Source organism: Penicillium pulvis, assembly GCF_028828015.1.
Source record: "Penicillium pulvis strain IBT 33274 chromosome Unknown contig_7_segment1_segment0, whole genome shotgun sequence".
NCBI lineage: Eukaryota > Fungi > Ascomycota > Eurotiomycetes > Eurotiales > Aspergillaceae > Penicillium > Penicillium pulvis.
In genome coordinates this window covers 2,823,539-3,835,745 of record NW_026643079.1, presented here as the reverse complement: position 1 = coordinate 3,835,745, position 1,012,207 = coordinate 2,823,539, and the positions used below count along the sequence as shown (strand labels likewise).

Here is a 1,012,207-nt window from a genome sequence, read left to right as displayed (position 1 = left end):
GACCAATATGTTATGGTATGTAATTCAAGGCGCCTGTGCTTCCCGGGTTGAAGCATCATCCCCTGACTGTGGAGGGCTGGTTAGGGTTGATCAACCAGTCGGAACCGGGTTCTCGACTGAGCACACCTACTGCCACTACGGAAGAAAGACCGCTGCTCCTTTCGTTGACATCCTCCAAAGCTTTGAGGACTTGTACGAGATCAAAACTTCCGATTTTTCATGCCACCCTAACCAGCCACCCTAACCACCCTAGTATCCTATCTAGATACTTTCTACCTTAATATAGCTAATATATAAATAAATATATATCTATACTTATAATACTAGATCTTCTAATATAATAATTTAATATAAAAATCTATAATTATATACTCTAATAGCTATAATTTATATAGCTCCTTCTTTATATCTATAGGATTAGGGCTATTAGGGCGGGCCTATATATAGTGCTATATCTAGTCCTATATATATTACTACTATAATATAAATTAGTATATAGGACTCTACTAATTATATAGCTACTAGGTATAGATAAAAAATATTAAAATCCGCTACTATAGCTTAATATAGTCTATGATTTCTACTTCTTTTATATATACTAATAATAGCTTATATAGGGAATTAGCCTTCTAGATATAGATAGTCTTAATATATACTAAATATCTACTAGCCTAGGTAATCTACTAGCTTATAATAGCTAATCACTCTATCGCCTACTAAATAGTAGATATAGTACCCTTAAGGCCCTTACTATTCTCCTAGGGCCGCTCTATAGATTATACTAATAAATTAGCTAGGATACCTTATAAATATAGAATCTATCTAATATAATTTAACTATAGTATGGCTTTATCTAATTTACTAATCTAGATATTAATCTATTAGCTATAGGTCTACTATACCTAGAACTTATATACACACTAGACTAACTACTAAATAATATTAGGGTTAGTAGCTAGTAGAGTAGTATAGATAGTAGGGGACTAATAGATCTAGATAAAATAAGATCTAGATTTAGTCTTAAAAATATACTAATATAATATAGACTAGGAATTATTATTAAATTCCTCCTAAATATAGCGAATTTCTAATAGCTTAGGTTAACTATAGTAATTACTAGGGGACTATTTATAGGCCTATTACTAATAGACTTATAATAACTAGATAGTATAGTAAATATATTTCTTATATTATAAATATAATAAACTATTATAGTAAACTAGTAATCCTAGGATTAGCTAGTTAATCTAGGTTAGCTAACTAATAATATTAGGCTAGTATAATAATAGTAAAGTCTTTATACTACCTAGTAGAATCCTATTAGATCCTCTTAAGTACTATCTAGTCTAAACCTAATAGTTCTTCCTAGATAGTATATAATCCTACTTAAATTATATCTAGTAGTATATCTAAAAATATATAATCTACTATAGTTATATAAGATTAGTAAGGTTCCTCCTTATAATAATCTAATCTAATCTAAGAAAAACCCTTATTTTATAAAATTATAAGAAGATAAGTTTAAATATATTTATTTAGACCTAAACTAGGCTATATAAATAAAAAAAGGGGATAAAATAAAAGAATTATATCTTTAAGAAGTACTAATATACTCCTAAGTAACTAAAAATATTAGAAATCCCCTTTTAAAACCTATCTAAGATAAGTAATAACCTACCTATAGATATAGAGTAGTATAAGGCCTAGGATTACCCTTAAATAATCTTAAATATACCTATCCTATAAGGACTCTAAGGCTAATAAGAATAACCTTATTTAGTTATAAATAACCTACTCTTTTTAGAAATTATTATAGCCCTAGCGTTACTTAATATATAGATTAGGACCTTATTATATAATATATAGTTCTATTTAGCTAACCCTAATACCTATATACTAGCTATCCTCTATATAGTAAATCTTATAGCTATAGCCCTTAGAATAAACCTATCTCTATTAGTTAAAATCTAGATAAGTACTATTAGCTATAAAAATAGTTAATATTCTATAAATAAAGCCCTCTTAAAGGATATTTACTTAATTAATAAGTATAATAAAAAGATTTACTAGTTAGTAGCCTAATAGTTCCTACTTAACTATAAATAGTACTTTAAGGAAATTAGTCTATATATTAGGTAATAGCTAGATAAGAAAGCGAAGATTATCTTTATAAGTAAAAAGCTTATAGACTAAGCTAGAAATACCTAGAAGGCTTTTAAATAGAAAGTTAGTAGCTATTACGCTAACCCTATTAAGACTTTTATTAACTTTAAAGCCTAGATTAAATAGGAATTCTTAGAATACCTTAGACCTAAAAAGCGCTAAGATTACTTTAATTCCCTTTAATAGGGTATAAGAATAGTCTAAGTATATACTATAGAGCTTTAATAAGTAGTAGTAGATACTAGATTTAATATCCTAAAAGTAATTCTAATCTAGTACCTTTAGAAAGGAGCGAATATAGCCTTATAATAGCGTTAGATAGAGATAAATATATAAGCCCCTATCTTTATAGAAGCTAAGAAACGCCTTATTAAGTTTAAATATAGATAAATACTCTTAAATTATATTAGTTAGTATATAGGAGAATTAGATTTAGACACTATAGATCTATCTACTCTTCTAATAGTTATAAATAAGACTAAAAGAAATAATAGGGTTTACTTTAATTATAGGAAACTAGAATACTTTAAGAGAGACTACTAAGAAAAAAGAAAGAAGCCCTTTTACTAAAACTACTTAAGAAATAGATTTAGTTAGTAGAAGCCCTTATTAACTATATAAGATAGGCTTTATATATATCTAGTCTAGAGGGTATTAACCCCCTTAATCTAGTATAATCTAGTAATATAGAACTAGACGCCCTATTAGATATTACTATAGATTAGTCTCTATAGGTTTAAGTCTCCTTAAATATACTAAGTAACCCTCTACTATATTTTAACTATATACTTAGAATAAAGGAATTAAGAGTTACTATTTAAGCTATAATTAATAGTAATATATTATATTCCTTTATTTCCCCTTATATACTAAAAGGATTAGGGGTAGATATATCTATCTATACCTAAAAGAAAGAGTTAGAAGTTATACTCCCTAATAGTAGTTACCTATAGATAAGAATATCTATCTTCCTCCTAGTATATATAAGAAGCTAGATAGGGAGTATAAAAGTATAGGTCCTAGACCTAGTAAACTATATATTTATTCTAGGATATAAGTTCTTATAAACTTAAAACCCCTAATTTAACTAGACTACTTTATATATAATAATTTAGGATAGTTAGAACTAATACTATTAGATTCTCCCCTTAAAAGGCGCCTAAATAGACCCTAATATAAGCGTGGGACTAAATCTAATATTAGGTAAATAAGCTTAGAGAGCGATCTAAAAAGAATAGATAAAAGTAGCTCTTTTTATTATCTAAGAGAAAGATTATAGCTAGGATAGGCCCTAGATAGAAGTCCCTTATTATTAAGATAAAAGAATCTAAGAAGTTCTAGATAGGTACCCTTTAGTATTCTAAAAGGAATTATTAAATAGATTACTATTAAAGCGCTTATTTAAATATTAGATTAATATAAGAATAGCCATATCTATTAATCTTAATTTATACTTAATATTAAAGAAGAAGCTAAATAAATAACTCTAATAGATTAAGAAGTTACTTAAACTAGGGCTTATCTAACTATTAAGTAGCCCTTAGGGCTTCTTTATTATATTTATTAAAAAACTAATAGGTAAATAGTAGATATATATTAACTATTAAGCCCTAAATAAAGTTACTATTAAAAATAGATACCTACTCTTAAGAATTTAGGATCTTTTAGATATAGTTAGAATTATATAGATCCTCTTAAAGATTAATCTAGCTTTAGGGTATTAGTAGATCTAAATAGATAAGAACTCTATTAAGAAGACCGCTTTTAATACTATATAAGGAAAGTATAAATAGCTAGCTATACTATTTAGATTATATAACGTACTAGCTATATTCTAGATAACTATAAATAAGATATTATAGTCCACCCTAGGGTAATATACTCTTATCTATCTAGATAATATCCTAATATTCTCTAAAATAATTAAAGAATATTATATTTATCTTAAGGAGATCCTAACCTTACTTATTTAATAAGGATTAATTACTAAACTAAGTAAGTATAAGATAGTAACTACTAAACTAGAATTCTATAGCTATATTATTAAGAATAGATCTATATAGCCTATACTAGCTAAGATTATAGTAATTTAGGACTAGCTAGTACTAATAAATATTTATAAGATCTAGTAGTTCCTAGGGCTAGTAATATATTACTACTAGTTTATCTATAGATTTACTTATATTATAGTACCTTTATATAAGCTATTAAAGGATCTAGATAAATCTATATAGAAGGATAAATTCCGCCTAATTAAATAGATAATCGCTTACTAAAGTACCTTTACTAGACTAAAATAATAACTAGTAAAGGCCCTAGTTCTTATCTAATTAGACCTATCTTAGCCCTTTATTATTAAGATAAACGCGTTTAAATAGGCCTTAAGAGTGGTCCTAATATAAAAAGATATAAAAGGGACCCTCTATCTAGTTATCTTTAATAGATAGAAACTCTAGGGCGTAGAAGTTATATTTACCAAAAGGCCGCCGTTTTTAGTAACCCCCCTAAATCTAGTTTAGCGCTAATCCCCTACTAGCTATTTCTAGTTTAGCATTATCCTTATTAGGTATAGCGTTCTATACTATCCTCTAATAGGAACTGCCGCTTATTACCGTCTTTAGGCCCCCTTATTAACTATATAGTCCAGATAGTGCGTCGCTTGACCATCTCTCTTTCCCTTCCCACCGCTATACACTCCTTCTTAGCTCCGTGCGTAGCTTATGAAACGAGACGCCACTGCTCCGACCCCTGCCTCTCGGAGATGACCGTTCCCACACGGACTGCTTCGCCCCCTTCGCTCCCTACTCGCGACACGTCGCTATGACGCCGTGCGGGTATCTAAAAAGACTGATTCGATAGTCACGGCGTGAGCTGTTGATCTTTCCTGGATGAAGGCATGCTGTAAGGCTTACGTGGTGCCCTTGCGGCCTTGCCTGCCTAAATTGGCCGTCCCCGATTAGTCTGGTGGCCATTAGGAGTTGCCTATAGAGCCCGGTCTAAACCTTTTAAAGCATTCTTTCCTATTCGGGGGACCGCCTAGACTAAGTGTCTTACTTTTGAGACGAGATTATGAGTTGTTAATATGCATGCTATATGTGCACCCGATCAGCGTAGCGTGATCACTAATGGCAAAAATGCCTCTTGCGTTTCCGCGGTGCCTATCGTTCTATATGGCTATGATAACGTTCCGTTGATCCTTAGGAGATGGTGACTCGCCATATGGCTCTAGACCGGGCTGTATGATATGTTAATCAGACTAAACTCGCCACGAAATTCCCCGGTTAGTAGGAGAATAGTGTAGTAATATACTCGCACTAGATTGCAAGGATTCGTAACTAAGATATTACGTAGGGGCCGCTCTATATGCCGATTCGTGAATAGGATAGTAGCCGTAGTCAAAAACGAAAGACTTTGAGCTAGGCGGATCTAGATAGAGAGCGGAAGTGTCTTTTTGCTTATAGGTCTGATTCCTAATAGACACGCTGTACTAAGGCAACGGGCATTTATAACCTTCGTGTGGCGATTCTAAGATATAACGGAAGTGCTTAGCACTAAGTTCGATTTAAGAAGTGATTTTATATACTTTATAGGCCGCCTACCCTCCTTCTCTATTTTGCTATCTACGCACCTTTCCTTTGCCGTCTAGTGATTCTTTATACCATATAAGTCAATCTCGATAATATTACCTTCTACTCTCACCCTCCTATAAAGTCCTTCTCGCGTGCCTTCCCTACTTCTTACTAGAGGACCTATAATGCCTCTATAGCTCCGCAACCCCTTCTATATATTCTTTCACCTAGACCACATTTTCATGGAACGACATTCAACTTAATATCTAGTGCTAGTACCCATGTCTCTTTATAACCCCGAACCCCCCTAAAGGGAGACTCGGATCTACGTCTAGGTAGTGAATTTGATATTGAGATAGAGAGGTCTATTTTGCAAAATAGTCAGGCCACGCATAAGATTAACCTGGATATGCCCCTTGACTCGGGACTCTAACATGAATCCTATATTAATATGCCCTAAGGGGACCACATCCACTTAATTGCTGGTATATCAACTTATTATTAAATTATAATAGGCGAGCGTAGCTAATATCTCCACTAGGTAATCTAGACCGATACCCTTTAGTAGAGTCTCTTAATATATCATATAATTTAGATACGGCTTTAATACTAGTAGAACCTTAGTTATAGTAACTAGGTTAGCACGACTATGATCTCTTTGTTCGACCTATTTCCCTAACTTATACTAGGCCTACCTATTACCCCCACCGTTGCCTTACTAGATTTATTAAAAGATCGTCGTCGAGCTAGTATCTCGTGCTTAGGAACTTGTGATGAGACTGATAAAGATCCTATCGTACCTAGAGTCAGCTTGACTAGCGCGCGTGGCTTGCCGTCACCCTCGCTAGATTTGCTTATATATCCTAGTAATGAAGATATCATACAAGAAGAATCTACCGAAGACGATACTAATGCTGGGACAGAAATTTCGGGAGATCTAGCGGGAGTTATAAGGGGTGAAGTAACTACGACATAAATTACCTAGTTTATAGACCCCTCTATCGGAGAGGCTATCTTAGATAAGCATAAAGAAGGCAGGCTATCTACGAAGAGTTAAGCTCTAGCCATCTTTCCTCACGGACCTCGAACTCGTCCAATCAAGTAGTCAAAAGACACTCTAGCAAGTAAATATTCCCTACGTCGGCGACTAAACGCAGACTCTACCCGACTAGGGCAATCCCCTACTATTTCTATGGTTATTCTAGCCCGTCGAACCGATGAATTAGTGATAAGGATAAAGAACAATCCTCTAACTAGAGCACGATATAGTAATTCGAGCGATAGTAATAGCTGCAACTTCGACAATAATAGGGCAATATAGGCATCGATAGAGGAGTATTTACCATTTTTAGGTAGATCTAAGTCTAAGACGAGAGGAGGCCCACTAAAAAGACTAAAGAGGGTAAAGGAAAATCACTTAGCCTCGAGTAAGTTTATTATCGCGGGATATACACCGTAGTCCCTAAAGCCCCTAAAGGGTGGTTTTGCAGTCACGCCGAGTGAAACCTAAGAGATTTTTGGTCGCGGAGTTCTTCGTATTTAAGCTCACGGCTTAGGGCATGCTTATTTTATGACTTTCCTTCTAGAGGCTTCTTAGCCTCTATCTATGATAGAACTGCCTCTTAATCGGTCTTTAGATCCGAAGGGTCTCTCTGAGAACGCATCGTCGCCTTAATTAAGATGCAAAAGACGTCGTCAACGAAACACATCTAAAGCGCGTGAAGATAGAGATAAGTGGTTGGTAAAAGCACCACGGCATTCGCGATCTCGTGATGGTCGTAATAAAGCCCAACAAAAACCTAGGAAGCGCCTGCCGTGGTCTTCTAAGGAGGAGGATTTTCTGCTGGATTTAAAAAAGATAAGCAAAGACCGTGGTCAGAGGTGACAAGATTGTTTTCGGACCGATTTCCTAGAAGAAGACCTAGTACAATCTAAGTACACTAGAGTAAGTACGGGGCCTAAATAAGCATGGCGAGATAGGGCTAGAAAAGCCGCGTGAATATATTTAAGTGTTATTATTAAGAAATCAGGGTTATTATGTAGAAAAATAGGCTAATGTTTCATACTATTTTTGCTAACCCTATGGCCTAATGTCTATGTACGTCTAGGTTTGGGTGGAGGCTTATGCTAAAGTCCCCTAGAAATTAGAAATATGATTTATTTAATATTAAGAATAAATGTGGCTAAATCTTACACGCATGAATGAGATAGCTACTATAGAGTTCTAAATATATAGTAGCTCGGAGAACCTATCTACTAATTACACATAATAACATTTACTCTGGCTAGTGAGAAAACAGGCCGCAATATTGGATGGCTATAATCTATATAAACGCTCCCGTGACGAAAGCGAGGCTGACCCACTCGTTGCTGAATCCCCGATATATCACGTGATCTAATGACTAATAACACGCCTTAATCTGGCCTGCTCGAGACCCATTTTTTTCTTATGATTAAATAATAATAATACCGTAGCACCCTTGGCAACCTTGGCTTGGATATCTCGCTATTGCATTTTATATTACTAGTGAACCCCTTTGCCTAGAATGGACGATTACTATAAACTTGTCGTGGCTTAATTCTTCGAGCCACTGCTAAACCTCTCCTAAGAATCGTGTCACCATTTCGTCTTGTACTATATTATGCCCGCTCTTCTTCCTAACACTACTAGTAAGGTAGAAGTTTAATCTAGTCTTTTTTAGGGAAGCATGAGCTATACCGCTATACTATATATTTATTCCACGCATGCTGACTCTCGAATCGTCGTTTAGTTCCGAAACGAAAAGTAAGACCTCTACGTAGTCGCCGAGGCGAGTTGTATATATGGACCTATTATACCTATGGTCACATACTAGGGTATATATAAAGGACTCTTTATGTATATATCACCTTTTATAGAAGGGACACCCTATATTAGTGTCTTGATATCTTCTAAGGACTTTCAACTGCCGCTCTAGAAGAAGATGGTGACTATTTTAGACCTTATAGACCTCGTGACTCGCGGAGCTAAAGCGAACGATAATATTTCCGACACCGCCATAGTCGAGCTTACCTCTACTCTTAACAAAACCTAGTATATAGTCAATGACTACACTTTCTAGAACACATCTATTAAAAGCAATATTTCTACTTATATCAGCATAGTCCTACTCTAACTACGCGATCTCGCTGCTCTCCCCGTTACCCTTACCCACCAGGACCTTGCCCTATTTAATTACCTTATAGATCCGTCTACGGGCCGGATTAAAGCTATACTTGACTGGGATGGTGCTTTTTATCTCCTAGTTAGGTTAAACTTTTATTTTATGGATAACCTTTTAGGGTTCATGACTCTAGAAGGTTGGCAAGATATAGAGGATCGTCATAACCTTAAAGTAGCTTTTTATAATCGGGCTCTAGCTAGTCTTGCGGCATAGGGATATAAGAGTATAATAAAAGAATAACTGGAGTTATAGAAGGCGATTGGAATGTTGGTCTACGGTGTGGAGCGGCTTCTTAAGTTCAAAGACGAACGATCTGAGCACTATCTAGATGGGTATCTTCGGGGATTATTATTTATGAATAAAGTAATTGGACGAGAGAGTGAGTGATGCGTGGGCTGTTTAATTTGTATATAGTTGAAGAGACACTAAGACTTATTGTTGACTGTCGAGGTAATAGGATAATAACAAGGAATAATTACCCCGGGACCTCGTATAATGAATTGCTAGTACTGTAGATATAACTAATGAAGGGAAGAGGGCATCCTAACAAAACCTAGGACCTAGTAAGGGGAATGGTGCGTTAATAGTATTTGTAAACCTTAATACCCCTATTTATCAACATTCCACCGTGTTATAACCTTGGCTTAATGCTCTATATATGGCTTCGAGTCCTAAAACACTTTATGATTACTAGAGTTTATAGGGGAATAAATATTATTCCCTTTGCATTCAACAACCCTATATTCATTGATATAGAAACTCCATCCGGTGATAACAGGTTCACTCGTCTCAACCTCTTGCTCGGACGTAAGGCGAAGGGGAACACTAATGGTGCCGCGCCCACTAGGATGCGTGAATTTAATAAAATCACCTCTATGTGCAGGATTCGGTATGATTAAGATCCGTTCCTCTAAGCTATAAGCTTTAAGAAAGGCGGCAAGTTCTAAAGCGAACTCTACTTTAAGATGAGTCGCCGCGCCGCTGGCATCGTACTTAAATGCTTAGAATAGGCCATTCTAGTTGAGAAACCATAAGTTCGGTGCAATCTTAGCTACATCGATGCTCGTAAGAGCCTTTAGGGTGCAGATATCCGTTTCGGGGGATTGAATCTCGTGGACTATCATAGTTCTATCTTAGAGTGTATCGTGGCGATGGAGAAGTCCGGCTCCTAGCTTTATATGTATATTATAACTAATAAATATATTTGCGATAGATGCTAAGGTCGCCTTGTCGATCTCTTTTTCCTGCTCTTCGAAGGTCTTAATAGTATTAAAAGAGAATATATCTAAGATGGCACTCTCTATTGCAACTGCCATTTTCTTAGTAGGTCTTACTGTTTTGCCACTAATGTCAGTAATTACGCCATACAGGACAGTAGTAGAGTTAGGTAACCCACGCATCTATGCATCCTCTATATAAATAGATAATAGAAGGGTGGTAACGATGCTTAGGTTATATTGAGTAGAACATACCTTCTTATAACGTGAAGATATGAAGCTTATATAGTAGGTTGGGGCTACTATATTATTATAGTATGCTTTTAATGAAATTTGCGCGAGATGATAAGTATAAATTGGGAGGGAATAGAAAAAGCGAACTAAGAGGGATGTCTATATTTATCAGAGAAAAGCCTGATTGATCCTTATTATTGACTTTACTCGAGCTAAAATATACTCTAATGAAGGTTTTAGATTAATATAATAACTATCAAAGCTGTTATTAATCATTAGACCAAGAGCGTCGCGCGAATAGCCCTGAGCATAGAACCAACGTGAAATCCCGTGCATTAGCGCGAGGCTGTGACACGTATATAAAATTGCGGTGGGTGTTAGAGGTGATGTCTTTTTACTTAGATAAAGTGTTTAGAGCCTTATATTTTAGTCTAGCGGATCTAATATTAGTCCTAAAGGAGTTTAAGACTGTCTAGCCTAGGGCTGGTGTGTAGCTATATAGAGATATAGGCTTTAAAGGAGGACTTTAGCCCTTGTAGTAACGACGTATGAGTGGCGCATAGCCCCCGCTTTCTTAGCGCTTGGCTAACTTATTTAGCCCGACGACTACGTTAATGGATAAGAGCTTGGGATTATATGTGGATAAATCAGATCTACTCACTACTAAGTGGATTTGATGTATAGTTGCTTTTGAATGTTTATCATTAATTAAATAGTAATAAAATTTTATGTTCTCTATATGCGAAAATGACGTGAATCTATAGATAGGTGTTAACTATGTTGAATTAATTAGAAATTTGTTGATGGCTGCTTAAAATAGGGCTTGATCTTTTTATGCTACTCTTAATATGTTAAGACTGATTATTCTCTAAGCATTACCAACTTATAAGTAGGGTAGTGCTGTTATAAGTTATCTCTAGATACGTAACTAACTAAGCCAACTTAGGATAGGCTAACAATCAATCCCTCTATTATTTTATATTGATGCGAGCCTGAAATAGCCTGGATAGACGTATTTGGTGCTAGATGTCGACTGTAATAAAGTGTGTGTGGAGTGTTTCTAGCGTTTCACACGTGAGTGCTTTTATTAAGCACGCTCGAACCCACATAAGGATTATACGACGACTTACGCAATAAAGCTATATTCGAAATGGATTAAATGATGGAGATTCGAGGGTATATACTATATATGTTATTATGCATTTTAAAAAATAAATAGGATAAAGATTAGCACTTTAGGCGGTAATGAGCGGAAATAGCTATTTAAGGGTTGCAATGCGTACAAAAAGGCAGCTATAGCTAGTAGTAGGTAAAATCATATAGGAAAAGAGGACTTCTGGTTGCTAGAGGGGAAGTGTGATCAGTACTGGTCAAAAGTTAGAAGATTATAGGCAAAAAGGATCATAAATGTGCTACTCTGGGCTAAAATGGACTGGGTGGTATTAGTATATGCTTTACGCATGATAAATGCATCCCTGTCTGTCCTAAAAACATGGTTGGAGTATGATAAGCCATAAGTAGCCATATTGAGCTAACGGAAAACGGGGGGTTAATGCTTAGGATGGGATATTATAAAAAAGTCCGCGCCCAATTTGTTATATTATTCTCTCATTTCGACTTGCTTTAGTCTAAATTTGTTTAAAAGCCTCCAAAGTCATATCACCGACCGAGTGTTTCTTTAATTCCCTGGTTTCCTAAAAAGAATTTCTTGATAATAGCCCATTCCTAGATGCGAACGGCCAGAAAGGACTGGAATCGGCGTATTGTCTATTTCATGATATAATTAAACACTCGTCTTCGCGGCAGACCTAGAATAGACGTAATAAGGCGCGATAATATCTTAAAAATGTGTACTCCCTAGGTAAACCATTATTTGTCCTTGTTGTGGTCACAATCTCCATTACTGATCTGGCAGTATTAGAGCATAAAGAATTATTTCCTTATCTTAAGGATTGGTGGCAAAATAATATACCCTCTAAAAAGTTTACATCCCGCGCGATTAAGCTCATTAACGAACTCGAGCATAAAAGAGAGAAAGGAGGCCTTATCTATATATAACGTAAGTGATTTTTCCCACTTCCTAAAGGCATCAATGCTGACCTAGCTTAAAGAAAGAACAAAAAGCAGGACTCTTAGGAAGGCCCGGGGTGTTAAGAATAAGAGGGTAGCAAACACCGTCCCCCTTAGCAGCCTAATTGAGTAACCCACCGAAATCCAGAATGCCCTTTAAGGGTTTGGTAGTGCCCCTTTATTCTTTGCATTCTTAGATAATACTAACTAAAGTATTTTAGTTAGTGAAGAATCCGAGAACGCGTAGTTATTAGTTACTAGAAGCTCGGGTTCGTCTTTATAAAAATGTGATTTCACAAAAAGAATGCTAATATGTTATAGGATCCATCGGAGCATTCGCGATAGACGTGACCGATGAAGAGCTAATATCCTTCCTTTCTTCGTAATTAATGGGCTTCCTCTAAACGTATTATGCAGAATTTCCCTATCTATAAGTTATTAGCGAAATGCTTCGAATCAGCGGGCCTAACCTACAGCTTTTATACCCTCTTCTTAATCTTATACCTCCTTATATCCATATCGACCTTTAACTACCTACGGGGTTTAACGTTAATATCGAGGTGTCGAGAGAGATTAGTTATTCTTTTATTTAATATCTTTGGATGCTTTAGGCATTAGGTGTCTCTTAAAACGAAACGTCGTAATAGCACGTTCCTAAATATAAGGCATATACGTCCACTACTTAATATAAGGATTCTTTGGCCGCTTCCTGTCCTGGGTCCCGTTAAAAGTATATTAATGCTGCCCGCTGTAATTCGCGAGTGGATAACGCCCTCTCTATCGTCTCTATATATTAGGACTGCCGGAGCGACGTTAGAGTCTAAGATTTTTCTATTGAAAAACGTTGTTTCGAGTATGACGGATTTTCCATTCTATAGAGATAATAGTGAGCGGTTAAAGATGCGTAAAATACCTAGGATCCTGACTAATAACGATTTTGCTTCCTCTTCTAGACCCTTATTATCTTATGACTTTAGCTTTTGAAATACATTCTTATTGATTATGTTTATTATAATTCCGTTTTTTGGTATTTTGAGGGTGCGGGAAAGTTTTGCGTGGAATGGGAACTGCGTGATATAACGTTAGGTATGCGCGTTAGTAACTTTTAGGATGATCGAGTGGATAACTAGTGGTTGCTTAATATGCTTGCCTTTTAAACTCTAGTTTCCAAGAAGGGTTTGTCGAAGGTAATTATTATTTATAATAGTGCGAAGGAAGAAACTGGAAAGCCCATCGCGGGGGCCTTTAGGTAGTAAACTGAAGTTATGTGACTTCGTGTCGTCGGAATCAAACGCGAAGGCATGTCGCGTAGCACACTAGCTATTGTAATTTATATTAATGCTGAAGTAGGGATATTGACTTCAATCTAGATTTTCTTGCTATCGTGTTATAAAAGCGCAAGAATGGTGGAAATAGAGAGAAGACGCTTATAATCTACTAGGCATCTTTCGATATAGTTTACCCTACTTCGCACCATCCCGTCTTATTTTATAATATTATTAGACAGAAACTATAGTTTGTCTATACTTTGTCCTACTTGAATCATTCCTAGAACATAAAATCCTATTTAATACTATTTTACTAGCGGAATCTGTTAACTTGGAATATTTTGTCTTTTTATGTTCTATATAAGAATAATATAAATCATTAGTGTTTAATCACTGTCCTGGCGTCAGTAACCGCAATCCGACTACGCTAGAAATACCTTTTTATAAGCACGAATCACATTAAAGAAGCTACGTAAGCTCTAGTTAATAGACTAAAAAGCAAAGCGTGTCTATGATCCGACGGCCTACCTAGCTAAGATTAAGCCCCTAATTGCCTATCTAGATCGCTTATCCCTATACTCTGATTCCTGGGTTGCACTTAAAACCCCTGTAAAGTTGCGGCATTTATTACGTTCGATAAATTGAGCTATTCGGAGCTGAAAGAATATATAAGGGTGCAGCCCACCAAGCTTCTATGTACCGTAACGCCAATCTTTGATTTTCAAACTCCGTTTCTTTTATTCTCTTAATAGTCCTGAATCTTTTAGCTGCGATACTATAGCACTCATAGACAACCTAAATCCCCCTGGCTAAGGCTTAGAGCCCCTAGGTAAAGGGTCGGCTATGCCATAAGCTACCGTGAAGGATCTAAGGGATCTTTATAATATTCTAAGAAAGGTGCTTTCAGACCTTAAGGACCCTCTAAACACTCTTATCTTCTAGGAAAACTCCTAACCAGGGCCTGATATAGTTTAGCTAGTGCAATTACTATATAAGTTTAACTATGATAGACATTCCTCTGTGGTAGTGATTCCTTCCCTATGTTGCCCTGTGAGTAATGAATAAGACGTGATCGACCTAAGGGCGGATGATGTAGATCGCAGCCTAATTATTTATATAACTCCCGATGATTTTAAGTCATTTTAGAAGTGGGTAGTAATGGCCGTTGCTTAGGCATCTTTGTTAGAATACAAGTAAATTTTGGAAAGGTAGAGAATCGTACTTCCTCTTCCTCTAGTTAGTATTGCTAATAGTAACTTAGGTGGAATGATGTCTCTTGCAAATTCGAGATCGTCGAATCCGAAATTCAAGGCGATAATGATGCCTTAGATGCGTATGTCTTTATTATACGCGAGCGCGTGGGTATGTGTCTCCGTCTTTTATTATATTGTTATCGATTAACCCCCCTGAAGATCGAAAGCCTGAGCGGGTGACTCGCTTTATTAATATAAAATCCAAGCTATTGTGCGATATCCTTCGAAAATTGTTGTAGAACGTCTGAGTAGTTAGTGTGATAGGGGATAAGCTATCCGTAAGTTATATTCTTCTCCTGGCTAAGCGAACATTTGCTGATCCTCTTTAGATCAAAGAAAACGTTCTTTTCTATTACCTCCCTAAACTTTAGCAAGCAGTAGAAGAACTAAAGACTCGATCACACTGCCATACGTAATGTTTGAAACAACTTAATCTGCTTCTTGGATGGGTAATGGAGGCGACCGCCTCTGTTTTAAGAAGTGTGTCTTCGCTGCTTTAGTAAAGATAAATTACCTTTGACCTCTTATGGGCCCTTTTTAAGCCAGGATGCCACGTGTTTACTAAGTATCTAGGCACTGAAAAGCCGAGGTATGTTATATTCGATGCAGGCGAAGAGATTACCTAAGATAGTGTTATATATTATAAACTCGAGGCCCGGTATATTGATCTTAATGGTGAAAACTTTAGGGAGGCCGGTGTGGTCTTGGGTATCTTAAAGTTCCGCGGTTCCAGGCTAATTAAATCACTTGACGCCTTTCCGCTTTATTACCACCCTAACTATGACTAAGCTCGCTAAGACCTAGTTAAGACTAGCCGTAAATTCCGAAGCCTAGTTAGTACGCATATATAGTGGTGTGATGGAAGAGCTTTTATTATAGAGGATGGTGAGCCTATTAAAATATATATTAACACCTACGTAGGTGTTAATACGGGTTTTTTTTATATAATAAAACTAAACTACTCACAACCTCGTTTTCACGATAAGTTGGCTCGAAAAACGGACGGAATATCGATCATCGATATAGACTCACTAGTCGACGATATTCGGATAAGAGTCGTCGAGAGATTAAGAGGTAATAGTATAGAGCTACATCAATTAAACGAAGACGAGCTCTTGGTCTATGCGCCTACTATACGCGGTTTTAGTTTTTAGGAGAATTGTTTCAGTGAGTTAGATAATACGCATAGTAGAGTATTCTATCCTAATTTGTGACTAGTGGAATTTACGGTTTCCGATCTACACGGTATGCGATAGTCTCGTGAATCATTTGACTGCCTCAAAAATTTCGAGGGCCCTAAAAAGCTGATCTTGTCTTTGATCGAGACTCGATTAGGTCGCACACCGATAGTTCCATTTAACGATTTTATCGCAGGGAAGGGGCGCGGACTTAACGTCCTATTATAGTGAGGGATTATAAGCGAGAGTACTTTTAGCATCTCTAATAATTAATAGTGGTCCACTAGGAGTCGGGAAGACTTTAATAGTTAAAGCTACTATAGAACGGTTTAACTTACCTCTATATTTAGTAAGACAATCATTCGGTATAGATCAAAGAAGCTATACTAAGAGAAGCTAGATCTCCGCCGGGGAACTTAATGTCGACCATAGAGACCTAAATGCGCTAGATAAGTAACTCAAGCGTATTTTTAAGATCGCGAAACACTTCAACGCGATGCTACTTTTAGATGAAGTAGATGCGTATATAGAGAGCCGCATTGCGTTATACGGGGGTCACAATCGCCTTATGACTATATTTTTGCGAAACCTTAAATATTATAAGGGAATTATGTTCCTGACCACGAATAGAGTGATAGAATTTAATAATGTAGTTCTAAGTAGAATTCACCTAAAAATGAAATACGATATATTAACGAAAGATGCGCGTCGTGATATATGGAAAGACTTCCTATCAAAAGTAAATACATACCACGGACCTGCTACTGTTAACGACTCATAGCTTCGATATTTAGAATCGATGGCCCTTAATAGACGAGATGTTAGTTCTCTTAAATAGTTAGCTAGATTATTTACTTACTATATTTAGATCAAAAATATCACGTCCGTTGCGCACGCATTGGCTAGCAGCGAAGGATATTAGGTCGACTACCGTTATCTTTAAATAGCGGCTTAAGCTAACGAGAAGTTTCTATAGGAATTCGGACACGTTGAGGGGATGAATATTTAATCTAGTAGGTTTCCTTCTAGTACTAGGGACCCTAGGAATCCTAAGCATTAGAGATATGATCATCCGATAGTTTAAAACGAAGGGCCGTACATCGAAGTCCTTTAGCTTACTTTTTCTCTTTTTTTTGTTTTTGTTTTTCAATTGCGCGCATTTTAGTCTCGGTCCAAATTGACAATCCTATGCTCTATGATCCATACCAGCCCTAGGCTATCCCCGGGCCTTTTTCTCCCCGCCCTACGACACCCGGTAGTAGGAAGTCCCACGAGACGTTTCGAACCTCCTAGCGTATCTTCCCCTCGTATAGTGGTCTTAGAATAAGTATCCCCGATGGCTATCCTATCTTGGCCCTTTTTCCATAGTGCATCTGGGCTTCAAGCTCTAATCAGTATTAACAAAATACATATCCGATAGCCACTACGAATAGCCTATTCTACGTCCCATATGTCTTTTCACAGTGTCAAACTAGAGTTAAGCTTAATAGGGTCTTCTTAGGCGATGGTTTTAAAGTGAAGACTATGCCCATCTTTTTTCTTGATTGTCTTTTATTAACCTTCCTGGCTATAAGGAATGACAACTAATTACTTAGTCTTATTAGAATTTACATAAATACTTACTTATTCGGAATCTTAGAAGGACTATTGTCGAAGCATTATAGAAAAGTAGGTAGGTGATCTACTTCTTAAAGATATCATCATTCAGGACTGGTTACCTTTACTTACAGGAATTCTTAGAAGCCATCTTTAGGCTTAATGTTCAATTTATAATTAATGACGATGCTTCTAGCTCTACTATATAAGGAGCGGATAGTTTATTAAATAGGGTACACGATCAGATCAAGATAAATTAGGGATAATTAGGCATATAGAGGGGATATCGAAAATTTACTCACTAAGCCTCCATTAACTGAACTGCGCTACATTAAGGGCCACTATAAGATACTTCTTAATTAGTACTATGGCCACTAATCTTCACTGTCCGATATTTAGTAATCGACGGGATCCTTTTTCTAATATCCGTTTCCTGGACTAATCCTACCCCTCTCTAAAGTATCTAAAATAAGAAATAAATACCTTTAACCTAATAAATGCCTTCTCACTACTATGTAAATATCACTTCCTCCTCCTTTAACCCGATGCTGAATACCCTATGCACTATAGCGGAGTTCCCGTAAGACCACCAAATTTAGAGTGATTGTATTGATTTTGATGATCTACTTGAGTTAAATAAGAAGTTTCTTTAGGGTTAAATTCGATTGTCTCCTTATTATTATGGTCCTATAGAGGAAGAGACATATGGCTTGATTCCTTCTTTGTTGAAGCTACATGAATAAAGTATCTTTACGTGGGGTAGTCAACCATATTTACGTGAACGCACGAGAGGGGATAGAGGCAAAATCCATAACGTCTAGCAACGGCCTTTTATCTCTTTCATTATGATAGAAAAGAATAATCCGCTAGAACTCTTTTAAGCGTTAAGAAGAAACAGAGAGATCAAGGTTCACGTAAGTAAGGCTTACTCGCCTAAAGCTAGACTAAAGGGATCCTTTAGTCAGAAGAAGATTATAACTAAGGCTAGGGCTATTACCTAATATCGACGTGTGTTAATTCGGCGGCGATGGAAGGTGCTTATAAATATCGATCCCTAGGAAGATATAGTAATAGAAGACATTTTCTATCTAGAAGCTATGAAGGAGGCAAAGCCTTAGATATTTAAGGTTATGGCTGCTTTATGGCAAGATGTCAATATTATAGGAATTATTATAGACGCAATTAATATAGCATAGGCAAGATCATTAAGCAAGCCACGTATAGATATATAAACTATATAATAATTATGCATTCAATTTGGGGTATTTTTTAGATAGGTCCGATTACTAATGCTATTAGAAGGTAGAATCGGCTAGAGATATATATAACATATTTGCCCATTCAGAACATAAATAAATAAGCGGATTAAATGTTTATAGTCACTAGCCAAACTAGCTTCCTCCCTATATAGCTATAGTATAGTAAAATGGCGAAAGAACCCTAGCATCTAAAACATCACTAAAAGACAGCTTACCAAATGTAAGCTCTCGACATATTCTTTTATGCTTTATACTCTTGGTATATAGTTGATAGCGAAAACGGCTTCTACCCTAATAACTACTTCTCTTTTCTCGGGCCCCACTGCTAAGAGCTTAGTGTAGGGCTTTTACTCCACTACTATAACAATAATACATAGAGTATGTAGATATAATGATATAAATACTACATAGTATAAGAGCCTTATAAAACGGGCGTATTTTCAATCATAGCTTTATAAGAAGCCAAAGCATATATATAATAGTAAGATAGAAATAGTTCTTAATAACGATGCGAATAAAGTTTATACTTTCGCCACTTATTTACGGGTATATTTCTTTTCTTTCTTTTCTTTTTTTTTTTCTATCCTTCTTCATATATCTAGCCAAATATAAAGCGATATATAGACAAGAGTAAGTAATTAAGCTAATTTATTTCTTAACTACAACAGCTACCCAAGCTATAGATTCCGGAGGCCATGAAAATTGTGGTATCGCAAGAGAGAAGGAGAGATGTGATCCAATTACGAACCACATATACTAAACTTTTACTTAATCTTATCGTGTCCTTCTAAAGATATAGCTTAAAGAGCGTTTCCTTATTTTCCACCTTAGGCGTTTACCTCTGCTCCTTTCTCTAGTAGTAATTACATAGTCGTATCGTGTCCTCGAGAAACCGTAACTTAAAGAGCAGTTCCATAGAATCTACCCTAGGTGTTAACTTCGGCTCCTTTCTCTAATAGTAACTATATAATCCTATCGTGTCCTTCCGAAGATGTAGCATAGAGAGCATTCCTAAAGTCTCCACCTTAGGCGTTGACCTCGGCTCCTTTCTCTAATAATAGCTATACGATCCTAATATATCCTTTAGAAGACGCAGCTTAAAGAGCATTTCTATACTCTCTATCTTAGGCGTTGATCTTAGCTCCTTTCTCTAGCAGCAGCTGCACAATCTTATGGTATCCCTTAGCAGACGTAGATTATAGAGCATTTCCATAAATTCCACCTTAGGCGTTAATCTTAGCTCCTTTCTCTAGCAGTAACTGCATAGTTGTATCATGTCCTTTTGAAGACGCAGCTTAGAGAGCATCCCCAAAGAATCCACCTTGGGCGTTGACCTTGGCTCCTTTCTCTAGCAGTAACTGTATAGTCGTATCGTGTCCTCGCAGAACCGTAGCTTAGAGAGCACTCCTATAAGATCTACCTTAGGCGTTGTTCCTGGCTCCTTTCTCCAGCAGCAACTGCATAGTCGTATCATGTCCTTCCGAAGACGTAGCTTGAAGAGCATTTCTATACTCTCTACCTTGGGCGTTGATCTTGGCTCCTTTCTCTAATAGCAACTGTATAATTCTATTGTGTCCTTTATAAGACGTAGATTGTAGAGCGTTTCCATATGTTCCACCTTGGGCGTTTACCTTGGCTCCTTTCTCTAGTAGTAACTACACGATCTTATCGTGTCCCTTAATAGATGCAGCGTAGAGAGTATTCCTAAAGAATCTACCTTGGGCGTTGATTTTGGCTCCTTTCTCTAATAGCAGCTACATAATCCTATTATGTCCTTCCGAAGATGCAGCTTGAAGAGCGTTTCTATAATTTCCACCCTGGGCGTTGACCTCAGCTCCTTTCTCTAGCAGCAACTCCACGATCCGATCGTGTCCTTCTAAAGACGTAGCATAGAGAGCATTCCTAAAGTCTCTACCTTGGGCGTTGACCTTGGCTCCTTTCTCTAATAATAGCTACACGATCCTAACATATCCTTTGGAAGACGTAGCTTAAAGAGCGTTTCTATACTCTCTACCCTGGGCGTTTACCTTGGCTCCTTTCTCTAGTAGTAACTATACGATCTTATCGTGTCCTTCTGAAGATGTAGCTTGAAGAGCGTTTCTAAATTTTCTACCTTGGGCGTTGACCTTGGCTCCTTTCTCTAATAACAGCTACACGATCCTATTATATCCTTCTAAAGACGCAGCTTAGAGAGCATCCCTAAAGAATCCACCTTAGGCGTTGACCTCGGCTCCTTTCTCTAGCAGTAACTACACAGTCGTATCGTGTCCTCGTAGAACCGTAGCTTGGAGAGCACTCCTATAAGATCTACCTTAGGCGTTGTTCCCGGCTCCTTTCTCCAGCAGCAACTATATAGTTGTATTATGTCCTTCCGAAGACGTAGCTTAAAGAGCAATTTCATAATCTTTATCTTAGGCGTTGATCTCGGCTCCTTTCTCTAATAGTAACTATATAATTCTATTATGTCCTTTATAAGACGTAGATTATAGAGCGTTTCCATATATTCTACCTTGGGCGTTTACCTTGGCTCCTTTCTCTAGTAGTAATTACATAGTTATATCCTGTCCTCGAGAAACCACGACTTAAAGAGCAGTTCTATAGAATCTACCCTAGGTGTTAACTTCGGCTCCTTTCTCTAGTAGCAACTCCACGATCCTATTGTGTCCTTCCGAAGACGTAGTATAGAGAGCATTCCCAAAGTCTCTACCTTAGGCGTTAACCTCGGCTCCTTTCTCTAATAACAGCTATATAATCCTATTATGTCCTTTAGAAGACGTAGCTTAGAGAGCATTTCCATATTCTCTACCTTAGGCGTTGATCTTGGCTCCTTTCTCTAATAGTAGTCGTATTACCTTCCCATAACTATTTAATGAGGCCTAAATGATAGGGTAGGTTCTGGTGCTATCTGTCGAATTAACATATTTTCCACTAAGAGAGAGTAGAAACTCAACCTCTCGCTTATGTCTATTAAATAATGCTAGATATAAAGCAGTTATTGACGGTGGATCTTCGTGAGATTTAATAGCCTTCTAAAAGATAGAGAACCATAATAAAAAGGCTTTTCTACTTATATCGTACATTTGCCGAACTTGACTAGTGGCTTCTTGGTCTTTGGCCAAGCTTATCTTTCGTTTATGGTCTGGCTAATATAATGCTGAATAATCTAGAAAGCTTCGAATATTTAAGCATGGATGTTCGTTATCTTATTCGAGATCTTCTATCAATAGGTATCGTAGATAGATAATAGCCATTTGATCTTTGGTGTTAGTCAAAGTCTATGAGTATAAGAAGTTGATACTATTGGAACTACTCTTCTTGACAAGAAATTCTCTGGCTATCTAATAAATCAAGTAGATCTTAGAGCTGTTGATGAAAACAAAAAGTCCGTATAATCGACGCAGCTTTTTCTCGATTTAGAACGGCTTAATTCTAGCATTTGCCGCAGTTTAGGCTTATAGGGAGGTGGTAATCCCGAGCGCTATAGCCATTTCCACCGTTATTAAAGGGCGCCGTGCTATAAGAATGATTTGTAGAATCTTCTTTATAATGTCTACTTAGCGGGAGGGCACTCGATTAAGGATCTTCTCGTATACCTTATCTACTGATTTAGGTATTAACTCGATTTTCGCCTTAGTCGGGCGAAGGCTGTTCTCGAATATAGATCGAATATCGTTAATGGCTAAATATAACCAGAGATACGTATGGTGCTCTATTTATAGAAGCTGCTGCTCGAGTCGCTATTCTATGTCCCGTGATAATGCCGCTCTGTCGGCTAGCTCCTTTACTCGAATCTTTACCATAAGGTCAATTTCTTGATGGATCTGATCATTCTCTTTCTCCCCTTCTAGATAAAGATATGGGAAAGAGTCCGTGATCGCTCGAAAGCTATTCTGGATATCGTCGTAAGGTCGACTAGTGACTAGGAATTTTAACCAGGTATCCTGTCCCCGCGGAAGTGATAGGTGGTGAAATGAGTGGAGCTTCTTAATAAGTCGATTTTGATCAATCTCACGGCATTCATTAAGCGCATTAAATATGTAAATGGTTTTGCATAGATCATCAGATAATACGGCGGTTATAAGCATCCTCTATAATTCATTAACCTCTTGTTGGAGCTTCTCTCTATTCTTTTCCTAAGATGGTATAGCATAACGCAGGAGCCGAGGCCGCTGGCTGAAAATTTAATGGAGTACTGAGTAAAGTGCTAAATCAAGATGATTCTGTTCATCGTTGTCTTTGAAGAAGAAGTAATAAATTGTCACTTTAGGATAAGAGTTTTCTAAGCAATCTTCGACTATCGATTGGGAAAGTACAGACTTGCCATAGCCTGGGTCGGCCGATACCTAGAGAAGATCGCTATAGCTGCTCTCTGACTAACGGATATATTCGGTGCTCTGTAGAGCCCATAGGCAGGTTCCCGCCACTTTTCTAGGATTGATGTTCCTTTGCTCCTCATAAGTAGATACCTTAAATGTTTAGAGACAACGGTTCTGCTGATTGGTCAAAGCAAACGCAACCTTCTCACGATGATGCTGTTCTTGCTGCCTAGATGCTTAGTCTAGGCGTTGATTTATGCCTTTAATTTTAGCCTTTAATCCGTCTACGTAGAGCTTTGTAAGTAAGCATCCTTAATTTAGGACTAGCTAAGCCCGTATTAATTTCACTTACTATATATATCTACTACCAAGCTCTCCTATAAAATATGGCCAACAGGGACATAGCCTAGTAGTTCTTTTATATATGCTGCGGCTGCTAGGGTAGCATATCCCTACTAATCCTTATTCTTATGTGAGTTGGCATAATCATAAATACCGCGGATGACAACGTAGGGAAAGTCCAACATTAGACTAGCTGCCTCTATTTCGAAGCATAATACCCCAGTCTCCAAACGAAGATCGTCCCTTATCCGCCTGTGCTTGATGACCTTATTACTAGAAGTAATGATACTATAATAGGGCTATGGGTCATTATCCTCGCGTTCACCTCTGGTCTGTTCCTACTCCGCTAGATATCTATCGTAGTTGCTCGCACTATTAGGATGATCATGGTTCGCCTGAAACAGTCTATCAGACTATGCACTAGGCCGGCTAAAATTTTTCTGAGTTCGAGCGCTTCTTCCGATTGCGTTTTAGATGTATTCTAGGTAGCGGGGTTCGTCCCGCAGCGCGGTAGCTCTTATCGTGCTAACTGCCGTCAATAATGCCCTCGGCGGACTATTTAAGGAGCCGGTTCGTTCGAATTCGCCATCTATAATAACCTTGCCCATGTCATATTGAATCACCCCACCACAAGTGCCTTCGGGGTAGCTAATCACAATATCGCCTAGCTGGATATCATAAGCAGCTAAGGGGATTCCACCCCTAATACCGACCATTAGTCCAATTCGAAGTGACTTAGAGAAGGTGCGAAGCATATTATTTGCGACCGTCGTAGTAGAGGTCGTCCCGTACTAGCCTCCAGGGAGGTAGGCGATCATGACGTAATATTTACCGATTTGGCCTAATGTGTAGGTATTCAAGTCTACTATATCTTGCTCCTCGAGAATCCTAAAGTACTTATTAAGCATTTCCGCAGCTACTGCAGCCTCGATTGGAAGAGCATAGATCTAGCCAATTTAGAAGGCATCTCGCGGAGGGTAAGTTATATAGAAGGTATGGCGTGATTTCGCAAAAAGAACGGTTTGTTGATGAGAATCTTAGAAGTTGTATATTAACTAATGTTAACAAGTCGTCTACTTGAACATCAGGAGAAAAGAGCCCTATTACGTGGTAGACAGCAGGAACCCCGCCCCTAGTAGTAGAGGCTTAACCCGGGCTAAGGGCGTAGTATAGCGCGGCAATTAAGCGAATACTATTAGAGAAAGCGGCCCGCCTATAGCTCAGGTGCATCGCACGTGGTAACACGTGACAATATAGTTTGTGACCGACTAACGTGGCTCGATAGACAGAACCCTATTAGTAGTGGTGGCTAGAGCAGCGCTAGATAGATATAGCGCTAATACTTAAAACATAGCGACTCGAACTTATTCGTGATATAATATAAGACTCTATATCGTATACTAACGCAGAAATTACCAAGGCTACCTATTATACTCCACGATTAATCAGCACTACCCGCTCGAACCTACGATGCTTTAGAAGTGTCAGAGCCCCTCCTAATAGTATTAGACGACGACGGATGATTACCCTACTAATGCTTAAAGCTCTCTATAAGCGCCTCCTCGAAAAGCCGGATTTATACCAGGATAAGATAGTGGTCTTCTTATGGGATGAGTTTCGCGTCCTTATGATAATATATAGCATTGGTAGGGCGCTCGCATCGGTCGGATAGTCTAAGAAAGCTATAAGATGGATAGCGCGGGGGTAGAATATTGAACTTCGGGACTTCTATCTTTATACCATCTTATCTTTCCGATCTTACCACCTAGTGTACGTGGATGAATCGGGCTATGATAAATGGGCGGGTTTTAGACGGACTGGGTGGTCTCCACTAGGAGTGACGCCTATCCAGATTTCTTAATTCCACCGCGGATAGCGTTATTAGATACTTCCCGTATATGCCTAGGATAGCATCGTTCTTACACGAGTCTTCTAGGGATCGACTAACGCTGTTGTGTTTAAGGATTTTATATGGTAACTTCTATATTACTGTGGGAAGTGGCTAGAGCCAAAATCCGTTCTTATTATAGATAATGCCTCTTTCTATTGTATAGAGAGTCTTTGGTAGATTTATTCTGCGGCTGGTGTTAAATTGGTGTACTTACCACCCTACTCCCTAGATCTAAACCCGATTGAGGAGTTCTTCGCTGAGCTTAAGGCGTTTATTAAACGACATTAGCTAACGTATAAAGAGAACCCGAGCTAGGGCTTTAATACTTACCTCGAATAGTGTGTTAATAAAGTCGGGGTAAGAGAGAAAAGCGCGAAAGGTCATTTCCGATATTTAGGCTAGAGTATTAAAGAACCGTGATAATCTAATATATGTTTTCTATTTTATAGTCTATCCTCTATGTTGCACTTATAATGCTTGACCCAATACTTGATGTCTTTAATAAAACGACGAGCAATACCTCTTTTGATGCCATTCTTAATAAAAAACCCTAGATCCTAATCCTTGTGGATCTGCACTAGATCTAGTCCATCTTTAAGGGTAGTATCGCGAGCTTTCCGAAACTCTTCCTTTAGTTTCTCATCATTTACTTAGGATTACTGCTAGTCACTATATTTAGCAACAGCAAGGTCCCGTAGACTAGGGATCTCGAGGAAATCTGGAGGCGCTTTTCCTGGACTTGTAGTCGGCATCGGAGTCGATGTATTTAGCATAGAAAGAGGAGAAGCCTGCGTAGGAAGGACGTTAGTGATGTTTATAGGGGGATAACTATTAGGGGACTAAGTGTCTCCCTTTTGCCTCTCAAGTCGCTGCTGCTCTTGTATATATAGTTTTTCACGGATTGATTCAGGAACGTCATCGTGGGTTTTTAACACACTATCTTCCTCCGCGTAGCTTATAAGGGCCCTCAGATTCTATATAGTTAGCTTAATATGCTTCTTGCCTATAGGGTCGCGCTAGTAATATGGGCCCAGCTTATATGCTCCACTAGAGTACTATATTAGACTGTAAACATAGTCCTAAGTAGGAGGTTGCCTAGTAGCCTATTCTTCTATATTGATATTTGCTTACCGCTTAAGCAATATTAGCTAGGTAGTAGATAAGGCCCCTCTTTTATCTATCCCTCTTAGACTCGGCCTTAGGATGTGACTGCCCTCGGTATAGTTAAATAATATATTTAGTGTTAGTTTCTTCCTAGCACGGAAAAGATCACCCCACACGAAAAGCTATTTCTCTATAGCGGACCAATCTATTTCTATTTTTTCATAGGAGAGAGTGAGGTCTAGCTGATTATGGTGATTTACCGATACGACGATAGTTGTATTATCTAATTTAACACTTTTCTATGCAAATTTCTTACCTATAACCTCCTTTAACTTAGGCCCTAGAAAAAGACGCTAGTGGAACCGTGGAGCTAATACTAGGTCTTGCTCTATGCTTTTCTAGATAGATTTGTTGTTATTAAGAGTCATCTTCCACATAATCGAATAGTGTATATAGGTGGGTGGAAGCTTATTATACAATTTTCCTTCTTCCCACTTAGTTAACTAAAGTAATTGAATCTGGTTTATTTAAGGCGACCGGCGCTACGGGGAAAAGGCGTTATCTAGGCGGTCTTCTGGGCTAATCGAACTAATCACTAAGGGTGTCTAATAGATGCCATATCCGGGGGTTAGGGCATATTCTGGGGTCGGGGCAAAGAGCGATGATTGGCCGGGATAGTCATACAAATCAAATAATAGTGGGTCATTATTAGCGTCGAATGGGCTACGCATATTAATGCAGCTATTTAACTAATAATTAAGATCATCGTGCATTAAGAGGCTTTCGTGGAGGAGGGGGATCTTTCACTTTGGTTGATACTCGTTGATTCTTACCTAGAAAAAGTAGCCGCTAAAAAGAGAGCATAGGCAAACAAAAAACTCTGTGGAATAAGCAGCATCTAGTGACAGCGTTGATAGGCTATATAACCGTTCTCTTCGGTCTAATCGGTTGCAATAGAGCCCTACGAGGGGCGATGAGGTTGGGACGCCTAGAACGCAGATAGCGCATAGTGTTTGCCTTATTTGCACGTAGATCTTCCAGGTTCTAGGGTAGTCCATAAGATAATCGACCACTAATCCCGATTAAGATAGGATATAAGCAGCTAATATTAGAGGCCCTCACAATCCTATATAGAATATTATGATTAAATATTAACTTACTAATGATTGTGTTAATGCTAATTATAAGTGAATAATATATAGATGTGTCTCTTAATAGTCCCGCAGTAAGTTGAGGGTCGCGCGATGGGTCTTTATAAGCTAATTGATATGTTATAAGCTAATTATTCTATGATATGAATTGTCAAGTGACATATACGATCCCAAACGATATACGAATCAAACACTATAAATCTGACAAGATAGTGTATTGCGTATGTAGATGCGCCAGGCTTAGTCCTCGAGTAATTTAATGTCGTAAATTTAGTATTTAATACGTCATAATACCAAAGGCTGTCATTCTAGTACTAGTTCGCGCGTAATAGAGTTTCACGCTAGTCCCTTAGCAATAGGGCCCGAGAGAAGAAAAGCAGCCACTAGGGTAGAAGCCGTTTTCGCTATCGACTATAAATATAAAGTCCGTGTAGAGAATGTGCTCTAACCCCTGATCTAATAAAGCGGAACATACTATGGGTACGTTTTTTGATAGCAAAATTATAGGTTTAGGAGATATGTACTTCTAGTTAATCTTAATAAGTGGTAGACGAGATATTAAGAAAGCCATAACGAAATGTTTCCGACGTAGACCCGAAGACCTATAAACCTATTTATATAAGTTTATAGAGGTATTAGGCATCACGGCCGCTTTAGTAAAGTGGTAGACCTTTGATGGGTCCACTTAAATAATATCCAAAAAAACAAGCTAGGCAAGGACATACCTAGTAGGACTGAATATGCCATAAAACCTCTACATTCTCGTTGTAATTTGTTCCTGCAGTACTAATAGATAACTCTAACTATGAATTCCCTAATAGCTAGGTTAAGAAATATCAACGGTAGCTATATTACCATAGTGTTATACCCTATGCGCATTTCTATATCCCCGAAGTGGAAGCGAAGCATAAGTAACGCTATGCAGGACATTGTTATAGTTAATATAGCACTTCCAAAAAGTCCTTTTAGAATATGCGAAGAGTTAAGCGCATCCACCTATAGCTGGTTAAGTATTAATATTCCGATAGAGAAGGCGGTAATAGAAGATAAAAAGTAAATTGATTTTTTGGTAAGGCTATTTAGCCTCTCTAAAGCGGCGTGCATCTTGTGGTATAGTAATTGATATTAGTAGTGAGGAGGATGGTTTTCGTTGGTGGCTTTATTAAGAATGATTTGAGGGATTTATATAACTGTAAGTAAAGTTTTAGTGGTAAATATTTCCTATCACCGTCTTTCTACGATTGCATAGATAGCTTAGTGTACTATTTTATCCTGCTTTTGATTAGATGCTATACTAGTTAACGGTTAACACGCTTATATATTAGCCATCGAGCTTAAACTTCGCTAAGACATGCTATTAGATATAGCCACGTGATTTATGGTTATTGCTAATAATATGCTGTTGAATAATATGATACTAGAGGGCATAGATAGTGTTCGATCGTTATTAAACAACCTAGTATAGTCAGTAGCAAAATCAGCTACCTCCCTATAGACTACTTTTCTCTTCCTGGGACCCACTTAGCGTAGATCTTTGAATTATCGGGCCACGCTAAGTTAAGGGCCGTTGTAAAATAATCCGTGAATGGTACTATACTTCTCCCTAATATTACACCTAGTGCTTTGAATGTTGCGCTGTAAATGCTAATGGCTACGGTACTAGTTAAGGAGCATTTAACGGCGGCCCTTAACTTAGCGTGGCGATTATTGAAAGACCTACACGAAGGCTTTGGTAGTGGGTCCTGAGAAAAAATAGGTAGTTTGGAAGGAGGAAGCTGATTTCGTTATCGACTATAGTATATTCATATACTAAATATAAAAGTATACTATATATTTAGAGACATATGGAATTCTAACGTGCGACTACTTATATTATTATTATATTTTTTCTATATAAAGATGCCTTTAAGCACCGCTGGATCGTTAGTGGGTGTTCCTCACTGGCTATATTTATTGCATTAAATTACACGCTTTAGAAATTGTAAACGTGACTAACCTATCCTCCTTAAATTCGTCTTTAGAAATAAAGCCATTTAGTAATATTTTTAGAATAAGAATATCACGTGGGGCAATAGTGTTAATAATTGGCTTTTGAAAAGGTTGTATAGAATTAAAAAGCCGTTTATGGCCTGTTGTATCTATAGCTATAGACTGATATTATTGAAATGATATGTCTAGTAGCTCCATGCTGGTCTCCTAATGTTTATAAAGCCGGTAGACTAAGGAATATTTTAATAGATCATCCGATGTCTCTATAGATAATCAGTATATAGACGAATTCGATCTTTGGCTATATTAAATACCTAGCTACTGCATATGGGGATATGGTAGCTCGGAATAAGTACCTAGATAGATTAATAATAGTGCTTGGAAGATAGTGTGCACGTCGGTAGAATAGATAAAGTAAGTGCGTATATTGTTAATATTCGCGCCTCTCTTAAATTAACGGCTAAGATACGGGCTTTCGGCTGCCACTACCCACGTATGCACTAGGATCTTGTATCCTTGTGTAATTATAAATGCGTTATACCCGTTCTTATAGTGCCATAGTCTTATTTGAATGGCTCGAGTAATAAATCCTAGCCTTTCTTGCATTTTAATGGCCATATTATATACTATCTAGTGTCTTATAAAGGGGCTAGAATCTTTACAATAGGCGCGATCTTATATAGAATCAATTTCAATATTAAGCGCATGCTCGTTCAACACAATTCGAATTAAAGCAAAAGCTAAAACTCTTACTTTCTACGTCCCGAAGATTTTGACCGAAATATATTTGGTAACTTTCCTTCATGAACTTAACACGTTAGTGGGTTCACCGTTGCTAGTATCTTCTTTATAAATCTATCCGGCTATAGAGAGGAAGCTTCTATATAGTAAATGATAATGAATTTTCCAATAATCTATGGTTGCTCTTTACTAGTTCTGACGCTGGCATTATGCGTATTATAGGCTTTTTAGTCCTCCCTCCTATGGAGATATGTTTTCCCGAGAATAATTACTAAGCATCTCACGTACCCATATTGTCTAAATAGATATCGGTTTTTCGGCCTATGGACGCGTGCCGGATTTATATCCTACACCATATACTTGGGAATTAATTTGTGCTTTTTGATTTTTCCAGTTTCCTCGCTTAATATATTGTTAGCTCGAGCTGGTTAACTGTCGATATATAATCTTGCACTTTTGTATATCTCACCGCCAAGTTTGGTAGTATATCTGCTTGGTATGAAACTAAGCATATTCATGGACTTGCATCACTTATTAAGCACCATGAGCCTCTACTTAGCAGTTATATATATAGTGATAAAGTTAGCCCTTGGCTCGATATCGTTTATATTAACGGAATCTAAAAGCTTCTGGAAAGTGATGGTATGGAAAATCATCCTATATCTCTTAAGTTATAGCTGATGCACTCTTAGGCACTCGGCTTTTTACTAGTATATATCGTACTCTCTATTAGAGTCTTCCGACGAAAGGCTTTTGAGGCATTCTTTTAAGTTTATCTAGTACTCGCTATGGGTCTTCTACTTTCCTTGTTTTTTCATGTGCTAGAAAATAGACTTATATTGAAGTTAGCTTTATCTCTTGCTTCTCTGATTTGCATAGCAGGGATAGCATCCTAGATCATTATGCTTAGGTATTGGAGTGGGTTTCTAGGAGGGAAATCACGATGTTATCTACGATATCCACGGTATACTAATATAGGCTAATTCATAATAGACAACGGTCGCACTTTAACGCTCGAATTAACTCTACCGCGTCCTATTATAATAGTAGCCGGATAATATATAAACTTATGGCTACCTACGCTTAGTATTCTGTCCGCCTTTCAGATACATCTATTTATCGTTAGTTCGTGGAACCGTAGTTAGGATATATTGGAGATTTATGTGAAGTGCTAAAGTGGCCTCACTGCGCAACTACTTAGGCGAATATATGCTATAGACGATGAATCACGCTATATTCCTGCATTATTTACTGGGCCTTTTAGGGTTTCTGAGCTAGTAGATGTTTACGATAGTATATTACTCCTAATAATAGATAATGGGATTGCTGCTGTCCTGGGATATCTCGCGGTACTTCTTGAGTTAGTAACTAGCTATCGTATTTAGAGAATCTATCTTGTCTAGTAAGTTCAAAATCTTAGTACTTACATCCATCCTAACAATTTATACGTCCCTAATTCTCTTATTATCTTAGACACTATATATAGGGCTACTCAAGATATGCTTAATACGTTCTTAAACAGCGATAAACGAAAAGGAAATTATATATATATCTATAATCTACTATAAGACAACGCTCATTATATTAGGTATTAACCATTTTAATTCACGACCAAAGCGGGCATCCCGAAGCTATGATAGGTACTAAACAACGGGTATTTGTCTATATGGGTCTTACCAATTATCTAAAGATTATCGAAAATGAAGTAGATATCTGCTTCCGTAGTGCGGTCTGGAGTAGCGAAAAAAATAGTCTCCTTTTGATAGGTATATATGCAAAAAAATTATAATCTTTGCAGGTAACTTACTTAATATAGTCTCTACTAATAATAGTGTGCGTGACCAGATTAGGTCATATATCTCTGAAGTTCTATACTAAAGGATTTCCTTCATAGAGACTGAATTCTAATTAACTTAGTTATATTAATTACGTCAAACTCGATGTATACTATAAATTCTTTATTAGGCCATTAAGTAAGGCCCTACTAGCTTTCTGTAGGATATGGTAGGATTGTGAATAAACATATTGTTCTTTATCGTTTCTATCACTAAAAGTTTATATATAGCCCTATAGCATAGAATCTAATACGGGTGAAGGGAGATATAGCCTCTATATATCGTAAATACGCAATGAATAAATTTCATATAAATCCTCTATAAATAGTGACGCTATAGATTAGATTATCTAGAGGCAGCAATCCCTATATTTTTAAAAAGTATAGCAAAAATAAAAAAGAAAAGAAAATAGGGACTTGAAAAGCACCCTCCTAGCTCCTATGTTTAACAGTCCGGCTCTTTATTCCTTTCCTAGTAAGATTTATAGCTGGCTAAAATATATTTTATAACGGCTTTGTGATAATAAACTCCAAATAGATCGTTGAATATAGGAATTTGTTGATGTTCTCCCAATGTTTGTCTATGTGCTATGGACTAAGTAAGTCCTTTACGCTCCTAAATGGAAGATTCGTCTTCTATGAAGCCCTATATTAGGCTATAACTTTCCTTACCACCCGAAGCATATAGGTCTGCTAGATAACTCATATTATTCTGAAAAGGAATTTAGTTAAACTTATATCGCATAAACGATATTAGAGACTGAGACGTACCGATGTCGATTGAGATAGGAAGATTGAATGAATGTGCTTTATTCTTCCTCCTTTTCTTTGACGGACAATATGGACTTTAAATCGGAGGAGTCCCGCCTTATTGGCAATCTAAGTCAAAATGGAGAGCATGCTTAAAATTGTAAACACTGTAACCGCAATAGCCATACCTAAGTATCCTAGGGCTGTTGAACGAGAAGCTCCGAACTGGATAGTATGTCTTCCTATAAGTTTAACTATCCCATAGGCTATATTTAATATAGTGATTATCTAGATAGGCACGCTAGTATTGTGACGATAAAATTGGGTACTTAATATGCTCGCCTTTAAAGCTATACTAAGTATAATCCTATGCATTCTATTAGGTATATCTTCTGTATACCTTATCTTTGTTGGGATAGGCTACACAGTATTGTCTAGCCCGCGGAGTAATTTGTATTTCCTTTAGGTATTAAAAATGTTACTTGAGTATCCTATATGGATTATAATATTAGGCTAAGCTATTGGCTATAGGCGAACACTACTAGTGTATACTCTAAGTTAGAGAAGGTCTTCGATCGGCGAAGAGGCCTAACGGACCCTATATCCTCCGCGCTAAATATAGCTTCTAATAATGCCAATAATGCCTCTAACTCTAGCTAAGCCCTTAATAAGGCTTTAAGTATTGTTAGTAGTATAAATAATGCAATATAGACGGCCGAGTCTATAGTAAGCTTAGCTATAAGTAGTATTAAAGATATTAAAAGTCAGATACTAGGATTCTATTGTATAGGGCTTTGGGGTTACTATCAAGGCAGCTTAGATAGTAACTAAGTCAAGAATTGCACATCCCTAAGTCTAAGCAACTAGTTTAATCTCATAGATACGTTAGGTCTCGATGAAACAATAATAAACAAAATACTACCCACTAAGGTGTAAAGCCTCGAAAGGATTTATCATTAAGCCTTAAGGTTTATAAGCGCTGCATATATTCTTGCTTTTATTTTTACACTAGCCTCTCTCTTCCTGGGCCTATTTCGAAGCAAAGCTAATTAATTAAGTATCCTAAAAGGGCTTATTATAAGTGTAAGTCAGTCTCTACTGGTTGGGACTAGTTGCTTATTATTTCTTAGATTACGATAGTATTAAATCTTGTTGCTTCGGTGATAGCCACGGCAATATACTACTACCTTATAAAGGCCCTTTTATCGACTTTATTTATAGAAGGATCTATAGGGAGTTCTATGTTTGGGAATATATGGGCTGCTTTTATTTTAATAGTAGGAGCTGGAACTATCTAACTAGGTCTAAAGATGTTTATCTACTTCTAGTTAAGCTAGTGGGTTTGAACTAAATATTTCTTCCTATTTATTTATCTTTTAATCTATAGTATAATACGTCCGGAAATTAGTATCACCGTCTACATACCTTTTTTTATATTATATTAGTGCTTAGCGCTAAGTCCAACTATACTAGACATTAATAGCCCTATATTCTTAATCGTTGATAGTATCTTATCTTATATAATATGTCTGTTAAGATAAAGGATATTCACTAGGTAGGGTCAAAGATGTCAAAATTAATTTAAACGTAGACTAGAAAAAGACTAATCCTTAGGGAATAGAAAAATTCCTTAAGTGCATCAAATATATATATAAGGGGGCAGAACCCTGATTAAGCGAGTTATGTAGGTGCTTTTCGGGAGTATATTAGACATATTTAGGCGCTATATTAACCTATTCTGATATTATGCTATAATAACGACGTTGCGCCGTAATAATGTTCTATTACTAAAGGAAAAGACTGCTTATAGTCTAAATGAAAGAAATTGAAAATCGGGCGAATATATAGTCGGGATTACTGTTTCTGGCTCTTCTATACTCATGCCTACACTCGGTAAAAGTAAAGTGTAATTTAGGTATCTAGGATAAAGGCTGTCTTAGACTAAAGGTTGTCTTAGAATAAAGGTTGTCTTAGAATAAAGGTTGTCTTAGAATAAAGGTTTTCTTAGACTAAAGGTTATCTTAGAACAAAGGTTGTTTTAGAATAAAGGTTGTCTTAGAATAAAGGTTATCTTAGAATAAAGGTTGTCTTAGAATAAAGGTTGTCTTAGAATAAAGGTTGTCTTAGAATAAAGGTTGTCTTAGAATAAAGGTTGTCTTAGAATAAAGGTTGTCTTAGAATAAAGGTTGTCTTAGAATAAAGGTTGTCTTAGAACAAAGGTTGTCTTAGACTAAAGGTTGTCTTAGAATAATGTTTACTTATAGGAAAAACCTATCACTATATTGAAAATTTGTTGGCAATTTGTGCATTAATTACTTATGTATTTTATATCTGCGGTAGCCCTAATATTGGCTGTCTTGGCGGGATGAGAAGTAATATATTTTCGCTAGCTATAGCCCGATAGTAATTACGTGCTATTATAGCTTGTCCTCTTCTATTATAAACAATAAAGCCGCTTTTCTGATATTTTTCTATAAGCTGCTGGAGCTATATAGCTCTAGTAGAGTCCTAGGAATATGGTTCGAGCTTAAGCTATTGACCCTTGTATAGCTTTAGCGTTCTAATAAGAATTAATTTAGCCCGTAATATCGTCGCTTGGAAGGGTTTATTAGTACTTTGAGCATATAATGAGTTAGTCTCCTATGAACTCGTCTATAATACTTACTTCGCCGAAGTATTGGCTTAGGGAGTATTAGGCCGTGCCGGGATATATTTATATGAATTCCCTAAGCTTTTTGTGCGTCTAAAGTTTTTTATGAGATCTACTAGAGGTAAGGAGGCAGAGTCACTATCTTTATTAATGACTCTTTCGTTTTGGGCGCTTTTGGCCTTAAGCCTTCTTATTGTAAGGTTACGGTTTTTCGCCACCCTAGTGGTGGATATACTCGATGTGGAATTAGAGTACCTTTGAATAAGATGCTCGCGGTTATAATACTCGCCATCTTCTAATATATTGGCTCTTGCTAAGTTGGCTAAATTCGCCGATTCCTGCTGTGCCTCACTATGCAGGACTTTCCCCTATAGCTCCTCCGTAGCATTCCGCGAGCTATGATTAGAGCTTTCTATGCGGAGATGGCCTGATTGACGGATTAGGTTTTCTGTATCTCGATTAAGGACTTATTTCCACAAATCGTCTATAGCCCTTTCTACGTTAGTAGCTACTGTTCCTATTTAGTCGATATTAGCCATTTCCTTATCCTATAGAGAATCAACGAGGTGGTAATGGCCACCTAAAGACTGGCTATATACACTACTTGAAGGGCGCTCGCCGTAGTCTTCGGTTTATATGATATTGGTCAAAGGGCCGTGGTCTCGTCCGTTAGACTGGCGTTCTTTTAGAACTTTGCCAAAGAACGCCATATAGACACTATATCGCATAAGGAGGCTTGTCACACGACTGGGCGTAGACTAACCTAAATTAATTCTATCTAGGAAGAGTTGATTCACATCACTATGAATGTTATTAAACGTTGGGTAGCCATAATGGTATTTTATGCTTAATAGCGGCGTCTTAATATATATTCTCTCTCTTGGAGTTATAGGCGAGGCAGTATTGAAGCAATCCACAATTCTTTCTATGAGCGTGTCGAAATCATGTGTGTTGTAGCTAAATCGATCGACTCTTTGAGCCTTCAGTAAAGCATCTTCAGTAATGGCGCGGTCTGGTGACTCTTCTAATATAGAATGTATTTGAGGGGAACGGAAACCTAGCTTATGAGCTAGCTTTGCTATGTTGAAAATGCTGACTTAATCCGGCTTTGCCTGTGCTAGCTTTACTAAATTATCTAGTCTCTTTGCGTCTCTTGGAATATCCTGGTAATGTCGCATAGTAAAGAGCCATATCTAACGATATGTAGTATTATACTTGATGTCTAAAGATGAACAGAATTGTGTCTCCGATACTTGTATAAGGCCTTTTTGATTGTGATATCCGGTCTAAATGAAATCAAAGCTTTGCCTAACGGTCTGGTCACTATCACGATGATATAAACGATGTAAATAATCCGCGTAGCTTTCGAGAGTCTTGAAATCTTGGAAAAAAGAATGTAATGATGGGATTAGACGATCAAACCTCTGAATCTGGTTCTAGATTTAATATCTTACCCCTTTAGGAAAATCTTATAATACTTCTTTTCCTAAACGAGATAATCGACTTAATTCACAAGAAGGGACAAGGAGCTGAAGCTTTTGCACCGTTTTTTGACTTATTTTCGCCAGAAGCCTTATGTTTCTAATAAATGAGAGCCAAACGTTGTATATATACTTTAAATAGTGGCATATCTCCTATAATATTTTCGATATTAGACTAAGATAAAACTATGTAATACTCGTAGCAGAACCTTAAACCATACCTTATTATATTTCACTACTTAGAGGCGATGAAACATGCTAATACATAAAGCGAATCGATTCCTAGGGATAGATATAGCCATATCTAATGTATTCTAGAGATTATTGGTAGCTAAGAAGTATTTAAGTTGAAGTTAGCTATTTGTATATAGCCGGGCCTTCCAACGATTCTCTATGGCGATATCGCTATAGAGAGCTACTTGACGGATTTTGTAATAGATATGGCTATCACTAAAAGGTTTCTCGTTGGTATACTCCTCTATAAGGGTGTGTTTAATATTATTACTAATATCTATAAGTCCTACGTTAGCACAGTCTTCTAGTATTTGCAACGGTTAGTATTATTAAGATAGATATTAATAGCCCACTATCTTCTTTGAGGCGCTAGTACTCGTTTACCCGTTGTAACTTGGTGTTTCCTATAGAGTGCCTATACCTCTACTGGGAATACCAGGAGCGGAGGATTGTTGTTATTTAAAGTGCTTATATCAATTCTAGCCGTGCATAGGGTATAGTGTAGATCATCCCGGGAGACGAGCACCGGAATCCTATGTAACGAGGCTAAGTTATAATAGCCCTCTTTATTGAAAATACTCACGAGGCGTTTAGCATTTGATTTATTAAATTCTCTATCGCGATCTTAGTTAAACATAAATTGGTTTAAATCAACCTTCGCCGTTCCCTAGAGGCTCCGTGAGGTTTCGCTAAACCATAGGTTATCCTTGTTATCTACCATAATTCATTCTTTTGCGGTATACTAAGCACTATTAAATAGAGACTATGAGGTCGAAAAGCAATAGAGTTAGAAACTAATATATACCCACGTGGGACGTCGCGTCAACGCCATAAATACTTGTTTAACGATTAGTCATCTAGGTCAATAGATCATCTAAGCCGTAGCTTAAAATGAGTAGAGAGCTATGAGAATAGAATGCCAACTCCATCTTTTACCCTATATCCTTATAATCCCGGCTAGGCACCGAGCTGAATCTGTTTCCTTCTGGATCTGGAAGGCCGATATATCAAAATCATAAAGTTACGAAGAAGAGAAAAGCTGATTTGAAAGATGCGGAACGTTATAACCCTCGTCTATAGCCACACTAAGATAAAATCGACTATGTGGCTATAGTCAAACCGGAAAAGAAAAGACTTCAGGGACTAATGAGAAATCTAGCCTTGGCAGAGGCGGCTAAAGCTAAGACGAATTTATCAGAAACACTAGTTATCCGTTATAAGAGTCTATGGGACACCTTTCGCCCCGTGTATAACTGCGACTTGGCCAGAGAATCCTATTTAGCAATTGGTCATATGTGCTCCTACTAGCTTACTACGATTAGAGAGATAGTATAAATCGATCAGGTTCTTAATATTCTTTAATAGTACTAGTATAGAAATCTACTTTCCGTATATAAATATTTTCTTTACGTAGACCGATTATTCTATCTATATAAAGATTGTGTAGTCACCTTAGATAATATTGTCGCTTGTGATATATAGCTTAGTGATCATGAGATGGGCTATATACTTTCTTAGGTATCTCTTCCGGACCAAAATAATAATAGAAAAGGATTCTCCATAGGCTAATAAGTATATACCTGGATAGCTCTTAGATAGGTTAATTTACCTCACCGATCATGAGCTAAACAATCCCGCACTTAGTATATTATATATTCTTGTTACTAATAATAGAGTGGTCAAAATTGGCAAGCCTAATTTACCTACTAAATAGAAAAGACTACTAATTACTGCTAGGGGGCCTCGAGCTTTTATAATAAAAGAATCCCCTAGAATATAACTAGTGCCTATAGTCTATTATATCTGATTTAATTGGTGGAAAATCAAGTTTATTGAGTCTATTAAGCAGAGATTTTTTGTAGATAATTCTTAGGACTCCTCTGTCATAGCTTCGGTAGGTAAGATGCTCATCTCTATATTAGAGACTCTATAAGATGATAATGAATAGCATGAAATCTTCGTAGATGCTTAATATTAGGCCGGATATTTAGGAGGACTTATCTCGTTTGCTAAACGAACCTCATTTATAGCTTGTTATTATATTTGAAATTATAAGGCCGCGTGTTTGCCAGTCCCTCTAATTGATGTGAAGCTTCGTTAAGTTGACTAAAAAAGGATTCACTATATGTATTATACTATATCGCGCTTTTATTGTATCGTGTTGGTCCTGCTCCGCTTTTTATTTATCCCTGTTTTTCTTTTTATCTTTTTTATCTTTCTATGATTCATAATCTATAGAAGGGATTTTTAAACGTGGTGGCATTATATATAGAACATCTTCCTTATTAACGAGGTTATAGCGACGCTGACGTCAAAGTGGCTACTAGTTGCCTAGGTAAATATGACTAGATATTATATAATCTACTATGCTCGGAAGAAAAACTTAGAGGGGGACACAAAAGATAGAATTTCTATAGGCACTAAAGATTCTAACTTACTTAATGAGACTAGCTAATACTTGCTTAATAAAACGAGTTATTATAGGAGGCCATTAGGAAGCTATTATATATGTAATAATGTCACAAAATACTATAAACTATTGGGTGTATAAATAGACGGCGTAGTAGCGGATGGCGTACTAGTAAATATTAGACTAGTAGATAGCAAGCTAGTAGATAGCAAACTAGTAGATAACGTACTACTATATAGCGTGCTATTTGAGATTGTACTAGTAAATAACGTACTAGGCGAGGGTGTGCTAGTAGATAGAAAACTAGTGAATGGCTTACTACTAGACAGCGCGCTTATGAATAGCGTACTAGTAGATAGCGTACTAGTAGATAGCGTACCAGTAGATAGCGTACCAGTAGATAGCGTACCAGTAGATAGCGTACTAGTAGATAGCGTACTAGTAGATAGCGTACCAGTAGATAGCGTACTAGTAGATAACGTACTAGGCGAGTTTATGCTAGTGAAAGGTATACTAGTATATAGTTCACTGGTAGATAGAGTAGTAGTAAATGGCGTCGATGATAATATTATAGTCGCTAATGTAGACCCTAAGGACAGGTCTGTTATGGATATCTCTTAGGATATATTACACTAGCTACCAGCCTTAAGCCCATTATTGAGTGAGTAAGTAGATATATTGCCGTTTTCGTTGTAGAAAGTGACTAAGCCCATTTGGTTCACATAAATCTAAGTAGCTGGCGAGCCATTCTCTATACCGTATATACTAATATTGCGCCTACTAGGATCTAATCTACTGTTAGGAGGGGTCAAGAATCTTAATCACTAGGGTGCCCACCTAAACACTCTTCTCCATTAAGTGGGCTAAAAGAAGTAGAGTAACCTATGTATCTATAGTTGCTGTTCGACCATATCAAACACTCGCGATCATAGTCTATGATTTTGAGGCTTCCCGCCTAGTAAGTGTATATGATGGCTAGATTTGCAATTAAGAAAGCATACATAATCTAATGGGCCCACAAACGTAAGTCCATTTTGCAAAACCTAACGATATACCATGCACACTATATGGGTTTTAGGATGTATTATATTGACTAGAATATACGCTGGCATCAGTGAGACCGGGACGACTTTTTTAAGATCACCTAGAGAACGTTGACCATAATACGGGGCCTTTTAAGCGAAACGATTAAGAAGTCACGAACGTTAAAGCTATATGTCTATATTAAGGATTTGTTAAAGAGATGCGTAAGTCACTAGTGAACGTTCTATATATGAGTCCATATATTGAATCATATATATATCATAAGAAGTTTTAATATTAAGGGCCTTGGTTATAACCGTTAATCTCCGTTCTCGTTAGAAGGCTTATAGTGGTAGGTGGATATTTACTTAGTTAGGCACCTGCTTAAAGTACATGAATCTCTACCTGAATTAGTCGCTAGTAGACCTTAATATATATAATTATATTAGTGACTGGTATACCGTCTACCTAAGCCGGCCTAAGGGAGAGGCATTCCTATGAGAGTCTCCTTTCAAGATAGAATACATGCTCTACGAGCGTATTAAAGGGGGTTCAAACATAGTAAGCTGATTTTTCTAGGCGGTGAGGATAGGATTATTAGGGGGTTCCATCTTATTTAATGCTACTAGCCTATAAAACTTCAGGCGTTTATTAGGGCCTTTAAAAAGTGAGAAAATGTTAATAAAGATGGCTTAAACGTTAAACTAACTTAAAGCTTTAGTTACAATATATTTATCCACTTTGAAGGTGGCGCCTTATCTCCTTATGTTCTATCATCTACCTTTAATATAGCGTGGCAAACTCGGATATTTCTCACCTCTAGGTCATACTTAGTCACTTTAGAAGGTAAACCCTTTTATAGTTAGTAGCGAAATCAGCTTCCTCCCTATAGACTGCCTTTCTTTCCTCGGGACCTACTACTAAGCCTTAGCGCGGACCTTTTATTGATTATGCCACACTAAGTTACGGGCCGTTGTAAGATGCGCCGTGTATAGTACTATACTTCTCCGTAATATTACACGTGGTGGTTTGAATATTGGGCGGTAAATATTAACGGCTATGGTACTAGATAAGGAGTATTTTACGGCGGCCCTTAACTTAGTGTGGCACAATTAAAGAAAGGTCCGGGCTAAGGCTTGGTAGTAGGTCCCGAGGAAAGAAAGGTAGTCTATAGGGAGGAAGCTGATTCCGCTACCGACTATAGCAAAATTATTTAATGAGTTTATGATGGGGCTACTCTAGTAGCCAGTTTTTAATATTAGTACCACTTTTTCTAGCGAAGAATATCCCCTCTAAATCCATCGCTTATAATTAGAGACACCTGGGGGCATCTAAATCCTTGTAATATTATTTACTATCTCTTCCTATAGCCTTCTAAATAGAAGATATATATTAGAGTAACCTTATTAGGCTTTGAAATTTTTCTATCCATCCCACGAATTCCTATTACTTGTATTTCGCGAATCTTTTTCTCCTAAGCGAAACTATACTGTGTGTAAATCGGATGCTTCTTGAACAACTTTCGTATGGCCCTATTTTGAAGGTAAACAATATTACTACCTAAAGAGATCGCTTCACGTATATAAAGTACGATTTCTAGGCGTTTTACTTTATAGAGGTGGGTGTCTATGGATCTAACCTTTAGAAGGGTAACAGTGAATTTATCTTTATTATAGACGTATCTAGCGCTAAGTGACTTGAAAAATAGATCTTAATCGTACCGTAGGTCACCCTCTAGATTATTTGTCACTAAAAGGATATGATAGCGGTTAGAGGATTTGCACCCCAAAGTCCTAATCATTCGTAGCTTTGAGCTAATAAGCGTAGGACTAGCACCTAGCTTAGCAGCCTTCTCAATCCACCTATTATCTTTGAATATGGCTCTCTAAAGCCTATTCTCTTGATTTTCGTTGAAAAGCAAAGCGTCGGCTATAGTCTTGGTAGCGTTGGGACTAAGCCCGTTTACGATAAGATCAAAGATCTCTTGTGGGATGTGCTTCAGGGAGGGCATTTTAGCTCTAGGGTGTAGATTAATAGGGATGAGAGCACTAAGAATACTAAGAACCTTGCCTAGTGGAATTAAGAAGGTAGGGAAAATTGGCGACCTTTATATAAAGGATTTATATAAATGATCACCTAAGTATCTTACTATCCATTGAAAATGGCAGCGGAAGAACTATAATGGCGGCGGACCTTTCATTAAAATAACGCATTATATTTAGCGTGTACTAGAAATGGTAGGCTATATATAGTGGGTGATAGGGAAAAAACGGTTAGGAGGGCGTTTTGAACTATCTTACCACTACTATACTAAATGCATAATCGATATGGATAGTATTTAAGGCTTAACTAAATATTCAAAGGAACCTTTACTTGAAGTTTCGTAATTTTGTTGAGGATTTAATTAAATAGGGCAATATCACCTTACCTACTAAGCGAAAGTGAGGACTACCAACTTATAGCACTCTATATCTTCTATTAGCATGTTATATAAAACCGAGAATGCCGGACGAAGCCGTTAGGGCCTTTACTAAGTGACACTAATAGTAAAATCCAAGATATGACTATCCGTACTACCTTCTATAAGCTAAGAGAACCTCATAGTATCTATAATATTGGCCTGCTAACTATGCATATAGCGTGGAGGGATCGTAGGAAAAGAATCTCTAATCCTAAACCTTAGATATTCTCATAGATTGATAGACTCATATTTAACGAGAAATGGAAGCTATTGCCGGAATATGAAAAAGTTAGAAAGGGTCGTTACTTAGATAGGTATAGTGTAACCTAGACTAAACAGGAACTAAAGGCTATTAGAAAGGGAGAGATATATTTAGCGAATATCGAGGAAAAGGTTAGCGAACGACATAAAGTGTCTAGATAGCCGATAGAGCAATCTTATTAACTATATACACTATCTAGGGCTTAGATGGGATTACTAGAACGTCGAACAGGCCAAAAAAGATTTCATTCGGAGCGCCAAGTAGACTCTAGGAGAGCCCATTTAGAGAGCCAACACCCTCGCCCTAGTTTGGAAGGCTAATAGACTAGCTTACGAGTTAGTTTAGAAAGATAGGACAGTAGATAAGTCTATTTGGAAAGCCAACACCCACGAGCCTATTTGGAAAGCCAGCAGACCTATCCCCGTTTAGAAGGGTAATAGACCCGTAGAATAATCTATTTAGAAAGCCAACACCCACGGGCCTATTTGGAAAGCTAGTAGACCCATCCCTATTTAAAAGGGTAACAGACCCGTAGAAGAATCTATTTAGAAAGCTAATACCCACGGGCCTATTTAGAAAGCTAGTAGACCAGCTAACGAGTTAGTTTAGAAAGATAGGCTAGTAGACGAGTCTATTTAGAAAGCTAATACCCACGAGCCTATTTAGAAAGCTAGCAGACCTATCCCCGTTTAGAAGGGTAATAGACCCGTAGAATAATCTATTTAGAAAGCCAATACCCACGGGCCTATTTAGAAAGCCAGCAGACCAGCTGACGAGTTAGTTTAGAAAGATAGGCTAGTAGACGAGTCTATTTAGAAAGCTAATACCCACGAGCCCATTTAGAAAGCTAGTAGACCTATCCCCGTTTAGAAGGGTAATAGACCCGTAGAATAATCTATTTAGAAAGCTAACACCCACGGGCCTATTTGGAAAGCCAGCAGACTAGCTAACGAGTTAGTTTGGAAAGATAGGCTAGTAGACGAGTCTATTTAGAAAGCTAATACCCACGAGCCCATTTAGAAAGCCAGCAGACCCATCCCCCTTTAAAAGGCTAATAACCCCGTAGGATAGCCTAAGCACTATCTTCACTTTATAAATATCGTCCGGCTGTCCGTAGTCGCTATTAGATTTAACATTCTTTGATTATGATTGGGAGTTAAAGCCTAGATGCACTATTGAAAAAGGGCCAAGATAGGACGGCCATCGGGGATACTTATTCCGAAACCATAATTTAGGGGGAAGATGCGCTGATGAGTTTGACCTAGCTGAAGAAAGGGGACGACGGTTTAAAAAAGATAAGAAATCGTCGAAGTCTTATCCTCAGTACATAAATCTCTATCGGCTAGACCATTTCCAGTACATTTTTTAATTCTCTCGGGATACGGTAGCTCGCCTACTTCGAACTCCTAGTAGGAATGGAGACATAAACATAAAACTGGATTTTCTCGCGCATTGATTTTCCTTTTCCATTTCCTAGCTTTGGCATATTATTAGTTTATTAAACTCTCTAGTAGTATCGAGAGCATAGAGATTAGGTGACCCTAGTTCTATAGATAGAGTAGCGCTTCTTTCTCTTATTCTCTCCTTCTTTCCTCTATACTAACATAATATATAGATTATTCTATCTGTTTATTCTTTCTTATAGCAGAAAGATATATTAACTTATGCTTTCTTTCCTTCCTTTCTCCTCTGGTCCTTGACTAGCGTGTGACGCTTATAAGTAGTAATAAATGTATACTATTATACTATTATATAGTTTCATAAAACGCCGCTCTATAAGAATTATATTAAGGTGGATTAAAAAGCGCTATTAACGGCTTTATAGAGGCTTAAGTATAGGGAAAACCTTAGGGAGTGGTCGCTCTATGTTTATGTATCGATATTATATATAATTTAGTCTGGTGAAGCTATATCTAGAAGTGCTGCTAGTAAGTCAGAAACTGGCTAGACTACATGTCTAAACCATTTCTATCTAGTCACCACGTCGATTAGCAAAAATAGTAATATCATAGCGTATAATAAATAGAGTAAGGCTTGTAAAATCCGATAGTTCTTATTTTAGATTTTGCCAGATAGACAGGAAAATGGCAATTAAAGCATAATAAGGACTGATAACTCCTTAGCTAAAGGATAGAAATCAATATATCGGTATTATATTACTCATATATTAGTGCTATACTACCCGAGCTAAAACTTTGGATTAATTAATAAAGACAATCTCTAGATTGGTCTATAGATAATCTAGCTAGAACTAAGGAGGCGTAACTTCTATTTATATTTATCCAATCTGGACGGCAAAATTCTTCCTAACGCGAACCACCTAATTAGCTTTTATTCACACACTTATAATATCTATACACACTCTAATACTAGCAATAGCTAGTAGATCGACTTTCTCGCGCGCGTCGTTGGCTATACTAGATTAAGCGGGTAGTTATTGTAAAACTTAAGAGTGAGCTAGCACGTGACCATAAAGGTTAAATCTACATGCCTAAGGTATATATTAGCTCGTAGCACGGGGTATAGAAAACTAGAAAACAGCTCGACGCCTTTCCCATTACGTTCCGTCCTAGCCTTAAATAGCGGGGACACCCTACTATATTGACTTCGATTTTGTGTTATTAATTATCTATTGGTTAACAAAGATGGAAGAAATAATCGCCGAGCTACGACGCTAGCTTAAAGAAGAAAGGAAGGCATGGGAAGAAGAGAGAAGAGCGCGAGAAGAGGCCGAATAACACTAAAGAGAGGTAGAATAACGATTATAACCTAATAATCTATTTGGCCTTCTCGATTGGTGCTATAAATCTTTGTCGCAAGCGATTAAGGTTAAGATAGATGCGACACTGACGACTCAAGGTAATACGACCGACCTAGTTAACCGACTTTACCCTAAACGTATTATACCCTGGCTTGATTTTCCGTAACTCTAAGAGCAAATCTAGAAGAAACTCGACCGTATAGGCACCTTCACCTTATGGCTACTCTTTCCGTCCGACGTATAACTAGATTATGTCGCCACGAACATTTAAGATCGGCCTATTTACTTAGAAGCATCCCTGCGATACTTTGAGCGAGAAACGGTGGATAACTTTGTCGAAAAGGTCATTGAGGCGCTCTGCGTGGATGAAACTATTGGAAACGAATATGGTATCTAGGGTCGAGTTATATTCCATAATCGCGCGGAAGCCTCCGTAGAGAATAGCATAGAGTAAATGACTCTCTAGAACGCGGGGTTATCCTAGCGATTAGCGAATACTAAATATAATAAAGGAGCCACGCGGAATTAAAAAAGGCCTCGCACTCCACGAAAGCGCAATCGCCGCGCTGACTAGTTCTGTGTCTATACCGTGGCTAATGAGCGGAAAAAACCAGTATATATAGTGGAATTTAAAGCACCGTATAAGGTGATAATCCCAGAATTAGTAGCGGGCTTATATAAGATGGACCTAGCTCGTGATATTATTAATCAGGAAGGCGATACGTTCGAGTATCACGCTACCCGCCTCGTTGCCGCTGTCATCACTTAGATCTTTTTATACATGATCGATAGCGGGGTTTAAGACGGCTATATTTATATAGGAGAGGCCTTTATTTTTCTCTATATTATGGACGATCCCACTATTGTTTAATATTACTTATATATGCTAAATCGAGACGTGTAGGCGAATGATCAGTGCCGCCTTCACCGGACTGCTATTGGCTAGGTACTTGCGTTCACTCTTCAGGCGCTTACCGCCGAGGCTCTATCCTAAGAGTGGCACGATGCAGCGCATAACTAGCTTACCACTTAGAAGGTCGAATATTTGGACATATTGCGGGAGATCCCCGAAACACTCCGAAGCTAAGGTAGGCCGACCTCTAATTATTGGCCCTCTCGTTGGAAATTTGAACTAAAAAGGCACAATATACGGTCCTATACTCGCTGTTAACTAGGTACTTCGACTCTATAGCACTCGTCTATAGAAGGAAGCGGTACTAATAAAGAATACTAATCTCTATCTACCGTAGTAGTAGCACGTAGCGTATTAAATCGTAACTAGAGCGACAAGCACCGGCTAATCGGTCGACGTGATAGGGATAAAATAGGGTTAAATTCTTAAAGGGGTAGACAGACTACACGAGCGTACTATACCATAGCTTATATACGTGGGATAGTTAAACGAGATCCTCTAGATATAAAATGCCTAAACTTGTAATGTCACCTGTAATATCCTAGCAGTCAGAGCCATTCGATAGGCCTGGTAGAATTCACGCGCGGACTTCATAGGTAACTCGTAAAGAATCGATATAAGGGATTTGAATAACTACACGTGCGCGGCTAAATAGGCTTCCTTCTAAAAGTAACCCTTCTAACACACGGATACACTATGGTCATTAAAGCCAGTATGATAGAGAACCAGCATCGCCTCTAAATAGAGGTAGAAAACTATCACCGCCTGAAAAGCCTTTAGGGCCAATAGATTCCCGTCTATTTAGGTAGCTTTAAACCACGTATTGCGTATTAGTACTACGGTAAAGTAATGACGTAGATAATGATCTTAGGTTGGTCGGGAACGCGACTTTAGTATTTCATCGACGAGAAAAATTTTAGCTTTTTTGATAAGGAGCGCAAGATAGCTCTGGCTGTGCTTTGGTCGCAAGGAATCGTCCACGGTGATAGTGAGTGGCGCAATATACTATGGGATGATAAAGGTGGCCATTTGGTTATTATTAACTTAGAGGACGTTAAATGGTTGAAGCGACCTCGGGCTCTTGAACCGACTTTAGGAAACACGCCCTATTATTATCGCGCTAGGGCGAGAAAAAATAGACAAAGGCTTCTATCCACGTTAACCACTATATGTACCTAACAGCCCTTAACCCCTGGGTGCACTATACGATACGTCACGGTTAACTTCTGCTCCCTTAACTTAAGGGTTGAATGTGAATATCTGCACAGTTTAGGCCCGTTGTGCCTATTATATTGGGTATGGTTGACTCGGCAATAATTTACCCCCAAGGAGCTAGAAAATTGTCACGTGTTTATAATATGCTGGAAAGGCGCAAATCAACCCGGCCCAGTTAGTACCTATTTAGATAGCTAAGTAGGCCTGCTTGGCGGGCCCAGGGTCCATATGAGCTAAGAGAATTAAGTTTGATTTGAAGTATGTGGTCAGGTGGTAGCGAAGCGCTAGATCTCAGTTCACGAGTAATATTAATTGGACGTTATAAATTGATATTTAGGGGTTCATTAAAAATGTCAGGGATTTAATTAAGCCATATTCCGGGTACGAGACGGTAAATAAATAATTAATTAAACGGGGATTTCTTAAGAGACATAGCTCATATAAATGGAAAAGATCGGCCTATTCGATACGTGGATTCTATCTAAGGACTACGGGAAAAACATGTTTTCGAGAACATAATTACCACGGTTTTTCTATAGTATATAGGAAAATCGTTTAAGGCATACGTATATATATTAATTTATCTCAACCCCGAAAGCAGAGTGGGTTTCTAAACTAGGATAATATATCTTTCTTTGTAATTAAGACTAAGATGATTAAGCGCTATAGAGATTCATAAACCTTAGGTCGCTATTATAAGCTTTAAAAATAAAGCTTAAATAGTGGACTCCTGCCCTAGCTACTATTATATGCAATATTTGGTAGCTAAGACGAGATTGCCTGAAATAACCTAGCTGTTTAGGAACCTACACTTAATAGATAATAAATCCAGCGGCGTGCCACTTGCATAGACCTAGAAAGGCATTTACAAGGGGATAACGATAGGTAGATAAGCCGTTCTTAGCATATAAAGCGGGTAGCATCGTTATTAGAAAGAGAATGCAGCATATAGTAGTCATCTCCCCACTATTACTAGAGTATCGAATATAGGCAGCGAACTAGATAGTCAAGAATATAAAGAACGAAACCATAGCTAGCAGGAGAAGGGTTATATGGTAGAATTGGAAATATAAAAACGGAATCGCTAAGGTCTATATCAGAAGAATGATGGACGAGTAGTAGAGGTCGTTAGACTCAGCGTAAGTAATAGGGTCTTTGGCAGCTAGGGCGTAAATCAAGACCTTCACAACTAGAAAACATAATATCATAATAACGTCTGGGATGATTTTAGAAGATCGGGAGAAAGGTTATTATAGATATTCTATCACGGTTCGGATATATAGAAGAGTAGAATGGAGACAAGCTATACTGTATATTATGGTGGTAAGTGCGTGTCTAGGAAAATGAGTAATCTCGAATTAGGCCATTTTTAAAAGATCCCAAAGGTTGCCTTTGGAGATACACCTAGAGACTCCGGCATCTATATAATGATCGCGTCCTATATATCTAATGGGTTATCTACTATATTATAGGCGTTAAACGTTAGGGCACGGAGGCAGACGTTAATTAACTTTAGATAAGATATTCATGAATGTGAACCGGTTACTAGACGGGGGGAATTAATCTGGTATTTTCTGCCTCTTTATGAAAACTCTAATCTGCTCGTAAGTTTCATTTCCTTTTGTGTCTTACTTTAGTTTATTTTTTATCTCCTATTTATTCTCTCTAAAGTAGTGTATAAGACATATGTGGTTAAATCGTACCACTTATAGTAAGCCTTGTCTATGAAAGATGAATGTCAATCTACCAATCCATACGAATAAAGTCTGACACGCAGGATATAGTTATATATCGCGGCCTTGATTTAGGCGTTTCCTTATATTACTTAGACCTGTATAGAGCATAGAGCTATCATTTTACGCAATAACTGCCCTTTTGCGCTCTATATTCAGGGAGTATCTAACGTGATGTATCTTGAATCCGAGTTACGTTATAATGCCTTAATGTACCTTCCCTTTCGGGAATCATTTAACGGCATAGGTAACTCGTTAAAGGTTTCAACTAATATAGATAGTAATAACGTTACTCAAATTGAATATAGCGCTTGCGTTTAAAGCCAATTGTGCTCGCCAAAAAACTAAGTGTACTATGACCTATCTAATATAAACGGAAATCCTCTTCTTAACTATAGGATCCGAATCGTTCTATCTTGGAAGGAATATACTACTATTGTCTGTTCTGCTTTCGACAGACATTGTCCGCTTGTGTACTACTAACTATATAATAACTAAGCTACCTAAGGATGCGATGTTCGGTCAAATCTCTACGTTGATTTTTGTTTATGAAGCTTTGTATATAAAGAGGTCTAATGCGTAATTTGAAATCGATCTAATGCGTGTGGCATAGTAGTTCTGAATATTAGTCTCTATAATATAGCATAAGGCTTGACCCGGGCCAAAATGATAAGGGGCTTTTTGCGTTAAGTAAGGTGTTATGATGTCTGCTTTTTTTTTCTTCTTTAAAGCTATATTCACGTCGTACCCTCTTTTTAATCTTTAGTAATAGGATATTGATTTATATTAAAAGGTTGTGGTGTATAATGGGAAATGGATTGCGAAAATAGCTTGAATGATGAATTTGGTCGTAGACTATAATAATTCAAACTACTATATAGCTATATTCTATAGCTGGAGCCTATTTACTAGGCCATTAATAATTATATGAAATTCGCCGCTATCTAGAACGTCACGTTAGATCAGGGCTCTATAAAATCCTATAAATAGTATGGCTTTTGCCAAAGATATTATATTCCTAGCTTTTGGACCTAGTCTTATTTCGAACAAACGTGACCTTTGAACGAGACTAATGCTGACTTTTAGAACTGATGTACGTAATGCTTTATGTGAAGTAAGCCACTTATCTTTCCTTCCTCTTCTTAGACGGATGTTTAGGTAACCTAAGTAACCTAGTTTCCTTATGTGACCTCTTTAATGATGGCGATGAATAGTAGCAAGCACGTTTTGAGCGCTAATTAATAGTGTGATTAGACCTCCTAAATGGTAAGTTAATTTGTTGAGCTCTAGATAAAGCTTTAATAGTTATGGGGAACCCATTTATACGCCTCGTGGTAAATGTGCTATATATAGCGATCTAAATGTCTTTATTGAGAGACTGCACGGTGAATGAAACACATTTCTAGTAAAAACCACACTTCTCGCATCCTTTATGCTTATTTAAAGAGCTAAGGTAAGTACTAGATATAATAATAAACTTAGTAGATAGTAGTTCTAGGGTAAGTGTTAATAGGAAACGAGTGGAGTCTCCTCTCAAGTATAGAATCGATCCTATGTAATGGTAATAATTATCTCTTCTTTTAGGTTTCTCATTAAATTCAAAGAAGAAGGAAGTTATAAGTAATAGCTGAATATAGTCATCTAGTATGGCATAATCAGCCTTTATGAAGCCTTTTATATACGAAGTGTTATCTAGGTCCGGCACGCGGCCTTCAATCTCTAGGTTGAGCCATAGAACATCTTTTTTGAGGTTATTAGATAGACTATCGTAAGTATCTTAGAACCCCTTGTTTAGATCCACCGCTGGCGAATAGAGAAATATATGTATACCTCTCGTTAGAAACCCACTAGAACATCTGGCATCACTACATCGAGTAGTTTGTCTTGAAATTCTAGTACCTATACTTAGGATAAGATCGGGTTGACTGGCATCTGACTAGATGGAATGGCTTTCTCTAATAGCGACTCGAAGCGGGTAGTTTGCACAAATTCCACTGTCTTGTATCGTGCCTATACCCTAGATACGGTAAGGTGTGAAGTATCTAGTGACTAATTAGTCATTGTGGTGAATATGAATGATCTATACTTACCCTAAAGTAGCGATAATATACCGAGCCCTAATAACCTGTTAGTTTCGTCGATTAATTTCTGGAGCTTATGAAGCGTACACTTCCTAGCCAAGTGGCTCGTTAGACTTTCTTGAAGGTATTAAGATAGAATAGGATGGATCAATATTCTCTTCTAGTAGGCGGCGATAATTAGAAAAAATCCTAAGTTTGCTATCCTTATCTACCTGGCTTGCTGTTAATATAATAAAAGCATCCGAACGGCTAGATGGCGACGAGCTAAAAAGATGATAGGATGTCCCGAATGTATCTTATAAGGTATCATCTAACACGGTAGAGCTATAGCGCCTATCCCTTATCTAGGATCGAAAGATATTCTATAAGCATCCAAAAGATGTATTACGAAAAGGTTTGGTAGGGAAAATATGTTGCGCTAGCTCTAGGAACTTGTCTTAGGCCACTAATGCTAAAGATCGCTGGCAAATGGTCTCCATGGCGATTAATCTATCTACGAGAGGAGTACTTTAGTAGCCACTTAGTCTTACAATAAATAGGGAAACAAACCTGCACTAGTCCCTACTGTTAGGTGAGGAAGTTTCTAGACTAGGATACCTAACCTAGCCTCTAATTCTCGAAGGAATACTAGCGTGATTGCACCACGGACTCCTCCACTATCCAAAACGAATAGTAATGGCCTTGCTATCGGGGGAAGTAAATTAACAGAGTAACGAAACCTATTATCACATAAAATACACTACTTAAGTATAAATACATATTCAGCCCCCCCCGGTCGTTCATATTTGCTCGCATGCGGGCACAATTCGAGTAAGTCGCATAGCCGTAGGGTAGAACAAAATCTATACCACGAAGGAGGTAGCTTAGATATATATTAATCGTGGTTAGTGCAGCCTAGATAGGGTTTTCTTTAGCCACGTGCCACCTATATGCTAATATATCTATACACGCGTGAAGCTTAGTGAACGTCCAATAAAACTACAACTTAATCTCCTCACACCCTATTTTTAGACCATCTTCGCACGTGTCTCTAAGCGCTAGTGAATAGAGCAATTTATAATAGGCCGAAAATATAATATATAGGTTGAATCCTAAAGGCTTTTAGTAATTTTCTAAAATCTTGGATATATGGCTTACTATATATTTAAGGTAGATAAGCATCCATAATGAGGGCGGAAGCGATAAATTTCGCGATGTCTTTAGTGGAAGTGGTTATCTAAGCGGCGTGCTTTATAAAATACTCTAGGTATTCAGTAGCCCTCTAGGGAACGGGATTATCTTGGCGTGCGGTTTAGCACGCTGAAAATGCTTTATTAGGGTATTGGGCGATAGTGATAGTAGCTTTATAAAATAGTGCTTCTAGGTGTGTGGCTAAATAAAGCTCATAATCCGCAATATGTAATTCCTGGCTAAGTTAAATATCTTTTAACGTTATGCTTTTTAGTGGCTCGTATTTAGCGGTCGCTAATAGTTTATCTCGACCATGGAGGTTAAGGGTAACGAGTGAGGATATGACGTATTATAAGAGGGTATCACGCAGCTTTTCATTAATAGGATCGATGTCGCTATGTTTAGATGCATTCGAAAAGATAATTATAAGTCCGGGAAGCGTATGGCACGTAGAGGGTCCATCTCTAATTGCCTCGACCTATCTCTAAAGAAGGGCATAAACCTCTTTTGGACCACTAATATTATCCGCAAAGATATATATTATATAGGAGAATGGAACTATTAGCCGACCAATTATGTCGAGCCGGGCTTAGGCAAATGAGAAGTGGCCTATGTAACGCACTTCTAATTTAATTAACATCTTATTCCGAGAATAGTCTTTATAATGAGATTGCCTCGGATTTGTTAGATTCACGTCTATAAAGAGCACTAGGCTTAGTGATTTAGTCGTATTCGAATCAATGTGTAGTTTCGCAATGCCGTGTAAGCCACGTCGTTGGATATTATTATATAGGAAAAGAGCTTTTAATGCCGCATTTTTATCAAATGAACTAATAAAAAGAAGTAAAGAGGGGTATTGTTTCTTAGGGTTGGGTAGGTCATATATAATTCGGCCGAATTATCTAGTATCTAGCAAAGTCCAACCCCGATTATTAGGCACTATATTAAGCCACTTAGATATTACGGTGTGTTTAGTAGACTAGAGAGAACGGATTCGTCTCCTTTAATACTATAATCATTTGTAATAAAGAAATGTCAGTTTTAAAGTGTCGAATCGCATTAAATTAAGGACACATCATTATAAGGAAAACCCCATAGATAGACTTTGCGCGGAGGATAGGAATGTATGGTAGAATATAAAGAAAGAAGTAGTCTGGTTTAGCATTGTCTGAAGGGCCTTTAGAAGGAAAAGAAGAAGGACATAAGGAAATAAGTGGCAAGCAAAAATGCAATGTAAGGGGTATCTAAGGGGTATATAGGAAGAAGTATCTTTCGGGGGTAGAGGGTGATGGCATAAGTGTTAGTATTTATAATGGTATTTCTAATGCTATCGTCTTTATCTAAGAGCTTTTTTCATATCATAAACATTTATTTCTATAGTATCTCTCTTTATTAAAATTGGTATAATATTATAGGGGTTCGAGAAGTGGGATAAGCCAATGTGGCTATGCGTAAAGCTTATCTAGTGCTTCCTATGAGAGAATGATGGGCTTATATATGATTAGGCCCGTAAGGGAAAATATAAAAATAATAGAAGGGTTTACTAGTCCGTTGACTTTTTAGGCCTTAATTAACTATAAATATAGAGGGGGACAGGATATATATACTAGATAGTGATTATTATTCTTAGTCTACTAAACGCGCGGTTTTTAATTCCTCGCCTCTTTTATAATACCGAAGCTAGTATAGTTACTAATGTATTAGGAAGCCAGGAAAAGGCTTTCTACGATTAGAAAGAGCGATAAAGATAATATTAGTTTCTCCAGCCGTAGCTTCGGCGCCTTGCGCGCAGGGTTGCTCTTTTAAAAGTTTTTAGTATTTGCAAGATACCTTATAAGGCTTAAGAGGCTACCGAACTGGTAGTACCCCTTATTAAGTAATTTCACAGAGTGTCGTTCATCGAACATATAATATATTAATTTGCGATTTTCTCCTACGATGTATCTAATATTACTAGGCAATAGGCGCAACTCTGTTTATTCCCATTTCATATTTATGGTTTGCGATAAGAAAGAACATTGGATTAAGTTCCGATTTTTTATGAAATTATCTACGACGAAATGATTTTTAGTACTCGAATCCGTTATTAGAATAAGGGGTGACCCTAACCCGAATTGAATGACTAGGCCTAAACTTATCTATCGCTTTTAGTATACGTACTAAATGGCAAAGCGTTGAACGACTATTAACCACGGCTAAACTATGCTTTGATTGGGGCTATAGATCGATAAGACACTCGTGAATGTTCGCCTGTAGTCGATGGACGAATAACATTTTTTATCATAACTAACGGCGCTTAGTATCCCTATAAGGGTGTCTGGATGATAATCTTGAGTAGCAATTTCTTGGCATTCTTGCCCCTTCTAGATTAGCTCTAAAGGTAAATATAAAAGAAAGGTAAGTTGTTGAACCTACGTAAAATTAGCTTTTGGAAGGCGCGGACTTTGGCATCGATTGGACTTTTATGTACTAATTTCGCCGTATAAGCGGCAATTTTTCCTTCGCCTGGAGTCGGACCTACGGTCTATTTTTGGGTTATAATATATATTTATGATCGAATTTAGTTGCGTTGGATGGTTATTAGAACTGTTTTCACGAACTATAGTAATAGTCATTAACTATATATCTATTCTCGAAGTATGATCAATAGCTATTTAAGCTTTAGGGTAGTAAAAGGAGAATATATAGTACCTTAGGAGATAGAATCGATCCTACGAGAGTGACACGCGATCCTCTTATCTAAGCTATAGGGTTCCCCTCTTCCTACGATCCTTCGAGAGTGATAAGCGATCCTCTTATCTAAGCTATAGGGTTCCCCTCTTTCTACGTAAAGCCACCGACTAATATTTAACTTAGTTGGTAACTAATATAATATTAATCTAAAAAGGATCTACGAGTATGGCGTTGAACTGTGGCCCTAGATATACTAGCTAAAAGAAGGTTAGCTTTATATGATATTGTTCTTCCGATGACTTATAATAACCCGTCCCGGGCTTTTCTATCTTTCACGGAATCATTTGAATTTTCTGGTCAATCTATTAACTATGAATCCCAACCACTATCCTTATAATGCTAAAGGACAATAGAGATCGCCGGCCTCATCAACGCGGTCTATTTCCCCTAATACACGTGCTTTCCTGCAACAGCTAATTATAAGCATCGGTCTAAACGACGCGAGAGGTGTAGTGAGTGCTGATTTGAAACTTTAATATAGGCAATATCTAATAGACACATAGTTATAGGCACTCCGCGGCCACTAGCCTTATATTGAGATGAATGCTTAGCTAAGACAGCTTATTAAAAAGCTCTTAGGGGTTATCGACCAAAGTGCAGCTGCTCTTAAAATGGATTCTGAGTCTAGGAACACGTTGAATAACCACGGTCTAAGACCACGTGTGTTTAACGCTTATCAAAATACTATATGCATGCTACGGGAGCAAGACTTTGTATAGACCGAACCTTAATTGGGTGATATGCCTATATATCTATCCGATGAATCTACTATAAGTCGGCTGCCTTTACTAAACCTACTACCGACGCTCGACTTCAATGCCCATAGCCTTATCGGGCCGTTAATAGGGTCTCTTGATCCGAGTAACCTATCTCGAGCCGTCCCGTTAAATGATTCTTCTCTAAATAGCAGAGTGGGCTCTAGACCTAGTAGAAATAATAGATCTAGCACGTTGGAGTAGCTGATTCGGACCGGTAACCTTTCTGAAGATCAGATCTAGCATATTTTATCTATATATCAGCCAAAATGACGTGTTTAGAGACTGTCAAACATTCACACTACTCTTTCTACCGCGTGCATACTGGTATATATGCTATATTTCTAATTCTGATCGTGTTTGCCTTCTCTTGCCTGACCTTTATTCCCTGTCTACTTAATCTAGTTCTATGCTCCCTATTTCGGTCATCATTCATCCTGTTATTATATATATATATATAGGCGTATCCAGCTCCAAAGATTCCACGAATTTATAATGTAGAAAGATAAGCCGACTCTATAGGACTCTATAAAGGTATGCTCTTTAATAACGTAGGCTTAATGAAAATATAGTAAGGTTTCGGGATGCTCAACGCAAGATGTCTAAACATGCGAATTGTCTAGATATAATAGAACTTCGCACCTTGCGATATTTTTGCCTAGAAGAGTATAGAAAAGTTTCAGTGTTAGGTGTGACGTCCTAAAAAAGAAATGATCTTATATTTTGAAGACCTCTAGATTGCTGATGGATTTATGGGATTGGCCTGCATAACCAAAAGTACTGGGGGCTTTTTGGCCCTGCGGGTTAGTACGCCTAAGAAGTCTCTTTATAGCACTGCTTATAGACACGGAAGCTCTAGGGAATATTGGTTTAAGATTTGGCTAGATAAAGTCATAATCTGCGACACAAAACTCATGACTAAATTAAATATTCTCGGTCGTACTTCATGGCTCATAATAGACCTAGGACCTACTATTACTTTCTAGATACATTGGTTGTCCTGGTATAAATTACGCTTAAAACATAAAGGCAAGAAGTAACTAGAATGGTATGCCTAATACTGGCGGGAGAAAGAACGATGCTATTTAAACTTTAATATATAGCCTCCGAAGACATCTAGAACAAAAAGATATAAAAAAGTTAAGTTGGTAAAGGTGCTACCCTTAGACGTCATAAGAGTAATGCTTTTAAAACTGAGGTTTCTGCCCTTGTATCTCTCTTAAAAACTAGCTTATGTAATCGGGTACGCACCCATTACTCCACTTTCTCGCTCCGTTGAAACTAGTGGTAGGGCATTTGGATAAGTGGTTCTATGATTGAAGCACTATATTAGTCAGATAATTCGCACGAGAGTGGAGGGTCGACTTATAAATAACTAGTCCTATAAGAAAGGATATTAGGCTTAAAGGGGATAAAGCCTCTCTTATGGATCCTTCTAGGTTCGATTGACTATTAGGAGAATCCAACATGCTAGATATAGATAATTCTTTCTCTCTATCTATTAACCTAGCGGCTCTATAATTTCTATCGCTCTTATAGGGATAGAGCATATGTCTTTCACTAAAGTCGCTACTAATGTCACTAGGAGGGAACGTAAGTTCTCTTGTCTACGGGGACGGTAAGAGGGACGACATACGTCCCTCTAACTTAAAGTCTGATGACTTGGGCATGCGACGCCTCTTCCGGGACTTCTTATATTTATAAGATGCTTTAGAAACTTTCTGAGGCCTCTAACCCTAGCGAAGCTGGTTAAACTTCCCTTAAAGTGATTCCCCTGATCGACCTTTATTAAAGATATAATTCCACTCGCCTGCCATTTCGTCCTATGATGTATTTCGCATACTTTTAACGAATTGGGGCAGTGCCTCTATCTCTCTTAGCTCCCACTTTATTATGAGGATTTCGTAAGTAAGTAAGCGTATGGTTTATTTTCTAGTCGTTGATCGAAATAATTCTAATTAAATGAATTCGGGGAAGCAAGAGTTTATCACTTAAATAAGTTTAACCCACGACCTAAGCCTAAGGCATATAACTATACCTTCTTGGTTTATTTACCTATATGATCGGCGTTAAACGATAACTAACTAGGGCTGGGCTGTGGCTTGTTCTATCTCGGGCCACGAACCTTCCGAAATTCTATAAGCGAATAAAATTTCTTATCATATCCAATAGCGCTTAATACACGTTTTCGAACCGGTCAACGATGACGTTGACTATAAGAAAAGAAACAAAAGTATAGGGTAAAAGGGGATAAGGTAAGTATAATTAAATTAAAGTTTAGGCGGCGTTAAACGCGCGCTATAGTAGATGCTGGGTTTTACTATGAATCTATAGCTAATAGCGCATAAGGGAGTAACTGCGCACTTTCTGATCCCGTGATTCCCTACGACCTCCTTACTATAGGTACTATAGGGAATTTAGTGACTAATTATAGATTCTATCTGAAACTTCGCACTAAACTCTATTTTACTTAATTAATACTATGGTTAACGACAGACTTCAAGAACTAATATCACACGGACTTATTAGTCGCATCACTAAGTTATAAATCTTAAAAAAGTGGTTATACGTTTTGAGGGGTATAGTACCACGTTCGGATCCCTTTTGTTTCTTATCGCTAACGAATAAGATTATATAACTCAGGGATAATTCGAATTAATACCCCTTCTTTGACTACTTAAAAAGGATGCCTACGGCAAATAAGGTTATCCTATGCAGCGATCTATGGATGTAATGATCTCGTAATGCAAGTTACAGGGTTCCCCTCTTTCCGCTAAGCACCATATCCCGTAATGTTGAAGTTACTGACCGGCATAGGCTTAACTAAGACACGATCTATACCAATAGAAAGGAGTTAGCAATATCTAATATTAATATTTTCCTGGAGAGGGGTAGCTTCATAAATTCAGCTAAAGAAAGTTTCTCTTCTAGTTAATGTGCTATTTATATACCCTTCTATTATTCTCTAACACTTTTATCCGCCTAGTAGTATTTATTTTCTTTAACCTATTAAAATCAACCTGGGGCTGGGGTAGAAGTTTATGGAAACCTAGTGGGAAATTGAGTGTGGAGAATAATGTTAACGTTGACCGTTGTGAATCAAAATTCTTTGGAATTGATCACATAATAGTTATGTGATCTAGGCTTCTAACACCTTAGGTTTACTAATGCCAACCTTGTGGAAAAAGGAATCCCTTACTCCAGAAGGCCGTGAGAAAGAGTATTTAGATGAATCCTAGCCTACTATAGTAGCACCCGGTATCGCCTTCTAGGTCGGGAATAGAGGGATCATCATTCAAACCCTAATTATATAATACGCTAACCTATATATAGATAGCGTTTAAAAAAGACGTTTTGTATTAAATAATGAACTAATCTTCTAGTGTTTACGAAAGCAAAAGCAATATTTATTTGCCCACCTGCTATAATACCTATCAGTTTATCGTATTCTTTTCCTTCTTACTGCGGGCTCGTATATGTTCTTTTTCTACTTTTCGTTACTTTAATCCGTTTTTATTGTTGGGTATATTCCCTATTAGTTCCTCTTATTTTCGGCAGTATATAATAGGTATTTTACCCACGCATATATATATAAATATAGGCTTAAGATTCAAATGAATGAAACTTCTACCAAGTTCCCATATACACTTATAGCTATATTAGTATATCTTTAATTAGGCTTTTTAGGGCTTAAAGCAAGATATATAGAATTCATACATTTTATAGGATACTACATTGCGCCATATGCCTCTATAACTAACTATAGGAAAATGCTAGTTGATTATAAAAAGATCCCACTATTAGATAATCTATTATTATCGGGCTTTAGGTGGCTCTTGCTTGCTGGCTACCTTATCTTACTAAGTACCTTTACGTCTTTGAAATCATCCCTATAGGATATAAGTAATAGTGTAGAGCGCTATGTCTATTATATAATCGAGAATATCGATTTGCTATGGGCGGCAGGTGTCTTATATGTAATTGGGCTCTATGGTGAACTTTGGCTATGGTGGAAATGGCAGAGGAATATTCTATTTTTGTATCGCAATATCTTCTCGTGAGTGACTTAAAACTATTATGGCAGTCTACCTACTAACATAAAAAGGAATATTTTGCAAAACTCTACCATTAGTTTAATAAATACACTAATTAATGTTTATACCACTAAAGAAGGAACTTGGTCTATTACCGCTTAGGCTACTGTATTAGTTACTTTAGTATCCACCATCATATTAGGGCTCTTTATAATTTTATATGCTAGCGGTTTTTCTTATCTAAAGGGATTATGGGAATAGGAAGTTGCCTTAATCTATGGTGGTGAAGAGCTATAATAGCTTAGGAAATAAATATATATTATAACCTAAAAATGAGAGTCAAGCCCCTATGGCCGAACTAGCAGTAATAAGTACCTAGTGGGGAACCCCCTATTACTTATTATTACAGGACAGACCGGGAGAGCTTTTTCTGGTCTATATTATGACGCCCGGATTTCAGAATGCTAGTATACTAGGCACGGGTAGTATATCTAGAACCTCGAAGATAGTATTGAATAACACGTTTCTATACCTCTCTTAAGCTGTATATATACGCGCTACTATAGATATCCTATAAACCCTGCGGTTGCTGGTGTTGTTGTTTTGTACTACTGAATCGGCCCGTATATCCTCGAGTGTGCTACCTTTAAGCGTTCCCCCCTTCACTAAGTAGCACTAGAGAGTAACCATGTAGAGGCCTATATAATTTTAGATAATAAGATGTGTCTGTTCGGCATTTTACCTATAAAGTTAGTATTGGTTTAATTTTTTTTAGTGGTCATAACTTCGCGAAACAAATTACATGCGGAAGCGATGGTCCCAACTGGCTGAATGGGATTCTTATATGCTACCTAGATCTAGATATCTTTTCGACCAAAATTAGATTTAAATTTATATCTAAAGGCTATAATGTGGCTTATAGGGCGGGCTGGTAAAAGGTAGAGATGAATGATTTAGGAATACTACTCTAGCATAACTATACGCGCTAGCCCTTATATTAATGGCCTTTAGTATCTTATAGGCGCTGGATAATTGCCTTTATGGAGTTAAGATAAGTGGGTCTAGTAGTTTATTTACAAACAGTCTATATGGTTAGTAAATGATTAATAAATAGTGTATCTATTACTTAGCCTATACTAGTAATCAACTAAAAGAATTTATTCCTAGGGTGCATAGATAAAGTCGTCGGAAATTCCAGGAGTATCTAGTATACTAGCATACCCTTTCAAGTCTATTAATGAACGCTATTAATCAACGGCTCTAAAAAGCGAATAAATATGTAGGGCATCCCATATTTTATAGTAATAGACTATAAATATTTAAATTACCCTATGGGCTCGTTCTATAGAGATTTATCCTTTAATTACCCATAAAATTATAGAGCTCTGGATTGACGACCTAGCTATGGTCAGTAGGCTAACGCAATTACCCTAGCTATTATAACCTAGAAACCTGCTTATTAACTATTTATCTCAGACTTTGCGCCAGCTATATCCTACTTCTAACTTCAAGACTTTAGGTGGCAGCTCGAAAAATATAGATTCTATCCATTCTATAGTGACACGGACTAGGTGAGATAATGATTATATAATATCCCTATATACTTATTATTTATACTAAGAGCACTAACTTATGACTTCTTATATTATGCCAGTTCATTTAGCGGTAATGGACCTACTAGGTAACTAAGGAACCCAAGCTCGTCTAAGTGGCACTTGTATGGACTTATGCTGCTTTCCTATCGACTCGGAGAGCTATAAGAGAGTCACACTTAGCTTACGGGTACTTTTTCATTAGAGTAATTCGAATGCTATTAGGAGATAAGGCTTATAGATAGGTTAGTCAATCATAAAGGATGCCTTAAGTTGATTAAGACGTGCTATAAATGTTATTCTTATGTTTTCGTTAGCTTATATTCCGATATATACCTTAGGTTCTATTTCAAATATATGATAATCCTTTTTATATTTAAGTAGTAGCATAACCATAGTCTTATAGTAGATTAACTAAACTAGAGTTAAACTTATGATATAGTCACTAGCGAAGTTAGCGTTCTTCCTATAGACTACCTCTCCTTCTTCTAGATCTACTACTAAGGCCTTAGCGTAAGTCCTTTTTTAATCAGGCCACACTAAGTTAAGGGCTACCGTGTAATACTCCTTATTGAGTACCGTAGCCATCAACGTTTACTACCTAATATATAAGACGCCGCCTAGAAGGCGGAAGAAGATATAGTACTATATAAGGCGCGTTTTATAGCGGCCCTTAACTTAGTGTGGACTAATCGATAAAAGATCTACGCTAAAGGTCCTAGTAGTGAGTCCCGAGAAGAAAAAAGTAGTCTTAAGGGAGGACGGTAATTTCGCTAGTGACTCTATAAATGAGCGGTATAGCTTTTCTTAATATATCGTTGAACTAGACTTGAAAATATCTGGTCTTTAGTGCACCCTATTTTACTAGTGTAAGGGCGGGAAAACTTTTGAGATTTCCGGCCACCATATATTTATCTAGGTCATTTTCACTATCATAACAAGGTGTATCATCCTGACGCCCTAAGGAAGGCCGTTACTATAGTTATACGTATAAATATTATTTAAGGGGATGTTTATGCGGCCTATAGTTCTACTAAGTAAAGCGGTTTGTTTCTTATCTAAATGGACCGCTATATAATCTTAGAGTAATCATTGGTATTGGTTAAATAATAGTAAAGTAATACTCTAAAGTTTATGGCTTATATTTCTGCCCATAGCTATCATCGCACGATTAATTTGCGATATTAGAGCCTTATTGACGGGACTAGAGAAAACTTAATCGGCTAGTTTGCCTAGCTTAGAATAAAAATTCCCGCTATCGAAACCTTTAAGTACAGAAATGTACTATAATAATAAGTTGCGAAATATTAGTTAAACAAAATAAAGTAAAGAGGTCTCTCGGACGAAGCTCGAAATCGAAAAGATTGTCCACTGTTGGAATCTCCATGGCATAGTAATACTCTATTAGAAAAGAAAAAAATTTTAATTCTATGGGAAGTATCTGAAGTTGGAACTTTATGGTATATGGGATCTTAGGCTAGCACGACGTTTAAAGGCAGCGATCAATTTGATAGCCTCTAGGGAATTCTTAAGCTTCGTAGGTATTAGAATTTAAATTATGTATCCTTCTCCTGACTTTGCGGTCACCGTGCACCGACAAGGTGAATTTTTCATATGACCAATGATAAATTTAAGTATTGGACGTGAGCAGTCGCTAACGCCTAACTTTTCGTCGGTGGACTCTAGGGGCACTAGAGTGGATATGTAGTTCCGCGGACTTCTCCGAAGATGACGTTTGGTATGCAATCTTCGTGGAGCCATATTTCTATTAGTTTGTGTGTTCTTATGGGATTTATGGGGTTTGGTAGATATTTATACCTTATTAACCTCTAGATTTATGTTGACCTCTTAGCACGTCTTAATAATAAGGCCTTAGATATATGGCACTAAGATATCGGCGATAGTGGTGAAATCATGCAGAGAGCTAGTGTTAACTGACCTTAGTAACTAAAACTTTAAAAATTCAAAAAGAATTTAGACCAACTCTATCTGATAAAATATAAAAAGACCCGCTATATGAAATGTGCGATCTATCTCTCTATTATTTTGCTAATATTAGAGAGTCGGGAATATGAACTGGTATTTTAGAGTTAAGTTGTGGCTGTGTGAGAAAAAGTTAGATATAATAGCCCTCTTCCTAGAGCGCGCTTATAAGTGTATATAGAAAGCTAACTTAGATGAAAGCTATGGGTCTTTGTGGCTCTAGCCCATCTATATATGACATTCCCTGCCTGCTACCGATATATGAATAGTTATAGTTAGACTATAATAGCGAGTAACTATTCTGTCGTTCTTGCCTCCGTCTGAGATCTCGCTCTTATTATAAAGCATACTATAGGTGGCACTATATTTATCTAGAAACGTTCCTAAGAAGGGGTGACTGTTCGAGACCAACATGCCTCGCTAGGCATAGCCAAATTCCTGCTATCCTAGAGCTGGAATAAATCAATCCGAAGTGTTAAAGTAAGCTATTGGCTAGGGATGATGTATATTTCAATATATTATCTATCTTTCTCTAGGCTCTCTTTATGTAACTTATTATTACCGTAATGTTCCTAATCTAGGAAGTACATAGCTTAGAAGGGATTAGGAGAGAACATAGATGTAGTATTAGAGATACACTATGAATCGGAATCGGTTTCACCACTTATATATAGACATTCTTTCTCGAACCCTCTTTTAAAACACGCTATGCCTATCGTAGTTAATTTACTAAGAGATATAACGAATCTCGTTTCTTAGTCATTTTTCTTAGGTGATCTAGCCATGTTAATAGTCTGCATAGATATGTTAATGTCGATATTTACTTATTCTAGCAACGCGACTAGAGATTCTAGGATTCTAAGAAGATCTTATGTGTTACTAATTACTCTATGGGAGCTGATTTTCTAGTGAATCTAGATAGTGCATAAACTTAGTGGATAGATTAAATGGAAGATAATATTAGTTTATGTGGGGATAATTTACCCCGCCCCCTATAGTAAGTAGGTGGTGGAAGTAATAATTCCCTTACAATCAACTAAGGGATTGTTACTTAGCCAATCACCTTTATTTTAATCGCCTTCTCTTCGAAAAACCTTGTGGCAACATACTGATGTTCATATTCTTAAACCCTAGGATACATAAGGTGTCTAGTAAAGTGCACCTCGCGCCACGAACGCGTTATGAGAGCTTCTCATAGTTACCACATTTCTAGCTAGATATAGTGGATTTTACCCAACAAACCTCACTAGCATATAATAAAGATTAGACCTTAGCAAAAATATGTCGAGGGCTAGTATATCCCGCCCTCCACGCGACCCTTATTAGCCCCTCTTTGTATAAAAATAGATTACCGTGATGGCTTTGCTAGTAGTGCGGAGCTATGCTTCAAAAGGACTAGCGTATGCTATGTTTATATTCTGGCAAATAAGTTGGAAGACTATGAAGGTATGGCTGACTTAAAACTTCGAACACTACTGGACTGTAAAAGAACTATTATTATCACACTAGAAGATTGCCACACGCAAAATTTTGTCTTATAATCTATTTTGAAGTATAGTGGGATATGACTCGGGTCGGCAATGCTTTAAGAATGATAAATCTAGTCCACTTAGGTAAACCAGGGTATAGAGCTACATAGAGCCACGCTAAATTCCCCGTATTATTTCTTGCGTTAATTGTAAAACCTAAGCCTAGATAACTATAGTATACCTCTTATAGATCTTATATAAAGTAGCACGACGTTGGCACTATAGAACTCAAGTTTAATTAGTTATTTTGATAAGTGAGCTAGGGTTCGGGTAAAATTGTCCCTGATATAGAATGGCGGTAAGAGGCGGCACGCCCGTGGCGTATATATACGATTTTTGTTTAAATCTTAACCGCGTTCCACTGGCCTGTCTTCTAAATCTGGATTAGAAGAGACATAATCACTTGGACCTTCTGGTAGACTGTTATAGACCGGTGGACGTAAATTAAAGACCGGGGGACTGGGTACTGTGATATTAGGATGTTCTTCGACTTCGTAGTTAGCCGGCCTCTTATAGATCACCGGCATTTTATAATTGTTCTGCCATAAATTAATAGGAGTTAAAAGATTAGATAATTACCTATATTATACCAAATCACTTTTGGTCGGCATGGACTCGTTATTAGTGTTGAAGGTGTATATCTAGCCACTTAGTATGCGTATAGTCATCCAAATTTCGATATTATATCTATTATTAAATTCCTTGAGTCTTCTAAAGAGGTTATGGCGACGTTTTCTTATTTTCTCCTGCCCTCTTTTTTCATTTCTAGTGCTAGGCCTTTTAGAATTCGCTTCTGATATAGATACGGCAGCTGGTTATTATTTAGATCTTGCTGGTTGAGCTCACTTTATGATTTATATAGAGAACGTTGATTAATAACAATAAATTGGGGTTGCTAGGAATATAGAAAAATACGGTTCATAAAAAGACAACATATAACGATAATATTTAATCATTCCTAATGTTCAACGGTAAGGTACCTAGACCTAAGGCTTCTCCTAATATGCTTTCCATTTTCTAGCCGCACTTCTTTCTTAGACGAGTGCGGTGATAAGTAATGAATCGATCCTCTTGTAAGCTTTATGTAGGAATTCATTATTTAGTATTAGCTCCTCTGGCTCAAAGTAGTGCTGTAGTAGCCTTATTTAATATTCTGATTTAAGCTCCTGCGAAATATAGTGCAAATCACGTTCTAAGTCACGACATATTCGTGTGCAGGTTTTATAAAATTCGTTCTCTCGATGTATATAAGTAATTTCCTAGTTACGAATCTTTATTCGTTCCTTAGTGGGTAAATAACTATCACGAGTGCGCTTAAGAATTTGCAAACGACTAGTAGAAGCGTCTATGGCGGTGCTATGTCCTAGTATATCTTAGATCTTATGGTCGACACTAGTGACAAGAGGCTAATTAGGAATCGAAGTAATAGTTAAGCGATTTCGCTTATGAGTAATAGGTATTAACTATAGTTCTATAGATCTAGTGGACCGGCTATATAGACTTAAACTTGGCTGATTGTCTATTATGAAACCTAGTATTCTCGTTAGAGCTAGAGGGCTGCCTATATAAGGGCGGCGTGGTGTAAGTACACTTACTAGAAATAGGCTATAGATATTTGTTAAGCTAGATACGTAGATATCCCGAAGGGAAAGTGTCTGTGGTAGAGTAAGAGTAACCGTTCTGGATTTTGCTATTTATTCGCTTCCTTTACCGAGAGTCATAATAGTGTTATGCTAGATTATAATCTATCTTATTGTAGACTAGCTTTAATTGGACTGAATATACCAAAGGGTAAGTAGAAGTTCTAAAGTAAAACCTTTAGTAAAAATCCCTCTAACTTACTACTTCGAGGACTAAATTTCCATTCCTGCTTACTTAAGGTGAATGTTCAACCCGCTGTAGTTTTTAAATAACTGTATGTTTAGAATTTGGCTCTATTAGTGGGGTACCTATAATGTATATAAAGGAGGTGAAAAAATTGGTGGATGTAATTTAAGAACCGTGTTGAATAGTCGCTGAATTATTCTAATATCCTTTCTATGGAAATAATGTTGGATATTTTAATAAGCGATATCTATATCGCCCTTTAATGTTGACCACTATGTAACACTAGAAATATAAAAATGGGGGCTAAGTAAAGCTATATAGTGGACGTTTAGTTACTATAAGTGGATTAAGCTTATATTATAATTAGCGAATATATACTATAATAATAGAATCTATAGGCCCTTGTAATAACTCTAGTATTGACTCGCATTTTAATAGTAATACTTGGGTATTGTAAAATAGTAAATGCTGGGTTTGAACGAGTTTACGAATTAAATGTATAGGAGACATCGTTCGTGGTGAACATTACTACTTAGCGCGTTATTGATCTAATACACGCTCTATTGATTGAGGCCCTATTAGATATTGGTTTCGTAAACGTAGACCTGTCTGATTTATTTTAGTTTGACTTGATTTGCCCCGTTCTGGAGTTGATAGAATGCGTGAAAGATTACCTGTGTTCTAGGGGAAAGGGTAGGGGTTTAATATGAGCGTTTATTTGCTATGAGTGGGGCGAATCCAAATCATCTTTATGGTTCTATATTAATACTAAGGAGGTAGCTTAGGATCTCTCTATTGCTACTAGTAGCTAATAGCTTAGAATCATCTAGGGCCTGAATTCCCTATTCCTAGTAAGATTGCACTCAGTTTAATTTCAAAGTAAAAAGGCTTTTAAGTTCAACGTTCTAATGAGTGGTGTAGGTCCGCTCTAATCCGTTTAGACATCGTTTTCTATTTAATAATGGTTAAAACTTGTTAACCTATAGTAATAACGTTAATGAACTTAGATCTCTATCATTTGCATTATGGGAGGGTATAATGTTAACCTTCACCTCTAATTAAAGTAATATAGATCAACCCTACTTATAGGACGCTCTATAGGAATCCCTATAGGTTATATTATAGGAAATATATTAATTACTAATCGTAGTGATCTATCTTAACCCTACTTATATTGTTGAACGATAACGTGAGGGGAGCGATCTTAATCTCCACTTAAAGTCATATGGATGAACCCCACTTATAGGACGTTAAATAAAACCCCTCGAATTACGTTATAAGTTATTGACCACTAATCGTAATAATATATATTAGCCCCACTTATAGTACATCGTTAAACGCTAATATAAGGGGGTGCGATCTTAATCTCTACTCAAAGTCATATAGATGAACCCTACTCGTAGGACGTTCAACGGGAACCTAGTTAGTTATGTCACGGGAGGGTCGCGATTATCCCCTCTAATCATAATAAGGGGGATCTACGTTGAATAGATATGCCTACTAATTGGAATGCCACGAGGGGTGCGGCGTTAATTACCGCCTTCTATCAAAGTCATATGGACCTACCTACCCCGCTCGTAGGACGTTCAACTAGGAACCTCTATTGGTTACGTAATAGGAGAGATGCGATATTAACTATTAGTTTTAGTAATGCCAATTAGTCCTTTATATATGACTATTAAGCGGAGATCATACTAGGTTAATATTAGGTAGGGCGCGATGTTCTATTTCTAGTACAGCCAAGCATATATGATCAGGAATTTTGTGTTTAAACTACCCGTCTTTATTAGTTGATCCTACTCTGGATTTACCCCGCTCACGGGAACACTCAACCGGGGTTCCTTTTAATTCGAAAATGGGATAATCAATATAGTTCTTAGCAAGAATGTTTACTACGTTTACTCATTTTAGGATAAAAAAAAAGCCCACGAATAGTAACGATATAGGCATATCCCTCTCATAGCAATATTTAACATCATCTTTTGTTAATAACGCATTTATAAACTGAGAAGAAAGATATGTTTACCGCCCTTTAATAATATAGATTATAAATATCGAGTATCTAGCCCGTAGTAGCGTTTAACCACTAGTATTTAAGTTAGGTAACTAAGTAATCTATAAATAATTCCGATGCGTCTCCCTTAGTTAAAGTTTAACGGAGACCTGTGCTAAATTCCTAGTAGATGCCTAGCTTAGCCTAATAGGATAGAGATTCTTGTAATAAATAAAAATTATAGAGATGTATCTAAATATTTAACATATTAACTTGAGATCCCTGTTAGTTGCGCCACGGAGCGTTAACCACTAAGTGTAGTGTAATATTAGACAAATATCCCTATTAGATGACGTGATAGGTAAAATATTAACCACCACCTTTATCTTCTATCACAATACTATAGATTAACGGTAGATAGATAAACTATCGGATTGCGTTATAGGAGAGACGCGATATTAAACTCTACCTCTAATTAAAGTAGTGCGGACCTAAGCCCCTTATTGAACGTTTAACGGCACCTCTATTAGCTACGCCCACGGAAGGGGGGTAATTTTCCCTTATAACCATAATGATGTGTCTTTATAGGGAAGAGAAAATACTATCGATTAAATCATTAGAGAGATTAATAATAATATTCTAGGGGGTAAGGTTTAATAGAGCCCTAATCATTTACCGAACGAAGGTATTATATTAAACTTTAAGTTTAACTCTTAAATAGAAACTCTATTGATAATAGTAGGTAATATCGGGATTTTCCTAACCAGCGATATTGCGTTTTTTATGGCCTCTCCTATAGCTACTAAATAAAGACCACTACTAGTGATATATAGTAAAGGTGTGATATTAAATAAATTCTTAATCACGTTATGCGACTTATAGCGTTCCTATTCAACATTCTAAATATTAAGGCATATGATTAATTAAAATTATTTTAACCTATTTGGGAATAAATGGGACATCGAATATTTGATTTTATCACTTTGATTATTAGTTTTCAACCACGCAGGGCTATTAAGCCTACTGAATCGGCCTACCGAGATATGTCTAATAATCTCCTGTAGATTAATTCTTATTAATGTACTAGATACCTATTATATAGACAAAAATGTCTAGTATAGAACACTACTACTACCTAATAATATTATAGCCATCCTACTTATAAAAATACTGAATAGCAGTAGTGCGCTACCCTATAAAACCGAAGGGGATAGATGTTAACCACCGCTAACTATATATTATTTTCTAGTTATGTGTACTTTATCTACCCGTAGGAGGTAAGCGGCGTAATATGGGAAATATCTAATATTACGCGTACTATATCTACATATATAATAACCGTCTGATAGACATCCGTCTCTTATCTTCTAAAAGATTGAGAAGCTAACTAGTAAGCCTCTCTTGCTTTATAATATTATTGTGTGTTCTATAATAAGAAGAAGGGCCTTTGGCCTCCTCCCTGCGTAACTTATATTTAGTTTATAAACCAGAAGCTATTTCAACATTAAGGCATTAAGAATTTGCCGAACTTAAATAAAATATCAGATTTCAAATTCTTTAGGTAGTTCCGGTGGTACTCGTTATAAAAGTAGAAATCATGACATTATTAGTGATAAAGATATTTAAACCCGTTGACGACGTAGAAATTAACACTAATAGAAGTGTGGAGGAATCTACTAGTATAGTACTAATATTAACTACTAGGTATGGTAGGAAGCCGATGCTATCCTCTCGAAATTGCAAGATTTCTAAGATGTTCTAGATTTCGATGATTCTCTCTTTCTCGCATTAAGCTACCTCGGCTATATCCGCCAAAGTCATCTTATTGCTAATAATTATGTCGTAGATCATTCGTAACTTCTATAGAGGCAGGGGGGTAGAGACTTTCTACCCCGGCGAAAAGTAGAAGAGGTTTTGCTCTGGCGCGGTATTAGGTCTGGTTTAAGGAACGATTTTTAAGTTTAGTTGACAGATTTAGACGGAGAAGGCGGAAACTTTAACCCCTGTGAAAAAAGCCCTTCCTTTAATCTAGTGGGTAATAAGGTTAGTCTTATACTATACCTATAAGCTCTAGTAATATAAATTACGTAAATATATAAGGCTCCGGAACGAACGAGTATTGAACATAACTGGTCGGCGTTTGCGTATATAGACCAAACATACAAGTATACTCTATTAATGAGCCAGAGACGTGTATAGTGACTCTTTATTTACTTATAGTGAAATTGCCATAACAATTATTAATAAGCTTTTCACTTACTCTAAGGTCCGAGGGCTCGGGAAGTCCTATAATTGAGGTGAGTAAAAACCTAATCTAACCGATGATGATATACAATGACTAGGTTTATGTTGAATAAATACACGGCCTCGTCTAGGGCTTGATAGAGAAGTAAGATAATTACTCGCCTCTTATGAACCAAGGTAGATGTATGTCACGATCTTAGTCGATGCCATTCTGAGGACTTAGTGTAAATGACATCTATCGATTTATTAATCCAAATTTCTATTTTATATCAATTTCTTCTAGTATATATTACATAGTGATAGCCTATTAACTCGATTAAAAGTATATCGAGACTATATATTTTATCTCGTTATCTTATAGAAAACTTATTCTTACTATAGTCTTTAAACCAGTAGTTCTCTTCCCTAGAAAGTATTATAGCGAAGAATTGTGATAGTTATAAGTATAACTTCCAGAACGAACATTTTTGCCATAAGTAAAAGGTTTTTTTGCGTCGCTTGACCCTAGTTAACTAAGCTTGTAAGGCATTAATAGGTAACTAGCTGCTTATAATGTGGCTTTCTGTAATGTGATTTTAACCACAAGGCTCAATTTGGACCATAATTCGCCTTTTTAATTCACGTTCGGAGCCTTTAGGCGTGTTGTAAAAACACTATTGACCTTTATGAATAACTCCTTTGACCATTTTGTTAAGCTCTCTATATATTCGAGATTTCTAGATATTTCATCCTTGACTTGACTATAAAGCTTTAGATATTACTTGCCGCGAAAATTGCTTCTTGGGTATCCATACCGTAAGTCTATATTATGCCTAGGACGAGTAGATATTAGATGAGTCAAGACTTTAATGCTAGTTTAAAAAGAAGTAAAATATACCGTTTGGACGTTTTTTTTAGCACGCTAGTTCTATAAGCAACCAAATATAGGCTGGAATCATGGAAACGAACCGGATATCCTGTTCAAGACTGGTTTTGATTAATTAGACTATACATCAATGTGTCTCTATTATATAGAGTTACCTTTTAATTCTTTTATTTAAAGAACTACTAAGGTTCGGCATTATAGGTAGTAGAGCCTAGGCGTTGATATACCCCTCGCCTTCTTCTCTATTAAGGGTTAACTTTAAAAGAGGTAATTAGTAGCAATCGCTCCTATATCTGAATGTTATATCTACCGCGCTTTCTATAACTATTAGCACGGCGGTATTTAGTATTTTTAGGCATATAAACCTAGTTAGAAAATCTGACGAGGGAACTACATACTCGGTTTCCTATTTGGATAGACTATTCGTGGATTATAGAGTAGTGACCTTATCTAAATATTTCAACCATGAATCTGGTTCTATTTTGTTATTTAAAATACTCTTATATAGTTCACTAAGGCCTAGCTCCTTAGAAGATTAGGAAGTTTTCTAGTGGGAATCTATGTCCATTAAATAGTCTAAGTCATCCTCGTTCTAGAAAGAATCCTCGATATCGTAAACGTTTATTAATAAGGGGTTATGATTTAGAATTGAGCCTAAAGGTTCACCCCTATCCACGATATCTATATAAGTTCCCGTTGAATAGACTAATCTGGTGTCTAACGGTATTTTGTTATCCTTTGAAATCCCCAGAACTGACATAATCTAACCTATGTACGTACTCGTATTAATAGGGTGCTTATGCTCACTAAGGAGTTCGTTGAGAATGTTATTATGTAGTGTCTATTCGTTAGATAAAGAACTGTCTGCCTCGTCGTCTGAGAATTGTGTAAGTTTAGGTTTAGGATTGGGTGGCATCTCTTTAAGATGCTGCTCATTCACGAGAGGAGATTGGATTTGGAGGACTTCTAACTCTTTTAGGATCTCGGGAGTAAGCTGTAAGTGCTCTCGAGCCTTATCGACACGTCGGCGAACTGTACGTATATTCGAATTTTGAGTGGAGATAGTATTAATGCAATGTTTATGGCTATTTGTAAGTTGTTTCTAAATAAATCAGCGCTTGGTAATATCGTGTTATAGGAGTTTGCCTACTAATTTCGACTTCCCCCCTACCTTTCGACTAAGACGATTTAGTATTTTAAGGACCTCTTAATCTTTATAATTAATTAGAAGGAGCTGTTGCGGCTGGCGGTGACCTTGTATGATGCGAATTTTAATGAATTTTATTTAAATCTATTAACTAATCTGGAATTGGTGGTTATAAAGTCCCTTGATCCTCTTAGGGTCGTAATCTTTGATTTATCTCTATTATCTAATTAAGAAGTAGTTTGGAGGCTAATAGGACGTGTGGTGCTAATGCGTGCTAAGTAGCTATCTAAAACGAGTAATGATAGATGGTGAGCCGTGTTGACTAAGCGCTATTTGTGTATTATTAGGTGGGGGCGAAACTTATTATATACCCTATTTCCCTTTTTTCTTCCTTTTTAGGAGAAGAGCGACTAGGGATGATAGAGTTTTGTCGGGGAATAGCAGGAAAGCTACAAAGATTGTATAATGCGTTCCATAATACTTATTGAGTCCTTAGAAGTATTCAGCGGGAAGTCATAAGGTAAGAATCCTAAGTAGAGGATTAGGGGTAAATTTAAACCCTGGTCGTGATTATCACGCGAGTATTCTCTATTGAGTAACTATGCACTAATAATATCCCTTCTATCGTCTAATAACTCTAATTATTAGAGTCTAGACTAGGGTAAAATAGCGAAGACAACTAATTTTTGGATAGTCATAGTTCTTCTAGGGCCAAGCGGGCCTGTGCTTCCACCTTAATGGCATCTAACACAGCACCATATAGCTGATTGGCTATCTCCTAGATAACAATAAGCCCCTTAGGAGAATTTTCTTTCTCTATCTAGAGGAAAAGAAGTATTTCATTGGATATATCGGCAACCCTATGACGCAATTCAAGTAGGATAGAATAATATGTCCTAAAAAAGCGATTCAAAGCCCGCTGCCTCCTAATCTCCCGAACTAGTGAAATCTCTTCGCTCATGTTGGATAGGAATGCCCATATATTTTAATGCGGTCGAGTCTGATTTCATATAGGTTTCTATCCGTATCTTACCATCTAGCCTAGTGCGTGGTTTACGATAAATATAAGCTTATATAAGGTTAATACGCCTATAGTGTTAAGGCTCCCGTTCTACTTTAGTGAACATCTTAATCGCTAACCATGATTTTCTTACTATAAAGTACGTTAACTTTTACCTGTTTTAGAGCTCTAAAAATATAAATAATAATTTATTTGGTCCGAGATAAGGACCATTAAAGACCATAACGCAATAACTGATTTCGAAAACTACTGTATAATAGTCTTGAAAGCAGCTAATACCTCCGCACTCTTCTAACTAGACTATTAGAAGATATACCCGGTAACCGTTAAATCTATTTGGACCACTGCTCTCTTTTGCTGGAAAAATGGTAATGTAAGTGGCTTTGCTTCGTTCTATAAGTTAACGTCTTAGCACGGCATTTATATTATAGACGCGATATTAGTAAGCGGTCCGAAAAGCTTAGGTGATATCCGATCAAGCTCTCTGCCTTCGGAATTAGTTTCTAATAAATAAAGTAATAGAAGTATAGAGGTATCACTGATTTCGAGAATTACGTACTTTAGATTAAAATAGTATATCTACCCTAGAGGATTAGGGAGAATGGTGGTTCTTGGCTGGATCCTTGTGGCCTGTTATATAGTATCTGTAGAAAAGTAAGATCGAGCTAGATCGTAGTATTTTTGAGTCCCACAGCGGGCACGCTACTTAGCCTTCTAGTAAGAAAACGCAAAAATAGATAAAAAGAAAATAATAGTACTAAGTATCGTGCCTGCTATTATCCTAAAGGTTCTTAAATTATGCGGGATAGGTAACGCTGAGCTTTAGGTGTAATTTGTAGAGTGGCTTGAAGATATTTGACTAAATGAATTGCTATTTTTAGTGTTTCTAGTGCTAATTGTTGGTACGTATATAATAAGCATTAACTAGGACTGCGACGCTACGAAGGGAGTCTAGTCTGTCTCTCGAGTACTATATTGACTTTTCCTTATTGCGTAGATATTGAATTTAATGTATTTTTCTTAGTGAGTCATACAAGAAATCTAGCGCAAGCCCGCTAGTATATACCTTAATGAACTCTTTATTAATTTAAATATAAAATAGTAGGTTCGATCTCTCATAAATACGAAGTCTAAAAATAATCGCCGCATTATAGACGGAGGAAATTTATTTCTGCTGCGTTAAACTATAATGCCTACCCTTACTATCTTTGTCTCTAGCGTGTTGCGGCGGCATTTCTCTATATCGATAATGTCGAACTTAAAAGTTAGGCCCGCATGAAATATTTACGAGCTTACCTATGAAAGACAAATTAATTTTTTTCTTTGTCCTCCTAGCCTAAGGATAGGTTGAGTCTATAGCGAATGATAGATTCTATAATACGGGGAGAGTTTAAAGGTATAGGATGATATCGTGGGGTACACAATAGCCTAGGCCCTAGCTATTAACGTTAGAAGGATGCTTAGATCTAGAGTCAGAAATAGATATACTTGAATCTGATTAAACTTGTGTTATATAACACTAGTATTGCTGGCCATAATTTAGACAATAACTACTCAAGATAATCTTAATGATATTCTGGGTGATGCAGTGGGGGATCAGTGGTTAGAAACGGGTATACTATGCGAAAACCGCAGCGATTTTCAATAATTGTTTTATCCGCTTTGAGATTAACCACCTTAACATATTAAAGTGTCTGATTAGAAAGGCCACTCGGTGGAATTCGAACCCTATATAATGCCTATTCGCTCTCCGCGTAAAGAGTGATGCTATAGAATTGGCGTGGAGTAACGGCCTTACGCATTAGCTTCGATATAAGGCTGCATTAATAATGAGTGGCTTGGTCCATCTAGTATATTTAATAATTTGGGTATTCGTGTCTGGTGACTTAGAGCACTTACGCAATCAGCTAATTGGTAAAGTATCTTAAGTGGCAAGGCTTTAACCATACTATCGATGGGCTAATAGATCATAGATTAATCCAATATTTTAATTTATCTAAAGAAAATTAATGCTAGCTCTAGTTCAATAACTAATTGGTCCTAAAATTATAGCTGGCTTTCCTTCCTAGTATTATTATTCTTAAGTATATCTTAACTATTACTATATATACTTAACTACGAAGACATAACTAAGGTTGAACGCTATAGTAGTTTATATTAGGATAAACCCGGCTTATATTATAGCACCACTGCCGACCGTACTCATATTCTAAGGAGATTGGTATCTGTCCTGGTGAAGGCCGCTAGTGATCCACTGAATATTCAACGACTGAAAAGAGCGGTTAAATATATATAGTATAGTAGATATATTTTCGTGCTAATCATTAAGGATTACGTGACTCATACTCACACCACCTTAAACTTATGGCTTCGTGGTCTATTCCTTATAGTCGATACTAATGACGAATTATATCATCGTTACCGAGATAGCTAATGGTTTGAGGACAAAAGGAGTGAAATTATATTTGCCTAAGTAAAAAGATCGATATGGTAGTACTGGCTAATAGTGTAATAATCACTAGGATTTCAACATATTATTTTCGTCTTTAGCTAGTTTAATAGCCAATAGGGATTCGTACATTGACCGTTTTATAATATCATATTTATATTCACCCGACCGCCGAATTTGCTCTAAATAACGCTCTGGCTGGACTAGGCTAAGCTCTTTATTATATAAGACCCAGAGCTTTTCTTTACCCTTAGTAAAACGCGCTGCCGCTTTATCCACTTTTTCAATAGCTATTGGGTTTTCTATAAAACGGAGGGGGGCCTTAAGACTCTTATATATATAGAATATGATAGATGTAGGCTTAGATACCGATACACCGAGCTCTCTAATAGATTCGATAGGTTCTTTATTTGGCGCGTTGATTGGTAGATCTTCTGAGTCTGAATCACTATTAACGGGTCCTAGTTTGCTTTGCTTTGATTTAGTAAAGAAAGATTCTATGATAGGTTCCTGTTGGTCGCTGTTCTCCCTCCTTTTCTCTTTTTCGGCGTCTATGGTCTTAGGAACGCTCAATTTTTCTGTTGTGGAGGAAATGACATCATAGCTTCCGAAGAATATAAATATCATCCATCGAAGTATAAAGGCAGTAGTCATAGGTCCTATCAGATAAAGTCCCTGTTTGTGAATAGAGTATAAGTAGACTATATAAGCGTCTTGGCTATAAGTACGGCTCTGGGGCATTCCACATCTCATTCCTAGCCTAGCTAGGTATTCCATAACTTTAATGCTACTATTGTTAAGCTAACTAGCTATCTTAAAGTTTTCCGCTATGTTCCCTATAAGGACGTGTAGTGGAGGGGCGTTATATACGTAGTGAAACGGATCACGAGCTTTAAGTAAAGCATTACGCGCAATTTGTATATCGGGATCATTAGCTAATATCTCATTTATTTTAGGTGACTGAAATCCCAGGTTTCTAGATAGTAGGGCTAACTGGTATATAATCCATTAGTTTGCCAATACTCGGTTTGGCTTCGCTAGTAGGTCACCTTCATCCCTTGGGTTAGGAGGCATGTTGGGATAATTTTAGATGACAAAAAGCCAAATTTGCTAGTATGCGAGCTCAAAGCATTTACTAGGGGACACTATAATCTCTTTTGACTTGAATGTATCGATCTGAACCTAGAAGGTAGCTTGATTAGAATCAGTAATTAGTGGGGGGTGGAATATATATCCCATTGTCCTTGCAATTAAGTAGTCGATATAGGAGAAGAGCCGCTTTAAGCAGTGCGAGTAGCTCTTAATGATCTTAAAATCCTTAAAGAAAGTGTGAAGTGATGGAATAAGGCCCATGAAATCACTTAGTCTTTGGGCTATGCTTATTCTCTCTGTTTTAGTGAAGTAACCAAAAGCTGCACTACTAAGCACACGACCTTATACTAATTAGAACTCATCTGAAAGAGAATGAGGTCTTAAGAGCTGCAAACACTGAATATTACTATTAGTGACTCTACAAAGTGCTTTTGTGTCTAAACCTATAATATGTAGCCACGTCGTATATATCTACTTAAGATAATGGACTATTTCCTATAGCCAGAGTTAGATTAGTGGGCCGCTACACGGGATTAACTCACATTAATACAGTTGGATGCTATAATACGAGCCAGCAAACTTATCTATATACCACGGTCCTATATTCTAGGAATTGCAAGTAATTTATCAAAAGCGGCTCTTAAAGCATAGTTGCGGGGGTTATCTAGCTAATCTAATCGCTCACGACCTATTCTAGAAAGCCTGAGATACCATCGTTGCCGGAAATAAACATTTCCTTCGCCCTCGTATTATCTAACTTTCCGATATATCTAACCATCGGTGGGTGACGACTCGTTCGTATACTCGTCTAATAGTGTAGACTATAGAGCCTCCCCGATATCTATGATGATTAGAGCACGAAATCATCGATTTAAGAATTGAAAAGTACCATCAAGATATAGATCTACTATCCACCAACGATCATTAGGAAAAAGAGCTTTGCTCGCGGCTTGAATTCGATGCCGACCATGTAGCGCCTTTAATTGACCATTAGGAAACTTTAAGTAAGGAGGCTTATTAAAGCTAGCGTTCAGCAGATCTGCCCTAGTAATTTTACTAAATGCTAAGGACCTTTCGATGGCTTTATATGAAGCTACTACTAGTATATGATTCTATATGTTAAGCCGCGTATACTATCCATGTTTGAATATCTCTTGGAGCTGCTTAGATCTTCGTGAATCGATACCATCAGGTAGGGCCGGAATAAAGCAAATCTAGTCTAGGCTGACCTTTACTATGCTAATATACTTGCTATGGCGTTCTTGAGCTATTGTGAACTCTTGATCTAAAAATCCCGGCCTAGACATTTTTTAAATAGAGATTTTCCTCTTATATAGAGGTCTGAGGATAGGATAGTACTTAAGCTGCGTAAAGGATAAGTAAAGTAAGGAATGGGTAATACGCGTATGATTAAAGAAAGTCGAATATATATATGTAGACCTAGGGTTTATTGAAGTTTCATAAAGTTTATATGCGGGACTAAAGAAAGTGCTGAAGAGATTTATTAAAGCCCTTAGCTTAATTCCTAACGGTCCCCATAGTCTAGTTTAGTAATATAGTACTCCTTAAAGGTAAGGATCACTATCGTGCTTTATATATCCTAGAAAACTTCCACTAGTTCGACAAGTTATTGCCTTAGGATATGACTTTGTAGATCACCTTTATCTACTTTAAATATTTCAAGCACACGTATCTTAACTTAGTATGGCTCCTACTCAGAGACTTAAGACTTATTTATATCGATAATTTCAAAGAGCCCAGCTTCTTATCTATGAGGGACCAATAAAAGACAATGTCCTCCTGACTGGCATAGAAAATGGAATAAAGGAATTAAGTGATAATCAGAGATAGAAGCTAAGAGACGTACTTAGTTAGATTCTTGACCTCTATAGTACTAATATCGAAGTGGCTGAAAAAGAATACGCTACTATATGGAGTGACCGTGAAAGCTGGGTAGAATATGCTCGAACCCAGAAATTGAATGGTGTAGACCAGGCTGTCCAAAGTGAGATATGTAATATAATGCTCAAACTTACTATCAATATATGATAGCTAACCTAAGGTAAACAATCGTATAGATATGATATAACGTAGTGAAATTAAAGATAAGGCTGCTGCTAAAGATTTACTAGACGCGCCTAGCGATCTTCCCCCTAGTAGCTCGATTATATCATCTATACCTTAGTCAACTAGCGATCAGAGTTTGAAGTATGATATTAATAGCCATTCAATTAAAGACGAATGGTTTATGCATAATGACCCCCTTATAATCAAAGGAGACTCTAAAGAAACTATAATTCTCTTTAAGAAGATAATTAAATATAAAGGGGGGCAAAAATCACACTATGGAGTGTAGAGGCGAATTGGGGGTAGGTACTGTTTTAAAATGGTTAGGTAATCCAAAATTAGCTTTGCTATTAATGATTGGAATAAGCTAGAGCGCAAAATGATTATAATAGTAGCGGCACGAAGTCCTATTAGTAAAGATACTTATAGTGGGTTGCATAAGTATTAGGGCACTATATATATGGTACCTAGAGAGCGAAATTTAGGACCTTATAAGAGTCCTGGTTTAGAGTGTATTATGTAAATCAACGGTAGAGATAGATTCACTATCATGACTTTTACGAGCTTCGTAGGGCTCGAGGGATCAGAAAGAGCTGAGGAGTATATCGAGGTAACCTCTCTGCGAGATAGGACACCGACTCCCTAGAAGACGCACTCTTAGGTAATAAGAGTTTAAGATCCAGCTTGCCATAGACCACAAAACCCTAGATGGTCGGCAAGGAATCATATAGTACTGCCAATGGAGTCGCTAAGTGGAGATTTAGACCTCGATGATAAGATCTCTAAAATAGTAGAGAAGAAAACCGCATCACTCAGATTGGATATGATCGCGCTTAATTAACGCCTTAATTTGCTTATGAACCTTATGTCCAAGATTGCTAGCAAGCTGGACGTAGACTAATATAGTAAAGTCTGGACTACCTTTCTACGTTATAGTGATATTTTAAGGGTCCGGGGTTCACGTATATATCTATGCGTTCTTACCCTAGTTTGTGTGAACGATTAAAAGACCTATCTTTAAGTTGAATTTTCTTATGTAATAACTACTATATAATACTAAGTGACCCTCCGTTTATATCCCATATTACCCACTTTATCTATTGTTCTTCTTGTTTGTTAGTGATTAACCTGTGAACCATATAAATAATTGTTACTCTATCCGTAGCTGCTTTATGGATCGGCCTAGAAGGACTTTAAATTAACTTAGACTAGTGCCTTCTATCCCACCACGGGGCTTACTCTTTCGTAGATCCTCTTCTCGCTACCTAATATTATACTACGTACTATACTATATTACTTCCACTCTCTCGCATAGGAATGTAACTATGTTCTCCTACTTAGTATAGGCTAAACATATAGCTATCTAATATATGTCGTCGTGTGGACCATGTCGATTGATCTATGGGCTGGCCGAACTTAAGTAAATCTACATATATATGACTATATGATCTAAAATTCTCAAAACTTTCCGGACATGAATCCCACTTTAGATATAGTTATATAAGTGAAAAGTCTACTTATATGATCAAATATAATTTAATTAATACAAGTTCGAATTTACGTTTGTTGCAAATCAGATAAGACCATATAAGTACATCTAAATATTTTAACCGATTTAAGCTTATCTCTGTCATAGGAATGCGCTCAAAAGCAGAAAGAGGACCATATAAATCATAGGATAATATGTCGCAAGAGGCCCAAAAACCATTTGGCATTATATTTACAGCTTTAGAAATCTACACGAACTCAAATTATAGCTACATAGACTCGTCTGCCTCTAAATAAGCCCTAACAAGCTCCAGGAGAAAGTTCTAATGGTCACTATTAATCTATATTTTTACTTCGAATTAGGTTATAATTCCCTGACGGCGTACGACTTAACGTTGGCTGAGTATCTCTAGTGTAGGTTCATCCTATATATTATATGAGAAAATGGCGCTCCTTTTCTATTCTTAAACTTACGTCTTCTTCGTCGGACGATGTCGTAGAAATAGCTTCGGGAGGCTTATACTTATTATCCCCCGTGGCTTCAGACCCTTTATCCGGTATAACAAAAACACGATCTGATTCCGTTTAAGAGTATTCAGACTTACTCTTATCTTCTATATGAATGATATCAATGCCATCTTTATTAGTGAGCTCTAATATACTTAGCAGAACCAAAGGCGTGATCTAGTGGGGTCCCTTATCTATTACGGTGGTAATAACTGTGTAATCAGGTGCGAATCTACCTAGAGAGTAGTTCTTGTCCTATTTATGAATGGCCTTGAAGATTTATATCTACTTTAGTTATACTACCATTTTGAGAATTAGATTTCCGCGCCCCTCAAAAAATGGGTCTAAGTTCAAAGTAGTTTTAGAATGCCAAGCCGCATAGTGGATATGGTGGACTGGCTTGTTAAACGATCAGGCTGCCTTAATAGTAGACTAACGATTACGCGAGAGAATCAAGATTACTAGTTCAACGCAATCTATTATGAAGATAGTCTCATATCGCGCGCACTAATGCCCTGTGAATTCAGTATTCGACGCTAATACACCTTAGTAATGCCCGGGAGTGACTAATTACTTATACTTTATAAGAGTTTCCGTTTTTCCTTAGGACCTCTTTCTAATAGCGTTCTATAACAATTTTTATCTAGCTTAAGCTCTTTAATCTTATAAACATGGACGATATACTACCTTCCGTAACTTAGTAGCTAATATGTCTAACGTCGACTTACGTGGTAGGCTAGAGCGACGAGGACGCTTTTAGGGAGCTTTACCAGAATTAGTACGGGACTCATATATTGGAAAAGCATATACTAATAAGATAAAGGAAGGATGCTATCATGCAAGATCATAATTTACTACCACTCGGCTTTCTAGTGGTAATAACCGAGACCGATAAGGAGATCCTCGTCATCGTGCCTAAGCCAACGCTAACTAAAGACATGAATCAAGCCAACTATATAGGCTACATCTACTTTAAAAAGGCGATAGGGGTAATCGAACTCACGAACTTTAATAGTGTTTTGGATACTAGATGTCTCGAAATTAGTAACTCGGCTAAATCGGGAGACGTGCGCCTTATTAGTCACTATAGAGAAGGGTTAAAGCTAGCTGTACTGGCTCTTACTCGAAGACAATACCACGTTAAACTATGCGCAAATAGCTGCTATTGGAATTTCATATTTTGAGGACGTGAAAGCCGTAACTTCTACTACACCATTACTCTAGTAAGTCGCGAAAAGACACACTATCTAAAGGCCAGATTTGAGAAGAAAGAGGAGGAAAAGCTACTAAGGGAACTTATCGCGAATATTTAGCGGGACGTCTCTATAGTAATCAAGAGAGATAGTATAGTGCGTCGACTAGATGAACATGACTTTTAGAGGTAGATATAGATCATAGTCGATATCACACCTCCGCCCGGCTTAATTCGCACCCTAGTAGGGGATCTAATCCTAGATAAAGAATATAGGGGAAATATTTACGTTAAGGGCGTACGCTATGCTAATTATGGCAGCTATGACGGAGATTTTAGGATCGGATACAATTTAGGCATAGGACTCATTAGTCGCGAGCGATATATTAACTTATATCCGGCCTCGTAACGATGTATTACCGAAATTTGGGCACGAGCAATTAAAAAGGGGGCTGCGAATGTCGTCGGACTCTACTCTTAAATATTAATAGAAGCTCTAGACGCGATGGACGTAAGAGATGTCGAACAGCTGGTCGAAAAAAGCACTACAAGAAGTGTATGGGTCTATTTGCGAGATGATGCCAAGCTTCGCGGGCTTTTTTATTATCCTCGTGATGCTAGCGAGCTAGTAAGTCATCCAGCACTGCGTTAATGCTCTTTACTAATATGGAATAGGAAACGCAAAATATATAAAGTTATCTAGACCGGCAACCTACTTCAATGCCGACCTCTTTATGGAGACTCTTAAGATAGTTCAAGCTAATTAGCACTATGGATGAAGAATTGGCATCTTAACTAAAAGTCTTAGAAAAGATTCGAATTCCTGACACTCTCTTTTCTCGCCAGTTCGATCGCGCGTTAAGAGGCCTTCTCGCAGTAGAAGTGCAGACGCGAACAATCCAAATCTTCTACGTGTAGGGATATAAGGGCGGAATTACCCTGGCCATTGTTGAAAATGCGCTTTATGTGCACCAGCAATGGCTGGATCCGCAGAATTCTTATATAGATAGCCCTTGTCCATTATCCAATATATAGGATTCCGAAAGCCTGTTTTTCTGTGACTATGTGGCTAAGGATGCTTATTTTAAGGTTTTATCTTTACTATAAAAGCATACCTTTGTCTCCACCATAGAGGTTCCCACTCTTCGTCGTAGGGGTCTACAAAGGCTTTATGATATGCCCCGTGCTATCCGGGCAAAGATAGTCTCTGGCTCTATGGTTGTTTAATAGGATGTCGGGCATAACCATGCCTTTGTGGACGCCTATGGTGTCTACATTTAATACAGAGTCACTCTTCATGGTATTCAATGCTTAATTCAGAGAGACTCTTTGTTATACTCTAGCGCAAGCTATTGTAGCTGCCCCACTAAAGACATCGCACTTAATGAAAGGAGCGTGACTTTCTACTATCATAACGCTTATATCACGTTTCCCGTGGTTTCACGCAATTGTGAGGGCTCTATTTGTGGAATACCACTAGCACCTATTTCAATAAAGGGCAAATTCGGTTATATAGATAGGGTTGAAGTGCCGGTCGTCAATTAGTGTTCCTTCCCGCATGGATCTATTGTGGAAACCATGAATAGCTTGATAGGGACACCTGATCTGGAATGTTCGACAATCAGTGACTCCGTTTTCCTGGAGTAAAGTAGCCTGGATATTACCGATAGTCTCTGGCCTGATTCCTATATTGAGTTAAATGCTAAGTCGCGGATATTTGAACTGTAGAAATGGATGATAGATAAGATATAAAGGGAAAGGGTGGTGGATTGGGAGACCTGGGGTTCTATACATGGACTTTAGGGGCTTTGGCTATCCCACGCAACGGTATGCGATAAAGAGGTGAGATGTATAATGACTCATCAAATTTAATATAGAATCTAATCCACACTAGTGTGTGAACCCGCAATCTCCTTAGCCTAGAGAGACAATAAAAACGGATTAGTATCTTGGAGTCACTCTCAGCCGCTCGTGTGGCCCACAAAGATATATTTTATTCGTTCACGAGATAATATTCTAGCCTGGCGAAGACAGACTTATGCACTCTCTGAGGGCAATAAAATTTTCTTTCCTATCCGATTTCTGCTCGACGCCTCCCGATATAGCCCTACCTAGGGAGGTTATTCTTTATTTCTATAATCTTTCTGTCCTAAGCGAAAGCGCGGATGCTGATATTATACCGTTTGAAGAACTTCTTTCGTGGGATTCTTTAGCCATCGTGAAGTTCACTGATTAGCCTAGCGGTATGTATATTCTCTTATTCGCGGTTATAGGATCGTGCTTACTAATCATTTAAAGACTCTATAGTCTATTACGTCTGCCGTTTTGCTGTTATAGGAGATAAGATTTCGAGTGCTTCCTGGGTGCTATTGCTATAAGCCCCGCTTTACGCAGGGGCAATTCCGCTTTCTTATCCCCCGCTATGTTTCTCTACCGTACCTATCGTTCGCGATATATGCCCTATGAGAGTAAGACATGGCGGGGAACTAATTAAAATAGGACTTAAAAGAGAGCTTTCCTTTCTTAGCGAAAGTCAGGAGGTAAGCTAACGGGGCTATTGCGATTTGATGTAGCATTACTGATTAAGATTAGGAGATATCATCACTCGAGGCCGAGCGTACCTTGATTGTATTTTGTGCCGATGAATAGGTGCCTGATTGCTCACCAAAACAGCTTATTGGTGGTGAAAATGAATTACTCGATAAAATTTTCTTCCCCTTTAATGTGGTCAGAGAAATTCTGAACTCTATAGAGAGGCCGGATTTCTTTATCCTCGTCTTCCCACTAGCCATCCTACACCCCGCCGTAACTTGCAATTTAATGAAAGAAATACTATCTCTACTCTAGTAGGAGTATTTAGTTCACTTTAAGCTGACGCCCTCTAACCCTAATAAGATAGAACGTTAACTAGTCGGTATTATCGCGCCGCCTAGTACTAATCCTTAAGCACTTGATTAAGCAGGCGACCAAGTCGTTCATTCGAGAGCCGACTTATATACCTTACCCGAGGAACGCGCTTCCCTGGAAAAGTCGTGTCTTAATCCACATGCTATAGAGAATTCCGATTACACCGATATTCTATCGCAACCCATAATAGCTATTGGTCAAAAGCTCGGGCAAACCATCCTTAACATCGTGAGGGCGGATATATAGCCACGTAAAAGGCGGAGTACCTCTAGTCCTCCTATAGGCCGTCTACCGCCTCTTAAGCGGGCTAAACCTTTGGAAGATGAATCTTATGCTAATTAGTAACTCTTTTTGGTTTATATGCGTGGATGCTGAGATATAAAATCGCATCTACTAGGGTGTTCTAGCTGACTAGGTGTCCCCCACGCTTAACGTATCTATTAGTTCTAGGATTAGTTAATTAATATAATTCCCGGTTAAGTCGGCCACCCCAAAACACATAATAAAAGCAATGAATTATAAATAACCTTAGAGGTATTTCAAAAAACATAGCTTCTACTACTTTCTTCTTATATATATATAAGCCACTTTTTTTTATATAGGCATCTAGTGTTTAATCGGTTCCTATAGGGGTGGAGTCGTAAGTATATATTTAAAGCTTCAATGGCTAGATCATAGTGTATTATATGGTACCGTTATGAAATCCTCTATAGAATCATATCTAGAGTTAAACTATAATTTTCCTTCAGAAATAGTACCGAAAATTCAATATGGTGTATATAAGTTGTTGTTAAGATACAAAATCGCATTTCCTATATACTTTAGGGTAACCCGGCGGACCGGGTGACTCGTCGCTTATGAAGTACGTAAAGGCGGTTGCCTTAGCCTATATAATTAATCTTGTGCTTCCGCAGTTAGTTGTGGCCTTCTAAATACAAATAAGCGTGTTCTATATGAACGTGTTTTAAGAGGGACAGAATTTTGAAGTCATCTTGTAGTAGGATTCGAGAATTTGTAGGTAGAATAGCGCATTATTCTATTTAGGGGCTCCTAGCTAAAGATTGCCACTATATTTACTAAAGGACTGATTGGATTCCAAAATTTGCTCTACTAGGTTCTTTGTGGTATAGAGAAATTATACTCTCTATTTAAAGTGGCTAGCGACCTATAAAACTATAATAGAATAGCTTCCGTCCTGTATAATCTAGTTCTAGTCGTAGTCTTATTAATGAACGCAGCCATATCTATTACTAATATAACCTTACATATTAGTGAAGACTAACACCGCATGGATAGATAATAAGCCTACTCAATTCTCCTTTTATGAATCCTACTAGACTATATATTAGTCCTTATATAAAGTTAGAGATGTCTCTATCTACAGTATCTCGCTGCGCTAGTCATAAATGCACCTAAGTCCGGACCAGGCCCCTGAATGCTAATTGTGAAATATAAAGTAAGTTATCTCGATCTTAGAGTCTATCTATACTAGACGGCTTATATCGAACAGAGTATCACTAGAATCTCGAAGATAAAGAATATAGGCCGAGTGAGAAAATTAATATCGCCTCTGATTAGAACCATGATTAAGAATTTTTGCATAAAGGGTAGTCAAATAGACACCTATAGGAGTCTAATATCTTTATAATCTACTCCACGCGCTGGAAGCCTTTCTATCTATTCTTATTTAGGTGACAAGGTTATTAGTAAATTGCTATCTAAAATGATAAGACCTAGTAGATCGATAAAGGCGTACTAGGCATTTTCAGCCCTTATATACTTATTGTGTTGCGTAGATAGTAGATAAGAGAAACGAGTTAGGGTTTCTTTATGATTAATAATATGGCCTTTAAGTCCACAAGCTTTCTTTATTCAAGTCCTTAATGTTCTATACTATAGTCCTACTCTTACTTGGTTTCTTTCGTGGTATGATCTTAAGATTGACTTACTCGGGCTTTAGGTAATAGAGTCCCTACTCAAATTAGAGAGAACTTTAAAATGAGGTAGAAGCCTACTAGTTATAACTCTATTATAGGCCATTGTGTGGAAGAATTTAAATTAAAATAGTACACTTTGCTGGTGGTCCGTAGTTGAACCAACAATAATACCTCTACTAGAAAGTCTTATTTATATTCGCAAGCTTTCTTAAATAGGCATTTCCTTTAACGTAGTAATTGCTATCTTTGCCTCCGAATATTAGCTATTTCTAAAGATTAAATAAGATATAAGCAGATAAAGTCACTCCCGTATATAAGGTGGCCGAATATTGTGATATATAAGTATTATAATAATAAAAAAGGTTAAACGGTCATAGAAGCTCTTGCTGTTGAACACTAAAGCTAATATATAAGGTGACGTAAGACAACTCCTCGTTCGCTAAGATCTGATGTTGAACTATGCTAATGCTCCTGCTTATAAAACGATGTTATCTTGGATGCTTAGCTAAGGGACTATAGCCAAAAGCCCGTCTATTGTGCGAACATAATCCAATCTTAATCTTTTAGTCGAGCATATTAAGATAACACGGCCAATTTCTAGGCACGACTCGCTTGGCTGAACGAGCGCAAAATCTGGCTTTCAAAAATCAGACAGTATACCCTTAGTAATCGATACCATGAAGATTGCGAATATAAGCGCAATATAAGATCAATTCAAGATAAATAATTCGTGAGTATGTCTTTACCACATATTAACTTAAGATTAACGAATATCCAGAATATACGACAATACATCATTATTTATCCACTATAGCCAGCGCGGCCATTATTACAATCAGCGCCGATCGAGACTAGTGCAACCTAGGCCCACTTATAACCCTTTAAAGAGTCCTAGTTTTCTGAGGGCACTAGGACTACGCCTATTAGACCGACGATTTTAACTCGTGATACTTAAAGTGAAGCAAATTCCGTTATTAATGCTTCTTATTTATAGTAAATATAAGCGGGCTTACCCCGGCCATACCTAGTCCCTGGTTGCGAGATGGCGCACTTTAAGACAACGAGCTCGTTAGTCGGCCACTTGAAGCGGAAACACCCTAACTATAAGTTTCCTTTAGGAATAGAGTCTTATAATCGCGCTCTAGACCTATCTATATATTGGCCCCTCGGCAATTATGTTTCGGATGACCATAAGTAGATATTACCTGATTTAACAAGCTCCTTTAACTTAGAGCCCCTAGAGAGCGCTTAACGGCCTACGAGTGAGGATCTAGCGTCGATTTCTACAATTATTAATTAAATCTTCTATTTCTAATCGCGAGTAATGTCTTTTGTTATTTGAGAATTGGCGTTAATGTTACCCCTACTATCCCTCTGGCTATTTGACTTTAAATACACGTGGTCGAATTTAAAAGCTTAGAATATTGCTAGATCTATGTCTATTCTTATAAATATCGCGTCAGCTACTTTGGCTATTGATATCTTATAATAGTGACAACGTTCGGTCAAACTTGAATGTTTTATTGTAGAATCATAGACTAACAATTTTAAGATAATTATATAATAAGGCATGCGATTTGCGATTTATTAAAATGAAAGGCAATCCTTTTAGTTAGATTCATGGTATAAATACATATAGGATTTGCCTGTTATATATGATAAGACATCGCCAATCTTGGGTCTATATTGAGGTTTCAATCCCTGTTGATATCCTAGTCACTAAGACTATTAAGAAGGTTGGAATCATAGTCGCATACATAGCTATCTACCAGCTCATCAAAAATTTAACTATATTAGGCGGAAGCAAATTTCGCTAGTGACTATTCTTAACGCCGATAGTCCTTAGACGTATATATCAACACCTATATAGAATAAGGCAGGTGTGACGTCTATCTCTATCTATGAGAGATTAGCTTAAATCCTTTTTTCCACATAAGGCTCTGTTAATCAACCACTCTCTAGTTATATTATTCACCGATCATCTAGCTAAACAAAACCCAACCGCTATACTTAGTCTTCCGATATCATTGAGTCCGTTTTAAGGGAAACTTACGATATATAGAAATAGGCATTAGCCTGGTCTGCAATTGATATTAGTCTCTATAAAGGCGGTAGCTTAATATCTCACTATTCTTTATATACCTATAAGCTTTCTAAAAAGCTTTGACGTGGAATATCTCCATACTGACTATCATATTAGGTCTCGACTACTGAACTTTAAAGACGCTCTTGAAAACCGGATCTAGGCGTTCTATTGGGTAGGTGGTGTGGAAGGCTTTAGCTAAGTAAGAGGCCAAATCTATGCTAATATCGATCACTATTTTGACTTTGAGCTCGAATTGCTTACCCCTGTGTAGTTTCTTCTCTATTTCCCTAATTTGAAATTGCTTAGATAGTTCGAAGGCTCTATTGGCCATCTAAATGGAAACCAGAATTTCTGGCATAAGTATTGGAATAAAAGCCACGAATGGTAGCTGGTAATGTTCTAATACTTCCGCATTAACTTTAATGCTTATCCTCTACGGAATTGTGGAGGTAATCTAGATATCCTTAAGGCTGAAACTACTACGGAGTACTAATAATATAGATTGTAGCTGGCCCACTAAAAGGCTGGACTTAAAAAGCGGCGATTTCTGAAGTCGACTGGCCATGAATGAGAGAAATGCCTCGTTATAGGGCCGTAGCTCTTTGAATTCGTATCCCTTAAGTTCCCCTGCCGGGACGCCCCCAAAGGAAAGGCAGACAAATGCGATGCTTGCTCGTGCATTAAGAGGCCGGTATGGGGGATGCTTGGTTCTTACCAATTCAGCGATGAGGCTTAAGTTAGGTAATGTATGTTCCGCAAAAAGGGAGATAACGTAGCGTGTGTTTAACTATATCTTCTAGTGGCATGGTTTAAATTATAAGCACTGATCAGCCACGATTCGAGCCTGTTATATATTATAATATAGCTTCTTTCCTAGTCAGCTTAATTGCGAAAGATGACCTTCCACGAATCTCCTTTATCGTGAGGGAGGATCGACGAATCGAAAAGGTAGTGTAACGTTAATAAGAGTTGGTGAAATTGAAATATCTCATAGACGTTTTTTTTTTGGTATTACCTAGCCCCAGGCTTAACGGGGGCGGCATAACCACCTTATTAAGATTTATTATTGGATGCTTGAATTATTGCATAATTTCGCGGCTATACTAGAAGCTCCGTATCGTAATATGCTTCTATCGAAGAAAATTTAGGAAGGTTCGAGTATATATTAGATAGAATTGGATAAACAACACCGGGTTCTCTAAGTAAGAAATCGACAGAGTCCTCTAATCTTAAAGTGCTTCTAGGCGATATGTGGCTTAGAGGAGTAATATATTTCACTAACCGCTCTTGACCCTATTGCGCCCTTCGTTAGTCGTTCTTAGGTAAGTAGGGGCTACGTTGCTTTTAGATCCATCTTGTCGATCTATATTGTCCGTTCTACTAAGTATTTGAACTAGATCTCCCCCATACCCACGTTATAATAGTCCTATTAGGTAATACGGAATAATTTCAGGAAAAGGGCGATCGTCACCCGTATGTTTACTAAAGCTTTTGCTTGGTCTGCAAAGCTCCACTAGTGATTTCGGCTATAATAAATGACGGCCTAGCTTTGTAGGTAGAGTAAGGGACGTAGGAAGGCAAGGCGGAAAAGTTAAGATAGTAGTTAGCTTGTCTGTAGTCAAGTGAGTCAGGTGACCTAAGCTTCTATATATAGATAGCGCTTCCTCCTCTTCTCCTTCTTCTCTCCTCTATATTAACCACAATATATATATTGTTTTATCTGTTCGTCTCCTTTCTTCTGGTAGTAAGCTGATATAGGTTGTGTTTCCCCTCTCTCCCCTCTAATCCTTGACTAGCGTGTAGCGCTGATAATAGTCTACTTTGCGCTTTAATAGAGCGACATCCTTTTTGAGAAAGTGATATCGTTTTTGTCATAAATTTAGATACGCGGCTAACCTACCTCTATTATGCTTTAGCGTATAGTGGATAGCCTATACTAATGGATCCATCCACGTTCGTACACCTTTTTAACCTTTATACCTCCTCCCTGGCCTGATAATCGATGTAAGGGCGGACTGATACTATATAAGTGGCCTCTTAAATTTCTTTATTATTGCCAATACTAAATAAAATCTAATTTATTAGAGGTGATTACGATTAATAGAATAATGGAAATACATAAAAGTGATAAATGCCAGCATGGGAAATGTATAGAAAAGGGAGGTCCGAATACATATGGAATCTCGACTGGAATACATCTATATAAGAAAGCGGCCGCCCCCTGTATATAAAGGAATTAGCTAATAACTTAGTGTAAATGCTATAATGGTCTAATGGTGTGTAGCGTGATACTAATATGTTATTCATACGGCCATGAAGTATGTGCAAATTATAGCTTTTTTCGGATAAAGACACTTTGTATTTCTGCTGGTGCTTAGCTATTTAGTTCATTAGGCAGTCTGGATTCTTAAAAAATCGGAGATTTGATATTTTATTAGCTCCTGGCCCTTCTACTATATGTCTTATTTCTAATAGTGTGCTACTATAGTCACCGAAAGAGTAAGTTATTATATCTACTTAGATGCATATCTAAGCTAAACTATTACTGTGGTACTAGCGTATATATATTCGCGACGGCCTTTTTAGGACTGCCTCTGCATATTAAGAAATACTCTTGGAGATTAGCTAGGGATATAGATCCATCGGGGATTGCCTGGACAAACTAATTGGCTAGATTTTCGATTAAAACACCGGGTTCTAATTTTCTGGCTAAGGCTATAGAGAAGTGGGCCTTAATCGTTGGCTTAGTTGGAAAGAGGAGCTCGAACTATCTATTAATTCTGCCCTTTCGGAGTAGAGTAACGTTAAGTGCTAGCTTGGCGTTCGTCGTTACTATAAGAATATGGCCCTGATGGGCACTAACCCCGTCTATAAGATTTAGGACCGTTCCTAAAGAGACCCCCTTTTTGTCGGGGGACTGTGATTCTCCTGCCTCTTTCTGGTCTACTGGCGGCACTTCTCTTCTAATGCCCGCGCTATCGATATCCTCTATAAGGACTAAGCAGGGCTGTTTAGGGGATGGCAATGTCCGAAATAGTTCTTGTATTCCGTTGTTATTAACTAAAGCGAGGTTTATAGTATAGATTTGGATACTAAACTCGGCTGCAATTGCGCGGCAAAGGCTAGTTTTCCTAGTGCTAGGTCGACCGTAGAAAAGAATTCCTCGCCGAAAGGCAATCCCTTCTTTTTTATACTGTCTCTTGCTTGCGAGAAAGCGACTTATGTTGGATATAATCTTATCTTTAAGTTAATCATCTATCGCTAGGCTATTTAACTATCGATGGGGCTCTTTGCATAACTCCCGCTATCCTATGGTGGTCCTATCTTGGTATCCACCGAAAATCGATAACTGCCCACGTCGAGAATCGATGTCTAACTTCTGAATGGCTTTTAGTAGATGATCAAGGCCATTCCTATTCTATGAGAAGTAGTAAATATGAATATTTTCTGCCTCTTATATAACGTTGTCACTCTTAGGTTGTCGGGCGCGGTATAGAGCGAAATAAGAACCTTTATATCGAAAGAATATAAAGCAATTCTCCCTTAGTATAACGAGAAATTTCTTCAGCCAGCCATGGTAGGCTGGATCGGCTATCTTATCAAATTAGGACGAATCGTGATTACGGTCCTAGAAAGATTTATATCTTTCCTTTATTCTAACGATAACAGAACTACTTAAAGTGCGAAAGGTTATCGTGGACATCCATATCTTCACCTGGTCGTAGAATTCATCCCGATATTTTATTTCTGCGGATAAGATAAAAAGACAAAAGAAAGGTTAGAGGGCTTTTAAAATCTATGGCACCATTAAGGCCTAAAATACCGGCACGGCTAAAAATAGAAGAATATATATTGGGTATGATAGTAAATCAATACTAGAGAAAGTCGAGATGATTCTAGTAAATTAAGAGATTCCGGGCGCTAAGTTCTCTAGGAGTGATCGAAGATTATTGCTTAGGTCGTCCTAAACGTATCTAGCGCGAATAGGTGAAGCTATTTTAAAAATGGTGGGAGAATCTTAATTGACCTTAAAGGGAGGCATCTAGGGGAGAAATATATAGATTCGTTATAGCTACGGAAGACTTTCCCCTATTACTTAAATACCTATAGAATATATAGACCCTAGTGCTTAGGAGAGAATTTAGCAATCTCTATATACTTCGTACTACTAGCTATAATAATCGCGGGTTGTTTTATGCTTTTTAGACCTATTCGAGATTAGGCCGAAGGTTCTAGGCTAAAGATTGTATCTAAATATCTTACACTCCTCTCCTTCTATCTAGCAAAATGTCACCCACGGACCAACTATCTCTCTTTTCCATTGGCCGCAATCAGTAGGATAGACTGGATCACACTAGGGGATGTTGAGCGTATTATCTTATCTTATATACCTCGTGTTTCCTAGCGACTCCTAAGTACCATTTCTTTGAACTGATAAATCTCGATATATAACAAAGAAAGATCACGCATAGATTGCGGCCTCCCATTAACCTATAAAGAACGAATTATTGGGCCCATTTTTCTAGGTCTATAGATTACCTATTATTTAGCGAAGGCGCTAATAATGTAATTAAGGGAAACGTCCATATAATATAAATTGTCGAACCGGAAGTTCTATATTAACTATACCTCGTTTATAATATAGAGACCAGGAGAGGATTGGATCTACACATCACTAGAACATATAAATAGCACTTCTGGTCTCGCATTTTACTACTTTCTACTGGTCTTCTTTGTAGCCTTTTATAATGTTAATAGACCTAATAGAGCCTAAGCCCGAGACTAAACAGTTAGAGAATATTATCTTGGAATTCTGTATGTCTATCGTTTAAAAGACATTAACTGAACATTTTGCTAACTACTTAGATGATTAAATAAATCAGCCACAATTTCGAATAATCTACCCCGAACTCGCCTGCTATATCCTTTATATAGGGGGAGAATAGCACGGGGGCTTCCCTACTAGACGCATACTACGCGACGCCCTCCGTCGTTGTATTAGGTACGCACCCTAACTATTGATTAATGCCCTGATGGGGGATCGCTATATACCTATTCAAGACCGGACTATATATATATATATGGGTATGGTCTCTATATATAGTCTTTTAACGCTAGACTTCCTGCCCCCTACCGCGCTACGTGAGTTAATTAATAAGGCGCTATATATAGACAACGGAGATGATCTTCTTAATCATATCATAGATAGCTTAAATGATGTAGAAAAAACTTAGCTCGAAGCTTAGCTGGAAAGATTATATTAATCTATTATCTTAAATGAATAGAGTGTAGTAAAAAATGTACTGAGCACCAAAATATATTATAGAATAGTGTTAAAATATATATAGCAGCAATACAACACGAACGGACCATTTTTTGTCCCTAGTCTCCCCGCGGCAAGTAACATATAGCGTTTTGCTATCGTAAGTATTTAAGAGGGAAAGACTTAATATAAGTATAATCAAATTTATATACACCAGGATTAAAAGAAGATAGTATAATTTGAAGTCGATGATAAAAGTAAGTATATAGGTTATTAATGTGTAGTTTGAGAAATAGGCTAAACAGCGTAAAAGCCGGGGTATCTAATAAAAAATACTTAAACCAATCGAGTGATAACGCTATATGATATTTAGAGCCGATTAATTTAGTATTGCGGTGGCTATAGCTACGTTAGGTAAAGAGCATACCTAGCTAATCACTTTCTAGGAACATTTACGCCATTGCTATATTTACTTCCACCGGGCATTAAGAGCTAAGATATCGTCCCGCTCGACCAGCGTTAAGATACCTTTTCCTATAGGGAAATATTACCCGACACGGCTAGAGTAGTGGGCCTATTACCTATCGCAATAGTTAGAAAACCATAAGTCTGGCTCTAATTACCTTTAGTTAACTAAAACATTTAATCTTTCGAGATTAGTTAATTTAGAGTAAAGACTTTGGATTATATTTCTTTATAGAACACGATCTAATAGTTCAAGAACCTCAATTTTCAAGAGTTTGCTCGTTATTTAGGTGAGCAGTTCATAGTATAGGCGACCACTAGAGCACTCTAAACCTTGAAAAGGTCCCTAGTTATAGTCGTATGTCCTAACATTTTGACAGGCCTCGCCATTAAGATAACCCTCATATGGTCTCTAATACCGGGGTTGTTTAAGCCGATGTAGCTTTTAATATAAGCGCAAGACCATATAACGTTAACCGTGTGCGCTCTTCTATCCGCGACGAGTTCGTTGATTTATTATTGTAGTACTTTATCTATTTCAGAATACTATCGACCTGCACTTTTGGTTTTCTCGCGGTTAAATGCGATAGTGTGCAATTCTTGATTTGGCGTTATTTGGTAGTATGCTTCCACGAAATTCTAACTAAGTTCCATATTAAGTAGGGTGTCTACTTAGTAGATATAGTAATCCTTGTAGTAGCGCGCTGGTGGTTAATAATAATAAGATATTATTTTTCACGTCGAAGTGATATAACGGTGCGCCGTAAGAAAAAGAAGTTGATAAGATTCGTGTGGTGTTCTTAAATAGTTAAGTTGATAGATGAACATAAAGGTCTTGTGGTTGCTAGAAAATTTGTGGATATGGGTTTAAGTGGTTAATAATCTTTTTTCTAGGGTCTAGAAGATGGAGTTAGACTATATCTTATATATTAAGTAGATCTCTCTTAAGCTATCGGGTGGTATAGGGGATCTGAGTAGGAAATTATTGATGTCCTGATTAGGACTAGTGCCTTCTATTCTACTCCACTTTAGGCTTCATCTCTATAGATCCTCTTCTTCTCCTTATCGCTACCTAGTGTTATACTACGTACTATATTGTATTGCTTTTATTATATTAAATATAAACTTTATTCACAGCCAGCCGAGTAGATGAGTTAACTATAAGTTAACTTATTTTGCGCAATACGGGTCTAATAATGAGTTTAGATCTAGTTTCGTGATAACTTAAGTCAGGGACATATATTTAGTGCTTTATAATAATACTAAAGAAGTAGCATTAATAAGTTAATATGGTTTAGATGTTTTATTTATGAGGAATTCAGATCATAAAAGTTATATTTACTAGGCGACTTAGTAAGTACCTTCCTAATATTACACTTTTAAGGTAACTAAAGATTAGCTCTATTATAACTACCTAAGAATCTATATCCTTTCCAGCTAACTTTATAGCTAAGACCTATCCTTATATCCCAAGCTAGCCAAGATATTATTTAGAAGATCGTCTCCGTCATCCGAATATAGCATCATGTTGATCGACACACGTAGCTTAGCAGGAGGCATGAAGTCTAGTGTTAGAAGACTATAGAGTGCGACCATGCATATTATGTGGCTCTCCTTATTATCCACTCCCATTAGGCCATTAAGCAATGCCTAGGGTGCGTAGCTAATACAATAACTAAGAGCCTCGCGTAGCACGGCTATATTATTATTATGCTCTCCCCCTCTCCCGTTAGCATAAAGTATATAGTGGCGGATATCGTGGTGGTTTATCCGAAATCTTAGATGTCCTATCTCTAAATCTAAAATAGTTAGCGAAAGGTTTAGCTTATATCTAATAGAAAATCAACGTATAGAACCCGTGATAATTCTCCTAAGCTGTTCGGTTTCGAGCTTAAGCGCATAGGTATCAATCGATATTATAAGATAGGGTGATGAGGCTAAATAGAATGAGATACCATCCGAGACTAAGCACGCTTTATAGGTATACTAGTGATGTTTAAAACTAACACTCTCTCGTTTAATTTGTCATGACCCACCTTTAAATAGGACCTAGTCTCCCCTCGGTAAGTAATATATAGCGTTTTGCTATCATAAGCATTTAAGAGGGAAAGACTTAATATAAGTGTAATTAAATTTATACACACTAGGATCAAAAGAAGATAGTATAATTTGAAGTCGATAATAAAAGTAAGTATATAGGTTATTAATGCGTAGTTTCTCTAAAGATCAAAAACACTAAGCCATCTTAGATAATAGAGCCCTGGTTGGAATTTTCTCCCTATGCAATAGAAAGCATGTTTTTCTTACTGAGCTTTAGTAGCGTCTCCTAAGGCACTAATTCCTTCGCTTAATAAACTTTGAAGTGTAATAGAAAAAGATTATACACATATTTCGGTTTTCTATAAAGACATGATCTATAATGAATAACCCCGTCAGGTCCTCTAGAATATTCCACGAGGAACACTATGTCTGGATAGTCGATAGTGTTATGGTTGTATATAATGCCTAAATATTCTTTAAACGTTTTCACTAATGCTAATATCGTGATATCTAGATACTTAGGCTAGGGGAAATGGTCAGCTCGTAGGTCTTAAACGGAGATTATGACTAGATAGAGACTAACTAGCGGCCCCTTTGTTTGATATATCCGCGGTATTTCGGAAGAGTGCTTTGGTTTTTTAGAAGAAAAGTTTCCTATATTTAGAGGATATACTCCTCTCCTCTAAGTTAACGAGCTCGCCTTTGGGAGTGAATATGCGAATATGTTAAGGTATTTTAGGTAGTATAAGAATCTTATTTTCTGTTTCTTTTCTTAAAGGGATAATAGCTGCTTATAGTTTATTAGCTAAATAACTTCGTAAGATGAAAGATAATCCCGGGAACTAATATTAGGCTTATAAGGATTTGTGTCTAGTATCTCTATCACTTCGGGTGTCACTTCGGGATTCGTAGTTGAAAATAGAGATCGAAAGGTAGATAATCCGGTCTTAAAGATGTTAAATAACTTATATAAAGCGGTAGGATTAGGAGAAGTTTGACCTAGATCATTGTTTGGGCCTAGATCCTCTGATATCTCCTATGTAGAAAGTTCGTCATTATTACTATTAGCACCGCTAAAGGGGAAAAAATGTAGACAAGTTATAGTAAATTATCGATTAGCTGGATATGCTTAGAGTGAAGGCAGTCGTTTATATAAAAATATTTGATTAAGCAGTTTCCCAATGAACCTTTAGAGATAGTAAGATATTAGCGTTCTAAGGTTTATAATAGTAGTTTATAAGTCTAATTTATATAAAGCTATTTATATTAAGTTTCTTTTTACCGTATCTGAGTCAGCTTTGAAATTATTGTTTTTCTCGGAAATGGACTCTTCGCTATAGTGGGGGATCCTATAATATATTCGCGCTAAGGAAAGATATCGCACTTTACTACTAGCACGCGGTCTTTAAGTGTAGGGAATCTACTAGAAACATAGATAGACGCTACGTTAGGTTTTTCTATTTCTGATGCGCTAGTACACCAAGATAACTTAGATAAAACTTATAGGAGGAAAGGATATTAAGGAAAGTTAGGGTGCTGGCTTGTTTTAGAGGGAGACCACGTGAATTTGGGTGGTTAGAATATTATTTAAACTAATCTGGATTCACCGCCTACGTGAGGCATTAATCACGTGTGGAGCACGTGTTGATCCCCGCTAAGCTAAGGCCTTCGGGCACTAAAGGTGGCCTATCTAGCTTTTGACGATAACACACCCCGTAGCGATATTGAATAATTCGTGTATCTCTCTAATACCTAAATATGGAACCTAGAGGAAACGGGTTAATATCGCAAAATTTAAAGACGATCGTTGACTCTATAAGAAATCATATTGATGAAGGGCAAACAAAATATAAGGGGATAGAAGCTAGCGGATGGCGATATAGTAGAGGGAAACTCTCGGAAAATGTCAAAGTACTTAAGAATAAGATTCGTGAAGAACTTACCACCTATAGAGTATATGTAAGATACCACACTTTTCTCCTTAAAAGTAGGCTAATAATGTTGATCTATAGGTGATAGCCTGCACTATACGTTACTTTATTAAGGGTGTAAGTCTTAGTAACCGGCTCTATCCTATAGCGCGCCTATTAATAATCCCTATTAAGGGTAGAGGCACCCTTGATCCTATTAAGGGTAGAGGCACCCTTAATAGGGTTCCACTCCTAATCGATGCCTTCTATGATCTCGAAAACCAAAAAATATTCTTGGATGAAGAAAGTGACGTTATGGTTGTCTTATATGAGATCGCTTAGGATTCATAAGAGTCTATATGGGGTATTATACCAGGAACTTTATCTATAGCGCATAAATTGTTTTATTTAAATAATTATCTCACCGGATCTTTAAGTGATAGGGTTATAAGATGTGGAAAATTCCGTTCCACTATCTTGTGAACTAAAGTTTCCGCGTTCGAGATTAGTAAGAGGGAAATCTCTACTTAGTGTAGCTAAATAAAACGCAAAATCTGATCTAAATGGATTGAAGTCCTTTTTAAATGCTGGTAGGTCTATATTTTGGAATGCCTATGAGGTCGCGTTATAAACTAAAGTGCTCGTACTACCACCTAAAACATCCGCCCTATCACTGATATTAATATCGGTAGATTAGGACTTAGGCGTGTGGTTTAGTTCGGCGCGCTTATTCGGTCCTATATAAAGTTTGTCTGGGTTAAAAGAACGTTTAGGAGCTTCGTTTCTTCTTCGATAGGTAGCTTAACTTAATAGGTTAGCTTGGCGTTATTGAAAATTGGTAAGAATATACCTATATCGCGGAGATAAACCTTCAAACAATCACTAAACTATTGTTCACGTTCTGTCGCCAGTTTAGACAAAAATAGAGACTTATGAATTAACTCCGCTAAGGGCTTCAACCATGCCGGTTTTAGGTCCCGAAGCAGGCTATTCACCTTATAAATAAGTGTAAGGACCCCAACACTTCTATAGATAAAATTAAATAAATATAGTCTTATACCCTGATGAACTGCTCGTCTGTTTCTCGGGGTATCACATTGGATATACTTTAAGTACTCGATAATAGTATTGCTAGCCTTCTAAGAGTCTAAAGACTTTGTGTCAAGAATAAGATATGACTAACGATTCAAGCTGTATTTACTCGCCGCCTAGGAAAAATACCCTTCGGCAAAGAAATATCTGTAAAGAATGCCTCGAAATTTGTCGATTGTCGAACAATTTAGCGTCGATAGTTTGAAATCAACTTCGAGTGGGTCTATATCTGTCTAGTTTTTGCCGAGCAAAATAGCCGTTTTCGCAGGCTGAGATGTGAAGGTTTTTAACTTCTAAGCTTTAGATTCGAGATGGCTTATGATTTTGCGTAAAAGGGCCTCTTGCTTTAGATCATTTTATGGTGAGATCTCTGGCTCTGGACCTGTGCTCTTGGGTGAAGTTCTTTGGGGTACCCCGCCTTCTAGAATATTGCTAACTAGTCTTAGGGCCGTGCTCTTAGGTGGAATGATTTCGAGTGTCCCGCTTTCTAGGTGGGCCTAAGAAAGTAGTATTGTCTGTGAGGCTTTATGATGGCTTGTTTTAGTGTCACTCTTTCGGGACGTATTGCTTTAAGATGAGTTTAAAGAATCCTAGGCTGATATTTGTCGTGAATAATCTAGGCTTTCTAGGCTATCCTATTGTTATATAGAATCATTGGCCTAGAGTAGGGGCCGAAGGATATACTCTAGACTAGAAAGTGTATTTTATAACTTTTGACGATGGCCTGGAAGTAGATCTCTAGATAATTTGGGTATTGAAGATGAAAGAAATGTAGCTACATAAATAACTTCTTTAATAGGGCATATTTTGTTTGGATCCTAGATTAGTGGGTACCCTGCTTATTTATAAAGGATGCTCGAACCTAATGCCTTAGCGTTTACCCCAGGGGTAAACGCTAAGGCTTAAGGGCTTTATAAGAGAATAATCCTAGCTTATGTATTAGTGATCACACCGCTAGGCCGCTGTCTAATGATCTATATAGTTCGTAGGATATAAAATACTTTTGCTACTTACCCCGCATAAGATTGTCAATTCGGTCACACTTAATCTAAAAGATTAACTGTGACTTAACTAGCGGGCTTACTCCTTTCGTCTTATAGTCTGCTGACTGCTGCTTGCCTTTATAAAGTAATATATAAGTTACTAATTTATAGGCCTTATCCATAGTGGGACTACATAGACTATATTAGATTCTTCTAGCTTATAGGTACGTAAATTGGTCGCTATACTAATAGTAGAAAAGGAAACTAAAATATGAGATGTGATTAAAACCTCCTTCGTTTTAAATCTTAGAAGGGACATTTTCCGTTATTTTTTCTCCGTCTAAGGTAGTGGATTTTAATATTAGCCTGGTGATAGCCGCATATCTAAATCTATAACAAAAGTTATTTTACTTACTTAAAAGGATGTCGCTTTATTAAAGCGCAAAGTGGACTGTCTTAACTTTTCTGTCTTACCTTCCTACGCCCCCTTACTTTATCTGTAAAGCTAGGCTATCGTCTATTATAGCCGAAATCACTGGTGGATCTTTGTAGACTAAGCGAAAGCTTTAGTAAACATACGGGTGACGATCGCCCTTCTACTGAAATCATTACGCATTATCTGACCTATATAAAGGACTGGTCTACCGTGGGAGTGGGGGCGTGTGATGTAATATAGCATAGAACTATAAACATAGTATATATACTTGAGCTGTTGCACTATAAATAAACATAATCAATACACTTACACTAAAGCCTGGCTAGCATACCGACTTATAGAAGGCAAAATGTTTTGGTTAAGCATGCAGACCGATCCTGTATCTTTGGTCCACTCACGTTTCTTATTTTCTTAGTTACTTCTTCTTCTATCTTACGTAGTTCTGGAGTCCTCCCTGCTGGTAAAGTTGGGAGACTGCCAGCAACTTTAGGATATTATTCGTCGCAATAAAGACGAGTGGGATCCCTAGGTCGGCTAGGAACGATACCCCGATATAAAAAAAGAAGCTGGTGTGTAATAAGTCACTTGATATGGGAAGCCTGGAATAATATTCGCTAGTATCTGATGCAGCAGAATTTAATTAGCCCTATAATATCTAGTGAAGAACTGCGTGGATATCTTTACTAGCTTCTCTATTATATCGAGCAAATATCCGCATAAGGCTTTAACACAATTTATAGCTAAAGCGCAGACCTTGATATATCACGTGTGCCCCTTTTGGAGTAGATAAGCCTAGTATTGGTCTGTATTAGTGTTTCTGTGATTTCTTTAGGTGAAAGTGCTCCTATGGAATCATTACTTGTCGACCCGGACTAGTATATTATCAGGGAAATAGGCTCCTAGCTATATACCTCGCCTTTGTTCGAAGACGGATTATCTTTGCACTAATTAAGGGATGCCTTTGTATTATTAGAAATGCTGTTTTCTTATGAAGAATGTAACGTTATAGGTAATAGACCTAGCCCTAGCCAAGCATCGAGACTAGTCGTTATAAAATAGAAAGCTCGGATATAGCGCTATGAATTTCTTGAAATTCAAGAAAGGTACTCTAGTAATCAACATATTAGTTCTAGATAGAAGAGGTCTAAGGAGGGCCTTCTTGTAAGCCGTGGTTCGGGGGGGGTATTAGGATCTTCGGAGCGTTTATTTTTGGAAAATGGAGAAGAGGAATGTTTGGGCATATTGGTTAGACTATAATCTCATGAATTCTAATAGGATGAGGGATGAGAAAGTAATTAGACTCAAAGTTCTATAGCATAGGTCTTAATACCTCCGATTCTTCCTTTTACCTTGTAGGGTTAGGCTCCCACCCCGCGAATTACTGTTGATAATAGTTGAGAAGTCTGTTAAGTTGTTTGATTTCCGCTGCGAACTAGTCTGCTAGTCGTATATCCCATAAAAGCAACGAATCGTTCGTTTCGTTATAGTATCTTTGGCGTAATTAAGCGAGCGTGCAAAATCGAGTCTTGGCACTGGAATGACCTATCTCGGAAAAAAATAGCGGGTCGTCACGCAAGAGTCGATAATAGTTGAGATTGGTGAAAAGTTGGTTGACTTTCCCCACCCTATGCGGCTCTATGGCTAGGTTAACCTAGCCTCTACCTAGGAAAATGGCGGCTTGGACAACATCGCTAATTTCTAGCTTGGTATTGTTGGTCAGCTCGTACTTAATACGAATAGTCTATAGTAAAGTAAGTGCTATATATATATGTAATAATTGTTAGGTAATACTAACTATAAGTGCTATTAGGATCGCCGAGTAAGCTATAAATTTGTATAGAATCCTAATATGGCCCTATATTAGCCCTATATATAGGCGTGGGAAAGTCAAAGCCCGGAACTACCTTCTACAATTTAGTATCATTAAATAATAGCCATATACCTTATATTTAGAGTGACGATTAGAGCTCTATGCGCTTGGAGCTAGATATGATAAATAGGGAATCATTCTAGGGCATTTCAGAATCTCTGGCAACGAGATAGGCTCTTATAGTAAGAGCCAACGGCAAGCAGGCTCTATAGTTGGCTCCCTGGTACTATCGAAAGTTTGACAAATTGCGACCCATGTTCTAAAGAGGTAAGTCATTAGCGCTTCTGAATTAAGTAAGTACCTAGGCATATTCTTCTTCTAGCTTAAAGGGAAGATATCCCGGCCACGAAGAGGGCCCATCTATTTACTACACAATAATGTCTTACTGACTGTTTCGTTTTTAAGGAAATGATAAAGAGTATATTAAGTTCCTTGAGTCTCAGCTGATCAGCGTATAGCCCTTACTCCGGTTCTTAGACCTAAGTAGTCCTCTAGGGATTGGGCCGTGTTAGACTATAGAGCCCTCTTTAAAGGAGATTCGGTTTGTTGAGTGTAAGCCTTAGCTTACTGGCTATTCCCGATAGTCTCCGCTAAGTATTGTGAGTCCTAGATAGAAGACATAACTAGATAAGTTTATCTCCGCCATTCCCTCGTTAGATGCTGAATGGGAGGAAGCAAGAACGAAAGTAGGCATCGATATAGGTGATAGAAACCGATAGGCGTTAAAATTAATTCTAGGCTACACCACTCCTGCTATGTTCTCTGAGAAAGTTGTCACTATCGTTATACCTTCTTTATTACTAGCTAGCTACTGGGATCTCGTCGTGCGGGGCTATTAGTATGGTACTTTTATAGCTAGCTACGTAGCTGATTGGAACTTTGCAATACGTGTTATGGCCTTTTAGAGTCTAATATTCTGTAGCTATTGCGTGGTTATGATGCGAGCTGGAGTTTCTAAGTAGACAATAAACGACACGATGAAGTAGTATATAGGCCGGGATCTTGACGATCTCACACTGGAGAAATATCGCTATGGCGCTTTATAGGTTAATCGATGTATAGTAGCGCTTCTGGCGAATGGTTAGGGGTATAAGAGCTAGGAAATCTTTCTTCTTGGTAAGTCCTTTGATATCTTTATTATCGGTGACGTTGCTGATGCTATATATAGAGAGTAGGACATCGGCTTAATTTGGACGTTTTACTACTAATGATATAGGGAGCTATGAGTTTGTGGTGAGCCATATAGGAGAACCTATAACGGTCCTAAGTTGCGAAGAGGGTTAGGTGCCCTACTACGTTCCCTATATCGTCCACTATCTTATAGGTGGTATAGTTCTATAAGTAATCTACGACCCAACGGTATGACGCCACTAATAATTGATTATAGACTGGCAGAAATATATTAAGTTCTTGGTTATGGGTCACTTTAGACGTCCCCTATATAGCCTGTCTCCGCTCACTTTAATGCGTTCCTAGATAATCTATTCCCTAGATATGCTACTTAATCCGTATCGATACCGTAGTCGCCCCTATAGAGCCTTCCTGAATAGGTGCTATTTGGAAAAAAGCCTACTACTACTTTTGCGTCTAACTTTCCACAACTAAATAATCTATATTAGGGCTAATGAAGAGGTCCCTGGTTAATACGAAATAATGGCCAAATGGTAGTATGGCGATGTTACCGGACACGTCTTAGATATGAGTGTTACCGGTAATAGCATTGATAGGGAGCACGTAGGATTCCCGATGGATAGATATAGGCCTCTTGGCGGGTCGTTAGAATATCGTGTATTCGCATCCCTAAGTAGGTTAATAGAGTTCCTAATACCCTACTTTGTATATACTTCTAGACCTATCTCCTTTAATAGAGGGTCAATGAAGGGTTTTATTTTCGCTGTTTAATAGGTTCTATCACTATTATTATCAACCACGTAATCTTTCCCCTCTATGGTATCTTAAAGAACCTATGTGGCGAGTTGACGACGAGCGGCCTCGGCGCCTTCGTTAAGGAGGACGGGGCCTATAGCCCTACTAACCCTTAGTTTAGGGTGGTACTAGCCTATCTACGGGTGCGGATGGATGGACCGGTTAGCTGATTTGTCGCATTATATACTATTGAAAGTAGGATAGATTACCATCGTGGCGTTCACTTCGTTTCTCGGGAACTCCCGTTCGCTCCTAGGACGGAGTGGGGTCTAGAAGTAAGAGTATTGGTCGGTCACGTGCGATTTTATTAATGGTTCAAGGTTACTATAACGTTTAGTTAGCTATTTATGACTCCTTATCTAGCTAGGGATGAAGCTGATAATAATCATTGCGTATTGCATAAATTGCCTAAGGAAGACACGAAATGGACCGTGAAATTACTGCGAGCTAAAGTCCGGTATTCTTCTAAAATGGAAAGAGCTTGTGACGATAGTGGGGAGCCCCTGGATGGGTCTAGATCTACCCTCTTAGCTGGCTTCACTTTATTTAAAGCCTAATTCCTATAACGCTGCTGCTATCGGGGGTCTGCGTATTATCTATTTATTGATAAATGCTGGAGTCCTGCCCCTACCGAATATTCTTATTATTCCTTCACTTCCCTGCCTAGCCGAGATTTACTTATAAAATAATTTACGACCGCTAGAAAGCTCTAATTAGCTCTACCCGGCCTTTTTACAATGGCAAATTACGCAAAATTGTTCGAAAACTTCACTTCCGATATTTATGGCGAAATGGCAGATCTCTAGATAGGACTTTTTGAGCTAAGTCCTATATTCACTAGTTAAAGACCAGCTTGGTTTCTAGAAGGTCTAACCTAGATGAGGCCAAAGCTCATATTAAAATAAGGTAAGTCGTCTCCTAATTAGTTTAGGTCTAGTAATTAATTTGAAGTAGATTAGATCAAACTTTTAGAGCACTTACTTTATGGCAGGTTGCTTAAGTCTTCTAATAAAGATATCTTAAATGCGGAGGCGCAAAAGATTTAGGCTCTTTAGATTTCACCGTTCCACCAATTTACCCTATTTCAGATACTCGACGCTTTTTAAACTCACCAGCATAAGCTCAGTGAACCTTCAGGCCGTAAAGTAGAGAGTTCCCGCTTAGGTAGGATCTTTTGGTTTGATCCTCTTAGAAAGCCATGGAAACTGATATTGAGCCTCTATAGAGCTTGATCATAACACTTTTCGTCCATATGGTTCTTAGAATAATCTAAAGAAGATACTGCCCGCTATATCAATTATACCGGTCACTCTTGTGTACCTAAGATCTTTAATTTTCTTATTCGACTTGACGCTTAACTTTAGTGTTAAATAGAAAGAATATTCTGGCTAGGGAGAGCTTCTATGAGTTAAGTGTGTAGAATAGCTTAATTGAAATACTAATAAAGAAAAGCGATTTCTCATTAGGTACTCATTATACTCTTTCTAATGGAAGGCTTATTACAAGAGAGGGGAGCCTCCCTAAATTATTACAAGATCTATTGATTAGCCTAGAAATCCAAAAATATCCGTGGATAGGTATTATTAAGCTTATTGTTATAAAGAGTGCGTCCTTTCTTATAGTCCCTATCGTTACATTTCTAATATAAGGCTCACGCTGGATGTTACTTGAAGGATTAAGAAATGCTTAAAGCTATATGTAAGTCAAACTCCTTCAACCTTCCTTTGATGATGACTGAGTTCAAAGGGCATTTTCAATAAGGGTTGCGTTTTTAGCCTCTTTTAGTACTCCGGAGACGAAACTTATAAATGAGTGGCAGGATATTCCTGGTATTATTGCGTAGATTAAGAATCAGTCCTCGGTATGGTGAGAAATACTTAGAGTTATATATTGGAGGTCTGTTAATTAATTAGTATATAGAGTGATAGCTATAGCGAAGAATGCACGGCCTTATAGTGACTATTAGGACTAGTGATCCACCTTTATTTTTTACGCCCTGTTTCCTGGGATACTAAGGATTTGACAATAAATTAGCCTCTTGGTAGATGTTCGAAATATCGTGTAAATGCAACCCAAATTAGGTTAATAAGGTTCGCACTTCCTATCTTTTTACCTAGTGTAGTGGGGGACACCCTGTTACTTAATATTACCTAATATTATAGGATAGACCGGAAGAGGTTTTTCCGACCTGTACTATGACGCCTGGTTTTCAGTAGACTGGTATACTAGGCATGGATAGTATATCTAGTAGCTTAGAGATAGTACTGAATAACACGCTTCTATACCTCTCTCTACGTGCACATAATAGTGCTGACCGTGGATCTCTTATATAACCTGCGTTTGCTGTTGTTGTTGTGTTGTTAAGCTAAATCGACCCATATACCTCGAGTGTGCTGCCTTCGAGCGTTCCCCTCTTCACTAGTTACTGACCTTCTCCTTTAAAAAAGGATTAATTAAGGGTTTTATTAGTTCTCTATATATTCTATGATTAAACCTTGATTAAGGATAGCACTAACCCGTCTATGGGTGCCCATAGATAGACCGATTAGTATAATTGCTATATTATATACTATCAATAATAAGATACAACACCCACGAAAAAGTCTGTGGAATTTTTAAATTCAACCCCACCCATATTAAATATATATGTCCACGTTACAATATATACCACTATACTTTAGTCTATATATATAATTATATATGCTTATTAATATATCGTTTCCACACAAAATTCGCTTAATATTTTATATAATATCTCTTAGCCTCCCTTACCGCTTAAAAACGTCTTAGTATACTTAAAAAAAGATAAGGTAGTAAGCTTAATTATTTAACTTTCGGGGGCGACTACTTTATTTCTATAATTCTATAGTGCCTAGCTCGTTAAACCATTTTATAGTATTAGTGATTATTATAGGTATATACATAAAACCTGAGGCAATTTTTTAGAGCTTAGCTTTTAATACTATCCTTACGTATAATATAGTAGCGTAAGTAGAATTAAATAACTTTTATCCTTTCCGACGTTTTCTAATAATTTTAATGCCCTTTAAGACTATGGTTTTTTAAGGGAGATAAGAAAGAAAATAGTGGTTATTAGGGGTAACCCGAAAGTGAGTTAGAAAATTCTATAGACTTTTGCCGGGGATTGTAGGTTGGTATTGAGGCCAAAATTATCGTTCACTTAAAGGAAGGAGTAGGTTCTAAAAGGAAGTGTATTAGTTAGCGACGTGTGATTTCCTATTAATGATACTAATTTATGGTAATGCTTGGTTAATTTTCTCGTTATTTACTATCTCGCCGAATATAAAGTTCTATTAAGGCCACTTTATATTACCTTAAGCAGAGAGACGAAGGGGAGTATAAAATTACTACGAGCTTCTTTGGCATTCTATTTACGAATACCTATACTAGTTATGGCATTAGGGAGGCGCGTGGCTTACACTAACTTAATTTAAGGCGAACTAGACTATATACTTTAGATATGCTAGATACAAATTAGATGGCGTAAAAGGGGAACAAAAATCATACTAGGAAGTGACCGCACCATATTCTCTCTTTCGACGTCTTACTAGGCCCCTAATATAGCTTCTTGGCTAACTCTATCTATAGATAATGATACTATTAGTGGGCTCTAGGTACTATAGACTTATAGTAAGTCTACGTGGTTATTTTAGGTTAGGGTGGAAAATGGAGTGGAGGCTTAGTTAAAGAAAAATGAGAATAGGCCGGAGAGGGAGCTTGTCTTCTTTTATAAAGTTCGGAGGATATAAGATTAGACCGAAATTGGACTTCAATATTAGTTATTGTAGTATAAGACGGTAGTGCATAAACTTAGAACCTAAGGTCATCCTGCCTTTATTATTATATATAATATAAGAGCGACATCGGCTTACTACTTAGTATCTAGGCTTAGTAAAGTTATATAAGGTCGCTATAGATAAGCTAATAGCATGTTATATGCAGGTATAGATCTAGGCGAAAGCTAGTCAGGATTCAGGGTGACCAAAGATGATCTTTTATACATCGGCGAGTGAATGCTATCTCTAGTTTTACTTAAACTCCTCCGTAGTGGCCTCTCCTAATAGAAGGAACCTTGTCCTTTCGGATTTCCCGATAGTCTAAATGCGCTAGTTGATAGGTAGGACCGTAGGAGCATCGAAAGATTTGATTTAGGAGGTAGATATTTATCTCATATATTAACTCAGATTTAACTCTTTACTTATTAGCTAATGAGTCTATCGCCTAGAGGGCACGAATGACTTATAATCGACCTAACGCTAGTGACTCCGTATATAATATATATAGTTAGTAGCGACATCAGCTTCCTCCCTACAAACTACCTTCCCTTTCTTAGGACCCACTACTATAGCCTTAGCGCAGGCCCTATATTAACTAGACCGCGTTAAATTGAGAAACTTTATAAAATGTGTTGCGTATAGTATTGTATCCTCCTCCGTAATATTATATCTAGTGCTTTAGATGTTGGGCGGTAAACGTGGATGGCTATAGTACTCGATAAGGAGTATTCTACGGCGACCTTCCCCTTAACTTAGTGTGGCCCGATTAAAATAGGGCCTACGCTAAGGCCTTGGTAGTAGGTCTCTAAAAAGAGAGATAATCTATAGGTAAGAAGCTAATCTCGCTAGTGATAATATCACGAGACAGCAATATAATAGTAAGTTAATAGTTGAGGTATGCGCATTATGCAAAAAAGGGATTTATTGCTATTGCTCCTATTATATCTATTAGTATATCTAGTAGCTAAAGTTTCGTAGAAACTATATATTTCTCTATATTCTAGGATTATTTTTTCCTTTCTCTAGAGTCTTTTGGCTTCTCGAATATATTTAATTATTAATCTCTAGCCTATTGTGTTTAAGACTCTTTTATTGGATATAGTATTATAAATATGCATCCTATATTAGTTGCTATTCTGGTCATTATTCGCGTATGCACTTCTAGGGCTGGTGTACTTAAGGTTATAGATTATGATCGCTAGTGTTTAATATGGTCTAATGGTAACTATGGTTATATAGGTTACTCTGCATCTTTTGCGATACTAGATGGAGATGATTATTTAAGTACTTATTGACTATCTTAAATATGATATAATATTGCTAATAGCTTGCTAGAGTTCCTTAGTAAGAAAGATTCTACACTTAGTGTTAACGTATGCGGCATAGAAGATGGTTCACCAGCTGCTTAGATATAGGTAAACCACACTAGTCTAGTTACTTTTTTTAATAAGAATAGAAATAGCTTAAACTACGTACTTAATAAGGGACTTAAGGCTGGTAGCTAGTGCACTGCATTTAAATCGGAAGTATTCACAGTAAAATCGCTCTTATCCTCCGCATCGTCAACTACCTTAATCTCTATTACTACTAAGTCACGATCTACTATTCTATCTACTACCACTCTATCTACTGCCACTCTATCTACTGCTACTCTATCTACTGCCACTCCATCTACTACCACTCTATCTACTACCACTCTATCTACTACCACTCTATCTACTACTACTCTATCTACTACCACTACATAAAATGATCTAAATACTATTATTTACTATATTATAGTTTATCCATCATTAACTATAACCACTAGCTGTTTATCTATATAATCAAAAAGATAAAATAAATAGCATACTTACCTATTAAAACTACAATCACTAGCGATATTAGCTTCCTCCCTTTAAACCGCTTTTCTTTTCTTAGGACCCACTATAAAGGCTTTTATGCATTTACTATAGATGCCGTAAAGTGCTCCTTATCGAGTACTATAGCTATCTAGATTTACCATCCAGCATTTCAAGTACCGGTTATAATATTACGGAAGAGGATATAGTACCATACACAACACATTTTACAACGTTTCTTAATTAAACGCGGTCCAGTAACTCCAGTTAATATAGGGCCTGCGCTAAGGCCTTAGTAGCGGGTCCCGAGAAAGGAAAGGTAGTCTATAGGGAGGAAGCTGATTTCGCTACTAACTATATATAGTATATAGCGCTAGGATTTATTCGATGTATTAAGGCTACCGCTAGTTACATTTGATTAAATCATATTTAAGGTGAGTGTTAGGACTAGTGTCCTAGGTGGAATTGGATAAGAATGATAACACGAGTAGTATATAAGTATGCTATATGAATTGATATTAATGATAATATAATCACTAGAGGACTCTAGGGGTGTTCTCCCGTGATCCTAATTCTATTATGTAGCTTAACTAATTACCTACCCGAGCATATTAGGCTAATATTCCTCCAGAAATTCCGTTGTATACTAGAACTAGAGTATATAGAAGTGTTCTTAGGCCCTTTTTCGCCTATTCTTGGGCCCTTCTACGGGCCTTCTTATAGATATGCCGTAATAACGAGTAGCATTAAAGTGGCGTATAATATACCCTAGGTTATTAAACATCTAGAGATGAGTCCTTTCCGGAAACTTTTCTTTTCATACATCCTTTTACTGTGCGGTTTGAGGAGGGAGATAGAAATGCTACCTAAAGCTCCTTCTCCTAATAGTATTCAATTATTCCGCTGAAAGTATATAGGCAAAAGTAAGGCAGAGGAACGGCGTTCATACTCAAATTCGAGCTATTGAATTGGACCTATAGAAATATATATATGTTTCACCCTGTAAAGGGGTAGCATTCAACATAACCCGTGAATGGTGCCCGATAGATAGGACACCTTATCTGTGTTCCATGACTTTCTGCGTAGATAACTGCTCTAAGATCTTCTACGCACGGCTTGCAAACCATATGCCTATAAATAAGAGTCACCTAGAGATCTGGCTACATATAGCAAATTCCGTAGTCTAGAATCCGCCTTTCCTTTTGCTGGGAAAGCTCCTCTTAGGTCTTTTGGTGGTCCTCCTTCTCTAGGCGAAGTTCATCTAGAAGAATTCGATTCTTCTCTTATAATAGCTAGACTTCACGGTCGACTGCCTTTTGGAGCCCCTTAAAAACGTCATCCTAGTCTATTATTAGTTAGGAATGAAAAGGGTAGGTATTGTAAGGAAGGGGTACCAAAGTAGATGGCTCCTTCGCTTTGGTTCTTCGGTGTTTGCGCGATAGTGTCATATCTGCCTGCGCATTAATTAATTCAATAAATATGCTCTTAAATTCCCGGTAACTATAATCACGGCGAGGAGCCCTCTGAGGTCGTGAGCTGTCTGGCTTAAGCATTAAAACTTCCTCGTCGTCGGCAATAACAATAGTATCGGAAGGGCTTATCATCGTAATCTTAGTCGCTATACTTAGGGGAGGAAAGTAGGCTTAGGAAAGAGAAAGAGGAATATTAGAGTATATAACTAGCTAGGGGGAGGACGGCCTTTATATACCTAAGAAGTAATAGTGGCGGAGTTAGCTCTGGCATAACTTACTTCTATTAATATAGTTCATATGCATCACAGCACTAGTTCCCTAGTTTTATAGCACTAACGAGGAGATACGCTAGTCCTAATGCCTAAGACGACAATGGCGACACGCCTTTGCATTTAGTAATTCGATATAGGTTATAAGGCAAGGACGTAAGCATGATGGCTGGTGAGTAATAAGTTACGAGGAATGGACGTGTAATCTTTCTTGTATAAGACTAGTCTAAAGAACTCTATGGATTATATGTCCACGTATATCCTAAAGAATCCCGTTAAATTAAGCTGTCTTCTAATTGATCTAAGCCCGCTTGATCCTTTCCTTAAAGCTCTTTCGTCGGGTTTGGATAACGCCGGCGACTCCGTACACGATGAACGTTAGAAGCATAACGCTAGAAACTCATTTAATGCAATAATACTACTTCACACTAGTTATAGTTAAGTGGCTCTTCTTTTAGGTGAATAGCATCGAAATAGCGAGTAACATATCCGGGGTTATGAAATATCTTAAAGCGAACGGTGTCTAGAAGCCCTTCATTCGCAAAGCATTAGAAGTATGCCTCTAGCTTCTTGGTGGTTTTAAGGTATTCCCTGCTAGCACGTGACGGCTTATCACGTATAGAGACAGTTACCTTATAGGGGTTAATATTACTTTAGGTCTACTACTCCTTTGGCTAAGGTAGTAGTTTAGCCTGTGGGGCAGACTTAAGATTTTTCCGCTTAGGCCGGCCCCTTAATGGGCTACCTTCGAGGATATCATAGTACTACACGATAGATGCGGTACCTATATCCTGGCGACGCCACTTATCCTCTAACGAACTAGAGATTGGGTAAGAGAGAAGACTCTATATAAGATGTAACTAGAGTGGGTGCATTGTGTCCTCTAAGGACGAGCCGTCTTCACTCCCTTTCTTAGCCGTAGCGCCCGAAAGCTACGCCTCGATGTCTAAAAAGGCTTAATCTTTATCGAATTTCTCTCGGATTTGATGCCGTAAGCTCCGTTGCAATCTTTTTCGCGTGTTTTTAACCTCCTTCTCCCGATGCTCTAGTCGAGGAAGCAGGCTAGGTTGCTAAGTCTCCTTATATTGCGCGTGGATCTTACTTAGGTTGCACCGGGCTTTTTCCAGCTCGGGGTGGTTTTCAACTTCTGCCCTTTGTTGATTAGTTAGGTAGCGTGGGTGTCTCGTGTCTCGCTAACGGCTTTGCCGCGTGACGGCTCGTATTAGTTCTATATCTAGATTAAGGCTATAGATAACCTGGATCATATTGGTGTCGATTTATAGAGGATAATAGTGGTTGAGAAAGGTGCGGGGGCTGGCATACTTTATAATTAATTGGTGTTGCTCCTTACTTATCTACCCTATGAAAGACGTCATCAAACTACTATTATTAGTTTCGAAATATTAATAGATTAACCTACCACTCTCGTTAAGCACTTTGCCACTTCTATACTGGAATTAATGGGCGTGAAACGCCCCTTTCTACCCACGAATCTCGCTAAATATAACTAGCAAATTGGAGATCATAGACTTAGATATCTATGTTGTCCGTCGAATTGTTGGAACGCCCTTAACCAATTCCGTTTTGCAAAAGATATACTAGTCGGACTTTTTGGGGTCTAAAGGTATTAAAAGCTACTTATAGCTTTTGCTGATGAAAAGCTTCCGTAGCTATGTCTTCGAAGTCAGCCCTTGATTTCGGAATACTCGCGCGTGAAATAAGATGCCGAAAAGTAACGTGTGCGGGCATATCACTAGAGATGGCCTGTAAATGATCTCTGGAAGTGCAAAAGTGGTTCTGTTATTGATTAGCTTCACGACCCTGGTTAGAATATTATAGAGATAGGTGGAATCCTAGAAGATACTACGTGTCCCGAAATTATTGGAAATTAGGGGAGGAAGATAGGAATTGGGCTCGCCGTATAGTTTGGTTAGACTAAGGAATTTTTTGGTCCCCTTAGGAGTAAGCTCGATTATAGGGATAGATAGGCCCCCACGAGGATCCTTCTAGAGGGAGATCTGTAAGTCTTTGAACTATAGACTTAATATAGCGCTTTTCTGGTGTACTATAAAGATGCCGAGGGAGTTAAATAAACACACTTAGATGCGTTAGAAGCCTAGATAGAACTTTTTCTCCTACGTCGCTAAAATTGTTTTATTAAACGGGCCAATATCCTTAATATAAACTAGCGTCTTTTTTCTGGGCTGCGTGTCTAAATTAAACTCTTTAACTAGCCATTTCATACCCTATAAATAATAGTAAGTTAATATAATTAAGTTGAACTAATATTCGAGGTAGGCCTACCTTTCGTATTTCTAAGCTATCTTTATCGTCGATTATAATATTTATAAGCTTCTGATAGTAAATACGAAGGTTTTTCTAGTCCGTCTCGAGTATGCTAGCTTTTTGGATGCCTTTTATATATCGACTGTCTTCGCCTTGCTTAAGAAGTAGACACTAGCGTAGAAACCGGTATATATTATTGTTAGATGCCTAGCGTAGCGCTTCCTCGACCTCACGCCATTTTTGCTTAGTCGGCCTACTCCGCACTTAGCTAGTATAGTACCTATGCTTACTTTAGGAGGGCATAGAACGAGATGGATTTTAGTGGTTTACTTACCTTTTCTATTGGCTCTTAATCCTCTCTCGTTATATTATGGTACCTAGCGCTTTATCGAAATCCCTAGGGATCTCCGAAAGATCAACTCCGCCTTCGTCCAGCGGGTTATTGTATAATCTTCTAACACCACGAGAGATATCTAGCTCTAGAGTAGGGTCCTTATCTAATTAGAGACGTTTTCGTGCGTTAGGCACGTCCTCTAAGTCCGTGAGATCTGTCTTAAACGCAGTATTATCCTGTAGTGAGTCGCTAGGAGTAGTGATACCTATGCTATCCTCGCTAGACTCGCTTTCTATTTTTTTGTTCTGCCGGCGTCGAGAACGCTTTATTATTAAAAGGGGTAGAGAAAATTTGAAACTATAAGACCGCAAAATGGCGAAGCGGCTAGTAGCCCCCGAAGATTACTTGGCGATTGGTTCTCGGATAATGCGCTTAGGACTAGGTAAATAGAAACGATAGAAGAAGGAAGCACGATGAAGAGAAGAGGATTAGCTAAGGTAAGAGGTAAGCGGCGGTAAAGCACTCGCGATCGACGGAGGTAGGGGAGCGAGGAAAATATAGAAATAGAAAAGGGGCGACCGTGGGTAGGCACCATTATGATTAGTGACTACTAACTAGGTACTGTGACGGTCAACCCATTTTGGCACTCTTAGTTCACGCTAAGCTAATAATGGCCTCCACTAATAATATGGTTACTAAAACAGAACTTACAGGGGAAGGGGAAAGGGTCGCTGACTCACTGCTTACGGGTAGGGTAGCTAGTGCGTGTTCATAGCTAGTATTTAGGCGTGTCGCGATAGCGCTATCACGTGTTACCAAATAGCTACTAAAAACAGCGTCTATTAAGGCCTAAAATAGTATATATTTGGTAAGTCTAACTTCTGAACTAGTAGAATTAAACTATCTAATATAGGAGAAAGAGCTTCTTACTATTAAGCACGCGCTCTACTTATAGAACTACTTTATTAATAATAGTTATAAGATAATAGTTATTATAGATTATATAAGCCTATAATATCTCTAGATAATAATAATATATAGTAAGCGTTTAGCCTATTAGATTAAGGAGTTCTAAGAATATAACCTAGTGGTTAAGTATAAGAAGGGTTTAGAAGCGATTATACCTAATATAATAAGCTATTAACTAGACTTTATTAAGATAGGCCTAATAAATATAGCTAAAAGTTACCTAATATAGTTAGTAATATTAATAATAGCCTATATAGTTTATCGCGTATTTAAGGATATCTAGTTAGAAGCTATAAAGCTATTCTTAAGGATAGGAGGCCTACCTAATAATTATTATATATATAAGATAGTAGAGTCCTATATAGATAGGCTTTTATTAGAGGAGGAGATATTAAAAGTAAATAAATATCTTATATTTATCTATAAAGATAGTATATAGTCTCTATATATAGTAGACCCCTTCTAGATAGATCTAGTTATACGCTTATATAAGGAATTTAGCTATCTAGGATCCCTAGGATTAAGTAGAGTAGTAAAACTATAAGCTTAGTAGCCCTCTATATATATAGATTTAGAAGAAAAGGTCTAATTATACCTAAACTACTAAGTCTCTTAGGGATCTAAGGAGAGCCTAGAGCGCGAAGTAGTATAATATCTTATAATAGCGGGTATCTAACTATTTAAATAATAGGGAATTAACCTTATTAGGCGACTTCTATTTACGCTAAATAGGAACTACTAGATAATAATAGTAATTAATTATATAACTAGATAGCTAATTATATAGGCGGTTCTAAATATAATTAAAGAGACCCTAGCGAAGTTTCTTTATAATAATATCTTTATATCTTATAGCGCGCTAAAGGAACTCCTATTTAATAATAGCCTAAATCTACTTTCTAGAGCTATATACTACTATATTTAACTACTAGGGGCCTATTACTATATAATAATACCTTACTATCTATAAATAAATAGGAAAGTAGAGAATCTAAATAGTCTTATTAGTTAAATACTTATAAAGTATCTTATAGATAAGCTAATATAAGTATAAGACCTCTTTCTACTATAAGCGCTATTCTCTATATATATTTATATATACTTAGTTATAGGATATAGCCCCTTCTATCTAGTCTATAGTATATACCCTAAGATCCCTAGTAATATAGACTCCCTAAATACGCTAATTATAGATAGAGAAGTAATCCTTTAGAATCTTAATAATATAAGAATAAAGGCGAATAAATTACTACTAAACTAAGTAATCTAAATAAATTATATTTAGGATTCACTAGTTATAAAAATAAGCTTCTATAATAGAAGCTAGGTACTTATAAGGAATAAGTTAAGAAAGAAATTTAAGAGTAAATAATTTAGCCCCTATTAAGTACTATAGGTATATCTATTAGATATATATACTCTTATAGAATCTAGTAGATAAGTACTAAGGAACCTTATTAATAGATCTTACCTAATTAAAGTAAATATAGATAACCTATAGGGGTTATAGGCCTCTATAACTATATAGTTAGCCCTATAGTAGGCTAGCCTTTATCTAGACTAGCTAGAAGAGTTATAGTAGATCCTTAATAAGGAAGTCTCCTTACCTATATATATAGACCTATTAACTTATACTTAGAAAGAGTAGGAAGAGTTATAATATATAGATATATACTTAGGTCTAATAGAGGAGGGAAATATAGTTACTAATTATATATTAGCTAAGAGTAGAGCTAATATAAAAAGAAAGAGTTAAAAGATAATTACTTAGCTAGTAGAAGAATATACTAAGCTAGAAGAATAGGATTCTAATATAAATAATTATAAATTAGTTATATTAGAGATAACTAGATTAGAACTAAAAGAGGAGTAACCTATATAGGATACTAAGTAGAAGTAATAAGTCTAGTTTAATAGCCTATTTATAATAGTAATCTAACCACTAGAATAGATATATCTAAAAGATATAGGCTATATAGTTAGTATAGGGACTATACTAAAGTATAGGGAAAGGGGCCTATTAGCTCCTATACTACTATATATAAAAGATATATAGTTAAGTATAGGCTATATAGATATATATAGGGACTATATAGTAAGGCGTAGGGAGAAGTTCTTACTAACTCCTATATAATTATATATAAATAGATATATATTAGATATAGGCTATATAGATATATAGGGATTATATAGATTATAATATAATTAAAAATAAAAAAGTAAAGTTATTCTAGGCTAGTATAGAAGCTAGCTATCTTAAGTATAACCTTAAGAAATAAAACTAACTTAAGAAATATCTAAAATTATTCTTAATTAATATAAATATAAGTAAAATAAAATATAAGTATATAGAACGCCTATAAATAAATAAGAAATTATTAAAAAGTACTAATAAAGAATAAAAAGGATATAAAACTACCTATATTAACCTAAACTAACCTAAAAGAAATTATATATTAATACCCTTAAAGATATCTTCTTTACTATTATTAGTACCCTCTTTACTAGACTTATCTAAACTAGTATTCTCTTTATTCTTAATAAGGACTTTATAGAGAAGATCTAACTCCTATAATATATAAATAGCGGCGCCCTATAGATCTTAATAAAGATTATAAATCTTAGTCTACTTCTCTTTAAGTATATCTAGATCCTTTAAGATAGAGTAGAATAAGATTAGATTAAAGGCGAGTCTATAAGGAATACCCTTTAACTTAGTAGCTCTACCTTTCCCCTTTCCTTTAGGAGTAGTTATATAAGCGCGCTTACTAGTACTCTTAGATCCCTTTATATCCTTATAGCGGTATTTTCTAATAGGAGTCCTATATATAAAGGCTCCTATCTTAATATTACCCTTATAACCTTTAGTATATCTATAAAATAAGAAGGGACTATTAGGATTAGTAGTAAGTAAAGGAAGAAAGATATAGAATAGTAATAGACCTACGTAAAAGAAATAGCGTCTAGAGTTATCTTCCTAAATATAATTAGCGTAAGCCCTATTAAATAGGAGCTAACTATTAATAATAGTAACCTAATAAGATATAAATAGACCTAAATAGTGGGAATAGTAGCTATAGATAGATCTAAAGGGAGCTATAATCCTAATCTACTAGATATAGGCTACTTAATACTATATAGAAGAGATAATAGACTTCTACTTATTCTTATATTAGTCTATATCTATATTAGAAGGGTAAGACTTAATAAGGGCCTTCTTAGACTTAGATTTAAAGCGATTAATTAATAGATTTCTATTAATATCTAGACTATAAACCCTACCTAGTTTCTAATTAAAAATAGAACTCTTAGACCTAAATAAGTCCTTAATAGCCTTCTTCTTACCCTTATCCTTCCTATTAGACTTAGCCTTAGTAGCGTAAACCTTACTCTTATAAATAGCTTATTTTACTTCCCTATCCTCTAAATACTAGGTATACTTATTCTTAGGGGGGTTAAATACCTTAATAACTTTTAGATTAGGATTATAATCAAAGCCCTTAGTTCTATAATACTTAGAAAGATCCTTAGATATATCTATAGGCTTAGTAATCTTCTAGCCCTTCCCTTTTAGGCCCTTCCTAGCTAGTCCTAACTCTATAATAAATTTAGTAATCTTAGTAAGGACTACCTTATAGGCTTTTACTTTAGCTATAGTAATAGCCCTAGTAGAAGATCCTTCTCTAATATTAATAATAAGGGCCTTAGTAGGACCCTTTATACCCTTCTTATCCCCTTTTATAGATATTATAATAGCGACCTTCTCTAAAGCTTCCTTATTAGCCTCCTTTAGGAGCTTATCCCTAACCTCTTTAAAGACCTCTAAGACGCCTCTCTCTAGAATAGCTTTCTCTAGAGCCTTTATTATAGCTTCCTCCTTAGTAGTCTTAGTAGCTAACTTAATAATCTTAGTTACCTTATCTCTTATTAAAATTAGGGAAGTTAGTATAGATTTATAAGAAAATAGGTCTAGACTAACCTATATAGATCTAATTAGATTAAGCTAGAACTATAGGGACTAGTACTATATCCTACTAGAATAGAAAAGCTAAGATAGAGGAGACTTATCTAATATAATAATTTATAAGAAAATAAAGAGAGGAAATATAAATAGTATTATATAAGATTAATATAATTATAAAGTACTTCTTATAGTAAACTATAATAAGTAGTAGTAGATAGCGAACTTATATAAGATATAGTATAAGTAGGTTCTTAATAAGATTAAGAGTAATAGTATAGAGAGTTATAAAGAGAAGAAGAAGTTAAAGTAAGAAAAAGTAGCTATTTATATTATAAAGTAAGAGAATAGTACTACTATATATAATAATATAAAAGAACACTTTCTTTAGTACTATAACCCCTATCTAATTACTTACTACTATATAGATTAACCCTTAAGGTATCTACTATACTCCTAAGTATAGGGTATTAACTAATTAGATAGATTAGACTAGAATAGACTTAAAAGAACCTTTTAAGCCTTATATAGGCTAAAATATAATAAGCCCTATATCCTTATTTCTTTTATTACTATACCTATTTTAAGGTATTAGCACGCTTTTATAAGCTTTTTCCTTTATTTTCCTTTATTTTCTTTTATTTAAATTATTATAAGATCCTTAGTATAAAGGAATTATATAGAAACCCTTATCTATAGCTAAAATTAGCTACTCTTCCCCTAAAAATCTATAGACTAGCTATAGATAAGTATAAGTAGACCTACTTATCTCTAAAAGGGAATATATAGGTTAGAATTACTAGAAATTCTTCTATACCTAAGAAGATCTTATATACTTAGGAATATAAGGATATATTTAGCTAGTAGAGAAGGATATAATAATAGTAAAGTCTTTATACTACCTAGTAGAATCCTACTAGATCCTCCTAAGTACTATCTAGTCTAAACCTAATAGTTCTTCCTAGATAATATATAATCCTACTTAAATCATACTAGTCTTTAATATAGTCCTATTACTAGATATATTACTTAATCTCCTATACTATTAAATAGGGTAATTAGTAGTTAGTACTAATTAAATAGTTAGTAATATTATCCCTTTATATAGTATACTTATATTTCTAGTAAATTACTATCTAGAACTTAGAATTAGTAAAAAATACTTTACTAGTAATAAGGTTATTATAAATAGTACTTAATATATTATAATTAGAAATATATATCTAGGTATATTAATTAGTAACCTATATAATTAGAATATTAGATCGCGAAAATATAGTTAATAGGCTATATAAAATAGAACTATTAGGAAATAAACGAAATTAACCCCTAAATTTTAAGCTAGAATAATCCTTATAATTACTTATACCCTATTAGGTCTATAGTAGTAGTTATTATATTATAATATATTATAGGCGGGTTTATATATTACCCTATTAAAAACCTACTAACTTTAAATCTAGTAACTACCTTTTTTAATAGCCTTAATATCTTATAATATATACTAACCCTAATAAAGGGTAGTTATTAAATTTATAAATAATTCTAATATCCCTTAATAAGATAGAGTATAAATTAGTTAGACTTATAAGCCCTAATTCTAATTATAAAAAGATTAAAGTATACTATATTAAAAAGGGTTAATAAATACTAAATCTAAGAAATCTAATATAAGTTATAATTAAAAAATCTAATAAGTACTATAATTAAAAAATCTAATAAGAGTAAATATATCTAGTAAAAATTTTAATAGATAGCTATATTAATAAAATATTTCTAGAAAGAATCCTATAAAGAACTATATTAGAGTAATATCTTAGAAGATAATCCTATAAAGAACTATATTTAAGTAATATCTTAGTAAAAAGATTAAGAAAAAAGTAAGCCTAAGAGAAACTAATTAGATATAATCTTTATTATTAGTACTATTATTAACTATCTCTATCTTTAATTACTAATTTAGATATTCTTACTCTAGAACTAATATATAAATATTAGAGCCTAAAATAGGCACTAGCTTAGTATAAGTACTAGAGATATAATAGAGATACTTTATCTAAGCTATATATTAGTATTCTAGATATATAAAGAAGATAATTAGTTAATAAGTATTATTATTAGTATAATACTAGATATAGAATACTACTAAGAGTAGATAGTTCTTTCTAAGCTTAGAGCGAAATATAATAGTTAGGGCTACTATAATAGAGATAGATATTAAACTAATTAGCTAATAATAGAGTATATAGCCCTTATACTTATAATATATATAATAATATAAAGAATTATTTATATACTAATATTAATTAAGAGTATATTAAGGAATCTATAGTATATAGAAAAGTATTATTAAGTATAGAAAGTAGGGGAGTTTAGGGAAGTCCTTAGTATAGGATAAGTTAGCAAGGCTATAAATAGTCTCTATTAAGATCTTAGAAGGGCCCCTTATCTAATTTACTAAGGTTTAGATATTAATAAAGAAGATATTATCCCTAGTAAAGATATTAATAAGAAGAGATCTTATAATAAGATAAAGGTCTTTAATAAGGGATATATACTACTAGTTAGTCTATAGATCCTATTTAGCCCTAATCGCTATAGTATAGATATTAGAATAATTAATTTAGAGATTATTAAGATTACTATATAATCTAGGACTATTAGTAGTCTAAGGGGTAGATATCTAGGATATAGTTAGTTATAGATAAAGGAGATATATAAGAGGGACCTATCTTAATATAGATTAGGAGTAAGAGTTACTAGAGTAGTAAATAATAGATTAGGGAAAGTTCTTCTTAGAAGACTAAAGATTACTTTAATAAAACTAAAAGATAAAGAGTACTATAAGGGAGCTTCTAATAAAAAGTAGAGTAGACCAAGCTAGATAAAGATAAGAAGCTATAGATTAATAAAGATAATAAAAGAAAAAGAGAGAGAGAGAAAGAGATAGTTTATATATCTATCTTTTATAGTAAATATTATAGTAAATATTATAGTAAATATTATAGTAAATATTATAGTAAATATTATAGTAAATAAATATACTCTAGTAAATTAAATAAAATTAGATAAAATTAGTTTAAATTAAATTAGAGCGAATTAAGGTAAAATATATTAAATTAATTAGAATTAAAATAAAGAATAGAGTTAGATAAAATTAAAGTAGAAGTAAACTTAATAGTAAATATAGAAATATATATATAATATAGTCTAGTACTTCTAGCTATTAAAAACTACTAGATAAGTTAAATATAGTTAAATTACTCTTAAAAGATATAGAGATTCTATTAATTATAATTACCCTACTTATTAACTTTTAATAAATAAAATCCTTAATTTACTAATATATCTAACTATTAGTTTTCTTAGGGTAGATAGATAAGCTATATTTTAGTTAGGGATAATATAGGAAGAGAGTTACCCTATTAAAAAAATATACTAACTTTATATCCTAGTAACTATACTTTTTACTACACTAAATATCCTAAAAATTAAATAGAGGGTAATTAGACTATTAATTAAGAATATATATAAATTTTAGTCTTATTAGAGCCTAGAATATTAATATAATATATAAAAGAGTATATTTAATATAATATACCCTAATCTACTTCTTTTTCCCTATACTTAAGAAATCTACCTTAAATATAATATAGTATATTATAATTACCCTTATAGATTAGATAAGGTATAGTAGAAGTATAAGAGAGACTAGGAGGTGGCTATAAGATATTAATAGGATAAGCATTAATAAGAGGGAGACCCTATACTAGTAGAGGACCTACTAGCGCTAAATCTACCTAGCGTAGATAGTAGTATACTTTAGTAGTTTACTAGGCCTTTAAGGAGAAGGCCTTTATAAGTAGAGCTAATATATTAGGAAGGAGTCTAAAATAGTTAGACTAAGAAGAAGATTAAAGAGAAGGTCTAGAAGATAGAGTAGACGCGCCTAAAGTGACTTAAGCGACTATAGATCTAAAACTAACGCGCTCCTTATAAGCTATAGATAAATCGCGCTCTAATTCCTTAGAGTAGTATAGAGACTTAGTATTTACTTAAATTATAGTATAAGTATAGGAGGTAATAGTCCCTTATCTAGGAGAAGGACTTAGCTTTAAAAACCCCTTAGCTATAGTAATAGACCTAAGGCTATCTAAGGGATAAAATCTATTAATTAGAAGATATAATAGCTAAGTAAGAGCTTAAGGATTATAAATATTAAAGAGAGTACTAATAAGATACTAGGAGTAGGTTTTAAATACTAAAGAGAATATTTAGGATAGCTATTTTAGAGATAGAACTAGAAAGGATTATATATACTTTAGTACTAGGGTAGTAATATATACTATATACTATTTCTTTATATATTTATTTCTAGCTACTTAAATTATTAGCTTATATATAAAATTAATATATAGAAACTATAAGATATTAGGATTAGAGTAGCGTAAGAGAGGGTATATAACCCTATATTATATAGTAAGTAGCGCGAGTAAGAGATATAAGTAAATAGTATAAGATTATATAAGGAGTATATAATAGTAAGGATTTAAATAACTTATATATATTAATAGGCCTATATTAACTAGAAACTTAAAGATATATATCTATTAAGTTAATTAATCTAATTAATAGTAAATTTAAGAGGTAAAATTTAGTATTAAGGAATACTAATAGAGGGATACTTCTTTAAGTAGACACTAAATATAGGCCTATTTTAATAATATTAGAAACCTATACTTTAGATTAGAGCGAAATAAAAACTTATTAGGAATCTACTAATATTAATTCTCTATTAGAGGATTAAATCTTAGCTTAATATCTATTTTCCTAGGTAACTTATTTAAGAAAATAAGTATAAGAATTTATTACTTAATTAGGATTAGTATAGTTTTTTCTATAAGTATATAAGACTTACTAGATATTAACTTTAATTATTAGCTATAGCTACCTTATAACTTAGACTAATATAAAACTTAGTAGGGTAGTTATATAGAATAAGATAAACTATTTAGGAGCGACTAGAGTAGAAAAGTTATTTACTAGTATAATTATAGTTATAATTATATCTATATTATATATAATTTTATAGGCCTTATTAAATAGCCTACTACCTATATATAAGAGAAGGTAGTAGGTTTAGAATAATATAGACTAATACTAGTATATAAATCCTAGATCTTATTAAATTTCTAGCTTCTATAATATTTCTTTAGGCGAGATATTAAAGATTATAAGTATAAGAATTTTATTACTATATCAAGACTAGCGTAGTTTCGCTTACTCTTATAAGACTACTAATAAGTACTAACTTTAAATATAGATTATAAGGGCTATAATCTTTTAATATTAAATATAAAGATACTTTTTAAATAGCTAAAGACAGGAGATTTTTTTACTACTAATTTTATATAGTATTAAGCCTATATTATAGTAAGTATATATTCATGATTCCCCTTATAGAGATTATATTAGTTTTAAAACTAATTCTTAAGGAAGGGAAGAATTAAAAGAGAGAGATTCTTCTTCTTCCTTAATATAGAGGAAGTGAGAGCTAAGTAAGAGCTAGATAAACGGTTTATAATAATCTTACTTTAAATATCTCTTCATTATAGACTAGCTCTAGGTAAGCCTAGAGCTCACTCTTAATCTAGATACTAAATTAGAAGCGATTCAGTACTATTTCGGGATACCTAAAGTATCCCATGATTTCTGCCTTAGAAAAATGGGTATCTATCTTTTCTTTCATAACACTTACCTAGCCCTTTTATTCCTTATATAAAGTATCCTATGATTTCTATCTTAGAAAAATAGGTATCTATCTTTTCTTTTATAATACCTATCCTCTACTTCTATATTATCTATTTTAAAGAAGTTATTAAGGTCAACTCTATTAAAAAAGAAGGGAGATAATTATTATAGCGTAACCCTATTATTAGAGTATAATATTAGGGTAGGCTAATATATTATCTAATCCCGCCTAATCTACTCCTAGAGAGCACCTATATAACTCACTTAATTAGGGTTCTACCCTATTATATATATATCTATCGTACTTAAGGAATAAGATAATTCCTTAAGGATTAGTCTCTATCTATTCTATAGTGGAATTATATATAATATCTTTAACCTTATCTAGTTAATACCTTTACCTTAACACTACTAGATTTTCTAATTATTCTAAGTATTAGTTTAATTAGGGTAGTTAGATAAGCTATACTTTAGTTAGGGATAATATAGGAAGAGAGCTACCTTATTAAAAAAATCCCTAATTTTTAACCCCTAGTAATTCATCTTTCTATAAGGCTAAATCGCTTAAAATTAAAAACTTTAGTAGATCTTATTATAAAATAAAATATACTAAAATCTTAGACTTATCTAATCTTTAAAATTAAATCTATCCTACCTCTAATTATTTTTAAATCTATCCTACCCCTAACCCACTTTTCTTCCTATACTTAAGAAACCTTAATTAAATCTATTATACTATAATAGAATTACCCCTATAGGTTAGATTAGGGATAATATAAGAAGAGAGCTATTCTATTAAAAAAAATCCCTAATTTTTAACCCTTAGTAATTTATCTTTCTATAAGGCTAAATTACTTAAAACTAAAAACTTTAGTAGATCTAGTAGATCTTATTATAAAATAAAATATACTAAAATCTTAGACTTATCTAACCTTAAATATTAAATCTATCCTATCTCTAATTATTTTTAAATCTATCCTACCCCTAACCTACTTTTCTTCTTATACTTAAGAAACCTTAATTAATTAATAATCTTACCTTGATAAGTAGAATAGACTAAAATTAAAAAAAAGTCTTAGTAAAAAATATATAAAATCAGGTAGGGATAGGTAGAAATCAGGCTAAAATTAGGCTAAATTAGGTATCTACGCTAACCTTATTTTAAATAGGCCTAAAAATAGGGGCCTATAGGCCCGCTATGAATTTTATAGGTTAGGCTAGGGGCCTATTACTAAAGCCTAGTTGCTGCTAAGGGGGATATATTATCAGACCTCTTAGGCGATGAATAAGTTGTTTATTGATAGTTTCTATAAAAAATGGTTACAAAAAGTTAGGATGAATACAAAAAACCTGGTTGAGCACCAAAACCTAGTTAAGCAGCGGCCCACGTAATACGCCGTAGAGACGTATCCATGGGCAGCCTAGTCAAGTGATTCAAACTTGACTAAGCCACGATTAGTACTTAAGTTACGGTGCGGGCCAAGTGGTTCTATAATAAATGCCTTCTCGCAATGTAGACGATTCCCAGTACCAAGAATAGAAAGGCAATGCCCCCCAATAGAACGCCGATTCTTAGATGGTCAGCAATATAATTAAGTGCCTGCCCATCCAGTTTATGCCATGATCTCCCTGCTGCGTGCCGTATCGCGACCCTCGAGTATCCATTCTCTAACAAGCCCATGTCGTACCAAAGCGTGCCATATATCCATGCGTAACTTCTAAAAGCAGCCGTTACCATCGTCGGCCCGGTAGACCAAAATACCTGCAGGTATGGCAGGGAAATATGTTGGGATTTCACGCCGCCGCGTCGTTTGGCCTCGTACAGCACCCATTGCAGGAATGGGGACCCACGTTCAGCCATGAAGAAATGGTTGCTCAGCCCCAGTGTTCTTGCCGTGGAAGCAAACACGGCTTGCAAGCCGAGATGTTGGAGGCACTGTATCTGATGGGGTGAGGTTGGGTACACGTCTAAGTCTGCGTAGATGCCGCCTTCTGCATGGATAATGAGCAGCCTGGCGATGTCGGCACGTTGGATATTCTGGGGGTAGGACTCGTATGTCGTCAAAATCCAAGGATAATTGGTTTTGACGAGTTGGAGAATAGCGTCGTCTGTCCAGAGCTTGACTGTGTAGTTCAAGGGCCCAAACATGTTCTTCCATAAGTCAAGGGATGCTTCTATCTCTCTAGAATATGTCCGCACGTTGTTTGTTTTCCAGATTTGATGAATGACATTCGGTATCTTTGAGTCAAAAGCAAGATGAGGATCGTTGAAGGGCTTGAAGGGGTTGGTATCGCATTTGGTGATTATATTTATCGACTTGGACAACTCGCTGGCGAGGATAAAGTTGTCTGTGTAGCTGAAACGAAGAGTAATGAGTATGATAGTGAGGGACAATACTGTCATGGTTATGAGCCTTCGTAAGGCCTTTCCAGCAAGAGTCACCATTATAAATTATCAGTCGAGATGGGACAACGATAACTTGAAGATCAGAAATAGAGGCCGTTGACTATGCGAAAGATCAACTGAATTTAAGGGGGAACAGGGGGAAGCAAGAGAAGATCTGGCTATTTTGGCAATAGAGACACGTAACAACTTGTCAAAGAACAAAGCGAATGTGGCTGTAAGATGCAGCCCGGAATATACCCAGCGTGGCTATCTGGGCGCAAGTGTCCGCCCCACAGCATAGAGAAAAGCCCCCCTCAGGAAGCATAATGTTGTTGATGGTTATAAAAAAGAATTTACAATACCAAGTATCATCAGCGTCTATCAATCGTTAGATAGTCGAAGCGAAAGAAACGTTCCTGGATAAGAGCGCTCATGAACTCTTGCTTACTGATATAGACCTTGTGTAGCATACTTACATGATCACCAATTGATTAGCCGATTAGTTCAAGCGTTCAAAAGTCAATACGAGCAATCAAAGTTAGAGGTGGTGGCAATTAGAGACATGTTTTGAAGTTTTCTTTCCTTTCCCATTGAGTTTCAATAGCTTCTTTTTGCCATTTCCCCACGCTTTCGCATACACTAGTAGCCCTTCTAGGCAGTGCATGTTTCTACGCTCCCGTATACTTCTATTATTCCCAAATATTACCCTCCCTCAGAAAGCGCTACTGCGAGGTTGAACAATTTTGACATTTATATATCGTGTACCTGGAACGCGCATGGCATGCCTGGAATGCCTTTTAATCCCTCCCGTAAGTGGACGATCTACCTTCCCAATCTGGCTACTAAATCATATCAGGCCAAGCCAAGGAAGGTCTTGGCGGTGGATCATTCGATAATGACGTATGCTTCGAATTTGGAGAATGAGCCGTGTAACAGCCCTTTCATCAGACCGCTTATAACACATGGCATAGTTAGGATATGGTTGAAGCTTACTGTTCATCATCATGTTTAGTAGAAAGAAACCGTTAGATCTCCGGATGACTTGATATATCTTGGTATACTATCTCGCCATAACAAACTTTCGATTCTTTATTAAGATTATTGGTGTGAAGATATAAGATCCTAGACGGTAGATTATTGTGTCTAGATCTCACTATTCCCTGTTCAAAGCTACAGGAGTACCATTGGATAATTACCTAAGAGGCGATAAGGAGTTAGGTGGAAGAGTTCTAAGTTTAGTTACACTAAGGCTCTTGGCGGGACTAGTCTCAGCGAAGAATATAGAGGTCTGAATATGTCATATGATCTAGTAGTAACTTTGAATTTTCCATCGCATAGCTATACTAAGAGACTTATTTTAGTATCCTAATATGATATCAGAAAGATTAATTAGTAGTAGTATATGAAACCCCCGCAACCCCTTAGACTCCGCCACCTTACCTTTGGCATCTACACGGCACTATAGCTACTGGGTGGGAGCAGTCCAATGGGGATCAACCATATCTTTGCAACCCCCGGGGCCTCGCCCCTCTGAATAGTCCATCTAAATTGCAAAAAACAGCAGTTCATCGTATATCTCTTCGCGGGAATAAGATTCTGAGACGCCAACTGTCGGGAACTCTGACCTTGAAGACTTATAAACTCCTTTTTATGGAGCGTAAGTGACCATAGAGGCTTAATTTCCCTGCCCTTACGAATCAGACTAATTTATCTACTAAACTGCTACATTATCCGACAAAGAGGTCTCATTGTGCACGGAGGGCCGTGTCGAGAATAGGAGTTTAATTATGACCCGCAACATGTTCTGGATAAAACAAACATCTTACACATGCTAAGACATTCTGACTTCGACTGTTCTATTCAATTCTCTAGCTTGCGTGTCTGTATGGGCGTAATAAAAAGGTTTATATATCATTTAGGCTCGTAGGGTATGAAGTCCAAACTACCCATGTCCTCATGTAACTCATTTCCCTTATCTGTCGTCGTACACTCTTAAAATGAAGTTCTGGGTTGGTCTGGCTTACTCCAACGTTTATCCAGAATTTTCACTACCCTGATGACATTCCAAATATGAAGCTTATTATATAAATCCAGCAAAAGCTCTTTCAGTACCATCCTATCTTTGCTCATAGCTTCGCAACTGAAAATCGATGGATATGGTAAGTATTACTACTATAAGGAATTGGGTATGCAAAAAGGAGCGAATAACACTCATCCTGCGGTGCGAATTGGCGTGGTAGATAAGATCCAAGGAGAGAGTACTGTGACGGGAGGAATGGTACAAGCCGTATCCAAAGTTACCCTCACATACCGTTGAACTTCACAAGAAAATGGGGGTAATTATTGTAATCGCCGATAAAAGGTTATTAACGTCGCATACTGGTAGGCAATCTTGCTGGCTTGGAATTGATGAATGAATTCAGTACTGAGCGAGACAGGTTTTATGAACTTCAGCCCATCCTCCATGTCGCGGCGGAGCATACATAGAACCATCGCTTCAAGCTTGTTAGCTGAATCTTGGTCCTTTATAAAGCTCTCACTGTGCAGGATACCAACATGTTCATTGGCAGCCTGCTGTTGAACAAGAGTGCCAAATCTTACCATCAGAACATTTCCGATGAATATCCAGTATAAGTATCAAAGGGGGTTTTTCACCATTACCATGAAGTAATGATAATCCCAAGGCTCGTGCTGACCGAGTTTCAGTTTTGGTAGAGGCAGTCAGTGCTTGTATAGACGAAAATCAGCTAGACCATAGCCATAAGCTGAATTCTGAAGAATACAAGCCTTTCCTTGATGCTACTTCTGCAAACACAGTCTCCGCACCATTGACATGAATGCACCAAGATGAGGTAGCGCGTCCTGAAAACACCTCGCAATGGCAGAGAGACCTTATAGTGTGAGTAAGAGGTTGAATCGGGTAACACTGAGTCTCCAGGTCCCGGCGAAGACAATACGTACTGGCAGAGAACAGCTTGGACACAATTCCTCTGGTATATACAGGTCAAGAGCCCCATTCAAAAGCGTCGAACGTTGAAGGGCTACAAGAGCTATTGTGACGTGTAGTAAGGAATCAAACTGCTGTAACATGGACAGAATGGTCTGACACATTCGGTCTCGGATGTAGGCACGAGAGATCATGGGAAGCGCACATTGGCTGTTGAAGATAGGAGTGCAATGTGACCAACTGGGGCTTTTTAGGCAATGGTAGCGCGGAGTCAATAGAGGACAGCCCAATATCCCTATGATTGTAAATCTGGCTTCCATCTATAGAAGATGGATTTTGCAGCCTTGGAATACGCCCGTTCCACTTCAAGGCAATTCTGTACTCACACAGGGCCCCAGCTTCTAAGCAGCGGGTGCAGCTTGGTGTTTGTTCGTCGCATTATTGTTGACGGCTCTTGCACCTCGTGCAGCCATGGCAGGAGCGTTTCACAGGCGTATACATTTGCACTCTGAGTTGTTCCACAATGGGTAGATGCGGGAAAGCGTCTTGCGTACTCTGCGCAATCAAGTGTTCATCAGTGAGTGGCGGAAACAAGCGGGTCCTCTAGAAGCAGCGGGTAGAATACAGGAAGTACAATAATGAATCTCGCATTGTGCGGTTATCGTCTAGCTTAGTAAAGACGACAGGTTGATTGGCATACCTGGTTTTCTGGTTTCTAAGTGGCGCTCAAAGTGCCAAAATCCGATGCCATTTCGGGGGCTGACTCCACTCCAGGTGACAACGCTACACCCATTGTGGCATTAGTGGTATCCACTTTAGGCCCCCTCTTTAAACAAGGGGGTCGAACTGGAGAGAGTGGTTAATTTGTCCTCGGTATTAATTGAAGCCAAAGATTCTAGTCTAGGCGGCTGAATCCACTAAGACTATTAAAGCGTCATCATGTAGGTTCAGTGTGCGATGTGGGAAAGATAGATAAGAAGGACTAGGTCTGCAACCTACTTTTGGAAAAGTCATTAGCTATGTACCATGGCGAGATGAGCATATTACACTGAATGCCACAAGCTTACACGTTTATACTCCGCGCCGGCGTTGGAAATGTCTTTAATGCTCTAGTTATTCCGACCACTCACGGCGACGAGCTGATATTCTTGTTTTGTGGTGTGGATGTTTAGGGTCTTCTAGTCCAAGTTTGTCCTATTCATCAGACGATCCATTACTGGTAAAGGAGGCTTTCGGCATCGGAGGGTTCCGAGTAATGGCCGATATGAGCAGGGCATTATATAAGATGGACCTTAACCGCGGTCATAATTACAGAAAGGGTATAATCAGCCTATTAGGTGGATTAGCAGTAACTGTTCGGCGACGCTAGAACTCTTAATGTGTGCAAAATTTCGTATCATATATCGTATGATGGAAATTTGGGCGCCGGGTGCCCTAGAGTATTATTGGTCATTGCTCATACTGGGTAAGGGATCTCAACAGAACTTTCAATCGGTAGAGATTGTTATGCCTAGCAGGAGCGTAAGGCATTACCGTTCTAGATTTCTCCCTCTCCAATTTGCGCCTTGTGGAAATGAGATCAGAGAATGTCGCCCTCGCACAGAATGCGAACTCTTTAATTATAATAACTTTTTCAGCTTTACTTGCTTAATTTCTAGAATGGGTGCTGTATAAGGCGAAGTAACGCGGTGGCGCAGCGAACCGATACACTTTCTTGCCTTATATGTAGTCCTTTGAACTGAAAGGCCACTGATGGTTACGGTATTGCTTAGGGAGTACGCAATGACGTATGATGCTCTGGAAATGATATTGATATGCTATAGACTGAATACTCAAGGGTCGAGGATACGGCACGTAGTAGTGCGATTCTCATATGGATTGGATGGGTAATCTCTGAACTTTATCGTAGATAAATATTGATATATAGTCTTAGTGTGCTTATTCTGCCTTTATTTGGCGGTAGGATTGAGCTTTGTGGCTAGGGGATCTGGCTTTGGATTTAAACTAATATAGTAATATATTGTAATACACGTAACATATATTTATTTGACTTTACAAATTTTGGCTGGTCAAGGTGTTAGACTTGTGGAAGTTTATCTGGAGTATATTACACTCCGGTTAGGCCAATGATTTATGATACGATGAAGTTAAAACGAATCTATGGCTAGTCCGTGAGGTTATTTCATCTTCGTCTTCTTTGCGATCTTCGTAGTGTTCTAGTTCTACAATCCTGCCGGACCAAAGCCCCTTATAAGCCCCGTGATCTAAATTGAAGTTGTCTGGAAATAGAGGGGCGACACTGCTGGCCGATTAAAATATTTACTCTGATGTAGCAGCACTTTTGAACTTTCGAATCAGCCGATCTAACTGACGAATTTTTTAAATCGCGTATTACTAAGAATACCCTAACCAGAGATTGACCAACGAGCCAACATTTTCTGACCGACTCAGTTTGAGTCGTTCTATACATGACTGTAGCATGGTTTCCTGAACGGGCATGTAGTATATCATCAAAAAACCAGTTGCAAATAGTTAAGGTAAGTGTTGAGCCAGCTATGAAACCTTGCCGATATGCGAGGATATGTCGTCTACTCCGATCTTTGAAGTGCTGAACTAGACCTGTCGGTCGAACATATCGGAAGATGTCATCCTCAATGACGTTAGACTTGATCAATTCGGGTCTTTTGACGTGGAAGAAAGTTCATCTTAAAGTACATCAACGAACTGCTCAAGCTCGGGGGCATGTTTTTCACTTTTCTGCGACAAGAAGGGGTGTTTTATCACGCCCAATGTTGATCGTTTCCACCAACTTTTCAAGCTTGGATATATGTTGCTCACATACTTCCAAGCGAGCTTGCCATTGCCAGATCTGTTGCCCAACTTCCTTCGACTGTTTAGCCTCTTTTTGAAGTGCGTGAAGACGTTCTTGAGACACTTGAAGGTATTGATCCTTGACCTTCAACAATTGAAGATCTTTCTCCCTCTCTTCATGCAACTGGTGTAGTGAGCCTCTCAAGCTCGCATTGGCATCGGCTAAATAACAATAGTGATGTTTTATCGCCGTGAGAAGATCTTCGAAGCGATTGCAGGGGGAGGTTTCTGCGTTTTGCGGAAGACATGGGTGATGATTGGACATGACACGAAGAATGTTTCGGGTGGGAAAACAGCAACCAAGCTTTTATGTCGCTTACGTACTCCGTGAAGTAGAGGGTCTCTGGCTAGACGTGATTGTCCGACTGAAGGCTTTCAAGTTCGAAGCCCGTGGACTGATGAAGGGTGGAAGTGGAATTGAGAAAGTGGAATTGAGAGAGATGAATTGACTCTACTTGTCGCCCGCATTGCCTTAAGTATTTTGAACAACAGATTACGTACTAATATCAAGTGTTGTTGGCCAAGAAAGTTTTACAGAGATTAGTGGTAAATTCAATTACCAATGAACATATTACGTCTAGAATAACGAATTATGCCAAGAATTCACCGGGATTTGCCACTGAAGTCCGCCAAACATTTGGTGAAATTCTTACTCGAATTGATTTTAAGGTTTTGGATATACGGTCGGCCGGAAGCCGGCCGCTGGTCGGCCAGATGCTTAAGCTGTGCTGCCAGAAGCTGTCTAGAGGCGTAGTAAATTGCGGCCTAGTTTTCAAGTGTAGGAAAAACAATATGGGAAGTCAGCTGATTTCTGGCATGGAGCAAACTTGACCTCAACAATAATGGTTGATTCATACCGATCGCCGTGTGGTTTTCTTCCGTAGCAGTGCCAAAAGCAACCACTGGTGGTGAGCCCGTAGGTTATCCAATGCATATCTTAGCGTGTTCTACCAACGAGTGTTTTCTTCTTCAGTTAGTAGGCTTAGCTGTTCGAACAATTGGCAATCAAGCTACATGTGGGTTGCATATATCTTGACACGAGAGCCAGGCCGTTATGGAGACTAGCTTGCAACAACCTTATGCTGCCATTCTGAGTCAAAGCAGAGGACCGTTGATCAGCCTTCATTATCTTCAGGTCTCACGAATATGAGAGCTCTCGACTTAACAGGGAAATAAAGATCTATTGCGTGCTGGTTACATCCAAGAAACCTGCCTCAATTCCACAAGAAGCTACCTTGATAGGGTTATGCCCAGCTGTGTCCTGGAATACCTCTGGCGATTCGGGGAAACTCGGAAAACGGAAACTCACAGGACAACTTTGGCTCTTGAATACATTTCACCTTTTTCCAACGAAAAAGGTCTTGAAAATCCCAAAAGTATGATTTTCAGCAAAGAGAGAATAAGTTTTCTGTGGTATCAGTCGATCTTGTATGGTAGTTTATTTTATGTCTCGTAAGAAAAGGGCTTTGAAGAGCGAAGTGACAGCGATTCTTTCTCTCGCGAGGTCTGATATCGATTTATTATATACATAGGCACCGGGGAAGAGCTAAAAACCCCCCGACGGATCATTCCTGGTAAATTTTGACCAGTCAAGCAACCGCATATCATTACGCACACACAAACTCGAAGCAATGATAGGCTAAGCCTTGATTTGACTTCGGATGCCGAACGAGACCGAGTAAGACTACAAGTTTACCCGGTCTGGCGTGAACACCTATTATTCATGAGGACAGACATGGTTTCGAAAGTAGGCTTAACGGCGGGTACTGAGAGCGCAATTAGTGTGCCAGCGAGTTCGGCATTCTCGACACACAGCATGGGGTTGTAAGCCCAGCTACCGTCGGTAGCCCACTCGCCCTTCACGACTAGCCATACTCGGACGGCGGAAATGACAATCACGCTGTGAAATGGTTAGCTAAGTAACTAGGGGAGGGGGGGAGTACTAACAAAACACCGGGGAACAACATAAATGAGAGTTTGACCTTTCTGTCTGAGGAGATTTGAAGTTGCTTGATGAGAAGCGTAGGGATGGCGAACATCATGACATCGCAGGGTAGCGAGAGGCCCGAGTTGACGGAGTAGACCAGACCCCAAGAGAGACACTTATAGTTCTCGACACCTAGTTGCCAGGCATAGCGCCATAGGCTAGTGACGGGGTTGCAGTGAAAAATCAGAAGAAAGAGCTGGAGGAGATATATAGCGAAGAGGAATGATACAGCGTAGGGAATAGATCTGTGCAGCCTGCTTGTCCGTGCGGTTAGTCGGTGATAAAAGGCGAAACCGGAAAGTCGGCATAGAAAAAGGGCGGTGGTATAGAGAATATGTGCAGCGAAGTCGATGACTTCGGTTTGGTACACGACTGCCGTTGATAGGACATATTGGATATACTCAATATGACGACCACTTCCCATATTGATTAGAATAATAGAGAGAGAAACGAAACTAATGTAGATCGTCTGATCGAGATATCATTAGTTTAGATAATTATTGCAAGGCCTCAAAGTGAAAAGTTGAGGAGGATGATAAGTACTTAGTTAGAAGTACATACCCATGTCAAAATCGCCAGCCAATCGTCAAGACCAGCTTTCTTGATGAGAGAAATACGTGTATAAAGTCGCAGGATGAACACAATTCCTGTCAGACAGGCCATGAGCACGATGCCCACAAGGGCCGAATGGTCGCGCGACTGCGCTAGGTATTTGAGAGAGACCCCATTTGGTATTCTCCCCGCCTCGTGTGCGTCGAGAATGTTGGCAGGAAGTTTCATCGTAAATACAATGGATTGACGAGTCCCTAGCAGGACATAGTGAGCATAGCAAAAGGACTTTGGGGGTGAGGATTGGTCTGTTTTGAACGGACAATGGGAGTATGAAGAATGAGCCGTACTCTGCAAAAGACGTAAGGAGCAAACGAAAGGGTTGTCAGCAAGCCGTTTTTGGAGGCGGCCAAGAAAGACAAAAGCCTTTCTATTTTGGTTATCAGCCAGATCCGTTCTATGTACAAAGCTGGCGAGGGCGAATTCACTGTGCTTCACTCAAAACAGAGGAAAAAGAGTTGGGTTTCCACTGATTCAAATCCCATGCGAGAGCATAAAATCATTCAAGAGACGTTAGTATCCGGGCTGAGACCTTGAAATATGCCAAGTTGTTCCTAGGCGGAAAGCCACCCACGTAAGGCACTATTCGGTGGACCTCAGGACCCATTAAGTGAGACTTAAGCCTATCAACCATTAGCATTCGTAATAGGAAGGCCGCAAAGTTTCGATGTAAGCCAATATGCTTGATGGAGTCTGTATGTCCATGCATGCGTCTATTGTAGATTAGGGTGGCCAATTTGGGAAAGCGGGCGGAACTCGTCTCCGCCGGGGATTGATTCGCCGTGCAGTATCTTCGGCTCTGATGGCATATGCAAATCCAAATAGGCGGCGATCCATTACCTCGGATAAAAAATCTTTGCAGTGGCTATCAATGCGAGAATCAAGATGCCTCCGCAGTATATTGTACAGGCATTCTCGCAGGGGCTTTGACCGGTGCACACTGAGGAACTTTTTTCGGCCCCGCAACCAGGGCCTTGGCGTAGATCATGAGTTAATTGGAGTACAGTCAATTGAGGATAGTAGTTTGGTGCACTTTATAGTATAACTCCACCATAAGGTTGAGGCTTTGTGGTGCGTGTTCATCGCTGCGAGAATGCCTGGAAAAAATATCTGCGTTATGTAGAACGTTGAACTGCCTTAGTGATTGGTGCGCGCAAGCAACGCTTTGACCGTATTGGAGGGCCTATGGAACTCTCTTCTTGAAGCTTGGGATCATGAGTTAGGTAGATCTTCCTTATCCGCCGAAATCATGGTCTGTAAATTGTACATATGCGATATCGCACAGCATTTCTTGTAGGAGGAATGGGTATGCAAGTGCATATACAACATCAGAGTATACGTTTTTTATGATACTCTTCTTATGAGCCCCCTTGTCATGTTTGTAAGACCTGTTGCTCAACATATGCCCGCGGCCACCCAGTTTCGCGTTCCGTCCGACGCAGCAGGTTGAATAGTGAGTTGCGAGCGAGGCGGTCGTCGATCCACGCGCTGCCTATAATAGTTAAGGTCAGCTAATATAGTGCTAGAACTAGTAGAAAGCGAAGCCCTACAGGCATATAGAGCATGACAAGCTATGACCGTAAGGATGGTTCGTCGTTAGTAGAGAGAGCAATAGCGAATGTTTAGTCTAAATTATCCGAAATCTATTCGTATCCAACCCGTGTTAGATAATATATCTTTAAATATATTAATTCTCCTTACTTTCAAATGCAACTGCTTTTCTAGAGATGATATACTATACTAAAATGCGTATTTCCGAATTAGCATAAGTGCCTTAGTAAGATAAATATACTATATCGTAATAGCTAAAGCCACTATTAGTATACCACGCAACCTTTAGTATTAATACCCGCACCCTAAAAAGTAATATTACTTATAGTAAGCTAGATTATTATACTAGATTTATACTAAATGACTAGGAGTAGATTCCCCTTTATAGGATTAGGAGGTAAAATATATAGTAGTCTAATAGCTTTAGATACCTTAAGTTCCTACTCCCTAATCCTTAACCTCATACGTAAAATTAAGTCTATGGATAAAGTTACGCCTAGGAATACTAATATAGGCATTAATCGTTTTAGTTAATATATAAAGAGCCCGTTTGACCTAGTCTCTATCACTAGGAACCGATTTTGACGCCCATAACCTACGTAGCTACTAGCTAGTTATTAAATAGTTCGAAGTCTAATTCAAGACGTTCCTAATACGTAAGCATGGACTAAATATCTTACACTATAAAGGCCTGAAATGAAGCCGATGAGATACCCCCTCTTATTACGTAGTCAACGTGGGAGCTAAAATAGACTAAATCTATAAGGTGGTATTCACGGTCGTTAGATAGGGTGTTATATTACGAAAGAAAAGACGGTTACCTATTTTATAAGGCGGAATTTATAGGATACCTCAAATATCCCGAAATGGTAGTAAATCACTTCTGATTCAGCATCTAGATTAAGAGTGAGCTCTAGACTTGCCTAGAGCTAGTCTATGACGAAGAGATATTTAAAGTAAGATCATTATAAATCGCTCACTTAGCTCTCACTTCCTCCATATTAAGGAAGAAGAAGAATATCTCTCTTTTGATTCTTCAGGATTAGTTTTGAAACCAATATGATCTATATTGCCTTAGACTTTGATTCCATAATATATTAGTACTATTTTATATTCCTTTTAGATCTCCTTTACTATCTTCTTACCTAGCCCTTTTACTCCTTATATATCAGCTATAATATTAGTATTATTAGCACACTAAGGGAAGGGTTTAGCTTATAGGATATCTATTCAAAGATATGGAGAATAATAGTCGAGCTAAGAAGAATATCGATCTTAATATCGAATACGGGCTTATAGAAAGTAGTAAGAATAATCGAGATATAGCGTTTGTAGAATTTATCCACTAGCGTAGGGGAGATAGTATATAATATTCGCGAGAGGTGAAATATAGCCATGGCGATATAGGCGTATAGTAAAATTGGAGACTAGATCGCGCGTCTAGCGATTTTAGTTAAGAATTAGCGCTTAATATTTCTAGCATTAAGCTATATAGCGATTAATCAAGAGTCATAATATACGATATAGAGTCACCGACGTACCTAGTCTACTAGATATTACTAGAAATATCGGAAAAGATAGGCCTAATCTATATTTTCGAGTCATGGTTACTAGATCATGGCTAGTTCCAGATATTCAGATAGAGAGGACAAATTCATTTTTGACCCTAATTGATCAGGTACAAGGACTATACTAGATCAAGACATGGATTCCAGATATATAGACGCTAAACGCGCTTTAGATGACCACTAGGAGACAGACGGGTGCACGGTCATAGGGATAGGGAAATTCTCTGCAGCTGTCTTATCAGTTTAGCTTTATAGGTGTCTAAGGGTTTTACTTTAGTTTCATTATGTGGAAGTAATGATTCTCAACCCTTACGCGCCACTTACATCCAGAGGAGGTTTTAAGACAGACTTGGTCGTTCGGCACGGCCAGGGCGCTCTTACCGTACCTAGGAGGCGGACTTTCTGGGAGAGAAGGACTTTGACCATAGCGGAAGAAGTTCTTCAATTCTCCTTGGTTAGAACGAATTTGCAGGCGCATAGTTGACAGTGTGGACATTTTGTTGCAATCACCTCAGGGAGGGGGTTAGTTCATGCTCCTGAGAAACGGCCATGGGCAAACCTACACTCAGACGACACGGATGACATGTGCAGCTTGGTTCCAGTCAGTACTCATGTACTTTATAAGCTGGGAGCGGATAGAGGGTATCACTAGCCATTCCCTTACTACGCAGGACTTACAATAACAATTCATTAGGTTCTTAATGGTCATCATATTTCATTCCACATCCAGATCGCGTTTAAAAAGAAATTATAGACAAGTATGTTCCCCCTTAATTACTAGGTTACGTAGTTACAGGTTGGGTATGAGTGTAAGCCAAGTAACTTTAAGATGCAGGTCAAGTGGCGCTATCAGTATTTAATCAGCCAGTGGCCAGCATTTAGCGCAACGGTCCCGTCAGATGTATGATAATCTAGCAATTATATGGAATGTCGGTTTTATTCCTAAACGATGTTTTATTTCCATCAAATCCTATCGTCGCTGAATGAAGACTTTGGCGAAGCGGTCTGTATCAGGAACCCGCCATGGCAACATGAGTTAAGAGGGGTGAGAGTTGGGTCGATGGATTTAGGTATACTCTGCAGGGTGTTCAAATCAGGAATAGTCAATCTTCACGCTAGTGCGTGCAAGGGGACACTAGTGTTATGAGAATCCACTATTAGGACTACCGACCTGCCTTATTAGGTACTCCACGTTGCCAAATAATAGCAATAGTAGCTCCCAAGCCAGGTCTCTAATAACCTAAGCCCATTCTGGGTTCTGCTCGGCGACGCATAGAAGCATGAAGCATAAGCAGCATTAGAAAAATCTACATAACCAACCTTAACAGCCTTCATAGACGGAAGGAATCCATATAGTCATATGTGACCCTGTGGCGGTTCTTCCACCACTCCTCAAACTAATTTCATTACATGATGATTGAACCGCTGATACTGAATCGAATGAACGAATCCCGCACGGTGGAAATGGTGCCTCTCCTGTGTTGTTCGAGCGTTGGGGGCTTCTTGGCGGCTCGGCCTCTGGTTTTCGGATCCGAATAGGGTATAATAAAGTTCAAAATAGAGTTTTGGTTTAACACGAACGTCGCAAAAGTGGCAGCCCCGCTTGTCCGAAAGCAAAATCCAGCTTAGCCATCGACCTTGAGTAGCTAACAATAAGTTACTACTTTATTGAACGATTGACCATATCTTGTTATATGAATAAGCCTTCTGGCATGAACGTATACTTGGAGCAAAGAGAATCGTCTATTAGAGCAGGCGCTGCTTCAAGCCCCGGATAAATAAATGAAACCAGCGACACTATTACTGTTTATCACGCCACTGCCAAGTTGGCATGTTTACTATAGGTTTTTATAATTGGTGAATCATATTGAAAGCAAAATTTCTCGGTTCGGCGTCGCCGAATACTACCTTGGAGGTGTCTAATGAATCCGATACCAATGCTGGAGTCTTACATACCAGAAGCCGAAATTTCATAATCATTGGCAATAGAAACGCCATAGGGAAGCTCACTTCTTGCATGCAATCTATGTCTGCTGCCTATTCCGTACGAGGCGCCTTGTTAAAGCTTCATGTAGTATCTACTAGCAACCTCTCCATCGGCGCTTGACTATGAAGGAAAACCATATTCGCCACATTGATTAGGCTGTGACTTTGCTACAAGCAATGCTTGACGGCTTTTGAAGAGTCCTTTCCTAGATACAGCCCTGCGCCAAGATAGCCAAGGATCGTGGAATATATCTACGATTTCCAGTATGAGACAATTGTTTGAATGCAGGATGCCTAGTGCATTTGACCTAAATCCTCGAGGCCTTTTAGGTACTCTTTAACATTGTCATAGGGGCGTCCAGTGTTAATAACGGCGATGAAGGAATGTATACCTTGCTTGTCGCACAAATTTGTAGACCCTTCAGCTTTCGGAGCGATATGTGTAAGTGTCCGTTCACGTAATCATGGTGGAAAATTCAACCAATAGGGGTCCGATCGAGTATATGCAGTTGTCTATGCATTCTTCTACCTGTGTGCCCACACTCTAACGTGTGTGCTGACTAAAGTCATGTGATCTAGCTAGCTTACACCATCTAATATACTGACAGTAAGTATATGTCACATGACTTGACCACAGGTGGTGTGCTGACCAAAACGGGCCTCAGCCACACCGATCTTTAGATCCACGCCGTAATTCAACTATTTTCAGTTTCTGGCCAATTCCCCTTTCATCCCTTCTTTATCGGTTATGTAAGGTAGACTTCCTGATTCTCTGAAAGCATCGAAAGTTTCAATGTCGAGGTTTTCGTCTGATCTTTCAGGAATTGAGACCGATTGTTATCCCAAGGCCCGGAGAATACAGGCCCATTCCCTTCTTTTCGCCTCTTCGTCACGCTTACAAATTCGCCGATAGGCATCTTTTGGTGTTCAAACAATCTTACTAGATAGCTGCTTTTTGGTCCCCTTTACGTTTTTCGGTCGTCGACGAGCTCGAATTGATACAAATTGCCCTGAAGCTCTTCTGTATATCCAGCGTTGGATTTAGTTCCCGCCCGGAAGAGCTGGAAATCCACGTTTTAGTGATTCAAGCTCTTTGGTCTGATCTTTGCTTTGGCCCAATAACTTCTTAACACGTTTTTCGACTTGATCTGCTCCTTGATTAAACTTTTCGACTGATTGAGGTGGTGAATAATGGTAGAAGAGCATGGTGCTGGGGTATGACCATATATCTCGAGAATTGGGTCATTTTGATGCCTCTAATCCCATACTTTTTGCATTGGTCTGATAATAATATCAGGGTTAAAAGGGCAAAGCCCTGTCTCCTAGAAAGTCCTTCGGATAATACGTTGTTCTTTTCAGTGCCGACAATGCAATTCCATTCATGGAGCTGAAAAGGGCTGGGCTTCTCTCATTTCACAAATCCTGAAGACATGCATCCTATATACTTGATCTAACCATTTTATTAAGATTCATTTTCATCGTCAAGCATCAACCATCTCGAAAAACTTTCCGTCAATCCGGTTGCCCTGTGCTCCAAGCTCTCTTCTTCCTGTTCAATTTTTTCAAGTTCTTGTAACGAGGGTTACTTTGGCTTCTTGTAGAGCCCATCGTGCAAATTATGAATTTCAAAAGAGAATATGGAGCGTCTACACCCTGCTGTAGGTTAAAATTTGGTACGTAGTTCACTGAAAGACAGGCATGTAACAAGCTTTGCTCAGTAAGCCCGTGATGTGGTCTGCGGTGCACGTATCGACGAAATTCACCTGATTTTTCAAAGGCATTTTTGTAGTATCGTACTTCTTCGAGTAGTTTCTTGCTATGCCTACTTATTTGTAATTATCAATCGGAATACAGCCGGCCTCATCGGTAGATATCCAAAGTCAAGGAGAATGCTTAGAGGTTAGAATTATTACAGGTTCCCTTTTACTGTTGACTTTCAACGTGATAGACATGTTTGTTCCAGATTTGGTTATTCAAAAACAACGGGGCGTCACCACAACACTTTGCCTCGCGACAGGTTCGGAAGGCCCAAGCAGTCTATTATTATGTTATGGCATATTTCTTGGCCCATGGCGGGATATGGCAGCCTTACTATCGAAGAGACAGCTCCTTTAGGCTAAGCTAAATGGGCTGAGGATTTGTCGACGACCAAGATGGTTTGCAGGAATTCTAGGCTGGGACGTATGAGCAGCACATCTTACACATTGCTTTGAGACGCGAGTCCTCTTATAGAAGAATTAACAAATTCCAATGTTTGCCACGGTGACAGAACCTCTTTGTAGTTGGGATAGCTTTCATGATTTATTTTAAACCTGATATCGATGCGTCGTAATGTTGTGTAGTATAACTCAGTAGATTGGAGATCAAAGTAAATTTTCTGGCCTCTCATGCGTCGGAGCTCGGAGGAACTGGAACCTTAGATGGAGATATCCTAGAGAGTAGTTCTTAGGGTTATCTGAGGTCTCTAAAGCAGACGTGTCGGGCTTCGTTGCCTGGAAAGGGTTCGAAGCTTAAGTAAGGTTAATCCCGGTTGGCTCTATAAACTTTAATGCGACTGTGGCAGGAACCATCCCATCAAAACCCCTAGTAGGACGCATTTGTTTTTTATGGATGCCACAAAATTCATAACAGACCTTATATGCCGAGGGAATAGGGGTCGAAAGATTCAACCGCCATCACGATACTTGTAGGCTTAGTGACAGCGTTGAGAGTAGTATAATCTCCAAGATCCTTTATTATTCTTCTTCATAATTCCCCCAACGGAGATGAAAGTATGATCTCTGTAGGTAGAAGATAGCAATAGGGTTCCACGCGTATATCACTAGCGCTTGATCAACCTTGTGCGTGTGTGTTGGAGCCACGTTGAGTCATCCCACTACGATCCAGGGACATGATTTAGCACCAATCGCTACTTGTCCATTCTAGAAACAAAAGATTCAGTCACAACTCATTAAGTGGAACACACGGAGCAACGTAAACCTATAGACAGGGACAAACGGCAGTCGTTCTTCCTTTCTCTTTCGCCTCGAAGACTCGTGTGAGGTCGGTTTACCGCTGTTACAGTGGGTAGTGAAATCCTAGATTCTTTGCTTGACCTCCACATCCTCGAGGATATGGGACAACTCTCATGGGGTACTCCTTGCTCCTACGTGACTACTAATTGCTAACCAAGGGAGCCACCTGCCTCGCCGGGCCACCCTAACTTAACTCTGATGATCCAACTTAACAACCTAACCACAACCATACTGCAACAGTAGTCTTAAACTACATTTACACCAACATCTCCTAAAAAGAGAATCATACGCATCCGATAATTTAGCCCATGTGCGAAAATAAAATAGTAGAGCATTCCTAAAGCACTATGTCAAATTGCGCTGCAGGCCAATTGGGCGTGATAGGAATTGAGGATGTATTATCCGAGGCCGAACTGAGAAATTAGCTGCATGCCATATACATCCCCATCAAGTGTCCCATACAGCTGTCAAAACTCGTCTTTGTGATCTCAAAGTAGAGGTAGATGAGCCAGCTGGCGGAGAGGAGCCTTTGTGTTCGAAGTGTATCTAAAATTGGTGGCTGGGACTCAATTGGTTGAGATGAATGATGGCGCACTATGGGCTCCTGTCAATATTCGGGGTTGATTTCTGGGACCAAAGTGCCAATTATCTTTTAAAAATAAATCTGACCTGCTGTTGCTGGGGCGTTGAACGAAGTTGGAGACGATAGAATGTCCGGACTGGCTCACTTTCTCAGATCAACAGCCTTCAACCATCAGGCCATCACTTCTAGAGAAGCTGGAATGCTTGATTCGTAAGATTGAAAAAGGAAGTCTCTCCCCATTTGAGCCAATAAAATGAGCAGGTACCGTTGGGCTAATCAGCTCTTACTAGCGTGGAGTCAACTACACTATCATTGCAGGATCTTCGCCGTATGCTCTTATGACGAGCTGTTAAGGACTTCCCCATCTCACCACTTTCAAAATCGTTTCTCTATACTTTCATTTCTTTATAATGACTATCTAGAGGTGAGTTTCATTAAGAACTATCAAACAGGCAAGTACATTCTGTTACTGAATTCGCGTTCGCGCTTTGAACTTCGAATAGCAACCAAACAAAAAAGAACATCACAATCAATCTCATGTAGGGTCTTCTGCCTCTACACAGTGCGCTGTATCTGTATATATCTATGCGTCAGCTTATCCTATCTTGTTTGATAGAGTCAAACATTAATGTGAAAAATCAGGGCATCAATAATGCCCTTTCTTCAGCGATTTTTAAAGGCCATGAACAAGTTAAGACAGGCGCCCGACTTATTATTGTGCTCTTGACGAAAGCGAAACAATAGTGAAACCGCATCCTGCTAGTAAGCCTTCCATATGGGGTGAAAGTTGTAAACGCAAAGTTGTGCAAAGGAAATAGTGAGAGTCATTCCAAGTAGCGACAGTGGTTAAAGTCACCATTGTAGACCAACTCGCCTCGTGAAATGCGCAGAATTTGATATTTTTACACAACCCCAGTAGCAGCGTTCAGCGAGATCGGCCTATCAAATAGTCAGTCCCAAATAATTACATTGCTTCTTGGCAGTTATGCGAGGACTTTCGTGGAAAGCTTATTGATCAACCGACTGTAACTGCTTCTGAGCTTCGGAAAATGCAAGCGGAATGCAAAAGTCGCAAGACCCCCAAGAAGGGGAGAACGGGTGATAGAGAACACCGAAGGGTTTCCGATCGTGTGCAGTAGTGTTCGGCTGACTTGTTTGCTTGCAGAGCACGCTCCACCTGATCGGAGCTTCGAGAGGGGTAGACATACCTGGAACTACCAGGTAGCCAGCAAGCATAGCTCGGTTGGCCACATTGATGTTGATAAGAAAGATGACATACCATTTCTGCTTATCTCTAAGCATTCTCGCATAGGTCTTATCATGTATGCAACGAGTTGGCAGGGGCGTACGTAGGCTGGAGGAAATACACTCCTCAGTTGGGAAGCTATTTATATGTGCAGGTTTCGCGCGTGGAAGATGGATGCCTGCTATGAGAAAGCTGGACTTGATAGACATTTTCATTAGAGATAAGTATGAATCTTGACGCGATGGAAGATTCGAATTTTCAATCAAATCTACCGTTAGGTCAGCGGGAATTCCTGGGATTCTTAACAAAGCCATCCCTGTCCACGATGCGATGAACCCGGCATTCAGTTTGCAAGTCAAGGCACCTGAAGTACTTAATTCACTTTTATTTTCCATGCCACATAGAATAGAAAGGCTTGGGAATATGGACCTCCGGATAATGAAAATATGTACCTTTTCAAAGGGTATCTAGATTCTTTCCCACTGTATTGTCAAAATGCTATCAAATCTTAGGGTCTTGTCATATAATCAAAACAATCGCAGGAAATTTATTGCAGTTTTTGATTAGTAAGGTACCGTTCTATAGATTATACTCCACCATGCAGCATTATTATACCAATGCGCCGTGCTTTATTACAGATAAAGGCACAGCAAAATCTTTTTCAAGGGTTGAACCCACACTGCCAATTTCGTATCTGACACAAAAGTATAGTAGTCTGTCGTATTCACAACTCTAAGTACAACACAGGTGCTTCTTCAAGCAACACCAAAATAACTGAGTATCAATGGATGCCATGAAATTTGAAGGAGGCAAACAAGCAACGACGTCCCCGGCGTGAAGTATCATCCTATTGACCATTTCATATCATATGGATAGGTCATGTTGCCCGTAACAGGTGGTTATAGCTGATGATGATTTGCAGCGAGAGCACATGACAAAAATTGAATATGCATGAATGTGATCTTTATAGTCCAACAGGGGCTGTAATTGGCTCTGATGAGGAAATTTAGAAGAGGGCACGCAGCGCCTAGTTACCGCTACACATTCGTGTTTAAGTTGCAAGAAAGTGCGAAACCACGAATTGTAACAGCTTTTCGTGGTGGTAGACACCACTATGGTGGAAAGGCAGGAACGTTGAAGCAAATCATGTAAAGGCAACGGGGCAGAGCTAACTAATGCCACGATGCAGGATCAGAGTCCATGGAAGAATGTTCCGCTTTTTCTGCATTGAATATATGGCCGGCTGGTATTGGAGACCAATCCACGAGTCTTGAATTCGACCGACGCCCTACAGAACCGCAGAGGCTGTACAGCGTCTATCAATTTCGGCTTGCAACATCAACCTGGGTCACAAGTGCTGTGGTATTTACTGTAGGCTGCCCTTCATATGATCGACATTCAATACATGGCCCAGTCCAATTTGGTATGAGATGAAAGACTTTATCTTGGTCAACGCAAGAACAATAGAAGTTATAGGCTCAATTCATAGCAGGAAGTTTCCTTTACAACGACCGTGGCATCAAGAGTGGGACTGTTTGATGCATGCCAAATTATCTTGAGAAATGAGTTTTGATGGACCATGGAGTCCCTCACTCGTTGAGAGATTGAAATTTCCATGAAATGATTTGAAAAAGGGCCAAGTTCATTCCGGCCGAATGTCGGACCCGATTCTTGATGGACGTTTCATCCACTGTGACAAGCCGGGCAGCTCCTGGAACCACAGCGATCGGCGCGGTAGGTCCCAACCCACCTTCCCCGAAGACTATTACAGAAGGTACTCGGCACATTTGTTATTCGACTTTCGCGATGGAGGAGAATACTTCTTTCTTTTAACATATGTGTATTTCAAGAACACCGGACTTTAGAGATTCTGACCCTAAGTTCCGGCTTCCTTAGCCATCACCACAACCAATTTAGAAAGTAAGAGAAGCAGACGCCTCTAGATAAACCTTCCGTATGAGTCAAAGTCTAGATTTTACTGGTTCTTCCTTGGCTCCACGGCTTACCTTTGCCCTGTTGATTCCTGGTGGAATTCTTTTTTTCTTTTACGGTTCCACACTCTCGAAGGCGGCAGTGCATTAGAGTTGATCTCGGCAGCACTTTACCAAGGATGGGATCAATTTTTGTGCAGGGGCTCGAAATATCCGACATGACTCTCCTTTGGCTGCCATCTCTGTTCACCTACCGTTGAGTCATAATCCAAGCCCGTTACCCCTATAGGCGATCTATTAAACTTATATATAAGTTGTGCGGCTGAAAAAATTCAACTTTGTTCCCATTTTAACATGGCATTTTTTGTGATCTTGTTTGGATGCTCGGTCTATCGCCCCCTCCCTGCTGTACGCATCTATATCTATCCTACTACCATTTGTCCCTCATTCAGTCATTGCCAAACTTTCTATGATTGGCTTCAACTGAAATCATCTCTCCAAACTTACGATGGAGCACCAAGATCTCAGTCAGCAACTGATTCCTCAATCTCCAATTAACATGTCTTCTTCCATGGCTTTCAATACACTTGGCCTCTGGAACTACGACAGCATTATCGATATTTCCTCTATGACGACTACCGATGATTCAGTCTCCTTCGATACCATCGACAGCTTTATAAATGGTAGCACGAATTACCTCTCCGTGGACTCATTTGAAATCGCATCGGCCATCAACGGGTTCACCATGCCAGCCAAAGATACCGTTTCCATGTCATCGGTAATAACCCCTTATCTCATCCAGGTATTATAATTTAAATACTAACATAGTCACTTCCAGACATTTGACAGCGACAGTCAATCATGGTCCATTCGCCAGTCCATCATGACCCCCTCGGTTTCGGAAAAGCAATCCAAACAAACAACCCGTAGCTCAACCTCAACCCAGAACTCCTCAAGACGCTGGCGTTTAAGTCCCGAAATCCGTCCTCAAGAATATATCGCTCCCCGCGAAGAATCCACATCCTCTTGCGAAACGCGCAGCCTATCCCAAGACTCTCATCAATCCAATACGGGCCAGGACCCCCAAATGCGTATTGCCGCCAAACGCGCGGCCCATAACATTACCGAGAAGCGATACCGCACCAAAATCAACACCAAGTTCCTCTCCTTGGAGAAAGCCATCTCCCCTGCTGGTATTCACAAGAAGTCTTCTCGTGCTGGTACGCAGTTTTTGAAGAAATCCGAGATCCTGACTAATGCTATTGCATACATCGAGAGTATTAAGCATGAGAATCAGGTTATGCGTAAGGAACTTGCTATTTTGAAGCGAAATATGGTTCTGAATAGCATGTGACGACATAAACAATCACCATCGTGATTATTTTGTTTTTGATGGAATCTGTTGCTTCAGCCCCTGGCCTCCTTTTGTTCTGCGCTTTTTGGCTAGAAAGACTTTATTTAAAGCATTAAGCATGGTGTGAATCATGGTAGGTCGCCTTGTCACTGCCACCCGTCGCAGTCTTTGATTCCTGTTAGGGCTTCATGTTAATGGGCTTTTAAGTTTCTGTTATCATATTACATTTATTGGACCACCATCCCTTCCCTTTTCCTCTTCGTTACACTTTTAACTCGCCAGTTAGCATATAAAGGCGTTAAGAGCAGTCAAACCCCATAGCTGTTGTTTTTCGCTTTAAGTCTGAATAGGACAGTGACGATGTTGAACTAAAGAGCAATTTCCTTCGTTAGTATACTCCGCATTGATCTGCTGACCTTTCTGGCAGTTCTTAAAGTCGCGATTTAATCGTTTGACCTCTTCGGTCTGATGTTCGGCCTAGACTGATAGTCAACATCTTAGGTATACTTCCCATATGATCATGCTTTTATATGGTTAAATTTATTCAACTGCGCGACGTAGTGAGCCACTGACGTAGCAAACAACAGGCTAAGACTGTGGTTGCGTTGCAAGGCCTAGTAACTCGAGGATCGAGACCTTCCGACTCCTTTGATACCATTCCTTTCGTTGAATCGGCCCGATAATGGTATTGGTATTAGAAGGCTAAGTGCCAGTATCTTAGAACGCACTTCGGACGATACGTTAACTGAAAGCTCCAGATCAATGTAATATCCTCGAGGGACTGACGTTTGTAAATAAGGGTCCTTTCCGAGGAAATTGCTTTAGTTTGAAGATGGCGTTTGGTCTAAAGCTTGATCAAAATTGGGCGTACGGGTTCAAAAGCTATTTAGAGTAATGCGATTTTTCACGCAAAATGGAGAAATCTAAAGCTTTGATGGAACCCATTCTCATCGACGGAAACGATAAATTATCTATTGATCACAATGCGACAACTTCGGATTCTCATGGGGGATATGTAGCCGTATTATAGCAATAGACCGGATGACTGGCCATTTGGAGAGTTTTGAATATTATAGCGCTCATTAAGCGCTGGATTGTCGTGGAATCAATCTTCTAGATGAGTCTAATCTTTAATGACCAGATACGGGACCATAAACCAGAGCTCTACAGCAATACACTCCATTAAGGTTAAGGTTAGGCCACGATCTTTCGCAGCGAAGTTCTGGAGGTTCTGTCAGGTAGGGAAATTGAGCACCGGGTGCCACAGCGCACCATTTTCGCTTTCTATACCTTTAGACATCAAGTTTCTCCCGTCTCCCGTCAATCGATAGTTCAGTACTTTGTTCCAAGATTCTAAAATCAAGAGCAATTTTTAGTATGTTTGGTGTACATGAATAGTGCAGGAGATCCAGGTTTTCTCAGGTGTTCATGGCGTGGATCCAAGGTCGGATGCAATGCTTTTTTAAGTGCCTACGTCGGTTATGTAGGGGGACTAGTGTTAGTAGCTCTAAGTAAGTACGATTGCTCGGCAGCCTAATGTAGCCCCACGTGAAATGTTAACGACCATAAATCAAAATGACAGAATTTTGAATATTACCTCTACCTGCCAGAGCTCGCTGGTACAGCTCTTCTGCCTCACTGATATTCGTCTTTGTGACTGCAAAGCTTGACCAGATTTTTGACTGCATCAAAAAGGGACAAATTGGTTTATCAAACCTACCACACACTCCATTTACCTTCAAATACTCGCGTCAAAAAGTATCTTACATTCATCATGATGTCGTCCTCAAGGGTACTGATCATTTCTTCCAGGTGGAATTCTAGTCTTTCAATACACCATGCGTTGCTAAATTGTCATAGAATATGCGAAGTTCCTCATGTCTGTAACAAAAAAGTACGTAATTGACATTCGATATGATAGAAGAAAGAAACAAATAAAAGAAAAAGAAGAAAAGCCATCAAACAATACAAAGCAGATAGACTCAATAGCGAAAGTAAGTGATATCTATCGAATGAGATGTTGAGTCTTCATGTCGGTATATGACCGCATTTAATGTTGAATTAAATGGGTTATAGCATTGGGTATGCCCTTGGATCTACTAAGCATCTGCTAGATCAACAGACAGCTTTCGCTCTTCACGCTTTCTCAAGTCTTTCATGAAAGCAAGCAGTCTTTGACGCCGGAGATACATGTTGGTCAAGTCAACCCGAGCTTTTTTCTCCGCATCATTCTGACCAGTGATGAGAATTAGCATGAAGAACGTCTCTATGATACTCGGAGCGACATTCGACACGAGCTGTCCTGTTAGGCTCCACTTCAACGCACTCGAAGTGACCAAGCAACCAATGGTAAGGAGGAAGCCAGCAACGACGGTGAGGAGATGGGAGCTAACAGCATCCATCCAATGAGATACTCGTTGGGTTAGAGATAGCCTCTCATCACTGCCAGCGGAAGGGACTTCCAACGAGAGTCTAGCAAGGACGCCCATGTCTCCCTTCTCTATTTGGCGAACTTGACTGCCGACGTATTGATGAACTTTGTTCTGCACGTTGCGCAAGACAAAAGAATCGAGCAGACCGACCAATCCTGCATATGTCCCGATAAGTAGCCACCAGGTACTGTTGAATTTGAATACAGGACCAATGGCTAACCAGATGATGAATACCAGCACGAGGATTATAATGCCGACAAGTGTCCCAACAATATCGGCATAGTAAAATATACCAACCTGCATGAAATTCTCTTTAGGGGGTGAGGCTACCTCTGGCGGATGAGGCATTTCATCCTTAGTAAGATGGCGAAGCTCTCTCTCGAGACTAATATCGAGTCTGAAGATGGCATCTAGGCAGTTGTTGTTGTAGTCTCCATAGCGCTCCCTGAGGCATGTGAGAAACGCAAAAACCAAGGCCATCAGTGCGGAAGTCGCGTCGTTGATATAGAGTTGCCACTGGCTCGACCAGCCGCAGTATTTGCCAAATGCCAACCACACAAATATGCAAATCCAGTAAAGACCAACTGTAATGATATGTCCAAAGACTTTGGCTGAGCGAATAATACACCGAGCAAAGAGAGTCTGGGGGTGCAATGCTTGACTCAGCGATTCAAGAGACCGATTGTTGCATTCCTCGGCGGCAATACGGATTCCTTCAGGTCCGAACTTCGTCTTGACGGTAGCGGTCATGCGTTCATGACTATCAAGTCGAGACTGAATTTCAAGCATGGCTTCACGATGTTCGGTGTATTCACGGAGAAGCTGCCTCATCAACAGCGAGTCAAAAATGTAACACATAATAGCCTGGACATCTGAGATTCCTGCGACCCAGATATCGGAATCGCCATAGGGAATTCCCATGAAGGCCCACGTCAAAAGTCCAGCTATAATGAAGAGAAAGACTGGGGCTGAGCCTGCCCATCGTACCGTCGCGTCAAGCCATCTGTCCAGTAGTCTGGGGCTCGCTCTGACTGCATAACCCAAAGGCAAAGGGTTCGTGGTATCTAGCTCCGCCTTGTCGCTAACTTGGTGCGTCTCTGCCTTCCCCTCGAATTCCAACCGAAAAACAGGTTTGAAGTTCTTCATTGTGATCAATGAGGAGATGATCCGATGCAGTGCAACTCGACGGGGAACAAATCAGGACGGGTGAGTCTCGACAGGAAATTACGACGCAGCGAGTCCACCTGGTGTTGAGAGTATTGAGAAATCGATAGAGACGGGAGATTCCATAGAGCGAGGATATACCATTGGAGCAAACGGCAAGACAGTTTGGTTGATATAGTTTCAAACAAGTGAATAAGACAGAGAGGAAATAATTGCAAAAGATGGTAAAATTGGAAGGAAGGAAGGAAAAAAGCCTACAATTTATATGAGCTGCATTTGAATCTGCATCCAGAACAAAATCTTTTTAGCCCTGCGCTATTCTATAATAATTTCCACATACGTATTTCTGGTGGGCCTCCGCGTATTGTCAAAGGGAAAACGTGTCCCGTGTTAAGCTTCAATGCATGTGAAAATAAGACCTAACCGTGATGATCCTATGCAGTAGCGAGCGAAGGCTCACCGGTGAGTCTCTTCATGGACTTGATTATAGTGTTCCCGAATCTAAAGTCATCAGTACCACGGTATGCCTTTATGTGGAGCATTTGGACCCAGCATAACCTTAAACCTAGAAATTCGACGCAGCAATGACAGGTGATACATATGACAACCTCCGCGGAGATGAAAGTTTCGCCTCAAGTACCAACTTTGCAATGGTTCCGAGACCCACTTAGTGATTCAGAGAGTAACTGTGGGTATGACCTGATTCGGGATCATCCTGCATTTATACAATACTGCATACCAAATTAGGATAGTTCAATATTGGACCAACCCACCATCCGGCCACGCTTCATCAAAAGGAAGGGGTTTGGTATTTTACTAACAATAATTCCATTAAACGTTCGTCAAGTCACATCAGCAATGTACAGGCAGCAACATCAGAACTGCGAACTAATAATCAGAATTACGCTTTTCTTTCTGTTCTGAATTGGGAGATAAGACGATCTTCTAGGATGTACAAAGATCTTGGATGAAGAATGACGTTAAGAAGTGTTACTGTGTACTACATATCTGGTGTCAAACCGAAACATGGAAAACAATGTGTCTTGAAATATTTCTCAGAGTTAAACATTATTTTCCTCATAGCCCTGTTCAAGGTTACCTTGGTATCACAGCGCCTTTGTGTGTTCTCATCAGGAACTAGAGAACTCACTTTGATTGGTAAAATGATCTTTGCAGTCGCAGCCTGGTATTCGACGTGACGTACAACAATGACTAAGGTTAGAAGAGGTGGTGCGGTGTTTTTGCTACTACCTCGTATTACGGGGCTGTGCTTTCGGACTTCACCGACAGACTGTGGATGGGCCCAGAGAGACCAATCGTAACAGTAGCTAACCCCACATCATTCTTAACTAGACAACCGCGAGCCATTGTGCTTTCGGGGCTGTTAAATGTAACATCGAAAGGGGCGGTGCACGAAAAGCGGTATCAAGATTAACGTAATCCACAAGCGAGCGGTTAGAAGATGGTCGAACGTTTTCAAGCCTGGCAGGAGCCAAGCCAGTACCGTCGTTGTTTAATCACTATAAAGTCTGGACTTTTTTGGATCATATTAGACCTTCCCGCGCGCATTTGATTTTGCAAAAGCTATTCGACCACATTCTGATCACCATTAACTGTGGGCAGATGTATCCAGTCGTGAGCACTGTGCTCGTGGCATTGGCCACGGTCTTGGTTAACATACGCATTGCTGTTCAAATAACCAACTCGGCCTTGAAATGGGATGACTATTTCATATGTCTGTCGCTTGTCCTTTTGTATAGCGTGTTGGGGCAACCAATAATTTGTAAACACCCCTGGTGACAGTCGAGAGGTCAAGGCTAATCAATGTTGCACAGGGACTCATGATGGAGGTGTCGGAAAAAACGGGGACGAACTCACTACGGAAGAGGAAGATAACTTTCATAAAGTGGGTATGATTTCGTCTAGCCAATCCAATGTATGCTAATGGCATGTCCAGAGTTTCTTTGCGAATGAAATTTTGTACACACTGCTCAACCTTTTCATAAAGGCCTCCATCCTCTTGCTATATCGACGAATTCTCAATACGCCCAGACTCATACTCCCCAGTCTAGTCACCTTCGGACTGGTCCTGGCATGGAGTATTGTTGTTTTCATTGCCGTCCTTTTCCAATGCCGTCCGACGTCCCTGAATTGGGTGAAAGCTAAGCCTGGTACTTGCATCAATGAGGACATATTTCTCCTAGGTAACGCGACTTTTAACATCCTGATTGATCTAATACTACTCGTCTTGCCGACGCCTTTCATTATACAGCTTCAACTTAGCCTTCCGCAGAAACTATGTACGCTGGGTCTTTTACTCCTCGGGGCTTTGTGAGTTGAACTGTACACGCCCTCGTACTGCACAGACTAATTTAGGTTAGTGCGTGTATTGCAAATATCATGCGAGTCAAATCTCTGCATATCTCTGGGACGGAAGAGAAATCATGTGAGTTGTTGAATCCCTCTTCCATATGCGAGCACAGTGGCTGATGCCCAGTCCACTTAAGATTCTGTCATGCAAGCCGCAACCTGGACCATAACCGAGCCTTGGGTTTCTATAATCTGCGCTTGCTTGCCGATTGTGTTCCCCTTTCTACGAAGCCAATGCAGTCTGTTATCGTGGGATAAAGAGTAAGCTATGAGTCCAGCGGTTACAAAGCATCATCGGATAGGGAGACAAGCTAGCCCTCTAGCGAGGCCTGATAAAGAAGGATGGGGCCATGATGAGTACGAGTTGATGGAAGCAAGGGAATCCTCAAGGGCTTAGAGGAATCATATTATTCTGGCCTTGTCTGCCAGTGCCTTCTTTTGGGCTCTTAGCGTCTGGTTCTTCTGGAATTCGTTGATTGCGGTCCTTCAGCCCTCATGTACTGCATTTCATCTTAATTGGTGTTCTCCCGAGTACTGAATTCCCTATTTCTTCTATCACTTTGGGCTCCTCATTTGAAAGGACTGCTATCAAGGGTGTTGGATCGGCATTATCGACTTGTTATTCCCATGTGATTGTTTATCATTGTCGACCATGTACTGGCGGCTATCAATAATTTTGGCGTACGTTTGGTGGCTGGTTGGTGGGTGCAGATTGTTTTCAGCACACCTGAAGCATTCCAACTTAGAGCGGACGCGACTCAGTCGGATTGATCGAAAGTCGTGTACAGAGGTTGTCCCCGTAGACCAACAAGGATGTCATACTCGGCCATGCCCGTATGTGGTCCTGGGAATCACGAGTCGAAGTTCGGAGACGCCTGCATTCTTAAGTGAGGTGTTCGCGTTGCATCGGCTACGCGCCCAGGCACGATTCATGTGATTGATTTGATTCCTCTGCAAGATAACGACTATATCAAGGTGCATTTCTCAGCTGATGAACAAGACTGACAGTTTATTTAACTCCTGAACTCGGGATGAGTACTGTAGTCTAGGTAGTTCGACGTCCTTGGGCAGAGAGGACGTTGGGTGAATTCCCTATACAAACAACGCTGCCGTTACAGTATCAGGAAAGCATTACGCATTCAAAGTCACTTGGAATTTCAGTCATAGGTAAAGGAAGAATTCCGGAGACAAGACCAGGATTTGGTAAAGAAAACGTCTCGATTCGCCAGCATATTCCTTTACTCCGGGATGTCTGTGAGGTCTTAAGCGGCCAATGACTTGCACGAGATATATTTCTGGCACATCGTCGCACATAGTATCGTTCCAGGCCATGCAGCCCCATCGCGTTCGATATTCGACGTTTTCAAATTGGGGACGCAGATTTTATTTTCTCCAACTCTACAGTCTAAATGAAAAGGCTGCACTCAATGAGAATATTTTTTCATGGGCTGTAGCTAGGACTCTGTCCGACAGTACTCACTAAGTGGGGGTACGTTGACGCAGACTTACTCAGAACACAACATGCTCATCAGTCTCACTGTCAAATCTACAGCCAGTGCGGAAGGTGACAGATGGCTATGACAGCCTGCATCAATGCAGTGCATCGGTGATCCGCTGCACATCCGGTTTAAATTTTGAAATCATGGTCGTTGATGAAACGCACAATCTTGAAGGGACCTTCAACACTATTCAACGAATGTTTGCACACTGACTTGACATCACAGCTTTTGCGGCCATTGTAGCACCCTGGGGGAGAGTCAAACTGGTCAACCATGATTGTCGTCATCCGGAGTTGTCTTGATAGAGATATAATGCCTGGTCCTTTTTAACCAGCACCGACTAGGTGTTTCTTCAAAGGCACCTATCAAACCTGTTAATAATGCTATGTAGAATGAACCTATGGTGCGAACTGAGCCAATATAATACCCAAGCCGCGAGTGTCCCTGATCGCAAGTGAATAAGTAAGGGAGCCCTAGAATAATCCAATCGAGATCTCTAACGATGTTTTGCCTTGTTATTAAAGAAAGGAGGGAGTACAGTCGACAAGAGATCGGGAGCGGAGGGACGAGAACAGCGAAGACATAAAGAGCCAATGACATAAAAACAAGGAAAAACGACAAGAGATGTCTCCCTTATATAAGAGAAGGAAAGTTGACTGTCAGCAGAGATAAAGAAGACCGATATAGGCATACTCGAAACGGAAAGACGGGGCAGCAGCGCAGGCGCATTACATGATACTGGTTTCAAATGCTAACACTAATTAGATGCCGTGATCATGCTGAACCAAATCCAAAGATTTTGATAGAAGGCAGGTGCGCAGGGGCTTCGTTTAGAGTTTGGATCTAGTATTTCCGCGGGATTCAATTGTTCTATGGAAGCCTAGGAAAGCATGCGCGGAATGTTTTCCATCACGGGTCCCTGTACGTTCATAATTACCCTTGAACTCTAAAATATTGCCAGGGATTTTGAGAGATACTTGGCTCTCCCATCATGCTGTACGCAAGGATAATCGATAGGTATGCCAAAGGATCATCCCACCCTATGGCAGACTTGATCATTCGAACTGCGATGCATATCCTAATAGAGACCATGGCACGAAGATAGTGCTTATAATATGGTCTATATACCCATCATTATTAAGATTTACGATGTGGTAGAATCGCTCTTGCGAAGTCTGAGTGCGAGATACTGTAAATTCAATTCAAAAAATTTTGATACCGGATCGGGATTGGACACCTACGGTACTGGAGCAGGCTCTTGCTGGGCACGACAAAGTCCCGCGTACTAAGCGAAGGTTCCGCTTATATTCTACGGAGACCGAACGACCATTCCGTATCATATGATGCCAAGAAAGCCAAATATCTATATTTGGCATTTGGGGTCGCCGAAAAGTGAGCTCTCTGCTATTTAGTCTGATAGGCTAGTCGCTCCCTTCTTGGCACTTGCAAACAAAGTTAAGAAAGTAAGGTCTTGAATATCACCCGGCTCATATTGATCATTCTGTTCTCTTTGTTGGTTTCTTTTGAGGGCAAGAACAACGACGAGTACATGGAAAACTGACTTCAATAAAAGCCAATGCATAGATTTTGTATATGATTGTAAGGTAGCGGTGACCCTGTGAAATAGGATATCGACATTCTCCTCGTTGATTTTGCCATCCCAACTAGCTCATTGATTGTGACCGCCCATGGGCAATGAATAAGAAAGTTCTACCCCTATTCAATTTCTGTTCAAACGTTTGCGGTCCATTTCATCGAGGCCTTCAGACGGGTAAGAAGGAGGATATGCCACAGACAAGACCATTTCAGACTATGTGCCATGTAAACGAAAGATCTCGCAATCTATTTTTGATAGCAAAAAGTCTTTCATCATGGTAGTCCACTCTAATAGTGGCGGGGCTAGCAAGGAGGCTTTATATGACATGGCGATAAAGCCACTAATCTAAATAATGGTCGAGGTACCTTCATGAATGATGGCTAGACGACTAGTGCGATGGCCTTGCATGAGTAGCAATTTATAAAGATACAGAAAACAGGCAAGTGAGCCAGCCAGTAGATCTTATTCTATGCAGCGGCTATGATCGTAACGAAGCCTAGCCCCAAAAGCATGATAAGAGTGATCTTATACTTAAAAGGGGTTGGGAACCTGCATAAGCACAGTAGTTACAGGCAACATAGAAATATTGAATATAACAAAGGGGCATCCTTGGACGGCTTAACAGTATCGTTACAACGAATATATTAGTCTGTATGTTTTTTAGTATTAGGTACGCGTAGTATGAATCCAAAGGCGTTGCTACTTACATTATAGAGTAGGAACGGCCTCGCAATTTGATAGTGGCCGGTGAACAAGCAAAAGAAGATCTAGTGGCATCAAATCTGAGGGCAATATAGACGGCGATATAATTAATCTAATTCTCGCTAGTGCCCTCCCTTGCTAGCGACGAGCTCAGCAATTAGTACTAAGTATATTTTTAATATAGCCACACATTGGCGATGGTGGTTTCTATCATGGAAACGGTGCAGGTCATCATTTAGTCTTTGCGGTAGGAGTAGATTGCCTGAACAACTGGCATGTGGTTTAGCGGAGATGATGTGGGACGAGAGAGAGGAGACGTACTGCTGACGATGACTACAAGAATACCTAGGAGGAAGATGCTAATGACCAAACACTTTTGTTTATTGGGCATCTTGGTTCGCGCGATTTGCGTAATGGGGAGGCAGATTACTAGTTAAATTAGGGGCGATTTGGATGAAATTGACTTAGCACCTTACTCAGGACATTACTAAGGATGATGTTAAGGTTAGATGGAGCCAAGAAAGCAAAAGAAGAGGGCCATACGGAGAATTGTGAGCCATTAATTGACTATGGACAGTCCTAGGGGACATGTCACTATAAAATCGTTAGTCCTTTCGGCTACGTCGTAGTTGGACATTGAAGTATTCTCACACTCCGGATTTGAAATCTGCTCCCACCGTCGCCGGACAGGGTAGCAGATTAAATTATTACTGGAAATTAGAACTAGCCAGGTCGCAGCCAAAATACCAAGTGTGATGTTATACACATTCTCATAGCGGGTGCGATCTCCCAGGCGCTTATAGAGGGTCACCATGCCGGCCTTGATTAGCCATAGCGAGGTGATGTATAACATGGATCCCCGGATGATCATCTGTTCGATCAGCGGGTAGGGATCGAATGCCATAAGTTCCCAAGACCAGACAGATTGACCTTCATGATATTGGCCCGTCCATCTACAGTCGACTTTGCCATTCCAGACAAGCCTATGCATCGTTAGTGGAGTGCTAGTGACATGGTGCATCAACTCGCTGATTACACCACCTACCCTGGTCAAACATATAGTGCTGGATCGCCAGATCTCTGATTAGACATAAGGAAGCCAGAAGAACGAACAAATCGTCGAGGTAAAGCCGCTTCAGAAGTCGTACCCGGGCCACGAGGCGAGAGATTAAGATTACCCCTGCTACCACTGTGCAAACATATCAGGCAATCTACACAGAGACTCTGTCAGAAACTCTAGTAGCCAGTGATGCAATGGCAGAATTGATGAAAAGGCGCCATATCACTTGGTTTTGATTCTGGGGTACCATGTTGAGGTGCGTTTGCTTCTATTTTGAATGACAGAGAGGGAGAAAGGTAAAGTGAGTGGTGGGGCATCAAAGAATACCCCCGCGTCGACACGAATATAAAATGGAAATTCAAATTCTGTAGGCAATCTTCAAATCAAGAGGATAGACTGAGACACTTTTTGGAATACCTGTTGCTAAGGCCCCGTCCGAAGATATTTGCTTTGGGGTCATGCGCGGCTCATCGCCTATAGTATGGATATAATATTCCATGGTGAGGTTAAGTCTGGATTTCAACTTAGAGGAAACGCCAATTGTTATGATAGAGACGAGAATTTCACTTGAAACCCACTCGATGCCCCACTTGATAATACACGTATCCGAAGTACTCCTAGACTTATTGCACGGTTGAACAAGTTGCCAAAGTCGGGGTGGGCGAATGAAGCTAAAACCCGTTAGTTGATCTATATCTTTCATTCATCAAGTGCTAGAACACGTTATGTGCTATGAGCAGTGAAGACTAATATAGCTTCATCATTCGAAGTCACTGGTCCGCGACTAGCGCTGCCAAGATGCCTTCATATTGCGCAATAGCCCAACTGCGAAGATGAATTCTCTCTGTCCAGTGAAAAGGACAGAAGAAAAAAGAAAAACAGAAAAAGAAGACGTAGCAAAAGGAGGCTATGATCACTCTGCGTGAAGAGACAGACGTGAGTGGCGAGGCATCACTTATTTCTTGCGCCACTTCGGAGCTCCCCGGCGGCTCACAAGGTTAGGTCTAAGTCAGGGGGTGAGGGGGGGGTGGTCTTGACTGAGCGATCTCAGCCTCACGGCTAGTCAAAGGGCGCATTAGTCGGGGTCATCAAATATTCAGCGTAATTGACCAATTGCAGCGAAGACAGCATTAAGCATAACCCTTGGAAAACATTCGGATATCTAATTTGTGGCGAGCCTAAGCTCACACCTGCGGGGCCTACCGTCTTACTGTTCTCAACTGCGGTACATTGTTGGGTCGTTTTTCATATGAAATGGTACGAAGTATGACTTTAGAACTAATCCCGTATGATGTATAAGACTCTACGGACGTACGGGTAGAGCTCATAACATAGGTATGTGCTTTACGAACATATAATACAAGGCAGGAAGTCTAAGCTCTATATCTAGTGGAGAGAAATAGTGGCAACTAGGTTAGATGACCTAATGGGAACGAAAAGCAGAATTCTGTTCTCACGGACTCTCAGTCAGCAAAGGAGTGTCTCACACCATAGGGAAGTCAGGATAGTTGGGCTTGTAGAGGTTCTGGCAGCGTGCGTTATAAGCGCCAGTCGTGCTCGTGACGATCTCCTCTTCCTGTGCACGAACACCCAAGCACGCCAGGGCTCCATCAAAAGGCTTGACCTGCTCGCAACCAGGTCCAGCGCTGTGACCCATGCGACGAATCAAGAGCTCATGTGGTCCCCCAGCTGCTGCTCCGCTTTGGTCACACCGTGCAGTAGGGAGAAGCACTCATACCGCCGTGGAAAAATGGAACCTCGCTGCCATGCGACGCTCCAAGATTTGGGATTGGCAGTAAGTCTAGAAGTCCGCCAAAACAGCGGTAGATCTAGGTCTGTTTCTCAGACGCGCGCAGGCTCAACAGGTAGTCAGTCGCGCAGAGGAAGGGTCGCCGTATGAGGCACCGCTCATCTGGAAGGCAGAAGAGTAGTCGGTCTCTTTTTAGCTGGCCAGCAGCTCGTCTACAGTCATTTAATTCAAGCCAGCATCAGAAGTGTGGTTCCAGGACGAAAAGTCCGTGTTATCACTCTGTCAATGTACTCGAGGATCTCGCCATCCTTGTCAGGGTTGCCAAGAATCAGCAGGAATGATTTGGGGTATCTTGACGTTGCGGTTAGTGTACTTGGAGAGATAAGTAATCTCATCCACCACTGGTGAAAATCAGGTGTTTCAGGATGTGAAGTCTGGTCAGAAGACTTCACGAACGAGGGCCCAAAATCTGTCAGCTTCACATGCTGGTCGAAAATTGGAGAAGAGATTAAGAAACACAAGCTGCTACAGCTTACTGCTACAAGAAGGAACAGAAAGACAGCGCATTATGTTTATTGTGGTGGTATCGAGGAAAATAGGAGAGAAGAGGAGGAAGAAGCGTTGCTCTATCTACAGAACTAGGGTCACCTGATCTCTAGGCTCTGACAAACTTTGACAATCCTGACTGTGTGGTCATGCAGTGCGGTCTAGTGCGGGGTTGCCACCGCATACCCAGACCAGAATCGGGGGAAAACGAGATACGAAAATGATTTTACTTTGTCTCATCCAACTCACACTTAAGCTTAGGAACTATTCCTGTAATGCTAGTGGAAATGTTATCAAGAAGAAGACAGTACAACCCTAAGCTTACATGTGGTCTAGACTCGCATTATGCAAGATACAATGAGGTAGTAGTAAAATCTAATCACTAAATTATATTTATTCAAGATGCTCATTATTTATAACATCAATATCGAAAAGTGACTCTAACCTACTTCAGAAATCAATCATAGTCTATTTCAACTATATCTCCTCCCCCCCCCCCCTGACTTCAAAAACACACTGGTGCTCTAGTCTATCAAAAGCTAGAAGTACCCCTTTAGGTTACGATAGGCTTTTCATTTAGCCTCAATTCAAGCACTTGATATTGACATTATGCTCATTATCTTATATACCCCTCGAGAAGGAGAGATACATATAAAATCCTCACTATTTCGCAATGTTAGAAAATCAAAACCCAGTTTACATTCACGATACCGGTGAATATACAGTTTGCCCATTCTGGATGTCTAGTGAATCTGCCATAGAAATGGTGGATGTTGTTCTGAAGATAATTCCAGCGCTGGTCATTTGTCAGTGAGAGACGCCTTCGTCTCTGATCGTATCAATTTGACAACCAACTTTCACGCCATCCTGCTTGCCATAATATTATATCCACCTTTGATAGCCACTAATTATGGGCATTGCGGGGGCAGTAGAGAAGATCAGGCCCGTCGTGTAGTTGATCAGGTATGAGCGGAAGGCGGAATTAACAAATACAGCGGCTATCGATGGGTCAGATTTTCAATCTCTTTCAAATGATCAGCGAGCTCTTGCAATGGAACTTGCCGCCAGTTGAGTCGAGCCCTCTTCGATATGTCTGCAGTTGATGGGGAACTCCTTCTCAAGATTGTAGTAACACAAATAGCGTGATCCAATTTCACCGACCACGCTATTGGAATGTGCCACATCAATCGAGAATACCGCTTTACCGTAGGGCAATATTTCCTTTGCTAGCCTCAGCATTTCATGAACTGAAGCTATGCCTAAATCCATGTTGTACAATAATTCGACAGCAATGAACACCGATTGTTCTCCTTTTGCCACGGCTGGGTAAAATTTGCATATGTTCAAGAGAGGCTCTCGAAGATTTACAGCTATGATGAGAGAACATTCGAGTCATGATTATCCCTTATCGCATGCCAATACGGATACTGCATGGAAATATTCGTCATAAACAACAACGTCACCAGGCTGGGGGATCTTTGACTAGACTGCGCCATCGCCCGTCCATGGGCCTTAAGGTAAGGCCCAACGCCCGTCCACGGTGGGCCCTGGGCGTTTTGGGTTCGGGTACGCCCGCCCATGATGGGCTGGGCAATGCCCACTCACTTAATTGTACATACAATTGCGAGAAATGGACGCACAAACTGCTGATTTATCGGTGTCACATATATAAGAAAACTGGAAATATGGTATAAATCACGTGTTGACTGCCAAGAAAGGAGGGTACAGGTCACGTCGCCACTGCCATAAGCCACAGGTCGCCATTGAAAATAATCGGACGGGAAAAACAGTCCAGATTCTGCTCTGTGAGATTGAGCCATAAATCCTTCCAGGTCTAGCCGGTACTGAGAAATGCCAACACATAAGATTAGTATCCCTTTTTTTTCCCGTATAGCATAGCAGCAATGTCAAGATCACAACATAAGGTCTATTCTCCATACGGACGTAGTTAAAACCATCCAAATAAGCCAGATATCATGAAGAGAAGTACAGGCGGAAATACCCAGTGTTGCAGCTCGCCGCCTCCAATAACCAAGCGACTAACAAACCCATCAGTGATAGGCAGGGTCAGAGCTGCACACAAGCCCTTGCCCATTAGCCTCTCATCGCCAGTAGTCCAAAGAAGGGCGACGAGGAGGCCGACAGATATGTTCCTCACACCCCAGATGCGCATTAGTGCGTGGCTGAATGTTTTAGCCTGGGGCTCGGTAGGCACAGGAAAACCAAGACTTCTTAGATGAGTGTTGGGGCGCAGGGTGGCATTCGTGCCGAGTGAAATGAGCACAAGGCCTAGGCCGAGGCTGCCGTTAAAGATGACGGGGTGTGTCATGGTGAAAAGTTTTTGTGACCTTCAGTGGCTAATTCTTCACGGTGAAGCTGCGTTGTTTTAATGGAAATTTATGAAAAAGGGTCTTGACGATAACTTACAAAATTGTACTGCGAAGAAAGGGGTTACTTATATAAAGTGACCTTGCTAAGGAACAGCTCCACCCATGACTCCGAAGCTTACCAATACGCTGAACTCCGAAGCGTACGCATTTGGCATAACTCCGAAGCTTACCAATAGACGTAACTCCGAAGCTTACCCTCTGAAGCACCACTGATAAGAAGGGTAATGTGGCTTAGGGCCGATAAAACATCAATGCTTGTAATGTCTGGGTACAGAGTACGTGTGGCGCGGGCTTTAGGTTATCCAGTAGGATATATAAACCCATTCTCCTTTCTCTACTACGATTCCTCGACTCAATCCAAAGAAACTCCTTATGAAACGTTTCCCACATAATGTCTTCGGCAATAAAAATACCTTGTAATGATTATAAGATAGCTTCCGTCAAGTCCCCGCTGCAGTGAGTTCTCCTGAGTTTCAGTAGTTGGTAATCTTATGAAATAAGCTAGCAGGACCGGGTGCGCGGGTCAAGCGTTTTAGACACAAAAGGACACACTATTGGGTGTGGAAGGTTAGAGGTGTCTGGCTTTAGTGGACTCTCTAGCCCTCGCTTCCCTCATTAACGTCTTTTCCTACCGGACATATTAGCTAGAATGTTCCTATCGCTGGTTGGTGGGTTATCCGTTGGAGTTCCTTTTTCCACGGCTCTTACACTGCGATGACATCTGGTGTGAGAACCTTCTTATCTACAAAAATCCCCTAGTGGCGCTTTCAATAGTCAAGGTAATTCGAAAATAATCGCTACCGTTCAATAAGCTATAATCCTGTCATCTTCTACCGCTGGCCAGATTCAAGGGGTGGATAATGATCAAATGACAATTAGTAATGAGCCAAGGCATCATTATTACCACCATCACCACCACTAGATCTTCCATATAGTAGGCGTCAGAGCCCGGCAAGATATCCATAACCAATCTCGAGATATAAACCTACTGCTATATACCGGTAATGAATTTTCAGAACTTAGTTTAAAAGACTTTATTCGGGAAACTTAGAAGTATCTCCCCTATAAGGGATAAGTCTTACGTAATTCGCAATTCTATGGCCTCTTAGCCATTAAGCGCGAAGAATTAGGCGGTGCAGAGTATAAGGCTATCGCATTCCTATTATAGATTATCTCACTTTACTTTATTATGTTTATCACCCTTAGCATCATCAATATTAGCAGTTAGCTATAGGCGAATCATCTAGAGTTAAGTCAGGAGAATAGGCAGGATTTATTCTAGATAGATGCATCTTTTACCATTTCCACGTTTGTAAATAGCAGTATATCACCATTAGATAAGGACATCACTACTTTATAGTTGAAATGAGTATTTCTAACCAATAACTGAAGTGATTAAAGCTAATCTACTTTTTATATAATGCTTACCCACTTCTCACCTTAGGAATGTTCATTCTTCCTGGCGATATGCTCTATCCTTGCTTCCTACGCTTTATTATTTAACCTGAAAAGAGCCTTCCTTCTAGGAAGCACGATATAGTAGTCATAGAGGAACACGCTAGACTTCGTTCTAGAACATTCGCGAAGACTTTATACGAACCCCTTTCCTACACGCCATAAATAGTACCTACTCGGCACAATTATTATTCTTAATAGAATAGATTGGGCAGCGTTTAAAGTGCTATCTATCGGCAATACAAGATTAAAGCGCTTCCTTCTAAGTATAAGGTTCTCGAGGGCTTGTTCCAAGCATTAGGTAAGGAAATTGATTTATATCGCCTGATCATTGCTGATCGCTTCAAGCTGTTCGTGCAGGTGGATTTTATGTTGTGACTATTGCCGATCTACGGCAAGGTTTACTTATCCTTTATGGTGAGTGTACATATAATCTTCCAAATTACATACTAACATACCATGTCCCAAACAATTTGTCTTTCCCTTAGAAAGTTGCAATACTACAATTCACACAGCTGGGCATAGAGATCGACATCAACGCCTCTCCTGTTACCACCAGATGAGCTGTAAGTTTTGCTTTCTTCTTTAGGGAAGAATCAATTAGTTTCACACTGAATTTCTGAACACAATGCTTGGACTTTGCCGCTATCCCAAACTACCAAACTAACTTCTTTCAGTCCACCACCCAAGCGAAAGCTGAAAAGAAATCACCTAGACCCGATGATAAGCTTATCTGCATTATCAATGGGATGATATTGTTTCCTGTCATTGAGGTTAAGTCACCCACTGAGTTCACCTGGCGCGGCATTTTTGGAAGCAACTTGCTATTTACAGGCGCCTAGCTTCAAACTCTTGCCAGTCCACGATAGGGTAATATGTGTGCATACTGAGGAGACTGGCGGGGTCTTGCCTCCAGTCTTTATGAGAATTGGAAAGGCAAAGGCGGAAAAAGGGTTTAGAAGATTCAATAATGACTTCAAAAACTTTGTAGAGATCGCGAAAGTAACGTAACATGAGGAACTCTGGGTTCTTCATAGAAAGAAGACTCTATAAGGCCATTTCTCGACTACATTATAAATGGCAATGGGATACAACTGCTAAAGGTCAGTGCGAGACCATAGTAGGCGTTTGATTCGAAGTTTGCGATAGGACCGATTTTCAACCATCCATCCCAAGTGCCTCCATGGTCCATACGCAGACATTCAGTGCCGCAAAGCTTATTGCCATTGGTATCATCGAGATACTTCTCGATTGCACCTACTGTGGTAGCCTTCTGTGCTATTTGTATCGCAACTTCGGCCGGAGGAGTAATAGACCCATGACATAGACTCGTAGGTTCCCCGCAGAGTGTTGCAGGAACCTTGATCGAACAGTTCCTTGAAAGTACTAGCAAGGGATTTTGCCATAACAATTGCAAAGTTCGTGATCACGACACCGGATGCAGTGGCAGCAAGAACCCGCTCACAAACTCTGACAGGGGTTCGCTCCATAAGGGCATGATCGAGTTTCCTTGTCTGAAGACTACATTCTATTGTAGCGATCTCATTGAAGCTTATTTGCAATCACCTGTGTTGGTTGCCCATCGATAAATTAAGGCCAGGTAGAGGCCTGCACTGATGTTGAACAACAATAAATTGCTATCAAGAGGCCTTTGAGTAGACGCATAGTAGGTCAAGCTGTTGAAAATGGTATGGCCGGCTAAACAACAAACACGAGCGAAATCTGGGAGTCGGTCTAAAAGACTAGGCATAGCTTGAAGATTTCTTGCAACGATAATTAAATCGCACAGGAGGTTCCCTCCTTTGTATTTTTAGCAATGGCCCCCAAAATTTCCTGTAATCTTAGGTAGTATCCATGAGAATGAAAGTTCAAGACATACCCGCCCATAAATCACGCTAATCCGCACTAGTTCATAAGTGGGGCTTCTTGAGGTTCTCGGCCAATGAGGCACAGGATATCGTGGATTGATATAATCAAAGTATTCAAGGTAGACTTTGCCCTAGTCTGATGCACTTTTGAGCTGGATTCTTACCCAAGCTTCTTGAAGAAGCACACAGCGGGTCTACGTGATTTACTACTGAGATGGACTTGCTAAACAGAAAATTCGTATGGCTCAAGGCCTTCGAAGGGTTTAGCAGAATCAAGTATGAGAGGTTTTATGGGCTGAGGCTTGAGCGCTGATGAGCAGCTACATGGGCTAAGCTAATATAGTGTTTGAACGAAGCTAAGGTAACTACCTAGAACCCGCATGGCTCCGTCGCTGAACCTGCCTATAAAAACAGTTGGCATATCCGGGAAATTTTCGGACAATCATGAGACATGATGTTAGTCACCATGCAGTACAAAGTGCTTCATACACAAAGCCAATAATCACATGTTCGAATCACGCTATAAATCATACCATAACGATAGAGAATAATAGTTAATGGGCAATATTCATTGCCCTCATTCCCTCCAACGACTAAAGAATCGCCCACGAAGAGCCATATCTATGAGGTTGAATTTCGAGACTGGCCTCTCAAGAAAACTTTCACACGAAGAACAGTGCCCATCGATTGGTCCATAACGTAGCATGACTTCCATTCTCATCAAAAATAATCTTGGTATTTGACAGGTATGAGGGCTTCAAGCCTATCAATAACTCTGCATTTCTATAGCCCTAATTTTAGCGATTCATGTTTGATTCTGACAAGAATCATAGTCAGAACCGTGTATTGGCATCGTATCACGTGAATCATGCGTGCCACGAATGTCTCAGGAATGGGCGCCCGAACCGCAGTACAGTCTACAGTCAAAAGGTGGAACCTGAGGATCTGCTCAATGGTGCCCAGTGGTTTGAGTATAGTCTGACAGAATAGCCCCAACTACTGTTTCAAGAATTTGTCCGAGATCTAAGAGATCCCACAATCACATGCGATCTCTGTAGTTAGCATTTCGAAGGGGTTCCAAGAAGCGCCTGGATCGTCAAAAAGCCTTGGCAAAACTCTCCCAAGCCCGAAACCCTTAATTCGTCCGATCCGTCTGAAAGTACTTTGAATACTCCGTGTGATTAGGAGCCAGTATCATCCATTTAGAAAACCTAGCTAGTGCAAGAGCTGTGCACCCACGTTTCCACCAGCCAGGTGGGAGCTCAGACTGCCTCGTCTTTCGCGGATCATCGGCCGAAGGCGACTAGGACCCATGCTACGAACGCCGCAGTTCCTTTCGATAGCCAACGGCGGCAGCTGGAAAATTGGTGGGTTCGTCTAGGTTTCCTTTTTGAAAATTTCATTATTTTAGTATATTTTAGTTTGCCAAGAATTGAAATGGTATTTTTATTAGTACCCCACATCCCATCTGAATGACAAAGTAGAGAAATTGAATCTCGACAATGCTACACTTCAGAGAGCTCTCTGTCTTTGTTACCATTAAGCAAAATATAAGGCGGATAGCACACCAATCAGTCGCAAGTAAGACATTCATGTTACAAAGTAAAACCCTTGAGAGATAGCCTTGTAGGGTTTTATCACATTCAGTGCGAGGCGATCCAAAATTCCAATCAGATTAGATTAACGCACATAGCTCTGAAGCTTGGCTTGCAGCAACGACTAAGCCATTTTAAGACACAATGTAACCCCAGTGCTATTCCATTAAGTAATGATGGGACGTTGTGATTAATTCAATCTAATCTCATCTCGATGGACTATTTATCAGTGCCCCTTCCCTCCTGAGTAGGACAATTAGAGGAATCTTCAATTTCTCTCTCTTCATTCTGGCCACCCATTCTGGCCACCCTTGCCTTTTGTCGAGATGCTTGAAAAGACCGTATCCGGTCAAGCGGTCACCTCAGTCAGCGAGGCCCCTCCGACTGCGGAGTCTCAAGAGGCAAATATACAGGTCCAACATGGCGTGTCAATTGCAGAAGCGGTAACTATGTCATGGTCCAAAAGATCATTGATTCTGGTTTATGTCTGGTCAGTAAACAAGAAATATATATACACAAAATACATCTAACATCTCGCTGGCAAAAGCATGTGGTTGATATATTTTGTACGCGCTTTGAATGGAAGCCTAACGGCAAATTTGTCCCCATACATTACCAGTGATTTCCAAGGCCACTCTCTATTGACGGTGATCGAGGTTGTTACGAATGTTATGAGTGCTGCCTGTACAATGCCGATCGCCAAAATGCTAAACATTTGGGATCGCGTGGTCGCATTGACCTCGATGCTATTTATCGCACTCGTGGGCCTCATTCTGATGGCATGCTGCCATAACATTTCGACCTATTGCGTGGCGCAGGTATATTTATTACATCACCAATTTTACAATGCCCAGTACTGATGATATTTAAAGGCATTTGTGACGGTGGGCTTTACGGGCCTGATATTCTGCGTGGACGTATTGACGGCGGACACATCAAAAGTGCAGGACCGAGCTCTTGCATTTGCCTTTACCTCATCGCCGTATATTATCATGGCATTTGCAGGCGCACCACTTTCAGAGTCCTTCAACAATACGAACTGGCGCTGGGCGTATGGCACAATTGCAATTCTTTTACCGACTGTAACAATGCCGCTGGTTGTTATCTGGTCATTCGCCCGAAAAAAAGCCCAGCAGGGCAAAGTCCTGGACCATGCGACTAGCAAAAGCTCCTGGACCCAGCGCATCCACCATCTTATTACTGAATTTGATATGGTTGGCATCTTACTTCTAACTGCTGGCCTATCCCTCTTCCTTCTGGCATTTGTCCTGGCAGGTTCTCAAGAAGGCACATGGCACTCCACGAAAATAATATGCATGATCGTGATAGGTGGCGTTACTATTGGAGTATTCGTGATTTATGAACGATTCTTTGCTACAAGGCCATTCATCCCGTACCACCTCCTTGTTTCACGAACAATTATTGGTACCTGCCTTTTGAACTTTACCTATATCATTGCTGCCAGTTGCTGGGGCACATACTTCACATCCTTCCTACAGGTTGTGTATAATACCACTCTCATGCAAGCAGGTTATATAACAGCGATTTCAAACCTGATTTCTCCTCTCTGGTTGATTGGAGTTGGGTGGCTTGTTCAAATTACAGGGCGCTTCAAGTGGCTGCTCCTTTGTGCAATCCCAGTTTACATGCTTGCAATAGGTTTAATGATCTATTTCCGGACCCCCGGTCATAGTATTGGTTACATCTGCATGTGTGAGGTGTTTCTAGGGCTCGGTACTGGTACCATCATTGCCCTTGAACAGACAGCAGTCCTAGCAGCATCCGAACATGACAATTATGCATCAACGCTAGCATTGCTTGGTCTAAGCGGAAGTATTGGCGGTGCTATTGGCAATAGTATCTCTGGCGCCATATGGACAAACACCCTACCCAAGAAGCTCAAGGAATTCTTGCCAACCGAGGCAAAGCCACGATGGAATGAGATCTATGAGTCACTTCCAGTGCAGCTGAGCTTTGACATTGGATCGACAACTCGTCATGCTATTGAGCAGGCATATGCTATTGCCCAACGGGACATGCTCATAGCAGGTATTTCAATCATGGCAGTGACAGTTGTGTGGGTTCTACTGATCAAAGATATCCGGATGAAGGAAAGGACCGATATAAAGGGGCTGCTTTTCTAGTTCTTATTCTATGGTGGACCAGGCTGTTGTTTAGATAGCACTCTTCATTAGTTGCATTTGATATTCTAGACTTAATATATCATCATAGCCTAAGCAATAACGGTAATTATCTTATGCTATATTTTTTTTTGGGTGCCTTTATAAAGTATCGTTAATCGTACCGCTTGCTACAGTGAATCCTACTTTAATGCAGATAGCCATACCTGTATTCGTGGGGTCTGCCACTTCAATTGCAAGCCTAAATCCCTTTGGGATCCTAATCTTGATTGGGATTGCAAATACTTCACTCTCTAGTGACACTATCTCCTCCTGATTCGCACCGGTACCTTTCCTTTGGGGCCAGCGATCCCAAATCCAAAGTTTCGCATACTCATTTCCAGAGCTTTGGAATCTGCATGATCAAATTCACAGTCGAATGTATGAACAATCAACGCTGTTGCGAATATGTTCATCGTTTTAGCGAATCTCCGACCGGGACAGGCATGGTGGCCACCACCAAAGGGATTCCAGGCGCCTTTGGACATCTCAAGACTGAACTCAGACGATAGCCCATTCGCAGACAATTTCAAAAATCGCCCTGGCCAGAATTCTTCAACAGGATGATCTTGAAACGCACCGGTACTCCAAATGTCTGGGTTCATATGCCCTTGCATTGTATTGGTGAGAATATAGTAGTTTTTTGGAATGCGCCAGCCTTCAACATTCAGATCATCTTGTGTCTGTTGTCGCACGAGAAACCCTCCTATTCTGAGTCGAAGCGTCTCCGCATAAATAGCTTGTAACATTGGCTGCTCCTCGAGCCTTTTCACGTCAAATTGAGGCAAACCACCATCTGGATTGACAGTTAAGCAGGACTTTGCTTCTTCGCGTACTTGGAAGAGAATTTCAGGGTCTCTAAAGGCTTCGTAAGTTGTCCAGAAAGCTGAGATGCCAACATTGTTGGTCGCTCTGGAAGATTTACATGACATGTTAGCTTTCTCTTATCATTAATAATAAAAGTCCCACGTACCCCCAAATAAAAGCAAAGTCATGAGTAGCAATGGCATCCTGATCGAATCCGTCAACCTTATTGAAAAGCTCCTTTCTTTCTCTAAAGAATTTCGAGCCCCAGATAGGATCGTCCCCAGCCACATCAACAGCACTTGCATTAAATTTCTCAGACGCCCAGGAATGCCAGTCTTTGAGTGCAGCTAGGCCCTTGTCGCGGTTGCTATAGACTTTTGGGAATAAGAATCGTGGTAGACCACTCATCAGTTTCCAGACGTTATTTTCAACGGTCCACAGATAAGTCAAAAACTCCGGATGTCGGTGGAGCAGAGCTTTCCCGCAGAGCGCATTCAGTAATGAAGCAGTAAGATCATGCGTGTAAAGGGTAATGAAGTTGTCCCATTCCACCCAGTCTTTACCTACAGCAAGACGCTGTACTCGCTGGGCGTAATCGGCTTGAAAACGCTGGGCGAATGATAGCAAACCTGGACCAAGCAGGAAGCGATGTAGAAGTTTTCCCATGGGATATTCAATCCGATTGTGGGGCTTTACTTTGCTGTGGATAATAGGCTTGGGGTAGGCGCCTGAGTCATCCTCATCGTACCTCTCGAGCGCCTTGGGTGGAAGAGAGAACACGCGTTGCAGGAGGAAGCCATGGAGGCTAAATGGGGACGGATGGCGCTGACGAAACAGCGTTTGAACATTTTCCGTTCCTTGAACTATATATACTTTTTGTGCCATTATCCAGGCACTCACAGGGTGATCATGGTGGAATAGCTCCCTATAGGTAAGTCTTAGCCATACTAGCTTGAGTAATTCTTTCAATATCTGAAGCTCACTTTGTTTGGAGTGCCCACTGACGGGGGTTCCACACCATCTGCCACGATATGTGACCAATGAAAGGGATTTGTGAAGGGACCAATGGTGGCTCCTTTAACCCTTGTTTATCAGGGGTTGCATGGTGGAATAAGATATGACAAGCTGCATAGTGCCCAAAGGAAATGATGGAAAGGAAAGCGACGAAAGTTGTGAGCAAATCCTGCTGGCAGATCTTGAGTAGCCACAGGGCCACAGAGTCCTGTCCCATGGTGAGTAATAAACTCATATATGACCGGTCAGAATCAAGTGGAGTTTCGTTTATTGATCTTGTGAGATAGGAAAGTCTGCTCTTTGAGTAGTTCAAGCTCAGTGAAGCAGCTCTGGGAGAGGGTAAGATGAGCGAAATAGAAGCGGAGTTAAAAGGCTAGGAATTCGGTGGCCATGAAACGAGGCTTTTAACTATTAACACCTTTACTATTTGACTTAGTAATGAAGGAGCTTTACTATGGTATGGCTAAGAAATTGCCGAGCCATTAGTGGGCAATCCATAGCGAGATAGTGCACCCGGGTGGACTTGTGGCCAATTACATGTATTCTTAGATTAACCAAACCCTAAGTTAGAATGTCGTAGATATGGGTTTTCCCCAGGATAGGAATAGGTCAGCAATGATTAATACAAGGCATAATCATGATAGATCCACTTACCCACATGTACGACTTAAAATAATCCCATGCGAGCATAACCGCTGGGCCTTGCCTGGGCCGTGTGTGGGCCGTTTGTGGGCCGTGCCGTCGCATGGGGGCTATGTATGTGCCTAAGGAAGGGTTCTCCGTTTTTAAATCACATGTTTTGATACTTTACTTAAACCCGACAAGTGATGTCTCCATATATCAGTGAAGTGAATGGCTGACAGAATGTTTAGAATGCACCAAATATAGCTGGAGAGAGAATTCGCAGATGTAACCGTTTCTAACAAGAGGACTGAATTGATAAGGGTCTATCAGGATTTAAGCTTCTTCGAATTTTAAGCCATAACCTTGTAATGACCCGGTATATCACAATATCCATACATAAAACCATTCCCTTTATATGAGAAACAGGCTCCGGCAAGAGTACAGTAACATGGGGGCTGAATCATTTCATGCCTGCATGAATGGGGCTAAAGTTGCTTGAATAATGGTTTGAACATGCGAGATGGAGAATTAAAATTAGGCAACACAGCTTCAAATGGTCGCATGCAGCTTTGGTAAATTTACGTGGATGAGGAGGGTAGGAGTAGCAGTCGCTATTGGTTAAAACGCCGGTGTTTGCTTTGCGATGCGTTTGGTAGGCTGTTACTAGCGACTGCACAGACCGTGGAGTATTGGGATTCATACAAACGAAACTACTGTGGAGCAGTCTGTATTTGCGGCCAATTTCAGAGAGCGCCCCCAACATTTAAGCAAAGCCCCCAGGGCAAGATCTGAACTTAGCTGACCTTGGCCTTTGCTGGATTTTAGCTTTCTCAAATACATTGCTATATAAATTTCACCATGTTATTGAACCAACTTAACGTCCAAAATCTCTTACCGCACTCCCTGCACATGTGGGGATAATTCATTTAACAGTCAGTGAAGGCTCTAAAGTTGCAAACCTGCCCTTTTGGGGGAGGGGCCAATTTGGGTGACCCACAATCATGATTGCTCTAATTCGCCTCTACTCAAGTGGGGTGCCCACCGCCGATCGCCTTTCACTACGCACTGAAGGTTTGATTCCCTTCTATTTCAATTCGCCTATTGACTTGAGAGGGGTAATTCCGTGTTTCTGCTTTCAGAAAACTTGAGACTTCCCGCATCCGTGCATGCATCTTACGTGGCAGCGTGAGGGGATTTTTGGTGGTTTTGCAATACAACCAGTGCGACTAGTATAGAAAAAATTTCAGCCCCCGATTTCAGACTTTTGGAAACCGAAAGAAGAATAATCGACCTCAAGAGAAAATAATTTTAGACCAAGAGCGACGTGGTCACGGGCTTTAACTATGGCATACTGTATATGTGAATGGTGCCCCTGTGCCAAAGTGATCTCCATTCATACATTCCTCAATACATCCTTTTTACACAATAATATTCGAGCATCTTAACACCAACATTATGTCGAATTCAACTAGCTCGGAGATTGCAGTCTTCTGCTTCCTGCTTATCTTACCCTTTTACATCACTCATTGCATGATTCTGGCTGTGAACTCTCTGCTCGACGAGAGACCGACTAGACCGTCTAGACAATCCCAAGTCTCGAAACACCTAGCGACTATACAATTTCGAGGGTACTCAGTATCATTGGAATGTTTTGAGCCGTTAGTTCTACGTGAATGAAATCCGTTGAATATGTGTGTTTCCTCTACCTAGCATAAAACTATCGAAGAACCTAATTTTTTATGAGATACTCTCTACAATTGAACCTTGAATAATAGGTCTCATCCAGTTGATGCAATCCTGCAATTATTCCTTTACGATATGTGGATAGTAAGACATGAAGGAGAATGGCGTGAAGCGGCTTGGTGTGACTTGATTGGCGATAGCTTCCTCTACTAGCTTGGACTCTAAAAACCCTCCACCAAATCACGCACCCTCTCTTCTTCGACTTTTTTGATGAATGGATATGCCACCAAATTAATTACATCATTTGGGGTCGACTTTCTTTTCTCCTAGGGCAACGCAGTGAGGGTCAGCATCACCAAGTACTTGTTTGTTTGCAAAACACCTATTGTAGGGTCTTCTGTTTCCTGGTTTTGCGCCTGTAAAAGGTACAGAGACTCCGTCTTGGCCCTATTTCCCTCCCCAAGTGACCCCGATTGCCCCCTAGTACGGTAAGCACCAGCGGCCAGTAGCTCGCACGCTGATATAAGCATATTCTTCCTGATCTTCGGGCAGAAAGCTCAAAACTACTTGAATTACCCATACAAACAGAAACATCAGTCAAAACACCAAGTCCAACGCTTAAATAAGCAAGAAACCTCCATTTTGATTGCCATAGTAAAATGCAGCTTATATTGACGGTTTTGAAGCCTCAAATCATGCAATTTGACGTATAATCCTATAATTACTCCCATATAATAACGCAGCACGCACATGTAATTCAAAATATCAAAAGTGAAGCTATTGCTACCCATAAGGTAAAAAAGGCGGTCAAAACCACCCAGAAAGGTGGGGCGGAACCAGTAGATTGAATCAATCATACACATGTGAGCTCCTGGCCGCTATTGCTTGCCGTACCTTTAGGCTCGCTAGCGGGGCTCTCCATCACTATGAATTTTTTCCATTTATTTTATTTTGATTTCTCATTCAAATTTTTTTCCATCGTCTACGGAATAAGATGTCTCATTTCGAGTCTTGCTTGTCAATGCATCAATCTATTCAAATGCCAAGTCTTGCTCATGGAAGATAATGGCCAGGTGCTAACTCCCGCGTCCGATTGATCGCAGTCTATTAATCCTGCGACATTCAGATTGTAAAGGTGTCCATTTGAAAGTTTGGCGAGCCGGCCTTCTGGGTCCTAATACATCATCACAGTTTTCAAGACCATTTGGTGCATCAGAGTCATATAAGGTGTTTCAAACATTCTCATGCAGAGCGGTTCTATCGCGAGATTGTTTCACGATAGCAGGGCTCGGTCGCAAGAGGACTTCAGTAGCCTCTACCATCCAGTTGGACTCCAAGTCCACATTACTTGCACCGACTGTAGTAGGACTGCTCATATAATTCCCATCCCCTATGAAGACGTGTTTTGGCAACGACTTCATCTCGCTCTCTGGTGAGTCCAACCACGAGTCAGAAACAGACATGGTGTTACGTCGCTTTGGCGAGTGAAAAGAGTCTTTGAATAATCTTTTGACCGAGTAGTTTGGGCTGGCATTAGATCTGTTTCGAGACACAAAGAGCGACCGGAATGAGACAGCCGAGGCTAAGAAGACGCCAATTTCGGCACTCAAGAACTGCCAATAAGTCTCCCAAACGGTGTCAACCAAGTCGTGGTATACAAGTCCACATACTCGAATAATTGAAAGTATAATCATTATGACGGTCAAGCATAGAGAAAAGCTCAGGAAGATCTTTTGTCCCCAACGGACTTGGATTTTCCAAATTACATTGATTGGAATGGCCAGAACTTTCATTAGGTCAGCGGGCAAGACCAGAAGACGTGGTAGAAAGGCAGGGAACTTACTTAAAGCGTCACCCACGACATCAAGAACTGCGAGCGAAATTGACTCCTGCACGATCTGATCCTTCTTTTTCCCGACGTTACATGCGTCTTTCATAAGTTCAGTGTAAGGAGCCAAGGAAAGTGCAAGATTGGATGGTTGACTCACTCTCCTTGGGGCTGTTGAAGAAAGGACAGCTAACAAAGAAAACCAAGGCTCCATAGATCAGAACACAAACTGTGTAGGCAAAGACCATCCGCCAGTAAATTTGCCAGACTCGCATCCGATCAATCAGCTTCTTAAAAAAGAAAAGAAAGCTTAGTTTGACGGCGCTGAAAGAACACCACGAGATCAACAGACAGACATCACTATACAAGTGAAATTTGTATCCGACTTCGACGATATCGGTGGGGATAGTGACATTTGTCATGCCTAGTTCAATTGCCCATGTCAAATACATACCATCGATCACCTTCGCATACATTATGATGATACTGGCTAAGAGAAAGCCGAGAGCGACAATCAATAAGTAGTCATCCAAAGATATCCTCTGCTTTTGCACACGAATAATGATGAACAGGCGCAAAAGTACGCCTAGAACTGCCGGAACAAGAAGAACCGAGATCGAGGCCTTTCATCATAGTCAATAAGTTAGTCAATGAGTTTGCTTACTTCTGAAGCAACTTACAAGGAGCCCATCCTTGGGTATCCGTCCTGCGGTGTCTTGAGGTGCCATTATTAAGGTTTAGGGTAGCTAAGAATTGTGAGATGGTAGGCTTTGACTACTGCATAGATCCGTGGAGCATAAAGAGTTTCTGCGCATTTTAAACTTATCCTTCAGGTGTCTCTGAGGTAGCATCCTAACCGGTTTCTTCGCCCCTCTTCGCTATGCATGAGTGCATTAGTGCGTGGCCCCCAAAGTATGGTTCAAATGAGTCTGCACAGAATACTTTCATCAGGCTGAGAGGAGAGGCATGGCATAGAGGGGCCGGAGGTGGAGAATCTGGTGAGCCCGCATGTAGTAGCTGCATTACGCAAATATAGTGCTGAATCATTAAGGAGTATCTTCCGAAGATCTTAACATCAGGTTGTATGGACAACCCTGCATACTCCACTTATTTTCCCTAGACAGAATCATGATTGGACACTTTCCCGGTGGCGTAATGACTAGTAACTAATACAGGTCATACATTCGGTGTAAATATGTACGGTCCATGCACGGGTGATTGCATGTGCGGCTAATGCATTGGTGCCCAGATGTTCTTTCTTGCTCCTCCCGTCTTTATTAGCTAATTTTAGTAACCACGTCTAGTTTTCGACCCCAAGAATAATTGAGAAAGTATGAAACAAATGACTCTAGGTAGCCCTTAGCAGGGATATACGTTATACCGCCCCACTTTAGATTTTCACCCTGGTCCAGGGGCTCGCTACCTATCACTGACTTGTCCGCTGGATTAAGTTGTGTTTGGACCTCATTGCTTCCCCCCTTGTGTTCTTTTATTAAGCCTGACATTTATTTCCTACTGCGCATTCTGTCTATGCATATATCGCTTTCGTGCTCGCTCATATCCCACCAATTACCCCTCAGTCTCCATCCAATTGCATCATGGACAATCTTACCACGCAATGGGGGAAGGTGGGACGCATGGTGGTGACACTTGGCGCCATCGGTCTCATCACCTTCTGCTATAGGCTCATTCAAGCACGACTGGTTTTCTACCGTCTAAGGAAGAAGGGTTTGGTATGTGCCCCAGGGTGCCCTATTTCTGAATCCATGCCCTCTTGATGCATGCTGATAGACATCATAGCCGACTCCTCCTTGGAACCCCGTCTTAGGGAATTTAGCCGCGCTGGCTGCACTGCAGAAGAATGGCCCAAGTGACCTTCGGGAGGCGGATTTGTTTGCTTACTATGCTGCGGAGACGAAAGGTCTGGAAGCCGGCTTCTACGTTGATGTTTGGCCCTTTGCAGCAGAGCCCATGTTATGTGTGACATCGCCCACCATGGCGATTGAAGCTTGCCAGACACATGATTTACCAAAACCAAAGGCCCTCCAGTCATTTATCAATCCAATGGCTGGCGGCTCAGACAACATGTTTGTCACTAATGGTGCCATTTGGAAACACGCTCGAGATCTATTCAGCCATGGATTCAGCATGTCCGCCTCACTAGGTCATATGAAATGTATTCTGGAAGAGGCTAATGTCTATGTCAAAATTCTGAGGAGCCATGCCCAGAAAGGAGATACCTTTTTACTTGATCCACTCACTTGCGCCTATGGTATGGACATTATTGGAAACATAACCTTGTGAGTTACTGCCCTGAACTATCCTTAAGTCTAGAAGATGTTATAGTCCAGCCTTCTCACTGACTCCTGGATTTCTAGAAACACACGCTTCAGATTCCAAGAGGACCAGCGTAACCCAATTGCTGCAGCAATGCGGGATACTATTGAACAACAATTTGGGATCGAGACAGGTGGTTTCTTACAGTGGAGTCCATATCGACTTTACAAACAGTGGCAGAATTCACGTACTATGAACCATCATATTGGAGTTGAGCTAGAAAGGTGTTTCCAAGACTGGAAGCACAGCAATCAATTGAGCCAGTCAAGCTCACGCCCGAGGTCGATTATAGACATCATTCTCGCCGAGTACATGAAAACCCGACCCAATGCACAGAAGCAGACACATCTCGACCCGGAATTCAAAAAATGGGCCACCGTTCAAACCCGTTTATTTTTATTTGTTGGCCATGATTCGGAGGCAGCAACCATTATTTACTCTATTTATCTGCTATCCAAAAACCCCGTTGCACTTGCTAAGGTTCGCATGGAGCATGAGACTGTTTTTGGACCTGGTGTCAGTGCATACGACGTGCTTATGAAACACCCCGAAAACATCAATCAGCTTCCATACACCCATGCGGTTATCAAGGAAACTCTCCGGTTGTATCCACCCGCAAATGGTCTCAGAGGTGGTCAAACCGGTGTTTCTCTCCATGACGAGCATGGGAGATCCTTCCCCACAGAGGGCGTCAACATTTGGATCATTCACACTGCCGTGCAGCGTAATCCAGCTTTCTGGCCTAAACCACACGACTTTATTCCAGAGCGCTGGCTGGTCGAAAAGGACGATCCATTATACCCCCCAGCTGGAGGTTGGCGACCATTTGAGCACGGGGCCCGACAGTGTATTGGTCAGAACATCTCGCTTATGGGTGTCAAAGCTTCGCTTGTCATGGTTTTACGCCAGTTTGATTTTCATGATGCGTATGCTGAGTATGATGCCTTGCATCCTTCAGGAAATGGCTTAAAGACGATGTTCGGTGACCGAGTCTACATGATTCAGAAGGGATCTGGGCATCCAGCTCATGGATTCCCTTGCAAGGTTAGTCTCCGTGATGCATAATCTTTTACTTTGTATAGCATTCCCCTCAAAGCGAGATCTTTGAGTAAAACAACCAACTTTGCCATGGAGGATAATCAAGTACCTATGAAAGAGAATGCTCCATGGCAGCACACTTGGAGATGTGCGGGTCGGTCCAATGGCAAGAAAAATTCCGGATATTTATGCATAAGATCCACTTCTTACGTTTGAAGTTGCTGTTAGAATTTCATATTCCTATTGTGCTGAGAAAAACAAAAACAGAAAAAATATGCATCATCCGTGAATCGAACACGGGCCTCGTCGATGGCAACGACGAATTCTACCACTAGACCAATGATGCTGTGTCACGTGAGATTAAAAGGACAGATGCATAATGAAGCAAAGACCTTCATTCCGCAATTTTCAGTTTTACTTTTCTTCGTGTTGGCATGCATTATGGTTGCTAGCGGAGCCTTTCATGATGAAAGTGGCGTCAAGTCGCCGATGGTATTTAGCTATATGATGATATAGGATCATCGTTGCTAGTACACCCCACTATAGAATCGAGAGAATTCCCTAGCCGAAAGTCACCACACCATATTGGAAAGAGTCATTCATAAAGCATAGTACATATTGGGCTCAGTCTTGTGGCGTTCGAGATATTCCTCCCATCAGAGTTACCCAGATGTACCATGGTGGTCCCTAGGGCAAGAAAATTATATTTCAGGGCGGAACTCTCAATTCTGACCTCCAATGGCGTCCGTTTCCATTCAGGTTCAGGTGCTCAAGGTCCTACATGACTGGCGAAATCCAGTCCCAAAGTCCGACATAATATACATAGCATATATGTTATGATGGATATCTCGTCCAAAATAAGACTGTACAGTACCCATCTTAATGAAAGTCATGATATTCCAGGCTTTCATTGCCTTAATGAAGCAAGATTCCAAGTTTACTTACACTTTCGGTGATTAATTCTTTATCATTGAAGACTGGACATAGCCACGCGCCTGTGAGACCTTGAACGTGCTCCCTTATATTTGTAAAGTCGCCTGTGGTGAGGTCTGTGGCCTGCCTAGAATAACCTGCCACTGCAGAATACCATATTCGTCCTTCCGCATCAGGGCCTCTTTTATCAAAGTCAAAGTAGCACCCAAACCACTCAAATCTGAAGCGCTGGTCGTGCCCTTTCTTTCCTAGAATGCAGATACTCCCGATGCCAACATCACCCGTGATATAGCGTACTGGTGGGTTGCGTAGCCGTTGAAGAAATTCTGCGCAGTGACGCCCTGCTCTCCATGAGAAGTTGGTGTTATATCAGATAAGGATCCATCATCTAAAGCAGAAGAAGGAAGGATCTCGAGCATGATATGGCGGGTATCAAAGACAAAGACAACGCAGCCGCTAAGGAGACTCTACTCCCCCGTCAAATCAGGTTGCTGATTGCCCAGGGCCTGCCTCGGAACTACTCATGATAGATATGATTCTGATATCTTTCCATAAACAGCCTTGATGAAGCCTCGCTTGGGAATCGGCCAGAAGCTCGGAAGTATAAATGGCATTTTTAAGACAGATACGACTTCAATATCTTGCGCGGTCGTAGAGATGTGTTGAACGGCTTGGATAATTTGGCTTCCATCCTCCGTCAGAGCGTTAACATGGTAATCGGCGAGAGCTTTCGAAACCTCGGCAAGCTGCATATAACTACCAGTACTGAGGACGGTAGCTCCAGCATTTTCCGCGATGTCTGTTGTGAGATCGAGAGACCTTAATGTTCCCTCATCAGAAAACAACACCTTTCTCGGTTTCAGGGTTGGGTTCAAGTACCTATGGAACCCTCCTGCCTGATGAGTAGATAGAACCCAATCTCCGAGCTCGACGACTCCAGGGATCATGAGAAATGTCCCCATTTGAGCTCTCTGTCAGCGATGTTCATATGCGTCTACGGCAAACAACACGAAAATTCCCCCAGAGCCACCGCCAGTGATGCTCAAGTAAGAACTATGTCGATACTTATTCCGCAGGCTCACGCATGCGTCAGCCCCGCGATTGTTTTGTACCTAACGTTGGAAATGATTTATTGCACATCCAGGAGAGTAGATCTCAGACTGCCAACAATACCTTACAGTGCTTATTTGTCAATTGATGGCTGATTCTGGAGGTTGGCTTTCATTTTGTGGTCAACGATCAAGTTCCACATTTCTTGAACCACGCCTGAAGTGACGGGGGACAAGGTATCTGGGTTGTAAAAAGGGTGATTCTTAGCAACGACTAGTACTTCTGCCAATGAGCTATTTCTGTGGCCATTTTGGCGAGCACAACTGTGGGGAAAGAGATATTAAAGTATTTAGGTCAACACTGGGACATAGCAAGGGCGAGCGAGCATGAGCTTAATGTGGAGCGCCAAGAAGTTATTTCGATCCGCTGCACGTGATTCGTTTACCGCTTTCGGCCCTAGGCACTTTTAGGGAAAGACTTCAGCAGAAACATGCCTTGGAAAGTGCGCATCCGGGGGTAATTAGAATCATGTTGCCACCAAGAAATTCTATCGGTCGAATAGCGAGCCACGTTCGACTTGTACTTCCACGAACAAGTGGCCCCAATGTTCACCTCCGGCCTTTCACACACCGAACACAACTGCTCTTCTCCCCACCACCGGGCCGGCCTCAACTACCATTCCTATCACCACTAGCGCCATCTCGACCTCTCCCGCCACTATCTATTCACTTGCGCAAACATTTCGGACGACTTATATCCACTGAAAGCCGCGAGGGATACAAGCGTCGCTTTGGCCGCAGCCTAAAAGTCGGCATTTCATTCGGCGCCATCCTGGTCCTCTTCTCCATCATCCAGCTCGGCGTCTACCAAGAAGATATCGAGCACCAATGGCCCACCCCACCGGAATGGTCCTGGAAAAGTCGCTGGTCGCTGCGCTCTGCACAGGCGCTCCAGCATCCTGATTACGTTGGGAAGCTAATGACTAACTGGCCCATGGTCGCCGGGTACATGGCCGAGCTGCTGGAGCGGCTAGAGGATGTTGAAGGTGAAGGTAAGGGGATTGTCGAACAATACGATGGCGGTCTCCTTGTTGAGGGTGTTGGGCGCACGGGTCTTGATATCTCTGCCAAAAGTGAGCCGTGGCGACGGGGTTACTTCCAGGCCCTTATGGGCGCCGCGAAGGCGGCCGAAAACCTGGATGGCTGGGTGACTGATCGCAGACAGAAGATTTCTGCGCCTGCGGAATATGCTGTTGGGCCGTCCAATCCCAGACCCAAGCCCATGCCTGCCGGTCAGAGGAAGGTAATCCATGAGGAGGACTGTGAACGAGCGTCACCACCGCCCGAGACCTTCTACATGAAAGTCCTTACAACGAACGGATTCGACACAAGGCAGAAGCTCGATGCTGCACTTGCGTATGCCGATTGGTTGGACTTTAAGGGTCTGCATGAGACAGCTGGGGATATGTATGTTTGGGCCATGGATATTGCTGCGGGTGGATTTGAAGGCGATGCCAACAAGATCGTGGATCTCAGAACCGGCGTGCTGAGAAATAATGCTACCGATTTGCCATCCGAGAACATTCTTCGTGTATCGACTGCGCTCGCCGTTCATAATGCTCGCCAGCGCAACCTCCCCACCGCGCTCTCTATTTTCACATCCATCCTCAAGGCGCGCCGGAACCTCCCCCTAGCATCTGACTCCTCCCTGCAATTTTCTCTCTCTGCACCGCCCACGAAATTTTCCAACGATCCCTTCTCCGCTCTCTACAAATCCCTCAAAACGGTTCTTATTCCTGTTGAATACCCACCGCCCCTTCCCTCAGGCGATGAGCCGCCTCATCGAACCGCCAGCTCCCCTTGTGACGAAGCAGGCCTGATGACCTACATCGGAGAAATCATTTACGCCTCTTCGTCTCATGACCAAGGCCTCGCTTGGACACGTGATGCAGTCGAAATTGCGGAGTCGACGATGCTGAGTCTTGGCGCGGACGAAAAGACCGCACGCGCACAGTGCGCGCAATGTCTGAAGGTCGGACTTGAGAACTGGAAGACTATGGTCTCTGCACTTGTTGCGCGTGCTCAAAGGGAAGGAGTGGAAAGTGTTGCGCAGGCCAAGAAGGCCTGGTATGGTGGTGAGCGTCATGCTAAGAAAAAGGCCGAGATATCGAGAAGGTGGAAAGCCGAAGAGGCTATTCTTGAGGATCGAATTCGGAACATCTTCCCGCTACTTGTTGGGGAATCCGAGTTGGATTCCTTATCACCAAATAGTTCTCTATTTTTGTAAATGTATAATAGTGCATCGGGTGTTTCCACTGGGGGTTTACGGAGTTGGTGTACCCGTCATTTGAAACTAAGAATGTTAGTATATATAGCCCAAATCTCGGTAGTCTTGAGCACACGAGTACTTAATCTATGTACATTATGTCTAACCTTGGAAGTCCTATGTATGTATAGGTATGTTACAGTACCTAGATAGGACAGCACCCATGAACTGCGTTGAGATGCAGTCCACTGAAACAAATATTTCAACCAAAGTTTGACTTCCAAGCTTGATTGTGGTTGGAATTGCCAATCTTGGAACCCACGGAGGTCTTGGTATTCCGTGGTAAAGTTCCACTCTACGGGAAACGAAAATCTACTACTGTCGAAGGTTGCCGCATAGGTACGGCCAATTCCCTTTTACTCTGTAAAACAAGCATACAAAGGTACCTTACTGCTAAATTCAATTAATGGCTCACTATAAGCTCCAGATCCTAGAACTTCTGGTGGGCGAGATATTCAAGTTAAGCAGCTTTGCGAAGCTAAAGTTATACTCGGTAAGCACAGACACTAGTTTCCCGTCGGCGAAACGACCGAATCAGAGTGCGCATTCCAAGGTTGCGCCATCGCGATAAGGCCCCGGGTTCCTGATACATTTGGAGATCATCTTTCTTTCTTCCCTATCACCAATTGCTCACCATGGAATACGAAGCATTCGAGGACATTGAGAAGGGAGGCGGTGCTCTGCGCACCCTCAAGGATTTGGCCTCTGGCGCCGCGGGTGGCATGGCACAGGTTCTTCTGGGTATGTGAATTTTACTCCCCCGCACGAGGGCTCTGGAGCGACCCCGGAAAACGCATCAAGGAGACTCTCGTCTCCCCTCTTTCACCTTTCATATTATGATGCTTAGTGCTGATGCTAACTTTCTTCTAGGTCAACCGTTTGGTTTGTAAAGGCCACAAACCCCGCATTGAAGTTGGCTAACCCACCTCCAGATATCGTCAAGGTCCGCCTTCAAACCACCACCCAGTACTCGAGTGCGCTGGATTGCGCAACCCAGATCTTCAAGAACGAAGGCCCCGCAGCTTTCTACAAGGGAACCTTGACTCCCTTGATCGGAATTGGTGCCTGTGTAAGCTCATGTTCACCCGCACTCCCCATTATGCCTACGTCACTGCGGCTCCAGTCATCCATCTAACCCGACCTCATTATTACAGGTCAGCGTGCAATTTGGAGCCTTTCACCAAGCTCGCCGGAAGCTTGAAGAGCTGAACCAGAAAAAATATGCCAACGGCGCCTTATCCTACGGACAGTACTACATGGCCGGTTCGTTCGCCGGTGTCACCAACTCCGTTCTCTCGGGTCCCATCGAGCACGTCCGTATCCGTTTGCAGGCACAGCCCCACGGCGCTGGTCGTCTCTACTCGGGCCCCATTGACTGTGTTAAGAAGCTCTCTGCTCACGACGGCGCCATGCGCGGTCTGTTCCGCGGTCAGGCAGTGACTGTTCTACGTGAGGCCCAAGCGTATGGTACTTGGTTCATGGCCTTTGAGTACATGATGAACCAGGATGCGAAGCGCAACAACGTGAAACGCGAGGATATTGGAGCCATGAAGGTCGCCACCTATGGTGGTCTCGCTGGTGAGGCACTGTGGCTGTCTAGTTATCCGTTTGATGTGGTGAAGAGTAAGATGCAGACCGACGGGTTCGGTGCCAACCAGAAGTTTTCCAGTATGCGCGACTGCTTTAAGAAGACCTATGCTATCGAGGGTCTTGGTGGGTTCTGGAAGGGCATCGGTCCTACCCTGCTAAGAGCAATGCCCGTGTCCGCGGGTACTTTTGTTGTGTACGTTACCTCTCTGCAATCTTGCATCAGCCGCTATGATGACTAACTTTTGCTTCCTAGTGTCGAGCTCACCATGAAGGCTCTGGGCTAACTACCCTGAACGCCAAAATTGAAGCGCTCTCTTTATTTCGGACGCAATGATATCCAACGGAAAAAAGTTAAATAGGAACCTAGATATTAGAGATACGGTGGTCTGTATTGTATAATGATTCTGATCCCTATATATTCATACATGGGTCTGATGATAGCCCTTGAGCTAAATCAAAACCTGGACTATTTCGCCGGGTCTTATGTTTATTGCATTCTAGAATATCCACTAGGCCTGCTCTTCGGATGCATAATGGTTAATGCAACATTCAATCGTCTTCTGAAGAAGCTCCGTCGACATCTGCCATTTGGGTGTCACCAGCCGTGCCAGCAGCAGCCTTTTGCTCCCGCGCCTTTTGGCGACGCTTGATCTTGCGCTCGCGATTTTTGCGGGTCCGTTTCTCAGCCTCGTTCTCTTTCGCCACCTGAGCCGCTACAGCGCGCTTTCGAAGCAAAAGACGTCGCTTCTTACCTGGCTTCTTGCGAGTTTTTGGGGACTTTGATGGCGGTTCGCCCTCAACCACGTAGACTGGAACATCTTTGTCTTTTCGAGGTAGTTTTGTTTGGTGACGTTTTAGATGACACACTCTCCAAGGAAGATGACAACCAGGCTGTAATATATCAGTAAAGTTCCAAGAGACTGAGTAGGCGAATTGACTCACCCATGGCTGTGACTTGGCCCGAGTCACTATTTGCTCGCCTGTCACGGCCATATCTTCAAATTGCCCTCGCTTTTCCGACTGAGATGCCTGATCTTCCAGTTCGACACTTGGTCCCCACAGTGAAGGAGTAGAAAAGTAATACTGCCACCCACGGGAGGCCTTCACAAACCGACCTTCAGAGGGGTCGCCTGACCCTGGCGTCGGGGATCGCAATCGAATCCGCAACCTCTGTGTCCCTGTATTAACCTGATTCCCAATTCCTGGAGTGTGCTTTCCATCTTCATGTGTCTTCCCAGCTTCTTCTCCGGCAGTTTTGGGGTTTGCCGGAATGCTGAATAACCGGAATTCGAATTCTTGTTCCTCGTCCTCACCACCCGCTTGTTCCGGAATATCTTCGGCAATCTTAGATATCGCACTGACTTCGAGTAGGCCATCAAGGTTAAGCAGTTTCCCTAGACGGGCATGAGCATCTTGCAGATCGGATTCGTCGACTGGGGACGGTGAGCGAGACGAAGCTGAGGATCGGACCTCATCGCGGCGCACACTGCGAATTATCAGCAAACAGTCAATAGAGGTAGCCAATTGACGTAGCTAAGAGAGAAGCAACATACCGCTTGGCTTCTGGTAGGTCAAACATTCTGTGTGATTGTGAGAAGAACCACAGGTGTGGAGTGGTGCCAAAAGAAAAAGAGGCTATCGCGGATGATTCCACGGATTACGGCCACGGCCTTATCGATGACATCGCACGGACTTTCCAACCTCCAATCTTCGCAACCTTCCGATACTTCGTCTCCTCCCAGCCTTCCTCACACCATCTTTCCTTCTTTTGCTTCGTCTCTACAGATCTCACACTCTTTACTCTACCGAGGCTCCTCGGTTTTATCTTCTTCAAGTCTGAGCGCACCCGGGTCCCACCTTTGTTACGACAACTGAAAGGCGTTTAATGCCTCGTGCCGGTCGCATTGTGCCCCAGTGAATTCCTCCCAGCTCTATTTCATCCTTGACTTATAAATGGGTATCTGTGCCTCGTGCCTGGGCGGTAACCGTCACGAATCCCCCGAGGTGAGTTTTGATGCTGAGCAGGCATGATCAACACCTCCAATGCACATCATTGGAACGTACTCTGAATGTATTCTGATGGGTCTTTCTTTAGCCCGAGTCCTCCCGTCTACTGGATGAGGATCCTTATCAGGCTGGATACGGCTACGGAGCGCTCAACCAAGCTCAACAGGCCAATCAGCCGGATCCGGAGTATGTGAGGCGCGAAAGGGAGGCCCTAGATGCCATTTGCCAACGAACGTCCGAGTGAGTCTGATGCTTGATAACAATGTTCCCAAGTCTGTCACAATTTTGTTTCTGTGACTGATCCTGTGTCTCGTTTTTTTTAGCACCGTCATCGATATTTGGTCCCTCCAACCCCAACCGCATCTCCAACCGCATGCAACCCTCCATGTTCCCCGATCCACGTCAACGTCACCTGCTACAAATGATGGAAGTACACATCTCATTGTCACTTCGGACCAGGCATCGATAACCAGTCGTCCTAACTCTGGAGGCGCCGTGCCCAAGCACTGGGGTGAGGTTGTCGTTAACCCGAATAAGAAGCGCTCTCGCCCCAACATGAAGGCAGAACATGATGCAAGTCGCGACGTTTTTGGAGTCCTCAAGGTGACGTAAGGCTGATGCTGCCGGAAAGTATCATCCTGTAAATGAAAACGATGAATCCTATGAAAAGGGTCTGGGGTAAGGGAATCTGTCTGGAGTCGATGTCTCTGGTATCTCAGGTGTATCCTTGGGCTATTTATTCTTCTGTCTATTGTGTTTTGTGAAAGGCGTCTTTGCCTTCCTTTTGTCTTTTCCTTTTGTTCACTTCTTTGCATGGATCGCGGGTCGACTGTCTCGCACATACATAGCTATCTACATTGTGTCTCTCCTTTTTCATCCTGTCAATACCCACGGCGCGGGCCTCCATCAAATTCTTTCTTTTACTTGATTCGGATCGTATTATCGTTGCCGATGTCTTGAGTTACTGCTCCATTTACAATATGATGTGAAACGAAGATCTATATATAATCAATCACAGTACGCAAAATACCCTTCAAGCATGAAATAGAAATTGGGCAACATGTACTTCTCCTAGGTATACAACAAATGTACGACAACCTTGGAATATCAGTCCCCTCGTAATTATGGTCACAAAGAGATGTTCTGGTATGGAAGGTTTGGCGGTCTGCATTTTTCTGTCGCGTCCCGTCTTCAACTCCGATCTTGGATTTCCCCCGATTTTCAGTGAGCTCCCTGATTCACTAAGCTTCATATCTATGCCAGCAAGGCCCGTCCCCGAGTGGGGATTACGATGCTTGTCGCGTAGCTCCTTCAAGCGAGCTTCATACGCAAGAAAACACACAGAGAGACGATGGAATAGTGCTTATACCTGGCTCACCAGAACACCAGAAGCTATTGTGAGCCATATCAACCTCTGTGATTTTTTTTTTCTACTAATGGAATTGCACAGACCTCGCATGACATCGTCTCGTCTTTGCCTTCAACCTTACAAAGCAATTCGAGCTGTGTCCCCCTCCTACTTGTCACCCCGAATCTTGCACACTTACTCGATCCTACATCACCATTCATTGGCGACTTGATAAGCAAGCTACTTCGAGATACACCCCAAAAACCCGATACCCTTCATGCAATTGCGGCTGTGGTGGACAGGATTCCGAATAGTGCTCCGCAGCGGCCCAAGGCCCTAATAGCCGATGATGCTATTGCCGATCCAGGAGAATATGATGGCGTGTCTATGTTAATTATTGGGGAAGATGATGTGCAATGGAAAGCTACGCCGTCTCGTCGGATCGGAAGCCCAGCTGGCGACGAACCTAGTCTAACGGTCTCTGTTCGGGACAAAATGTCCGTTTACGCGGTTGGCCTACGCCTTACCAACACTGTTTTTCTCAATGGAAGCGAACGAACTTTTATGGGCATGCGCTGGGTTGCCCGGAAAGATGGATATGTCTTGGACAAGTCTAGAGACCTTGCGAGCTGCGTTGTTACATCCAAACAAGACAGCATTCGCCCCAGACTGATGCTTCCACTAGAGCCAGTCACCCAACGACGAAGGGTGGTAACAGGAATGGGAAACATTCTGCGACAACTGGCTAAATCAACGGACGGATGTTCGGATGAGACAATGCCTGCATCCACCGAGCTGGAAAAGGAACTTCCACGGTATATTGAAGAACATAACATCGCCGACCGAAGAGTCTCTGTCTGGGCTTTGGTTGAGACACCTGACGTGGAAATTGCAGATTCCACTTTATCAATACAAGATCAACTAACCCGGTCACTGCGTCATGGAGGTAAACTACATCGCGTTATGAGTGGCGGAGGCGGCTGGGGAAAGAAGCAGGGTCTTCTTTCCCTAGATCCAGAGGTTGCTTTCCCAACTATCAGTCTCCGTGATAAGTCTACCAACCTGGATCAAGTATTTGAACCGCATTCTAGTGCAACTGAACCCTTGGAGATGCCACCGTTCTTCGGAAATTGTTTGATAGGCGAAGATCTCTCCCATCTCTCCCAAGTTGCCAATGCAGGAGATTTCATTCAATTCTTTGTGGCGGTAGAACCCACACCCTCCCCCAGGGCTGAGGATCAGACAAGGTTGGCATACTGCTTTGGCGTGGTCGCCGATGCTGAAGAACCACAGGCTCGAGGAGCCCATGGCGAAGAAAAGCATCTTGAAATGGTAGTCGATACATTTGGTGCCATGTCTGAAAAGGCGATCACCTTTTCTCAGCCAGCGCCCCGGGGTGGCAAGGCGGGTGAATCCAGCACAAAGTTGGACATTCCGGGGTGTCAAGTAATTTTAGAGTTTGAGCAATTATGAAACACTGAGTTGATTGATATAATGCCAAGAGGCTTTTCGAATATATCGATCCATTCAATCAGTCCAGGCACACAGTAGATCATTGATTGGTTCTCGGATTCTATCCCAACAGCGGTTCATCATCATCTCTTCGGTCCTGCTTTCAACTTGTGCATCAATGCCCCCGTTTACTTGGTTCCCTGAATGGAGTCAAATAGTGCTGTCAGACTGATCTAACGACCAATCAAGGGTGGAATTTTTTGCTAGACTGCGTCTTTTTTGCGATATCCAATGAGTCAGTGCATCTTTATAAAAGAGCTTTCCTTTGCCTCTTCTTTCCTTCCATCACCCACAAACATATCGTCCAGTCGGTACGGCAGCAGTTGTGAGCAAGAAAACACCTTAAGAACATACCAGAGGGATCACCACCAGGAGTCTGGAAATCACCACCAGAAGTCTGGAAACATAATCGATCGCATGCTGCAGGCATCGTTGTTTGCAATTGGCTTTGATGGTTATCCTTCAAGATTGGTAGCATATGACATGGAGAAGCGATCGATCTTCTTTGCACAAGACCTGTCTCCTGCCGGTCTTTGGTCTATTCAATTCCATTGGGTTTCAATTTCAGGAAATTAAAGATGACCAGCACGCGGCGTATTGTTTAACGTTGCTGAAGGATCAAAGAAAATAGTATCAAGTTGCCAGCACTACGAAAACTGGTCATGCTTGTTGTTGACCGGAAAAGTAAGACTCGTGGTAGCGGGAAAAAAGTCTTGGAACCAACTACCGCGGTAGCGGTGAAGAGAGGCTGGTACTCTGCTACCCAAGCAAAAGCGCCGATTTTGGCCTCATGTGCATCATAACAATCGTTAAGATTTTAAACTTTGTCGTCTTCACCCGTGTGGTTCGCAGGTGTCAGTTGTGGTGACTCTGCCCTGTCGCTTGCCGGCAAGATGAATCTCAACTATCCTGGCTAGGTGACGAGAAAGGCTAGCTGGAGTTTCACTAGGCAGGCTTACAGCTGATAATTCCAATCGACCTTGTTGAAGCCACGAATCTTTTCAAGGTGTGCCAAACTCGGAGAACACCGAACCGAATTCAGAAAAGTTCCAATACTAGTTCACCAGCATTAAAGACCTATCTTCCGCCGAGGCCAGGCCAATGAATCTGCCCAGCGAGAATTTCCCGGTTGTAGGATCAGCAAAAGCTCTGAAACAAGCGCCCGGCCAGAGTTGCGGGCCCACCACCACTGGCCATCCAGCTCCCACAGCAGCACGCCCCAATGCATGAGAATCAGAAGAGCCAACGGCTGGCGACGCCGCACGTTGTCCACGAATCCTTTGTCGACGGCAGCTAGCCAGGCGAGAGCATTTGCTGGCCCTCCATCATTGCTGTACATTGTAAAACAGTGGTGCAGATGAGCTATGACATCTTTATTGATCCGGTACTGGTCTGTATCGATACTGGAAAGAGTCTCATCGTTCAGCAAGGCCAGTCGATCCAGAGCAGTTTCGGTCACACTGTCTAGTGTTGGGCCGCCACTCTTGAATCCCTTCTGGTGCGGATATAAATTGAGTTTAATCCAAGGCTGGCCGATGGTGATGATGTTTTTAACGCCCTGGAGAAGCTCGAACAGAACGATGATATTTTCCGTCATATTTGAGCTCTCCCCACGAGCAGCCGTAACCCGCGGCAAGGCAATGCCCAAAACTGTAGTGATGATAGACTGTGCTAGCACCGCTTCACAGTTTTGTTCGGTCAGGTGGTCAATGGAGGCACGAAATGGAGCAAAGGTGAGATTATGATAGTGCAGAGCCGTGTCCATGTATACGAAAGATGCTGGTGGTTCCAAGGTGGAAGCGATGTGCAATGCCGCTAGCGCCAATATGCCGTTCATGAGGAATTCAAACTGCAAAGCCAAGCGCGGGACATGAATCTGCCACACCTGCATCTCTGACTCGCTGGTGCTGATGCTTCGGTATGTATCCGTGGCAAAACGATGCATTAACTCCAGCTCCCGCACGCCGGACACGGCGGAGGGAGTGGAGGCTGGACTGCCCGGAGCTAGAGACCGTGGGGTGACGGGGCCTTTCTCTCTAACCGGCGCCGGCAAAGCCGTAGCCTGTCGACCCAGACTGGGCGCATCCTTCGGTGAAGCTTTCACGTAGGTGCAGCCGAGTTCACGGGAGATACAATTTGTGCAAGGGGGGCCCGTTTCGTCACACTGCGCCCGTTAGGAATTGATATTTCCCGAAAAAAAATCCACTGACCTTAACACGCCGTCTTTTACATTGATCACACCCACTGCGGCTTTTTGTATGGGCCCGACGAGGAGGCATGGCGTCGCTGGTTGGAACATGATCAAATCCTTGAATATCTCGCGACACTCAAGCGCGGATGAAGTTGGTCACGTGGCTTGATGAGAGGCAAGAGATAAAGCCGAAGTCTTGAGCAATATTCTTCATGCTGAAAGTCTTTTTGGATGGAAAAATGATCTCCTATACCTATGAGCTTCCAAACCCTAGGGGCTTTCACATGGATGCATAGCTAATTTACTGCTCCCCGCGTACGGATCCATATATTCATGGGGATATATATATAATCTAATCTTGAGACTAATTAATGTTTTAAACTTGCTCTTGGCCTCTATACTGCAAGGCTTTTCCCTTTTCCAACATGTCTGTCATGCTCCACCTGTAATACATCAAGGTGATGTATTCTTCCTTACTTGCAGATCCCGAGATCCCGATTGTGCAGAATATACGTGGCCGAGTGAAAGCTAGCGAGGGGAACACCGTGATCTACAGATCATCACGCACTATTGAATTGCGCATAAAGACCTTGAAAGTTGCTTCCACCTTTGACAAAATTTCCTATGTACACTCTACTGTAGTAGATAATTTCAGTATCTCGATATCATTGATCTTCAAGTCGGGAGCACATCCGGCTGATCAATCATTCTAAATGACGCCTCTACTCCGCATGCAAGGCCTCATTTTTCCAACTTGAATCATGCTGGTAACTCGACTCAGCTGATCATCAAACTTTCTATTTGATTATCCTAATTGCTTATAGTCGATATTAAGTGGTCTAATCCAAGGCGCCACCTGGATCAGAGATTATGCACAACTATGTATTGTTGACAGACTAAGACTACAGTAGGTTGCAAGAATACTACCCCACCTGGTGTACAATGCTCTTTAATCTGTATAGCGTCTTACAGATTCTCATGTGGACCAAGCCACATGCTTATTGGACTCGGGATTGACGTCCATGAAATAGTCAAAATTCATCTCTTGAAAGAGGTGGACCCATTTCCTTTCCTCGGGCAGAATAGATGTGACTGATCATGGGAAATCATAGTTCATTGGGTCCCACATGAACGTATGAGACTATGCGACTGACAACCTTCATTGAGTTAACTCCATACGTGGGTTTATATGGCCTTGGAATGATACTAAGACATAATTCTTGCTAGTGCAGATTGAGACTCTGCTTTGATCTTTAGAAATAGGCATAGCGGATTATCGTTGTTTCACCGCCAAAGGCACAAACATACGTTGTCTCACGGGTTCCACAAAGGTTACATGAGCTGCTCCATCTCGGTCATTATCAGGATTAGTCTAACCCGGTTTGACCAGTTTTCCAACGTATTGAGCATTGGCATCAACAAATCTGAGTTCTGGCCTTTCTCTCAAACCATAATATCTCATTTGGTGAGTTGCATTGAACTATTTGCTCAAATGATGAAGATCGTGGAGACAGCTCCCGGCCCATTCCAAATATGGACCTTCGATATAGAGAAAAAGTAAATCGAGGATTGGTCTTAGATTTCATTGGACCACGATTATTAATCGGCAGCGATGTGATAAAAGGCCCCGACTAGTCTCATTCACTCTGCATCGCTCTGCATCGCTCTGCATCACCCCGCTTCCTCTCTCCTACCTTCATATTGTAATGTGACACGTCCAAGTTGACTCTCCAACTTAGGCATATTACCACACCGACTCTCTTCTCACTCAAGAGCTATCTCCTCCTTTGAATTACCCACTGCCAAAGAAATGACGAACGCATCCTACACCGAGGCATACCAAAGCCTGAGTGCTTTGTGGGACTTCTCCGATGAAAACCAAAAGCTATGGTGGCATAGCACAGCTCCTATGTTTGCCCATATGCTACAGTCCGCAAACTACAACCAGCGGAGCCAGAGCCACCACCTCGAGATCTACAAGAAAGCGATCATCCCTATGCTAGGGGCCTACCCTGTGAATGACCGTCCCCGTTGGATGAGTATTCTCACTCGATATGGCACCCCGTTTGAGCTGAGCCTCAATTGCTCGAATAATGTTGTCAGCTACACCTATGAGCCCATCTCTTGGACAACGGGGACCTCACAGGACCCATTCAATACTATTGCCATTTGGGAGGCTTTGCAGCACCTCATGGCTTCTCAAAAGGGCATTGATCTTGAATGGTTCACTCATTTCAAAAAAGCTCTTACCCTGGACTCGGACGAATCTGCTTTTCTTCTAGCGAGCGATATGGTCGGGGATCAGATCAAGACCCAGAACAAACTTTCCCTGGAGCTCGGTGAAGATCAATTCATTCTTAAGGCCTATATGTATCCCGCTTTGAAATCACTCGTGGCGAAAAAGTCGATCCACGACCTGATCTTTGAGGCAGCCCACGACTTGGCCCAAACCTATCCCAGAATATCAACTCCTTTGAAAGTTCTTGAGGAGTACTTGAAGTCTCGAGCTCCCAATAGCACTGTTAAGCCCCGGCTTTTATCTTGTGATTTGGCGGAACCCTCGAAGTCGCGCATCAAGATCTATCTTCTAGAAGACATGGTCACGCTCACGAATTTGGAAGATTTGTGGACGCTAGGAGGCCGAAGGAATGATCAATCCACGGTGGAGGGGCTCTCGGTATTGCATGAGCTCTGGAACCTTATCAATCTGACCGCACAGTTCTGCTCTTATCCAGTGGGTTATTTGTCTCTCAATGATCCTGTCAACGAGCAGCTCCCCCTTATGGCCGACTTTACTCTTCACGCAGACGATCCTATTCCCGAGCCGCAGATCTACTTTCAGACGTTCGGAAGTCGGGACAAAAAGTTGACAAAGGGATTGACGACTTTTTTCCAGAAGCAAGGCTGGAATAAGATTGCCCAATCCTATGAGACTGATTTACGTTCTTGGTAGTAAGTGTCTCTCTGGCATCACTCTGCAACTACTATTCGAGTTGATGAGTGCTAACTGTGAGAAGTCCAATGGCAAATCTGAAGCGTCTGAATAAAATCCATACATTGGTGTCCTTTTCCTACCGCAATAACAGCCCTTCTGTGAGCGTTTATCTCCAGTCGTTCGAGACTGGTGAATGGGAGATGTGTAAGACCTCATACTATATTTACTTACACCATGTGAGAGGCTGGACTGACAACATTGACAGCCAAGTTTTCAAGCACCCCTAACCTCTAGCCCATGACTTTGAGAATCATTGAGTATGCATCAGTCTTTCGCAACCGCTCTGCCCTTTCCCTTTCCCTTTCCTGTAAGAATTGAATAGAGAGTTGACTAGGCCCCGAGAGCTGAATTTAAGATATCATTGCGATAGTTCTCTCGTATCTAAACGACTGGCGTTCAATGAGCACCGAGTAGCTAGCCAACAACATCGATGAGTACTTCGCCTAAACATCCAACTCGTACATGCTTCCATGGCACTTGAGCCTTTCCAAGAGTCTCTCCTATCACAGTGGTGGCCCACACTCTATATCTACCTGAGCTGTGCTACACTCAGTGCAAAGGGTTTTCTTTCCGAGATCATTGGGTCATAACTAAGTTATACAGACAAAATTTCGTGACTGACAGGTTCGTATCCGCTAATTAGCTCAATATCCAATATTCAATGGGCCAACCCTCGCCTTTTGGGGTTTGGCATTGATCCTTTTACACCTCTTCTATCTCTTCATGCGGTTGCGACAGGTCTACTTTTGGCGACCGCTCACAAGCACGAACATGTCCATCGGCTTGATACTGAAAGCACCGTTCGCATGGAGCTTGTAGTCTGGATCCTCCAGTTCAAACGCAACGTCCTTGATAATATTGGCTAGAGTGAAGAAAGACCACTGCCAGGCCCACAGTTTGCCAATACACTCGCGTTTGCCGTTACCGAAGCCCTTCTTAGCGGCGGCAGGCAGTTTGTCCCACTTGTCCCCAATTACTTGCTCGGGCTTGAATGCCAACGGGTCTTCGAACACAGCAGGGTCACGGTTAACAGCATTTAAGATGGCAATCATGGGCTGGTTGTTGGGGATCTGATATTCGCCACCTCCAAGGAGCACAGGGGTCTTGTCCTTCTTGTCCTTAGGCGGAATAGGCTCAATGTTGAAGCCGGGTGCGGTGGCAGACAGACGAATAGTCTCACGGAGAATGGCTTCGACGTAGTTCAACTGCTTCAAATGGGAAAGGTCAATGGGACCATCTCCCACGACGGAGTCGATCTCATCTTGGCCCTTCTTCAGGGCCTCGGGGTTGTTGCTAAGGTAATATACCGCATAAGTGAGCAGGTTGGCGGCCGTAGCAGCACCAATAAAGATCGTGACGATCTCGTCCAGCACCTGAGAATCTTTGAGCTTCAGGCCACTCTCGGGATCGACACCATTCAAGAGAGCATCCAACATATCCTTGCGAGCCAGCTCAGGGCTATCCTTTCGGCGCTTCACAATGTCGGTAGCGTAGTTGCGCATGGTTTTGGTCAAGCTAGAGAATCGGCCCTGGTATAGCCAGTTCATGACCTTCGGGCGAGTGGGCCGCTTCATTGCTTCCATGGTGGCACCCTCCCATCCCTGGACCATATCCCAAGCCTTTTTCTGAACCTCATCCTTCTCACCTAGCACGTGCACCCGCTCGTTAAAGAAACACTTCATACACGAAGCCAACAGAATCAAATCGAGGTCGTCACTGGCCTTCACACGTTGCTTGGTGCCTGCGCTCCACTTTTTGGTCAGGTCCGGGACGACCTCCATCATATCCTTATACACGCTATCGGTCGCTTCCTGGGTAAGGTGTGGCATCATAATCCGGTGGGCGATTCCCCAACTCTTCTCGTCGTCATACGCGGTGAACAGACTGTCGTGAACTGAATACCGAATCTCAACGACGGGGCCGGTCACACACTTGCGAAATCGGGTTTGATCGCAAATCTCCTCGAGCAGAGCCACGCTGCAGATAAAGACGATTTGGTGACCCAACACGTTGATCTTGAAAATGGGACCTAGTCGAAGGATTAGTATTCAATCTCATCGCCCGAGGACTGTCCCAAGCATACCATATTTGCTGGCCAGGCTATTGAGAGAGTTCCAAGTTTCATTTGGGTTGACATCGAAGATGTTGCCCAGAACGGGCACGCCGGGTGGGCCAGGAATTTCGGTAGGCATGGCTGGAGGAGATACGATGTTATTGAACAAAGCACAGGAAAGCCCACAAGATGAAGCTTCAAAGCTGGGACCGTGGACAAGGGTGTGGAGGAGAAAAAGAGGTAAAAAGCTATCCCGCAGCTGGGAGTGGGGAGAGCAAAGACCTCATTAAAACCTTCAGCTTCCACCAAATCCACCAATCTTCAGCTGGTGTGGGTGCCACGATCAACAGATCGTATTTGGTCCAATCATCGGAGGGGGAGAGGGGGGTTGGGTCAAGCAAGTCCCCATCGTTCACCATAGGTTCGGTCGAGTTGGTGGGGATCGGCACGATCGAGATGTAATAGTGCAGATTGGCGGACGCCGATCCCACCTGGATTGGCAGTCAAAGGGACAATCCTGGATCCTCAGCTGCAGCTATCTGGGTCACGGGCTGTAGTGCGACCGCGAAAGGGGCAATGGGCTTCGTCAGAATGGTCAGCGTTGCACCACTCGCAGGGCTTTTACCTCCACCCTTGACCGCTCCTGGCTTTGGTGATTGAAGTTGGTATTATTTTATCTTCGTTTATTTCCTGATTAATATGTACATGAGTATGTTTACATGTCATACTCTGTCGAACCCTGGAACCGTGGAATGGACGAGAATCATCATCATCGTGAGTGGCTGTCATCGCGGGGCATAAGTGGGTCTTGGTTGCTAGGGAACTTGACATCATTCCTTGAAAAAGGTTTGAAGTGGGTCTCATGTAAAGCAGGAGTCAACGTAGTACAATATTCAATTATGCGATATTCTATACAGGTTCTCCATATTTATTTACTTGGCTTGGTGTCTATCACATCGGCAGACCCTGCAGCAGTATCTCCCTCCTGAGGAACCAGATCCATAACGTCGGATGGCCCAGAAAAGTGTTTGGTCGCAGTGGTGAACCAGGTCACGAAACTGAGCAGCGTCACAAGCCCAATGGCCGCACTGGTATAGTTCATGGAACTCGAAGTGACTGGAGCCTCCGAGGGGAAATTGAAGGTGATGGAGCCAAACAGCAGAAAAATGAGTCCAATCGCATTAAAGGCGATAGATACGGATGATGGAAGCGAGTATGGTCCAGTGAAGGTGGATGTATGATGGCCAAACATGTAGCCAAGGAGTCGTGCCAATAGTACAAGACCATAGGAGACGTCTAGTAAGGATTCCTGCATTAGCATGTTTGACTCCTGTTACGAAAGAGGTGTGACGTACAGAAACCCGTGGTAGCAATGGAAATCACCGTTTCAAATCCCGTCACCGTACCAAAGTAGATTGCGTTAAGAGCCAGCTGGACGACCAAGGTAAGGAAAATGGCGTATACGGGAATTTTCTGCTTCGGCTCGACTTTAGACCACACCCTGGAGCATGGCAATCCCTGATCCCGTGCAAAGGCGTACACGGATCGCGATCCTTCTGCCACAAGACTCACAGATGCCACGACAATAATGACAGTCATCATGCTTGCTAGGATACAGGTTCCTGCTTTGCTTTGGGTTGAATCATAGAAGATCTGGATGACCGGGACGCCAGTGGTGGAGTTTGCTGTGCTGTCAATATCACCCATACAGAAGCAAAGTGTGAGAATAAAGAAGAAGCCGGTCACAGCGCCCATAAGGACAGCCAGTATAATGGCCTTGGGAGCATCGCGGCTCGCATGAGTCATTTCTTCCGTCATATGGCTGGGGGCATCGTAGCAGCACATGCCGAAAAAGCTCTGTAGAATCCCCACGATCGTGGCCATCGCCGCACCCAAGCCAGTCGTGTTGCGAAATTCCCCAAAGACAAAGTCTGCACTTTGCTTATGATCATTGGTCGCGAGGAGCGTGATAATGATGATAATGAACGACGCAATATTCCATACCAAAATCATGCGTGACAGGCGATGGAGCGCATGAGGCGCAAAAAGATTGATACCTAAAGCAAAGAGTGCCACAGCCCATGCAACTAGAACCGTATGCCATCTCTCGATAGTATAGTCAGGGAAAACCAGGTTGGCCATGCCCAAAATGAAGTTGGATGCCACGGAATTATTCACCGCACCCATCGCCAATATACCTGAACGAATTGAATTAGCTCCTGCGAGCCGACCAAGGGTCAGAAAAACGAACCAACCAGCATGAACCATCCCGTGATGTAAGACAATTGTCGGGATACCTTGGGCGGTGCCAGCATGGCCACCCACGAGTACTGGCCTCCACTGACTGGCCATCTTGCACACATCTCCGCCATGGCTAGCGCAATAAACAGTGTGACCACGCAAACCCCTATCCAACCAAAAATCATCACCGGCGGTCCGCCTGCCTCGACGCCAATGATGAATACTCCACTCAAGGCTGTCCAGCTAAGCGAGTATTAGCTCAGTTGTGAAGGGCAACCAAGACTTCTTACCAAGTTACAATGCTGAAACTAAAGCCCACCATATCAAATAAGCCAAAAGAGCGCTTGAACTCTAACATTCGCAGTTTAGTGCCAGAACTTGCAGTGATTAAGTTTGGTCTGTCCTACCTTGTTGGTACCCAAGATGTTCGAGAGCGACATCTTCGTCGATTGAGGTATTGAACACCTCTTTCACCATTGTAGCGTTTTGTTGTCAATCATGGAGGTCCGCGGGTGCGGGGAATATAATATTTGAATCTATGTACTCAGTATCATGAACCCTTATCATGACAAGGGTGGGGTCTAGATAAGAGCAAATGATCGAATCAGACTGGATCGGAGATACCGTCGATTCTGAGATAAAACATGACAAACCTAATTGATTATCGGCCGATCCGAACAAGATCTTATCTATATTCGCTGGCACTTGCCTGTTTAAAGATTGGTCTTTTCCCGCAACCACTTGGAGAATAGCATCATGACGTTGAGCACAGCCTTATGGGTGGTACCACTGGTGTTCATTGGCCTAATTTGCAAATGGGTTTATAGACTCTACTGTCATCCTTTATCTAAAATCCCCGGACCGAAAATTGCGGCATGTACCTCACTATGGCTTGCCTATCATACTTATATCGGTAACGAGTGCACGGCCGTCTACAGTCTCCATCGCAGATATGGCCCGGTATTGCGCGTCGGTCCCAATGACGTCGATATCTCTAACGCAGATGCCATCGAGCCAGTTTACGTCGCTCGAGGCGGATTCCCAAAGTCTGACGTGTACTCCAAATTCGATATCGACGGTCACAATACCATATTTTCCACGCTCACTCTTCCCGAGAGAGCGACAAGAGCCAAGGCTGTCGCATCACTGTTTTCCACCGCTTCCCTCCGACAAGCCGAACCTCTTTTATCACAGGTTTTTGACGATTTCATCGCCAGACTTCGACTTGAAGCGAAAAAGGGAGAACCAGTCAACGTGTTAAATATTTGCCGATGCATGGCCATCGATGCCATTAGTGTGTATCTGTTCCAGCATCGCTATGGGGCTCTCGATGAGGACTCCGGGGTCATGTCCGCATCTCCCTTTGTGGACGCATATGTCGGCGTCGGTGCATTCTTCAACCTCGCTCCCGGGAGAATAGGAGACCTTATAATGGCAATCTCGGAAAGGATGACATCTACTGACATGACGAAGAAAGCGTTCGATCTAATAGACCGCTTTACGGGGCAACTTGTAGCCGTCGCAACGCCCAAAAGTGGGAGTTATCAAAGCCGCCTTTTGGAGAAGCAGACATCTCTCCAGTCTCAGATCGAAGTGAAGGACCTTTGTTTTGCTGGCACCGACTCAACTAGTATGAACACAGCAACGATAATGTGGTATCTTTCCAAATGTCCGAAAATGTATGTTTCGAGTCAATTGATAACCCTTAAATCCGCTCTAACGCACCGATCAGATACCGTCGACTTCGCGAAGAGATACAAAGTACTGTTGCGAAAGGTGCAGATCCTATGACCTGTAGCTATCTTCGTGGAACGATTAGAGAGGGACTACGATTATCATGGGCCAACCCCATCCGACTCCCCCGAGCAGTACCCGTTGGTGGCTGGACCTATCACGATTATCACCTCCCAAAGGGCACAAGTGTCGGGGTTGCCTCATTTCAACTGCACCAAGACGAGAAAATCTTCCCGAACCCACTTTGCTTTATGCCTGACCGATGGCTGGATCCCACACAGGACATGCTCGACCATTTCTTTGCGTTCGGCAAGGGGTCTAGAGCATGCATCGCGCAGAATCTAGGCACACTTGAGGTCACAATGGCAATCTTCAGAATCGTCAAGGCAGATCTGCTTTGTGACGCGAAAGTTTTTGACGAATCAATCCAGATCAAACAGTGGTTTAATTCCCGTGTCAGGGGGGAAGAGATTTTGATCCAATTCCGCCCTGAGCTAGCTGATAATTGACGACCCAGTCTGATATTAATTGATGGATTAGGTGGACATAATGAAATGCAGATTTTCGGCCCCTGTTTTTCAAATGCATAGACTCGCTACCCACCCCCTAAAATAGCCTCGCTAGGTCGGTTGTTCGAACTACTGACACCGATATTCATTGATATTTGAACATCTCATGACCAGACACTGTAAATACAAGCCTCCCTTCTGGGAATCTGGGTATTTAGATTTGCTGTTCACCCACCATCATTTACAAGACAGCAATGCATTCGATTTCCACGTCTGTATTGAGTGGCAGAGTTTTGACCGCAACACACCTGCATAGTTCATCCTGTTAGCAGCGGGACACATTTAAATGCAAGGGGTAAAAATGACAACTCACGTGCGACATGGCTTCACATCGCCCCAGTATTGCGTGTACACCGAGTTCATATCGGCAAAGTCATCCATATTGGAGAGAAACACGTTGACCTTCACCACTTTGGTAATGTCAGAGCCTGCCTCCTTAAGGACATGAGTCAAGTTCTTGATGCACTGGTGCTACATTGAGGCCCCGTATTAGCCCATGTAAGCCTTAAGCTGGCTTGATTTCGATGCTTACAGTATGCGCCTTCACATCACCGTCAATGAGCTTGCCAGTGGTGGCATCCATAGGCACGGCTCCGGAACAGTACACGACGCCATTGGCGATGATGGCTTGTGAGTAAATTCCGGGAAGGGGCTTGGGAGCCTGGTCAGTGAGAACTGCAATCTTGGTAGTCATCTTGAAAGCCTTGTTAACAGAAGCAATGCATAGTAGTATGGCCTTCCATTATGGGAAACTTCGTAAATAAAAAGGAGTCTCATCCCACGCTCGGAGGAAGACTGACGTTGAAAGTCCCACGTTCGAAGCTCATCCGCCACGTTACAGTGTAAAGAAGACCCTTCCCCTTCCATTCGCGATAATCTCTACTGAATTTGGTAAGTCTTATCGTACCTTTTTTGGTTCATCCCCGCATCCCACCCGTCGCGTGGGGGCCTTTCTGCGCGGGATTCAAATTACGGTATTACATGTGTCCCAAGGGATGTGAGATGTGCTTCTTTATTCATCTTTCTTTTTCCTTTTCCCTACCATCCCCCTTGCACTCTTCTCATCATGTCTGCCATTGCTGGTGTCACACAGCCTCCTTATCCGCTCCATGAGTCCGTTCGAGATCTACTGGATCCCGAGTACGTCGCCTTCTATAACCAGCATGTGATCAACAACCAACAGGTGCATCTCCAGCCCGTTGCAGCATCGCGGACCAGTGGCGTTCTGATCCCAGGTGCGGGCCCAATGCTGGAGGTTGGCAAGACTCATGATCTTACTATTGTGCGACGAGAGACCGAAGGACCTCCAGTTGCAGTCCGCTGCTTTACACCCAAGGGCGAAGTGCCCGCTGGTGGATGGCCAGTCATGCTCTATTTCCACGGCGGCGGTTGGGTCCTTGGTAATATTGACACCGAAAATGTGGTGTGTTCCAACCTTTGCGTGCGTGGTAACTGCGTGGTGGTGACTGTGGATTACCGGTGAGTAGCAGCTCTTCTTAGATTGATGAGAGATTAGAGCTAATGGCCTGGAAACCATCAGTCTTGCCCCCGAAAACCCATGGCCTGCAGCAGTTCACGATTGCTGGGAAACTCTGCTCTGGCTGGTGGCGGAGGGACCCGCCGCGCTGTCAATCGACACGTCCAAAATCGCGACAGGCGGGTCCTCGGCCGGTGGAAACTTGGCTGCAATCATGACCCACAAGGCATTGACCCTTTCCCCCCCACTCCGCTTCTCCGCTCAGTTACTCTCGGTCCCCGTCACAGACAATACCGCCACCGTGGAAAATAACGAGTCGTATCGCCGCTACGAACACACCGCCGCCCTTCCCTCGCAGAAGATGATCTGGTACCGTGACCATTACCTGCCAAACGAAGCGGATTGCAAAAACCCCGAGGCTAGTCCCTTGTTCTACGCCGATGACTGGTCGCAGCTTCCCCCTGCCCTCGTGATGGTGGGCGAGCTGGACGTGTTGCGGACCGAGGGCGAACAGTATGCTGAGAAGCTTCAGAAGGCGGGCGTGGCGGTAGACTTACAGGTGATGAAGGGCATGCCACATCCATTCCTCGCGATGGACGGCGTACTCTCCGAGGGGAAAAGGTGTATCACATTGATGTGCGATGCTTTGCAAAAGGCGTTCTGGGGCTAATTGGGATGAAGCTGTGTAATAGACTTGATTTGATAGATTCTCAAATTTACCCAAGAACTTGATTTAGCAAGCGTTCTTGCCTGCATGTCAAACTCCGCCTGCTTTTCAGCGGCTAGCTACTCAGCCTTGCCACGACATGTGCAACATGATTCTCCATCAGTCCAGACCCTTGAATACATCGTCGAACCGCAGTTCATTCCACCGCACATTGGGCTTGAGGCCGGCAAACTTCCACACTCCGTTGACCTTTCGGTAGTAGTGCTCGTTGGTGGCGTGGCCGTGCCCACGAAGCTTGACCTCTTTTAAATCCGCATCGGTATACACCTGGTGCGCTGCACGAAGCTGGTGATGACCGATAACCTCAGTGTCGGAGATCTTCTCCCACCAAGTTTGACCAAGCAAGTGCTGTGTCTTTACAGTGGGGTCACCCAGAAATCCAGGGTGAGTCACCATGGCCATATAATCATCCGCTGACATGTCGTCCCATCTTCGGAGTCCAATCTTGGTGTAGTCCACCTATAATTGTGGGTATCAGCCTTTTTTGTCATTGTGAACAAGTAAATCATTTCCTACCGTCAAAGTTGGAGCAATTATGCTGCGCAGACGATCCCAGTCCTAGCAAGCGATTTTAGTTCCTAATGACCTTTTATCTTTGCTAGCGGTCATATACCTTGGCATCATAGCTATCTGCCCAGTCGAAAACGAGCTTTGACAAGACCAGGTAGTCTGCAATGGTTAGCGAGCACCATCAAATAGCATGTTGCAATTTTGATACTAACCTTGGAAGCTAATGTCCAGATTAGGCTCTTGGTTCTTAATAGCAGGAGACATAATGATTTGGGTGATCGATAATTTACTAAAGGGGAGCGCAAAATAAAGTATTACCTCTGGGGGTATATCTATCGATTCTCGTGGCCACAACTCAACCTTCCGGATGCAGCGCGAACCACAAATAGGATTGTTGGATACAAGGAATGCAACATGACCCTGTTGATGTGACCTGATGGCCAGGCGTAAAGCCGGCTGTCGTGGAGGCGCTTCCGCATGCGGCAATCATTCCACGCCCTAGACCATCAACTACTCGAAAGCAGGTTGACCTTTACAAAACATCGAAAGGCTGCATTCATTTAAAATGTTCAGGCTGTAATTATGCTTTCGACTCGAAATATATTCTACGTCCTGTCGCCCTGAAAGAGTTTTTTTTTCTTTCTCCATTTTACTATCTGTTCACATTACACAATTCCACTTTCGCCCAGGCCCAGCAATCTCATCAACATGGTTGCTCCACTATCCCAGACTGGCCCTGCCGAACTGGCGGGCAAGGTTGCTCTAGTCACCGGTGGCAGTCGGGGTATTGGTTCGGGAATCGCGTTGGAGCTCGCCAAGAAAGGTGCCTCGGTGGCTATTAACTACGCCCGGGACCCCGTCTCTGCCGAAAAGATTGTCCAGGAGATCCAGGCCATGGGCAACCGCGCGGCTGCTTTCCAGGCCAATTTAACCCAAGTCGACTCGATTGAGACCCTGTTTCAGCAAGTCGTGGCGCATTTCGGGCAACTTGATATTGTTGTTTCCAACTCTGGAACTGAAAAGTTTGTCTCGCTCGCCGATACCACCCTTGATGATTTCAACGAAGTGTTCGATCTCAACACCCGTGCTCAGTTCTTCGTGGCTCAGAATGCCTATAAATACATCCAGCCCGGCGGCCGAGTGGTGCTGATGTCGTCGATCGCTGCGGGAGTCGGTGTTCCGGGTCATTCCTTGTATGCCGGCAGCAAGAGTGCGATCGAGGGCTTCACTCGCTGCTTTGCCGCTGATTTCGGGAAGAAGCGATGCACCGTCAACGCCATCGCCCCAGCTGGCGTGAAGAGTGATATGTGGTTGAAGAACTCGTGGCGTTATGCGCCTGGCTGCGACCAGAGCTCATCCCTCGAGGAGATCGAACAAGCTCTAGCCAGCGGTAGTCCCTTAAAGCGGTGCGGCGTGCCGGCCGACATTGGCCGAGTCGTGGCATTTCTGGCCAGTCCAGGAGGGGAATGGATCAACGGTAAGTTGCAAAATGCAGAAACATAGCCCTGGCCCCTGGGATTCGGACTAATTGGTATGCAGGTCAAATCTTGCCGCTCAATGGAGGTGCCAACATTTGATGGAATATGTGACATGTTGCCAACTGGCATCTTTTCTTTTGCATCCGGGCGACTCTCGCATTTGAACTTTCGAGTATGGGTCTGGATTTTATGTATGAATTGTCCGGTATGGATTGTGCGAAATTAGTGCGAACCCTTGCAAAGCCATGGAATACTTTTGATGCAAATAATCCATATCTCACCTAAACCATCTCTGGCATACTCATCCTCCCCCTCACAGTTAGCAAAGGGGAAGCCGGGTTCTACTCATCTCCTTACCCAATTCAAGTCGCCTCATTTGAGGAAATCGGAGCAGTGTGAATTTAATTTGTAATTTCATTTCGGTCATCAAAATACGTTATAAAAATCCTTCGCCCCGTAAGGACCCTATGAGGAGTGTCAGATTGTTGGTGCATCGACCATTTCACCTTCTTAATATGCGACTGAGTAAAGTGGCCTGGGCATTGTCAATTTCAACGATGATGGCAACGGAAATGACCAAGGTGACCAAAATGATCTAGACGAAGTCAATGTGAGACTCTCCCAAGCATTCACAGGAGATGTAACCTACCGCAAAAAGTAGGATCCCCACTGAATTGAGCTCCCAGCCTCCGGCATGAATTTTCCCTAGAGAAATGGCGTTTTGTTGTCTCCAAAATCGAAAGGCCCCGATCAGGGCGACGAGAACAGCCACGCCGTAGCAAGAGACGGCAAGCGGAATGCCGACTTGGTAGAATCGCAGCCGGTCCTCGTCCGATGGGGCACGTTGGAGGCGGAACAGCTGCGCAATCACCACCCCTTGCATTGCAATAACCACCGAGGTACGGATATAAGCGAGGAATGTTCTCTCCAATGCTATATTTCCGATCAGTACCAACCACTGATGCTCTGCATGATGTGGGTGATATACTGACCATAATGGTCCCTGTTGCTTTTCCGCGGCACCGTAAGGGTGACATTATGGGTCCAAAGTCGACAGATGCGGCTCCACAGCCCCGTTCGATCGTGGTGGGAGCGTTGGGTCGTGACGCGAGATATCGTTCGCCGGGTCGTGACTCGATACTCGTCCCCGGACGAGGCAGATGGTGAGGAATAATCCAACTCGTTATCCTCGCGGGTTTGGATCTCATGTAGCTCGAGCGCTTCGCGATCGTCCCGATGAGGCGGAGACGGTGGTCGGGTCTCCCTCAAAACAGCACTGATGGGTCTTTCTAAAGACGGCAACGGAGCACTTGATTCTGTCATACTGGAAAGCAGCAGCTATCGGGAGTGGCATGGCTATCGCAGAAATTGCCAGGTTGGAGGGGGTCAAAGCAAGTTCTGGGGAATGATCCCCGGATCGGCTGGAGCCGAATTGTCCGCCAAATACCATTCATCCCTATTCCACCAAATTCATCGTCCATAGGATGTTGCAAGAGTCAAATTACTACGGAGCATAGTAAACGGAATCGTCGATTTTATTCTTTAAATATTTCAGGTGACACTGCATCGGCTTGGTACCTAGATCAATTGACCAATCAGGGCATTGCAAACATCAATTGCATCATTCATGGTTCGGATGTTGAAATGTGCCGCCAATGGCGGTGCTTAAGGCACATTAAGCATATTAGCATACAAGTGCTTGATACGAAGAGTACTTCAGGCAGTGTTACTAAGCAGACATTCTACCAAGTTCTAGTATTCTAATCTGTTGAATCCTCAAGTGCTCGTTGTCTAGTTGTCATTCTGTGGACTCATACCTTGGAAGTTGGAAGCTACGAAGAATAAGGCCAGGGTTCTTGGTGTATTTATGTGCACCTTTATATCCTAGTGATTACCCTTGGAAGGTTACCTCCTTTTCATGATAGATAACATTTCCGCTCGTCTCCAACGCCATCTGTGTATTTACAGAGGTCTACATGGCCCTCGGGACTCGGGACCCTTAAGATGAGGCGCCCGAGAAGGGTTCTGGGATTGTTGTCAGGAATTCGGTCATTAAAACTACATGGGTTACCTCCGAAGACTCAAAGCTGAAAGCAAATTGTTTTGGATTTCAATCCCCATGAGGATCAGCTCAACGTGATTTTCGTGATAACGACTATCTGAGGCACCCTTTCCTATTCCAGCCTAGCGCCACTCTCCCCAGAAATTCTGGTCGCAATCAACGGTAACCTGAATCTTTGAAGCCCACACGATGCGACATCCCAAGCGAGTTTTGGGGCTCTTCGGCTCTCCATTACCTCAGAGACTACCCGTTAAACCATGCATCCGAACACTCACCCCCCGTTTCCAAAGCTCGTCCTCCGATGATAGCCAACCCACGCGTCCGGAGCATGCCAACCTGAACAGCCAGTCGATCAAAACCACCCGCCGCTGGCCGAAGAAACGCAAAGAAGCCTCGAAAGTACCGATTGGGGTAGACTCCCTCGGTGAACCCGGTGAAATATTTCTCGTACCTCCCAAAGACGTGAAGGCGAGGCGCGGTCGCAAACATTTTGAGAGAGGAGGACCCATACCGCAAGAGGGTGAAGGTTCACTCTCCTCGATCCTAGACGATCTCGCTGATGAGGCATCTATCATGACCGCGGAGCTGGTTTGGAAAAGATTGGAAAGTCTTCAGACTTATCGACCTAAACAAAAGCTGCCCGCCCGCAATTGGGAGGACCTTCTTTCGACCGTGGAATCATCCTTTACCTTCGTGCAGCTGTCTGATTACCTGGCTCAACATAACGACGGCGACTCCACAATTGAAAATAACATTGGGGCATGGCGACCGGGGACATCCGTGTTTTTGGAGCACGGCCGGCGGCAGGGAAACCAGACCAAAAAGTCTGTGTTGGTGGAACGTATTCTTCGAGAATGTTGGCAGCTCTCTGTCATGGATGAGGTGGGCCAGTTGGATCTTAGTCTACCTCCTCTTCACATCAACCTACTGCTGGCAGCCAATGACTTCTCCTTCGATGAAGTGGCCAGCCTCCACAAGTCTAGTATTGACATCACTCAGTCTCTAGGGCTGGTGCGAATTACGGGACCCCAAACCGCCTGCGAATCAACTCTCGAAGTCATCTCAGATGCCACCACTAGAATTCGGGAGGAAGAGGTTGGGATTGACTTCGCCACCGCTGGCTCGCGGCTTACCCCGAGCTTCATTGACTGGGTTTGCCAAACATACAGTGTTGCCATAGACCAACATGCCATGCAGGCTCCAGCGAAGATTCTCTATCTCATCGAGAACAAACAGGGCGCCGAGGATGCCCGGAGGACACTAGGCTTAGCAGCTCATGATGCCAATTCGACACCCCGACCGTTCTCCACATACCTCTCAGCCTCCGAGCCGGCAAATATATACGATTATACCCCCGAGGCCAGTGCCAACTGGTTTGATCGACAAAAATCCTGGTTCCGATGGGCGATGCCTGCGGTTCAAACCACTGCCACCGAAACTCAACCGACCCCCTATTTTGACGGCCACCAAAGTCGGCTCTCCGACGAGTTGCTCAAGCTGCTTCGGAACCGACCCGGTGCAAAGCCACCGTCTCCCGGTGGGTCCGTCGTTCATGAATCGGTGACCGTCGCAGTTGGAAGGTGTCTATTTGGCCGGAAGCCTGCGTTTGACGAGACAGTGATCAGCGCCTCACAGCTTGGAAAGCTTTCTTTGCCGCGAACTTTTGTACCTGATGTACCTCGAATCAAGCCTTTCTTGGACTCTCTTGCCCCAGTCAATCCAGAGCATGGGGTCCCGACTCATGTTGTTCGGCTAATCCCATTCCCTGGATCGTCTGGTAATCTTCCAGAGTTAGACGTGGAATTTGTTCCCAGACCTGCCAATGGTTTGGAACAGTCCCAGGGCGCGATTGACATCAAGAGGGTCAAGTTTGTCATTGATACAAACAGTGTTGACTATCTTCTCCCGGAAACCGGACTTGATCTACGCTTTACGCGCACTCTCTACTCCCAGGTCTCGACTGATACTACCACGGACCCCGCAGAGTATGAAGAGCTTTTGAACAGCATTAGACAACCCCTTCATGACACCTTCATCTCTCGATCAGGCGACGAGAGATCCGCTTCTCTCCCTGCATTTGGTCACATATGCCTAGCCAACAATATTTTCCAGGCTGGCCCTGTCGAGTACATGTTCCCGCCATTCAATGACGCCCGAGGAGCTGCTGCTCGACGATATGACTTTGATGGTAGACAGTTAAGCTACCGCTTCTATGAAAGTGGACCATTCCTTGCCGCGAGATCAACTGAAGTTTCCCTCGACATGGATATACCCCAGGACGCCATGCACTCAGTGGAAGGGGAATTCCAGGACGCCGTGGAACAAAATTTCCATTCCTTCTACAATGCGGCATGCGATATGGCGTTCAAAATCCACAAGGCAAGATATCTGGACGAGCACGACGCCTAGACCATTTCGATTCAATTATGTATAACTACAATCTCCAATTAAATAGATGAAAAGTGCCCTCTTTCCAAAGGGCTGTATAATATAATCATGATGAAGGATCATGAAAGAAATTCAATGTTTCCTTGGTCTTGGTGATCCTTACCTTTAATGTCATCGTCGTTAGGATTGGAATGCCTAGCGTTTTGTTATCTTTGATCTCGACAAGATTGTGGTTTAAGGAATAGTGGAAATTATCGTTTGGGGTTGAAGGCCTTGATCCACGTATTACTGGACTTCCGTACCCATCGTCAACGTCAACCTTCGGGTCTCACCTCCATCAAGTCGAACCACCGAGTGGATCTTTGTTTCGGATCTGTGAAAGCCCCACGTTGATTTTAATCAGATAGCGAGCCTTCCACAGAAAAGACTCTCCATCGGTCATTTTTCGGAGAATGTGGGCCCAATGGCAGTATTTGAGACATGTCCACACACAATCGACTCTCAACCGTGTCAATCTTTACCACATTCACTACTTTATTATACCATATGAAAAACCCACCTGCTAGTGGATCCTTGAGCCCTCAAGGCCTGAAAGCTAGAGTTAAACTGAAACAACAGTACCTGGGAGAACTGATCAAGGAACGGGGATGTGTCTTGACGATCAGGGGCTCCACCGATATAAATTAGGTATTCATGAAGCAATGACGGCAGAAGATCGTCAAACCAGTTGCACAGAACGGTATAGACTCTCACTGATAATTGCAGGTCTACTCAAGTTCAAACAAAGCCAAGATCGTTTGTCAATCTGTGACGATGGCAAATGGGCCTAGGGGCATACAATAAGTTATAACTGAGTCGACATCTCTCAATCATGGTTACAGCTGGCAATCAGTCTCTCCTTTGCTATTTTCTCCCTAGTTTTTTTTTGTTGCTGTTTTAAAAGGTGAAACCAGCTGCTGGTCCAGTCATTCCTTTCTTGTTTCCCATTCTTTACAGCATGCCACTCTCTCGGTCGCTTTTGGCCGCGGTTGTGCTTCTGGGTGCCACTGTTCAAGCCACCGCAGTCTCGGGCACCGCAATCGGATTTGCAACTGGCACCACGGGTGGTGGTGATGCGACCGCCGCTGCTCCGAGTGACATTACGGAGCTTACGGAGTGGTTGACTGACAGCACCCCTCGGGTGATTTTGATCGATAAAGAGTTCAACTATCTCGAGAGCCAGGGAAAATGTACCGACTGCAAGTGCTGCATTCCCTCCTCCAACACGTGCGGAAGCTCTGGTCAGAATGCCATCGACGACTCGGACTGGTGCGGTGACTACCCTACGACAACATGCGCATACGATAAGGCGGCTATCGAAGGTATTAATGTGGCCTCAAACAAGTCTATCGTGGGTGTCGGCAGCGCCGGTGTCATTCGTGGTAAGGGGCTGCGGATGGAGAACGGTGTTAGCAACGTCATCATCCAAAACATTCACATTACCGAGTTGAACCCTCAGTATATCTGGGGTGGTGATGCCATCACTCTCGACGGCACAGACCAGATTTGGATCGATCATGTCAAGATTTCCCTCATCGGTCGCCAAATGTTCGTTGCGGGTTACAAGGCTAGTAGGTATTGATATAATTGTGTCTAAAGTCTATGAAGGTTGACAAGTTTGTTCTAGGCGGCCGCGTCACAATCTCGAACTGTGAATTTGATGGTCAGACTAGCTGGTCTGCAACCTGTGATGGCCACCACTACTGGACTATGTGAGATCATGACCTTCGACTATCAGACCTTGGACTAATGACTTCCTCTAGTCTAGGATACGGCAAAAATGATAAGGTGACTTTTACCGGAAATTACATCCATCATACTTCGGGTCGATCCCCCAAGCTCGAGTTCAACAGCTACTGGCACACCTATAACAATTACTGGTTCAACAACACTGGCCATGCTTTCGATGTCGGTGATGGAACAAACGCTTTGATTGAAGGCAACGTCTTCCACCAGGTTGACACGCCTTTCCTCACGGACAGCAGTCCCGGCGAGTCCTACGCAGTGAGCTCTAGTGATAAGTCTACCTGTGACTCTAAGCTCGGCCGAACCTGTGCTGTCAATAGCCTGGTCTCGTCTGGAAGTCTCTCAGCCAGTGACGAGTCCGTCCTGTCTAGCTGGCCGAGTGGCGAGTCTGGCATCACTGTTACGAGCGCCAGCCGGGTGAGATCCTCGGTTCTCAGCAATGCTGGAATCGGCAAGCTGAGCAGCAGCTCTTCCAAGCGACAGGTTCAGCCTGTTCCTTATGTTCCTGCCCACTCCCAGGCCGGCCCCGGTGCTACACCAGTCAGCGAGCCCCACAAGTGGACTTGGAAGACTGTGGGCGTCAAGCCTACCAAAGCCCCGCAGCCTGGCGCTAACTGAGGCTAGAGAGTGTATCATAAAGATTGATATTTCTCAGGCATGACTTCTAGGTCATTTGACTCCCGGTCACCTGAATTACCACATGTCTCGTAGCTAGATCATTTTACTTCTTGCACACCTCATTAACCAATCATATTTCACTACGCCTAGTACTCCTGACATTTTCTTTTTCCATTGTCTACACCATGAAAGTTTATGTATTCCGATAAATAAGGCATGGATAGAACTATACATATACATCTAGCATTTGCGGTTTGAATCCATTAGGATTTCCCGTGTTCATCATGAAGTTCATATTCCATCAGCAATTAACAAGACCCATGAAAGCGAGGGTCAGGGTGAACGATACACACATAGCTGTACCTACAGACCCTCTGTCTTTTGTTAGGTGTAGCTTCCAAGCGTAGCTACATGTTGGACTTGTCTTATTCCAAGGTTTGGGATCTTGAGCACAAAACCTTCATATGCGAGGTCAACTTGAGATAAATGGCTAGTCTCTTGATTGCCTTCTTCAGACAACGCTCAGATGTGATAAAATGGAGTGAATAAAAAGATATACTAAACAGTCCTACACAGTGATTCGCTACAGTGCATGATCGACGTCTTTCATATTAGGAGCCGAGCGGTAGCAATAAAATGAATCTCGTATTTAAAGTACTTAGTGGAGACCATACATGCCAATAAAAGATATCCATTTATGCAGCAGTGTCTGTATTACATGTCCAGAATTCGTACAATGCAAATTTGTATTTGAACAACCTAGATGATCTTTACCCAATGCCGAGGTCCTTCTCTGCCTTGACTAGTGCAATACTGAATATCTTACAGAAGCGAAGAGACTAATAAGGACCGCAAATATGATGAGTTGTCACTTCTACCACCTCTCCATGAATAATTAGTAGAAGTTCTGGCCCCCATGTTGCCAGTTCTAAAACAAAGTAAACGCCCGTGGATTGATTCAATCAACCTCATCATTCCATCTCAGGTAGGCATGGACGGTGATCAGCTATATAATCTACTGACTTCCTTCGTCTTTTCATAGCATCTCCATTCAATGAAATATGGCTTTGCACAACATTCATGATCTCGTCGCATGATTAGGATACCGTACAATGTGAGAAGAACTGGGTCGGAATGGCATATATCTCGGGCCTTTTTCATCTCTCACTGACAGCTATGGGGAAGTTTAATGATTTGATTCGAGCCTGCTTCTTGATACTTGCTATTCAGCTTTGTATATATTGAACCATAAGGTCACACCTCGCAGGCTGTCATGTTGACAATCTCGGCCGTGTGGTATAATTTTTGTCCTTGCCCGAGCCTCTTCATTTCCTTGACCGTAGGTATTCTCGAGACTTGCATTTCATACGATAGTGTCCTTGTAATGCCTTGAAAGTCCAGATATCCATCATGGTGGCCGACCTGTCTGGTGTTCCAGATTAATTGTAACAAAAGGTTATCATGAAATCTTTGAGTGACCATCGAGGCCATGTTAAAGAGACTCAAACATCCTGCTTGTCCAGTTCAATCCCCCGAAGAATGAATTGATGTCTGGTGCGCCGCGACTAGATGTAGCTCTCGGGAATAGGCGTGTTTGGGCTAAGGCTCGATGCTGTCGAGTGAGGGAGGGTGAAGGATTTGTGGTTCTTCTTATGTTGAAATTGTTCATCAAGGCATGAAGGTCCATCACCCAGTGTATGTCCACTGAGAGGAGCCTGATGGGATAAATGCTTCCCGGACATCATGAAGGCCCTCTAAATGGAAATCTGGACCATCAGGGAATGAACACGATCCAATTGTAAAGCCGGCCTCGGGGTCGACAGGAAGCCAGTTGGAGGTCTTGCGAGATGAGCCATCGGGCATTTCCAGCATCGTGGGGCAGACCTCATCATCTGTCTTCCAAGCGGTACAGTCCGGAAGCCAGCCTGTTGCCAGCGGACCATGAATAGCTGAGCTGCTCTCAGACATAGCATCCGATAACGGCGATGCGCCTCTGTCTTCATATCGGCTGTAGGGAGCCTGGATGTTCTCGGGTGTGCTGGAGTGATCGGATATAGGTGAATCTGGAAAAGTGGACACCGATAAAGCATGCACAGAGGGAGTCATGAAGAGGGCCCTTTCGGCTGCCACGCGCGACAGCGTGTTCTGCCTTTCTACTTGATCTGAATTTGGAAAGGGGCTGATGGGTATTTGGTAGTCAGGCATCCAGGAGCTTTTGGGCAACTTGTTAGCAAATCTTCCATATGCTCTCTTCAGCATGAACTAACCCTGCCATGTCCAAGTTCCTTTCTTCGTCAAGGGTTGCGGCATAGGGCCCATCATAGAGCTGCCAGGATTGGACAAAATCGCTGGAAGGCTTCAAAGCCATGTCACCACTCCAGTCGTAATTTTCCAAAGCCCATGGATCAGGCTCGCCTTGAAGCACAATGGGAAAGCCATGGGCTCTGGGGTCCTGCTCCGCCTTCTCATATCCTTGAACATTGTTGGCCATACTTGAGGTTTTCTGGCTCTTGGGGTGAACCTGTTGCCAGTATTCCAGGCTGTAGGAGAGGTTGGGTGCCGTCATGGTTGGGCAATTCACTCACTGCGGTGAGGTATACGGATCGCGCGAATTTGTTTTGCGTGATCAGCAGAGAAAAAAGAAAAAAAACTATTAATCCGTTCCCCGCAAATCCGGGGCATCCTGGTGTACTTAAAAAGAATTTGCGGAGAACAAGCGACTTCGAAAGCTCCGAAGCGAGCTAGAGCTCACCTGGTTCTCGGCAAATTACAAAAAAGAACCCTGCACCGCATGATCCCATGGATTTATCCGATCTTTCCCCGGATTCTTGTCCTTCTTGTCCAAGCGGATCGGACCGAGTCCAGTCAGCACCAATCGGTGCATTCCCCTCGGCATCGGTAACGATGAAATCTCTTTTAACCGACCAGCCCCGCAGATTGTGGAGGTCAAGGAGATGAGCAGGAGCATTCCCCTTGTGATCCTAACGTTGATTCACATCGTGCATACGGTTCCTGGTAAACTACGCAAGGTACAATATCCACGACGTTCATAGGTGTCTTGCAGACCACACCATTTGACAGTGCGATGTGGCCGGAGTAATTCATATCCACCTCCATATCAACCGACTTGAAGAGATCCAACATAGATCAAACCTGGCTGACCCTTGCTATTTCGCCTATTTGGCCTTGAATGCATACGCAAGCAGCGGTCATTGCCACAACTCAAAGTACCATTGTAAACTCCATATCCCAGTCGTCGGTGATACTCAGCTGATCACCTAGAGTGGCTGATCGTCTGGATTCAGATTTATTGGCTTCGCACGGTGGTCAAATTTCTAGAGCGAAGAGCCGAGCGATATGAAAGTGGACACCCCGATGCAATCTCGGTAAAAAAAAGTCATTAGTCATTAAGTAAGCTCTAAGCTATAGTCTAGTATCTAGGACTGGCTTAGGAGTGTGAGATCGTGGAAGGAATGGACTCATCGTCCGTTGCGGTCGCTTTTTTCCGTCCAATATAAGTCTGCACCCCAAGCACTGCTGCTTGCATCCACGACACTCCTGCTAACACACAGATAGCGGTCAAGCCCTTCAGGTACTTGGGTGCGTCTTCAGTCCGGAAGATCTGCGAGCCAGAAATTCCCGCACAGTTGGCTCCCATTATAATCAGTCTGAAGAAACGTCAGTGCTCCGATTTCATGACAATAGACGATTCTGGGTGGGTAGACTTACGCCATGGCAACACTTCGCTCTTGGGGAGTTCGGCAGTAGATGGACAACCAACCGACATTGAGAATGCTACATTCAAGTCAGTATTAAACCTCAGGTAGCCAGTCAGGGATAAACATACTGCATGCTACAGTATGACACATTACTTATAGCAAGGACTCCATAACGGTGCCACTTGCCAGAATCATACAAGTCTGTACGCAAGCAGACGTAGGAAATCACATTCCAGGTAATGGCAATCAACACAAATGGACCACGGTGACCAAGGCGATCCCTACCTCCAGGTTAGTGAGGCCCAAAGACAATTCAAATCGATTTTGACTTACGCAAGGAATGACAAGATTGTCAACCAGACGATACCGCAGTAGACCGGGACAGACGCTAGGGCATTGGCCTTGACTGATCCGAATCCGAACGACTTGATCATGGTAGGGGTGTATTGGGTCAGCCCCTGGAAAGCGGACATGGATACCAGCGTCAACAGCACGTGCTGCATGATGCGTGGGTTTTTGAGGGCTCGTCCGACATCCGATTTGGAGATCTGAATGTGGCCCCGAGCCTTCTTAGGGTCGTCTAGCAAGACCCGATTGCGCATGATCTGCGATTCTCTCTCGGTGAAGTAGCTCCAGCGACCAAAAGAAATCAGTGGACGACCATCACCTACACTGGGCGGGACCAAGAGTGTAAATACGATGCCGATAAACAGAGTGATGACACCCTCGACTAGTCATTGATGTTAGTAAGATGTTGACTTAAGACAGGAATGGCTTACTCACTGAGAAAAATCCATCTCCAACCGGCCATGCCATTTACGCCACTAAGCTTGAGTACACCGGCAGAGATTAGACTTGAAGTCGCAGAAGCAAACATTTGGCCATAGAAGAACAGGCTAGTCCGAAGGCTGGTTTCGTCCTTCTTATACCATGTGGAAAGGTAATATAGCGCGCCTATCCAAAATAAACTATCAGTCCCCTGGCACGAGTATGCATCATCAACAAGAGCGCTTACCTGGAATAAATCCGCCTTCACAAAGACCAAGTAGTATGCGCGTCACTAGGTATGCCGGATAAGACTGCACAAAGGCCTGGAAGGTAGCGACCAGTCCCCAGGCGAACAATTGACCCGATAGCCATGTGCGGGGTCCGATACGTTGCAGAAGGAAGTTCGATGGAATTTCTGAGAGAACAATGCCGGCCGACATGAGTTGAGTGCCGATATTTACTTGGTTGGTGGTGATGCCGAGATCTTCGGTGATGGTTGAGGTGAGGACAGCACTGATGTTGCCACGGTCAAGTTGCAGGGAGAAGAAGGCAAGAGCAAGAGTAGGGATTAAGATAAAGTCAATCCTATTGGATTCAAATCGTTAGCTCCTGAGACTCCAGATGCTAAAGGTCCAAAGCCACGTACTTGCGTCGAACTGCCGACTCTTCCTTATCCCAGTCCTTGATGATGCCATGTTCGACTTCACTTGGAGGAGCGTCAATGACCTTTTCTTCAACTCCATTCTTTTCTGATGGGAAGTCTTGGTCCATAATAGTGTTTTCGGCTCAGTCAAGCAAAATGAGACCGACACTGTGAGGGGTTTCAATGTCTGGCTTGATAGAATGCGTGGGGATAGCTTCAACGGTGGGAGCATGGGGATTTTATACGAAAAAAATCTCCCAGTCCCTTATCATGGATTGCGTATGTTGTTGTATATGCAGCATCTAGTTTCCACCAAAACCTGTCATTGTGGCCCCGTTCACCGTCGCGACACGGCGGGAAGGTATGGCGCAATCATGGCGCCCTTGACGTGCAAGTATCGGCCCCATTTTTTTTTTGGCTATGGATATTATCATTGCCGAGCGTATAGAAAACTGAATAAAGAATATGGAAAATAAATTTACGAACATCCGGATTAAGTCAGGGATTACCGAAACGTACGCCATGGATGTGGCCAACGAATCATGTTTGTGGTCGCTTTCCATCTATGAAAGGAAAGAACAAGATTCTCTCCTTGGACAGACTTTCTACTTGTTGATCTTGAAATCAGATTCAAACAGTTGGTCATTTCATTGCTATATAGCCATATGTTTACAATGGTCAATGTACATGCTAGATATTTCATGGTTTACACCCAGGCATCCCAAGGAAGACCATGCCGAGTCGTCAACGGCGCCTGAGGGCCTTCTGCCTCAATGACGTATCCAGCGTCGCACCAATCGAACGAGACTTGAGGTTGTGCCTGATAAAACTGATCATACTTCTCATCGAGAGCATCTCGCAAGGTATGAATAGAGTGCTGAGGCTGGAGCACCTTCCATGGCTCGATGCAAGTAAATCCCTGGCACGATTTCAAAACGAGCAGGAGAGCATCAAGTCGGCTGATAGCTTGTGACAGGGTTCGCCCCAAAAGGTGAGGCTCATTTTCGCAAAGACCAGAGCCACTGGGATATAGATTGTGTAATTGGTATGGATCAGTCTGTTCAGCAAGATCAGTACACCGAGCCAGATCCGTTGTGAATCAAAACTCACTGATAGGTCATAAAGTTCGTGCTCGTTATTGCACCACACGGAATAATATAGGTTATAGTCGTCTCCCAGTAGGCGAACTGACTTATATGTGTTATTTGGGATGAAGATGCCACCATCCATACCTAAAAGGGTCTGGATCAGCCTCTATGCATCGGTCAAAAGAAAAATAAAAAGTCCAATGCGCGCAAAACATACCAATCTGGCTGAAGTCACCTTCGAACACTGCCTTCCCCCAGAATTCGACAGTAACATGCTCGTGTCGGGGTCCCGCATGGTCAGGGGTCAAGGGGATGGCGGTTCCATCGAAGTCATCACGGTGGGGAATGCCGGCGAGATGAAAAATGGTCGGGGCGAGGTCAATATGTGTTGTCACCGAATTTTGCACATATCCCTCCGGAATACCGGGACCACGGATGAATAGTGGGACACGGATATCCTCCTCAAAGCCACAAGTCTTGCCCGGCGGCAACCGATGCTGTCCGATGTGGAACCCGTTGTCGGAGGTGTAGATAACATAGGTGTTGTCCAGCTGGTCACTCTCTTCTAGGCGGGTAACAAGCGAATCCACTAGCTCGTCAACACTCTGTAGAGCCTGTAGGCGCGAACGATAATAGAAATCCCCATAATCGATGATCGATTGGTTCTGTTGTGGTAGATCACGAATCCAACTGACTCCGCTAGGCTATAGTCAGGTTAACAAAATGTTCGTTGGTGGTAGATTTGCGTGAGACGCACCTCGTCTGGGTTGAAATGGTCAGTCCGAGGCACCTTCACATCGGGGAACAGATGCCGATGTCTTTCTAATGGGATCGGTGCACCCATAACAAGTTGATCTGACCGATCCAGCGCGTGTGGATCCACATTCGAGTGGGGAGCAATGGGGGCGACCGTGACAAAGAAAGGGCGGTCCCCTTCCAAAGCATCATCTAGAAAGCCTAGAGCTTTGCCAGTGATGACATCCATCGTGTGTTGACCTTCATAGCTCACGGGCGGATCTTGATTGCGTTGATAGGTAGAATTGAGGTAGGAATAGGTGAATGGATCGAGCAAGAAATCGGAACCGTTGAATCCGTTGACGTAAGGACTGTCGTAGTTCCCGACAGTGTGCGCGTTGAATAGTTTACCCGTGTAGTAGGTGTCGTACCCAGCCTCTTGCAGCCAGACCGGCAAGAAGTTGTCATTGAATCCGCGGTCCACGAACTTAGGATATCCACCTAATTTGGTCAGTCCAGAATATATCTGTTTGCACTAAGCAGGACTACTGACCATAGGGCGGGTTGACATCTGTCACATTGGTGTTGTGTGCTTGTCGTCCAGTCCACAAGCTGACCCGCGAGGGACAGCAGAGAGCCGTGGTCACAAAGTGATTGCTGAAGAATGTGCCCTTGTCGCGCATATGCTTCAGAATGTGCGGTGTGTACAAAAGGGAGTCAAGTTGCAGGTCTTGGTCGTCTGTGATCACGAACAGAACGTTCGGCGGTTTGGATGATTTCAACGGTCGCGACTGCGCTATGCTGAGCACCGATTGAAGGACATTCTGCACATCCATTGCATTTCCGATGGCAGCGCCCTCGGCGGCCACAATGAGCCCGGCAATGGCGGTGAGCAGCTTCATTCTGGAGGGGCTTAATGTGTGAAGCCAAAAGATTGGAGTGGTCGCAACCTTGACGGTGACGCGTGTCGATCATGGCTCTTGCAACTGATAGCTGACAAACTTCCACGACTCGCAGTACATCTGCCGAACATCCAATGGTGCACGGTGAGATCTCGTGCTCGGCAAAAGTGGAGTGGGGAGCTTGATGATGCCATCAGTGGTTTCAATGGCGATCGGGGGATCCACTTTGAATCTCGATACTGTATCATTGTTTGAGTGGTTGTCAATTTAATGCCATGTGGTGCAAGGTTGCACGAGAAAGTTAATCTCGACATGAAGCCCGAAATGCATTTCCAGTAGTGTGTAGTGACACGATCAGAAAAATCCATCTCCTGAAAATAATGATGAGTCCATATCGTGCCATCTCCATGCTTCGAGAGTGGGTCCCCATTGCGTGCTTTGCGTGGCAGATGAGAACAGTTGAGTACATAGCTAGATTAAATGTCGCCATTTGGATCTTCTAATATCTAGAAGGATCGGATAATCCGAGACTCTGATTTCATTGTGGGTTCGCTATCCATGGATGACACTAGCCCACTTGGCATATAGATAGGAACCTTCTTTGCTCTATATTACCTAACTAATGAAACGCCAGAACCTTGCATTATAGGCCATTGAATACTGGTATATTATAGTTCAACTCGGAACTAAAGCTCCACGAGCCTCCCGACGCCACATGAAAAGAAAAACCATGTACAACCAAAGACCGTTATATATACAAAGGTTGCAGCCCCACTATGGGGTAGCGGTGCTCCTCCAGGAGCCGCCAGCAGTGGGGTCACAAAGCTAATCCAGTCCCTTTACGGGTCCATCGGTAGAGGGCTAGCACCGCCTTACGACGATGGCGGATTTCGCTGGGGTTAACGGGCCTGCCGCGAGCTTGAGCGACCGCGCTGCGCATCACCTGCCTAAAGCTTCGTTGGTATTCCGTATTGAGGGTGACCACGCAGGATTCCGTGGCACGAATCATGGTCTCACAGGCGTTGAGAATGCCCTCCCCTGCCTCCTTTTGCAATCGCTCCACGATTAGCAGTAGAAGAAAGCTTCCCTGGAGGAGCTGGATGCCAAAGAAGTAGGGCATGAAGCTGATGTCTGGGTCGAACCGCAGGATTTGCTGCACAGAATCCGCAGCTTCCAAGGCGTGCGAGATGGTGGATGCAAAGGCTGGCGAGGACGTCCAAAAGTCCTTGTCCTCGATCAAGGACACCGGGTCCCATTTACCAACGAGAAGAATATGGAGAACGTGGACCAAATAGGACGAATAGGCAATCACTGTTTGCGTATGCCACGAATACGCTTCAGATAACTTCGAGTCAACGGGCTCATCTAGCTTTGGGTTGAAGGCAGTCGACAGGGGTGCTTCGGGGTCAACAGTTGTGGCAGCGGCGAATGTGGTCAGGCTCGCCTTGTAGGTCTCAAGCTGCCGTAGCACCTCCGCGACATGGACCTCCCAGGCCTCCTTGCCTTGTAACCGCAGACCAAGGGTGGGGTGATTTCGCGCTTGATTCAGATCAATCAACTCCCCAGTGATGGTCATGAGCGGTAGAAAGAAGCCCAGAATAGAGTGATCATGACAGATGAAATTGGGAAAGACACGGCGCTTGTTTCGATCGCCTGATCGAGGACATTGAGGCCCATCGGAGCGAGGACTGTTGCTGTGAATATTCCCAGCCTGCCAGGAACCCTCGTCCAGGGGTAGAAGTAAGTCTTCACTTTCAGCGTCTAGGAGAGCTAGCGGCCGATTGTAACATAATGCCAGATGACGATCCATGATGTAGAGCAGCCACCAAGTGCGACGGCGTTCTTCGCGGTACTCCTCGGTCACTGTGAAGCTGTTCTGAGGATTCCGTGTTTCATCGCAGATACAGTTCAAACTTGGCCGTGATGGATTGGAATAGTCAAATGCAGGGCCTCCTGGGGAGCTCGCCCAGCTCCCTAAGGGGTATCCAAAGGATGGACTCGATCCATCGCTTTGGCCATCTACATTCGGCACAACTTCAATCTCCTGGTTGAGCTTCAGTTCTCGAGCTAGTGTGAAGGCCGCATGCCACCTGGAAACTCCGTTAGTCTAAGGCAGGGAGACAGTCAATATAATATGAATGACCTACCATCGCATGCTAGCAGCCTTCTGTTCACTGGAGGATATGATAGACGCGACATGTATATATGTGATTACATCATCGAGGGAGCCTGCTGGGCCTACGAGCCCCTTGTCATCGCCCACACCTTCGAACGGATGATGCGCTCCCGCCGCTGCGAAGTCTTGAGAGCCATTGGGATTCTCCGCGGACTCTTGGTCTTTGAATGAAACATGGATTAACGGTCGTAAGAGTCGAATCGTTAAAGCACACAAGAATTGACAAATTTTCCGTCGCTGGAGCGGAGAGATTGACAAAGAGAATGCACGATCATCGACCGCAGCGACCCAAAGCATACTGGCCAACAAGGCTGGGCTGCTCGGCCGAGGATGGTCGGTGCTCAAAAAGGAGGCCTTTCGTAAAACATAACAATGGATATGGTGACAAACGGGATGCATGTGTGTTGAAAAGGCACTTGTAAAATAAAGTTCAAGCAGATCGCCGACCAGTCGACGGGGCAAATTGGACCCCAGAAATGGCATGATGGGTTCCAGCACAGGGTATTTTAGGCCTGATCGCGAACTAGAGCCGTAGCTTTGGCCAGGAACGTTCGGCGCCGGCATAGATCGGGCTTGCGAGGGTTGTGGCGGATGGCCTGCCAAATCAAGTGGGTTCCAAACGTCCAACAAGCGTGGCAATGGCCCATCTCCTCCATTCACTCCACCCAGAAGCTCATACGAGTCTGGGGATAGATGAGCCGCCGATAGCCATTCCTCCGTTGTGTTGTTCGCTTCCGGCGCTGCTCGAGAAGGATGGTGGTCATCCGCCGCGGGATGTGGACCTTCAACGCTGGGTGCCGAGAGACTCGGTTCATTCGTCATTGGTGATCTGGGATGGAAGGACGATTCAGGCGAGCTTTGCAGCATTGGCGACAGCGCTGGCTGCATGAGGACTTTCTGATCTCCATTGGATCCCCTCGTGTAGTTTGAGGTAGAGGTAGACGCGGCAGCCCCAGTCTCTGGTTTGGAACGCGCGATCCGCCCTCGTTTTCTGCGCTCCCGCGTAAACTCACAGTGGGTGTCACTGCGCAGACAGCGGGAGCAGGGAAAAGCCCGGTCGCATCGAACGCGCCGAGTGTGACATGAATCGCACGCTACACGATTGCGACGCCATCGTCGTTTACCATTTGGAAGGTCATCCGGCGCGGGTGCAGAAGACTGCCGGTCCCCGGACTGGGCTTCCATGTCCGGGATTATTGCAGCGTCATGGACAAGATGAAGACATGGGGAAGAAGTTCGGGGGAGAAAGTTAAAGCGCGGGGAAATTGTGGCGGCTGTCTCAGCGGCAGCGCCAATCACGGGCGTTGCACTGCCCAGAGCACTATACTAGTTTCAAAATTTAATCTACAAAGTCGTTCGGTTTAGCCGATGCACAGATCAATGATTGTTTCCAGATCTCCCATGATTATTACCGGCCCACTACTTCTGCAGGGCCTTTTTATACCGCGTTAGTGCGCGATCCCGACACTCCGCGTGATTGACGATGGGCCGGGGATATCCATTTTTTTCAGCAATGGACCCAGCACCTCGTTCATATGGGTCATGGATCGCCTTGCCCTCCACATCCTTCAGCTCCGGGACCCAGTGTCGGATGTATTCCCCATCAGGATCGAATCGCTCACTCTGTCGCAAAGGATTGAAGATGCGAAAGTACGGTTGTGGATCAACACCGGTGCTAGAGCCAAATCCCCAGCCGCCATGATTGGATGCAAAGTCACCATCGATCAGGTTCTCCATGAAGTATCGCTCTCCCCGACGCCAATCAAGTAGTAGGTCTTTTGACAAGAAGGATGAAACCACCATCCTTGTCCTGTTGTGCATCCATGCACAATGGCGAAGTTGTCGCATCGCGGCATCCACGATGGGAAATCCGGTCTTACCATCGCACCAGGCCTGGAATTGATCCACATCATATTCCCACTCGATATTGGTATGTTCTGGTTTGAAACATTTATTCATACTGCAGTTATCATTAGCGTCTGGGGGAGCGAAAGGCAGTCAGGGCCATCTTACCAGATGAAAGGCCAATGGGTCAATACATGCTTGTAAAAGTCACGCCAGGCGACCTCGCTAATCCAAGTCATATAGCCCGCGTCATACCGGTCCAGATGGTTCTTGTTTGCTCTTTTTGCTGTCACTACTGCAGTGCGGGCGCTGATAGATCCGCAGGCGAAGTACGGACTCAGTATGGACGTGTGCGTCCCAGGCAGAACGCTGCGCATCTCGTCATACCGACGACCTTTTTCCTCCAGGAACTTCTCCAGTCGTTGAAGAGCCTCGTGCTCACCTGCGGGGTAGAGTTCTTCAAACCGTTTTCTCTCCTTGTCAGAAAGCTTTTTGTTCTCGGGCGCCTTTGGCAGCTTGCAATCAAAGAGGCCAGATAGCCTTTTCCGCGCATCACCCGGGTTCGAGCCAGGTTCCTCCGACAGCTCCAGATAATCTGGGTTCTCTTTCAAGAATGCGAGCCATGAGCGAAACCAGGGCGTGTACACGGCGTATTGCTTGCTTTGCTGGCTGCTCAGAGCACCTGGCGTGACTACACAGTTGTCGTGAGAGGGAGAGAAGTCGATATTGTTCTTAGCACACAGTCGCACAAGCTTAGCATCCCGACGCAGCTCGTCCACTTCATACTCAATATTAGCACATAAGTGCTTAGCCTCCCACTGTTGGCACAACTCCACAATACGGCCCGGGATGACTTTGCGCTTCTCCACGGTCTCCATGTAAAGGGGAATATCCAATTCGGAGAGGTCCTGCTGGAGCCGCTGCAAGGTGCGCAGAGTAAGATCTACCCGGGCTGGGCTGGTAATATGAGCAGTCAAATCCTCTGGGGACTGAATATAGAGGCAGATCAAGGGCAGCCCGTTCTCCTTGGCTATATCGAAGGCCATGCGAAGAGCCCGGTTGTCCTGTAGGCGCAGGTCACTCTTGAACCAATGCACCACCGCTTGTCCGGCTTCCGTAGAACGTCGGTGTTCTGCGGTATCCCGACACGCTTTCTCCAGGGTCTCGATCGGTCGTTCGAGGGTCCCATCAATGTAGGCCTGGCAGCGCTCATTTGCCATTTCCGGTGGATAGAAGTCGCGCAGAACGATCCCAAAGTCTTCGGTTTGTTGCGCATTGGGATGGGGAGACCGCAAGTCGGTCAATCGCTCTTTCTTGTGCGCGTGTTGGGTTGTTGCAACGTCCTGTTTGGTGTCTGCGTCGGGACTCTCGCTTTTAGTCGCCTTTCGCTTGCGGGGTGCCATTGGTGCAACTGGATTGAACAATCGAGTCGAAATGCTCGGTCGGCGAGCGAATGTGAAGATTTGAGTTGTCAATCGCGTACGCATCATTTATAGACGTGTCCCAACGACGCGTCCTGGCATTTTGTATGGGGATCGATCGATCGAAATTCCTGACGTCACCCGATCTAGGATCGCGCGGAACTGCAAACCCTGGCAGTAGCCATGGGGTTTCCATGGCTGCAAACTATGATAAACCTGCATGAACTGAAGATAACTCCAGCAGTCCAAATTGCTATCCCGTGACTTTCTGGGCATATACCTGTGCTTAGCTTCAGGATCCCCCTGATGATGATTGACACACATTTGAATCTTATTGGACTATTTTCTCGGAAGCAGAACCCTTGGAAAGGGGTCTACAGTAGTACACTTTCCCCCAAATTTCTTAAATTTCAGGATCTCCAAGGCCAATCAGCGGAAGAGCTTTAACATCCCTGCACCACGCATGGAGACAATGTTATAACCCCAGATCACGTCAAACCCTTCTTGTATCCACCAATTCAGGAGTTATACTTACTAAAAAATAAATAATATCTAGACGAAGATCATTAGGTCCACTAGCGAATCCCCCAGATCCCATTTCCCCATATCCCCGTAAACTAGTATCTTTCCCCGCGTAGAGTTCCAAGACCATGGAAGCAGTAACGTCGTAATCCCCCCAATAAAAGATCCATGGAACCAAAGTCATTAAGTCAACGGGGTTCCGTGCCAGTCTGCGTCCGTTTCATACACTAAAAAAATGAAAAAACCTTAACTCTGCTTTGACCGCATGGTCAATAGTCGAGACCATATTCTTCGTGCCTCAATTGATCGACCGTGCATGCCCCCTTCCATCGCACACATTCCTTTTGAACTCGGGGGTGTCCCTGTTGTCTTTTGGTTCACTCAAACCTGTGGAGCGATGTTCCCCCGTCGCTCATGTCGACTGTTAACGCTTCCGACATCGCGAACGCGCTGACACGCAAGTACGCCAACGGAGATCAAGTTCGCACCCACATCTTTGCGGCCTTTGCCGCCATCGCCTGGTATAATGCCATTGAACTCATAATCCTGTGCTTTGTCTCCTTCAAGCGACATCGCGGTTGCTACTTTTGGAGTTTGCTCATCGCCTCTTCCGCCATCATCCCACACTGCCTAGGCTATGTCCTTCTCTTCTTCCCTACAGGAGTCTCACCCTATGTCTGCGTCACATTGATTATCGTCGGCTGGATCGCCATGGTGACAGGCCAATCCATGGTACTCTGGTCTCGCCTCCATCTGGTCTTGCAAAATACAAAAGTACTGTGGGGGGTGTTATGGATGATCATCATCGATGCCGTCCTCTTCCATGTTCCCACCACCGTATTGCTCTATGGGACCGCCGCCGCGCCGAGCAGTGTCTGGGATAGTGGGTACAATATTATGGAGCGGATCCAGCTCGTTGGGTTCTGCATCCAGGAGCTGCTCATCTCTGGTATATACGTGTGGGAGACTGGGAAGCTGTTGCGGCTACGCCCGGAGGGCCGACCTCAAGGTATTCTCCATCAACTTCTTTTCATCAACATCATCATCCTTATCCTCGACGTCGCCATCGTCGCCATTGAATACGTTGGCTTCTATGCCGTCCAGGTCATGTTCAAGCCCGTGGCCTATAGCATCAAACTAAAACTCGAATACGCCATTCTTGGAAGACTCGTCGCTATCGCCCGGGGATCCTACGAGGATGATCAACCCTCCAGTTCCCGCGACATCATGTCATTCCCTTCATCACAAGAGACTCAATCACCGAACGAGCCTCGTCACAACAACCACCGCAAATATAGCCTGCCCTGGTTTTGGGAGACTTCACATCGCTCGAGTTGCACATCCTCGGGGAACTGACTGCTCGGCATTGATTGAAATTAGTCCAGAGTTGTACCTAGAACATTTCCTTTCATATGTCAATATTCGAGGCAGAGGATACTCCCACCTTACACTATTTTCCGCTAAAAGCCTTTCGGCGACAACTTACTGAGATCCAATAAAATCAAAGAATTTGCACATGGATTATAGCCAAGTTACCAGTCTATAAATGAAAATTGTTGGGTAGGTAACCAAAACCAGCCTGTAAAACCAATACACTGCCAAACAGGTACCAATTTGGGTAAAGCGAAACTGTCAGAGGAGTTGTCATGAAGGTGGTGACAAGTGCCATGACAACGAACATGGTGAATATCCGTACACTGAGGATTTTGGCTTGCAGACCGATATTCTAAAGGTTTAGTAGGGGCTTCAAAATTGCTCCAATCAGATAAAACAGGATACCAAGAACCTACCAAGACAATCAGTTCCACCAACCCTTTGCAACTCATCAAAACATCAATGGTGAAGCTCTCACGCCATAACATGCCACAAAAACGAGAGGCGACCGCGCCGCCAATGACCTTGGCCGAGAAGGCAATGGCGATAATGCCTATCACGTAGCCCCGGACCGTTCCGTTGTCCAACAAGCCTAGATTGGTACTAAGACCGGATAAGGTGAAGTACAGAGGCAGGAAAAGGGCAGCAACCAGACCCTCAATCTTCTCGGTCAATTTGATGGCAAAACTGCCTTCATGAGGACAGATAAGGCCAATGAGGAAGCCCCCAAATATGGCATAAATTCCAATGACATGAGTAAAGAACGCCGAAGCCAACGCAATCAACAATGTCAGCATTACGACTGATTGACTTGGGCCTTTATGCAAGTTTCCTGTTCGTCCAAGGAAGAGGATAAAGAGCGGGCATGCTACAAAAAATAAGAACAGGACGTATGCCGCCGCTATGAGAAGAACATAGAGGGCAGTGACCCCACTCCCTGCGTTGACCAGGGCCACGCAAAGAGCGAGTAGGATTCAGCCCACCATATCATTCCCAACGCCCGCTGATAGCACAATGACGCCGACCTGAGTGCCAAGTAGCTTCAGATCTGTCAAAATGCGACACAGGACAGGGAAGGCTGCGATTGCCATGGCAGTACCGATGAAGAGCAAGAAAGTGCCAAAGTCGACGTAGACTGTTCCGGGATAGTCGTGAAACTAATTGTAAAGTCCGTATGAGATCACACATCACAGTCCGAATGGCAGGACCATTCCCGCTGCCGAAACACTTAGCGCGACACGCCAGTGACTGATGAGGAAGTGGAGGTCTGTCTCTAGTCCCACCAGGAATAGAAAAAGGATCAAACTGAGATTGGCTACAACACTCAAGCTGGGCAGACTGGCGGTTGGGAAGATTGTGTCCGTAAATGCTGGGATATGGCCCAGCACTGAGGGACCTAGAATAATCCCACTGATGACCTCTGCGATGACCCTGGGCTGACGAATCTTGGAGAGTGGCCAGTGAACCAGGCGACTTAATATGATGATGAAACCCGTCTATATGAGGACATTTAGCATCAAGTTTCAGAGGCATATCAAAAGTGGGATGTATGGACTATCGCCCGGACATACCTGAATGGTAAACATGACTACGGGATTGGACGAGTCATAATGAGACGGGTTGCCTCCCTGAAGAATGCCTTGGGGCGCTGGCCCGGGTCGCGCTGGAATCTGTCGCCATTCATAGAAGAGATATTTGGAGTATTCATTATGGATGAACCTATGCTTGAGCTGTGCACGAGAGCTGGTCAAGGCGGGGGCGCCAAGGCTATTGCAGCACCTGGGTTAAGATCTAGCCATTTACGGATTGGTGGAGTGAGGGATATGATCATTGGCTCATTAGTGAGCAAAATTGAAGTGGACCCATCAGCCCCATCAACCCCACAGTCTGGATATATCTACAAGCTGCCATTGTACAAGACCTAGCGCGCAGCAGTCGGAGAAAATCATGGCTGTTCTGCATATGATCGCCCTTTCCCGGGCGGACTAAGTTGACCATGTTGGTATGCAGGTCATATAATTTGGGAGAGTTATACCAGACATAAGAATGACAAGGTACGATCACCATTTCAGTAGTGATTCATCTAGGTAGGCAGCAACCTTGGAACCCTTGGCATCAGCCAATGCCAAAATAGAAAGTAAGACCCCAGAAAGTCAAAGAGATAGGCATCTAGAAGACTTTCGAGATTTGCCTTGGGAAGCTCCGGGTAAAGTAATAGACGCCAAGGTTTCTACATCCCTTTTCAACCTTGGAATCACAGTAGACAAGACGTTCCACACTCAACCCTTGGAAGGCTTCTTATTATATTGTAGTAAGTGATGTTGTAGGCACCTACCAAAGGGATATATATTGTCAATCAGTGTCCAGTACCTAACCAAGATTTCACAATCGTTTATCTCGATAAGACTTGGGGTTGATAACGAAGTCTGAGATACATAACAAGGCTGTCTAAGCGGAGTTAGAAATGAAACTAACCCCGACTAGTCGGAGAATCGATCTTGTCCGCGGACAGGAGATCAAGGGGTTCCAGAACAGTCGGCAAATTCACAATCTCGGCATTTAGCCCACACGGCTTAACTCCGTGATCGGATCTCGGGGCTCCGCTTCCCCGAAAATTGATATAGGATTGATCTTCCGACGATTATTACTTGAAGCAGTTTAGCATTCGTAATAGACGTTTTATGCGTGTTTTTTAAGCCTTAAAACCTGGAAGTCGCCACCTCGCACAATATCATTGAATGCGATGGAAATATTTCACCCCATCAGCTCTATCCAAGTTTACATGAAACCCCCAACCTTATGAATGCACTCTATATATGAGATGCTCAAGTGCTGATAGTGTTGTAGAAGGATATCACCCGGAAAGTACAATCCAAGGTCTGTCTCCATGTCAATATGAACTGTCCACCTGGGCATGGATTTGCCTATGCATGAGATGTACAGTATTTTCTAGGTGATCGACAAAACGTTGCATATTGCCACATGTAGTGTAATAACGTCAAAGTGACATCTGCAGTATCGGGCAATTTTCGACTCTATTCCCTGTGCCAGTCCCCCTGGATTCGCTCTTCAAACACTCCAGGATAGGGTCGACGTACCTACTGTAAGCTTAAACTGGGGCCACGGGGCTCATTACTAGAGCCACGCACTGGGATCCACTTTTCCCTCTAGTAAACTCCGTCTGTGGGGCTCGGGCAGGTGGGTTTCCGAATTAAAATATGCATTCGTCGGCCAATCTCGCTCCGTCCCCGAGGCAATAGTAAGGAAATTTCGAGATGGATTTGGATTTAACCCTTTTATATGATGCGTGGCTTCCGTTCGTGTCAATCTCTTCATTTTTTCGGTTGAACCAGTTCACCGGATTACTCTTTGCCCAGCATGGAGAAAGACCGTGACGACTCCGATGTGGAGTTTGCGCCTATCACAACGAAAACCCCTACAGTTGAGGAGAAGAGGGAATTTGAAACTAGCAACCAGCTCAACCGGATTGCTTCTAGCAAACTTGGAAGAGCAGTCTCCGCTCTTTCTGCTGGATCAAAGAGAAATGATCCCCGACTGGATCCATCAAGCCCCGAATTCGATCACTACAGATGGGCCCAAACCGTCTTAGACCAGATGCACGAGGAGGGTATCGAAGCGCCTCGGCAGAGTGTGGTCTTCAAGGATCTATCCATTAGTGGCAATGGTGAGGCTATTCAGTTTCAAGAAACCCTGACATCGGTTCTCGCGGTTCCCTTCCGTTCTGCGGTTCGATTCCTGACTGGACATCGCTCCCAACCTCGCCGTATCCTACGAAACTTCGATGGCCTGCTGGAAGCCGGTGAGCTTTTGCTCGTGCTGGGTCGCCCTGGAAGCGGCTGTACCACTTTTCTCAAGACAATCACTGGCCATCTCGGAGGGTTGGCCATGGATCCCAAGAGCGTCATCCACTATGAAGGTATTTCCTTTGAGGATATGATCAAGCATCACCGTGGTGAGGTCGCATACAACAAAGAGGTAAAGTGCCAATATCTCATGTATTTTCAGCCCACCGTCTGCTAACCTCAGTTTCTGTTAGGTCGAACTTCATTTCCCTCACCTGACAGTTGGCCAGACCCTCTCGTTCGCAGCCCATGCTCGAGCTCCCCACAAGCGCCTGGAAGGGTTGAGCCGAGCAGAATACTGCGAGACATTAGTGCAGGTAGTGATGAGTATATTTGGTCTTACTCACACCGTCAACACCAAGGTCGGCAGCGAATTTGTGCGTGGTGTCAGTGGAGGTGAACGAAAGCGAGTTAGTATCGCGGAAATGTTCCTTAGCCGTTGTCGTCTGGGAGCATGGGACAACAGCACGCGGGGTTTGGATGCAGCTTCAGCCCTCAGATTTGTCCGGTCACAACGTCTTGCTGCAGATATGGGAAAATCCTGCCACGCCATTGCAGCCTATCAAGCATCCCAGTCGATGTATGACCTATTCGACAAGGTTGTGGTTCTTTACGAAGGGTATCAGATCTACTATGGTCCTCGCGATCGAGCTGTGTCTTATTTCGAAGATCAAGGATGGCAAAGGCCGGAGCGCCAGGTATCAGGAGATTTTTTGACTGCCATCACCAACCCTAATGAGCGGACCACGCGCCCTGGCATGGAGTCCAAGGTACCGCGAACCGCAAAGGAATTCAATGAGTTCTGGACGCGGAGCCCCGAGTACAAGACTCTGCGCGAGCAGATCGCCACCTTCGAATCCCAGCATGCGCCCAATAGCGAGGCTGCCAAACAATTCCAGATCAGCCACGAGGAACAGCAGGCTCGCCATACCCGCACTCGCAGCCCTTACCTGCTTTCAATCCCTATGCAGATTCGCCTCTGTACAACTCGCGCTTACCAGCGAGTCTTGAACGACATTCCCACAGCAGTAGCCCCACTCGTTGTTCAGTTGATCTTGGCTCTGATCATCGGCTCCGCATTCTACAATACCCCCGACACTACTAGCTATTTCTTCCAAAAGGGCGGAGTGTGCTACTTTGCTGTCCTCATGAATGCTTTGCTTACCATCAACGAAATTCTTCAACTCTACAGCCAACGCCCGATTGTTGAAAAACAGGCTGGGTATGCATTCGTTCATCCGTTTACCGAAGCTCTCGCCAGCATTGTTATCGACCTGCCCATCAAACTCCTGCGACTCACTGTTTTCAGTATCATCCTCTACTTCATGGCAAATTTGCGCCGAGAACCAGGCAACTTCTTTATCTTCTACCTGTTCTTGCTGGTCGCCGTCTTGACCATGTCTGGTCTTTTCCGCAGCTTGGGAGCTCTTACCAAGTCAGTCGGTCAGGCAATGGCCATGGCGGGTGTTTTGGTTCTCTGTATTGTCGTCTACACTGGATTTACCTTGCCACAGCCTTACATGCACCCGTGGTTCTCCTGGATTCGGTGGATCAACCCGATTTACTACACGTTTGAGGCTCTCATCGCCAACGAATTCCATGGGAAAAACTATGAGTGCTCAGCTCTAATTCCAAGCTATGGGACAGGATCAAACTTTGTGTGCTCGGTCGTGGGTTCAGTGGCGGGCCAGGCATACGTGAGCGGTGATACCTTCATAGAAGAAAACTATGAGTACTACTACTCCCACCTGTGGCGAAACTTTGGCATCTTAATTGCCTTTATGATTTTCTTCAATACGCTCTACTTGGTAGCCTCGGAATTTATCTCTCGTGACACATCCAAGGCTGAAGCCCTGGTTTACCGCCCTGGCCATGTTCCCCAGCACATCCAGGATAGCCAAAGGGACTCGGAGAATGGAGCTGGTGGTCTTACGAAACTCGAAGTGCAGCGCACAAACGACGATATTCGCCTTCCGGAACAGACTGACATTTTCTCCTGGAAAAATCTCCAATACGAAATTCCTGTGAAGGAAGGCACTCGGCGTTTGCTGGACGATGTAAACGGCTGGGTCAAGCCAGGAACATTGACTGCATTGATGGGAGTTTCCGGCGCAGGTAAAACTACTTTGTTGGATGTTCTTGCACAGCGCGTGTCAATCGGTGTTGTCACTGGTGATGTCTTTGTCAATGGCAAGCTGCCAACGGCAAACTTCCCCCGGAGAACAGGGTACGTTCAGCAACAGGATCTCCACATGGATACTACAACCGTTCGAGAAGCCCTTCAGTTCAGTGCACTTCTCCGTCAGCCGCAGAGCGTATCCAAAAAGGAGAAGTACGAATATGTGGAACAGGTCATTCAGGTTCTGGGCATGGAGGATTTCGCCGAGGCTGTTGTCGGATCTCTCGGAGAAGGACTGAACGTTGAGCAGCGCAAGCTTCTCAGCATCGGAGTTGAGCTTGCCGCAAAGCCTACTCTTCTAATCTTCCTAGACGAGCCCACTAGTGGTCTGGACTCGCAGAGTTCATGGACAATTTGTCAATTCTTAAGGCGACTGGCCGACCACGGTCAGGCTGTGCTGGCGACAATCCATCAGCCCAGTGCGACATTGTTCCAGACTTTTGACCGTCTTCTTTTCCTTGCCAAGGGCGGCAGGACAGTTTACTTTGGCGAGGTGGGAGAACAGTCTACCACACTCCTTGAATACTTTGAACGCAATGGAGCTCGCCCCTGTGAGACTCTGGAGAACCCTGCCGAGTACATTCTTGACATGGTGGCCGGAGACGGCTGTCCCGATGTTGATTGGGTTCAAACTTGGAAGAACAGTCAAGAATTTCAGGATGTTGTTGCGGAAGTTGATCGTCTCCACTCTATTAAGGGACCCAGAGATGAGCCTTCCACCCACGATGATGGTGATGATGATAACGCCGAGTTTGCTATGCCTATAACCACCCAGCTCTGGGTAGTCCTTGGCCGATGCTTCCAAGCCTACTACCGTAGGCCCGACTATATCTACTCCAAATTTGTTCTAGGCATTGTCAGTGGTCTGTTCATTGGATTCTCATTCTACAAGGCCGACAGCTCCGAACAAGGCTTCCAGAACGCACTTTTCAGTATCTTCCTTCTTTGCACCATCTTTAATACTCTCGCCAATGCTATCATGCCTAACCTGGTGGCACAAAGGTCCCTCTATGAGGTCCGCGAGCGACCGTCTAGAACTTACTCGTGGCAGGTTTTCATTGTCTCGCAAATGCTGGTGGAGGTCCCTTGGCAATTCTGCTTGGGTGTTTGCTCCTGGGCCTCATTCTACTGGGCAGTCTTTGGCGCCAATCAAACTACGGAACAGAATGGTCTTGTTCTGCTCTACATTTGCCAATTCTACATGTACGCGGCCAGCATGGCACAGTTCGTCGTGTGCGCTATCCCCGAGCCTGCTCTTGCCGCCATGGTAGCAACCCTCATGTTCGGTCTGTCCTTCATCTTCAATGGAGTGATGCAGCCTCCAAGTGCGTTGCCTCGCTTCTGGATCTTTATGTATCGCGTATCTCCATTCACATACTACATTGCCGGTATCAGTGGTACAGCGCTTCATGGCCGCGCTGTCGAGTGCAGCAGTGATGAGCTCAACATTTTCGATCCACCTTCCGGTCAGACGTGCTATGAGTACATGGCAAAGTACCTTGAGACTTCTACGGGCACCATCTACAACCCCAATGCCACTGCCAATTGCGAGTATTGCAGCATGAAATCTGCGGATACTTACCTGGCAGCCCGCGAAATCTACTATGACGATCGCTGGCGTGATTATGGCATCTTTTGGTGCTACTTTGTTTTCAACATGGCTGCTAGCGTGCTAGTGTACTACCTCTTCAGAGTCCGGACTTCAAAGGCGAAGGTCTCTAGAGGTAAGACTGTTGCTTAAAGATGATACCCTGGCCCGTATTTTATAGGTTTCTTTTCTTCCCTCTCTCATTCCACACTTTTTTTCTTACTGTGTTTACCATCATTCCTTGCACATGTGCCCATTATTCCTTATATAGTCTTTACTTTTATAAATATTCATGGCACTGTCGTGACCTTTCTTACTTTTCGCCATTTCTACAACTTAAAATGACTATAAAGTTTAGTCCTGCTAGATAACCTTGAATTAAATAACTTTCAATATTAATAGCAAATGCGCTTGGCATTGCTAACCAGTTTGGTACGCACGTGTGAAGTATAAAAAGGACCAAGACTTTGTCACATTTATAGCTTTCACGTGTTATCAATTGATCTTTATTGGACAGACCGTCAAAGACCCTAAGGCTTAAATAGGCAAGTATCACGCAGATAAGTCTACACATTACTTTGTTCACACGTATATCACTCAGATGAAAAATGACAAAAATTCATTCATTAAGCTTAACTATCGTAATCATCATAAACCTCATAATTAAACACGTTGAGAGCCAGAGCCAAGAGTCTTAGATCCATCAAGGTCCGAGTCGACGCGGGGGTCAAGCTTGTTGGCAACATCACTGCTGTGAGGACCAGCCGTCTTCTGAGCATTGTAGCTGCTACCGGCGGTAGCACCAGCACCTGCATCCTCATTTTGGGACTTCTCAAAGGTCTGAGTAGTAGTCGGAGCCTTGTTACCGGACATGTGCATCACGCCTCCACCACCAAGGCTGCCCTTGTGAACATCGTTATCAAACCGGGAGTCACCACCAACGAAAGTAGCATTGCTGCGGTCGCTGTCGACACGAGGATCGGCCTCATTGGCAGCGTTGCTCTTGTGGGGACCAGCGGTTGAGGAGGCAGGACCAGTGGAAGTGGAGTAACGGTCGTTGGGAGTGTCGCTGTCAACGCGGGGATCCATCTTATTCTCTAGGTTGTTAGAGTGAGGACCAGAAGTCGAGGTGGCAGGACCGGTGGAAGGGTGAGTTGAGGAGTGGTGGTGGGAACCAGCATAACCAGCGCCAGCACCGACAGCGGCGCCTGTAGCAGCGTAGCCAGCCCCATGACCAGAGGAAGTGCTGTGGTGAGCGGCACGGCCGTCACGATCACTGTCTACACGAGGGTCGACAGCGTTGCCCATGTTGCTGTCATGAGGGCCATGGTTGGAGGATCCAACGGAATCGTAGGTATTGGCGGTGCGGCCGGTGCCATAGCTGTTGCCGGTCGTGCTGTAGCCAGCCCCAGCGGCAGTGGGTCCAGTTGAACCGAAACCAGTCGAAGTATTGCGGGCACCACGGCTGTCTAGGTCGCTATCGACACGAGGGTCGACGGCGTTGCCCATGTTGCTGTCGTGAGGACCATAGTTTGAGGAGCGGGCAGAGTCATAAGTGTTGGTGGTGCCGTGGTTAATGCCGGTAGAGCCGTAACCAGCGCCAGTAGAGCCGTAGCCAGTGCCAGTGGAGCCGTAGCCAGCGCCCGCGCCTGTAGCAGCTGGGGTGGCAGTAGAGGTGTGGTGGGCCGCACGACCATCCAGATCGCTATCAACACGAGGGTCGGCCTTATTCGCCATGCCGCTGCCATGGGGTCCGTAGTTGCCAGTAGTTGAGCCGGTACCATAGTTGCCAGTAGTAGTTGAGCCGGTCCCGTAGTTGCCAGTAGTTGAGCTGGTCAAGTTAGACCGGTCGCTATCAACGCGAGGGTCGGCCTTGTTCGCCATCTTGCTGTCATGGGGTCCGTAGTTGCCAGTAGTTGAGCCGGTACCATAGCTGCCAGTAGTAGTTGAGCCGGCCCCGTAGTTGCCAGTAGTTGAGCTGGTCAAGTTAGACCGGTCGCTATCAACGCGAGGGTCGGCCTTATTCGCCATCTTGCTGTCATGGGGTCCGTAATTGCCAGTAGTTGAACTGGTCAAGTTTGACCGGTCGCTATCGATACGAGGGTCGGCCTCGTTGGCGATTTTGCTATCATGGGGACCGTGGTTGGAAGACTTGGTGGAATCATAGGCGTTGTCATGGGTGCCGGTGTGGTGCTCAGCAGTGTTCTCAGCTTTCTCCTCCGCCTTGTTCTCCTTGTGCTGGGCAATTGTGTCCTTGACTTTGTGAATGATTCCAGACATGATGATAGATTGTTCAAAAAGAGATGTTGGGAAAGATGGATATTTGAAGATATGAGGGAATTGTGTAAAATTGTTTGGTTGTGTAGGATTGTTTTAATTGATAATGATAAGTTGGCCGTCCATGGACGAAGTATAAATACTGTGTTCGTAGGATCGTGACGCCATTTCTGAGACAAAGAACCTGGAAATAAATGACGTGCCCCGCAGCTATAGATCGACATAGAGATACAGGCTGGGGATTTTGTTTAACTTCCAACGTGTTGACGCTGATAGTGGAGACTGAACCAGATCCAGTCGCTGACATCGGATAACGTCATCCCCGCCACCGCGTATAGTTGTTTGCCTTGAATTGACCCTCAGCCCTACGCAGATAATACTATTCCTCAATCGAGCTAGAAGCTCATACGTAACGATCTGCAGGGTTGGTCCCGTATTGACGAAGCCTGGCCACTGCTTCCATGGTTCTATTTTGAAACGCTGCTAACGTACCAAGCACTGGTCAACCCCGTAGAAGCACCCCTTGTACAAGATGACCTCATAACCAAAACTCTAGGGTTTCGGGTACCTATCAGCTTAGGTTTTGTCTTTGGAAATGATATAACTTGGGAATCCTGAATAGGGGAGGTGGTTTTTCTTGATACTAGAAGCCAGATCAGGAATGATCTACAGGTCGGAGCTAACGTATGTAGCGTCATTCCAATATATTCTTAGACCTGCCTAGCTACTGTACTCTACCTAGTACTGGGGACCTAGGAGTGGGTTTAGGAGCTCCAGGGCTGAAGATCCAGACATCTGCTCATATCAAGTTTGCTCGGTTGTATATCCACAGAATGCTGGGATTATGTTGGGCCTTTTCAATGCTTGAGAGATTATATATGTTGACGATATTTACCAGTCATCATCGAGATACCGCTTGTGGACCCCTAAGATTGTAATTTTTCCTGTCCCTTTAGAGAGTAAAAGATTGCACGTCTTGTAAGTTGAGTCAATATAATATTGTGACCGGAAGAAGAGATTGTGTAGAGACAAAGAAACAAATCACTCACACTAGTGACTGCCACCAAATTCAGGCTTCAAGATATCATCGCTTACATAATCCGACCAATCATGTGATGCCTGAGGATGTAGGCCCATCTATTTGGAAATGCAAAGTAAATCTTGGAAACGGCACCACTTGAACTCGACAACTGGGCATTTAGGTCAATCCGCTAATTGCTTTTAGAATACTCTGTGACATATCTATATATCAGCCTTACACGGAGGACACCAAAGACGCATACCGATCGATTCGATCCTACTCGGGCTAGTGCTGTTTTTACGTGCTAGAAACCGGGTTTTGCAAGTTCCAAGGCCCCACTCTTTCCTGGACACCTAAGACAGTGTAAATCAAGGGCAATGAAGCGACAATTTGTTCCGCACTGAGATAGGGATACCTGTGCATGAAGAGACTCGTATCCCAAGGTTCTCTATGTATTGTCTAGATGCTCCCCAGGGCTACTGATCGACAAAGCTTCCCTTGGTCCTGGGCCGTCAACGATGCCGATCAGGGCAGTGGGCCCGTGTTTGGGGTAATCGCTTCAAACCCAATTGTGTACGAATGAGATCTGACTGATATGGAAAGACGAAGCTATCCAACAGTCTACGGATTCAATGAAATGAACCTTAAACTAGAGCTAGACCCTTCATATCAGAGGGATGAAATAGCCGAAATGACCTAATAATAAACAAGCCCGTACGTGCCGGTGGATTCTTCCCCCTCTCTTTCTCATTCCCCTATAGGTGCGCCTGATTATGCTATTGCGTATGGGCCCGACCCTGAATTTCTAATTTCTAATTTCTAAGATCATTCGATTTGGACCGAACTTTCGCTTATCGATCTTGCATTGATCTGCGCATTTCTTCTTCCCGCTGGGAAGCACACGCGTTTCTGACCTCATTCAACCGGCTTTTCCTCTGGGCTGTTTTTATTTTTATTTTTTCCAGCTCTCACCTTCCCTACAGGCAAACCCAGAATGGCCGATGGGAATCAAGGCTGGTAGGTTCTGGTTGAGCGCAATTCGTCGCGTTCGTCGCATTTGTCGCAATTCCGAAGTGCAAATACTAACTGTCAACAGGTGGCACTCACACTACAGATGGGTGATCATGGTGGGTTCACAGCTTGGAGTCGATGTCGTTGAACGGAATTGCTAATTCAGCCCAGGTCATCGTGTTGGTAATCGCCTTTGGGTTGATTGCCGCCTTTGGGGTCTGGTTCAGACGCCGTCGTGATACCAAACGTGGTCTACAGCTGTACGGCAATCCCGTGAGCGGCGCCGGGCCCCTTCAAAGCTCCGGCATCTTGAGCACTGTATCTGGTGTATTACCGTCCGACCAATCCCAGCCCCCGTCCCAGGCGCGCAGTCTACCCTCCAACTCGGTCGCCAGCTCTCGCACCAATGTCGCTCACCCCAGGTCTGTCACACCGGGAAGTAATAATCGATTGCAAAAACAAAGCCCTGCTGCCGCTGTGAATTTCCGAAATGTGGAGACTAGACAAGTTCCATCGCTATAATACCGTTATTTTCCGTGTTCCTATTTCCTGCGTTGCACTAGAGATCTGGGTCCTTTTTTCTTCTTTGGCATGCGACGACCATCCGATTGCTTTCCCGTCACACTTGCATTTATCGGCGTTGGGTGATAAGAACCGATCTTTGCCTATCTATCACATTTATTTCAAGAATGGCTGGAATCTGTCTTTCGATACTATGTTTCTTCTATTCAAAATCCGGTTTAAGGTACATAGCGTGTGCATGGCTTAGCCAATGCAATTGGAGTTGATTCATCGTTATTCGTTTATATATGTACAATTTCCCTACTATCAGGAGATGCTGATGCTTACAATCTTCACATCAACCTCTGGCTTCTCCTTATAGGTCTTGACATTTTCAATCTTGTGTACCACGTCCAACCCCTGCACAGCCCGGCCGAAGACGGTGTGCTTGTTGTCCAACCAAGGTGTTTTCTCGGTCGTGATAAAAAACTGACTGCCATTGGAGTTGGGTCCCGCATTGGCCATGGACAGCGTGTACGGTTTGTCGTGACGCAGGGTAGAAAATTCATCCGCGAACTCCCCCCCCAGATGGACTCTCCACCGGTTCCATCACCCTGCGGATCACCACCTTGAATCATGAATTTGCGAATAACACGGTGGAAGATAGTGTTGTTGTAGTATCCTTGCCGAGCGTGGGTGACAAAGTTTTCCACTGTTCGGGGGGCAGCGGACGGGAAGAGACGCAGATGAATATCTCCCATGGTCGTGTGGAGAACGGCGGCAGTCCCACTTTCGCTGGCCTTGGTAGTCCCGGCATCAGCCCCAGCAGCAGCCTGGGTGGGCTTCTCATTCTGAACGTCTCGTGACGACTTGGATACGTCGGTCTCGTTGGTAAACATGTAGAAGCGCACCTTGCCGAAACCAGTGCTAATCAAAATGGCATCCCGTTCTTCCGCTTCCTGCAGCAAGGGATTACTGCTGGCAGCCATGGAGACAGTCACAACGCCTTTGCGTTGAGGCTGACCCTGGTAGAGGGCGAGGTTCAGGGCACGGAACGGCTCATCACGACCGTACACACGCACCACACGATTCGTGTAGGTGTTGATGCACTTGGTGCCGTAGAGAGATCCATAAAGCAGGAAGTGACCAGACTCGTCAAAGGAGACGTTGACCTTGTTGCGTATCGACTCACCCTCTAGCTCCCGCTCAACTCCCAGTCGCCGTCCAAATTCCAATTCGTCCAGCTGGTACGGGGCCGTCCCAGCCTGCTGCATCTCCATGAGCGTGCCTATAGATTCATCGTATGTGCGATACAACTTGCCCGTTGCAAATTCGAACACGCGCACCTGACGATCTGGAAAAGATACCGTGGCAAACTGTTCCCCTGAGGGCGAGATAGTAATGGCCGTAGCGGTCGATTTGGCCTTTTTGAAAGCGAATAGATTGGTCGATGATTTGAGTTCGAACACATTGTCGGGTTTTTCAAAGGAGCCATCCCCAGCTCTCCAGTATTCAATCATCCCAGACTCGTCGGCGGAGATGACACAGTCATACGCATTGTTGAATGCCAACGAGACCACGGGGCTTCGGTGGACCGACTTTACCGTATGCAAGGGCTCGGGGTTCTCCCCTCGCCCGTCAAAGACTTGAATGATGTTACTGGACTGATCGGTCACTGCCAGTAGCGGTAAAGATGCCCCTCGGCGATGCACCCAGCAAACACAACGGGGCACGAAATCCAAGGTATACATGGCGAGTAAATCTGTCCCACGCAAGTTAGCCAGCCTTGACCTTTAATTTCTGTCCTAAGGACCACAAACCAAAAGTGATGACATCGAAGATCTTCACTGTCTTATCCGCTCCCACTGTCGCAAAGCTGCGGCCATCTGCACTAACGCTAGTGCTATGAATCTCGCCCGGATGGGCGCGAAACTCCTTGACAAACTCGATGCCCTCGGCCATCTTTTTCCAAAACTTGACGACTCCATCAATAGAGCTGGTAATAACAAAGTCGGTCACCGGAGTGACTGTCACAAAAGACAATTGCTCCTTGTGCATGAGGGACTTGGAGTAGCGAGGCGAGGCGGGTAGCGCCTTGACGTAAATCTTCTCGAAGGGAAGCTTGCGGCGCTTCTTCTTGGGTGCGGCCTCAGAGGGCAGCGCAGGGCCGAAGTCATCATCGGAGGAGGAATCGTCGCCTGCTCATCGCGATTAGTGGACTGCGCCAGCTGGAATTTGCGGGAGCTCGGAGGAGCCATGTACGAACCATTGTCGTCGCCATCAACAGCGGAGTGCGGACGCTTGGCTGCAGGGACAGGAGCTTCTTCAGAGCCCGCCATTCTAAATCAGAGTGCAAAGAATCAAAAGAAATACAAATATGCCTCTGAAAAAGGACAGTTTCTAAGGTCAAAAGGGAGAGAAAGCCGGAGAAAGCAGCGGGCGGTGGGAGAAGACAGAAGCTCGGGCCACCCAACTTTTCTCCTTTCCTTCCCCCCACTGTTGACGAACTCATTGCTTTCAACTTCCAAACAGTCGCTTGGATCAGTTGAGTCAATTGTTTAGTCTACACAGATCATAATGGTATGCTCATCTTGGGAATATCCGTCTTTTAAAACTCAGACCCGGGAATATCGGCCCCGCTAACTTGTATCTAGGCGTCGTTTGGTAATCCCACACAGATCTTCGCCGACGATGTGACCGAGGAGAAGGGTGAGAACGCCCGTCTGTCGGCCTTCGTCGGTGCTATCGCAGTCGGTGACCTTGTGAAGAGCACCTTGGGCCCTAAGGGAATGGACAAGATCCTACAATCTGCGTACGTGAAGAAAGAACAAAAATGAGACTATCTGGATGGATGATTGCGGGCGAGGATCGAGATGCTAACATAGGGTGCGGGACAACAGATCAACCGGAGAAATCCTCGTGACGAACGACGGTGCTACCATCTTGAAATCGATTGCTCTGGATAACGCCGCGGCGAAGGTGCTGGTCAACATTTCCAAGGTTCAAGACGATGAGGTTGGTGACGGAACTACATCTGTTACCGTGCTGGCCGCAGAATTGCTTCGGGAGGCAGAGAAGCTTGTCAACTCGAAGATTCACCCCCAGACCATCATTGAGGGCTACCGGATAGCCAGCAAAGCCGCCCTGGCCGCTCTCGAGAGCATTGCCATCGACCGAAGCAAGGACGCCGAGGCTTTCCGCAAGGACCTGCACGCCATTGCCCGTACCACCCTGAGCTCTAAGGTTCTGTCACAAGACCGTGACCACTTCGCCCGGCTGGCATGTGAGGCCGTCCTTCGCCTTAAGGGGTCCACCGACCTGAGCCACATCCAAATTATCAAGAAGGCCGGCGGCAAGCTGATCGACTCGTACTTGGATGAGGGCTTCATCATGGACAAGAAGATCGGTGTGAACCAGCCCAAGCGACTGGAAAATGCCAAGATCCTGGTGGCCAACACCGCCATGGACACAGACAAGGTCAAGATTTTTGGAGCTCGCGTCAAGGTTGACTCCACTGGAAAGCTGGCCGACCTAGAGAAGGCTGAGCGGGAGAAGATGCGCGCCAAGGTTGAGCGAATTAAGTCTCACGGTATCAATTGTTTCGTCAACCGACAGCTGATTTACAACTGGCCCGAGCAGCTGTTCACCGAGGCCGGCATTATGTCTATTGAGCACGCCGACTTCGATGGTATTGAGCGCCTGGCACTTGTGACTGGTGGTGAGATTGCCTCCACTTTCGACCACCCGGATCAGGTGAAGCTGGGCTCTTGTGACTTGATTGAGGAGGTGATTATTGGTGAGGACACTTTGATCAAGTTCTCGGGCGTGGCTGCTGGCCAGGCCTGCACCATTGTGCTCCGTGGTGCCACCGAGCAGCTCTTGGATGAAGCCGAGCGCTCCCTCCACGATGCCCTGGCTGTTCTGTCCCAAACAGTCAAGGATCCCCGTGTCACACTTGGTGGTGGCTGTGCCGAGATGGTGATGTCTAAGGCTGTTGAGCAGGCGGCCCAGAATACCACCGGCAAGAAGCAACTTGCCGTGGACTCGTTCTCCCATGCGCTGAAGCAACTGCCAACCATTCTGGCAGATAATGCGGGTCTTGACTCGAGCGACCTGGTCACCCGCCTGCGGCAAGCAATCAACAATGGCATGACCAGCTCCGGTCTGGACCTTTTGACCCCTGGTGGCGGTATCGCAGACATGCGCGAGCTCGGTGTTGTGGAGGCTTATAAGCTGAAGAAGGCGGTGGTGTCATCGGCCTCGGAGGCTGCTGAGGTATGTGTTTCTTGTTTTCTCTCTTCCCATTGTTGACCAAGACTAACATTGTCTAGCTTCTTCTACGTGTCGACAATATCATTCGCTCCGCGCCTAGACAAAGAAACCGTATGTAAAGTCATGTTACGACTCACGGGTGATGACTTGTATCTTCCAGAAATCAAAAAGCACAAATTATCAGTTATAGATGAAATCGAATAGCTTCATGGATGACAAGAGTAGAGTACCTGGCCAAAATTGTAGGAACATCACGCTTTTACGTGCATTAGCCAGGGGTATGAGTCAGGCAGCTAAATAGGCACCTTTGGTTTTTTTGGTTTTTATTTTTACTTCACTGCATCCACTCAGGACGAGAGAAGCTTAGGATAGGAATCCATTCACCGTAAATCTAGGAAAACACTGGACCTCATCCACGCACATCTCAGGCCAGAACTGTACACTGGTGCTATGTAAGCATTCTTGTTGCCTGGTTGGTGCCTTCTTTCAAGGTTTAGCTGCCTCGATTATCGGGCGTGAACACTAGTCCTGATCCACCTGCATTTGGACCCTGTGGATCATGAACCTGGACCCTGAACAGAAACCATGCCTTTATTCTGTCAACTTTCGAAAGTGTCTTTGATTGGATCTTTCGCAACCTCGACATCAGATCCAGAATAACCACTTGAATAGTCGCCTCCAAGTTCCCTCCACTTCTCGGCCTTGGCATTTGACACAGGGTGTCAGCCGGGGTGATCCGCGATCTTCCATGATCAGTGGGGAAGTGACAGCATGGACGATCATACACCTAGGTAGGTCAGCAGCACGCGATTACAGGTACATATCTGGAGCGTTAACATGTACACAGGTTAATGCTGCACAATAATGTATTCCCTATAGGAGAGGTCATGCTTCTCCTAGACATCCACAGCAAGGGGATCCGCGCCAAGGACCCTTTTCTGCTGTAAGTTCTAGCCCAAGGAAAGTTATTTTAGGACGGTCCGAATGCCCCCTATTTACTAGATGCCACATGAAATAGTACCGGTACACAGCTTCAATACTCATAGGGCGTCTCCAGATACCCATGAATTTCGTCATAGATAATCCCTCCAAGCAATTCAACTCCGCACACTACCTTTCCTCTGGTCAGCCCCACCGAACCAGGGACCTAGGCTGTCAAACCTACTTGCGCCCCGACTCTTTTCTTCCCCATGCTTTTTCATCCTTCTCTTCCCCACTCTCCAAAGATCGTCCTCGATCTTGCTTTTCTCACCTCACCTCGTTTCGATGCCTTGACCTCTTCCCTCGTTTAACATGATTCTTTCCAAATGGCTTCCCGCCCTACTGGGTGGCGCCTTGGCTGCCCAGTGTACTCTCGCTATTACCCTCAACGTGGACGATGAAAGTCGGTGGCCCGCATTCCTGTCCCCCCTCATATAATGTAAATCGTGGGCGCATGAACTAATATGAGAGCGGCGCATTCCAGACTCCCTCAAATCCGCCGCTAAAACAGTCGCCGTTGATATGATGAATTACTACAATGACCGGGAGTCCAAAGACATCCCTGGGAAGCTCGACGGCACTTGGTGGGAGGGTGGCTCGATGTTTATGATCCTCATTCAGTATTGGTTCTTGACCGGGGACAGCCAGTTCAACAGCGCGGTCCAGGACGGGATGTACTGGCAACAGGGCGACGACAACTTCTTCCCAGCAAATTACAGTCAGTATCTAGGAAATGATGACCAGGTCTTTTGGGGCCTGGCGGCGATTACAGCTGCGGAACTAAACTACCCGGAGCGCAGCGGTCAACCCTCATGGGTCTCTTTAGCCCAGGGTGTGTTCAATACTCAGGTTCCTCGTTGGGATACCAGCAGCTGTCACGGTGGTATGCGCTGGCAGATCTGGCCCTACCAGCCGGGATACACAACCAAGAACGCCATTTCCAATGGTGGACTCTTTCAGCTGGCCGCGCGCTTGGCCCTCTATACCAACAATGCGACATATGCGACCTGGGCTGAGCGTATCTGGGACTGGAGTGCGAGTACCCCTCTGCTCCGGAAGACTTGGGTCATTGCGGACACCACCAGCTGTGAATCCCAATGTACGGATCATGGCGACTATCAGTGGTCATATAACTATGCGACGTACATCAGCGGTGCAGCCTACATGTACAACTACGTAAGTGATTCACCTCCTAAACTTCTGTCCGAATGTGACTGGCAAGAGCTGAACAGCCTATAGACCAATGGCACTCAAAAGTGGCTAGAAGGCATCGATGGGCTGGTAGGAACGTCAAGTCAATTTTATCCCACAAGCAGTACCTTTGGTAATGCCAACGGGAACATCCTCAGCGAAATAACCTGTGAACCAATCCTAAAATGTGACCGAAACCAGATCACATTTAAGGCTTATTTCTCTTCCTGGCTGGCTTTTATGACCTTGATCGTCCCTGGAACTTCTGACCTGGTGATGCCGAAACTCAAGACTTCAGCTACCGCCGCCGCTTTATCCTGTACAGGTCTCAGTGATGGCTCACATTGCGGTACCAAATGGTACACGCAGAGTTGGGATGGCACTGATTCACTTGAAAACCAGATGGCTGTACTGGGTGTCCTCAATGCGAACCTAGTCCCCTTCAAAAATAAGGCACCATTCACAGCCGACACCGGTGGTACTTCCAAGAGTAATCCCAGCGCCGGTACCAACAGCTCGGATGTTGAAGCCCCTCAACTGAATACAGTTCGCACGGGAGATCGGGCCGGTGCTGGAATCTTGACTGTTGTCTTCGTGACTGGTTGGGCTGTGGCCATCACATGGATGGTCCGAGGGGGTTGAGATCTATCAAAGGTCTTGCGGGGGACAGGGTTTCTCTTGTATCGCCTTCTCTTTCTTCCTTTGCTGTCACGCAATGCGCGCGTCTGCTGTTTTTATAAGTTATCTTTTGACCAGCTGTATGTCTCCACTTTTTCCATTCTTTGTATCTATGGACTTTCTTCTTTGTCTTTTTTTTTTTTTTTCTTTCTTTCTTGGTTCCTCTAATGATTCCCTTGTCTGGCGTGATTTCCTTAGCGGTATGGAGGATTCCATCAGGCGCCTGGAGGTTTACACTTTGATATGGTCCCCTTAGAAACTATTGTGAAACAATTAATCTCACTTCGAGGATGTGATATGATTGGTTGTCAAATGGGGCGCCTGGACGGGAGGCCGAATTCCCCGGGCATGATCAACCACAGCGGCTCGAAGAGATTGAAAGATAATTTGTAATTTTTCCCACCCAGTTTACTCGGGTGATAGTTGTGCTGACCTGCATCACACGCTGTATGACCCGATATGATGCATCTTCATTGAAACAATAACAAAAGCAACCACACCAGTTCAAGGGGCTTTCGAAACACTTGCGTAGCCTCGATGGCGCGGCCCCAATTAATTACGGTGCTAGTACGTACAATACCACGAGCAATAAAGGGGGCGGAAGGGCGGAAGGGGTCGGGGCCTCCGTGTATTGTACAACGGTATTACACACAATCCATCTGCCTTCCATCTTCAACTTCTCGATTCTTCTCTTTCCCCCTTTCATCTTTCCAGTCTAGGGAGCAAGCCTCGCATCCTCCCCACCATCACTATACCCGGGAGCATCCAAATTCTTCTGCTCTCTAGTCGTAGCAGTTTCCTATCTCAGCCCTGTCATCCAACTGTGGGTGGGGGACGATCCGCTATCCGAGTTCTCGATTATTTGCTCCACATTCGCCATCTATCCAAACCAGCCACTCCAATCTCCTCCTGCCTCGACGTATGCGATCGACCGCCTGTGCTCTAAAGCCTTCGTTCTTCACACTGGATTGAACCGCACTGCTGAAGTTCCACGATGCGGTGGCGGTTACCGGGCGTTAGTTCGACCCTCCCCGCCAGCGTCGCCCTTCTTCTCCTCCCAGGCCTGGTTGTTCCGCAGCAGCACCCAGAGTCTTATGACTCCGCTCCTCGAATCTCCGTGCCCCTAGCGGCTGACGGAGCTGCATCTTATTCCAAACATACAGTCTCCGCGGCTGTACCTCCCATCGTGAAATCCAACGATGCGAGCGCCCTGGCAACTCTGGCTCTGGCGGGCTCCGGCCGCGCCGTTCGAGCCCCTCTCACCCAGACTAGCAGTACAGCTGCTGGTCTGGCGTCGCAGCTTCACGCGCGGTCCTTGCAGGACTGGGAGGTTGAGGACTTTGTCCTGTTGGCGACCGTTGACGGAACCATTCACGCTCGAGACCGCAAGACCGGTGCTCCCCGCTGGGCCCTGGAAGTGCCCAGTAGCCCAGTGGTCGAGAGTATTTACCACCGTGCCAATCGGACCAGTTTCGATGCGACCCAACCCGAGGACGACTTCCTTTGGATCGTGGAACCCAGTCAAGATGGAAGCTTATACATCTACAGCCCAGGTCCCGAGGCAGGACTGCAAAAGCTTGGTCTGACGGTCAAGCAATTAGTCGACGAAACACCATATTCCGGCATTGAACCTGCCGTGACATATACTGCCCGGAAAGAAACAACTTTGTACACGATTGACGCCCGCACTGGAAGCATTTTGCGGGTCTTCAGCTCTCGTGGACCATTCCAGGCTGGTCAAGAATGTCGCAAGGTAGACGGACAAGATGTGGACCCGGAGGAGTGCGAAACATCCTCCGGGACATTGGTCCTTGGCCGTGTGGAGTATGCCGTGGCTATCCAGAATACCGAGACGGGAGATCCGATCTGTACCTTGAAATACTCCGAATGGGCGCCCAACAACCGAGACATGGATTTACAAAGTCAGTACTACCGTACAATGGACCTAAGTCATGTCTATAGCATGCATGATGGTGTTGTACTGGGCTTTGATCACTCACGGATGGTACGCCCTCGTTATACGCAGCGCTTCCAGTCCCCTGTGGCTCGAGTATTCGATGTGGTGCGGCCCACTAACAAGGATGCTCCCGACGCTTCAACCCCATTAGTACTTCTGTCTCAACCACTTCAGCCACCGGACCCCGACTACGGCACCTTAGACGATGACCGAGACATGCGTGTGTTCATTGATTCGACTAGCGCGGGTGGATGGTTTGCTCTTTCCGAGGAGACTTACCCTCTGGTCACTGGTCGTGCCCCCATGGCTCAATGTTACGAAAAAGACTTTTTCCGTCGAGGGCAGTCACTGATGAGCCTGACGCCGCATCAGCAACGAGATGCCCTGGCTGGTGTTCATTCGTTGAATGGCCCACAAATCCGGCCTTCCATTCCCCGACTGGGAAGCTCCACAACTGAACTTTCCAATGACACTCCACGAGAGGTTTCACGCAGCCCATCAGAGCTAGCTCTTCCTCCTGCTCTGCGACACAGCGCTATAATTCGCAAAAGCTGGGACAATGCCCTCGACATCGTTGTCACTCTTGTTCTGCTCTTTATTGGTACATTTATCTACTTCAACTCGCATCATATTCGGGACCTCGCCAAGCAGAAGCTCGATATTAAGAACATTATCAACTCAAATGACAAATCCTCTCTCTCGACCCCAACTACCCCGATTATCGGTACGGCCCCGGATCTACCCCGCGCACCTACCCCTCGGCCGATGACCGATGTGACTGTCGATGTTGATTTGATCGACTCTGGGGAGGCCACGCCGCGACCATCTCGGGACCGCAGTGTACCACCGGATAGGACACCCCGGGTGAAGATTAGCGAGCCTGATCGTGAAACAGAAGAAGGCGATCTAGACGAGGGAAGCCAGAATCCCGATAAACCAGCGAAAAAGAAACGTTCGCGTGGTACACGAGGTGGCAAAGGCCATAAACGCAAGCCAAAGCCTGGTATCGAAGGCGAGCTTAGAGAGCACTCTGATCCGGGAGTCGAACTTCTGAATCGTCCAAATTCACAGTCCCGGCTTGAGTCCGATGCCCGCTTTACTCAAAATGTATCAACTGAAATAGTGCAACCGGACGGGGTAGTTCGCATTGGAAGACTAGAGGTATATACTGATATTGTGCTTGGACACGGCAGCCACGGAACCGTGGTCTACCGCGGTACTTTCGATGGACGAAATGTGGCTGTCAAGCGCATGCTCATGGAATTTTATGACATTGCCTCACATGAGGTAGGTCTGTTACAAGAGAGCGATGACCACCACAATGTCATCCGTTATTTCTGCCGTGAACAAGCAACTGGGTTCTTGTACATCGGTCTAGAGCTCTGTCCGGCGTCTCTCCAGGATGTCATTGAGCGCCCTGTTCAATTCCCAGAGCTGGTTCAAGGTGGCCTTGACATGCCAGATGTTCTTCGTCAGATCACGCAAGGAGTCCGATACTTGCATTCGCTCAAGATTGTTCATCGTGACTTGAAACCTCAAAATATCCTGGTTGCCATGCCTCGTGGGCGAACGACATCGCGGGCCATTCGCCTCCTCATCTCAGATTTTGGTCTGTGCAAGAAACTGGAGGATAATCAAAGTTCTTTCCGAGCCACTACTGCTCACGCTGCTGGAACGTCTGGCTGGCGTGCCCCGGAACTGCTCGTCGACGATGACACTGGACCCTTGAGTCTTGCATCCCAGCACACTGAATCCTCTGAACCCGCTGTCGTTGATCCCCAGACCAATCGCCGCGCCACTCGTGCCATTGATATCTTCTCACTCGGCTGCGTATTTTATTACGTGCTGACTCGGGGCAGCCATCCGTTCGATAAGAATGGCAAGTTCATGCGAGAGGCCAATATCGTGAAAGGTCACTTTGATTTGCAAGAATTGGATCGCTTGGGTGATTATGCCTTTGAGGCAGATGACTTGATTCGTTCCATGTTGTCTCTCGACCCACGCCATCGGTATGCTTTAAGCCTTTTACACAAAACAGTACATATCCCGATACTAATGGTTTTTTCCTCCCATATAGCCCCGACGCCAGTGCTGTCCTGATGCACCCCTTCTTTTGGGCCCCCTCCGACCGGCTTAGCTTCTTATGTGACGTATCGGATCACTTCGAGTTTGAACCGCGCGACCCCCCATCAGATGCACTGCTCTGCTTGGAGTCGGTAGCCCCGCAAGTTCTCGGACCTGACATGGATTTTTTGCGCCTGCTCCCTCGCGATTTCAAGGATAACCTAGGCAAGCAGCGCAAGTACACTGGTTCTCGAATGCTGGATCTACTGCGTGCTCTCCGTAACAAGCGCAACCATTACAATGACATGCCGGAGCACCTGAAGGTGCATATCGGTGGACTGCCAGAAGGTTATCTGAACTTCTGGACTGTCCGTTTCCCTAGTCTCCTGATGAGTTGCCATTGGGTCATTGCTGAGCTGCAATTGACTAGGATTGATCGGTTCCAGCGGTACTTCCAGCCGCCGGAGTAGTCATTTTCAATGTTCAAATCTTGCATCTTAGATACATAGATAGACCAAATACAGAAAACTGGAAACTTGTAATTTTATACTACCTAGGTACACACCTAGGCATCTACTGAAAATATATTGCCCACCTACCTATGGGGATGCCCTGAGCTCTGAAGAGTGACAGTCGTACTCTGGCCATTACCATCAAAGCCCTCCAAACACATTAGCTGATCATTTCTTATACAACGCCCGAATGAATCTATCCTTGTACAGTTTCCTCATATCAATCTCAAGTGACTGGTAGAACTAGCGGTAATGATTTCCTCCTATTGGTCTTCTCTTTTTGATCCATCAATTGAACTGAGGCCTGAGGCATCAAACGCGAATCCCCGCGTCTTTTCCTTTGTCGCGTTTGACCTTTTACTTTTCCCCCATTGACACGACACTAACGACCTCGTTCTTTCACATTTTGTTCACATGGCCGAGCCTGCTACCTATTTCTACTGCTCGATCACCTAATTTAATCTAACTTTTCTCCACCTCGCGCAATCGCAACCGTCCCCCATGGTCTTCCTTCGTTTAGAAGTCCGGGTGTACCCGCGGGAGCAAGAGCAAGTTCCCTCATGGTCGGGGTCCCTGCGCTCAATCTTGCCTAATAAGAAACCAGATTCTGAGGATACCAACACGATAAAGAGCTTCGCAGGGCTTTTGTTAACAGTGGAGAAGCCGGAGGAGCTATCGTTGGCTGATCTTGCTACATTGATCAAACAAAAATGGAAAGCGCTTCGCCCAAATTCCGAGTGAGTGAGAATGCAGAGCGATTGAAGAGAATAATAGCGCTGAACGTTCATTCTCCTATAGGCCTCTTGTTATTAAGAAACTACTCGATGATACAATGCCATTGATTGACCTCGATGCTGGAATGTCAGTTGAGGAGGTTTTCGTGAACCGCGGAAAAGCCCGCGCAGATGGCCACGACCAACGCGGCACCGTCCGTGTCATTCAAAAACCTCATGCCCATGCCCCCGAGCGGTTCCCTTCCGTCGAATTGGACTTTGAAGCGGCCAGTGAAGCGTTCACCCGGAAACGAAAGCATCAAACCCCCGAGAACGATGTACCGTCAAAGGAACCTCGGATAGAGGGTCAATTTGGCCGAGTGGCTCCTCAATCACCTAAAAGCCATACCTCAACCCGAAGACAGGAGCTTGGGCCATCCTGGACGAGTCCGCATCGCAGACCATCCAATGTGCTTCCGCCTAATAAGAAAGGACTAGGGCTCGGTATCACCAGTAGTCCTCCCAAGAGGCCCGACTACGACCGCCATGTTTCCTTCAGCGAAACCAGCACTCCAATTGCCAGGAACCCACCTAAGCCTTCCATTCCACGCAGTAGCCAAGGTCCTACTCCCTCTAGTAGCCAAATTGAAGGAATCGTTTATCCCCCTAACTTTAACCCGGAAAAAATTCAACAGTTGAAATCAGACCTGGAAAATGAGGAACGGGAGATGCCTGAGATTATCCAAAAGTTAAAGGATCCAAATACGCATACATCATTACTACCAATCTTGAGGGATATGCTTGATCTCCACGAGAGGATTAAGGCCCCAGCTACATCAAAGAGCAACAGAAGGAGAAGTATGGTGAAAACTGAACACAGGAAGAAACTTGAAGAAAAACGAATGGAATTGCATAAGCGTGAGGCTGCGCTTGCTGCTAAGTCTTTACAACCGCTTGAAGAAAACGGCCATGCGACATCCGAAATTGAGGAGTCAGTCGAAGTCTCGGACATTCCGGATACCGATGACGAAGTGACGAGCGGGGTCAATGGAAACAACGATCTCGAGAAGCCTGAAGATCAAAGCGACGAGAAGGCCATTGACAGTGATGAAGAAATGACGGATGCGGAATCAGTCAAAATGAATGGCCAACCTCAGACTGCGAACGATAAGGGTGAATCGTCAGAGGAGTCCGAATCGTCAGAGGATTCAGATTCGACAGATGAGTCAGAACCCGAAGCAGATCACTCAGTCAAATCACCTTTGGACGAGGGAGCTGCAATCGTTGATGACAGTGACGACGAGCCAGAATTGCCAACAAACCATCAAGCGAAAGCATCTGTAGATGATAAGACCGGAAACGTTAGCGATGACGGTGACGAGGAGCCAGTCTCGACAAAAATGCAGCAAGTACAAACACTTGCTGAAGATGAGGCTGGGTCTGATGGTGATACCGAAGACAATGACGAGTCAGAATCGGCAACAGAGAACCTCGCCAAAGCATTAGTGGATGATGAGGCTGATGTGGATGATGATGGCGAAGAGCATGAGGAAGAAGAGCAGGAAGAAGAGCTGGAGGAGGAGGAGGGGGAGGGGGGGGGAGGATGATGGCGAGGAAGAGGTGGAGGACAAAGACATTGGCGCGGATGAAGGATCGGACGAAGAGAGCAGTGACTCTCAAGAGGACGACAATATGTCCGAATCGGAACAAGAGAATGCGCTCAATGAGAAGAGCGGGGCGACCATCAAAGACAATGATGAGACCGGCAAAATCGAACACACGAATGGGACTGAGACGGTCGAAGTCAAGACAACTGCTGGGCCCGCAAAGCTCCCCGAGAGAAACAAAGTTCAACAGCCAGTCCAGGACAGCTCTTCCTCTTCAGAAGACTCGGAGAGTGAAGATGAACTTGACCTCTCCAAGTTTGGGTATGCTAGTTTATCGTCTTGCCTAGTATCATAGCCGCTGACCTACAAAACTAGTCGTTCTTCCATTCCTGGTCCCTCTGCCGCCACTGCCAAACCAATTGAGCAACCTCTGCCGGAAAAAACCACTCCACGAGTGACACCAAGAAGAACATTGAAAGGTCTCCTCAAAGATCAAAAGGATCAGCAGGCACGCAGGGCGCAACAGCCCCCGATACAGCACAAAGCTATCAAGTCTGCTCCTACCCCGAAGAAATCTAGCATTTACTCTGTGTCCGATAGCGAATCCGAAAGCAGCAACAGTGATGGACCCGGTGGTGACATCCTCGCCAACGGACAATCTGGGAAACTCCGCCAGCCTTGGAGCCGATAAGCATCTATTCTTGAGCTTTTTTTTTTTTGTACTGGATGCAAGTTCCACGTCTTGTGATATCCCTTTCTTTTGATGTTTTTCATATCTCTCTCGCATGGCAATGGCAATGTCGGCGTTATTTTCATCTAAGTCAGACTTGATCTCGCCTCTCGGCATATAAAAAAGCGGGTGTACATAGCCATTACGCAACCTACCTTGTTCTAGGTAGTAAGTAAATACAGAAGCCGACGGACAATTGTTCCGCATGACAAGATTCATTGGCCCATGGCGAGCGACGGGAACAGCTTCCAAAGTTGAAGGGTATTGCCATTTGTTTGGCGCACCTGAAGTATATACCGAGCAGGGGCGCTTATGAGCTCATGTCACTGAAATCGACACTTTTTGAATTGGAACATCGGGCCCGGTGTTCAACCTATGAAATCCGACTTTCAAAGGTTCCTCTATCACTTCGTAAATATATCCTTGCGTCGAATCATCGTTGTTTGCCGACTGCTTTTTTAAATCCTGGTAGGTCTACTCTTTACCTGAGTATCCCAGCAATACTGATTATTCCAGGAAATCAGCCATTAGGACTGCCCCTGTCGTTGAGGGAGTGAAGACCGATTATCTCAATATCTGGCCCTCATGTCTAGTCAGGAGAGTGGTAGCAACGGCTCGTCGACCGAAGGCGGCAGCGATAATGATGCGGATCGGCCAGAGGCAACAGAGGGTCTTGATGGAAAGTATCATGGACACGACAAAAGCCAAGGGGAATCACCGACACCGCGGGTACATTTCAGATCGTCCCCCAGCTTTGCAAACAATGTACCTCGTCCATCGCGGCATGAAAAGTCTCGTTCTGAGGACCGACCTCATCCCCCTACAGCCCCCTATGCCCACGAGTCAGCGGATATCGCCGACACGCCACTTTGGGAACAAGCTCAATGCACTGGTCAGGCCGGAGTAGCTCCAGACGAAAAGGCACCCGACGAACCACCGGAACAAACACAGAATATCAGGACTATCCTGAACACATTCAGTATCAACACCGCGAAAACCCGCCTTCGTTCGGCAACGTCAAGCTTCAAACAGCGGGCTTCGCGCCTAGGCGACCGGCTAGGTCGACCTACAACCGGAGGTGATGACCTTGGGTCGGGTATGTACCATGCAGACTGGGCGACCGGCAGCGAGCCTCCAATGTCGGATGTGACCGACGATAAGCACAAAACTTATGAAGAAAAGCGTCAGCATCAAGCGACAAGTAGTTCTGAAGCACATCGACTCGTCCGCGACCTGACACAGGACCATTCCGCCAAACGGCGCAAAACTCGAGGGCGACATGGTCCAGGGAACGTAACCGAATTCGTGGGAGGTGAACACGAGTCGAGCCTTGACTCGGGCCTGCGTTATCGATCTGGGGGTGGAGGTGTGCTGTCACAGCTGATCAAGCTCAATGGCGGACAGCAGCAGCACCAAGGAAGCACATTCAGGACCCCGAGTCAATCTTCGGTCGAAACTACATCCAGTAGTGCATCTTCGACGAGTCAGGGACCACAATCAAAAAGAAATATACCAAAATGGTACAAGAGGCCATCCAACACATCAACTTCCACGTTGATTGGGGCGAGCAGCAGTCTGAGCGGAGCGAGCACGCCGGTTTCAAGTGAGGTCATGTCGGCAGCATCCAAAAGACGTGGCAAACAGCTAGATCATGGACCTCGACTAGAAGACGAGATCCGAGTCACTATTCACATCGCAGAGATCATCTGCCGACAGCGATATATCATGCAGCTCTGTCGGGCATTGATGCTATTCGGAGCACCAACTCATCGATTGGAAGAATATATGCAAATGACATCCAAGGTACTTGAGATCGATAGTCAGTTTCTGTATTTACCGGGATGCATGATCATGTCATTCGATGATCCTTCGACGCGAACAACGGAGATGAAACTCGTCCGAGTCGGGCAGGGAGTGGACCTAGCGCGTCTCTCAGATACTCATCTCATATATAAGAATGTTATCCACGACGTGGTTGGGATCGAAGAAGCAATTCAAGACCTAGACGAAGTGATGAACAAGGGGCCACGCTACAACAAGTTCATCGTTGTTATGGTATATGGTCTAGCTACGGCCACTGTTGGTCCTTTTGCGTTCAACGCCCGACCTATTGACATGCCGATTATCTTCATCAATGGGTTACTGGTCGGGGCCATGCAACATCTCGCAGCACCTCGATCTGTTCTCTATTCCAATGTCTTCGAGGTGACGTCGACAGTATTGACATCATTCATTGCCCGTGCCTTTGGAAGCATTCCATTGAGGACCATCGATGGTAAGCGAGAATATCTCTTCTGCTTTTCTGCGATCGCACAAGCTTCAATTGCGTTGATTTTGCCTGGATTTCTGGTACTATGTAGCAGCTTGGAATTGCAATCGCACCAGATCATCGCAGGCTCGATTCGAATGGTGTATGCGATCATTTTCTCATTGTTTATCGGATATGGAATCACAGTCGGCACCACAATTTATGGCCTGATGGACAACAGCGCCGTATCTGACCTCAGTTGCCCCAAGACCGGATCATTTCCAAACCCCTATGTCGCGCGGTTTCCCTTCGTATCCATTATGATCGTGTGGCTCCTCATTATCAACCAAGGGAAATGGAAACAATTTCCGCCAATGGCCTTTATTGCCTTGTCCGGGTACACGGCCAACTACTTTAGCACCAAGCGACTCGGATCGAATTCGCAAGTTGCCAATACCGTTGGGGCATTTACGATAGGCATGCTGGGGAACCTCTATAGTCGACTCTGGCACGGTCATGCCGCGACAGCTATCTTACCGGGTATCTTTATTCTTGTGCCTTCTGGCCTTGCAGCGACTGGGTCATTGATCACGGGCGTGCAGTCTGCCGATGAAATCCGGCAAAACGTGTCTTCTCATTCCTCGTCCAGTAATACGCCTGGAGCTGGGTTGAGCAGTACCTCGGTGTTCACTTTGGGATTTGGTATGATCCAGGTGGCAATTGGGATTACAATTGGTTTGTTTATAGCAGCCCTGATTGTTTACCCATATGGGAAACGGAGAAGTGGGCTGTTTAGTTTTTGAGCTGGATATGAGATGTTTACGGCGCATATGTACCATGACGCCATAATTTCTTACAGCCTGAGGTCGAGACCAGCTGGTGGAATTATGTAAAAGAGACTAGGAAACGAGAAAGGCATTCGCGATTGGTGCTACATGGTCTTAGCTGCAGATGTAGTGGAGCAGAGGGAGAAGTTGATAGGTCGATCACCTGCACAAGTGGAACACTCCATACCTATTCAGGTATACGATGTTGATCCAAAGCCATGATCCACTTTGCATGAACCAAAACCTGCTCTAGCTGTCAGTCTGTGCCAATTTTTAGGTTCGATCGATCCGACGATGGTTCCTTGGATGGATGAAAGCCCAGCATGTCGAGCGGTTCATTGCATGAAGGGGCAGATTGATTCTCATGCCATCGACAGTCAACTTATGCAAGCAGGTGGAGTGATTCTCCACAGTTGGGCATCTTGACCCTGTTTTAATTGAACTAAGATCTGTCGATCACTAATGTACGCAACTATTTAGAAGGCTGGCATTCAGCTCTCGTCTCTCTCTCAAGTCTCCCCCGCCCCTACTCCACATACGCGTTCGAACTGCCACGCCACATGAACTCTCCATAGTGGGAACACTTTCTTTGCCTTTTCGGCTGCTGTTTCTTCCAGCGTCTTTGTCTTTGGTTCATCATGTCGCGTGCCAACGCCCAGCCCGATATAGGCGCTCCGCCAAATGAGATCACCTCGCTAATCCCCAAACCGACCCCAAATCCGACCACATGGAGCGAAATCGAGGCTCAAAGAAAATGGTCGACTGCTCCGGCCAAATCGTTGCTCGCAGAATGCTGGCAGTTGCTGAAGGACTCTTTACCCGTGATATTTGGATACACATTGCAAATGAGTCTACAAACAACAACCGCGATCATTATAGGGCAATCATCTCCCATGAACTTGGCGGTCGCTGCTTTTGCACAGATGTTTGCACTGGTGACTGGATGGATGATTGCGCTAGGAGGAACAACAGCTCTCGATACGATTGCGTCCTCGACCTTCACAGGGAGCGAGAATAAGCACGACCTTGGAATTCTACTTCAACGGGCACTATTCGTTTTGTCTCTGTTCTTTGTCCCAGTCGCCATTCTCTGGGCATGCTCCGACTCTGTTTTCCAGGCGCTTGGCCAAGACCCGGAGCTTTCCTACCTGAGTTCCCAATATCTGACTGTACTGATTCCAGGTGGACTGGGATATATCTTTTTTGAAGTCATGAAGAAGTACTTGCAGGCTCAGGGTAAGCAGACTGGCAGCCATCACGTTGGAACCTCCTGCTGACCACTCTCCTATTCGACAGGTCTCATGAGAGCCGGAACGTACGTTATGTTAATCGTCTTACCGTGCCATATTGCAATGACTTATGTGTTCTGTTATACACTGGATATCGGTCTACTTGGTGCCCCTCTGGCCTCCGATATCTCATACTGGCTTGCATTTGCACTACTGGTCTTACACAGCAAATTCATCGCTGGAGCTGAGTGCTGGGGCGGATGGTCATGGGCGGCTTTCGACAACATGTGGACATTCGTGCGGTTATCACTCCTGGGCATTATGCACATCGGAACGGAATGGCTGGCCTTTGAGATTGTGGCGTTGGCAGCAGGTCGTCTGGGTACGATCGCCCTAGCCGCCCAGAGTGTGATCATGACCGCTGATTCCGTGATGAACACAATCCCCTTTGGCCTCGGTGTGGCAACTTCATCTCGCATCGGTAATCTCCTTGGAGCCCGCAATGCAAAGGGGGCGGCACGCACGGCTCATATTTCGGCCTTTCTAGCGATCATCCTGGGATCGATGGTTTTGGCAGTGCTAATGGGAAGCCGCGACCACTTTGCCAAAATCTTTAACGATGATCCGAGAGTAGTGGAGCTGGTATCGGAAATCATGCCACTGGTCGCTCTTTTCCAAATTGCAGATGGAGTCAATGGAAGTTGTGGTGGCAGTTTGCGTGGTATGGGCCGACAGCACATTGGTGCTGTCGTGAATATTGTCAGCTACTATTTCTTTGCCCTGCCGCTGGGTATTTATCTGGCCTTCCATGGCTGGGGCCTGAAAGGCCTCTGGGTTGGCCAGTGTGTTGCACTCTACTGCGTTGGAGTCGTGCAGTGGATCATCGTTGCTTGTAGTCGATGGGACAAAGAGGTGATCAAGGCATTCGATCGTATGGATGCTCATGATGAGCTAGTCTCGTAGAAGGAGATAATGAGAAGTCAACTAAGAAAATGAAGCAAAACAAAAGCTCTGGAAAATGAGAAGCCCTGGATAGACATCCTTTCTGTCATACTAATTAGGCCATGCCGTTCTCGAGATAAGATCAAGGCCACAGACAGAGAAGCCGAACGTGAAGCCGAGAAAGCATCGGACCTGCATGAAACAAGAAAAGCTTCAAATCGCACTTCCATTTCTTCCTCCTGTGCGATAATCACCGAATTGTACTGTTCGTATTGCTCATCGTTCTGATGGAAAGACCATGGCCCTGAAGTATGGAGGCCCGTTGGTACCCAGACAACATATCCCAATGTTGACGAGATCAATTGCGTCAGCTCGAGCCAAATATGTTTAAGGAGAAGCAACATTGATTCGGTCCATTCATTTCAGGCCAGAGAGTCAAAGTATACTCAAAGCGTGGTGGGGAAGAATGGTATGCAGAAGCATAAAGTCGCTCATGTCGGAGTCTGATGGCTGAAGGTAGACATTGACGTACATTGTGGGTGTAAGAGATGAAGTAGTATAGGGGAACTGGTGATGGCCTGTACGGTATACCTCAGCGACTTGTCTACTTCTGTTGACTGGATTCGAAATCAGAAGCTTGGAAGCTGGAAAGTTTGTAGGTACTGGAAGACTTCGTGATGACGAATTCAAATGGTCCTCACTGATCAGTTAAGAGTGAGAGATGGTGGAATTGAAGAGAATCATTCAAGCGCACTCAATAACTATGTTGGAGCCATCTGTCTTGCCTCGCTACCTTGAGTATCGATTCTATATAGGGTTCTGTAAATCGAGAAATTTTTGCCCCATCAAGAGGTAAATGTGGAAAATAAAATGATACGAGATGAAGCGTCAAAAGGCCATATCAGCTTAGCACGCCCTGGTAAAGCGAAAGTGATGTGGGGTATCTCATGAATGCCATAAACATAAAGAGGCATAAAAGTCGTCACTATCAAGCGCTATGTACATGTATTCATGATCAAGATGGTAGATTCCAAATGAAATCCAAGGCACCGCCTTCGCACATGGGAAATTGGCTACCGCTAGTCATCCCAAAGGGTGCCATTGATGGATCAAAAGGCAGCGATAGCCAATCATCTGTCATATCGTTGAGAGATGGCATAAAAGCTAAATCCGAGGACAGGTCCTCGGGGGCTGGGGGTTGACTTGATTGGCACGATCGTTCGCATCGGGCCAAGCCGGAGGACCCATTGAAGATCGACTAGCAGCTCCTCGGTTGTTCTTGACAGCCTTGGAGGAAGCCAACAGATTACGACGCAGCCGTGAAACGTGCATGTCCAGAAGTGCGGCGTAGCGAGTACTTAAATGAACGTCATCCAGGGCATTGGACTTGAGCGCACTGATGCTATTTTCCAGTACCTCGAGTGACTCTCGGAGGACTGCCTCACGCGTGCCAAGACTGAGTGCTTTCATTAAGAAGATCGAAGCGCTAGTAACGCGCAAGATGATGCGCACGGGTGAGAATCGCAGTGCCCCGGTTTCTGCAAGCTGTGTGACTTTACGTAAGATCTGACAACAGCCATCGATAACCTCTTGAATATATTCGTAGTCGGTTTGTTCAATCGTCATCGGCCGAACCTCATCGAAGTTAGAGTCCGCGTCTGCCAGGGCACGCTCTACCACGGCTTGCATACCCACGGAGTGGGTATACACGCGGACAAAATGATACTCAATAAAAAGATCATTGTAGAAAGATTTATCAAGAACGTGGGGGTGCAGATACTTGTCTTTCCATTGGTTAAGGAGAGGCCGGAAATGGTCGAGAAGTCCAATGTACCGGCCACTGTGCAGCTGCTGGCGGGCAAATTTTGCAGATGGAAAGAACATATCAGTGACTGATTGTGCCAACTTGGTAAGCTCAATCCATGAGTCCATGAATGTAAGCCATGTGCTACCGGGCTGACTCAATCCTCGAGGCTTCCGCCCGCCGAGGACTGCATGGTTAAGGGATTGAGGGATCGGCGACATACACCCAATGCGCCATGCAAGTTGATTTATGTAGACATAAAGTAAACGCTGCACTCTCTGCCGCCGGAGAGCTATTTGCTCTTTCCACTGTGGATCCTCTTCCACGGACTCATCCTCCTCGGTCTCAAAGATACCGAGCTCATGTGCAAGTGAGAGAGCGCACCCAAGTAGCATCCAAGACATTTGGTCGGACCTTCTTGATGGCTCAATCATATCTTCTAACCATCTACTTGCGGAGCCATTGTTTGGGTCGGTTGATTCCGAGGGCTGAGGGCCCATGGAGATCAAATCGTCGTCCCAGCCATCCGTTTCCGGCGGGAAATGTAGTGATCGAGGATGCCACTCAGCCATTAACAGAAGGGCCTCCACAGTTCCAAGGCTTCGGATCTTGGACTTTGTTGCCTTTTCTTGCCCGAAGATCAGTCGCATTGTGAGCTGCTGGCAATGCTGCCAAAGCCGGTGGTGAATGAAAAAGTTCCTGGAGTCTCCCCCAGCGCCGGGGAGGATATGATAGCGGGAAGATATCATGAGAATGGTACAACATAGAACCGGTTCGCGGGTAATGAGCGTGTAATGATTCCGGTGGTTTGAGTAAAAGTCAGTAAGGATAGGAGATAGACAGGACATGTTTTTGAAGAATCTAGATTATGGTTAACAGAGTCGACACGTAGAGCCAAGAGAAGCTTGGAATGACATAGGAAGAAGGAAATTTCAACAACTCACAAATCAATGAACGTAGCTGCCTCTCGAGCGGTAAACCAACCCATCCTGACAAAGCGACACGCTTGCCAAATTTGAAGGGTATCTTGCGTAACTTCGGCCAAATCTACCGGGCGCGTGTTTCGGGGTACGGGCTCGAAGGGTATGGGGCTTTCAAAGTTCCGGGGAGTATTTCGCTCCTTCGCATTGACGTTGCCATTCTTTGAGTTACCTCCAATTGATGAAGTGGGCTCATTCTGGACATTGTCCTCTTGGCTTTGCGCTGTGGCTGCCTCGAACAGGATGTTGAGGGCATCATTACCGCTGGCGACGACCGTCCGCATCATAGAGCTCGCCAAATTCGGATTAGATCGATGGCGATGCTCATTTTGGGTATGCGGTGAAGTATGGTTCGCATGGTTTATTGGCTCGGTGCCAGGTCTTGGGCTAATGTTTATAGGGGGGCTATGTTTATGCTGCAGGGATGCTGAATGTCCGTTGAGCGCCCAGCCTGATTGGAAAGGGCTAGAGCCGGCATACTGAGCTGGCGATTGGTGATTATGGGTATACCTTCCGCTGGTTGTCTCCGGTGCAGCGTCTGATAGGTATTGCTCTGTGTGTGGAGATATTTGCTCATCGGTTTCTTCGATGGATCGAGCTTTAGGGCCGGTTAGGAACAACGGATCAAGTGTTTCCAGCTCTCACATACCACGTTTGCGGGACCTCTCCCAGGCCCGTTTCTCGGGGAATACACACTCTCTCATCTCTCGGCGACAACGCGCACAGGGTGGGCCGATCGGTAGGCCATCCGGGCCCGCACCCAAGTCGCACTTAGCCTTGCGTTGCCGGCAGGGTATGCATGCCTTGTAGGTTCGCTGATACGGCCGGTCCGGGCGGGAAGGCCTCGAATCCATAATGAGCCGTGCCGATCCGAGATCAGGATGTGAATCAGGAGATCGTGATTAGCAAGGATTGCCGCGAGAAGGAGTCGGGTGTTTTGGAGGGGAAGACGCGGAGGCAAGCGCCTACGTTAACCGACGATTTCCGCACACAATGCCGCTGATAAGGCGATAAGGCGATAAGATATAAGATAAACACAGAATCCGAAAGAGGATTAGATGCGTCTAGTATGCACAAATATTCCGGTCCTACCGGCTGACACAGGACACAATGAGGAAACTAGGTTTAGGACCTTACAAAACTATGATCAAGCAAATCATTGAATATAAATTTTGATAAAACATTTCAGAAACCAGAGGATATTAGGTACAAAGTACTACCTACACAATCGGAGAGGTAGGTATATCAAATCCGATCGCCCAGCGTATAAAGGAAACGCAAATAACCACAAAATAATACAGCCAAATGTCAAAAAAAGTGCTCCAAAACTGACACGCTCAGTAAAATCATTTGCCGCCCAATCCCAGAGCATCTGTCAGTCCACCAAGCCCCAAACCATTGACCAACTTGTCCAGTCCCAATCCACCAAGGATACCATTTAACAGTCCACCCAAGCCAAGACCATCCAGCAGACGACCAACCAATGACAAGACTCCATTCAAGAGGAGTCCAACAGCAGCAATGATCTGGAACAATGGCTCGGAGAGAAGAGACCAGAGAGGGCTAAGCTTCTTCTTGGCATGGGGCATGTCAGCAATCCGTCTCTTGCCGTTGTCGATTGTCTTAACGACAGTCTCAGTCAGAGTCTTGAGCAGCTCAGCCAGCTGATTCTCCTCGGGTGTGGCATCACGAGAAGAAGCGCGGGCCTTAGCAGTAGCAGCGATGCGACCATCGGGATCAAGGGCACGAATGGCACCGTTGCACTCTTGCAGGATTTTACCTCCCTGCTCTAGCAGGGGCTTGACATCCTTGACCAGCTTCTCCTCGTCAAGTTCATCCTTGGGAGTGCGGTCAGCCTTTTCGATTTTCTGTACAGACAATATATTAGCTATGAAGTTCACATTTCGATCACGACTGGAACTTACCTCGGAGATCATATCGCACACAGGCTTGACCTGATCCAAAGTCTGCCGAAGAATATGACACATCTTCTCAGCCAGCTGGCGGTCGTGCTCAGCCTTGGCTTGAGCTTCTTGCTCTTCAGGTGATGGACCTTCTTCCTCAACCTCGGGCTCAGGCTCAGGCTCCTCAGGCTCTGGAATGTTTTCCAGTAGGGTGCACTCGCCAATCTTGTTGCCGTCGTTGTCAACCACGTAACCATTGTCATCAATGGACTTGCCCACAAGGGTGGCCAGATTTCCAGAAGTCAGTTTTCCAATGAGGTTGCCATCAGCGTCGCGGACTTCTCCCTCCTTGTTGACCTTTCGACCAGACATAGGGTTGACATCGCGAGCCTTCTCCTCAGGCTCCCAGCGCTCAGCTTTGCCTATGGTGTTGCCGTTTTTGTCGACAACATCACCGTCCTCATCGACTTTGCGGCCAAGCAGGCGTTTAGCATCACCCTCAATGAGACGACCGATGATACGGCCGGCATCAATGACGACGCCATCCTTTCCAACTTCGGCATTATCGAATCCAAAGAAAGGACCCTCGGCCTTTTGCTGCTCGGCGCCCGGGATCAGCTCGGCGCGTCCGATAATCTGACCATTGTCACCCCAGATCTGGCCCTTGCCATCGACCTTGCGACCAGCAAGACGCTTGTCACCTTCGACAATGCGTCCGACGACAGCACCAGTGGCAGGATCGACGACATTGCCCATCTTGTTGACAACCTTGCCTTCGAGCAGCGACAGGTCCGCTTCTTCGGGGACCTCTTCCTCTTCTTCGGGGACCTCATAAGGCTCGGCGCGGCCCTTCACATTGCCATATTTGTCGGTAATCTCGCCGTCCTCATCAACAGCACGGCCGCGAAGTCTCTTCGCGTCGCCCTCGATGAGCTTTCCGACAATTGAGCCCTCCTCATCCTCAACGAAGCCATCCTTCGTGACGACCAGGCTCTCTAGACCGGCAAATGGACCCTCGGGCTTGTTTTCCAGCTCCTCCTCAGGGATGAGCTCAACACGACCAACAACCTTCTTGCCATCGTAGATTTCACCGTCTTCGATTTTCTTGCCGGCAAGTTCCTTGGGATTACCCTCGACAACTTGGGCAATAGGGAAGCCCTCACTGCCGATGACATACCCTGCCTTGTTGCAAGTCAAACCATTGAGCATGGAGAGATCAGGAGCAGCCTCCTCCTCGGGCTCCTCTTCAGGCTCGGGCTCGGGCTCCTCCCATCGCTCAGCGCGACCGATGACAGAGCCGTGACGATCGAGGACTTCACCATCTTCGTCAACACCGCGACCAAGAAGCTTCTTCGCGTCGCCTTCAACCAGCTTTCCGACGCGAGTCTGGTTCTCATCTTCGACAAAGCCTTCTTGGCCAACAACGAGACCCTCAAGGCCAGCGAATGGTCCCTCCTCATCCTTGCCGTCTTCGACGGGGAGTGCCTTGACCTTTCCGATCACATTTCCTCGGTTGTCCCAGAATTGTCCCTCCTTATCGAGGGTAGCTCCAAGTCGCGACAGCTTCTTAGGGTCACCTTCGATGACTTCACCGACAGGCTTTCCAGTCTCTTCATCGATGACGAATCCGCGCTTGTTGCACTTCAAGCCTTCCAGAGTGTCGAGTTCAGGAATGTGCTGGGTGGCTTCATCGACAGCATCTTCTGCGGCCTCAGGGTTGTCTTCAGCGGTTTCTTCAACGTCGTCCTGGGCTCCGTCGACATTCTCGTCGGCTGGGTCCTTAACATCGTCGACAGCATCTTTAGCAACACCCTCGGCGTCGACGTCGGCATCAGCGTCAGCATCGGCATCAGCATCAGCGTCAACATCAGCGTCAGCATCAGCGTCAACATCGACATCAGCATCCGCGTCGACATCAACGTCCTCGGCATCAACATCAGGAGCGGCTTCTTCAGCGGTGGACTTGGCTTGGTCGAGTCCTTCAGGCGCCGCATCTTCAGCGTCGGGCGCATCTTCTTGAGCATCCTCGGCTTCATCGGCAACATTGTCTGCATCATCCGTTGCGTCATCGACGGGAAGGCCGTCGTGGGCGTCCTCAAACTCGTCATCACCATCACCCTTGATGCCATTGACGTTATCGGTAGCGTCGCCGACAGCATCCTCGATAGCCTTCTGTTGCTCCTCAACCGGGAGAAGTTCCACTCGGCCGATCGCATCGCCTTCATCGTCAACGATCTCACCCGAATCGTTGAGAGTGTATCCGATGAGATCCTCGGGGTCACCTTCAACAATCTTGCCCAGGACCTGACCAGCAGCATTCTTGATCACACCGCCATCAGAGACAGGTAGACCCTCTAGCTCGGCCAGATCAGTGACAACATCCTGAGCCTCGCCGACCTTGGACTCAGCATCGTCAGGAAGGTTCTGAGCATCCTCGACGGCATCATGGAGGACATCAACGCGGCCAATCAAATCGCCATCTTCGTCGACGATCTCGCCGTCATCACCGACAGTCTGACCGACCAAGTCCTCGGGATCACCTTCCACCACCTCACCCAGTGGGTTACCGTCCTGACCCAGAATCTTGCCTCCGTCAGAGACGACAAGACCCTTCAGCGCAGAGAGGTCGAGCGGAGTAGCATCGGTGGCATTCTGGACTCCATTGTTCATAGTATCCTTCGTCTTTTCAGCAGAGCCCTTGGCCTTGCCAGACAACTCAGATGCAGCTCCACCAAGTGGGGCAGCTGAACCAGAAGCCTGAGATGCAGCATCATCGGGTGGAGAGATGGGTCGACGCTGCTCCGATGAGGGGGCCTTCTTCTTCGATTTGGGTGACGGGGTCTCAGGGATAGATACTTCGTCGTCTTGGATCGGCTTGGGCGACTTAGGAGCGAGCTTGCGGGAGGGTGTCTTCTTCACGGACTTGGGTGATTCAGTGACACTGGGTTTGGAGGCGGCGCTCGAGCCGGAACCTTTGCGGAGTTTGGTGGGAGTTCCAGCCTTCGAACCGAGCTTAGGGGGCTTGCTCACTGCAGGGGACGACATTTTGATGGGATGTGACAAATTTCAAGGTGAACGGATATCGGAATAATTTGAAATCAATAGCTGAAAAGGCGTAGAGTCTTTGACACAGTGACGTCGTGAAAATCGTATCAGCAAGGTGTAATGTACAATAGTATAGATGGAGGTAAAGTTTCGAGATAAAAGTAGAGATTCAAGGGGAAAGCGTATAAGATTCAAGAACTTTTGCAGTGACTTGAGAATTGGAATGTATAATGAAAGATTAGGAACTCATCGTGAAGTAGGCAAACTATATACCTTGCGACAACGTCCCAGGCACAGGGCAGAGCCTACTACGTCATGGTCGTTGATATCATCGCGAGACTTCATCTCTAAACCCAGTCGATCGATCCAAACCTTCTGCAGGGGGGTGCATAGTGGAGAGCCACCGGTTGATATTGATGTTATCATCATAGTGGGTCTGTCCGAATGGAAACGTGTAGGAGTGACGATCCCTGTGTCTGGCCACGCCATGTACCAATCAAGGTTGTGGATCCAAGAATTCCATGAGAGCATGTGGAGTACAGGCTAACATGACGCGGGCCATCGTGACACGAATCTGGGGTTGTAGGGGAAATCAGGCCGTGGGGTTCTCTGGTTTCCTGCGTCACGGCCTAGAATACGAGGTCAAATCTATTTCACTATTTATCTCTACTACTTTTAGTTATTTCCCCTTCCAATATGACGTGAAACCAACAGGGGCTTCCAAGGTTCCAGTGCATGTACCTCGAATGTATACTCCAATTTGACTCTAACCCGGTTATTAGCAGGTTACGACCCATGGGACCAAATTGGCCACCCTATATGGATCAAACACAACGAAGCGAATGAGAAGCCAGAGATGGATAGAAATAGATTTTTCGTAATTTGCCTCGAGCTGTCACTTCTGTGGCTGAAGGCTCCAAACTTGACTTATGACTGGTTCGTCATGTCGGACTGGTGCAGCATGAATTTCTCCGGTGATAAGCCTGGTCATCATTACATCAAGCGCTTGCTAGATCCGATGTTGTGCAGTGTTACTGTTCACGGTGCATCGATCGTCTCGTCTACAGAATACTGATTTGGTACTGGAGCAGTCGAGAAGACACTTGCTTTACTGGTCTGAATAACTCTTCCCTTGATTAGTATTTCCCGGGGAATTGATGTAGAATCCTGGTGGATAAAAGACGTAAACGCCACATGGAGAGCACGGGTCTCGGCCGGATGAGATCATGTTTAATCTATTTGAGTGGAGCCGTCAGCCACACAAGTCATCCTTGATATCATCGGCTCCAATTCAAGGCATGAGATTCTGACCGGGTCGGACCCCTGGTGCCAGGCCCTGGAGAAAGTGGTGAGAATCAATTTGACGAATTTTGAAAGTGAAAAGGCATGGCAGACCATCTTTTATAAAAGATCATGGCGGATCCGTGCTCAAATTTGACGCGTGGAGAGTGGATCTGGGTAAATCCCCGCTCGAATCAAAGTTTGGCCCTAGTGTCAACGGCGTAGCCAAGTTTTGGGGTCACAGATCACTTAGTGCAGCCCACTTTGGTTGCATCTTTTTTATTTTTCCTTTTTGGAAATTTATCTAAGTCGCATTATGCCCACTATCAACCCATCCCGATCGCATACCCTTTCAAACTACATCGGTCCATTCTCGCCTTACGGAAACCTTGACAATGAGATTTCATTGGATGCTAGTCTAAGCGCCGAAACCTCCAATCCAGATGCCGATAATTCTTGAGCACTATTACGAGGCGATACATCTGTCACGGCCCTATTTAACCGCCCTTTGCCCGAAACCAGCCCACGAGAAGCCACCAAGAAGCTCCGGACTACAGGGCACAATATTGAGAAGAAAATATCCCTACCATTGCTAGATATGGTATGTTGTACAGACATATGCAACAAGCCGATTGACCCGCAAACTGTGTCTGCCTATCAATTTTTGGCAGATTGCATCATAGGTGTCGCCGAATCTCGCCCGGTGTGTCGTACCATCATGGCGGGAGCATGTATGGGATACAAATTGATCACGAGACTTGACTAGGCTCAGATGTATCGTCTTTGCGCGGAACAAAACGCGACCGGGGATTCTAAAGTCAACGCAGCCGATATACCACATATGACATAATACAGCAGTCGGAGCCTCCAGTTAATGGCGAACACAAAATTTGTTCACTGGTTTTCTCTCCCCGACCAGGACCTTCAATCCGCTCAAGCCCCATGCGAAAGATGTGGGGCCATGGCGATAATCAGAGGAAAAAAGAAGGGCCTACGCAGCTCATCTTATAGTGAGTGGTGGACATTCGCGACCATTATTTCCTGGAAAACGGAAAGCTGGTTCGGCTTCCAATCCTCACCCCCGTGAATAGCACATATATGGCTTGGAAGTTGCACAAGAACAGATAACAGCCTTGTGGACACCTTGCGCTTATCACAGATAAACACGGCAATATTCTCTGTCGCCTTGTCACGGAAGTTCCGGACTTTATCACCTCAACTCGTGGGTTCGCGTCTCATTTGTCATACCGCTCTTTGACGGATTCCCGAACCGAGCATGCAATTGAAGCAATTGATACAGTCGCCACTGGATTAATGCGTGGACAGCTATCACTGGCTCTGATAAATGGGGCGACACCGCCCGCAACATGATCGAGAGGGGTGGGAGCATGGACCCACCATAAATAGCGCTGCTTTTACTCGATTCGGTAGGTCGTGGGGCACCGATCAGGTTCTCTCTGCAGCTAGTTGGGTAGCTGGAGCACTGCACGCATATCAGCAATTGACATCTGCCGGCCAACAACGAGTCACCCTATTGCCGGGATAGCGATTGAGTCCTTGTGTACCTAATCTGCATCGGAAGAATTTCAACTTACCGCGATCTCCACTTAGAAGTCATCAATCCGGGCCCACCTACCCGAAAACCTATTGGAGAAAAAGATCCAAGTATGGTGCACAGGCCACATGATGGACCGGGCTCGGAATATTCGAAGCATGGACACAAAGGCGTTCAGTTGTCGGGATGACATGCATATCCCCAAATCAGCAACTGGACGATCTCGCTGAATCACAATGCATATCTGGAATTTGTTTGGGGATCATGCGGTTTACAGGTAGCGTATGATACTTCCTAACAGAAGCCCCAGTGCATATACCGCATTCAGTCAAGGGGTCAGGGGTCCCTAGTCAGCAAGCTTACCTAAAGGAAATTACAGGCGAGGGCAAAGAATTGATCCCCTTGCTCGCTCTCACTAGCCCTACAGGCTACTGTAGATCAGAAAATTATGGCAGTGGCCCTATCGGGTAAGAGTAAGGGCATCGGTTGGAAGATGCCGGTGGCGCACGTTAATGACATAAGCTGGACAAGCTGCATAGTTAAGTCGGGACTATGCGGGAAAATAGAAGTCTGGTGGCATTCGAGAAGAAAGGTTAATAATGAAAGGCAACTATTTGACCATTTAAGGCTGAAACAGCCAAAGTGGAGGAAACAGATACCATAGCCGTATATCCCCAGGGACAAGATTAATGACTAAATATTATAACTGCAGTGGTATTCAACTTGGTTCTGAAATCCCCTGTGGCGGCAGAAGTGGGAAGTTCTGCTTTGACCATCTTGCGTTTGCCCCGATTTGGAAAACGCATGGCTCAGCGTGCTGAGTCATGCATGATGCGGATAGACTCGACCTATCAGGTTCATGTGGATCGATGCCCCTTTCCACCTCCCAGGCTTAACTCGAAACGGATTATGTTGATCTCCTTGTCATTGGTCCCTTTTACTTGCTAGCTTTACATTGGACCCAACTTGCAGGTTCGACATTACTGTAAATCAATAAACCCAGTCCCCAACCATTACTAAGTGGAGTTCGGTCCGATTATGTCATTCCAGTGAAGCTGCATTTGCCAAATTAGGATACACTATCTCTTAAATTTGTTTTTTTTCTTGGGGGTTCTGCAAGATGATCAATTCCCCTCTTGGATGTTCACCTAATGATGGCCCCACTGACTCTAATCGAAGCCATTTCTTTTGTTTGTTTTCCTTTTATATAGACATCTACGCAGCCAGAGAACGAACCAGGAAATGAAAAGATCGAAATCTCACCGCGATCCAATTAATGCCGTCAAGTAAGCGGGTTTGCCAGGGAACGTTGAGAAGCAAACACCAGGTAAGTTCCAACTGGGTGATCCGTGTGATCCGCGCCCATAACTCCTGCATCGTGACCCCTCGTCAAAAAGTGATTGGAATTTTCAAGGTCTTATTCTGACACTTACCACATTTAGTTCTCCGAGCCGAGCTGCTCTCACTATATAGATCGAAAGATGGTCGGCCAGACCTGTCGACCTCGCATGACTCGATTGGACACCAAAGCTCGGGGCTTGGCAGCCTCAAGAGGCTCGTCGACGCCAACTTCAGTCTCCCCGGAATTATCGCCGACTATGACCGCTGCAAGGCCTCATCCAGCTCATACCGTAGTGACAAAAGTCTGTCCCAGTACTTTGCCGGCAGACATGGAGGAAATACTGGGTCTGCAGGATCTCGAATTAATGATACACTGGTGCACCACGACATATCGTTCCATGGCCAAGGATCGTGCCACCGAGACCCTATGGCAAACAGTCATCCCTCGATTGTCGCTGGAATTTCCCTCTCTGCGACATGGACTATTAGCCTTATCAGCATTGCAGGTATCCGGGGCATGCACAAGCCCGGAACGCAGATGGCGATATTTGCTCGCGGCACGCGAATATCAGAGCCAAGCTCTGATAGGTATTCATCTCGACACGACACAAGAGCTCACCAACGCCCAATGTGATGCCCATTTCGCCCTATGCAGTGCCATGACTGTGTTCTCCTTTGCATATTGTTTGATAGACGATGGCCTGGAAGAAGATGACGAACAGGCAGAGATCCTGGATGAGTTTCTGGAGGTATTCCAGCTCACTCGGTGGCTCATAAGTGCCATGGTTTTATCCTTGGACCGCGTGGGCACCGGCGAGCTCCATTCGTTGGTTCGACCGGAACCAAGACGTGCTAGGTTGCCGAATATGTCTCATTTGGTGATTATAGGCCTGCGACGATATAATGAGAGTGAAGCCTTGCGGGACTCAGCCCACGAGAAAGAGACATATACCGAGACGATTAACCACCTGGGCACCTCCCTCGAACAATTGATGAGTGGGAGCGAGCCCAAAGATTTCGCTTTTTGCTGGACCTTTTATATTCCCGTTCGCTTCCCGGAACTGGTGCGTGAGCGCAAGCCCTTTGCACTAGTTATTCTGGCCCACTTTGCCGTCATACTGCACCATCTGCGGGAGACATGGTGGATGGGAGACTGGGCCACCCGCATTCTGAAAGAGGTTGTGGAGGGGCTGGACAGTGAATGGCATGACCTGCTCAGCTGGCCAGTAGATGCTATGGGGTGGTCTTTGCCGAAGGTGAAAGCTTGACACTATCCATAACTGGTGGGTTGCCATTACACCATCCACTTAAAGACTCGCGACTGGATTTAGTTCTATTTTGCAAAACTACCGTACCTATCACATGGGTACGACGACACATAATGAATCATCAAAGCGTTGTGATTAGGATAGATACCTAATCTTCATAGAGCATCTAACTACAAGCCCGACGCTAGATAACCAGTAGAAACAAGCCTTCGGAAGCCAACATGACACCAAGCGCCGAAACCAATCCCAGCGGACAAAGTGGTACCCGCAGATAGGAGTTGGGTAAAGATAAGGGGGAAAAAAACGAAAAGAAAAAAACACGCATATTAATACCAAAGATAAGAGATTCGCCCTAGCGCAACCCCGCATTAAGTACTGCCTGCAGCACTTCTGGCAGTTTCTTCCTTGCACTTTTCCCAAGTGACAAATGCTGTGTTGAGCGCAGAATAACCCGAGTACCGACTGGAAAGACACTACCGGAGAATCTATCGCGTCTATCGCAGAACTGACTAGGTCGAGGGTTCCTGATGCCGCAATTCCTGTCGCTCGTGTTCCACCTCCTTGATACGGTCCCTGTCTTGTGTGCGCACCCGCACAAGCTCAGCCTCCTGCAGACGAGCTCGCTCCTCCTCCTCGGCAGTAGGGATATAGGCATTGGCGACACCTCCTAGAAGAAAGAGAAAGAAAGATCAGTTTCCGAGCGTTTTGACTGTGTCCTGCATATCTGCATACCTCGGCCAGTATGGTGGGGGATCTGCTGCGCCCGCAGCGGTGGGGATTCCACGTCCTGACTTTCACGAGCAATCTCAGGTCGCTCGGGATCATTCTGAACCATGTTCCCTGAGCCTCCGCGACCGGTGGTATAGACTTCTTGCTTGATTGTTGGAGTGACGAGATCCCTCGGCGTGGTGGCGGACTGCTGGCGGGAGATGTTGCCTAGAGAGAGCAAGGTCAGGGCGCATTCCAATCGATGCCAGAACTTGGAAGTACCTACCAGCTCCGCCGCGACCGTATGAGATATTGCGACCAGACATGGCGATCTGGTATGGGATAGCGATCGAAGACGAGCTTGGAGGGAAAGTGGGGGGAGATGGCAGAACAAATTCTGGCTCCGCCTCGTGACCTTTGGTTGCCTGGATGTGCGTTGGATGAAATATGTAAGTGAGAGAGGATCTCTATGTCTGCTGAAAGAAGGTCCGGTCCTGTCAAGGGAAGAGGCGGTTTTCCTATGGTGTCTACCGCGGATGGTGCGCACCGGGTCCACTGAAATCTTTTCCGTGCCAAGAGCCCCCGATGAGGTCATGAGCCAAACGGCGGGTCGGGATCGATTGCTTTTGCCTATCTACTATCTCTCGGGATACAGCTGGAGACAAGCATATCTATGACACAAGCTGATAAGGAATGACATTCTGCTATAGGGCCAATGAGGTATTTCTTGAGCAGTTGCTCTTCTATTGCCCGGGCTTCTTACCGACACAGCACCCGAGCTGGTACCCTTGATTGAACGAGGAGTCGAATAGATACGGTTCGTTCTTCTCGGAGATGTACAGCACGGCCCCGAATTGTCACTTGGCGGGTAGGAAAAATGAATATAGTGCTTCGTGAAGCCAGTCTCACCATTCGTCATCATTCGTATTGTTGCTGGCAGGGCTAACATTGTCGGCTGCGCGAGAAGAGTCAGATGGGACCTTCGAGCCGATGAACTTCACACTTGCCTTCACACCTGCCCGTCTTGGCTTTGTAATATCCAATCTGAGCCCTGCCGTTTGTATACTGACTCACGACATTGACGATACACAAGTCCGCGTCTTCAGGAGAATGGTAGATGATGGCCAGGGGAGGGACATCGCAGAGAGAAAGTAATTGATGTACGACTTGAATTGATATGAAGGGAAGATAACTGGTTGTGATTTCCTGGGTTCGGAACGAGATACTTATACCCACAGGAAGAGGGTTTTGAACCCTTCTCTGGTTACTACCAAGTCACGTTGAAGGATGCCTAATACACCAGTGCTTTGCGGTCATTTTTTTCGCATGAGGTGATGTTCAGAAGAGAACATGAGGTCTATATATTGGATTTGGATGATCTTCCCCAATTCCTTCGTTCAATGGCAAACCATGAACCCTCATTGCTGTCACTTTCAAGGCTGGGATAGGGTCAAGGACAAAACACCATGTCAATTGATGGGGGAAAGGAGTAAGAATTTACTTTCCTTTGAAGGATTTTGTGGGTCAATAGCTCAAAAAACTTCAAAGAATCTAGGTATCGCCGCAATAGAGATTTTCATTACTTGAATTTTTAGTTCAGCTCTTCTCAGTCTTTCAAAATTGGTGATGAGCTGTGCCGATCTGTGTGTCTTCTAATTCTACAAGCCTGGTGCGTGAATAAGGGCTATCTTGTGTATGGATCAGACTTGGCTTATGTCCACTTACACCTGCTCTGTATAGTGATATAAGTTGTTTATTCACCAGATCTTCTGTTCATTCGTGTTTCTGTGGTTTTATACGTACCAGTCTATACCCCGCACAAACACCTTCCCCACAGTAAGATGGACCGAGGCTGTCAAGAGCCGAGAACTAAAGAATAATCACCTATAATTATCGACTAATTCCCCATAACCAGTCCAATTTACCCAAATTCAAACTCTTGTTACTGCCCAGTATGATCTTCGATCCCAAATCCTTAGACCTCCCAACTTCTTATGAACATGTCCCAACATCGGGTCATGTCATCGTCAAGCATCATCCACCGGGTGCCCCAACGGTGACTCCCGTCGTTGTGGTTACGCTGAATCGCCCTCAAAATCAGAATGCTTTCACTGGACAAATGGTCTTCGATTTTGAGAAACTATACGCCCTATTTGACGTGGATGAACGTGTCAAGGTCATCGTGCTAACTGGCGCTGGCAAGACCTTCTGCGCTGGTGCAGATCTGGATATTGGCTTTCAAAGACACGTCGGCAAAGAGAGACCGGCAGATCACCGTGATGGGTACGTAACACTCTGGGAGTACGAGTGAATTCCCTTTAGGCTAACCAATCCAGTGGCGGGCGTGTTTCACTCGCGATTCATCACTGCCGCAAGCCCACTATCGCAGCGATGCAAGGATCTGCAGTGGGTGTGGGCATGACCATGACTCTGCCCACTATTATACGGTAAAAATTCCAGTCGTCACGACATGGATATATATCCTAAGCATACTGACTGCGACCAGGATTGCCTACGAGAAAGGAAAATACGGATTTGTATTCGGACGCCGCGGTATCACAATGGAAGCATGCTCATCATATTTCCTGCCTCGTCTGGTCGGTCACTCAAACGCCAGCTACCTCGTCAGTACTGGTGCTGTATTCCCACCCACCGCAAGACACTTCGGAAGCTTGTTCAATGAAATCATGCCAGAAGCATCTCAGGTTCTCCCCCGAGCTCTCGAGCTAGCCACTGAGATTGCCGAGAACGTCAGTCCGACCGCGTCCTATATCAGCCGCGCCATGATGTGGCGCAACGTGGGCTCACCCGAAGGCGCGCATCTGGTCGAATCAAAGTCGATCTTCCACATGTTCGCATCAGCGTACGTATATATTATCTGCTGCAAGTTCAGGTTCAAGTCTGACTATCTTTTAGAGATCAGAAGGAAGGTGTCGCCGCGTTTTTCGAAAAGCGAAAACCTAACTTCCGGGCCAATTTGGATGATGATGTGCCTGCACATGTGCCTTGGTGGACGGAGGTTGATACTGGTAGGGCACCCAAGGCCAGCACTTCGTCAAAGCTGTAGTCGACTCGTACGGTTATCCGACTCTCATAGAGCGAGATCATATATAAGAAGCAAGATCAATAAACCGTAATTGTTTATGTAAATAAGCTTAATTGAACATGGTGCTTGACGGTGCTATCAAAGGTCATTTTCAAATACAAAATATGATGCCCCAGGTCGCCCAGACCGCTAATGAGATCGAATAAAAAGCACAAAACACCAATCCAAATCCAGAGAAAAGAAAGCGACCGGCCTTGGTCCAGAATTTGCGAGTTGCAGGGTCAAGCGTATAGACAAACATGCAAAGGTAATCGTCTCAAAAAGCAAAATCAAGCAATGAAGTTTCGGCGCTTCCGGTTGTACGCCCGCTGGTCCTTCAGCCACTGGCGATATCCTTGCACACTACCGATCTTCTCGCCGTAGTAATCGGGGACAGGGTTGGCAATGGAGTTGGTCGATGGGTCCACACGGAATCGTCGAATGCGATCGAAGAACTCCTTCTCTTTCTATTTGACACGGTATTTCATTAGCAAATCTTATCTTGTCATTACGTAGGCTTTTGAACTCACTGTTGCTACAGAGGGGGTGAACCGACGGTAAACCAAACCCCAGAGTCCGTTGCCGACAATTGGACCCAAGAGCCATCCAGCGGCACCGCAGGCAGCTGTCGCCATTCCCAACACGACGAATGGATCGAGACCCATCACCTGAGCACCGAGAGATTCCAGATCTTGTGAAGACAGAATCTGCACGCCGGCGGTAGTAGACACGAGGCAGGTCGCAACGGAGGATGCGAGGGAGTATCGGCGGCGAGAAGCGCGAAGCTTGAAGAAAGAGTCCCAGTCGAGCTTCACCTCATCTTTACCGGCGGAAGAAGTGGAGTTCATCCGCAGGCCCGGACGGCTCGATACTGTGGGAGTAGGTCGGGCATTTTGTTTGATGGAGAGCTTAGATGCAACGCCCGGGGAGGGACGGACAACGGTCGAGTGGAGACGTGCAAGCTGCTGGGATGTGATCCGCGGGGAGGGGGTGGCGAGGGAGCTAAGGGCAGAGGTGCCCAGTCGACCACCGATTACTGTGCGAGCTGACATGGTGAATATGATCAGGAATGTCAGAAACCGGGGAATTGGATCGGAGACAAGAGATTGCGTTGCTTCCAGCGGAAACCGAAGGTGGAGTTGTGATTATGTAAGCATATGGCCATGGACGAGACAACAGTGTATTCGTGACAATGTGACAAGGAAAAGTAGAGATTCATTAGGGACTCCTTTATCATTTCCTAAGGTATCATAAACATCGGGCAATCACCTAGATAAATCTGTCAAGCGTCTGGAGTCGGAGTGCTTCGCGGATCTCATGCATAGACCGGTCACGTGAAACTTGAGAGTGTGTGTAGTCACGTGTCTGTTTTACTACACGTAAACATGACAGTCAATCAATTATCCTGCTCTACTGGCTTTAGATGATGGTGTAAAGCTTTCGTAGCAGACAGATGGGTCCATGAGCTTCTCAAATCATTTATTCCAGGCGCAAATGGTGAGTTCTAGAACTGACGGAGGGCAGAGCGGGGGCAAATGAAGGTCAATACATATCCCTCGATATATTTCATAACAGGAAGCTGCATTGGAAGAGGATCACGGCCATACTTTCAACCAGTGCTCGCTAGTATAATACTCCACTTTGATTCATATCAATGATGGACAAAGGGTCAACCCCCGAATTGCTAGAGAAGCTGTTATGGACCAAACCGACAGGGATTTCAATATCAGTAGGAATGAGAACCATCGCAGCATTATAGGCTCATGCGGTCAATGTCACCTGGAAAGATATGTTTACCTACGAGCATATATTGTCAAGGCGTTTATTTTTCTGAACGAGGGTCATGGGGGCAGTGCATTCCTGAAGCAGAAGATACGTGAGCACTGCCTGGAGCACAAAGCCGCTCATTGCTGTCCTCAACAAAGCTGCAGACTTCTTGCCTAAGACTTTCACCGGGAAGGTCATTCGTAAACAGCTGCGGATGTTAGAAATGCCCTAACCTTGGAGTTTCAAGTCAAATCCATTAATAGGTTGTGTACCTAACATCTGATCGTTCGTTCTTCAGGGCTCCTGGCTAGTTAAACCAAACAAACTCTATGGATGTCTTCCCATGTGAACTGACTTACTCATCTGCCGGGTAGAATGATCATAGGGTACACAAGAAGTAGGCCCACGAGGCCTGGCTGGCGCCTCCCAGCAAATGTTTTTCCAAGATTGGCAGATCAGTGCAAATTATGTTTATATTGAAATCAAGCACATGTACTTATTGCCATTTGTTGTTCACCTTGAATTATTGTTCAAAACCATAAGTTCAGGTTGACAATTCATGTATGTGCATAAAATCGCCGCTCGCAGACACAAATACTTCGATGAAGAACTACTACATGGAACCCCAAGAAAGACCAAACCTGATGTAAGTCCGAAAGAAGTCCGCTGCAATCCAGACCTGATGATCGCTGCAATGCAAATGCCGTCGTCTATATCTATGAGATAGCATGGCCTTGCGGGTGCTTTGCGTGGGAAACTCAATCAAATCATCGAACTGGGAAATCTCCCGTCGCACCATTCTAATCATACCCGAGAACGGACCCTGAGTGAGGCAGCAGATCTTTGAATGCAATATTTTGCCACATCACTCATACCGAGGTAGCGAAGGCATTTCATAGACCATCCTTTCGTTTGATATTACCTGGACGGGACAGAGGCTGAGTACCAGTCCCAAACCCATTGACTCGACCATACAACCATTGAATCGACACAGTACTCAGCGCCATCACAACAGCACTCAGCGAGAAAAGGCCGACACGGCCCACTGTTGACAGCTGCTCAAAAATAGGGTACGGGTACCATCCATTGTACAGGAAGCACTGCTCCACCCAAAACCAGTACCCAAAGGCAATAGTTCCAGACAATCCCAGAGAAGGGAGGGCAGTGATAGTCCACGGGGGAGATAGGAACAGTAGATCCACTAGCATGACGATAGACGGAATGGCATGGAAGCCAATATCTGCTCAGACTACGTTAGCACGGGGTCAGTGCGAAGCGGGACTTAATGTTTCAACAAACCCGCATGAAGTGGAATGACAGCCCAATCAGGCAACACTAGTCGCTCGTCGATCTGGGGTCTTGATTAGCTCTTCATACAATGACATATGATATTTTTGACTCACAACTCGAAGCCCCCAATAAAGAACACTGATCAGTACCTCCATTGGGGCGCTGCATACCGACAGCAGGTTTTTGATCAGAAACAGGCGCCGGGATAAGGTGATATCTGCCAACAGAGCAACAATAAAAGTCAAAGTAGACAACGTCAACCCAATAACCGTCAAATACTGGAAATGCCAGCCATATGCCTCATTTCTAACTTCATTAGTCATTCTTTTCATCCTGACATGTATCCCCTGTAGAGAACCAAAGTTAAACGTACGCCTTATTCGGATTATCATGCATACTATTGGATTTGTGTTAGTTGGCAGGTATATTTCGGGAAAAATCTGAAAGTAGTGATTGATGACTGACTATTTGAAAGACCAGAGAAAGCTCGCCAGACCGGCCATCTGTGTATGTTAGTTCCATGAGGCTCTGTATTCTGATTGAACCCGGAAAGTCATACATGAACCAGAGCCGAAACGCCCCTGGAAGGGCTAGAGAGCCTTTGCAGCGGGTGCTGTTGAACCAAATTGCCGGCCATGTTGTGAATTGAGTTTCGAGACTCGAGTGTGACCACTCCAGGGTTCTGAGGGTCGGGAGATCAAGGAAACCCAGGGAACCAAGGACACATCGGAGCCAGGCCCCAATGACGATGGCCCATGTGACCGGGATCCCGCGGCATCCCGCATCGGATCTATAGTTAATCCGACATCCGGCTGAGTCAGTCTTATCTTTGGCCTTCCCCACACTTTCTCGCGACTTTCTCGATAGCCATTCCAGAACGTGCTTTTTTCCTTACTGCATGCATATCCTGAACCTCATGGTGTGTGCATGGTGAACGGGTCTTATATTGAAAGTGGGCCCTTACCCTGGATATCTTTAGCTTGTCTTGTCCCGCATCTTGTGATCTTCACGATCGTCATAACTCTATCACTCTTGGAGCTGCACCTGCAGAATACCAAACCCCATTGCTGCAGTCGCAGCGGGATCCTGAAGTCTTTGTTGGGCACATCTCCCTCCCACACCTCGATGTCCCTGTCTACTAGGTGTGGGTGCTTGGTCGACTATCGTTTCGTCGCCACTTGGGGTCAACACAGTTCTGGACGCAAAAAGCGATCCAATCGCGTCCTGTGTGCCCTGTGAAGAGGCCTCGACAGTTTCCTTCAACGCATTTCTTTCTGCTGTTGGATGGAATCTCCTTGGAGACGACCTTCACTCGTTTTATTTGTTTCGGTCTCGTCGTTGCTCTGCTCTGGGGCTGGTCATTGATACATTTCATCTGAGGTGCAATGCCTCGTCCCCGAAGGCCTGGTGCGCCAGAGCCGAAGAGGAGAAGCCGAAAAGGTTGTTGGTATGTATATGTTTGTGAAATCCAAATCCTGCTTCTGCCCTTCGGAGGACTAATTCGATTGTTCCATTATAGGCCGTGCAAAGCACGCAAAGTCAAATGGTAAGCAATCAACATGTTCACGCAACGTGACAATCCCACTAATTGCGAAGCACAGCGGAGAAGAAAAGCCATTATGTCTCAATTGCCAACGACAAGGAGAGGTGTGTGACTATAGCGTCCGCCTCAATTGGGGTGGCCGGACCAAACGAACGTCCGTTGACTCCCCCAGTTCCCAGTCAAGTGGATACGCAGGGACAATTATGTCTTTCTCCGATGCAACGCCAACAAGCAATGTGAACTCTACTTCTATGCCAATGTCAGCAAACAGACATTCAGTGGATGGCTTCGTCAACGTTCACTCTGGTGATTTGGGTTCCCCTGGGGCCATGTCGCCGCCACCACTTGGCATATTTGAGTCGCCCAAGCCGCCAGTAGGACCAGAGGGTGGAAATTCACCAGACCGAGCCGATACTCACTTCCCATCCACCTGGCCGGAACAATCTCCCCTGACATCTCCAGTGTCGTCGGGCCCTCTAGCACATTATCCTTTTGGTTCGGGGTTTCACGGTACTTTCTCAGCGGCTGCTGATCAAGGTGTAGGCCTTCGGTCACTGTCGGCCTTTGCATTTCATTCGAACTCGGTATCACAGCCCGTATCATTTCTTCGAAATACCGTCGATGATTTAAGACATGCATCTAATCACAATGAAGGCTCGCACGGTTCCAATTCCCAGGATGAGCACAGTATGGGATACTCGATCGACGAAATGGTACAGCATAATCACCACTCTCCGGGCATGCCGAATGATGGTGGTATCTCGTCCTTGATGCTCGGGTCGCATGACCCAGTGGCCCGAAGCAATGTGGCTTCGTCTCCTGGGGATAGAATGACGACGTTTGACCAGCCGGCAGAGGCGACATCGAATGATCGCAAAGATGATGATCAAGCTGCACGCGAATCGTTTGCAGCCCAGAGCAGATGGCAAGCTTACCTCACCAGTGTGACGGACAACTATGGATTTGATTCCGGGCGGCCAGATCGTGATGTAGCATTAAATAACGACCATGCCGCAATTGATGTCAATTCGTCCTTCGGTCTGACTGGCACACGGGGGCACTCCGAAGATGGGTCACCCAAAGGCTATTGCACGCCGTCTGAACTCCAGAACACCGATCTCAGTGGGTATTATGTCGTGCCGGTGCCAATCAACATCCCAAGATATCTTTCTCCGCTGCCATCATCTTTGCTGGGTAATCCGATCAATCTGATGTACTTTCATCACTTCATCAATCATACGTCTCGAATGTTAGTCCCTCATGACTGTGACAATAACCCGTTCACGTCAGTCCTGCCCTCAAGTAAGTTTCTCATACTGAATTATTCGATGACTTTGTGTAGTTCTAAACTGACAAATGGTATCAGTGGCGATTGGCGACCCCAATTTGCTCAATTTGTTGTTGGCGTACTCAGCCAGTCATCGTGCGCGGTATTTAGGGCATCCCGAACCGGCCAATCGAATTGCGCACTGGGTAAGTGATGTCTTTCCAACTCTGCGTGTGGCATTGGAAGCATCCCATGAGGAAATTACCGATAGTCACTTAGCTACCGCAATTCTGCTCTTGTCCTTGAAAATTGTGTCCCCAGGAACATTCGAAGTTCCCATCACATGGCAGAGTCATCTCAAACTTGCCCGGGAGTTATTCATTGCGCGGAGTGATCGACTCGGTCGGTCTGGTAATCGAATTGGCGCATTCTTTGCCCGTTGGTTGGGGTACATCGACACCGTTGGTGCATTGTCCTGTCGTCAAGCCGGTCGACCGCTAATGCTGTATCATTCTGTTCTTGAGGCCTGTTCGAATCCAGAGAGCTATGACGAGTCTAGCGTGGACTGCTTCACAGGATTTACTCCTCGTACTGGATTGTTCCTCATCCGCCTGGCAAAGCTGGTCCAGGAATGTGATAATCAGCGTTTTGACGAGCTGGGCAACTTCCGCCGGGGATGGCACCCATCTGCGGACATGGTCCTTCAAGCTCAAGCCGTGCTAGGAGATCTAGATGCACTAACGGATCATGCCCATGCTGACCCGGATCACCACCAGGGACTCGAGGCCCAGGATATGATGGCAACGGAAGAGGCCTTCCGATGTGCTGGTCTCATTCATCTTCATCGCCGTGTGCTTGGGTCTTCAACAGATTCGTTCCCGGTTAAAGAGGCCCTTCGACAGCTGATTGATGCACTCGGACGTATGAGACTCGGTGCCTCAACCGAGGTTTGTTCGTTGCTTCCGTTGTTCACGGCGGGTTGCGAGTCTCGGGACCCATCGCAACAGGCCAGAATCCTAAACCGGTTCCTGGTGTTAGAGAAATCAGGGATGAAACAGGTAATATTTGCGGGCTGACTGTTTATCCTCCTTTTGCTGACTTTGATTTTCAGATTCAAGATGCTCGCCAGTTAATGCAGCGGTGTTGGGAAGAAAACCTTCCCTGGGTTGCGTTGGCCGGCGGAGAGTTCTTCGGATAGATATGCGAAAATCAGGTGCCACCTTTGAACTGGACAGCAATCATGCCTTTCATATATGATCTTGCATACATCTTTAACAAGAATTGCTCCGCTTCTTGCACCTATCAATCACGCAAATTTCAATGCTTTTCTGATCTGTCAATCCTTTTGCGACTCATCTACTTTGATCATATTGTACCTATTGCCGCTGTCCTTAGATTCATGTCCACAAACGTTATGCTGTTCTTTGAATTGAAGTATGGATATCCACTGTTACTCCAGTCCCGGCGTGTTCGACAAACCTTTCCTCCCATTCCTTCTATCCCTCCCTTCACCCATCTTGCGGTCGTCTACAAATCTGCCTACCACCAGATCCTACTTTCATTTGTCTGATACCCGCACATCACAACGCCATTATCGTCATCATGCCCCTTACCCCGTACGACACCAGTGCCTGGCCCGTTATCCACTGGATGGCTGGATTTGGTCCCATAGGTGATGCCGAGGATGTCCCGCCTTACCCCCCTCCTCCACCTCCTCCATCTCCTGCTCCTCCTGCCTCTCCTGCCTCTCCTGCTTCTCCTTCTTCTAGCAAGGTTAGTAAAGATCAGATCACCACCTCCATCTCATTCCAAGTCATTGACTAGTATTCAGAGCACTCGCATTCAAACTCCGACTCGGAACCGGTCAGGCCTTACTCCGGGACTTGCAGGTCTGGGTCTGGATGATGGCCTTCCTCTTCACCAGCAAAGGATTGTGCGGGAACGCCGCCGCCGCCTGCCGCCACTGCGCCGCTGGGCCCCAGGGCCTTGGGCCAGGCCGAGCAACCAGCTGGGACCCGGGCAGCCTACCCGCGAGGATGCCCTCGACCTTCCCCGCGCCTCGGATCTGAACCTGCAGTATGGAGTACCCATGACACTGGGTCGAAATGATGACGACGTTTACCGTACCGTCGCGATTGAGGGCATGCCTAACAACTATGGTGCAACCCGTATCTTATCTCTCATCCGAGGAGGCGGGGTCTATTCTTTCCATCTCGACCCCACACCTAGGAGGTCCTGGATGACTGCATTGATCGTCTTCGTCACGGAGAGCGGTGCCGACGCCTTCATTGAGTATTCGCGGGGCAGCCACTTCGCCCTCACCTCAGGCGGTGCCCAGGCGATGAAGCTCGCCAATCCCACTTATCCCATGCCGCTCCCTTTGCTTGAATGCCCAATGACAAGATGCCTGGTGATTCGCAACGGCCTGCACCGTATTGCCCAGTCGAGGCTTGCCAACTGGCCCAATGCTGGCAATCTAATTGCAGCTAAAACGCACACTGGGGTCTCTGGAGAGCGAGTCCTCCAGTTTTTCTCGGTGAGAGCTGCCAACTGGGTCTTCCGCCGGCTTTCCGAGTGCGAAGAGTTCAACTCGACGACCCTGGACTTTGCCCCGGATCCTGCCGCCGCCGCCATGTGAGCTCGATATATGCCGGGTCAAAATTAGGGATCATATCCTGGGATGTATGTTTGTTCTGTCGTGGGCGCCTTGGTGAGGTCGGCCCGTAGGCGGGGCGGAGTGGATGTGCCCTGGAGAAGTTGGGGCGACGTCCCCGCAAAATCGCGGAGACGTCGCCCCAACTTCTCCACAGTCTCCACGATAGATAGAAGAGAATTGGCGGTTCCAGTGCCTTTTCATTGCTCCCATCTTTTTCCAAATGGCGTAGCCCCCCATCACAGTAGCTCTATGTATCTACCCCTCGGTTTCCCGTCTCTATAGGGAATTGCAGCCCCGAGGCCCCAATCGGGTATCTCTCGATGAAGATCGCGGCCAGTGCCGATCTCTGGGGATACCATTGGCACCCCCTGCAAGTAAATGCGGAGTCAATCCCAATGATTGGACAGGCCAATTTCAAGACCCTTACTCACGTTGCACAAGCGCTTACAACGTGCAGATTCACTTGTCCTCTCGTTTAGGCTCCGCTAGTTCGTTTATTCCCCGCTCCGCTTGTCCACTCACCACTTCGTGATTTCTCCTCTCCTTTCTTTTGATTCCTCTTTCAGTTGTGTCCCGCATACTGCAGGATCTTGAGCAAGGATAACTGCAACTGCCGTGTAACTCCATGGCTACCGAGGTCGTGGATGTTGACAAGGGAGCCCGTTTAGACCCGGAGATGCCTTTGGATGTCAAATCGGACAGATTGGCGAACTTGGAAGACCCCGATGAGGGACTCAGTGATGAAGAACGGGCCAAGATTGTAATTTTATCTCTGCCATCCCCTGACATGTGCTATGCATTGATTCATGCAATGCCGATCCTGTCTCAAACTAACTATACATGCATGTAGGACCGTAAGCTTCTTTGGAAGCTTGACCTTCGTCTTCTTCCATGGCTGAGTCTATTATATCTAGCCTCCTTCCTCGATCGGTATGTCGTTTGATTCACAAAGTCATCTAGCTACCAGAATATCTGCGCTGACATGGAAAAGTACCAACATCGGCAATGCCAAGATCGACGGCCTTAGCAAGCAACTGGGTATGACAGCGAACCAGTACAACGCCACCCTGACCATCTTTTTCGTCTCATACTCCGTTTTTGAGCCCGCCACAAACGTGCTCCTTAAACGATTACGACCAAGCATCTTTATTCCTTCTATCATGATTGGCTGGGTAAGTAATGAACTATATTCTTCAGGTCAAACCTTTACTTCTGTCTCTAATTTATAGTCATATCCAGGGAATTTGCATGACCCTTATGGGTACAGTGCATAACTACAGCGGACTGATGGCAGTGCGGTGGTTTCTTGGTCTCACGGAAGCCGGCTTATTCCCAGGCATAGGCTACTTCCTTTCTTGCTGGTATCGGCGCGAAGAGTTTGGCGTACGAATGGCCATTTTCTTCTCAGCTGCCGCCCTTGCTGGTTCCTTCGGTGGACTTTTAGCAGCCGCCATCGCCAACATGGACGGAGTCGGAGGCAAAGCCGGTTGGGCGTGGATCTTCATCCTAGAAGGACTGGCAACCGTCGTTATTGGCGTGGCCTCCTTCTGGTGTGTCTACGATTTCCCCGACCAGGCCCGATTCCTGTCCGAGAAGGATCGGGCCCGTGTGGTTCGCCGACTCGCCCTGGATGCGCAGTCGAGCGCCGAGCACGAGGAGTTCAAGATGTCCTACTTCTGGGCTAGCGTCAAGGACTGGAAGACCTGGACGGGTGCGATAGTGTACATGGGAGCTGACGGATCGCTGTATGCCTTCTCACTGTTTGTGCCAACAATCATCAGCGAACTAGTAAGTGATAACCAGTTGCTCGAGCTCAGAGGAAAGGCCGTTGCTGACTTGACTTAGGGTAACTTCTATCATCCAGTCTGAGGTAACTTCTAGAGTACACAACTAACTTTTTTCAGGCTACAGCTCAATTCGTGCTCAGTTACTGAGCGTTCCCCCTTTACGCTGCTGCTGCCATTTTGACCGTTACGGTTGGCTTCATTGCTGATCGTACGCGCCAGCGGGGTTTGTGCAACATCGCCACCTCGATCCTCGGTATCGTGGGATTTTCCATGCTCCTGGGATGTCAGTCTGCTGGGGCACGCTATGCAGGGACATTTCTCGGGGCGATGGGTATCTATCCCGCAATCGCCAACACGATCTCCTGGTCGAGCAACAACATCGAGGGTATGTGGTGACAGATAGTTCCTCTACTTGTTTCTATTGCTCGAACCGACTAACCGATATCTGTTTAGGGGTGTATAAGCGCGGCGTATCGCTAGGATTTATCATCGGCTGGGGCAATCTGAACGGTATTGTTTCCTCCAATATCTACCGTGAAGCAGATGCCCCCCGATTTTATCCTGGACATGGCACTGTGCTCGCCTACCTCGTGGTGTTTCTCTTTGGGGGCTCGATCGTCCAGTACGTCCTGCTCCGCCGGGAGAATGCCAAGCGTCGGCGCGGTGAGCGAGATCACTGGATCGAAGGCCTTGATCAGAATGAGATCGAGTTGCTAGGTGATAAGCGGCCCGATTTTATGTACACTCTGTGAGATGTCCAACTGAAAAACGACGGGGCGGGCAAACCAGGAAATGCAAGTGTATCGCAATGTGAGGATATCTAACGTCGGACTAATTGATGCCCATTTTCATTTTCTACATCCATATCGTAGCTCCATTCCAATAAACGTCTCTGCTGAGGACAAACGCTTGATATCGTTTGCACGGTCATGTGACATTTTCAATGTTTTAGTCAAGACTCAAGACCAGACTTGCCCCTTGCTTCTTGTCTGTGCTGTTTTAGTACAATCTCCAAGAAATCACTTGGAGTCCTCCAATCTCCTAGGACTCTGGAACTTAGAAAGACAAGGACCCGTTTTCCCGAGCTGTTTTCTTTCACCCCCTGACTTACATGTTCTCCTCGATCTCATTGGGCGCTCGGGCTCGACCACGTCTAGGTCGTGTGACCACCGCCAGATGTTTCTCTTCAACAAAGACAGCTTCGTCACATTGGGCTAGAAATGCTGTGGTTGGAGGTCTCATCAGTGGCCCGGGTCTATGGTGGGCAACTTCTAGTCGCAATGATGTGCCTGAAGTGTCGGGTGTGTCTGATGTACCGCGGCTAGACACGCCACCCACCGATCATTTGACGTTCGGGCCGGGCCTTTCACCAGACCAGGTGACCCAGGTTATCTCACAACACGCATTTTCGCTTCCAGTTACTGGCATTGCTGGTGTTCATAGATACGATGGCACTCAATGGGCATCTAATAGCCCCTGTGAGGATCGCTTACTCCATGGTCAATTTCCTTCGCCGTGGAATGACGGCAAGCAGTGGATGGCCTGGGCAGTGTTTGATGGACATGCAGGGTGGCAAACAGCAGAATTATTGAAACACCAACTGCTCCCTTACGTACGACGCAGTCTAGACCAGGTCCGATCGGATGGATCAGTCCCGCCAGAACGGGTCCAAGAGGCTCTTGTCAAAGGGTTTTTGAATCTTGACGCCTCTATTTTCAAGACAGCCGAGGATGCATCTCGCAGCGAAGAACCACTGCAAGACAGAGCCCAGAAGATGGAACCCGCGTATGCAGGTTCGTGCGCTCTGCTCTCTATCTTGGACCCTACTACGAGTACGTTGCATGTTGCATGCACCGGCGATTCTAGAGCTGTGCTGGGCCAACAAAGACCAGACGGCACCTGGGAGACGATTCCTTTGTCGGTGGATCAAAGCGGCAGTAATCAAGAGGAGATTGCTAGGCTGCAGCAAGAGCACCCAGGGGAAGAGAACATCATCAAAGGCGGACGTGTACTGGGCATTATGGTGTCCCGAGCATTTGGAGATAGTCGGTGGAAGTGGCCCTTGGATTTTCAGAAAGAGATGCAGCAGCGATTCTACGGACCGGCCCCTTTGACGCCTAGGTACGATGTTCGGACGCCACCATATCTGACTGCCGAGCCTGTGGTGACTAGTACAAAGATCGACCCTAGTAGACCTTCCTTCTTGATCATGGCCAGCGATGGATTATGGGATAATCTATCCAGTGAGCAGGCGGTGGGTTTGATGGGCAAATGGCTCGGTTCGGAGAAGCAGAGCCCGCCAACGCTGACAGCAACCCCTGCACCGCAGGATTTTGTCTTTGGGAAGGGAGTAGAGGAGAAATTTTTGGAGGAGCGGACGACCGTCCAAGATGATAATGCTGCCGTTCATTTGACTCGCAATTCTCTTGGTGGAAACCAGCATGAGCTGATTGCGGGACGACTGGCTTTCAATTCTCCATTCTCTCGGTATGCGCGGGATGATATAACGGTGCAGGTTGTTTTCTTCCATGATTTCCAGCGATAGATGTAAACTGTTATCAGTGCTTATCATGGAGAGGTAAACCTGACGTATGCCAATCCGTCAGCTTACAGTACAGCTACCATGTCTAGACTCTCCTGTACTTCTAGGATAGATTCTATTCCAGACCCTTCTGCATATACCCTCGTTTCAGGAAATCAGGATACTCCACGGAGCAGTCCACTCCGTTGTGGATGATCTAGATTAGCTTGGGCACAATAATCTGAATCATAGCCACAACGGAGAAACCACGGGCGATCTATAGCACTAAGTATTCTCTGCATGGGCAGCACGGGTGAGGCGCCCAATGGGCCAAAACTCTGAGAACCAATGATCCAGCGGTGACGCAAACTCTATCTACATACAAACTTGGGCTTTTGATCTCTCTCGGGCCCCCCTGAGAGCACGAAAATCGGTCATTGGTTAAGCCTATGCGGGATTATTTTGCATGATTCCCCAATGATCATCATGCAAGTCCCGAGGCATAACCTTTTTGCATTGGGCACATTGTGCAGGCAAACTTGAAAAATGGAGGGGTGGTGGGGTTCCCTGCTGCGCAACTGTACTGTACAGAAACGGGACATCAACACGGAGTGGACTGATCCCAAGATCCGTACCTGAACCCCCAAATCCTCATTTTTGGTTTCATCGGATCCGTTTGATTAGCACAGGGGCTATGTTCGACTGTTTACAGTCACCGCGGGCCCTATAAGGAAAGAGGGATCCGGTTTTCCACGAGAGAAGCGGAAGAACATTAATGCGCTTATGGTAACCCGAAAACGTCCGGCCAGGTTCGGCATAATCGGCATTAGGTCATCGTGCGCTAGAGCACGGGATGTGAGGCTTAATCAGCCAATCACGGCGCTGAGATAAACGGCTTCTACCGATTGAGCTTCGTCCCGTCCATACCGATTGCATTATTCTGTCTCGGCCTCGCTTGTGCTTGGACCTTTAGGCCATGTAGATCCCTTTAGTCACCTCATGCACTCCGTGCATACCTTCCATTTTTCTTTAGGAGCTCGGTGTTGCGGGAACCCGCATGTTACATCTCCGGCGCCACCTCAACCCACCTTACGGGTGGTATAGTGGAGCTCCAACCCACTGATACCCACCTAAATGCGTCCTTTTCGGTTAGCCCGCAATGGGTAAACCCGGAGGGGTTTGTCGAATGAATGCATTAGTGATTATTAGCGACTCTACGTCATGGGTAGAACAGCAATGCTGGTGAGAAGTGTAGGAGCAAAATCGAGTTTTTTTTTTTTTATGAAGCTTGAAGCTATATTGGCAAGGAAGAAGCTATTCAGGACTAAGGAAAGTCGGCCGAGGGGGACAAGCTTATTCTGACATCCCGTGCAATCGGTGCAAAACGAATCTGAAATTACACGATGACGTCAACTGAATTCTAAACAAAATTCCAAAACCACCCCGCCATGAGCGCTTTCTGAATGTGCGCTTGCCAGCGCTTTTGCATATCATGATTGGTACTCATTGCCACGTCACTTGCCGTCTCCATAATTTTCTCTTTGTTAGTGGTCTTACTAGGCTTGGTTGAGACAATCGGGCGTTTGGTCGGACGTTGGCCGTATAGGAGGACTTGAAGAATTTATGGGGCTCCACCAGTCAGAGCTCGTAGACCGGGACTGCTTCATAAGGGAACCGATCAGCGCGTCATCGTTTATAAGTAAATCGGGTCCCTCGTCATCAACCAAACATTGCTCTTCGGTACTCTACTCCGTGACCCAGTTTTGAGGGGTCCATTGAAACTTTCCACTTTCTTCACTTCTTCTACATATATACCTTTTAAGATACCCAATTCCAAGGCCGTTGACTTTCCTTCTCCCATATACCCCTCCAACCACAACATCCATCCACCATGTCTCGCTTTTCTGACGCTGACCTTGGCGTCGAGTCCGCCGCCCCTGGCGATGCGCAGGCCGCTCGCTCCCCACGGGACCTTAACTCGGGTATCCCTATTCCCGATGAGCATGGAGAGACCATCGAAATCCCCGCCACTCGCAGCTCCATGAGCGGCACCTCCGCCATGATGCACCACCTCAGCTTGGGTCCCTCCACACGGGACCGTCGTGGCTCTCGCAACTCCTTCGGTACCTCTCTCCCCATCCCCCGGTCCCCGCGGATGTCGCGGAGCTCGCGTCTGTCTCGTGCCACCCGGCCGAGCGTCGTGGGACGGGATATTATGGCCTCCCAAGTGCAGGACATGTCCCCGGAGAAGGTGGCCGCTGTGAAGAACATGGCCTTTGCCTTCGACATTGATGGTGTCCTGGTTCACGGTAACAACCCGATCCAGGAGGGTCGTGATACCCTTAAGATGCTGAACGGTGACAACGAGCTTGGTAAGAAGCCCAATTCCAACTTAACACAACAAAAAAATAATGTCTAACATGATATTCCACAGGCATCAAGTTCCCCTACATTCTCCTCACCAACGGTGGTGGTAAGACTGAGAAGGCTCGTACTGAGCAGCTCTCTGAGATCCTGGAGCAGCCCGTCCACCTTGACCAATTCATTCAATCACACACTCCCATGCAGGCTCTTGCTGAGTACTACGACACCGTGCTGGTTTGCGGTGGTGAAGGCTACAAGATCCGTGACGTGGCTGAACAGTACGGTTTCAAGAACGTCATCCACCCCAAGGACATCCTCGCCTGGGACCCTACGATCTCCCCCCAACGCTACTTCACCGAGGAGGACCTCAAGGGCGCCCGCCCCCGTGACTTCTCCAAGGTCAAGTTCGACGCCATCCTCTGCTTCGCCGAGTCTTGGGATATGATGACCGACTTCCAGATCATCAACGATCTCCTCATGTCCGAGGACGGATACCTCCTCACCCGCACCAAGAACCCCAAGGAGCACAAGCACATCCCCATCTACTTCTCGCAAGGTGATCTCCTCTGCCCCACCGAGCACAAGGGTCCCCCACGTCTTCACCTCGGTGCCTTCCGTCTCGGTGTCGAAGCGATGTACAAGGCCACCTCCGGTAACGACCTCGAGCGTGTTCTGTACGGTAAGCCCGAGCGCGCCACCTATATCTATGCCGACGAGGTGATGCAAGACTGGATGGAGGATCTGCACGGCGAGAAGAAGCTCCCCAAGAACATCTACATGATCGGTGACAACCCCGCCTCCGATATCGTTGGTGGTAACATGTACGGCTGGAACACTTGTCTTGTCCGCACTGGTGTCTTCCAGGGAGGTGACAACGACGAGGAGAACCCCGCCAACTTCGGTGTCTTCAAGAATGTCAAGGAGGCTGTCCAGGCTGCTATCCGCAAGGAGCTTGGCGATGACTTCAAGTTCAAGTGGGAGTCCAAGATCAACCCTGTCATGCACGGCAACTCTCAGTCCGCTATTGAGTAAAGGATTTTGATGAAGGGAAGAAAAAAACCAACGAGAAAAACAAAAATGCGTTCGCGTGCCAGTGGAAAGTGTAATTTCGGGCTGATGAACAAACACGTTGAATTTACTGATGAACGAGTTATGGATTTTTTTTATATACCACGTATAGAGTGCATAGAAGGGATTTTCTTGACCAAGTTATGACAATTTGACTTTTACCATCTTTATTTCGTCCCAATATTTGTTATTATCGTAGTATATTAAGTTTGAATGTTCAAGTTTTCATCTAAAATGTGAACCTTAAGTTATCCGAGTTAATCCTACTGATTGGTGTACCTATATCTATATAGTACCCAATCATACATCCCTGTATATAGAAACCAATAATATGGGAAGCTAGGCAGGAGTCATGCCCAGGTGCTACTGTAGACCACACTAATGGTAGCCTTGTCGACGATCGTTGCTCATTTGGTCCACGAGCCTCTGGGGCCATATACATATGAACCCCGAGGCCCCAACCTCGACCCTGATTCACATCCCCACCTGGCATCTGTACCAGCTAGACAACACTAAAAACCCAACGTTCAAATTTGTATGCCCTCAAGTACTATCAGATCATTGGGAAGCTAACAAGCTTCCAAGGTTCTGTATTTCAGGTCACCACAGCCACCGTTTTGCCGTTCTTAGAAACACACACTTCACGATGTTCGAGCAGGTGAAAGCCAAACTATGGTCGAATCCTGAAAGACCATCAAAGGACGGATATGAACGAACCGCCGATGAGAAACCATCTAAGAGTGAGGAAAAATCCCAGAAGCGATTCTCAAGGGAACATAGTAAACGAGTGCGCGCACGAGAGAAGGCTTTGGTGAAAGCACAAGAGAAACGAGCAGGGGGTGGGAAATTCGAGATGAGAGGAAGTTTTTTGACGATTGGTGGTGGTGGATGCTGATTCACTTCGAGTCATGATCCCCAGGCACTGTGAGTTTACGACGGATAGACAATTAAAGGCACGAATTATGTATTATGACTGGGTGGACAACAGTATAAGCTAAGATCCACGGGTATTCAAGAGTGAAAGGGTGAATAGCCTCTAAGGTCATTACTTCCTCCAAATGCAATGCAAATATTCAATCATTATGACCAGATATTGGCCCCAGAGAGTGCGGCCAAAGCAAAGTGGCTGCCTAATGTCGGCCGCGCTCGGAATGAATAAGATTCGCCAGCGGAGTAGCCGTCAGTGGCAGTGACCCAATACCTGTCACAAAACGGGGCGGTGTTCAGACCGTTCGAGATGTACGCCCAAATGTCATTAATGAAGCTGTCCCGTGCATCGCCGCTGACAGTGGCAGCCACGAAGCTTTGCCAGTTTGTCTGACCCCAGCCGATGGTACCGTCTAGAGGCACACCTGCATCTTCCCGCACGGTCGGGTAAAATTCGGTGGTTGTGTTATACGTATCATCTGGGAAGACGTCCAGTCCGAACAGCTTGTCTGGGTAGTGGTTAAAGACGAGGAACCAGGGTGTGATATCGTACTGGATCAAGAAGCGGGTTCCAGCAGCATCAGTACCCAAATGATCCGTCCAAATTTTGTCTGCCCAGTCGCGACCCGTCGTCACATACGTTGTATCGCTAGCCAGCTTGCCGTAGGTTGTCAGCGCGACGGCAGCCTTGACGGCTAGATTGGTCTGGTTCGCGAGATCTCCCAGCGCGTCGTTCAAGGACAGCTGTGCAGCCGGATACAGGCCATTGTTATATAGGTAGGTCGCATATGTCTTGATCTGGGAGGAATAGGCGTCATATAGGTCGGTATCTCCGCCGGCCTTCTGGTATGCGTAGGTGAGGAAGATCACATTGCCGCTCTCCTCAATCGGCATGGACTCGCCGGAAGACAGATGACCCGTCGCATTCGGATATGAGGCCCCAATATCGTGCACTGCGTAGCTCTCGGAGTAGGCGTCGGTAGCCATGTACTCGAACACGGGGGTGAGGAGCAGCTTGATATAGTCGGGACTCAGGACGTAAAAGATAGGGAAGGTCGCATAAATGACGTCGACGGTGTTGATGTTGCCATCACTAGAGATCTCTTTAATGAAGGCGCGGGTCTCGCTGGTGTCAAGGGACTCATTTGGAATGGTCACCTCAATCCCGCCGTAGACCTGGCGCACGGACAGGGCCAGCACATCGGAGTAATTGGATCCAAAGCTGGATGACCCTGTGCTGGAAATCAAGTCATCGAACTGGGTCGACTCGGAATTGGCAGCATCGTAGTCATCGAGGAAGTAGGAGACGGCATCAACGGTATCAGGGTAGGTTGCACGATAGTAACCCGTTTGCGCGGCTCCCAGGAAGTTAATGGACGCCTCTCGCACGTGACCGATCGCGAAAGTGACCGCCGATTCGTCCGCGGTCGTACCCAAATCATGAGCAAATCCCACCACCGCACCTGAGGTCCAATCCGCGTAGGTGTCGGTCAGGGTGCCGTCGCTAATGAACTGCTTCCTCACAGTGACCCGCGGACCGGCCTGAGTGGAGAGCGTACTACTGCCAGACGGACGGGTGGCGTAGACGGCGCTGCCCCACAGAGCTTGGCCATCGCTGTTTTCTGAATAGGTCGCCTGCCCGACCGCTTCGATCTGGAAGACGCTTGTCGACCCAGTGGTGGAGTAACTCCAGCTGGAGTCAGTGGACTGGCCCGTCCAACTGCCACTAATATCGGAGTAGATCTGAACGGAGCTCGAATCGCCTGCAGCGAGCGTCACCGTCAAATAAGAGAAGGGCAGGGATTGGCGGAGATAATTCTTGGGGGACACGGGTGAGAAGAAGTCTAGCGTGAAGCTGCGCGAGCCGGCTGTAACAGTGAAAGTGGAATGCGTCGAGGTGTACGTGGCCGCGGTCACAGTGCCCGACGTGGTGCCGTCATTGGGGCTGGCCACGCCAAATAAATTATAGGTGGTATCATCTACACGAGCGATGACCGACCAGACCAGATCATTTCCAGCCCAGAACTGGGCATTAAAGGAAGGTAATGATTCAACTTCGTTGCCAGGGATCCACGCTGCCGATCACCAACGTTAGATCGCCGATCCCGGGGTAAATGGGGGAAACCAAAACACAGAAGATCAGCACGCACCTGATAGATATGGACTCCGCACCGCCAAAGGATATGACGGAGGTTTTAATGGAGTATAGGTGACCGCATTGCTAGGCGACACCAGAAACGAGGCCAGCAAAACAATCACGCCCCAGGTGTGAGTGAACATGATTATATAGTAAACCTCTCAACCTGACGTGTCAGGGAGTATACCAGGTATGTAGATCTTGAGTCGAAGCGGGACTACAAATTTCAAGGGGGAGATGAATAAATAATATACTGTTTAAGACAAACAGAAGCTTCCTGCAGGTCCAGGCTAGAACAACATGCCCGAAACCGGGGGAATTCGACCTTCAAATAGCTGACTCCATGCGATGCGCCATCCAATCTCGCATACAATCCGATCACAACATGTCAAGTGCTCCTTGCGTGAGAAAGGCCCTAATGCACATCAGCACAGAGCAGGAAGGTGGGGATGCACTGTCAGTTGATAAGCCGATGTATATACTTCACATTGGGCTTGAACTAGTTGACACTAAGCACGCCATCTAGTGTAGACATGATGAGCCACCGAGCACTACTCACAGAATGATCTACCTATCCCTGTTTAGTTAGTCGAGAGGCGAGAGCCGATCGGACAGCAATAGTGCGCAAAGCCTCAGCAAAATGGCGTCATGAGGATTCACATGAGATTTGTTGATAGGATACAGAACTAGACTACTGTACATCTGCCGTGGACCTTTTCGGAAAACATGCCGTCCTTGGAAGTACTGACCAAAGCAAGGAAATGGACCCAGTCAAGGGATATGGATGGAATGGCTCGGATTGTAGCTGAGGCTGGAGTCCGGGGTGTAAATGAACGGCCCCACATGTCCTGCAAGCGCAAAACACGGTGAAAGGGAGAACATCGTACTCGCATATGTCCACTCGGAACGTGGATCAGCGAGTGAATGATAGTCTGGTGGACGCATCACACCAGTTTGGGGAAGTATGGCATATATCATCCATTCCCCCTCAATCTAGTCCATAACCACTACACTCAACTATATCCAGTTCTGAACACGCAGATACCTCCTTCTGCGGGGTATCATCCCCGAGCCAATGGGGCTGTTTTCTTTAGAATAGCGCACGGCACTCGCGGTGGGTTGAGGTCATCGGGCAGCTTCAAAGAAACCCACACTCAGCCCAGGGCCTGTCCTCAAGCCTCAAGATTGGATCTTGGCCATGTGTCCCTCATCGTATGACTCCACCCCAAGTTGCATGAATCAGGGTGACCGCTGGTTTATCCTAGTCAACCAACACACCAAATCCAATATGTCTCAGATGGAAAAGAGAAAAATCTTGGTCCCGAGGTCTCTTGCACCATTTCCCCACCTTTAGGCGATGATAAACAAAAAATGATGTGCGAAGCCCACTGTCACCAGAGCAAAAGAAAATTCCCAATTATCTTTCTTTCCTAAGATTCCTCAAGTATTTCCTTGGAATATACTCAGTTCCACAACATCTCTGGTGCAACATGTCAGGTTCTGCAGAGTCTAAGCTTGCATGATGATCAGGGGAAAACGCGGATCAGCTGACGAAAGCTGACGACAACTCTAGCCTCGTTCACCACTTACCGATCTGAACGCGTTGCTCCCCCCGGAAGTTACCACGAGACTGGGCTCATCGTACATAGATGACTGGAGGGGTGGCTGCAAGGGGCTGACTGTTTTAGCACCTTCCCCTGAATATCATAGGGCAGAACAGGTTTTCGTTCCTCGATCCGAGATATGGAATTACTATCCAATATTGGGAGAACCCGATCTGAGTACATTCCTTGCATGATCAAGATTCAAGACCGCGTGGGCGCGACAAGGATAAAGGACGCCTCATTGATGACGGAGATTAGTTGAAGGCAAGGTGGAGATAAAGGCCTTGCCAATTTCCCTTGAACTCGGCTGCATTTGACCTGGATGAGCTGTCTTTGCGGTATCTGCGTTCTTACCCCTGAGCTCCTTGAATAAATCAATCCATCTACGCGGCCATACGCGGCCAGATGCAGGTGGGAAATGAAGGCCGCGAGTCGTGAATACATACCCCTGAGTATCTGTCATCAGAGCACGCAAAATGATGCGACTGAAGTTGCAGAATGAGTGATCGACAGAACTACACTCGAGACTCATATTTTTTACAATGGGTGACACGGACCGGGCTCTATCTTGATCTCTGGGTACTCGGCTGTTGGATGTATCGCAATACAAGTGGAGTACTCGAATTTGATCCCGTCGGTTCGTGGATATACCGTTTTTTATATATTTACTCTGGACCCAATATGGTGATTTGAACTCGGCATGTTCCTGGATAGCGAAACAAGAGCCGATTATGCCGACTATGCCAGGTCACACGTGGGATTTGAGGTCAAATACTCCACAGGCATGGTTTTGTGAGCAATCCAAAGAAATCAGTGAAGATATGATCCGTTGAAGCATGGATTTGTCAAACTCATATTTCAAAGCAAAAGAAAACGCTAAGATTAGTACAATGAAGAGATAACATTGGCATATCAGCGCATGTCGGGGATTTATATAGTTAAAGGCTCCGGATTGAGGCTCCGTATTCCCTCTCATCCACGGACTTGATCCCCCCGCATCAAACACTCGTACCATAGGACACGCCGGCGAGGTTCGTGTATTCTTGGGACAGGAGGCGCCTACTAAAACATGGGCCGACGAGAAGTGGTTCCGGGACAGGGCCCGGTGTCCATCAGAAAAGAAACAACAAAGATGTATAGAATCGGAAGATAAAGTCACCTCTCACAACGGAATTGCCCTGTACTCTATGATTAATTGTACAACCTCGCGGGACGTTATACTCCGTAATCTCCGAGCGTGCACGGTCCCGAGAATCAGCCGAGCGTCAAAGCAGATTGCAGAACCAATCCCGTTCCGGTCAAGCCAGATTTGCTTTGTGGTTCTCAAGTCCCGGTTGACCCGCCGAGTGGGACGGCTTTTCCGCAAACGGCGGTGGCAGGGGTTTAGGGAATCCCTAGAGAGAGTGAAAGAAAACCCTGCAAGTTCGCGGTTACATCGGCAGGTTCTGTCGCGCGCAAATGGTGGCTTGCGATTCGTCAGGACCGGGGTTGTTGAGCGAACCCGACCGTTTGGGTTCTGGGCGAATGTGGCAGACCAGATGGTGACAGGGTTGACCGCTTTTCTTTCCGCCTTGAAATGTGGATGTTGGACTGGGAAAAGAAGCATGATTTTGAAGAGATCAGGTGGAAATCAAAGTCTAGTAATTCATAAAGTAGTCTCTCATCATCCGATTGGCCATGGTCTACGTCAATTCGACCTCTATCGATAGATCGATGAGCTACGTGCTACATTCTTGGGCTAGATAGGCGCCAACACCCCATATACCAGATCCATGAAATCGATCGTGTGGAATGTTGAATAAATGACCAATGACTGAAATGAAAGCTTTCAATTCTTTTTTCATAAAACCCTCGGGTTCTTCCAAGATTCTTTCTTCTCGAGATGTAACGGTGAAAGTGATCTAAATTCTGCCGGTCCACCGCTTAGCTAATGACCGCAATCGTCGCACCTTACAGTCTTTGGGTCTAGGTTCCTGCGCGGCGGATCTTTCATGGCGGAAACTGCAACCAAAGTCTGCTTCGAGAACGTCACTCTCTCCTCCCCCCCCGGCTTAGCTCTGCACTTTGTTCGATTCCTTCTCTCTTCTCTCCTTTCCCTCCCTCTCTCTCTTCAACCACCTATCTCTGCCTTAATAAACCACTTATTCCCGGACCCTCGGATACTCGCGACCGCCCCAACCCCGGGAAGTCGATGCTTCAACTCTGACGTGTGGATTTCTAGCGGGGTCGCATGCCACTTATCTTGTCCCCCCGCCTCTAAACAACTTTAAACAAGGGTCCACCAGCACCCCAGAGAATATCAAAAAAACAATCGGACCCATCCTTTCAATCGTGAGCTTCGGCCCTCGGTTCATCGCCTGCACGAACCATGTACGCTGTTGAGCAGGAAAGGGCCCATCCGGTGCCGCCGCCACCACCACCTCTTTCAATGGATCGCATCTCTGCGCCGTCAGCCGCATATCCCACGCCCGGGACTGGCCCACTACGCTCATCCGATCATCTTGCGCCCGTGACGACCATGCATGATGGCCGTCTCTGGTCATTGCAGGTCGTCCAACAGCCCATCCGAGCTCGCATGTGTGGCTTTGGTGATAAAGTGCGTCCGATTGCTTCCCACCATACACCATATTGCTTTGGATATCTGGACTAACATAAGTGTCTTTAGGATCGACGACCAATTACACCGCCACCGTGTATCCGACTCATTGTGAGAGATGCGCAAACGGATAAAGAGATTGATATCAAGTAAGATGCTCCGTCGAAGCGCTCGACGATTTGGCTCTAATACACTACAGTGAGATCGACACTTCATTTTACGTACTTACCGTCGACCTATGGAATGCCGAGGGCACCAATGAAGTCAACCTCGTGAAACACTCTGCTACCTCACCTTCAATCTCAACCGCCATGTCATCCTCGTACCCGCCTCCACCCCAAAGCATGTCTCCTACCTACCCTCCTGGCTATGGCCAGCCCTATGGCAATCCAGTTGGATATCCACCAGTGAACAACTACTACGGCGCTCCACAGATGCAGTATCAAAATGCCTACAACCAGCAAGTAGGCTACCCTCAGTACGGTTATCCACCTCAAGCTCAGATGCAACCCGCCATGTCTCCCGCACCGGCAGTTACCGGTGGACCTGGAGGGATGTTCACTCGCAATCTGATTGGAAGCTTGAGCGCTAGTGCTTTCAGATTGACGGATCCCGACAACAAGATTGGTGTGTGGTTTATTTTGCAAGATTTGAGTGTACGCACAGAAGGTTCCTTCCGGTAAGATCCGCCCTGATCCCAAAACAAGATGGCATTTGCTAATGGCCAACAGACTGAAAATGAGTTTTGTCAACGTGGGGACACAGTCTACCGAAACAAGCAATGGGGCTCCCGTCATTAACCATGGAACGGCCCCAGTTCTCGCGTCAGTTTTCAGCGAGCCATTCCAGGTTTTCTCAGCAAAGAAGTTCCCCGGTGTTATTGAAAGCACCCAACTGAGCAAATGCTTCGCTTTGCAGGGCATCAAGATTCCCATCCGGAAGGATGGAGTGAAGGGTCCTCGCGGCCGGGGTGGTGGTGATGATGACGATGATGAGGGAGATTATTAGAAAGAGCATAAAAGCAACTTTTTTTTTCATAGATGGGCCTGACCCATCTTGCTCCAGCACGAAATGATTCCCCCGAGGCGGAGACGCATTCGCCGGAGATGAATGAATGGATGAGGGTTATTTTCTTGCTTGGGTGGATCAAGACGTGGGGCAACTAAAAGGGGGCGTGTTGGCTTTACGGTGTTCTCGGTGGCCTCTTTTCCTTATTTTATTGGGATTATATTGCTAAACGGATAGGTTCTGGGTGGGGTGCTTGGCTTTTTCATTTCTGCTGGCTTCGGCCATGTTTATACCAGGAGTCGGACCAGCCGGTCATATATATACACCTTTATTATTGTCAATCCATGCCCATTTCGGGTTGGACTATACTTTCAGTGATCTTGGAATTCTCTGCATCGTTTGGCCCTCGAAAACTCAGGTGGAAGGTGTAGCGGGTGGCATTGAAGAGCAGAGGTACTATCATACCACTTTAGGGGGTAGGTACCTATATTGGTTAGCTAACTAATTATTGGAGGAAGATACTCGGTCTTTCAGCAGTCGTGAAGATCAAAATCTGCTTGACGCTTCTATGCTTTGGCGCCAGGACCTTGCGTCTCCATGATACTTTACTATTTATTCGGAACCTAATAACTTCAAACGTTTATGAATCACAAACGAATACACGCTTTGATCTAATTGAGTATCCATGCAACTGAAAGTACTGGTTTTGATCGCGTAAGTCCTGCCCGGTTAAATGTTTAGATATGGATACTGAGACTCATTGTCTACATTCATGCTTAGACCAACCCCTGCATAAAACAGCCCTGGAGATGCATAGCCCGCTATGATAACGGCGAGGTGTATTTTCAAGTCACTATGAAGTTGTTATCATCTGGACAGAAGTCCGAGCCTTCCCCGCACGTCGCGCTCTTTGAGCCGAGATTACGAGAGGGCTATTAGTGTTCATAGTATAAAAATCATCTTGAGACCCTCCATTCACGGTAACCCATCTACCAATTTGATGAGCACTTTTGCTAATTGCTCCTCCGAAGTAAACATAATCATGCCTGGTCTAGTTGCGCCTCCGTTCACGCGCATCGCCATCACGGAGTTACATCCTACATTCGGAGCTGAAATCAGCGGTGTCGACTTTTCACGTCCAGTAGATAAGGATGTCTTTCAGGAGATCTTAGCCGCCATCAGCAAGGTTTGTATACCCCTGTCATGCAGCAGCATCCCCTTGAGTCTTGACACTATAATAGTATGGCATCTGCGTGTTCCGCAATACAGCCCTCGACGACGCCCACCACGTCGAATTCGCAGCTCAGTTTGGCGAGCTGGACGACGTCACCCCCTACATCTCTGGCGGGCGAGCCCACCGCCTCTCCGATGTCCGTCTATTCGACGTAAGCAACATTGATCTAGATGGGATGGTATTTCCATTAGACAACGTCCGACGCCAGTGGAACAAGGTGCTAGCATAACCCTATCTCATCTGATGCATCTAACAGACCCAGGGAAACGGATTGTTCCACGTCGACTCAAGCTTCAACCCCCGACGAGCCGGGTACTCACTTCTCCGGGCGCATGAACTCCCCCCCGCTGACCTGGGTGGAGAAACCGAGTTTGCAGATGTGCGAACAGCCTTTGCCGACCTCCCACCTAGTCTCCAGACCGAGCTTCGAGAACGAGATTACATAGCTGCGCATTCACTGTGGCATTCCCGCAAAGTCGCTGCACCAGAAACGTTCATAGATATCGATCCGGCTGAGTACCCCATGAGTCGACATCACCTACTCCAGCGCCACGAGGCATCGGGTCGGGAGACGCTGTACATAGCGGCGCATATTCACCATATCGAGGGGCTAGAGGAGGGCGAGTCCAGAGCGCTTTTTGAACGGTTATTCAAGCATGCAACGCAGGCGAAATATGTCCTGCGAGTGAGATGGGAGAATGCAGGGGATTTGGTACTCTGGGATAATACCAGCGTCATGCATCGGGCTGTGGGCGGTGAGTTCGAGGGAAAGTATCGGCGCGACATGCGTAGGGCTACCGTTCATGACGGGAGCAGCTCGGCGTGGGGACTGAATGAGCGCACGGAAGAACGACAAGGTCTGCCGTGAAGTTATCTGGTTACATCATTGTCAATGGTAATATGGAGTATAGTTACATTGAAGAGTTGATGTTTCTCGTATTAAAGTCTAAGAATATGAAGACAGAGTAAAAATGGATAAGAATAGTGTACAAGAATAGAATAGAATGAGACATGGAATGCAGATCAACATCGTTCACCAACTCGTGTTTGCGCTCACATTTCAAATCCACGGATAATACGGGGCCCACCGAGTCATTTTCCCGGTTTTAATGCTTCTTGGCATCTTGTCTCACTCATGGAGCTCACTATACCATCTCGAGAACCAGGGGAGAGACATACGGCAGCTCGGGTAAAGAGTTGTGCACACGATTTCGTTAACGGGACTAGTGGCGCATAGCAACGAGCCTAAAATTCATGTTGTCTCACTCACGACCAATAGGCTTTGCCACTCGGTGACCCCGCTAATCGGTTGTGGCCGACCCTGAACAGTGTCATCGATTTTGGTTCCTTGGGATTGAAGCCTGGTGGACCCTTGTTTTACTTTCAATGTTCGCGGGGTTAACCGATACCCTGATGCCTTCCTGCTCTCTATATAAAGAGGTGGTATGCGCCAGAACTTAGAAATATCATTCACTCATCTCATCACATTCAAATCCGATTAATACTTATATCCACCTATACTCTTATTAAACCATGAAGACCGTCATTGCTTCTATTGCGCTGCCTCTCTTGGCTGCTGCGGCGCCAGCTCCCGCTGCTACTCCCAGCGCAGCCAACCTCCCAGCCTTCGGCGTCATGTCCGTCCGCTCTGCCTCGCCAATTCACTACATGCAGATGAACGCTGCAGGCCAGAAGTTCTACCTCGGTGGAACCACTGCCTCCTACTGCCCGAGCATTGATGGCATCGTTTGCCCCCCTGGTAATCAGACCGTTTTCGCTCCAGGTGGTAACGCCATGGTATGTGACACAATATATTGGAATGTGGGACAAGACGTATAGACACCATACTAACAAAACATATAGGATGTTGAGGTTCCTGGTGGTCAACAGGTCTATGTTGATCCCACTGGTGCTCTGAGCTTTACCCAGGCCCACTCTGCTTCTATTCCCGCTGGTTCTGCGGTCGGTGGTTTGGTGTATGAGACTGGTCAGCCTTGGTCTCACTACAGCTTCAACGGCTGGGATGCTCAGGGTCTCATGGCTTGCCCGACTACCGATAACCGTTGGCAGGTATTCGCTGCCATGCAGAACGCTACTGTGCCCTCCGGTGATGTGGCTGACTGTCTTGGCTTCTCTGCTATCGCCTTGACCTATAGTGGTGATATTCCTGCCTGGCAGTACATTTAAGGAAGCTGCTCCGAGTTGCTCCATCGCTGGTCTTGTGATTATTCGTTAGAATCCACCCGCGCACATAGCTCTGTACATACGTTGTCTTATATTGCTTGTTACCACTTAGCTTTTAGCCTGCTATGAAATGTTCATATTAATAAGATCAATGAATAAACCAAAACACTCTGCACTTTTAAATCTATCGGGCAATGGGTATCATTCTATACATTTTGTCTAGTTCCGCCAAATCCGAATCGCTTTGTCCTTGCCTCCACTGCCGACCTTCTGCCCATCGGGACTCCAGTCAACGGCAAAGACTTCATCCTGGTGACCTGGCAGATCCACTGACAGTTTACCCGAGCGCACATCCCACACTTTGAGGGTTGTGTCCTTGGATGAGGATACGAGAAGTCGTGAATCTGCGGAGAAGCAGCACTGGTAAACAGCACCAACGTGGCCGCGGAAAGTGGTAATGAACCTAAAAGCACCCATTAGCAATTGTTTTTCACTGATTACGAGAGACGAGGTTAATGTACTTTCCGTCACGTCCGTTCCACAACTTGACGTGGTTATCAAATCCAGCAGAGGCGATGTATGCCATATCAGGGGAGAAAGTAACGTGATTAACCTCCTTCTGGTGACCCAAGAGACGAGCCACGGGCTTGGTCGAATTGGATGGGTCCCACAGGTACATAGTGAAATCATCACTGGCCGACACCAGGCGCTCAACAATCTTGTTGTTCACAGTGGCAGCCTCCTCAAATCGCTTCTTCGCCGCAGCAACCTTCTCGGCTTCTGTTGAAGGAACCTTTCCTGTGTGGTCGTGGTAAGAAACGCGCAGGGCGAAATCGGTAGAAAGAGCAAGGTGGTTCACGCGGTGGGCATGTGCCGACAGAGTCTGAATAAGGGTGCCGTCCTTAGAGTTCCAAATCTTGATAGTCTTATCGTGCGATGCAGTATAGATCTTGCCAGTACCACCCCATCGCACACAGGTAACAGAGCCTTTGTGTCCAGTCAAAACTTTGTCAATGCGCTTAGAGACAACATCCCAAATGCGGACAGTTGAGTCCTTAGACGCCGAAGCCAGAAGAGGCCGCCCAGACTCCTGCACATGGTAGGGCTCCCAAGCCAGACTGGTGATCCACTTTGCGTGACCCTTAAGCGGGCCACCGAGCGCCTGTCCTTTCTTCGCATCCCACAGCCGCACGGTGTTGTCCATACTACCGGTCGCGATCATGGCACCGTTGGGCGAGTATGCCACGGCCAACACCCAGCTAGTGTGACCCTTCAATGTGTGAAGTGGGGTGCCAGTATCGCAATCCCAAACACGAGCGGTAGAGTCTCCACTTCCAGAGACCATGGTGGAGGACGAGACGGGGGAGAAGGAAGTTGCGAGAATGGCTTCGCCATGACCGGCGATAGAGGCGGCACAGCGGGAGACAGCCTTGACTCGGAACACCGCTTGCGGGGTAAAGAAGAGAGAGATTGTATCTTCGGTGGTCTTGACGCCAGACTGGAGTAGCGAGTGGTACAAGTCCGAGAGAATATCAATGGTTTGTCCTTCTGGTTTGTCGGGGTGGTGGGTGAAGCGATACGGGACTCGTTCATCGTCTTCCTAATTGACCAAAATGAGTTAGAATGCTCAATTGCTAAATGAAAACCAAAAATGAGGAGCATACATTTCCTTGCAATGTGTTCAAAAGTGTTTCCAGGTTCTTGATGTTTGCATCGGCCACGGGAACCGAGACTGCAGGCCCGGTAGCATTACCGGTGGCCTGGTCGAAGAATTGCACACGAACACTGCCAAGATCAGTGGGGATACTTTGAATCTCCTGCTGCTCGCGTGCCTTTTCGGCAGCAGCAAGCTTCTGGCGTTTACTAGGTGGGGGCACGAGAGTCGACATTGTCTTTTTTTTTGGTGGTAGTTGGAGAAGAGAAGAAAATTTAAGATCGGGGCCTTATCTTATCGCGGGGTTTAACGTCACTTATCGATAGCGGATATAGATCGCAATCATTATAGATTCTGTGTCAACATCTATGCGATATGATGTTTCAAATGAAGGGAATGTATTCAATGGGGTAATAGACACATTTTAAGTTGGAAAGATAACCTAAAGCCCAGTTAAATGGCGAAAAGGAGAAGAAAAAAAATGGTGAGGCAGTCATGTATCTATTGGCCCTAGTATTGCTCTGCATTAGAAACAAGAGTATTCACATTCACCCTTCTAACCTTTCCGAATCTAATCTTCCCCAACAATCACTATGTCCACTTTATTCCGAGAGTCCTCGGTCAAATCATCTATTCCATTGCCAACAAGGACCACGACAAGTAGACGCCCCGCAACTGCCAGACCAACGACAACCGCGACCAGCATCGTATCACAGGACATTGTTTGTGCCGTCAGTGAATCCCGTGGCATTTCATCCACTGTCGGCCTAGCCTTTGTCAATTTGGCTACGGCCGAGGCGGTATTGTGCCAAATATGCGACAGCCCAACGTACGTCAAGACCGTCACCAAGATAGGTGTCTTCGAGCCAAATGAGATCCTTTTCATGAATACTGTCGCCGAATCCAAGCTACGCTTCATTATCCAAGAGAACCTACCCGACCCCATCCTCACCTTCCTAGATCGACGATACTGGTCTGATAAAGCTGGGCAGGAATGCTTGGATCGTTTGGCATTCTCAGATGAGGCAGATTCACTGAAGGTTACCTTGGGTGGAAGCTACTTTGCTGCGTGCTGTTTTGCTGCGGTATGCAAATGAGGTCTTTCCCGACCAGTGCTGCTACTGATTTCAAGACAGGCGCTGAGATATATCGAGTCGGAACTTCAGCGGGTCTTCACCCCTCATTCGCTCCGCATTAGATTTGAGCCCTCGCAGGGGTCCATGACAATTGATCTGAAGACAATCGTATCTCTAGAGTTGATCCAGAACCTCCGTATTGCAAAGTCCCGTGACAGCTTGTATGGCCTACTCAATGAGACATTGACACCAATGGGAGCTAGATTGCTTCGATCGACTATTCTCCAGCCCTGCACAGAGCGGAATAAGCTGACAGCCAGATACAATGCCGTGGAAGACTTATCCACCAAGGAAGACATGTTTGTATCAGTCCGGCAGGCTTTGAAGGGTTTACTCGATGCTGATAAAGTCTTGAGCTCGGTCAGTATATGGTTCCACGAAATGGACACTGTTGACTGGTACTCAGATCATATTGGTCCCCACAAAACAAACCATTCAGTATGTTGCACAGTCTGTCAACAATGTCATCATCCTTAAGACCTACGTCTCCGCCATCAAAAGGATATACCAGGCTTTGGGTGCAGCAGACAGTGATTTGCTTATCACGATCCGTGAGGTATCTACCCATCTCAAAGCCGGCACGCTGCAAAGTCTGATTTATCTAGGTGTGCTACCCCGCGGGACATCGTGTGGTGGAGCAACTCATTCAAGATGTATTGAATGAGAATGTCACCTACCAAAGCAAGCCGCTGGATCTTCGAAATCAACGAATATACTGTGTAAAGGTGGGATAGTACTTTGTGCCAACAATGTCAACGATGCCTGACAAAGACTATAGGCTGGTGTCAACAGTCTTCTTGATGTTGCGAGGCAAACTTACAAGGAAGCGAATGCTGATGCAGCAGAGCTTGTGTCCAAACTAGGAGGTAAGTCGAAGGTTCTTCTACGGAGACCTGGCCCTGATGTCTTAAGATACCCATGACATGACTCTAGATCTCAAATATGATTCTGCTCGCCATTACTACATATGCATTCCTTCCGCTGAGCCCGAGCCACTGCCCGATATTCTTATCAACATATTCCGAAAGAGGAATCGCATCGAATGCCAAACACTCGATCTAGTAAAACTGAACCAGAAAATTACAGATGCTCACAACGAAGTGATCAGCCTGAGCGACCAAACCATCCAGCAACTTCTTCGAGATGTCTGCTCCGAAGTCGCAGGGCTGTTCCGAATCAGCGAGGCGATAGCCATGCTCGACATGCTCGCAGCTTTTGCCCAACTATCAACAAGCTACGACTACATCCGGCCCGAGCTGACTGATACCCTAGCCATAAAGGCCGGACGTCATCCCATCCGAGAGCAGATCCATGCCAGCAAATTCATCCCCAACGACGCGTACGCAACACCGCAGACCCGATTCCAGATTATCACTGGGTGCAACATGAGCGGTAAATCAACGTATATCCGGTCTCTCGCCTTAACAACAGTCATGGCACAGATTGGCTGCTTTGTACCGGCGCAGTATGCTTCATTTCCAATCATGCACCAGCTCTTCGCGCGCGTCGCGACAACCGATGACCTGGACGCGAATGTGTCAACTTTCGCAGCAGAGATGCGTGAGATGGCTTTCATTCTGCGGAACGTCCAACCGCGAGGCATGGTTCTTGTCGACGAGTTGGGAAGGGGAACAAGCACGAAAGACGGGCTCGCCATCGCCATCGCTCTAGCCGAAGCGCTTCTCGCAAGTAACTCATTCGTCTGGTTCGCCACGCACTTCCATGATTTAGCACGTATTTTGTCCGAGCGCAGCGGTGTTATCAACTTGCATTTAGCCGCTGAGATTACCTCGGACGCCACCAAGATCACTATGTTGTACCGCATCGCCGAAGGTCCAGTGCCAGATCGTCGATATGGAATTGCGCTCGCTAAGCTGGCGAATCTTCCACCTGAAGTTCTTAACGTCGCAAGTACCGTATCAGAAGAACTAGATCGGATATCTCAATCCCGGAACAATCCATCGCGTATTGTGGCTATCGCTCGAAAACGGAAATTGTTGCTCTCCCTGCACGAACAGCTTATCATCGCTCGAAACGGAAAGATGACCAACAAATCCCTTTTCCGATGGCTGAAGAAGCTGCAGGATGAGTTTGCACTGCAGATGGCTGTCAATAGCCAGGAAGTGGATGCAGCTAAGGAGACCGACGATGACCCGACAGAAGAAAATGAAATGGTTCCAGAGGCCTTGGGACCACCAGATGACGTCTCGTCAGAGAAAGACAAACAGAATCTAGATGGACCCCGATCATTCGCAGAAGCAACTGTTGATGATCCAATTTTGATCAAATCCGATTCTGAGGAAAACAGTACTGGTAATGACAGCGTGGTGCTCGTCTAGGGTTAGGGTCCTGGAGGTTGTATGACTATTCTACGATTTGTATCCATTGAAGCTGTATCGTTTTATGTATCGTTTTATGTGCCTGGTGACGAAGGAGAGCAAGGGGTGGAGCATTATATCAGTATATGATCAATCAACAGTAGCCCATAGAGTATTCTGTGAAATGACCAACTCTCTCAAACCTCAGACGTATGTTAAAATTTTCATTTTTATTTATTGGACCTTAGGATGGCCGCAACACGTATCTAGGGTATCCCAAATTATCCGAAGTGATAAAGGGTCTGTTTGCCCTTCTTCTTTTTACCCTTTTTGGACCCGTTACCAGCGTCATCGTCAAAGTCTGCATCGGCCGGTTCAGCGGGAGAAGCAAGACCAGAAGAGGGGTTGGATCCCCAAGCAGTCGGGGCTGGCCCACGACGATCGTCCCAGCGGACGTAGCCACGCGTCTTGCCGGCCATCATCACGTTGGGCCGGGCAGCTGCGGGGAGAGCCGGGAAGGCGTCAGCACTGGTCTTAGCCGGCAAGGCACGAGCAGGTGTGGATGGGCCTGAAGAAGAGGAGCGAACGGGTCCATTAGGAATAGATGGGCGGGAAAGAGGTGATGGGGCGGCAGCGGCCCATGGAGTGGAGGCAGCAGGTTTGTTACGACGGGTGGAAGGGCCAGCCGAGGCAGCAAGAGGGGGGAAGGGATTTGAGGATGGTGACGGCATAGCACCACTCCGGCCAACAGCGGACCGCGAGGACTGGGCTGTGGACGACTTCAGACGCAAGACACGACTGCCGCCAGTGTTAGCGGTGCCCGGTGACATGCCAGGCAAAAGTCCACCGGGACCTGGCAGGGCAGGGTAGTCCTCATTGATGGCTCGCCAATCATTCCAGGCCTGCAAGAGACCAGTACGCTTGGAGTCTTCCTCATAAATGTCGGCGAGTTCCTTGATGAGCTTGCCCAGATCAGAGCTGGATGTGTCAAACAGAGAAAAGAATGCGTCGATGAGCTCGGTGGCTGAAATGGCAGAGGTTCGGTAACTGGACACTCTGGAGCGAAATTCGGCAAGCTTATTTGTGTCGTTGCGGAGGAGACTAGTAGCTCGTTCAACCACTGCCATATGGCGCATTTTGCGGGCTTGGTCTTGTGGACCAAGTGGCTCTGGATCAGCGGCGAGGCTAAGGCTCTCAAGCTCCGCAGCTGGAGGTCTAGGGCGTGAGGATGATGGAACTGGTGTAGCACCGGTTGACCGGGGTGGGGCTTGGACTGTTTGAGTATCATTTCTGGTAAGCTGGCCGCCGAAGCTACGCGTTGAAACGGACTGCGCGCTCTGAATGTCCATTTGTCGTTGAAAAGCAAGCTCAGCGCGCGATAATGTCTGTGCACTCGAGGCCGGTAATGGCTCAGCATTGGGGTCTCGTCCTCGACCAGCACCACGCCGTTGACGTTGTGGCTGATATGGGCTGCGCATATTATCAAACTCCGAGAGGTCGACTAGCCGTGCATCTCTTCGAATATCCTTCGAGACGCCGTCCGGGTGTGACTCAATTTGGTGTGCTTTAAGATCCATTTGGGACTCGAACACCACGAATTTCTTCTCCAGACACTCCTTGTCGAGGCACACAAAATGGTCACGCTGGAAATGGTCTTCAAGGGCATTATAATCGACATAGTATTGTTGCTGGCGGTTGGAATTGCGTCGGTCACAAATATGACAGCGTTCGTGGCGCTCCCGACAGTGGGCGTAGAGTTCATCATCTCCATAGAATCGTTGGCGGCAGAAGCCACACTCGGGGTGTCCCTTAAATCCGCTCTGGTTGATCGCGCCTGGTTTGTCGTCGCCGTGCTTTTCGTGTTTGCGCAATTCGTCTCTCGTGAAGAGGACATGTTCGTGGGTAAACACCTTTTTGTTCCGAGTGCAAAGGTCGCTAGAAGAATAGCAATCAGTCATCTAGTCCGCATGCACAGCGATGTATGGGAACGTACCACATAATCTTATTATGCTTGCTCTTCACATGGCGATGCAAATCCGGCCACCCCAAGCAAGCCACATCACAGTCCTCGTCGGGGCAGTTGTAGCGAAGTAACAAGACAGTGTCCTCAAAGATTTCATCTTTTTCATACAGAACTCCAAGGTTATCATCCGTCCTGGCAAAATCCTTTTTCTCAAAGTCTTCGAATCGTCGAACGGGATCGTCGGTAAAGATAACAAAATTTGACTCGGTCTATATTCCTACAAATCAGCAGTTGCGAATGACTCGTGGCCAAAACCGGGGAAACTTACACGACAATGCGCACAACCCTTGTTTTTGTACAGCGCGCGTAGTCTCAGCGCACAAATGTGACAAGTCCGGTGATTGCATGGGGATACAGAGGTATGTTCGACCTTCGAAGCACAGATGAAGCACACCTCCCCGTCATCGGCGTCGTCGGTGGCAGCCGGGAGAGCCTTTGAACCGAGCGTCGCAGTTGGAGCTGGCGCAGCCTGTGTATCCTTGGCCTGAGACCCATCCACCGCCTGTGAGGTATCACGACCTCCAGTGCCCTTGCCTCCTCGACCGCGAGGCTTGGATCCCCTGCTAGCGGCACCCCCTGCGTTGCGTGGGCCGTCCGTCTGGCCCGATGGAGCCCCTCCGCGACCGCGGCGGCGACCACCACGACCTCGTCCTGATGACTCTGAGGCGGCGGGGACGTTGTCAGTCATAGCAGGATATCAGCAGTCGAGACCGACCCAGGAACCAATTAGCAATGACAGGCCTTGAGCTAAGGAGCTCGGGGTTGTTGGTGGGGTGCGGAAAAAGTTGTGTCGCTGACTGATCCATTCCGCTGACCATAGCATTAACATATGCATTTGATTGACTGGACATTCTACAGAGAGATTATACACCAGTTTACCTTGGGGAAATAGGTTCACTGCAAATTATTCTGGTCTCCATACTCCAGGGCTCAAATCGCCGTCATCTGTTATTTCATGTAGGCAAACGCGATCACAAGCGATCGCAAGCATCGACGCCTGCGATATATATGTTGCTCGCTTTGCTCGAAATAGTAAGACGATTTCTTCCACCCACCTGGGCATGGCCGTTCAAGATTTATCACTATTGTTAGATTCATTGGAATTTCATGAGAAATAATCAACATGCTAAGCTTCCAAGGGTTGCGATCTCATTTGTTCCTGGTCATCTTGCAGGTGCAGCGGGGAAACTCCAAATTGCAACCAAATTACATCCAAATTATTCCATGCACTTAGATAGACATCAAATAAAGTCCTAAATCACAAAGAAACTACAACCATACAGTTCTCTGTGAATAGTATCTAGTATTCATACGAGCCTTTTCCCCTCTGTGAGCTCTACTCGAGGAGCGAAACTTCCAGGTCATCATAGGACATCCAAATCATTAGTTTGTCTACAGGTGACTTGTGACCAACTAGACAGATTGGCCCCACGAAAGTACCGCATGTGAAAGGGCTTACCAGATCCGTGTTCAAGTCCTCCATGAGCAGACCTGGTTCCATCTCCGACGTCACTCGACAGCTGAATAGGTAGTCGTACGGACGATCCGCCATTTTCCCGGGGAAGTATTATGTAATCGGGCCGGGCCTACAGGACTGAGAGGTGGATCTTTTGGTCATAAATCGTACGACTGGCAAACAATTCTGAGTGGATTGCGCTCATAGGCATCGCGCCAAGTTTGAGTTACATCCTATCAATTCAAGGAAACCTAGTTTGAGATCATGATGACCGGTTACCGTGGTTGGTAAAACTGGGATGTGGGTTGACGTTGAGGCTTCACCTTGGAACGATGACGTAGTCGTGATATGAGATATTGCTTCCACCCAAGTATAAATAGCCCTGGTTCTCGACGGAATCAAATCCTTTCTCATTCACAACACAATCACAAACCATCCACTTCAAACCATCCACAAACCATCCACTTCAAACCATCCACAAACCATTCAATTCATTAAACTCCAACTTATTCACCATGGACACTGTCAAGGTGGGTGATCATGTTCAACAACTGTGCTAGTGCCCAGTGTTTGTTAACATTTCAATAGAACGCCGCCAACTACGTCTCTGAGAGCATTCAGGGCACCGGTGCCGAGGCTTCCAAGGAGACCAACAAGCAAGTCGCCAAGGACAGCGACGCCAAGATCAGCACTCGTGCCTCTGCTGCCAAGGATGCCGTCGTTGACAAGAAGGACGAGAAGTCCCACGACGTCAAGGCCGATGTGCACAAGGGTAAGCGGACCTTCTTAGTGATTCTGGGGTCAGGACTGATGCTAACAACCACACAGAGCAGGCTAAGCACTAAATTTGACGGAATTGAATTTCTTGATGGTGCTACTGCTGTCATTGTATAAGACAGATACAACGTTTACTATTCATCATGTATATAACGCGATAACACGATAAGGTCATTCGTGACACTCAATGAATACCCAATTGAAACGAATCTCAGAACCCCCATCAAACGGTTCGGTATGCCGTGCTCTGCACCTAATGCTTCTTAACAGTAATTGCCGCTTATGTCACGTAAGCGTTTCCTATGGCAGCATATATCGACTGTATTGCCCCAGTGGTCTATTGAAAGGCTTCCAGAGCTTGATCATTCCATCTTTTTCTTATCAGCTGTGTGCGAACAATCGTAGAGCAAGTATGGGCAAAAACTCACGATAGGAATTTGCCGGTCAATGAGTTCGGCGCATCAATCACCAATTTTGCAATGACATGACCGGGCTGTTCTGGTTTCAGCAATTCCCCTTCCTTGTGGACTGTGGTGAACATCGCATGGAACTGAGGGTCCAGAGTGGTAGCGAGATCTTCCCGTATCTCGCGCTGCATTTCGGTGTCGACCAAGCCCGGTTGAATTGACACGGCCGTCACGTCGGGCTCTTCTTCTCCAATGCTCATGGCCAAGTGGTTCATGGCAGCCTTGCTTGCGCCGTACAGACCCCATCCCCTGAAGGCCGAGACGGCTGCCGCAGACGAAGTGAAAATGATCCTGCCCCTGGATTGGCGAAGCGCAGGAAGTCCAGCTTTGATCTGCAGCAATATGAGCATGAACAGCCCTATGTCTAACAATCTCCAGCATGCATAATATCAGTACTCTTAACTTACAAAGGCCACCAAGCTGATAAAGTTGACATCAAACCCCTGCTTCCATTGTTCCGGATCCGCCTCGGCAATCTTGCCCACTTGGCTGAGTATGCCGTGGTTGAGAACCAATCCATCGAGACGCCCGAAAGACTTCAGAGCCAGATCGACGGCCTTCTGGCCGAGAGTCAAATCCGCAAGATCGCCATTCAGCACCTCAACTTGCTTGGAGAACTGATCTTTCAGCTTCTGGAGGGGCTCGAAACTGCGGGCAATCACAATAACGTTGTAGCATTGAGGTGCGGTGAGGAGAAACTTAGCAATTGCGAGACCAATACCTGTAACGTGGACAGCATGAGTTAGATTTTCAAGGACCTCGGGTGAAATGCTGATATGAGCGATTGATTGAAATGACTATTCACCTCTAGAGGCACCAGTGACGATGAAAGTTTTGGCTGACATATCCGGAACGAGGTTTAGCCAAAAGGTTATTGAGTATGAATATGGAAACTTTTGAGTATTGAATACGGGAATTTGTTGAGAGGAGTTCCCGGTCGGCGGGGATAATCTGCCATGCAATACTCGTTGCAGCCTTGTAGACAGTGGCCCCATTCGCCAAGCCCGAAATTTACATGGAAATAGGGCAAATCTCGGAGTCAAGAATGTACCGATGTATGTGCTCAACCCGTTCCTTTTCCTGAAGATGTGTGGCAGACAAATGATCGTCCAAAAAGTAACAACAGATCTAGTCTTCTCAAGCAGTTCTTGTAAAGCAGGCTTTCCAAGGTTGTTGACACAATCGACTCAGCAGCATTTAAGATAGCCCCGGGGGCCATTTTCGAAACCTCTTTGGGCCTAGTGCCAAGGTGATAGCTATGATTTTCCTCTGGACCTTGAACGATAGAGTTATCCACTAGAACAGAAGAATATAATATAAGGTTATATCAGTATGCGACCTGGTTATATATAGACATAAATTACATTGGCCGATGAGATGCTTTGCCATGCCTATATCTTGCAAGATATATATATCTATCACGGTGCTGCCCAGATGGGCGAATGCTTTACATAGGACAGGCAATTGTATTCTGAACAAGGGACCCATGTCTCATAAATTAGATAAAGGTGCATGATAAATAAGGCCAGGGGCATGATCCTAGAGTCTGCTCATGATTGGCCTGCTGGCCGGATATGCAAGCCGACGAAATGGCCCAATATCATGAGCAACGGGTACTCTCGGGCGATTAATACGAAGATTCTAGAGAAACCTTGAAAGTCGCCACAAGGCAGTGGAGCATTGTGTTGATCAAACCAAAGTGGACGCCACCGACCGATACCTAGGTATCATTGGTTCTCCACGTAATGGTGGGGCTCAGGTCTATTGACATGGATGAGAAGACACTCTCATTGGATAATTTACAGGCACCAGAATGATGTGACTGGCGGATAACATCCGGTCCTAAAATGGAATACATTGCAGCTATCAATTGATGTCATCGAACTTTCGGCCCCTCTTGCGATGTTCTCTATTTACTCTCATGCTTCCCACAGCTTGACACCATAACAGACCGATTTGCCCGGATCAAACATGTTTGGCAACAGGTACATGAATAGCCTATTATCTCACCACCGTGAAACTAACCATATCTAGACCGAACGCGCAAAAACCCAAAGAGGGTCTCATCAATCAATTTCAAGCAGCTTTTGCTGATGTGGTCCGTCCCACCATCAAACAAAATTCTCTTGCAGGGTATACCACCCCCGCATACTCATCCTCGCACCCCCAGAATATTGGTCATGGGCTAATCATCGATCAATTCCTTTCCATTGCAGGCCCGCCATAAACCCCGATCAGAACCACGTTCAGATCACCCCTAGCCTTCGTTTCACGCCCTTTCTCGATGATCACTGTCTTCCTACGCCGAAAACACCTGCCTACAACAATAATATTTTCGATGACTTGAATAAATTGTATCATGGCCCCGCCGGAGACCTACACACCCCAACCGTGGGGTCAAATCTGTTGACACCCAAAACGCTTCTCGAACAATTTGCAGTTACCCCTCTGCCTAGAAACCCGGCAGGAATTGCTTATGACAGCTTAGACCCACTATTCTTTGCAAGAGAGTCTCAGAGCATGGACTGGGGTAACCCGAGCGCCGCGTATCCACCCAGCGCATTCGTTCACTCCGACCTGGCCGATGGTTTTCTCGATGAACCAAGCGAACAATTTCTTCCGAGTGATATGGGTAACCAGGAACCATTGGTCTCTCAGCTCAATGTTCCACAAGAGAGCGAGACAAATGTCGACAATTCTCCTAGCGAGGGTCAGAACGAGTAAGCTTTTCACTAAGCCCATACTAACGGATCCAAGCTAATAGACCGACAGTTTCAGGTACCAGGTGACATTGAACACACCCACAGCGATGATTCATGATCCAAATGACACCCCAGTGACCTACCTCAATAAAGGGCACCAATATACTTTATCGGTAAGCGATTCAACACCTCCGTTAGTCAACGGATTGGTCCATTATCGAACCTCGGTCCGCGTATCCTTCGAAGAGCCTGAGCATGTAGCAAACCCTGCTGCTTGTTGGAGCCTATGGACGGGGGCACGGGGCCATGAGGGGAATCAGGAGAATGGAAATAAGCATGCGGTAGAAATGGTTGATTTAGTGCAAGGAAATAAAGACCCAAGCTATCCTGTTCATCTAGAAAGAACATCGCTTGATGGCTTTTGTGTGACATGGTGTGCAAATCCTAGCACGGGAAGATCAGGTTGCACAATAGGGATCCGATTTAATTTCCTCTCAACGGATTTCAGTCATTCAAAGGGCGTGAAGGGGGCCCCTCTCAGACTTTGTGCTAAGACCGAGACGGCCCTTCCAGGTACTGCTGAGTCGAGCTTTTGCTATGTGAAGCTATTCCGCGACCATGGAGCTGAGCGGAAAATGTTCAACGACGTTTCTCAGCTGAAACGAGCCATTGAAAAACGCAAGCAGGACTTTCTCAAAGCTGAAAGTGGGGACAGCCTTGGAAAGCGAAAACGGGGCAGTCGCTCGGTCTATAGCAACGACCAGATCCCGGAAAAGGAGCGAAAGGCTGAATTGCGCAGTCGAATGGATGCGGAGTTGGCATCAATGCAACAAATATTCTATTCCAACCGACCTGTGACTACCCTTTGTCTTCGGGGTGAACACAAGGATGATCCGGATCTGTTCCCGGTCTTCTTGGAAGACCAGACTCACTTAACCACCAAGAGTCAACCGCACTTGCAAATTGTGACACCGCCATCGACTTTAACTGGCGCATCTAGCCATACGTCGCAGAGCTCGGTCGATCCCCAGCTACCCGGGCCGCAACGTGACGCTGAGAATATCGAGTGGATTGGCCGCAGTGGTCCTTCAGGGCAATATTCCAGCAGTGTTGGTAGCGAAGATCCCTCAGACAGTATAACAACAACACACACAAGCCCTGCAGTGCCGATGATATCCACTGAGGACGCCGAATTGATGGATGTTGATTCGAAGTCAAACGCACCAGGTAAGCTTTCCTCGCCACACAAAGACGAGATTCATACTCATACAGACTTAGCCAAATGTTTGTATCTCCGTTTCCACCAAAATGGTGTACAGAAGGATGATTATCACACCGCGGTATACCTGACCGAGCCCACTGCCAATGAATTGGTAGACAAGATCTCGCAGAAGCAAAACTTCAATCGAGATCACAGAGTCCACCTGTTCCATCTCAAACCAAACGGCATGAAAATAATGATTGATGATGATGTTGTCGAGCGAATTCCAAATGGTCAGGACATGACCGCTGAAGTATCTGAGCTCGAGGGGTCAAACGACACGGATACCAATCGTGACTCAGTGCCCACCATTGATGTTCGATTGTCTTTCTAGATCTTCTTGATGCAAGCGTAGTATGATCTATGTTATGTTTCATCTTTTGATTATCACTTAGTTGCTAGTTAGCGAATTGATGAACCAATTTTGACGATCATTTCAAGCAGTCATGTCAAGCAAAGTGGTCTTTTTCCTGTATCATGTTAAGAAGAGATAATGTGCCTGTAGTGTAGTGCTGGCAGTGATGACATAATCTTCGACATTGATCTTGCATGGGGAGCACGCTATACTGTAGAAATTCCGTGAAACGAGACGCACCCACATGCGTTAAGTACATACCCGTACTGAGTAATGTTGCCACCTGTGTGGATCTGGTCGAAGAATCTCATTCGCCGGAAGACCTTGCGGTATTAAACTTGGACAGGCGGGGCGTCCACGGTGGACCTGAACCTGATTGCAGGTGCGAGGGGGGCGGTGCAGCCCTGTGGAATCGGCACGCCATCAAGTTTGCAATAGACTGCCCCGTGGGCCAGATTTCCAAGGTCATATAGATCTTTATCCTGATGTGCAGGCATCTTGTTCTGATGTACAACCTATGTAAGCTCCCAATCAATGATGTAAACACCATTACTGGACAGGTAAAATGACATCATAGAGACAACAATATAATTGTACTCCATACTACTCCTCTTCTGTGTACACTCAATTGAGTTACCCCAGTAATTGCCCTATCTTCAACCCCTCAATAATGGCACAGTTCGTAACCCAAGAAATTATGGGTACAACCCTAGAAACTACCAATAGGTATTCGGACTTGAAACCACGAGACATTGGTGCCTCTGGCATAGTCTGGTATATCCCCTCGTATAAGACCTCCAATCTCATCAATCACTGACGCCCAACAGTTCAGCGCACGATACGGTGGCAAACCAAACAGTCGCGATAAAGAAAATAGCGAAGCCGTTCGAGCATACCGGGGTGGCCAGGCGCGCCTATCGTGAGGTTCATCTGTTAAGTAATATGCGACATGACAACGTGCGTGGATTAATAGTCGGAATCGTGATGACGAAAGCTAATCGATTGCAATAGTTGATCAACATGAGAGATATCTTCATCTCTCCTTCAGAGGACCTGTGGGACACCCCTGGTAATTCCACATTGAAAGAAGTGACTAACGTCTGTTGCAGATATATTGTGACCGACTGCATCCAAACAAACCTTTATCATGTCATCCGGTCTAGGTCAAAGTCATTGGAGGGTCAATTCGTGCAATTCTTCACATATCAGCTGCTGGTATGTTCACTCAAGTCGGTTCCGAGAGCCTATCACTGACCGATCCAGCGAGGGTTAAAATATCTCCATTCAGCCGGCGTCATTCATCGCGACCTGAAGCCTAGCAATCTTCTGATCAACGACAACTGCGATTTGAAAATATGTGATTTCGGACTGGCTCGAGAGCAGGACCACAAAATGACCGGCTATGTCACTACACGATACTACCGAGCACCAGAGATCATGTTGACATGGCAGAAATACAGCTATGCTGTAGACATTTGGAGTGTCGGGTGCATTTTGGCGGAAATGATCTCAGGAGAGACGCTCTTCCCTGGAAAAGACCATGTGCACCAATTTACTCTTATCGCTGAGACCTTGGGCAAACCACCCAAAGAGGTCATGGAAAGAGTGTATAGCAAGAGTGTATGATCCAACCGTGAACCTGATGTATACGGTTAGATGCTGACAACAAGTTACAGACATTGAAATTTGTGGAAAATCTGCCTGAACCGAAGCCATGTCCACTTTCATCTCGCTTTAAAGATGCTGACCCTCAAGGTACGCACTCCCATCAGCGATTGTTCTTGTAACTGCCGTATTTCAATGCTAATTTTCGTAGCAATCGATCTCTTAGAGAAAATGCTCAATCTCGACCCGGAAAAGAGAATAACTGCGGCCGACGCTCTCATGCATCCATACCTGTCAACATACCAGGACTCTGAAGACGAACCCGCTTTTGACAATGAACTTAGTTGGTCTCTTTTGGAGTCAGAGCTATCAGCGGACGAGTGGAAGACCAATATGTAAGTTTCCAGCTGTCCGCTTTGGGTTTGCATTTTGTATTAACAGCTTGAAGGTACTTCGAGGTGTTGGATTATCACCGCGGTGCTTGTGATGGGCAAGACAAGGATGTTCCCACCACCAAAGTAAACCTTAACAAGTTGCCTAATGAGATGATGATGGAAACTTACTGAAATCCATTTTTGATGGATTCTTCTACGAGAAGCAATGAATTACCTAAATATTAATATCACATTTTGAACATATCTGCTTGTGACCTTTTACGTACGACACACCATACTTACAACGGACAATCCTAACAGTATCTACATCACCCATTTGTGACCACTGGAATAAAGTATAGACAACTGGACAGTTTCTTGTATATATTGCGGAGAGTGGAGAAGGCGCAATTCCCGCATTCGGAAACCCCGCCCGCATGGGGGACTTTTACTATTCCGCCGTGGCATGTCTTGAAAGATTCTTGAATGGAATTGCCTCATAAAGGAGCTTTCCCGCATCAATGCCACGTAAGTCGTGTGCAGGAGATTTAGACGGGATAGCATTCCGCCTACTATTTAAAAGCTGCACAAGAACCCCGCCACAAACATCGTGTTGTTTCTCTGTCTCTCAAATACTCTACAAAATCGCAGCTTTCGCTAAAAATCACTTCTACAATGGCAGAGCATCCCATTATAAAGGGCAACTTCTGCCATGGCAACAACACATTTGAAGGCAAAGCTAGTGTGATGGAGATGTTCTCATTGAAAGGGAAAACTGCGGTTGTCACAGGAGCAGGCGCGGGTATTGGGTTGAGCGTTGCACATGCTCTTGCTGAAGCCGGCGCCAATGTTGTCATTTGGTACAACAGCAATAGCAAAGCGATTGAAGAAGCTGCAAACATTGAGAAAGCCTACGGAGTTCAGTGTAGGTTATCGGCTGATTCAGCACTTTGTGATTTGAGCTGATTGTTTGTTCATGATCAGGCCGCGCTTATCAAGTCAACATCAAACAAAGTGAAGAGATCGAAAAGCTCCTTGAAACATGCGTCCGTGAATTCCAAGGTCGGCTCGACATCTTCATTGCCAATTCTGGCATTCCATGGACCAAGGGGCCTATGGTGGATGCCCCACTCGACCACTACTCAAATGTGACCCAGACAGATCTGGATGGAACTTTCTATTGTGCCAGAGCAGCAGCAACTCACTGGAGACGCCAGAAAGCAGAGAACACCAATATATTTGGACTACCTCTTGAAGGATTCACTTATGGCAGCTTTGTCGCTACTGCTTCAATGAGTGGCAGCATCGTCAACGTTCCTCAGCTCCAGGCTGCCTATAATGCCGCTAAAGCTGGAGTTATTCACCTTTGTATGTTATCCACTTGTGATGCAGTCCTCACTTACCACAGAGCCATCTGTTAACTGTCAATAGGCAAGTCGCTTGCGGTAGAGTGGGTTCGGTTTGCCCGTGCGAATACCGTCTCTCCGGGTTACATTGCGACGGAGATTTCTCAATTTATTGATGCTGAAACGAAGATGATGTGGAGGGATAAAATCCCCATGGGTCGAGAAGGGCTACCGCAAGAGCTGAAGGGAGCTTATCTATACCTCGCCTCCGATGCTTCCAGTTACACAACCGGAGCTGACCTTATTGTTGATGGAGGCTATACACTACCATAGATCCACTGAATTAAAACCGGCGCTACCTTGGCTTTAAGACTATAAAAATGAGATTTGAGCCTAGGGCATCTTGTAGATCAAGACGCAATCGTAGGTTGGCTTCCTACATGAACGCTCTATCGCTGTCATATGTTCAATTTGCAATGGAACGTAGGAAGAGTGTCTGGCTATTAATTAGACAAACAAAGAGGTGACCTTGGAAGCTGGGAAGGTAAGTGAAAGGAAATTCCTAAGAATCTATCAGTCTAGTGACCTCATCGGATTAAATTTCCAAGACCTTAGATCTTCCAAGGTTCGCAGTAACTATTGCCATTCTGCGGTCCCAGGCGGGTAGACTACCCTGTTTGGCAGGAATCCGCTTATTCTTCCGCCCTTCAACCAATGATCAGCGTCGGCTCGTTCTACTTTCAGAAAAGCTCTCGAACATTTCCGTTTTTGGCCACCTCCCCGACGGTGTATACAAGCTAATGTCGGAATAGATGCTATACCGCCAGTGGCGACGTAGTGCTTTCACCGACACATAAAAGAAGCTAGACAACCCCCGAACTTTGGTCATCTTATCTAGTCAGCTCACCCATCTTCCTTTTTTCGACATTGTGAACCTTATCACACAATCTGTCATGTACATTCCGAAAGCCAGGGGTGGTCTTTCCACCCAGCTGGCACGTCCATTTTGCAAAAGAAGCCTTCCAGCAAGTTCAAAATGCCTTTCCACAAACACCCAGACACCCCGAAAAGAGGGCGACATCTCTTCCGTCTTTGTCTCGCTATCCGGCGACGGAAAGGCCGCACCACTCGATGAACGGTTCGCAGATCAGAAAAAGAAGTTGATCGCAGGTCGCGGAGATCAGCTTAAAAGGAGCTGGGACCGTCTCCTCTGTAAGCTCAGAGACGAGGTTGAGACCATCGAACAGCGTGGGTCAGATATTATCCCCAGTATCAACTTCAACGATATCCATGCCGCCCCGAGATCTTTCCATGATGAGCTTCGGAAGCGAGGAGTTGCCATCATCCGTGGTGTGGTCCCAGAGGCAGAAGCTAGGGAATACAAAGACGAAATTGAAGCCTACGCACGGGCTAACCCGGGCACAAAAGGTATGTTGTTGTCAATGCTTAACTATCCCTGAGAGGATACTAACGTGGCTAGCCTTCCCACCAAATGATCCCCAGGTGTATGAGCTGTACTGGTCTCGCCCTCAAGTTCGAGCCCGCTCCCACGCCAACATGCTCGAGACACAGCGATTTCTCATGAGCTTCTGGCATTCATCCGAATCAGACGCCATGATCTCCCCCGTGCATCCAGTCACCTATGCAGATCGTCTGCGAATTCGTCAACCCGGGGATGCTGGATTCGCACTAGGTCCTCACACCGATGCTGGAAGCGTTGAGCGCTGGGAAGACAATGGCTACGGCTTGGGTCAAGTCTATCAACGAATCTTCGAGGGGCATTGGGAAGAGTACAATCCTTGGGAAGCTAGCTGCCGTCTTCCTGTGATGTCAAACCTCTACGATGGTGCTGGAGCCTGTTCCATGTTCCGCATGTTCCAAGGATGGTTAAGTATGTCTCATACTGGGCCGAACGAAGGAACTCTTCTTGTTAACCCTCTTCTCTCAATGGCGACTGCTTATATACTCCTCCGCCCTTTCTTCGTGCCTATCAATCAGCCCCCAGCCGATGGGAGCTCTCGCATTGCGATTGATACCTTCTTGGAGCCGTCCAACTGGCAACTTGAAGAAAAACCCTCTAGCAAGTTGGAGGGTGCTACACCGGGGTATTCGCAAGAGCTGAACTCGGTCCTTCACCCCCACCTTGAGCTTCAGAAGACGATGGTTCACGTTCCCCAGATCGGACCGGGTGACTATGTTGCCTGGCACTGTGACAGTAAGTGCTTCCTTGCTTCTGCCTCTATGAAATGTGCTACTAACTGCAAATTAGCCATCCACGCTGTTGACAAGGTCCACAAGGGGAATGGAGACTCGAGCGTGTTGTACATTCCTGCCTGTCCAGTCACGGAAGCAAATATTGAATACGTCAAACGCCAGAAGAATGACTTCCTGAAGGGCATTCCCCCGCCTGACTTTCCCGGTGGTACGGGTGAGAGTGAACATATCGGCCGTGCCACTGTTAAGGATCTTCAAAACTACTCGAATGAGCAGGCTCTGCGTGCCTTTGGATTTGGCAAATGGAATGCCGAAGAGGAAAATCTCAACCACGGACAGCGACGTGTCTTGAAAAAGGCCAACGAAATCCTTGGCCTGTAGTTAGTTGGTTTGTTCTTCTGCATTGCATTGACCTGTGTATATCAATTCCTATCATAATCCATTGTACATTATGCATTTTTCTCATCGATCATCTCTCTTTCTAAAGGTCGTCCGGAACAGGTGCGCCATGAATCTGGCTCATTCCTCCAATCACCCCAAAATCAAAATCAAAGTTGTCAAATATTCCTAGAATAGACATTGGATCCAATAAGCCCGGATCATATGGCTGGTATACAGTCTCAGCAGGGCTCGAATCTTGCACATGCTGCATTACAGAACCTTTTATTACCAGGTTAGCAAGGATCTCAAACAGGGATGAAGCTCTTCTAACCGGTCAATATATCCGCATGTCTTCTGGGTAGATCATTATCACTGTTTCCCCTTGTGCCTGACCCTCGATCTTGATTTTGCTTATCCACTTCGCTGACCAGGTACTCTCCCAGATTCGCCATCATCGAGGCATAAACAAAGACCTCCCCCAATTCTCTCAAAATCAAACAATTCGAAACAAGTTGTTTTCGAGCTCTTGCCTGGAAAATCGGAACTTTGCTTCGTTGCAGGTTGTGATACGCAACCCGCAAGGAAAGAGCCACAGCATACGGGATGATTGGAAACGAGGATAATTCGTTATGAAACTCATCTCCCACGATGGATGTGACTCTCGATACCGAGAGACTTTGACGCAGACCCGACTCTGAAGATTGAGAGATACCCTCCGGAGTTACTAACCGACAAGACAAAATGGCCACTGCATGATACAGGACCTCTACCGTGGCTATAAACTTCATTAGTGTTTGACTCAATGTCTCAATAGAGATAACATTACCGATCAGATGCACAGGGGTATCAGATGTCCCCACTTCCTGCAATAAATCCTCGAATGAGGGAAATGGCCCATTCCAAATTCCAATCTCGGAGGGTCGGTATATTTCGATGACTCGTTCCAACAAAACGATGGTACGAAGGAAAAGCTGGAAGCAGCCCTCCTGTGCTGCTATGGATGATGGGAGGTCACGACCAAAGTCTCGTCGATGCAATTGAACTGGCCTACCTAGACATGCAGCGTTAAGCATGTCTAGAGCATAAAGACAGCAGAATATTCGATTATAGATGTGTTCGTGTTGTGTCACTGGATGGGAAGGATGATGCAGGCCAATGGTATGCGCGTGACAAATGGCCCGATACAAGAGCTCGGCTGACTCTTGTCGATCTCCCGAGAATTGCGTGAACAGTGAAGTTAAAGACAAGGCTTGAATCAAGACTAGCTTGTCTCTCACTAATCCCACCGCTATTGAGGTGGTGATTGCATCCGAGAGGCTCAGAGAGAAATCGCTTCGAGATGCATTAATTGTGGGTAAGTTGAGAAATTGTTTGGCCTTTCGATCTAAACTGGCAGCGAGGCATATTGACTGCGACAGAATAATTTTGTCCGGGGTGGTACCGGGCATCATTCGATATGCGTCATAGTCCAGAACCGGGAAAATGGGATGGATGTTCTCGAGGTAGATACGAAGAAGCCCTTCCATATCACCAGGACTTGGGACAATAGAGCATTTTTCTTGCAGGTAAGGCAGGAGACCAGTCGATATAAGAGGTTTGAAATAAGATTCACCTGATATGGGTTTCTTAGTTGCAAGCTCAGAGCATGTCTTATCTGGTGATAACCAGATGCCGACATCATGCCGTCGAAGTGGACTGGGGCTTGATGAACCTGCTGCAGTCCAAAATGCGCTTGCAGGGTCCATTTCGCCCACGAACCAAGATTCACTATCTATACGAGGCCTTGAAGCATGTGGCTGGGTATTCTGTTGCACAGCCACAGAGTACCCAGGACTCGTGGAGACGATCTCTTCATGCACACTCGGTGGAGACGCCGTATTGACTATTTGGACATCTCCAAGCTGAGTTTCGGGATGCCGAGAGGCCTTCGGTCCGTGAGTGCAGCGCCGCTTGCGCTTGCGACAATGTGCACATGCTCGGTGGGTTCCCTTGCGGTTCTGGGGAAGGCCTACCGGATCATTCGCAATGAAGGTGAAAAGCTTCTGTCGACCCCGCATATCAAAGGCCGAATGGATATATGGTGAAGAGAACGCAGCATGACTTGGCTGGCTTGTGAGGCCATTCCGCCCCGCTCAACGCTTTCATGGCGCGGAGCTTCCTATTTGGGGAAGTGGGCCGCATCCACCGCAAATCATTTGGTCGTGCAGTACATCATGGAGGGGGTTTCACACGTACGTAGCCATTGCGGAGGCGAGGTTTTTGTTATAAATACTAGAGAACCTACAATTCTCACATAAGATAGAAGTCAATATCAGTGCCGAAAATGACCGCTTTACTGCGTGCATGTGGCACTGCTGTCTAGCACCCACTAAGCATTTTCAGAATTCGGCCTGAACCAAATTTTTGTCAAACTCAAACGGCCCAATCGCACCGAAAGACAAGATTTGATATTTGAGGAGCGGTGTCATATAACGATATCGATCTGCAGACAGCACCTCTGGGTCACAGAACCACCCGCAAGACCATCAGTGGAAGGATATCAGCCAGGCGCAAATAGAGCGTCTACTTGGTTATCGTACCTCCCCATGCCATCCATGGATCTGAATAGCCCAGGAGACCTGTAGGGCCAGTGATCCGTCATGATCGGCTAAAATATTGACCCGAGACTATGATTGATGGTGTCATTGTGCTGGCCAATATATGATAGAGACCAATCCGTAAGGTTCCTTCGAGAGTCCAAGGGAGCTATTAGATAATGAATATCAATACATTCCACGATGGAGACCAACCCTTTCGTGTTCTATCGAGCAGTCTTTCTTCAGCCTCAAGAGTCAGCTTGAATAATCTTGACAAAGGGGGAGGTTTTCAAAGCTTCACGCGAAACTCTTAGACATTGGACAACGGTATCCAGTTGCAGTCTGGTCATGCATGCAGTCGGCTCTGCACCCAAGGCTTCACCGAGACGGCCACGTAGAATGTCAGGCCTATTCCGCCTCGCAGGTCAGCTTAATTCTCTTTGATCGACCCCGAAACGGGGTTCTACATCAATACTGCAGGATCATTTCCGTCAGACCCTCTATATCCTCATTATTTCCACGAGGTATGTGATATCTGGTAGAAAGAGGACCTGAAACACCCATCGCGAAAGCTGCTCAAGAGGTACATTTATCACATGACCTAAATACATGACCGTAATGGCGGGAGGTTCGCTCGTTTACATCCTTATGGCGCGGTTCCAATGCGATACGAAAAAGGCACGACGTTTGTGAGCCTTGACTATTGAAGTTCATAAATTCGGCCTTTTGAGTCTATGGAAATTGAGGCCTGAAGAAGTTAGATGCAATTGCTAATAATGATAAACACTCGAGAGCCAATTCCTGCTGGATGGCAAGAAGCAAATCTTAATGAATTAAAGCAGAAGTCAAAGCGCCAGAAGATACCAAAGCCTCGACGGGCAAAACGGTTGAATGAGTCACGCCAGCATCCCCATGCATCGCAGAAAAATATCCAAGAAATCAATCTTGAAAGGATGAGAGTCATTACATCGGATACTGAACCGATCCGAGAGTGCAGCACAGCCAGCCAACAACTGACGGCTACTCGTCAGGGTTATATAGGTTCTGATTGAGGATCTTAGTCATGGTGAACATGTGCACCCGATCCTGCTTGAAGACAGCGCGCATTGCATCGTCACAACGAATCTGGCGACGGTCACTCGGGTCCTGAAGTTCATTTTCCCGAATATATTGCCAGACCTTCTTTACCGTTTGAGGTCGTGACAGCTGTACGCCATGTCAGTAAAAGGCCAGATCCCATTGCCGTGAAACAAAACATACCGTAGCCTCGCCCAGGAGCGCAGATAGAGGGGGTGAGAGATTGAGAGGTTTCTGCAGTATGTTAGTGAAACATAAGAACACTGAGCATATACCACCCTTACATGGAAACCACCCGTCCGATTGACTTCCTTCTTTGTGTCTGAACCAGACTCGACATCCGAATCATCTTCTGCCTTAACCCTCTTGGAAGTCTTGGCCTTGGCCTTGCTCTTTTTCTTTGCCGGAGCCGCCCGTCGTGTATTTCCTCCTCGTGTTGGTCGCGCGCGCAAATTTTCTTCTGCTTGCAACTTAGCAGCAAACAGGGCGTCGGCGTCAACATCGGCGTCCGGCTTGAGTTTCTTCGGGGGAGGGGAGGAATCGCTCGGATCAGACGCTTCTTCACTTTCGGCCTGGCGCTTCACCGGGGATGAGGATGGGGGTGGCGAGGGGACCCCGGAGGCAGAATCACCATCCTGGTGACCGTTGTTTGCGGTTTCCTCTGAGGCTTCCTCGGGTGATTCGCCAACTCCATTTTTCTCCGCGTAGATGTCGAATCGCTCCATGATGAGCTGCTTCACCGCAGCCTACATGATTCCTGGTCAGTTTATGCCTTGGCAATTTGCGTGTTTGTTGGTGGTTCACGATCTCGGGCAAAAACCGACCTTTTGGGGGGTGAGGTCATAGCCGACTTCCTCCTGCAGACCTTTGCGAATGCGCTTCTCGGAGATGGTATTGAGATCACTTTTCGCTAAAATCGAGTCGATTATCTCGATAAACCGATCGCGCACCTCAGATGAAACTATTGCGACACGTTAAAATCTGAACTGCGCCATCTAGAGAGCACCCGACAATGGCGCCGGGGCAACGCCGAGGTAACCTACGCGACATCGTGTCGGCGGGTCAATCGTGGATCGCCTTTGGAATTGTACAGAAACCAGGCAAAGCTGGAGGTTTGGAATGCGATTAGAAGCTTATCGCCAACGATGGGTACGTGGATTATGCGCAACGGGTTGAAGGTACTTCAGGTGGCCGTCAACGGTGTCAGGTGGATATAGTCGCACTGGCGCTTAGGACCCGCGGCGGTGGGGGAAGAAAGGTCGGGACCGGGAAGGCACAAAGAGCACTAATTAGCCCGCATTAATTAAATGCAAGAAGGAGAATCAAGCTCTGCGATGGATCGAAATAAACCAAATAAGTAGGTCACCAACAGAAACAGCTAAAGAAAGATGCATGTATCAATAGACCCCGCTGTAGCTCTCGGAAGCAACTGCGACTTGTTCGTACTTCCGTTTTGCCAATCTGTTCCGTATTTGGTCTGGGGAGGCTGACTCAGCCGATCAGTCAGCTCTGGCTACATCACATGATCTACGCACAAAGAACCCGCTTGGCAGAAGATTTGTGGATTTGTGTTCCTGGCCGAAAATCTCCCTTGAAGTCCCCCAATCCACCACTTCTTGCACCCGGTCGCCTACCGCTCACCCATCATGGCGCCCAGCTTCGATACCCTGTCCGAACAGGACCTCCACGAGGAGGAAGAGGAGGAGATTGATTTCTCCGGTGCGTGTGCAGAAACTTTCCCCGATGCCCCTCCTCACTAACAGACCTTCAGATCTTAAGGAGCAGTTTGACGTCAAGCTCGACGAGGGCCTGGACACTTTTGTTGTTATCGACGGCCTCCCTGTCGTCCCCGAAGACTCCCGCCAGAAACTGATCAAGTTCTTGTTGAGAAAGCTTAACTCCGTTGGTCAGGCCTCCGAAGATGCCGTCTTTATGCCGGTCACCGACAAGGGCATGACCGAAGGGTGCGTATCATGGGAATATCTATATTTGTGGGGGAACAATTTTGACTGAGACCGGATTTTCATGGTGTATAGATTCGCTTTCGTTGAGTACGAGACTCCCGAACAGGCCGTCGCCGCCGTCAAGCAGCTGCACGGTGTCCCCCTCGACAAGAAGCACACCCTTTCCGTGAACAAGTTGATGGATATCGAGCGCTATGGTCGTGAAGGTCGCATTGAGGATGAATACGTCGAGCCCCAGGTCGAGGCGTTCAAGGAGAAGGAGCACCTGCGCTCTTGGATGGGAGATAGCAACGCCCGTGATCAATTCGCCCTTTACCGCAACGACAAGGTTGGTGTGTTCTGGAACAACAAGTCGAACCCCCCCAGAGAACGTCGTCGACCGCGCACACTGGACACAACTCTTCGTCCAATGGTCCCCCAAGGGTACCTTCCTCGCCTCCGTCCACCCCCAGGGTGTCCAACTTTGGGGTGGTGCTTCCTTCTCCAAGCAGAAACAGTTCCCCCACCCCTTCGTCCAGCTCGTTGAATTCTCTCCTCTGGAAGGTTACCTGACTACCTGGTCCTCACGCCCCATTCAGGTCGAGGAAGGCCAGCCCATCCTGACCTACGAGGAAGATGGCAAGAACATCATTGTTTGGGATATTGAGACTGGAAAGCCCCTCCGTTCGTTTGTGTCCCACGATCTGGCCGCTGGTCCCGCCGACGAGGGTGAGGTTGCGCCCAAGAAGAAGGTGCAGTGGCCCGCTTTCAAGTGGTCTGCGGATGAGAAGTACGTGGCGCGCATGCTCCAGGGTCAGTCGATCTCCATCTACGAGCTGCCCAACATGAACCTCCTGAACAAGACCTCGATCAAGATCGAGGGTGTGAACGACTTTGAGTGGTCTCCGGCTACCGTCACCCGTGATGGTGTCAAGCAGTACGAGCAGCTGCTCTGCTTCTGGACCCCCGAGATTGGCAGCAACCCGGCCCGTGTCGCCATGATGAGTGTTCCTTCCAAGGAGATCGTCCGTACCCGTAACTTGTTCAATGTGTCGGATGTCAAACTGCACTGGCAATCACAGGGTGCATACGTCTGTGTCAAGGTCGACCGTCACTCCAAGTCTAAGAAGTCTATGGCTACCAACTTGGAGATTTTCCGCGTCAAGGAGAAGGGTGTCCCCGTTGAGGTTGTTGACAACCTGAAGGACACCGTTGTTAACTTCGCCTGGGAGCCCAATGGATCCCGCTTCGTCGCTATCACCACCGGTGAGAACCCTGCCGGTCCTGCCGCTCCCCCCAAGACCGGTGTCCAGTTCTTTGCTACAGAGAAGAAGGGCAGCACTGCCGGTAACTTCAAGCTCGTGCGCACAGTTGAGAAGAAGACCAGCAACGGAATTTATTGGTCTCCCAAGGGTCGCTTCGTCATTGTGGCCACCGTCCACTCCCAGTCCAGCTTCGATCTTGACTTCTGGGACATGGACTTCGAGGGTGAGAAGATTGAGGCTGAGAAGGATCTCGCTGCCAACCTGCAATTGATGAAGACCGTTGAGCACTACGGTGTCACAGATGTCGAGTGGGACCCCACAGGTCGCTACGTCGTCACCAGTGCCAGTGTCTGGACTCACTCTGTAAGAATGCTCTTTCTATCTATATATTTCTTTACTAATTTGTCTTTTAGATGGAAAACGGCTGGAACCTTCACACTTTCTCCGGAACTACCCTCTCCGAGAACCCCACCGAGAAGTTCAAGCAGTTCCTGTGGCGCCCGCGTCCCCCGACCCTTCTCAGCAAGGAGGAGCAGAAGCAAGTGCGCAAGAACCTGCGCGAGTACTCCAAGGAGTTCGACGAGGAGGACCGTTTCGCCGTGGATATCGCCAACACCGCTGTCGTCGAGACCCGCAAGCGTGTGCTCAACGAGTGGCTTGCCTGGATGCGCCAGGAGAAGGAGCTCCAGGCCGAGGAGAAGGAGGCTCTTGGTCTTTCCGAGGATGTCGACTCACCCCAGGCCGCCAAGGATGCTCCCATCGGTGGCCAAGAGCAAGGCGACACCGTGGTGGAGGAGATTGTGGAGGAGATCATCGAGGAGACCGAGGAGGTCATTGGTTGACGAACCCTTTCTTTTCCCTTTCGCATATAATGTGTTTACATTTTCCTTTTGTTCCTTTATTCTCCGGCGTCCTCTGTGCTTGAGGCTCGGCTTTCTGCCCCCCATGTGTTTTGGTCCTGTGTAGCGAGGATCGGGGCCTCTCCAAAAATCTGATTGATAGAGCTGTTTGCGAAGCTCTGATGTGCAATGTGGATAAGCATGAGAAATGCCCTACGAAATAAACCGCGCGCCGTTTCCACTTCCTTTATTCTCTAAGTATTATGTGTACAGGCTCATACCCACCCCTACCACCCCAAGGGCTAGAATCATCATTCCCACAGTCGATTCGACACTATTCTGCATATTTGCACCTCCGCTTGGTTGACTCGTGGTTGTAGATGCCGCTCCAGTGGTTGACGGTGATCCGGAGGTTGATGCGCTTGAGTTTGTCTTTGACGAAATGCTCGGCCGTACATTCTTCTTGAAGTATTCATCATGGTCTCCAACCACATTTCCCGGCGGCGTGTATTCACACACAACATACCAGCCCTGCGCCCTCGAGCTATCGTCCGTATCCGTCCTTGAGACCAGATCGTCTCCATCTCTTCGGACTTTTGAAAGGTCCTCAGTATATCCACAGTTCACAGCTGCACATCCGACCTCTTCTGTAGACCTCCACACCAGTTGTGTGAAGTGGCCTGTCGCCTCAGTGTACCCAGTTGGTTTCTTGAAGTTGTATAGTTTGCCCTCATCTCCCCAAGCTTCCACTGCAGCAGATGCATTGGGGTATCCATATGCGAGGTTTTCACCATAAGGACCATCCTGTGAATCCATTAGACCAGAGTCTTTCAACATTAGCACAGGTACATACCGAGTGTTTCCAGATACAAGTCTCCGCCCAACTTTGAGCGTATTTCACTAGCGTCTCGTTCCATACTACTTCTTCCGCTTCGTGGCTCCCGCGATAGTTGTTGCTGACCTGCAGAACGATTTCTTTGAAATCTGAAAGCGAGGTATAGGATGCCGGACTGGGGATAGTAGGCGTTTCATAGACAGTCGTCGCTGCTTCGACAGTAGTCTTGACCGTGACGACAATCTTCTCTTGGCCGACGACACCCATAACTAAGCATCCTATTAAAGAAAGCCATTGGACTAACAAGTGGCAGGTTTTCATGGTGATCATGAGATACCCCCACAGAGGTAAGAAGAAAGGAAAATAATCAGAAAGAAGTTAATGAAGTATGCATTCCCCGATCACCACATCATTCAAGCACCCAATTCACTTCTTTGGCAATCGGAACAAAGGCCCCGTTTCAAGTCTGCAAAGGTGTGTCAGAGGGGTGAATGACCACCCTTTCTTCAGGCGCGCCACTAGTGCATATATAACCTTCAAGGTCCCAGGATCAGCCGGGTAGACCAGCGCTAAGAGTAAAATGGAACATGGTTTTCACCTGTGAAGATTCCAGCGTCACATCTGCTCGTAATGATTATTGGGACATGGACCAGTTTCTGTGGAGATGCAGGAGTACCTGAGATCCAGGCAAACAGGGACACGCGCTCTATCTTCATTCGAATACTGGTTTGACCCTGCATGCGGATTTGTGTGGTTGTTGGTTCTCGGAAAGTCTGGATGTTGTTTCAGACGGGGTGTGGTGTTCCAGTAGCCGCCGTTGACGTCAGATGCTACGCCGCGGATGAGTCGGAGACGGAGTACCTCTTTTTATAAATATGAAAGAATCATGGGTAATGGAAATAGGAATTCAGTGTCTAAACATGTTCCACTGGCAATATTTGGGGTGTAGAAAGTCAATTCGTATATACTTCGGGCATTGACATACCCGCAGATGCAAGGAACTCTATACAACCAATCACGCTATGCAATTCCGGGTATCAGTCATTGTTTACATCACGCTACATCCAATTCCGTACATCGCTCGTTCCACGTCACGCTTGACCTGGTACCAGTCGGCTCGGCGCTCCGCAAACTCATACACCTCCTCGACACGCCAGATCCCTTGGAACCGGTCGGCGTCGGCGATGATCGTCGCTAGTTCCTTGGCATGGGACGGGTCGATCAGGTAGATCTGTGCGAGTTCGCGGAAGGCCTTGAAGTATAAGAGAAGCTCGCTGTTTCGAAGGGTCTGGACAAACTTGAAGTAGTGATTCATGTCACTGATAGGCATATTTAGCATGGATCACGAAAGGCTGAGGTGTGGGGGAAGACTTACCTGATCAGCTTGAGGGATCCCTCGGTGCTAATCCGCTGACGCTTGAGGTGCTTACACAACGCGGTGAACAGACGCAGTCCGACTTCTTGGTTGAACACGTCCAATGTGCTCTTGTCGGTGCTGCCTACCAGCATCTGTGTGTGCGATGACACCACATCCACTACAGCTGCCGCAACATCACTGACTCCCACATCCATGGTCTGTCGGTGAGGATCCGATGAGACTTCTGGATTAAAATCGGTGGCTAGCTGCCGTGTAGCGAGAATGTAGTCGACTTCCTCCATGAGGACGTCAATTCCCTTATTCAATCCAGCCGCAACGCGCTCGTCCAGCATCTGCTCAAATTTCTTTTTCTCCTTCACAGCGGGGTCAAGGAAATCGTGGCGATCGGTGAGACGTGTAGCGATCAGTTCTTGCTCGTAAAATACATCCACCATCTGTAGAATCAGATCACCGACATTGACCAACTCCAGGAACGTGACCAGGGGCTCAACCCCAGACTGATCGCGCTCCTCCTGTTCGCGGGGCCGGTAGTTTGATAGGTGATCAACAGCTTTATCAAAACCGACAATGACATGGCGCTGGCCCAGGATACGCAGCAGATCCACAAAAATGGCCTGGCATTGATGCTTGGCTGCTTTGCCATAGTCTCCACCCAGTCTGACAAATTGGGCGGCTCTCTCAATACTGGATTTGGCGGTATGAACAAGGCTCAGTGCGATCTCAATACTAAATAATGATCGAATACCTTCCATTTTGGACTTCATTAGCAGCGCTTTGGCCGCCAGTTCTGTTTTTGGGGCTTCTTCGATTGGAAGGGGAGAGGGCGAGGAGATCGTGGAGAATCGGTGGGAATTCTTCAAAGCACCGGGCCCCGTGCTTTCTTCCACTTTGGTTTCCTCGCTGGCCTTGTTGCTGGAAAAGCTAGGAAGGATATTGACTGGCATCATGATCACTTTCTTGAATGATGTAAGGAAATCTCGCTTGTCGGCTTGTCGGTTGACATTGGACATCAAAAAGGACTCTGTCGAGGCAGCTTGTTCCGAAAGCTGGCGATCCCAATCGTTTACCGTTGCCTCGGAGCCCTTGCGGAAAAAGTCCAGCTCCTCGGCTAGGTAAAGGTCGATATGTGGTTCGTAAATCTTGGCCACAACAGAGTCTAGGTAGTGGTCGAAATTCTCGCCAGAGTTCCGTATGGGCAACAGAGTTTCGGACAGATTCATACACTGTATAAAGGTCAGGGAGATAGCAGTCAGGTAGGACTCCTTGTTGATGCGATGCAGTTCGTCGAAAATGGCTGTCAGGAAGGGGAAAAGAACATCCTGACCAACTTTCTCCATGAAAGCCAATGCGACTTGTAATTCAGGGGGGAAGGCCCGATGCATAATTGAGACTTCTTCATTATAGGCGACACTCAAGCGTGTAAAAAAGCTTTGTGTCTGTTGGATCTTCACTCGTCCAGTAAGACCATCTATGCAGTCCGCCAATGTGCCAAGGTCAGACTTTCGAGTCATCAAATGGTTATGATGGATGAATAAATCGACTGCTGATTGGCCACCATTAAGTGCATACAGAATGTGGGCGTACTTGCGCATGAGGCCATCAATATCGTCTGTCTCATAGCCTTTTCGGAATTCATTTAACGCAGCGGTTTCAAACATGGCTGTCGTGCTTTCCAGACGACTTTCTCGCCATTCCCAGCCCGTAGTCATGTCACTCTTTGCAAAAGCCATCAATTGAGATAGCATTTTTGCTTGAACCTGGGGGTCTTTGTACTTTGTGAACACCAGATTCTCAGTAGATGGTCCAGATGTCACGATGTCATCGTAAAGGGGTGCTAACGCGGCATGGATTCTTCCATACTCCTGACGAGCTTCACCTCGAACTGACCTGGCATTCTGCAAGATAACCAGATCAGGGTCACTCGCTTCGTTTTCCAAAGGCTCAAGTTGTGTGGCGGACTTGCCCAGCTCTATCTTGTCGAACCCATCGGATATGACATTGACTTCTGAACCGGCGATCCGAGCACTTGCAATGGCCGGAGCTACAACACCCGCCTCCTCCGCAATTTCATGTTGTTCAACGACTTCTAAGTCGGCGACGGTTCCGTACACTTGCTCCACGTGTTTGCGTGCATCCGACTCATCCCAACATCCAATTCGCTTTAGTCGTTGTACCCATCGAGTATCGTCATACGCCATTTCGTGTAGGAGCTTGCAGGACTTGGCTGCCCGGATGAGGTCGACCGGCCCAAGGTAATCAAGAATCAACGACATGATTTCTGTAGGTTGTCAACGACTGTGGCTCTTATAGGCTAATCATCCGTGCGACGTACCTGCAGGCAGGGAAGCTCGAGAGATCCCTTCCAATGATGCCATACGCAATGAAGCCAGCACATCCCTGCGCGGCTTTGCTGGCACCGTCCCTTTCTTTCCGTTCGGCATTGCTGGTGCTTGGCCACTTCATCGGGAGTGGGCCGAGTGTTCGCGGGGTGCTCGGGAGCGGAAGTGAGGTGTTTGACCCTGGCAGCCAACCAAGCTCGCTACTCCAGGATCTGTGGGGCGTGGGATGTTCAGGTAAGTTAATTCGGAGTTAGCACTTGGGCAGAGGAAAAAAAACACAGAGTATCGGCAGACATGAAGATCGCCTCCGGTCTAAGCGTCGATCAGCACGGCAGGGTCCATCTCACCGCCGTATGTTATTGACCGGCATAATATAGCGGTGAGGCAGTGAAGTATACAGCATATCAACCTTGGAAATAAATCCAAGTGATCAACCTAGTGGAGTGCACGGAAGAAAAAAAAACTCGCATACCAAGTCATGTATATGCCAATATTCTGTAGTGGTACGTTCAGTTCTAGGTATGAGCTCGCTATGAATAAGCAACTTTCTTCAGAGAACCAGTACGAGCGTTCCAAGGCATATTCCATGCAACATCACGGCACGTGAAATCCGGAGACTTAGGGATCGACTCAATCAAATCTTATAGAGGAGAGATTGCGATTTTATACTCGACCCGTCATGAACAACTTTTGTAATCCCATCCAATTGAGAAACCCCAGAAATGTGGACGATCTACCGGCACCGAACCCCTCTTCAAAGGAGGCCTTCCTTTCAATGTCAAAACACTTCCAGCACCGCAGAGTCCAAAGACCCCAAGATCCTAAAAGAAACATACACCCAACAAATATCTGCGTATGTAAATACCCAGAGCCTTTGACAAGACTGAGGGCAACCGGCTCAGCGACAGTGGTGGGAACGACCAAAGCCAGGCAAGTGATGGCAAAGGTACGTGACATACGACCCAGGCCGACGACCTCGGCCAAAACGGGAGTTATAGTCGCCCAGAATGTGCCACAAACCATACCGGATAGGAAGGCAAAGACTAACAGGACGGCATAAGAGTTTGCAGGTATCCAGATGGCTAAGCATACCACGCTGCAGAAGGCTGTCAGGATAGTAGGCACAGTAATCCTACCAAATCTATCGCTGACATAGCCAACGAGGGGGCGGGCAACTGTCATGCCCACATTGAGCATGGCTCCAGCGACAGATCCTTGGTTGGCTGTCAAGCCAATAGAGGTGGCATAGTTGGGCAATGAATAGAATAAGGCGATATACCCGAACTCGGTTGTCATTCCCCAAAAGATCACAAAAAGAACCTCAGGACGCTTTAAGTCGCGGGGATCAAGGGCGTAAGTTTGCTGATTGTGTTGGGATTTTCGCGCCTTGAGGAGCAGTGACGACATGAGATTGGCTCCCAGAGAGCAACCCGCCAGAATCTTGTATGCAGTACGCCATCCAAGGTGTTGAATGATGTAGCTTGTCGCGAGGTTATATACAATTCCGCCAATGCCAGCACCCGATGCTGCGATACCCATAGCAAGGCTTCTGTGACTCGAAAACCAATGTGGCAACACCGACATTGAGGGAATATAGAGAAGTCCCATTCCGAACCCGAAACAAATGCCTTGGGAGAGAAAGAGATGCCAGACCTCGTGTGCGTAAGCAGCCCCAAGCATGGAAGCAGAAAGTAGAAGAGTTCCCAGTAAGAGAAGTACTCTTGTCCCGACGACACCTTGTGCCTTATGCACAAGCGGTCCGATAAGAAGGGCTTGGGAGATGGACAGCCCTCCGATGAATGCATAGTCAATTCGAGTCGCCTTCGGAAAGGTAGAATCGGTAATGAAGTGATCGAGAATCACCCCCCAGGCGCTGTTTATGCCCCAGGTGTGTATGATTATCATGAATACACAGAAAGTGCACACCCAGGCGTAGCCTCCATTTGGTGGGGTATTTTCCAGAGGAATAGTCTCGACGGTCGTGAGTCCTTTCGGCTGATCATGCAACTGGACTACTTCAATAGACCTTGAAGCCATACCTAACTTCCACTCGTAGGACGGTGGGAAAGATAAAAGTCAATAGCCAGCGAATGTGGGGTCAAATTACATTGGGTTGTTATAGTTCACTCCGATGTGATCCAAGTGACCAATCAACGGGCAGAGGTCTAAGACCATTTAGGCAAGTCGATAAGCGATAAGGGGGCCTGGACTCTGATGATCGGAGTCTCTTTCGTCCAAGCCTACATGCCACACCAAATAAAGAGATGATTAAACAAGCTGAGATGGATGACTCCCCCAGTATTCCTCCAGAAAGGACGACGACTACGGTGTATTTTCCCTTGGAGATGTCGTGAACTAACGGGAGAGTGCTCCAGATGATGTAGTCGACGCCCTGCTGTACGGCGATGTCGGCGATTTGCTGAGCGTTATCGAGCTCAACATTCGAAGGCGCCAGGACCCAGGGCAGGTGTGGTCATGGCGAAGACGGTATGTATACCGGCCAAGGCCGTTGTCAGCGAGGCGGCGCTCGTGACATCACCACTAACAACCTGAACATTATGAACAAAATATGGTATGTACATAACACCCCATGTTACTACATATAGATGGAACACCACGTCTCTGCATTCGGTGCATGGACTGTCTGCAATAGCAAGGCTTACAAAAAAAAAACCCCTCGAAGAACAAAGAGCCCGCAGGGTGCTTCAAAATCAACAAAGGGGGTATCTACAAAGAACCTTGGATCTTTGAGGCTTGACAAGTGACTCTGTTGCCAGTCTGCTATTATCTATGAAGGAAACCCTTCCTTTACACTAAATTCTAGATGTTGAATGTTCTCTACTCAATAAATACCTAGCCAAAACTAAGGTTCGACACCAATGCAAAGCAATCATCATCACGATGAAGCTCTAATTGAGGCACCAGGTCACGAAGTTCCTTTATGTCAAGTTTGGAAGCAAGAAAATAAGAGAAAATAATCAAAATGCTTAAGATAATGTAAATCATTAAGTTACCTACTTGGTTCGTTATTCAGACGAAATTATCTGACGAGCCGGCATGGTCTTAAGGTATTGACCTAAATAAAGGCATTCCCCACACTTTCTACATAAGCTTTGGAGGACTATCTTGCATACTCTGTTTTCGTTATGTATAGATATCTTCCAAAGACAGCTTAATCTAGAGGGACCATCATCCATATCCATAGGTCAGCTCCTGCTGTCCTTATGGTATATCACTATACGCTGGAAGGTCAAATTATTCATCTCGAGCTGTGCGCAACAGGTCTACAAAACACGAGGTTTGGCTAAATGCGGTTCAAGAGCACGGTCTAGACAGATTCCAAAAGTCCGTGTCTCTTTACCCGTGGAAACGGATGGTTAGTCAGCAGATGCGGGAATCTTAGCTGCGTCAACTAGTTCATGGGGGCCAAACGACCTTGAGCATAATGACCAATGACATTTTAAAGCGGAGGCTGTTCAAATCCACGCTAGCCGAGGTCCTCACGAGGAAGTGAAAGAACCCATTTTCCCAGCAGCTTGGTTTTCCCTACATTTCATCCCCATTGTCTCCCAGCTCACCACTGGATAATCACCATACAGAGACCCGAAAATGTCTTTTCCATTTCAGATAATCGAGCATGTAATCCCTGGCCAACATATTAGAGAATACCCGCAAAGCACCAGAGGGAAACAAGAGACACCCCATCATATCGCCATCAAACAATACATCCCCATCGACCGTCCCTCTCCGATACCTGATAATGCAATCACCATCATCGGGAGCCCGGGCAATGGTTCCCCTAAGGAGGCCTTTGAGCCCCTCTGGGAGGACCTACTTACCGAATTGAAACAGAAAGGAATTCCTCTGCGTGGAATATGGATAGCAGACATGTCCAACCAGGGAGCAAGCGGGGTTCTCAATGAACATATTCAGGGTGATCAAAGTATGTTCCCAGTGTCCAAGCTTAGAGAGCCGAAAAAAAAGGAAATCAGAACACAAAGCTGAACATATTAAGCAAACTGGCACGACCACTCGCGTGACCTCCTTCACATGATCAATCATTTTCGTGATGACATCCCTCGTCCCATAATCGGTGTCGCGCATAGCATGGGTTGCGCCCAACTGTATGGCTCATTTCCCTTCAAAATCATCACATGAAAAACCTAACTAGTGACAGCGTAAACCTCTCAATAATTCATCCACGTCTTCTCTCAACGCTCATTCTCTTTGATCCCGTCATCCTCGATATCTCTTTTGGGGGCCCCAACCCAGGCCTTCCCTCTAGTCTGCGCCGTGATCTCTGGCCGAGCGCCGAGCAAGCTAAAACCTCATTATCGAAAGGCTTACGTAAATGGGATCCCCGCGTTCAAGAAAGATACATGAAATACGCACTCCGTAACGTACCGACAGCTATTTACAACCCTTCTGATCCGAATGTGGGTCCAGACGCCGTGACATTGACGACAACAAAGCATCAGGAAGCATGGAACTACTTCACGACGAATCTCGAACATGAATCTCTGGATAGACTATTGCTACCCGATTGGCATTCTGAGAAGGAGCGGCCGTATATCTTTTCCCGACCGGAGTGCATGGCAGCTATGAGGAGCCTGCCGTTCCTGAGACCGAGTCTGCTGTGGATTTTTGCGGAGAAGAGTTATCTTTCTCCTCCTAGAGCACAGGATGAAAAGATGCGCATCACTGGGACTGGAATAGGTGGGAGTGGGGGTGTCAAAGCCGGGATGGTAGAGAAGGTCGTTCTGAAAGATGGATTACATACGCTTGTTTTTGAGAATGTGGGATGGTGTGCTCAGACTGGGGCTGACTGGATTCAGAAGTGGTTTGATGGGTGGTTGGCGGATGAGAAGTTTTGGTCCGAATATCAGAGTCGGCAGTCGGATGCGGAGATGCTAAGATTGTCGAAGGAGGCTAGTGTTCTAGCAATGATGCCTTGCGGGACGAAAAGGGGGGATTTTCCAAAGGGGAAGCTGTAAATAGCTTCAACCTGCTGCCTTATCAAATCCTCTAGTGATGGTTACTTATCGATAGATACACGGCTATAGGAGATGGCCTCATGGGGAAAGCCAGAAGCTTCTGTTCAGGGTGTTGATGACCATGCCGCATCATCATAGTAATCCGTGGCTTCAACATTACTCAACTCTCATATGGCTCACATGTGAACATGCTCTTAATCTTTAGTGATAGTCGAGCTCACCGTGGGTGGACAGGCTCGTCTCCAATTTCCTCCATCTTCAGTTCAAGTAGGGAAGTCATTTGTTTCACCACATCACTATACTTATCCTCATGGTAGCAGTTGAACAGTTCCAACGGATCCTCATCCAGATCAAACAATTCCCACTCTTTCTCCTCACCACCCAGCCTAGCGCCCTCAATACCAAAGCTCTCGTTGTACCAATAGATTAACTTATACCGCTTATCTCTGACAGCATAGTGTGCATGCGCATCATGGATAATGTCGCGATGCATCCAGTATCGATGATAGGCAACCTGTTGCCACTCCGCTGGGGTCTTCTGCTGTACCAACGGTCTGAAACTGACACCCTGCATATACGTCGGCAGGCGCACTTTCGCGAAATCTAGCCACGTTGGCGCGAAGTCAACGTTGCAGATGATATCATTGCAGACACTTCCAGCGGGGATTTCCCGCGGGTACTTGATGAGGAAGGGCATGTTAAAGCTGTTTTCGTAAACGAGGCGCTTATCGAACCAGCCATGTTCGCCAAGGAAGAACCCTTGGTCAGATGTATAGATGACGATAGTGTTCTCAGAAAGACCCTCAGCATCAAGATAGTCTAGCATCCGACCCACGTTATCATCGACGCTTTGGATCGTGCGCAGGTAGCGCTGCATGTAGCGCTGAAACTTGAACTCGGCGAGCTCTTGGCGCGTTTGGAAGTTGAACACAATTCCATCTTCTTTGTCAATCAATTTGAGTGTTGTTACGTCCTCAGGGTCAGGAATTTTTCGTTCCTGCGACCACCACTCATCGACCATTTTCTCTCCGACTATATGAGCGGGCCCGTCTGGTTGTGCGAGTCCAAGATCAAAGTAGGTCAAGTCCTGTGCCACGCGCATCTTCGAAGCCGCAGCCGATTTAGCGCGATTTTTATAGTCATCTGTGAATGTATCTGGCACCTTGATAGGGTCTTTGTATAAGTCCTTGTGCTTTGGATCGCATTCCCAGCTGCGGTGTGGCGCCTTGTGGTGGCACATTAGGAAAAAAGGCTTCTTAGTGTCCCGGGCTTTAATCCAGTCCAAACTTTTGTCGGTAATGATATCTGTCGCGTATCCCTTTTCGCGCACAATACCATTGGGCCCAATGAACTGCGGATCGTGATATTCGCCCTGTCCGGGGACAACTTCCCAGTAGTCGAATCCTGTCGGCTCATGTGCTTTTCCTTCCCCCAGATGCCATTTTCCAATCATGGCAGTCTGATAGCCACCCACTCGGAGGTGCTTGGCCACATTTGGCATGTGTTTGTTGATTTTGGAATCGAGGGTCATAACGCCGTTCACGTGGTTGTGAGTGCCTGTCAAGATCGCGGCACGAGAAGGGGTGCAAATACTGTTGGTGACATAACAGTGGTTGAACTTCATGCCTTCGTTGGCTATGCGATCGAGATTAGGGGTGTGGTTGATGCCGGCCCCATAGCAGGAAATTGCTTTGGAGGCATGGTCATCGGCCATGATAAAGACGATGTTTGGGCGAACGTCGGCCATGGTGCTAATAATTGGAAGGGAATGAGCTCAGCCAATTGATCATTTGAAAGGAGACACAGCCTGGAGAAAGGCCTGGAGGTATTGGGGATTATCCTTGTTTATAAACGCGTAGGGCAAAGGTCAGAAGGGTGAAACTTGTTCGGGGCCGCAGATGCATGACTTCAATTCCGAATCGCGCCACCTCATGATGCGTTGATTGGGGAGACTGGGCAGCTTCATTATGTAGCCCCTCCTTGAACAACCCCGCAATATATCATTTGCGTTGATGTGAATGGCAGAAACACGCTGAGTCGCGCCGGTACAGCAAGATCTCCCCGGCGGATCCACAAATGAACGGCAGTCGGCGGGTGTCGGTAATATGGAGAGTTAATTGGTCAGTTTTATGCCCCACATTATTGTAAAACGCGGAGTTTGAATGGAATCAACACAGATGATGAGTGACTGGGTGAGAGATATCAATTCCGCAGTCAATGATTGGAAGCATTTCTATTTTCTGAGAGCTCAAATGTCAGATAGTAAATGAGCCCGGTTTGGTCTGAGGTAATACGGTCCAATATTGACGTCCGTGATAAACACCTATGTACATCTTCCCCCGGCGCCTTGACATCAGTACTTATATATATATATTCCCCGACCAACTCACTTTTAAAATAATATATTCAAATTGAGTACTCGGTACCTATATGGTTACAGTAAGGACACATGGCATCTAAAGGTCATTCTTCGATTTACAAGGGTTGGGTGAATTGAGATAACCTTAGGAAGGTTTTGACTATTCTCATGGCTTGAGTGATATTACATACATGCCCATAATCTCCGAATTCCCAGGTGGCAAAAATACCGGGTTGAATGAGAAGTGACAGGCTACGTTGTTCTTTCCCTGGCCATTTCGTATATCATAAGTATGCCAGACGTTCTATTATTGAGAAATACGACTTCGAGGACGAATGCGAATACCTGTGGCAACGGATGATTGAGGAATTTAAAGAACACTTGCAGGAAATCTAGATCCCTGAAAGAACTGCAAGGCTTGTCGAAACGCGATACGCATTGGTACTTCGTGTTAATCGCCGTGTGATGTCACCAAATGTCCGCATGCATGATCGCGGATTACCTAAATAGGGACGCTATAGCACTTGGGTTTCCTAAATCGATCCGTTGCCCCAAACGAGTGGCACTATTCTACTTTATCTCATATTCTAGAGTCATCCATAAGAGGCAACCTGAGATCGGCAGATTTGCGTCTCACAAGGGTCAAATAATCTCGCATCATCCTCGGTTGACAGCCACGTGTTTCAGGCATTGGGAGCATGCTCAGAAACATGCAAGGTCAAATTTCCGGGCCAGAGGCAAGATATTAAGTGGCGGCGACTATTGGCAAGACTGCATGCCCTAAGCCGATCCGTTATGCAAGCGCCGAAAGAAACAAGTGACCGGGCTAAGGCCATCGACCGAATCACAGGTGAGAGAAATAATGAACTCCCGGCATGCAAGCTATCCAATCGGCTCAGGCCGAGCCGGAGTACGGAGTAAAAGAGTCTAGAATAATAATAGAAGTCGGGACCGGCAGTTCAGTCACAAGGCCTGAGGGATCGACCAGTCGATATGGCGATCTATGGGCACGTTCCTGCATGACACGGTGGGGACTGCAGGGCGTAGGCGAACCTGCGTTCATGTTCAACGGGCGTTAGACGCCTTCCACGCCTCCCAAGGGGCTGAACTAGTGATCTCGCGTTGCATTGACCACATTTAAGCGATCCAATATCAGGCATGTGATCTATATCCGATAATCGGGAGGATATTCGATATTGGGGCAGACATTAGCTTCGGCGGATGAGATATTCTTGGCTAGGCAGCTTCAGAGAGCTCCATGGTCGTGTGTCTTCCCAGCCAATCTTGTTGTCCTATGTCGGAATGTTGACATGCTCGTGTGGTCAATGTTGCCTAGACCGTGGGCCGGTGTAGGAGAGTCGTGTGCTCTCCGGTGGTCCCACGGAAGCTCTGATGTCCCACGTTCCCTGTTTTGACATGGTAAGTTGATAATTGGACAAGGTCAATGGATGGATCTCATGCCATATGGTTTAGCGTGGCATACGATCGGAGGAGGCCGTAAAAAGCGTAAAGACGTAGGCGGGAAAGTGGATGAAGCGGGGACTCCGAGTACGGAATGGGCCAATAGTGGGGCTAAATGCGGGCAATACAGTCAACTCCAGTCAATCGACTCCAGATCCCCATGTGCCTCGAGCGAGCATTATGAGTCGGGGGAAAAGTGGGGACTAAATGTAGAATGTGGAGGGTATGATTGGTTGATGATATTAGATAAGTGGGGCCGATCCTTATATAAGGTTCGCATTCAGCACGGGGTGGCACCCGAGGCTCTGATTGGTCGGTCGCCACAACTATACAGAGTTTCATTTTGGCACACGCGAGTGCCTCGTCCGCTTCGCATAATGTGGTCGCATGAGAACAAGCCATGTCTGTCTATGCCCAGGTGCCAATACTGCCAAGTTACGCCTTGAGAAGTCTTGGTGTTCTTGTGTTTTGCTTGTCTGTTATAAAGTTGATATCAAGTAGATAAATGATAATTCCATTGTCAATTGACGTTCTTCCAAGACAAAGAGGGTCTTTAACGGGCGCAACGAACCCACCTGTTCCACGTATGTTTCCAAAAGGGGGGCCGAGCCCAGAATCCAATCATTCCTGCTCGTCTCAGATTACATGCGCGTGCTGTACTGTTCTAGAAGGGATCGAATTGCCACTCGAGTATTGGTCCGGTGTTTCTTTTAGTTTTTTCCTGGATTTTTTTTTTTTATTCTCGTTTATTTTTTCGCCCCAGAACAGACATTCGTTAGCTGCATGGGTAAACATTTCAACCACTCGCGTGCCTCCAATGTCACACTCGGTCAATGCACCCGAGACGTCCCCGAATGGACCCAACCGACCCAAGCAACTAGTGCCAAAAGGGAGATTGTCCGTCTCCACTATCATCGGGAATCGTGCTCGCGTACATGCATTCTATAGGCCCTTGGGCTTACTCTGCTTCCACCTCGTGGTTCACGTTGTCTAGCGCCCTGCTGGGTCTTTTTTCCTCCTTCCCGTTGCATTGCGCGCGCCCGGGATCTCGCCCGTCGTTCTGTAAGATAAATATGCCGTGATCTGCTCCTCCTTTTTTTTTTCTCCCGTGTCGCTCTCTCCCTTCAAACCACCACCTTACTAGCAATTCCTTGCTTCTAACCCACTTGGGTTCGACATCCATTTCACAATGGAGGCCCCTAAGGAAGTTCTCTACCACTTCGAGGAGATGGAGATCCATGAGAAGGCTGCCTTCGATGAGATCATCCGCCCCGCCGACAGCTACACCCCCGATGGTCGGTACTGGGCTGATTTGCCCATTGGCGAGCGCGTCGGCTTCTGCACCAAGCAGGACCGCGAGGAGATCAAGAAAGAGTCCGCCTGGCTCTGGGACATGATCAAGACTGACCCTCTGTCGCCCATCTCCTACTACTTCCGCAACTTTGTTCTGCCCGGTGCTGGTCTTGGTCTGGAAGGGTATGTATGACATCTTGTGCAACATCAATATGCGAACAGAAACTGACAGATCTCTTCATCGCAATAGTTACGTCCTCTTCTCCATCAGCAACGTCAGCAGTCTGTTCGATGTCTCCTTCAAGGATTGCTGGAAGGACGGCAAGACTTGCGACAAGAACTGGGTCGCCGCTGTCAACTACATGGAGATCGTCGGTATCATGGTCGGTCAGGTGCTCGTTGGTTATCTCGGTGATGCGTAAGAGACCCACTCCTTGATATTGATTTCGGGAGACAATGGCTAATAGGAACTACAGTATCGGTCGTCGCTGGGGTCTGATTCAGGACGCCATCATCATGTTCGTCGGTCTTATCATGCTTACTGCCGCTTGGGGTCTTACCGAGAACGGTTGGGTTATCTGTTACATGTGGTCTCTCTTCTTCTACTCCATCGGTGTCGGTGGTGAGTACCCCATGACCGCCACCATTGGTATGGAGAACGGATACGGATCTGGCAAGGTCACCACCGCTCAGGATCGTCTTCACCGTGGTCGTACCGTCGTCGGTGCCTTCACCATGCAGGGTTGGGGACAGTTCGCCAACCAGGCTATTCTCATCCTTCTCCTGCTGATCTTCAACGGTGGTCACTCCACTGGATTCTCCGAGACTACCACCCAGTGGGTCTACCGTGTTTCCTTCGCCATCCCCGCTGCCGGTACCCTTTGGCTCGTCTACTACCGTGCCTACCACATGCGCGCTGCTAGCAAGCAGCTTGAGGCCCAGAAGAAGAAGGCTTCGGTCACCGGATACGACACCCAGTCGCTCAAGCTGACCTTCCGCTACTTCACTCCTCGTCTCATCGCCACCGCCGGTGGATGGTTCGCCAACGACGTTTTCTTCTACGGTAACAAGCTCTTCCAGAGCAACTTCATCAAGGCCATTTCCCCCAACGATGACACTGTCATGACCAGCTGGCTCTGGACCCTGGCCAACGTCGGTGTTGAGCTGGCCGGTTACTACGGTGCCATGTGGACCATTGACAACAAGCTCTACGGTCGCAAGTGGGGTCAGATCATCGGTTTCATGATGTGCTTCATCCTCTTCGTCGTTCCTTGCTTCAAGTACGACTACTACACCCAGCCCGAGAACATCCACTCTTTCCAGGCCATGTACTTCCTGTCCTCGTTCTTCAACCAGTTCGGTCCCAACTGTATTACCTTCTTGGTCGCCGCTGAGGTCTTCCCCACTCCCATCCGTGGTACCGCTCACGGTATTTCCGCTGCCTTCGGTAAACTCGGTGCCCTGATCATCGCCATCGTCGGTTCCTACACCACCACCCAGCAGCGCTTCTACATTGTGCCCTGGTTCGGTCTGTTTGGTGCCCTCGTCACCTACCTGTTCCTCCCCGATACCACCGGTCTTGATCTCCGCGAGCAGGAGCGCCGCTGGCAATACCTCCGCTCCGGTCGCGAGGCTGACTACCACGGTCCTGCCGTGCACGCCAAGCACTTGTCCATCTGGGAGCGCTGGACCGGCAAGGGCAAGTACTACGATGCTGCCCTGGACTACAAGATGAAGGTCGAGGAGTTCCGTGGTGAGTGGGAGACTGCCATGGCCTCTCGCAGCACCGAGTCCGAGACAGCCTCCGAGGACGCTTTCGATGTCGATGAGTCTGTCCTTTCCGGCTCCATTCACAAGTACTTCGAGCGCACCAGCCCGAGAATGGAGGCCATGCAGAAGGATAACATCGACCACCTGGTTCTGCCCGCCGCTGCCTCTGACGAGAAGACTCTCTCCCACGAGTAAGCGATTCAAAAGATCACCGATCATACGCAATTGCTGCACCTGGTCCCCTCCAACTTGGATATAACTGTCTCTTCTCTGTGAACATATTTCTTGGAGTGTGGACAGTGCAGTTCTTGTATAATATTAATTTACTTCCTGGATGTCTGTTTGTCGAAGGAACGTTCGAACACGGGAGATTGTACAAGGATGCCCACCATTATGCTGTTAGAATACCCTGAATACCCCGAGTTACCTCTTCTCCTTCTGTTTATATAAATTGCGCTTGGATATAGCAATGTCAAAGATTTGCTTTTCAACTTTACTTCAAATATCTCGTAGATTTCATACTATAAACTCTGAGTTCGGACCTCGACTTCGGGAGCTAAAAGGGCTATCCTGCACCTGGCACTGATTTCAGCCTAGCTTCATGCATTCCCGCAGCCACACCTTATTTATAATCAAATCGCCACACTTTGTTCTTGTCTCTATGTCCAGAATAATCCAATCTCTCAAGAAGTCTTCTCCAACCCCTCCTTCAAAGCAAGTACCAATCCATCCGCCACTTGATCTGGCACACTCAAGAAAGCAGAGTGCGACCCATCCGCATGGTGAGTCCCCGGATTTCCCAGTGTCCGAGCAAGACCTTCCTGAAGCTGCAAAGGCACAGCCTTATCCTGATCACAAAAAAGGTAAAAAGACGGCATATCATGCCAAGGTTCATAAATCGCCTTCTCATGAAAAGAAGGCTTAGCATGAGGCTTGAGTTTTGAGATCGCTGTCTTCTGAGCCTCAGGTGTCATATCATGATAGAATATAGTCTCCTCCTGAGAAGAGTAACAGTACCCATCATCCGGATCCTAGCCCGATAAGCAGTCATGACAATTAGCCCCAAATTCTCTGTTGTAATCGATAAAGCGAAGCTCTCACCTTCAACAACATCCAGGGAAGATAATCGCCTCCCAGCATATCGATCACGGACATACCCTTTGGAGCCACAAAAGCAGCCATCCAAACTACCTGAATCACACCACCAGACAAACCTGCCTGTGCCCGCTGCTTAAGACCAAGACCTTCTACCGCACCTGCGCCAACAAGGCCTCCATAAGAATGATTCACCACGACGATCTGCCGTCCCTGATCAGCCAAAGTCTGTACGACAATCTTGGTATGCGCGACATCAGCAAGCAATCCAAACGAGGTATCTGTCGCGCCACCAGAAACATTCGGAACAGCCTCCGACTCATATCCGCGCTTTGCTAGTACATCACGGACAATGTCAAAGGTGTCAGGGGTATGCCAAGCACCGGGAACAAACACAAAGATAGGACTGGAGTTCAGGTCCATCTTGACAGCCATTGTGTTGGATCAAAGTATCTAACAAAGAAGAACGAGACTCAATTAGGCCGTTCTTTCAAGTTGCGGGACAGCCCCCCTTATATAACGGACACTTAAATGAGTGGCCATATCTAGTCAAAGTAAATCCATTATTTCTTGTAGGCCAAGAGCTCCACAGACTCACCCCCGCACGGAGTATCTTCGCAATTACTCAGAGTTCCCCACTATATCGGGACGTTAGTTGTGCTATCCGAGACAATAAGTTTTCCCCAAGTTACCCCATAATATGGCCTAGAGATGCCTCGTGTATGATAGGCCAATCGACTGTCGGAGTCGATTCAGGCGGAAGCTTAAATTACTATCGGAAGCGACCGGCTGAAGCCTTCCGATCGGAAGCGTACTAAACCCCAGTCACAACTTTCAAGAGTCATGGCCATTGGGCGCGACACAATACTATCAACAGAATTTGTGAACATTTTCGTTAACAATTTATGTTTAGTGGCTGTAGACTGCTTGGCAAAGAGAGACAGACCCGCCTTTAGCTCTAAAGGAAAGGTCACTTTGGCGACAAGTCCCGGACCATCAATACTATTTCCATTTTCACTATGACTAGAGAATTCTCTATAGTGGAGATGAAAGGATTAGTAGCATAAAGGCATTACTTGTCACATTATTGGTGACAATAGTTCCCTCTAGGGCTCGTCACTAATACCACAGCCGTGTAGTGTGGCGGCGGATGTGCTCTGCTAAATTAGCCTCCGATACCTTAACGTGCTAAAAGCCACTAGGCGCAGTCACCTGTCGTACTAATGTGCCGTGCCAATAGTTACTACTATCTTACGTTAGTGCCGATCCTATCCTAATGAGTTAGTGTACCGTCCGCTTATCTAGGTGGAGGCTCCGGAGAACTCCACTGCTAGACCTGACGTGTAGATGATCAGCGAAAACATAGAGGCACAGCACCTGAATTGGAATAGAACCCGTGATCTCACATCCGGTTGGTTTTCGCGCTCATTGTGGCTTCTTTAAAGTTCATCTCTTAAGTCTCAAATATTGGTTCATGAAATCTTTGGGTCTTGATGACATAATAAGGTTGTGGCATTTGTGGTGGCGGTGGCGGATATCCATCCTTCGTGAAGTAGGTGCCGCTACTCCGAAAGGCTTAGTAAAAGGGAGAAGCAGGACCAGGGATATCCAAGGAAGTCACTAAAGACTGGCAAAATGGCGAGCTTGTGCTTGGTGTCATATAAGGCGTTTGGCCCTGTGGCACTGAAAGTTTTAGATATCTCAGCAACAAGGCTATAGGTTGCTTGGGTAATTTATTACATCTTCCGGTTGTGGTTCAAGTATGTCTTCTGTATCGGGGTTGACGGAGTCTCGGGTGGTCGGCAATCGGTCTGACTTCTACTATGGTTAGTTCACAGTTTGAAAATTCCACCGGATTTAGCGGATAACGAATTTTTGCCTTCTAAACTCAATTCATTTACAATCAGGAAAATATGATGAAATTGAAACTTTAAAATCTGAAATTGGGTTTCTGTCTATATACAGGTGACAGGTCTATAACGTCTATATCTATATGCATATATAGAACAATCTTTTGTGATGACCAAATGGGGCATAGCCAGCATGCGACAATGAACATAAGAGGAATGTAGAATATAATCCAGTCTTAAATGGTCCTGACCCAAGCAGGATATGAAATGAAAGTATAAACACAGTAAAATGACACTTAGCCCAGAGTCAGAACGTACTGGGCGCTGGTGGAGCACGAGTTGGTGTCGGTGTCATCAGGTTGCTGGTAAGAAGCAGCACAGTTGGTGTCACCAGCCTCGCAGGTAGCCGAAGAGCAGCTAGAGTCACTGGGGGTGACCGAGAAACCAGAGGTAATGAAGTCAGAGTCAGAGTCGAGGTTGATGGAGGAAAGATCCCAGTAAAGAGTCTCACCCTCCTCGGTGTACTCGAACTGAAGGACGCTGTCCTCGCTGGTGGAGGTGGACATCTTGATGGAGATACCGCCGCCGTTGGGGTTAATCTGCCAGTTCTCGCTGTAGGTGCCGCCACCGGTGCTGAGGGTCTGCATGTCACCGGAGCTGGATGAAGTGCTCCAGACGTAGACATCTGTGTCCAGGTTGTTGACGATCTGGACGCTGCCGGAGCTCGACGAAGTGGAGCTGGCGCTGGTGCTAGTCGAGGTGGAGGTAGCATCGCGGGCCACGTTGTTGGGGCGGGGCATGGCGGCAGCAGTGACAGCAAGGATGCTGGTGACAAGAACGTTGGAGAAGTACATCTTGAAAAAGATTGGAATGGAAAGTCTTCAAATGAACCGAAGTGAATGTCTTCAAAGAGAGAAGAAGTGACTGTCTGTGACCGAAGGGCCGTCTGTTCAACAGAAGACAAGAGAATGTACGTGTCAAAAGACACAAAAAAAACAAAGAATAGAGAAAGAGAGAGTGTGAAAGACTGGTCTGGTTGGGGAACAGAACACAACTGAGGGGGACATGAGGCCCTATTTATCCTCCATGGTGGAGCCGGCAATGGCTGGAAACCGATGAAAATCCAAAAAGTTTGGGGATAAAGAAAATGGAGCCTCCGGAACAACGGTTGAGCAATAAGGTTATTTTGAGTGGATCTCGCGTGGAAGCCAAGGCGTTCTCGGCCATTTTGTCATCGTCTGACGTGGTGACCCTATACTTCAGAGTTCTAGAATTGTTCTCCAACCGTTCTCTGGGCTTCAACGGTACGACTTCCTGTTCGTCTAGAGCGGGGGCGACTTTGACATAAGCTGGTCCATTGGAAGACCTTTGGTTCGCCTACGAAGGGTTCGCCTCTCTTCACGCCGCTACCAAAGTATTCAGGCGGCAACTTTTTCCCGCGGTACCTGGCCTCGGGATTCAGAATTCTGAGAAGAAACTTCTCGAATTTGGGGTTCTCGAATGAGCTACTGTTTTTGGTCGGGTACCTTTTGCCCGGATCCCTTTCAAGCTGAGGGATTTCCAAGGTTCCAACTTCGAAAGAAAGAAAGAGAAGGCTCTCGGACGACTGGAAATTTTGGTCCAGAAGGTACAGTCTCTTCGAACCATTGGATCAGGACGGTCCCCCATAGTTTTCATACCCTCCATCGATGAAATTGGCCTGGCGGATCAAACTGTGGACTGCCAGATGGCTGTGGCGATGCAGACCCTGATCATATGGTGGCAAAGGGTAGCAAAGTTCTTTGTAAATCGAACCGGGTCCATCGCTCGACAGATCTACCAGATATTGCATGTCTTGGATAATCTTCTCGGCGGACGCAGAGTTTGCAAAGTATCGCCGCAGGACAGTCAATGCCACATTTGCGCTTTTGATTGCACTATTTAGTTCGATTGTCACATCCAGATCTGGGGCACAGGGGAGAAACATTGTCAAGCGGGTCGCATGGTATGCGCATACTGCAACGTAGGGTGGGAGTAAGGCTGGGGGTGGGGACAGGTCTAGAACCCCACGGATGATGCAATTAATGTTCTGAACATGCTCTTGGCATTTTTCCACGGCTTGTACCTTGAGGCTGGGCTCGATGGAATCTGTGATTATTTTGGGGGCGGCGCCATTGTACTCAGCAAGGAACAACCGGTACAGGTCACAATGTGCCTGGTGCCAGGTAATCGAAATCTGGAGATAGCGCACAAACCAGCGCGAGTTGGCCATCTGAGCTACGCAGGTGGGGGTTGCAACCTGGTATTGAAAGGAAAGCTCGACGTCTGCTTGGAGTCTCCACAGGTCGTTCTGGATCTCCTGGACAAGCCCACTTAATTGCGCGAGTGGCTGTTCCGAAAGGGCGAGTTGCCGCGTAAGCCGCATGATATCCTTTGAAATCTTGGAAATTCGAATGCAAGCTGAGAATAGATTGCAGCCTGGTGATGGATCTCTGTCCAGCCATGGTGAGTGTGTGCTCGTTGTAAATGTGGGCCGACCGTCGCGAAATGCGTTTTCGGAACTTGGGAGTCTTTGGTAGATGACAGCATGTGGAATTGTTTCATATTCCGGGAGGCCCACAGAGAACGAGCCGTCAATGGAACTGAGAGCCCAGAGAACTCGTCGACGTATCTCTTGGGCTATGAAGCTTAGCTCAGGCCGCTCGTGGTTCAATCGCAAGGCAGTTGCCCCTCTAGCGGCTAGTCCGGCAAGCATGTAAGCCCTTGAGAACCGACCGATTTGTATATAGTAATGAATCACGAGAAGAAGGCATTGCAAGCAAACAATATTTGGGCTCTCCAGCTGATTCCAAATGTCCATTTCCACTTTACAAATCCAACGATATGTCTTGTCCAAAGGGCCTGGGCTTGGTGATAAGACTTCTTTAGCCACAGCAGCGATTGACAGTCCCAAATTCCGATCAAGCGTGCTCTTTATAAATTGCTGCTGAATTGAGAATTCATGCAAAAAGGCATATGTCGGGATTGGGTACAAGTATTGGAAATAATCATTGATGCTCTGCTCCAGTTCATCTCGTTGGACAAGAGAATCCGTCCTATTTGGTCGGTCAGCGGCCGCTGTCAAATATGGGAAGCCTTTGAGAGACTTGCGCTGATTCTTCGAGTTCATCAGATTGAAACTTGCCAGGTTCAGAAAGCCCCTCGTATGTTTGGTCGTGACGAGGACCCGATCTTGGGTACCGGCATCTTCTTTGGCGTCGCTTGCACTTTGCACATTCGGGGAACTCCCCTGAACATCGCGCCTTTTCACGATGACAATCCACACATGCTTGGTTTGCCCGAAGGCGCTCGGGATGTTCTACGGGTCTGTGATCTGCCTGTGCATTCACAGGTCCAATCTGCTTTTGAAAAGAGCAGGAAAATTGCAACCGCTCACAATTCCCACATTTGTCTTGCTGACGGTCACAGCGAACCTATCATCTTTGCCTTAGTTCCATCATATTTGTGTCGATAAGTAGTGGTGGCAGATGCTAGCTAGGGACATACCTTTCGGCATCGGCATTGAAAGCATGGAGGTTGCTGGACACGGCCCATAAGGAGGTACCCAATGAGGGCCAAGCTCTCAATGTGTTACAATCCATACATAGAATGATTTGTAGGTAGCTGAAGTATGGAATCTCCGTGGATGGTTGTATGAGTGAGCGAATAAAGTGTCGAACACTTGTTGAGGTCAGATAAATTGATGCTGTTTGACGGCAAAACTACGGCAACTCATTTTGCGGGGTCAGATGCTATCCGTCACTGAATCACACCATTTAGACCATCTTCTCACACTAATTGTATATTCGGTTCAAAATTTTGCTGTTATTAACACGCATTCCGAGATGTTTATCCTGCTTGACTAAAGACTAAGATGATTGAATTTTCAAGGTTGGATGATGCACTTGCGCGTCTCTTGTTACATTACGGGTATATATTTTGCCATCAGAGGTCGGTTTCATGATACTCGGTGTTGATCAAATGTCATCTAGAGTTTGCAGGAAAACACGTCACATTCATGAATAATTGAGCGTAGTTGCGACTATGTGTGGCAGAAACATTGCATGATCTACATCAGGTAATCGGATCAAGTTGTCATAACCGAGGTAAAGCACCAGGAGCGATGGTGGTCCACGGGTCAGGTGCCTGTGATATCGACGATCGATGGCAAGGTGAAGGTGACTAGGATGGAATATCCTTTGAAACAAGATTTACCATCATACCATGTTTTGACCATCGATTTCAATCATGTCTACATCACCATTTACTATTCCCCGCCGGTGATAGGCCTTCGGAGCACGGATTATATTCTAGTCCGGACCCCACCCAGCAGCTTTCCTTCGCCATTAAGAGTAAAAAGTCACGATCAGCCAGTTTGTCCCCTGATGCCTTCGCCTCTCGCCTTCATCCTTATGAATCCGCCATCATGAAATTCTTCGAGAACAAATCTACCTACGACTATTCTTTCCCTGCTGTCTCTCTCGCCTACTTCCTCCGCTATCCCAACCCCTACTCCCGCCATGTCCTCACCACCGACGTGATCGATCGCTATGTCGATCCCAGCACCCAACGCCTTCATACCACTCGACTCCATCTGAAAAAGTCCAAAATTCCGGCCGGAATCCTGAAATTATTGCCCAAGGGAATGGGTGGCTCGGACAATTCCGGCCAGAGCTACATCCTCGAGACCACTATCGTGGATCCGCGGGAAGGCTGGATGGAGACCGAATCACGCAACATGGAATGGACCGGCATCCTCAGCGTCGTGGAAAAACAGCGATACCAGCGCCTCCACGCTGATAATGATGTTCGCGCCCTTGATGGTCTCTCCATCGATCAGCGAGCCGAACAGACCACCGTGCGCACCACTGTGACATTCAAGTCTCGACTCGGACAGGGCAAATTGCTTGGCAGGAAGAAAGCGGATCACACCGAGGGGGAGGATGAAGCACCTAAGAAGGGATTTTTCTCCTCTCTGTCCACTGCTGGTATCCAGCGGACCATCGAGTTGATCGGCGTGAGTCGTACTCGAGATGCCGTGCTGAAAAGCAAGGAGGGAATGAATGTCGTCCTGGAACGCCTGCGCAGTGGTGGTATTGTCGGTGTTCTGGAAGGTATGCGACGAGACCGCGAGGCATTGGGACTCGATAAGGCCTTGGCGCGTGTGTAGCTGCCCCCAAACCGCCTCCCAAAGATCAGGCTCATTGCGGCCATGACGAGAATTAGGCTACCAACTCTTGGCAGCTTCGTTGTTTCAATTGAAACATCTCCTTGCATCTTCTTCTTTGATTTTCCAGCGTGGAGTTACGGCGTTATGGGCATCGATGGACACTCTCCCATGACAATTTTGATTTTGTGACTGATTCGAAAACGAAAACCACTGTACATGGCCACCAAGCTTGGAAGGCCTGCATATTCCAAGCATCTGCTTTAAAGCGTTGTATCATAGGGGAAACTGGAGGGCGGAATGCCACTATCAAGTGTATCTGTACTATATATTAACTTGTTGATTATGGACTTTAATATCAACTTTTTTTTGCTTTGATGGATATACTAGTATCTTTTCCAGCACTTCGGAAACGATCAACCGTTTTTCAGTCTCCTGGGGCTCAGATCCCATCGCGGGCGGAGAGGCGGAGACGCCGGTGATCTGTTCCGATGGAAGGAACGCGTCCCAGAATGGAAGGCATCAACAGTGCCCTCGCTTCATCGGGCACTTTATCGGCCCTTCTCCCGCTCCAACCTCATTCCCAGCTCATATTAGCGCCATATCTACAAAGTCCATGTGAACCAGACCCACTCTGGGGGAAGCCAACAAGGAAGGCATGATCTTGCTTGCACAAACATGAGTCTACGCGCCAAACGCCCTAGGTAGGTTGTTACTGCACATTCGTGAGAAATATCTCGGCGCTACTTGAGCCAGACTAATAGAACACGGTCTACAGAATGAGCACGGATGAAGCAGGAACAGAAAATGAGGGCGATGACTTCGCGGAGCTCCCAGACCAGCATGCTCTCCTCACTCATCACGACCTCCCTTTCGTATTGCCGATCCCGAAGGCAGGTGAGAGCCTGGAAGTCACCGCAAAAAAGCTTCGCAGCATAGCCGATGCAATCCGCAGTGGGGGAAGCTTATCTTTGACGAAAATGGACCCTACTCAACCTCCGCTCAGCAACGCAGAAGCTCACGCCATTGAACGAATGAAAGAAGTCGAACTGGAGCAGTACGAGAAGTGGAAACAGGGAAATTTCCAATTGCCCAGCATCATTTGGGACCGGCACCGCTCGTACGTGGACGAGCCCGGCATGAAGACGTTCTCCCTGCGCGCCGCGGCGATGAATACCATCTGGAATGTTCAATGTGCAGTGCCAGAGAACGCAGTCTGGGCGAGCCTCAATCTACCCACCGTGCTGCCGCTGATGAAGGCTGTCACGAAGCTCTTGACGATTCAAATGTCCGAAACCCCCAGTCTGAGTGAAAGCGAGATTGCTGAGATTCAAACCCTCCAACTCATTGCTGTCTCGGCGGACGGAAACATTGCACGAGAACGAGAGCGGGTACGCCAGTTAGTCAGCTCTATCACTGAGTCGCAAGCGGTGCTCAGGGAGAGGAGTAATAGGCTAAAGAGCTCTGCAAAGTAGTACGGCTTTCAATATGTGCCTGGGTTTATATTTTTCCTACTTTGTGGCGCCCGATACGAGGACATGATTACGCAGGAGACGAACGAATCAACGAATTAGTCAGATAAACATGTGCGAATCTCAATATTGATCAATTCCTAGTTCGCTCATATTTGGCCTTGCCCTTTTTTTCGGTGAGCATGACCGGGTCGCTGATACGAGATCGGTGAATAGGTTCACCAAAAATCTGCTCGCCAAGGGTTTCAAGTATCGGCTTGATCCAGTTAGTTGAACTCGCGATTCCCTTTGTGTCCATTAGATCCCGAAGACCCGCTCGCCAATAAGACACCGCATGTCCCAGCCCAATCTATGACGCAGTCCGATATGCGCAAAGCCTCCTGTCGGAATGCCCCGAATCATCTTACGTCAGAGGATTTGCGAGAGTCCATGGAGACCCTGAATGGATTGACAGGAGATCATCATCTCAGATCTGATACTTGGTATCCGCTCGAGGAAAATATCGGGTTGCTACAGACCACACTATGCACCAGAGCAACCCTGGTGTGACCATGTCCATGCCAAGATAGCCGGACTCCGTAGTAATGTTTGGGGCGAAGGGAAAAGAAAAAGAGAAAAGAAAAAAAATTGAGAAATTTCGAGAGTTAGATTTTGCCCAGTCATATTCCCGAGGTGGGCCATATTAACCTTGATGCTAATCTTGTTTCATTTTCCACTCTCTATGCCGATAACCACAAAAAACCCTACAGATCTATTCTTGGTCTAACGCGAGACGAAGCGCAGTCTAGACAGGGTTCAATAGCGCCACTAAGAGGAAGGGGGGTTGGGGCCACAACAAGGGTCCTAGGCCACCACCAAATGGACGACCTAGCGAGATAATGCGGACCCACAGCACGACTGTGAATGGATGGACCCTGCTGAGCTCTGCAACCCTGACTTACGATCGCCGCCAGTATTTGCCTCTTTTGTGTGCAATGCGGGGACTGGAACTTGGCGTGTTCGCTGTGCCCAGAGATTCCGGCTCAGTTATGTTAACCTATCGGTGACTTACGTTCCTGTGTTCCGCAAGACCCTGCAGCAAGTATCCCCGAGGTACTCCTTCGTGGAATGCTCGGGGTTATTTATTTCTCTTAGCCTGCGTTACCCTGCGTTGAACGAGGCTCTGGGGAGTTTTTTTCTCTCTTTCCTTTCTCGCTGGAAGCTCGAATTCCCTGGGTTCTTCTCTTATCCATCTTGGCAAAGACCCTTTTTTTTTCTTCGTTCCGGAGCCACCGACTCCGCAGGCTAGATTCCATTGGCCTTTATTGATCCGGCGATTAGGGACAGGGTCAAATATCCGCCTAAAAATCCCCTGCGGGGGCTATTTTCCCTGAAAAAGTGATCCTCTTACGGACTAATCTGTTTTATGACCCGTGCAATTATCATTTGATGATTTTCCTCTTTCTTTCTCTGTCATAACTCAACCGCCGCCCGCTTTGCCTTCCCCCCGACCGTTTGAAGACGATGACCCTGGAAATCGCTGCCCGGGCCAATCACTCGTCATTCTGCATTTAGAGGGCCTTCACGGTCGCTCTCGAGGACCCGATCCTCCCTTTCTCCACCGCGATGTCCTCCTGCCGAGGGTTTGGCCACCTGCGGCCCTGGGTCCTGTTGGTCGCATTCACCCTACTACAATGCGGCTCGGCCCAATTCTGTTCCTTTTGGAATAACGGCTGTATCGACCCGCTGGCCCAGACCGCGGTGGCGTTCAGCTTCCCACCTCTATTCCTCGACCCAATTACCTTGTTTTACTCCTTCGACTCCAGCTCATCCGGCAAAGGCGAGGGCCCTATGACCAAGACGGCATTCTGGCTCGGATATCAGGATCATAACATTAACCCTCAAGTCGTCGACACGAACCGTACCTCCGAGATTGCTTTACGAGTAGGAAACATGACAGGCACACCAACAGGACCAAATAATGGATGCGATGGTATCTGGGGTGGACGTTGTTCTCACGATATCAAGACTTCGTTGCAAGCGACCATGTTTCAACTTGCGACATCGGGCGATTATTATAACCAACCATTAGCGACAGCTCTGGATCAATTCATGATGACTCCACCAGAGCTACCCTCTTGCGGTGCACCCGTATTCGATGTCGCCGCCATTCCTGTACAAGGTATGTCTTGATCTGTCTATGTCATCGCCGAACTATTCACTAATCCTTCGCTATTAGACTTTGCGTATGAGCAGGCTCCCTCTCAAGAGGTCACCGTAATGAAGCCTGGATCAAGTCATCACCCTTGGCAGGTGTGGTACCTTGATCGCATGACTGATATCCAACAAGCCTCGCAGGTCGCGGTTGGGATTGTCAGTCGTTCTCCCAGCTTTGATAGCCATCCGCCGCTCAGCCCCGATGATATCCAAATCGAGCTCGTCTGTCTTCAGGCACCCCAAGGCCCACCCACAGGATCAGGTTCTTCTGAGGACCACGATTGAGATTGATCTGGTCGGACCGTTGTTTTCAGACCGTCCATCAGTAACTTTTCTCTTCTAGTCGACTTGATTGTCGTTGCCGGTGGTTTTGAGCCCGGTACGAGGGTTTCTTTAGTGGCCTAATAATTGGTGAACGATGCATGCCCAGAAGTCCTAAGTCTGAAACGTACCCGGTTTCCACCATCTCTTCCCTACGACTTGTGACGTCTCATGTACTCCAGGTTTGATTACTCCTGCTGGAACCGCAGGCTATGTACAGTCATCCCTGCAGAACACGTCCTGTCATTCCGGGACATGACCACAAAGTCTTGGCCCATGCCACCACTGGCCATTCCTGCATCGCGACGTGGCCACATCCCACCACTCGCTCACAGAGTAGGCCAGCTATTGTCCGCCGGCTTGAGATCACCCGGACCCCGGAAATCCTCCAAGATATCCGCCTGCTCGCTCAATATATGACGGTCGGTCTGGATACCCAGCTTTGCCAAGCCACGCCACCTCTCCAAGTCTTTCGGATTCCGCTTATCGCCGTGGGCGTCCTCTGCCTTTTCCCAATGGCCCTTGGAGAAGCCAAGCAAGGTGGTGATCTTCCGTCGCGGAATATCGTATACCAGCGAGCATATGGTTCCCGTCTCTTCCAACCAGTTGCACTGCCACAATTCACCTGGTCGAATGCATTGGTAGTCGGCCGCTTGGAAGTTGATGCGACCTGCCATCGGCCCGCCATGGATAGCATAGTTGATACGATCCTCGTTTTGGAACCACATCTCATACCGCCATTTCTCCGGATTACCGTGCTCATCTTGTGCTGCGTAATCGTAGATCAGATGCCGGTCGCGCAAATCGGCATTGAAGGTCGATCCTTCCAGTGAAGGATGAACGGGCATACTGGATAGGAATCACCCGATTTAAGTGGTTCAGGAATAGTTTTGGGAGTTAATAAATAATAATATGAAAAAAATCTTCACAGATCCCCTGAACACTGGACTTGTTAAGTATCCATTCATATGCTTTCTCTCGCGGTAGATCTCTTTGATGTTCTTCTACCGAGTGACGTTCTTGGGCCACTTAATTCAATCCGGTCCTTGGAAACCTAGTTCGGATCTTGCGCGTCATCGACTTCCAAGTCCGGGGGATGCAATACGTAAAGATGTGCTGTTTCAATACAAATTATGCCACTCCTAGTAGACGGAACGGCACATCTGACCATGATCTGGGGCAATTACTTTCAACTAAGGTCTAGCAACGGCGGTAACCTTATCAGGAACGCGCTGTGTGGCCGAGGAACACCGAAAAGGCCGGTGTTCTTGAATTCCAAGGTCTCATCAAAAGTATCCACAACTGTTCGCAAGTTCCATCTAAAAAAGCGACCAATTACCTAACAGCTCATCCCATAGTTAAGTTAGCGACTTTTCGACTCTCGCCGCGCCTACCCTGACTTTCACACCACACAAGCACAATGTCTTTTCCATTCTAGATAATTGAGCATGTGATCCCCGGTTAACACATCAGATATATCCTACAAAGTACCGGGGGGAAACAAGAACATCACCACCAAACACTACGTCCCCATCGACCGCCTCACTCCGGTCCCAAATACCGCTATTACCGTCATCAAGGAAGGGATGCGTAGGTAATCCCATGCTTGCACGTGAATGGACTCACTCGGACTATAAGTAACAAAACTACAGTAGGCTTTGATATGGATAATATCGATACCTAGTATGTGAACCATTTGACTTTTGGACGGACATGTATATCCACGGATATTTCTCGAAAGTGGGCCTCTAACTACTTATACGTATCTTTCGGAAGTTACCGTACCTGCCTAGAGAGCTGCGCCCGAGGTCAGTTGTTTCCTCCTGTTGATATATTTCTCTCTCTCTCTCTCCCCCCCCCCACTTAGCTCATTCCACAATCTTCTCGATTCCGTCATCCATCTTCCTCTCACAGTACGAAGCATAAAATACTCTTAGTAACTTTGCTTTCTACATCAAAAAGCTAGCTCAAATTACCAAAAAAAATACTCCTGTGAAGAATTTCGCAATTTTCGCAATTTTCCATTAAGATTCCAATATTTCCAAGCTCACTGTAAGAACTAACGTTTCTCACCTCAATTTCTTCATTGTTGTATTATACTACAGACCAATTGAATTGTCGCATAATTATAGCCTGGCATTTCAGGACCACGTAATAACGTAATAGCAGTATCGAAGGTGGTCAAATGAACCAACCGGGACAGAGTTGCGAATTGAGCTAATGATCGCTATAGCACGCCCTACCCTGTCTTGGTTTCCCTATCTGATACCCTATTTTAAGTATACAACGAGCACAAGCGCCCTTTTCCTTATCTTCCCTCTTCGCGGAGCGCAATATCATGCATGTCTATGTACACATGTGCCAAATCCCTCCAGATGCTTCTCTTACCCCTCTTCCCTCTTCACCCTCAACTCTCCAGAAGTGGCCCTAAATATTTCCAACTCCAGGGGACCAGTTAAAATAGTCATAGGCATATCCGTACTTTGTTCCAATTTCGACGCATCCGCTTCCACCATCCCCGACAGAAAGGCTCTTAGCACCTGGGCACGTGGTAGCTGGTGATCCGGAGCAAGACCAGAAGGCCAGGCTAAGAATGTCACCGCATGTCCAGTAGGCCGACCCAACATAGGTGTTCCAAGTGCAACGGCCGCTTGCTGTGTCATCGGGAATACAGGAAGCGATTGCGGTGCCTGCACATTTCGCTCCTGAGTGAAACTTTATATTGCACTGCTCGGCGGCAACGAGGTTTGGTACCACAAGAGTTGCGGCGAGGCAGACAAGCACAGACGTTCCAGCTGATTGAGAGAACATCCTATGATGGTTGTTAGCTCGATGGAGTGGCTCAGGACTGATTTGGCTGGTACCAACTTGGTAGTCTGAGGTTGAATTGTGAAGAATGGCACCGTATATGTAGTTGGAGAGGAGTGTCCGCCGTGTGCAAGCAGGAGGCTAATCAGAGGATTTTGGAAGTCTGGATTCTCAAAAACCTGGCAATTGAGTGTGTATTTATACTTGAGCGTATCGCCCACGTGCGCTATACAGGCCTTGCCTTTGGTTTTTCAGTTGTGAGAACTGCATTGATAGCGGGAAAATCTATGGGGGCCAAAATATTAGCGCGCCACGGGCCGCCTCGGGAGCCAATGATCGAGGGTGCACATATAGAGCATCTCGCACTAGCGTCCGTATGGGCTGATCAAGACGCTGTCTAGGGAACTCCTAGCAGTTCGCGCCATGAATTTTTGCTTAGTCCAGTGCCCACATGTCCTCCCCTTTGATCTACTACCTGGTCAAATCATTAAGAGGGTGGGTCCTCAATCCGCCTCCGTTCTTTGACCTTATCTGCCCATGGCAATCCTTGGCGATCAAGAGCTTGATTTGCAAATTTGGATCCAATCGGTCAATTTGACCCGATTCTGTACCACCTTTATGGGAGTGTTTGACCGTTTTTCTACCGCATTTCCGTTGTCCTGTACCTTCTGTCGGATTGAGATGCGCGTGTGGTGAATGTTGCCTAGACCGTGGGCCGCCTTGACACTGTACACACATCTGGCTTAGACAACATCTCATTCCCGCGCTGCTAGGCATGGATGCACAGTGGAACCAAGGTACACATCGCTAACCAAAAACGACTAGGAAGATCTAAATTTCATCTTCGGTGAAAGGTTTGAAAATTCCCGATCATAGTATACTATAAGGGTAAGTATTGAGGTAGATCTGGAAGCTCGCTATCTAGCATGTTGGTTCTTGGATCCGGTTTATCATCAGCATTAGGATCTCAGAATAAAATGAGATCTCGTGTGTATCAAGCAAAGAATTTAGAATAAAAAAAGACTCTCTCGAATTGATTCGTCTACTCCATACTCCGTACCTTAAGGGGGAGATGTATACCCATGCTTATGACGTAAGAGTACGGGACTCGGGCTAAGTGTATCTAGTGTTTGGATCTATTCTGCCTCAGACTCAAGGAGAAATGTGAGTTCATTCATAAGGACGTGTCAGGAAACTCAAGGATTACGGATAAATCAAGCTTAAGGTCTGCAATCGATTCTTAATGACAGGAATGAATAGCCTGTTGAGGAAGACCAAGATAGGCCACTTCTAGCTAGTAAATATTTCAAAGTGGGTCTCGAACTAGTGAATTTGGAGCTGTAAGGATCAAAACATCTGCTATGAGGTTAATTTGAAAGTGGCTGGGAAGGTGGCTGGGTAAGATGTTTGGAATGACAAGAGACTTTGAGCAGAAACATAAACACCAGAGAAATAAATCAAATCAATATAAGAGTCGCTGTCATCAAATTCATCAGCCAAGTTCAAACAGGCAATTGCAGGATTGGTGTCGGCCACTCCCCTCCCCACGTGGTTCTGATGAACTCATGTTTACTTTTCACCTTTTCAATCCTCTTTCTTCACAACCTCCCGTTCAATCTTGTGTGATCTTGCAGCCTTTTCACTATGCTGCAAGCCTTCATTGGGATGTTTACCCTGGTGAACAACACGGCGTCCTTCCCTGGGGAGGCGTCGTACGTCGCAGCACCCGGATTCCCGACTTCTGCTTTCGCGTATGATACCACTGAAGTCCTTATCGGTGCAATACTAATGCGCTGACAGATCATACTATGACTCGCCAGCCCTGCCAACTAAAGAGCCTCAGCCTATTATCTACGACCCAATCTTGGACTACACCTTCCCGTTTGAGTTGACTAACCCTGATGCCATTCCTGCGGGTAATGATGAGCTGCTCTTTCCCCCATCTCTGGCAAATTTGTCACCAGTTGAGGAGCATGCTTTCATCCAAGCCGTGGTTATTAATGTGACCAAAGTCATCAAGAATAACACTATTGAAAGCCAATGCAACAGATGCAAGAGGGCACTTGCGGCAGCCAAACCTGCTGCTCTGTTTACTCCAACAATGGCTCCTAAGGCCATGGTCAGCTTGTGCCAGACGTTCAAATTTGCCTCTAATAAGACGTGTGAAGAGCAGTACTCTGCTCATGCGATGGGCACCATCTGGACCCAGGTCTTGGCGTATGCAGACGTCGAAGGTCTTGATGGTCAGTACATATGCCATGCACTCAAGAAGAGCTTCTGTCCTCAGCCCAATACTCGTCCACTTGATACATCTGACTGGTTCTCCAAGCCCAAGCCTGCCAATGCCCATGCCCCGAAGGCGAGTGGGAAACGGGTGAAGGTGCTCCATATGTCGGATTTCCACCTGGATGCGCGATATGCCGTCAGCTCCGAGGCAAATTGCTCATCATATTTGTGCTGTCGCAGTGACAACTACAATGAGCACTCGGAGGACAAGGTACTTGTTCCTGCAACCCCTTATGGGAACTTCAGATGCGATACTCCATACGATCTTGGCCTCGCTGCTCTGCAGGCTGTGGGCCCGCTGACGGGTACGGGAAAAGATTACTGTGATGAGAACCTGGCATGGACCATTTACACGGGAGATCTGCAATCGCATGACCCGGAACTACAGATCTCTCATGAATATCTTGAATATACCGAGACCAGCATCTTTCAAATGTTCAAGGAATATCTCACTGGGCCCGTGTTTGTCACGCTAGGAAACCATGATTCGGCCCCGTCCAACATTGATTCTCCCCACAACCTCCCAGGGCGTCTGGGTGAACAGTCGAGCTGGAACTACGAACATGTAGCTCGTCTGTGGCAGCATGAGGGCTGGATCAGCAATCAGACTGCAGATGAAGCTGCAACGCACTACGGCGGTTATTCTATCAAAACCCACTACGGACTACGTATTATTTCCATCAACACTGGTATTACTTCCTTCGTGTCCTCACTTTTGAATTCGCATGTTTCTCGATAGGCTGACAAGCTCGCACAGATTTTTGGTACAGGTCGAACATCCTCAATTTTATCAACACTACCAATCCCGACAACTCAGGTATGCTGGCCTGGATGACCAATGAGCTGCAAAAGGCAGAGGATGCAGGTGAGCGGGTCTGGATCATCGGCCATGTCCTCAGTGGTTGGGATGGCTACAATCCATTGCCCGACCCAACCAACCTTTTCTATCAAATTGTGGACCGTTACTCGCCACATGTTATTGCAAATACATTCTGGGGTCACAACCACGAAGACCAATTCATGGTTTACTATGCAAACAATGGAAGCATTCAGACCGCCGACACCGCGCTCTCATCCGGGTGGGTTGCGCCCAGCGTCACACCTCTGACCAATCTTAACAGCGGGTTCCGGCTGTACGAGGTTGACACCGGCGACTTCAATATCTACGAAGCTTACACATTCTTCAGTAATGTGTCGGAATATTCTTCTCTCAGTGAGACGGGCCCGATCTTCCGGCCTGAGTACTCCACTCGTGATACATATGGTCCAGCTGCTGGGTGGGACAAGCGAGCACCTCTTAACGCTACATTTTGGCATCGTGTCACCGAAGCCATGGAGACTGATATTGGTCTGGTTACTATGCAAAATGCTCTGCAAGGAAAGCTGAGTGTCCAGAGTCCCATCTGCAACACAACGGCGTGTCAAGAGGCCAAGATCTGCTACATGCGAAGTGGCAGTGCTGGGCTGGGGTACAATTGCCCCCAAGGGTACGTCTTCATCATTTTCTGTCCTTCTGCATCAAGTCTCTGTTCAAGAAAATCGCTAACTTTTCTTCGAAGATATGGCTCCGTGCAGAGTGCTTTCACGGCGAAGTAAAGGAGCTGATTAATACTCTAACGTTCTAGTGCGACTTGCTCGAAATATCTTTACATAGCGATGCGCTGTTTACTAGCATACTCGGTGAACACGCCGTAGAATTTGAAGTTTAGTGACTAACTTTCGATCGCCGCTCATACTTTAGTCTTGTAATATTGATACCTACATCCATAGGAGATCTATCTCCTCAAACATATTTTGTTTCTTCCTCATATTCACATATTCACAACAAAGGCCTCTTGTCATTAGTTCCTCCTTATGATATGGGTCACGGTGAAGAAGACACTGATCCATTGACGCCGCCTTGATTTTATTTCTTTGACCGCTTCGAAAAACAAATCCTTCGGTAATCTGGGACGGAAAGGGTTATTCTAGTCTTGGAAGAGATGCAAGCGCTTTCCAATATTTCATTGAGAATATACTTCGTGACTCTATTCAACTCTTTGCTTAACTTATTTCGGAGTGTATAGTGGGTATGATTTAGCTTTAGGACACATTTCGTAGCCCCCAGTGGACCTCGTGAGGTGGTGTGTGAGGTGGTGTGTGAGGTTGTGTGTGAGGAATTCTCGATATCCACTCTGATATATATGTCAACTCAACCTTGGAATCTCTTGTAATGCAACAATCTGGCCACCCATTGCATGAGAGTATAGCTATAACTGTTGGAAGCCGCTATCATATGACGGGGTTGATCAGTCCACGGGTTGTATACTTGTCTCCAAAGACCGAGACAACTGCAAAGATATGGAGAGGAGGACAGAAGACAATTACAGTCGACTCTCACCCTTAGCACACTCCCGCTTATAGCACACAATTCGCTTGGATGGACCCACTTTTCTTGTTTTTACATACAAATCTCCCGCTTTAGCACTTTAGCACACTCACCTTTGCACACCCTTTTTTTGCTGAGTAGTTTACTTAGTCAGCCCGATTGACCAATCATAGTGCCCAAAAGTTACACTTTCCCCACCTTTACCAAGACCGGACACTTAGTTCTAAGTCCAGATTAAGTGGTGAGATTCAAGTTCTATATAATCAAGTAATGAGAAGCTTGGTTATAAGAATATAATACTATTTGATTAGTCCTTGGATCTAACACAGGAGGATATCATAGTTGAAGATGAGACCGATGGGTAAGATATACATATTGATATAGAGAGCTTAGAAGCATAAGATATTAAAGAAACGGGCCACTACCTAAGATATCATCTAATTCTAAGGAAATAGGTCATCTATAGGATAAATTACTATGGGCTAGAAGCAAGGAAAAGAGCACGTCAGACCATATACGTCAGGTTAAGAGCTTAATCAGCGAATTAAGCAGGATTCAGGTCGAGGAGAAGCGTTAGGAGACCTGAAGAGGATATGGGATAGAAACCCAAATAGGCAGTAGGGCTTAGGGGTAGCTGACTAATTGATTACGTCATCCTCTCACCTATTGCACACAATTTTCTATGGATAGGAGGGTGCTCAGGTGTGCAATAGGTGAAAGTTGACTGTATGAGAGGTTGTGGCACAAAACTAAACCAAGAGGTCATTAATACAGAGTAAGCTCCATATTTCAATAACTGGTTCCATAACTCAGTTGGTTAGAGTGTGGTGCTAATAACGCCAAAGTCGAGGATTCCCCTCTGGAACCATTTCTTTTTGCATATTCTTTTTTAACCTTCCTATGATTTGCAAAACTCAAAGCTTCTTTTTCTCGTACCAGACTTGTTTTATTTTCTATTTTTTACATTTGATCCATCCGGCCAAAACTTGGATCAGGCCTATCACATCGAATTGAAGCTACACACCTTTGCAAACTACACGTAACTTCAAGTATCATAATGAGCTCGTATTTTATTTAGCATACTAAATGTACGCTTTCGCCTTTGGAATGAAATGAGGCGCACATGCATACTTCCTGCTTGAAGATCCAGTTCCCATCGCCGTGTACCCGTAGAGTAAAGGGTACCCGCATTTCGGCCCTGTGGGGTTTCAACCACTGTCACCTTGGAGCATGAAGATCTTTGGACGTGCAAACTCATTTGGTCATCGACCCAAAATTACGTTGCAAGATTTACACCTGATTCTGCCCCTCTTTCAAAGCCCAATCATTCGTGGTGCCGCCAGTTCCCGAGTGCATCACTGTATGAATGCATGACGTAGCGAGTCTGGAGCTTGGCCTTTCTATATCGTCATCACCATCCTCCGGCCTATCCGTCATTTATTAACTACATCCCTTGACCACTGACCCTATTTCTTCAGATTTTCTACAGCTGTGCGATCAAACTCAGTGTAATCCCCCTTCGATATACTCGACAATCTATATTCTATCTCTCGAAATCAGCTATCATGCGGGGTATTCAGCTGGGTCTGCGCGTGTGGGAGGTATGATGCGCATTCTTGAATTTTTTTTTTTGTGAGGAAGACTGGCTAATGAAGAGCTTGTATAGTTCGTATGGACTCTCCTTATTATGTCCCTTGTCGGTAACATGATCAACGAGGCCATCGCCGGCAACCCAAGCTCGGTCAACTATACCATGTTCGTGTCGGCGTTCTCCATGTTCACCCTCTTCTATTTGATCCCGGCTTCATGGAACCCGGACTGGGCTATTCACCCAATCATCATGATCATTGTCGACGTACTCAACACCATTTTCTTCTTCTGCGCGGCCATCGCTCTGGCTGCGAAGCTGCATGTCCACTCCTGCGGCAACTTGGTATGTTAAATTCTAACAATATCCAAAAAGAAGAGCATATCCAGGAAACAGCGACTAATGTATTTGTTTGTAGTCGTACACCACCAGCAACGAAATCACCAACGGCTCCAACAACACAGGGAAGCGTTGCCGTGAAGCTCAGGCCAGTACTGCCTTCCTGTGGTTTGGCTGGGCTGGATACATGGCTTCGACTATCATCTCGGTCTTCATGTCCCGCTCGGCTACTGTGAACATGCGCGGTCGCAGCGGCAGTGCCCGCCGCCCTGCCCGGCCCAGCATGGCTCAGGTTTAAGCCGTGATTAGGAGGACCTGTTGATGACCAAAGGAAGCTTCGGGGCCTGTGTAAGTGCAAGTGTCTGATAATGGCTCTTTGCCATATCAGCCTTGTTCACGGGGCCTGGATTTTCTTACTGTGACTGATATGACGAACATGACCATGTACGGATGGACATGACTTTGACAATGGGTACTCAAGATGAAGATGTGGTATTGGTGCTTGCCGGCTTATATCTTCACCCTGATGATTCGAAAACGAAACAGATACTTATTTGGGGTCTCTTTTTTGTGTTCGAAATGGCGTACTTTGCGATGTGTTACTATGTTTAATAATACCTACCGGTTTAATATTTGAGCTTCGTACTTTACATTGGAAACACGACAAAAATCTATGGAGCTTTTTATTGAATTGAAACATAGACTTCTAGCACTGATGTCCGTCAACTGGCTGACGTACATATAGTTCTGTACGGAGAACTGCAAGTTGACTCATTCCCGGACCGTGCGCAGAACACAATTCAACTTGAACCTCCCAGAATCTCTTATTTCTCTTTTCTTAATCATCTTTCTCATCTCTTTCGATCCCTTTTCCTTGTTGTTTTCTGTTGATTAGGGCTCAGCGGGGCACGTCTGTCCCCTCTGCTCCACTCGTGAATAATTTCTCCAGAGCTCGGATCCGCCACGGGTTTCGACACCCCTTCTCCATCCCTTTTCCGTTTCCCAAGTCACCCCACCATCATGCCCATCAAGTGAGTTCTGGAACCTGTTGATGTGATTTTCATCTGTACTGACTCTCTCAGCTACCTAATTCTCCTGTCCCGCCAGGGCAAAGTGGTGCGTCTCCCTCGTGGCCCACCCTCATACCCGTCCCTCATTTAAGCCGACTGACTTTTTTTTTGTACCTCAGCGTCTGGCCAAGTGGTTTACTACTCTCTCTCCCAAGGAGAAGGCCAAGATCATCAAGGATGTGACCCAGCTGGTTCTGTCGCGTCGCACGCGCATGTGCAATTTCCTCGAATACAAAGGTGGCTTCATCCTCTATACCCCCTCTATACCTCCGAGCTCGGACTGGACCAAGGATTAACATGGATTGCCTACAGACTCCAAGGTTGTCTATCGTCGCTATGCCTCCCTCTTCTTTATCGCCGGATGTTCCTCGACCGACAACGAATTGATCAGCCTCGAGGTGGTCCACCGCTACGTCGAACAAATGGATAAATACTACGGGAATGTGTGTGAGCTGGACATCATCTTCAATTTCCAAAAGGCCTACTTCATCCTGGATGAGCTGTTACTGGCCGGAGAAATGCAAGAGAGTAGTAAGAAGAATGTGCTCCGCTGCATCAGTCAACAAGACAGCCTGGAAGATATGGAGGTGAGTTCATCCCCTGACAATTATCCTTTTCCCTTATTACCTTGAAAACCTCTCCCCTTTCTGAGTGGTCTCTTTTATGCAGCATGGACTTGCTGCATGAAACCGACTATTCTGTTTCCATCTCACCCCTTTTCCTCCCCGGCGCAATCGGGCTAATGCTCTTCTGCCCCAGGTTGAGGAAGATGTGGTCACAAAGATTATGTAGTGACCTTGGAGAGACTGTTGGGATTTGATTTTACATTGAAAGTTTATTTATAGCGTTGTGTTTTTTACTGATGAATACCAACTCTGCCGATTCAGGACGCTGAGGACGTGGCGCGCAACTTGGACCGAGTTGGTCTGTGATGATGACTGATGCCTGAACCATGGAATAGGTGCAACAGCGTGAGGTCAGTGCGTGATCTCACTGGCTTAGACCAGATCCACGTGACACCCGGTCGCAAATCCCCCTCTTACAACTCATCATCAGGTGGGAAAGGCAGCGAACATCCCATCTTTCATTCTACCCTCACCAGCAATCCCGGCATATATACTTGGGTGGTGCCTACCTGCGCTACCTACACCGCTGTTCCGACTCCTGCTTGCGGTTACCTCCGATCGGCAACCACCTCCGCCTCCGGCGCGACCATCCGCGTTATCTCCCCATCATCCCAGTCAACTCTGAATCGCCTGTGCAGGTCATAATTGTACTAGCCGTCGTCAGTTTATCTAGAAATAGCGACTGGATACCCTTATCGCCCAGTGTCTCACAATGAAGGTTCGTTGGCACTTCCCCCTTGACCTCCCCGGTCGCCACGGTGACCTGATCGGAGTCATCACTCGCCAACCCCTCACAATTCGTTCATTTATACTCAAACATCTGCATCAATAGTTTCTTCCCCTACCCGAGTTCGAGGATGTCACAGGCTCTTTGAACTTCGATACAGCCGATTGTCATATTGTTGGTGCATGCGACCTGTACACCACAAAGGCTGCCCGATCCGACCGGAAACTGTACAACCACATCGAACAGTCTCTGGAAGCCCAATACGAATCAATTCTCCGCTTGTCTGCGTCCTTATCTCCTCCTAATGCGCACGATGCCGCCGAGGCTTTAAATTTGTCGCGATCCAGCCCCTTCGGCCCCCTGAGCGAGCACTCCAGTCGTCGAACATTCGCCTACCTAATCGCGACTCTTAACGCCAGTCATCCGGACTATGATTTCTCGAATGTGCTGCGCCCGACCGATTTCCGCCGGGAGCGTCACCTCAAGCGCGTCATGAATACTGTCAACTCCACCCTTTACAACCTGCGACCCCGCGAGTCAATCGATCTTTCGCCATCATCTCCGGCGACCCTCTCCGGATCATACAACTCGGGATATCCATGGGGCCCGCGGATGTGGAGAATCATTGATGAGCATATGTCCTTAAAAGAGTGCTCGGTATACTCATATTCACCGGATGAAGACGCATCCGACTCCGATGACGGAGCGATCTGGAGTCTGCACTATTTCTTCTTCAATCCGCTGCGCAAGCGTGTCTGTTATATCCATTTGCGCGCGATCCCAATCCTCAGCCATACCCCCCAGAGGAGGGCGTTTCCACACCCACTGGCAAGCGTACGTTCGACGATGGGTACCTCACACCCGATTTGAGCTCCAGCAAGCGTACCCGCTACTGGCTTGGAACCCGGGCTGAGTCATCGCTTCGTCACAGCGAATCTGATGATGATGATGATGATTTGGGCCACCCATCGCAGCCATCGCATCCGATCTTGGATGAGGATGATCAGTACATGCTCAGCGATGAGGAGCTTCAATCTCGCTCCGGTCATAAGGGCATGGTCCGTGCAATGAGTGAGGAGATGATGGACACTATGGAAGTCTGAGCTGATTTGTTTGCAATGTTCACTCCGTTGATCGGTAGTTGTCATTTTTGGTTTTCTTTCTGGCGTTCGGATGGTTTTCGATGGACTTGGGGCGCAATTCAACCTGCATATCTCTTATCCACGAAGGGCATTGGGCAAGAGTGACATGCAAGACGCCTCCACACTGATGTTTTCTTTTTTCCAATTATTTCAATTCGTGTTAATACGCTTTAATAATATCCTATTCAACAATTGATTTAGTCCGGCTGGTGATCAGTGGTGATCAGCACTGATGAGGTTTGGTGTAGACGCATAACTGCTATATCAGTGAGACTAGATCTGATTTTGAATAGTCTGCGCAGACGTAAGATGTCAACAAGCGCTAGAGCTTGCTATCTTCCAGATAGCCCATGATGCCATAGTATACATAGTAAGTGGTCCGTGCACCTGATGGGGAAAGCTGTCCATTCTCCCCGTTCACTTCCAGTCTTCCCCACCACCTACTCCATTGCTTCCACTTGATCAATAACAATCATGGCTGACGAGGAGGAGCGCATTAAAGCTGAGAAGCTGGCTGCCGCCAAGAAAAGAGTATGTATCGTCTCATTATCCGGTGTACATCACTAACAAACAATGTTTTGCAGGTGGCCCAGCTCCAGAAACAGAAGAAAAAGGCCAATAAGAAGACCTCACCCGACACCGAAACCTCCAAAGATACAGATATATCCAAGGCAGCCGAAAATGCCTCGACCGAAGAGACTGCAGTGGCAGCAGACAGCCCACTAGCAGATGGCCCCGCCGAGGAGAAGCCGCAGGAAGATGCCATTACAGAGACCAGCACCGAGCAGCCGACCGATCCGGAGTCAGTAACAGCTGAGCCAGAAGCGCAAGAAAAGTGCGATGAGTCTATTGGGTCCCCAACCGAACCCATGCCCCCAGCGCCCGGCTCCCCAGACCCAGACGCAGAGCCACAACTCGCTCGACTGGATACTCCCCGAGCGGGCCATGGCCGCGCGCCATCCTTGTCAATCCAATCGAAGATGCGCTCGTCATCTTTCCGCAAGACTTCTGTGTCTCAAGGCAGCCACTCGCCATCTCCAATAACTCATAAATCGCCCCCGCCATCACTACCGCCCCTGACTGGTGATGGGGACTCGGTGCACGAAGTGTTTCGGAAACAGTCAATGCGGATTGAAGATTTGGAAAGGGATAACAAGCGTATGGAGAATGAGCTGACTGATGCGACAGCGCGCTGGCGAAAGACCGAGGATCAGTTAGAGGATCTTCGGGAGGCCAGCGTGGATGCGGTGGAGCTGCGAGAGAAATTGAAGAAGGCAGAGGAGAAGGCCGCTGGTATTGAGTCATTGGTATGTGTTACTGAATATGGTGATGAGCGGAAGAAGATGATATGCTAATCGCTTGCTACAGAAAGAAGAAATTGCTTCGCTACAACGACAAAACTCACAGCTCCAGTCCCGATCACACCGCAACAATTCCAGCGCTGTACCTGGACAATCAGAGTCACCCCCGGCTGACCTTGTACGCCAGCTGGAGTCTAAATCGACTACAATCGAGGCTATGGAGCTGGAGATTTCAAACTTGCGAGCTCAAATAAACTCCCAGTCATCCTCTAATAGTGCGCATGAGAACCAGCTTGCGGCCTTGGAAGAGAAGGTCTCCCAGGGCCAAATTGCACTTGAGAAGTCCCAAAGTGAGCTAGCAGACACCAAGCAAGCGTTGACGCGGGCTTCGGAGAAAGCCGTGAAAGAAGGCGTGGACAAGACGTCCACTGAGACCCTGATCAAGACTCTAGAGCGAGAAATTGAAGGCCTCAAGGACGGAAAGACCGAGGCCGACAAGAAGATAGAAACGCTGGAGAAAAAACTTCAGGCCATGGGCAACCTGCATAAAGAATCGGAGACCCGTCATCAAGCCAGGCTTCGCGAGAGCGAAAAGTCCGACAAGGAGACCGCTGTGCTTCGCAAAAAACTAGCCAGCATTGAGAACGAGAATCTTCGGCTCCGCGAAGAGCTTGATCGCATGAAGAAACGCGATGCTGGAGGAACCGACGACGATGCCTTGGATGAGCTTGAGGATGAAGAACGCCAGCGTCTTGAGCGCCGTATTCGCGAGCTGGAAGGCGAAGTCTTCGATCTCCGCCGCGGGGTCTGGGAGGAGAGACGCCATGAACTCACGGGCCAGCCTTTTTCTGACGAGAACCCTGAATACTCCGCTGGTGATGCTGCAGCCAACGCCTTTGACGACGTCGATCTTGTCGGTGGTCGTCCGGACCACGCCCGCCGCCGCAGTATGGCGTACCAGCAACAACACTCGTCTTTTTCGACTGTGCTATCAAGCGGGTTTGCGGCGTTCACAGGTGGTAATAACCCCAACCGCGCTCGCGCCGGCTCCTCTAACCCGCCTCACCCGCATGGTCCTGCAACGCGCGGCAGTCTCGAACTGCTTTCCGAGGAGAACCTGGAAGATGAGTTCGATGAAGCGGAGTTCAGACGTGCCCAAGCCGAGGAAGAAGCACGTAAACGTGTCGAATGGGTTCGTGAAATCAAGCGTAAGCTTCGCGACTGGAACTCCTGGCGCTTGGACCTGGTTGACAGTCGTGCTGGTGCCGAGGGTGCCGGTGTGGGAATGGGGGAAATCTTTGAGGTTTAGCATTTTTTTTGTGTAGGATCTTGGGCATGTGGTGGATGGACGCGGCGCTTTTTGTATGTTATATTATACCACGATCTTGTCTACCATACGGGATAACTGCAATGAAGGATTGTAAGCTATGACTACGTTCTTGATATATTGCCTGGCTATATACCATAGTATTCAATACGTAGCCATTGAAGAAAATGACAGGCCAGGATTGTGAGTCCTCGATTCTATCTCGATCGGGGTCCATTATGCCTAGGTCGCCCACGACCCCACTCTAGTATGTAGCTTGATCTAATGAAAGACGCCAACATGATCTAGCTAATCTTGCCTGTCGCTCAGAGTGGTCTATTTCGACAGATAAGTTTTACATTGAAGAGGCTCAGTGTACCCACCGCGTGTTCAAGCCATGTGGACGCTTTCCTCGGTTACCCCGTATTCCCCCGCAGTTCACAACATATAAGGTTGCATGTACTTCCAAAGCCGCATGATCAAGTGTCAAGATACAGCCCACAATCTTACAGCCATTTCCATCCAGTATTTTCCAGAATGCAGTCCCAGATTTCGAAAAATTTCAATACGAACTTCCCCGACCTCCCACCCTTTCCCACCGACATACCCACCGCTCCTCTCCTTCGGCTGTCCCTCGGCAAGCTACTAGCAGGAGATAAATTAGAACTGGACCGCCTTTTCGAAGCATCTGTGGAAATTGGATTCTTCTACTTAGACTTCCAAGATTCTCAGCTCGGATCTTCCCTACTCCAAGATGTCGACAAGTTGTTTGGGGTAGGCAAAGAGCTGTTCGAACTCTGCTTAGAAGAGAAGAACAAGTATGACTTTAGCAAGCAGAACTCATACTTTGGGTATAAAGCGCAAGGTGTAGCGGTCGTGGACAAGGAGGGGAATTTGGATCGGAATGAGTTCTACAATGTGAGCTAAACTGCCTTTCTATTCTTGTTTTCATCTCCGAGCCAACCCTCTTCTCCTAAGGGAGTCTCATGTCAATTCCTTCTGAACCAGAGGTCTGACAGTGAACAGGTCTCAAAAGACGATATTCTCGGCATCTCAGAGCAACTTCCAGCACCAAGCCTCCTCAATCAAAACAGAAAGCCCATCGAATCCTTCATGCGCAACTCCCATGCCATCGTAACGCTAATCCTCACGATCCTCAACGACCAACTAGGCCTCCCAGAAAAAACACTACCAGACATGCATCGCCAAAGCGCTCTAAGCGGCGATCAAATCCGCTGGGTAAAAGCACCACCCCAACCCATGAACGACAGACGAGTCGCACTAGGCCAACACACCGACTTTGGCTCAGTAACAGTCCTACTCAACCGACTCGGCGGGCTCCAAGTCCAAATGCCCGGAACGGACGACTGGGTCTACGTACGTCCACTACCAGGGCATGCGATAATCAATCTCGGTGACGCAATGGTGAAATTCAGCAATGGGCTCTTACGCTCAAATATTCATCGCGTTAGTGCGCCACCTGGTGCGCAAGCTGAGTGCACAAGGTATAGTCTTGTTTACTTTGCACGTCCTGAGGATGAGGTTATACTGCGGCGGTTGGAGGGGAACCTGATTCCGCCTTTGGAGGGCAACGAGGTTGAAGAGGATGTTAGTAGTAAGGAGTGGATTATTAGGAGAGCTCTAGGGCCAAGGGTTAATCTTGGTCGGAAGGTTGATCTGGACAAATCGGCTGGAACGGAGGAGCTTAGTCGGAGAATCAAGGTTTAATGTGAATATTTGATTTTATTAGTCAATGGAAAATCACAAGACTGCGAAATCCAAGAGTACCAGTATAAAATATCTCCACAATTGTATTTTTCGTGGTCAGATTGGGAGCGCAATTGGGGTTTTCACGAGCCAATGGACTGTGTGGCCAGTTATGTTGCCCCTGCACATCAGACGTATATGCCTTATCGACTGATGGCGACGGCGGGAATTCCCAACAGAAGGCTATGAATGATTGACCTCATCATGCTTGACGGAGTCAAGTACCTACTGGTCCCGTTCCTTTTGAGCAATATAACTGTCAATCCATCTGTCTCAGCTGATATAGGTCACTCTCATGATGTGGGATCCCACGTAGCGACTTGATAAAGGACCGAGGACCGAGGACCGAAAGAGGTTGTCTTCATCAAATTCTGGTAGTTTCCAGACATGTCATAATCCTCAATTTTTGGGCCAGATCAAGAGACCCGCTCTTTCAAACAGAAAATGCTTCTATATCCACGATTGGTGGGATTCACCATTCGAATTCCTAAGTTGATATATTAGTCATGTTTTTCGTCTGGCGTTCCTCAACTTACCTCAGTGTAAAGCGTTATCGATACCCCGTCATCACGAATATCATTGTTAACGGCATTGCGTATCGTACTCATAAGGTCGCTAGGTCCACAAGCACCAACAATGACACGATCGTCTAAGTTGCCACCTGAAGTGGCAGCGGCTTCGATGAGATTGCCAATATCAGGGCGCCCGGATCGGATCTCATTAACCGAAGGTAGCTTGGGCGTAAACGTTTGCAAAGCGCTCTTCTCAAGGTCATTGGCTGAAACAGTTAAAGAAGGCTCCGCTGAAGCTACATCTCCATTCACAGAAACCTTTTCTGAGACTGAGCCTGTGGAGGTAGGGGATGATAGTCCGGTAATATCGGTCGGGCGAGTGATGTGAATGATCAGATTCACTTCCGGGTGAGACTCAAGTTGCTTCAGCTCTTGAGCAAACCATTCGAGGCTCTCTATGGAAGAAGTCAGACAATGCTAGAAAATTCGTTGTCTCAGCGGCAGAATACCACTCACCGTAGTTTCTTACTACCCAGATGAAATCAATAGACTTGACCACTTTAGTAGTTGACTCGATCAGATCCAGCGCAACCGCAAATGTGAAGCTAGCACCGCTGCCACCGGCGATAAGAATGACCTTATCAAACTTCTTAAAGTTGGGGACTTGGCCATAGGGGCCATCCACAGAGCAGCGTAGAGACATGCCCGGCGCCTGCTGAGCAGTTTTATGCAAATCCCGCGTAAAGCCGTCATATACTCTAATGACAAACTCCGAAGGGGTCGAAGAAAGTAGAGTGAACGGATGGCTTTCGACCCAACGGATGGCAGGAACCCATAAGAAGGCATGGGAACCGGGACTGGAGTACATGCGGCGACTGAGCTTTACTCGAAGAGCATCGTCAGGTAAGGCTGTCACAGTAGCATGATTCCCAAAGAAGTTCCACACTATCTTTGCGCCTCGAATGAGGCGATCCATGACCCAAAGACAAGCAGTGAAGATAATGATAATCACAGTGTGACTTGAGAATTCCGGACGGTGCATCCCCACCGTTATCATAATCAAGATGAACATGGAGAGGTGCAGCATGTAGAAGACTATGAGCTATCAGTATTGGGGGACATAAAATTATTCAGGCAGATGACTCACGTTCATAATGTCCTCGCATGAAGTAGGTGATGGTTGAAAAGCCAATGATGACCATGGAAAAACCTGCAATGGCACCAGAATAATTCTTTCTCAGTTGCATTTTCTCGAGCTTTCCAGTCTCTGACCACGCAGATAGGTACACTATAGCATGCAGGACACTCGTGAAGATACAGGTGTAGCCGGCAACCTTGTGAAGTGGACGAAGCTTCTCATAGGATTTCGCGGTCAAGATTGCGAGAGGGGTGTTCTTTAAGGCCAAGAAGACCAACAGCACCAGATTTGCGACGGAAATCCTATCAATCAATACTTGTCAATAACGAGACAGGAGAAGTCGAAAGTGTCTGGAGAGTGCACGAACCAGCCAAATCGTTTACCAACCTAGCAATTCAGGAACCCGTCAGCAAAGAATCGAAGTAAAGCAATGGTTGAGATCAGCTCACATATGAAAGCTCGGTAAGGTCAACATTGGTCACGGCCAGGATCAAATTGATAGCCCAATAGATGATATAAAGAATAGACCGATCTGTTCTTAATCCCATGACTGAGCTGGCAAGAAAGCGTCGAGCTTGTCTGTTGTATTCAAGAAGCATGAGTTCTTTCTTGATCATATGGAAATGAATGGATTCAAGTTACCTATACTTCCGAGACAAGGCAGGATGACTCTTCCTTGGGCCATAATGAAAGTGAATCACGCTTAACCAGTGGTATACAGCAAAAAGACACATTATTGAGCCGACAGCAATGGCAAAGTATTTGTTGCTCCACTCATTATTAGATTGGCGCAATACCTTTGCAGCGGCCTTTGCAGCAGCCTTTGCGGCTTTGGATTCACTCATTGTGATTCTTCCAGAAAGACTCAATGTCAAAATGTCCAAAACATGAAAGGAAAATCTCTATGGAGTCCGATCGGCCCAATCTGACTACTGGGAGGGGCAGAATTATCAATCAGTAACCCATCGAAGAAACTTGCTGTGAGCCAAGAGACAAGACTCGGATCAAGGCAGACCCCACTGGCTCCAAAGATGGAAGCTCGGTGTCCTTCCGCTATTCGAGATATCCATACTGAGTAGAATGGAGCCATGTCTGAGCCTGTAGCATAGCATGCCAAGATGCCAAGATGATTCTTAGATCAAGGTAGGAAACACAGCCGGAAGATCATCGTAGAATTTACGCTCCCGACGATCTGATAGGGGAGACGTTGCAAAATTGCTGTGGGGCACTCAAGGCTGGGCATTCGATACTTCTATTCTCGCCATATTTACTAGACATAGACCAGCAGCGATTTATAGTCTTAAAAATCTACCAGGAAGTTCTTAAGGGCATGGTGTACTCAGCGAAAAATGGTTGTCGCGTGCGGAAGACTAGGGCAAGTGTGGTAAAGGTTATATTTTTTTTTATCTAATCAAAATCAGAATCAAATCAGATAAACCAGTAAACTTTCCTGTGCGTCATACCGGGTCCATGGAAAATTCAGCATGAAACACCCGCGAAAAGATGGTAATGGCAGTGATTCGAGACCGAGATCAGAGGGTCTCAGCTCGGAAGCTAAGCTGGAAGGAGAATTGTGAGACAAACGTACCCAACGGTGCAATCTTAGTCAAATCCAGCGAGACTCGTTGAATCCTCGGCATTTGAAGTTTCCGTATCTTACCGGAGCGTACCAATGACTTCGGTGAAGCCACCAAGTAAACTTTTCCGCATATCTGATTTTGTTGAATTCGTATGATAAGATACCATTATCAATCTAAAATACTAGCTTGATACAAGGGTGGACCCAGCATATGCTTGAATTTTATCAAGCAAACCTGGCGCCCCACTACACGCCCAGGTAACATAGGGTCCACGGGGGAAAAGATTTACGGTGGGCCCACGCTCGGAAACCTTCACTGAAACCTTGGGAATGAGGGATTTTATGAGGAATTTGAGGAGTTTGCGGTTCCCGCGCTTGTGAAATACGTTGTTTAAACACTGAAGGTCAAAAAATAAAATACGTCAACTCAATCGAGAAAGAATCCCCTATTCTGATATAACACAATATGATTATTTTGATTGGACCCGTATTCTATATCTCATGAAACATCAAGACTAATGCGTCCTGATTGATTAATTTTAAAGAGCTATAAGGGAAGCCTCGGCACGCTTCTCCGGCACGGAAACTGTTGTCTCAACAGGTGCCACCGGGTCTTCATAGGGACGGCGCAGAATGAAGGCTCTAGCCTTGGCCTTGCTCCGTGCGATGCGGTTCATGGCCGGATCAATGACAGGAATAGCTCCACGTCTCTCACGGTAGAACATCAGCGAGTAGCCAACCATCACACAGATCCAGTATAGGTTGTAAGAGATCACGGAGCCATAGTCGGCCGAATTGGTCCAACCGAGAAGTGCGTTGAAGATACCCCAACCGCCACCACCTCCCAGCTCGGGGTTACAGCAGTTCACGTGCCAGACACTCTTTCGAATATCATAGGATCCAGGACCAGAGCCAGTCTCGGACGCGTCGCCTCCGATAATCTTGTTCCAGGCGTTGTTCTCAAAGTACCAGACACCTCGAGAGAAAAGACCACCAGCCACGAGGTAGAGGAAGCAAGTCGAGATAATCAAGAAAATCTGCATCGAGGTCTCTCGTCCACCCCTGTAGGAATAATTTCAAGGTTAGCTCTACGCATATAGTCTTCTTTTTGGAGGGGATTGACGAACCGGTAAATGAGATAGCCCACGGCAACACCAGCCAAAAGACCACAGAAGACGGCCAATGGGAAAGAAGTAGCCGGAAGTCCTAATCCCACGCCACCGACATAAACAACGCATTCAAGGCCCTCACGGAGAACGGTGATGAATGGAAGGATAAACATGGCGTATTTCTCCAACCATCTCTTGACCCGACCCTTCTTTGATTCATTGGGGTTCTTCTCCTGCTCAAGGGCCTTAGCAAGCTTGACCCGCCATTTGTCTTGTAGCTTAGACACGCGCAAGAGAGCAGCTCCCATAATGGTGATGATGATCGAGGCGATAATTCCCAGAACACCTTCCCAAATGTCCTCGGTGCTTGAGAAAGCGTCTGTTCCAAGACCGTAGAAAGCACCAATCATACCCGCGCCAACCGCCAGACAAATCAATAGGCCTGTCGCACATCCCCACCATACCTGTCGCTGTTAGCGCACAAAGTCGCATTGAATTGGAAGCGAGGTCCGACATACTTGTTTTACCAATCGTTTATATGTAGGGCGATCATCATTGTAGAGCGACTGCTTCAAGAAGGCCAGTAGAACCGACACAACCACCGTCGTCTCGAGACATTCTCGAAAACAAATAAAGAACACTAAATTGCGCCGAATTAGTTTAGTGACTTTGTCGAAAAACAAGGGGCGCGAATCCTACCGGTGACCGCGAAAACTTGGTTGTTGCCCATGATGCCTGGTGTGCTTTTGACGGCCCAAGGCTAAGAAGAGAAGGGATCCAAGAATTAAAGAACAGAAACACGAGCAGCACTCGGCTTGTTAAGGTCTCATGTAGTCCGGCAAATGAACTAGAGGTAATTTTGAAAATTACGCGGATCCACCCCTGAGCTTGGCGTAAGCTTTTTCATCAACGTTTAGCATGGTGATTCGTCGTGGTGGAGATTCCATACCCGACGACCACGGGCTCCTACTCAAGCTCCACTAAGTCATGGAAGTGAGTCGCCAGAAGCGACAGCATGCGTGCTCGATTTCCCGAAACGATACGAATCAAAGCCAGCTGGTTATATGAGCCGACCCAATGGAGCTCTGATTGACTCACACGTGAACCCGCATTGGCCGCTTTTCCAAACATCTGATTAGGGCACGGAAGATTAATTGGAAAACGATCGTCCAGAACCCGGGCGGGGCTTTGACTTTCTGGCTATTACCGGGATTGACCAAGGGTTCGTGTTTTTTTTTGCTAATCAATCTCTACTTCTCCTATGGTTCCGAGGGGTTTTCGTTCATTAATTTTCCCTTGAACCGGGATCTTCTTCACCTTCACCCCTTGGCGAACGCGTCAAACACAACATGGTTATCTTACACAGCCTATCGTTATGGCTTATGGCAGTACTGCCCTTTGTGCAATACTGTCAGGCGAAGACGGTGAATCTGGATTTCAACGTCACATGGGTTAATGTGAACCCCGACGGTCTCCATGAGCGCAAGGTGGTGGGTGTCAACGGCCAGTGGCCCCTGCCTGTCATTGAGGTAGACAAGGGTGATCGCCTGATTGTTAATATGTATAACGGCCTTGGCGACAAGGACACCTCCATCCACTGGCATGGCATGTTCCAGAATGGAACCAATAACATGGACGGTCCCTCGATGGTTACCCAGTGCCCAGTCGCTCCTGGTTCCTCGATTACCTATAACTTTACTATCCCCCAAAATGGCACTTATTGGTACCATTGCCACACCGATGCCTGTTACCCAGACGGGTACCGCCAAGCTTTGATCGTGCACGATAATCAATCATACTTCAATGATATGTATGATGAAGAATATACCGTGACAGTGAGTGATTGGTACCACGAGCTTGTCGAGGATATCCCATTTATTCGTGTTGAAAATCCTACTGGAGCCGAGCCGGTGCCTGATTCATTCCTCTTCAATGATACTGTGAGCGCTACGAATATCCCCGTCGAGGCGGGAAAGACGTATTTGTTGCGATTGATCAATATTGGTGCCTTTGTGGCGCAGTATTTCTATATCGAGGACCACACTTTCCGTATTGTCGAAATTGATGGCGTGTACGTTGATGAACAAGAGGCCGACACTCTCTACATTGCAGTGGCACAACGTTATTCTATCTTGGTGACCATGAAAAACTCCACGGATAAAAACTATCCGATCGTGACCGTTGCCGACTCGGAATTGTTAGATACAATTTTGCCTACCCTTCAGCTCAACCAGACCAACTGGCTTGAGTACAACAGCAGTGCGGCGCATCCACAAGCTGTGATGACTGTGGACACTGCCTCTGACCTTGTTCCATATGATGACTTCAAACTTGTTCCTCACGACCGGATGGCATTGCTTCCAGACCCAGACATGACCATTGAGGTCGATGTCATCATGGCCAACCTCGACAATGGAGCCGGTTACGCGTTCTTCAACAATATCACCTACACGAAGCCTAAGGTCCCAACATTGTACTCCGTCCTTACATCCGGGGACTTTGCCACAAATTCCGAGGTTTACGGCGAATACACACACCCGTTCATCCTCGAGCATAACGCGGTCATTGAGGTAATCCTCAACAACCAAGACACGGGTTCCCACCCCTTCCACTTGCACGGCCACAACTTCCAAGTCGTCAGCCGCACTCCCTCGTACGGTGCTTCTTTCTACGACTTCGTGGATGGCGACCCAGTCGCTTATAACGCTACCGAGAACCCCTCCAGCAGCTTCCCGGCCTACCCTGCTCGCCGAGACACCTTTGTCGCACCACCGCAGGGCAACTTTGTCATCCGATTCGTCGCCGATAACCCGGGTGTCTGGTTCTTCCACTGCCACATCGACTGGCACTTGCAGCAGGGCTTGGCAATGTCATTCATCGAAGCCCCCAAAGAGCTTCAAAAGCAGATGTCGTTGAGCGACAGCGAAATCAGCATCTGCAAGGCCGCCGACATCTCTTACGAGGGAAATGCCGCGGCTAACACTGTAGACCTGCTCGACCTTACTGGTCAAAACAAGCAGCTCCCGTGGCTACCTGCTGGATTCACAGCAAAGGGTATCGTCGCGATGGTCTTTTCCTGCGTGTCTGCCTTCCTGGGTATGGCTTTCATCACAGTATATGGCCTGTCTGGAATCCAAACCAAGAAACAAGAGACTGCTGTGGTCACTGAGCAGAATTCTCTGTGATTTTCGAATTTTCGCTATGATGATATAACCCGAGCCTGTATTTAATTGATAGTCGGACCAAATTAGAAGGTCAATTGATTTCTTAATGTTCAAGAGATTGTCGCTGCCTATAGACCCTAATTTAACACAAGATGAGATATGCCAAACATTTCTAGCCTAATTATAACAATATCATGTGACATCGTTCGCATGGAGATCGATCAGCAATGCGCTTAATGACGCCACATTTGGTTTCGATGTGAAGTGGAGACATTTTACTTATTAGGTATAGTAATGTTCGAAATCAGATTTACCTCCACACTCTTAGACTTTCAGTCCCGACACGGGACCTTCGTCTCTAGTCCCACTCTGAAATTCGCTAGCTTCTGGGAGTTCCATCAACCTCTTACTTCCCTGAGACTCCTGCCCAGGCTAAATATTGGTTAGGCTGCCAGAAACAAGGGGTAAATGCTGTGTGAACAGATTGAATAAATGTAATTTGATTTATGAACAACCAGAGCTTTCTCTTACGTCTTTCTCTTTCCCACCTCACCTTCTTTGGTGAAGGACGCGGAGCAAGATCTGATCCGCCGGCACAGTTCCTACGGGGATAGATCAACAACCACGCGCGTAGTATTTTGCATCGCAAATATGCTTCATGGCACTGGAATCATATTCTTTCCATAATAGTGTTGCCAGCATAAGATTGTCAATTCAAGCCTAGCCATCGGGATTTTGTGAATCGTTTAAATTTTCCCAATTGCAAGACAAGCGGCAACCAGTAGAGAAAGGTACAAGGCTGAGTACCATCTATATGAAACCCGGTCATCTTCGATGTTCCTGAGAAAGGCTATACGAAAGATGAGCGTTATGGTCATGACAGCTATGATGAACGAGATCAACAGTGTCGTTTTCTTGTGCTGTTGATTTAACACCCAGTGAAATATATAAAAGTACTGCGATAGATTGTCAGTCATTGTTAGATTTGTCATAACAAGCAGCTGACCTCGAAGAGAACAAGATTACAGGACGTATAAATGCGGGCTAGATAACATAGTCAGTAAAATGTGGCTTCCTGGAGATTGCATGACATACCTGGAATATCTCCAAGCAGCATTGGTGTTGTTCGACGACCGCTGGCCTTATCACCAGGAACATCGCGAAAATCCTGAATCGGCGCAGTGAAGAAAACCCAAGTCGCAATTATCTTCACCCAGGGCCATCCAAATTCGGATTTTGAACCTCCAAGCTCCCAGCAGGCCATCAGCTGAGCAACACAACCTAATGATATAGAGAGATCTTTCGCAGGCCCAAATTTAGCCGTGTGGAGTATGTACGAGCTGAAAACGGTAAATATCCAGAGCATGGTCCATATATGGACATTGAGGATGTAGCTGTATATGATCCAAGCCCCAGTCGAGACATAGTACCTGACTTTTGTTGCAGCGACGCTCGTTTTTCCGGAGACGACTGGTCGATTGGGCTTATTGATCGCATCTTCCAAGCTATCTCCTTCGGCGTTATTTGCAAGATCGATCGTGTAGGCATACAGGAATCCATATGTTATGGCATCTATCAATGAACTTAGCACTCCAGGGGTCTTTCAAATATTTTGCAAGGTTTATTACTGGCAAGCGAACGCAGGATCTCGAATATATCTGCTTCCCTGTGTAGCAATGACGCTATCGGGAATACCAAAAAAGGCAAAAAAGCAAGGTCGAGGTTGCTTCGCATATAATGATATGAGAGGTGAATTTCCTGCTTGAAAACTTTTGCTAAATTCAAGCGGCCCTTGGCTTCTTGACATTGATCTTGGGGAGCCATTATAAGAGCGAGGAGGATTATCAAAGGGAATCGGTTCGTGATAACACATAAGACCTACCTACTAGGACTATGCGTACCTAATTATATATAGTGTCAAGTAAGAGGAGGCCGATGATGCAATTCAATTATCATCCAACCAATGTAAGGCGCAAGGTGCCAACAGAAAAAAGCTACTGTGTTCTTGAGAAGAGCGCCTCCCTGTTTCCAAGGTTGCCCAAACAGCGATCAAGCTGAAGAAATGCCGAAACATGACTATGCGTGACGTGTAGTGGGCTTCATGCAATCAAGCAAATGAATATTGTGGCCTCAAGTAACGGACTCCACATCTCAACCTGCCGAAGGCTTTTTATTTTTATGCTGGTTAACGCCATGGGTTACATAGACCGAGACGAGCTGAAGGCTCCTGGGCTCTCGCTTCTGTAGATCTGTGTCGGTGAAGGATATGAATGTACTTCAACCTTGCAATGGCTATCGTCGTCACCCATCATCCAATGTGTGATTTCTCTAGCCTTGGGAAAACCTGCCAAAGGGCCACGCCTAGTGGTGATCAGCCTATGCACCTAAATCAGCCTTCTTGTCATATCAAGATCTAGCCGCATAAGCAAGATGATATGATTGGAAACTTGACAAACAGTAGAGATAAAGTTTCGTAGATCGGCATGACGCTCTTTTGCATGCAGCTGGGCCGTCTGATTTCGAATACTAGTAAACCTACGTCAAAATTACATGGGTCTACAGTCATGTCTACGCGAATAGGTATTCATTGATTATTTACCAAGTAGCAGATCGAACAGGATGCTGAGAGTTTGATTTGGTTCACAATTGACAAAGATAGGAGTGTTGGAGCGAACACTTGCTTTCTTCGATGGCCTGGTGGGGCAGCGGGCTATCCCAAGACCCCCACCAAACCAAAATCAAGTCAACGTCATCGAACAAAACTGACCACCTACAACTCACAATGGCTCAATTCAAAGACCTTTTATTGCCACATGGCCGCACGGAACTATGCAATTCCGTGCTACCGGGACTTCTAGACTGCATTGCTGACATCGCAAAGTCACTACGTCAGTCTCAGCACGTCTCCCTAGCGGGAACCACAAACACATTTGGTGATGGCCAGTTGAACGTCGACATCGCAGCAGAGAACCTTCTCCGAGCTGCACTTGCCAAATGTCCCTCCGTCCTGACAGCGAGCAGTGAAGAAGAGCCAATTGAGCGATCTGCCCGCGACGGCGAAACCGCGGAGAATGTTTCCACTGGCTCAGAAAAGTACACTGTCGCCTTTGACCCGCTAGACGGGAGTTCCATCATTGCCCCCAACTGGACCGTGGGAACTATCATCGGTATTTGGGACGGAAGCTCGGCGATCCACCAACAGCCCTCCGAGAAACAAATTGCCTCCATCTTAGGTGTCTATGGTCCCCGTACTACCGCCATCGTTGCCCTGAAGGTCCCTGGCGGCAAACCCCAATGTCTTGAGATCGGCATCGGGGAGTCAGGACAAGATCACGAAATCATTCGATCCGATGTCAAACTCGCGGACGCACCTTTCAAGACACGCTACTTTGCTCCGGCCAACCTTCGCGCTGCGGCTGAGAGCCCGGCTTACATGCGTCTGATTACACAGTACGTGGAGAAGAAGTATACGCTTCGGTATAGTGGCGGCTTGGTGCCTGATGTGGTGCACGCGCTCGTGAAGGGCCACGGAGTGTACTTGTCGCCTGTGACTGGTGCGAGCGAGGCAAAGCTACGCCGCTTGTATGAGCTGTTCCCTGTTGCACTGATAGTGGAATGTGCCGGAGGAAGGGCGATTGATCCTTCCAATGGAGAGGATATCTTGAGTCGACCATTGGAGAATTGTGATGAGAGAGCGGGGTTGATCTGTGGAACGGCCGAGGAGGTTGAGATTGTGAAAAAGGCACTGCTTGGTCAGTGAGATCACTCAGGCGGGAGATTCAAACTTAGAAGTGAAAACCATCATAAATGAGTGTTTTTATCCCCTATTTGTTTTCTTACATCTTAGAATCGGGATCTCAAGAGTTATGTAAAATGCAGAAGAGATAATCTAGATGGGCTTCAGGGGGTTTTAAGACGAGGTACGTCTTGCTACTATTTTCGATATTCTACGTGAAAGATATTGAAAGGAAAACGGTATATTGACAACGGTCTATGTAAGGAACCCAGCGATCTATGTAAGAAACAAAAATCAAGCTCGATCTAAAAAACAATAAGGAAACGTAAATCAAACTTACCTTGACCTTTAATCTCCTACTCAACTTTCCGACGGCAAGAAGGGCAGGTATTAGATCGACGAAGCCACGGCTCAATGCAGGCAGCATGAAAAGACCAGTGTGAACAAGGGAGCAGCATCACCTCGTCTCCTACCTTCATATCATCCTGGCAAATAACACAAGTCGCGTCCTCAGAGTTGATCATGCTCTGGGTAACAATTGGTCGGGCCAGCTGGCTAAGGACATCCCGAGGTACTGCAATCTGATCTCTCATTGAATCCACAGGCTCGTAGACGTAAGACACTGGGGCTTCATGTCGAGCATGTCGGGTTCCATGGTGATGACCCGGAGTTCCGTGTCGGGACGTGTGTCGAGGTGCATGGTTAGCCCCTGGAGCTTCATGGTGAGCAGGGGCTGCATGTCGGTTTCCGTGGTGGTGGTGATGACCTGGAGTTGCATTTCGGGATGTGTGTCGAGGGGCGTTATGAGCCACTGGAGCTTCATGTTGAGGTGCAGGGGTCACATGTCGGTCTCCGTGATGGTGGTGGCGACCTGGAGTTGCATGTCGAGATGCGTGTCGATGACCATGGTGACCAACTGGAGCTTCATGGTGCGTAGGGGTCTCATGTCGGGATGTACGTCGAGGGGTATGGTTGTGATGACCTGAAGCTTCATGGTGAGTCGCAGGAGTTCCATGCCGGGTCGTGCGTCGAGGGGTTTCCTGTCGATGAGCTGAGCCTCCATGCTCAGGCGCAGGATTTGCATGCAGAGTTCGGCCTGATCCGCTGATCCTTTGAGTTATGGGCATGATCCAATCGCGCAAAGTTGCCCGCCGTTCCCCGGGTCCTGACACAACTCGATCCAGCAATCTCGGTGGTAGACTGATACCTCCATCTCGCCGCTGGAGGCCTGCTTGCAGAAGCTCGCGCACTTCATCAGCAACGTCAGGTGTGGTCATGTATAGTCGGGCAACTAGTTCATTGATCTCAGCAAGGCCAGCGTGGCGCACTGGGGTGTTATGGTGTGGCATATTATAGATACTTCCTTGAGGTTAGAAAACAATAACAATTTTAGATAATGGATAGAGTGTGGACTGGAGTATTGATATACTGTTGATGATGTTGATAATGGAGTCCAAGAAGCTCGGGAGTTAGCGGATTTTTATAATCACTGGGCAGTATAGTCATGTTTGAATTGCATTGTTTTCCTGAAGAGAAGGATTCTTTGAGCTAAAATAGGAATTTCAGCTTTAAATATAACTATGATACATGAACCAATGACTCGACCACAAAGACTCGACGGGAATGATTCAATCATATATTTCTATTTCGAGGACAATCAATAGATTAGTAGAGTATGAAAGAACTGCGACATTGTCAATAACAGGACAAAGATTCAAAGAGCATGTTCTTCCAACCAGGGCTTTACAACAGAGACTTAAACAATGCGAATAAAGACTTCTATGAAGAACCTGCCCTGGTCTCGGGCTCACAATGAAAACAATGGATCTTTCTCTCATAACATACGACATATAATCAGACCCTTGTCAACAACCATTAACGCATCCGCACGTCCATTTGATTACTTCACCATGTCAATTAGCTATGTGGCACGGAATCGAACTCAATCAATCCAAGAGGCTATCGACAACCTTTTTATAGAGTTTGGAGCCACAGTGGAAAATCGAGACTGGGCCACAGAGCAGACACAGCAATCAGAAGAGCCCTGTGTTTTTCAAGTCCTCCGCGACTATGAAAATGGAGCAATCCCGAATGGCCGAGTCATTCTAGCCCACGACGGTGAGTTTATTGTTCTGGAAATTCCACGGCGACACCTCCCCCCTAACGCCACAGGTCCTATCCAAGAGAGAGAGTTAATCCCTCAGATATCCTGATTGATCTTCAGGTCTATCAAACTTGGCGATCAAATCCATCTGAGCATTTACCGCGCAAGCCTCTATGTGAGGTAGTCGAGGTCTCCAAGGATGAGAACCGCACCTGTTCTATATGCTACGAGCTTGTCAGTCCTCATCTAGAGGTGATTATACTTCCCTGTGGACATTGGTTTGAATGGTGCTGTATTCAATCATGGTTTGAGCGAAGCTTCACTTGTCCCATGTGTCGTGCGAATGTGCTTGAGGGTAGCATATCCCCAGATGATCTATGGATTATGTATGAAGTTGCTGAGTCTTAGCCTTGAGTTAGTAAGATTCGAAGATTCTTGGAATGTCAGTATATTCACGGAATTATATATAGTGTCATCCCTTTTTCATTGGTGATTCTAGCGCGGGGTAGCACCTCCTTCGAACATCATCTGGAGGAAGATGCAGTTATGATAGTCATGCACCACTGCCCAGATATACTATCATTTCTGATGAGACCTGCTTTTCAAAACCTACTTGATGTAGTCCTATGTGGGTACAAGATTAAGATGTATTAATGGTATACGAACTTGGTAGCCTTGGAATAAGGGCGTCCCACTGACCACTCGGAGTGTCGCTTTTACAGCGCCACCTGGGCAGATATCGCTATACCCTTGTCTCTAACAGAGTGACTATACATTAGGCACAAATCATGTGTTGGGTATCCAGCAAACACCCCTGAAGGTTTTAGTTCGCCTCATTATTTGCCTATATACTGCCCAGTCAGCCGCACGACTTTGTTTATCTCCCTTTCTGTCTCCCCCGTCTCCCCCCTCCTTCCACCTTCCCACAATCTAACGATACGTGAGTGTACTTGCTCTTATCCTATTCTCATATATGTTGTTTAATATGTACATACTTAATCAGTTAATCCTACCAGTGTATTCCGAGACATCTAATTCCGAGGTTCTCAACGCCCAAACAAAAGCTATGACCGAATCAACCCATCTATGGGTGGATTTTGTATCTTCGAGTCAAACCTACCGACGGTTAAGGGGACTTAAGGAAAGAGTAAGTCACGGAAAACATGTTACGAGATAAAACCCTCAATAACATGTATAGGGCTGGAAAAACCAAGACGGAGATCGATTCTTTGAAGAACGAAGGAAAACCGCATCGAACCCAACCCAAAGCAAAAAAGAAAGCTTCTATCAAATGACCTGCCATATCGGATCGGGACTGGCGGAAGGGACGGATATATTCAAATTAAAACCTCCCGGGCTCAAGGTGCTTGATCTCTGTATGGCACCAGGTGGGTTCACAACGGCAGCCGCGGACAACCTCTTGGAGCCACTGATCGACGGAATAACGCTCCCGCCCCAGATCGGGGACTATGAAGTGCTAGCGAAGAGACATTGTCAGAGAATCATCTATGCTGATATCACGATGTATCTCACGGAAATGGGATACGAGGGAACTATTCCTAATGGACATCCGGATGCGAACCATTTCGACACAAGTCGGCCCCTACTTGATAATACATATGATATCGTCATCTGCGGAGGAGCTGTTGGTCGAGATCATCCTAGGGAGGAATACCGCCAAGACTGTGAAGGAACACGGTTGACAGTTTCGCAAATGGTGTTCGCGATGAACCATCTCAAAACCGGCGGTTCTATGGTCCTACTTCTGCATCGCGTTGAGGCATGGGATACTGTTTGCATACTTCATGCTTTCAATCAGTTTTCTGAAATCCAGCTTTACAAACACCCCAAGTGTCATGCTATCAAATCGTCTTTCTATCTAGTTGCGAAGAACGTCGATTTGGAACACCCCGTTGCAAAGCAATCGGTGTCGCATTGGAGAAATCTTTGGGGATATCTGACCTTCAAGGAGTTTGAGGATGTCCCGCTTCCTGATTCAAAACTTGATGGATCAGATGTCGCTTTTGTTCAAAGCATGATAGACGACTTTGGTCCTCAATTTCAGAAGATTGCGCAGCCTGTCTGGAAATGCCAGGCGAAAGCATTGCGCAAGCAGCCATTTACAAAATAGGCTGCAGAATGAATGTAGCGTAGCTGTTCAACGACAATTTGGCGGTGTTCATTACGGAAATCTATGATGTTATTAAGTCACTCTCCTAGGCAGTTAGCAATTCATTGTGATGAATGTTGAAAATGTTGGTGTCATGAGGGTTTGCAGCGACTGTCCCGCTCTCTGAGTGAACTAGTATGTTTCGTGATAGAGATTGCGAAAGGATTCAAAAGGGATTTTGGACGCCCTCGTACATATAGTGCATACCCTTTAATGATTAGCATAAGCGCTGTTAAGTCGATAAGTACGGAGTCAGATTCCCATATAAAAATGTAAATGCATCCATAAATTGAAACTAGAATCAAAACACATGACGAAATCAGTCCTTATAATGCTTTCCTGTCAAATATCCCTCAGGCTGCTCCTTCTTCCTCCTCCCAGCAATCTCAGTGACCCAACCCGAGATCTGGTAAATCCAACCACCGGTGACAAGAACTCCACTAATGGTGTTGATCACGCGGATAACAAGCGCCAGGAACCCGCCCCGCTCTTCACTGACAAGCAGCAAAATCGGCTCAATATTATACTTGAAGAAGATACCCGGGACCAAGTATGGGGTCTCGGGCATCTCTTCAGACTGGCTAGTCGCTGCGTACTGGTTCGTGAAGACCGTGTTACGGCCAGTGCGGGCGGTGGCCGACGCCGGAGAACGAGTATATGCGTCCAGGGCGTTTCGGCCCTTGGTGTAGAGAGTAGGCACAACGGAGAGGAAGTACTGGTACTTGAAGTAATGCTTGTCGGTCTCGGCCATGGTTTTATCGAGAGGATTCATCAAAGATGGGTAGTGAGGGCCGAAAGAAAGCTCGGTGATCATGTGCGAGAAGTTGAAAGCTAGATTGAAGGATGAGTAAATGGGTCAAAGCTGGGGCGAAATCGGAATCGAAAATACCACTGTGATCCAAGTGCGGCGCAAACTCTCTATATCCATGACCTCTCGCGGTGATATGGAAATCTCCCTGTACTTTGTTTCCCTCCAGACTACCATAAATTCGACAAGAATCCGTGGTGTCGCCCCATCGCATCGAGGGACCCTTAGCAAACTTGCGCCTCGGGTTTCGTCGCGCCTCGCCTAGAACGTGGTGCGCATGCGCATCTGCCTCCTGTGCTGTCAATCGATCTTCCTCCTCGTGACTCAGTGTTTGGTACTCGTGCTTGTCCTTGTTCCGCTTGTGCATCCACAGGTTCCAGCTCGTTTCCTCGCGCTTGAGCATGTCGCTGGCTAAGATGCGGTCGCCGGCTGCGTCTTGGATGTTAACACGAAGGGTATCGCAGGGCATGTTGACGACGATATCGAGGTTGAGCTGGAGTTCATGGGAGACGCCCTTCTCCACGCTGAAGTGGTGCTGTTCTGTGCCACGCCACCATGTTTTTAGTTCGGAGAAGCTGAAGACAGTGCAGACGAGGAGAATAAGGACGGTCCATTGGCCACCGCGGTGGGTAGGGGTTGTGTAGGAAGCTTTTGTTTTCGCTATTAAGAGTAGGAAAATTAGCCTGCCATGTCTTTGTCTCGTAGTGGTCGTGAAATTGGGGTAAGGTTTGAGGTTGATTCGCGGATCGCGTGTCTGTATATGTACAGCTTTCAGGCAAAGAAGACTTACGGAAAGCGTCAAAGGTCTTCAGGCCCGACAGAGCGCTTTTCTCTCCAAAGGCATCCTCATCGAGGCCCTTAGAGTCAAAGCCATTCATTGCGAATTGGAGGACAGCAGTGAAGGAACAGAAATGGAAAGGTGGAGTGCGGGTCAGATAAGGCGATGAGGCCAAGTAGTCCGATTCGCCGCGACCCACTCTGTCAGGTACACGATAGCCGCGTTTTGTAGCGCTCACTGGGAATTTCCCGAGGTCTACTTGATGATAAAATGAGAGTGGAAAGAACAAATCTTGAACAATCACGTCTAATCCAATAGTGCTTTTTTTTTTTGAACATTCAGAGTTGATAACGTGGATTTAAATTTCTGTTGACGCGTGTACCTTGGCTGTGTATATATTCCGCGAGGATAATCGTCAGATTATACAAAACCTCAGCATTCCGAGGTTCGTAATCTCGTATCCTCAAGCTTCTGTGAATATGGAAGCCCTCGGGGCTTGAGGGCTGGAGATTACCTTTGAAAGAATAGAATGTGCAATCGTGTATTCAGTATTCGTACTCCAGGTCTATATTGATAGTTATGTATCGTAGTAATGCATTGATTCAAAGCCAATCCGAATGCTCTACAGAAAGCCCACGGTCATGAAGCTCTCTCGGAGAGATGCAAGGAAATAAAACAAACGTCAAACTGTACAAAAGCAGGACCGAAAGGGGCCTGATGGGGGTAATGATGGGTCATCAGTATAGAAGCGAAAGACAGCAGGACAAACGAAAGACATGAACATAATAAAACCCCGTCGCATGAATCATATCAGGGCCCAGATGCAAATGCTGTCCACAAACATAAAAGGGTATAGGATGGATGCCGTCCTTTTGGCTGTGGGTTCCCCGAACCAGATCAACAAATGCATGACATGACAAACCACCTGATGCATGAGAGAACATGAGACAAGAACAAAAGAAAACAATGTAGAAAACAAATATTATTACAGGGCGTAGGGGAGAAGAGGGTTTATTTGGTCCTCTGTTGGCTGGTCAGCTTTTGTTTTAAGGTTCCTAACCAGCCACTGGCTCCATGCTAACTCACCAAGCTGGTCGCTGCCGCCGCGGTGGCAAGGTCGGGCTTTCCACTGATGCTTCTTGCGGAAGCACGAGGCAGCGTGGTGGAATCCTTGACCGCTCGCTTGGCGGGGCTGGACGGCGGTGGACCGTTGATTGTCGAATGGCGCTTCCCGGAGCCCTTGACCGGAGAATTACCAGATGCATCACGGCTGCGCAGAAATCCGCCGGTCTTCAAGGTTGAGCTGGGAGGCTCAGGCAGCGGGCGCCCACTGGAGGCGCCACGCTTAGAGGGTGAGCTTGCGGTGGTCTGAGCATACATCCTGGGGCGAGCTGTCGGCTTGATACCGGTGAGGAATTCGTGCTTCAGCGCCTCGTGAGGGGTCATCCGGCGGGCCGGGTCCCATCGCAGACAAAGCGTAATGAAATCCAGGAAAGCCTCATCGTCGCACTTAAGAACTTGACGAAGCTCTTTAGAGCTGGGACGACGGCGCCGACCCTTGGAGGAAACGGTCAGACGTGGCTTGCCCAAGGAATCAAAGAACAACTTCTTGCGCGTGCTCTTTTCAATCAGGTGCTTTTCTGGAGGACCGAAGACTTCCATGATACAGGCCAGTTGCTCCTGTTCGTTCTCGCCTGGGAAGATAGGATAACCGGTGAACAACTCAGCCAGGATACATCCAACACTCCACATGTCGATGGGCATACCGTATGACATGCCCAAGATGACCTCAGGTGACCGATAGAATCGACTCTGGATATAAGTGTAGACCTTTTCGTTTTCGAAACAACTAGAGCCGAAATCGATAACACGAATTTCAGAATTCAACGGGTGAACGAGAAGAATGTTCTCCGGTTTCAGATCGCAATGAATGACCTTCTTTGCATGCAAGAGGGTAAGACTGCTGAGCATTTGCTTGGTGAATCGCCGAATGAGCTTGATGTTGAAGCCTCGGAAATCGTGAGCCTTGATAAACTCGTAGAGATTGATTCCCAGGAGTTCCGTCGATATGCAGAGATGGCCACGGAAGTAGAAATTCTCGACAAAGTTGACCACGCTGTGGCGGCGATCCGGATCCCAGTCCTTCAGTTTGCGGAGAAGGTTGACTTCGATCAAAGCCTGCTGATGGAAACGTTTCTTGTTGCGAATGATCTTGATTGCGACCAAAGCACCAGTCTTGTGGTCGACACATCTCACGACTTGTCCGAAACTTCCCTTACCAAGGACATCCACAACCTCGTAGCGGTATGCAAGATGATCGCCCATCACGATGTTATAGTCGCCCCTGTCGTCATCATATCCAAAGTTTGCAGCACCCGAGTGAAGATCTCCGACATGCTTCTTCGCATTTTGAGTACCGCAGAAGAAGATGTCTCGGTAATCAATAATTTCGCCGCGCTCAAAGATGTTCAAATTAGCCATCTTGAGAGCCGCAGCGGGACTGACACGATCCTTTGGTCCCGCCTTGCGACGCAATTCATCTAATGCTTTGGCGGCGCTTTCAAAGTCTTTCCGTTTGGCTCCAAGCCTGCGCATTTCCTCATCCGCCACCACTATGTCAGCGTCAACACTGGCATCGGTCGACCGAGAAGAAAGCCGCGGCGCTGGAACGAGCAGAGTTGATTATTTTATGTACCGGAGACACATAAGTGCTGTTGGGTCGGGCATGCGAGGGATCCAGACTTCCAGAAGAATCATTTGAACGAGTTGGCTCCAAGTTGACGCCTTGTTCACTGCTGACACTGGGCTTGCGAGGGGACGCCGGTTGTTTTGTTATGCTAGACACAGATGATTGACGGCGGGGCTTGAGGTAAGATGTCTTGACACTAGGACTGGTCGAAGGCACAGAAGACAAATTGTTCCAAGTTGCGGATGCCGGGAGCTTGGGTGGTGGCATATGGTCGTATTTGGCTGGATCGATATCCATGTCAGCCGAGGGCTTTATCTTGGAATTGCTGCGAACTCGTGCAACATTCAAGCGATCCCGAAGCGAGGGACCCGACACCGCAGTAGTGCTTTCCGGCTCAGAAGGGGTCGAAATCTGACTCAATCTTTCTGTAGCGGGTGTAAAACTGGCACTTTGTGTCTGCGGGCGTGGACCAGTCAACTTGTACGAGTGAGAAGCTCGGTTATTGGAATAGTCGCCGCTAGCTTGGTGACGGAGAGCATTAAAGTCGCTGCTGCTCTTGGGTAGTGTATATGATGCATATGGTGATATATTTCGGTTGCCACTGGGTGTATCGAGAGACTCGAACGCGCTGGTACTGCTGGCCGCCCGTAATGACGCCGCCGTTGCGCTAGTGCTGATTGCAAAATGGGACGTACTGCTACGTACCTGAGTAGCAGGTGCTTTATCTTCATCGTCGCGGAAAGACCAGAAGTTGGATGCCTTTGATGCAGTCATTGGCGTGCTGGGCGTCTTCGACATGACCTGGTTGGAAGGGGTGTAGGATTTCCGCTCTTCCGCTTCCCGGTCTCTTAAAGCCTCAATCTTGGTCGTCATTGGAGTTCCCAGCGGCAGAAGGTTTAGGGGAGGCAGCTTCAATGGCTGCAGGCCCTTGCGACCCAGAACCGTGGAGGTTCGTGTTCGCGACTCCGGCGTTTTCGCCGCCCGCTCAGTCGTATAGTCATTATTGTTGTCATCGGCGGTGGCACCGTGTCGGCCCTGGGTTTCCATGTCTGAATCCTGCGCAATATGCAATTGGCTGATATCCACTGGTAAGCTGGACTTCCTTGGGGCCGGGAAGACCGGCGCGTCCAGTTCACCCTTGGGGGATTCATAAGCCTTGGGGATTGCGGGGACCGGAGGCACTTCTTCCTCCGCATTCGATGATGATTGCTCCGTGCGCGGCTTGGGCGTGGGTAGTCGCGAGGACGAGAAATTTTGGGAGAGACGTGGCTGAAGCGAGCTGCTGGAGTTCCGGATTGAGTTGTAGCTGGTGTTCGATGACAGCGATAACCCAGAGCTGTAGGACTTGCGGTTGGGATCTGGCGTGGTCCGGTTAGAGGATGGGGTGATGCTTTTTCTTGGGAGGAAGGAAGGGGATTGGTTCGAGGAAAGAGGCCGAACAGGAAGGGGCTCTGTCTGGGTGGGTGGGGTATGTGGCATGGGAGGTGCAGGAGGTGCGATGGACATCCGCTTCATGCGGCGTGCATCCGTGGGACTGATGGTACGGGCACCTAAACCAGTTGCATGCGGCATGACAGACATACGCTTGGAAGATGAACACGAAGATGTGGGCGTCGTAGCAGTAGGGTTTCCGGTTGTGTTCTTGACCGGTGTGCGAACGGCATTAGTCGAAGATGATCGGCTGTGGTCCGAGGTCCCAGACGCGGTCAAGTAAGCTCCGCGTGGCTCTCGTGCAGTGGGCTGGAAAGACTTTGCTTTGAGGCTTCGCACAGAGGAGGGCACTTTAGGCTCATCTCGTCCCGAGTCTGGCTGTGTACCCCGCGGTCGAAGGGAATTGTTCGGGTCTCGTGATGGATCGGTGCTGACTTTGCGAGCACTCAAGCTGGCGCGTCTCGCTGAAGCACTGGTGGGCGCAAATGCGCCAGAGCTGATTGACTTGCGAGAAGCTCGCGCCCCGACAGTGGGATGATTACCTCCATTGGCGACCGGCTGAGCGAGACTTTGACGTCGCGATCGCGTGTTGCCAGAGGTCGTGAGCAACCCAGGATTTGGAACATTCTGACCGTGGAAGCGGGATACTTCGCTCTTCCGCCGGGCGGACGCGTTTCTTGTGCGATCCGAGATATTGCTCTCATAGCTGTTATTTGTCCAGGAGCTGTTGGTTGACAGGCCTGAGTCCCTATTTTCAGAGCCCGCGCCTCCATTTCCAGGCATGGGGAAGTGATTCAAGCTCGGCTCCGCCATGATGCTGTTGTGGAAGTCGTCAAAATTTATTGGCGCCAAAAAATCCATATTGTCCGGGGGAATTTGGGTGGTGTCTTGCTTCGCCAAATTTCCCACACTCGTAGATCGGAGATTATAACCCTTGGAATCGTTGGTGGAGTCAACCGATGAGGTTTCGGAGTGAAAATAGCCACCGGACGGTTTGCTATAAAAGATCATAATTAGTTATTATTGCCAAAATATCAATTGCCCGCCGCGAAAATCAGGGGGCAGTCAATACCCACCTCCAACGCGAAGCGTCCTGCGGTCGCGGCCCCTGAGGGGCATTGCCTCGAACAGACAATTGCCTGCGAGTTGTGCCCCCAACACGGGGCCCTGCTACACCCCTCGAGGGCTGAGAATCAAAATTGGTCGTAGAATTCGTATGGAAGGTGGTTGAAGCGGCCTTTACAAGACGTCTGCGGGCGGGGGTTTCCGCTATTTAAAAGTACGTTAGCAATCATCTCATTGCGTTACGAGGCTCAGCTCCCATCTAGCTTACCTCCGGAGCCCGAGTCATCGTTCCTAGACGGGTTAGATGAGCGGGATTGTACAGAACCAGCTTGACCCCTCCCTGGAGTTTGGGATGGGTTGGCGGGCATTGTTCCCAATCACGGTCCGATTGAAACAGGACCGATCCTTAAAAAGACAGCCCGATGCGCTGATCAGACCGAGAAGTGCCAGGAACTGGCCGCAATGGCATTCAGGAGAAAGCGGATTTGGAATCCCCACTCGGAAGAGCCTTGAGCACAGTCGCGCGACTCGTCAAATGGCGGTTACCGGTCCATATCGGGGCATAACAGAGGAACGGCCGTATGCGATGTCCGAGATAATGTGCGTTCGGGACTTTAGGGGGAGAACACTGAGGATGGGAGATTTCCAATCACTCAAAAATAATTTTGGTGTAGCTTTGGTCGTGTTGCTGGGGCAGGTGCTAAGGCGGTCGCAGGGTATCAGGATCCACCAACAAGGCACCACAAAGGGGATCAAGATGAAGTGGGAAATTCAAAGAACACTCAATGTGTCCTGAGAAGAAAGCAAAGGAAGAAGGTAAAAAAGCCAAAAAAACAGGAGAAACAAGACAAATCGCATTTAGTGTCGGAACTTCCCCTGATTGTAAACTGTGTTTGTATGGTACAACGGCTTACTAGATTACCCGCCATTGGAAATGAACCCCACATAGAACGTGCCGATCGCTGAAGGTAATATCGTATTAGCAATACACATAGTTAAGCCCTGGAGAAAATTATTTCTAGCCTTATTTAACAGGCAGAAAGTCGATCAACAGCATGTGCTCAGAACCATAGAAAGATCTCCCCTCGGCAGCTTTCCTCCTTCCAAGTTCCTGTTCTTGTCTACCTATTCCTCCAGATTCGTATACCATGCTATTGGTCTTCCAAGATGGATGATCCAGCTTCAGAAACTCGGACGAACCACAACCGAGCCGTCTCGGGCTCAGGCTTGTCCATGTTGAAGCCGCGGCACCAGAGACAAGGTTCGCCTGACAGCGCGCACTCGCGATCGTCTTCCATGTCCAAAAACTCCATTCAAGACAGGCTATTTAACAAGTAAGTGTCTGCCTAATACATGGAAGTGCATGTGATGAAGTGCAGTCTCTGATATAAACCCAGACTTCTACAACAAGTCATCCCCGCAGACGATGACGCGGAAACCGTCACCGGGGACAAGGCCATGGCAAACTCCCCTAAGAAACCACCATTTAGTCTCCCAGCAATGACAAATAACTTTCGTCGATTTAATGCAAGGTAAGTGCCAATTTACTCAGCGCCTCGAGGAATACTAGACATGAAGACTGATTCTCATATAGAATCGGTGTGGTGTTTCTCTTCCAGGCCCAGGCAGAGAGTCTGTTCAGCTGGAAAACGCCAACCCACACCTTGTCTTTCCTCTTCGTATATTCCTTTATCTGCTTGGATCCGCACTTATTATTGGTACTCCCACTGGTGATTTTCCTTCTCTTCATCATGGTGCCGGCTTTCCTGACTCGCCACCCTCCACCACCTTCTACATCTACCTCCAGCACGACACCCTATTATTCCTATGAGGGCCCGGCATTGGCCCCGGCAAAGACTATCAAACCGGCCCCTGAGACATCTAAGGACTTTTTCCGTAACATGCGTGATCTACAGAACTGCATGGCCGATTTCTCCGACGCTCATGATGCAACTGTCTCTGTAGTTGCGCCACTCACGAACTTCTCTAACGAAAAGCTGTCCTCGGCTCTATTCCTAGGGTGCACAGTGGCTACAGTGGTGTTATTCTTGACCGCGCATCTTGTACCAATTCGGCTGATCATGCTAGCGGCTGGGAATGCAGGTGTTTTGTCAAATAATCCCAAGGTGCGACAATTCTTCCAGGGTTTGATGCAGGATGTGAGCGGAGTAGGAGATCAAGATGTCTTCCTAAGTGATGAAGCTGAGCAAGAGTTGTTTGGACGACCGGTCCCGAAGACGCCATCCGCAGCCGCTTCAGCTCTGGAACAGTTGGCAGACATCTCCCTAGACACCGAACCAGAAGAGCGCGAGGTCGAGATCTTTGAAATACAACACCGAGCTCCAGGCGCTTCAGAATCAGGCTGGGAAAACTTCTTGTTCAGTCCACAACCGTATGACCCACTGTCTCCGTCTCGAATTGCAGGCGATCGGCCCCGTGGGTGTCGATTCTTTGACGATGTCCGCACGCCATCAGGGTGGAAGTGGAAGAGTAAGAAGTGGGAACTTGACCTAGACTGCCGGGAGTGGGTTGTGGAGCGCATGATTACTGGCGTTGGCTTCGAGGTTCCAGGTGTGGCACCAGAAGGAAATGCTGTCGTCGTCGACGAGGTAGGAGGCTGGGTCTGGGACCTTCCTGCTGAACCGTCTGCTAGTGAAGAAGAAGAAATGACTGGAATGGCCTATGGAGACTTGCCTCCAGAGAGAAAGCAAGATCGCACGCCATCAAAAGTGAACCGGGGCAAGGCTGCCACCCGAGACTGGGAAGAAGGAAACCCCGCTTCGTTCGGGGTGGGAGAATGGCGACGCCGTCGATGGGTGCGGATTGTGCAGCGCATGAATGCCCCCCCAGCTGGCACTACAACTATCACATACTCGACCCTGGGCCATTAATGTATAGTCACGAAATGAAATATGATATTTGCTCGATCCGAGCCACTATGTACTGCTTTAGGTTTATCTGTCATAGATATGCGTACAAACACTAGACCACTTTTTGTTTTCTGAAACACAACCCAGAGAACGCCCGAATCGCCGTAACCGAATGCTAGAGAGGAACGTGCAAGAGCCCAGTAATTTACTCCTGGGTCTGCTTCCACTGCTGCCACTTGTCGATTCTCCGCCGCAAATCTCCCACGCTCTGCTGCATAGGGTTGAGCTTGCGGTCCCGGACCATGGCCATAAGGTCATCTCCGTGCTTTTCAACGAGCCGTGAAACCCACTCGATTTCGCGAGTGCTCAGGTGTCGGGGCTTCTTGGTCTTCTCAGCAACACCCTCCTTGTTGGCCTGGCGCTCCAGCTTCTTCACAACATCAGTGTTGGAAGCATTAGTCTGGAAATCCAGAACCTTGTCCTCGATATCGTTCAAAGGGTCGTTAAGCGGGTTGGCGCGTCGGCGCAAGCGACCAGCAACTTCGATCTGCTCATCCTCACGAATGACACGGATAATGTTTCCAGTCTCGGGGTCACGCTCGACGCGGATCTCGCCGAGTTCGATCTGAGCAGCGGCCTTACCGCTGTCGCGGATCTGCAGAGAGTGGGAAGCATCGGCATCATCTTCTGTTCCGGGGAGGCGTTCACGACCACCGGTAGGAGCGTTCAGTTTGTGGAGAAGACCCAGGTTCTTGTAATTTTGTGTCAAAGTGAGGTTCTTGTCCCTAGATTCGGCATTAGTGTATTGATCTATTTTGATTTTTTCTTCAGATCGCTGCGTACCAGTTCTCAGCGATGATGGCGTTGCCCAGCACATTGATCTTCTTGTTACCGCTCTTGAGACGGCTGTTCTTGGCCCTGGCCTTAGACAAGCCGGACCGGTTCTTCTTCTTCTGCAAAAGTTTACCCATTTTGTTGTATAATAGGTGGTATTGGTTTGCAGATTGCGCGGCCCAGAAACTTTTTTTTTCGCCCTCCGCACGGAAGGCGGTGAAGTGCCAGAGTTTATCAGGGTCCGATAAGTGCTTAGTGGTGCGATGCCGGGTCGATAAGACCGCCCCCACGGCTTGTTTTGTTTCCACTTCTGCTCTCGGGGAACCTTCTCTTTGCTATACACACAATGGCTCCCAGGATGTTTTCTCGTCGGACAGGCCTTGCGATTGCCACAGGATGCTTTTTATTTTCGGCTTTAGCTGCGGCTAATGTTCGTCCTGGGGACATGTCTGTTAGCCAGATCGAGGAACAGCTGCAGGTACGGAAGAATATCCCAGCTCACCACGCAGTCAAACTTACATTACTAGAATTGCCCTCTTGTTGAATCACTCAACCAGCACAAACAGTCCACAGCCCCGGAAACTGCGAGTTTGACTTCCCAGATCTTCGCTGTTCTCTTCCCAGGAAGCCCCGCTGTGAACGCCTTGCTCGCGACGCTGTATATCTCCGGTCCCCCTAGTATGTCCATGAAGTCTAAATCGACACAATTGTTTTATGCTGACAGCTCAAGACTTCCTTCTGGCATTATGTCCTCCCAACATCGACCCCTCTTCTCTGTCCGTCATGGTCGCTTTCGCCGTCGGCGGATTACTGGGCGACACCCTGTTCCACCTCCTCCCGGAGATTTTCCTTGGTGAAGACTCCCCTGACCACGTCAGTTTCGTGATGGTCGAGCCAAACAAAAACCTGCTCCTCGGTCTAGGAATCATGGTTGGCTTCTTTACCTTTGTTGCAATGGACAAGACGCTGCGCATCGCAACGGGCGGCGAAGGGGGTCACGACCACTCGCACGGACATTCACACACAGAAGTATCCACCGCATCCACAAGTGGTGCGGACACTGGCAAGGCCGGTGATCTGAAGCAGCGCAAGTCAAACACCAAGTCCACAGATTCCGATGCCGCCCCCGAAAACGAGGAGAAGGAAATCAACCCTAGTGTCAAGCTGGGCGGATACCTCAATTTGATTGCCGACTTCACGCACAATATCACGGATGGTCTGGCCCTTTCTTCGTCATTCTATGCCTCGCCTACCCTTGGTGCAACCACCACTGTTGCCGTCTTCTTCCACGAGATCCCGCATGAGGTCGGTGACTTCGCTTTGCTTATTCAATCTGGCTTCTCAAAGCGCAAGGCTATGGGTGCTCAGTTCGTCACCGCCATAGGTGCCTTCTTAGGCACCTGCATTGGAATTGCGGTGCAGGAGTTTGGCGGAAACGGCGCTGTGCTGGAGGATGCGCCTGCTTCTGGTATTTGGGGCACTAGCCTCACTTGGGGTGACATGCTGCTCCCCTTCACTGCGGGAACATTCCTGTATGTTGGAACAGTGGCTGTCATCCCCGAGTTGTTGGAGACTGGAAAGAACAAGGGCGCCGAGGTGCGCAAGACCATTACTCAGTTTTTGGCCATTGCTCTCGGCGCGGGAATCATGCTTGCGTGAGTATCTTCATCTGGAACTTATTTTTGATTACTTGATTCACTGACTGGCTTATAGTATCTCTTGGCATTAGGCATTACCAAGCTTGGACTAGTGATATTTGGTAAGAGCTGCTCCACCAATAGAAAAAAGAAGCATTCTGAGCATCAAGAAGTCCGCGGGGACGACCTAGGTGGAAACATGTATCACCACTTTTAGTTTATAAAATATGAACTTAGTCGGAATTGATCAATTGTTCGGTTCTGTATTTACGAATTGCATCAGTCAAAACAAGACTGCACGTCTATATGTCTAGAATTTGGAATATACTCGAGAAATTCAAATGTTCATTTCTAACGCCATCAAACTCCTCATGTCTAGCGACTTGACCATAGACGACCTGATGATCATTTCCGTCATGTAAGCAACAGTAGAAATCAATTTTGATTGTCTGCAAGAAGAGAAACAAAACAATGAAAATGAGAAAATAAGGAAGACCCCCCCAGAAACCGAACAAGGACCCAGAAAAGAAATTATAGACGCCGAAGGATGTGCAATTTGCTTCATAAGCAAGGACAAGATGAAAATACATGATTGACGCACGGCGCTCAACCCATGCATAAGTTAAACCGAGATTTGCGAGTGGAAGACGAACACCAGTTACTCGTTATAGTGGTAGACCTGTATTGCATGTTAGTAAGAATCGATAGCATGAGAACCCAGATAGAGACCACATACAAAATAATCCGGCAGCCCAAATACAGCATATCCCAATCGTCGCGCCATCTTAGCGAAACCTTCCGTCTCAACAAGGTGGTAGAACGGGAAGGCAGGGAACATGGCGCCGTCACGATGTACATCCGCTTTCACCATCAAAGCAGTACCGCCAACTCCATCCAGGCCGACCATGCGGTGAGGATCGAGAGCAGAAAAGTCTGGCAGATACGCCATGAGGGTACGGTAAGTAGGAAGCTCCACATAGCCCTCGAGGAGGATCTCATCGGGACCCATATTCGCCGCCAATGCCTGCGCCTCTTCGCTATCCACCCACGAATTGTAGTCGTAGGGACGCACATCCCATTTGCGCTCTTTCGAGTCGTAGTAGCGCTGGAAACAGTTGGGCACAATGACAGGTTGGTCGTGACGTGTAAGGTCCTGGATGAGTGTTGGGGGAGTCTCGATAATATCGGCATCGAGCCAGAGGACCCATGATGTGCTTGGCCCAAGGGTTGTGAAGACGAGGCTGTTCCGGGCGCGACTCATGGACTCGCGGCGTTCCTTCTGTGCGGCCATTTGGTGACGGACCTTCTCATCTTGGGATTGGATCGGCGGGTCAAAGTCCTGGCGCAGGATGGAAATGCTCGCGAACCGGTCGTCAATGGGGCCTGATTGCGTGCGGGAGATTGCTTTCTCCAGAGCTGCGACGGCAGCGTTGCCATCTTTTGTCTTGGGAGCGATGAATCCAAGAGATATAAGCTCATGGGGATAGGTCAGTTTCTCCAGGTTATTCCAGTATTCTGGGAAGAAGCGAGCTAGCGGGGTGAGGATGAGAATGCGCTCGCCGTTGGCTGCGGAGGTGCTCGTGCTAGTGAGGTTGTTGAGATCGTATTGAACGACCGGTGGAGCCGCCTGGTAGCCATCACTTCGAATTGGCTGTGACGTGAGGAAGGGTTTCGTTGGTGGGGAGAGAGGGTGTTCAGCTGCGTCGTTTTGTCGCTGTTGCGATGTTGCGGCGGCTGCTGCGGAGGGTGTGGAGGGCGATAAGAGGAAACAGATGAACCCAAAGGCCAACAGAGCTGCCAGCACAAGGCTGGTGGGGCTTGTACGGCGCATTGAGCGTGCGACGGCCATGGCCGTTCCGACCAAATGTCCAATTTGAAGATGTACAAGTGTTGGAAGTGGCCGGACGCTCAATCTGAAACGGCGATCGACCTAGTGCCTCAGGCAGCAAGGGTCTAGGATCAAACCTTGGCTAACCTAAATGGCTTCGCTAACGAGAGTATGATAATAATGACCCCCTGTCGTTTAAAGGCGGATGAGCAAGGATAAGTGAGGGAAGACAAAGGAAGAGAAGAATAAAAACTTGAAATGTACTTTTGGCCAACCGGAAAGAGACATGGCAGGTACCTTTCACTATACTACACTATCAACCACAGCAGCCTCGGCCTACAATGGATCCAATACCAGCATGGTCTCGGAATCGACTCGCCGAGGATGCCGAGAGTCCAGAAACAGTTGCCCGAATCCCTGTTGACCGAATGCGGCCCCATGTTTTGATCGTGAACATTCTTGAGCTTGGACCCGTGCGTTTCCGTCAAATGATGTAAGGACATTCGAGAATTGGAAAGGATTAGATATCCATGGATCTTCGCGATACGGGTATATGTCTATGTTCTATTGTGTGACTATTTTCCAAGTCTTAATATGTACATTTCGAACTCATAAAAGCCTTGTTCATGGCAAAGCCCGCATCGCTCCCTCGAATGCAACCAGGGCCATAGCATTCGCCGGGAACGCCCTGATAAAACATGGCACGAAGCCCCGCCAGTACCCTTTCCACCCACGTTCACGCCCAACAGCCACAACCGCATCTTTCCAGCTGTGGAAACGTCTTTGTCCGTCATTGAGAGACCCGCCCATCGGATCTGTCATCAGACGCTGTTTCACCACGTCCGATGGGTATGCGGCGACCCAGAAGACCTGAGCTGAGATGCCACCAGCCCAGAAATTTATTGCAGGAGCTGAGAGGCTTGTGTTCTTCTGCATGTAACGAGTAATCAAGTCGTAGGAACCCCACCAACAGAAGAAAAAGGAGCGGAAAAACATGGTAGCACACAGACCACGGTACACCCCACTGATACCATGTGTGCGAAGCTAAATCCAGCCTGTCAGCAAATCGATTCATGGTGCCAAGATGTCCTTTAAGCTTACAATCTTGCGAATGCAGTCAATGGGACCGCTATACATGCGATTGCTCTTGTCAGCAGCATACTGCACCTGAAGCCGAGCCTTGATGTGTTCAACCGGGGCGGCAACGAGGCTAACCGTCATTCCCGACATGACACCAGCGATACCATGTCCAAATGTTGGAAGCGTTTTCAAGTCAGGTTGGCTGCGTGTAAAAGGGATGTATGGGCGGAGGCCGGGGTTAGAAAAGACGTTTTCCAAGAGTAGTCGTCGGTATAGTGTCAGTGACCCCAGCATACTGAATCAAATCATGATGTTAGCGTCGAAATGCCTGTTGCATCGTAGGAGACACCTACACAGAGTCCATCACCATCCATCCAACCAGCGGTGGACTTGCACCCTTGTACAAGCCTCGCACACCCTCTTTCCGTATTGTCTGCATGGTGCAATCTAACGGTCCCCGAAAGTGGCCATCTTTGCTGGTTTGAAGGCGGACTTTAATTGTATCGAAGCTGTCCAGAAATAACGCGGTCAATAAGGACAAAGGGAGTACGCGGAGGATTTCGCGGAACGTACGGATGGCCAACTAAGAGATGAAGACCGTAAGCAATCATTCAGGGTATAGCAGGAATTTTGGGGAGAGTGAGCACTGTTGCAATCGACTTACCACTCAATTTTGCAATACCAGAGAATATCCCACCCACAAAGCCTTTATAGTCTTTCTTGGCGGAGGTAGCGGGAGCTGATGCGGGTTTGGGTACTGGCGCAAGATTCGTACTGCCCGCTCTTTGGGATGAAGAGCTGTGTTCCGTCATTTCGAAGGTGTGAAGATGGCAAAGGCGCCTGCGCCGATGTAATCAGCCCAGAGAATCAAGAGTGGAGCGTCAGCGCGTCTCGATGAAGCGGAGAGGTCGCGCGACAAGCAGGAGCAGAACGCAGCTCGATTGCGGCTGGCAGGGCTGTGGATGAGGTTGTTTTTGCTGAGGAGGATGTCGCGCGGGGTCCTGAACCGGACTTATGGGGTAAATAGCAAGGAGCTGAGAAGGGCGAAGAGAAGAATTGGAACTCTTCAATGATCGGCCATGATGGCCCCGCATCTGCTGGTTTCTTTCGGGGAGGAAGGGTGCGGCTCCGGGATCAGATCCGATCTCGCAGACACCTCAGGTGTGAAGGGCTTCTGCCAATTAGCGACCAGGGGGGTCTGAACAGCCCAACAAGTACCTTGATGCTACGCAAGCGCAACAAAATGATATTTTCTCGATCATTGCTCACTGAAACTAGAAGACCATGCTTTGAAAAAAAGAGTAAGAACTTACCAATAAACTTCAACACCGGAATAACTGATCGAACCTACCAAATACCCGTCCTTGGGAATCAATCCTCGGGGCGAAATGAGCCACAAGGAACCACCTCTCAAAATAGCATGGGTGGCAGACTTTCAGTGATCGGCCATTGGACCTTCTACAACCGGTACAGCCGACTGAATCAGGACATTGGATCTTCAACAAGCAGTATAGCCGACTTAGTCTGGGATTCCGTTTAACCCTTCCGCGTGAGCAGTAAATTTCCGTCAACCAGGATTCTTCCAGAGGCACTTTATCCGTTCCACGTGGGCAGTGGGATTCTGTGCGCCGGTTTTGGAAAAGACACTCTTTCCGTTCTGCGTGAGCAGTCATTGAGTAATCTCGTGAGAGAAGCTCCGAGCCGTCTTGTATGCACCACTCATTCTCGCCGCGTGAGCAGTTTGACCTTTCGTGAGCATAAATTCCTAAAGTCAATCAGACTCTGTATTTTAATGTCAGCAAATATCTCAAAGAATTTACCTCAATTAGCTCCAAAGAACAATGATTGAGATATTGTCATTAGATTTCCAGCTCGAGTTCCTAATTAGTCGGGTCAGTTGAAACAAAGGTCCCACATGGATGCTTCAATAGAATAATGCCTTGATCGCCTTCATTAGGGAGACGAAGAGATCGAGAAGATGGAGGAGATGGAGGAGATGGAGGGAGGAAGAAGGATGTAAAGATAATGACGAAGAAGTAAAACCAAGAGGAGTGATTCAAGTCTGTCAGTGCCTGAGAAGTGCTGCCTCGTTCTTTCCATAGACTATGAACTTGGGGTGTTTACCTATTCCCTCTTAGGGCGCTCCTGCCTTGCCAAACAGGAGTCGATCCAGCTCATTGGGTTTGATCTGATTTCACGTGGGCTGCTCAATGGAAAGGATTTGTATGTTCGTGCCGAACCAAGGCATAATGCCAGGCCTTAGATATGTATATTGGATCACTTTGGAAATTCTGGAGTCGATATGCATATGATGGACTAAAGGGGGTATAGATACATGATGTCGTAATGAAAGGGGCAACATAAGCAATAGTTGCCCTTGAGACAAATGAGAAAGGATAGGAAAAACAAAAAACCCCGTGCACGGTCAGATACTGTAGTTCTCAAGACCGTGTTTTCATGCCCGAAACACCAAAGAAATATAGGGATGTATAAAACAATGACAGTCAATGGGTGTCAGTCTTTCAAAACCAAGAAAGCAAGACAACAAAACCAAGGAAATTGAAATTTGAAAATGAAAAGCTTAACGATAACGGCCCTCTGCAGTAGCAGTAGCTGCGAGGGTATCCGTGCACGGATATTGGCTCAAGCCACAGCGTCATCGGCCCTTGGGAGATTTGCGGCTCTTCTGGCGAGCCTTTTCTTTTTCTCGGGCAATCAGCTTCTCCACCAGCTCTGGAGGGGGTCCGACATGCTGGGAAGTGGCTTCCCGCATGGCAAGATCATTGCCGAGAGATCCGGCGGCGAGGTAATCGCCTGCTTCGAGGACAAGGGGAGTGACCGGGCCGGGACTGAGAAGTGGGTCCAGGCGCGGCGCGGACGGTCCCTGGCTTGTACCATCCAAGAGATCACGGTACTGAAGTTTCATCTCCCTCGATCCCGAAGTGGTGCGGTATCCATGGGATTGGCGGGATTGGCGAGGCGAGGGCGGTTGGCCCGTCACAGTGTGAGAGGTAGGACCAGGCTGATAGACCGCGGGGTGGAAGCGGGGCAAAGTTCCGAGATGGAAGCCCGGCATGGCCTTGGCTGAAGGTTGGGCACGCGAGGAGCGTGAAGGTTGGGGTGAACTGGGCCGTCTAGGCGACATAGTGGGCGAAGCAACCGGCGAGTAGAAGGGAGATGTATCAGAACGCATGCTTGAGTATCGGCCGCGGCGGCCGGATGGTCGTGGGGGCAAAATGTGCCGGGATTTGGCGGACAAGGAGGCACGTTCCCAATCGTCCAAATAATCGTCGTGATCGAAGCGGCCCGTGAGCGGTGTGACAGGCAGATCGTCGTCGTAGACTCGAATTGCTCGTCTGGGGATGGGAATTGGACGAGTAGAGGAGGAGAGAGCAAGAGATTCAAACGCTTCGGTGGGAGGAGAATCGGAACGGTAGTAGCGTGGGGATGGGGGATTATAAGTTGACGAGGTGGAGGTCAAGTCCCGCAAGGAGGACAGGGAGACCGGAGTGGGGTAACCGTGCCTCAGAATCAAAGTTTCAAGATGGTCCCTCGGTGACAAACGAGGTGAAGGAGAGGAGAGCCCTATGCATGCGATCAGAAATGGACGTAATTACGGAATGCGCACACGTGTCAAGCGAAGTATGGAATGTAGATTTCCAAGATTGACGGAATGTGTAGCAAGGAAGATGGAAATTCAACTATGGAAGCATTCCACTTACCTGAGAATGAACTGCTAAGCGAAGAGGGGTAATAAGACGATTCCGAGGACGAAGGAGATTTTATTTGTTTTCTGCGCATCTGCCCTTATATTAGTGGGGATTTTCTCATATTTTCCTACACTGTCTTCCAAGGTTGCGGGGATTCCCGACTCCACTCGGGCCCATTCTCAATCAATGCCAGGACATGGCGTCATTTTTCTCTTTGGCGTCTCTTTTGTGGTTGCTTCATAAATTCTCATAGGCTATTTCCCATGCCTATTTCCGAGATCCACTTTTGTGACATCCATGGCTCCCGTCCCGGATGGCGTCGGTACCTGACGACGAGAAGGAAAAAAAAAAGTCTAGAACTTCAAACTCACCATTGAACTGTTGAGACCGCCGAATTCAGTCTTGGCCTGATTTGATCCACCAGGCTCCCGCTTCCCCCACCGATTCGTTGCTGTACAGCATATGCCGTGTAATCCGGGTGGAGAGGTAAAGTTCAAGGGAAAATAAATAATCGGCAGATAGAAATATGCACAGACAGTAACTCAACGGGTACAAACATTCCCTTAGAAAAGACAAAGAGGAATGTCCTTTTTAAAAAGAAAAAGCTCCGGCCAGGCACCTGTGAAACCTCGATGACTCCTCTTCGGAAGCTCAGGCTTGTTTCCCACGCGGCTGCGCCTGGTGACCAAAGGGGTTCGTTCCAAGGCACAGAGACAAAAAAACCCCGGGAACAAAAAAAAAATAGGTGATATATTACTCTATAACGATCATCCACAGGCTCAATCGAGTCTGAAAGGCGGAGCTCGACAGGGCAACGGGGGCTGAAGATCTCCGACCAGGCGCGGTTGATCGCCTGCCGGTCATGCGTGAGATACGACCAGGTCATCCTGTGATTCGCACGCGTCCAGATCCATAATGGGATGACGTCCTTCCTCCCGCGCACTTAGAGCGTAGTGACCACTCAGAGCTCAGGGCGGCATCAATGTTTCCTGCACCCCTCAAGGGAGATCCTATCTGACCACTCAGAGTCGCGGCCGCCCTCAGCGTTCCCGATCAGCCGACACCTAATCAACGACCCAGCAGGGACGCATACATCACTTCTGATTGGTACAGATCCATTACGAATGCCACTGATTGCGCCTCTTTTATCCGCACACCTACATTGCTGGAGTTGTGTGTGGGTGTCTCGGAGGAGTGACTATTATTGATCTCTCACCCCCACCACACCTGGGCTTGTCCGCACCCCCTTGGAGGTGTGAGTCAGAAGATAGCTCCTGGCTGCTATATCCATGGTAGGATTATGGGTTGCAGAAACCGCATCCTGGCCGTTGGGTCGATCTGGATTGTCCCGGCTTGCCCGTTTTCAGACTCTGCAGAAGTTCATCATGGAATAAGCTAGTCTGTGCAGAATAAGGTGATGCGACATGAGATATTCCCCTGCATATGAGTGACCCCCCTGGCTTAATGCATATAGAATTACCCCTCCTGGCTTTCCCATTACTGTCATTCGACTACGGTCCAATTACTCTTTGTGTCCCCTACCCACGCACATACCATATCACTGCTGCAGTAGACTAACTCGATGAGGCGGTTATACCGACTTCAAATTTGGTTCTCACTCGATACTTCCATGCTGTTTTGAGACCAAAACAGCCTCAGCTGCCAGCCAAGCATGCACGGCTCCACTTCAAGTCTCTATGGCTACATGCCAATGGACCTTTTGCGACAGAGCAGTATAGGTGTGAGGGCTTCTTCAACCAGGGTCGCAAGCCATTATTCCGTCACGCGCTTCATTTATTCCATAAAGAAAACTGTTAACGACAGCACTCGGTGCCGCAGTTGCCAATCCAGTTATCCAAATAGGCGAATATGTATGCAACAACCTTGCCACTATGCCTGCAAATCCACATCACGACCCACACAGTTCGTTTGCTGCTCCACTATGCACTTGGTAGCCCCGATCAAGGTGGCTCGGGCGTGCGTTATGTATGTGGATCCGCCGAATAAGGTGCCTATGCATAAAGACGCACGGGAGTGCGGCTTGAGAGGATCCCTATGCCTGAGCAAAGGACCGAGTAGATAGAGACTGTGGGTGCAGTCCGCTCAAATGCCCCGAGATCAATCCATTTTTGACTTGATATAGTTGCCTTGAATATAACCTTCCAAGATTTAGGTGTAACCTTCGCCCACAGCGCATCTGACTAGCCATTCTAAATATATCTTGTCTGTTGTCAAGCAATGAATGAATTATCCTATTATCAAAATTCTTGACCGCTACCTAGAAGTAATCGTGTATCTTACTAACAGAATACAAAATAGTTGCGATACGAGCTCGGAAGTTGGTAATGCGCTTTATCATACTTGGTCGAGATAGGACGGCTAAACCTTGGAAGTACTTGTTCACCGACATCATCCATAGATCAACCCCGCAATCACAACCCGAACACAACGACCACACCCACGTCACACCGACAGTATGGGCATGAAAGCACGCTGTCAGTGCTCACAGGTGCAATTTACCACACCAACCGACAAGCCACTCGCACTTTACGCATGTCACTGCACCGAATGTCGTCACCAAAGCTCTGCCGCCTTCGGCATCACCGCCATCTTCCCCTACTTCGAGCTACCGGATTCAGCATCTGATCTGATTGGAAGATATACTCGCATTACGCTCAAGGGCAGATACATGGAATGTTTGTTTTGTAAGAACTGTGGCGCGCGACTGCTACATCTCATCCATGACACGGCACCTGTGCCTGGCGAAAAGCCAAAGCCTACTTCAACTGCGAATGTGAAGGGTGGTTGCCTTGAGGATTTGGACAAGCAAATGATGAAGAATGTTGTCCACATATGGACTAAGCACGCAGTCGTAGAGATTCCTGAGGGCGCAGAGAAGTGGGACGAAGCGCCGCCAGTTGTGAATCCCTTGAAACGTTAATGGCTCCACTGAGCTTCAAAGATTTATATTTATGAGTTCAATTCTGGGGTTAAAATGAAATGATTCATGGGTCAATATTCGTATTTCATTATCCCTGATTAAATATATCCTTCAATACCTTCGCGTACACAGATTATTCCAACGTCGACAACAATAAAATCATTCAGCCGAGATGAGCGGACCAGCCGTTGTCAGCCGAAATACAGCCTCCGTTCACGATGCCCACTCCTTTTCCGCCAGCCATATACAGAGATAACTCGGCAGCGTCTTCCAGCTCACATAACGGGATTTGGAGCGTCTTCATAACGGCCGTACATCTGTTCATACCATCGACATTCACGCCCGATTGGATCGATTCGAAGATGTTGGTGTGCATACCACCCATCATCAAAGCATTACACCGAATACCCTTCTCGCCATAGAATGCCGCCGTGTTCTTGGTCAGACCAACGACGCCATGTTTGCTGGCAGTATAGGCCGCACCTGAATAGAATGAACCTTAGACATGGCTCGCGAGAGTCAAAAGAGGAAGTAATAGCAACATACCAGCAGCACATCCCGCCTTACCAGCGACGGAGATGATATTGATAATTCGTCCTTCAGGTTTCTCCTGCTCTAGCATGTTGCGAACAGCCAATTTGCTCAACATGAATGGAGCCGTAAGGTTGATGGCAATAACCCGATTCCAAAGCTCGGGATCAAGGTCACCGATGGGATCGAACTTATCCATGATGCCAGCATTGTTGACAAGAACATCGATTTTGCCGAATTCCTGAATAATCTCCTTGAAAAGACTCTCCACTTCATTCTGATTGGTAATATCGGTTTTGACGGCCTTGAAAGGTCCCATAGGCGAGAGTTCCGTCGAAGTCTGCTGGAGACGTTCTTCATTGATATCGCAAATTACCACATTGGCGCCAGCTCCGAGGTACTTTGTTGCAATGGCCTTGCCCAGGCCACCTGCTCCACCGGTAACAAGGCATGTTTTGCCGACGAGGATTTGTTCAGTCATTGTGAAATATTAATGGTTGTTGAGAAAGAGGGGAATATCATGGCACGGGCTGGATTTAAGTAATTGGTCCATGTTGGTGACGGAAGACTGCGTATCCGATTTCCGTAGAAATTAGCTCCCCTATTATCCACTGTCAGGTCCGCATTTTGCGGGTCAGCTGTTGAGTATCCGGGAGGGACTACAAGTCGAACCACCCCTGGAGAACAGGGTTCCCGAGCGGTAAAGCTATATGCCGACCGCCACACAAATTTCGCTAGTTGTCAGACTGGATCAAGGGCTTTGCGAAATGATTGAGTGCCATATGTGCAATTGAAAATCTCTATTATAATGGTGTAATGAAGAGCTGTTCACCCTGATCCCTGATCTATAAATGCAAGTTGTGTGTATTCCAAAACTGGTGATTCGCTGTCATTTGGCGTATTCGACTTACATAATACGTAAGTGTGGGGCCATTTGAGCCGCCGCTTTAAGTGCTCAGTAGATGTCAGCACGGCTGTTAGCAATTGATTCAATGCTCCTTAATTTACAGCCCGTCCATTAAACAGATACCAACGGGAGAAGCAAGTACGAATCCCATTCACCTCCAGTATGAACAACATGATTTCCTTTGTTACATAGCACCGGGCGACAATCACTTGGACGAAGATGCTCCTTCATATTCCGCCCCGAGATAGTCAACCGTAGCTCTTCACCGGCATTGCAAACCATTCCATAGGGCCAGAATGCAATATCAAGCGGGACAATCTCACCAGGCTGTAGCAAAAGCCTCTTTCCGTGAGAATAAACTGGATGGAACAGAGAACTTTTCTCCTCATCCAACTCTCGATGACTCGCCCGAAGGCAACCCATTGGACCTGAATCAAAATACCCATCGCAGTCCTTGGAATCAGCAGCATGACGACGAAGAAGTTCCTTTCGCGCTGGCTCGAAATTCTCGGAAAGCCTGCCGACGTCGACTAGCAGACTTTCCATAACTTTTCCACTCTGAGAATTGTATTTTGCCAAAGAAGCAAAGATGTCCATGTCGTCTGCCCCCTGCGCTTCTACCCATATTCGTAGCTTGATGTAGCCTGTAATTTCCATGTAAGAGGGGACGGTCATTTTGAATTGAACTTGTTCTTTGCTCGAGTCGTAAGAAATGTTGCTGGGCGCTAGCAGAGGACTTTCTTGCAGTGTCGAAGTTCCCGCATTCAAAAAAAGCTTTAATGGTACCTGGCGTTCCAAAGGAAATTTTTTTTCTGGTCGGTTCATGATATCGGATCCTCCAGGATTGTGGGCACACATTCGGACTGGAGGTGTGTATTTCCAATCATTGTTGATGCCTTTCATGTAATGATCATAGAATCGGCGTAGATCCAACACACTGGCCTCGTCATAGAAATCTGATAGAAGAGATATCAGCATTGCAGAGTAAGATTCAGACATTGGGGAATATACCTGGCCACTCGTGGGAGTTGTGAACTCTCAACCATTTCTCTGCGCTTCCAACTTTCTGCCATGCACTAAAGGTGCCGTTCACATGCAGAGCGTTCGTCCAACTGGACACCATATAGATAGGACAATCGATCTTCTCGACTTCCGGACGAAACCTTTTCCAGAAATTGTTCTTCAATGGATACTTGTAAGCCATTGCCTGGAAGTCTATAACCTTGCTTCCCTTTGCTGATGCAATATCCCCACGGCACATTCCATCTATGAAGCCAGGATTCGGGATGCCTGACAAAACAAGTATCAGTATGGGATTTCATTCTCCGAAATGCATAGATAGTATCGATACCTCCTCTGCAAACCTGGTCGTCGTACAAGTCAAATATGCCTTCCCAGGGAGCCAAACAAGCAAGATGAGGCGGCCTCTCCGCTCCGGTATAGTATTGAGTCATAGTCAAATAACTGTTGCCAGCCATTGATACTTTGCCATTGCACCATACCTGCGCAGCGAGGAACTCGATGATATCGTAGTTATCTTGGCCTTCTTTCTCGGTTGGCATTTGGACAATCTCTCCATCTGACTCCCATACGCCTCGGCAGTCTATCATTGTCAGTTGAATTGTTTGGCACCCCGACCGACGTAGGAAATTACCAGTGTGAGCAATGGCATAACCGTGGTAGCACCAGTATCCTGGGTCCGGACCTTCGAACTTCTCTAGACCAGATGTAGCGATTCGCGGGCACCCAAACCGCCAGGGCCATTGATTGAAGTGCCACTTGTTCGGCCCTCCATCTTTACCGAAAGGACCCGCAGCGATAATGCAGGGGACGGTGCCATCTGGTGAATCTACAGGCCTATAGACGTCGGCATAGAGAGTTGCCCCATCGCGGACGGTGATTGCGACGTGATTCTCAACAAGGATGTCGGAGAGAAGGGGCCGGTGACCGTCCACCTGGACTGTACCAGCTTTGAGGACGTGCACTGATTTTGTAGGTGGTGTATAGTGATGCCTCTGGGTGATTGTGGGTGTCGGGAAGTATACAATATCCTCCTCATTGACGTATGGGAGCTCGGTTGATTGAGACGTTGTCATCTTCGGTAGAAGCAATCAGGTGCGAATTGAATAACAAGTGAATTGAAGTGCTATAATTCCATGGGGGGACAGTAATTTTGGATAAGGAAGCTTTTGCTCTTTAAGAACACCTCCCCACTTTCTAGCTCTTTATTGTTCAAGTGTCCAAGATACATAAAATCAAATGTGGGGAGTGCCGAGGGGTGATCTCCACGGCAAAGACCCGAGGACCCACAAATGCCGTGGAGAAGATATCCACCACTCCGGTATGGATAGTTTGCTGAATGTCCTATTCGTTGCCAAGTCCAAATGTCAATATTGCACTATTTGACGATAAGTTCCGCAATTCTTGCATTTATGGCCTACAATTATTACAGTGCATCGATCCTCTTCGGTTGTATGAGGACAGTGAGAACCAGACCCAGGACCACAAATCATATGCCGCTAAAACCTCAGACAAAACTTTTAGTGAAGCCATTGCATAGTACTTTAATAATGCGCAGAAACTGGAGTCAAACGTAGGCTACTTTAAGTTCACGGGAAAGAAGTTCATTCCGAAGAGAAGTTTTGTATCTTAGTTAAACGAAGCAAAAGCATAGAAAGATGCCTGCTCTTACTCGGATGGTCCCATTGTAAAGTACACATAAAGCACCGAAGCTGTACTTAGTCCCCTATGCCTGTCCTTAATCCTCTTCATCTTTGTCGGGAACCTCTTTGGGGACATTCGGCTCTTGGCCTTGGTCCTACTCAGAATCGTCCGCTGGGACAAGGGCCTCGAATTTGGTCTCGGCTTCAGCCTCGGGCTGAGGCTTGCGCTTAGTGGGAGTGAGGGGGGCATCGTCTCCGAGGTTCTTCAGGAGCTTCTTCTTGGTCTTGCCGTACACGGTTTTGGCGCTAGCAGGCTCGACATGGGTTTTCTTGGCAATTCTGTCAAAGTCAACCTAGTGAGATTATCAGTCAGTGTATGGACCAGAAACGTGTATCGTAAGTAAAACATCAAGATGAAGGAATGGGCAATGAAATAAACAAAGAGGGGCATAGATTCTTGATCAATCTTTTACTAACCTTGCCATCATCATTCACGAAAACCGTAGAGAGAAGGAGAAGGCGCGTCTCCGTCCCAGTGAGGCCGAAAGTGTCACGTTGGGTAGAGCTTGCCATCATGAAGGTTCTCAATGAGTGCAACTTGGAAGGATGGAAGTTGAAATGTGGACGTCGACAGAAGGAGGTTGGATGGGCGGAAGTGGCAAGAGTAAAAGTTGAATGGAGGAAAGAATGAATGTGTCGGAATAAGAGAGGCTGATATCATAACAAGAACCCTAGCAAGCCTAAAATGGACACTGCAGTATAGATCGCGATCAACAAGCATTCGATGACCTACGCTCATGAGTCACATGTACTGACGGGACTTAGAAATCGCTTTCTCTCTGGCTTTAAACTGGTCGCGCGGACATGATTCAAATTTAATAAAGCGAGGAGAAGAAGGCTCGCAACAGCCAGATTGATAGCTTGTATGGAATTTGGTAGTATCTAATCCCGACTGTGGGAGACGAGGAAGCCCAAGCAGTCTGAAGAGGATTCAGTTGATAGGCCATAGGCCGTGACTTTCGTCGAACAATACTTCAAAATGCATGCTATTGATTAACACTGTGCGCTAAGCGTCAGAAAAATTCTTCGATAGAGGAGAAAAACGATGTGAAGCTGGCCAGCATCAAGCTTGTGTTTGACAGAGTGAGATACCTAGAGGAATCATGGTGAGAAGGTAACGACCAGTGAGGGCCCATTGGAAAAACCTATCAACATTGGAATCTGCCATATACCATTGTACTAATCTATCAAACAAACGGCAGGATAATTCGACTGCGATGCTTCACCCCATAATGAACATTGTGTACCCCCTTATTCACACCACTCTTGGAACCACCGGCCAAAGGCTGGAATGCAGCAATAGACGGGTTGTAACCAAGAACATGCACTTCTAGAGACTCCCCGGCAGCAAAGTCAATTCCCATCGCCCATAGGCCAATCTCGAGCTCAATGACCTCGCCACGAGGCGCTGGAAGCAATTTCTCATGAGGATGGAATGGATATTGTGGGTGGATAGATCGGGACGCATCAATCTCGCGGTGGGAAGCACGTAGCATTCCAACCGGACCGGGATACAGAATCAGATCGCTCTTATCCTTGTCTTGGATATCATCGATTTTTGCCACGGGGGCGCGCTCCCAAGGGACGTTCAAGGCCACTAGCCTTTTGCCATCTTTGTCGAGTTTCCGGATGATCACAAATACATCCATGTCATCTGCATCGTTACAAGATACGTACAATATAGCCTTTGGTAGGCCGATCAGGCGCGTATCCTTCTCGAAAGTATATTTGAATCCAACCGTCTCGGGCTTGGTCGAATCATAACTGGTAACCCCTTCTTCTATGGATGAATCCATAAGCTGACCATTGATAGAGAAGAAAAGCTCTCGGTAAGTTGTGTTGGGTAGAGGAAAATCATCGACAACAATATTGTGTTCGGGATCTTGCTCGCCAAATTTCAAAGCAGTCACACGAACCCGTGGAGTCTTCTCCCATCCATTGTCCATTTGTTTCAAATAACGGTCAAAGAACATCTGAAGCTCATCTTGGGATTCTTTCTCGACCCAGATGTCATACCATTCTTGCCAAGGCCCTAGACGGAACCATTTATCCTTTGCGGCAACCTCTAGCCAGCCACGAATCGAGCCCATGACATGGACGTTGCTCGAATAGCTTCCGGTAAGATAGGTAGGAATTGTGATCTTGCTCAAATCTGCTCGTTTATCATCCCAGTAGCTGTTGCGTAGTCCCTTACTCCGGCGATACATCTCCTTGAAGTCCTCCATGCCATGGTGTCCCTGAATAAAGACACTGGAAATGTAGTCGAAAAAATCTCCATGCCACATTCCGCCTCGACCAAACTGTTCGCGGAAGAGATCCGAGCATGCTTCCCAGGGCGCGATGGCCTTCAATGACGGAGGCTGTTGCGACGCGACAAAATACTGTGTGATGGCAAGGTGGGAATTTCCAACCATCCCAACAGAACCGCTGCACCAGCCCATCTTAGCTAGGCTTTCAACAACGTCATAGCCGTCTTCTCCCTCTTGCGTTCCCATGATGACGACTGGCCCGTCCGAGTCCCCCGTTCCACGTGTATCGGCGCTGATAATAGCATAACCACGGGGAATCCACTCAGCGGGGTCGGGGGCCTCGAATTTCTCTAATCCGGAGAGATGACCATCGGGAACACCAACATTCCAAGGTGTCATCATATTCAACATGCTTATACCACTGAACTTCTTGCCGAAAGGACTAAATCCCAGAAGAGCAGGGACTTTGTTGAGGGGACCGGTGTCTGGAGATCGGTAAATATCGCAGTAGAGACGCGCTCCATCGCGGACTGTGATCTCGACATCGTGCTCAACTAGTATGTCACATGGCAGAGCTCGAGATCTGTATCCATTCCAGCCTTTCTGAAGAATTTCCTGTTGACCATTTTTGAAGCCTTGGTAATTGTTGCGGCCGAGTCTTGGAGGGTCAATGGGTTTTGTCGCGATGAAGACTGGAGGAGGCATTATGGGGAATAAAGATACTGTATCAATTGAGTTTGCAATACAAAGTGCCTGGAAGGAAACACTTTGTTCGCATATCTAGGGCACCGGCTGAATATATTGTTTGTAAATCGGATTCCGTGGACAGAGGTGGAGATGTGGGGTGTTCCGGCGTCACTCTCGGACCTCGTATCCCGTGGAAAAAGATGGAGATGAGATTGGCAATATTTCCCCTCAGGCCTGATATCCTTGAGCTCCACGTAGCAGGAGGTATGCTACTCAATCTGGCTGGTTGCTTACCAAGTCACAAAGTTGCATAGTTCGATCGGAGGGGTACACTTCGAATATACTTTATTAGATAATTAATCAGACTAGTTCATCTGCCTCTATGGGGTGCTCTACATCCACAGGCCAGAATTGCATCGACATGAGTGCATTCGAGTTCCCATTTAACCCAAAGAAATCACCAAAAGAAAAGTCGATCTCAGATTCCTCAGCCATGGGTACGCCATGACCATTTCCAAGACCCGAGTTGACAGGATCTGGAGCAGCAATTGATTGCGACAACATTCGCTGCTTTTTGACGTCAATAGCATTTAGGAGCGAGTCCAATAGAGCATCGAACGATGATATTGCTAAGAGATTATCATTGCTCTTGGAAAAGCAGTGCCGCATAGTCTTAAGTAGGGCAATATCCGTCTCCGTCGTCCACTGAACAATATTCTTCATGATACCAATGTAAAGCGTGAATAGCACATTCAAAATATAGGACGTTGTCCACCTATTAATAATGGTCAGCATCGGATTAGAACGTGATAAGGCGTCGTGAGGAGCACATACCTGACAATTGGCCAGCTCAAAGGTGTACTGACAAGGTCATTGAGAGTCCGAGCGAGAGCGCGACCTGAATTGAGACAAACCACTTCTGCAAAAAGCATGCGTGATTGACTCTGTTGATGAGGCTGTAGAGGGACCTCCCCAAATAAAGCAGCTCTATGAAGAACAAGCATCGTGTTGTAATACATACAATGCAGCAGTAGGCAACCAACCGATTTCAGACGGGTATTGGCCCCGGTCAAATCTTCATCAATCCGGAGCCCTGAAGGAAAGCTTTCCTTCCACAAAAGTAGTCGCTGATCCATTGCTTCAATTTCTTGTATCAGACTAGGGTTATCCTCTGCCGCTGTACAGAACAATCGAGAAATCATTGCTGATTGTATTTGGCATAGTTCTACCATCAGCCCGAAAAGCGACTCATCCTCTGGGAGTATCATATCTGAAGAGGGCGTTCGACAGAGATCACCTGGAGGGTCAACATCACATTCAGCATCGTTTATCGCAGATGGCCGACCGATCTCAAAGGATAATTTTCTACACAAAATTCAGTATGACTAAACCCAACGTCAGTTGGACGAGTAGCTCACTTGTCCAAACAGTAACATGCCCACCAAACGCGACTTCGGAGATGATACTCTTTCTCAACAAAGCCCCTTTCGCGTGGCTGTTTGTGGGCAGAGAGGGACCTGTGTATCCCAAGTGACTGGGAGATGCGGACAGCTGTACCCACGGCTAGCATAGCTTGGCCGTCTTTGTCACAGTGCATCAATTCAAGGGCCTATGTGTACGGACGAATTAGAATAGAAATGCAGCAATTTGACTTTGGCATACCATGAGAAGTAAAGCTTGGACACTGGCAAAGTAAGGCACGGAGATCACCCGGGCGTATAATTCCCAGCCAGCAGCAAATAACCTTGTCGAGTCTGCCGATGACTCGTTCTGTCGTGCCCCCAGGGCCAGCACCAAATTCAGACTGCAAACAAAGACGGCGTCGATAGAGAACCCAATGCGATAAAACTCCTCGTACACAGGCCAAAACTGGGCCTCAGAAAGGATTGGAAACAGTCTGTTAATACTGGTAAAGTACGCTTGGTACGTTTTAGCTCTCAGATTAATGGAAATGTGTGGGTGTGTGGGCCGAGTCATACCTTGGACATAACTGTCGGCTGTCGATCTGTCAACGATTGGATAATACTCCATGGACGGGACAGGAATATCCTCCGCAAAGCTCATGAGAGGACGAAAGAACCCCATGACTCGAATGCGGATTTGCCTATCTTGGAAAAGCTCCTCCGCGGATTTTGCTAAGACCTGGGTCGAGATCTTTCCTGCATATTTAGAGCGTTGTGGTACTGCGGCTTGTTCAATGGTCACAACCCCCTGCAAGCTTTCGTTTGTATGGCCGAAGACAGTAGAGCAGGTGATAGGCGGAGTTGAACCTTCTTCGAGTACTTCCGGAAGCTGATCGGCGTCATGGCGGCTAGACAACGTATTCGCGATAGGTGACCGATAGCTTGGCTCTCGCACATTAATGAAACCAGGTTGCCTCGAAGCTGGGGGTGTAATGATGGGATGAACATCATTGTGACTCTGGAGGTCATTAACAGGGGGAACGTCGACAACACGTCTAAAAATCGAACCGTCGGCTCGAGTGGCTTTACAATCGACCTTGTAGGTTTCACAATTTCGACATGGACCATGTCTATCATCACATCGGATCTGATGCCGGTCAAACCTGGTCCTTTTTTCTTTCTTAGCTGCGCTTACCTTTTTTCGCCAGCAACTATCACACTATGAGGCAATCAGTCTACCACTCAAGAAAAGGAAATGCTTCCTTACTGCTTTGGGTCTCTGTCTACGCGTCGGTGGCATGATGAATGCCGTGGAAAACCGGGAGGAGCACAGACGAAATAAGGGTTGACACAATGAAGAGAGTGATTCTCCAGAGGAGTTCCCACGGGATTGAGAATATGCCCTGCTTATCCACGGAGTTTCCTCGGCTATTAGCCCAAGCCCACTTCCCCGCTTCCCCATGGGGTTGACCAGGAACGTCTCTTAGCTTTCAACTATACCTCATACTTCCGCCTCAAAATCAAAATGTGCCACACAAAATACGGGGTAGCCACTGGAAATTTACCCAGATCTCTTGCACCTGATGTGAATTACACAGGCTTAAAAGACACAAATCCCCCACTCAGATGGCATTGTCGAAGTCCCATGCGCGTCTGCGATCATCATGGCAGACCCTATTCTTACCCGTCACAATAATGCGCACCCCCAATGGTGGAAGGATGCCGGTATTCGCAGGCTGAACCTTTATCTTGTGGGTACCATGTTGGGTAGTGTCAGTTTTGGTTACGACGCTTCCCTCATCAGCGGACTTCTCTCCAACCAGCAATGGTTCGCGGATTTGAAAATCGCTTCTTCTCACATGGAAGTACTAGTGATTGCAGCACAGTCTTTCGGTGCCATCGGTGCCTTACTTCCAGCCGCCTATATCTCCGATCTCATTGGCAGACGATGGACGGTCATCCTTGCCGACGTTGTCACAATTGCCACCGTCATTGGCCAGTCGTTTTGCCGAACGTCCACCTCATTCCTTGGAACTAGGTTGCTTCTAGGATTTTTCAGCGTTTGGAGCATTGTATCAACCAATGCCCTGGTCATTGAGCTGAGCCATCCTCGCCAGCGAGCTCAGGTCACCGCGTTGTGTAATACGTTTTTCTATCTGGGTGCTATCACAGCCGCTTGGACTAACTATGGGGCGCTTAGCATAACTGGCTCATGGAGTTGACGTCTACCGGTGCTTATACAAGTCGCCTTCCCGGCTGTCCAAATTATATTTCTGGCAATGACACCAGAATCTCCTCGATGGTTGTTAACGAAGGGTCAAGATGAGCGTGCCAAGGACATATTGATCTGTTTTCACGCCAATGGTGTTCACGACGACGAAATGGTAGATCTTGAATTCCGTGAGGCTAAGGCATCAGTGGAAGCCGAGGAACGCGGAGCGTCGTACAGCTGGTTGGCCCTTTTCTCCACAAAAGGGAACATCAAGCGCACAATTCTCACACTCTTCCTGGGACTGAGCTCACAGTGGGTTGGCAATGGTATTATAAGCTACTATCTTTCCCCCATACTCGAAAGTATCGGCATTGGAAGTTCTCGTCAGCAGATAGCGATCAACGGCGGTCTCCAAATTTTCAATTGGGCCGTATCTGCTATCGCTGCTCTGTTAGCAGAGCGCCTTGGAAGAAGAACTCTCCTCCTAATCTCCGCGAGTGGTATGATACTTTCTATGTCTGTGGTGACAGCATGTTCTGCGACTTACGCCAACACCGGTGATAAACAATCTGGCACAGCGGTGATTGTTTTCTTGTTTTTGTTCTTTGGTGCATATGATGTTGGATTTACGCCAATTCCGCCTCTCTATGTCAACGAAATTGCGTCCACACATCTTCGCGCTAAATACAGCAGCCTATACTGGTTCAGTACCGCGGTGGCGCTATGCTTCAACCAATACGTGAACCCAATAGCCTTCGACGCAATAACGTGGAAGTACTATCTTGTCTACATTTCCGTGTTATGCCCTGTCATCGCAGTGCTTTACTTCTATGCTCCAGAAACCAAGGGCCGGACTCTTGAACAAGTGGCTGCTATTTTCGACGGTGATATAGCGGATGGCCTTGCTCAAGCTGATAATGAAACCAAGACGGAGGGAGTCTCGGAGCATAGAGAGTTTGCCTAAGTGCGTGTGTATCTATGCTAGTTGTTTCGATTGATGTAACGAAGTCCACGACTCGCCAAGTGGCATAATGTATCTTTAAAATCATTCAAGACTGATCTAAGAGGCATTAGTTTACAACTATGGACAGCCTGTAAGCAAATTATTGGTAGCTGGAAGAGAACTTTTACTTTCGTTCTGCAGGGCTATTGACAATATGTCTTTTCATTCATGCTTCGCTTGCCTGGGCAGCCACTATAGGATTTGAATTTTAGTATTGATTATATACCATGTGAATTCAACAACAGCCAAGAATTGTATATTATTGATTGACACAGAGGTCCGTGAGCAAGTTCAAGTGGAGAGAAGATCAAACCCCGTGGATTATTCCTCCGTATCCACATTTTCCGTGGAATCGCCCGGCCAAGATTTTATTTCACTATCAGCCAAGGATATAGCACCCCGGGGGTCATGATCGCCGCCTTTTTAGTATTGCGAGGTCATGTTTGAGCTCGGCATTTCGCCACAATTCTAATACATAAATTTGCCCTAAAGTTCTTCAATGATCTCTTGGCTTACTACCCACAAAACAAGTACTGAAAAAATTCTCCTTTAAAAACAAAGCATTTCTTGAATAGACATCACTCTCATCATACCAATTTCATCATGTCTGCGGCTACCGTTGCTTACTCCAATATTAACGAGGGCTACCTCAAGACAAGCCACAATATCAGACACGATTATGCCGAAACAAAAGTGGGCGGTCAAAGCGATATTCTGAGTGAACAGGCCAACCGCCAAGGAGCATACGGAGACTGGCGTGACCAGTTCTTCAAGAATGGATATACGGTCATCAAAGGTGCCATTCCACGTGAGCGTGCACACGCCTATAGGGAGACTGCACTGGAGTGGTTCCAAAAGTTTCCCTTTGGATTTGATATAAACAACAAAGAAACATGGAAAGAGGAGAACCTACCGGTGCTGATGAATGGAGGCATGGTTCTCGGTTATTCTGCCGCCCATGAGAAATGGGTATGGGAGGCTCGAAGGTATGAGTTGAAGTAATGAAAAACCCTTTTCAATTCAATGGCTGCTAATATTACTGCTTTTGCTGCTTTAGTGAGCCTGGAGTGATCGAACCATTTGCTAGGCTTTGGGGCACAGATGAACTGCTCGTCTCTTTCGATGCTGTGAACATCACTCTCCCTGGCCGTACCGATCTGAAATGGAAGCCCTGGCCCCACGTTGACCAGTCTCCAACACGTAAGGGATTATCTTGCGCGCAGGGTATTATCAATCTTTCCGAGGCTGGCCCCAAAGACGGAGGTCTACAACTCCTTCGCGGCAGTTCGGAACTCTTTGATAAATTCTTTCAGGAAAACCCACCGAAGCCCAAGGCCGCAGACGCTCCTGGCCAATTTGACTGGTATGGATTCACTTTGGAAGATGTGGCATGGTTTGAAAGTCACGGGTGCAGTCTCATCAAGGTCAATGCTGAGCCGGGTGATCTGATTATATGGGACTCACGAACTGTGCACTATGCATCGCTTCCTGAAAGCGATACTATTCGGACAATTATCTACGCTACGTATACTCCCGCAAGTTTGGCTACATCCGAAGACTTGGCCAAGAAGGTGGAGCTCTTCAACAGGTATGAGGGTAGCACGCACTGGCCTCATTGCAATATTTTTGGGCAGGGCAAAGCGATGAGGAATGGGGCAATCTGTCCAGGCGAGCGAACCGAGCCACTTGAGAAGCCGGAATTGACCGATACTGTCCTCAAACTAGCGGGAGTCAAGCCTTACTAGAATGTTGGACGTGAATTTAGATCATGACGCGTGTCTTTCCAATGCTCTTCTATTGTTATTACATGCGTTTGATTTCAAAGACACTAAGAAGTTACTTTTTCACATGTGAGCATATATCGAACGATATATTTGTAGTATCTTCGGAGTGTGTTTAATGACGCTGTTATTTCGTAGCTGGATGTGAGTCGATCGTGGCTCCATGCCTGTAATTAAGCAATATGACAAGAGCAATACTCTGATGCGAGCTCGCTTTGAGTACGATATCGACATGAAGTTGTGCACATATCGTTCGTCTTGGGAGTGACGTTCAGCTATCAAGCACGCGTCACTGGTTTGTTTATTTGAGATTGGAATTTCTCACGTGTGTCACATGTACCTGAGCTGGAATGGGGCAATCGATGTGGAATCTTGGAGGTTCTATGGGTCCAGGGTGTTCAAGCAGGGTTATGTGGAGTCTACATACTACGTGAGCCTTACGGACCCTTTTCGGCCCACTTGTAGAGTCAATACGTTCGGCTTAATAGAATTCTAGGTAGGTGTTATAAGAGAAATTCTACCGAACTCGTTCCGAGACACCGGACAATCTTCATAGAATTGGTGCTCATATTAAACCTTATTTATCCAGGCTTATCAGGTATAAACTCTATCTAGAGGTGGCGACTTGAAGACTTATGTGATCTATGTATCTTAAGAAAAGACCGCAGAATATTTTGAATGTCAGATCAATTACGATGAATCAAGACGCTACTCTAACTAAACGACCTCGTGCTTGCCATCGATGCAGAGCCCGCAAACTTCGTTGTGATCGTCAGAGTCCTTGTGGAAGCTGTACAATGCGAGGTTGGGATTGTGTCGCCCAGGTGCCCCGGATTTACCCACGCCGCATCAATAAATCCACACGGCAAGTCGATAATTGGAATGAATTTTTTGCCAACCTAGATCATGGTCGCGAAAATATATTCGACTTCATTTACGGCGTTGATGATCGGGAAAATGAACAGCCTGTGAAACAGATTCAAAAGCATCATGCCAACCAGATCGCCGAATCCGACGACTCGAATACTCCAGAAACTCCAAAAAGCTGTTCTGGCTCCGAGATCAAAGATTCCGGCGGTTCAACCCACGATGATCCGAGTGGCGAACCAATAGGATTTGCAATTCAATTTTCCGACAAAGATGAGCAGCAATGGGACTTTTGTTCCGATCCAAGTCTATATCGCCTTGCAGCCGAGATAGTTCGCGATGTGAGAGCCACTGAGCAACCAGATTATAGTGTATCTAGACCCCGTTTGGACAAATTTGGCGGGGAAGCGAAGATCTCACGGACCAACTTCGGCTTCACTCGAAGCGTCGGGAATGATTGGACAGAACATAGGATTGTGGATCCGGGGAAAGTGCCATTATAATTTGGAGCATATGCTATTCATCTTTTTAACCTCTTAAATACGCACTGAAATCCGAGAACCACTTTAAGAGATTAAACACTTCAATACCATCATTATGTCTACCCAGCAAGCTCTGCAACTGATTGTCATCCCTCACCGACCTGCCAAGGCCGAGGAAATTGCCAATGATTTAGCACCCGCTTTTGCTATTCTCCAGAAGTATCTATCCCCACCGAAGAGTAAACAAGTCATCTCTAACCTTTCATAGAGCAAGTGGTCTCAAGGCAGTATGGAGAGGAAAGAAATTCGAAGACCGATACACCCAAGTTGCTTTGTGCCTGTGGGAAAGTCTCCAGGCTTCACACGCCTTCTTCACTAGCGATGCCTATGCCCAGTTCCACAAAATAATTCAGCCTGCACTTAACGGACGCAAGGTCGACTGGGCCCATCATGCATTGCTCGATCATTCCAAGTTGAGCGACCGTTCACATCTCGAATCTATCTTAAGTTCACCGGCAATTGAGGTCGCCCTGACCAAAGTCGTGGAAGGTGGAACCGCAGGCTATTACTCTCAGTTCAACAAGGTAGTTACTGGTATCCTGGATGAAGAATCTGGATGCGATGGCTACTTCATCTCGCCTCTGATGGAATATCCCGAGGACCAGTTGTTGCTGATCAATTGGAAATCTGTCGATGTAAGTTCCCAGGCTCGTTTACAAGCTGGAACAAGAGCTAACTTTCGAACCTAGGCTCATCATGAGGAATTTGAGAAGAAGCCTGGCTTCAAGGGGTGCATTGATGCTTTGTTTGACTATTACAAGGAATTTGTCGTTCCCTGGCATATCACTGAGTTGACTCGGGTACAATAAGTGGCTCAATTATATTGAATTCATGAATTATCCAGTGCATAATATGAAAGATGTGAATAACTTGCAATCGTGCATTACTTTACTCCGTACAAGTTCCGCTCTGGAGTCTCCGGTCATTCCGTCGACTTAGAACCCCCCGCATTTTACCCCGGATAAGCGGAACCGAAATTAGACCGAAAATGGCCCATGATGATCGCACGTCATCTCATCTCAGTTATAATAGTCTGGTCCTCCATCAATCAGTCTTCTTATCGATCACTATCAATAAAAATGAGCACACCCAAGTTTTTCGTTGTTGCACGCGTTGTTGGACGAGACGGTGCCCTTCCATTGGTACGCTTCCCTCAAGTATAAAAAAAACGAAATGAAACTCATAAATTCCAACAGTGGAAAGACCGTTTAGTTGCCCTTTGTGGCGTATCCTCAACAGAGCCTCTTGGTGACTCATACTACTGGGGCCAGGATCTGGATGGCGAGCCAGACACACTCTGGGGCCTGGAAGGCTACACCCATCCAATCGGATTCTTCCTCGGCCATGTCTCAACTGATATCTTCAAGGAAGAGATGGCAAAAGTTGACGCGGATGCATTGCTAAGACATGAACAAGGTCTTGCGAGCCCTGATTATGATCTCCACCACTACGACTGGGCAGGAGGCTGGCTCAAGCGTGATAACGACCCTGACCGTGATTCAACTACCAGCAATGTAGTTGTCTATCATTTCTGGGTCAAAGACTCGAGTCAGCGTGGAGAGGTGCTCAGTGAGCTGCGCGGATTTGCGGCAGGTCAAAAGGGGCTGTCCGATGGGCTGCTCCAGAGTTGTGGCCTCCTAGAGGAGTGTAGGGACGACAAAATGCTTACAATGTGGCTACGGTATGTAGACAAATTCGATCACCAGAAACATTGGAACTCAAACGCTGACGGATTTTTTTCTTTCTCTCTTTAGAACTACCAGTGCTGATGGAATGGAACGGTTTTTTTCATCGAGTCCATTCCAGTCACTGCTTGCTAAAATCAAGCCAATGGTAGGCAAAGAGGAGATTCACAGATCGCAAACATTCAATGGCCACCTGGACATCAAGCCAAACCCCTGAAAGAAAGATGATCGAAGACATTTGAACATCTCCGTATAATTTGGCTCCATTACTTGTACATTCGACCGACCCTCAATGCTGAAAATGTACACCAAGCCTAACCTCTGAATTAGTCTTATATTTATGTAGGTCCTTGGTGCATATTTGAATCTGTAAATAGTATAGACAGTGGCCAAATTCAAAGTCCTCCTTGAGTGAAGAAACTGCGTTCGTTCATTTGTGCCATCATTTACCTGTAGCAATCAAATAGCTACCTGCCTAAGGAGTCAATGCATTAAAGTTGACAAGAACGTTACACTCGAGCCTGGAATTTCAAATAGCTATGATTTTGAATACTTCATAGTTATACTATAGAATAAAAATAGTCTTATAATGCACAGAGAGGAATAGAATCAACCAAAAACGCAAACATGTATCTAAACGTGCATGCATCCTTCGATTGTAGTAAAATTATCATATATTGCATACTTCGTATGAGAATAGTGGTGAGACTATGTCACTGGTACGTGGAAGCGCCCGACTTGACATGCGCCAGCTTCTGGCTCTGTCTCTCTTCCCCTTTCCTTCCAGATCTTAGATCCTCGGAGATTCTGATCGTAGACAGCAATACGCCTAGATTGGTGACTGACTATCGCTTTTCGTCTTGATGAAAGCCAGCTTCTTAATGGATATTCCTAAATAGTACCATAAACTCTCACCAAACGTCCTCCTATCAAATGGTCAGTATTAGGGCGACTAGTGCTTGGTTTAGCATGGTTTCACCCACCTGGTATCGTGCCGCAGTCTTCAGTTGATGTATTGTTGCTTCTCCATTGCATAGTGGCTGATTGAGGAGCTCACCAAGAGTAACTTGCACCTCACGGGCCATTCGACCAGAGCCACAGACATAAATGTATCCGTTCTCTTCTATTATTAAGGACCGGAGACTCTTCCCATGCTCCACTAACCGCTGCTGAACGTAGACCTTTTCACTAGGCGACTGCCGAGAAAACGCAGTATATAGTTGGAACTTGTCACCAAGAACGCTCTTATATTTCTGTATAATTGTCAGTTGAGCTCTGTAATATGCTTGTTCAGTACTTACCTTCCAATCATCCCTGTAGAGGAAATCTTCTTGTTCTTTGCGGCAACCGAAGAAAAGGATCATATTTCCGATTTCGGTACCGGACTCTGCCTGCTTAATTCTCTCTTGCACAAATGCCCGGAAGGGAGCGACACCCGTTCCAGGTCCAATCATCACAATGGGCCGACTGGCATCGCGCGGTAACTTGAAGTGTGAATGTCGGATATGAATCGGGAGGCTCATATTGTACTTTTGTCGAGGCCCGGTTATTGTGTAAGGGCTTTCTGTTTTGGCTGGCTGCTCTCCATTCTGCATGTGCTTGATAGCCAGCAAGTAGTTGGATGCTACTCCTCTGAATTCGTGCTGGGCCGTCTTGACGGACTCGACGGCCGTCGTCAGGGAGACCGAGTTATTTTGCACCAAAGATGAAGATGAGATGGAATAATATCGCGGCTGCAGGGTGCGAACACCTTCGAGAAGAACTTCAAAGGGGACTGGACAGACAGGGTTCTCTGGACTGATTGACTCGATGAGCTGAGCTAGGTTGAAAAGTTTGCTGCCAACTTTCTCCCGGAAAGTGTCTTTGTTTTTGCTGAGTTCAAGCAATATGTTTTTCTGAGTATTGTCCGGTGCAAAATTGGCCAGGGCAGTAAGAAACTGCCGCGAAATGGGACCACAGATCTCCATGTAGTATCTCACAGCTGCTTCGTATGTTGTCGGTGATGGACAAGGTAGACTCTTGACAGAGCCTTGGGCCGAGGAGATGTGAATCACCGTTAGCCGCTTCTCTGCCAAACCAAAAACACGCAAAAAGCGATCGACCTCAATGTCAGAATTTGAAGGCCAAACTGCGACGTGGTCACCTGTTTCGTAGCTCAGTCCCGAGCCACGGAGGTCTATATCGATATGGAGGCAATTTCGATCCGGAGATTCGAAGAGTTCCTTGGATTCCAAGACCTTTGCAACGTACGGACTGTGAGGACCGTATTCTGTTGGGGTCCCCATAAGCTCTCCTTGGCACCTCTCTCCTAGAAAGATTGACTCCGACGCAGCTGTCTTCTCAACAATGGAAAACTCTGGCTCAAACTTCTCCTCTTGCTCGTGAAGGTGCATGATGTTCTTCAGAGAGTCCCACATGACTTCCTTCCATGCCAAAAAGTCATCTTCCTGGGTGCCTTTTCCATCATCGCCTTCTCCTCGGTCAGTGAAAGCTGTTGCACCGAGCCGTTGTAAAGAGCTCTCCACTTTTCGAACAACCCCGTTGAAATGTTCGTATGTGCTATTTCCCAGTCCAAATGCTGCAAATCTCATAGACTGAAGTGGGAAATCCTGATCATCAGAAAAGACGGCTTCGTCAGATGTGATGAAGTCGAAAAAGGTGGCTGCGTTGTCGGTGGGCTCTCCTTCACCATATGAAGACAAAATGAAAATAGCGATCTTGTCACTGGGGAATTCGGTAAGAGTCGTATAGTCATAGTCATCCAGGTCAGCAATCATGGTGTTAAGATTGAACCTTGAATGACCTTCTTTGACGAGCCTTTCCGCAAAGTCCTCTCCATTGCCCGTCTGGGAACCAAAAAAGACAACACAGTTCTTGTTCTCCTCTTCCATCTTCTTGATCACACATCTTGTCTTATCTCCGGATGGTATACTGCTCTTGGAAAATTCTCCTGTGCTCTGCTTCCAGGAGTTGCGATTCCAGAAAGCCAAGGTTGAAACAGCCACGAAGACCAAGCAAGCAAAAGACAAGACATCGACTTCAGTGCCGAACTATGAGATAATTTAGTGATTGTTCCTTCTGACTTGCATAAATCCCACATACCTTCGGGTTGAAATACGGGAGACCGCTTTGAGGCGACGGTGGTTCAGACAAAAATTGTCCTGGAATTATTTGTTCCATGTTGATGTTGACTGAAGTGACTCCAATCTGGCATGGATTAAGCTTTGGTTGCTGCAGATTTCACAGTGCTTATCAAGCATCTGGATTTTGCAGAGTATGTGCGAGAGGCTCCGATAAAGTATGAACTCGCTTCAGTATCATGTGAGTACCCAGCTTTGGAGGCCTTCATAAATTACCTTCGATCTTTCTATGTTGAGATCACACGCCTTTCTTATCATTGGTTGAATTGGGCCCCCCGTGGGGATGGAAATGCCAATCTGCCGTCGGGGAAATGAGATTGTGTGCCACCTCGCGGCAACTTCGGGCTATCTAAACAGAACGAAATATGAGAAAAGCAAGAGTCAAACTTTATTAGACTGGCTATTATTATAGATGAAACGCGGGGATTGAGTTTGAATCTGTCCGAAATCATTCCGCTTGTCCAAACACACGAAATCTGGAATTAAGTGTTTCTGGTCTTGTATACTTTTACTGTTTTACCCCACAAAACCAAGGAAATTCCACTTTAACCCCGGATTTCCAACTTGTATCTGAAGGTACGAATGCAAAAGCAACATGAACTTCCATCCTGATAGGTAAGCTTTTATCCTATCGACAGCTTTCAATCCCAGTGAGCCAACTCTTTCAAATGATAGTGTCGTATTCGTGACTGGTGCAGGAGGCACCGTCGGTCGTGCCACGATCCTTCAGTTCGCTCGCGACGGCGTCTCGAAGATTGCTGGACTAGATATCATGCCCGAGGGAATCGCCGAATCTGAGAAACTCTTGAAACTGGAGTTTCCCAATGTCAAGTTTCTACCAATTATTGCCGACTTGACTCAGATTTCTCAGGTTCAAAATGCCATAGAGCTCACGGTCAAGGAGTTTGGGCGTCTTGATCATGCTGTCAATAATGCCGGTATTGGCCAGACTCTTTTACCAACTGCAGAAACTTCCCCGGATGAGTTTGAAAAGGTCATGAATGTTAATGTGAAAGGTGTTTGGCATTGTGAGAAATTCGAACTGGAGCAGATGTTGAAGCAGGATCCATTGCCGACCAGTGTGTAAGTGAATATGAACGATTTTGAATATATAAGGCTTACTGACATTATTCGACCTGAAAGACCGGGTCGTACCCCAGCAAGGGGTACTATTGTTAATGTTGACTCAACCTTGGGGCTCCTGGCCATCCCTAATCTGGCAATCTATACAATGTCCAAGCATGGTATGTGAAATGACAGAGAACAGTCTCAGGTCCCCGCTTTTAACGTATCTGTGAAGCTGTTCTGGGTCTTACAAGAACCGATGCACTGGACTATGCCACGAAAGGCATTCGAATCAACTCCATTTGCCCAGGGTAGATATAGCCTTTTCAATCTTGAACCAAAACAAGTACTAACAAAGAGCAAGGTTTATCGACACACCATTACTGACGGAGGAGAAAAGAAAAGGGGTATGTGCTCCAAATTGAACTGTCCAAGGAAGGAATATATTAAGAAGATATAGCTTGCCCCTTCAATCGCCAAGACGCCCATGGGAAGACTCGCCACCCCCCAAGAGGTCGGTGATGGAATCGTCTTCCTTTCAAGTGAGAGATCAAGTTACATGACAGGCGCCGAGCTTAAGGTGAGAAAGGACGCGGTATTGAAAATGCAGACGTACACTGATCATTTCTTCAGGTTGATGGTGGATATTGCATCCATTGATTCTCAAGTAGGCTTCCATATAAATAGCTAGCAAGTGTACATTATACGCTAAATAAACTTGTCTATCAGTATCTTCGTCCCCGTCCAATCTCAGTATTGGTAGCTTGAAATCTTTTTAAAATTTAAAAAAATGCAGCCAAATAGCACCTTGTATGAGATGTCATTTATTGACTAGTGATCTCCAGCTGGAAGGCAACTCTTTATTTCTCAGCCGATGTTGACCGTACAACTACATTCCGAAAGATCTCGTGAGATTAGATATTGTCACCATCTAAAGACTTGGAGCTATGTTGTGAAACTCTTCTTTTTAGAATATATGAAAAGAAATAAGATAATATGAAACAAAGAACAAAGAACAAAGAGCGGCGAGTGGGTGGTTAAATATCTTATAGACGAAAGAACGTAATTTCAAGACCATAGAATTGTATAGTTATAGGATACAGATTAATCCAACTCAAGTGGCGTGACCATGGGGACAGGACCCGTGCAAGCCTCCTTTGTCGCCGCTGCTGTGAAGCCACTATCCGCCAGAATAGTCTGCCCATTGATCACAGCGGATGAGTCACTTGCAAGGAAAACGCCAACATTTGCGATCTCCTCTGCTTCTTGGAGCCGGTTGTAGTAGTATTGGCGGTTCTCCCGGAGCCCTGCGCGTTCAAAGAACCATTCGTGGTTACCCTGGATCTCTTTCGTTGTCTGCTTCAGGCCATACTCTGATCCATCTTCGGCGGTCTTCGAACTAGTCAAGATACTGGTCCGGGTGAAGCCCGGCGCAACACCGTTGACACGAATGTTGCTGGAGGCCAGCTGGACCGAGCCACTTTGTACCAAACCGTTGACAGCATTCTTGGATGCGGCTATATAACAATGTGAGAAGTTGGGCAAAATAGATCTGGGGTTTCAGAATATGCTTACTGTATGCGATATCCGCATATGCTCCAAGGAATGCGGCGCACGACGAGGTCAAAACAATGTTACCGCTTGGTTGCGGCTTCTCCTCTGACGTCACGACCATCGCCCGACTACCGTGCTTGATGGCATAGAAGCACGAAGAGGTCATGACGGACATAGCACGCTCCCAATTCTGCGATGTAATATCATTTAGGTTCCTAAGAGCTCGGTCAACTTCCTAATCTTCAAAAATTTCAAGTTGTGGAGAGACAAGTAATACCTATAATTCGCGAACCCTGCGTTTGCAAAGAAAAAGTCGAATCGACCATGTGCTTTCACGATTTTCTTCAGCAAAGCCACGGTCTGCTCCTCGGATGAAACATCAAGAAGAGCTCCCTCGACAATGCAATCACTACCCGTGTCTTTCACGTCCTGTTTGAGGGCATCAAAATGGGATGTGTTCAGGTCACAAGCGTAGATCGCTTTGGCACCAGCTTGAGCCAACTGAATTACCAACGAGCGTCCAATGCCGTACGGTGTGCCAGCGCCAGTGACCAACCCGACTTGTCCTGAAAGAGAGATATTAAGAGGCATTTCCGTATTTCCTTTTGAGGATTGAGCTGTATATTGGTTTGAGAAGTTGATTGCAGTAGAAGATCAAGGATACTTCGGCAAATGTTCCTGTGCGATTTAAATAGAGATTGGATATTGCTTCTCAACTAGTACTAGTATACCCCCGCAAATGCAGCATTGGCCTGGTGTTCGGTATTTCGCCCGGTATTTCGCATTATCTTCGCGACAATTTTCGTATTGGCTTGGCGTTAGTTGCCGGAGCTTGTAAATGCCGGGGGTTGTGACCAATCGGCTGTGTACGCTTCCCCAAGTAACCACTTCTAAAAGGTCCCACCGCCCATCACGCCACGGATAAACCAGCGAAGAGGGCTATTTATGTACATCAGGGCCGAGATGAACAGCGCATAATATCCCACCGAAACGTCATAATGCTCACCAATTTTCATTGTTGGGTAAGATGATCAGATCTCTTGGATGTTGACCTATCCATGTTGATCGTAGCATTACACACTGTCGATCAACTTTAAGCGTTTTTTGTCACTTGCTGTAGGATGATATTGTGTTATTACCCACAATGAAAACTGCATGCCTTTACTTCATACACCCTTCTCTACTGCGAACACACTGGCTACCCCCTGCTTGTATTGGCTCACTTTGATAATATTCATAACGAATACAAGGATAGTACAGTATAGCAGGCCAATAGAGCTCTTGGAACCTGAATATAGCAAAGTTTATGATGGGTAGATAGACTTATATTGAAACACCGTTCAGCGAATACTAGGTCCGTAATTGGAATTTGCCTGTAATACACGGCAAGAAAATCGGTAGAATCATGTGCGCAAAGAATCCCAAGAATAAGTTGCTGTATGAAACTTGTTCTTTCTATTCAGCATGCACTGTATCCTCCATCAACGGTCCAGTGGCCTGAGATATTGTCAGCTAATTGAAAGTCTCTGAAACAGGTTGAGGGAGTTCGAAACGTACATCCAGTCACATATGAAGCATCATCGGTGAGAAGGAAACAAAGTACCTTGGCAACCTCATCTGGTTTGCCCATGCGTTTGAGGCATGTGGCCTGACTAGTCATTTCTGAACTAAACAGACCTTTGGCTTCACCGTCACGGAATATAGGAGTATCAATCGGACCACTTCGCAGTATTAGTCACGGCACAAATGATGGATAAGATATTTGACCCACGGGAGCAATGCATTCACGCGAATACCATGTTGGCCAAACTCTCCAGCAGCAGACTCGGTCAACCCGATCACACCGAACTTGCTTGTTGCGTATGCAGCATTGTGCGGAAGACCGCGGAGGCCAGAAGTGCTCGAAACATTAACAATAGCACCGCCAGGACGGGGCAGATGAGGGAGCTGTGCTCGCATGCAAAACATGACTCCCCTAAGATTCACGTCGAGCATCTTGTCCCAATCTTCCGTCTTCTATGAGGGATGTTAATCTCGGCATTTGGGAGATTAGAGATGATGCATCAAAGATACTTACAATCGTCGCGCATGTTGTTTCGCCGTCACCCTCCGCGATGCCAGCCACATTAGCGGCGCCATCCAAGCGTCCAAAATCGCGAATTGTTGCTGCAATCCATTCTTCAATCTGGTCACTTTTACTAGCGTCGACCCGTGTTATGACGACTTTTGTGTTATATGTGGCGCCTACCGTTGTCAGCTATCATCCGCTATAATGCACATTTACACCCTTACATTTGCTCTTTGTCTCTTCGAGACCTTTCACATTCAAATCACTAAGTGCAAGCCCAGCGGCACCCAGCTCCGCAAGGCGAATGGCAACTGCTCGACCAATCCCCGACGCAGCACCCGTAATCGTATAAACGCGACCTTCGATAGACATGACTCAAGACTGGAAAGCAAACTGATCAGAAGTGGATGTTCTGTCGCAGCGAAGGTTTATTTTTGCAGCGGCTTAAGAGGAATAATCACACAAAATGCACGTGAGCTACTCCGTGAATAAAGCGTATTACCCCGAAGTCGCCCCCGTCCCGCCCCCGCCCCCGCGTAGATAGTCCAGGACCGGGCCATCATCGGGTGGTCTCCAATGGATAGAGTTCTCGGTAAACGTCGATCACAAAACTTATCATAATTAATCTGTTCTTAACTCATATCCTATAATATTAAAACCTCCTTCACTTCAGATCATCATCTCAAATATCAGAAAAGCAACCATGTCAGTTAAAGATCGTGTCGCTATCATCACCGGATCGGGTGGCGGACTTGGACGCGAATACGCCCTTCTCCTTGCGTCTCAGGGCGCCAAAGTTGTGATTAACGACTACGGTGGCACACTCGAAGGCCAAGCCGGCACTGCAACTCGGGCGCAGGCTGTTGCGGATGAAATCAAGCAAGCCGGTGGCATAGCTATCGCAGACGGCCACGATGTCTCTGTCAAGGCTGATACCTTAAAGATAGTCGAACGCACCATGGCCGAGTTTGGTCGCATTGATATCCTCATCAACAATGCCGGCATATCCGGCAAGCCAAGTTCGCATGCCGACCTTGATGGAGCCGCTTTCATGCGTGTCCTGGAAATCGGTGTCCTCGGTTCCCAACTCATGACGAGTGCAGTGTGGAACATTATGGAAAAACAGAATTACGGTCGAATTGTGAATATATCCTCTGATGCGATTATCGGCTTCGGAGCAGGCGGGGACTGCGCCTACGCAGCATCCAAGGGTGCTACATTTGCTCTTACCCGTGACCTCGGCCGGTTCTCCCCTTCCTCTGGCATCAAAATCAACGCCATTCTGCCTTCTGGCCATTCACGCATGACTGATCTGTCAGATGGCTCTAAATTCATTACCGAAACCTACTTTGCCGCCAAAAAGGTTGCCCCGATGATGGTAGCACTCTGCTCGGATGAATGTCCTGTCTCTGGGGAATGCTTTGCCACAGGTGCCGACCGAGCCGCACGAATGACTCTAGCAACCTTCCCCGGCCATACAAATGAAACCACTCCACAAGGGTTCCTGGAAAATTGGCCCGCGGTATTCGGAGACGTTAAAGACGCGTATATTCCCACAGATACCTTGGACCATGTTCGTTATGGTGTCAAGCATGCCTCTGGATTGGATGTTCCTGATATTGAAGGATTTGGCATTGTGCCGGATGCGAAATAGAAGAGATAATTCATGCATACAGATTCGTTGTGTTATTATATATATCAATTGACATGATTGGCCTACGCATTAATGTATAGCGATAATTGAAGGATAATCTTTTATGTAGTTTAAGCAATTCAATTTATTTGAATCTTCAAGTCAAGCTCATCCTACACGCTTCCTATCACAACTCAAGAGACGCCACGCTAGGTAGTTACGAAATTTCGACCTTTGATGGAGGATGGGCTTTCGGTACTCAGGTAGACGAAGGCGGGGAATGCCGCACTATTGAAACCTTATTCTTGTGAGGTCCTCAGACGCTGGATTACCGTAACGTAATATTGCAAAGACCAGTTGCCCCGGATATCGCTACATATTGGATACATAATCCAGGGTCTCTCCGCATAAAACGGTGCGGGGAATGTGGAGGCAATGAAACATCTTAGCCAATCAGAAGGACATCCACCAATGAACCCATGGGACAAACATGGTCACGCGGGGTGACGAGACGTCTCCACAACGCCCTGGGATGTACATGTAGCTGAAATTTAGCAGCGAAGTTGGGCCGAAGACAACCCCAAACCATATGCACATCCGACTCCCGGATGGCTGTCGCGTCAAAAACCCTACCATTGGAAATAAAAGCAATGTCTACTTCATCATTTGTATCCATTCACATCCAAATCAGATATTTCCTATAATTATAATCCCTCAAACAATCTTGAACAAACTTGAACAACCCTCATACCAATATGGCTGGCCAACCCACCCTCGAGTCTCTACACAAGCGTCTTCAACTTCTCGAGGACAAAGACGAACTCAACACTCTCCTGAACCACTATTGTAACACCGCCGATGACCACAAATGGGACGAATATGCCGCCACCTTTACTCCTGATGGTGTCCTCGGCTTCGAGAAATGGGGAGAGATCGTGGGACGCGATAAGATCTCCGCTGCAGCTGGTGGCGCTGAGAATCGCTTCCAGGGTCTACAACACTCTATGACCAACATGCAGTTTACCATCAACGAAGATACTGCGAGCGCAAGATGTTACTTGTGGTTTGCAGCTACAATGGATACTTCTAAGCCGCATGAATACCACGCATTTGGTGGACATTATCGATTCCAATTCAAGCGGACTTCTGAGGGCTGGCGGATTAGTCGCATGCAACTATCAAAGGTCTGGGCTCAGAATGAGGACACCGAGGGTGTGTTTGGGGCTTAAATATGAGTAATTACTTTTTCGATTGTTGCTACCTATGAGGCTTGTCATAAGTTTTCTTGTACATATGTGAAGGGTCTATGAAGCAGCAATGTCAGAGTCAGTACATTACATCGCTTTGGTAAATCACTTTGGGCAATCGCCTCGCAGGGGTTTTCATTTGAACGTAGATGAACCACTCACGCCACTTAGTAAAAAAGGCCAACAAACATAGAGCCTTACAAGTAAAGGGAAAATCAACGATAGTCGATGCTCCTGCATCAAAAGATCAATAGATACACGAAAAGGGTATAATCTCCTGAAATCCAAACTATTCATTTTATACGAGAGAAAGAGCGTTTGCGGTAATAATAAATGAATTCGAGACAAAATACAACTATCCAAGTGATGGAATTTGCTTATGACTGGGGCATGACAATCACTGCACGTCCTTTGAGCTCACCTTTCCTGAGTTTCTCATATGCCTTTGGAATTTGGTCAAAGTCAAACCGATCAATGTCGATTCTCAATTTGCCATCTGTGGCAAGTTGGCAAACTTCACGGAGGTCTTTGCGTGTGCTTCCCAAAGACAGAGCGAATTTCGAGCTTGTTGCCATGAGATTCCACCCAAGCTTCACACTGCCACCTTGCATCCCTACCACGGATATATATCCCTGGGGGCGAATCACATTGGCAGCAAGCTGAAGCGTTTGGTCACTCCCAACAAGATCTAAAACAGCGTCGACCCCTTTGCCACCCGTGACACTTCGGATAGACTTTGCAGCATTAGAGTCCGACAGAACTTCAGCATCCGCACCAAGCTCAGTTGCCATCTTAAGCCTAGAGTCTGCATTGTCGACGGCAATGATTCGGGCGGATGTGAGTAATTTAAGGAACTGCACAGCGTAGGCACCTAGTCCACCAACGCCAATTACTGCGACCGAATTTCCAGGACGAAGTTGAGAGACGAATCCTTTCATGCCAGCGTAAGCAGTCACACCGGCGTCGGTTAGGGGTGCATATATGATGGGATCTCCATCGCCGATCGAAACGACCTCGGTTCTTGGGACCACGAGGAACTCTGCAAGGCCACCATCAAAGCCACAGCCTCTTGTCATACCGATATCACCGCGTTTGTAGTATTCGCAGTGTTGTTCAATGCCAGCCTCGCAGAATTCGCAAAAGCCGCAATGACGCATATGATGAACCGCAACGCCTTCTCCGACCTTCAGATCGGTTATAGATGACCCCAACTCCTCGACCACTCCGGCAGTCTCGTGGCCAAGGATGTAGTCGGGCTCAAGTACAGATGCATATGGGTCCGTTCCCGGTGGGCTATCCATCATGTCGAGATCTGAACGGCATAGACCGACGGCCCTGACACGCAGGAGCACGTCAAAGGGTCCGGGTGTGGGTTTCGGCACTGTGACATACTGCCCGGGCTGACCCCATTCAACCAACTTGTATGCTTTCATGGTCGACATGATGTTTGTAGAGAAAGCACACTTTATTGTTGACAAGAAGATGATTTCGGGGGGTCGGTTGTTAGTTTGTAGAGAGGAGGTGAAGGTTTGATCTGCACAATTTTCTTTGCTGCTCACTGGATATTTAAGTTCACGTGTGTTGTTTCGCTTCCGCATTTATGCATCCCTGGAGCACGAATGTGGAGCAGAATGTAGGCTTTGCGGGACGTAATGTGACATTTGTGGGACCCCTCAGATCGACCACGGCTCGGAGGTAGAATTGTCACGGCGCTGGGATTAGCTTTCCCCAGATTTACGGATCAATTTCGTGCGGCCTGTCTTCGGGTCGACCCAAAATTGCAAAGACTTGGTCTGCGAACCTTAACCAGATCCAGAGGAACTGCATCAGATCCCCATGGGGTAAGCATCGCTCTGGATCAACTACGGTCAAGGTATATATTGATCGAGCATTGCAAGCAATTAGATATAGAACGAGGGCTGGTCACACCATCCTGAGACTTTTCATTTAATACATACCTACTGTCAAAGGGCTTTCAGTCCTCGACTCAATATGGCTAATATCCACCCCAACGATGGCGAGATCTCCCCAGCCAATCCCTCAAGTACCGAGGGTCTGACTGAGCACGAGCTTCATGAAATTCGATCCAAGGCCCTCACGGTCGATCGGTCTGAACTCCCAGAGGGATATTACGTTAGTCCACGATTCATCGGCACGTTTGCTGGTATTGCATTCAGTCTAGCAGCCACCTACTTCGCATTTGAGGCTGCCGCTGGATGTCTTGTCCAGATCAACGCAGATATCGGACCTAGTGACAATTACTACCTGTTCTCAATCGTCTGGAACATTGGCCAGCCAATCGGTATCCTTTTCTTTGGACGAAACTCGGACATATTTGGCCGTCGCAATTTTGCATTGGCAGCAAACTGCCTGGGAATTATTGGCGGCATCGTCGCCTGTACTGCCACAAGCATCAATCAGCTCATCGGTGCGAATGTGATTCTGGGCTTGGCCTCGGGAATTCCTGCCTCCTACCCCCTCTTGACTGGCGAGCTATTGGCAAACAGATTGAAGTATTTGGGCACCCTAATCGTGGTCGTTCCCAATATTGTTGCCACTGGATTCGGTCCGTACCTGGGTATTCGCCTGGCCACCCTGGCTAGCTGGAGGTGGATTTTCTATATTTACATCATCCTCATGGGTAAGTGCCACACTGGTCGATTGTAAGACTAAAGCTAACTTCTGCTAGTCTGTGGTACAACACTTTGGTTCTTTTTCTACCACCCTCCATCATTCACTCAACTCCACGGAAAGGAATTCACACGGAGAAAGCAGCTGGCCCAGCTTGACTATATCGGTATGTTCTTGCTTGTGGCTGGGCTTGTCCTGTTCTTGCTTGGCATCTCCTGGGGCGGACAGCCGTATGCTTGGGACTCTGGCCTTGTGCTCGGTCTTTTGATCTCTGGAGCAGCCACCTCAGTCATCTTCGTATTGTATGAAATATACGGAAACGTCTCTACCCCGATCATTCCTATGCACTTGTTCAAGGACGTGCGTGGATTTGCCTGTGTGGTGATTATCTCGGCAATCACTGGATGCCTACAGACCGCTGCATTTATTGTCTGGCCCTCGCAGGTGACGTACATCTTTGGAAGCACGGCCTCTGGCTGGCAAGAAACCGCCTGGATGTCTTCTATAGTGAACTTTGCATCGTGGGGTGGTATCATTCTCATTGGCCCTCTGTACCATATTGTGAAGCATTTGCGATCACAGCTGCTGGTCGGGTCAATTTGGATGACTGCCTTCCTTGGAGCAATGTCCACAATCAATTATATGGACCAAGCCTCTGCCGTTGCCTTTGCATTTCTGGCTGTGTTCCCAATGGGATGGGGAGAAATTTTCACGATGCTCATGGTTCAGTACATTGTGTCGGACTCAGATCTCGGTGTCGCATTTGGTAAGCCATAATAGTCCTCGGCTGCTGAGCCATTCAGAAATATACTAACGTCTGGAAGCCGTGGTCTCATCTATGAGAACTATCCTAGGATCGATTTTTACCGCGATCTTTGTCGCCATCTACACCAACAAGATCCCCGGCGAGATGAACACCTACGTGGTTCCCGCTCTCACTGATGCTGGCCTCCCTGCCTCTTCAATTGCGCAGGTTCTCAGTGTCGCAGCGTCAGCCAGCCAGGCAGCTTTGGAGAAGATCCCTGGCATGACGGCAGAGATCTTGAAGGTGACAAACGAGAGTGTGGCTACTGCGTACGGACATGCATATGCCTACGTTTACTATACAGCGGTCGCTCTAGGTGTGGTCTGCATTCTGGCAGCGGCCTCACTTCGAGATTTTGATCACTACCTTACTGATCACGTATCCCGTCAAGTCTATCACAAGGAAGACACCAAAGCAGACATCATTGAAAGCAGTCACATTGAGAAGTTCTCTACCACCACAGCTGACTCTTCTGTCTGATAAGCAGCGCTCTGTATCACTCGATACTTCGAGCAAAGCTTTCCTCAACCTGTCTCACCTGATTGGCCAAATATTATCGTGTCTTTTTCCCTTCCTTTTTTTTTTACCCAGTCACCGTCACGCCCTCTCTTATGACCAGCCTGTGATCTATTCCAATTGATTTTTGTGGAATTTATGCAGCTTTAGGGGATATGGTTGGTAATTACATACAGAGCTAGTTAATGAGGTAAATATCAATGTGTACCACTTTCTGGTGACAACTAATACATAACGTAAGATTACAAGCGCTACCGCCAGGGATCTTAAAGTCCAAGGTTGCGGTACTTTTCGCCATCCTCGTATTGCATTTACTCAATGACCGTAACTGGAAATCACATTTAAGAAAACCAAAAGGCTAAATTGGTGGAAGTTTGCAGTATAACCGGATTTGGTGCTGGCCACCCAGAACAACCTGCACGTGAGCGTGACAATAACTCGTATCCCAACGTTTTAAGCTTTCAAGGTTTGATCGACATCAATTATTGGAAGCATCCAACCTATTGAGATTAGTGTAATAGCAACCGAGAAATGGAATTGCCTATCATTGGCTGGATCCAGTTTACAGGCGTCAATGTGGGAAATTGCCCCCGGTGCCAAGGACATAGTTGATTCGAGAGTTTCACGCCACGCGCCTCATGATGGGCTGAGATTAATATGGGGCCTCATGAAGATCGAGCGAAATTCGACCGAGCCTCGAAGTGGCTGACTAAGTATCACGAGACCAGGGCACCCCCGCATTCCGGGCCTAAACCCCGTGGGGTAGATGCATAATTCTCTAATGCGGAAGTGGCGATGCTGCGCTCATTTTGCTCTTCCTGGTCTCTTTCTCTCTTTCAATGTCTCTACAGACGACAATAGCCGATGTGGCCACGAAGCACTGAATCATCCGCGAGAATGCCTAAATCTGACTTGGCCTGTCACTCGTGTCGCAAGTAAGTCTCATTGGGATTATACCACCCATCCAGGATGAACAGTCGCTAATCTTTTTTTTCTTGCTTGCAGGCGAAAGGTAAAGTGGTATGGTAGCTTGACTTCAAAAATTCCACGTAACTGTCAACTTACATGCTGTTAGCGACCGGGAGTTCCCTCAGTGCTTGGTCTGTGGACAGACAGGCCAACCATGCAACTATCCGCTTCGTCCGATGAAACCAGGGCCCAAAATTGGTAAGGCTTAGTCGCATCTTGAACTGGGAGATTGGCTCATTAGATCCAGGGACCTTGCAACGACAGAAACGATTACGCCAAAGGAAAACGAAAAGGACAGACCAACCTCAACACGATGGTTCACCTTCCAGCTCCCCCATCGACCATAGTCTACATCCATATGACGGGGAATTTGAGACTCCTCAAGAGGTTTCCGAGAACGATATCCCTTCGTTGGCCACCGATAATACCGACTTGACCGGTGGGACTAAGATACGGGAGGATGAAAGAAAGCAGGATTCGCACTTGAATATGCATGATCTTTCCTTTATACTACACCCATGCCATGAGCCTTCAACTCCAGAGAACGATCAAAACCAGAGCCCGGGATCGAAAGAAGGTGGTCAACCTGGTCTTTGTCGCCAAGCATGCAATGAGTTAGGAGTGTCGTTAAGTCTCATGAACCAAATGTACGCATACACCTGTCTTGAAATCGCATCACAGGCAGTGAGAAACGAATCTGGGCGCTGACTCAGTCTTAGGATTCGAGTTTATTTCGATAACATGGTCGCCATTAACCTCTTTCATGAACCTTCATTCCCTGAAAAGTTGATGGAAATTCCCTCTCTCTGCCAAATCAGTGCCCTTCTCGCTGCCATGGCTGCTTATGCCTCACGTTTCCTACCTTTTGAAACGGATCCTTTAACTGGGGGCGGACTAGCACTGACAGAAAAATGTCATCACAACCCTGCACATTTTGTTGATATTGCCTTTAATGAGATCAACAAGGCACTCGCAGAGTGTGACGATGAGTTACCACCTCTTTGCGTGATCCAAGCTCTCATAATTGCAACACACTGCCAATTAACCCGTGGGGTTCATGGGAAAGCGTGGAGATCCTTGGGACTTTGCGTTCGATTGGCATACGAGACTAACCTTCATCTTCTCGATTCGAGGACAGCGGGAAAGACAGAAGAATCCGCTCAATGGAAAGCAGATGAAGAAAAGCGCCGGGCATTCTGGGCCATTTGGGAGATGGATGTATTTGCCAGTACAATCCGCCGGACCCCAACTGCCATCGACTGGACGCAGATGGAGATCTTACTCCCGGTCGACAATGCCAACTGGTTTCAATCTCGCCCTGCCCCAAGCTGTTTCATGGAGGCCGAGCCAAATAAACGTTGGAAGGCACTACAGGACAGTGGGAACCAATCGCCCAAGGCATGGTTCCTGGTGATCAACTCTCTCATGAAAGCTGCCCAAGCCATCTCCAACCCGCGAGGGGTAGCTCCTACGGGTAACGCGGTTAACTATCAGCCAACACATCGTACGTCAACACCAGAATCGGTCGAGGAGGCCCGGAAAGGGTTAGAAACACTAGCAAACGCAGTGCGGTGCTTTGGGCTTGCTTTGCCTCGTCATCTCCAATATCGCGACCAACACTTGGCTTTCAGTGCAGTAGGACAGCACCAATCGGACTCTGAACGACAACAACATTGCTCTATATATAACATCTTCGTCATGACTCACCTGGCTCGGCTTATGATACACCGATATGATGCCTTCAGGCCACAGACTCGCCACTCGGAAGCCAAAAGTCGTCACCACCCTAGCGATTCAGCCAATGGGAATGAATTTGGTATCTATGATGCCGAGAGCGTCGCTTTACGGCATTATTTCGACGCAACAGATAGCATTCTGAGAATCGTTAACCAAAGCTGCGAGGAGCACATCCGGTATATCAATCCATTCCTCTCCAGCACCATATGGCTGGCTTCCGCTGTGCAGCTAGTTCGGAAGCATCTTTCACGAACGCCGTCCAATAGAAGCCTGATCAAGTCGCGCTTTGATGTACTATACCTGACGTACAAGCGATGCATTCAATTCTGGGATACACAGACCGCTCTCCAGCAAAACCTTGAGTCACTGGAGGTGCAGCTGGAGGCCCAGCAAGCTGAATCTAATAAGCGGGAGGCCCGGGCTTCCAGAAAAACGTCAAAGCGAGCTTCAGAAGAAGCAGCAATTGCGAATCAGTCCTCCAGTGACCGGCAATGGGGCCAAGCTGAGCATGATGCCAAGAGACAACGAATCTACCTGCATAATTCTTCTCATGCCACCAAGAAAAACAACGGCCCTAATTTATCAAACTCTGCAAAGATGCAAGACAATTACTCTACGCAATTCCTTCCTGATACACCATCCACACCCCCGGTGCAAATGTTGACGCTGGACCAAGATGAACTTGAGAGGATGACAAACCAGGCGTACCCCGGTGAACATCCCGATCCCTCCCAAAAGATGGCCATGCTGGATTTCATGCCTTTGCCAGAAGTCAATCCACATCCGATCTCTGAACCTTACATAGTGCCAACGAACCCTGTTTTCTTCGAGCCGATGAACATGCTTGATACACAGCAGGATCGGAGCATGGAGTGGCCCAATATTGAATTCGCTAGCGGCATACATGATTTATTGGCTGGGTGGTCTATGTACTAAACGCATTTTTCCCTTCTCCCATGTCTTTTTTTATATGCTCTATTTACCCTCATATGAGGCACTGCTATACCCATCCGTCTATCACAAGTGATATTAGTCGTCTGTGAGAATTGAAGATGCGAATAAGCGAGTGCGAATTTTGATGATCACGATGCACTTGGTTTACGATTTCCAATCGATTAATAGGGTATTCTCATAGCATTTATCGAATTTCTAGGATGCATGGAAATGATGTCAAGCCTGTTGATTTGCCGTTACCTAGCCCCAGCTTCGAATTAAGCTCACAGTATTAAGCTCTATTAAAGTCAAAATCTTCATCTTGGTCATCTGAACTGCCCCTATAGGCCGAATACCTTTACCAGAAGTCAAGAACTTGATCGACAGGTCCAAGAGACCATTTAATCTCTTGCTTTTTGCTCTGGGGTTTACCATGCCCGAACAGAGCGAAGTTGGTCCGCTACAAGCCCCGCGAAGATTCCCCGAAGTATGTGCGGAGCGGGGAAGCATCTATAGCCCCATTTTTGAGCTTTTTTAGACTTCAGAATCTGGGGTATGGCTCTTGGGTGGGGTTATGTTTCTGGGGTCCGGGGTTTCTACTGGAAGTGCACAAATTCGTCCTTGCGTCAAGAGTAACCCTATATCAATGCGGGGGATGCGACTCGATCCAGGTATCTTCTATTTCGAGCCTATTTAGTGACTCGAGCTGCATAAATTTGTTCTCTACACGATTTTTTTTTCTGTCAAATTCATAATGTCATCAGAAATGCCGTTTCACGTTTCCCCTACGGTAATAGCTGTGCTGGCAGTTATTTCATTCGCCGCATACAAACTGCTTTCTATGGGAAAGAGAGAAAAGGGTCTTCCTCCTGGTCCACCAACGATACCAATCCTCGGAAACCTTCACCAAATTCCTCTTACTGGCCTCCATGCAAAGTAAATTTATCTCGTGTGACCGTTGTATTCAGCACCTCTGACATTGTCTAGATTCCTTCAATGGGGTGAGACTTATGGCGGCATATTTTCTCTCAAAATGGGGTCTGGGACCATGATCGTCCTGTTTGACCGAAAGGCCGTTCACGATCTCGTCGACAAGAAGGGCGTCATCTACTCGGAACGCCCGAAAAACCATGTTGCCGACATTGTTACCCATGGTGACAGCTTTGCTTTTATGGATAACACAACGCTTTACCGTGAGCAGCGAAAAATCGCGTCTCACAATCTTTCCGTAGGTCTATGGTCTGGAAGTGGATTAATCCGGGCATACTCTAATGGTCTCTAGCCTCGAATCCTTGATGAGCGAGCTAGCGAGATACAAGACGCAGAGTCAGTGATCATATATATTAGAACTCTTTTTACCTTATATTAATCGTTTTGAAACAGAATTTCGGTTCTCATGCGTGATCTTGTGAAAACCCCTGATGAATTCTATCATCATGTTATGCGCACCACTTGCTCCATCTCATGCAGCATGGTATGGGGCCACCGAGGAGCCACATTCGAGTCATTCTTCGGTCGTGTAAGTCAATATTCCGGCCTGTCACGGCACTATTTTCAATACTGATGCCTCCTTTCCATAGTGTGTGTACGACGCCATGGACTCGGTAAGACCTCTTCAATACGCTTACGGTTAATCGCTTTCCAATTTACTAATACCGCCATTTTTGTCTCTGTCTTTATAGTACAGCGAGTCTTTGGAACCTGGAGCAAATCCCCCTGTGGATGAATTTCCTTTCCTGAAGTATCTACCGGGTTTCCTCAGCCCATGGCGACAGCGCGCAGTCAAATCATACACGGCCATGGATAACACCTGGGCTGCAGCCAGGGTATTCTGTGATAAGCGACGCAACCAGGGTGAACGTCGAGTTTGCATCGCCGACCGACTTCTAGACGATCCCAAGCAAGCTGGAAAAATGACCGATAAACAGATCAACCATTTCCTTGGAGTTCTTGTGGAGGGTGGTGCCGACACGACGTCCTCTGCTGTGTTGACCATGATTGCCTGTCTTGCTAGAAACCCTGAGCACCAAGTCATCGCCCAGAAAGAATTGGACGCAGTGTGTGGCACAACACGGTACGTATTCTCTTTGATATTTTTTCGTGCAAAGCGCTAACATCGACCGATCTCCTTTAGAATGCCTGTCTGGACCGATTTCAACGAGCTTCCATACATCAACTGTATAGTCAAAGAGGGCCTTCGCTGGCATCCAGTGTATGTTTAATCCCTTTCGAGATCGACATCAAACTCATAAATTTCGCAGACTACCTTTGGGTGTACCTCATCGCGTCGCCAAAGACGATTGGTACCAGGGAATGCTCATTCCAAAGGACGCGACCGTGGTGATTCCCTCCTATGCCATCCACCGTAGCGAGAAGTTCAACTACAAGGCACCGGATGAGTTCAACCCCCAGAGATACTTGAATCATCCAAGATTGGCTAGTGATTACGCTGGAAGCCCCGACTTTAATAACCGAGATAAGTCACCTTTTATCTATCCAAAACGACGCCAGGCTAACAAATGTAGGGTTTGAACATCACTACGGGTATGGAGCCGGTCGACGTATCTGCCCAGGCATGCATCTCGCAGAAAGAACCCAGTGGCGGGCCATTGCTAAGTTGCTGTGGGCTTTCACCATTGAACTCCCCGTTGATGCTGCTGGAAACAAGATTATCCCCGACCCAGAGGCTTATAAGGAAGGTATTGCCCATGGCCCATTGCCCTATCAAGTTGTGTTCAAGCCCCGGAGTCAGGAACATGTGGATATTATCATGAGAGACTGCGAACGAAGCTTGAAGACCCTCCAGCAGTGGGAATGATCGGGCTTAGTGCTAGGAGAATACTAGATTGTTTGTCTTGTTTTTATCTATAATAGCTATACAATATACGATATGAAGCAGCAAGTCAGCCAGCCATATATCAATTGATCACTTTTTTCCCTGACATCTATTCTTATGTAAATCATAAAACCCGTTGCCTAGATGTGTCCTGATGGTCTCTGACTCTTGAGTCATTGCTTTTGATTGGCCGCATCCATGAGCGACCAACTTGCTTCCTTTACGGCAAACCTATCTCGGATTACCAATGTCATGGCGCAGAGCGTTCGCGGCGTCACGTAATCAAAAATAGAATTAATCAATTGACTCACGTAGCACCCATACTGCACTACAAACTTTCCCTTTTTAAGTTCATGATGACGTACTGGCTTAAACCTTGTCAATGATATTTCCTATGGTTACTCGGCCCAACTCTGGTCCAACTTCTCGGTCGATCTTCGGTGCATCTCTACAAAATGCACGTTGCACAACTTCCGAATCCCCGCAAACCTTGAAAAATGGGGTCATGTGAGCATCCGGGGATCGTGACTGATCGCCAATGACATTTAGCTACCACGTATAATACTGCCTTTTGCTCCTATATTGTTGATTGATAGCACTTACGCCTCACCCTGGTCAATGAAACGCTATGTCAGGCATTCTATCATCAAAGACCATTCTCACCGCGGGTGGCCTGCTCCTTCTCTATGGCATTTACCGACTGTTCCAGGTCGGGAAACGCGACCCACGACTACCACCAGGACCACCGACCGTGCCGATTCTTGGAAATATGCTTGAGATTCCCTCCACAGGCCTAGGCAAAAAGTAGAGCTTTACAAGATCTGTTCTTCAATGGTAATGCTAACCGTTATGTAGGTTCATGGAATGGTCACAACAATATGGCAAAATATATTCCCTCAAAGTTGGATCAGGGACAATCATCGTTATATGCGATCGCAAAGCGGTTCACGAATTAATCGATAAGAAAGGCAGCATCTACTCCGATAGGCCGCCTAACATCGTGCCACTCTTCATCACTCGCGGCAACCATATGACAATGGAATGCCAGAGTCCTGGATGGCGTGAAAAGCGAACGGTTGTAACAAGAAACCTTAACCCAAAGTCACTTGATGAAAAGCATTTTCGTGTTCAGGAAGCCGAGTGAGTCTTTGTTGTCAAACTGGGCCCTTGTGAAGATGACGCGACTGACTATTGTCGACTAGAGCCGTCCTTTTAATGAATCGCTTAGCGACAGAACCAAAGAAATTCTTCCCCTACGCCAGACTGTATGCGTCCTCGGTTGCGGCTGTCCTGGCTTGGGGATTCCGCGCCAAGAGCCTCGACTCCTTCTGGTTTAAAGATGTCTCTGAAATGATTGAAGAGGTATTTTAATGAATGTCACTATTCCTGAAATCGCGGTCACTAATTGAAGTTCCATAGTGGCTCGAGGCGATCGAACCTGGTGCCAACCCGCCAGTGGATCTGATTCCCGCTCTGTGGTACCTGCCCGGCAAGTGGAAGAAGCGTGCTTATCGCATGCGTGCGAAGATGGACGCTATCTGGGGCAAAGGGCGCGAGTTGGTCGAAGAGCGCCGGGCCCGAGGCGACAAGCGTGAATGCATGATCGACATGAAGCTGGATGAGTATAACAAGGGTGGCTGGCCAATGAGTCAGCATGGCTTCAACAACCTCTTTGGTGAATTGATGGAGGCTGGCGCTGATACCACTGCGAATCAGATCCTCACTTTGATCCTGGCTTTGGCTAAGAACCCCCAGATTCAGGCTAAGGCCCGTGAAGAGATCGATGCGGTGTGTGGGGTTGAGCGAGCGCCGCTGTTCTCTGACTTTGAGAAGCTGCCTTATATTAACGCCATTATAAAGGAGGGTCTCCGATGGCGACCAACGTTAGTCTCCAGCCATATTTGTTCATGATATTATGCTGACCGGTGTTTGTACATGTAGATCTGATCTTGGTCTTCCCCACACTGTTACAAAAGGTCAGTCCTGAATCCTGCATTACAAGTGCGAAATCCCCAACTGACTTTGAATTTCCTGACCAGATGACTGGTACAATGGCATGTTAATCCCTAAGGGAAGCACCATTTTTGTTGGTGTATGGGCCATGCACCACGATGAGAAATACTATCCGGACCACGATACCTTCAACCCGGACCGATTCCTGAAGCACACGAAGCTGGCAAATGACTACGCAGTCGGACCTGACTACGAGAACCGAGATAAGTACCATATTGAGCATAAACATAGAGCGTTCACTAACAGTTTTTCACATCACTACGGCTACGGCGGTGGACGACGAATTTGCCCCGGTATTCACCTGGCTGAGCGTAGCATGTGGCGTATCACAGCCAAGTTACTGTGGGCCTTTGAGTTTGAGGAGCCTATCGACCCTGAAACTGGCAAGGTCAAACCTTTGGATACCAACGCGTACACTTCCGCCAACTTGGTATGCCCACTCCCCTTCGATGTACGAATCAAGCTGCGCAGTCCAGAGCATGGCGAGGTGATTAAGCGGGAGTTGGCGAGCGCAGAGGAATTCTTGTCTCAGTATAACTAGGTCCCTTCAATTTTGTCCTTAAGACGATGTCATGTACCGAAAATCCCATTTGTTGGACTTTATTACTTTTGACTATTTAGGGTTCACTACCACTACCCCTGCTGCTCCACCGCCTAGGAAACCACTTTGGCACATAATAGCGAAGAAATTGGCGGAGATAGGGAAGAGAGCCACACAATATGATAAAGTTAGCCTCAATGTTACTGTGTTATTTTCCACTTCTGTCAGATATATTGAATCAATCCTGGATGGAGATCAAGAGTGGAATGGCGGGTGAGAGCTTACGCAAAGGTCCAGACAAGGGCAAGTTCGTACGGGAAGTCATTTGAAGTCACTAGCGGCCACAAGGTTGCCAGTCGTACAATACTCGTGATGATGGTCCTTTGGGAGACTTTGTTAGCATAAAACGCTCCGACTCTTTGCATACTTATTAGGATCTCTCACAAACAACCAATACCGAACACAATAATTGCCCCCAACTTCTCAGCAAAGCGCAATCGTAGCTTCCATATAACCCGTACGGGGATAACGAGTAGTACTAAATCGCTGGCCGTGTTCGTAACTGCCGTTGCTAGATATGCTCCAGGTCTATTAATGCAAGATCCTCCCGTAATTGAAGGAGTCCAGTTTTTCTCCAGAGGGGTGCATGCAAAAAGAAGCGCTAGGGTAAGTGCGATGCTGTATCCAACAATCACAAAGCCGACAATATAGAGCGTATATACGTAGGCTCGAATGGATTGGAGGAGCCTGTAATACATCATAAGCAAGGCGAGCTTCGCGAATGCGAGACAAGGGATATATATAATGGAGGCAGCCAGGACGAGCTATATGGAAGGGGTTAGGTTGAGTATTAGCTATTGAGACTTTGTTGAGGGGCCTAGACAGGCACCTAGGTGAGAGATGATATACTCTTTGTAGCTTTTCCAATGTCGATGGGGATAATTCTGTAATATGTATCCCAACCCCAGCATGACTCCATCCATCTGAAAGACGATGAGCCGGATTCTTTCGACCTGGAACCTTCAACTTACAGAGGATGACTATTTGGACCCCAACAATACATATCTCTCTTCCAGTCAGTAGAGTTATTACAGGAGGTTGGAAATGAGGCCTTTACCCAGGCAATGATAAGAAATACTGGTTGATATGTGTGTCAATGATCCACCGGACATAGTTGATGAAGAAGAATTACTTACCGTCATCCCACCAAAATTGCTTCATTATAAATTTCTTTGTATATATCCGCATGATGAGGCAACCTGTGCTCACTCCTAGTCCGACCCCCACCAATACCTGGTTTACCGTTCGCAACCATGGCGTTGGGTGTACTGAGTCGACCGGATTTGAAGAGAATCCAGCCATCATAGAAAAGGCTGGGAACCTCGGTAGCGTCAGGCGCGGTACATCTTGTGAATCTTAGCTTGATTCAAATTTAGTTTCGAGCTTAGAAAGGTTGAACTTCAACTACTTATAAGTGGTGTCGAATATGATTCATCGATCTTCGTATTCCAAGGTTGACCAATGAAAATCGCTCAATCATAACGAGATGCCTCATTTGTGATTGGCTCTCGATCTCACCGCTTTATGAGCTATGATATTAGACAACCCTTCAAATATGCATATTAGGGCCTATGTACTGGATTTCCTTGACAGTTCTTGGCTTCTCTTTCTAGGTAAGTGCTCACCCCCTCGCCGCTTTGACTCACTGAATAGACCTGAGCACGGCCTCAGGCTCAGTGATCAGATCACCGATCATTATGTAACCCTTTTTCATGCTCACTGAGCCAGCCTGAGCTAACTGATCAGCTCACTGAGCGTATTCCACAGCTGACCAATTACATGTGTGCACTACATGGATTCTACTACGCTGCCTCAAGGCCCTACTCGTCTAGGATTAAAACCTATCTAAAAGCGATCGATTATTCCCACTTAAACCATGTGCTATCCTATTTTGAAATTAGACAATGTGATTTAATGAATGATTTATAAATTTTCGCCTATTAGGTTCTATCTAGCACTTTACTCCTAGCAACACTCGACTCTACTCCCGTATTCTCGTTACCCTTGAAGAAATACCTACATGTTTCTTATCAATATTTTTAGAAAGTTGTTCGCTAAAAGTACCTGGTGCTCTTGAAAAGGTCCCTAGAAGCAAAAAGGGACCATAGATTATCGCGCATTAGTCCTAGGAGCTTAGTATGTGTTATACTAAACAATAATGCAGAGGCGCTCCTTTATTATTACTTTATCGCAAACTTTAGACTTCCCTCTATTTATTTATCAAAGCAGCATATAAGAAAAACCGTCTTCCTCTAAATCCGGTTCTTCTCGTGTTCCTAACCATCATAGTTCTCTTCATTTCGAACTCTGATGAATTCAGAATTTCAGAGAGACGCACTCTGCCCACCTCTCATAAGGAGCGGATCCGCGATATAGTGCTCTGATCGCGATATAAAGGAGGTGGCTGGGTAGGATTAATGGATCCGAAAAAATGATGATATTCGAAAATTACAGTATGATCGACCTTCCAAACAATATGAAAGCCAACTTTTCATCTCCAACTGGAATCAAATCGGCAGCATTAAAATCACCACCATGTGTTAGGCAATGCATTGAAGTTCGTGTAAACTTATTGCGCGGCTGTACACAGAGCATCTTGACCAGCCTGAGAAAGTCTTATCAGCAAGACTATTGTGACGCGGATGTTTTTCTTTTTCATCTGACTCACCACTGGTACCACACAGCACATGGCGTGATGGCCTTGAGATGAACAAGATTGCCTGAAACTCCCTAAATCGGAAGTCTCAGCAGCTTTCTTGCAGCCAAGAGTCCTGAAGTCTAAGCCTCCAACAACGCAACATTGCGGCTGACTGTACAACTGGCTTTGGCATGGCGGATTTGCGCGATGCTGAAGAGGATTTGCAGAAGCCCCTAAGGCACCTACGGAAATCATGATCAGAGTATGAATAATGCTGGGCATATTGATCAAAAAGAAGATAAAGTAAAGCAGATTTTAGAGCCTTTCGAGAACTCTCCTGGATGAAAAAAACACGATGAGGGTTGGGTATCAATATCGACAGAAGCCGAAGCTGGCTTTTATAGACGGCTGGCATACCTTATGGACAAAATGCTTCTCATGACGCAAGGCGTGACTTGAATCAAGGAAAAATATATCATCAACAAAGCAAAAATCCATATTTCCGCTAATCACTATTGTCGAGTAACACATGTACGTCACGATCTCAGCCGCAGTTGTGTACTGTCATTAGGCTATGGGACAATATGTCAAAATTTTGGGGACTACTGACAAATAGATCCATTTTGTTTGCATTATGTGCAAGATGAACGTTCTAGAGGAGTTGAGACTCTCGCCCATCCGTCTCCCGTCTCCAGGGATTATTTAGGATGCGAAGAAAGGCATGTTTTAAGATAGAATGAGGCACAGTATGACGGACCTATGACGGACCAAGAGTGAAAAAGAGATTAAACCACAGGTGCAAAAGAGCTGTGGAGGAGAATAGGGGGCAGAGAAGGGAGGCATCTCATCTACAGGGGCGTTACATGAGTTTGAAAGCCTCTCCACTATGTTCTGCCATGTTTCCTGCCAGCCAAAGGCTCACATTGTTAGCTGTATAAGCTCAGTACGTAGAACTTACAACACTGAACATTATTGAGATCATTCTGGATAATATAACATATATGCATTGTATACAACAAACGTGTGTTAACCTGTGTTTCCTTGTCCAGTCAGCTTGCTGCGTATAGGTAGGCGGTAAGCTATGTTCAAGGAAGCGGGGTAAAGCTGTTTAAATTGATGAAAAGCCACTGTACAAAGACGATGGTCACATGACCTTACTAGCTCAAGCGTGCTTACGACCGTGCTCAAGTCTACTCAGTGATTAAAAGCGGCGAGAAACGATCAGCAGAACAGGAAACACGAGACCAGGACGTGGCAGACATTGGTCTTTGCGTTGAGAATGCGTATAGGATTCGTATTCACATTAGCCGGAACCTTCGTCTTCCGAACCCTATGCCCTAGCACCTATTCGGGAAAGGCTTTCCTAGTGCCATCGGACCAGGACTGAAGACCATCCGATTGGGCTCTTAAAAGAGTAGACAATTCTATTGCTATACAGCAGTCAGAGTTGACAAGTAGATAATTAAGTCAACTTCCGCTGTCATGACAAAACTAATATCATGCTCTTATCAACCCAGCCCGGTCCAAGTCACCCGAAGCTAAAACAACAAGGGCAATCCCAAGAGATACCAAGTCTCCCCGTATAATCCTAGGCTTCTCATTACACAATTCCCACGACAGACACCCCACGAATTGATATCAGCCCTGAGCCACAGCCCTCCCCGACAAATGGCATGCCTTGCAAGTATAGCCATGCTTATCAACGGTCATGGGGCGTCCCCGCAAAAGGCCGACAAAGTTCGCTGCCCGCTCGGGACTGGCAGACCGGCCCCACCGGCGTCGCGCAGACCTTCTCGATCAGGAAGGACAGTATGACAATCTATCTTAATGTCCCTGTGCCTCTCCATGGGGTCATGGGCCCAGCATGGGGGTTGTAGGAACAGCACTGGTATGCCTCGGATATTCTTAAGGATGTCCTTTGCCTGCTGGGCGCAAAGTATAGTTTGCCGTGTCAACACTCAAAGAACTCCCGGCTCGTCGCAAGAATGGCGAATGAAGAGGAGATCCAGGTGTTTAAAGGCACCACCAGCGAAGATGTTCGCTTGGAGAACTTGGGTTATGAGCAAGGTGAGTCTGTTCTTGGAAAATGGAGGTTCATAGGATGCTGACATCTTCTGTTAGAGCTCAAGCGTTCTTTTGGGTTGCTCAGCATGATTGGATTTAGTTTCAGTGTTGTGACATCGTGAGTCGTGATTTCATATCCAACTTGCGACAAAAGCTTATGGACTCTCTAGATGGACGGCTCTAAGTGGTGTGTTCATTGTCGGAGTTACATCTGGTGGACCACCGGTGATGATTTTCAGTTTCATTGGTGTCAGTCTTCTTACACTCGCCGTTGCCATTCCAATGGCGGAAATGTGCAGCATGCTCCCCGTTTCTGGTGGTCAATATTCATGGGTTGCTGCTCTCGCGCCTCCAAAGATCGCCCGAGGGCTGTCATATATTACTGGCTGGTTCATGCTTGTTGGTATGGGATTTGATATCGGAATTTCGCGTGAAGAGACACTGATATTTTTGATGGCTAGGTCTACTAGCAATGGGTGCGACGAACAACTCGATTGCATCGAACTTTGTGCTTGGAATGGCCAACCTGATATTCCCCGATTACGTTATTGAAAGATGGCAGACCGTGCTCGTCGCCTATCTTGTTGCTTTTCTCTCGGCCGCCGTCAATCTTTGGGGATCCCACCTGCTCCACCGCATCTCGAAGTTCATCCTGATCTGGAACGTTGCTTCCTTCATTATTGTGACAATTACACTTCTCGCAACGAACGACCACAAACAGTCACCCTCATTTGTTTTCACGGAATTTGAGAACACAACTGGTTGGGGCACAGGAATGGCCGCTATCATTGGTATCTTGCAGGCCTGCTTCGGAATGTGCTGTTATGATGCGCCCTCACACATGACGGAGGAAATGAAATCTGCGTCTAAGGAAGCTCCGAAGGCGATCGTGCTCGCAGTCATTCTTGGCGCCGTGACTGGTTTTGTCTTCCTTGTCACCCTTTGCTTTTGCATCGGTGATATCACATCTACCGCCAACAGCAGTACTGGAGTGCCTGTTATTCAAATCATCTACGATTCCACCGGAAGCAAGGCCGGGACAATTATATTGTCTACTTTGATCACTGTGATTGTTATAGTTGCCGGAAACAACATCCTGGCTGAAGGATCTCGCTCCGTGTATGCTTTTGCCCGTGACAACGGACTTCCCTTCTCGAAGGTTTTCAGCAAGGTCAATAGCAAGACCCAGGTACCTGTGAATGCGGTCTTGCTCACCCTGGTGGTACAACTGGCTTTGGATGCCATTGAATTCGGAACAACGACTGGATTTGAAACAGTCATTTCGATCTCCACTGAGGGATTTTGTAAGTTTCTCAACCCCCACCTCTATACCAAAAGCAACATCTAACAGTATCATAGATCTATCCTACGCCATGGCACTTGGTAGCAGATTACTCGGATACTTTTCAGGGCATGTTATCAAGCTGGACGGCCCATACTCATTCTCAGTCCCCGTCTCCATTGCATTGAACGCGATTGGCCTCGTGTTCCTCCTATTCGCTTCCATCACCTTCAACTTCCCAAGCACCTACCCGGTAAACCATGAGTCGATGAACTATACTAGCGCTGCCATTGGGGTCATTGCTCTTCTTAGTCTCATTACCTGGATCACAACCGGCAAGAAGAATTTCACTGGCCCAGGAGCTGTCAGCTTTATGAGCGGGCATACTACTGGCGCAGACGCAGCACAGCCCCAGGAAGTAGAAGAAAAGAAGAGTTGAGGGATTGAGTATGGCTTGTAGCTCAAGCTTAAATTTGTACCACTATTAAATTGAATATACTTCAGTACTAAATTACGCATCAAGAGTACTTTGGTGCATCGTTCTTCTCATTTATGCATTGAACCCTCCTAAAGCGTCGGCCCACTTTGCCCAGGGCTGGTTCATTGGTGCTTCACTGGTGTTCTGTAGATCCACCTAGCGCATAAGGCAAGACCCATTATTTGCATTGAAGTGGAGCATTTACTATGATCTATCTTTTGAAAATGCGCCCGTTTCCCATCCCTTGACGTTTGAATCGTCAGACCGATAACCCAAGGGATAGACGTAGCATAGGTAGCTATCACATGTGATACTTCCCCTAATGAATATGGCTGTGACGTGATCTATGTGTCTGAGAGTACTCCGTCATCTTTCGACTGGCTCCACGGGTATCTCCGCGATCTATGAAACAGCCATAATTGGTGCGATCTCTGGTGATGATCGCCGCTCGGCAAAGGATTGAACCATTTCTATCTATGTGCATGTTAAGCGATCGATCTTCATTGACCTCAGTCTGATCTCAGAGAAACCTTAACCCGCAGAGTTCGTGTAATTCTCCTGGGGGCTTTTTGATTCAACACCACAAAATTAGTTGAACATCCTCACTAACCGCATTCAAAGTAGCGCAGTATTCAAGATTCAGAGAGTAATATTATTGAGTACATGCCCAAATACATGACTGCTCACATTACTCTGTTGACTACGCTGGAATGTGAATGTCATTCAAGAGTGATACCCACTAAGCTACCTTTTATTACTTCTATCATCACTCTACTGAAGCGTCATGTCGTATATTGACGTGAATTTTGCGAGGTGATGCAATGTCCTTTAATACATGATATAGCAATTTCCTGTTTACAATTATCGCGCTACTTCAAATGCGGTTGGCGAGGGGTGTGGAACTTATTTTGTGATGTTCAATTATCGCGCTCCTTCTCCAGCGACATGTTACCCCAGTGCGCCAATCCTGCACGTGTGCGTCTTAGCGGAGACGATGGCAAATCACCCCACAAATCGCGATTCTCGTCCTTTCCACTGGGTGGATAACAGACCCATAGAGCACCCGGGGGCGACGTTCAAGATGATCGCTGATCTCATATTCTGAAGTCATACCCACTCCTTCCGAAAGTAAAGCGGAAGAATCATTAATTCCCAAGTTCGGCAGTTATCCCCATCACACGATACCCAATGCAGAATGACGTTCAACTCCCTGGGTTAGTGCATAAGGGCCCGATGATAGATCACAGTCGGTAAGGAAAGACTGTCAACTAGCGGTCTAACCTTGCGGCCTCAAGGTAAATGAAATAGATCGACCTGGATCCCAATGGATCCCAAGGAGGGGCCCCCGATCCGGGTAGTGGGCCCCATCAGCTCCGAGATAAAGTACACCACCAATCTTTAACGACAAGTAAACCCACGGGGCTGGAGACCAAACAAACCAGATCTCACGATAGGAAGCCATGCACAATATTCTAAGTTTTGTGGGATTGGCGGTATGACGAGCGGAGTGACCAATCAGCGTGCCGGGTGGAGCTGATCACCGCACGATGCGGTGTGTGCCACGCAGTGACACAGCCTTGGGAGCACTTGGTCCGTGTAAGATGGGCGAAGAAATTGCCCTGAGAAGCGAATGCAAAGTGCTCTTTTAGCTGTGACTCCCGTACCATTTTGACATTTTGTACTTGAGTTGATGCTGTACCACCACACCCACGCTACAGTACGAATTTGGTTGGGATCTTATCGTGGTCAACTGGTTGGCTTCAAGATATACAAAGTATAGGTATGTAAAGCATTCAAATGCCTTTTGTTTTAAGTCTTTCTACGCCACAAGGTGAACATGTCGTATTCTCATTCGAATCAACTAAACCAACCTACTCACAGGGTCGAAATGATTGCTTGTTTTTTCTTGGGCAGTGTCCTGGCCTACGGCCTGGTCATGACATTCTACAGACTACATGTCCACCCGTTAAGCAAGTACCCTGGACCCTGGCTCGCAGCTGTCACTGGTCTATATGAAATCTATTTCGCGGCATGGGGAGTCGGGTCCTTCGAGGACGAGATTGATCGAATGCACCAAAAATACGGTACGCATCCCAGATCACCCATCCAGACCCCTGCTAATACAGAACAGGACCAGTGGTGCGGATTACTCCAGACGAAGTTCATGTCCAGGAGCAATTGTACCACACCAGCTACGCCGACGGCTGGATCAAAGGCACAGAAAGACTAGACTCTGGCCGAAGCCTCTCAAGCAAACCCAGCCAACGCTTCCAGATAAAGAAGCGATCAATCTCAAGAGCTCGATCAATCCTACAGGTGGAAGTCCCCCAGATCATCCGCGGTCTGATACAAAGACACCAACTACATAGGGTATTTGGCGCGTCGTTTCCCTTGATTCCTTTACCAGGAGGGCACGAGACCCGAAGTGATCCGGAAGAGAGCGATCTAGAAGAAGGCCAACACAGGGTCGATCGAACGATTGGCCCGGTGATGCCGAACCAAAACATGGCGATGTCCTCAACAGCATGAAGCTAGGGCTGCTAAGCTCCAAAGCCAATGGCTAAGCGCCGTACTCGACCAAGGATCGAATCAACTCGGCATTGTCGAGTCATGGACCCCGCTCTGAACGAGAAATTCTCGGAGAAGATGTGGAAGGTTTGACATGGCACACGGTTCAACGCATTTACCCCGCATAGGGCAAAGCTTCCAATGTGAGAGACGCGCCAGCATGAAAGCAAACGAAGAGAAAAAAAAAACAAAGAATCTTTGTGTGGAATTCGAGATAACATGAACCAACCAAAACTCCGATTGGTCCAAAGCGGAAAGCCAGAACAAAGAAAGAAATGGCTCATTGGAGGGTCAAAGAAGGGCAAGGCCCAAGCACGGTGCGGAGCCCGTCCAGTCTCCACTTTGAAAGCCGATTTGAGATTTCGATTTCTGCCCTTTATACTCGCCATTGATCTTTCATTTCATTTCTGCGCTCATTTCATTGATTCAATTCTCCTTCACAATGGTATGTCTCGGCACTAGCAACTTACCCGCTGTCGATCCATCCCCAATCCTTATCCCTGCATATCATGTTTCAATAAGCGCGCCAGGAACGGAAGTCAGACTGACACAATGCAGCCTCACGCCGACGCTTCATACTTTTTCCCAGGCTCGTCCAAAGCCGACATCTACGAGCAAGTGCTAGACCAGACAAAAGGTCTCCTCTCAGGTCAACGCAATTGGGTAAGTCCTCGATCGTTTCGATCGCCCCAACCCAGAAATGAACCAGATAACTAACGCCAGAAAACAGGTCAGGTGAGCTAGCTCCCATTGCAGGCAATCGCAACAAACGATTAACCAAGACACCTTAGCAACCTCTCCAACGTCTCCTCTCTCCTCTGGCACGCCTACGCCGCCCTCCCAGCTCCCTCCTCCTCGGTCAACTGGGCCGGCTTCTACATCCGCGATGACAAGTTCCCCGCCCTCGCCTCGCCCATCTCCTCGCCTCCCCTCTCCGGCACAGACGGCGTCCCGGGCGTAACAATCTCAACTACATATGCCTCCCCAGAGAACCAGGTCCTCCTCCTAGGCCCCTTCCACGGAAAGCCGGCCTGCCAACAGATCAGCTTTGGAAAGGGTGTGTGCGGTACCGCCGCAGCGAACCAAAAGACTCTTATCGTGCCGGACGTGCTTAAGTTCCCGGGACATATTGCATGCGATGCAGAGAGTCGGAGTGAGATTGTGGTCCCGATTGTTATTCGGGGAGAGGTGAGTCATGCCTTGAAGGTACAATTGAGTGAAGAGTAGACTGCTAACGATATGCTAGACCGTTGCTATTATTGATATCGATTGCACTGAGCCTTCTGGCTTTGATGACGAGGATAAGAAATACCTAGAGGCTCTTGCTGAGATCTTGGCTACGAGCTGTGACTGGTAGTCACGTTTACTCCGGCATGGTACGAGTTACGGAATACTACGGGATACGATTGATATAATTATGGATTTGGATGGGAGGAAGCCAGTGAACCTCATCTCATAAAAGTTCGGATTGATGTATAAGATTAGTTTATTGTTAGCATGTTAAAATAATTGCGATGATATTCACTTCGATGATATATAAGGATGTGTACATTGAGAAACACTAGGCACACTAGGCACATAGGGAAAGATCTAGAACGATCCTTCATCTCAAGATCCCTGGTAGCCTAAGCCTCCACTACGTATGAAACATGCGATCGGCGCCTGTGACGCAGGGACTCAGGATCCTTGCCAAACAATACTTCTTGGCTAGTTACACTTGTATACGAATAAATTGGTCTTCAGATTTCCATTGATCAGACACTCGGTCTGTATAAATTCATGGTGAATATATGTCAGTCAAGCCACGCCTAACTGAGTACTGTTCAACCTCCCGAAATTAGAGGTAGAGACTGTCTAAGAACATGAGAGACACCGAACCATTCCGACAGCAACATGATGTAGCGACCGCTAAACTGTCTAAACAGGTAACCCCAGAGAAAAATCGTGAATCTATCCGTGAAATAATAGGACGCAGTCGGATGCAGAATATATGAAACGCCGAACGATAGGTCAGGTATATGCGGGTCATGAGGGGTAAAAAGAAGTAAAGTGCAGGAAAAAGGGCACATGTGTTATGGTCACATGTTTAGCAAAGACATTTGTCGACGCATAGGATTCGGGGAGAGAGAATCCCCATCTTCGCTGGGACCTATGCCGCTGTCTGTGCCGGCTAGTCCTGTGTCGGTGTCAATGTCCCATTGTTCATCCTCGTCGTTGATATCTCCGTCCCAGCTTTTCTGTACGGCGCCTCGGGTGTTCCAACGTAAGGCGCGCTGGACACTTGTGAACCATTCGCCGCTGTCGGAGACGACAGTAGGGAAGGGGTATTGACTTGCTTCGACGGTGACATAGTCGCCTTGTCGAAGCTCGACGCGGCCCTTGCCATCGAAGGAACAGTATGCGGTTGACCGAGAGGTATTGGGGACTGCGATGCGAAGAAGATGGGAGTCTGATAGAACCATGGGGCGGAAGGAGAGGGTGTGAGGGCAGATCGGTGTGAGGAGAATTCCAGGGATAGAGGGGTGCATGAGGGAGCCGCCAGCGGATAAAGAATAAGCAGTCGAGCCTAGAAATTTGGTTAGATGAGTTGATGACAATGACATTGAACGGATGAAACGTACCAGTCGGCGTAGAGAATATGCAGCCGTCCGCCTGGACGACCGTCAATAATTCGTTATCGGCATATAATTCCAAGTTCGATACGTAGGGAGATGGCCCTCGATCGATGACCACTTCATTGAGTACTTCGAACTGCTCGCCTTCCTCAACTGCTCCAACCTCCGCATTTTTGCTCCGATCTCTCCGGAACACTGTACAGGTGAAACGCATCCGCAAGTTGACGCGCATGCCCACATCTCCCATGACTGCATTGAGATGGGATTTATATTCCGTGAACTCAAAGTTGGTGAGGAATCCCAGACTCCCCAGTGAGAAACAAAGCACCGGCGGCACAACCCGTTGGAATAACCATGAGGTAAACAAGACTGTTCCATCGCCACCAAGCGTCAAGACCAAATCAAACTTATCTGGTGACGTCCAACACAGGTCTGGGGTCCAGAATTGCAGCATCTGGGCGAACCGTGGTTCCTTCTGAAGAAGGCCCGGGGCATCAAAGCGCTTAGAATTCCGTAATTTTGCATCGACATAGACGTTGACGCCCAGGTCGCTTCCATAGCGTGGGGTGGACAGCAGCCATTCGGCGAGTTCGCGCGTCAAAAGAACGAGACTATTATCACGCGCCTTGGTCACGATCATAATGTTGCGGACCGCGCGCTTGATTGGCCGCCGTTGTAATTGTTTGGAGACTTCTCGAACTCCCGTTGCGGTCTGTACTAATCGTGAATGTGATAGCCACTCATCGTCGGCGATCTCCTCGAGGACCTTTTTGATATTGACGGCGTCGTCGAACCGCTGGTGGAAATAACAAGGCGACTGTAGCACCAACCGGGCGGTCGCGGGGGATCGGTCCACATAATTACTGAGCTGCAAGTTGGACAAGGCGACCGATAACCCTTGGGATGACGCATTGCTAGCTCGGCGCTCCCGATCCTCTGGCGGAGAGTTCTGGTTGGCATTATTATTGGCAATCAAACCAGACCAGGAGGTTCCCAATGTCGAGTTTTGCCCATTAGTGGTAAAGGAGGTTCGTGAAGCGAGGGCCTTCATGATGGTCTGGCGCGGGATGCAATCGGTGGAGAGGGCCTTTTGGGTCTTCTGCGGACGATGTCCGGAGATTGATTTCTGGCGAAATCGGCGCAAGGATGAGGAGGGCAGCGACCTACTGGCCTCCTCCTGAGTCGGTTCTATCTTGCGAAAAGGCAGCGTGTCGCTGCCAGGAGCTTGAGGGGAAGGGTCGGGTTGGGAGATGTGTGTCTGGGAGGGCTCTATATGGAGGGCATAGTCACGGAGTAGAGCAGCACCGACGGTCGATGCGGACGGGGGTGGGGCGGTAGTTGGGGACGGAGTTAGGTGAGACGGGGCACGCAATGACGGCAGTGAGGACTGGACATCAGATCGGGGTGATTCACTACCGGGCGACGCCATGAGTGGATGTTCGGCAAAATTCCAGAAGATGACAGAAAAAAAAAAAAAGTCCCCAGCTTCCCAGATATAAGTCCGAACGGATGTAACGGGGTTTGAGCGCTAGCGCTACTGGAAATTCGGAAATTCCCCAGCGTGGGGTATTCCTGCCTTGGTCCTTTCTCCGTTGATTCCTCGGTTTCTATGGGTTATTTCCAGATTTGGAGATTTTGTCTTTCACTTGGATCTGCTGACAGGGATGTTTGCGCTTAGATCAACTGGGCCTGATCGGTGGGGGCCACTGCTGAGAGGCTTGGTCCCTGGGAGGGCTTATCCTGATATCCCGGAGATTGAAAAAAGGAGTTGACAATTTTCCAGGGATGATATGGAGTCAAACTTCAGACTGCATGCCGATTAAAGAATGAAAGAATGCTAGGATAAAATCCCTGGGTCATTTATGCTTAATTCCTGGAAACTTCGTCATTTTGGGAAAAGTCCACACCGTTCTTGTGCCCGAATTTAGCTGCGGAGTTCAAAAGTCGAACTGTGACGTTTACATTCCACCCCACAAAGTCTTAGTATCTACTTTATTGCTGTAGTTTCCTACATCTATAAATACATGTCCGCTCTACGCGCGATGATGCTCCAGTTCATGACTCGAGCGCAATATCGGGCCAATTGGAAAAAATATGACTGATAAGCCTTGGAATTCTTTTTTAGGATTCGATATGTATGAGCATCGTCGGGGATAAATCCTTATGTCCCCTGCTCGGATCCGGTGCTACCAACCCCGTCGGCTTCTTTGTTGAGTCGGTGATACCCCCGCTTTTCGAGGGCCTTGTCCAGTGCGACGTTCATGATCCAAGGAACGCCAGCTCCAAGGTACCAGTGCGATATTTGTTTTGCACGTGCAGTGACGGTCAGGTGATGGGCTCCGTGCTACGCAGCCACAAACTTGTCACACTGCTGCCTCGTATGGTGATAGCGAATAAGGTCCCGCGGCCGAGATAAGGGGTCACGGCAATGTAAGGGCAGCTCGTCGCTTGGGACTCCGATGTTTGGTCAGTTGTAGCCATGTTCGTCTAGTCCCCGGAACAACAGCCATAAGATGCACGGGCTCAAATAGACTCGAGTTTCCAGTTGTAGTCACGGTGCAGATGGTCCTCCACTGTCTCACGAACAAATCCATCCACATGGGCATTATCAGTTCCGCCCATGGCGGCATCGCCATCGGAGCCAGGGGTGGCAGCGCCTCGGCAAATAGTAGCGGCTTGCTGTCGAACCAATTCCCAGGTGTCAAAATCGAACCGTCCCAGACTTTCATTCATCAACAAATGCCCCTTCGAGGAGAACGAAATAGTGTGCAATGATGTAGCAGCTTTAGCAACTGCTGGCGACGGGTCACGAATGATCTCTCCGGATCGAGTCACACCGAGCAACGTAGTAGCGAGGGTCATGGACAAGGGAATGGCAGCGGAGATCAAGGCCAGTTGGGCGGCGTGGAGGAGAGCCGGGAGGAGGGTAAGATACTAAGTCTGTTAGCCTGGGCTTACTTCAGTGAGAACGAAGATTAAACCCACCGAGTCACCGCGTTCTGTGGCCTCGCCCCCGACAATTGCCAGTGTAATAACCACTCCGCGACGGGGAAGTCCCTTCTCACGTCGGAGGATGACTGTGCTCAGGACATCGCGCAAGATTCCTTCCACATATTTCTCACCCACTCCAGGAACGGCATTTCCAGGCTTCACGAATACTTCAACGGTGGCTTCTTCGGGTTTCAGAGCGTCGCGACGGGCTGGAAGCTCAACGGGTCCATTCACCGCACCGAGCACAGCGAAGCCGGTGGCGGGGCATTTGTAAGATGCAGAACCATCCGCCCGGTGCAAATTCGAAAGTGAAGCTGTAGGGCCGACCATTGTGGGTATGATGTGAGAAAAGTAAGGATTGGAGCTAAGGTTGTCGAGGAGCAAGAACGAGCTCAGCGATTTTTTTGAGCGGATGCGGGCCGGTCGCTGATTGGTCGGACTGTATAAGAAATGTCCATCAGCGATACAACGGTAATGGATTGATTGTGCGGTGTCGAGTACAAGCAATATTGATAGACTGTACGTTTTTCTCGACCTCTGTTCATAGGCACGGGGTATAGGTAAAACATACTACTGTACCTAGCATCCTAGCGCTTCCAAAGCTGCTACCCTGTCCCGATATACAATTCGAACTCTTGATTCTCAATAAATATTAGAGCAACCAAGTCTACCACCGTTAGCGAATCCTGATTATTTGAATAGAAGTCGAATTTGACTCGAGAAGCTAAAGCAGACCCTTGGAAAGAGAGTCAGATATTATGTAGGTGGCTATGTGGCTTTGCCTTTAACTCTTGGGATCATCGCCGGGGCGAGTTGCAGCCATTCAGAGCCAGATCAGGATCCGCGTCAGTGCTCCAGGGCTCAGAGACATCCTTTCAGAGAATCTAGCCTATCCGATCATGCCGAGTCTTGGAATTGTGGCATTGCATTGGCAAGAGGCAATGCGGTGCGATGCAGTCATGGACTCCCCGGAACCATGGGTTTCCACGCCCATGACAACAAACACAAACACAAAACTAAAACTGGTTTCCTATTTTCGCTCTCATAAGGACCCTCAGGAGAGAATATGTTCACTATCATGCTCATTATTACCGCGATAAGCCCTAGGGAGCAGGGATGAGAACGCCCGCAGATGGCTTCACCCCGTATAGCGGCACCCAATCAGCGCGGGGTCCAAGACAGGCCTATGAGCGAGCGTCGCAAGCTACCAACCCGATGATACCAGCCAAGCATATGCATCGACTTGCCCCAATGATAATGCAGATCCAAGAAAAGCGACCAGGAAATCCCCCCTCATTCCCCTCTTTTCGGAAGACTGCACATAGATATAAATGCAATCAAGCGCTACTTCCTACTTCCCCCCGAGAGCACCTTTCCACTCCGGAGATTATCACACTGTGATAAGGGACATCTAGACTAGATCACCTAGATAGTGGATATAACTCCGTTTGACCCTTCTTTCATTCCCTACTCCACCTTTTGAATGGGCATAGAGACTCTCCCCGACGTCGAGGAATCGACGGAACCTCCTATATGTGGTTATACGGAGTCCTCTACAAATTCACATGCAACCAACAGCTTAAGCTTTGAGCTGTGCGACGAGAAACTTAAACCGTCGATCAACCCTGAAGGCCAGTGCACCGTCGATGACCGACTGAAAGATGCCCATCTTTTGGAACCAGCCCACATCGCTTCGTTCCTCCATACAGACCTCCAGTACGTAGAATGAATGGTGAGACTTGAAGTTTTTACTGACCTCTGTTTAGGAATGGACTTTCTACTAGCGAGGCGCTCCTCCGCCTCGAGAGAGATGGTCCGAATGCCGTCCAAGAAGTCACGGGCATCTCCGTCTGGGGGATACTCCTAAGACAGGTTTCCAACAGCCTGACAATAGTAAGGTTACTAATGGTACAACTTCTGGAAATATATGATACTGACGAGGGAAAGATTCTACTCCTGACCATGGGCTTGTCCTTTGGGATTGACGATTATATCGAAGGAGGCGTCATCACCGCAGTGATCCTCTTGAACATTATTGTCGGGTAAGTGAGATATCTAGGGAAGTATAGGGTATTATTAACAACGTCAAGGTTCTTCCAGGACTACCGCGCGGAGAAAACCATTCTATCCTTGCAACGTCTCTCAGCTCCAGAATGTAAAGTCATTCGGGACAATCGAGTAACGCCCATCAAGGCCCAAACACTGGTCGTGGGAGACATTGTTCGTCTCTCAGTTGGCGATATTGTGCCTGCAGACCTACGGTTGTTTGAGGGGATGAATGCCTCGATTGACGAAGCACTCCTGACCGGCGAATCTCTCCCCGTCCTCAAGACTCCATATGAGACCCTTGTTTCCCCGGATATTCCAATCGGTGACAGGAGCAATATGGCATACTCAGGCTGTAGCACCACACAAGGTCGAGCCATGGGAATAGTCATAGCGACGGGAATGAACACGGAGGTTGGGAAGATTGCTCAACTGTTACAAGACCAAGATAACGAGGGTAAAAAGGTTCATTCTCGGGTCTTAAGCACTGTCCTGTCTTCTGCCAAGAAGATCTTGGGCTTAGTGGGAACACCACTGCAGGTCAAACTGAGCAAATTTGCGTTGCTACTATTTGCGCTAGCTATTCTGTTAGCCATTATTGTATTCTCAGTCAATCTCTGGGATGTACAGGGTGAGGTCCTCATCTATGGGATATGCGTTGCAGTTGCTGTCATTCCTGAATCCCTAATAGCTGTACTCACCATCACGATGGCTGTTGGCACCAAGGCAATGGCAAAAGGAAATGTCATCGTCCGAAAGTTGCAATGCTTAGAGGCGGTTGGTGGTGTCACCAATATCTGTTCAGACAAGACTGGTACCCTCACACAGGGAAGGATGGTTGCTCGTGCGGCATGGATTCCGGGTGCCGGTACATTGACAGTACGCGAAATCACCGATCCATATGACCCTATGAGTGGAATTGTGCAGCTAGATGAGATTGACTGGAATTCAAGCCACTCAATTGAGAATCATCCTGCATTGCATACCTTTCTTTCCGCACTCTCTCTCTGCAACCTCTCAGTTGTGCATCATGAAAATGACGTCTGGTTCGCAGTTGGTGAACCAACTGAAGCTGCACTCCATGTTTTGGCTATGCGTTTTGACTTTGGAAAAAATGCAGTAATCACCAAACGCCAGATCAAACTTCGCACTGAGTATCCATTTGACTCTGCCATCAAGAAAATGACAGTCGTTTATAGTAATGCGAGCGAGGATATCAACGAGGTGTACACGAAGGGTGCACCGGAAGCCATTCTTCCCTCATTATTGATTTCCGAACATGAGAAACAAATAATTCGCGAAACAGCAGATCGAATGGCAGGAGAAGGCCTTCGGGTCCTGTGCGTAGCCACCAAAAAGACACCAATCGACGAAGATGACAAGGTGTCCCCTCGCTCTGCTGCCGAGTCGGACCTTCAATTCGGTGGTTTGGTAGGACTATACGATCCACCCCGTATCGAAAGCGCAGCAGCTGTGTGCAAGTGCCAAATGGCGGGTATCACAGTGCATATGCTTACTGGAGATCACATCAAGACCGCTACGGCCATTGCGGCCCAAGTAGGCATTTTAGATCGTGTTTCACTCATCACAAAACAAACGAAGTTGATCATGGCTGCCGATGAATTTGACAGATTGACCGATGCCGAGATCGACGAGATTGAGGAGCTTCCCCTCGTCATCGCTCGCTGCAGCCCTGCAACGAAGGTCCGCATGGTTGAGGCGATGCACCGTCGTGAGGCATTTTGTGTCATGACCGGAGATGGTGTCAACGACTCTCCTGCGCTCAAAAGAGCTGATGTTGGTATAGCGATGGGGAAAAATGGGAGCGATGTCGCGAAAGAGGCCGCTGACATGGTTCTCACTGACGATAATTTTGCGTCTATTGTCAAAGCAGTTGAAGAAGGCAGACGACTGTTTGATAACATCCAAAAGGTTGAACCGTATAATTCTGTGCTTCAGGCTCATTGCTGACACTTATAGTTTCTGATGCATCTTCTGATATCAAATATCGCCCAAGTCATTCTTCTGCTAATTGCATTAGCTTTCAAAGATGCTGGAGGTAACTCAGTATTCCCTCTATCTCCTCTCGAGATCTTGTGGGCAAATCTTGTTACATCCTCATTTCTGGCTGTCGGTTTAGGCCTTGAGGAAGCCCAGCCAGACATCATGTACCGGCCGCCACACGATCTGCGCATCGGAGTGTTCACTCGCGAACTTATAGTCGACAAAATGATATACGGCACTTTTATGGGATCTCTATGCTTGGTAGCTTTTGTGTGCGTTGTGTACGCTGGAGGGACAGGGTCTTCAGATCTAGGAGACGGGTGCAACCAAGGATACAATTCAACCTGTCAAACAGTCTTCCGAGCTCGGGCTACAACCTATGCAACATTGACATTCCTGTTACTGGTCACCGCATGGGAAGTTAAGGATTTCTCGAGGTCCTTATTCAACATGGACCCGATCAGATACCCACAGCGTCTTTCAATTTTCCCTACCCTTTGGAGAAACCGGTTCCTCTTTTGGGCGGTTATAGCTGGATTCATCATTGCGTTCCCAGTGATATACCTTCCTGTTATTAACCAGGTTGTGTTCAAACATCATGCTATCACGTGGGAGTGGGGTATTGTCTTTGGGTGCACACTTGCCTATCTGGGGTGTGTTGAGAGCTGGAAAGGTGTCAAGAGGGCTTTTGGTATTGGAAGTGGGAAGCATAATATCCTTACTTTGGAGGATGCTGAAATGAGGGCTGGGTTGAAAACGCCAACCCTGATGTCTTCCAGTGCTAACGCGAGTGTGGAGATGAAGTGAGTTGCCTTGGAACCGAGCAATTGATTCAACATCAACTTGCTGGAGTTTTGCTTGCGTTCTTGTGATTATTTTGGATTCTTCGTTTTTATGTTGGCATCTAAATTGACCAAAGTTCACACATACACCAAAAATAGTTCATTTGGTGCCTGTTGTGTCACAGAGCCCGGCCAGTTATTGAACCTCTCGCAAAGTTTGAACCGTATTGTCCGGTTGTAGCATTAACCAATGCTAGCATGATGCACAACTCGTACATCTGGTGGGGTCGGATGCATGCATAATCCTGTAGGCGATTGCCGAGACCAGATAGATTGAGAACATTGAAGATCAATGTATAAGAACCATTGTGTTAGCCTATAACCATTTTTCAACCCACATCTGTTGGAAAAGTATTTCTCATAATTTTGAGACCCGTGAATGTGTATGGCTACGTCATGTGACCATGTGAAGTTTGACGGCAGCGACATCTCAATTGATTCATAAGCAATATGGAAAACCAACCACCAACTTTGAAACGACTTGACTTCAGTACTTCCTTGTCTGTCCTCGAGAATGACACCTGGCACATTGAAGCCAGTTACATTGCGGCGATCATGCCAAGCCTGCGCCAGGGGCAAGCGGCGATGCGATCAGCGATGGCCTCGGTGTACTCGGTGTGAAACGAGAGGTATAAACTGCGAATACGCGAATGAACCTTTTGCAGTTTCAAATGGCATACAGAAAGCGGCAAGAAAGCGCGCAAGCCCGGATAATCGCACGACAGGGACCATATCCTCGATACGCCTCCCTTTGCGGCTGGAGATCGCCAAAGAGTATGACGGAGCAGCCATCCGATTTCTGGTGAATGGACTGCGCGCATTCACGAACAAATTTGCCGAAACTTGCAAGACAACGTTTGTGCACCCAGATCTCTACGCATCGGGGCTTCCGGCGTCAATCCGAGAAATGCAGCTTCTTTGCAAATTACATGTTCAGGCCGATCATCAAAGACGCACTGGCGAACTTTTCCCACTTCTTCAAAGGCGGTCGGCTGAATTGCATCGTCGCTTCAAGCAATCATTGTCATTCGACGAGCTCTTGGGCTGTTCGCAAGCTCTCCTTCTAGCGCAATGCATTCTCGCCCTGGACGGAGGTGGCGACCCAGACCAGTATTCGGAGAATATAAGCGTCATGCTTGACGGAATTGCAATACGATTATGGGAGCAGGCTCCCGTCCAACTTCCGCCAACACTCAGTCGACGACATGCATGGCTCATGGCTGAGAGTGTTCGGCGCACCATCATTGTGAGCTTAATGTTAAAGAGTGCATATTCACTTAATACGAGGAATTATTCTGTTCGAACGCCTTTTGTCGATGCTTTACCTTTTGATGTGCGGACGAACTTGTGGGACGACGATTCGGATGCCACGTGGGCGGTTGAAGCGCCTGAATCCCCCGATTCTATGATTTCTTTACATGGGTATTCAGATGCTTTGGAAAGTGGGCGTTTCCGCAAAGTTCCTCCCTTTGGCGCCTTGATTTTAGCTGCATGCAAAGGAAGAGAAATTTCATCAATACCGTTCCCTCCGCCGGTTCCGTATTATGAGAGCTGATCCCAATAATCCTGAATTGTGACTGTTATATTTCAATCAAATACAAAATAACACTTTCATTTCATGCCTTGATTTGGCATGACGATCTCACCGCAAAAACTGCTTCAACAGTCCAGACAGCAACTCTGTCATTTGCTGGTACATATTCTGTCTCTTAACCTCAAAAGCCTCAAAAATATCTTTCGCCGATCCGACAGGGATCTGATCCTCCCCATTAGACAAGCGAGTCCACAACTCATCCACAAATTCCTGCAACGGCATCCCAATCAAATGCCCATCTTTCAGATCAGGCTGGTGCTTCGCATCATGCAACTCTGTCTGCACAGCAGGGGGATAAATCTCCAAGACCTTGATGTTACCAGGCCCATCATGGAGCTGCGTACGAAGAGCAAGGATGAAATGGTGGAGAGCGGCCTTGGAAGCGCCATAGTTCGGGCAGCGCATCATAGGGACGAGAGCCATCTGAGAGGTGGTGAATGCGAGAGCAGTCTGTGTCTGCTGCTTCTGGAGATGAGGGATAAAGGCCTTGGAGAGGCGGACGGCGGATGTATAGTTGGTGATTAACTCCTGGTCAAAGATGTCTAGGTCAACCGTCTCTGGTTGGGAGAAGTCGAATGGGCGCTGAATGCCCGAGTTGACAAAGATACAATCCAGGTCAGGATTTTCAGCAATGACGTCCGATGCAAACTGAGGGATCTTTCTATTTGTTAATTTGTGAAGTGATTTATAGTAGGGGTTACTTACCTGGTCAAGTTTCATGATATCGAAAACCTTAGACTTGACTTTATCAGCACCATGCTGCTCAATGAAGGTATCCAGGTTCTCCTTTCTCCGACCGGAGATGATAATTTGAGTTCCATTCTCGACAAGTTTGGTAGCCAGTGCCTTGCCGATGCCAGAGGTGGCACCGATGACCAAGACCTTCTTGTAACTGAATGGCATATTGAAAGATTGTTTGGGTTGGAAAATTGGAAGAAATGATTGGGATGCCTTTCAAGTGCCAGGCAACAGGCTTTTATATTGCCGATTCCTGGCTTTAGCAAGGTTTTATGAGCAGTGCCATGCTCAATGAATTAATCCTCGAACAGGCGGAGACTAAGCCGAATCCAAGCAAAGTGGAGCTATCCGCCAGGGAGCCGATTGGTTGTGCCATTGCGAGTTCTCAAGGTAACGCCACAACATGTGGAGGTTAAACTCGATACGGACAGGATCCATTGAGGGACTTATGGACTCTCAATAAGTATTCAAGGAACCAATTTGTCCATTAATAATGCTTATTTGACTGGTCAATCTAATGAAAGTGATTTGTGGCCATTTTGTTAGTTGCCACGGGCATATCCGAGTCCGATCAACGCGAGCTTGTACAGCACTTGAACGTAGAAATCCGTCACATTTTCTGCACTATGAAAGCTTGGTCTTTGATGTGGTGATCATCTAATTTGCTGTCGTCAAATCCCTCAAAATGTAGCTCTATATAGCCCCGCGACTCCCTTATGGGGTGTCCTCAACATTGTAGACCAACTTTTCACCGCTAACCTTTCCACTCTTCAACATCTCCAACCCCTCCAAAACACCCTTTAGGCCCTCCTTGCCAACCGTTGGAGGATGAACCTTGACCTTGCCTTGTGCCAGCAAAGTCTCCGCGATAGGAAAGAACATCTCTGCATAAGCCTTGTCCTCCGGCTTACCAGGGATAACCTTGTCGCCGTACTTGAAATCCTCTCCACTGATTGTGTAAGCCACAGTGAAGTGAGATTTAACATTCTCACGCTCAATCTTCACAGTAAGCAGAGCGCCGTAATCACCTCCCGAGGAAGATATGGCCTCATCACAGAACTTGATACTGTCCTCCAGCGCAATACAGTCCAAGACCAGCTTCAAGTTATCATTGGTGGATTTTTTGACCTCAGTAGCAGCCTTGGGATCCCTATAATCGAAGACTGCGTCCGCACCAAGAGAACGGACGAGATCGAAGTTGCGTGGGGAACAAGTGGTGAGTACAGTATAACCAGATAGCTTGGCGAACTGGATACACAAGGTTCCGGTAGCAGTAGAACCACCATAGATCAAAATTGGAGTAGCCTCCTTTATCGGCTCAGTAGGGAGAGCCAGCTTCAAAGTCTGGTAAAGAGCTTGGGCAACAGTGCCGATACCAACACCGAGAGTAGCACCTTCTTGGAAGCTCAGATTATCTGGTAGCCTCAACACTATGTCTCCCTTGACGGCGATGTACTCCGCAAATGAACCGTCTTCAGCCTGCGCGGGGTTGCAGCCGTGGGAGAATCCGCACACGCGGTCGCCTTTCTTCCATTGCTTCTTCACGTCTTTACCAACGGCTTCAACTATACCGGCAAAGTCACAACCAACTGTGACGCCAACAGGAGGAGGCCTGGCGATTGCTTTCCAGTCTGTAGGGTTCAAGCCCACGGCAACGGTCTTCACGAGAAGGCAATTATCCCGTAGAGCAGGGATGGGGCGGTTAGTGACCAGCTCGGCCTTCGCGGGGCCGGTGATGACAATAGCCTTTTGCGTAGACATGATGCTTCAGATTTGATGTTTCAAGACAGTAATGCGCCTTAGAAGGAAGAACAGAGATGACTATGACTTGGAATGGATGAGGCTTGGGGCAGCTTTCTTTGTCTATAGCTACTAGGACCAGATGACAAATGGAACTTATGACTCGTGCGGGGTAGGAGATGAATTACCAAGCATCTGGCTAAACAAGTAACGGGCGCCAGAAATCCTACTTTCACATTCCATCCTATTGCAACCTAGGGATAAGAATCTTGACATGCTAGGGAGGAATGCCGTCAATATGGTCCGGTCCACACGCATCACGGGCCGTTGTCGGGCCGTTACGGCACGTTATGATTCGGCTTCCGGAGCGCATCTGCCTCCGGACATGGCCAAACAACAGCAGCAAAGCTAATCCCAGACACGACCTCTTCGTTTGCAATCGAACCTTCTTCTTATCCGATACCATCGGGTTTGACTCGAATTTGGCGATTATTGTGGAAGAGTGGCCGATCGCTTTATCTTCGACCAGCAGGGAGCACACGCGAAAGTTGAAGCGAGATGAACTTGATCCTGTAAAACGTACTAGTTGGACTGTTTTTCAGCTTGCCAATCGAAGCTCAAGTGATTAATGGCGTAATGCTATGTGAAAAGCAAGGAGCTGACGTTTGGACACTCCACCCCGTAGACCGCGACATCTGAAGAGGTAAGCCTCCTAAGCTCGATATAAACAGATCATCGCTGCATGTATAATTGAGTCTACCATCTGAAATAGGAAAAAAACCCAAGTTAGGGAATAATGCGTTCCATATTATTGGTCTCTTCCACTAGTATGGGGTCGGAACTGGTTTTCAGATGTATAGATGACCTCCCGCCAACTTTACCCCTCGATTTGAATGTCAGTCTAATAGGTTCCCCTTGCTTAGAGAAATTTTTATATTCCTTAAAATAGCCACTTCTCATTCTCTAAAATTCATCCATTTCACCGATCCCCATTCGACCATCACTTTCTTATCGCCCCCAAACCTGTGCATCCTGTGCTTACCCATTACCAACAATTCTCCGCCACGCATCTCAAATCTCTCCTCCTCACCGACTCTTCCCACTGGCGTCCACACCTGAAACAAAATGAAGGTTCTCTGTCTTCACGGAAAAGGCACCAGTGGTGCCATTTTCAAATCTCAGACCTGTAACGCTCCTCTCAAATCATATTCGCAAAAGCAAAGACAAAAGATCGGCAAGCTAACCCCGCCCCCACAGCCTCATTCCGCGCCCAACTTGCCCAAAAAGACATCCAATTCGACTTCATAGATGGCCCTTTCAAATCAGAGCCAGCTGCAGGTGTAGATCTTTTCTACCCACCCCCTTACTATGGATTTTGGGAGCGGGGATCTGTGGACGACATCCGGTCAGGCTGCGACTGGCTCCGCGAATACATTAGCAAGCACGGACCCTACGACGCGGTGATGGGATTCTCGCAGGGAACCATCCTTGCCTCAGCATACCTACTTTTTCACGAAGAGGAAACGCCGCATCTCCCACCGCCATTTAAGATTGCTATTTTTCACTGTGGCGGTGTTTCTTTCCAGGTGTTGCAGGAACTTGGGTTTAATATCACGCCTGCCATGCATGCTCGGGATCTCGCGTCGCGGAATGCGCTTGCTAGCTCTGCTAGTGCCGAGGCGATCTTGAGGATGGGGACGAGTCGGTGGCAGGGGGATAATTCCGGTGGAGGCTTAAGTGAGCAGGCTATAAGGGATGAGATTAAGGGGCCGGTTCAAATTTCCATTCCGACTGTTCATGTTTACGGCACAAAGGATCCGAGGTATGCGGCTGGAGTGCAGTTATCTGGAGTTTGCGATCCGGCGAAGCGTCGGTGCTACAACCATGGTGGTGGTCATGAAATTCCGCGACAGTCAACTGTTACAAATGCGCTCGTTGAGCTCTTTGAGTGGGCTATTGATGCAGTTGATGAAGCGTGCTAGAGGCGAACCTGTGCTTTGATTTTTGAAGGTATTCTTGACCCATCATATATTTTGAAGCTTAACATAGAGCGAAGGAATTCAAACAGCGAACATACACAGCAAAATGTCTGCTTTTCGAGTAATCCATTGCATTCTTATGCCTGCATAATGTGGTCAATCTCACATTCCCTTTCAGGCTTCACCCCCAGTCTAGTATGCTGGGTATTGAAGTAACTGTGTCAATTGATCCAGACATTGAAGATATCTGACCAGAAACCATGATTTACCGATCCTCTTCATCTTGAAATTCCACCCAGGTCTTCATCTTAGCCCTCACATGCTCCCCATAAACCACAAATCCCTCATCCCCATCAACGGACCTAACCAAACAGTTCTCTCCTGGCTCAAAGAAGAAAGGCACACTGACTCTGCCCAGCGATGCAGGTTGGCCATTCAACTGTCCAATTGCAGAAGCCGAGGCACTTAGCCCGGGAGCCCGAACACGATGCATAGTAGCAACAAACCGACCGCCCGAAACCTTAGCCATCAAATCTCCAATATTGACTACAAGAGACCCAGGTATATAAGGCGCGGAAACCCACTCACCCTGTGCATTGCGCACCTCTAACCCGCCAGAGGAATCTTGGTGCAAAAGGGTTAAGATGCCGCTGTCGGTGTGTGGTGTACAGCTTAGTTTTACCTCTGTTCCAGAGGTCCCAGATCCCGAGGCAGTTGATGCATTGGCAGGGTAATGAAGAAGTCGTAGGGTGCTCAGGGAATCATCCAAGTATGGAGCAAAGTAATCCGATGGTTTATCGAGTGATATCGCCAAGAGAGATAATAGCTTAGACGCCAGGGCTTGTAGCTCAGAATATAGATTCTCCAGAGCAGATCGCATGGGGAAGCTTGTTGCATCGGGCCAGACGTTCGTTTCAGCTAAGTTGAATTTAGAAGAAGTGGTGGGCTGCGTATGGATGGGCTGCGATGGACCGATTTCGAAGCCTTCTTTTAAATTGTCGTTTGCCAGCTCTGGTTGCGTGGGGAAATACCTTCAATCCATTTTCTTGTTAGCTTGATTTCAGCAATTGAGGGATTTCATGCGTATCAACCCTCTATATGTGTTCTTGTGGTCTCTTCTAAAGGATCGTTTGGCGGGTTTCATCTTCTCTTCCTCAGGAAGGGCAAAGAACGCTCGCGACATGTCTAGTACTTGCTCATGGTTGTAGCTCAGGGGCGCATTGGTCAGGTAGGCAAACCCAGTGGTGGCGAAGACATCGTGAAGACGCTTGCTGAGCATGGCTAGCTCCTGTTCGGATGCATCAGAAGTAAGGTGCCCAACGTCAATGACGGGCACGGAGGAGAAGCTGGTGGTCATGATTTTGTTTCTTGTGTGAGGTAGGCTTTTGGAATTGAGTTCAAAACTACGTCCGATGCGCCTTTTATACCACTGCTTAGGGCACACAGATCTACAAAATTCACGTCTTCTACGGTAGGTGATCGTGTGTTAGTAAATGTGATCATTGAAATGGGGATCAGCGCCTGTATCACTTCATCATCAAATTGAATCGGACAAACTATGCCAGGTCCCACAGTCATGACACGCGAAAATTGCAGAGCAAATGAAATTAGATCGCTTGTTTCCATGGTCATCCATCTTAGCGGGGTGTGCCGCTGCTGGATCCACCGCGGGGAAACACACTTGGTTTATTGAAGCCAAAAACTTCAATCATCGTGGGGGTCAAATTGCCCTAAGGGTCTGTGCGTTTCTAGTAGTGGATAGGTATACGTAGCACTTTTGAGAGCCAAGGTGCGTAACGAGGAGTTTTGTCTCCACAATACGCCTTCCGGGGGTTTTCAAATAGTCACGAAGCCCAATTTGAAGTGTAAAGGTTCATATTTATAAATTATCTCAAGTCAGAAGCGTAAAGCGTCTAAACTATTTACCAACTAAACGCCCGACGGGAACATATTATATCACCAAGAGAATGACTCCTCAAAGAGATCAACCGTCTTCTCGCCTTGTACACGGCGAACAGCCTCACGGACACTATCACCGAGGCCACCAGGGCCACAAACGCTAACCGCCAACGCACCGACCTGCTCCGCTTTCTCATTCTCCAGTAGAGTGTTGAAGCACGGCTTGCCATATTCCACACTTACTGGCACATTAGCAGGAGCAGCATCTGTCCAAGGTGTCTCAGGTACAGGAATGTACTCTTCAATGTCTTCCTTGTGGCCTGTAACATGAACGCGAATGGAGAGCATTAGACCTGGGAATTGAAAGTAGGTATCGCCCTTCTGGTTAATTGACGTGTTTAGCGCGTCATGGCTTAGAACATCGAGCATCCATGTTTGGATCCAGGATAGATGATCTGAGAAATTCGGATTAGCGGGAGTAAGCGCTTATAAAAAGAGGTCAATCTTACCTAGACTTCGGATCATCCAGACTAAGTGGACTTTCCGCGTTGCGGAAGTCCGGGATGTGAAGTTTGTGACTACCTCATGGAGGTAGGACATTGGATGTGTGATTCCAATACCGCCAGCGATCAACAGGAGGGTCCCGTATGATTTTAATGAGTGGAGACCACCTGGTTAGGTCAGCGACATGTCAAGAAGGCATAGCTTAATCGATACATACCGAATGGCCCTTCTGCTAATGCCATAGCCTGAATTCTTCCCTCGGGAGAATCCTCTGCCTTCTGTAGAAGCTTTTTCGTAAATCCATCCTGTCCCTTGATAAGGACAGACATGGTAGTAGTCTCAGAGCCACCGAGAAGTGCAGCGAGCGAATCACTTGAGCTGCGCTTCTCATTGTGACTCAAACTTGAATCGCCAGTCGATGCCCATGCAACGGTGAATGGATGTGATGTCCACAGTCCCAGACACGGCATGTAGAGATACATGTACTGACCCGGTCGGAATTTCCAGGCACGAGCAACTTCCACCTCAACCTTTGCGACCGAGCCTGGTAAAGCTTCGACAGTGGCAGTTGTGCGACGCTTGGCACAGTTTCGCCAGAGTAGAATGAGAACTCGGCTGACGCGGTCTAGACCCCAAAGAACGAGGGTTCCAAATAGCACTCGCTGCTGAAGCAGGTTCTTGAGGTGGTACCAAAGGGCAACAAAAGACATGACAGCCAAGGCTATGTGTAGGTGCAGGAACAGTTCGTAGAAGGAGTGTCGGAGCGGCGACAATGATTGTATGAAAATGAAGACGAAGCCCAGGATTGCCTATGAGCGAAAGGGTTAGATAACATTCAACGAGTCTGGTCCATCAACTCCATCATACCACAAGGCCGTAAATATAGAACGGCATTTGCCAAATTGTGTATAGAATGTAATCCGTGCCATCTAACACAATTAGTTTGATGTGCATGAGAGGAGTGGATTTTACATACGCATATAGGCTTGATTCGCGAGAACAGCACTCATATGTATGACAGCATTCGCCGCAATAACTCTTCCAACCCATCGGTGCATGAAGTTGAACGTATCAAACGAAAGACCCAACATCATTACCAGAGGGTTATTCCGACCAGCACTGAGAACCAAACCAGGGGTATTCATCACAGCCAAGTGACCTGCAGCGTACTTCAACTGAAACATTTTCTTGGGGTACGTCTCCCACCAATCCACAGTCACAAAGACAAAGATGATGTTAAGGGAAAGGTAAATCAACAAGAGGATCACTTCCAGCCGCAGTGGAATTGATCCCATATGAAGTCGAAGGAACCGAAATTCCCGGCTATGTCGCGAGCCCCAAAGCGGTGCATACAGCAGATGCTTCTTCAAGCTGGCAATGGACCCATTTGTCATGGAGAGCTGCGTCTGATCGTCACCTTGTAAGGCCATATTCTTTCGTCGACGATCTCTCACCCGAATGATAGACCGATATATAAATATCATGGCGAGGAACCCACCCACGACGAACAGAGGAACCGCAATCTCTGGGTTCATTGGCGGCTCTCCAGGGCCATTTCCTGCGAGTTCAACACCCATGTTGCCATACAAGGAGAGCCAAGTTCCTTATGTTGACAATGTATATATATATCGGATATTCGGTGTCGAGTATGGGTATAAATTCGTCAACCGCTGAGCAGCGATCTCCAACAACACCTCGGGCCTTCGAATGTGAGTTCAGAAAGAAGGAGAAGAGCCGCGGATAAAGAAGGATAGAAAGAGCACGGATCGCGTGGAAACTGGGGCAAGAAAGTTAATCTAGTATGATTGTGTGGTATTGGAACTTTACTATGGATGCCGTCATCGACCCCTGGGGTTAGAAAGCGGGAGTATAATTCCTGGCAAATTGAAAACATCGTCATTTTCCTAACGCAAAAGCACGAGTGTAACCAGACGAATTGGGTCAATTAATCGGGGAGGAAAATTAAATTGTGAAAATGCCAAAGTCTAATTGGTGATCCTTGCCGGTAAGTGGTTCAATCTACGGTAAAGTTTTAAAGTCTAGATCTTAGTTCCCGCTGAACCCTCCTGTCAGGGAGGGCACGGCCTGCGTAATTTCGACCGTTTATGAGATGACATGGACATTTGCGGATTGACGAAACGAATTGCTTTAATTAATAAGGAATAAAAATAGCCGGTCTAGACGCTGATCGGCATTGTTGAAGGTGAAGCCCTGAAAGCGGAAATGGAATGTGGATGTCGACGCGGCTCTCCCGTCTGCGACCCTTGTTCTCTGCACTGGTACAACTCCAATTATAGCCCTGAAAATACACCCCAACACTTACTGGTTCAACCTCAATCTTGAATTCTATTGCTAAATATGATATATTATTGGCTCTTCATAGAGGGGCCACTTCGACTTGCACGTCATATCAATCCGAAAATCGGATAAGCTCGGCAATGACAAGGGCATGGGACCCAGTTTGATTATCTGGGACGCAACTGCAACGCTATACTATAACAATGGGTCAGTTCGATCATTGTGGAGATAGGTAGTAGAGGATGTACGAGCACCTATTGGTTCTCTGCTACGTAATCGTTCGAATACCTACCAAATTGGAAAGAACCCCCGCCTTTGAACTATACAACGTCGGGGTCTGATCATGGCTAGCGATGATGCAGTTCTGGATATTTCGTCAGTCAGAATCACAGTAGCAGGGATACTTAAGCGTTAAACTGGTAAACCTTGTGTTCTAGACTTCGTCGACCGTCCCCTGTTGTAGTTTCTCTTATTGGTTCGTGCGAACAGACCACGAGTGTACAGCTCTACCAAGGCTCAATGAGAAGGGGCAATGACGCAGTACTGAGTCCTTGTTTTCAAAGTTCGTCATGGCAGGTACAGGTTTATCACAATTAATCACAGGGGCCGTCGTCATTGCATCCACAGTAACTGCCTTGGAAATGCTCTATGCGATCAATATCAGCATGTGCCCCCAAACCTGATTGATTCTTCTCTTGTCCAGAATCGGCCATGATCTGTATAACAGTAACAGTCCAGGCACTGCCTCAGGCAAGTATGCACTCCTTAGCTTTCAGGCCCTTGGGGAGTGAAATGTGGCCCACGCGCCTAAGGTTGCTGATTGAAAGGGCTGAAATGTTGTATGAGAAAGGCGCAAAAGAGGAGACAGCAACGTGGAGAGGTCCAACGTGGAAACCAGGACAGGGGTATAATTGACCTTTCAGGCGAATTAAAGACCTGGCCACTTCTAGATTCAGGGTCTGGCCACTTTGGTTGTACGAATCTAGAAGTCTGGGGATTATGTGGCGCTACCATCCCAGTCACATGACCATATGAGGGTGTACAGCACCGTAGGAGTGTGGCCCCTCGTACCTTTCTCCTTTCTCATCTTACCTTCCATCCACAGTTCCAAAGTTCTGAGCGAATGCGGTGTTTCATCTAGCCTTAATGGTTGGCTGGTCTAGACGCTGACGGATTCAACAAATCTATGCGTTGGTGCTGCTCATGAGGTGCAAATATATAGGAATGTATGTGTTAAGATCAAAGTGAAAAGAGCATATTGCCGAGAGTGCAGTGATTGATTCCTATTTCTACATAAACGAAACGCCACGATGCGCCAGGTCCTTATTCCCATTCTAATTGTTTTCCCTCCAAGACCGGCCGCCGATCGTGACTACCTAATGATTGATATAAACATAATCCCAAACGCCTTCGTTATTATCTGGTACCCCATGATAATGTATAGTCGTACTTGGTATCAAGCTGAGACCTCCTGGACTCTTTCAGGAACTTGGGGAGTAGATTGCACATCCTCCTCAAGACTGAGACTTCCATACCCGGTGTCATTGCTCGCTGAGCGTTCCCGACGTAGCGGCTTTCCCATACAGGGCTCAACCAAGTCTTGGTCCGCATCACTCTGTAATGACTGGTCGGAACCACCTCGGCGACGGCGAAACTTTCGCTTTCGGGACGGGATGGGCTCAGGTGGAGTCTGTAGATAGTCATCCACCTTTACGCCGGCATTTTCGCAAACGGTTGTGCAGGACTTGACAATGACGTCCACAAGGCTAGAGGAGAAGCCGTAGAATGCTGGGTTGTATGCGTTGCGGGACCAGTAGATGAGCTCCGCGGCTACCCGACCGACGTTGGGGATGTCACGCGGGCAGACAGCGAGTTTGCGAGAAATTCTGGGCTTGTCCTCGGCTTCATCGTCTGCAGAGGATCCGGCCTCGGATACAGGCGAAGAAGGCGAAGAAGAGTCAGACGAAACAATATAGTCGACATCAGATGCCAATAGGTGCAGCAAATGGTACACTGCGGAGAAGCCAAGCAAGCTCAGCTCGACGGGGTCGATTGGCAGCTGATTGAACATGTTGATTGCCTTTTGAATGGTGAAAGACTCGGGAAGAGAAGTGTCACCAGCAGATCGCGCTGTGATAATAGCAGCGATCATAGCGCAGCGAACAGCAATGGAGATCTCGTCCCGAACAGATATAGGGAGTGAGGAGTCGAGAAAGTTGGCAGCTCGGCTCCATTCGCCCTTGCGTTTATCTTTGGGAAGGGTAGCTAGAACGGCACCCACATTCTTGATACGGTCTTGGTCGAAGAAGACGGCCTTCATCACAAGGGCCCGGGTATATGCAGCCGAGAGCCGGGGAGCAACCTCAAGAGCCATGCGGATCTTCTCCTTAAAGTGATCACGGCTTATTTTGGACACAGGTCCCCCCTTCGCTGGCTTCCATGTACTTGAGAAGGGCAGTCTGGAGAAGGTGACTGGACCACCAAGCCGCAAGAGCATCCACAGAGCATTGGATGGCAGGGTCTTCCTCGACAACGTCAAGAAGAACTTCGTCATCTCCAGTACCCTCCTGTGTTGGTCGATTCCATGTCAGGTTCACGGCGCGCTGAATGATAGCATCGATCATGACATCCTCACACTCAAGCTTAAGGAGCTCGGCAAGGTGGCTTGGGACCTGATCTGGATGGCCCTCGGGGAGTGCGCTGTTGATTTCTCTCGCGACACCCCACTGGTAGTTCGCAAGAGCACGAGCAATGTCATTAGAGACATGGAAGGTCCAGGAACCAGGCTCTCCAACTCTCCACATTAGAATGCGCACATGCAGCGCCTTCAGCATCATCCGCATAGGGCTGCTAGGAAGTGTGCCAGCCGCAAAGATTGTGAGAACCAGGCGACTCTTGGTAATCTCAGCGTCGCCTCCAGTGAGCTGGGCATCAATGGCAATATCCCATGTCTTCACTCGGCCTCTTTCATCTTCCTCGGTAATACCCGTAACCCAAGAGTAAATTTTCCATCCCATTAAGCATCGAAGAACATATTCAAAGCAGCGCGACGTCACCACGTACCATTCGCGGAAGAATCGGTGACGTGGCACACCGACTCGTTGCATGCTGGTAAGCCAGGCCTGTCGCCTAAAGTCGCTGGAGGTGGGGGCGCCATTCTGGGTCTCGGCGACCTGCTTGGGCGAGGCACGCTGTGTGGCTGGTTGAGCGTTGAAAAGGTAAACGAAAACAATGAACGCACTTCCGACAACCAGAGTCGCCAAAAGAAGGACATGTGAAATAGCGCGTGCATGCCAGGAATGCCAGAAGTTTCTGAGGTAGTACTCCCAGTGAGCTAGACTAGGAGACTGCAATCGACGGAGTAGATTCAAAGGAAGAGCAAACAGGCCTTTCGCCTCAGTCTCGCTTTCATCTGAACCAAAGCCTTCGAGCACCATTAGCCCAGCTAGAGCACCCAGCATATACTTGTTGGGCAGCTTGGACCGTCTCCGGGACCCATCTTCGCGGCCATAGTCAGAGCCACCAGTAGCCCGTGGAGAAGACTTCATATATGACTCTGCAAATATTCCCTTTTGACCCTCTTCACGCATCCGTTTGAATGCATCCGGAACCTTAATAAGACCCTCCGGAGGATGCGATGCGGACGAGCCAGGGGAGCTACCATCGAGCTCCTCGGGCTGGGAGAACACACTTGGCGATGTCCCCGCGTTTGAATCGCTGGAAGCAGTGTAGTTGCTAGGTGAAGATACGGAGGCGGACGAGGTGACAGCTTGGTCGGCTGCTTTATCGACCTGACGAAGACGGTTCTTGAGAGCGGTATTCTCGTCTTCCAATCTCTTGTTGCGAATTTCCAAGTGCTTGATGTATTCCGTTGCCTTTGACAAGATAGAAGCCTTGTTCAGCTTGCTTGCAGACTGAGCACCCTCCCCATCCTCATCATCCTCGTTGGATTCACCGTTGGCGTTCTTCGTTGTTCGTAAACTCGGTACACTGTCGCGTAGTTCGGCAATTTTCTCATTCAGATTGGCCCGGTATCGCTTTTCAATGACATTGTGTGCTCGCTTCTTCGCCGGCATCTTTTTACCGGGCTGAACAGGACCAGTCACAGTGGTGGCATCATCGTCGCTACCCGTCTTTCGCTTTCGGCTAGCCCCCACACTAGAAATGGGAGAGACTAGGCCTTGGTAGTTTGACACTATTGAGCCCCTCTGGTGCGTATGATCGGACGGAATTTCCATCAACCCTAGCGGAAGTTGCGGAGAGAAATCTGTAGGTTGAAGCTGATTTGGAGATGAGCTCATACTGGTGTGCGGGGAGACAAATGGGAGATCCATGGGGCGGTCGACATGCTTCTGGTCACTATCTGTGAACATCGGTTCATCCCACCGCATCCACTGTGTCCAGTCTTGGTTGTGGTTCTCGCTGGGTTGATGTTGGAAGCGAGAATCTCCCCCGCCGGACTGTCGACGAGAAGAGAACAGCTGAAAGTCATTTTCCATACCATGGGCAGACATTTTGCCTGGACATCCGCGGCGAGGATCCTCGGCCCACTAATGGTACTTTAAGTCGTAAGTGCACCCGACCAGGTGTTTGGCACTGCGTTCAGTCTTAGCTTTTAACACATGGTGGACAGCTTAGGAATTGACACGATCACCCCCCTACGAGGTGCCTCGGCCAGTCTAGCCTTGGCTATCGATGGCCAGACTTAAATCACGACAGGGACGTCATGTGCACTTACTGGACCTGGAGAATCGAGTAGATCTCAATTCGTATCAGTGACTGGCGAGGTCGAGCTGCATGCAAAGAAAGATGCAAGAAAACTGGGAGAGGGGGAAGATGTTAGAGTCATGAGCACATTTGGGGGCAGCTAGGCAGAGATACCCACTCGGGTCAGTAGCGTCTGCGGGCCCTGCTAAGGATGGGGGGTGGGTTCTCAAGTCAATTGGTCTTCCCCTGCTAAGAAGATCATCGCCGAATGGTGTGGACAGTGGACCAGGGTGCAGATGCAGGTCGCGCTACTCCGTACGCGTACACTAAATCAGACTACTTGAGAAAGGCTGAATTAATGTGGTTGTTGCTAGGATGAGAACGCGAATAGCAATCTGTTGTTGCAGGCATAAAGGAGACATGGATTTAGACATTTTTAGTCGTATGATCGCGGCTGGCCGCACTTCCGGCTCACCGGCTACCACGGATATTGGTAATATTATTGTTTGGTACAGGAAGTTTGGTAGGTTTCGCAGGAGCCTAGCCGTAAGTGACCGTAAAGTAGCGAAATCTATAACCATTATCATTGGTGGTCCTGGACTCCCGCAACGTCTGATGACTCAGCCACCCCATGTGATTCTTTTTTTAACTCCTTAACATACTAGCACTTCCACGACGTCAAACCCCTTAAATTTTTGTTTCCATTTTGCTTTTTCTGAACACCGACTTGAACAGAATTTTCATCCTGAATTCTGCTCTTACCCTGGATCAGCAGCCTTGGCACCCCACTCAAGTGGCGCACGGCAGAGAATGAATGCGCGGTCTGATCTTATCTGATCGTGTAGCGTCTCCACTCTGACCGCACCGGCAACCCGCGGAGTTTGCGCGACGGCGGCAAGCGCGAATAGGAACATGCAAGCAGACCCTCAGAAGGCCCAGTGGGTCAAACGTCCGGTGTCGGCGGGTCTTACTTTTGGGTAACAATTGCCCAAAATACCCCTCTCCCAAGCAGGCTAGCGTTCGATGAGTCTACTGTTGGTGAAACTCGGTTTGTTTGCTGGCAACCTGCGTCATTGACCTATACTAGTGCCCGCCACTGGATCGGTGTGCGCTTATTATTCCCGTTGTCCGGATCACGAGTAAAAGAATCCTTGGGCATTAAACTTCGAATATATTTGACCAGTGTTGGCCTTGCAAGGTCTTTGCCAGATGGGAACGGTCCACGGACCTGTGCGGGCCTTGTCCAACCTATTTAACTGACCTGTCGAGTACCTACGAAATAAGATAAACATGTGGGGTTGCCAAATCTATTGAGGACCTTGCGGAGAACCATGGAAATACCTATTCTACCTATTCGCAACACCTAGGTGATCATTGTAAATGAACTTCATTAGTCATGCCCGAGCCTGTTCTGTTCAATAATTTCTCAAAATCAATCAATTAATGCCCCTCTCTTCTCCATTTGATGACTGAATATCTTGTTTAATGCTGCGAAAGTCAGTCCAGATGCCTGAGAGATGAGGCCAGTGGATTATTTTGTCAATTCACTCACGGTGATATCTTCCCACTTCTCCCAGCCACGCCCTTTAACCTGTGCGAGCTCATCCATTGTGAACTGCTTGCCGGTTGTGAAATAACCCGCATTGATCTTGGCATCAATCTCTACCCGAGAATCATCGGGGATCATGTCCTCAGGTATGGGAACTCGTTCAAGAATCTTGATGCCGGTGTCCACAATAGCATCATGCTTCATATTGGACATGGATAGCATGCGGTCGATCTTCTTGATTCCGAGCCAATGAAGAACATCTGGCATGAGGGCTTGAAATCTCATCTAAAGCCAAAAGTGTTAGTTAGCTTCAACAAAAAGGGAAGATCTTCTTACATCTCGCACGCCGGCAATGTTCTCAGTCCGGGTGAAATACTTGTCCGCAGTGTCCCCACCACGTTTGCGCGCGTTATACACTAGATACTTGATGACTTCACCCAGTGCTCGACCCTCTTTGCGGAAGTAAATTACCACGCCACTACCACCATTCTGTGCTTCGCGGATTGCTTCGCGGATACCGAAGGCTAGGTATGGTCGACAAGTGCAGATATCGGACTGGAAAACATCACTTCCATTGCACTCGTCGTGAACTCGCAGTGACAGTTTGACGTTCTCATCAGAGATTCGCTCGGGTGGCCCAAATATATAGACAGTTTGACCTCCAATCGGCGGTAGGAATACCTTGAGGTCAGGCCGTGTGATGAGCTCTGGGTAACTGCCACCTGTATGCTCGAACAGATGGCGACGAAGTGTGCCCTCGTCCACGCCGAATCTCTCAGCCACACCAGGCAAATACCACACAGGCTCAACTGCTACCTTAGTGACCCGTACCTCACCTGAAGAGTCAACAACAATAGTGCCATCCACCTCCAACTGACCATCGCGCACCGCATCAGCAATCTCCGCCAATTTCATATTAGCCCTTGTGACAGCCATCGTGGGTCGGATATCCCATCCAGCCTGCAGCTCCTCCTTATACTGGTTCACAATGTCATGACCATACGGATCCATAGACACAATCTTCGTCTTATCCGCCCAAGCAGCCTGCCACGGGAAATCGAAAACAGGCTGACTATTCCGCAAGTCCGGCTTGAAGTTAGCATCTAAATCACCTGCTGCAATGGCGAGTGCGTTATAAATGCTGTAGCTGCCTCCGTGGGCACCGATGGCGTTGCGACGTTTCACTAGATTTCCACTGCGAGATACCACGACCGGGCCACGAGCTTTAGCGTCTGAGGCTCCCCATTCCAACGGTACAGGGTCAATTCCACTTTGGCCGGGGTAAGTTGTCAGCTAGGCATGTAGTTAGCATCTTCACCGCTAGATGTTTGGAGTAGCTCCTTCGGACATGTCCCTACGATGATATGTTTGCTAATCCGCGACTTGGGTGAAGTCGGGGATTGAGGAGTTGGTTCTGGCATATTGGGAGCAGATTCCAAGTCTCCCATTTTGAATGAAAGAAGATATGAAAGTGAGGAATCTTGTGCAGCGAGTGAACCGGATTAGTTGCAATCGGGCAGCGCAGGACCATGTGACTTCCCCCGCACTGTTATCGGCTTATCTATGCGTCATTGTTTGGGGACATCTCTGTTATTCGTATTGATATTTCTTGAAATATATCGCTTGAACCTTTACATGACTACATTCGCAAGGACTGAAAGTATATTGGGTCCACTGCTATACTACTCAAGCCCGGGATCACCGATCGACCCATCCCCCCACTTGGTCTCGGGAGTCTCGGCGTTCAACCCGAGATAGGCATCCACCACAACGAATGTTCATTTTGCGGTTACTTTCCAACATGCAAGAGTAGGTCTAGTATTGCACATAGGTCTAGATTGATCAATTTACCTGCCGACTCAGACAAGCTTTAGGGAACAATTACTAAACATTCACAACAGTTATGGATTCATCTATGAATGATACCATACTCCTCAGGGCTAAGAACCTCCCTCTTTTCGCGATTTGAGCAAGTACGGTTGAGGTCTTCCAAGCACGAGGTCTAGTTATAGGAGCAGATCCATGGATTTCGTCCAAATCTATTCTCTACCTGCTCGACGATTTCCAATGTTCCAAGGTTAAAATATGGAAATCTTGGAATGAGATCTTCATGTACAAGCTTGGTTGGGCCCGTTTTTATCTTGGAATAGAATCTGATAATGTTGCTATCATTCGTAAATTGGTATCTTATTTTACTTGAACATGCCAAGCCCTGTTGGAAGATTTAACATCCTCACAGATCATTACATTTCATAAATCGACTATTGTCCAGTGGCAAAGTTGGCCTGGGCACGCGAGTTCTTGATCGTCTTTTTAATCATATCCTCAACCTCATCCCAGTCACTGGTGTCGATGCGATCAATGGTACAGCCGAAGTGCTCTTGAATCATACGGAGCATCTCCCACTCATCCCGGTTTGCAACAAACGAGATAGCGACACCGATACGGCCGAACCGACCGGTGCGGCCGATACGGTGAAGGTAGGTCTGGTAATCCGGCTCCGTAGAACGCGAGCCGGCCTGGTAGGACTCAGGAATATCATAGTTAACAACCAGGGAAACAGTCGAGACGTCAATTCCACGAGCAAGGACGTTGGTAGTGATGAGAACCTTGGCTTCTCCACTGCGGAAGGCGTCAATAACAGCGTCACGCTGGGAGCCCTCGATTCCACCAGTGAGGGATGCCACAGTGTGTCCCTCAGCAACCATGCGCTTCTCAATCTCCTCGGCCGATTTGCGAGTCTAAATTTATCGTTAACATAGGCGACGATGAAACTTTTAGTTTCTACTTACGCGGACGAAGATGATGGATGAGCCAACGGTCAGCAGACCATAAAGCTGCACAAGGTTGGTGTACTTCTCCTCCTCGTTGTTGCAGTCCATGTAGAGCTGCTTGATGCCGTCAACGGTCAATTCCTCGTGCTTCAAAGTAATTTCGTTGGCCTCTGGGGCAAACTTGGTCGCGTAGCGGTAGACATGGGCGGGGAATGTCGCAGAGAAGAGAACAACTTGAATGGTCTTGGGAAGCATCCTACAGGTCTGGTAAGCAAAGTAAATTGGAACCGAGGCAATGGGCAACCTACGCCTTGACACGAATACACTGATCACCCATACCCTGCAAGTCCAGCATGTTGTCGGCCTCATCCAACACCAGAACCCTGAGTTGAGTAGGGTTCAATCGACGCCTCTTGATCATGTCCTGCACGGTACCTGGGGTACCAACCACGACAGAGCAATCCATCTGGGAAGGGCGAGCGGCAGCGTCGGTGGGCACAGCAGTACCGATGATCAATCCGTCGAGGAACTGACCCATGCATTGGATTACACCAACGATCTGACGCGCTAGCTCACGAGTCGGAGCCAAGATCAGAGCCTGGGGGGTAATCTGCGACTGCTCGGTGGAGAGGTCGATGCGGCTCAAAATGTTGAGAACGAAAGCAGCAGTCTTGCCAGTACCGGACTGAGATTGACCAACTAGGTTCTTAGGGGGGTTAACCATGAGGAGAGGAAGGGCGCGCTCCTGAACTTTGGAGGGTTGGCGGAAGTTCATGGAGGAAAGACCCTTGAGGATGCGCTCATCCCTGGTAGCGTTAATACCATCATTATTATCAAAAAGCAATGTGCTGGAAAACTTACAGGCCAAGGTCATTGAAAGTCTTGACGGAGAACAGGGGGTTATTTGGATCCGCCTGCAGGTCACTCAGCTTGACCTCGACTGAGTAGTCAGGCTCCTGGAGGGCGGAGCCCGAAGCACCACCACCCGCACCATCCTGGCCAGCCTCAGGGGCATCTAGAAAGGTAGAGATAGCTGATTAGTTGAATCATTCGATATTGTAGCCGTGCTTTCATGATATGGTGACGGTGGGTGTTCGCGTGTTGTCATCCTCGTACCGGTAGGGGGAGCCTCGGGCTTGGAGATGCGGTCGGCAAGAGAGCCTCCAGTCTGTTGAGTTGTCTCGGGAGTCTCAGACATGATGTAATTGGGGTTGCGACACAATATTCGGGGAATTGAGGGTTGGAGGGGTGTCGCGGGGTACGGAAGAATCGAATGGAGCTGGGGCCCACAGACACTTCAGTCAAGAGAAGGAAAGGTTGATCACCCGCAGTTAATAGAGCTTGCTAATAAGCCTAACACCACTGAATTGGGGAAGGATGGGTGAAGCAAAAGTTGCGAGCAAAAACAGAACAACGAGCTTCGAAGAAATGACGGAACTCCAGGAGCTAGGCCGAAAAAGGAAGTGTATTACCACCGTACTGCCGCCCCCAAATGCCCGATAACGATACCGTATCGTCACAGGCACCGGAGATGCTGCTCCCCGCCTTCTAAGATCATCGTCCTTGCTGCCCCATTGGCTTCCACTTTCTCTGCGCCTCGATCCTTTCTTATATTTCATAGCCGTGACCAGGGTTGACTCCCAGTCAATTTTCACCCGTACAACTGGGTCTTTCTTCCCAGCTCATGCGCGATCTCCCTTCGGTCCCTAGACAGCCATGGCGGCAGCAGACGTGGCTCCCCAGTTTGGAGCGGAACTAAAGGTATGGACTCCGAACTGACAGCCGTCTATCTTATTGCTAATGGACATTTCTATAGGACTCTTTCAAACCAGTGAATGCTTGGGTATGTCCCAGATCGGTCGTCTCGTTCCCCGCAACGCAGCGCGTCATATTACCACGTTTGGGGGGCGGAGCTAATGCAACCACGTTGCACAGGTATCGAATGGCATTACATGGCTCGAAGAGATCCAACAATTCTACCGCGAACGCAGCGCCATAGAAAAAGAATATGCAGCCAAACTGTCCGCGCTGTGCAAGAAATACCAAGATCGAAAAGCAAAGAAGATCAGCCCGTTAAGTGTCGGTGACACCCCGACTATGACCCCGGGTTCCCTCGAAAGCGCCTCACTCACAACATGGTCCGCCCAATTGACAACGGTCGAGGCTCACGCGGCGGAGCGCGACAAGTTCGGGACGGAGTTGGTCACTCATATTGCTGAACCGCTGAAGCAGGCGGCCACGCAATATGAAGAGGTTCGCAAATGCCATGCGGATTACCATGGCAAGCTTGAAAAAGAGCGAGATGCCTCATACGGTGAATTGAAGAAGGCCAAGGGCAAATATGATGGTGCTTGTCAGGAGGTCGAGTCGCGGCGCAAGAAGATGGACTCTTCATTCGATCATGGCAAGACCAAGGCGCAGAGCGCATTTCAGCAACAATTACTGGAGATGAATAACTACAAGGTGTGTCTCACAGAGACTATCTGCAAGCTGTGAACTGACCCATTAGAACTTATATCTACTCAGCATCAATGTGACGAACAAGTTGAAGGAGAAATTCTTCCACGAATATGTCCCGGAGGTTCTTGATGTAAGTCGCACTGCTAGATGGGATGCTGCAATCGCAAAAACTCATAATCATCTAGGGACTGCAAGACCTCAACCAGACTCGAGTGATCAAGTTGAATGCTCTGTGGACTCTTGCTACACAACTAGAAAAAACAAGTCTTACAAACAGCGTGAACAATGCCACTAGTCTCCTCACTGAGATCCCCCGCAATGACCCCCGCCTGGACTCAATGATGTTCCTCCAGCACAATGCAATTCAGACTCAAGAGCCCGCCAATATGGGTTTTGAGCCCAGTCCTGTTTGGTCCGATGATGCGTCTATCATCACTGACGATGCTGCTAAAATTTTCCTGCGCAATCTGCTGGGCCAGAGCAAAGCGCAAGTACGCGAACTGCGCGTTGAGTCAGACCGAAGGAGGCGTGAGGTTGAGGGTTGCAAAAAGATCAGAGATAATATCCGACAAGGCAAAGACAACCGCAATGAGCTTGACATTGTACGGAACATCTTCCAGTGGCAGGAGAGCTTGCATGAAGTAGACCGCAAATGGCTGACGGCCGAGGTCGAAACGTCCACCATTATCGCGGTGGTGGGAGACTTGTCTGTGGGGGCGCAGAACCATAATTTCCGATCGCAAACATTCAAAATACCTACCAACTGTGACTACTGTGGTGATCGTATCTGGGGATTGTCTGCCAAGGGTTTTGACTGCCAGGACTGTGGCTACACATGCCATAGCAAATGCCAGATGAAGGTGCCAGCAGAGTGTCCAGGCGAGCAGTCGAAGGAGGAAAAGAAGAAGCTTAAAGCTGCTAGACAAGAGCAAGCAGGTACTGGGCCTACTGTTGATCTTGAATCCTCCGCAGCCTCAACTACTGCGCCGTCCCTTACTCGCCAGAATACTATGAATTCTCTCAGCTCGGGATATGCAGCTAGTGGAGCCCGTTCGGTATCCAATGTGGCCACCCAACCTACACCTGAGGACCCAACAGATGAAGCCCCTCCCCCTGTCGCTGAGACTAAGCCAAACACTGGCCGTAAACACCGAATCATGGCACCGCCTCCCATCGCGTACACTACCGCGCCACCCCCAGAGCCAACCGCAACGCATAAACCCAAGGGCAAGATGCTGTACTCGTACGAAGCCACTGGTCCTGACGAAGTGACTGTACAGGATGGAGATAATGTGACAATTGTTGAAGCCGATGGTAAGTTCTGCTTGGGTAATAGATCTGGAGAAACATTATCTAATTATCCATAGATGGATCCGGTTGGCTGCGTGTGAGCATTGGTGGTCAAGATGGCCTTGTACCAGCCTCTTATGTCGAAGCGGCACCAGCCCCATCTCCAGTCCCATCAGCTAGCTCTGGCCTGCCCGAGCGACCAGGGTCTACCTACTCAAACTCCTCCGCCTCACTGGCAGCTCCGAAGCGAGTGGGTCCGGCAGTGGCGCCACGCAGAGGAGCTAAGAAACTCCAATATGTGGAGGCGTTGTATGACTATGAGGCCCGCAGTGATATGGAGTGGAACATGACAGAGGGTGATCGATTTGTCTTGGTCAATCGCGACAGCGGAGACGGTTGGGCAGATGTGGAGCGGGGTGGAGTCACAAAGAGTGTTCCAGCGAACTACATCCAGGAGGCGTGAAAACATCGTAAATAGCCTCAGTATAGCGAGAGAGGATTTTACGGTGGATTTTCGTGCTGCGTTCTACATTTCCCTTTTGCGTCTTGCCATATGGCGTTCTGTGACCCTCAGCACAATCTGCATCAGCAAGGAGCGTTGAGGGCGGGTTTTCTGTGTTGCATTTAGTCTATAGCATATATCACAACATTCAACCACTATCCGCATTGTCTATTGTATTTCAATATGTTTATATTCATTCCTAGACCAAACCATCCTCCCAAATTGTCCTCGAGCTTCAGCAAAACTGTCCTTGAACTCATCATTCATAATCATCATGACATTAACTCCCTACAGGGACACTTAATTGTCATCGCGTCACAGGGGGATACCCCATATCTAGATGCTCAAACCCAGTCTCCGGCGACCACATATACCGCGACCAATCCTCCACATGAAAGACTTCCTCCAATCCCTCCGTGATGTCCAAATCCATATCCTCCAGGCACCCAAGAGTACCATTAACAGTCAACTCAGGATCCAAGGGGAACTCAAATGGATTAGCACTGTCAAGCGGACTAATCAGCGGACCCGGCTGCATCAGCGCATCCGACGAAGAGGGAAGAAGCGAATACATGGGGTCAAAGATGGTATTCCCCATGATAGAAGGGTCGATGACACAGGTCCCCGGCGCAGAATGGGAAAGAGTCTGGCTAGGACCAGCTCCGCCGGTAGTACTACCAGCAGCAGTAGCAGCAGACAGGGTCCGACTACAAGACTCATTCCCAGAAGCCTCAGAACCAGACCAGTACCCTTCTCCGTACACGGATTCGGCAGTAGAAGTAGTAGCAGTAGAAGGAATATTCATCTGGGAAGAAGAAGAAGAGTTGAGCCGCTCCCTTTCACCAACGGCCGTGGTATTCGAATTCGAATCCTCAGCCGAAGTAGAAGTCGACCCAGATCTCTCCCCCCTCCCCTCCTGCCCCTTCTTAGAATGCAAATCCCTCTTCGCACCGGACGTCGGTCTGGGTGCAATGGGCTGGAAGCCGTTCGGGTTATGGTGCCGCGGATAAAGTCTAGCGTGGGAAGCTTTCTAAAACCAAGAAGCGATCAGCGACACGCCGTCTGCATATCTTCAGCGAAGATGTGCCAATCCGGTGTTGTTAAAACGGAACGGCATGTGAATTTGCGGTTGTGTTTGCGTTACTTTTGGATGTTTGAGTTCTGTCTCGCGCTTCTGGCGAGCGTGGTCTAGTGGAGATTTGCAGGGTGTTGCCTGGCAAACTGAGCATGTTGCGAAGGGGCGACCTTTTCGCTTTATGCGAATCAACGGTCGATCTGAAGTAGTTAGCATATGAATCAATATTGCCAGTCATTAGGAAGAAGAGCAAAAAAATTGACAATGGGAAAAACAAAAATGAAAGAATAACTCAAGGGAACTGTACCATGATGTTTGCAACTGGACACACGATGGCCCCGAATGCAAGCTTCACAAGCCCACTTTTGACCGTCGATAAGCATCCCTCGGTAAAAATGAAATGAATGGACCAGTTGCAGGTCGGGTAAGCTTATATACCTTTTCATTTAACCATTGATCGGATCAAGGGCCCATGTCTTTTTACGGTAGGACTGAGGGGCCACATTGAAAGCTATGACATACCATGCTACTGATTCTCTTAGCTCCATAAAGTGGTATAGGGCAATTTCTGTGTGTCGTGGAAACCAACCAACGACACTGATTCGATTTCACAGCCCCAGGATCGACTTCAGGTGGGACTGCGCGTGCCTTTCGGAGGGTTCCATGCGTTGGATCTGTATTTTACTTTTTTATTTAATCCGAGCTTGGACCAGCGCAAAAGTCCGAATGGCATATGTGAATTGGGAGGCACTATTTCCAAGTGGATCTACACGGGGATAGCCAGCTCGGTACTAATGCTCTAGAGCGGGAGCAAAATTTTCATATGGTAACAAGAATGAGGGATTTCTTGTCTCGGTTGCCTGGTAATTTCAGACCGGAAAAATGTTCAACGTACGGGAAACGGAAATGAAAATTCATTTCCCATTTCCACTGTCTACGTACTAGGCCGGCCCCTTTGATGCACTTCCGGGCTGCCAGATCGGTCCTAGATCTCATCTACAAATGCCTCATACATATCCCGTCTTAGCTCGGGAAAGCTCATGTTCCGGCGGGGACCAACAGAAAAAAAAGCTCGAACCTAGGAACTAGGCAATCGCCATGCAATGAATGGTTCCCTTCCATTTTTGCTCGGCAGACGAAACGGCCGCTCGGTTCACAATGGGGCTGATGTCGTGCAGGCCATGATATCACCCCCACTCTAGCTACACAGACCACAAGAAGGTATGATTTTAACTGGAGGTGGCTGTGCATCACATTTGTCTAAGTGGCGTTGCATTGTCCGATTTTCTAGACAGGCGCTGTAGCCTCGAGGTTTGAAGTTAATTTCTTGTTTCACAAGTGAGCATCATGTCATACCATGAAATCCCAAATCTAGGATTCCCGAACCTTAGAACTCGACTTGAACACAGGAACACAGATCTCGGAACGCCCAAAAATCGATACGCAAAACGCACGATAAAAAGAAAATAAAAAAATTAGGCAAAATTAAGGAAAAATAAGCTCCAACCTACTCCAATCATAAAATGATAAATTGCACAATTCAGGGCCCGCAAAACCAGCCATGTAATTTGCAAGATCTCCACATCCGTATCTTCAGTATGCGCCATTTTGTATACCTGAGGCATTTTTCTTTTCCAATTGTTTGGTCTTCCGTCCAAGCGAACTCGATTTTTACACACACCGTATCTTCCAAAATACGACTTGATCCTGTTTCCTCTGCTGAACACTTGTCCACACCAGATTTGCTGCTCGTAGCGTCTTCCACCTTTGTACCGAGGGCCGGGGAAGATAGTGAAGTTTTCCCGCATGTAATCCTGTTCAAATCTGGGTATCGCGATCTGTGTATGCCATGACCGCTCCTCTTAATGAAAATTATAGCCTGATTTTTCTTTTCTTCTCGCTATTCCCACAAAAGTGCTGGCAAGATTCTCACCAGGATGACAACGGGGTCAAGAGGATATTGGTTCATCTTCCTCGCACTCTTCCTCTGCTGATAATTCTCTTCCCCTCCCTTTGGCGGTTAGTAAAAGGTGGTAATATGATTTACCTGATAAGCATTTCCACGACGTGGCCATAGCACAAACCCATTCAGCCCCTTATCGGCGATCGGCTTGGAAGGGGCTCACTCTGTGCAATTTTCTGTGTGGGAATTTTTTTCACAACTGCAAGAATTCTTAGGTGCAAAGCCCCTATTTATATACTTAACGATCAGGATTTCTCGGGTCGGAGGCCCCGGAGTTACCGGCTTCGCCATCATTTCGTCCATATAGACCGCCACTCTCCTTCGTCCCGATTATATCGCGCAATGTCACACCATGGCTTCAGAGCTTGAAGCATACTGCAGATCAGGAGTCGCTCTAGGGGATTGGTCGGAGATAAAAAGCGCTCTGGGTTAACAATTCAAAAAATGCCTTGAAGCATCCAGCCTGCGGAAAGCCCAATGAACTTTTTGCTTTCATTTGACAGTGAGGTACCACTTATACATCACTAGTAGTATTCAAAACCTCGAGGCATCACCAGCATGTGTAGGCTAATTATAATCTCAATTTGAGCCTAATCCAGGGTAGCGCCAAGTATCCTGATGATGGCCTATCTCAGTTTTCACCAGAATCTTGGACAATACGGGAAATGTGTCTGTCAGCCGCGCTCTATATACAGGTTAACCTTAAAAAGAAGCCATGTTAGATCAAACGCTATTTAAAGCCGAAATGTTATTATCTAACTTTAACTTTCAACGGTACTCAAGCTTCATTAGTCCATGCACAGAAGTAGACACCTTAACTTCCAAGGCTTGTCAAACATTTCAATTCAATTTGGAGTGGCCATGGAACCAAAATTACACTGCCCCTTTACATATATCCCTAGTATGAACCACGTTCCAGGGCTAGAAAGCCTATTTCATGGTAACAATGACTGTAAAGATCACACTTAGTAGGGATGTGTTCATCTACTGTCAAAAGTCTCAGGTGCAACTCTCAAGCAACGTAGAGATGGTAATATCGGAATTTTAGATTAAAAGCTTTTCTATCTTAGTATTTCCTTCAGTTGCCCGTTAATTTTATCTTTGCACTTCGCAATACTCTATTATTCACCCTCCAACGCTTAGAGCATACGTGTATGGTCTAATGTCATCTTTCTATCACACCTTGGAATCCCAGGAAGATCATAAAAGTTAAAATCAACACTGTGGTTTCAAACTACACAATATTCACTGAAGCAGGGTTCAAGTTTTATCAACGTAGGATGTGAGGCGGTAGCGAGAATTGAAGCAAGCAAGAAGGTTATTCTGAGTGAAGAGTAAAGGAACGAAACATTCAATTCTTGCTATTAACTCCAGAGCTGTGGTTCAGATGTTTACCTCCGCATATAACTACTAATCACACCACCGCAGCCCCATTTTCTTCACCTCATTCATAGTCTTCCTGTTGTACGCAGTACTCAACAGCCCAAATTATTATACTGCTATATTTGTACACAATATGTCTGCCAAACTCACTGTTGGGGCAGGAGGCCGAGCAGGTTTTCCCCCGAGTCCTCCCTTCAAAAGGCCTGAGGCTACCGACTTCGATAAGGTCGCGGCCCTGGCAAAGTTCAGTACTGTTTGCACCATGAATAGCAAGGTATTCAAAGCTCATACGTTATCTCTGCAGGCCGAGGAACTCAAGGCTCTCGGCGCCCAGCTGATCAAGGCCGGTCTCGCCTTAATAAACACTGTTAAGTTTCATTCATCACTCTCGTCAAGAAATCTAGTTGACCATTTAACCATGCTAACTCTCATCACAGGCTGACGAGCCAGCTGCCAGACCTCGTCGTCACCGCCATGGCCGAGGACGTGAAGGGCGTGGAGGGGGAAAGAAGGCGCAAAATCCAGATGCTGCTGGGTTGAACTCGGCTCCTGTGGCAAGTGAGCGGTTTCGTCTAGATAGACACAAGCCTTGGACCCCCACCCTAACAGCCAATAGACGATGTCGCCCAGGCAGTCATCCTTGCACACCCAGCAAGCCCAACAACCCAAGGTACCACAGGCGCCACTAACGACAAGGAAGGAATTGTAGACAATCCCGGGAAGCGCACCCGTCACCGAGGGGGTCGCCGCCGCCGGCGCAGGCAGGCTGATGCTGGCGCTGGTGGAGGCGAGGAGACCACCAGCAGCTTTCCCCAGGCATCGCCTAGTAAGTCATTATCTTTATCTATTAATATTCAAAATATACTAATTATTACTAGTGCATCGTGAGGGTCGGGCCACTTCCCCACCTATGGAGATCAGCCTTCCTGAGGTTATTGCAGCCCTGGCAACCTCTTTGTCCCAGGTTATGAACGCCCGCCTCCCTTTTGAGTCGCAAGAAGACTGGCTCATCGAGTTCAGCGACTCTGAGTAGGGAAAGGCAGCTGGGACCGGGGTAGATTTGATGTGTGCGTGTAAGTATACTAGAATTTGCTACTGACTAGGCGTTTTTGGGACTTTTTTCTGCACTCTGTACTCATAGAGGATGTTGTGATATCACTAATAGTCACCCCTCCATCTAGGTCATGAATCTACCGTGGTGTATAGGAGGACCGATCAGATTCTGTCGATGAAAAACGTGTTGCATTGGGTACAACGCAGCCTACACATCATGTCAAATCCAGTAGGATCTACTTCACTATGAGTGGTAGACTAGGGTGTGAGGGAGTAAGAAGTTTGGTTGTTCCTAAACCATGCATGATGAGTTTTCCTATACATGATCTGGTTGGCTTGCTTTAGTCAAACAGGAAAGGCTCCCGGGCTAGTAAATGTATTGCTTCAAGGATCGTGCACGAAAGGAGAATGGTAGAACCCGAATGTCGTTGATCAATAGAAAAGAAGTGAGCATTTTGCCTAAGACAGGTTGAGAACCACTATGCCAACTTCTCCGACAATTACTCCCACCCCGGGACTTTGGACAGCTTCAAATGCATCCCCTCGATCGGCTGGCTCGTTAATATCCCACCAATTGTAGGCTTTTGTCCAAATTCCTTAAGCCCAACTTCGAATCTTCCAAAAACTCCTGCAACTGCACACCGAAGCATCGCCTTTGCAAGTTCTTTCCCGGGACAAGCCCTCGTTCCGTACAAAAATGTGAGCGACCCCAAATCTGGTCTCGCCCCACCATGTTTGTTAGGTACCTCTCTCCCTGTTTCCTTATCTGTATCTATCCATCTTTCCGGTAAAAAGAGTTCGGCCGATTCGCCCCAGAAGTCTGGACTTCTGTTAAGAGATTGTGGGCAGATTAGGACGACGGTACCAGCGGGGACCCTTTCGCCAATAATTGAGGTTTCGCAGATAGCTTCACGAGCAGACATGGGGACTACTGGGTATAATCTCAAAGCCTCTTCACAAACTCCATTAAGGTAAGGCATGTTTTCGAGAACCTTCCAGTCAGCTGAGACCGAAAAAGATGGGATTGTTGATCGGATCTCGTTGCGAAGCGTGATTTGTATATTAGGCTCTAGAGCCAAATGGTAACAGCACCAGGTAAGGACTCCTGCTGTTGTTTCGTGCTATAATCATCTCTATTAAATTCAATGTTCATGTCCTTGCGATAGTGAACAATCAAACTAGACGGGTGATAGAGGTGGAGAGAGAGCGACGTACACCCGCGGCAAGCAAATTGATGATTTGATCCACCAACTCACCATCACTGAAATCTCCGCCCCGCATGATAGTATCCAGAATATCTTTCTCGGCATTCTTAGGCTCTTTTCTCTCTGCTATGCCTAGTACCCGTTTCTCATGGAGGACATCGTAGCACATTGACTGTAGTTCGTTCCGGAAACGTGGAATAGTGATGCTGTTCAATTTGCAGGGGATCATTTTGATCAGCCATTGGGGGAGCATTAGTGACGCGGTGAAAACTCGCCAATGCTCGGGGGAGGGATCGAAAATGGACCTCAAGCTCTGAAAGATACTGTTGTTTTTGTTCTCCAATGATTGAAAGTCCCGACTGATGGTCGCGATGCCAGTGATGTCTAACATTAATCGGCTATATTTCTTTGTTAGTGCTTTATACGTGAAAGTGGTGAAATTGTCGGACATAGAGAGTTCGAGAACGACGCATACTTTGCCAATCCCCCAATCTCCACGAAACCTGCTAATTGACCCGATTGCCTTTCCAAAACTGGGCAAGTCTGCGCCTCTTTCTCTAACTGATCCAGAAACATTTGCGTCTTGGACCATAAGACTGGATACATGGCACGGGTCTTCTTAATAGTAAATGCAGGTGCACTGGCCTTTCGCTGCATCTTATGCACATTTCCTTCGGACAGCAGTGGTCCTTCACCCAATATCCGGACCAGAAATGCCTGTCCAATAGGTGGCTTCACAAAATCGTAGTTTCTGGTACTCAGAACGTCCTTAAGTGCCCGTTGATTGGTAACAAGCAGGGTACTAAAGTTCAGGAGAGAGCGGAAGTGGATGAGGCCATCATTCGGAATAGAACGGAGCCACGGCAGGGTTACCTTGCCGCGGGGAGTATACATGTACAATGAAATATCTACCAATAGGCCCTGGGATAGATATGAGATGATGAAAACTGGGTTTAGTAAAGAGAACGCACCCTGACTGTTGGCAGATGGCGAAGGGGATTGAAAAAGAATGGCCATATGAATATTTTCCAAATTGCCATCATTGTAAGATTCATAGCATATGCATAGACAAAGACGACTGCTGCACTCCTTGGTTCAAGGCTAAATCTGATTATGAGTATGGTTTCGACCACCGTGACTGGCAAGAGAAGGCCAAGTGCCATTGACGAAGACATTTGGCTGAGAACGACTTGCTCTGGGATCTATGTGATGAGGTCCTTTTTTGAGGAATAAAAATGTTCTCATTCCTCTTCACGCGATGAATAGACTCGAGCAAATTTATTCAAGTTACAAGGTTTCTAGTAGGATGACCAGACAACTATATCAGTAATGACCATGATGCATTGTATGATGTGGGGCCTTGTATCACTTTTTGACCATCATTAGCATTTGGGTTGTTGTCGATCAATGTGAGGAGTTCAATAGAATGGGTATAATGAATCAACAAGACCGAGATCGTCGGCGCTCCCAGCATGCAGATTCACCCAAGTAGCACGATCCAGCTGTCGAATTTCTTTTTTTTTTCACAGATGCTGAGAAACATTGCTATCTCATAATCTGCTACACGGCCAGTGGGCGAACATCGCATTCGCTATGCAAAATGTTTAACAAGATTATATCTCGTGCAACGTACTACAAACTCCTTCATCATCTTTTCGTACGACCTTCCTAAATGCGGGTTGTGATGATTAGAGCGCCTGTAGCGTGGACTAGTCTTGGTGACGCTATATCAATGTGTAACCAGGGACCCTCCCCTTTCCTGGGCAGCGTCATGGGCGGGTCTGCTTGAGGACCAAAGGTAATGGTAAATGGAACAAGGTAAGGATATGATCAGCGCTCCCCTTGGTAATACCTTCCTATGTAGTTCTAGGCAGCAGGGGAACTTGGGCAGATAGCCACAGAACTCGTCAGACCTTGGGCTGTGTCCTCCACTTGTGGTTTACTGGTCTTTCTATGCTCTCCCCCTGACCTTCTCGATCTCACGTCTGCGCGAGGCAGCAAATATTGTCTACGTCAGATTCTGATCATCGCAAGTATCTGTCTGTTCACTCAACCCAGCCAAGGCAGGCTATTGGCCTTTTGAATGCGTATTGTTCACAATCTTCGTTCATACATATTTTGTCACGCGAAAGGAAGTTGTAAATAGTAAAGAGTTTAGGGTCTGATTCCGTACAGACTAGTGGTGCATTCTATCAGCTGAGGAACTTTTTCTAGCGAAAGTAAAATCTAGGCCATACAGGCGACAATCGGATACAATCTCTGGTGTATTATTTGCTCCACACCTCATTGCTAAGCCTAATCCCTGGTTACCGAAAAAAACAAAAACCTGATTTGCTTTATCTATGATTTACCGTGATGATAGCGATCAAAAGTGAGGTCTAATCGACACCGGTATGTCGAAGACAGTGGTTAGGAAACGTTACATTCATATGATTATTTAACATTCAAGTTTGTCGGGCAACGAACCATGGTAAGGCGAGCCACACAGTTAGTATATTCTCAAAATAGCAGTTCGGGGGCCAAACTCTTTGTTCTTAGCCACGGCCCATCCAGGCTCACTGCATTTCTCACCTCAGAAAGACGGACTAAAATTAGCGAGAAATTTTACTTTTCGCCTTTAAGAAAGAGCGAGCGCATTAACTTGTAGTCCGACTCCGTATTCCTCGGATCCCATCGGAGTGGAGCCCTTAAACTCTTTTTGCGGGGGAAACATAAATCGGCCCCGATCTTCCGAGCCGAGGTGTACGGCTACGGGCCAAAGTGGATCGGGGGCCAAGGTGACATTCGCGATCAATGACGAACACCTTTCAATCTTACTGATAAGCCTCACTTCTCTATGCATTTCACCCTCGACACACTGTCCTACCCACCGCCATCATGACCATTCAAGCGGCGGCGGTTCGGATCGTCGAAGTAGGTCCGCGCGACGGCTTACAAAACATCCGAGATCAGATTCCCACTGCCACGAAGCTGGAGCTGATTCAGCGACTTGAAGAATGTGGGCTTCGGACTATTGAGCTGACATCTATTGTCTCACCGAGGGCTGTACCTCAACTTTCGGATTGTCGCGATGTACTCGGAAATGAAAGAGTACAGAAGTCTATTAAGAATACCGATTTACGACTGCCTGTTCTGGTTCCTAATATTAAAGGACTGAATATCGCCATTCAACACGGCGTCAGGGAGATCGCGGTATTTGTTAGCGCAACGGAGGGATTCAGCAAAGCAAACATCAACTGCAGCGTTGAAGAGGGCATCAATAGGGCAAAGGAAGTGACTTCACTAGCGCTTCAATCTAATATTGTCGTGAGAGGGTGAGTACCAGCACCAAAACGCTGAATAGATGTGTCTAACCGCCATAGCTATGTATCCTGTATCTTTAAGGACCCATATGACGGTCCCACTTCACCAGAATCAGTTCTCCGCTGTGTCAAATCACTCCTCGACGCCGGATGCTACGAAGTGAGTCTCGGCGATACACTCGGCGTAGGCTCACCATCCAACGTCCGCAGTCTTTTAACCTATTTAACGCAAAATGGCATCCCAATTGCCAATCTTGCTGGCCATTTCCATGATACATACGGCCAAGCAGCAGCAAATGTCTGCGAAGCGTATCGAGCTGGTATCCGCGTGTTCGACAGCAGCGTGGGTGGTCTTGGCGGATGTCCATTTGCACCCGGAGCAAAGGGCAATGTCGCCAGCGAAAGCCTCGTGGGCATGTTCCATGACGCGGGGATCGAAACAGGTGTCGACTTGCCCAAGTTGATGCAGACTGGAGAATGGATTTTGAAACAACTTAATAAACCGACTTCGGGCCGTATCGGCATGGTGGCCTCTGCTAATAAGATTGGGGATGTCAAGAACAAGACTTCTAGAATGGGCTTGCGCTGGTCTCTTCATTCCGAGACTGATGGATTTCATTTCCCTCCATCTGGTTTGAAGCTGAGGTCATTTTGGATAGGCCGTTGAGCTTAAGAAGTGATGTGGGCGAGCATGGTCATTGTGAGCCAACCCGGCATGCTCATCGTTCTTTGCAAGACACAAGAGGCGGTTTACTGGAATGAATAACGGATTTGACGAATTGATGGAACTGAGCGAAGTTTTTGACGAAAGCCGATCGAAATGGAGTTACTCTACTTCTGAAGCCTGTAAATTAGGATAATATTGACACTTAAATGGAAAGCTACGTTTTTGTTATAGGAATCCGGGAAGAGGCTAGTCCAGAGCATCTTATTCCATTGAGTTGCAGTATGGTTTTATCTGCTGTACAGTCTGAACGGACGTTACATAACAATCAAGAACGGCTAACTAGTCCCATAAAAGGGCAAAGGTCATAAGGTAAAAAGTAAAAACGTATACAGACCAAAGAAGAGCAAGCCAGGCGTGGCAAAATGGGTGAAAGGGATCACAGAAGAATGATGCTGGCGCCGAAAAGGGCGGAGATGGCAGTCACCAAGCCAACAGCAATGGGTGCCATGGCGAGGTGGGGAGGCTGAAGACCCGCAGCAGCACCCTTGGAGCTGGTGCTAGTGCTACTCGAGGTGCTGGCACTGACCGAGCCAGATCCTGGAGTGGCGGTGGTGGTAGACTCAGTTCCAGCATCCATGCTACCGCTGCCTTCAAAGCCCGTACCCTTGCCAGCACCCTCAGTCAAGTACTTCTTGGCAGGCGCAGGCATGGCAGGAAGGGCATCACTGTCAACATTCCAATTGGGGGCGTTCTTTGCGGGGCATCCATTGGCACCGCCAGTGCTGTTGTAGTCTCCGTCGCCCTTGGGGTTTGCTGTCTTGGAAAATGCAGTCCTGAGGGCAGTGTAGTCCGGGAGCTCCTTCACGTTATCTCCGTCAATCTTAACCAAGCCGTATTTGTTGCCTCCTTCGGCGTACTCGTAGACCAAGCCACCGGAGTAGACACCGGTCATGTCAGTCGAGTAGAGAGAGCTGACCTCTTCGAACTTGCGGGTGTTTGTGTTGCAGCCGTATTCGGAAAGGAAGAGGGGGAGCCCGTAGCCGGTGAAGTTCTTGACCTTCTGGTCCCACCCGGAAACAGTGAAAGAAGATGGATCGCACCAAGAGTAGTCATTGAAGGCGAAGAAGTCGCTACGCTCATCATCGGTACCGCAATTCATGTACTCGGCCATCTCGAGCCGGTTGGTATCAATGTCGGCCTAATAGTAGGTTAGCATGCAGTATAAACACAAACGAAAGGCAGCTCTTACAGCAGAATATCCGACGGGGACGTGACGGAGCTTGCGAGCACGCAGGAACGAGCGAATGTCACGAGTGACGGCCTTCACATACGGAGCAGCCGAAGATGAGGCCCCATCATTGACAACCTCGTTTCCAGAGAAGAAAGCCAGGGTGTTATCGTACTTGGCGAACATCTCTACCGTTGCAAAGATGTACTGGAGGTACACGTCGTTGTATGATTTCTCGGGGCTGGCACGGTTGATCGCATACTTGGGTGTGTTGACATCAAGCACCAGGTAGATGCCAGCATCGGCCAGTGCCTGCATGCACTCATCGTGGTCCTGCGAGTTATCTACAGAGTAGACACGAACAGTGTTGAGGCCAAGGTCCGTGAACTTCTTGATGTCGCGCTTGCAACCATCGACATCAGCAATGGGATCAGTCAACTTGGAAGAACCACCGGGCTGGTAGTCGACACCGCGAATGTAAAAGCGTTCATCGCCCTTGAAGAAGGCATTGCCCTTGACGGTGATGGGAGTAATACTGTCGCTTTGCTCGGTCGTTGATGGGGCACCAAAAACAGGGGATGCACCCAACGTGAGAGCTGCAGCGAGAGAAACAATGCTAGCCTTCATGATGAGGAGCTTGTTTTGGCGTGTGAGGTAATTGAGTAAAGTCGAGGTTACAAGTAGACGGTATGGTATGGTTGAATAAAACGAATGTGAGAATTTCGACAAACGAAGGAATGGATTCAATGTCGCGCGTGAAAGGAAAGAACGAAGGACTGTGGCTCAAGAACGTAGGGATGGGAAAGGGTGGGCTATGTACCTTATACCTTCCCCAAGGACCTTGTCACCCTTCAACTTAGGACTTGATCAACCCTGGCGCGTCACAGCCACTGGCCACAGCAAGGATAGTTAAAAGCTGGGCATCATGGCTCATAATGATTGGCAGGCTGCTCCATTGTACAACACAGTTTTATTAAGGAGATTTCCTCCGACTCGTCGATCATGCAAGGGGTTCCATGAATCAGGGACTTCTTGGCGACCCTAGCTTAGAGTTCTGCACTTTTTCAAACGCTTTTCAGTGTTTGCAAGCTTTGCTTTATGGTTTTCAGTCTGTTTCCCAATGTGAGACGTGTCTTTCAACTTGCTCGTACCTGGTTCTGAACAGCGCGTTCTGTAGATGGACACAAACTCGTTCCGAGGCAACATGCTGTACTACCAAAATCACAATGTCCAGAAATAGATCTTATCTCGGTGGAATTATATAGGTCATATACTTGACTGTTGCGGTGAATTCCGCTGGACCCTGGACGCATAGTATTGTCTTGGCATGATGCACGCTCGGCAGCGAGATGCATGAATGAGGAGGTTAAACTGATTTTGAAAGCCACTACACAAAGAGCATCATCGATGGCACACACTACCTGCCCAAGGTGCTATCTTGTTACCAGCACGCAATTCGAAATGCATTTGTGCTAAGTACAACGGAGAGACTATGAGCCTTGAGCACGTGATATATACACGTGACTTAGTAGGCAGGTCGTCATCTAAGTAGGAGACGATGCCAAAAGAGAAATATAAGTAGGTGAGATATGTGAGCCTCTTGGCTGTTGTTGCTGTTGCGATGGAAATGAACTGTTCTATTCTTAATACAATGTGTCACCAATACTACCTTTACGCGTGACCAGCCTTGAAACACCGGAGCACAACACGGGGGCAAAAACCAATTTGAAAGCAAAAGATAAATCTAACATTAGAGTGATCAAGCAGGGCCAGAACTCATTGTCACCTTCTTACGGTACCCAATTAGGGCCCTGAAATCCTTCCATACCCCGTCCAATATATCTCCCAAAGCTCCCGCACTTTCGACCTGAAGAAATGTTAGTAAGTATTATAGATCCAGGTAACTGAGAGTAGAGACTTACGATAGGATAAACAACACAGATAATAACACTGACCCAAATCCAGATAAACGAGACGACTACCCAACCAGTGAAGAAGGCTTTGCTGTAAATATAACCCGTGCCGAAAAGCGTGAACGGAACCAAGACAACAGCGCCAAAAAAGAAGATCGCGTTAGCAATCCAAGCGATGCGCTCACCTTTGCGGGCGAGAATAGGATCCATAGGCTCAGTATTGTTGGAGTTCAGGTAGTCCACCAAGTCGTTCGTTGTTGGGGCCGCAACTTCAGTTGCATTGGGAGGGGCGTCAGCCTTTTCCTTTTCATTCATGCCGCCGTTCTCAGAGGGGGATGATTCTTGGTCAGGACCGGTGGACACCTCCGGTATACCAGAAACAGCGGCCACAATCACTGTTGGAGGGACATGCTTCTTCGGGAATAGATATGTCAAAACAACAGCCATGATAAATCCCATACCAAAGGACGCCAGGTTTCCAGCCACCGCATTAGTGGTATCTCCAGTGGTAGCAACAGTAATGCCACCACTGCGTTTCCATGCGGTTACAAACCAGCAGATAAGGCCACAGACAAAGGCAATCCATGGAGCAGCGATGGCAGCCACTGTGGACATGGGCTCCCATAGAAGGATCATGCCAACTGGAAGGGCAGCACCACCAACGATAACACCCAACACGGTTAGAACCCAGGTCAGACTGATACCGACTGCATTTAGGATGCAGCAAAACGAGGCGAGTACAATTGCATAGAGTGCGATCGCCCAGTGGCTAACCTTGACTAGGGTCTCGGAACTGGTATTGGGTCGGTAGTATGTCTTGTATACATCAAATGTCAACAGGGACGATACAGCGATCAGTTCCGCGGAAGTGGAGCTGGTCACTGCCATAAAAAGCAAGATGAGCATTAGGACAGCACCACCTTTGCCGAGCAGTGCGATCGCCGTCGCAGGAGCCGAGAGTCCTGCTTCGACTTGCGCAGAGGATAATGGGTTGGGGTAAGTAGGAAAACGTGGATCACCCGTCAGAGCTGCACAGCCCAGGCCCATGACAGTCGCAAAGCCAAATGGAATCCCTAACTTCGTTAGCTTCGAATAAAGAATGATGAGACTAGACCGACTTACCATACCAAGCAATACCACCAAGGATATATGCCTTGACTGACGTCTCCGGCTTCGAAGCAATGGCACGTTGCCAGTAGGCTTGGTCCAGCCAAACAGTCGTAAAGCCAGCAACAAACAGATCACAAGCAAAGATGAGGCCCCCGACCGACCGGAATGACAGATAAGAGCCGCCGGTGTTGCGTGCGATCGGCATAGTCTTCGACGCCTCTTGGAGAAGATCATACAATTTCGATGGACTACCAACCAAGTCACTGGTAGCATTGAGCAAAAAGCCAAAAACCAAGATGGCCACAAATAGAATGACAGTATGAGTATAATCGGCAATGAAAGTTGAACGTAGTCCACCTGCGATAACATAGGCCGCAACGACCGCGGGGATCAAAAAGATTGCCGCATAAACACTCATACCAGTCAGAGCGCCCACAACCTGCGAACCTCCGAGGACCAAGCAAGCACCGACAAGCATGTTAGTCGCGAGTCCATAGTAAAGATACGTCAGATGCGCGATTGTCCCGTGGCGGGAGAGTACAATTTCAGGCATTGTGTGCGCACCGGGAGCATTAAGCTTGATCTTGATGGCGATCAAACCAAACAAGAGAATCTGCAATGTACCAGTGGCGGCATACCACATCGGTCCACAGACTCCATACTCGTATGCGAACGTGGAACTTGTCAACAAAGTTGCAGACCATGTCCACGAGGAAACGATTCCAGCACTGATTAGCCCTGGTTTGACGGATCGTGACGCTGTATTGAATTCTTCAGCTTGGTGTGTTGAGAATCGGGTGTATCTGTTTTGTAGCCAGGTCAGGCCGAGCATGAAGAGGGCAAAAATGCCTCCGATGCCGATAACAATGCCGTAGCCTGCACCCGGTGGCAGGACTTGGAGGTCTTGTGCCATTGTCACTGGTCTTCAAGGTGGAATTGATAATAAAAAGATTCATTTCGCGCCATATGTCTTCCCGCAGAGTATATGTATGCAGCCCGTGGGGGATTGGCTCTAACTGTCATATCAGTACTTACTCCGCTGATAAGATGATAAGAGAATGTCAGAATAGGTTACGATTTTCCTTCATGGTAAGCTACCCAGTACGGTACTCCAATAGACGCCATTACCCCAACGCATCTATTGGGGTAATGCGATAAGAACATTCCTGTATTGAATGGCTTGGGGTAGGTTTCGTCGTGGACAAGGAATATTTTAGCCTAAAAGATGACCCTATCTTCCGTCTCCAAAGGTCTGGTCATTTGTTAGATTGGGGTAGCGCCAAGCATCTGGGCAAGAGTACTTACTGACAGACGCCAATGATATGCACATGCATGTAAGATAAACATGTTGTGCTTGCGTCACTAGTGGCAGCTTTTTCTCAATCACCTTCGGCCCATTTCGCGAAAATCGGCAAGTGGGAGGAATCAGACAAGGTCTCGTATAATTTCAAACTACATTAGCATCTGTTATATACATACTCCAAAGAGTCATACACCTATAAGACGGCGAAGTAGCCCCATGCTTTCGGGGGCGTAGAGGGTTGAAAGTGTCTCATTCCCGCATACTTCCCCCTATATCATCGTTGACACCATGAGGTGTTATTCAGAGTGTCTCTTGCCGAGTTTATTCGTCCCATGCACCCAGTCCAACAAGCCTATTGACCCATAGTTCAAATTGAACTTCTCATGATGCAAGTCATGCATCTTTGCTTTATTGTGAAAGAAGTCGTACCCACTATGCACCGTCGCAGTGTTGAACAGCTCCCAGGCAAGGAATGCCCAGAACGTCAACACATGGCTTTTCAGAAGCTGCGGGGGCAACGAGATAGGCAAGGCATTGGCGAAGATCTGCTCAAGGGGATGGGCAAATTGAGCGGCAAGGGCAATCGGAGCTGTGAAGCGATGATGCTTCTTGTGGATTTTCCGATAGAAGTACGGCACATGCAGTAAGCGGTGACTGTAGTAGAACATCGTCTCGCGCATGAGAATGCTTATAAGAAAATCGCGCACAAATTCAGCTGCACCGGGCAGGGCTGCCTCCACGCGATATGAAAATTGTGAGCCTGCTTGACTCGATATGAAGAGGAGACCAAGATGCAGGACGGAAGACAGAATCTGGTTTTGTGTCACCACAAGGAAGCAGCGTAAGACATCGCGTCGCATGGGCTGCTTAGGAGCCGGTTGAATCTTGTGTTTTTGGGAAAAGGATGGCGCGATGGCATCTAGACAAAGATAGAATATTGAAGGTAGCCAGAATGACAGAATTTGAACTAGGAGCGTCCCTAGAAATTCTATTCTCTGCGGGGAGTAATTTTTCACGATCTCGGACCATATGGCCATAAATTGGCTAGTATGATGATTAATGGCCTCCATGGCCTCTGAAAGTCTTAGTAGAGGATTGAATGAAATGAATCGACAGCATATCGAGGGGGGGACCATACCTTTATAACAACCTCGGTTTCCCCGTCTCCCGCCCCGCAATCGATCGACAGGTGCCATCAGTGGGTCTCGGCTAGATCTTGATACCACGTGAATGAAGCCAAAACCCTAATCCCCCAGAAAGTGAATAAGACATGTTTGTTCTGTGTTTTAAATACTATTAGGATTGAGTTCAGAATAACGAAATACTCACGTTAGACGTGAATGATATCATTTGACGTTAATTTTTACTTTCAGCCTCTCATCATTCACGAGCCATTGGAGCCCATAAAAGGGTCTGATGCCGAGTAAACTCTAGTCATATATTATCCAAATATCTTTACTATTATTATTGCCTGAAAGCCTTTCTTTCCAGCCTGGCAGATCAGGCATCAAGCTTTTCCCTTCCGCAGCTGCAGCTGCAGCTGCTCAAAACCACCAGAATGCGTTTCACTCAATTATCTCCGGAATGTGAGGCCCTCAGACAGCAAATCAAAGCCTTGGTCCCTACAACCGCCATTCGTGATGACCAAATCAACAGCATCCGTGGAGCACTCATGTCATCCGAGAAAGCAGATGGATCTAAGCTTTACGGAGGATACGACATCCATTTTAAGCTTGCACATATGGCTGTCAAAATGCGCGTGGGTGACGTATTTTTTTCCTTTTGTCATTAATTGAGCCTGAGCTAATTGATGGATAGGACATGGTCTACAAGGTCGTCTCCTGGCCCGATACCCCTGCCTTTTCATTTGCCGAGGAAAGAGGATTCGTCATTCCATTGCACGAATTTCGTGCGCTGACTGGACTTTCCAGGAAGGTTACATGGTCCAGTTAAATGTCAAGGACGGTGACGTCGTCAAATTTTTCGGCAAGGGGACCGCCATTATCATCGTCCCGCGCAAGAACGGGACGGCTCGCGGTGCTCTGTGGCCTATGGAGTACGATACACTTTGGTTCTTCAGGTGATCTATCCATTATTTCCACATTTTCTTCCTCTTCTATCTGTTCAGCATACTATACTCTCTTCCTCTTCTATCTGTTAAGCATACTATACTCTCTTCCTTCAGCACTTGTGTCTCATAAGTCAGTTCTACCATTCTTATAACATAGATGTAATACAGATGGCAGCTGAATATACCGATCCATTCCAGGTTTGCCCAAACCATATAGCTACCCTATATAAGATGGGGCAAGTGATATGCAATGAAGCACATATAAAGGTGAGTCAGGTGTTCTCACTTTCGGACTTCAGTCAATCTCACGGCGCCAACCATAAAAATCAGAAATCGTCTAGAGAGTATCAGAAAGTGAAGACTTTAAGTATTATCTTGGGTTTTATTGCCGGTGGAGTTTTAATGCGCTTGTAGCCTGGAAGGAGGCATTGATGGCCATGGGCACTACTGCTCTCGGTCTGATACCTCTCCACCAAATTCTTGAACAAGGCGGGTGATATCCTCACACATATCCAAGGCCTCGCCAATTTTCCCCTGGTCTTCGAGGCAGTGCACTAAGAACCACATTGCTTGGGCTAAATGGGTGAAAAGTATTAGTATCGCATTGCGAAGAGCATAAACTTGGAATGTTGTACAAAAGAAAAGAAGACCACTTACGACGATCTGTATGCTCTCCGTCATTGGAGATAGACTAAACTGAATTTGGCATATTTTGCTTTCTAGGAGCGGCACCGGTTCCTACATATCGGAGTGAGAAAGAAGTAACGTAGTGTGGTGTGACTTGCGCATTGCTAATCTGGCTAACACCTTTTCCTGCCACATCAAAGAATTCAGATCATGCCGCGCTGTGTAGCAGCTTGTTTTCGAACGACTCAATGCCAATACCTAGGTAGGCATCCCTTGCTTGCATGAATATTTGGTGGAATATGTTGCTTCCAGGTTTGTGCGAATAGATATTGTATTGACCGAGGTACAACAAAGAGCAAACTCTGTGATATGGGGATCAAAGTTTAATCTACTTTATACGATTGGTTGTAATTATCCTTGATTCACCTGTCATATTTAGCCTCTAGACCCTGCATTCGAAGCTGTCACATCGGCGCTTACCGCTATTGTCGAGTTCTAGTTATATGTAGCTCAAAAGAAACAAAAAAGAAAAAGAAGAAAATAAAAGAATTGCAGATACCTAGCTCCTAGCACCCGTTTCACTCAATCATTTGGAACATCTATCTTTACTACACAATTTATGCAAATTCGAGCGTTGAATTCCGGCCAAAGATGTAAGCCCTGGTGCCTGCGGTGGGATCTGCATTGACATGTCACAAGCCAAGGAATGGCCTCCGAAGTATATCGGCTTTGGGACCTTGGAATTCAACTTGTTATTATTTAATGGGCAGCTCCCCAAAAAAACACTTTGATCATTATTCTGCAAATGAGTCTCGGTATTCTTGGGTCAAACTGGACACTGGATGCTGATACATTGAGTAGTGTTTGCACCAACATATTGAACATAGAATACTCTGAGCAAAAACATGATCATGCTCAGGCCCCTGGGACTGCTTCTCAGTCTAGGAACCGTGGTGTCGGCAGCTTGTGTTGCTCCAAAGCCAGCATGCAGCCCACACAACATGGCTATTCGAAAAGAATGGTAGGATCCGAGGTATCCAAATTGAGGCTCCATCGCTGATCAGGTACAGGGGTGAGATGGCTCCTGCTGAGCGGATCAGCTACACGGATGCCGTTCTATGTTTACAGCGACTTCCACCACATCTTCCAACAGCCGAATACCCGGGTGTCCGAAGCCGATTTGATGACTTTGTTGCGTAAGTGTCCAACCGCAGCTTTCGTAAAAGTCTAACACTCTGCTAGCACTCATATCAACTATACCCTCCATGTCCATTACAGTGGACTTTTCTTGCCATGGCATCGCCAATTTCTATGGCTGTGGGAGAGAGCAGTGCGAGAAGAATGCGGATACACAGGTCATCTTCCGTGAGTACCTGATAACCCAGGCAGCTTCCTCCAGTACCTCAGGCAGCCACTGACAAAACCAGATACTGGAATTGGCCCCTCTGGGCCGATGACCTAGCCAACAGCCCCCTCTTCGATGGCAGTGAGACATCTCTCTCGGGAGATGGAGAATATAACCCGGGTGAACAAAGTATTTCTAGCAGTGGAGTCACAATTCCACGCGGAAGCGGCGGAGGCTGTGCTCGAAGTGGTCCCTTTAAAGACATGCAAACCCACCTAGGCCCCTTTTCCCGCAGCCTAGCCTCTCTGACCGAGATCCCGGCACCGGGATTCGACTACAACCCCCGGTGCCTGAACCGAAGTCTGAACGACTGGGTCGCTAGTCACTACAGCAATACGACCATCGTGTCTCAATTAATGGCCGCACCCGATATTAACGGGTTCCAGATGGTGATGGATCACTGGCCGGCCCGACCGGAGGGCGTCCTGGGAGTGCACGGAGCCGGACACTTTAGTCTCGGCGCGACATTACAGGACCTATTCGCTTCTCCGCAGGATCCGGCATTCATGCTGCATCATGCAATGATCGACCGGGTGTGGGCCAAATGGCAGGATGCCGACGACAGTCGGCGCAATGCGCTTAATGGGACTAATGTTATTACAAATCCCCCCTGGGCTTCACTCGTCACTTTGGACACTGTGATGGAGTGGGGAGTACTCGATCGGCCTCGCCCGATTCATGAGGTCATGAATCCAAGAATCAACGAGTACTGCTACAAATATACATAAGAAAAACTAGGTTTGCTCTATATTATTATAAGTATTATGATTAATAATATTATTTTATCGTGATTCTGCGCGTTTTCGTGTTTCGGTGGGTTCTGTCTATTCGTCCACCTGTCGTATTGCATCTAGTTGATTCGGCCTCAGCCCCTAATGCACGCTGCACAACGGTGCATATGTATACGGGGCCTTGATGGCCGGAGGGGAAGATAGAACGCATGCCGATCACCCCAAACTCTCGAACTTGATACTCGATAGGAGTAGTATCCCAGTATTTGTTTGGCAATTTCCATTTTCAATCTCAGGTACAATAATTTTATTTACCAACTATTTATTTAATAGTGCTGTATGACAACACGACTTACCCGATGCGGTCGCGGTACTATTTTCGCTGACACGCAGCCAATCAGCGGAAGCCATTGTACGCTGCCTTGTTCATGCACGATGTAAACCTTGGGTCGGACCTCACTGTGTCCTGCCTAAACACAAATGATTTTTCAAAAATTCATTTTCCACATGTTATTCTTACGTTTGAATTGTAAGAGTGCAACGGAGACATTATTTGAACTGGAGAGAAACGAGGGTTTAAAAATAGGATCAAATTAGTGGTGGAAACATCCAAGCTTCTTTACTGTTTGTTTCGGGAATCGCGTCAGCCACTAGTGCGCTTTAGTTGATAAAACTGGGAAGTAGCGTCCTTCCCATTGCGTTGCCTCTCACTTTTCTGGTAGCGACCGCGGTTTTTTGCTTATCTGCTTGTTTCCTTCAATTGTTTCTTTTCTTCCTTCTTCATCACCCATCACCCTCACATAACCGACCTACAATCCCACATTCCTCGGCTTATCGCTTATCATGCCTCGTTTCAACGTTCTCCAGCTGCTCATCGCAGCGCTGATGATCCTGTCCGTGGTCATTGCTACCGACCAGCGCAACGAGGACAATCTTGTCCACCGTGAGTCCCTCCAGGATCTATTCGCCGACACCGATGCGAACCGCATTCACCTTGCTCTCCACGTGTTGTCCGACAAATTCCAAGACGGCGTTTTCCCAACTGACATGAGTGCCGCCGAGGCCCTTCAAGGTGAAGATCAAAACATCGCTAGTATCTTCAAGATCATGAAAAGAGAGAGCAATGCGACCGCCAGTGCATCTGCCAACCCCACCACCAGTGACACTGCCGCCACCTCTACCGATTCGAGCACCGACGCTGCGACCACTGATTCCACCGAGTCGACCGATAGCACCACTTCTTCCACTTCTAGCTCTAGCTCGATCTCGACCCCCACTTCGACTGAGGCTACTACCACCTCCACTTCCACATCCACATCCACATCGAGTACCCCAACCTCGACGAGCGAGAGCTCTACTTCTACCTCTACCTCTTCTACCTCCACCACTTCCTCTACTTCTTCCACTTCTACCTCAAGCACCACCTCCACTTCCACCTCCACCACCACCACCTCAACTACCTCGACTTCGTCGTCTACCTCCTCCACATCGACCAGCTCCTCCACCTCGAGCTCGTCGTCCAGCTCGACTGAGACGCAAACCACCCTCACAACCTCTGCTAGCCTCAGCACCTCGACCTACGAGAGTACCACTACTCTGCCCGATGGCAGTCTCAGCACCGTCACCGCTGTGACAGTTGTGCACGTCCACCCCACTGGTGTGTCAGCGACCACCACCACTTCCGCCAACCCTGGTCTTCAGACCGGTGGCGCCGCCATGCCCACCGGCCTCACTCGCGAGGTCGTCGCCATGGTTGGTGGTGCAGTTCTTGTCGCCATGGCTCTGTAAAACGCCGCCCCACTTTTCAGTTTCGACCAACGCCACGAGTCGCGTTCATTGCATTATATTCCTCAGCATCAATCCCTCTGCATAGCATTTGACATTGTCATATTACGATCCTTACGAGTTCCGACAGACGTCCCTCCTTTATCATCATCCCCTCGGCGTTCAAATTATCCGGCTTCACCTTAATTTGGGTGTTATCCGGCTTGGTCTTTTTTTGTTTCCGGCAATGGATTAGACTGGTGACATCTCAGCGTGCACACATATTTTCAAGTTCTCATTACATATTGCACATATATGCTAGGATCTTCATGGAAGACAAAATTCAATAATTTTTAGCCACCTGGCTCAAGAGTAATAGTCCATCAGTTAGCACATAGGGAACAGACTTCAGTATCTTGCTTGGGGAGAAACTCCGATCAAAGCTTAAAGTCATTTAATTATGAACTATGATACATTGATCATTTAATTCCAAGGCTGTCCCTCTCGGACCGATCCAGGGTTGCGTTGTATAAGATGACTAAACCCGCGGGGAGATCGTCGTTTGAGCTCCAACCCCACGTCACCACAACAGCGAAATTGACTAGCCTACCACTCTTTAGAACCAGCCATTACGCCACCAATGGAACACCTTGCTAAATAAAAAAACCTTTCCGATTCAATTCTGAATCCCCGCCGCCATGGCACCAACCCCAATATCGATTCCCTCCTTCGCCGAAACCCAACTCCAACTCCTGCTCCATGAGCACGAAGCCGAAGTATCCTCCTCCTCCCTCGCAACTACAGCCGCCTCAGTCTCACCAGCAACACGGCGAACACTTCAAGCGACCGGTAACGCCCTAACGGGTCTCATACTATCACAATGCCGCACCGGTCTCGGGGGTCGCGTGGTGGGTGAATTCGCTCCCGATCCAGCCATTGCAACTTCTGAATCTTCGGATGGGCAACCTCGTCTTGGCACCCATGGGATACGAGTTGGGGACGTTGTTCGCGTGAACGATATTTCTGCGGGGGCAAAGAAAGTTGGGAAAGACAAGCCGAAAGATGGGGCTGATGTGAAGGGTCCGGAGGGTGTTGTCACCCGCGTTAGTGATAAGGCTATTTGGATCGCATTTGGCCAAAGAGGGGGGTGGTGCGCGGTCCAAAGAGGATGATGAAGCGATTGAGGAATTATGGAGCAAGAAGTTATGGGTGTATGTTTGGAATTTGCTCGGTGGGAATGTCGCTAATGACTGGTAGGATCAAGCTTGCCAATGATGTTACGTATAGACGGTAAGGCAATTGCGCCTGCGGTGAAGGTCTCTGCTAATTTAATGCAGAATGAGGCAGACGATGGAGAAGATGGTCAAGATGACCGAGGGAGATCATTCACATTTCATGCGCGTGGCTTTTGGGCATACAACCCCGTTACAACCGGAAGAGATTACCGAGCCCATCGAGTTTCTCGACCCGACTCTCAATGACTCGCAAAAAGACGCTATTCAATTCGCGCTGGGATCTAAGGATATCGCCCTAATTCACGGACCGCCCGGTACAGGAAAGACACATACCTTGATCGAGCTCATTATGCAATTCGTGCAACGCAATAAACGCATTCTCGTATGCGGCCCATCGAATGTATCTGTCGATAACATTGTGGAGCGATTGGCTCTTAAAAAGGTTCCGGTAGTTCGCATTGGGCATCCTGCGCGTCTTCTTCCCTCGGTCCTGGAACATTCCCTTGAGGTTTTGACGCAAACGTCTGATGCGGCCAGTATTGTGAAGGATGTACGCAAGGAGATGGACGAGAAACAAGCGAGTATTCGCAAGACTAAGAGTGGTCGGGAAAGAAGGGTAATCTATGACGATCTGAAACACCTTCGGAAAGAGTTCAGGGAACGCGAATCCAAATGTGTTGATAATCTAGTGCGGGAAAGTAGTGTTGTTCTAGCAACTCTTCACGGCGCTGGCGGACACCAGCTCAAGAACCAGAAATTCGATGTGGTGATTATCGATGAGGCCAGTCAAGCACTCGAAGCACAATCTTGGATCTCACTGATGTCGGCTGAGAAAGTGGTTCTCGCGGGTGATCATTTGCAACTCCCGCCTACGGTCAAATCAACCAATCCAAAATCCAAGGACGCGCCCAAAAAAGATGCTCCAGAAGACAAGGAGATACTGAAAGGGTTCTCGCTTGAGCGCACATTATTTGACCGCTTGTTAGCATTACACGGAACCGGTATCAAACGCATGCTGACGACACAATACCGCATGCACGATAACATAATGCGATTCCCATCAGACGAGTTATACGAGTCCAAGTTGATGGCAGCTGATTCGGTGAAAGCCCGCCTGCTGGTGGATTTGCCGTACGAGGTACGGGGCTCAGACGATACGCAGGAGTCCCTTGTCTTCTGGGATACGCAGGGGGGTGATTTCCCTGAAAAGACCGAGGATGCCGAGGTCAGCAAAAAGGAAACACTTCTGGGGGAGAGCAAAAGCAACGAGATGGAGGCCTTAGTGGTTGCCCGACACGTTGATAACCTGGTGGATGCAGGAGTGAGACCTGAGGATATTGCCGTGATTACGCCCTACAATGGTCAGCGGGCCCTCCTGTCTCAGATGCTGCGGGAAAAATACGCTGGGCTGGAACTGGGCAGTGTGGATGGATTTCAGGGCCGCGAAAAGGAGGCTGTTGTTGTTAGTCTTGTGCGCAGTAATGAGGAACATGAGGTTGGATTCCTCGGTGAGAAGAGGCGTCTCAATGGTGAGTCTATCTCCATTTATGCACACTTTAACTTTATGCACAATCTAACTTCTCCAGTTGCTATGACCCGGCCCAAGCGACATCTTTGTATCTGCGGGGACTCGGACACTATCAGTCGGTCAGTAATTGCGTGTCCCAAAGCCGAACACTCGATATTAACTTTATACAGGGGAAGCTCCTTTTTGAAACACTGGATGGATTATTTAGAGGAAAATGCCGACCTACGATACCCCGATGCCGGGGATTTACTCTAATGCATTGTGGGGCGGACACGGGAAGGCACGATACGAGGTCCGCAGTGAAGAAATGGCGATCTTCGGCGGAGATACAGAAACGCAAGGCTCAGAGCCCAGCCTTGGAGCCCCTCACGGTAAACATTGTTACAGTAGTACAGCAGGGCAGCAGTGCTCGTGTGAACGCGCCAAGCCGTGGGCCTGCCGAGACACGCAGGAAGCATTCCAGCGAAGCAACTGCCACAGGCAAAAGCCGTGTTTCAAGATACACTTCCCACTGGAGTTGATCGCGATCCTATTCGGACATAGAATACCAGAAGTAGGACAAGCGTGAGGGGCTACTGCTGTCATCCCCCCTGTACGTAGGCAAATCAAGGTTGATTCGCTGGCCAAACAAACGGTCTGTGCGGCGTTAGAGAATTCTTACGATCGTCCATGTGGTGTTTCAGACTGGATCGTTTCCGAAGACATTCTGGATGCGCCTGGAAGTTCAAAACGGCGATGATCCACTCTTGAGGAGCATGAAAGTTCGGTCGCATTCCAAGTTTGGAAGCTAAGGCAAGCTAATTGATTAGCGTTGTTTAGAACCATAGACTCTGGACGCGCTCGGTCCTAACAAGTCAGTGACTCTCTCGGCTGTGGCTTGTGGGGGCAGAAGCTCTTCCTATCAGCTTTTCCAAAGCTTGTCTCCTATTCTCTTCAACTTCTCCCTTCCACTCGTTTGCGCTCCTTGTTCCTTTTTCTTTCTCGCTTGAAGTTCCCTCTACGCTGTGAAACCACAAACGGCCAACCCGTCGGGAACAGTGCAATTATGATCCTGATGTATGTAGGGATTGAGTGACTAGTTGAATGCAACTAATTTGTCAGCCCTTCTTAGTTCTCGACTCAGTCTCCGCTGAGCGGTTCATAATTCGCGTTTTATACCCTTTCTCGACATTCGCTATCGACCCCTTTTTTTCTTTTTCTTCTTTCTGCCTTTTTTTGCGATATACCCCTATGTGCCGCGACGAATAATCCTTTAATGAGGTGGAATCTCAACGGGTGACTTGAACGGACATCCCAGCGATGTCAGGACATTACCCTCGATCTATCACAAGCGCCGGAAGCGAGTCAGCTGGAAGTGAACAGCATCGATTATCGTCCGGGCGCGCCGAGCGCTCAGCTTCGAACCCGGCGGCCCTCTGCTTGGACCAGTACGATACCGCTCTACCCCCCATCAGCTTTCAGACTCCGACCCTTGCACACCGACGAACCGGAAGTACATTGAAAACTGTGATGCGCAAGATTTTCAATCGGAAAAGACAGAGCGCAGCGGATGGGATGGAAGAAAGCCCAAACGAGGCTCTCTATATAACCCCAGTGAGAAGATCAGGACCGGAAAGCAAATCATTCCTTGCAGTCCCCACACCTACAGATTCGAAACGGAGTAGTCCACTTTCGGAGGAGAACCTACAATTGCAGTTTGCGGAGACACATCTGTCACCGACAAGCGCGACGGGGGGTTCCTTGCCATCGCCTGGCTTACCAACACGCCGCCGACGAGCAACACTTCCCAGTGTAATCTTCTCCGACGACGAATCACGATTTGCAGTTGCGTCTGCAATTTCCGATCCACAAGAAGACCGTCATATCCAAGAAGGACGCCGGTACAGTATGCTACTTAACCGACGGTCTAGAAGTGCAGAAGCGCTGCAGAACCTTGTAAATGAACAATCACATGAGGAGTGGCCACCCCGCACCACCTCCATTCCGACTTCGGGCCCCGACGACAAATCACCCATCCTTGGAAGCTCTGTCAGCGCCCATTCCGCCAGACCGTCTTCAGGAACTACAGTGACCAGTGCTACTCAAACATCTGTGGCACCATCGATCAACGAAGCCGACGAACGGGCAGAACAAATGAGCCTACCCCCTAATGTGGGCAATTTTGTTTACACCATGCAACAAGACGACGGTCTAACTGTGGAGCAACGATTAAATACCCTCGAAGTAAAGATGATAGACCTGGAATTCGCAATTGCCCGCATGCAATCCAGTCCCACCAACGGGTCAACAGAACGATCGTCGTCCAGACAGAAACGCACCCCCTCCGCCGACCAATACAGCCCCCACACACGCAACAAACCATCATCCGGATACCTAGGCTCATCCGACCGAGACCGCGAACGTGACCGCGACCGGGACGAATCCCCTAGCCCCCTAGCCACTTTCTCCACGGTGCGCCCATCAAGCACAAGCACAATCCGACAAGAAACAATGAGCCGAAGCATCCGCCCCGCACCATCCGCAACCTCCCTCTCGGAATTCAGCGGCGTGTCAATCGAGCAGTACAGTACGCTAGTAACGCTCCTCCGCCGCGAACAAACCGCCCGCCGCAACCTCGAAAGCCAGGTCTCCGGCCTCCGCGACGATCTCCGTCAGATTCAACGGGCGGCGCTTCAGTCCATGGAAATGGGCACTATGTACCCGATTCACAATGTGGACTCACAGGAATTCCTGCGATTTCGGCGTGCACTTGATGACACGGATTCGACCTCGCCTAGTTCTAGAGAAAGGGAGCGGGGGAATGTTGATTTTGAGGATGCGTCAGAGTATGGGCGGGATGATCCGATTGGACCGCATAAATGGGATAACGGACAGCGGTCTGTGACGGCGCCTATGATCTGATTCTGTGCCTGGCATCGTTCAATCTCGAGGACGGTCTCTTTAATCTATTATCTGGATCCCGCTTTCTACAGGCTGCAAATTTGAAAGGCCTGGATGGATCTCGATGATCCAGTCTGCCAGTCCAGGTTCGTCCTCATGCTATGGTTAATGTCTTTCCCATGCTAATATCGACATAGTCATGCCGCTCACTGCAAATATAGAATGTACTTCTTCCAGGGCTTGATCCCCATTGTCGAGCTTTAACCAGCTCCTTTTCTTCTGGTGTCAGAACTCTTTTCGCCCGCGACAGGATCGCGTTGATGAATACCATCGAATACCCAGTTTGCAAATCTCAATTCAAATAAATCAAATACATCTGCAAATCACAATAAGCGGCTCTTCCCGCCAACCACCCACGGCTCATAGATCCCGGACCCCTGGACCAAATAAGCAAAACCCCGCATCAGTAACACAAACTTAAACCTTGTATACCCCTCAAACGATTGCCCAACACAACATCAATGGATGCCTCTAAAAACTTCACAATCACAATAGTAGGCGGCGGAATAGGTGGTCTGACGCTAGCAACAGCCCTCCTCCGCCGCGGTGTCCCAGTCCAAATCTATGAAGCAGCCTCCTGCTTCCAAGAAATCGGCCTCGGGCTCTCAATAGGACCAGCCGCCCACCGCGCCCTTCCCCTCCTAGACCCAGACATCCGCGCAATCTACGACTCACTCGTCACCACGCACGCAGATAGTCCAGGCTACGAATCATACCGCGAAACATGGTTCGAGATATTATGGGCCTGTGGCATCCACGAGGGAGACCTATTGATAGATCTAAAAGCAAACCCATCCGGACAGACGACAGTACGCAGATCCGACTTCCTAGATGCGCTCGTCAGCCTAATACCGGCCGAGATTGTGCATTTCGGAAAGCGGCTTGAGAATCTTATTCAAGATGGTACTGGAGTACAATTGAATTTTGAAGATGGGAGTCAAATACGCGCTGATGTGGTCATTGGTTGCGATGGGATTAAATCTAAGGTCAAAGAGTCTATTTTCCCGGGCTCGGGTCAACCGCGGTATAGTGGGATGTATGGATATCGTGCTGTGCTTGATATGGACGATATGGTCAAAGCAGTTGGGGATCAGCGCGCGAGGGTATCGACTCTATACCTTGGCGAAGGGGTTTATGGAATCTCATACCCGATTATGCGGGCGAAGAAGGTGAATGTAGGACTTTATGTTCTTAGTAAGAAGTGGGATTGCGAAACTTGGGTGCGGGGTGCGGAGAGGGAGGATATGCGTCGTGATGCTAAGGGGATGGGGAGGTATTGGAAGGAACTTGTTGAGGTATGTTCTCTGGTTTGAATCTTATAATCTAGATTTGATATGTCTTAACGACCTGAAGCATATGCCCGATCCGTCGCAATGGGCAATTTTCGAACATCCGCATCTAGAGACGTTTTCTCAGTCGCGTGTTGCGATTCTGGGTGATGCGGCTCATGCTTCAACGCCGCATCAGGGAGCTGGAGCTGGACAGGCCATTGAAGATGCCCATGTTCTGGCGGAGTTACTTGGTGATGCACGAGTTAGATCAGCGGACGATGTCGTGGCCGCCTTTCGGGCATATGATGAGATCAGACGGCCTCGTAGCCAACGGGTGGTCACAAGCAGCAAAGAGAATGCTGATCTTCTTTGCTTGTGTTTAGATGGAGTGGGAAGCGATGCTGAGAAGTTAAAAATTACATTTCAGGAACGGATGAAGTGGCTCTGGGACTTGGATGTACAGGATCAAGTGGAGCAAGCTCGGGAGAAAATGATTAATTATTTGACGTAATTTTGGAATGGAAATTATACTTTATGGTCTCCATTGTTTTCGGTCTCTCCGTGCTTACACTTTCGCAAATTCTGCGCAGGTCGGCATGGATTGCCTTGTGCTATACCAGCTGAAATTATTGAACTATGGAGACCCGTCAAGCCCCACTGCTTTAAGCCTAGGCACGTCCAATCGGCAAAGAAGGAAGTAAACTTTGGCATATGGCCCCGCACCAACTTATAAAGAGAGACTAGAGGAAGACATAGATTTCTTTTACTTATTCCAAGTTATAGACATCTCCAATCATGGCCAGAGTTCATATCACCGACGATGACCTTGTAGGCATCAAAGATAAAGTCATCCTGATCACAGGTAATCACCCCGCTCCCTCGAAAACACGCCATGATTCATCTGACAAGTATAGGTGGATCCTCCGGAATCGGCAGAGCAACGGCCCAACTATGTCTAGACCTAGGCGCAAAAGTGGTAGTGGGAGACATGAACCCCCCTAAGCCCGAATTCACCAACAACGAAAACCTCAAGTTCCTCAACGTCAATGTCACAGAATGGGAGAGTCTACGCAACATGTTCACCCAAGCAATGGAATGGTTCGGCCGCATCGACCACGTCTTCGCCAATGCAGGAATCGCCCCAACACCCAATTTCATGGAGGTGAAGCTCAACGAAGACGGCCAAGTTGAGCCCCCGAATCTTCGAGTTATCAATGTGAATTTCCTTGCCGTGATCAATACTATCCATCTCGCACACGCATACATGACAAAACTTGCCCCCGAGAACGCTGGAGTCGGCAGTATTGTGCTTGCGGCATCTGCTTCATCATTCCAGACCTTCAGTACTGGAGATTACACGATCGCCAAGCACGGCGTCCTGGGTATGGTCCGGGCCTTCGTTGAGCCATTTGAAGGCAAAGTACGAATCAATGCTATTGCACCTTCGTGGACGGATACTGGAATTATGCCTGGTGCTTTGCTCCAGAAGATCAATGTCAGCTCTCAGACTCCGGATGTTGTTGCCAGGAGTGTGGCTTTGCTCTTCGCAGATGAGAAGAGACATGGAGATGTTCTTTATAGTTGGGATGGCAATTACCGGGAGATTAACAACTCGGAAGGTGGACTTTTGGAGGGCGCTGCTAAATTACTGGATAATGCGGCTAGTGAACAGAGTGCGATTCTTAAAATTCGGGCTGCTTTTGCGAAGGCTACAAAGACTTGATCTACTCGGTTCAGCTAGCCTTTTGAATACTCTTTACTCCCGTGTCTCATCTTCTTCCTTTTCATAATGTATCCAGCACTAGGACTAGAATTCGTCTCTCTCGATGCCAGGACTCATACATGCAGGCATGTCTAAGCTGAAGTCATTGTGCATTGAATTCCCCTCCTTCTCCACATTCCGGATACATCACATTAGCCGACCCCGCAATATTGATATAAGGAAACCGAAATATCATCTGAGCATTTAGCCTTTCAAGGTTGCAGTCACCTACGCAAGGTTCCCGTAGACAGAAATTTATCCGCAGTTCAAGTCAACATGTCCAGCTTTCCACTTCAGTACCCACCAGGCCGCGAGCTGACAGGCGGAGACCTACTAGCCCAATCACTTAAGCAGCTCGGCGTGGAAGTCGCTTTTGGACTCCATGGAGGCCATCTAGATGCCTTTCTAATGGGATGCGAGAGCATCGGTATTCGTCTCATCGATACTCGACACGAGACTGTGGCTGTCCAGGCTGCAGAGGGATATTGTCGGATCAGTACAAAGCCAGGCGTGTGTTTTGTCACCGCCAACAGCGGGTGAGCTCAGCATTTAAACTTAATCTCATTATAGTTCAAATCTAAATTCCTATATAGCTTTTCAAATGGACTCGCCGGTTTAGCTACGGCGTCTGCCGATCGAAGCCCGATTCTGTGTATAACTTCTTCTCCTCCGATTCGAGATACGGAAAACAATTCCCTTCAAGGATCAATCGATCAAGTCGTTGCTGCACGTCCGTTGACGAAGTTCGCTCATCGAGTTATAGCACCGGAAGAATGCCCAAGGATTGTGTCCCATGCAATGCGGGTCGCTCAATCTAGCCCACCAGGTACTTCTTCGAGCAATAAGCTTCATGCTTCTCTCTAATATTTAACCAGGTCCCGTTCTTCTCGACTTCCCTATCGATGTACTCTTTTCCCCAATCCATCCCAAGCTCATCTCGTGGGGGTCTATTACATCTCCACCAACATACCCACCAGGTCCACATCCTGCTGCCATCGACGAAGCGGCTCAACTAATCCGCGCAGCAAAGCGTCCTGTGATCATCACAGGGACCGGCGCAGGGAGACTCCAGGTAAGTCATGCTCCGAGGACTCCTGACAAAGCTAACCAGATTAGGCACGAGAGAGTATCTTTAAGCTAGCAGAAACATGCAACATCCCAGTCTTTAACAGTTCAGAATATGCTATGTTTCATCCACAATCTATCATGCTTTCAAGCGGCACAGCAGGGACACTGGCGAAACTGCCACTTGTACAGCTCGCCAGACCAGACCTAGTGCTCCTCCTCGGTGCCCGGACAGGAATGTTCCTCGGTGGCAAGAGCGGCGCCATAATCCCCCATGACTGCACACTAATTCAAGTCGACTGTGATGGCAGTGAAATCGGTCGTACATTACCTGTCAAACTGGGAATTGTTTCTGATATTGAAGCGTTTTCATCAACGATGTACACCAAGCTCGGAACTGCGTACCAAAGCTCTGCCGATGAAGCATGGGTCCAATCGGTTCTGAGCCTGTCCTCTGCCAAATCACCCTTCGAGAAAGATCCTGCAGAAACAACGGGCCTTCTTCACCCTTACCATGCGCTGAAATCCCTCTTCTCCGCCATCGAGCCGGGAAGTATCATTGTACTGGATGGAGGGGAAGCAGGAGTCTGGGCAGGCGATCTGGCATCGCGTTGCCAACCTAGTACGGTCATTACTTCGACAGGATACCTAGGATTCCTCGGCAACGGCTTCGGATATACACTCGGCAGTGCAATTGCAGCACCCGATCGCAAGGTCGTCAATATCCAAGGCGATGGATCTGCGGGCTTCCACATAATGGAGCTTGATACATACAAACGATTCAATTTGAATGTCATGACTGTTGTGGTCAACAACTCTGTTTGGGGGATGAGCATCAACGGGCAGGATTTGGTATATGGAAGCAGTCACTCAGCACGACCGGCCAGTTCTCTGAATCCTGAAACTGAGTATGACGTTGTGGCGAAGGGATTGCAGAATACTGCTGCGAAGGTGACTAGGATCTCTGAAATTGCGAGCACTGTTGTCAATTACCAGGAACAATCGGGTCCAAGTTGCATTAATCTTATTGTGGATCGGAAGCCGACTCATCCTGTTACGACTATGATGGTTGGGCTTACTGATTCCCCGGACTTGGTTGTCGTGCCGTACTATGATAATATTCCACGGGCCTATTATAAGTTATAAGAGGGGACTTTGGATTTCATTTCTCAATATTGGAATCTGGAAGTATTTGAATAACTGACACAATTCAAACCGTACCCTAACGAATCTTCTTCCACTCCACAAATCGCTCTTTTCCGGAGATGCCTTCTCTCATACTCCGATCAAATTCCTCTTGAGCCCCAGGTTTTCCAGGTCGTAGTTTCAACCTGAAAGGCCATTTTTCAATAATAGTGTGTTTTTCCTTCATTTTCACGCCAAAGTCTTCGGCCGCTGTTTTGAATCCATTCTTCTTCATGAACCTTTATCAGTATTAGCATGGTGTCCGATATCGACGGGATAGTATGTTTCGCATTATACCTGTCAAAAACGTGATCGTATCTGCCGACAATCTCCCGGGCAAATGAGAACTTGACAACCCCGGTTTCGAATCCATCGATGGGAGACCCGTTTGGAGGGAGATACTCAAAGAGACTCCTCATTTCTCGGCCTGTCATACTCACGCTCTTAAGTTTGTCCTGGGCTGTCAAGTTATCGTTGACAGTGTTCAAGAAGAGGGTTATGAGGGTAGCGTGTGGGTTCTGGAGTGGTGATTGGAGTAGAGGAACCATCAGATTTAGCGTGCGGTGGATTCCAAGCGCACCTGCGTCTGCAATGCCCGACACCTAGTATTGTCAGTGATTTTACCCCTCAAAGAGTTGGAAAATTCCGAGATAGGGTGGTTTCATTCTATAGCGGGCCTTGGTAATTGTGGGATGATCACTTACCTCAATGCGGCTATAAAAGTCCTTTTCAACACGATCAGGAAGATCCTTTGGATTGAAGTTAAGAATCATAAAACGCATTCTAGAATTTTGAATTCGGTTCAAGAACGAATGGAACTGTCCGCGAAGGAAGAATAACAGCTTGCCGTACATGTCAACAGTTGCGGGTCCGCTCGACGTATGTAAGACCTCTTCCAAGGACCAGCTAGTAAGAGGATCAGCGCTGTCTTTCATCGGCCAGGTATCAGTATCCTGGAAAAATGTCCTGGTATTTGTCAGCCTTGTATCAATATCCTATTCTCTGCAACGTACGGGTTTGGCTCCGTAAATTCATGACGTGGATATCCAAATGGAAGCAAAAGACCATCCTCACGAAATTTGTAGAAACAAAGCCGCTGAGAAGGTGACAGGAAGGTCATGTGTCGGTCGCGATAGTCCCTCCTTGAATGTGCCAAGGTAGTAGCTGTGCGGATCTGGCGTACTCTCTCGGCATTTAAGCCGACTGGCTTCTCCAAGAAGCGTAAAAGGTGGTTCCACTGCGGTGGTGTGAGAATGACCCTCAGCGAGCGATCTCCAAATTCCCAGTTCCTGCTAAAGTGCTTTTCCGGTGGCTTGTTCTTGACTCTATGGCAAACGTCTCTGATCAGAGGTCGAATGCGAGTTTCAAGGACGACCATGTCCGATGGGCGCATGAGAGTCGAGTACCAGACGTGAATGATGCAATCAACAGCCTCGTCCATGTCATCGACAACCAATGCAATAAGAAGGATAATCACATTTCGTGCGACTAAGTCAATGTCAAAATCGTTTATCGTTATTGTGAGGCCGTGGTTGTAGCTAGTCGGAAGGTTGACAATCGTCTTCACAACATTCCGAAGGTCTCCAGCAGCTATTATCAAAGGTAAGCTCGAACAATCACCAAAGTCAGTAATCATCACTTACCTGCAAACAAAACATTTAGGTCTTTGGCATATCCCTCGCCTTCGTTTGACCCCAGCTTCAGGACGTCGTAAGCAGGGACGTTACCCCAGAGGTACTTCTGCCCTCCAAACAACTCTCCACCACTGTTATTAGCAAATTCTGTGGCTCTCTCTTCAAGGGCCCATGATGGCTGCCAGTCTTCTTTACCCAAGTCCGACTTGCACTCGACCTTATGCTCAGGCCAGTGTGACTTTTGGCATTCTGCACCGCAATACTGCACGCATATATGTTAAGGGCATTCATGGACAATCTAACCACTTAGGGGACTCACAATGACAAGTAAACAATTCTTACACGTAAAAGTGCCTTCTTTTTTGCAAGTTGGATGCTCCGGGCTCCAATTCGTGCATATGAACGTGGGGGCTGTCATGGTGGTTCTTTTTCTGGGGGTTGAAGGAGTGTAACCGCGACTCTGTTGATTAATGCTGGAGCAAGGTAGATTTGAATGGGTTCAGGAAGGAGGAACGTATGAAGTTGGAAGTTGTAGAGTAGAGAAGATGAGAGAAAGTAAACAAGATATTTATGAGAGTCCCTCCTCGTGGTCTCGTTTGCAACAACATTTCCCCTACACACATACGTGCTTAAGTCTCCGTTGGAAGAAGTCTTGTTGTTTTTCTATTTGGCAGCTTTCAATCAAATATGGACATATTGTCAAAGTTCTCATTTTCCTTGTAAAGTTCAACACCAGCTTATAGAAACATATCCAGGCACGCGTTTTGGTAGCTTAGCTGAATCAGGGACCGCTCAGGATATTTCGAAGTCACTCCCAGCCTTTTCAGCCTTATACATTCCTCAGGAATAGATTACCAAGGTACTGAGAATATCTTTTGGGTCCCCATAATCTATACTGGTTCATTGGAAATATCATGTAAGATCGTGTTGTCAAGTTCTTCGATATATTTCGAGTGGCGCAAATCCTGATTCTGCTGATTATGATGGACAGACAATACTCATCGTGACTACCAACAACGTTCAAAGACAATACTTAGGATGCTCTTAGTTCATGGAGCAGATTTCAATTTGCAAAACAGGGAAAGCACTACACCTTTCTCGTGACATGTGTATGGAGAGAATCAGGCTTCCAGAGTCCGATGGGGTGTGAAGATTACTCAAAGAATACGGTGCCACAGGACCTCTACATATAACGAGATACTTGGAACTGCAATACTTTAGATATACTATATACATCTCACAAGAATGGTCATTGATTAGTGCCATCATAGCTCAAGTGCCCAGGTGTAGATATCCTCCAATTCTTGAACTTACATATATGTACACTGCTAGTACAATTCAGGGATTTGTCTTCCAGCCTAATTTATTATTTTCGTTAGCTAATGCCCCTTGCTTAATTTTCATACGGTAAGTCCGAGTCTCTCTCCGAGACCCTGCACCCCGCATTCTAAAGTCCGGAGTACATATCGGATATCAGAAATTAGCGTATCCCCCACATGCACTAGTCCCAAGATCGACACAACCCCCGACTATTGCAACCGATGCCGCAGATATGAGCCTACAACATGCCACTACCTTGTTTCCGGGATTACCTCTTCGTATTGCGGGGTCGTGGGGGTGCCGTTGGAATATTTTGATCCCTGAAAAAGGAAGTATCCGGTTCTAAAGGTAGGCCGCGGGCTAATCCGAGGGTATATAGTAGTCGGCTTTTCCTTTAGTTTGTAACCTTGGATAGTGCTGAATAAAAACAATCCTCGCCTGCAGTGTTCATACTCCCGAGGGGTAGCAAAACATCTCAATGCGCGTTTTCACATCGATAGCTGCGCTTGCAGTGGCTTTTTGCAGCACAGCTATAGCAGCGCCGTCTCGTCATACCAGAAGCAGCGCACAGGAAATTGATCTGGAAGTCCAGACCTCCAGCGGAAAAAGTAAGACTCACAACCTCCAACCCTGAAATCCGACCTAACTCAAAGCGCAGTAATCGGCCTCATTAACGGAACAACCCCCAACGTCCGCCAATTCCTCAACGTCCCATACGCCCAACCACCGCTGAACAACCTCCGTTTCCGTCCCCCGCAAGCCTTATCCCAGCCCCGAGAGACCATAATATCCACAAGCCTAGGCCCAGCCTGTCCCCAGATCCACGGGACAAGCGCATCCATTGACAATACAGTTGTGACACAACTCAACTTCAACGGATCCACAGCCGAGGACTGTCTCAACCTCGCCATCTGGGCACCATTACACACCCCAAACAAAAAGACAGAACTCCTCCCGGTATTCATATACCTTTTCGGCGGTGGTTATACAACCGGTGGAATCGATGTATTGTATCAAATTCCCGCCCAGTGGGTTGAGCGCACACAGGCTCATATTGTTATCTCACTTAATACTCGGGTTAATATCTTTGGGTACCCCGGGTCTGGGGCACTTGAGTTCCAGAATCCGGGGCTACTGGATCAGAGGATGGCGCTTGAATGGGCGCAGGAGAATATTGCTGCGTTTGGTGGAGATCCGGATCGGATTGTTCTTTGGGGACAGAGTTCTGGGGCTGGGAGTGTTGATCTACTGAACTTTGCTTATCCAGAGGATCCCATTGCTAGTGGGTTTATTTCGGATTCGGGTTCTGTGTTTCTGAACAATCAGAAGTCCGATGCTACGTTTTCGAATTTCAGTTATGTGGCTGAGCAGGTGAATTGTTCGAGTGCGAACTATACGATTGAGTTGGAGTGTATGCAGGGTGTGGATTATGAGACTATTGAGACTGTGATTTTGGATTATGAGGAAGCGGGGAACAATCCGTTAAAGTTTGTGCCATTTGTTGATGACATTTCTATTTTTGGGAATTATACGCTTCGGTATGAGCTGGGTGCGTTGTCTGATCGGCCTGCTATTTTTGGAACGAATCTCAGAGAGGGCTATGAGGCTGCGCCTTGGCCAAGTGATCCTGAGACGACGGCGGCCAATGCTACTGTGGCAGATGGGTATACGGACTATGCGTTCTTGTGTCCGGCGATGCTGACGACGGGGTATCGAGAGACACTAGGATTGCCGACCTTTCGGTATCAGTATCGGGGTAATTTTAGCAATATCTCGCCGTATTTCTGGTTCGGCGCATTCCATGGCTCGGAGTTGCCGTTGCTGTTTGGGACTTATGGGGATTACCGAGGGCCGCCAACTGCCTTCGAGAATGAGGTTAGTTATACGATGCAGGACTTCTGGTTGGCTTTTGCGAGGGATGGAGCCAAGGGTGTGGAGGCGCTGGGATGGAAGAGTTCTGCGAATGGCGATGGCGTGAATATTCTTGCCGAAATGAAGACTCGCAAGGCGTCTACGATGATTCCTGCAAAGGACGTCGATACACCTTGTACGCAAGCGGTGATTGATACCATTCTCGGTGGCGCCAACCCGTTTGCTGTTGTTGTATAGTGGACTCTTCAGAGATTCTGAATGGGACAGGTAGTAATATATGGAGTAGGAGTCAATGATCCAATATCGATTAGATCAATCTGTGCTAAACAGATAGATGGTAATATGCAAAAGGTAACCAGAAATGTCCAACGGCCTCGATCCGGTCATGATTCATTGTGAACCGATGCAGAATACGCTTGCAAGCGTCTGCCGATAAAGAAAAGTAGATATGAGAAGGGAAGAAATGTTCAAAGAAGCGAAAGGGGGAATCAGCCCCCGAGGGGGGACTATGGCCAAGAAAAGATAAAAGAAATAGAAAAGCCACAGCGAGTGAAAAAATAAGATATCAGAGAAAAAAGGGTATCCACAAAGAACTGAAGTATTATGCCCGCGAGGCAGTTGGTCCAGTTCCAGATGCTCGAAAACAGCTGCCCTGGCGGCTTAGAAAAGGTGGGATATGCTGAAAAGAAATAGGGAATAAGAAATGAAAAGAATGGTCAAACCAAAGGTCGGCTCAGAACGCTCCAAAAACGCTTTGCTGGTAATGCAAGGTTCTGCCCCTAGGGGTTTCTGAGGGTACTTTATGCATAGTCTATGACTCGGGTACAGACTTCTTCCGTTGGAAGATACTGCGGGTGCGCGATTTACTGCGAGGGTTCTTCTTATCACTGCTGACCGTTCGCCCGCGCGAGCGAGATTCTTTGGCCTCGTCTCCCATGTATTTTTCTTTGTAGATCCTATTCAATCGTTAGTGGAAGCTTTGCGAAGTCAAGATATGACACTTACCAGCTGTTGCCGACCATGCTCATGCCATTGGACTCGGCCTGGCGGTAAAATCGTGCAGCCTTCTTCATGTCCTTCTTACAACCAACACCTTCTGCATAGCAGAAACCAGCTTCGGCCATGGCATCAACATCACCCCACTGACCAGCGATTTCGAAACAACGTAGAGCGAGAGACCTATCCTGTTCAATACCCCAGCCATTCAAGTGGCTAACGCCCAGCTCATAGATGCTGAGAGCAAATTGGGCACGGTAAGCCTTCTGCAGCTCCTTTGCCTTGGACGCGCCAGGAGCATCGGGGTTCTCCAGCATTTCCAACCCTACTGAATCCACAGCCTTGCGTAGCCATCGCACACCTTCTTTTTGATTGGAACGCATACCCCAACCATGACGGCAGGCAAGCGCGTATAGCAACATTCCAGTGGGGTGATTTTGCTTCGCAGCAATCCGCAGGTGATAGGTCGATTCATTCAAAGACCCACTCTCGTGCAGTTCAATGCCCTTAGTAACATGATCGTCAGCGGACAAAGTATTCGATGTTGCCTGGGTCGCGGCAGTCTGGGGACGCAAGGTGCTCGCAGAGCCAGCCGAGGAGGCCGTTTCGATTTTATCATTTGTCTTGTGGTTGGACCGGGTGGATTCTGTGGAAGGTCTAGGTTTCTCAGGTGTGGCCAGTGTCGGTGCAGAGGGCATTGGTGAAGTCGGCGGTTTTGACGAAGAAGTTGACGGCCGTGGCGAAGAGGCCGGTAGTTTGGGTGAGGGTGGAGCAGGCGTTGCAGGAGTCGGAACTTCGTACATCGAATGTGGCTTGGGTGAGTGATCCATTGGCTGGCGGTTGGTCGGTGGTGGAGTGCGGGCTGAGCGAGGTACTTCAACCGATTCACGCGGGGGAGAATTTTCAAACAGAGGCTCATTCCATTCAAAGTGTGGAGTCTGTAGGCCTGCAAAGATCACCGAGTCTCTGGAAGGCTCACGCCCGCGCGGCAATGCATACTTGGCGTACACAAATGAAGAAACCGCCGAGGATGGCTCCCCGTCGGCTGGTCGAGTAGCAGCTGCCTGGTCAGTGGACAAGGGAACCAGAATCGGAGTAGGCTTGCTCGGGCGATGCATATGGTTGGATTGATGCCGCTGGGGCGCCGGAGCTGGGGCGGTAGCTGGCTCTGGGGCCCCCGGTGCCGAGAGACTGGTGCTGGACCGACTGAGAGGTCGAGAGAAGTTGAAGGAGGGTCGCGCTAGGTAGCTGGTGCCCGTCGAAGTTTCCGAGCTTATTGAAGGCGAACGAGGATGTGGCCTAACTGGAAAGGTCGACATAGGTGAGTATGGAAGCGATACAGCACTCCCCGATGACAATTTCCGTGGCTTGGAGAATGTCGAACCTGCATTGGAACTACTGTAATCATCGTCAGAGCTCTCCAGCTGAGTCACCCGGGCGCTGCTCGATGGTCGAGAATGCGGCGAAACTGGCGGAGCCAGAGTTCGTGGAATATGAAGTCTGCTGGTAATGGAGTCCATCGACGACTGACGCGAGGGGTCATCCACCACCACCCCCACTGAGCCCTCCGCTTCATCTGCGTAAACCGAGTCTGTATCGGGTGAATGCGAACGAGGTATCCCCCACTCGCTGGGGTCGTCTTGGATTATAGTTGTCCGGGGGGTGGTCTCGTCGTCTTCGTAAAAGCTTGCCGCATTGCTGCTGGCGTGTGAGACCGAGCTAAATCGAGGGTGTTCCGAAATTGGGCGATACTTTGGCTCCTCTAACTCTGGAAGGCCTTTCTGAGTCGGTCGCCGCGTGAGAGTATCGGTATTGGATTCGCTATTTGCGGAGCGGAAATAGCCTGGTCGTGGGCGGGACAGCGACCGGGCAACACTGGAAGGAGGTAGGCGACTCATTCGCCGTTCACCTAGTCGGGATTCATCCAGCTGTCGCGCTAGGAATCGACCCTGAGCTGCAAAGGCATCGAGGGGAGACAGTGCCGGAGGGACTTCGCCGTCGAAATGTGCAATCCGCGGGGAGGGCATCCCTCCTCGCAGAGTGTCGTGAGAGTTGGAGCGACATTCGCTCAGTTTTGTACGCGGGTTCATCATTCGAATGCAAGGCGAGTTGAGTTTGTGTTCACGGGGGGACGTCCAACTGAGAGAGGTGTAGGGGGTTAGAGTTTCAGGATGGCGTGGCCCCGAGATCCGTTTCAGATGGTGGTTACGAGAGGCGCATGGAGTATCTCAAGTGGGCGGATGGGCGATGAGGCCAAAGGAATGACAGCCCAGAGAGGTTCTACAGAGAGAAAGGAGAAAAAACGGGCGAGGCCCTGACGATCACAATGAACACGATGACAACAGAAGCCCCGTGCACGATCCACCTTACCAAGGTTGGAAAGGGGCAGTCATACAATAAGTAATGGGATATAGGGATACAATGTACTAGCAATCACATTAATTGATTTCTCTACTCCGTATAGCCCCCATCTTGCATAACGCTTTTGGTTTGCTTTATTCAGGGGTTGCCAAGGCGTATTGACGCCATCCAATTCTATGAATATCGGAAGATCTTCTAGAATACGCATCTGCTCTCCCCACACGGGCTATTTTGGTTGTTTCATGGTTGACCTAGACTGGTTTGGGTTTGGTCTGCCAATTATACGTGTCGCGGTGGAGATGTCACATAAAACTCTTCAGGGGTGTCAACAAAGTAGAAAATAGTCTCTGCTAGTCGTTCAATGTTGCTTTTTTTATCCCACCAATAACTAATCCATGTGACAGATACTTAATGTACCGTCGCCCCCGAGCCTGCATGACCTGCGCCGGATTTTCTTTCTACTCCGCCCCGCAGTTGCATGTACACCTCGGAGGTAGCCCGGATTGAGACTGGTGCCATGGTAACAAGCCAATCCGGTGCCAGATTTTCCATCCGCCTTAAGCTACTTACTGTTAAGCTCTGTAGAATGCAGTTCCTTTTGGGTCATAGGTCCTTGCCTCGCAATGCCCAGAAACCAAAGTGGGTATAGTTCCTGAGCCGACGACGCACGAGGAAACCCAAGCCAAGGTGGTAAATGGTAGACGATTTTTCGCCGGAAAAATCATTCGTAGAAGCAGACTTGTCAGATTTGACTCTGATTCTCACTCCAATCCCAGCGCACTTGTGTTGGCCACCAACCTTCGAATACGAGGGGGGCTAACCTGAGCTATATCGGTACAAGCTATAGTTCAATACTACGTGAAATTCTGTCTGAACCCACTATGCGCCTCCCTTCCAGAGCGACGCTCATCGGAGCCGATCCTAAAGACGATCACCTTCACCAATTCGAAACTTCATGGCTTCTATCACCACTTGTGCTAGCATGTTTGCGCGGTCTGATCGCGCTCTACATCTTCACCACCATTATTGTCATCTGGATCTGGTACGGTACGCACGATGACCGTGTCGCAATCGGCGAATCCTTCAGCTACTTCACCTGGCTCACGTACTGGGGTTTGGGAATCTACTTCCTAGTATCCACCATCCATACAGCCCTCTACGCACGGACGGGCCGCTCGGTGCTCTTCGATCGCTGGCCGCGCGCATGTCGCGTGCTCCATGGACTCCTGTATGCGAGCATCACAACCTACCCGTTCCTCGTAACAATTGTCTTTTGGGGTCTTCTGTTCAAACCGCCGTTTTACAAGATCACGTTTCTGGGCTGGTCGAATGTAGGTTTGGCCCTTTCAACCCCTCTTTGTCTCACTCTCTTTGAGTCCTTCCGCCCCCGCATCGTATTCCTGCATTCCCACTTACGTAAACGGTGCTAACGAGGGTTTCCTGTAGATCTCTCAGCATGGTCTGAACTCCTTTTATGCCCTTCTGGAAATCTTCCTTCCGGCTACGGCCCCGCACCCCTGGATCGGTGTACCTGTCCTGATTCTCGTCTTGCTGTTCTACCTCTGTGTCGCCTATATCACCTACTACGATCAGGGCTGGTGGACATACAGCTTCCTGAATACTGAGCATGGCAAGAAGAGTGGGATCGTCGCGGCCTACTGTTTTGGCATTCTAGCCGCTATCCTGGTCATCTTCTGTCTTTCCATGGGTTTGATCTGGGTGCGGAGACGGCTGACCGGTGATAAGAGGAAGAGGTCGCCTCAGGATATTCTGCGACATGATTTTGCGGCTCAGAATATGGATATGCAGGCGCAGTCGAGTGAGATGAAAGAAGCTATCGTTTAACCCACTTTGCGACGCGGCCTGATGGGATATACGAGTATACATACGGGACACATAACCTACTGGACATAAGTTTACGCTTAATGTATCTACGGATAATACTAATCAAGAACAATGCACTATGCTATTAAGAGCGAAGAGGATCAAGAAACTATATACAGAGTACTTCCAATAATTAAGCTTTACAATATGAGAAAAGTGGAGACGGTGTTTTGATTCTCAATAGTCCGCCCCATCGGTGTTTCAACGAAGCTGATCCTGCTCTCAGCTGGTTTCGCTACCACTGCTGGGGCTTTCGTTGCCTGAATGACCAGTGTGGTAACCCATCATTAGGGCCACTAGTCCACTCGGAACCCATGCGCCAATCACGCTGTAGGATCGGGCGCCCCGGCCCACGTACATGACTGACTTCTTGGACTTCTTCCGTCCAAGGAAATTCACAGTCGAGGGCTCCAGCGCATCCATCACAGCATGATGGAGGTACCGTGCCGAAGAACCACGCGTGGCACCAGGGCCCGCAGATGCGACAGGTCGCTGTTCAACGCTAGACATGTACTGAGGAGCGTAAAGGGCGCGCTGCTGGACGCTCCAAGCCAATACCTCTGTTCCAGCGATCTGGCTCTGCGAGTTACGGTAAGCAGGGCCCAGGTCAATGTTGCCCATGCGGAGCTCCACGATATCAACATTGCCACGCTCAAGAAGCTGGAGCTCTTGTCGCAAAGAGGCCGCAAAGGCGGAGATGGCGCTGGTGGCGGTGACCTCTGGACCGGCGAAGGGGGCGGATAAGGATGAGGAGATAGCTGGGTAGGCGAAGACGATGGTGCTGCTGTTGTTACGGAGGGTCAAAAGGGGAAGGAAGGCCTGTGCGGTGAGGATCGGAGAAAGGAGGCGGGTGTTGACGGTATCTGCCCATGAGGAAGGCGGAATGGTTGCAACGGGGCCTGCGGTGTAATTTGTCGAGGGTACAATGATGAGACCGCTTAGTTGACAGGTATGCGAGGGCATTCCCGGTGAAGGGCACTGCGGCTGGGTGATCAAGGTGCGCAATTCGTGTAGAGAAGGGTGAAGATCTGAGGGGTTCGAGGGTGTCTGCAACTTTTTAGTTTATACTCATTTCTCAAGATCTGGAAATACTTACGGTGGTCAGATCCAGCCAAAGCGCTTTGATATCGGCCCGGTTCTCCGACTGGACAATATGTTCCTCATCCGCAGATGAAACCGTCACATAAACTATGTATCCCCGGCGCTCTAGATCCGTCGCGATTGCCCTAGTCATAGGCTCATGGGGTGATCCAGCAACAACTGCAATAGTTTAGCGCATGTCCATATCGTAATCAAGAGTCTACCAACTTACCAACAATCTCTTTTCGGGCCCCATTACCCGCCTTTCTAGCTTTCCTCCGTTTCGCGTTCAGTTTCTTGTTTCCATATAGCAGGACACAGCCAGTCCCGACAAACGCAAGGATAGCCGCGGTCCAAGCGCGATTCCGAATCATCCAGTCCTGGACTCGGTCGGTCAGGCCGCGGGGAGATGACCGCATCTGAGAGGCGCGCATCGGCGGCCGCACAGAGGACGGTAGCCATGTCTGCTCGGACAAAGTATTTCGGATAGCGTTCGCTGCATGGTCAACCGATCGGTCGATTGAGTCGGCGACTTGCTCGGAGTACCGCCTTACGTCATGGGGTATGGAAGCAAGCTGCGCAATAGCTAAGTGTTAGCACCGGTATCAAATCTGTGAAGGCGAGTTTGAAAAAGGCTCACATAGTCGAAGAAGAACTGATCGTCACTTGTCATCTTGTCTGAGTTGGTAAAACTTGAACAAAGAAAAGCGCGGGCGATAAGATTGTATCATTGATAAAACAGGCCTTATCGGTCACATGAGCGATTTCATGGAAGATGCGGGAAACACTTGAGCAGTCTGCCCAGGTGAGGAACTTTGGAAGGTATGGATCATTGCTATTTTTTGCTTTTTTTATTTGTAAATAATGTAAGAAGCTTACTCTGGTAGTTAGATTGTCTAGAATTAGGAATACCTGAGGATTATTCCCAGGATTTCAAGTATGACCTTGCCCATAGCTGTTGAGAAACTACGAAATATATCATAGCCAATGGAAGTCGCCTCCAGGCTCTTATGACCTAGCCCAATGCATGAAAACAACACGCAGATACCGGGCGACAGAAGCCAAGCACACAAAAGGCTATACCAGTGTTACAAAGTCTACCATAGGGTTTAGTTCGAAAACATCGAAGCAATTTGTAACATTGAGGGCTGTCATCATCATGCACGTGATGCTATACTTGCCTTGATGCCTTGTTTGTCAGGGCAGAACGTGATTATCAACCAGCAACTCCCAACCATGTTCTTGCCTTTGACAACGCCCTCGTGTTCTTCTTTTTAGTTGTTTGAAACTCCGATGGGGCTGCTGATATCTGGAGAATGATACTCTGGGGAAGCCATAGCATCTTGATGCATGTGCACACATCATTTATCCCCTTCTTTGCATCAAACCAGTTCGCATAAGCCACAGCCAAGATGCGCGAACTAGATCCTCTCATTTCAGAATATAGACATGAGAAAAAACGCCCACGAGAAGCAGAGGCACTCTTAATTCTGCGCAAAGTGGCCTCCATGGTCAAACCGATCATGCGCCAGCGCGCCTGGAGAGTGGGTGCCCTTTGCGAGTTCTATCCAAGCCAAAGGAATCTCCTAGGTCTGAATGTCAACCATGGCCAGAAGATCTGCCTGAGGCTACGGTATGCTTCTGATCAGAAGCAATTCCTTCCTATAGAACAAATAACAGATACCATGCTGCACGAGTAAGTCACCCTCTTCGCAAGATTCGCTTTCCCAAGCTTGAGTTGATCAATAATATAGACTGAGCCATATTGTCCATGGACCACATAACCGGGACTTTCACGCGCTGTGGAATCAGCTCCGTGATGAACATGAGGAACTTGTGATCAAGGGATACACAGGAGAGGGCTTCCTTTCCCAAGGCAAACGCCTTGGCGGAGCCAGAATACCGCTGGATGAAGCTCGCCGGCAAGCCCGTGCTACTGCAGAGAAGCGACGACTCCTCGCGAAGAACTCAGGAAAGAGGCTTGGTGGTGCTCCTGTACTTCGCGGAACGGACATGCGCAAGGTTAGAGCGGATGCTGCCCAGCGTCGCCTCGAGGTTATGAATGGATGTGCGTCTGGAACAGACCGGGAGGCCGAACTTGTGGAGGAAGAATCCAGAAACGGATTTAGAACACAGGCAGAAGAAGATGATGCCAATGAGGAAGCTATCCTTCAAGCCTTCATTGAGTTGATCCAAGAAGAGGAACGTGAGAAATATGGGTCTTCATATGTGCCTCCGAGCCAGGAGAACCCGGCGGGACCTCGAACAGAGCCATCTTCGTCCAAACCATCTGCTAGGGATAAAGCAGAACCTCTACAGTCCGAAAAAACATCAGCTGTTGCGTCCAGCTCGACAAGTGCCAACAACAGTTCCTATGACGCCCCGTGGACATGTCCGATGTGTACATTAGAAAATCCGTCCAATTTTCTGTGCTGTGATGTCTGTGCAGCAGAAAGGCCGACTCCTTCGAATATAAATTTGGCTGAGGGCCCAACTAGACAAAGTTCTGCCCAAAGTGCTCGCACAGAACCAGAAAAACAGAAGAAGCGCGCCCGGCCAGATGATACCGGAGCAAAAGTCGACCCTGCCCGTGATACGTTCGCATTCAAGAATCGTACTCGTGCGTTGGATACCCTTTCGTCTCTAGACCGAGATGCCAACAAACGACCACTAGGATGGGTTTGCTCATGCGGCACATTTATGGAGACTCAATGGTGGACCTGTTCCTTATGTGGATCAATGAAGCCATCTTCTTGATTTGCCGAGGACTTATTAGCTGAATATAGAAGTTCACGACGTATATGAGTATGAAAATGACGAACAGAAAGAAAAAGCCAATCTCAATTGATTATATTCATTAATTTCATATGTATTTCCTTTTAAACCGTCAACTGGCGGATCTACATGATATAAGCACGTGACTATGATGACTAAGCGACGCTCCACCCGCTAACCCAACGATTTTATTTTCGCGAGCTGCAACCTTCTCTTCTTCCCTCCACACTTCACCCGACATCCATACCAGCATGGACAAGGACCAAGAATGAGTGGATACCTTGTCGATGCTGGTCGAACAATCAATGGTAGGTCTTATAACCGCACCCTCAACGATGAGCAGCAGGGAAGCAGAAAGAAAAACGCAAAGCTTGAAACATTTCTTAAATGATGAGACTCTGCATTGAACCGAAATTATTAGGAAGAGCCGGAAGAGGTATGGCAATTAGTATACCCAAAAGAGGATACGGTTGTCGTCGATGCTTATAATGGTTCTGCTGAAAGAAATGCTTCAAGCTTTGCTTTTTCTTGCTGGCTTTTTGGGATGTTCAGTTATTTGTGGGATACATGGCTAACTGTATACCCCATTAGGTTTTTCGATTTATCTATGGTCTTGCGCTACATGATTGATACTTGGTGGCTAGATATGGGGTGTAATTCGCGGACGACTTTTCGACTGAAAGTTGGTCCAACCCGTACCATATCACTTAGTTTATCCTACAATCATAATGAATTCTTTTCAAATAACCTGACGAACTTGACGTATATACGATGCAAATGATCATTTAAAGTAGATCTAGTATAATACATCCCTCGATCTTGGCTCTGAACTCCCAAGGATATCCAACTTTTGTAGAACAAACATTAACATAACCAAAACAAATCAAGGTCAACGCCTATTGAACATGCTCGTCTAGAACTGGCCCAAATCAAGCCATGCTAACAAATTGCCGCTTCTTGCCCGTTCCCTTTTGTGTCTCAGGCTGCTTCCAGGTCTCCTCGTCAATGTAATCTTTGGTGCTCAGTTCGCGGATCTGGTTACCGATAAACTGCAAAGCAGACAAGTTGAAGCCCATCTCGTCCTTTTGACGGGTAAGAACACGACGCAGGGCGGAACGGATGCTGTCCAGCATGGGACGCATCATCTTGCTTGCCACGACCTGGCGGTGGTGAGTCTTGAGCATGAAGAAGAGGACACGGCAGGTAAGGGGCACGTTCCATTCGCGCTCGGCCCAGATGTTGAGGAAGGTGAAGAGAGCGGGGAGCTTGTTGAATGGCAAGACAAGGAGGGCATCTTGCAGGGCTGCGGCCGGGACCTTGGACACGGTCTTCAAGACGTGCTCCTCTGCTGAGATGTTGCCGAAAGCGAGGTAGATCGGGTTGCGGTTGGGAGGTGAGCTGTTGGGGTTGGTCTCGTGCCATTCCCGGACAAGTTCGAGGTCCTCCATGCCCAGGTCTAGAGCTTCCATGATCTTTTCACCAGCCATGAGGGTACCAGTGGTTTGCTTTCCCGCGTCAACTGCCTCGGCCTTCTCGCCGTCCTCGCCGTCCTCGTCTTGCTCGAGAGAGGCAGTAAGAGTGTTGTCGTAAGCTTCTTCCATTTCTCTTTCGCGCTCTTCCTCCAGGAACAGAGGCTCATCTGTCTCCTTCCAGATGCGAATACTCTTATCGTGACTGGCAGTGACAATGGTATCACCGGTACGGCTGATGGCCAACGCCCAGATCTCTCCGTGGTGACCGGTCAGTCGCTGGATCTGCTCAAACTTGTCACCGTCCCAGTACTTGATAACCTTGTCCTTGCTAGCACTGAAGAAGTTGTGACCATTTTGTTCCTTGTTGGTGGGAACGAATGCAACTGCCATGACACTGTCCTCGTGAGCGTGCAAGGACTTGTGGCAATCACCAAAGTCCAGACCCCACAGACGGACAGTCTTATCGGCCGAGCAAGTTACGATCAATTTGGTGTCGTAAGAAATGTCCATGGACAGGACAGGAAGCTTGTGGCCGTACAAGTTCAGGAAGAGTTTCAAAGTGTCAACGAAAAAGACCTTCACAGTGTTGTCCAGCATAGAAACAGCCAGAAGTCGTGCGTCTGGAGAGAATCGAAGGCTGAGAATGTCCTCGTTGACCTTTAAGGTTCTGGTGTGGACCAGTCTGAGGCGGGGAGTAGTGCGCTTGGTGCCCGGGATCTCCTCCTGCACAACCTTGAACTCCCAAAACTTCGCTTGCTTATCAGCACTTCCAGTGACCACGGACTTTCCATCAGGGTGCACGTGCATTGACCAGACTGGACCATCGTGGGCCTTGATGGTGTCCAGCAATGTTGAGGAAGCAATATCAAAGACCTCCAACTCTCCATTCTTGTTTCCAACCACCACGATCTTGTCACCGGGAAGGAACGCGGAGCAGAGCGCATAGCCACATTCAAGCGTACGCAGACAGGTTCCTGTGCGTACGTTCCAGATCTTGAGGCTGCCATTGGAAGCAGAAGCCAACATGCGGTCCTCAGAACTCAGGGCAATGGATCGGATATCGGTGCGGTGGCCGGGAATGTCGACAGCCAAGCTGCGGGTGTAATCAGATTCTTCCTCGTCTTTGTTCTTCTTGTTCGCTGTGACAATGCTATAGGCTTCCAGCTGGTTATTCGAAGTTGCTGCAAGGATGTTTAGGCTGTTGGATTTGATGGTCATCCAGTCGAATGAACGAATCTTTCCACCCGTGCGAACGATGACATGGGGGACGAAGACTTCTGTGATGGGAGCAGAAGAAACATCTTCAGGCTTGTCTTCTTCAGCTTCGGTCTTCTCTTCACCCTCACGCTGGGCCTCCTTCTCCTTTCTCCGCTTGCGCTTGCGAGCCATGCTCTTCTGCACTTCTGTTGCTGACCGAATGCGCCAAATTTCGACTGACTTGTCCGAGCCGTGCAAACCGACATAATCCAAACGAGGATGGAATCGAATGCCAATTGTGCGATCTTTACCATTTCGGTAGAAGGTTCCCCGGTCCTTCATGATTCTGCGACCCTCTGCGCTGACTTTCTCTTTTGAGATTTCAACCATCGCATTTTCGTCGATCGACCAGACCTTCAGCTCTCCATCATTTCCTGCAGTAATGCAACCACCCTGGTCTGGTGAAAGACCCAAGCTCCAGCACTCGCCATTTGTCTGCGCAACATGTGTTTCGATACAGTGCTGCGATCCCAGATCCCAAATCTTGACCAGAGCGTCCTTACCAGTTGTCAACAAGAATCCGGGATGTTCGCTGAGTCCGGAGGCATTGAGTAGCTCTGTAGAAGGGAAAAGGAAGTGGAGGGAGGTGATCTGGTCGGTGTGTCCGCGGAGTCTGAAAAGACCTGTTTCGCTGATCAGGTCCCAGACGATAATGTCGGTGTCTTTGGAACCACTGGCGAGGCGCACACCGGCGTTGTCGAAGGCCATCTGGGTCACGGCGGACTTGTGACCATTGAAAGAAATAATGACAGTGCGAGTACGCGAATCCCAGATGCGGATGCTACCATCCTCGTAGCTATAGAACAGAAAAGTGAACGTTAGCGACCAACATGCAATTATAGTATGAGGAAGAGCCTTACCCAACTGCAAAGATATCTTCATCGGTCTTGCTCTGGGTGACGACGGTCACAGGCGCCTTGCACGCCGAATCGCGCCACCGGCCCAGCAGTTCTCCCTTCTTTACATCCCAGCAAAGGACCTCCTCGCTAGCACCAACGATCGCTCGACCGGAACCTGTCTGGCGAGCTGCGCCTGGGACCTGCTCGTCCTTGGCCCAGATCGCATTGGACGACGCCGAGGCGATGAGCCCGAACGTGCTCGAATGCTCGAATTTGCTGAATATTTTCAAGTTAGAACATTAGGTACCCATTTGCAATCATAATTGGCACCTACAAGTAAGATTTCACCATCGTGGGGTGGATGGGAAAATTTTTGGAGAATCGTAGACTCTTGCTATCGATAGCACAAAAATTAGTACGGGCGGCGAGAGCGACCTATCCGGCTCCCCCACCGCCCGGTAATGACGATCGCGGGTTGCCATCCTCTCAACCTGCCATCTTGTTGACACACATTATCTCTGCCCGTCATGCTGCTCTTGGATTATCAGAATGTTTTGATTCAATCGCTCCTCACGGAGCGGTTCTCTGGGTATTATACCCCTCCCTCCCCGCTTACTCCCCCCTCGGCTCCGTTGTATACACTCCGGTCAGGCCCCAGCTAACTCGGTTGCCCGCAGTGCCCCCCCCAGCTTCCATTGACCAAGTGGCCTCTGACTTTGACGGAGTGACCTTCCACGTTTCTACCCCCGAGTCCAAAACCAAGATCCTGCTCTCTATCAACGTGAAATGCTTCAAGGAGCTCGTCCAATATGGCGCCCAGGAGGTGCTTGAGCGGGAATACGGCCCCTACATTGTGTCCCCCGAGCCCGGTTATGATTTCTCCGTACAAGTTGATCTTGAAAACTTGCCTGCTGAGCAGGAAGCCCGCGACGAATTGATCATGAAGCTCGCTCTGCTGAAGCGCAATGCCATGGCGGCTCCATTCGAGAGAGCATTCGACGAGTTCAACAAGCTTGCGGAGGAGGCTTCACGGTACACTTCGGAGTCAGCACCCCAAGGCATGAAGGAGGGTGGCGAGGTTATGGCTATTCATTATCGTGAGGAGGAGGCCATCTACATTAAGGCTAGCTTTGATCGGGTGACGGTCATCTTCAGCACCGTGTTCCGGGAGGAGACAGATCGCATCTTTGGCAAGGTCTTCTTACAGGTTCGTTTGATTTTGAATGAGGGAAGATTGCTTTTTGTCTGATGTTAATGGTTCTTAGGAATTCGTGGACGCCAGACGTCGCGTTGTGACCCTGCAGAATGCCCCTCAAGTACTGTTCCGCAACGATGCCCCATTGGAGTTGCAAGGTGTTCCTGGTCTGCTCACGGCGGGCGAGGGTGAAATTAGCTACGTCACTTTTGGTATGGATAATCCATATAGATAGTGGTACTTATTGAAAGTCACTGACATGCATCTAGTTTTGTTCCCCCGACACTTGACCGCCCAGCGCCGTTACGACAACATCTCCCACATCCAGACCTTCCGTGACTACTTCCATTACCACATTAAGGCTTCGAAGGTATGAACGTTCTTATAATAATACTTGGGTTTCATTGACTGACCTACGATAGGCATACATTCACACCCGCATGCGCAAGCGCACAGCGGACTTCCTGCAAGGTATGTGCACCTTCCAAATTGAAGTATTATGTCCCTTACTAACTGAGAAATAGTTCTTAACCGGGCCAGACCGGAGAATGAAGAGCGTGAGCGCAAGACGGCCAGTGGTCGGACATTCCGTGTGCAAAGTTAAATTGTGGCTTCATGTTGATATCCACTTGGAGGCGAGCGTTTTACGAACCAGCAAAGCTTTTTTTATTTATACTTATCTCATTCCCAGTAGAGCTCCGAGCTTAACTCAGTCCCGTATCAGCTATTTGGCTACTTTGTTGAATCCCCGTGATTTAAGCCGCGGAACCGATCAGCCTAATTAGGCAAGTATAGCTTAGTTGTCGGCTTAGTCGTCACTGCCATGTTATCTGCTCGACATGAGCTCGATTGTAGAAGAACAGATAAAAGGTTTGATCATGATCCCCAAACACGCAAAGTACCACCCCAGTTATATTACTTGACTTTCGTCAAAAGGCTCCTATACACAGTTCCAATATGAATCACCTTCGCAGGACGAAGAGTCACATCTGGAATTTCTCTCTCTTCAGACTCCGCCACAGAACTGATTCCTACCATCCCAGAACCCCCCGAACCCCCAGTAATGACCACAAGTCTGTAAGCTCAGACGTCTGGGTCGACGCAATTGAAGACCAGAGAGACGGATTCTACAGATACTCGGAGCTTCACGAGGAAAGCCTTGAAGGGCCTTTAGCCGACACCATGAGGCAAAATGACAATCTTGACGAGAATTCAGAGTTCTTTCTGGTAGGTCTCATCGCGCCGTCCCCTATATCCTGTCTTCTACGAGAAACAATGAGAATGACTGACAATTCCATGCGCATGAGCAGACTTCATCGTTGAAACGACATTCACGCCCTTACAGAGTTAGTAGCGGCGAGTGGGTGACAGCTGTGACTTCAAACTCGCCATCCCCATCCCCCACCTATGGAGCCTCCCGGGTGACATCCCAGGTACTGTCCCTGAACGACTTGACCAATGATGAGATAGCAACGCACTTTATAGTGGTCCTCAAGATTTTCTCCCAGATTTATGCCATTGCGAAGCTTGCACAGATTGCATTTATGGGCTATGGCATTGAGGTATGCGAATTGAAATTCCCTCGACACACAGACTGGTGACTCTTCTAGCTTGACAATTCGGAGACTGGCCTCAGGTACTGGATCGATCGAGCCGAGACCAATATCGCAACTGATAACCTTGGTGAACTTATCACCATTGTGGAACATCTCTTTTACGTGGTCTATGCCCGAATCAAACTCGAGATGGCGGGAATTGAGCTTTGTGCCTTGTACAAAATGGAAACTCGTCCGGCCATGACAAAAGATCGCCAGTTCTACATGCCCGAACCCAACCATCTGTATCGCATCTTCCTTCTATTCAAGGATATCCTCGACTCCCCAGGCATCTGCGAAGAGCGCGACAACGACCTCATTTCTCGGTTCATGGAGAATTATGTGCGAATGCTCATCTGCAAAGATGCGCGATTGGGACCGTTTTGCATCGATGACATCCTGGGATACCGCCGATACGCCTACAGCATTGTCAACAACCGCCATTCTACCTACTGTAAGAAATGGGACAGTCTCATCTCCATTTTTCCTGATTTCCCGCCCGAGACCATGACTGTGCTTTCTGAGAGATACTTCACTATGACCCCTAAGCAGGTACCCGACTGCGATATCCCCTTAAACGAACTTCCGTTTACCAACCTGGAATTAATCGATCCGGTTCTTCGGGAGAAGCAAATCATTATCGACCACAGAATCGGCACGCTGGCCAAGTTAGAAGGAAAATCTATCGGAGACTGTCGACGTGATGACGGCAAGATTCGTCTGTTGCACGAGGTAAAGCATTCCAAGTGTATCTGCAAATCAGCATGTGTCTGTGCTCGCAAGTGCACTTACGACGTGGAGCGCCGCTGCCCCTGTTCCGAACGACAGCTGCGCATGCAGCTTGCTATTAACCGCAAGGGTGTTGGTCGTTTTGAGTTCTCAGACCGAGTCAACACGGTTACCCTGGCCGGTTTCCAAGGACTGGCTGCCATGAAGGGAGATGCGCGCGAGGACGCCATCGCCGAAGAAATCATCGACATCTTTGAGGTAATTTCGATGGAGATCCACAAAGAGAGGCTCATCGGTGATGTGGTCAACTGGGTTTGAATGGAACATCATTGAATGACGGCATTCATCTCAGACTTCTATCGGGATGACGGTTAGGGAGTGTGATATTGATCTTAACATTTTATTAGTTTACAGGGAATGTATCAGTCTATCAAAGATAAGCATAGAAGCTCTTGTATACAAAACTCAATGCTCTCCGACAATAATCTGGTATCTCCTTCCAACTTCCCTCCATGTTCTCCTCAACAGCCCGAGCGATAATCTTCTCAGCTCTTGTGTGGGGAGGGGAGTCTTGAACCAATCTGTAATGCTAATGGCAAGTGTAATATCCTTGAGATTGTTTCCTCGCCCTCAGCTGGCATGATACCCACAAGCTTCAGCAACAAACTTGGGAAAGGACACGGTCCTCCTCCCGTGTCGAGTGGGTGAAGTCGGTGTACTCCGTACGGAGTACTCCTGCCCCCGTTGCAAGCTAGTGGGTCCGAGCCACTCATGATCGACATCAAAGCCTCATCGTCACTAACCGCGTTGCTACCTTCATATCCTTGGACTCCTTAATGGAGAAAGCTGGTTTTGTAGTGTTCCTGTCTTTATGTAATACTGGCTCCGTGGAGGCTCGCCCGCTTGGTCTGCACGGGCGCTATCTCATCGCTGATAAACGAAGATAATGCAAGTATGAGTCAAGATAAGCGTAGATCTTCAACACGAAACTATCCCGGGAAACTGTAATGTTCTCCAACGGTAAAAATCGGAGGTTCAGTGGAGTAAGAGAATTGAATTTGGCCGAGTATACTCCGCAGGTGCAGCAACGAACGTCGTAGGATCTATACTGGCGGCCAATTTTTGGTGGGTTCGACGATCATTGGGTCTAGATGGGATTTTTATTGAAAATGGAGCTGATAGTTTAGAAACAAATACTAGATACCCCAGATTCATTCAACAAAACCCCAAAATAGAGCAGTAGGGGGCCGTGGCATTCATATGACACGCCCTACCACGTAGAGCAGAGCACAGTTTCCCGGTCGGCGCAACAGTCCACTCAACGTTCGAGATTGCAATGCAACTTTCTTCACCGGTGAGTATCGGCCTTCAGAACAAAAATCTCTGCTCTCGTTCACTCAGAGAATTTGTTTTTGTCAGCTTACTTTTTCTTTCAATCCACACCCTCATGACTTCATCCTAAAATCAAATCACACCCCTTCCTACTGGCCCTGTGTGAAGACCGAGAAGGCATGGTGACCACGGCAAGGGTTCCACCATTACTTTCATCAATATCATGGTCGCCTCGGTGGACCGCGTCTACTAAGGCCATTTCGGTCCAGGTCAGCCCCGCGGGCCGACTCAAGCTAAAGACGCGGGTGCAGACGCGGCGATACACCGCGGCAGTGTGGCCCTCATATGGCACGACCACCCCCGTCCCAAATCACCACCAAACGCTTGCCCATTCCCCTTTCAGGTTCGAGACTGGCTACGCTTTATGTGCGAAACGCCCCTCCCGCCCGTTTCCCCCACCGTTTCTATCTCCGCCATCGTCGTCCTTTTCCGATCCCTTGACTACCCACTCCTTGAGCCAGGATAAGAGATTATCCGTGAAGGGCGAGCTGATCCGTGGCTTAAACAATGGAGACGATGCGGTTATCGTTGCCGAGAACTTTGTTGGTGTGGATGACGGCGTAGGCGCTTGGGCGACAAGACCTTGTGGTCATGCTGCGTGAGTGTTTCCCTTCCGCCCTGGTGGTGACCTTGTGTTTCTACGCACGAAGCCTTTTGTTCCCCTTCTCTTTTCTTCTCAAATGCTAATGATCATCCTGGTCGAATAGTCTTTGGTCCAGACTTCTCCTGCATTTCTGGGCTCTAGAAGTTGAACGCAGCCTGTCCGCATCGGCTACCCCCGACCCGGTTGAATACCTTCAATCAGCCTTCGAGGAGACTATCCGCGCAACGAGCACTCCAAATGAATGGCTAGGAACAACCACATCCGCCACCGCACTCCTTCATTGGACTACCGGAAATGATGGCAAACAAAATCCCCTACTCTACGTAACGAATTTGGGCGATTGCAAAATCCTCGTCATCCGACCCAGCGAAGAGAAAATTCTCTTCAGCACAACAGAGCAATGGCACTGGTTCGACTGTCCCCTGCAGCTTGGTACCAACAGCGTTGATACACCTCGTAAAGATGCGGTGATGACCAAGGTCGCTATACAGGAAGGCGACATCGTGCTAGCCGTGTCGGATGGCGTAATGGATAACCTATGGGAACACGAGGTTATGACCATTGTTCTAGATAGTCTCAAGAAATGGGACCAGGGAAATCCAGATACGGCTGAGCTGGCCTCGTCGAATTTGTCAAACGACCGCCTGGTCTATGTGGCAAGGGAAGTGATGAATGCTGCTCTGTCAGTTGCTCATGATCCATATGCGGAGAGCCCGTATATGGAGAAGGCGATTGATGAAGGGCTCGCTATTGAAGGAGGTACGTTTGGCTGCTGTCACCTTCAAAAACAAAAGACTGACTCTTCTTTCAGGCAAACTGGATGACATCTCTGTCGTGGTTGCTTCTTGTCACAAACGAGCTGGGTGATGAGTATCAAACCCATCCAGCACAAGACAACTTCCTATTATGCGATACAACTCGCTTTGAAACTCTACAAGATGCACCGCCCAACGTGAAGAGGACATGAGCAATTGTGGTTGTCATTGTCTATTCATACAAAACTCAGGTCTTCCTCCACTGTCGCCTTCGACATAACCTGCGTTTTCATACTTCCCACAACTCACGCCATGCCGTTGGGAGAGAACACCCACCGCGATGCCAGGTCTCTTATGTGTCCACGAACTTGTTATTCCCAGGCCTGAAGTCTTTAATTCCAGGTCCTTATCTATTACCGGGCTTCAACGCCCATTTACAGTTGATGTTAGATTCTAGCAGATACAAGGAGCAGGTCATCTAGACTGCTTTGCATGCGCACCAGCGTACTGGAGTACTTGGGATTTCGGGGGTTTCTAGCTTTTGTCTAGGAAGTCAATTTAATGAACAATAATAATAATCAGACAACGAACTTCACACAACAAGAATATCTAATAACACTATTATTGTAACCCAAGCACGTAGACTTCGTGGTCAGGGACTACTGTATAGTTCTTCATATCTCCACCATGTACTTCGCACGGACCATCACCGCCTCGCCCGCCGCCCGGCAAAATCAGAAAAAAGTTTCATTCGCGCATCACCGCAACGAAATCTCCGTAACTCCAACAATCCTTAATCTCAACCATTCACAATGAGGGCCAAACGTTCCAAGAAGTACCGCAAGCTCATGCACCAGTATGAGATGACATTTGGCTTCCGTGAGCCTTATCAAGTGCTCGGTACGTCGACTACAAAGCTGCCATCCAGACTCGAATGCTAACCCACCTCAACAGTTGACTCGAACTTCCTGCACGCTGTCGACCAATTTAAGATGGATCTGCTCCCTGCTCTTGAGCGTACTCTCCAGGGCACACCCAAGCCACGTTAGTACCCAAATCCAACCAATCGATTCAGCGATGCATACCGCAATCGCCAAGATGAGAATTGTTGGCACAGATAAATTAACAGCCATTAGTCCTCACAAAATGTTCTCTCGCAGCCATTATGGCCAAGCAACCTATCAATCCCAGAACCAACACACCCTACCGTCCCATGCATCTCCCCCCACCAACAATTCTTCCCCTCCGCCACTGCTCTCACAACGCAGAACACACCCCCATCGATGAGGTAGAATGCCTGCTCTCGCTCTTGTCGCCTAATGCCGAAGTTAAGAAGAACAAGGAGCATTACATCCTCGCTACTGCCGAGCCGCCATCAGCTAAGAAGAGTGACAAGGCAGACAACCCGGCACAGCGCAAGCGCAAGACCGAAGAGGAGCGTGAAGAGGAGCGCGCAATGCGCCGTTCTAAAGCTCTGCGCTTCGGCGCGCGCGCTATTCCCGGTGTGCCTATTATCTACGTGAAGCGCTCGGTGATGGTTCTCGAGCCCTTGAGCACACAAACCGAGGCTGTGCGTGATGGTCATGAGATGAGCAAGTTCCGGGCTGGACTGGATGACCCCGAGATTGGGGACAAGAGGAAGCACGATGGCGAAGGTGAAGATGGTGGCGAGAGAAAGAAGATTCCTGGCTTGAAGAAGGCCAAGGGACCTAATCCGATGAGTGTGAAGAAGCCGAAGAAGAGAGTCGAGGCCAATGCCGGTGGTGCAAAGAAGGAGCGGGTCGAGAGTGAAGCTGCCGAGGCCGAGGCCGAGGGTGAGCAGTTTGGTGCTGCTAAGACCAAGCGGAGACGCCGCCACAACAAGAGTGGTGACGCTGATGCTGCCCCGGTGGCCGAGGCTGAAGCGGACGCATAAATTGCGACTGCTCACGGTTGACATTGCATGATAATTATTGTCCACGGCATGGCGTTCGGATTGGGATATTCAGTTTAAAAAAAAGTTCAATAGTCCAAATGTACATGGAAGTTCACAAGCTCGAGAAGCTCATCGTCCCTTCAATTGCTCAAGGGCATCATACGATAACCTCTAGGTTTGAAACCAGTAGCTCCCGTCTCCATTGACCTTTTATGGCCCACTATATACACACACAGTCCGTCCAATATCGTACAAACAACCAGTTGGCCTCATTCTTTTACCGAGAAGAGAGTTTCGAAGCATAGAAAGAAGCAATTGACCGAACTCCAAACACCAAAAATGATCACGGCACATCGTAATACAACCAACGCTGCTTATTGCTTAGTACCATCCGTAGGAGCATCGGTAGAAGCAGGAGCAGCAGGAGTCTGAACAGCACTAGCATCCAGCGCCCGCTCCTTCGCCCAGATATCCTCAATCTTCCGTCGGTTACTGCGCGCGATATCCCGGTTGTTCTTTGCGCGGTCGTAGCGCTCTGCAGCAAGGCAACGGTTCACCTCACGCTTGACATCATTGCAGTTGCCGAAGACCTTCCACATGAAGCCACGGGCGTGGCACTCGTCAAGAGCCGTCATGATTTCCTCGCAGTCTAGTAAGGGCTCTAGTTAGTTTGCTGATCTGATTGGTTCAGGATTAAGTGATTAGTATGGCATTACGTACTGACGTTGTATGAGGTATGGAGGTGAGAATGCATGATGGCGGTTATAATCCAGCGCAAAGAACCAGCGTTATTGAAGAAATTTGTCTTATGAATCGTAAGTTCGAATCTCCAATAACTTGTTCATGGAGCAAATCGCAAACCCCGGGCGGTGAGAAGATCGGCCGCTTTCTGCCGGGCGGAAGACCCCTCAGCACACCGATAAAAAAAAATATCGCCGATAAAAAAAAACTGACTGATTGTTGGAGATTACTGTGATAACTTTTTTCACAATGTCTTCTATGATCACTACCACAGCCTGGGTGCGGCGCGGCGTCGCTGCCCAGTTTCCTACTAAGTATGAGATTGACGAGGAGGAAATGAACCGGATATCTAAGCTTGCTCGCATGCAGCTTGAGGATGCCAAGGAGGATATGAACGCTGCGCAGGGCGAGGATACTGCTATGGAGGAGGATAAGAAGGATGAGGATGTCATGGATGCCGCTGAGGAGAAGGAGACCTCCAAGGAGGGTACTGAGGCCAAGTCTACTGAGTAAGATCAGCTCGATGAATGATGCATTGATCAAAGCTAACCGACGTTCTAGTGATGATGATGTCCTTAAAGAGTTCGATCTCGACCACTACGATAGCGAGGAGGTTGATGAGGATGGAGAAAAAGTTACCATGTTCGGCAACGTCCAGTCACTGGCTTACCACCAGCCCAACGAGGAGGACCCGTACCTTGTCATTCCCGAGGACGAGGAAGATGAGGACCGCGAGGAGCTCCAGATCATGCCCACCGACAACCTACTCCTGGCTGGAAAGGTCGAGGATGAGGTTGCCCACCTTGAGGTTTACGTTTACGAGGACGCCGCCGACAACCTCTATGTGCACCACGACATCATGCTGCCCGGTATTCCTTTGTGCCTGGAGTGGCTCGATATGCCCGTTGGCAAGAACACCGAGGGACGCACAACAGGTAACTTTGTCGCCGTTGGAACTATGGAGCCTGATATCGAGATCTGGGATCTGGACGTTGTGGACTCCATGTACCCCAACGCTATCCTCGGCCAAGGCGGCCAGGACAGCGAGCGCAAGAAGTCCAAGAAGAAGAAGGCAAAGGCAAATGACGAGTACCACATCGACTCGATCCTGGCTCTAGCAGCCAACCGTCAGCACCGCAACCTGCTTGCCTCCGCCTCCGCCGATCGTACTGTCAAGCTTTGGGATCTCAACACCACCAGCTGCGTCAAGTCCTACTCCCACCACACTGACAAGGTCTGCTCGCTGGACTGGCACCCTACGGAGTCCACCATTCTGCTGAGTGGTAGCTACGACCGTACCGTGGTCGCTGCCGATATGCGTGCTCCGGATGCCAAGGCCCGCTGGGGCGTCGACTCCGACGTCGAGAACGTCCGCTGGGACCCTCACGACCCCAACTTCTTCTACGTCACCACCGACGGCGGACAAGTATACCGCTACGACGTCCGCAACGTCCCCGCCACCCCCGCCGAGTCCAAGCCCGTCTGGACCCTGCAGGCTCACGACTCCTCCGTCTCCTCATTCGACATCAACCGCACTATCCCTGGTTTCCTCGTCACCGGCTCCACAGACAAGGAAGTCAAGCTCTGGAATGTCGAGAACGACAAGCCCAGCATGGTTGTCTCCCGCAAGCTGGATGTCGGAAAGGTCTTCTCCACCGCCTTCGCTCCTGACGCTATGGTCAGCTTCCGTCTCGCTGTGGCCGGTAGCAAGGGTAACGTCCAGATCTGGGATGCTTCTACCAACGGTGCTGTCCGCCGTGCGTTTGTTTCCCGCCTGCCTGATCTCGAGGGTGAAGTGCAAGAACGTATGGTTGGTGTCAATGCTGATGGTGATGATGAGTCTGATGAGGAGGGTGATGCTGGTGTTGAGGCCGAGGCTCCTGGTCCTGATGGATGGGAGTCTATGGATGAGGATTAAATGATTTCGTCGAGGAACACAGATACCCGTGGAGTCCTGCTTTGATGTACACAAAAATAGATCTTTTATGTTTCTGATCACGCATGTTATTGATGACTATTGGCTCTAGCCGCCAAAATGGATATGTTTATTCATAGTTCACTACTCTGCGTATCGTATTTCGTCTGCCGGGGCTTTCCTATTCCATACGACGCCGCTTTGATTATCAGTCATTAATCAACGTCATATTCTAGAGTAGCTTAGTGTGAGCAATTAGGTATCTGGATTCGATGAGTGATAATGAGGTATAACCCTCAAAGGCATGGAGAGGCATTACGCGTATGCTGATACACCTGGGCAGCTTGCGGGTTGCTTGGAAATGTGAAAAGCAGGACAAAATGATGATATGAGCACTCACAGCAGGCCTTTTTCTAAAGTTAATACAGGATGTTATAGTTATTTCATGATATCAGCTACATTTGAATCTATATATCTGTGCAGGTTGTCCTAGCAGGGTTGTTTGATATATAATAGCTATCTCTTTTTTCGCCAATTGGATCTATCAGAAAATTGAAAATAAAAGGACTATCAGTAGCCTGAGTTGGAACATATCTTATTTCAGACAGTAATGGAATATGTCAAGGTGAAATATAAGTTACAAGGAACAGAAGCCCCTGGCCGTCTCCATTCGGAGCTCGGGAGAAAAGGAACGCGTCCTCTTAGAATAGAACAGAAAGAAGATAAAATCACATTAAATTACAAGATAGCCCGTAGCCGTCACCACAAAGGCCAAAAAGGAGCCCCAGATAGCTCTTTGAGATGCAGTACCGGTGAAGGCAGCAGCGGGGGCAGCCGAAGTATCAGATGAGGTACTAGCTGCAACGGATGCGCTGACTTGAGCAGTCCAAGCGGCTGAAGAAGGAATCATCGAAGATGAAGGCTTGGCTGCATGATGGAGTGTCGTGGAAGAATTCCATTCAGCCTCATGGCTCATATGCTTGTTGAAGCTGTTTCCATTGCCTGCGCTCGCTCCTTGCAATCCACTGGAAGCGCCAACACTGGATCCAGATTGAGAGGATGAAACCTCATCAGAGGAAGTAGTGTTAGTAGATCCACCAGCGGAGGAAGCACCAAGACTAGAGCCACTGGACTGGGTGGAAGAAGTCTCGACAGAGGTAGAATCATCTTCAGATCCAACAGCCTGCGAGGAAGGAACCTCGGCGGAGGAAGCTCCAAGGCTGGATCCACTGGTTCGGTCAGAAGAAGTCTCCACGGAGATAACATTGTCTCCAGAATTCTCGGCTGAGAAAGCGCTTGCCGGAACGGTGGGCGTGACAACGGTCGTGGTGACTGGGATGGTCGTAGGGCTGAAGAAGGTCACGGTACCCACAATAGTAGATCCATCCCGAATAGCGGTGTAGTCTGTTGTTTGAGTGACGATCTGTGTGTCGTAAACAACAATTGTAGTGGGACTATCTGTGTTTTGAGCATAGGAAGCCAGGTTTGTGACGGTCGCTGTAGCCCTTGACTCTGCTTCCTCAACAGGACAGACAGTGACATACGCTATCACGGTCTCCGTAGTCATGATAGTGACTTTCTGGGAGTCGACGCAGCTTTCCATTGAGGATGGGCAAATTGCAGTCGGACGGACATTGGTAGTATAAACCGTAGATGTGGTAAGCCTCTCGCCCGCTCCAGAGGGTAGTTCGGTGCCAATAGTCGCGGCCGTTGTGGTTGTCGCACTCGTTTCTTCTGCTGTGACAGGGCAGATTGTTGTGTACGCAGCCACCGTCTCGGTTGTGTAGTAAGTCATTCTCTCAGATGCTGGACAGTTGCGAACTGATGACGGACAGGCAGTGACTGTATGGATTTCGGTAGTGAAAACAGTCGAAGTGGTAAATGCAGCCCCGGCAGGCAAAGTATTTGGTTGTGATGTATGGGCCCCCACAGGGATAGCATCGGTGTTTGAGAGCGAGAGCGGAGTGACTGAGTTGCGCTCAGGACTTGTCGAAGAGCCCGCTGCTATTGAGGTCGAAACGGAACTGGCTGATAGCTTGGAGGAACCGGGGATAGAAGTGGGATTGACAGACGATGAAGGCAGGAGACCGAGTGGCGTAGAGGATGACGATGGTAGAGATACCGATAATGGATGCGAGGGCGATAGAGGGCGGGAAGCCGACGGATGGTGAGAAATTGATACAAGGTGGGATGCCGATACAGGATGAGAAGCCGAAGTAGAATGAGAGGCACGAGGCGCAGAAGAGCTGGGCACAAGGACAGAGACAGCTTTTGTCGAATATGAAATGACAGATGATGAAGAATGTTGAGTCGGGATTGCACTGCTCGAGACTGGAACAGATGAACTTTGGGACTGTATGACCGACGATGATTGTGGTCGGGGGATTGAAGATGATGACGCCCGTGCCGAAGAAGGCACAGGGTTGGCAGATTGAATGGATTGTGTCGACGCAATCGGCGTAGGGGAGATTGCCAGCGAGGAATAATGAGCGGTAATAGAGCTTGGTGCAGCGATAGACGCGACAGAAGAAGAGAAGCTTGCCACAGAGGTAGAATGAGCAGCACTGGAGCTTGCTGCAGCGGTAAATGCAGCAGGCGAGGAGGCTGTCTCTTTAGCAATGACTGGCGACGAGCTACTACTTGGAGTGCTTGTGACGATCGTAATGGTTGATACAAAGGTTGTTGTATATTCCACCACAGTCGTTTCAGTGGAAAGCTGGGTAGAAGAGCTTGTCACGGTAGCGGTGCAAGGATCCGTAGTATACCTTTCGATGGCAGCAAATCCTGAGCTACTGGTTGAAGTTGTTCCTGTGACGGTCCTGAATAAAGTGCACTGTTCTTGATTCGACTGGAAATCGGCAGCTGTGCAACCAGCGCTGTATATGGAACAGAACTCTAGGCAGAGATAAACATCCACAACACCAACTATTGTCATATATGGAACTCCCACAAGGGCAGATGTGGTACACCACTCACTCCAGTAAACTCCATTTCTGGAATATACAGAGTTGGTACACCCTGCGGCACCAATAGAAGTGCCTGCAGTACACGTGACTTCAGTAGTCGTTACTGGGAGAATACTAGTGACAGTATTGGTGACGGTCTCTGAGTAGGTCGAGGTAACAGTGGTGAGCGACGTCGAGCTAGCGGCCTTGAACTCAATCGCGGATGCACTCTGTGCCAATGATACCAAGGCCAAAGACCAGGCCCATGCACCAGATTTACCCATTGCCAATTGCGAATACGAATGGCAGGCAAAAAGGCCAATTGAATTCGTGAAGAGGGACAAGACAAAAGGAGATGGAAGGGGAAGATGCAAGGATCTATTTAAGCCATGGCATCCACATATAGAAAATCAATAGTCTACATACTCTGTATCACCAGATCGATCTAGGCGCTGCGATTCGTCGAGTGTAGTGGAGTCCAGCAATGATGGCTATTTTGACCGAGCAGAAGATGTTCATAAAACTAACCACGACCATCGAGATTTTTCCACTATTTTCATCTTTTCAATCTTTTCAGTCCTCCATATTTGATCGGATTTAATCAAGATATCTATCCTCACAACCGGCTTCATTGCATAGCTTGAATAGGAGGTAAAGGTAGAAATCAATATTCTGAAGAAGTGGGTCCGGTCATCGCCGCGAACCAACAATTTCGGGCATAAGATAGCGAGGTGGCTAAGCTTTGGAGCTGAGGTCTGCCAAGCATGGCGGGGCTCTGGGTGGGGACTCACACGTGAACTTGTTTCCAAATATTCCGTGCTGTGCGAGTCATTCAACTGCAAAGGGGTCATCTCGCAACGTCTCAATTACGACGTTTTCTCGCTTCTTTTTTCCAGTATGGAGCGCGGTAACTGACCACCATGAGATTGATTAAACATCCTCACTAACCGCATTTGAAATAGCGCAGTAATTGAAATGCTATCTCAAGTATCAAAGGACATCGCATCACCTCGCCCAATCCGCGTCAGTATATGAGATAACGCTGTATTAGAGCCATGGTGTAAACTTAAAAAAGCAGTTTAATGTATATCATATCACTCTTTAGTGACCTTCAGATTCTAGCGTAGTCTACAGAGTAACGATGGCAAGTAGGTACTTGGGTATGTGCTCAACGATATTACTCTCCGAACCTTGAATACTGCGCTACTTGGGACACGGTTAGTGGGGGTGTTTAAATAGTCTTATGATATTCAATCAAAAAGCTCCTTCAATACTAATCAAATGCACTTGCAAAGATTGCTCTCGCCCTATCATTGGAACTAAGTCTTAGAAACTCTACATATCAACACGCGCTCGAATCATATGTGCCAGGAAAAATGACAGAGCACACAACCTTAGATTCCTGTGGCAATCGGAGTCGCCTTTTATAACGATACGTAACCCACCCTCCAGTCTCGTCGAAACCATATCCCACAGGCACTGTGGGACCTATTTTACTAGACGGCAGTCACGACACCATAGATTATCTCGGCGCTAGGACAATCGATCGTCGCCGCCAAGGTACTCCGTACATCTAGTATATCATAGACCAATCCAGTTATCAATCATTCTATAACCATTTCGCATGCATTTATTCTGTCTCAATTATAAGAAAAACTAGCCTTCTCGCACATGACTCATGACTCATAAGTTTGGTATTATTCCTCAAATCCAACACCAGGACCGTGACTGTTCTTCAAAGCATGATCATAGTGTCTGGCAGCATCAAAATCGGCCCGATCTCTCTCTTCCTGGCTCATATGGGGTTTCTCATGGTGATGGTGGCCATGGGCGTGCTTATCTGTTATCTATTAGTAAATGATACTCTTTTCCTCTGACAAGATTAAAATGATCATTACCGGCGTGAGTATCGGGCTGCTTGGCATGTTCTCCGTGCTCGGTAGGCTTGTTCTTATCTTGGTGGTGGATATGCAGGGCATCCTCGGCTTTGTGCAAGATTCCAGACATTGTGATTGTGTAGGATGATATGGATATTCGAGTAATTTGTGTTTTATTTGAAATTGATTGAAGGGCGTTCGAACGTTGTTATTTATGAGTGGGGGTCAACGGGGAAGATATATATGTTAACATTTGGAGAAGTAGGTACAAGTAGCTAAGGGCTATGACGTAAAGTGGCCTGATGCTGGACAGTACGTATACTATTGTTTAGATCATGAACTAATGATGCACCGATCGGCCACCCAACTCACCAAAGATATTTGGTTTGCTATCTTGATCATTTTATTCTTCTTCAACAAGCTTCATGGCGCTTATCGGAGAACTTCTGAGCCGACTTTCGGAGCTTTCAATTATGATTCCCGAGGACAAAAGGAAATCATAGAGCAATACGTATCGCATGGAATAGACATTTTCCTTGACCTTGATAAGACAATGGGTGATATCATAGTAAGAGTGGAGCCAGAGCGTAAATCCGGTTGTCCGGGGGCCGACATAGCCGATTCATTTTCACGATAGGCGGTGAGAAAGTTATACACCGCCTACCTATTTTATGATACGTCTTGGTTAAATGAATACATTCATATCTATAGAACTCTGTTGATATCATATCAACGTCATAGTAAACGTACAACTATCAAACCCCTTATTGGACTTAAAGTGATTATCACTCTAACCACTATTCAACAACCCTATTGCACCTACTCTACCACGGTACCGGTATCACCTACTCCACCTATTTCGCAACCAATTCCACTATGGAACCACCTTCTACACCTCGTCCTTCAAAGCACCTTACGCGTGACCAGCGCCTCCGTGTCCTTTGCCTTGCCGGAGAGGGCTATACATACAGTCAGATCGCTTCCCGGCTTGGTTGTACAAAAAATCAAGTTCGCTATACAACTGTTTCCCAAAAACCTACACCGAAGAAGAGCTCAGGCCGGAAGCCGAAGCTATCCAAAGAGCAGCTAGATTCTACCATTGAGTGGATACGATCAAGCTTTGATAATCGGGCCAAGTCATGCAATCAGATAGCTGCCGAGCTTCATCTGCCTGTCTGCGGTGAAACCCTTCGAAAGGCTCTCAAGAGCCGGGGAATGGAAGCTCATCCAGCTGTTGTAGCACCAGCTGCACCACCGTTTCAGTTCAGCGGGAAGAATGATCTATTTAGTCGACGGGTGCTAGATTGAGAGGATTTTACGACTGACGATTATTGTAATTATATTGTCTACCAATGAAGCTTTATCCTCCAGAGAATGAATCGAATCGAATGAAAGACTGGGTATCGGTACTCAAGGAATGCCATATTGAAAGGTCCGTGAGCTTGTGTTGTGAGCTCATGGACTATCTCTAGAGATTGAATGTAAATCTACTGTACGCCTAAGCGTGTTGTGGAAGCCTTTGAAGAAGATCCACATGTAAGGGGTATATCTATACATACTGTATTTTACTACTGTAATTAAATACCATAGCTGGCAGAATAAAAGTGGAGAAGTGAATGGAGGGATAATGGAGCAGCGGGGATGCTGGCCAACAACTTGAATGTGGGGATGGAACGTCATTAGGGATGAGCATCAGGCCAAAGGCCTGTACATCTTCAGCTCGTCATATTAGAGATGGCGAAGGACTCTTCAAATTGTTTCCTATTTATGCGGATAAGGCCGAAGCCGGATAATCCACATGTTACATGAAATTGAGGCCATCTGTATTGCTATCTGTAAATTGGGCCACGTCAGCTTTTTCGCAGAAATCTATAGAAGGGAAGAATGACTGAAAAGGGAAAGGCCGATTGGACTTAGCGGTGTACAAATTTAACTCTAAACTCTTAAACTGCAACAACTTTAATTGAAGATCATAGTTGACTTACTGTATTGGACCTACCCTAGGGGCGATCTTGATTGCGCTTACTCGTTGCCGCGATCGTACGAGTTCTAGACCATGGTCGGTGTCTTAAATCATTCTGCATGAAACATATTCAAGGGCGACATTATTAGATGTTATTGAAGCCATGAGTCGGCTAGGTGGCACATCTCTACCAGCCATCCTTAATAGCCCGCCGAAGAGTTGGATGGCGATATCCACAAACTTGAGCGAGCATACCCGGTGGTAGTCTACTAACAGAAAAACTCTAGCTATTCGTCTTAAAGTTTGGGCACTAAAAGCGGAGGATCGCCGAGCTAAGCCCCATGGCTGTTTCGAAGCGCAACTTGAAACACTTTCTATGGGTCCCCCCTGAGTACAAACATCCCCAAAAATTAGTTACCACGACAGCTTCATTCTCGGTATTGATCATAAAGAGAAATTACCTTGTGTCAGATATAAGTTATTGGCTTTCTAATTAGATCAAATCCCGAAGATGAGCCGTGGCTAAAATCTATAAGAGGGCACTGTGCTTTCTCGAGAAATCCGCATCAGCATTCACTACACAATCTCAAAAAAGCGACACCTGATCCAAAATGAAGTTCACCACCTTCTTCGGCCTTGTGGCAGCCCCTGTCATGGTCATGGCCACCGTTGATCCATGCACATCCAACACAAAGGGATACAAGCCCGAAAGCTTGAGCTGCTCTGGTAAATGCAACCATTATGCACCATTCCCACTCAATGCTGCTATGTGCTAACCTTTCCTCGCAACTAATAGCCTCTGCGGTCTCGACTGCCATCCAGGCCGCCGAGTGCTCCCACAACACTCGCGTCTCCGGAACCCAGACCTTTGCCGTCTTCGAGACTGATCACCAGTACGATGATGATACCGGTGCTCCCTACGGTACCTGCAGCGCTTACACCTGCACCGCCCCAACCAGCGATGAGTTGGAGGAGAGCTCGGACTACTGGATCTTCTACTGGAGCGACGAGGGAGAGGACAGCGGTGTCGGCACTGGCTGCATCAAGGATCCCCAGACTGGAGACTGTGGCTGTGAGGACTCTGATGGAACCTTCATTTCTGGCAGTGACAGCTGCACTTAAGGCGTGCTTTGCCCTTGCATCTGGTTCACGGCTACAATGGGAGAATTGGAGGTATTTCGACCACTATGTTTTCCACTTCTTTTTGTGAATATTTAGAATCGTCCTTCGGGCTGAGCCTGGAATTACGACGCCAAGAAAAAGAATCGTATGAGTGAGAATACGCTGGGTGCTTCTAGAGCTCTACTGTCGTGTCTTGCTGATACAATGCTTCTGGCCATTTTATTTTGATATCTTCCCGAAGCTCGAATATTTCGCCTAGAGTGGAAACCTACTGTAAAAATGGCCTCCTGCTTAGATCAGCCCTAAAGTGCGCTTACAAGCAGGATAGGTACAATGTGCGAGGTCGCCCCGTTTCAACATGACTATGGGCTACTAGTAAATCCTGCAGTGAAAATTTTTGTAATTGTTCTAATGGATCTGTCTCGCAATGCATTAAATAACAAATATGTAAATGGTATTATATCTTTCGTCGAACACCAAACACCGTCCCAGCCCATCTAATTAGCCTCCCGGGCATGCACCAAATTCGTCAAATCAAGAAGTCGGTTCGAGTATCCCCATTCATTGTCATACCATGCCATGATCTTAAAGAACTATAGATGAATTAGCACATTGTTATCTTCTCAAACGATGACTAGAGCATACCTGAGGGTTGAGCTCTGCACATGCGGGAGCATCAATGATAGCGCTATAAGGGCTGCCGTTGTAATCACTGCTAACCAATTGCTCGTCCGTGACTCGAAGGACGCCAGCCATATCGGACTTTGCAGCCACACGGAACGTGGAGATAATTTCGGCAAGAGAAGTGGGCTTTTCGGTGCTGACTGTGAGATCAATCATGGAGACGTTGGGTCTGGGTATGTTAGCTTGCGCTTTGTTATTAGTTATGATAGGGTCATTGACTCACGTAGGAACACGAATGGAGACACCAGTGACCTTTCCTTTCAACTCGGGCAAGACAGATGCGACGGCCTTGGCGGCACCGGTGGTGGTGGGAATAATATTGTTGAAAACGCCACGTCCTATGAGAAATTAGACACCGTAACCTTTATTGTCGAAGAGGAGTTCTTACCAAGACGAGCGTTCTTCTTGCTGTACCCATCCAGGACCTGCTGAGATCGGGTAGCGGCGTGAATTGTGGTCAAGAAGCCCTGAGTAATGCCAAATGACTCTTGAAGAACCTTCAAAACAGGAGTAACACAGTTGGTTGTGCAGCTGGCGTTGGAAACAACACGGCATTCTTCGCTGGACTTATAATCATCGGAGTTCACACCATAGACAAAAGTAGGTGCGTCTGAGCTAGGTGCGGAAATGAGCACACGCTTGGCGTTACCATGGGTGATGTGTTCCATGGCAAGGTCTCGCTTTGTGAACTTTCCGGTGCATTCGAGGACGTAGTCAGCTCCCACGGAGGCCCAGTTGAGCTTCTTCAAGTCACGCTCAGATGTAAGAGCAATCCGCTTCCCATCGATGGTGATCAAAGCATCTGACACAATCTGGATGTCGACTCGGTCGTCCAGGTTGCCCATTGAGGAATCATAGCGGATAAGATAGACGAGGTCTTCGACGGTGACGCAAGTGTGGTTGATCGCAACAACCTGGATATCAGATCGGACGAGAGCAGCACGGAGTACATTGCGACCTATGCGAAGCTATTTATTAGCTTGTGTTGGGATTGGATAGGCTGTTTAGGTCTCGTACCAATACGACCAAAGCCGTTGATGCCGACATTACAAGCGGACGGCAGGGTTGTTTGGCCAACAGGCACGTCGTTGATTGAAGGAGCCATGACAATGTGATTAGGAAAGAAGGGGGTATTCAAAAAGATTCTTTCATAAAATGTATCTTTTGAGAGATTTAGCTTAAGATTTATTCTACTATCTAAAGAAATTTTCACGAGAATACACGAGCTATCAGTATAGTCCAGACCACACTTAGACCCATCGCCATGTCATAGAAACCCCTCTAACCCGAATTATTCCGCCTAGACACGGATCCTGATTCGGCTTCGAAAACGTCGCCCAGCCAAACGAGATAACAATGAGGAATGATGCCGTCTCTGCCTTAGATTCAACGTCAACCGAGACCCGTTCGGCGGTACCGCATCGGATATCCGGTTGCTATGGATCCATCGGCAACCAATAGCGGCGTCTTATCGCCCCGAAATTCCCGCTTCCACTTCCCGAGCTACGCGGTCATGGCCACCTCCGCCTATAAACGCGACTAACAAGCCTTGTCTGCTCGGCTGTGCCACTGGGTCTGATGGGGCTGGGTCGACTCCGGGGTAAAAGTAGCGATTTTCGGAGGATTTTGCCCCAGATGTGAGCGATCCATTGGTTCTTGTTTAGTGCTCGGCGTCAGACTGCGCCAGGGACCACTTTTCATGTCTAGGATCAAGTTCGTGGGTCCTTATGACATATTAATGCGTTGTGATTTGCGGAAGAAAACTATTCCCGACCTTGTCCTCCTCCGTATCGGCATTCCGATGCGTGGTTTTGTGATGCCGCAGCCTGCCAAGATTCCGGTCTCGCCGATCTGATTGCCGAAGGGTACTATTAATGGCTATTTCGTCTTTGAATACGGCAATTCGAACAGGTTGTAGATGTTGTGAAAACAATTTGTTGGGTATCAACTTCAATGTCTACCCTCGTCACATTCATCAGCAGCCCGCGGCCTGAACTTCAGGGCTCTGAACAGATGACTGACTCCTACAGAATGGATCGATATCAAGTCCCACCTAATGGCACCCAGGGTCTTTCTCTTATTAACGAAATGAGGAGATTGCTTGCTCCAAGAGAGTCTATATCAACACCTCATTTCTCCTTTTCTCCATCCCCAATTCGCCAAATCCCCATTTCCAAAACACGACGTTGTGCCAGGAGCAACAGATGAGTCAATTCGAAATAAAAACGTTTCCAGCCTCGCACCTTACAACCACAAATCTATAAGCAGTTCGCCCACTTTATACCGCCAGAAGGCCAGTCACTCTCCGTATCAGCATCCAGCTAGACTTCTTCCTGTTTCTTCGGGTGCATAAGACCCACGAGACCATCACTATGGCTGTCAGTGGGACTGCCGCCGCGAAGTAGATCCATAAGCTCATTGCAACTGTTCCGTCTGACTTTCCCTCTCAGTCAAAGAAAGACATGCTAAAGAAAGACTGCATCGAATCAATCACATCAGGTGTGTCAGTTACAAAGACATGAGATTCAAAAACGGGAGGCTCTTACACAAGCAAAAGTCGCCGGGAGAAAGACTCAAGTCATAACGGCACTGGGCTTAATTGAAGAGCTATCGCGCATCCTGGTTTCGGCAATCTTCGCAGACTCCTTGGCGAGGCATGGAAGCTAGCTCATGTGGAACCGCTTCGAGGGATAAAATGGCCTAGTCTGACGGCAAAGATCTGCCTATCCACCAAACTCAAGCTCAGTTCTCGATCTAATATTACAGCGCTCCACGGGTACTACAAAACTACCAGCTTACCTAGTCTAGGCGAATCAAGCAGATAGGTACATAATACAGCTTCAAACTTTGACTATCTCTGCTTCATAGTATGATATAAGATCCATCAATTTTATATACCTGTACACTCTAATCCACCGATCCTACTTTTATCTATTTGGAACCCAATTTCTTGATCTCAGCCACAACAGCCTCCGTAACCTCCTTAGTAGAAGCCTTTCCGCCCAAATCGCGGGTCAAAATTCCCTGCTCACAGACATTCTCAACACATTCCAGAAGCTTCTTCGATGCCTCTTCCTCGCCCAGCCATGCAAGCATTTCAGCAGCAGTCCAGAAAGTAGCCACGGGGTTAGAAATACCCATGCCAGTGATGTCAAAAGCGGAACCGTGAATAGGCTCAAACATACTAGGGTACTCGCGAGTGGGATCAAGGTTAGAAGTAGGAGCGATACCAATAGAACCAGCCAGCGAAGCAGCAAGATCGGAAAGAATATCAGCGTGCTAAATATGGTAAGCAAATATTTATCCAAGTTTTGGGCTTGTACTCACCAAATTGGTAGCAACGATGGTGTCCAAGCTCTCAGGCTTCAACACCATACGAGTGGTCATAGCATCAACAAGCATTTTGTCAACAGTGACATCCGGGAAATCCACAGCAACGGCCTTGGCAACCTCATCCCAGAGAACCATACCGTTGCGCTGAGCATTGCTCTTAGTGACAACAGTCAAGAGCTTACGAGGACGCTTCTGGGCAGTCTCAAAAGCGAAGCGCATAATTCTCTCAACACCGTGTCGGGAGAAGATGGAGACCTCGGTAGCAACTTCCCAAGGCTTGCCTGCGTGAGAGCGACCACCTTGACCGGCATATTCGCCTTCACTGTTCTCACGGATAATAACCCAGTCAAGGTCACCGTCTTTGCAGTTGCGCAGAGGTGACTCAGTGCCGCGGAAGACTCTTGTTGGGCGAACATTGGCGTATTGCTGGAAAGGTTGGCAAATAGCCAAGCGGAGACCCCACAACGAGATGTGATCGGGGACGTCTATTGACTGTTAGCTTTGCTGTAATACCGATTATCTGTATTTTGGTTTAGAATTTTTACCGGGTGCACCAACGGCGCCGAAGAAAATAGCATCGTGCTTCTTCAGCTCCTCGAGGCCGCCATCGGGGATATACTTTCCGGTCTTCTTGTATGTCTCTGAACTCCAGTCATAGTTCTTGAAGTTCAACTTGAATGTCTGAAGAGTATCCGTCAAGGCATTCAAAGCGGTGATACCAGCTTCGATGACCTCAGGGCCAATACCATCAGCCGGGATAGAGGCGATATTGTAGGTCTTTCCCACGGCAGAGGGCGACATTTTGATTGGAGATAGTATGTAAGTTTGAACTAAATATGGAGAGGGGTGAATACTTTGTGTATGCGGGGGGTTTATGGCTTTTTGTTTCTAGCTCTGTCAATCACTTCTGGGTCTTGATGGAGACCAAATTTAGTGTCCCCCTCATCCCTAATACATTTGGCCAATGAGGTCTCACGGGAGGCTCTCTCGGAGGTTTCTAAGTCCGGCGGGTTCTGCCATCCTGGAGTGTTGAGGGCGGGGGTCTTCATCTCCGGGGACCCACCAGGAGAAAGACATGTCCGACGCGTGCAGGTTTGAACAAGAGGCAAATCTTTATCCAGTGATAAGTTTAGGTGAATCTAATTGGCTAAAAGATTTATATATACAAGTACATGTTCATAAACAAAATGGCGCGTGTTCCTACTTCCAAGGTGTCGCATTCACCCTTGGCTTCACTGTCACAATGGGCGCTTCCAAGATACCCGCAGAAGACATTGACACTATCTTGAGTCACATTATACCACATATCAAACAACATATCACCAAACAATCAACATGTCCAACCAAATCTCCCTTCGTCCTTGCCCTAACGGGTCTACAGGGCAGCGGCAAATCCACATGGACCGATGCGCTTGCTAGCACTCTCGGCAACAAACACAATTACAAAACAATCAATCTCTCCTTGGATGATCTATATCTCGACCATGACGATCTCACCAAGCTTCGAGAAACAAATCCATCTAATAAGCTCCTTCAAGCGCGTGGACAACCCGGAACACATGATACAACTTTATCGGTATCCTTCTTCAGAAGTCTGATCGACTCAAAAGAGATATCGATTCCGTCTTTCGATAAGAGTTTATTCAATGGAGAAGGTGGAAGAGCCCCATCACCTCAATGGGAGACTAGAGCCACACGCGACATTGATATCGTTCTTTTCGAAGGGTGGTGTGTTGGGTTTCAGCCTCTTGCCGAAGAAAAGGTCCAGTTGCGATGGGAAGAAGCGGGGGAAGCTACATCTGGGCCAGCGTATCCGACAGATACACTGAAGGAACATGCTGTTGAGCATCTTCTGGGTATGAATAAAAGCCTTCGACAATACTGCGAATTATTCATGGGGCCGAAACATTTCAATTACCTGCTTCATTTGGATACGGATGACTTGGTCAATGTGTATGGATGGCGTATGGAACAGGAGCGTGCTCTAAGGCAGTACAAAAGTGCAGGTATGACTGATGATGAGGTTCTCAAATTTGTGAGAGGATATATGCCTGCATATGAGCTATATCTGAATCAGTTGCGAAAGGGATTGTTTGCTGGTATAGAAGGAAAGGGGCAGTTGTGTGTAGTTTTGGATCAGGGAAGGAAAATAATCGCGATAAAGTCTGTCGCATGATGTGCTACTAGAACCAAGCGGTACTTTCCTGGACTGCTGCTGTAGAAAAGTTCATCCACCCTGATCTAAGAAGTGTTATAGTAGATTGCCATCAATGATCCATGGGCCGTCTGCCACACTCCAGAGATCATTCATGAAGAAAGATGCATCGGAGAAGGGCTGAGACTCCTGACTTATATTCCCTGGGTAAAAATTGGCATTTGGGTTTGCCATGTTGCCAAAAATAAGACCAGCCGAGGTCTGACCATTCACTGAATACGCATCGAACGAGGGCAAGTCGATTGCGTGGCCTTGAGTATCATGTGGGATGAAAGCGGAGGCAGATGGCTCTCCAGGATTACGCATAGCAGGATTTGCCGGTGTTCCGATCCTTTGTGCTCTAGTTGAAGATGGGGCAGGCGGAGATGCATGTGGCCCTTGGTCATCGGAAGGGGCGAGTGATGCATTCTCTCCCACTGGTCGACGAGGTGTGACAGCTGCCGGAGATCCGCTTTGATTTCGTGTAAGACCCCTGTCGTTGGCAAGCGGGACAGATGATGCTTCTTGAGAGCCAATATTCGAGAGCAAAGCCGACTCCATACTTCTGATCGCCTCGATACATGTCTCTGGCCAGCTACTTCCTCGAAGGGCAAGATTTTCCAGCACAGAAGTACCCATCCTCGCATACTTTAGAGCTGTGGGTACAGGGAGCTCGCCTTCCCATGATGCATACATCAATATGAGGCATGCCATCCATGTTATCCAGGTAAAAGACGGCCATGCCAGGGGAGCATCAGATGATGAAGACATATACTTTTTCAAGGCAGCAAGCAAAGACCGCGAAGAGCCAATGCATGTCTGTAGGGCATTCTTATAGTCGGGGTTGGGTTTCTCAGCAGCGAGAAGAGGCCTGTTCATAGAGATGATTGCTTCCTGTCTTAAAACCATAAGCAAAAGTCGGTGGTACGGAGCGAGGACCGGATTTTGTTCAAGGTTGGCCTCTGAAGTGTCCTCAATTGGGTTGACATCATCATAAACTTCATTCCACCATTGAGACAGTTCACCATTGACATGTGATGCCTCGACCGTGCCAGCATGGCTATGCAAAATGGACTTGTTACGCAACTCCAGGATGAGCCCTCTGATGCGGGCAAATTTGGCAAGATGACCCATTAGCTGGAGGCGGCCGAAATCATGCTGACGGGGTGAATCAGCATGTCTTTCAGCTCCGGGATAGCAAACATCAATATCATCGTCTCGAATGCTGAGAGGTACTCCAAGAGCTTGGGATAAATACCGCTCAAGGGAGTATATTGACCAAAACAGACGCCGGCGGATGTCAGCCTCTTCACTGTTAAAGCAGGCAAAGCGGCCGGGGCATCGATGAAGACCCAAGTGAAAAGCAGTTCGGGTAATGATACCACCCACGCGAGAGGCAGCATTGAGACGTAGTAGGGATGTTATGGTGAGCTGAGCGGTAAATGCAGCCTGCAATAGTGGGAGCGTGGTTGGCTCTGCTAGCAAGCTCTGTATCTCTTGCATTATGTGCTGCACACTTTGGAAAACCAAAGGGGCAGGGATTGGCCCCAATTCCGATTCAGGAGTCTGGACTTGTCGACTATCCGCCATTGATATCGAAACAAGACAGCGGATGACCATTAGGTCCAGTCTATTGAGCGAGTCCAAGCCATGACGAGCAAGCGTCTCCAAAGTCTTCAAAACCGTTGGTGCATGGAGACAAGGGAAAATCGGATGCCAGTTTTCGAAGTACCGACGGGTCCAATGAACAAGATCCTCAAAGGAGAAGGTAGCGGGAGGCGAAAGGTTTAGTTCCTCCTTGGTCCATAGCTCGTTGGTGTCCTGGTAACCAGGGTCGCGCAGCAAGCGATCATCTTCTCCTGGCACTGAGCTCCTATCCCGAGCTCTAGTTTGCTTTAGATCCGCTGAACGGCGGGCAAAGGCGCTATATACATGCCGAACAAAGTGGATCCCGCTGGAGCTCCCAAGAAAGCTGGCAGAGCCGTCGTCCTGGGGCTCCCTCATATAACCGATCTCGCGAGGGGACGGTTTCGAAGCACCTGACGTTGAGGCTCGCTTGTATCGCTTGGTGGGACGAGGACCATACTGCCAATCTGACTCGTCTTCTAGGCGGGTGCTGAGTGACGACGGAGAAGCCATCCTATGGTCTTCGCTTCACATTTTCTAAATGACGCCAAAGCGAATATGCAATGTTGCGCGAAGCAAGTTGGGTTGCTTGGAGACGGCCACTGTTGATTATATAAGCAAGTATCTCCCAGACTTGAATTTGGCTTGTGTTGTTGTCTGGTTTGTATTATATTGACAGCAGTTTTATCTCACCGGAGCGGATGGACGTGAGCACTGTGATATAAATTTGTCTTGGCAACATGCGCCTGTCTAGTCCGACATGGTGACAGATCGATGTTGGGGCACGTGCCGGAAGCCATCGGAGGTTTCTTTGTCCGGACGGAATCTGCCATTTTCTCTCTTCACACCGTATAGGCCGAATTGGCAAGGGCCAGATTGGCGTGCAAAGTACTGATACATTATTTGAAAGTTGACTCAAATATCAGAACTCGGTATTGGCTAATGCCCAAATGGGCTATTGCGCCGTGAACGAATTCCAGCATCAGATAAGATGTCAGGTACGTACCCAACCGACCACAGAAATGAGAATGATTGGCTCATATTGATCACCCGACATGTAGCAAATGATAAAATAAGTTCAATCTCATGTGAGACATGCAGACAACGAAAATGCAAAGTTGGTTTCGTGAAGATCTAGATCTGGAGCACTACTGACTAGGTTATAGTGTGACCGCAAACTGTACGCCCAGAGGAACCTTGTTTGACTTTGAGAAACTGATATCAGTATCTAACTCAAACCTTTGCCTGTATCCTTGATAGTCCTTGCTGTTCACAGTGCTCGCATGAACCATCAAGATGTGTGTACCCAGAAAGTGGCAAAAGGTGAATTCCTTCTAGGTGACACCCGAGACGAAAGCTAAGCATTTACAGGGGCTTGCCCCTCGGATATCTCAACCAGCTTGAGCAAAGACTAGCCGAAACTGAGGCGGCTTTGTACGGCGCGTTGGTCACACTTCGCGCCGTGAGGCCATCGGCAGTGGTCCAAGCTTCTGCAAAGGCAGATGGGCAAAGGCAAAAGTCAGGGCGCATGGAGGAGTGGGCCCAATATCCTTTACAAGACTGGACCGGCATAGCGCACTGGATGACCGCAGTATCTAACCAATACACGGTGGAAGAATACCCGATTGGGCCATTTGGAGAATCCGGGGGGCAAATGTATCAATGTATGACCTCTCAGAATAGCAGCAAAGCTCGGAGCCCTGCAGATGGGGAAATTTTTGAATCGTCGGCTTACACAGGGCAACTCCCGGGCGACGATCATACTCGGCTTTTCCATGACATCCATATTCGCCCTCGGAGAATGAACTTATCAGGAAATTCGCAGGATGCTGTGACCGTGGGGTCCGGCGATGTGGCGACGGGCGCAAGTGCAGAGTCTGCTGGCATTAGTGACATGGGGGCCTTTCATGAAGACCAAACAAGAGGAACAGAGCAGTCCAAGGCAGACGAGCTATCGAAAAGTAAATCCAGTATATACTTTTGACCGCAAAACTTCTGCAATGAATATGTCCCATCCTCAAATTTGAGGATCGCATTGTGATGGGGTCGCACTTAACCTGCGACGGACTAAATTAACCTCCGGTCGCATGTTTCATCATTCCTCAGAACACGAGTAAGGATGAGAATGAAGGCCGAAATAATAATCAATTATGAGGGTGAGGCCCGAAATGGTAGGTAATCACATAGCTTTTTAGTTCCTTTGACTGTGCGTTGTCGTGATCAGAGAAGGATCTTGAGGCCCGACCCACTTGACTCGGTAACAGTGGAGGCCCAGCGTATATCTACGAGATTTTTAAGATTAACGAGCGGGGCCCACCTCAGCCCACCAAACTCGAGTGACCCACGAGCGAACCCCTCACAGGTCCATCGAAAAGCACCGCTCGCAACCACCAGGTTCAATCAGGTGCAGCAGCCCTGCATCTCGAAGCGCCGGTCGCACCAGGATCACGCCGGCGGCATCGGGATGGGTCGGGGCACGATTTGATTGGCTTTCATGCATTATGCCGGCCGTGCCTGGGACCTGGCGATCCGTCGGTCTTGCGGAGCACAGACTGCTTTTAGTTTAGGAACGGCTGGTAGTGGTGAAACGGACCCCGGGAGACTCGAGTTCGGGGCTGTTTCATTCCTTTAGAGCAATAAAGCGCAGAGCATTGTTGCATCACAAATCTCATTGCATGCTCCCTTTGATCGGTTCTTTTTTTCGGATGATTGGGTCGGCCTTTATGTACGTAGAGACCCGAACAACTCAGTGTGACCCTAGGGTCTGCATTAGCATAACACGTCAAGCGCTTTTTTCCTGCCCAAGGGAAGCATGACTTAGCCCCCCATGACAACCTCCGTTAAAGCGCCCCTTCCAGGCACGGACAATGGGGCCGTGGCCACCTTTTCGGACAAAGGCGATGGCGAAAAGAACTGGGACAAGTGGACCACCAGTAAAACTGTAAAAGAAGAATGGAGAGACAGAAAAATTGGAAAGAACGTGTTCGCCACGACCCTTCAAGGAACAAATAATAGTGGTGGAGTGGACTCCAGAACACAGACGAACCTTGGTACGGGAAGTAAGTGGGAACGTTTAAGTGGTGTTGGAGGTGAATGATTGGAGTCCAAACGGTAAGCGCCCACGGGAAAACACAGTTTACAAGTCCAGACCCTTGCCTCTTCTCTTCTTCCCCTTCTCTTACTTCAGGGATTTCCTTCATTCTTTCCCTTCCCTTCATTTCTGACAGTCCTGATAATATTGATCTATGATCTGTGATCTGTGATCCTGGACTCCTTTTTTTGACCTCATTCCCTAGGTTTTTTGACCACTTTACCATTTTTGTACCCCTGGCGCGTCCTGGCTGTACGCCCCTCATTCATTCCCCTAGACTCAGGGAAACAAAAGAGACTGAACGTCTGCTATTTTGCTGTGCAAAGTTAGCGCATTTCGGCCTTGACACTCATTAATCTCTGTGCAAGACACAGACATCTGACATTCCGGAAATTGATCTTCATTCGCCGCCTCCGCAATCTGCAATCATCTACCACGCGAGATCAGGAGGCTTTTTGACAGGTATTCGAAACTAAAAACGAATATTCAAAAGCATTTCGGGTCGATTTATTTGTCCCAAAATACACCAAATCAAACCAAACCCACATCTTGTGATCTTTAAATCCGCCTTCAGGTGTCACAAACCACCACTCTAGATCATCATGTCGACTCTCACGCGCGCATTTACCAAGCGCCACAAGCGGCCCGAAGTGTCGGCGCCCATGCCGTATCGCGAGGAGAAGCCCAAGGGTCATGCACGATTCAATTCTGGCTCCATCAAGCGTAGCAATATCTCTGGCCCTGTTCAGCTCATCTCCACCACCAACATGCTGGCTTACAACGCTCCCGATCTGAGCTCGATGGCGCAGTCCCCGCATTCTTCTGCTTCATCGATGCGATCGCGGGACGATTCCGATATTGCCGTATCGCCCCACAGCTACTCCTCGTCCATCACCACCCCCGACCTTTCTCAGAACACTTCTCCCATCGATGGCAGCCCAGGTTCTTACTTCCCCAAGCGGTCGGCAACTGTGACTAGCGGCCCACGCTCCTCCACTACATCGGCCTCATCAACGGATGCTCCATTGGTTCCTACTCGAGCTCTCTCGCATACCAAACGATCTCACCAGGACCTTGCACGCAAGCGCTCCCAGTCCAGAAATTCGCCCCCGACTCTGAATGCACCGCGCAGCAACCCTACGCTTGGGGCATCTCTAGAGACTTTCAAGCCTGCGCCCGAGTCGCATCCATTCAGCAAAGAGTTAGCGCAGGTTAATGAGGTGGCCGAGGAGTTTGGCGGCCCCCATGTTCTGGACGAGGAGGAGCTTTACCTTACTCGCAAGGGACTACACAAGTTCACAGTCGACGACTACCTTGCCGAAATCGAGGAGGTATATGGAAGTGTCTTTGACAACAAGCTTGGACCCATTAGTGCGGGTCCGTGGCTGTGAATCATCGACAATTCTTCTGGACACCCCGGCTGAGCCGGGACTATAATCCATGACCCACTGAGTGGCGTTTCTGACAGGACTGGATCTTCCTTAACAACGCCCGCTACGACCAACTCTTATTCACTCTCTTCACGACTCTTTGACCTTTATTCCCCGATTCGCACTATACCATGGGAGGAGCCGCTCTAATTCCCGATTTCGATTTTTGTCTCTCTTCTGCCATTTGTCTCACAATTTGTTCATTGGGTGTTTGTCAGGATCTACGATGGGCTCACAACTATCTCGGCATTGGTGTATGCATTACCTCTGACATAAGTAGACTTTGCACATATTTCAATATATTCAGTGTTGAAGACAAATACCTTAAACCCTCTATTCTACGTCCAGGGCTAGATGCCTGGTGATTCTAGCCTCGGTCGTCTTTGTAGTGTGATTTGGCGTCATACTAGTGAAGGAACAGTAAATAGTTCAGCAGAAATCTTTTCGCCTCAGGCATCACTAAGGCATCAAAGTGACATAATCTTTCAATTATACCCAATATGGACTAGCGTCAGAATTCACCAGTCACGGGTTCTCCGCAGCCCCACAACAAATCCAAGTGCATTTTTTTTCTTAACTCCAGCACTTGAATCCGATGCACATCACCTCGGCTTTGAGTATCCATCAATCCACTTGAGAGACTGGAATGTTTTTGGGGACACAGACTGGCCTTAAGAGTCCGATGCCTTATACCTGTAACACAAATTGAAAATTCGCTTCATCAAGCGGTCGTGTGCTTGACTACTGTCCCTGTCTTCACTCCATCAAGAGCTGTCCCTCTGCAATCACCGGAGGTTCAGTCCGACAGATGTCCATAACACAGCAGTCTTCATTTCTGCTTTCTCAATAACGCATTCTTTTAAATACTGGCCATGGTCTCCGTTGCCACTGCTCCTCTCTCACCGGCCCTCACAGCCACACCTTCCATTCATCAATCAAAGATGATTGCGATGTCGTCTCCTGTATCGATCCTCAAGTCTTCCAAACCCGTCGGGATCAAACGCAAGATGGACGACACCGACATGGACTTCTCTCCGTCGATCCCGGATGACCTCCCCAAGCATCTCGATAAGCGCCCGCGCGTCACCTTCGATGACAAAAATACCGTCCGCACATTCTCGGTCCCCTCCGACGACCCGTTCACAGACACACAAGGAAAGAGTGCTGCGGTTATTCGTGAAGAAGTTCGTCAGGCCATTCATCGCCATGTCACAGCTGGGGATAGCGAGGCCTATGACCAAATCAAGGAGATATTCGTTGCCGACCCTAAAAAGGCGGACACTGGCATGCAGGCATGGAACCTTCCGACACACGCATCCCTCAAGAATCACCTGATGGGTCTCCTCTCTCACATCGCCTCCTTGGATCGCAACTGCAGCGGGCTAGTAAATGCCGTTCTCGACAGTGAGTGGCTGGGCCGCGATGAGGCCTATGTGAAACTCTTCATCCGGTTCCTGGGCAATCTCGCCGCGGCACAGGGAACATATCTTGGTCAGGTCTTCCGCATGTTGACTTCGAAACTGACCGGCGTCTCATATGGAACTGGCCGACTTCCTGGCTACCCCGTTGTTCAACCCTCTGAGATCTACGCTCGTATCCATATGGCCCTGCGCCATGTGATGCGGCTCATCCCCGCTGGCAGTGGAGCCCTGTCGCCCATCTTATCTCACCAATTTCCCCCCATCCCGACCCTGCCAAGTGCTTCCTCGCCTATACCCGCAACCTCATCAAAATTATCCAATACGCCCCCGAGCTTCAGTCCGACGTTCTTGCCCTCATCACCGAGAAACTGGTCAAGATTGATGTGCAGATACAAGTGGATTTGGAAGATGTCGAGGACGAGTTCGGAGAGGAATTCCTCTTGGAAGCTCCTAACCCAGACGAAGAGCTGGACGATGAAGATGAAGACTTGAGTGATGACGATGAGGCCAACGAACGTGGCCAGGAGATCAAGTCAAACATCCAAAAAGTAGACGGGATGCTTGATATTCTCTTTGAATTCTACTCAGACCCCTTCTCCTCAGGGACTGCGGTCGACAAAGAAAACACTTTGTCACTTCTAATCAGCCACTTCCGATCCATCATTCTCCCAACCTACAAGTCCCGACACTCTCAATTCCTCCTTTTCCATTTCTCTCAGTTGTCTCCTGAGCTTGTTGAGCTGTTTGCCACCGAGTGTATGGATATCATCAGCAGCAAGTCCCAGCCTGGTCTTATGCGCCAGTCGGCTGCCGCCTATCTAGCCAGCTATGTCGCTCGTGGTGCCCACATCTCTGGGGACGTTGTGCGCGATGTCTTCGACCTCCTGCTTACACATGTGGACAACCTGCAAGCGGACTATGAACCTGGCTGCCGCGGTCCAGATCTTCGTCGCTACGCTCCATACTACTCCACCGCTCAGGCCGTGCTCTACATTTTCTGTTTCCGCTGGCGTGATTTGACTACTGCAGCTATCGAAGGTGACACTATAGATCAGATCGATGAGCTCGAGCCCAGCCAAATTATCTTCCCACCCAACGTCAAGGAGTACCTTCACAAGTCGATCTACTCGCGACTGAACCCGCTCAAAATTTGCTCGCCTGGCATCGTCACCCAGTTTGCACGCATTGCCCACCACTTCCAGCTCCTTTACGTCTACCCCCTCCTGGAGACCAACAAGCGTCTTCGCGTTACTTCTTTCCGCAGCCTTGGTAATCTCGGCCAAGTGGGGCGTGAAATACGCGCTAGCGACCACCTTGGCCACCAACTCGACGCTTACTTCCCCTTTGACCCATACCACCTACCTCGCAGCCGGCGCTGGCTGGAGGGTGACTATGTCGAGTGGCGCGGTGTCCCAGGTCTGGACGACGATGAGGACTCAGACAGCGAAGCTGATGAGGATGAGGACGATGACGACGATGTCACAGCAACTGACGAGGAGTGAAACCCTCCCTTGCTATCAATATGAAGTGCATTTCATTTCATTTGCACAAAATCTGCCGCTAGATCTAGATCTACTTGGCCTTATACTTCGTTCTTTCAGCGTGGCGTTTGGGATTTCTAAAAATTTACGGTACAAAAGTTCGCGATACCATCTCATTGCCTCGTGTCATCTCTTCGAGCGTGCATGGAACCTAATGGAGCATATGATACGATTTACTTGCACAACACGTGCTACCATAGCTCTAGCGAAAAATGGAAAATCTCTCTTATACTTGACTTTCAGGGTTTTTTGTAGTTTCAAATTCTACATCCCAGAACTATGGTATTTAGACATTTTTGAAACTACGCTAAGATCGATGTATAATGATCAATGAATTAATGAGCCATGAAACGCTACCCACATGCACAAGGACTTTGCAGCGCTGGTCGCCAAACTCAAAACTACTTTGCCATATAAGATTTGATATCTTTTGTCTCACACAATCTGGTTGCACAGCGAAAACCTAAAATCGAGGCTCTTCCAGGGAATGTGCTATTAGCCAATTGAGGCGAAACAAACGAGCCATAGTTCAATATATGACCACTCTCAACCAGTCAAAAGACTACTCCGTTATTACGCATTGTCTAGCAGCCACCACTCGACCCGTCATATATGACAATGGAGCCAGCATTGCCATGCGTCAGTAACACAAGTACTACAGCAATGACCGCACCCCTGTCCAGACCCCATAGACCGATGTTAGTATATCCCCGCGGGACGAGATCACGCGAGACGAGGGCTGAAATGAGTAGGGCCGAATGCATGTATAGATGATCTGAGATCTTCCAAGCTTCATGTTTGAGATCTATACTTGTTTTGGTGAGACATTGCTGCTGTGTCTAGCCGAGTAGCCTAGGCTAAGGCCTTGAAGCCTCTATAAGTCATGGTGACATGTATGCGTCTGGAATCGATACTCATACTCAATCTGCAACTATAATCTGCCCCGGGTGGCAAACGCTCACCATGTTCAAGTTATAGGTCGTTGGTGTACATAAAGATCGTCAGCAGACGTGCTCACCTGGATGACTGCTACAAGCACAAATAATGCAAGATTCGCCATGGAACAGCTATTCACTGTTCCCTCCATATCGAACAAAAAAGAGCTGAATCTATCCAGGGCGACACGATTCGTCAGACCAAGACCCAGGATCAGGCAATAACACGATATACTCGGGTAATCGGGTACAATAACCCACTACCATGTATTTCCACGTCATGCGCTCAAACCCAGAAACGACCAGGGCACAGCCCTGGAGAGATCTATACTGTAGTATATAACAGATATATACCAGGTGCTACACCGACACAATATAGCTCGAATCCTCTAAGAGAACAGGCATTCACCCAAAAGCCACATGCACCGGACCAGTAGCAAGTGAATAGACACCAGATACTGGAAAAAGACTTCATAGTCTGCATATTTCCGATCGATTCCGGGACAGATGCTGCGTCATCCCGTTAGTGTTGTATGCAGGTGTCATCTGGACGATGAGTAACACCTTTCATTCTATTTCGTCGATGTTCGGATATGTTAGTTGGGTCAGGGGATGGATAGATCGTGAAGATAGATCGTGAATGAAATTTGAGGGGAGTGAATGGCCGGTGTCGCCTGGTCTTGAGTATAAAGGCAGTCTTGATTCCATGGGAAATTGTTGGTAGACTACTCCCTACCTACACTTTTCCGACGCGAGCAATCAACAGCAGTGTGACTCGAAGATAGCACGAGAAGATGTCTGATGAGAAGGGTCAGGTCGTTGTTAAGTTCGTAGCACTGCCACTAACATTCTGTTATTGTTACATGAGGGTGAGAGCTGATGATTGTATAGGTCTGTTAATACGACTTCGGTACCCACCATGATCTGCAAGGCTTGTGGTGAATCAATTGAGGCGACCAAACACATTTGCCCGAAATGTGGCAAGTACGCTCGATAGTGCTTTCGTACGTACCCTTGGACTGGTTGGTAATGATGCTTTGAGTTGGGTCCTGACTGTGGTAGGGAATATTGATCCAGACTGATTGGGTCGCCGTTTTAATTGCTTGCGACGCATATCAGAGGCTGAGGTGTGGTCTTTACGCCATGGAGCGAGGGTTTTGAGATGGTGAGAGTCTGCAGTCAAAATCTTTTAGTTGATGTATTACATATGGAGACGGTTTTCTTTGTGCTTGCATATTTCTCGGGGCTATGAATGTTACAATGCGACTCGAAGCTGGTGTTACTACTTCAAAATCAAAATCTTCCCAACCTGAATGTCAAGATGCTCCAGGGTTTTAGTCAATATCAAGGCTTCGGAATATGACCGGGTAGCAGTGTTTTCTTCACTCACGTCAATCTTTGCTGGTGCACTATTGCATTCGAGTAACCACTCTATGTTTCTTCCTAAATAGATCACTTCTGACAAGTTCCGTTTATGGGACTTCACTTTCTACCGTGACTTTTGTCGAGATGGAAATTGCGGCATATCCCTCCGCACCACCCACCACGAAGGTATGTTATGTTTTTCTCCATTACATTATGCGTTCAATTGTCCTAGCAACTCTGTTTACAGCCCGCCGAGGCCGCTACATATGCCGACTTCGACCTCACGATGTGTCCAGCATACCCACCATACTGGCACATCACCTGCCACGGAGAGTCATATTTCTGTTGGCAGCATGAGGACGGTCATATGGAGGCGTCACTTGTCGTTGCTTTGCTTTGTTATATCTATGTCTTTTCTCCTTGTTGATTCCTAATCTTTAGGGATATATTCTTTCTATCCTACTTTTCATCCTACTTGATTACGGTGCTTGTTCTTCTCTTGGGGATTCTTTATCTGCTCGCACTTCAAGAACAGATATTGGTTAACATATCTACAGATATATTAGGCGTGTAGTCTCGTTTGTATCCAAGAAGGGGCGATATAGAACTTATCACCCATCTAATGATCAAATGTGGTTGATAATCAAATGTGGTTGCTTCCTCTGTGTTCCTTATTTGCCTTGGGTAATTCGTTGTTTTGAAAAGGGACTGGGCATGGAAAGTGTCAAGCAATCTCAATCATGGCCATATGAACCTCTGACATAATCCCATTTATTCAAAAAGTAAGAATTATAGTATACTTCTAATAGCGCATAAAGGTGAACATAGAGATACACATAAAGATGTGTTGGGATGACGTAGTATGCCCATCTCTCATGGGAGTCAGAGCTAGACCTTCTTATCATGGACCATATATCGACACATGATACCTTTCTATACGTACTACACTTCCATGATCGTAGACGATACAAGTAGCATATCTAAACCAGCTTGGTAAATAAGAAAGTTATCAGGCAACCTGATATTGATGAAATTGTGCCAAAAGGTCATTCTTTCATGCCCAACCTACCCCAACCTTCTAAAAGACAGCAAATGCCAGAATTTAGAATGATGCAATTACATAACAGAGATGGATGTGAGACATAGGAGCAGAGACCTCGGTACAGAAGCGGCCAGTCCAAATAGTCAAAATTAAGGTTTTCAACGCAATGTTGACGAGGTTCCCATTGTGGAGTTCAGACTGTGCCTTGATTTGATTTCTTGGCAGAACCAATCTTTCCCAATATCAAGGATACCAATCCAGCAGCCCTACAGAGTCCTCCAAACCTGCATTTTCGTCAAGGTACCCAATGACATCACGCTAGTGGATGCGGATACAACCTTCCGTGGCGACGTAAAAGCATGTGGAGACAGCTTTGTCGGGTGCTGATCTACCGGTCGGCCAAGATGAGCTTGCACGTTGGCCTGGGACGTCGGGCCAGCCAATGATACTTGAGATATTTTAGGTACTCTCGAATGAGGATAATGCTTTGGACATGATGCATTTATACGAAATCCACATATACGAGATGCGGTCATCTAGTGTGAATCTCATTTTTCAGCTCGACGGTCAAAGCATACTATTTAGAGAATTCAAAATTCGTCTTCATTTACGATAAGAAACGACTAAGCCAATTGAGTGTGCAATATGCATAAAAATTGTGCGCCAGGCACAGACGCCGCGGATGCTCATGGAACGCTAACTCAAGCTCTCAACACAAATCATGCAATCTATTTAGACAAGGCAGAAGCAAAAATAAAACCTCGAAAGCGAATCACCGATCAAAAATGGCTTTCATGTCAGCGCATGCATCATGATACAGTACGTCTACGCTGACCTGATCGCGGAATGGGTTGGCCGATTTATCCCAAGCGTGTCGGGCCTTCTCAATCATCATCGCACGAACACGCTTCCCAAGACCCTCTAAGCGACGGACGAAGACCTGGCCCTCTTTCATGAGCATATCCCATTCACAAATATACAGAAAAACGTCGTGCGGCAAGGCTTCGTCCAGCATTTGGTCGGAGGCGCGTACGGGTGATGCAAATGGGGAGGCCAGATCTTCTAGATTGGGGATATACGATGCATCAAACAGATTGGTGAAAAAAGACGGGAGAGTCTTGTCCGGCATGAGACTCATCATTCGGCGATGGTCACGGGACTCCATGAAATCCAGAATAGGGTACCAGCTGAACAGGGCCACGATATTGAGCTCATTCGTTTGATCTACCAATCGTTGGGTCGATTCTGCCCGGCCAAAGGGTTCCTTAATCTCCGTTGAAAGACGCTCGCGGAGTCGCAGCGGCACTGTAACGGCTAGGTTGCCGCCTGCCGAGAAGCCGCTAAGGGCCACGCGGCTCACATCTAAGCCCAGATCGGGGGCATGGGTGGCTAAGTATAGTAATGCGTCGACTCCGTCGTCGACTGCCGCCGGGAATGGGTGTTCTGGGGCCCGTCGATAACTCACACTGGCCACGACCGCCCCGACTTCTTGTACGATGGCCGCAGCCCAACGCGAATCATCGGTAGCGCATCCAAGAGTAAATCCTCCGCCATGGAAATTGACCGCAACTGGGAATCGGTGGCCATTTCGGCGTTTTTCTTCATAGTCTGGTGGGCAATAGAAATGAATGACGATGGAATGGCCGTGAGAATCGGATTCGACGGTGCGGGTAAAGCGAGGTTTCGGAACGCGCGGCGGAGCGACATCGTGCAGGAGCATTCCAATGCGCATCAGGACCCGCCAAAAGACGGCCTGGATATAAAGCCACCCACGAGATGAAGCCATGATGGTGGAGGAATGGAAAGAGGAATGAGCAGTTGGCGCTATTGGGCAACTCCTCAGGCTCCGAAGATCATACGATAGGGGGTCAATATGGGGTTAATGATCTTAATCGGACATGGCCCGGTTCCAGTAAGCGCGGCGTCTGGAATGACTGGAAAGGGTGAGGAGAAAGAAAGGAAGAAAAGCCGAGACCCAATCCGCGGTTGTGGCGAAAGTGGTAGATAACCGGTGATAACGAATAGGTACAGAGAGGACTTGGCATAGAAGTCTTCGGAAGCTATGCCATCCAAAGAATAAGAAAGTAGAGAATGTAAAAACAATAGAATAGCTAGACAAGCATCATAGCATACCAGCACATGAATATTCCTGATTGACCATCTTTTGAGTCGAATCCGGAATCCGGCCTGTGATGATGTCATGTTTGGACCCTCATTGAGCGAAGGCGTTCCTACTGTTTTCCTTCTCTTAACCATCCCCTGAAGACCCTTGAACCGTTCTATTTCTTTTCAGCATCCCGGATCCACGCGGCACTGTTTTGTTGATAAGGTTCAATTGATCGGTTTGATTCGGGGTTATTTGTGCACACAAGGATCGCCCTGCATTACAGTCCCCCTCCTTCTCCCGGTCTTACCTACCCCCCACATCTGGAACCCGGTCCATTAATATACTTCGAATTTCCCGCGAAATCCCTATCTTTTTCTCTCAACCATTTACCCCTTTGCTCACATTCCCTACCATGTCGATCAAACGGGCTCTTTCCAAGGCCATTCGAGGGCGCATTGGAGAGCATGACGAAGAGACTCCCGGCTCCCAGTCTCGTTCTTCCACTCTCACCCACAAGCCCAGACTCTCTCTCTCCCGAGATGAGGGCTCACCCACTGCCTCTCCTCGCCGGAGCATTCTGGGCAACTTCTTCCGCGACCGCGACTATGTCTCATCCTCCGAGGATTTTTCCGATGATTCCTCCTCTGGAGCGTTGAGTAAGAATCAACAAAAACGATTGGTGCGCGAGCAGCGACGTACAGAACGCAGTCGTCTCAGCGAGGAGGCCTTCTCGGAGTCGGATCACCGCCGCAAGGAAGAGGAGATTGCTAAGTCTGCTGCGGACGAGACACCAGAGATGAAGGCTCGATATGGCGAGTTGCCCTTGATGCAGTCGCGGGATCGATTGCGGGAGGTGCGCACCCCATTGGATGATATTACCGCGGAAATGGTCGGCCAGGATATCTACTTCACGGCTCGACTGCACGTAGTGCGCCGCATGAGCGCCAAGCTGGTCTTCTTGGTATTCCGCCAGCAGCTGAGCACCTTCCAGGGTGTCTTGCATGAGCGCGCGGGGATCTCCTCGCTGGCTATGGTCCAGTGGGCGGAGCACCTGCGTGTGGGTTCGTTCCTCCGGATTCGCGGCAAGCTCCAAAAGCCCGAAGTTCCCGTTCTCGGCTGCAGCATTCATGATGTTGAGCTGGCCATTGATTCGATACATCTGCTCGTCAAGCGCGAGGAGCCAGTGCCTTTCAGTGTGTACGAGGCGGAGATTCGGACCAATGAGGAGGACAAGATCGAGGGTCGTCGCAGTCATATTCCTGACCGGACTCGTCTGAGCAACCGTCTGCTTGATCTGCGCACAGCAACCTCGCAGGGTATCTTCCGCCTCCAGTCGGCCACTTGCAACCTCTTCCGCAGTGCCCTGGATGATCAAGGATTCATTGAGATCCACACCCCAAAGCTCCAAGGCGCTGCCACCGAGTCTGGCGCCAGTGTGTTCCAGGTCAATTACTTCAACCGCCCTGCATTCCTGGCCCAGTCTCCCCAGCTGGCGAAGCAGATGGCCATTGCGGCTGACTTTGGTCGTGTCTATGAGATTGGTGCCGTCTTCCGTGCGGAGAACTCTAACACCCACCGCCACTTGACAGAATACACCGGTCTTGATATTGAAATGGCGATTGAAGAACACTATCACGAGATGCTCGAGACCATTGATGCAACTATTAAGAATATCTTGAAGGGTATTTACACCAAATACCGCCGAGAGATTGACACGGTCAAGCATCAGTTCCCCAGTGAGGATGTCAAGTGGTTGGAGACGACTCCCGTGATTCGCTTTGCTGATGGCATCAAGATGCTCAACGACTCAGGATGGCGTGATGAGCATGGCAACGAGTTGCCCTTAGACGAGGACCTGGCGACTCGTGACGAGATCCACCTGGGTCAGTTAATCAAGGAGAAGTATGATACTGATTATTACATCCTTGACAAGTTCCCTCGTGGTGCTCGTCCCTTCTACACCATGCCTGATCCAGAAGACGACAAGTACACGAACTCCTTTGACATGTTCGTTCGTGGACAAGAGATTGTGTCTGGTGGTCAGCGTATCCACGATCCCCACATGCTTGAGGAGAACATGCGCAATGTGGGAATCAACCCGGATGACATGGAGGAGTACCTCGAAGCATTCCGCTGGGGTGCTCCGCCTCACGCTGGTGCGGGTGTTGGCCTGGAGCGTTTGCTGATGCTCATCCTTCAGGTGGGCAACATTCGACTCACCTCGATGTTCCACCGCGACCCGAAGAGTCTCCCTGCCAAGCCTCCAGTTCAGTCGCTACGTCACCCCGAAGCATCGACCACTGAACCGGTATGGCTGAAGGAGCACCACCGACGGATTGCCCAGAGTGCAGATGAGTTGCCGCCCTTAGAAAAGATTGTTGCCAACTACGGTGACGCTACCTCTACATCCTGGTTTGATGACCGATACAAGATTTGGCGTGATATGAGCACCGGTGCTGCCGTTGCCTATGTACCAAGCACCAGCAACTTCGTGATCGTCCCTGGTAACCCAGCTTGTGATTCCAGTCAATACACTCGTACCATCACGCAGTTCCTCCAGTGGCTGCGCCGCGACACCAAGTACAAGCCTGTCTGGATCCTTTGCTCTCCCGAGGTTGAGACCATCCTCGGTGAGCGATTGGGATGGCGCAGTCTGTCCTGTATTGCTGAGGAGCGCGTTGACCCCCAGCGCAACCAGGCCGCGTCCGACGGAGAGATTGCCCGCAAGCTGCGTAAGGCCGAAAATGAGGGCATCAAGGTAGTCGGGTTTAACCAGGGCGAGCTACCCGATGAAGACGTGCGCAAGAAGATTGACGGTCGTATTGCTGAATGGCTTGCAAACCGCAAGGGCACTCAGGTCCACTTGTCAGAGATCCGACCCTGGTGTGACTCCGAGCACCGCTGGTACTTCTACGCCCTGGATAAGGACGGCACCATCTGTGCTTTCGTTGCGCTGGTCATGATCTCTCCCTCCCACGGCATGCAGGTCAAGTACAGCTTGGACTTCCCTGGCGCACCTAATGGTGTGATCGAGTACATTGTCACCCACGCCATCCAGACCGCCGCCAAGGCCGGCGTCAAGGGTCTTACCTTCGGTGCTGGCGCTACCTCCCGCCTCACTCCAGGCCACAATCTGCATGGCGCCAAGATCAAGATGCTGGAGCACACTTACGAAGCTCTTGCTAAGCAGTTCCACCTCGTGCGGAAGAGTGAGTTCCGTGCTAAGCTCGGCGCAGTTGAGGATCCTCTCTACATCTCTTACCCATCACACGGCCTTGGCTCCAAGGGTATCCGTGCTATCTTGAACTTCTTCGAAGACTAAGCCGCCTAATGACCTGTCACTTGGATGTCGTCTACGAGAATTACGATCGAATGTTTTTTACATATGAACTGAAATAAGTTTGGCTAGATCTTGGATACATGGATAATCTCCATTTATTGAAATCTTCATCAAGTTTTGAAGATAGCATAGATTAAAGCGCAATATTGGGGCTTTTCATTAGTTTTCTGATTTCTGACTGTCTATTCTGCTTTCTGTTTTTGGCGTCTCTTTGGTTTTTGCACAATGCCCTGCTCGAGTATATCCCATCCTGTACTTTTCCACCGCATGTATTCCCCAGTCACTTATTTGGTATTGATTGAAATGCATCACACATCTCTATTATTGACTTGGTACATTTGATGATAGAGTTGGAGTAAATCAGGTTCAAACAATTCCTGCGTATATACATCACAAAGATGGCATAGAAAACATCGACCCTTGTCCCTCCAAGTAACACAATAGCTAGTCAAACACTAGTCTTTACTGGTCCTTTTTATCCTCCACTTCCTCGCCTTTTTCCCTCTCAACCCTTGCCCCCTCAATAATTCTCCCTATCTCCCCACCAACCCACTTTGCCACAAACCCAGCCACAACAGCAACAAGCACAATCCAAATCGCAGTCGGAACAAGTGATCTAGGGAAAACATTCCACAAAAACGGATCCAGAATTAGATCCACAGAAACAGGTGGCACATTCTTCATCAACGACTCATTATGACTGAAATAGTCTGCCGCAGCTTGGACCCGCAGGAACAGCACCGAGTCTGTTGATAAAGCTGCATCTGGCGACAGACCTCCGCTCGTATAGCCTGATGCGCGACGCGGAATGGCGTTCGCTTGGAGATCCGCGTCTAGAGCTGTGAGGCGGCTTGTGGAGAAGATGCTTAGTGATGAGAAGAGGGATTTGTCCTCGATTGTTGCTGTGAGGGAGTGTGTTGTGAGTGTGAATGATGTTGGTTGCTGTATGAGATTAGTATAAATTCATCATTTCGTTGAGGTATTCAATCCATTGAGACTCATTTCCATGGTTTATATAAAAAGGATCAAATCGGTACACCGAACTTTAGATGTGGAATGATCAGGGTGATTCTTACCGTAGCTAACCAACAAACCCGCACCTCATAACGCTGCCCAGGCTTCAGATTCTCAAGGAAGAACCACGAGTCCACGCCCTCTGGAGTCTCCTTATTGGGGAACGAAGCATTGAGCCGTGTTCGCACGACATGGTTCTCTGGCGAAAGCCGTTGCAGACCGAGGTCATCTAGACCTGGCTCTTCTGAAGGTAGTGTTGCTGCTGGTGGGGCGAGAAAGATAGTTTTCTCCACGTTTGCGTGAACGATGTTTGTGAGGGAGAGGAATATAATTCCTAGGATGGTAGTGATGTGGTACATAATGATCACAGATGAGAGGAATAAAAGGAATAATAGAATGATATGGGAGAGTTGTCTTAATTTTCTTGTGAGGCGCAAGGTTTGTGTTTTCAAATTTCAGTTCATTAACACGTCATTTTGTGCATTGGGACACATGAGGTTGTGTTGTGCAGCTGGAGATATATATCTTGGACGGGATGTAGTTGGTTCGTGTTTATTGGGTCGAGTGGCGTAGGCGGTGAGAGCTCTTGGTGAACCCTGGACATCCATTGGTCAAGAATCAAGACTGATACTTTTTAAGGTAGGCAAATGATTCTACAGGGTAGGGATACATTTAGACTATTGACAATCGAATTCATGAAAGATTGATACTCCAAAGACTTGCGCGTCCCAAGCTAGCTAGAACTTAAGTGTCAGAGCAGACCGATCTGTCCAAAATCCATCTCAGAAGCTTTTCGCCGTTTACCTCGACAGCCTCATAAACACTCCAACCACACTTTCGGAGAACACTTGCACTCGGTAAATTAGCCTCGAGAGTAACTGCTCGGATGTCGTAAAGATCCTGTCTTGATCCAAGAGGAATAGAGTGAGTTTGGTGACCCAAGTCAATTAGCCGCTTCCATTCTTTCTGAAATCCAAGAACCGCTTCAGTAGCATATCCTTTGCCCCAGGTTTCAGGCAAGAACATGTATCCAAAGCTGGGTAATGGAGAGACTGGCAGGGAGTCTAAGCTAGTCAGGCCACATACACCGATGATAGCGCTATTATCATTTGAAAATGAATTGGGCTGAAGTTCATCCGGGTGATTGTCCTTATCAGCCCGAAGAGCGACGATGAAGTTGAAATTACGTCGTGGGGTTTCAGTATCGTCCATGTATCTTTGCATCCACTCACGCGTCTGTTGTATAGAGCTGTCTGTCTGAACTTGGCTAGTCCATTGCATCACTTCTGGGGTTGTGCGGAGCCTATATAGGGATTCTAGGTCGGTCCATTGCAAAGGTCGAAGAATTAGCCGAGAGGTATGAATTGCTTGTGTCTTGGAATATGGCGGAAGTAGATCTTGGAGTGAGGTTTCCATGTTGTCGAGTGCGTAGAGCATCATGAGGAGGTGTCGCTGACCTGACGCGATAGATAATCTACAGTACACCGCCGAGCATTATTCTGTCGGCAGTTCATATCTCCTCCAAATCAAAAGCCGAGGAAAAGGGGGTCGCATGCCTAGAACAGAAGGCGGTAGGAGTTATCGTACTTTGGCCGTCGTAATATGCGAGCAATTGAAGTTCCCCAAGCAGTGTTTTATACTAAATCTACTTATCACATATTGATATCCCCATTTGAGAAATGGTGTGCCCACCGCAACACTGTAGCCCTGGCCCAAGGTTTGATGACCTAATCTTAAGTACGGTCAGGGACAGACCACGTGATCCAGAACAGGCGGTGAACTTCACAGGTCGAGGGCCTGCCGTGGCCAATCAGCAGGCTTGACGCGACCCAACGACCGGATCAACAATGAACTCCCCCCTGTTAACAGCACAGACGCCCTCACTCCACAACATTTCAGTTCTTCCTTCTTCTTGACTCGATCTCCATTCCTCCCATTCCTGGTGAGTCCGACCTCCCATGAAAACATTCACCCCTCCCCCTCCCCCTTCCTCGGTTATTTCGCCAAATTTATACATTTGAGCTAACCCCTGAGTCGCCAGACCCGTGTTTGTTATTGGGTCTAGTCTCCCCCTCCTTAATTTTTTGACGCCGTGAAAACACCACCAACACAATGAGAGAGATCATCAGTTTGAACAGTAAGTGGTGGAATTGATTGGCTATTTCTAGATGAAATTAATTTTTCTGATGAAAATGACGCGCTGACTTGTTGATGTCCTATAGTCGGTCAGGCCGGTTGCCAGATCGCCAACTCCTGCTGGGAGGTAAAGATATCACGTCCATTGGGGCTCGAATTCGCGGTGAACTGACTCTAAAACTGTGTAGCTGTACTGTCTGGAGCACGGTATCCAGGTATGTTGGAATTACATTCTAATGGTGGCGCCCAATCTTGAATTGAGCGACGCGCCCCTTTTCTTGGGCGGAAAGCGAGTATCCACGACTAACATTTCTGATAGCCCGATGGATACCTCACTGAGGAGCGCAAGAAGGCCGACCCCGATCACGGCTTCAGCACTTTCTTCTCCGAGACTGGTGTGTATACCAATTTTTCTACCTTGAAGAGCGGCCAGCCATGGTGCCCAAGTCCCCGCTTTAAACGCCTTGGCCATGTTAATCTAACATCTTACTTTTCACCTAACAGGCCAGGGCAAGTACGTTCCCCGTACCATCTACGCCGATCTTGAGCCCAATGTCGTCGATGAGGTCCGCACCGGTACCTACCGTTCGCTCTTCCACCCCGAGCAGATGATTACCGGAAAGGAGGATGCCTCCAACAACTACGCCCGTGGTCACTACACCGTTGGTAAGGAGATGATTGATCAGGTTCTGGACAAGGTCCGCCGTGTGGCCGACTCCTGCGCTGGTCTTCAAGGTTTCCTGGTCTTCCACTCCTTCGGTGGTGGTACCGGTTCCGGTTTCGGTGCTCTCCTGATGGAGCGTCTGTCCGTCGACTACGGCAAGAAGTCCAAGCTCGAGTTCTGTGTCTACCCTGCTCCCCAGAACGCCACCTCCGTTGTTGAGCCCTACAACTCTATCCTCACCACCCACACCACCCTGGAGCACTCCGACTGTTCCTTCATGGTTGACAACGAGGCCATCTACGACATTTGCCGCCGCAACCTCGGCATTGAGCGTCCCAGCTACGAGAACCTGAACCGCCTGATCGCCCAGGTTGTCTCCTCCATCACTGCTTCGCTCCGTTTCGACGGATCCCTCAACGTCGACCTGAACGAGTTCCAGACCAACCTGGTCCCCTACCCTCGTATTCACTTCCCTCTGGTCGCCTACTCGCCCGTTATCTCTGCCGCTAAGGCTGGCCACGAGGCCAACAACGTTACTGATATCACCAGCAACTGCTTCGAGCCCAACAACCAGATGGTCAAGTGTGACCCCCGTAACGGAAAGTACATGGCTACTTGCTTGCTGTACCGTGGTGATGTTGTCCCCAAGGATGCCCACGCTGCTGTTGCCAACCTCAAGACCAAGCGCACCATCCAGTTTGTCGACTGGTGCCCTACTGGTTTCAAGCTCGGTATCTGCTACCAGCCCCCCAGCAGGTCCCCAACGGCGACCTTGCCAACCTCAGCCGCGCTGTGTAAGTCCCAATCATATCAAACCGCAAAGAACATTTGCTAATCTATCTCATTTAGCTGCATGCTGTCCAACACCACCGCCATCGCCGAGGCCTGGTCCGCTCTCGATCACAAGTTCGACCTTATGTACTCCAAGCGTGCCTTCGTTCACTGGTACGTTGGTGAGGGTATGGAGGAGGGTGAGTTCTCCGAGGCTCGTGAGGACTTGGCTGCCCTCGAGCGTGATTACGAGGAGGTTGCCAGCGACTCTATCGAGGGTGAGGAGGAGCTTGAGCCCGAGTACTAGATTAGGGATGCTATGTGACCGTATCAGAGGCATTGGACTGGTGCCATGCAGATCGTTTTGGCATATCAGATCTTACCTTGGCAGATCGGCTTTCCTGAATCTACCGGGCTTTCTTTGCAAATACACAGGGAACATAGGTTTTACAGTCCGATGAATGTGTTTTCTGGCTTTGTTGTTTGATATACCTTTAATATCCCCGAAGCAGCGTGTTTTTCGCTCGTTTTAACCCTATTCTGGGATTCTACACAAATTGTAATTACAAAAAGCACTAAAAAAAAAACCTGCCCCATTTATCAACTCCACGTCCTTCTTAGTTCATCATGGCCCGGGTGTGTTTATTGCCGGATTGTATAGGCCCTCGTGAGGGCAGGATATTGTAGATGAAAGGAATAATAACCTAGGTTAGAATAGAACTTCGAAATTGTTGCCTAGCGACAGATCACCCATAGAGCCCAGAGATATTCAACCTAGACTATCTAAACCTTTTAAAGCATCTCTTTCCGACGATATCACACCATGCCTATTGGATATGTAATGGCAGGTACCTGCGTGAATGAGACCCTGGGCGGATGGAATGGGCGCTAAGCCAACTGACCGCCTTGGGGGGTACCTTCTTACGACATCGACTCCAGCCTCTCTGTAAACCCCCATTCCACCATCGGAATAACCTGTCCTCTTGTTTGAGAGCTTTAGCAACGATCTGCCTGACTTGGCACCATTGCCTTGAACAACAGAATTCCGCCTTGACCCATGCTCGTGGCATCTTCCGACTAAGCAGACGGCGCCCATTTCCCCAACTTGTCCTCCCAGGCACCCCAACTATTCGGATCCCATCGACAAGGAGAGGGGGTCCGCTCCTCCACATTCAAAGCCATGGCTGAAACTGGTGAGTTCCTTCTATCTCGATATCAACTTGAATGCGGCAAATGCAACGGCGGACATCGGCGCAAGCCAGGAGGCTCAAGGAGCTCCGCTCCCGCAATGACCCCCTCCCCTGTATACCCGAACACATTGATGCGCAATTCGGCGGAACTGACGGATACGATTCTTTGTCAATACAGCACAGCGACATCCGAACCTGAACCTCACAGCCGAGGAAAAGCGCGTCTTTTACCAGCTGTTCCAGGCCGCTGACACAACCAACCTCGGCGTTATTACTGGCGAGATCGCGGTTCCGTTCTTTGAAAAGACGCATCTTCCTGGCGGTGTTCTCGGAGAGGTATGAAATATAGAACCAGTGTTATTGGCAAAGGATTGTTTGGCTAATAACCCGTGTACATAGATCTGGCAGATTGCGGACAGAGAAAACAGGGGTCTCCTGACCCCGGCTGGATTTGGAGTTGTTCTTCGATTAATTGGACACGCTCAAGCTGGACGTACACTATCCGCTGAGCTAGCTTTGCAGCGTGAGTGTCTTTGGAACTTACTTGGTGCTTGCTGGTACTCTGAACTCCTTTACTGATTGCTATCCAACAATAGCCGGCCCGTTACCTCGATTCGATGGAATCTCAGTCGACACCACAGCCCCTGTACCGGAGCCGAGCCCCGCGAGCCCTCCACCTGGCGCAACTGGTCCCATTCGTGTCCCTCCGCTGCAGCCTGATGATGTTACTAAATTTGCTTCGCTCTTTGACAAGTCCGAAGTCGTGAATGGAGTCATGTCAGGTATGTATACTCCCATCACCTGATATAAGAAGCGCTTCACCCGGAACGGTCCGCTCACAGTAATGTAGGCGACATTGCGAAGCAAATATTCGAACGCGCAAGGTTGCCGAATGAGGTTTTGGGTCGTATATGGAATCTTTCCGACACACAGCAGCGCGGTGCTCTGGATTGCACGGAATTTGTCATTGCCATGCATCTTCTGACATCTTTCAAGTCTGGTGTACTGCGTGGTATTCCCCAGACTCTACCGCCTGGTTTATATGAGGCCGCATCCCGCAGGGGCCCTCCTGCAAGGTCATCCTTTGGTGCTCGGCCCGAAGTTCCACCCGTGCCTTCAATTCCCAGGCAATTTACTGGCTCTCAGCGAACTGCCAGCCCCATGAACAATGCTCCTGTTCCACAATTTGGAGGCCCAATTGCCGCCCAGACAACTGGTGGAGAGTGGCTCATTTCCCCTCAAGAGAAGCTGCACTTTGATGGGATATTTGAGACTGTTGACACCGCCAAGCGCGGAAAGATCACTGGTGATCAAGCAGTTGGTTTCTTCATGAAGGCGCAACTACCAGAAGAGGTTTTGGCCCAAATTTGGGACCTTGCTGATATCGACGCCGATGGTCAGTTGACCCGCGAGGAGTTCGCTGTGGCTATGTATCTGGTGCGATTGCAGCGGGGCGGAAAGGAACCTCTACCGCAAGTGCTCCCTCCTGCTTTGATTCCGCCTAATATGCGACGCCAAGCCCCTGTACCAGCTCCAATGGCTGCCCCTGCACCACCTGCTCCTGCCCCTGCCCCTGCACCCTTGCCACGATCGGCTGCGGATGACTTGTTCGGTTTGGACTCACCACCAGCGCCTGCTCCTGCCCAACTTCAGATGCCTCAGTCTACCGGTGGCTCTGGCGCATGGCATACGCCTGCTTCTCCGGCTTCTAGGGCATCCCCGCCATCGACATCTACCACCTTCAAGCCGTTTGTGCCGACATCATCCTTCGGCCAAAGTTTGCAACCGCAGTCCACTGGGGCGTCTTCTGGACACCCGGGTTCGATTCGCTCCCCTCCACCTCCATCCGATGATTTGCTGGGTGATAACGATCCAGAGGAAACCCAGAAGTTGACTCAGGAGACTACCGAGCTTGCGAATTTGTCAAACCAAATTGGAACTTTGTCCAAGGAAATGCACAACGTTCAACAGAAGCGCACAACTGCCGAGCATAATATGACACAGAGTTCACAGCAAAAGCGGGACTTCGAGACCCGGCTTGCACAAGCACGCACTATGTACGAACAGGAGCTGGCAAGCTTTAAGGCCCTTGAGGAGCGGTTGAAGGTATCCAAGGCTGAGACTACTAAGTTGTCTCAAGAATACGCCCTGATTGAGGGAAGTCGCCAGGACCTGGCGAACCAGTACAACCAGATCTCGACCGCACTGGCTTCTGACCAACAGGAGAATGCCAGTCTCAAGGAGAAGATTCGCTATGCGAATGCTGAGGTGGCGCAGCTCAAGCCGGCTCTTGAAAAGGCACGCTCCGACGCGCGTCAGCAGAAGGGATTGGTTGCAATTAACAAGAAGCAGCTAGCTACCGTGGAGGGTGAACGTGACAAGGCCCAGGCCGAAATTGACGATCTGGCCAGAGAAACCCCACAGTATACTGAAGATGTCACCCCCGCCAGCAGTGCTGCTGAGGTCGTTAGTCCTGCTGCTTCTACCACCAGCCAGAATACCAATCCCTTCTTCCGTCGGACTGCGACAGGTGCCTCAAGCGATCGTGCTCGCTCGCCTGATTCTGCCAGTGATCAACAGAAAGCATTTGACAGTCTTTTTGGTCAGACTTTTGCCAGTCCCACGAATGCCGGCCCACCGCCGACCTCTTTCCGTGCCGAGTCCCCGTTGGCAACTGCTAAGTCGCCCGTTACCTCCAATGTGCCAACTCCATCAGCTTCTCCCGCTCCTGCATCTATTCCTGGATCTGTGCCGGGAGCTTTCCCCGAGCCCCCCGCCCCGAGCCTGTCCAGACAACTCACCCCAAACTTTCTACCATTCAATGAGAACCAGTCTGTGACGTCGTCCACCATGGTGTCTCCACCTGCTAGCAGATTTGGCCAAGGCGACTCCGGATTCGGGACGCCTTCTCAGGCGCCAACCAGTGAAGTTGGCGCTCCGTCAGTGACAGCGTCGAGCGATTACAGCCATCCAGCTGATTCGACTGCCGAAGCCACCCCGGCACGTTCACCATTTGAGGAGCTGCCGCCAGCTACTGAGGCCCCTGCTACCGCTGTTGAACCATCTGCCACTTCTCCACTCAGTGCAGAAAGCCAGGAGCCACCCAAGGACTTGTCCTTCGACGAGCTGTTCGGCAGTAAGGCGCACAAGCGGTCTGAATCCCAGAAGGAGAATGACTTCGAGGAGGCCTTCGCATCTATGAAGCCCGCTGGTGGCCCAGCAGGTGGACCAGCAACTGCTGCTGCTGGTAGCTCGGAATTCCCTCCCATCCAGGAACTCCATCACGATGATGAAGAAGATGAGGACAGCTCAGACGACGAGGGCCCTTTGGGATTTGATGACAATTTCACTCCTGTCGCGCCCACAGGTACTAAGAAGGAACAGCCAGCCGATTCAATTGACGCCGCTCAACTTGCTGCGTTCCCGTCCCCGGGAAATGCTGGAGTTTCGGGACAGCCCCCAGCTGTTGATGCTCAGGCCAGCCCTCCGCAGTATGAAAACAACACCTCTAACGAGGCCCCCGAATTCAATGGCTTGCTGCCCACCCGATCCGATCCTACTGCGGCACCTGATGCTCCTCACTCTTTCGAATCTGGTACTGGCGCACCGATCATTGACAATCACCCCCAGCGGGAAGAGGCTGAGGCTGCGCCAGCTGCGGCAGCCCCCGATGCCAGCGCTGCCAGCGCTGCGAAGACAAACGCTCCCGATTTTGATGCTGCTTTCGCCGGCCTCAACCTGGCCCCTGCTCAAGAAGCGGAGGATGATGACGATGACGAGCCCGAAGGTCAAAACAAGAACACAGATTTTGACTTCTCCTTCGACTCCCCGTCTCACCCCAAGCATGAAGCCACATCCAGCACCGACGCCGGCGACGCTGGCTCATCCGAGTTCTTCTCCTTTGACGACAATGCCCATGCGACTGCGCAACCTACGGGATCCGCTAATGGAGGTGGTGCTTCCAATCACGACTGGGATGCCCTCTTTGCCCCCCTCGATAACGCGAAGCCTGCCGCCGAGGAAGGTGCCAGCAGTGCCAGCACCTTTGACCCTAAGAAGCCTGGCTGGGCCCTCAACACCGATACCGGTGAAGATGATCTGATTCTGCAGCGATTGACTGGTATGGGATTCCCTCGGGAGGATTCCCTCACAGCGTTGGAGAAATTTGACTACAATCTTGACAAGGTAAGCTTGAACGAAATATCTTAGCCCAAGAGACTTGAACTAACTGAGCCTAGGCCGCAGACTACTTGACGTCCAAGTAGATTTTGATTCCGTTCCCACACTTGCACATATCATTCCGCACACATATCTCTCTTTTTGCCATGATGCCTTTCTTTTCCAACGACCCATCTTCCTTTTGTTATTTCCTCTCCCATCTCTTGCGATGTGACTGGGGAATGGGTGGCGTCTTGCATCCGCGACTACCTCATAATTCCCTGTCTGTTCCAGCGTCTTGTATATCACTCTTTCCGTTCCTGTAGTCCTGCACCATCGATGATCGCATTTGATTCAATTCCTTCATTGATAGTGCCCATGAACGGAAAGAACGGCGGACTGCTTGACATTCTGTTCCATGTACCTTTCCCGCAGTGTAGTGTAGCTTACGATGATCCTAATGCACTTAATCATGAGCTGTGTACTATTAAGTGTTAATGTATCTGTGGTTTCAGTCGTAGAGGATTGGAAAGCCGTAGAATCGGCTTGTGTCTGTGCACATGTTCCGGAGTGGAGCCTTGTTTTCCAAAAGGAGCAATCGGAGTCTCGGAGTCTCGAAACGGCTTCAAGCAATAAAACCAAATCGACAACCGGAGTGTCTGCTAGTATTACCTAGTTAGTAGACTGTGATCTCAAGGAGATAATGAATCTGTTTTCTGCCCATAATGAGGAGAATACTTAAACATGCACTTTGCCCTCTTGAGTGCTACTCATCCGCTGAACCCAGTCTACTCCAAACAACCACATCTTTCAAAAAAGAATAATAACCTTTATAGCATCATGCCTCGCGTCCTTTTGACAGGAGGTAGTGGTTTCATCGCCACGCATGTTCTCGAGATACTCCTCGCCCGTGGTCATTCCGTTGTCACAACCGTCCGCTCCGAGCAGAAGGCCCAAGCAATCCTACAATCCCATCCCGAGCTGCAAAAAGACCGTCTAGACTGTATTATTGTGGAAGATATAGGCCAGGCCAATGGTATGAGAAAGCCAATATTCGTGAAATTAAAATCAGCGATCTAATATTCAATGCACAGCATTTGACAAGGCTGTTGTCTCCGAGCCTCCATTCGACGCGGTCATCCACACTGCAAGCCCGTATCATTTCAATGCCAAGGACGCAAAAGAGCTCTTTGACCCAGCCATTATTGGAACTACGGGTATTCTCACTTCGGTGCAGAAATATGCCCCATCCGTTGAACGGGTTGTGGTGACTTCTTCATTCGCTGCTATCAACAATATTTACGCCCAGAGCAAGGACAAGGTGTATTCAGAGGTGAGATCGAGACTAACATGGTGACTTGTTGAGCGATAGCTGATAGATGCAATTTTGAAGGCGGACTGGTGTCCCATAACAGAAGAACAAGCCAACGACAGCCCCGCCAACGCCTACCGGGCAAGCAAGACATTTGCTGTAAGACTGTGATCTCAGGACTGATTTGACAAATAGACTAACAAATTGACAGGAGCGTGCCGCATGGGATTTTATGGAAAAAGAAAACCCTTCGTTTGAATTAACTGCCATCAACCCACCGCTCGTTCTGGGTCCTATCGCCCACAGACTTGCCTCTCTAAGCGCCTTGAACACCTCCAATGAACGAATTCGAGACCTTATTACCGGCGCTTCTAAAGCCCGCTGTCCACCAACTGGAAACTACGGTTATGTCGACGTGCGCGATCTCGCCCTTGCACATGTACTAGCAATCGAGAAGCCCGAAGCAGGAGGAAACCGATTCTTTACTGTTTCGAGCCACTTTTCGAACAAAGAGATTGCGGAAATTATTGGCCAGGAATTCCCCGAGTTCCGGGACCGATTGCCTACCGGCGAGGCTCTTGCTCCGGGTGATTACCCGGCAGACGGAGTATATAGTTTTGATAACTCACGGAGTCGAGAGATCTTGGGCTTGAAGTTCAGGACGCTCAAGGAGAGTGTGGTGGATGCTGTGCATAGCTTGTTGGCCGTGGAGCCTGAAATTACTGAGTGATGGACCGAAATAATGACCAGGTAGTTTAGCTTGATCCCCGGACCGCTTAGTGCCGCTAAGAAGCATCACACTATGGACGTTATCACTTCTATCTCTCACAAGGCTACCAATCATAGATTCTATCTTTGCAGCCAACCCAGACAAAGAAAGAGTTTACAACGTCAAGGACGTAAACAAGTCGCTAGAGCATGTGACTGGTGTCGACTGAATTGAACCAATTGTGATGATTCGCAGCCCCGTAGTATCCAGTGCAGTAATTCTAAGCGACAAGAAGTCATTACATTACCAGCAGCAAGCAGGTGTGTACCACAAATCAATACATCTAATCTCAAGGGATGAATACCGAGTTGAAAGCCCGAGATACCCAGGACCAGGCGCCCAGCAACTATGCAATACCACACCAATCTGACAATTGGGCATCTTGCCCCAGGAGTCTCATGTTCCACGAACCTTGAATTCATCCTCACCCATCCCGGAATGAAAGGATGTGCGAATCCATGATGCCCGTGATGGGGCGGCCTATTATGCCTCGCTGTCATCTTCGTATCTTGGGTTTCGCAAAAGTCACTTTCCGCCTGAGGCGCTGAGCAAATACTCCGACTCGAGGGTTCAGACTGATGCTTTGCGGCTGCACAACCCGTATTCGACTTTTGCAGTTCACCACGGCCAGCCATGCCCTGAGAGATTGGGAAGTCTTGATCAGATGATGATGAGACCAGATGGTCTTTTCAGGGATCAAGAACAGTGTTGTTTTGAACTTTTTGGCAACCAATTTATTGAATATACCAGGACTCTTGCAGGGTCAAAGAGCTCGCCGCATACCTTGCCCGGAAGGTGACGATCTCTGTAGACATGATCATGGCCTGATACTATAGATCCCTGCTCACGCTTGAATCAAATCAAAGAGACTGAAACAGTAACGCAATTTGGCCATCAGCTCTTGAAGCACTCAGCATGACTCAGAATGTGTAAATCCGACGATCAGTACCTTGTACCATCGCCCCGTATTCCAAGTTGGTCTATGGGGGCACACGTTAAGTATATCCAGGATCTGGGTGCAAGATAAGCGAACTCTTCTAAGATTTTCAGCTGTACCTGCACAGCAGAACCCCTGAAATATCTCCTGACGATAAGCTTTTCTTCTATTGTTCCACGGTTCCACGCCAGACGCCTAGAATTATCAGGCGTTCGGAGACCTTGCATATGAAACTCTCCGAGGCTACGGGCTGGGGTTGCACAGCATACGATCTTTCGCGTGGCCTTCTAGTCTAGTACCGAGACAGGGACATATAATGACGTGAAGTTATGCATACGCAATCGTCGTCGTCAGAATCATTCTACCTACTTCCGAGCTACAGCCAAGATCATGGTTAATATGTTTGCCTTTCTGTGCTCAATATGGTTGATCGTGGCCTGCCCCGTTTGGGGGGTACTTAGGTTTAATCAGGATCCTGTTATGATTGAAGCAGCTGCTCGACTTGAGAAACTGGCGCAGAATGCCTTGAAGACTTCGATCAATACGATAATTGAGAACTCTTCTAAGGAGAATAACACTTGCACGTTGGAGAATTTGCGAGTTCGTCGGAATTGGAGGGCTTTTACTCCCGCCGAAAAGAAGTCTTATATCAAGTCTGTCTTGTGTTTGACCAAGTCTCAATCGATCACTCCGTCTCACTTGGCACGTGGAGCAAGATCTCGATTCGATGACTTTGTTGCTGTTCACATAAACCAGTCATATCACGTTCACCGCGACGTAAGTCTCAAAAGTGCAGGATTGTTCCAGTTACTCACTATTTACAGGGCCTCTTCTTTGCATGGCATCGATATTTTATCTACGAATATGAACAAGCTCTACGGAATGAATGCAACTACACAGGGGACTATCCGTAAGTATACCGTACCACCACGAAAACTAAACATGAAACTCACCCATAAAACTAGATACTGGGATTGGGCCGCAGACGCCGACAATCTCGAGGAATCCCAGCTATTCGACGGCAGCGAAACTTCTCTCTCAGGAAACGGCGCACACATCCCTAATGAACTTCCAATAGGAGCCCGAATCCCAGGCCCATACCCCCCACTCTGGCTCCCACCCGGAACAGGAGGCGGCTGCGTAACAAGCGGTCCTTTCAAAAATATGACCGTGAATCTCGGCCCATCCTATCTCGCCGTACCAGGCGACAACATCACCCGGATGTCCAACCCATTAGATTACAATCCACGCTGTCTAAAGCGAGATTTAACAACGGCTCTCCTACAAATGTACGTGAACTACACGTCGATCGTGGATTTAATCACCCAAAGCAAAATCATCTGGGATCTACAAGATAAAATGCAAGGCCAGGCAAATTCACCTGGCTTGCATGGTGATTCACCCGGGTTACATGGTGGAGGTCATTTCGCTATGGGTGGTGATCCAGGTCGAGATGCGGATGCTAGTGCTGGGGATCCCGCCTTTTATCATCATCATGGGATGGTGGATCGGGTTTGGTGGATTTGGCAGAATATGGACTTGAAGAATCGGGAGTATGCTGTTTCGGGGACGAGCACGTTTATGGATAGGCCTGAGTCGGCTAATGTTACGTTGGATTATTTGATAGATGTTGGGTATGCGAATGGGAATCGGGGGTCTGTTGCTTTGAGGGATTTGATGAGCACTACTGCCGGGCCGTTTTGTTATGTTTATTTGTGATGATGTATACATGGATATAGTTATGGGCTTCAGGTGTTAGATGTTAGAATGTTTGGGACATCACTCTGGATTCATCGTTGTTCACACCAAAATGTTATTTGTTATTCTATCTTGAATCCCACTAAAGTGGACTGAAGTTTAAAATGCTAATGTAAGCTGATGGTAAGACATTGATAGCTGAAGCCGATCATTGCCCTTTTCACCACGCTAAACCGGAAGAGGGGTTTTGTTGGGCCACATAACAATAGTTTCACACATCAGCGATCAGGGGAAAAAGCAAACAGAAGAAAAAGACAAAATTCTCCATGACAGGCGTGGCACACTAATCTTCCCAAAACATACCTCCAGAACCCATCATGGGCGGAACAGAAGTGACAATTTCTTCACAGATCTTGGAGATATCAACCCTCTATGCCGCCCATTGTCTAATCCCAGGTATACTCCTGATCACCACATCAAAACGCTCAGCATGGCGGTATCTCTCAATCCCATGTCTAGTGGTCATCGCGCACAGATCTATACGCGTGGCCACAAGCCTAGGGCCAGGCTTCATCTGGTGTGAACTAGCCCGTCTCATCGTGACAGTAGTTTTCCAATCCTTAAACCTGTTACTCATAAACCCAAAAGACAGCACCGACCTTCCATCAAAGGAAAGTCATGGTGTTGTCGCGCGTCTTTATTATGCGACGCGACTGTTTACTCAACCGCGTGGAATCAACACGCCCTGGCAAATCAAAAATGCACCCGCACAGCCAGCCTATTATGCGAAAAGGGGGATGAAAGAGCCGCCTCGAGGTCGGTTTCTGCTTCGTAATACTGCTATTGCAATAATTCAGTATTTGGCGTTGGATGTTTTCGCTACCCTTGCGTTGCAACAGGCGCAAGAGCAGAAGAAGCATGAACTTTTGCCACCCACTGTTCAGTGGGATATATCTGTTGAGCAGTGGATTGAGCGGATTATTTCGCATTTAGTTGCCGGGTTTGTGGTGAGCAGGATGCTTATTGATTTGCACCATCGCGTGTTCTCGATTTTGCTTGTTGGGCTTGGACTTGACTCTCCGTCGAATTGCCCTCCTTTGTTTGGCCGGGCGGCGGATGCAGGGTCATTGAGAGGATTTTGGGGGTATGTCATACTATTTGAACCTAGAATGTGACAGCCATCAGACATGCTAATAACTCGAACAGCAAGTTCTGGCATCAATTGGTGCGTGAACCATTTGTCTCTGTCAGCACATTTATTACCCGCGATATTGTGGGTCTATCCAAGTCTCCATTGGAGCGATATACAAACATCCTCCTTGTTTTCCTCTTCTCAGGCGGATTGCATGTCATCCTTGATGTTGTTCAGGGTATCCCAGGGCAGGAATCTGGCGCGATGTTACTATTCATGACAGCCCCACTCGGTCTTATCATCGAGGATGGCATCAAGGCACTCTGGAAAACCTGTACCGGAGCTAGTCTCACTGTCAAAGATGGTGATGGGGAGTTCCCTGTGCCGATGTGGCAAAAGATTATTGGATTCTGCTGGGCAATGGCATGGCTGGGCATCACTTCAACTTGGTATTTCTATCCGCAAATGCTGCGACCCGAAAACCAGGCCCTTGTTCCGTTTAGCCTGGCGAGTCAGGTTGGGTTGCCTGTCGTGGCAGGAACCGTCCTGGCTGGGGGTGCTCTGGTTGCCTTTGTGTTTGAAGTTGAAATTTGAAGGATTGTGGACTCTAGACACTAAATGTATTCGAAAATTACTCATAGAATGCCGGGACAGTAATAAAACTGGTTCCTAGTAATTGATTTTGACTGCTTCACAACCGAATAAAATCGGGTATTATATGGATATGGGCTCTGGAGTATGCGTTTTTCCTGGTCTCACGGGCAATGAGAAAGAATCTATGATTCCAAGGCTGGTCGTTATGGAAGTTATGATCCCGCAATGTCTTTGTTGGTGTGTGCAGCTTGGTAGGATCTATGGTTTTACCAGCGGACAGGCGGGGGACGAAAGTTGGTAGCACTCCAAGGGCTTAGGTAAATGCTTTACAAAGCAATTTAACAGAGATATTTACATGAATAAATAGAGACGATCCGCTTACAAGAGGCAAACAGAGATTTCTTGCGTGGTTTAAGCGACTGTGTGGCTTACCGTAGGCAGCCATATTACCACCACGAAATCCCGAGGTCCAAGAATGAACAAGGCTCTGCATTGAATAGACTCTTTCAGTTCATTTCTGCTGTTAACCTTTGCACTGAATGATAATTGAGGGGCTGGTTCGATGATCATTTGTGTGTTCTGTAGAGCATGCAACGCCTAAGACTTAGTCATTATTAGCCTCAACTCTGAAACTTGGTAATTCAGAAACGATAAATTTAGCCTTACCAATAGTAATAAGCTTCTATCAATACTCTGTTGCCTCCAGGGTCGATGAATATTGTCTCAGATGTCCCTGGATCGACAGTTGCAGAGTTACAATTGACCAACCAGACCCCCACTCAACCACTTAAGCTCTCGGGGCTGCCGCCTAAAGAAATCTTGACCCTGGAGTCCACGGAAGGGAATTTTATAAGCCTTGGTATTTAACGCTCTATACCCTGAGAGAAGCTTGCAAGGGCATTGATTGTCTCACTGCACTTGTGCCGAGGAGTCCATTGTATCAATTGCAGTGTAAAGTAGATTGGGAGCCATTTCTCATCAATATTGTACTCGTAGAGAGAAGTGGATGTACCGTTACAAAGCCTAGGAAGACCAGAGGGGCCGTATTTACCTCCTGAGCAACCTCAGAAGTGGATACTTGTCTGTTATTATAAGGCTGACAAGGCCGTAAGAAGTATAAGTACAGTATCAGTGGAGACCCCCGTTTCTCTCTCCAAATTCTCTCGTTCCAACACCAACCATCACCAGACTTCCCATGATCATTGTCAAGGCTGTGTGGGCGACTCTATTTTGAAGAGCAAATCAATTTTTTCTTTATTTCCTTGCCTCCTTGTTTTCAGTTCGCTGCTCTTGGCCCACTACAGCAACAGCAATGCCACTTATCCCACGCCACACTGGCTTCATGCTAGAGAAACCACTGGAGTCAATATCCATCCTTGCTCCATTCTCCGCTCTTATCCTCTCCATAACCCTGATAGTATTATTTATGGTCCGCTTCTACATCCTCGAGGGCTTTCTCATAAAATGGTTGTACGGAATTATCTACACAGACCTCAATGAGATTAATCGGCGTGGCTTCATCAATCACCACATCTCAGCAGCGACGAAGATTGTCATCTTGATTCTCGCAGCATACCCGTTTGTCTGCGTTGGTTTTGGAACTTCATCGTTTCACACGCCTTTCGCTCATGGCTCCATCGTAACGATGGGCGACATTCTCATCGTGGCAGCGCAGATGTTGATTGGCATGTACATATTTGAGCTTATATATCGCGTCAAGCTATCTCCTGTCGCCGTGGCACATCATACTGGTACAATCCTTATTGGACAGTCTGCTACCGCGATTAGCTTAAGGCTTCTGCGTGAGCCGGACGCAGATATTGAGTTCATTCTGTGTACTGTTTGGGGTGAGTGATCTCCAATTATTAAGCTTCCATGCTTTTCTGACCTAATTTAACATCTTCCTCTCTCCTAGGTGCCTTCGACATGATTGCCGAGTTCTTCCCCCACGTTGCCATCATCCTCTACCGCGTTTACCCCGACCGCCACCACTTTCTCAGCCGTGTATTTCTCGTGTCATGTATCACGACTGCAATCGGCACAACAGGCGAGACTATCGTTACAATGTGGCTATTTGGCAGCCTTTGGGAGCGGTGGCAGATTGCCTTCAAGGTTGTCACACCTATGCTGCATGTTGCGTTTTCGATTGCGCAGATACATGGTAGTATGGTTTTCTGGCGCATGTACAAGCGACAGCAGAAGTTTGTTCGGGAGGAAGAGGAGGGAGAGAGTATGCAAGAGATTTCGATGTATTTCGATGAGACTTCTAAGCCAGCCAAGGCTTTTGTGTCCATGCGGCTATAAATACGTGTCTACTGGAGTCGGTATCATGTAAAGTTTAAATTTTTGTACAAAATAAACGGAGTTCAGGATGAATATGAATGTTGCAACCTTACTAATGCTACCTGAAATTTTACCGAGTGCCAAATTTGCCTAGTCTCCCTGACCAATCATAAAGTATAGCAAAATCCTGGCAGTCCTTCAATGGCCAAGGTACCCCTTCTGGCTTTCCGATTTGATAAGTGGAAATGCACAGTAAGTATCCCTGCCACTAGAAGGATAATGATATTGCAACTGTTACAGTACGGGTTAGTATCAAAGTGGAAGACAAGGAGTCTGTATGTGAAACTCACACAATGGAGGCCATTACTCCTGGGAAGAAGTTCGGTGCATCCTGAGACCGATAAACAACAGCTCCAATGATACCTCCGATCCCTCCAAAGGTAATAATGCTGGCGCTGCAAAAGGCCCGCTTCCATTGGCCACGGATGTTGTTGGCCTGCCAAGCGAGCACGGCGGGGATGGTAGAGTTGGCCCCAGCTGCTACGAGGAAGATACCAAAGTACTGCACACCAGGTGCAGAAACCCATTCCAAGATACACAAACCGACAATGGTTTGCAACGCATTATAAATAATAATCGGGCTCCGAATATGCCACTTGTCTCCTGCCCATCCTTGTGTGTACATCAGAAGGCCGGCAAAGAAATATGGCGGCGTAGTCAGGGCTTGTGAAGCGCCAATTCCGAAGCCGAGCTTTTGGGATAGAATGATGGGTTGGAAGAAAGCCATTGCATAGGCAACGACGGTACTGCATCTTTAATGGCTTGAGTTAGCCAGAATCAAAAGGAGATTAAAGGGACAGAAATAAAAACTCACAAGAATATCAGTCCAAACCCCCAGATCTTCAGGTCCAAAGCAGGCGCCAAAAATGAAGATAGCGAAAAGGCTTCGTCATCTGCATCGCTCCGATCTCTGTCAATTCGACGGAGAATGAACTCGATCTCTCTCGGTGACAAAAAATTCCTTGCCTTGTGAGCATCCTGTGGAAAGCTGATGAGGAGCCAATAGCCGATTACAGCGATGACACAAGTGAGAAGGCCTTCCATCACAAAGATCCATTGCCAGGCGCTCAAGCCCCCAAGGCCAGCCATTTGCATAAATCCATAGGCAAGGACACCAGAAAGAGAAGCACCGATTGTACTCAGGAGGTAAAAGGAAGAATAGCGTTTGTGTACGTCATCTAGTCACGTCAATTGGGTCTCCTCCTGGACGAAATCACCGGGGTGTCTCACATCTTGAGTACCAAAGCGCAAGGAGATAAACTGCTCCAGGGAAGAGACTTGCTTCAAATATTCCCAGAATAATGCGCAGCGCAATCATCACTTTCCAGTCATGAACAAATCCAAAGCACTGACAAAGTCAGTTTGGTACCCTTTGAGTACTTTCACAACATACCATCATCACCACACCCCACACAAAAGTAATTCCCGAAAGAAAATTGCGCGGGCCGATCTTGCGGACGAGAATCGAGCTTGGGAATTGGACAAGGACGTAAGGGATGAAGAAAACCAAAAGAATAATGGACTGTTTGATCAGTTTCACTAGATCATGACAGCTCTCTGAAGACACTAACATATCGTGATTGCACTTCAAGCTCAAGATCCTTCGTCATCCTAGGGATTGTCAATGGAGATCTTTGCTTGGAGACAGTCTAGTGCCTACCCTGCAATTGCTGCATTTCCCAGGTTTGTTCGGTCAATCAAACTGGCTGCAAAAAGCAAACCCAGTCCCAGAATAAGTCTTCGATCGATTTTATGGATAATATGGCGCTGCTCCCGAGGAGTGAAGCCTAGATCATCGTCGACCGCTGGTGGTGACTGCGACTCCACATATTCGATGTCTTCTTTATGATCCATTTTCGTGTCCAACGGATAATAATCCAAAAAGAAACAACCAGATCTGCAGGGGTCCAATGTTATATTGTCATCTCGGCTCTCTCACTTCGGTATATTGGAGATCAAAACCCGGGGTAAATGCGGGGTGCCGAACCAACTTCGGTATATTCGGTAGCCACCACCGAGCTGTACCAAAGGACCTAAAAGAACTCGATTATTCTGGACATTTAAAGGAGACTATCTCCCATGTGATTCTCCAAGCCATCATTGTTTCCAAATCCTCTTCTTACTCTCCCTTATCACCATGTCCGACTTCCAAGACACTTCCCGTGGATTCCTCGGCACGCTTGAACCAGGCATCATCAAAACACTGTCCGGCGAGACAGCATGGGACAACGACGCATATGACTTCCTGGCAAACAACCAAGAATGCCCACCAACAGTGCACCCAAAATTATGGCGACAGGGCCAGCTTACCGTCAAACACGGCCTCTTCCAAGTCACAGAGGGGGTCTACCAAGTTCGTGGCTTTGACCTGTCCAACATGACCCTGGTGGAAGGAAAGAAAGGCGTGATAATCATCGATCCACTTGTGTCGAATGAGTGTGCTGCCGCCGCATTCTCGCTGTATAAGAAGCATCGTGGAGATCGGCCTCTGACCGGCTTGATCTACTCGCACTCGCACGTCGATCATTTCGGTGGTGCACGGGGAGTTCTCTCGCAAGGAATGGAAGATGCAATCCCCATAATCGCTCCAGAGGGATTTATGGAAGAAGCGACCAGCGAAAATATCTACGCAGGACCCGCAATGAGGCGAAGAGCAAGATATATGTACGGATCAACACTGCCTCGAGGCGTGGAAGGCCAGGTTGGATGCGGTTTAGGCATGGCTACATCGAGAGGAACCACATCCCTGATCCCACCCAACATGCTCATATCTGAGACGAACGATGAAAGGGTAGTGGACGGAGTTCGAATCGTATTCCAGATGGTATCAGGCACCGAGGCACCGTCTGAATTCAACTTCTACTTCCCAGACAGCAAAGCGCTCTACATCGCCGAATGTGCAACGCACTGTATGCATAACATCTCTACCCTTCGGGGTGCACTTGTTCGCGATGCGAAAGCCTGGTCACGCTATCTCGACGAAAGTCTGGTGTTATTCGGCGATCAGGCCACTGTCTTGTTAGCCGGACACCACTGGCCGACCTGGGGACAAACGGAGATCACCCGCATCCTAGTTGAGCAACGTGACATGTACGCATTCATGCATGATCAGACTGTTCGCTTGATGAATCAGGGCATGACCGGAGTGGAGATCGCCGAAACGCTCAATCTGCCGCCGACACTTGACAGCGCGTGGCATCTCCAAGGTTATTACGGATCGCTAAGTCACAACATCAAAGCTATCTATTCACGTTATATGACATGGTTCGATGGGAATCCCGTCAATCTGTGGAATCATCCCCCTGTCGAGGAAGGTAAGCGATACATCGAGTGCATGGGCGGTATCAACAAAACCATCATCCTAGCTGAGGAATTCGCCGCCAAGGATGATCTACGCTTCGCAGCCACCCTTTTGGGTCACGTTGTTGCCGCGGAGCCCCGAAATGCCCGGGCACGTAGTGTACTCACCTCAGTCTTCAAGAAGCTTGGATTCGGGGCAGTGAATGCAACATGGCGAAACTTTTATTTGACCGCTGCAGAGGATTTGGCATCTAAAGAAACAGCGAAAACGCCACAAACCGGCAAGATTGAAGATCTAAATCCCTTGCTAAGCGTGGAGCAGTGGTTGTGTGCCATTTCCGTCCAAATTGATGGAATGCGTGCAGCTAGCAAATCCATCGTTATTGATATCACGCTGTCGGACCAAGGTCAGACCTGGCGACTTATTCTGAGCAATGGCGCCTTAAGTTACCGCGAGGTATCGGCAAGTACATATCTCTCGGAGAAATCCGGACTACAGATGACAGTGACCAAGGAGGAGTTGAGGAGCCTTCTCATGTGTCAGGTTGCACCGGAGACTAAGATGCACAAGGGAAATCCGAAGCTGCTCCGAGATCTTCTACAATTCTTCCCGTGGGGAAGCAAGTCTCCTTCGCAGAGTCATCTCTAAAAAGTGTACAATTGACACCATGTTCTTCATGTCAATAGATTAGATCCTAGGATGCATATGTACCGAGAAAACAACAATGGAAGTATACTGAGGCTGCATTAATATGAAGCTTGGGTACCCATTTTTGATGGGAGCTCAATAAAGAACAGCACAACATTATTCCGTATCCAGCCTGGCGTTGGAATTGTAACTCAGAAGGTATTATTGCAATTCGAGTTATTTTAGGTTGGCAATTAGGAGCTTCTCAATTAAACACTACAGAATTAGTTAAACACCCCTCACTAACCGCAATATTAAACTAGCGCAGTATCCAAGATCCAAGGAGTAATAGTAATATTATTGAGTACATACGCAGGTCGTACAGTACTTGCTCACGCTCCTCTATGGAATACGCTAGAACTTCAAGCTGATGATATCTTTGAGCCACCTTTTCTTACCTATATCATGGCTTTCATAAAGCTTTCTCTCGTATATTGACGTGAACTAAGCGATATGGTGCGATGTCCTTTGATGCTTGACATAACAATTTTGCTGAATTACAATTACTACGCCATACCAGACATGGAAATGGTGTGGTGCTCAACTAATTTTGTGGTGTTCAACTAGTGAACTCCTTTTGATGTTCCTGTTTTGTTGATCTATACCGTCCACGGGTAGACATACGGTCCATGGCGATAAGTACACGCCATGCCGGCCCCCGGGACGACCCCCGGGGCCACCATCCCCGCAATAGTCCTATAATTATCACAAAGGGAATAGATACCCTGCAGATCGTCTATTGAAGTACCTGATGGAGAAATTCAAAAGATTCGCAAAATTCGGGGTCCGCCATTAACATCCATGTAATACCAGCGATCTTCTCTAACCTTGGATATCGATAACAACGTCCTTCAACCATTTACTCCGTATGTTGATACCTTCCTATCTGAACCAGTAATTGGGTCTAAATAATCTGAAGCACTAGGTATGGGCTGACGTAGTACTACAGGGAAACACATAAATAAGGAGCTTATTGTCCGTAGATATCGATTCCCCATCAATATTTTCCACTTCAACAACCCACAAGCTCAATCTTCCAATCTTTGATTCAATCATCTAAAGCCTTTGAAGCTCAGTTGAAATTTACACAATGCAGTTCTCCCAACTCCTTGCTATCGCTGGTCTCGCTGCCATGGCCTACGCTGCTGCTATGCCCGCTCCTGAGGCAGCTCCACTCGCAGCCCCCAACGCCGACGCCGAGGCGGACCCTGGCCTCTGTGAGTCAATCAAGCATTTAAAAATCCTTGGGTAAGCTCTGGACATAAGCTAACAAAATATCTTAATAAGTCACCGCCCTTCTCCGCGAGGGTTCGCACTGCACCGAGGGCGACTGGCCCTGCGACGACTAGATGCGAGAATATCTCGGCTCAGCGATTTGTTCTCGACATCGATGGATCATGCTTTGGTGCCTGCTTGGCCAGGCGCGAGGACTTATAGAAGAGCAAATGAATTGGCTGGCCATCATTCGCTCACGGCTTTGAATGTTCGCGTTTAGATCAGGATGGGATAGACTTGTATATGATGTCTTATCGTTTTGAATTAGATGACGAAATCTCGCAGAGCATGGCAGTAACCAAATAGTCGACAGTCTTTATGGAGCTATAGACCAATCGATTTCAAAAAATTGAAGCTTCCATGTAGCCAAGTTGATATTCATGAAAAATCCAGTCCAAGTCATCATTACCCAGGTCAACCATCCTCCCAAGAGCAATTGAATCAACGTTTTCCTCACACCCAGCCTCCACATGCTGGATACGCGGGCTCAGAGAACTGGGAAACGGAAACAAGCTTCTAAGATCAGGATGAGGAAGAAGTCGGAACCAAGTCTCGCCTATATAGTCCATATCTGGCGAACAATCCGACACATGGCCAAATGAATTGATCTCCTGATGACTTTTGATGATCAATCGCTCGATGATACCCAATAAAATTCTTACTGGGGGCCATTTCAAATGCATGTGCCGTAATGCAGTCAATAATTTGTTCAGCTCCTCTGTACAAAGTTTATCCCTGCCTTGACAGGCGGCATTTTGCTGGATTTGTGGAGCGCAGGCTACCATGAGAAACCAGTTATTCAGGGGCATCAAGTAGTTGATCTCGTCCCGGAAATATATCTCTTCGAATAAGTGGCTGATACAAGATGATGCCACCAAGGACACAGCCGATGCTGTTGTTGGCGGAAGTGAAGCTCCGAATAGACGGCAAAGAACAATCACGCAGACAAAATAGTTGACGTGTAGCTCGCATATATCTCGTCTGAAGGGACGACGATTATGGCCATCATAAAGGTTAAGCTGAGTAGGCAGGTTGTTGATCCATTGCTGTAAAGATTGAAGAATGATCGTCACCTGTAGATATGTAAGTATGAGTACTGAGTCAAGTTATAGAAATTGAAGATCAATGCCAATCGAAAATGGATATATGGAATGTTTCTCCGGGCAGTGGATTATACCTGTTCTTGGTGGGATTCACTCTGCCGACCATGGCGGTCCACTATGTGACCCATGATCATATTAAGCTTCACATATTCGATGAATATCTCGGCCTGAAGATTTTGACTTTCAAAATCGTCAAGCTGCAACGGCCGCAGGTCCATCTCGGCGGTGCGTATAACGGATGGACGTCCAAAACAGGCGCTTTGGGCCTTATCCTCCACCTAAACTATTTCAGCAATTGAATGAAAGCGAAGTCACCACCAGGAACATACAAAGAGAAACCACATCATCCGACGCGCACTCCCAGGATTTGTGAGGTTCGAGTAGGTAGACTCGCGATGTAGGCCCATCTGATAGGCTAATCGCGTTGCCATTCCTGTCCATTGCCATGAGCAGTCCAAGGTGAGAACATTTGGTGGGGTAACATTTCTGAAAATAAGAAGGCAAAGGGCCTTGAGTGTATTACGATGATCCATTTCGTAGTTGGAATACACCAATGCTTTAGCTTTGCAGTAATATTCTTCGCTCTCTTCGAGAGGTGATCGAAGGCTTGGGTGGCGTAATAGACTGCCAACCATACAGATGGCTTGAGATATGAGCATCGATGGTTCCTCCAAGTGTAGATCCGCCCTGTCAACAATAGGAGCTCGGTGGTAAATATGTTCAAAATAGGCATCTGTGAATGCTTCGACTTTGGCTTTCGGCGGCAAGGATGTTGCATCCATTGATCTCAAAAGCTCACTGGAGAAACGGGCATGAAATGCCCCCATAGGCTGGGGTAATGGCTGCCCGGGCACGGTTTCCAATGGAGACATGAAAGATAGCTCGCCCACGTAGCCTGGCGGGTCAAACGGCGTTGAGGTAGCCGAAGACGCCCCTTGATTTGGTGATGGATCAGGTTGTATTATCTCCATACCATTTTCACTGCCATCAAATGTTTGCGCAGCCGACGATCTTAAGGAGGGCCCCGCGGAGTTGGCACTCCTGGCAGGATATTTACTGCGGCCGCGACGTCTATAAATGAATGAGAACGTGTACAAGAGTTTTCTGTCCCATTGAATTCAAAACTTACCGACAGGTCTGCCGACGTCTTCTGCAATTTCCGCAGACATCTCCTGTCTGGTCAAGGTCGCATCGTACCTGTAACGCGGTCAGTTTGAGTTTGGTGCTGGAAACGAACTTTGCCGTACTTTTCGAGCATGACAATTTAAGCACACTATCCTCGCCCGGTCAGGTGCTTTCTTTTCCAGCATTTGCGATGTGATTATGCTAGGAAATGTTTGTTCTATTCCACCAACGCATCTGCTATGCATGAAATGATGTGTTCCCCGCATTGGTTGCTCCGCAATGAATCCGACCGAGGCTGTCATTGGTGGCTCTGATTGGTCAAATGAGGACCCGCTCATGCAGGCACTTGGCCTGCTTTTGATACATTTTAGTACGTAGTCAAGGGCACCATGGTTCGTATAAGATGAAGAAAGTTCAAAACTACATAGTCATTTGCGAGAGTTGCTTCCGTCCGGAACAATAAAAGCTCCATTGACTATTCTATTGCTAAGGCACCAGCGAGCTTCTCAATGGACGTAATTTGTAGGTATACCGATGCTTACTATGGATGATACGATGAGCTATTGATACAATCCGTGGCGGCACCCCCCCTCTAAATATCATTTGAGTGCCCTCTCATACGAAATCCCTGACACAATTCCCCTCCCCTTTCTTCTCTACTGTATTCTTAATGAGATAATACTCCTTCATGATCAAATAAGTTGTGCTAACTCGATTTGCTGATTTGTGGACTCCATTATGCGTCGCTAGAGTGATCAGGACCTCTGTTATATAAATTGTACATTACCAGACCCACAATCCAAAATGGTGAGCTGATTGTGACAAAGATTGCAATCAACAACGGTTTCGGGTCAGGAGATGAATGCAGAACACCGTCTTTGAGAATCTCGGCTCGCTGCCAATTAAACATCTTTTGTTCTTCTCTCATCCGCGTTTCGATATTTATAATTTGAGCGCGACCCAGCTCTTGTGACTCTTTGACTCTTTGCTCTTCTTCTCGCACTCTCATCTTAATATCTTTCATTTGAGCGCGATTCAGCTCTTGTAACTCTTTGAATCTTTGCTCTAACCTGCGACATTTCTCAGCAACATGACTGGACCGCAGGGCGATGTCTCGCTCCTTCCTTTGCTGTTTTCTTATGAGGGCAGCTTCATGATCATCTTTCTGCTTTTGCCGGCCTTCTTCAGTTGCCTTGCGCTTTGGACGTTTGTAGAGCAGTCGCATCTGTTGGCTGTCATGATCACGAAGGATTTTTTCACGAATGGAGAGTAGAGGGTCTCCATTTAGCGGAATCATGACTGTCGGTGGCTTATTTGCTTCTATATAAGCTTTGCAAATATGATGATACGGACACCAAGCGACCTGTGAAACAGACTATTAGCATATTGTACATATCACGAGAACAAATATCGAAGCAAACCTGATCTATTTCCCGGTCCGAGGCGACACTTCTGATAGCGTACTCAAGCATGTCGCTAAATGCCTGTTTGGTGTTTCCGAGATCGTTTAATCTGTCCTCATTCTGAGTCATATGGTGCGCCATATTATTTCGGATTCTCTTCGCTTTGCTCATCAACCCGCGGAAAGTCTTCAGTTCGTCTTCGCTCATTAGGTTGACGAGACTCCCATCTGGCTCCTCCACTTGGATACGAATGATGTCAATGAAAGTCGGCAGATCAGCTGCCTGATGATATCGGTACCCTGTTGTATCCAAGCTATGCGTATCGATCAATTCACAAAGAATATAACCCAGATACTCGAGCTCGTCGGTCCAGGTCGTCAATAGTGTTTGAGCTTCAAAATAGGCCATTGTCTATGCGGACGTTCTAACAGGTATGAGGTGGCACGGTCATACAGACTATTCAAATTCAAAGCAGAGGTATTTCGTGTCTCAGATTAGTTAAGTTGTTGCTATTTAAGTAGTATGTTCGTCATGACGTTAGCTTCTATGTGTTTGATGACGTCGACGATTGCAAGCCAAAGTGACATACGCCGCACTAAACTAAAAGTCGTAGTGATAGGAAATATGCTAACCCTTGATGACATGAAACTCCAGGGATACTACAATAAAGTGACCGTACTGTGGTTCAAGACGATTTACCAAAAAAAGATATTGAAGCGAACGTGGTCTTGTGGAAGAACAATTCGAATGCAGGCCCTCTACAAGGGAACATGGGAGATAAAGAACAAGACAATTGAAGACTTAGGTGAGTTCCAAGTTAAGATTATCGTTACTCATCAAACTAAGGTCCGACTAAAGCATTCGAGGCTGATGGGTGATAAGCCTTACTGGTCACTATACTTCGTAGGCGGGCGGCAGTCTATGGTTCCGCCCATTAAAAAGTTCAAGTGATTGATTTACCTTAAATGCCTTTAAAACTTCAGTATTCAACTCTTCAACTCTCCTTGTAGTCTAATGAGATACTTCCAATTCTTCAAGGGCAGCGTCGTTAAACCAAAAATTTGCGTGATCATTCCCGACTACGTGAAAATTGATTAGGGGAATGGTCATCAATTCGGACGCTATCATCAAAACAGATTTGATGACCGAATTTGGGATCACTGCGGAGGAATACAGATGAGAAATGGAGATCTAAGTCAAATGTATGACAGGAACGCAGGATTGTTAGGACATTGAGATCTAATTGGTCACCTTTGCAACAGAACGCGATCTGATGAAACTGACTCCGCGTATAGGCTAGAAGGGGACACCGATACGGATGTCCCAGAGGTTTCAAGCTCGGAAGCCACGAGAGTTCGACGGCCGGTAAAGAAAATATCGAAATTGAACCCACGTTTAAAGACTACAGTGTTAATAATACAAGCTTGCTCCTTTTTCTTGACCACCATCAATCCATCCAGGACACTAAATCCACGGATAAAAGCTGCATGCTATTCCATATTCAGTGACCTCCCATTCGACTTCCTTGATCATCCCTGAAGATCGGAGGATACTAAACCATTTCAATATCCTAGACAGTATGCTCATGTTCTGCTGCCATTCGGTTCAGGGTCAGTCCTGCAACTTCAATTAGCACGAGTTAAAGTTTTTACAACAGGGAAACATACCAAAATCCTCATTCTCTCGCTGGTGGTAGGGGCGGTGGAAGAATCGGCCGTGCATCAGGTCATCGAAAACTTTGGAGCGCTTCAATACCACGTACAAGGTGCCGCAAACAGTAGAGATACCCATGGAGAAAATATAGACCCGAGCAATGGACAACCAGGAGGTTGGAGTATGGAGAAAGATACCATAGTGACAGATGAGGGTTGCTGCAAAGTCCACAGCCAAGACTGCCACAATGAGTGCCGAGGATGGGGGATCTTTCAAGAGGGTGCCATGCTCACTGGTGTTCAGACGTGTGATGAAGATCAACCAGTTCTCGGTCAATGCGATCTCGAGGAACAGGACAGCGTCACGGGCGCCGAACTGCTGCACGATACCTCCTTTCTCCCCTTGCAAAAGCATAGTGCCGAATGCAACCCAAGAACCTATAGCGAGGATCACGCCGAGTATTACAGCAATACCCCAAAGCTGGTGCAGGTTCCATTGGACAGGGTATTCGGCATATGGCGCATTGTCGTATGCGATGGACAGGGTAGCAATATCGGCAAAGATGGCGATCAGAACCACCAGGCGGACATCAAGAGTCTGATCCAATATTATGATCCATAGCCCCATGAAACACTCAAGATGGAGCGACAGTGCAATACGGTAGATCACGTAGGCGTACATCCTGTGGAAAATTTGACGAGAACACTTGATAGCGTCAATTATGGCAGAGAGTCCAGGTTGGAGGAAGACAATGTCCGAAGCGGACCGGGCAGCGTCTGAGGACCCTTCAACAGCAATGCCAGTGTCAGCCTTTTTGAGAGATGGTGCATCGTTGACCCCGTCCCCCGTCATGGCAACCAAGTGCCCACGCTGCTGCAGAATTTCCACAACCTTATATTTATGCTCCGGGAACACCTCAGCAAAGCCATCTGCAGCTTCTACAAAGTCATTGACCTCGGATCCAGGTAGATCACCGGCCCCAGTCACGCCAAGGCGTTCCGCATTGTATATGTTAGTGCCCAGCCCAAGTGAACGAGCAGTCTCTCTTGCGATTCCCACGGCATCCCCGGTGAGCATTTTGATGCGAAGCCCCAACTTCTGCGCTTCGTTGATGGTTTGCTTGGTATCATAACGAGGAGGATCCAGGCAGGGCACGATCCCGAGAATTTTCCACTGCTCGCCAGTCTTGCGAGCAACCCCGAGGGCCCGAAATCCACGACTGGCAAACTCAGCCACCTTCTCTCTGTATGAATTCTCAACCTGCTCAGGCACAGGATGATCATTCTGGACAGTGCGCAAGACCGACATTGGGGCTCCTTTCACACAGATCATCTGCTGCCCGCCAAGACTCTGCACAACAGCAGTGATTTTCTTCGAGACTGGATCAAAAGGATAGAAACGGATGGTCCTGTGCACGGCCATCTGAGCCTTGGCATCTGGATATCTCCTCAGACTTTTAATGAAAACACGATCAATAGCGTCAAGACCCTTCTTCTTCCGACTAGCTGCCAAGCAAGCAGTGACGATCAAATCATCAATTTTAACCCCTGGAAGAGTGAACGGGTCACCCAGAGCCAATTTATTGCGGGTCAGTGTACCGGTTTTGTCAGAACATAGAATCTCTGCACCGGCCAGGGATTCAATGGCGGAAAGCCTCTGGACAATACAGGACTTTCGGGCAAGTTCAGAGGCACCGACGGCCATGGTGGTGGTCACAACTGCAGGAAGGCCAACTGGGACCCCAATAACAGTGATTGCCAGTGTGAATTCCAGGATCAATCGAATCTCGTTGGACCGGTAGTATGCGCTGATCCATACCAGGAGTAGCGAAAAGCTCACAAGGGTCATCAAAACTCTTGATATTCCGTCAAGGACAACCGTGAAGTGGCCTTTTCGATTGCTTGCTTTGTTCACAAGGGCTGCAGCCTTTCCAACAAACGTCTTGTCACCGATATCAGTGATTACCATGAATGCCTCGCCACGTTTGATGGTGGAAGATGCAAAGCATGGATCGTTTGAACGCTTGTCCACGGCAAGGGACTCTCCGCTGATTGCAGATTGATCAACCTGGAGGTGTGCATTTTTAGACACGAGGAATCCATCAGCCGGAACAATAACTCCCTACAGCACAGTCAGTACATTATCCTGAGTGCATCGCCTCAGTCGGAGCTTACCTCTTCAAGAAAAACAACATCGCCAGGAACTAAGTCTTTGACGGGAATTTCGACCGTCGTTGCATTTCGTATAACGGTCGCTTTGAGTGCAAGTGTTTTCTTTAGGGCATCAACAATGTTTTCGGCCTGGTATTCTTGGATAAAGCCCACAACAGCATTGAGCAACAGGAGTCCCGAGATCACGCCAAAGTCAATCCAGTCGCGCAAATAGGCGGAGAGACAAACCGCAACCTGATTTCCAGATCTGTCAGCTTCTATTCTACAAGGGTAGTTGCATGCAGTCTGTAGGGGGTTATCCACTTACCTCCATAACAAGCTGCACCGGCCCGACAAAGAGCTTGAGGAACTTAACCACCTTGCTCTGGCGTTCCTCTTTCAAGGTGTTCCATCCGTGCTTTCGTCGTCCAGTATCCACTTCTACCTCATTGAGGCCTGTTTTGAGGTCTGTTGTAGGAATCTTTGTGAGAATATGGATGTCGGTACCAGGGCCGATCGGCAGGACTTCTGGGCCAGGATCTTTGCCATCTTCCTCTTCAAGCTCCTTGATCAAGATGTCCAGGTCATCTTCTGTGTGAAATCTGGTTATTAAGTGGAGGTCTTTAGTCTCTACCCCGCAATCGTCTCCACCGGGGTGGTTGTTGAGAGCGAGTGGCTCAAAGTCGTCGGCGTCTTGGGTCATGGTGATAAAGGTAATTTGCAGATGAAATAATATCAAAAAGCCTATCAAGGAAAAGCCAGCTTATGTACTTCACAATATAAGAATCACAAGCTGAAGAATATCTTTGTGCAGGAGTTATGATAAAGAATGAGGAAGGTTCCCGGGGAAGACAAGCATTATGGCGACACCCGACAATTATGGCAAGACCATTTCCTGTCATTTGGAGCAAATGAAGAAGGCGCAATTCATTCAGGGGAGGCTAACGCGTAGTCATCTGAAGCTTACCCATTGTTGGCTTCTCTAAGGTGCGACCGGCGCGTCTTGCAAAAGAAGCTTCGAGGATGGACCGGAGGCAAGAGCAAGAGCAAGAGCAATGATCTTCGGAAACACTTCACGAGGGTTTCAAGCTTGAATTATCAGCATCAAGACCGCCACCTATTTTCCCAGCCATATCTTACCGATAACGGCACAAATATACAGGAAAACGGTCTTTTTGACCTCGAATACGGATCCAGGCTTGATGGAGATGGCGATGTCTTAGGGCAACGACAACTTACCATGCCTGAGGTATTAGGCACAAGTATTACCTAATCACAGGGACGTCACCGTCGCCATCAGTCGAATTTGCAGATACACTTGAACCCCAATGATTGTGACCTGAGCTGCTCCAGTCGGAGCCTGAAATTGTCACATCAAAGCTGTCTCTTATGTGGAGAGAAATTGCCGGGGCACACTTGCGATCAGAAAGCGTCAACCTCTTCTAAGTCGTTCCCACACCACCCAAAATCAACGCCTGAGAATACTCACGCAGCATTCTACCCTGCACTCTCGTTTATTTTCCTCGCTGCATCTTCCGTATCTTCATACCAGGTCTACTCCCTATGTGACAGAGGTTGTCTGTCCCATTTCCGATTAGAAATCGACTGCGTGTTTTACGTTGTTCCCCCACCACCACTCAAGCTTAACATTTACACTTTTTTTCTTCTTTGCCCTATCGTTGATCTTCCTTCTAGTATCCTGCACATTTGTGTACCAGGAATACTTCTTATTTGACAAACATCTTTGCTGCATCTTGCGATCACAGCCAGTATCTTTTGTGTTGTTCCCACACCACCACCAAAAGTTCTCCTCCTGAGAATTCCCACTTGACATTTCGCACGCCGTTCTTGCTTGTTTGCAGAGCTTTTGCTCTTATCCTCCCATATTACGTGCTGCAACCCACTTTCAAAGCTTTTGTCATTTTCATAACGACATGGCGCCGCGAGAGATCCCGGGGTTTTACTACGGTACGCAACCCCAAGTTTTTCGTGAGCTGAGATCGACAGCTGATAGAATTTACAGACCCCGAGAAAAAAAAGTATTTTCAGATCCAAGCAAATCATGTTGCACCTCCAGGAGCATCATATTCCAATGATAGAGTCAAAAGAAGACGCACAGAAGCAAAGGTTTGTATGCCTTCCCATAGGAAAGAACAATAATTATTAACAGCTGTTTTAGAAAGAACTTGAGCAGGAACAGATCGCCCAACGCATACAGAAAGAGAAAGTACGCAAAGGAGGTATTTTTTATCATCCATTTATCAATGGAGGGAGAGAGATTGGATCCCAGCATCTTTCAACTGCAGCCAGACAGGATCAGCAGGCCCGAACTTTTGCGAGTCAACTTCATCGAAAGAATCTTTGCAAGCTGAAGGGTTGGCAACACGACCTGTCCATTAAGTCTCTTTTCCAGCATCCTCAGACTGGAGATATCTTCGCTGGTTCGTCCTCCTTCTATGCAAACATATTGACAGGGTCGACTTATGAATGTTAACCTATCGAATAGTCGGGCAAGACGGCCCGCACGGTGTATTATTGTAAGTTTCTTATCCGCTCCGTTATCAGTTCACAATTACTGACAAGAGAGTAGCGCAACAAACGCAGATCCGGCGCTTGGAGAGCGGACCCACGAGCAAGGCCATCTATATCTTGCCTTAAAATCTACTGTACGCAAACTCAATATATGAAACATGCCTAGAAACTCACAAAACTTCATTATAGGTTTCTTCGGTCTCCCTGAGTCCGGCAGAGTATATTCTGTAAGCTTCTATATGGGCCCATGTGCGTTCTCATTCAATACTAACAAGCTCCAAGCTTAGCAACGGATGACCTCAGCGGAAATTCATACCTGATACCCCACAGATTTAAGGAGTTTGGAGATCTTGATTTCTCTGAAGAACATGGTACGTGTTACCCCACCAAAATGTCTTATCATCTAGACCCCAAACTCATGCACTGCCGTGTGGATTCAGTTTCTGCCATACCGACAGCAGCTGCCAGGGTTGACTCAACTTTATTCTCCACCGCAGCCTGTCCCACAAAGGACAAGGCCTTATTTGCCGTAGGCACCTCAGAGGGTCTCCACACCCTTGAAGGATCGCGTGACCGATGGACATATTCAGACAAGCCATTCCCGCAAGACGGAATACAAAAGTTTTCCCGGCGGCCTGATAGCTCGCATGCATGCGTTACAGCAGTGGATTGGCTTTCCACGAATGTGATCGCATCGGGTCTACGGGACTCGACAGTATTTTTGCACGACTTGCGCAGCAATAGCAGTGCCGCACGTTTGCAGCACCCGCACACAGTGTCGAAGCTCCTCAGGGTCGACGAGCATCGAATTTTGGTTGCCGGCCATGACGCTGTAAGCATTTTTTCTTCTGTTGACTGGGTATTCACTGACTCCAACATACAAATATAGCTGCAAATTTACGATATCCGATTTGCGCCAAATGGCGTGCAGCGCCGACCAAATCCGATTGCCAAGAGCCACACTGCAAGTCGGCCATACCTGACTTTCCAAGGCTACTCACCGTCTGCAGTGCCACAAATGGACATCTGCGAGGAGCTGGGCCTTCTTGCGAATGGTATATAAATACCCCGGAAGATTTCTATATTGGAAGGATATCTCGGCTGACAAGATGCATAGGCTCGGATACCCAGAAGGTGCAACTGTTCTCATTAAGAACAGGGGCAGAGGTGGCCTCCCCGCTCGAAGATCATAAATACTCGCATCCTATCGAAGCTCTGCGATTTGGCAACGGTGAGGAGATATCGGCAGGTGGAACGGGGGTGCCGAGCCTGCTAATTGGCTCGAACAAGAGGATCGATGAGTGGAGGTGGTGAGAGGGGTGGGCTTTAATCTTTTTTTTTTGTTAAATTAGCTTTAGCATATATCGTTAGCATTTACGTGATACCGAGTGTTGTGGGAGAGGCCATCTTCCACAACCATCATAGACCCTCTAGCTCTCACTAACGATTCCTAATACCCATCGTAATCCTCAAAACTATCTTCTGATATGTCTTCGGTCGTACCTCACTTGGGCAATAGCGCCTTGTCCGAGAAGAGGCCAAATATGCGTCTACAGCCTTGCGGTGGAGTGCAATAAGAGAAAGGTTAGGAAGCAGTCGGGCGATACGGTCATTTCGTCTTTCCATGGATCTCGCTTCATTCCAATGGCTAGAGGCCCCGGATGTTGCCACATGTCGCCCTCGCCACTTTCTGGAAGAGGATGAAGACTCCGTGAGTGTAGATCATGAAGCTATCTGGGTATCCTCCCTTTATCTTTATAGTAAAAACGATATCCATGGTTATACCTATTCAACGCAAAATTCCGTCTATGCTATAAAGTGCATATTAAAAAAAAAGTACCATACATGCACGCTTGAAGCCAGCGTAAACAGCTCCTATGGCATCATGATATACTCTTAGTCTTACAATTGAAAGGACACAAACATAAAGAAACGGGTATAATTCATTCGCATCTCAAGATACCATGCAACCTAACCAACAGCAAATGCATCAAGTAACAGAAACCACTCATCGTACTCCAAATAGTGAAACAGATGAAACCCTTTAGTCCAAACCACCAGCTAGCCACTCCCCAACCTCAACACCAATGCCCTTGGCCAACTCGCCAATCCAGTCTCCAGAAACGTTAACACACCATTTCTCCCCTGCATCTGCACTGGTATTTCCACTAGCAGTCGTTCCAAGACCACCATGGTGGCCCGATGCCGGTACAACCAGACGCAAACGACGAAGTGTGGCTAACTCAGCGTAGATCTGGTCCGCGACTGCACCTGTGCGAATGGGATTCTCTGGAGGATTGGGGTCGATGGCGTGGTAGATGGCTAGGAGACGCTCGAGTGGGAATGGGCGCGCCGTGAGAATTGTAGAGGGCCCTGTGATACCGGAGCCACCTCCCATGGCAGACGTAGTCGCTGAAGAGGTAGCAAAAGCAGAGGAGAGAGTAGATTTTGTAATACGGGTCTTGGTCCGTTTACCCTTTTTGTTTGGAGTTGAAGGGTCGTCTTTAGCGGCTTGTCTCATTTCTTCCGCTTGGGCCTGGGAAAGAACCTTGAGACGTCGGCGGTGGTGAGCGCGCTTGTTACGTGCAGAAAGCGAGGAGGAGGAGAATTTGGAGAAGAAGATCGTGTCCAGGCGTTGTGGGGTATGTGAAGCGACGTATGCAGATGTCAAGATTAGGGTCGAGAAGTATGGCAAAGAGGGCAGTCCTGAACGGGCGACGCCGGTCGATAAGGGCTTCCGGAAGGTATTGCTCGGGGCAGAAGAGTCCTCGGGCACAATGCGGTGAACAAGGGCTGATTCACCTTGGTGTCTGAAAAGCGCCCTGTTCTTGACGAGAAGTCGCGCAAAGTCCCACTCGGTGTTGCCAGGGGGTACTTCACCCTGCACCACGGGAGCCACGAATTGGGGCCATAGCCTCTCGCAAATAGATCGAAAGTTCGGGACCGAGCCGGCCGTCGGTCCAACCAATGCATCATAAATGGTCGAAACAAAATGTGGATATACGCGAGAGATGATTTCCTCAGGCAGACCTTCAATCGTGGGCGCGGGAGAAGCCATCAAGATATTGATCATCTCTTTCCGAGTGTATGGCGGGAAGCTAATATGAGGAACGGACGCACTTTGGAGGAATAGTGGTCGTGGGGTCGAACTAAGGACTAGAACAACACAAAGCGACGGAATCTAGGAATTTGTTAGTGCTGACCTAAAGGGCACGACTCTGGGGATAATCTTTTAACGTATACTCACAATTTCCCCAAGCCGAGCCAGCGCTGAGAGCAGGGTTGGTGGCGCCTCTCTTTGCCTATCAATCTCATCCAATACCAAGACAAAGTTTCCTTGTTTCTCTGCAGGCCTCGCGGCCAGACATTCCTCCAGGAGGACGACCAGAGTACTAACATGCTCGCATCGACCCTTTCCGAACTTCTCCCACTCGTCTTTCTGGCCAAATGCCTCCAATGTATTCCAAAGGATCTTCGTCAGCAGATGTCGGCCGGTAATGCACTCGGTGCTTCGGACTACAGCATGGGGTGCTTCAAGGGCAGCAAGAACCCCCCGTACAATTGTCGATTTGCAGGTCGCGGAGACACCGTGAACAACCACAGTCGACGGATTGGGTAATTGGGGCTGTAGCGTCAAAACAGTAGATTTAGCAATTGGTGCAAGACTTGTGGTCAGTTCATTGCGGAGCATCTCGACGCCGCGGAGAAACTTACATGAAGCAGACTGGCAAGTTGTCGCGCCTGGACATCCCGGCATGGCCATTGTGCGCTCAGAGAGCGGGCAATGTCAGCGGGCTGCATGAAGCGTGGATAATGCAAAGTTACTCCCGCTGGAATGCAATGTTGTTTTGCAGGGTCGAAAGGATGCGGACTGCGGACCCAGCTTGACTTCCCCGAAGGTCCATTAAAGTCACGTGGTGTCGCGACGCGTCGATAAGCTTTATCACGGCACCCATGCTATATACAGGGTTATTGATTTTGGTTTTGGGTATGAATTTTACAGAAGGAGAAAATTGGGAGAAATGAATTCAATTCCCGCTGCTAAGAATGGAACCGGGTCAAACGTATTGAAGTATGAACATGTATTGCGGCCAAGTAGGCCAACTGGGATACAAGGTGTACCACTAGTATCACCCAGTCCTGAAAAAGAAATTCAGATCTAGTTATTTAGTAGCGCCTCGAATCCTCCATGAACACATCTCCAAGTGGAAACCCCATTGATAAGGAGTCTTGGTCACCCAACGTTCGGTTGTCGATCAGTGTGTGCAGGCCTACACACTGAACAGATGCGCTGTCAAATCAATGAAAACGCAAATACATGCTTGTGAAACGACATGATGATAGAAATGAAACGAGAGAAGGAAAATGGGAAAGGAAATAAAATGTTGTGTGAAAACAAGGGCAGGAAAGGAACTGAATTTCCAAAACCTGACGCACCAACGGCAGCAATGAATCTCATCGCCTGTTATGGGGGTCAAATCCTGGAAAGTATTGAAGATCAGCGTGTACAAATGGGGTTGAAGACGGTAAAAACGAGTCAAGAGGGAGAATTCGGGCTGTTGCAATGATGGAATGCAGAATGCAACAAGTAAATCTTGCCATATAACGGAATGGACATTGCTTTACACAGGTAGAAATCCGATGTGTCAAAGGTGATGAACGGTCCACGTAAATGGAAGAAAATGCAGCAACCAAGAGAATCATGGTATGTGCAGCCGAGCCACAGTCTGATGATAATCTTGAATGGAGATCCGTGAAATCATGAAAAAAAATATCGTGGTATCGTGTCGATATGAATACAAGGGGAAAGGGATGAACGGTATTCACAGAAAAAGCTTTCCGATCCCCCATTTAGAAGTAGTTGAAAGAGTCATCATTGGTCGGCTCGAAGGGTGGGTGCTGGGAGTCGTAAGACGGGTTCTGCGTAGCAAAGTTTGACGGGGAAACAGGCGCAGGGAACATCAAAGAGTTCTCGTTGCCTCCGCTGGGGGAGTGTTCGCAGTAGAGCTCGACGCAGGGGTGGGCGGGAAGGTCTGGAGACCGTAATCATTGATACTAGAGGCCATCTCGCTCTTCTTGGGCCGGGGGTTGGCAAGCTGGTTGGTGCTGTTAATCTCGCGCAAGGTGTGTTCGCTGTTCGTGCGAAGATGAGTCTCAGCCACAAGAATCTTGCTGGCGATGCGGCGCCCATGCGGGGTCTGACGGATAGTAGGAAGGACGGGACGGATAGCCTCGATAATGCGATTGCAAGTCTGCGGATCCGCATTATCCAGAGCCGTCTGGATGACATAGTTTCCATACTGATGACGCAGGCAGTCTGCAAACATATCGCTGTTGATCATCTCATCAATCATCTCACGGCGGACGGGCTTTGAGCATGTGCGCAAACATTTTTCAACAACATTGGAGCTGAACTTATGCATGGCCAACTTGATCACGTTGCCAAGGAAGCCCTGGCAGATAGGTGTGGTGAAGCTTGGCTCATTAAGGTCCAGGATGTATTGGACGACATAGTTGCCGAAGGGGTCCTGGACAAGTTTGTAGGAGTGGTCGGTGATCTGAGAAACCAGGTGTGCCTTCTGAGCACCTGATGCATGGTCAATGCAGCGCTGCAGGACGCAGCATCCATGGCGGTGAGTACCGACTACGATGCACGCGCCGCCAACAGCCTCATAGATGAAATCAGCATCCTCAGAACGGAGACGGTTGAGGCACTTCTGGATGACGTGGTTGCCATTGAGGTCCTTAACCAGATCAACAACGTGATCAGCAAGTGCATCGATCACAGTCTGAGTCTGCTCATGGGTAGAGATGGTCTCAATCATTTTCTGAAGCGCACGTGTTCCATGCTGATTGAACGCAATGGTGACCAGCTGAGGGGCCGCATTGTCAATCAGAACAGTGCGCTGCTCATCATTGGCCAGGTCCAGCAATTTCTGAACAAGGTAGTTGCCAAACGGATCCATCATCAAGTCGGTCACATGCATGTAAGTCTCACTAAAGATAAGCTGAACGTTCTCGGGATTATCATCATCCAGCTTTCGCTGCAAGTATCGGCACCCGTGCTGGTCCTTGCAAAGACTGTACAGCTCGCCCTTGTAGTGCTCAAGGGGGTGGATGAAGCGATTCTGCTGCTGGCCGTCGAAACGATTCTGCTGAGAGGCATCGAAACGATTCTGCTGGGAGATCTGCTGAGGAAGATCTCGGCTAATCTGGTACTGGGAGGCCTCTCCCTCAGTTGCACGTCGTAAATTGTTTCCACCACGGATTGGACCATCATTGGCACGATAGCCATTGCTGGCATGGTTGGAATAGGCACCGTAAGGGTTTGGTTCAGCGTAACTTGGCATCATTTGACTGGGATGGGCACCATAAGCCTGCATGCCCTGGTTGAATGCGGGGAATGGCATTCCAACGGGAGCAACAGAGCCGTTTATACCGTTGATGCCGTTGTTGGACATGGGCGAAGTAATCTGGGGCCCAAAAGGCGCAGCGCTTGCCTGCAGCATCGTTTGACCAGACTGGTTGTTGTGGTTCGGGGATTCTGGAGATCCTCGGGCCTGGTGGGAATGGATACCGTTTGAAATGCGCCCAACGCTGACGTTGCTGACGTTGCTGGCATTGCGGTGATGAAGGTGGTCAGCATGGGTCTTGGGTGGAGTAATGGCGGCATCGAAGCCTGTGCCCCTGACTGTAGGTACATCATTGGTCGAGTACGACACCCGGGCACTGGGGCGGCTGTGGGAGGGAACGGGAGTCATAGACTCGTCAGAGCGCTCGTTGGGGAAAACCAAGCCACCCTCAAGAGAGTGTCGAGCATGGTGGCGGTGAGCAGAGCTGTGGTCCTCAGTCTGACCTCCCAGGCGATCCAAGCGGATGATGTCAGTGAGGCTCTGGGGCATGCTCTGGTGGGAAGAGCGGTTGCGGTTATGGTAGGAATAAGTTTCATGGCCCGAGGTACGAGAGTTTGCCAGGTCGTGAGCATCCGGATTGGCCGCCAGCTAAACAACGAAGTTAGAACAAGTCCATAAACAAAGGAAAACTGATTGAATTATTCACTTACCATGTTCGTACCCTCGCGGCGAAGAGTTGGGAACTTGTCGTCGGGTTCAGTCATTCTGATATAGCCTTTGATATCGGGAGTAGACAGACGGGGTTCGTCTTTGGCAAATGATCTGTCATCGTCATGGAAAAAATGCTTCACAGCCGAAAATGAGTCGAAGCCAGAAGTAGCATTATGGCCATTCATGTAACCGTTGGTGTTGCCATTAGTATTGCCGTTCATGTGGCCGTTCATGTGGCCGTTCGCGTGGCCATTGGTGGGGCCATTCATATGGCCATTCATGTTGGGTCGATATGGGTTGTAGTGGTTGTTGGAAGGCATCGAGTTGCGGTGTCTAATATCAAGTCAATCACGTTGTTCGGTGAAAGTCGAAGGTGCATAATGAGACAAGAAAAAATACACAGAAAAAAGTAGAGGCGGGGCGATTTTGAAAAACATTGAAAGCGAAACGCGAGAGAAAGGTGAAAGAAAAAAAAAAACTTACGATGAGCCGCGGATAGTTGAAGGATCGATGCTAGTATCGAACAAAAAGCTGTCCTTCTCAGAGTTCCGGCGAGACCCAGGAAGGGAGTGAGCAACAAAACGGTCCACAGATTGGGCGTGCGAATGGTTAGATTGAGGAGCTTGGGGAGAAGTAACGTTGGAAGGAGCAAAAGCACTGAAGAAGCCAGGAGATGAAGTCACGCTAGTAGGTGGGAAGCGTGCAGATCTTCCTGCACTAGACAAAGTCGGCTCACGATACTCGGGAGGGGTAGTGGGTTCACTGGCGCGGCCAGCAATACCGGCTTTGGCAAGATCGCGTGCAAGCTTGTCCATCTCGATCTTTTCCTTTTCGTGCTGGATATCGAGTAGTTTCATGTCTTCTTCAAAACGCCGTTTTTGTTCACGCATGTACTCAATATGCTGTCGTTTCTTCTCAAACTGCGGGTTGTCAGACGAAACTCATGATAGAAGGATAAAATGGATGAAAAGAAAATGTGTGAAGGTGATAGTAGGTTTGATCAAGATGATGACGCGTTGAGAATACGTCTTAAAATGATCAAAGTTGAATGTCAAACAGGAGATGGAAACGGAATAAAAGAGGGGAGTGGAAGAAGGAAAGGGATATGGGGTAAAATCAAAGCGGAGAATCTTATAATTCGTGGAGGCAAGGTGAAGTAAGATCGATTCAACTTCAATTCCACATGACGACTTAGAAAGTGACATAGAAATTTGAAGTGAATTTCGACCTGATGTTTGCTTGGCCCAGAGTATCCTTGTGTAGGCAGTATACCTTTAAATCAGATACTCAGAAGGCAACGACACCAGGTAGGCTCAGTGAATGTCCAAGCCTGAGTCGATGTGACCTCACTTGAATCTGTCTGAAGGCAGGAGGCAACAATGTAATGATGTGATGTTGGTGATTGGCAAAGGGAAATGAGACCACGGCAACAAATCACACACAATCATGGGCGTTAGGGCATCGATTGATTGACACAGACAGAACTTGATGTCCAAGCCACTCTACCAAATGCCGTTCCCGTTGTCAGATCAATCAACACACCTAACGCCGAGGGTTTATGCAAACAGATAATAAACTTTATTCTGTATGCATAGCCCTGCACCAATCTGTGGATTTGTGCCATTGGTCCAACGCGCGCAAATTGAACTGCAGAATAACCAAGGAAATATTTATACGCACCGACGACAGCAGGTCCAGGGGGTCGGGCATCGGGGTCGACCCCTGGTTCAAGAAGTTCCAAGACGAGAGCTTGCTCGAGTCTGTGGTGAATCGACGTTGCAGGTTGGCGCGAACATCGCTAGTTGGTCGTGAAAAGCCCGACCCAAAGTTCGAACTCCCCGGCGAGAGGGGGTTATAAGTCGACTCGGAGGGAGGAGAGCGCGGGGAAGGGAATCGCAGCTCATCGAGGCGTTCGCTCAGCCCGTTTTTGAAAGCCATGATGGGCAGAGCAGGCAAATTGTTCCACTATAAACATCCAACGTCTGGCGTCAGCAGTAGTTCTCCGAAGTTCGTCGTAGCCTGCGGAGTGCTTTTTAAGACATTGGGGTACAGCAATGACAGCGCCCCCCCAGCCCCAAATTTCCACGCCACGAGGGATTCGGTGGCCGGCCAAGGGGTGCTTTTTGACAGGTGTGTGGCCGAGCGGTGTGGTGTGTCGCAGGCTGTCCTTAAGTAAGGGGGGTCGAGAGGGGCCGGAGGGGTGGTCGGAGATGATCTGCGCAAAACGGATCCCACTCACACAATGAACGCCTCGAGAGAAGGAGGATGATTGACGATCAGGATCCAGCAGTCTACTAAGTAAGTAGATGCATCTATAGGTGGTTTTGTGCGGCGAGAGAAAAAATCAACAAGCGCTGGTTGTACCTGGAAAATGCGGAGATCAGCCGCAGGGAGTCGCAGAGTGGGATGGAGGAACTTACCGCTAAACCCTCCACTTAGCGAAACACGGTAGTCCGAACAAACGAGTGTGTTCACAAAGACAATAGTACAAGAGACCTAACAATATGCCAAAGGAAGGATACAAGAACTGTTGTACAGGGAGATGGTAGGGGAAGAAGAAGAAAGGAGGAGAGGCTGGGAGAGGAAGGGGAGTGATCCAGAGCGGGGAGTCTCTTCGCAACCCTAATCGGGAATGGCCGTAAGAACTCCCTTTTTTTTCGTTTTTCTTTTTTTTTTAGGAGATTGATTGGGCTCGCTTGTGGTAGATTTTCTTCAAATTAAACTACAGGTTTAGGGTTGGTGAAAATCTATAATCACGTAGCTATTTTCTTTGATCTTAGTATCCGACCGTGTTTGTAACCAGTCTCAGCTTAACCCATATCATTGGCTTTTATGCCCCCAAATTCGCCCCCATCGTGACCCCAAACATCATGACCAAAAGTCCTGATTCAAATGATATGATTAATCATTTCAAAAATCTCCAAATACCGTAAATCTAGTGCGAAATTGACGGCCACAGCAGATGATCGACCACAGTTACTCGGGAATTGCTCGGGGCCAAGGCATGATTGGAGAGGCTGCACCTGTACCACCAAGATGCAGCTATCTTTGCGCCCCCGGGGAGAGTCCAGCCCGGGGTATATGGTCAATCACTATGACAGAGGCTCGATCCCTCTTTTCTCGGTCGCCTTGTTTCTTATTTTGTGTCTTTCCACCATGTTTAATTCTATAGTGGACTGGAAGATGGTTGGTTCTGTTGTACCTTTAGGACCTTTTCCGATGACTTTTTCACTTTTTTTTTTTTTTTTGCCTCCCATAGCGCAAAAGCTATTGACTCGATTTCGGTCGCGCAAGGGGGTAGAGGAAAGCGGAGAGAAAAGAATGCGCTGTTCGCGAGCGTGGCAGCTGCAGATGCATGAATCCACGCCAATTGAGTAGCCACTGTATCATTTTAGGCGAGTGGAGACGCGCCGAGTGGTGCTGCGAGGATGTGACAGCGGATCGCCCTCTAAGATGGTTAGCCACCGCACGGGGCGACTAGTACCTGGATCGGACAGGTTTCGGTGGGAACGGATTTTATCTTTACGGAGTAAATTCTGCGGAGTCCAGAATACTTTATTCATGGTTTCCTTTGTTCCCAAATGTCACTTAGAAATAAGGATTTCCCTAGACCTGGGTCTAATCGCGTGCTCGGATGGTTCGCGCCGCGGCCATTTGGCGCGATTCCCAAGGTTCATATCATTCTCAGTCCGAGAGATCCATGGTTCCGTCCTGGAAACAAAGACACATGGCTTTGGTCTTTTAACCTTTCTATAATTGCAATAGTCCTGAACACAGTGATTTTTTCTTTTCTTTTCTTGGGAAGTGGACTTTTTCCCCTCGTTACCGATAAGGACTCGACTGGCGAGATGAGCGGTGAACGTGATACAAGCCATTGGCGCTGATCTTGTCCTTTAGAGCCCCTGATCCACCGAATGACGAGCATACCACCAGTGTTTGTGGAGATCATGCATCAAATGAACCCCAATCTCCCTTCTCGGAGAACGGATCGCCAATCATCACGGACCACTTGTTGCCCCTCATACCCTGGTCTTTAAGTCATGATTTATTTCCGTATGATTTGATCTTCAAGGCTGGAATCTTTTCCGATTCTTCATCCGAGAGCAAGGGTCTGTGCCACAAGACAATTAATAATGCCGGAACGCGATCATCTCCACGAAATGACACATACACTTCGGAGACGACTAGTGTCAACGCTAGTCCGATTGCCGAAGGATTCATCCGTGGCCACCGAAGCCTGGCGCTCGTTAGAGGCCCAAAGGGACCAAAGATTGGTCTTTCATGCCCAACGCCCAATTTACGCCTCGACCGATTTGCAATGGTTACACGGTTCTGAACGGGAATTCTATGCGTATTGACACGAGATCACAGGGATCTCCCAATATAAGCTCAACTCAACTTCCATATGCATCGAGAACGGCATTTTGAGTTGGTTGACCCATTGGCAAATCAATCCCCGAAAGGGAGATGCCCCGCACTCTTCAAATCCCTGCAACAGCACGTCTAGAACCATAGCCGCGATCGATACTTTTCGCAAAGGTTGCACTTCGGCCCGGTTCTATCATCTGCCACGTGTAGACTCCTTTCTACATTGTGCGCTGATTCTAATTTTCATCTGTGGATTACTCCTGGTCTGTGGATTACTTATGGAGCCCGTATCTGACGTAGCCGCCTGCATGAAGGTATGACCCGTAAACCATTCACAAAGCACTTGCATTGTGGGTTCGAGGGAATGATTCTTGGGCATTAAAGCCCACAGTCTTGGTTACTTTGGTTCTAGTGCACTAGTGGCGACTCCAAGCATTCTTACAATCTAGAAGTTGCGGTCAAGCGGGATTTGCCACAATATATTCCCCATCTCGATTTCCCGAGGTCAAAGTGGCTGTTTTGTCAAGGCTATAACTGCCAACGAATCAAAGCCCTAGCGCTGAAATGGCTACTGTGAAACACGCTATTAATATATTATTCCCTGCCATTTTGAATATTTCCAACTTTCAGTGTTCAGGCTTCTCTATGACAAGAAATTCCGATAACGCTTGTTCCCATGATTAAATGCAGTGACTTGAAAATAGGCCTGCCTGGGGTTCACTCCGGTCTTTTCTTCTCCTGACTCAATGCATGAGATAACCTCAGCTGTGTCTGACTTCTAAGACCAGAGCTATAAGTAAGTAAATCATGTACGACCTAACCAACTAAGTGGGTTCTAAACCCGTCGTCCGTGCAGATTCCCATGTCTGTAGCTGCTCACGCTGCAATCGTGAGGATTCCTAGGGCCCCACTTTGACACATCAGTGGACAAGAATGCCAAGCATTAAAGTATCTCCATGAAGTAGGGCTGTGGCCCGTGGCCCTTGGCCCTTTGCCTGTTGTTCATTCATTTATATAGCCGCCTCTACCTGTTAGAAATTGGCATATTAGCTATTGCCAACCTTGGAATTGGGTCTCTTCCTTTATCTGCCACTATATATAAGAGCGCTGAGGTCCTGAAGTCATACTACTGGTTTGGCAAATACAACAGAGTCAAGTTTTCTTCAGTGTATATGATGGTAGTACTCCATGGCTCTATTTGCAAGATAGCAGGATGTAGCAAAAATGAACGTGGGAAGAACAAACATTAGAGTGATCCCAACTTATGCTTATTAACCCAAATCCAACCTGCCCGGTCAATTGAACTTGCATTTACCTACATATGATAGATTGTAGGTGTCGGTGAGAACCGACAATTTGATGCTCTGCAATATAGAAATGAACACGAAAACACCACTGATAATTTGAAGCTGGCCATGACTTAAGTTGTTGCAGCAGCTACATAACTTGCGGCTATGTAAATACCTATGATGCCTCAGGTGTCGACGCTAACGGATAGCTCATGGGTTAGATAAGCGCATCTCCAAATTCTCTCTTTCCCCTCCATGTCAAAGGTGATGCATCTCGCGATCGCGTCCAACCTAAACCGTTCCCTGGCCTGAGATCTTCCGAGAGCGAAAATCTCTGAATCTTAGTTACCTTGCCACAATGCCGCCTCGCAGGAGGCCACAGCCCTCCGCGGCCACTCAGGCTCGCCGGGCTTCTGAGGTAACAAAACTTTTTTTCCCCGCGCGTTGCCCGCAACTGTCCGATCCTGGACACTCATACTGACCATTTTCATTGCCATTACAGGCGGGTCACCAGTCAGCGGACTCGTCAAAATCTGCGCGCCCCTCCATATCCCACGAATCAGCCCAGCCGACCCAGCCGACTGCCGCGAAGAACGACGATGACGATTATGTCAAGTACCAGCACCGAGATCCTTTCAATGCGCTCTTGGAGCCATTCTACTACAACAAATCGCTCACCGATCCAATCAACACTGCGAGGGACAAATGGAATTTGCTTCCCGCCTTCCTCAAGGTTAAGGGTCTGGTGAAGCAGCACATCGACTCATACAACTACTTTGTTGAGGTGCAGATGAAGAAGATTGTGGAATCAGCCGGTGTTATTCGCAGCGACATTGATCACCATTTCTACGTCAACTTCACGAACATTTGGCTTGGATCGCCCCGCCGCGCCGATGAGACTCAGGATGCTGGAATTGACTTTCAGTCTGATATCACACCCCAGGAATGTCGGCTTCGAGATACCACTTATGCTGCCCCGATTCTGATCGACTTCGAATATGTTCGTGGCCGACAACGCGTTGTCCGACGAGGTGTGGCCATCGGTCGGATGCCGGTCATGCTTCGCAGCTCCAAGTGTGTGCTGGCAGACAAGACCCCGGCGCAGATGTCTGTCCTCAACGAGTGTCCGTTGGACCCTGGTGGCTATTTCGTTGTCAATGGAACGGAAAAGGTTATTCTGGTCCAGGAGCAATTGAGCAAAAACAGAATCATCGTGGAAACGGACCCCAAGAAAGACATTGTTCAGGCCTCGGTAACCAGGTATGGAACAGATATGCAAAATTTTCGCCGCACGGCATTACTGACAACTCGACAGTTCTTCAAATGAACGTAAGTCCAAGAGTTACATCGTGCTGAAGAAGGGACGACTATACGTGAAACACAACGTCCTCAGCGAAGACCTGCCGATCGTTGTGCTGTTGAAAGCCATGGGTATCCATACCGACAAAGAGATGCTGCAGATGGTGGCTGGTGATGATAGCCAATACCAGGACGATTTTGCCATCAACTTCGAAGAGGCTCTCAACCTGGGAATTTTCACCCAACAGCAGGCTTTGGATTGGATGGGTTCTCGAATCAAAATCAACCGGAAGACAGGCGCATACCGCCGGACCCATGTGCAAGAGGCAGTGGAAGCCATTGCAACTGTCATCATTTCCCACATTGAGGTCAAGGATATGAACTTCCGCCCCAAGGCCATCTATGTCGCTCACATGGCCCGTCGTGTGTTGATGGCCAAGGCCGACCCGTCTATGGTGGATGACCGTGACTACCTCGGAAACAAGCGATTGGAATTGGCTGGTCAGATGCTGGCTCTTCTGTTCGAGGATCTCTTTAAAAAGTTCTGCTTTGACATCAAATTAAATATCGACAAGGTCTTGAACAAGCGCAACAGAGCGGAACAATTTGACGCATGGAGTGTCATGAGTATGCATGGCCACCATATCACTCAAGGCATGAACCGAGCCATTTCTACTGGTAATTGGAGCTTGAAGCGTTTCCGTATGGAGCGTGCTGGTGTGACTCACGTACTCAGTCGTCTGAGTTATATTGCTGCCCTTGGTATGATGACTCGTATCAGCAGTCAGTTCGAAAAGACTCGAAAGGTCTCTGGTCCTCGTGCTCTTCAGCCGTCGCAATTTGGTATGCTGTGTCCTGCCGATACTCCTGAAGGAGAGGCTTGCGGTTTGGTCAAGAATTTGGCTCTCATGACACACATTACGACCAATGACGAGGAAGGCCCGGTGCGAAACTTGATTTTCATGCTCGGCGCAGAAGACATTTCAACAGTCAGTGGTATTGAGCTCTACAAGAAAGGAACCTACACTATCTCAATTAACGGTACACCGACTGCTTTGACAAGACGGCCCAAACACTTCCTCAACTCTTTCCGCCGACTCCGTCGCATGGGAAGAATTTCGGAGTTTGTCAGTATTTACATCAATCACCACCAGCAAGCAGTACACATCGCAACTGACGATGGTCGTATTTGCCGACCGCTCATTATTGTTGAAGATGGTAAATCCCGAGTCCGGCGACACCACTTGGAAAAGCTGCGCGAAGGAAAGATGGCATTCGATGATTTCCTTGCTCAGGGATTGGTTGAATATCTCGATGTTAACGAGGAGAATGATTCCTTAATCTCCATTTACGAGAAGGACATCACTGAGGCCACCACTCATCTCGAGGTTGAGCCTTTCACTGTCCTTGGTGCTGTTGCTGGTCTTATTCCTTACCCCCACCACAACCAGTCTCCTCGTAACACTTATCAATGTGCTATGGGTAAGCAAGCAATTGGTGCAATTGCTTCTAATCAATTCCAGCGAATTGATTCCATTCTTTACCTGATGGTATACCCACAAAAGCCAATGGTCAAGTCCCGAACCATTGAGTTGGTCAAATACGATCAACTTCCCGCCGGTCAGAACGCGACCGTTGCTGTCATGAGTTACTCCGGTTACGATATTGAGGATGCCCTGGTTTTGAACAAGGGCTCGGTTGACCGTGGATTTGGACGTTGCCAGGTCTTCAAGAAGTACGTCACAAATCTCAAGAGTTACCCGAACGGAATGAAAGACCGTTTGAACCCTCCTGAGTATGAGAACGACGCTCCGATCCGCAAGCACGCGCTTCTGGAGGCCGATGGTCTGGCGGCTGTAGGCGAGAAGGTCAGCGCGGGTGAGGTCTACATCAACAAAGTAACCCCCGACCAGGCCCACACGAGTGGAATTATGGGCTCCGACACTGGAACTACCTCCTACAACCCTGCTTCCATGTCATACAAACTGCCTGATCCCGCATACATTGACAAAGTCATGCTCTCCGCCACCGAGGGCGAGACCCAGCTCATCAAGGTCCTGACTCGACAGACCCGTCGTCCCGAAGTCGGTGATAAATTCTCATCTCGTCACGGACAGAAGGGTGTCGTTGGTATTATTGCCGATCAGATGGACATGCCTTTCACTGAATCAGGCATCAACCCTGATATCATCATGAACCCTCACGGTTTCCCGTCTCGTATGACAGTCGGTAAGATGCTGGAGTTGGTTGCTGGTAAGGCCGGTGTTCTTGCTGGTCGACATGGCTACGGTACTTGTTTCGGTGGCACTCCCATCGAAGAGACATCGCAAACCCTCATCGACCACGGCTTCAGCTATGGTGGTAAGGAGTTCCTCACATCTGGTATTACCGGTGAACCCCTCCCATTCTATGTCTTCACGGGTCCCATCTACTACCAAAAGCTCAAGCACATGGTCCAAGACAAGATGCACTCGCGTGCACGTGGTCCCAAGGCCACCCTGACCCGACAGCCTACGGAGGGTCGTTCGCGTGATGGTGGTCTCCGTCTCGGTGAGATGGAGCGTGATTGTTTGATTGCCTACGGAACTAGCCAACTTCTGCTGGAGCGTCTCATGATATCGTCTGATCGTCATGAGGTTGATATTTGCGAGAAGTGTGGTTTCATGGGATTCCTGGGCTGGTGCCCTGGATGCAAGTCCACTCGTTCTGTCTCGAAGATGGTCATCCCCTACGCTGCTAAGCTTCTGATTCAGGAGTTGATGAGTATGAACGTTGCTGCCCGCTTGAAGCTGGATGATGAGTTCCCAGAGATGAAGGGCCGTTAATATTATAGCTATGGGTAGGAGGATTTGATTTTCTTTCGGCCAATTTTGGCCATGGTGTTATGGAAAAACAAAAGAAGGACTAGAGACGGATTCTATCTAGTTCATGTACATTGTCTTCACGAATGGCATAGCGCGGCGATTTGAACATTACCCATTTTCCAGGACTACCAGTAAAACATTCTCAATAGTCACCGAGATAAATCAAATTCTAGTGGCTCTAGCACTTCAATTGACAAAGCAGAAATCAGTAGCAAAGAATGACCCCGAAAGCACCAAACTAAAGCAACAGAACCCTCGACTCAAACGCAACATGCTGATATCGCATAAACTCGTTCAACTCTTCCAAGAACTTATACCTATGGTCCAGAGCCTCAGTAAGCGTCATAGGCATATTCCCCTTCTTATACTTATTCGCCAGCGCCAATTTCGCCATAGCAGCAGCCAGATCCTCTCCCTCCCCTTGCTCAGTCTCGAGCGTCCAATCCAACCGCTGAGGAGGAATGTTAGCCGTGGAGATAATGCGGATATTAGGATCAACGAGGTAGAACACAAGACAACTACTCGAGCCAGGCTTCGACTTGTCTTTCAGCTCGTACTTCACCATCCGGTGCTGCACTGTGCTGGGGAAAATGATTACACGGCCAACTGGGCACCGGATTGAGCCCGAGGACTGGACAGCTGGTTCGCCATTCTCAAGTCCGAAGATTTGTTTCAACCAGATGAAGTCGCCGGGGTCGTGCTCGACCTCGCTGAGCATGTCTGTGTCGACTATGTTGCGGAATTCCATGGAGGCCTCTTCCATGTTCTCATATTCCAGGAAGAGGAATGCTGCGGCGCAGATGTGTTCGTTCTAGAATACATTTAGTTATTAGTTAATTCGCATGCGATGAGTACTTGATGTGCGCTTGACTTACCATCTGTCCCTCTACATGCCACTCTGTTTCGTAGTAAGGCGATTCCGGCCACACATCCACAGACATCATACGCGTGATCACCTGCAATCCACGATCCTTGTAGTCCTTGTTCAGATTGACACTTTGCTCAATCCGCACAGGGGAAGGAAGATCCTCCGCCAATTCAGACATCATGCATTGCGGGACAGCCCAAGGAACAAACTGATCAACATCAGGCTGGACAGCACGATAATTCTCCATCCTCCATTTCTCAAAGCGTTCATCGAACACAATCTGTGCCTCCCGATCCAGAATCTTAGGCGCCTGTTCGCTGATTCCCTTCGTGACAGGGTAGTACTCAGCCTTGCTGTACTCGATTCGCGCTCGGGAATGCAACATATCTTTTAGCGGAGTCATTGTCATATTCCACTGCGGAATCATGCAGTTGAAGATATCTTCGATGACTTTGTATATATTACGGTGCTTAGCCGGGTGCAGGTTGTTGATGTACGTGGCGATATGCCAGCGGCCATCGCCACCGAATTCCCAGTCTGATGGCAGCATCTGGTAGGATCTGCTGTATGGCCGGACGGAAATGTCTGCGCGTGAAGAGACACGCCACGCGATATCTTCGCGGGTTATGCCTGTTTCTAGGGGCATGGGGATGGTTTTGCCTTGTCCAGCGTAGCGAAGTGCGTCGTCAAGACCAATGAGTTCATCTGGGAGGATGCGACTCTTTCCATAGACGAGTGGGTAGAGGGCCATGGAGAGCAGATCGCGCTGGTTGGAGAGAGACCCGGGACCGTAGAATTGCAGCTCCTCGTCTGAGTATACCAGGACCTTGGTTGAATTTATCAAGTCTTCAACGAGGCTACTAGGCACGTTTGAGTCGGACTTGGTGACGTCGCCGTTGTAGAGAGACACGGCATTGTTCACTTTGTATACCATGGCTTTGAACTTTAACTCTTCGATGATCCACTCGGACATATTTTTGGTGATGTCTGCACCGCTTCTAAGTGCCATTTCCTTCCACTCTTGTGCAGTATTGGAATTGTGGATCTATCCCAATTTAGTATTTGTATGTGTCGGACTAGAATAGTAAAGCAGGTACCTTCTTCCACCACTCAGGGATATCAGTAATTTCCTCCATCACCGAAACCATAGCCTTTTCTCGAAGCGTCTGCACAGGAAGCCTATCCATTGTCCAGTCAGTCATAGTGGTAACCCGTGGATATAGACATACTCGGTGTATCTGTTCTCGATATCCCTATCGTCGAGTGCAGATGGAAAAATGCTACGACTTTCAATGCCATAAATGTTCTTTTCCACAGGGAAGAAGTCCAATGGCCGGCCATATCCGGGAAGTTTGAAGCGGCAGTCTTGGCTTTGGCTACCTTTGAGGAACTCCTGCTCGTTTGCATTGTGTTGAAACATTGTTGAAATTGACCTAGCAGCTTCGCGATGAAAGGCTTACTACTTCTCACGGTCAGTAATCAGGAAAGTTCTGATATCAGGAACAGAAAACTCACAATAACTGATGGATCAGATAAATTAGCACTATAAATTGAAAATAACAAAGAGACACGGCTAAAGATATTAGAAAAGACAGCACAAGAAGCAAAAAGATCACACCAGAGGGGCCCGATTGGATTGATTGTAGTCGGAAACCCCGGCCTAAATTTACAGATATGATGCATTGCTGTCGTCGTGAGCCAACTCCTAAGGCAATTTCTGCGGTGCTATGGACTGGTCGAGGAAAGGTGCGGAACTTTTGTCCGAAAAAGTGAAACCCTTATATAATATGATTGCGAACCATTGGACATACCGAAGCTTGCCAAAATGGTGATCATAGTGACTGAACTCCTTCATGTCCCCACTTTTTTCCGTTGCCAACGAACCCTAGTACATAATTAAGTGACTGGAATGCCCTGTTACTCTGACCTTGCAAGACACAGGCTACTCGAATTTTCAGTAATCGGATCTGATAATCATATGACTGCCTTTCTTTAGCTTACAATGAGCATTTCGGCTCTCCATCGATGTCTAGTGTACACTCATCAACGCATTCTCACCCAATCAAGCATGAAGTTTTCAATCCACCTCCATAACTGGGGGGAAGTGACAAACATATCGTTCCGCAATCTCGGTTCCGAATTATCGGCATATCGCGCTTTAAATTCGGACACGAGTGTCAGCTTTCTAGCAATGGTGTGTTTCCAGAACTTGCGTCCAAAATAGACATCTTCTTTCTTCTGAACTTTCGACTGCGGGTCGTCCTCCTTTTTAACTTGTCGGTGAAGCCAGGTGTAGTGAGGTGAGCGCTGTCGTTGTAAAAAGTATCGCTGTAGGTTCTTTTCGGACCCATACGCAGATTTCCAGAGCTTGGCAAAGACAATGTAATCTTGCGGCAAGTCCATGTTTAGAAGTCGAATCAAATCCCAAGAGGTTTGGCTTCGCTCGAATGATTCAGAATATCTGTGAATCAACGTGTTTTCGATTGATGCAGCTGGCATAGCGGCAATAAACCCACTGTGGAAGGGTGCATACAGCTCTGGATCGAGTTCATTGCGTTGTTGCGGTAACCCTGGATAGGCCAACAACATGGATTCAGGGACCGACGAAGCAAATGTCCAGTCGATAACGCAAGTGATGTTGTAATCGTTGTCCACAAATATGTTATTGATGCTCAGATCAGGGTGGAATAACGGGAAAGTCGCGATAACGGTTGGGAGTTCGAGCTTTCCTACAATGTCACGGAGAGCCTCGGCTGCGATCATGTAGTCAAGTCTGTTATCAGCCGTGTCGATTTTTCTTCCAACAAGCATAAAGTCAATCCAGAGTTTCTCGGCCCATGTGAATTGTTCCTCCGATTTAAATTCTTTCCGCATGGGAACGGGTGCAATGAAGCAATGAGTCTTTAACGGTAGAAGCTCGGCGTGCTGCGAAAATGCTTCAATAACACTATCATAAAATTCCGCTTCTGAAGTGAAAGGCCCACGTGGAATATCCAGCCGGTATCGTTGATGGGACATGTGGCCACGTGAAAGACATTCCCCGATGTTGATAGACCCATGTTCCTCAAAGAGTGAGCCGATTTTGTCGAAACGTAACTGCGAAAGCTTCCAAGTAATGCGTCCAAGCTGATAAAGAATCTTTGACTTGGTGCGGATATCTAGGCCATTTCGAGAACTGGTTGCTCTCCAGAACTTTGACAATGGCCTGCCAGATGCCTCACTCATCAAAATAAACGGAACTCCGATGGTGTTATTGGACGAAACACTAGACGAAATCAGCACCGAAACATTGCGGCCTGGGGAGGACCATTACCAATGATAATAAACTTCTGGAACCGGTATGTTGCTGTAAAACTTGACGCATCGGAGAGTGGCCACTTCACTGGCGATTATCTTTGCCCTCATCTCTACTGGCATTGATTCTTTCACCAGCGGAGATCTGAAGACCCATCGCACCTGGTCGGCAAATGAGATGAAGACAACCCAGTGATAGCTCCCTGATGCAGGAAGTTGATCGCGGTCACAAGCACATGGAATACCCCGCCGCAGTGCGCTCGCTAGACTGCATAAGGCTCGGAGGTCAAAGTCAGCAAAGGCGAATATTCTTGGTTTCCGTTCTGGAGGCATTTCAACGGAGAAGAGATTTAGGGATGGAAAAGGGTTGAGGAGGGAAAGTCGAGAAGGAAAAGGTGAAGTAAATAACTTTGCAATGTTGGGGGGTGAAGAGCTCGTAGAAATTCGGAAGGAGTATTCAAGTAGCAGCGCAAAACATTGAAAAATGCAACCTCACCTAATTGAGGAAACCGTACAAGTCCCGGGGGGCATTCATGACCGAGAGGTCATAATTTCAGGCTTATTTATATAATCTTGGTATATCCAGGCATGTATGCACATATGAAAAGTGATGTAGCCTCTATAAACACATTGGTCATAAGGCTCATTTGTACATTTTGCAGGAGATCCAAATCATACATATACACATATCAGAATGGGGACCGAGGTTGGTCATTTTTCAACAGGTATCAAATCAAGCGCCTTTACCACGCTTCAAGCATTTGTCGATGATAGCCCAGTACCTCTCCGGATCAGTCCTCATAGCCATAACATGCTGCGCATCCTTGAACTTCTCAGGACGCACAGCAATACCACAAGTCTCCGAAAACCTGATATGCGCCTCAACGTGCTCCGAAAGAACAATCTTATCCGCATCAGAGTAAATGTAGTACCGTACAAGACCCTCTTTCTCAGTAGACTGGTAAAGCGTCCTGTCGTTAATCCGCTGGCAAGCCACAGAGACCGTATTGGGGGCATTGATGATCTTCCCATATATTGCCATAGAAACCAAGTATACCCACAACGCAGCTTGAGAAACCAGTCTCCAAAGCCAGAACTTCGGAAGCTGGAAGGAGATAGCTTGCATAGCAGACTGGATGCTCGTGACACCAGGGGCACTATCAATAACCATGGACGAGACGGGCAGCGGCTCTCCTGTCGTCTCCTTGAACAGTCGCATCAAGTGAGAGGTCTTCACTAGACCACCATTGGAGAAGAGGTGGATGAATACGGGGTTCCCCGGGACCGCGAACGTGCGGAGAGCATTCACAGCGGGAGCGAGCTGAGCACTCTGTGTCTCATCACTGGAGCCGAGGAAAAAGTCATTGGTTTCTGAGCGGAGGATCACAATACGAGCGGTAGGGAGCATGCGCCGGTACTGATTTCCATATCGGAGTAAAGCGGAGGGCCCAGCGTTCATCCATAACGCGATGATGATGAGTGGGGGATTGATGCTGTCTGGGAACTCCTCAGGATCTGAGATGTAGACGTGGTCATTAAGCTTGTTGAAAGCTGACAGAGCAGACTCGGGCGTTTGCATGATGGGACGGTGTTTGAACCATTTGCTCAACCAACCAAGGAATTGCATGAATTGCATGTTTGCTTTCGGTATTACATATCCAATATTACTAGTGCGGTTTTAAATACACAAACCCACATCCCTTTAGACAAGCGCAAGTACTCGAAATCCAGAGCAATAATATTATCAAGGACATGTCTAAGTACTTAATCATACTCGGCAAATCTGGCATGTGAACGTGATTGGGTAGTGATATCTACTGAGCCGTCACCTTTACTTACCTGACGGGTACCTCAACTGACGAAGCTTGGCATGCAGGGGAAGTATGGGCGGGCACGTACTTTGCTACCAAGACTTAAAATGATTAATCTTAGTGAAAAATTAAAGTGAAGAGGAAGATGGCCTAAGTAAAACCATAAAATCATAAGTGATAATTTAAACCACACTCAGGAAACGCCAACCTCGCTATGCCGAAAGAATGGTCTGAGCCACACATCTAGAGGGTTTTTACCTAGCCATTTTCATAAAGAATCATCAAATACATTAGCGTTTGCTGCTGCCCAGGGTTCGTCCATTTCCACTAGTATTTCCCTTGCCTTTCTGGCTCTCAGCCCCACTGTCCGAGGTAGGTGTTGCCGAACCACCGAGATCCTTCTTCTTTCCTCGCAATGTTTGACCGATGCCCCGGAACGTGGGTTGATCTTCGGGCAAAACCACTTGTCCGTTTTCGTTGCGTGGCTTTACTGGTTTGATTTCATATCCGAAGAAGAGTTGATTAGGTGGGAGCCGAAGTGGTTGGGGGCCGTTGGTTCTGCGCACTGGTGGGGGATGCTGGGGATTGGTGGCGCCGGGAGTGGGAGTAGAAGCCTTTGGAGTAGGTGCCTTGCTACCCTTCTTGGCATTTAGGCGTTGCCCCTCTGACAAGAAGTTGGAGGATGTGGCCCGGGCACCTGTGGCAGCATCGGTGGACTCGGGGGCGATGGCAGCATAGTTGATAGACTGCGCCATGGAGCCATGGGGGTGCAGAAGCCCACCTGCGGGAAGTTTACCATGTTTCACCACACTTCCCGGGGTGCTGGTACCGCTAGTACGTTGTGGTTCCTCATATCCAACCGGAGTAGCGAAGTCGACCTCCAGATCGGTTTCCAGAACAGAGATCGCATTCTTAGAGCCCGCGGGCTTTGTCTCTAGAACGGCCATTTCATAAACCTGATCATTATATCCGAAAGTAAAGACATCGCCCTTGCTTAGGCAGGAGAAGTTGCGGAATGCATTTTCGAGGACGGCCTTGGGGTCACTGATGTCGAGGAATGAGGTAGACTGTGCTTGGAGTTTGATGAATTGGCCGGGAGGAAGGTCTGTTGACTTGATCTGAAGTAGATCTCCAGGCTCCAGTAGTAGCGTTTGCATAAGCTATGGACCAGATAGGGATGGTTAGTATGTTTCAAGGTCGCAATAAGCCATCAAGCTAGCCTGGCGACACTCACCCAGAATGGGAGATAAATTTTTCCTTCCTCTGCAATGAACTCTAAGACACCAGCATGTGACATCCTTTCTTTGGCACCATTGTGAAGCTCGAAGAGCATAGGGTAGGTAATATGAAGGCGGGTAAGTTTGTCCAATGCGCTGGGAGGCATGATAACCTTGCCGCCATGGTTCACGTTCTCTCTCTCAGGGCCTGGAAGCATCGCAACGGGGTAGCATCGGTAGTATTCATCGAATCGACGCGCAGCAGGACCTCCACGGAGCATGCCACCCCCCATGATGCCGTCCATGGGGTCGTCTGTCCAGTAGTCAGGTCGGAACTGGAGCTGTTAGAAGCTATTTTAAACGCAGGTAGGAATGATATAACGACTCAGTTCTTGTCTTACCATAATTTAGAGAAATCTTGAGCAGGACGCGTGTGTTTTAAGGTGAAATTGCAGAAGTGGTCAATGAAGATAAGGGAAGTTTGAAGAGGGACGCTAATGGAGGTGCAACTCGGCGAGATCCAAGTGACGCAACTTAGCTTCCGACTTGATTTTCCGTTCCGACCCCGGACGCAAAGGGTATGCATACTACGACACAGCTTGAAAACTACACGTTCAAATCTTTTTTTAGTATAAAACCCTGACTTGATCACCATGTCAAGCTCTACGCCCCACCCTAAAAGGGCAGCCGAATCTTTTGCCCGCACACATCATGCCGAAGACGACTCCCAAGGACCCGACAACAAGAAACCTCGATTCGATCTTCGCAACCCCTCCGCACTTGCAGCTGATGCCCCCGAAGAAGATGCGATTCTAGACGCCGATGAAATTGGTCGGCGTGGCCAACAAGTACGCCGTAAAGCGATCAACCTCGACGGCTATGATTCCGACAGTGACAATGAGGGGTTCTCGGCGCGCAAGGAAGAGAAGTCAAAAAAGAGCAGTGCGAAAGATGACGACGATGACGATATGTTCGCCGAACTAGAAGACGACTTTGGGGACGAGGAAAAAGACGGAGATGAAGCTTCGCGCAAGAACAAAAAGTCTGTTCGTTTCTTGCGCGACAATGAGATTGAAGGCCAGGAGTCTGCTTCAAAAGGTGGAAAAGCAATGCGTGCCGACCTAAGCAAAGCAGATGATATGGACGACGAAGATGGCGAAGATAGTGAGAGTGATGTTGGAGAAGAGGAACGCGCAAAGATCGACAACGAGTTGGACGAGGAGATTGGTGCTGGCGGAAAGAAGAAGCATGCCCCATTGCTTGATGCCTTCAACATGAGCACAGAACAGGAGGAAGGCCAATTCGACGAATCCGGTAATTACGTTCGCAAAGCCGTCGATCCGGATGCTGTTTACGATTCATGGCTGGACGGGGTCTCCAAAAAGGATATCCAAAAGGCAAAAGACGCTGCAGAGAAACGCGAGGAAGAGCGGAAAGAGCAGGACCGGGTGAATGACAGTGTGTTGACGTCTGACGTCTTGAAAACCATTATTATACATCTTGAGCGCGGAGAAACAATATTGGAAGCTCTAGCTCGGTTGGGCAAGGGTCTAAAGCGCAAGCCCAAATGGCAAAACAAGAAGAAGAACAAGAAGAACAGCATTACCGAAGACACTGAAATGACCGACGAGAACCCGGACGAGGCCAACCGGAAAAAGGCAATCGACGCCATCACCGGTGCCGCGGATATCCTCATGGGTCGCGATCAGCCCGAGATCTATGACACCGAGCGCGAGCTTCTGACCCGGCAATATCGTAATGAGACTGGCGAGCCTTGGGTAGATCCGCCTTCAGAGCCTGTGGTAGCGCAGGCCGATGGTCCTACAATGTGGGAGTACCGCTGGTCGGATGCTCGAGACGGAGGCGATGCTCATGGGCCCTACGATAGCAGCATGATGGCTTCATGGAACAGTGCGGGTTACTTTGGTGAAGGAGTCGAATTTCGCCAGGTTGGAAATACAGGGCCATGGAGTGCGACAGTTAGTTTTGTGTAAAAGACCAGGGTAACCGGGGTCTCAGTTCGATTCCAATAAATAAAAGTTCATAAACATAAAAGATCACCTCAACAAGCGCCAGTCCTATTCATACATCATATGATGCGATAAAAAAGAAGAACAAAGAAGTAAGAAACCAGTGTAGTTTTTTCAACCCGCTAAATCGTCTCCCCCGCGAAAGCAGTTAACACATGGCAAAGAAATGAGCACAAGAAAAATATTATGAAATCTCCATGGCATCACCGTTGGTGGCCGTGGAAAATGAAACTGTGCCCTGATCACCGATGAAACGCTGCTCATACTGGCTGACGAACTTGACACTGCGGGCCGGGTCGTAGAACAGTCGGAAGCTGCGCTGAACATCGTCAACGCTGACTTCCTTGGCCTTGCGCTTCTGACTCAACAGGTGGGAAGTGGTGATGATGTTGCTAGCATAACGGAGATTTGACTCCTGGCCAATCTTGGTCAGAAGAGCTAGGGCGTCTGGAGAGACGTCAATTTCTTCTTCCTGGGCACGAATAGCAAGGATTTGACGGATTTCATCACCGGAATATGGTGCGGTGCTGACAATGACAACCCGGTCAAGGAAATCAAGAGGCAAGCCGTGAGGAGAGGTGTAGGTGGTTCCACGGATGCGAGCTTGGCCACGGTTGCTGGCCATGATGACAATGGGTGCTAGTTCAGCTTCCAAAGCACGATTAATGTATGAGAAGCACTCAATATCGAGCATGTGCACTTCATCAATAAACAGGACACCCGGAATAATTTCCGCCTTGCCCTCTTCTTTCCACTCAGCCACCTTGGTGTTGATCTGGTCTCGGACCTCACTGCGAATCTCGCCAGTGTCACCCGAGAAGAGCGCCAAGAACCCTTGTGACCGCGAGTTGATCACGTCGATCTCGTGAAGACTAACGGTATGAACGATCTCCTTGCGCACCTGCAGCTCTCCCTCTGGACATTGGACAAACTTGGTGTCGGCGCCCATGGCGTCGTAGTCGCGCGAACGAGCGTAAGACCGACCAAGCTTGGTGATCTTGCCAGAAGACTTGTCAATCGAGATAACATCTCCAGCCATAACCCGTTCCTTGGTCATCGAATCAATCATCTTTGTGCCCATATCGTAAATCGTCTCCATGTCGGTGGTCTTGATTGTGAGCTTTCCTTGTTTGTTGCCCTGTAACCGTTAGCAGTCAGTCACCGATAGGTTAAGGGGTGGTGATTTTGCTTACCCCAGTGACACTGCGGTCAATCTGGATCTCGACAACCTCGCCCTCAATGATCTCACTTTCTTCCTTGATCCGCACTCCAATGGACTTGCGGAAGGCCTGGGTAAGAGCCTCCGTCTTGGACATTTCCATCGAGAAGATCTCCGAGGAAGCAAGCATGGTGAAAGGCACGTCAGAGCCCAGCGACTGAGCCATACCCATCGCGATGGCGGTCTTTCCGGTGCTAGGAGGTCCTGCGATGAGGACCGCGCGACCCGCGATCTTGCCTTCCTTCACCATCTGTAGAATAACCGCGGCGGCCTTGCGGGCCTTTTCCTGTCCAACCAGGCCCTGGGAAGCCCCTCGGGGCTGCAAAGAGTCCGCATCCACCCCAAGACCTCTGATATGCGAATGGGCGGCGATGAGGTTCAGTCCTCGGAGCTCCTTGCTCTCTGCGACAGTGGAAATTGGCTGGATTCCAAGTTAGATAGTTGATCAATGGCACCAAACAAGCACTGAAACTTACAGCAGCCATTATGAAAGATTTTTTCCCACAAGATCTCCGTCTGACTTTTGGGATGAAGTTCAAAGAGCAGTTGATCAGCGAAACTAAAGCTGCGGAAGAAACAGCCTTGGGAAAGGGAAGAATGAAGTTCACCGCCCGGCAGTACGTTTTTCTTTGTCGTCAGATCTAGCGCCGCGATCGCGACTGCTGCCGTATTGGCGTGTTTGCGGTGAGGAAACGACGGGGACACGAAGCAATTGATATCCTCGTCATATTCTGTTGTTATTCTCTTTCGTTACCCACCCTGCTCACATTGCTTCATTATTCTGTGCGCACTGCACAACACGTCCCCGTTTGTTGCTGCACGGTTCCGCTTACACACATCAATTTACTCGTTCACAAACCACAACCCACATATTCTTCAACTCAATCTAAATCTCCTCAAAGGCCATTGTGTCGTCCTTGGTATGACTCGTCCGCTCGTGTAGTCTAGCGTGATATGTTTACGTGAGTTCCACAATATGATGAATCAAGCACTACACTTGCCTCAAGTGCTCGATTAACATGATGGATATGGATGCGCCTCCTCCACCTCCACCACCACCTCCTCTTCTAGGCGCGACTGATCCTCGCTTATCCAACCAACCTCCTCGTTCTTCCATTAATGCCTCACTCCCTCCTCGTTCTTCCATTAATGCCTCACTCCCTCCTCGTTCTTCTGTCAATATCTCGCTACCTCCTCATTCGTCTTCAAATCCCATTCCAACTTCGTCCACAAATCTTTCACTCCCAACCCCGCCCAGCACCTCACGAGCGAAGTCTAGTCATGACATCCCTCAAGCTAAGGCAGGGGGCTCTGAAGCGTCGGGGCCTCAAGATTCCCCCATGGTGGATGCGGATTCAAGCAATATCCTGACAATATTGGCCAAGTTCAACGAGTCCCACTTCAATATCCTCAATCAGCAAAATGAAAAGAAGCGGCTGGAAGATATTGCCGCCCAAAACAAGCGAGACGTTGAGCGGGCGAAGATAATGAGAATGTATCCTGCCACGGCCGAGATGTACCAGCAAATGAAGGAGAGAAGCGACAACGATATCAGCAGGCTGAATAAGTCTCTGAACCAGCATCAGGCCATGTGTCAGCAAATCACCGCTGAGTTTGCGAAGCATCAGAATCTTCTCTTGCCCCCGGCCATACCCAAACCTGTTGAGCATGTGCAGTCTCCTCAGCCCTCTGTGTTCGAAATTGAGAGGGTCAATAGGCTAGAAGCAGAGCTTATAAAGCTTAAAGAAGCCAAGTCGGTCACACAGACCAGTACCGACATGCCTACCAAAATTCAAAATTCTATTGTGGAGCATTCCACCAGGATTTCCCGAATGCTGAAAGACATCGGTGAACTCTCAACTTGGCGAAATGAGATCAGAGACGGGAAAACAAAATTGCCCCTAGAGACTATGCCCCTGGAAGTGGAAACTTTGGCAGGGGAGGTGATCACGATTAAGGAAAGGGTGGAAATGATCCACCCCGACTTAGAGCGATCTCTTGCAGTTGTCGCGGAGGTGCCGGTATTGCAAGCGCGCTTTGACCTCGCCCAAGAGCAACAATCCACCTTCATCGCAACGATTGATTCGGCTCTCAAAACCGTCAAAGCCAGTGAAGCTGAAATAAGTGGTCTTGAAACCAAGATCGCTAATACCGAAACAATGACCATTGAGCTAAAAGAGAGATTTGGTAATATGGAAATTCAAAGAGCGGAAATTTCGCAAAATGCTGCAGGCAGCCATCAGAGTTCTGATCAAGGGACAGACAAATGGGCCGACCGTGTTGTGGCCCTTGAGACTGCCCACTCAGATGTGAATGCTAAAATGAAAGCATTACTGTCACAGGGGGCTGTCTGGACCGAAGCATGTAATTCGCTGAACCTTGTTTTGAAAAAGCTCGAGTCAAAGCAAGACTCTTTCAAGGTGGCACTCCGGTCCATCGAAATGCGATACGAAAACATCAACACGGAGAGCCTAGTCAAACAGATGACTCATGCTATATGTGAGATGTATCCCACCTTGCCCCAGATAGCGGAGCAAGTCAAGAACCTGAAATCCGAATTCAGCTCTAATATCCGATCCTTGGCGGATCGAATCGACAAGTTGGATGTGAATGTCTCGTCAATGCCTAATAGCCTACTAGTCAAGGCGAAGGATGCTGTCAAGGATCAGCTCCAACCGTTTGAGCGTCAGTTCAGTGAGTTGGTAAAGCTCGATCATGGTCTTACGGATAAACTTTTATCTGTTGAGGATCGGATTGACAAGTTGACAAGCAATATTGCCTCAATGCCTGATGATGTACTGGCCAGAGCGAAGGATGATGTTAAGGATCAAATCCAATCTTTTGAGCGTCAGTTCAATGGAATGTCAATTCCTGATAAGCTGATGGAGGTCATGGATGCTATTAAAGAAATAGAGCAAGTCCAAGGATCGCATTCCGATAGGATATCCAGAAATCTTCAGAATGTCAATGATTTGCAGGAAAGCTCGAACTCGCTTTCAACCGCTTTTCAGGAGTTGGCCGACGATCATTCAGACGACGTCAAAAAACTGACTGACACATGCGACCAATTGTCTTTTGAATCAAAAACCCAGGCAGAAACTCAACACTCACGATATGAGATTCTAACAGGGCAAATTGAATCATTCAAGGTCTCCCTTGAAGAGCTTCAGATTTGGGCAAATAAAATGAAAGTACTGGAGCCGGTAGAGGACATTGTCAACATTTGTGGAGCATTCGGTTCACCGGAGAGCATAGAGTCGATGCGCAAACGACTGGATGGCCAGGAAAACGTTTTTGCTGTAATCGATCAGCTGGAAGCACTGGCAACCCAACACTCCGAACAATTTGACCGTCTCAGGAACATGACAGAAAAATTGACCGAGGAAGCGCAGCCGCTACAAAACAGTGAAGCAGCTCACCCAGTAGGTGTGGTCGACGGCGAAAGTTCAACACGTGAGCTGCACATTCGAGGTAGCTCCACTCTGGCAGACGTGTCAAATCTCATCGAGCTCTCAAATGATTCAAATGGCATGCGGGATCACAATCAGCCTCTCCAAACGATAGGCTCTGGGGATGAATGCGAGACGTTGGCTGCCTCCTCAGTTGTGGCTGGTTCTCGTACCCCATTGCCTCTTTCCGCCGGCCCCTCTGAGCCATCAAAAAAGAGAAAAAAGAATCGCAAGCAGGACGGCAAGCGCCTTCGACAATCGACAGGCTCTGAGGATGAATCCTCCTCGGTTGTAACTGGTAGTGGTACCCCGGTGCCGTCATCCTCCGGCCCCTCTGGGCCGCCCAAGAAGAAGCCCAAGACCCTCAAGCAAGATAGCAAGCGCGAGCCTGGCGAGACCTCGACCGCCTCCACGGCCTCGGCTGCCAAGGGTCCCTCAATAAATGCAATCCTCTCTTCTGCCTCGTCAACGAAAAGGAGCAAAAGGTCGAAGAAGAAGGAGAAGGAGAAGGAAACGAAGTGAATATCTTACCGGTTTTCATCCGATGATATTTATTCATATGTACCTAATATCTTGATACCAGCATGTACTTAATCAATGGCGAAGGAATTACGCCCAACGACTTCGGTCGGATCCGACTTGTGTTCTATGTAGTCATAGGAAGTCTGGCCAAGCACTACCTAGTCAGTAGGTTTCTGACTAACACGATAGATTCCCGCTTCTTGAGGGCCAGAACTTCATTGAATGCAAGATTTATAAGCCCTCTGCAGGTAAATTATAATGAGCTTGCAACACTTCGCAGCTTGTGACGGGATTACCAACCTTGAAATACCAAGGTTGGAACACCCCGCGGGGTTGGCGGTCTGTGCATTACCATATATCAATAACCGAGTGCCAAACAAATTGAAGTTATAAAGCTCACCTGGCAGACTTGACATTAATCACACTTCCTAGATATCTTAGTTTTTGTGTTCTATCCAATCAGCCCAAAATGTCCCCTCCACCAATCCCTTACGCAATCTCAGTACCAGATGTTTCTCTCCAGGAGCTCCAGCAGCGTCTTGCCTGGGCCAAGCCTGCAACCCAGTTTGAGTCTTCAGAGCAAGACTCATGGGACTTTGGAGTCCCTGCGAAGGAGATTAAGCGACTAGTGGCGTACTGGAGAGATCATTTTGACTGGCGGAAAGCCGAAGCCCATTTAAATGAACTCCCTCAGTATCGCACTGAAATTGAAGTTGACGGATTTGGAACTCTGGATATTCATTGTCAGTGCGACTTGTGGACTGCGAATTTGACTGCAATCAACTGAAATCTGTTTAGTTGTTCATCAAGTTAGCCCTGTCAAAGATGCCATTCCCTTGCTCTTCAGCCATGGGTGTAAGTTTTGGTTCTGGATAGATTGAATGCAATTTGGCGAAAATACAATCTGATCTGAAAAAAGGGCCAGGATCATTTATCGAGGTGACAAAACTCTTGCCAATGCTACAAGGTGATGACAGCCAGCCGGCATTCCATGTTGTGGCACCTTCATTGCCCAACTTCGGATTCTCGTCTGGAGTCACCAAACGCGGATTTGGGTGGGCCCAGTATGCTGAGACTTTTAACAAGCTGATGCTCAAGCTTGGTTATTCTGAATATGGCAAGCCAACACAGGTACTCTATAGTATTACAGTACTAATGTCATGAATAGTCACGCAAGGCGGAGACTTGGGCCATTGGATAACCAGGAGTATAGGCACTTTATACCCGGAGCATTGCAAAGCATCTCACCTGAATATGGTCATTGCCCAACCTCCCAAATGGACCACCAATCCACTCTTAGCTCTCCAGCACAGCATTCAACCCTATACTACCCATGAAAAAAATGGTCTAGAGCGATCTGCATGGTTTGAGCGCGAAGGCTTTGGATACAATTTATTGCAAAGAACGAAGCCCCAGACAATCGGCACAGCATTAGCAGACAGTCCCGTCGCACTACTCGGCTGGATCTATGAGAAGCTCCACGATTGGTCAGATTCTTATCCATGGACCGACGATGAGATTCTAACTTGGGTGTCCATCTATTGGTTTTCGGTCGCAGGTCCAGAGGCCAGTGTTCGTGTCTACTATGAAGGCTCTCACGGTCACCCCGGCAAGGATTTAAGTTACGAAAAGCTCCAGGAGTATGTACCCAATGTCAAATTGGGGCTTGTGCATCTCCCACGTGAGCTAGTTGTGGTTCCTCGTACCTGGGCTGCTGCGCTTGGTCCTATTGTGTTGCAGACTGAGCATGATCATGGAGGCCATTTCGCTGCCTGGGAGGTTCCTGAAATTATTACTCGGGATTTGCAGACGATGTTCAAAAAGGATGGGCCTTGTTTTGGTATCGTGCCTGGAAGAAATGGCTATTAGTTTCTTAGATACGGTGGAATAGGGGTTACCGCTGGTTTCGAAAAACGAGCTTCCAAAGTTTGAGATTCTTGGAAATTGAACCATCATACGTAAAGTCTCCTCGCTGCAGATCCTTTCAGCTTACTGGTATATGGATTTACATCATTATCTGTTTTAAAGCCGACCTCGGAGGCTATGGCAATGAACATGGGTGTTGTTTGTCATGCCGGATGGCAGCGGGTGACACGCGGGCATCCGCTATTCATATGTCAAACGTATCATAGGGGGATTCCGAAGCTCCCGCTAGATTTGACTAGTGCACTCCGTAGGGAGCACAATTGGTATAAGCATTAATTCTCCGGATTTCTCTTTACCCGGAAAGATTAGGCAGGCTAACCTTTACTGTATGCGCTACTGCCCAATATTCATGTAACACAGCCCTCGAGGCAACATATTACCCAAAACGGCTAGGGCCCAAAGCCTAACCCTTACTTGACGACATTGAATCAAAGAAACAAGCTCCAGTCTTATCTCTTGACCTATCGCTTGTCACAGGGATGAATCCGCCAAGAGCAAGGAGGAAGCTGACTCAGTCGCTAAAAAAGCGCGCAAAGTCATTGTTAGAAATGTCTTAATTCCCCTTGGTCGAAAGAATGACGAACCCCCTTTTCTCCTCATTTCCCCAGCCTAAAGATCAGGGGCGCAAATAGCAGCAACATTACTCCACTTAGAAGGCGATAAGAGGCTGAGCTTTCCAATTTTGGGGACGCGGAGACCCCAGAAAAAGGTCTAGCCTCCAAGACAGATTTGCGCCAAGACATTCATTCAAGCGCTAGCTTCAATGATTAGCGGCGATCACTGCCTTGGCATACAGATTCCACATTCTGTCATCGCGCGTCGCCCGCGTTCCACATGAAGCCCCTGGGGTAAATATACGCGGGGCTTGGTCCTACGTAGTAAGTGGTCACTTTCCAAATTTTCCTTCTTTTCTTCTCCAGCGACGATGGTTGCCACCTCACTCATTTACCCTTGAAGAAACCACAATCGTTGGGTTATCTATATAGCGGCCATGTCTAATCGTATTCAGTTTGCGGAGCCAATTTCGAAGAAAAAGCAGTATGGGCCTTCTGGTCGGGGGAGAGAGAATTCAGAAAAGGGGTCGACACAGAGATCTCTTTCGCCAGGGAATGAGATTGTCTACCCTACAGGATGGAGACTCATCCTCACCATTATTGGGTAGGTGTTGGCTATAGTGGTATTCATGGGTTTTTGGATGACATGCGTGCTTACGAATGTTATACTGGCAGGCTCTTGATTGGGTTCTTTCTCTCAAACTTGGACGTTACAATCGTTAGCTCGTCCCTTACCAACATCACCGATAGCCTCAATGGATTCGAGAAACGAAGTTGGATTGTTACAGGTTACCTGGCCACCTACACAGGCTCCATGGCGATATGGACAAAGATCAGCGATATCATTGGACGAAAATTAGCGACTATTGCTTCTCTTTTCATCTTGCTTGCATTCTCTATTGGCTGCGGGTGCGCTCAGACTGTCAATCAACTGTGAGAGATACCATGCCTTGACTTTCAAACATGAATGAAACTAACTTTTCGGTATAGTATCGTCTTTCGAGCACTGCAGGGGATAGGAGGTGCCGGTGCATATGCCCTGGCCATTCTTTGCATTTACGAAATCGCTCCTAAAACGAAACTTCCGACTTACAGTGGCGTTATGTCCTTCTGCATAGCGGTTGCAGCGTTACTCGGACCAATCATTGGAGGTGCCCTTGCACAGCACGCAGCCTGGCGATGGGTATTCCTCATCAAGTATGTGAACATCACATGTTAACATGGTTGGATTATCTGCTAATTATACTGAATAGCGCTCCCTTGTGCGCAATTGCAATCCTTATTATCATGGTCGCAATGCCGAAACACTTTGGCCTCGACCAACACACTCCTTCTTTCCGAACACGGGCATCATATCGATCATTCGCCAACCTAGATATTGTGGGATCGTTTTTAATGATCGCGGGCTCATTTCTAATCGTTACGGTCTTGAATGAAGCCAATCTTGCTTTCTCCTGGGATTCAAGAGCCTCAGTAGCTCTTCTTGTCCTAACGGGCGTTTCTTGGATTGCCTTTTTTGTCTGGGAGTGGTATCTATCTGGTGTACCTGGTGCAGACCCGATCTTCCCAAAACGGTGGCTCTGTGACCGCCCATGGATGGGCATTCTCCTGTGAGTTCGCATTCGATGAACTTCATTTCGTATCAAGGCCTGACCAAAGTCTCAGCTCTTCATTCGTCACTGGTGCACCGTGGAATGTCGTTCTAGTTTATGTTCCCCAACAAGCACAGATTCTTCTAGGAAAGTCACCTCTCGAATCCGGTATCTACCTGATTGCATACTCCGCCGTTGCAGCTGCAGCTGCCGCTATCGTCAATATCGCCAGCTCTAAGGGGCGTATCCCCTTCTTTTATTCCCTACTCGTGGGATGCATAATCCACACGGTCGGTGTTGGGCTTCTATCTATGATTACGCGGTCCAAGGGCTTTCGTGCGGCAGATATTGGGTACGAAATTATTGCTGGCGCCGGCATTGGCATAACGCTGGGTGTATTGCTGCTAGCGACACCCTACATTGTTGAAGACAGAGATCTCGGTAAGCATTCACTGGGATACATGATAGTAAAAAGACATTGAAGAGATATTTGCTAATATTCCGTTTACAGCAATTGCCACTGGAACTATCGTTCAATTACGCTTCCTTGGCGGTGCTATTGGCCTTGCCATTGCATCAAATATCCTAAATGGCCGCCTCGCGCATCACTTGAAAGGTGTTCTGACATCACATGAACTCCACCTATTTCTCGAGAATGTCACAACGGTGCAAAAGTTGTCTCCACATCTTCAGGATGAAGTGAAGAGCGTTTTTGCGAACAGTTACCGTACACAACTGATAGTCATGATCGGCTTCGCAGCCGCTCAGCTGCCGGCAGTTCTACTTCTGATCAAACCTGGAAGGCAACTTGCCGCAGACAAGGAGAAGGTATTCCCGGCTAGCAGCTCGGGATAAGAAAACCAATTTATATCATATACAGGCGTTCAGGCGAGGGATTCATAAGCGTTCTTCATTACAGGGATTACCCCAGGCCCTCGCATTCCAATCAAATCTTTTCATTTATTCATTCGCCCGTAAACTGACTTCTGACGCCATGCCTTTACTCTTTCCGTTGGACTCCGAGAATTGGCTGATCCTTCTTCCTTGGTGGGTCCGTCGTTTGATGAACATGCACATCCCTTGGGCAACGATCAATCCCTCCGAACTTCGGTATCACGTCCTACGTGTCTACAGCTGGGAGTTGGCTCTTTTAGTCGGCCAAATAAAATGCCAATATGGAATATTCTGTTAATGGACTTCTATGTCAAGGTGATATCTGTGCCTAGCCGTGGTATCCCAACGGCTTCCGTTTTTTTGTTCGTTCATCTGTCAAAAAGCCGATTCAGTAGCAGCTTTTGGACCTCGGTAATTGGGCATCTGTTCCACAAATCCGTGGACCGAAGTTTCCACCTCAGAGGTCAAACAGTAATAGTCCAATCTACGTATTTACTCATCTCTGCCAAACACCGCTCAGGCCCCGCCAAGCAGAGCTTGTTACTATAACAGTCAGAGTCGGCACATTTTGGCAAAGAAGGGCTCGAAAGCAATCTTAACCATGGTAAGTCATTCCGAGTCTTAGAGGACTGTGACGAAAGAGCTCGCAAAAGGCGGCTGGGTCGTTTAAAGGATCAAATCGGCATCTGTGGGGTGGATGTTTCGAAAGTTAGGGGACCGGGCTTTTTAGTTATCTGATGGCCGATCACTTAAGTACTCCGCTGATCGATTTCCCACATCTCCTCACCTTTCTTTTTTTATTTTTTTTTTTTTTTTTTCCGCGCGATAATCAGATTTGTCTTCCTAATTCTGAATCATGGAACTTCAAATACGAGATGATGCAACGGGAGAGATTATCATGCATGACTTCCAAGTTCCAAGGTTGTGCGTATAATGGGAAATGAATATCACTCTGACCACCCTCTTCCATCCACACCCTCCACAATTTGCGGGGACTTTTTCGACCTGGGGATACAAACTGGGGCCCAAATTTCAAAGTAGTGTAGCAATCAGACTTTTCTTCCACTAGGAAACTCCACCGCGCATCCTCCAAGGCTTGGAGCCCCGCTGACCTCGTACCTGGGAAACGTGTGGCGGGCTCGAGAATAATGAAAAGTGGGCCACATTCGGCAAAGAATCACGCTCCAATTGCTTAGTTCCGGGTCTCCCTTTTCTAACAAGGCAGGTTGGTGTTCATCATGTTGATCTTTCCGCGCTACGCGGCACAGGGTGGTTAGTGCGAACTTACTTCCATGATCAGATTAGATTGGCATCACGCATCTCCACTTTTTCCGCTGCGAGTATGCTCATGCGAGTATGTCGTTTTTCGCATGTTACACTGATCCCTGCCGGGTAGTGCAAAGCCCCAATATACTTTGATTGTCAGGCATCTTGTAATTTTCTATGTTTTTGGAGTTTCATCTGCGTGCGTGGGGCTGTTGTACCCACAGCGGTTGGTGATTGATAAAGATGGCATGTCCTTGGTTTGATCAATGCAAGGTCTATAGGAAGACTGTTTTAATTTCCCTCTTTTTGTGTCATTAATTCGGTCATTCAATCGTTAAACTGCTTATCTGCCGAGATGGAGGAGGCTATCAGTCAGACAAACAATGTTTGGACTGACAAATATTTTGCCATTTCTATGGGTTCGATCATAATCTTGTTCGGTTTTGCTCATTGGGGAACTGTGGCATTCAGAAAATATGGACCGAAAGAGCCTGGGAAGCTATTAGGCGATACTATAAGAGCCTATAGGTTAGTCTTGACGATATTGGGAATGAGTGGCTCTGACAACAAGCAGGTCTGTACGACGAGTGCTGGATACGGTTATTCTGGGAAAGTCCCTGGACAAATGGCTACTCTATCTGACGTACTGGGCCATCGATTTGATACTCGTGTTGACAAGGCTTGATTTAACAGACTTGGGAGAGGTTCGTTTACCATCGAAGCTTCTGAAACGTAATTCTAACAAGACTTATAGGTCGCTAAACGCATGGGCTGGCATGTCAAGCGCACCCCACCCCTTCAATCACACTATAATGACATTCTCCTAGGATCTCCGTGGCGAACTTTGTTTTGCTAGTCTTCCTTGCTCTCCGAAATACACCTCTCGCGCCCTTATCCGGTCAGTCTTATGAGAAGCTACGCCCCCTTCACAGAGTCGCCGGGTACACATGTATAGTGAGCAGTATCGTGCATGGTATATTATACCTAAAGGAGGGGGCTGAGACTGGATATCTTATGTTGATGAGAGGAAGAGAGGATCTCGCTGGTGCACTTGCTGGACTATCGATGGTAATTATCGGGTTATCCACAATCAGCTGGTTTGCCCGCCGATACTACGAAGGTAAACCCCTGTGATCCCGAGCGACAGGGACCATGGCTAACCGTCACTCTGCAGCATTTTATATCATTCATGTCGTCTTGTTTATGGTCATCGTGATTCTTGTCGGGATGCACCGACCCGATCTAGCGACATCCACACTGGCTATCATTATCTTCATAGCATGCATGTGGCTATCCGATCGATTCCTACGAGCTTTAAAGCTTTCTTGGAATTTCTGCGGCAACAATGCTACTCTTGTTCCTATGCAAGATGGGGCTGTCCGAGTCAAACTTCAACGCGGTTTGAATTGTAGTCCTGGATCCCATGCTTTCTTGTGGATGCCATCTATCCGGCTTTTGGAGACCCATCCCTTTACCATGGTTTCTACGAATCCCGTTGAGTTCCTGATCCGGCGATACGACGGGTATACTCATGATCTCTACAAGCTTGCTCACGAGCGACCCGGTTGTGTTGTGAGGTGCTCTGTGGATGGAGGGTATGGACAAGTTCCGGACTTTATGGACTTCGATAAAATCATTCTTGTTGCAGGTGGTAGTGGTGCTACGTTTACCTTTGCTATTGCGATCAATTTGATAAGACAATGTGCTGCAGCAAATGTGACCAAGTCGATCGATTTTATTTGGACAGTAAAATATACGAGTAAGTTGTTTGATAAATGCGTGGTTCTGTGGGTCTTTGACTAATACTCTCGCATAGGCTCACTCAAGTGGTTTCAGGATGAGTTGCGAGAGCTTCAAGACAACCACTTTGTCAATTTGTTCATTCACGTGTCGCAGGACGATACAGCCGATGACAGTTCCAGTGGGGAAACAACACCAGTTGGTAGTGACATCGAGAAGGGCAGAAACAAGACCACACAATCATCAGAATACATGTCCTGTATTCGGAGAGGAAGGCCTAATATAGCAGATCTGGTTGCGAGTGGAGTATCTCGGTGCCCTCCGCATTATCAAGTCGGAGTAGGCGCTTGTGGGCCAATGAAAATCCTTGAGGGCACGCGAAAGGCGACATCTCAGAGAGCCTTTGATCACGGTCCATCAATTACGCTACACACCGAGGTACGTTTTGCCAAACATTCTTTATGCCAGTGCACTTCTAATAATACTCTAGGAATTCGAATGGTGAGAAAGTTGATTTGTTCGTTCATGACCCTACATCACCCATCAGCAGAGAGATTGTACTTAACAACAATGTGACTCCTTTCGCACCAGTGAGCCTTGGAAGGAAGCTTTTGATGTCATAAGATTGATAGACTCGGCGCGATCGTCTTTAATTCCGCGTGGTCGGAGTTACGTATCTCGCCCCTTAAGTCCGTGGACTGACGGAGTATGAATCTTGGCGCAGACCCTTAACTCCAGGTTATAAGAACCTATCTTGACTTCAAGCGAAAATATATTATCAATTTTCATTCTGCGATTCAGAGCAAACCCTGGAACTCTCTTCCTTGCTAGAAGTTTTGAGCCTAATATAATTGTCAGGATCATCATGTCGAACTATATCACGAAGGTCGCGATTGTTGGGGTAGGTGATACTCTGTGTTTCAATTGATTCTGACGAAATGGCACCTTCCCTCACCTGGCTTCTCCTCTCTCCTCTCATCTACGCCTTTTTCTTACCAACCATCCCATTCAACCTGAGGAACCCATATACACAAATCAGCTCTCCTCATTCCCCTTGATAGGGCTTATAGTCGATTAATACTCTTTTGTCGGATGCATACTAATTGATTTCTTTAGGCTACCGGAAATAGTGCCCGCTTCATAACAGACGCCCTACTTAAGACAAGAAAACATACTATTACCGCTCTGACAAGAGCTGGGAACCTGAACTCTCTTCCGGCTGGTGTCACACCCAAGGAAATTGACTATAGCAAGCCAGAGACAATCGTGGAAGCACTGAAGGGCCAGGATGCGTTGGTGATCTCGCTCAGTGGACATGCCCCGGAAGGGACCGAGCTGCAGCTCGTCAAGGCTGCGGGCGAGGCTGGTGTGAAATGGGTGCTGCCGAACGACTGGTCTCCCGATACAACGAATGAAGCCATGAACAATGATATTATGATATTCAAGCCTAAAGGTGACCAGCCTGGAAATCAAATTTCCAAAGACTGATGCTAACATCTGCGTCAAATGTCAGCTGCCCTTCGAAAAGCTATTACTGAACTCGGACAATGCAACTTCATCAGTATATCGACTGGCTTCTGGTACGAATGGAGTCTTGCCATTCCATCGGCCTTCGGTATTGATTTGATCAATCGCACGGCAACCTTCTTCGACGACGGCGAGACAAAGATTACGACCTCCACCTGGCCCCAGGTTGGCCGTGCAGTTGCCGCTCTTCTCAGCTTGCCTATCAAACCCGAGGGATCAAACCAGGAAGCATGTCTCGAGAACTTCAAGAATCAGGTCGTATACATCAAATCCTTCACTGTAAGCCAGAAGGACATGCTAGAATCTGCTCTACGTGTCACTGGAACCAAAGAATCGGATTGGACTATTTCGAAGGAACCAGCAACTGAGCGATGGTCGAATGGTCTGAAGGAGATGCAAGAGGGTAGTCGGATTGGCTTTGCCAAGATGCTCTATACTCGAGTCTTTTATCAAGATGGTGCGGGGAATATCGACCATAAGGGGACTTTGAATTCGTTGCTGGACTTACCAACAGAAGATATTGACGAGGCGACCAAGATTGCAATTGAGCGTTCGAAGACTGATCCTTGGGAGTAAGATACATTACCGTTTGAGCTATGCACTTAGCTACAATTATGATGTGCATCCCGAAATGTGGGGGAGTCACGAGCTTCCGATATCGGCTCCGCGCAGATGTGGGACGTGGGGAAGATTGTGGCTAGACAGCTACACTGGCCAACCCCGAAAGCCAATTTACAAAGCGATTGCCTTTGAAGAAATGCTAGTACAGTTTCATTTTCCAGAAATATATACATGAAATTCATGCGATCATGATCTAGCTGTCCAGCAGCACAGGGACCTTCTCGACAAGGTAATCGACGATAGCATCGGGGCCGTACTTGACCTGCAGGCCTTCGGGGATGGCGTGGAGCTTGATGTCGGGGACAACGGACCGGGCAATGTCGTGGATCTGCTTGGCCTGCTCGTCGGACCACATGGAAGCGCTGAACTATAGGAAAATCAATGTAAGCTGCTGAAATCTCTCGGATAACCCGGAGAATTCGGAACGTACCAGAACATTGGGCTGGTGCTCCTTGACCTTGGCCTCAACCTGATCAATGGCTAGAAAATGAAAAGTCAGCTTGGAATATCTAATTGACAAAATGGGTGTACTCACAGTCGCAGTTGTCGACGTGGATGATCTCGTAGCGGTCCTTGAGGATATCGGCGACACGGCCGATGAGACGCTTAGCGCGCTCGGGGGCGGTGTTGACAGTCACGAGACGGAAGGGACCCTTGGGAGCAGACATTGTGTATAAGTTTTGATGAACGGAAAATAATTTGAAATTGCGATATCGCGGGGTATTTATTTCATTCGCGTCTCACCCCTCCTTGCCACCGGCTCCCCACATTGTTGTTTCCGGCTTATCCAGGCGGCTTAGATTTACTCCGCTTTATCGGCCCGATAAGAACGAGTACAAGAGTCGCAAGCTTCCTGTTGTACCTTCCCCTCGGTAATTCTACATTCCTGCATATTTTCCACCATGTCTGATATCGCATCTACCTTCTCGCGTGAGTGAATTCTGTTTCGATGGCATTGACGGTTGGGACTGACCATTGCAGGCCTTGTGCGCTTCGTTCCCAAGTCGGACCCCTCCAAGATTCTCATCGGAGAGCCTGTTGACGCTGAACTCGATGTGGGTTTGGCTCTGTACAAGGGCCAGGAGGTCTCTGTGCGCCCTTTCACCGGTACCACCGTTTTGGCCCCTGGTAAGGCCACCACCGGTACTGAGGTTATTGAGCGTCTGCTCTCTCCTCTCGCAGAGCAGGAGGTTGGAGCCATCCGCTGCGTTGGCTTGAACGTAAGTGTTGCCTGAATAGCCAATATGGTAAATCGTATTCTGACACGGCCGATAGTACACTTCACATGCTAAGGAGATGTTCATGCCCATCCCAGATGTGCCTACTCTGTTCATTAAGCCTTCTGCAGCCCTCGCTGATCCTTACCCCGCTCCTACTGTTCTGCCCAAGATCACACAGACCGATAACACCGGTGACTACGAGTCTGAGATGGTCATTGTCATTGGTCGCGATGCAAAGGATGTGCCTGAGTCTGAGGCTCTTGACTACGTTCTCGGTTACACTGCTGCCAACGATGTTTCCAGCCGTACCTACCAGATGAACCAGACCCAGTGGTGCTTCTCCAAGGGTTTCGATGGCTCATGCCCCATTGGTATGATTCCCCCATCGTCTAGTCTCTCGTTAAGAGACTATAAAGTATCATTTGCTGACCTAACAATCAGGACCTACTCTCGTCTCCTCCAAGCTCATCCCCGATGTTAGCAAGCTGCACATTCGCGGTCTTAAGAACGGAGATGTCATGCAGGACTGCCCTCTCACGTACGTGCTCGCCAATCCAACTCATATAAAGATAAACGCTAATCACAAAGTACAGTGATTTGATCTTCACCGTTCCCCAGCTCATCGCCTTCCTTACCCAGGGCACTACTCTGCGCGCGGGTACCATTATTTTGACTGGTACTCCTCCCGGTGTTGGTGCTGCCAAGAACCCCAAGCAGTTCATTAAGGCTGGCGACAACTTCGCCGTCGAGCTGCTTCCCCACGTTGGTACCTTGATCAACAAGATTGAGCACCAGTGATTAGTGACGACGTTATAAATGATTGTATACGAGGAATTGACTTGAGGGGGAAAGACCTTGGTTTTGTATATATCTATATCCAGGTAGATACCTAAAATATGCACTTGAGACTTCTAGAACAAACATAGAGTTCTGACACCTGTCAGCCAACCACGGCGCATGCAGCATGTAGATCACTTAAAATGCCACCCACTATGCAGTACTTCCATATTGCATATAGCTCCGCTGCACCGATCATTAGCCGCAGCTGATCTCAAAACTTACCATGTCTATTAAACCAACTGGTTAGCCAGTGACTCAGTCGATGATTCATAGGTGAATACCTGAGGGTTGGTCGACCAATCACGATTGGATTCGGGATATGACTTATTCCAGCGCGGAATAAGTTACAGCCGCGAGAGTCCGGCCCACACTCCGCGCCCTTGGATGCGGGGGAGTTGATCATCCGGGTATTATTAGTCGCACATATGTCATAAATTATTGACACGCAAATATGGATTAAGGGACACTGTTGGAGATACTGACTAAGCTTTGGGCAATCTTTGGGATAGAGCACTTTTTCTGCATGTGTTAGGGACATAAGTCTGATTATAATATTATTGGATCCCATTATGTATCTGGTACTTTACCATTGCTTGCTGCGAAAAAGGCATCACTTTGATGAGCTCGTACATAGTACATCTTTTGCGGTATATCATCTTGTTCGGAATTAGCTTGGCCTTAGATACTAAAGTTATCCTAAACCGTTCTATTCAGGTTCGAAGCCGAGAGTCTATCCTAAATAGGGGATTGCTACAGAAACTCCCTTTCAGTTGGACATGATAGATGGATGAGTCTCCCCATCGGGCGCGCCATTATGCTTGACAAGTAGATCCGTTTCCGTGCCTCTTGGTTGATTGCTGGCAATCCTGGCAGGCCTTTCTTCTATCATCAATTCTCTTGAAATGCTTTGGGGTTGTATCCTGGGTCAGTCGAAATGCTGCCTGATGAAACTGGCGAGCGTCTGGATGTCTGCATTGGCTTGTCCAGTGCATCCGTCGACACCTCTTATACAGAAAGTTTCAGGATAGAATTAACAAGTTGGCCACCTACTTTTCATAGCGTTCAAACATATGAGTCTTTTTTGCTATATGTATGGAGTCATGAATGGTTCCAGGACTGGGCACTGTCGTGCCTTCTCTGCGGTGAAGAATATATATTGTGGCCATCTCTTTTCGGGATTTAACGCAGCAATTTCACCATTGACTAAGCTTCTCTACCTAACTAGACGAAAAATGATACCTCAACATCAATAGATTGATTTCCCCGAGAAATGAAGTCTCTAATTTGCATCATTGGTGATGATCTACTTCAATTCTTACATCCATGGAACTAAGTCCAGGCCAGAATACATGCGCATGTTGGAATGGTCGCATCACAAATCTTGGAAGAAAGGATCCACCAGTTGACAGTACATATCTGCCGTACTACATAGCACTTGAGATCATATTTAGATGGCAAGGTACAACATTTGAACCTTGCTTGGGAACCTTAAACCTCCACGGCTTCGTGTTTTAGTCACATATATACAAGTAGTCCTTCAAGGAAGGTTGCCAACCTTCGCAAACTCGGAATATGAAGCCATTTCACCACATCATACACTTGGATGTTTGATTTACCCAACTAAAGCTCACCCATAAGATTGCCCTCCAGCTGAAGATCCCAAAGCTGTCATCCACCACGCATTTTCCTTTTCAACATTCAAACCAGCCATACTCCGTACTCCGAATATCGGCTATCCCATTTGAAACCAGTTGCTAATACTTCGCAAAATTGCCGGAAATTAAAGGTCCAAGAGCCATTTAGCAGATAGACAAGCCAAAAAACATCGAAGTACTCCGTATTCGAGATGGAAATACGAAATCATCCACCAATCACTCGTATGAAAGGGCGGGTATAATATTTTCCCCTGGCGGGATAAATCAATTCCGGCATGTTTTCGGCCCATACTCGGCATCTTGGCCGCATGACTTGAAGCAATCCAAAGATGCGCCAAGAACAAATCAACAGGATTGATCATGAGACTAGTATGTATGAGGCCGAATCTGAGCATTTTGGGAATACGGTCTGCCTATCAATACGTAAAAGCGGGAAATGGGCGCTAAATTACGCATATGCAATGTGACATTGGGTCAATTTTAGGTCATATTCTTTCGGCATACCGGTAGTTTGTACCTGCTACCTCCTGGGCTATAGCCTGTAGGTATCGTATGATTGCCGTCTTTGACTAGATAAGTAGAGTAGAAATACAATCTAGAGCTCAAGGATCTACAAAGCGGCAGTGATGTCCGGGAGAAAAGAGAATGAATAGGTCCGAACCTGGAAGCCGATAATCGCATGATTTGAAAACTTCGTGGGCCTAGGTCAGGGGCCGATGGTTTCATTGGCGCTACGGGCCACTTTCGGGATCGAGCACCGACCTGTCCCGGTCGGACTACATGTTAAGACGGTCTGCGGCTTTTTGTTTATGCCGGAGCTTTCTTGGTCATATTGTTTTTTTTTCTCCTATTCAGTTTTTTCTTCTTGATATAATTATTACTATCCTTTCCTGGAGGTTCAGAATTATCAGTGAAATGGATAGCTTTATTCTTTCCGAGCTGTTTGTTTCCTGATGTCCTTGTTGGTGTATACCCACACAGCTCAACGAATCTATGCTTCAGTGAACAAGGTCCATTCTTTGACGACAAGATGAGGCAATCTATCAGGTCCATAACAGGTATTTGAATATCGGTTCAATCATATTGAAAATTATGAAATCATTGCTTGCTCATGCATCTATATACAGGCATAGGTCACGAAGAACATTCGTCCCGAGCCGAGTCCATCCAATCTAAAGCGCTTCGCCCACTCTATGTGTTTATACCCAATTGATCATCAAAACATGCTCGCAAACCCAATTGAAAAGCGGCCGTCAAAACATCAAAAACGAGAAACGAGAAACCCATCCAGGAGTCAACCTCGCCAATCTACTCTTCGTGACGCATTTTCCTTCCACGGATGTGCAAGAAGATGGTCGGAATTACACTAACGACAACGATCATTGCACAAGCAATTCCAGCGGCAGGCGCTACGCCAACATTATCGAACATAGATGGGAACCTGGATAAAAGTCAATACGATGCGGGAGGGAAGGGGACACAAGGAGGAGGAAACTCACCAGAATGGTCCGATGAAACCCCAAGTCTGGCGCACAAAGGTGATAAACACACCAATGCTGGCAGCCTCTTGGGGGAAACAGTCGATGGCATATGTGATCATGACGGTGGTGACAAGCTGATTACCAACAGCACCAATGGCCGTGCCGATGATGGGACTCACGCTCCAGTGACCGGTGGCGGAAGTCTCGGTGCAGACCAGGAAGACAATGACACCAATGATGGTCAAACCAAAGCCAAAATAGCTAAGCCATAACCGGTATTCTGGCTGAGGTTTGCGATCGAGACCACGGGCACCACGCTTCATCCACTGGTCGGACATGACACCACCCAGCTGCTCGCCAATCAAGGATCCAATAATGACACCAAGGAACTGGAGACCCAACTGCTCAGTGTTCAAATCGAACTTGCTTTGCAACAGTTGTGGCACCTCAACGGTTGCCAAAATACTGCCGAACAGGAAAATCATCGCATACGCGCAGGCGGGAATGAGGATGGACGGGTGACGAGCCATGGTTAATGGCCGAATGAACTCGTACCATGTCATGGGTGTCGGATCAATCCGGCGGAGCGAGATATACTCGCGCTTGAAGTTTGACTCAGTTGAGTCGACACCGCCGCCCAGGTAACGGGTCTCTGGTCCGAAGAAAAGATACAGAATGAACTGACCACCGTTGATCTATTGAATCATTTCCAGTCAGCTGAGGAATCCCATCTAATACGGGAATGATCACTTACCATAGCTAGGATCCAGTAAACCCACCCATAACCAGCACGGTAGGTGACAAATCCGAAGATGAGTGGTCCAATTGGTACACCCAGTGTTACCATGAGTGTCCAGATACCCATATAGCGGGCTCGATCCTTCTTGAATGTCGTTTCCATGACCACCGCACTGCCAATGGCCGAGGCTGGCGAGATGAAAAAGGCCACCAGGGCCCGGCAGGCGGCGAGCGATGCATAGCTGTTGCTCTTGGCACAACCGACGTTACACACTAGACTGCAAATAAGGGACAGAAGGAAAATCGGTCGGCGTCCAAAGCGATTGGAAAGGGGTTTCCAGAAGAAGGGAGCACCTCCCAAAATTGCAATCTGCAGAGAGGTCAAGTAAGCCGCGGTGGTGATAGAAATCCCCAGGTCTTCGGCAATGATGGAATAAGCCGGAATAATGGCGGCGGCGGTAAATGTACCCATGCAAGCGTGGAAAGCTACAAGGATGAGGTTTGCCATTTTCTATATGTTCCTGCATTAGTGTCTGGTTTGTTTTCACATGTGGTCCAGTCCTCCCCGGAATTCCCGGAGCGGTTTTTTCAAGGGATGCAACTCACCTTCCATTCGGGCCAATTGTACGGATCGGCTGCACCCATGCTAGGGATCGGGTCAAGTTCCAATGTGCCATGGCGTTGGAGCAGATAATCCCGATGGGCTTTTGGAAGACGCGCTGCCACAGACTCTTCGTAAGTGGCGGCTTGACCAGCGCCAGCTCTCTCGACGAGGTCAATATCGGCCTTAGAGCCAGGGTTTTCCTCGAACTGTTCTGCCCGAGAAGAGCTTGCGTGTAACTCATAGGATGTCATTGTGGCGACACCGGTTGAGGGGGAAGAGGAAGCAATCCCAGTAGAGACGCTTAGAGATCCTTCCAACGTTGTTGGCTTGAGTGGTATGGGATGATATTTGGGAAGGGCGTGGTACAAGGGATGGGGTGGAAAGGAACTACGAGTACAAGTATGCCAAAAGGGCTTGGAGGAAAATAAGGAGCCAAGAGGAAAATGGATGACTGATTAACCTGGGGGAAAATTCACCCATATGCCGTTGGGCGAGGCGAAAAGGCTTAAACCAAGGCTATGTGGCGTGCCGAGAATAGGGCCGGTGAGTGTGCATAACGACGCTAAGTTCACAAATGTCCGGAGATACGGCCTGGGGTATCTTTTGCCGGGCTCGGCTCGCCTGGAGAGAAATGCGGAGGGTCTCCACGGCCCACCGAGTGGACTCTCTCCATCGGGATCGGCGAGTCAGGAGCGAGTTGTTACGGCATTCCATGTCATAAAGATTAGTCACCGAACACTCTGGCACTTGAGAACGGCTAGCCGAAACAGCCTTTTGCTGGTCATGCGGCATGCTCACGCACGGTTAATTACCGAACCGTGACAGCGAAGGGTCTTGGCTGCACTTTTTCCCCATAGATTACTCCAGACTATCCAGCGTTGACCATGTTTTTCTATCTGGGGAGGATCTCGGCCTCGGCATCCATGGTTAGTGGCCTTTACCATTGGCTATTGTAGTGTCACTAAGTGACCCAGGGGGTAAAATGAAGCGGCAGATAGGGAACCGTCTGTCAGCGGGAGCAAACCTGAAGCAGATAATGGAGCCACACACTGGATGGGTTGGAACCACGCTCCTGTTTCCTACCCAGTGCACTGCATCCTTCCTGGTGGGAACCAAACAGATTGACGGGCCCCCATTTTTTTTTTCTCCCCAGTCTCCTCAATTCCCATCTCCGGTGTAAGGGATTGGGAAGGGATTCGTAATCCCCCACGCCCCAGTTTTCAGTTGCGCGGAGAGAGAACGCGCAGAGGGAAGAAGATAGTGCCACATCCCCACAAATCCCCACATCACCACTTTCTCTTCCCTTCACCACTTTGTCCTCCCACACTCCCCCTTCAGCCCCAAGGTAAATCAGATGGCGTCAATGGAGATCATGACGGTACCTCCGGCGTCTGCAGGGGTAAAGAAACTGGTGTGTCGCGTTTGCCAAAAAGGATTTACTAAAGCCGAACATCTAAGAGTAAGTTGTCTCCCGTCCCCACGATTTTGAGGGGCAGCTCCCCAACTAGATACCAAGAGGCAAAATAGAACTAACACCGGTTTAGAGGCATGAGCGGTGCCGTAAGTGCTTATTTGCTCCCCTTTATTCGTGCATTTGTTTTATTTTTATCGTTATTATGCCGGTCATGCCATTTCCTATATTACCGATTCCGAGAGAATCCGTCGGCTGACCGGAAATGGCTATACAGACACCGGATCTAAGCCTTATGTCTGTAAGGAATGTCGCCGGCCGTTCGCCCGGCAGGATGCCCTTACTCGGCATGAGAAGTTGCATCAGCGTGATATGAACGCAAAGGATGGCCCAAGTTCAGCCTCAGTTCCCCCATCTGCATCTCTAGATTCAATGGCTTCGTGGGAATCAAGCAGTGCGTCCCCAGCGGGCCCAGCTTCTACTTCTGCGACTAGTAGGTCATGGGATGAGTCCCAATCTGTGCATCATCCCGGCATGCACAATGTTGCATCCGACATGGATTTCGCTCTGGTCTGGCCAGACTCGGAGAATCTATTCCAGAGTCTCATGTCTTCAGATACCACTGATCAATGGCAGATGCCGTTGGGGACACTACCATTCCCGCCCGTCGTACAGGACATTAATGGCATGAACTTTGGATCGCCCAATTCATTTGACGATCGCAGTTCATCGATCGGCGCTATTCCCTCTGGTGGTGGACACCAGGCCGTGCGGGATGTGACGGAAATGATCAATAGCTCGGTAGGTGCCTTTAGCCCCTATCTTAGGCACCAAAATTCAAGCCTCGGTCGTAGATATACCGATAGAAGGAAGTGCTAATGATGATACTAGTCCTCAAGCGTCACCGCTGCCGTCAAAGCCACCTCCATCACATCCGTCTTTCTAGATGAGTGTCTTCACATGTTCTTTGTCCGTTTCATCCCAACATTCCCTATACTACACCGAGCTACCTTTGTATTCCGAGAATGCACTCATGCCCTACTCCTCAATGCCATCGCCATAGGCTCCTTGTATCTTGGCCCTAGTGATGCTGTTGCAAAAGGAGAAGCTTTATGGCGGCTTGCACATACTGCTATCGCCACCTCATGGCAATCCTTAATCACCCATAACGGCCCTTATGACACGTGCAAGGGTGTGCAGTTGATGATCACTGCACTTCTCGGTCAAATATACGGAGCACTATCCAGGAATCGTGCAGTTCGGACCACAAGCCAAGTGTTCCGCCCATTAGGCTTCTTCTGGGCTCGGCACTGTGGAATGTATGACAGTGAGCCCTACTCGATGGAGAACCTGCCTTCCAACGATGCTCCTGCTGCTGAAAAAGAACACCAGTGGCGGATATGGGCTGCGCGGGAAATACAGCAGCGTGCTTTGCTTGCATACTACGTGCTTGATGGTCTTGTAGCCCAAATGTCTGGTGACGGAGCATCGGCCCGACATGTGTCGAATTCCTTAATACTCCCTAGCAGCGAACCGGCTTTCGATGCGAGCAGCCCTGATGAGTGGTTGGCACATATGCACTCGCAAAAACCCGATCAATCCTCCTTCCGAGTCGTCTTCCGGTCCTTATTCCCGCCTGTTGGCAACTTCAGAGCCCTCGACTACCAATTCTCTGCCTTCGCTCTTCGAGTAGTATTGGAGGGCCTTCAGTCCTTGATTTCCGATGGTGATGATCATGACTTGGCAGTGGGCGTTCCCGGCCAGTCCGATGTACGCAGAGCATTGGCTCAAGTTCACGAGACTATATCTATGAGTCTCCATTTCTCCGCCGCGGAAAGACTAGAGATACTTTTGCGCTGGCACACTGTCTGCCTGGATACAATGGTCAACTCAACAGTTTTATCCCGTCATGTCTGTTCCCGTTGGGACATTCCACAATATGTATCTGGTGGTTGTCGAACAACCCGGCCCGGGTTTGACCTCATCAAATGGGCCAACACCGAGGACGCAAGGCGAGCAGTACTCCACGCCGTCGCTATTCAAGATATCATCGAGCAGTTGCCTCGTGGCCGTGCACATGTCGTGCACATGCCAAGCTCCCTGTTTGCTGCTGCTACGATTTATGTTGTGTTTACTCTTGCCGGAATAACTACCATCAATCTCCCCCGAACTATTGTTTGGCAGGATGCTTTGCTATCCCATTCAGATCTTCATCTAGGTCACGATGATATTCGTCCCCCGTCTGGCTCGGAAACACGGCGTTTCGTCGCAACAGACCAAGGAATACCCCCTGTTTTCGCCGGCGGTGCTGTTCGTAATCTTCTTTACGAGCTAAATTCCATTCAAAAGCTTTTCCGTTGTCTTTCATCACAATGGGGAATCGCCCATGACATGGAAGATATTGTCGCTCAATGGATTCAACTTTGCCATTAAGCTCTGGAGCTGGACTCCGCTTGTCAGGATCTTCTTTCCTCAACCAGATTCCATCTACCTGGCTATGGTCTCTGTTTATCTTAATGCGTCGAGTTGTAAATATATGACGCTTATTGCATATAATGAGTCACGACATGAATTAGGTATTAATCTATTTGGTTCGATACGAGAGAGAAAGCTTAACGGACTGAAAAGGTTCAACCATTCTTCCCAGTATCGATCTACCTACTCTATTGCTAGATAGATAAGTATGCGGTCTACAATGACAGGAACCGATGACCGCTTATACCATTTTTACCCGCTGAAGCCCCGGAGGTGAGAAAAATTTGTCGAGGGGGCAGCATTTACCGCAGCAAGATCATCCGCATTTCTTGTATGCATCGTCAAGCTCCCTCGATCAGTCTCCTCTGTATGGATTTACAATCCCCAGGCGGGCATCAGTAAAAGCCTGCTTTTTGAGCAAGTTGCATATTAAAACCAGCTCAAGGAATAAGGTAATCACGCATCAACTTGCCAAACCTCTTGCTAGCTTCACTTTTGAAGCAAGGCTTATTTACATGGTCCTTAATAATTAGCTCGGGAGCGCGCGCACTGCAACAAGTTTTTTGCCAGATTACAGGGTTGAGACTTGCCTACATATTTCCTTCAAGGGCACCATACCACACATATTATACAATATCTCAATCAAACATTGCCGGATTTGGCCCATCTCACCGACATATATAGAGCTTACTAGGCTTCATAAGCCACTAAGTTATAAAGCATATGCGACCGTACGAAAAGCTAGGAAGTGGAAAAGATTTACTCGAAACCTTGAGATCAGGGACGCACATACATGTGTACGTCCTATTGAACAACCCGCCAAACAGAATAATCATTCTGGAGGCTACATACGATAGCGTGCAGAGATGGCGGAAGCTAAGATGCAGCCTAGCGGACGCTAGTCCCGATTCGACCATCTGCTCATCTATCTCGAAGCGCGAACTTCTTCCTGTTCATCATCCTTCACATTCCTCAACTCTTTCAACCTTCCCTCTTAGAAAGTTCAGGATATCACCCATAAAGCTGCAGCTATGCCTTTCCATACGTTTTCTGCTCGCCCACCCAATGAGTTCCAGCCTCAGGGTCTCAACAAGGTTCCTGGTCATGGCAAACAACTTACTGACGATGAGAAATCTACTCTCGTTAAAGTTTGTCATGATCTGGCTCGTTGGGGAACTTTTTCAGAGCAACCAAAGAGCTTCTGGATGGAAGCATCACGCGTTTTTGAATCTCAGGTTAACCGCAGCTATGGTTGGCAGGCTTGCCGACGATGCATGGCTAAGTGGGAGGCAGATAACCGCCCTGCGTGCTTGGAACGACCATCAATCCCTTCTCCAACTTTGTCTTTCGCCTATTTAGGTATTTGTTGTCTTCGCGATAATATAATGAATCACGAGCTGACCGATCCTGAAGCAACTCAAACAGATGCCGATGCTGAGGGTCTTCCTCACCATCCGCGCCCGCTTGTTCGCAACAGCACAAAGAGAACTGTCTCTGAAACAATGGCCAAGAGAAAGGAATTTTGCCGTTCAGTCTCTGGAGCGGTCGAGGATCTCGAACGCAAGATCCAATACATTAACGACGCGCTCGATGACGACAACCTTGAGCACCGGCGGGCCATTGAGAACACCTTAGGTCTGTTGAAGCTCCAGATCGCGGGATCTATGGCAAGATTTGAGAATCGAGCTCCTGAGTGAGGAATGAGGAACCAGCCTCCAGGATGAGTTACGCGATAAAGAATGATTATGGAGCCTTTGCAGCACTTGTATGGCGCGTTTTGATTGCGGAGTCAGCTGTGATGGTGCACATCCCCAGGACTTTGAATCTAAGGTTCCGATTTAGATACCCAAAATAAAACTTTGAACGGTTCAAGACTCTCTTCCGACTACCCCTAATAAGTTTGTATGAAAGATTTTTCAACTTCACACATTATGAAACACAATTGAAAAAAAGACATCTATCATGAATAGCGAATAAGAGTCCTTTTAATTCTCAAATCGATTTCACTTGCCTTTCTCAAAGTCAGGGTCACAGGTCCTGTTTTACTTTTCAAATCCCGTCATGATCCGTATTCTTGTATAATATGCTTAATTTGTATACTTTATGCTGATGTTCCTGATGCAAGACAGTTCTCCAACTACTTAATAGTACTCACAAAGATGAATGTTATGCATCAATGAAATGGAATCTTCTGCTACAAGAACTAGATTCGGGAGATCCAGCTACATGGTCTTCCCTTTCGCGAGTTGTCTCCATGAGTGCGACCTCACACCAGCCTTTTCAAGCAGCAAGCCGTATATCATGCATGAACATTGCTTTCAGTAAAGAGAGAATGAGTGTTTCATCAGAATGATCCCGGCGAGTCAAGTGGTAATCGCTGCTTGTTAAGGATATTGGCACTTTGGGGTAGGGTTCGACGGTCACGTGTGTCATCGAAAGCTTAGAAGTTGAGAAGTACTCGCGGATTTCAAACGAATTCCTGCAACAAATAACTTGCTTTTATATGAGAATCGAGTCCTGGCTTCATGGAAGAGGCAATACATGAGGTGGTCTAGTCATTGTTTGACCTGTCACCTATGTCGATAGCTTTTCACGACATGAAATCGTTTATCATCGTTTTTCTGACTTCCACGCACGTTTCCGATATCTTTTCACCCTTCCTACCATCACTCTTTCTCTTCTAAACAATCTTCTCTACTCTGCTCTCTCAAAGATCACCTTTGCTTCCTCACTTTCCACTGACAAACCAACGATTGCCACGACTGTCGCCAAGATGGCTTCTCCTGAAAAGAAGCCGGCCAAGGCTGCCAAGACATGGCGGCCAAATATGAAATGGGATGAGCATAACAATGCAATTGTAAGTATTCTTCCTGGTGGTTGTCTGATAATTTTGACTTGGCCATCTTTCAGTACAATTACAAACCAGCATTCCAGTACTTATGACAAGTTTTACTGACACAAAGTCCACTCTAGCTGCTGTCCAAGCTTATTGAGACCCATAGCATCAAGGTTGATGCTCAGCTAATTTCTGATGCATGGCGTAAGTTTATTTCTACTTCTAGCGGCCGATATCTTCTGTCCTCCAAGTTTAATTAACTTACAAGATAAATCATAGCCCAGGAGAGTGGAAGCCCTAGTGCTCGTGCGATCAGAGAGCAAATTGCCAGGATCAAGTCAATGAAGGCCAGGACCATCAAGAGCTTCGCCGTTCCTGACGAAACGAGCGCAGGTGAGGCTGAGTCGACCCCTCCCGGCAGCTCAAAGGGACCCCGCAAGCGCCCTCTCACCACCGAGGAGCGCAGCCCACCCAAGAAGCCTGCGCGAATGACCAAGTCCAAGGCAGATATCTTCGGGCTTCACGACTCGCCGAAGGATGTGCTTCAAGGGTCACCTCAGAACAACGATCCCAGCTCAGACGCCGACCGATCTGCCCGTGAGGATCCTGATACCGACTCCGACCTTGTCTAGGCCATTATGTTAGCAGCCTCAACCAAGCAATGCTATCAATAGGAAAAGAGGGCTGCTGACTGTCTCTGGGGTTTGAAATGCAAATATGGCAGGACTGTACATGGTAGTGGGTCGCAGGCCTTGTTTGAACTCACCGCACCATTTCATGTTTTAAGGTTATGTCTCTCTTATCATGTATCTTAATTATCCTGTGATTATCTCCGGGGTGGCTTTCAGAATGATATTCATAGTTGATGAAAAGAGTCTCGAATATTCTAGCTTCTGCAACGGCCATTGCACTTCGACTGCTTTGTAACAATTTCCGAGGTCTCGAACCCCATCTAGGTTGCTATACTTCCGCTTTCTCATTGAGAATTGCTTATTGTAAATCGCCCAGAACTTCATAATCAAATTATGTGTTCCAGCTGTATCTCATTGGGTAATTAGGGTTGAACTGGGTTGATTGATTAAATTATCTCCAACCCCTCCTGATGTGGTGTTGAATTCCTCCATCAATTTTTGCCAATCCGGGTACGTACCAATATAAACTATTCTGGCGCCTTTTAACAGCCTTTTCTTATTTAATCAAGCTTTTTTTTACCTGCCTCCTTAATGTATCCCTTTTTGGGCTTTTCGCTTACTATTCGGTGGCGGCCTTGCTTTCTCGGTATTTCTAAAAGTGACTGCAGACAACAAAACAATCTATAGTAAATACTCAAGAACAACAGGATATCTATTCTTGACTACACATAACAGAGCAGTCCATAACCAAAGCTCGAAAGAAACAAGATAAAAGGTGGCCGCAAATAACCGAGCAATCCACAACAAATGCTCAAAAGTAGCAGAGTATAAAGTGACTGCACATAACCGAGCAATCTATTCTATAACAGGAGCTCGGAAACAATAAATGAACAGCGACCGTAGATAACTGGGAAGCCCATAACAAGAGCACGGGAGTCACAAATAAAGTCGTTGTAGATTACCGGACAATCCACAAGGAGGACTCAAAAATAGCATAATAAATAAATAAAAAAGATCAAACAGACACGCCTCTGGCAGTCTGCAGCACGGCAATAACACGATTATATCCCCGTGCATGAGCAGCCATCATCCACTCAAAAATAAAACAAGTTTTCATCCTCTTCATCTTTCTTGATTTCACCATAATCCTCAACCGTAGGTGTAACAGACTTCAAGATAGTCTTTCCGCCCCAAGAACGGGCACCAGAAGACACAGATGATGTATCATTGCTGGTTTTCATACCTTTTCCTGCGTGAACAGGAACGGTAGAAGCAGGGTTCTTCATACTGCGGCTTTTGCTGTTGGTGGTGGTGGAAGTGGACTTGGCTGAAGGACGGTCATCAGAGGACTTCACTTTGGCAGAGGTACTGGCTTTGCTCTTCTTAGCTTCCCGAGCGGATGGGATCCCGGCTGCTTCTCGGATTCGAACCAGGCGGTGTTTGATAGCTGAGACTGTCACTCCTGTAAATCTGTCAATATGGAGGAGCAATGGAACGTTAAGGTAGCATACCTTCTCCCATCGCCTTGGCGACGGCTTCGAAGTCGGGTGAGCCAGTCGTGGCTAACGCGTTAATAAGCTGGTATAGAAGTGAGCAAACGAATTACTTTGGGTCTGTAGTAAGATGAATGAATTAAATACCTTGGCATCCGCCTCGCGGTCCCATTGGATAGGCATGTTGGTTGCAACCGGTGCGTTTTAAGCACGATAGAAATGAAAGATTTGAATGCTTTGGTAAATCTGAAAGGTGGGTAAGTCTGAAAGATGCTCATGTGGAGCGAAGGTTGAGCGAGCTAGGGGATGGAAGAAGGAAAGAAAGAATCAGGTCGAGAAAAGTGATTTTATACTTCAGCAGGGGAAAGGAACTTTCACTTCACCTACTCCAATATTTAGATGAAGTGAAAATCCCTAATGTTTTCTTATTATCCCGAAATATATGTCGCGCTCTACCTACTAAGCAGTGGTCAGTACTCAAACTTGATCGCGCCGAGATCCAGCTCCACCACGCAAAGCCCGAACTATGATATACATTCAACGACTAAATAGAACATTCAAAGCCTCCTTTTCACGTTCCTTGTGAGCAAACACATACTGCCTGGAAGTCTCTATGCCAATATTCCGCTGCCTGGACATGCAGGCTTCTATGTGTATCTTTATGCATATACACCGAATAACGTCTGGCAATTTTTGATTTCCCTTGCCGCTTCTTGCTCACTGAGTAAAACTGAGCACTCACTAAGCACGCACTGAGCGTCACCTAAGCAGCCTGATCCACTCACTGCGCACGACCTAAGCAAAGTGCGGGAGCAGCCAAGTCAATAGCCTCAATAAAATGCATCACGCTAGCCCCATCCACATGTAGTCGATCACCTAGTACTTTTGACCATTGTCCGCTCAACGAAAGCTGGCGTCATTAATTTGGCGGTCGGTTGGAGTTGAGCGGATACGAACAAAAAAGGAAAAAAATACGAACTAAACTAAGTGGAGAAGCCAAAACGATATAAGATACGATTTCCAAGAATCATGTATTAGCATGGCGAAGAGACATATCCTTGGAATGCTGCATATGGAATTTGATGAGTTATTTGTCTGGCCACCACCGACAACAACCAAATTGAATCAAGCAATTATGGGGTTCCTTAAGACTTCATGGCTATTGGGAGCTCTCCTAAATGCTGCTGGTGCTATTGCTGCTGTTAGCAACGACACTGATTATTTTCAGAGCTCAGATTTGGTGAACACCACCGCATCGGCTGCCTGCCAGAAAGCGCTCGTCATAAATGTGACCTGCTACCGCGATTTGCTAGCCGCCATCACCAGGACCACCTCGTGGTCGTTGGACGCGCTATCTCAGATCTGCGATGATGCTTATACAACCTCACTCAATAGCTGGGTATCGTCTGTAAGTGCAACTATGGCGCAACAACCCAGTTGTACATTATTTCTGGCACAGTACAAACCGCAAGCTCGGCAGGATAGGAGCTGCTATAGAAATAGACCGCCTCCTGTGTTAAAGACTCCTCGGGCGAGTTCTATAATCTAGTGATCTAAATTGCGGTAATTAATAGTGATCACAGCTTGCTTTATAGTGACTACGCTCTAGATTGACTACCGTTGTCAACTCGCCTTGGGGACAGAAAGTCATAAACCTGGTTGCTGTGGAAAGTCAGATCTAGAGCTGCTCGGCAACTGCTTAATACTCGGTCACATACACCGCCACGACAACGTCGAGCTCGGGAACCGCATCGGCATCATCCACTGTCGATGCTCGATGCAACACGACTGACCCAGACACAACCACATACAAAGTAATGCGAAACAATACGTGTGTCAATATTTCCACTGCGAAAAATGTGTCCACACCGGCTTTGACCGCATTGAACGGGTTAAATCCTGGATGCAAGTACCTCACTGCTGGTCAACTCTTGTGTCTCCCAAGTGTCTGCCAAACATATCAGGTTGCAACAAATGGTTCCTACACGTCGATCGTAGGAAATCTTACTCGATCGGTTAGCGCCTCAAACTGTGGCCAATTCAATCTCATATCGCATTAATTTCATGCCGCAGCCCTAGCCGTTCATTCCCCACAACATCCACTACAGATATTCGCTACGATATTCGGTCCGGCTTCAGCGTCCCAACCAAGTTAGGCGCCCCGCTACTGAAGCTTTCACTAGTACATGGTTGGCCAAGGTTTTCTTCCGGCATTTTCCACTCAATCGATTTATTTATTCCTTGGACCCCTACAACCCTTTGGACCCTTAACGAACTTAATCACACGTTAGCCATGCCGAGATCGGTTCAGCACTGGCCAGGGGGAATCCCCACTTGCATCCAACCACACCCAGAACCAGATTTATCTGACGACGAGATCAAGGAGGAAGTGAAAGGTTGGCTACTATTTGTAAAGGTATTTTATAGAATTTAAAATTCCAAAAAGGACGTCTTCGAGTTCTACGCTAATATGAATCCAGGAGAATTGGGTTTCTGCAGCAAATGCAGGCGCTTCCTCCGATGCGGAATATGAGCTAAAGCACCGTCGGCAACTGGTGGAAAAGTGGGCTTCAGCCACACAGGAATTTCGTGATGTGAATCCAACTCGCTTAAATTCGTCCAATCTCCGAAGTCCATTGCACTGATAATTTTTGGGCCTAATCCAGTCGTACCAATCGCGTGCACCTGTGAGTCTTCCAGGCACGGAGGGGTCAAGATCAAGGGGTGAACAGATTGAAGGTCTTCGATACCCAGCCGAAGCATTGGAACGTATCTACGATACTCTCCAGCCAGACAATACCAGCGGCCTGATTTGTATTGCCCCTGTCGATGAGAACCATCCTGAAAATCGAGCGCGATTGGTGAAATTCGCGATCTTGTTGTACGACTATGATATCGAAGCTGGGCACTGTATCGATAGCCACATCCCATCGGAGGCTAACCTTAATCCAGCAACCACTAATGATTCATCAGTTGAGGATTTTCTGCCCTGGGCAGATCTCGAAACCGCAAACTTCCTGTCTATCTATCTTACGCATACTGGCACAGTGATCTATTTCGGTTGTTTAGGCATATACATGTTGGTTGATGAACTAGGTCTGCAAACCGGGCGCTTGACATTCGTCGAGTATGAAATCAATGGAACTGTGCAAGAATCTGTTGAAATCCGTCCATTCAACATGAAAAGCCCAAACTTACGCGCTCACCATTGCGGATCCCGGGGAAGACCAGAAGATATCAGGTGTGTTGACGGTGGTTATAGACACCAAAATCAGCCGTGAATATTCCTAAGCCTACCAAGTCAGCTCCACAAATTAACGCATGATATTAGACTTGACATGGACCTACCGATCGTCGATATTCTCTGTCAAGCCAAGGAAGTTGACAAACTTTCAAACACAATGTTTCTATGTGATCGAGAGCAGTGGACCAGTGATGTTGAGCTTTATGCCCCGGGATACTTGGCTCTGGAGGCCGAAGGGCGCGGAGGGAAGTACCCCCTGACCCGTCTCGCTGACCCAAACACTATCACGGGCATTAAGAAGCAGGTTATGATTGCGGTGGAAGACCCCAATTTTTCACACGCCCGTTTTACATGGCTTGCTCCGCGCCGACCATGAGTCTACTAGCTTCAAATGAAGAGTCGTTTGATACCTTCCAATGTGAGGATGCAGCTTCACCATCTAATGTATAGTATTGGAAAACAAATTACAGATTGGAAGCCCCATGGACCGATTGAAAGAAGCAAACACTCAAGCGCAGAAAGGCTGTGCAATCGAGTCGAATTAGGATTGGATGAATGTTTAGTAAAAGCAAATTCAATAGTTGTGGACTAGAAGCTTGCACTGACCAGCTTGAGGAACATTGGAAAGTAATTTGGTCTACGACATACGAAATAGTACAATTTAAAGCCAATTTGACGTCCTTTGAGGATACAGCCCATGTCAATAAATGGCAACATTAGAATGTTCTCAAAATGATCTGAGGAACGAGGGAGGAACAAAAAGTAGACCGGAGGGTGGCTGTTATGGGTAAAGCTAATATCCGTATTATCATCAGGTGACTCTCAGTCTTTCATCCTCCAAAGGGCCAGTGGACGTGTTATGAATGAGAAAAGTATTGCTAGATCGCAGAGCACCTTTCTACGTATTTGAAAACGGCGTCTAGACAGTATATGGGCTGATGGAAACACTATGCTCTCAAGTCCTTACACTGGGGGCTAATTGAGCTAGTCACTTTGTGAGAACATTCAGTGTTTCTTTTAGGGTTATATCCATGTGTGTCAATTAGAAGCTTTCTTTGTATCGATAACGTGCCCAGGCGGAAACTTCGAGTTCGAAACGATTCAATATAAGGCTTGAGTTCCTATGAGCCCAGAAAGACTAACAGCGTACTAATGTGGGGTATCGTCTCAAAACCTAAGGCAGGAGCACTGGTAACTAACAGGGGTATATTATCAACGATGAAGGACAAAGATCATATATCGGCCATGACTGATTCAACGATTTTGCGCTTGTACTGCGATAGGGCGCGATCCTTCTTCTGCATTTGCGATCGAAGTTTCATGAATCGTTGCTTCCAGGTGGCATCGGAGACGGGATGTTCATCATCATCATCATCCTCCATGTCAATGTTCGATAGATCGTCATTCTCCGAGAGCTTTCTTTGAAGACCGGGAGGTGGAGCTGGCTGTTGTGGTGCTGGCCCGACAAAAGCTATCGCAGGATTGATATTTCCAATAGCCGTGTAGGTTGAAAAGTGACCAGTAGGATTGTAATCAAACGAGACACTGTATCGAGGCTCTTTTGGACCCGATGTCTGATCACTGGCATCCGGGGTCGGGTGTTCAACATGAACAACCATGGGTACCTGCCGGGGTGCTGAAAATCCGAAATAGTGCCCCACGCCGAGATTAAATGCTAGAAGATAGGAATGTAGCTCAATCGGTAGCTTTGAGTACTGGGCGGATGAGTTGAATACCATCATGGCAGCGAGTGTGTGGGCCTCCTCAGGACTTAGTGGCGTGGGTCTCATCACTCTTGCTGCTAGCAGCTCACTTGAGAGGGCGCGAATGATTTCGTCGAAAGGTATTTTTGGAGCATTGTCTGCGACTCCTTGATCCACAGCGGGACCAGGTTCGCCGAGTGCACCCCTGTGGTCAGCATGGTAAGACGCGTGGGGATGAATATGGGGATGAGCTTGAGTGTGTGGCTGAGGATGGGCTTGAGGATGGGCTTGAGGATGGGCTTGAGGATGGGCTTGAGGCTGAAGCTGAGGGTGGGCTTGGGGGCGTGCTGGAGCATGAGCTTGAGGATGAACTTGAGGCTCGCCATGAGATTCTGTAGGCTGAGAAATGACTCCTCCGTTGACACCATTGACTAATAATGTTGGGGGCGTTGCAAGTCGTACCGGAGCCCCCAGGTGCTGCGGAACCTGCAGTTGAAGTTTGCCTGGCCTTCCTTGAGTTGCGGGCGTTGGTGATTGATTATAGGATGATGTTGGCGCAGTGCTTGGCGTGCCATTATGATCCACAACAAGTGGGGACGATTGGGGAACGGAAGCTGGTGGAATCTGTGAGGACTCTCTGCTTGGTTGGAGTTGAAATGTTGTAAAAGATCCAGATGACGGTTTATTGGGAGGTCTGCCTCGACTTTTTCCATTGGATGAGTTATTACTAGTTGGCCAGGCGGACGAAACTGCAGGGCCATGTTTGCGCTTGGCACGAGTTTTTTCTCCGGACGATGGTGTCACAGCGGAGCGCGGCTCGGCCGACATGATGATATCTGGCTGGTGGCCTCGTGGAAGTATTGCGGACTGAGGATAGCCTGCCGGGGATGTCTCTCGTTCTGGAAGCCGCCAACGTAGATCCTGACCCTGTTGTTCTGATGCGCCAGGTTGTGTAAACGAAGAGTTTGCTGTCATCCACGGATCATCTTCAGGGAAAGCACTAAAAGGTATAGCGCTATGAGGAAAAATAACAGAGTGATTTTGAAAGCCACCTGGCGGTAAGCCTCCTACCGAAGTATCCAATGAAGGTCGTTTGGCCGACTTCTCCTCGTCAAGCTCCCTTTCGTCGGCTCTTTTCCTACCCCTCTTGGGCTTCCACTGAGGAACAAGAGCTCGAAGAGCCAGATCCTCCTCCAATGGCACCCCATCACGAGATTCACTCACGAATGGACCGGAGGGCGGTAGCTGGGTGTAGTATGCATGAGGATGCCCCAGACAATACTCAAAGAATGAATCGACGTGCATGGCACGCATCCAACGCTGCAGTCGGTCAGTGAAAAACATGCAAAATTTATAATATCAACCTACCTTAAGTCGAACGGCATACTGTTGGACTTTCTGTGTACTTTGTTTCTTTTCCATTGACGGGGGTTCGACGCCTAGCTCAATTGCCAGCTGGATCCATGTTTTAAGCTCCTTGTTGTCCAATTTTCGAATCAACTCGTATAACTTGAAAACGCTAAAGCTCTTGCCATCGCTGCGCGGAGGACAGCGAAATGTCTTTCGAAGCTCGGAACTGTCGACGGAAGAGGGGACATTGGGGTTGCAGTAGAAGATAAACATTACATATGCGTCATCAATATTGTCGTCAGTTATATCACGCGGCGGTAAGACTCTGGACTCTGCTTGGTCGGTTGCATCTTTCATCGGCGCATGACGCAGGGCATCAAACACAGGCGGTGACATTGATGGCCCTGAGCGCGCAGCCGATGCAGGAATAGCAGACCTCATCCCCCTGGGAGAAGACTGTACACTTCGGGGGGTTCCCTTGCGATGCAAAGAAGGTGATTTGTGGGCTTCCGCCTGGCTACGCGCACTCCCTAATGATGAGGCACTGCGGAGCGAGGACTCTAGCGTCTGCGGGTATCGCGCATACTGCTGAACAACCATAGGCGATGCCCCGAGTTCACTCCGGGTTGGGCGATCTGTTGAATCCATCATGACGGGGATAGTATTTTCCATGGAGTTAGACGGGGAGCCAGCCTTATCATCCAAGCCCCCAACTCAAGTGCGGGCCAAATGAAACCAATAAGTGGAGGCCAGCGATTATGGGGTCTCCAGGCGGGTCGCATCGATCATTTGTTTCTCGTGACCTGCGGCAAAGAGTTATGAAAATATATGGCAGGCAGTAATCCCATCCACAGAGCAGAGAGCGGATGCAATAACCTCCCACGAGGAAACCCCTCGAGGTGGCTGGAAGCGCTTTCAAGCTCAAGCTGAGTTCTATTTTGGGCGCATCTAGTGCATCTTAATTTGGTATAGCGCCGGAGCCTTAGGGCGGGGGTTGGTGCCTCACAAGGTCACATGCTGCACTAGCGTCTTTTAAATGGAGATAAATTAACTCCGTGTTTACGAAGTCGCTGCTCAAGTTGACTGTTCAAGCTCAGGGATGCTTTGATTGTTCTTGTACGCTGAATTTGCGGCTTTATTGCACAATATACTCCCGCCCTCAAACGATGGGAATGAAAGTGTGATGGTCCCTCAACATATGGCTTTGAAGTGATAATGACATGACAAATGAGCTATCGGAAGCAGCCATGAGCAAAACATGCACCTGTACAGGTACCTTGTACATGTGTCTTGTTGAAGAATTGACTTGAACAGCAAAAATCTCGAGTACAAAAAACCGTGTCACATGTCACGCTAATCTACATTCGGTATAGCGGATTTGATCTGCTTATCGATAACGTCGATCGCTCCTGCCGTCGCATCGAATGAAGATGGCGTTACAACCTCCTTCCTACTTCTTCCATCTCCCTGACCACGCTTACTTTATGCCAAGTTGGCCACGACCGCTTGGGACATGCAGGGCCATCATTGTTTGATCTAGCCCTGCTTTAGCCCACCATGGCCCCCGCTCGCTCTTCTCGGCCCGTTCGCCAGAGCCGAACCCAGGTTTCATCATATCATGAGGAGACCACTTCGGATGAGTTGGACCAAGATGTCTCCCGACGTGGCTCACTTTCTTTGCGCCCTCGGAATACCCCTAAAAACCGCCGGTCATATCGCGAGAAGTCCACTGATGAAAGTCTGGGGGAGCTGTCGGATGATGATGAGTTGAACGATGCAGCAACTGCCACTGGGCTTCCAGCTGCGGAACAGGTTCCTGGCGCTTCCCCGACTATTCCCCATGCCCTGAAGCGCACTCGACGTGCAGCAACCTCCCGGTCCACCCCAAACAAGAGACCGCGGCCAAAATCGAGGGCATTGGGTCAGCCGTTGAAAAAGCGATCGAAAGCCCAGCCAGAAGAACCGTTCTTCTTGGGATCTGGCGTGATCCCTCCATGGCAAACGCTGCCATACCATATACTTATTGAAATTTTCCTCCTAGCTTTCTACCCCCTTGACGACCCTAAGAACCAGGCCGCCAAAAAGACTCCTGGCAAAACACCGGAGACGAAGTCAACCCACAATCTACTCGGTATCGCGGCTCTGTGCCGTGGATTCTCGGAGGCAGCTCTTGCAGCTCTCTATTACCGGCCTCCAGTATTTTCCGCATATGACGGACATGGTCTCCTGAACCTTCTTTCGATGCCGCTGGACTCTCAATTCATAAACTACGCAGGGAAAATCAGGGAGCTTTACATCGACGCTGAAACAGTTCTTACTTTGAAAAGTGGCCCAACCCTCGGTTACTTTGATCTGCTCCAATTGCTACAAAAAACCCCCCGACTTCACACCCTACGCCTATACCATCCCGAGGATGTTGTGTTGGGGCTACCACGAGTGGCTCTTACCCTGGCGAAGTGGAGCTACTCGCAACCCCTTTTTTCGACCATTGACCAAAGCGGTATCAAAATTCGCAGTTGGGAGTGGAACGGGCGCTTTCTTGACACAGCATCGTTGCTTCCTCTTATGCTAGAAAAACATACAGGTGCCTCGTTTCAAGGAGTCAAAGACATCCGGCTAGTCCATCTCCTTGATCATGACCGAGAGGACACTGCTGCCAAGGAAACTGCTCTTGCCACCACTCTCAAGGCATTGCCCGAGATAGAGCGTCTGGAGTTTTACGAGTGTAGCATTTTGGCGGGTAGCATTTTAGAGCAACTGCCACCAACGCTTCGCTCACTGACAATCTCCAACTGCGATCGACTGTTGGCCAGCAATGTCACTGAACTCCTTAAAGTCCACGGAGGACAGCTTCTTGATTTGACGTTAAACCACAATCGCCACATGAATCTGGAGTTTATGCCCCATCTAGGCATTTGTTGCCCTCGATTGGAGAGATTCAAGGTAGATATTTCGATGTATGACGTTTCAAGCTACCATGACCTCGACCCCCATTTTCAGCAGCTTATCTTTCGGAATCAACATCCAACCTGGCCCGAAACTATTCAAGAGATTGAGCTGTATCAGCTTCGACACTGGAAGTTGGATCTGGCCGAGATGTTCTTCATGTCTCTTGTGGAATCTGCACCCAAATTGAAGGACTTGCGGCGAGTAGATATCAGTGCCATTCTCCCGATTGAATGGCGGGACCGTGCTCAATTTCGAAAGAAATGGGATGACCGCTTCAAGAGGGTATTCTTGCGGCGTAGCCCTCCGCCAAACCCAGACTTTCGTTCTCTGCGAAAACGACCATTGGCTCCTGTTCAACGTGCTCCCACTCCAGAAGCCTCGGCACGTCCAGGCACTGCGGACAGTGAAACGCTTACCCCCAAGCGGCACAGTAGCCGCATAGCACAGCAAAAGATCCCTGAAGATACCGACTTAGACGAGGTTAAGTCCTCTCATTCTGACACTGACACCCAATCTGCCGATAAAGATGATGTCCAGGGAATGTGCGAACATTTCACGATTCGCATTGACAATCAACGACCTAATGAAAACCAATACAACGAGAAAGATTTCCTCGATCCTGAAATCAGCGGCGATGAGGACTGGGACTCCGGTGCTGATTTCGAATCCGAAGATGGTCATGCGTGGTGATATTGCTATAGTATTTTTTTTCTTATTGTCTTTGAAACTGAGGTTTCCTATCTGGCGTATACATTTGGATGGGGTTCAGATTTCAGGTAGAGGGTTGGTGTCTTTGCTTCTGGGGTGATATCGGATCTCATCCTTTTTTTATATGCATGAACTATACACCTAATAGGAATGGTAGCCAATGCAGTGTAACAATAATTATTATGAGCACTATCTTGACTTCTCCAGAGATAACGTATCTACTCGTGATATACTCGTGATCGCCTTGCCAAGCCTAGTAGCCCCACATGATCGTCTTAACGCACCTGGAACATCGCCATTTCCTTCACCTGCGATGTTTTCTACATCCTCTGTAACCTGAAACCTATCTTTGCAGTGAGCAGAATGCCGCAAGATGCGCCGGCAGACACGGCTGGTCCGTCGTCACCACCTCCCCGAATGCCCGAGGGATGGTAGGTTCGCTCCGACCCATGTGTCCTTGGCCCGAATACTGACGGTCCACGCGTCCAAGGCTCCCTCAATGGGAAGGGGTCCAGCGCAAGTGGTATTACGTCCAGAGAGCGACCGGTAAATCACAATGGGAAATCCCCACCGAGCCTGTCGTTCTTACGCCATCAACAACGCCCACGTCGATCGGTACCGGCCCCTCACAAGCACCACCCTCGCGACCATCAACAAACAGCCCCCAAGTGACAGGATTGACAAATACATTGGCGGAAAGAATTGAAGCTGCCGCAGCCGGTGCGAGGACCTCCGTAGGGAATCGCGCTTATTATGTCTGCACATTCATTGTAAGAGTGACACTGATGGCGAGTTAGAGCTCCCTAGATGCCCAGCTCAATGGACAGCCTGCGGCCACGTCGCTCGGTTATCCAGGAAAAGCAGGATGGTACCAAGACCAGACTGGCCAGCACCTTGACCATACATACGGCCAACATGCTTCATTAACCGAAATCGGATTTAATTCGGTATGCCACGGTCTATTCCAATGTGCCATTGGCGTTATTTGACTGGGGACCTAGGGACTGCATCATCATGGAGCTTCCGGGAATATGAACATCGACTCATCTTCATATTACCCCGGTAATTCGCTTGCCAATCACGCTGTTGGCCAACAGCCATTTATGGGCAACTCCTGGGGCCACAATTCCAATCCACTGGCAGGATACAACCTCCAACAGCAACATGATCCCTATCAAAACTTGGTCATGGGGGGCTCTCAGCCATCACAACACATGGAAGCTTACCCTTCCTCGGTAGCTATCCCAGAGGGCCAAATTTCAGGTGTTAGAGCTGATCAAGCCCCGCCTCAGCCTCAATGGCGGGTGGAGCAACAATCTGTTCACCAAAACGCTCCACAATACACCGTCTCCACAAATCCTGGCTCCACCAACCCATCCCGACCATATCTTGGCTCATATCCAACACCACAAACAAACGGTTGGTCACCTGGAGAATTCACCTCACGGTCTTCACTCTCATCCGAACACTCGCATCCAGGAAGTGATTACAATTCGAACCGGTCCACACAACAGGCAGGCCATTCGATGTCACGATCTCAATCTCACCACAACTCGTTCCACCAGCAAGCCGCTCCATCCCACATGCAATACAGCGGTGCTAATATGGCAGGCTCTCGATCTGGGACGGGATTCAACTCTATGGTATTCCCGCCGGCCCCAGAAACCCAACCTCTCGGCCATTTCTATCAAAATTCTCTCGCTCAGCCCGGCCCCCATCAATACATGCCTCAACAGCAGCAAAGTAACCCCGGGGGCAACATGCCCGGCGTTGGATATCCGCATCAATACATGCAGACTTCCGGTCAATACAACGAGTGGCCTGGTGCCGATCTTCACCTATCAAGAATTTCGGCGTCGGATCCGCAATTTGTCAGTGGTCCATGGGGATCGTCGCCACCAACATCGGGTCCTCCACCCTCGACTTGATATGAATGATATGAATTGCATGAATTTTGAGAACTTGGCAGTTATGAAATGGTAGTTCTGCTTCATGTTACATATCACGCGCCGGCCCTTCTACCTCATTTCATATAATTGTTCCTTTTTTTTCTCGGTTGTTGAATAGATCGACAGCTTGGTTTGGCTTTGAGGCTGCTAAGGCTGTCTTGTTTTCTGAGCAGCTATAACTCGGTACTTTTTATTTTTCATACTCTTCGGAATGCCTTATATCCATGCAAGAATTTAGCGTCGGCCAATTTCAAACAACTTAATGTTCTTCGTAATCGATATACTGTCCACAGTCATCGACCTGAGTTAAGATGTCTCCTGCGTCGATCTATTGTCCCAGATTGGTAGATTACGTATAAAGAAGCTGATTCACTGATTGATGGCATGATTGAGAACCTGCCCCTGGATATAGGGGGTCCCTGAAGGGTGAAAAGAAAACCTTGAGTATCCGCACGTGACCACAGAAGCCCTGTCTGGCCCATGAACAAGATGGTCATTTATTTCTTCAGAATTCACCCATGAACATACATGCTCTATTCGATGTCATCAAAGCATGTTTGCAGGCATATTCATTAACAACCAAGCTACCTGGATAGAGGATATGGAGACATTGTATCAGTTTCTATCAAAAGAACTAATTACAAAGCCCGCGTCATTTCTGGCACAGCACGCATGCAATGTGCAAGTTAAAAGATAGAATTGAAACAAAATAAGCACTGTTACTCGCCTGGGCCACGCAAAACATTACGTCCCTCATGGCCCCCTGTCTATTCCCCGCGGTGTGTCACTGGAAATCCCCGGACTCAAGTGCCATGTTTGAAATGTAATTTCAAGAAACTGACCTACTTAAGAGGAACAAGAGAGATTAGGAAATTTCAATAAGTCAGAAGTTTTGATTTTAGCTTACTCACTTGCCGAGCAAAAGAATGCTGTGGAGCCTACAGCTCATCCTGAGCATTAGAGGTGTCTCCATTGGACAACTCGTTGTCAGGGACGTCATCATCATCAGACAATGGAAGGTTGTCGTCACTGACATCAGCCTCAATTGCGTTGTCAAGACTGGTGTTGGTGCCATTTCCAGGCTTGGTAACCTTGGTAGAGTTCTGAAGAATTGTCAATTGCGTAAAAGAAAACTGAAGGAACGGAAATTCCTACCTTGGCCCGAGTCATGTATCCCTCGACCTTCAGACCATGGGCCTTGCGCAGCCGACTGAAGGTATTGCCGGCGGAACGCACATTGGTGTATCCCATGAGGGCCGCGAACTCATGCAGATCGATCTGGATGTAATTTTGACATTAGAGACCAGTGTAGTAAGCGTAGGCATGGGACACGTTGTTACGCTTACCTTCTTTGCATCAGGATCAAAGGATCTCAGCACATTAGCGAGGATTCTGTTGTCGGATGAATCCGCATCGCGTGGGATCTTTGGGGTGGCGGGCTTAGAGCTCGAATTTTTGGCCCGGGTGGCTTTCTTTGAAGGAGTTGTCATAGGAGAAGACATCTCAATGGTTGGATCGCGTAATGTTGGAGGAACTATCCGTTGCTTACAAAATAGGAGAGATGTTGAAAGTGAAAAAAGGTCTGGGATGCGATGAGAAGAAATGAGAATCGGTTTAGGCAAGTAAGAGAAGGAATATTTTAATTAGGCACTTCATCGCAAGCAAACCCATTCGATCAAGCCTTGCGCAACTTGCTATGTAGATCGTGCCATCACTTGTCAAAAGTTCACTTCTAGCCGGTACTAGAGACATGCACAAAAAATTGGTTTGATTTGTTAAATTCTCATGGTACTAATGTCAAGACTAACAGAGACTTCTTGAAAGCATCAACAATATGCTAGGGGAGAATCTCGCAGTACCATCCATGAAAGTTCATAGTCGCGTCTCTCCCATAGCTTGTAATGACAAATTTTTGACAACCACACATCCTAGTAAAACCACTAATGAGAGGCATTAGATGGCATTCATCAAGATTGTTGGAAATGTGAAGTGCAGAACATACTTTGTACGAAGGAATAGCTGTAACACTTAAACAACTTCCTCGCTAGGGAAATCATCGGTGAATCCGTCAAAGGAACCATCATTCATCTTTATCTCCCCATCTTCGTCTTTATCTTCGGCTTCAGTGGGTACCTTAAGTAAATATTAGCTTCACATAATATGATGGCCCATGGGGCTATGCTCGGATTGACTTACCTTTCCCCTAAGGTTACTGCCGACAAGATGGGTGAACCCGAACTTTTTGCGCAATCGCAAGAATTGCATCTTCGCGTATTGAGTGGTGACGCCCATCGTGGTTGCAACCTTTGAGATGTCGACCTTATATTAAATAGAGTTATTAAGGAACCTCGGAAAGTCCTCGGGGTGCATACCTTCACACCCGTCATCATCACGCACTGGAGAAAGACGGCCAGCCAGTCTTCGTCAGAGAACGGCTTCTCGGGCTTGAATGCAATCATGTGGTCTTTCTTGGCGGTTTTCTTGGGCTTAGCAACTCGGGAAGACATTGTCAAGGTAGGGCAAAAGGTGCAGGTAACAGTGTGTGGGTGGAGAAAGGGAAAGCTTGAGGGAGCAAAGCTGTCTATTTATTACAGTATCTTATTAAACTAATCTCAAGCAATCGTAAGGGAACATGTAGTACTTTATTGTGTTTTCATTATAGTCTAACCTAACACCAGGCTTGAAATTTTGTTCACCAATCATGAAAACAACGAATTCCTTACTTACATATTTAGTAATGCAAAAAGAGAAAAAAAAATACTTCCAGTTTTTGATTCATACCATGGTCCAATAATGTCAGATGCCGCTTTACACAATTTGATATGTCTCAACTTTGACAGGAACATCTGGTTCAGTCTTCACCTGAACTAACTGAACATCCCCTTCAACATCCACTCCAGCTCGTGTGGTTTCGGACTGATTTACAGTAGTGGACTCCCAAGAAACGGCTGGATTATAGCTGAAACTTGGCAGGCTGGTGGTAAGCTCTTGGAAGGCGATATCCTGCGACATTCCAACTTTGATAGGAATATCTGGTTCATTCTTCACCTCGACTAACTGAACATCTTCTTCAGTCTTGACTGGTGGAACTTCAGGCTGATTCATGACGGTGGACTCCCAGGTGGCGACTGGATTGTAGTTACAATCTGGCAGGCTAATTGGAAGGTCTTGCATAGTGGAGTCCAGCGGCATTCCAATTGGAGAATAGAACCATTGCGAATTTGATGACATCGAGGGGAAGCCCGAAGGGAATCCCGAGGGTATGCCAGGGTATGACAGTCCGTGTTGCATTTCATGTAACATGAATGGGTTGATTTGGGGAGTAGGGTAATTTGTAATGCTGGTTGGACTTCCTTGGGACCACGGATATAGTTCGCCTATGTCAGAAAAGGGAACCCTCTGGTCTCCTTCAAATTTGACAGAGTTTATGTATTGAAATGACTCGCCGCTCTCCATGCTAGGCCCAGGGATAGGATGAGGCGGTATTTGCATTTCGAATACCATGGCTTTGGGATCTCCCTTTTCCCCTTTGTTGACATTGTCGGCCTTCTTAGAGTTTCTCTTTCTGCCCGGTCGCTGAGCCCCAGTTTTTCCTTCCATTTGGTTGCGAAATCGAGAGAATCGCATGCGAGCGGCATGGCCATTGGATATTGCTTGCTCGGTAGCCACACGGTTCCAGTCAATCTGTCCAATATGTGAGAAATTTCATTGCAAACAACATATGTCTCCGGAAAAACATCACTCACATTCTTGAGATCGAGCTGCTTGAGCATAGCATATAGAAATTTGGGTGTTGGCCCTTCAATCTCCAAAACCTTGCCTCGTTGAACCATGATGTGTATGTATTCAAATATCTTGGATGGAAATATTAGCGAAGGAAACTGTGGAAGCTGGAATGAGTTCACACGGGTGAACACTAGCCCATTATATAGGTATCTGGTAACCTTGGAAAGGCCGGCACCAAATAGAACCTTGGAACAAGTTTAGTACCTTTCGTGTAATCAGTCTCTGAATTCTGGCAATGAAGCACCTACGAAGGAGAGTTGTTGGTGAAAGCCAAAGATTGCCTGAAAAGACTTAAAGTCAATTGTAGAGCTTGGTTTGCTAGACTAGATACTAGATGATGCGATGCTACACTCCATGTGTGCATTGTACATCAAAGAGACAATATCTGCTTCATGCTTTGCTAAGCACCGCTTCCATAGGACCCCTGTTCTATTATGAAATACCAAAGGATCCCCTTCCAATGTGGTGAATTCCCTCTTGACAAAAGCAATACAGGAGATGTAAGCAAGCTTTTGCTAGAGATAGACTGCATCCGTAGATGCACGTGGCCTTCCGTGCCCTATTTGCAATAACACTCATATTTAGGTGGGCTAATTGCGGTCTAGAGGCTTTGAGGAAAGACAAACATTTTGAGAAGCTATAAAGGGCAGTCCGTCAAGAGATAAAAGCTGAACAATTAATAAGGTTGGTTTCCTGAATGCAACATGTCGATAGGTTGTATAGGTAATTTATATATATTGATAAATCATGCCGTTTCCAAGGTTTGCTGTTCCGAACCAGGCTATTAGGGTAGGTAGTTTTTTGTCTGTTTTCCTTTCATCCTCAGGAAAAGAAACGCCTTGGGAAGAACAAATCACGCACCAGACAATGGAACGATCTAAGAGCATCGCGATATTGACCAATCAGACGAAATGACTATGGTCGGCAGACCAATGAGTCATGACTAATCTGCCCCGCACCCGCCCAATCAGACTTGAAGGTAGATTCCAGCGAAGATTCCAGCGAACTATTCCCGTTCGTAACTTTCTGTGTTCAGTAAGAAGCTGGAGTGCTCACAAATTGCCCTATAGGAATATTCCATGTCTTTAGTCGCAATAGGTGCATACTATGTGGATACTATCCTCAGGTGCGTCATGTCCTTCCGCATGTGCAGTGGACCAGCGGACAAAATTGAACACTCATTATTGATCTAATTTTAGTACATCGCATTATCCAGGAGAAGATGAGAAGCTCCGCGCATCAAATATTACTTATCGACGAGGCGGGAACTGCGCAAACAGCCTGGAGGTCTTGCAACAATTGACAGCCACGTCCCGGCAACAGCTTTCATTGAATCTTGTCACAATATTGCCAGCTAAATCGTCGGTAGCCTCGCAACGACTCATATCAGCACTTGAGCCTCATATTCAGCTCCGCCATAGTTGTTATCGAGAGCAGTTTCAAGAGCCAGCATCATGCTACATTATCAAAAGTCAGTCAACGGGCAGCAGGACTATCGTGAACTATAATGAACTTCCCGATATGACACTCGAAGAGTTTATACAAATCACTGAAGAACTGGGTCCTCGAGCAACCTGGTTTCATTTTGAGGTATGTCTGTTTGTTGCACGTAGTACAATACATTCTGATGTACATTTAGGGTCGCATACCTGCGGTCACTTTTGGCTGTATTCAACATCTCCGAAAGCAAAACCCCTCTGCTCGCATCAGTGTAGAGTTGGAAAAACCCGGCAGAGAAGGTCTTCAAGAACTTGCGGAGTTGGCCGATGTGATCTTTTACTCGAAGACCTGGGCACAGGTAAGTTGAATCTTGTGAGACTTACAGTAGAGCATGGCTGATCTCTTGCATAGAGTCTTGGATATACATCTGCGGAAGAATGTTTGCGAAGCCAGTCAACCAAGGCACAGAATGCGTGAGACTAGTCGATTGCAACAACCGAAATTGGTAGGAGCTTTTGAACTAATGGATTGGTACTGCAGAATCTTGCTTTGCTGTACTTGGGGCCAGGATGGGGCCGACGCCCTTGAGCCTGGAACTGGAGAATTCGTCCATGTGGACGCCTATACCCCGGCGGACTTCCGAGTAGTGGAGTAAGTCTTGATTTGGGTACGATAGTCTGTGAACTAACTACGCCTAGTCCAATTGGAGCTGGAGACACATTCAATGCAGGAATGTTGTATGCCTTGAATTGCAAAGATAAAGAATGGGATCTTGGTACTAAGGTAAAGTTTGCAAATCAAATTGCCGGCATGAAGGTGGCGCAGGAAGGGTTTTCAGGATTGAGCCGGGTACTTGAGCTTTAAACTCGAGAATTCGAAGCTCAGATAACATAATGAAATAAATTCAACTATATTTCTCATATGGAAATGGCAGAAAAGACCAAGAACATAGAAGATCCACTTCGCGCCAAGATAATATATCTACACGTGACCCGAAATTATTGGGCGGTGTGAAACAAAAATTATTCTGCCACTAACTTTTCTCCGAAGCTTTTAGCGTTTGATCTAATTCAGTCGCACCCAACTAATCACAGTCACCATGGCAGCAGTCTACAAGGCAGTCAACAAGAAGAAGGCACGTCAGTCCATTGAGGATGACTCCGATAATGAGATGGAGGCTGGATTGCAGGAGCTTTTGAACGATGCCGACGATACCACCGACAGTGAAGAGGAGGATGAACAGCAAGAGGAGGATCGCATCATCGCAGCCAAGAAGATGCTTGCCCAAGGCTTCATGCCCAAGACCCGAGTTCTCATTCTGACATCTCGCGGTGTCACACATCGGTAAGAGTCAGACACTTCTAAATTCGAAGCAAGATCCATTTTACTGACCAGCGCAATTTTGCTACTCGTGCAGTCACCGACACTTGATGACTGATCTCTGCGCACTCCTCCCTCACACTCACAAGGAAACTAAGCTCGATACCAAGAAGAAGACTGCCGGCTACAACCTTTTGCTCAACTCACTCGCTGATCTCCACTCATGCAACATGATCTTTTTCCTCGAGGCCCGCAAGAACGGCCAGGATCTCTACCTCTGGCTTTCGCGCCCTCCTAATGGCCCTACTATCAAGTTCCACCTTAACAACTTGCACACCATGGCCGAGCTCGGCGCAGGATTCGCCGGCAACTGCCTTAAGGGTGGCAGAGGAGTTGTGGTCTTCGACCGATCATTCGACGAGCAAGGTCCCGATATGGGTGTTGCGGGCACTGAGTACCGCGCGCTGGTTCGTGAGATGCTGCGTGGTGTCTTCTGTGTTCCCAAGCGTGGTGTCAAGGGCATGAAGCCCTTCGTCGACCGCGTCATTGGTATCTTTGGTGTTGATGGCAAGATCTGGATCCGTGTCTACGAGATCCGTGAGTCCGAGGGTAGCGACAAGAAGGACGGCGAGCCGACTGCTAAGCCTATTCCCAAGGGTGGAGATGGCATGCCCGAGGTGTCCTTGGTCGAGATCGGTCCCCGATTCGTCCTGACCCCCATTGTTATTTTGGAGGGTAGCTTCGGCGGCCCCGTCATCTACGAGAACAAGGAGTATGTCAGCCCCAACCAGGTCCGTCGTGAGATTCGCATGGGCAAGGCTGGTCGATACACCGCGCGCCGGGACGTGCAAACCGATCGCGTGGCCAAGCGGACGGATCTTGGTCTTACCGACAACTCGTCGCAGAAGCCGCATGCTCTGGATTCGAGAAAGCTTTTCAAATAAGGGTCAGGGTGGGGTTTCAGCGTTCATTCATTTGATCCACTCTAGAGATTTTTTTCGACTACATGTATATTTGATGGCGACGATATCATGGTCTGCTATGGCGTCAAGGCAAAGTCTTGTACTGGTTAATTTTCATTCAAAAAGTATCTTGCATGTTTTACAAACAGAAATTTCAAAATCAGATAAATATTAAGGTTGTAGATGTCTCTATGTTTGGGCCTGGTTCGTTGCAAATTGGGCTAGAATGGACTAATATGAGCCCATGACCGCCACATTCTTATCATAGACGCATGATTCCTCATATTGTGGATCTGCAAGTGGGCCCGAGTCGTGGCAGCCCGTCTGGACTAAACACAAATTAACCGCACGATAAATTGCCGTATCCAAACATTACGTAGACTGCCAGCAAAAAAAATATTGAACTAATATACTGATTTCGTAGGAAAAGGCTTCGTACAAACCCATATAGCCACAGTGACGCCCAACCAAGATCATTGTACCGATCGCGGAGCAGGTGAATTCAAGAAGAATAGGTCCGGTGGAAAATAAATCAATTTCGTAAGGGGAAACCACGCAGAAAAAAAAAACAAACAAGCAACGGGGTAGGAAAGAAAATAAAACAAAGGTCCGACTATTGGGAGATATGTCCGGGTTACGATCCCCATCTTCCCCATGTGCTCTCTACCAGATCCTGCCTGTGTATCGTCCTCCGTGTTTCAAATTACAGACCCCATCACGGATCAAGCCAATCCAATATCACATTGTAAAAGAGTCGTTGCGGTCGGGAGCGTTCTCGCGGATCGTTTAGCAGCAGCCCTGCTTCTGCTCTTGATCCTGCTGAGTGACCTCGATGACGGGGCGGCCACCAGGGAGCCCGGCCGAGGAGCCCTCACCGGAGTCGAGGGCCTTGCTAGACACAATACGGTAGATTTCTAGAGAGGGGCAGGTCAGCTTTGCAGGTGGGGTATTTGGCGCTGAGTGGGGGCGTACCTGTGAGGATGTTCTGGAAGGCGAGCTCAACGTTGCTGGCGTCAAGGGCGGAGGTTTCGATGAAAGAGAGGTTGTTCTCGCCTATGGGAGGTCAGCATCATGATCAAACTCTCTTATAGTGGGTGCCTGAAGACAGGGAATAGTAGACGCACTAGCAAATTGCTTGGCCTCCTCGGTGGGGACCGCACGCAGGTGCCTCAAATCGCTCTTGTTACCAACGAGCATAATCACGATATTAGAGTCGGCGTGGTCGCGGAGCTCCTTCAACCACCGAGTGACATTGTCGTAGGTCTGGTGCTTGCTGATATCGTAGACGAGAAGGGCACCAACAGCGCCGCGGTAGTAGGCAGAGGTGATGGCACGGTAGCGCTCCTGACCGGCAGTATCCCAGATCTGTGCCTTGATGGTCTTCGAGTCCACCTGAATCGAGCGAGTCGCGAACTCCACACCGATCGTTGACTTGGAGTCCAAGTTGAACTCGTTGCGGGTGAATCGACTCAACAGGTTGGATTTACCGACACCGGAATCTCCGATCAACACCACTATACACTCCCGTCAGTTATTATCCTGTGGTGGAAGACCGTTGGTGGGCACGAGGTGGAGGAGGTTGCGCAGCGCTGCTCGGTAGGCAGCTGCACGAGGCGACGTTACCTTTGAAGAGAAACTGGGGCGACGGTCAGCGACGAAAACAATAACAGAGGGACATATGTACTTACATCGTATTCGTCGTTGGCCATTTTGAGGGATAAAGAAGGAATAGGAGAAAAGGGGGGTGAAATACAGAAGAGAAAAAAAAGCGGGAAGATGTAGTAAGTGAAGGCCGATAGGGAGAGAGTTGATGTCTCTAGGTGGAGTGTCTCCTTAACGCTCAGGTCACGTGGGTGTTGTTTTGCCGCTCGGCAACGTCAAAGGGTTTCTTCAAGTCTTTTGAATATTTGGGATATTTATACATAGATTGCTTTCACACAAGCTGAACCTGCAGACATGGCATTCAATTTGCTCTCGAAATGCCCAATTCTGTCAACTTAGAATGCACCAGGTGCCTCTGAATACTCATCTACTCCCGGAAACGGCCTTATCTTCATACAACATTCCGCACTGGCTCTGTTGATGACCTTAAAACACCTTAGTGCAAGAAAGTTATGCACCTGTGCACGTGTTTTATTATTTCATAACTACTTCCTGGGTGTCATTGAAACCCATCTTGTGCGCATCAAATCAGCTCGTGACAATGTTACTCAGGTCCGATAGGATGAGCATCAGCCCCGGCAATCAAGTTGGGAGGCCTTCCGGTGCTTCAGCTCTGCAAAATGGAGATGGTTCGGATCGAGGGTCAGAATCAGAGGAGGAGGTATTCGAAGTAGAAGCCATCCTTGAGGAGAAGCGCATCATGGGTGTTACGAAATATTTAGTCAAGTGGGCTGGATATGACCTGATGAACGCGACGTGGGAGCCAGCTGAGCAGTTCGACTCCAGTGATACATTGATGGACTGGGCAAGAAAGAAGCCCCTCATTGAAGCCGAAAGAGAACGTCGATTTGATGTGAAGAGATGGGAAAGGGACCAAAAAAGAATTCAGGCCAAATTTGAATCATCTGGGAAAGATTTGATTGCCGATAACGCAACGCTCAACACTGATTTCGACTCCTACTTTATCCCATTGCCTGTTCCAGCAAACATATCTCCCCCTCTACCCGCCAATAACGTCAGAAACAGGCGAGAAAGCCGCTTGTCGATCTCATCAGACGTCTCATCTCTGTTTGTTTCCGCCGAAACCGTTTCTCCAGGGCAGCTACCGGCGCCAGACCCGGTGCTACAGAAGAACCCCATAAAGCCTGCATCTGGCGCTTCCCAGCCTGCTCAAGACACAAGCACGCGGGCGCAAGCAGTCAAGGAATCAGGGGCAATAGCCAGGACAGCCCCAAAGGTAGTACCGCAGCGAGCAGACAACCAACCCGCCAACCAAGCCGAGTATCAAGCACCCAATCGAACAGGTCGAAAGTCACAGCAAGCAAAACCAGCTCTGATAACAAGCAACCCAAAGTCCAGGCCTCAAGTACCACCTGTGAAGTCTTCTTTATTCCAGCCTGGTCAAACAGCTCGCCTAAGCCATAAACGGCCGGGTAGTGATTCTCGGCGCTCAGGTCAAGAGAGGGTGCCCGATATCAGTCAATTGGAGCTCTTGAAACCATCCGAGTTCCCCAGCAGAGAGAATTACGGACATCTTTCAATTACGAACAAACCAGGCGTTGGCAACCAACTGCCTGGGAAGCTTCCCTCAGACGCGTCAGAGCCGGTGTCTACAGCATTGGCTCCTACAGATTCACCAAGCTCATTTCTATCTACAGGAGCGACCCAATCAGAAACACCTTCAGAGATCCAAGCTCCGGATACTACATTTCGACCTATACGACCTCCGCCCACTATGCCAAAAGCTGATAGGCTGTCCTTACGAGATAGGTCTCCGGATCGAGTCAACCCTGCAAAGCTGCCTGACTTTGCAAAGCGCCCTATCGCATCCGCAGGGAATATTCGTCGACGATCAACAGAGGCAAGCCACCAAAAAGCACCAAGTGTGTATAGCCGCCGAGAATCTCCAGGTGCATCTAGCTCTCGGCGGCGATCTCCAGATTTGTCCAGTCGCCGGCGATCACTAGATCCAGACAGCCGCAGACGATCTCCAGATCCACTTAGCCGACGAGGGCCTTTAGATCCATTTCGCGCAGGTGGAGACTGCTATAGACCAGGTGAACGTGACATGGATCCCTACAGGCCGTCAGATTCAGGCCGAAGAAACGAACAAATGCGGTCATCAGGCACAGTACTTTCAACATTACCCAGTGATCGCAGCCCGGCTGTAAAATCTCCCAATGTCACCACTACATCCGGTCACCAATACTATGAGATTGCTCGTCGCAATCCTGTTTCAAGTGAGGATCGAGATCTAATGCCACCTCCAGTCACCGTACCAAGATCTTTCAACCAATCTGGCCTCTCCAGAAGCGATGAAGAGATGTCTCCAGTCATAGCGCCGGGGCCTTCTAACCAACCCGTCATATCTGCAGAGGAGAAAGGCCAGATCGCCCAAATGCCACTTGGAATCCCAGATGACACAGTTTGCTTCGTCAAGAATGGCTATTTCTACAATCAAGGTGACCATGAGGTTCTGGCGCATGTTTATTTTGGCGTCGACAAGAAGTACATTGGCCCTGTGAGACTATGTGGTCACCGTGTTGCCGCTAAGTACGATCTTTTGCGCTATGGAGACCCCCGTGAGATGTGGTTTAAAGACATGTGTACTATGGAAGAATACGAAGAGCTCTCCCGTGATGTGAGTGGTACTTTTTCATTGAACATCCTACTTTACTAACATTTCCTTAGATAAAAGTCCCCCCGAGATGGTGCAATGCTTGGATGGAAGGGTTCGAAGACACGAACGAAGCACTGTTTTTAATGGGCGAGCGTCTTCGCACGGAAAAAAAGGTAGCCATATATTATTCGGCCAACATTCGCGGCTTGAGCTGGATCGCCTACTCCCCTTCGTCCTCTTTTTACCGTCGTCTTACGCATTTCAGCTGTGGGATGCCAGATGGTGCGGCAATTTGTCTTACCGTGACGGGTCCCTTGCTGGATTTTTCAACTCTGAGCACAAGATCTAGCAGACCCGGGCAGTCATACGCATCTGTCAATGTCCCATCGAAATTTGACGTGAATCAGGCTTCGCTACACAGCTCATCAATTATTCAGCCGGAACGTCGCCCCTGGGTACTTACAGAATTGAACAGAACAGATACACGGTTTTCAGATGAAACACTGCATGATGGTGGAAATGCCCCTTTAGATACACCAAACGGCCCTTTTGCCGACGGAGGGCTGATCTCAGTTCCTAGCCCTCCACATGTCCAGGAGCCAGTTGTTCTATCGCGAAAAGTGGGGGGCATTAACAAGGATACGGCGAACTCAACCGCCATCGGAATCGCTCAAATGCTCACCTTTTTTAGCACGAACCTTAAAGTAACGGTCAAAACCCTCGCCACCCTTAACAATGGCAGTATTGCCGACATGTTTTATCTCCATTTCCCTGTGGAAGACAAAGATGCCAGCGATGAACTGCAACTCATGGAGCTGTGGCTTGAACAGCATAAAGCTAGATGCTGGACAAGCCGGGACCCAAGGAGTTGGGAAAGATTCCAAGCCAATTGCAAGCGTGGTGTGGTTATCGTATGTGACACTAAGCAATTCACCAGCAAGGTATATAGAAGCAACTGACTTTATCTATAGTTCCATGAATCGTTCTTTGAGTACGATAGTTTACGGCCGAAAATTCGGTCCTTTCAATGGAAAGATGACTTCAATTTTTGGAGTGTCCGTCTCAATAGACCTTTGGATTCACCAGATCATCGACTCCTCAGCAAAAGCCCTTACATCCAGCGTCTTTTCCCTAGCGGTACTGCAATTCTCCTTACCGAGGATTTATTCTTGGATATGAAACGAGCGGCCATGATTGTCTGCTGGTTCTACCACAAGCACTGCATCAGCCCGGGAACATCCAAACTCGTGCTTTGGCCAGACGCGATGACAGAATTAGAAAAGAGATTGGACGATCCCCTGCGGAACAAGGATGATGACCCTTAGTACGTCCTCAATTTCGCTTTTTTCTTGCTTTTTACCACTAACACCTCTACCCAGCATTCTGAGCATCATAATCTGTATCAAGACGGTGAACTCAGTGGACCCAAACTTCCCCCTTTTCGAACCGAACAGTCTTTCCATCCAACACCTTGATAGTCTCAACAATAATGTGTTATGTCTACCCGTTGTAGGATATGGCCAGCGCACGGGCGCTGAACACCCAGACATCCCCAAGGGCCTAACACAAGATGAACGAAACGCAGATCATCTCGTCGAGGCTTTTGCTGGATGGATGCTAATGAATGCAACCCGCTTCCGAAGAATGGCTGTCATTTCCGACCAGAGGAACGAAGCCCTCTTACTCCGCTGGTCGGCTTGGGGACATCTTACTATCTTGGGCGGTTTCAAGGGTTTCTGCAAAGCATACAACACCGATGAAGCCGTCCTTCACGACAGGCTTCAAAACGGCCTGCAGCGCAATGTCAATTCTCCACAAATTACTGCTGAAGCCAACCCTCTTACTACTCCCCGGACCCCTCAGACCCCGCAGGAATCGCAGGATCCCTGTGAGCCTCGTAGGGAAAGCAGGGATCCTAGGCTTCGAAAGCTCAAGGACACCAATCCTAACGCCGGCCCTGTACAGCCTTACCGGTGAATGTCACGACCAATGAATGAATGTATGTACTAAAGCACCCTGTTCTCGCTGAGTCGATTGTCTGTATCCAGCTTCACTGTATTAATAGTATTTTCCTTTCCTGTCTACACCTTTCTGCTTTGTCGAACCTGATATCCCATCTGCCTTGCTGGACTACGTTGAGTCCATTTTAATTGTTGATAACCCACAATCTCAAGATTTATTGAGTGCTATCATAATCCTACCTTCCTCTACTTATATACTAGTAAGAGAAAACCAGCGTCGATGTAGAAGTCCAACATGATGGAATTTACAATTTCCAACGTAAATTGAGTTTGTGAAAATGAGCATATCCTAAATCGAGAATGTCCATAAACCCTGGGGGTGAAAAGAAAAAAGAATACAAATAAAAGCACCGGGTATGTCGTGTCATGATCGCCGAACCAGGTGAAGATATAAAAGTGGAAACAAATATTCAAAGAGTACCAGCTACCCTACTGCGCGCTTGCGATATTCCTGGAAGCTTGACGGATGCTCGCCAGAATCATTCTGTGAACCATTTTTCCTGTTCTTCTCATTCTTCTCCCGTCTCATCTTCTCTTCCCAGTTGCTTTCTTCGGATGATATCATAGCATGGAATTTACCCCCCTGACCACGGGCCAGATATACAGGCTTCTCTTCACGCTTGGCAACAGCCTCAGTTACAAGAACGAATTTCACACTTGATCCTGGGACTTCGAACATTGCGTCGCTGAGAATCGTCTCCATTTCTGTACGCAATGCACGGGCACCAGTGCCCATTTTGAAGGCATTCGATGCGATGGTGTGCAAAGCCGGAGTGGTGAAACGCAACTCAATTCCAGAAAGGGAGAAGAGGGTGGTGTATTGGACTTGCAAGGAATTCCGAGGTTCGGTGAGGATACGCATAAGCAAGGGCTGAGTTAGTGTCGATAGGGCGGCGGTGACGGGAATGCGGCCAATCAACTCTGGGATGAAGCCGTAGCTTTGCAGGTCTGCTGGAGTTAAGAGATCAAGTGCGTTGAAATAGGTGGGCTCGCTGCATGATGCGGGGGATGCGGAAGTGAAGAAAGGGAGATGCTTTTTGTATAGCTCTTCTTCTTCAGACCCAGGAACGATTAGAAGAGGTTCTGTGGAAGAGGTATCCGAGGGACCAGATACGTCGTGTGAACGGACGGGCTGCCCGAATCCCATCGAGCCACGGGAAATTCGGTCCATGACCAACTTGTGTAGACCAACGAAGGCGCCGGAGAAGATGAAAAGAATATTGTCTGTGCGAACATTGAAGACTTCGCCCTTGTTAGGGGGGTTGCCGCTGTGTGGCTGGAATGGAGTGTTTCCTAGTGGACTGTTGGATGGGTAAGAGTTGGGAGGACTATTTGTGCGAGGGTTCTTCTCGGGCTTGGCCTGCACTTGCACCGTAGTGCCTTCGATGATCTTCAACAGTGCTTGCTGAACTCCCTCGCCACCAACATCCTTTCCATGACTGATTTTGGCGGCGGCAATCTTATCGACCTCATCCAGTACGATAATTCCACGTTCCGCCTGCTCCACGTCATAGTTCGCAGCGGCGAGTAGTCGGTGTACACAAGTTTCGGCATCTTCGCCGATGTAACCAGCCTGTGTGAAGGGTGTACAGTCCGAGATACTAAAAGGCACTGACAGGACACGGGCCAGCGTTTTAGCCATCAGCGTCTTGCCGACACCCGAAGGGCCTAATAGTAAGATATTGGACTTGTCCAATTGCAGCGGGGATGTATCAGTAAGCTCGGCTTGATCCAAGGGTGTAGCCTGGCGGGATTTGGGCGTAGATGGCAGACCGACTGTTCGTGGTTGGCCTGGGTACTCATCTGAGTAATACACATGGTTAAGAACGTCCCCTACGTATTGAAGTAGAACGCGAGCGACATACCTTCCAAAGGATGAGTTTCAATTGCCTCCTTCCGCTGGCGCTTTGCCAAAAGCTCCTCTGCTTCTTCCTCTCGCCGTGCTAGCTCTTGTACTCGCTGGTAATGATTGTAGACTGCTACACTCAATACCTTCTTTGCGCGATCTTGCCCCACCACATACTGATCGAGATACTGCTTCAGCACTTTCGGTGTAATCCGTGGAGCACCAAAGGCTGGAGTTGAGCCAAGGGGCCCAGAAGTTGGGAGTCCGGGCTCATAGCTCCCCGTGTATGGTTGGTTCGTAAAGTCGGAGCGGTTAAACTGAGAGGATGTGGGGGAATTTGCTGGAGCCGCTGGATAGTCGGCGTGCTTGGCTGGCGGATAACAGCCCTGGCCGACATCGAATAAGCTCCCGATGCGTCAGGGCAATAGGAAGCCGGCGTTGAATTGGCCGCCACAGCATCGCCTAGAGACTCCGGGGTCTGAAGATCTGGGATCGGGAAGGGACAAGGATCAAGTCGTGCTTGTGGTGAGCAAGAGTTGGATCAGATAACCAATTGGGGAGCTTCCCCGCAGGTGATCTTATCGGCTTAGTCATCCGCTTTGCATCGGACCATGTTCGGAAGATCGGGAAATCAAGCTTCGACAATTTGGCCCTAGGTGACTCAGTCTTGGCGATAGAGGCTCAAAATACTTTCAGTTTAAGTCTGTAGAGAACAACTGCTAACTCCTTTCTTCAACAATGTAGAGGTTGAGCCAATTAAGAGGAAAACCTGAACATTCAGTCTTCTGCTCATACTGTGACGTAGAGCCTTGAAGGGATGTCGCGCAGGACCGGATACCGCGCCAAATTAGCTCCGCCATAATGCTACATAGGAGAATACGATGTGAACCATGGCTTGTGACTACTTGCATTATCGGCACTAACCTGTACCTATTGACACACCTCAATAATTTTGGGTCGTTCTCGCGAGCCCATTCCACACTAAACCCGATGTGGTAACTCGTTTTCGGCAGCCAAAGACATGATGTCATATGTTGACGAATACGAGGGAATCTACTCTTCAAACGCATGCAGCATCAAATGCTTTTGTTTCTCGCAGAGCTGTATACCACCTCCCAAGATGGGTCATTCGTATTCACTGGATCTCCGCGTTGGCATTGCACTGCCCCGGGGAAGTAGGAGATGGATATACACACATAAAAAGCTGCAAGCGCCCCCCCCCCCCCGGCAGAATAGTAGCTGTAGACCATATTGATCATGATTAAGACACTACTGGTTTCTCTCTTGTTGTCAGTGAATGTTGATGCACAACCGTCCACTCATTGCCGATGCCGTCTTAATGATAGCTGTTGGCCCTCACTACAGCAGTGGTCGACCTTGAACGACACCTTGGGCAATAAGCTGGTGGCAGTACGACCTGTTGCATCTGTTTGCTCTCCTGGAGAATTCAATGCCGCAGCATGCAAGAATGTCAGGGATCTCTGGACAGACTCTGTCTGGCGATCGTCCCAGCCTGGTGCAGTTCAATGGGAGAATTGGGAGGCTTGGCCGCAGCAGAATCAATCATGTTATATTGAGACGGCCAATATGACATGTGGACAAGGACGTATCTCTTTGTATTCGGCCAAGGTACAGAGTACTTCTGATATCCAACAGGTTGTTCGTTTTGCCCAAGACCACAACCTGCGACTCGCCATAAAGAATACGGGCCATGATTTCCTCGGTCGTTCGACAGCCCCGGAGTCTTTACAGATCCTCACGCATGACATGAAGGATATCAATTTGGTGGATGACTTTGTCCCAAATGGAGCACCAAAGAATATTAGTGACGGCCCGGCGGTCCATCTTGCGGCTGGGGTACAATTGCCCGAATTGTATGCCGCAGTTGAGCGCCACAACCGCACTGTTATTGTTGGGTCAAGCCACAGTGTCGGTGCAGCTGGCGGATATATTCAGGGAGGAGGGCATTCGCCTTTTGGGGCCTGGAAAGGATTGGCCTCAGACAATGCGTTGGAGTTTGAATTGGTAGTCGCGAACGTGAGTGGTCAACAGAAGTTGCAGACAGGCTAGCCAAGAGTTAAGCTAATATGAAGTTTCAGGGAAGCTTGGTGACTGCCAACTTGTATCAGAACACTGATCTCTTCTGGGCCTTGCGTGGTGGTGGCGGAGGTACCTTTGGCGTGGTCACCAGAGCCACAATCAGGACCTTCCCCGATGTTCCGGTGATTGCCTATAATTTGAACTTTACAACTTCCGCCACCAATCCCCAGTTCTGGGATGCTTGGGAGGAATGGCATGCCGCCCTCCCCTCCCTCAACGCTGCGGGAGGCTCAGGTTACTACTTCACCATGCCGAATCTGCCATTGAATGCAAATATGAGCGTCTCCAGCATGTACTCGCTCCTCATGTTTCCAGAGAAGACCAACGTTACCGAAATTCAGCTTTTATATCTACCACTCATTTTGAAATTGCAGAAAATACCAGGTGTGGCAACTCAAAAGATGGCAATTCCTTTGCCAAGTATCAACTCCACGGTATTTGGCGTCCTCTTGGGGGGGCCACCACATGACAGTACAGGAAGCATTGCTATGCTCGCATCACGTCTCTATTCAAAGGACCTTCTGCTGTCTAAAGATGGCCCATCTAGACTAACAAGCGCCTGGAAGAGTATTGGATGGGCCCCAGGCTCAAGAATTGTGGGCCATGTAGTCGCTGGCGGGGCTGTTGCTGCCAACGGCGAGAAGATCGACAGCGCTGTGAACCCTGCGTGGAGAAAAACAGTGACGCACTTACTTTTTGGCAGAAGCTGGAGTGCCACTGCAACACCAGCGGAGCAAACGGCCATCATAAAAAACATGACAGAAGTACAGATTCCCATCCTGCGGTCTGTCGAGGGAGCGGACCACATGGGTGCCTATCTGAACGAGGCAAATGCATATGAGCCAGGATTTCAAAAATCATTCTGGGGTGACAACTATTCCCGTTTGTACAGCATCAAGCAGAAGTGGGATCCCAATGGGCTGTTCATTGCTCGCAAAGGAGTGGGCAGCGAGGATTGGGATGATGCGGGCTTGTGTAGAATCAAGAGCAGTGGCCCTTCAGTCACTGAAGGGCCTCGAGAATGGCCGTTGGGATATTAGGTGGACCATTTCCACGTTGACTAGATGGCTTTTAAATCATCTGTGAGTATAGTGAGGTTGTTTGCCATGTCTACTAGTGACCGCGAAGATATATATGAATGTTTGTTGAATATTTGTATAAATTGTTTTGATTGGTAGACTATTTTTCAGAGGATACCTCAGTGAAGAGTTCCCCGAAGTGCCTGAGAGCGAGTTCATCAGGCACTGAAGTCTTTGAGATCCAGAATCAGTCAAGAGATGCATATCTTGCTGCATGGTATCATCGGTGCAGGAGAATGTGAACTTCGATTGCAATGTTGTTGGTTGAGGCACGTGCATGGTTGTAAGGTCGAGCCATAATATCGTCCCGGGTTGGAAGTCGTATGTAGTACGAGAAATGGGTATCGTCAAGTAAAGTAGAGGGATTGGAGGGGTTGATTTTAAATTCCGATGTTGAGGTTCCCTCTCAATTGTTCGTCTTGAAAACCGGCTGTTGCTCCATCGTCGACGAGATGAAGTTTCGCAACGCAGCGAACCGACTGGCCGTGGGGTCGGCAGTTGTAGTTGTAGTGGTTTCACCAGCACTCGCTGTTGGGGCCTGCAGACCAGACATCTGGGCCATGTTCATCGCAAATCGATCCCGTTCAACTTTCTCCATCTTTTCCCTGCGCTTCAGAGCGCCAGGCTTGTGACGTAGGGTATTCTGCTTGATCACGTTGACCTGACTCGCGGCATCGTGAGACTCCTCTGCAGCTTCGGGTAAGGCATCTGCGAGGGATTCGAGGTTGGCGACCAATTTCTTCGAGGCACGACGCTTTTTCGGGGTCTTAGTCGCATTCTTGGCGATTTTGGACATCAGCCCCGCGTGCTTAATTTGGCGCTTGTCCTTCTTGCTTGTTCGGAAATCATCTCCAAAAGGAGTCGACCTCGGGGCGGTCCTTCCGGTCGTCTTCGTCTTCGCCATTGCGTGTGTGTAGGGACGAGAAAGATCCGGTTTGTGACGTGGAGCACACAACTGAATCCCGCATGTGAGATCGGCACCAATTTTTTTTCGTTTTCCGCCGCCCCACTCTGACCGCCCGCGCCCCTTGTCCCTGTGAAAAGCAACCAACGACACATCTCGTCTTGGATGTACCAGATCCACTTCTTGACTAAAGCACACCGAAAACCACAGGAACAGACGAAAATGCGCTCGCTGTGACGTGACCGTCATTGCAGGTCTCGCAGGCTCCGAATCTTCGCTCCACCTTTCGGGTAAACCCTCACAAGAGTTCTCTGGGGCAGTGACATCAGAAGTTGTATACTTGAACGAATACCCGGTCTAACTTGTTTTAATTGGGTCCCGGTCAGCCTTTTCTGGATGCCCTCCCCAACCCGTTGTTATCGGATCTGCTTTCCTGGCCTGCGTACCACGGCCGTCTTGCCTCGGTCGCCTCCACCCACTCGGCTCCAAAGTCCTATCAAGCCTCCCCGATTGCCCCCGTCCTCTAGCCCTGCATCCTTTTATAAGCCAGCGCCTCCCGGCTCTTCTCCGTGCAGATCATATTCATCGGCTTCTTTTTCCAACATGGGTTCTCTCACTCCTTATCAGCGCAAACACAAGGTGACCGTGGTGGGTTCCGGTAACTGGTAACTGACCCTTCTTACCGCTCCTTCAAGAAAAATAAACTAATCCTTTCCTTTCCATAGGGGTACCGCCATCGCTAAGATTGTCGCCGAAAATGCCGCTAGCAACCCAGATGTCTTTGAAGAGAAGGTTGAGATGTGGGTGTTCGAAGAGAACGTTGAGATTGCAAAGGACTCGCCTCACTATGACCCCGCCAACCCGGGGCCACAAAAGCTTACTGAGGTGATTAACCGCGCCCATGAGAACGTGAAGTACCTTGCAGGAATTCAGTTGCCGGCCAACCTCCACGCAAACCCTTCCCTTGAGGATGCCGTCAAGGACAGCACCATCCTCGTCTTCAACCTCCCCCACCAGTTTATCCACAAGACTTGCCAGCAAATTCAGGGCAAGATCCTGCCTTACGCTCGTGGTATTTCCTGCATTAAGGGTGTCGATGTCACAGAGGATGGTGTCCACCTCTTCTCAGAGACCATTGGCAAGTCCCTCGGTATCTACTGTGGTGCTCTTTCTGGGGCCAACATCGCCAACGAGGTTGCCCAGGAGAAGTGGTCCGAGACCACTGTCGCCTACGACCCCCCGCACATGGACTCTAAGGCTCCCACCCCACAGCTTTCGCCTTCGGGCTCCCAAACAAACCTGGTCGAGTTTGAGCACAAGGATGTGTCGGGTAATATGTCTACGGTCAAGTTGCAGGCACTGCCCTCGGACTACCCTCCTATCGACCACAGCGTTCTCAAGTCCCTCTTCCACCGTTCATACTTCCACGTGCGCGTCGTAAATGACGTCGCCGGTGTTTCTATCAGTGGTGCTTTGAAGAACATTGTCGCTATTGCCGCCGGCTGGGTTGTCGGTATGGGCTGGGGTGACAACGCCAAGTCCGCCGTGATGCGTGTTGGTTTGAAGGAGATGGTTCTCTTTGGTGAAATGTTCTTCGGTGCCACTATTGACCAGCGCACCTTCACCGAGGAGAGTGCTGGTGTGGCCGATCTTATTACCAGTTCCAGCAGCGGCCGCAACTTCCGTTGTGCCAAGCTCAGCGTCGAGCGCAACCAGTCGATTGAGGAGGTTGAGAAGACAGAGCTTAACGGCCAAAGTCTTCAGGGTACATTGACCGCCTTAGAGGTCAACAAGTTCTTGAAGAAGAAGGGCCTGGAAGACAAGTTCCCTCTTTTCACTGCCGTCTTCCGTAAGTCATCTACTACTACTATACATTTGTACATCTACTAACATCAGTTCTACAGGCATTCTGGATGGTAGTATGAAGGTTGCAGATATCCCTGCGTACATTGAGCGGTAAAAACTCCTCTTTTCGGCCTCTTTTTTTTAAGTGTGTGTCGTTAATTGCGGGAATTTGGTTCATTTTTAGCCCTCCGGTGTCGCGTACTTCGAATTCTTCTTCTGAGACTCCTGGTGAGAACGGCGATGATGGCGCTCGGTATGCTGCCCGACTTTAAGTGGGGGAAAATAGGGTTTGGGATGGCTTGTAGATAAAGATTACGATTGTACTTACGCATCTATACGAATGATTTACAATAGACTTTCACGATAACCTTCTGTTGCCTGAATCTTTCTCGCCACACTTCATCCACGGAACATCGTAAACCTTGAAGATGAGTATATTGCACCCAAAAGTATTGGCTGGAATTCTTGGCTCTACCTACTGGCACGAAGGTTGGTGGAAAGTTCATCCGTTCAGAATGGTACATTATACCTATACTATGTTCATGAAGTATACCCGCTGTATATACAAATAAACTCCATCCATGCACCACAGACGTCATAAATGCGGAATAGATAATCATCCTACACTCCAACAATAAAAAATGCATGTGTCAAGGTCGATCCGACGTACTCCTCTTCCACCCCCCACCTCTCATCCCAAGCTCAGGGATCTTAAAATCAACAATACAAGCCGCAAACGACGGCCTCCGCACAGATGTATCCTCCTCCTGAATCTGTAGAGCATTAACAGGTCGAAGCCCATCTAATGTCCTACAAGACACATATCGACTAGTCCCATATCGCCCCACAAAACCATCTTTCAGCGCCGACGCTTTGCGCTTCCGGGAGCCGGACTCGGGTTCCGCCCCAGTCACGGATACGGGTTCGGAGCCGAGTCCCCGCTCGGATATAGTAGCAGAGATGATACTCCCATCCGAGCCAAGAGTGACCAGCTTCATCGGGGGTGTAGTTTGAGATGGAGACGTGAACGTATCGATATCAAATATCCGAGCAGAACCAGATGACCCAAACGCCCAGATACGAGCGCCACCGTTCGAAGATTGGAGAGCGAGTTCGACTATATTATCCATGTGACCGATTTCCTTGCCGTAAACTTTAAACGGCCAAACCATCGAAGCGGGTTTATATCGTGCGCTAAGTAGGAACTCCCAGTCCCCGTTAGCATTTTGGAAAAGATTCTCACGGCGGCGGAATTCTTCTGAATCTCCCCAGTCCCGTGCTGGATCATCACCCATTTCACCATCTGACTGGCGTTCGCGTTCTCTGCGAACTATATTGAGGACATCAAGCGGGATTGAGTAGAGGATTATACGGTCTTGGTATGCAGCTATGACGCGCAGGCCCCAACGTAGATCTGAGGCTACAGCGAATGCGGTCGGGACACGAGTTTCTGGCTGTCTAGTCGTAGTTCCTTTGCGATTCGGAGGGACGCAGACGAAAGCACGGGTTAAACTTGTTGGGCCACCGATGGGGGCGTCGGATCCGATGCATAAGAGGCCAGTGCGGGGTTCTATGAATATGATATGGTATCCATCGTTTATGGGCATAGCACGGTAATGATGACAATGTATTGCACGGACCAGACTGAGGGATGGATTGTTGGGTGGATTGCGTGATCTTGCATCGAGGAAATTGAATTGACATTTCTTGGTATGGTCTGGGAAGGGGGATTGGCGACATGCACACTCGTGGACGCCTGGCCCGGCGAGTGAGGAGATGAGGCGCATTTCTGTTGGGACTTTTGGTGAGTTTGGGAGGAAGTGGAGGATTTCGGATGGTTGGGACATGGGGAAATGTCGGCGTTGGTCAGTATTTGTTTCGTCTACCCAATGGATTTCGATGCCTCCTGCGCAGCCGAATGCAATGCATCGACGGCCTGGACATAGGGCTATTGTTCTTGGCGGGTGATCTTCGGAGCAAACGTTGTAGAAATAATGCGGGGTTGAATGGGTGGTTGTTGGCATCGAGTTTAAATTGTGTTTAGATGGTTTGGATGACAAGGATTCTGATGCCTCGTCCACTGAGCCAGCAGTGGCTGCAACATCATGATTGATATTTGATACGTCCAAGTCACAAACCATACCAGCCCGATTTTGTAATAATGCGGCGATCACAAACGGCGACGTAGCTGTATCAATTGTGGCCGAGAGAACTTCAAATGGACAGGAGATGCTGGTTATTGGTACCACATTGGAATCTGCCAGCTCTGCCGAAGACATAGATCTGGATCTCCTGTAGACGAGACGGAACACATATACCACGCAGCCAGCTGTGGCCAAAAGATACTTGCCGCAGCTGCTAACACTAAACGTTGGGGTAGTATGTGAATTTCGATCCTCGAATGCTGTCGCTCCACGAGTCTTCATCCTTGGCAAGCTTCTTGCAAGATGAGAGAAATCAACAGACCCCGTTGCCACAAAACCCGGCTTCTCAAACTTTGTCCTTTGCCCGGATAGTAAGCACTCTGTCGCAAAGCGCTTGCTCATCCGCCACACTTCGCTCTCATAGCTGGATGGATTGCGATAGATCCGTTGCGTCGTACTATCTTCCTGCCATGCATCCCACCAACCGGCTCGCTTTAACATAGATCCCAGCAGTTCTTTATTCAAACTGACTCTCATCCATTGCGAGCAAGTTCGTCGCGCATTGTCAAAGTCCCGTGGTGTCAACAGAGAGTATATTTGCAATAGAATCTCCGCGGGTGTAGTATTAGCGGCGGATGAAGAACCCGCAGCCTTTGTATGCTCATGTTGCACCAATTTCGTGATTCCTTCAGGCCCACTGGATGACTCCGGATTGGCGATTGTCAAGTGTCCTGAGCAAAACTCTCTTGGTGTCCGCTTTGCAAAGCGCTTGCTCCGCGACCTCAAGGCCGGCATTCCGTCACCACTAATCAACCAAGGGTATCGACATGCACTTCCACTGATGGTCTGGTAACTGGGAGATAAAATTGAAGAAAGAAACATTGAGTCGACACCCAGGACCAAGCCGGGAAATATGTAAAAGCAGATCTGCAAATCCCGAGGTCTGCAACGTGGGATCGACGGTAATAGTTTAGACGAAATAGAGTACGGGACGATCGGGATAAACTTCCACAGCGAACGAGCCAGTAGAGTCGACGTAAATGACCCAGGTCAGATCTACCACGATAAGCAATGGTAGTAGCAGTCCCGCAAAATTCAAAGCGAACAAAATATGCACAAGGTTGTATTAAAGAAGGCTGAAAGCGGAGAGGAATCTGATAGAAGAGAAAACGGGAAATTGGAGGAGGTAAGGGTTTTGTTATTGCATGAAAAAATATACATCAGAAACAGCCTGAACTCTCATTTGCCAAAACCTTTTAACGTCAACACATCGTGTGAGACATGAGCCACGATGAACGGTGGACCCCGTCAAATCATAGAGTTCTACGCCATCGCCACGGAGGACGTATGGCTTTCCGCCCCGGCATTGGACAAGTCAGGGACTCCGAGCGCTAAAAACAGCGGAACTAGCGGTGGAATGGAAAAGGCAACAGGAACTTGTCTAGTTCAAGGCATAGTAAGCGGGGCAAGAAAGAAAAACGAAGTTCTGCACTCGCATTGGAAAGTGGTTCATGTGCATTCCGTGGTATGGGAAAGTCAAGAATGTGACGTTTCCGGATGCAGTGCGACTCCACTTCGTGGGTTTACCATGTAAATCTTGTAGTTTGTTGACAGGGTTGATCACTTTTACTTTGATTTTGACGTACGGTGTACGTAGATTGTGTTTATTCTGTCTCATGTGTCGAGGGTGAGGCACGGGGCAACATTGTTGTGATGCTTACCGCAAGGCCGTGGAATGTACGATCTCATTGCCATGTGGGCCCCTTGGGGGATTCCAGAACACCGTTCATTCCAGCTATGCACGCACTAGGGCTTAAAGGGAATCATTAGAAAGATCTTTTCCGGAGGTTGCAATCTAGATAGTTGGGATCTACTACATTGTTTCGCGATCGAGTCCATGGCTCAAGACTATGGTTTCCCTACGTATCCCTAGATTGATACCGATAGGAAAACCGATCAGGCAATAAGACACACGATTTTGAATACTGTAGCCTTGGCATGTCAAAATTTAGATTGCCACGTTCGCCCCGGGCCTTGAAACTACTGGAATGTCGGTTAGACTTAATAACGTTCACATGAGTAGTGCACATGGAAATAAATATGCGGAAAGACCCAGAATTAGGTAAAAGTCCGAAATACCAGTCAGACCTCGATACTATACAACTTCTTATTTAGTGAATGAAAGACACGAACTGGAAAACACAGTGACAAAGTATGTGCTCGATGACAGATAGATGGTTCCAAAACAACATATTGATTATGAACAGACAGCGCAGATGTATTCAAGGGTATTGTGATGTAAGCGAGAGATTATCAACAAGTAGGGATGCGATCGAGGGATCACGGTCGTATATCATCGTAAAACAATAACATCAGAAACAGGGGTCATGCGATAAAGAGGGGGGAGGTATTAATGGAGTATCTAGACGGAAAGATGGTTCAACGAGTCTTGGGACTCATGCAAAGATGCACCGTTGCCTTGGGGGCTGCGGCCCGGGATCCATGCGTCATGCAGCGGTATGATCAAGTTTGGGTGAACATACTTCTTCAATCGAAGTTCCAGTTCTCGTCCGCCCATCTGAATAGGCAGCGCATCGCGGTCCAAACCAGAGGGTGGCGAAAATGGTGAGGACGAAGGCGAAGGAGAAACTTCCCCGCCACCGGGTTGATCCCGGTTAATGCTTTTAAGAGCGATAAACTTCATTAGTGGTTCATACGTTTTTGAAAACCAGTAGCTGAACCACATGGTGAAGCCTAAAAGAGGGACCAGAAGCAGTGGACGAGCGATACTTTGGCGCAGGGCCAACACACCGATCATAGCCAGCTGGAATACAATCAAGCCGACATATACTCGGTTACAGATCATAGGCCAAGCCCGGCCAGTGGAGTGCTGCTGGTGATCCATCGCGTAAAGCAGCTGGTACTTGTAGATGAATTTGCCGATGGTGAAGTACACTAGCCCAAAAAAGCAAATGAGCCAGGAACTGGGGAACACACTGTACACAATACAGATGATCAGAATGAGGATAGTCTGCGGGATGGTGAGGCCGTAGCTGAATTCTGGAGGCGTTGACAATTCCGCATATTCCCGGGGTGTCCGTGCCCAAAGAAAACGCAAGGGGTACAGCGCGACGCTGCCAAACTCGAGAAGTCGGAAGGGAAAAAGACCCAGGCTTTGAAGGACCAAAAGGTTGATGTAGAATGGGGAAAGATTTTCCAACGAACTAGCCAATGCCAAGGCAACAGTTTGGGTGTCCTTGAACGCATCACGGAGGTGTTCCCAGAGACCATAGAAACCACTGGCCGTTCCAAAAACGGTGAAAAGGAGGAACAGGTTGAAGAAAGAGAAGAAGAAGTTCTTCGAGATGATAGACAATTCGACATCTCCACGGGACATCATTCCTTGTTTGTTGGAGAGCCATTCGTAGAGGTACGGGACTGCCACGGTCAAAAGGGAGAATGCCAAAGTAGGCAGACCTGTCTGCACCAAAGACTTGACAATAGGGTGTTCGGAGAGAAGTTCTGCGAGTGAGGGCACAATCTTGTGTAATGTCTGCAGGTCCAGCAAAGTCGCGACTGGCAGTAGAAGAACCGACCAGAATACAGTGAGGAAACCAATGACAAGTGTGATCAACCACGACTGTGTCATGCGTCGGGTACGCGAGACATAGGTATTCTTCCAAATAACATCTGCCGGGGCTGGGGCAAGTCGAGCGAACATTTGCATGGGATGCGGATCGAGAATGGCCTGAACGAGCATTTGAGAGGCTGCAATAGATTGCATGGTCACGAAGGCGATCTCGGTAGGAGGAAAGTCCTTCTCTCGAGTACATTGAATCTGTTCATCAATCTTGCGCAACTTTTCTTCATAGTAGTCAATCGCATCAATCGATCGAAACCGCATCTTGAACGGGCCGTACCAAACGCGGACTCGAGGCCTTTCGTTGGCGTATCCGGATACATGAGTACGTTCGCCCCCCGACAGCAGTTGGGCTCGCTCGTCTTCATCATCTAAAGGCCTATTTGAGATAACAGGCGGTTGGCGGGTCAGTGGCAGGGTGTTCCCATCGCTCCGTGGACGCTTGTATCCGATATGCTTGGTCCATGCGCGTTCTAATTCCCAGATGATACGCTTTCGCTCATCAATCAACAAATCTAGTTCCTTCCATTTGCGACACAGAGTGACACTCTCGACCTTGCCGATATGTATCGTCTCCACGAAAGATTTGATATCTTCTTCTGTTTTCAACTCCGGAGGAATTCCTGAAAGGCGAACCGTACGATCCGTTGTACTTGTTTGGTTTCCAAGATAAGTTTGCCGGGTATGGATGATCTTGTTTGTTTCCTGGAGGAGCAGGTAGATAGCCAAGCCGCTAAACACGTATGGAAATACGACATAAATCCACAAGTAGTTAGAATCTATAATTGCATCTTTATCACCCTTCCCGAGTGCTCCAATTGCGCTCATGGAATCGTTACCAGTCGAGTTATTATGGTTATCCCAGCCGGGCAACCCGCCAGGAATTCCAGAATTGCCAGTATAGCTGTAATGGACCGGTAGGATGATACCCAGGGCAAAGATGAACACGTAAAGTAAGAGTCGAGTCGCATACTTGAAAAAGCATAGCAACTATCCAACAGAAAGAAAAATTAAGTTAGCAGAGTACTTCATCCACAGCTTTAGATGTTCAATACTGACCACATATGCATCTAAACCAGCCGACTGCAACACCTCCTCATCGGTAATGCGATGTAACACAGGAATCCATCCAAACAGGCTATCCGGCAGTTCCGGCAATCGTGAAGCGGAAGATCGCTGTTTTCTTCGCGCAGCATAAAGTTCCGTCCATTTGGGTCGTAAAACACAGAATGACATGAAAGCCCCCAGTCCAAAGGCAAAACTGATCACAAGTTGCGTGTACAAATCCCGATGGTGTTTGGTCTGATCTTCCCATCGGGGTTCGCCTCCATTATCCGGGTCATCGGCTAGTGCGGTCCACACCGTTGCGGCCGCGGATGCCGTCAAAGACATCTTCTTCGATCAAGTGACGCCTTGCGCCTGATGAGTGTGGGGGTGTGGAATCGTCGTCCGAGGAATGCTCTAGGTATTAATCCATCAGAACATGTGGCGCAAGGGGTTCAAGGGCGAAGTTGGCGCAATTCAGAAAAGACTGAAAGGTCTATTAAGACAAGGGAGGACAAGCCAAGCACGGTCCAAAGCTGGGGGTTTCAAAGAAGGGAAGGCAAAAAAGGAGCTAGCTTCCCTTGTTTTTGCGCAATGACGATTGCCGTGTCGCTGACTCAGCATTTATGCACGCTGACCCTGGGGTTTATGCAGCAATATAGGCAGAGAGCAGTAAGTAAATTATGTGAGATTCAATATAGAATAACACAACCTAGCCTACAGTACCTGGAGCCTATGCACAGTGATCTTGGCAACTTCACCGAGCGACCATAGCGTGCTGATCGAAGAGGTGCTTCCAAGATCTTATCAACGATCGGGCCACTATCGGGCCACTATCTACCTCCACGTTCCGGGACCGGCCATTCCCTTATAGTCCAGGCCTGCAATAACACCACCTGAACGATATTCCAAGCTATCTACATCACTCAGGAAACTAAAACGCACCAGCCGTGGAAACTCAAATATCCTTAAATTCTTCAATATATCTTTTGAAAGTGCTATGATAAAGCATGAGAAATGAACTTCAAATGACGTAGGACGGAGCTGAAAGAAATATATTATGCATGAAATGGACAAGAAGGAAACGCTGTCATATGCTAAGTCTATGAGCAGATGATAATCAAGTGAGCTTGGCCGCATCGTAGTAGAGATCAAGCAGACAACCAGCAGACCAAGCCTGTGTGGGAGACTAAATAATACAATTAGCACCGGTCAAGAATATTTGGTAGAACTTTGGGATCAATTAACATACCGAGTCCCCACAATACTCTCCGTTCTTGTTGGTGAGCTCTGTCAGTCCCCTCCAGGGACTCTCACGCAACGCCTTCTTGCATCCGTCAAGTCGTCGGGTGACCTGCTGGAAGGACTCGATGCGCTCCTCGGGTGTTTTGCGGCGAAGCAAATCGAAAGCGAGCAGAGCACGGAGGAAGTAACCACGCTGCCACACCCACTCGGGACCCTGGTGGTAGTTGCGACCCTTGGAGGTAGCAAAGTCGGTCGACTCCTCGGAGTTGTTGTAATTAGGACGGTAGTTCATGTCGGACGGATCAAGAGTTGCCATTCCGACGGGACCAACTACAGCAGAATCGGCAATCGCAAGAGCAGTCAGAGCCTTTTCGGGAGTGAACAAGGCTGGGGCAACGGCCATTGCAATTGGGAAGTTGGATCGAAGCTGATAGTCCTCGAAAGGCTTGCCAGATTTGTACAAGTCTTTGTAGATACCACGGCGGTTGATGATGCTGGCATCCACATCGTACTGAGAATCATCCTTGGAGTCTGTGGGGATGTAGTAGCATCGTTCAAAGTTGGCCTTGATCTTGGAGGCCCATTCCTTGAAGGTGATTGATTTCCCGTCACCAATGTCCACACCCTCGTGCGGGTAAGTCTTGGACTCGTTTAGCTGCGTCACCCAAGCCAAAGCGCTGTAAAGAAGACCAGTAATTTCGATGGCTGCACCATCACGAGGGGTACCAGGGAAACCCTTGTTTCCAGCGGTGGTGCTCTCGCCCATCTTGTCTTGCCATGTGCCGCAGTTATCTTGGCTCCCGCCAAAGACAATGCCGGTTTCCCAATCGACATTCACGTCAATTTGGAAGCCCTCGGGCTTCATCTGGACATCAAGATCCGATCCCGCATTGTACTCGCGAAAAGACATTCCAAGGGCATGTCTCTGGAAAACTTCTTGAATGACTTCCAGAACAGTAGGAGACTTGGAATAGGCACGAGGGTCATCGAATGGGAACCATGTGTCGTCATAGGGCAAAAAGCGTCGAGGCACCTTCTCCTGAAGCAGACTGATGCCGTTCGGGGCCATGTTCGTGTAATCCTGAATGGCTTGCAAGAAGAACCAGACCGAGTCTCGCGAGTTGTACCGGGGCAATTTTCCGCTGCTGAGTAGGTTTGGAATCATGCCATGCTTGAGTACACTGGCAAAGGCAATGATATGCTCCTTCGCATCATCAAATCGTCCCGTGCAGAGGAAGAGACCACGAATGGAGATGAACACATCGCGACCCCAGCATCTGGCCCAATCAACAGCGAAATGGGGCAAACCAGCCGCAAGACTGCGAACCCGTTTAGTGGGCCACAGCGAAGCCGAGTTGACGAAGCCAGTCTGTTGAACGCTGACCATCGCCAGTTGATGAACAAACTCTTGGCCATAGCGCACATTATCACTGAACTGATGGATTCCTGCCTTCCATGCAGCATTGTAGGCCACTTGAATAATGATCGCAAAGTACCGCGGAAGTAGGAAGCTGGGCAGACCACGAACGGCGTCAAACTTCTCACGAAGCCATGCAGCAGGCTTGTGCAGCCCAACGTAACCCTCCTTGGAGGCTACCTTCTCCATGCGCCCAACAACGTAGTCTAGAGCCCATTGGCCTTCACGTAGATGATCGCAAAGTGCGTGGCCCAGCTGGTTGTATTTGATGATGTCCTCAAGGACGCTCCACCAGCCCTGCAGACCAGCATAAACCAAAGATCCGTGCTTGGGAATGCTGTACGCTCCGTCTTGACCATCGCTAGAGTCTCTTTCCTCGGCATCACAGCGATAGAGTACGAAGTTCAGATCGATAAGGCTGAGTTCACTGAATGCCTCATCGGCTCCGCTTGAGAGGAAGCTATCCAGTCCGCTGGCATGCTCGGCGCTAGGGATCCAAGTCTCGAAAAGGGCGATAGACCCGGGCACAAGAGTCTTGAGTACCGAGATGGTGACATCATTTCCATCACCCTCGATATTTGTACCTTCAATGTCCTTTGTGGTACTTGGCAGGCCCTTGAGATACTGATCATCTGCTAGAACCTTGGCCTTTGTGTCATCATCTGCGTTCGCCTCAAGAACCCAGGAACCAAGGTGCTTGGCCTGCGTACCCGTGATGTGAGTAGGAGCAAGGATTGCACCATTATCATTCCCGGGGAACGCAGTGTGGGCGATGAGGAAAATTCCCTTTCGGGTCTTGGGGTGGACTCGGTGAACAGTGATATATTCTCCGTCGTGGTGGATATGGGTTTCGTCATAACCCTCAACACCCATCTTGGTATGAAGCTCGTTCAAAAGCTTCTTGACGCCTCCAATACCTTCTCCGGCGCCAACTTCCAATTTCTGGTCGCTGGAAAAGGGTGATGCGTATTGACGTGTCTCATGAACGAGGTCAATAAGCTTGGGGTATACCTCATCGTATCCCATCACACTTCCAATCGCGGACGCACACATCGCGACAAGAGCAGCATTTGGAAGAGTATCCCGAGCGTCACGCTTCTGAGCAGGGACTTCATTGTCATGAGTGCAATCCATGAACAGTGCCTGGACGGGAGATGGTCGAATGTGGGTGATCTGCTCACCCGTACCTCCAGACTTGGCAGAGGCAATGGCGTGGCTACTACCGGCGGACGGCAGGTCCACGTCAAAGCTACCAATTGGGCGACCGCCATGGCGATGAACCAAGCGACTCAACTCCGCGGTGCTCCAGGCCTGCATGGCCTCTCGGATGAGAGCGTTGATACCCAAGCGTTTGACAAATACATAGTCTGCTTCCTCAGATCCTGTGAAGAGCTCCGCAAAAACGGTAAGGTTTGGACGAACTTGGCGTGCTTGGTCCAGGAGATATTCTGCGACCACCAACGGTGTAGAGTGACAATTGTCGATTCGGAAGCCCGAGAAATACTTGGCCATGAGACGAGTATACTTGGTCATGAACTCCCAGAGGAACGGGCTGTCCTTTGGTGAATCTCCGTACCGAAGCTTGACACAGTCACCCCAGACGATAACCTCGCGACGAAGGTAGGCTTTGGAGTTCGGCCCTGCGTTATCTTTCATCGCATCTGCATTCCAAATCCAGCCGTTGTTTGCCAAGGAAAGGGCCTTGGGGTTGTGCTTCTTGGTAACATCGTTGAGAGGAAGTCGAGTGAAGTAAGTCTCTATCAACGGGTTCTCCTTGGTGACAGGGCCAAGCTTTGGGCCGTGATCATCGATTCGAAGATACTTGGTGCGGTTAAACAATTGATCCATGATATCAGCGATATCTGCGTCGTATTCCTCGTAGAGAGGAAGGTTCACAGCATCCAGGAGCTTGGAGAGAGACGCCTCAGCGTCGGGGAGGGCTGACTGGTCTTTCTTGAACACTCCATGGAAACCTGTCAAAATAGCAGCACCGAAAGCGGGGTCCACAGCGCGCTCAAACCTTCCACGAAGTTGGTTTGAGTTCACCATGCCGTGAGTGCGGACGATCTCTGATTGCTCTTTTGATGACAAGCTCTTAAATTCCTGCAGATAATCGGCCTGGGCAATGGCTGGGTCAACTGGTCCACTGGTCCACGCATCCAAGATCTTCTTTGCGTTAGACTTGACGTCAAGGGCATAAAACTCCCACAATCGAAGTTCCTTGATCACTTGCTCGCGCAAAGCATTCATCACAGTCACCAGATCTTCTGTAGTCTTGAACTCGGTCGGCAGGCCCAAAGATTCGAGATCATCGCTGAACTTCAACAGAGCTGTATCCAGCTCCAGTGCAGCCTCTAACCAGGGCGCGGTCTCTGCACTGTATCCTGCCTCTGGGTGTTCTTCCAACCATTTGCTGTTGTTTGCAGTGTGGTTCCAAACAACATCGGTCAAGGTCAAAAGTCCATAATCTTTCTCCATTTTTGAGACGAGAGCTGCGACATCAGCCTCTCCATTGGGAAATAAGGCTGAGTCAAATGAGATCTGATCAAAAATACTGTAGGGAGAATTGGAGGCTCCACGCTGCATGAGCGGCGTGAAGTGAACCATATTGTAATTTCGCTGGCTGATACCATGAAGATGGTTGTCCCAATCGACGGGGTACTGTCCCAGGAATTTCGAAATCACCGAAAATATTGAAAGAGCATTGAGCGGCAAGTCTTTTCCTTGCAGTGTCAGCTTCGGCGACACGTCTATGTAATAGATTGGGCTTTTGATTGGTTCCGGTGTTTTAACAGCCTCAACAGAGAAGTCCGGTAACGGAGTGAACGTGGCATAGTATGCAAAGGCGCCAGCGCTCGGGATCCGGATGTCGATCTGGATGTTCTCGTTGAAGTTGGGTTGTAATCTATTTTGTTTAGCAACCGGGCTTTGTCTGACGTTCTATCTGGAAGCACAGGGTTCATACTTAAACTCGCGAAATGATTGACGATCAAAAGCCTTGCCCTCCTCGGGAATGTTGACCCACAAGCTTCCTTGCCGACAGATCGAGCTGGTGCCTTCAATGATAAAACGCAGCACATATCCCTGTTCTGGAGGAGATGGCAAGTAAATGTACCCACCGGGCACGTCGGGTGAACCGTCATCCTTCAAAGGAAGCAGGTAGACTTGGGATGAGGAACCCATGATGATCGCGATTCAGCGCTTGTGAACTAACCGAAATCTGGTCAGAATCAACCGAACGAGCTGGGAGAAGCTCAAATAGCTGAACCCAGTGATAACTGGGAGTTGCTAACGAGCGAATAGCCTAACTGAAGGCCTTGAGAGTTGTGTGAATTAGAAGAAAAAAAATCTTGGAAGGGAGGAAGGTGGTTTTCCCCTCATCTTGGTGTTCCGCGCCGGGTGACATCATGCATTTGGGCTACACCTTGGCCTTGGCCGCGTATTTTTAGCGTCGAGGCTAGACCGGGCGTGGCGCCGAAGACCAGGGCCAGGAACACTGCTAGCACCACATTGACCGTTTTCCTCCAATTTGGAGCTGCATTGATGCGCATTGGTTCAACGAGTATTCCAAGTCTAGGAATGTGGGGTGCCCCTGATCAACGGTAAAGCCCCCCACGTCAGACTGTGCGCTTAATGAAGACATTGAGGAGCGAGAAAGAAATCATTCGAGGAAAACGTATGCTAATAATATTTTTGGTCTCTATTGAGCATCAATTCCGGTGCGAAATCCAGCTAACTTCAAGACTGAAGCGTTATTTCGTCAAGATAATGACATCATGCGATTTGGTAATAGTGACTGAACAGGAACCACGGAATTATGAATTATCAATCTACGCAGCGCTTTTGGTAAAATAGCTTGGAAACTGAGATTTTCAAACTTTATAGAAAGCGAGGAAAAATGGGCCGTGGGTCCAGACTCGGCACTTGTTCTGACGGTTACGGAATGCCGATCACCGGAGAAACGATGTTTGTAGGTTTGTCTTCTAGACGACCAATGCCATTATAGGCTATTTTATGGTCCCCAAGACATCTCATGGTTTTGGACAGCGCGAAGCCACCCGCAAAAGCCTTGAAAGATGTGCGAAGTTATGCCTTAGGGATGAGGCAGCCAGTTCAATAACCACGAAGGACCATTACTAGGAACGTACCATCGTAGTTATCCATCATCATTAGCATTGAAGATTGTCCTAAAATAGCAATACTCTCATGCCTTGTATTTCCATATCACTGCTGCGTCGTCTGTCTCTGGCATCAATGGCTCTGAGACATGTCAGATGCACCAAATCTTCAAGTTTCACAGTGCTGCTCGACCCTTTTCCCAGTACTGCATCGCAAGGAGGTCCTCGACTCGCCATCTGCATGTATCACCATCCTGTAACACAGCAAGGAATGTAGCCTCCCCTGAGTCTAGTTGATCTAACTATTTCTATTCTCCTTCTACCCCCGTCTTATGCCGAAAACGTCAACACACTATCGGGTCTTCGCTTTTTACTCTCTTGGAGCATCACACTTACCTTCTGATCCAAGCTATTTCCCACTTAAGAACCCCCGGTCAACAATCTTATGCGATCAGTACTTTAATCAGAAGTTTCCTGTGTAGTATCATGCGTTATTGGTAATTTTGTAATGAAAACATCAACCCTATCTATTACTCCTAACTTTCCTTAGGCATCAGCCTACTCGCTTCAACTACTCACGAACCTCGAAGTGGCCGCTGGGACTTCTGGAGGTGTTAAAACACGTGAGGATACTCATCTAGGAGAGCGTGTTATGCTTCTTCTCTCACTTCTATAATTATACTGAGGACCTAATCTTTGCCTGTTGTTTTTAACAACCAACGTGCTGTTTACTGTTGTGGTTAAGATTCCAGTAAATATGCCACTGGAATTGGCGTCCAGTCTAGCCGGTTTTGGCGCTCATCTACCGTCCACGAGCGTTATGCTTCTGATCAAAGTCTAAATCTTGACTAAACACCATTGTGGTGTGGCGAGTAGGAAACATAAATAGTCCTTGGCCGCTATGACCTTGAACTACAACATCTCACCGCAATTCGACGCTTATCTGTTTTTTTTACTAATCTCTGGCTAGGTTGTGGCCCGTGGGAATCAAAGCTCCACATGTTTGACCCACTCCGGCATGATGCTACTGATACTAGTCAGTAGCGCGATTAGCCAACACGCAACACCAATGTGCCAGCATCGGGCTCATGTGGAGTAGACCGTCGCATGTTACGTGTTTCATGAAGGATTCCCTCAATAAACGGTGGCAAATAAGTAGTAGAAATTAGCGAGTACTTTTGGGCAAAAATGCCCTTCATGTCTCATTCGACCGAGGCTATAAACTTGTAAAGGCTAACTAGATACGTAAGCGGACTAGGTTATCTCGCCTGGAGTGTTGTTAATTGGACGAAGCAAATTGATATTTGGTCGAAACAACTTCCATTCTGGGATAAAATTGTAATTGTATTACAATTGAGTATTTTCACAATCACATGCCTCAAGTCACATCATCAAAACAAATACTTTCCACATATACACACACGCACACACACACACACGCACATGATATAATTTGGGCTCTCATACTAGCCTCCAAAATTTAAAAGGCGAAATCTGAGCTCAATACAGTCAAACTCAGCTAATAAAAGGTGTATGTTACTAGTGAGCTGTGAGAGTATGTGGGAACAGGTCATGTGATCGCGAAAATACTTGACTGTAATACAATTACAACACTTTCCCGTTTCGTCCAAACATCAATGTGCTTCGTCCAATTAACAACGCTCCTCGCCTGAGTAAGACGAATTTCCACAAAGGGTCTAAGGGCTGGAGACTACTCAAAAGAGGGTATATGCCCCGTAGCTCGGTTATATTGGTGCAATCATCTTGAAGTATGGCAAAAAATTACGCTAAACTAATGTGCCTCCAAGTCCTTAAATATCCCCGGTGTCCCCTCAATTTCTCATTTTGCCTACTGTATATCAAGGTTGATCCTTTCATCAGCATCTGGACAAGCATCCACATCTAAAGAAACAACACATAACCTGGTTGCGCCATTGTATCATCTAAGCATGGGATTCACCACGCTAGCAGCCTTGACTGCCGCCTTGGCCTTTTTCTTCTTCATTTTACGGACATTTTCCTTAGAACCAAAGCTTGGCAAATTACCTCCCGGTCCCAAAGGCAAACCTATTATCGGAAATCTGCTTGATCTACCCGCAGAAGGGGCACAAGAATGCACGCACTGGCTAAGGCACAAAGAGCTTTATGGTACGTGATACAGTCTCGCTCTAATTATTGTTACTGATTCGACAGGTCCTTTGAGCTCCGTCACAGTCCTCGGCCAAACAGTGGTTATTATCAATGACAGAGAGCTGGCAGTCCAGATATTGGAGAAGAACTCGGCTAAGCATTCATCTCGTCCTCGCCTTGTCTTCGCAGACGAACTGTATGTTTTTTCTTGCCACATGAAATTCCACAACTAATTAATGATAGCTCGGGATGGGGTAAGACACCCGTAAGTCAAGATAACACCAGTCTCCTTCGGACATATCGTCGGGCAATGGCTCGCATCATCGGAACTCGTGCAGCTGCCTCGAAGTTTGATCAATTGCTTGTTGTGGAGGCCCGGCGACTCCTATGGCGCTTACTTGATCGTCCACAAGACTTTATGAATCACATCAGAACGTGAGCTAAGTCTGTTTGAAGAAAATCGACGGTGTTCTCAGTGCTGATACAATCGTACTAGCGCCGCCGGAGCTTTTGTTCTGAAAATGACCTATGGATATGACATTGTTCCCCATGATAAAGATCCTCTGGTTAGCTTGGCTGATTTGGCACTGGAGCAGTTCTCAAAGGCGGTGGTTCCAGGAGCATGGTTGGTGGATATGATTCCAGCACGTAAGTTCACATTCATCCAGGTAGTCATAGGGCGTCATTTTGACAAGTTATTGCAGTGAAGTACATTCCAGAGTGGGCTCCAGGGTCGGGCTTCAAAAAGACGGCACGCTTTTATCTTGAAACCCTCACAAACCTTACCGAGCACCCATTCAAGTTCACCAAGTACAAAATGAGCCAAGGTTCTAATGGTCCATCGTTCGTATCCGAGCTGCTCAGCCAGGGAGAGGATGAAGATATCACAAAATGGTCAGCCGTGGCACTATATGGTGGTGGGGCAGACACAGTATGATCTCCTGTTCTGGCTTGCTACTATCCTGCTAATATCACGACTAGACCGTAGCCGCTTTGGCAGGGTTCTTCCTCGCGATGACACTATTTCCAGACGTCCAGCGCAAAGCACAAGACGAAATTGACCGTGTATTTGGGGAGCCAGCTTTGCCTACGCTTGATGACCGGGATAGACTGCCGTATATTGATGCAGTCGTCAAAGAAGTCCTTCGTTGGCACGTGGTCGCGCCACTTGGGGTGCCCCATCGAACCGATGAAGATGATATTGTGGCTGGATATCTGATTCCGAAGAACGCCCTTCTGCTGCCTAACATCCGGTATGGACCCTCACATTCCACCCTGTCTCTTTCATGCAATTAATGAGCCTTGCAGCGCTTTCAATCATGATCCTGAGGTATATCCCGAACCATCAGTATTCCGGCCTGAACGATACCTCCCGGAAGAGGGACGGGATGTTGAGCCTGATCCACACGGTACAAGCTTCGGTTATGGACGTCGCCTCTGTCCGGGCCGTATCGTTGCTGATACTTCCTTGTTTTTGACTATCGCAAATACTTTGGCTACCTTCAATATCACCAAGGGTGTCGGGTCAGACGGTCGGGAGATTGAGCCGCCTGTTGACTTTACGCCGGGTATTATCAGTCACCCTCTGCCCTATGAGTGCAACTTTACCCCGCGGAGCGAGAAGCATAAAGCATTGATTCTGGACTTTGAGCGTGAAACCCCATTCGAGAATAGTGATGCTGTGGCTTTGAGTGAGGCTCTCAAGCGCATATAGGACGTTGCAGTACAATTTTGAAAACTACCATTATGACGACCAGGTAGTTAAAATGCAAAAGTGCAATTTTGCCAAGACAGAAACGGAAGTCATGCAAACAAGAAGTGCATTGTGTAAAGTGATTTCAAGTTTCGAAGCGAAATCGAAAATTCCTCTGCATGGGCCACGGCTCAGGCCCGGGGCCTACTATTTCCAAGTTCGAGTCTAAACTGGGCAGTCATTTTATAAGAAATCAATGAATATTATCACATTTAACTTTTGGCTAAATCCTTAAATACAGTACGCTAGTCAGGTATCCCGGTGATACGATCCGGGTGTCATTAAAAGAAGATGACAACAAAATTAGGACAGAAGAAGAAGAAGAAGAGACAGGGCAGTGACGCCGCTTAGTTGCCGTTCAGCTTCTGCCGGCGAGCGCGCACAGCCTGTGCCAATACCTCCAGCACGGACTCGGTATCTTCCCAGTGGATGCAAGCATCAGTAATGCTGACACCGTACTTGAGGCCAGCCTTGCCCTCCGGTGGGACCTTCTGGTTACCTACTAGTTGTCAGTAAAGTGCGAATAAAAATGTGGATCATTTTGGAAACATACCCTCGTTGATATTGCTCTCAATCATGACACCCATGATGGCAGTCTCACCCGCAGCAATCTGGTCAGCCAGCACGGCGGCGACCTTGGGCTGGTTCTTGTGGTTCTTCTCAGAGTTACCGTGGCTGCAGTCTACCATCAGACGAGGCGCAAGTCCCTTAGCCTCAAGTTTGACTTTAGCATCAGCGATACTGGCAGCATCGTAGTTGGGACCCTTCTTGCCTCCGCGCAGAATCACGAAGCAGTCGGGGTTACCGACGGTACCCACAATGGAGACAACACCGGGCTTGGTAACAGAGAGGAAATGGTGGGGGTGCTTGACGGAGCCGATGGCATCGACTGCGACATCGAGGGAGCCATCCGTGCCGTTCTTGAAACCGACGGGAAAGGACAGACCAGAGGACAGCTCACGGTGGACCTGGGACTCGGTGGTACGGGCACCGACGGCGCCGACGGATAAACAATCGGCCAAGAACTGTGGGGAAATGGTATCAAGCATCTCACTGGCAATGGGCATGCCCTTATTTGTGAGATCAACGAACAGCTGACGGGAGGTGCGGAGACCCTTGTTGATCTTGAAGCTGTTGTCGATATCCGGGTCGTTAATCAGGCCCTTCCAGCCAACTGTGGTGCGAGGCTTTTCCAAGTAGGAGCGCATAACAATCAACAAGTCATCGGCGTATTTCTCCTTCTGCTTCATCAAGCGGTCGCAGTATTCCAGGGCCATGTCCGGGTCGTGGATGGAGCAGGGTCCAATGACAACCATCAGACGCTCCCTCTCTTTGTCGGTACCATGGACAATTGCAACTGCTTCGTCACGAGCTTGCAGTACAGTCTGTCGTGACTTATCTGTCAAGGCAATTTCATGTTGGAGGACATTGGGCGCGGTGAGGGGGTTGTAGCCGGCAACTATGCGAGGAGTCAGTGTAGATTCAATTGAGCTTGGGATTGGGTAATACATACTGCGAGAGTCTTCCAGGTGATTGTGGTTGCCCACATTGGGGTTCTCAATGAAGAACTAATGTCATCAGGGTCAACAAATGCTCCATAGCTGGGACATGTTGTCATAGAGGGGCGGACTCACCGACATGGCGGGGCTAAGGTGTTTGTGATTAGAGAGGAATTGAGAGCTCGGGAAGACCGGGGAAAAGGGCACAAGGGTGATATTATATGGGGAAACAGAATTGAAGGGAGAAAAGAAGAAATAAGAAATAGAATTCTTTCGAAGTATAAATAATAATTCCCTGTAAATTAATAAAACGTAACAAAAAAGGTGTGGAATGAGTCAAAGGGCCTGGCCCCACGTGATCCTCCTCGGTGTACTCGGTGAGCGGGGACCAATCCCAATCACCACGCCCGCATTAACAAATAGTGAAAAAAAAAAGTATAATGACGTGGAATTAGCTCCGTCCATCGTCCCCACTTTCCTCTTTCCCACAGTCCCCCACTATTCGGAGTCTATTCCCCTTGAACCCGATGATCCAGATCCTGTAGACCCAGAACTAGTTCTTGACAAATCTGACGATGTTGCTCCTTCACCGCTGTCATCTGCCGCTGATAAAGGCCCATGCGAACTTGCTGGGCTTGGGAAAGATCATCGAGGATACGATTGCATCCCTGTCGATAGATGTGCAGAACCTGGCGGATCGTCTCCTGTTCTGCTGCAAGCTGACTTGACAAACGCTGTTGATTATTAACATCCGCATAGAAGGCAAACTCGGGGGGCTTTGGCTGGCTTAACTTACTTGGTTTGTCTCTAGAAGCAGGTCATGGGCACTTTTTTGGGCGGCCTGCAGACTTGTGATCCAGTCTAGAGGGTTAGACTCGCTCGGCTGAGAAAATTTCTGGGCTTCAGGAACCGCCTTGGAGGTCCTAAGCACTTCCGTAGATAAAGGCGCCACGGCATTTCGGTCGGCGTATGCACGAATCTCATCTGTAAATACCTGGTTGGGGCCTGATTCAATTTCTGCAGTCCGGTTTTGATCGATTCCATGAGCATGACACTGATGTATTATGGAGGTGCCTGGGACTGGTTCCACTGTTAAACCTTTGGTGTTCTGTTGGTCAAGAACTGCATTATTGTTTTCCGTGTTAAAGGCCCCCTTGAGTGGAGGCGACTCTGCTCTGCTTTTCTTCGTCGATGCATTTTGGAAGCCATACTCCATGAACATGTCACGCTGATATTTGGACCATGACACTTCGTCCTCAGAACTGTCAAGAGAGTATCCATCCGAGTCTTTGTCATAGTTACTGGAACTGGGGTCAGGAATATCGACATCGCTCGACAGCTGGACATCTTTCAGAGGTGAGTGAGCTTTATCAGTCGCCAGGTTACCCTGCAGCATAAGCCGGGGACTACCCTTTGAATCAACAATACTACTTCTGATAGCTGTCTTGAAGCCTCCCAAAATTGAAGCCGTTGCTTGAATGGGCGTTTGCAGTCTCAGAAGCGGTTTCTGGGATTCGGGGGTTTGATGGGTCCCGTTGTTTCTAATTCGGAAATATGTAGCTGGCAAAGTTTTTGTTCCTGTCTCCGGTGAGTTTTGGGATGAGCTATCTGTACCGTACTCCGATACAGCTCTAGGGGCCTGAATGACTCCTTGGAGAGCATTTTTCATCGCGTCGACCGTCTCGAGTGACCCCTGTGCATGGTTCTTTTGCAGATGATTTTGAGTTGGATTGTAGTCATCCACTCCATGACTGCCAATTTTGATGTGAACAACGTCTCTGCCAGTCAATAACCCTTGGCGTTTGGCAACAATCTCGCTTCCATCGGTGTTGCAGAGATTCGCCATCTCCGAGGTGAACAGTGTGGCACGGGTCAGTTGGAAGGCTCCTGAAAATCCTTGCTTATTTTGTCCCAAACCAAGGCTTACTTGTGTCTGTTTGATGCCATGGTCCAGTACCTGCGAATCTTGGCTTTGGGACCCATCGGTAGTAGGCATGCGTGAAGAGGGACTAGCAGCCTCTTGGCGATTACTCCCATCATGTTCCTTGTGAGTAGAATGTAAGGTAGTCTCAACAGCAGGCCGAAGTTGAGAATTCAGCTGTACTCCATGAAGGGCATCAGCCAGCTTTTGGCCAACAGTCTTCCCTCTGCCATCACTCCTTTTTCCAATCACTCGGTAAGTTTGCCCTCTGAGCACGTCAATGCCGTGGTCTAGGCTGGTGGATTCAGATACCACTGGGGAGCTTGTTATTTCAATAATGTCATGCTGCTGAATTGCTGGTTCATTCTGGTCACTCCCGTGTGACTTTTGGGCGGACAGGGAATCTTGGGGCCGTCCACCTGGCAAAAGGTCAACCTTTGTATTGGAGGCAATTGATCCTGGTTTTAGTGACATAGTGTGCTCCGCAGTTAGTGAAGTCAAGTGCAGTCGAGGCGGCTGACTGCTTTCCCTTCTGATATTGGCTGTGCGTTTCGCAGGCTTTCTACGTTTACCAGAATTTGTTTCAGCGTTGGATCCTTTCCGTTTGTGATTTAATTTCTCCACATATTCGTACGTCGACTCAGGATCCGGGCTAGACACCGACGTCCCCTCATCTTTGCTATTCGCATGGACTGAATCATCATCAGTTGGCCGTAGATCCTCGTTCCAGTCCACTTCGGTCTTGAGGTGAAGAGTACTCTTTTTACGGGCAGATCGCTTCCCCCAAGACTCGGGTTTCCGTGGCAGCGATAGGGTCAGACGCCGAAAATTAGTTTTCGGTTGGACTTTTTCACTCTGCATTGTAGAGCCTTTGTCATCTGTACTGCCATTGATGTGCTGCTTTGTATCCCGACTCTTCTTGGTAATTGGGGCATTGCCGTTAGCGTCAGCAACTGCTTTGCGTTGTGTGTCAATTCCAACGCTTCGGATAGAAGAGATAGGCTGGTGCGTATCGCTTATCTCTGTGGCTGATTTGTTCTTCTGCGGTACAGGGCCAAGACCTTCTGATTGGAGCTGTTGCGGGGCATTTGGGATTACGTGCTTGGTGATAGCATAACACGAGTCAGTGGCGCCATCCTGGCGTGCCAACGTGGGTGGGTCTTTAAAAAGTGGCAGCGTAGCTAATTCTAACTTCTGTTGAGGATTTCTCGTTCTTTGTCGACCCTTTTCTGGCTCTCCTGGGCCCGTTGTGCCTTTTGAGACAGCAGACCTTGGGACTGGCCCAATAACCTCCGTTGGAGAATGATGAATTTTTCCTTTGCCAGCTCGACTGAACCGTCGTGAGCCCGACCCTCGATCGTTCCCCATATTATATCCCAAATTCCAGCTGGACGACGAAAGATTGATATGCGAGGTCTTCTGATGCGTTGCCAAGTGGAGCAAAAGGTACGCAAACACAAGTGACAAGCCCGGCGACCGTCGAACGCGGAAAGGTTTCGGGTTTCATATGCTTCAGATCAAGTCAGGAATGATGGCTCGCCTACTCAAGGATCATCAGAAGAGATTCACAATGGCTCGGATTGACAGCATTTATACGACGGGTTTTGTGACTTGGCCTTAGAGAAACCTGTCTCAGTTCCGACAGTCCAGGTGGCAAGACTTGATGCTGAAATTCTTCAAGATGTTGACCATACTAAAACCTCGCAGAGTATGAATGATTTGAGATGAATCATGAGGGTGAGTGAAACTGAAGCAACAGCAACAAACAGCAATCACAGTCACATGATGCTCTTGAAGACAAGATAGAGCTCATCTCACGCGGGAAATGGGCCTCTACATGATCCTCTTTGGGTTTTCATACACATCTAGACTGACCAGTTTCGCTGGCGGATGATGACTTTAAGGTACACAAAGCTACCTTGGAATTTAAACAATGATCTTCTGTTATACTCCACTGCCAACCAATGGGTACACCGAATCTGACACCCATGAACAACACTACAATATACATTTCCATGAAATGTACAATATCACTGATAGTACCTTCCCAATTTTGGTTGGTTCAGTGAGGGGAAATATATACTGTACCTAATACATACTGTACTAGGTTGATTACCCAAGCGAGCTAATTTGATACCTAAATGCACCTAGAATACGATATGTACATATTCCAACGTACATATCGTGATCAGGAACAAGAGGCTCTAGGAACTTCGCTCTGAACCCGGCAGATGGTCTCGGATTCAGGAGTTCCGTTCACTCCGGACAAAATCCAATTGCTCCGTCACCCCGATTAATAATAGCGGGAGGCGGCTTAACAATCCATGTGGTTCGTTGCCAGGGTCCACCCGGAGCGGGCTCCCTGCAACTATCTCGCCGATCGAAGTACTTGAGAACCACCACAAAGAGCCATGCATCTGCTATGACTAATATTCTCCCACTAACTTCCAGGTCTCCCTTGTCAACTGATTTCCAAGGCTCCTTACAATAAAATCACACCATCAAAATGGCTCCTGATCCTACCTCCCAGCCTAACGAGGCGGAGACCATTTCACCGTCTCAGCGCCGGTTTAGCGCGGTTGAACCTCTAGACCGGCTCCAAGCTACCGTCCCTGCGGTCCCACCTCAAGCAGCGAAGCTCGATATCCGGTCAATTCCTACCACCTCTACTGAACGTTGTCGCGCTTCCAACATCGATGTATCCCCCGATCAGGATGTCGGACTTTCAGAGAAGATCGCAGCGCTGGAGGACAAGGGCCAAGGGTTACCGCAGACATACGCAGAGGAAACAGTCCTGTATCTAGCATACGGATCAAACCTGGCCGCGAAGACCTTCCTTGGCATGCGTGGCATCAGACCGATCTCGAAAATCCGCGTCCTCGTGCCAGATCTGCGCCTTACATTCGACCTTCCCGGCGTCCCCTACGCTGAACCTTGTTTCGCAGCCACCCAGTTCCGGGATCCTGATGTTGCATCCGAGTCAGAATCCGAATCCGAGGCCGACGTTGATGATGATAAACTCCTCACTGAAAGCGAATACCTATCCGAAAAGGCGTCGCTTCAGACTCAAACAAAGGAGATACGTACTGGTTCCCACGAGCGGCGATGGCATAAACCCCTCGTCGGTGTTGTGTACGAGGTCACACTGATGGACTATGCGAAGATCATCGCGACAGAGGGCGGTGGTCGTGGATACAGGGACGTAGTCGTTGACTGCTACCCCTTCGCGGAAGGCTACAAGCCCACCAATCCAGTCCCAGATCACCCATCTACCCAGGCCTTCAAGACACATACCCTCCTCTCACCGGCAGCGGATGACGCCCGAAAGAGGGTATATGCTGCCAAAGGTATCGAGACCACAGCATCTGACTCTTGCTCCACGTCCTCAATATTCGATATTCAGCCGCACATGCGTCCGGACCCGGAGTATGCGCAGCCCTCTGCACGGTACTTAGGTTTGCTTATCACGGGTAGTGAGGAGCATGATCTCCCCGTGTCTTATCGGGAATATCTTTCCGGCATTCATTCATATCAGATGACCACGTCTCGGCAGAAGATCGGGAAGGTGGTCTTTCTGGCGGTGTGGGGACCGCCTTTACTCTTGACACTGAAGCTTTCTAAGGTTTTCGCTGGTCCTGATGGACGCAGTCCGCAATGGCTAGCTTCCACAGCGAATCTACTTTTCTTGGGACTGTGGAATAGCTATGACTATTTCTTCAAAAAGGTGTTTGGGGATGGTGAGAGGACTATTGATGATACCCCGTCCTCGTGATATATTTTCCTTTGCGATAGCATAGTTTCGGGCATTACTTTATATGATGTAGAGCGGCCATAGTTGCGATATATTAAAATTCAATACACATGAGCAATGAATCTAAGAACATCCTCCATCTCAAGATATCAGCCTTTTTTGATCTCCAATTTTCTAGCGTCATATGTGCACGGTGATTCCACAGAAACAGCTGCATTCACAAAGGAAATTAAATTCGGTTGACTCCTCCAGCACAATTTTCGGAAGGGCAAAAAAAGAATATATCTAGGATACAGATACATGTGCCGGGAGTGTTCTAACAAAACAAGGGCCGCGACCCTAGACACAAAAAAAAAACAAATGACGAAAGAGATTTCTCCCAGGCGACATAACACACGGGGGGCAACAATGCATATAATGCCCGATGGGTCACGTAGCCTCGTTAACCTCTCCCATTTTCCAACTCATATAGTTCTTGCTGACTGGCGTTTAACGGCGGGGGGCGATCGGGGGGCTGTACACGACCTTGCGAGACTTGATCGGGGCCCACTTGTAGCGCTTGACCCAGACAGAGATGGCGAACAGACCGGTGAGGATGGCAATGGCCTTGACACCCATCTTCTTGCGGTCATCCATCTCGGGCTCGGCGGACCAGTTCAGGAACTCAGTGACGTCCTTGGCCATCTGGGAGGTGGTGGCGGGAGTGCCATCCTCGTACTCAACAACACCGTCGAAGAGAACACGACCCATGGCAATACCTATAATCCACTATTAGTAACCATTTCGGCACAGAGGACCTAATCAATTCCACACGTACCGGTACCGGGGAAGTAGGGGTTGAAGTTCATGCCCTCGGCAACGCTGGCACCGGCGGGAGCCTCATCGGGGTAACCGGTCAGCAGGTTGAAGACGTAGTTGCAGCCACCGTGACGGCCCTTAATGATCAAGCTGAGATCCGGGGGCAGAGCACCGCCGTTGGAGGCACGGGCAGCCTCGTCGTTCTTGTAGGGGGGAGGGATGTAGTCGGAAAGCTTTCCGGGGCGCTTCTCGATCTCGCCCTCGTTGTTGGGCTCGGTGTCGTACTCGTTCTCCTCGGCCATAGCCTTCATCTCATCGACGGTGTGCATAACACCAACCATTGAGCGCCAGGGGACACGGGTCAAGGAGTGGCAAGAAGCGCAGACCTCACGGTAGACCTGGAAACCACGGCGGAGACTGATGAAATGTTAGCTTCGCGCGATGGGGGCCGCATGGTCATATTAGGGGACTCACGCAGCGTGGTCGAAAGTCTTGTTGAAGCGCTGGTGCACCCAAGGGTACTGAGTAGCGTGCAGACTGGATGAAGAACCATGTGTTAGCTTGATCATTCCTCTATAACCTGATCGCACAATCTCGAGCTCGGGGCACCCGGGGGCGACCAGGTATGGGTCATCTCAACCCCAATGTAAAGACTCACCCCTCCTCAGCGGGTGTCATGGCGAAGGCCTCCTGGCCATAGAGGTGGTAGTACCACGCGGCGGAACCGGCAGCCGCGGCGGTTGCGAGCGAGGCAGTGAGGGTGAGGTGGAAGGGGGAGCTGGCGGCCTCGGCACCGGCGGCGGTGGAGGAAGCACGCTATCGAGATAGTCAGCCAAAAAATCCTTTCTCATCCGCATCAAGGTCTAGCGAAGCGATTGTCCTCGTCGATAAGGCTCAATTGGTCCGATGGGGGTGTTGGCAGCGTACCGTGGACTTGCCGAGCGTTTGGCGTGCGATGGCCCGGGAGGGCACGCGCGAAAAGGTACGGGCCAGCATGTCGAATTCAAACCCTCCAATCAACAAAGTGATGGATGGGAAGGGATTGGATCGCAAAAGCGGGAAGAGGGGGAGGGGGAGGGGGTGGTAGCAGGGAGAAGTGCTGGAAGTGATGCGAGTTGAAGTTCAGAAGGTTCAAGTTTCTCGCGGGAAAATGGGGTGTAAAACCCTCCCTCTGATTGGTCCACTCAACCCGCTCGGTGAAAACCGCGATCACTCGGAACAGCTGTCGGGTCACTGCTCTCTGCCTTTTCTCTACTTTTCAATATTGAAAGTCTGCAATTGCACATCAGAGCCTTTCGATCCAAACTACTAATGTATATAGCGATCCCCGACCCGAAGCGTGCAACGCCCACCCGTGACCGTTACTGCCTCATCCACCCGACGCACCCGAATCGTTCCAGCGACGCTATGATTGGTCGGTTCTGACTTTTCATGTACGATCACGACAGCCAACGAGAAATCGAGAGCTACCACTATAGCTCCCAGCATCCCATATAGTCTGGATGCTCAAAATATTTACGATAAGGCAAACACCCTTGGGCTATAGGAAGGAAATTGATTCACGGTGCTAAAACGTCAATGAACGTACACTGACGTGAATCACCTACCAAAATCGTCGGTTTCTGACCTGACTGAACAACAAATAGCAGTGTTGATCAGATGCACCTGCCTCTGCATCATAGATATACTAACCATATTTGATTTACTCGCTCTTATCCCCAATGGTTCAGAATTCGACAACAACAACCAGGAAATCAAGTACGGGTAGAGAATCTAGGATGGACAGGCGGACGCACCTGGTCAAGCTGGAGCGCTTTTGTCTTTTTGCGTGTGCCACCTGTTTTTTACCAGGTCGGATACCATAGTGCATCTTGGTAGGTGAACCACGTTAGTTTGTGTTGTGGTTGTACTGCTACAATAGCCTAATACAACTGAAATATGATGTCGGATCCAAATGTTGATATCCGCGTTCACTTAACAGATGTGCCTAATTATCATATTTCTCTAATATCTTACTATGCTCGAAGGTCTCATCCTTTCCTAGCCTGGACGTGGAGGATGGACCGTGGACATGATCCTCGCCCGCAGATTTTATCCCCTTCCGCATCCAGCGCCCTGTAACGAGCCGGCCCCCAGTGAATTGGATACTCCTTGTCATATTCCAAGGGGCGGTTCACGTTAAGCCTAATCTTTGACAAGGAGATCTAGCATATCAAATGTCTCCCGAGTAGACAAATTCCGACCAGAGCCTGCAACGATCCTCATCGCTGATGGGTTTCACACACGTGTCACACCTTAGAAGCATCTCGCCAGGAAGAAGTAGGTGTAAGAAGTAAGAGTCCAGGTGGAAATCTTGAAACCGAACGGCACAGTGAAGGGAAGGAAGCTATTGAAGTATAGTGTGAGCTGAATGAAGTTTTGTAACTACAGTGTAGGTTGTTCTAGTCCACAGTGCGACCTTGTTCATCTGGTCGTCCAAACTATAGTTGAGATGAGCTACGTTGATAAGCCTGATATGATGAGCATCAGGGTATGATGGGTGCCCGATATGGTGGACAAAACACATTTTCCCTCTATAGGACCATGGCTTCTCATCTTGCATTACAGAGGTCCATGCCCCAGTTTCATTTGCATCTTTTATAAATGGGTTGCAGTCTCCCTAAGTTTTCTCATCGATTTTCTATTGCCCTGAACTGAATTCAAAGCATCTTTATGCTGGATGTTGCAATATGAAATGCTACAAAATTCGGTATACTAAGATAAGACTGAGCTCAATAATAACATCATTGTTATGGCCTTAGAAGCCAAGGCTCGTGGCCCTTGCTTAAATACACTGTACATTCGGCGATCCAAACTCGGCGATTGAACCTTGCGCAGATAGGCGTCCTGCGTGACACAACAGCGGAACACTTCAATCGTGTCTATTTCTGCCCGGTTATTCAAGGAGGTATACATTCACCACATGACCCTCGAAATGACGCCATCTTGCAGGTGTTTGAAATGGTATTCACATACTATTCTTTATGCAGTACCTTTGCATTTATGCATGTCAATGCATTTAAACACACCAAAGAGACATAATAACGAGCAGTAATTTCCTGATGCTGAGCCTAGGGGATCTAGGTATTTAAAAAGGGCCCTATAGCCTATGAGTATGACCAGCAAGTAGTGATTAATTGATGCATTTCGAGTTATAGTGGTAATTTTGAGCCCTTATTCGGACACAACTTAGTGGTCAACATAGAATGGACTACCTGCCCTCAAAGAGATGATAGGTCAAATCATGTGGCCTGGAGCTGAGACTCTATTCTTATGTTCTAAGGTTGTTGAGGGGAGTTGACTTGGTATCTTGTATTCAAATGCAAATTCCCAGGTAGGCTCTTATATAATCATTCACTGTAAATTCCAGTTGAACTATTGGACATCCCAGGGGCCCTGGGTCATGCAGCAAATTTTATAGCAAGAAGCTGACTCGAAATGACAGTCCCACATAATTCGACGAAGTCAGTACCTGTGAGACTGACTCCTTAAATTGAACGACAAACTTGCTCAACTGAGTCTCTGGAGTCCCGATCACTCCAAAGTAGAGAGTAATGGACCTTGAAATTAGGCAAGATCTCAGTTTGGAATGGTCGACGGTATCACAGATTTCACGCACGTGCAACATCGAAAAGATAAGAGCGGACATAAGCAACTCCTGAGAACATGGCCACTTTGCTTTCAGAAAGCGACTCGCTGTCCTGTGACTTTCCATGTCATCCGCTTTTCCAGCTTTATACGCATACATTAATGAGAGAAATAAATAGTCGTTACTCTCAATGGAAGCTCCTATTCCGCACCGACGGCTGCTCGACAGCCAGAGATGACCCCAGCCTCGCAAAGCGAAACAAACTTCTCATATTCGCTAGTGCCATGAAACCCCCGCTCATTATTGGGCACAGGCAGATCTTCCGCCAGCAAGTTTTGTCTTATCGGTTCGATACCGGCAGATGAAATCGAGGGGGTGTATGATTCAGGCCCCGGGAGATTGGAGCGGTGGGCAAGGTTTTGGACAGACCCGGGTTTTGAAATCGCTATTGATGCAACATTGAGTATGAGCATAAAGAGAATAAACATTGGAATCATGCCTGCTGGATGGCACTAGGAACGACCGATGATAACAGAAGGTGAAGCAGAATGGCTGAAAGGCAGGTATAGGCAACGGGAAACCTGGGGAAAGGCACCAAAATTGAGAATACGGACTAAACCCTTGGCTATAGACCATTTAAAGCAGGGAAGATTGGGTCTGGCCTATCATTCGGAGATAAGACGGTCAATCCGAGGCTGACACCATTGGAGCGTGGTCTCACCAATCAAGAACATAGCGATTTCTTGGCTTTGCAGCGCCACACGACAATCAGATAGTATCGTATCGCTCGTTTAATATTATACAAAGCTGATTGGTTTAAGCATTGACCAGGTGTACAGGTGGGCCTCAGCATGCAGTAAAGCCTCGTCGGCACATACCATGGGGCAGGCAATCACTTTCATGCTGGAGAACGCCAAAAATAAATGCCGGGGGTCAACATGTCGATTCACATCTATCGTGACAATCTATTTCTACAAACAAGGGACTCCCACCCCCTTACCCTTCTGCAGTATTATCTAGAAGAAAGCATTGCTGGCGAGTCGCGGAGTGGCCATTTCCATGCATCAAAAATTTCCTTCGAAAGCTCCTAATTGCCCCCATGTATCACCCTATAGTGCAGTAGCGGTATTCTAGCTCTTTCAATGGTCTCTGTGCGGCGGACCATGCAAGTAGCTCCTACCCTTTTCGTAACACATTAAAAAATTGTAGGGTATGAGGAGGCGCCTGCGCGCATTGAAAGGTGCTGCTACGCACTTGTTCTGCATCTTGAGAGATATCGAGCAGCGAAAGTGCTGTGACATTCTGCTTAGCGCAATTTACTGTTCGTCCTAGATATCTTTTGTGATGCGATCGGCGACTGCTTCATTATTTTGACCAGCCAAGAGCTTAGCAGAAGGTAATCAAAGTATGGATGAAGTCGGCAATGCAGCTTGCTGACCAGCGACTCCACCAGAGTATCCAGGATCTGATCCGAAGGACCCACATGAAGATCATGTCTGCCTAGATGATCCTTGGCGTAACGCTCCTGGAAAAGATTTGATGAGTGATTGGGAGTAAGTCCGATTTCATTCATTGGTGCTTTCGAAACCCAGGAGGTGTCGGAATAACCGGGTGCATCGGTTTGTCACATTGCTACCGACGGTAATCTCAAGCCATGAAGATCTGAGGCGTGATGTCCTTGTTAAAGTTCGACTAATGCAAGGTGCTTACTTCCCAGACCCACTCAAGTAAGACAGTTGAGTAGAGCGGTAGTTGTGGCTGTGTTGAGGGTGTTTTGTGCTTCCTTTCGGGAGAATGCGTTTTGCAAGTTGATCATGAATCTGACAGTGGTGAAGTTTGCTGATGCGCAAATTATGGTTGAAAGTGTCTGTTCTGATCGCGGATTGCAGCATTGACCGGAATTGACTCAATCCTACATCCATGCCCTTATAACCAGTGACAATACCCTAGATTTTTCGAGCAAGTTTCAGTCATCTCTCACTTGCATCCTATCATATTCTTCTTGCCATTAACGATTGACAATACTAATGTTTACTTACCTATTCTACTATGAAGTTGAGTGATAGAGGAACAGTTTCACAAGTGTCGGGTTCATCCCATACATTTTTTTATCAAAAGCCAACAAGCACGCTAGTGGCATAAGGGTCCAGATTTCGGTGTTCAGAGTCAAAAATAGCTCTATCAGGAGACGAAGGAATGGATATGGTGTCTGTTTGTCCGTATTACTGTCTAAGAGGGATGCGGAGGAAGAGAAGGAAAAGGGCGGTTGCTACATACAGTAAGGATAAGACCTGACAATCAAAACGATTACGCCTACTTACTCGAAGCTCATGTTAGAATAAAGATTCTAACGTAATGCAGTTGGGAACGCTTTCGGCGCTGAGATGGCACGCGAGGAATGCCATCGACAGTGAGCCTGCCGTATCGATTCTCTGCCGCTCCGTTTCGTTTTTTTTTTTTCTCTCTCCCTTTCAACTATTCTCCTCAGTTATATTCCCCTCTCCTTACCATTTGGGCTTGTTGACATGTTTTGACGTCTTCTCATACAGTTAAGGGCACCTAAGTTCTAGAACGTGATTTCTGTTGAAAATGTCTTTCAAATTTAATTTTCGCGAGGGGTCCTACATAAAACTTGATATTATACTGTCCAGTCTTGTTGCGCAATAATCCACTCAAGATCATTACCGAACTGATCCACCTCATCAGCCCCCGAGGAATTCTTAGCCTTCAAGCCGAACTTCTGTTCCATCAACGCTCTCATTGGAACATTTCCGGAGTGACTACCAACCCGGATCTCCTGCAGTCCCAGCTCACGGAATCCATAATCAAACACCATATGAAGGGCCTCATACGCATACCCTTTGCCTCTCGCTGGTGGTTGAACAATCACTCCTGCTGCGCCAGCTCGCAATCCATCTTCTGGTTGGTCCTTATTGCATGGGCCAATCCAACCAAGCCCAGCAATACCAACAGGCTCATCTTCATGCCAAATTAGGAAGATGCGACACGTTGGTGGGTCAGAAACAATTATCCATCTCTTAGCAATTGATTCGAGATCTTCCGTGGTAGCTTTGGAGATGGATTTATCGTATTCTGAGTTTGCTTTGTTCCCAAGAAGATCAAGTAGAGTCGGTATATCATTGAATGTGGGAATTCGAAGGGACAACGCTGTATCCTTGGACCTAAGCTCGAGTGTCGAGTCACAAGATTGACCACATAGCTGGTAAGCAGGAGAGTTCGATGAGACGTGCGACATGCTTTGTTACAAAAGGCTGGTCTATGAGAGTCCAGATTACGAAGGAATTGAATCGAGAATGAGCAACATCATGTCAAAATGTGAAATTGCGGTTCAGATATGACCATGTCTAGGAAAATGATGACTCAAAATGACTCAACCTAATGGAGAGGGGTAGAGAGATATAGATAAGGATCATCTTCAAAGGGTCTTACCCCAATACTCGATCAGACCGATGAGGTGTAAGTAACTTAGGTTTTACCTAGCACTTTCTCAAATGGTGAGTTTAATACAATGTGATTGATCGAAGACTCTCATGGGTTCTAACGTATAGAGCTCTCAAAACATCTCTTTCCGAGAGGTACCTGACTACTCTTATTCGAGCAAAGACACCGCATGTGACGAAAGTCGGAAATTAATGAAGAAACTTTGTATATTCAAGTGCAATCTCAGAAACCAAAAGACCAAGCATACTTCTTTCTCAGAATACTGACAATCTAGAAACCCGCCAAGCCATGTGATGCATAAACTCTGTGTATCCGCTATACCTTCAAACCCGTGGTTCCTTGGTCACCTGCTGAGAGCCATGACCAAAGGCATAGTGCATTACAATATTGGCATCGAGGCGGCAATTTAGGTAAGTGTGTATGATTTACAGGCCCTATTGGTTAATGCGCGTGAAAAGGGGTGAAGTGTTGCGTAGGAGTCGTGCAGGGGCCAGATTCTCAATCGCCGAATGAGTCCCCGATATCACACAGGGAGAACAGACCGCCAGTTTCCAGTTGAAACCAAGAATCTAACGTACACGTAGCTTTCCTATTAATCCTCATTATGAGGCAAGATCACGCTATCTCCTCCCTTATCATAGATCCAATAGGTTCCCAGAGTTTCATTGACCGCTGTTCTACTACGCGACATACCACCAGGTGACAAGATATCATGCAGTCTAGATGGTCTATCATTTTCATGCGACCCCGCAAATGACCCAAATCGCCCCATTCTTGAGATCCTCACGTTATATTTCCCATCAGTCAAAAGTGAAGGACTCAGAAAGTACAAGGCATGGGTGCTGAATGGTTGACTCGGGGAAGCGGTGCCGCCCGGCGGGACCCAATTACGCCAGCTTTTGACTTGCACCTCACGTTTCAACAACCCGCTCACCATTTAATCATGACGCCGCGCTCCACAAAACAGAGTGGCTTGGCTTCATTAGCGTGTACCGAGTGTCGCAAACAACATCTGAAATGTGACGCGCGGAAGCCGACATGCTCTCGTTGCTTGCAAAATGAGTACTTCTGCCAGTACCTCCCTTCGCGACGCGGCGGCCGCAGGAAAACCCGGGAGCCCAATCGCCGAGCTTCTTTTTGTCCAAATGACCAAATCGACGTAAGTGTTTTATATGCTTCGTTCTAAGTTGATGCAAAATATGCTGACCGTTTAGCAGACATCTCTTATTGCCCCTGTGGCCGCACTTGGACAAACTAATACGCCTGACAGTACGTCACTGCCTAGGGCATCAGTAGGGGTTTCAACCGGCCAGGTCCCCTGGCCTTTGACCCCCCTACGAAATGAACTTGATCAATCACGGACAGAGCTGTCCCGCGACTCATGGTATCATGACGACCGCTTCTTACGGTTATTTTACGAAAACTTCCATGTTGCGCATCCAATCCTGGTTCCTAGCGGCTTATACCGCGACCGGCAGTATCCTGACTTCCTTCAAATGGTGGTGAACTTTGTTGGATCCCATTATATCTCGTCGAGTCCAATTCAACAATACAAAGAAAAGGTGATTGCAGAGCTCAGTTGCAGCACAGATCGATCGCCCTGCATGGTTCAAGCGTGGCTTATCTACTCAATTGCCATTTACGCCCGAGGCGAATGGCAGGAGGCACAGGATGCATTCTCACGTAGTGTGGAAATAGCTTTGGAGTTGGGCATGAATCGGCGGGATTTTGCTGCATCCTCACAGCCAGAAACCTCCATCGAGGCTGAAAGCATGCGAAGGACTTGGTGGGAGCTATACATCACAGACGTATTCATGGCAGCACCCTTTAAACACACGACATTTCAATGCAGCACGATGGCACCGGAAGTTGCTCTCCCTTGTGAGGATTCGGCATACACGGGTACATGCGAGATCCCAATTCCCCGCAAGATTCTTGATTTCAAGCGAAGGGTCTTTTCGCCCGATGAGACAGTCTTCTCGTCCTCCAGTTACCGCATTGAGGCAGTAACAATCTTATGTCGTGCTCTTGTGCTGAATGGCCTTCGGGACTATCATCGAGATCATCTGCAAGCCGTCGAGAACGCTCTTGTCAGTTGGATCAATCACTTACCTTCCAAAAAGTTGGATATTGTCGATTCATATGGAAACATCGATGAGATGATGTTTCAAGCACACATGACTATCGCCTATGCTACAATGCTCCTTCACCTACCCCGAAGCGATCTACAACCTGTTTTGTCACAATCAGATGATCAATTCTGGCCCGTTGCCACGCGCCATCTAGCATCAACACTTAACCGCTCAATTCACAGTATAAAGGCCACCGAAGCCTCTCGACGTCTATCAGACGCAATCTCGCTTTGTCCCAACGTCCCGAAACATACCCCTTTCGCCATCCCAGCATTAGCTCTCTGCGGCATGATCCAGCTTGCCACCTCTATCAAGCACAATGAGGAGTGCTTTGATCATCATTACAACCGTGTCACTCTCATTCTGGGGTGTTTGAAAAGTACAAAGCGAATCTGGAACCTAGCGGATGCCGCCTATGATCATTTAAGAGCCTCCGCGGCAGATAACCTGTCTGACTCTATGGAACGCTGGTGCACGGAACCTCCCAGGAAGCTTTTCCCATCGGATTCGACACCAAGTAACACAGAACGCCCTAACCAGCCTGTACGACCAATTTCGGCAATGTCGGATGGTCAGGAAATGTTGTTTCCTCCCCTTGTGTCGGCCTTCGTTGATCCGACTTGTTACAACGATTCGTTCTTCACTTCCCTCCCCGACTTCGATATCCACTGAATTGTACAATTAAAGATACCCATGAAGAGTAAATTGAGTCTACCCGTGAACATTTAACATGTTACAGCTGGCATCCATTACGCGTACCTAGATTACTCTTCCTGCCCGAGTCAATGTTACACGAAAATAGACATGTACAGGAAATATATTTCAGACCATAACACTGCCTGACACACGTTAGTGCTTTGTTGCATACCTAGGTACACCGCTTTAAAGATTTCCCCAGACTAATCACTAGTCCCTTAGATAGTGCATAACCCAAAATCGATCTGATCGAATAGAGTTATGTATCTAAAAGCCAAAGATAACAGATAGGAGTCCGACGGGGCTGAGCGAATCCGCGCGGCCTATCCATGCAGATAACCCCGGTCGGCGATCAAAGCCTGAATCGCCGACTAACCCACAACGTCACTACGCATCGGGGATTGACGCACACTTAAGTCGAAGCACATAAAACTCCTTTATAAGTGTCCTCAATTGATCCCCGAAATTCATTCAAACAACTTCACTACCTCTCCAACCTCATTCCAAAGTTTCTTCACATTGAAAGCAATATGTCGTCAACCCTCCTCTCAACCACCACCACCTTCGATAAGGGCTTAGCCCCAAGCTATCAGCCCTTCAAAGAGAAATATAACCTGGAGTGCCTGGTAGACGATATCAAACGGCATTTGGGCGAATCAGGCGGAATTTCTTCCGAAGAAGTCGATGAAGAATATCTGATTTCGCTGGCACGAAAATACATCTCCGACCCGAGTGACTGGATCGAGTATTTCTACAACGATACCAGCAAGAACTACACCCGAAATGCTATTGAGAACATCAACCACAAGGCGAACATTGTTTGTGCTCACCTCGCTGCTTTTGGTCGAATATCGCTAACGTAGCATAGCTTCTTCTCGTCTGGAATCCTGGAAAGGGCTCCCCTATCCATGATCATGCCAACGCACACTGCATCATGAAGGTCCTTGCGGGACAGTTACACGAGACTGTTTACCATGCGCCTGAGACCGATTCCAAAGAAGCCAAGCCTTTGACTATTAAGTCGGCCAACACCTTTGGCATGAATGAGGTGACATATATCTCTGATGATATTGGTCTTCACCGAGTTCATAACCCTCACCCCACTCAGATCGCTGTCTCTTTACACCGTGAGTGGTACCAGAGAACCTTCAGGGTTTTGGTTGCATAAATTGACCTTTCATCTAGTTTACACGCCGCCAAATGCAGCTGACTATGGCTACAATATTTTCAATGAAGCCACTGGGTCGGCTAGTTATGTATCGCAGGCCCACTCGGTTTCGAAGAAGTGAGAGACTGTTATGCTCTAACCGAAACAGAGACATCCTGTTGATCAGGTTTGATTTGCTTGATTTGCTCGGTGAGGATGTTGATCATTCTCTTTAGCGACTTGCATGCGATTTTCAAGATTGATATCCAACTCGTCGATTACTTATTCAAGACGGGAGTTCAGTGATAAGGTGCTACACTTTGAATAGCCATTGGAGTTTTATTCGATTCAGAGTTTATTTGGGGACTACAAAATGCAGGATTAAAGATTCAGGAGTCTCAGTGCCTTAATTAGTGCCATAGTGGCCGCAATAAGGGTCGTTATGACCAAATTTCAAAGTAGTCCACTAACAGACAAGTGAAACTGACTTAACATTCGGAAGCAAGCCCAAACAACAATATAATATCAGTATCTGTAATTCCTAATTTCCAATCTTCAACAGTCCATACTTGCGTCGAACAGCTTCACTGGTTCGACCTAATTCGTCCCCGCACGGGACGGTCGATCGCTGACTCATCTTGTGTGACGCCATTCCCCACTCGAGCTCCCAAGATGAGGAGTCACTACCACGAACTCATTCGATTCCTTATCGGTGAGGGAGTTGCTTTGCTCTTAAATTATCGACTCTCTACAAGCTCTAGAATGGCTACATCAAACGACGAGTAAGTGTTACCCGATAATTGGAACAGGGGACAAGCCGCCTAACGCTCTAAAGTGATGGCTGGAAGCCGGATCGCAAGTACATGGAAGACGTCGAGCCAGAAGACCAGCAGGTCCTCCTGGGCACCGAGGAGCGCCTGGAAACTGGAAACCATTCAATTGTGTACCGTGTCTTCAAGAGAGGTCGCGGTAATTGCCGGGGACGCCACCCTTTCTGGCGCGGCCTCCTGGCCTTCATCTGGACTTCTCTTCTGGTTTGGGGTCTAGCACGAATGTTCCATCGTAAGGTTCACGTGTATACGTACTTATACACTCATTACTGATGTTTTTGGAATTCCAGATCGGCCCCATCGTCCTCATCCGCATGGACATCATCACCCGCACCCTCAAGCTCCGCCGCCTATCTGTAAGACGCCTGAATGTGTTCACGCGGCGTCGGAGATCCTCTACAATCTGGATACAAACTATGAGAAGATTGACCCCTGTACCGACTTTGACCAGTATGTCTGCGGTGGTTGGAGAGAGCGCCATGATATGCGCGCTGACCAGGGTTCGGTCTTTGCTGGAACCATGATGGAGGAGGTTGCCCAGAGCCGCCTTCGTCATATTCTGGAGCGCTCAGAGGCTCCGCAGGATGACGCCGGAAATTTCAAGAAGCTGAAGGATGCGTACAGCGCTTGTCTGGATGAATCTGTTATCCGGGAACGCGGCATTCAGCCCTTGGTTGAAGTTCTAGCGAAGCTGCAAAGCATCTATCCTGAAAACGACGAAACCACCATGGGCACCGAAGATCATATCACTGACGCTGTACTGTTCCTCATTCAAACTAGTGTTGAGGCTCTTGTGTCTCCAGGTGTTTCGGTAAGGCCCAGACTCTTAATTGGTCCTTTAGTATACTAACAACTACAGCCCGACGATAGGGATCCTGATAACGTTGTTATTTTTGTGAACCCGCCTGGGGAAATTGGACTTCCCGCACGCGAGTATTACAATAATACGGACATGGTCGCCAAGTATACAAATGTCGTGAAGCAGATCTTCCAAGCGTTCGAGGTCTCTGACTTTGAAAAAGTCGCGGAGAACGTCGTAACCTTTGAGAAAGAGCTGGCCGATGTGACTCCGGATACGCAAACTTCAGAGGATGTCACAAAGTATTACAACCCACTCAGTATCAAGGAGACCGAGTCATTGGTGCCCCAAATATCCTTGACCGATATTATCTCAGGGCTTGCACCGCATGACTACAAAACCGATCGCTTGATTGTTGGGTCGCCTTCATACATGAAGGCTCTCTCCGAGATCTTGAAGCACACCTCCCGACAGACTGTGTCTTTCTTCTTCCAATGGAAGATCATCCAGGCCCGTGCCACTAGTATTGAGGATGACAAGATTTCCGCCCTCACCCGATTCAATAATGAACTCGCTGGAAAGGACGCAAATGCCAAAGAAGAGCGATGGAGAACGTGTATTCGCAGCCTCGATGAAGGTCTGGGCTGGATTCTGAGTCGATTCTACGTGTTGGATTCATTCTCGGAAGAGTCCAAGAAGCTTGGTGATCAAGTGGTGTCGGACATCAAGGAACGGTTTGCCTTCACTCTGGACCAAACCGCATGGATGTCTCCGGATGTACGGAAGTTGGGTATTCAGAAGGTGGAGAATATTGTTCAGAAGATTGGTTTCCCAACTAAGAGTCCCAACGTACTGGACCCACAGGATGTGGAGAAGTACTATGCTGCACTCAATGTGTCTAGCAAGACCTTCTTTGAGAACGAGGTTGCCATCGCGAAGTTTGATATTGCAAACGAGTGGTCCAAGTTGGGCAAACCAACCAACCGAGATGAGTGGGATATGACCGCGCCCACGGTCAATGCCTACTATAACCCCCCGGGGAACGAGATCGTCTTCCCGGCCGGTATCATGCAACCCCCGACGTTTTACGGGCCAGCAGCACCCTTGTACCTATCCTATGGAGCTTTTGGAGCTGTCAGTGGCCACGAGCTCTCTCACGCGTTTGACTCGACTGGTCGGCATTACGATGAGACGGGCAACTACACGAACTGGTGGGATGATGAGACCGTCCAGGCCTTTGAAGAAAGGGCTCAATGTTTTGTAGATCAATACTCCAACTTCACCGTCGAGGGACATGGCGGCAGGTTGTTGCATGTGAATGGACGCCTCACCCTCGGTGAGAACATTGCGGATGCCGGGGGATTGACCGCTTCGTTCCACGCCTGGAAGAAGCACGACGACGCAAAGCCCGACCTCCATCTTCCGGGGCTGGAGGCTTTCAGCAAGGAGCAGTTATTCTTCGTTTCCTACGCCAACTGGTGGTGTGGTAAAACTACTCCCGAGGCCGCGGAGAAGGCCATCTATACTGACCCACACGCGCCCAAGTCCGCGCGGATTATTGTAAGTTTGACCCGGTCCCATGCATGATCCCTGTCCATTAACAACTTTAGGAAACGATGGCAAACTCCCGCGAGTTCAAGGAGGCATTCCAGTGCCCGGAGAAGAAGCCGGTTTGCCAGCTCTGGTAGTTCGTTGCCTGGTAGTTCGTTGCCTGGTGGTATTCCATGTACTCCTCACTTGAGGATGATTTTCTTGATTTTCGGGTCTCATTTCACATTGCATTTTCCTGTGGTTTCTCGTATGCATAAGACACATTCCAAGGGATTTATGAAAATTTCGGTGTCCGAAAGTGTAACACACCAATCATAGTCAAACCTTGTAAGACATAAGCTCTAGATAATTCTACTTTCTGCGCTCACATCATCTCTTGCATGAAATACGAGGCGATCTCCCCTTGAGCTTGTCCATGCTTTTTGCATCCGGGTTGTATCGACCCCTCAACGCCGATCCCCGTTAAACTAGTGATTTTTCCTTCCGCGAGAATAAGCCAAAGGAAAAGAAAAAAAAAAGCAAAGGCCGATCCCCTCTGCAGATCGGGGCGGTATGATTTAGATCGACCAGATCCAAGTTTAATACGGAGCAACGGCCGGGGGATTAAATTATGTGACGATGGGAACCCGCAGAAGATCATGTGGATGGACTCAAAAATGTGACGCTGGGTTAGTAACACAGAATTCATCAAAAGTACATGTCTTGGCAAAAACAAAAATCAGACCACAGGTGGAAATTGCATCAGCTGAAGTAAAGTGGGCAGTGGGACTGCTTGCATGAGACATCCACTTTACTGGGAAACGGGACATGTCATAGCTGAGAGCTCCAGCTTTTTGTCCCAAGGGCGCGTCACTATGTGCCGAGCCAGTGGAGCCTGGCATAACGGCGGGACAAGCAGCCACTCAGCGGGCTGAACGGTCCTTCGCCCCAAAAGTAGTTCGCTTCACCGGGGCGAGGCGACATGGGTGGGTTCGACGTATCAACTGTTGTTCATGTGGTCATTGAGGGGAAGACGAATGTTGACGTGTGAGATGGAAACAAGGATAAATCAGATCAACAAGATAGGAATCAGATGAATCAATACAAGAGATAGATAGATCTTAGCATAGAGTAAATACACGCTAAAGTAGTCGTGTTATCGTATTTGGTGGCAACGTGCCTGGATCCGCCGTGTCGGGATCGATTCCCCAAACTTCCTGCTCCACTCGCGAAAAAAACAAACCCTTGATTCTTATTTCCTCCTATACACTCTCACCTAGACATCTGATTAACTCTCTGATCTACCTCATGCATTCGAGAGACGCCTGCCACTGCCTGTGAGCAAATATACGACCGCGTCGCGCGCGGTTCGTGGAGCTGTCATCGAAGCTCTCACGCCCGCCATGGAACCTTTCCCTTCCACCGTTGACCGGCCCGCACATTCCAAGGATCAATCCGGACCATCAGTGCGAATCAATGAACTGCCGACATTAGATCGAACGCGCAGCGCAGCCACCCCGAGAACTATCACCCCTCTCCGCCGCGCCAACACGGTATCACAAGGGAGTTTGATAAAAAAGAACCTGGAACGCAAGGCCACCCGGGACAGGACCGCAACGACTGGGACCGCGCTAGGAGTGGGTGTATCAGGGCTGCGGGCCAAGGATAGTAATGAGCTATTGCGAAAGTCACCATTGCAACGATCCCAGACGCACCGGGGCCCATTGGAGGCGCGTCCGGCAGGACGCAAAGCAGGCCATTTTACCGTTGGAAGTGTTGGACAAAACGGCAAGATCTTTCTCAGGTACGATCGCGCTACATTGTTCTGGATATCTAATCTCTCTGCACATCCCGTGTCGCACATCACCTGCAGTGAGCTGACAATTTACCTATATTTACTAGGCCGATTGCGAACCCACCCCAGAAAGATCCCCCTATAGTGCCCTTCTCATCTATCGATCAAGTGACGATCGATCGCCTTCAGCCGCAACGATATGCTCAGCCCCGAGATGATCCGTCACGATGGTCGAGCTCCCAGCTCTCCGAATTACGTCCGCGCGAACCGCGAGAAGATTACGAATCCGCAATGTCTGAAGTCGCGCGACCTGAATCTGCGAATCGACCCCGCCGTGCGAACTCGTTTTCGACAATATCCGATACTCATTCAGTGTCCGGCGCGGGCAAACGTGGAGAACTGCGCATCGTCATCGATCGATCTGAGGACCGGCCTAAAACCGCGAATGAAAAGTCGCCTGACACGGCGTTGGAGGTTCCTATTCCTCATTACCGGCTGGGCTCGCTATTCAATAACGAAGGTAGTGCGGCCCTGCATAGTTCCGTACACACGCGGACGTCAATGTCCGATAATTTTCGAAACTCGACCTTGCTAGGGGGCATGATTGATCCCATGCCTGGGCGTCATCCGAGTCCGTATCGAGATTCATACGCGCGCAACCGGGCGTCCTTCGCCGTTTCTATGTTCTCCGGGGCGGCCGCTATAGACCTCAGTCGGGCTTCGCCATTGCCGAGAAATTCGATGGTATACGAGTTGAAGGGGCCGGTTGAACCTTCGATATATGAAACCTTGGTATTGGACATGGATGGTGAAACTGTCGTGCGGTACATTCCCGGCACCAAAGATATCAGCGCAGCCACGCCCGCCCGCATTGTGGCTCAGATTTCTTCTGAGTCGTTCATGGATTATGAGCTGGTGTCAGACTTCTTCCTCACCTTTCGCTGTTATTTGTCGCCCAACCACCTGCTTGCTCTGTTGCTTGCACGACTACAGTGGGCAATTAACCGCCTTCAGGAGGATGGTCGAATTATTCGGATTCGCACTTTTGCAGCTCTGCGACACTGGATCCTGAATTATTTCGTTGATGACTTTGTTACGAACTATGATCTGCGGACCCACTTTTGTGAAACCATTAACAGCCTCTACCAAGAGGTCAAATCTCGACGAAATGGTGGTATGAGTGACCTGAAGATTCTTATTGACTTAAAACGATGCTGGAATGGCAAATGTTCGGTTTATTGGACCGCGTCAGATTTCTCTCGCGCCTATAATGACCCCGACAGCCCAATCTTGCCTGGAAGCGCCCAAATGGAGCTACCGAGTGACGAGCCAGTTCAACAGACTGTTCCGCTTCCTGGCATAGCCGCTCAGACAGACACCAGTTCTCGGAAAAGCTTCCCCGTCTCTACCCAGCATGATCGAAATGACTCGGCTGGGACGGTACACAGTTTACCGTTTTCGACAAAGAGCGATCAAAGCATGCTTGCGCTCTCCTGCTCATTACCTCCAAAGTCTCCAAGACGGATGTCCGGCCCTTATTCCAGGAGTAAAGCACCGCGCCCCGTTCCACTGGGCCTCACCAAGTCGGTTACCGCTAACGAAGGACATCCTGTATCGCCGATGCTCTCACGATACCCATTCCATGGCCATAAGCGAAGTGGCAGCTTCTCCGACTCAGTCCGAGATCCCATGTCTGGCGTGGAGGCGGGCTCCACGGCTGCACCGCAGGAGATAATGGACCCGGTCAGCTTCATTCGAGGTGTACTGTACCCACCTGCAGAGTCGTACATGACAATGATGGCCCCGGACTCCCCTCCTTTGCCTTTACCGTCGTCATCTAGCAATCCGGACCGCCGGAGTCAACCAGATGGTGGACCTAAACCAGCTCAATCAAACTCGGGGGTAAAGACCATCATTGGCTCAATCAGGCGGGCTTTGCACACTAGAAATGGCGGCCAGAGTGTTTCTGCTCGCATTGCCAATGCTTCAGAGAGCCTCACCATGCCGTATCGCGGGAAAACATCTGCAATGCCACAGCACATTGCCTTGGGGTCTGACTACTACCGCGAAAGAAAGATGGCGGCTGTTCCTAAACGACCCACCCGAATTGATGTGCTCTGTGAACAGGCTTTAAGGCAATATCGGGAGGCCATGGATCCCCCGGCCAAACGAGATAGCCAAGTGCAGCTCAATGCGCCTGAATTACAGATCCCCTGGGAAGATACTGCCTCAGAAACCCCTGAGGCCAATTTGGAAACTTCCAAGGATAATGCTTCGAAAATCAAAAGCGGGCTTACTACTGGTAGTGGGTCGATCGTGATTGTTGATGATACTGGATTTGAGTTCCCTGCTTCCATGTCTGGGGCTTTAGGAGATGATATGGCTTCCCGTCTGGGTGATCCGACACGTTTGAACCCCAGCGACAAGGCCGCGTACTCCAAGTCATACTTGTCAACATCGACACAAGGCGCAAGTGAACACACCGTTCCTATCTATTTCAATGGTGAAATCCCGGAAGTTCCGCAAAAACCGCATCCGTATAGCATTGCTTCAACTCGCAGATCGTTTTCCAATGAGCGCCAGACTACTCCCAACAAGAGAGCCTCGCTTTCCCTCCGACTCCGGAAATATGCCTCTTTCCAAAGCGGAATCTCAAGACAGCGGACGTCAATGGGTAGCGACGCAGGAAAGTCTTTTACGGGCTCGAATCTCACACAGGAGACAGATAAGCCATCTGGACGTGCGCTTCGTAGAAGACCTGGTGGAAACTTGCGAGAAATGCAATATGTGGATGATGTTGAACCCGGCTCGGGTCGTGGGAGCGTTGTGTCTACTCGCTCCTACGATGACTCGTTAGCAGAGACAACGTCTACCACCTCTGAAGCTCCGTCAAGGCCTCCGACTACCCTGATCCCGCCCAATCCTCGGTACTCCTTGATCCAAGCTCGATCCAACCGGAATATGAAACGCTCCTTTGAAGCAGCCATTGCCCGCTTTGCGCAGATTCCAGACGACGACGATGGAGGTGTTGAGTCGACCTTGTTGAAACTGGAGGGCAAGTGGCCCAGCTCACCACCGGCAGATCAAGAGATTGGATTTGAGCGCGTCCTCGCGCCTCGCGCTGAATATGGGGTTGAGAAGAGCAATGTTCCCTGGGATGTGATCGCCCGAAGGCGGCAGACGGATAAATCGGGCTATTCTACCGTTGGAGGGCGACTGGCGCCACCCAGGCCGTATTCAGACTCTGTGGCAGAATCTGAAGAGTCGTACAACTCGACTCCTCTTCTTGAGCGAGGGTTGACTGATGAGTCTATGAAACGACCACCGGCGAATCGAAGCCAGGCTCGCAGCCAGATTCTTGAGGTGCAAATGCCCCCTCTCAGTCTGATCTCCAGTCGGGATACATCTGAACTGGCATCATCGCACCCGTCGATCCAGATTATTCACGACACGGATAGCATTCGCCGCATTCCACGAGGCTCAACCCTACCCCTGCCCCTGTCAGGACAAGCCACCCCTAAACGGTTGTCGGCCATATCGGTTGATATGATTGACTCGCGCGAGGCCATGGAAGGCCGCTTTTCCACTGATACTCGCAGCCTGGCTTCGTCGACTGTGGAGATCCCGCCTCACCCCCTAGCACACCCACCTTCTCCTCCGATGACAATTCAACACCCCGGCTCTATTACTCCGTGTGTCTCGCCCATGGATAAAGTACTGTTTCAGGCTCAACCGCCTACTCCTGATACTTCTCCCCGGCGTCGGGGTACGGAAACGGCCAACTCACAGCCCAGAGACGTACCTCAATTTTCAAGTGACGTTCTTTCCAACTCTGAGAAAGACCGCCAATACGTCAACGATAATGGCCCAGACCATGTTGCCTTCGTCCTTTCCTGTGAGTCTCAGGTGCTTGCACAGCAACTCACATTGGTCGAAATGGCTGCGCTGAGCGAGGTTGACTGGCGAGATCTGGTTGAGATGCGATGGAGCAGCGGCTCTCAATGTATCTCTAGCTGGGTTCAGTTCCTCACTACCGAAGAACGAAAGGGTATCGATTTGGTTGTTGGCCGCTTCAACCTTATGGTGAAATGGGTCGTCTCCGAGATTGTCTTAACTCGTGAAATTCAAGAGCGAGCCCGCACAATCATTAAGTTTATCCATACGGCTGCTCATGCGCGACGCATGTGCAACTATGCGACTATGTTGCAGATTGCCATTGCCCTGTCTTCCTCGGACTGTTCCCGACTACAGAAGACATGGCAATTGGTTCCTTTGGAAGATAAGCGACTGTTCAAGGACATGGAATGCTTGATCCAGCCTGTTCGCAACTTCAATGACCTCCGTGTGGAGATGGAGACAGCCAATCTGCAAGAAGGCTGTATCCCTTTCATCGGTAAGATTTTTATCCGCACTTCTGGTGATCTTTCGCTAATTTCAATCCCTAGGTCTCTATGTACATGACCTTACTTATAATGCCCAAAAGCCAGCCCAGATCCCTCGAGGTGAGGGAGGTTTATTGGTTAACTTTGAACGATACCGCACCGCTGCTCGTATTGTCAAGAGCCTGCTGCGACTGATCGACGCCAGCACCAAGTACCGCTTCGAGCCCGTCCAGGGTATCATCGAACGGTGCCTCTGGGTTGCATGCCTCTCCGAAGATGAGATTCAATTTCGCAGCAAACAGCTTGAATGATCTCACCGGCGTGGCTTGTTTTATTTTCTAATGATTGGATATCTTATTCATACCCCTTTGCAGAACCTTTTGGTATCTTCTGCTATATATCACTGTATCTATATTTTGCATTTTCCCCCTTCTCACCTTCGTTTTAGGTTTCATTTGATTTTTGCGTTTGGAGCGAGCATTTGCATCACATTGGCTTGGAGATATCACGGCTTGAATGGCAGTCACATACTATTTTCTTTTATCTGTGGACCCACCAAAACACCCTTTGTTTCATAAATCAATACAGAAACCCCTCGAACTTAATATACAAACCTACGAACCTACTCAATCCTACAAATAGAATATTGTATCAGTTGATAGCTCGTTTCATAGTTTGAAAAAGTGGATTCACAGTGCGTCATAATCATAAAAAACCGCGGCGGAGTTGGATCTACTCGCGGAACACCATTTTCAGCCCGACCCCCATCTCTCTCCTTCGACCCCAATCCAAAGGTCTTCACCCGTTTACAAGTTCCTCTTTCGTTTGCTTCTTCGATTCCTTCGCACACCGACCAAGAATCTCAATTAACTACTCCCGTAATTAATGTCCCGCCCCGTGTTTCCCCGCTACGATGGACACGACCGAGCCGCGGCGCGGGGCTTCAGAGGAACACTTGGACAACACTGAGTCCAACCATAGCCCCACGACTCTGGAAATCCCACAAGAACTCCCAGATGACCTCCCCAAATCACTCGATGATCGCCGCTCGGTGCCAGTCTATCAGCAGGAGACGGAGATGTACGATGCGTGGCAGGGTAAGCAACACCCAACATGAGAACCTTCAGGTGGTCCGAGCTCGGGATGGTTCCTGGATAGAGATGTGCATCGCATTGTCTCTACCAAAGCCCTCAAATATGCGCAAAGGAACCGGATCAAAAGGCCGAGATATACTAATATATTGTTGTGCTTTACAGGACAATCCCAATTCCTGACTACACCCGTCGCCGCGAAACCGCTCACCTTCAGCCTAGCCCTGGACGACCACTCACACGACCCGGAAACAGATCTACGTGCTCAATACGGACGGGATCTCGAAGATAGCGATGCGCGTCTTATGGAGATGCTTGCCGCGCAAGCCGCGCACCGCGAAGTTGATTCACTAGCCGCGGACGAGGAAAGCATAGCGGAAGACGAGAAGTTGACGACAGCGGAGAAGAAGGATATCCTCCAGAAGAGCTTGAATATGGCAGCGAGTAATGGCGATGTCGAGCGGGTGCGAAAGCTGTTGTCTGGCGCCGCGAAGAACTTTGTGGATGTTAATATGAAGGACGAGGAGGGGACGGTACCGCTCATTTACGCGAGTTGCTTCGGACACCAGGATGTTGTCTCGGCGCTTCTTGACGCTGGTGCGTTCGTTGATCAGCAAGATCGGAATCAGTGGAGCGCGTTGATGTGGGCTATGACGAATCGGCATAAGACTATTGCTAAGATTTTGCTGGATCATAATGCTTCGCCGGATATTAAGTCCTCTTCTGGTGGGACGGCGTTTGATTTTGCGCAGCCTGGCAGTGAGATTTCGGAGTATCTGCACGAGAATGGGTATAGCTTTGGCCCGGGTGCGATTGAGGATGATTTCTATGACGCTGGAATGGCGCATGGGAGGTTTGAGGAGGAGATTGCAGAGAATGAGATGAAAAGGCGAATGATGATGGAAGAAAGTGCCATTAATTTGGAGGTGGATTTGTCTAGTCTTGGGCTAGATGAGAAGTACGAGCAATCGGATGAATACGACCTCGAAGAAGAACAACAGGAATTCGTCTGGGACCGATGTCTTAATGACCAGATGTTTGTGTTCCAAGACCATGAGCTCGAGCGCATTTTGGATATCATCATTACCAACATGACGCCTCAACGGTCTCCGTCACAGAAGCCTGTACCGGCAAATCTCCTATTTCTCAGTGCGCGTTATGCACACTATCATGCTAGCCCAGAACTGCTAGCAGAGCTCCTCACCTCGGCAGCGGAGAAGATTAATGATGTTGTCGAGCGCCACCAGTGGGACATGACTATGCAAGCATTCTGGCTGTCAAATGCCACGCTATTGTTGCACTATCTGAAGAAAGATCCCGGCCTGCTTGAGTCTACTGTGGAGTTCCAGCTCCACCTAGCAGAATTGATCAACGAAATCTTCGTCCTAATCATTCGTGACGCAGAGCGGCGAATGAACAAAGTCCTGGATGAGGCCATGCTGGACCATGAAACTATCCCAGGACTGGAGGACGTTGCCTTCCAAAACGAGTGGAAACTTTTCCGCAAGAAGAAGTCCGAGACTCCCGAGCCTGCAGAAAAGCGATTCCGTCCACCATCCCCACGGCGGCGAGCACAGATCTCTCCGCGGAATGTCACATCCTTACTCTCGTCAACACTTTTTGTGCTAGATCTCTACGATGTCCACTCCGTGATCACCACCCAGATCCTCTCTCAACTCCTCTATTGGCTCAGTGCCGAGATCTTCAACAGAATCATGAGCACAAGGCGCTACCTTGCCCGGACAAAAGCAATGCAGATCCGCATGAATGTTTCCACACTAGAAGACTGGGCTCGTACCAACAACCGACAACCAGAACACTACGAAAACGGATCTATGACCAGCACCGGAGAAACAACAGTCGATGCAGCCCGTCGACACCTCGCTCCAGTCATCCAACTACTTCAATGGCTCCAATGCTTCTCCTCCCTCGGAGACGACCACGAATCTCTAGTAACAACCTTACTCCAACTGCAACAACTCTTCCCAATTCAACTCCTCCATGCGGTCAAATCATACAGACCCGAAGTAGGCGAAAAAGGCCTAACCAAACAAGCCATGAAATTCCTTCTGGAAATGCAACGCGATCCCGAAATCCTTTTCCGGGAACAACAAGAAATGCAAGCCGAGAAGGAAAAAGCTGCTGCACCACCCAAAGATGACCGTCCGGAAACCCCCACTAAGGACGGAAAGGACGGGAAAGAAGGAAAAGCATCAGATACACCTGCTACATCAGATCTGGGCCCTTCATCCCCGGACTCTTCATATCCAGCCAGTATGGTAGCTGCAGCTCGAAGCGATGACCGACCCCACCCTAACAGCGTTTTCCTGGACCCCACACTTTTCCTTCCATTTTCTTTACCTACCAGTACAGATATGCTGATTAGTTATGGTGCCGGGCTGGGTGGGACGAATCGTGAACGAGCGAGGAAGTATATTCCTACTGTGCCACCGGAGGTACTGAGTCGATTTGATCGTGGTGATGCATAATCGATGAGATTAAAACGAACCATATGGTTGGCAAGTTCTTGTCCTCGTTCAACATACGTCTTGCACTGATGTGGTGGTAGTTGTATACCGCGTCTTCTTGGGGTTTAGTGTCTAGCATGGAATGTGCCTTTGGCCTCTTTGCTTTTGTTTGGACACAGTATGCTTCTCCGGCTTGATGGGTGCTAGATGGGTTGATTGCAAGGCCCCAAGTGTATATACTCTTATCAATATAAAATTTCCAAGGTTTCATGTCTTTTGCAGGGTTGAAAGTTAGGATCTATTGGTGTCTTTCGTTCCCCCAGTCCATCGTGTTTAGTTGTCAATATTCAGAGACAAACCCCTATGGCTTATCTCGAAGGTGGATCAATATTCCAAGGTGTTGGTGAGACTCAAGAATTATTTGGCAAAAGTAGTGTATTGATTAATGCATATTATTGATTAATGCATATATTTCTACTTTGCAGTGACCCCACGAACAACCTTGAAAGGGAATAAAAATACACAGTCGTTGTCCTGGCGGTTTTGTTGTTGACCAGTGAGACGTCATAATAATGTTACATGGGCGAACACAAAAAAGGCCCAGATGCAGAGATGCTCAGTCCGTAACCAGGGGTATCTTAAAAAGACAAGTGATAACATCGAACCAATGATAAGAAATGAAAGTGGTGAACTAGGGTTTGTTTCCAGTCGCTCCACCAGATCCCGTGTCCTGTTCCGATGAGATTTCCATATCCGACGTCTCAGCCTGATTTTGGGATGGCGGTGGGTGCTGGAAGTCTCTCTCGGGGCTTCGAGAGCGTGAATTGCGTTGGGAATTCCAGACAGACCCTCGCTGAGACCTAGGGCTGATCTGCGGCGTGGACAAGCGTCGATGACCAATAGGGTCTACTTCAGTGACAAGTTCGCGAGAAACTTCACTTTGTCGCTCATGCTGGCCCGGTTCACCAGCGACTGGGCTCTGTGCACCAGATCGCATAGCCCGTCCAGCTGACTCAGACATACGAGCAGAGGGAGGAGCAACTGGAGAGTGGGTGTTTTGGGATTTCCTTTTGCGAATTGGGGAGCTATCTTGGGCCTGAGCTGTAGGCTCAGGGGGCATAGTTGGTTCCGCTGTCTGGTTTTGGGTAGGTGTTGCTTGAGGATGAAGCTGAGACGTAGGCTGCGGTAGACCTGGAGGAACCCAATGATGGAAAGAGATAGGAGGTGCAGGTCGACTGGTCCGTGAATCCTGTCGGACAGAAGTGGGTATGACTTGAGGCGGATGTGGAGGCATATGTGGAGAAGCAAGATTGGGCATGACTTGAGGCTGCATGTCGACGGGGCGTGGCTGAGCAGGCAAAGGAAGTGGAACTTGGGAGTTTGCCGGAGGTCTAGCACCACTATTTCCTGCTGGCGGCATCTTCACAACTGGAGGATAGGGATACAGGCCGGCACCCGAATGAGTACGACGAAAGTCCCCTTGGGAATCCGTTGCTGACACTGACAGATTCACAGATGGACCATAAGAAGTGGTGGGTCCTGAGCTAGAAAATGATTGCTGAGACGGTGGGGGGCAGTTGAGAAACCTCTAGATGCAGATGCATGTGTCATGTACTGGTGGATCGTCTCAGACCAGTGAGTGTTTCCACCATTTCCACCATTTATACCGGCGAACATCAGCGGAATCAAATGAGGAGGTACACCTGCACGCAAAGAATCGGCCAAGATCGTCTGTTCAATCTTGCGCTGCTCCAATCGTAACGTCTCCTGTCTGGTCTTCTCTTCCTCTTGACTGCGACGATCCTCCTCAGCTTTTGCCCGCAACCATTGCTGCATGGGCTCAGTTCCTTGCCACTGCGATGGCGGCGGGGGTAACGGAGTGGGCATTGCTGCAGGCATGCGAGGCAGGGCAGACGGTGGAGGAAGATCTCTTGAGGAAGATTCCATGGGGGAAACAACCTGGGCAAGAGCAATTTCAGATGAGGACTCAGAGCACGATGAAAGCAGCGAGGGTGGATTGGAGCTCAGTATGGCCGAGCTATCAGAAGGGTCTCCCGCATCGGTCTGCTGGTTGTGCTGGTTGAGGGTAAGTAACATGTTTTCATTTGGAGAAGCGAAACATGGTGAAGGAAGTTTCGCATGAAATGGGAGAGGGTCAAGTTGAAGGGAGAAGGAGCAAAAGGAAGAGGAAGGAGCAGCCGTGAAGGCCTCTCCAGAAAGGAAAGCACCTTAACAACATCCTCTCAATCCTTCTACAAGGAAAGTGACACTCACCAATGAACCGATCCAATGGCTGACTCAGCCAGGCCCCGGGGGCCCCAGGCCGTGCGTAATTGGAATTGGCACAGCTCGATTGGAGAAATTGAGACAGACTAATTCGTAGAAAGGGGTGGTAATAGCGGAAGAAGAGCTCGCGCTTTCACGAATCTGAAATGGATTCAAATAGGGTCAGAATGGGGCCAAGACCGTTGGATGTAGGGTCTTGAGATCGCAAAAACGGGCTACCCCAAGACTCAAATAAAAACAAGCCCCAGGTCAATACAAAGATTGGAGAAGGAATGAAGAAAGGGTCAGAATAAACAAGATAGACAAATTCGAAAATCAGAGACAAACAGGAGGAAAGAAGAGAAAACAGAAAAAAACCCATCAGATCGAGCCACGCATGAGATGGGGACCTACATTAGCCCGGGACAGATTTATTGACGACGACACGAGTGGACCATGCACGGTGCACAAATGAGGTGAATCGGCATTTGCCTTAGCCTCACGGGAGCCGCCTGTCTGCGGGCAAATCAAAGATCTAGCACCAATGACAGTCTCCAGCGGCGTTCAAAGAGTGGATGGATTACGGATTCCGCGCAAGCGCCTGGTTCCACTTTACTCGTGCCGATCTCACTGTGCCGTCTTGGACCTTCCCAGCCCGGGAGTTCCGGGGTTTAAGGGCCGGACCCGAAGGCCTGGGGTCGACAACTTGGAAAAGACTGAGGTTGATTGGTTGTCAAAGTCGAACTTGTCCGAAAACTGCAGAGGTTTTCATCAGCGATGCGACCACACAGTATCCCTGACTAGCTTTCATGTAGGATCGGTCCAATAATACCCAGCTAAGAAATTGTGTGCAGGGGTTCGTACAGTAGTTCGGTAATCCCATGAGACGCACTACGCCTTCAGAACACGCCTCAATGCTCACTAGGGTCTCGGCTCTTGCATCACCCGAGACAGAGGTCCATGGGTATCAGACCAAGGGAATAATCACTTTATCGCAAGATAAAAAGATAGGGATCTAGATGTCAGATGCTAGGCCAATAAGATTAGCAATGGAAAAATCACCCACGCGGCATCTGGTACTAGCTTGAGGAATCCTGATGAGATCTATAGAAGTTCATGATGTGATTCGTCAGGCGGTCACTGCTATCGAAGCGAGACCAATCGCTCGGGGCAAGCTCCAGATTGATGAAAGGGTGGGTCAGTCGCAACGTTTACCCGACCATTGGGAATAAGATATGATGAGTTCTCGCTTTGACCCCTGAAATGTCAATGTCAAGGCAATATAGATAGATTGTGGCTGTTAACGTTGTGGCACACGAGGATATGGCTCCTTAGTCAGCCATCCTGGTCTCGTGATATGCAGCAGCCTCAGGCGACACCAAAAGTTGAATTCCATCGGCATGTTTGAACAGCTTGTCACTCATGAACTCATTATATCTAATATGAAGTTATTTTAATTTGCTATCCTTAGGAATGGCATGGCATTTGACTGGGTATGCACCTAAGTAACTTCAAAGCAAATCTTCTTTTGGCTTCGGATGTCCCAAATGTAAACATAGTTTCAACTACGTAACTATAAGGTATACCTCGACATCACTTCTTGTCCATCATTCTGATCCTGCTTCACGTCTCAGAACTTCTCCGTCCAATCGTATTAGACAGCACCAAGCCTCACTTATTCATACTATTTACCTAATTAACGACCTTCGAAACTCATATCATGGCATTCGACGATAAGTGCGCCAGTATCGGCTCAGATATCACCACTATCTGCGTTTTTATCGGCTTCCAGTTTGGAATCATCCTACTCCACGTCCTTGCTTTTTGGAGCGGGCGGTACTTACCCCAAACCCCCACTATGCAATGTCAAGGTGATGCTAACGAAAGGTGGTATTTAGGTTCAAGCCATTAAAAGCTTCAGCCGACCTAGAACATGGAGTCGGCTTGAATAAAACATCTAATATAAGGCGGTTACAAACGATTGTCATTCAAAATGAATCCGTCACTGCTTTACGTGACGCTATCCACGCTGCCTTCGCGAAATCCAAAGTGACTACGACCCCAGCGGAAACTTCAAATGTGAGAGTAGCCATTTGGGACCGGGATGGGGTCTCATCAGAAGCTTGGTTGGTTTTGATGCCGTTTCATGAGATTGCTGGCGCTTGTCCGAATAAAGATGGGTCGATTGAGGTTTATTTGAACCACACGGGCGGTTGGAATAATGTGGCTACTCTTGCTCTCCCACGACCAACAGACTAGAGAAATTAGGGGAGTAGATTTGATTTGCTCTGCTTGCTTATCTATTCAAAAGCCTTGGAAAACCATCCACCTGAGCGGTGGAACTGCTTAATTAGGAGACTGATTACTCGTATGCATTGGTCTAGGCTATGACGTGCAGACATGGGATTACAAAAGCATCCTTTAGCTATGAAAAAAGAAAAAGAATCCATGATGAAGACCAAGAGAATTGAGTTACAACGCAGTCTTTCGTGTATCGGATTTAGGTTGAAGAAGATTGTAATAGCAGATGTTTTTCGGAGTGGGTACCTATTTGGCCCCCACTGCAGACCAACTTTTCCTTGGCGGAGCCAGAGCCGCATCCCCCAATGAACATGTCTTAGAAGATGCCGAACTCGAGCATTTAGCGCTTCTCCTGGTGTAACATGCCGTCCCACCAATATCGGCCGATCCTACGGATCTATCCCGTACCAAGTGGATTAAACCCTAGCCGACTAAGACTGTACTGTGAACTTGTTTCTCGTCTGTAGAGGCCGCCCATGCAATCCAAAAAACATCTTCGTGACTCATTTATATATTCAAAACTCATGATTAGTATTGCCAAGACCATGCTGACCCCCGCAGACAAGATATCTCAGAATTCACAACTCATACGAAAAGTTTGTCGGATTAAAAAGTTAGTCATTTAAGGGTCCTACCGACTTATCCGTACCCAGTTCCCTTATGGGGGCGCTAGTGCACCCGAAATCTTGGCGCGAGAGGAAGAAATATTCGCAGCCGAGCGCTTGGGGCTTGGAATTCAAACTTTGTGGCAAAAGTGAGGAAAATTCCGGCTTTCTAACCTGCAATTGGCTTAGAGGAAGACTGTTAAAATAGTCCATCCCACCTGAGCCCCTGAGCATGCATGATTTTATTATGAAAACTTGGTCCTGGACATGTGGTATAGAGTTACAGCCTCGCCGAAGTTTGGTCTAAAATTACCAGGCCCTCAAGGTGAACGCCGATCTTGTCCGGTGCTGGCTCTAGATCACCCGGTCGATCTGGGCACCGAAATCCCACCAAAATCTCAACATTGGGTCAAAGTAAATGTACAGAGAACAGCGGACCACGATACCGGACTTAGGTCGGACCCCTGTGCCAATCAAGCCACCATGCCCCTTTAGTGCCTTGGCTAGTGAGAAAGCGACCCAATTAGGGCAAATGAGCGCGATCAGGGTCCAAGTAGCTCCATGATAATTTCCACTCGAGGCTGACTGGTTACACTAGCGTTTGTTGCTGCCTTTTGACAAGGCTTAAAAAAAGGGTACAAAAAGAAGGATTTGTCTCTATTGTCTCGGGACTTTTTCTTCCCCTATTTCAAAAGTCAATACATACTCTTCCACCCCCAATTCCTCCTCCAAACAGAAAAAAAGCCATCATGCGCGCTACTTGGTTCCTCGCTTCCACACTCGCGGCCTTCGCCGCTGCCGATGCCAGCACAACTACCGTCAGCTACCTCGGCGCCTCTGCCGACGGCGATGTCGACTTGTCCAAGTACACCAGCGTCGCCGCTGAAGTCATCGCAGTCGACGCAACTGCCACTACATACGATATCCGCTGCCAGAGCGGCGTAGCCAAGTCCCTCTGTGCAATTGACAGCAAGACCCCCTTTAGGCTCATTCAGGGCCCCACGACCTATAGCTTCTCCGCCTACGAAGCGATTACCACCCAAGGTGGTACCGCCGATGTTTTCGCGACTGTTGCGTGCTCGTTCACCCACGTCTCGGAATCTGTCTCTTGCCGCCAGAGTATCTCCATGGATATCTCCGCTGAGGGATACTCCACTGCCACCAGCACCTACATTCCTAGCCAGACTATCGAGGCTGACCAGGTTAGCTACCATGTGCTTACCGTTACTGCTGGTGTTGAGGCTTTGAAGGCCTACGCTACTGCTACTTCGCCTGTTACTGCCAGTGCTGCCGATTCTACTGCCAGTGCTGCCGATTCTACTGCCAGTGCTGCCGATTCTACTGGAAGTGCTGCCGATTCTACTGGAAGTGCTGCCGAGTCTACTGACAGTGCTGCCGATTCTACTGTCAGTGCTGCCGAGTCTACTGGAGCTGCGCATCCTATGATTACTGCTGCCCCTATGGCCTTTGCTGCTGTTGCCGCTGCTGCTGCCGCTATGCTCTAAGGATGAGCTGCCTAGAATGAGCTGTCTAAAGCTGTGTTTTGTTATTTCTTTTATACCCTGCATGTGTGAGACTTGAGCATATTGTCTGGATGATTTCGATGGATCTAATGTATATAATCAACACCTAATTCGGTCCAAGTTCCAATGTCACGACCTACTTAAACTTCGGCTTCCAACCATATCTATTTGTACACGTTCATCCGAGCAGTGTAAGCATGCGCGTGAATATGAATCCATGTCATGCTGTAGCTTTTCAAATCTTATAAATACGAACATGTCATGTCTCTTGTCTTTGCTTGGTAGTTAACCTTTTTTAAGGTTTGATGTTTTGGCCCCTTGGAATGTTTGCATATCAAAGATTAACCTTATCAAAACCACGAAACCAAGCATATCTACCTAAGAAGGGACGATAACCACAGCAGAAAGCAATAATAGCAATTCTTACTTCACGTAAAGAACAAAGAAAAAGCGATCGCAGCCGCAGACTTATAGTCACACAGCAACATCTTCGCCTGAGCAGACCTTCTACGAGATCATGTCCTGCGGAGAGACAGATGAGGACGTTCCCCCTTTCTTGGTGGAGAAGGCTAAGACGGCTCGGTTCCAGTCCGTGTGCGCGCATCGGGAGTCAACAGGTATGATTTCAAATCGCATTTGGGCGGGAATTTAACGGGAGTGTTTGTTTTGTCTTGCGGATGGGGGTGCATGATGCGAAGACTGTTGATGAGATGTTTAGATCGTGGTTTAGGGCGGAGAAGGGCCGTGTGTGATGATGGATGCTGTGGGATTGGATACTGTTTACAGAATTGAGTTTGTTCATCAGGAGCAGCTTGAGTTGAATCCAAACGCTAAGAATTGCCTCAAGGCTGGTTTTGTTGATAAGGGGAATGTAGAGAATAAGAGTGGTAAGGGAGTGCTGAGTTCGACTTAGATGGTGGATTGCTCTGCTCGGATGTCGGTTGTGGTTACTGGTGGGTTTGAGCTTAGTATGGGCTGCACCTACAAATTGAAAATATATCGGGGAGAAAATGAAGATAAAATTTCCTTGAGACCGAATGGATTATTGCAGGCTTGCAATTCTAGAATAAAAATGCTTGGTATACATAGTCAACCGAAAGACAAGACAAGAAACATCTGATTCAATGGGTATCAGTCGCATGGCTCTCAAACTCTGGCTGGACTGAGTATGAGTGTTGTCGAGCACACTAGTGAGAATTGAAGTAATTTGACAAACGCGGCATTTTGTTTCGTGACATCGATGCGGACCAGCGACCAACAGTCGGTTTGCCACCAATACCAACAAACCAAGGTCAATTATTCATGAGAAAAGAGAATACCAAGGTTTTGGCAAAGTCACAGAAAAGAATGAAAGGGGGATATAGCGAGCGTAAGAATAGGTATAAGCCAAGCAGCAGATGACAGTCGTAAGGAAATGAGGACTGGACAGGGAGAAAAAGATAATGATGTAGGGAACGTGACAGAACACACATTGATCGGGGACAGGAGTAATAGTAATAAGGTGTATCAGGATTATTAGGGCGCTCCACTGGTCATTCCAATGATCCATATCGTGGTGCAAGACAAAGGTTGGGTATAACGGGTATTAGACATCAACAGTGACTCGGGATTTTGACCCGACCATTAGGGTATAAAGGCGGCCATCAAAACAGTGATTAGGTGGGTAGGGACATGGGTACTCAAAAAGAGAACAACATTAAAGGAACCCAGCAGATTAATGGGTTTTCTTGCGTCGGTGGACCTTGTATTCGGCTTTGGCGACACGCATGAACAATTCGATATCCTTGATTGGGACCCAGCTAGTAAGGACCTTCATCGTATTTTCGAAATCAGATTCCAAAATGATATCCCGCATGCCATCAATAAGGGCAGCAGATGTGGCATGTAGCACATCGAGGCTCTGTCCAAATGTACCAAGGCGGGGTGGGGGTGCCTTGGGTCCTCTTCCAGATGAGGTGGTTGGCCGTGGAGCAACGGGTTCTTCGGCGTCTCCAAGTAGCATAAAGACATCCCATACTCGAAGTTGAGCGGGGAAAGGAATAGAATAGTTGAAGAGGGTTAGATACCAGCGGGTACCGTAGGCTGTTGGCGGGATTCCGACTTCGTTCTGGAATAGTATATTAGTGCATATTACATTTTCAAGCAGAACTCAAGGCTAATTCTTACCAGCTGTGTAGCCACTTCACCACCGGCGAGCCACTCGCGTTCAAAATCGTCCAGAGCCTCCATCAGCCCTGCGAAACCAGACTTGTACAACTCTTCTAAGCCACGCAGGCGCCAAAGGCGGGCTAGCATCACAAAAGCTTGCTCCTCGTCGTAGTATGCCAATAGTGTAGCCGCAATGGCAGCCATGCCTTGAACATAGCCTGTATCAGGATAATATAATGACATGGCATGAAGAACCCGGAATAGAAGTCGTTGTCCACCGCGATACCGCCGACGGAACATGATATGGCTGGTGATTGTGCGAGGCACATCTATATCGATCTGCACATCATCAGGAGAGGAGACGTATTGACTTTCACGGAAAGCGTTCACAAGCTCCTCTTCGGAGGGACTATCTTTGTGTCGCTTTGCACTGGCCTCTAGGAAGGAGGACCAGGCTGATGCCCGCCACCGATCCGGAATGCCCTTCCATGTCCGCTCGATAAGTTTCGAGCTATGCGTATCGAACTCAAACTTCATGCCACCGCCGTCACGATTCTTCTTGATCGGTTTGGCCATCTTCGTCCATTTATCTTCGCGTTCCCATTCCTTCTTGCGCGCCGCACGTGCAGCCGGCGTGTCTTTGCCTTGCCTAGGGTCATCTGCGGGGAGAGTAAGCATGTAAGCCGCCTCGTCAGTAAACTTCCGGTCTCTGTTGTGCGGGAGACGATTAGTGGCAGAACGCAAGCGGGACGTTGAACGCCGGACCGGTGCGCTGATGGTGCTTGCGGATGAAGTTGGGCGCCCATTGTTAGCAGAGCTCTGGGACAAGTTGCGAGTTGGAGACCTTCCACTGAACGAGCGAGTACTAGCTCGAGCAGTGGGAGGGCGAATTGAGAGTTTGCGACGAGGGGTCTCAGATGCAAGCTGAAGGCTGGTGGTGACGCGCTGAATAGGATGGGGCTCGGTGTCGTCCGGTGCATGAATAAAGCCATATCGATCAACTTGGCCTGCGCCAATATTTTGCCAGCATTCAATACCGCCTGCCAGTTCCTGGGTCTCTCTCTTCATGCGCTTGCGCTCTACCTCGGCAGAAGCCCTGTCGGTCGAAGCTATTGGCGTGTCGAGATTTGAAGCGGGCATCGAAGCAGTCTCGAGATCTGGTGTTGTCTCCTCCCAGAGAACGCCATTTTCAGTTGCTATCGCGTTTGCGACATCCTTGTCAGTCACATTTTCATCGCCCTTCTCATACATGAGTCGCACTCGCCGGGAAAGCATATCCTCGTCGGCGGAGATGGCCCTGGATTGAAGGCTCGTCTGCCAAGGGCGAAGATGCGCTTCTTTATTGGAAGGCCGGGGTGTTGCCTCCGGGATACTATCGCTCGCACCATCGTGGCTCGTCGAGGGAGGTGCTACACTCGGCGCTATACTCGGCGCTATACTCGGCGCTTTGCTGGCTGGCTCTGAATCAGCCGGGTTCGATTGCTGAATAGATCCAGCGTCCGACTGCGCCTCGTGGTTCTCGACCTCCGAGATTGGCTCTGATCGAAGCTTCGGGTTCTGGTCTCGTGGTTTCAATATCGGCCGCTTTGAACGATCCCTGATCAGGCTGCCACGGTTGGAGAACTTCATTGTCTGCCCCAATCCCTCCAAGGAAGCCGTTGGTATATCCAAGCTAATCCCACTGAATTCCGGGTCAATTTGCGGTACCGGTGGCAAGTCCTCCGTGTTCATCTTGTCCTCCAAGTCGCTCGATCGTTTCCTCAATCCACCCCACTTGCGCTCCGACCACCTTGACCCCGGACGAGACCCTGGTCGCGAAACGGGGCGAGAACTTGGCTCATCAATGACGATGCTGGGGACGCTGCGCAACGAGGGCGTTTTCCTGCTGAAATTGATGACGCGCTCATCCATTGATCGCCTTGCTGGGGCTTCTAATGTTGGCGATAGCTGGCCTGTATGGGATGCGCGTGCGGAGGCAGGGCGGTAGGAACCACGCGAGGCGTCGCTGGCACTGAGGGAGCGGCCATTGGCAACCGGTAGTGAATCTGCGGGCGGCGGTAGCGAAACGGATCTAATACCGACAGGGCGTTCATCGGCGACCGAGGATTCGTAGGGCGCAGCTTGGGTCGATCGCGACTCCGATCCAACGGGGGATAACGATGCAGGAACCTCCACCATTATCCCGGCATGACTCGCACAATAAGGAATTAAAGAGTGTAGCAAGAAAAGAAATCTCTTAACGAACGATTTCACATCCCCGATTTTCTCGTCAGGGTCTGGAAATTAAATTTGGCCAGGAGAAAAAGACGGAGAGGGTGGAGTCGACCTTCTGTCTTCTTGGCGCCGCTGTTCTAAGGTACCTATTCTCAATCTTTTCTCCGTCATTCCACACGATGAAATGTACCAAGGGAAAAATGTGAGGGGATAACTATAACAACATTTGCGAGCTAAATTTAGGATCGTATAGGGGGCAAGCAAGTCTTCATCCCACCTTCAGGCGGCCGCGCGAGCAGTGGGCCGCAGACGACGACAAGGAGAGAGTGGAGACGCTAGTGGTGCTTAGATTAGAACACAACCATGGTGTCATGAAGAGTCTGGACTGATTTGTTTCCAAGGTTTTCATGTAACAAATTAATTCGAATCCACAAAGTCTCGTAGGGAGAAATCGAAGAATTGTGGAAGATCTGCAATATATCTCATGCTTTTTTTCTAGACGCTATAGACAAGACTAGTCCTAATATTGAACATGCAGGTTCCCAATACAAAGGAAATTCAATTTTGGGATCTGAATCATGTACACAAAGCACAACGCGTGGAACTCCCGTAAGCCGAGGCTGTAAATCCAGCAGACCATCAGCTGCCAATGCAATGGATGAAAAAGGGAGTTAAACCCCGAAGTATAACAGCGACAATCATCATAGTAAAGGAAAAAGAAAAAAACAGTGGAAGGAAAAAAAGAAAGGCAAAGAGATGAAGAGAAGGTCATGACCATCCAGCGGCCCACACTTGGATCGAGTCTCAAGCCACAGCGGTGTTGACTCCAGACTGGGTCTCCCGCGCAGGCCTGCTCCGTTCAACAGGCTCCTTCGGCAATAATTCAATCTGTCGCACGAGGAAACTCTTCTCGTCGGTGAATTGATCGTCATCAGTACGGTCCTCTAGGAACTTAGGCAGGAACCGGAGTAATCGATCGCGGTTATTGATCAGAATCCGCTGCACGGCCACCGATTTGTTTGGATTGGCTACAAACACCTGGGCTTTGTCAGTGCATGCATCCCCTGAGGATCGACGAGGGCGACATACCTTGAAAACGTGGAACCCCTCATACTGGACCATCTTGCGATCATCCCGCAGGAGCTTCATGCATAACTTAAGATTATCCCCACTCTCCACATAAGCCATCATCACATTGTAGTTTGCACGGTCCAACAAAATCTCGCCCAGGAGCTTGATGCTTTGCCGCTTCGTCACATAAGAGTCAGATTGGACAAGAACGTCATTGAATTGGCCAAAGAACAAATCATAGTTGGTAGCCAGATACGCGGTAACGAGGTTCTTATGCCGGGTCAAAATCTCCTGTGAAAACGGTCAACATCCACTCTGGTGCTTCAATTCGTTTTCAATCATGCTCTTACCCGGAAAGTTGTAAACGCGTCTGCGCTCACTTCAAAACTGCTTTTGTCGATCCAATCGAAAAAGCTCCAAAAGACTCCATCGCCTTTCTGTGGCAGATTTGGCTTCAAATCGGAGAGTCGCACGGCCGGCTCTCCTTCCTTCGACTGATCATACAGAAGCACCGCGGCAACCACGTCGAACTTGAGCGCTTCCCTTAAAATTACACCACATGGCATGGCACTCTGGCTCTCGGAATATCCGCGACATAATTCAACAAGGATCTCTGGTCGGTGGTGGACAATGTACGAAATGACAGGAGGGTCTTTGTCAGGCGCGTAATTGCTTGGACGGAAACGGAGAATATGAGAGAAAATGGTCTGTGTATCTTTCCTAGCTTCGAATGGCAGCAAATGAATTGTTCGTGATAAGTCGTAGAGGAGGTCTTCTTGGAGCGTGGCTTGAACAAGGGCGTGGACTTGGTCCGGTGACGTGTTGACCTCTAGAATCAAAGCAATGGTCAGTTTCCCATTGCTAGAAAGCAAATAGAATAAGTCAACGACCAAGCAATTGGCTAACCTTGTGTCCCTTGAACTATCACTTTCATCTGACTTAGTTGCTTTGCGAGGTCTTCCTCGGCCTGGGACTGCGTCAGCTTTGTATATGCGGATGGCGTCGGGGACCAAACCTTGGGCAAGTTAGGAGTCTCCTGGACCCTGAGTAGCAATTCCTTGGTAGAGCGGGCAACATCAGCCGGTTGCCGCGACCGACCTCGATTGAAAAAGAAAGCCATGGCCTCGAGATTTTGTGAGGTTTGGGTGAAAGAAGGGCGAGAATCGATGCGCCGGACTGATCACATCTCTGGTTCCGCAATAAACAAACAGGGCGGGGCAACCGTTTGCCGGCCTCAGGCAACTCCCCGATAACGATTTTTTTTATCAGTTCGATCTCTGCCCCTCCATGATTCCTTGTTTCTGATATTCCATTGGGTTTTATTTGTGAAACAATTGTACCCAAATATCACAATGGCATCCTCTAACCCTACTGCAGTTGCCCCTGTGGATGATGTTCACGCCGACTCACGCTCGGTGTCGGACGAGTCTGACTCTAGCAATGAGGAAGGCTGGGAAGACGTTGAGGCTGATGATGAGACACAGCCTGTCGTGGATCTGTTCTCCGATGAGGTCTTCCCTGATGCACGCTCTATGCTGAAGGCGTGCAAGGAGAAGCACCAATTTGACCTCTTGAAGATTCAGAAGGATCTTGGTATGTTATCTTTGATTAATGGGCCATTTCGGACAAGAACATTGAACTAATGAGGGACGACTATGATAGGTCTGGATTTCATTGACACAATTAAGCTCGTCAACTACGTTCGCACTCAGGTCAAGGCCGGAAACAAACCCCTCGATTTCGACTCCAAGTCCAAGTTTGACGACGATGTCTACTTGAAGCCTGTGATGGAGGACGATGCTCTCCTGTACAGCCTAGACGATATCACCGAGGAACAGGGTGAGGAAGCAGCCACTGGAAGCGAGGCTGAGCGACGGGTTTTGGAGCTCCAGGAGGACTTGGAGAGACTGCAGACGCAATTCTCCGAGTACAGGCTCGCAGTCCAGCAGTCAATGGAAGACCAGATGTCCAAGGACGACGATAAGCTTGACTCGAAGGCATCCAAGGCCTCTGGGGCCACCAAAGCGCAAGAGATTGATGAAGATTACTTTGCATCTTACGCTTATAACGGTAGGCACTACATGTTCACCGACAGGATCTCCACTTGCTGACTGAATATTTGTACAAGGAATTCACGAATCCATGTTGAAGGATGCTATTCGTACCGATGCGTACCGTGACTTCGTCTACGAGAACAAGAACCTTTTCAAGGATAAGGTTGTTCTGGATGTGGGCTGTGGAACTGGTATCCTGTCTATGTTCTGTGCCAAAGCTGGTGCGAAGAAGGTCATCTCCGTTGACAACTCCAACATCATCGACCGTGCGAAGGAGATTGTCTTTGACAACGAGTTTGGGGATGTTATCACGTATGAACTTCCCCGAGGTACTCTAATGAATTAATCCGCTAACAATTGACAACAGTCTCGTTCGCGGAAAGATTGAGGAGGTCACCTTGCCCGTAGACAAGGTTGACATCATTATCTCTGAGTGGATGGGCTACGCCCTTCTCTTCGAATGCATGTTCGACTCTGTCATCTACGCTCGTGACCGCTACCTTGCTCCTGACGGTCTGATGGTCCCCTCCCACGCCACCCTTCGCGTTGCCCCTTACGCGGACCCTGACTTCATGGCGTCGCACATCTCCTTCTGGGAGAACGTCTACGGTTTCAAGATGACCAGCATGTTGTTGAAGATTTACGATGAGGCCCTTGTTCGCAACATCCCATCTTCGACAATCGTTGCAGACTCAACAGTCTTTCTGCCGCTTCCTTTGCACACCATCACTGTTGAGGAGTTGACCTTCTTGAAGGAGTTCCAGGTCACCTTGAACCAGGATATCGATGCCCTTGATGGCTGGGCTATCTGGTTTGACATTTTCTTCATGCCTTCGCGAGACACTCCCATTCCCGAGAATGCTGTTCCCGCCGACATGCAGAAGAAGGGATTCGTTGGATTCACTACTGGGCCCTATGGGACCGAGACCCACTGGCAGCAAACTATTGCCCTGATTGACCACGGCAGCCACAAGCCCAAGGCTCTCAAGAAGGGCCAAGTCATTTCCGGCAAGATTGGCTACCAGAAGAGGGATCAAGAAGGCTCTCGAGGCCTGAACATCAACATTGACTGGCAAGGGGGTGATAACACCAAGGGTTCTCAGAAGTGGTCACTCCAATAAGCCGCTTGCAGCTATCCACTTTGGATGTTGTTTCAATGACGAGCTACGTTTTTTCTTTTAGCTGCTCCTCCGAGGAAGCCGGTAAAGAGCATGTAGAATGCTTTGTTATTTTCGATTTTGGGTGTCCTTTCCCCATGAAAAATACTAGGATATAGTTATGCATGCACATGGCCTTGGTGGCCCTTATACCCAATGACTTGTATTGAAACCTGTGAATATACCTCAAAGGGAACACCAATAGCAACCAAATCCTCATAACCATACAGTCATAATAATTATAATCACCGAATCCTTGGAAAGCATATCTAACGCTTCTCATAAACAGCTTCATTCTCCAACCTTCGGGGACGCTGGGTACGATCTGATGAGTGATGTGAGCGTCGAGATGAACTTTCTCGGTGCCTATCGCGGCTCTGGTCTCGGTGGTGGTGGCGATGATGATGCCGCCGTGAACTTCTATAATCTTTATCGTCTCGGTCTTTGACGGCTGGTACATCGAGCTTGAACCCCTCAAGGCTATCAGCGGACCTTGATCGTCTTTTTCGGTGATATTTCGAACGATCCCGACCTCCCTGCTCAGATTTGAGCGATTCAAGCTCCTTTCTCTTCTCATCATTCCACCGTTTTCGCTCTTGCTCCGTCGCTCTCAACTGCCGGACACCGCGCTTCATAGCTGCGAGAGGATCATTGGCATCCATCCTGAACTTCTCTCGTTCTTTACGCATAGGATCCTCATTACCCCATACATTTTTTGATCTTGTGTCCGGGGCTTCCACTGCCTGTGCTGAAGATGAATACCATGGTTTCTGACCGATTGACTGTTTGAAGCCCGCCGCATTGGAAAAGCGCATTGTATATTGATCTTCGTAGCTTCGCTTTTCTTTCTGGGCTTCAGCCTCGGCTTCTTTATTTTTCTCCACCTTCTTCTTGCCTCCTTCTGCGGGGAAGAGGTTGATATGGCCGTCGCGGTCCAAGATCGGGGCGTCAGACGTCTTGTTCTTCCGAAGGGCCGCGACTGTTAATTCCTCCCGTTTAGCACTGGCTTGCTCCGCATCTTCTCGTGCATAGCGTATATCTCTTTCCGTATCATCCTCCCCTGCAATACGCCTTCTTTTGCGGGTTCTTCCAGCATCGTCTGCTAATGTTCGTTCTGGTCGACTGAGAGCCTCTGATGCAGAACGCGCGGGCGGTGGTGGAGGGGGCGTAGGTACTCTTTCTCCGCGCAATATTAGGATTCTCCGATCGGCATCGACCTCCTGCATGCGACGCTCATCTTCCTCCTCGAGGGCCTTCGCTTGGGCCTCATCACGCTTGACGCGGGCGACGTTCTCGGGGTTGTAAACGTTCCATGACTTCTTGCCAAGAAGATGACTATAATATGTTAGCTAGGGCCAAAAGTAAACAGAGAAAAAAAGGCGACTTACAGCGGCATCGTGGTGGTGATTAGAACTAAATGTACAAAGTGTAGCTTTGGTGAGGAGCTCTAGACTTGGCTTATCGATAAGGCCCCCACCGCCTGACGCTATTGCGGTCGTCGGGGTGAACCTCCAGCTCGTGGAAATGCTAGCTTAACTTCTCCACCATCTAGATATTTCATTGAATGCGCCTGTGAATTCTCGGGTCACTCTTAATTTACTGAACCTGAATCGGCCGTGCTAAACCGAGGTCTCAAATACCTGGTTGCCTGCTGTGAAAACAGAGTGGCGTCACCGCCAAACTCCCCTCAACATACCTGACTACGTTTCCAACTACCAGATCTCTCACGATCCAAAATGTTCAATCGGAAGGACCTACCCAGTATTCAAAACCCTTTCGCTTCTCGACAGGAGCCGCAGCGTCCGTCGCCGCAGGGCTACGCGAACCCCAACCAAGGGCCTCCACGGTATGATTACGGCCACGTCCCCATGCCCGCGGGGCAGATCCCTGACGGCGATGTGCCCATGACTGATGCAAACTTTCCTTCAAGCGGATACGGAGCTCCTTCACCACAGAACATGGGCAGACCGCAGCAACCGATGCCTGGGCGCATGCCGTCTGCAGGCGGACAGACTTGGACTCTCAGCCCTACCAAGAGTCCCAACGACAACTATACCTTTGGTAACCTGTATGTAGATTGCAAAGTTAGTGGTTTCTGGCTGGCTTCAATAACTAATTGTGCGCAGTGTCGCTGTTTCACCCCAGGACATTCCCCCGAGTCGCGATGGCACCGATGTGCTCCTCCTCATCAATGACGTTTTCGTCTTCTCCGCCCGGCCTTTGGACGGCTTCCCGCCTGGATTGATGAGCATGTCGGACCCTCAGCGAACATGGGCGAACATCGGACTGAGGGATGCCATCAAAGTGCAGTTGTACGATCCATTCAGCCAAGGCGGCCAGGCTTATTTGGGCTCTGCGGACATTGAAGTCAGCTTCGCATCGGCAAAGAAGCGAGTGGAGGCACCATATGACCAGGATGAGTTGGCCAATGCTGTCATTAGAGTACGTCGATTCTACGCTCAAACAGATTTCACTTTTACTAATATCTACAGAATTTCGAAAACCAACTGCTTGCTCCGGGTCAAAGGGTTTTGATGGACCACAAGAGCATTCCTCTACTGTTGCAGGTTAAGACTGTTCAACGGGTTGACCTGACATCGGAGAAAGGCGATGCCAATGCTGGAGAGGTTGAGACCAACCCCACAGCTCGAGGAATCATCACACGGCATACTCAGCTCAACTTCTTCAAAGACTCCCAAACAGGTATCAACGTCAAGGCCTCTAACCGACGCCCGGCTGCCAATTCGATTATTCAGCCCGGGTTCAAGTTTGAGGATATGGGAATCGGCGGTCTGGACTCCGAGTTTAGCACCATTTTCCGTCGTGCATTTGCCTCTCGTATTTTCCCTCCCGGTCTGGTTGACAAGCTCGGCATCCAGCACGTCAAGGGTCTTTTGCTTTACGGACCTCCAGGTACTGGAAAAACTTTGATTGCGCGACAGATCGGAAAAATGCTCAATGCTCGGGAGCCGAAGATCATCAACGGACCCGAAGTCCTGAACAAATATGTGGGTCAGTCCGAAGAGAATATTCGAAAGATGTTCGCGGATGCCGAGAAGGAATACAAGGAGAAGGGTGATGAAAGTGGCTTGCACATCATTATCTTTGATGAATTGGATGCTGTTTGCAAGCAACGTGGTAGCGGTTCGGGTGGCGGCACTGGTGTCGGTGATAGTGTTGTTAACCAACTGCTGTCCAAGCTGGACGGTGTTGATCAGCTTAACAACATCCTCTTGATCGGTATGACCAACCGAATGGATATGATTGATGAGGCCTTGCTGCGTCCTGGTCGTCTGGAGGTCCACATTGAGATCTCCCTTCCCGACGAGGCTGGTCGACGCCAGATTCTGAAGATTCACACTGAAAAGATGCGCAAGAATAACGTCCTGGACTCAGACTTCGATCTTCCTGAGCTTGCAACCGTGACCAAAAACTTTTCTGGTGCTGAGATTGCTGGTTTGGTCAAGTCTGCCTCGTCATTTGCTTTCTCTCGCCATGTCAAGGTTGGCACCATGGCCAGCATCAATGACGATGTCATTAATATGAAGGTCAATCAAGCCGATTTCCGCCATGCTCTTGACGAAGTGAAGCCTGCTTTCGGTGTCTCGGAGGAAGAGCTTTCCAGCCGCATTCAGTATGGTGTTATCCACTACTCTGAGACCATCAACGAAATCTTGCGGGAAGGCGAGCTGTTCGTCAAGCAGGTTGGTCAGGCAGAGGCCACCCCCTTGTTCTCTGTCTTGCTTCATGGCCCCCCTGGTAGTGGCAAGACGGCCCTCGCTGCACGCATCGCCATTGATTCCGGCTTCCCCTTCATCAAGCTGATCAGCCCAGAGGACATGGTCGGCTTCAGTGAGCCGTCCAAGATCCAGCATATTAGCCGGATCTTTGACAGCGCCTACAAGTCCAACACCAGTATTGTCGTCATCGATAACATTGAGCGCATTATCGACTGGGTGCCTATCGGTCCCCGCTTCAGCAACAGCGTTCTGCAAGCCCTTATGGTCTTCCTCCGGAAGCAGCCTACGCATGGACGTCGTCTGTTGGTCCTGGCTACAACCACTGAGCGTGCTTTGATGAAGCAGCTTGATGTGTACAATTCCTTCAACTCGGATATCATGGTCCCGAACGTGCAGTCCTTTGGCGAGCTGCGCTATGTCATGGAGCAGTCCGGTGCCTTTGATGCACAGGAAATTGCCCGTGCTTTGGAGAGCGTTGGTGGCCTGGCAGATGATGGCCGTGTCAGCGTGGGTATTAAGAAGGTGCTCCTGGGCATTGAAACTGCTAAGCAGGATGCTGATAAGGTCGGCCGGTTTGTCCGTGTCATTAATCGGGCCATTGAGGAGCAGTCATTTGCTTAGATATTATATAGATAAGGGCTTATTTAACAGCCGTGTAATGATGACTTCAGCTTCTAAGTCTGTTTGACTATATACCACACTTCATGCCTTCCATGTATACGAGAGGCTTGTTCTCTGCAAACTTATTCCTACTGTAGACCATAACAAGGCAGCTGATGTATTGCTTTGACTTGGCCATTCATCGATTGAAGCCCATTGTCTGTCATTCGTCTCAAATCTCTGGGGATTTAGTTACTTTAGTGAAGCAACGCTTTTGCTTGAAGATTCGTCGTAATTTCATGTACTCATTCTTGCATGGGCATTTGGACAAAAAGAAGAAAAACTAATGGGTTTCCTTTCCGTCCTCTTATTTTAATGTTTGGCAGATATTTTTCCCCCTTGAATACATGCAAGGAGCTAAAGCCCTAACAGGCATCACATCTACCAAGATTAACCAACGAAGTGGATACATGGATACATCACACAGCCTGTAAGCATATCTCGCTTCAGATACACGGCTTAAGGGCTCACTACGTATATCACCGACCTCGGGAGCCTTTGTACCTTAGTCCAATACACCAGTGCCCTAAATTTACGGCCACTGAATGGCCAGAAATCCTTATCCAGACCGGTATAACGGTAAAAACAGCGTATGATTCACGAAAACCACACCTATATAGATAGGAAATGCAGACATAGAGGCTATACACGCACAAAGAAACGAAAAGCCTATACACGTGTAATAAACAAACAGGCAGCCGCACCAAAAAAAGCAAATTAACCCGTCCCGAGCTAAACCATCCCAAGATTCCCAAATATTGCAAGTCCCTAGTCCCGATTTTGTCCGAAGTCGTCATAGCAGTCGTTAGAATAAGCAGCAGAAACAAAGTAACCCAAAAGCGGGTCTAGCCACCGAATCAGTAGTCGTCGTAGGTGTATTTCTTCGATGCCCGACGGTATTCGTCCGGGTGGGCCTTCTCAGCCTTAGACTTGAGGGCGCTATTCGTAGAAAAAAGATTCGTCAGCACTTCTAGAACACTGGGAAATCAGGGACCACTGCAGGAACCGCATGCGACGCTAATTTGGACGTCACTTGTCGATCCCCCGGTGCACGTGCCAAGATCTGGCCCGGCGGAGCGGAGATTATCTTGATTTCTCCCCCTGTCACGCGCGGAGCGGGGCGGAAATCTCGACAACGTCCGTTCAATGCCAGAGGTGTTTGCACTTCCTTTTTGGCGTGCTGCGCATTCCTTGCAGTGGTGTGGATTTTTTTAATGTATTGCTTACCTGACGCGCTTCTGGGTCCATTCGAGATCCCGCTTGGTTTCTCGGGCGGTCTTGAGTCCTTCGTTGAAGTTTGCTCGCAGACCCTTCATGCGGCGTTGTGCCATGGCTTGCAGCTCGAGGAGCTCCTGCTGCTTAGCGCGCATCTGACCGGAGCTAATTTTGGCGGCTCGTTAGCTTTCAATCCCATATCAAGTTTGACGCAAAGTGTGAAGATTGTGGTTTTAACTAGCTCTCTTTCGCATTTGCGAAGGCGAGTCGCCGGTTTTTGTGGGGTGGAGCTTCCGTCTCGTGTCGCAAATTCACTCACGTCTGCGCTTGGCTTGCCAGGCTCTTGTCCAGCGGTGTTGGGTCGAAGGCATTTTGCATGCGATCGCTCAGGACGTCGACAACATCCACACCGGAGTACGAGGCTGAGCTTGAATCATAATCTCCGCCAGCAGAGCTGAAGGTCAAGCCGCCGGAAGTACGGCTACCAGTAGTGGTGCTTGCATCAGAGTAATCTGTTGGCGATCCTGGAACCCTGGAGACTGGGTACATGCTGGCTGGTGCTGGTGCCTTGGAGGGCATGCTCATGGGAACAGCGGAAGGCTGGTAGTACTGACGGCGGGCAGCCATGATGGTTGATTGCTGATGAAAAGATGAATTGATGGATTAGAAGGTCTGAGTGTGTTAAGATAATGATGTATAGGAGGACGATGGACTCCTTGATGAAGTATGGGACAGCAATATAAAATGGATCGAAGAGACTTAGGGCTGTTGCAATCGGGGCAGCTGGAAGAGGTGGAAGAGGAAGAGGAAGGAAAACTAGGACTGCCCGACAAAACGAGGGAATTTATAGACTTCGACGGACAGTCTTCCTTCCGGCGGGGGACCCTCGTCGTGGCGAGGCGACGAGGGATGGCAAGGATATGAGGGCCCCGGACGGGATCCATTGGACCATTCGAGAGACTGGGACTCGCACCCCTCCTGTGTATCTCCCAATCTCCGGCCTTCGGCTGCACCTCTTTCTCCGTTTCTGCCCGCCGATTCGTCTCTTGGACCGCCCTGACCCCGCTCGAGTGGGAATCGAGTGTGTCTGGGCCAGGGCGCCATTCCCGTCCAAGGTTTCCGCTCTCCCGTGGCGGTTTTTTTCCCAGGATCATCGTACTAGGTCTACGTAGTCCCCCGAATGGTGTAATTACCTTGGGTCCGAGCGGAGACATTTGGGAAGCTGAAATTTGAGAAATGTTGGCTATGAGTGGAGTAGAAAGGGCTTTTGGTCATGAGGTGGAGTGGAGAGTAGAAGTATAAAAAGAGCTCCTTCCCGGCTCTCGCATTCTCTGCCTTTTTTTCTTTTTTGCCTCGCTCGAATTTTCCCCCACTTCCTCTTCAGCACTATTTTCTTTTTCTTATCTTTTCTTTACCCCTCCTCAATGGCTTAGGTTCTCGAAATTCGGTGGCTGGGAGGCGGATAGTCGACTCGAGGGTCAAGGTTGATTCGCTCGATGGAGGCCGGCCGGAACAAGCTGCGAACTACAAGCACCGGTATGACATAGCATTTTTTTCGCCCCAAACCTAGGGTCTCCCTCGTCCAGTTTGATTGCTAAGTGTATGTTAGTGTCTTACCACTGACCTCTATGTCTGCGTGGTGTTCAAACGTTGGAAAAGACCTGTTTTGACCATTCGACACATTGAGAGCCGCGGGTTTCTTTCCGAGACCTACTTCTCTCTGCAGAGAAAAAATAAAACAAAAGATGTCCCATTGCCTGACATCATCTGGGATTCAGCAACCCGAAACTCAAAAAGCAGGCCTCTCTAGGTATCAAGACCATGGCGAGGTCACACGGAATGAAGATCCATATGTTGGACATCACTGCATGGCCCGAACGAACCGTGGAGACTAAAGATCCCAACTTGCCGAGACTAGGGCCCCCAAGTCCTCAGGCGCAAACCCCATCTGCGCTAGAGTCACATCGAGATCAGCCATTCTCAAAAAAACGATTGTGTGACTGATGTGTGATCCGTTCCAGTCACGGAAAGTCAAAAGGCAATGAACAGGTATTACATCGACAGGCTGATCCCTGCTTCCCCGTTTGCCCGCCTTCATGCGGCTATTGCTCTCGGAGGGCACCAGAAGCCTCTGCACCAGCCCGCAAGTGGCTAGAAATGCAGGGAACTGTGAGCAATGGAGCACGGACAAGCGCTCTAGACGCCATTGGAAGAGGAGCATCTCCCCACTTTCCATGCACACGTTCGATGTCTTGCTTGGCCTCGGGCCATGCGAAAGAGACCACCTCTGCAGGCCGTCGGTAACGCAATTCGATAAGAAAAATTCACTCCCGGCGAAAACTCGTCATCATTGGTCCTGGCTCTTTGCTGACATAGGACTACCCAGGCTCCAGTCCGAAAAAGAAAATTCAAAAATCCTTGAAGAGCCTAAGGGCCCTGCCGCAGGACACCCATTGGGAAACTCCGATACCCTCTAACATACTTGCCAATGCCATCCAATGTACTCTGCATCCTAGCCGTGTTCTCTGCATGCCTTGCAGCCTGACAAGTGCCAATATGCCCCGTCGAAGACGCATCCTGCCACCGAATTACACCGTGTCACCACCCTCCTCCATTTTAATTCTTTGATTCTAATTGCCCATCCTTTCCCGAGGAATTAAAATTGAGAACCTGGAAAAGAATTGTTTTTTATTATAATAAGGCTTCGCAAGGATGCTACGCCAACAGACTACCTTCCACGCCCAATCTCTGTTCCGGTTCGTCTAGCCCGGGCATCGGGCAGCATAGCAATGACGCGCAGGGCACATCAATAGAATGAACACTGGGGGCAAGCCTTTTGTCTACCTCGTCCAGATTTCTCACATCGTCATAGCCCCAACTATCTGGCCATTCACCGGCGGCTGATCCGCCCCTCTCTGAGCCTCGCTATTTCGGTCAGACATCTCCAAGGCCCGGGTTATGCAGTTCCTTCAACGATAAAACCCCGGGAAACAAGTCTCACTATCTTCCCCATTCTCTCCTGTCGTCTTCAATGTATATATGCACCCTGTCAACAAGGCTAACCAAGTTGCATACGTTGCACACGAGCCCGGAGTTTTGGTCCGAGGGATTCCAGACAACACCATTCCCCACTCACATACACAGTCATGCTAGTTCATTTACTGCCCTCCAGTTTCTCAGCCCATGAACCGCGACCACGTCGGTTTTCTGCGCTCTTTCCCCCCCTCCCATAGCCCCCATGTTATTGAGCTATTGCCCCAATTGGCCTCGGGCTCCATTCTCTAACCTTGGATCAGAATATCCGGACAATCCCCAAGCCCACTGAGCCGATCACCTTGAATTTGGACCAGACGGGGCAGGGCGAGTGGGGTTAAGCGGGGATTTATTTTTTCACGATACGCTTCCTTCACCGCCACATGCAGCGTCATGACTGGACGGTTGCCGTCGCCAACTCATCCTACTTTGCCGCTTTGGGACGGTTTCTTTTTTTTTTACTCATTTATTCGGGCTTTTGCCTTTTTTCTTCCTCTGCACTTGTCCCTCAGATCTGCCTTGCAGAGTTTGAACGCCTGGGTGTTGGAGTCTGGATGGGGTTGTAAAGTTGGGCACGATCTAATTCTTTGTCGGATACTCACGGCCTTTTTGGCGTTCTTTACTCTAACAAGGCAGATTTATTCTTATGCAGGCTGCAGAATTGAGAAGCCATGATTCATAATTGAGGATTTAATTCCTGATTTTATCTATGGAATATATTACCTAAGAACTTAGTTCTTAGTTTTGAAGTGCTACTTATCCTTGATAGGCATTCTCATATGAATACATCCTGTCCTTTGTTCTCCAAGATTAACCTTTGCCCCCTTGATTCCCATTCTCTGTGGCGACTGTGCGAAACTTAGTTTCCTTCCTATCAGAGAGGAGCGTTGGTCCTTCGACAGGTCGGAAAGTATACCCAAGTACTCCGTCCATGGTATCGGGTAGATATGACCAACCTTCAAAGGTATTCTTGGTCTTAGAGATTAAGTACACAGAAAAACCTAGCTAAGAGTAGCTATATCGATGAAGAGGTTTCATATCAATATCAATATCAACTATTAAATACTCAGCCTTCATGTTGTACCACGTATATACTAGTAGTTACAGGATCCACGAGTTGAGTGACGAGGCTCGTGACTAAAAATTACGGATCCCGGCTCTAGTCACACCATAAGATCAAAAGTTAAAAGGTACCAAGGTGAATTATTATTGACAAATACAGATCCAGAAGATCAGTCCAAAGCTGTCGTTATGCGCTCGTAATCTGGTATCACAGGTTAAAAAAAAAAATAAAATAAAAAAAAGAAGAAAAGAAAGAAAGAAACAGAGAAGTAAAACCAGCAACATCATCTCTGGAAGGAATAGAAATAAAAAGACAAGAAAGCCCATTTCGGGCAGTAACGCCATGTACTCGGTCTCATAGGGCCAAAGCAAACCAAACCCTCCACACCGACGGGACATAGATGCGAAAAAGAAGTCAAATAATACACAAAACGGGGCCGTCCGATAAGAATGGAATGGAATGCCGTATGCTGTAAAGATGGCGAAGTGGCGCAATGTCCAATGCAATAAATGCGACGCTTATGTCTTCGGGAGTCGTAAGGAGGTGATTTCGATGCGATGGGGAACCAGATCAGATGGTAGTAACGAGCGCACCAAAAAATGCACATGCGCCGGGATATGCCCTTGGTCTGAAGTCCCCACCCCTCTTCCGTATCCCAAAAATCAATGACCAGTTGCACCGTGAACCGTAAATCAGAAACCGTGGAGTCGCTCGATCGTGTACTGGTGCAAATAAAAGGCTGAAAAACATGCAATCGAGGATATAGTGTCAAAATCAAAGTTAATCGCCATCTACAGAGCAGATAGAATAAAATAGTATCATGGTAGACGTCATCATGCAGGATTCGTCTCCACTAGCGGCGGATAGTGGTTTGTGGGTTGCCAGGATGCAACCGATCTCGAAGAAGGAGAAGTGGTTGGTGGCTGTTGAGAAGTCCCATCATCATTTTGCCCAGCTCGTTGTGCTTAATGGGCTTAGTGACATAGTCATTGAAGCCCGCACGTGCGGCATTCTCGATTTGTTCTGTCATTGCATTGGCTGACAGAGCCATGATCGGAATCTGGGGATAGTGGTTCTTTTGCTCCCAGGCACGGATGTCTCGACAGGTGTCGTAGCCGTTCTTGATGGGCATTTGGATATCACACTGAGATTTGTTAGCTAGGCTTCCTTTGGTGCACTGGTGAGTAGATTAGAACTTACAATAATGAGAGAGAAGTAGCCCGGCTCTTTGGAAAAGACCATATCAATAGCTTCTTGGCCATTGGATGCAGTCTCTGACATAAGCTTAATCTTGTCGAGATATTTTAGCATAACCTAGATATCTGATTAGCATCGTCGACATTCGAGTAAAGGGGATGAAACGCTCATACATCACGGTTGGTCTCGTCATCTTCCACAAGTAAGATGCGGTACCCCTTGTTCCCAAGTTGTTCCTTGACCATCTTGGACATGGACTTGAAATTGTTGTTGATCTCGCGAGCCATATCTTGATTGCGATCCTTACTCAGCTCGCGCTTGCTCTCGGGGTCAAATATAGTCGAGAAAGCAGAGGGTTTGACAGGTTTTGGCACGATGAAGACCTTTTTCCCCGAGGTAGCCAATTCTTTGACGCGAGTGCTGATCTGTCGTTTCTGGTACAAATCCGAAATTATCACGACCACAGGAGCTGTGCTGGGTTCACACTCGGTCACATGTTGGATGACTTCCAGTATGTCATCAGTTGCAGGCAGGTTGAGAACAAGATGGGTGCAGGGCACATTGGAGCCTGATTGCATCATGTCCTTCCACTCATCAATATCGGACAATGTGGTGATCTTGAAAGAAATCTCATGCGGTACGACTTGCTGGATGTGTTGCTTTGTCGATCGCCGCGTATTGTCAAGGGGACATAAGATGAAAATCGAGAGGGAACCGTGCGGAGAAACTTCGGCCAAGGGGTTGCTAGAAGCTTCAGAAACGTTGACCGGTGGTGGAGTCAACTGAACGGGAGCACTAGAAATAGAATCATCGGAATTCTCTCTGATTGGTGGTTTCGGGCTTGTATTCGAAGCTCCCTCGGTTTTGGGCAGATTCAATGGTGGTGACTGAGCAGTATGAGGATCCGCAGTTGGGGGAGCAGAGTAGGTCGATGATTGCAAATTCAGGCCCTTGGTGTCAGAGCCCGCGCCCGTACTGCTGAAGGTAGGTGAATGAGATCGTGACGCAGGAGAATCAAGCCCCGGGGAAAGGATGGAAGGATCTTGTAGTTTGGCATCAAAGTTGCGCAGCGGCGACAGCGCATATTGATCGTAAGATGTTGTCCTGGATGTCACTGGTCTTCTAGAGGCAGTTGAGGCTTGGCGGAGTAGATTGGGTCTCTCGGACGGCGAGGGAGGAGAGGGAGCATCAACCTTAACATTGAAGGAGAACTTAGCTCCTTTGCCTTCCATGCTGCTGGGCGTGAGCTTGCCGCCATGCATCTCGACCAATTGCTTAGATAGGAACAATCCAAGTCCACTTCCAGCATTTTGCTGTGATCCGTTCTCGCCCAACTGACTAAATCTTTGCATGAGACGGTCCGCATCAGTCTGGCTGAAACCTTTACCGGTATCTACAACATCAAATTTCAAGAAAGCCTCGGTATTTTGGATGTTGGGCGACTCGTCATGACTGAGATTACAGCAGATGAATATCTCGCCTTGGGCGGTAAACTTGACAGCATTGCCGACGAGGTTGATGAGGACTTGGCGGATACGGAATCGATCACCGATAACCATTGATGGCACATCTTGAGCCATCAGATAGTTAATCTCGAGGCCTTTATCAATGGCTCGAGAAGCGATAGTGTCAATAACATCTTCAATCATGGATCGGACATGGAACCAAGAGCTGACTAGTGACATCTTGCCGGCCTCAACACGAGACACGTCCAGGATATTGTCCACCAGTTCACGAAGGTTGATAGAGCTGTTCTGGATGGTATCCAGCATTCTCCTCTGGTCGCTGTCAAGCTGCGTATCAAGGATAAATGGAATGGTACCAAGGATTCCGTTGAGAGGGGTTCTGATCTCGTGTGACATGTTACTGAAGAACTTTGTCTTGGACTCCATTGTCTTATTAAGCTGACGCTCAAGGTTTTTGCGGTCATTTATGTCGGTACAAGTGCCGTACCACGAGGCTTCCTCACTGCCAAAGCTGCTTGTCTCAACAAGAACCAAGCGAACCAAATGCCATCGAAAATCACCTCCTCGGGAGCGAAGTCGAATTTCAGTGGAGTAAAAGACACGTCCATTTTCATCTTTCTGCAAGGATGCAACACCCCGCCTCACGAGTTCATCCAATGCAGATGAAACACCGTGCATTTCAGAAGGTACTTGGCCACTTCCTCCATCTGCGGATTTGGCTTTATCAATGGACCCAATTGGATTATGTTTCGTGGTTGAGGTGAGTCCGCCACATTTCTCCAGATCGTCGGGATGGACATGCTTGGCAAATCCCAGATCAAGGGCTTCCTCGAGCTGCTGTCCAGTGTACAAGTTCCATTGTTCATTAACAAATATCAACCCCCGGTTTTCAGTCGCCTCAAACACAACCTGGGGGATTGAATTCGAGAATGCCCGGTATTTGGCATCGGTGGCAAATTTCTCCCTCTCCTGAATAGCTGCCAGCTCAGCAGTATGCTGCTCATGGATGTCGAGGAAAGAACCAATCCAGTAAAGGACCTCTCCGGTTGCAGACAGCAACGGATTTGCTCGGAAGATGAACCAGCGGTATGCACCCTCATCATTGAACCGTCTCACGCGTACTCTTTCAGTGAATTGAGAGCCTGTCCGCAAAGCATTTTCCCACTCACTTGAGACATGATCGCGCTCACTGCTATGAATATTTTGCCAAGGATCTCGTAATCTTTGTTCTTGGGGCTTACTCCTCCTGAAAGCATCGAATTTAGCATTAGTCCATATCACTTCGCCACTCTGGGGTTTAGCCAAAAAGAGATGGAGTGGGATTGAATTGAGCATCAGTTGTGCTATAGTGTCAGAGAACGGACGGGGTAATTCACGTTGCAGCTGAGTATACAATGAATTCGTTGATGCCTGCCGCGACGAGGGTTGCGTTGGGGAGATAAGTGACGGCGGTCTCATATCTTGAATTTGAGATGCCATGGAAAGGCTCAGATCTTGGGAGTTGGCGTCTTCAGTATTGGACGCGTTTCCAGTCACTTTTCCGGGGGAGGTCGGAGTTGATTCGGCGACTTTCGTCTTGGCCTTCGGTATCCGCTGTCGATATTGAGCTCCATTCTCGCGGGGATGCTTGGGATGCTGAGCAGTGAAATAACTGTCTGTGGTGATATCGCGTCCTGTGATGGCCGGGGAAAGACCTGCTGACCCCAATCCTGCGTGGCCAAGTTCGAAACCAGGAGTTCCAAAGCTTGAGATAGCAGGGCTAAACTTTGTAGATGAGCGGTCACTGGGACTAGCGACACTGGCCCGAGCAGACCCTTCATCGCCAACAGAATAACTAACATGGCCGCTTAATCCTGCGACGAGTTCCAGCTCGCTGCTTGCGTCGGAGAAGGTACCGCCAAGTCCTAGTAAATGACCATAACGAGGAGTTTCGACCTTGGTCGCCAACTGACGTTCGAGCTGACTATACTGCTGAGCCAAGCAAAATGAGGTCGTTAAGTGAGGCATCAGATCTGTGAGGGATCTGCGGAGGTTGGGTGGGTATGGCACAATTGTGGACAGCAATGAGATGACGGCCACAGGAAACATTAAAGTTGACGAGGAAGGTTGATCAGAGCGACCTCTATGCAAAAGGGGAATATGAATCACGGTTTTAGATTGGTCGATTCCAATGGCCTCTAATGGGCGAGTGTTAGAGTAATCGTGGGCAGGTGGATTCTTGTCGAATGCACCTTCATCGACCGCATGATTCGTGAAAAAGGGATTCTGGTCGGCATGTGTGCGGGGTGCTGGTGAAGGCGCAGGGGATTGGGACCATGGTGACTGGGGGGCCTGCTCGTATTCATCATATTGTCGTAGCCCCAGGGCAACAAGGCTAGCCGCGGGTTCATGTTGCAAAGAAACACTTGGAGCAGTGACATGAGTTTTGGGCGGTTCACTCCCTGGTGTAACTTGGACGGTTTCTAGTGGGCTCCGACTTGGGTTGCTAAAAATGGGGGCCGAATTCTCTGAATATTCTCGCGTAAGGATGACAGGGCTTGTTCGGCCAAACAGCTTCACCACACCGGTACGTTTGATGAGAGGATCTGACTCCACCTCCAGAGGTCTTGACAAAGGAAACACTGCATGTCGCACAGGGATCAAGTTGTCCGGAGCCTCATGCACTTCGGCTTGCTGTTGGGGGGTGCGCTGACTGCTAAAAGATGGTGTAGTTTCGATAGAGAGCTCATCCGCAATACGAGCATGCTTTTTCTCCGACTTAACGCTATTGGACTTCCAAAGTTGATGGGACAAATCCTGGTCGAGAGGCTGCTTTTTGCCATGGCCAAATCCAGCAAAAGAGTGACGCGAAGACAGAGGAGGTCGAGATGAAGACTTCGCGGAGTTAGGGAAAGTCGTCGAGATCTCGTCCGATGTCGGGTTCGCCTCGTTGTTATAGGTCCGCACGACAGGTGTCTCCGGTGGCACATCGTCATGCAGGAATGATTTCTGGCCATTATCAACTAGAGTACTGCCATGTTGGTTGTAGATCGCCTTTTGACCCCATGGCACGTTCTCTAGATCTGTCGCATCGCCCGGTACGGCGAGTGATACTCGTTCGGCTCCGTAATGTCCTTGCAGGATATCAATAAGGTTCGACCACCATCCATCCAACCCCGCATCCGCATTCAACTTCAACGTCAGATCGTACAAATTGGGGGTCGCAAAATCTGGATCATCGGGTATAGCGGTTGTTTGAGCTGGCAGAAAGTTTGGTGGAATAGAACGTTGTACCGGGGTGGGTCTCTCCTCTGGTGATTGGGATCCTGACGACCTCACCTTTTCGGATGGAAGTTTCAATCGGAACTGGCCTTCACGTCCTGCTTGCTCCGAACTAGGTTTCATCGAGTCTTGTACTTTGGGGGAAGGGGTAACAAGGTGTTTGGACGGTGCTCTGGTTCGGCGAAGGGGCTTTGATGGTCCCTCCAGAGCCCAGTGAGCCAGATGAAGGATGCGCGATGGCGTTGGGAAGGTCTGTCACAGACGAGGTGGGTGGGCATCGTCTCTTGGGAGACTCGTTTGACTGTCCAGGGGGAACCTGAGTTGGGGCCTGTTGTTGCTGCATTTGTTGGTAGACCAGCAGCTCCTCCATCTGTCGTCGCAGTTCCTTCAAAGTTTGTGAACTCCGACCTTGGTCTTCCTGTCGCTCGCCGGTGGATCGTGTATCCTCTGTGATCGGTGTTAGGCTGGAAACCTGCTCGGCAGAATCGCCCCGCGAAAAACGAGGTGGTTTGCGGTTTGTCGACTTCGCCAACCCATCTAATCCGAGTAAGAATACATCCTGGGATCTACCTGCCTGATCATGGTCCAGGGGTGACCGCGGGGCTTGTAGGAGAGGAGGGTGCGATAGCGCAACGGGCGACACTGTCTCTGTTGGCGATGGAAATGGAGGGCTCCTCCTGTTATGCACGTCCCCCATTCTTTTCGACACTCCGAGCAAATCAATACTCCTGGGCGACGACGACAACGCGGGAGGAAGATGAGGCGTTCATGTCTCGGCCGCAGCGGTCGGTTCGCAAAAGTCGTGGGTGGGGGAGAGGCCAAGTCGTTCACGCAAAATGGGCTTGAAAGAAGGAACGAACTGGTGACACGAAAAGTGATGAGATACGCAATAGAAAAAAAAAAATCACTGTCAAGCAGTGGGATCATAAAATGGTGAGATCTGAGGGTTCAGATGATTAAGCCTCGGACTCTGTATAGGCCCTATCAAACGAAAGGTGTTTGGGGAAGGGCACAACAAGACCAGGTGTGTTGTGGGTGTGATTTGAGGGGGGATGATCGGGATCGAGGGAACCAGACAAGAGTGACTCTGGAAACTGGCGTCAGTACCCGCCAGCCCATTGCTTGGATCGACTTAGGAGTGGATGAAGGAGGGAAAAAAGTGGATTCTGAATGATGGACAGTCTCCGGGGGGTGTTATGACGTAGTGTGGCCCTGGTCCATAAAACAAAAAGCAAAAGCCAAAAAAACCTTGACGCCCTGCGGACATTTTGGTGGCTTGACCCCGTTTCTGAATTTTGATTCGTCTTTACAAGTCAAATGGGAAATAATTAGAGACTAGTTTGATATAGACGAGGTGATCACCCTCATTGAGAGATTAGGTGTTCGTGTTCCTGGTGTTCTTCCCAGGTCAGATGACCATCACTCTGGTTTTGAAACTTCCTGTTAATACCGTAGAGTCATATCCAAATACAAGGGGAGAACGGGGGAATCCTATCCCCGTCCATTTCCCAACCTCCTTTTCACCGGTTCTTCTTCGTTGCCTATAGTGATGGGTATTATTATCTTGATGGTGAGGCTAAACCCGATTCTCGAAATACACTATCAACGCACTGATCAATTCACCGACAATGTCCCATGTGGTGGCAAGCGAACCGCCCATTGAAAATAAAAATGGGGACGGATTCGATTTCCTTGAAATGGCTACTGCGTATTGTGTAATCAATCCATCCTGAGTACGTTATGAAGTCCACTGCATGGTCTGAAGGCATCTGAGCACTGGAATGTGCAAGAGCCCACCTTTCTCTCTTTCCTCAAATTCTAGGCCCAAGGCCAACTCTGCATCTGGAGGTCGATCAATGCCAAACTGCCGCAAAGTGATGCAAGCGAGAAGGTCCAGGGGTCGCATTAGCGGTGTTTCTAGAAGCCCCAAAAAAGAAATCCACCCCCAAAGTGGCCCCCTTGGAAATGAAGCGATCGACTGATGTGGCGCTGTCGGGACCACCGTGAACCCGCTTTCCTACCCCCCCTTTTGGAATGAAGTCAAAATGGCTTCGTCGAGGGGGACGGATCCCCTTTTTGACTCCCGACGATCGGTCTCCCTTTGGGGTCATCCGATCACCACCAGGTGTGAGTCCTCCCGCGCGGACCTGTCGTCATCTGGCATATTGGGCCATTCTAGCCGTGCCAACTGGCGCGCGACTCGAACCGAACCCATCTAAAAAGAGTCGAATCGAGGAAAAGGCTAGTGGAAAAAGGCTAGAGAAAAAGAAATCAGATCAACCACTGACATGATAATGAGAAAAAAGATCCCGTGGTACGTCATGGGCTGAAACCTCGATGAAGGAATCTCTTGGCTTTTCGGGGCGACGTCCATAGGCTTTGGGGATACCTAAAAGCCAATAAGGCTGACCAGCCCGGCTCGTATTGGTCCACGAGGACAGTCAGCATGGATTGGAGACAAACACTAGAGTCTGATTCGGACCCGAATTCCCCGACCGTGGTCCGGTGTACGGGTGTCACCCGACTGTAGAGTCGTAAATTGGAAGATTGGAGCATTAAATCAGGAGATGAGATGTCGGTACTCAGGTGGAGAGATGGAGTTTGAAGGGTTTCACTGCCGAGTTCTACGATACGGTGTTACCGGTAGATTAAGTCCAAAAGAAAGAAATAGAACCAGCCACCGATTTCAATCTGGCCTTGGTGGACAGGACAACATATTACCTGAATAGACTACCGATACATGTTCTCGTTTTTACAATTTTTACAAGTTTTGAAAGGGTCGGAAGGTTCGAAAGATTTGAGATCAACTGGTGTATAATGAATATTGAACGTTTCCAAACGGATAGTGGTGATGCACACATCTTCAATGTTCGAAATATATACTTCCCGAATTAAGTCGCTGTGACCCGCAAAATAGATTTCCCGTCCCACTATCGCATGCGCTGCGGTTTTTGCACGAGCTACATACTTGACTGTTTCCCGTTCCCCTTCTCTTGTGATTCTTCATGTGTGCCAGGTCCTGTTGACCCCTCCCTCTCCGAAGCGACATCTGGTCACCCTTGAATTTGGGGGCCGATACCCTCCATTTATCACTAGCGCCGCTTGGGTCCATGTCTATCTATCCCGCCGCGATCCCGCTCTACTTGAAGTCGGTAAACCCAATATTGGCTAGGCTTGGATGGCTACAGCTCTGTAGACATCTGCAAATTTCCCCTTGAGATGGAGGAGAGTCACTTAATTAGCGACGACCTGCCGCTACCACCTGCCCGACTATTTGAACGATTAGGCCACTTGCCTGGCTATACTTGGGATCAGTCCGTCGAGCCCTTCCACTCCACCTACAATCATTGGCATATATCAGGATTTCGCCATGCCATCGATTCAGACCTCTCCACCCCGATCGCGACCTCCTCCGGCCCTGCCTCCTCCGGTCCTTCCAGCCTGACTCGATTTTCCCCCCGCACCGACACTCGCCCTTCCGCGCGAGGCTCCAATCGGAGGTTTAGTGTGAGTGAGACGAGCAGTGAGCTATCGCTCTCACGAGGAGGCGACCATGAACCGGTCTGGATACCGGTCGTGGCCCGCGTTTCGACAAACTTCATCCGCCTTGAACGAGAGTTTCATATGCTTAGGTCGATTGTGCAATCATCAGATCCAGACTGCAATCACACCGTGCGACCGATCGACTTAATACGACTTCCTGCCGACCCCGTAAATGGAGGGTCCCTCTTGGTGGCTATCTTCGAATCACCCGGCCACGATAGATTGCGCGATTTGGTCACATTTGGCCCTGCATCCTTTGTCGCGGGGACTAAAGGCGATCATAATGTAACACCCAACGAGCAAGTCGACCTGTCAGCATTTTTTGATTTTGCAATTGGAGCGTGCGACTGCCTGGAAATTTTGCATTATGGCATGAAGACCGTTCATGGAGAGATTCGTGGTGATGCATTCCACTTTAGCAGCGAAATGGGATCCGTCAAACTCTCCAACATGGGCAACGGCGCCCGCTCCTTTGATAACGTGCTGAGTGAAGGCTGGTCCTCTGTTTCCCGGGAGCTTGGAGCCAAGTACAAGTTGCAATTTATCGCCCCGGAGCAAACCGGCAGGATGCCTACAGAGCCAGATAGTCGCACGGATATCTACGCGCTTGGTCTCTTCTTCTGGTCCATGCTCGTCGGGAAATTGCCCTTTGAAGGCAGTGATCCCGTTGAAGTAGTCCAGAATGTGCTGACCAAGAAGTTGACACCAGTGTCCGCCAAACGGATGGATATCCCCGACGCTCTCTCAGCCGTCGTCCAAAAAATGACGCAGAAAGTCGTGCACGACCGTTACCATACAATTTCTTCCGTCAAGCGGGACTTGGCAGAAGTAGCTAAATTGCTGGGTGATGGAGAAAGCGAAGCCTTGAATGATTTCAAGATCGCCCAGCGAGACGTGTCATCCTTTTTCACGCTGCCTTCCCGAATGATTGGCCGAAAGAAAGAATATGACACCATCATTGGTGTGGTCGAGAAGGTCAAAAAGCGCCAGGCGGCTGCATCTGCTAAGGCATATGTGCAAAGTCCGGCAACAGCCCACGCAATCGCCTCCAATTCTTCGATATCGGAAGGGCGCGTGGAAAGTTTCGACCTTGCCTCTGTCTCTAGTGACTCTGGTTCGTTCCATCTACCTCCCCGAAGCAGCTCGAATACCACTCAATACCACATTGCACATGTCAACGCCCAAGAGTCCATAGCGAGCAATGACACATCCCCTCCTCCAAGGTTGAGGCAAGCTTCGGCAGGCCCAGATTCATTAAGCCAAACACCACCTGTGCCAATTCCTAGCAACATGAAAAGCCCTTCCCATTCTCGATCTTCACACACCACAGATAGGGAGAGCCATCCTTCCATTGGTACCAATACCAACAGCCAACCATCAACCCAGGCCTTTAGCCAAGCTGATTCGTTGACCTCACTTGCGAAACAGAAAACGGGGGTCAAATACCGCCGCAATGGACGCTGTGAGGTGATTGCAATTAGCGGAGCTGCTGGCATAGGCAAGACGGACCTTCTGAATCGGGTACAGCCCCTCATCCGTAAGGGTGGGTACATTGCAATCACACGTCTGGACAGAGCCAAGCGGGTGCCCTTTGAACCGTTTGCAAAAGTCTTGGCCAGCTTGTTGCGCCAAATTTTCTCGGAGCAGGATGTCAATACCGATTACCACAATAGCATTCGATCAGCCTTGCGGTCCATGTGGCCCACACTCCATAAGGTGCTAGATCTACCGGAGCAACTAATGGCACCGGGAGCCAAGTATAAGCCATCTCCAAGGGTCTCTGTTGCGCAGCCAATTGCTAAACAGGAGGCTCGTGAAGACCCTGCCAAGCGGCTTCATATTCCATGGATGGACCAAGGCCAAACATCTGCTGACTTTTTCCTGTCGAATGCTGCTTCAAATAACATGCGTTTGATGGATATATTCATTGAAATTCTGAGAACACTGTGTCAGTTTAAGCTTATCACCGTTTGCTTGGATGATCTCGAGTATGCAGATGACGAGACCTTGGAATTGGTGCTGAACATCATCAAAACGAAGCTGCCATGTGTGCTTATTCTTACAAGCCGCAAGGATGAGATCGAGTCTGACCAGATTCGGTCCTTGTTTGAAACCGACTTGCCCAACGTCACGCGTATTACCCTTGAGTCATTACCAGAAGACAATGTCATGGAGTTTGTCGCTGCAACAATGCACCAAGAACCCAATCCAACCCTCACTCCCCTAGCCGCTGTTGTCCAGGAAAAGAGCCAGGGAAATCCTTTCTACGTGCGGGTAATGCTTGAAACATGCTACAGGAAGAACTGCATCTGGTATTCATGGAAGGACTCAAAGTGGCTGTTCGACCTTGATCGCATTTTCACTGAATTTGTTGCTCCTGTGTATGGAGAGGGACTTGGACTAGGCTTCCTCACCAAACGTCTCCAAGAGATCCCGGCAGCTGCCCGATCAATCATGATTTGGGGAGCTCTGATAGGAAGTCCATTTTCCTTCTCGCTCGTTCAAAGGATTTTGACTAGTGAATTTGTGACCTCAATAGATGATGATGACGAAGAGCTGGGTCTCACAAAACCTGGAAATGTCACTTTGGTCAGGCAATCAGAGAGTGATATCGTGGTTGGGTTGCAGTACCTCGTTCAGGCAAACCTGTTGAACACTGGTAAAACCGACGACGAGTTCAAGTGTGTAAATCTTAAGCTCAAGCTATCAAATTGACTAACCATCGCTTTAGGTTCGGGAACGATCGACTCGCGCAAGCTGCCTTTGCATTGAGTGAGAGCCGCAATGTGGAGAAGATGCATTTCATCCTTTCGCAGGCGTTGATGAAATACTACCACGATCACCGCAGCCGGTACTCCGTGGCTCACCATGTTGCACTTGCATCGCGCAGGATCAAATCCCGTGTGAGTCTCAGAATCGATTATCGACGTATCTTATGGGAAGCTGGGCAGACGGCTGCTCAATCTGGCGCTCGGCCAAGTGCTCTTTGGTATTTCCGGCACTGTATCGCACTCCTGCAAGACGATCCTTGGGATGATCAGCACGCGGACGTATATTATGACGAGACCATGCGTCTTTACATAGCGACGGCAGAAATGTCCTGGTCCCAGGGCCAGAACGAGGACGCTCTCAAGCTGATTGAATCTGTCTTCGCCCACGGCAAGGATGCGGTCAGTAAATCAAGGGCTTGGGTCATCAAAGCCAAGATCATGGCTCAAACGGGTGACCATCACCGTTCAATGGAGTCGCTGCTATCATGTCTCGACGAACTTGGCGTCCACCTCCGCGCCCCCACGACCTTCGAAGAATGTGACGTTGCTTTCTTTAAACTCAAGAAGTACCTCCAATCCGTCGACATCGACGCCATTGCTCAGAAGCCCATCAGCAAGGATCCCAATCTCATGACAATTGGAGCGGTCATGGCAGAGGCCATGGCCGTCACCTACTGGGACGATGCCCTGACGTTTTACCGAATGGCAATCGAGATGATGCATATTCACATCTCCAGGGGTGGATTCACACCTATTTCGATTGGCTGCTCCCATCTCTCCATGATCACACTGAGCCGTTTCAAGGACCTCGAATTTGGTACTAAGCTCAGCGATCTCTCCCTTTCCCTACTTGAACATTGTCCCGAGCCGTGGACGCAGAGCAGAGGCTCGATCGTTCACAACCTTTACGTCAGCCACCTTCGTGTTCCTCTGGCATCAACGTTGCCAGCTCTAGAGGCCTCGCTTGAAGTGTCCTTTACAATGGGCGACCCGTACATCACGTTGATTAGTATTTCTTCAATGGCCATGACTAGGCTTTACCTCGGTCAGGATATGGCCCAACTTGAAGCCTTCTGCTTAGAGGCTCCTGAAGATATCCCAAACTGGGCCCAAGATACCCGTGGCGGTGCCAGCATTATTGCTGTTCGTCAAGTCGCGCGGGCTCTGCAAGGCAAAACGGAATTCCGTTCCTCGGACAACGTCATGTCGGATGATGAGCACCGGACAACCTCATTCATGAAGTTTTTGGACACCCATGCTAGCAATGCTGACAGACCTCGTGACATCTACTTTGGTCTTTCCATGATCCCCCTGTTCCTTTTTGGACACTACAACAAAGCAATTCAGGTGGGTAATACGTTGCTTGGTACATCTTACAGACTCTGGTCTGTGCGTGTGTCCTATATCATTCATTTTTACCTTGCCGTCTCACTTCTCAGTCTACACAATGACTATCCTGCCCAGGGATATCTTGATGGGAAAATGGATATAATCCTTGGGTATAAGGCCGAGATAGACTTTGCTCGAAGTTGCTCAGAAGCGAACTATGGTATGTGGGCTTTCCTGCTTGAGGCCCTCATCGCCGAGGTGCGGAATGATCACAATGATGCCATCCAGAAATTTGAGGCCGCTATCGATCATTGTCAGATTCATGGATGGCCATTGGAGGAGGCTCTTGCACTTGAGTTGCAAGGCGAATTTCTTATCAGACGCGGCGCAAAACGGGCCGCTCGTGCGTTAGTGCAGGAGTCCATTGCGGCATGGAGCTCCATGGGTGCTAACGGCAAAGCGATCATGCTTGCCGAGAAGCATGAATGGTTACTCAAGACAGCGACCTCTGCTAGGACGGTTGATGTTGGATGCCAAACTCTTGACTCAATTATGGAGATTACTCGTGAAGCGGTTGAAGACGAGATTATCATACCATCTCAAATGGAGGAGGACGAGAGAAGGCAGCAATGGATCGAGCAAAATGGTGTCAATTCAGACGAGAAATCTATGGATATCTCAAGCGTGGGTCTAGATATTATCGATCTGTCCAGCATACTGGAGTCCAGCCAGGTCATGTCTTCTGAGCTTCAGATCGACAAACTCTTCTTGAAGATGCTTGAGATTCTATTGGAGTCGTGCAACGGTTCCGATTTTGCAGTCATTGCGACAAACTTTGATGAACAAGGATTTGCCATTGCGGCGGTAGCAGACTCTGATAAAGGCCAACGATCATACCCCGAGGGCTTACCCTTCTCTGAAACTGAGAGTCGGATGGCTCAGCATATCACGTACTATGTCATGCGTACAAAGGAAGAGGTCCTTGTGCACAATGTCCTCGAGGACGAGCGCTTCTCCAATGTCGATGAATCATATCTCGCCAACTACCCCCAGGGTCGGTCCGTCATTGCGCTGCCGATTGTTCAGGGCGACCAACTGCTTGGGGTTATACACTTGGAAGGCAAGCCGAATTGGTTCACACAGCGAAACGTGGTGGTGTTGCATTTGCTTTGCAACCAAATTGGAATTTCTCTATCGAACGCTTTGCTTTTCCGTGAGATTCGAAAGGTGAGCGCTAAAAATTCGTCTATGATCGAATCCCAGAAGCGTGCCCTCGCGCAAGCACGCGAATCGGAGCAAAAAGCGAAGTTTGCGGAAGCTGAGGCCAAACACAATGTGAAGCTAAAGGAAGATGCTGCACGCGCCAAATCCATTTTCCTAGCAAATATCTCACACGATCTGCGAACTCCGATGAACGGTGTCATTGGACTTTCAGAGCTGCTCAAGGGCACCAAGTTGGATAAAGAGCAAGATGAATATGTGGAATCTATCCGTGTCTGCGCTGACACCCTATTGACCCTCATTAATGACATCCTTGACTTCTCTAAGCTAGAAGCTGGCAAGATGAAGATCTCCACAGTGCCGCTCAACCTGAAGGAGACCATCACGGAGGTCATTCGTGCATTGCGCTTTACTCACCGCGAGCGAGGTTTGGCAACGATTGAGGAGCTGGATCGTGTTCCTGCGGAGCTTGTCGTTCTTGGTGACCCTGTCCGCTTGCATCAGATCTTCATGAACCTCCTTAGCAACAGCTACAAATTCACACCCAAGGGCTCGATCGTCGTCAAGGCAAAGACTGTCCGCGAGGGTAAGGGCCGCGTGCGCCTGGAATGCTCCGTGTCCGACACTGGAATTGGAATCCCCGAAGAGCAGAAAGCACGCCTGTTTCGACCCTTCTCCCAGGCTGATCCATCAACAGAAAGATCATATGGCGGCAGTGGTCTAGGCTTGAGTATCTGCAAGGCAATCATTGAGGATGTCCTTGGTGGTGCTATTTGGCTTGAGTCCGAGTCTGGAGTTGGAACCACTGTGACGTTCCACTTGGTCTTTAACAAAGCCCCGAAGAAGACGGCGGTCAAGACCGCATGGTCGCAGGACCTGAGCAAAGCAGAAAGCAAACAAGCTCCCCGACCCACCACTCGCGATCTCACGCAAATTCCACGCGATCAGATTCGCGTCTGCATCGCTGAAGATAATCCCATCAACCAGAAGATCGCGGTCAAGTTTGTGACTGGTCTCGGGCTCCAGTGCGAAGCCTTTAGCGATGGACGCCAAGCAGTGGATGCTCTCCGTGCCAGATCCAACGAAGGCAATCCGTTCCATATTGTCCTAATGGACGTCATGATGCCAACCTTGGACGGCTACAATGCCACCCGCGAACTCCGTCGCGATCCAGACCCCAACGTGAATGAAGTTCTGGTGATCGCCATGACGGCTAGTGCCATCGAGGGCGATAGAGAGAAGTGTCTCGACGCCGGAATGAACAACTACCTCCCCAAGCCGGTCAGATCGCCGATCCTGAGTGAGCTTCTTGACAAGTACCTCGCCCCGGTTCCATCCCACCCACGTACTCGGCTGGTACTCCGAGAAAAAGGGTCCAGATCAAGCATGGGCCATGATTCCGGTACGCCAACCAGCATTTCCTCATCCGGGTCAGACGAATTGGCCAAACTTCCACCAGCCCGGAGCTCTAAAGACATGATGACACACAACCCCAACCCAAATCCTCATTCAAAATGATACCCTGCACAGCTGCACCGAATAGAAGGGATGAGGCGCCATGGAGCCTTTGTCATTACAGAGCTCAGCGACGCTCATACCTGTTGATTTTCTTTTTGGTTCATCTTATCATTCCAAGCTTAAGTACTGGTTATTTTCGTTTTAGAATCCGTTGAAGTCTCCAGGGCTCCTCGTCGGTCACTAAACTTTGACATGTTTATGTTTTATGATAGGATTTATGAGTTGCATTTGATGTTTTTCTCATTTTAGTCATTGCCTACGTTTTTCATGGATGGTGTTTTGGAACTTCAGACTGGGTCTGTAATGTCCAAGTGGAATCGAATTTTTCTATCAAAGCATTCATGTGCTTAATAAACATACCCATTATTCCCTGCCATTCATGTTCAAAACAAACCAAGACGTAGAAGATTTAGCTTTTTAGAGCCCTCAGGAATTTCCGCTAGCGGGACTAGACATTCTGTTTACTCTTCATTGATTCGAACCTTGGAATCTGGCAAAAGTTCGATTTGATTTAATTGGTGCGGAGCGGTATCAAACACTTTTCTTACTGGCAAGTCTCCAAGGAATATATTTTGCTTGACCGCCGCAATGAGCTTAAAATTATTTTCATGATGGCCACTGCACCCGTACAAAGTGTCTTATTTTACCCAATTGTAGTTCGTCCAATTCCAAGGCTTCATTGATGTGTTGAGATTTGCGAAAAGCAGATTCTGGTTCTAATGGAAATATATACTTCGTGTTTTTAACACTCAGTCTCCCAGCACAAATGTCATGTGCAGCTTCATGCTGTGGAAAATGCTGCATATCAGCCCAATACTCCCGAATGCAATCCCTTGTTATGTCTGACTGTGCAGAGGATCAGACCTGGTACCTATCCAAGCTAGTGTCCGCCTTCAATGTGGTGATCGCTGGGTATGTTTGCTTTAGATAGGCTCCAAAGATAAATTGTTACAACTGTTGCAAAGTAGACCACGTTTGCTCTGTTGCTTGTACAACTGTGAGCGGGAATTCTTTCGAGTCCTGTCGGGGCCAAAGCTGTATGCTTGCAAGCTATGACGAAAGTGGGACAAGAGAGGAACAGAACGGTAAAGTCGCAAAGGAGAAAAGGCATGCGGTACGACAAAAAAAAAAACTCCGAACGGGCTTCTTTTACTTATTATAGGTGATCCGAAGAGCCTAAGAGACGTGAGTATTCATAATGCTATTTGAAATATATGGACAAAAGAATAGAGTGTAAGAGATACAATAAGGCCAGTGAAACAAGGGGGTTAAGCTAAGGAAAAAAAAAGGAAAAGGAAACCTCGACAAAGTTGCAGGAAGCTATTGCCTGCTGTGTTGAAGCCTTTTCATTCTAACCCAGCGCCAGAAATGCCATTCATATCGCCGTTCAAATGTATAGTCGCCAAAAAAGGACATAATGAACAAATCAAACAGCGCGTTTGCCTCGTCATTTGCGTTCAAGAATCGTTGGTCGCTGCTTTTTTCTCCAGCTCTTTATATCGCCATGCCAACTGCGCCAATAAACTTTTATCAGAAGGCGTAAGACTTTTCCCTTGTTCTACCAGCTCCTTCTCCGTCTGCCGCAACAATTCCCATCGCTTAAGCAGCTTGCCCTGAGCATCGGTTATTGCCGCCAAGTTACTATCATGAGACTCCATGCGTTGATCGATAGTCGCGTGATATGACAGCTTCGCGTGAAACAAGGCCATCTCCGACTCGTCGTATTTCAAACCTTGAGCTTCGGGCATGGCGGTGTCGTCGGCACCCTTTGTCGGCATTGCGGGTGAACAAAGGGGAAACGGCAAACCGAACAAAACCGAAGGTGATCGATCAAACGATTGGGATGCACCAATTCTAGGCAAGAGAATGACCTCTATCCGGATGGAATGCTGAAAAGCAGGTATCGACTGGACGTGGCATGGGCTCACGAAGAAAGTATTTTTGCCATAGATGGGCGAGAGCGCGTAGCGATGAGTCTGGAGAGAGATTGATCGATTGCAACGCAGATGCACGGACGAGCGATGAGCCGAGCGAAAGAAGAATGAAAACGACGATAACGAGAGAGTTGAAAGAGGGAGCTGCAAGATTGTCAAAGGAATAAAAAAAAAGACCGACGTCGGAGTGGTGTATGGAGATGAAGAATGGGAGGTGCTGCCATTCCCTTATATTGCAAGCTCACACACATTTCCCCGTGGAGAACCTGAACCTGGTCATCCAATACCCGACAGCCCCCTTAGTATCACCCGACAACTACTTCTAGGGTGATACTAGGGGAAAAGGGGGGGCTACGAAACACCCCCAACGGCGCAGGACCAAGCCAACCCGGAAAGAGGTTTAATAAATAGAATACTGTATAAAGAGTGAAACATGGAAAGTGCGAGAGTGGCGTACAGCTGATTGTATCTTGTAGCGTAACGGATATTCGAAGTGATGCTGAGTACCAACACATACAAGCGTTTGTCTATGGAAAAAAGAAAAGTGCTATCTGTCTCATGACGATGGCAACCGAGCCAATCGACCCGACCGCACTCAAGGCCAGGCTGTTGATTGGTAGAACTCATGGTAACACGATTTACTACCGCGCAACCGGACACGCATAGGAAGAATCTGCTGGAGCGTGGTCGAGAGATGCAGCAGTCCCGTCTCGGTCCGTATGGTTGTGCACGTAGGCTTGTGCGTCAGGGTCGAATTACTTAATGAGAGGAATTTTAGGCAACGTATTGATCAACGTCTGCTTTCCGATTGGTGGGTTCAAACGTTCATCTTGACTGGATCAACAGCTGTATCTACATTGTGGCTACGAGAGGCTGGTATCAATAGGGTATCAATAGGGAATCATTAGGGATAACCACCCCATCTCGTATCTTGCCACGCGGAAACCGAATGACACAAGCCGGAGCTAGTTTGATAAAGTCCAGAAATTACACGAAAATAAAGTTGATGTAGCCTGCCAGTCTTTCAGCCTTTCCGTCGTTGCACCGGCCTTTTTCTTCTCCACTGGCTATATTGTACATGGTCTACCCCGTATCCCATCGCTGCATGGGAAGAGCATTGTTATTTTCCCGATCAACGTCATTCTATGTTATACTATTGTTTTATGCTACGGAGAATTGAGTAAGAAGAAAGACACTATCAAAGGATATTACGAATCGAAGCATATAAGGCAGCCTCACTTACCACGAAAACCACAGAAAATCAGAAAAAAAAGAAGGACTAGAGACGCTTGCTACTTCTTCATTGTATACTTGCATAGTATAGGATCTGATCAATACTACAGAACATCGTGCCAATTTCCAAGGCTGTAACACTGTCGGATGCGAGGAGTCTGTTGACCATTTCATGTCCCAGCACACATGATCTGAAAGCCCATAAAGAGCAACATTGAAATGGCAAATTGACTTTAGATTGCAGGTAATCAAGAAGACCGGTGTGTTTGGTCAAGCCACTTAGCTCGGTACCTGAGCTGTTTGTGTGACGCTGCATGCCAAAGATATTAGTGTTTGAGTTTGATTAAAACTCAGACCAGGAATAATGGTGGAGATTCAATCATGTATCAAGCGTTTATGAATCAAACAAGATTCAAGACATGGCTTTTCCATGGTTGTTTAGGGCTGATGATATCATCTGATTTCGGATCGCCAAGATTCAATCCCATTGTAGGAACAAGTCACAGGACTCATCGCAATTATACCATCGTACCTGTCCAGGTGGAACTGAGGTGGAACTGCAGTATTAGCCTTATTCGACCGCACTACAGACCATGGAAGATGGATACAGTGCAACAGAACACGCATGCCTCCGTCGGAAACGTACAGCTGCATCGGAACCGACGCCGTTTCATCATCCACTTGGCATGGGCACCTTGTGTCAAATTTGGGCCCAAAGAGCCACTTGTAGCGCTCTTGCGTCCTGTCGCAACGTCCCAAAATTGTGGCGCATGCGAGGGGAAGATGTTTGCTTCTTATGGTTTCATTGTGGGTCTTGGATGGGCATCCACATGTATAAGGAGAATTATCTATGACTTACGGGTAGATGCAGATCCAGTGGTATTGAATTCAGGTGACGGCCGATGAGCTTGACAATATCCGGGATCGGATCTTCAATCAGAGGTCGGATAGAACACGTAATTTGATTATTAAGGTCTGCTACCGTTCAAACTCCGGTATACATCACAGTCCAGATCTGCCTTCCTCATCCCGTCTGGCCAAAGCCCTTTCTTTCTTTGCTTTTTCCATATCCAGGGACATCTTCACAGGTGCCACTCCAGGGGTCTCAAATATCGTATCAATCTCTTCTAAGGTCAGTCCACTGGTTTCAGGGAAGAAGAAGTATGACAGAACCAGCTGGACAGAGTTATATGCGATATACACCACCCAAATCTTGTAACCAACTTTGGCGATCCCCACGCTAATGCCATAGCTTTGAACAGCGCTTGCGCCACCTTGGATCAGACTGTACAGACCCATGCCCTTCGCACGGAGTGCCAGAGAGAGCACCTCCACAGGGTAAAGATTGTGCATCGTAGCGATGAGAGACGCAGAGAATGTTTGGTACAGGAAAATCCAGAGAATGGTCAGTGCGGCAGCGGCATGACTAGAGGTGAGGCTGTACTGCCAGGATGTGATGGTCACCGCAGTCTGGAAAATGATCATCGCGATCAAGCCAGAGAAAATAAGGGTTCGTCGGCGGAATTTATCAACCAACAGTGCTCCAACCGCGGTAAAGACAAAATAAGTCGCTGTGCTCCCGATTGTGATTCCCAGCTGTTGCTTTGTGGTGTTGACTCCAATGGTCTCCAGTGCCGGTGTCATCTAGGATTAAGTTGGTCAGTATTTGAAAGGCAAAGGTGAAGGAATCTATTCTTCTTACATAGTATGTGATGATACCGCCACCATTCCACTGCTGGAAGATCGAGTAGAGTGTCAGAACCAAAAGCCGGTAGCGAACAGTCTTGGTGAAAAAGACTCGATAATCCCAGAACTCAGAAAAGCCAGCTCGATCGTTTTCCAAAGACTCTTCCATCTGGGTGACCACAATCTCAACAATTGGCTCATTGATGTCACCACTGGTGGTGTGGTACTTGGCTATCACTTTCTTGGCCTTCTCGCGCTGGCCCCTCATGACATACCATCGAGGCGACTCCGGGGTCAAGAAGAAGATAGTCAGGCATACGAGGGCCGGGAACACAGCTTCGAGGATTAGAGGAATACGCCAGGCATTGTTTCCAGGCAGGTTGTCAAGCCCGATCATAGCACCGAGCATGACCAAACTGCCTACCTGGAAGCAGGCACCGAAGAAACCAACCATGCGGCCACGGAGGTGAACCGGAGAAATCTCACCAATATACTGAGAGCTTGACATCAAAGCAGTACCGAAGCCCATGAAGAACCGGCCCGCCATGAACATGCTTAGATTGGTGGCACAGCCCTGCAAGATAGCAGCAAGGATCACAATCGCATTTCCAGCGAAGTTGATGCCCCGACGACCGATCACGTCGGCAAAGGCCATGAATGGAGCACCGCAGACTGTTCCAATGCTCATCAATGCATTGATTAATCCGTAGGTACTTCCCGCGGTACCGAAACCAAAGTAGTCATGCCATGCCTGCAATGCGTCAATGCCACCAATCACACCCCAGTCCACTCCAAAGCCAGCCTGATTAAAGCCTTGAACGAGCATGATAAGGAACAAGCGAAAACCAGTCCATGACCAAAGGCTCAGTGACTCCTGCGAGATCGTCCACAAGTCTTCTTCTGTCAATCTTGCCAGAGCAACCTCCTCAACATACTCCTCGCTGTCAATCTTCGACACCTTCTCTGCTTGCGGCGTAACTTTCGCCATGGTAGAAGTACCGAAAAAGGAAGTCACAGAGTAGTCTCAAAATATGTGCCGAACAACCAAGCAGACCCAAGACAGGTTAGCTGTTGAGAAATCCGGGGAAGAACCAAGGAGCGATCGCTCGTATTTCAGCTCCAGTGAGCCTGGATAACCCGACCAGGATCATCATGGTGGCTAAAGATTCATGCTCAGAACCCTATTCGGCCACGGACACTAGCCAGGATCCGAGTCTAAACAGGAAAAAAAGAAAGATCTGGAGATCAATGACTGGGTCTCCTAGCTTCGCTAGCGTGACGCGACTAAAAAAAGCAATCATTGCAGTGAAATGGCGTTAGTCACATTACCTGTCAGGATGGAGAATCACCAATAAAGCCCTTGCTTCCACTAGGGGAGCATTATGAGGCGCGAAATGAGGAATCCTGGAAGGCGTTGATTGGGTTTCTCCACCACTTGCAAGCGAGTGCGGGGAAATATAGATTGAGCTTGATGCTTGACTTTCGCGCTAGTCTAAACGTCCGGGTCAAAGTCAATCTACCAAAGAAAGTCTGAATTTAACCGGGATCTAGGTTTGCGATGTTACTGCTAGAAAGAAGGCTAGCAGGGATTTTGTATCACGCGTTCCTTCTACGAATGTCCACTATATTCTCATGGCTCCACGGTGGTCGGGGTCCGGTTGCACTTTGAATCAGAGAAGACAAGGGAACTTCGTTTCCTCTTCATTTTAACATCTAAATTCTAACGTCATAATTAAAGCATCATGAGTGAGCTGTGGTACGAACAACCCGCGGCCACTTGGAATGAGGCTCTCCCCTTGGGCAATGGTCGACTTGGCGCCATGGTCCACGGTCGCACCGATACGGAGATGATCCAGCTTAACGAAGCTTCGTTATGGTATGGTGGGCCTCAACAACGAACACCCGAAGACGCCTTGGGCAACCTGCCAGCTCTGCGACAAGCCATTCGCCAGGGAAATCATATCGAGGCGGAAAGGCTCGTGACCACATACTTCTTCGCAACCCCAGCAAGTCAACGACACTACGAGCCTCTCGGTAATCTTTTCTTGGATTTTGGACATAAGCCCGAGAACGTTAACAAGTACGTACGTTCTTTGGACCTTACAAAGGGGGTCTTGCATGTCAACTACGAGCACCAGGATGTTGCATACGAGCGACAGATGATTGCCACTGATAATCCTTCAGTACTCATTCTGCGCGTTCGCTCCTCAGTGAAGACAGGTTTTATGCTACGTCTGACCCGAATGAGTGACCTTGAATTTGAGTCGCATGAGTACTTTGATTATGTCGAGACCGTCGGAAAGAGTCCTAACTTGAAAATTCCGGGTCGTAAGGAGAATACAATCACCATGCACATCACGCCCGGTGGAAAGGGAAACCCTGCCTGTTGCATCGTCCATGTTCAAACCCTCGATACGGACGGGAAAGGCAGTATTACTAAAGAGGGCAAGAACCTGGTCGTCAATTCTGATGATGCGGTAATTTACATCGCGGCGCGAACAAGTGTGAATGGGAAGAAAGGTGATAACCATGCGGAAGCCGATATTGCAAGCATTGCATCCGCTCCACGCGATACCTGGAGACAACAAGTCCAAGAGAACCAGAAGATATGGAAGCGAATGCATCTGACGCTCCTACCAGATCGATCAGACCTTTCTACAGATAAACGAGTTTTGGAAACCAGAGACCCGGGCTTGATAGCACTCTACCATAACTACAGCCGCTATTTGCTCATGGCCTGTAGTCATGAAGGGAGCGCGGCTTATCCTTTACCGGCTAATCTACAGGGAATCTGGAACCCTTCTTTTCACCCGGCTTGGGGCTCTAGATTTACCATCAACATCAATCTGCAGATGAATTATTGGTCTGCAAACCTTTGTAACCTATCTGAATGCGAAATGCCTTTGTTCACACACCTCTCCCGGATGGTAGCCAATGGCGAGAATACTGCGGAAAAGATGTACGGTTGTCGTGGCTGGACTGCCCATGCGAACACTGATATCTGGGCCGACACCGATCCTGTAGACCGTTGGATACCAGGTACGCTCTGGCCGCTCGGAGGTGCATGGCTCTGCTGTCATATATGGGAGCATTTCCAATTCACGGGAAACGAGAGCATTCTCCGAGAATATTTTCCAGTTCTTCGTGGATGTGTCGAGTTTCTCCTCGACTTCCTGATCAAAGATTCATCTGGAAAATATCTAGTGACATCCCCATCCGTCTCGCCTGAGAATTCATATTACGACAAGAAAGGACAGAAGGGTGTGCTATGTGAGGGAGCAACCATTGACATCCAAATAATTGATGCTGTGCTACGAGACTTCGAGTTAGCAACCGCGCAACTAGGCATGACGGATGATTCCCTCCTTCCCCAGGTTCACTCAACTCGCACTCGGCTCCCACCTATGCAGATCAGCCCGAAAGGCTACCTACAAGAATGGGCTGAAGACCATGACGAAGTCGAGCCTGGCCATCGACACACGTCTCATTTATGGGCCCTCTACCCCGGCAATGCGATCACGCCAGACAAGACCCCCAACCTCGCAGCTGGGTGCAGAGAGACGCTTCGCCGACGCGCCGAGCACGGAGGTGGTCACACAGGCTGGAGTCGTGCCTGGCTCATCAATCTGTACGCCCGACTCCGTGACACGGCGGAATGTCAAAAGCATCTCGACTTATTACTGGCGAAATCTACCCTTCCGAATCTCTTTGACAATCACCCGCCATTCCAGATCGATGGTAATTTTGGTGGGGCTGCAGGTATCGTGGAGATGTTGATTCAGTCCCACGAGTCGGGATTTATTCGACTCCTCCCAGCCTGTCCGAGCGACTGGACGGGAACCATCCATGGCGTGCGTGCTCGAGGGGGCTTCGAACTGGACTTTAGCTTTGAAAATGGAGCTCTTGTGGGTGATGTCATTATCCAGTCCCAGGGAGAAAAGAAAGTCACTCTTGTTTTCCCGGGTGGGTTTGAGTTGAATATTGAGTGTGCTGGCAAATCCAGGTTCCCGCCGGAGATTTACTCTAGATAGACTATTAGTACATGTGCAAGATACGTGGGACGAATAATCATTTGTCTTGCATGAGAATCTAGACAATCGTTTCAAGTACCTTTGTCACTCATAATCCCTGCTACTCCGGCCTTCCCTAAATAGGCACGGAGCAACCATCCGCATCAGCCAAGTCCTGGATAAAATGGAAATAATCCTAGTAAATACAAGAGCTTAGCCGGATGAACCCCGCATGGCTTTATTGATCGAGAGCTTTACCATGAGCTAGAAAAATATCAACGCCACCTATACACCACTCCAGCGAAAACAATCAAGCCCAAAGATGGATCTAGCTTCAGTTCACGACCTCAAAGGCGTCCTTCGTCCGGACTTTTTTCATGGTTACGCCACAGCCGCAGCCCAGATAGAAGGCGCCTGGGATAAAGACGGCAAAGGCGTCTCGATCTGGGACACATTCGGCCATACACCAGGCAAGGTAGCCGATGGCAGTAACGCCGACGACGCAACACGCGCATACGACTTCTACCGCGAAGATGTCGCCTTGATGAAATCCTACGGCGTCAATGCATACAGATTTTCACTATCTTGGTCGCGTATCATCCCGCTCGGAGGCCGTGACGATCCTGTGAATGAGCAGGGAATACAATACTATTCGAATCTAGTCGATGAGCTTTTAGCTAACGGTATCACGCCCTTCGTTACGCTCTTCCATTGGGATATACCGCAGGCGTTGGAGGATCGGTACGGCGGGATGTTGAATCAGGATGCGTACACCCCTGACTTCATTCGGTATGCACGCGTGTGCTTTGAACGGCTCGGCGATCGCGTTAAGCACTGGATTACATACAACGAGCCTGGAGTGTATACATTAGCCGGATACGCAGCCGGCGTGCACGCACCAGCACGATCTTCTTTCCGAGAACGCAATGCGGAGGGAGATTCATCCACCGAGCCGTTCATCGTCGCGCATACAGAACTGGTATCTCACGGTCATGTGTCGAAGATGTATCGTGAAGAGTTCCAGCCTCAGCAAAAGGGTACGATCGGTATAACGTTGCATGGGAATTGGTCCGAGGCTTGGGATGAGGAAGATGAACGCGATCAAGAGGCTGCGCAGCGTGCACGTGAGTTCGAGATCGCTTGGTTTGCTGATCCGGTTTATAAGACTGGTGATTATCCTGCTTCTATGCGCGCTCAGCTTGGTGATCGACTTCCCCGCTTTACGGAAGAGGAGTCGAAGCTTGTGCTTGGGAGCTCGGAGTTCTATGGGATGAATAGTTATACGACTTTCTTCATGAAACATACCACTGCGCCGCCGGATATCAATGATCATAAGGGGAATGTGGAGGTTTGTGATGTGAATAAGCGGGGTGTTTCTCGTGGGGAGGAGAGTGATACTGAATGGTTGCGAGCTAATCCTCAGGGATTCCGAAAGTTGATAAATTGGATCTGGGCGAGGTATCATACTCCTATTTATGTGACTGAGAATGGTACCACTGCGAAGGGAGAAGTGGCACCAACACCAGAAGTTCTGAATGATGACTTCCGCATCAAGTTTTTTGAAGGATATGTGGGCTATGCTTTGGCTCGAGCTGTGAAGGAGGATGGAGTTGATATTCGGTCTTATTTTGCGTGGACCTTTACTGATAATTGGGGTAAGTCTTCCTGATAAAATGTGCGATTGTCGAGATGACTAACTGGCTATAGAATGGGCCGCTGGCTATGCCGACCGATTTGGAAGTACTTGGATTGACTTTGAGTCTGAGAATAAGACTCGGTACCCCAAGCAATCTGCTTACTACCTGGATCGTCTGTTCAAGCATTTGATCCGTGAGCAATAAGCGTCGATAGCGATAGACTACCCATATCTAGAATGTCATTATGCGAGATTTAAGGTTTGCCACCAGTCATACACCTCGGCTGTCAATTTTGACAGGGTAACCATATTTTAAAGTAGATAGCTATTAAGCTTAGAAATTGCTAATATTTCGCCTTTCAAGCCATCCTACAATGGCAAAGTGGTTTACTCACGTATGGACAGTAGCATCCACCTTCCTTTCTGAGCGAAAGTATGAGATAAGACCACTTGCGGCAGGTCATTGCGATAACCCTATCGGCTAACCCCCTCATGACTCCAACCCTCGGCTCTATGATAGTGACCCCAATAGTCATCAGACATTTAAAATGAAGTATATGACCAATCGTGTTTGAACTTATACCACCCTCAACACCATCGCACAACACCATAATCATGCCTGCAGAGCCGATCAAATTGACATTGAGGGGAAGCCCCCGAGAGGTATTCCTTCTTCCCCATACTACAGATAAACAAATCTAATCAGTGCCTCAAGATTGGCGTTGAACATGGCCGCACTCTCCGAAACCAAATCCGCAGCCAGATCAGCATCTACGAGGCCATGTTCGAGTATACCTCGAAACTATCATGGCCCGATGTCCGTGAAGTCGCCAAGGACTTTCAACCCGCCTTGATGAAACTCGTCCCCGATATCTATGCCGAAATGGAAGGAATCGCCGAAGGAGCAGAGCTTGAAATCCTTGATATCGTCGCGCTCAACTGTCGTAGCGAGATTGCTCTTGGAAAATTCTCCGACGGCTGCACAACGCTATGCTGGAAGAAGAGCGATAATGCGCGCGTACTCTCTCAGAACTGGGATTGGGCTTCGCCAATAGGAAAAAACATTGCTATGATTTCGATTGAGCAGCTTGATAAGCCAACGCTTTATATGGTGACTGAGGTAAGGTATTCCCGAGATCATTGATGGACTCATGCTGATTGATGCAGGCGGGCCTTGTAGGTAAAATCGGCTTCAATTCTGCAGGTGTCGGTACCTGTCTGAATGCCATTCGTGCAAAGCCGATGATCAGCAGCAAACTTCCAATTCACGTTGCACTTCGACTATGTCTCGAAAGTGTATCTGTTGATGCTGCTGTGAAGACTCTGGAGGCTTTGGGAGGTGTTGCGTCTGCACAACACATTCTTGTTGCAGATAGCACAACTGCCCTTGCACTGGAACTCTCGCCTGTGGGTAATAAGTATATTCCAGAAGATGAGGCTGGGCTTATCCCGCATACAAACCATTTCATTGAAAACCGATATGTGGAGGAGCCGCCTTGGCTTTCTGGATCTCCGATCCGCTTGAAGCGGGTTAAGGACTTGGCACTGGGGCTCATCGCAAATGGGACTTCCGGCGATGCTATTACACCTTCTTTACTACGGGAACAGATCTTTTCTGATACTTTTAATGTTCCTCAGGCCATTTGTTGCCAGGAAGATCAGGCTGTCCACGTCTCGATCCGCGACAACACTCTATTTAATATTGTCATGAACCTGGAACCTGGGCGCGTGGGTGCTGAGGTTGTTTTTGGTCGTCCTGGTTCTGGTGAAGAGGGGCCTGTCTTCAAGATGCCTTGGGTATGATATAAAATGCTTGTCAATCGCTAAACTACAACTGGGGTCGGGGGTATTACTACTCAATCAATAGACAGGCTTCCTAGTTAATGGCAATACCTCTTAGTGAATGCAAAGACGTTCGCTCACTATTTCTTCCAATTGAGGCCTCTGATTCTTACTTTTCTCAACCCTCCGTCTTTGCATATTTTTCAGTCTGAGCGTTCTGTTGCTTGGATACTCCCCCACCCCACCTCATTCTTAACCTTTGCTTCTGTATTAGCTTGAAGGGCTCCTGTTGCTACTCTGAGTCTAGCATAGAACGTCAGGTTTCTCTTCAAGTTTGTCCACGGGTCTACTTTAATGCCTGAATTGGTCATACATTTTCTCTCGCTGCAGCTCTCCGCCCTTTTCAATTGCACAAATTGCACAGTCGCTACCCTCGATACCGCGTACGATCTTCCTCCCCTCCCTTCTCTTCCCTTTCAAGTGTATTAATTCTTACTGATCGACGGATAGCTCATTCACAGGCCCTGGTTTGTACCATCGACACCCTCGCTAGGCTTCGAGGCTTGCTTCGCAATGAACAAAACCTTGAATGCAAAAGCTGAGTGGGAGAAGTGCATTCGACTCATCACGCATGTTATCGTGGGACTGGGCCACCAGCCCTCTCAGCCCAGCCATGAGGTGTTGGAAAGTTTGGAATCAGTCCAATTCAAGTTCGAGGGCCTATTACTGATGGCGGACCCTGAGTACCAATACGCCTCCGACACCTTAACGACTGGCCGCATCACAATTCAAAGAGAGAAAGCCCGCCTCGCCAAAGATCCGCAGAGCTTTGAAGATGTGATGCGGAATATGACGGATATGTTGAGCTCAATGCAAGCTCGGAATATCTTCTAGTACGAAAAATCTAGTCAAATGAAAGAAATTCATTCCTCCTTAAGGCTCTTAAATCATCTCTTATCCTTCACATATAACTCAACGGTAGCCTGCTTCCTCTTCTATATCTCCCCCCTTCAACCTTGACATTTACTTCAGTCTGAGCTTGAAGGGCTCCCCTGACATGACCGAGCGTCTCGCTAGGCCATGTGACAGTTACAAGTTCAATGTTATAGGCCAGAAGATAGACCTCCAACGTGACCAACCGTTTCTTTTCGTTTACAAAAACATCGTGGGGGCTTTCAATATCTGAAGATGGTAATAGGTTTGATTAGCCAGGGATTTGAACTTGAATCTGAGGCGGACTTTCTTGGATGTCGGAGACTGAAAAGTCACCTGAATCCTACCATATTTGGAAGGCTTGTGCTTGATTGTTATGTTGGTTGTTCTGAATAGCCATCTATATCGTTATATATGCGATTGGCCATATGCTAAATCTACGAGTTGGAGATGATGACGAACCCACTTCCAGCCTTCTTATCGAAATTTCCCTTTTCCCAGCTATTCCCTGTTATCAATACCGTCTAGTCAGCACTAAGTTCACCTGTATAGTCTCTCGTGAAGTACCCTGTTTCTCCAATCTCAAGATTTCGACTTGTCTTCCTAGGACTAAGTCATACAAAGCCAACTGACAAATGAAGTCGCGAGCGGTAAGGAATGTCTTGGAATGCTGATCCAAATCAATAGAAAATTGATTCACAGAACATGCGGGGTCGCAACCCTGGAAGTGTGCAGAAGTCCACTGTACGATTGGCAATCGCTAGCAATCGACTGGTGTAACCGAGCTCCACTATATGCTGGGGGCTACATACTAATGCATGGAACTCGTCATTCTTTGCGGCGATCACGCCAAGTCTCACCTTCAGCTCTGTGTGATACGACATAATGAGAGGGGCTTGCATACCATATCTCGGTCAACGGGACCAACCTAAACACTAGTAAATCCATGGAAACCAGTTTAAGCGACGCTTTTATTAATGAGCCGGTTTCCCCACGTCTGAGAATTTTAGAATCAACTTCTACCTCAACACTGCGATGAGCTCCACCACTAATATCCCTGAAGAGCGCCCTGTGGCAAATTCATCAGAGAATGATCCTTTATTGGACCATTCAGGCGACGTCACCCAAGATGAACGGAACATATGGTTCAATCTGATCGCGGGTGAGGTCATATCAAATCTCTTTCTATGAGCTATTGTGAACTGACAATTTCGGCTTGACAGATTCCGCTGGTCTTGCTCAGATTGGGATCTGGGTTGTAAGTGTCTATACCAGGGTTTCGCAGTGTCACAGAAAGCATCACTGTAACACATCAAGGTCGATACATTGACTAAGTTCTCTAGTTCGCCGCCCTTGTATGGTCCAACATCTTAGCCCAACCAATCATCCTCTTCACGGCTCATCCAGTAAGCCGACCATGTGATTTTGAGCAAGGATAAACATCTCTGACCAATCTCCAGCTTCTCGCCAGCTCAGCTCTTCTCCTCCAGATCCAAGGAATCCTCATTCTTCAACACACGTCCATCGAAAAACCATCCCAAAAACGCACGGGAGCCCACATCCATTATACAATCCAATTAATAAGCACCATCCTCTTCCTCGCAGCCTTCATAGTAATTGAAATTAACAAAGGCTCCCATCCCCGCTTAACCTCCACGCACAGCATTCTCGGCCTCCTCACCGTCATCTTCGTCGTGCTCCAATCTCTCTTCGGAGTCGTCCAGTATTTCCTGCCAGAGTTGGTTCTAGGCAGTGTCGATAACGGAAAGAAAGTATACAAATATCATCGTTGGAGCGGATATGTGGCGCTGCTGGTGCTGGAGATTCCGGCTGCGATCTGGGGGGCGACGCAGACGGACTACAGCATAGCTATGTTGCATATCCCGTTGTGGGCTGTTCTCACTGCGGCTGCCGCGGTGATTGTTGGTGTGGGTGCGAGGATTAGGAAGCAGAAGCTAGGATTGGGAAATTGATTTGAGATTTGAGCCGGTGGTTGTTTATGATGAAAGTTGGTGTGATCGTGCGATCGTACGACTTAAAATGACCTGCTGCATTTCGGGTATTTCTTTGTTATAATTACAGTTTATGAATAGGCAAAGTCATAATTTGATATTAATTTCCCCCTTCATCTGGTCATTTCATTTGTATCACTGTCGGGCTTCACGGAGAAATCATATAGTTCAAGTGGATTAGATGATCCAATTACCTGCTCCACCGAACAGCTAATCCACACCCGCCAATTTCTCCAACTTCCTCACCTACAAACATCATGGCACTCACAAGCCCCTACATCTGCCTCAATTGCAGGTGGGCACCCCGATACAGACTAAATCAACTGCAACTCCGTCGCAATTTCTCCCTTTCCCCCCGCCACCACCAAATCCTCCGACCAGCAACAGCACCAAAGCAAACACCCGACGTCAAGCACATCCGCCAGAATGTAGAACGCTACGCCCAAAACTGCATCGACCGAAACTACGCCGGACACGCAGGATACCCCTCGCAAATCCAGATACTCTCCGATGAAGCGCGACAGCTTGACTACGACCTGAAAACGCCGCGGTCCCGCGCCAAACAGCTCGAGAAAACCATCGCAAAGCTCTCGATTGCAGCCCGCGCTACAGGAACCAATGAGCCGGCCGACACACAAGACCAGGAGATCGCAGCTCTAAAAGCAGAAGCGCAACGCCTGAAAGACGAGTCCGCAGTCATGACAACCCGCAAAGCAACCTGCACCGAGGAAATCAACCGCCTAGCTCTGTCCCTCCCGAACCTCTCCTCCTCCGAAACACCAATCGGCCACACACCCCGCCTAATAAACTACCTTAACTTCGATCCTGCAAACCCTCCCGCGTGGACAAAAAGCTCCCCATCCGACCTCCAGTCCCGCTCTCACGTCACAATCGGTACAAACCTCGGCCTACTAGACTTCACCAGCTCAGCTACAACAACAGGATGGGGCTGGTACTTCCTCATAAACGAAGGCGCAATGCTCGAACAGGCACTCATACAATACGCACTTAGCATCGCGCGCCGTCGAGCCTGGAAAGCAGTTTCCCCACCTTCAATCGTGTACTCCTACATCGCCGATGCATGCGGGTTCCAGCCTCGCGACCAGCATAACGAGCAACAAATCTGGAGCATTGAGCAGAATGAACGTGATCGCGACCATAAGCCACAGCGCTCATTAACGGGAACGGCAGAGATCCCGCTGGCAGCTATGTATGCGGGCCGCGATATTCAAGCTACCGATTTACCTTTGAAGCTTGCTGGTTCTAGTAGATGTTACCGAGCAGAAGCTGGTTCGCGCGGTGTGGATACGAAGGGATTGTACCGCGTGCACGAGTTCACGAAGGTAGAGCTGTTTGCTTGGGCGGATAATGTTGGGTCTGATAAGGCTACGGCTACGTCGGATGATCTGTTCGCGGAGCTATTGGATATCCAAACGGAGATTCTGACTTCCCTTCATCTTCCTTGCCGTGTGCTTGAAATGCCTACGGGTGATCTCGGTGCGAGCGCGACTCGGAAACGGGATATCGAGGCTTTATTCCCGTCGCGGCTGCGTCCGTCGGCAGCGGCGCCTGATACTGCTATTGTTGATCCCGCTATTCAGGAGCTCGAGTCTGCTTGGGGAGAGGTTACGTCTGCTTCTATCTGTACGGATTATCAGAGCAGACGGCTTGGGACTCGGGTTCGTGGTGGCGCTGTGAAGGAGTCGCGTTTCCCGCATACTGTGAACGGTACAGCGATGGCTGTGCCGCGTGTTTTGGCTTGCATTCTGGAGAATGGATTTGATCCTGAGCGGGGTGTGGTTGTCATTCCGGAGGTATTGCGGCCATGGATGGATGGTATGGAGACGATTGGGAAGAAACAGTAGAGGCTGTCCTGATCCGTGTATATTATGATAGATATTTTGGGGATGTGTACGTATATGGTTGTATTTATCTAAAACATTATGTTCAAGTGCGCATCATCTTGTAGATACTCTAGGTGCATACTGGTTGTCATGGATTTGATATAGATTCAAGGACAATTTTGTGACGATCTATGGTCCAGAACCATGGACGAACAGAAGTATAGAAGCGCCAATACAATTCATCAAGTCATAACACATTAACTAAGGCGCAGTAAGGACATCGCATCATAGGGAAAATCAAGACATAGGGATACATCCAAACCAAGCTCTAGAACAGACCAGCAGTTCAGAACGAGGTAAAATAACCAAAGACGCCAGGGTCACGACTCCGAAATATAACCAAATAGGTATCTGGAGAGCAAGCCGCCAATTGACGTGAAAACAACCAACAAATCAGAACATCGTAAACATAATAAAGAGAAAAACATAAGGCCCACATCTTATTGGGGCCAAGGCAGATCAGCCTCTTCGACCCGCGTGCAGGTCAAATACGGCAGCCCTACATCGGGAATATGCTCAATAGCCGCAGAACTTGCACTGCTGTGCTCCGCACCACTTTTCAGCTCCAACTCAAGGAAATTGCGCATGAGCGGTTTAACGATTTCACGTGCCAGCCGTTTAATCTCGTCCATCTTACGCTCGAAACGCTTCAAAGTTTCGCGATTGTAAAGCGAATCCGCTGATTGGGTCGGGTGGATCTTCAGGAAGCGTTTCAGTTCGTCGTGGGGCAAGTATGCCTGTGACGAAGAAGACCCAATCAACCGATACACGCGAGCAGAAGGATCAGGCGGGGTAACAGGTCTCGATGAACCGGCTTGTGAGCCTGGTGCAGGTGTTTGGGGAGGGTTGGTAGCGGTGTTCTTGAGTATGGGAGCTGGAGGAGGAGTGGTACTCTCAATGAGCCATTGGCGGAATAAAGAGACGGCCAACCAGTCTAAGTAAGCGTTGTTCGGACCGACCCGTTCACCGCGGGAGGTCGTCAGAGACAGACGGAAGAGCTTGGAGTCAACGCGGGCCTTTAAATCTTCCAGATCTTCGTATTTGTCCTCGATGAGATCGAGCACAGCATTTGGAAGGGGAGCGTATGAGCCGTTACGCAGGTTTGGCAGGGCGGCTGGCCACTGGCCGACAACATGTATGAGAGCTTCGGAGAAGATCACCCGGCTGCGGGCTAGGTATCCCAGTTTGAGGTAGCTAGGAGGGTATTTGGCAATCTGTTTGAAGAGTCGCGAGCCGAATCCTAGGAGGTGGTGGTCTACTCGGGGGCCAGTGACTGGTAGCGCATCGTACATGTCTGCCAGGGCGAGGAGAGACTTGCACTCTGTGTAAGCCGTAGCAATATTCACACTGTTTAGCACAGGCGGATGATTGTAGAACATGCGGAAGAGGTTCTCGTAGTCGCGAATCAATGGGTCGGCAGTATTGCGGTCTCCCCCTTCGGTTCGTGGGAGGTGCACTACTGACTGCATTCCGGCCAAGTTCGCCATAGATCGGAAGTAGCCCGCCTGAGCATTTGATGGTTTGGTCATCGTTGGAGGAAGCCCGTGTTGATCGCCACTGGTAAACATAGGAGCGTAGGTAGGTTGCTACTCAAGAAAGTGAGGTTAGTTATGGGCCTGGTACACCCCTTGCGACTCGCGAGTGCGACTGCGACATGAAGATTGGGACCAACCTTCTGAACAAGTATGGGCTCCTCGTCCTCTCCCATATTTTCCCAGTCCAACTCATATCTCCATCGTCGCTTTTCTCCTGTCCGCATCGATAGAGTCCCATTATCAGACTGCGCAAGCGTAGATCCATTGGATAACGAGTCGTCCTCGCTCACCCGAGACAATGTCCCATCGGGCTTCGAGGGTCCCGGCGTACTCTGCCCCGACCATTCCTCCTTTGTGCTTGCCTCGAAAAAGCCGGAGCATTGCGCCAGAATCAACCGGTGAAGAAGGTATCGTTTCTCATGCGACCCAGCACGGATCGCGATCTCGGTGTCGCCCGTATACGTGAAGATCGGGAAATCGTTCGAGGATGTCGATCCGGAGCCGCCGTGGTGGGAACGACCTGATCTATGACGGCGGGTCGAATGCGAGTGACGCGATACCACGGATGGGGCACTCTGGTTTGGTGCGATGCGATCGACGACTTGAGCCTGGGATACCATTGCGCGCGTGGATTTCTTTGTTTATGCTTCATGTAGATCGAAGTGAAAATCCCGTTAGCAACGAGGAGGTGCGCCGGCGATCAACACCTATTCGCGCAGCCTGATGCCGTCATTTAAAACCATGTAAAACGTGGGAAATGAGGGTGTGGGTGGGTGGATAAGGGAGTTGTGGTCAGAGAGTGGTATCGCGCCGGTGGATTTAGGATTTTATCCCCGCGATCCCAAAACAATGGTTATAGATAGATTGCACAATCCCACAAAGGCATGAATCTTGAAATGTACTCAGGATTTTTATTTGAGTGGTACCTGGAGGAAAAGCCGGAATAGTGTAAATCAAGTACTCTAGCCCAATTTGGTGGACATCGTACTTGGTAGTACAGGCCGCAAGCAGCTGAAATCGCAGTGGCAAAAGTCGCTGGCTGCAGGTTGAACCAATGAAAGCCTCTGACATAAAGATCGACAATAGAATTCCAGGAACTAAAATAGTTAAGTACAATTAATACAAAATTCTATAGACCAAATTAAGTAGGAATAGATGATCTGGGTTCGGCGGAGTTCGTCGGGACTTTCCTTAATTGACGCCCCTCCTTTCCCCTCGATCTCCTTTTTTTTTTTTCTTGGTAACTTCTACTTGATCATACTTGACGGAGTACATCATTCCCAATAACCTCGGCAGTTCAGATTTCCCCGTTATTCCAGGGAAATACACACACTTCCGTATACGAGGTCACACGATTCCTCGTCACGCTCCGGCTTACTTGAAACTCGACGCCCAAACCGCCCAACAGACAAACAAAAATCTGGCCTTGAACGCACATTCTCGGGACAGCTTCTATAGCTGTCCCGATCTGACCTCGCTGCAGATTTCTTCTCCCGTGATTTCTGCCGACGGTTTCGATCACGACATCAACACTGAGCCCTCTCGCTCACCCTCCCCCGACCCGCTTGCCCCGCGCGTCAAAAAACGTTCCGGCCGACAAACCGTCTCACGCAAAGCGCGCGGCGTCATCGGAAAGGTTCGCGCTTTGCAGCGAATCGCCGCTGCCAAAATGGCGCATCCGTCCATCAAGATCGACACCAGTGTCCAGAGCACTAAACGCGGCCTACCGGATAGCGATGCGGGAATCGATATGTTAAATGAGCAGGGGAATCCCCGGTTGGAGACAGGGGATACAGACGATGTCCCACCGTTCCTGTGCCAATCGGTGACAGGTGAGTCAAGCGGTGTTGCATGCGCCTATAGGAGAATTCTTGCTGCACGTGGGTGGTATGACGAAACTGACCGCTTCCGCTGATAGAGATTCACGACAAGTTTGAAGATCTCGAGTGGATACAGAGGACGCGGATTTCGGATGGTATGGTGTCTAATGACCCTACTCATCCGTATGCAATAGAAACCGACCCGAAAGTCAAGGCGAGGAATCGATACCTAAATGTGCAGGCCTATGCGAATTATCGCATTCATCTGCAGGTTCCCGAGGGCGAATGCGATTTCATCAATGCATCTCCGATTATCCTGAGGGACTCGGTGACGCATGAGGAACTGAAATACATTGCGACGCAGGTGGGTGGTTGTTCAGCTCTTTCCCCAGATATGGTTGTTAGCTAACGCGCTCCTCTGTACAGGGACCCAAGCTTGGACAGCTTTCACACTTTTGGCATATGGTCTTTCATGAGAGCAAGGAGGTGGGCGTCATTATTATGCTCACTCAGACAGTCGAAGCAGGTCGGGAGAAATGCGCCCAGTATTTCCCGCTGCATCAAGATCAACCGTCGATGGATATCTTACTCGAAGAGCCCTTCGATGCCTATATGGGCGATGAGTCTCAACCCGATGACCAACCCGGCATTCTGGGAAAAGTGACACTTTTGGAATCCTTTTATGACGAAAAATCTTGCTCCGAAGTCCGCAAATTAGAGTTGACTCTTGGTTCCGAGTCGAAGATTGTTTGGCATTTCTTGTTTGCGGGCTGGGCAGATCATTGCAAACCGGAGGGGCACGACCGCCAGGGTTTGTTGGAGCTCATTAAGTTGTCTGCCTCTAAATGCGACTCTGAAAGTCCACGAGTTGTGCACTGCAGTGCCGGTGTTGGCCGGACTGGAACCTTCATCGCCCTCGACCATCTCTTGCGTGAACTCGAATCGGGCCAGCTACTGCAGGTAACCAATACCGAGACCGATCCAGTTTATGAATGCGTCAACCAAATGCGTGAGCAGCGCATGATGATGGTGTATAATGAACTGCAAATGCAATTCATCTATGAAGTCCTCCGCGAGCAAACCGACGTCAAGCTGGGCAAATACCCCCAGGAGTCCCCCGAAAGCCCGCATGAGCCACGCTCTGCCAAGCTTCGCAAATTGAGTGACCCTTCAGCTTATGTACCGCCGTCGAAGCCCGAGCTGGAGCCCGTCGTGGACCGAATTCAGACTCCAACGCGAAGCTGGTCTGGGACTCCCGAGGTCTCTGATGAAGAGTAGCCATGGGCTACCCACCCCTTTCTTGCTTGTTATATGTATTCTTCCCTATCCTTCTTGCGATGTGATCACGACCCCCTTGGCTTCTCGATCTTGAGTTCCCCTGCTGCATCATACCATGGCATCCGGTGTTGTATCGGTTTTGTTGTTATCGTATTCAGTTCCCCCAATTGTTTAGCTGGTTTTCTTGCTTTTCGCTCTCGTTTCCTTGCGGAAGCTTTGCTCATCTTATGCCTTTTTTTTCTCCAATACCCCACAGCAGCTCGAATGTTGATGCCCCTTGCGCCGTATGTAGTTCTACCCCACTGGCTGGAATTGTCTAGGCCTGTGTTAGATGTGCTGTATATTAGCTCGATCCAAACCGTGTTTATAGTATATTGCCAGTGCTCCAGTCCAACGTTCTTCGACGGTTTTCAAAATAGGGAATCTAGGTACCTACCTCGGCTTCGATCTAGGTACCCGTCGGCTACCCATGGACGCAGGTATTTGTAAACCCGAGATGGATCTATACCTATCTCCAGGGCTTGATGTCTGACATTTAACATCGAGACCCGTGTGTTCTAAACCTTTGTCACAAATTCCAAGGTTTGCCAAGGTGGGCTTCAGATTTACTGAATTATTCTTTGGAAAACTCACGATCGGCCCTAATTCCAGGTTGTCATTAAAGAGCATGGTAACTATACACTACGGGGCTAAACCCCATCGCTCAAAAATCATTGCAAGTATAAACCGAGATCAGACTGGAACACGCACTGACATCCCGAGGTCCATCTCTCAATGAAGAGCTTGGGAACCATAAAAAAAAAGATAAACAAAGCGCTGCGGAACACAAAATGACTGATATCGTACCAACATGAGATTGATCAACAGATCAGTAATCCGAGCAGGATTGAGGGTAGAAATCGGCTCTCAAACAGGAGGGATAGCCATCAGGAAGAGCATGCTTTCTACTTGGCAGGTTGCTTCAAATGAAGAAATAGCCAATCAATCACTGCGTTTCCCGGCAGGTTCCACGACCGGCCCACCGCTCGCAGCGTAGGTTTTCCGGTCTTCCTGATAACTCGGGGGAGATGATGATGGCTCAGACGGCCCGGGGCCATCCTCGGTATCCCAATTATCAACGGCGTTCTCATCCCATTGATCTACTTCCCGTTCTAGGGACATGACTCCGGATTCCTGCGGACCGAGGCCATCATCTTCATGCTCAGAATGATTTCCTATTCCAGTACCAAGCTCAACATCTTCGCCTCCCTCCGTCATTCCAAAGCGGCTCTTCCGGCGACGATCCAGCATGCGGCGGTGGTACCAGCCGCACAGACCAACGGCGCCGAGACTTCCGACCACATTGGCAACAATGTCAAATGCGTCGAAGGGACGATCATTAGGAAGGAAACCCTGGACGACCTCAGAGCCAATGCTGAGACCAAGGGTACAGACCAGGAGAGTCAGGTGTAAAGTGCGCCGGCGGGTGGTGTCGAGGATCCAGTAAAATGTCAACGACAAGAGGAAGAAGGTGAGCAGGTGGAGGAATTTGTCATTTGGCTGTAGATTTGTGGGAATTGTCGATGAGACGCTGTGTGGAAGAAGACCAATGTACCCGGCGAGGATAAGTAGGAAGACAAAAGCTCCTAGAGATCGTGGTGTTTACTTATTAGCTTCTGGAGAAGTTGATCGTGCGATCGGAATCAGATTACGTACCCGCGAACGGATAGCGGATCCGCATGGTGGGTTCAATAGGCAAGAGAGTAACGATATAGTTTCGAACGTCAACAATTAATTCGAAATATTCAGCTTGTTTCCGTGGCCAAGCTGCTGGAAAGCTTCAAGTGGAGGTTGGGGAAAGCAGTGTGCGGAACGTGGATCAATTGGCCCCAGCGGCTGCCTTGTGCGTCATATGTGGAGAGATAACGGAGATGGAAAGGTGAGATGGTTGGCTTATGTGGTGGGTAGGCAGTCAAAACATAATGAGTCAACAATCCAAGCTGCCAACAGAAAAAGAAAAGTGAAGAAAGAAAAACTGGGGAAGATCGGAGTTATCAGATCGAGGTGAAGTGGAGAGAAGTGAATGTAGACTTGCGATCAGCATAAAACGCCCAAAGCAGATCGTCCCCATTTGCCGCGACTTTCCGCCTTCGCGCCTGCCGTAACTGTACTTCACCCTCGTCCAATCTTCCTTACAGAAGCTCCTGTGTTCTTCATCAAAACTCGCCTCTGTGCCATCGCTGTTGGCCTTTCCGACATCACCTGTCGCTTTGGCCGACCTTGCGGTTTCTCTTAATGCCTTTTTCTTCCCAAAAAACCACCTCCCTGTGATTTCTGGGCCCCGTGATCTTAGCCGTGGAGAATCGAGTCTCGCCCGACCCCAGAGCCGGGGTTTTGGAGCGAGCATGTCGCTCGGTCACAACGCCTGGCCCCCAGGCAATATTCGCCCCCCAGATGAACAACAGGACTCTCCGCGCCCCGTCAATGGCTTGGTCAAGACATTGTCCGGCTCGCGAACCCCCCAAATACGCGGTTCGGTCAGCGCCGAGGGCCCGAATGCCGCTAGTATGACTTCCGAGCCGGATATTACCATCGAAGAGGACCCGCGCATTGCTTCATTCCGCGAGCTATTCCGAACAAGCGAGGCGAAAATTAACGCGCTATTTTCGGGTCACTACATCCCCGACGAATCCTCCGATGCCGCGGTCGCGGAAATCGACTCGTCCGAGCTCAAAAATGAACGCGTCGATGCGCCGGCCGCCCCTGCTGCGGCACCCCCAAAGCCCACCCGCAAGCTTGACGACGACTACGACGACTATGACGAGGACGATGATGCGGATATGGAGGATTCGGTCGAATCGCCTTCGAAAGTGAAATCCGTACCGCCATCGCAGGACCCCAATTCCTCATCCGCCCAGCGCCCGGGAACAGCTGCCTCTATCAATGCCGATGTATCAAAGGAGCCCAAAAAAGAGTCGTTGGAAGACATTCGGAAACAACTGGAGGAGGACAAAAAAGCGACGGAGGAGGCCGCCAGGCGCAGCTTCCATACCCTGTTCTACACTCTTGAAAATGACCGAGACGCCATGATGGACCAGCAACGGCTGGAAGAGTCTGAACGACAAGTCGATGCAGAGATCTCGGGACAGGCCAATGCCGGTGGAAACAATGTCGCTGCTGGCTCGAATGGATACAGCTCTTTGAGTAACACCAATCTCGGAGCTTCCAGTTTGACCCTGAAGAACCTCATTGCCCGAATTGACAAAAAGCGCGACATGGTACAAGCATCCGATGCTGATCTCCGCAGCTTGCTGAGCGAGGTGCGCAAGAATCGTAGCAAGTGGGCCAGCGAGGATAAGATTGGCCAAGAAGAGCTTTATGAAGCTGCAGAAAAAGTTTTGAGTGAACTCAAAGCTATGACAGAGCATTCTAATGCTTTTCTGACCCGTGTCAACAAGCGCGATGCGCCGGATTACTACACAAGTGAGAAAACCCTTTCACCCCAACAGTCACGTCAAGCTATGTTCTGTATACTGACCTGAAACCCAGTCATCAAACATCCCATGGATCTTGGTTCAATGACTAAGAAACTCAAGGGCTTACAGTATCGTTCCAAACAAGATTTTGTGGATGACCTTAATCTTATTTGGATGAACTGTTTGAAATACAATACAAACCCTGAACATTTCCTGCGCAAACATGCTCTTTACATGCGAAAAGAAACGGAAAAGCTTGTTCCTCTCATTCCAGACATTGTCATCAGAGATCGAGCTGAAGTTGAAGCCGAAGAGCGTCGACTTCAGATGGCAGAGCTTGATGGTGCTGAAGAGAGTGATGATGAACCCATAATGTCTTCTCGCGGTAGAAAGGCTCCCGGGAAGTCGTCCAAAAAAAGCAGTGCCCCGTCTCGCAATACCCCCAGTGGCTCTGAGGGCCCCTCGGGAAATCGCACCAGTCAACCTCCAGCACCTGCTCGTGCAGATTCAGACACCGCTATGGAAACGAGCCAGAATGGGTTCGGTACTCCCCCACCTGGATCTCATACTCCCTCCGACCCAGCAGGCCCTGGAGTGGGTGGTACAGCAAGCCAGCAAGACGAATCTATGGAAATTGATGCACCTACCACGTCAACCGTGGTTCTTAGTGCTCTGTTGGGTCCCGGCGCAGAGTTGGAAGACCCTGAATACAAGGTCTGGAAACAAGTCACAAAGAAGGATCGGGCGCTCATTGCTGCAGAGCGACACCGTCTTCTCAAAGGCGACAAGGTCAATCCCGAAGAACCGGCTTTACTCCGAACCAAAGCTGGCATGCGACGATGGCTTCGCCATGAAAAGCAAGCAGCTATTGAAGGTGACAAATTGCACGACGCATCCCAGGCAATGGAGCCCGAGGCAGCCGGTGAAACACTAGCTGAAGGTATCGAGGGCGAGGAAGAGAAGATGATTCCCTATTACTACGACGTCATGTCGGGTGTACCTGACCTTCCAGAGCGATTGGCTTGGAAGGAAGATGCGCAAGGTAATGTCGTGGATGCTTCAGAAGAATACCTTAGAGTTCTTCCAAAGGGCTCTTTCCTGCAGCCCGACAGCAAGCTGTCTCGCAAATTAGAGGCGAATATGCGACAAATGCAGGAGACTCGCAAAATTTGTTCCAAGGTTGGCATCGTGAAGCAGATGCAGATACAATCCCAGGTATGTATAGCACCCACACTATCCCCACTCCAGCACGGAATCTCATTATCTACTAGATGTATCAAAACCAATTTCAGAAATACAACCCAGAGCCTTTTGCGGAACAGGATGTTCCCCCTCATGTCATGAATGACAATGGTCCTGTGATTGCTCCTGGAACTTGCCGGGCAGCACTGCAGCGCTCCGTTGCTAAGATATTCTATCACTCCGGGTTTGAGGAGTACCAGCCATCTGCTATCGAAGTTGCCACCGATGTTGCGTCCGACTTTTTCCACAAAATCGGTGAAACCTTCAAGTCATACATGGAAGCTCCTAAGGTTCCAATCACCGAGTCTCAGGAGGCCGCGACATCGGCTGCTGAGTGGAAGTCAGCATACACCGAGCCAGAGATTGTACTTCATACCCTTTCTGGTGTTGGAATTAGTATTGATGAACTTGAGACTTACATTAAGGAGGACGTTGAACGGCTCGGGACCAAGCTTTCTGCTGCCCACGATCGTCTCAAGTCAATGCTCACTGACCTGCTCCGCCCTGCCCTTGCTGATGCTGGCGAGGACGGCTCTAATGCGTTCAATGATGGAAGCGAGCAGTTCGTCGGTGGCGATTTCGCAGAAGATATCGATGAAGATTTCTTTGGCTTCAAGGAACTGGGGCTCGACCGCGAGTTTGGTCTGTCCCAGCTCAGTGTGCCGTTGCATCTCCTTCAGAACCGGATGTACAGTGCGGCCCAGTCACAAAACACCAGTACTACGCAAACAGTTACTATCTATCCCTCACCGCCATCATATTCCCGTGTCTCAACGGACAATCTACCCGAACAGATTGGGCTGGTGCAAGCCTTCTTCAAGGGCAAGCTTGACGCGAACCGCGATGAACCGCTCGTAGAAGATCTCGAGCTTCCACCCAAACAAAGACCAATGGCTGTCAAACCTCGTCTACCAGCCTCTGGCAAGATTCCACCCATGCCTGGTGTCTCAGCACCTAATACAAGCCCTCAGAAACGACCTGCCCCTCCAAATGCAGCCGCAGCGGTCAAGACAGGCGCCGGGGAACCGAGCAAGAAAAAGGCGAAGAAGAACAGTGGTGTCGCCCTTGAGGTGCCCAACTTCAACTTCGATGGAGATGCAGATCAAGGGTCTTCCTTCGATGCAAATAAAGATTTCTCGACCGACATCAAGCCTGAGGGTAATAATTTTCCAGATGGAACCGATGAACCCAATGCTTCCCAGCCGGATAATGTGCCCATGACCAATGGTACCACCGTATGAGCTGACAAAGAGCTTCGTTACTACACAAGGCTTCCGAACCTATATCTCACCCTTCATTCCAATCACAATTTCTTTCCTCCCTCCCGTTCCATTTTCGTTATTGTGTTCGTTTATTTTTCCACCATATTTATCTATATGCCAGCAGGACTGCTGGCGATGAAATCCAAAGTCCAGGATTCAATCCGTGATTTGATATTCTGGATGCATATGATGCCTCGAACGAACGATGATACCACTCAAGAAAAAAGAGATTCCCAGGCTATAGGCAGGAAAACTAATCGGTCACAGTGGATCGATTCATTACTCTTCCTTGCCCCGTCATTTCCGTTTCATGTATTATGTCCTCACTGCATTTTTAATCTTTTATTGACCACCAACCTTGGGACCCCCTTTGTCATGTTATATTCGCTGCGTGTACTATATCATACCATCCGTCGACTTGGCCTCATTATTTGAATCATCTTGGTTATTGTATTGGGAATGAATATCGTCATATTGGAGAGATTCTTCTTTCTACATTCATTGTGTATTCTTAGTATTTTATGGCAATGATACCATGCTACTTTACCCAGGAAGGTAGCACTGATTGATATAGGCTAGTCCCTACAACCATAGAAAACATATGAACATATCATGCACTTATACCTAGAGATGCTTCGTGATGACACACATAGTCAACACAAGAACCTGGAAAAGTTATCTATCTCTAGGGCTTGAGGAGCTACTACAAGACTTAGTCTCAAAGAGATGTCTATGCTTTACACGGGTACTTCTACGCAGACCATGGAAGACAATATTCAAAGTTAAACAGATTGTTCCTAATAACAAAAGACACGCTACCTCCCAAAATCGGTACTTCCTCGGCCTCAGTCCCAACTAAGGAGGATCAACACTGAATGAATTACTTCAATGTTCGGTTTGCTCGGTCTCGTTTGTTCCATGAAATATCGGAAACCCTGGGCATTACTGGTTCTTCAGCGTAAAAGACGAGTCTCGCAAGAAACCTGAATCAATCCATGCTGAAACTCGCACTTGCACGTCTTCAATAATCTTGCATGAAACCGAATAAGGGCAAGGTAGGTTCCTGTTGAAAGGTCCGTATAGGTCAGAAGACGCCGAGGGCCTTGCTGCGAGGCGAACTCATATGTAGAATGTGGACTCTTCGCAACACCATAACGCAAATATCAATACCCTTTCTAGCGCCATTATCTGCTAGTTCAGTGTCTTCCCCTGGAGTGCCAGAAGCCATCCTGAACGAAGACCATATTTTGTTTTTTATCTCTCGTTGGAGTTCTTTTCGCATTTTCTTTTGGAAGCTTTCGCATTTTTGACGACACTGTCGTCTTCTTTGGCTCTTTCAGGTTTTCCCTTTTCTTTCTTTTCTTTTTTCTTCTTTTCCTCTTTTTTTTTCGATTGGCTCAATGGCGTACCTTGTGTTTGTCGTTTCAGTAAGGATTGAGAGAAGGAAGCAACGGAAAGTCTTCAAAATAGAAGGTCACAAAAAACAAGCCTGCAAAAAAGCAAAAACAGTATCAGGTGTCATAGTCAATCTAAACCCACCACATTGATAGCGGAAGGTTGTTAGCCGAGCCCCTCATACTAAGGAGCTTAGTTTGGACCACATCTGGCTGTTCCAGAGAACGCTCATGAGGCATTCGCCCGCCACTCTGGGGTCCGTCAGAGGAGTTCACATTCTCGTGATGACGGGCACGAGCAGTGATTAGGTGCGAGTAGTAAATGGCGGGGTGGATCGACACAGGCGTCGTGGATCGGACATATTGGTAACTCTGTTCATAAATCATGTTCTCAAGCTCCTCCGGCTTGTGGCCAATCTCGTCAAGCACGACCTTGTAGTGGACCGGCCGGGCCGTGCCTTGGAGGGCGGCGTGAGCGTAGAGCAAGAAGTCCCAACCATGCGGGCTAGTGACTTCACGATCGATGAGAGTTCCGGGAAGTGGGTTACCATTGCGATCAGAGCCTTTGTCTTTAGGGTTAGGGAATGCTCGAAGGTGATGACGCTTGTTGGCAATGACCACGCATAGTTTCCCTTGCCATTCATATTCCTTGCAGGATTGGGCTACAACTTTGCGGATGGCGGGAACCTCGATGTTGAGAACACCACTAATTTCGGAGTCGGAGACACCATCACGGAAGTAGTAGATCTGTGTCGGGTGGGTTTTCTGGCCGACCGTTTGGTACCACTCTTGAACAAGAGGCCCAAGGATACCATTGATGTTCTCTTTAGAGATGATCTCGACCTTTGCTCCATTACACTGGCATCCGCCCATGTAGCTAACTCCATTTACATCATTAGAGATGCACATAGCCGCCAGAGATGGGGTCCAGACACCGAGAGCAGGGTGAGTCACATCGGCTCCTATGATGATGGAGCGCGGACGGAGAGTTGACCCAGTTGAGGTTGGGATGATGCGGTTGGTCACTCCACCGAGCTTGGCATTGACTTTCATGAGGACATTCGAGCTGTACTGGGGACGGTTGTCGATGCAGCGTAGAGATTGCAGAACCTGAGAAGGAACCCCAAATCGGCAATCGGCAGATTTCTTGATCCGAAGGTAAACAAATGCATCCTTAGACGGTACAATGATCACTAGAAGTTGAGGCTCCACTCCCGAAGCCTCCTTTGTCTTTGTGAACAGATCCTTCATCGCCTCACCGACGTCTTCCCTCATCTTACAGATGAAGGGCCGGTTTGTAACTTTGCCACCATGCTGCTTGTAGGCCTTGATAAACAGATCAAGCCATTGTTGAACCTGATCAGAGTTGATATCGTTACGATGACCAGTAAAGTATCCAACCCCCCATGAATTGAGAGACTTTGTGTTGGTCTTGTAGAATTTCTTTCCGCGAAGATCCCATCGAGCACTGGTTCCTGGATTATGCTTGGCATTGCCGAATTGAATCTCTGGATTGGGTAACAGACGAGCTTTGGCCATGACCATTCTTTGACCGATCTTAAGCCCGTAGTGTGCCAGGCTTGGGTCTTCATCATGGTTCAAGATAGTCTTGCACTTTCTGATATGCTCAAGACGCTCAGAGGGTTTCTTGGCGGTATACTTGATCATATCGCTAGTCTGAAGGTCAGTGAGCTTGAATGGCCATCGCTGAAGGTTTTTGATGACCAAAAGCTCAGCCGGGTAAATGACTCCCTCCTTCGTCATTTTGACAAGAGGCATGTGAGGATGTTCTAAGGCCTTGTTATACTTCCTGAGGAAGTAATCAGCCACGCTCTGTGACTTTTCCTTGCCTGTAGACTTGTCAGTAATCATCAGCTTGTACTCAGAAGCACTGGCGTCAAGGAGCTTGTCGATTATAAAGCTCTTATCCTTGAAAGGACATCCATTGTAGTCTGGCTGAACGCGAAGACCCTGGAGGTTCTTGCTGAGCTGGATAAAAGCCGAGGTGGAGTGTCGAACATTTTGTTTGTCGATCTTGGGCCGAAGCATCCTGGCAAGTTCATCATCAGCGCCGGCCTTGGTCAGTCCCTTCATTGTACCGAGGAGACTGATGCGGGAGAAGAAAACAGCATGAGCGGTATCAAGATTCAGCTGAAGACCATTGACACAAGGTCGGATCATCTGAAAGATTCCACGATAGCATGTGGCACCCGAGTAGGCCCCAAGCGAGTAATGGAATTCATGCGCAATGTTCTTGTGTGATGGAGTCTCTTCTAGGCTCTGGAAGAAGTATGCCCGTTTGTGTGAAAAGAATTGCTTTGTGGGCCAATCGCGAATCAAGTGGTCAAGGAAGTCTGAAAAGTCAGTATACACTGCGTTAAGAGTCTTGGAACGAGAGAGCACTCACTAAGTGCCTCAATCACAGAGTCATCTAGTTTGTGCTCCTTCTGTAGCCATTTGCCGATAACGTCCAGGTTGACCTTGCGCCGATACTTCATTCTAAAAGTCACCTGTTTGCCGAAGAGATCGATCTTGCCCATGCCGGCACCGCGGGTTTTACCTCCCTTGTATTCGAGCTTCTCTGAGATGTCTGATTCCTTGCGGATGCCGGACCTGGAATTATCAATATAGATTTAGAAGCAAAGCAAATTTCCGTCAAGCTTACCAGATAGTTTTTGCGCCATCGTAGATGGCATCGGGGAAGTTGACCTTACGGGTCTCACAGTCAAAGCATCGCCGAAAAACTCGTCTGTCCTCGTCGGCACTCACTCGATTGCTGCCGTGCTCAACGACCATCTAAAATAGTGAGCTTCCGATGTAATAAGGGCCAGAAAAAAGCCACCAACCTCGTATTGATGAACAGACTTGGTCGGAAATTCCTTGATCGGATAAGTGTTCATGATCACATCAATGCCCTTGCCGGAGTTGTTATAGCCCTGGCGATCAATTGGACGGGTTTCATTGCGCTAGCCATCATCAGTTTGTAAAATCTAAAGTAGTAGGAAATATGGCAGAGAGTAAGCTCCAGCCACCGGGTGGGAGTCTCAAGTATGGAAGGAAGTATCTGGCATGTACTCACCATGTCATACTTAGGTCGGGACAAAGCAGCATCGCGGGAGCTCGGAGAAGAGCTCTTGCGCTTATCCTCATCACGAATACTGAGTCCCGACAGAGAACGCCTGGTCCCTTCAACTCTTTCCCTGGGAAAGGACATTGCCTGGATGTGATTGATGTTACTATGATAGAAACCTTGTCAGCAGCTTTGAAAATGCGTATTAACGCGGTGTAAGGCCTGACATGGAAGATTGATAGGGGAAAATTGAAAAAGGTAAGACTTGGTCAAGTATCAAGGTGATTGTGGAAAAGAGAAGATGTGTGTTAGAAGGGAGAGGAACTCAATCAAGGTTGCGCATATAACTTACCCGGGAAGACAGCTAGAAGGCTGAAGAAACGTGTTTGGGATCCCTTGGGTGAAATCACACCGTAACTTGATGAAACGATTCCTAAATCAATGAGGAAATGGTTGTTGCTGATGGGGCTGGGGAAGTGATAGGTTGATATCAGCACCGAAATGGCTGATCAGTGTATCCGGTGTGAAGTTAGGTAGAGTTTGAATGGCGCTGATCTTGGAGTAGCCCACTTCTTGGACAAAGGCGAGCTCAGACGGTAGAAAAGCTTGTTACAACGTGAGAGAGCCTTCCTTTCCGAACTGGATGATGTCGAGTTTGAAGAGGAAAGAAGGAAAGGTGTAAAAGAAGAAATAAATCGAAGTATTTATAGTAGTTAGATAAACAGTTGCCTATAAGCTTGTTTGCTACGACTTTAATACAAGATATGAATGCAGAAGCTGGGCCATTCACACTGGCTATTGGTTTTGTGAAGCATGTGTTACGGGACACTGGAAATCAATAATCCTATTTCTCTACTCATTAGCTATTGATACTTATATAGTAAGTCAATCCTTGACGTTCATACAGTTTCATAAAATATATATAATCGATCCATCACTTCGACAGCCCAAGTGACCGAACGAATTTATAGTGGCGGATTGGATTTAAGGTACGGCTGATTTTTAGACCTAGTGGGATCTATCTACTAGGTATATAACTCTCTAGGGCCTATAGTCTAGGGCATTATCTTCTAAGGTTAAGCCAGATTAATAGGTATGAGCCTAAATACAGTATATATTTAATCGGTTTTTCCCTGTTCGCATAAGTTCATGCATATATGTACAGCATCAACTATGAAGTTCCAGATTGAAATGATTTTGAGTGCTCATACAAGTTGATGTATCAAGTGTAAAAAGAAAAATAATTCATTAATTTGGTAGAATAAGTGATGGATACATCTTTCTAGTAAGGGATTGATTTTCAGGCTAACGGGCTGGTATCTACACTTAGCCAAACCGATCAGCTATATATTTCCAAGGCCCCATATTCAAGGGCATCATCTTCCAAGGTTTACAGACTGGTGTTAATTTATATGTACATATATCAAAAGAAATGCTAATTGTTACTGAAGCTGATCTCACCACTCATACACACCGGCGAGACGCCACCCAATTCATATTGCCCCCCTTCGTAGATTACCTAGGTTTCTTTCCTCTAGAATCTATCCTCTACCTGTATACTACCTTACCTAGGATATCTCCGACCTAGCTTGCAGCTTTCTGTATGACTTTAAATGTTCCTCTAATTCCCTCTTCCCGCCCATTATATCCACAAATCATTCAGTACCGCTCTTGACACTATTAATACTATTGCAATGCCCTTTCCTTCTTGTTTCCACACAATATGTTCCCTTTAATACCCAGCATTACCCTAGATTTGAGCCAAGCCCCCTAATCGAGGATGTTCCCGGTTTCTTGGCTCAGAATCACTATTTGACCTAATCAATCTCGACCTAAATCGGGAGCAAAATCCCAGTCAAGGGCATGTCCTTCGAGAGCACATATGGAACTATAGCTAGGAGTGCCGAAAAATCACTCAAAGACAGCTTTATTTCACCCAGGAAATCTTGACCTTGGAAAGTAAATAATAGACAATAGCTGCGGGAGAATAATTATATATTGAAGTGGACCAGTTTATACTGTACCAACAAGTTTATTCAAGCTAATGCTGAACTATTACCGTTTCAAATATTGAAAGTCAAACACTGCCCATCCGAATGAACCTTGGAAGGTTGTTAGGCAGGTAGTTCGCGGACAATCGACATTCTGACTTTATAAGGCTAGGCTACGGAAGGCCAGCCCATAGACTGAAACGCAAAATAAAGAGATAGACATTGGAAGACAAGCAGACTCTGGCAAAAAAGCCTAGAATGTTACATTCATCAACAAATATCTGCCCTATCTAGGAAATGTACATATGTAGAGGAGACCCTCCTATTAAAGGAATCAAGCAAAAAATGAGACCTTAGGGCTCCCGATGCCCCGTGAAAATGGAAAATGCCCTTCAGACCGACGCCGACAGATGCAACGAGCTCTTGGACTAACGTGTGAATCCCACCACAGCATGAGAAGAATGAAAGCAGAGGGCAAAAGCTTTTCATGCAGGGCCATGGGATGTTAACGGGATAGAATCACCAAAGTTGCACCTCGAAGATTAAGAAAAATGAGACGGTATGATGGTGGCGAGATTATACACAGAAGATAGATGGAGATGATAGTGGGCGCCAGAAACATAAGGCTCAACGGTAGGAACCTATTATTCAAATGGTTAGTCAAAAATTACTGGTCGAATGTTGTTTAGAAAGCTTGCTTACCAGAGTACTGGTTCTGGCCCGCGCCAGGCCCTCGAACATTCGCTGGTAGAGGAATCTGTGCAGTAGATGCAGGGATATCAACTCTGCGAAGAAGATCAACCATTTTTTCTGGCGAAAGACGGGAGATGTTGTAGGCCGATGAAGGAGGAATAATGCTTAGAAGATGAACCACGTCGCGGGGCAAGGGAGCAGGAGATCCTTGCGGCTTGTATGACGAATTAAGTTGTCCGTTCAGTGGTGTGGAACGTTTCTGCTGGTCAACGCGTCGACCCTGGACGGCCTTCAGCGGTGACTCAGCACGAGCAAATTTACGGGGACGATCGGAATCATAGTCATCGTCGGCGGGGTAGGAGCGTTTTGGGGAGCTGAAAGAAGCATCCTGCGGGTCCATGCGAGACTCCGGCATAATGCCTGTTGCCAATGTCTTTGGCCTGGTCTGAGTAGGAGACAGAATGGGCTGGAAAGACAAAGGATTAAACGAAGGTGTGGAAAATCGGTGTGTAAATTGCTCCAGTGTGGGATCTTCAGGATAGAGCTCTCGCATACGAGCTTCTAGGTTGATCACCTGAACCAAGTCACCGTAACGGGACTCATACTCGTGTAGGAAAGAGAATATCGGCTTAGCCTTGTGCACACTGTCGGGGTTGGCGGCAAACCTCCTAACAGTTGTCTCAAAGACTGCCCTTGCGTCTATTAAGCTTGGTTAGTATCATTTTCAAAAATAGGGAGGATTTTGGCTTACTTATGATATCATTGATGTCAATAAGATGCTTAAGGTATTCGAGGGCAAAGTTTTCGTCTTCAGGGAACAACTTAGCACCTCTCTCAAAAATCTTGGTTGCTGCAGGGTCTTTGTAGCAGTGGTATTCCATAAGTGCACTGGCAATGTATACATCGCTAGTGATACGGCCTCTCTTGCGAGCCTCTGCAAAGATCTGGCGAGAGCCTGCCAGTTCTCCTGGTTTGCCTTTACCCTGAATGCGACGCATGGCACGCATCAGTGCAATCCATGCAAAGGAAACGCTCTTTGAGAGAATGTTGATTTGGACACCATGGGCTTTCCGAACAGCATCAATCTGTGCCTTTTTGGCTGCCTCCTGCTCCTTTGTCTCGGTTGAAACATCATCGTCGTCGTCGTTGGGTACGGCCTGCCCTTCGGGGATTTGCTTCGCAAATGCCTCCTCGATACGTGCAATATCTTGAGATTCCCGAGCTTTGGCCTTGGTGATCAACTCATAGAGGGAATCAAGCAAGGGGTCAAAAGGCTCCCTGACCTTAGCTGCCCGCTTGACAGAATCCTGTTCCGAGTCGGACGTAAACTCCAGCCTATCTGCTCGCTTGAAGCACAACAAGCAGCTCTCTGGGTTGGCTTCAATACCTTGCTTGAGGAAATCGTTCCCCTCGTTCTCCATATCATTCAAAAAACAGAACTCAGAAGCGTCAAACCAAATCTCGGGCAGGAATCGGAGAGTCATCAAGGCCTGCTTGTAGACATACACCACACGAGCTTTAAATGCGGCAGGGTCATCCTCTTTCAAGACCAACGGGTCCTCTTTCTCCCAAGCGATCCAGCGCTTCCAAATTTCAACCTGCTGAGCATACTCAACGTCACCCTCGGATCCAGCGACAGGAGGCAGCCGGGCCAGAGAAGTTCGAACCAAATCCCGGGTGATGTTCTGCAGCTCAGTATAAGAGCTTCGCGCTGTCATGTACGATGGCGAGTGTTCTTGCAAAAACTTGCGGCCCTAGAGATAAAAGTTAGATGGAAGTCTAAACACGAGACATAGCGGGACTTACAGTCAGTTTGTTGAGGCCCATCTCAAATTGATCATATTCCTTCCATAAAGCATTGACAGCCTGGGTCGGAACACAAATCGCCTTTTGGTACGCTTTTCGCAACAAGTCCATCTTCTGCTGATCCTGCCATCCGGTGCCTCCAACATTCCCTGGACCGGAACGAATGAACTCAACATAGTCGGTCCAAATGTTGCCGCCATCCTTGTCCATACCCACATATTGAAGAGCCAAATCATATGCCGACGAAATGACTCGTCTCGCTTGTCCGGTGGTATCGGTGGTTAAGGGGTTGCGGCGACGAACATAATCGAGATATACCGACCAAAGGTTCACACTGGGGATGGTAAGGAGGGTTCGGTTGAAGATCTGCTCCAGGCGGAAGAGTTCGTTGAGTTCGGATTCCATTGTCGCATAAGCTACCCATTGATCGGCCTGTGGTCCATCTATTAGTACCCTTGATTCTTTGCATGCAATTTAGTAGACATGAAGCTTACCGCCATGGGGAACACCTTCAAGAACTGCTCGTAAACCTCGCGCGCACTGTCGAGTCTGTTACGGCCTCTGTGCTCAGCAATTAACTCCAACCACGCAGAAAGATCACCTCGGGGATCCTCATCGACCCGATCTTGCAAGATGCCCACCCGGTCATGGGGCAAACGAGATCTGCTAACGGCAGAGTCATCAAGTACAGGAGTAGGAACAGTACTGCTTTGGTGGCTCGCATCAATCGCGGCCCCAGTCCAAGAAGCTTGGCCAGAAGCCGAGGGATCGATATTAGGAACGGGAACATGAGAATAAGAACTATTGGCAAGATCTGGCACTGCGGCCGTGCCCTCCTGGTGCGATACATCTTGGGAAGTGTTTTGATTTGCATTTCCTGAGCTTGGATCTTCAGACATAGTCATAGGCATGGCATTTGTGTCATCCACCCCAAGTACCGCTGGGGGCTCATAGTCCGCCTCATCTTTTTCATCCTCATCCTCATCATCCTCAACCACAAATCCCCCAATCGTTCTGGTCTGAGGTTGTGCCGTCGCACCTGCGGGAGGCAATGGCGTGGACGACTGAGACTCAGCACGCGAGGGGTTCTGGGAAGAATTCGGGGAGTCATCAGCAGGGCCAGTGTCGGCGTCTTCAGCGGCAGTCGGGTTGGGAGCAGCGGAATCATCTTCATCCTCCTGGGTGTATTCAGCAACCTCGTATTGGTCGTCTAGGGGTTTCGAGGGGTCATATTCTTCTTCGTCGTCGTCGTTATCGGCAGCTTGGTCTTCTGTTGAAGCCGCATTGTCTGACTCTGCTTCCATGGCTTGGGCTTGAAAGAAAGCTTGCTCAGCCTCGTTGTCCGCCATTTTTAGGGCGAAGTCTGTGATACGTTCAGTAAGAGGTGGTGAAGATCTGAGTTAGAAATGGGACGGGTTGAACACGATTGCGGGCACCGTGGTGAGAGAACCGTGAAGAAGGGGATAGGTGAAAGGAGGAGAAGGTTCGCCACTAGGATCTGGAGCTGACTCGCTGTCCCACCATCTAAAATCACCAAGTATTAAGTACAAGGCAGCAACTGGACTTCGTAGTGAAGGCGGTTCACCAATCCCGAATAGCACAAGCACGAGCAAGTTGAGTCTGCAGCTATGTCACGTGGGCGGTGAGCGCGCAAGGGACGCGAGGTGCGCGTTGTGGTGGATTTCGCGGGACGCTCTCCTCGCATCATGCTTTGGACTCGATCACTGCATTCCTTGCGGTGAAAAGAAAACTAAGGAAGTGGTGTTGTTTTCTCTTGAAATTGTTTTGTTGTTCCCCCAGATTTTCCCACCGCCTATAAAGTTGACCACACCTCCTTTTCATTCGTCCCACTATCCCACCTTCCTACACTTCCCCGTCCCGTACATAATCCCTCATAATGTCGGTCGTCTCCCTCTTAGGTGTTAAAATCCTGAACAACCCTGCCACTTTCACGGCGTCTTATCAATTTGAAATTACTTTCGAATGTCTTGAACAGCTTCAGAAAGGTATGATCGTGATCCTTTCTTGGAGCAAAAAAAAAAAATGAATCAACAAATAGCCCTTGCTAACAATTAATCCCTAGATCTCGAGTGGAAGTTGACCTACGTCGGCTCCGCCACTTCGTATGTTTCCACCCGATCAACAACACTGAAGAGCCCAATGGATCAAACCCACTAACGTCAATCTCAGTTCTGAATATGACCAGGAACTCGACTCTCTGCTCGTCGGCCCCATCCCTGTTGGCGTGAACAAGTTCATCTTCGAGGCTGATGCGCCCGACCTGAAGCGCATCCCTCCCTCCGAGATTTTGGGTGTGACTGTCATTCTTCTCACTTGCAGCTACGATGGTCGCGAGTTCGTTCGTGTTGGCTACTACGTCAACAACGAGTACGACTCCGAGGAGTTGATCGCCGACCCCCCAGCCAAGCCTGTTATTGACCGCATTCGCCGCAATGTCCTTGCTGAGAAGCCTCGTGTGACTCGCTTCGCTATCAAGTGGTATGTTCGCAATTCATCGACTATGTATCTCTTCATACTGATTGTCTCGTTTCTAGGGATTCCGAGGAGTCTGCTCCCGCCGAGTACCCGCCTGACCAGCCTGAGGCTGATAACCTCGACGACGACAGCAATGCCTACGGCCACGAAGAGGCCGAGCTTGAGGCCGCTCTCGTTAAGGAGCTCGAAGAATCCAACAAGCCTGCTGAGGGAGATGATCACGAGATGGAGGGCGCCGAGGCAACTGCGGGCAACGACGATGAAGATGATCTGTCTGATGCTGGCAGTGAGGATCTCGAGGAGGAGAGTGATGATGATGATGATGATCTTGACGAGGAGGAGGGCGGTGACGGTGATGAGATGGATGTGGAGATGGGTGATGATTCCGAGCAGAAGGATGAGTCTAAGCCTGCCCAACCCTCCCATCCTGAGGTTATGGTTCAATAAACAATGAGTGTGGATCCCATTAGCCGGGTAACGAATGCCTCACTTTCTCATGTCACCCCTTTCTATGCCTTTCAAATTTCTACGCACTTGATGACAAACAACATACTACGTTTATGACACCTAGCCCAAACTTGAACAAACCCCCTTTCAGCATTGCCGTTGATCAGGATCCCCAAATAGAACCCCCTTGTGGAAACAATTTCCTGTAGATCCATAAATGTTTGGCGTCGTGCTGAGATCAAAGCAGCGTACCATGTAGGTATGTAGGAGCCATTTTGTTGTTTGTATAAATACATGATGCAATGCATCTCCACGCCCTAAGCTAATGAAGGAGGGATGCTAAAGAAGAATTTGCCTCTACAGTAAGGTGACGATCCGTGTTTGAGAATGTGAAGACTAGTCTAGTCCTCATGTTTCAAGGTTGCCAAAGTATTTATCTACTAGGTACCTTTGTTAGATAGATCAGTAACGTGCAGAGGTAAGTTCAAGGGCTTAAAGCTGGGGGCAGTTCAAATATAAACACCTAAAGTGGTTACATAGCATTCATTATAATTCCGAGTACTATATACCCACTGCTTGAATGTCGCGAAATCTTTGCGTCGAAACCCTTGGAAGACTGAAGGCTGTTATTTTAAGTAACTATGTCTAGGCCGTCTTGGTGTTCAGAGAAAAAAAAATCTCGCTTAAATAGAAACTAGAGTCCGAATTTCGACCCGAGTACTGCAAAAGACCGGTCAGTGCGTGGCTAAAGGATGCAAGGGGGCGGAGAGGGGGCCAAGAAAGGGCAATGACGGGAAGCCTTTAGATAAGAGATCCTTGAAAGCGGGAATTGGGATGGAGTTCACTTACCGCCAAAGATAGCTTTCTTCTTTTGGTTTTGCACGTACTTGCCCACGTCTGTGGCAAAGTTACTGCTGTTCTCCTCTAGGCGGTCCATTGTGTCGCCCACCATTCCAAGGCGCTCTGTGCGCTCCTGGACTTGGCGAGACATATATGAACCCCAGCCCTCCTGGCTACCTTGTTGTTGAGGTGCTGCACGGCCTTCTCGGAGGGCTTTGCGCTGCTCTTCCTCGGTGAGCCTCATCTGTTCGAGCATCCGCTTTGAAGGGGGACGGTCTGGGCCTCCGACTAGATTATTGTTAGATATCACCCTGAGATGCGGATATATAGCTGGGGGAGAATGACAACGTACTCAGAATGTCCATATCGGTGGGTGAGACATATTGGGTACCGGAAATCCACTGGATATTGGTGATTGTAGGGCGCGGAGGGATGGCTTTCTCTGGGTCATAAAGACGATCTTGCGAGGGACTCCTACATAGATTTTAGCACGCTGCCTTTGTGACGCTGATGTGAAAACTCACATCGTAGTTCCTTTGCCCCACACATTGAACAGGCTGACTTCCGATGGCCCAACCCATGCCATAACACTACCAGTAGGTGTAATGCATGCCTCCGATAGACGGCGCATGTCAGCAAGTTGGTTGATGTTCTTGGATCCTATGTCTTTGAGAGCCGGGATAGAGAATGCACGGACATTTCCATCACCGAAGAGCCCAACCAAGCTGTAGCCTCGGCCTTCAGTTTTCACAACTTGAGCCGAGTCGCAGAGGTAGTCATCCCATGTCTTGTGGGCGCCCTTGGCGGTCGGTGGCTTGAAGATCCGACATCCGGACACAGTAACAGCAATGACAACACCGTTAATCTTCACACCGTTTCGCAAACCACCAACTGTATTCGCTGTGGCAAGAGCTTGGCCGCCAGAGTCCGCATCAATGGGAATTATTTTGATGACCTTGTCCTCAACGTTGGTAACTCCGACATAAGCTGCGGAGTATGTTCCATTGGCACCCGGAAGAATCTTGAAGGTGGCCAAGTTTCCTCTGTTTGTGCCGACGAAGCAGCAAATACTCGAGTAATCTGCAAATCAATCATATTAGCTTTATCACTAAGCATGAATTTCTCACAGTACCTACCTTCGCCTTCTAATGTCATTACGCCAAACTCGATGTGAGTAGGCCACTCAGCTGGCATACTCTCCGAACGACTTGGCTTCCGGAAACTGCCGCGTTTCGGTGCCTTCAGGAAATCGGATATTTGTGCAATATGAATAATGGCAGGACCTCGCAAATCAAGGATTACCAACCCTCCACCCTGATAGCCAACAGCGACAAAGCCGACTGGGCTATGTTTCAAAGCTGTTACTGGTCCTTGCTGCATATCCAAGAGGGTGAGAGGCAGCATTCCCGTTTTCAATCCGGGGTCGGTTCGGTTGGTGATGGGTGTCAAACGTCCAGGTCCTTGATTGGCACCAGGAGCCTCTTCTTGGCCATATGAGGCATTATTGCCCCATCTGAAAATGACGAGCTCGCCGCTTGCCAGTCCAACAGACAGCTCGCCTGTCCCGCTTGCTGCAAGAGACATTTCGGTTACTTCAACATTGCGAACCCGACCCACCGCCCGAGCCAAGTCCACTTGAATCGTCTCGGAATTTTCGATCTCATCGTCGTGGCCGCCATCCCATATGCGGATGGTACCGTCCGCATGGGCAGTAGTAATTATGTTTCGGTCCTCGTAGCGTTTGAGGGGATTCCTCGCCTCGGCACCGCCGAAGACAAATTTAGGGCCTTGAGCCCGGCGCTCTCTCAGTCCTAGCCAGGTATCACGAGAAACAGGTGTGAGCGTGACCTTGTTGACGAATGGATGAACGAATGTAAGGTAAGGGTGGAGCATGTTAGTTGGCGTAATTGCATGACCAGTTGGGAAACTCATGGTCAGTAGCTCGCCCGAGGAGAGGACAGTAAGGATGGCTATTGGGTCATGGGCCCCAGCAAAGTATGGCGAAGAGCGAGGAATCAAACAATACGTGCTGGCCATTGCACCGGGTGGGAACGGAAGGCTAACGTGTTTTCTTGTCCTCTCAAAATAAGCGGAGATGACCTGCCAAGAGGATGTCTGATAATTGGGAGTCGGTCCCATATCCAGAAAAGTGAGGCCCTTGTTCACATCCTGGGCAGACTTACCACCCGCAACCAGAAGACCCGTGTCATCTGGATTTTCTTTAGCGCACCACGATACTTTCGTGATCGGCTCCTTGGGTCCTGTGGCTTGCTCTGGGTCTGGCCGCCCGCCACCTGGCTGATCAACATTGGTAGCCTGAAGTGTCCGAGCATGAAGCTTGCGGCCGTCCTTCGAATCCCAAAGGACAAGACTGGTGTCTTCGTGGACAGTCAAAACGAAAATTCCATTCGGGTGCCAAATCGCATCCGTCAGTCTAGGCCTGCGCACGCCGCTGGAAGGCCTACTAGGGTCGCCACCTGGCGCACCAGCAGCGACCTCATAGATAAAGTACTTTTGCGCAATATTTTGCTTGAAGGTGAATGTCACTGCACCTTCCGGGTATCCCACTAGGATCTTCCCAATATCTCTAGTAGAAAATGCGAGTGACACCACCGGGCAGAGGCGGGACCTTGGGTTCTGTGCCAGCCAGAGGTTCGGGATTTTGAAAGCAGTTAAGGACTCCCGGTCTAGGTCGTACGCAATCACATCACCTAGATGGATATTAGTACCACAAGTTCTGGGTTCATAGTATCTTCAAAATCTACAGACCATTCGATAGACCGATGAACGCGTAATCAAGACTGGGATCCGTCGCAAGGCATGTGGCTTGACCGGGGGGCGCATAGGTGGTAACCAGACGCCGAGTGTCTAAGGAATATATGCTGATTTCATTTTTTGAGTCAATACTGACAAGCTTGTCGGCACAGAACTGAAGGAACTTCGCTGAGGCTTTGCGCGGAAACTCAAAGACCATCAACACTCGCCCTTGTCCATACACATAGATCTGGCCGCTTCCAAACTGGGTATCACTGGTGCCGACAGCGAGGAGGGATTGTACCGGTTCGTATGCTACCACGCTAATCTGCGAATTCACACCACAGCGCTCGAACTGGGCTCGCAATACGTTAGCTCACTGTCAAAGAGAAAAAAGTTGCCTGGGATGCCAAGACGAAGGAGACGAACGTCGTCGAGTGCAAAGAGCTCCGGGGACAAGCCCTCAGACAAGTCCCTTTGAATACCAGCCTGCTTTCCTCGCAGGAATTGAGCCATTTTGCGCACGCCGGGGTTGTGGCAGGCTATGTGCAGGAGGAAAATGAAGCAAGTGGAGCTTGGGGAATGTTAGCAGCTGACGACATGGCGGAGAGGCTAACGGATTGCCCCGCTTTCCGGGCGCCGCAAGGCAGAGCGGCTAACTGTTGGTCACAATCTTTAGGTCTTCTTTTTGTCAGATCTACGGGACTGATATCAAATAGTGTGTATTGAAATGATTGGAACTTTATTCTACATAAAATTCCATTGGAGTATTGGAAAGAAACGCTACGATTCAATTTGATATCGAAAAACACCAATTCACATGCCAAACTATATAATGGGGCCACACCGATTTTCTGTTATGCATAGAACTTGGAATTTGTTTGATTCGTGTGTATACGCCTGGAAACCGCAGTGTTTGGGCCTCGATCCTTGGAATAAGGCTTAGATTCTGCAGGCCTTTGGTTTATCTTAGAAGATCGAAGGGATTAGCGACCAGTTGACCAGACCGTATATTGGAAGGTTCACATTTGCTGTAGGCCGCATTGTCTTATATCGTAGTGATGTTTTTATTTCCTTTTGGTAATTTGATAGTTAAAGCCATGCGACATGACTGCTAAGGATGGTCGCTTCCGAGGTCAATATGTAGGTATCGCGAATAAATTAGGCTGTCATCTCTTTCTCCTTGGCTGGCGTATCAACTCCCTTTGGTGAAGGGTCGTAGATTTCAGCAACATTGAATCGCTTCAATTGGTCATAATCGCTTCCCACAACACTCATTCCGATCACGTTCTATGGAAAAGATCAGTACTTGCTGAGACAAGCTTTACGGCGAAACTTACCTGAACAACGTCGACCAAGATCATGAGGTCATAGTTTTTGAGGTTAACTGGATGTTCGGGACCAACAACATCGGCGACAGTCTTGATGATGACGTCTCGGTTAAGCTTGTTATTGCCTCGACATGTAGGCCTGATAGCGTACTATTTCAAGATTTATCAGCATCGGAACCCAAATGGACAAGCTCATGGCCGTCCTGTGATGTGAGGATGTGGATTGGAATTTACCTTCTTTGGTGGCCCTCCTGAATGGAAGTGCGGCTTAAGGACCTCTTTGGCGAAGGCTTCAAGATCCACACTAAGGGTTTTTTTAACCATTGTGATAGGAGTCAAACGCTTGATGTATCGGCTCTTCTTGGTGTCCTTGTTGGCCTGTGCATCGAGACACAGCTCGTGGACAATTTTCACAGGATCAACCGACTTATCGTTGAACCGTGCAAAGACCACTGTCAGATTTTAGCTTTACATGAACTTTTCAACGTTGATGACACAGATGAACATACCACAGGGTATGTCTAGCTGCATAGCTTGAACTGGACGTGTCTTTTTCTGACTTGCCTGCAGGCTCTCGAGTTCTCTGCGGATTTGCTCTTCAATGTCTGCATCGTCGTCATCAGAGTCTTCATCCTCTGACTCGGCATCATTATCAAGGACCTAGTAAATAGAGTTAGCAAAAATTGTCACACAGTAGCCATGGCGCCATATAACCATATAAGTTGCTGGTTTTACTGACCTGTGTGAGGATGTCTGTAATCTCGGCGACACATTTGCTTTCTCTGCCAATGTCACAAGTCACAAAAATCCCTACATCCCCAGCTTCGATATCAGTGCTTTTGCGCTGCGACTGAGTCCATTGTCCCTGCTGACCTGGTTAGTGTCCATTTGAACGCATTTCAAGTGAAGTCCCAACACTCAAAACGAACCTTTCTGCGCTTGGAAGACTGATTCGAATTATTCGGCATGGCTCTTTTGCCTGATCCGGCCATTGATTCTCTCACTTGATTGGATTTTCCGCCCCAAAAGTAGTTTAAGTCGGGTATCGCGGGGCGAAATTTGTGTGGTTGAATTGGGTTTAGCGGGTGCAAATCGTATGTGGATCAGCAGGTCAACCCGAGCTTCAAGCTTCATGGTTACACGGTCAACGTGTTTAAGCTCATGATTTGGTATCTACAGAAATACACAGAATCCATTCAGAATATTTCAATTGGATAGGAACTTCTCATGAGCCTGTGGTACCTGCCACTGTGATACAGTGTACCGGATGGCATGACATCAACGGTCCAATCATGACGTAGTTAGCAAGTCTCATGTTATCTGTCGAGCTGATCCGGCAAAAAAAGGTCCGAATTGCCTTGTTTTACAAGTGGGAAGATCCGGACTGACCCGTGATAACTTTGTTTAAAAGTCCTCTCTTTGTGTTCTATCAGCCTTTTGCATTTCCCCTCATCTCACTCAACTCACCACACCATGTCATCCACCGACATTGCTACGCAGGAGCTAAAGAATCCCGTGGACGTCGCAGAGTATCTATTCCGACGTCTCCATGAGGTTGGAATTCGTGCTGTCCATGGAGTTCCAGGCGATTACAATCTTTCAGCCTTGGACTACTTGCCCAAGTGTGGTCTTGACTGGGTAGGGAACTGTAATGAGCTGAATGCCGGTATGGCATGAAAAAACCCCCCGCTCATTGGTACTACGAGCACTGACATTCTTCCTTTACTTAGGCTACGCTGCCGATGGTTATGCGCGCGTTAAAGGAATTAGTGCTGTGATTACTACGTTCGGTGTCGGCGAGCTGTCTGCCCTCAATGCCATTGCAGGTGCCTACTCGGAATTCGTCCCAGTTGTCCATATCGTCGGCCAGCCAACCACCCAGTCGCAAAAGGATGGCATGCTGCTCCATCATACTCTTGGCAACGGAGACTTTGATGTCTTCACCAAAATGAGCGCTGGGATTTCTTGTTACGTTGCTAAGCTGAATGATCCACACGATGCTGCCACTCTGATTGATAGTGCGATCCGCGAGTGCTGGATTCGCAGCCGTCCCGTCTATGTGACTCTACCCACCAATATGGTATATGCCAAAGTCAACGGAGATCGCTTGAAGACCCCAATCGACTTGTCATCGCCCAAGAACGACCCGGAGAAGGAGGATTACGTGGTTGACGTCGTTTTGAAGTATCTTCACGCAGCCAAGAACCCGGTTATCTTGGTTGACGCTTGTGCCATTCGACACCGCGCATTGGAGGAGGTTCATGATCTAGTCGAAGCCTCTGGATTGCCGACATTTGTCACACCAATGGGCAAGGGCGCAGTGAATGAGAGCCACAAGAACTTCGGCGGAGTTTATGCAGGAGATGGATCCAATGCGGGAGTGAGAGAGGTTGTCGAGTCCTCAGACCTGATTCTCAGCATCGGAGCCATCAAGTCCGATTTCAATACGGCAGGATTCACCTATCGGATTGGACAGCTGAAGACCATCGACTTCCATAGCAACTATGTGCGAGTGCGGTATTCAGAGTACCCCGATATCAATATGAGGGGTGTCCTTCGTAAGGTTGTTCAGCAAATGAACAAGCTCAATGTCACTGCGATTCCTCCGATCAACAACGCTCTTCCACAAAGCGAGAAGACCTCCACTGACCAGACTATCACCCACGCGTGGCTCTGGCCAACTGTTGGCCAGTGGTTGAAGGAGAACGATATTGTCCTTACAGAAACTGGCACTGCCAACTTTGGTATCTGGGACACTCGCTTCCCAGCAAATGTGACCGCGATCAGTCAGGTTCTTTGGGGCAGTATCGGATACGCCCTGGGATCATGTCAGGGTGCGGCTTTGGCTGCCAAGGAGCTACAGAATCGTCGTACCATCCTCTTTATTGGAGACGGCAGCTTGCAATTGACCGTGCAGGAGCTAAGCACTATGCTGCGCAACAAACTGAACCCCATTGTGTAAGTCTTCCACCATATCGCTTGACCTGTTTAAGAAAAATTTACTTACTAGTGCGTTGTTTCTAGCTTTGTCATCTGTAACGAGGGCTACACTATTGAGCGATACATTCACGGATGGGATGCGACGTACAACGATATCCAGCCTTGGGATCATGTCAACATTCCAAAGGTCTTCGGTGCGAATGATGGTTACAAGGGATACCGCATCAAGACCAGAGATGAGCTCCACAAGTTGTTTGCTGAGCCCAGCTTCAATGAATCCGACAGCCTCCGCGTAAGTTGAATTATCAAATGATGAATGGACCTGGCTAATGCAATGTGCAGCTGGTTGAGCTTTACATGCCGCGCGACGACGCTCCTGCTGCATTGAAGTTGACAGCCGATGCGGCGGCTGCGCGTAACAAATAGGCGACTTGCGCATCTCATCGCCGGCAAATGTTTCGAACAAGGGCTACGAATCTGCAACCCCGCGCGCAATGTAGCGCAATAGTTGGGATCATAATTTCGCCATTATTCTTTCTTCTCGCCCGAAATGACGTTCCCTAATTGATAGCGATTTAACAATTATCAATCTCTCCTCATGCAGATATGATGAAATGAAGTCTTTGTTTTTCAAATTGGGGTTTCTTGTAGGGGGGAATCGGCCTAGCTCCGGCGCTAGGGTCGTTCCTGGACCGGCCCAATGATGCTGTGCGCCACTAATTTCAGCTGTCAGTTCCCTTACGGGGCTTTCTGAGACGTCAAATTAGAAGGTTGACCGGTCCAGGCCCACTTATCGATGGAGTTTCTCCATAGCAGTACAGAGTTCCGTAGATATTTTGGGGGCCATCGAACAAGATCGGGGAAATGATCTATACGGATCTTGATAGTAATACCTGTGACCCAATCTCAGGTTCTCGGAGCCCAACCCTCTTTCTGAGTTAATTTTAGTCGGAAAAGATAGATGAGGGGAAGAGCAAAGCTGCATCAATCCAATAATAATGCTCCGATGCAATGAAATGAGCCCTACGGGGAACAAAAACACCTCCACTTTAGCCCACGTGATGTACCCAAGCGCTCGGGAAGAGCATCAAATGTTATGAAGATTTAACTCCTTTGTTCCCCTGTCACATAACGCTTTGCATCCCTGTGATCTTGTCTCGGTAGGTTCTTTTGCTTATCTGGGAGAAATATCCACTGCGGGTGGCTGGAATCTCAACTTCCCGTCGCTTGCACTTGCTTCCTCCACGATCGGAGGGGGATCGCCCTTTTGCCCAATTTCTTTGCGACACCCGGTTGACGTTGTTAACATTACGCCAGGATCGAGTTCAGCTTGAAACAGCTGGCTGTTTTCCGATCAGACGTATCGCGATCTTTTATTCCTTCCTCCCTGTTATTCTAGTCCCGGTCTGCATTTTCAACGCCGCCATTATCAACTTCGGGGTCGCCGAAGCTTATGATGCTGGGCCAACAATCTCGCGACTGAAAAGATTAATTCCTTTTCCACGCCACCACACGGGATGATAATAGTGACATATACTCAAGACCTCTATTCTCCGTGGTCTAGCTGCGAGAAGATCGATTGTGCAGTGCGTTAATCTTTAATTTGGACCGTCAAATCACTCGCTTCGCCATGGACGGTCAAAGACAACAACAATATTTCACGACGAGCCTTCCTCCACCCCCTCCGCGGGTGCCGGCGCAACTCCAGCCTGTTGGAGTGCCTGGCATGCCACCACCTCCACCGGGTCCACCGCCAGTGCAACCAGGGTATGTTCAATCATGGCAGCAGCAACCTGCCTACGCCCGTCAGGTCATGACACCCCAATACACTCTGCCACCACCACCACCTCAGCCTCAGCATGTCCCATATAAACCAGCCAACTTCTCTGCCGTGGATACATCCTACCCCTCGGCGACTTTTGTCCCTGGAGAGACACCCCTCACCTCGGCAACTTACGTCCCCGGGCATGACACTATCGGCGGGTTTCCACCATTATATGAACCCTTCCATGGGCGGTCTACCTATGAGCCTTATGGGCAGCGCCCTAATGGAGCCCCTATATATTCTGAAGGGGCCTACAATCCGCAGACCCCGGGAGGAGGACGAACAATGGCCACACCATTTGCCATCCACAATAATTTTCATGAGCTGCCTAATGAGCATGTGAACCCACCGCCACAGACTGTCAATCCAGTGGCTGATCTTACAAAGTCGCCAAGTCATCGCCATAATACCAGTGGCGCATCATTGGGTGGTCTTTCGCCAAGTGAGGCAGCGCAGCAATGGCCTCTCGAGAAGGTTCTGCTTTGGCTTGCTAAGAATCAATTTTCTAAGGATTGGCAAGATACTTTCAAAACTTTGGAGCTACAAGGTGCTGAATTCCTGGAGCTGGGCCTCCAATTCGGTGGGCGAGGCAATCTTGGAAAAATCCATCAGGTTGTCTATCCTCAGCTGGCTAAGGAGTGCGCCCGAAATGGCACTGGATGGGACTCGGAGCGTGAACGCGTGGAGCGTAACGAAGGTCTGCGTATTCGCAAATTAATTCGCCAGCTTCATGATGGGGCAGCAGACTTTTCTGTATCTACACCTCTGCGCCAGGATGCACCATTCATCGAGCCTGGACCTTCATATTTTCCTCGTGAACCCCGTTCAGCTATTGAAGGGACGAACGATTTCACTGCAGAGCAGCTGGCTGCCGCAAACAACACCGGCCAAAAGGGGAACACAGGGACGCGCTCTTTCACCACGCCAAATCCCACCGGGCATGGATCACCTTACGAGTCGCCTCTGCGTGAGACTGCTCCTGCACGATCGGACTTCACACGTGGTACTCTATCTGCAGCCCTCGGTGAACATCGCCGCCAAAGTCCATCTTTATCGAACGACGCGGCAAATTTTTCGGGGTCTACTCTTCGGCCAGAGAGCAGCCCAAAGAGTGGCAGTCCAGCTACCCAATTTGCGTCACCTTCGTATGGAGGACAGGCATCATCATCCACCGGGGACTTGCCATTCAGACACGACCACTCCCGTGGAAACAGCACTGACTCAGTTGCTGGCGTTGGCCGAGGCCCTTCCTCTGGAATTGGTGCCCGTTACTATGAGAATCGCAAAGGCCCCGAGGGTGCTCGCCCATCACCCCAGGATGCCCATGGTCGGCCGTGGAGTGGGGAACCTTCTTCATGTCACGCAAAGGATCACAGCAAAGGATTTTTCGACCGGCTCAGAAAAAGAACCAAAGGAACCGAATCAACTTATCCATCGCCTAAAGAATCAGACCACGAACCTCCGAGCCCGGATCCTCGCTATGTGCCTTATTCAGTCCCTGGTTTCAGCACCAGTGACTTGTCTCTGACCGAGCGTCCATTGTCAGCAACAACAGCTAAAGTTAAAAATTGGGTTCTAGTGACTGTGGACAGCCTCAACTACCGCTTGATTGATATTACAGATATGGACACGCCAGATTCCCTACGTGCAGGCATATGTAACAAGCTAGGGATCCCTGATTGGGGTAGTGCTCAAATTTCTCTCACTGAACCTGGACAATCTGACCATGATGATTTCATGACTGATGATGCTCTGTCTCGCTTCCGAAAGCAGAAACCAGATCATCATGGTTCCCTGAGATTGCTGTTTGTCAAAGGCAGAAAATCCCGCCCCTCTCCAATGGATGGTCTTGGGGTTTCAATATCTTCGGTATCCCCCGACAAGCAGGCTGTGTCTCCCACGGCAATGCACACCCCAATCATTCGGAAACCCGTGGGTGAAGAGCCAAGAATTTCGCCACAGACCCATGCCAATCCCAATTCACCTTTCTCGAGCTCTCGGCAGACAACACTGAAGGCCACACCTGGCGCCTCCTCTCAAGCGGATCCTCACAAGGACGACCTATCTGCTCGTCATGAAGCATACAAACGTGAGGTTGAGCGAAAGCAGGAGGAAAACCATATCTCGCGGCACCCACCTTCCCCGGGACTGCCCCGCGATAGTAGTCATCAAAATGGCTTTAGAAGTGCAAAAGTTATTGATTTTGACAAACCTCGTGATTCGCCGTTTGAAGCAAAGAAAGTCTCGCCGTCCGACGACAAAAAGTCGGAAACCCTGGTGCCCTTCCGCAGACCCCCCGTTGCTCCGAATGAGTCGAACACGCTTACCAAGGTCAATTCCCTTCGCAGGCCGCCTGGCACTCACAGTTTGGGAGCTGCCATTACTGGCGTTGGTCGGGTAATCAGTGCGACTGGTAACCCATCCGTGAACGTCTCTACCACTCCATCTTCTGCAAATCGCGATAGTGCCAGCTCGGATGATCGACCACCGACGATCTACTCTGCCGAAACAGCCTCAAGTAGGACAACATTGGGTACGTCTACACGCCAAACAGACTATTGTTGTATTAGTAGTTATCTTGTAACCAGGCCAGATGCTGACACAACACCAATTCCAGATTCTTCCCATAGTGGTCCCAAATTTTCTAGTGAGAAGGTCAACGAAAATTCGCCCGTTTCTTTTGCTACTTCTTCTGTGAAGAACCCCTCTGATCTCCCAGAGCGGCCATCCCTGCCATCCCGCAAGTCGTTCGGTCCAGCTTTTGAGTTCGAGGAAAATGAAGTTTCTTTCCAGAAGCCAGCGGCACCAGCCGAGGACTCTGATGATGACGACTCATCCGATGATGGTCTCTTCATGGTGCCTTTGGCTCATAAGAACGAGAGCAAGCCTGAGCCTGAACCGGAGACGAAGACTATGCAGCGCAACCTGACTGTGAACACGGATCTTAAGGGGCCAAGAGTGAGCTTTGCATCTCCAGTCCCTGCAGAGAGCTCTGGCGGGGAACCCTCCGACAACCAGGACACTGGAACTTTCTATCACGAGCCCTCGCCCATTGACGAGAAACCTCCTAACCGAAGAAACTCGTTTGCCAACGGAGATGTCTGGGCTAGCAGACCCCCTGTCGAGGGCGTTATCGACAACCTGGACAGCTTCTTCCCAGATGTTGATCTCGATGCGCCTTATCTGGATGAACCGGCTTCGCCAAGCTCCAAGGGCAATCATTTCGATGACCCAAACTTTCGAGGAAAACCGCTACAACCGCCTCCTATACCATCATCGAACTTCGATCCAAGCAGTCTTTACGGGACTGATACATCAACAATGCGACCGCAGGCAGGATCTAAGGTCGTTGCTAATAAGTTGATAAACCAAAGTGGTGGGTTTGGCAGCGGCAAAGGCCTTGGAAGAACCAAATCCATTCGACAAGTGGCGCATGATTCTCATCGCACCAAAAGTGTTAGCTCGTCTGGCCCGCAGCAGTCAGGAATGCTCCGTCGCAAGAGTACGAAGATGTTCGGCGCCAAAATCATGCAAATCAGCCCGAAGCCAGGCAGTCGAATCAGCAGGCTCGATCCTATCCCGCAGGGTACCAGGGAGACTGGGCCCAGTGGCTCTGTTCCCGAGCGCCAGCCTACCTTCCGTATCATTCGTGGTCAACTGATTGGCAAAGGTACATATGGTCGTGTCTACCTGGGCATGAATGCCGATAATGGTGAGGTTTTGGCTGTGAAACAAGTTGAGATCAACCCCCGGATCGCTGGAACCGACACAGACCGCATCAAGGAAATGGTTAATGCTCTCGATCAAGAGATCGATACCATGCAGCATCTCGAGCATCCGAATATTGTTCAGTACCTTGGTTGCGAACGAGGTGAATTGTCCATTTCCATCTACCTCGAATATATTTCTGGTGGCTCTGTTGGTAGTTGTCTACGGAAACACGGCAAATTCGAGGAGAGCGTTGTCAAGTCGCTCACTCGACAAACCCTGAGTGGTCTTGCCTACTTGCACGACAAGGGGATTCTCCATCGAGATATGAAATCAGACAATATTCTCTTGGATCTCGATGGTACATGCAAAATTTCCGACTTCGGTATCTCGAAGAAAACCGATAACATCTACGGCAACGACTCGACCAACTCTATGCAGGGTTCGGTCTTCTGGATGGCCCCGGAGGTTATCCAGTCCAAGGGCCAAGGCTATAGTGCCAAGGTTGACATCTGGTCACTCGGATGTGTGGTACTAGAGATGTTCGCAGGCCGTCGTCCATGGAGTAAGGAAGAAGCAATCGGTGCTATCTTCAAGCTAGGCAGTCTCGGTCAAGCTCCGCCAATCCCAGATGATGTGAGCGCAAATGCGTCTCTTGCGGCTCTTTCGTTCATGTGGGACTGTTTCACAGTGTATGTTCTTCCTCGGCCCTCATCTTTTGAAAACCAAGATGCTAATACAACCACAGTGATTCCGCAGAACGGCCTACAGCTGGCACCCTGCTCACTCGGCACCCATTCTGTGTATCGGATCCAACGTACAACTTCCTGGATACCGAATTGTATGCCAAAATTTTGCCGCCCTCCTAGTCCTAGAATCGGTATCGTTTCTTATCGCTGTGCTTCTCTCTTCGGATGAGACTTTTTTCAGCGCTGTTTTGATCATTATTTTGTTTTGCCTGCATCATATATACATACCCCTTCGAAGTTTCTTCTTTCGTTCGAGCGAGATTTGGAATTGGAATTGGTTGCGATGGATTAGGGTTATGGTGTCTATGGGTTTGGTGTTGCTCTTCGTTGTATATATGGGCTCAAATGTTCATGATAATATGCCTTCCGGTCTGCTGTGAAGCTCTCATTCCCTGGAGTACAGATCTCTTGCCTATACACAATCATCGCGTAGACGGACATTGTTATTTTATACAGCTAGACAGACAACACGATCTCAACCTTGGGAATGATAATGTGCACCTGATGCTTTAGTATAAAACTGGAATTGCTTCCTAATTTTGGAAAGTGCACTACATATGGTATCTATGCTTGCAATGCGATGAATAAAAGACTTACCGAAGATAAAGCAACAGATCTAAGAGGTCGTACTCGAAAGATCGTCATCGTCATCTACCTCTTCAGCCTGTAAACCCGCAACTCCAACTCTGAAAACACCCTCGCACCATTCAGCGAAGGTCTCAACGTCCCAAACGGCATCATCGCGACCTTTGCCCTTCTTACTAGCAGCGAACCCCTTACCCTTATCCGACGAAGCATATTTCTCCAAAAAGTCTTCGTAAATCTGGATCGTCCGATCTTGTACCGCACCAACCAGAGTCTCCTTCATCCGCGTATCATCGATATACTCATTCAAGCACTTTCTCAGCGCAGGAACTTCTTTCTCGATAGTACGGCAAGTGGGGTGAATGAGTTCTCCGCGCTGGAGGTTTCTCGTATCGACGAACTTCGCAGGGAGCGAAGCGGTCATTCGTGCTGCATAGGCATTGATGAAATCATTGATGACAGTGCGAAGACGGCCGTCTAGCTCGACTTTTGCGTCGAGCATGTTCTCCACGACACGGGGTATGAGACCATGGCCGACGAGGCGCATCAGGTTTCTTGGATTGAAGAGACCGCCTCGTTCGCGGAGTTCCCAGAAGGTACTTGTGACGCCGGAGAAATCGAAGGAGACTTCTGGAGCGACGTATTCAATGTCGAAGGCGACGATTTGTTGCTTTAGGATGAGGAGGTGGCCCATTAGGAATAGTTGGCCGTCTGATGGGGTGGCTTTGTTGGAGATTAAAATACTGGCGTTGTGAAGGGATAGGGTTGTTTGGTGGACGATGTTATGTGCTAGATCGTCGAAAACGGTTGACTGTAGAGTATGTGAGCAAGGGATGGTCTCTGGGAAAGTTTTGGAGAGGGAGGAAGCTTACATTTACAAGGCGATAGATTCGGCTTAGAAGCCAAATCGCTTTGCGCAAAGTTGGATACCACCCTTTGAGCGCTGTCTGAGTTTCAAAGTCCCATTTTCCGTCCTTGTCCTGTGTCTCGTCGCCATCTGTAGGTTTGGTCATGTCGATCATTGTAGCTGCCGTCGTGTCCTTTTTACCCGAAATTTGAGTGTCGGTCACTGTCGTCAATGACATCTGTCGGCTGTGCATGGGGTAATCGATGTCTTCAGGGCGAGGCTTGTATCGTTCAATTCCATCGCGAAGAGCAGCCTGGGCTCGGAATACCAACCGAGATTGGACATCCTGCAAAGCTGGCTGAATCAAAGTAGAGAAGTCGAGTTGGTTTAATACATGTTGTTCGGGCTCCTCTTCTGGGTCTAGGAAGTACCGGGTTTGTAGTAAGGTGCAAAGTTGGCACAGGTTGACAATGTCACCCTCATGGATGATTCGAGGACGAAGGTGGTCATAGAGAGGCTCACAGATGGTCTCAAGGAAGTCATATAATCCTCCTTGCCCATGGAACCATTCGCCCCATAGATCATACTCATCTAAGCAGACACCGCGAATGTAGCCGATACTTGCTCGAGCAAATGACACCAAGTCTTTTGTTGAACTGGGTGTCTGTGTGATCTCGACGAGCTTCTTGCGAACAAGCGGAATGATAAGTCGTGCCCGAGTGGCGGAGTAGTTGCTATGCAGTTCATTCATCAGACTCTGATATTCGGCCTCGCTGTTCTGCTCCGGGTTCAGGGGTGGAACGGCTCTCTTCTGGATCTCAATTCCAATCTGCTTCAGCTCCGGTGCTCCAACCCTGAATTTGGCGTACAGAAGTGCCGACAAAGCAGTTTCATTCAAATTTTGATCTGAAACTTTCTTCGAAACATTTTGGTAGATATCTTTGAGGGCAGTCACGAAATTGCCGCGGATAAGGGTAAGGGCGCGGGTGAGGAGAAGCCGGTATCTGGAGCGGTATACCTCTGCTTCCTTTTGCTCGGGCTAGAACAGAAATTAGTGGAGGTTCACCTACAACGAACGCGATACAATGGTACTTACATGGGTTTCCATGTAGTCCAAGCACACGTCAAGGCGCCTGAGCATGTCCGAGAACTCCTTATCGCGAACAGTATTGCCAGCACCGGGAGCATTAAGCCGCCGGGACGCGGGGTCCAAGAAATCATAGTAATGGAGATTATTTTGAATGCCATTTGCAAGCTTCGTATCGCGCTCCTGAGCAGACAGTAGTCCCTCACATTGTTTCTCGAAGTTCGAGGTCTGCGACTCGACGGATCTAAAGGACTCGGAAAGGCTAGATAGGTCGTCAAGGAGAGTCAAAGTGTTCATCAATATCTCATCAATGTGTTCTTTCGATTGCTGAAGGTCATCGAGACAATCCCTGGTTTTGACAGAAGGCTCAGATTAGTCTCGAGAATGTTCACCCCACGTCCACCTATACTCACTGGTATTGATCATAACTCTCTTCAACAAGATCATCCCTGACGCCATTGAGCCACTGAGAGAACTCCAATTCATTATTCCAGTTAGGAATACTCCATTGGAGCAGACCAGAGGGTTGTACCTGTGTTGACTCGAGGCGAGGTTGTGTTTCGCTGGCAGTTGGCTTCCGCGGCGGGCCCGATGGCGCGGTCTGACGGCGGGCACGTTGCTGCTTCGTAGATGGCATGGTTGCGGTCAAGGCCCAAAGCAGTTGTTGTTGGGCTTCCACCTGCTCATCACTCTTGCAAAGCCACAGGTGAAGCACAAAGCCAGTAACGGGGATTGCGAATAGCAGAGTAGGAGATGTGTAAGTGCATTGAACCGGGGAAGTTCTGCCCGGTGAGTCCGCCCGATCTGACGCAAACTACATGTAGCTTCCCCGGCCGCAATTTGTGACTCTAGCTTTCTTTTCATCCATTCGGTCAGTTCGAATCCCCAAAACGAAGCTTATGGATATGTGTTAAATTGCTATCTTTGACATTCATCATGCTGGCAAATCGAGTACGACAGCCTGCGGCGCAATTTACCCGCCACCTCCGTCCGACCCTCGCGACAGGCCGATCTCTGAATGCTCCATGGCGACGATTGGCAAGTGGTAAAGCGAGGCAAACACCCTCCAACTGGATTACTACTTCGCTCGGAGTTGCGGTCGCAGGTACAGCAGGCTTCCTTGGCTATTCATACCTGACCAGCAACTGGAAAGAAACATGGATCGACAGCCAGCTGCCTAAGAACGAAGTCGTTGATATTAACGACCTTCGCGCGGACTTTATTCAGGAGAAGAGAAGTCTCAAGAGCCCTGGGGTCTACACTTGGGGATCGAACGAATATAAAGTGGTGGACCCAGGATCGAAAGACACCGACGTCAAATCTCCCCGACGATTCAAGTATTTTAATGGTCAGGTGCTTCGGGATTTCAAAGTTGACGAGAAGTCTGGCGCTGCAATTGCAGAGAATGGTGATCTCGTGCAGTGGGGTAAGGGCTTTTCTGAGACCGAGTTCAAGCCCAGCAAGACCCTGACTGGCAAGAACTTGATTTCTCTTGCATTGTCCGAGAGTCGACTCATCGCTTTGTCCTCCGATGGAAATATCTATTCCATTCCTATCTCCAAGTCGGAACAAACCAGTGGTCCGAAAGCCCGGGAGAGCTCCTGGGTGCCCTTTTGGGGAGGAAAGTCTGCTTTGAGCTACCGCATTCTAAAGCCAGCCTTGAAGCTTGGTGAAAAGGTCACCGCGATCTGCGGTGGCCAAGAACATGTTGTCATGCTCACAAGCTCTGGTCGTGTCTTTACAGCGGCATCATCAACTGAAAAATATCCAAGCCTCGGTCAACTAGGTGTGCCTGGCTTGACCTGGTCCACTAGGCCTAGTGGACCGGCAGACCAATGCCATGAAGTCACAACTCTGAAGGGCTCTAAGGTGACTCAAATTGCCTCTGGTGACTACCACTCACTGGCGTTGACTAAGGATGGCCGTCTCTTTGCTTGGGGAGACAACTCATTCGGGCAACTAGGCGTGGAATTTGAACCCTCGGCAGCTTTCAAGGACACTCCTTTTACTCTTCCCGCGGAAAAATACTACCGAAAGGCATTTTATTCCCCGACCATCACGAGTGTTGCCGCTGGTGGAGCCACCACTTTCTTCACCGTTGACTCTAAGCGAATTCTGGGTAGCGAAGAAGACGCTACCAAGGTACGCGATCTAGGCACCGTCACTGCTGAGACCTGGTCTTGCGGTAGAGGTATCTGGGGCACTTTGGGTGCCGGTAAATGGATCCACATTCAAGACTCACCCACCAAAGTGAAGGACCTGAGTGGCTTGGGCGAATACGACGAGAAGATGAAGCAGCTAGCCCCCATTCGTCTACGCCACATGTCCGTCGGCACAAATCATGTTGCTGCGGTGTTGGATAATAAGACAACCATCAGTGCTAAGAACACTGACTCGCTAGATAAGTCAAAGGACTTCGGCTATGAGGTCTCCTGGTGGGGAGGCAACGAGCATTTCCAACTTGGAACTGGAAAGCGAAGCAATCAATCTCGTCCGACCCATATCAAGGCACCTTCGGAGTCGAAGAAACCAGAGCCTGAAGCACGACTACAGATTATGCCCCGACACAAAGGTCCCGTTGGTAAGCGTAATATGAGTATGGAGCAGCGGGTTGAGTGTGGCCGACATGTGTCTGCTATCTATTCAGCTGTATAACAGATTGTCATCAAAATTCAATGTATATTATGTGTTATTAAGCAATTAATTTGTGTGCACCCTTGACACCCCACGCCTACCAAGATACATATAGCTGTGCCAACGTCTCAGCACATACCTCTAAACTGTTCCAGTCTTTTATTCTCATGGACAGTACATTGCCTGCGAGCTCTTGCCCACTGATTCTGATGGGCTAAGCTGCTGTTTTCCAAACAATCATCTGTGGACGTCCCACTTACCGTTACATAGACACATATTCCTGTTCGTCTGTTCGAGTGATTACATCAGGGCAGATATTTAGCAACCTCGAGCTGGTCGGATTCCATGAAACTTGTGGGGGTTCTCCACCACCTCCCTTGATAAACAAGCTTTGGGCATAGTGACTAGTAGATTCTAAGGGATATAGCCCTGGAGGTTGGAATAGAAAAATGGAAAGTAAAGAGCACTATTAACCCAAAATAACGTAAGCACTGAGGAACAAAAGGAGAAAAAAGATCTTGCGAACTCCCGCCCATGAAGACTACGGTCTGTTGCTAACGAGAGTCTAAGTCGAAATTGTTTGAAGGTAGCACCTAAGACCACTCGGCCACACTTGCTTATAAATGTACTATCCTGAAATAAAGGATCATATAGTACACTCCCTATACTCTATGAGATATACGATGGTCGTCTCATGGAGCAGTAGCTCTTGCATAGAGCTGAGAGATACCAGAGATTTGAGTATTTAATTTCCGGTTGAAAGAAAAACGTTCATGTCTAGATAAAGGCTAAGAAAGTTGAGGCTTCTTTACTTTCTCCGTGCGTCAACGGCAAATACTAAACAGGGGTTGTCCTGGTTACCGCCACCGCCTTAGCCTTATCGGATGCAAACCGAGCAAACAGCGCCGCGGAGACGCTTGGACCACTGCTTATCCAGAAATTTCCCAAAAAAATCCTACGCCGTTTCAAGCTCCCAAAACATAGCCACCATGCCTCGTGCCCAGCAAAAGAGAGGCCGTCGGGCTGAGAAGAAGGCCCAGACGGACGGCGAACCCAAGCGCAAATTCGATGAAGCCCCCGAAGAACCCGTCGCAAAGCGCATGAAGTCTTCCGATGATGCCGACGCCAACGTTACCTACGATCATAACGCAGACTATGTTCCCCTCGATATGGAAATCCAACCGTTTGAACAACAAGAGGAGGGAGAACAGAGAGGGCCTGACGACAATGGCGATATGCCTTTCTTTGGTTTGCTCGACACCGACGAACAAGAGTACTTCTCGCGCGCTGGCGAGATGCTCGAAGCGAATGAATTTGAGGACGCCGAGCAGAAGCACTTATTCATTGAAAGTGTATACCGCGAGGCGAATGGCAAGGAATTGAAGATTGCCTGTAGTCAGGGTTGCTCGAGACTCATGGAAAAATTGATCTCGATGTCAGACGTTCGACAGATTCGCCGAATCTTCAGCAAGTTCATTGGTAATTTCCTTCACCTTGTGCAACATCGTTTCGCCAGTCATTGCTGCGAGACCCTTTTCATCAACGCTGCCCCGGCAGTTATGCAGAAGACATCTAAGGCACAGGCGAAGAAGACCGAGGAGGATGGAGAGGAGGAATCAGAGCTGTCTCTGGCGGAGATGTTTATGAGCGTTATCAAGGAGTTGGAAGGAAACTGGGGTTATCTTCTGACGGAGCGATTTGCGTCGCACACAATTCGAGTCCTTCTCTTGGTTCTCGCTGGAGAGCCAGTTGATGTTGATTCAAACGACTCGATCGTTGCTAGCCGTGCCAAGGAGAGATTGAAGCTCTCGACAGCGAACACACAAGTTGAAAACACGGAAGATAAGGAGAACGCCGCTCCCAAGAAGCGAAGTGTGCCAGAATCCTTTGAGCCTGCGCTGAAGAAGATCATGAATGATATGGTTTCAGGTCTTGATGATGTTTACCTGCGCGCTTTGGCCACTCACGCCGTTGGAAACCCAGTCCTCCAGGTCATGCTGACTCTTGAGCTCTCTCACTTCGGAAAATCGAGCGCTAAAGATCCCAAGTCTATTCTACGGAGGTTGCTCCCCGATGAGAATGTTGAGGAGGGCACGGAAAGCGCAAATTTCATCCGCGGCTTGCTCTATGACCCTGTTGGTTCTCGTCTTGTGGAGACCATGGTGCGCCATATGCCGGGTAAAGTGTTCAAGAATCTTTACAAGAATAATCTTCGTGAACGCATTGGTTCTCTTGCCCGGAACCAAACAGCCGGTTATGTTGTTTTGAAGACACTGGAGCGACTCGGAAAGGACGACCTGAAAGATGCCATGGATCTCATCATTCCTGAAGTCCCGGGCTTGATCGAAAGATTCAGGCTTATTGTTCCTCGGACATTGGTCGAGCGATGCGTCATTCGTAATGTTGACACAAAGCCGTTCGCCAAGGCACTCAAAGATGCCTTTGACCAAGACCCCGCCGCTCGTATTCGCCAGATGCTCCGACTTGACGTGACCCCGGAAGAAGTTCCTCAATACAATGAAGACCAAGAGATGCAAGATGCAGGTTATGAGGGCCACAATGAGTACAAGAAAAAAGCCACATCGACCCATTCTTCAGAGAAGCTGCATGGCTCTTTGTTTGCACAGACACTACTCTCTGTCCCGGGCCCTCTCAGCGACCTCGTCTACAGTGGCCTGCTTGCCCTATCATCTGAGACAATCATCCAACTTGCACAAGAATCCACATCCTCTCGTGTCTTGCAACAGGCACTGAAATCTAAAACTTCCACCACCCAATTCCGACGACAGTTTGTTCCTCGATTCCAAGGTCACTTGGCCGAACTTGCTCAAAACAACAGCGGTTCTCACGTAGTCGATTGTCTTTGGGATGCCACTAAGGATATCTTCTTTGTCAAGGAGCGAATGGCACAGGAACTTGTCGCAAATGAGATGCTTCTGCGTGACTCGTTTATCGGCCGTGCAGTGTGGCGCAACTGGTCCATGGACTTGTACAAGCGCCGCCGGGGTGAATGGGTTGGGCGGGCTAAGGGTCTTGACCAACAGCCTTCTTGGACCGAGGGTCAGGGAGAGCGACCGAAGTCTAAAATTGAGCTGGCGCGCGAGCGATATGCTGTGGCCCAGGGCATTCAAGATGTCAGAAAGGCTGCCACTGATGAGCAGGCTGCCGCTGCCGCCGAAAACTGAAATCAAAATAGAATTCTATACCTTGTTAATACCACATCCCAATTTTCTTCTTTATCACTAATTCTGCATTCTAAACAACCCTCTTAGGTGCATTATTCTTGTGTTCCATCCTTCTTTCAACGAACAAAGACTAGCTGACAACTTCATTGTCTTGTACAATAGGAATGACCTCTTTGTGAGTTGAACAATGTTTATTCCGAAGTCTCACATGTATTAAAAGGTCTATTACCATTTGAATCCCATTGTCAAGCTCTCCTTCAAAGACGTGATCTCGTGTTTTGTTATAAAAACAACTCGTCCCCTACCAATGATGACCTATTCACAATCAAATCCACACTCGCACATCCATTAGGATTTGAACAATCAGCTATTCCAATCACATAAGAACAAAATAGCCCAATATCTCTTTTTCAGAATGGGTGAGCTCCTCGCAAATCAATTAGTTGTCTACCTTTCGGAGCCTTACAACGGCACACTGATCAGTGACAACTGCTACAACTCAATCACTCTCGAAGTGCTAACCCCAAAAGGGCCCATGAACATCTACAACTGCATCATGCTCTCAATCAATGACCACCCATATCTGCGCCGATGGTACATACCATCAAGGGAGTACCGGCGACTGAATCCCTATGTTGAAGAAGACCAGGTATGGGTTGGCTTTAACATGGATTACGGTATGTACGAGAAGCCCACAGAGCGGGATTGGCTCACAACACTAAAGCATGCCATCGAACAGGGGCGCTTTCTTACAACCAAGGATCCAAAGCGTGATAGTAGACACAGTCGGACGTTCTGGATGCAGATGCGAGGCTACTTCAAGTATGATGACCAAGGAATTATCAAAATTGCAGTAGAGAGACATGTTGATTTGCTGAATCAGCTTATACATCACAAAATTGTAACTATTCAGAATGAGAGGATCCTCTCTCTCTTCACAATGTACGAATGACTAGGCTAGGGACTACTTGATACACTAATTTTTTACGCCGTCTTTTTCTTTCACGTTTTCCATCTCGTCCTTGCGATCGAAAATTCTCGAAACCTCCTCCAATGATCTTCCTTTCGTCTCCGGGAAGAGGAAATAGGCCAATAAAAAGAACAGTACCAGACAGCCCACGTAGACAAAATAATACTTCCACTGTAGAACGGAAAACGCTACCGGATTGACGTACTGGTTGAAGAAGCAAGCGACAGCATCCGTAGACAGCGTAATCGCCAGACCCTTTGCTCGGAGCTGAAATGGCAGGATCTCAGCCGGGTAGGCAATGAATAGCGGCGAGTACGCTAGATCGAAGCCAGCAAAGAAGAGGAATAGCATCGGGACAACGGCAACACCTGCAGCAGCAATGTGCTTCTCCTGGAAGAGACCGGCTGCGATGGTTGTGATGGACAGGAAAAGAAGCATGAATGCTGTCGATAGCAGCCACAGAATACGTCTGCCATAGCGCTCCGATGCGACAGCACCAGCTGAGGACAATATAAGATTCCAGATTTGCAGTCCCACATTAACAGCAGCTTCGTGGGAAGCATTGGTGATGCCGACAGAGGCAAGAATCGGAGCAAGGTAGTAAGAGATGATACCTATAAGCTGGTTAGAATTGAGTACTATCTTGTCATAAAGAATTTCTTCATACCATTTCCAGCCCACTCCTGCATAAATCCACAGATAATACAGATTGCAAGACGATGCATATCGCCCTTGGATGATAAGAATGTACTCCAATACCCAGGTTGCTGATGCTGCGCATTGATACTGATGCAAATCTGATGATACTCATGCTGAACAAGCTCATCGTTCGAATTCCCATTGGCATGGAATTCAGCTAGAACCGCAAGCGCCTCATCTTTCCGTCCTTTGGAGACCAGCCAACGTGGACTCTCAGGAACAAAGCAGAGGCCCAAAAGCTGGGTTATAGGGAAAAATGCCTGTAGCATACAGGGTATCGTCCATGACCAAGTGGTATGCATACTCAATGTGGCCATGGTAATCGCAGCGGAAGCAATAGATCCCACACACCAAGCTGCATTATAAAGTGCTGTGGCTGTCTGTCGGTGATGTGGATGGGCGATCTCCGTCGCCAATAAAGGCGCTGCAGTCTGTGCAGTTCCCACGCCCACGCCGGCTAAAACACGGCACCCAAAGAAGGCCCAGTGGCTATGTACAGCGGCTTGGACCAGTGATGCAATGATCACCAATATGGATCCTATTGTAACGCAGTATTTGCGTCCAAGGATATCGGCGAGGTATGATGCCGGGATGAAGGATATAAAGGCGCCGAGCGAGGTAGCTGCGATGAGAAGACCGAGGATTTGCGGTTTTAAACCGCCGATGATCTCTTTAACTGTGTCAAAAGTTTAGTCCATATTCCTAAATTCACGCGTAGTTATCCGGACTGACACTCAGGCAACACAAGCAAGCCATTCATCAAACTCCCGTTATATCCCGTTCCAGCAGATGAAGCGAACATAAACGCAATACCCAAATTCAGCTTTCGTAGACCTGGGTCCCTCAGCCAGCTCCTCTTCTCCACTTTCAAACCAGCCTTCAATCCCTCCGAACTATCTGACTCCATCATTCGTTCCATGATTAAAGTAGCGTAAAGATGTCGTGAAAATCCCGTTAATGGCCGTCGCAAGGCCGTCGAGTATCAGTCGCAGAACACACAAGATCCCAGCACCAGACATCCCTGTTCTATTAAGCTTTTTAAGCTACAGCTCCTAAACCCCCGAAAAAACAAGGGTTATCTACATTCTTACCCTTTTTCTCCATGAAGCCACACAGCGGCGTGGGAAACTGCTGATCGAAAATCCGCGGAATGCAGGGAGGAATGATGACCTCTTATTTTCAGAAACTGGGCACATGAGATGGACACAGAGTATAATCTGCTCTAGAAAATCTATCAAGGAGTTACATCATTATCTTGTGTTCCAAATTAGTTTTACGTTTTACTTTTACGCTTTTTCCTAGGAACTTTTGAAGCTTATCATCCAGAATTCCAAACAGATCAAGCCCTAACTTCAATCCTACTCGTCCGATTCTCCGAGTAGCGACGCATACCGATTCCCCAGCCCGCAGAACCCCTCGCACTGTTCCCCCACCTCCTTGTCTTTCCCTAAAACCTCCTCTAGACTCCACGCGATTCGCTCCGCGCCTATTCTGGCGCCCTCGAGATTGGGCGCTCCGGGTCCTAGACGTAGTCCGGCCATTCGTCCGGTCATGTATAGTGGTACGTCTTCTCTCCACATTAGATCTTCTGTTAGACATGGTAGACCCTCTTTGACCTCGACGGGGTATTGCTCGTTCATGTGACTTAATAGAGACATCTCGCGCACGTCTGCGCGGGCTCCAGTCGCAAAGTAGATGTAATCGATTGGAGGTAGATTTGGGATTGGAGGGTCCGTGGTCAAGGTCCATGCTTGAGTATCTGGGTCATAATTATGCGATGAGATCACTGTGTTGGTATGAATCGATGCACGGTTGTGCGCGGCATGTTGCCTCACAATCCTTGTGAAACGGGGCGTGATGCTGCCGCCGTTCCGAGCAGTTTTCATCATTTCAAGACGTTCTAAATGTGTATTAGAGATTGGTTCAAATCACATTCTTGACTTCACGAACCTTCGTCAGTGTCTGCAGAGAAAAACGCCGCTTTTTCGAAATTCTTGTATTTTCCCATCCAGGGTAAACTGATATCGAAATGCTTGACTGTTGATAGATTAGCAGGGCGCCCTTAGTATCAGATACAGTTTTTGTTGGTACTCACTTTTCAGATCAGAGCGCATCAAGAACCATACTTTGGTTACCCCCTTCCGCACGGCCATATCCACAATTTGTGCTGATGAGAGTCCGCCTCCAACAACGACCACATTTGTCTGCTGTCGACGCTGGATTTTCTCACGCACGTTGACACTCGGGAATGTCTTGATTTCCATGCTATGACAGCATGCATTAGAACCCTCCTCGGGACTAGAAGGCTTCCATGGGAAGATCTTGGACACGCCCGCTCCGCCAGCACCGATGGCGAGGACAACAGCTCGACTATAGAACTTCAAGCCCGATGTCGTGATCAAAGTGAAAATCTTGTCGTCTGACACTGGTGCATCTCCTCTATCAGATGGATAATCGTATGTCATGTCCGCAACCTCTTCCTTCTTAATTAGGTCTGCGCGATTCAGGCCGTATCGATCAATAACGGAATTGCAGTAGTCAGTGAAGAGATCAGTCGACGGGGAGAAATAGTCTTTGCGATCTCGCTCGTCGATCTCGACTCCAATCGTTCTAGAAAGAGAGGGTTGTTAGTATCGACACGTTTGATGTATGTATAGAACATCGGAGAACATATAAGATACTCACTGGTTCTTCCCTCCCTGCCTCCTCTTCTTCTTCTTATGTTTGCTCACATCCTTCCCAACACACCCAGAAATCTCCCAAAGGTCTCCCTCGCGTCCCATCTCCTGCGCATAAGCAAGCATTCCGTCCCGATCCCCGGGATCAACATGAAAAAACATGGGACTTCTCAATTGCTTAATCTCCAACGTCCGGAACGCATTATTCCACCTCTGCATCCACTGATCACTGGATCCATCCAGGACAAGTGTCGAAATAGTTGAAGAAGACGAAATGGAAGAAGTCGAAGACGCAAGCGAGGGAACCGATGATACCGAGTCTGATGATGCTCTGCGCTGTCTGTCTGGCGTCTCTCTTTCTCCATCACAGCATTTCAGTCCGCGATTCCATTTTTCCGCGCGGACACCCTTCTTCTTCGTACGGCCTGCTTGGACGAGATTCATCTTTCCTGCATGTTTCTTGATCCAGTGGTATCGCTGGTGTTCTTCATCGGTAAATACGGCCGAGGGTGTATCTTCGTGGATGCGAGCAGCGACACCTAGGCCGCAGGGTCCGGCACCGATGATGATTACATCGTGGATCTCGCTTTCGGTGCTATTCATTTTGAGTGATTAGGGCGATTTGAATTATATCACATATATAAGTTGCGATAGAGGGGGTGATTTATCAGAGTAAAAAAGTGCGTTTGTAGAATTTTGAGGGGCTCTCTCTTATATATGAGTAGCACAGCTTTTGACCATTCTGCAATGTCCTCATTGCGCATGCTGGCTATCGAGGTACTCTTACTCCCAAGGTCCTTAGGGCTCAATAGAAGAGGGTGAACCCCCACAGTAATGTGGATCCGATCGGCGGTTAGAGGTTGTCAGCCCATGGGGACCTTGGAGCTTGGAATTTCAGCTTCCCAGCAGTATTGCGCATATCGTACTAATACAGGTTACCAGATATATTACCTTCAAAAGAGATAAAGAAAGAACGAAATTACCATTGAAGTAGGTTCTCTCACTGCTCCGCTCCAAATCGAATATAATATTCCGATATGTGTTCCCCACTGCTCTATTGAAGCTAAGTTCTGGTAGCGTAGACTAGCTAGCAATACATCGGAGATCGGATGATTCTAGACTTCATATTATATATCTAGATCTCAGCACATAATTCTTATACCGATTATTACCTTGTTGCCGATAACTTCAGATTTTAGAGATCTCTGAGATTCCTGCTTATGCGCAGGAATCCATCACTTGACACAGTTTGACGATATACAAATACCAAACTCTACTATACAGCTTGTACGCTCAGTTGCTCTTAAGTATGATAGATCCCCCACAGAACAGCCTGAGAATGCACGTTTTCATTGCAATCCATATTGCCTCTTGCACCGACCTTGCCATCGCTGGCGAATCGCTGGACCGACTCATTGATCAGATCAATGACATCTTGCCCCCCAACCACAAAACTCACATTCCCATTCACCTTCGTGGCCTCCACGCCTAGCGCACATGTCCCGAACGAGGCAATCTCGCGCTGGTTCTTGCCAACAACCTGCGTAGTATAGTCCGTGCTGGCATCACCCTGGATATTCTGAATGATGACCATACAGTCGTCAACCAGCGGCGATCCACCGCTAGTCTTATTCTCAAAAGTAGAGTCACCACAGGTGTCTTTGCCCGGCGGGATGTCGCACGGGTAATTATCACTGGAACCCTTATCGGCGGTATCCCAGGACTTGAAGGCGCGCTCAGGGCTGCAAACAGGAATGCGCATGAATCCGGGTGTTGTCACAACCACGTCCAATAGGTTGGCGATTGTACCTTCGTTGGTGGGTCCGCAGAGCCTCCGCCGTTTGTCTTGCCATTCTGCTTCCATGTACGCACCGAGCCCTTGATCAGATCCTCCTTGGTAATGCCGCCGAAGTTGCCGTCGCTAAGGGAGTCAAGACCGGGAGGCATGGAGAACTTGTTGTCAGAGCACACTTTCTGACAGGGACCTTTGTCCCCCCATGTTGCACTCGTAACAGCTTTGCAGCTCGCTCAATCGTGACCGAAAATATCTGCCAAAGGCTAGCGAGAAATGTGGATTGTCTACCTAATAGCACTATCACTGCTGGGTAGGTTGCGGTGGCCTCTACCACTGGTTTCAGAAATCAACCTTTGGACCCGTGAATGGAACCCATGAGCAAGGATAAGACCATCGAGAACGCATCTCAAGGTCGTGTATAATTCTACTCAACACCTAGCCACTATTAGCGTCTGAGTATCTCCGCCATAACAGAAGTCAGCCAAGACATAGTAGCAAATGCCAAGAAAATGGGCGAATTGGAATTGGGAATGCTGTGTTGTTGGAGCTGAGAAAACCCCATCTTTGGTCACTCCGAGGGTGCCATGCCAAGGGAATCAGGCCGCCAACGATAATTACAAATTGGCATGGACTTGCCAATACTTACACTCGGGAATCCTCGGGGTTCCAGCCCTAAAGGGTATGTTCGAACTGAACTCCCGAAATTGGCTACGGGTCTTGGGTTACAGTGCGGAGGGACTCGTGCAATGCCAAGGGGCAAGGTTTACTCTTAGCATCGGTATTTTGCTCTCCGAAGGAGTCTGAAGTAGCTGGCAAGGATCATACCACTCAGCCGTTTGGTAAAGGGATGAGGACCGCTGCGAGAATGGCTTGCCTGGCTATCAATGCTTGTAATTACTGAATATCCCGTATGTCAAGCGATATATTCTAATCTCTGGCTGGGTTCTATCTGTCTTTCTATCAACTTCATTATCAACTTAAATGCCTTACTGGTTGTTGACTCTATCATTTCGCCATTAGGTGGAAGAGCCGCAAAATAATACATAGATAATATGACCTTATACCCAACTCAGCAAATATGCAGGACAGGTGTATTTACAGATAAGTCAAGGCTTTTATCCAAGTAGTCGAAGCCTCATGCAGGGGCTTGTTTAGGCGAGAAAGAAGCCTAACGCCCCAACTGCAGCTAATAAGCAGGAAACTCCAGCAACAGCCAACTGTGTCGCGGCATTCTTTTCGCAATACTCTGGCGGGTCAATGCCGCTGCATACACGAGCTGTGACGGAGGCATGGATGCTTTCAGCAGCAGCTTTGTCGATATGAACCCGGCAAGGATCCGGCGTAGATGTAGAAGTAGAGTTGGCCATCACCGCGCAGGTATTATTGTTCCAGGCCTTGGCAGACCACTCCACGCTCGAAGGGACCTTCAAAGTTTTGTCAGATACATTGATTATCATGCCATATTCATTTGTGCACATCTCGTTGGCTGTGGCAGCAACAAGATCCACTTGGGGGGCGGAATTGTCGATGGAGAAATAGGTTGCCCAGGTAGTTTTATTATGGTCCATTCTTGGTATGCGATCTGGGTTCTCGAAAGATTCTTCGTCGCAACTGTCCCAGGTCATGGACCAGCTGACTTTATAGTGACCCTCCTCGCTCGGGAAGCTCATAACCTCGTGCGCGAGATAGGTCTCTTCGGTCCAAATCTTCCAGCCGAGATCATGAGATAGCGTGAAGGATGTATGGTCAGTCTGCAAGTTCCACATCAAATACTGAATCGATGGGTTCAAATATCGCGCTCGCTGGGCATTCTGGAAAGCAAAAACAACGGGGAAGTCGTTTGTGGGCGCATATGTCGAGTTTCGCGGGAAAATGAGGTCCACCTCCAGTACACTAGTGTTTGTAGCACTAATGATGTTCCATATACAGGCAGCGAGTAGCCAGCTCGCGCGAGGAGACTGCATGTGGAGAGCGAGTCGTATCTCCACGCGTACGTGTTGGTAAGGTCGTCAAGAAGTCTGAAGTAAGGAGCACTCGTGGTTTGCCTCATATCATCAGCATACGAAATAATTTCCAACGTGGCAATCAACGGCGACGGCAAGGCGCCCCAAAGAAGGGGTCTTGCGCCATCTGAAGAAAAGGAATTGAGACAGGGTCCAGTGGAAGACTAGGTAGGACCTCTGATTCTTAGCCGCATGAGGTCGCGCCTTGGCGATTATCGTGCTAACCTCTCACAGGCTGGAAGGCTCTCAAAGGTTCTCACGGTGAAATGGACGGAAAGCGCATATTCGAGGACCGGCTACAGGCTTGGCAGGGTCTTGGTCCAGTCTTGGCTTGGCTCTGCGCGGCCAGGAGTGCAGCGTTACATTGCATAGGAGATAGTTCCTGACGCTAGCTTGCACTTACATGTCGACTCACACCCGTCCTTCTCGATTCGAGCGAATAGGATCTCTTCCTGGTTATGTATGCTACCCTGCGGCTCTAGCGGGCTCTCCCGCACTGGTTGTGATCCCAAACCTTGGCAATTATACTCCATTGAGGGATAAACCCGATCACTACAGCTTGGTCAACCCTGCCTACTCAACAATGTGGCGCTGTGGTGACAACTCGAATGGTTGACCACGTGTAGGAAAAGGTACGAACAATGAGGTGAGTCAAGGGCATCGGTGCCTATTAACCTCCGAAGCACGCTAAGAGACATGGATGCAACCGGATCAGACAGAGAAGTACCTCCTCGGGACTTGAAGGGTCTGATCATGAAGTATAAAGTTTGACAGAGATCGCAGTCAGGAGTCAAACCATCCCTCACCCAACTTCAAACTTACCGACATAATGCGCTTCACTTATCTGTTTACTCTTGGAGCAGCCCCAGCAATGGCTGCGGTCCTGAGCTACCGGGCTGTCAGCTGCACGACGACTGCTGATGCAGGAGCTACATGTTTGAGCTTTGCCAGCTCCTGGGGAATCTCTGTAGAGAGCCTCCAACAGCTGAATCCAGGAATCTCCTGCCCTAATCCCGATACCAGCAAGTCATACTGCGTGATTGGCACTGTCAAAGATGACCCGTCGAGCGCAACGACCACTACCACTAATGAGGCTGTAACCACCACCCATTCTGTGTCTGATCCCTCTCCCACCATGCCTGGTATCGCCAGCAACTGCAATGGCTTCTACAAGGTGGCATCCGGTGACCAATGTGACACCATTGCGGCGAAGTACGGTATCAGCGAGGCCCAGTTCAGAAGCTGGAACACTCAGGTCAATGAAAGTGCGTCTTCCACTTACTTCCCCTTTGTGCAGAGCTTTTGTGATCTATGGTATAAGATTCTGACATCTGTAGAATGCACAAATCTATGGCTAGACTACTACGTCTGCATACAAGTCCCCGGCGCAACGACTACCCCAGCACCCAAGCCAACCACCGAGCCCTCAGGGCCCACACCCCCAATGCCGGGTATTATTGCAAACTGCAAGAGCTACCACCTGGTCCAGGCTGGCGACAGCTGTTACTCGATCGAAACTGCTGCGAAGATCACGTTGGCGCAGTTCCGTGCTTGGAATACTCTAATTGACGCGGCGTGTAGCAATCTGTGGCTGGAATACTATGTTTGCGTTGGTGTTTAAATTTTTTGTCAATTCAGTATATATATCCAGCAACGCACACCACGCGGAGGGTTTGTAGCCAAACTTCTATACACAGTACATCAATCAAACACGAATCCATTTCTTTTCTTCCAATTCCATATCCTCAAAACAACCCCACACCTGGGCAGTCCCCCTTCCATGGTTGCCCGGGCATACAGAAATCCCACAAAATGCCAATTAAAGCTCCTCGCTCTCCGAATCGCAACCGGGTATTGACTCCCATAAAGCAAAACAAACTTATCACCAGACTTAAGATCTTCATGACCGATACCCGTGAATTCAGAAGCAGTGACAAAAGAAACTATATCCTCCCGAGGTCGTTGATATACATAGAAGAACAACCGTATCCCATTTAAAGCGATAGCATCTTCCCACTTGGTCTCCTCCATTGATCGAACAAGAGCCCATAAGCCCTTTAGGGATGGATTGACAATCGGTATCGCGTTTTTAGGTCCGCAGGCTTTATCTTATTGACGGGAATAGGCATTCATCATGTTGAAGCGTAGTCATTGCTCTGTAGTTGAGGGCATACTTGTAGAGTGTTGGTTTTCACTGGAGGCTTGGACGAGCTAGTATGGATTGAAAGATAATTTTCCGCTCGATAGCTTCGTATAACGCACGCTCCATCGAGTTCAAAGTCCACAAGTCAAATTTCGTAGTAAAGTCGCTTGTGGAAGTTGACGCAATGATATTATCCGCTTTTGAAATTGGGAGCCTGGTCTCGCGAATTGAAGGCTGTTGTCTGCTCACACCTCGATGCGATATTGGGTATCGACAAATTCCAGACCTGTCAGTTCTATTACCTGCGGATTTGAAGGGTTGAAAAGGGGCTTTGAGGTGCATATGCATGTATAATACATGCATAATACACCCCTTAATAGCTTTATCAGCGGTCTCGGTCTATAAAAACACTTTGACTTCCTAATATCTATTTTCAATACTGATTACTAAGTTTAAAATGCGTATAGGCATCGAACGGAGGCTTATCTACTAAGATTTAAGGGTTAATTACAGCGTCAACTACATCAAAAACAAGATCATGTGATGATCTCTCGAAATCTGTGGTTGTATGAAAATTGATTCAAAATTATAGAATATTACTGTTTGAGATATAAATACGATTATTTTCAAAATGGATTATTGCGTGTCCAAGTAGTGATTCAGCGGGCTTAAATACCAACGCTCTACATTATCAATAACAGACGAAGGGGGAATTAACAAACAGCCACCAAAAGAGAAAACCCGAACCAAAGCATAAATCGTGACAAAAATGAAGAGAATAAGAAGAAACAAAAAAGATAAAAGTACCACACAAAATTCCAACGCCTCAATCCCAAAGCCAAACACCTATTTATGCCACTTCTTCGCCCTTATATCGATGTTCCTTGTTGATCGAGGGACACCGCCCCCTTCCCGACGATGCCAAGCGTCCTGAGGCCAAACCCATCCCCGAACCCGCTTAGCGTCACGACGCTCGCCTATCTGCGGCTCAGGAATCCAATTATCTTTGGGCTCAGGGAGGGTACGCTGCCGGGTAAGGGCACCCGGACCGCCGACGTTGAGGTGGGCGGAAGGTTGATCTGGAAGTGGGACAGATTTAGAAAGCATGAGTAAGAAGTACAGCGCCAAGCTTGCTGTCATGGGAGTCTGATAATGATCTTCCAAGCATTCAGACTCAGGGACAGGTGACGGATGCCGTGAATATGACGAGCCGTGAGAAGAAGCGGAGAATGAGCGTGCGCTGATGGGTGTTGCCAGGGCCGGGACTTCCCGCACAGACGGGGGTTTTGTCGCTGCTGTTTTCAGTGGGATTGGGGCTGCGACTTCGAGGTACCCGAAATATGGGACGTCGCAGCCATCATCACACCCGGCGCGGACGCAAAGGAGTTCGATTTCGGTGATAATGAAGCCATAGCGGCAGGAATGTTCCCTCATGCAACGCTGCAGATGGGCTAGGCCGTTTAAGTATTCGACACGGCGGTGTGGTGCCTCATTGCGCATGGCTGAGTTCCATCTGTCGAAGCTTTTGACTATGCCTACGAGTCGGCCTCGTGGGAGTCCTGCGCTGGTGCATTCTGTGTCTGTGGAGTAGTTGGCTAGGAAATGTGGGTGCCCATGGTTTTTGTGTCCGGTATGACGGATATCCGGAGCTGGGTGGAGTTGAAGATGTTCTGCGCCTTGGGAAACAGCTAATGCTGCATTGACTCGAGGCGCATAAAGGTCCCGAATTAGGGCAACAAGACCGGGTTCGGACTCCGGGGATAGACGTGAGGAGGGAACGCCTACTGGAGGAGCAAGTGCTCCAGGGATCTCGGTCTTAAGGAGCTGGGTGAGTCCGTGGATGGCGTCAATAGTGGCAAAGGAGAAGGAAGTCCAGTTGCGAAGCTGACGGATATCCCACCAGAAGTAGTCATGCATACCACGGGTAGGGATGACGCTGACGTTACGGACCAAGTTGACTGCTTGGGTGGGAGAGGTCAAATACGAGATCAAGTTGGTAGATGGGGGAGGGAGGTCTTCGCGAGGAGTCATTGGGTGCATTGGTGATCTCTGGGGTCCATGGACTGGGCTGTAGCAGTACTGAGGTGTCGGTACAGTCAACGGATGACGTGGTGTGCGTACGGGAGCAAGTCGAGGTACCTCCACCATCGGTTGCTGGGGTTGAGACGGATAGACCACAATGTTTGGTGTCACTGGCGTGACTGGAGTAGTTGGACAGGTTTGTGCCTGCACATGCGGCACATATTTTGGGAGCTGTCGGTAGGTAGGATATCCATACCGATTTAGAGTAGCCGCATCAATACCGGAGGCTGAAACAGATCGGCAGTGACCAGAGCTCTTGCGCTTGCTTGACGTGATAGTTACTGGAGATGACAAGGCAGAATGACTGACAGGGCTCGTGATGATAATGGGTGAAATGGGAGATGGTAGAGGCATTCTATCCCCAGCTTCGGGTTGGTTTCGCCGAACAGATGGACGGCTGAGGGAATAAGGCGCAAAACCAGGAGTATTTCGTGTGTTGGACAAGACTCGCCGATTGCGCAAAGGGCCACCAGCAGAGACCGGCTCAATCACCACATCCTGGGGTCGAATCTTGGGCAAAAGTGCCGGGCCATGATGATGCCGAACTGGCGAGAGACCAGGACTAGTGTTACCCGTCATGGTTGACCATGGCGAAGATTCAGCTGAGTAAATAGAAGACGTAGATGCGTTGCGACTATGTCCTGACCCAAGATATTCCTCATAAGGCACACCCGGCGGCGTGGTAGGCTGGTAACGAGTGTGATCCCCAAACATGATGCGATGAGGGAATGTTAATTTGACAACTTCACTGAGCCTCAGATCCAAAGGGACAGGAAGGTGTTTCCCAATGACAAGTAAGAAACGAATGTATATCGAAGTAAGCTGTTCAGATCAGATCACCTTCCGCGTGAAGGGACATTGACATGATTGTGGAGGAGGATGCTTGAATGTTAAATGGTTTGGGATGAGTAGGCTCAAACAAGCTAAGCAGATATAGATATAGAATAAGGGCCCACTAACGAACCCCAAGCAGATCTTGAATAACATGAAACATGGAGAAATGCTCCACGGTGACGCCAACGGAGGCTCATATTCTTTTTTTGGGATCCTGGTCTCCGATCCAGGGCCACGCCTGCCATGCGATGAAACGCGAAACTGCCGACAATTATTCCTCATGTCGCGCGACAGGGTAGACTGAAACCCCGTAAAGGGCCTCCATCCGGGTATAGTGCGGTTTCAGCGGTCAGTCGCGCGTTAAGTTGTTACTATATTTTGCATCAGTTTCGACGGTATTCTTCAGATTCCATGTTGGGATTAGTGTGCTGCAGAGTGATCGAACACTTCTAAATTCAGTAACAATTAGGTCGCAAATGTCAGGTAATTAGCGGCCTCATCCATCTAGGGGTAAAGTCCAAGGTGGGAGCGCCATGCCTCAGGAATCGCCGGGGGAGGAGATGGGCGGTTAGCTTCAGCAGAGAGAGATAAAAATAGCCAGGGCGTGTGCTGTGACAATGCATGAAGCAGAACCTTCAACTCAGGGTAGATGGATCCGAGGAGTTTTCTCCATAGGGGAAGTTGGAAATGTGATTACTTGGTCGGCGGCTAGAGATGTAGGTTAAGTCTCAAGTACGCGCCGGACGATCGTCGTCACACACTTTTCAAAGTTCCTGCGACCAGTCACTCACGCCGAAATGTCCCATAATTAGCAGAACACCTGTTTATGGTTTCAAGTACTAAATTAGCTATCATTCAAGTCCAAAGAGGTCTAAAGAGTAATGTAGTTCATATGCACATTTCTTATGTTTTGATTTCCATACTAAAGGACTCCACTTTACTTTGTTTCAAGTCTGTGCTTTTTAGTGATGTACAGTGATAAGATTGCCTTGCATTAATGTGGAAGATCATACGACTGAGAGTACCTTGGTTCTGAATAGCTTCAACATCCTTTCTTTCGTACCAGATATGTAGAAATGTCGTTAAAATTGAATATACAAAGATATAACCGACCTGTAGCCCACGACAAAATATCCAATAGCCCTAGTCCCTGCAAGTATAAGTTACTAGCAAAGATAAGCACCATGGGCGCATAAGAATAATCCTTCAGAGTTCTCCCTTGCTTTCTGCGTCTCACTTTTGACTGTCTTGATTACTTAGCTGTGGATCATTCTTTTTTTAATCTGTCGGGTTAATGTCCCACCCAAAATTACAGGTTAACCGTGTCGAACAAAAGTTACCATCTACGACTACAGATTTGGTGGTAATTTTGGTCTGAAGCCGGTAAATCTCAGTTCAGCTGTGTGTCAAGGAAGTACGTAGACCCATCATGGCGCTTCAAATACTTTGACATATACTGTAAATTCTTTCGGGGTTCTTTGGCTATCTTCTCCAAAGCTCTTGAGACATTAGTATTTTTCTTTTTGAATGATTTGGAAAGGTTTGAAGGAAGCTGTTTGGCTGAATGGGTGTGGGCACCTTACTTTTTGCCTGAAAGGGTTGCAGCGGGGACTCAATAGCCTTCTCGTGGTCTGTGTGTTCATGTGTCCACATAAATATCCTTTGAAACATTCCCTGTAATGCCCAAGTGTCCAAAGTATTCCGGGTTCATCGGTAGCTCTGAATAGTTACAGTAGTTGGGATTTAATTGCTGCCCAGGGCCATATACATCTTTATGATCATCAGCTCAAGTGGGAAACAAGAAGGAATTGATTATTATGTTCTGGCATATAGCCAACAGTAAATATTGATATTTTAGCTTCTAGCTTATTTCATCATTCATCCGAAAAATTTGGCGTAACAAAACAAAGATAAGACAATAATTAGCAAGGGCTTTGCATGGTCTAATCCAACGCAAAGCTCATGAAAAACGCTGGTGGGGAATCTTTTATGAACCGTCTAAACAAGGGAAGGGGTCATATCCAACGGCAAAAGAACAGAACGGGCAGACCATCTAGGCCTTGATCTCGTACTTGCGGCGGAACATGTCATCGACCTCAGTGAGGTAGTAAGTTCCGGGCAGGATGGTCTCGGTGCTACCGGAGGGCTTGAAGTTCTTCTGCAGGTGGGCGTGCTCGCGCAGCTTGCACATCTCATCGTAGGCAGCGGGGGTGAGGACGTTGCGGGCCTCGAGGCGGCTCTTGAGGTTCAGCTTCTCGACAATGGTGGAGACGTCGCCGACGATCTTGGCGCTGAACAGAGAGGAGGCGAGACCGGAACCGTAAGAGAAGAGACCGATACGCTTGGGCTCGCTGGGGGAGAAGGTGACATGGCTGAGCAAGGAAGCAATACCAGCCCAGACAGTAGCGGTGTACATGTTACCGCACAGGTTGGCGACCTGAAGACCGGGGGAGACACGCTCAGCGAAGCGCTTCTTGGTCAGGGCCATGAAGGTCTTCTCAACGGCCTTGTCGGTCAGAGAAGCGGTGTAGTCCAGATCACGGAGCTCAGGGGCGACCTCGGCGAAGGCGGGGTGGGAGGGGTTGGCCAGGTAGTCGTTGTAGAGCATGCGAGCGTAGGACTTCTGGACCAGCTTGCAGGTAGGGGCGTGGAACAGGAGGTACTCGAAGCGGTCCAAAGCGGACTGGGACTCATCGGTGGCGCCGTTGGTGCCGTTCTGGTTGGCCTTGAGGGCCTTCTCACGGACATCGTAGGCCTTGTAGCAGGCATCGACAGCCTCAGTGTAGCACTTCAGAGAGAAGTGGCCGTCGACAACAGGGTACTCGCTAGTGAGATCGGGCTTGTAGAAATCGTAGGCGTGGGTCATGTAGGAGGCACGGAGACCGGCCTCGAAGACAATAGGGGCATCGGGACCGATGACCATGGCGACGCAACCAGCACCACCAGTGGGGCGGGCAGCACCAGCAGCGTACAGAGCAATATCACCACAGACGACAACGGCGTCACGGCCGTCCCAGGCAGAGGACTCGAGCCAGTTGATGCTGTTGAAGACGGCGTTGGTACCACCGTAGCAGGCGTTGACGTTGTCCACACCCTCGACATTGGTGTTTTCACCGAAGAGCTGCATGAGAACGGACTTGACGGACTTGGACTTGTCCAAGAGAGTCTCAGTGCCGACCTCGAGGCGGCCGATGGTCTTGGGGTCGATGTTGTACTTGTTGAAGAGGGAGGAGAGAGTGGTCAGGGACATGGAGTAGATGTCTAATGAGAGGTTAGTTTTGACTTTGCGCAATTGGAATGGGACATCACGTACCCTCACGGTCATCACAGAAGCTCATCTTCTTCTGGCCGAGACCGATGGTGTATTTTCCCTCACTGACGCCATCGTACTTCTCCAGCTCGGACTGGTCAACGCACTAAAGGAATTGTCAGTTCTTTGCCTCGAAAGGTTTAATTAGATCTAAAGAAAAACTCAGGGGCACAAACCTGGGAAGGGAAGTAGACCTCAATGGCCTTGATGCCGATGTTCTGGGGGCGGGCAGACATGGTGGGGGAGGGGTATAGAATGGGGAATTGTAAAGGAGTATAACACCACCGAGGGAAGAGAAAGTCAAGTCAAAAGCGAAATGCAAAGGAAAAGAGATCTTGGACAGAAGTTAAATCTGGAATCGAGGGCCAGTTTATAACAGAAAAAGGAGAATGTTGTGTACTCGGATCTACCGTGTACGATCTGTCACCCTTTCTTTTTTTTTTTCTGCCAGTGGAGATGCCACTTCTACACCTTCCTTTGAGCCGAAGTGGATGGATTTGGGATCAATTCATAATGGATTTTGAAATTGAGAAGCCTGCCGCTTTCAATTCACTGACATTAAAACGTGGTAGTAATTAAGAGCATTTGAATTGTAGATTGGTGCAGCGAGAGAAGAACTCAAAACCGTAGTATGTACCAGACTTGGTAGATCCAGGAACGAAAAGGCCAACTGGTGAATCCAAATCTACGGTGTACAATCCAGTCCATCTTATCAGGCTCCACTATATTCAGTCTTGAAAGAATTACACTTGTTTCCCTGGTAGCGGTGGATCAGATCCGCTCATCTCCGTATGCAATAAGTATGCATGGTGGCATCACTTCGGATATACTTGGTCCAGGGGTCGTGAATACGGGACATGGAGATACTTGTAGAGTTGGAAATTACCCTTATAATAGGAGGGTACAGGGGAGTATAACCGGATTAACATTCTTCAACATCAATGCCCGGACACTCCGCAAGTATGCCGTATGGGTGGGAACATTTTAATTAGGGAGTTACCAAGGACGATCGTCCATTATGGATTTCCCAGTTGGTTGAAATACCCTGAACTAGTCGTTGTTTTTATTTCGCTATAGTTCTTGTTGATTGTGAAATGGGTTACATAGAGACACGCGTTAGGCAAATACGAGTGGCCAAGCGTGGGTCACTGCGCCACGAGAGGACGAGAGCAGGGAGATAGTCCGGGGCATCCATCAACCTTCAACCTGCCAACCACACCCCAAGCCATCCCTCATTGACTCCGGGATGTGGCACACTCGTTTTCTATTTCTGACAAATAAATCATGATCTGGAAGATCTCCGCATCCGCGCCCTCCACTTGCCACGGCTCCTGGGAGCCCACCCCGTGCCACCATGGGCGACGATAAGTTCGAATACCAGGAACTTCCCATCCCCTCCTACGAAGAAGCGACCGGTCAACCCTCATCTTCTCGCGAACATCTCGGCGATGGCAGCGATGCCGAACGCCAGGGGCTTCTTGCTCGCGAGGCCTCTCATTATCAACCCCCAACCGTGGAGTCCGTTCGCGGCAGCCTAGATGACCTTGCGTCGTCGGCATCGGGCTCATCCCGAGGTTCAGCGGATGAATTACGCCGGGAACTAGATCAGATGGATGTCGATGACTCTGCAACATCTTCCAGCCGCCGACCCCGATTAAGACACCGATTTTCCAAGCGATTTTCCACTCTCACCCGAACCCTCTCCGCAATCCATCGGCCCTTACAACGATACCTACCGAGCCTTCCCAGCTTTCGCTTCAGTTTTAATCTCCAAGATGCACGGTCGCGCATGCGGGATCAGGGATGCCTTATGTTATTACGGCTATTCGCCCTGATGCTTGTCGTGACGTTGGTCTATGTGTTCTTCATCGGAGATGTCTTCAACCTCAACAATCGCATGATCATGGGTCAGACCTACAGTTCCTCATCGGTCGAGAATTTCATACAGGGCAACATCAATGACACCAACATCGCTGAAACCCTCAGACACATCACCTCATTCCCTCATATCGCCGGCACCGAAGGTAGCTTCTATCTGGCAGAATGGGTCGAGCAGGCAATGCACCGGGCAGGCTTCGACCAGGTCGAGCGGGAAGAGTTCCAGGTTTACCTGAACTACCCGCGCGCCGATGGTCGCAAGCTGGCTATTATTGATCCCCCGGCTTCGGTGTGGGAAGCCACCCTCGAAGAGAATGACTCGGAAACCCCAGTGTTCCACGGCCATTCCAAATCCGGCAATGTGACGGGACCTCTGGTATACGCCAATTTCGGCTCTCGGGAGGACTTCAAGCTGCTTGCCGACCGTGGTATCTCCCTTGACGGCGCAATTGCCCTTGTCAGATACTACGGCACTGAACCAGACCGAGCCTTGAAAATTAAAGCCGCGGAGCTGGCTGGCGCTGCCGGATGTATCATCTATTCTGACCCAGCCCAGGACGGGTTCGTCAAAGGTCCAGCCTACCCGAAGGGACGCTATATGCCAGCCGATGGGGTCCAAAGAGGCGGGGTCAGCCTCATGTCCCAAGTTGTGGGAGACGTTCTTAGCCCTGGGTGGGCTTCCACCCCGGATGAGAAGCACCGGCTCTCACCCGAAGACAGCCCGGGTTTGACGAAAATCCCTAGTCTTCCAATCGCCTGGCGCGATGCGCAGCGACTATTGCAGGCCCTGGAAGGCCATGGCTCTAAGGTTCCGAAGGAATGGATCGGTGGTGTACCCAAGATTCAAGGATGGTGGACCGGTGATCAGAATTCGCCGACAGTCCACTTGATGAACCTCCAGGATGAAGTAGAGAGAATGCCCATATACAACGTGCATGGGACAATCCTTGGACTCGAAGAGCGCGACAAGAAGATTATTGTTGGCAATCATCGAGACTCTTGGTGCCTGGGAAGTGTTGATCCTGGCAGTGGCACCGCAGTCTTTTTGGAGGTTATTCGAGCCTTTGGTGAGCTGCTCAACTACGGCTGGCGGCCACTTCGCACCATTGAGTTTGTCAGTTGGGATGGTGAAGAGTACAATCTCATCGGTTCGACAGAACATGTCGAAAAGGATGTTGAGAGCCTGCGGAGCAATGCATATGCATATCTCAATGTCGATGTTGGTGTAGCTGGCTCCGAGTTCCGGGCCGCAGGATCGCCCGTGTTTGAGCGCTCAATGCTGCAGATCCTCGGACGTCTCTCTGACCCCACTGCCAATAAAACACTGAAGGACATTTGGCTGGAAAAGGGCAACAAGCTGGATCCACTTGGCGCTGGCAGTGATTATGTGGCTTTCCAGGACATTGCAGGTACCTCCAGTATCGATTTTGGATTTGAGGGCGAGCCCTACCCCTACCACAGCTGCTACGAATCCTTTGATTGGATGGAGAAATTCGGTGATCCAGGATTCCAGTACCACAAGCTCCTTGCACAGTTCTGGAGTCTCCTCCTATTGGATGTTTCTGAAAACCCCATGCTCCCATTTGACATTCAAGCATATGCCAGAGCCATCACTGGCTGGGTGAAAGACCTTGAAGGGTTTGTCAAGTCTAAGAAAGCAAATGTCAACCTGGATGTCATGTACAACGCAGCAGCAGAGCTGGAAGCAAATGCAGTCAAGTTTGAGGCATGGAACCAGGAATGGCATGATACTGTCTGGGGCTCTGGCGGGTACGAGAGCAATGTCATGGCAATCCAGCGCGTGAACCACAACCTACGCATGGCTAGCTTTGACACGCATCTCCTAGATCTAGGAGAAGGTGGCGGCGTGAGTTCTATACCAGACTCCTGCTTCTTATTTTCCACTAACATAATTATCTAGATTCCTAACCGCACCCAATTCCGCCACGTCATTTTCGGTCCTGAATTATGGTCAGGCTACGATGCATCCATCTTCCCCGCTATCCGTGATACCATCAACACAGGCGACTGGTCTCTCGCCCAGCACTGGATCAATCGTGTTGCCGACATCATTCACACCGCCAGCAATGATCTCCTACACTAAATGTACACTACCTCTACCGACCCTTCTCATTTCTCTCCATTTGTTCATTTCCTCATGCATACCCCTCACGCTTGTTCTTCAGCATTTTCATTGCTGCCCCACCTAGGCATTGTACAGCCTGTCTTTGGTTGGAGTTCTCACATCTATATTTTTTTGTCCTGCATCTCATTTTTTCACCCTCATACATATACACAGTCACCTTCGCACGGCTTCAGAAGCGATTTTCTTAGATTTGATCTATCTCAGTGATAACAATGAATACGCTCAATCTTTCATATACAAAGACTCAAAATGAACTTGGGTATCACAATGGATCAAAACGAGAGATAAGGTCTTTAATCCAAATCTCAAACACGAGGTAAAGGTGGATCAACCGCTAGCAAAGCCGGATGATCCGCCAAAGACTGCCAAAAGCCCGCCTCGAAATCCCACAGATCCTGACTCAATAATGCAGCCCAGTCATCATTTCCAGCTCCCTCCTCGTGACTCCCAGGATCCGTCGGAGCCTGCCCACTATCAGAGTGAAAAGAGTCCAAGAACCGCTGGATAGTCTGCGTGGCTTTAGACAGCAGCGCATAATTCGGATCACCCGGCCGAACTATAGTACCAATCTGCACCTCAGCCACAAACACACTAAGATCTTGCAAGATCTTCGTGCGAGCGATATTCTGCGTCGTATGCGTGTGCTGCTTTAAAAGTGCAAGAAGAATGATTCCTGCAGCGGGCAGACCGTAGTATGCGACCTGCAGCAGAATCAGAGTTAGCACTGAAGCAACTAGTATAGATGAATGTAAAGAGCCTACCTTCCAAATAAGACCAGTACCAGAATTAGTCAACTGATCCCGTAGAAGAATACATTCCACGACAAGCGCGAGCATCTGCCCCGCCGTCTCGATGATGGGGATATCCGGTTCGGTCATGGTATTCAATAACAAGAGGCGGAGTAAGAAGAGGACATGTAGATGTTGGAGACGGGCATGGGCGAGGAAATCTCTGTCAAATGGAGTCCGGGTACAATGCTTTAGACTACCTCCAAGGCGAAGTGTAGCCGGGAGAGCGAGCCATTGTTCTTCGGCTTTTTGTTGGATTGCACTATTGCATAGCATACGAGTTAGGAATGAGGATAAAAAAATAAGCAATATGAAACAAACGTACCTGGCTCGTTGCAGACATGCCGCATCTTGCTTATCTTGTAAAAGTTCCCAGATTTCTTCCTTCAGGAACGCGCAGAGTGCAGACCACCGTGAATCGGCTCTATAACCAGGCTTGGAATCAAGGTCCCAGGTATGATCATTATTATTCCGGCTGTAGCTTGCTGTTGTGCCTGTTGTCGTATGACTATGTGAAGGTGGAGCCATCTGGCAAGACGGAATTTGAAAATGGCAGAAACGTTTGTTCATCCGTGGGGGACGACCAAGAAAGATAGCGATATTCTTGTCTGCGGAGTATATGCGCGCAAAAGCGGACTTTCGCAGTTCCATGAGAAATCGCGGGATACCGGGTTTAGCCTCGAGGTTCTCATGGTATCCCATTGCGAAGGTTGAGGAGATGACATCGCCGAGTTTGCGCCAGGAGTGATAACCTTTGTGAATTAGCTTATAAGGAAGGATCACATAGCGAGGGAAATATGAGCTTACTCTGGTCGCCATCCACGTACGAATGTATGATAAAATTCTCGTACTGAGCGATCAACTGCAAATCATTAAGGCAATCCAGCGAGAGTGATATCTCCAGCGCGAAATCACAAAGCTTTGTTGTAAGCCGCCTCAAATTATATTGATCTTCCTCCGCGGTATATAGTAGCGGAAAGAAGGATATATCAATTGTAGCGCGACTGACCGCCGCGAAGAAGATACCGATAGTTTCCCAGCGACAGTTATGATCCATAAATTGCATCGAGAATTCGGACAGGTTCATCGATTGATGGAACTGAAGTGGCTGCGCGGAGTTGTGGAGTAACCGCCGTGCATACATCAAATGCCAGTTCTCATCATTTACGGCAAAGAGCTGGCTCACACTTTCGGCGCATTGCGCAACGAAAGGTTCTGCGAGCGCAAGATTCGCTCCTTGGCGAGCCAGAACATCACGAGCTCTTTCATGGCGGATAGTGGATATGTAGTGAGCAGGTGCCGGAGGACATCGGCCCCCTGCAGGACCAAATGGTTATCACCGACCCACTGTGGACTCAGAGCTTCAGAGCCGCCGGTCTGAGCGCTAGCGCTCTGGTCTCCGTCTGTAGTGATGTGCTTAAATATCGCGGCATGGCTAGAGGAACCCAAGTACCCGGGATTTGGGTATGGATTACGGCGAGGAGTAAAAGATGGTGATGGATCCGGTGAGGATAAGTTGCTGAAGCCTCATTATTATCTCATCTCTCAAAATCCAGACATACAAGTGTATATTGTCGCATTGTTCGGTAGGTCCCACTTACCTCGGTTTCTCGATGCGCTTGCGCTTGAATGGCGTGGTGCGGTAGATACATACATACTTACCATTCCTGCATCGCGAACAGACAGGCTGCTGGTGATCACACGCAAGCTTTGCCTTTCGACAAGCTTCACAAGCAGCTAAGCGCGATGCCATCAAGAGTGGTAAGCGGAGTGTTGTCCGCAAGGGAAAAAGTTCTCGGCTACAGACGGTATCGGGGTTACGGCGAATCGGCGATAAGATGGTGGGGTAGAGCTAAAAGCGGGGACTAATATAAAAGCTCCCTTGCATCTGCACTTACTTCTTACATCTATCAGGCATCACACTCACTTCAATCATGGCTTCCACCGATACCGTTAAGCTCGCTGATTATCTGCTTACTCGCCTACTTCAGCTAGGTGCTCAGTCTATCTTCGGTGTCCCAGGAGATTACAACTTGCGCTTGCTGGACTTTGTTGTTCCTGCTGGTCTGCATTGGGTGGGGAATTGCAATGAGCTTAATGCCGCGTATGCAGCAGATGGATATGCTCGCATCAATGGCTTATCTGCCCTGATCACTACTTTTGGTGTTGGAGAGTTGTCTGCTGCCAATGGTATCGCCGGCGCTTATGCTGAAAGGTCACCTGTCATTCACATTGTCGGTACCCCACCGCGACCACTCCAGGACAATCGCGCTTTGATGCACCATACTTTCGCCGATGGTGAATACAAGCGCTTTGCTGCTATGTCAAAGCATATCACCATCGCACAAACCGAGTTGCGGGATGCCACGACAGCACCAGAGAGAATTGACTGGATCTTGCAGCAAGCTCTCATTCACAGTCGCCCCGTCTATCTCGAGTTCCCCGACGACATGCCCCATGTCCTTGTTTCGTCTGAAAGGCTTCAGACCCCGATCAAGGCCTCAGTTCCTCCCAGCCCTGCATGTGAATCTGAGGTCATCAACCGCATCCTGGAGCGGATCTACTCAGCCAAGCAGCCCGCCATTCTCGTAGATGGCGAGAGCAAAGCGCTCGGTGTTGTCGACCAACTCGATAACCTCATCCAAACCACCAACTTCCCCACCTGGACTTCGGTCTGGGGTAAGGGACTCGTCAATGAATCCTACTCCAACGTCTACGGCCTGTACGCCGCATCATTCGGCGACAAGCCCGCACAAGAATACTTCGAATCGTGCGATATGGTCCTCACATTCGGCCCACACTACAGCGATACAAACAGCTACTTCGAAATGGCAGTCCCCATGCCCGCTGCCGCCATCACCTTCCGAGACAGCACCATCCAAGTTGGATCGGATATCTATCGTGACATTTCTCCTTTCAGAGTCCTCTCCGCCATTTTGACCAAACTTGACTCCGCCCGTATAAGCGCCGCCCAAGGCCCACCCAAACAAGTCGTCACTCTTGATGATATTAAATCTACCGACCTAGTCGCACAAAAGAACTTTTTCAGACTAGTCAATCCGCTCTTCCGCGAAGGCGATATCATCCTCGCAGAAACAGGCACAGCAGCCTATGGCGGCCGACACTTTAAACTTCCCCGAAGTCGCGCCTCTTCACTGCCGTTACATGGCTATCAATTGGTTTCATGCTCCCCGCTACCTTGGGCACAGCGCTCGCAAAGCGAGAACTCAACAAGCCGTCTGGTACACGAAACCAAGCAATTTTGATCATTGGTGATGGCAGTCTCCAGATGACGGCGCAGGAGATAAGTGTTATGATTAAGGAGAAGTTGGATATTCTTATTATTATCATCAATAATGAAGGATACACTATTGAGCGGGTGATCCATGGAAGAAAGCAGGCATACAACGATGTGCCATCCTGGAGGAACACGAAGGCGCTCGACTACTTTGGAGCGGATGAAGAGGCTGTGAAAGAGAACACTTTTACGGCTAGGACCGTGGGCGAACTACAGGATGTGCTGAAGAACGAGAGGGTTAAGGATGGGAAGGGAGTGAGGATTGTGGAGGTCTTTATGGAGAGGGAAGATGTGCAGGAGGGTCCTTTGCTTTGGGTTTTGAATAAGCAGCTTGCGGAGGAAGAGGCGGCTAAATCTGCTTAGATGCTTGATAATTCCATAAAAATTGAGTTTTCGATAGAATACATCGAAAGAGCCTGATTCCATTTTTCAGGGCATTGAACCACTATGCTTATACCATACCTATGTTTTATAGGAGGTTTCATGGGATTGTTGAAGTTTCAGTAGCGTAGAAATGGAACAATAGCAGCCAAAGTTCATTTCCGTTACCATTATAATAGTACACAATACTAGTTCCTAGATGAACGCTCGTTCCACCCGATAGCTCTGCCCGATAGCTCTGTGTCAGAATACCAATAACCCAAACGCCGATACCAGCAGCGAATGCTGAAGAACCATGGTGCCCTCAAAAGTATAGCCACTTATCAACAGCCAATGACCAGAAGTTGTATTAGCCTTCGAAGCCGAAAACAATCTTGCGCTGCGGCTACTTTAATAGTGCTTTAATAGTGATAGAGCAAAGCATCATGCAATAAAGCAGTAGATTGCCGCCGGGATTAAGGTATCCCATCAGGGGGGGGGGGGGGGGAAGGGGGGGGAACAATCGCCCGCCAAGAGCACAGATTCAATATCATATGCAATGTTTACATGGAAAATTATAGCACATGACATGATGTCTACTTAGACAAGTGAACTAGGTCCTAATGGGCAGATTGGGGCTTAGGCAAAATCCAAGGGGGCCACTTATGGGCTTTCCAAAGGTTAATAGTAGGCCGAAAGCCTCTACAAATTAAGGTACATTTTGCATCTCGACATTACCATGCACTTATGAGGATGGGGAGAGCGTTATGACCAAGGGAGAATAACAATAGGAAGAGTGTTTGAAACTTCAAAATGGGCTCTCGATTAGGTGTGTTGTTCGACGGGGAAAAAGTCACCCCACAAGAATGAGGCTCAACTGAACGTTCGAGATATTCCGTGCGATAAGCTTCCCGTTTTCGAGCCAATCTTATATAATTCCTTGATTTGTTCCTGAAAAAATTTGGTGGCTTGAAATTGGGCGAAGTACTAGTACAAAGCCACGCTAGATGACGCGTCTTTCAGTGCCGTTTGCTACTTTAGTACTAGTACAAAGAGGGTCACTCGCTTTTACTTAACTTGAAGATTTTCGGGATGGATAGATATCATGAACACCTTACCCTTATCTACAAAATTTGAGGGTTTATCTTTCTCTCCCGCCATGGCCCAACACTATCTCAAGCCCAGCTGTATAGCTAAAGAACCTTGTTCGACCGGCTGGTGGTCCATCGAAACCAGCAGAAAGGCTTTGAATCTCTCCCTAACCATCTGTTTCCCCATAATACTTGTGGCGGGTTTCATCTCTTGGTGGAGGGGACTCCATTTTATCTGAGAATCAATTCAAATGAGCTGAAAAATTGGCGTGAGTTGGTCAACCTAAAACTATCGAGTCATGACTAAGTCCTGAATGGATTTTTTTTTTTCAAGGTTGAGTCAGACTCTGGGATTTTGTGTCGCGCTTGATATACTGTTACAATCACCGATCGGCTCCCTCACCAGTTGGTGACCTATATATAGGTCCCAGGGAGGTCTCGGTGGCTCAAGGACTCGACATAATTGAATTGGCACTGCTGCTAGGATCAATGTGCATGTATAATTCCTTTGTGTATTGATAATGCAGATTGTGGTTTGAGAGAGACATCTGCAGATCCTTTGTTCAATGTGACAGAGTGTACCGGTTTACAAGGTAGATATCTCATAATGATATTTGCATAGCTTTTAGCTAATTTTGGATAATCATCAACGTCATGTGCCTCTATAGGCAGCGGAGGTCTCATGGACCACTTTTGCATCAACGCCAGAGTATTGTCGACAATCACTAAATTCAATTAAAACGTACACGCCTCCAACCTCCTTGGAAAACCTAGGCGCCCTTGGTTCGGCTGCGAGTGCGACTGCCGATTCCCTCGGTGGAAACCGCCTTCTTGATAACCTCTTTCACTTTCTCCTTCTTGGGACGGCCAGTCTTCTTGGAATCTCCATTGGTATCTCCGTTGGCGCCATCGGTTGTAGCTGGGGCTGAGGCCTCGGGCTCCTGGACGGGTTCCTTGGCAGTGTCCGGTTCTGTATCTAGCTTTTGCTTCTTGGGCTCAGGCTCTTCTGTCTTTTCGGCAGGCGGAGCAGCTTCTTCCTTATCTTCAGTGGCAGGAGGAGCTGGAGCTGGGATTGTAGTAGAGTCAAGGTCGCGCTTCTCGCCAGTCTGAGGCGCTTCCTTTTCGAGTCCCTCCGTTTTGGATTGCTCGTCCAGCTTAGGTTGTTCTCCCACCTTGGACTCTTCCGTAACCTTGGCTTCCTCTACCTGAGCTGTCACTGGAGCTTCTGGCTCTGAGGATGCAACGGGTCCATTTAGAGAGGATCCTGCGGCTGGAGCCTCGGGATCATCAACCTTGGCGCTCTCTTGGACCTTCTCAACAGCAATGGGTTCACTTTCTGGCTCTGCCGGATGCAGGACACTCTGAACTGGCTGAGTGGATTGGGGGACTGGAGCTATGTATGCTTAGTCATCATATACTGAAGTGCAACAAACATGAATGGCATCAACACTGGTATCTCCAATAAAATGAATAGTGCAATAAATACTGCAATTCATCTTAATGGACACACTTGCAGCTAGGAAACACATACCTGGAGCCGATGGGGAGTTTTGCGCGGGCACACCTTCGCTGGCCATGGTGGATCGATGATGTCAGACAGAGGCACGTGCCTTGGGGAAGGTTGAATTTGACAAGAATTGGGATCGCTAGGGTAAGGCGACTGCAATCAAAGTAATACAGATAGACTACAAGAGTAGAGTAAAGCAGGAAAGAAATAGATTTAAGTTGGGGGTGAGAAAGGTGAGGTTGCGCGGTGACGTTTACTAAGAAAGATGGAGACGCTAACCCGATTCCCTCCAATGCGACTGGGCCGATTCCCTCCAATGCGACTGGGCCGATTCGCCCCCCTGCGACCCCATGCTGAGACCACCGTCACACAGTGATTTGGGCCAATTCACCCATAGCTGCGCCATAACCAGTGTTTCCCATACACATGCTTGTTCATTCCCATTGCATCCCGGATCTATTGCTGTCCAGAATCTCGCTTCCTCATGTACTTGGTACCTGTATGCCAAGCCCATCTCGGAGAAGTTTATCCGGATGGCGCAGGGCGGGTGGGGTCTGAGTGCGGAGTACTGGAGCGATCTTCGTCATGGCGCACTGAAGTGCTCCGAGAGATGCTGGGCCCTGATGTTGACGTCGCTGTCGCTCAGAGGAACAGGAAAAACGCCCATTTCCTCCCAAGTCATACCAGTCGGGCCAAACCGTAAACTTGACAGTGAAACTTTGGATCTGTGATTCCCATGTCCCGGGGCATCCAGACGAGTACTTTTCAAATGTTGGACGTCTGCCTCTGGTTTAATAGTCGAACCTGTTTGCTTATTCCCATATAACGTGCCTTCTTGAGCGATAATTGTCATAAAGCCCAGTCCCAGTTAGACAACTCAGGTCAAGCTTAGCTCTAGGTGACTGAAAATATCTCCTTCTTCCCTGACGGAAGAACGGATGCGAGATCCCTCAGCATTTTCCGGCGCATTGTCCGGGAGCAGGACATGCACATTACGGGCCAAACTAGTTGCATCTCGAATCTTCTTCTGGTCGATCAGAAGCCGAAGAGCATCACACGCAATTCGAAGGAAAGCGTCTCGACGAGAATCATTCCAAGCCTGGACTTTGGGCGATGACAGGGACTCCACAAAGCGAACGAAAGGTGTTGCGTCGGGATGGGTCGGGTGACAGAGGGACACGCTCGCAAATAGCAACGATCGAGAGGATGCTAGGGTGGAAATAACTTCTCGGTATTCGTCGTAGACGTAAGGGGTAACCTTCTCGGTCAACGGTTTGGCGTCCATCGCGGCACGACTTAGATGGGCTCCAGCTGCGAGTAACATCGGCTTTCCCGTCTTAGTTTGTTGGGTAGAGATCGAATGTATGTGACAGATACGTAGATAATATTTCAAGGCCGAAGCAAGTCCCTCTCCATATCGAAGTTCTGCATCCATAAAGTCGGTGAGCAGATGGCTTATGCTTTGCTGGGCGACTGAATCGGTGATTCGACCGTTATATCCGCCCAAATCGCGGCTCAGAAGCATTCTAATCCACTGGATGATGGTGTCGTGAAGACCCTCGGCGACCATGAACTTGGTTAAGGATGAAGTGGTTGCTCGTGACTGCAGCAACATCTGCCGTGAGGCCCCATCGGAGGCCCAAAACCACTCAACCACGCGAGAGGCGGCCCGGGACGTCTTCATCGCCTCACTGGCACTTTCCTCAGCAGGAGAACGTACTAAAAGCAGCTGGGATTTTAAACAATTGGTGATGATTAACGGCGTTACAGAGCCTGAGGCTGCCAACTCGTCAAAGACGAGCATGGGGTCCTTGGCCATTCGGTTCTGTTCATCGATACCTCGGACACCATGATGATCCGGACTGGTGCCCTTGGGCGGTACGATTCGGAACAGCGGGTTGTCTAGGATAGTATGCAGATGCTGGTCGGTTGCATGACGTGAGGAATCAGTATTCAAGGGCTGTCGATCGCCCTGAGTGTCCGAGTGGGATGATGGGTACGCGTGGTCCAGCTGACGACGAAATGAGGAAGTGAGAGCGTTGAGCAATTGCTGAGACTCTCTTGGTGTCCGAGGAAGTGGCTGATTGATTTTGGGCCAGGACTTGAACTGGAAAATGGATGTACCCTTCATGATTTGCGGTGAGTCCCAACTCGATGTGACAACTCTCAAGTGTTTGGCCCCTTCTGAAGGGGAAGATCGCCGCGAGGGGTGGGCGGTGAAGATCCAAGATTGGGCGGGAGTGGATGACGAGCAGACCGAGTGGTGCAATCGGTTGTGAATGAGGAGTGAATTGGATACTGAAGCAACAGCGTAGAATCAATGGAAGGAGGAATGTAGATAACTTCAAGTAGATGACTAGAGAATCAAACAAATTACTTGGTTTAAGTCTATGTTCTTTGAAGGCATCAAACTGAAAGACCAAGCAACACACCAATAGGCGCCACTCGCTAAAAAGCCAGGCAGCGCCAAGACCAGCTGTGACTGGGAGCAACACATCAGAACTTAGCTTTTGCCTCTATTAACACTCTCCCCCCCCCTTCTTCCAATACCAACGCTTTTCTTGCTTTTTGCTTGTCTCTCTGGATTGCTATCCGGCCCGTGTGCCTGTGGTCCTTTTCTGGTGCTTTTCCTCTTGCGCGAGGGTGCCATCCTACACATTTTCACCCTACCTTCCTAACATCCTTCCACGATTCCCTTGCGACATCGTGACCTCCTTCCCCATTCCATCTCTTCCATCCTACATACCCACACACAATGTCCGACATTCAGAACCGACCCTCTGCTCGAGGCAGAGTATCCGCTCGCGGTGGCCGAGGTGGCTACAGCAACAGAGGTGGCCGTGGTGGAAACAGCAGATCCAATGCCGACAGCTCAGACCTCTCATCCTTTGATGAAGGTGAAATTGGCCAGATGAAGAAGAAGTATGCTGACACTCTGCCCACTCTCTTGGAGTTGTTCCCCGACTGGAAGGATGAGGATCTGTTATTCGCTCTGGAGGACTCAAATGGTGAACTCGAGGAGGCAATTGAGCGCATTACCGAAGGTAGGTCCCCCGAACCATCAACATCATCCAGCGCGTCGATATCCCACCAATTCCATGCCCGTTACTAAACCAATCCTTTTAGGTAATGTTTCGCAGTGGGGAGAGGTCAAGAAGAAGACTGTGGACCGGACCCGCCCCAAGCCCAAGGAGGCTCAGAGCACTCCGGCCGAGTCGAACGCAGCTCCCATCCGTGCAGCTCGTGGTCGCGGTGGATTGGAAAGCCGTGGTCGTGCTCGTGGAGACCGGGGTCGTGGTGGCCGTGGTGGCAGGGCAGGTGCTCAGACAAATGGAACTCGCATTGTTAGCACTGCAGAGTCTGTGCCTGCGGCTGTGGCGACCGAGCCCGTTACATCCAACGTGACAGAGGAGGTTGACAGCGAGCCTGTAGCCACAGAGTCGGAACCCCAGACCAGTGTGATCCCCGAAGGCTCAAAGAAGGGTTGGGCTAGTTTGTTCGCCAAGCCTGCTCCTCCTCCCCCCGCAGAAGAAGGCTCCGCAGCCCGCTCCTGTGCCTGTTGCTGAGAAGGCTCCTGAACCTGTGCCCGAGCAGAAGGCTCCTGAGCCCGCCCCTGTCCCCGCCCCGACTCAGAAGACCCCCGTTGCCAAGCCTATTCAACCTGTTGTCCCTGCCATCCCCGCCGCCAAGCCTCCCCAGGTTGACTTGACCGAGACAAACCTTGAACAGATCCCCGATGTGTCCGGCCCGGCTCCTACTGCGACTGCTGCCAGCACCGTTGGTAGTACTCTGGACCCCGTGGCAGCTGCTCAGGCTACTCCCTCTCGTGCTCCTCCCTCCAGCGTTCCCGGTAGCGGATACAAGCAGGGTGCTCGTGCTCCTGGCTTCCAGCGCCGTGTCATGGAGCAGCAACAGGCTGTGGTGATGCCCGGCAACCACGCGGTTGACCGTGCTGCTGTGCAGTTTGGAAGTATGGGCCTGAACGGTGACGCCGTCGACATTGATGAGAACCGCGAGGAGGCCGAGACCCGTGCCCAACCTCCTCAGCACTCCCCTGTTGCCCCTCGTGCTTCGCTCCCTCCTACCACTCAAGCTGTTACTGAGACCCCCACCGCCCGCCCCGCCCCTGGTCTTCCCCCAGTTCCTCAGGGCTCCGTTGCCGACTCCTCCTTCGACTTCGCCCGCTACTCCGAGACCCAGAAACCCTACGATCCCTTCGCCATTCCTGCTAGCCAGCCCCAGCAGCAGATCCAGGAGCCTTTCGCCAACCAGGCCCCCACTCAGCCCGCTGCTACCACCGGCAGCGAGTACTCTCCCTTCTACGCCGCCGACCAGCAGCGTTTCCCCTACAACTACTACGATAGCTACGGCCAGACTCAGAATGCCACTGCTGCTCCCCGTGCCGCTCCCGGATTCGGTGTCTCGAGTGCTGAGGCTGCGCCTCAGGTTCCCACCACTCAGGCTCCTAGCCGTTACGGTCCCGTCGATGCCACCAACAGTGGCCACAACACCCCCAATCCCACCATGCCTGCCGCCAACCAGACTCCTGCTTCCCAGCTCATGCCGGGTCAGCAGAGTGCCTACGGCTACGGTTACAACCCTTACTACGCCAACCCCCACTACGCTCAGTACATGAACCAGATGAACCAGCAGCCCCAGTACAACCGCAACCGCCCTATGTATGATGATGCTCGCCGCTATGACGACCCTAACCAGCCGCAACAGCAGCAGCAGCAGCAGCAACACTACGGCATGCCGCACAACACCCAGTACGGCTACGGTAACCAGTATGGTCCCTACGCTGGTAAGGGTGGCATGTACGGTCAGCCCCACGGCTTCTCCTACGACCACACCTCTTCCCCCGCCAATGCCGCTGCCACCTTCAACCAGGGCACCCCCGGACGTGACTCGGTCTACGGTGGTCGCACTGCCTCCGCTCAGCCTGCCGACAATCAGCAGACCGCTGCTGGCACCAATGCCTTCGGCACTGGCATGTCGGACGTCTTCGGTCGGTCCCAAGCCGGTGGATTTGGTCAGAACCCCTCTGTTGCCCAGCAGGCTCCTGTGACTGCCGAGGAAACCAAGGGCTTCGAGGCCCCCAAGGCTGGTGGCCCTAGCCCGTCTCTCGCCCAGGCTAACCGCCCCGGCTCTGCCACCAACAATGCTCCCGGTCAGCCCCAGGGCCAGACTGGTCTTCCCCCGCTGCAGGGTCAGCAGGGTCAGCAAGGGTTCGGCGGCTACGGTCACTTGAACCCCCAGTACGGCGGTCTCGGCGGCCTTAGTGGCCACCAGGGTGCTGCTTCGCAGACCGGTGGCTACAACAACTACGGCGCCGGATTCAGCAACTACTACGGAAACAACAACCGTGGTGGCTGGGGCAACAACTACGGCCACTAAGGGGAATGACTATTTCTTTTTTTTCTCCTTCCGTGCCATACACATATGGCGTTGCATTTGCAGGTGATTTGAGAAAATCAAAAACGGGCTGGGGTTTTGTTATATGTCGGGAAAGTTGATGACATCTTGTCCGGGCAATAAACAAAAACCCCTATCATTTTCTTTCCATCTTTCTTTCCTCAACATCTGTGTAATCTCTACTCTCTTCTGGGAGCTTGGCTGGCTTTTCCTTTTGGGGGGGACTGGGTGCGTTTTCTTTTCCGCTATTTTCCTTTTGCTACACGCCCGAGGCGGTCTGTATTAAATCCATCAATTTTCCCTGTCTACCCTACTCGCCTCTTGTCTTTTTTCTCTTTTTTTCTTTTTCTTTTTTTCACCCTAGCTCACGTCAATTGAGGGTGTGTTATTCGGTGATGGGTTTCTCTTTCTGTGTCCCTTTTTTCTTCCATCTGTCCTCTGTCATATGCATTGTCACGGGTATGGCCGAGGTTTGATCGTGGATTCTGCTCAATGAGCCTTCAAAAAGTGTGATGAGTTATGTACGCACCTATACGAACCAGATATTGCAAGACTCAATAGATTCTTCTAGGGCAGAAGCTCGATGATCCCGTTTTGTATTCGTATATTTCAAGTATAATCTTAATCCCGAGTTCACCCGGATATGCCTTTCAAGGTTTTACGTCTGTTCACGGGTTGACCACAGTCCACGTGTGCTTGCCCGTGCTTGAACGCTTACATGTCAATGGTTCCTCTCTTACAACCTTGAAGTGAATGGTGTATAGAATTCTGATAAAGCCTTATCTTGATAACTTAAATGTTTGTTTCATTTAGAAAGGATTGACCCCGCTCTGCATTACTATATATCGTTGCTCCACCCTACCTATGGCACCATTCCCGACGTCCGTTCTACACATAAACAACGAACTTGAGGCTGAATAAAAAAAACCCCCCAAGACCATTTGATTAGGTTGTGCAACTATTGATCTGCTCAACTCAAGCATATAAGCAAGTGGCAAGATCATTGGGACTATATACAATCGAAATGCATGACATGGTCCTCCAAATAACCAAGGACATCACAAGGCCAACTCTATGTGAAGACAATCGGGCTAAGGGGCAGGACTAGATAACCCGAGGGGGAGAGAGTATGTGATCCTGGCACCCTGGATCCACGAGAAAAAGAAAAACACCCCATAATGAAAACGAGAGCGCACGGCAAGGCGTCTCTCAATAGCCAAACAGATCTAGGCGTCTACGCATCAAGGCCGAGCCCCTCAGGGCCAACCTTGTGGTAAGGAGGAAGAGCACCCGCAGCACGAGTAGCGTCAAAGCGCCAGATTCCACCAGTCTTGTCTCCGTCAAGATCCGCAGTGAGTTCAAGCAAACGAGCAAGCTCCTGAACGGTAGCATCATCATCCTTGACTTCAACACGGTTGAAGAAGCGACGTTCCCATTCCCGATCCTCGGCCTTCTCTAAACGGCGCATCTCACGCTGGGCATGTTCGATACGCGACTTGTGGGCGGAGACGGCATCCATGTCGTTCTTCTGGATGTTCTCTGCAACCTCCTTCCAGGCACGACGAGACTCGTACAGATCTTGCTCATCGATCGGGGCCAGAGTCAACGGAGTAGTCTTGTTGTCCTCGACAGTCCAGGTATTGACGACATCCTTGGTGCCGGCCTTTTTGATGGTGAAGGTGTTTGACCATTGGCCGTCGATGGTGTACAGGGGCTTCTTCTCGCCCTCGCTGGCCTTGTACAGGCTGGCTGTGAAGGTGTTCTTCTTTCCGCTCAACCAGCCCTTGCCGGAGAAATCGATCTTAGAGACATAACCGGTGCTGCTGGCAATTTTGGCGGTCTTCTCGAGCTCCACGAATGGGGTGCCGTAGATCAGAGACTCGATGTGCAGGTTGGGGAGAGTAATCAGGTATCGCTCCTTCTCGCCGCCGGGCCGAGTCAGGGTGTAAAGAGCGTGTCCGATCTGCTTAACCTGAATGGTGCTGGAGAAGGATGCCTTCTGGGCGTTGTATCCTTGGAGCTGGTGGGACGAGAGTGTGTCAATAATTGGGATTGTGAAGGGCACGTGATAAACTTACCTCGACTCCGTTCTTGTCGTTTGAAATCGCATACGCGGTAGCAGGGGGGTGGTGGCTACAAAACGCTTGTGAGTATTCTATGGATCTAATTGAGACTGGGAAAGACCACGTACCTGACCTGCTCACTGACCAACTGTGTCTCGCCAGTCTCGGCATTACCCTGCCACTTACCAATGAACAGCTCACCAAGGAAGGGGTTCAAAGGCTTCTTCTCGCTACCAAGCTTCTCACTACGACTGCAGTATTGCTGGTGCAGAGTAGTCAGGAACCATTTGAGGACAAGGAGGGCCCGCTTCTCCGGATCCGACTCCTTGGCGGGGGCCACGAACACGTCGGGGTGTTCGGCCCAATAGGCAGAGTACTCGGTAAGGGAGGTCGAGGATAAGATAAAGGGAGGAGCTGTCAGGGAAGAGAGATCTCCGTTAAAGGAAGCGATGGACTGAAAAAAAAAAAAGATTAACTGCAGGAACTCGAAAATAGAGGTGGCATGCGTCTCACCTTGAGGAAACTAGTCCACGAGCCCTTGCTGTGGGCGGGGACGGCGCTCTGGGGTTCTTTGGGCGACATTTTGAGGATTAAATTGGAGAAAAATAGGAAATCGAGTCAAACAACTGAAACACAGGAAACTCCAAAATCTATTGAAGCAAGTGGGGGGAAAGTTGATGTCAACGGTTGGCGGTCAGAGGATAACGTCATGGCAAAGTTGCATCGGTGCCTATCGGTACGATTGGTCGATCTTGTGAACAGCCACACTGTCATGTCCCCCTATGAACGGTTCCCTTGGGCTTTCTGGGGTAGATTGCGCGTCTGAACTATGACTGTATATGTGACCTCTTAAAGACTTGTGATACTATGACCTCCATAGTGGGGATCAAGGTACCACAGAGATCGAAGGGCAGATGAAAAATCTCCGATACGATCAGCGTACAGTATCATCATGATGCATATCATATCTAATGCATTTGCCAGCACTTCTGATATTAAAAAACAACAAAAGTCCGTTGTTATCGCTTTATCGCTTTGCCCGGTTAACACATCGGATTCTTTTCCGCGCGACTCGGCTGTGGCAGAGACTAACAAAGTCCCCACGCTATCCTGTCTCAACCATTGGTCGCAATGCCGTGGATCGGACCCTGGAAGAGCCAGACTCAAGCCGTTTGTTCTGCAACATGGACGCTTTACTGCCTTACGGACTACAATCCGACGTTTTGATTGAATGTGACCCCGCCGGTCCTCGGCCAAAGATAGTCATCGCCGAAGATCCAAATTGGTGCAGACTTTTCCTTCTGACTCACTGTTCTCTGAATATGTTTTATCGATAACCGTATATCTTTCATGATCATTACTTTATATTGCAATTGAAGCATTTTCTGTCTGATTTCGGGAACTATACCCCCCTCAGTATGCCAACGGAAAGATCCCGCGATTGAAACTTGAGCCTGATCTCTGTCCCCGATCTTTTTCTTTAATTGCAAAAGAAGCATATGGCTTGGATGTGTACATATATTCTTCTTTGTGTTACCCCAAACCGCCGTATAGCACGCCAAAAGCATCAGAACCCACCATGTCTCCGACACACTCGACTTCCAGTATCGAGGAACTTCCCTCGGTAGAAGCGATACAACCCCAAAGAACCAAATCTCGCCGATCTGAAACTGGAAATGACCTTCATCTTGTTCAAAGTCACTTATCACATCATGATATGCCCGTGGCCAACGATGACGACGAATTCCATGAGGTCGACGCCGATCAGTATTTACGTTTCTCGCATACTCGCAAGATACTGATTGTTGCTGTATTATCTTTCTGTTCATTTCTGGCTCCTATTTCTTCAACATCTATCCTATCGGGTGTTCCGGAGGTCGCTGTGACCTATAATACCACAGGAAGTATTATTAATGCCAGCAATGCCTTATACCTGGCATTTATGGGTATCGCGGCTCCGTTCTGGGGTCCATTTAGTCAAGTGTGGGGACGAAGGCCGGTAAGTGTACCATGTGGTCATTATTCAGCATTATCTGCTCTGTCTCGATGCTAATCACATCTCCTAGATCTTCCTGACAAGCGCTTTTTTGTTCTTTGCCTTCAGTATAGGCACCGCACTGGCTCCAAACCTCCCAGCATACTTCATCTTCCGTGTTCTCACTGCCTTCCAAGGAACATCCTTCTTGGTCGTAGGTAGTTCCGCCATTGGCGATATCTATGAGCCTCGTGCTCGCGCTACAGCACTGGGCTGGTTCCTATCGGGTACCCTCATCGGACCAGCGTTTGGACCTTTCATCGGTGTAGGTTCATTCCCCGACCAGATCCTATTCAAGCAGACTAACCCATGCAAAAGGGTGTCATTGTCACATTCTGCTCTTGGAGAGTAGTATTCTGGCTCCAAACAGCACTAGGCGGCCTGGGCACGCTCCTAGTATTCTTCTTCTTCCCAGAAACATACCCCCACCTCACCAAAGCAGATCCAGCTCAAAAGACCACCAAACAGAAAGCCAAGTTCTTGTGGCACCGCGTCAACCCCGCACGTGTAGGAGTTCTTCTCTTCTCCTACCCGAATCTCTTCTTCGCAGGTTTAGCCGCCGGCGCTCTGGTCTGGAACCAGTACTCCCTCCTAACTCCCATCCGCTATGTCCTCAATCCCCGTTTCCATCTAATAAGCCCCATCGAGTCGGGTCTCTTCTATATCGCGCCTGGGTGCGGGTATCTAGTGGGTACGTTTATGGGTGGACGATGGGCGGACCACACGGTGAAGAAATGGATTCGCAAGCGAGGGGGTGTCCGAGTTCCTGAAGACAGATTGAAATCCTGTCTTGTGTTCCTTGGTATTGTCATCCCGGGCTGCATCCTTATATACGGCTGGACGGTTGAGAAGGCCGTTGGCGGGATTCCGGTGCCGGTTCTTGCGATGTTCATCCAGGGTGTTGCGCAGCTCTTTTGCTTTCCCAGTCTGAATACCTTCTGTCTGGATGTGATGCAGTCCTCAGGTCGAAGTGCAGAGGTCGTGGCGGGCAATTATATGTTCCGATATGTCTTTGCTGCAATTGGCTCTGGTGTGGTCCTTCCAGCTGTCGAGGCCATCGGCGTTGGGTGGTTTAGCACCATCAGTGCTTTGTTTCTTGTTGTCGCGGGCCTATGTGTCTGGGCGACTACCATTTTTGGTGATCAGTGGCGAAAGCAGGTTGATGCTAAGAATCAGCGGAAGGCGGAAGTTACTGGCGAGCAGCCTTCTCAACCAGAAAATGAGAAGAGAGAAGAGGTATGAATAGCATTTTTTCTCGTTGTTGGCAAAGCTCGGATAAAATACTCAGCAATAATGTTTTTTCCTTCTGATTTAAACATGACTGTCAAAGCTTCAAAATGTCTGTTCAATCTCATCTATCATGCTGTTCCTTTCCTATCTCTGTACCAGTTCACATAATCTCAGTAAGTGGGACTCACAGACTCGTTATCGGAATAATACTAATTGTCAGAATCGTAGGCAAGTTTCATCATATCACTGAGTCTCCAGTAGTCTATTGGGTTATCACGATCGGGACATGGGCGTGTTTGTCTGTAAGTGTTCTGGGCCTTGGAATTGACTTCAGTACTTGCTGGGAGTGGATGTATGTTTACGCCATTACTACTCTGAATAGTAAAGAATGATGGTTGTTCACCGTAGATTGAATCTTGCGCTGAAATAATTTTTTCCGGTATCAAATAGTACCTCCATTAATTCAATATGGCTACGTCTCGCAGCTAGGCACAGCGAAGGTATACCAACTGCTGAAAGCCATGCTTATATACCAAGGTAACAAATTACTTACAGTGTTTCTTCCTGTTCCGGTGTATGTATTGGGTAATTTCACAATGTTCAATTCTTGCTTACGTAGAGCGCCCTTAAATCAAGTCACAGGTTTCCTATCCTTCATGGGTGAGTGATTCTTGTGACTGAAATTAAATGGATTCACGCTAGATGTCGTCCTTGAATTCATTGAAGAGTTGTGGCAAGAATTTGGCCAAGTCTAAATTGGATTTAATCAATTTTCGATCCTTCACAATAGAAAATGGTAGACTCACGGGGCATTTCAGTGCCACAATGCACACAAATGTCATGGGCAATAGTTTCAGGGATGCCTGGTCCAAGCCAAAACCTGGATCTCATCTCCCGAGTGCCATCTGCTTTACGGCGAATCTGATGAACAAGATGGGAAACTCCATCAAAACCCTCCGTAATATGCGCTATGAAGCAGATTAGAAAGAAGAGTTCATTTCGCGAGTTTGTTTAAGAACATACCACCAATGCCCACCCGAGCGACAATCATAGTCTCAATGCCTAGAGCTGGCCATTTGGACTTGTCGATTCCTAGTTCAGCGGGATCAATGAAAGCGACAGTGACTTTAGCGTGGTCACCACCGATGTATTCATCGATGAAAGAAAACGTGTTGAAGTATCGCTCCGTGAAGGATTTGTTTGTAACATCCACGACTTCTGGGTGGCGCCAAGAGTACTGGTGGGCAGTCGGATACCAAAGTTTATACCTGTGAGGTCACATTTAACTGCCGAACGCTGCAAAAGTGCCGACATAAGCCAAAAATCTCACCTTGCAGATTCAACAGCGTGCCATGCAAACCACCAGTCATAGGCTTCTCCAGTCACTAAAAGGGCGTTAATCTCGAAGTTTTATAGTCTTGAGGACTTGTAGATTGCCTGGCTGACCTTCACCCATATCCGTGCGGCATGCAACCATCCAGGCCCCCCTTGGAGTCTTCAAATAGCCATTCTCGACGGGCAAATAACCCGGTCGCAGGAGGTAGTCATGTGCCTCGTTGGCCTCGTAGCCTATGTAGGCGTTAATAGAGCAAGATGGGCTGTGACGTAAGATGGGTGATCTTACCAAGGCCAGTAGCCCACGGACTACTGACTATGCCTTTCTCTACTTCATTGCTGATTGGACCGACTTGGAAATCGAAGTATTTTGCGAATGGCTTCTTATGGTCTGCGTCGCGATAGCCAAGGTAGTATGATGTAGGATCTGCCTCATAAGCGTCGATATTCTTCGAGAGCTTTTGACCTGCCATTGTTACACAAAGTTAGAGAATGATAATAATGAAATTTTTTTGCATGCTAACCTTAAAGCTACTTATAACTCTCTCTGACACTGTGTGGGGAAAGTGATGATGTACCATCTGAAATCCGCCATACCTCCGTCGATACATCCGTATAGCCAGACCCTCCTGCACTGAAATTACCGGGTCACTGATCATGCTCCGGCCGAATGTCCCTATGCATAACAGCGTAAAAACGGTAAAATAAAACTGACCGCCAGATAAATCTATGTGTAATTTTCAGATTTAGGCTGTTTTTGGGCTCGGGATTTACGAAGCGCGAGGCCGAGCTTGCAGATCATGCCTTTTCGGGCATCTAATGACCGATCATCTCTGCCAAGGCTGGATAGTTGCACTTGCGATTTTTGAATAGTTCTACACGGAAGCAAAAGCTTCCGTCAGAAGTGCATAAACACGCCTTTGCTGCTCAAATTTTACAATGGATTAGATCGGAGTGGGTTGCAATCACCTGTCATAGTAAGCCTGTTTCCATGCTGTAACAAGGCAAAGGAAAAAAAATATATATATATAAACTACTTCTTGTACCAACAATATTGCCATGAGTATCAGTGAAAAAGTATCAAACAATAATACCTTAAAGAAATCATCTACCGAAAATCCACCGAGCGATGGCATCTCAAACCCTCAAATACACAACGAAGCTTGTCGGCAAGCGTGTCCTCATCATCGGAGGGACGTCCGGCATTGGCTACTGCGTTGCTGAGGCCGCACTTGAGCACGGTGCAGACGTTATTGTGTCTAGCTCGAACGCCGCAAAAATTGATAAGACGATCGCAAAATTGCAGGACGAGTACCCGGAATTTACGCGCTCTCACAAGGTCTCCGGGTACGTCTGTGATCTCGCCAACCCTGTGGAACTGGAGACAAACCTCACGCGTCTCTTGGAGGAAGCGACGGAAGGGCGAACGTTGCCCCTCAACCACATCGCTTTCACAGCTGGCGATGCGCTCAAGCTCCCAGCTTTGCAAGATGTTGCGGTGGATGCCGTTAACGCATCTGGCACCGTCCGTTTCGTCGCACCATTGATCCTGGCCAAAGTCCTCCCCCAGTATATGGATAAATCACCCTCCAACTCTTTCACTGTGACTGGCGGATCCAATGCTCATCGGCCTCCTGCTGGTTGGTCTGTAATGGCTGGCTATGCAACTGCAATCGAGGGTCTTGTGCGAGGCTTAGCGCAGGACCTCAAGCCTCTACGAGTGAATATTGTGTCACCCGGAGCAGTGCATACCGAGTTGTTTGATGGGTTTGGTACGAAGCTCGATGAGCTTCTGAAGGGATTCCGGGAAAACACCTTGACTGGAACAGTCGGCACCCCGGGAGATGTGGCGGAGGCATACATCTACATCATGAAGGACAAGTTCATTACAGGCTCTCTGGTAGCGTCTAATGGAGGGATTCTCTTGGTCTAGTCATGTTTGTGATAAGAAAACATGGTCGGGCTTGTCGTTCAATTCGCCACCAGTCTAGGCTAGTTCCGACTTTGAGAATGAAGCAATTCAAACTGTTAGCCTCTAAATTAAGATTTGTTCTCAATGAAGCGGCAGACTTTTCATCTACTCTTGACTTTTTGCACAAGCAAGTCTGGAAGAGAAGCCTTGTTCGATATCTCCATTTCGTAGAGCCGAGGTATTGATAAAACAGCTTGGGGGCTATCAGACCTGGACCCTCTCTACCAGTCGCACCTGAACAATCCTGGTTACAACTTCTACTTCCACCAAAATTGTCTACATAATAATAAATCCAGTTACTCTAGACTGCCCTGATCAGGTGAGAGGCGACGCGCGGCTTGTCTAATCTTCCCGTCTGCACCAACTTCAAGCGCACTAGTCGAGCTTTTTGTGGTCCGTTCACTCCGTTCTTTCTCAAACAATTGATTTGCAAGAATTCCATGAACCAAATTGATCTGTTCCTTACCTTATCTTGATCCTTCCTTTGAATCCAAAGTGGGCAGTCAAAAACATATCGTGTATGGAGGTTAGTTCGTGAAAAGTTGTAACCCATCAGCACCTAATTTTTATATGCATACCCTGGCATGTTATATTCCGAAAGCCTTGGATCTCGATGATCAATTCATCACCAAAATCTCCGCTGGGCGTATGTTTAGCGTGGCCATTCTGTGTAATTGTATCTAAATTTTATCGATCTATTGGTCATCCGGATGCCAACTTCCAGGAAGACCGATTGGGTTACCTATACTGTGCATTGACCTTTATACTTTAAAGACCGCGATAACTAAACAATAAAAGGTAGCTTAACGGGTATCACTCTTTTATCACCTCAACAGTCCAGCGTAGTCTACAGGATAACGTGAGCAAATGGGTACTTAGGTATGTACTCAACAATATTACGCTCTGAATCTTGAATACTGCGCTACTTTGACTGCGGTTAGTGAGGGTGTTCAGCTAATTTTGTGGTGTTCAATTAAAAAGCTCCATACTTTAACTTGTTTACTTGCATGATGACGATACAATGAGCTCTGGAGAAAATAGAGTCACCGATGATTATAACCATTAAAATATCATACTTTTAGGGAGGTCTCCGCGCCGACAACTTTGTGACGTAAACTGAGACGAGCTCCATAAACCTGTAGCACGTCGTTCTTAGGTGTTTGCGTTTTAAATTCTGTTGTGTAGCCTCAGCGTGCACATATTGCAGGTGCCGGTCGGATAACCAGCATTTTATTGGTTCTTGTCCATTACTGGACTTCTGTGCAATCTACCAGATTCATGAGAGATTACTCTGAAGATTAGCGGTAGAGAATTTGTTTGGACGTATACAAACCCCACCGCCTAGCATATTCTCAATTCTTTTCTTAACTTGACTATCCTCAAAAAACTCCCACTTCTAAACAGAAATCAAACCCCAAAAGCCTATCGAAGCCGGATACCTCGAGCACACTGACAATTAAGTCTACGTCTTCAAAGGAGATCGTATGATTTGCATCAGAGTCATTCCTGGCACAATTATAGACAAGATCATCTGGGGATCAAAGCCATTCGCAACCGCTTATAAAGCCCTAGCCGAAGCCGGCTTTACCAAAATCGACGCAATTCTCCCAGTACCAGCGTACAGCGGGCAGATCTGGGTTTTCAGTGGAACTCAATATGCCCGGCTCAATGGTACCGAAGACACCATTGTATTTGGTCCTGCACCCATCGCAGAGCATTGGCCATCGCTCGTTCAGGCGGGTTTCCCTACCGTCAATGCTGTTTTCCCCACCCCGGGAGAATCAAATCACGCATATGTCTTCCACGAGGATAGATTCGCACGCATCACTTTAACCCCGGGCACAAATGATGATAAGGTCTACTTTGGTCCTGCTCCTCTTGCCAATCATTGGCCGGTCCTTGTCAATGCAAAGATCACTTCTGTTGATGCTGTGATTCCCACTCCAGGCTTTCCTAGTGATGGATACTTTTTTAGTGGTGAGCAGTTTATGCGTCTTACTGTCACACCCAATGAGACCCAGAACAAGGTTGTGTTTGGGCCTGCTCCGATCCAGAAGCATTGGCCTTGTCTCAAAGATCTGTGATCGCGTGTCACATGAAGGGACATGTTTGCTGGGCTAGAATCCAGAGAGAGAATTACGGATTATAGTATACTGCCAAAAGAGGGAAAGAGTAGTGTCATGAGGAGATGGTCTTGGGTCGTCGGCGGTTATTACAAGTAGAGAATCACAATGAAAGATGGAACTTGATCCCTGCAATCATCCAAGCCTCTAATTTACTTGGAGTCACCGATCATATTAGTCATTCGAAGTGTTGCATGACATGATGAGCCAAAACTGAGAGGTGCACATCTAGAGCTACCAAGATGATTCATGTAAATGGATGCGATATATAGGAAGTTTTGAAGATGAAACAAGGTAAATGAATGAATTTAAAGATCACCGTCAAAAAGCATATTCACCAAGTTTAAAGAGGATGGACTCCTTCCAAGGTTTGTGGGGTATCAAAGCACCCAGCATTACTACTATTACAATTCAATATCATCTGACCCATTCCCTAAGATGTAGGTATTTCTCAATGTTTATCGGCGATATAAATAACATCACCTAGAGATCATTCTATAATCTCTTTATTGAACCAAGCAAAGTTTGAAAATTAGAGTAATTACTGGTCAACCGTCTCGTGGTGCGCATGATGTGAAGTCTCCTTATCATGATCTGGCCCTGCTTCAATCTCAGCTTGAGTTTGAAGTACTTGCTCTTCGGCAGGGGCATCGATATGAGCATTGAACTCCTTTGATGGATTGACCAGGAACAATGTAGCTGCAGAGGTGCCTCAGGTTAGCAAACTGATAAGAATGACTGTCGAGAGTTGTCTTGAGTGACGATTACGTACCGATTGCTGCCACGAAAACAAAACAAGCAGCCGTGATCCAGGCATTGCGAAACGCGATACTGTATGCCTCTTTTAACGCCGCGAGCCCCGCCATAGCTATAGCTGGAGTGACACCTGGGACAGATTCGACCGCAGTGGCACTTCCTGATGAAAGAGCACCGATGAGTGCAGGTAAAGAAGCCTGTGGAAATCCCAAGGGCAATACGGCTTCCGCAATTTTCGGGGCCAGATTCTTCGAAAGGGAGTTATGGATAATTGCATTGTTGATTGCAAGTCCAATAGAGGCTCCGAAGGATCTGATAGAAGTCATTAGGCCGGATGTGATGGAGATTAACTCAGGTGGTGTATCCAATTGAGCGGCCACCATAACAATAGGTAGAATCATTCCAAGTCCGAGACCGGCGAATACGGGGTAACCCCAGAGGACTGTGAGATTGGTATGAGGGGTTATAGTTGCCATGAGGATATTAAAAATGACCAGACTTGAGACACCGAGGAAAAGAGGGCTTCGGACGACTTTTCTAGTGGACGACCACAACCCCGCCACTGGGGCGAAAGCGACGGACGCAAAAAAGAGGATGGTGAAATGAAGAGCAACAGTCCAAAGTGAGCCCCCAGTGAGTAGACCGGTCTCGTACGGGTAGTAGTTGTTGCAAGTAAAGAAAGAAAGGCCCTCCGCAAAGGCGATTCCGAGAGAAATTGGAAAGTTCCGGCGTTTAAAGAGGCCATGATGAAGCATCCCGTCGCTCTTCCAGCGCCATTCGTAGAGGACGAAAGCAATAAGGAGCACCACACCAATGATAAAAGGTGCAAGGATGTGAGCATCGGACCAGGTATATGGATTTTGAGACCACGCGAGACCAACACAAAATAAGGTCAGTCCGGGCGAGAACGTGCCAATACCAATCCAGTCAAGTCGCCGCAGTTTCTCACGAGTACTCAGAGCTATTTGAGCCTCTCGAGGAGGAGGATTGTAACAACAGACGCAGAGTACCGAAGACGCCATGAAAATTCCGGCGACAACGTACCAGTAAACTCTGTAATTCTCAAGGTTGTTGTAGCGGAGCAGTGCGCCACCCATGAGCAGGCCAGCCACGGCTCCCAGTCCCGCGGTCAGGTTCACTGTGGCCTGTGCGGTGGGTCGATGTTTTCGTGGTAAAACCTCCGAGACAACGGCGAAGAGTAGAGATTGACTACCGAAAGACATACCCAAGACGCAGAATCCGCCAATCACCATAGCCATAGACGTTGCTCGTCCGATGATAAGAGCGCCGGCGAACCCACAGAGCATCAGGAGAACGAGAAACCATTTTCGACCCCAATAGTCAGCAGCCTGGCTTACTGGTGGAGTCAAAACAGTAGTGAATATAGTAAGAATTGAGCTGGGCCAGACGCTCAAACCGCTTTCATTGAATAGCTCAGTAATGGGCTGAGCTAGAAAGCCGGCGCCGACGACAGCAATCAGTTGGGCTAAATAAACGAAGTTGATCGCCTGAAGACTGATTAATATATTATCCAATGGTTAAAAGCCAAGAAAAGGACATGATATCCGTACCGTGACAACCAGGATTGTTTTGAGGCCAATGTGGACTTCCTCGTGAAAGGTTGAAGATCGAACGGAAGCCATGTTGTTGAGGGTCCAAAATAAAAAAGGCGAAGATCTGCGTTCCTGCAGAAGACATGTGGATCCAGGGCTCTTTCTATACCCATGAGATGTACTATCATCATGTACATCGGCTCCCCACACAATTTAAGTTTAGGAATACGCGGGGTACACTCGGCATATCCCCCCTCATTCTCGAAACTCGCCGGTCTTGGACCTCGCCACCATTTCTTTCACCCACTCACAGCTGCAGTATCGTCCTTGGAAGTACCGAAAACCTATCCGAAATGATTCAGGGTAGTTCAGGGAATTCCGAAGACGGGCTCGACCAGTTCTATTATCTCCCGGCATCCAGCCACAATCTGAATGACCTCACGTGTAGGATTGTGCAGCTTTTGAACGAACGAGCATCTAGAACGTCATCACTTACAGCGTTCCGTCTTACTATAGCTATAGCTTCCCTATACACAAAGTAAAACCTCGCGCCACACATAGACTGCCAAAGGCTGCATGTCTTGACACATTCCGTGTGCAGTAGAATCACCGGGGAAAATTTGATCAAATACAATATACAGAGGTTCCGGCTATCAGAGCTCGAAACCAGAGTCAAAAAGGATTGAAGCCGGGTCTTTGATTAGATCAACAAGACAGGTACTTCTCGGAGATACCTCCTACGTGCAAGAAAATTTTGTCGGGAGATCCGAGCCGAAATGATCAAATCTAACATTGATTTTCTTTGCTTTATGCTTGCATCAGAGAAAATATTTTGCCCTGCGAATAGCTGACATATGCAACCTTGGAATTTGCTTAGGCTCACAGATGTCGAGGGCACTCTGGCCTTGAACGGTCTACATTCGCGATACTAAAATCATGTTATGCTAAGTTCTAGGTCAATAGGGCGGATGTTTCTATTCAGATTTCGGGAATTTGTATCCTATATGGCGGGGAAGCTTGGGTGGGGTAGTTCGGGAGATGATCAGGGTCCGACCATGACCCTGCGTTCAAGGACGAAGGGATATCGGAGGGAATTTTGACAGCCACGAGATGCAGATCAGATGATTTCTATGAACGTATAGCATAGTATGCAACTCCTGAGACAATAGATATGACTCTGGCTCTCTGTATACCCAAATACCGACGATGGTGCCGACTCGGATTTTCCGCTAAGCTCCTTTTGGCCAGTACCATGGTAACTGTTGCTCACGAGATAAAAGTTAGTTTTTATACGAGGACAATGTCTCCCCCACATTCCGAAATCAAGGAGCTTTGGGCCCAAACCATGGTTCTTTATGGGCACCTTTGAGTATCCCTCTAGACAGAGAGGCCGATCATGGCTGAATAAGGTGAAAATTATGTTGCAGAAGCAGCGAAGTTATTACTAATATTAATTTAGCGTATAGCAATACTATATGAAATTCCAAAAGGAAGACTCTATCGTCTATTTTATTCAGTCTCCTCTCTCAAAATAGCTCCAGGGTTTGCACAAATCTCCTTCAAGATCCCCCCCAGCCACTTGTAGTCATCCAGCTCCAAATAGATCTGTCCACTCAGTCGGATCCACAACGCCGAATCATACACAAAGATACCAAGAGACGCAGAATGATCCGTCACAAGCTTTTCATGCAGACAGGCTGCAAATCTCGTCGCTTGCAAAGTACTTAAAACAGGCCATTGCGCTGTTTCTTTTGTGCCTTCCCCTGCTTCCGAAGTATTAATAACGATTGGAAGACGCACATTGGCAAATGCACAGTCCCGAGCTCGGCAAGGTCTCTCTCCGTCCGATGCAGGCTCTCCTAGAACATCCGTTCCGAGGATTTGGGCGACAAGGTTTCCTCCTTTGAAGGCGATCTCGCGAATATATTTGAAAATAGCATCTTCGCCTCCAGGGACATGGGATCGGAATTGCAGCGCGGCTGGGACGGTCAAATACGGAGTATCGTCGGTGATTGCAGTATTCTGAAACATCAATTCGAATGATGATTTGGAAGCAGGATGAGTTGGATAGTCATGCTCCAGCTCTTTCGAAATAAGGACGTGAGACGTAGGGATTGTTGTGCGAATAAGGTTTTGATTGCGGCGAGGGACATGGAATACGGAGCATCCTCTGGGATTGTAGAGCCATCTAGACCAGGTTGTTAGGACTTCCATGTTGCATCAGTCAGACTTCAGGGGTTGGTGTTCTTACTTGTGAGTGATGCTCACGAAGAAATCAGGTTTGATTTTGCCAAGGTCGATAGGAATTTGGCCAACACCATGTGCACCATCGATGCAGCTGAGAACTCCATGGTCGCGACAAACTTCAGTCAATTTTTCAAATGGGAACCTGACACCAGGATTACTGGAAATAGTGTCAAAGATGGCGATTCGAACGTTGAAACCCTCTTCTTTAGCTTGCTGCACTGTCTGCTCGAACTTCGCAACAATATCCTCGTGGCTCATTGGGAGCACGCATTCTATCTTCCGAGCTTTCAACTGGGTAGTCTCCATGACAGATTGGATCGTCTTTTCACAAGCTGCGAAGATAGTAGAGAAGTAGATGATCATGTCCTGCGGACCGAAGGAAAGATTTCGAAGGACCGTGTTGATAGCAACGGTTGCACTTTTCACGTAAACAATCTCGTTTGTTGGAACATTAAGGTATGTGGCCATTGCCTTTCGAGATGTATCCAATAATTCAGGGTATAGGTAGCGAATGAACTTGTCCGGTCCAACTTCGACTTTGTCTTGGAGCTTGCGGTGCTCGGCTCGAACTACGGCAGGGAATGCGCCATATGCTCCTATTTGGATGTTAGTGGTGCGAGAGTAGAAGATTAATCAATGAAAGCTGACCATGGTTGAAGTTTTTCCATTCCTTATCCAAAAGGAAATGGTCGAGCATTGAGTGCCCTAAGGCTTGAGGCTGTTCAATCGACATGTTATGAAGAATAAAGGAAGAACAGAATATTACGATTGAGAAATGAACGCTTGGGAAACGTTATCTATAAGAATGGGCCAATCAGCCAGGTGGACCCCGGCCTCGTGATTGACTCATCCGAAGGGCGTGGATTTTTTGTGCGGATAAATAATTGACCGCAGCTTGGACCCTCAATTATCCAGGTGTATCCGTTCTAGATCATCTAGCATGGGAGTTATAGCTTTTGAACTTTCAAGGTGGGAAGTTGGGAAATGTGCTTTAATGGTTCACTAGTTGTCAACTTCAAGGCATTGAGGCAAAACCTTGTTGCCGCTATAAGCTCACTATAGCAAAGGTTAGCTAAAGCGGCGTTGATGATAGCTGATTTCCAGTACTGGTATCGTCGATCACCTTCTCAGCTAAGCAATGTGCAATTGCTACCCTATGCGAAATAGGCATTGCTACATAAAGTCCACACTTAAATAGACTGATATCCAAAATCGTATGATGCCTTCTAATCGAAAAACATACTCTAGTCAATCGAAGCATGGAATTAACCTGCCCTTACTATCGAGACGCTGCAGCTTCATGATTCCCACTCGCTACTCCCTTTCCATTCGCAAGATCATCCGGATTCAATCCAGCTTCCGCAACGACGCGATCTACCTTCCGTTGTTCGGTAAACTTCCGACAGTCCTCACGACCCTTTTCAATATCCACGAACCCGATTGCAATCATGGCACCCGTACAGACAGCAAACAGGAAAGGGAAGCCCATCCAATTGTTGCGGGTATCGTTGATGATGGCTTGAATAACATTCGGACCAATGATTGAAGACTTTGAATGAATTGACGTTAGTAGAGAAGAGATTTAACTGACGGTTCGCCACTTACTGCTCGATTGGTGATTCCGAACAACGCGAAAAACATATTATCATAACCACGAGGCATGAGCTCGCTGATCATTGTTTGAGCATACTGTGATAGTCAGCGATTAGTCAAGTTCGCGGATATGGGGGAGGCAATAAGGAACATACAGCATAATACGGCGCTTGAAACAGTCCGAATATGACATTGTAGAAGTAAAACTCCCACTAAGTTCAATTAGTATTGGTCAATTTGCTTGATCGAGATGACGTACCCTATGATGGTACCCGATTCGGCTGGTCCACAGCCCCAGCATTCCCCAGAATGGAATAAAGACACTGAAGAAATTGGTGATCATGAACATGGTCTTGGTTTTAAGCTTGAAGTATCGCTGTATATACCAGAATCCAAATGTTGAAGTAATAGAACAAACAGCCTGAGTAATACCGAGGTATGTGATTTGCAAGAAGGAAAACGAGACGTAGTCGTTCTGGATGATCGAGACCAAAGTTCCTAAAATTTATGAGCAGAGGAACCAACCATAGCAGGGAACATACCGGTCGTATTGAGCCCGTCTGCCAGCAAGAAATACGCCACAAAGTACAGAAAGGTCTGAGGGAGAGCCCTGATCTCTCTCATTGCGAGCCAGATTTGTTTGAACCCAATGGTAGCGTAGTTTGAGCCCTTGGGGACTTTAGGACCGGGTCGCTTCTGCTGAAACAAAAACCACCATATCCCGAGAATCACCCAATCTGTTCAAACGGTCAGACTCGAACTCGGTAAGCTGAAGGTCACCTTACATGAATTGGTCAGACAAAGTGCCAAGTTATTCGCGTACTGATTATTCTGCATCGGGAGTAAAACGCTCAAGTTCAGCACCAATGTGAGCAAATAGCCAATGTTGCTATGCGCAGTCGAGATATTGCTGCATACAATTTGTTAGTAACTTGGAATCAAATTGTTCAGATGACTTACCTAATATGATTCCTTTCCAAAGACTCGATCGCATCGTATTCCTGCTGATCAATCTTGCCTTCTCCAAGCTCATCTCGAGCCTTTCGGACATGGGGCATGTACCGCGCGAGTCGGGGAAAAACAGCAGCATAAAAGACCAAGGTTGCGCCATAGGCGATATATGCAACAACGTACATGCCCATGGCAGCGGGCCATTGACTAGGCTGTCGGATAGCAAGCATGCCGTACTGTAGTGCCCAGGCGACGACTGTCAGAACTAGAAGAAGCCATCGTCCGAAAGAGCCGTAATCTGCAGCACTTCCTAGCCAGACAAATATAACTGTCATGAAAGCAAAACAGAGACCATTAGCAATCAGGATCACCGAGGATGTAGATCGCGTGCCACCCGCCCAGGGCACCACGCAGGCAGATGAATCGGTGCAGGGCTGAGGCGGGTTGGTGTCTGGTATGAATCCCGCGTTTGTCAAGGCCCACTGAAATCTATCAGGTCAGCTTCATTTGTACTGCGCTTATATTTATGCAGAGATAGCATACAAGGCTTGGCTGTAGGAGCCTGGACCGACGCCATTATCACCTGATTTGTGCAATATCAGTCAGCTTCAGGCCTTTTACTTTATGTTGATCTCCAAGATTGAAGCATACCGTTATAATAGAGATAATAAGACCAGAGCTCTTTTCGAGTAGTAGTAGGTTGGTCATAGGCGTCTTCGTCGACGCCAAACAACCGCTCATATTCCTGCTGCGTGTCACGAGGCTGCGTAACTACCACTTCATCGACAGTGGCATCTTTGAATACTTGCCCTCCAACTGCTTCGTGAGTTGTTGAGCTCGCCATGGTTCCTGGGTGAGAACCTCTGCGTAAACCTCGGAATAAATGGAGGAAGAGAGTTTCGGACACAGAACCCCCTTGATCTACCCCGCATCTTTATGGGATAGGATACTTCTACTACCATGGCACTTTCCCCACTTATCTTAGCTTATCTCGATGTGACTGTAGGATGTTGCATCGTCTCTACTGTGTCTACGCAGATTAGTAGTGGCTACGTATTCTTGAACCTCCAACGTAACGTCGCGATCACTACAGAATACTTAATATTAGAACGTAAACAATAACATTGGAAACTAAACATCGTCAATCTTCATTTTGACCCTGAGCGCTAATTACCGCCATAGTGGAGCCGGTAAATCGGGCGGTTTCCACTTATCGATTTCATCCCCGCTTCGCCCGCGACCGTTGACTATTCACCATCACCTCAAGCCTCGGCATTATGGGCTCAACAGACCTCCAGAAGCAGGTCGGCCAGGTATGAGGAACTCAAGATGCCCATCTAGGCGCGCAGCTAATTGATAATAATAGTTATTTGCGGTCGGCTTTCACGGCCACACTCCTAGCCCGGAGATCAAAACACTGATTCATGAGTATCACGTTGGAGGCATCGTTGTCTTCTCACGAAATTTCCAAGATGCCGCCCAGCTGCAGGTAAATAGCAGCCTCCAAAGTGCCATCATATCCTTCGTACTAAATAATTTCTCGTAAGGCTTTGACTTTGGCCTTGCAAAACGAAGCAAAGTTGGCTGGTCATACGCGGCCTTTGCTCATTGGAATTGACCAAGAAAATGGCCTGGTCACTAGGATCTCCCCCCCAATCGCTACTCAGGTCCCTGGACCGATGGCCCTTGGTGCCACTGGCGACCCAGGGATGGCTTACCAGGCAGGCAAGGTCACAGGCGAGACCCTGGAGTTCTTTGGTATCAACATGAATTATGCACCAGTTTGCGACATCAACTCAGAGCCCTTGAATCCAGTGATCGGAGTCCGCAGCCCTGGTGACGATCCAGAGTTTGTCGGCAAATTCGCTAGTGCTGCAGCGCGGGGCCTTCGGGAGCACAATGTCGTTCCTAGTGTGAAGCATTTCCCCGGCCATGGCGATACCGCTACCGATTCACACTATGGGTTGCCAGTTATCCCGAAATCTCGCGACGAACTAGAGCGGTGTGAATTGATTCCATTTCGCAGAGCAGTTGCGGAAGGCATTGAGACTGTGATGACTGCCCACATATCCCTACCAGAAATCGATGACAAGCTTCCAGCAACATTGTCACCCAATGCACTCGGAATATTGCGAAAGGATATGGCTTACGACGGAATGATTATTACCGACTGTCTTGAAATGGATGGAATCCGAGCTACTGTCGGCACCGAGCAAGGTTCGGTTCTTGCAATTAAAGCCGGAAGCGATAGCATTATGTTGTGCCACACTTTTGAGGTGCAGGTAGCGTCTATCAAGAAAGTCTGTGAAGCAGTCCAGTCTGGAACAATTGAATCATCCCGCTTGGAAGATGCATGCCGTCATGTTGCCCATGTGAAAGACAAGTTCTTGAACTGGGACACTGCTTTGCGCCAAAATCATCTTACCGGACTTGATGCGCTCAACAACAGGACTGCCCCATTTTCCAAAGAGGCCTATGAAAAATCAGTCACTCTTGTTCGCGATGCCAGCAAAACTCTGCCTTTGAAGAGCACTGGCCAAATTGTGCTTCTTTTCCCTGGGAGTAAAATACCCGTCGGAGGTGCTGTGGATGGCGAGGGAATGGGCCGGCAAGGATCATATACAGTTTCCCCATACCTCAATGCGCTTCGATGTCACAACCCCTCTGTTACGGAAATCAAGTACAAGGACACGGGGCTCTCCGATGAAGAGTGGAATGTTGTTAAGGCAGCTGATGCTGTCATTTTTGTCTCCATAAATGGAACAGAAGCACCATATCAAGACGCACTCGGTCGTGAGCTTCCACGACAAGTTCGATCGCTGGTTGCTATTGCCGCTTGCAGTCCATATGACTTCCTGGAGGTTCCTGAAGTTCAGACATACATTACGACTTATGAACCAACTATCGAGGCTTTCACTGTCGCTGCAGGTATTATCTTTGGCCAGATGACACCAAGGGGATCTCTTCCCATCGCCCATGGTTCTTCAAAAAGCAGTGTGCATGTGACAACCTTCGATGCCGGGAAAGATCTGGATGAAGTGGTATCTGCATGGAGCGAAATCTTTCCAACCTACAGATTACCCATGGATAGTTTAAAGGCCTTGATTGTTCGGGAGAATGCGCATCACTTTGTTGTCCGGCTCGGCTCAGATTTAGCGGGATTCTGCCTTGCCTATCTCAATGCCTTCGGTCCGCCATCGACTGTGCATATAGCAGTTCTCGGAGTAGCTCCAAAGTACCAAGGCCAAGGAATCGGTACGGCCCTGTTAATGGAGGCTCGTTCATACTTCAGAATGAAGTTTGGAATCCAAAACATAAAGCTTGGTAGCTCGTTCCCTCGCTTTTGGCCCGGTATTCCTCGTGAACTTTCTGAATCAGTACAAAGTTTCTTCACTCACCGTGGTTTCCGACTCAGCCCGCCTGGGAATAGATCAGTGGATCTATACCAGGACATTCGAAACTTCCAGTCCCCCGAGAAGTATGTTCAGCGTGCACAGGATCGAGGCTTCCGCTTCGCCCCTCTACAATCCGAAGACTATGAGGCGTGTTTAGTTGGACAGAAGAAGAACTTTTCCGACAAAGCTGTACGTACATATAAGCCGTCACTTGATGAGCATGATCTAACTTTCTCTCCAGGGGTGGGTTGAAGCATACGTATGGTTACATCCAAGCAAATTTCCATCTTGCGTGATGACTGCCTTCGATTCTGAGGACCGGCAAGTTGGGTGGACATTGATGTTACCTCCATGTCCTGAGATGAATCAAAGCTGGGCATTTCCACAAATTTGCGGTCCAAATACTGGGCTGATCGGCTGTGTCGGTGTTGATGCCGATCACCGGGCATCCGGTATTGGTCTCGCGCTTGTCTGTCATGCTGTTGAGAATATGAAGCAGCGAGGGATTGAAGGGGTCTTTGTGGACTGGGTAGCTCTCGATGGATGGTATGAGCAGGTTGGCTTCAAGACTTGGAGAAGTTACCGACCCGGGGAGATTTGAGATGACTGCTTCAATATTTTTTAAACATCATCCTCGATTCGGACATATCTCAAAGACAAGGAGCGTATTCTTTAGATAATTTAACATGCTATACAGATAAACTTCCATAGTCTCACAGGCAGATCCCTCAATTCACTAAGTTCTGCTGTGCACAACAATGGCAATGAAACTTATACCGATCCCATCAATGCTTATCAGAATTCTCCATGGCATCAATCCTTGCCCGAGAATTCTTGAAACTCTCATTTCTCTCCGCATCCGTACGTCCACTGTCAGGAATATAAGCTCCCTTCTGCACAGCACCTCTCTTTTCGATCTCATCAACCCATTTCTTCAAAGCAGGGAACTCCGCAAGATCAATCTCAAGCGCACCAGGTCCACTACGAACCCAGGAGAAATTCGCAATATCCGCAATGGTATACTTATCACCAGCCAAATAGCGACTCTCCTGCAACCGGGACTCGAGAACGGCGTACAGACGCTTTGTCTCGTCTATATACCGCTTGATTCCGTAGTCGGAACGCGCGCCGGCAAAGAGACGGAAGTGGTTTGCTTGGCCTGAATTTCATCAATTATGTTTCCATGTATATATCACGCGCAAAGCGCACATACCTTGCATAGGTCCAAGTCCGCCCATCTGGAACATCAGCCAGGATAGCTGCTCGATGTATTCGGGTGTTCCAGGCGCGTAGCTGATCTTCCGATCGGTATCATACTTGTCAACTAGGTAGAGCATGACCGAGCCGCTTTCAAAGACGCGCTGTGATTTATCGGTAATGGCAGGGATTCGGCCATTGGGATTAATCTTCAGGAACCAGCTGTCGTCATATTAGAAGTAGCCTTATTCAAGGGATGTTCTCAACATACTCCTCTTTTTGAATGTTGGTGCTGATATCAATTGGCACGGTCTTGTATGATAGGCCCAGCTCTTCGAGAGTGATGGAAGCTTTGATGCCGTTTGGCGTGGGCCAGCTATACAGGGTAATGTCGGACATGGCAGTGGATGTTGAGAATGCACGAAAGGTCGATGAGAGTTGAGAGAGACGTGTCGTAGCTTTAAACGAGCTGGATCCTGTGCGGGGTAACATCATGATGAGATAATTGGAGCTGTGAAAGAATTTATAACTGGTTCTGGAGCTTAAATGTGTAGGTACCATGTTCTTAACGCCGTTGTTCCCCCGAGCTTCCAGCTCATTTGTCAGCATTCTTCGATGGCGTCATTTCCCTACAGCTAGCTCTGACAAACTTTTTAGAATATTCCGAAGCTTGCATCGTCAGATTACTGATGGAAACTTCCTGTACACATTTCCAATGCTTTCATGGAGAATCACAAACTCATTTGGTTGCGTGGAGTTGGTACTGAGCCCGATTGTATATATTCTGCCACTCTTCACCGTGTTCGAAAGTGCTTGTGAATAGCTTCGTCTACGGCGGCCAGAAAGTCAGCCAAGCATCTTTCCATGTATCACACTTAATACTTCGAAGGACATCTGACTAGATCTTTGGATTCAGTAGGTTAATATCTATCTAAATGGACTTTTAGGACTTGCAACAAACAAACCCGGGGGCCGCGCCTCGGCGCCATACGGCTGCTTTCAAGGGGGTCTGCCGGGTGCCCTGAGCGATGTTTTCCGGTTATTGACACTAAACAACGCAGGCTCTGGCGGCTACCCACGTTGGCCCATCATATGGCAAGTGGGACGGTTCAGCCAAGTATCACGCGGTGTCAAGTTTGAGTAGAATACTCGGAATGGTCATTATAAGTTGACATTTTTAATTCTAATCAGGATGGGGTTCCTTTTGCACCTTTTGGGGCTCCATTTTTTTGGGGTTCCAAGGTATGTAGCTATGCAATTCTCGTTCATGGGCCTTTTCCAACCTTGCCTTTTGCTTATATTGTTAGTGCAGATGGCAAAGTTCTGGGAATTTAACAACAGAAGCGCCATCTCCTTTAGCTTACCCCTACCCTCGAGTGGATATGTATGTGTCCACGGGTCTTTCTATCTCTCAAGTAGGGAAAACTGCATCGAACAACCCTCCAAGATTCATTACAATATCAATTTAGCATCTCTAGTATGACTGATGGCAATTTCCTGTTCGTCAATTGTCTCGTTTGTCATGTGACCACTTGACTTTTCCCCCGATGCAACTCCCTTTTCCTTCAGACTGTTTAATCTTCGGTTCCAAACGATTATGGCTGCATTCAGTATCCTACATGGATGATCCCCACATGGTTTACGGCCACGAGGTTCTCCATGCTGTAACCCCCGGGATGAATCCACCCGCTCGAGCCTCGCCGAGATTCCCCGCGTGCTTCGCCGGATGCAGATGACACAGCAAAATCAGACCACTTTCTTGTGTGGCCTCACCCTTTTGCCATCCCTGCGCTCGGGACTGCTTGGCTGCTTGGGGCAAAAAAAAATCTTTCTCGTGGACATTGTGCTTGGCAGTGGGATACATGGAGTGATGGGAACAAGCTCTATTCGGCAAGCCAGGGTACAACCCGGAAGCCGAGCCGTGTCGGCTTTGGTGGTCAACATGACTATACGGACAGATGTCGCTGTTAATTTCTGTACCATGCATGGGCTAGACTCGCGGCTTTCGTTCGGGAGGGAAAGCATGTCCCGAGAGGGGGGGTCGGAGGCAGGGGCTAAGTGGATCTGGGCGGCCAGGGATCTTGTTCGTTAGCGTCGGGCACAGACTACCGTCGATTGGTAGCTTAAAGTATCTCCAGATAAATTACTATGGCATCTGGGGCCGACTCTTAATCTGGGGTTGGGATTGGTGTTGGGGTAGGTGACAGTGTCTAACCCCAGATTACCCCCACTCGCTCGTGGAGGATGCAACCCGATCTCGGTCAAAACTCCCTTGATTGTCACGAGAGAACGAATTTCGCCGGATGCAATCTTCTTCTCGAACCCGTGGAACTGGAATACAGGCATGAAGAAGCATCCCAGTCGATCTATTTCAAGCCACCAAAGTCAGCCCGTATGAACCTTGACGGCAGGGATCAGCCTCATTAGGCCGGACATAGTATGGTCATTTTACGTTCGGCCGCCGAGTCAGCCACAGTGCATCAAGGGGCCTCAATCAACGAATCACGAGCTCCCAAGGCTCTTGGCCATGAGCAAATTCCCAGCAAAAGATAGGAAAAGAAAAATTGTGACCTGGTTCTGTTCCGGATGAGGGCCGCACTCCAATGGACGACGACTGTGGCGTTGAGCCTCCACTAACATTTCATGCACTATTCCTTTGCGCCCCATGCAGCATGGTTTCGGCGATATCCCGAGTCTGGCGGTCATGGTCTGTCCCGTAGTGACTGACCCGATTGGAAACAACACATCGTCTTGAACAAAAGAAAACCGTTGATCGAGTTGATCTTTTCAATGTTCAGCAAGGGAAACTGGGGTGATCTTAGGAAGCATGGATAGTATCTAGAATGAAAGGAATCAGCAAATTCCCCGGAGTAGTGTTCATCAACCACAACTCTCGGAAGGCAGCCATCCGCATCTTCTGAGAACAGAGCAGCGCATCCCGCTAAGTTTGAGTTTGACTTCTTGTCTCTCCCTAGCCGGGCAACGTGCAAAATGCTCAAGCACCCACGCGGAAGTGGGCCAAGAGCTGTATTGCTTGACTGATTGGGTGATAACAATCCAAAAGACCGGAAGTATACAAGGCCTGTCCATGATTCGTGCCCAGACTCCCCGCTTCTGCCATCTTTGGGCATTTCCCCATGGGCAAGTGGACCCCTTCCCCACCATAGAAATCCTACATAGTAGCATTTGAAGTATGGAAAAAGCTATCTCTGCTCTAGGTCTAGCTGTAATAGATTGAAACAGGAGCTCCTATCGCCCAATAAGCGTGTGCTGACCTTGCCAACCGGCCTGAAATGGGGAAAGGAATATTCCTGCATAAACCATAAAAGCCGGCAATTCCCCTTCAGATTTACTTATTCCTTTGTCTATCTCGCACCATCTTGTGTGTTCCAGGCACTCAGTCGTCTTGTACGCCCTACTTCTTACTTTTTTTCTACTTTCTTCCTCTACCCTGTCACCCCTCCCGTGACTCCTCGACACTTAACCATCACCTTCGTCCCTCCATCTCATGATGAAGGACGACACTGTCGAGATCGAACATTCTCAGGGGTAAGTAATAGCATTCGTTGAGACTTGCAGATTACTAAGTATCGGTAGCATCGGCCGTGACCACAGCGATGCTGAAAAGGGTCATCTTGAGGATGTGAATCTGCACAACAATATCTCCGCGAGGTTCGTTAACGTGTTGCTCACACATCTAGATCTTAACCCCCTCCAAACATCAACTAACCCCAAAGAAAAATAGGATTAAGAACCCGCTTGCCCATCTTACTGAAGCCGAAGTCATTCGGGATGTTGACGGATTCATGCGTCAATATGATGTTAATCCCACCTACGGTGATGCCCTGAGACGTGGAGCTCTTGTTGCACGAGATCCTACCGCCTATGAATCTGTCCCACATATCGAAGAGTCCGAAATTGCTGCTCTTGATGATGAGGTGCTCCACAAATGGCGCCAGCCTGTAGCCCTTTACTTCACCATCATTCTCTGCTCCATCGGTGCAGCGGTTCAAGGCTGGGATCAGACTGGCTCAAATGGAGCCAACCTATCCTTTCCCCAGGCTTTTGGAATCCCGGAAGATGAAAGTGTCAAGAACCAATGGCTTGTCGGACTGATCAATGCCGCTCCTTACATCGCCAGTGCTGGCCTAGGATGTTGGCTATCCGATCCGGTCAATCGTATCCTTGGTCGCCGTTGGACAATCTTCATTTCTGCCATTTTTTGCATCATTGCCCCGATTGGATCTGCCTTGACCCAGAATTGGCCTCAACTCTTCATCACTCGTCTACTACTTGGAATTGGAATGGGTCTGAAGGCCTCCACCATCCCCATCTTCTGCGCTGAGAACACTCCTGCCGTCATTCGAGGTGGTCTGGTGATGTGCTGGCAGTTGTGGACGGCATTTGGCATCTTCCTCGGTTTTTGCGCAAATCTGGCCATGAAGGATACCGGTGATAAGTCGTGGCGTTTACAACTGGGATCTGCCTTTATCCCTGCTGTTCCTTTGCTCGTCGGTGTATTTTTCTGTCCTGAGTCTCCCCGCTGGTATATTCGACGGGGTGAGATGAACAAGGCCCTCAGTTCTCTCTTGCGCCTTCGTAACACTCAACTGCAGGCTTGTCGCGACCTGTACTACATTCACTCCCAGATTCAGATTGAGCAGAGCCTCATTGGTGATAGCAACTATCTCACTCGATTTGTGGAACTTTTCACCATCCCACGAGTCCGACGTGCTACTCTCGCCTCTTTCACCGTGATGATTGCTCAACAGATGTGCGGAAGTAAGACATACCCCCTCCGTCAAAAATACCAAATTTGCTAATCAGCTCTCAGTCAACATCATTGCGTTCTATAGTTCGACCGTCTTCAAAAATGCTGGCGCAAGTGATACTGCAGCATTGTTCGCATCGTGGGGATTTGGATTGGTCAACTTCCTTTTCGCATTTCCAGCAATCTGGACAATTGACACCTGGGGTCGACGCGCATTGCTCCTGTTCACTTTCCCACAGATGGCTTGGACATTGCTTGCGGCCGGCTTCTGCTTCTACGTTCCAGGTAACGGAGGCGCCCACCTTGGCAGTATCGCTCTCTTCATTTTCTTGTTCGCCGCTTTCTACTCCCCTGGAGAGGGTCCAGTACCATTCACGTACTCTGCAGAGGTATTTCCGCTGTCACACCGTGGTAAGTCCTCGAAACAGTTCTTTCTCAAATCAAACTCCAAGCTAATTTTCGCACAGAGGTCGGTATGTCCTGGGCTGTAGCAACCTGCCTGGGATGGGCAGCCGTGCTCTCAATTACATTCCCCCGTATGTTGGTGGCAATGACAGCAACCGGGGCATTTGGCTTCTACGCGTGAGTATTCCCAAGCTGTGCAGTTATTACGATAACATCTAACATTCCTTTTTCTAGTGGCCTTAATATTACTGCATTGGTCATGATTTTCCTTTGGGTCCCCGAGACTAAGCAACGAACCCTCGAAGAATTGGACTACATCTTTGCAGTCCCGACTCGGGTCCACATGCACTATCAGGTCTTCAAGGCCCTGCCTTGGTGGATTCAGCGTTACATCTTCCGCAGGGATGTACAGCTTGAGCCTCTCTACAAGTTTGACGATTTGCCTGGTCACAGCGAGGGTATCAGCGAGAAGGTCGTAGCTGATGTCGATACAAAGAAGGGTTATGGTGTAGAAGCTGATGCTTAGGGATTGATTGATTAGTTTTACTGATGATTTCGATGAGACTGAAACATGCGCATTGGCTTGATGAGAATATGTTAACTTGACGGAATGGAATATGTGAATTATGTGAAACTTGCAAGATACTTTAATCAATACAAAAAAATTGACAAACTTCAATTATTTATCCACTATTGTATCCTGTCTGCCTCATTCTGGTTTTTGTTAGTATTGAGAAGACCATTAGTCGTCTCAACAAGCGTCAGTTCAGTTCCTTTCATGAAATGATATAGCCTGAACTGTCTAGTGTACAGCACTGAATTTAATTTAGTCGCTTTCTTGCTGCGTACGCTTTCGTGATCGACAGAGATCTGCTCGGTGGAACATGGCCTATCAGTGGTCCTCAACAGTCCGATCCCCTCCAAGGCTCTTTGAGACAGGCCACTTTCCTACTCTCGCGATATCTACAAAGCTGATAGCTCAATTAATTGCGAAGGTGTTTGCGCGAACCATGGCGATGCGCACTCACTCAACATATCGAAGTTGGAAGCTGTCTATGCTGTTGGTGGCAATGATACCTCTGAGAATGGATCCGACTACCACTTTAATATCGGCAAATTCCGCGCTAGATACTCACAGGTCCAGGCATAGTCGACCGCGACCAGCCCGTACTACTTTACCAGTGTAGTTTGGACTATGCCGCGTATAGCTTCGTCATCAACTTCATGTCAAGCTTCTCGGCGAAGCCGGCCGGTCATCTCGTATGTCACACTGTCTTCTGTACTAGGATACATCAAGCGCTACTTGGACGATTCCACCTCAATAAAGAATTTGGTGTAAATGTCTCCCTTGTTATTTTCGTCTGGAACAAAGGACAAGAGCACATTCCTAACAATCAATATCGTCGCCCCTCCACTGCACCTTACAGTCGTACTGGACGTCGGCTTCGGATACTTCGCATACCCAGATACTCTGGAAGTTGTAGGAAATACTGGTTCGGTGAACTATTTTCCTGGTGTTGAAGTTCCTAATCTCACTGGTGACGTGTCAAACGCTTGAAAAATTGTTTGAAGGCGACAAGTTTGCGTGCTTCGCTCTCAATATTTTGCAACCAGGCATTCCAGACTTCCTCAAAAGGTCGCTGGCAGATTTTAGCAATGCGACCTCATTCTTGGATACTTATCTTTTTCCAATTTTAGGGAAATCGGAGTGTTCGGAGCTTGGACAAAATGATCAGAGTCTTTTGAATGACTCCTCTGGTCATACCTCAAACGAACGGGACCGGACACAGATTACTAGGGGCGATGCCCTTCCATTTTTGGAGGTCCCAACACCAGTGGAGTCTAGGGGGGTTAGTATAAGAGGGTATAACACATAATGAGGATAGCTAGACAGATATAGTACCTGCTAACTAGTTGATTCAACATTGCAGCAGTCTATTACCCGTGGACATTGATTGCCCTCAAGGCCTGTATTGTTCTTATCCAGATTTATTATTCCGCATTCCTCCCGGGAATGTCATCAGTCTCGTGTTATCGCGGTCGCCACTGGCACATACATCCGTGGACATCGGCATTATCCGACCAACTTCAATCATGTGATTGCGCAACAAAGGTTGGTTAATTCCCACAGTTTCTCGTGAATATAGTCATGATTGTTTCTCGCGACAGAGGAAATTTATAGAAAAATGCATGGGTCAAGTCTGGCTATTTACTGATCTCCGTTCCAAGTCGATCGAGCGGGCCCTGGGGCAACGCGGCTGATCCATGGTAAGGGAACAGCTGATGTGGGTACAGTGCAAGATGACGAGGACAAACCCTCTCAAGATAGAAGTGAAGTTGAAGTTGTGTCAGATGGTACAATATCAGAATCCAATAGCAAAAATAAAGCCAGATGGAGGTCATGCAGCATACAGTCATAGGGCTTGCACAAGTCACGCTCTTGACGACTAATAAGGTGTATCACGTGGGAGTTCGAGATGTTTTGGTCCACTTCCGCCCCTCACTCTCTCTCTTCTGCCTGAGAGCATTCCGCTGCGTAACTTGCTTTCTCTTGATCCCCATGGGCGACCTGGCGGCTTTTCAAGCTTCTTGAACAAATTTTTAGATATCCCAGAGGAAAAGGGCCTTTTCTGCGGTCATCGCCAGCTCCTCATTTTTCCTGCGTCCCCACAAAAGCTGCCCTCGCCCAGCCTCCGTATACCAGCAGCAACGGTGGGGTTCGGACCCAGTGGGCTGCTGGGTGCTCCGATAACAATCTAAAATACACTACCCTGACCGCCTCTTCTGAAGCTCCTTCACTCCATCGCGGGACTCCAAAAAAGGCAAAAAAAACACAAATTTTACTGAGTGTGTTCCCCGCCGTCGAATTTGAACTTTCCTGTCGGTTCCTGCCCGGGGAATCAACGTTCTACGTGTTGACGGAGAAGTTCCATTTCCCCTATTGACGTCTGCCTTGAATTCACTTTCCCCTCTGCCCCTCTGAAGCGCCGCCATGCCCTGCTTTAAAGGTCTCGCAGTGAGCATTCATACTCCGGATGGCCCGATCTCCGAATACTCCATCCAGCGACACTCGCGCGCCTCTCGCATAGGTTGCTTCATTCCGGTTCCTCCGCCGAAGGTCCCTGACTCCAAAAATGGCAAACCCGAGCAATCAACGTTCGCGATCTCTATCACTCTCCTTAATCCTGGCCAAGATGTCCCCTACTCTACCCCTAAACCGACGCCGGATTGCCCATCTCCGAAGCCAAAGGTTGTTGGTGGTCTACCGGGCCAAACAACCGAGTCCGGCTCGGTCGCGCCATATCAGGCCTTGACGAATGGGGCAAATGAGACCGTGGCAGCATATATCTACTTCGATGGTAGACAGAAGGAAGAAGTGGCCACATTGCTGCGGAGGGGTGAGGAGACATGGGTGAACTCGCGATGGGTGAGCGTGCCAGATTCTGAGGGTGGCGGCATCGCTGAACGCGAGTTCTTGTTCCGTGAGGTCGGTCTGGAGCGCTGGCTCAATGGGTTGGACCTAGAGGGCAAGGATGCGGCTGCCAAAATTGAGCGCCGTAGACAGAAGATGGAGAAACGTCGGGCGAAGCGCCTGGAGGAAGGTCAAACTGCTATGGAGATGGAGGCGAATACCTCACTCAAGCAGAAGAATATCATGCGCTATGGAAGCGACGCCAAGGCGCCGTTGGAGAATGTGTCCGACGATGATCTCTCGGATTCCGACGACGACGATGACCCGATCCCGGAGACAACTGGTCAGATCAAGGTTGCTTTGTTCCGTGTTCTGGCCTCTGGAGAAATCAAGCGCGGTGAATATTCCCCGCAATTTGATGCCCATGATGACGATGAGGAAGGAGGCCAGGAAAGTGGGAATGGAGCCGATATTGATCACACCACCAGTTTCGCAAAGCCCAAGACTCTCGATCCGAAAAGCATTAGTACCCAAACGGTTACTGGTATTGATCCGACTGACAAGCCTTATGCCACCTTTACCTTCATGTACCGTGGAGAACGTACGCCAACGACCCCACCTGTCTCTTAGATTGGAACGCTAATCATTTATGAAACATATAGGGCAATTGCAGAAGATGGGTATCCTGAAGGATCCCAAGGCGCCAGAAACCCCGGCAGCGAAGCGCAAGTCATTACAAGCGGACTTTTCTAGTATTGGTCCTTTGAAGCCTGGTGGAACCGTTGGATTCCTCAATTTCCGGGACCAAGATACCGCACAGAAGGGCAAGAAGGGGGAGGATGAGATGGACAGTGACGACGACGACACCGACAACCCGATCCTGAGCAAGGCCGACGATGAGGAGACAAAGGATGACGACCGATTCTTGTCTCCTGATGATATCAAGCGCCAGGGCGAGCTGGAGGAAGGTGTCCGCAAGATTCGGGTACGTGAATACCTAATGTTTTTTTTGTCCATGATCTAACAAAGCCACAGTTGAAACGCCAGCACTCTGCCGAGCCGTTTAGCGGGAGTGGCGATAACAATTCTACTGACACCCCGGCTTCTGGAGCTACACCCCCGGCCACTGAGCGCGCCATCACCCCGCCAAAGACTATTTCAGATGCTACTGCTGGTCCCTCTGAGCCACCTCAGCTCCAGGTTGAGCCACCTGCCGGATTCCTGGGCAGTCCTCTGAAAAAGCAACGAGCGAGTGTCTCTACGGCCGACGAGAATGCTCTGCGGCGTCGCATCGCCGAGTCCTCTGGTCGGATCAATGAAGTCCTTGGCGCTGGCACGAACGATAGCTTCTCTGCCAGTGTAGGGTCATTTGGTAATAAAAACACGACCACAGAGTCGACCAATCCCTCGAATGAGGATGAGGAGCTATAAGGCTTGGCATGCCAGCGCTTGTTTTGCTAGAGCTCCGGAATGGAGCTTGGATATGATAGAGTCTTGGAGCCACACGAAGGCATTCGCGGGCAATTGCCCACTTCTTTTCTACCTTTTTACGCCGTCATGTCCAAATCAACTACAGGAAGCATTCGGAAAGGGGATACATTAGCTGTGCCGCTTATAGGCGGCTTGTTTATAAATTCGTAGGGAGGTGTCAAAAATCATATGCACGTTCCACCAGATTCAAGTTTAGACTCCATTTAGATTCAAGTTTAGACTCCATTTAGATTCAAGTTTAGACTCCATTTAGAACGTAGCGACCTTAGAACTTTCCCACAATGCTTGTAAGGGGCTTTCAACGCCTCCGACTCGCGGTGCCTTACAGAAACAACATTCGGATTCGGCCCGCTCGCGTTCTCCACCAAGTGAATCAGCCCGGTGCGCTCTCTGTTCTTCGACACTGACGTTGACATAGAGTACCCCAACCTCCATAGCTACAATGGCTCTCGCACGCTCATCCGATCCCTTAGTCTGGATTGATTGTGAAGTAAGTACCTCGTGTAATCTGCCAAATGCGCAAATCGCGTCGCAACCACATGAAGAGAGAAGAAAAAAGCTCACCCGCAACAGATGACCGGCCTCGACGCCGAAAATGATCAAATCCTTCAAATCTGCTGCTTCATCACCGATGCTCAACTCCAAATCCTCGAGCCCAACGGATTTGAGACCGTCATCCACCATCCCGACTCCACCCTCAACGCCATGAATCCGTGGTGTATTGACACGCACGGTCGCACGGGCCTCACCGCCGCTGTCCGCGCCTCGACCACAAGCCCCTCCGTCGCTGCTGAATCGCTCCTTGCCTACATCAAGCGCTACGTACCAACCCCGCGCACTGCCTTATTGGCTGGTAACAGTGTACATGCTGATAAAGCATTCCTGGTGCGTGGCCCTTACGCTGCAATCATGGAACACTTGCATTACCGGATTCTGGATGTTAGTACTATTAAAGAGGCGGCGAGACGGTGGGGTAGTGATGAGCTATTAGCGTCTGTTCCACCAAAGCGGACGGTGCATCTAGCGAGAGATGATATTCTGGAGAGTATCGCCGAGATGCGCTATTATAAGGAGAAATTGTTCAATTAGAGGTTTCTTTCTTGTTCCTTGTTTTCCAAGGCTATGAACTTATGATACTCTTGGCGGGCAAAGTTGCTGTGGTCTGGAGCTCAGTGCCCCGCCCCGCTATTTAGGGAAAAGGAAAATAGCTTCGTAGAAAGTCAATGGACTGAAATTTTGGTGATAATAGGCTAGTCATGGGTAATTAATGAAAGTCATAATCAATTGGAAGCTCTAGAGTACTTATATCTCCGTCCAATTGGCTTCATAGTAAAACGCCATGTTTTGCATGTAAATTCGTGCAGTGGGGATGATCAACACATGACGCCGACCCCCCTCTCTTCTTCGTGTCGGTCAACTTCCTCTTCTTTTCTACACCACTCTCCAGTTTTCTCACCATGTCAGTTCAAACGGTCTCCTTCCAGTCTTTCGCTGACCAGAAGCCTGGCACGTAAGTGTTTGATCCTCCTTCCATTTTTACTCAGTTCTAACAATGCCTACAGTTCTGGTCTTCGCAAGAAGGTCAAGGTCTTCCAGCAGCCCCATTACTCCGAGTCCTTCATCACTAGCACCCTTCTGTCGATCCCCGAGGGTGCTGAGGGTGCCTTCCTCGTCATTGGTGGTGATGGCCGTTACTACAACACTGAGGTGATCTCCAAGATTGCCCAGATCAGTGCCGCCTACGGTGTCAAGAAGCTCCTGGTGGGCCAGCATGGCATTATGAGTACCCCCGCGGCCAGCAACCTGATCCGCGTCCGCAAGGCCACTGGTGGTATCTTGCTGACTGCCAGTCACAACCCTGGTGGTAAGTATCACACTTGATGCTCTTACCAATGTCAGTCTGCTAACAACTCATTCGAATAGGTCCCGACAACGACTTCGGCATCAAGTACAACCTGTCCAACGGTGCCCCCGCCCCGGAGTCCGTGACCAACAAGATCTACGAGACCTCCAAGTCCCTCACCTCCTACAAGTATGTTGACGTTGGTGACGTCGACACCTCCAGCATCGGCACCAAGACCTACGGTCCCCTGGAGGTCGAGGTTGTCCACTCCACCGCGGACTACGTGACCATGATGAAGGAGATCTTCGATTTCGACCTGATCAAGGAGTTCCTCAGCACCCACAAGGATTTCAAGGTCCTCTTCGACGGTATGCACGGTGTGACCGGTCCCTATGGCGTGGATATCTTCGTCAAGGAGCTCGGTTTGCCCGCCAGCAGCACCATGAACTGCGAGCCCAAGCCGGACTTTGGCGGCGGTCACCCCGATCCCAACCTCGTGTACGCTCACGAGCTCGTCGAGGCCGTCGACAAGAACGGTGTGCACTTCGGTGCTGCCAGTGATGGTGACGGTGATCGTAACATGATCTACGGTGCCAACACCTTCGTTTCGCCTGGTGACAGTCTCGCCATCATTGCGCACCACGCCAAGCTTATCCCCTGGTTCAAGAAGCAGGGTGTCTACGGTCTTGCCCGCTCCATGCCCACTTCTGGTGCCGTCGACCGCGTCGCCAAGGCCCAGGGCCTCGAGAGCTACGAGGTTCCCACTGGCTGGAAGTTCTTCTGCAACCTTTTCGATAACAAGAAGATCTCCATCTGTGGTGAGGAGAGTTTCGGAACTGGTAGCAACCACATCCGTGAGAAGGATGGTGTCTGGGCTGTTGTTGCCTGGTTGAACATCATTGCCGGTGTCGCCAAGCAGAAGCCCGAGGAGACTCCCAGCATTGCCTCCATCCAGCATGACTTCTGGAAGACCTACGGCCGCACCTTCTTCACTCGTTACGACTACGAGAACGTCGACAGTGACGGTGCCAACAAGGTTGTCGCCACTCTGGCTGACGTGGTTGCCCAGGGCACCTCCGCCGCTGAGATTGATGGTCGCAAGATCGTCGACGCCGGCAACTTCTCTTACACTGACCTTGACGGCAGTGTCTCCAAGAACCAGGGTCTTTACCTCAAGTTCGACGATGGCAGCCGCATTGTCGTGCGTCTGTCCGGTACCGGCAGCAGTGGCGCTACCATCCGTCTTTACATTGAGCGCTACGAGAGCGATAGCTCCAAGTTCGGTCTCAATGCCCAGGAATACCTGAGCGAGAACATTGCTTCGGCTCTTAAGCTCCTCCAATTCAAGTCCTACGTTGGACGTGAGGAGCCTGATGTTAAGACCTAAGCAGTCAACTCTGCTTTGGTTATAGTGTGACCCGCTGGATACCTGCTGGATGGGGATCACGGCTTTATTCTTGATGTGAGAAGACGATATGACGACCGTGGAAGCAACGTATGAGATAGAAATAGCAATTTGCTCTAGTAATATGATGTCTTTTCTGCAGCGTTGACAGACGATTGGAGTCTTCCGTAGGGACTGAGTGCGTGTGTAATTCAAGTTAAAAACGTAACTAAAGTGCTCTCATTGTAAATTTTATCTGGGCAGGGATTTGGTGTATTGAATGAGACCCGACTGAGTGACAGTCCTCAATTCACACCTGCGTTCGTGTGTGTTTCTGTTCAAGAATGTTGTCGCTTTTCACCTTGTGACTATAATTCACGCTGTCGTCCGAGTTTCTATTCGCTGTATGAAAATGTTTGATGTGCTCAAAGCCCTAGCCTTGACATAAGCAAATCCGTAAGATAGTTGAAGCAAAGTGAATCAAAGCAGCAGTCTAAAGCCATTACCTTATATGTGTTGTGGTGGAAATTAGAGCCTAGGCTTGCTGCGTCCTTTGCCAGTTGATCTGCCGCAACCTCGATTTGACAGATTTAATCAGCTTTTTGACGGCAATCTACCATTTTGACCTATTTTATCTATCAATCATTGAATGCTTCAACACAACATTTCGAACTAGCTTTGGTAGCTCATTCCCAGCTCATTGATAGATATTGTATCTAACATCTTGCAATCACCAACCAGTCTTTGATCAACGCATCTAATGAGAGGCTATTTATAATTACGGACGTGCCATTTTAGGAGCGTGGCGTCAATTTGACGAGGAGTGGCCCCTTGTCCCAAATGATATAGGCCCGTTGATCTGCCCAATTCGAGCACTGGGGAGACAACTCCAGATCAAACGCCCATATTAATCGGGCAAGGATCAAGCTCGCCTCTCCAAACGCTAGACTGTAAGAAGAATCAGCTTTCCACCCGTAGCTATCCACGGTGATAAGTGACTGACCTCCTCCCCGGACACCCTCTGGGGCCCATTGAGAAGGCTTGCAAGGCCCCTTTGACATCGTCACCTCCATCATCAGTATCTGACCAGCGTTCTGGAAGGAACAGCTGGGGATCCTTGAAGTTTGACGAGGACTGGTAGGTCGCCCAAGAAGCAACAGCCACAGAGGTCTAGGGATGTCAGTGATCTTTCAGCCGTCGTACTCACTGTAGATAATTTACATACATTTTCCGGGACAAATTGCCCTGAAACTACAGCGCCTCCATGTGGCACAACTCGCGGCATGCCAAGCGGTACAGGTGGGTACATACGCAGTGACTCTTGGAGGACAAAGTGTAGGTATGACATATCCGCTAATGATGAGAATGTCATTTCTGTTGGAGAAGAAAAGCGTTCCCGTATTTGGCAAGAAAGCTTCTTGTATACCTCTGGATGTTTCAGCATGAAAAATGTGCAACCGGATAAAAACGTCGCCGTGGTTTCACTACCCGCAATCATCAAAAAGCTGCTATTAGATAAGATCTCTTCCTTGGATAGAGTCGACTTGTGGTCATTAATAGCCCGCATATACGTGCCAAAGCCAGGGTCGCCTGATTCCGACACACTCTCTGCAGAAACTTTGGACGCAACTGAGGTGAACTTGGTGGACCGATGCTGGAGCAGGTCACGACGGAACAAGAACAGGGCAGCTTTGATTACCCAGGAAAGTGATGGGAAATACTTCGACTGGCTGAGGAAGGCCCATCCTTTGATAGATCCGTAAAGCATATCAACCCAGGTGTGAGATATCCCTTTATCGAGGCAGTGTAATGACTCGCCAAACAACTCGAAGGCCATGAAGTCGAATATGACATAATTGTACCATTCAGTCATATCTACGACGCTCTCTTCCTTTCCGCCCGTGGGATGGAGCATCTGAATGAGAGTATTGACAAAGGGTTTCAGGAGACGCTCATGAGACTGAAGTGCAGAGATAGAGAACGCACGGAGGATCGCTCGCTTCTGCCGGCCATGAATGCCATCAGGAGCAACCGCCACACTGGGAGCTTTAATTTTGGACGCATGGTAAAAGCGCATGTCTTTTGGAAAGTTTCTTAAGGGGCCATGTATGTCTTTCCATGCTTCCTCGGTGCGGTAGCTCAATTCGTCTGGGGCAACACGAACAACATCTCCATACTAATCATGGAGGCGCTGTATCTGCTTGTGCAGTTGGCCCTGAGCATAGGCAGTCGCATACGACGCCCTCGACACGCTCCAAAGGAACGGGCCAGGATAGCGGCTCAGAGAATGAAGATATCGTCTAGAGAATACTTTCCATGCCGAGAATAAAAGAGCCTACCATCCTTCTATCAGGCGAAAGGGCTTGTCGAGCGAGCTTGAAATAAACGTACCAGAAAGAATACTTTGTAAATGTTGGAAATCATGAGGTTGGATGATGAATAAAGAATGTTCAGTGATGAAGTTTCCCTACTGAGCAGGAGGCCAAGATGATCCTGTAGTCTACCAGGTATGTAGGAAAAGTACAAATCTTTCGGCTCTAAGGAATATATAAAAAAGGTGGTCGAGGGTTTCAAACTCAACGTACTCCATATATGCAATAGTGCGTACTCTTCCTGTTTCGTGATAAGATAGACCTTGGGAATGCTTGATGAACTTTGTCTAGGAATCAACAATTGAACATAATTGAACACCATAACTGATCGCCAGTGCTATTTCATCAATCTCCCATTCTCTTCCCATCAACTTTCCTGGAGGAAACCCAATAAAGATATGAAACTACGTAGTGAAACCCTTGACTCCGTAGAATCAGGCTCGTGTGTCCCAATGCCATATTGACACGTTGTGATTTGCGAATCTATTTCCGTCCTTGTCTTCAGCATCGGCATTCCGATGCGTGATTTTTGTGATGCCGCAGCCTACCAAAGTTGAGGTGTCGCCGATCTGGATGCCGAAGGGTTCGGACGGATACTCATGGGAGCAATTGAATTGATTGAAATATCATAGGTGTAGAAATCTATAGATATCTTCTAGTAGACAGCTATGATTTGTTATGACATACTTCCTAGATATTTCTCGGTCACCACCCAAACATATGACTTGGATATAACTCCCGGGATTCACTACGCTGCAAATCCCGCAGACTTATTTCCTGTACCCCCACCACTTCAGTAAGACAATGTTACTTTTCTCTGCCACAAGCATAATAACACGCATTTTGGAACCAGCAAGTGTGACTCATGGATGGCCGGGACATGAAGTGATCTTCAATATTGTAGCCAGCCAGAGTCCCAGATTTGAGGCTGTTTCCCGCAAACAACCCAATTCAGGTCTTGAGCGTCACCGCTCCTGGAGCGACCAACATAAGAACACACAGATACACACATGTGCACGGACATGTGGGGTGAGAACATCTGCACTGCAAGGAGTATGACAGTTATAAAGAAGTTTATTCCGTGGCGATGACTTGAACCACTGCCTTTGAACCACTGTCTTTGAACCACTGCCTTGGAACCAGGGTCCATGTGATAAAAGATCAAATGGTGACCCTTTTAAATGGTGACCCTTTTAAACACACCTCATCTTCACCTTGTTTAGTACTCACTTTCAACCTTTTTTCTTTTCGACCATTTGAGTCGCCCTCCAGATATGCCTTTACTCGACGCCACAATGGTCCCAAGCAACGCTATGAAACCCAAATCAACAACCATACTGGTTGACCTCGGGGGTATCTTCATGCACCCGGCAGCGGAAAACAAGCTCCAAGCTCATGGCTCTACTCTTTCTTTGCGAAGAATCATGTCTACTTCAGACTGGATGACCTACGAATGTGGTTTGCTCAGTGAGCAAGAATGTTTCGCGAAACTTGCCGAGAAATATCATTTCCAGGCAAGCGACCTAACGGACATGATCCGGAAGCTCCGCAAGACTACCACCTACGACCAGGCGGTTGCTTCTATCTTCAGGGAGATCAAACGCACGGGAGCACGCATCTTCCTGGTGTCAAACATTTCCAAAGAAGACTATGCTGCACTGCGGGCCTCCTGGGACGAAGACTTTTGGTCCATATTTGATGGCGTGTTTACGTCCTCTGCCCTGGGTGTCCGAAAGCCTAGCTTAGCCTTCTATCGTCACGTCCTGCGCGTCACACGGGCAGTGCCCCATCAGACCTTTTTCATTGATGACAGACCTGAAAATGTGCTCGCGGCGCTATCTATCGGAATCAAGGGGACTTTTGAAACCGCAACGCTCTACCGTACACTCACGAACTTCATCGGCGATCCTGTGGCACGAGGTCTTGCATTCCTGCGGCGTCAGAATGGGATATTCCCGACGACCACTCAGCAGAACGAGACGATCGCTGAAAATTATGGTCCACTCCTGATCCTAGAAGTGTTGAAAGACCGGTAAGTCTCGCCCCGATACTAGGACCCACGGATCTGCTAACAAGTTATAGGAGCCTGGTGAATCTCAAATGCCCACTTCGACTCTGGAATTTCTTCAGTGGTGAGCCCCCATCAGTTTTCTATCTAGCTATACAAGAGTTGACCATTTATCTAGGTGACCCAAAATACACGAGTGATACCTACCCTGATGACCTAGACACGACCTCCCTTGGCCTGCTGACGATCCCACCTGACCCAGCAATTGTCCACTCTGTACTGGATGAAATGCATGACTATATCGATGAAGATGGGAACGTGCAGGTATGCCTCAACCCTCTGCACCACTCTGTTACTGGAGAAGCTGACGCCGTCTGTTAGATATACTTTGACCACTCAAGGCCGCGTGTCGATGCTGTTATATCTCTCAATGTCCTTACCCTATTCCACAAATATGGGCGAAGCCACGAGATCCCTGGCACAATGGAGTGGATCTATAACATTCTGCTTAACCGGGCGTATATCAATGGGACCCGCTACTACCCCAACGCAGAGTGGTTCCTCTACTATTTGACACGCCTTCTGGGCGCTTCTAGTGATCCTACTCTCCAGGAGAGGTTCGAAGCTCCTCTTAGGAAGCGTGTGGCTGAGAGGGTCGGGGCAGATGGCGATGCGTGTTGCCTTGGCATGCGAGTATTGACATGCAATTATCTCGGGATCGAAAACCATCCCGATCGCAAAAAACTCGCAGATATGCAGCAGGAAGACGGCGGTTGGGAAGCATCTTACATGTATATGTTTCCCGGCGCTGATCGTAAGGTCGGAAATAGGGGAACCAGCTCTGCGTTTGCCGTGAAAGCGCTTGAGAATTGGACTGGATGATGACATCCTTCCATCACTTATGGGGCTCATAAAGGCTAGGGCAATGATTTATCTTGTTATGCTATGGTGGCGATCTTTGTCGCTTCTTATGTCCGCAAGTTTTATGATGTTTGAGCCTTCTGGTCTGCTCTGGCTTTTCTCACCCGGGGAAATGGTACTAGATATGAATAACTAGCATGCATACACTAATCTATCTTTATCAATCGAACCATTAAACCTGGCATTGGTTTCACATAGGCTGCCTCGGTGGGCGCAAAGGGTTGCTTTGGATTTTCCAGCGAAACTTGATAGTGGCTGGTAAATGCGGATGTCAAGCATGTCAGCTTCAGTCTTGCAACAGATCGACCGGGGCAGCTCCGTGGGCCATAAGCGATACCGAGAAAGTCTCTGGAAGTTGGGCAGCTGGTTACTTCCACTTCTGTCCACATGAGGGTCTTATATCAATAATTGCATTTTTCCCGGGATCTCTTTATGATGGATATATGAAATTGATCACTATCCGGATTTCCAACCCCAGAAGACAAAAAGGATATAAGACAATACACGGTATAGAGTCCCAATTAATGCGAGAAACCTGTGAGGTTAATAAGTGCCAACTTTACAAATCCCACACCGAGTAATGGGGGTGTACATACCCCATGTCCATCCCAGTTCTATCTGACTTGTAACCACTGAATGTAAAAGCGGACTGGACATTGTAAAGGTAAGCCACAGGGGCCGTGTTTTCCTGGTAAAATGCCTCTGAGAACCAAGTCTAACAGCAACAATAGGTAAGTTCATCTTCACTGTTTGAATAGAGCAGGCATAGCTTACTGCTGGCCAACAATACCAAAACCATTCCATATGCCACTCCCGCACAGTCGATAACCGGGGAGCGCAGCCACTCAGGGCTGAAACGATGAGACCTAGTAGCATACATAACATTGGTCCATCTTCTCGCCGCATGACGGCTGATACGACGAATCCAAGGCCGTAGATACCTGTATTGAACATTAACAGAGAAAGAACTCAGATTGGAAGCATGCCAACTTACAGTAGGAATATAAAATGCCAAGGCCAAGCTGCGAGCGAAATGGGATCATAGGAGCTGCTAAAACCAAATAGAAAGCGGTAAAATGTAAGGACGACACCAACATTCGGAAACAGACGGCTATGTTTTTGCCCAGAAAATAAGCACTGTGGGAATGACCACTCTGTGATTCTCGATGGAATGTCAACTTCTCCTCCCCAAATATCTTCACCCCGGGAGGTCCAGCGGCACAAGCTGGAATCAGGATACTTGATTAGCCAACGGCAACGGCAGTGAGGTCAGATACGAAGCAAAAGAGGCCTTACCAATGGCGAGACAACATAAAAGACCCTGTTCGGCTATCAGACGATAATCAACGGCGCTCGAAAGGACGTCAAATGGAGCGTGGTAGATCCCTTGGAAGAAGTGGCCTCTGGATTCAAAAGCGGCCAGTCCAATCATGAGACCAATTACTGCACTGGATACAACCTCTAAAGCGAGACCCGTGGTTTGTCGACTCTGTTGGACTATACTCCGACACAAGGCGAGCCAAAGCTGGCGAGGCCATGGTGCTCTTCTTTCCTTTATGGCCTTCAAAAGTGTAGTCAAGTCATCTGCTATTTCGGTTCTAGAAGGCGAGTCATCCCTTGGGAATACCTGTTGAGCGCTCTCTTTCCAATTTTGGGCATGAGGATGATTTAATAAGACATCAAGGATCACATCTGCTGGATTTGATGCGATGGGGAAATCATGGCCTAACTGCTCGAAGAAGGACTGTGCCTTTGCTGCTTGTCCATGATACACTTGGGTCCCAGCGTTCAGAACGAGGATATCATCCAGTAGATGAAAGATTTCAATACGCGGCTGGTGTATCACACAGATCACCATGATGCCCTGGCGGGAGATCGAGTGTAAAAGTTTCATCAAAGAATGCGCAGCTGTTGCATCCAGGCCAGACGTTGGCTCGTCCAAAACTAAAACCCTCGGTGCGGCGGTTAACGTGAGGGCGATACTCACACGTTTATACTCGCCGCCAGATATACTTCGCCCCCTTTGTTTCAGGAGATCGCCGACCAGCTGATCGCGGATACCTTGTATACCCAGTGACGATATCAGGGAATCTACGTATTCCTGAATTTGCGTATCGGACAGCTGCCCACCGAGTAACACACGGCCGGAATAAAGAATATTCTCGCGAACAGTCATGTCAGGAAGAATCATGTCATGCTGGGGAATATATCCGATCAGGTCCCTTAGCCTATTTCATGGACGAAGAGAAGTTAAATGGTCAGTGCCTACACTTTTGCTCTGTGAAGACATGGGAAGGGGATTTACTCTGCAGGTTGGATTCTTTGACCATTCATCGTGACCCATCCCTGGGTGGGTCGGACTCTACCTGATAAGATATTGACAAAGCTTGCTACAGGGCATTAAATTTATTAGCTTTGGCCTTGAAGAGAACGATTCAGCTATTCTCACATTTACCAGACCCGGAGGCTCCTATGATTCCGAGAACTGAACTGGAATGAATTGTTCCCTGAAGACCAGATAGGATCTCTCGTTTCGCACGCCGCGGACGGAGACAGATGTCGTTGAAGGTAAGATTCAGGCCAAATAAAGGGATATTGTCCTCGTTGAAGAAGTCCCGAAACGGCTGCAACCGAGGACTATTCGCTTTTGAGATATTCTCATTGGCTTGGGGAAGAGGGCGAGGATGGGTTAAGCGAATGAATTGCCTCAGTCTCTTTGACGGCGACGAAGACCGTAAAAGAATACAGACCCCTATCAACAACACGTCCAGTAGCAGACAAAGGAAGAATCCCAATAGTGGGATCTGATGGGAACTGCCTGGCCTGCATATTGACATGACTGTGCATCCAAACGGAGCTACCGTCCCCAAAGGGCAGAAATGGCCCCGTGGACACTCAATCTGCTCTTGCCCACCAGGCGGACAATAGAAGCCCGGCATACATATTACCGGCTCAAGTCTTCCTTGGGGTGCCGCGCATATGTTGGCATTGCTCTGAAGCCGTGTTAAGAGGCAGTCGGGCAAAGGGGGACAATAAGTTGGCAGGTTGTATTTGTTATTTGAGGGGCCTGAAAATGGTTACGAAAGTATAAAGCAATGGGAGGATCAAAAGCCGTACAGTAAAATCCATCCTGACATACAATATGGGATGACAATTGAGTTGGCTGTCCGCCTGAAAGGCAGGTATTGTTGGATGGATTTGCCATTTGAACTTCTGCAGTTGTGATAGAGTTTCGAGGGCCTGTTTGAATGCAATAGAAAGGAGCACGATGTAAGCCTTTGTGATCTGTGATTAAATTTTGCAGGGATATGTGTAGATTCTGCAAGGGGTGCACAAAATACTTGCGTACCTGAATGATGTAATCTTTAAGGGGCTAAAAAAAAGACACTACAGGCTAGTTGCATACGTACATTGACTGGAACATTAAAGCTTATTCAATCTTCGCGCGGGCTCCTTAGACTGGCTGCTTTTGGTTGCTTCAACTCCGCCATGTCGTGTCTCTGGAGGCTGGGAGCTCTTATGCTCTGCGAGTACCTAGTTTCTTCAGCTGCTTTAGCCTTCACTAGCAAGGGATCAAATCTACGCCGATCCTGTATACTCTGCCTCGTCGTCCTTGCGATCCCTGAAATTCGTCTCCTGTCATTTTTGCCCGGGCCGGAATTACTGCGTGGTGTCTTCGCATTCTCCTGCATCGTCAAACTTCTCCATTTCATTGGTCTCTTTTTGATTATCCAGGTGGAAATCCATCAACTGATTGACCCAGCCAGTTCCTATTTTGCTCGCTTTTGTGCTGGCCTGAACTGCGTGACAAGTCCGCGTGGAATCAGAACACCGTGGGAGGTCAAAACCTGGTCCGAATGTCGAGAGCTTCCCAAACACCGATATATTGCCCAAAATGTAATTATCCTCGGCTGGCAGTACTTGCTCCTTGATGTCGTGAATTTTTGGAGTCTTGAAATATTTCCACTTTCATTGGCCAGGTGCTTTGGCTACAGGGGCGGAGTTTGTTAGCGCAGACTCAACCAGGGAGCAGTTGATGACCAGGCTCCCGCTCTCCATGATTTTAGCAGTCAACCTGCGTTTACTTTTCGCGATGGTCTACAGAGTCCTTGCTACAATCTCTGTTCTCTTGGGCTTAACTTCTCAAAAGGACTGGCCACCGCTATTTGGTAGCATGCGACATCTACAAAGGTTCAGCATCCAAAGCTTCTGGGCGTAAGTTGATCAAGAATTTCTACTCCGTTTTTCCCCAGATTGGGAATCTTTTACAAACTCTACATGTCTATACTGCATTTGCTTATTCATTTCGACTTGAAGGAACTTCTGGCACCAGTTGTTACGTTGGCCCCTGGTGACCCTAAGTCGGTATATCCAAGGAAGTCTCACGACCTACACTTCACCTTACCTTCAGGCACAAAGAATTATCAACCTCTTATTGATCTTCTCCATATCTGGCTTTCTTCACATGCTGAGTGCCCTATATGCGGGAGTTCCTGACAATCTTGGAGCAATCTTCCTCTTCTTTGCTGTAAATCCCATCTTGATCACGTTGGAGGATGTTTGCAGAACTCGAGTAGGTAAATCTTCTCGCTTGGATGGAATAGGCTTCTTGAATATCCTGTGGGGGCTTACCTGGGTCTACGTATGTGTGCCATGGTTCGCGTACACGGCGTTGAGGCTGCCCATTGAGACGAACGCTGTGATGCCGTTCAGCTTCGTCGAGGAATTTGGAAGTCATGTTGTGATAGGCGTAGTCGCTTTGGGCGGAATCTTCTGGGCTTTCTCACCTGGGCAGGTGATGAGATATTGTAATTCTATTTCCTGGTGGTAACATGACTAGCTTGTCCCAACCCGTGGTTTTGCCCGAGAAAATGACCTTGGAGGCCTATATAACGCAGCTGGGGTATCAACATGATGGTCATGGATATTATTTTCTCGATAAAAAAGCCCGTATAATGGTATAAAGATCACCTTGAGCCGGAGAATATCACATCTTTGCCTCCTGTAGATGGGCGTCTAGATTATGACATGGACACTAACAAGATCGAGACTCGAGCTTGTTCGATGGAGTCCCTGGATATGAGAGGAATATACTCAGCTGTCATCCTCGTAACTTCGTCACATCATCGTACTGTCCATAGTATCACGCCAAAATCGCAGCCGAAGCCCTCAACTTCTCTTCCCACCAATTCCCCCATCGTACGACCCGCTCCTCACGCCTCGCCTCTTCAGCGGCAAACACAACCGCATGGCTCCGCACCGCCTCCTCCAACGTACAACCCACGAATCTCGCCTGCGCGGTCTGAATATCCATTCCCCCATTGACCACAGCCTCAACAGCAGCCACATACTGCCCAGCAAGCCCATAATCGCCACCACCATGCGACTCAGCCCTCTCAGGCGGCGGCTTCGGCACATCATGAACAGTAGTCTCCGCAGACGCAAAATCATAGATCGAGATCCGATGGCTATCATACTCGATCTCACCCAGCGTCCCATAAGCCCTTCCTCTCCGCTCACACTGTTTCTCCGTAGGTGCAATCATATGAAACGAAGCGGTCTTCGCAAGCCGATATGACGGCCCAACCTCATCATCCCACGAAACAGTAACAACTTGATCATCAACAACATCATTATCAGCCTCATAAACACACCGCCCATACCAAGGTCGTGCCGCAATTTCTGCATCAGAATGTGTCTTAACATCCCAGTCCTCGCCCAGCTTAGCAAGTAACTGTGCCTCCGCAGCTTTGACACCCTGTCCTTGAAATGCATCTTCGATATCAGGACAGACAATGTCAACTGGCCACCCTGTATGTCCCTTCGCAAGATGCCGATCATTGTATATCCGCACAGCACTGTAGTTGCAATCCTTCTCAGCTGGACAAGAAAGACAATTTGTAGCATCACCCGCCTCAACCGGCTTCCTCTTCCGCCGGAATTGCGTCAAAGACCCGGCTGACGAGATACTCCGTGGAAAATGCGGATTCAAGCCCTCTTCTTGCGCATTCTCGGCCGAAACGGGCGAGCAAAGTAGCCAAAGGATGAAATCGATATCATGGCATGATTTCGTTAGTAGAGAGCCATCTCCTTTAGCTGTAGCACGACGCCAGTTCCCGCGGACATAGCTGTGCGAGAAATGCCACCAGCCTACTGGTTCTGTATGTTCCAGTGAGACGATGTCCCCGATAACACGGTCTTCAAGAAGGAGCCTGCGGAGTAGCTTGTTATGAGGACTGTAGCGGAGAACATGTCCAATCGAGAAGATTGTTTTCGGAGCAAGGGGAGACTTATCCGGACCCTCGGGTGGTTGGAGGGTCCGGTAAACGGTTAAACAGTCATCCAGCGAGAGGGCAAGAGGTTTTTCGCAGAGAATGTGTAATTTCAGTGGGGCGATAGCCTGGATCACCTCGACGTGTGTCTCATCTAATGTGCAGATAAAGACGCCATCCACGCCGAGTGGAGTGGTTATATTCAGCGCGGCATGCTGGTCCTCGGTGCCATTTTCATTCTTGTTAATAGCTTTGCGTCGCTCCGTCTCCCACTGCACCCATTCGCGCCAATCTGTGAATTCCTGTCCCTCTGTGGATGACCCCGCACCCCAAATATAGTTCCGGCCAAATTCGCGTCGTTTGAAGGCGTGTGGCTCGGCGACGGCGTGAATGGTACCTGGTGTTGTTCTTGTGACAGCGCGAGCGTAGGCGTTTCCTCGGGACCCAGCGCCGATCACAAGGTAGCGGGTTGCCCTTGCAGGTTTGGATAGTTTGGTGATATCTGGAGGTGGGAGCTGGGGTTCTTTCATTTTGGTTCTGGGTAACGGGGAATGAAGGTCTATATCTGATCCAGGTGACTATATGAATCAATATCAAGGGACCTATTTCTGAATTGACCCTTGGCTGGGTTATCACTTATGTTGTTCCATACGAGGTTGCACTCAAGCAGTGCGGGGAGATGGAACATCAGCAAGATCGGACGGACGGTGATTGGCGGTCAACTGCCAACTGTCGTATCACGGAAATCAGCGCCAATCTCCATATTTTTGATTTTGGACTTCACATCCATGATCTATAACGAATTCCACGAGATTGAATTGGCTCATAATACTGTACCATAGAACACTCTATCATGGTGATGACTTGGGTTGGAAGCTATCAGAAGATGTAATGTCTAGGCCATTGTCTAGGCCAAGCAGAGTATCCGCCCATGATTTCCATCTCTTGTGGAGCTGCCTCTATCGAAACATGTGTATTTTCGACTGTCAACGTGATCAGAGGTCATCAATAATTATAACGCGCATGAAAAGCTGGGAAAGATCAGGTGTTATTGAGTATTAGACATCACTTTAGGGATGTTCCTTTCCTATTCTCTTCCTCTACTTCCTCTTGGTTTATCCTCGCATTCTCCCTTCTCCTACCTTACTACTATATTACTTCAATGTTATATCATTCTGACACATTGCATATACTATCATTGCATATACTATAGCGGAAATCTTCATGAATACAGGTAAATATGCACAGCTTATACAAACTCATCTTGGACAAAACATTTAGCTACTTTATCCTGTTTTTTATCTATATATGCCTGTGCGCATGTATATTCGTATGTCATTAGATTTCTGGGCATGTAATTTGGATCTCTAACTCTAACAATTCTGTGTACAGTAATGTATATATGTCTATGCAACTTATCGAGAGTTCCTACTCGGAGTAAAGGTGCTGGATTTTAGAAACTAGACACTACAAAGTCTATGTTGAAGACGAGCCGAGGAAATCACTGACCCGATCTTAATTTTTGCTCTTTGATAGTATGGAAGGTGCGAAAGAAAGAGAAGTTCCTTTTGCTAAAAACGTGTGCGGCGTGGGAGGTCATCAACCCCGCGTCAGCATTGGCATTGGGCATCAACATCATTGTGAGATTTACATATGGCAACGCCGCCACCTACAAGGTATCAATACCAAGCATGCCTGTACGCAATGGCATCAAGAGTATCTTCAGACGGTCTGTTAGGGCGTCAAGCCTACCAAGCCAGGACATATCGGCGGAATCATTACCTCAACAAATCATTTGTCCAAAACAGTCCCCTCATACTGAAGATCAACACAACGAAACAGCTACACCGCAGATTTGAGAGCTAAAGGGCCTTTGGAAGGAAGCCTATGAAGCACTTTACAAGGAAGACGCACGCTTAATCGAGGCTTACGAAGATGCACTTGTCCAACAAGACGATCTGGGATCACAAAAATCATTAGGAGAAAGCAATTTCGACACACGTTTAGGGTCTTTGGCTAAACGCCGATTTGCAGAGATTGAGAGCTCGCGGCTGAGAATCACCTTCGCGGGGAAAGAGATCACTATCCGAGAACAGGCCCGTCGCGCAATTGACCTGATCATTTCTCTCAAACCATCCATTGCGATTGCAGTGGGCGCAGACCCACACGCAGCATTAGCATGGGCTGGTATCATGCTTCTCCTAGCCCCAATTACGAGAACCCTGACCCAGGACGAAAGTGCCATGGAGGGCTTCGAGTATATACTGAAAGCTCTGATTCAATATCGAGTCTTGGAGTCTACCCACATTGAGATCTACTCGAAAGAACCAATTTCAATATCCAATAACATCAAGCCTCTGGATGAGCTTGGAGCATCGATCAGATCTCAAACTGTGAAGCTCTATGTGGCTGTTCTGCGGTATCAGATGCGGCTAGCTCAGCATTTCGCACAGTCGGGTCTTTTACAATTTTCTACGGATTTGAAGATGACTGACGACTGGGACGATATGCTCCAGAATATTAGAAAAGCTGATGAGTCGATAAATCGGGAGCTGAACACGCTTTCAAGCAATACTTTGCGACAGGTTGAAAGGGAAATACAGAGGCTCCACGATGAGATAGCAGACTCACGATATGTGATCAGAGAAGCAATAAGCGAAACAAAGGTGCGTCAAATTTCCAACTATTACTTGTTTACATGGTTATAAACTGTCTTATAGGCAGTCAAGAATATCCAGCTGCTCGACAACCTTACCACTGCCAGTGGGGCGGCTTTCAATTCCTATGAGAATCGGAATAAACCTCAATGTTTGGAGGATACACAAACCAGGGCACTGGAACGAATTCAACCATGGTGCATCTCTTCCGATCGGCATATTTACTGGCTCCGAGGGATGGCTGGTACAGGAAAATCTACAATCGCCCGCACATTCGCAGCAGCTTGTCTAAATCGGCAATCTTTGATCGACGGCAGTCCACTACCCGACAGTACATGCCTTGGTGCAAGCTTCTTTTTCGATCAAAATGAGCGAGATCGGAATAATCCGAGAAACCTTTTCACCACACTTTGCAGGGGCCTTGCAGACTCACTTCCTAGCCTAAAACCCGAAGTATGCAAGTCCCTCGAGATGCATCCAAATATCCAGAATGAGATGCTTATTAACCAATGGGAGCACCTGATCCTTCAGCCTCTTCTGGAGCTCGATAAGCATATTTTGACACCTCTGACATCTATTATCGTCATTGATGCATTTGATGAGTGTGAAACCGAATCAGAAAATGACATTGACACGATCCTACAGCTCATCGCCAGGGCTCAAAAGTTGAATACCATCCACTTGAAGTTTTTCATCACCAGCAGGCCAGAATTAGACATTCTTTCCAGCTTCAATACCATTATTGATGATCTTCATGCAGCTGAATTGAACAAGGTCTTAGTTTCCCGCGACAAAAGTGCGCCCAAGGACGACATAACGAAGTTTTTGAAGCATGAAATTGCCATCATTGCTCGAAGACAGATGCTCACAGCTGGCTGGCCGGGTGAGGGTAAGATTCAAGAACTTGCCTGGAAAGCCGACGGTCTATTCATCTACGCTGCAACGGCGTGTCGCTTTCTCGGCGACCGAAAATTAACCAGGGAGCGCTTAAAGTCGCGCCTGAACCTTCTTCTCGATGGCAAAGTAGTGGAGCGCTCTTCACAAAAGGGCTTGGATGACATTTACAGCCGAATCCTCCAGTTCTCGGTTGTTGGAGATGCAATCGAGGAAGAGAAAGCGGACATACGCGATCGATTTCAGGTAACGGTTGGAGCGATCATCATGCTGTTTGAACCTCTATCAGCGAATGCTCTAGGCAATTTGCTTTCAATACCGGAACCTACCATTAGAGAAACATTGCAGAGTCTCTTTTCGGTTTTATCCGTCAGTGAGGAAGATATGCCTATCCGCCTTCTCCATCTCTCTTTCCGGGACTTCTTGCTTGATCCACAGCGATGTGTCAACGAGGACTTTTGGATCTCACAGAAGAAGAAGCACAGTGAACTAGCTTATGCTTGCCTCGACTTTCTATCTAAAACTTTGAAGCAAAACATTTGCTGTCTCAGTGACTTCTCTTCTCTTGCTGCAGAGGTTTCACCCTCTCATTTAGGCCAGTACCTTCCAGCTCATGTCCAATATGCTTGCCGCTACTGGGTCGACCATCTTCAGCGGGCCGGCACAGATTTCAAAGACTACCAAGTCCACGTTTTTCTGAAGGAGCATTTTCTACACTGGCTCGAGGCTCTTAGTCTCCTAGGCAGTATTTCAGAAGGAGTTCGTGCCATCATAGTGCTCTCCGAGCATATAGGCAGTTTGCCATGGCTCTCCGAAGATATATCTAGCTCGGTAAGCAAAGAATTCCAATCGCAACCTTTCTTCAAATGCAGACCACTGATAATCCTCTGCCATTGAGCTTGATCAGAGACTCAAACTTTTCGAAATAGTCAATGATGGAAAGCGCTTTGTACTCAAGTTCAGGTCAATCATTGAAAATGCGCCTCTTCAACTCTACAGATCAGCTCTTCTCTACTGCCCAGAGCTGAGCATCATTCGACAAACATACAAGCACCTGATTCCTAAATGGATAATTGGCTTGCCACCAGTAGAAAGAAGGTGGAGCCCCCTATTGCAAACACTTGAAGATCAGCAAGCACTGTACGACGTTGCCTTTTCTCCCGATGGAAAAATAGTCGCGTCTTCATCGGTTTGTCTCTACGATGCAGCAACGGGAACTTTACTGAAGACGCTGGATGCCCTCAGCGAGGATAGCAAGCGAAGCGAAGGAAGCGCTGTTGCGTTCTCCCCGGACGGAAAACGTGTGATGTCAATATCATGGCAAGGAGCTCTCAGAGTATGGGACGTATCTTCCGGGATGATGATCTCCGAAGTGAAAAGTGCCATCGTTGGTGCAACAGCATTTTGGAGAAATTTCTCACGAGATAGAACTATTGCAGTGGCACTTCTTAACAGCAATACGATTGAAGTCATTGACATTGCAAACGGACGACTCTTGAAGACATTCCAGCCGCATGGAGAGGATGCCCTGGCTTCTTTGGCACTCACCCAAGACGGCAAGACTCTAGCATCTACATCTCAGGGTGGCGCGATTCAGCTCTGGGATACACTCACGATGACTCCCAAACATGAACTCAAAAGATCCTCTGATATCCCGTTACTGGAAACGCGAATCACGTTTTCTCCAGACGGTAAGTGGCTTGCGACATTGTCCCAAAAATCTTCAATCTCACTTTGGAACCCTGTCAATGGAGAGCTTTTGGGTGAGATACCCGGGTGGTTCTTGCTTTCTGCCTGATAGCAAGGTTCTTGTAACTTCTTGCAAGAACAGAGGTGGTGATTCAGGCCTCATCAAATTGTGGGACGTATCATCAAGAATGCTCCTGAAGACAATCCCTGCCGATTGCTTTGGGCTACGGCTTTCACCGGATGGCAGATTCCTGACATCTGTCCCTCTGCGACATGGAGCTTACGACTCACATGGAGGTGGCAGGAGAATAGATGTTTGGGACCTAAATATCGGAAAGCTTCACAAGGTTTTCCACAGCCCTTCTGATGATCTGAGTTGTATCTCGTTCTCCAATGATAACAAGCTTCTGGCCTCTGCGTCAGATTTGAATGGGACCATTCAGCTTTGGGATCTGTCCGCACATTCCCAGTTCTTACAAGATTCCCAACAACATGGAATCGACACCATCAAGCTTTCTCCTAGTCGCAAGGTAGCCGCTTCTGTTACGAATCCTTACTCGAAGGTTTTTCTATGGGATATGGAAACTGGTGCACTCCGGGGAGAAATTATCGGTGGAGCCTCCTCATTCTCGCCAGATGGGAAATGGTTCGTCACCTCCAACGGGAAAACAGACGACATATATAATCTGGCTACAATGGACCTTGTGCACGGCGCTGAGAAAATGGACCCCCAAAGACCCGGACGATTCGTATTCAGCCCAGACAGCAAGCTTCTCGCACAAGAGTGCCTCCACCCGGTCTCTCAAATGGATGAAAATCGAGCGAACGAGATGTATGCCGATATTCCCGATGAACAATCTCTAGTCCGAATATGGGAAACAGGAATATGGAAGCCACTGTTCACATTCGAGGCTCGCTACAACCGTATCGCAACGATGGAATTCTCCCCGGACAGCACCCTTCTCGCTGGTGCGGTATCCCGACCACAGGCAGAAGTGTTCAGCTGCATTATTTGGGATGTCATTACTGGGTACCAACAGAGAGTTGTCACTTTTCCTGTTGTCTCTTATTCTGAATGCTTAATTGCCGATCTTGCATGGTCGCCCGGTGGAACTACCGTGGCCATGTTGACCACGGGTCGGAAAATACGACTGTGCCATCTGGCGAGCGGGCAAGTAAAGACTCTGGATATGCAAGAGATAGGGGTAGCTGTTTCTTTTTCGTCGGATTGTTTACTATTGGCAGCTGGATCGAGACGTCATGGTTTCATTGAGCTTTGGGATGTGCAGACGGGAGCTAGCATTGGAAAACGTCAGGCTCTTGACTCTAAGGAGCTGCAGTTCTCAGAGGACTGCAAAGCGATAGAGACGGTGACTGGCCGTATTGATGTTGACGCTTTTTATCCTGATCATGAGCTCGCGAGGAGACGTGATTTTCTGGTTGAGAACGACTGGGTAGTCTATGGCGGAAAAAAAATCTTGTTGCTTCCGATAGACTACCGAGCTACTTGTGCTGTCGCCGCAGGTGATCTCTTGCTAATGGGGCATGCATCGGGTCGTGTCACGAGTCTTCGGATTGATGCCACAAGCTTTAGGTTTACATAGAAATAACCAAGTCCTTGTTAATTGACGAAGATTAAACATAGTAAATTCTATGTTCGATGTATATTATGCTAATGAGATGCACAAGAATCTATGCTTTCTAACTGCCAATCTCCACCCTGTGTCCCAGTACAGATCGAGCCTCGGCCTCAGTCAATGCATCGATCTCCAACTCAACAAGAACAGCACGAGCACTCTCGTTGTCCTTGAACAACCTTTTTTCCACATCCCACAAGCCTAGCCCAGCACTAGACTCATTGCCAGCTCCATCACCAGATTCAGCGACCGACGGAGTCAGGTTCAGAAGACGCAGACCCTCGTTGAGCTTCTTCATGATCAGCAACGAGCCGCCTGGATGGCCAGCCACGCCAAGGGTGTTATCAACCACGCTGCATATTTGTTCGACGTCACTGACTAATTGATTCGCACCGGCCGTGGAGAAAGTGTTCCTAGTCAGGACATGATCCCAAATGTAAGTCTGTATGGAGAGGAGAAGCTGGCGGGACACTCTTCGTAGGGGCGCCACGCCCAAGGCTTCGGAAAGAAAGGCAAGTTGGGAAGACAGTGTGCGCATTGCGTGTGCCAAGTCGGAGGAGAGGGAGAGGGGAGAGGTTGCTGAGCCAGCGGAGGGGACAGAAAGTGTAGCCCAGGTAGCTACACGGGAGTAAGGCTTCAAGGCTGCAGTGATGTTCGAGGTCAGGGTGGAGGTAATTATTGATTCGGACCGTTGTCGTAGACGACGGTATGCGGAGGCAGTTTCATCGAACAATGCACCGTCAGACGATGTTTGAGGACTTGACCCCCCATTGACTGCTGGCGAAGTGCGAGCGGCTACCTCGGCAACGGTCATGGAGCCCGCAACATTTTTCCCACCCTGGCGGACACGTTCTTGAAGCTCCGACCATAGTTCAACGAAGAATACATCGTTACTCCAGTCCTCCATCTTCTTTTCAAGATACTCTGCACTGCCAAAAACTCTGCAGAGCCGCTCTAGACCTGCAACGTCTTCTACACTGGCTTGTCCGTCTGCTCCTCGTACCGTCCGGCCTAGTGTAGAGGTCATCGCAAGATAGGCCTCCAAGGCAGAGTGAAGGCGCTCGTGGAATTGATCGAAAATCGTAATTTGAATGTCGATGAGAAATCGCAACTTCTGGCTGAAGGAAGAAAGCGGCTGGTAGCGTTCTGTAATGGTTTCGAGAAGGTCGTTGACTCGAATTGCGGATTTTGTTGGTTTAGTCGCGGTCAACTCGACGCCATCATAGTCAATCTCTCCACCGTCGGCAGTCTCGATGATATCCTTGTAACGAGCCAGGGCAAAGTCTTTCTCGATCTGAAGCCAGCGATCATACCACCCTTGTTTGGCGAGAACCTCCCCGGTCATGCCCTTCCAGTTTCCATCCGAGTAAGGGTCTGGTAAGTAGTTCCAAGTTTCCCGGATCTCGTTGTCAAATTTCATCAACTCGTGGATGAAATGACTGAGCAGTTGAGGATAGTCGGAAACTTGTGGAAGGAATAAGTCGACTTTCTCTTCTAACATTGGCATAAGAGCATTAATGAATGCATGCAAAGCATTATAAAAGTTCCATTCCAAGCTGACACCAGCCGACTGAGCTTTTTCATCAAGTATTGGCTGGAAGTATGAAGTAAAGAAACCACCAAATTGATTGATGAGGTCCAAAATGTGAGAAAGAAAGTATTCCGGCTTGTCGAGTCTGTTTGTCGGCTTGTCACCACTAAAGTGGTACTTGAATCGCAGACTCAAAGGATGCACCATAACATCTAAAGGGAATAAGCATGGAGGTTCGGATGTCTGGCTGATGCTCAATGCATCACGGTGTGGGAGTTCTGGTGTCTGCAAGTCAATCAGGAGCTCAACATCATGTCTCCATTGATCCAACAATTTATCCGTGATGTTCAACTCCCGTGTTGGCCATTTCAAAGACGTAAGCGTCTTCTGTAGCTGATCGCCAAAGAATTTTTTCAACTGTTCCCTCAATGCGGACGCCAGTTTCTCTGTATAGTCGATAAGGTGGGGCGCAGCACCCTCGGCAGCAGGTTGAGCCTCTTTCAGTGAGACCACAATATTCCGTAGCTGAGAATAGGGTTGCAAGGCGGCCCGGGGATCGGAGGAGATAACGGACAACGCTTTCTTGCTGTATGGCATTGTAATTAGCATGACTCAATTCCAGGTGTCGGCGTATGCGCACCTCAGCTCTTCGGCCTCCTTCAGCAATCCCACATATCCCTTAGAAATCTCCAACCGCTGAAGCCTCTCCATACTTTTCTCCAACCGCCGCACTGCCTCATCGCTCGTCTCTGATTGTGTAATCGCCTTCAGCCGCTGGTCGATGTCCGCCTGCTCGGCCGCGAATGCCTCGGCACGCTTTCGAGTAGCTTCGGCATGGTCATTTGATGCCTTGGTCGCATTTGAGAGAGCTTCGTGCGCATCTGTTAGCTAATTTGGCATAAGTCAGTTAAATGCGTTTGTGTGGAGGCCCGAATTGCGGGACACGAGGGGAAGGTACCTGCTTCCGCTGGAGCTCCTGTTGCGCGCGGAGACTTGAGAGCAGCGAGTCCAAACTCTCAAGATCAGCCGGAATCTGTATTTTATCATTAAGATAATCCTCGACTCGTGTCCGCTCGTGCGAAGACAGAGACGTGGGTGGCGCCATTGTTGCGGAGGGAAGAACACGAAGCGCAACGGTGTTCGCGATGTTGATCTCCGCCTTTCGGTCTGACGTCTTGCCATCCGCAACTGCTCCAGTGGCAACGCAAGTGCCTCTTGCGCACCCCTACATTTGAAAAATGTCCAGCCCCGCTAAGAAGCGCAAGCATAATGGTGCTGAATCATCGCCGCAAAAAACGCGCGGTATCGAGTCTTTTTTTAAAGGGCAGACTAAACAGCCTGTGAAAGTCGAGCCCGACGTCACAGAGCAGACCCTCTCGGATGAAGCATTGGCGCGCAAGCTTCAGGCTGAATGGGATCATGAAAATAACGATCAACCCTCTATTTCAAATGACAATCAAGCTATGACAACAGAGTCTGAATCAAGTACAGCTCCGCCCATCCCGTCAATACCTACAGATACAACGCCGGTGTCTGCAACGGCGCCCAAAAAGAACACACTATCGTTGCAATCATCATCGGGTACAGAGGACACAATATCTCTGACTGTACCATTTGATCAGAGCCCGCAAACATTTGACGCAGGCAAATATGCAGCGGAGTTGCGACCGCACTGGGCCTCCGAGGGCGGCGATGCCACCTACGCTCTGCTAACAAGGGCTTTTGTCCTGGCAAATTCAACCACAAGCCGAATCAAGATCGTCGATACTCTTGTCAATTTTCTCCGAGTCCTGATCGAAGGCGACCCAGATAGTCTCCTTCCGGCTGTCTGGCTAGCAACCAACTCCATCTCACCACCGTACGACGAGCTGGAGCTAGGATTAGGCGGCTCATCCATCTCCAAGGCTTTGAAGAAAATATACGGTCTGGATAACCAAAGTCTCAAAACGCTTTACAATCGACACGGAGATGCAGGAGATGTTGCTTTCGAGGCTAAGAAACGTCAAAATTTCACGCTGGTCAAGCCGAAACCTCTTAAAATTAAAGGTGTATACCAATCACTCCTTAAGATCGCCACGAGTAAAGGCTCTGGGAGCCAGGAGACAAAGCAGCGAATTGTTGAGAAGCTCTTGCAGGATACGCGCGGGGCCGAGGAGAGTCGGTATATTGTCCGCACTTTGGTACAGAACCTCCGAATTGGCGCTGTGAAAACTACCATGCTCATCGCTCTTGCGCGAGCATTCCTCTACTCGAAGCCTGCTGGGGCGGAGTTCAACGTTCGCCCACAACATGAACTTGCACGGATGAAGAAAGACGAACTCTCCGAGCTGTATACTAACGCAGAAGAGATCGTCAAGGCGTCCTACGCTAGACATCCAAATTACAATGACCTCGTCTCCTGTCTATGCGAGATCGGCGTGACCGAGGAACTACTTCTCCGGTGCGGACTGGTATTACATATTCCGCTTCGACCAATGCTAGGAAGCATCACGCGCGATCTCTCGGATATGTTGACAAAACTGCAAGGACGAGACTTCAGCTGCGAATACAAGTATGATGGCCAGCGAGCTCAAGTGCACTGCGATGAGAACGGCAAAGTATCTATCTTTTCACGCCACCTCGAGCTCATGACAGAAAAGTACCCTGATCTGGTATCGCTCGTCCCCCAAATCCGGGGTGAGGGTGTTTCGAGCTTTATTTTGGAGGGGGAGGTAGTTGCCGTGGACCAACAAAACGGTGACTTGCAGCCATTCCAAACTCTCACCAACCGAGCAAAGAAGAATGTTGAGATTGGAGCTATAACCGTCAACGTCTGTCTATTCTCATTCGACTTAATGTATCTCAACGGCGAGCCGCTCCTAGACCGCCCCTTCCGAGAACGCCGCGAACTACTCCGAAGTCTTTTCGTCGAGATCCCTCGTCGATTTACTTGGGTGAAAAGCCTCGACGCAACATCCGCAGATTCAGATACCGTACTTGATTTCTTCAAAGGTGCCACAGACGTCAAATGCGAAGGAATAATGGTCAAAGTCCTCGATAATACAATAAACCCTACCAACCAACCCACCGAAACCAACCCCGAACAAAATCCTTCAATAGAACAAACACCCAACACAGCACATCCCCGAGAAAAAGAACTTCCAAAAAACCCCCGCCGTAAAGCCCTTCTATCAACCTACGAACCCGACAAACGCCTCGAATCCTGGCTGAAAGTCAAAAAAGACTACAGCACCTCCTCTGAAACCCTAGACCTAATCCCAATAGCCGGCTGGCACGGCCAAGGCCGCAAAGCGAAATGGTGGTCTCCAATCCTCCTAGCAGTCCGCAACCCTGAATCCGGCGCGCTAGAAGCCGTGACAAAATGCATGTCCGGATTCACGGATAAATTCTACGCATCAAATAAAGAGAAGTACAGCGCAGGTAGTGCGAATGTTATCTCGAGACCTGCATATGTGGAGTACTTCGGTACACCGGATGTATGGTTTGAGCCGCAGGAGGTATGGGAGATGGCTTTTGCGGATATTACGCTTAGTCCTACTTACCCCGCTGCTATTGGGCTGGTGAGTGAGGAGCGGGGGCTGAGCCTAAGGTTTCCGAGGTTCTTGAAGGTGAGGGAGGATAAGGGGATTGATGAGGCCACGACTTCGGATTATTTGGCGCTTTTGTGGAGGAAGCAGGGGGAGAAAGTTGTCGAGGCTGGGGGGAAGGATGGGACGGATGAAGTGGGTTGGGCGGAAGATTGATTATATATTCTGGTCTTTTTAAGGTTGCGAGAAGATATGGTGGAAGGTGTAATGTACTCATGCCATTTAGCACATGCGGATATATCAGATGAATAGATGAAATAAGGAGAAGCTTGGTAGACAGAACACATAGACTACAGGCTATTGGCTATATTCATGTGCCCAGGTGGTCAAAGACCTTCTGTATAAGAACAGGGAAGTATTAGGTACACGGATCACCACAATGAGGTCGGGTACAAAGTATCATAAAGGGCATGTTGAGTGCGAAGAAAAAATGCAAGCAGAACTGCCATAGCAGCGCAAGACAAAGTAGGAATATAAGAAACGTCATTCATGGAACAGAAATGCAGGACATGGGCCATGCAGAAAGGGAACGCCGTGGATGCAGGGGGACTGTGCTTGATAGGAAATCCGAGGCTAGTTTTGTACAACATGGCCTCGGCACGCTTCAAGACGGGTAATTAGAAGAAAAGGGCAGATAAGTAGATGCATACATAGCAAAATCGTCAAGCCGTAACAAGTAATGGGAAGCGAGGGGAATAAATGGACATAGAAGAGAGGGAAAAAATGTGGTAAGGGGAAACATATCAAGACGAAGGTGCTTAGGGACGTAGCTCGCCTCCAAGTTGGAGAGCTAATCCACCTGCACCTTCTTTGGTGGGCATTCGAGGCGAGCCGCTTGGAGGTACGAGAGCGTCAAAATTCAACCGTTTTCGAGCATCTTTGGTGGCAAGAGGGGTGCGAGAAAGGTTGCCAGGAGTTCGACTACCCCATACTGGCTGTGCAGGACTGGGTGTCACGTTCACGAAGTCCGCAAAGTTGAATTGCTGACCCGGGGTTCCAAGGACAGCATGCTGACTCGGCGGAGTTGACGGGGGGAAGATATGAGCATGCGAGCCACCTGCCACACGAGCCGGAGTTGGCGAATTCGCAAGGTAGAGCAACAAGCCCGCCCCATCATCTTCAAATTCACCAGGTCTATCCGTTCGTGCTAGTCGTGCGTGCTTTGGGGGCGGAGTGCGAGGGGGCGAAGAGCCCACCATGGAGCTCACATGTTGGAAACTATGCAAGGGCAGATCGGGATCGTTTTCTTCTTCAGAGTGACCGTGATATCCTGGCGAGGACATTTCTGGAATTGGTGCCTCGGACATAAAGGGGACTCGGCTCCGTCGTGAGGTGTGGCGGATACCTAGGCCTGGAGAAGACTCGGGCAGTCGGTGGGAGCTCTTCCATGACACTCGAGGCATCTTTGCTGGACGTTCTGAGTTGGAGTCTGACCGAACACGCTTGCGGCCTGCCGTCAACATTGGCGCCATGGCGAGAGAATCGAAGGTAACGGCATGCTTGTTTCGGGCGGATCGAGGCAGTTCCTTGGAATAGGTCGATGCTCGCAAGGGCGGCGACGTAAACGGAGTCTCACAACGGCTGCGAGAGAAGTCGGAAGAGGAATCGGAGGGCTTTTCAAGGTCAGGACGAGCCTTGGTGTCTGGAAGGGTTGAAGTCAACCCTTGAAGCCGGCCATGTTGGTACTTCAGTTTGGCCAGGCCCAAGCGGTCCTGCAGACTAAGAGAAACCTATAATCCCCACAAATCAACCGGTTAGCCAAAAGTGCTCCTGACAGGAACCAAGTATGCAACTTTTTGCGGTGGCAATTCTACAGTAGTGTTCCTGCATCAGGCACAAGACCCAACCACCGGCCCACTAGTTGCAAAATTTGGTCTTTCTCCTTCATTCCTTTTCACCAGGGATGTTCTTACCTGGGCAATATCAATCTTACGAATCGTCTTCTCTGCTGAACCAGGCTGTGGCAGGGTCATGGTGGGCAATGATGAAGAAGAAGAGAACCTGACGGAGACCCAGTTTGCGGGTTGGCAAGGCAAGGGCGGGAAAGGGAGCCAATTGGGCGATCGATAATGGAGCCGAAGACACACTAGCCCCAAACTGCCCTCGATCAGAGATGAAGAATATAATATATTCAATTGTATGGGGATTTTAGATTGAATGTGGAAAAGGCTAAAAAAAAAAAACCAAAAATAAAAAAGAAAGGTGAAGAGTTATGGTTCGACGGTTGTGTTGTTTGCGACGCGTGCCACGCGATCAATTTACGCGAAAGTCGTGTTCTTACCCATTCCACGGATCGATGTACATGCCCTGTGCCTGGTACCAACACGACAGGGAATAAGCTTGTTTGACCTATAATAAGACCTTTGTTGCTATCATCTGAAGTAAGCAACATGTACTCTGTGCATGCATCCAAGCCTGGAAAATTGAAATAAGAAAAAAATCGATCAATCGAGTGGGCTAAGGCTGGTTCCCCACCTAAAGCCGCAAATTGAATTTCTCTGATTCTTAGTGGGACTGCGACTGCCACAGAAATCATCTGGAATGTCATTCAAGATTCCTGATCCACTCATGAGCCCTAGCTTCAAGTCTTTATGTCATAAGGGCATAGCTCTGGGGTTGCCATGAGGTCAATGCCTCGATGCGGAATGCTAAGATCTCCGGAATTGAGTTACGTTTACGGCCCCTTCTCATGAACCACGCATCATGTAGATCTGACGGGAAAAAATGAAAAACTAAGATAAAATCCATAAAACGGTGTTGCCTCATGGGAAAGTGGAACAAGATTAATTGAGGGCCCTGCGGCTATTTAAGAATCGGCATTTCCGGGATGACCGTCAACTCGGCAATTTGACCCTGTACCTCGTGCATTGATTGATTGCAGTGATAGTGTGGCGTACAGAATCAAGGAAAACTGGAGCTAAAGTCGTGGATATACTAATCCTAAATCTCGGAATGCCTATGCAGATCAGCTTAGTCTAAGGCTTCCAAGACCCCCAGAAGTCTCAGATATGTGGCATAGCAACAAGTCTTATCTCAGGGGCCAAAAGCCGGTTTTTCTCCCGACCCTCATGCACAATGCACAACGCGGCGAGATTAGATTGAAATTAGGGCTTTTTCATTTGCAGCTTTATTACCTCCATAGAGCGGTTAGGTGGACCATAAATTGAAAGAGCAGGATGAAACCGACCTTCAACCTGGTATGTGAAGCCTTAGTCAACGCTAGATCGAAACTAAGAGCGTTAGGGCGATCATCAAAGATCCACCGGTGAAACATTGCGACTCTCGATAGTGCTGTCTCGCATTGGGGGTAAGAGGGGTACGTAATGTATTGGTTAAAAGTCCCTGGACCTTGGACTGAGAAAGATTGAAATCTGGTTGGGACTTGATACATGCTAAGTATAGACGGAGGCTTGAGGCGCTTTTTTTTTTTCCCTTTTGCTTCTTTGCTTTTCATTGATCTTCATGGTGGTTGCCTTCAAATCTGATCTCATCTTTCCTGTTCCCCCTTAATTCATCTGGCTTTCCAGTTGACCCTTTATTTCCCACTTCTTTGCGGGGCGAAACTCCACGGCGTCGTCACCCGCCGCAAACGGTCGCGCTCTCCTGTTCCTGACCCTGACGGCAACTGCCCCCTCTCTCTCCTCTTTTTCCAGGGCTTCTTCTACGAAGTACTCTTGACCCTGGAAATCCTCTCTGCCCCAAATGGCTTTCTTTAAACAATTACGTCGTCGCTCAAAGGCGAGTTTTCATAACGACTCAAAAACCGCAGCCGCAAAGGTGGAAATGGTCGGCAAATCTTCGTCCACGATCGACACGTCCTCCCACAGCTCCATAACTCCGCCATCGTCGATCAAACCGACCCTCTCCTCCCCCAATCTTCCTTCCTTGAACGAACTGAATAGCAATGCCTTGCCTTTACCCCCGCCCCCGCAGCGCCCGGGGCAGTTGGGGTCCCGCTCTCAACGAAACAGCATGGTGGTAGGTTGAAGCTCATGGTAATAAGGAAAACACTGTGCAACGAACTAATTGGATGCCAACGTCATTAGGGAAGCTCCGCATCATCGATCAATGGAGTTTATCGGACTCCCTCCAGCTCGCCACATGCGCCAAGGATTGTGTCAATCGCCGATAACTCCTGGGTACGTGTCCTGCATGTGATCAGGAATGCCAACACTAACACGGCCATTTGCAGGTCCACCAAAAAGTCCTACTCGTCTATGGCCAAGTTGGAGACCCAAGGAACCACCCGCTGGACGGAAATCTCACAGTCTTTCATCACCAAGATAACTTCCCATCGACTGGCTGGCCCGTCACAGAATCCCACTTCAAAGCCTTAGTCCACCTAGTACCCGGTCCCAATCGCCTTCGTTTCGATTTCATTTCCCCCAAACTCTCCACCGGCAGCACCCACCCCGCAGTTCACTCGCAATGGATTTGCATCAACTACCTTCCTCTGGTCAACACACCACCGTTACAGTTAGTCGTTTTACTCGGAAAGGATTCGGAGGGCACTTATGATGCCGTGCCGGAACGGGTGGAGCGAGAGGGCAATGATCTGGATATGGCAATACGAAAATACCGAACGGCAGCGTACTTATGGCAGGCCTTCACTGGGGAGCAGATGTTCCGCAACAACCTTGGGCGACGTTGCTTCCGGTTCGAGGAGGAGTGGCAATCCGGGACCCTAAGCCGTCGCGATATAGCGGCGGGACAGATGCGCAACGAAGCCAAGATTCACATTGTTCGCACCGATAAGACAGTCGCAGAGCTCCGGGACCTAAACATCGCCCAACAAAACAAAAACGCGCAGAAGAAAGACGAGTTGTTCACGATCGCAAAAGAAGCCGTGCGAAAGCATTTCAACACTCGACCCGGTCAGAAGCAGTATGTCTCGGTATTGCTGCTCGACTCTCACTGGGATACGGAGCAACAAATCATCACGGGCCACGCCGCATTAGGCTCCGGCGGTGACGATATCAAAATGGCCATCTTTGGATCTCACAGTCTGCAGACCTACCCATCGTGCCTCGAAGAAGTCGTGGACGCCTTTTCCGACTGCACGCGGACGGACACAGACTTCGTCGCCAACGACAATGGCGAAGCGGGATCAAATTGGGAATCTGCGAATATCGGCATCGGCGCTCATCTACATGAGGTAGGACATCTCTTTGGGTGCCCCCACCAGGAGTCTGGCATTATGCTTCGCGACTACGTACAGCTCAATCGCTCCTTTTTGACCAAAGAGCCATTCTGTACTCGTACCAAGGCTCAGGGCCTGAAGGTGTGTCTACCTAATGATGAGTGTGGTTGGCATCGGTTGGACGCCCTCCGTTTCAGATTCCACCCCTGTTTCCGACTGCCCAGTGACGCAACAGTAAGCTCGGACGATAGTGTCCAAGTCTGGCCCGTGGAAAATGGCAAGATTCTGTTTACTGCGTCATCTGGCGTCGCATTCATGGAACTGTACAAGGAGGGTGATGAATTTTGCCACACATCCATCGAATATCTAAACAGCGATTCTAGCAGCAATGGTCTTCCGAAACAAGTGACCATTACCGAAAGCGAGCTTCGAATGAAACTCTTTGGCAATGAGAAAGAGAAGAAAAAGAAGATCAAGATCATTGTCTACTCCGGCGCCCTGGGCAGTTACACCGTGGAGGATGTCGGAGCTTTGAAATCGAAGGGCTCTCTAGTCAAGCTCCCCAAGAGTCAGACTGGCTACAAGAGTGGGATCTTAGGTTTCTCCTCGATGGATGGCAGTGAACCTCAGCAACTGCTGTTAGAATGTGCCTTCATTGCGACCAAGCTCTTGACCTCTATCAAGGTGTACCATGGAAACGCTTTGGATGGTATCGAGTTTTGTTATGAAGATATGACCACTCAGCTGTTTGGCAAACGCGGCGGGAAAGCTGGTGGCGATGAATTCGTCCTCGGTAAGTAAATACAGCAGTGCCGCTATGAACCAGTTCTAATTGTGACTAGACACTCGGCGCGGGGAGATTTTACTTGGATTCTACGTCCGAGCTGGCCTCTGGATTGATGGAATTGAGATTCTCACCAGCCTGGGAAGGAAATCCAGCTTCTATGGCAACCCTAATGGTGGATCAGGGTAAGTTTAATATCTTGAGGAACTGCGGACTATAGCTAACTCCTGGTTCAGGCACACCTTGATCCCGCCTCTAGGCTATAAGATTGCGGGTATCTCAGGCTCCTATGGATCCTGGGTTGATGGTTTCTCACTTATCGTCCAACATTGAAAGCGATTCCTGCATACCTCGTGTTAATCAACACATGAACATTCCTTTCACCTTTTCTTTTCTCCTGCATCGCGGGGTTTGACCTTCTGCAAAGCAAAAACTGGCCAAGGACCGGCCAGTGCATATACACGAGGTTCTGTCGGGCCAGTGGGCCTTGTCCATATCTTTCGTTTCATTCCATTCCCTTCCTTCCAGCGGCGTTGTTGGGCTTCGTGCAGCTGGATTCATGTACTCATCGTACCATCATTCTTCTTTGTTGTATTTTTTTCAGACAGGTCCATGCGCCTACGGTGATTCGTGCAGCGGCTGCACCGGGACATTTTGTACAAGGGACATTCATATGGGCAGACTATAGATGAATAATATCACACAGCATGGTCGCCAGCGGTCAGTGCTTCACCTTCCAGATGCTTCCAGGAAATTTAACCTTCGGGGTGCCGATATTGCATCAGCCTTACGACACAAATGAGTCGAACTGCATACAGTAATATGACGAATTGACACAGCCACAATGTGTGATTGAGTTTATTCTCCACCGTTGGTTTATATTGGTTTACCATCTTTTATGCTGTACAGTAAAATGTATAATAAAGAACGGAGACTTTAAATGTCCAGTACCTTGATGATTTGTCGGTGAAGACAAGGCAAGTTATGCGAGCCAATTGACGGACATATAAATGTGGGGGTACATGTTTGCTTAACAGACCTCGATAAACCGAAGTCATCATATCTGCCGAAAAGGGGAACTATATATGTGATAAGCCTCACAGGACGGCATTTGTGACTCGGTTATGTCAATGTATAAAATCTACAAGGATATATTATGAGTACCTTCTAAGCGTCCGTATACAAACGTACGTATACCAAACCTGGTACATGGAGCATTTTCTCGCTAATCCACTAAGACCCATACTGGTCATGAGCGAGCTCCGCTGAATGTACATACTTGGACTATCATTCGTACTTCGGAGATGCAGTGTCCCATCTGACTGAAATTTGCCACACTTTCTTCCCCCGAGCACATCCACAACCTCTGATTGGTCCAGCACTGTAGACCCCGTTCCGCCCGTCCCGTCTGCCTTATAATGTACAAGAATTAGTCGAGAAGCACGGGTACTTTTTTTTTTTTACATACTGTACTCTTTCCTCCCCGCTTGAAACACGGGCTAGCCCAACCATACTTCGGATTATCCCTGTAGCTGCGCGGCGTCAGCTGGAACTCCCGATGTGGCGCGGTTGAGTCGGATACTGGTGTCCGCTGTGGCAACACCGCTACATGGCCTGACTGGCCAAGTCCCTCGGCTGTGGTCACACATGCTTCCACTACAGAAGCTAGCCTTTCTGTACATATGAGTTATTGCTTGCTATTGGATAGAGGAATGAATCTGCGTTGTCATAGACAATGCGGAAAAGGCAGCCGTTTTTCATTTTTCTTCGTTTGCGCCACCGTTGAATACAGTATCTGTACTGTATACCCAATTTCATAGGATAACCTCCGTGGCGTATATGTCGGTGATCGTCATCTTTAACACAATTAGCTTTCTAGAGTCGTAGAGAACCACGCAATGTTTATATTTAGTTTTTATCTACTGCACAGCGTGTCCTTCCTGTTCATTTGCGAGGATGGCCGTGTGTCCAACACCCAAGATCTCCACCGTGGCACCATCCCGTCAATCCCATTGGCTGCTCTAAGCCAGCCTTGATGCTCGAGTCCACCTCGTGGCTGAGGATCGCCACTGCGAGGGTCACGAAAACGAGCTGTGGCTCTAATATCAGGTGTTTCACAGCGATGGGCCAATGAGATAAACCGACCGGCAACTTTGGAAAGAATAGAAGGTACAAGCTACTACATAAAGCCACCGACCAAAAGTTCTCATTCTGTCGATTGCTATCTATTGATCAATGCTTCTGCTCTTTGCATACAGAGCATTGCAGTTCTCCTGGCCGTGCCACCAGCATTCCAATTCCTATTCGCGCTGGTGGCGCCTGCTCCCTTGTCGATCCAAACGCCGAACAAGTCTCGCATGACGGCGGTGGCTTTCTTTTCCACCCCCTCTCCTGGGTCCGGGATATATATCACAAAGAAACAAAGAACATCTCAACTGGATCAAAGCCTAGGCCTAGGATGTGTTGTCTCCAGTTATCTCAAGCTTTAAGAGGTCTTCGGGAGTATGTGAATACGGGAAACCGTAACATTGGAAGAAATTGACAGGGGTATCGCATTGTCCTTAAAGGGCGAGTAGCATTGTATACGAATGTACATGTAGATCGTAAACGACCTCAGGTACACGTTTACGTACACTCGCTTCTTCGTGTCACCACAAGGAGCAAGCCCGCATATCTGTCGACCCAAAGAAGACAAATTCAAATGTAACCGACACCTGGGCAACAACTACTCAAGAAGGGGTAGTGATATGCAACGAAAACACTGCGAATGACTTTCTTACCCCTCAAAGCCTCAAAGCCTCAAAGCATGAGAGAAAAATAAAAATAAAGAAAAAAAACACAAGGAGCGCCTCTGAAAACGCACGTCTATGCCAGGGGCGCGCGCATACCTTCTGGGCGTTTTCTGCTCCGGAAAATACACAGGATACAGTAATTAAATGTGTTATAAGATGAGGATGCGCCTTATGGGCTTTTGGGCTTGAGCTTACCGAAATGACTGTCTGTGCTGAGTCTGACAGTGGAGCTTTCAAATCGAGCATGCTGTAATACTGAGAATCACTACCGAATTCAGCAGATTCCATCGCGGGTCTTTTCAAATCCCTTCTCTTTTTGATCCGGCTTCCCATCCGGCGAATCAGATTGCTCAGAGACCATGTGACCTATGTCATTCCGTTGCGTCCTTTTGTATGCCATACAAAAGTACCTATACCTAAACAGATATATGTCGTCATCATATCTACGGGCTTCCACGAACGCTTCCAATGTGGATTAGCCAATTTGGTGCCGCCCAAAGTCAGACTGCACGGCCCTCGGAATAGAATGTCCCGTGCATGTAACTGTTGGTATTGGTATTGTGGATGGCACGTGCAATGAGAGTATTCTGGAATTCTGATTGGCGGGTTGGCAGCCCAGCAATCACTTTCGTGGGTAGAGTGCGAAGGCGCGTATTGTCAGGACTCCGTATCTCGAATTGCGTGGTATGGTACTCCCTAGCGTTCCCCACCTCTACAGCAATGGCGTACGCTGTATTTGTACATTTCGACACAAAAGTGGATTAAAGAATACACGATGGAGGTGCTCCGTACTATTTAATCTAATATATATTGCCTGTTCCTATGAGAACGCCAACCTGCATTGATCCAAAAATATCAGCTTGAATCATAGGGTATAGACCCTGAGTTCATACCCTCAGTTCGTGCCCTCGCGAACAGCCGAGCCTTCGGGATCCATGGTAACTCCCCGATGATCATACTATTCTATAGTATACCTACGTAGACTCTGTTTTGATGGCGATACCCGGAGATAAGAATTGAATGCTGACACCGATGCCAACGTACGCCTCTTTTTCTCTTAACCGTGGTATGTCCAATCGTCGATGATCGTGATCGTTTTATACAATGACGGAGCAAGTCCGGTCCGATCAACCACCTATCACACCGAGTCAGACCACGGCCACACCTCGACCCATGGAAAGGACCTTGAGCCACATGTGCTGCATATGCTTCTCTCGGACTGACAAATTTCAACAGTGACAAATCTCGTTGCCTGCGATCCTTACCGTCGATAGCCATCAGGAGCATCATTCGATCGGCGAGCCACACCGTTTTATGTGGGTTGTAGTTAACGAGGTATCTTTTTTTTACCGCTTCGACGCCACCAGCCACGTTCTGGCTCGGGGGTTTTTTTTGGCTTCACACTACTGTTAATCTATTGAAATTTACCCAATCATCATAGGCGCGGAAATTAGTTATCGAAGTTGACGAACGATCTAGCATAATATAGGGGTTGTTTGAATCGTTCGATTCTCTGCAGGATGCGTCTGTATGATACTTGTATACACTCGTTTTATCCAAAATTAGGCATGTCAACGTTAAAAGGTTGCCGTGTGGGGGAAGTCCGAGCCCAGTGACTCGGGTCGCCTTTATCGATAGACGGAACGACTCCGGCTGGATCATCGAGATGCTGATCATAGGGTTTAACATCATAATCGTGGAAATCGACTCTAAATGGGGCTGCCGTCTCATCGAGGGTAGTCCTGGCCAGAAGTTTCTCCAAACTGCTACACTCTTCATTCTCGGATCGATCGAAACTTCTTAATCAGGAAGACTCCGACAATACACCGTAACGTACGTTTTGGTTTTGGTCTGGAATCAAATTCAATTCGTGGTAATTTTAGTAACTCTCCACTTCATGGTAACCTTTTCCCTTCCAATCGATTTCCTTCATACTTGCTCTTTCGCCCGTTCCTCTTCCTATCCCCTGGTACCAATCATTTCCATTCCATAGAAGAAAGAACGAAATAGAATTTCACTCTCCACTCCGGAAAAAGGAATAAAAAAAAAAATTAGAAACCCCAAATTCCAAAAAAAAAAAAAAAAAAAAAAAAAATTAAAAAAAAAAAAGAATTTCCCAAAATTACACCCTCAAGCTACCTTCTGTATGCGACCCCTGGTCCTTATCGGCAGTGGCAACACCTCTCCAAACTTCCGAAAGCCTCAATATTCTCTCCCCACTACACACCCCTTCTGAACTGTGGCTCAGTTATGGTCAGTCGATCCTAGGATTTCCATGCCATTCGCTATTGGAGGCTCCATGTACCGCACCGTCATCTCTATTTTTTTCTTTTCTTAACATCATAGACCGTGTCCACCCCTCCTTCGCTTCTTTTCTATCTGAACATTCTCCCCTTCATCATACATTAGGTGTCTTTCCCAATACACATTGAACCCTTTTGGCTTCTTTTCAATTTCCTGTGGCAATTCGGTGACACAATCCAGACTCAAACGAAAAAAAATCGAGAGTATATTCTGGTCCAGACCCGCCGTCTTCCGTTTGTTCCTGTCTCCGCTTTTTTTTCTCGTGAAGTTCGCATAGACATTATCTTACGCACCCCCTCTCGAGCCACGACCCCCACACTCCTTATTCAATCTTCTCGACACTACCACCAACACCAGAGGTGCGAACACAACAACCTTCAAGCTTGTCCAACCGGTATTTCAGTGTATAAGTTTCGTTATCGAACCCTTGAAGATCGTCCCGTGCGAACCATACACTTTTTGCACGTATCCGTGCTGTCGGGATCGGGGAGAAGCCCCCTCTACGCGCCAAAAAGGACCACGACAATCTATTTTCGTGGCCACATCGTTTCGTCACAAGTCAGATGGTTAATACTTCGGAATCCCTGTGTTCGATTTTCTGATTCTCCCATTTCTCTGTGCATTTTACGTCAAGAATTGCCAGTAGATTCACTCATCCCCAATGTTTCGCAACCGGTGGGTACCGCCCTCGAACTTTATAATTCGGAAGCTAGAAAAAGAAAAAAAAAAAGAAAAAAATACTATGCAGATGCTAACTATACCATTCCATATAGAAACAACACCCAGAAGCCCGATGATGACTTCATCAGTCGCTTCCAACAGACCTTCTCTGATGTGGTACCACGTCGCGACAGTGAGGACGAGGGACAACATGGCCACTTCACAGGGATGGGCGATCCCATGATGGCAGGCAGGTATGCGGACTTCTATCCAGGAAATTTGGGACCAGAGACTGATATGGTGGATCGATACAGACCGAATATGCAAGGCCACGACATGAAATTAGAGGACCACAATATGAAATTCATGCCCGAGCGTACACCCCGGAACCTGCAAGATCTCAATTTTTCGCCTTCATGGATGGATTCAGCGTCAATGAATATGGTTCCTATGGCCAATCAACATCCTGGCTTCTACACTCCCAACTCCGGCGGTATGGGCGCCATTTTCCACAGCCAGGCAGGCGACCTACACACACCAACCGCCGGCTTGCACACTATGACTCCGCTTTCCCTCAGTAATCCCATTACAGGACCCCAACAGCATCCTGTAATGGGGCATTTCAGCCCACAGTACCTTGGACACCAGATGCCTGAAATGAATCCCTACCTGCAAGCATCCTACGCGCCGAGCGCTTTCATGCAGCGCGACCCTGGTTACGACGTTATGGATGAGACCGTGGATGATTCATCAGTCAATGGAATCCCGCTTGATCAAGCTTCAAATATCTCCAGTATGACAGCCTCAACGGAATACTCATCAGTTCCTACCAACCATCCGATCGGTGTAACATACGCCGGTGAAAAGTAAGTCTTCTGAAGCCAATGACCAAGAACGAAGTTTTAATTTGTCTCTACAGATTCCGTTATAATGTTTCCCTGCGTGCCCCGACTGCAATGGTCAAGCATACGCGAGAGATTCCTGTGTCCTACCTCAACAAGGGCCAGGCCTATAATTTACAAGTGGTGGACTCACAGCCGCCGATGCCCAGCTCCGGGCCACTACGTTACCGAACCTTTGTCCGCGTTTCATTCGAGGAAGAAGAGCAGAGGTTGAAGCCAGCTTCCTGCTGGCAATTATGGAAGGAAGGCCGAGGTACCAGTGAAGCACACCAGCGCGGAGGCAAACTTCTGGCCGTGGAATATGTTGACCCGCTCCAAGGCGGCGACGAACATAAGCACCGTCAACTGCAGATTGAGCAGATGTCGTTTGATGGATTCTGCGTGACCTGGACTGCCAACCCGGCTACCGGCTCTTCTGAATGCAGTATCCCCGTGCGATTTAACTTCTTGTCTACCGATTTTAGTCACTCGAAGGGTGTGAAGGGTATTCCCGTTCGACTTTGTGCGAAAACCGAGCTTCTCTCACCGGGAGAAGACGCGGGTGGTTCGCGCGAGCCGGAGGTGTGCTACTGCAAGGTCAAGCTCTTCCGAGACCATGGTGCCGAGCGAAAACTCTCCAACGATGTTGCACACGTCAAGAAGACCATTGAGAAATTGAAGCAGCAGATCGCACAGGCTGAGATGGGCGGTGGTTTTGGAAAGCGCAAGCGTGGCACTAATGCTTCAGCGACCGTTAAATCAACCGACCGGTCTAAGCCTCCACTGAAGCACAAGCGTACTTGGTCTTCGGGGTCACAAGATGGTTCCGATAAGCTATCATTGGAGGATGATTTACAATCCAAGCTCGCCATGATGCAGGATATGTTCTCGTCAACTCGGTCCATCAGCATTCTCGCTCTACGTGGTGAAGAGGGTGATGATCCCGATCAATACCCAGTTCGGTTACCGGCGGAAAGCGAGTTTGTTAAACCAGAGGGCCTGAACCTCCAAAACCACAGTGCTTCACAGTCTATGGAGTCTTTGATTCTATCACCGACCAGCAGTCATGCTTCCTTGAACTTGAACTCACCGCACTTCAGCAATGCTCAGTATTTGAAAGAGAAAAACCTGAATATGAAGGAGAAGAACCCAATTGCTATTCCAAGAGTGGCATCCAAGGATAGGGTTTCACAAGGATTTATCGAGGCTGTGGATATCGACCCTACTTATCGACCTCCTGCTGAGCGACCGCCAAAGCCGAGTAAGTTTATTCAACCCTCACACGACATACTCGTTGCTAATTGAATTATAGTTGCATGCTTCTACGTTCGATTCTCAGGGAACGAGCATCATCCCGGTGATTACTACCGTGCGATCTACTTAACAGAGCGCACGGTCCGGGACTTGATGAAGAAAATCTCAGAGAAGCAACAAATCGACCCATCACGTATTGTCCGCATTCTTCACGTCAATGAAGCCGGATTACGAATCATGGTCGATGACGATGTGGTCCGCGAACTACCAGAAGGCCAGGACATGGTTGTCGATATCTACGAAACGCCTGACGCTGATGTCAACCATCCTGACTCGCCTGTTTCGCCTGGCTCCCCGGTGGAGATCAAATTAACATATTAATGGACTACTCCATAGACCCTGCCACGATAATCCTCAGCACCTTTCCTCCCGTGCTTCTCATAGATTGACTGCTCCGCCTTTCTCTTTCTCGAACGATCGTCGATTCGGTTCCTCGCCTCCTCATCGGGCTATATGCTTACACCCATGAGCATACTATATGCCTTGAGATTTCCCTTGCACCTGGCGTGCAAGTGACAATGTGGCTTGCGCTTTTCACTATTCACGTCCGGTGGTCTCCCTTTTAATGGATGTCTATTATCTCCTATTGGTTCTATTGTCATTGAATTGGCGGTTAGCAATCATTTTAGGGGCGTTATTGATTACGGTGATAATACACGAATCTCCGGGCAATAATACCCTGTCACACTACGCGTTGATGAATTCTTGTTAATTCCCTTCCTTTTTTTGCTTGCATTTCATATTTCTTTCTGTTGAATTCAAAGGCGTTGGGACACCCTGCGACGGTATATGAGTCTACGGGCCGACCTGGTGCAAAGTTGCTGAGGTATACACATTGTCGTTGCTTCTTTTACTTTATTATTCATTATTCTCGAAGTTGTTCTCGTTGGCCTGGATTAGGGACGAAGCACACGAAGTTGATACCCCGTTCCACTTTTGGAAACCTGCGCCTATTGACTTATTTTGCGTGGCTTGTCTTGCTCTGCACATTGTGTCGTTGAGCGTTTGGCTTTCTGTATTCAGCTATTTTATCCAATTTTGGGCGCATTGTATACCTCGGATCTTCGATCCGACTAGGGACGGGGCTATGAATCCAACAAATATTCCAAATAGGTACAGAATACGACGACCTACCTGATAAGATCAAATACTCCTTAGTGAACCTCAGCTTTATGAACATAAATTTATTCACCCTCAAGGTACTATTCATGCGGGGCGCGTTCATCGCTATTCGGAGAAGATGCTTGGCATTTGGAGAAGTACGTAACAAAGCGCAAATTTTTAATTTCCCTTTTACCAATTTGCCTTAGTGGAGATACCAACATCCCAAAAATCCTCTAAGAAAAGTGGATTATATCGTGCGAGAAAGAAACGCAAATTTGAGCAGTTAAGGAATGACCTCCGAGATCAACAAGCCACAACTCCATATCTACCACGGATTTCCAAAGCCCACACGACTGCGCGTTCAGAATGAAAGCGGACCGCGAAAAACGAAAATTACAAAAAAAAAAAAAAAAAATCGACTGAAAGGACGGCCCCACCCCCAGAGCCGGTCCCAGCAACCAGGTAAACAGTCCACGGGACAGAGCGAGAAACCAACCACGGGCTCGACGGAGGCGAGCTTGTGGCGCCATGGACAGCTGAGTTCGAGTTTACCCGAAGCGGGAGACAGAGGTTGTCCTATCCGCTTGTGACAACTGGATATGATTGGCGGACTGAGCTACCATTGTATGTTGGCCAATCAAGATGAAAACTCTGATATGGGTCACTTTTCCTTCCTTTGTGGTTGGCTCTGGTCGTTGCATCATGAGTCTGTGCTTTGGTACGTGGATTTAGTTTGAAATACTCTTTTAGTCCAGTGAATGATACGGTGATGTTCATTGCTTTTCGGTTCCATGTCTTTTGCTCAATGAACGGGATTTGAATCTTCAACTTCGCCAATGAATAAAGTTTCGGGGTTTGGGAAATTCTTCCTTTTGTGCTCGTTGGTTACATTAAGCGTGAATCTACAGTGCATGTGGGGTGCATCTAGAGCTCCTTAGTCGACCGTTAGAGCTACCTTGATTAACCAATGGCATCTAATTCAGTGCACGTCTCCTAATTCAACGGCTTATTTAATACGCTTGTTGCGGTTGGATGGCGTTGTAATAATCGGCCGCTTTAGGCCTAGCGATGCTGCGGGCAAGATTCACCACTCTCCTATTGTGGCTGTGGCGCTGCCGCAATCTCACTCACAATATGACAGCTATGGCTTGAGGGGAAACGATAAAGTAAACAGAAGGTTTCATTGTTTGGCCTCTCGTATACCGTATTGAAGGTTTACGTCGCCATGCACCTTCCCCTATAGGCTCAAGCTTTTTGGCGCACTTGGACTCCTTACACGTGCTACACGAATGCCCACAACGTAGCGCAATATGGGCACTACTTGAAACGGGCTTTGCTATGGAGCCAGACGCAACTAGCGATGCACAAAGATAATAAAAAAGTCCTCCGGGTAAAGCTCCGTCGAATAGGAATCCTACTTTCAAAAATCCCCACGCTAGGCGCTTAGCTATCAAATCAGGCCCTCGTACTGGCTGGATGAGAAGCCGGCGCACCCACCCTTCATGACGTCAGCCCGTTCAAACCAGAGGATCACATTCCAGACCGTATCAGCTTGCCCCGCTATCTCGTTTTTGAATCAAGCCCAATCTAGATCCAGGGAAGCCATTGGCCACGTTCCTGCCGATCCCATCCCCTGTCATATAACCCTTCCCTCTAGTTCATTCCACTCGCAGATCGAGATCGATCACTGCCCCTCAGTAGCCCCTCCTTCAATTCGGGGAAATCGTCTGATCCGGAGATACGGAGCGGAAATACCAACACGAGGTCTAGATCTCATTCTTTCCTTACTATTCTTTACGCCGCTATCCCTTTCCAAAAGTTTGAGCGCTGTGATAGCTTCGCTGGCACGTAATCTGTCCCTTCAAAACGCCAATAAGCCTCCCGCAAAGCCCCATGACATCACTCCCAACGTTCCTTGGAAGCGGAGTTCTGATAGCTGCGACACCCCACTTTATCTCTTCGCACACGGCTCATCCCGGTACATGGTTGGAACAGCCCTATTCTTGAGAGTTCCCGTACACGTACCGTATAATAAATATCGCGCTAGTAAACTGTAGCGGTCTGTTTTTTTTTTTTTTGTCTTTGTGTCCCCATTATGCTCTCTTAGCGACTCTTAGCGAGTTGGGGTATCCCTTCTCCCGATGGGACGCGGAATGGAGCGTGAATGAATCTACGTGTCCACTTGCCAGATCGCGGGTTTCTGAGTCGGCAAGTATTCGCTTGTGTTCCGAGGGCTTCGGTGGACCTCGCTATTTTTTGTTCCGGTGGTACGGTACTGTATGCTTCCGATAGTAACGAGCCCAGTTCACATATTAGGACTGAAATGGGCTAGCTTCGCTGTGCATATGTATTCTCTATATGGGCTCATCTGATATGACAGCTCTAGACAGAAGCTTGTAGCTGTCCCCGTGCATATAGGGCTGAGGATGTTCAGCCAATGAAATGCCAGTGATATACTTCTTGTATCCATCAACCCTAATCTTTTGGCTTTGGGGCTCTACTTGGATGTTTACTAGCTGTCAATGACATATGCCAAATCTAAGTGCGATCGTGCATTGATTTTGATTGTTCTTGTGAACGGCTTGCAAAGTTTACGCCGCCTGCAACTCTGCATGCCGCTGTCCTTCTATAGATAGTCGCCCTATGACTCTTGTTTTCCTCAATGTAACTCCATCAAGATCGTTCTCTGAGAATTTTCTATGTTGTGCATGTCATGTAATCAAATCGATGATATCTAATCTATATTGGTCCTCTTATTTCCCGAGAGCAATGCTTTTCGGTGGACATCGACATCCATGGAGGGTTCAACAACCATCCAGATATCTCCATGTTTCCCCGAATTCGGCTCTCAACCAACAAGTATAACTTCAATTACACATTTAATGCCATTGTCATCATACTGAAGCATACAAGTCACTTCTAGGCCGGTTCAGGCAGCTTTCCAGGCACATTTTGGTGGTAACCTCACTTTGTACTTTGAACAAGCAGAGAGTCCTTCCGTTAAGGTCGTTCTTTCTGAAATAACGGAAAACAGCAGCTTCCCAACCCCATCAGCGCTGTTTCTCTCGTTGTTTATCTTCTTCTCGCTCCTTTTCATCTTCCTCTTATTCTCTTCTCTCTTCATACTCTCCCACTCTCGTTCCTCTACACCCCTTGTCTCTCATTTACCACACTCGTTCCATCAACTCGTCCTACGTTTAACTTGTTAAACCTTCATGATGATTCTCATTCGCACCCCCATTCAGGTGGTGCTTCTTGTCGTCGGGTTCCTTGCGTTCCTGGCACAGGCCGCTGTCATCAGTAAGTTCATCCTTCTGCAAATGTATTCGACGCCCTCGACGCGTCTTTGTTTTTCATTCTTTTTTTTCACATCACCTTTCAATTTTACCTAAATGCTGACCTATTTCCAGATCGTGATGTCTCTGATGCTCACGCCAATCGTGGACACGGCAATTTGCGTGGTCGTAAGTAATCTCATTTCTCTCGTGCCGGGACTCAGTGCACTAACATGATATCACAGTTGACCACTTCCCTGTTCTTGCCAACAACCTCATTGCTCGTGGTAAGTTCCCTTCGACTAAGTTCTTTTCATTGTGTTCTTCCTACTGATACCTCCAAGCTCTGTCGACTGATTATGTCACATCGACCTCCACTGAGATCAGTTGTGCCCCAAATGTCCCAGATTGCCCTCGCACTCCTAAGACTTCTGAGGTCTCAACTGCATCTTCTACCTCGAGCACTCTCCCTGTGACTCCCGAGATTCAAACTGTGACTCCCACTGAGACTCCCTCGTCGAGTACCCCTGCTTCAACTCTGCTGACTCCAACTGAGTCCTCTACCTCGAGCAACCCAGTTGTGACTCCTGAGACTCCCATGTCGAGGACCCCTCTGGTCACTCCTGGCATTTCGACTTCTGGCTCGAGCACCCCTGGTCAGAACCCCGAGGTTAGCACTTCCACTAATACTGTTACGGAACCGTGCCCTTCTGGTTCCAAGACTGGCCAGCCACCTGTTCCTCCAGTCGTTACAGTCTCTATTGAGTGCTCCCACACCGATTGCCACACCCCTGCTCCTACTGTGCCAGCTCCTCCAGTAATTACAGTCCCCATTGAGTGCTCCCACACCGAGTGCCACCCGCCTATTCCCAGTGCTCCTACTGTTCCTGGTGCTCCTGGACTTGGCCCTGGTGCTCCCCCTACTCCCAGTGCTTCTACTGTTCCTGGTGCTCCTGGACCTGGCCCTGGTGCTCTCCCTGCTCCCAGTGCTCCTGCTGTTCCTGGCACTCCTGGACATGGCCCTGGTGCTCTCCCTGCTCCCAGTGCTCCTGCTGTTCCTGGCACTCCTGGACATGGCCCTGGTGCTCTCCCTGCTCCCAGTGCTCCTGCTGTTCATGGCGCTCCTGGACCCGGCCCTGGCGCTCCCCCTGCTGGCAACAATCCCCCCGCCAGCAGCAACCCTCCTGCTGGTGGGCACTCCACCCCCAGCGGAAGTGTTCCGGGCAACCCTACTCCTACCAAGGCATTTTCCAAGGCTGCCAAGGTCCCGAGTAACATTGTCAACATTGTTGCCACTGGCTTCATGGTTCTGCTTTTCATTAACACCCTGTGAGGCTCTACAAGCTTCCTTCTCTTGTGAGGTCGTATTGGACTCCTGTCCATTGCGGGATGACCATGACCTCCTTGTGGTGTTGATCAACTCGGGTCTTTGTTTCTGCACGATGGGCTAGTCTCGTGCCGTTAGTTATCTCTGTTTGTTAAATTGGGATGCAACATGTGCTGCCCTAATATTTTCGTTTTCATATCTTATGGCCAATGACATGGTAGCCAATTAGCCTAGCTAATCTATTTGTTTTCCCAGCAATCTTTCTTTGTAGTCCAATCTATTGAATGAACGTGCTGGTTGATGGTTGATGCGGTCACCCGAGCTTCGACGATCGCCGTGATGCATGGAAGACGACGCCAAACACCTATTCCCCCAATTTCTGGCTTGTTGGTTGGAAGTCCTTTGCTTTCCATCCACGCATAGCGCTCTGAATTTGAAGGGCAATTGAAATTCATACATGAGACTCTTGAGATCAAATTCTTTCTTAGTTGATTCTAGCGGCAGCTGGCTGGAGTATCCATAACAACACATTGAACCAGCTTCAGCTCAACCAGTACATGGAGTTATCTTGTGAGCCTCACTTGCATTTTATCCGACCTTAGTCAACCCCCCCCCCCCACCGTTCTTTTTCCTTTTTGATCTTCCTCCCCTACACAAATCGCCCATACAGTCATCTTTGATTCTTTTCGTCCTCAAGTCCCAACATCAATGCCATTGGACCACTGCTGATAAACTGTGAGCTTGTCGGAATGCAGGTTGCGCCTGAGTGGGGCATATGCACGTTCTTGGCGCTGATGTGTCAGCAGTTATCAACTTGATCTTTGTTGTCCCGAGAAGCGCCAAACCCCACATTTAAACAAGCTTGATATGGTCAGGTATGGAGGACCCGGCGCAAAAGACCATCAAGAAGCATAAGCGCGGTGCCAAACGTGCAAAAATTCAACGTCCAGTTATGCAAAATCCGACGCAGAATACCATCGTACAGGATGAGCCTAGTGCCAACCGAGCAAGCCTGCCCCCAGAGCTATGGGACATGATCATTCAATATCTTCGAGAGTCTGTTCGCAAGAAACCCAAGCACCTTAGCCGACTGTCGCAGACATGCCGATCCCTTTACCAGAGCATCCATCCATTTCTTTACGAAACACCTAGACTTTCATGGTTAATTCATGGGCCTCGACTTGCAGAAACTATCAAGAAACGCCCAGATCTGGCTCCACTCATTCGTGAAATTCGCCACGAGGATGATACCGGATTTGAAGATTTGATTGATTTCTCTGTGCCCTTCTATGAAATGATTGCTAAATTACCCTCTCTGGAAACACTTGTTTTCAGGAAACGACTTGGGGTTCCTTGGAGAAGAGACATCAAATGGACCGAGGAGGAGGACAAAGTGCGACGATTATCCGGTAGATGCTACCTGGATGAGGAATTCGTCCGAGAGGAGGTGGAGGACGAGACGCATGAAACTGTAGATGGCTATATCTCCCAAGCTGCTCAGGCTTTTTTTGAGCATGAGCAAAAAGGGACGTTAGGTCCAGGAAATGACCCATTTGGCTGTGGGGAAAACCCGTGGGAAGTCATGATAAACTTTCAGAAGTATCAGGAAGACCTCATAGACCAACGTCTTGAGTACAGTGCTGCTCTCACAAAGAAAACTTGGTTCTGTGGAGGTATTCTTGGCGATCACAAAAATGCTCGCCTGCCTCCCAATTTGCGAGTTTGTTAGTACTGTCCCACCCCTCGGCTCCTGGCAATCAGATTTCACTAATGAGATTCAGGCCATATCGGAACTGATTCTACACTTGATACACACAATCAGAAGGAGTATGATATTCCTACTTTTAATGAGACCATTTTTCTCCTCAAACAACGACCTGAAAAGATCTGCATCACGGGTGCGAGGTTTCAGTGGCTTTCAAAAGGGGATTCCATTTTTTTTTACGATGACATGTTGCCTTCTGAACATTCCACCGTGAAAGAATTGGTGATTCTCAATTGTGAGATATCAATGGAAGACCTAAAATTTATTCTCAGCTTTACAGAGGGACTGAAATCCTTTACATTCCGAGGCCCTCTTCCACAAGGCTTCGCAGAGGGAGGCGGCTTCCCGGATCTATTCATGGATCATCATGACTGCATCGAAACTCTCGACCTTGACGTCTACTGGGGGGCGGCCCTTGCCTCCGGGCTTCACAACTTTTCATTTCTCGAAAAACTTACAATCACACCTTACTCGCTGCTAGGAATGGGGACACGTCCAGTAATGCCCTTGCCAAATTCGCTCAAAAGCCTTACATTTCGATATGAACCGGGACAGCCTGTACCTCTGGCGGTCCTCTATAATTCATTGACGCGTGAGGGTCAACATTTATGTCTGCCGCTTCTTCGTGAGATAATTTGTGAGATACCGGATAATCTGAGCAATCCCTCCAGTGAGGAAGTCTGCTTCCAAATCAATAATTGGGTGGATTTGTTTCGACAACGGAATGTTTCACTTCTGGCCAAATTGGTTCCGTATCCATACACAATGTCGGAGTATGATTCTTGCTCTTGTGAGAACCTGCATTTTTACCACCGGTTTCCATGCCATAAGGAATCGAATAAAACAAATGCGAAGGTCTTCTGGCCTGGGTCAGTTGATTTTTCTGTTGCTCAATATGAGAGGGCTCTAAATGACGGCGAATTGGATGAGTGGCCTGGATTTTCGGATAGTGAAGACGACTGGTAGTATGACCAAATGTACGAAATAATTTAAATAGCTAGTAAATATTAGTATGTATGAACGGATCTGAAGTCGATATGTCGAAGTTTATATTCATGACCTTTTTCGCGTACTCAGGGCAATGCATCCATGGCTGTCTTCTAACTCTGACGGGCCTGATAGAGATGACAGTTCCAATATTGGTACCTCATTGGCAGTGACAGGGGTAATATAATTCAACTTAATATATTCTTATTAATTAAATATCTTCACTCATCACCAAGACTCGAATCCACAAGCAGCTCATCTAGTAAACTGGAACAGGCACTCCATCAAACTCGTACAACCAAGTATCGATAGAAGTCTGATCATACTGGCATTCAAGTTTAGACCCATTATCAGTCCAGTAAGGCCGCAGCGGCCACGAGCAAATCTCCATTATGTCACCCGCATTCTCACCCAAAGAGACCGTACCATTGAGCCTAACAGGCTCAATACCATGTTCAACCCAGTTGATGATCGTCTTCAAGCCAGTCTGCGGCCACGGAGCATTCGGCTGCTCATCATTCCAATCACAATGTGCCGCACCAGGGACAAGGTAGAGACGATACCACTCCTTGGTGGCCTCTGTGCCGTCAGCGACGCTCATATTGGGGTACATTGTCTTGCGGACAGATTCCCAATATCGGACTGAGGAAGCAGTGGGAACACTGCTGTCAGATTCGCCGTGGAAGTGGATGAGTTTGCCTCCATTGGCGTGGAAGGGTGTAAGATCGGGCCAGTTGACTTGCAGACTATCTTGGTATGTCTGCATACCTTCGATCATCCAGTCCTTGATTGTGTCGTAGGTGACACCATCAAGAGTGGGTAGGTTCTCAATGTCGAGTTTCTGGAGGAGCTGGGTTACATATTCGCCGCCGAGTCCGACAATGGAGATATCCCAAGAACCGGTCTCGGAGTTGTATGTCGTCTGGGCATCGTGGAAATCAGCGGAGGGCTGGTAAGAGACGTACACCCGGCGACCTTCTGAGTCGTGCAAGCCATCGATAATAGCCTTTGCAACCTCGACTCCCTTCTTTGTGATTTTTCCATTTTGAACCGGAGCTCCATTCGACGCAGCACAGTAGTAGCTCTTACCGACCATGGTGTCAAGGTCGAATTTCAGCTTGCAAAGATCTGTTCGGGCCACAACACCGTCATGTTTACCATCCAATCCGTCACAGTAGTTGATAGTAGCGTTGACGATCGTTGCCATCTCACAAAGGGGAGGGTTATATCCAATGGTCTTCTCGACAATATTAGAGAAGAGATGCTGGACTTGCTGGAACGAATAACGGAAAGCAGGAGCGCCAACTGACGCGCCATCCCAGAGCTCTCCATAGCGCTGAAGCTGACTGAAAGCCTCGCGACCTCCTTCGGAGCAAGCCTGGAAGTAGGAGTATAGCTTGGTCTTCTCGGACATTCCATAGAAGTTGCGAGTGAAAGCTCTGCCAATAACACCCAGCTCGTAGTGGGCCTGATAACCGAACAAGTTGACAATGTCAAGATCGACAGTACCATTGGCCAGGAGCGTAACCTCGTCAAAGGAGGCAGAGAAACTTCCAAATCCTCCATCTGTTCCGCCGTTCACAGCGCCGTATTGGATTCCACCAGCCAGACTGGCAACACCAGAGTAGATATCAAGTGCACCACCTCCCTGCGAGACATAGCGGTTTTGAAAACTGGCAGGGGCCGGCATGAAGTAATTGACGAGAACCTGGTCATCCTTTCCATTATGACTATAGCCAAATGTCACATTGCAGAAGCTGGAAACATTGTCTGGGAAAAACGGAGAGCCGGTGTCGTTATAGTTGTAGACAGCAGCAGCGGTGACAGTTGAAGGTTGCAGAGTGAGACCAAGCAACGCATCAGTGGGGAGTGTAGCTTTAACATGAGCAGCAGTGCACACATTAGCCATTGGTGTAGTATAGGCTACAGCGACTGATCCAGCAGCCAGGATGGCTGCCAAATGCAAAGCGCTCATGATGTTTGAGAGGTGAACGAATATGGATGGAGTAGAATGCAAGGATGATTCAATTGATTGATCCCTTCGCTCTATTTATATGATCTACTTTGCATGGGGAGCTATAGAGAGCTATCCAGAGCTGTAGAAAGACGGTTAAATAATTAACAGCCAACCTCCGCTGAACCGGCCTCGAATCTATTATAAATGACATATCAGGTACAGAATCCGGGGTAATGTAGTGGTCTTCTCCATGGAGCCACTTTCCCCGCGTTGTTATTACCGGACAAGCTTCATCTTCCCCACATTGCACACTTAAGTCCGAGCACACCGGCAAAGATCCTAAGCGATCCCACGATTAGTGGCTTACTCCAGGACTTAGAAGTGAGATGTTGATCGGTTTATTGCTTAATTGTGTTGCCCCACGATTATCCACCCTGGGGCCTAAGTTCCATATAAGTATAGCGCAAAACGCCCTGGGGTATAGAGTTTAATAAGCAGGCACGGGATTTATTCTGGTTCCGTCTCGCTTGGGGTCGCTCGCTTGGGGTTCCTTGCTTGGGAAGAAACCCTTGGGATTAGATTGCTTGTGCTACTGTTCATTGGCTCAACCTGGGAACCCTCCTGCTCCCCTGATATTGTCCAGCAGAAGGATGCACTTGCATAGCCGAGGTTCTACCGATTCCCCCTTGCAGTGGAGGGCGACAAGCTCTTATCCTAGAAGCTTAGAGGCAATAACGAATAGTAACTCAGCACGGTTTCTCAAGGGTATGTTTCCTAGGCAGGTGGCTCACTCGATGAATGTCTACGGGGATAAACACTGCAGTTGGGTATCTACAATTGTATTGGTAAATGAATAATGAAAATTGAAATCATGCATTGTTTTCCAACACTAAATTACGCCCCACAATGCACGGGGCCATCCGAAAGATGTGTGGGTATCACAAAGGAAACAATCGATATACAGCAGCATACACGAGTATGAACAGGTGAAAAAGATGGATACTATTGGTGGTCGAGATCCCGCTCCCGAGAATCAAATCACTCCTCGCCCTCGTTGCCAAGGGACTCAATTTTTCTTGTTAATGCGCAGATTCGACACCCTTCTCCAATCTTATCTCGCAAAAGCCGCGCGGTTGTCACCTTGGGACCCACGGTACGAGAAGCTGTTGACAAAGGCTCCTCGGATGGGGATGAGGGCCGAGGTGTGCGATCTGCCACGCTGCTCGTGCTCGAGTGTTGCTGCGACCCTTCCGGATGTAGGTGGGATAGATGGAAGACGTGGCCACAGGCAAAGCCAACGAGAATATCTCGTTCGTTTGTCTTGAATGGAGCATGGCATCCGCCACATGTCCCCCGTTTGGGACCGGTGGGCTTGGTCGAGCCACTAGACATCGATGCAGCGTCTTGGTTCTGGTTCTTCGGCATCGGGGTCAAGTTTGTGTTCTTCTCATCCACATCATCCTCGGCTATATAGAATGCGATTCCGCGGCGTTGTCCCCTGCGCAATGTATCCATTCCCAGGGCGACCTCACCATGCATGACCCGCGCGGCACCCTGGCTAATAATCGCTTGCAAGTCATGTTCGCGGATCAGGCGAGTGAGACCATCTCGCAGTCCTTCAATCTCCAGACCGCTCGGAATACGACGCACAAGCTTTATTGGATCAATAGACGTTCCGGCCTCAACGAGGAGTCCATGAATGAACTTAGGCTTGTCCATGGAGTAGTCAAGAAGGTCCTCCCAAAGATCAGGATCATCCTGTGACTTGGCGAACGAGATAGCCTGAGATACGTCCTTTAGATCTGACAAAATCAGGTTCAAGGCTCGCTTCGTTTGGCCCATCTTAGACAAGAGGAAGATAAGTTCCGGGGTAAAGTGGCGTTGTTCGCAAATTGAGGTTGCGGTCTCGAATGTGTATGAGATGCTCGTTTGCAGGAACTCCATCAGCAAAGGTCGATCGTAATCCGCAAATACTTCCACAGCTGTATCAGCGAACTTATCGATCAAAGCTTTTCCTTCGTCTGCAGCCAATTTGCTCGCTGCGTCTCTGGCATGGGCGCCGCGACCTCTAGCGGGCTTCGAGGCGTCTTGAGGAAGAAATTCGCCGCGCCATAACGCCCGCAGATAGAAGTAGACGAAAAGAACACGATTTGCGGCATTCAGTTGCTGGACCACAATTTCTGGGGGAACAATTCCAGTGTAGGCCTCTCGGGCAAGTAATTGAATTGGTTCTGCAGCAAGCTCTTCCAATTCAGACCTCGGTGCTGATTTCATCTGCGCTTTGGAGATCCGAATCATGATGAACGCTACAATCTTATCAGACACGGCATCAACCAATTGATGTTCCTTGACCAACGACATAGCAGCATCGGCATCCTGTAGTTTGATGTAGCAGTGTAAGGCCTCGCGGTGATGGCCACCAACAATGAACATCTTGGCAAGGCAATCCGTCAGGATTCTCCATTCCTCAGAGTCTTCGCGCATTGATTCTGTCTTGAGCTGGTCTTGAATCGCCAATGTCACGGTGTTGGAGTTGAATAAGTCAGACGGCCATGTCTCAATCAATTCTTTGAATTGAGTTAGGTCCCGGGAGACATAGTCGCTGAGAATAACTTCATAGATCTTCGCGGGTAGCGCATTGCGCCGGTCTGTGGGAATATAAGGTGTAATATCGTCCACTTTTTCGGCCTTAATGAACTCCCAAGCCCAATGTTCCCATCGCGCTGCATGGTTGAGAACCTTGCTGCAGACTTGAGCGGCTTCGCTCCATCTTTCCTCATGGATAAGCTGTTCAACCCAGAGTTCACCAAGCCGAACCTTCTCTTGGTCCGCAGCCGAAACCTGGTTACGACCAGCGGTCATTATCGATGACCTATCATCCGCGAAAAAGTCACCTAGGCTTGACTTAGATTTGAGAGACCCTGGAATTCCTTCCTTCAAGACCGAACCTGCAGCCTCAGGATGTTCATTGAGAAGTTTCCAAGCTTCTTCGTATTGCCCACGTGAGTCGAGCCAAGCCAATCGGTCAGAAAGATCCCTCTTCACAGCAACAACACAGTCGTATGGGCTATGAATGAAGATCTTGGCGCCTGCAGCGGTTGCAACATCCTGTACCTCTTTGGGAAGCTCATCGACAGGCAGCTGTCTGGGGCTGAACGATGGAGGAACTCTTGCAGAAATCCTGTCACCACTGCTGGCGGTACTTCTGACGCTGGCACCTGAACTAAACAGGCGTGCCGAGTACATGGTTGCATCAAGTAAACCATGACCAAGAGTCCCTAGAGCCCCACGCTGAACAACTTGCCCTTCAGGGGTTTTCCATGGGGGCAAGACACTTAGATGATAGTCTGATGCAGCCAGGCCTTCAAAGCGATGGACGGAAAGCGTGTCGGCGCTAAGCTCTTCCTTGGTCTCTATGTCAATGAGTCTTAATTCAGGCTCTTGACCTTTCTGGCGATGCCGGGACCCAGGGGAGCTTTGGTCGCCTTCTGCTTCAATATATGCCAGGATAACAAGAAGACGAGGCGTGTACAAGGAGATACCAGATATCATACAATCTGTTCTGAGACTGTATTTGTAAAAAGTCAGCATTCGAGTCTTTGAACAAGTCGGTGGTGTGGCTTACATTGTAGAAACTTCTGCAGAGCCATATTTTTCGCCCTTCGAATGCTTGCTTGCCCGATCTGGGTAAACATCAATAACCCATACAGTACCTCCCCAGCCCACGACAAGTTTTTCAACCTTCTCCGTTGGTATTGGGGGCGGTGGCCTTTGCTGTGTTATCCCGTCACCTGAGTCAAGGTTGTCATGATCGTCCAAAGCCGCTTGGTCAATCCATTCAGCACGCGCCTTCCAAACACTCGCCATTTCTTCCCATCCCGGTCCATTTGGCCGGTCTATGTGGCTGATACGTTTCCAAGCGAATTCGATCTCCGCGGATTCCAGATGCAGGTTGGAGCGCATGATCTTGATGCCCTCCTCATTGGCCCAGGTAACATATTTGCCAGACAAAGACCACCGGACGGTGCTGATAGCGCCTTCACCGCTGTGCAATATTGTATCTTTTCCGCTGCTGTTACCCAGTCCCATTGATCCTAGCCAACTTGATGCCGCAGCAGTTGCTCCTCCCATTGTAGTAGCATTTGAACTGACCCCAACACGACCGCCGGTGGTCAAAATCAACTCACCAGCTCGGCCACCGGAGATAAACGTTCTGTCGTTCTTATAATCTGGCGAGAGGGCGACTGCCTGCACAGGTCGTCCAAAATTCCGCTTCATAATATCTTTTGGATCTACCAACGACGATATGCACACGTTGCCGTCAATTGAGGCCGATGCGATATAAATTGCATTGGACGGTATGTTTGGGACAGCCGCTTGCTGGCTTGACCTGGGGTGACCCCGAATGCTGCCCGAGCTGGTGGAGGTACGTGTCGGGGGGCGAGGATCCTCCGCGGCTTGTCTGACTGCAGCGTCGAGCTTTGAATTTGGCAATGGTGGCGGGAATGGAGATATCGATATGGAAGTGACGCTTGCTGAGTGAGCATGGTATACACGAAGAGGTTGCATAAGGGGTAATGAAAGAACGTGCTGTTGAGGGTTAGCTGCGTCTCGAGAGTCGAGGTACGCCAGAGCAGTCTGCTTACAATGACACCATTGTGCGTTCCCACGATCTTAAGGTCACATTAGCTTAGTCCGTGTACTTTCAGCAGAGAAGAGCTCCCTACCATCTTGTCTCCTGCAACGAGGAATGTACTGGTCGCGTCCCCATTGCGATAAACGGAGCCCAAGTGCTTGGAGAGGTATGCGTACTTGAGCTTTGGCTCTTCATCTTCCTCGTCGGATTCATCCAAGTCTTGGTCTTCATCATCGTCTCTAACATCGCTGCCCTCGGACTCATCTTCACTGCTTTGATGACGTCGCTCGTGCTCGTCGGGGTTCGTATCGGAGGGTGATCGGCTGCGCGGAGATGCGTCATTCTCTGTGAGGCGATTTTCAAAGCCCCCATTCGCTTTTGTCTCACCAGGCGCGTCCATGGCAAGTCCCTTGTGGCGCCTGGAGCTCCCAGGCCGGTTTAGATCGAGATGCGACAAGCAACGGGACCTGGATTGTTGCAGCTTGGGAGCTGGGGTCGGGCTGCTCCACCGCATGACTAAGCGGAGGGGGTTCGGTTCTGCAGACCATGACATCGTTTCGGGCTTTTTTGTTTTGTACTAACGAGCAGTCACCATGTTTGCGAGAGCCTCTCTCTGCTCTGCCTGCAAGTGGCCAGTGCCAACGCGGCTCTGGAGACAGCCTCAGAGTCAATATTTACACGCGACACCCGCATTGGAGCTCCCGCGCCGGAAGGACTTCTTCTCATCCAATGCGCATCTTTCGCAGAAACAGTCCAGCAAGGAAGAAGGAGCTGAAATTTTAGAATCCCAGAAGCAACGCAGGCGTGCAGCAAGATCCCCGGCGGCTCCGACATCTCTACGGCGTGTTGCGGTGGAGGCACAAAGGTCAAGGGAGGGATCTGCCTCCAAGGCCCAGCTCAGAGAGCAGGGCATTCACCAGACCAAGGTAGGGTTCGAATAATTATTTTGAAGACCATTACTAACCCTTGAGGGTCTTAGGTAGTTACCGCCTATGCTGTCGCCGAGCAATTCGACATACGCAAAGTCCGAGACATTTTACAAGAGAAAGGATTTGAGCCGGATCCATTAAACACCGGACTTTACCCACAAGTCGTTCATGTGCAGATTCCCATCGATTCAATAAGACGGGTTGGGAACCCATCAACAGCGGATCTCTCGTCCGACGAAGTAGGCGACATTTTCGTCTTCCCGTCCGGAACAGTAGTGGCCTGGTCTCTACCCGAAGGATTTACATCTTTCCTGGCGACAAGAACTCTTCTCCCAGCAGCTGAGGGAGCCCATGTGGACGACTTGGAAACTGAAGACCTCGAGTTCGTGGAAGATCCCAAGCGAGAGAATAGCAGCATTAAGGGCGATACCATTATTCTAGGAACCAAGTCCGGAAACCAGGGCTCGGAAGTCCCGTTCCCGCAACAACAATCCATTGATACCGTCTTGACCAAAGTTGCTTTCTCATCTGGCCTGGCTCGCAGTACAAAATTGGCCGTTCTTGAGACGCTCCTGTCAAACTATTTCGAGTCAACACGCACCATCCCCACTCTTCTATCAAAGGGCTCCCGTCTCCCATATACCCGCGATTTCATTCTCCGCAAGACCGGCCAACTACTCAGTGTGCGCGCACAGTTGAATCTATACTCTGAGCTTACCGACTCTCTTCCAGACATCTTCTGGGACAGTCGGCATGAGCTTGGATTGGAGGGGTACTACGAACAAGTGGGCCGGGGCCTCGATGTTGGGATTCGCATCAAGCTCCTGAATGAAAAGATGGACTATGCGCAAGAGATTGCCAGTGTACTACGCGAGCGTCTCAGTGAGACCCACGGCCTCCGACTCGAGTGGATCATTATTCTGCTCATTGCCGTCGAGGTTGGCTTCGAGGTTCTACGACTATGGAAAGAAAGGGTGCACGAGCAAGAGGAGAAAGAAAAAGCAAAGGCGCGCAACCAAGGAAACTCGGTCATTTAAGACTGAATTTATGTAACATATATGTAACAGCTATCACAGTATAAAATAAGATACCCCTTCACTCTTTCTCCTTTGAGCTGATGACTCGTGATGCCTATCGGGAGTCACATGAGATAGGCAGAGAAGGTAGTTCTCTTATGTGCGGTAAAGCTCTCTGGTCACATTGGTCGCTATGCAAACTTACAATATTCCACCCTCCACTCCATAGGGACTGGTTCCATGTATCTGCCGCCGACGCATGCTTCCGAGTGGGCGTTGATCAACGTTTGTATAGATCATTGTTGTCGCGGACTGGGCTTCGGTGGTGGAGCCATAGTAGTATGATCGTCCACCAAGGCATTATCTGGCCATCTGGGGTGGGAATGATCACACCCGCTGCACTCGATCTTTAAATTGGCGGCATCCTTTGATTATCTATTTTTAGGCGACGTATTCCACCATATGGTCCGCGATCTAGTTATCCATTGAACCTCTTTGGCGGATTCGGCCTACCGTGATCCGGAATCTGGGACATATGAATTCCTCGCGACGCGTCAGGGATTGGTCTATCATACCAGGGCCCCATATCAACCTTGGAACATTTGTCGCTTATGTATAGATAGTACTGTAGTCTGCTAGGAAGTGGAGGGGGAATGAAGAGGAATTAACCGGATTTAAAGGTGGGCTACGCCAGTGAATTGGGTATTTATGTAATTTTTTCACTAATGTGTAGATTTCCCGATAATATAGGCATTGCCGGACGACATGTTGCTTATGAGGCAAGTGACTTAATCCAAGCACATGCGGTTGGGATTTCATTCATGCACTCCATCAAGTAACTTGATTAAGTGAAAATGTCTATATGGTAATCAGCTGGGTTCGAGCGTGTCAATTTCTTCAGGCCAGGTACGATTGACTCCATACATAAACATACAATAAAGAAGGGGAAGAATAGGAAAAGACAGTAGAAGGAAAATGATGACACACATCTCGGCTACTTGTATCCCAAAAACATAATCGATTATATCGAATTTGATCCATAAGACGACTATAGTAGCCAAATCTGCCCTCACATAGTTCCACTCCCCGCGCCCCGCGCCCCACCAACCAAACAAACACGTCCAAGTCAAGTCTAGGCTCGGCTCTGGCTGGTGGAGGAGGCGAAGTTGGCTTGGTGCATAATTCTATCACGTGCGAATATCAGATCAGATGAGTGTCTTTGTGGTGTCATGCGTTGGACATGATGTCCTTCTACGTCGAAGATCGACGTCTAGGCCGAAAGGGGGCTTATCAGATGATCGCCTTAGTCATTTGGGCGATAAGAGATAAGAACCCCAAACCCCAACCTTGGGAACTCTATTTCGTTCAACCTGCAAGGTACCTGTTCAGGTACTTAAACCCTTGTCTTCGCAATCTATATAAGCTTGGCTCTGTCATCTCATCATCTCGCTATGTGGGGCTCATCACAACAGGTCCTGGAGTTCCCGGGGCCCCAGAAGATCCTCAAAACACTTGGTTCGCTCTTGCTATCCTCAACTGCGGAGGAAAGGACTCCGGGAACTCTGCGATCTTGCCCTCGGTCCGACGTCAGCTGCCAGGCCAGGTATAATGGCCAAGATACCTGTTGCTTTAACTATCCAGGCGGCCAGATGCTACAAACGCAATTCTGGGACACCGACCCTGCAGTTGGTCCCGATGACTCTTGGACCATTCACGGGCTTTGGTAAGCTATCAACAACCCTTTTTGACACCAAAATGAAGCGGAACGAATTCGAGACATTTTTTTGAAACATACATAGACTAATCCTCATAGGCCTGATCATTGCGACGGCGGTTTCGATCAATTCTGCGATTCCAAGCGGAAGTACAGCAACATCTCGCTAATCTTAGTGGATTCTGGTCGCGGAGATCTGCTTGACTACATGAGCGAGTACTGGAAGGACTTCCGTGGCGATGACGCTACCCTGTGGGAGCATGAGTGGAACAAACACGGTACCTGTGTCAGCACCCTTGAGCCACACTGCTACGAGGATTATCTCCCTCAGCAGGACGTGGTAGACTACTTTGATAAGGCAGTAGAGATCTACCAGCAGAGGCCATCATACAAGGTTGGTCTTACTCTTCTGTCGCATACACACGACTGTCCAAGGTTTGAGCTTAGTTACTGACTCCTTTCTAGTTCCTTGCCGACGCTGGTATCGTCCCATCGAATCGTCAAACCTATGCACGGGAGGATATCGAAAACGCGCTGGAGCGTGGACATGGTGCACCCGTTACCATTCACTGTCGAAGAGGCATATTCAACGAGATCTGGTACCATTTCAATATTGCCGGTAGTTTGCAGGCCGGGCAATTCGTCACCGCAGATCCTGGTATGTTCATTTAAAACATTTGATGACCTCATTTGTAGGAAAGAGCACAAAGCTGACTGTGATTATCACAGATGGTCAGAAATCAAACTGCCCCGCTCGTGGTATCCACTATCCGCTTAAGCGGGCCCAGAAGGACCCATCCAAGACCACCACCAGCCATGGATCGGAGCCGACGGACCCAGGAACTCCATTTACTGGCAGGGGAAACTTGCTGGTATCGACTCTAAACCAAAGACGTGGCTGTATCATCAGCAAAGGAACATGGTATCAATCTGGGACTTGTGCTACTTTCCGAGCAGAGAAGGAATCAGGTACGTATTATCTTTGCAATGTTTGATACTATGGTCTATGTGGAGCTGCCGCTGATTTTTTCTTTTCCTAGATGATACATTCACTCTGAAATCAAGCAAAGGACCATGCTCCTTTGACGAGGGTATCTTGAGCTGTGGAGATCATGTTGATATCCCTAGCGCCTTTACGGTATGCCTTCTCAACACTGCGTCATTTATTGTATGCCTGTCAATTCCCCTATCCTAACATCTCTTGTACAGGCCGAGGAGGACAAACTTGCTTATGAAGGTAAAACAACCTTTTACGCAGACAAGCCACCCAAGGGCTTCACACAGAGCACCGTCTACTCCGACCAGGAATCCCACCCGATTGAGATTGAGATTACGTGGAAGGCGTAGAACACGGGCTTCGGGCATTTTCTGATACTCGAGTTGCCCTAGCTACATTTGTCTCGCAGGTTATCATGGTTTTTGAATTTTATGCTCATTTAGGCACATAGCAATAGAGATACATACATACTACATGGAGTCAGATAGGAGTCATGGCAACTGCATGTGGAATATAATCATATCAAATTTACGTTAAAGGCAATGTCTGCACTCATGAATATCAATATATTTCTTCAGAGCTAATTATGCACATGCAATCATACATGTAACAATAGGTCATACATAGCAAATCTAAAGAGACTAGAATACAAGCCATCATCAGACCTCAAGGTAAGTACATCCCGAGAAAAAAAGATTGGATGGGAAGTAGCTAGCTACACATAATCCATTCAGAAACTCATGAAGTACATATCAAAAAATAGGGGGTGAATTAAGGGAAATTCGCCAGAGAAATAAACATAATGCCATGGATCCCACAAGTATGTCAAGGGGACCAGTTGAAAAGACAAACGAAAAACATAACAACGTATCCCATGAATCAATCGAGACCCCAAAAGGGCGAACTCGAGGAAAATATATGAAAAAAGAAATGAAAAACAAGGTCATAAAACAGGAACATAGGGGAACAATGGCCAGAACGCCACATAAATCCCAGAGTGTCCCCGAAGGTTAAGTCATGTGCGCTAAGAGAAGAGAAAGAAACAGATGTCCAGTGAAAAACAGCCAGGTCGCTCAAGCCGAAAGAAAGAAGAATATGTGAACGCCCGTGTTTTCGTTGTCATGAGAGTATACAGCTCGTCTCATATCGTAGAAGTCGGAAGAAGGAGAGTGCACGCCGTCTATGTCATGCTTTTCGTAAAGTGGAAGTAAACGCCAAGATCGCGCGAGAGGTGGTACTCGCGTAGTGGTGGTACAGTCAAGTCAAGTAAATAGGTATAATGAATGCTCAAGGGTCGATCAAGAATTCGCTGGAGAGGGAATCAATATGGTCGGAGTAAGGGTCCATTTCGAGAGCGCTGAGGCCGGAAATGGTCTTTCCAGGGACGTCGGAGTAGATGGCAAAGTCTGAGGAGTCGACGTAGGCATAGCTGCTGGGAAGGTTGGAGTAGCCCTGAGAGCTAATGGATCCAAATCCCTCCATCTTGAACTCTTCTTGCAGTCGCTCGGTGGGGTCCTGAGAGATGAAGACATCGATATCAGATCCCACGGTGGACTCTGCTAGGGTTGGTGCAGAGTGCGGTGAGGACATGTCGTATGGGGAAAGAGCAGGATCACTGTACAAGCAGTCCTGAGAGGAGATGTGGGGTTTTGAATCAAATTCTTCCATGGCACGAGCATATCGGTTGTGGGCCATTTGAGGCGGCGACAATGGCAAGGGAAGCATGTCGTCCTCGAATTGCTGGGAGCTCATGGGCATACTTGACATTGGTGACTCGCGGTCCACTGCGCGACCGGGGGATGTAGGCGGGGTAAAAGAGGACATAGACGTAGACGGGGCATAGTTGGGGGAGTTAAACATTGGCTGTTCGTGGAGCGTGTTGCTCTCGATCTTCACGGGCATAAGGGGGGCGGACTTCTGGGCAATGCGTTGACGGGTACGAGTAGACTTGATCTGACGGGTTTCAACATCGGGACGAGCTTTCTTTGGTGGGCGGCCACGCTTGGTGGTCTTCGGGACAAATCCGGTGAAGCCTCCGACGCACATATCACGTTGGCGGTGGCGGGTTAGGGCATCTTGACGAGCGAAGCTAGCACCACAAGCACAGGCAAAAGGCTTCTTTCCGGAATGGGTTTTCAGGTGACGCTTGAGATCATGTCCACGGACAAAGTCCTTCCCACATCGGTCACATACATACTGACGGTCGTTAAGGTGAGTCTGGACGTGGGACTTGATGTTCTCCTTGCGACCGAAGCGACAGTGGCAGCCAGAGAAGGTACAGACCCACTTGTTGTCTTTGGGGTCAGGGCCGGAGATGTACTGGTTGATCTCATCACTGGAAACTGAACTTTCTTTCACGGATGCTTTGACGCGGGCATCGAGGTCAAATTCATCCACGGGCTCGATGTTCTCTTCCTCGGACTGGCCACTCGACGACTCGGGAGACAAAGCGCGCTTCCGCTTGTTGTTGGGCGGACTAATCTTGTATGGCGACTCACCACAGGAGCCAGGTGAAGGCATAGCAGCGAGCTCGGCATAGTCGGCGATGGAAGTGGCAGGCGAAGGCATTTGAGTCATGTGGACAGTATCTGACCCAGGCAGTCCTTGGAGTGACTGGGCTCTTTGCATCTCAGCAGTAACAGGTGTGTGGGGGTATGAAAAACTCTGGGGCTTAGTAGGGGTCTGGTCATTGGTATACATAGATAAATCAAAAGAACCCTTCATTGGGGTGGTATCGGGGGTAAGGGGAGCAGTGTCTATGAGAACGGTCAGCGAGGTAGCGAATGAGTCAAGTATATGTTAGATCATACATGAGAGGTAGGGATTGATCTTAGGCGAAACAGTCTCTTGTTGAACAGAGAGCTGCTGCATAGCTCGATCATAACCATTAGCCTGATCTTTATGCATCATTGCTTGATATTGCTGGGGAAAGGATCCCCAACGCTTCTGCTCGCGGGCTTGAGAAAGCCGTTGACGCTCCTCTTGTAATTGGTGCATAGAGCTTTTCAAAGCCGAGTTGGAGCTTGGATTGTCACTTGCAGATCGTGCAAGAGCGGGAGCATTTGAAGTTGGGAATGTAGCAGAGCTGCCAGCTGTGTACATCTCCTGAAGTTCCTCCGGGTTCCACATATATGCGGTCTGATATTGGTCGGGCTGGAGGGGAAGACCAGACGGAATGAACCGCTGGTCATGTTGACATGAAGATGCAAACTGCTGGCTAGCCATTGCTTGTCGTGAGAAAGCTGCTTTTTCGTTAAAATAGTCCCGAAGTTGGGTGACCTTGTTTGTCCCACATCGTCGATCGACAGCGAGTTGTGGACCAAAGGAGCCATAGTCCACAGTCTGACCACGACGATGTGTTCGGCGGGGTGGCATATTGGCCATCACGGGTCGATCCACTTCGAAGCCGGGGTTTGATAGTTGGCGACGGTGACCGTGTAATGTCGACGAGGGGGAGATCATGGCTTCCAGGCCGCTCGAATTTCGAATTTCACGTTTCCTGTCGCAGTGTTAGTCTGTGAACACCAACAATCGCAATCGCAAACAAAAAAAAACGAAAAGAAAGTAGCTTAGATCCTTAACAAGCTAGTAGTCAAGCGTTGATAAGAGTCGTAAATAGATTATGTGAAGTTCAATTCACCGTCCCACCGAGGAAAATAAAGGTGACACGAAGAAGAGGAAAACTGGAGACAGTTAAGGTAGAAATGGACTCCAATAAAAGACCTTTGAAGCGGGCCAGAAGAGTTGACGATCTATCAATCCAGCCCACGGTTCACTATCAACAAGCGTGGTTGGCATAGCAACGCGCCGTGACGGGAGTCTGGGAAACCAGATGTGAGCCAGCTGTGACGAGCATGGGCCCACTCCCCGCCTGCGGATCCTGCATCTTTTGTTAGATTCATTTAGGCATTATCGACCGAGATCCCATCTATACAATAATTCCCACCTCTAATCCCTACACCCTGACTTCTTTTCCTTGCCCTCTGCAAGGGCCCGGATATCCGCTGCGAGGAGGATGAGCTTCACTTTGTCCCTAGTGAAGGGGTTGGCCCTCCTGTGGCCGTCGCCATGGGAATGTCCCTGATTGGGCAACTCTGATAGTCGATCAGATCTTGGGCCAACACTGGGGCTGAAGTTCCGCGATGCAGGGCTATGTCATTTGTTGCCTGAGGCACAATTGTGTACATAAGGCCCATGTCATCATGTGACCCTTATCGATAAGCCCTGTCGGCAGAAAGATTCTTCCGCTTGATTCGCACTAGTCTGTAACAAGCAGTGGGTCTGTCATGTGATCACACAACGATTTTAATCACGAACCGAGTCCCACCTACCTTGAATTTCTTCTCTTTGTCAAGGTTAAGGAAGACAACTTGTCGAGGTAAGTTGATGAACCCAGCAGAAGAAGGTTGTAAATTTCCAAAACATGATGTAGCGCCTTTGCGCACGCTTGTTTGGACTTACTGCTTTCTCTGCGCATGCTCTAAAGCAAAATCTCGGATTTGAGACTAACCGCATCGCAGGCCTTCATCAAGATGCAGATCTTCGTTAAGACCCTCACGGGCAAGACCATCACCCTCGAGGTTGAGTCCTCGGACACCATCGACAATGTCAAGTCCAAGATCCAGGGTACGAACGACCCTCCCAAACCCGTCGCAGTAGTGACAAGGTGGCAAAAATTCTAACACCCCGCTTCATAGACAAGGAGGGCATTCCCCCAGACCAGCAGCGTCTGATCTTCGCTGGCAAGCAGCTCGAGGATGGCCGTACTCTTTCTGACTACAACATCCAGAAGGAGTCCACCCTTCACCTCGTCCTCCGCCTGCGTGGTGGTGGTAAGAAGCGCAAGAAGAAGGTGTACACCACCCCCAAGAAGATCAAGCACAAGCACAAGAAGACCAAGCTCGCCATCCTTAAGTACTACAAGGTTGACGGTGATGGAAAGATTGAGCGTCTTCGCCGCGAGTGCCCCGCTCCCGAGGTATGTTTCTACTGTTTGCACGGATCAAACGAGTCGTATACTAACTTTCTCCCCTAGTGCGGTGCCGGTGTCTTCATGGCTGCCATGCACAACCGCCAGTACTGCGGCAAGTGCCACCTGACCTACGTCTTCGACGAGTCCAAGTAAATGGACTTAGTCTGATCGGGTTTCTGCATTGAATTCGAGCATAGCTAGGATGATATTATGATTTCCGGTGGATAATGGTTAAGCACACTTGTGTCAATACTAAAAAATTATTACAAAAACTTCGGCATTGCCAACCTTGATTACATGTTGTAGAGATGAAGTACAGCATACGCGTAGTGCTCATATTCTGGGTAATAGATATTCTGCAGTGTCGAAAACACGAGTGCTAGCCACTGGATATCATAGTGAACCTCAATGTTCAGGGCATCCCGTCCCTCAGGTTATCATACTTGCTTTCGGGGAAGTTGAGCGCATTGGACGACTGATCTAGAGCCCCAGTTCCACCAACAGCATCAACAAAGGTACCGATCAAGCTGCCATCCTCGGCATTCGCAGCCTTTCCTCCCTTGTCACCACTACTCTCCCACCACATCCCACCGCCCAGCTGGTTCTGCTGCACATACTGGGCCTTCAACCTACTCGTCGGTGGATCGTCAAAAGACACCATGGTGCGTGACCCAGAATCATAACACCACGAAGCCCCAATCTGCTGAATATACAGCTCCTCCGATCCAGGGCGCGGCAATGCCTTGTAGTCCCAAACGCCATTTTCCCAACTTCCCTCGCCAACGCCGCTATATGGCTTGCCCGGGCCGTCGGTGTTAGTGAACGCACGGCCGTACAGCGGCATGCCTAACACCATCTTGTCACGAGGAACACCGGAATTGATGTAGTGGTCTATCGCGGCCTGCGTGGAGAATGGTGTTGAGGATGGATTGCCGCTATCTGGGTAGATGTTGGCTTGGTGACCCGCGTTTGAGTCCCAGCTACCAGCGTAGTCATATGCCATAAGGTTAAAGAAATCTAGAAATTGGTTCATTTCGGGGAGGTGAAGGCGGTTGAAGTTGGTTGGGCCAGCGGGACAGGCAATTGTCAGGTAGAACTTGCGGTCTGAGCCTGCGGCTTGATCGAGGTGCTGGTTTCTGGTCAGTGGCGGGTGCAATCAGCGGGGTAATATAACACATACCTCTCGGCAGACTTGGAGCAACTCAACCATGTTCCGGGCCTGGTCATCATCTGGGATTGTTAGCATCTTTTAGATGAATGTCAGGAGCTATCGAATCTTACTTTGTGGATACTCCCAATCAATATCAATTCCTGTACATGTCATCAGTGATTTGCTCTTATTATAACACCAGATATTGCAACACACCATCGAATCCCAAGTCAAGAACAAGCCGGGTCGCCGTCTCAGCGAATTTAGCTCGCCCCTCTGCAGTGCTGGCAGGCTGGGCAAAGTTGGAAGAGTAGGTCCAGCCACCAATGGACAGCAGAACCTTCAGCTTGCGGTTCTGTTTCTTGAGGAGGTAAAGTTGTTTGATGCATCCATAAACATTGTTGCCTGAATCATTCCATGAGTCGCTGGGATAGTGCTTCTCAACATCAGACCAGCTATCGGTCAAGTATCTATACCAAGTTAGCATAGCTTCAGGAAATAGAAAGGCGGATGGACGTACACTTCACCGGATTCCGGGCGAATATTGGCGAATGCATACAGAATGTGGGTCAACTTGTCTGCAGGCAAGTCCTGGGGATTGTGGTTGCGACCATAGATAGCCTGTAATGTGGAGTGGTCAGTACATAGCCATCAAAAGCAACATCCACGGGCCACAGATGTCACATGTTAGAATGAGCGAAATTAAATTGGTTCATTCGGGCAGCAGACACCAGAAGACTGGGTGAACATACCCAGTTGACGAAATAAGCAACGGATCTCATGGTTGCTGCAGGCGGGGTCGTACGAGTGAGGTAGGAATATTGCACCAAGGCAGCCACGAGTACCACAAATGCGGTGAGATATACAACGGGCGACAGATGACGAGCCACACTGGATTTCTGATCAAGAATAATCAGACACGGTTCAATTGTATCAACTAGCTTGGTCTGTTCTCCGGATATAAATGGCAGGGTACCTAACGTCGCAGCCTAACTGTTAGTGGATGCATGTACCTGGTTATAAATAACAACGCCACCGAATCATAGGCCACAGGGGTCCTGTGGCTGTGTATGTGGCTGGGGAGGGGACCGGTACCTGTGGCTGAATGTCGATCTGACTGTGTGCGAACAAGTTCCACTAGAGGCTGTGCACTTTTTGTCGGGGATTGACATTTGACTCGAGCTGGACAGATGTGACAAGAAGTTGGAAATCCCTCTCTTATACGACGAGCGCACAATCGAGAACCAGTATGTAGCATGACTTCCACATCTGCACATGGCCCTTGTGGAACCTGAGGCACCAGTCATGCTGCGGTTTCATATCTTGATTATTGGGTTGGTTGGTATTATTCAAGGTACCTGATTCCTCTCTTTGCCGTGTAGGTCATTCATGAACCCTTGTGGCCTGTGACGGGCATGAAGGGCATGAAGGGCAGCCACTACGGACGTTAACTCATGGCTCTCCTTCTAGTTTCGGAATAATAAGCCTGGAGATGGGTACACATCGCAGTCATAAGGGCTGTATACACTAAGGTGTGGAGGGTGGTTGGAGTCAAGTTGTATAGAGGACTGAAAAGCACAAGGGTGCTTGGTTTGGTGTTACTAATAGACCACCTGGTCCTTACCAAAATGCTTAGCTACTAGATGCCGCTAAGCTGTGTAGGTTATACGACACCTGGGAAGTAAAGTATCAGAGTTGGCACTTGACATTTCTTGTCCACAACTCACGTATCAAATGAAGATTGTTCGAAGACCAGGCCAGGGATATGTGCGATAACCAGCATTCAGTGATCAACTTCTTGTATGAGGCAGACTCTTTGGCACCTGAATTGGACCTGCATTTGCTGGAGAGTTGTGGCAGGTACATACATCATTGCCTCAGTGTAATATTCCTCACTTATTGGGTTGAAGGACTCGAACATAAACTAGATAGACATGCGAAGCTGACTATTTTGCCTCTTTATAGGTATTATGTTATGGGCATAGATGGATCCACGAGCCTTGTGATTTTACTCGTTGTGTTGCTTTTACCTCCAACTATCTTTGCTCACCTGAAGGCACTGAGTCAGTGAGTTAGTATATTCCTACTGCGGACCAGGGTGGGGTATCAGTGTTCCTCGATCAACCATGGTGAGATTAGTGAGCATACAAGAAAAGGAAATTGTGGGGGTATGACTTAGGAGATCGAAGAGACGAGTAAGGGAGAAATAAGGGAGAAATAAAAAGAAAAACAAAAAGATGAAGGTCCCTGCCGGGGTCGAACCGGCGATCTTTCGGATCAAAACCGAACGGAGTAACCGCTGTCCCAAGGGACCTTGTTGAGATTTGTAAGCTTAGTTTAGAAATATAACACACCCATTTCTATGTAGTGACAAGCGAAGCGCAACTAAACCATTCGCAGACACTTAGATTAAGCTTTCGTATTTCCAAGTACACTACCTACCTGATGTTTACTTACCGTATCTTGATTTATGTCATAATCCTGGAGACAAGAATGAACCGGTGAGAACACTGAAGGGAGGTTCCCTCTATTTGGGGTTCGCCTGAGCCTTGTGAGCTGGAACATATATATTTACAGTTTCTTTGAAGAATATCGGACCTTTTGATTCACCTTAAATGCCAAGTATGGCATTTATCGGCATGGAATCCATGTAGGTATATCATAAAGGTAGGTTCGTATATACAAATACTCGTATTTTTTCTTTTTCTTTTTTCTCGGAAGACAAGCCTTGCTACAGATAGTAGCTCTTCCTTTTCAAGAGTATTACAGGTGCACGTTCATGGTTTGTTTGTTTTTTATGATATTTGTAATCAATCATTAGCTAGATTCCATGCTTATACTGTGAATAATCATGGAAACCAATAGCTCATGCCACACTGGAAATATCTGGAGGCAACCAATGCCATGTGTATCTACCGGAAAGGTGAAATCTATTTTCCCTAGTGAGAACTAGACAATGCATCCAGAGCCCTTCCAATGCCAAAGTTTGACGCTATACCAGCTGAAGTAAGACGCCCAATACATCCACATAATCAAAAGTCTGAAGCATGCAAACACCCGAGGGGGACACATGGCATCAGCGCACGACCCACGACCCTGAAAGCGCAGCCCGAGAACCGAGACCAAGAATCGATTAGGAAAAGAGCCCCACTAGTGAATGGGCCGTTTTGAAACGACGATCACATGGAAGACCTGAGGCAGCAGCTGAAACCAACACTAGTTCAATCCAGAAGTGCCGGGGAAGCAATTCCGTATCCACCGTGTGATTAAGTATAAGGTTAAATTCTTTTACTGAGAATTAAAATCCAAATCAAATTCAAAATAAAAAATGCAGATTTTTCACCAAAACCAAGCTCAGCTGAACTTCAGCCGACACGCGCCCGATCTGACCACCGATTGGCATAGCGCTCGCCAGACTAACGCCTTAGCCCCGGATCCACTTAGATTCAAGCCGTCTTTAGATTTTGATCATATCCCCCTCCTTCCACCCCTCATCCAGTCATAGTGACGGAATGGGCGAGAGCGGCGCCAAAACGGTTTGAAATGATGCTATATCCGCCACCATGGATCTTCCTTGATTTTTCTTACCCGTTTCCTCAATGCGTTCACTTACAGATGGTTCCACAAGTCACCTTCCCAACGATTACTAACTCAGCCCAACAGTTCATAGTATGTAGTAATAATAGCAATACTGGAGTAACAGTAATTAAATAGTAATATGATCAACATCTATTAACCAAATTACAATGCTCCATACTGTAGAAGCCAGCTTCTATTTTAGTCCCACGGAGACGCCGAATCCATACTAGTACTAGCACTAAAGCGTGCATAGCTAAACTGCCAACTTATGCATAGCGCCCAACCAGTCCAGTGGTCCCTGATCCATTTCACCGCTGGACAATAATTTTATCCACTCGTCATTTATCGAATTAATCCAGTATATTTTCAGCTGGCATGTCTGCCTCGCGGCCCAGGTGTCTGGATCCCCGTCCGTGCGGTAACCCAATCGCATGATCGGGACAGGGTCAATTCTTGTAAGTGGGCCTCCCCTAACTTGCAGTGGGGGTCAAGTTGCAGGCTATCCCGAGCCTCTGGTTCTGTATCTGTAGAATGCACTAGTGCGGTAAGGTTTTTCCCATCCGTTTTTTTGTTTACCGTGTTTCAGATGTGTAGATTCTTAAGGCTGTGTATACGTACTTGTTCTCTTTGGAGCCCCACGGGTCTGGCTAATAACTGTGGAGACTGGACAACGGGCTGATGATGCCTGAGTCGAAGTCAGAAGAAACGGTGGCTCCATAGTGGGTACAGTAATTTAGTCTGGTTTGTTTTCACTTCCATCTTGGTACCGCTGAGGGTTGTCGGTGTCGGTATCTCCGTCGGGCTCTTATTACAGTATAGAAAGTTCAGTGAATCAGAAATAGAATTGATAATTGTAGAGACTCGCCTGGAGGTTCGGATGCAAGATTCTCGTTTACTCCCACATACAGTACAATGAGTTTA

The 1,012,207-nt window shown here is 47.2% G+C and overlaps 352 protein-coding genes across 352 annotated transcripts, besides 2 other annotated features; 180 read left to right on the top strand and 172 right to left on the bottom strand.

Annotated features, from left to right (window-relative positions):
* Positions 1-15,422: 15,422 nt before the first annotated feature.
* N7503_009384 (uncharacterized protein) lies at positions 15,423-16,612 on the top strand (the record flags this gene model as incomplete). The annotated part of the gene is given in 9 exon segments (XM_057068930.1): positions 15,423-15,476; positions 15,520-15,566; positions 15,609-15,703; positions 15,782-15,810; positions 15,829-16,095; positions 16,196-16,222; positions 16,234-16,382; positions 16,432-16,504; positions 16,556-16,612. The coding sequence occupies 9 exon segments, from the start codon at positions 15,423-15,425 to the stop codon at positions 16,610-16,612; spliced, it is 798 nt and encodes a 265-aa protein (XP_056919785.1).
* Positions 16,613-16,954: 342 nt separating this feature from the next.
* Positions 16,955-16,975: a sequence feature (Short protein (N7503_009383, KAJ5793405.1) was converted to a misc_feature.).
* A 48-nt stretch (positions 16,976-17,023) lies between these two features.
* Positions 17,024-17,077: a sequence feature (Short protein (N7503_009383, KAJ5793405.1) was converted to a misc_feature.).
* Positions 17,078-23,191: 6,114 nt separating this feature from the next.
* On the bottom strand, positions 23,192-23,466 carry N7503_009382 (uncharacterized protein; the record flags this gene model as incomplete). Its single annotated transcript, XM_057068929.1, has 2 exons — positions 23,192-23,353; positions 23,389-23,466. 2 exons carry the CDS (start codon positions 23,464-23,466, stop codon positions 23,192-23,194), a joined length of 240 nt encoding a protein of 79 aa, XP_056919784.1.
* A 315-nt stretch (positions 23,467-23,781) lies between these two features.
* N7503_009381 (uncharacterized protein) lies at positions 23,782-24,056 on the bottom strand (the record flags this gene model as incomplete). Its single annotated transcript, XM_057068928.1, has 2 exons — positions 23,782-23,967; positions 24,042-24,056. 2 exons carry the CDS (start codon positions 24,054-24,056, stop codon positions 23,782-23,784), a joined length of 201 nt encoding a protein of 66 aa, XP_056919783.1.
* A 54,439-nt stretch (positions 24,057-78,495) lies between these two features.
* Positions 78,496-78,768, bottom strand: N7503_009380 (uncharacterized protein; the record flags this gene model as incomplete). The annotated part of the gene is made up of 2 exons (XM_057068927.1): positions 78,496-78,687; positions 78,718-78,768. 2 exons carry the CDS (start codon positions 78,766-78,768, stop codon positions 78,496-78,498), a joined length of 243 nt encoding a protein of 80 aa, XP_056919782.1.
* A 108-nt stretch (positions 78,769-78,876) lies between these two features.
* Positions 78,877-79,564, bottom strand: N7503_009379 (uncharacterized protein; the record flags this gene model as incomplete). The annotated part of the gene is made up of 2 exons (XM_057068926.1): positions 78,877-79,127; positions 79,498-79,564. 2 exons carry the CDS (start codon positions 79,562-79,564, stop codon positions 78,877-78,879), a joined length of 318 nt encoding a protein of 105 aa, XP_056919781.1.
* Positions 79,565-79,649: 85 nt separating this feature from the next.
* N7503_009378 (uncharacterized protein) lies at positions 79,650-80,093 on the bottom strand (the record flags this gene model as incomplete). The annotated part of the gene is given in 3 exon segments (XM_057068925.1): positions 79,650-79,885; positions 79,921-80,005; positions 80,016-80,093. 3 exon segments carry the CDS (start codon positions 80,091-80,093, stop codon positions 79,650-79,652), a joined length of 399 nt encoding a protein of 132 aa, XP_056919780.1.
* A 33,792-nt stretch (positions 80,094-113,885) lies between these two features.
* On the bottom strand, positions 113,886-114,197 carry N7503_009377 (uncharacterized protein; the record flags this gene model as incomplete). Its single annotated transcript, XM_057068924.1, has 2 exons — positions 113,886-113,933; positions 113,988-114,197. The coding sequence occupies 2 exons, from the start codon at positions 114,195-114,197 to the stop codon at positions 113,886-113,888; spliced, it is 258 nt and encodes an 85-aa protein (XP_056919779.1).
* Positions 114,198-115,972: 1,775 nt separating this feature from the next.
* On the bottom strand, positions 115,973-117,549 carry N7503_009376 (uncharacterized protein; the record flags this gene model as incomplete). Its single annotated transcript, XM_057068923.1, is given in 9 exon segments — positions 115,973-116,109; positions 116,199-116,340; positions 116,369-116,399; positions 116,474-116,580; positions 116,639-116,713; positions 116,764-116,900; positions 116,998-117,117; positions 117,130-117,277; positions 117,313-117,549. The coding sequence occupies 9 exon segments, from the start codon at positions 117,547-117,549 to the stop codon at positions 115,973-115,975; spliced, it is 1,134 nt and encodes a 377-aa protein (XP_056919778.1).
* Positions 117,550-129,124: 11,575 nt separating this feature from the next.
* On the bottom strand, positions 129,125-130,081 carry N7503_009375 (glycosyltransferase family 32 protein; the record flags this gene model as incomplete). Its single annotated transcript, XM_057068922.1, has 1 exon — positions 129,125-130,081. One exon carries the CDS (start codon positions 130,079-130,081, stop codon positions 129,125-129,127), a length of 957 nt encoding a protein of 318 aa, XP_056919777.1.
* Positions 130,082-137,531: 7,450 nt separating this feature from the next.
* On the bottom strand, positions 137,532-138,606 carry N7503_009374 (uncharacterized protein; the record flags this gene model as incomplete). The annotated part of the gene is made up of 3 exons (XM_057068921.1): positions 137,532-137,739; positions 137,787-138,295; positions 138,388-138,606. The coding sequence occupies 3 exons, from the start codon at positions 138,604-138,606 to the stop codon at positions 137,532-137,534; spliced, it is 936 nt and encodes a 311-aa protein (XP_056919776.1).
* Positions 138,607-141,734: 3,128 nt separating this feature from the next.
* Positions 141,735-142,050, bottom strand: N7503_009373 (uncharacterized protein; the record flags this gene model as incomplete). The annotated part of the gene is made up of 2 exons (XM_057068920.1): positions 141,735-141,784; positions 141,879-142,050. The coding sequence occupies 2 exons, from the start codon at positions 142,048-142,050 to the stop codon at positions 141,735-141,737; spliced, it is 222 nt and encodes a 73-aa protein (XP_056919775.1).
* Positions 142,051-150,822: 8,772 nt separating this feature from the next.
* On the top strand, positions 150,823-151,668 carry N7503_009372 (uncharacterized protein; the record flags this gene model as incomplete). The annotated part of the gene is made up of 2 exons (XM_057068919.1): positions 150,823-151,092; positions 151,153-151,668. The coding sequence occupies 2 exons, from the start codon at positions 150,823-150,825 to the stop codon at positions 151,666-151,668; spliced, it is 786 nt and encodes a 261-aa protein (XP_056919774.1).
* Positions 151,669-153,767: 2,099 nt separating this feature from the next.
* On the bottom strand, positions 153,768-155,246 carry N7503_009371 (uncharacterized protein; the record flags this gene model as incomplete). Its single annotated transcript, XM_057068918.1, has 1 exon — positions 153,768-155,246. The coding sequence occupies one exon, from the start codon at positions 155,244-155,246 to the stop codon at positions 153,768-153,770; it is 1,479 nt and encodes a 492-aa protein (XP_056919773.1).
* Positions 155,247-161,667: 6,421 nt separating this feature from the next.
* N7503_009370 (uncharacterized protein) lies at positions 161,668-162,423 on the bottom strand (the record flags this gene model as incomplete). The annotated part of the gene is made up of 2 exons (XM_057068917.1): positions 161,668-161,861; positions 162,084-162,423. The coding sequence occupies 2 exons, from the start codon at positions 162,421-162,423 to the stop codon at positions 161,668-161,670; spliced, it is 534 nt and encodes a 177-aa protein (XP_056919772.1).
* A 1,724-nt stretch (positions 162,424-164,147) lies between these two features.
* N7503_009369 (uncharacterized protein) lies at positions 164,148-164,423 on the top strand (the record flags this gene model as incomplete). The annotated part of the gene is made up of 2 exons (XM_057068916.1): positions 164,148-164,287; positions 164,339-164,423. The coding sequence occupies 2 exons, from the start codon at positions 164,148-164,150 to the stop codon at positions 164,421-164,423; spliced, it is 225 nt and encodes a 74-aa protein (XP_056919771.1).
* A 2,313-nt stretch (positions 164,424-166,736) lies between these two features.
* Positions 166,737-167,117, bottom strand: N7503_009368 (DUF4267 domain-containing protein; the record flags this gene model as incomplete). Its single annotated transcript, XM_057068915.1, has 1 exon — positions 166,737-167,117. One exon carries the CDS (start codon positions 167,115-167,117, stop codon positions 166,737-166,739), a length of 381 nt encoding a protein of 126 aa, XP_056919770.1.
* A 2,582-nt stretch (positions 167,118-169,699) lies between these two features.
* On the bottom strand, positions 169,700-170,123 carry N7503_009367 (uncharacterized protein; the record flags this gene model as incomplete). Its single annotated transcript, XM_057068914.1, has 2 exons — positions 169,700-169,893; positions 169,928-170,123. The coding sequence occupies 2 exons, from the start codon at positions 170,121-170,123 to the stop codon at positions 169,700-169,702; spliced, it is 390 nt and encodes a 129-aa protein (XP_056919769.1).
* A 2,299-nt stretch (positions 170,124-172,422) lies between these two features.
* N7503_009366 (major facilitator superfamily domain-containing protein) lies at positions 172,423-174,240 on the top strand (the record flags this gene model as incomplete). Its single annotated transcript, XM_057068913.1, has 3 exons — positions 172,423-172,586; positions 172,644-172,914; positions 172,969-174,240. 3 exons carry the CDS (start codon positions 172,423-172,425, stop codon positions 174,238-174,240), a joined length of 1,707 nt encoding a protein of 568 aa, XP_056919768.1.
* Positions 174,241-174,539: 299 nt separating this feature from the next.
* Positions 174,540-176,314, bottom strand: N7503_009365 (cytochrome P450; the record flags this gene model as incomplete). The annotated part of the gene is made up of 4 exons (XM_057068912.1): positions 174,540-175,188; positions 175,250-175,908; positions 175,984-176,008; positions 176,067-176,314. 4 exons carry the CDS (start codon positions 176,312-176,314, stop codon positions 174,540-174,542), a joined length of 1,581 nt encoding a protein of 526 aa, XP_056919767.1.
* Positions 176,315-179,636: 3,322 nt separating this feature from the next.
* On the bottom strand, positions 179,637-180,960 carry N7503_009364 (uncharacterized protein; the record flags this gene model as incomplete). Its single annotated transcript, XM_057068911.1, has 4 exons — positions 179,637-180,190; positions 180,248-180,334; positions 180,393-180,855; positions 180,913-180,960. The coding sequence occupies 4 exons, from the start codon at positions 180,958-180,960 to the stop codon at positions 179,637-179,639; spliced, it is 1,152 nt and encodes a 383-aa protein (XP_056919766.1).
* An 870-nt stretch (positions 180,961-181,830) lies between these two features.
* Positions 181,831-183,634, top strand: N7503_009363 (cytochrome P450; the record flags this gene model as incomplete). Its single annotated transcript, XM_057068910.1, has 3 exons — positions 181,831-181,965; positions 182,033-182,532; positions 182,611-183,634. The coding sequence occupies 3 exons, from the start codon at positions 181,831-181,833 to the stop codon at positions 183,632-183,634; spliced, it is 1,659 nt and encodes a 552-aa protein (XP_056919765.1).
* A 992-nt stretch (positions 183,635-184,626) lies between these two features.
* On the bottom strand, positions 184,627-184,959 carry N7503_009362 (uncharacterized protein; the record flags this gene model as incomplete). Its single annotated transcript, XM_057068909.1, is given in 2 exon segments — positions 184,627-184,788; positions 184,804-184,959. The coding sequence occupies 2 exon segments, from the start codon at positions 184,957-184,959 to the stop codon at positions 184,627-184,629; spliced, it is 318 nt and encodes a 105-aa protein (XP_056919764.1).
* Positions 184,960-185,061: 102 nt separating this feature from the next.
* On the bottom strand, positions 185,062-185,502 carry N7503_009361 (uncharacterized protein; the record flags this gene model as incomplete). The annotated part of the gene is made up of 1 exon (XM_057068908.1): positions 185,062-185,502. One exon carries the CDS (start codon positions 185,500-185,502, stop codon positions 185,062-185,064), a length of 441 nt encoding a protein of 146 aa, XP_056919763.1.
* Positions 185,503-185,514: 12 nt separating this feature from the next.
* N7503_009360 (uncharacterized protein) lies at positions 185,515-185,912 on the bottom strand (the record flags this gene model as incomplete). The annotated part of the gene is made up of 2 exons (XM_057068907.1): positions 185,515-185,652; positions 185,778-185,912. Coding segments are annotated over 2 exons (273 nt in total), but the record flags the coding sequence as incomplete, so codon positions are not given.
* Positions 185,913-186,118: 206 nt separating this feature from the next.
* On the top strand, positions 186,119-187,876 carry N7503_009359 (uncharacterized protein; the record flags this gene model as incomplete). Its single annotated transcript, XM_057068906.1, has 1 exon — positions 186,119-187,876. One exon carries the CDS (start codon positions 186,119-186,121, stop codon positions 187,874-187,876), a length of 1,758 nt encoding a protein of 585 aa, XP_056919761.1.
* A 674-nt stretch (positions 187,877-188,550) lies between these two features.
* On the top strand, positions 188,551-189,789 carry N7503_009358 (uncharacterized protein; the record flags this gene model as incomplete). Its single annotated transcript, XM_057068905.1, has 5 exons — positions 188,551-188,656; positions 188,786-188,797; positions 188,848-188,984; positions 189,070-189,698; positions 189,759-189,789. The coding sequence occupies 5 exons, from the start codon at positions 188,551-188,553 to the stop codon at positions 189,787-189,789; spliced, it is 915 nt and encodes a 304-aa protein (XP_056919760.1).
* Positions 189,790-190,054: 265 nt separating this feature from the next.
* N7503_009357 (DUF2011 domain-containing protein) lies at positions 190,055-191,084 on the bottom strand (the record flags this gene model as incomplete). The annotated part of the gene is made up of 3 exons (XM_057068904.1): positions 190,055-190,396; positions 190,448-190,991; positions 191,059-191,084. The coding sequence occupies 3 exons, from the start codon at positions 191,082-191,084 to the stop codon at positions 190,055-190,057; spliced, it is 912 nt and encodes a 303-aa protein (XP_056919759.1).
* Positions 191,085-191,458: 374 nt separating this feature from the next.
* Positions 191,459-192,124, top strand: N7503_009356 (LAMTOR1/MEH1 family protein; the record flags this gene model as incomplete). Its single annotated transcript, XM_057068903.1, has 3 exons — positions 191,459-191,509; positions 191,601-191,752; positions 191,836-192,124. 3 exons carry the CDS (start codon positions 191,459-191,461, stop codon positions 192,122-192,124), a joined length of 492 nt encoding a protein of 163 aa, XP_056919758.1.
* Positions 192,125-192,768: 644 nt separating this feature from the next.
* On the top strand, positions 192,769-194,333 carry N7503_009355 (uncharacterized protein; the record flags this gene model as incomplete). Its single annotated transcript, XM_057068902.1, has 2 exons — positions 192,769-192,909; positions 192,963-194,333. The coding sequence occupies 2 exons, from the start codon at positions 192,769-192,771 to the stop codon at positions 194,331-194,333; spliced, it is 1,512 nt and encodes a 503-aa protein (XP_056919757.1).
* Positions 194,334-195,441: 1,108 nt separating this feature from the next.
* N7503_009354 (Zn(II)2Cys6 transcription factor domain-containing protein) lies at positions 195,442-196,651 on the bottom strand (the record flags this gene model as incomplete). The annotated part of the gene is made up of 2 exons (XM_057068901.1): positions 195,442-196,536; positions 196,583-196,651. The coding sequence occupies 2 exons, from the start codon at positions 196,649-196,651 to the stop codon at positions 195,442-195,444; spliced, it is 1,164 nt and encodes a 387-aa protein (XP_056919756.1).
* A 1,722-nt stretch (positions 196,652-198,373) lies between these two features.
* On the top strand, positions 198,374-199,792 carry dmaW (tryptophan dimethylallyltransferase fgaPT2; the record flags this gene model as incomplete). Its single annotated transcript, XM_057068900.1, has 3 exons — positions 198,374-199,515; positions 199,581-199,702; positions 199,764-199,792. The coding sequence occupies 3 exons, from the start codon at positions 198,374-198,376 to the stop codon at positions 199,790-199,792; spliced, it is 1,293 nt and encodes a 430-aa protein (XP_056919755.1).
* Positions 199,793-200,298: 506 nt separating this feature from the next.
* On the bottom strand, positions 200,299-201,769 carry N7503_009352 (uncharacterized protein; the record flags this gene model as incomplete). The annotated part of the gene is made up of 2 exons (XM_057068899.1): positions 201,642-201,769; positions 200,299-201,587 (listed from the first exon to the last, which is right to left on the bottom strand). Exons 1-2 carry the CDS (start codon positions 201,748-201,750, stop codon positions 200,299-200,301), a joined length of 1,398 nt encoding a protein of 465 aa, XP_056919754.1. The 5' UTR covers positions 201,751-201,769.
* Positions 201,770-202,539: 770 nt separating this feature from the next.
* On the bottom strand, positions 202,540-204,329 carry N7503_009351 (uncharacterized protein; the record flags this gene model as incomplete). The annotated part of the gene is made up of 5 exons (XM_057068898.1): positions 202,540-202,907; positions 202,967-203,809; positions 203,863-204,095; positions 204,143-204,203; positions 204,260-204,329. The coding sequence occupies 5 exons, from the start codon at positions 204,327-204,329 to the stop codon at positions 202,540-202,542; spliced, it is 1,575 nt and encodes a 524-aa protein (XP_056919753.1).
* A 279-nt stretch (positions 204,330-204,608) lies between these two features.
* Positions 204,609-206,095, top strand: N7503_009350 (cytochrome P450; the record flags this gene model as incomplete). Its single annotated transcript, XM_057068897.1, has 2 exons — positions 204,609-205,531; positions 205,585-206,095. 2 exons carry the CDS (start codon positions 204,609-204,611, stop codon positions 206,093-206,095), a joined length of 1,434 nt encoding a protein of 477 aa, XP_056919752.1.
* A 241-nt stretch (positions 206,096-206,336) lies between these two features.
* N7503_009349 (putative L-PSP endoribonuclease family protein Brt1) lies at positions 206,337-206,849 on the bottom strand (the record flags this gene model as incomplete). Its single annotated transcript, XM_057068896.1, has 3 exons — positions 206,337-206,403; positions 206,469-206,626; positions 206,688-206,849. 3 exons carry the CDS (start codon positions 206,847-206,849, stop codon positions 206,337-206,339), a joined length of 387 nt encoding a protein of 128 aa, XP_056919751.1.
* Positions 206,850-207,221: 372 nt separating this feature from the next.
* On the top strand, positions 207,222-208,302 carry N7503_009348 (alpha/beta hydrolase; the record flags this gene model as incomplete). Its single annotated transcript, XM_057068895.1, has 2 exons — positions 207,222-207,634; positions 207,696-208,302. 2 exons carry the CDS (start codon positions 207,222-207,224, stop codon positions 208,300-208,302), a joined length of 1,020 nt encoding a protein of 339 aa, XP_056919750.1.
* Positions 208,303-208,458: 156 nt separating this feature from the next.
* arp1 (scytalone dehydratase arp1) lies at positions 208,459-209,133 on the bottom strand (the record flags this gene model as incomplete). The annotated part of the gene is made up of 4 exons (XM_057068894.1): positions 208,459-208,818; positions 208,876-208,917; positions 208,973-209,028; positions 209,082-209,133. 4 exons carry the CDS (start codon positions 209,131-209,133, stop codon positions 208,459-208,461), a joined length of 510 nt encoding a protein of 169 aa, XP_056919749.1.
* A 444-nt stretch (positions 209,134-209,577) lies between these two features.
* Positions 209,578-210,446, top strand: arp2 (hydroxynaphthalene reductase arp2; the record flags this gene model as incomplete). The annotated part of the gene is made up of 2 exons (XM_057068893.1): positions 209,578-210,346; positions 210,409-210,446. 2 exons carry the CDS (start codon positions 209,578-209,580, stop codon positions 210,444-210,446), a joined length of 807 nt encoding a protein of 268 aa, XP_056919748.1.
* A 403-nt stretch (positions 210,447-210,849) lies between these two features.
* Positions 210,850-211,670, bottom strand: N7503_009345 (YidH family protein; the record flags this gene model as incomplete). Its single annotated transcript, XM_057068892.1, has 3 exons — positions 210,850-210,942; positions 210,997-211,280; positions 211,340-211,670. The coding sequence occupies 3 exons, from the start codon at positions 211,668-211,670 to the stop codon at positions 210,850-210,852; spliced, it is 708 nt and encodes a 235-aa protein (XP_056919747.1).
* Positions 211,671-212,598: 928 nt separating this feature from the next.
* N7503_009344 (putative respiratory complex assembly protein Rmp1) lies at positions 212,599-214,818 on the top strand (the record flags this gene model as incomplete). Its single annotated transcript, XM_057068891.1, has 1 exon — positions 212,599-214,818. One exon carries the CDS (start codon positions 212,599-212,601, stop codon positions 214,816-214,818), a length of 2,220 nt encoding a protein of 739 aa, XP_056919746.1.
* Positions 214,819-215,794: 976 nt separating this feature from the next.
* On the top strand, positions 215,795-217,200 carry N7503_009343 (polysaccharide lyase family 1 protein; the record flags this gene model as incomplete). The annotated part of the gene is made up of 3 exons (XM_057068890.1): positions 215,795-216,407; positions 216,464-216,548; positions 216,600-217,200. 3 exons carry the CDS (start codon positions 215,795-215,797, stop codon positions 217,198-217,200), a joined length of 1,299 nt encoding a protein of 432 aa, XP_056919745.1.
* Positions 217,201-218,886: 1,686 nt separating this feature from the next.
* On the bottom strand, positions 218,887-219,766 carry N7503_009342 (uncharacterized protein; the record flags this gene model as incomplete). The annotated part of the gene is made up of 2 exons (XM_057068889.1): positions 218,887-219,412; positions 219,468-219,766. The coding sequence occupies 2 exons, from the start codon at positions 219,764-219,766 to the stop codon at positions 218,887-218,889; spliced, it is 825 nt and encodes a 274-aa protein (XP_056919744.1).
* Positions 219,767-220,648: 882 nt separating this feature from the next.
* On the bottom strand, positions 220,649-222,458 carry N7503_009341 (uncharacterized protein; the record flags this gene model as incomplete). Its single annotated transcript, XM_057068888.1, has 7 exons — positions 220,649-220,868; positions 220,930-220,995; positions 221,048-221,200; positions 221,253-221,649; positions 221,703-221,873; positions 221,935-222,272; positions 222,334-222,458. The coding sequence occupies 7 exons, from the start codon at positions 222,456-222,458 to the stop codon at positions 220,649-220,651; spliced, it is 1,470 nt and encodes a 489-aa protein (XP_056919743.1).
* A 578-nt stretch (positions 222,459-223,036) lies between these two features.
* Positions 223,037-225,055, bottom strand: N7503_009340 (sulfatase family protein; the record flags this gene model as incomplete). The annotated part of the gene is made up of 5 exons (XM_057068887.1): positions 223,037-223,387; positions 223,441-223,562; positions 223,636-224,122; positions 224,176-224,654; positions 224,707-225,055. 5 exons carry the CDS (start codon positions 225,053-225,055, stop codon positions 223,037-223,039), a joined length of 1,788 nt encoding a protein of 595 aa, XP_056919742.1.
* Positions 225,056-225,872: 817 nt separating this feature from the next.
* On the bottom strand, positions 225,873-228,416 carry N7503_009339 (uncharacterized protein; the record flags this gene model as incomplete). The annotated part of the gene is made up of 2 exons (XM_057068886.1): positions 225,873-227,145; positions 227,203-228,416. 2 exons carry the CDS (start codon positions 228,414-228,416, stop codon positions 225,873-225,875), a joined length of 2,487 nt encoding a protein of 828 aa, XP_056919741.1.
* A 234-nt stretch (positions 228,417-228,650) lies between these two features.
* N7503_009338 (deoxyribodipyrimidine photo-lyase PHR1) lies at positions 228,651-230,479 on the bottom strand (the record flags this gene model as incomplete). The annotated part of the gene is made up of 2 exons (XM_057068885.1): positions 228,651-229,191; positions 229,245-230,479. 2 exons carry the CDS (start codon positions 230,477-230,479, stop codon positions 228,651-228,653), a joined length of 1,776 nt encoding a protein of 591 aa, XP_056919740.1.
* Positions 230,480-231,433: 954 nt separating this feature from the next.
* Positions 231,434-232,375, top strand: N7503_009337 (uncharacterized protein; the record flags this gene model as incomplete). The annotated part of the gene is made up of 1 exon (XM_057068884.1): positions 231,434-232,375. The coding sequence occupies one exon, from the start codon at positions 231,434-231,436 to the stop codon at positions 232,373-232,375; it is 942 nt and encodes a 313-aa protein (XP_056919739.1).
* A 184-nt stretch (positions 232,376-232,559) lies between these two features.
* Positions 232,560-233,190, bottom strand: N7503_009336 (uncharacterized protein; the record flags this gene model as incomplete). The annotated part of the gene is made up of 2 exons (XM_057068883.1): positions 232,560-232,745; positions 232,810-233,190. 2 exons carry the CDS (start codon positions 233,188-233,190, stop codon positions 232,560-232,562), a joined length of 567 nt encoding a protein of 188 aa, XP_056919738.1.
* A 390-nt stretch (positions 233,191-233,580) lies between these two features.
* N7503_009335 (uncharacterized protein) lies at positions 233,581-233,979 on the bottom strand (the record flags this gene model as incomplete). The annotated part of the gene is made up of 2 exons (XM_057068882.1): positions 233,581-233,889; positions 233,965-233,979. The coding sequence occupies 2 exons, from the start codon at positions 233,977-233,979 to the stop codon at positions 233,581-233,583; spliced, it is 324 nt and encodes a 107-aa protein (XP_056919737.1).
* Positions 233,980-234,102: 123 nt separating this feature from the next.
* On the top strand, positions 234,103-234,318 carry N7503_009334 (uncharacterized protein; the record flags this gene model as incomplete). The annotated part of the gene is made up of 1 exon (XM_057068881.1): positions 234,103-234,318. One exon carries the CDS (start codon positions 234,103-234,105, stop codon positions 234,316-234,318), a length of 216 nt encoding a protein of 71 aa, XP_056919736.1.
* A 1,453-nt stretch (positions 234,319-235,771) lies between these two features.
* On the top strand, positions 235,772-240,176 carry N7503_009333 (uncharacterized protein; the record flags this gene model as incomplete). Its single annotated transcript, XM_057068880.1, has 2 exons — positions 235,772-236,389; positions 236,451-240,176. The coding sequence occupies 2 exons, from the start codon at positions 235,772-235,774 to the stop codon at positions 240,174-240,176; spliced, it is 4,344 nt and encodes a 1,447-aa protein (XP_056919735.1).
* A 510-nt stretch (positions 240,177-240,686) lies between these two features.
* Positions 240,687-242,303, bottom strand: N7503_009332 (uncharacterized protein; the record flags this gene model as incomplete). Its single annotated transcript, XM_057068879.1, has 1 exon — positions 240,687-242,303. The coding sequence occupies one exon, from the start codon at positions 242,301-242,303 to the stop codon at positions 240,687-240,689; it is 1,617 nt and encodes a 538-aa protein (XP_056919734.1).
* A 2,012-nt stretch (positions 242,304-244,315) lies between these two features.
* Positions 244,316-244,854, top strand: N7503_009331 (uncharacterized protein; the record flags this gene model as incomplete). Its single annotated transcript, XM_057068878.1, has 3 exons — positions 244,316-244,338; positions 244,418-244,448; positions 244,504-244,854. The coding sequence occupies 3 exons, from the start codon at positions 244,316-244,318 to the stop codon at positions 244,852-244,854; spliced, it is 405 nt and encodes a 134-aa protein (XP_056919733.1).
* A 306-nt stretch (positions 244,855-245,160) lies between these two features.
* Positions 245,161-247,172, bottom strand: N7503_009330 (WD40 repeat domain-containing peptidylprolyl isomerase; the record flags this gene model as incomplete). Its single annotated transcript, XM_057068877.1, has 4 exons — positions 245,161-245,322; positions 245,385-246,595; positions 246,654-247,031; positions 247,100-247,172. The coding sequence occupies 4 exons, from the start codon at positions 247,170-247,172 to the stop codon at positions 245,161-245,163; spliced, it is 1,824 nt and encodes a 607-aa protein (XP_056919732.1).
* Positions 247,173-247,410: 238 nt separating this feature from the next.
* N7503_009329 (chaperonin-containing T-complex subunit CCT2) lies at positions 247,411-249,224 on the top strand (the record flags this gene model as incomplete). The annotated part of the gene is made up of 4 exons (XM_057068876.1): positions 247,411-247,413; positions 247,488-247,645; positions 247,734-249,108; positions 249,165-249,224. 4 exons carry the CDS (start codon positions 247,411-247,413, stop codon positions 249,222-249,224), a joined length of 1,596 nt encoding a protein of 531 aa, XP_056919731.1.
* A 791-nt stretch (positions 249,225-250,015) lies between these two features.
* Positions 250,016-251,919, top strand: N7503_009328 (glycoside hydrolase family 76 protein; the record flags this gene model as incomplete). Its single annotated transcript, XM_057068875.1, has 4 exons — positions 250,016-250,048; positions 250,163-250,489; positions 250,571-251,262; positions 251,326-251,919. The coding sequence occupies exons 2-4, from the start codon at positions 250,399-250,401 to the stop codon at positions 251,917-251,919; spliced, it is 1,377 nt and encodes a 458-aa protein (XP_056919730.1). The 5' UTR covers positions 250,016-250,048; positions 250,163-250,398.
* A 1,030-nt stretch (positions 251,920-252,949) lies between these two features.
* On the top strand, positions 252,950-256,446 carry ireA (bifunctional endoribonuclease/protein kinase IRE1; the record flags this gene model as incomplete). The annotated part of the gene is made up of 2 exons (XM_057068874.1): positions 252,950-255,921; positions 255,990-256,446. 2 exons carry the CDS (start codon positions 252,950-252,952, stop codon positions 256,444-256,446), a joined length of 3,429 nt encoding a protein of 1,142 aa, XP_056919729.1.
* Positions 256,447-256,939: 493 nt separating this feature from the next.
* Positions 256,940-258,808, top strand: N7503_009326 (uncharacterized protein; the record flags this gene model as incomplete). The annotated part of the gene is made up of 2 exons (XM_057068873.1): positions 256,940-257,225; positions 257,287-258,808. The coding sequence occupies exons 1-2, from the start codon at positions 256,990-256,992 to the stop codon at positions 258,806-258,808; spliced, it is 1,758 nt and encodes a 585-aa protein (XP_056919728.1). The 5' UTR covers positions 256,940-256,989.
* An 85-nt stretch (positions 258,809-258,893) lies between these two features.
* Positions 258,894-259,499, top strand: N7503_009325 (uncharacterized protein; the record flags this gene model as incomplete). The annotated part of the gene is made up of 2 exons (XM_057068872.1): positions 258,894-259,129; positions 259,184-259,499. 2 exons carry the CDS (start codon positions 258,894-258,896, stop codon positions 259,497-259,499), a joined length of 552 nt encoding a protein of 183 aa, XP_056919727.1.
* Positions 259,500-260,123: 624 nt separating this feature from the next.
* On the top strand, positions 260,124-262,589 carry N7503_009324 (threonine/serine exporter family protein; the record flags this gene model as incomplete). The annotated part of the gene is made up of 1 exon (XM_057068871.1): positions 260,124-262,589. The coding sequence occupies one exon, from the start codon at positions 260,124-260,126 to the stop codon at positions 262,587-262,589; it is 2,466 nt and encodes an 821-aa protein (XP_056919726.1).
* Positions 262,590-263,251: 662 nt separating this feature from the next.
* Positions 263,252-264,805, top strand: N7503_009323 (MATE family efflux transporter; the record flags this gene model as incomplete). Its single annotated transcript, XM_057068870.1, has 2 exons — positions 263,252-263,849; positions 263,910-264,805. The coding sequence occupies 2 exons, from the start codon at positions 263,252-263,254 to the stop codon at positions 264,803-264,805; spliced, it is 1,494 nt and encodes a 497-aa protein (XP_056919725.1).
* A 994-nt stretch (positions 264,806-265,799) lies between these two features.
* N7503_009322 (uncharacterized protein) lies at positions 265,800-268,461 on the bottom strand (the record flags this gene model as incomplete). Its single annotated transcript, XM_057068869.1, has 4 exons — positions 268,218-268,461; positions 267,533-268,166; positions 265,999-267,449; positions 265,800-265,975 (listed from the first exon to the last, which is right to left on the bottom strand). The coding sequence occupies exons 1-4, from the start codon at positions 268,420-268,422 to the stop codon at positions 265,800-265,802; spliced, it is 2,466 nt and encodes an 821-aa protein (XP_056919724.1). The 5' UTR covers positions 268,423-268,461.
* Positions 268,462-268,914: 453 nt separating this feature from the next.
* Positions 268,915-272,517, bottom strand: N7503_009321 (LEA domain protein; the record flags this gene model as incomplete). Its single annotated transcript, XM_057068868.1, has 2 exons — positions 268,915-269,436; positions 269,494-272,517. 2 exons carry the CDS (start codon positions 272,515-272,517, stop codon positions 268,915-268,917), a joined length of 3,546 nt encoding a protein of 1,181 aa, XP_056919723.1.
* Positions 272,518-277,023: 4,506 nt separating this feature from the next.
* On the top strand, positions 277,024-277,962 carry N7503_009320 (uncharacterized protein; the record flags this gene model as incomplete). The annotated part of the gene is made up of 1 exon (XM_057068867.1): positions 277,024-277,962. The coding sequence occupies one exon, from the start codon at positions 277,024-277,026 to the stop codon at positions 277,960-277,962; it is 939 nt and encodes a 312-aa protein (XP_056919722.1).
* A 199-nt stretch (positions 277,963-278,161) lies between these two features.
* Positions 278,162-279,052, bottom strand: N7503_009319 (DUF3602 domain-containing protein). Its single transcript, XM_057068866.1, has 3 exons — positions 278,957-279,052; positions 278,695-278,898; positions 278,162-278,629 (listed from the first exon to the last, which is right to left on the bottom strand). Exons 1-3 carry the CDS (start codon positions 278,994-278,996, stop codon positions 278,472-278,474), a joined length of 402 nt encoding a protein of 133 aa, XP_056919721.1. The 5' UTR covers positions 278,997-279,052; the 3' UTR covers positions 278,162-278,471.
* A 1,572-nt stretch (positions 279,053-280,624) lies between these two features.
* Positions 280,625-281,737, top strand: N7503_009318 (enoyl-CoA hydratase/isomerase family protein; the record flags this gene model as incomplete). Its single annotated transcript, XM_057068865.1, has 4 exons — positions 280,625-280,953; positions 281,007-281,117; positions 281,177-281,533; positions 281,587-281,737. The coding sequence occupies 4 exons, from the start codon at positions 280,625-280,627 to the stop codon at positions 281,735-281,737; spliced, it is 948 nt and encodes a 315-aa protein (XP_056919720.1).
* Positions 281,738-281,808: 71 nt separating this feature from the next.
* On the bottom strand, positions 281,809-282,843 carry N7503_009317 (presequence translocated-associated motor subunit PAM17). The gene is made up of 2 exons (XM_057068864.1): positions 282,286-282,843; positions 281,809-282,222 (listed from the first exon to the last, which is right to left on the bottom strand). Exons 1-2 carry the CDS (start codon positions 282,805-282,807, stop codon positions 282,046-282,048), a joined length of 699 nt encoding a protein of 232 aa, XP_056919719.1. The 5' UTR covers positions 282,808-282,843; the 3' UTR covers positions 281,809-282,045.
* Positions 282,844-284,415: 1,572 nt separating this feature from the next.
* Positions 284,416-285,522, bottom strand: N7503_009316 (androgen-induced gene 1 family protein; the record flags this gene model as incomplete). Its single annotated transcript, XM_057068863.1, has 6 exons — positions 285,372-285,522; positions 285,278-285,315; positions 285,186-285,209; positions 284,926-285,118; positions 284,822-284,873; positions 284,416-284,762 (listed from the first exon to the last, which is right to left on the bottom strand). Exons 1-6 carry the CDS (start codon positions 285,447-285,449, stop codon positions 284,416-284,418), a joined length of 732 nt encoding a protein of 243 aa, XP_056919718.1. The 5' UTR covers positions 285,450-285,522.
* Positions 285,523-286,197: 675 nt separating this feature from the next.
* Positions 286,198-288,820, top strand: N7503_009315 (Zn(II)2Cys6 transcription factor; the record flags this gene model as incomplete). Its single annotated transcript, XM_057068862.1, has 5 exons — positions 286,198-286,259; positions 286,332-286,358; positions 286,414-287,657; positions 287,722-288,680; positions 288,734-288,820. The coding sequence occupies 5 exons, from the start codon at positions 286,198-286,200 to the stop codon at positions 288,818-288,820; spliced, it is 2,379 nt and encodes a 792-aa protein (XP_056919717.1).
* A 404-nt stretch (positions 288,821-289,224) lies between these two features.
* N7503_009314 (uncharacterized protein) lies at positions 289,225-290,260 on the top strand (the record flags this gene model as incomplete). Its single annotated transcript, XM_057068861.1, has 2 exons — positions 289,225-289,395; positions 289,454-290,260. The coding sequence occupies 2 exons, from the start codon at positions 289,225-289,227 to the stop codon at positions 290,258-290,260; spliced, it is 978 nt and encodes a 325-aa protein (XP_056919716.1).
* A 643-nt stretch (positions 290,261-290,903) lies between these two features.
* Positions 290,904-292,817, top strand: N7503_009313 (Major facilitator superfamily domain general substrate transporter; the record flags this gene model as incomplete). Its single annotated transcript, XM_057068860.1, has 6 exons — positions 290,904-291,038; positions 291,129-291,208; positions 291,270-291,450; positions 291,518-292,066; positions 292,285-292,450; positions 292,519-292,817. 6 exons carry the CDS (start codon positions 290,904-290,906, stop codon positions 292,815-292,817), a joined length of 1,410 nt encoding a protein of 469 aa, XP_056919715.1.
* A 359-nt stretch (positions 292,818-293,176) lies between these two features.
* Positions 293,177-294,610, top strand: N7503_009312 (PP2C family serine/threonine-protein phosphatase; the record flags this gene model as incomplete). The annotated part of the gene is made up of 1 exon (XM_057068859.1): positions 293,177-294,610. One exon carries the CDS (start codon positions 293,177-293,179, stop codon positions 294,608-294,610), a length of 1,434 nt encoding a protein of 477 aa, XP_056919714.1.
* A 1,867-nt stretch (positions 294,611-296,477) lies between these two features.
* Positions 296,478-298,032, top strand: N7503_009311 (haloacid dehalogenase-like hydrolase; the record flags this gene model as incomplete). Its single annotated transcript, XM_057068858.1, has 2 exons — positions 296,478-296,958; positions 297,021-298,032. The coding sequence occupies 2 exons, from the start codon at positions 296,478-296,480 to the stop codon at positions 297,980-297,982; spliced, it is 1,443 nt and encodes a 480-aa protein (XP_056919713.1). The 3' UTR covers positions 297,983-298,032.
* Positions 298,033-298,664: 632 nt separating this feature from the next.
* Positions 298,665-298,913, top strand: N7503_009310 (uncharacterized protein; the record flags this gene model as incomplete). The annotated part of the gene is made up of 1 exon (XM_057068857.1): positions 298,665-298,913. One exon carries the CDS (start codon positions 298,665-298,667, stop codon positions 298,911-298,913), a length of 249 nt encoding a protein of 82 aa, XP_056919712.1.
* A 185-nt stretch (positions 298,914-299,098) lies between these two features.
* N7503_009309 (glutaminase family protein) lies at positions 299,099-301,225 on the bottom strand (the record flags this gene model as incomplete). The annotated part of the gene is made up of 2 exons (XM_057068856.1): positions 299,099-301,020; positions 301,096-301,225. 2 exons carry the CDS (start codon positions 301,223-301,225, stop codon positions 299,099-299,101), a joined length of 2,052 nt encoding a protein of 683 aa, XP_056919711.1.
* Positions 301,226-305,054: 3,829 nt separating this feature from the next.
* Positions 305,055-306,290, top strand: N7503_009308 (velvet factor family protein; the record flags this gene model as incomplete). The annotated part of the gene is made up of 4 exons (XM_057068855.1): positions 305,055-305,282; positions 305,352-305,431; positions 305,482-305,961; positions 306,014-306,290. 4 exons carry the CDS (start codon positions 305,055-305,057, stop codon positions 306,288-306,290), a joined length of 1,065 nt encoding a protein of 354 aa, XP_056919710.1.
* A 1,042-nt stretch (positions 306,291-307,332) lies between these two features.
* N7503_009307 (TauD/TfdA dioxygenase family protein) lies at positions 307,333-308,392 on the top strand (the record flags this gene model as incomplete). Its single annotated transcript, XM_057068854.1, has 3 exons — positions 307,333-307,476; positions 307,532-307,741; positions 307,781-308,392. 3 exons carry the CDS (start codon positions 307,333-307,335, stop codon positions 308,390-308,392), a joined length of 966 nt encoding a protein of 321 aa, XP_056919709.1.
* A 665-nt stretch (positions 308,393-309,057) lies between these two features.
* N7503_009306 (putative IgE binding protein) lies at positions 309,058-309,711 on the top strand (the record flags this gene model as incomplete). Its single annotated transcript, XM_057068853.1, has 2 exons — positions 309,058-309,321; positions 309,388-309,711. 2 exons carry the CDS (start codon positions 309,058-309,060, stop codon positions 309,709-309,711), a joined length of 588 nt encoding a protein of 195 aa, XP_056919708.1.
* Positions 309,712-309,927: 216 nt separating this feature from the next.
* Positions 309,928-311,597, bottom strand: N7503_009305 (WD repeat protein; the record flags this gene model as incomplete). Its single annotated transcript, XM_057068852.1, has 3 exons — positions 309,928-310,171; positions 310,230-311,308; positions 311,373-311,597. The coding sequence occupies 3 exons, from the start codon at positions 311,595-311,597 to the stop codon at positions 309,928-309,930; spliced, it is 1,548 nt and encodes a 515-aa protein (XP_056919707.1).
* Positions 311,598-311,955: 358 nt separating this feature from the next.
* On the top strand, positions 311,956-314,837 carry N7503_009304 (MutS family protein MSH4; the record flags this gene model as incomplete). The annotated part of the gene is made up of 6 exons (XM_057068851.1): positions 311,956-312,447; positions 312,499-312,858; positions 312,905-313,054; positions 313,104-313,223; positions 313,277-313,364; positions 313,411-314,837. 6 exons carry the CDS (start codon positions 311,956-311,958, stop codon positions 314,835-314,837), a joined length of 2,637 nt encoding a protein of 878 aa, XP_056919706.1.
* A 260-nt stretch (positions 314,838-315,097) lies between these two features.
* Positions 315,098-317,527, bottom strand: N7503_009303 (E3 ubiquitin-protein ligase HEL2; the record flags this gene model as incomplete). The annotated part of the gene is made up of 3 exons (XM_057068850.1): positions 315,098-316,751; positions 316,810-317,048; positions 317,108-317,527. The coding sequence occupies 3 exons, from the start codon at positions 317,525-317,527 to the stop codon at positions 315,098-315,100; spliced, it is 2,313 nt and encodes a 770-aa protein (XP_056919705.1).
* A 1,248-nt stretch (positions 317,528-318,775) lies between these two features.
* On the top strand, positions 318,776-319,140 carry N7503_009302 (uncharacterized protein; the record flags this gene model as incomplete). The annotated part of the gene is made up of 3 exons (XM_057068849.1): positions 318,776-318,825; positions 318,884-319,067; positions 319,124-319,140. Exons 1-3 carry the CDS (start codon positions 318,811-318,813, stop codon positions 319,138-319,140), a joined length of 216 nt encoding a protein of 71 aa, XP_056919704.1. The 5' UTR covers positions 318,776-318,810.
* Positions 319,141-319,496: 356 nt separating this feature from the next.
* N7503_009301 (SDR family oxidoreductase) lies at positions 319,497-320,384 on the bottom strand (the record flags this gene model as incomplete). The annotated part of the gene is made up of 3 exons (XM_057068848.1): positions 319,497-319,871; positions 319,947-320,260; positions 320,345-320,384. The coding sequence occupies 3 exons, from the start codon at positions 320,382-320,384 to the stop codon at positions 319,497-319,499; spliced, it is 729 nt and encodes a 242-aa protein (XP_056919703.1).
* A 1,126-nt stretch (positions 320,385-321,510) lies between these two features.
* On the top strand, positions 321,511-323,879 carry N7503_009300 (uncharacterized protein; the record flags this gene model as incomplete). The annotated part of the gene is made up of 5 exons (XM_057068847.1): positions 321,511-321,524; positions 321,574-321,672; positions 321,756-322,259; positions 322,312-323,468; positions 323,520-323,879. 5 exons carry the CDS (start codon positions 321,511-321,513, stop codon positions 323,834-323,836), a joined length of 2,091 nt encoding a protein of 696 aa, XP_056919702.1. The 3' UTR covers positions 323,837-323,879.
* Positions 323,880-324,527: 648 nt separating this feature from the next.
* N7503_009299 (uncharacterized protein) lies at positions 324,528-326,028 on the top strand (the record flags this gene model as incomplete). Its single annotated transcript, XM_057068846.1, has 8 exons — positions 324,528-324,631; positions 324,685-324,814; positions 324,869-324,912; positions 324,967-325,072; positions 325,121-325,477; positions 325,534-325,612; positions 325,674-325,857; positions 325,911-326,028. The coding sequence occupies 8 exons, from the start codon at positions 324,528-324,530 to the stop codon at positions 326,026-326,028; spliced, it is 1,122 nt and encodes a 373-aa protein (XP_056919701.1).
* Positions 326,029-326,511: 483 nt separating this feature from the next.
* N7503_009298 (putative carbonyl reductase) lies at positions 326,512-327,515 on the top strand (the record flags this gene model as incomplete). The annotated part of the gene is made up of 3 exons (XM_057068845.1): positions 326,512-326,761; positions 326,821-327,204; positions 327,268-327,515. 3 exons carry the CDS (start codon positions 326,512-326,514, stop codon positions 327,513-327,515), a joined length of 882 nt encoding a protein of 293 aa, XP_056919700.1.
* A 620-nt stretch (positions 327,516-328,135) lies between these two features.
* Positions 328,136-329,777, top strand: N7503_009297 (DUF1479 domain-containing protein; the record flags this gene model as incomplete). The annotated part of the gene is made up of 3 exons (XM_057068844.1): positions 328,136-328,610; positions 328,663-329,397; positions 329,452-329,777. 3 exons carry the CDS (start codon positions 328,136-328,138, stop codon positions 329,775-329,777), a joined length of 1,536 nt encoding a protein of 511 aa, XP_056919699.1.
* Positions 329,778-330,103: 326 nt separating this feature from the next.
* On the bottom strand, positions 330,104-331,834 carry N7503_009296 (uncharacterized protein; the record flags this gene model as incomplete). The annotated part of the gene is made up of 1 exon (XM_057068843.1): positions 330,104-331,834. The coding sequence occupies one exon, from the start codon at positions 331,832-331,834 to the stop codon at positions 330,104-330,106; it is 1,731 nt and encodes a 576-aa protein (XP_056919698.1).
* Positions 331,835-333,205: 1,371 nt separating this feature from the next.
* N7503_009295 (SWIB/MDM2 domain protein) lies at positions 333,206-334,579 on the bottom strand. Its single transcript, XM_057068842.1, has 5 exons — positions 334,474-334,579; positions 334,255-334,391; positions 333,715-334,176; positions 333,614-333,664; positions 333,206-333,559 (listed from the first exon to the last, which is right to left on the bottom strand). The coding sequence occupies exons 1-5, from the start codon at positions 334,478-334,480 to the stop codon at positions 333,374-333,376; spliced, it is 843 nt and encodes a 280-aa protein (XP_056919697.1). The 5' UTR covers positions 334,481-334,579; the 3' UTR covers positions 333,206-333,373.
* A 497-nt stretch (positions 334,580-335,076) lies between these two features.
* EifCb (translation initiation factor eIF3 core subunit b) lies at positions 335,077-337,480 on the top strand (the record flags this gene model as incomplete). The annotated part of the gene is made up of 5 exons (XM_057068841.1): positions 335,077-335,149; positions 335,202-335,394; positions 335,467-335,726; positions 335,761-337,001; positions 337,052-337,480. The coding sequence occupies 5 exons, from the start codon at positions 335,077-335,079 to the stop codon at positions 337,478-337,480; spliced, it is 2,196 nt and encodes a 731-aa protein (XP_056919696.1).
* Positions 337,481-337,738: 258 nt separating this feature from the next.
* N7503_009293 (putative extracellular SCP domain protein Pry1) lies at positions 337,739-338,579 on the bottom strand (the record flags this gene model as incomplete). The annotated part of the gene is made up of 2 exons (XM_057068840.1): positions 337,739-338,281; positions 338,331-338,579. 2 exons carry the CDS (start codon positions 338,577-338,579, stop codon positions 337,739-337,741), a joined length of 792 nt encoding a protein of 263 aa, XP_056919695.1.
* A 781-nt stretch (positions 338,580-339,360) lies between these two features.
* Positions 339,361-342,131, bottom strand: N7503_009292 (uncharacterized protein; the record flags this gene model as incomplete). Its single annotated transcript, XM_057068839.1, has 3 exons — positions 339,361-339,631; positions 339,688-341,968; positions 342,023-342,131. 3 exons carry the CDS (start codon positions 342,129-342,131, stop codon positions 339,361-339,363), a joined length of 2,661 nt encoding a protein of 886 aa, XP_056919694.1.
* Positions 342,132-342,692: 561 nt separating this feature from the next.
* N7503_009291 (MFS general substrate transporter) lies at positions 342,693-343,972 on the bottom strand (the record flags this gene model as incomplete). Its single annotated transcript, XM_057068838.1, has 2 exons — positions 342,693-343,902; positions 343,956-343,972. The coding sequence occupies 2 exons, from the start codon at positions 343,970-343,972 to the stop codon at positions 342,693-342,695; spliced, it is 1,227 nt and encodes a 408-aa protein (XP_056919693.1).
* Positions 343,973-345,638: 1,666 nt separating this feature from the next.
* Positions 345,639-347,023, top strand: N7503_009290 (putative toxin biosynthesis protein; the record flags this gene model as incomplete). Its single annotated transcript, XM_057068837.1, has 3 exons — positions 345,639-345,972; positions 346,045-346,153; positions 346,207-347,023. The coding sequence occupies 3 exons, from the start codon at positions 345,639-345,641 to the stop codon at positions 347,021-347,023; spliced, it is 1,260 nt and encodes a 419-aa protein (XP_056919692.1).
* A 217-nt stretch (positions 347,024-347,240) lies between these two features.
* On the bottom strand, positions 347,241-348,770 carry N7503_009289 (sulfatase family protein; the record flags this gene model as incomplete). Its single annotated transcript, XM_057068836.1, has 1 exon — positions 347,241-348,770. One exon carries the CDS (start codon positions 348,768-348,770, stop codon positions 347,241-347,243), a length of 1,530 nt encoding a protein of 509 aa, XP_056919691.1.
* Positions 348,771-352,032: 3,262 nt separating this feature from the next.
* On the top strand, positions 352,033-354,101 carry N7503_009288 (uncharacterized protein; the record flags this gene model as incomplete). Its single annotated transcript, XM_057068835.1, has 3 exons — positions 352,033-352,319; positions 352,387-352,554; positions 352,613-354,101. The coding sequence occupies 3 exons, from the start codon at positions 352,033-352,035 to the stop codon at positions 354,099-354,101; spliced, it is 1,944 nt and encodes a 647-aa protein (XP_056919690.1).
* Positions 354,102-354,589: 488 nt separating this feature from the next.
* Positions 354,590-355,436, bottom strand: N7503_009287 (alpha/beta hydrolase; the record flags this gene model as incomplete). The annotated part of the gene is made up of 2 exons (XM_057068834.1): positions 354,590-354,937; positions 355,008-355,436. The coding sequence occupies 2 exons, from the start codon at positions 355,434-355,436 to the stop codon at positions 354,590-354,592; spliced, it is 777 nt and encodes a 258-aa protein (XP_056919689.1).
* Positions 355,437-357,147: 1,711 nt separating this feature from the next.
* N7503_009286 (putative antigenic thaumatin domain protein) lies at positions 357,148-357,705 on the bottom strand (the record flags this gene model as incomplete). Its single annotated transcript, XM_057068833.1, has 1 exon — positions 357,148-357,705. The coding sequence occupies one exon, from the start codon at positions 357,703-357,705 to the stop codon at positions 357,148-357,150; it is 558 nt and encodes a 185-aa protein (XP_056919688.1).
* Positions 357,706-358,502: 797 nt separating this feature from the next.
* Positions 358,503-360,424, bottom strand: N7503_009285 (uncharacterized protein; the record flags this gene model as incomplete). The annotated part of the gene is made up of 3 exons (XM_057068832.1): positions 358,503-359,965; positions 360,057-360,303; positions 360,377-360,424. The coding sequence occupies 3 exons, from the start codon at positions 360,422-360,424 to the stop codon at positions 358,503-358,505; spliced, it is 1,758 nt and encodes a 585-aa protein (XP_056919687.1).
* Positions 360,425-361,295: 871 nt separating this feature from the next.
* Positions 361,296-362,039, top strand: N7503_009284 (MSF1 domain protein; the record flags this gene model as incomplete). Its single annotated transcript, XM_057068831.1, has 1 exon — positions 361,296-362,039. One exon carries the CDS (start codon positions 361,296-361,298, stop codon positions 362,037-362,039), a length of 744 nt encoding a protein of 247 aa, XP_056919686.1.
* Positions 362,040-362,714: 675 nt separating this feature from the next.
* Positions 362,715-363,511, top strand: N7503_009283 (uncharacterized protein; the record flags this gene model as incomplete). Its single annotated transcript, XM_057068830.1, has 2 exons — positions 362,715-362,740; positions 362,815-363,511. 2 exons carry the CDS (start codon positions 362,715-362,717, stop codon positions 363,509-363,511), a joined length of 723 nt encoding a protein of 240 aa, XP_056919685.1.
* Positions 363,512-364,902: 1,391 nt separating this feature from the next.
* N7503_009282 (uncharacterized protein) lies at positions 364,903-365,989 on the top strand (the record flags this gene model as incomplete). The annotated part of the gene is made up of 2 exons (XM_057068829.1): positions 364,903-365,669; positions 365,727-365,989. Exons 1-2 carry the CDS (start codon positions 365,114-365,116, stop codon positions 365,987-365,989), a joined length of 819 nt encoding a protein of 272 aa, XP_056919684.1. The 5' UTR covers positions 364,903-365,113.
* A 365-nt stretch (positions 365,990-366,354) lies between these two features.
* On the bottom strand, positions 366,355-366,873 carry N7503_009281 (uncharacterized protein; the record flags this gene model as incomplete). The annotated part of the gene is made up of 1 exon (XM_057068828.1): positions 366,355-366,873. The coding sequence occupies one exon, from the start codon at positions 366,871-366,873 to the stop codon at positions 366,355-366,357; it is 519 nt and encodes a 172-aa protein (XP_056919683.1).
* Positions 366,874-368,409: 1,536 nt separating this feature from the next.
* On the bottom strand, positions 368,410-368,688 carry N7503_009280 (uncharacterized protein; the record flags this gene model as incomplete). The annotated part of the gene is made up of 1 exon (XM_057068827.1): positions 368,410-368,688. The coding sequence occupies one exon, from the start codon at positions 368,686-368,688 to the stop codon at positions 368,410-368,412; it is 279 nt and encodes a 92-aa protein (XP_056919682.1).
* A 1,789-nt stretch (positions 368,689-370,477) lies between these two features.
* Positions 370,478-372,715, top strand: N7503_009279 (PPN1 endopolyphosphatase family protein; the record flags this gene model as incomplete). Its single annotated transcript, XM_057068826.1, has 4 exons — positions 370,478-370,584; positions 370,634-371,808; positions 371,877-372,606; positions 372,679-372,715. 4 exons carry the CDS (start codon positions 370,478-370,480, stop codon positions 372,713-372,715), a joined length of 2,049 nt encoding a protein of 682 aa, XP_056919681.1.
* A 2,312-nt stretch (positions 372,716-375,027) lies between these two features.
* N7503_009278 (MARVEL domain-containing protein) lies at positions 375,028-375,712 on the top strand (the record flags this gene model as incomplete). Its single annotated transcript, XM_057068825.1, has 3 exons — positions 375,028-375,088; positions 375,154-375,420; positions 375,494-375,712. Exons 1-3 carry the CDS (start codon positions 375,053-375,055, stop codon positions 375,710-375,712), a joined length of 522 nt encoding a protein of 173 aa, XP_056919680.1. The 5' UTR covers positions 375,028-375,052.
* Positions 375,713-376,267: 555 nt separating this feature from the next.
* N7503_009277 (AP-1 complex subunit sigma) lies at positions 376,268-377,276 on the top strand (the record flags this gene model as incomplete). The annotated part of the gene is made up of 5 exons (XM_057068824.1): positions 376,268-376,445; positions 376,497-376,530; positions 376,604-376,721; positions 376,797-377,071; positions 377,244-377,276. Exons 1-5 carry the CDS (start codon positions 376,435-376,437, stop codon positions 377,274-377,276), a joined length of 471 nt encoding a protein of 156 aa, XP_056919679.1. The 5' UTR covers positions 376,268-376,434.
* A 546-nt stretch (positions 377,277-377,822) lies between these two features.
* Positions 377,823-378,940, top strand: N7503_009276 (RNA polymerase III-inhibiting protein MAF1; the record flags this gene model as incomplete). Its single annotated transcript, XM_057068823.1, has 3 exons — positions 377,823-377,828; positions 377,943-378,590; positions 378,629-378,940. The coding sequence occupies 3 exons, from the start codon at positions 377,823-377,825 to the stop codon at positions 378,938-378,940; spliced, it is 966 nt and encodes a 321-aa protein (XP_056919678.1).
* A 513-nt stretch (positions 378,941-379,453) lies between these two features.
* Positions 379,454-381,589, top strand: N7503_009275 (uncharacterized protein; the record flags this gene model as incomplete). Its single annotated transcript, XM_057068822.1, has 3 exons — positions 379,454-379,510; positions 379,564-380,286; positions 380,348-381,589. The coding sequence occupies 3 exons, from the start codon at positions 379,454-379,456 to the stop codon at positions 381,587-381,589; spliced, it is 2,022 nt and encodes a 673-aa protein (XP_056919677.1).
* Positions 381,590-382,123: 534 nt separating this feature from the next.
* N7503_009274 (putative oxidoreductase, 2OG-Fe(II) oxygenase family) lies at positions 382,124-383,314 on the top strand (the record flags this gene model as incomplete). Its single annotated transcript, XM_057068821.1, has 2 exons — positions 382,124-382,504; positions 382,613-383,314. The coding sequence occupies 2 exons, from the start codon at positions 382,124-382,126 to the stop codon at positions 383,312-383,314; spliced, it is 1,083 nt and encodes a 360-aa protein (XP_056919676.1).
* Positions 383,315-383,825: 511 nt separating this feature from the next.
* Positions 383,826-385,848, bottom strand: N7503_009273 (ferric reductase family protein; the record flags this gene model as incomplete). The annotated part of the gene is made up of 7 exons (XM_057068820.1): positions 383,826-383,840; positions 383,890-384,320; positions 384,382-384,960; positions 385,013-385,305; positions 385,371-385,390; positions 385,453-385,582; positions 385,646-385,848. 7 exons carry the CDS (start codon positions 385,846-385,848, stop codon positions 383,826-383,828), a joined length of 1,671 nt encoding a protein of 556 aa, XP_056919675.1.
* Positions 385,849-387,121: 1,273 nt separating this feature from the next.
* N7503_009272 (FTR1 family protein) lies at positions 387,122-388,421 on the bottom strand (the record flags this gene model as incomplete). Its single annotated transcript, XM_057068819.1, has 4 exons — positions 387,122-387,644; positions 387,710-388,155; positions 388,210-388,331; positions 388,391-388,421. The coding sequence occupies 4 exons, from the start codon at positions 388,419-388,421 to the stop codon at positions 387,122-387,124; spliced, it is 1,122 nt and encodes a 373-aa protein (XP_056919674.1).
* Positions 388,422-389,040: 619 nt separating this feature from the next.
* N7503_009271 (uncharacterized protein) lies at positions 389,041-390,876 on the top strand (the record flags this gene model as incomplete). Its single annotated transcript, XM_057068818.1, has 1 exon — positions 389,041-390,876. One exon carries the CDS (start codon positions 389,041-389,043, stop codon positions 390,874-390,876), a length of 1,836 nt encoding a protein of 611 aa, XP_056919673.1.
* A 967-nt stretch (positions 390,877-391,843) lies between these two features.
* Positions 391,844-392,119, bottom strand: N7503_009270 (uncharacterized protein; the record flags this gene model as incomplete). The annotated part of the gene is made up of 2 exons (XM_057068817.1): positions 391,844-391,899; positions 391,951-392,119. 2 exons carry the CDS (start codon positions 392,117-392,119, stop codon positions 391,844-391,846), a joined length of 225 nt encoding a protein of 74 aa, XP_056919672.1.
* A 1,518-nt stretch (positions 392,120-393,637) lies between these two features.
* Positions 393,638-394,615, top strand: N7503_009269 (fructose-1,6-bisphosphatase; the record flags this gene model as incomplete). Its single annotated transcript, XM_057068816.1, has 1 exon — positions 393,638-394,615. One exon carries the CDS (start codon positions 393,638-393,640, stop codon positions 394,613-394,615), a length of 978 nt encoding a protein of 325 aa, XP_056919671.1.
* Positions 394,616-394,947: 332 nt separating this feature from the next.
* N7503_009268 (RING-H2 finger protein) lies at positions 394,948-395,940 on the bottom strand (the record flags this gene model as incomplete). Its single annotated transcript, XM_057068815.1, has 1 exon — positions 394,948-395,940. One exon carries the CDS (start codon positions 395,938-395,940, stop codon positions 394,948-394,950), a length of 993 nt encoding a protein of 330 aa, XP_056919670.1.
* A 561-nt stretch (positions 395,941-396,501) lies between these two features.
* N7503_009267 (uncharacterized protein) lies at positions 396,502-397,103 on the top strand (the record flags this gene model as incomplete). Its single annotated transcript, XM_057068814.1, has 2 exons — positions 396,502-396,709; positions 396,796-397,103. 2 exons carry the CDS (start codon positions 396,502-396,504, stop codon positions 397,101-397,103), a joined length of 516 nt encoding a protein of 171 aa, XP_056919669.1.
* Positions 397,104-397,761: 658 nt separating this feature from the next.
* N7503_009266 (uncharacterized protein) lies at positions 397,762-398,826 on the top strand (the record flags this gene model as incomplete). The annotated part of the gene is made up of 2 exons (XM_057068813.1): positions 397,762-397,842; positions 397,894-398,826. The coding sequence occupies 2 exons, from the start codon at positions 397,762-397,764 to the stop codon at positions 398,824-398,826; spliced, it is 1,014 nt and encodes a 337-aa protein (XP_056919668.1).
* Positions 398,827-399,184: 358 nt separating this feature from the next.
* Positions 399,185-400,551, bottom strand: N7503_009265 (endoplasmic reticulum-Golgi intermediate compartment family protein; the record flags this gene model as incomplete). Its single annotated transcript, XM_057068812.1, has 3 exons — positions 399,185-399,696; positions 399,755-400,333; positions 400,464-400,551. 3 exons carry the CDS (start codon positions 400,549-400,551, stop codon positions 399,185-399,187), a joined length of 1,179 nt encoding a protein of 392 aa, XP_056919667.1.
* Positions 400,552-401,462: 911 nt separating this feature from the next.
* N7503_009264 (DYRK family protein kinase) lies at positions 401,463-403,046 on the bottom strand (the record flags this gene model as incomplete). The annotated part of the gene is made up of 2 exons (XM_057068811.1): positions 401,463-401,474; positions 401,538-403,046. 2 exons carry the CDS (start codon positions 403,044-403,046, stop codon positions 401,463-401,465), a joined length of 1,521 nt encoding a protein of 506 aa, XP_056919666.1.
* A 28-nt stretch (positions 403,047-403,074) lies between these two features.
* On the bottom strand, positions 403,075-406,004 carry N7503_009263 (uncharacterized protein; the record flags this gene model as incomplete). The annotated part of the gene is made up of 3 exons (XM_057068810.1): positions 403,075-405,568; positions 405,648-405,840; positions 405,905-406,004. 3 exons carry the CDS (start codon positions 406,002-406,004, stop codon positions 403,075-403,077), a joined length of 2,787 nt encoding a protein of 928 aa, XP_056919665.1.
* A 778-nt stretch (positions 406,005-406,782) lies between these two features.
* On the top strand, positions 406,783-408,527 carry N7503_009262 (PEX28-32 family peroxisomal membrane protein; the record flags this gene model as incomplete). Its single annotated transcript, XM_057068809.1, has 3 exons — positions 406,783-406,970; positions 407,034-407,168; positions 407,231-408,527. Exons 1-3 carry the CDS (start codon positions 406,804-406,806, stop codon positions 408,525-408,527), a joined length of 1,599 nt encoding a protein of 532 aa, XP_056919664.1. The 5' UTR covers positions 406,783-406,803.
* Positions 408,528-408,539: 12 nt separating this feature from the next.
* Positions 408,540-409,495, bottom strand: N7503_009261 (nucleolar protein 16). The gene is made up of 2 exons (XM_057068808.1): positions 409,350-409,495; positions 408,540-409,291 (listed from the first exon to the last, which is right to left on the bottom strand). Exons 1-2 carry the CDS (start codon positions 409,475-409,477, stop codon positions 408,712-408,714), a joined length of 708 nt encoding a protein of 235 aa, XP_056919663.1. The 5' UTR covers positions 409,478-409,495; the 3' UTR covers positions 408,540-408,711.
* A 191-nt stretch (positions 409,496-409,686) lies between these two features.
* Positions 409,687-411,150, top strand: N7503_009260 (Zn(2+) transporter YKE4; the record flags this gene model as incomplete). The annotated part of the gene is made up of 4 exons (XM_057068807.1): positions 409,687-409,818; positions 409,868-410,018; positions 410,071-410,995; positions 411,054-411,150. The coding sequence occupies 4 exons, from the start codon at positions 409,687-409,689 to the stop codon at positions 411,067-411,069; spliced, it is 1,224 nt and encodes a 407-aa protein (XP_056919662.1). The 3' UTR covers positions 411,070-411,150.
* A 485-nt stretch (positions 411,151-411,635) lies between these two features.
* On the bottom strand, positions 411,636-412,826 carry N7503_009259 (mannosyltransferase complex subunit MNN9; the record flags this gene model as incomplete). The annotated part of the gene is made up of 2 exons (XM_057068806.1): positions 411,636-411,656; positions 411,714-412,826. 2 exons carry the CDS (start codon positions 412,824-412,826, stop codon positions 411,636-411,638), a joined length of 1,134 nt encoding a protein of 377 aa, XP_056919661.1.
* Positions 412,827-413,429: 603 nt separating this feature from the next.
* On the bottom strand, positions 413,430-414,697 carry N7503_009258 (uncharacterized protein; the record flags this gene model as incomplete). The annotated part of the gene is made up of 5 exons (XM_057068805.1): positions 413,430-413,849; positions 413,907-414,180; positions 414,239-414,394; positions 414,459-414,468; positions 414,550-414,697. 5 exons carry the CDS (start codon positions 414,695-414,697, stop codon positions 413,430-413,432), a joined length of 1,008 nt encoding a protein of 335 aa, XP_056919660.1.
* A 1,844-nt stretch (positions 414,698-416,541) lies between these two features.
* N7503_009257 (uncharacterized protein) lies at positions 416,542-417,969 on the bottom strand (the record flags this gene model as incomplete). The annotated part of the gene is made up of 3 exons (XM_057068804.1): positions 416,542-417,470; positions 417,608-417,686; positions 417,967-417,969. The coding sequence occupies 3 exons, from the start codon at positions 417,967-417,969 to the stop codon at positions 416,542-416,544; spliced, it is 1,011 nt and encodes a 336-aa protein (XP_056919659.1).
* A 2,102-nt stretch (positions 417,970-420,071) lies between these two features.
* Positions 420,072-420,536, top strand: N7503_009256 (GFA family protein; the record flags this gene model as incomplete). Its single annotated transcript, XM_057068803.1, has 1 exon — positions 420,072-420,536. One exon carries the CDS (start codon positions 420,072-420,074, stop codon positions 420,534-420,536), a length of 465 nt encoding a protein of 154 aa, XP_056919658.1.
* Positions 420,537-420,699: 163 nt separating this feature from the next.
* Positions 420,700-421,548, bottom strand: N7503_009255 (SDR family NAD(P)-dependent oxidoreductase; the record flags this gene model as incomplete). Its single annotated transcript, XM_057068802.1, has 2 exons — positions 420,700-421,019; positions 421,083-421,548. The coding sequence occupies 2 exons, from the start codon at positions 421,546-421,548 to the stop codon at positions 420,700-420,702; spliced, it is 786 nt and encodes a 261-aa protein (XP_056919657.1).
* Positions 421,549-422,085: 537 nt separating this feature from the next.
* On the bottom strand, positions 422,086-424,070 carry N7503_009254 (hydrolase CocE/NonD family protein; the record flags this gene model as incomplete). Its single annotated transcript, XM_057068801.1, has 4 exons — positions 422,086-422,930; positions 422,986-423,264; positions 423,326-423,577; positions 423,629-424,070. 4 exons carry the CDS (start codon positions 424,068-424,070, stop codon positions 422,086-422,088), a joined length of 1,818 nt encoding a protein of 605 aa, XP_056919656.1.
* A 722-nt stretch (positions 424,071-424,792) lies between these two features.
* On the bottom strand, positions 424,793-425,210 carry N7503_009253 (uncharacterized protein; the record flags this gene model as incomplete). The annotated part of the gene is made up of 2 exons (XM_057068800.1): positions 424,793-424,990; positions 425,115-425,210. The coding sequence occupies 2 exons, from the start codon at positions 425,208-425,210 to the stop codon at positions 424,793-424,795; spliced, it is 294 nt and encodes a 97-aa protein (XP_056919655.1).
* A 674-nt stretch (positions 425,211-425,884) lies between these two features.
* N7503_009252 (CocE/NonD family hydrolase) lies at positions 425,885-427,651 on the bottom strand (the record flags this gene model as incomplete). Its single annotated transcript, XM_057068799.1, has 1 exon — positions 425,885-427,651. One exon carries the CDS (start codon positions 427,649-427,651, stop codon positions 425,885-425,887), a length of 1,767 nt encoding a protein of 588 aa, XP_056919654.1.
* A 342-nt stretch (positions 427,652-427,993) lies between these two features.
* N7503_009251 (fungal specific transcription factor domain-containing protein) lies at positions 427,994-430,164 on the bottom strand (the record flags this gene model as incomplete). The annotated part of the gene is made up of 7 exons (XM_057068798.1): positions 427,994-428,408; positions 428,468-428,531; positions 428,655-428,998; positions 429,052-429,242; positions 429,296-429,552; positions 429,613-430,054; positions 430,105-430,164. The coding sequence occupies 7 exons, from the start codon at positions 430,162-430,164 to the stop codon at positions 427,994-427,996; spliced, it is 1,773 nt and encodes a 590-aa protein (XP_056919653.1).
* A 397-nt stretch (positions 430,165-430,561) lies between these two features.
* Positions 430,562-432,212, top strand: N7503_009250 (hexose transporter; the record flags this gene model as incomplete). Its single annotated transcript, XM_057068797.1, has 3 exons — positions 430,562-430,582; positions 430,644-431,175; positions 431,281-432,212. The coding sequence occupies 3 exons, from the start codon at positions 430,562-430,564 to the stop codon at positions 432,210-432,212; spliced, it is 1,485 nt and encodes a 494-aa protein (XP_056919652.1).
* A 642-nt stretch (positions 432,213-432,854) lies between these two features.
* Positions 432,855-433,996, top strand: N7503_009249 (phytanoyl-CoA dioxygenase family protein; the record flags this gene model as incomplete). The annotated part of the gene is made up of 2 exons (XM_057068796.1): positions 432,855-433,237; positions 433,309-433,996. 2 exons carry the CDS (start codon positions 432,855-432,857, stop codon positions 433,994-433,996), a joined length of 1,071 nt encoding a protein of 356 aa, XP_056919651.1.
* A 1,500-nt stretch (positions 433,997-435,496) lies between these two features.
* Positions 435,497-436,250, top strand: N7503_009248 (uncharacterized protein; the record flags this gene model as incomplete). The annotated part of the gene is made up of 3 exons (XM_057068795.1): positions 435,497-435,600; positions 435,650-436,076; positions 436,131-436,250. The coding sequence occupies 3 exons, from the start codon at positions 435,497-435,499 to the stop codon at positions 436,248-436,250; spliced, it is 651 nt and encodes a 216-aa protein (XP_056919650.1).
* Positions 436,251-436,520: 270 nt separating this feature from the next.
* On the top strand, positions 436,521-437,343 carry N7503_009247 (uncharacterized protein; the record flags this gene model as incomplete). Its single annotated transcript, XM_057068794.1, has 3 exons — positions 436,521-436,583; positions 436,638-437,122; positions 437,196-437,343. 3 exons carry the CDS (start codon positions 436,521-436,523, stop codon positions 437,341-437,343), a joined length of 696 nt encoding a protein of 231 aa, XP_056919649.1.
* A 694-nt stretch (positions 437,344-438,037) lies between these two features.
* On the bottom strand, positions 438,038-440,306 carry N7503_009246 (NADPH cytochrome P450 oxidoreductase family protein; the record flags this gene model as incomplete). The annotated part of the gene is made up of 4 exons (XM_057068793.1): positions 438,038-438,052; positions 438,110-438,379; positions 438,428-440,176; positions 440,229-440,306. The coding sequence occupies 4 exons, from the start codon at positions 440,304-440,306 to the stop codon at positions 438,038-438,040; spliced, it is 2,112 nt and encodes a 703-aa protein (XP_056919648.1).
* A 555-nt stretch (positions 440,307-440,861) lies between these two features.
* On the top strand, positions 440,862-441,991 carry N7503_009245 (SDR family NAD(P)-dependent oxidoreductase; the record flags this gene model as incomplete). The annotated part of the gene is made up of 7 exons (XM_057068792.1): positions 440,862-440,881; positions 440,942-441,349; positions 441,410-441,510; positions 441,567-441,642; positions 441,696-441,738; positions 441,792-441,911; positions 441,965-441,991. The coding sequence occupies 7 exons, from the start codon at positions 440,862-440,864 to the stop codon at positions 441,989-441,991; spliced, it is 795 nt and encodes a 264-aa protein (XP_056919647.1).
* A 444-nt stretch (positions 441,992-442,435) lies between these two features.
* On the bottom strand, positions 442,436-443,476 carry N7503_009244 (SDR family NAD(P)-dependent oxidoreductase; the record flags this gene model as incomplete). Its single annotated transcript, XM_057068791.1, has 3 exons — positions 442,436-442,848; positions 442,907-443,100; positions 443,163-443,476. 3 exons carry the CDS (start codon positions 443,474-443,476, stop codon positions 442,436-442,438), a joined length of 921 nt encoding a protein of 306 aa, XP_056919646.1.
* Positions 443,477-444,344: 868 nt separating this feature from the next.
* N7503_009243 (SDR family NAD(P)-dependent oxidoreductase) lies at positions 444,345-445,325 on the bottom strand (the record flags this gene model as incomplete). Its single annotated transcript, XM_057068790.1, has 5 exons — positions 444,345-444,382; positions 444,443-444,606; positions 444,657-444,901; positions 444,963-445,129; positions 445,178-445,325. 5 exons carry the CDS (start codon positions 445,323-445,325, stop codon positions 444,345-444,347), a joined length of 762 nt encoding a protein of 253 aa, XP_056919645.1.
* A 331-nt stretch (positions 445,326-445,656) lies between these two features.
* Positions 445,657-446,607, top strand: N7503_009242 (uncharacterized protein; the record flags this gene model as incomplete). Its single annotated transcript, XM_057068789.1, has 1 exon — positions 445,657-446,607. The coding sequence occupies one exon, from the start codon at positions 445,657-445,659 to the stop codon at positions 446,605-446,607; it is 951 nt and encodes a 316-aa protein (XP_056919644.1).
* A 734-nt stretch (positions 446,608-447,341) lies between these two features.
* N7503_009241 (nuclear transport factor 2 family protein) lies at positions 447,342-447,815 on the top strand (the record flags this gene model as incomplete). Its single annotated transcript, XM_057068788.1, has 1 exon — positions 447,342-447,815. One exon carries the CDS (start codon positions 447,342-447,344, stop codon positions 447,813-447,815), a length of 474 nt encoding a protein of 157 aa, XP_056919643.1.
* Positions 447,816-448,210: 395 nt separating this feature from the next.
* On the bottom strand, positions 448,211-449,275 carry N7503_009240 (alcohol dehydrogenase I-ADH1; the record flags this gene model as incomplete). Its single annotated transcript, XM_057068787.1, has 1 exon — positions 448,211-449,275. One exon carries the CDS (start codon positions 449,273-449,275, stop codon positions 448,211-448,213), a length of 1,065 nt encoding a protein of 354 aa, XP_056919642.1.
* Positions 449,276-449,825: 550 nt separating this feature from the next.
* On the top strand, positions 449,826-451,749 carry N7503_009239 (trichothecene efflux pump; the record flags this gene model as incomplete). The annotated part of the gene is made up of 3 exons (XM_057068786.1): positions 449,826-450,474; positions 450,523-451,230; positions 451,289-451,749. 3 exons carry the CDS (start codon positions 449,826-449,828, stop codon positions 451,747-451,749), a joined length of 1,818 nt encoding a protein of 605 aa, XP_056919641.1.
* Positions 451,750-453,495: 1,746 nt separating this feature from the next.
* On the top strand, positions 453,496-455,427 carry N7503_009238 (fungal specific transcription factor domain-containing protein; the record flags this gene model as incomplete). The annotated part of the gene is made up of 1 exon (XM_057068785.1): positions 453,496-455,427. The coding sequence occupies one exon, from the start codon at positions 453,496-453,498 to the stop codon at positions 455,425-455,427; it is 1,932 nt and encodes a 643-aa protein (XP_056919640.1).
* A 763-nt stretch (positions 455,428-456,190) lies between these two features.
* Positions 456,191-458,242, top strand: N7503_009237 (cytochrome P450; the record flags this gene model as incomplete). The annotated part of the gene is made up of 9 exons (XM_057068784.1): positions 456,191-456,360; positions 456,412-456,652; positions 456,707-456,750; positions 456,808-456,943; positions 457,005-457,028; positions 457,107-457,498; positions 457,559-457,636; positions 457,686-457,864; positions 457,950-458,242. The coding sequence occupies 9 exons, from the start codon at positions 456,191-456,193 to the stop codon at positions 458,240-458,242; spliced, it is 1,557 nt and encodes a 518-aa protein (XP_056919639.1).
* A 646-nt stretch (positions 458,243-458,888) lies between these two features.
* On the top strand, positions 458,889-460,814 carry N7503_009236 (cytochrome P450; the record flags this gene model as incomplete). The annotated part of the gene is made up of 6 exons (XM_057068783.1): positions 458,889-459,064; positions 459,116-459,400; positions 459,463-459,622; positions 459,680-460,143; positions 460,202-460,236; positions 460,300-460,814. 6 exons carry the CDS (start codon positions 458,889-458,891, stop codon positions 460,812-460,814), a joined length of 1,635 nt encoding a protein of 544 aa, XP_056919638.1.
* A 4,683-nt stretch (positions 460,815-465,497) lies between these two features.
* On the top strand, positions 465,498-467,297 carry N7503_009235 (putative GABA permease; the record flags this gene model as incomplete). The annotated part of the gene is made up of 5 exons (XM_057068782.1): positions 465,498-465,579; positions 465,634-465,694; positions 465,747-465,979; positions 466,038-466,880; positions 466,936-467,297. The coding sequence occupies 5 exons, from the start codon at positions 465,498-465,500 to the stop codon at positions 467,295-467,297; spliced, it is 1,581 nt and encodes a 526-aa protein (XP_056919637.1).
* Positions 467,298-469,224: 1,927 nt separating this feature from the next.
* N7503_009234 (uncharacterized protein) lies at positions 469,225-469,865 on the top strand (the record flags this gene model as incomplete). The annotated part of the gene is made up of 2 exons (XM_057068781.1): positions 469,225-469,420; positions 469,468-469,865. 2 exons carry the CDS (start codon positions 469,225-469,227, stop codon positions 469,863-469,865), a joined length of 594 nt encoding a protein of 197 aa, XP_056919636.1.
* Positions 469,866-470,346: 481 nt separating this feature from the next.
* On the top strand, positions 470,347-471,371 carry N7503_009233 (GAF domain-containing protein; the record flags this gene model as incomplete). Its single annotated transcript, XM_057068780.1, has 5 exons — positions 470,347-470,349; positions 470,463-470,567; positions 470,635-470,639; positions 470,696-471,092; positions 471,151-471,371. The coding sequence occupies 5 exons, from the start codon at positions 470,347-470,349 to the stop codon at positions 471,259-471,261; spliced, it is 621 nt and encodes a 206-aa protein (XP_056919635.1). The 3' UTR covers positions 471,262-471,371.
* Positions 471,372-471,982: 611 nt separating this feature from the next.
* Positions 471,983-473,948, bottom strand: N7503_009232 (putative NAD+ kinase Utr1; the record flags this gene model as incomplete). Its single annotated transcript, XM_057068779.1, has 2 exons — positions 471,983-472,470; positions 472,526-473,948. 2 exons carry the CDS (start codon positions 473,946-473,948, stop codon positions 471,983-471,985), a joined length of 1,911 nt encoding a protein of 636 aa, XP_056919634.1.
* Positions 473,949-474,933: 985 nt separating this feature from the next.
* N7503_009231 (putative exosome complex subunit Rrp46) lies at positions 474,934-475,948 on the bottom strand (the record flags this gene model as incomplete). The annotated part of the gene is made up of 2 exons (XM_057068778.1): positions 474,934-475,453; positions 475,505-475,948. Coding segments are annotated over 2 exons (855 nt in total), but the record flags the coding sequence as incomplete, so codon positions are not given.
* A 1,045-nt stretch (positions 475,949-476,993) lies between these two features.
* N7503_009230 (putative potassium/sodium P-type ATPase) lies at positions 476,994-480,367 on the top strand (the record flags this gene model as incomplete). Its single annotated transcript, XM_057068777.1, has 5 exons — positions 476,994-477,226; positions 477,277-477,403; positions 477,458-477,552; positions 477,601-479,488; positions 479,537-480,367. 5 exons carry the CDS (start codon positions 476,994-476,996, stop codon positions 480,365-480,367), a joined length of 3,174 nt encoding a protein of 1,057 aa, XP_056919632.1.
* A 485-nt stretch (positions 480,368-480,852) lies between these two features.
* Positions 480,853-481,957, top strand: N7503_009229 (uncharacterized protein; the record flags this gene model as incomplete). The annotated part of the gene is made up of 2 exons (XM_057068776.1): positions 480,853-481,017; positions 481,085-481,957. The coding sequence occupies 2 exons, from the start codon at positions 480,853-480,855 to the stop codon at positions 481,955-481,957; spliced, it is 1,038 nt and encodes a 345-aa protein (XP_056919631.1).
* An 87-nt stretch (positions 481,958-482,044) lies between these two features.
* N7503_009228 (putative short-chain dehydrogenase/oxidoreductase) lies at positions 482,045-482,899 on the bottom strand (the record flags this gene model as incomplete). Its single annotated transcript, XM_057068775.1, has 2 exons — positions 482,045-482,653; positions 482,702-482,899. The coding sequence occupies 2 exons, from the start codon at positions 482,897-482,899 to the stop codon at positions 482,045-482,047; spliced, it is 807 nt and encodes a 268-aa protein (XP_056919630.1).
* A 549-nt stretch (positions 482,900-483,448) lies between these two features.
* N7503_009227 (zinc-binding alcohol dehydrogenase family protein) lies at positions 483,449-484,495 on the bottom strand (the record flags this gene model as incomplete). The annotated part of the gene is made up of 1 exon (XM_057068774.1): positions 483,449-484,495. One exon carries the CDS (start codon positions 484,493-484,495, stop codon positions 483,449-483,451), a length of 1,047 nt encoding a protein of 348 aa, XP_056919629.1.
* A 1,062-nt stretch (positions 484,496-485,557) lies between these two features.
* Positions 485,558-486,456, top strand: N7503_009226 (putative EF-hand calcium-binding domain protein; the record flags this gene model as incomplete). The annotated part of the gene is made up of 2 exons (XM_057068773.1): positions 485,558-485,660; positions 485,732-486,456. Exons 1-2 carry the CDS (start codon positions 485,600-485,602, stop codon positions 486,454-486,456), a joined length of 786 nt encoding a protein of 261 aa, XP_056919628.1. The 5' UTR covers positions 485,558-485,599.
* Positions 486,457-486,718: 262 nt separating this feature from the next.
* On the bottom strand, positions 486,719-487,810 carry N7503_009225 (isopenicillin N synthase family dioxygenase; the record flags this gene model as incomplete). The annotated part of the gene is made up of 2 exons (XM_057068772.1): positions 486,719-487,484; positions 487,545-487,810. The coding sequence occupies 2 exons, from the start codon at positions 487,808-487,810 to the stop codon at positions 486,719-486,721; spliced, it is 1,032 nt and encodes a 343-aa protein (XP_056919627.1).
* Positions 487,811-488,409: 599 nt separating this feature from the next.
* Positions 488,410-490,433, bottom strand: N7503_009224 (ferric reductase family protein; the record flags this gene model as incomplete). Its single annotated transcript, XM_057068771.1, has 5 exons — positions 488,410-488,807; positions 488,862-489,023; positions 489,074-489,665; positions 489,724-489,785; positions 489,833-490,433. 5 exons carry the CDS (start codon positions 490,431-490,433, stop codon positions 488,410-488,412), a joined length of 1,815 nt encoding a protein of 604 aa, XP_056919626.1.
* Positions 490,434-492,610: 2,177 nt separating this feature from the next.
* N7503_009223 (uncharacterized protein) lies at positions 492,611-493,528 on the bottom strand (the record flags this gene model as incomplete). Its single annotated transcript, XM_057068770.1, has 1 exon — positions 492,611-493,528. One exon carries the CDS (start codon positions 493,526-493,528, stop codon positions 492,611-492,613), a length of 918 nt encoding a protein of 305 aa, XP_056919625.1.
* A 22-nt stretch (positions 493,529-493,550) lies between these two features.
* On the bottom strand, positions 493,551-495,668 carry N7503_009222 (basic helix-loop-helix domain-containing protein; the record flags this gene model as incomplete). Its single annotated transcript, XM_057068769.1, has 1 exon — positions 493,551-495,668. One exon carries the CDS (start codon positions 495,666-495,668, stop codon positions 493,551-493,553), a length of 2,118 nt encoding a protein of 705 aa, XP_056919624.1.
* Positions 495,669-497,343: 1,675 nt separating this feature from the next.
* On the bottom strand, positions 497,344-498,858 carry N7503_009221 (putative GTP cyclohydrolase II; the record flags this gene model as incomplete). Its single annotated transcript, XM_057068768.1, has 4 exons — positions 497,344-497,349; positions 497,414-497,695; positions 497,747-498,703; positions 498,769-498,858. The coding sequence occupies 4 exons, from the start codon at positions 498,856-498,858 to the stop codon at positions 497,344-497,346; spliced, it is 1,335 nt and encodes a 444-aa protein (XP_056919623.1).
* Positions 498,859-499,671: 813 nt separating this feature from the next.
* On the bottom strand, positions 499,672-501,382 carry dbp5 (ATP-dependent RNA helicase DBP5; the record flags this gene model as incomplete). The annotated part of the gene is made up of 5 exons (XM_057068767.1): positions 499,672-500,151; positions 500,203-500,440; positions 500,493-500,990; positions 501,046-501,199; positions 501,301-501,382. 5 exons carry the CDS (start codon positions 501,380-501,382, stop codon positions 499,672-499,674), a joined length of 1,452 nt encoding a protein of 483 aa, XP_056919622.1.
* Positions 501,383-501,900: 518 nt separating this feature from the next.
* On the top strand, positions 501,901-504,397 carry N7503_009219 (putative actin polymerization protein Bzz1; the record flags this gene model as incomplete). Its single annotated transcript, XM_057068766.1, has 6 exons — positions 501,901-501,945; positions 502,001-502,027; positions 502,120-502,647; positions 502,694-502,774; positions 502,830-503,958; positions 504,012-504,397. 6 exons carry the CDS (start codon positions 501,901-501,903, stop codon positions 504,395-504,397), a joined length of 2,196 nt encoding a protein of 731 aa, XP_056919621.1.
* Positions 504,398-504,743: 346 nt separating this feature from the next.
* N7503_009218 (uncharacterized protein) lies at positions 504,744-505,894 on the bottom strand (the record flags this gene model as incomplete). Its single annotated transcript, XM_057068765.1, has 3 exons — positions 504,744-505,466; positions 505,581-505,711; positions 505,804-505,894. The coding sequence occupies 3 exons, from the start codon at positions 505,892-505,894 to the stop codon at positions 504,744-504,746; spliced, it is 945 nt and encodes a 314-aa protein (XP_056919620.1).
* Positions 505,895-508,990: 3,096 nt separating this feature from the next.
* Positions 508,991-509,890, top strand: N7503_009217 (uncharacterized protein; the record flags this gene model as incomplete). The annotated part of the gene is made up of 4 exons (XM_057068764.1): positions 508,991-509,224; positions 509,295-509,415; positions 509,474-509,683; positions 509,736-509,890. 4 exons carry the CDS (start codon positions 508,991-508,993, stop codon positions 509,888-509,890), a joined length of 720 nt encoding a protein of 239 aa, XP_056919619.1.
* Positions 509,891-510,410: 520 nt separating this feature from the next.
* Positions 510,411-512,290, bottom strand: N7503_009216 (cytochrome P450; the record flags this gene model as incomplete). Its single annotated transcript, XM_057068763.1, has 4 exons — positions 510,411-511,031; positions 511,090-511,513; positions 511,591-512,036; positions 512,087-512,290. 4 exons carry the CDS (start codon positions 512,288-512,290, stop codon positions 510,411-510,413), a joined length of 1,695 nt encoding a protein of 564 aa, XP_056919618.1.
* A 1,702-nt stretch (positions 512,291-513,992) lies between these two features.
* Positions 513,993-515,084, top strand: N7503_009215 (hydroxymethylglutaryl-CoA lyase; the record flags this gene model as incomplete). The annotated part of the gene is made up of 2 exons (XM_057068762.1): positions 513,993-514,429; positions 514,478-515,084. The coding sequence occupies 2 exons, from the start codon at positions 513,993-513,995 to the stop codon at positions 515,082-515,084; spliced, it is 1,044 nt and encodes a 347-aa protein (XP_056919617.1).
* A 436-nt stretch (positions 515,085-515,520) lies between these two features.
* On the bottom strand, positions 515,521-516,939 carry gel1 (1,3-beta-glucanosyltransferase gel1; the record flags this gene model as incomplete). Its single annotated transcript, XM_057068761.1, has 2 exons — positions 515,521-516,282; positions 516,334-516,939. 2 exons carry the CDS (start codon positions 516,937-516,939, stop codon positions 515,521-515,523), a joined length of 1,368 nt encoding a protein of 455 aa, XP_056919616.1.
* Positions 516,940-518,071: 1,132 nt separating this feature from the next.
* On the bottom strand, positions 518,072-520,248 carry N7503_009213 (sodium:solute symporter family protein; the record flags this gene model as incomplete). Its single annotated transcript, XM_057068760.1, has 3 exons — positions 518,072-518,179; positions 518,235-519,298; positions 519,348-520,248. The coding sequence occupies 3 exons, from the start codon at positions 520,246-520,248 to the stop codon at positions 518,072-518,074; spliced, it is 2,073 nt and encodes a 690-aa protein (XP_056919615.1).
* A 686-nt stretch (positions 520,249-520,934) lies between these two features.
* N7503_009212 (sterol desaturase family protein) lies at positions 520,935-521,708 on the bottom strand (the record flags this gene model as incomplete). The annotated part of the gene is made up of 1 exon (XM_057068759.1): positions 520,935-521,708. One exon carries the CDS (start codon positions 521,706-521,708, stop codon positions 520,935-520,937), a length of 774 nt encoding a protein of 257 aa, XP_056919614.1.
* Positions 521,709-522,196: 488 nt separating this feature from the next.
* N7503_009211 (uncharacterized protein) lies at positions 522,197-522,591 on the top strand (the record flags this gene model as incomplete). The annotated part of the gene is made up of 2 exons (XM_057068758.1): positions 522,197-522,397; positions 522,457-522,591. The coding sequence occupies 2 exons, from the start codon at positions 522,197-522,199 to the stop codon at positions 522,589-522,591; spliced, it is 336 nt and encodes a 111-aa protein (XP_056919613.1).
* Positions 522,592-524,241: 1,650 nt separating this feature from the next.
* On the top strand, positions 524,242-525,469 carry N7503_009210 (tyrosinase family protein; the record flags this gene model as incomplete). The annotated part of the gene is made up of 4 exons (XM_057068757.1): positions 524,242-524,357; positions 524,407-524,532; positions 524,579-524,701; positions 524,764-525,469. The coding sequence occupies 4 exons, from the start codon at positions 524,242-524,244 to the stop codon at positions 525,467-525,469; spliced, it is 1,071 nt and encodes a 356-aa protein (XP_056919612.1).
* Positions 525,470-526,315: 846 nt separating this feature from the next.
* Positions 526,316-527,260, top strand: N7503_009209 (putative GPI anchored cell wall protein (Dan4); the record flags this gene model as incomplete). The annotated part of the gene is made up of 1 exon (XM_057068756.1): positions 526,316-527,260. One exon carries the CDS (start codon positions 526,316-526,318, stop codon positions 527,258-527,260), a length of 945 nt encoding a protein of 314 aa, XP_056919611.1.
* A 674-nt stretch (positions 527,261-527,934) lies between these two features.
* N7503_009208 (putative DNA helicase) lies at positions 527,935-530,254 on the top strand (the record flags this gene model as incomplete). Its single annotated transcript, XM_057068755.1, has 6 exons — positions 527,935-528,339; positions 528,380-528,447; positions 528,494-528,526; positions 528,574-530,000; positions 530,058-530,118; positions 530,170-530,254. 6 exons carry the CDS (start codon positions 527,935-527,937, stop codon positions 530,252-530,254), a joined length of 2,079 nt encoding a protein of 692 aa, XP_056919610.1.
* Positions 530,255-531,298: 1,044 nt separating this feature from the next.
* N7503_009207 (uncharacterized protein) lies at positions 531,299-532,900 on the top strand (the record flags this gene model as incomplete). Its single annotated transcript, XM_057068754.1, has 1 exon — positions 531,299-532,900. The coding sequence occupies one exon, from the start codon at positions 531,299-531,301 to the stop codon at positions 532,898-532,900; it is 1,602 nt and encodes a 533-aa protein (XP_056919609.1).
* Positions 532,901-533,400: 500 nt separating this feature from the next.
* Positions 533,401-534,721, top strand: N7503_009206 (uncharacterized protein; the record flags this gene model as incomplete). Its single annotated transcript, XM_057068753.1, has 2 exons — positions 533,401-534,234; positions 534,293-534,721. The coding sequence occupies 2 exons, from the start codon at positions 533,401-533,403 to the stop codon at positions 534,719-534,721; spliced, it is 1,263 nt and encodes a 420-aa protein (XP_056919608.1).
* Positions 534,722-535,005: 284 nt separating this feature from the next.
* On the top strand, positions 535,006-535,933 carry N7503_009205 (uncharacterized protein; the record flags this gene model as incomplete). Its single annotated transcript, XM_057068752.1, has 2 exons — positions 535,006-535,072; positions 535,125-535,933. The coding sequence occupies 2 exons, from the start codon at positions 535,006-535,008 to the stop codon at positions 535,931-535,933; spliced, it is 876 nt and encodes a 291-aa protein (XP_056919607.1).
* Positions 535,934-536,248: 315 nt separating this feature from the next.
* On the top strand, positions 536,249-538,183 carry N7503_009204 (thiamine pyrophosphate-binding protein; the record flags this gene model as incomplete). The annotated part of the gene is made up of 4 exons (XM_057068751.1): positions 536,249-536,508; positions 536,566-536,798; positions 536,848-537,044; positions 537,089-538,183. 4 exons carry the CDS (start codon positions 536,249-536,251, stop codon positions 538,181-538,183), a joined length of 1,785 nt encoding a protein of 594 aa, XP_056919606.1.
* A 76-nt stretch (positions 538,184-538,259) lies between these two features.
* Positions 538,260-540,274, bottom strand: N7503_009203 (uncharacterized protein; the record flags this gene model as incomplete). Its single annotated transcript, XM_057068750.1, has 6 exons — positions 538,260-538,461; positions 538,520-538,824; positions 538,927-539,188; positions 539,236-539,812; positions 539,866-540,118; positions 540,176-540,274. 6 exons carry the CDS (start codon positions 540,272-540,274, stop codon positions 538,260-538,262), a joined length of 1,698 nt encoding a protein of 565 aa, XP_056919605.1.
* A 1,380-nt stretch (positions 540,275-541,654) lies between these two features.
* On the top strand, positions 541,655-543,285 carry N7503_009202 (uncharacterized protein; the record flags this gene model as incomplete). Its single annotated transcript, XM_057068749.1, has 2 exons — positions 541,655-541,784; positions 541,835-543,285. 2 exons carry the CDS (start codon positions 541,655-541,657, stop codon positions 543,283-543,285), a joined length of 1,581 nt encoding a protein of 526 aa, XP_056919604.1.
* A 574-nt stretch (positions 543,286-543,859) lies between these two features.
* Positions 543,860-546,137, bottom strand: N7503_009201 (tetratricopeptide repeat protein; the record flags this gene model as incomplete). The annotated part of the gene is made up of 2 exons (XM_057068748.1): positions 543,860-544,004; positions 544,054-546,137. The coding sequence occupies 2 exons, from the start codon at positions 546,135-546,137 to the stop codon at positions 543,860-543,862; spliced, it is 2,229 nt and encodes a 742-aa protein (XP_056919603.1).
* A 1,149-nt stretch (positions 546,138-547,286) lies between these two features.
* Positions 547,287-548,250, top strand: N7503_009200 (uncharacterized protein; the record flags this gene model as incomplete). Its single annotated transcript, XM_057068747.1, has 2 exons — positions 547,287-547,736; positions 547,852-548,250. The coding sequence occupies 2 exons, from the start codon at positions 547,287-547,289 to the stop codon at positions 548,248-548,250; spliced, it is 849 nt and encodes a 282-aa protein (XP_056919602.1).
* A 261-nt stretch (positions 548,251-548,511) lies between these two features.
* N7503_009199 (DUF1776 domain-containing protein) lies at positions 548,512-550,042 on the bottom strand (the record flags this gene model as incomplete). Its single annotated transcript, XM_057068746.1, has 4 exons — positions 548,512-549,336; positions 549,386-549,549; positions 549,602-549,944; positions 550,010-550,042. 4 exons carry the CDS (start codon positions 550,040-550,042, stop codon positions 548,512-548,514), a joined length of 1,365 nt encoding a protein of 454 aa, XP_056919601.1.
* A 691-nt stretch (positions 550,043-550,733) lies between these two features.
* Positions 550,734-552,126, top strand: N7503_009198 (metalloendopeptidase WSS1; the record flags this gene model as incomplete). The annotated part of the gene is made up of 2 exons (XM_057068745.1): positions 550,734-551,065; positions 551,124-552,126. Exons 1-2 carry the CDS (start codon positions 550,782-550,784, stop codon positions 552,124-552,126), a joined length of 1,287 nt encoding a protein of 428 aa, XP_056919600.1. The 5' UTR covers positions 550,734-550,781.
* A 947-nt stretch (positions 552,127-553,073) lies between these two features.
* N7503_009197 (snoRNA-binding rRNA-processing protein DIP2) lies at positions 553,074-556,063 on the bottom strand (the record flags this gene model as incomplete). The annotated part of the gene is made up of 3 exons (XM_057068744.1): positions 553,074-555,669; positions 555,734-555,988; positions 556,047-556,063. The coding sequence occupies 3 exons, from the start codon at positions 556,061-556,063 to the stop codon at positions 553,074-553,076; spliced, it is 2,868 nt and encodes a 955-aa protein (XP_056919599.1).
* Positions 556,064-556,239: 176 nt separating this feature from the next.
* Positions 556,240-557,511, top strand: N7503_009196 (actin-related protein 2/3 complex subunit 2; the record flags this gene model as incomplete). Its single annotated transcript, XM_057068743.1, has 6 exons — positions 556,240-556,301; positions 556,364-556,919; positions 556,978-557,119; positions 557,177-557,277; positions 557,330-557,378; positions 557,432-557,511. The coding sequence occupies 6 exons, from the start codon at positions 556,240-556,242 to the stop codon at positions 557,509-557,511; spliced, it is 990 nt and encodes a 329-aa protein (XP_056919598.1).
* Positions 557,512-558,089: 578 nt separating this feature from the next.
* Positions 558,090-559,549, top strand: N7503_009195 (uncharacterized protein; the record flags this gene model as incomplete). The annotated part of the gene is made up of 3 exons (XM_057068742.1): positions 558,090-558,134; positions 558,218-558,469; positions 558,518-559,549. The coding sequence occupies 3 exons, from the start codon at positions 558,090-558,092 to the stop codon at positions 559,547-559,549; spliced, it is 1,329 nt and encodes a 442-aa protein (XP_056919597.1).
* Positions 559,550-560,742: 1,193 nt separating this feature from the next.
* Positions 560,743-562,094, top strand: N7503_009194 (uncharacterized protein; the record flags this gene model as incomplete). Its single annotated transcript, XM_057068741.1, has 3 exons — positions 560,743-561,221; positions 561,331-561,986; positions 562,039-562,094. 3 exons carry the CDS (start codon positions 560,743-560,745, stop codon positions 562,092-562,094), a joined length of 1,191 nt encoding a protein of 396 aa, XP_056919596.1.
* A 574-nt stretch (positions 562,095-562,668) lies between these two features.
* On the top strand, positions 562,669-563,897 carry N7503_009193 (rRNA-binding ribosome biosynthesis protein UTP23; the record flags this gene model as incomplete). The annotated part of the gene is made up of 3 exons (XM_057068740.1): positions 562,669-562,882; positions 562,937-563,026; positions 563,119-563,897. The coding sequence occupies exons 1-3, from the start codon at positions 562,795-562,797 to the stop codon at positions 563,895-563,897; spliced, it is 957 nt and encodes a 318-aa protein (XP_056919595.1). The 5' UTR covers positions 562,669-562,794.
* Positions 563,898-564,135: 238 nt separating this feature from the next.
* N7503_009192 (COX assembly mitochondrial protein) lies at positions 564,136-564,701 on the bottom strand. The gene is made up of 2 exons (XM_057068739.1): positions 564,618-564,701; positions 564,136-564,546 (listed from the first exon to the last, which is right to left on the bottom strand). The coding sequence occupies exons 1-2, from the start codon at positions 564,649-564,651 to the stop codon at positions 564,272-564,274; spliced, it is 309 nt and encodes a 102-aa protein (XP_056919594.1). The 5' UTR covers positions 564,652-564,701; the 3' UTR covers positions 564,136-564,271.
* Positions 564,702-564,887: 186 nt separating this feature from the next.
* On the top strand, positions 564,888-566,556 carry N7503_009191 (rRNA-processing protein PWP1; the record flags this gene model as incomplete). The annotated part of the gene is made up of 2 exons (XM_057068738.1): positions 564,888-565,147; positions 565,200-566,556. 2 exons carry the CDS (start codon positions 564,888-564,890, stop codon positions 566,554-566,556), a joined length of 1,617 nt encoding a protein of 538 aa, XP_056919593.1.
* Positions 566,557-567,286: 730 nt separating this feature from the next.
* On the bottom strand, positions 567,287-569,782 carry N7503_009190 (uncharacterized protein; the record flags this gene model as incomplete). The annotated part of the gene is made up of 1 exon (XM_057068737.1): positions 567,287-569,782. The coding sequence occupies one exon, from the start codon at positions 569,780-569,782 to the stop codon at positions 567,287-567,289; it is 2,496 nt and encodes an 831-aa protein (XP_056919592.1).
* A 1,413-nt stretch (positions 569,783-571,195) lies between these two features.
* Positions 571,196-571,505, bottom strand: N7503_009189 (uncharacterized protein; the record flags this gene model as incomplete). Its single annotated transcript, XM_057068736.1, has 2 exons — positions 571,196-571,338; positions 571,397-571,505. 2 exons carry the CDS (start codon positions 571,503-571,505, stop codon positions 571,196-571,198), a joined length of 252 nt encoding a protein of 83 aa, XP_056919591.1.
* A 746-nt stretch (positions 571,506-572,251) lies between these two features.
* Positions 572,252-572,683, top strand: N7503_009188 (uncharacterized protein; the record flags this gene model as incomplete). Its single annotated transcript, XM_057068735.1, has 1 exon — positions 572,252-572,683. One exon carries the CDS (start codon positions 572,252-572,254, stop codon positions 572,681-572,683), a length of 432 nt encoding a protein of 143 aa, XP_056919590.1.
* Positions 572,684-573,949: 1,266 nt separating this feature from the next.
* On the top strand, positions 573,950-574,460 carry N7503_009187 (uncharacterized protein; the record flags this gene model as incomplete). Its single annotated transcript, XM_057068734.1, has 2 exons — positions 573,950-574,064; positions 574,135-574,460. 2 exons carry the CDS (start codon positions 573,950-573,952, stop codon positions 574,458-574,460), a joined length of 441 nt encoding a protein of 146 aa, XP_056919589.1.
* Positions 574,461-574,957: 497 nt separating this feature from the next.
* N7503_009186 (type I glyceraldehyde-3-phosphate dehydrogenase) lies at positions 574,958-576,249 on the bottom strand (the record flags this gene model as incomplete). Its single annotated transcript, XM_057068733.1, has 5 exons — positions 574,958-575,053; positions 575,106-575,313; positions 575,368-575,482; positions 575,533-576,102; positions 576,162-576,249. 5 exons carry the CDS (start codon positions 576,247-576,249, stop codon positions 574,958-574,960), a joined length of 1,077 nt encoding a protein of 358 aa, XP_056919588.1.
* Positions 576,250-578,075: 1,826 nt separating this feature from the next.
* N7503_009185 (putative tartrate dehydrogenase) lies at positions 578,076-579,278 on the bottom strand (the record flags this gene model as incomplete). Its single annotated transcript, XM_057068732.1, has 3 exons — positions 578,076-578,423; positions 578,472-578,962; positions 579,023-579,278. The coding sequence occupies 3 exons, from the start codon at positions 579,276-579,278 to the stop codon at positions 578,076-578,078; spliced, it is 1,095 nt and encodes a 364-aa protein (XP_056919587.1).
* Positions 579,279-579,720: 442 nt separating this feature from the next.
* On the top strand, positions 579,721-580,653 carry N7503_009184 (uncharacterized protein; the record flags this gene model as incomplete). The annotated part of the gene is made up of 1 exon (XM_057068731.1): positions 579,721-580,653. The coding sequence occupies one exon, from the start codon at positions 579,721-579,723 to the stop codon at positions 580,651-580,653; it is 933 nt and encodes a 310-aa protein (XP_056919586.1).
* Positions 580,654-580,728: 75 nt separating this feature from the next.
* Positions 580,729-582,810, bottom strand: N7503_009183 (CeGAL family transcription factor; the record flags this gene model as incomplete). Its single annotated transcript, XM_057068730.1, has 1 exon — positions 580,729-582,810. The coding sequence occupies one exon, from the start codon at positions 582,808-582,810 to the stop codon at positions 580,729-580,731; it is 2,082 nt and encodes a 693-aa protein (XP_056919585.1).
* A 237-nt stretch (positions 582,811-583,047) lies between these two features.
* N7503_009182 (uncharacterized protein) lies at positions 583,048-583,354 on the bottom strand (the record flags this gene model as incomplete). The annotated part of the gene is made up of 2 exons (XM_057068729.1): positions 583,048-583,188; positions 583,304-583,354. 2 exons carry the CDS (start codon positions 583,352-583,354, stop codon positions 583,048-583,050), a joined length of 192 nt encoding a protein of 63 aa, XP_056919584.1.
* Positions 583,355-585,990: 2,636 nt separating this feature from the next.
* Positions 585,991-586,779, top strand: N7503_009181 (uncharacterized protein; the record flags this gene model as incomplete). Its single annotated transcript, XM_057068728.1, has 1 exon — positions 585,991-586,779. One exon carries the CDS (start codon positions 585,991-585,993, stop codon positions 586,777-586,779), a length of 789 nt encoding a protein of 262 aa, XP_056919583.1.
* A 911-nt stretch (positions 586,780-587,690) lies between these two features.
* On the top strand, positions 587,691-589,741 carry N7503_009180 (rDNA-binding RNA polymerase I transcriptional factor; the record flags this gene model as incomplete). Its single annotated transcript, XM_057068727.1, has 2 exons — positions 587,691-588,434; positions 588,461-589,741. 2 exons carry the CDS (start codon positions 587,691-587,693, stop codon positions 589,739-589,741), a joined length of 2,025 nt encoding a protein of 674 aa, XP_056919582.1.
* A 2,483-nt stretch (positions 589,742-592,224) lies between these two features.
* N7503_009179 (uncharacterized protein) lies at positions 592,225-592,507 on the top strand (the record flags this gene model as incomplete). The annotated part of the gene is made up of 2 exons (XM_057068726.1): positions 592,225-592,266; positions 592,328-592,507. 2 exons carry the CDS (start codon positions 592,225-592,227, stop codon positions 592,505-592,507), a joined length of 222 nt encoding a protein of 73 aa, XP_056919581.1.
* A 1,387-nt stretch (positions 592,508-593,894) lies between these two features.
* On the bottom strand, positions 593,895-594,908 carry N7503_009178 (alpha/beta hydrolase; the record flags this gene model as incomplete). Its single annotated transcript, XM_057068725.1, has 1 exon — positions 593,895-594,908. The coding sequence occupies one exon, from the start codon at positions 594,906-594,908 to the stop codon at positions 593,895-593,897; it is 1,014 nt and encodes a 337-aa protein (XP_056919580.1).
* A 733-nt stretch (positions 594,909-595,641) lies between these two features.
* Positions 595,642-598,551, top strand: erdS (aspartyl-tRNA synthetase, cytoplasmic; the record flags this gene model as incomplete). Its single annotated transcript, XM_057068724.1, has 1 exon — positions 595,642-598,551. One exon carries the CDS (start codon positions 595,642-595,644, stop codon positions 598,549-598,551), a length of 2,910 nt encoding a protein of 969 aa, XP_056919579.1.
* Positions 598,552-599,031: 480 nt separating this feature from the next.
* Positions 599,032-599,942, bottom strand: N7503_009176 (uncharacterized protein; the record flags this gene model as incomplete). The annotated part of the gene is made up of 2 exons (XM_057068723.1): positions 599,032-599,511; positions 599,646-599,942. 2 exons carry the CDS (start codon positions 599,940-599,942, stop codon positions 599,032-599,034), a joined length of 777 nt encoding a protein of 258 aa, XP_056919578.1.
* A 385-nt stretch (positions 599,943-600,327) lies between these two features.
* On the bottom strand, positions 600,328-601,020 carry N7503_009175 (GNAT family N-acetyltransferase; the record flags this gene model as incomplete). Its single annotated transcript, XM_057068722.1, has 1 exon — positions 600,328-601,020. One exon carries the CDS (start codon positions 601,018-601,020, stop codon positions 600,328-600,330), a length of 693 nt encoding a protein of 230 aa, XP_056919577.1.
* Positions 601,021-601,425: 405 nt separating this feature from the next.
* On the top strand, positions 601,426-603,749 carry N7503_009174 (tubulin alpha chain). Its single transcript, XM_057068721.1, has 7 exons — positions 601,426-601,525; positions 601,625-601,720; positions 601,806-601,846; positions 601,908-601,934; positions 602,039-602,114; positions 602,224-603,181; positions 603,233-603,749. The coding sequence occupies exons 2-7, from the start codon at positions 601,696-601,698 to the stop codon at positions 603,459-603,461; spliced, it is 1,356 nt and encodes a 451-aa protein (XP_056919576.1). The 5' UTR covers positions 601,426-601,525; positions 601,625-601,695; the 3' UTR covers positions 603,462-603,749.
* Positions 603,750-604,334: 585 nt separating this feature from the next.
* N7503_009173 (EF hand domain protein) lies at positions 604,335-608,609 on the top strand (the record flags this gene model as incomplete). Its single annotated transcript, XM_057068720.1, has 6 exons — positions 604,335-604,347; positions 604,523-604,680; positions 604,744-604,867; positions 604,941-605,126; positions 605,195-608,529; positions 608,583-608,609. The coding sequence occupies 6 exons, from the start codon at positions 604,335-604,337 to the stop codon at positions 608,607-608,609; spliced, it is 3,843 nt and encodes a 1,280-aa protein (XP_056919575.1).
* Positions 608,610-609,342: 733 nt separating this feature from the next.
* N7503_009172 (SDR family oxidoreductase) lies at positions 609,343-610,544 on the top strand (the record flags this gene model as incomplete). Its single annotated transcript, XM_057068719.1, has 4 exons — positions 609,343-609,538; positions 609,597-609,835; positions 609,896-609,973; positions 610,026-610,544. 4 exons carry the CDS (start codon positions 609,343-609,345, stop codon positions 610,542-610,544), a joined length of 1,032 nt encoding a protein of 343 aa, XP_056919574.1.
* A 1,456-nt stretch (positions 610,545-612,000) lies between these two features.
* On the top strand, positions 612,001-613,239 carry N7503_009171 (tyrosinase family protein; the record flags this gene model as incomplete). The annotated part of the gene is made up of 3 exons (XM_057068718.1): positions 612,001-612,297; positions 612,345-612,430; positions 612,486-613,239. 3 exons carry the CDS (start codon positions 612,001-612,003, stop codon positions 613,237-613,239), a joined length of 1,137 nt encoding a protein of 378 aa, XP_056919573.1.
* A 356-nt stretch (positions 613,240-613,595) lies between these two features.
* On the top strand, positions 613,596-614,944 carry N7503_009170 (wax synthase family protein; the record flags this gene model as incomplete). The annotated part of the gene is made up of 2 exons (XM_057068717.1): positions 613,596-614,362; positions 614,425-614,944. The coding sequence occupies 2 exons, from the start codon at positions 613,596-613,598 to the stop codon at positions 614,942-614,944; spliced, it is 1,287 nt and encodes a 428-aa protein (XP_056919572.1).
* Positions 614,945-616,256: 1,312 nt separating this feature from the next.
* N7503_009169 (uncharacterized protein) lies at positions 616,257-617,248 on the top strand (the record flags this gene model as incomplete). Its single annotated transcript, XM_057068716.1, has 2 exons — positions 616,257-616,791; positions 616,860-617,248. 2 exons carry the CDS (start codon positions 616,257-616,259, stop codon positions 617,246-617,248), a joined length of 924 nt encoding a protein of 307 aa, XP_056919571.1.
* A 146-nt stretch (positions 617,249-617,394) lies between these two features.
* Positions 617,395-619,141, bottom strand: N7503_009168 (phthalate transporter; the record flags this gene model as incomplete). Its single annotated transcript, XM_057068715.1, has 6 exons — positions 617,395-617,518; positions 617,578-618,039; positions 618,102-618,465; positions 618,518-618,635; positions 618,681-618,840; positions 618,948-619,141. 6 exons carry the CDS (start codon positions 619,139-619,141, stop codon positions 617,395-617,397), a joined length of 1,422 nt encoding a protein of 473 aa, XP_056919570.1.
* A 283-nt stretch (positions 619,142-619,424) lies between these two features.
* On the top strand, positions 619,425-621,236 carry N7503_009167 (alkyl/aryl-sulfatase; the record flags this gene model as incomplete). The annotated part of the gene is made up of 1 exon (XM_057068714.1): positions 619,425-621,236. One exon carries the CDS (start codon positions 619,425-619,427, stop codon positions 621,234-621,236), a length of 1,812 nt encoding a protein of 603 aa, XP_056919569.1.
* A 1,129-nt stretch (positions 621,237-622,365) lies between these two features.
* On the top strand, positions 622,366-622,624 carry N7503_009166 (uncharacterized protein; the record flags this gene model as incomplete). The annotated part of the gene is made up of 2 exons (XM_057068713.1): positions 622,366-622,492; positions 622,563-622,624. The coding sequence occupies 2 exons, from the start codon at positions 622,366-622,368 to the stop codon at positions 622,622-622,624; spliced, it is 189 nt and encodes a 62-aa protein (XP_056919568.1).
* Positions 622,625-623,721: 1,097 nt separating this feature from the next.
* N7503_009165 (fungal specific transcription factor domain-containing protein) lies at positions 623,722-624,911 on the bottom strand (the record flags this gene model as incomplete). The annotated part of the gene is made up of 4 exons (XM_057068712.1): positions 623,722-623,931; positions 623,983-624,724; positions 624,783-624,850; positions 624,891-624,911. The coding sequence occupies 4 exons, from the start codon at positions 624,909-624,911 to the stop codon at positions 623,722-623,724; spliced, it is 1,041 nt and encodes a 346-aa protein (XP_056919567.1).
* Positions 624,912-625,514: 603 nt separating this feature from the next.
* N7503_009164 (uncharacterized protein) lies at positions 625,515-626,589 on the bottom strand (the record flags this gene model as incomplete). The annotated part of the gene is made up of 2 exons (XM_057068711.1): positions 625,515-626,141; positions 626,200-626,589. 2 exons carry the CDS (start codon positions 626,587-626,589, stop codon positions 625,515-625,517), a joined length of 1,017 nt encoding a protein of 338 aa, XP_056919566.1.
* A 1,162-nt stretch (positions 626,590-627,751) lies between these two features.
* Positions 627,752-630,687, bottom strand: N7503_009163 (plasma-membrane proton-efflux P-type ATPase; the record flags this gene model as incomplete). The annotated part of the gene is made up of 4 exons (XM_057068710.1): positions 627,752-627,798; positions 627,849-629,955; positions 630,009-630,239; positions 630,313-630,687. 4 exons carry the CDS (start codon positions 630,685-630,687, stop codon positions 627,752-627,754), a joined length of 2,760 nt encoding a protein of 919 aa, XP_056919565.1.
* Positions 630,688-631,918: 1,231 nt separating this feature from the next.
* N7503_009162 (uncharacterized protein) lies at positions 631,919-633,830 on the top strand (the record flags this gene model as incomplete). The annotated part of the gene is made up of 10 exons (XM_057068709.1): positions 631,919-631,952; positions 632,008-632,111; positions 632,164-632,425; positions 632,491-632,521; positions 632,575-632,650; positions 632,706-632,743; positions 632,799-632,887; positions 632,957-633,348; positions 633,406-633,571; positions 633,634-633,830. The coding sequence occupies 10 exons, from the start codon at positions 631,919-631,921 to the stop codon at positions 633,828-633,830; spliced, it is 1,389 nt and encodes a 462-aa protein (XP_056919564.1).
* Positions 633,831-634,560: 730 nt separating this feature from the next.
* On the bottom strand, positions 634,561-636,279 carry N7503_009161 (origin of replication complex subunit 5 family protein; the record flags this gene model as incomplete). The annotated part of the gene is made up of 2 exons (XM_057068708.1): positions 634,561-635,697; positions 635,764-636,279. 2 exons carry the CDS (start codon positions 636,277-636,279, stop codon positions 634,561-634,563), a joined length of 1,653 nt encoding a protein of 550 aa, XP_056919563.1.
* Positions 636,280-637,477: 1,198 nt separating this feature from the next.
* On the bottom strand, positions 637,478-642,120 carry N7503_009160 (uncharacterized protein; the record flags this gene model as incomplete). Its single annotated transcript, XM_057068707.1, has 6 exons — positions 642,001-642,120; positions 641,820-641,944; positions 641,261-641,545; positions 640,064-640,500; positions 639,580-639,913; positions 637,478-639,517 (listed from the first exon to the last, which is right to left on the bottom strand). The coding sequence occupies exons 3-6, from the start codon at positions 641,516-641,518 to the stop codon at positions 637,478-637,480; spliced, it is 3,069 nt and encodes a 1,022-aa protein (XP_056919562.1). The 5' UTR covers positions 641,519-641,545; positions 641,820-641,944; positions 642,001-642,120.
* A 3,475-nt stretch (positions 642,121-645,595) lies between these two features.
* Positions 645,596-649,361, top strand: N7503_009159 (DNA-directed RNA polymerase III core subunit RET1; the record flags this gene model as incomplete). The annotated part of the gene is made up of 3 exons (XM_057068706.1): positions 645,596-645,655; positions 645,740-646,497; positions 646,553-649,361. 3 exons carry the CDS (start codon positions 645,596-645,598, stop codon positions 649,359-649,361), a joined length of 3,627 nt encoding a protein of 1,208 aa, XP_056919561.1.
* Positions 649,362-649,638: 277 nt separating this feature from the next.
* N7503_009158 (DUF4246 domain-containing protein) lies at positions 649,639-651,688 on the bottom strand (the record flags this gene model as incomplete). Its single annotated transcript, XM_057068705.1, has 4 exons — positions 649,639-650,211; positions 650,276-651,313; positions 651,366-651,447; positions 651,498-651,688. The coding sequence occupies 4 exons, from the start codon at positions 651,686-651,688 to the stop codon at positions 649,639-649,641; spliced, it is 1,884 nt and encodes a 627-aa protein (XP_056919560.1).
* A 623-nt stretch (positions 651,689-652,311) lies between these two features.
* Positions 652,312-653,895, bottom strand: N7503_009157 (uncharacterized protein; the record flags this gene model as incomplete). The annotated part of the gene is made up of 2 exons (XM_057068704.1): positions 652,312-653,533; positions 653,582-653,895. 2 exons carry the CDS (start codon positions 653,893-653,895, stop codon positions 652,312-652,314), a joined length of 1,536 nt encoding a protein of 511 aa, XP_056919559.1.
* Positions 653,896-654,295: 400 nt separating this feature from the next.
* N7503_009156 (uncharacterized protein) lies at positions 654,296-655,141 on the bottom strand (the record flags this gene model as incomplete). The annotated part of the gene is made up of 1 exon (XM_057068703.1): positions 654,296-655,141. One exon carries the CDS (start codon positions 655,139-655,141, stop codon positions 654,296-654,298), a length of 846 nt encoding a protein of 281 aa, XP_056919558.1.
* Positions 655,142-655,663: 522 nt separating this feature from the next.
* On the bottom strand, positions 655,664-656,994 carry N7503_009155 (polyubiquitin-binding protein UFD1; the record flags this gene model as incomplete). Its single annotated transcript, XM_057068702.1, has 3 exons — positions 655,664-656,533; positions 656,608-656,925; positions 656,992-656,994. The coding sequence occupies 3 exons, from the start codon at positions 656,992-656,994 to the stop codon at positions 655,664-655,666; spliced, it is 1,191 nt and encodes a 396-aa protein (XP_056919557.1).
* Positions 656,995-657,243: 249 nt separating this feature from the next.
* On the top strand, positions 657,244-658,584 carry N7503_009154 (uncharacterized protein; the record flags this gene model as incomplete). The annotated part of the gene is made up of 1 exon (XM_057068701.1): positions 657,244-658,584. The coding sequence occupies one exon, from the start codon at positions 657,244-657,246 to the stop codon at positions 658,582-658,584; it is 1,341 nt and encodes a 446-aa protein (XP_056919556.1).
* Positions 658,585-658,804: 220 nt separating this feature from the next.
* Positions 658,805-660,324, bottom strand: rvb2 (RuvB family ATP-dependent DNA helicase reptin; the record flags this gene model as incomplete). The annotated part of the gene is made up of 3 exons (XM_057068700.1): positions 658,805-659,758; positions 659,814-660,260; positions 660,316-660,324. 3 exons carry the CDS (start codon positions 660,322-660,324, stop codon positions 658,805-658,807), a joined length of 1,410 nt encoding a protein of 469 aa, XP_056919555.1.
* A 537-nt stretch (positions 660,325-660,861) lies between these two features.
* Positions 660,862-663,810, top strand: N7503_009152 (uncharacterized protein; the record flags this gene model as incomplete). The annotated part of the gene is made up of 1 exon (XM_057068699.1): positions 660,862-663,810. One exon carries the CDS (start codon positions 660,862-660,864, stop codon positions 663,808-663,810), a length of 2,949 nt encoding a protein of 982 aa, XP_056919554.1.
* A 469-nt stretch (positions 663,811-664,279) lies between these two features.
* N7503_009151 (epoxide hydrolase family protein) lies at positions 664,280-665,679 on the top strand (the record flags this gene model as incomplete). Its single annotated transcript, XM_057068698.1, has 4 exons — positions 664,280-664,553; positions 664,609-664,665; positions 664,730-664,951; positions 664,979-665,679. The coding sequence occupies 4 exons, from the start codon at positions 664,280-664,282 to the stop codon at positions 665,677-665,679; spliced, it is 1,254 nt and encodes a 417-aa protein (XP_056919553.1).
* A 1,048-nt stretch (positions 665,680-666,727) lies between these two features.
* Positions 666,728-668,710, top strand: N7503_009150 (uncharacterized protein; the record flags this gene model as incomplete). Its single annotated transcript, XM_057068697.1, has 6 exons — positions 666,728-666,894; positions 666,966-667,223; positions 667,281-667,487; positions 667,544-667,900; positions 667,956-668,323; positions 668,394-668,710. Coding segments are annotated over 6 exons (1,674 nt in total), but the record flags the coding sequence as incomplete, so codon positions are not given.
* Positions 668,711-670,397: 1,687 nt separating this feature from the next.
* Positions 670,398-672,287, top strand: N7503_009149 (uncharacterized protein; the record flags this gene model as incomplete). The annotated part of the gene is made up of 7 exons (XM_057068696.1): positions 670,398-670,570; positions 670,617-670,746; positions 670,797-670,816; positions 670,870-671,162; positions 671,217-671,801; positions 671,859-672,220; positions 672,273-672,287. 7 exons carry the CDS (start codon positions 670,398-670,400, stop codon positions 672,285-672,287), a joined length of 1,578 nt encoding a protein of 525 aa, XP_056919551.1.
* Positions 672,288-672,647: 360 nt separating this feature from the next.
* Positions 672,648-673,885, top strand: N7503_009148 (aromatic alcohol reductase; the record flags this gene model as incomplete). Its single annotated transcript, XM_057068695.1, has 3 exons — positions 672,648-672,683; positions 672,899-673,235; positions 673,296-673,885. 3 exons carry the CDS (start codon positions 672,648-672,650, stop codon positions 673,883-673,885), a joined length of 963 nt encoding a protein of 320 aa, XP_056919550.1.
* A 238-nt stretch (positions 673,886-674,123) lies between these two features.
* N7503_009147 (uncharacterized protein) lies at positions 674,124-674,598 on the bottom strand (the record flags this gene model as incomplete). The annotated part of the gene is made up of 3 exons (XM_057068694.1): positions 674,124-674,297; positions 674,361-674,410; positions 674,466-674,598. The coding sequence occupies 3 exons, from the start codon at positions 674,596-674,598 to the stop codon at positions 674,124-674,126; spliced, it is 357 nt and encodes a 118-aa protein (XP_056919549.1).
* A 234-nt stretch (positions 674,599-674,832) lies between these two features.
* On the top strand, positions 674,833-675,948 carry N7503_009146 (fumarylacetoacetate hydrolase family protein; the record flags this gene model as incomplete). Its single annotated transcript, XM_057068693.1, has 5 exons — positions 674,833-674,860; positions 674,912-675,150; positions 675,206-675,521; positions 675,592-675,688; positions 675,744-675,948. The coding sequence occupies 5 exons, from the start codon at positions 674,833-674,835 to the stop codon at positions 675,946-675,948; spliced, it is 885 nt and encodes a 294-aa protein (XP_056919548.1).
* A 3,005-nt stretch (positions 675,949-678,953) lies between these two features.
* N7503_009145 (uncharacterized protein) lies at positions 678,954-680,719 on the bottom strand (the record flags this gene model as incomplete). Its single annotated transcript, XM_057068692.1, has 4 exons — positions 678,954-679,086; positions 679,145-679,821; positions 679,881-680,375; positions 680,471-680,719. The coding sequence occupies 4 exons, from the start codon at positions 680,717-680,719 to the stop codon at positions 678,954-678,956; spliced, it is 1,554 nt and encodes a 517-aa protein (XP_056919547.1).
* Positions 680,720-681,822: 1,103 nt separating this feature from the next.
* Positions 681,823-684,312, top strand: N7503_009144 (uncharacterized protein; the record flags this gene model as incomplete). The annotated part of the gene is made up of 3 exons (XM_057068691.1): positions 681,823-681,927; positions 682,123-682,680; positions 682,771-684,312. 3 exons carry the CDS (start codon positions 681,823-681,825, stop codon positions 684,310-684,312), a joined length of 2,205 nt encoding a protein of 734 aa, XP_056919546.1.
* A 1,427-nt stretch (positions 684,313-685,739) lies between these two features.
* Positions 685,740-686,051, top strand: N7503_009143 (uncharacterized protein; the record flags this gene model as incomplete). The annotated part of the gene is made up of 1 exon (XM_057068690.1): positions 685,740-686,051. The coding sequence occupies one exon, from the start codon at positions 685,740-685,742 to the stop codon at positions 686,049-686,051; it is 312 nt and encodes a 103-aa protein (XP_056919545.1).
* A 1,076-nt stretch (positions 686,052-687,127) lies between these two features.
* On the top strand, positions 687,128-687,822 carry N7503_009142 (uncharacterized protein; the record flags this gene model as incomplete). The annotated part of the gene is made up of 3 exons (XM_057068689.1): positions 687,128-687,211; positions 687,328-687,394; positions 687,470-687,822. 3 exons carry the CDS (start codon positions 687,128-687,130, stop codon positions 687,820-687,822), a joined length of 504 nt encoding a protein of 167 aa, XP_056919544.1.
* A 1,094-nt stretch (positions 687,823-688,916) lies between these two features.
* N7503_009141 (uncharacterized protein) lies at positions 688,917-689,498 on the bottom strand (the record flags this gene model as incomplete). The annotated part of the gene is made up of 3 exons (XM_057068688.1): positions 688,917-689,284; positions 689,334-689,400; positions 689,463-689,498. 3 exons carry the CDS (start codon positions 689,496-689,498, stop codon positions 688,917-688,919), a joined length of 471 nt encoding a protein of 156 aa, XP_056919543.1.
* Positions 689,499-690,450: 952 nt separating this feature from the next.
* On the top strand, positions 690,451-692,935 carry N7503_009140 (uncharacterized protein; the record flags this gene model as incomplete). Its single annotated transcript, XM_057068687.1, has 4 exons — positions 690,451-690,723; positions 691,796-691,909; positions 691,982-692,556; positions 692,647-692,935. The coding sequence occupies 4 exons, from the start codon at positions 690,451-690,453 to the stop codon at positions 692,933-692,935; spliced, it is 1,251 nt and encodes a 416-aa protein (XP_056919542.1).
* Positions 692,936-693,791: 856 nt separating this feature from the next.
* Positions 693,792-696,498, bottom strand: abp2 (putative ARS binding protein Abp2; the record flags this gene model as incomplete). The annotated part of the gene is made up of 2 exons (XM_057068686.1): positions 695,631-696,498; positions 693,792-695,582 (listed from the first exon to the last, which is right to left on the bottom strand). The coding sequence occupies exons 1-2, from the start codon at positions 696,282-696,284 to the stop codon at positions 693,792-693,794; spliced, it is 2,445 nt and encodes an 814-aa protein (XP_056919541.1). The 5' UTR covers positions 696,285-696,498.
* A 671-nt stretch (positions 696,499-697,169) lies between these two features.
* Positions 697,170-699,251, top strand: N7503_009138 (uncharacterized protein; the record flags this gene model as incomplete). Its single annotated transcript, XM_057068685.1, has 1 exon — positions 697,170-699,251. The coding sequence occupies one exon, from the start codon at positions 697,170-697,172 to the stop codon at positions 699,249-699,251; it is 2,082 nt and encodes a 693-aa protein (XP_056919540.1).
* Positions 699,252-699,579: 328 nt separating this feature from the next.
* N7503_009137 (WW domain-containing protein) lies at positions 699,580-701,275 on the top strand. Its single transcript, XM_057068684.1, has 4 exons — positions 699,580-699,700; positions 699,760-700,039; positions 700,067-700,216; positions 700,271-701,275. The coding sequence occupies exons 1-4, from the start codon at positions 699,633-699,635 to the stop codon at positions 701,195-701,197; spliced, it is 1,425 nt and encodes a 474-aa protein (XP_056919539.1). The 5' UTR covers positions 699,580-699,632; the 3' UTR covers positions 701,198-701,275.
* Positions 701,276-702,156: 881 nt separating this feature from the next.
* Positions 702,157-702,720, bottom strand: N7503_009136 (uncharacterized protein; the record flags this gene model as incomplete). The annotated part of the gene is made up of 3 exons (XM_057068683.1): positions 702,157-702,321; positions 702,374-702,496; positions 702,565-702,720. 3 exons carry the CDS (start codon positions 702,718-702,720, stop codon positions 702,157-702,159), a joined length of 444 nt encoding a protein of 147 aa, XP_056919538.1.
* A 526-nt stretch (positions 702,721-703,246) lies between these two features.
* On the bottom strand, positions 703,247-703,725 carry N7503_009135 (uncharacterized protein; the record flags this gene model as incomplete). Its single annotated transcript, XM_057068682.1, has 3 exons — positions 703,247-703,351; positions 703,415-703,537; positions 703,591-703,725. 3 exons carry the CDS (start codon positions 703,723-703,725, stop codon positions 703,247-703,249), a joined length of 363 nt encoding a protein of 120 aa, XP_056919537.1.
* Positions 703,726-704,026: 301 nt separating this feature from the next.
* N7503_009134 (uncharacterized protein) lies at positions 704,027-705,051 on the bottom strand (the record flags this gene model as incomplete). The annotated part of the gene is made up of 2 exons (XM_057068681.1): positions 704,027-704,902; positions 704,965-705,051. 2 exons carry the CDS (start codon positions 705,049-705,051, stop codon positions 704,027-704,029), a joined length of 963 nt encoding a protein of 320 aa, XP_056919536.1.
* Positions 705,052-706,525: 1,474 nt separating this feature from the next.
* Positions 706,526-707,308, top strand: N7503_009133 (pfkB family kinase; the record flags this gene model as incomplete). The annotated part of the gene is made up of 5 exons (XM_057068680.1): positions 706,526-706,594; positions 706,644-706,802; positions 706,856-706,917; positions 706,985-707,095; positions 707,143-707,308. The coding sequence occupies 5 exons, from the start codon at positions 706,526-706,528 to the stop codon at positions 707,306-707,308; spliced, it is 567 nt and encodes a 188-aa protein (XP_056919535.1).
* A 235-nt stretch (positions 707,309-707,543) lies between these two features.
* On the top strand, positions 707,544-708,708 carry N7503_009132 (ribosome biogenesis protein BRX1; the record flags this gene model as incomplete). Its single annotated transcript, XM_057068679.1, has 2 exons — positions 707,544-707,788; positions 707,862-708,708. The coding sequence occupies 2 exons, from the start codon at positions 707,544-707,546 to the stop codon at positions 708,706-708,708; spliced, it is 1,092 nt and encodes a 363-aa protein (XP_056919534.1).
* Positions 708,709-709,512: 804 nt separating this feature from the next.
* Positions 709,513-710,435, bottom strand: N7503_009131 (Rab family GTPase; the record flags this gene model as incomplete). Its single annotated transcript, XM_057068678.1, has 5 exons — positions 709,513-709,640; positions 709,699-709,779; positions 709,851-710,240; positions 710,350-710,362; positions 710,415-710,435. The coding sequence occupies 5 exons, from the start codon at positions 710,433-710,435 to the stop codon at positions 709,513-709,515; spliced, it is 633 nt and encodes a 210-aa protein (XP_056919533.1).
* A 515-nt stretch (positions 710,436-710,950) lies between these two features.
* Positions 710,951-714,985, top strand: N7503_009130 (uncharacterized protein; the record flags this gene model as incomplete). Its single annotated transcript, XM_057068677.1, has 4 exons — positions 710,951-713,029; positions 713,080-713,919; positions 713,980-714,332; positions 714,388-714,985. The coding sequence occupies 4 exons, from the start codon at positions 710,951-710,953 to the stop codon at positions 714,983-714,985; spliced, it is 3,870 nt and encodes a 1,289-aa protein (XP_056919532.1).
* A 468-nt stretch (positions 714,986-715,453) lies between these two features.
* On the bottom strand, positions 715,454-717,488 carry N7503_009129 (putative ATP-dependent Clp protease; the record flags this gene model as incomplete). The annotated part of the gene is made up of 3 exons (XM_057068676.1): positions 715,454-716,832; positions 716,895-717,261; positions 717,486-717,488. 3 exons carry the CDS (start codon positions 717,486-717,488, stop codon positions 715,454-715,456), a joined length of 1,749 nt encoding a protein of 582 aa, XP_056919531.1.
* Positions 717,489-718,132: 644 nt separating this feature from the next.
* Positions 718,133-720,015, top strand: N7503_009128 (FAD-dependent oxidoreductase; the record flags this gene model as incomplete). Its single annotated transcript, XM_057068675.1, has 2 exons — positions 718,133-718,912; positions 718,975-720,015. The coding sequence occupies 2 exons, from the start codon at positions 718,133-718,135 to the stop codon at positions 720,013-720,015; spliced, it is 1,821 nt and encodes a 606-aa protein (XP_056919530.1).
* Positions 720,016-720,460: 445 nt separating this feature from the next.
* Positions 720,461-720,958, bottom strand: N7503_009127 (FAM207/SLX9 family protein; the record flags this gene model as incomplete). The annotated part of the gene is made up of 1 exon (XM_057068674.1): positions 720,461-720,958. The coding sequence occupies one exon, from the start codon at positions 720,956-720,958 to the stop codon at positions 720,461-720,463; it is 498 nt and encodes a 165-aa protein (XP_056919529.1).
* Positions 720,959-721,156: 198 nt separating this feature from the next.
* N7503_009126 (glycerol-3-phosphate dehydrogenase family protein) lies at positions 721,157-723,182 on the top strand. Its single transcript, XM_057068673.1, has 3 exons — positions 721,157-721,623; positions 721,684-722,807; positions 722,863-723,182. The coding sequence occupies exons 1-3, from the start codon at positions 721,355-721,357 to the stop codon at positions 722,916-722,918; spliced, it is 1,449 nt and encodes a 482-aa protein (XP_056919528.1). The 5' UTR covers positions 721,157-721,354; the 3' UTR covers positions 722,919-723,182.
* Positions 723,183-723,453: 271 nt separating this feature from the next.
* N7503_009125 (uncharacterized protein) lies at positions 723,454-725,742 on the bottom strand (the record flags this gene model as incomplete). Its single annotated transcript, XM_057068672.1, has 1 exon — positions 723,454-725,742. The coding sequence occupies one exon, from the start codon at positions 725,740-725,742 to the stop codon at positions 723,454-723,456; it is 2,289 nt and encodes a 762-aa protein (XP_056919527.1).
* Positions 725,743-727,369: 1,627 nt separating this feature from the next.
* On the bottom strand, positions 727,370-729,979 carry N7503_009124 (putative DUF221 domain protein; the record flags this gene model as incomplete). Its single annotated transcript, XM_057068671.1, has 2 exons — positions 727,370-729,577; positions 729,647-729,979. The coding sequence occupies 2 exons, from the start codon at positions 729,977-729,979 to the stop codon at positions 727,370-727,372; spliced, it is 2,541 nt and encodes an 846-aa protein (XP_056919526.1).
* A 689-nt stretch (positions 729,980-730,668) lies between these two features.
* N7503_009123 (putative glycogen debranching enzyme Gdb1) lies at positions 730,669-735,476 on the bottom strand (the record flags this gene model as incomplete). The annotated part of the gene is made up of 3 exons (XM_057068670.1): positions 730,669-730,820; positions 730,884-735,198; positions 735,259-735,476. 3 exons carry the CDS (start codon positions 735,474-735,476, stop codon positions 730,752-730,754), a joined length of 4,602 nt encoding a protein of 1,533 aa, XP_056919525.1. The 3' UTR covers positions 730,669-730,751.
* Positions 735,477-738,360: 2,884 nt separating this feature from the next.
* N7503_009122 (cytochrome P450) lies at positions 738,361-740,255 on the top strand (the record flags this gene model as incomplete). The annotated part of the gene is made up of 7 exons (XM_057068669.1): positions 738,361-738,559; positions 738,605-738,737; positions 738,785-738,976; positions 739,038-739,189; positions 739,246-739,472; positions 739,523-739,794; positions 739,850-740,255. 7 exons carry the CDS (start codon positions 738,361-738,363, stop codon positions 740,253-740,255), a joined length of 1,581 nt encoding a protein of 526 aa, XP_056919524.1.
* A 386-nt stretch (positions 740,256-740,641) lies between these two features.
* On the bottom strand, positions 740,642-741,934 carry N7503_009121 (3-deoxy-7-phosphoheptulonate synthase; the record flags this gene model as incomplete). Its single annotated transcript, XM_057068668.1, has 4 exons — positions 740,642-740,793; positions 740,848-741,753; positions 741,808-741,862; positions 741,929-741,934. 4 exons carry the CDS (start codon positions 741,932-741,934, stop codon positions 740,642-740,644), a joined length of 1,119 nt encoding a protein of 372 aa, XP_056919523.1.
* A 368-nt stretch (positions 741,935-742,302) lies between these two features.
* Positions 742,303-745,082, bottom strand: N7503_009120 (uncharacterized protein; the record flags this gene model as incomplete). The annotated part of the gene is made up of 2 exons (XM_057068667.1): positions 742,303-742,527; positions 742,590-745,082. 2 exons carry the CDS (start codon positions 745,080-745,082, stop codon positions 742,303-742,305), a joined length of 2,718 nt encoding a protein of 905 aa, XP_056919522.1.
* Positions 745,083-746,220: 1,138 nt separating this feature from the next.
* N7503_009119 (uncharacterized protein) lies at positions 746,221-747,486 on the top strand (the record flags this gene model as incomplete). The annotated part of the gene is made up of 1 exon (XM_057068666.1): positions 746,221-747,486. The coding sequence occupies one exon, from the start codon at positions 746,221-746,223 to the stop codon at positions 747,484-747,486; it is 1,266 nt and encodes a 421-aa protein (XP_056919521.1).
* Positions 747,487-747,576: 90 nt separating this feature from the next.
* Positions 747,577-749,465, bottom strand: N7503_009118 (ubiquinol--cytochrome-c reductase catalytic subunit CYT1). The gene is made up of 5 exons (XM_057068665.1): positions 749,191-749,465; positions 748,922-749,079; positions 748,738-748,800; positions 748,283-748,680; positions 747,577-748,223 (listed from the first exon to the last, which is right to left on the bottom strand). The coding sequence occupies exons 1-5, from the start codon at positions 749,257-749,259 to the stop codon at positions 747,955-747,957; spliced, it is 957 nt and encodes a 318-aa protein (XP_056919520.1). The 5' UTR covers positions 749,260-749,465; the 3' UTR covers positions 747,577-747,954.
* A 5,064-nt stretch (positions 749,466-754,529) lies between these two features.
* N7503_009117 (GNAT family N-acetyltransferase) lies at positions 754,530-755,147 on the bottom strand (the record flags this gene model as incomplete). Its single annotated transcript, XM_057068664.1, has 1 exon — positions 754,530-755,147. The coding sequence occupies one exon, from the start codon at positions 755,145-755,147 to the stop codon at positions 754,530-754,532; it is 618 nt and encodes a 205-aa protein (XP_056919519.1).
* Positions 755,148-756,296: 1,149 nt separating this feature from the next.
* On the top strand, positions 756,297-758,157 carry N7503_009116 (Zn(II)2Cys6 transcription factor; the record flags this gene model as incomplete). Its single annotated transcript, XM_057068663.1, has 3 exons — positions 756,297-756,512; positions 756,571-756,622; positions 756,719-758,157. 3 exons carry the CDS (start codon positions 756,297-756,299, stop codon positions 758,155-758,157), a joined length of 1,707 nt encoding a protein of 568 aa, XP_056919518.1.
* Positions 758,158-758,711: 554 nt separating this feature from the next.
* On the top strand, positions 758,712-759,470 carry N7503_009115 (Cysteine dioxygenase; the record flags this gene model as incomplete). Its single annotated transcript, XM_057068662.1, has 3 exons — positions 758,712-758,999; positions 759,050-759,308; positions 759,367-759,470. 3 exons carry the CDS (start codon positions 758,712-758,714, stop codon positions 759,468-759,470), a joined length of 651 nt encoding a protein of 216 aa, XP_056919517.1.
* Positions 759,471-760,090: 620 nt separating this feature from the next.
* On the top strand, positions 760,091-762,645 carry N7503_009114 (M13 family metallopeptidase; the record flags this gene model as incomplete). The annotated part of the gene is made up of 5 exons (XM_057068661.1): positions 760,091-760,110; positions 760,164-760,297; positions 760,500-760,969; positions 761,018-762,517; positions 762,568-762,645. 5 exons carry the CDS (start codon positions 760,091-760,093, stop codon positions 762,643-762,645), a joined length of 2,202 nt encoding a protein of 733 aa, XP_056919516.1.
* Positions 762,646-763,890: 1,245 nt separating this feature from the next.
* Positions 763,891-769,013, top strand: N7503_009113 (mitotic regulator LTE1; the record flags this gene model as incomplete). The annotated part of the gene is made up of 3 exons (XM_057068660.1): positions 763,891-764,291; positions 764,390-768,675; positions 768,728-769,013. The coding sequence occupies 3 exons, from the start codon at positions 763,891-763,893 to the stop codon at positions 768,973-768,975; spliced, it is 4,935 nt and encodes a 1,644-aa protein (XP_056919515.1). The 3' UTR covers positions 768,976-769,013.
* Positions 769,014-769,505: 492 nt separating this feature from the next.
* N7503_009112 (uncharacterized protein) lies at positions 769,506-772,244 on the top strand (the record flags this gene model as incomplete). Its single annotated transcript, XM_057068659.1, has 2 exons — positions 769,506-769,761; positions 769,921-772,244. Exons 1-2 carry the CDS (start codon positions 769,578-769,580, stop codon positions 772,242-772,244), a joined length of 2,508 nt encoding a protein of 835 aa, XP_056919514.1. The 5' UTR covers positions 769,506-769,577.
* Positions 772,245-772,914: 670 nt separating this feature from the next.
* Positions 772,915-774,320, bottom strand: N7503_009111 (uncharacterized protein; the record flags this gene model as incomplete). The annotated part of the gene is made up of 2 exons (XM_057068658.1): positions 772,915-773,723; positions 773,891-774,320. 2 exons carry the CDS (start codon positions 774,318-774,320, stop codon positions 772,915-772,917), a joined length of 1,239 nt encoding a protein of 412 aa, XP_056919513.1.
* A 1,888-nt stretch (positions 774,321-776,208) lies between these two features.
* N7503_009110 (uncharacterized protein) lies at positions 776,209-776,747 on the top strand (the record flags this gene model as incomplete). The annotated part of the gene is made up of 2 exons (XM_057068657.1): positions 776,209-776,324; positions 776,387-776,747. The coding sequence occupies 2 exons, from the start codon at positions 776,209-776,211 to the stop codon at positions 776,745-776,747; spliced, it is 477 nt and encodes a 158-aa protein (XP_056919512.1).
* Positions 776,748-778,143: 1,396 nt separating this feature from the next.
* Positions 778,144-778,899, top strand: N7503_009109 (uncharacterized protein; the record flags this gene model as incomplete). Its single annotated transcript, XM_057068656.1, has 1 exon — positions 778,144-778,899. The coding sequence occupies one exon, from the start codon at positions 778,144-778,146 to the stop codon at positions 778,897-778,899; it is 756 nt and encodes a 251-aa protein (XP_056919511.1).
* A 1,732-nt stretch (positions 778,900-780,631) lies between these two features.
* On the bottom strand, positions 780,632-783,243 carry N7503_009108 (putative TBC domain protein; the record flags this gene model as incomplete). The annotated part of the gene is made up of 2 exons (XM_057068655.1): positions 780,632-781,024; positions 781,084-783,243. 2 exons carry the CDS (start codon positions 783,241-783,243, stop codon positions 780,632-780,634), a joined length of 2,553 nt encoding a protein of 850 aa, XP_056919510.1.
* An 840-nt stretch (positions 783,244-784,083) lies between these two features.
* Positions 784,084-785,470, bottom strand: N7503_009107 (Mo25 family protein; the record flags this gene model as incomplete). Its single annotated transcript, XM_057068654.1, has 5 exons — positions 784,084-784,317; positions 784,369-784,641; positions 784,701-785,179; positions 785,257-785,317; positions 785,366-785,470. The coding sequence occupies 5 exons, from the start codon at positions 785,468-785,470 to the stop codon at positions 784,084-784,086; spliced, it is 1,152 nt and encodes a 383-aa protein (XP_056919509.1).
* A 206-nt stretch (positions 785,471-785,676) lies between these two features.
* Positions 785,677-787,525, top strand: N7503_009106 (protein arginine methyltransferase RmtB; the record flags this gene model as incomplete). Its single annotated transcript, XM_057068653.1, has 4 exons — positions 785,677-785,943; positions 786,013-786,420; positions 786,479-786,716; positions 786,772-787,525. The coding sequence occupies exons 1-4, from the start codon at positions 785,703-785,705 to the stop codon at positions 787,523-787,525; spliced, it is 1,641 nt and encodes a 546-aa protein (XP_056919508.1). The 5' UTR covers positions 785,677-785,702.
* Positions 787,526-787,830: 305 nt separating this feature from the next.
* Positions 787,831-788,957, bottom strand: N7503_009105 (uncharacterized protein; the record flags this gene model as incomplete). The annotated part of the gene is made up of 2 exons (XM_057068652.1): positions 787,831-788,896; positions 788,950-788,957. The coding sequence occupies 2 exons, from the start codon at positions 788,955-788,957 to the stop codon at positions 787,831-787,833; spliced, it is 1,074 nt and encodes a 357-aa protein (XP_056919507.1).
* A 340-nt stretch (positions 788,958-789,297) lies between these two features.
* Positions 789,298-791,922, top strand: N7503_009104 (AAA family ATPase SEC18; the record flags this gene model as incomplete). The annotated part of the gene is made up of 3 exons (XM_057068651.1): positions 789,298-789,629; positions 789,688-790,003; positions 790,054-791,922. The coding sequence occupies 3 exons, from the start codon at positions 789,298-789,300 to the stop codon at positions 791,920-791,922; spliced, it is 2,517 nt and encodes an 838-aa protein (XP_056919506.1).
* An 896-nt stretch (positions 791,923-792,818) lies between these two features.
* Positions 792,819-793,803, bottom strand: N7503_009103 (KxDL motif-containing protein; the record flags this gene model as incomplete). Its single annotated transcript, XM_057068650.1, has 3 exons — positions 792,819-792,900; positions 793,189-793,341; positions 793,496-793,803. The coding sequence occupies 3 exons, from the start codon at positions 793,801-793,803 to the stop codon at positions 792,819-792,821; spliced, it is 543 nt and encodes a 180-aa protein (XP_056919505.1).
* A 4,049-nt stretch (positions 793,804-797,852) lies between these two features.
* Positions 797,853-803,893, bottom strand: pkhB (putative sensor histidine kinase/response regulator; the record flags this gene model as incomplete). The annotated part of the gene is made up of 4 exons (XM_057068649.1): positions 797,853-798,416; positions 798,473-798,586; positions 798,643-803,297; positions 803,350-803,893. The coding sequence occupies 4 exons, from the start codon at positions 803,891-803,893 to the stop codon at positions 798,126-798,128; spliced, it is 5,604 nt and encodes a 1,867-aa protein (XP_056919504.1). The 3' UTR covers positions 797,853-798,125.
* Positions 803,894-806,415: 2,522 nt separating this feature from the next.
* On the top strand, positions 806,416-813,578 carry N7503_009101 (putative sensor histidine kinase/response regulator; the record flags this gene model as incomplete). The annotated part of the gene is made up of 2 exons (XM_057068648.1): positions 806,416-809,420; positions 809,471-813,578. 2 exons carry the CDS (start codon positions 806,416-806,418, stop codon positions 813,576-813,578), a joined length of 7,113 nt encoding a protein of 2,370 aa, XP_056919503.1.
* Positions 813,579-815,035: 1,457 nt separating this feature from the next.
* Positions 815,036-815,356, bottom strand: N7503_009100 (uncharacterized protein; the record flags this gene model as incomplete). Its single annotated transcript, XM_057068647.1, has 1 exon — positions 815,036-815,356. The coding sequence occupies one exon, from the start codon at positions 815,354-815,356 to the stop codon at positions 815,036-815,038; it is 321 nt and encodes a 106-aa protein (XP_056919502.1).
* Positions 815,357-817,747: 2,391 nt separating this feature from the next.
* Positions 817,748-819,419, bottom strand: N7503_009099 (putative MFS sugar transporter protein; the record flags this gene model as incomplete). Its single annotated transcript, XM_057068646.1, has 2 exons — positions 817,748-818,389; positions 818,448-819,419. The coding sequence occupies 2 exons, from the start codon at positions 819,417-819,419 to the stop codon at positions 817,748-817,750; spliced, it is 1,614 nt and encodes a 537-aa protein (XP_056919501.1).
* A 754-nt stretch (positions 819,420-820,173) lies between these two features.
* On the top strand, positions 820,174-822,462 carry N7503_009098 (glycoside hydrolase family 95 protein; the record flags this gene model as incomplete). Its single annotated transcript, XM_057068645.1, has 1 exon — positions 820,174-822,462. The coding sequence occupies one exon, from the start codon at positions 820,174-820,176 to the stop codon at positions 822,460-822,462; it is 2,289 nt and encodes a 762-aa protein (XP_056919500.1).
* A 301-nt stretch (positions 822,463-822,763) lies between these two features.
* N7503_009097 (glycoside hydrolase family 1 protein) lies at positions 822,764-824,282 on the top strand (the record flags this gene model as incomplete). The annotated part of the gene is made up of 2 exons (XM_057068644.1): positions 822,764-824,096; positions 824,149-824,282. The coding sequence occupies 2 exons, from the start codon at positions 822,764-822,766 to the stop codon at positions 824,280-824,282; spliced, it is 1,467 nt and encodes a 488-aa protein (XP_056919499.1).
* Positions 824,283-824,692: 410 nt separating this feature from the next.
* On the top strand, positions 824,693-826,753 carry N7503_009096 (putative acyl-CoA:6-aminopenicillanic-acid-acyltransferase; the record flags this gene model as incomplete). The annotated part of the gene is made up of 4 exons (XM_057068643.1): positions 824,693-824,740; positions 824,784-825,197; positions 825,245-825,874; positions 826,370-826,753. 4 exons carry the CDS (start codon positions 824,693-824,695, stop codon positions 826,751-826,753), a joined length of 1,476 nt encoding a protein of 491 aa, XP_056919498.1.
* Positions 826,754-827,827: 1,074 nt separating this feature from the next.
* Positions 827,828-828,765, top strand: N7503_009095 (cytochrome b561 domain-containing protein; the record flags this gene model as incomplete). Its single annotated transcript, XM_057068642.1, has 4 exons — positions 827,828-827,954; positions 828,016-828,050; positions 828,136-828,198; positions 828,253-828,765. 4 exons carry the CDS (start codon positions 827,828-827,830, stop codon positions 828,763-828,765), a joined length of 738 nt encoding a protein of 245 aa, XP_056919497.1.
* A 296-nt stretch (positions 828,766-829,061) lies between these two features.
* N7503_009094 (putative serine--tRNA ligase DIA4) lies at positions 829,062-830,669 on the top strand (the record flags this gene model as incomplete). Its single annotated transcript, XM_057068641.1, has 1 exon — positions 829,062-830,669. The coding sequence occupies one exon, from the start codon at positions 829,062-829,064 to the stop codon at positions 830,667-830,669; it is 1,608 nt and encodes a 535-aa protein (XP_056919496.1).
* Positions 830,670-831,148: 479 nt separating this feature from the next.
* On the bottom strand, positions 831,149-832,863 carry N7503_009093 (uncharacterized protein; the record flags this gene model as incomplete). The annotated part of the gene is made up of 2 exons (XM_057068640.1): positions 831,149-832,294; positions 832,381-832,863. The coding sequence occupies 2 exons, from the start codon at positions 832,861-832,863 to the stop codon at positions 831,149-831,151; spliced, it is 1,629 nt and encodes a 542-aa protein (XP_056919495.1).
* On the top strand, positions 832,731-835,341 carry ptpB (tyrosine protein phosphatase PTP1; the record flags this gene model as incomplete). The annotated part of the gene is made up of 4 exons (XM_057068639.1): positions 832,731-832,931; positions 833,727-834,075; positions 834,162-834,427; positions 834,490-835,341. The coding sequence occupies 4 exons, from the start codon at positions 832,731-832,733 to the stop codon at positions 835,339-835,341; spliced, it is 1,668 nt and encodes a 555-aa protein (XP_056919494.1).
* A 944-nt stretch (positions 835,342-836,285) lies between these two features.
* On the bottom strand, positions 836,286-837,093 carry N7503_009091 (uncharacterized protein). The gene is made up of 2 exons (XM_057068638.1): positions 837,037-837,093; positions 836,286-836,966 (listed from the first exon to the last, which is right to left on the bottom strand). The coding sequence occupies exons 1-2, from the start codon at positions 837,059-837,061 to the stop codon at positions 836,323-836,325; spliced, it is 669 nt and encodes a 222-aa protein (XP_056919493.1). The 5' UTR covers positions 837,062-837,093; the 3' UTR covers positions 836,286-836,322.
* A 632-nt stretch (positions 837,094-837,725) lies between these two features.
* N7503_009090 (SAGA histone acetyltransferase complex subunit SPT7) lies at positions 837,726-841,279 on the top strand (the record flags this gene model as incomplete). Its single annotated transcript, XM_057068637.1, has 3 exons — positions 837,726-838,803; positions 838,870-840,011; positions 840,068-841,279. The coding sequence occupies 3 exons, from the start codon at positions 837,726-837,728 to the stop codon at positions 841,277-841,279; spliced, it is 3,432 nt and encodes a 1,143-aa protein (XP_056919492.1).
* A 1,550-nt stretch (positions 841,280-842,829) lies between these two features.
* Positions 842,830-845,851, bottom strand: N7503_009089 (putative eukaryotic translation initiation factor eIF-2C4; the record flags this gene model as incomplete). Its single annotated transcript, XM_057068636.1, has 5 exons — positions 842,830-845,048; positions 845,102-845,307; positions 845,360-845,490; positions 845,541-845,660; positions 845,774-845,851. Coding segments are annotated over 5 exons (2,754 nt in total), but the record flags the coding sequence as incomplete, so codon positions are not given.
* Positions 845,852-848,382: 2,531 nt separating this feature from the next.
* On the bottom strand, positions 848,383-851,603 carry rna14 (cleavage polyadenylation factor subunit RNA14; the record flags this gene model as incomplete). The annotated part of the gene is made up of 5 exons (XM_057068635.1): positions 848,383-848,396; positions 848,458-849,147; positions 849,200-850,202; positions 850,255-850,686; positions 850,749-851,603. 5 exons carry the CDS (start codon positions 851,601-851,603, stop codon positions 848,383-848,385), a joined length of 2,994 nt encoding a protein of 997 aa, XP_056919490.1.
* Positions 851,604-851,970: 367 nt separating this feature from the next.
* asf1 (nucleosome assembly factor ASF1) lies at positions 851,971-853,197 on the top strand (the record flags this gene model as incomplete). The annotated part of the gene is made up of 4 exons (XM_057068634.1): positions 851,971-852,260; positions 852,338-852,377; positions 852,445-852,753; positions 852,810-853,197. Exons 1-4 carry the CDS (start codon positions 852,152-852,154, stop codon positions 853,195-853,197), a joined length of 846 nt encoding a protein of 281 aa, XP_056919489.1. The 5' UTR covers positions 851,971-852,151.
* A 598-nt stretch (positions 853,198-853,795) lies between these two features.
* N7503_009086 (uncharacterized protein) lies at positions 853,796-857,351 on the bottom strand. Its single transcript, XM_057068633.1, has 7 exons — positions 857,221-857,351; positions 856,807-857,146; positions 855,174-856,748; positions 854,562-855,117; positions 854,390-854,511; positions 854,047-854,325; positions 853,796-853,917 (listed from the first exon to the last, which is right to left on the bottom strand). Exons 1-7 carry the CDS (start codon positions 857,305-857,307, stop codon positions 853,892-853,894), a joined length of 2,985 nt encoding a protein of 994 aa, XP_056919488.1. The 5' UTR covers positions 857,308-857,351; the 3' UTR covers positions 853,796-853,891.
* Positions 857,352-857,952: 601 nt separating this feature from the next.
* N7503_009085 (THUMP domain-containing protein) lies at positions 857,953-859,090 on the bottom strand (the record flags this gene model as incomplete). Its single annotated transcript, XM_057068632.1, has 6 exons — positions 857,953-858,081; positions 858,132-858,272; positions 858,357-858,574; positions 858,632-858,782; positions 858,862-858,990; positions 859,052-859,090. 6 exons carry the CDS (start codon positions 859,088-859,090, stop codon positions 857,953-857,955), a joined length of 807 nt encoding a protein of 268 aa, XP_056919487.1.
* Positions 859,091-859,595: 505 nt separating this feature from the next.
* Positions 859,596-861,488, top strand: N7503_009084 (alpha-keto acid decarboxylase family protein; the record flags this gene model as incomplete). Its single annotated transcript, XM_057068631.1, has 4 exons — positions 859,596-859,788; positions 859,853-861,080; positions 861,147-861,354; positions 861,405-861,488. The coding sequence occupies 4 exons, from the start codon at positions 859,596-859,598 to the stop codon at positions 861,486-861,488; spliced, it is 1,713 nt and encodes a 570-aa protein (XP_056919486.1).
* Positions 861,489-862,692: 1,204 nt separating this feature from the next.
* bck1 (uncharacterized protein) lies at positions 862,693-867,464 on the top strand (the record flags this gene model as incomplete). Its single annotated transcript, XM_057068630.1, has 3 exons — positions 862,693-865,420; positions 865,505-867,287; positions 867,344-867,464. 3 exons carry the CDS (start codon positions 862,693-862,695, stop codon positions 867,462-867,464), a joined length of 4,632 nt encoding a protein of 1,543 aa, XP_056919485.1.
* Positions 867,465-867,960: 496 nt separating this feature from the next.
* Positions 867,961-870,500, bottom strand: N7503_009082 (Golgi transport complex subunit COG3; the record flags this gene model as incomplete). Its single annotated transcript, XM_057068629.1, has 4 exons — positions 867,961-868,740; positions 868,802-869,815; positions 869,873-870,212; positions 870,277-870,500. 4 exons carry the CDS (start codon positions 870,498-870,500, stop codon positions 867,961-867,963), a joined length of 2,358 nt encoding a protein of 785 aa, XP_056919484.1.
* Positions 870,501-870,799: 299 nt separating this feature from the next.
* On the top strand, positions 870,800-872,518 carry N7503_009081 (RCC1 domain-containing protein; the record flags this gene model as incomplete). The annotated part of the gene is made up of 1 exon (XM_057068628.1): positions 870,800-872,518. The coding sequence occupies one exon, from the start codon at positions 870,800-870,802 to the stop codon at positions 872,516-872,518; it is 1,719 nt and encodes a 572-aa protein (XP_056919483.1).
* Positions 872,519-873,486: 968 nt separating this feature from the next.
* nop9 (RNA-binding RNA processing protein NOP9) lies at positions 873,487-875,682 on the top strand (the record flags this gene model as incomplete). Its single annotated transcript, XM_057068627.1, has 1 exon — positions 873,487-875,682. One exon carries the CDS (start codon positions 873,487-873,489, stop codon positions 875,680-875,682), a length of 2,196 nt encoding a protein of 731 aa, XP_056919482.1.
* Positions 875,683-876,097: 415 nt separating this feature from the next.
* N7503_009079 (uncharacterized protein) lies at positions 876,098-876,634 on the top strand (the record flags this gene model as incomplete). Its single annotated transcript, XM_057068626.1, has 1 exon — positions 876,098-876,634. One exon carries the CDS (start codon positions 876,098-876,100, stop codon positions 876,632-876,634), a length of 537 nt encoding a protein of 178 aa, XP_056919481.1.
* Positions 876,635-876,658: 24 nt separating this feature from the next.
* N7503_009078 (uncharacterized protein) lies at positions 876,659-878,270 on the bottom strand (the record flags this gene model as incomplete). The annotated part of the gene is made up of 3 exons (XM_057068625.1): positions 876,659-877,266; positions 877,320-878,027; positions 878,084-878,270. 3 exons carry the CDS (start codon positions 878,268-878,270, stop codon positions 876,659-876,661), a joined length of 1,503 nt encoding a protein of 500 aa, XP_056919480.1.
* Positions 878,271-878,709: 439 nt separating this feature from the next.
* N7503_009077 (FAD binding domain protein) lies at positions 878,710-880,632 on the bottom strand (the record flags this gene model as incomplete). Its single annotated transcript, XM_057068624.1, has 4 exons — positions 878,710-879,251; positions 879,302-879,388; positions 879,447-879,961; positions 880,037-880,632. 4 exons carry the CDS (start codon positions 880,630-880,632, stop codon positions 878,710-878,712), a joined length of 1,740 nt encoding a protein of 579 aa, XP_056919479.1.
* Positions 880,633-881,332: 700 nt separating this feature from the next.
* On the bottom strand, positions 881,333-881,976 carry N7503_009076 (uncharacterized protein; the record flags this gene model as incomplete). The annotated part of the gene is made up of 2 exons (XM_057068623.1): positions 881,333-881,771; positions 881,816-881,976. 2 exons carry the CDS (start codon positions 881,974-881,976, stop codon positions 881,333-881,335), a joined length of 600 nt encoding a protein of 199 aa, XP_056919478.1.
* Positions 881,977-882,975: 999 nt separating this feature from the next.
* On the bottom strand, positions 882,976-883,788 carry N7503_009075 (uncharacterized protein; the record flags this gene model as incomplete). Its single annotated transcript, XM_057068622.1, has 1 exon — positions 882,976-883,788. The coding sequence occupies one exon, from the start codon at positions 883,786-883,788 to the stop codon at positions 882,976-882,978; it is 813 nt and encodes a 270-aa protein (XP_056919477.1).
* An 868-nt stretch (positions 883,789-884,656) lies between these two features.
* On the top strand, positions 884,657-885,448 carry N7503_009074 (LysM peptidoglycan-binding domain-containing protein; the record flags this gene model as incomplete). Its single annotated transcript, XM_057068621.1, has 1 exon — positions 884,657-885,448. The coding sequence occupies one exon, from the start codon at positions 884,657-884,659 to the stop codon at positions 885,446-885,448; it is 792 nt and encodes a 263-aa protein (XP_056919476.1).
* Positions 885,449-886,816: 1,368 nt separating this feature from the next.
* N7503_009073 (uncharacterized protein) lies at positions 886,817-888,766 on the bottom strand (the record flags this gene model as incomplete). Its single annotated transcript, XM_057068620.1, has 1 exon — positions 886,817-888,766. The coding sequence occupies one exon, from the start codon at positions 888,764-888,766 to the stop codon at positions 886,817-886,819; it is 1,950 nt and encodes a 649-aa protein (XP_056919475.1).
* Positions 888,767-890,939: 2,173 nt separating this feature from the next.
* erg13 (hydroxymethylglutaryl-CoA synthase) lies at positions 890,940-892,432 on the bottom strand (the record flags this gene model as incomplete). The annotated part of the gene is made up of 3 exons (XM_057068619.1): positions 890,940-892,147; positions 892,200-892,302; positions 892,373-892,432. 3 exons carry the CDS (start codon positions 892,430-892,432, stop codon positions 890,940-890,942), a joined length of 1,371 nt encoding a protein of 456 aa, XP_056919474.1.
* Positions 892,433-893,550: 1,118 nt separating this feature from the next.
* Positions 893,551-896,178, top strand: N7503_009071 (M28 family metallopeptidase; the record flags this gene model as incomplete). Its single annotated transcript, XM_057068618.1, has 2 exons — positions 893,551-895,941; positions 895,996-896,178. The coding sequence occupies 2 exons, from the start codon at positions 893,551-893,553 to the stop codon at positions 896,176-896,178; spliced, it is 2,574 nt and encodes an 857-aa protein (XP_056919473.1).
* A 347-nt stretch (positions 896,179-896,525) lies between these two features.
* Positions 896,526-898,860, bottom strand: N7503_009070 (uncharacterized protein; the record flags this gene model as incomplete). The annotated part of the gene is given in 6 exon segments (XM_057068617.1): positions 896,526-896,921; positions 896,982-897,270; positions 897,334-897,760; positions 897,816-898,185; positions 898,197-898,527; positions 898,610-898,860. Coding segments are annotated over 6 exon segments (2,064 nt in total), but the record flags the coding sequence as incomplete, so codon positions are not given.
* An 82-nt stretch (positions 898,861-898,942) lies between these two features.
* N7503_009069 (Thiamine pyrophosphate enzyme C-terminal TPP-binding) lies at positions 898,943-900,669 on the top strand (the record flags this gene model as incomplete). The annotated part of the gene is made up of 2 exons (XM_057068616.1): positions 898,943-900,250; positions 900,298-900,669. The coding sequence occupies 2 exons, from the start codon at positions 898,943-898,945 to the stop codon at positions 900,667-900,669; spliced, it is 1,680 nt and encodes a 559-aa protein (XP_056919471.1).
* A 1,858-nt stretch (positions 900,670-902,527) lies between these two features.
* Positions 902,528-903,334, bottom strand: N7503_009068 (uncharacterized protein; the record flags this gene model as incomplete). The annotated part of the gene is made up of 2 exons (XM_057068615.1): positions 902,528-903,150; positions 903,289-903,334. The coding sequence occupies 2 exons, from the start codon at positions 903,332-903,334 to the stop codon at positions 902,528-902,530; spliced, it is 669 nt and encodes a 222-aa protein (XP_056919470.1).
* An 807-nt stretch (positions 903,335-904,141) lies between these two features.
* N7503_009067 (uncharacterized protein) lies at positions 904,142-905,395 on the bottom strand (the record flags this gene model as incomplete). Its single annotated transcript, XM_057068614.1, has 1 exon — positions 904,142-905,395. One exon carries the CDS (start codon positions 905,393-905,395, stop codon positions 904,142-904,144), a length of 1,254 nt encoding a protein of 417 aa, XP_056919469.1.
* A 390-nt stretch (positions 905,396-905,785) lies between these two features.
* Positions 905,786-908,661, top strand: N7503_009066 (putative RNAPII degradation factor Def1; the record flags this gene model as incomplete). The annotated part of the gene is given in 3 exon segments (XM_057068613.1): positions 905,786-906,308; positions 906,391-906,747; positions 906,758-908,661. 3 exon segments carry the CDS (start codon positions 906,020-906,022, stop codon positions 908,659-908,661), a joined length of 2,550 nt encoding a protein of 849 aa, XP_056919468.1. The 5' UTR covers positions 905,786-906,019.
* Positions 908,662-909,913: 1,252 nt separating this feature from the next.
* Positions 909,914-911,364, bottom strand: N7503_009065 (OSBP family protein; the record flags this gene model as incomplete). The annotated part of the gene is made up of 4 exons (XM_057068612.1): positions 911,256-911,364; positions 910,871-911,196; positions 910,758-910,812; positions 909,914-910,699 (listed from the first exon to the last, which is right to left on the bottom strand). Exons 1-4 carry the CDS (start codon positions 911,322-911,324, stop codon positions 909,914-909,916), a joined length of 1,236 nt encoding a protein of 411 aa, XP_056919467.1. The 5' UTR covers positions 911,325-911,364.
* A 957-nt stretch (positions 911,365-912,321) lies between these two features.
* N7503_009064 (putative MFS transporter) lies at positions 912,322-914,019 on the top strand (the record flags this gene model as incomplete). The annotated part of the gene is made up of 3 exons (XM_057068611.1): positions 912,322-912,741; positions 912,809-913,042; positions 913,096-914,019. 3 exons carry the CDS (start codon positions 912,322-912,324, stop codon positions 914,017-914,019), a joined length of 1,578 nt encoding a protein of 525 aa, XP_056919466.1.
* A 686-nt stretch (positions 914,020-914,705) lies between these two features.
* Positions 914,706-915,815, bottom strand: N7503_009063 (uncharacterized protein; the record flags this gene model as incomplete). Its single annotated transcript, XM_057068610.1, has 6 exons — positions 914,706-914,758; positions 914,814-914,975; positions 915,031-915,275; positions 915,338-915,392; positions 915,454-915,576; positions 915,632-915,815. The coding sequence occupies 6 exons, from the start codon at positions 915,813-915,815 to the stop codon at positions 914,706-914,708; spliced, it is 822 nt and encodes a 273-aa protein (XP_056919465.1).
* Positions 915,816-916,471: 656 nt separating this feature from the next.
* On the top strand, positions 916,472-917,275 carry N7503_009062 (NAD(P)-binding protein; the record flags this gene model as incomplete). Its single annotated transcript, XM_057068609.1, has 1 exon — positions 916,472-917,275. The coding sequence occupies one exon, from the start codon at positions 916,472-916,474 to the stop codon at positions 917,273-917,275; it is 804 nt and encodes a 267-aa protein (XP_056919464.1).
* A 1,523-nt stretch (positions 917,276-918,798) lies between these two features.
* N7503_009061 (Hemopexin-like domain-containing protein) lies at positions 918,799-919,398 on the top strand (the record flags this gene model as incomplete). The annotated part of the gene is made up of 1 exon (XM_057068608.1): positions 918,799-919,398. One exon carries the CDS (start codon positions 918,799-918,801, stop codon positions 919,396-919,398), a length of 600 nt encoding a protein of 199 aa, XP_056919463.1.
* A 580-nt stretch (positions 919,399-919,978) lies between these two features.
* On the bottom strand, positions 919,979-921,836 carry N7503_009060 (trichothecene efflux pump; the record flags this gene model as incomplete). Its single annotated transcript, XM_057068607.1, has 3 exons — positions 919,979-920,136; positions 920,210-921,701; positions 921,765-921,836. 3 exons carry the CDS (start codon positions 921,834-921,836, stop codon positions 919,979-919,981), a joined length of 1,722 nt encoding a protein of 573 aa, XP_056919462.1.
* A 1,419-nt stretch (positions 921,837-923,255) lies between these two features.
* N7503_009059 (uncharacterized protein) lies at positions 923,256-924,732 on the bottom strand (the record flags this gene model as incomplete). The annotated part of the gene is made up of 3 exons (XM_057068606.1): positions 924,642-924,732; positions 923,998-924,589; positions 923,256-923,934 (listed from the first exon to the last, which is right to left on the bottom strand). Exons 1-3 carry the CDS (start codon positions 924,724-924,726, stop codon positions 923,256-923,258), a joined length of 1,356 nt encoding a protein of 451 aa, XP_056919461.1. The 5' UTR covers positions 924,727-924,732.
* Positions 924,733-925,272: 540 nt separating this feature from the next.
* N7503_009058 (uncharacterized protein) lies at positions 925,273-927,381 on the bottom strand (the record flags this gene model as incomplete). Its single annotated transcript, XM_057068605.1, has 9 exons — positions 925,273-925,542; positions 925,599-925,682; positions 925,742-925,798; positions 925,846-926,084; positions 926,129-926,323; positions 926,372-926,496; positions 926,547-927,026; positions 927,081-927,120; positions 927,189-927,381. The coding sequence occupies 9 exons, from the start codon at positions 927,379-927,381 to the stop codon at positions 925,273-925,275; spliced, it is 1,683 nt and encodes a 560-aa protein (XP_056919460.1).
* A 433-nt stretch (positions 927,382-927,814) lies between these two features.
* Positions 927,815-930,533, top strand: N7503_009057 (uncharacterized protein; the record flags this gene model as incomplete). Its single annotated transcript, XM_057068604.1, has 4 exons — positions 927,815-927,850; positions 927,904-928,026; positions 928,085-930,121; positions 930,174-930,533. The coding sequence occupies 4 exons, from the start codon at positions 927,815-927,817 to the stop codon at positions 930,531-930,533; spliced, it is 2,556 nt and encodes an 851-aa protein (XP_056919459.1).
* Positions 930,534-930,717: 184 nt separating this feature from the next.
* N7503_009056 (glutathione S-transferase family protein) lies at positions 930,718-931,624 on the bottom strand (the record flags this gene model as incomplete). Its single annotated transcript, XM_057068603.1, has 3 exons — positions 930,718-931,091; positions 931,146-931,351; positions 931,401-931,624. 3 exons carry the CDS (start codon positions 931,622-931,624, stop codon positions 930,718-930,720), a joined length of 804 nt encoding a protein of 267 aa, XP_056919458.1.
* A 3,013-nt stretch (positions 931,625-934,637) lies between these two features.
* On the top strand, positions 934,638-936,831 carry N7503_009055 (sugar porter family MFS transporter; the record flags this gene model as incomplete). The annotated part of the gene is made up of 6 exons (XM_057068602.1): positions 934,638-934,678; positions 934,727-934,801; positions 934,875-935,911; positions 935,964-936,311; positions 936,368-936,482; positions 936,540-936,831. 6 exons carry the CDS (start codon positions 934,638-934,640, stop codon positions 936,829-936,831), a joined length of 1,908 nt encoding a protein of 635 aa, XP_056919457.1.
* Positions 936,832-939,297: 2,466 nt separating this feature from the next.
* N7503_009054 (uncharacterized protein) lies at positions 939,298-941,148 on the top strand (the record flags this gene model as incomplete). Its single annotated transcript, XM_057068601.1, has 3 exons — positions 939,298-940,318; positions 940,380-940,702; positions 940,753-941,148. The coding sequence occupies 3 exons, from the start codon at positions 939,298-939,300 to the stop codon at positions 941,146-941,148; spliced, it is 1,740 nt and encodes a 579-aa protein (XP_056919456.1).
* A 633-nt stretch (positions 941,149-941,781) lies between these two features.
* On the top strand, positions 941,782-942,297 carry N7503_009053 (oligoribonuclease; the record flags this gene model as incomplete). The annotated part of the gene is made up of 1 exon (XM_057068600.1): positions 941,782-942,297. The coding sequence occupies one exon, from the start codon at positions 941,782-941,784 to the stop codon at positions 942,295-942,297; it is 516 nt and encodes a 171-aa protein (XP_056919455.1).
* A 368-nt stretch (positions 942,298-942,665) lies between these two features.
* pgmA (phosphoglucomutase PGM2) lies at positions 942,666-944,438 on the top strand (the record flags this gene model as incomplete). Its single annotated transcript, XM_057068599.1, has 3 exons — positions 942,666-942,718; positions 942,771-943,072; positions 943,132-944,438. The coding sequence occupies 3 exons, from the start codon at positions 942,666-942,668 to the stop codon at positions 944,436-944,438; spliced, it is 1,662 nt and encodes a 553-aa protein (XP_056919454.1).
* A 791-nt stretch (positions 944,439-945,229) lies between these two features.
* Positions 945,230-946,512, bottom strand: N7503_009051 (cytochrome P450; the record flags this gene model as incomplete). The annotated part of the gene is made up of 3 exons (XM_057068598.1): positions 945,230-945,383; positions 945,439-945,605; positions 945,661-946,512. The coding sequence occupies 3 exons, from the start codon at positions 946,510-946,512 to the stop codon at positions 945,230-945,232; spliced, it is 1,173 nt and encodes a 390-aa protein (XP_056919453.1).
* A 1,590-nt stretch (positions 946,513-948,102) lies between these two features.
* On the top strand, positions 948,103-949,697 carry N7503_009050 (HAD-like domain-containing protein; the record flags this gene model as incomplete). The annotated part of the gene is made up of 3 exons (XM_057068597.1): positions 948,103-948,839; positions 948,890-949,139; positions 949,197-949,697. 3 exons carry the CDS (start codon positions 948,103-948,105, stop codon positions 949,695-949,697), a joined length of 1,488 nt encoding a protein of 495 aa, XP_056919452.1.
* A 598-nt stretch (positions 949,698-950,295) lies between these two features.
* On the bottom strand, positions 950,296-951,912 carry N7503_009049 (uncharacterized protein; the record flags this gene model as incomplete). Its single annotated transcript, XM_057068596.1, has 4 exons — positions 950,296-950,451; positions 950,511-950,677; positions 950,731-950,961; positions 951,033-951,912. 4 exons carry the CDS (start codon positions 951,910-951,912, stop codon positions 950,296-950,298), a joined length of 1,434 nt encoding a protein of 477 aa, XP_056919451.1.
* A 2,301-nt stretch (positions 951,913-954,213) lies between these two features.
* Positions 954,214-954,474, bottom strand: N7503_009048 (uncharacterized protein; the record flags this gene model as incomplete). The annotated part of the gene is made up of 1 exon (XM_057068595.1): positions 954,214-954,474. One exon carries the CDS (start codon positions 954,472-954,474, stop codon positions 954,214-954,216), a length of 261 nt encoding a protein of 86 aa, XP_056919450.1.
* A 405-nt stretch (positions 954,475-954,879) lies between these two features.
* N7503_009047 (Gfo/Idh/MocA family protein) lies at positions 954,880-956,538 on the bottom strand (the record flags this gene model as incomplete). Its single annotated transcript, XM_057068594.1, has 1 exon — positions 954,880-956,538. The coding sequence occupies one exon, from the start codon at positions 956,536-956,538 to the stop codon at positions 954,880-954,882; it is 1,659 nt and encodes a 552-aa protein (XP_056919449.1).
* A 1,161-nt stretch (positions 956,539-957,699) lies between these two features.
* On the top strand, positions 957,700-961,357 carry N7503_009046 (uncharacterized protein; the record flags this gene model as incomplete). Its single annotated transcript, XM_057068593.1, has 4 exons — positions 957,700-957,705; positions 957,877-958,674; positions 958,729-960,390; positions 960,467-961,357. The coding sequence occupies 4 exons, from the start codon at positions 957,700-957,702 to the stop codon at positions 961,355-961,357; spliced, it is 3,357 nt and encodes a 1,118-aa protein (XP_056919448.1).
* A 79-nt stretch (positions 961,358-961,436) lies between these two features.
* N7503_009045 (WD40 repeat domain-containing protein) lies at positions 961,437-962,852 on the top strand (the record flags this gene model as incomplete). Its single annotated transcript, XM_057068592.1, has 1 exon — positions 961,437-962,852. One exon carries the CDS (start codon positions 961,437-961,439, stop codon positions 962,850-962,852), a length of 1,416 nt encoding a protein of 471 aa, XP_056919447.1.
* A 97-nt stretch (positions 962,853-962,949) lies between these two features.
* Positions 962,950-965,521, bottom strand: N7503_009044 (RINT-1 family protein; the record flags this gene model as incomplete). The annotated part of the gene is made up of 3 exons (XM_057068591.1): positions 962,950-965,002; positions 965,057-965,304; positions 965,375-965,521. The coding sequence occupies 3 exons, from the start codon at positions 965,519-965,521 to the stop codon at positions 962,950-962,952; spliced, it is 2,448 nt and encodes an 815-aa protein (XP_056919446.1).
* A 133-nt stretch (positions 965,522-965,654) lies between these two features.
* N7503_009043 (putative DNA ligase I) lies at positions 965,655-968,159 on the top strand (the record flags this gene model as incomplete). The annotated part of the gene is made up of 1 exon (XM_057068590.1): positions 965,655-968,159. The coding sequence occupies one exon, from the start codon at positions 965,655-965,657 to the stop codon at positions 968,157-968,159; it is 2,505 nt and encodes an 834-aa protein (XP_056919445.1).
* A 602-nt stretch (positions 968,160-968,761) lies between these two features.
* N7503_009042 (uncharacterized protein) lies at positions 968,762-969,976 on the bottom strand (the record flags this gene model as incomplete). Its single annotated transcript, XM_057068589.1, has 2 exons — positions 968,762-969,733; positions 969,917-969,976. The coding sequence occupies 2 exons, from the start codon at positions 969,974-969,976 to the stop codon at positions 968,762-968,764; spliced, it is 1,032 nt and encodes a 343-aa protein (XP_056919444.1).
* A 1,481-nt stretch (positions 969,977-971,457) lies between these two features.
* On the top strand, positions 971,458-974,515 carry N7503_009041 (zinc metalloproteinase family protein). Its single transcript, XM_057068588.1, has 5 exons — positions 971,458-971,981; positions 972,050-972,142; positions 972,196-973,936; positions 973,986-974,112; positions 974,164-974,515. Exons 1-5 carry the CDS (start codon positions 971,706-971,708, stop codon positions 974,258-974,260), a joined length of 2,334 nt encoding a protein of 777 aa, XP_056919443.1. The 5' UTR covers positions 971,458-971,705; the 3' UTR covers positions 974,261-974,515.
* A 5,169-nt stretch (positions 974,516-979,684) lies between these two features.
* N7503_009040 (grainyhead-like protein) lies at positions 979,685-982,199 on the top strand (the record flags this gene model as incomplete). The annotated part of the gene is made up of 5 exons (XM_057068587.1): positions 979,685-979,698; positions 979,797-979,937; positions 979,998-980,549; positions 980,603-981,825; positions 981,877-982,199. 5 exons carry the CDS (start codon positions 979,685-979,687, stop codon positions 982,197-982,199), a joined length of 2,253 nt encoding a protein of 750 aa, XP_056919442.1.
* Positions 982,200-986,200: 4,001 nt separating this feature from the next.
* On the top strand, positions 986,201-987,590 carry N7503_009039 (uncharacterized protein; the record flags this gene model as incomplete). The annotated part of the gene is made up of 4 exons (XM_057068586.1): positions 986,201-986,282; positions 986,393-986,446; positions 986,503-986,544; positions 986,602-987,590. The coding sequence occupies 4 exons, from the start codon at positions 986,201-986,203 to the stop codon at positions 987,588-987,590; spliced, it is 1,167 nt and encodes a 388-aa protein (XP_056919441.1).
* An 871-nt stretch (positions 987,591-988,461) lies between these two features.
* N7503_009038 (F-box protein) lies at positions 988,462-990,315 on the top strand (the record flags this gene model as incomplete). The annotated part of the gene is made up of 2 exons (XM_057068585.1): positions 988,462-989,308; positions 989,366-990,315. 2 exons carry the CDS (start codon positions 988,462-988,464, stop codon positions 990,313-990,315), a joined length of 1,797 nt encoding a protein of 598 aa, XP_056919440.1.
* A 280-nt stretch (positions 990,316-990,595) lies between these two features.
* On the bottom strand, positions 990,596-992,311 carry N7503_009037 (tannase; the record flags this gene model as incomplete). The annotated part of the gene is made up of 1 exon (XM_057068584.1): positions 990,596-992,311. One exon carries the CDS (start codon positions 992,309-992,311, stop codon positions 990,596-990,598), a length of 1,716 nt encoding a protein of 571 aa, XP_056919439.1.
* A 1,020-nt stretch (positions 992,312-993,331) lies between these two features.
* N7503_009036 (Tetratricopeptide-like helical) lies at positions 993,332-997,373 on the bottom strand (the record flags this gene model as incomplete). Its single annotated transcript, XM_057068583.1, has 4 exons — positions 997,021-997,373; positions 996,940-996,966; positions 995,919-996,883; positions 993,332-995,861 (listed from the first exon to the last, which is right to left on the bottom strand). Exons 1-4 carry the CDS (start codon positions 997,327-997,329, stop codon positions 993,332-993,334), a joined length of 3,831 nt encoding a protein of 1,276 aa, XP_056919438.1. The 5' UTR covers positions 997,330-997,373.
* A 149-nt stretch (positions 997,374-997,522) lies between these two features.
* Positions 997,523-998,895, top strand: N7503_009035 (RMD1 family protein; the record flags this gene model as incomplete). Its single annotated transcript, XM_057068582.1, has 2 exons — positions 997,523-997,855; positions 997,909-998,895. 2 exons carry the CDS (start codon positions 997,523-997,525, stop codon positions 998,893-998,895), a joined length of 1,320 nt encoding a protein of 439 aa, XP_056919437.1.
* Positions 998,896-1,000,325: 1,430 nt separating this feature from the next.
* N7503_009034 (T2 family ribonuclease) lies at positions 1,000,326-1,001,935 on the top strand (the record flags this gene model as incomplete). The annotated part of the gene is made up of 6 exons (XM_057068581.1): positions 1,000,326-1,000,597; positions 1,000,688-1,000,982; positions 1,001,054-1,001,246; positions 1,001,318-1,001,557; positions 1,001,629-1,001,726; positions 1,001,798-1,001,935. 6 exons carry the CDS (start codon positions 1,000,326-1,000,328, stop codon positions 1,001,933-1,001,935), a joined length of 1,236 nt encoding a protein of 411 aa, XP_056919436.1.
* A 937-nt stretch (positions 1,001,936-1,002,872) lies between these two features.
* Positions 1,002,873-1,005,047, bottom strand: ace2 (putative C2H2 transcription factor (Swi5); the record flags this gene model as incomplete). Its single annotated transcript, XM_057068580.1, has 2 exons — positions 1,002,873-1,004,341; positions 1,004,396-1,005,047. The coding sequence occupies 2 exons, from the start codon at positions 1,005,045-1,005,047 to the stop codon at positions 1,002,873-1,002,875; spliced, it is 2,121 nt and encodes a 706-aa protein (XP_056919435.1).
* A 1,922-nt stretch (positions 1,005,048-1,006,969) lies between these two features.
* N7503_009032 (glycoside hydrolase family 18 protein) lies at positions 1,006,970-1,008,617 on the bottom strand (the record flags this gene model as incomplete). Its single annotated transcript, XM_057068579.1, has 6 exons — positions 1,008,460-1,008,617; positions 1,008,228-1,008,328; positions 1,007,924-1,008,177; positions 1,007,839-1,007,868; positions 1,007,738-1,007,787; positions 1,006,970-1,007,686 (listed from the first exon to the last, which is right to left on the bottom strand). Exons 1-6 carry the CDS (start codon positions 1,008,487-1,008,489, stop codon positions 1,006,970-1,006,972), a joined length of 1,182 nt encoding a protein of 393 aa, XP_056919434.1. The 5' UTR covers positions 1,008,490-1,008,617.
* Between the last annotated feature and the right edge of the window lie 3,590 nt (positions 1,008,618-1,012,207).

What these genes read in the sequence shown, in the direction of transcription:
- N7503_009091 (XM_057068638.1), bottom strand. Translation starts at nt 837,061, where the DNA reads ATGCGGATCCGCTATCCGTTCGCGG. An exon ending in GATCCGCTATCCGTTCGCGG is followed by an intron (nt 836,967 to 837,036) that starts GTACGTAATCTG and finishes CACGATCTCTAG; the next exon opens with GAGCTTTTGTCTTCCTACTT.
- N7503_009295 (XM_057068842.1), bottom strand. An exon ending in ATCGGACGGGTGGTTTCCAT is followed by an intron (nt 333,665 to 333,714) that starts GTAAGGGTGGTA and finishes AACATACTGCAG; the next exon opens with AAACCTCTCAATCTCTCACC. An exon ending in CGCTCCTGGGCGAGGCTACG is followed by an intron (nt 333,560 to 333,613) that starts GTATGTTTTGTT and finishes CATGGCGTACAG; the next exon opens with CTGTCACGACCTCAAACGGT.
- N7503_009317 (XM_057068864.1), bottom strand. Translation starts at nt 282,807, where the DNA reads ATGTCAGCTCGCACAGTAATCGGTGGTCGACTGGGCACCTCTGCCCTT. An exon ending in TCACCCCCTCTGTAGCAACA is followed by an intron (nt 282,223 to 282,285) that starts GTGAGTTCAAAA and finishes CGTGTCAAATAG; the next exon opens with AAAGAGAAGGAGTTCTTCGA.
- N7503_009126 (XM_057068673.1), top strand. Translation starts at nt 721,355, where the DNA reads ATGCCCTCCCCAACCCGTTGTTATCGGATCTGCTTTCCTGGCCTGCGT. An exon ending in GTGGTGGGTTCCGGTAACTG is followed by an intron (nt 721,624 to 721,683) that starts GTAACTGACCCT and finishes TCCTTTCCATAG; the next exon opens with GGGTACCGCCATCGCTAAGA. An exon ending in TCTTTTCACTGCCGTCTTCC is followed by an intron (nt 722,808 to 722,862) that starts GTAAGTCATCTA and finishes TCAGTTCTACAG; the next exon opens with GCATTCTGGATGGTAGTATG.
- N7503_009041 (XM_057068588.1), top strand. Translation starts at nt 971,706, where the DNA reads ATGGCTTTCTTTAAACAATTACGTCGTCGCTCAAAGGCGAGTTTTCAT. An exon ending in CAATCGCCGATAACTCCTGG is followed by an intron (nt 972,143 to 972,195) that starts GTACGTGTCCTG and finishes GGCCATTTGCAG; the next exon opens with GTCCACCAAAAAGTCCTACT. An exon ending in AACCCTAATGGTGGATCAGG is followed by an intron (nt 974,113 to 974,163) that starts GTAAGTTTAATA and finishes CTCCTGGTTCAG; the next exon opens with GCACACCTTGATCCCGCCTC.
- N7503_009192 (XM_057068739.1), bottom strand. Translation starts at nt 564,651, where the DNA reads ATGCATTCTCACCTCCATACCTCATACAACGTCA. An exon ending in CCATACCTCATACAACGTCA is followed by an intron (nt 564,547 to 564,617) that starts GTACGTAATGCC and finishes AGCCCTTACTAG; the next exon opens with ACTGCGAGGAAATCATGACG.
- N7503_009086 (XM_057068633.1), bottom strand. Translation starts at nt 857,307, where the DNA reads ATGGCTCAATTCCTGCGAGGAAAGCAGGCTGGTATTCAAAGGGACTTG. An exon ending in TGGGGCAAAGGAACTACGAT is followed by an intron (nt 854,512 to 854,561) that starts GTGAGTTTTCAC and finishes AAATCTATGTAG; the next exon opens with GAGTCCCTCGCAAGATCGTC. An exon ending in CACCGATATGGACATTCTGA is followed by an intron (nt 854,326 to 854,389) that starts GTACGTTGTCAT and finishes ACAATAATCTAG; the next exon opens with TCGGAGGCCCAGACCGTCCC.
- N7503_009319 (XM_057068866.1), bottom strand. Translation starts at nt 278,996, where the DNA reads ATGTCTGGTCGCAATATCTCATACGGTCGCGGCGGAGCTG. An exon ending in ATACGGTCGCGGCGGAGCTG is followed by an intron (nt 278,899 to 278,956) that starts GTAGGTACTTCC and finishes TGCTCTCTCTAG; the next exon opens with GCAACATCTCCCGCCAGCAG. An exon ending in CCCCCACCATACTGGCCGAG is followed by an intron (nt 278,630 to 278,694) that starts GTATGCAGATAT and finishes TCTTTCTTCTAG; the next exon opens with GAGGTGTCGCCAATGCCTAT.
- N7503_009137 (XM_057068684.1), top strand. Translation starts at nt 699,633, where the DNA reads ATGCCGCAAGATGCGCCGGCAGACACGGCTGGTCCGTCGTCACCACCT. An exon ending in CCCCGAATGCCCGAGGGATG is followed by an intron (nt 699,701 to 699,759) that starts GTAGGTTCGCTC and finishes CACGCGTCCAAG; the next exon opens with GCTCCCTCAATGGGAAGGGG. An exon ending in CCGAAATCGGATTTAATTCG is followed by an intron (nt 700,217 to 700,270) that starts GTATGCCACGGT and finishes CTGGGGACCTAG; the next exon opens with GGACTGCATCATCATGGAGC.
- N7503_009261 (XM_057068808.1), bottom strand. Translation starts at nt 409,477, where the DNA reads ATGGGTAAACTTTTGCAGAAGAAGAAGAACCGGTCCGGCTTGTCTAAG. An exon ending in GCCATCATCGCTGAGAACTG is followed by an intron (nt 409,292 to 409,349) that starts GTACGCAGCGAT and finishes TGCCGAATCTAG; the next exon opens with GGACAAGAACCTCACTTTGA.
- N7503_009174 (XM_057068721.1), top strand. Translation starts at nt 601,696, where the DNA reads ATGAGAGAGATCATCAGTTTGAACA. An exon ending in AGAGATCATCAGTTTGAACA is followed by an intron (nt 601,721 to 601,805) that starts GTAAGTGGTGGA and finishes GATGTCCTATAG; the next exon opens with TCGGTCAGGCCGGTTGCCAG. An exon ending in CACTTTCTTCTCCGAGACTG is followed by an intron (nt 602,115 to 602,223) that starts GTGTGTATACCA and finishes TTCACCTAACAG; the next exon opens with GCCAGGGCAAGTACGTTCCC.
- N7503_009118 (XM_057068665.1), bottom strand. Translation starts at nt 749,259, where the DNA reads ATGCTGGCCCGTACCTTTTCGCGCGTGCCCTCCCGGGCCATCGCACGC. An exon ending in AAACGCTCGGCAAGTCCACG is followed by an intron (nt 749,080 to 749,190) that starts GTACGCTGCCAA and finishes CTATCTCGATAG; the next exon opens with CGTGCTTCCTCCACCGCCGC. An exon ending in AAGACTTTCGACCACGCTGC is followed by an intron (nt 748,681 to 748,737) that starts GTGAGTCCCCTA and finishes ACATTTCATCAG; the next exon opens with TCTCCGCCGTGGTTTCCAGG.